Below are 967,246 nucleotides of genomic sequence, written 5' to 3' on the forward strand. Positions count from 1 at the left end.
CCCACCTCACCTTCTCTTCTTAAAAGCAGGATGCCCTGCCCACAGGCACACTCACCCAAGATCGAGTCCTTAGATGTGTGCTCAGTGACTCTTTATAAAATAGATTTTCTTTAGAATCGAGATTCAGGGCAATTTTGTGGTTGCTGCTTTTAATTCTTTCCTCGCTGCACCGTTCCCATTTAGGAAATCAGTGTGAAGTGTCTCCGCCCAATTGAGAAAAGGTTGTTGAGTCACAGTTACTACTTGAAATTAAGCGTAGGACAGAGTTACAGGGGGGAGGGTCTGAGTAAAGAAGATGCAAAGCCAAGGAAAATGCCACATTTATAAAAAGCTGTGACAGATGGTAACGATGTCTTCATTTAAACGCCTCCTACCAGCATCAATAGGCAAACACTCGACTTAGCACTGGATCAGATGTTGAATGTTTGTGTCCTTTGGACCCCAAACCTTATAACACCTGTACTTAATGACCACTTATTATATACAGTTCAGGGCCCTTTTCTCCAACCAAAGAGCAAAAGAGAATAAAAAATCCTTGAATAAACTCTTCAGCATTTTATTTTTAGATAATTACTTATTGTTCTCCTTTTTAGGGGTGGACAAACGCAGAAAATTGGTTGTAAGACAGGCATGATTGTAAAGTGTTTTAGAAAGTGTGCGTGGCTCCCTATTAAAGGTATCCAGCGACATCACGGCCCAGCGAGCCAGCTCGCGGCTGCAGCCTGCTTCCTACGGCCTCGCAGGCCGCATGTGGCCTTCACTGGCTCCCGGGTCCTGTCTGGGGCCCCCTTTAAGCTTGCAGTGCCCGTGGGGCCGGCAGAGGCTCTGGCTGCTGTACATTTGGCTGCTGTTTCGAAGGTGGCTGCGGTGGATTCTAATTAATTTCACTTTTCAACCGTGCAAGTCGTTCAGGGTTCCTGAAGTGAAGGGCACTGGTTTGGGAAAGGGAGAGTCAGCCACTCTCTGTTCAAGTCTGTGTGATTTTCATCTGTGGGTCCTACGCACACTGCGTTCAGGAGGTGTGAAGGGGAGGGACTGCCTGGGGACTTGGGAGCAGGTCATCCGAGGGAGGGCCCCTGTGCGTCTCCAACAGCTGGACCTGTCCCCTTGGCTGGCAGGTGTGCTCTGCTTTGCCTCCTGCCCCCTGCCCACCTGTCAGGCACTCCTCGTGGAGGTAGAGGCTCACACGGGTAGAGGGGCTGGACGCACTAGCTGCTTCACGGCGCTCAGGGCGTGCTGCAGATGTGCCCTGCCTGGGCCACCACGCCCTTCCCACGCTTGCCTGACACCTGCAGATGTCCCTGACTCGGTTTCCACGTTCCCCCTTCTAGGCAGTTTGCCTGGTTGGGGCCCTTGCCTCTTTTTCACTGCCTCCCTTATCTCACTGCCCGAGACTACGAACTCCTCTGGGGCAGGCGCCCCCGGGCCCGGCATGGTACTTGGCGTGGAAAACGTGCTCCGTGTTTGCTGAGGACGTGTGAAGGGTCCAGTTCAGGGTTTTCAAACTGCAGCCGTTTTGATGCCAACCTCACAACTTCTGCCATGTCCGAGGACCGGTTGTGATTTAATTTAGCAATTTTCAACAAGTCGATTTTCAATCAAACTGCTGTTTAAAAGCCTGGCGTTGTTGTAAGCACTAATACCTGTGAAATGACAGGCTTGCTACGCCGGCAGTAATTTTTCTAATGCACGTTAAAATGAGTGCATGAAAATTAAGGCACACACTCCATCTGCAGGCCCGTCCAGCACACCACTTACGTCGACGCCCATGCTCCCGGGTGCTTATACCAGTCCCAGGTGGTGACCGGGCTTCCTTGCTGCTGTCCTCACTGATGGCGTCATCGTCCGGTTGCTAATGCCACAAATGCCGCAGACCCCACCATCCCCGAACTGCCCCCTGCCTGCTTGGCTGCCCTCAGTCGCGGCTCAGCCTTTCTCTTCCACATGCGCCTACCAGCCCCCTGTTCCCTCGTGGCCTGGCTCTCTGCCGGCCCGAGCTTGTATGTGTGAGCGGTGGATTTTAATCTGGGACAAGACATCAGAGGTTAATAAGGTGAGACAAATGAATGTCGGCCACGCGCTCCAGGAAATGGAATTTCTAGGCCCGAATAGCAGATTCTTAGAGAAAGAAATTTGGGACGGAGGGACCTTTTGGCATCTCTCGTTATTTTTACGCAATTACCCGTAGGTGAGATGTGTCTTGAGTCTTTAATTAAAAAGTACTTATTATCTGACTAAAGGATCAAACAACCCCAGCTTCCTTTACTTTCTGGTCCATTAGTTACTTTGAATCCCTTTGTTTCTGAATCCCCCCTACTCCCCTTCTTGGGCTTTTCTTGGTAGAGGGGAGATAACAAACCGATGAGTGACTTCTGGGGAAACAAGAGGCTCAGTGCCTGGGTGGGAGCGCCCCTGCGCCTTTTTCCTGGGCACACGTCTCCGCCTGGAAGAAACACGCTCGCTGCCCTGTGAAGGCTGCCGCCCTGGAGGCCAGCGGGGCGAGCATTCCCTCCAGAGTCCCGCGAGCAGGTCCCCGCCCTGCCTGGGCCCTGGAGGGAACCAACGATCGTCCCTCCTTAGCTTCTTCTCCTGTCAGGAACATGGTGGTGTTTTCCGTAGCGCGTCTGCCCGGCGTTGCGGGGAGGGCAAGCCGGTGCCCCTTGGGAGGCCTGACGCGGAGCCTGGGAGCCGGGGGCTGGCTGTGCTGAGAGGTCGGCTGACCCGTCCACGAGCACCAGTCCTTCCTCAATCCCGCCGCGGCCGCCCCACAGCGACGGCGTCTCCGCGGGTGCCTCAGGCCCGGTGTGAGGTCCACAGGAGGACGGCGCAGGTTCGGAGCAATTGCGCGGTACATGGGGAGGCCGTGCGTCTGACGCCGCCTGCGATGTTCCCTTGTCCCTGGCGGGGTGGCCAGGCCCGCGGCGTGTAGCCACCGCATTCTGAGGGCTCCTTATTTTGGTCCCATTGCTTTAAAAAGCCCGTGGAGCAGGCCCGGAGCCAGATCACCGGCAGCGTCTGCCAGGCCTGTCTGGAAGCCAAGTATGAGTCTCCTCGGCCAAGAGTGGTTTTTGGCCCAGGGAGGCTACAACACCTCATACCCAGCAGGGAGGGGGCCCCCACTGCTGTAAAACTCAGTCGAGAAGAACAAAAAGCGACATTGAAGTCAGTATAACTCAGGCGGGGGGGGGGGGGGTCAATAGAGCCTGGCAGGTAGAGGCTCAGGTTCTGGAATCTTAGGTCAGGTCGTTGCCTCCAATCAGCGGTGACACTCCCAGGTACTTAGTGACCTCATTCTGCTCTGGAGAGACACGGGTGGGTATCACAAGACTCTCATCTGACCGGGTCTGAATGGCAGCCTCTGTGCAGAAGACAGATGTCTGACAGGGCCAGCCGGGATGACGGAGGGTGTCAGGAGAGCCCCGACGAGGACAGGGGCCCCCAAACACTGCCTCGCTCTGTGCCCGCTGGAACCGATCCGAGGTGTCCGGAGGCTCGCTCACAAGCTTCGTATTTCCCCTCTCTCCCCCCCTTCGGAGCAAAGTGATGTAATTGTGATAAATAACCGCGACGAGCATCCTGGCCTGCATAAATCTAGCCTTGTTATTTGTGCTTCGTTTGAAACCTTTGTCATCACAGATCACGCCTAATCCAAATACATGCCTAAACTTAGCTCTCGACCTGCAGTGTTATTAGTGAATTATGTCGGTTCGCGATGAGGGTGATATATTGTTAGCAGGCTAGTCAGCTGGAGGAGGGAGCCCTGGGTGTTCCCATAGGACCTGAATGAAAACACGATGCCTAATATTTCAGCAAGTCCCCCCTCCGCACCCCCGAACCGTTGCAAAACCTGGCCATTAGGGCTGCTACTGGAATCTTGGCACATTCTTTCTGCCTCATTGCTGGGATTCATTTGTAAAGTTATGTTGTAGCAATGTACTAGAATGATACTAATCATGTCCAACTCTGTTATTTCTTCCACACGGGGGACTCTGTGTTAGGAACCAACTCAGAGCCTATCGAGAAAATCAATTTATTTCTCTCTGTGACTTTAGGATGGAATTTCTTCTTTCAAAATCACATTTTGATTATAGTTGACCCTTCTCTAGTCTAGAGATAAACTGGGACCAGAAACCATTAGTCTGGAAGATATTTCCAGGATCATTTCTTGGCGTGAGCTCACCTTTGTAGGGAGGATAAATTGAGTAGGGGGTGGAGAGCCGGTGTGCTTTGGAGCGGCGTTGAATCTGACTTAATGCAAGTGGTTTAATTCTATGAAATGGCTATTGTCTTTTTTTAATTAAAAAATTGAGGGGGGGCTAGATAACTCTTGAACATGGTAAAAACTTCAAACAGAACTAAATATATACAGAGTCCAAGTGAAGCTCATACTCCTGACCCTCAACCCTGCAGTGCACCTGCCTTGGGCAGCAATTCTTATCTGTTTCTTTGTTACCATTGCGAAGATAGTGTATGCATATAAAATGTATTAGAATGTAAGTTCAGTGTCTTATATTTTTAAAAAATTTATTTTTATTGTTGAAAGCATTACAGATGTCTCCTCTCCCCCCCCATTGGCCCCCTCCACCCCACTCCCCAGGCCTTCACCAAACTATTGTCCATGTCCTTGGGCTATGCATATATGCATGTAAGTTCCTAGGTTAATCTCTTCCCACCCACCAACCCACACCAACCCTCCCTTTGAGATTCATCAATCTGTGGCATGCTTCAATGTTTCTGGATCTATTTTGTTCATCAGTTTATTTTGTTTGTTAGATTCTACATACAAATGAGATCATGTGATGTTTGTCTTTCTCTGCCTGGCTTATTTCACTTAGCATGATACTCTCCAGGTCCATCCATGCTGTCCCAAAGGGTACGAGACCCTCTTCTTTACAGCTGCATAGTATCCCATGGTGTAAACGTCCCACAGCTTTTTTATCCACTCATCTCCTGATGGGCACTTGGGCTGTTTCCAGATCTTAGCTATTGTGAACTGCGCTGCTATGAACATCGGGGTGCATATATTCTTTCTGATTCGTGTTTCAGGGTTCTTAGGATATATTCCTAGAAGTGAGATCACTGGGTCAAATGGCAGCTCCATTTTTCATTTTTTGCGGAAACTCCATACTGTTCTTCACAGTGGCTGCCCCAGTCTGCATTCCCACCAGCAGTGCACTAGGGCTCCCTTTTCTCCACACCCTCGCCAGCACTTGCAGTTTGTTGATTTATTGATGATAGACGTTCTCGCAGATGTGAGGTGATATCTCATTGTAATTTTAATTTGCATCTTCCTGATGATTAGTGACTTTGAGCATTTTTTCTTATGTCTCTTGGCCATCTGTGTGTTTTTATTTTGTTTGCTACTGTATTTCTAGTTTCTAGAATAGAGCCAGGCATATGGGAGGCGCTCAGTAAATATTTGTTGAATGACTAAGTGACTAGCAGGAAGGCAAGCGCACACACATACGATTGGCAGTGCACTATATCTACTGCTTTGCCCCCCCTTTTTTTGCATTTAATATACTCTCTAGCTGTACCTTTACTGTTGCCTCATTCTATAAACAGTTGCTTAGTATCCTGTTGTAGGAATGTACATAATTTATTTCTAACAGTCCACTAACAATGGGCACTTTGATTGCATCTATCTTTTCTCTATTAAAATAAGTTGCAATGATATCTGTGTATTTACATCCTCACGTACATTTTTAATTTATCCATAAGGTAAATTTCTGGTTAGGCTCTGAGCTATCTGTAAAATAAAATTCTTGGAATTACCTGATCTAACTATGTGCGTATGAAATGGCTGCACTCCAAATAACTAATCACTGCAAACTGTAAGGAGATTTGCTGTTTTCATTTGTGATGCAAAACTTCCCCCTGCTGTTCCCTTTGCCTGGAGCCCTCTTATGTTCTTTAATTGGAGGATTAGAGTTAGCTTTTCTGAATAGTGCACCTATCACTACTTCTGTGGAAATCTTCATATCACGTTAAACTGCTATTTATTTATATATATATCTGTTTTTCTAACTAGACTGGAAATTCCTTGATGACCAGAACTGTGTCTTATTTCATCTCCGTTTCCCAGTGGCTGGCACTAGGCCTGCCGTATTGCAGGTGCCGATGAAGGTTTGTTTAACGGCGAACGTGACAGTGAATTCTAGAAAGTCGGTGTGGAAGACTAAAGGGTCAGCTTGCCTCGAGGCTGGGACTCGGGCAATGGTGGAAAGAGGAGACATGTTTGAAGTTGGTACTCTGGCACTCAGAAACAAGACTGGAAGGTTAGGGGGGCCTTGGGTGCAGCCAGGGTAGGGAGCACCTAAACGGGCGCTTAGCTGGGCCTGGGCGTCAGGTGCGTGGGCTGAAGCTGGGCAGCTGGCCTGGAACCACGTGAATGCAGATACAAGGAGAAAACAAGATGAGTCCAAACCCACGTATTTATTTTTGCAGAACAGGGGGGATGAAAACAGGGTTGGGAAGTGAGGAGAGCTGTCTCTAAGGACTGAAGGCTGTGGTTTGGGTTCAGTCTGGTCCTTTCAGCCAGAAGACACAAAGCCACGCTCAGACTGTTTCAAGGAAGTGGTTGCTTTTTGAATGGAAGCTTCCAGGGCAGTAAATGGAACAGAGATATTACTAGTTTTCTAATGCTACAAATAAGTTACTCTAAAATGTAACAGCTAGACCCAGCAAACATATCTGGCAGTATCTGTGGGTCAGAAATCCAAGAGGATAGCTCCTGCCCAAGGTCGCTCACAAAGTTCCTGTCCAGTCGGCTTTGCTGCCGAGCTGGCTCTGTGGTGGTCAGCAGGCCTCACTGTCTCCCGGCTGTTGGCTGAAGACCTCTGTTCTCCCAGGCGAGCCTCTTCATAGGCTGAGCGAGTGTCCTCGTTGCATGGCCACTGATGTCCCCCAGAGGGATCAAAGAGAGAGCGAGCCCAAGGCAGAAGCCAACCTTCGATAACTTACTTTCAGGTTTAAAACTTAACAGCCTTTTATCATCTAATCCCAGAAGTGACGAGCCGTCACTCCTGCAGCATTCTGTTTGTCATGCATGCCAGCCCTGCGCCAGCAGACTCGACAAAGGTGTGAACGCCAGGAGGCGGGCTCATCGGGGGCCGCCAGCCAGAAGACTGGCCACCAGAGACTGAACTGGACACCCAGACCGTACTGGAACCAGACAGGAAGACTACAAGGTACCAAACCTTCCTACCTTTTTATTGATTCCTGGGGGGCTGTTAGGTGTTGTCTTCACAGCATCTCTGCTGCTTGAGGCACATCCGTTCCCTCCTCTTCTGGTTTTACTCACCGATCTTCTTGCTCCATCAGCTGGCTTACCTGTGGTCCAAAAGGGCTCTGTGGTCCAACCCTACTCACACTCAGGTAACTTTATTTCTTCCTAACTGCTCAGTGTCTTGGTTACCCAATTCTAAATTTCCACACGAGAACTCTGCTGGTTCCAGCTCATCTTTTTTTTTTTTTTTTTTTAATATATCTTTATTGATTTCAGAGAGAGGAAGGGAGAGGGAAAGGAAGAGATAGAAACATCAGTGATGAGAGAGTCATCAATTGGCTGCCTCCTACAAGCCCCACACTGGGGATCGAGCCCAAAATCGGGGCATGTGCCCTGACCAGGAATTGAACCTCGATCTCCTGGATCCTAGATTGATGCTCAACCACTGAGCCACACATGGCTGGGCCCAGCTCATCTTTTTATATCAAATCATAGGTCGGGGGTCAGCCTCTAGTGGGACAACACCGGGTTAAATGCCCACCTCCCAGCCATTAGCCGATGCTGGGGCTTGGGTTGGATAATTCCCAGCAGGAACTCTGTGGCATGAACATCTGAGGTTGAGGAAAGTCTCCTGGAATCCTTGACCACAGGGAAAACACGGACCAGCATCTTTAGTAGTTAAGACCACAGACTCACGTCTGCCAAAGTGGGGCCTGAAGCTTGGTCCCATAATTCAGTCCTGTTTCTTCAGGTGAGATTCATATTCCATCTCTATAAAATGAATGTTATAATAATAATATAGTACTTGATAGCACTGTCACAAAAATGGAATGAGATTGTGCACGAACATGCTTGCGTAGTGCTGGGAACATAATAAGCTTTAATGAATGCTAAGTGCCGTTTCCATTAATATAGTTTAATTCAGGTGATGTTTTCAGAGGTGAATGGATAGAGGAGTCTCCATTGGTTTCATTCCTTCATTCAACATGTGTTTATTGATAATTCTTCTATTCTGTCGGACTTTGCTTTTTGGTTAGAGCATATGCATTGAGATTGGACCTATTGTTGACTCCGTATCACATTATTTACACAAACTCTTCAAGATCTTTTCTTATTTTTTAAAAATCCTCTACAAGGGCCCAGTTCCCCTGGAACCTACTTTCACTTTTCATAGATAACATCCTGCCTTCTCTGCTGAGAAGAGGTGATAGTGGGTAATGGAAAGAATCCTAGACTTGGCACACGGAGATGTAAATTATAGTCTTGGCTCTGCCTCCAACTGGGTGGCAAGTTTCTTGTCTTCACCAAACTGGTTTTCTCTCTATTAAAATGGTTTTAATGAAACTGACCTCACTTCACATTCGAGGCCATAGGGTGTGGTGGTGAAGAGCAAAAACGCTGAAGCCAGATCATCAGGTTCAAGCTCCAGGTCTCCTTTCACAAGCTGACCTTGCCTGAGTCACCTAAGCTCTCGGTGACTCTGTTTTTCCATCTACAAATGGGGTAATAACACCAGCACCGCGCCCAGAGGGCTGGGCTGGGAGGGCTCAAGGAGCTCATGTGGGTACAGCACTTAGAACCACCTGGCCCAGAAGTTGCTACGTAAGTGCTATCTCTGTTTTGTACAGTTTTGCTCGTGGATCTAATAAGAGCATTTTACTCTCTCCACCAGGAACAGAAATAAAACACACAGAAAAGACGTATTCAGAGGTTGGAAGTCAGGAGTTCCCTGTTCTCTCTGTGTCTCTCCCAGAAATGTTTTGCATAACAGCTTCTTCTCTTATAATTTCAGGAAGAGAAATGTCCTTCTGTTCTGCCACTGCGTGTTTCTATCTCTTTACCCCAGCTTTATGGAGAGGGAGCCACAGTCCCTTTTCAACAACGTTTCCTTTTCAACGACCTCTGCCGGCCTGGCCGCCTTCATTCACTCCTTTGCCACAGCCCTTCCTCGTGGGGCGCGGAGGGCCCCCCCATCTGGCACAGCCGCCTGTCTGCGGGGCTTCATCTTCCTGAGTAGCCTCCTGGAATTCTGTCCTACATCCCACCTTTAAAAAAGATTTGGATCATCAGTGTCTTTTTAAAAATTTTTACCTACTTTTCCTTTGTTGTATTTCTCTTAGTTCCCAGGCCTGTCCCTAGTAACCTTCTCATCAAACGTTCCCCTCTCCTTACAAGTCTGTCCCCTCTGATGGATTAAGTTCTCGTGTCTGTGAAGGGGCTTCCAGTGTGAAGTTCTGGCTCCACCTCTCTGCGTTCGAGTCCTTTGAGCTTCAGACGCAATATGTCCAGAACCAAATGCATCATCCACCTTTCAGTCGGACTCCTCACATCTCCTTACTTCTATAAACGGCACCACCTTGCCCTGGTCGCCCAGAGTTCAGAGGCATCCACTCATTGTTTACCCAGCCAGTTCGGTGTCCGTTGTGTGACAAGCATTGTGCTGGGCATGCAGAAGGCAAGCCTGCGTGTGACACAGCCCATGGGTTTGGAAGCTGCGGAGAGGCAGACGTTGCGGTGGAAGAATTTGGCAAGCGTGGGCAGGGCGCGGAGCAGGGCGTGCCCCGGACGCTTGAGGAGTGGGGCAGTCAGAAAGGTTGGAGGAGCAGGCGAAGCTGGCCCAGAATGTTCCAGGTGAGAAGATTTTCAAGAAGAGGTAGGAAAGTCCAAACAAAGGGGAGTCGGAGCCAACACAAGAGAAAAGAAACAGCCCAGAGCTGTTGGGACCCGAGTGCCTCCCCCAACGGGCGCTCTGCCAGGAGCTAGGTTTCCCGCAGGCCTCCGCCGATATGTTTCTGGCATCTGTCTTTGCCTCTCTTTTCTCAGTTTCTCATTCAACCCTTCATTGCCTCCTTATTATTTTGATTTTACTATCGGCTTTTTATTATGAAACTAAAAACTCATTTGGAAAGTAGATACTCTAATAAACTCCCATGCACCCATCAGAGTTTCAGCAATAATCGACTCTATGCCCTCACCTAGATCCTTCCCGTCTGTTCTGTTTTGAAGCCAGTTTCACAAGTTATATCACTGTATCCACAAACATTCCTAAAAGAAAAGGAACTTTTAAGAAACATAACCACAATACACTATTTATAGCTCAAAAAAGTAATGTTTCTTAATATTTCTTAAAATGTTTCCTAAAACAAAAGTTTCTTAATGTTATCCTATGCTCGAACCTTACAAATGGTTTTCTTTCTTACAATGTGGACCCGTAGAAAACCCACATTTGTAGTCAATAATATTTTTAAGTGTTTTAATCTATAGGTTCTCCATCCATCCATCTCTCTTTGCTTCTTTCCCTTGCAATTTGTGCAAGAAACGAAGTCTTTTGGTCCTGGCCAGTGTAGCTCAGTGGATAGAGCGTCGGCCTGTGCGCCGAAGGCTCAAGGGTTTGATTCCGGATCAAGGGCGCGTACGAGGGTTGCAGGTTCGATCGATGTGTCTCTCACATTGATCTTTCTCTCCCTCCCTCCCTCCCTCCCTCCCTCCCTCCCTCCCTCCCTCCCTCCCTCCCTCCCTTCCATTCTCTCTAAAAATCAAAGGGAAAAATATTCTTGTGTGGGGATTAACAAACAGACCAACAAACAAAGTCTTTTGTCCTTCGATTTCCCCCCACAGTTTAGATCTTGCTAATTGAATCCATGCGATGTTATTAGATATGTTCCTCTGTCCCTTGCATTTTCTATGAGTCGATTGGTAGACATACAGATTTGACTTACAAATTAAACTATTTTTTGGCAAGCCTACCTCACAGCGGTAGGGGAGGCACATGACATCTTGTTTTTAGCAGTCACTGATGCTTAGAACCATTTGCTCGCAAGAAGTGGCCAGATAGTGATATCCTAAATTCTGCCATCCCTTCCTCATTTATCATCCCGAACACTTCTAGGAAGATAAGCTTCCCTTCATTCAATGGGCGGCACACTTCACGTAGAAAAGACAAAATAGGTGCATTCTCCTTTCCCTTACTTACCAGTTGGTTTTCCAGCATCTTCCAGTAGTGAGCAATTAATGTTTTTCTTTTAAATATCGTTATGAAATTGGGGATTTAATCTATGTGATGTGTTTCAATCCCCTTCAGTTGTATCCTGATCTGATGCTTGAATTGCTCTGTGTTTGGCCTGTGGTAGCTTTTCCAAGCTGGCTTCGAGTTCTTTGTACACAGCTCAGAGGTCTTCGATGGCTTCTGTGTTATAGGATATAAGAGATACTCTAGATCATCTGTGTACCTCCTGCCCCAGACTTGGAGCTAGCCGCGTCTGGAAGGACTTCTGGTTTCTTGTAGTGGGAAGTGTATTTCAAGACCACGGTGCGAGTACTAAGGTTCTCCATTACTTTTAATCTCAACTGTTGTAGGAAACTTGGCCCATCAGCTTCTGAATTCTATGCACTGCACAACTGTGCTGCGTTTTTGATACTAGATCCTCAAAGCCCAGAACTAGTCATGCCCTGCTTCCATGTGGCCATTACCCTGGCTTCCCTGGTCCATCCGGTGCATCAGCTGGGCATTCCAGATGCGCTTTCCAGCCTGGTCTAACCTCAGTTCCCTGCCACGTACCAGCCAAACTGACCCACCAGCTGGTTTATGACCCTGCCTCCTAGTTTCCTACCCCTGTGTTGTCATTCATGCCGTGGATTCACCCGGGCCAGCGTTCCTCTCTGCCTCTGTTTTCAGATGTCCTTGGAGACACGGCTGATTCCACGTCTTGGACAGGAAATGTACAAGTCCTCCCTTCAATGTTGCCTCTGCTTTGGGGGCTGGCCTCATCACCTCATAAGGAAAGCTCTTCCTCTGAACTCCTGTGGCTCCTTCTCAAGGCATTATACGTACACATATCCTCAACGGGACCATGCATTTCTAGAAGGCTGGGATCCTGGCTTATTTATATTTTAAATTCCCAGTGCTATGCATTTCCCCCCGAAACACAGCAGGTTCTCCAATATATGTCTATAGAATGAAAGAATGCTGAGATGTCTAAATGAATAACTTAGGTTCTGCTGGTGTGTTGGTTATTAGGCCGCTCTCCTGTTCCCATCTGCTTTCAGTCTCACCAGGCCGCAGTCTCCTCGAGGGCAGGGGTGCACTTCCCCACCTTTGCCTCTCTTTTAGCCCCTAAACAGAGTAGCCCCTAACACAATGCCCAGCCTAGCCTACAGTAGCCACTCTCTGCATAGAGGCCAAGTAGAATTTATGGGGGAAAAGAGAGGAATTTAAATCCAAAGTCTTCTTCTCTTATCTCAGACCACAAAGTTCTGAGCTTTTGACCGGTTCTTTCCTGCCTTAGTAGATTTCAGAGCCAAAGGGAGGCAGAGTTCTGTTTGCCCCACTTTGCCACCACGCACCAGGCCAGCTTAATATTGCAATTCTATTGTTTTTTCCTTCTTGCCTTTCATTTCTTTCTCTCTGAGGCATCCTGTGTGATTGAAGCTCTTCTAAGCACATTGCAGAGGCCCAGCATGGAAGTAAAAATGCTTCCCAGAAAGCAGTCCAAGAACAAACAACCAGTGACCCTGGGAATGATCGCACAGAAATGCTATTGACAAAAGATGGGTAGAGAGCGGTTGCCTTTATTTGGACAGAGTGAGGGAAAGAACTCAAAGTGAGTCTGTGAGCCAAGCACACCCTGGGTGTTCCGATGCTCTTTTGGGGAGAGTCGCATGCTTGCAATATCTGGAGTTAGGGAAGGGATCTAGAGCTCCCAGCAGCTGCCGGAGGGCCTCTGGTCATAGTCGTGGGGATGGGTGGGATTACCTGGACCAAGTCACCCAGGCTGCTGGCCAGAGTTGGGCCTTGGACTCCAGAGGCTGAATGTTTAGGCCCACATTCTTTCTTCCATACCAGTCTCCCTTTTCTTTGGTGAGGAAGCCCAGGGTATCCCCCCCACCCCTGCCCTGGGGAAATGCAGAAGCCAGCTGGATATCATGGGACTTGGGTGTCCTGAGAACTCCTTTTCAATTCCTGTTCTTCCAGTAACTGGCTGCAAGATGCTCGACTAGTCCTCTGGCCATTCTTTCCCTCAATCTCTTTATATACCAAATATCTGCTCTCAGTTATCCCTACAGTCCTCTTTTAAAAAAAATAAATTAATTAATTCTTGACTTTCCTGTGGTTAGAAATTCTGCTGATTAAAGTAATTTCTAAAGGAGCCTTTAGCATATGGTGGCTGATGATGTTAAACAAATCACAAGTCTGGGATTCTCCACTCTGATCTGCGGGACTGTTCTTACGGGGAGGGTTTCCCAAACAATAATGCATGGCCTGGGTCCTGGCTCTCCTGGCCGGGCTCTGAAAGGCAGCCCTTTTGGCTCCCTCTGGCTCCCCTCAGGCAGGGAGCACTCATCCGTGCTGAGGGTAGTCAAGCTCCTAAGTGAAGAGACAGACGTCTGGCCGGCGATCCTAACAGGAAGAATGATGTGCTTTCCTGACCTCTGTGAGCATTCAATCCGGCTGACTGAGGCTGTTACTGCAGAGAAGGCCCAGAATGTCCATTTCCTCGGTGCCTGCTCTGTGCCTGGCATGGACCTCAGTGCTTCATGTATAGTCTCTAATTTCATTCTCATAGCAATTCTGTGAAGTAGTTATTTTTGTCTTCAATTTCCTCATTAACCTAGTAGAGAGACAGTGCTCACTAAGATGTTATTATGAAGAAGAAAAGAGGAAGGAGCAGGGGTAGGAGGAACAGCAGGCTTGGAGAGAAGTGATTTGCTTAAATCCACATAGAACACCATGCTCTGACCCCAGGTTTGTCCAAGTCCAAACCTAGCGTTTTATGTCCTCCTGATTGTTATGTTAAAAAGGCCTGTGGATATCTCCCTTCCTCCGCTCAGCCTTTCCTGGGTTCGGTCACTGGGGGCTGTGTGCAAATGCAAGGATTACCTGGGAGAGGGCAGGATGGGAGCCTTCAGTCTCTTTCCTACCTCAGGAGCACCTACCTGATTGGGTTAGCGCCACCCTCCCACGGGGTTTCAGGCAAAGGCACCCAGAACCGGGGGCTTTGAGAGGGGACTGGAAGAGAGGTGGATAGCCCCGGCACCTGGAGAAGCGCCCCAGTCAGGGGAGTCATCTGACTGGAGAGAGAGGCCTGAAAAGGGGCAGGGCAGGTCCTGAGCCACTTCTGCTTGCCTGCACCCCACTTCAGGGTAATGTGTTGTATTTCAATCCCCTGCTGTTAACAAGCTGAAGGTGGCTCATCTCCATTATGTGATCACACCTAACTGTTGACTTACATGGCTGGGCCTTGGTCTAGGGATCCTCTCCACTCTGTTTGCTAATGACAGTAAGCAACCTGATTTTTGCCAAAGTGCCCCTCAGCCTATGTAGATAGTCATTCTATTTTAGAATGTGGAGGCCACGTTCAAAAAGCCACCTTTATACCTGAAACCAATACAAAATAACCTTGGAAATGAACTGTAATTGAAAAATTAATTAATTTAAAAAAGAGCTCCCTTTAGCCTTTGTGGCTCAATGGTGTGGGCAGGTGTTTGTGGGTTCAGTTTCAGTGTGAATGGGTCAACACTGTTTTCATGAATGACTCGAGGTCATCCTTTCAACCCCACCAGCCAGCCTGCACCACCACGAGGTGTATGTGGGACTAGAATGCTAATGACTCAGGACAATTCTTTGTCTCCAGGGGTAAAGTCACTTATTTCACACGCTCCCCTGACAGAGCCTCCACCCCACATTCCTCCCACACTGGGAAAGAGATGCTTTATTCCTTAAAGAGAAAACTGACATGGCCTAGGGTAGCCCTGGAGGCCCCCCCCCACTCCCCGGCTTCACTGGGGCAGGGCCAGGAGGTGGTGCTACTTCCCTTTGCATACTTTGGCCTAAGGAGGGACTAAATCCCTCTTGCTTAGACCTTTCCCTGGAGCTCAAACAAGAAGATTTGAGATTATGTGACTAGAAGGTTGGGAACAGCCGAGGGCCGTGCTGCCAGCTTCAGTTAATTTCCTGCTGCCCTGCAAACGGAAGGGCCTCTGCGTGGCTGTGGGTCAGGCCAGCGTAAGGAGCCCCATTTCTGCAGCTCTGCCATGGTCAGTTCAGCTGATAATCCCTTCTGACTGTACTGCCACCTTGGCTCATGGTTGGTTTTCCAGGGGTGATATCCAATCTCCTTGGGTTTTATCTGCCCTAGACCACCTCCCAGAAGCAGACTTCCAGCCCATGTTCACTGATGTCCTTTGAAATCACAGCCCGGATGTCACCGTGTAGAATTGGGTTCACTTATGGTTTCACATTTCGCTCATCCCTGCGCTCCTATATTTGAACTTTTGGTGACTGATTTTTCTATACCTCCAGTCTCTACAGAGGAGATGGGTGGGGCTGGGATGGCTGGCCCAGCTCTTTTGGGGTTGCATTGAAAAATAAGAGGACCCCTACACTGAAGGGTGAGAGGACTCCCTACCTACAACTGTGTCGTGCGGGGTCACAGGGTGAAGGTCAGATGGGGCTGTAAGAGTGAGGGGATCTAATGCAAATTTCAGGAGTCACTGGGCATTGTCAAGCTGGGTTATTATCTCAGAGGAAAGAAGATGAAAATGAGAAGCACCGAGCAGAAATGAACAGATGGCACAGCCCCAAGCAGTGCACGTTCCCTCGCCAGTGGGTTTGGCAGATTTCTAGCAGTGTTTGTGTGCATGAGGTAGATCTGTTCACAAAGACTGGGGCAGCTTGTGCCTCTAGCAGGTAAACCCATACTTCTGGGTCAATTCACTGCTGAACTTGGACTTGACAGTGTGGTTTAATAATGAGAAGAGTAAAATCATAAGGAAAGCACAGGCAACCACATGTAAGATCTGCTCTCTTATTCTGGGGACCTGGAAGAACTAGGTAGGAAGAATCTTTTCTTCCCTTTCTAGATGCCAAAAGTCTGGCTCTAGTTTTCTTTAGCAGTTGACTTTGTCAAGCTTACTCCAATAGAACAGCCCTTTGTGTATTTTCCCCCCACCAAATCCCCTTGGCCTCTGAACTAAAGCAAACTCCACTGAATGTTATTGCTGAACAGCCCGCGGCATGTTTACGATATGTATGACTTTCTCTGGCTGACCTCACCGGAGGGGGCTGTTGCTTAGCCAGGCGCCCATTTAGAGTGGCAGGGGATGAGCAATTACAGGCCGCCCAGCCCAGCCGCAGAGGTGGGCAGATCTGAGAGACATAAAGAAGGGATGAGATCACAAAACATCTGGAGAAACACAGCTGACAAAAACTAGCCATTGTGGTTTTGTAGAGGGTAAGTCTTGTTTGACAAATGCGGTGTGGAAAAAAGAGAGAAAATGAAGGAGATAATGTGGGAAGTAGAGGGTTATGAGACATTGGACATGATATCAGGGTTTCCAAAAGGCGTTAGACAAGGTATTGCTAAGTGGGCACGCACATTTGGTCGCATTTCTAGACTTCCTAAAGGGGTTTACTTCAATCACGGCAACACAGAGTTTAACCCAAGCTGTAATTACCCTCTTTTCTCCTGCAAGAGAACTATCTTAAATCTTCACTTTTATACACTTGGGTAGTGAGACTAGAGCCAAATAAGACTGAAGTTTGACCTCTAACTTTCTCTTGCAAGAGTTAGAGTGATAGGTTGGCTTGGTGTGTCTACAAAAGCTGTTTTGGAAGGATGACTGGGCTGCATAAGTAGGACCATCAATCCATCAATGAAAGATTTCTAGTTTAGGGATCGGCCAACTACAGCTCACAGGCCAAATCCACCTGTGTTTGTAAATAAAGTTTTATTGGAACACAGTCATGCCCATCATTTACATGTTGCCTACGGCTGCTTTTATGATGCAATGGCAGAGTTGAGTAGTTGGAACTATATGGCCCGTAAATCCTAAAATATTTATTATCTGGCAATTTATAGAAAAAAGGTGGTGATTTCTATTCTAGTTTATCTGCAACCCTCTCCAATCAGCCCTTTTAAATAGCCCCATGGTGACTTTCTATCATTTAATTCTGTTTTATTTTCTTCATAGCTAATATCACTTGTTGATAAACTCTCTTGTTGAGTTATTTACTTATATTTTGACAATTTCCTCCAACAAGAAAGAAAGTTCCTTGAAAACAGAGATCTTGCCTGTTCTGTTCATCACAGTGTGTCCCATCCCCAGGACCTGGCATATAGATGTTGTTCAATAACTAGTTATTGCACAAATGAATGGATGCAGGTGAGAAAAAATCATGAAGGAAGGGGGGTGAGAAAGAGCAGTGAAAATGCTTAGTGACTATTAGGAAACCGAATGACCATACATCTGTGCTTTTTACATAACTGGCCATACAACATTAGTCCCACATTATTTGGAATATCCAAATTGATCTACCCATTTTGTCATGTCAAATTATAACCCATAGTAAATCACTTAAGACAAATATATTTCTCTCCATGGTTCCCGAACATTTTCAGGAATGGATATTACCAGTGGAGGCCTGGGCCTCCCTGATCCACTCGTGACTGTCTCATTGCCCAGCCCCTGACATCTGGGCATGCCCCTGAGGTGGGAAGGCTGCCCACTGCTAGATGGAAGGAAGCAAAGACAGGCCAAGCTCAGATCATTTTGACTAATCCCGTTTGCTATTTGGAACTTGAGCATTATCTACATTATTTTTAGTTTTTACTTCTAGAAGAAATCATTATGAAACTGCTGCAATTACATACTCTTGCAAACTAGTTATCATGTCAAATGGAACTTCGTGGTCTTAAGGAAACAATAGTGTAAGTCACATAGGTGTTAATAAAAATCCTAGTATTTCTTGGGTGCTTGAAGAAGAATCTGCAAGATAAAAGGACACGGTCTCTCCTGGGTTCCAGTCTTTTCCCTGGAGCATTTCTCAGGGGAGCTCTGAATCAGCCACAGCTCAGTGGGTAGCATGACATTTTGTTAGACTGGGAAAGAACTGTGGTGCTTATATGCATGAAAATTCTCCTTATTCCGTGGATATTGTAATTTGTTTTAAAATGACTGTCATGGGCTACTAGGGCCAAGTCAAAACAACTCAGGAACCAATTTTAACCAGACTCCACTGGTCAAAGATTAAACAATTTTAGGATCAAATAAGGGCATTTAACTGCAATGGATTGATACTCATCAAATATAATTAAATTAATGAGTTCAAAACTACATTGGGGAAAAATATAATTGCTTACAACTGAAGGATGTTAATAAGGAACTGACTTATTATTATGAACACTAAAGGGAAAGAATCTAATATTCATTTTGTCTTTTTCTGTACAAACTACCACTGAATGAGTAACCAATTAGTAATAATGGGAAATGTATATTTATAGAAATATCCAGCTAATAAGTGACGAGACAGATGATAGCATTGCAATATCACCATGATGAAACCACTAACAAATTAGTGCATCTTAACATTAAGCACGAGGAGCTACTGACATCACAGAAAGAGAAAAGTGAGACAACGATACATTATGTGCCTCCTGACCAAAGAGCACACCACCACCTTTGAAGTGAGCAGTTTGCCAGTGGAGAAAACTTGACTCTGATCCAGCCACTAGATACAGCTACCGATTTACAGGGAATGAAGAGGACAGTGATCGTATTAAACGCGGTTGGCAAAATCCAGACTGGAAGAGTCTACAAGATAGATGACCTTGTTTCTTCAACTGTAAGAAAGAGAATGAGATGAAAGGGGAAATCTATGAATAGAAAGAAAGTTAAGAAATTTATCAATCAGTCATAATGTGTGGGCCTTACTTGCATCCCGATTCCATAAACAAGCTGTAACAAATTCTTAACATCTGTGTGTTTCAAGTAGAAATTTGAGCACAAACTAGGTATTTGATATTAAGGAAGTATTAATTTTTAGGTGTGATATTGATACTACATTTTAAAAGAATCCTTTTAGAGATACTGAAGTACTTACAGATGAAATGATATGATGCCTGGGGTTAGCTTTAAAGTAATACAGGGCAGAGAGGTAAATGAGGGTAGAGATGAAATAAAACTTGTTGTGAGATGAAAATTATTGGGTGATAAATTCATGGGTTTCATTTTACTGTCCTCTATATTTTGCATGACTGACACATCCATTGTAAAAAAGTTTTTAAATGACTAGCTTGCAAAAAAGAACAATGGTTGTTCAACTAGCTCTTTTAATAGCAGAGAAAGTGACATGGCTATAAAAATCATTCAGTGAGAAACTTATCTATGTGAACTTATACTATATAAACAAATAATGTTGTATATATAATGTAATGTTATTTATTTAGATTAGGCTATATATAGGTTTTTTCAAGTGATTTTTAAAATTTTTAAATAATCAGTTAAAATGATTAGCTTAACGTAATGCCTGTTACCATTTCACCACAGGGTGATACAAATAAGGGCATTTACAACTGTGGAAACACAAACCTCCTTAATATGTTATTTCTATGAAAAGCATTTCTCGAGAGTCCACTATGTGCCAGCACTAGGCTAGGCGTTAAGGGTAATACCATCCAAGGCATGGTCCTACCCTGGAGAAATTCATTTTCCAGTGGAGGAGACAGACAAGTGAAAAACAAGACCCAGCAGACTAGCAGCCAGGTGAGACATGGCTCATGGTGCCAGGGGAGGGCCGTCAGCCCGCCCTGTGGGCCAAGGGTTCCCGGCTGGCAGGCTGAGCTTTGGCGGTAAAAGGGCAGGAGGGGAGGAGGGGGGGGCAGCTATGATAGCGAGGGCACTTGCCTGGGAGGCACTTCCCTGCTTTACTCAGCAGAGCAGGGTTGCAGCAGGGAGGGCGAGTGGAGAGACATGAGGCTGGTTGGGGGACATTTGTGCTGGGTGTTTTGGAGGCTGTGGGGGAAGCGAAAGGCACATGGCTCTGTGCAAGGTCATGAACATCTCACCCCAGAGAAATTGGACTGCTCCGGCCAGTGCCTCTCTCGGGGGCCACCCCCCCCGAGCCCCTCCGCACACCCTCCTGGCCAAGCTTTCTTCTCTGCCGTCCTTCCTTCCAACTCCTGATCTGTGCTCACTCCCAGCCAGGCTTCTCCTTCCTTCCCAGCCAACCCAGAGGCAAAGGCTCTGCCTCTCCAGGCCCCGCCTTTGGCCCAGCTGGATGCCGCGGGCACTGCCGTCCACCGCGCCCTTCACGGCCTCCTCCCGCTGAGTTTGTCAACCAGAAAGGACGTTGGCAATTAAACAATCCAAACATTTGTTTTAACTTGCAGAATGATCTCAAAGTTGTAGCGTGTATTATATGATCGCTTTTCTCTATTACTTTGGTTTAATTTACCCCTTTAAAGAAAAAATATATAAATAGTCCAATGAGGGTAATTCCTTGTCATTTGTTGATAGCCTTTCCTTGGTCAAAGCAAAACATTAGCATTCTTAGCTGTTCAGTTATTTATACTACAGGAAACCAACAGTTATGCAAAGCCACTGCCAACATAATCACGAGCTGCTGTGTGGAGTCTTAAGTACCTCATGGAAAAATAACTCCGAATTGGGATTCCTCCCAACAGCCAGATTCGTTAATGCTTTGACAACTGAGGTAGGCAAAAAAATAAAAATCTAGAAAGCAGTTATAAATATGAATGGTTGTTAAACCTTTCAGCAGGGTGATTTAGTGTAAAAAATGTAAGGTATTAGCACACATGGTCTTGCAATAGTATCGTAGCTGTGTCATGTCTTTAATTTACCTAGAATTAATTGCAGGTTTAAAATGCTTTATAGTTTAATGAACTAACAGAACACAGCCTCCAGTATGTTTTATTAACCTGGCTGTGCCTTGTATTTCAAAACAGTCTTTGAAAATGTGAGAGACAAACTCTGTGTGTTTGTGTGTGTGTATTTGTGTCTGTGCAAATATTTATGAGTCTTCACACAGAAGCAATGGGAGAAGATGGACACTGGGGCAGAGGGTGTGGAATGTTGACACAGCCATTCTCAAAACTATACATTTCAATCATACGGTGATTAAATCCTAGACAGGGCACTTTCTGGGCTCCTGTCTTTAAAAGGAGTTTCTGACATTTTTTCTTTTGTCCTTTATTTTTACTTCCTAAATACATAATTTTTTCTAATAAGTAAAAGGCAGGAGCTATGAACCAAGCTCAAGGGCTTTGGAAATGAGAAGGGTTTATAAGTTTATTTGAGGATTTTCATCCTCATGGAGCAAACAGGAGAGCAATAGTAGGCACCGTTTTTCTGAACAACATTGCCCGCTTATGCTGAGACGTGACGCACACAGGTTGGATTTCTGAGACTTAATTGCCTGTAGCACTGCAGGGGGTGATCCTCACAGTTTTGCATCTGTAGTTATTTGGCCAGAGTGTCTCATTATACTTACACCCCCTATTTCGCATGCCGAGGCAGTTGTGAAAGGGTTCAGAACAAGTTACCCCAAGATGTACCCCTGTGCTATGTGGATTATTTTGAACTAAAGACAACCAAGACCCTGTGGACTCAAGAGAAACTTCTTTCCACCCACTTAACTACCTAGAAGAATTTAAATTAGGGGCCTTGCGTATAATCAGTTATTATCAGAGATAATATTTTTTGAACTATCTATATGGCAGGGCAAGCTTCTAATTACTGAACATCTGCTTTTTTTAATCATCCTACGAATGATGCTCTCCCCCACCCCCCAGCCCCCACCGGAGCCCCAAGGTGCCTTACCTCACCCTTAGCTCGGTAGAGCACATACACCTCAGTTTAACTTTTTGTTTCTGAACTTCTCAGATATGTGGGCTCTCTGACTTTCTCATGTACGTGGCGTTCCCATACACACATATGTAATTAAATTTGGTTATTTTCTCTCGCTAATCTAACCTATCTCATGTAGATTCAGTTATTAGACCATACAAAGGAACCTAGAAGTGTGGAGGAAAGTTTCTCTCTCCCCCCCCGACAGTTGCCCTGGTCACTTGGCTGCTTCACACGGCTTGGTCAATTACAATCTTGGTTCCAAATTGCCAAGAGAGGGAGTGATAAAAATTCAACCTGGCAACGGTGACCACAGTAGCTGTTGTTGCTTGAGGCTAACAATGCACCAGACAGTGCGGAAAGTGCTTCACTTTCACCTATTCACCGCTCACCACAAGCCTACGGGAAGGCCCCGCCATCGGGCCCTTTAGGCAGGCGAGGAACCGGAGCTCAGGGGCCAAGCCCAGGCCCAGGCCAGAGGCGCGTGCGTGCTGAGCTGGGCTTGCGGTGCAGCCGCTGACCGGAGCCGGGTTCCTGGCCAGCATGCTCTTGGATGCCGCAAGTCTCCTGAAACCAGAGCACTCCACTCAGCTTCAGTCTTTGCCAGGAAACAAGTAATTTCTCTCCAGATTCCTGGATGCATGTGAAGTTTCCAAGCTGTCCATAAATCACATTTACACGCTTTCTTGTTTTTAAAATAAAAAGCATTATTTCTAGACCCTTTGGAGAAAATAAGATAGAATATGTTTTTCCAGATTTGAAAATTTTGTTATAAAAGTGATAATGCTTGTTATAAAAATTTAAGCATTATAAAATGAAAATAAGTAAACATGTTCTCATTTTCTTGCATTTTTTTAAAACTCTTTTGTCACATTCGGCCTCATCCAACCACCTCTAAGCCCAATTCCACTCACTAGGTGTAACGAAAGTTAAGAATTTAGAATCTATCACTTTATCTCTATCTCTGCCCTCCCACTGTCCCCAAACACACACACTACTTGGCAGTGAGAAGTGAGCAGACTTTGGGGCTAGACTCTCTGGATTCACATCCTAATCCCACCATTTATTAGCTAAGTGATTTTATGCTAGTGGCCAATCTCCTTATTCATAAAATAGAGATAATAATATAACCTACATCATAGGTTTATGTGAAGATGACACGAGTTAATATATAAAGCAGTTAGAACAGAGATCAGCCAAGATAAACCCTCAATAAGTATTTAATATCTATCTCTATCTCTCTGAGTATACATATATATTTAATACACATGGAGGTGAAAATATATAAATTATTTTGCATCTTGTAGTTTTGACTTAACAATACATTATTTTAGTAATAGAAAACTGCTGTTATAAAAAACCAATTACACAATATTCCATTTCATACATGTAACCTGTCAGTAGACTCTCAGAGGTGACTATTTTCACCCTTATAAACAGTGCTGTCAGATACTCCCAGGAACATAAATCGCTATGCGTGTGTCTGAGTACTGCTGTAGGATACGTTTCCAGAAACGGAATTGCTGATAAAGATGTATTCACATTTAAAATTTTAGTTAAAACTGCCAAAGTGCCCTCCCCAAAGGCAGTATTCATTTAAAATTTACAACATCAAGATTGAATGCACCTATTTCCCACAACCTTGACTGTTCATTATGAGAGTATTTTTTAATTTTTTAAAATATGTTTTTGTTGATTTCTGAGAGAGGAAGGGAGAGGGAGAGAGAGAGAAACATCAATGATGAGAGTCATTGATCGGCTGCCTCCTGCATGTCCCCTGCTGGGGATCGAACCCGCAACCCCGGCATGTGCCCTGACGGGAAATCGAACTGCGATCTCCTGATCATAGGTCGATGCTGAACCGCTGAGCCACGCCAGCCAGGCAAGAGAGTATTTTTAAATCTCTACTAGACTGATAAGTGAAAATGAAAATCTTACTTGCTTTCATTGCATTTATTTGATTAGTAGTAAGGCTCAGCTTTCTTAATGAGTGAAATGACTATTTGTAGTCTTTTGTGAATTGGCTATTCTTATCTTTTGTTCATTTTCCCCCTGGGATGTTTTTTAAATTAATTTAATTTTTTTATATATTAAGGCTTTTAATTCCTTATCAAAGTCACATATATTAAAAAGTTCCCACATTTGTTGGACTTTTAATTCATTATTTTTACTTCAAAGAAATTTGAAATTTATACACAGACAAATCTGACTCTTTTCCTCTCTGGATTTGAAAGTTCTTCCCCACAGAAAGTTTATATAATTCTCTTATATTTCTTTTAGTAGTTTTTGGCTTTTTAAATATTGAAATGTATGCCAAATAAGATAGCTCTATGAGTGGTATGGTGCGAGGTGGGAAATTTAGCTTCATTTACCTCTAAATAAATGGGCAAATTTTAGAGAAGCTGAAGAAAAACAAGAGGAGAAAATGTATTCAGGAAAACTATAATACATATTCGTTCATTAATTTCACCATTTAAGCATGCATTGCTTGAACATGTATCATACAATGTGTACTGTGCAGGCCAACACTGGCCAGTAGAACTTTCTGTGATGATGGAAATAGACTATGTCCACACTGTGAAATGCAGCAGCAACTAGCCGCACGTGGCTATTGAAATATGGCTGGTTGAATCTTACATTTTTAAAATTTTTAATTAATTTAAATTCAAAGAGCTACTTTTGGCTATTGTAGAGAATAGGGGAATTATAGATGATGGTAATGATGCTAAAACAACAGAGGGTGTGTGTGTGTGTGTATATGTGTTAAGAGGGAGAAAAGCAATATATGAGAGAATGCAAAAGGCCTAGGCAAATGCTTTTTGTGTCAAAGTTTGGAAAAACTCCCGTTTTGTATCTCCTTGTGATTTTAGGACAGGAAAAAGAGGAACTTTGGACATTTGTGGCCTTTTTGGCCTTGAGATTCTTGGCTCCCCAGACGGGAAAGAACAAGTCTGCTAGTTAGCAGCCCTTCCTTCTCAAGCTTTTAAACGGCGTCTTTGCCTTCCTTCGGCAGCCCTCATCTTTTTCCTACGAGCCACACATCTCTGCCTCAAGAAGGCTGTGGCCGGCCTGCAAACCCAGTGACCTGTCTCTATATCAGCCCCTCCCTTTAAGAAATGAGCTGAGAAGATGCCAATATGGAACATCCTGGATGTGGATTCTGAAATCTCTTTCATTTTCTCTGTGGGGTCCCATTAGTGTTTCAAGAGTTTGAGGTCACGGGCTGTTCACTCACCTGACACTGAATTATTCGGAGAAGCCCACAGAACATCCTGCGATGATGCTAACGTACAGCTGCATCAGAAGGGCGGAAAGCCCTGTAGGAGCCAGGCCGGGAAACCTTTATTTCCATTTTCAAAAGAAAACAGGCCTGTCCCTCTGCCGGGGAACATGTGAACCCGAGCCGGTCATTATCACAGCCAAGTTGTTCTTGCAGCTCTGGGAGCAAATGGTTGCATGTGGGGGAGGTGGTCTGTGTGGGACAGGAGGGTGGGGGATGCCACCTGGGTTCGGCTGCATGAATATGCAGGTGACTGCAGCCAGGGGCAAGCTGTCAGGCGCACGGCCACCAGATTTATCACCAGGTAAGAGGCATCTATTACGCGCAGAGCCGGCTGGTCACCTGTCAGGTGGAGAGCTGAGCCTGAAAGCGAGCGGCTCAACACCGAGGCGATAACAGCTATAAGGGGACATGGGGGGGAGGGGGAGCGTCTAAAGGAAAAATCCGATCCTGCCAGGCGCACCTGCGTGCTTTTCTGTGATAAAACCGGGGGATGTGAAGACAAAAGCAAGTGCTGTGGAAGCGCGAGACCTTGAGATTTAGAGGATGTTTGATGCGGCACCTCATGAAACTTTAATCATGAAATTCATTCAAATTCACTGCGATGAGCGGGATGATAGGAACTGACAAGTGGCAGAAGCCGTCTCGCCGCAGCCTGGTGATTTATGGGGAGGCAGAGAGCAGAAGGCTTCTGGCTTCCCCTCCAGTCTCACTTAACAACTTCATTAATAACCCAGATAAACAAGCCACCTAGTTCACGAACAGCATCTGATATTAAGTTGAGAGGTGTTGGGAATAAAAGAGAAATCTCACATGGACGATGGGCCCACGTGGAGACTAGAGAGAACTGACCAGGAGGAAGCAGGATTCTGTTTGGGTAGGGAAGATTTAGAATTTCTTCTGATAATCTCCAAACACATTTGAGAAAAGAATAAAAATCCTCCTAGTAATAGCTGATAATTATCGGGTCCTAATCCCAAACACTCATTTAATCCTCGCAGCAGCCTTATGATGGGGACTTTATTATTTTTTTTTTCAAATGCTATGAACTAGGGATCAAGAAGCAAAGGTCATTCATCAAGAGCCACACAGATGTAAATATTAGAGTTGGGATTTGATATTGGTTCTGTTAGCCTTCAAAAGCCAGTGCCTCTTCTGTATTCTTGCAGCTCAGAGTGTGGTCCAGGAGTTAGCAGCAGCAGCACCTTCGACCTTGTTAGAAATGCAGCATTTCAGCCCTCTCCTCAGTGCCACTGATGGAGAATCTGCATTTTTGGCAGGCTCCTCAAATGATTCACATGCAAATGAAAATGTGAGCAGCTCTGGTCTACACTCAATAAAAGGAAAAACAAAAGCCTAACATAAACATCTCTCTGTAACTGTCCCTCTACTGCCCCAAGGTCATCCAAGTCCATCACTCCTCAGTCAAGGTAATCACTGGTCACACACAGCCGTGGGTGCTCACAATCTCACACTTGGTTCTGCCCACTCAGGCAGTAAAGAGAAGTTTCCCGAACAAATAACTTTACCCTTTGCTTTATTTACACCCGATGTTTACTGCTAACATAGCACTTACCACACAGACTTGGAGCTGCTGTTAATTTCCCACTAGGCTCTGAAGCCCTGCAGGGCCAGGGTCTGTCTGTTACCCATCTGCATTTGCCTGACAGCTGGCATAAAGCCTCACCTGGCCCAGAGAAGATGCTCAATAAATGCTTGTTGACGTGCTGCGTGAATGAATAAATACTGGCAAGGATTGTTATTCTGCCTGGGCTACATCTCATCGATGACTTTCCCTAGACACTTCAAAATCAGAGGTTTGTTGAAAACATCTGGAAAACTCTAGAGTTCCTGCCCTACCCTTAACCACAGGTATATTTTCCTTCTAGGCCTTAGCAGATGTTCTCTTCTGGCAAAAATCAAAGAAAGGAAATCTACAGTATCCTCTTTACAGTGACTTTAGAAATAAAATACAGTTGTAAATAAGAAAAATTCTTCCACAGATGGAATTTTTATGTTCTCATTTCTTCTGCACACTGTAATCTGTAGTGGGAGGCTAAGGTCAGGACACATTCATTCACTCATTCAACAAATATTTATTAAGTCCTGTTATGGACCAAATGTTAGAGATATTCATGAGATCAGATATACATCTTACCTACCCTGTGGAGCAGAGAGACGGACAAAGGAGATAAGACTAACACTGGAATAACTAATCCAAAGTAGTTCATGAAGTTCAACAAACATTCACTGAGTCCAGCTCTGCACCGTGGACTGTTCTAGCTGCGGGGGAGAGAAAGATGCTTTAGACAGAATCCCTGAGTCAGAGCTGCTTACAACCCAGTGAGACCTACATGTAAATAGATCATCTTTTTGCTGTGGGAAGGGCAGAGATAGAAGAGTGTCCAAGACGCTTAAGGAGACCATTGGGGACAATGAAGGGAGGGGTAAGGGGAGATGGGTATTAGAAGAATTCTTGGAAGAAGTGATGCCTGAGCTGAGTCTTAAAGCATGAGTAGGACTTTGCCCAGCAACGGGGAAAAAAAAACGTGGAAGTCAAAATTTCTTTGACTTGATTGAAGAATTAAAACAGCTAAGTGCCAAAATAAAGGGGTGTTGAAATGCTATGGGAATTTTGGGGTGGGGGAATCAATTGTGTCTCAGAGCCAGGTGGGGCCATGTGAAGGTTTTGTAGCTCTGAGACGGGGTAAGGACATTCTACGTTATGGAAAGTGTCTGAGTAGACATGCAAGTGACTTCCTCTGTTTCTCTCTCATTTTGGTCTTTACTGCTCTCTCAACTCTTACCTTTTGAATTTTCTAGGATGTTAAGACACTAATATTAAAAATAGTATTATTTTTAAAGTTTTAAAATTAAAAACAAATTTTGAAACAAAATATAATTATGGGATTCATTTTATGTATCAATTAATTGTTCACTAAAGTTGGTCCTTATGGTCCAAGCAATAGACAAAATATTAAAAGTGTACAATGCTCATCTTCACTTTCCAATCTTGTCCGTGTATCTCTGTAACTGACTATCCGTATAGACTCTTTCAAAGGTGGCTTCCAAAGTGTACATTTGCAAATCCTGGCAAATGCAAAGCCTGGCCCAGTGGTTCTTCTGGCACAGCTACAAGCTACAGTGATTTTTGTTTTGTTTTTTTAATTTGAGAAGGTATCTACTGAGAATGTTATGGGTCTGCTTGTGGTTTGAGTGGGGCCCTTATGTGCACACACTCAGCCTCTGCCTGTTCCCTCTATGTTCCGTCATATTAGGGTTTCACATTAAGACAGAATTTCATCCACAGTCTCCAACAGCCTCCAGGGCCTTCCCTTCACAGCAAAGAACTCTTCACTGCCCCAGTCCCAGGGGCCCAGGTCTGAAATTTGTCCGTATTCCAAGTCAATGACGAAATGCTAAGCAAAGCTTCTCGATGCTTTCTTAAGGTATTGATGGAAAGACTGTGATTGGAAATTCTAAAGCATTTCAGAGCAGGAAAGATGTCAGGTGGAATCGTGAGGGCGGGGAGAGCCAGCACCCTTGCTTGTATTCCTCTACTTTTCTATGCCCCGATCTCAAGCCTTCTCTTATTTTAACTTTCATTGTGTTTTCAAAACAGAGTTCTTCCCTGCTCCAGCGCTCTCCTCTTTGGTATCCAAGTTGTGAATTGTGGGAGATGTGGGGGATCTCTGAGGGTTTATATGACTAACAACTGCTCATAAATATGAGCAGGGTCAGAAGCTCCTTGACAACTCCCTGTGTCGCCCTAAATCACAGCCCAACGTTTCATGTGAGGATTTCCAGGGAAGCCAAAGGTTATGCTGTGAATATGTCACAGTACGTTGGACACAGAGACCAGGTCCCCTCACAGCTGGTGCTAGAGTTGTAGCTGCGGTCTTATTAAGATTTAAATCACTTAAAATCCCATTGCTCTTTCCCTAGCCTCAAAGGTAAGCAAGATGTACAATACAAAAACAGGATTTTCTATAAGAATCAACTATTTCTTTTAAAAGTAAAAGCACTGTTGACATAAGACTGTGTAATTCTTTAGGTTGCCAAACTTCTACCACATGATGTTTTTTTTAAGTGAGCTCAATGGTAAAAATTTTTGATTAACAATGACTCCCGATTACATTTTTCATAGTTGGTCACATAATATATAATATAGGATATGTGAGTTGATTTACTTCCACAAAATCAAGTGTAGTTGTCCTGGTAATAGTAATGGTAGTAGTCATGGAGTCATGCGTTTATAGTAGAGTGAGATATGATAATTTTCATGTCATTACTACATAAAAACCATAATTCTTAGCACAAAATCCATTTACACTCAGCTTTAATGGGAAAAACTTGAGCAGATTTCCAAAGTTGGGTCTCACATTACCTAGCTTTCAGGAATCAGACATATTTACTATGAAGTAATATCATAAATACTTAGAATTAAACTACAACTGTCAAGGTGAATAAAATATGCTTTATGATCCAGAATGTCTCCTTTTATGGCTAGATTTAGTAGCTACTCATCCTTCAATTTCATTAATCCATAAACCATTCCCTATTTAACACTACAAAATGAGGAAATGTGATATTTTTGCTTTTAGTGTAATTTTTAGAGCAAACGCGTACCCATGTGTTTGTGCTTGTTTTGGTGAGGTAGGGAGGATGGTCATCTTCATTCCTCACGGTTCTGCAGTAAGATGGAAACTAGCCAGTGCCCTTCTGCTTGCGAGAGTATCCTCCTTCATTTTAGAGATGCCCTGTGCTTGCTATGAATAAGGCATTTGATTGCTTGAAGCCTGAGGTGAAATGAGATTGATTTGGGCTGAAATTTAGGCTACTTACTATACAGTCTTAGGCAGATAAGTTAAACTGTCTTGAGCCTCAGTTTCTTCATCTGTACAGTGGGGATATCTAATGTTCAGGCTTTGGGAAATAGTAGAGATGTTGCACATATAATTAGTACAGTGCCTTGCTCCAAGTTGGTGCTAAATAAATGCAACAGCTATATGCCAAATATATGTATCTATTGTATGATAAACAAATGCACAAAATAAATGCTAAAAATATACCTCCTTTATACTAGAGACTGTGTTATCTGCTAGAAATAAAACAAAGAGGAAATTCTAGTCCCTACTCTCAAAGAGCTTATGATTTTGTGAAGGAGGGAAGGCAAGAGAAACACGCACACAGAAGACTATCAAACAAATCAGACCATGTGTAGACCGCTCAACAGGGAATTATGAACAGAGACTGGGAAACCAAAGGTTGGAGATGTTAATTCCAATTAGAGAAAAGGAAAGGGGGAAGTCAGTGCTTATTAGGGAAAACATCATTAAAAAATAACATTTGAGAACCTTGAATAATAAACAGGATTTTGATCAATGAAAGGGTCAAGAACATCCCAGCAAGCACAGCAGACAGCGTTAGGAAAGGTGCAGGGCAGGGGACGTGCCCACAGGAGTGAGCTGGGACTCGGCCCTTTCCTGGTCCCCACCCTGCCGGCCCACCCTGCAGATTTTATACATAGATTTCGTATTTAAGTGTTTATATCCAATCGAGAGAACTTATGAATCACGGTCATACACAATATCAACAAATATGCTACTAACTTTGGAGTCTCTTAACAAAGATTTAATTCCACTACTGAAGTCATTCTCTGTTTTTGTCACCTCAGTGCTTCTGGGGCTTTTCAGCCCCTCCTCCCGGCTCCCCCAGCAGCGCGGCCGGGTGGCTGGAGCGAGGCGGCTGACCGCGCCAGTGCGCCTGACGCTGCCTGAAATGATTGCATCCGTGGCCTCCCGCTTCGCCTCCCCGCTTCGGGAGCAGGGAGAATATGGCACGTGTTATCTCGTCATGTTCTGTACACGGCTGTCTGAATTCCTTAATACCGAGCTGCGCATTACCAGCTTCCAAGGTCTGCAGCCGCTCAAGCCGAATTGTTCTTAAATGAAAACTGCGAAAATCATAATATATTCCCTTGCCCAGGAAAAGCTGATGTGTGCTGCATGAAAACCAGGCCTGGCCCCCCCTTACGGATGCTGCTTTATTATAATAACCACATCTCCTGTTTGAGGGCTGCTGCACTTACCGCTTCACTTACTTTTATAAGTATTACCTCATTTGATCTTCACAAACATTAGATAGGGAAGGAGTTCGCACCCCAATTTGACATACATGTGTGTGGAAACGGAAGCCCTGGGAACTCAGATGCGTGGGAGCACCCAGCTGATGGCACTTGGGGGGCCAGAGACCCCCGTCCTCACCTTCCGACACTAAGTCCCATCCCCTTCGCCTTTCCTCTCCCTTCTTACCCTCCGTCCTTCAATGGTATGTACTTACTAAATCCTACGTCAGGTATCGTTCTGGGCCTTGGGGATACAGAGAGCAAGAACATGGACCTCTTCGGGCCATTTCCACAGTCTGTCTGCAGGGAGCTTATAGGCCAATAAGGCAGGTGGACGTGAAAAATACACATAATTCATTTTGGTTGTGAGAATTGCTACTGGGTAGACACATGAGGCTTTAAAAGTGTATAAATACTCACTTATACTCATTTACTCAGCCTCATTTCACAATGAAATGTTGCACATGAGCACATATTTTAGATAACCAAGCCTTGCCTCTTTAAGTGCAGCACTGCCATTCTGAACGGCAGACTTTTACAAACACATAGAAGCTTCCCTGCTCTCTTAGGAGCACATGGGATACAGAGCATCCTTTCCTCGCCCTCTGGGTTACCCTGATGCATCCAGCAGTGACCTGTGCCTTGATGCTGTAAGGACTTTTTACTCAGCAGGAGACAAGTGACACACTTCAGTGGGGCAGTTGCAGGGAATTAAGCAGAGGGAATTTCTACAAAAGGTGGAAGCAGGTAGGCAGGGGTAGGAGGTTCTAGAACCTAGATTAGGAAAGGGCTTCTTGACAGGACCTGTTCCCTTCATCCATCCTGTGGCAACACCCCAGGGAGGGAGTCAAGGGAACAAACAGCCGCCACATTCATCTCCTGCTCTCTGATCTGCTGGACCAACCTGCAGTCAGAGGGCAAGGGGGCAGGGGGCAGGGGACAGGGGGAGAAGGGGGAAAGGAGTCCTGAATGGCAAATGGAAGACAAGTAGCTTCTTCTGACCCTTGCTAGCAGGTCTTCCTCTAAACACTATTGTGTTTAACTCCAACAGCGTCATGCAGGGTCTCCCTGCTTGCATGTACTATTGCCCCTTATAACACAACCCTTTTTCCCCCAGCAGCCAAAGGGATTTTAGAAAAAGCCCATAAACTAGGTAATGAGCTCCCCTCCCCTGCTGCTTAAAACTGGCACATTGCTTCTCACTGCCCTTGGGTTAAGGTCCAGACACTTCCGTGACTGTAAGGCCCCCCGAGCGGCCCAGCCCCCTCGCCCAGCTCCACCAGGCACCCTCCCTTCCTTGCACATCGCGTGCTGGCCTACCATTGCCCTCTAGGCCGGCTCGCTCTTCCTCCAGGAACTTCACACCTTCTGTTCCTTCTGCCTGAGATTCTGCAGGTGGCTTCTTCTTCCTTATATTCCTCCTTCTCTTCTTGCTCTCCTCTCCCCCCTCCTCATTACTGTTATTATCGTTGAAAGCAATGAACTTTTTTTGAGGCACAACATCACACACTGAAGGGCCTAAATTTTATGGATACAGTGGGCACACTTTTACACATTTACAACCATAAAGCAACCGCTAAGATCAAGATATAAAGCATTTCCTGAAGGCCCCTTTCAGTCAATATCTGCCCCTTCCCCAGAGGTCAAAAAGTATTCTGACTCTATCACCATAGACCTGTCCCTGAACTTCATATAAATGCAGTGGAACGACATGGCCTCCTTCGAGTCCGCTTCTGCTCAACGTAACGTCTATGAGATCCATGCCTGCCGTTGCTAATCCCAGCAGTTGGCTGTTTTGCTGTGTAGTGTTCTGTTATGTGAACATACTGAATTTCGTGTGTCCATTTCACCACTGAAGGACATGAGATTCTAGTGGTTGGTTATTATGACTAGCACTACCATGGGCAATCTGTTGGCCCTATGTCCAGAAGTGGAATTATTGGGCCATCGGGTGCAAGATGCTTAGCCTCAGTAGATACTGCTAAATCGTTTTTTAAAAGTGGTTGTATCAATTTACCCTCCCACCGGCAGGGAGCTCTTATTACTGTCCATCCTTGTCAGCACTTGATATTGACTTTTTGCTATTCTGGTGGGTGTGCAGCGGTGACTCATCATGGTTTTAATATGCATTTTTCTGATGACTAATAATGTTGAGCAACTTTTCATATGTTCATTGGCCATTTAGATAGCCTCTTTGGTGTAGTACTGATCAAGTTTTCTGTCATTAAAATTCTTTTGATTGCCTGTCTTTTTTATTGATTTATAGAAGCTCTTTACATATTTTGGATATGAGTTCTTCGTTGGACACATATGTTGTAAATATCTCCTCCTAATCTGTAGCTTGCCTTTTTACTCTCTTAATGGTCTTTTGATAAACAGATTCTGAAGTCAAATTAGCAACCTTTTCTTTCACAGTCAATATTCTTTGTGACCTGTTTAAGAAATCTTTGAACTTATCACTTCTCATGACAACCTTCCCAGAGGTCGCATGGTGACACTGCCTCCTTATTGTATGTTTTTCTGTCCAGACTGGCACTGACCAACCTGGGCCTGGAGTGTGAGTCCAAATGGAGTCCTTAGATGTTCTTGCTGTTGGACTTATAGCAGTGGGCTCAGGCTCAGGCTGATATTCAAACTTAGAAGCTCCAATAGGCTTTATGGGCATCAGACAGTGACAGCGTGATGTGTGTGGTCACAAGACACAGGGCTGGGAGCTTAGGGACTACCTTGGCTACAGAAAACTCTAGGCTTTCAGTTTCATAAGTAGCTAGTCACATATTTCCTATGGTAGATTATAAGGGGCCCCTCCCGGACACTCCACCTGTTTCTCCCTCCCCTACTTGCCTGAGGGATATTGGCGGCTCACCATTTACAGGTTTACTGCTGAACCTCCTTCAGGACTCACCCCATCATGGGAAATTTCTGAAGGACCATCCCTTCCCCTTCCCCTTCCCCTTCCCTTTCCCCTTCCCCTTCCCCTTCCCCTTCCCCTTCCCCTTCCCCTTCCCCTTCCCAGGAGATCAACCGAGCCCTTGTTTGCAAATAAATGGCAATCACTTTCTCCCTCTGCCTAACCCCCCGCCTTCACTCCCTCATAGGTGTGGTCTCTGGAGCTCTCACAGGAACTTCTTGCAAGCGAATCTCCCTCAGAGCCTGCCTTCCTGGACCCTCGCAGGACCTTCGGGGGTTTGGGAGCTGCGCCGCTGCTCTGCTGCAGCTGTGGCTCATCAATGTTGGCTCCTCAGATCCCAGGAAAGTCTCCGTAATGAGGTGCAGGTGCTTGGAGAGGTGCACAGTCCTCAGCTGGGGTCCCGCTCATCTTGGATGCGGTATAGACATTCTCCTCACGATTCCCCGAGGTAACACTGACCACGTGTCAGATCCTCTGGTATTCCTGCGACCAGAGGGTGACCACAGAGTCAGCTGTGATCCTTTCTGTTCCAAGGTAAGAGCGTTTGCGTGTACACACACACACACACACACACGTCTCTGCATTTATGTGCATATATGTGGCTGCACACAAATATGTGCACATATATGTGTGTATTACATACATAAGTGTGTGTATCAAGCTAGCAAACTGATAAAGAAGATACATCCTAACTTTATACCCTGACAAATAGGAAGGCCAGGGTCATGGTTAGAAATTTCAGTCTTTGCAGTTTTGTGGCAGAACATGGCAGTGCAAGGAGACCCAGCCCTGCCCAGTGACCAGAGGCTGCCGCTGTTTTCCTCCCGTCTTCAGCTCTCACACCCGAGGGGCCTTCACCCCGTCCCCCTGCACCAGCACTCCCACCACTCCGCAGGCCTAGAGGTGCCCCCACCAGTGGAATGATTCACCCGTGGGCAGCCCCGACCGGCTGGTGTGCCCTATTTGAGCAGGGCAGCGAGGGTCCCAGATCCCCGGGGTGCAGTCTGGAAGGGAGAGTTCAGGGTCCAGGGTGGGTGTGTTCTTGCCCACAGGGGTCCCTAACCCTAACCCTCCCTCCCCAGCAGCCACGGGGAAGGCCAGGGCTCTGGGAGAGTGGGGGGCCTTCACCCCTGCTGGCCCTGTTCATTGCGTGTCTCCTACTCCAGTGTTTCCTCATCACTGTCACTCTCCGCAGTGATCTTGTTAATTTCTTGTTGTCACGTTTGTTTTTAATCTTCCATACTGAAATTGGTGTCGCGGGGGGGGGGGGGGGGGGGCAATGATCTTAGCTTACTGGTCATCGTATCCCCGGGCCTGGGCCAGTGCCTGGAACGCAAGTGATAAAGCAGACAGCCGGGCTTGGAAAAATGCCCATTAAACCCCTCCACAGGCATAGAGAACAAGCCGCAGAGGTGGACTGTAGTCAAGGGGCGAGGGCGAGGGCGATGGCGAAACTATCCCTGGGACTTCCCTGGGCACAGCAATGAATTTCTGTATATTGACAACCCCTTGGCCTGGGTAATGGAGACCCTTGGTTGGTCACCCGTCAGGTGTGGGCAGGAATCTGACCAAGGCAGAGTTGAATTTTTCTGATAGTTGAACGGCCCGTTCTGTTTTCTTCGCACCTACTTACAATAATTAAGAGAAAAGCTATTTCTCAGAGTTTAGTGGGCTGAAGGATTTATACTGCCCTGTATTCTATTAGAATTGGATTCAACTTCATGTGATAAAAAAGAGCCTTTTTCACGCAGAGGTTAGACACGTGTCTTGATAAACAGGCCGTGATTGGGATGGCGTCTCCTTCTCAGCGGCTTTCCCTCGCTGCGTTCTGAATGATGCATCGTTTACTGCTCTCCCTCCACTTATCTGAAGATTTTATGAAAACTCGTAAGTTGTTGGCATTTTGGGCACTACTAATGATGAGAACTTATTGTCCTTTTTGCCACGTTAAGGGAACAGAAATGAGTGTCTGAGGAAGGTCTGGCAACAGCAGCCGCAATTCCAATGAAAGGAGCAGAGCTCTTGATGCTGCATATAAAATACTGTGCTAGGAGGGTGCCCGAGTGCAAAGTGACTTCCTGCTTAGGTAGAACATTCACCTGCCGGGACACCCCTCCCAGCGGGTCCTGGTGAGGGCTGCTTTCTGCGGAGGGTTACAGGGACCCGCGCGAGCCTTGCTAGTGAAGGTGGCAGGCAGCCAGTCACTGTGCGCCAGGGACCAGTAGCTTATCTGTCTGTTTAACCATTCCTGCCACGTGGTTTTTGGTCCTCAAGCTTATTTCATGGTTTCAAGATGACTGCTTCACCACCTACATTTGTGTACACATTTATATATATTCTAATTGGGGAGGAGGGGGAGGGGGATAGGCAAAAATGTCAGCGCCAGCTGAGTGAGAAGAGCTTTTTCGGAGGAATCATCTAGCAATTCCTATTTGTATCCCATTGGCCAGGACTGTGTCACAGCCAGCCATCTCGTTAACTAGGATTATGTCACATGGCCACCTACATATCTCATTGGCTATAACTGTATTACGTGGTGCCCTGTGCCTGCAAGGGGGTTGAGAAAAAAATATATAAAATATATATTTTATAAGCTGGGAACATCACTGCCTCCCAGCCTCCCTGAGTGGGGAAATGGAAGAGACATGGGGTAGGCTGCTAGCAGTGTTTGGCACAAGGTTAGAGCCCCTGCATCTCCTACCAAAGGTAGGTTGGAAATCTATGTCTGATTAGAGCATGTGCTTAAATGGAGGCAAAGTCACAGTGTAAGCTCCAGACTGTGTAATACGCCAAGTCCCTTGGTGACATGAAATGCCAAATGAATGGGAATAAGCAGTAGGAAGACTTCATGCAACTTTGTGAAGATAAAAAATATATATATATTGAGTGCCATGTAAGGGAAAACAATCCAATGCTTATTTAGAAGAAATGAATTAGAAATACCTTATAATTAAGTTAATCCAGCACATAGTTCATGCAGCGGCTAAAATTGTGCCTAGCATCGTGCTGGCTGATTTGTGAGATAATGATAATCTATTATTTCTTCCCTTTAGATGGTCATATTTTGGTTAGTGGCATAGAACTAATAAATGAAAAGTTAAGTGATAACCAACTAAACAACCTCCCAATGAAAGAAGGGGAGGTTACTGGGCCTGAGTGGTCATGAAGGGCTTCATGGGGAGAGGGAGGCAGGCCTGAACCCTTGGATGGGGATTGGATTTGGGCAGCTAGAGAAGATGGCGCAGCATGCCCAGGGCCAATACAGTCCTGGCCTGGGATGACCTGTTTTGGGTGATGAATTGTGAGAAAACCACAAGGTAAGGTGTGCAGAGACTGCTAGTTACCTACACATTACTATGCTTTTCCTTTTTCTTCAAAGGAAAACCCTCACTTTATTGTATATAATAATACGTCTATTTATAAAATTACATTTCCCAACATCTTTTACAGCAAAAATGGCCAATGAGGTATAAGCATACGTTTTTGGGTGGGCCTGGTACTCCCAGGATAGGCCTTTGATGGGGCCAGGTGTAGTCATAAACTCTTACTTTTTTGGTCTTATCTTTTTTCCCCTTTTCTGCTGCTTAGACCATTGATATGATGGCTGGAGCTGCAGTGGTCATCTTATGACCATGAGGTCACCTTAAAATTGGAAACTATAAGATAAAGATTACAGAGCAAAAAGGTACACAGCACCTGGGTCCTTGATGGCCGTGGAACCACTATACCAATTCTGGATTTCTTTTAGGAGGTTGAGAAAATAAACTTTTATATTAAGTCACTGTTATATGGAGGGCGGTTAGGAAATTAGCTTGAAAGCACAGGGTCAGGCCGATTTAAGGATAAAATAGAAGACACTGCAAGTTTTTGAACATCAGCTCTTTGCAGAACACTGAGCTGTATAATTTACATGTTGACATTTTAAAGTCGCTCCTTCTCTTTTCTCTCCATTATGTCTTTAGCTAGTGCTGGGGGAGGCACAGCCAGAGCTTATAAAATTGGCATCGTGGTCTCTGCAGTAAGAGGATCCACATGACAACCTGCAGCTCTCAGTGGTGATATTCCTAGCCCTGCAGGCAACCTTGTGGTAGGCAGCCGGTCCCCTGCTGCTCCCTGATGCCAGCACAAACACCCCAGAAGAGTTCAGTGGTTTTCTATTCAAGGGTCCAAAAAATATGTTTAAAAGAGCATGGTAGGGAGTGAAGGGTATTTAAAGTTGAGCATTGGGACCTAATCCCCAAATCTGTCCACCTAACTCCCTTGCCCAGAACAAAGAAGCAGGACCTAACCTCTTTAGAGGGGTCCAGTGTAGATGCTCTTTAGGCCTCTCAGGGGCCTTTCAGGAGTATCCTCTGTCTTTTCCTAATGATCCTTCTTCCTTCTCAGGTCCATTGGGTCCTTCAGAAAGCAGATGCTGAGACTGAGTTAGGAACACAAGAGATTTGAGGGAGGGGTAAGGCGGGGGGCGGGGGTGTAGTATCTGTGAAAGATGAAAGGGGAAAGAAGAGCAGGATTATGAGCTTCAAGCTGTGATGCAGATCTGACCAATTTGGGCCAACCCAACAGAGAGCTTTGGCGCCCAGATGCCCACTGGAGGGGTCCTGGTTTGGATGGAAAGGCTCAGATTCCCTTGCTATTGTCAGCCACTGGCTGGCAGAAGCCTAGGAAGACTGTGGCCTCAGCAAGAGCTGAGACAGATTCTGAAGGTGCTAATAGCTGGAGGTCATCAGCTAAGTGTTCTCAGTTGGAGAGCAATTCTTCTTGAAAGGAGATCTTCGTGACACCTCCACAGCTGTCACAGCCCCCACATCCCTCTGTATTTCACCCTCCTTTCCTCCCCAGAGTCCCCCAGACTTCTGGGACCATCTGCTCTCCCTCAGAGACCATCAAATTCCAAATTCTCTCTTCTATCTGACACCTTTCTCGGCCTTGGATACACACTTACTGCTCAAGATCACACAGCAGGTAAATGGCAAAGTGGGGATTTAATCTCAGGCAGTCTGATGACAGGGCTCGTAGACTTAATCGCTTGGCTACATGACTGTTGCCCTAGGAAATGAAGATGCACAGAAGGCCTTTAAAGCTCAACATGGGCACCTGAAAGTGACCTGTGGAGGTGGTGGGGAACCATGTGCCACCGGGGCAGGACGCCTCCAAATACAACAGGTGGGACAGAGTGCTGGGTCCACGCCTGGCTGCTGATGCCATCTCTCAGACAGACATTGCTGAGTCCAAGATAGTCAAGAGAGATAAAGCTGGAATGACCAAGGGGTCCCCTTCCCCGAGACCAATCTTTCAAAATAATGTTCAGTTAAAAAGATTAAAGGAATATTATTCCAAGTCCATAAAATCCAACCACTGGTCATGGACAACATGAACACAGAATTATTCTTTCAAATCCAGAAGATGAGAAATAGGTGGTCCCTCTTGTTCTAGAGCAGAAAGAGGGGCGTATGGATCCCCCAGCTGGTGTGTGTGAGCGCTGGATGCTTTCTGTGTATCAGGAAGAGCCAGCTCTTTTCCCTCCCTCTAGCCACTTCTGAGGGAAGCCGTGGTTTTCGAAGTTTTTACAGGTAAACGTGTGGCTTTGGTTCAGGTGACATTTTATGTGAAAACTCCATGCATAAGACAAATCCAAGAGGCGCTGCTGTGGGGAGGGAGGGTCTCCTGGCTTATGCCTCTCTGAGGCAGCTCCAGGAGTGGGACTGAAAAGCACAGGGCGAATTCAGTTTCCATGTCTGATGCAAGCAAAGTTTCTTAATCTTCAGACAAAATAATGCATTTGGGGCAGCAAGCAGCGTGAGGACCTTTAGCAGTCATCAAGCAACGAGACTGTGGTGATAGGTAGGGAAATGTGCAAGTTAAGAAGGGGGCATTGTCCAGTAGTCTGTGCTTGCAAGTCTGGGAGAAAGTCTGGAAGATGCTGCCCTGGGCACGGCCAGCCTGGGGGTCGGAGCTGGGAGGAGAGACAGTGAGGTAGGAGGTTTAGAGACACGCATCTGGCTCCTCGGGGGGTTGGTGGGGAAGCAGAGGGAAAGTCCCTGCTATCAACTCAGCCTGAGATTGTGCAACGCTCGTGATTTGTGGGGCGGGATGTTACAACCCAAGCATATGGTCGGAGATGTGCCATAAAACCATATCCAGCCATAAATTAGTGTACGGCTGGGGGTAAGGTTTTCATCCAATTATAAGATTTGTGATGCTTATTTTTAATGTTTTGGGTTGGAACTCAGAGAAATACAAACCACATTTGGGCTTTCATTAGCTTTCAGTAGCTTTCAAATAATTTTTGCAGTTGTTTCCCAATATTTCTTAACAGCAGAATTCTGTTTTCAAATGAACTCTTTCTCGGGATTCCATGATATGGAATAGTCAATGCAGTGGTTCATAAATTTAATATCTAAGTCCAAATGTATAACATCTATTTCATATAAAGTTTATTGGGGAGAAAATGGACCTGTTTTGATGCTTCCCAATATTTGAAATTAAAACTTAATGTCAGTCTTTTATCAGTTTCAGAATCTAATTCATCACAGATGTTTTTTCATTACCACATATTTGAGGAAACAGTGGTTTACACAGATAAGTAGCTTGCTGTTTAAGATATTTTATCCTAACTTTTCCTTCAAAATATATTTTTTTGGCACACAAATCAGTACCCTAGTTGTTTCCCACGAGCTAATATTTTAAAATTAAAGTTCAAAAGCTCATTCTTTCATAAGTTATGGTTGAGGTACTCAGTGCTATTTCTTCTGAATGGTTTCCCTCTAATTCCACCTGCTCCTGGGAAGTTCCAGAATCTTCTGGGACAACCTGTATGTCACTAGTGGTCCATTTCACTGCTTTTCAATCCGTGTTTCATGTAACCATGGATTTCATTTTTAAATATGCTCCCCATTTTCAAAGTGTCATCTTAAAAAGTACATACATTTCTAAAAACTGTTTTCAGGACTTTACTTTTTCTCTTCAATGACTGATAGTGTGTTTGGTTCACTAACATACTGAGGGGTGTTTTTATATTTATTTCTAATGTGCATTTTACATAACAAAGTTTTAGTAACATTTATTCTTTTTCCTGTAAGTCCTTCCTTTTAAAAGTTTGTTCCTAGGTATTATATTTTTTGCTTTTGTTGCTGGGGTGCAAAAGGAAATTTTCTTTGATTATATTTTCTAACTGGTTATTACTGTCACACATAAAAGTGATAGAATTTTTAAAAAAAGAAAAAAAAGTACATACATTTGATCACACTGGAGACGTCTGATGCCCTGACTGTGCTGTCGAGCAGCCCAGCTTCTCTGGACCAACTGCATAGAGCATCTTGTGCCACTTTCGGCTAATGGAAGAGTATACTGAGATTAATCGAGGACAACCCTATGTAACAGGGATTTCTTTTGTCTTCGTAATGTCCATTGTACTCACCTTTCTTAAAATGGGACCCCACAACAATGTACCCAGGTAGAAGACATTTCTCAGACCTCTTTGCAATAAGATGTCACATGTGACCTAACCCTAGTCAAAGAGATATAAACAGAGTGTTATATGGCACTTCCAGGGCTACCTTATAAGAGAGTCAGGTCCAGGGTATTCTCCTTTTTGTGTTTCCACACTTTCCCCTTCCTTTGTCCTAGAATGTGAATGTGAAGGCTGGAGCTCCAGCAGCCACCTCAGACCATGAGGCGACCACCTTGGGAATGGCAGCTTAAGAATAATAGTGCAGAATGACAGAAGAAACCCGAGTCCTCGATCATTGTGGAACCATCATACTATCTCTGGAGTCCCTACCTCTGAACTTCTTTCACTTACGCTTGTTTAAACTGTGCTAATATATAACCAAACCTAATTTTAAACGATGCCATCAGAAAGCCCTAACCTAGAAAGAACTATGTTTCTTGAAATTGGTAGATGTATCAGTTTATATCCTTTTGATTACACATAATAGACACCCACGTAATGTCAGATTAAGCAATAAATATTTCATTATTTTATATAATAGGAAGTCAGAAGGTAGATGTTTACCAAGCTGATTTAACATCTTGGTAATCTCACCATGGGCTTTTCTGCTCTTCACCCTTTGCAATTAGGAAACGTCTCCCCTCACAGTCTCAAAATAGCCACACACAGTCACACTCAGGGAAGGGATCAAAGCAGCTGTTGTATTTTTGAGCATCCTAATCTTTTTTTAAATCAAGAAATACACATTTCCAATATACCTTCAAGCAGACTTCCCCTTATTGGCCAGACTGGACATTGTGCCCACCTCTAAAAGACTCACTAACAATAAATGGTTACCACGATTGACTGAAGAGCAAACACAAGTTCTCCCTTGAGGTTTGCAACCTGAACTAAATTGGAATTCTGCAAACTGGGGAAGGAGTCAAGGGCTCCAGGATGGGTAACATCATAGACTTTCCTCGGAGATTTAAAAAATAGCATTAGCACTGGCAGCTCAGCTAATGAGCAGTGACCCTACATGGGACCTACCAGCCTGCAGGGCCTCCTGGGACTTGCCTCTGCCTACAAGGGAGGTGGGTGGGCTCCCAGGCTGGCTCAGGGGAAGCCAGGAACACTAGCAGGCAGGACTTTCCTAAGAACTTTGCGGGGAGCAAGGACGCCCCACACTCAAGTTTTCTCTGGGAATAGAGTGAGGAGGAAGTTCTGGCCCCTGCTCTGCAAAATCGCCTCCACTGGCTTAATCCGATGCGGCTGGGAAATGAGGTTGGCTGCGTTATCAAAATGTGAAAAAAACTTAAAAGGCTAACATATTAAAAATTTCCCTTAAAATATGTATTATTGCACCTTCTTGGATAAAATATATGGAATATTAAACATTTTATTTTGGAAGATCAGGGTTATCTTTTAGAATATCAATTTTTAACTAATTTCTTGAGATAAAATTTACATACTAGAGAGTTCATCTGTGTAAGTGCACAATTGAGTGATTTTTAGTGGCATTGTGTCACCATCACCACTGTCTAATTTTTTTTTTTTTTAAATATATCTTTATTGATTTCAGAGAGAGGAAAGAAGAGGGAGAGAGAGAGAGAGAGAGAGAGATAGAAACATCAATGATGAGAGAGTCATTGATCGAGCCCGCAGCCCGGGCATGTGCCCTGACCTGGAATCGAACCCGGATCGCCTGGATCCTAGGTCGACGCTCAACCGCTGAGCCACTCCCAGCAGGCACCACTGTCTAATTTTAGAAAGTTTTCATCACTCTAAAAGGAAAGCCCGTACTCATTAACTGTCCCCTCAGTTGCTGCTCTCCTGCACTCACTCCTCCGCCCACCACCTCCCAGCGGAGGCAACCGCTAACCTGCTGTTTGTCTCTATGGATTTGCCTAATTCTGGATGTTTCATATAAAGGGGGCAATCACAGGATAAGTGGTCTCTGTGGGTGACCTCATTCACTTAGCATAATGTTTTAGGAGTTCACACACCTTGTAGCACATATCCATACTTCATTTTATTGCCTAATGATGTTCCAGTGCGTAAATAAACCACATTTTATTTACCCATTCATCTTTGGACGGACATTTGGATTGTTTTTTCTTTTTGGCTATATCATGCATAATATTGCCATGAACACTTGTGTATGGTTTTGTGCGGACATAAGCTTTCATTTCAAAGAGCATCAATTTCATACTGTTTTGTGAAAAGAACCATGCTAAATGATAGTAGGCATAAGTGCTTATGAGTGTCAGGTACAGTTCGACGTCTCCCCCACACTGCTTATTCGTGGGGCCATAGTGACACTGTTAAGAGCTTCAGAGGAGGTGGAATACCAGTGAGGGGGAGGGGTGTGTGTGTGTGTGTGTGTGTGTACATGCACATGCATACGTGTGTCTTGTTTTCAGCCATGGTATCATTTACCACTCAGTCTTTCTTTTCCCATTGACTTTGTCAGTTGACATAGTGTCGACTCAGTTTAGCCACTGAGCCCTGACAACCTACAAGGAGGCATTGCTGGGGTTACTACAGCTTTCTTTAATGTCTACCAGCTTCTCACTGTTCTCTGGCAGCTGAGCCCTGCTTAGTAAATGAGGTTCAGTGTGAGTGTATGCAGGAAAATTCCAGAATGAAGTGCTGAATTTCTCTGTAGGTTTGGATATGTGTGTGTGTATATAGGTAGAGAGTAGTAATAACTACTTTTTCATGAGTTTTTCAGCCTGGATGCATATTAAAATCATAAGGAAGAGCTTTTTAAAATGCCCTGGCCCCACTGTTAGAGATGCTGATGTAATCGGGCAGGGGTGAATGGAGGCATTAGTTTCATTAAAATATCTCCAGGTAATTCTAAGATACATCCTGATTTAAGAACCACTTATGCCAGACAGCCTGATGGAATGGGCACTTTTTATACATTATCCCCAATCTCCTCCATAGTCTGCACGGTGGCTGTCAATTTATCCTATATAGATTTTAAACACATTTCTTGAGCACTTACTATGTGCCAAGCACTTTTAAACATTTTACGTGCATCAACTTATTTAATAATTATGAGGGACCTTTTGAATAGCTGCTATCATCACCTGCATTATCAGCTGAAGCAGCTGAGTCTCGCAATGGTGAGGTACCTTGCTCGACATTGTGTGACTGATAAATGGCGGAGGAGGGGTTAAAATTGGAATCCACAGTCTTAACCCTAGTGCTCTGTTGCAGAGGAGAAAACAGCATTCAAATGTCTGTTCTAGGGAAATAAGTTATTCACAAGGTCAGTTTGGAAGCCAGATCTTCTGACTTCAAATAATAGCAATACTGCTGCTACTACTAGTTGTGATAATAATAATAATAATATCATTTCTAACACTTCCCTAGCATTTATTGAGAGTTTACATAATCCAGACACTGGGCAAAGGACCTCATTTCATTTAATTCTTGAACCAGTTCACGGAAGTGGCTCCTCTTATCTCCACTGTTTTGTTCGAATCAGATAATTGAAGCTCAGAAGGGTGAGTGGTGGTGTCTGAAGTTCTTGGTGGAGCTGGGATTTAAACTCAGGTCTGGCTGACTATGAACCCCCGCTATCTTCATGGCACTCTATGCACATAAATATGAATGTAAGTGCCCAAGAACAGTGCTGTGCCCTCCAGTGACCCCTCTGTAGGGGCTATCGAATTCCAAGTTTTGTTTTGTTTTTAAAATAGTGTCACCAAAAAAAACCTTCTTACTTGAATAAGTGGTTCTGGATGAGGAATGAGAAAAAGGGGGTAAAAGGATTTGCAGAAAAGTGGAAAAAGTTATAGAGGTTTAGTCTAGGCTTCTAGGGGGCAAGGATAAGTTTCCCTTCTGTGGGTAAGAAGCATGCCCAAAGTTTGGGTGCACGGTATGGGCAGGACCCCCTCTGGGCGGAGGAGGCCGTCTGGCCAGGAAGATGAAAAAGACTGAAAGATGTTACCTGCAAACACAGGTCTTACCCAGTTTGTTCAATGATCCCTAGTCCTGGTGCAGGGAAAATGGGCAGCTAACACAGAGGGAGGCATGCAGCATCACAGGACTCTGGTGCAAAATCAGTTTCTCGTCCTGGATATAGGCAGGCTGGATGTCTTAAAGAGACACAAAAATGAGAGAAACAAAGGGCTTCAGTTCATAGCTCATGATGTTGAAAATTTTAAATACATATAAAGACGAACTGGGAGTCATACCTTTGCTATTTCAGGAACAAGAAAATCTGGGGAGTCTCGATGAAACTAATGATTCCCGAGCATTTCTTGGCAGTGTACAAGAGACAGGCTCAAAAGGCTACAGAGTATAGCCTTAGGTTGAACTGACAAAGTGGAATAGACATTGGGAGGTTGTGTCATTAACTCCACAGCGGGCAATGACCGCAACCTTTTGCTGTGGAAACATGAGTCAGACCTTACGTGGCATTTACTTCTGATGGCCATTGTCAAAGGGCTCCTGACAACTCCCAGCCTCCAGTGGGCTGCTTGGGGCCACGTGGAATTCCTGACCACTTCTGCGTTTGAGTGTTGTTGGCAGCCGTGTTGAATTCCATGGATTTCCATCCAGAGGTGATGAATTTATTGAACAAATGTGTTCTATCTAGAGAACAGGTCAGTTCACAGTCTCTTGCACAGCGTCTGAAAGCCAGTGTTGTTATTTCTCCCTCCCTGGGTGTGTGAGTGTGCGTGTGGGCACACACGTGTGAAGTTTTAGGCGGGAGCCGGAGGCAGGGAGAAAGGGAAGGTCAATATTTATGAGTGGGTTTCCCAGATTTTATTTTATTTTTATTTCATTTCCATGATCAACATAGGCCTTCTGGTGTCTAAAGCCCCATGATTTCGCATTTATAAGTGACTAGAAGCAAAACCTTATTATAGGAAATTAGATTCTCTTGCTTTAGCTTATTTTTCATTTTTGACTTCATAAAAATGGAAAGAAATTCTATTACCAGAGAGAAGGCTTTCACTTAGAATGTTATTAAAACAAATACCCCAAATGCCTGTGATACAGACTGGGCTCTCTGTAAAACTGCAAATATATTCACCACACAGCCTGAGTTTTCTGCAAACCCTTCTCTAGCCCCAGCCCATATAGTACATGCATTTTCTCTTCTCTCCAGGCTGCAGGTTCTTTCTTGATTTCTCCCTGTCAGAATGGGAAGCTTCTCCTCTCCACACATGACTAAACTTGGCCTGGAACTGGCTCATGTTTCACCAGGGGCAATCTCATACCGGGCCATCGGTTCCAATTATCTAAACCACATGACTCATCTATGGAAAATCCCCAGGTTTTAGCCATTTCCAGACATTCTGGCATCTTTGCAACAAAGTTGTAATTTTTCCAAAAGGCTGAGTTTGTTGGGTTTTTTTTTTTTTTTTGGTTGTTGTTAATTTATACCATTCACAGATCCCGTCCTGGTGAAATCCTGTTGCCTTTGCCAAATACATGACCTATTTTCCAGTGTCTGGTGCGAGTCGGGATGCTGGTGTTGCCTGAGTGTTGAATGTGGCACAGCGGCGTTTATCGAACACCCACTGTGCACCTAATACCCACACTGGCAGCAGCGAGCAAGCTGGAAAGAAAGCAGTGACTGCATTTGCCCCAAGGAGCTCGCCCTGTAATGGGGAAGTGGGGTGAAAGACAAATACTGATGGAAACAATTAGAAAAAGAGAAAAGAATGGAAGACCAATGACTTAAAGTGCCCCCACTTTGGCTGGCCACCCCAGGCTGTAACCCCCAGGACCTGAGAACAGGGTGCAGAGGCACATCGTGGGGGCCTGCTCACAAAACAGCTATGCGGGGCCTTTGCAACTTCCGCCATATCTATGTCCTTAAAATTTTAAAACCTTTAAAAAAATCCTCACTCAAGAATATGTTATTATTGATTATTGGAGAGAGAGGAAGAGAGAGAGAGAGAGAGAGAAACATGGATCGGTTGCCTTCCATATGTGCCCGACCGGGGATCACACGCACCACCTTTTGATGTACTAGATGATGCTCCAACCAACTGAGCCACCCAGCCAGGGCTAATTTTTAAACATTTTACTCATTTTTTTCTATAAGTCACATTCATTTATTTTTAAAAAGATATTGAACAATTACAGGAGAAATTAATGTCAATATCAATATGATAGCTGGAAATAGATAGTGATAAGGGCATATATATCTTTGTATCCATTGAATAAATGCAAGGAAAACAAGACAACATTATTACCTCTTAGCTAGTTATTAATGCCGGTGGAAGCCCTGAGCTGAGACTGGTTGTCTTGTTACTACTGGAGGTTGACAACTCTGAGGGAGGCGTTGTGGACATATCAACGCTAAGCTGAGGCTGCTTCTGGGAGGTAAGAAGGGCTTGAAAGAGCGTGAAAGGGAAGCAATGCCCCCTCCTTCTCACCCTGCAGTTGTGTTATTTGCTCTTCAGATGTGTATTTACAACCTAAAGAGCCTGAGGTCTGGCCTGGGAGGGGCTGCTCTGGGCAGCCTAGGGAAGCGGCTGCAGTTAGGAGGCTGCTGGGTACAGTGTCCAAAGCGGTTCATTTGTAGTTTGGGCCAAGCCATTGCCAGGACGTCAGTTCCGTGGGTGGGTTGAGGCTTTCGGGGGCAGGGCAATTCCAGAGTCACCCGCTGCTGTGGTCCACGCTTCGGGTCTCTCCGGAGAAGTGCACCAGTGGGCAGCGTGGAAGGCTCAACCTGGGGAAGGTAAGGAAGCAGAGATTATGGGCTGCACGGGGATTGAAGTCTGCTCCCAGATGTCCCGTCCTGGGGATCGCACCGGCTCACCACCTTCAGCTTCCTCTTCCTGGTGGCTTCTGCCCATCTGGCCAGCCCCTTCACGCCTGTGTTTCCTGCAGTACCTATAATCTGGACTTCTTCTCTGGATGCCACTGTGGCAGGATTGTAAGAGGCTAGGCAAGTGGCACGGGGAAACTGAGACAAGAAAATTAAATGAGACCAAACAGTTTGGGCAGCTTGCAGCCAGCTTGTGAATCACAAAATCTTAATCTTCCCTAACCAAGGACGCTTGAGGGCAAATGGTGCCACCTTCCTGCCTATCCAGAGAATACATAGTTTAATTCACCTTAATCTGGGAAAATAGAGAAATTAATGCCATTTGTGCCAGCTAAACCCAAGGACAGATGAAGCTGAGGAACAAATAACAAAAACCCCACTAAAGCCAGACAGACCTAAAAGTAAAACAGTAAAACAGACCGAAGAATAATCCCAAACTCCCCTATACACTCATTTTGATGCATCAGCATATTAAAAATGCACCTGGAAAGCTGATGAATGTTCTATTGAAACCCCTAAGATTCTTGACTGCAGGGGAAAAAAAAGATTAAAAAGTCCTCAGGACAAAGACTCAATGCGGGCTCTCTCTAGAGCATGCCCGTGCCCCTTCTCGGCCATGAACTTTTTATTTCTTCCTTAACTCTAAGGGTCCCCCAGGACTAGCAACAGAGGAGCAGTGGGCAACTGCAGCTTGACCTGGGTCACCCCTGATCCTGTCTCCAAGGTCCCCCTTTTCTCTGACTTTCCAGTGAATCAAAGCAGCCCCGCCTTGGCTCACTTCTTTCCTATAATTTTCCCAGAGAGCCAAAGCAGAGCACCACCTAGGCTCTCCCCTGTTGTTTCTTCTACCCTAATTTCTTCCTTTGTTTCATTGTCTCCAGCTTTAATAAACATACTCTCAAACCCATCTGGACTAGTGTTGCAAAATCTTTCTTACATAAGTCAAGGACCCACACACTACAAGCCGGTCTGAGGCAGGCCTGCTCCGGACCAGGTCCCTGTCCAGTAACACCTCCTTTTGAATATCTCCTGGTTCCTTGCTGTGCTGCCCAGCTCACACACTTGACTATAAGGTCGTTAAGATTATTGTAGATAAAAATGTTAAAGGAAACAGAATGAAACGCAATTGCAACATTGATGGTATGACCTTGGGAGGAAGATGTTGAAAGGGTGCTGCCTTCAGGGGCTGGCCCTACCCCCAAACAACTAGCATTAACACCCGCCCCCACCAGCACCTAAGCTACCAGAGTTCCCTGTGGCTATGTCTGTCCCCGTGGCCACAGCTTGTCACCCACATGAGGAAGTCTGACACCGAGAACCAATCAGCAGCCAGATGGACGGAGGAGGAACATGAGAGCCTGGCAGCTGAGGCTGCATCTCTGCATCCCTGAGCAGGGCTTGTGAGTAATTTTGAGCCCTACTAAGCGATAGGATTGCAGTACCTGTCCTCCCAGGCATCCTGGATGGGACGGAGCCTTCCCTAAAGGCATGGCTTGAGGATCTGTGGGCAGCATGGTCAGGGTCCATTGCTCAGGCATACGGGGTGTGCACCCTCCCATGCCGCTCCCCTTCCCTCTGCCCTGCTGTGTCCCTGGTCTACTGTTCACCCACTTCACTCTGGTCGCAGTACCCTATTGGACTCGAGTCACTTCTTGTCTCTGGGCTGTGGAATCTTGGAAGCTGTGCTCATGTCTTTGTATCCCCACGCCTACTATGGCATTTAGCACAATAGAGACCTGGCAGTAAGTATCCTTAGCTGGTACCTTCAGGATCTCCTTCAGCTAGTTTAAGCAGAAAATGTACAAATGAAATACATTAGTTCAAGTGTTCACAGAATCTATGGAAGGACCAGCTTTAGGCTTGGAGACCCCCAATCAGGAGCAATGCTCAAGCCTCAACCCCATGAGGCTGGTCAGTAAAGACCCCAGTTCTTTCACCACTGGGTCCAAATACCTCAGTTCCCAGCCTGATTCTGGGTGCTGGACAAGAGCTTTGCCACTGTTGTCATTTGGAAGAGCATTCCCCCGGTTCTGCCTTTTAGCCTCTCTGCATGGACATCACTTGTGAGGTTATCTGCTTTTGAAGTTCAAGACTGGGAGAGATATGTGTCTTGTTTCCACAGTGGGGAGGGAGGGCTCATAAAGAAGCACATTCTCCAGGTACAGGAAGGCTGTTTAAAGATACTGGAGGCCATGAAGCCTGGTAAATACTAAACAATAAATATATATTCAACAAATGAAATAAGAGGCTTCATTTAATTCTTTTTCAAAATTCTTTCAAATGGACCAGAACCTTTGTTTTACATCCATGCCTGTTTGGCAGGAGAACCTATATATCGGGAGATTCCCAGAGCAGCGGGAGTGGCTGAAATTTCGAAAGCATCTGCTGTGTATTCGAGGGTAGAGTGCCCAGATGGACTATTTAGTTTTCACAGTGGTAATTAACAGATATTTATTAAGCACCCACTATGTGCCAGGGTTAGCTTTGGATGGATTCCCGCCAGCCTGTTTAAACTTTGCGCCCCACACTGACGATTTTCCACACCATAAACGAACAAATGCGAGAACCCGAGAGGAATTACAGCAGTTTTCATCTGCATTGCACTGTTAGGTGGGGAGCTGGTCCCCTGGTTATAGGACAAGTCGACTGGAAAATTACTTCAGGCTGACCTGTCTTAGGAAATGTTCTCATTTACATCAGGTATGGAAAAAGGTGCTCTCAAGCTGTCTCCTTCCTTGCAGCAGTATTATTGGGGAGTATGTATCACACACAGACAGAACGAAGCCCTTCTCAGGCACCAGTTCTGTTAGAGTCCGTTTTGCCTCTACGGGCTTACTCAGTTTTGCCCACGATAGACACCAGAATATCCAACAAAACAGTCATGTCTGATACCCCAGGCCTAGGAACTTGCATGCAGCAATGCATGTGGGTTCTGAAACTCTGAGGTCTGTGACAATGACAAAATAATTTGTTGAGGGTGATTGAAACCAAATTCTGAACCAGTTACGCATTGTATTGGGGGAGAGGAGAGGTGCAAATGACCCAGTATGTCCCTTTAGTTTATACATCCCTCGCCTGCCCCCCCATCCCTTATCCAAGTGTAACATCCCAACACTAGGAGAAAATACAAAATACCGTTGCCAGGAACCTCAGAAACCACGAAACAATAGTACATGAAATCAGCTTCACAAATTATGAAACTTGCTTTAGGGTTCTTTTTTTTTGGGGGGGGGGGAACACAGTAAATCTTTTCAAATTTTCATCATGGTAGAAACAAGAAGCAGGGGAAACGAGTTCCCCCTATTGCAGAAGGAACCCACCACTGCCCTTTTGGTTTATGCTCCTCCATGAACCAGCCCTCCACCTCCGTGGGGAAGGGGGGGGGGTTGTGTACCTGCACTGACGGCAGTAGCTTACACTTAAATAATTAAACAAAACAAAAAGCCTACGAACATCACGCTGCTAGGTTAAGAAACGTTTCAGGTACCCAGGCAGGCCGCCGTGAGCTGGGCCCCTGCCGGCCTCCCCGCCTCTCTGGCTTTGCCTTGTCATTCTGTTTAGGAATCCGGGGCTCTTACCTGGTCCTTGGGGCTTGAACTCCCGCCTCGAAAGGCAATTCCCGTCGTGTGTTCCTGTCTTGTTCCTTTCAGTCTGGCTGGTGTCCTGCCTGGTGTTCAAAGTTCCCGAGGCCTGGGAAGTACCTGCCTTTGAGCGGACACGAACGTGGGTGGTGCGCCTGGAGTGACCCTTTGCAGGAGCTCCCGGCTCTGCAGGCCCCGCGCCAGCCCCGCGCCGACCCCGCGCCAGCCCCGCGCCAGCCCCGCGCCAGCCCCGACGTCTGCAGGGGGCGCGGCCGGGCCGCAAACGCGCTGTCTGTCTGGCGTCTGGCCTTTGTCCTTGCAGCTCCTGCCCAAAGGAACTCGGGCTCGCGGGTCCGGGTGGGGATCCATGCACGAGCTGGGGAACCCTGGGGGGGGGGCTCAGGGTGTGGGCTGCTGTGGCGTCACCGACGGCGTCGAACGCTTACTCCAGAGAGTGGGGTTCATTGCCGGGATAACGGGGAGCGCCTGCTCTCTGAATGCTTATTCCAGACAGTAGGGTTCATTGCGGCGATAACGGGGAGCACCTGCTCTCTGAATGCTTATTCCAGACAGTAGGGTTCACTGCGGGGATAACGGGGAGCGCCTGCTCTCTGAATGCTTATTCCAGAGAGTAGGGTTCATTGCGGGGATAACGGGGAGCGCCTGCTCTCTGAATGCTTATTCCAGAGAGTAGGGTTCATTGCGGGGGTAACGGGGAGCGCCTGCTCTCTGAATGCTTATCCCAGACAGTAGGGTTCACTGGGGGATAACGGGGAGCGCCTGCTCCGACAGGGTCCCCGTCCCACTGCAGGGAGAGATGCTGACGCGATTTCTAGGACAAACGGCACAGGACGTTGAGGTGACTGTGCTGATGGCCTGCAGTTGGCTCCCGCACACCGCGGGGCTTAGGGGCGCCCACCCCGCGCAGTGGGCTGTGCTTGTTTGCAGGTGCAGGCGGCCCTTCACATCCACGCGAAAGCGGAGTCTGGGAATCCGCGGCTGCAGATGCGAAAATACAGTTTCCAACCCGCGGTCGGTGGCATCTGCGGCTGCGCCACCGGCGGCTGCGCCGGGCCCAGGCCATTGGTAGGAAAGCCTCCGCCCGCGGCCGGCCCCGCGAGCTCAAACCCCGCGGTTCAAAGGTCAGCTGTGCAGTGGCGCCCTGCACGCGGGGGGCGGTGCGGCGGTGCCCGCGGGGGGGACCCGAGCCGAGCCGGGCGTGGTGGCGCCGCCCCGAGTGACCGTGAGGTTGGTGACGGGATGCGCCGGCCGGCTGGGGGGTGCGGGGGGACCACGGCAGCCGCCTGTGGAGAGGGGCCCCGCGCGGAGGAATGCGGAGCCTCAGGGAGCGCGGCGGGGCTGGGACGGGCCAGTGGCCGGCGGGGCCCGCGGCCTCGTGGCGCCGTGGGGGAGCTCGCGGCGGACGGGGCTCCGCGCCCCGCGTGGACCTGCGCTCCAGCCCCGGGCCGCCGCACCCGCGCACGGTGGGAGGAGGCTGGGCTGCGGGGGGCGCCCAGTGCGGAGCCGGCTCCCCTGTTCCCCAGCTGCGTGGCCCGGAGGGGCCGCTTACCCCGGTGGGCCTGCCTCTGCCCGTGTGGAAAAGGAGATGAATAGTAATGCTCTCTCGCACGGTTACTTGGCCTGGTGATGCTTGATTTTAGTGCCCCCGTGTTGCCTGCCACGAAACAGGCGTGTAGTAAACTGTAGCGATTATTATTATTAATAGACTTTGGTGTTCACAAATGACTTCAGTATTTTGTGAAATGTTGTGCATTGTAAGGCATTGGATAAGTTGCCTTGTGTGTGTGTGTGGTTTTTTTAAAAAAATATATCTTTATTGATTCAGAGACAGGAAAGGGATGGGGGGAGAGAGAGAAACATCAATGACGAGAGAGCCATTGATCCGGTGCCCCCTGCACGCCCTGCTGGGGATCGAGCCTGAAACCTGGGCCTGTGCCCCGACCGGGAATCAAGCCGGGATCTCCTGGATCCTAGGTGGATGCTCAACCGCTGAGCCACCCCCGGCCGGGCCTGGAGCCTTGTGTTTTTAGTGTTGTTTTTCTTTAACCCTAATGACATTTGCTTTTTTAAAAAAATAATCTAATAGTTTTTAAAATTGTTAACAGTATTACAAACGTCCCCCATTTTCACCCCTTTTCCCTCCTCCACTCAGCCCCTGCCCCACCCCAGGCCTTCACCACATTATTGTCTGTGCCCATTGTCAAACCTTGGTTCTTAAAGGTCTCCCATCTCAAAACAATTTGGTTCTCATCCAAGTTGTTCACAGAAAATGCCTTGGTTTTGAAACACAACTTTGGTTCTTGACTGGACAACCCTTTTGTATTGCTACATGTGTGATCAGTCATGCGTCTCTCAGGCGTTAAAGGTGAGAATGCTCGAGTATGAGTCAGTTTACTCCTAAACCTCGAGTTGTTAACATCTCAGGAAATTGTGCTGTGAATATTTTTGTGTGTTTTTTCTTTTGTTGCTGCTTATTATTATTAAATACATACAGTAAGTCACCTTGGGTCCTAAGAAGGTTAGTGATAGCAGCAAAGTGAAAAGGAAAGTTGTGAGAAGGATAAGAGCTTAAAAAAGAAATACTTGCTAAGTACAATAGAGATGTTTACTTGTCTGATCTGGCTACCCAGTATGACCTAGTGAAGTCGACAATTAGCTCTCAACATTAAAGGTAAGTCCTAGTGTGTGTGTATGTAAATTTTCATTTTTTATTATACATTTCATTTCCTTTTTGTTAAATTTTTATTTACATTTCATGTCCTTTTTGTCTTTAAAGTGTTTATAGGTTAAACAGTACATTGGACATGTACTATATATAAGAAAGGTTAAAATAGAATCATTTGGGGGTCTGGAACAGATTAATTCAATTTACATTATTTCTAATGGGAAAAAATGATTCAGTTTTTGAACACATCGCTTTTCAAACAGCCTTCCGGAACTAATTAAGTTCGAGAACTGAGGTTCCACTGTATGTTCTTTGGTTAATCTCTTCCTGTCCCCCCCCAACCCCCTCCCCTCTGAGATCTGTGAGTCTGTTCCATGTATCCATGCCTCTGGACCCATTTTGTTCATCAGTTTATTTTGTTTATTAGATTCCACATATAAGTGAGATCATGTGATATGTCTTTCTCTGACTGGTTTATTTTGCTTAGTGTAATAATCTCCAGGTCCATCCATGCTGTCTCAAAGGGTAAGAGATCCTTTTTAACAGCCACATAGTTTCCGTTGGGTAAATGTACCACAGCTTTTTTACCCACTCATCTGATGGGCACTTGGGCTGTTTCCAGATCTTAGCTATTGTAAATAATGCTGCTATGAACATAGGGGTGCATATATTCTTTCTGATTAGTGTTTCTGGATTCTTAGGGTATATTATCAGAAGTGGAATCTGTGTGTCATATGGCAGTTCCATTTTTAATTTTTTGAGGAACCTCCATACTGTTTCCATAGTGGCTGCACCAGTCTGCATTCCCACCAGCAGTGTACCAGGGTTTCCCTTTCTCCACATTCTCTCCAGCTCTTGTTGTTTGTTGATTTGTTGATGGTGCAATTCTGACAGGTGTGAAGTGACACCTCATTGTGGTTTTAATTTGCATCTCTCTGATGATTAGTGATGTTGAACATTTTTTCATATGTCTCTTGGCCATCTGTATGTCCTGTTTGGAGAAGTGTGTATTTATGTCCTTTGCCCATTTTTTAATTGGATTGTTTGTCTTACTGCTGTTGAGTTGTATGAGTTCTTTATATATTTTGGAAATTAACTCCTTGTGAGATTCATCATTGTTGAATATGTTCTCCCATACAGTGGATTCTCTTTTCATTTTGTTGATGGTTTCTTTTGCTGTGCAGAAGCTTTTTAGTTTGATGTAGACCCATGTGCTAAAAATAATAATTAAAAAAATTAAAATTGTATATTTTTAATGTGTACAACACGATTTACATAGTGAAATGATTATTATAGTCAAGGTAATTAATGTATTTATCTGCTCACAGTTACCTTGTTTTTGTAGTGAGGACACCTAAAATCTACTCTCAGCAAATTTCCAGTATATGATATGGAATTATTAACTATAATCATTATGGTATACATTAGATCTCTAAAATTTATTCATCCTACATAGCTGCAACTTTGTAGCCTTTGACCAACATCTCCTCATTTCCCCCACCCCCACTCCTGGCCCCTGGTAACCACTATTATTTTATCTGCTTTTGTGAATTCAGCTTTTAAACATTCTACTTACAAGTGATATCATGCAGCAGTTTTGCTGCTTCGCTTTGATTTTAAGGTCAATAGTTCCACTGAGGCGCTCATGACTAGGAAGGGTAGGGAGTATTAACATGTTTTGTGGATGGGATCCTGGGGCCAGAGTGGGTGAGGTGTGCAGTGACACACTGGGCTCAGGCCTGCCCTTCACACCCACAAACCTGACTAAAAATCTGCAGTTTGGGGAGGAATATGCTGAATCTCACCAGTTATTTAGATCTACCCTCCTTCTCTTTTGCATTGCAAAGAATCCCTGGGAAAACAAATTAATTACACCTTAAGTAACCACCTGGGTGTAATTGCGTACTCTTCCTTCTGGGTTAAAACAAGAGCTGCCCCCAGCTTTTATCTTTTTGTGCAGTCGATTTGTGCTAATCCCAGATTGGGTTTGCCAATTGGCATCCTTGTTCTGTAGTCCAGGATTCCACTTCCAACCCTTCCACCATCCGACCAGACTGAATGGAAATGGGTGGCGGGTGGGGGTGGGGCAACAGGCCCTGGGCCCTTTGCATGAGTAATCCTGCTGGGCCTTAACTTGCAGAGGCCAGGCTGCCTCTGCCCTGTGCACGAGCACACAGGTCAGTGGGGCAGGTCAAAGGAGAGGGAGCAGGAACCCAGGAACAAAGACCTGTCCCTCACTGTCACCCATTGTCCCCAGTGGAAGCCATCCATCATGTGGCTTCCCTCTGCAGCTGGATGGGCCAGCTGCCTCCCCACGGGATCTTTTCTTTCTCTGGCTTGCCCCAGGAGCACTTGATGGCTGTCTTTTCAAAGCTATTTCCTCTTAAGACCTCTTATGCACAAGGTTTTGAATGCTGTGAGGCCAACTCCATTTTGGACTCTTTTGAATTCAAAGTTTTCTCATTGTGGTGGGTGGAGGAATGCAAACTAGGGATTGTCTTGGCTGATCCCTCAGAAGTTGTCCACAACAAAATGGGGGCTTTGAAGTCAGGTTTTTGAGTGCAAAGATGTGTCATGCTTTCGAATCCCCCTTGTCTTGATTGAGAAGGAAGAGTGAACAGCACGTATTCGGCAGCCTGTTGCTTGTGTGCATCGATCGATCCTGCCCTTGTTTCCATCTGATGTGATGACGTGAGCACTGGGCTCCCAATGAATTGGTAGGCAGATTTTCATTGCATATATGCATCACCCAGCCAGCCCTTGTTAAAGTGTTAGTGCTGAGCGAAATAAGCCAGTCAAAGGCAAATATCACATAATCTCACTTATATGTGGAATCTAATGGTCACAATACATTGATGAATAAAATAGAACCAGAGGCATGGAAACATGGAACAGAATGACGAACCTGGGGGGGCGGGGCAGAGATTAACCAAAGAATTTATATGCATGTGTGCATTGCCCAGGAACACAGACGGTGGGGTGGGGAGGGCAGGGAACCGGGTGGCGGGGGACAAGGGGAAAAAGGGGGCATCTGTAATACTCTCAATAATAAAGATTTTTAAAAAACTGTTAACTGCAGAACTTTTCCCAGAGCCCTGAGTGAAGTCTGGTTATTACTCAGTTGTGATGGACGCACACTGCATGTGTATTCCAAGGTAACAGATGAGATTTAGTGACTCCAGTGAGCAGTTAACTTAGATTTAATGGGATTGTAATTATACAGTGAATTTTAAATGCCCTTTTGATTATTGCATCAGGGTTTTATTGAAATACATACTTGTCATTATGTCTTGACGTTTTAAAAACAATTACACTAAATCTAATGAGAGGGAACCCAGTGAGAACATCCAATTACCTCTCAAGGGTACCAGGTTTTCCATTTCAGCTTTGTGGTTTTCACTGACCTTGACATTTGTCTCCTAATTGTGATATAAAGATAATAAATTTGGTTGGCCTAATTAATTATTATCCTTATCATACGGTTTTTCTAATACGGACTCCAAATAATCCAGTCTACATTTTTCTTCTGGCTGCTTGCTATTACTCACATTGGCTTTCCCCTCACTCCCCCAAAGCTGGTGAAGGTGTGAAACAATGTCCTTATGGTTCCCTGGGATAAATTTCTTCTTCCATCTAATTCAAGAATAGTTGGAGAGCCTTCAACATACTAGGCTTTGTCCTAGGTTCCGGGACATAGAAGTGAATTCAGACATTACCCTTGTGGTCGCCAAGCTTCTCTTCTTTAGTGTCTCCCCTTTCTCTTCCATCATCACAGTGTTACTGTCATCCTCATCTATTCAGTATGCACTCCATAGGGCCGCTGGACCCAAGCCTTTAACACGTCTCATCTTAGTTACTCCTTGTGACAGCCCGGTGATTAGGTGCCATCATTACCCCCGCTCTGCAGATGAAGGAATCAAGAGTTGGAGAAGTAAAATTGCTCAGCAGCTGAGCTAGGGCTCAAGCTGAGGTCTGTTTGGTGGTAGTTTCCACCCTTAGAACCTCGAGTGTGTGACTCCTCATGTCACTCTGTTACTCTCAACATTTGGAACAACTTTCCAGGACCTGCAGAATGGGATGAAGCTCCTAGGGGGCTTCAGCATGGAGCCTCAGTTAACTTTCAGAGTTTGGCCCCACTTCTGTGCCCTATGAGTGCACCTAGCAGGTGGGGCTACTCAGCTTCCCTTTCGCCTGCTCTCCAGGCCTTTGTGCACAGGGCTCTCTTTGCTGGGAATGCCAGCAATGTCTGTTTCTTCTTTTCTCCATCTGTCAAAACCCATCCCACCTTCCCAGGTGCCTTCAACGCCCCGTCTCTCTGAAGCTCTCTCTCACCCTCTGATTACAATCAGTCACACCTTTCTCCATGAATGCAATTCTTGCTACCTTTTTTGCAGTCAGTAGACCCTTCTGCCTTGTTTACTATTCACTTTCACCCTTAGTATCTTCCAGCACTCCACATGGTCTTGAATGGATCTTGCCCATCTTGGTAGCTCCATGACATCCAAACAATGTTTTTTAACTATGAGATCCTAAGAAGTACTTGCTGAATTAAATATTTATTTAGCTGCAAGATATGGATGGCACAATTTAAGATGCTATATGTTAGGAGAAAATGTGTTCTATAATTCAAAGATACAGTTTTTGAAATTCTCTGTTCAGGGGATTTTAATCAGAATAGGGTCATTCAGGGAGGACTCATGTTTTTTTTTGCTTTTTATGAACTAGGTAACTACTAAAATTCTTTTTTTAAATCCTCACTCACCCAAGGACATGTCCATTGATTTTAGAGAGAGGAAGGGAGGGAGGGAGAGAGAGAGACATCACCGTGAGAGAGAAACATTGCTTGGTTGACTCTCTCATGCACCCAATCTGGGACTGAACCTGCAACCCAGGTATGTGCCCTGACTGGGAATCGAACCCCTGACCCTTCGGTGTAAGGGACAACACTCCATCCAACTGAGCCACACTGGCCAGGGCACTACTAAAATTCTTTAAAAATCATAGGAAAGATAAAGTTTTTTTTCATTGTTTTTCCATCGCCAAGGCTACAGAAAGGAAAATTTTAAACAGACAAAACTAACATAAACATGAAATAAGCAACTAAGCATAGAGGTAAGGCCCTTAGATGGAATGTCCTTTGGGTCTAAAGTAATGGAAAGGTACCAGCATGGATTTGTAAGTTTAATTTTGTTGTTTGTAGGTCTAGGCTATATATTACAGGGGTGGGCAAAAGTAGATTTACAGTTATGTGTATGAAAAAAAATAAATGATACAAATAATAATACAAGAAGCAACTGTAAACCTACTTTTGTCTGCCTGTGTGTGTATGATGTATATCATGTATGATAAATATCACAGGTCTTGACTTCAAGGTTAGTTGGTTATCTTCTGTGTCTCTTGATGAATTTACCATCTATACATTCTTAGTCTTGATTAAATGGTGAGCTTGCTGAGTGGCTGCTCAGTGGATACATGTTCAAAAAATGAGTCATTTGAGTTGAAGTGAGATTTGAATTCATTTCAGTAAGTAAAATTCTGTGTGAGCTGGAACAGTACAGTATTGAACATAAGTGTAAATGGACATTCGGCTCCTAGGCTTGCCCTAGCCTGTCTTAATGTTTGGAAGGCGGTGATGGTGATAGCTAGCATTACTTGTATGCGTACAGGCATGTTTCTTCTCTAAGTGCTTATTTTCTGTTCTCAGTCCTCTTTTACATATGAGGAAATTGAGGCATAGAGTTTAAGCGACTTGGCCATGGTTACATATCTAGTAAGGGGGGTACTTCTGATGGAGTCCAGTCTTAATAATGCCTAGATAGTAATCTTACCCTGCATGTGCTTATGACTTAATTCTTTGCAAGTGTGTTAGCACGTTCTGTTATATTATTCTTATTTTGTGACAACTTTACTCTAACAACTGTACTTTTTCCTGGAAGAACAAAAATAAATAGGTGGGGATAACTTCAGACCACTAGTGGTCTGCCTTCTTGTTCTGACCTAGTTCATAAGATTTGTGGCATTAGACAAGCTATTTAATCTCCCTGGGATGAACTGGATGGTGAGGTTAGAATTAAATGACCATCAGAAGTTCTAAAGATGCTTTTAACCAGCAATGAGTAATGAATCTTCAGTGTGTTCCAGACCTCACACGGGGACAGACAGAGTCAGGCTGAGCCTGGAGTTGAATACCTTGTTAAGGGGCTGTCTCTTAAAGCTGACACTGGGCCCTTTTTGTTTTATAGTAAATACGAGGAGGAGTTTTATTTGTCTTTTGGTGGAAAACTTAATAACATTTACATCTAAAATGAATCTTACTACCTTGGTTGTGCACTGTACAACTCTAGGGGGCGCCATTCACATAAACTGTGATGGGAATGACACCCTTGGAATTGGGCAATGTAGTGGCTCAGTCCTTGGCAACTCAATTTCCCCTAAAAGTGGCCCCTTTGATACTGTTTTATTTCTATGTTAGAACAAAGCTCCACATTGTAGAATGAGAAATTAATGTCATGGCAGAGCATCAGCAGGTCTGTGTGGTGCAGTGGATAAAAATCTTAGATCCTCTAGATCTCTTTTATCTCTGATCCAGACTCATTTACTTTGTGTAGATTCTAAAACCCCTCGTGTGGTCACAGGAGACCAGTGCTGCCTCTTTTCTGTCAGTATAAGAAAGAAAGCAAAATTGAGCCAATGACATAATTGCATTAGAAATATAAAACTGGGAGCTGATGAAGAGGGAGTGAAATAAGTTTCCCAGGCTTAAGGTCAGGGTCAAGGGATGAAGGGAGAGCAGAGATGAGCGAGGCATGAAGGGGGAGTCCAGGGGTGAAGAACATTTGGCAGGTTCAGCCTGGGTGTGGGAAGAAACAGAGCCAAGGAGTCAGGACTTATATATGTTTTAGCAGATTAGTTTTTCAAGCCATGACCAAAGGTTCCAAGAGGCCCTTGCCTTTCTCTTAAAATGCATCCAGTCACCTTTTTGGTTGTGGTCAGTCTGAGGGGCCTGAAAAGTGGCTGTATCCCACTTATCCCAGAGGTATTTGCATTTTCTGTGTAGGCCTGGGGATGATAGTAGAGAGTGTTAAGTGAATTTTAAAGTGATGGTTAAGATAGACATTTTGGGAAAGGGACACTTCTTGGAATACATCAAGTCAGGGGACTACCTGTACATGCTAGTGACACCCATCATGGTCCAGGGTCCAGGAAAGGGAGAAAGCACAGGACACCTCCACTCACGTGGTCTCCAAAGGAAAATGTTTACCTAAAACCAAGAAACATTTTTCCCCCCGCCTAATAATAGATAATACATAGTCCATGTATTATTGAGTTCCTTTGTGTCGTCTTTTAAAAACTTTTTGTTTTTATTATTTTAAAAAATTTTATTAAATTTATTAGAGTGCATTGGCTAATAAAATTACACAGGTTTAAGTGTCCAATTCTATAATCCCGCATCTGTATATTGCATTGCGTGTTCACCACCCGTCGTTTAGAGATTGCACTTAGTGCTTAGAGTCTTGAGGACAGACAAAACATGCTTTCCTGACTCTCCTACAGCACCTTCCTGGCTGTATATCATGTCAAACGAAAGCTCCTAATTAGTTATCGATTCAACATAATTGTTTATATCACTCACCTAAGGAGCTATGGAGAGCTCTGGTCCCAGAGAAATGACATCAGTTAGAAATTACCAAAGTTCTATACAATTCTGTAGTCCCAGATGGCACACCCTCTCTTCTCTCTCCTCTCGTTGCCATGTACATGGCATACACCCTCCTCACACCTCTGGCTTTCATTATAGCCACTGCCCTCTGGTATAGTTTTTTAATAAATGCTTGTTATAGTCATTATTTATTCTTCAAAGTGATGATAGCAAAAAAAAAAAAAGAAAAAGAAAAAGAAAAAGATTCTTGCTTTTGACAGGTTAGAATAAAATTCCCTGAAGGTCCCTTGGTGCTTTATATGCATGACATTCTCAGTTCTGCTGTGTTCAGTTCTGATGTATTACAGAACGCATGGCTAATTATTGTTCAAGAAGGGATTAGAACCACGACTTTTCTATCATAGGCAGCCTCTGTAGGACGACCTTTTGCATTCATCCATCAGTCACCCCTTTGCCTTTCTGGTACTTGCTGGCAGGATTCCGTGGCCCCCCAGCACCCCAGCAGCCCACACTGTGGTACCCTTTCCCTGTCCTCTCTCCTTGTACTGTGGACCACACCCCATACTTGACTTTTCTCCCTTAGCATAACCCTGTATTATAATAAAAAAAATATTTGGTCTTTCCCTTTAGTTCCTTATCACAGAGCTCCTAAACACTTAGAATCTCCTGAGTGTCTTTTGTATTCTAATAAGATGATTCCTAGTGGGAGGTGAGGGAATTGGGAAACCAGGGGGTGAGAATAGGGGACTAGATAGTTTCAGGATGGGTGTCGTTTGCCTGAAAATACCAAGCTGTGATGAGACAGTTGGAACTTCCAGCCACCCTGCACCTCCAGGAAGAGGAGAGGGGCTGGAGAGGGGCTGAATCACCAATGGTCAGTGATTTAATTAGTCATACCTGTATAAGGAAACGTCTATAAAAACCCCTAAACAATAGAGTTCAGGGAGCCTCCAAGTATGTGGACACGTCCACGTGCTGGGAGGGGGTGTGTATCCTGACTCCAGGGGACAGAGGCTCCTATACTTGGAACCCTTCTGGACTTTTCATGTCTCTGTTCATTTGTGTTCTTTATAATAAACTGTAATAGTGCCCAGATGGGTGTGGTTCAGCGGTTGATCATCGACCTAGGATCCAGGCAATCAGGGTTCGATTCCCGGTCAGAGCACATGCCTGGGTTGCGGGCTTGATTCCCAGTTGGGGGCATGCAGGAGGCAGCCGATCAATGATTCTCATCATTGATGTTTCTTTCTCTCTCTCCCTCTCCTTTCCTCTCTCTGAAATCGATAAAGATATATTAAAAAAAAACAAAAACTGTAATAGTAAGTTTAGCACTTCACTGAGTTCTGTGAGCTATTTTAGCAAATTATCAAACCTTTCAGGGAGGTCATGGGAACTTTCAAATGTTTAGCTGGCCAGGCAGAAATGTGGGTGGCCTGGGTACCCCATTTCTGTCTGGTGTCTGGACTGGGGACAGTCTTGTGGGACTGAGTGCTTAGCCTGTGGGGACCTGTGCTAACTCTGGATGTCAGTATTGAACTTAATTGAACTGAACTGAATTTAATTGAATTGCTGGACACACCGCTGGAGAGTTGGACAGCTGGTTGGCTTCAGAGAAAACCACATGTTGGATGCCAGAAGTGTTGTCTGAAAACATCACACAGACCCTTGATCTCTGTTAGTATCACTTAAATTTGCATTAAAATTACTAAAATCTTAATGTGAAACTTCTTTTCCAAGGCAATATGTTGGCATTGTACCAGGGCCTACTATACATTACTTTCAAAGGGTTTTCGGTAGTGGGCATCTCCTGTGTTGGGCAGGCAGTGTAGCAGTGCGGAAATCACACCACATCGGCAATAGATATGAGGAGCCCTTGGGTATGCTGTTTTAAACAGTGGCATCAGTGAGGAAATACTACTTTATCACCTGATAAAAGTGATATGAGTGGTGAGAGTGTCCACAGTGCATGTAGATACAGGAGAATAGTGGTGGTGATTATGATGAACCTTTAGCATTTAATGATTCATATCCTGCGGCCTGCTCCTCTCATGGTCAAAGCACTGTGAACAGAAGTGCAATTATCCTCTTAGTTTGAAGGGTGGGAGGTGCAGTATTTTTCTCTGCTGCAGTGGTTATGGGGCTTTGTGTTGAGATGATGGATCCACAGGCTGGAAGGGTCCAGATAACTCATCACTACAAGGCAGAAAGCTGCATGGCAGAATCATTGAAATCTACAGTAGACTGTGTGTGAGCAAGAAATATACTACTATTGTGTTGAGGTGCTGAGATTGTGGTTATTTATTGCAGGATTGTTAGCTATGTCCCCCCTTTTAAGAGTCATCTTCCTCCCAGGAAGCACAAAGTAAAAGCTCCCCTTTTTTGTGTATACGGAAAGGCCCCGTATGTATTCCCCAGTAGGGGTAGAAACTGCCGTCTCCCCCATGAGCATCCCATTTGCAGGCCAGGCAGGTACCCAAGGGAAAGTAAAGAGCTGAGCTCCATGCACCCAGCTTCTGTGCTCTACTCTATCTACCCAGCAATTCACTCTGCCTCTCTAGGGTAGGTCAAGGGAAAAACCACTCACTTCCATTTAATTGATTTTCTTCTATGCTTATTTTATATACTTATGATTATCTCATATATACAAACTCATATTCTGTTTCTTTCACTTAATAAGATCATTTATCATGTTATTAAAGACTCTTGATAGAACAAATTGATGGTCACCAGATAGGAGGGAAGTGGGGATGGGTGGGTGAAAAGGGTGAAGTGGATTAAGAAATACAAATTTCTAGTCATAAAAATAGTCACAGGGAAGTAAAGTATAGCATAGGAAATATGGTCAGTAATACTGTAATAACTATGTATAGTGTCAGACGGGTGCTAGACTTGAGCCCTCCTTGGATCTTGTGGTGAGGAGCCAGGAGGACCCCCCTCCCAGGGCAAAGTAGAAACCCCAGCTCCTGCCTCCCCAGAAGAGAGGCCATCCCAGTAATCTCCGCAACCCTGCAGGTCTGGGTCAGGAGAGAGCAAGACTTCTTCAACAGATGCCAGTGCTACTGGAACAAAGGCATGCTCAGGCTACCAGAGAAGAGCAAGAAAGACAGAGAGGTGTTTCTGTAGGGCTTCACAGGGCCAAAACAGAGGTCAAATCAAAGTTGGAAGCTCCCTTTACATTTTCCAAGAAACCAAAGGTTGATTATACTCGTATTAGGGTAGAATTTCTCAGACCTTTAAAACATTACTATGCTATGAGAATCGTTAAGAGGACAGTAGTCAGCATTTCCCAGAGTGATTACGGAATCCATGTGCCTGCGCATGTGTGCACGTGTGTGTATGTGTAGCATCTCAGAGGACTGTTACTCCATAGAACACAGCTTTGAGGGAATGCTGAGATAGGCAATTATTTCTCTTCTTAAATTTCCTGTGCAAATGATATCAATAGCCCTTCAAGCAAATGCCCTTTTATCACAAGCCTTTCTCTCTTTGAAGCTCAGACACCTTTTAAAATTAGCTTTATTTAAAGCTGTTCATGTAAGTTTTAGGCAAGAAAGCCCTAAGGAAGTATTTAGCAGGGTAGTTTGTATTTAGTGCAGGTGCTTTCTATAACTTTTAAGGGGTAGATCATTTTCTATTATAATTTGAAAGGATTGGTCACTCACTCATGCATGGATGGAGCAGCCCCATGGAAAGCAGCCACTTTTGATAATAGCCATGACTAAATACCTTCCAGTCAGCCCCTGGGTAGGCAGAAAAATGGCCTCCCAAATGGCCTTCCTAATTCCCAGAGCCTGTGAATATGCTATTTTACATAGCCAAAAGTACTTTGCAGATGTGCTTAAATTGAAACTTTGAGATGGGGTAATTACCCCGAATTTTCTGAGTGCTTGGGTATCAGGTGTGGTTACCAGTGTAATCACAGGGGTCCATAAAAGTGAAAGCAGAGGAAAATGTACTCACAGGGACCTTAACAACCAGGAGGCAAAAGCAGAAAGACAGAAGATGTGAGTATGGAGAAGAGATACAGCATTGCTGGGTCCAAAGATGTAAGGGAGCCACAAACCATGGCCTCTAGAAGCTGGAAAATGCAAGGAAATGGGTTCCTCTCTGGGGCATTAAGAAAGGAACACAGCCCTGCTGACACCTGGACTTTAGTGAGAAGCCTGAGGGACATCCAGCCTACAGAACTGCTAGATGACACATCGGTGTTGTGTTGAGCCACTCAGCTTGTGGTTACTTGTTGATACAGCCCTATAGAAAGACCTCTCTGCCTTGCTAGCTTTCTCTTCTCTAGTGACCTGAGCATGCCTTTACTCTTATAGCGCTGGCATCTCTGAGGAAATTCTCGATCTCTCCTGACCCAGCACCGCAGGGCCCCAGAGACTGCCTGGATGGCTCCTCTTCTGGGGAGGCAGGAGCTGGGGTTTCTACTTTGCCCTGGGAGAAGGGTCCTCCTGGCTCCTTGCAACAAGGTCCAAGGAGGGCAAAAAGCAGCATTAATACTTGTTTAATTTTTCTACTTTTGCCTGGAAAATGTTTCCTATTTGGAAAGAGGAAAAGGAAAATCATCTCTAACCAGATTAAAATGGATTCAGGATAATTATCCTCAGGGTTTGGTCTTCTATATTATCAATCTGCATGAATCAACATTTTCCCTACTCTCAGCTTCCTGAGATGTAATCATCCCGAGTGTGTGTGTGAATTAGCCGGATAATCACCTCAAGTCACTCCTTATGTCCCCAAACTACACAAACACAGCCTTAAGGTGACATGTACACTCCACTTATATACTTTAAACACTTCACTGATAATGTATCTTCTTACTCTAGGTTAAGGAATTGCCCTATTCTTCATGGTAGCTTTTGTTAGAAGTAATAAATGCAGTTAGTGCAATGAGAACTGCAACAGCCTTTCAAAAATTATGCACCTGACTATTTGATTAAGATCAGTAGTTTAATAATCAATCACAATTTTTATAACTGCCTGAAATAGAAATGTGTGTTGCTGTTCATACTATTTTCTCAGCTGAACCATGAACTTTTTATATATTGGAGTTTGACTTGATCTTTCATAAAAACCTTAAGAATTGAAAATTTTCTCAGACACAGTGGATTGATGTTACTGGCTTTTTCTGTGTGATTGTGTTTATAATTTATTTTATAATTTAAAATATATAAAGTTATATATATAATATATAAATACATAAAGTTATAACTTATAATAAAAATTAAAACATTGTTTTTGTATTTTAAAGGTTAAATGTGTGGGAATTAAATTGGATCAGTCACAATATTTTTGGAGAAAAATATTTTGAAAATTTCTAGTATATGGCAAAATAATATTTTACCCCAAGTCTTTCTCCTTTGGGCCATTCATATCTTTCTGCTACCCATCTTTGCATCGGATTTGAACAGTGCAGAATAAGCGTCTGCCATGCCACAGAGTGCGTACAATTCTGCCCTGAGCTGACATCTGTTACAAACATATAACAACAAAAAGCTTTCTATGTGACACAGATTGCACCTGTATTACACAGGTGAATAGCATGCATTATTGCTTTTGAGTGAAAGCTTACCTCTGAGCTTCATGCTATCTACTAAATAATAATGACAATAACAATGTACCTACTGGCATTGCAGACCAAAATACAGATATCTAGTTACAGCATTTCCTATACAGCGTTTCCTGTACAATGCAGACATCTCTTGGGTACCTTTTCCTTCTCTGACCTGCATACAGATGGGAGAGACTGGTTTGTTCTGATAACTTGCTTGGCATATACAGTAGGCCAAACCAATTATCTTCTTGGCTGACCTATTTTAGAAAACCTGCAGATATTTGCATTACATGAGGGAATATTTTACCAGGACCAACACAATTCTGATCAATAGAATTTGATCAAGAGGACTTTTCTTTTTCTTTCAAAAAGTCATTGGTTCACAAAACCTCACATTCTGACACAACTCTTAGAAGTGCTAAAGCACCACAAAAAGGTTTCAAAACATTCTTATAACTTGTGCTGCCTGACTCCTGGCCAACGGGGAGCCAGAGGTATTCCAGTGGGTAGGGAGCTGTTCGTGGGAAGGCTCCATTCTCTGTTTCTTCCCCAGGACCAGCAGTAAGTGTGGCATTTCCTCCTTCTGCACTAACACTTTGCAAGCGTCCCAGCCTCCCTTCTCAGATGCAGTCGTTATCTCCTTTGCTTTCAACCTATGTTTTCCATGACTCCCCCTTCCACCTCCCAGTTTATTTAACCTCATCTCATCAAATTCTTCTCCCTCCACTACTCTTGGGGTTTTGAGAAATTATAATTGTAAACCAAATAAGAAGACACAAGCATCAGATAAGGTGTCAGATATCCCCATTTTTGTTAGTAAAGCAGGATTGGGGATTGTGACTTTAATCTAGTACTGAACAGCAAAAGTCTCTTCTTGCTCACGTCTTCAAGGTACAGGATTCTACTCTGGTGAGTTAGTTTGCTGATTGGAGAAAGAGCAAAAGGAACATGGCCTTTGGGCTCACAAGTCTCAAGGGAGAGAGTCATAGAGAGCCTAAGACAAACATAGATAATGACCCATCTCCCAAGATCAAGTGAAGGAGCTGAATAGAGAGAGTTTCTCTTGTAACTGATTTAACTGTTATATAAAATTATTTATTCCTCAAAAAATTAAAAATAGAACTGCCATCTTCAACAATCCCACTTCTGAGTATATAGTTGAAGGAAACAAAATCACTATGTTGAAGAGATATCTGTACCCCCATGTGCACTGCAGCATTATTTATAATAGTCAAGACATGGAAATACCCTTAAGGTCTATCACAGATGAATGGATAATGGAAATGCTATACACACACACACACACACACACACACACACATATGGGGGGGAGGGAGAGGGAGAAATGGAATGCTATTCAGCCATAAATGAAGGAAATCCTGCCATTTGTAACAATATGGATAGATCCTGAGGACATTATGGTAAGTGAAATGAGATAGACAAACACTGTATGATTTCACACTGTGAAATTTAAAAACAACAAACAAACAAAACAAAACAAAACTCTTTTAAGAGATCAGATTTCCTGGTCTAGAAACCTCTGTCTTAGAGGTACACACTATTTCTGTCCTTCCATCTTTATTCTGCTATAAAATAATCTTGGGGAACAAAAGTCTGAGACAATAGCTGCTAGAAAATGTATAGAAACATCAGGAAGCATTGCTTTTCAGCACAAGGAACAGGTAAGACAAACAACACCTAGCCAAGTGGTAGATTTTAATTCAACCATATCAATAATCACATTAAATGTGATCAGATTAAACAAACCAGTTAAAAAACAGATTGTCAGATTGGTTAGAAAATCAAGACCCAAATACTGTATGTTCTCTACCAGAAACCCACTTTAAGTATAAAGACTTCAATAGGCTAAAAATTAAAGAATAAAAAAAGATATGCCATGCAAATACCAAACATAAAAAAGTTGGAGTAGCTGTATTAACCAAACAAGGTAGGCTTTAGACAAGGGATATTATCAGGGATGGTAATGAGGGAGACTGCCGAATGATAAAAGGTTCGACCAAACAGGAAGACAGTAATAGTAAATGTTTATGCACTTAGCCAGAGAGCTTCAACATATATGAAGAAAATCTGATAGAACCGAAAGACAAAATCGACAAATTCACAAATAGAGTTGAAGATTTCAACTCTATAGAGGACTTGAATAATGCTATAAGCCATCTTTATTCCTCTATAAAATAATCTTCGCATTTGCCAAGATGACCTATTGACATTTATAGAGTAATTCCATCCAACAACACTGTACCACACATTTTTTTCAAGTGCACATAAAAAGTTCACCAATATAGACCAAATTTGAGGCCATGAAGCAAACCTTAGCAAATTTAAAAAGAATAGAAATCATGTGAGCTATGATCTTTGACTGTTACAGAATTAAACTAGAAATCAGTAACAGAAATATATTTGGAAAATTCTAAAATATTTGTAAATGTAACATATTTCTAAATGACAAATATGTTAAAGGGGAATCTCAGTATTTTTCAATATAATAAAAATACAACATAAAAATTTGTGGGATGCAGCTGAACCAGTGCTTAGAGGAAAATCTATAGCATTTATGTGCTTATACTCGAAAAGAAGTCTTAAATTGGTAATCTAAGCTTCTACACTAAGAAATTAGAAAAAGAGAGCCAATAACCCCAAAGCAAGCAGAAGGAAGGAAATAATAAACACAGGAACAGAAAGCAATACAATTGAAAACAGATAAACAATGAGAACAATTTATGAAACCCAGAGCTGGTTCTTTGGAGGAAAACGACAACATAGAATTAATAAGCCTCTAGGCAGACTGACCAAGAAAAACTAAAAGAGAAGATATAAATGACAGTTTTCCAGATTGTCTCTAAGTGCAAAATTATATCAAGTGATAAGTTTTAAAAAGATACAAGATTATCCTCTAACCATGAAAGATGACTGTGTTTATGTACTTAGTAATATTCCTGAACTAAATTGAACTGGATGCCCTGGTAGCATGAAGCAGAGATTAAGATCATGTTATAAGTGGTTTGGCATTTGCCTAGATTATTGCCTAAAAGATTAAGTACTATTTGTGAATTGAGGTTTTTGCCTACACTTTAGTTTGTAAAAGTCAGTGTTTAGATTATTTAAAATGATAAATTTTAAAAAGATATTTCATAAAAATATTAGAATTATGTATTTAAATTTTGCTCTTGTTACCAGAAAATCTGGTAATGAGTTAATGTAGGGACTCTTAAAAATTGTTTTTTTAAGGAAAAAACCCCTTTAAGAAATGAGTTGTGGCGCATTGTAGGGAGCTCAGCGCACTCAGTAGGCCTTGCCGGGGTGCCTTGGACCTGGGCTTGGATGGGGTCTGTCTCAGATGAATCTCTAGGGAAAGTTCAATTCCAATTCCATTTCATTACCTGAAGTTTACTTCGCTGTGATCTAGCAAATGCTACCCTTTCATATTTCCTCTGCACAGTGTCATCGCTTGCGTGGCCCTCCTAGTTACGGCTGTAGTCCCATCAGTTTACCCATCAGAGTAAAATGATTGCGTGTAAGGGGCTCGGGGCCCGGCGTGTCCAAGGCCCTCCTGCGCGGACCGGGGCGGCCGATGCAGATCGCTGGGCCTGCTCAGGGCTGTTTGGTTTTGTACTGAGTTTTACTAAGGGAGCGCGTGTTATTTTAACTTCTTCCTACTGGGCCCAGCCGTGAAGAAGTCTTTGAAGCTGGTCTGAACGTGTTTTGTTCTTCCCCTGTGGGGTCCCTTTCCCCAACTTCTGATCTCCCGTCCCTCTGGGGGTTGCTCTCCTATGCCATTTTCTCTTCCTCTCTTCGTTCCCAAGCTCCTTCATTTTACTTTTGACTTTGGCTTTTTGTTCCTTCAAACTTTTTTGCTTTCATTTGACAAGCCCTACAGGGGTAAGAGCAAAAAAACCCAGGAAAGTAGTTATTGAAAATAGATGTTGAATTCCCAGTATTGCTTGGCTAGATTAATTAGTGCTAAGATTTTGGGTGATGACCAAAATCCCCTGTGTTTTGAAAAGAAATTACCCGAGCTGCATATAATACTGTTTTGCCCTCAAAACATTTGTTTCTACAACGGTAAGTGGAATTTTCCTTACAGGGCGTCTGCTTCTCCATCAGCAAGCCTGTTGAGTTCGTTTCACTTGTCTTTAGTTATTGTTAAGATACCTCTAGCTAGACAAACAGAAGGTTTTTCGAGCCGACTCTAGTACTGGATTGATGGAAACCTAAAGGCTCATGTAAATTCAGCCTTAATGTGTTTCACTGTATTGTTTTTATGGACACAAGCTTTATTCGGAGAGGGTGAAGTGCTTGTTGGGAGGCCAAACGCAGAGGGGCAGGCAGGAGGTGGTCCAGCAGGAAGGTGAGATACCCATTCCAGCACTTTTTAGAATGTCTGACATCACCCGAGACCCTGGATAAATGATTTTCAGCATGTTTTATATCACAGCTCACACTCAGAAATGAAAACACACACACATTCACAGGCAGATATATGAAACACAATTTCACAAAACACTGTCTTTCCCTGTGCTGATATTTTCTCTTATGTCCTTTGAAATGCTGGTCGCAGATGACTAGATTGATTTGATAATCCACTAACATGTGGCGGCCTGCAGTTTGTGTGACTCTGCTGCAGAGATCGGGACTATTTATGCATTTCTATGGGTCAGGTCTCACATTTTATTATTTTCCAGTCAACTATTTTATTGTCTTCCTTTTCTCTTGTCCAGCAGTGACCAGTGCTACTTGTCAAATGCATCATGACTTCTCATGTCCCAGGTGACGGCTGGAGGTGTAACTAAAGGGGACGTTGAAACTCTGAAAGCCCAGGGCTTAAATGTAAGAAAAGTAAACTCAGAGACCAGCCCTGTTGGGAACAAATGGGAGCTTAGGCGACAGTGAGGAAGAAGGGATGAAAAAACTGTTCATCACCGTCAGAATCTGAGAGTTCAGTATAAGCAAAGAGCACATTCCGTCCACTAAAGGCCACAAGTTTGCAGGAAATAAATATTTAGATTTCATCTGCTATAGGTCCATTGTGCAGAAGGAGCTATTGGCAGCCCCTCCACCAGTGGGAGAGTAATGAGCTCTAAGAATTTGATTGAATCCCCCTGGAACAACAGGAGTAGGTGCTATTAAAGGTGAGTGTCACTCCTGAGGAATAGCCTCACCTCCACCCCAATCAGAAAGCCAGGGGCTGCTGACTCCATGGGGAGGCCTCAGCCCTGTGCCTTCTGGAGAAAGAACTTCCTTTACTCTTGGAAAAGGCACCTGTGCCCAGTGGTTCTCCACTGTGGGTGGCACATCGAATCGCATGTGAGGTTTTAATAATAGTGACTCCGATGCGCCCCAGGATGAGTATGCCAAAGGAAGAGAAACTGTGCTTGCAGAGCACTGGTGCAAACAAACGACAAAAGGGAAATCTGAGCTGAGGACCCACGGTACCGACTGTTGGACTTGACCTGTCTTCCCACCCCACTGCCTCCCAGCTGCTCCGAGAAACTTAGGAGGCAGAGGCCGTTAAGACTTTCTAGCTGCAGCCCTGGGAAGCCCACCCGTGGGCCACACACGGCAGTGTCAGCATCCCCCGGGGGCTGGTTAGAAGGGGTGGGACCAATGGCAGCAGCCCTGGATGCTGCTGAGGGAAGAGTGGAAGGACCACTTTCCCTAAGGGCACGTTTCAGAGTAGAAAGATTCCAGAAGGAGGGTGAGGCAGTGCCTCTTACTCATCCCTGTATAACTGAGGGGAAGTTATCTAACATTTGACTTTCTCAGATAAAACTCAGTATGCGCAAAACTGGTGATGACATTTCTAAATCACATGAAAAGAAAAGTCAGAGAGTTATTGGCTTCCTGTAATACTATGTAGGCTCCATAAGGTCAGGTATTTCTGTGTATTTCATTCACTGCTGTATCTGCAATACCCATGTCCTCTGCATTCCCCTCATGCACACACTCACATACATGCACACAGGCAAGCTGTATACCAGTCTGGATAGGATAGGCTATGTTTCAGTAACAAACAGCACCCACTGCCTTCCCCTCCACACACAAGTTCAATGCAGTTCAGCATAGGAGCTCTGCTCATGCCAGGGACCCAGGCCGATGGAAACTTCGTCCCAGCCTGGGCTTCCCAGGACCATGGCAGAAGTAAATCAGCTTTTAACAGTTCACCTGAAAATGACATAACACTTATACTCACATTTCTTTGGACAAAGCAAGTCATGTGGCCACACCATATCTCAGAAAGGGCAGGGAAATGAAACTATACCAGGTATCCAGAAGGAACAGAAGGAGAAATGTTTGGTGAACTACACTAATGACTACCAGTACCAAACAGAACATGTGAATCAAGTTCTACATAAACACAGGGAAATAATTTTTTTAAGATAAGTACAGCCTTCAAAACACTTTCAGATGAGGAGCTGTGTCCAAGTGGCCATCAGTAGGTGAGTGGATATAAAAGCTCTGGTACATTTACACAGTGGAATACTACTCAGCAGTAAAAAAAGGAAGAAAAATTTTCCCTTTGTGACAGCACAGATGGACCTGGAGAACATTATGCTGAGTGAAATAAGCCAGTCAGAGAAATACAAGTACCATATGATTTCACTCATGTGAAATTTAATGAACAAACTAAACTACTGAGTAAAATAGAGACAGACTCATAGATAGGGAGCAGGGAGATGGATCTGGTTTGGGGGTGGTTGCTGGGGGTGGGTGGGGTGGATGGAGGGATTGAGCATAAAAGAAAAAAATGAGACCTCATGGACATGGACAGCAATGTGGGATTGCGGGGTTGGGGGCGGGAGGTAGGTGGAGGTGGGAGAGGGGATAGAGGGGATAAATGGTGATGGAATAAATTAAATTAAAAAAAAAAAAAAAAGCCCGGCCAGGCATGGCTCAGTGGTTGAGTGTCGACCTAGGATCCAGGCTATCGGGGTTCGATTCCCAGTCAGGGCACATGCCCTGGTTGCGGGCTTGATCAATGACTCTCTCATCATTGATGTTTCTCTCTCTCTCTCTCTCTCCCTCTCCTTTCCTCTCTCTGAAATCAATAAAGATATATTAAAAAAATAATAATAAAATAAAATAAAAATAAAAAAATAAAAAGGAGTACTGGGACCTGTGCTAGGTGCCTGTGTAATTACCTAAGAAATAAAAACAATGTGGAGTTATTCAAACAAATTGGAAATTTTTTTTATGTAGATGCATTAATTTTTAATACAAGAAAATACTCTCATTATCAGAAATAGATCATATGTTTCTCTGTTCTTTTTCTCATTTTATTCCCCCCCTGCATGGAATGTTCCCCTTCTTCATTTCTTCAGGCATTTGATGGATTCTTGTGATATAATCGTAGGAATGTGGCTGGATCTTATGATGTTGGGTAGATTCATAGCTGATGAATGATTTGAAGTTGTTTGGATGATCTGTAGTAGTGTGCCAAATTTCTCTCTCCTTTGACAATTTTTATCATGGACTTGGATGAAGACAGAGATTATATGAATATATATACACACATATGTGTGTATATATATATATATAAAGTATTTTCAGATGACATGAAGTTGGGAGGGCTAAGTTGTATGTTGGCTGAAAAAAATCAGAATCCAGAAGGAAGTTAAATAAGAAAGATTGGAAAAGCCACAGGATAAATTTAACTATAGGCAAATGAAATCCTTACTTTCAGGTAGGAAAAAAAGATAATTACATTAAACACTTTCTATATTTACATAACGCTTTATTCCAATACAGATGTATGGTAATCTTCAAGATATATGGAATAAAATAAGGTGACTTAAATTAAAAGGAGGTGAGATAGAATAAAGAAAACAAAGTTGGGGCGAGCCCGGCCAGTGTGGCTCATTGGATGAGCATCCACCTGGGATCCAGGAGACTGTGGTTCGATTCCTGGTCAGGGCACATGCCCGGACTGCGGGCTCGATCCCCATTTGGTAGTGTGCAGGAGGCAGCCAGTCAATGACTCTCTCATTGATATTTCTGTCTCTCTGTCCTTCATCAATAAAAATATATTTTAAAAAAAAAAGTTGGGGCAAAGAAAGAGCCAAGAAAGGAAGTAAAAATAACCTATTATGATGATGTATGTAGGATGGGAAAGTGTGTAAAAATAAGATTGATAGAGTGTTCAGGATGATTGGGGACAAAACAGAGGTCAGCCTGGCTCAGGATGGAGATAGGACAGGGATGGCAAGGAGTAGTCAGCTAAGGTTTCAGTTCTGATAAGTGGGATTCTTGGAGCAGTGTGATAAGAGGACTTCTGGGCCTGGGCCTAGCAGGAACTGATATGCTTAAGTAGCAATCATTAGTGAGATTGAAAGGGGAGGCATTTGTGCTGGGTCTATGACAATCCTAGGCCAAATTCCTCCAGTTGGCACTAGAAATGTGCACAGTCAGGAAAACAGATGTCAAAGCAAAATGGTCAGGAGTGAGGATTTGCTATTAGGATTTAAGTGGCAGGTATAGCAACAGGCCCAGTCAACACCTATGGCAACACTCTTCTACTACATGGAACCTGCTCTGGGTCCCTTTTTATAGGACCTGCAGCCTACCTCCTAGGTCTAGAGGGAGTTTGGTGGCTACTGGAATGGATTCGAATGGTTTGGCTTGGAAAGGCAGGCCCTACTATGCAGATCTTCTACTTTGGAATTTCCAGCACTGTCAGAGAATCCCTGCTATGTTGTCTTCTGCTCCCGTTCTCCATCCTGGAGCCTCTAGCTGCCCCCCCCCCCCCCATGTCCCATCAGTGCTACCATGGTATTGCTCAAGACTGTGGAGGATGATCTCTTCTGAAAATTGCCAAATGGAAGCTGCTTCCTTTCCACTGCCAACTGTCATCCCAAGAGTACAAAAGAGGGAGATATGTCCTGCACTGTGTGTTGCGAGGTTACCTTAGCCAAATTCTGGGAAGGTGGCTTTCTTCCCAAATGTAGAACTTGGGGAGAGATTTATACGGAACAGATAGCATGGAGTGAAGGTGTACCAATTAGCTTTTGCTCCAAAAGATGTCACCAAAATGCAGTATCTTACAACAAAAAACATTTCTTATTTCTCATGAATCTGTGGGTTGGGTTCCCGTTTCTTCTGGTGTTGCAATGCTTAGCTGATCCTGGCTGTCACCCGGTAACTTGGCTGTGTCTAAGGTCTAGGATGGACTCCCTCACATGTCTAGTTGTTGGCTTGATCTCATTTGTGTGAGACTTGGCCATACAAGGTTCCCAAGAGCAGCAGGAGAGGGCAAGTTCCAATGCACAAGAACTTTCAAGTATCTACTTGTATCAGAAATACTATTGTCCCATTGGCCAAAGCAAGTCACAATGACTAAGTCCAGTTTAAAGAGTTAAAATGTAGTCTTCGCCACTTGATTCAAGGGGGCAGTATTGACTCTACCACTGCCACTTAGGAGGAGCTGCTAAGCCACATTGCAAAGAGACGTGTATAGAAATGGGAGGGGGTGTCCTTGTGGCCATTTTTGCAATCTGCCATGGAAAGGAACACCTGTTATACACACTGAGCAGCCAAATCAACCCGTGCAGATTGTCCAAGTATTTTAAAATTGGAACTTTCTCATTGAAATACTTTCAAAGATGTTTAGGTCCCTTATGAAAGCTGTATTCCTGGAAACCAGACCACCATTCTATTGTCATGTTGGAAATTGGGTTCTGAACATTCAACTTACAAAAGATCTTTAAAAATACAATCCACTTGTAATTGAGGGATCTGCCTGTCCTGCTAGATGAAATATGCTTGCAGAAATGAGCTAGTGCTTTTCCTTTTATAAAAAATTCATTCTGCACTCTGACAGTAAGAATTCCTTTCTGAGGTGGGTACAGATGATAACCTCCTGATCTGAGTTTGAAGTTTGCACTATTTCATTTTTGGCTGGTTATAGTCAGACCTGCTATTTTCATTGTAGAGCCAAATGATTATTTATACTCCTCTTGGATCATTCTTTATATACCATTAGCAATGACATGCAAAGCACGAGGGACTGAATATTTACATCCAAAACTCTGAAGTGAATATTCTCCCTTTGGCAGATACAGTTGCTCAGGGCTGTGAGGCCCAGTAATAAAGAACCATATGTCATTCCTGGATTGTAAGTTGCCACAGCAATGGCTTTTGAGCAGCTGAAGCTCTAAATCTCGCTGCTCCTCACTCTGTGTCTGAGTGTGGCTGGGGGTTGGTTAGGTGTTGCCTGTTAAAGAACCTGGGAGACAATGAAGAAACATCATTTTGTTTTTTCCTAATGACTAACTCCTCAGAGTTGTTCTTATAAATGGAGTACTGTTACAACCTACAGCATGGCAGGATTCTGGGCTCAATGCAAAAAGTATTTCTTAGGCATTTAGGGATATTCTTGGCTTGAGATTGGCCCTGGTGATCTGTGGAGCAGAAGGCATGTTCCTTGGCCTCAGTCAGCTTACATACTAATCAGGGTGTAAGAGAGGAGCGAGCGTGCATGACTGTAGCAATAGACACAATGTGCTGAGTCCCAGAAACAATGCAAAAAAGGGGATATTAAGTTCAAGGGGCAGAAAGGAAGGATATTGTTCAACTTATATTTGCAACACTTATCACATGGCATTAAGTCTTTGATTTTTCTTGTTCCATTGAAGACAGAGTTGAGGATCTCTGGGTTTTATTGTTTCCAGTGCCTCTCAAAGTGCCTGCTACCCAGTAGAACAGATGTCAATGAATGTTTGCAAAATGAATAAATGAATGAATGCATCTATTCACTTGCCAGGAGGAAGAGAAGTTTTGTGGATGTGATAAAATTTGCATGCACTTAGAAGGATTGACAGACACCAGTGGATTTTGGAGAGAAAACATTTGTGATGGAGGGCACAGACTGAGCAGAGATTTGGAAATGGAGAAGTACAAGACATTAGGAGAAAAAAATAATACAGTTTGGCTGGCTGCAGTGTCGGGGACACTTTTAGGTCCCGTAGCTTCTAAGGTAAAGCTGAGGTGTGCATCAAGCCATGGGAGGTGCCTCTGGCCTCCTCCCTCCCTTCTTTAAGGGATAAGCTTCAACCCATCCATTCTGTCTTGATTTCCGCTGCAGATTTGGGCAGAGTAAGGTAGAGCAGTGACAGGATGAAGATCCAGCAGTGACGTTCATGGTACCTGAATCCTCAGACAGTGGCCGCCATCATTATAATAATAATGACAATAATGGCTCCAAACGCATGAGCTCACCCTAGTTGCCAGGCACTGCGCTGACTACTTAACATGACCATCTCATTTCATGTTTCCCACAGTCCTAATTGTGGTACCGACAAAGAAGGCAACACATTCTCTATGGAGATATTTGGGTATATAAAGTAGTCGCATTAAAAGAAGCCTAATTGTATCTTCCCTTTATAGTCCCCAATAAGTTGCATATGTTACTTGTCCTTATCAGATTCTTATTGATACCATATGCTACTTTTTATGATAAAAGAGAGACGGTTCAGCATGGTGGCTAAGAACACGGACTCTGCAGTTATGCCACCCAGGTGAACATTCTGGCTCTGGCCCTTTGTTTTGGTGACTGTGGGCAAGAAATTTATGCTTTCTGTGCCTTAGTTTCCTAATCTATAAAAACATGAATGGTAATAGTAGGATCTGCTTCATAGTGTTACAAGGATTAAATGAATTGTTATTTGCAAAAGATGTAAGGAACGCGTTAGAACTGGCTATTATAACTGGCAATGTTCATTTGACAAATGGGAAACCAAGGCACAGAGAAGTTAAGACAGTTGCTCAGTGTCACACAGTTAGCAAGCTGTGGACCCAGCATACTGACTGCAGGCCACCAGCAGTAGGCCATGAAGGAACTGACCCTCTCATGGGTCTTTTTGCATCATAATTGCATCTTTCATGGTTGCATCCTTGGCATAGTCCCATTAGACTGACTCACGCCAACCGAAGCAAGCTTTCCATTTCTTTTTGTTGAAAGAGTATTAAAGCTTACTGCTAATGCCAGAAAGGTCACCAACCTCTGGTCAGCAGACTTCTCTTGATAACCTTCTCTGCACAAGGCACAGAAGTCAGCGATTCAAAGAGGTCCATGGCAAAGAGCTTACAATCAATTGTAAATGGACAGATGAAATGTATTCTTGAGAAAATCCCAGCGTAAGGCCTATTTTACTGTGGTTTGCCACTGACCATAGACAAAGAGGAAGCAATCCCTGTTTCACTGCAGGCTGAGGTGATGGGGAATGGAGGCTCTGTGAGGAGACAGGAGCTATCTTAAGCCCTGGAGGATTAGCCAAGAAGAGGGAATTATATCCCTATAGCACAGGTAGATGCGAGGGAGTAGTGTGTGTGTGTGTGTGTGTGTGTGTGTGTGTGTGTGTGTGTGTGTAGAAAAACATGCCCAAAATGTTACGTAAGAGTATGTAGACGAGATCTGGAGGACAGTGGAGGAGATGGACAGATTGGGACAAGGAAGGAAACCTGAGGACAAGGGCAGCCTGAGGACCAATTACGGAATCTTGACATAAGGGTGGACTTCAGATGTAGTGGTAGGTCTAAAGTGAACCTCACTGCTTCAGCTGGCACTTCAGGGCACAGGGACTTGGGCATTTCAGTCTTGTTTTGTTCTAAGTGGATATAAATTCACATAGGTTGACTGAATCAGGAACTCTGCAATGTTTGGGACAAAAGCCCCCCTTAACCTCCCTCCCCGCTGTCCATTTCCAAGGTGTTCTATCAGTTAAAGTTTCTTCCCCATGTGTCCTTGGGTCAGCGGTCTTCCAAAGAAGAAGAGGCAAGGTACTCAACCCTAGTAGAATATCCTCTAGTTATTATCTCACTATTTTCATCTTACACTTCAGAGTAGATGGTTTCCCTTTTGGTCATTTATTGATTTCTTCTTTGAAAGCTTTTTGTCCCCATATATCATCATTTTGCACACATCTTACCAGATCTCTCTACTTGATTGCTATTATAAATTTTACTCTCTTCTCAAATATGGTTCAAGCCATTTTTTGAGTTAAAACCCATAAGTAATAAATAATTACATTATTGATCTCTTCCAGACGTCTTTGCTGGATATGGAACTGCCATTTCCTAAACTTATATTTGTAGACTCAAAAATTAGCTCAAGCTTTACTGGGCTTGCATTAAAAAAACCTTTATTTTGCTGTGACGTTCCCCAGTCTGCTTTCCCAAAATGCCTTCCCTATAATTTAATCAAAAGGAACAAAAGTAGAATGGAAGGAAGACATTGAAAAAATGGCCAATGGGGGGGGGGGGGTAAGAAAAATGCCCTTTAAATATAGTGCAACCATACTTATAAAAGCATTATTGTTTTGCTGCTTTTAAAAAAATAGGATAAGATTTTTATTTGAAATGATTCTTGAAGTTATAAAATAATTATATGTTTCCTTGTCATTAAGTCAGCTTAAAGCTTTATCACACTGGGTCAGACTGGTTGGCAAATTGGCTTGTGAGCCCCTGTTTTCTGGTTTCTTCCAGATGTAGTTTCTTCCAGAATTCAATAACATTCTGTTTGGAAGCCCTGCAGAACAATTCAATGATTTTATTTACCATCACATAGGGCTTTTCTTAGCAACTGCTTTTGCTTATGCAGCTAAAGATAATGTCAGAGGAACCTCAGTGCCTCGTTATAATTATAGTCTTTAAATCCAGAGCACTTGTGAAGAGGTTTTTGAGTAAGAATGCCCTTGTTCTTTTCACATTAGTAGCTTGAATTTGGGGCTGACAGTGAAGAGAAAGAGGAGTGAACGTGAATTAAGGACCAGTTATAAACCAGGCATTTTTACATTTAATGATCTCTATACCCCTTACAGAGTCATAGTATCATCCCTCCTTTGAGCTGAAGCCTGAGGCTCAGAGAGGCTGAGTCACCTACCCAAGGTCACACAGCTAGTAAATGGCAGAGCAGATACTGACCTTAGTTACATCTGACTGTGAGGACTGTCATCTTTCCGTTGGAACCTGTTGCCTCTGCCTGAATAGAAGGGTTTCTTTTTTGTAAGAAAGAAATATATAATGCAGAGATGGGTTGAGCATCTGGTCACCCTGAAAACAGCCTTGAGAAAAGCTCAGGTCCAGAATCTCTCGTTTCTCTCCTCCTTCCCTGCATGGCTACCCCTAGACCTGTCATTTTCCCTCACCTAAGTCCTGGTCTCCAGGGAAGATTAACATGACAATGAATAGCCAAAGCAAGGTCTGTAGGCAAGAAAGGCCCATGAGAATATCTCCGATTCCAAGATAACAAACGCCAATCTGTTTTGAGGCCCCTGAGCCTGGACCAAAAAAGGTCAGTTTGCACAGCATGTGTTAGCAAAACATCTTCCTGGGCAAACAACAGCAACACCTGTGAGAGATCTCTATAAAACTGGTCATCTGTATGGACCTCTGTGCAGGATGGGACACCCCTGACTATTGAAGAAAGTGGCAGTACAGGCAGGGCAATGAAGTGCAGCCGGGTAAAGCTGGGGCTCTCTGACAACTGCTCCATTCCTAAGGCCCAGGGGAGTGTGTGGCCATGAGAGGCAGGACAGGCCGTGGTCAGCGTTAAACTCCCTGGTTTGAACTGTAGCTCTCCCACTTCTATCACTGTGAGTGAAGACAGGTAACTGCCTCAGTCCTTCCATCTGTAAAACAAGAGTAAGAATGTCATCTACCTTCATAGAACTGTGTACTCTCTGAGCACTGGGAATAAGGCTGCTCCGTAGGAAGCGCTCACCTGGATTGGTTCTCAAACATGCTATTGAATTGCCTTCTCAAGCAGTCAGTGAATGAAACCCTAGAAGATACAGATCTCATTAGGACTCCACTATGACAAAAATTAAGAAGGGCCGTTTACCAAAAGTGCATTTCTAAATCCCATACCAGTTATATTATTTATCATTCACTCTTATGATGAATTCTTCAGTGGTCAAGATGAAATGGAAATTGGAATTATATACAGGGTGGGGCAAAAGTCAGTTTACCGTTGTTCGAATGGAAAGTAATAAATAATAATACAAGAATAAACTGTTTTGCATACTCACGACTGTAAACCTACTCTTGCCCACCCTGCATTGGTTTGCAGCACCCACCCTCATGTATGGCCCACCATCTGTGGTTTACCAAGCGCTTGGTGGATTGTTGGTTCACCCCTAATCCTTTGACAGCTCTTTAAATATTAGTGTTTTGAAGTGCAGTCAGTGAATACAAATACATTTCAGGGTATTTTTCTGCCTTCTCGGTTTCTCTGTCTCTCTCTCCCAGCTATAAATTGTTATCTATTCATTGGATAAACATCTGAATTCCCTGGTGCTCAGCAGCCCACTGGTGTCACTAAAAGGTTGCCTCGTCCAGCCCTGAATCTGAAGTCTGGTTTCTGAATGGCTAGCAAGATTTATTTTCCCTGGTGGCTGGAGCTGATATATTTTATCAAGGGAGACCCCCACACAACAAAGGAATAAATGCATGGGGTGGAATCATTTGCATAAAGTAAGTGGGCCCTATCAATAAAGCCCATTTATTTTGTTATCAGAGGACTCGTCCTGTGCGGCACTATCCATCAGGAGACAGCCTCTCTGACCTTTCTCAGGTCACACTGGACTGCACAGTCTCACCAGCAGCCTGTCTGCTCTGAGGTCAGCCCTGTGGTTTCACACTCGGGCTTTGCCCTCTCCCAGGCTGGCGGGGACGGGGTGGCCCCGTTAGTGGTGCTGCGTCATCTGGCACCATCTAGTCGGCTGTTAGCAGGACCTTCCTGCTTACTTCTTGATGCTTAGCTTAGAATTGACAGGCAGGGTGGTTTAAGGAAGACATAAAATAAAGCTGGGTTTAAATCTTGGCTCTGCCAATTCACGTCTGAGCCTCAGTTTATGAATCTGTAAGATGAAGATAAATACCATTGACCTCATGGCATTTGTGAGGATTAATAGAGGCAATAAGTCATGTGCAGCATAATACCTGCCACAAAGCATGTGCAAGTCAAATGTTTTCCTCTTTGTTTTTCTCTGCTCCTTCCTCCTCTCCCCCTCCCTCCCTTCCTTCTTTCCTTTTCTCCCTCTCTTCTCTTCCTTCCTCACAGGTGCTCTTCAGTTTGCCTGGGGCTGCTTATGTGTGTCCAAGGTATAGCTTCTGGGGTAACTGCCACTTTCAGGGCCTGAGGTATGGCTCCTGAAGCCTGAACATTGACCTGGGTCTTCCCCATCAGCTTCAGCCTCCCTTTCCAGCTGCGGGACACTCCCCAGCAGAGATCACATCATCGGCCCCAGGTCCTTAGGTCCCATCTTTCTCCCAAACTTAAAGATCAGTTTACTTCACCCCTGACACTACTCTTGTCATCTCTCGGGCAAAATTGCCAGTGAGCAGAGAAGTCTGGCCTACACAGTAGGTGCCCAATAAATGCTTGCTAAATTGGATGTGTGATGCCCAAGCTCCGGGGGCTCATGAGTATGAGATACAGATTCTGGGCATCAGGCATTTTGGGAATCATGTTAATCAAATATATCAACAGTCCTGGCTTCTGGAAAGACAGCTAGGTGTTGGATTTGGAACTTGGACTCTGCCCTCTTGTCTTGTAACAAATTTTGTAACCTCGCTAAGCCTGAAGTTTTCCATCTGTTAATGGGTGAGAGTCAGGTGGTTTTGGAGTAAATGAGAAATGGCCTCTGAGGCACTTAATACAGAGTTGGTGGTACAGTAGAAAGAACAAAACCATGGCTAGTTCTGAGACGATCTGAAAAACTCCTATTATGGGCTGAATTGTGCCTACCGCCCCACAATTCATATACTGAACTCTTAACTCCTTGTACCTCAGAATGTGACTGTATTTAGGTATAGAGCCTCTAAAGAGGTAATTTAGTTAAAACAAGGTCATTAGGGTGAGCCCTAGTCCAATATGACTTGTGAAGAGGAGATTTGGACACAAATGCATACTGAGGAAAGACCATGTGAAGACACAGGGTGGAGACGGCTGTCTGCAAGCCAGAGAGAGAGGCCTCGGAAGAAATCAGCCCTGCCGACACCTCCATCTTGGACATCTAGCCTCTAGAACTGTAAGAAAATAAATGTCTGTTACCTAAGCCACTTGGTCTGAGCACTCTGTTGTGCGGTCCTAGCACCACCCTGTGCCAGGACTGTTTCTTACCCAGCCTGGGATTCTGAGGAGAACCCTGCACTCAGCCTGGGCCCCATCAGTGATGGTCTGATTGAATTTAACCAAAAGTTTGTTTTGGCTTCCCCTCCTGGGCTTTTACTTCCTAGTGGACAGCATCCCCCCACAGGCTGGCCACGTTTCAGACAAGCTTCCTGCTTGACACGTGGAAGCCCCTTACCAGCATCTTTGAGCGTCTCAGTGATTTGACCACGTGCCTGTGTGAGTTTTAGGTGTGCCAGAAATCGGGACCTCGTTGCTCCATCTGCCTTCTTGGACTCTGACCTGCTGCCTTGCTAATGTAGGTTTGTCATGTGAGCCCCGAGTACTTCCTAAGCTTTGGTGGCCTCAGTGCTTCTAAGACTGAAGAGTGTGATGAGTGTGCTCACTGTAAGGTTAATCTTGTGCGGGTACAGTTAATATAGCTGTGTCCATGCAACCTATGGGCTCACAAGGAAGTTGAGGCCCGGTCAGGGTCAGTTCCTGAACAGTGGCACGTTAGGCATTTGGTTTGTTGCTCTTGAACAGCAAGACCTTCCCATTTCTACTCAGAGCCTTCCTGGATCTGACCCTTGACTTTTCTATGACCTCTGGAACTAACCAGATCATTCTAACAGACGGTTCTGCATTCCCAGAACATAGTTTCTTGCTTGGTGATCATGACCCACCCTATGCCCCCACATGGCCCCATATAGATCATCTGTAGTCGAAGGAATCTGTCCTATTGAAACCTATACCTGAGTGTGTGAGAAAAGGACAGTATAAGCTGACAAACTCTGTCAGGGATTTAAAACAGGATCACGTTGCTATTCTTTGGACATTGTGAGCTTCTTAAACTTGCCCCTTCTACATATTAAAGTTACTGGGATACATGCTGAAGCTTTATAAGTGGCAGAGAAGAATTTATGCAATGAGATCCAATAATTCTTAGGTGGTTTTGATGACTGCCATGTCTCTCATGTAAAAGGATTTCCTTATAGATTAAGCATGCTCAGTGCTGTGCAAGAAAGTGGCTCATAAGAGTAAGGCAAGGAGTTAGGACTTGGGCACTTGAAATAAATCTGGAGGTATAAGAGCAGACTAGAGCCAGGATAACCTCTGGGAGTCAGTAGGCGAGTCAGAATAGGGAACCACTTGGGCATCCAACACAGGGACAAGTGTAGCAAAAAGTGGTGTGTGACCTGGACACGTTGTTTTATTGACTTGCTGGAAAGTCATTGATTGTTTCTTGCCTCAATTTTCCTTTTTTAAAAAAGGACCAGTTGATCTCTAAATAATTCTCTAAATTCTGTTCCATTTTTTCCAGAATGCTAACCCGTCTTATTTGTTAAATACCAGTGTCAGAGCAGGGTAGCAGTTCAGCCAGCAGATACAAGATATCTGCAACATGTGAAACCAACTTCTCTTCTAGAAGGAAAATTCTCTTTGGCATGATTCCTGGCAAGGCTGGAGCAGGCCAAACCCAGGTGTGAGGGCTGGTTTTGGAGACACCTTTGGGAGCCTAAGGTAGCACTGTAGAAACTCGTGAGCTATTGGAACTCAGAGCAGGGGTTGGCAGTGCCTTTGACGATTTGGCAGTGAATTTAACTTTGTCAAACCATGAATCAAGGCTCTAGGATAATTTTACAGTAGATTATGGTTATACATGGAGCTTTCTGCCCACAGAATGACACAGTGGGGACTGAATATATGAGAAACAAAAAATTCTTTCTGGACGGACTAGTGAGATGAAGTGTGGTCACACAGCAAACAATGACCCACTGGCTGAGGGCCGAGCAGCCAGAACCTCCTAGATAATCCTCACCCTCTGTGTTTGCTGGGGAGAGTCTTCTTCCTAAACCATCTTCCTCAATCTTCTCAGCGGCTCCAAAATCTAAGAACGTTGGGCAAGACAAAAGGAGGGTGTCCCCATACCCTCCCTATGGTCTTCCCAGCAGTTTTCAGTTTCAACTCTTATTGAATCAGACAGATTTATACTGTCTCTCTCAGGACCAGCTGCATAATTTGCCAGGTCCAAAGCAAAAGGAAAATGCAGGGCCCCTGTTTCAAATGTGACAGATTTTAAGATGGTGGCAGCCTGGCATTCATTGAAGCGCAGGTGCCATCTGAGCGGGGTTCCGTGCTGCGCACAGGCTGTGTGTCCACGGCCCAGGTCCCATCTTTTCCCCAGTCGTCTCCTCTGCCTTCCTGCAGACACGGCCTGCTCGCTTAGGGTGCTGGTTGTAGGCTCTGGGCTGTTCCACAAATCTACCCAAGTGACTTGCACACACCGTCCTTCTCTTGTACTATCTTGTTAGGGACTCTGGGCAGTTTTACTGAGGCGAACGGGCCCCAGAATAAATTTGACAGTGCGGTCTAGCACACATATTCATTGAGAGGCATCCTCAGGCTGTCAGGGACCTCCTGACTAAACCAGAGGTTCTTAACGAGGGGTGAAAAATCAGGATTACTCGAGATGCTCCTTTAAAATATACTTTTCAGGGAATCTAAATCTCTAAACCAGCGTACATATGGATCGGTCTTCTCAGCAAAATATTGGTAAAGAACCCCTTGAAAGCTGTCCCATTTAGTTGTTATTTTATATATCTTATATCTCATTTTATGTTTGAGACAGACTTGCATATATATGTGTGTATGCACTCTCTCCCCCCTTGAAGCTAGAATCTCTTGAAACTGACATTTGCTTCAGTGTTTTAAATTGCAATTCGGCTTGCACATTCTGTGTGGTGATGATTACCCGCTTTGACTCGGGGTGATTTTATTTGTGATTGGATCCAGTGGAGGCCACAGACTAATTATTGCAATCAAGCAAGAAAAATAAATGGAATGAGGAAATGCCACAAGTATTGACAATATTTATTGTAGCATATGGCTAATGTATAAAGAGGTAATAGGACGATGTATCTCAGGGGATTATTCAACAGGAAAATTACTTAAATTAACTTTTCAGGGAAACCAAATTATGCGCTGGAGCCCCTCCTGTAATGCTAGACAAAGTCAACGTTTGTGAAGCGTGGCACTGGGGGCCATAAATCAAGCCTCTCATAAGAACTGTTGGATCTGTGGGGATTTTTTTTCCTGTGTGTTTTTGGCTCTGAGATGAATGAAGAATTTTCTCAGCAAATTATTAATTACTGCTGCTCGCCTATAGAATTGAGTTCACTGTAGTTATGTAGGAGTCAATGGTATTCAAACTGCAGCTTTTGATGAAGTAATCGGCTGCTTCTGGGGCCTCTTTCAGCTGCCCTGGGCGTGCTTCACATGTAAACGACTGCCAAATGGATTCTTTCGACATTCCAGCCAATTAAAATACATTTAAAGTGCAGCTGGTGGGGAGGCAAGCCGGCGATTGTGCGGGGAACTTCAGGGCAGGGAGACAAAAAACAAACTGTGGAACCCAACTCGGGCAGCCCAGCCAGGCCTCGGGGGGCAGCGGAGAAAGTCACAGAAAGCTATCTTTAGCCGCTGTCAAAAATCAAAGATGACATTTTGAGCACCACCTTAAAAGACACAAAAGCGGGAAGCGTGTTTGTTAGGGTGTCAGTTTTCTCCCCTCGCCGCTGGAACTGCGTGCTGGCCCGTTGCCTAATGTGGTGCTGCATACAAATATTGACAGAACACAGCCGTGTTTGTGCAACCCGGCCTGGGGAAGCCGGTGATTCAGACTCTTGAAGGAAGATCCGAAAACCCAGGGATCCTCAATAGAGTAGAACACTGACCGAATGAAAGAGAAAGCACTGAGTGGGCTAAAGTGAAACGCTCACCGTCCCTGTCTGCTATGCCTTTTCGGTAAGGACAGAATTTTCTTTTCTCTCCCTTGTTTTCCTGAATGCTTATGTTGGTGTGGAGGAAAGCGTGACCGACGTGCGGGGCCCTGCCCCAGAGCTCTGAGGTGCAGAGCGCAGGTTTGCCTGCGATTTGCTGGAGGACGTGAGGGGACTGCAGTGTGATAGCCCCAGGCATCGCCCAGCACGTGGAGCCCGCCGGTGCTGCTGCAGAAACCCAGTGGTCCACGTTTAGACGTTGCCCCTGCTGATCTGTCCTGGTGTTTGCTGCCTGTGTCCAGGTGGCCCCAGGTTGGTGGCAAGTAGACCCATCTTTTGAACCAGTAGTTATGATGCACATGCTTCTTTAATTTTTATTGTCATTTGAAGCGCCGTCTGGTTCACTCTGCGGCCAGCCCCACACCTGTGCATGCAAAAAGTGTTTCTTCCTCCTGGGTTAATATTTGTTCAGACACAAGTATTCCGTTTTACTAAGGCACATCCGAAGTGTTTGAAAGTGCCTTGCTTTACCCTGACTTTCACTGGAGAAGCTGCTAACCGGGGAATCTGTTCTGAATCCCTCTTTTCTTACACGCTAAGGAGGCAGCTGCAGTGGCACTGTCTCTGTGGTCCTGCAAGCTCAGTAAATACCCTGCCCTGGGGGTCCTACTCAGATGCCTCTCTGAGACAGTTCCTGAGAAAGCTGAGTAAGAGTGTGGCTGAGCAGAGGCACTCACTCCTACCCATCAACTTATCAATGAAGACACACAACGTTCCTGATTGTTTCCTATCTTAGCTTGTCATGGTAGGCCCTTGTCGGCTTCAGTTTTGTTCATTGCAAACAAAGAATCTTGCACATTTCACGGTGAAGGATCACATTGCAGTGTCCTGAGCTCAGTTAAATGCACTTTATTAATCTTTAATGTGCCAGTAGCTCTGAGGCTATGCCAAGCCGAGACTTTCCAAAACTCGTCAAGCTACCTGCTGCCAAGATAAACAGCGGTAGGCCCAGAAGGGATATTTTAGGGAAACTTGCAACAGCGGAGTTTTACCCATTAAGTTTGTCATGAGTCAATGAAAGAGATCTTAAATAAAGAAGATTTCAGAAAGAACTGCTTCAGCTCTATACCCTCTGTGTGAGGCCGATTGGTGGGAGTCCATCTCCTCACACACACAGTGGTCTATGTGCCGGAGGGAAGAGAATAAGGCTTTCTACTGTATGGGCGCTGGGTTGTGTTTATGCAATGGGTGCTGTGTGAATGGAGACGTGTGAATGCAGAAAGCTTTCCTGCCTGTGGCAGCATCTGAGCCCAGAGAAAACAAGGCTGCACATGTGGTGGGCTGCTTGTCTAGTACACCCATTTCAGGCATACCAAGAGCGCCAGAGATGGGCGATGGCCACAGCAGTCCCCTTGGAGAGAAATGTAACTTTGTACAGCAGAAAAATGGGGTGGTGTACCTCAGAAAATTGGGCACTGGTGGTGACTGCATGACTCAGAGGACAATGTGAACCAGTGTTTGATTGACCAGGTCCTGGGGAAGGTAAGGCTGTGACCTCTTGGATCACTCACCAGGCTAACTGAGTGGAAACAGCCTCATCAACATTCCTTGGGGATGCAAATAGTAGACAAGAAGGATCCTGCTTTAAACACAGGTCTTGTAAACAGAGACTTCGTCTCTTGGGGTTGCTCTGTGGAGAGCACTGAATTGGAGCTGGGAGGAGCTCCAGGGTCCTTTCTAATTTAGAGTCAGCAATGCAAAGACTTTACAGATACATGCAGGCAATGGTGAGCAAGGATCAGGAGTGAGAGAGAGCATCAGGTAGGTCGTTTTGATACTTTTAGAGTCAAGTCCAGCCTCCTTCCTCTGGTATAGAACAAGGGTTAACAAACTATGCATCACAGGCAAAATCTGCCCACGGAGTGTTTTTATAAATAAAGTTTTATTGGAACACAGCCACATCCCTTTGTTTACATATTGTCTATATCCGCTTTTGTGCTACCACAGTAGGGTTGTGTAGTTGCAACAGAGGCCCTGTGGCCCCACAAAGCCTGAAGCATTTACTCTCTGGCCCTTTACAGAACAAGTTTGACAAGAAGAACAATGCTTCACAAACTGTGTGTGTGAAGGACTAATTTTGTTTTTGGTTCAGTAACAGATAACATGATCCATTTCAGATGGTTTAAGCAGAAAGGGATTTCACACTGGTTTTAGGGCATATACAGTCTTGAAGGAGCAGGAGGACAGGCAGATAATGATCGGAGCAACACAACAAATTACCACTGTGTCTCTGTCACTATGCAAAGGTGGGAATCAGGAAGCTGATGCCACCACTGCTAGCTCCAGCCACGCTGTCTCACCGTCATCTCCTTCACCAAAATGAATATCTCTGTTTCATGAAATGCATGAGGCTAGGGACAGGATACTGGGAAGACTACCTACAGGTGATAGTCTCATTTTGGAAACATACCTTGTTTTTCCAAATTGAAATATACTTATGTAGCTGCAGTTAGCTCAGAGATAAGAGATTTTTGGTTATCACCTAATATTATGATTTACTGAGGACTTATTATGAGCCATATTATGAGCTCATATTATGAGCACTACATTAAGTGCTATATATGCATTAGCTCATTTAATCTGCACAATATCCCAGTGAAGAATGCATTATTTCCATTTTTAGAGAGGAAGCAGAGGCTTTGAGTAGCCAAATGACTTTTCCACATCACAGAGCTGGAAAGTGTTGGATCCAGATTTAATCTCATAATTTTCTGAAATTTGTCTGTACCCTTAACCTCTCTGTTATAACGCTGTATATAAGTTATCTTACTGGTTGTTTCTTCACCTAAGACATTTGTCTTTTGTTTCCATCCTAGTGTCTGGTTAATCTGCATTATCTACTTTGTGCCTTGGCAAGGTGAAATCTAGTCATCATGTCTGAGATAACAGTACAGGTTCCTGGTCATCATTGCCGAACATTGCTGAATGTCATCAAGGAATTTGTGGGTCTATAGACGAGGGCTTAGAAGGGTGGGAGAGAACTATATCTACAGTGATTATTCAAAAAATTCCTTTAGGATAAAAATTCTATAGGATAGAATATTTCTCTTATAATGGGAAGATCTGCCAGTCTCATGCTATATGTTTGATTGAAAATGTCGTTTTTGTGTTCTCTTTGGTTGCAATTCTACTTCAGATTATCTTTACTAAACACAGCAATGTTTGGGTAATAATTGTGACTTGTCACTTGATAAGATAAAATAAGCTGAATGTTATTTTTACTTAGAAATTTTAAAGAACTCAAAGAAACCTCTGTAGAAAGAAGCTCTGGCAAGGGGTGGGGTTCCCAACAAATATTGCTTGACAGAAATGTTTTTGATTAGATAAACCACTTAAAGTCCTGATCTTAGTGCCTATAAAAATGCTGAGGGGGAAGAGAAGCACTTCTGGAATGGAAAAGTATAGACCTCTGGAAATCTACTCTTTCATAAAACCAAGGAGAATGCTGACAAAAAATCAAAATCAGCATTTTTTGAATTCAGGCAATTGAAGTCTTGGAATAATCTGAGGAACATTTTTTCAGGGGCAGAAAAACCCCTTGAATGTCATTAAGAACAGTGATTTTTTTCTCATTTAACTTGCTCTAATTCCATTCCTCTTTCCCCAGCTCTGAGGAAAGCTTAAAAACCAACAGTTTTGCCATCACTGTAGCTGTGAAAACCAGTAGCTTAGCAGCCACTAGAGGGGGCAAAACCTGTTTGGAGCTCTACAGAGAACCTCATTCCCAGAGAATTGTGATGATTTGACCTATCTGGTAGCTTCCTGGAACTCCCACATGCAGGTTTTTTCTTTATTGGACTTAATTCAGAACTTAGTGCAAAGAACTTTTCTCCTGGGACTTGTCAAAAACAATCACAGCAATTGTTTAATGTTGCAGCTGCTTGAGGCAGTGATGAGAGTTGGGGAAGACAGGATGCTAATCAAAAAATTTTAAATGAAAACTGGGGAATGAGTTGTCCATTGGGGCTTTGAAAAGTTCACATATTTGTGGAAATGTGCATGGAAAAAGGCATGCACATATGCAGAGGTGTGCACATTCTCAGTAATGACCTGAGAGGACTCTAATCTCTCTTCTGTGGCTGACCTTGAAGCTCTACACAAGCAAGGAATGAAGGCGAGGAAGAGTTATAAGCACCTGGAAAATTGGAAGTGTGCCTCACTATACAGAGAAATCTCCTCAGCAAAGGCTGGAATACTTACTGGTTAAAGGCATTTAAAAATATTAGCTGACCAGTTAGCAAACCACACGACAAGAAATATGGACTCTACGGAATAGGATCAGAAAAGTCACTAAACAAATAGCTACAACAATAACAACAACAGACAGAAATAAAAACAGACCATGGTTGGGGGAGATCTAAAATTCAGAGTTACCGCATTATATTATTTTAAATGTCCAGTTTGTTAAAAAAGAATTATAAAACATGTGAAGAAAAAGAAATGTATGTGCCATATACAGGGAAACAAAAAAATCAGCCAATAGAAATTATCTTTGAGGAAGCCCAGACATTGGACTTACTAGACAAAGACTTTAAATCAGTGACCATAAATACATTCAAAGAACTAAAGAAAATCATGCCTCTAAAGGAATAAAGGAAAGTATTAAAGTAATATCTCATCAAACCAAAAATATAAATTGATAGAAATTTATAAAAAGAAACAAAATAGAATATTTGGACCTGAGAAGTACAATAACTAAAGTGAAAAATTTACTAGTGGAGTTCAACAGGAGAATTGAGTAAACGGAAGAAAGAATCAGAAAAATTCGAGATAGACCAAATGAGATTATGTAATCTGAAAACAGAGAAAAAAACGAATGAAGAAAAATTAGCCAAACCTCAAAGACCTGTGGTACACCATTAAGTGTATGAATATATACATAGTGAGAGTCTGAGACAGAAGAGACAAAAAGGAGCAGAAAGAATATTTAAAAAAAAATAATGGAGGAAACTTAACATATTCAGTGAAAACTCTGAATCTATATAATCGAAGAAGTTCAATGAATTTCAAGTCAGATAAACTCTAAGAGATTCACTCTGACACATGTTATAATCAAAGAGAGAATCTTGAAAGTAGCAAGAGAGATGTGCCTTGCTATGTATAAGGAAGTCTCACTAATATAACAGCCAGTTTCTTATCAGAAACTGTGGAGGCCAGAAAGCAGTGAGATGACAAATTCAAAGTACTGAAAGAAGACTATAAACAAGAATTCTATATCCAGCAAAAATATTGTTTGAAAATGAAGGTGAAATTAGGACATTGCCAGATAAACAAAAACTGAGAGAATTCACCACTAAAAGACCTCTCTTTCCTTAACTTACTAAAGGGAGTCCTTGAGGATGAAATGAAAGGGAACTAGACAGTAACATGAATCCACACAAAGAAATAAAGAGCACTGGTTAAAATATAAAAGACAGTATACATGTAGTTTTTGTTTATAGCTCCCTTTTCCCCTTCCTTCCTGATAAAAAAAAAAACAAAAACCTGAAAGAGAAAGTCGTAAGTATAAAACTATGTTGATAAACTTGTAATGTATAAAAATGTAATGTGTATGACAGAGGATAATGTAAAGTAGCTATATAGGAGCAGTTTTTGCATACTTTTGAAATAAAGTGGCTATTAATTCAAGTAGGTTGTTCTATTAGATTACCTAGATGAAACAGATAAATTCTTAGATACAAAATATTGAAACTGACTCAAAAACAAATGAAAAATATTAATGGACTTTTAACAAGTAAAAAGATTGAATTAGTAATCAACAAACTTACAACAAAGAAAAGCCCAGGCCATATTAGCTCCTGGTGAATTCTATCAAACATTAAAAGACGAATTAACACTAATCCTTCATAAATACTTCCAAAAAATAAAAGAGAAGGGAACACTTCCCAATTCAGGTATTATTGTGATACCAAAACCAGACCAAGAAATACGAACTACAGAGCAATATGTCATATAAATGTAGATACTATAATCCTTAACAGAATACTAGCAAACCAAATTCAACAGCATAAAAAAAAAATTACACACCATGACTAAATGAGGTTTAACCCAGTAATGCAAGACTGGCTATGCATATGAAAAACAATTAAGGTAACACAATAACTTGTTAAGAGAATAAAGAACAAAAATCATGTGATCATCTGAATACAGGCATAAAAAGCATTTGACAATATCTAATATCTTTTCATGATAAAAAAAAAAGAAAAACTCTCAACAAATTAGGAACAGAAGAGAACTGCCTCAACCTGGTAAAGGGCGTCTATAAAAAGTTATAGCTAACATTCTAATTAACTATGAAAGAGCTTTCCTCCTAAGGTCAAGAAAAAGATAATATGTCTGCTCTCATCACTTCTATTCAATATTGTACTGTACTTCTAGCCAGAGTAACTCGACAAGAAAAAGAAATAAAACACACCCAGATTGGAATGAAGAAATAAAATTATCTTTATTTGCTGATGACATGATTTTGTTTATAGAAAATTCTAAGGAATACATTACAAAATATAATTAATAAACTCAGCAAAGTTACAGGATATAAGATCAATATACAAAACCGATTGTATGTGTATACAATGCCAATGAACCATTCAAAAACCCAATTAAGAAAAACAACTCAATTTCTGATAGCATCAAAAAGAATAAAATATTTAGGAAGAAATTTAACAGAAGTGCCAAACTTGTATATTGAAACTATTAAGTGTCAATGAATGAAATTAAAGAAGATGTAGCTAAATGGAAAGATATGTTATGTACAGGTACTGGAAGACATAATATTGATAAGATGGCAGTACTCCCCAGACTGATCTAGAGAGTCAACACAATTGTTATCAAAACCCAAGCTGCCCTTTTTCAGAAACTGACAAGCTGATACTAAGATTTATATGGAAATGAAAGTGACCCAGAAGAGCCAAAACAATCTTGAAAAAGAGGGAGCAAAGTTTTAGCTTAGAATTCTTGATTTCCAAACTTACTACAAAGTGAAAATACTAAAAACAGTGTGTTACTAGCATAAGACATATGGTTCAATGGAATTGAATTGAGTGTTCAGAAATTAAACCCTTACATTTTTGGTCAATTGATTTTTGATAAGAGTGCCAAGACAATTCAATGGGGAGAAAGAATAGTCTCTTCAACAAATGCTGCTGGGACAGGTGGATATCCACATGTAAAAGAATAAAGTTGGAACCCTAACTCACACCTAATGCAAAAATTAACTCAAAATGGATCATACACCTGAATGTGAGAGCCAAAACTATAAAACTCTTAGAAGAAACCATAGGAGTAAATCTTCATGATTTTGGATTAGGTAAAGTTTTCTCAGATATGACACCAAAAGAAAAGAGAAAAAAATAGGTAAATGGGACTTCATCAAAATGAAAAGCTTTTGTGCTTCCTAGGATACCATTCAAGGGAGTGAAAAGACAGTCCACACAATGGGAGAAAAATATTTGCAAATCATATATCTAATAAGGAACTTGCATTCCATACGATGGAATAGTATTCAACCAGAATATATGAAGAACCCTTACTACTCCACATAAGAAGACACATAACTGGTTTAAAAATTGGGCAAAGGAGTCAGTCATTTTTTCTAATGAGATATACAGAAATATCACTTTGTACCTAACAGAATGGCTATAATGAAAAAGAAGGCAATAACTAATGTTGACAAGAATGTGGAGAAATTAGAACCCTGACATATGCTGGTTGGAATGTACAATGATACAACCATTTTAGGAAAGATTTGGCAATTCCTCAAAATGCTAAGTGTAGAGTTCCCATATGGCCTAGCAGTTCTTCTCCTAGGTATATAACCAAGATAATTGTAAACATGTGTCCACACGAAAACTTGTATATGACTATTCTTAGCAGTGTTATACATAATTATCAAGAAGTAGAAATAACCCATTTATCATTTCAGCTGATAAATGAATAAACAAAATGCGAAGTACTGAGGCACACTACAGTATGGATGGTCCTTGAAGACATTATGCTAAGCGAAAGAAGACAGATTAAAAATAGGCCACATATTGTATCATTCCATTTATGTGAAATGTCCAGAATAGACAAATCTACAGAGACAGAAAGTAGACTAGTGGTTGCTAGGGGCTGGGATAAAAGGAGATTGGAAAGTGACTGGTGATGGATATGGTATTTCTTTTTGGAGTAATAAAATGTTCTGGAATTAGATAGTTGTGATGATTGCACAACTCTGAAGATATTAAAAACTAAATTGTGCTTTTTGAAAAAAGATAATTTTATTGTATGTCAATAAATCTGTTATTTAAAAAATGCTAAAGGGAGAAATCAAAGTAAGTGGGAACCTCAGAGTTAGGTTCACCTTACCAATTTTTGAGCATGAGGCAAGAGTACAAATAGAGGTCTATATACCACAAGTGAAATATTTTAAATTGTAAATCAAGTATTAAATATGCTCTGTTCTCCTGCTGTGACATACACACACATAGACACACACACACCTTTGTTCAGGAACAACTCTGTACTACTGGCTATAGGAAGTCAGCAAGGGCTTTAAGAACAGTGATCTGATCATATTATTGTGTCTGAAACAGCCTGTTGGCAGCCTGGTCAAGGTGTGAGAAGAAGAGAGTCAGTGGGTTGCAGTTAGTAAGCTTTGGTGATGGGTCCTACCAGGAACTGAGGAACACCCAGACCAGTGTCATCGATATGGAGAGTATGTGAAGATACAGCAGACTTCTAAAAGGTGGCTCAGCAGAAATGGATGTGGAAGGGGAAGGAAGGAGGAGACAAAAGAGAAAGTGGCCATTTGATCTTTAGAGCCTCAGTGAATCAGGCTGGTGACATCATTACCTATGAGACAAAAAGCAGAAGCAGGTTTTGATGGGAGTGGAGGAATCATGAGAGCTGGGGTTTGGGTCCGTGGGGCTGAGCTGTGTGTGGACATCTGGTGTGAGTGGCCTGTTAGCATTTAGAAACACATGCTCGGAGCACAGAAGAGAGGTTTGATTTAGTAAAATGATTTAGAAGTCATCAGGTATGTGGAGTCCTGGAGGGAGGAAGAATTCACATGGGGCAGATAAAGCGTAAGAACCAAAAGGAAAGAGACACAATGGAGCGGCACCATTAATAATTACACTCTGAAGTGTTCCTACTAAAAACAAGTGACAAATACAATACAGTTTGCAAGAAACGTTCATGTTGTCTATTAGAGTCTCCACATGACCAGCTTAGTACTGTTGGTTAGGAGATGGTGATGATAATAAGATCCATAACCAGTAATAGTTGGGAGGAACAACCAAAATCAGCTGTGTCATAACGGAAAAACATGCAATTGAGCTCTTAAGTTATATGTAAATTATAGCTTATATGTAAAAATGTATATAACTGAAAAATATACATGGCAGCGTAGCTTTGCTTGTTATGATTGCTTTTGTGTGACAGCCTGTGTTTGAAAGAACAGGCTGTTAATTTAAAAAAAAAATTCTTTATTGATTTCAGAGAGAGGAAGGGAGAGGGAGAGAGAGAGAAACATTGATGATGAGTCATTGATCGGCCGCCTCCTGCACACCCCCTGCTGGGGATCGAGCCCTCAGCCCGGGCATGTGCCCTGACCGGGAATCGAACCTTGATCTCCTGGATCCTAGGTCGATGCTCAACCCCACGCCTGGCTGGGCCAGGCTGTTAATTTTTAATTGCCTTACCTGGATGATGATGTTATTTAGTGTTGCTGTAGAATATCATTCCTTGAAAGTTCTTCAGATACTTCAGAACCATTAGTTAGACATTCTTCATCAGCTCTCTGCATTAGACATTCCCATCGTGTTTGTATCCTTGCTATTCTGATTTGAATTCACCCGGAAAAGCACTTACGAGAACCTGCCTTGTTTTGGTTCTTGAAGTAGTGTTGATTTGCCCTGGCCATTGTGGTTCAGTGGTTAGAGCACTGGCCTGCACACCAAAGGGTTGACGGTTCCATTCCTGATCAAGGGCATGTACCTTGGTTGCAGGTTTGATCCCCAGCCCTGGCAAGGGTGCTTGCAGGAGGCAACCAATCGATGTGTCTCTCTCACATCCATCTTTCTCTTTCTCTCTCCCTCCCTCCCTCCCCATTCATCCCTCCCTTCCACTCTCTCTAAAAAAAAATCAATGGAAAAAATACCTTCCAGTGAGGATTAACCAAAATAAAAAAGTAAATAACGTTGATTTGAGTTTGGTGTTGCAAGGTTTCTTGTTTGTTTATTTACTGAATGAGGACAATTTGCCTGTTTTCACTGGCTTAAGCTTCAGCCTTCAGACACCCTTCAGAAACACCCTTCTGTACTTTGGCGAACAGAGGGCTATTGCTATTTCCTGTCACCCAGGCCTAGTTCCAGGAGTCGCTCCTCTCACCGCATCACCAGGAAGCGGCCCAACATTTGGGCTGTCTCTCTGTTTCTTTGGTTTCACTGGGATTTAGCATTTCTAAGAGATGCAGGATAGGTATCTGCACAATTAATGATCAGATTTAGTTGGTGGAATATGGGAAGCTAAGAAGTTGAATGTGTTAAGCAGGTTTTTAATCTTCAGTTATCAACAGTCATATTTTTTCAGTGAACTATAAAGGCGCTAGATTTGGCCCAAATTCTCAAGGAGATAAAGATTGCTTGCCTCCCCATTTCAGTCCTACCAAATGTTCAGATCCTCCTCTTCTTGCCGGGCTTCTAGAGATCCTGCAGCAGATTGGCTGTCGCCTCCCTCTGTGATTTATATGCCTTGCCCTTTGGTGTCTTTATCTGCTTCCTGTTGCAATGCTCTGGTTGGCTGTGAACTGGGTTGCTTTGAGGTAGGCGATCTCGAAATTTGATGGTGGGAGTGTAAACTGGCATGGCTTTAATGGAAAGCATTTTAGCAATATGTTAGAGCATTTTAATCTATTCTAATTTAATCTATTGAATAGAAATAATATGTGATGTGTACAAATATCTACTTATAAGAATATTGATTACTATGTTATTTTGTAATGCTAAAATTTCGAAAACAGCTATATATCAACAGAAGATTTGTCAAATAAATTATGGACTTGAGAGAGTTCTTATAAATCAACAAGAAAAAGATTACTATCCCAATAGAAAATGGTTAAAGGAAATGAAATGCAATTTACCAAGGAGAAATATAAATAGTCATGAAGCATTTGAACATAATATGCTTAATCTCATTAGGAATTAAAAGGATACAAGTGAAAATAATGAGATATTATTATTTTAACTGTTTAGCAAAGATTAAGCTATTCCCACTGATGAAGGCATGGAAATCACACAGTCTCAGTTATTCTTGGTGGGAATGTAATTGGTACAAATTTTGGGGAAAGAAGCAATTTGGGTGAGAAACAGCCTAATTTTGACTCAGCAATGCACTTCTAAGAATATATCTTAAGAAATAACCAGGCCCTGACTGGTGTGGCTCAGTTGGTTGGAGCTTTGGCCCATACACCAAAAGGTTTTGGGTTCGATTCCTGGTCAGGGCACATATGGGAGTTAACCAATCGATGTTTCTCTCTTCCTCTCTCTTTCTCCCTTCTTTTCTCTTTAAAATCAATAAAAACATATCCTTGGATGAGGATTGAGGATTAAAAAGAAAATCACAAGTTTACAAAGAATGTGCATGGGATATTTATCACAGTAACACTTATGCTAGTGAAAACTGGAAGTAACCCAGAGTCCATTGATAGGTACTTGTTAAATAATTATAGTGCAACCACACAATGGAAAACTATGCAGTCATTAAAAATGATGTAGGTCTAGCTGCTAGAAATGATGCCTATGATACAGTAAGTGGACAATGTAGGTGAAAATGAATTGGAAATCCGTTAAATGTTAATAGTGTTTATCTCCAATAAATACCTACAACAAGAATGACACAACTAAATTATTTGTAATAAAATCTATTACTTTTATATTCAGAAATAAAATTTTAAAATAGTTTTAAATGTTTATTGTTACCAATTTCTCTGTACTCTCTCTTTTATAGGTGTCACCAATCAGAACTCTGTAGTTATACCACCTACTAATACAGATTTTTGAAAAAGTATATGTTGTGCATGCCAGATTTACGTCATAAGCCAATTAAGAAATTCTCGTATGTGGAAACTCCTATAACAGTGGTCACTGTAGACACTGTGGCAGGCAGATTTTTAGTTATTTGGGTCTTCTGGAGAGTTAGGTCATATACACACTTATTAAAACACTTCTGCATGTTTATAAAACAATCTACAGATGGGTAAATGGTAAAAACAAATTAGGAACCACATTACTGTATATACTATTTGCTTTTTTCTGAGAGAGAATTTTTAAAATTTGGTAAAGTGTATTTTTGCCAATCCATCCAAAGCAATGTAATAAATTAGTCCCCTCCCCCCAAGAAGAAATGACCTTAAGTTGATTTAGTCTTATAAACTGTTTACATCACCGTCTTAGAATATCATCTTTGGTTTTACAACAATTCTGTGAGGTGTACCGGGTAAATATTTACATTTTACAGATAAGAAAGAGCTTCCAAGAGGTTAAATACATTGCTCAAGATCTCAAACTAAAAAATCGAGGAGCTGGGATTTGAACTGACATTTTTCTGACAATCCAAGTTAGTTCTAGTTATTGCTGGGACTTAAGCCTGAGTGTACTGACTCCAAATCCAGTTGCTTCTATACTGTACTATTCTGTTCTTTTCCCAGAAGCTTACCATGCCTAGAATCAAAGCCCGGCCAGTTTTCTAATAAGGCACCAGTGAGCATAAAGGAAAGGAGAATTCTAAATAAAGAAATAACTCTGGGAAGGCATATGCCAGGGGAAGGGCTTGGGAGTGGGAAGAAGATGGGTAGGGTCCCAAACCCACATGTCTGCAAAGGCCATACAGGTTATATGCATAATGACAGCCTGCCAGCAGTGAGCAAGACAAAATCGGCTGCCGTGGGACCTCATCGCGGCCGAGGCGGCCGGGGCTCGCGGGCATGGGGTGAACCGGCGCGTGTTCGCTGAATGTCTGAAGGGTGCAGCTGTTATTCAGCACCAGCAATTGTTGCCAAAAAGGAGCTAGCTCTGTGGTTTTATTTTTTAACTACTTAAAAGAAGCTGTAAATCTGATTTTTAGGTAAAATCTTTCCATTTTAAATGCTAGCACCAATTTAAAAATAATATTTTGTAGACTGACCAAAATATATCTGAAGGCTGTCAAAACCCCTCAAGTTAGTGGTTTGTGATTTCTGGGACATATTCTCTCTATGGGTTTTTTAGGCTCCCGACAGATCAAATTCAGTTTCTGTTCTCTCAGTGTCTTAATTATGCCACTGTGATTGTTACACATTCAGGAAGACATCTCGTTTTCATTTTCACACCCACCGGAACCAGTCACCCCCACCCTGGTGCTTTCTCACGGTCTGTCTCGGCGATTGGAGGGGAAGGCTGTGCCTGCGAGGACATCCCCAAGGGTACCCTTAGAACAGTCCACGTAAACACTGCTGTCTGAGCGCCCAGGAAGGGCCCTCAAGGCTTGGGAAAGATGTGCTTTAATTAAATTTCACTCCTGACTTCAATTACTGTCTAGACTAGAATTTTTTGTAAGACTGTAAATGGATGGGTAGTGGCTCAGTGATACAAATCACTCAGGCTTCCCTTGTCTAGGAGGAATCCAACCAAAGGTGCCAAGGGAAGCTCAGAAGATGTACACGCAGTGGTGCAAATCAGCATGTTAAACCTGCACCCTGGATTAAACGTGGACTACTGCGCTGACCCTAGTGGCAAGTGATGACCCATGGGAGTCATCACAGCAAAGGCAGATGCAGCCCCTTTACACACACACACACACGCCCCCTTTACACACACACACACACATACACACACACACACACGCCCCCTTTACACACACACACACACACACACACACACACACACCCCATTTAGATTTAGTCCAGTGAACATTCTGATACGCCTTTGGGGGTATCTTGACTTTGGAGATAATTCTCTTTGTAAACCGTCTTGGGGCTAATTTATAACATTTAAGTAATGTTTTTCAACTCACAGCATGTTTTTAATATTCTGTAGTGATTCTTTATAGAACATTTGAAAAGTATATGGAAGAGAATAAAAAATTACATATAGAGACACGGCTATAATGCCAGCCTGCACTCTCTTAATCTTTTTGCTATGCCTCTGTGAAGAACAGACGAACAGGTGAACCTCCAAAAAAGCAAACAGAAAACTCCAAAGCAAACAAATCTTTTAAATATATATATATCTTTATTGACTTTAGAGAGAGGAAGGGAGAGGGAGAGAGAGAGACAGAAACATCAATAATGAATTGTTGATCAGCTGCCTCCTGCACGCCCTTCACAGGGGATCGAGCCTGCAACTTGGGCCTGTGCCCTGACCCAGAATTGAACTGCAATCTCCTGGGTCATAGGTCGATGCTCAACCACTAAGCCACACTGCCCAGGCAACAAATTCTTGATTGTATGTGAAGAATTTCAATATCAAGATTTAAATTATTTTTGGTAAATTCATTGTACAGAATTAAGCAATAAGAAAAAATGCTGAGAGGTGAGGCCACCAGCAAGTCAGAATTCAACTTTTAAGAAGGAGGGAGAGCGAGCATTTCCTCAGCAGCATTTTAAGTGCATTTAGACCGTAGGGATAAAGGCCAAGGACTACAGAACCATCTGGGGCATTGGATACACTGATGACGGGTGAGACACACCTGAACACAACTCACAGCTCCTTTGAGAAATACAGAGGATTCTTACAAAAGAATGCATCGGTCCAATCGTTTTGGGTTGGGAGGAATCCTTGTACTAATCCAGCCTGAAGCACCTTCCATTAATCATTCTGACTCCATCACTTTCTGCCTAATCAGTCTATCATGATAAGTAAAAGCAACAAAATCTAAAAGATTTTGAGCAATTACTACATGCATATTTGTATGCAATGGTTAGGTGTATACATTTTATATATGTACACTATTATATATACCATCTCATTTAATTTTTTAAATAACTTTATTGAGATACCATTTATATGCCATATGAGGTATATCCAGTGTTTTTAGTATATTCCCACACTGGCAATCATCCCCACTGTATAATTTTAGGACATTTCATCACTCTGAGAAGAAACCCTCTATTAGTAGGCACTCCCTTTCTCCCGACACAGCCCCATGTATTCTAGTATGGAACCCTTATCAGATACATGATTTGCAAATGTATTTTCTGATTCTATGGTTTGTATTTTAAATTTTTTGATGGTGTCCTTTGACCCACAAACGTTTTTAATGTTGATGAAGTCCAAGTGTTACTGACCCTTCTGGGTCAGGGACCCAAACCAAGGTCCTTCCTCCCAGTGTCTTTCACGCCAATAGGAGGAGACCTAGTTTGGTTAAGCAGAGCAGAAACTTGATTCTCTGATCCAAGAATGGAGAAGGGCCAGCTCATGCTCTAAGGGCACCTTCTTCCCCGCTGGGCATGTGTAGTTATTGTTCTGTTGAACTCAGCCCTTTTGTACACGGTCCTTTTTGCACACGTTACCCCATCAACAGCTTGGTTTTGCACTCAGCTCCGTGGTCTTTGGGCTCAGTCCTCCTCATTTGAGGTAATCTCTGTATATGGTATGAGGGTTAATTAATTCTTTTACAAGTAGATGTCCAGTTGTTCCAGCACCATCTGTTGAAAAAAACTATTTCCCAATTTAATGTCTAAATTAACTTTTACAATAGCCCAATGAGGTAGGAATTACTGTCCCTCTTTGCTCAGGGAGATTAAGTGACTTGCCCTAGGCTCTGGAGAATCCAAGTAAGAAGTAGAATTTAATTGAGTTCCAAAGGCAGGATTCTTTCAACAATACCAAAATGGGTGTCCACTACATGCCAGGTATTGGTAAAACAAACACATGCACAAAAGAGTCCTCATCATTTGATGCCGTAAATATTTTTCAATTAAATATTTAAATTTTCAGTTAAATACCCTTCCCAAGGAGCTACCGTGCTGAGAGTTTCAGGGCTAGGAAAGATGAATAAGTACAGTTCCTATTTTTATTTTAAATTTATTTTTAAATTATAGCTGACATACACTATTATATTAGTTTTAGGTATATAAACATAGGGATTAGACATATGCCTTATGAAGTGATCACCCTGATAAGTCTAGTGCCCCTATGATAGCATACATAGTTATTACAATATTATTGATTACATCCCCAGGACTGTTTTTCAACTGGCAATTTGTACTTCTTGATCCCCTCTCCCTTTCTGCCCATCTCCCCAAGCCCCCCCCCCATCTGGAAACCACCAATTTGTTCTCTGTATCTATGTTTGTTTCTGTTTTGTTTGTTCGTTTGTTTTGTTTTTTAGATCCCACTTATAAGTGAAATCTTGTGGTAGTTGTCTTTCTCTGATTTATTCCATTTAGTGCAATAACTTCTAGATTCATCTCTGTTGTCGCAAATGGTAAACTTTCACTCTTTTTTATGGCTGAGTAATATTCCACTGTATATATGTACCACCTCTACTTTATTCATTTGTCTCCTGATGGACATGTAGGTTGCTTCCATTTCTTGGCTACTGTAAATGATGCTGCAGTGAACTTGGGAGTGCATCTATCTTTTCAAATTAGTGTTTTGGATTTCTTTGGGTAAATGCCCAGAAGTATAATTGCTGGGTCATACAGTTCTTATTTTTTAAAAACTAATAATAATACATTAGAAGCGGTGGAATTTCCTAAAAGTAGGATGGCCATAGAAGTCAGTATTTTTGGTCAAAGAGACAGAAACCTGCTTAAGGACCCATAGTCAGGTGCTCAGTCAGCAGGAGTTTGGAGCAGCAGCCAGCAGGCTGGAACCAAGGCACGTTCAGTGGCTCGGAAACAGGAAGCTGGAGACTGACTGTCTTGGGCAGAGGCAGCAAGGCCTGGGTATCACAGCCACTGCAGAACCCCCTGTAGACACCGCCAGTGAGCTGAGTTGTCCCTGAGTCTTTGCATGAGTAGGTCTAGATGCAGAAGCAGCCGGCTGGTGACTGAGCCTGAGCTGTGGGCGGGCAGGGGGCTGATGGGCCGCCTGTCCCATCCGTATCCCCCTCAGTGAGGAATCCTCCGCGACAATGGAGTGGGCGCTGGAAAGGCCCACTCCCAGGACAGTACAGAAACCAGCCTTCCCTCTGCAGCTCCAGTTGTTTTCGCTGTGTCACTGAGTCACCGAGCCAAACTGTCTCCGTCGTATTTTTAGTTCTTACTATTTCACATGACCCGCTTTCCTGATGAGATTCTAATCTTCCTGCGGTTAGGAACTGCGCTTTACATACCACTTGCTGATGATCCCTCGGAAACCCCAGTTTTCCCCTAGGGAGCACAATCAGTTCTTCATAACCCATGTGTGGATTCTCGCCAGCCAGTTTATAGTTTTAAATCTGATTTTCCTTCCAGCCTAGAATGATTCTAAGGGCCCTGCCCCTACCGCCCTATGCCCAGGGAGTGTGTTGATTTCCTTTGACATCAGCCCGATTCATACGAGGGGCTGAGGGTGGTTGGAGATGGGCTCCCCACATTGGGGGAGGACTCTGGGCCAAGTCCTAGCTTTAGCCTAGCCCAAACATTTCTCTTAATATTGCCTTCATTTTGAACTTCCCAGCGCCTTAAGGCAGTTCTTTTTAGGGCCTGTCTCATCCGTCAAAATTCTGTGGAGTTTTGGGTTTTTTCTCTTGTTTATCATCAGGGGCCAGAACTGGTTGTCTCTTCTGCTTTACTAAGCCCCAGGGAGATGAGTGGAATCCCCCAAATAGTTGAGCTCTGACTCAGACCTTTGAGGACCTTTTCCCCTCGGCCTCTCCCAGCTCCCTTCATCACTTTCCATAGTTTACAAAGCCCTCAGGTCATGGGATCCGCTCACAATAAAAGTATCTGTGGCTGATCTGAAAAATAACATCAGGTTCTTATTTTAATCATATACAGTCAGGGCGAAGGCTGCTAGACGCCATGAAAAGCATCCACTTGTTGCTGGTTCATGTCCTGCGGTAGCTTTTCTTGTCCTTGGCTGCAGTGTCTCTTGAATTTTCGGAGAAAGTAGATGTCCACCATTTGTCTTTGGAAATAACACGCAGTTTTCCTAAGAGCCGGGAGGCAAGGAGGTCGAGGTGAGGAAAGATGACTAAGTGCAGTCTAATTAGTAAAAGGTTCACAAAGTTTGCATGCTTAAAGGTTGCTTTTCTCTCGGGCAGCGCTCGGTACCCCTGATTGAGGAAAAGTATAAATTAAGCGGATTTCAGTGGTTTGCACTGTCAACATTGTTCAGTAGTGGTTGGCTAGTGACTTCCCCAGCACGTGTACCCTTGACAGCAGCCCCACTGCCAACTTGGCCCTAGTGACCCAGGGACACGGAGAAGGTGCGGGGGGGGGGGGGGGGTCAGCTGCGCAGGGCGCACAGTGAGCTGCGTTGTGTTGATGTGGCAGGGAGACAAAGTTGTTTTGTGATGGTGCTGGTGGCGATGGGAGAATTGGGGTGGAGGGGTCTCTGTTTATTAGGATTTGAATCCAAGAATAAATAAAAGACATCTCCAATTGTGAACCTTTAAGTAAAACCTTTTTTGTATTTAGAGTCCAGGCTGATGGATACCACACTAGATGCCTTTTATTTTAATGTGGACTTTGATTGCGGATCATTCTTTACTCCATTAAGACAAGAGCCTTTCCAGTGGCGCCTCTGCCTGGAAAGAGACAGAACTCTGAAGCGGGGTAGAGTGTGCGGGGAGGGGGAAGGAGAGGGGAAAGCTTATTTTTATTATTCCCTTTGACTCTGTTAGGTTTACCTCCCCTCTCTGGGAGGCTACTTTCTAGACCCTGTGAAATGTCCCCTGTCCCGTTTTTTGGATCTCCTATGTGAATCCTGATGATAGGATTCCATTAATATTTACTGAGCCCCTGCTGTGTGCCACACACTATTCTAACACAAACCATAACAGTAGCTACTGTATTAGTGTTTACATGTGTCAGGTGCTTTGTCCTACCTCATTTCCTCCTCAACAGATGGCTGTTTTGCAGCGGGGGCAATTGAGGCTCAGTGAAGTTGAATTACTTGTCTAAGTTCAAATACATAACAGGTGGTAGAGTCAGCATTTGAACTCAGGTCTGTTTGACTCTAAAACCCATTCGCATTTCATTGACTGACTTTTAATATGCTCCCTTGTCCTATATTTAGGGAAAGGGAGATACATTGAAACTTTTGAAAATTTATGAGATTAAGTGTCTAACAGCAAATATGACAGAGTGGACACAGTTCAGCAGCTGAGGATGCTGTAATCTCAGAACCTAGATCAATACATTTGGTTACCGAGCTTTGTCCTTTACGGTCCCATCCCTCTGGCCTTGAATGCGTAGGCAGAACCTCTCCAAGCTTTCTGGCTACATGTATCTTTCAGATCTCCATCTGCTCAGCTGGGCGTCAGAATCATGTTGCCTCCCAAATGGAATCTCCAAATTCCTACTTGCCAGCATCTATCACTAGTAAGTTGCAGCAGCTGCTCCTAATTTTGGTAGCTGCAATTCTCCCTGTTTGTATTGCCCATTACTTTAAGGATGACACTTAAGGCCCTTTCCCGGACCTTTTGGGATCAGGTTCCTTGCTGGGTTTGGGGAACAGAGGAGAAGGCAGGGAAGGCCACACCCTGATAACCTGGATCAGTGAGATATAACTTAGACCAGCTCCCAAACCCATCTCAGACCTGTGCTGGATCTCAGGGTGTGGTTGATGGAGAGTGGTCAGCAGGTAGGTGGAAAGTTCAACCTCTCCTAACTTTATGGGGCTCTGTTCTCTTGACATCCACATTGTATCCTGGTCCCAACCTAGTGGTTTCATTCTAACTTGAGACCATGTTAGAAAAGAGGAACTGGCCCTGCCTGGCATCCTCAGTAGGTTGGGCATCCTCCTGTGCACGGAAAGGTTGCCTGCTCAGGTCCCTGTCAGGGCACGTGCTCAGGTTGCGGGCTCCGCCCCGGTAGGATTTTATGTAGGAGGCAGCAGATCAGTGTTTCACTCTCACCCTTCCTCTCTCTCTCTCTAAAAAAAAAAAAAAAGAGAGAGAAACTAAACCAGAAATGAATTCTCAATATGAGCATGGTGGGTTAGATTGATTTAATATAATTTTACTTCTGGAAAAAACTGTGTACCTTGTGCTTGCCTGGATTGACTATAGTAGGGCATTAAAACTAGTTATTTGTGTGGAAACCTGCAAACTAGAAGAACCGAGGGCTGCTCAGTTGAATAGCCAAGCCCTTTCACAGTGGAGCGAAGCCACGTGGGAGAAATTGAGGACAGCGTTCTGCTGGGGAGACTAGTTCTTCATAAGGTTGTCATGATCTCACAGCCGTGGGAGTAAGTGATTTCCTTATTTAGAAATGTGAGAGTTCAGCCCAAAGAAAGGGCTGAATGACGGGTGAGCGGTAATCGTCGCTGCCTGCAGTTCAAGTTGTCAGCCGAAGGAAGCTCCCATTGAACAGGAATGTTAACTCGGCGACGGGCCACACCTCATGCTTCTGCCCGGTGACTCCTGAGTCTGCTCCCGGACCCACGTGGAAGGTTATGGCACTTCCAGGGCATCAAAAGGAGCCTAATTAGGAAACCGTGATGGTCAAGAAGATGGAAAATATGGCAGTTGGTTCCTTCAACAACTTGACTAATGAAACTACTCCTTATGGCAACTCAGCACCACTGCGGCAGGCATCACTCATTCAAAAATTATTAAGTACCTAGTATGTGCCTGGTATCCTTCTAGTTGCTGGAATTGTGAATAGGAAACAGACTGTATTCAAAAAAAATTACAGTCAGTGGGACATTAGGAAAAGGCAAGACATGAGCCTCATGGGCCCAGAATCGACAGGGGGCTGCTCGGGGAGAGCCAAAGGGATAGATGAAGACGGAGCCTTTGGTGGCACAGGCAGGAAATCACTGCTCCTGGTCCAGGATTGGGAAGAGGTTCGGAGTAGGTGTTACTATTTATCTAAGTCCTCTCAGTCATCCTGAGTCTAGAAACTTGAGCAATTTATTAAACTTGCATATGATGGAGCAGAAAGAGTGCCAGACGCAAAGACCAGAGAGCTTCAGGTCTTGTCACCACCAGAACCATGCTTTCCCATCTTCCCCTAACATTCAGCTTGGAAAAATGATGAAACACTCAGTAAGATGCTAGTAATAATCACACTGTAATTCCCTAAAGGTGGAGGGCTCTGCCACCTGGTCTCCTTCATTTTCTTTCAGTTCTCAAGATTTTATGATTTCTGCTTTTCTCTGTAGCTGAAAGCAACACAAAGACTGATTTATGTAGAAGACTCTTACTTGCTAGACTAAGCACAACACCTGCCCCTGGACATTTGCACAACAGCTCACTGATCTATAGGATCTGGTCCTGGATGTTGCTGAGTTCATTTGAATCAAGTCTTTAAAATGTTATGTAGCTTTAACAGAAAGGTTATTTTCAGAAGTTTCTGTCCATTATTTAACCATCTGAATTTATTGAATTAAAGGTAATTTGTAAGAATGTTATCTTTAATGGACATTTAAAATGTATTTAATAAATGAGAGATTCATGTTTATTTTTTGAAAAATTCTCTGGTTTGTTTCATAAAAGTGAAGGTGGGTCAACAAGTATTTATTGAGCACCCACTATGTCTGGAGAAATAAACTGGGTTTCATGTAGGGGAGCAAAGAGGTAGAAAGCATTCTTTTTATTTGTAAGGATCTTAGCATTCATTTGGAATATGGCACACACCTGAGAACAGTTATAGGGCAGCTTGGCAATACATTCTTGAATATGCTTTGAATCGAAGGCACACAATCCACTTTTTGGCAGAGTAAAAAGAGGGAATAGAGAAGAAAAGGTTATGTTTTGTTTTGAGTCTTGAAGGGGCTGATGAAATGCTTTTCCAAGGCAGTCTCTAATATTAAAATTTATTTTAAAAACTTCAAATCAAGGACACGGATGATGGTGGGGAGAGGGACCTGGGGGGGGATGGGACGGGTGGAATGAGTCATTGGGGAGAAAAAGGGACATTTGTAATATTTTAAACAAAAATTAAAAAACAAAAACAAAAACAAAACAGAATTAGACAAGTTGCAGCCTGAGGACAGGCCATGAACTGATCCCTAAAATTGGGAACAGAGGATATAGAAGAGCAAGAGAAGAGAAGAAACTTTTCTCCCAAAGCCTGGTGTGAACCAGGGTCTTTACACTCATTACTGTGATAATTCTACATGACAAAGCTCTTTCCTTGTTACTTACCAGGGGACCGAGGTTCAGAAAGGCAAGGTAAAAATTTTTCCTAGCTACTAAGGGCCAGGGTCAGACTTGTCCTTAGGTCTTCCTGGATAAAGAAATCTGTGTGAGTGGTGACAAGTGATACAAAGAGAACTGAGTGCAAGTTACCAGTTAATCCTCATGCAGTCAGCTAAACTCTATGATAAAATAATAGTTAGCTGAGGCCACTATACTGTCCTGGAAGCAACAGCCATTCAGATGGAAACTGCTCAGGCAGTGGATTCCAAGCCTGGGAGACGACCTGTCTGTGCTTGCTTTTCCCCTAGCAGTCTTTAGAAAGTTCTTTGGCCAGAGGGGAGCGCAGAGCAGCCCGAAAGCTATATAAAGCTAGTGTGTAATGGTGTTGGCAGGGCTCAGAAAGGAGCTACCAAGAATGCATACTATGGGGAGGAATGAAGAACCCATTTCTGGGCGCAGTCCATTACGGATGGAAAGGTTTTAGTGGAGGAATCCTCCATCAATAAGTTGCTGCTTTCCATTAAATTGTCATTGACTGTTTTATTTATAAATCTTTCTGCATGTACATATGTGACTACACTGGGAGGCAGCGGGAAGTAATGTTTTTGAACTCTGTGTGCTTTCTTAAAGAGTAAGCATCTGATTAAACACTCCTCTTGCCTTGTGATTTTCATGTTACATTTAATACATAATGTGGCCCTTTCTCTATTAAAATTTGAGAACTTGGTTTTCCCTAGTCTGCCTTACTTAATGAGGAATGACATGGTGATTCCCAGCCCTGCTTTCACCTGTGAAAATAGGAACCAAGCTCTGTGTGCTTATCAGGTGTCTTTCAGGGCTTTTGTGAAATGGTGAGTCACTGAGCCTTCCCGAGTAATCTCGCAGGCTTGTCAGATCAGGAGACCGTCCCCTTCAGGCTGTGCTCTCCCACTCAGATTTCTGATTCTCCTGAATTCTGAAGGTGTCTCCAGCAGTTGTTCCTGCCCCTGGGCCATGAACTCTGGGAGTGGGAGGGGTTGCGGAGTTATGGGAAGGGTGTGTAAATTCATAAGAATCCCAAGCAGCCATACCTGTTGTGCTATTTTTCAAAAGTGTAGAGAACTATGTAACACATATGTATATGTATGTAAATGCATATATATCTAATGTAATGAATTAGTGTATTTTAATCTTTATTTTTTATTTTTTTTAAAAATTATATCTTTATTGATTCCAGAGAGAGGAAGGAAGAGGGAGAGAGAGAAACATCAATGATGAGAGTCATTGATCAGCTGCCTCCTGCACGCCCCCGACTGGGGATCGAGCCCTCAACCTGGGCATGTGCCCTGACCGGGAATCGAACCGCGATCTCCTGGATCCTAGGTCGACGCTCAACTGCTGAGCTACACCCAGCTGGGCATATTATAATGACCTTTTTAGGTGTCACTAAACTCATACTGGGTCTTTACCATTACCTGTTGTCTGAATCAGCAAATGGTTAAAAACCAAAAAGTGTCACGTGGAAGGTTGTAAAAGTTTTTGAGGTTAAAAACGGAACTCTCAGATCCAAACATGTATGGTTTTATACTCTACCTCAATTCAAATCTGTTTAAAGCTCTTACACCATTACCAAGTAAGTATGAACTTACCAAACTTGATTGACTTATACTCCTTTGCTTTCCAAAACAAAGGAATAAAAGTCTGACAAAGTTAATTTCTCCCAAATGTTTATATATCTCCTCTTTTTCTGTTCTCATTGTACCAACTGGAAGTGTTTTGTTGGTCTGTTCTTATCTTGTCTTCATGCAAAAGGGAACGATGCTCATGTTTTATTATTTACTACGTTCGGCTATTAGCTTTGGATAGAACTTCTTTGCCATACTATGGAGGTACTCTTCTATTTCTGACTTGCTTTAAATTAGCAAGAATCAGGAATAGAATTTGAATTTCACAAACGTCTTTTTAGCATCTATATGGATATATATGAATTTACTGCTTACTCTAGTGCTGTGCCGTATTAAATCATAGCAAATTATTATTCATGCTCTTTTCTTCCTTTGAAACTGCAGGTCTTATAAGACTTCATAAGTGAGTTTGCTTGGTAGCTTTCCTGTTTTATTATTTACTAGCTTCATTAACTTTTGCTATCAGGTTTATGCAAGTTTCACACAATTAATTTGGAAGTTGTTCATATTTTTCTGTGTTTTAGGAACTGTTTATATAGACAGGGCAGTAAAGCCCAGTCATTGAGCCCATGGGCTTTGGGGGCATACACAGACCTTGGTTCAAGTCCTGGGTAGTTCCCTCACCAGTCTTATTCCCTTAGGTGAGTTATTTAATTGTCTAAGCATCAGTTTTATCACCTATAAAATAGAAATACAAGTACTTTTCATACTGAGCATTTGTGAGATTAAGTGAGATTATAGAGGCAAGGCCCTATCACAGCTCCTGCTTCATTGAGAGCATTAAATAACTGTGGCTGTTGTTGAAATAATGATGGTCAGTGAAGATGTGAGGACATTGTTATCATTGTATGGAGGTTAGTTTTTTCCTTGCAATTAATTGTGCATAGTAATGGAATGGCTTTTTAAAAAGAATTTTTGGACATTTTTTTCTTAAGTTCTTTAATTTGTCCAGTTTTCCTATTTTTATCCAGTTAATTTTTTTTTTTTTAAATACTTGTCTGTAGATTATTGAGCTCTTAAATTATTAGCCCAGAAATAAGGCGTGCACGCATGCTTATGATACGTTCCCCCCTCTATATATTTGTATTTCTATATATGTTTGTATATGTATTCTAATGTCCACTTTATAATTTCTATTTGTGAATGTTTGTGATTTTTTTCATAGTCTTTTCATGGCTTTATTCTTTTTTTTTTTTTTTTGCTGCAAAAAGCTTTATTTTTTCCACTTGGTCCAATGCATGGGAGAGGGCTACAGGGATACCTAGTGGTTTCAGGGAGAGGCTCAGGCAAAGCCAGACCCCAGGGGATGCAGAGGGCCCCTCAAAGGCCTCTGGGCTCCAAAGGCTCCTAGTTGTGCTTGAGGATGAGCGTTTCCAAGAGATACTAACCCAGCCCAGCCTGGGAGCCGCCAGACCGCCGAGGTGAGTCAGGTGGCCGCCTATCTTCTTGATAAGGTGACTGCATCTCACAAGTTTTTCTATGTAGTGTTTCCATTAGCAACCATTATTTAAAATTATTTCAAAGTTTTAGTTTTGATATGTTATTTGATCTGAGAGCTTTAGGAGAAGAATTATAACTTCTCAAGGTTTTGTTTCGTTTGCTAGTGTTCATAATTTACTTTCCATTTTTTTGTAAATGTCAGAGAATAATGCCTATCTTTTGCTTTGGCAGTTGTGATCTTTATTTTGGTTTAGTAAATGATCAGCTTTGGTAAATGTCCCTTGAGTGATGGGAAAGGATGCATATTTTTTGTAGATCATGGAATTTGTAGACTATAGGAGAATTCACACACACACGCACTCGCAGCAGCAGCAACATATATAACCAGGCATTACTCTTTAGATCCCATTAGCATTTGTTTAGTTACTTGTTGCTTCAAGAACAAAAAGAAATGTGGCCGAACCGCCTCCTCCTCTTGCTACGATTCTGTAAATGTCTCCTTGGATTTCCAGTGTTTTCCCTTGTGTACTTTGATGCTGTGTTATCTGCAGCATGAGTATTAGTGACTATCATATATTACTAATACTGCTGTTACTAATACAAATACTGAAAAAAGAAACTCAAATGTTTTGAGCATGTACCACGTGGCAGGTATTGAGCTAAATGTTTTAGATTACTTCTCTTATTTAATACTTACAACAACTCTCCAAGATAGATAGTATGTTTATGACTGTCCATCAGGATTCTGATAGATCACATTCTTGATTAACAGACACAAGGTAAAACAATTTCTTGTTTTACAAAATGCTTCTCGCTTTTAGCACTGCTTCTTTAGTGTTAGCATTGTGACTCCTGCTTCCCTTTTGTTTGCGTTTGCCTTGTATATCTCCATCTTTAATATTTCACTCAGCATGGTGTTGATATACAGTATATCCTACTAAAGTGTTTGTGGGGTGAACAGGCCTTTTGGAGTCACTTTGTTTAACATCCATCTCTTCTAAGAGCCATATAATTGGATTTTGTTTATGACGAGTGCAAGATGGTTATTAGGAGAGTTTAACCTGCTTAGTTATTGTGTTACTGATAAGTTTGATTTACTTCTGACATTTAGTGTTTTATATTTTTAAGTTTCCTTTAATTTTATTTTCCTTTTACTGTTGCCATGTGGACTGTGAGCTCTTCGATTAAACAGACATACAGATTGGTTTGGAGAGTGTACATCTTGATTTTATTCCGCTTTTGATTGACATCTGGCGTGTCCTGCAGCTGGGCGCGTTCATGCTGTTGGCCCCGAAACTGGAGGTTCCGCTGCAGCTGCGCTTCCCAAGGCTTTCCGTTCACGTGCCAGACTACCGTAAATTATGTTCAAGGTCATCACTTTCTCATTTTATTTATGATCTCATTTGAAATAATGTATTCTTTTGAAAATGAAACATTTATTTCATTGTGTAGCCTTGTCTTCATCTGTTGGTTTTGTGCTAATCCTGTAACTGTTAAATGATGTTAATGTTATAATGTTAAGTGACACGGGTTGCTTATATGTTATGGACGCTGTGCTGAACTATGCAAATTCAGAGGAGAAAGAAGAGGAATTAAAGTAATACCTTGTCCTTGTTTGCAAGGAGAACTATATGTATAACCTTAAAAAATAACTAACTCAAAAGTTAAAATATAAATGATGTCATTAGCACTATGTATAAATATATGTCAAATGAGAAACATAGGCAAAATGTGCCAGTATTCAGAGGTCAAAAATATTGCCTGGGGTTGAAATGCTCAGAGAAACCTCCCCCAAGAAAGAAGGAAGCCATCCCAAGGTGAGCGAGCAGTGTGGGCAGAGGGGTGGAGGTGGGCATGAACACGGCATGCTCGTGAGATGGCAAGGAGATTAGCCTGGGCATATCAGAGGTTTTGTGGGATTGGAAATGTTTATTAGGGTAAAGGATTTATTCCACAAATATGTTAAGCACTTCGTATCCAGAGAGCAAACAGGAGGCACTTAAGCAAGGTGTAGGGGAAGGACATGTCAGAGAAGGTTTGCATGTGGAAGTAATGCCCCAGTTGAGTCCTAAGAGACACGTGGGAGTCAGCAGGTAAAGGCTTCAGGGAGGGTTGGAGACACTGAGAAGAAGTGTTTTCTAGGCAGAGGGAGCCAGAGATATGAAGGCCTGCAGGTGAGAGGGAGCACTGTGCTTTCCAGAACAGCTGTTCCCCTGTGACTGGCATATCGAGTGGGAGTGGGAGAATCTGGTGGAAAGGCTCAGGGAGAAAAGCTTACCCAGGTCACGAGGGCTTTAGGTACCACATGGAGACTTTTGGACTTTCTAAGGCTGGGGAGCTCAAAGTGATTTTGAAAAGGGTAGTGGAGTTCAAAGGAAAGTCGCTTGTAGACGGGAAGATTGAAGGCAGGGAGATGGGTTGGGAGATTATTGGATTAATTCAGGTGAAACAGGTCAAGGGACTGAACAGAGGCAGTGGCAGTGGGGACATATTTGAGAATGACTGAAGCATTAGGAGCTACAGCCCAGGTATCAAATGGATGAAGGGGCTGGGAAGAGGGGAACCAAGGATGGTTCTTGGGATCCTGGCTTGGGAAGTGGCTGGAATTCATTTATCACTATAGGAAACAGCAGAAAGAGAAATGGTGCTGGCCGGGGAGGAATTGTGGGTTTGGTTGAGATACTTTAGATAATATTATATATATATGTTTTTCCTCTCCTTCATGGAATTTCCTACTGAGTTTAGAATAGTGGGGCTTTAAATGTTAGCATTTCCTTAGGACTGTGGATGTATAACATTGATTAAGTTGCTAGGTTGTTAAAATGTCTAAACGTACAGACTTGTTGATGAAACCAACTTTTATTTAGCTACCAATCCCATAAATGGCCAAATAATTAACAATGATAAGTCTGTTTCAGTAACAATGCCTCCTAAAGAGAGAGAGAGGGGGAGATTTGGATGCCTTTCAACAGAATAAATTCCTTTATTCTCAGATGACATGTAAACTGATGTCATTTCTCATTCCATAAAGCAAAAAAAAGAAAGATGAAACTTGCAGTATTCCAATGATGACATTCTTCCTCGAAGTCATCTAAAAAAAGACGTTCTCAACAAACTTGTACTTCCTCCATCAGAAACGCAGGCCTGGCGATCGTGCGAGCCGTTCATAGTTAGCCATTTAGGTCATGCTTTTTGCATGAACTTTCATAACATTTATTTACTGTTATAAATGAATGGACCAACTGCTGTTGGAAGGCAGGAATCCAGTTCCTCAGCAGTTAGATTTCTCACTGCATTATCTTAAATGGATAAAGGTTGCTCTGAAAATAGTATTTCCTGTCAGTATTTCAGGGCGATGTGAAATGTCACTGGTATCTCAGTTTTGAATTTTTACAGTTCTGTTTGCTTGCAAAACTTATTAGCCCCACTCCACAAAGACTATGCTCTAAATATAAATATTTTAACTCCCAAGCACCCCTTTTAGGATGTATCAACAACGTATTCCTTCCCCTCCTGTCCTGACCAATTCACACTATTCTGTGAATGGTTGTAGCGGAAACAACAGGCAGACTGATGCCTCTGAAGACAAGGCTTTCTATATGCTTTTCTGGGTGAAATGGTGAACTATGACCTGAGCTGCTCTAATGAGCAGAAACCAGGATAGATGTGTTGATCGTCAGATGGAGAGTGACGTCTTGCTACAATTGGTTTTCCATTAGCATGGCAGAGCCTGTGGATGGTGAACCTACTCTGGAGGAGAATGAACTCTAGTCCCTACATGCTGAGGCACAGGGTTCCCTCAGGTTGAGCTGGTTAAACTGGACGAACCACAGCCTCCCAGAGCAGGCTCTCGGGCTATGGCCTGAGGGCTGGCTCCTGCCCCGGCAGGAAGCTGTGCTCACGTGCTCGCCTCACCATCTCCCACTCTGTTAGTGCCAGGCACGGCCAGGCAGGAGCAGGGGATGGCCATGAACAGGGCACTTGGTGCGTGACTCTGGCCTGCTCCGGAAACCCTATTTCCAGAGCCTTCCCACTCTTGACTGGCTTCCTGCAGCGGGCTAGGGTTATAGACCAGGAACCTCACTCTTGCTGGCCAGAACATGCAGAACCAGATGCAGCTGTGGAAGAAGCCACTAGATGACTGAGAAAGGTAAAAATTATATATCTCTTAAAGTAAAGTTAGAACTGTAAGTATTCTCTCATAAAGTAATCTTATTGCTTGAAGGGGGGAAAAAAAACTTCAGTTAGACAGTAGAAGGAAAGAGAAGAGTTGGAACCTTTTACTGTAGAAAGCAGAGAAATATCTTGTTGCTAATATTTGCTGCTCTTATAACTAAAAACACATCTGATTCCATATGAACAGAGATGCATATAGTCACAACAGATCTCCAAATGCCAGAGTACTTCCCCCAAAACAACTATTTGACTCTACAATTTAACTGTCACTTTTACCTACCTAGATCTATCTATGCCTGTTTCCTAATTAGGGATATACAGAGAAATTGAGGAAAGTCCATGTTTTCAAAAAGGGCATTGGAGAATGGGGGAGTCGTTTCCATAAGAGGTAGTAGTAACAGTTATGATGCAAGTTTGGCATGGAGCCTTATTAGGAAGCAATGTGGTGTCTTTACATCTCTAGTGCCCAGCATAGTGCTTGACCTGTAGCTGTTCTTATGTATTAGAAGTTGTGCTTTGGCTGCAATCAACATGAATTAAACACACACTGGTTTTTTAAGAGATTTTTATTTATTATATTTATTCATTGGTTCAGTGGGGAAATGCTTGTAGATAGAGCTACCATATCAGACCAGAAGTATCTGCAATGAATATCCACAATTCTAGCCTAAAATTGGTATTTGCATAGGGAATCTAGAAGGTGGTTCATTTACAAGTAAAGTGATATTGTGTGTAGGGGTTGTTTAGTATATTAAAAGAGAGCCAACAGGAATATTTGTTGTGCAGAAGTTTGTTGAATTAAATGAAAACTATTGTATAGTTCACCTCCCTAGACCAGTGAAGATATACTTTTATTTATAGTCACCTCGATGCTATAGAATGACTTCAGAACATTCTGGAGAAGGTCTTCCTTCCTATTGAATCCCATTTGGGTGGCCTTGGAAGGGCTCTCCATCTCCCTAACTCTACAGGAAGCTATCCTCAGCCCTTGTGAATTTCCTCCTTTACAAGAGTCATACGAACTAGCTCTGCTTCCTTACCTCATATCCATTCATTTAAAACATGTATTAAAAATATTTAAGATAAGAAAGTGTAAAGAAGAACACAGTAAAGCCCTGTGTATCACCACTTGGCTTAACAAATAAAACATTACCAATAAAATTGGTGCTCCTGTGTACCCATCCCTAATCGCATCTCACTTCCTCCAAATAGGCAGTTATGCAGCCACTATCTTGAATTTCGATTTGGTAATTATTGTTTCCATATCATTCTTTAAAGCAGTACTAAATATGCACATGCCTACTCCTATGTCATATTGTTTTTTACATTTTAAACATTATATAAGTGGTATTATATTGTATGTATTCCTCTGTAACTTGGTATCTCTGTATTTTCATTCATTATTGTTTTCGTGACGTTCATCCATGATGATGGTGTTCCAGTGTGTGGAATTTCACAGTTTAATGATATACTCTCCTGTTGATGGACACTTAATTTGCACCTTTTGTGTCAAGGTTCAGGGCAGAAACCAGCATTATCACTTGGTGCGAACAAGACTCCTGGGCAGGGAAGTGGTCAGAGGGGGTCTCTCAGTGTCTATTCCAGAGGCCTGCTTGAGCTTGAGTGCATTTGGCTGCACTGTTGGACAGGTCTCCTGCAGGAGGGTCCACCGCTGAGATGTTCCCTCCCTGTCGCTGGCAAGAGGTCTGAGGGTAAAATTTGAGCTGTTTGCAGGTCTTGGGCACAAAGCTACTTACCACCTGGAGGTTTGGAGGACAGTGGGAAGTGACGTCCCAGATCCAGTTAGCTTCTTACCAGGCAATTTAGAGAAAGCTCGTCACTGATTGTTATTTGCCGTTATATACTGATTTTTTTCTTGTTTTGAATAATTCTGCCATGATCATGTCTCCTTGTGTACACGTCCAAGAGTAGAGTTGCCGAATTGTAGGGATTTTGCCTTGTCAGATTTATTGGAGGTTGCCATTTGTTTTTCAAATAATTGAACCAACTTATACTCCAACCAGTAATAGATAAGAGTTCCCATTGCTCTGTATCCTCTCCATCAAGGGATATTGTCTATATTTATTAATTTTTGCTTATTTGATAGGTGGTATGAGATGGCATCTCAGAGAGGTGTTTTGATTAAGATTGAGCAGGTTACCGTGTACCTGTTGGTCATTTATGTTTCCTCTTTTCTGAGTTGCTTTTTCCTATCTTTTTGCCATGTTTTTTTCTGTGAATTTTTTGTCTTTTTCTTTTTGATAAGTAGATATCTCATGTTTGGGATATTTACCCTGTATGCACCTGTTTAGAATAGTTCTCCCACTTGTGGCTGTTTCATATGGTCTATTTTTTTAAAACCTTTTAATGGTCTTGTGATGAACAAGTTTAACATTTCGACGTAATGACATCTATAATTTAAACTAGTTTCAAAGAACTTTTTGATTCTTAATTACTCTGAGTTTTGTTTTAATTAATTTCTACTTTATTTTTTAAAAGACCATTTCTGGTCTTTTACTAGTACTAGTTACCCTTAAAATTCTAAATGGATGCTTAGCTTAATCCAATAACTATCTCTTTCCTTATGAAAAAAAATCTTGTAAACTCTTTATTGTTATATAATATTTTAGTTCCATCTCGTTTTTGTACTTCCCTAACTTGACATTATCATATTATTTCTTTTGCTGGTTGACTATACTTACCTATAAATTGAACTATTTCTTCGCTCACGATTCATTTCAGACTCCCCGTAGTTACTCTTTTAGTGAAAGTCTAGTCTATTCATGGAATCTCTAAAATTTTTGTCAGAAAACATATTTTCTTTAACTTCATTATAGAGTGGGGATTTAGGTAGGTATGAAATCGTAAGTTGAAGTGATTTTCTTATGGCTTCTGAGAGATTTGCTCTCATTCTAATTTTTATTTCTTTGTGTCATTCGAATATATATATTTTTGAAGTAACTTTTTCTTTGGCTGCTTTTAAGGTCATGTCTTTTTTGTTGTTGTTAATCTTCACTTGAGAGTATCTTTTCTGTTCATTTTTTTGAGAGAGTGGAAGGGAGGGAGGAGGGAGAGAAAGAAAGAGAGGGAGAGAGAGAAACATTGATGTGAGAGAGACATATCAATTGGTTGCCTCCCGCATCAACCCAGGTATGTGCCCTTGACTGGGAATTGAACCCCTGTCCCTTTGGTGCAAGGGCCAATGCTCTAACCACTGAGCACACCAGCCAGAGCATGTTTGTCTTTTTGACCTTTAGTATTGCAATGGTATGTTTAGGTGTGGATTAAAAGATTATTATTATTTTTTTAATGTTTCTATTGATTTTTAGAAAGAGAGAGGATGGGAGAGGGGAATTGGCTGCCCCCTGCACACTCCCCACTGGGGATTGAGCCCACAACCTGGGCAAGTGCACTGACCGTGAATCAAACCTGCAACCTCTTGGTTCATGGGACGTGCTCAACCACCTGAGCCACACCAGCCAGGGCAAGATTTTTTTAATTAAAAAAATTTTACTTTAAAATTTTTGATCTTCCTGAATCTGAGGATTCATGGTTTTCATAAAGGACATTTTTTTGGTGTATATATTTTCAAATATTGTCTCCTTCTGAAACTCCAATTAGATGTATGTTAACTTATTTTATTTTCAATTTTTTATAAAACTCTTCTTATTTATCATCTCATTAGCTCCATTTGTTACAGTCTATAAACTGAAAAAAATCTATCTTCTAGTTCATTGATTCGCTTTTCTATATTCTGTCCAATTTGCTTTTTAAACCACCCATTAAATTCTCAGTTTCAATAATTATATTTCAATTATGTTTCCATGATTATATTTTAATCTCAGAAGTCCAATTTGGTTCTCTTTCAAGATTGTTTATTTATGTTTTGTTATCTCTTGTAAATTATGATATGTGAGATCCCAGGAAGTCTGTTTTTATGGTTTTTATTTCTACAAACTTCTTTCCTTGTCCTGTTTCCTTAGATATAATTTTCAAATGAGAACTGTACTGACTGCTCTTTCTCTGTGGGAACCCTGAGAGCTCTTGGGCCGGGTGTCCCCAGTTGTTTCTGCTATACACTTTTGGAAGCTACCAAATGAGGACAACATTGAATTAGTATTTTGGCTTGTGGTTTTATAATCCCTGATGTTTGCATAATTTTGAGCTTCTAGCTCACATGGAATTGGCCTGTATTTAAAAATTTTTGGTTGTGGGGAGGGAGGGAAAAGTTTATTTGACAGATTTAGGAAATAAAAATATAGGACACCCATTAAACTTTTTTTCTTTTTTAATCCTCACCTGAGGATATGTTTTTATTGATTTTAGAGAGAGGAAGGGGGAGAGAGAGAGAGAGAGAAACATCGATCAGTTGCCCTAACTAGGAATCGAACCCCCAACCTTTTGATATAAGGGAAGATGCTCCAAGCAACTGAACCGCCCTGCCAGGGCACCCAGTTAAACTTAAAAAAAATAATAATAATAATAATAATTTTTAGTAAGTATGTCCATGAAATATCTGTCCTAGATTTTATCTGGCTACTAATAGCTAGGGGATGGGGAATGGGGAGGTTTTATTTTCCTAACACCAGCTTAAGCCAATACAATACATTTCATATTGTCTTCCTTTGTAAATGAGTAGTTTTGTTATTTTTCTAATCCACCATTTCATGGAGCATCTTGTCTTTCAAAGGTCTTGGGTTTTGTGGGCATCTAAGTTCCAGCTCCCCATCTTGTGGAGGCTTTGTGTCCTGTTTCCCGAATGGCTGTAGGTGCCTGGAATGGGGAAATTCCATCAGCATACTTATTGATTCAGTATTTGCTTTTCTCTCTAGTTTTCTGCTTCCCTTTTGGTTGGTGGTGGTTTTGTTTTTCTTTTGATCTCCTAGAATTTTTCCCTTCCTTTCAAGTGAGATAGACATTTAAAAGTTTTGCTGTGTTTTATCAGTCATGTTGCTGTGGCAGCAGAAACACTCCCATTCACTCTTTTTTTTTAATTTAATTTTTGTTTAAAATATTACAGCTGTCCCTTTTTCTCCCCAATGACCCGTTCCACCCCGTTCTACCCCGTCCCATCCCCCTCCCCACCATTGTCAGTGTCCTTGGGTTGTGCATATCTGCATATAAATTCTTTGGTTGCTCTCTCCCCCTCCATCCACCCTCCCTCCTCCATCCCTCTGACATTCATCAGTCTCATCCATGCTTCCATGTCATTGAATCTATTCTGTTCATCAGTTTATTAAGTTCTTTAGATTCCACGTATAAGTGAGATCATGTGATGTTTGTCTTTCGCTGCCTGGCTTATTTCACTTAGCATAATATTCTCCAGGTCCATCCATACTGTCCCAAAGGGTAAGAGATCCTTCTTCTTTACAGCTGCATAGTATTCCATGGTGTAAATGTCCCACAGCTTTTTCATCCACTCATCTACTGATGGGCACTTGGGCTGTTTCCAGATCTTGGCTATTATAAATTATGCTGCTATGAACATAGGGGTGCATATATTCTTTCTGATTAGTGTTTCAGGATTCTTAGGATATATTCCTAGAAGTGGGATCACTGGGTCAAAAGGCAGCTCCATTTTTAATTTTTTGAGGAAACTCCATACTGTTCTCCATAGTGGCTGCCCCAGTCTGCATTCCCACCAGCAGTGTACCAGGGTTCCCCTTTCTCCACACCCTCGCCAGCACATGTCCTTTGTTGACTTGTTGATGGCAGCCATTCTTAACAGGTGTGAAGTGACACCTCATTGTGGTTTTAATTTGCATCTCTCTGATGATTAGTGAAGTTGAGCATTTTCTCATGTGTCTCTTGGCTATCTGTATGTCCCATTCACTTTTTTTTTTTTTTTTTAATTTTATTTTTGTTTAAAATATTATAGATGTCCCTTTTTCTCCCCAGTGACCTATTCCACTCCGTCCCTTCCCCCTCCCCAGTCTCTCTCCCCCAAACCCTTGCCCTTACCAAGGGTCTAAAGTTGCCATCTAAAAATTCTGCCCAGGACGATTTTTTGCTAAATCCAACCACCTCTTCTAGGGAGTTGCCTGCTTGAAAGCTCTCATTTCTTGGCTGACCTCTTTCTGTCACTGCCTTCTGTGACTCCAGTTTCTTCTTACTGTTCTGTAACCAGCCATGTCAGTCCTCTTCAATGGTTTTCTTTCCTGTTGCTGCTGCTTTTGTATAAACATTTCTCTTGGTCAGACTGTGTACTCCTAAGCTAGTGTCCTGATCTCCGGGCTCTGTAGGCTAGCTTTCATATTGTTTTCCATAATGAGATTTCTCAAACCAGATCTTGTACCTCTTCTTGCCTTTGAAAATCTTTGATAACTTTTTATTGCCCAAATATAAAATCTTAGCATTAAAGTTCCTCTATAATATGACTTTAGCTACTCCTGTTTCCTCAGCTCTCAAGCTCTCCACTCCCTGCACTGCTCTGTGCTTCTTAGGCCGTGATGTTGCTTCACTGCTCTGTCTGTGTTTGAAACACAGGAATACTTGCTGTTCACTGCCTGCATATTGAAATCACACCCTTCCTTCATGGTTAAGCTCAGTTTTCCCCTTGGTAAGGGGTTGGCCCACTCCTGCCTACAGCTGGCTGCTCATTTAGTATTTGATTCATGCTTTTCAGGCAATACCTGTCGTTTTTGGGTGCAAACTATTCTTTTTATTTTATTTCCTTGATTCTGAGCATAGTACTGTACATTTAGTAGCCTTCAGGGAACTTACTGATTATTTAGTTAAGGTACTTGTCTTTAGTGATTATGACGACATACTAGATAGGACTTAGAGTACCATACCAGGTTTTATGCAGAAGATGAAGATCAGCTTAGAAAAACTGTTAGAGCTGCATAAGCAGCATGGATCTTCATTTTCAATTGGGAAAAGTATTTCCCATATTATGGGGCAATTTCATTTCTATGTTGGATCTCCTGGCAGACTGATGGTCATGTGACTGGGGGTTTCTTGAATCTCATGAAAGCGTCCTCTCGGAAAAAGCCCAGTAACCTCCATGGCCTTTGAAGTAAGTTCATTCATTTCCCCAAATCGTTTTATCCATCTGCTTTAAAATTATCCCAATGCATAAAGTAGAGGTAGGCAGCTTAGGCCTGTTAGAGCACTACTGTGTCAGCCTCCAAGTGTTTGTAATACCTGTGAATCTTGTTCTTTCTTTTTCTGTCTGCATAGGGCTGTCAGATTTTATAAATCAAAATATAGTCCATCGGTTGACTTTGAATTGCAGATACACATTGATTACTTTTTTAGTGTATGTCCCAATATTGCATGGGACATCTTTACACTTACAAGAGTCATCGTTTATCCGAAATTCAAATTTAACTGGATATCCTGTATTTTGTCTAGCAACCCTACGTCTGTACCACTTCCAGCTTCTTGCTCCATATTATCATAATCATCTAAAAAGTACATGGAAGGCCCTGGCCCGGTAACTCAGTTGGTTAGAGTGTCATCCCACCCAATACGCCAAGGTTGTGGGTTTGATCCCGGTCAGGGCACATACGAGAATCAAACAATGATGCATAAATAAGTGGAACAATAAAAATGATGTTTCTCTCTTTTTTACTCTCTCTGTCTCTCTCCCTTCTTCTCTCACTCTAAAATCAATCAATAAAAAATTTAAAAAAATATTTAAAAAGTACATAGAGGGTTTCTATATGCAGAAATGAAGATTCTAATTAAGTGATTTTTCCTGGAAAACTATCAAACAGAGATTTCCTAGCTTGCAAATTTTAAGTGAGGAGAGTAATGGAACATGGCAACAGGATAATTAATTGTAGAGTGGGGTGGTGAAAAAAATAGTATTGCAGTGAAAAGCTGGTCTCAGCTGTGGGAGTTTACTAGCGTAAATAGGTTTCTGGTAATTTTTCTAGTACAACTAATCTTTTGTGGCAGGCACATCTGGGTGACACATACTCTGTAACTCAGTAAAATTCCTAGGAGAAAGCATGTGTGTGTGTGTGTGTGTGTGTGTGTGTGTGCGCGCGTGTGCACCACACGTAGAGTTAACTAGCCCTTTGTTATGAAGAAATGGAAGGGGGCCATGAGCATTGTGTTGAAATGCAAACTAATTGATGGACAGTATAATCACCACCTTAGTTAGTGCCCCGGGACTCTTCATACCAGCAAGCTATAAATTTAAGTGGAAACCAAAGGCATAGTATACAGCCCATAGCTGTGTGTTCCATTACTTCACGCATGAAATATTCAGCAAGTAAGAGAGAAGCTTGACAGGTACTAGCTGGAGAGGAGCTGCGCAGTGATTAAGGTAAGAGCGAAATGGCTGGTAGAAATCTCTATCCAACCACCTTCAGGGATAAGAGTTTTTGTGTGAAGGATTAACTCTAGTCTTTGCTCAGAAGGAGGCAAGGTCCTTCTGAGTGCTGAGCAGCCAGTGATTCCTTCCCCCAGCCCCAGCCCCAGCCCCAGCCCCAGCCCCAGCCCCAGCCCCAGCCCCAGCCCCAGCCCCAGCCCCAGCAGTGCAGTCTTCTTGAGATTATGTGATTTGGGGTAAAATAATCTACTCCTGAGCTCAATCCATCATGGTATGTTTATCCTTTAGATGCCTGCTATCTAGTGTCATTGACAGTAGACGAGTTTTCTCATCAGACTGACTTGGGTTCGGATCCCACCCAGCTCTGCTTCTTGAATCATGACATACTCTTCCTGAACCTCAGCTTATTCAGCTATAAAATGAAGTTGATACTGCCCATCTCTCATGGTTGGCATGTGGATTAGCTGGGTTTATGAGATGCAAACCGCTTGGCTTTTATTAATCGCTTCATTGTATTAATGAAAGGTGGCCTTGTCCCTCTGTCTGTGTGCTTTCTTGCGTTCTGCCTTTGCCTGAGCCTGGCGTTGGGCACACTGCCCATCTGCCTGCAGTCATACGCTTCCTGCTGTGCTTCTGCCTCTCGAGACGTCTTCACTTGCCAGTAGCTGCAGGTGGGGGAGTGTTTGCCTTAGGCGGGCATGGCAGAGGGCTGTCCTTTCCCGCCTCCAGTCAGTGCACTGGCTGCCTTTAGTAATGTGTTGAGAGAAGCCTTGAGGCTGCCCTGAGTTTGGAGACAGACAGCACCCTGGTTGACTGATGAAGGCTGTCATTTGCACAGGAAGGGGACATGGTGGTACCCGGGCTCTGTCCTTGACAGCTTTCTCCCTGATCAAGTTATGAAGCAGGTGGTTTGTGTTCAGAACAAAACTTCCCCTGTCTGCACCCTTTCCTCCAGGTTTTGCGCCACCTTCCCCAAGTTCACTAGTATGTATGCCCTGGCTCTGTGACCGAAAATGAAGGGTGAACTCGTTAGTGTCTGTTAGGATTCAGGGACTCACCCCTCTCTTCCTTCTGCAGAGAGTTCTGAAGAAGGCAGGGTGCCCTGGGCCGGCCTTAGCCTCGGGCTCTCCAGATGCGTGCTGGTGGCTTCTCCAGATGCAGGCTGGTGGCCTCTCCAGATGCGTGCTGGTGGCTTCTCCAGATGCGGGCTGGTGGCCTCTCCAGATGCGGGCAGGTGGCTGGCAGTCTCTCTGTGCTGCTGCTGTAGGCAGCTGTAGGTAGGAGGAGCACCTGAAGAATGAATGTTCTCCTCCAAACCAGCCTGCAAGCCCTTTGAGGTTCTCCAGAAAAGGTTCAGAGAAGCTGGCTTTATATAGATGAAGTGCAGAAAGAAATTTCTATTCTGTCCGGGGGCGGTGCAGATGAAAAGGTTTCTTAGTTTTCAGGAAAGGCCAGACAGCCCAGTAACTTCCTCATTTTTTGGCTATTGACTGGGTTCTCGCTGATGGTAGTTGCATTGCTTTAACTCAGACCTCTACTAAAATGTAAGTTTTCTTGGAAGAACCTAAGGGTGGCACCATGGAAGAGAATATTTGCAAGAGACTACAGAGGTGAGAAGACGAATGATCTCTGAAACAAACAAGGTAAGACAGGAGAGTTCTGGGGAACTTCAGCCTTTCAGATATCTACACATTATGCTCAAAGAAGCCGATTGGCTAAGTTTCAAAAAGCAACCTTTTCTACTGATTATTAAGGTAGAAATTTTCAAAAATGAGGAAAACATACAAAAGAACAGAAAAATTCCTAATAGTCTCAGGGCAAGCCTTTAGCTCACATTTGGGTGCATGTCCTTCTAGCCTTTTTCTTTCCTTCACAGCCATCTACATATTTGCATATAAACTGTTAGGCCAGGCAGCCCTCACTTGCCCAAGGCTGCAAAATAAGGTCACCTTGTTAGTTTTCTTTACCCTTTGTTTTTAAGGTCCATTCATGCTGGCTTGAGTTCCAGCCCTGTAGTTGCCAGAAAGTGTTGCTGAGCAGCTCTGAGTTTTTCAGAGGCTTGGTCTCAGGAATGCGCAGAAACACTCTCCTCTGCTCTGGCCCCCACTGTGTTGGTCATGCTGCATCCGCTGCGGCCCACTGCCGTGGCCAGGCCCGTGATTCCTCCCCCAGTGACCCCCACTCCACCTTTCAGGACAGGACACTGCTTCTCCCTTGGCCTTCCCTCTAAGTCTGGGGACAGCCGTTCCCTAATTTCCCAGTGCGGAACACAGAACAGGCTATTTTTTCAGAAGAATTTACTGAAGGTTAGGGGATACAGAAGAGAATGTAACACTGAAGATAACTTAAAACTGCTTCTGGAAATGCCCACTTGTAAAGCTGAATTGGCCGTAACCTCAAAAGAAATGGAAAGCCCCTCTCTCCCGCTCCTGTAGGGTCCAAGAGTTGCCTTCCTCAGTTTTCACTGACTCCCAGTATTAGCCCCTTTTACAGAATCATAAAAGTAGGAACTTCCATTCCCAACCCCACCCACAGGGCATGGTCTGTCTGGCCATGGGGACTGATGATTTCCTTAGAGAACACTTCCCAAAGGCTGGGTTATTGATGCATTAAGCCCAACGTGGACCCTGATTTCCAGGTCTTTTCTGACGTCACGAGAAGAGATCAAACCTCTTCATCTGTGAGCTGCACCTTCTGCAGAAAACCTGCTCATAGAAACATCACTCCGTTGTAAGAACAAGCAGTGATTTTAATGCATATGGTTCAGAGAAGAAACATTCTCTAAAGGGACCAGTCTTCAGAGAAGTAATTTTACAATGCAGCTGTTTTACATTTATTAAACAGAACATCTCAGTCAGACCTTCTGTATGCAGATTGCTTCCACACATTTACATGTTCGCTCTTGCAATACATTACATACTTTCAAGGGACCACACAGGAGCCAGGAAGAGTCTCCCCAAAGATGAAGTGAGATTCTGCATGCAAATGTTAAAGCAGCAGCTTTTAAATTCCATCTTCAGGTCAAATCTCTATCTGTGATATAACACACACACACATTTGCATAATTGGAAGTAATACTTTACATATAATTCTTTAATCTGCTTTCTTAATTTAATTTTCCCTTGTCAACATTTTTTAATATCATTAAAATTTCACATCATTGATAAAATTATCAATGATAAAATATTATATTTTGAAAACATGGTTTCTAATGATTTTATCTTTAAGTCTGAGGTTGTTACTATGATTAACCATTTTTTCTTGGACATTTAGATTGCTTCCAATTTGTTAATATAAGTGATATTAAAATGAACATCTTTGAACATATAGAATTGTCCATTTTTCTGATTACTGCCAGTAATTCAGCTTTTATTAAGAAACCACTTCAAACTTAATGCCTTGAAATAACCAACATTTATTATTTTTCATGATTCTGTAGGTTGACAGAGAATGTTAGTCTAGTTGGTCCTAAATGCTCAGAAACAGACTCTCATCTGCTCTGGCCCCCACTGTGCACAAGCGTGCTATGCCTGCTCTGCCCATTCACAGGACCAATTCGCTGATCCCTCCCCTGCTGGGGCTGGGTGACCTGAGATGACATAACTCATATGTCTGGGACAACTGGGATGATGGGCCTCTCCCCATCTGGTCTCTCATTTTCCAAGAGTCTAGCCCAGGCTTATTCATGGGAGCAGAAGGGTCCCCAACAGCAGGAGAGGGAGGGCCCCCTTCACAAGTAATTTTTAAGTCTTTAGTCATGTCACATTTTCTCAAGTGCAGCTGGCCAAAGTGAGTACCATGACCAAAGCCAGATTCAAAGGATGGAGAAATAAACTCCGCCTCCCAATGGGAGGAGAGGCAAAGTCACCTGAGGAGGGGCCTGAATACTGGGAGGGACGATGGCAGCTGCAGCTATTTTTCATACAATCTACTGTTCTTTCCTTCATTTTCTAGACATAGAATGACTGCCCCAGAGAGTATGAACTTGTTTTTAACGTTTCTTATTGCATATTGCCAAGATTACCCTATAGAAAATTTGTATTGATTTCATTTTCAATAGCAGCCTATTGTGGTGCCTATATAAAAATATTTGAGCCAGTATTAAATATTATAAATTTTAAATATGTGAATTATAAATCTTGTTTTAATTTGTATATCTTTAATTACAGTGATTAGTTTGGTTAGCTATTTCTGTTTTCTGCTTTGTGAAAAATTTTTATACCCATTTTCCTTGAGATCCTTGTGTTTTTCTTATTGATTTTTATAAAGAAATAGCAATAACCATACATTTGTCACAGTGTGTACAAATATTTTTCAGCCTTTTGTTTTTAAAGATGAGAATTTCAAAAATTTCACTTTTATGTAGTCAGTGTTTTTCTTTGCAATTTATTTCATTGCTTTTAAGATGGAAAATTTATTACTATCAAGACAAAAATATTCATTCATCTATATAGTCTTCATGTTTTGTATGATACCCTTATAAACATTTAACTATTTAATTCACCCGAAATTTATTTTGGCATGTGATATTATAGAAACTGATTTTCCCCAAATAGCTACTTCAACTTCCTTTAAAATACTTATACTTTTTTAAAAAACTTACTTTTAAAATTTTCAAATGTAATCAAAACCAGAGAGAGTAGTATAGTGAATTTCCTCTGTGTCTGTGACCCAGATTAAAAATGATCAGCTAATACGCAGTCTATCTGCTTTATTCTTACTCTCTCCTTCACTGGTTCCGGATGATTTAGACGTGAATCCTAAATAAGCCCAGACATCCTATCATTTCAGCACCTATCTCTGAAAGATAAACACATTGTCAAAAACATAACAATAATATCATTTTTATACCCCAAATATTAATAACTTTTAATACAAAATTTTCACAATAGTGTCATAATTTCTTTACATTTTGAATGGAATCCAAGTAAAGAATTAAACTGCAATTGGTTCTCAGTTCTCCTCAGATTGCTGAGTTTCTTCCCTTTTATTTTCCTTGCAATGTATCCGTTGAAGAAACTGACTTGTCCTATAAAGTTTTTTATGTTCTAGATTTTGATGATTGAATCCTGTGGTAAGGTTTAACATGTTTTTCTACTCTCACATTGACTTTAGCCTGATACTGTGATGTATTTCCTTCAGTGTGCATATATAATGAGGCTATCTCCCTTAGGAGAAGAGTGATTATGGGTGATTATTGACTTGATCCATCAGTTAATTCATTATGGATCTAGGGGCAGTATTCTGATTTGATGCCTTTCATCCTCAGTTACTAGTAGAATCAGTCCATGAAAAGAAACTTGCCCTCATCTATAGGCTACCTGTGGTATAGTTTGTAAAGGAAAATCTCGATTCTTTGCTTTTATTAGTTTTCAAAATGATGAATTAGTTCTTTAGCATCTGCCAATGGTGCTCAATTAGGTTTTCCTTTTCCCCTTTTTAGTATTATTATGCACTCATGTATTTAAACATATTTAATGGGTTTCAATTCATTGCAATTGTTGATCTTAATGATGCTCAGCTTCTTTCATGTTGGCCAGTAAGAGCTTCTGCAGGTTGGCTATGGAATTCCTTTGTCGTGGACGTGGTCTTCGCAGCTTCCTTGCTCTCTCACTGGTAGTGGGCTGGTCATTGTTTCCAGGCATTTTTCATTGTTCAGAGCTAAGAAATACGTACATTATCTTTAAGATAAAATGCACCATGGATTTAAGTAGGTTCTTCTGATTTACATTCAGAACTACAGAACTTTAACCTATCCATATTGACCTTACACCTGTATTTCTTTTCTCAATGCTAAAAATCAATTGCAGTGACACCAACATAATTATGAATTTCTTTTTATTTCACAATAAGCACGCAGTAGTCTCAGGATAACCGCCAAACCTATTCAGACAATTGATTTCGACACAGTTTAAGGTTTGTGTTAGTAGTTTAGTTTAAGGCTGTGTGTGTGTGTGTCCACGTGCGTGTGTCCTCTTAAGATCTGTTCCACTAAGGATGTTCACTGAAAGTCACTAAGTAGTGCCTCTCAGTGTGTAGATTCTGCCACCAACCCAGACCGGGTACTTTGTTTCATTTTGCTTTCAGTTTTTAGAGTTTGCTAATTTTTGATCAGTCTGTGAAGTTCTTTTTTTCCCTAATCTGAAACTCTCCTCTTTCAGTTGCATCTCATAGTTGCAACATTAAATCAGAAACATCAGTAGGAGTGTGAGATCCAGAATCATCACGTGTGTGCTGAAACAGGCCAGAGTTCTGAATCTTGAGTCGACACAGGGACCTTTAGGGCAGGAAGTGGTTCTACTCATAACGCTGCCGTGGGACAGTGTGAATAGTACGATAACCGTGAGCGCTTTTATGTGCACTGAGAGACACTGTAGAGCAATCGTGTTAGTGTTATTGCCAATTTGTTCACTGTTGTTTTGAGCCTTTTAGTCCCTTCAACTGTGTTGCTAAAATTCTAGTGTCTGAAATTGTTTCCTGAACAAAAAGCAGAGGGAAAAAGGGCTGGGCATTGCGCACCGCTCTCCTTGGAGCCTGGCACAGCATGGCACACTCCACCGAGGGTGTATTTGTAGGAGGGACTGAGAAACTCATGGAAAAACTCTTCCCATGGGACACACTTTGGGGACAGAACTGGGATCATTAGCAATGGATCATGGGAGAGGGCTGCTGCAGAAGATTCTTTGGCTGCTTTTTCCCAGGATTCATGCAAGAGCTGTGAGAAAGAAGGAGACAAAAGTAAAAGTAGTGTTTTCTTCAGGTCTTTGTTAACACTTCTAAGAACACAACCAACTCCTGCTTTGTAGCTCACTTATCATCATGCGCTGTTCCAGATTGCTAGGGGCCCTTTCCCTTCAGTGAAGGGACTGATGGATTGGATCACTCCCAGGACAGGGAAGGGAATGGAGAGGAGGCCCAGAACAGAGCCAGCCCCGTGTGGAACAGTGGCAGCTACAGATGACATTTCTCAGTGCACACCAAGGAGTAGCATACGCACCTCTGGAGCAGGAGGACAAGCTGTGGCTGGTGCTACACCACAGCCAAAGATTGTGTTAGAAGAAGTCTCCAACTCTCCTTGACATCCTAGATTGTTCTGTGTTCAGGCTAATATGAAACACTTCATATGTTGTTTTGAATAATTAAATAGGAACTAAAATTCTTTGGTGAGAGGTGGAGCAAGGTAAATACTACTTATCTACTGTTATTGCAACCTTCATTTTAGTCCTGGCCTGGGCTGGATGGAGGCTAAACAGTCTTCATGAAGATCTTTCTCAATAGCATAGTTGTGGACACCGGCAAATCTTTTCCATGGCAAGTACTTTTGCATGCATTGAACATTAGAGGAGTGGAATAAGCCAGTCTCATAGTGTGAGCTTTCAACCAGGGAAATAATTCCATCAAAGGACAGCGATGTTGCTGGAGGAGTGTTTGCATCGATGGAGGCTTTGTCTCTACCATTTTATGATATTTTTCTATGATTCTGGGGAAGTAGGAAGAAAGCACCTTCAAGGAACTGTCTGAATATCTAAGTTTAACTTTACTTCAGCTCTGGGGATGCTCTTCCTTGCTCTCGCACATTGTTTATTCTCACTACTTGCTTTCCTTACGCTGTAAGCTTCCTTCATGGAATCTATTCTTCAGCATCCTTTCTGACTTACCATTTCTCAGGACCTGCTGCCTCCCAGTGCTGTGTGGTGGGTACTCAATTCAAGTTCTTGATGGATTCAGTGATTGAAAGCAACACTCACTTAAGGGCAGCATTACAGAAGGCTGTGCATCCATTCAGTCTTTCTTAAAGTTCAGGTAGACAAAGATAAAGTAGTTCTTGGCATTACTTTGATCCATTTCCCCTTGCCACACTACTATACTGTGGCAAGTGTGGGGACATAAAACTAACATATATTTTCCTTAGCATTTCTTACTACCAGCGTATTAACCAGGAGACAAGGAAACATGGAGTTCTCCAGAGAGAATGTTTATATTGATCATAAAAAGAGCTTAACTCCATAAAAAGTAAAATGCCAACTTAATGATTTTGGTGTCCCACATTTATCATTTTGCAGTGTAACAAGTAGTTCAGCATATATTATTTGGGAGACTAAAAGGATTGATTGATTCTGTAATGAAGTACCCCACTTTTAAATGTCCTAGTAAAAAAAATACATTGTGTATTTGAGACTGAAGGGCATGTAGGGATAAAGAAAGATGTGCCTTTTCAACCCAGATGCCCTTAGTAGGGTCAGGTTTTTCCTTTTCTCATGGGAATTAATCAGGTGTGTCATTTGTTGTGAGACTGAATACCGGTATTTTATCCAAGGCCTACCCCTCTTTGTCTTTACACAGTAAGATTTTATTTCCATAATTAAGGTTGGGGTAGCTCTCTAGAGGGCTTTTTGGTATTTTCTGGTTTCAAATTTTAATCTTATCTTCCATATGAATGCCAAGGTCAACATTGGTGTTGTCGGAGTCCCCGAATACCAGAATCCTATTGTATTCTACCAGTGGAAGGCAGACTAAGTGAGCTGTTCATGAAGAGAAATTTTACTCTTGTTTGTGAGCAAAATTAATAACATGCATATGTGACATAGAAGAATGTTTATGTGCTTCACTGGATTTCTAAGAATTTTGGCTGACATGCCAAAGCTATAATATATGGGTGGTAAGTAGACCCACATTCTGTAGGGTGCTCCTAGACAATTCAGCATAGGAGGTGCTATAAGTGAACAAATTAGATGCAACTCACCAATATAAAACTCAACACCAAAAAGCAAGCCAATTAAGAAATGAACAAAGGACCTAAATCGACACTTCTCCAAAGAGGACATACAGATGGCCAAGAGACATATGAATGGATATGAATGGGTGCTCAATGTCACTAATCATCAGAGAGATGCAAATTAAAACCACAATGAGATATTACCTCACATTTGTCAGAATGACTACCATCAACAAATCAACAAATGACGTGCTGGCGAGGGTGTGGAGAAAAGGGAACCCTTGTGCACTACTAGTGGGAATGCAGACTGGTGCAGCCACTATGGAAAACAATATGGAGCTTCCTCAGAAAATTAAAAGTGGAAATGCCATTTGAGCCAGCAATTCTACTTCCTGGAATACATCCAAAGAAATCGGGAGCACTAATTTGAAAGAATATGTGCATCCCTACGTTCATTGCAATGTTATTTACAATAGCCACAATCTGGAAACAGCCCAAGTGCCCATCAGTAGATGAGTGGATAGAAAAGCTGTGGGACATTTACACAAAGGAATACTACTCAGCCACAGAAAAAAGGAAATCTTACGTTTTGTGACAGCATGGAGGGACCTGGAGAGTATTATGTTAAGTGAAATAAGCCAGTCAGAGAAAGACAAGTACCATATGATTTCACCCATATGTGGAATCTAATGAACAAAATAAACTAACAAAGTAGAGATAGACTCACAGATAGAGAACAGACAGACAGCTGTCACAGGGGAGGGTTGGGGGCTGGGTGAGAAGGGCAAAGGGATTAAGCAAAGGAAAAAACGAAAGACTCATAGACACAGACAACAGCAGGGTGATTACCAGAGGGGAAGATAGAAGAGGGTATAGTGGGGATAAATGGTAATGGGAGACTTGACTTGGGGCAGTAGACATACAGTAAAATATACAGATGATACGTTGTAGAATTGTACACCTGAAACCTATATAATTTTACTAACCAATGTCACCCCAATAAATTCAATTTAAAAAACCCTGCCATCCTGCTCAATCTGTAAAAGAAAAGATTAGAAATGTGAAAGGGGGTTATTTGAAGGGGGTTAATTAAAGAGAAGACACTTTAGCTTCTCTCTTCTAGAGAGAAGTGAGGGTCTCTAGTTGCCTGCAGGATCCTATAGGGAGAGCCTTTTGGTTGCTTCAACCTCTCCCCCAGCCCCCAGCCATTTCATGTTTGGTAGAATATTTTAAGGCAAATTTGAGACATCATGTCATTCCATGGGGCATAAGAAGTCTTGCTATTTTATTGAAGATATAGGACAGACAAAAAAAAAAATAACACAAGAAACCTTTAGAAGGGAGAATTCCTTTTTGTCTCAGAGTGATAGCTAAGAAGTGAAAACAGAGACCCTCTGGGTAATTGAGGGGCCCCTGAACTGACCGTCCTAACAGATACTGCAAAAGAAAGCAATAAAATGAAAGGGTGAATTCCCAGAGCCTGCGCTCTGGGTGCCACCTTGTAGACATGGCTGCTGTAACCTGGAGGACAGAGGAAAGGGGCAAGAATGCTTTTTGCAGCTGGCAGAGGTAGCGGGATTCAACAACCCATCTCTGGCAAGCGATCTGATGGATGCGTCATGTGTCAACAAAGAACAGAGGGACACTTCACCTCCTGTTCCTGAATGCAGTGCCCCTTTCAGGCGTTCAGATTGTGCTAGTATTTCAAATTTAAATCCAAGGTCATTTCTCTGGGCAGGAGGTCACTCTCACATTTCTAAGAAGAGAAAAGAAAAAGTACAAAAGGCCCGAAAAGCCCTGAAAACAAAGACGCCGTATTCTTCCCTTCCCATTGAAGCACCTTGTTAACCCCGCCGTCCCCTCTGACCAATGCAGATGTATTTTCATGGAAATCGTTGTCAGTGGGAAAGAATTGCTAGAAAAAGGCAGAAGGTTTTTTAATATCATTTTTTTTCTTATTTGAAAAATAATACAAGCCTGCTGTAGAAAATACAGAAAAATAAACGGGAAGATCAAATAACCCAAAGCGCACTATCCCCGGAGAACACGCCTAGTACACATTTTGCTGTGTTTTCTTTTGGTTTATTTTGGAAAGCTTGGGCGCGCATGTGTGTGTGCGCGCACCATGCGCTTACTAACTTTTGACCAGTGGGCTAATGCTAGACTGGGGACTTCACTTTTCACTTGAAGAGAAGACTTCTGGACATGGGGTTGTCTGGAACTTTTTAGCACCCTCCCTGGGTTTAGCATGACATGCTGAGAGGGGAGTGGGGGGGCACCCTCTCCTTGGGCACTGATTGTTATATTTGGTGGCACTATGGAGATCAGAGAAGCCTGGACAATAATTGTGGCGGCTCTTAGAACACTGGTCCTTTACCTAGACTTGAGGAGTTATCTTCTGCAGCCTCTCTCTTCCTCACCTTTTCAGTATTCCTAAGACACACACTGCCACTATACAAATACACCCCCAATTCATCTTCATCTGAACCCAAGTTATTGCCTCCTTTGTCTCCTTCATCAGCCTCTGGACTACAGGCTCCTTACAGGATTGGCTGTCGTACAAGAAATATGCCTCTTGTGGCCACCACGGCACAATTTTGTGCAGAAATGACCCCATTGTGTTTCTCCCACATGGCATTAGGGAGGGAAAAGATCATCTGAGAGCAAGAACCCATATTCAGCATGAGTTCCAGACAGAAAATCAATGCTACTTATGACAATGAGGAAGGAGGCCCAAGGGAGCTGGGATGGACATTAACTCCTCTTAGGATCATTTACCTCCTGTTGGGAGTAAGTGGGTTTCTGAGGGTTAAAAAGGACCACATTTCTCCAGAACGAAGCTGACTTAGGAATTTAGATGAAACTTGCTGAGGGACTGCTCTGTCTGGGTGGCACCCTCTTTTCTACCAGTGGCCTTATTTATTATTGCTATTTGTTATGAGTCACTCTTGACACACCCTCTCCTAATGTTTGAGCTTCATTGTTCTGGAAAGTGTTTTAGGATTTGTGGTGGGTGTTTATCATGTCTCTACAACCTCCTTATTCACTATCTTGGCGGGGGTTGAGGATGAAGGGGGCCAAGCCTTCCCGAGGAGGTTATCCTGGACATGAAGTGAGAAGCCTGGTTGTCCTTTGGGGAGGGCAGGTCAGGAAGGTTGGCCAGAGTTTCAAATTTGCTTCCCTCATGGCCCCCAGACAATAATGGGGATGGGGAGGGCTAGGGAAGCATTGGATGAGAGTGTGGTTTCTCTAGTTGGTAGTTAATAAGATCCAGAGCCTTCACGGACATGACTTGCAACTACTCCTTTCCAGAAGAAAAAATGGCAGAATTGCCCTTCATCCACTCTGAGCTGATGAGGTGCCCTTGAGCTCATGTGATTGCCTTAATAACGGCGCCGTGAGACTTTCGAGATGAGTAAAGCACAGTTTATTCATTCAGTAAACATTTGTCAAGGGCCTTGGATGTACTAGCATGGAGATACCGAGATGAGTAGCAGATGGTTTCTCGCCTCAAAGAGCTTCCATCCAGTGGTAAATACATACCAATAGAGTGGTAATAACAAAATAATAGTATCTTGCCCGGCCGGTGCTGCTCAGTGGTTAGAATGCTGGCCCTTGTGCCAAAGGGTTGTGGGTTTGATTCCCAGTCAGGGGCTTATGCCTCGGTTGTGGGTTCTATCCTTGGCCCCTGCTGGGGTGAGTGGAGGAGGCAACCTATCAATGCGTCTCTTTCACATCAATGTTTCTCTCTCTCCCCCTCCTTCATTCCCTTCCACTCTCTCTAAAAATCAGTGGAGAGATAATATCCTCCAGTGAGGATTAACAAATAAAATGATAATAATACTAGTATCAGAATAATAAAAATTCTACAAAGCAGGCACTATGTAAGAAATACATATAAGATGCTATTATAGGGAAAATAAAATTGTGTAATTCTGGTGCCTGGCACATAAAAACCACTTTCTAATAATTGAGCGAATGAATGATATCAGGGAAAGTATCATTAAGGGAATGTTTCATTTGAACTGGTCGTTGAGGAGGAGCAGGATTTTGTCAGGAACTGACTAGACAGTTTGTGCAAAGACTCAGCTGTGAAAGGGCACGAAATATTCAACACGTGCCAGTACATTCAGTGTGGTTGGCCTGGGAACACGGAGAGGTAGCAGGAGAAGCACAGTACACGAAGGATCTTGAACACTGTGTAAAGATTTGAACTTTATTCTCTAGATAGTGGGCCACTGAGTCTTGGAACAGGGAAGTTACATGATTGAACTTGGGTTTTAGGAAGATAATTCTGAGGGCATTTCAGAAAAAATCGAAAAGGTGAGACTGGCAATATTCAACTATCACACTTTGCATGCACCTCTGTTACTAATTATTGACCCTCTCACGAAGCCTTTGAGGAAGTCAGGTTTGGATTTTACTTAGAAGACACTTGGAGAGGCAGCAGGGCTTGTCCACGGTGCGCGCTGAGTGCGCAGAGCTCTCGTCCTGACGCTGCCAGAGCTCTTCCTTTTCTTTGGTAAGAGAGGGACTGCAGCTCCCTCTCTTATGATTGTGTGTCTGCCCATAAGTGATTGGCTCTTGATTCGAAATGACTAATACTAAAAGAGTGTCAGGATTATAGGGCATTATGTTTTTGATTAAAGGAAGGAGCAATGTTACTACTACTATTATTGTTGTTTTATTTTTATGGATAAAATTTGTTACCATGAATGGTCAAACTCAGTGTGGACTCTTAGGCCCTCTAAGTTCACCAAATATGCATGAGGTTCTGTCCCTGGTCACCAGCCATTTGGACATCTCTGCAGCTAGAATTTAGTTGTTAGTAAAGAGCCTTATGATAAGAGTTATTAATGAATTTGGTGATCAGTCCAAAATAAATAGTAAACATTTAGTTAATTGATTGATTCTATGCACTCCTATAAATGCTTTTCCCCACACGGTAGATGAAGAATATTTGAAAGTCGCCAAAACACATTTTTAGAGAGCAAAGCTCTTTGATCATTAGAAGAGACCTGTTGGAGAAACAAGAGACTCTTAATGAAGTTTCAGTAAGAAGGATTATAGAGGTATAGCTTTATCTCAGCTGAGTTATTACACGTGAATAAAAGCCACTTTTTATGAGTCCCATCAAGTAGAATAAAAAACTTTATCTTAGAATAAAATTTCAAAGCACATTCACATTAGGTATTCCTTGGAGCCACAGATTAAATAAGCCTCCCAGATCACTGAAACTTGCTATAGGAGCAGGACTTTTCTAACAAGATGTGAGTTAATATTCATAAGTGGTTATTTGGTTTCATCAGCATTCACTATGATGTTAAAAACTGAAGCCCATGACTAGGATACAGTCATTAATACGAGTCTCAGACTCACCCTACGAGAAACTACACGCAGATTTCCTTGTAGCTACTTGTGTAACACGGGAATGTGAGCAGTGACGGCAAGGTTTGCATCATACTTGTCTGAGTTATGTGGTCTTTCCATGCAAGTGCTTAGAAATTTCATTATTTCTTTTAGTAAATCTAAGGTTGAACTTTTAGAATTATGGGTGCGTTTTTCCCTGTCATATTTAAACTTTGGCAGCATTAATATATCCTAAGGCATCTTCAAATGAAATACCTAATGTACAGCATGACATTCAGAGGTGGGCTTCTTCAAAGAGCCAGTCCTAACCCAGCGTTGTCTCAGCCTGTTTGATTTGGGCAAATAGATCTAACTGATTCTTGAGTTAGAGTCGGCCCCGTCCGGCACGGGCATGGGTGACCGCTTAGGCTTTGCGAGCCGGCTGAGTAACAGACTGAAGACCTGCAGCTTCGTCCCATCAGGTAGGCACGTTCCGCGCAGGCCGAGGGAGGGATCCCACGTCTGACAGAAGCTTGGGAACCAAGTATGAGCTTACCACCATGACTCAGAGGTGACTAATGACTTGATTAGATAATTTTCTGCTGGAAGGCTACCTGGGAACAGCTTTTTGGCATTTTTTCTCAGGTTGAAATTATTAAAATGACAAAGGAGTTAGAAATAATGAGGATTTTCTATATAGTATGGATACTGGCCTAATAAATTATAAAAACTATTAAAAAGATTGTATATTTCAGGCTCAGTGTTGTAGATAAAGGATTAATGATGAGCTCAGGTTTTTCCCCTCATTGGCTCATAGCTGCCCTTTTATTGTCCAATTTCACTGGTGGGTACCATTTAGGAAAGGGGGCTTTTGGAGACCAGCTGAGCGGTGCCTTATGGCCGCTTCCATTTTGTTCCCTTTACTCCCTGATGGGTAATATCCAGAGCAAAACAAAACAGTACTCCAGATAGTATCACTTTGCAGCCTAAAGCTGGGTCCCTGGTAGGCACTCACCAAACACTGTGGATTCGGGGTTCTGACAACCTTTTAGGCCAGGCCAGCACCGCGGCCTCTCCTGGCTCCTCCCCACGTGTGGAGCCAACGGCTCTCAAGCTTGGCCTGCATCAGAATCACGGGCCGCTTGGTGACAAGTCAGAGGCCCCGCCCTGCCCCGCCTCAGCAGGCCCAGGCTCTGTACTGTTGATTAGCTCCCCTGAGTGATTCCGATACCTAGGAGAGTGTGACACCATTGTTTTAGAGGCTTTCGTAGGGACAGTCCCCAGTTCTGCTCTCCACTGTGGGTCCAGGTCTTTCAGAAGGGGATGTGTATTCAGGAATCTTTCAGATGTTCTTATCACCACTGAGAAGACAGCATGAGCTTCCTCCTTGAATTTATGGATTAAATCCAAAGATGTTTCTAAAAAAATATTTTTATTGATTTCAGAGAGAGGAAGGGAGAGGGAGAGAGACAGAAACATCAATGGTGAGAGAGTCATTGATCGGCTGCCTCCTGCAGGCCCCCGACTGGGGATCGAGCCCACAACCCAGGCATGTGCCCTGACCCGGAATCGAACCGCAATCTCCTGGATCCTAGGTCAACAGTCAACCGCTGAGCCACGCTGGCTGGGCCCAAAGGTGTTTTGATGGAAAATGATTTCAGGGGGTTGTTTGTAAGTTCTGTGTGATAAACAGTCTTTCCCATTTGAGGAAAATAGGAAAAACACTTTCTACAGACTTCTTAGAATCTTTAATATGCTTATTCTCATTGTAAATTCCCAAGAGATGTCATAATATGCAATATTTATCAGGCTTTTTTGGGCATGGGATTGTTTTATCCATAGGGCATATTATTAGACTTATGATGTTACCTACTTTCTTCTTTAGGAAATTCTACTTTACAGATTTTTTTAGCTGTATTGGAATCTGATTCAGGTTATCTTTGTTCAATATTCGAATCGCCAATGTGAGGACTATGGCCTTTTCCCCTGGGTAACTCCGTGAAAATAAGCTGCTTTTTTTCCCCCCCCAGAAATCTGCTGATGCAGTTACGGCATATGCAAAGAGTCTGTTCTTTGGTATTGTGAACATTTTATGGTGGTTCTTTGGCTCATGAAGCCTCGAAGGAGGCCTGCTACTGTCTTTTTTCTACTTGATTTACCCAGATCATTGCAGTGCTATACGATGTGTGCTAAAGTGGCCAGGTATACAATTTTAAATATGCCCAAAGAGCCAAGATGCATTTGTAGCACTTTGTTCTTTTTGGTTTTCTCAGAAATAAGATGTCCGCATAGGAACAAATCGAATACACAAAAGAAAGCACCAAGCTAGGCAAAACCCCAGTGCAGATCATGTATATTGAAATGTTCCATACATAACAGGCTTTTACAACTACATGGGCAGGGTTATTTCTTATAACAATTTCTGGTCAGGACTCTATGACTAATTCAGGGACCACGGTTCCAGGGTATTCCATTCAGTTATCAAATCCATCTGCACCCTCCAGCCCTGCTCCTTCTGCCCCTCAGCACCCCCACCCCCACCCCATGTCATCAACCCCTCCACGAGTGGCTCAGAAACCCTCCAGGAGCTCAGAGGCTGCAGCATCAGTTGTCAGGCTGTCAGACTCGTTTCAGGGTTGAGCCCGAGCTCAGTGCTCAGACCACACAAATATCCCTACCTCCTCCCCTTGCCCAAGGCAAGGATCAAGGATTTTCACACTTAATTGCACCAGGCAGAGGATAACTCGGATTCACACGGACCAACTGGCCTATTTAAGGAGGGCACAGAGGCCATTCTGTGAGATGAAGGGGCAGTGGCTGTGAGAATAGGGCTGAAAGATCCCGAGGCCAGCTTATTTGGTGAGAACACAGTGCCTGTCTGCTAAGGAGCTTAAGGTACCTGGTAGAGATTAATCCTGCAAACAGTCCTGGGACGTAGATAAATCTGTATTAATTAAAACTGCAAAGTGTTCTCTACCTGCCGAGTTTCATTCTTGAAAAAGAAAATATCTTTCCCAGAAAGGCGTGGGAAGAGGGAAGGAAATGATGGCTGGAGGTTGGCTCACTTGTTCTCATCACCTGACATATGGTGAGAAGAAAGAAGGGGCCGGTCCTCAGTGTGACTGAGCAGAGCAGGGGGGCTCCTCAGACCTCCAGCCACATCCCCCACTCCCCATTACTTGACTCCAAGCAGGAGCAGGACAGGGAAATGCAGAGGCGAGCCCTGATGTAGCACATCCTAGACCAAGTCCTGTCTGAGCCCTGCATGTGCACTGACCTTTGAATGCCCTTGTCAGTCCCTTGCTGCAGTTCTGCTATTACCCACCCGCCTTGCAGAAGGAGAAAATGAGGCCTGGCGAGGTGAGAGCATGACATTCAAACCCAGATGCTGTCTCTGGAGCCCGTATTCTTCATCGCCACACTCTGTTGCCTCTCAGCGATACCTAATACAGCAAGACTAGGGAAATGAAAGAAAAAAATCAAAATTCTCCCATGTATTCCAGTGTTAATTACGTGACATTTGAAAGACTGGCTGTCTTTACTTATTGGAGAGGTGTTTTGGATGTTTGTCTCCCCACCTGGATGCTTCTCACCTGCCTTACCTACTTTCTAGGCCCCTCCTTCCCCCAGAAGGCATTCGGACATTGCAGTGAGCCCAGTGCGCATGGCCTTCAGTAGCTCTTGCCTCTCCCCTGACTTGCAGTGAAGGCTGTGCTGCATGGTCTTTATGGCCTCTCAGAGTCTCTAGTTCAAGGTTAAAATTTTGGCAGGTGCTCAGAAAAGAGGGGCTAAAAGAGGGGCTGCCTAATTGCTGGGGGTGAGGGGGATCAGAATAAAAGATGCAGGAGAAACCAGGCAGTGGATATAAGCTCTGAGGTCATTAGTGCCACCAGCCATTTCTTTGGGAGAAACAGTCCCAGGAGGCTGTCATTCTGAAGTTCATTCTTTCTCAGCTGACTCTGGTACCGGATACCAGGGGTCCGAGGCCGCTTGTCACTACTTGAGCCAAATTAAGCAGAGATGGGGTTGAATCATATATGAGCATTTATTCCAATAACTCCAGCAGCATGGGGAGAGCAGTCGGTCACCCTGGGAATTCTGCTCTGACGCCCCTCGCCCGTTGGTTGGTTATATACCAGTGAGGGAAGAGGTAACTACCTGCAGCTGCCGCTGAAGTGTAACAGAGGAAGGGGAGCGGAGGGGCTGCAGTCCTGTCTTCAGGAGCTCGAAGTCCGATAACCAGGAGGCTAGTCTTCTATGATGTGACAAGCAGCTCAGCCCGTTCCTAGGACCGGAGAATGGTGAGTGTTCCTGAGGCAAACTCCTGGGGGGCAGGGGGCGGGCACAGCAACCATATCAAAGTGTGTCCTGTCCTTGGTGGTTCTCAAAATGTATCTCTTCTCACAGCCCTGTTTTTCTTCTTGCAACACATCCTCCAGTTTCCCAGGGTCCGTAAGACAACCTCTTATCTATAGTTAGTAAGGTGAATAATTATTAAACAGCTGTGGCTCTATTCTTATTACGTGCCCTTGCCCACTCTCAACTCCATGGTTGGTGTTTTTTGGCTGCTCAATTAACATAGATGCTACTTCTTTATTTTCTTCTCTCCCTTTCTCTCTGGGAGGGAGGTGGTATCTCTACTTCTACAGCTTAAATCATCTCCCACCCTTTGCTTGCTTTGTATCCTAGCTAAGGAGTAAAGCCCTTCTGCCTGTTACTAGAAAGCTGGAGTCAAACTCAGCTCCCACCCCTCCCCCACCTCCCCTGACAGTCTGCACAAGGCCTCTCAAATCTGTGGCCTCCTCGCCATTCCGTCACAGGTCTAACCCACCCTTCTGTGTTCGTTCTCTCCCTTCCTCTAACCCAGGGGCTGACAGCCAGCAGCCCCGATCTGGCCTAAGGGCCATTTCTGTCAGAGACATTTGATTGGAACACAGCCACACCCATTCGTTTATGTATTGGTTTCCGGCAGTAGAGCTGAGTAGCTGCAAAAGAAAGTTTACACCCTGAAAAGTCTAAAATAGTCACTATCTGACTCTTTGCAGAAAACATTTGCAGACCCCTGCTCTAGCTACTTCTGGGAACTGGCCTCCACATGCTACAGAGACAGCTGTGCTTTTATTTCTCTCCTGAACAATCCCTGGCTCTCTCTTGCCCGCAAAAATAAAGGACAAGTGCCCCAGCTTAGCACTGAGGCCCTCACGGGTACCCCCTGGCCATCACAACCTCAGCTTTTTCAGCACCCCTGTCGACACCCCAGTGTCAAAGTCACCTCACTGTCCATCATTCCAACAGACTCTTATAATTCCTCTCCTTTTTGCTGTGCCCAAATCCCCAAGGCTTGGCTCCGATGCCACCTCCTTGGAATACACTTCCCAGCATTCTCATTTCTGCACCCCCATGAGCGTTTGTAAGGCACTTCCTGTGATGGTCTGTGGCATAGATAGTTCTAGGACAGCCTCTTCACTGCTTTCCCTCCCTTGCAATCTGTTCTCCACAGAGTAGATATATTGATATTTTAAAAAACATTATTCAGATGACTCATCCTCTTGCTCACTGTTCTTAGAATAAAATCAAACCTACTCTGGGCTCTGGGGTCTGTCATCTGAGCTCTGCCTAGCCTCTTCCCCTCCCACTGGCTACTATTTATCTCGATTCTGGCTACATTTACCTTCTTTCCGCTCCCAAACATGTCAAGCTTGTTTCCATCTTAGGACTTTTGCACTTGCAAAAAAGCATTTTAAAAACCCTTCAAGGTAGGGATTTAAAAAACAAACACTTGTTTCCTACTGTATTCCAAGTGCCCAGAACCATGCCTGGCACATTGCTGGTGCTTAATAAGTATTTGTTGAATGAATGAGTAATTGATGAGTCTGGCAACGGTTGTTGAATAAATACATTTCACAAATCATTCATTCAGAGGCTGGTAGGCAGAGCTGGCTGCCTCTTATTTCAAAGGCCTGAGTTTATTTCTATGAGACCATCTGCAAACCCCGGGCAGGCTGAGGCTGAGGCTGAGGCTGAGGCTGAGGCTGAGGCTGAGGCTGAGGCTGAGGGGTAGAAAGGAGGAGTGAAATGCATCATCGTCAGGAAGAACTGCAGCGATTGTTGGGAAGGTGGTGGCCAGGTGAGAGGTGACATGGAACCCCATGTGAGAAAACAAGGTTGAAGTCAGAGGTGGAAATCGAGTGCAGCAGGATGCACGTGCAGAACAGGTGTGAGAAATCAGCTCAAAACGTGCCTGTAGGCAGGGGCTGCAGGTCTGGGCCCTGGCTCCCTGGAAAGGAGCCCCGCAGGTGAGCAGGCATGCCTCAGTGACCCCTTCAAACAGAGCCTCCTGTCCCCACCCAGCCACAGCCTGGAGAGCTATGCAGAGCTCCGCACGTTGTTGCCCATTGGTCTGACTGCGGCTGTCAGGGGTCTGTCAGGAAGGATTCACTTGTAAAGAACTTTTTCCACTGCTCCCTAGGAATAGGACCTTTTTTCTCAAATCAGGAGTCAAAGTGCCACACATCAAGACGGGGGTGCCCACAACGCCTCCCTGAAGGGGTTTTATAATGGAACTTCATTTTCCACCAATTTACGGACAACTGGACTCCTTGCTTGTAGCTTGGTCGGCTCTGCTTCAGTGGGCACGTGAGCGGTTCTCAAAGGTGCCCCCACGCTCATTGTTCAGGGTCTGGCCTTGCAACAAAAGGGCTTTGTGTGCTTGCTGCAGTGTGTGCCAGGACTCAGTGCTCCTCTTTCCCTGGGGGCCAACTTCTCTCTGTCTCTCTTTCTCCCGTTTTTCCTCTATTCCCCTCTCTCTCATTTTGAGCTCGGGTCTTTAGAAACTAGAAGAAAAATCTATCAGGCAAATGCTCAAATCCATTTCATTGGAAGAGTCAGGCCACTTGGGTATATAAGGGAACAACTGATTTCCTGAACTAAGTTAAGTTTCTATAAGGTCTGTTATTAAATTAGGGAAAGAAAGCAGGCTTACTCTCTTTTTATGCCATATGTATTTTATTTTTTATTGGGTTTATTGGGGTGACATTGGTTAATGAAATTATACAGGCTTCAGGTGCACAGTCCTACGGTGCATCACTGTTTATTAAGTGGGACTTTTGTGTGCTTGCTCAGTGCTGCTTTCTGTGATGAGTTCATTCTCTTGATGACCATGTTTCTGGACTTTTCCTCAAGTGGGTCCCCTAAGAAATCCCCACCGCTGTGGAGGGTAAGCAGAGGCCATTGTTTAGATTGGATGGTAGGCAGACCTGGTGAAACTGAACTTCAGCCAGTGGATCCGACAGCGGCGGCCTTGACTCCAGCTCTTCAGAAATCTTCTGGCATCCCCTCACCTCACCATAGCGTGTGACTGATTGGCTTAAAAACTGTTGCTAGGCATGGCTAAGCAGATTGGATTCTTCCCAGCAGCACTGGGAAAGCCCTTTCCCCTCTGCAGTTCTGATTTCATGCCCTTCGGGGCAGTGGACAGGGTTTCCAGGCAGACACCTGTGGAGACAACGCTCTTGACTCCCAGCATCTCCCCAGGGTCCCAGACGTGGAGGGCAAGGGGGGCCTCTCTGTACTTCCCAGCACCCCCACATTCCCACAGCCACCACCGCCTGCCCTTCCCCTCTCTCCTCTCAGCCTCTTCTCATTTTCAGCCATGGCAGTTAGAGCTGGGCCTGCCTGGAGGTCAGTGACGTGTGTCATATGCTTTATCCAGAATTCATTATACCCGGCACTTAGCAAGGACTCCGAGCGTTCAGTGCTTCTCCTCTGCCGAAAGTCAGGCGGCACCCTCTGGCTGTCAACCAGATTCCCAGATGATTCCCCACCTACGCAGCCCATCTGGGCATTTCACTGCCCTGCGCTCCCCACGCTCGGCATCAGTGAGGCAAATGCCCACAGGAGAGCACGGGAGCCGTCCGGCTGCACCCTGCAGTGGCAGGTGCCAGTAACCGGTCCCCACGCTCCTTCCTGCTGGGCCTGTGAGGGCCCCCAGTTCTCCTCACACAGCCCCTCGCACAGGCCACTCTCAACAGCTTCGAGTTTGCACTTGAGACGAAACATCTGCCATCTCTTTGGCTCGAATCATGTCTCCCGAGAAACACGTGTTGAAGTCCTAACCCCAGGTACCTGGGAGTGTGATCTTAAGTGGAAATAGGGTCTTTGCCCATGTCGTCAAGTTAAGATGAGCTCATCGTGGATCAGTGTGACACCAAGTCAAATGACTGGTGACCTTAAAAAGAGAAGGAAATTTGGAGACACACTAACACAGAGAGAGAAATTGGCAGAAAGAGGCTGACGTTGGAACAGTGCAGCTCCGAGAGCCAAGGCATGTCAAGGATTGCCAGCAAGCAGCAGAAGCTAGGAAGGGGCAAAGGAGGGTTCCCCCTGAGAGCCTTCAGGGGGAGCACGGCCTGCTGACACCTTGATTTTGGTCTCCTAGCTTCTGAAACAGAGAATCAATTTCTGTTTTAAGCCACCCAGTTTGTGGTGATTTGTTACCGTAGCCCTAGGAAACGATGGTGTTTTCTGCAGTCTGCCCTAGTCAGAATCTTCTGCACGGCGCAGTGCGCAGGCCACCTTGCTTGGCAGCCCTTACCCCATCCACTGCGAGGGGCAGGGGACTCGGGGAGGGAGACCCACGTGCGCAGCTTAAAGCACCAGCTCTTACTGTCAGGGAGGAAGCTCTTTTAGTGGATCTGTTTCCTGTCTATTGTTGGGTTATTGGAGTTGTAAGAGCCACAGGCTTTGGGTCTGGCTTTGAGTCTTGGGGAAAGGGCCACTAGCCCTGCTTCAAATTTAACCCTTTGAATTATCTGAGAAGAAAAGGAACATTCTCAGAGATGTGTGGTCCTGCCCAGTTCATCAATTTAGGGCATCATACAGGACATTTGTCAGGAAGATTATGTTTCCTGGGTGATCTCACAAGCATGGTTGGCCCATGAACCTGCAGTGTGTTGTGTGTTACATGGCTGATGGAAGATGAGGAGTGTCCAGCATGGAAGTAATGAGCTGTGCTCATGTGGCACTGTGTGCCTGGCCCTGTTCAGTGTGCTGTGCAGGTAACTCATGTAATCCCACAACACCTGGGTGAGCTGGGCGCTCTTTTTATCCTTGTTGTAGAGGTGAGGAAATGAGGCACAGAGAGGTTTAGCAACTTGCCCGTGGTTACCCAGCATTATAAGTGATGGACACTTAAAACGCCAGACTCCTGAGTTTGTAGCCTTAGCCACAACACTAAAGGCCTTGCTTCTCCCAGTTTGTCCAGCTGGGTGTCCATACTCACGCTGGTTTGATGTCATTGGGCCCAGACCTTCCTTGCCCATTGGCGTTCTGTGGCGACCCCAGGGACGTGAGCATTACCGAATGGAAAATGCAGTGGGCATAGGCTGGGAAGAAGAATGGATTTTCATCCCCAAAAAGAGCCTCATGGCCTGTCCACTTAGAGTGAAAGGACTGACATCAACTTCATAATAAAGCAGAGCAGTGGGGAGAGTGGGAGGGGAAGCCAGAGACTGTGGCAAGGACAGCAGCAGTCCCTGCTTCTAGGCCAGTGGTTCTCAAACTTGAGTGTCCATCGGGATCACCTGGAGGGCTTGTTAACTACAAATCAGTGGGCCCATCGCAGAGTTTTTGATTCAGTAGGTCTGGGGGTTTGGGCCCAAGAATGTCCATTTTCTCCAGTTTCTGGGTGATGCTGGTGCAGTTAGTCCGAGTCCTGTACTTTCGGAAGCATTATTTTAGGCTAATTGCCACTGTCTGCTTTGGTGGAAGCTGTGGTCAGCTCCTTGGATAATCGCAGAGACCATATACTAAGATCTTTGATGTGGTTTTTCCCTAGTGTACTATTGGCAACTTGTTCAGGAGAGCATGTTTGCCAAGCAGCGATTTTCATGAAGATGAGTGAATGTAAACGTTCCACAGTGCGAGTCCACAGAGGTAGTTTGTCAACAAGCCTCCGCCTCTCCTGTAGCAGAATGAGAGGAAATCAGCTTCTGTGTTGCATGAAGGATGTAAGTTAAGCCTCCTGCAGGGAAGGAGGAATTCTCACTGGTCTGAGATGATTTAGGTCTAATTCTCTTTCAAGGCAGTAAGATCAACAAGATTCCTCCTTCATGCCCCTCCCTCCCTAAAATTGGTGACAATATAAGCCGTGTGTCTTTATTTTTCATAACAGTTCCAGTTGGTGATGTGGCCTTGCTCAGTTCTACCCACATGTCCCATAAGCTCCCCAAAGTGACCCCATGTCTAAAGGAGAACCTTCTGTTCCCACCCATGCCACTTCTGGTTGCTCTCAGTTAATTAGCAACACTGTGTTCACTCATTCATGCTGGAAACCTGGAGGGCATTCTTGACCATTCAGGGAAGGGTAAAAATAGGTTTACAGTTGTGAGTACGTGAAACACAGAGTTTATTCTTGTATTTTTATTTATTAATTATTGTATTCTCCATATAAACAACTGTAAACCTACTTTTCCCCTTCCCTGTATCCCCTGCATCCAGTTATAGTTTCTCCAACCTGACTTTCCTCCCCGTTTCCATCCCAAGGCTCAGTTTCACATCTCTGTCAAGTCTCGCCCAGGCTGTTGCAATTGCCCCTAAAGTGGTGCCTCTGCCTTCAGCGATGCAAGCAGTGCAGCCTCAGCTTCAGCCTCCTCACTGCTCCAGAATGATCCATCTAAAACAGCTGGCCAACTAAGGTCCCAGCCAAACCTGGCTGACCACATGGTTTAATATGGCCCACTAGCTAACAATGATTTTTACATTTTATGTATCTATCTATTTATTTTGAGCAGTGAAAGATTTCTTATTTTTAGTTTTTTATTTCTCAGATTTTCAGTTAAAGGTGACATACCATATTATATTAGTTTCAGATGTACAAAATACTGATTAGACATTTATATAGGACCCATCTGACATTATACAAAGTTATTACAATATTATTGACTATAGTCCCCATTCTGTACTTTAATCCCAGTGAGTATTGTTTGTTCATTTATTTCGTTTTTTAGGTTCCACATATAAGTGAAATCATATGGTATTTGTCTTTATCTGTCTGGCTTATTTCACTTAGCATGACACCCTCTAGGTCCATCCAAGCTGTCACAGATGGCAAGGTATCATTCTTTTTATAGCTGATTAATATTCCACTGTATATAGGTACCAAGTCTTCTTTATCCGTTGGTCTGTCAATGGACACTTAGATTGCTTAGGACACTTAGGCCATTATAAATAATGCTGCAGTGAACCTAGGGGTGCATATATCTTTTCAAATAGTATTTGGATTTCTTTAGATAAATACGCAGAAGGGGAATTGCTGGGGTTATTTTATTTTTTTAGGCATCTTTATACTGTTTTTGATCATGGCTACACCAATTTACAATCCCAACAACAGCGCACAAGGGTTCCCTTTTTTCCACATGCTCGCCGACATGTGTGTTGATTTATTAATGATAGCCATTCTAACAGCTGTGAGGTTATATCTCATTGTGGCTCTAATTTGCATTTTTCTGATTAGTGATGTTGAGCATTTTTCATATGTTTGTTGGGCATCTGTATGTTCTCTTTGTAGAAATGTCCGTTCAGATCCTCTGCCCACTTTTAATTGGATTGTGTGTGTGTGTGTGTGTGTGTGTGTGTGTGTGTTAAGTTATATGAGTTCCTTATATATTTTGGATTCTAACCCCTTATGGGATGTATCATTGGTAAGTATGTTTTCCCATTTAGTAAGATGTCTTTTCATTTGGTCTATGGTTTGCTTCACTGTGCAAAAACTTTTTAGTTTGATGTAGTCCCTTCTGTTTATCTTTCCTTTTGTTTCCCTTGCCTGGTGAGACATAAAAAGAAATGTCGCTAAGAGTGGTATCAAAGAGTTTACTGCTGTCTTTTCTTCTAACAGTTTTATGGTTTCAGGTCTCACGGTTAAGTCTTTAATCCATTTTGAGTTTACTTTTTGTATATGGCGTATGAAAGTGGTCTAGTTTTATTTTTTTGCCTGCATCCATCCAGTTTTCCCATCACCATTTATTGAAGAGACTACCTTCACCCCATTTATATGCTTGCCTCCTTTGTCGTAGATTAGTTGATCGTCCAGATGTGAGCTTATGTCTCGGCTTCCTGTTCTCTCTCATTGATCCACATGCCTGTTTTTATGCCAGTACTATTGTGTTTTGATTACTGCACCCCTGTAGTTGGATATCAAGCAGTGTGATACCTCCAGCTTTGTTTTTCTTTTTCAAGATTGCTTTGGCTATTTGGGGTCTTTTGTGGTTCCATATAAATTTTAGGATTATTTCTTCTTGTTCTGTGAAAAGGCAAATGGGAAGAATTATCTCCATCTTATAGATGAGAAAACAGGGGCAGCAGTGATATCAGGGGAATCTGATAGCTAGAAGTTCATCCCATTTACACAGGACCACATTGCTCTTTCAATTAATTTTCATCTCACTTGATATCAGGCACTGTACTAATCTCTGAAGATCCAAAAATGAACAAGTTACGGTCTTAGACTCTAGGAAGTCACAGTTTTACCCGGGACACAAGCTTGTCCATCTTCTGATGGCAGCAGGCCAGGGATTGCCGAGAGGAGGGATGAGAGGGACCTTGGCAAGCCTGCGTGCGTGAGGTAAAGCCCGAGAGAGGAAGACAGAACATGCCACTTAGGTGGGCCATCTCTCTCCAGCCTTCAGAAGCCTAGAATCAGACCATCCTGCGATGAAGATGGCATCCGGCACCTAACCGTCCTTTTGAGAGTACCGCTCTAGGAGTGACCACCTCTCCTGAGTTCAGCACCCTCGTCGACTCATCAAAGAAGGGGGGGCTGCCTATGAAGTGGTTGTACTGCAGCCCTGAGGGAAATTTTTGAGGAAGAACATTTTTACTAATTATGAATTTGAGAAGATTTGGGCAGGAAGGAAGTGCAGCCTCTGTGCTCCACGTGGCCTGGTCTTGGCTGGATTCTTGGGAGAGGATAGGCCTAGTGTTTGTGGACACACTGAGCACATGCACAGGGGAGGGAGCTCAGGAGTGCACCTAAGACGGCACTGAGTGGCCCGGGCCTGCACCTTGACGCACCCTCTGTGCGTGAGAGGCCATTTAATCCCCACAGCTTCTCCGCAGGGGAAGTCCTACCAGGATCTCTGCTTCACAGAAGAGGGAGCTGAGGCTGAGAGAGATGAAGTGACTTGGGCAAGATTGCAGGGCCGGTAGTTGGCAGACTGCCACACCAGAGCATCCAAAGGCATGTCTGGTTTTCCCAGCTACTGGCCAAAGGAGAATAATAAAGATAATTTAGGGAGTTTTTCCAAATAAGTGTTTAGTATTTGCTTTAAAGTGTTAAAATCCATTTTAAGATTTTTGAAATGTACTTTCTATAATAATATTTAAAATATTCTTGCATGTATGGGGGGGGGCAGGCAGTAATGAAAATAGAAGTCACCATTGGTCCCAAGGTGCATGCTGTTGTTCCTTTAAAAATGTTGGCATGGAATTGCAAAGTGCACGACCGTCTCCTCTATGTTACGCAGCTGGCGAGGGTACCTTCCTTTCTGCTTTGTGAAGATGGCCAGGAGAATTATTCTCACATTTGTGTGCATGCGTACGCTCAGATAATGCACGTGCACTCATCTGTGGAGTGATGTACAACATTAAGTACATTCTAAAGAAGCGGCTCTGGGCTCCCCGTGTGGATTCTGCTTGTGCTTTGGTGGGAGGAAATCTACTTGAAGTGGTGGTAATGACTGCTTATCTTATGACCCCTGTGAACTATTGAATCTTCCTCAGTGCCAACTGCCCATAGTTCATAGGTACCATTGGAACCATATTTTAATAGGACTAATTCATCTGCTTTCTTCTGCAAAGATACTGTAGATTTCATAACCCAAATGAGTCCCCATTTAGTCCCTGATGAAGGTGGGCAGGCTCATAAAACTACAGTTTAAAATCTATAAATGTTTGCATTTCAGACAAAATGGAAAAAAAATAGTTTTCGTCCAACCTGAACACAAACCTTATACTCATTTCAAACAAACAAATAAAGTTTCCCTTTTATAATGGGTCATGGGAGGCAAAGCGTGTCATAAAGAAAAGTCATAGTGCCTTTTATATAAGTAGACAGATGTTCATCTGTATATCCCTGTATTTGTGTCTACATGACATAAGATCAGTGACTGAAATTGAAAAATTCAGTGAGCAGTTTGGTCTTTGTGCTATCAAATTGTTGGTAGTCTAATGAATGAGATCAAAGACAGAGTCAAAGGTTTACATGAAAAAAATGATTTCCAGTTCCTTGCTAGCAACTAAATAAAAGGGTTCAGTTGGGGAATGAGTCCAGAGCATGGCAACGAGAAAGGGATTCAGAGAGGAGAGAGCTGAATGTGAAGGCCTGAAGCCTTACCTGACATTAGGTGTTGAATAAATAAACACCTGCACACATGGTAACTTTTATTTTGCCTGAGGCTGACCTGCAACTCTCATTTTCTGAGTAAAGCAATATTGTTTATCATCAGGAAAGCCTGCTATGTACACTCCAGAGACGTGGATTTGAAACCACCTAAACATTCATTAGCAGGTAACTTGTTAAATAAATCAGGGTGCATTGGTTCAAGAGAATTGCATGGAGACAGTATATAATGATATAAAATTGTACAAGTATATTGTCAAATGAAAAGTGTTTTATAATCATATGTGCGCCTGAAATAATCCTACTTATATTTAGAAGATGGGCTTCTCTGTATGCAAATGATTGACCCTTTTTGGAAGGACATAAAGACACAATTAGCCATAGATAATTACCGAGGACTGGTTCATCCTAGGAATTTTTTTTTTACTTTTTGTTTTATCCTGTTCTGTACAGTTTGAAAAAGTCCTATCGTAAGCATGTGTTACTTTTATGACAAATACTAGGGAGGAGATTAGGGACCTGGGCTTGAGTCTCATTTCCGAGTCTCCTTTGTGACACTAAACTTGTGAGCTTCAGTTTGCTTTTCAGGGTTGGTAAGAGGAATGAAGGGGTGAGCATGTAAACGTTCTCTGTAAGGTCTAAAGTGGGGTCCAGGTGTTCTCACCTCTCCTTTCATTTTTAGTGTAGCCCAGGAGCCTTCCATTTGAGTGTGAGGGAGCCAGGTGCCAACAGTGACAGTTGTCGCTAACATTTGCTCCAAGCTGTTAGAGAGGGCAAGGATTTTCAGGTGACACTTTCCCTCCTGCCTGTGACAACCGCCGGACCGCAGTGCCCTCCCCTCCTTCGTGGAAACACGTGGGCCTGTGCTCCCAGTGCAGGGGATGCCAGAATTACTTGGAAAGGGTGGGCGACCGCAGCAGCTCCTCTGGCAGCGGCACAGGGCAGCTGTTTCTGCGACACGTGACCATGCACCCGGCTGGCAGACGCTCCAGCTCAGCAGGAAGGGAAACCCAGCAATCCCGATGCTTTCCGAGGCCCGCTCAGCTCACGCTGTTACTTGGGCTCTTCGGTCAGTGCTGATCCCTGGACTCTCAGCAGTGACCCCCTGCCCACGAGCACGCGGCTGCCTTACCTTCCAGCGGGGACAGCGCCCACCCGGTGCGCCTGGGCGCTGTCACGGCTTCCCGCAGGCCCGGCCGGCCCGGGGGACGCGGATCGGGCAGGGGGACGCGCTCATGCACACACACACACTCACACACACTCACACACACATACACACACATTCACTCACACACACATTCACACATACACTTACACACACATTCACTCACACACACACACATACACTTACACACACATTCACTCACACACACATTCACACACATTCACACACTCACATTCACACACACACACATTCACTCACACACTCACACATACACACCACTCACACATTCACACATACACACACACATTCACACACTCACACATTCACTCACACACACACACACTCACACACACATTCACACACATACACATTCACACACACATTCACACACTCACATTCACACACACACATTCACTCACACACACATTCACACATACACTTACACACACATTCACTCACACACACACACATACACTTATACACACATTCACTCACACACACATTCACACACATTCACACACTCACATTCACACACACACACATTCACTCACACACTCACACATACACACCACTCACACATTCACACATACACACACACATTCACACACTCACACATTCACTCACACACACACACACTCACACACACATTCACACACACACACACATTCACACACACATTCACACACTCACATTCACACACACACATTCACTCACACATTCACACATATACACACACACATTCACACACTCACACATTCACTCACACACTCATTTACTTGCTCTGATACACATTCACTCACACTCATACATAATTCCAATGCTTTATGAGGCCTTAACTTATTACACATACACATTCACTCACACATACACACATACACACACTCGCACATACACACACACACTGCTTTCTCACATATACTACATATTTTCATGTACACCACTCACACAATCACACGCACACACATACATATACACTCACACACTCAAATGCATGCTCACATACACCTATACCGCTCACTTTACAACACTCATTCACACACAACACAGTTCTCACACACTCACACTCACACTCACATGCAAACTTTCCCACATCCCACGCATGCCACTCAAATGCAAACATTCACAACACTGACACATTCATGCACATGCCACTCACATATTCATACACCCTCAGATACAGCACATGCTACTCACGTTCACAATGTATACACACACACCACACCTTCACTGTGGCATATGCATTGTGAACAAATGCTCAGAAATGTGAGAAGACATCAAGAAAACTGCTTATTAAAACAGAGTCTTCTGTTTCAGTGAATCAGGGGCTTGGCAAAAAGACTGGATTTTCCTCTGGGTGTCTGTGAGGGGCAACTGTGAGCATTGGCAGTGCCTTAGGTGATGGTATTTAAAGACACGAGGCAATTCACTAAAATGAGAATTCACCACTCGCTCCCCCTTTGGGGTGTTACCATCCTTCCGTTGGGTGCTGTGAGTTCCTGTGACGGTTAGGGTCGTTTTCCGTCTTCCCTACCCACAGCCGGCTGCCCCACTTTTGGCGGGGGGAGTTGAAGTGAGCATGCTCAGCACAGGGAAGTGGGACAGCTGCCCGTTAGTTCACCGGCCCGGCCAAGCTAAGCCTGCCTGGGGGCCGTCCTGGAGTGAGGGAGCGGAGGCAGGGGTAGGCTGAGCGATGGCCAGCAAAGGGGGGAGGCGGGAGAGGGCCCGCGGTGGCACCTGCCCAGCCTGCTGGCCTTGCCCACAGCCACCTGGCTGAGTCACTTGGCAGCAGGGAGAGGCCCGACAAGATGCCTTTTACCTGCGGAAATCACATCAGTTTGAGTTTTACGTACATCGGGCTCTTTTCCTTCGAGGCCTAATGTTTCTGCATCATCTTTTCTCTCCGAGGCTGTCCGTCCTGGCGCCGTTGGGCCCAGTCACTATTCGCTGGCTGAAAGGACGGCAGCCTTCCGGAGGCAGTGGTCCAGACTTCCCTGTATGGTCGCCTGTACGTATGAAGGGGCTCTGGCCATCTGGTGGGCATGAAGAAGATTATAATGTGCCTGAACATTACCTCACTGTCTGAATATCTTTCCTCCTTTATTTATGTGCACTTCCTTGGTGATCTCATCCAGCTTCGTGCCTTTAAATAGTAGTTATAGGCTGACGACTCCCAAATCTATATCTCCGCCCTGCATCGCTCCCCTGCATCCCAGGCTCCTATATCCAGCGGCCCGCTGGATGCTTCGGAGGCATCCGACCGTAACACGCTCAGAATAACATACCCGACTTCCCCTCGACTCCCGCTTCTGCTGCAGGCTCCCCCTCCCAGGAAAGGCAACCCCATCTTTCCAGTCCCGCAGGTCCAATCCTTGGACTTATTCTCGCCTTTTTTATTTCTTTCCCACTCATATTCACTTCATCAGTGTGTCAGGTCTACCTGTAAAGTACACCCTAAATCTGAACACATCCCAACACTTTCACTGCTGCCCTTCGAGCCAGAGCCACCCACCCACCATGTCACTCTCTGGATTACAGAAAATCCTGTCTTGTGTCTGGTGTCCTCCCTTACCGTCTGCACCTCATCTGCCCCACAGCTCTAGTGTGTTTTCAGAAATGGAAGCAGGATCATGTCAGCCTCTGCTCCTAACCACTCGTAGGTGGGTGTCTTGTTTCAGGTCGAAGCCGGAGTCCTCACCTTGTCCACATGGCTGCGTGGTCTCTGCCGCCACCCCATTTCATTTCCTCCACTCTTCCCCTCATCCCCTCATCCAAGTCATGCTGGCTTCTTGCCATCCCAACACCAAGCAGGTTGTCAGCTCAGGGCCTTTGCTCCACTGGTACCTTTGACTGGAACATTTGTTCCTAAATATTCTTATAGTTTGCTTCCTCACTTCTTTTAAGTCTGCTTTAGTGCCCTGTATTAGAGAGACATTTTCTCACCAACCACGCCACCTCCATTCTGCTGTTCCAACTTATTCCATAACACATATCCCTACTCTGCATATTTTTGTTTATGTGTTTATTGCCTATTGTCACCTTCTAGACCATAAGCTCTCTGAGACTGGGGACTTTATGGGTTTTTTTCTCTTCTTTGCCTCTAGTTCCTAGAATAGTATCTGGTTTATAGTAGGCTCTCAATAAATTTCTGACGCATAGAGGAAGGGAGGAAGGAAGGGAAAGAAGGAGGGGGGGAGGGAGAAGGGAATCATGAGTTCCATTAGGCCAGATCCAAGCACATCAGACTATGGGGCTTTTCATTAGAGCAGTATTTCTTAAACCCTTTTGATTGTGGACATTCAGTAAGTAGTACATTTTACATTATGACATAGTTAATGCAGATACAGATATATTTACTACATGGCATGCACTCTGGTTCCTATTCCTTTTAATTATATTTTAACATTTTCTATTTTATTTCCATAATAAAATGCTGGCCTGTACTCACTCAATGGATTGAACCACCAATGGGTTATGAATCATGGCTTGAAAAATACTGTGCTAGAGAAACAGGAAAGGCTTGATGGAAAGAAAGGTTACAGTGCAAGGGAGGTGGTCAGTCTGTACACTGTCCTGCGTGTTTATAAAACCAAACTGCTTTCCTTACAGAAGTTTGGCTTTTTGGCTAGAGTCGGGGACGAAGAGGCAATTGTCTAGAATGGGTGCTTTGAGGAGAGAGAGGCATGAGTTGGATGCTGAAGACAAAGTGTTTGAAAATTAAGATGATATAAGGGAGGGTGTGGGAGAGGGAGACGCCAGGTAAGCATCCTCGTAGTATAGGAAGGTCAGTTGGGGCCACACTCTTTCCCTACGTTGCCCACATTTCATACTGGGACCAACCCAGTTTCACACTCTGGCCATCTCTCCCCTGATGCCCTTAGGCCTTCTGCCATCCTTCCCTTCAGGTAAAGACTGTGTGTGTAAAATTTCCCCACCTTTCCGCCACCCACATCAGTGTCTCTCCCAGGAAGATGTAGTTACTTCTAGAATTTTTCATCCTAATGTTCTCCGCCAAACTGAGAGATGACTAAGTATATCCTGTTCAGGCTGTCTCCTCAGGAGTAGGCTTGAGGCACTTCCCGTGGTCACACGGGGACACTGTGCCTTCATTACGTACCAGGCATTGTTCTAAGTAATCGGCAGCAGCTCTGTGAAAGAGCTGTGCTGTTTGGTCTCTACCTTTTACAGGTCTGAGCATTATTAAGTAGGTCTCCCAAGGTTACAGAGCTAGTAAACGGCAGACCCGAGATTTGAACCCAGGCAGTCTGACTGTTGGGTTCCTGTTCTAACCCACTCCTTGTTCTTGGAAACTATGAGAACTGATATTGTAGCGAGATTGGTGCCAGCCTGTTGTTTCATGAAGGGAAATGAGCGCCTTAGGGGCATTGATGGTAGCCTGATAGATCGGGGCCAGGGAACACCCTTCACCCTATTTTTACCTGAATTCCAGTTTTGATAGAAGTACAGTTAGTCAAAACGAAAAGATTGATTGTGCAATTCAGAGATCGTAAACTGGATACAGGCCTTTTTTTTGTTTGGCTCACTAAGTATTTGAAAACCGCAGATTTAATGCCTTTTGCTGGCCGTGCACGTTCCAGCTCCTCACAGCACGTTCCCTGCTGTGTTTCCTCCCTGCTCTTCCTATGTTACCTGCCTGCTTCCCGAAGGCAATGTGCGTGCACATGTGTGTGTGATAATCACTGTCTTAAAACGGACAAGTGCCAACTGACTTTACTCTAGATCTTCTAACACGGTGATGTAGCCCCATCTGCTCGTATCACCGCTCGGGGTCAGAGGGGGACACAGGCTGGCTGGTGCCCTTCTCACTGTGCTGCGCACCTGAGCGACGCGCCCGGCTCCCGCAGGCCGGAGGATAGCCCACTGGGGCGCCAGACCTTCGGGAATGATCTGCTACCTCCTTCCCTACACTGGCCTGATGATATGTGATCCGACAGTGAGTGAGAGTGACTGTTGAGGGAAGAGATCAAAGCGATGGTAAATCACCCACGCAAAGCATCAGGTCTTAAGGGCAAGTGAGGGCGAGGAGGTAAGGCCCCGGGTTAGGTATGAGAGGTTCAGGAACTGGCCAGGAATTGGAAGCAGAAGGAAAGGAAGAGACTGAGAACTCAGTGAGGGTGTTGCTGGCCTGCTAGTCACGTGGCACTTGTGGTCTGCTTGCCGGACTCTTCTGAGACACAGGCATTTAGACACCTAGAGAATGTTTGGTTTTAATTGGTCATTAATACGTAAGTATTTAATGTAGCCCTACTAAGGGTCTGAGTTAATTGTAACTGAATGAATTTTACTATTAAAAACCTCAGTTCTTACTGAATTCCGTGCTCAAGATGTTGAGGAGAAAATGCCAGATCTGCTCATTACGTCTAATATCTGCTCATACTTAATCCCAGGCTCTTACGCGGGCCAACAGTGCTTGTTCTCACTTTTTTTTCATGATCAGCACCATGCCAAATATTATTTATGCCAAAACACATAAACTTGATGCCAGAGTAAGACATGGAAGGAGCAGGAGGAATCTTTTTCTCTAGAAATAGTTCAGAATGAAGAAGCTAAGAGCACTGACTTTGCACTGTAACAGATGGTTTGAATTTTGCGTTCAATACTTTCTACACGTGTACAGGGCAGATACTGAAAGCCTCAGAGTCTCAGTTTCCTCATTTGTTAAGTAAATTGAATAGTGCTTATAATACATAGAGTTGTTGTCATAAAAATTATTAAATCAAATAACATGTAAAGTGATTAGCACAGGCCTAGTATGTATTAGGCATTTAGTAATTCTAATTTTTATTATCATTGCTGCGTGAAGGAAATCTAGTTGGAGGTTGTCTGTGACCTATGAGAAAATTATATTTTGTGTGTTTCTTGCAATAGAACAGTAAACAAAAGTAAGAAACCTGGCTTGCATTCCCAACTCAGCCACGGTGTTTCACACCACTTCAGCTATCAGAAGTAGTAGATGATAAAGTCTATAAAACATGGGCTTTGATTCAGACAAGTATGACCTCCATCTGTATTTATTAAGTGATTTTGGACAGCCTGGCTAGTGCTTATGAACCTCTGTTCCCTCATCTGTAAAATGGGGATAATATTTTTCCCCAGATTGGTATAATGACACACTGTGACGATTCCTAAGATATCAGTGGTTTCTAGTCAGTCATCTTCAATGCATAGCTTTGTGTATCCACGTGCACAAGTGTATTGTGGGTATATTGTGCGTTAACTCACAATTTTAAAAAAATGGGAATTTACTGTTTATAAAATTTTGTGTCCCCTATTTTTACTTAACTTTGTCATGTGACTATTTTTTAATAACTTGTGCTCAAGAATCTATTTATAAATGGCTGCATTATAGTCCACCTTGTGGAAGAACTACAGTTTATTTGACCATGTATTATTGAAATGGAGATTGTTCCTTCTTTAATTTTTAAAAATACTATTGCAGAGAAATTTCTTATATATTAATCATTTTTACCGCCTCTGGACAATTTACCTTTGATCAATTCCAAGAAGTGTAATGACTAAGTCAAGTGATATGCCAAATTGCTTCCCAGAAAGACTACCAGTTTACAACTCCTCTTAGCATTGTATGAAGATGCCTGTTTCACCGTGGCTTCATCAGTAGTGACTATCATCCCAGATTTGGTTCTTCAAGATGATTTTGTGTATGAAAAACATTTAGTCGCTAACTGCAGACATCTTGAACAAATAACAGTATATCTCTAGCTCAGCCTCTTACCTGGTGGAGGCTGAGTGAGGTTTAGGGAAGTGGCTTAGGATTTCAGATTTCATACCAGGTCCCCTGGATCAGGAGACTGGAAATATGCCATTCACTCTAATAGGGTGAATCCAGAGCTATTTTTATGTTGTCTTCATTGAAAGACCATTGGCAGCATAGATTTCCACCATCTGTAAAATGGGAACATGTATGTTTGTCCCTTGGAGGGATTTTGAGTGGAATTGAATGGTGAGTTGATAAAGCTGGATGTCTTCAGAGTTGCATATATTACACAAAATCACCAGTTAATTACTACTTATGTGTACGGGGGCATGTATTGTGTGGGAACAGAGAATTGGACAGCTGGTAATAACCCCTTTTAGGAGAGAGTAGTAGCAGCATGAATTAGATCTAAAGTATGAGTGGATCTTGATGGAGAGAATGCTTGCATGTCCCTCCAGGGTAACCCCACACTCAGTGCTTCAGTTAGGTCATATCAGGCCCCAGCTAGAATGAATGGTAGTTCTCAGACTTTTCATGTATCAGAATTGACTGGGGGGCTTATTGAACCATTGTTGGGTCCCACCCACAGAGTTTCTGACTCAGAAGGTGGAGTTGACCTGAGTCTGCATTTCTAATAGGCTCCCAGGTGACACTGATATTGTGGTCCAACAACTAAAAACCACAAGTCTAGAGGATCCCTTTGCAGCAGTTTAGTTATCATAAATAAAACGACCACCTGCTGTAGATTTGTGTTTTTATCCAAGAGGAGGCCACTGGTATTTGCATATCAGCAGCATTAAGCTTCACCAAAAAATAGCCTTTTAATTATTTGTCCAGGACCTGGTATTATATTATTGGAAAATATAAATACATTGAGCATATCTGTCCTTGATTGACAGTTTCATCTGATGTATACATGTAGTCAGATGTATGTTTCATGCCCGATATCGCAAGAAAGGAATATTTTCTAGCCAGTGTTAGAATCATTGCCTGCTTTTCAAAACAGCTATCAAATTTAACAATTACTTACAATGCAAAGTGGAATTTCAGCCCCATGTCAGGCAGATGGAGAATCTCATATTTCCAAGGGCATGTCTATGATAACTCCAGGTTTAAGTGGCCTGAGAAAGATAAGGGGACATTTCAGCATTTCAGAGGGGCCTCAGCCCATAGATATCAGCTTTGGTCAGCAAGCAGACAGCCACGTTTGGTTCAGTCTTGTTCCAGGAAAATGGCTCTAATCCAAACACATGAGCAGGCCAGAGAGCAGGATTATTTAATCACCTGGAAGCTCAGCGGCCACTGCAGCTGTTAGAAGGACCTGTCACAGTTGGTTTGCCAAGGACCCAGGGCCAGGTGCTGCCCTGGGAGAAGGCATTCCTAAACTGACACCTGGGCCTTAGGATAGCCAAGTGAGATCCACCAAGCAGGACAGAGGGGCCCAGTTAGCCAGTTGTTCCCAGTTAAAAGGGCTCACTCTCCACAGGAAGACTCCTGCACAATAGGAGGTGGACAGGGAAAGGAAAGAGGTGCTGGCGTCCAACTAGATAACCATCTCCAGCCCTGTCTTCTTGCAAGCGTGCACCGTCTGATGCTATTCACAGGAACCCAGATGCATCTGAGCCATTTCCTTCCCGAGTTTACATTTTAAATGTCTTAAACTCATATTGAAAGAGGGAAACAAATGTCCTCATTCAATGCAGATTTATTTTAGCAGCAATGGAGGATTAACTTGTGATGAGGTCATTCCATGTGAAACTGTTCTGAAAAAGAGGGTTAGAGACTAATGTAGATATCAAGGTCTTCCTGACTTAAACCGCTTAAGAAGGATGGGCAAGAGGAAGGGGAAGAGGAAGAAGGTTGGAAGAAAAGGGAAGAAATAGGCTGTCAGTTCAGCTTTGTAATAACTGATTGCAAAAGCTATTAAGTTTAGAGCTATTTATTTCCAAAACTGTGTGTGTGTGTGTGTGTGTGTGTGTGTGTGCATGCATGTGCCTGTGTGTGAGAGAGAGAGAGAGAGAGAGACTTTACACCAATTTACATTCTGGGTGGGTTATCTATTCATATATTTCAACCTATGCCTGGACATGGTCTGAAAAGTAATGACTAATATTTTGACGGCGTGATTGCATCTTCAGGATGGAAGCGTCACATGCAAGCCAAAGTCTACCTACAGTGCTCCCTTACCTCTGAGGACCTGCACACTGAATGTCCTCAGGTGCCGAGAGGTGATTAAAGCTTGTGGGGAAGAGCCTCATCTGTTTTGGGAATAAACCGTGCCGATTTGTTCCAAGTGAGCAAGGTGCTTCCTCGCGCCTTCAAGACACAGCTTGCATCCGACACCGTGATTTACGCTGCAGCGCACCTCCATTCCGCTGGCTAAGGTAGATGCGGCAGGCCCCCAAGTTATTAAAGCTGTTCATTTCTCCTTAGCACCTCCTGGTGCACAGGGTTTCCATGGTAAAGGAGAAAATAGCTGTTTTTTCTTCTATGCCTATAGCCTGGGGTTCAATTTCTCCATCCATCTGAATAATACACAGGGCTCAGAGAAACAGAGGTATAGGAATTTAGATCCTGCTTGACCAAAGACTTGGAATATAAATAATTTGCAATGTGGGGTTTTTAAATTTTTTATTTATCTTTATCTTTTTCTGTTTTCTCCTGCAGAGAGGCAGGAGGTAGAATGTGGTTTAAAAATTCATCTCCAAGAAGCAACAGTGATCTGGCTTATCCCACCATAGCAGTAACTCCTGGGTGAGCCGACAATTCACAAGGGGAAGCCAGGAAACTCTGGCCTCCTGAGAATCAGGGAAGGCATCCAGGGCTTGCCCTGCATCTTTTGATTGATGTGTTGGCAGTGGGCTCCCTGGTTTGTCTGGCTTCTTTACAGCGCCACAGTTGGATTCAAGGAAAAGAAAACAATTTCATCTGTGTTTTTTGTGTTGACATGTACAGAAGCCAAAAATACTTATGGTGCTCTTTAGCCTATTTGCTGGGAATTAAAAGAATTATGTTTTAACAGTGAAACCATATCGGGGGCGAGAGAAAGGTACAGATGCAACACAGCGACATTGACACAGAGGTTTGAAATTGGGCCTGGGTACATCTCAATCAGACACAAAGGATTTCCTTGCCTGGGGAAAAAGGAATGCTGTCAAAATGTTGATGTAGCTTACAGATGATGGAGGGTGATATTTATTGCTATGGGTGGGATGAAGGCATTAATCTTATCATTTGTTCCCTTTCACATTCACATCATATATAGTGGCAGTTTGGTGGAGACTTTGGAGCCGGTTGCTTTTAAAATCCCAGCTCTGCCTACACTAGCCTGCAACTTTGAGCAAATTACTCAACCTATTTGTGCCTCAGTCTCCTCACTATAAAACCAAGATCATGGAAGGACCTAACTCATACAATCACCATGAAGTTTAACTGAGCTAAGACATTTAAAGTGCTGTGAAAAGCGTTTGGCACATGCTAAGTGTTATATAAATGGGTTATATGGTCATTTCAGTTATTGCTATTATCGTTTAATTATTGAAGCTGCTGCTCTGCTCTGCTCCGCTCCAAGTGTGTGTTGCTTTCAGATTACCTGCCAGGTTGCCTCTGGACTGGAGCTTCATAGCCTGTGGTCTCCAGCTTGTAATTTCTCACCCTGATTCAGTGTCCTAGTTACCTGAGAAAACAGACTTTCCTGAGGACTCTGGAGAAGCCATACCTTCCCCTTTTGTACTTAAAGTTCTCAGGGTTTGAGGTTATGACACAGGTTGGTTCTCTAGATGCAGAAACTGTACAGAGTCGGTACATTGATTGGGTTAGGACATTATGAGGTGTTGATTTGGGAGGGACAGCTGCAGAGGGGAGGGGAGGGATGTGGACTGGACATGGGTGGAAGGTGCACAGAGCCTCAGTCAACCCTCCAGGCTGCAGTGGACTGCACGTGACCTGTTGCAGTGACCCGAGCCAACTCAGCATTTCCTGGCCTTTATATTAGTACATGGATAATCACTGGATGTGGGCCCCTTTGGAAAGGATGGGCCCTGGGTGGGGCAAAGTGGGAGGCACTGGCAGCTGGAGGCTCCGTGCTGCTTGGAGAGGGATCTGCGTGGTGCAAGTCCATGTCCTCCACAGGTTAAGATCCAGACTGAGAATGAGGTCTGGAAGGCACACCACAGCATCTCTGTCAAGTCTGCACAGTTTGGCCAAATGTTTTTTGCAAGGATGGGTGGGGAAGACAAGGAGATTGCTGAAAGAAGGAAGGGTAGCAAGGAAAATGGAAACACAAGAATAGAACAGCGGTTTATGTTACTGGGGCTCAGCAGAAAGTAGAGAAAACCAAGTAGAATCTTCACGTGGGAGGGGCCTATGGAAATAATTTAGGGGTGTTAGAGGACTTGCATAGAAGCACACTGATTTTTTTTATGAGGCTTTGGGAATTTGCTAATAGAAATTGTGGTGGATTTGGGGTGACCGACCCTTTTGGTTTTCCTGGACTGAGGTGTCTTCCAGGATGCTTGACTTTATTGCTAAACCTGAGTCCCAGGTGGGTTGATACAAATCCTCTTCTGAGCCAGCTCCCGGAGTCACACCGAAGCCATGGAATATGGATGGTAGAGGGTCAGGAAACCATGGGCAGACGTTTTTCCGTGTGGTTAAGAGTGACAGAGAGCAGAGACGTTATTGATAGCTCCTGCAGTGCTCCACATGCACTTGGCAGCTAATAAATATGGATCAAAAGGAAACTGAACATGAGGGCAGTGGATTGGAAAAGAAAATTATTTGAAACAAACTGCCGAGGACAGAGAAAGAATGGTAAAGCAGGCAATAAATCTAGGATGCAAACCAGAGCTAAATGCCCTGATGCACCTGGATACTTACAATGCCGTAGGGGTCAGGCCAGGTCCTGAGCCAGTGCCTTCAGACCAGATGGGGGTGCGCCTGCAACCCCTGTGCATTACAGAACAGCCTAGAGCCGCCTTCTGCACCTGCCTTCACCGTATCAATTCTGGAACATCCTCTCTGTTCCTGCCTTCCCCCTCACCAGACAGGTGGTGTGTGTTTCACAGTTAACAAGAAGCTCACTTTCACCCAAAACTGACCCCTGGCATATACCCTTCCCCCTTCTAGAGTGAATGACTCTCTGGGGACTGCGCATAATTTAGTGCTGTATGGAAGTTTGGTGTGGGAGCGGGGAGGTTACCTGCTGGGAGCGCATTACTAGGGGTTGCTTAATCCAAGTCAAAGGCCAAAGGGTTTAGTGAAAACCGGGCTTGTCTCTACATTGAAATGAGGGCAGTAACTGTTTACTTTGTTTCCAAAGTATGGAATGCGTTATAGGAAAGGCTCTGACCAGCTGATATGTTTCACTAAGACGGTGGTGACCTTTGGACTTCCTGACCTCATATAAACCACAGTTCACACTCAGTCAACAATTACATTTCCATTGATAAGCTGGGCTCCCTGCTAATAACTTAGTTCTATTTTTATTCAAGAGGCTGTGCGTCAAGCTCAATTAGCTGCACTTTATTGTCAGGTTGCCTTAACTTTCTGTTTCAAACACACAATCTCAGTTGCCACCTCGCACCCTTAGACAAATGGCCCCTCCATTGTGACTTTATTTTTATCAAAACGGGTGGGAAATACATTTTTCAATGTGTTTTTTCAATTGCATTTCCCAATCAGTAGATACCCACAGAATGTCCTATGAGTATTCATAGCTGCTCAGATTCTAAAACATGCATAGAGCCTGGAACTCTGAGGTGCTCAGTGAGGATTTGTTGTATGAGCTGCAAACTGCTCCATGAAATGTTTAGTGAGTGACTCAGTGATTGAATGAGCAAAATCGATAATGAAAAGATAATGATTTAAAAGACTAATGCATTGGTGTAACCTTCAAGTTCACGTAACATTTGTTAGGCAATAATATATTATTTTCTCCGGACTCCCAGTGTATTTTTCACCGTTGCTCAGGGATACTGATTGCACCTTGGAGGAGTAGGCAGGTGAGGTAATCTGCACCTGACTCGTGGCTTGGAAGAGGGGTGGCCGAAGAAGGAAAAGAAAGGAAAAGCAGAAAGGCAGCCAGGCTTCCTCATCGTAGGCCTTGATGTCTTGCCTCCGCCCTTCCTCACTGCCCACTCAAGTCTGCGACCGGCACCCCAAGTCGGAGAAGATCTGGCTGCCCTCCCTTACCTTTCAGGCCTCCAGTGACTTTAAGTCTCCTTGTCAATTGGAATAAAGCCCCGTTTAGTCCAAGAGCTGGTACATGCCTAACACCACATTGGTGCGGAGGGAACTACTGGACCATAGAGTATGGTCTCTGTGCCGATGACTACAGTCTACTTGAGGGGTAAGAGTTACCTACCCAAAGCAAGTATGAACACACAGGTCCCTGCTGCGCATAATTAAGTGCTAAAGTGGGTGGGATAGAACGTATGGGTCAAAGGGGCTCAGAGGACAGGGTCACTAAGGGATGAAGAAGACGGGGAAAGAACAATGTCACTTAGTTCCGTCCACCCAGCCCTGTCTGTGCATGTGTGTCCTTTCTCTGCTCCATTTGGCAGGTGCGAGTGCGGGAGGGCTGGCAGGATGGGGCCTCACCCACTGGCACCGCCCCTGAACTGTTTCATGTAGTCAGTTCTACCTAAGACTTCATTTCAAAAGCATCCCGTTGCTAAAATAACATTCCAAAGCCTCCTTAATATACTAACTACATTTTTCTTCTTATAAAACAAGGAACAGATCATTTTTATATTTATTCAAAAGGTATTAGGTACATCATTAAGCAATTTCTAACCAAATAATAGCATCTCATGAACTTGACCAATAGGACTTGCCATATAATCAGTCAAAATAAGAAATGACAACTAATAAATTGAATGGTTACCCTCCCTTGTTAATGGGAAGGCTATACTTTAAAATAATTTCACCACCGGCAGAATTTCAGGTTTAACAATAGATTTTTGTATCTGGAAAAGTCTTAACCTGTCTTAAAGTAATTCTCCTGGATTTATTTAAGTTATAAAGTTTAAAACGGTAGTGACAATAGAGCTGAGGGGCTCTATGATCTCCCAGGGTCTGGTAGCCCAGAGTTGGGTCCTTCAGGTTTTCTGACTCCCCAGGGGAATTGCAGAGGAATCCAATAGCAGGTTTTCTGGATTAAGGATGATTTCTCCAACTTTGCCTGGGAATGTGAAGAAAGCACGGGCACTTCCTTTTCTGGGAAAAAGGCTGAATGTGCATAGTCCATGCAGGCATGGTAACTACTCTCCCCCTCTGTCAGGCCAGCCAGGGCAAGAGAAGCCCCCAGGGCAAAGCTCAAGCTGCCACATCTCCTGGAGCCTCAGCCTTGTTTCCATTTCCACCACTTCTGTTGACCTCCCAGGGCTCTCTGGTTGGGGACAGACTAGAAAGGGCTGCCTCTGTCTCTCTGATCTGTAAGGAAGCCTTTTCTATAGGGCCCTTGAGGAATATCTGCCACAAATGTAAGGTGTTTCTGGAGCTTAACCTATGAGGCAATCAGAGGGGGGAAAATCTGTGTGTGTGTGTAGGGGTGCGAAGGGGGATGGTGGTATGTGTGTGCACTTACAAAGGGGGAAATTAAAAATGGTTTCAACAGACCCTGACCTGCCTTCCCTAAGAATCCCCACTCTTGTCTTTCTAACTGAAGAATCTTTGTCAGCATAAAAGGAGGACTGCCTGAGTGTGCCCCAGTCAGCCCAGGGCTCTGGTGGCGGTTTGGCCAAAAGCAGGCAGGCATTCCAGGACCTGGGAGTCTGTCCCTGGGAACACAGCCCTGCCACACCCCTGGGGCACCTTAGCAGTGTGTTATCAGTTTTTTCTCTTTGCATCCCAGTGATGCTGTCAGGGCTGGTATGAGGCAGTGGGGGCAGGGACTATTAAGTCTTAGAGCCCCAGTGTGGTTTAGGGACCCTGGGGAACTGACTGGCATGCCATTTAGGGCAGGCTTTATTAAAGGTGCTAATCACTGGAAAATCTGGGTCTCATGCACTGGGAAAGTCAGTGGCTGTCCCCATCTCCTTCCTGCCCTTAGTGCTATCACTGATTTAATGGCCTCTCAGTATCTGGTGGAAATTGAACTCAGGGTCTTTTTATTTAGACAATCATTACAGGCCACAAAATGAGTTGCTTTCTCAGTTTACAGACAGCTCTGTCCCTTGTGACCTCCCCCAGGCTCTGGTTGCAGAAGGACTCTGTTCTCAGGTTAAAAGAAATGCAACTTGCATCTTGTTTAATGAATTTACATAAATCTTTGAAGTAGCATTGTTGGACCCAGCTTGCAAACTACTTTAGTGCTGTGCGTTGGAGTTGTATATAATCAGAGTTAGGGGAGGAATATGGCTCCCCGCCCCTCCCATTTTCCCACCTCCTCTTGCCCAGCCCTTTTTATTTGGGGCAAGCAAAGTAGTTAAAAATGTCAAACTCACAGTATGCACTGTCAACAACACAATGAGGAGGCTGAAATAAAATCCTCCAGCTTCATGGTGATACTTTATACTTACACAGGGCCTTTCATCCGAAGCCTTCCACTGCCTTAGGAACATTAACCCTCAATGCACCTCCCCGGGCCGGGGCTGGAGCCTCAGCTGGCTGAGGCAGCCACTGCGTAGGGGCATCGTACTCCATTTCTGGGACAGGACGCAGGCAGATTTTCATAACCAGTCAGATTTACATCTCTTCTTTCACATCTTTCAACAGACATCTGCCATATCAGCCCCGTCTCCTAAGGTTCCTGGTGTCCCAAAGGTGTCAGCAATTCAGTAGATAGACTGCATGTGTATTGAAAGCACCAGCAAGCAGCCCTCCCTCCTCGGTTGAGTAGAAAAGCATGTGTAAGCTTGAAATCTGGTAAATGATGCCATGCACCAAGCAGTCATTATGGGAGTAATCTGAACTTTGTTGGACTTCCCACTTTATGCCTACTCTTGTTTTGTTTGACTTATGTATGGGGACTACTGTAACGTCTGCAGTGATGAATGCCTCTAGATGTCTATCCAACTATGTGTTTAGCACCATCAACGTGGCACCTGTTTTGTCTTCCAAATTGCACCTTGTGCACCAACTTTGTGTTAAATGTAACCTATTGTACGTGGTGGCTACCAGAAATTTTCTAGTTAATTGATCATGGTGTTCTTTCCTAAGGGATCTGGGCAAAGCTGTATGCTCTTTATTAATGTCTGATTGTAGACAAGAGGGTCATATATTTACTTCTCTTGTTATAACGAGGGCTTCTTCAAACATGTCTGCGGGCCATCTGCATCAGAATGATGTGGGCCACTTTCTAAGTGAGCAGAGTCTCAGCGCCCCTAGAGACCCCACTCTTAAAGCCATGGTCATTGGTTTGAGGAATGCTGAGGTGTTCCTATGTGACTCCGAAAATCTCTTCTGCTTCCTGTTTCTGATTATATTAACTCTTACAGGGCAGACTGGCTGGCAACAGGCTGTCTGTGAGGCCCTAGTAGAACGATTAGCTCTACCAGAAAAAAATAGGTATTTGAGCAAAGGAATACAAGTCACTGAAGGCTTTCAGTATGAAGGGAAACAGGTGGTAACACTTTTAAATGCCTGCTCTCCAGTATTTTCTCCTTCCCACAATTGAACCTTGCCCATCTCCAAGGGCAGGAGAATTGACTCCATGCTCATGCTCTGAGGCTAAGCCCTGTGGAGCTGATTCTCATGGTCTTTGCACCTGCAGTGTATCTCCCCTAAAAGCTAGGCAGAGCTTAGCAGAGCCACATTACGGAAAGGAGCAGAAAGCACACTAATGCGAGAATGAGGTCCGAATGTCTGTTGAATGGCCCCTGCCATATATCATATCTAGGAATCAGAACTTAGTACTTGAATGACGGCCATGTGCTTCGAATTCCAACTATTCATTATTCATATTTATAATCCTCAGAGGGATCTGAGTCTTCCAGGGACACTGGAAGGTCAGGCACAATTGAAATGGTAGATCTACCTCTTACCATGTGTATGATCATAGTCAAATTACTTGAGGAACGTAGCTCTCTGGGCCTCAGTTTCCTCAGAACTAAAAGGGGAGTGGTAATGTTGCCAGTGGAACTTGTGTTCTTCAACGGGATTATGAGAAAAGCATTTCACGGACCCATGCATGGGAAGATTGTGGTGTGCCAGGATTTATTTGGGTGAAAATACAAGGCTGCCCCTCATGGGTTCCCAGTGTCCCATCTCTGTCCATCCAACCCTGGAAAAAGTCCAGTGTTGTCTTCATCAAGGCCAAAACAAAGGCCAGTTCCCAGAGTTTCTGTTTCAGATTTAAGCTAGTCCCTGGAGCCCACTCGGTCTGCCCTGGGCCCATGGGGTTGCTAGACCCACGTGGTTGCGTGTGTTCCTGGGGAGAAAGTGAGAGCTCCTCTTTGCTCCCTGGGGATTGCATTATCTCTGGCTTGGGGTAGACCAGACGCTTTTTCAAAATAACCAGTCAACTTCCCAAGCTTTCACGAGCTTGTGCTGGGCCCGCCTCCTGACCAGTACTTCATTTCCCCAGGCTAGACCTGTAGGCCTCTGTGGTCAGGCATCTCCCCCTGTGCCATTTTGACTTCTGAGCTCATGTGCTTTTTTCCTGCTCCCCCCACAGCTTGGTACCAGAGCGGGTAAGGGAGGGGCATTAATCCTTGGTGTGGCAGTTCTGTGACCCCTGGAGTGTCTGAAGCTATAGCTTCCTGGTGAAGCAAACAGGCTCATGCTCCCCAGTTTTTTATACTTAATGTCTGACTCCCTTTGCTCCCTCCCTTTATTAATATCTAGCTACCTATGCGAACAATAATAGTATCTAACTCACTTGGTCATTTTAAAGGTACATGAGATGATACATTTAAAGCAAGTGGCACATATAAATGCTTAATAAATGGCAGTAGTTATACTTGTTTATCAGGGTAAGAGGGGGAGGTAGAGAGGAAATCAGACACTGGGGGTAGAAACTGTTCCTGTGATGATGGTCTTGATAGGCCCCTAGTTAGATACAATCACCCAGCAAGCACCTGTAAGGAAAGGGACCTTTGGCTGGGTTTCACTCCTTGCAGCTGTGGTCTCTGACTTTCGGGATTTTCCAGTTTAAAACAGAAAACACTGTAGCATGAAGAATACAGCATATTTTAAAACACGAACAGGTAAACAGCCATACATATGCACTTTATAATGCTGCCTGGTGATCTCCTATTGGTGAGAGCAGGCTGCTGGGGAGAGAGGGAATTGCCTGAAGGAAGGGGCAGAAGGCACTGAAAGAGAAGGCGGGCGGAGCATCCCAGCAGGTGGAGGCATTTTGGCTGCAGTATTAATAATCACCTGGTAAAAGGGGGGGAGGCCCCCCTCTCTCCCTCCTCCCTCCCCCTCCCCTTTCCCTTATTTGTTTTGATAAGATGTTGCAAGTCAAGTTAAATACTTATATTTAACTCTCACTTGGGAAAGTGTGACTTTATGACACCCAAGGGGCTTCATGTGCATTTGAACAGAATCTGACCTCACGTACCTGTAATATGTGGATCATAGCAATATAAAAACATGCAGGAATGATGGGCTGTGCTTTCCTTTTCTTGAAATTATTACAGACATAAGATACCTTCTTACTAGGAAGACAAGACTTGAGTATGTTTTCTCTAGAGGACTGAAGACAGTACTTTTGACAAACCTATTTTACCATGGTAGAAATTTTCATTCTTTCTCTTGGACTTTTTTTCTCCTAAAGAAAAATCTAGTATCTTATGCACGGCTCATGCCTGCAAGTGTCCACCTATCGGTTGTATGTAGGGGAGACTGACCTTTCTGTGCCATGATTGCAGGCCACCGACTTTCAAAAGCTCAGTCCCTCCTTAATGAAGCTCTGAGGACTCTTTGTGGATTAGAGTTCCCTAACCTCCCCCTGGAGAGTTCCTTAATGTTAGACCAGCCATGACAAGGAACTGGGCAGACCTGTGCCCTTACAAGTTTTCCGACTGCCTGTCCAATGCTTGCTAGCAACCAGAGAACTGAACCAAAGCGGTTCATACTTGTCTTTCCTTAAAACTCCACTTGTCAAACAGCAATTGTACAAGGTCAGCACTTGATGTGCTGAACACTTAACTTTAATCATTTCTTAAGGTGGATGGAGTCTAAGAGGTTTTCAAATCCACCCACAAATGCCATGGGAAGGGGGTTGATCGGTCATTCAATCAGAAATGAAAACCCAGTGCCTGGCTCTCCCTCTTCTTTATCCCGTTCCATTCCCATGCACTCTCTATCCTAGTAGAAATTCCGCAGATATTCATCCAATCAATAGATCTTTATTGAGCACCTACTATATGTCAGGCATTTGTTGAAGGAATAGCTAGGATTCTCATTGTGGGTTATCATGAAAATTGTACGATCATGTACTTTTATTCTTTATTTTAAGTTTATTTTTTATTGTTGACAGTATTACAGATGCCCCTTTACCCCCTACATGATCCCTCCACCCCGCCCCCTTTACTGTTGTTTTTAATAACAAAAGTAGAACATGCTCACTGGGCAAAAAAGGTCAAACTATACAGAATTGAATGTCCCCCTGTCTCACTCACCAAGGATAACTACTGTTAATAATTTGTGTAATTCCTCCCATTGTCTGCTACATTCTGGACTGCAATTTGCTGTGTTCATTCAACAAGCAACTGTGCACTTCTTTCTGTGTCAGTATATGCAGTTACCTCAACTTTTTCAACTCCTTCAAAGTTTTATATGCTATACATGAACCACAATTTGTATAATTTACCTTTTCTCATACTGATGAATATTTAAATTGGCTTTATTCTGTTGGTTTACAAATAATGCTGCAAACGACATTCTTGAGCTTATATCCTTGGGCTCTTTAGTGAGTATATTCGTGGGGTCACGAATTGCTGGGTCTGAGTTTGTACTTATAAAATATTTCAGTGCTTCTCATTTGCTTTTCATAAATACTGTGATGATTTAAGACCCATTAGTGACCCAAGATATACACTGTCTTTAACTTATTCCTCCCGGGTCTTGGTACGCTTCCAAATCCATAATCAATCACTGCTCTCAGAAAATAATTTTGGAATATGCAGTGAGCATCCAGTGTAGTAAGATGTGAAGTCATTGTTTTCCAAGGGCAGGGAGAGCGCTTAATCTAAATATACACCTCATTCCATGGAATCCGCTAACCTTGTTCCTGCCCCCACCCTGGATGCCTTCCCCCCCACCCTCAGTGCCCTCCTCCCCCCACTGCTGTTTAAGATTCACTATGGCAGGCGACTTGGGCATAAACAAACAACACAGCACAAGGTTTGCCCTCGAAGACCTTTCAAATAGAGTTGGGAAGACAGACAGATGGCTAAAAAACAAGCTAAAAATACAAGTCAGTGTATAAAAAGCAGCAAATATAAATAGTCAGCATCATTCTGGAAGTTGAGAGGAAGGAAGGAAAACAGTGGACTCCAGTGCTGGAGCTTCAGGCAGACTGGGATTTGTGGGTTTCTTAGGTGGGGGCTGGTGGTGCGGGGAGATAACTGTAAAATGCAAGTAGGAATCAGCTGACAGAGGACGAGAGATACCAGGAGAGCGGAGAATAGGGGCAAGGGCCCACGTTTAGCTTGCTGGTTGGAAGTGGGTGGGCTTTACAGCAGTCCTTGAGATTATTAGAGACACTTGGCAGAAAGGAGTTATTTTCCTTCCTGTTTTGGTTTTTTGGGGGATGTGATGGGGCTGGTACAGGTAGGTCGTTACAATGTTAAGGATCTGAGGGAAGCTTCCAGCACTTTCCTTAGGAAATTACCTGCCTGCTTGCACACACACACACACATACACACACACAGTCTTGTCTGTGGTTTCCCTTCCTTCTCCCCCAAGGTAAACTTCAGAGAATATCGAAAAAAAGTTGCAACCCAGAACAGCCCATCTAGAAAAAATGTTAGCCAGGTACACACCATAGCCAGGTTTGGCGACATAAGACATAATTAATACCCACACATTAATGAATCGCCAAACTCTGAAGCTGACTGGGAACAGGTGGGTAAACAAGCTGATAGGGCTGCTGGCCGTGCAGACTCTGCTCCGTGCCGCCGGTTTATCCGGAGCCAGTTGCGGGAGGGGGCCGTCTGCGCTGCGGGAGGAAGGGCCCGACCCGGGAGCACCCGCGCTGCTGAAATGCGAGTCAGTGGCGCGGGGAACGCGTGTGCAACTGGAATCCGCTCCAGGACTTTTGCTGTAGGAAAGATACTCTTGCTCCCCACCCCCTCCTTTTTTTTTTTTTTTTTTTGACAGTCAGTTAATAAAGACTCAACAATAAGCAGCTGCCAGTGATGTCATTTGGGACTTTGTCCACGGAGCTTGTATTTACAAGCTCGGAGCAACCGCGGAGCCGCCGCGGAGGGAGCACGGCCCGCGAACTCCTCTGAAGGCTCCGCAGGACGGACTCTGCTGCCGCCCGGACGCCCCGGAAAACAGGGTGGCCTCGTAGCGCGGCCTTTTAATGCCTGAAAAATAAACAGGATAAACGCGGGAGGAAAGTTTTAGCTGGAGAGAGTTGTTGCAGTTCCTGTGTCTGTCTCCAGGACTGTGATATGTGTTGACTGAAGCGCTAACTCCAAGTAAGACTGGTGGGATTTTTTTTTTTTTTTTAACTCTTGTAACAGTGTTTCTTATTTATACAGCTTGCTTTCCTTTTAAAGTGAGATAATGATGTTTACGTATGTCTGCAGGCTCTCTGGGCTGCCACCACAAGTATGCATTTGTTCCGAGTAATTACAGGGCGCTGAAGCTGCCTGTTGGGTGCACAGGGCTCCCCGTGTCTGAGAACAGGCACCGGGACAGTGACGATAGCAGATAGCGCTGAGTTCCTAATTATTTGCCTCCTCGGGGAGGTTGGGAAAGTTTTTTTTTTAAAATAAAAAGCAACCAACCATACAAAAAACAGTTAGGTTGACCTAAGAATTTTAATAGAAAACTATAAAGACTAATTTTTAATTAACTGGTGTGCTGGAGGGGAACCCACTTTTTGTCTCTGATCCTCGCTGTGGTTTACAGATTTCTAATGTGTGATTGTTGTTTACAGTATCTGGTTTCCTCCTGCCTACACCCTCTCCCCAAACACACACACACCCAAGCTCATTCATTCTCGGGGAATTTAGAGGATAGGAAAATGTTTCGAAATTGAAACCATTTCTACATGGGTTTTTTTTCTTTGAAGATCTGGAGAGATAGATGTTCACTGTTCTGACTTTAATTGTGAGTTAGGAACCTGAAATGACAAACTGCTGAAAAGTCAAACTGACAGGCAGCGAGGTCGGGGTTCAAGATCTACATCTTCTCTTCCACTTTCCTTCTGACTCTAAAACCCTTCAGATATTCCTTGGGGGGACAGGAAGAGCACACTCAGTGTGTGCCAGCCTGGACCGGGCTCCCTCTTATCACAGCTGCACTTGGCCACTTGGAAGTTCTGCTTAAGAGCCCCGGGAGTTTGTCTTTCTCTTGCGTGCTTCAAGATGCTGGGTTTGCTCCTCAGCTCAGCCCCTTGCAGCCAGTAGCAAATCGGGGCCGACTCCTGCCTTCTAGAACTGACAGCCCAGCCGTGCTGCACAGATTGGCAAGAAGTGGCTGTTTGCCTGCTGCCTCCTGCACACGAGCCCCATGATTCACTCCTGGAGACCTGGCCTGCCCCTCAGTTCAGCTCTGTCATCAGCTCAGGGGAGCAGTGACAGCCCTCACTGCCTTTCTCTTTTTCTCTGGTCTCAAAGAACTGTAAGAACCCAGTGCCAGAAAGGCCCAAAAATATCCAGCTGTTTTCCATGGGGCACTAAGGTGTGCAACTTCCTGCGAGTTTGTCAGCTCCAAATTTTTCCATCAGAGCTCACTCTGCTTGGATATGGTTTATGGATTAAGGCTCAGTGTGTTTTGTGAATTTTCATTTGAAAAAAGGGATTTTCTGCTAAAGCAGTTTTCAAAATATTACTCAAAGCTTAATCTTTTTACAGAAGAAAACCTCAGGCACGAGGAGGGGAAATAATTTGTCCAAAGTCACCCGGCAAGACGGTGGCCGAGCTACAGCTAGAAGCTTAATCCCTATGCTCACTCCGGCATGCATTCCACATTTCAGCTCTTATGGATTATAGGAGAAATAGGACCCATGTGTGGTTAATAGGCCTCGTGTAGGAGCAGGGTTTGTGTGAAGGTGTGTGGAGGAAGGTGGTCTGGCAAAGAGAGAACATTCCTGTTTTGCCTTTGGCTCTGAGTACGCTTTTGAATGTCTCTGGTCCTCTTTATTTTCACTAGAGAACCAGAGAGGACTCCGATTATTTTACAGTTGATGCTGAAAGGCAAGCCAGGTGGTTCTGGCAGGTGAAAAGCACGGAAGGCGTTTTGCATCAGGTACAGGTTGAGATACCTAAGGTGGTCCCCAGCTCTGAGCTTTTGTGCTTCTGCCTTACTTTCATGTCTCGGGCCTCTTTTTACTGACCTCGCCCTGTTTTTCTGACTCCTCTTTGGGGCCCGTCTTGTAGGTAGGGCCTTCTTTTCACTTGCTCATTGATTCCTCCACCTGCATTCTCTCGCTGCAGCCTGGACTCAGATTCTGACGTTCAGCTGGATCCCCTGACACGTGCGTTCCTTTTCTCTCTGCACCTGCCTTGCCCACGTGGATGGGCGGCCTCTGTGGATCTCCAGGTGAAAGTGGTGATGTCTTTCTTTGGACCCTCATGGCATCTTGCGCTGACTTTTGCTGTGGGATATGGAGCTCTTTGCCACATAGTTAAACATCTCTTTCCGTTGAAAACAAAGGCTATGCTTTAATCACTTCCTATATTCGTGGCACCTGGTACGGAGTAGTTGCTCAATGTATAATACTAAATAAATGAGTCAGTTGTTAATCTTAAATATCCCTTTGACTGCATCAAACACCCAGGCTTCTGAACTTGGCTGACAAAAATATCACATAAGTGTGCTGAGTGGCTTTCCATTCTTCTTGCCTGTGGTTGAAGGCCCCCAATGCCAGGCTATTCTGCACGCAAACAAGGCCACGCCTGATGTAATGCCTGCCAACCTGGCCTGGTTCGCCCCTCTCCACTCCCCCAAATGTACTGATATGTCTGTTCTGGAGGTTCCTGGCCTGACAGCTCGACTGGCTCTTCCGTGGGGGACTGAGGGGCAGCTCGGCAGTGATGGAGGACCTGGGCTGCAACCAGACTGCATTGGCTCAAGTCCTGCCTCCACTCCTTGCTGGCTTTTTGATCTTGGTTAACTCACTTAACATCTGTTTCAAGTTTTCATTTTTAAAGTATGGATAATAAGAGTGTCCATCTTCTGGGGACCTGCGGGGAGAACTAAATAAATGATTACAGCTAAAACACTTAGCACAATCCCGGGCATATCTTAGCACTAATGGGTATTAGCTATTGCCATTACTGTTTACCTTGCAGATGCCCATGTCCCAGCCCAGACTTAATGAGCCAGCATCTACAAGGTGAGATTCAGACCCAGGAATAGCTTAAAAATTCCCCTGATGATTTGGATGGGAGCTACTGACTTAGCTGCCAGAGGTGCTTTCTGAAACCTGAACATGCTTGGCTTGTATGCTCTTAAGCACCTCTGTATTTTTATTCTCTTGCCTGTGGCACCTCTCTGCCCACCTAGTTTACCCTCCAGGCCCTTGCCAGATTTGTAATCGCATGCACAGCTCAGCACCTGGCCCAGAGTGAGTTCCTAGTAAATGAAAAAAAAAAAAAAAAAGTATGAATGCATGCCTGATAGGCACTGTAAGAGAAAATTTAAACTGTTTCCTTCCCCCATAGTCACTATTGAATGATTACTCTGTATCAGGCACACTTCTAAGTTCTTTGCATGTGCTCTCTCACTGTACTCATCTTCCAGGTGAAGATACTGAGGTTCAGAAAGGTGAAGCCATGTGCAAAGGTCACATGGGTGCTAAGAGGGAGAGGCGGGATTTGAACTCTGAGCCTGTGCTCTTGACCTTCCACTATACTGCTCTTGATGTAGACCACGATATTTCTCCTGAGCTTTGCCATGGTGGAATTTTGATTTGTTTTGTCTTCCCTTGGATGGATTGTCCTGTCAGGCCAGCAAATCAGATGAACACTTCTAGGTGCCAACCAGTTGAACTGGTGATTCACACTTTCCAGTCTTTCAGAATTGTCTAAAGTCCATGCTCAGTCCTTGGGTATTTTTGTTTTTCTTTTAACCTCAGATGTGATTCCCCTTGGGCTAGCCCAAGTGTACCCCTGAACATCAGGATTATTTGCATTCTTGGTATGGGTGTTGGTAGGCTGAGTTCCCAGCTTGGTCAGGAGTGTAATCCAGGGGATTTAGGTAAAAACAAAACAACAAAAAAAGGAAATACTGGTTGGCCATTTCATTGGTCCCTAGAAAAATTTACCAAGAAAAGGGGTAATATTTTGTGATCATGGATTTAAATAGCCAGAATGGTTGAGGCTGAACATCGGCAAGTTCTAGAACCAGTTAAACATAAGGTACCCTACAACCTTATTTTTCTCTACTTCTCTAATTCTGCAAAGTTGAATGCCTTTGGAATTTTGGATCCCAATTGTGCTTTCTTTATAGATGAAGTAATAAATCTCTCAGATACATAGAACATTACCCACAACATAGAACATTACCTACAACGTTTACTATGCCGCAGTACATACTCACCTAATGAAATGTGTCGTGCCTGTTTGAAAGTCTCGAGTATACAAGGTACCTCCTGGTAGTAATATAAATTAATCTTGGTGTTTTCAGGGCAAGAGAAAAGATCAGTCCTCTTAGAAACACACTTTCTGCATTAGTGATGTCTTTGAGTAGGATTTGGATGCACTATGGAAACCCAATGGACTGCATTCAGAAGGAAAGTCCCAAACCCATTTTGGAATATAAGCTCAATAATATGGCGGATAAATATTATGGTATTGGAAGTAGGACCGTTAGTTCTGAAGTGTGGAAACAAGTGTTACTGTCAAGATGTGTGTCTGACAGGCTGCTCCATTACGGGTACTTGCTTCTTTTGGCAGATTGGATCTGGAAACAGCACTGATCTAGGTCAGACCAAAAGGCATGTTCCAAATGATTTCCATTGTCAGTGCTAACCTGTCTTTAGAAACTTTTAAAAAATCAAATAATGCATGCTTAGAATCTAGAAAACCAGATAGTGCTAAAATGTGTATATAAATCTATAACTATGTATATCACATATAAATACATATGTGCATATATCATTTAATATAGTACTGAATCATAGTACTAAATTTTTATATCTATTCATATGTAGACATTGCATATATATCTTGCAGTCCCCTGAGCTGATCTGCCCCTCCCAGTCCCCAGTCCTGCTGCTCAGATGCTTTTTCTACTCTTTCAGCTGCTTTTTCTGTGATATTTCTAAATAATGTTTTTGTATCTATTTATAATGTTAATTTATTTTTTATTTATTTCCTATTATGGTAGATTACAATATATATTTCTTAAACTGCCCACACCTTCCCTATTCTCCAATGAATTATATCACCATTGTTGATTAAGTATATATTTTGTGTTTATTTTTACCATGATTGCAAATGTTTACTGTTGAGTCAGAGCATTTATTGTTGATTATATTTTAATCCTGTTAAAATATTTTTTCCTAAAGTTATTAATTTCCTCACTTAAAAAATTTACTTAGTTTTCTAGGAATCCATAGTTAACTTTTCCCAGTCCTTTCAGCAGCCCTTGACAGATGTGCCAATGACAACTTATTTTTAAAACATTCTTCTCATACTAATAATTAAATTCTCAAGTCACCATATACTGTTGGTTGTTTTTTTTTTTGTCAGTTGTCAAGCAGGAGAAGTTAATTATTAGTTGTGCCATATCGGAAGCAGTTTAAAAGGCCTGCCTTCAATATTTCTTTTATTCTAACTCTAGTCAATTACTTATATGTGAATAAAGAGACAGAAATGATATGGTTTAGTCTTTGGTAAATAGCATTCATAATTTGGTTTTATGGTTCCATGAATACTCAATAGGTTTTAAGGTAAGAAAGATCCTTTGTTTCTGAGTACCTCTGACATCTAGAATAGCTTCGGCAAATGATACTTCGTGAGCTGTTAGTTTGTGAACGGGTAAGTGAATATCCCACTCAAATGACATATATGTTTCTTTCCTTTCTAATTTTCTTCTCATTCATCCTTTCAGCCCAGATTTGTATAATCAGGAACGTGAGATATTTTATTCCTAGGAGAAGTTACAATTATTTAACTTGAAAGAGGCTGTGTTTTTAGAGATTGCCAGTAGAGGGCCTTACTAAACTGAATAAACTCTTGTGCAGACCAGTTGCAACAGTTAAGTCATTGTTTGCAAGACACCTGATTAATGGCAGTAAAACTACCACAGTGATTTTTAAAGTGCATTGTATTTATTTCCGGCTGGAGAAGTAAAAAGTCTTACCTTTTCATTTTCACTGTTCTCTTAGGGGCGAAGTAGAGAATTCAGATAGATCATTAATAGCCCATCAGCCAAACCAGGACTTTGAACACCAAGTCATAAAATCTATACAGGACATTTCTTTGGGAGTTGGGGCACTGTCTCAGGTTTTTGGGAAACTAGTATTGGCTGTTGAATACATGGAGGAAAGAGATGATGTATTGCCTACCCTGGGGACAGTTTATACTTGCTTCCTAATTTTGAGTGACACCCCCTCCCCCCCAACAGAAATGGGTTTTCTCTTCTCTGTGCCTGGACCAGAATCTTCTCACTCTATCCGATGCTGTCGATTCAGACACATTACACTTATTGTCCGGTGAAGGAAACATCCCTGGGGAATGGAGCTGACTTTTCTGAGTTCACTCGGCGGCTTAGAGCTATTCTCCTACTCACTAGCCGGTTTTCAGCCCCTCCTACTGACTGGGATCTCTCCTTCTGGGTAAGGCTCCCCTCTGACCCTTCCTCAGGAAAGCTTTCCCTACTTGTTATATACTCTGGTAGCTTCAGGTACTTGTTTTATAGCACTTACCATTCGTGTAATTAAATTTATGGTCATCCATTTGACCAAGAACATCTTCCCGTCTAGGCTGTAAGTCCTGTGAAGGCAGAGCCTGTGTCTATCTTGTTTAATATTGCAGCCTTCGCACCTAGAACAGTGGCTGGCAAATGGTAGGCGCCCAACAAATACGTGGCGAATGGATGGATATAAGCAAGTTTTCTGATTTTAATTTTGTACTTTCTCCTCTCTGTTTTTACACTTATGAAAACACTCCTTTTTGTAACTCACCTGATGACATTCAAATCTTACGGCATTCAGAATGCCTGTGGACTCGGGGCCAAAGGCGTGCCGTTGCTTTTTACCTCACTCAAAGCTGAGCGAGCGCGTGCTTTATTTCCAGTCGTGCATGCATCAGTATTCACGGCATTTGTCAAATGAGGGCTCCGTAGGCCTGAGAGTAAATGAAGAAGAGAGTGAGAAAGATTTTTCAGGACAAGGGAGTGGGAAGCAGAAAATGTTCTGAGCTGATGTTTCCCAGGTCGGGCTGGAGGTTTTCTGGATACCCTTTCCCTGAGGCTGCATTTAGAAAGACCAGAATCTTTGGAGTCAGTTAATACAGGTAGAGGAACAGAAAACAAATAGCCACAGCTCGTGCCCACGTGCTCTTGGCCCATGGTTATACCTGGGTTTCAATCTCTGTTCTGATCTCCATTGATTTGGGGCGGGCTATTTAACTTCATTGAGCTTGGTTTCCTTGCCCATAAAATATAGTAATATCAACAATTTCAGCTACTGTTTATGAAGTGTCTACAATGTGTCTGGCCCTGTTGTGCTTTCTATATTGTTTCATTTATTCCCCAACATAGCCCTCTGAGGTAGACATTACTGTTACTCCCACTTTATAGATGAGAAAACCAAGGTGCCAGGAGGTTAATTTGTTCCAGATTGCACAGTAAGACTTTGAACCAGAGATTTAGATTATGTTACCTCTTCATAGGACCTTCGTGAGGGTTAAATGAGATAAGTACCTAGGGTGCCTGCACAGCAGTAACTGCCGTTACATGGTGACCATTATAATCATTATTGGCTCTTTAGCCTCGGAGGCATAATGGGCCCTTGTAAGTAGGTGATTGCTGAAGGGAAATGAGACGGCTGATGACAGCACTGTGTGTCCCCATCGTAGGGATTTGTTTAATCCCCGTGCCACATGTCAAGAGCCCCATTTACTCAGTGCTGGGGCACACGCCGGTATTTGCAGCCCAAAAGAACTACCAAGGGGCCCGCCCATCTCGAACCACCTCCTGGGCTGTGAATGCATTTATTATGTTCTCACCATATGTGCATATTTTCATTGCTCAGCACATTGCATCTGTTAGGCGATGCCCTGGCTTTATCATCTCTGAATTTTGTTTGGCAAAACTGCCAAATCCTTTGGTCTTCAGTGTTATAGAACTGCTTGTTCGAAGAGCAGTGGAACCAGGTGATGGAGCAGGATGGGCGTGAGAAGTGTCCGGATCCTTTTGGCGGGGCCTTCCCCCCGGCCCACCTCTCCCAGCTCCTCCTGCCCCCTCCCTCTTCCCTGCCTCTCTTACCCCACCTTATTTCTCTTTCCTTGTACTCCTCAGTCCCCTCTCTCCCCACCTCTCCCTCTATTTTCTCGCCTCTTGTGCTCTTCTCCCTGTTGACCTTGGTTTTCCTCTCCAACCCCCCCCCCCCCCCAAGAAAGGAGCTCAGAGGAGCATGACGGGGCCAGTGTTTCTCATGGGGGTTTAAAGGAGGAAGGAGTCCTGTCAGCTTTTCCACCTCTCCATAAACTTAACATGCTGATGCTGTTAAACAAATAACACGCCCAGATTACAAGACTAAGTAAGAGAGAAGCCAAGGAGCACGGGAGAGGTGAGTCTCATCGGGACAGAGACTTGAAAGACCCTGCGTGTAAAATCCTGCCACAAGCCAGGTGGCCCCATGTGCAAGTGAAGGAGGGAGTTGGATAGTCCCGAGGCCATTTCTTGCCCTGCAATCCTGTTACTACTTAACACTGAGTGCCTGCAGTCTGACTCACAACAAAAAGCACCGAGGAGCAGACCCCCTCCCCCGGACGGTGGGTGCAGGTCTGGGCTGCGTGCATGGGGACTTTTGAGTGTCTGTGATCTCCAGAAGTCCCGTTTTTCTAAAGTGCCAAAGCGATCCGTCACTGCACAATGCTGTGTGTCCTCACAACAGATGTTAAAGAATCACCCTTGAAAGGGTATTTCTGCAAAGCATTTAATTATAACCTCCACTGAAGATTAACAGATGTTATAATTGTCTTTACCCTTTGATTAAATAGTTTCTGCATGAGTAGCTTAGATTTTCCTTCTCTGTCTTGTATGATCTTTATAAAGAACTGACATGTGTCTTCTATTTTCTAGAGATAGTTCCTCACCGGATTTAGTGAGAATCTTCACAGACTTATAATTTCATTCTCTGTTTTCCCTTCATATCTCTATCTTTCCCTGTCTCTATCTCTGTCTATGTCTCTATTTCTCTATCTCATCTCTATCTATATATAAATATCTCTATATATGTGTATGTATGTATATATAAGTACACACACACACACACACACACACACACCCTCCCCCGGGGTGGAGTGGGCTGTGCTTGTATAGGCCGAACCATTGGTTATAAAGGTGGCTGGGTGACCTGAATAGAAGCTGGACTCTGTCTTTACTTTTTGTTCATTGAAATGATTGTTGCCCATGATATTCTCTGGGGGGGAAAAACTGTGCAAAGTGGGAAAGGAAAATTTAGCAGACTTTGTGCAGCAACCAAGCATGCCAGCTACCAAGTGTGCAAATGAGTGCACAAACAGAAAAATCACATTCATGATGTGAATGCCTGTGGATTTCTCTGGCAATATTTGCTCTGGAAAGATAAGTTATCAGCCAGAAGCCTTATCAACAGCAAACGCATTCTTTTTATCCCATTACTTCAGCCGAAGAATTCTCTTCTTTAGCTGTGGTTTGTGTTCTGGTTCCCATGCATCTCACCTTCTGTTTAGCCCATCAGCAAGCATGATGCCACCAACTCCACACCGACAAGGATTCTTTTTTCTCAATGTCCACGTTAGCATGTTTCTGCCTTGAGAAGAGAACATTTTAAGAAAGGAGTTTGGATATTTGGTCGGTTTGTGGGTGGTGAAGACAAGAGGAACAGCAGTAAGGAGTACTTTTGGAGGGTCTGCTTCATGCTAGTCTCCACCTCTCCATGTGGAAGCATCTGAAAGGATTCGCGAGCCAGGGCAGAGGTCAGTCTTTAGATCAACTTGAGGTTACAAGAGGAAAATAAAATTTGGCTTCACCAGATAAATTAGCATTAAACATTTAATAAAAAATAAAAAAGGAGGGAAATACTTGGGTTGATTTATCAAACAGGCCTCAGGTAAATTTGACCTTTACCTGCACTTGCTAAGAAAGAGGAGGGAACCTGCAATGGACGCGATATTTACGCTTCTAGAGAGTCAGGAGGAAAAACACTTGTCTTTATGGTGCTCACAACATGTTGGGGGAAAGAACCCACGTGGTCATTAAAAAATACTGTGAGCCAATCAATAGGATTAATTTCCAAATGAATGACCAGAGCTTTGCCAAATTAAAAGGTATAGAGGTAGATTTTGAACATTCTAGAACCCATATCTATAAGAAATGGCCAAATAAATTTTATTTATTCAGGTTATTTGGAGGAAGAAGAGGGTTTTAAAACTTTTTTGAAGTATAATATACATACACTAAGTGCACATAAGCATACAGTTTGATAAATTTTTACAAACTGATTATCTCCATGTTACCGGCTTTCAGACCAAGAAGTATCGTCAGCACTTGAGAACTCTCCTCAAGTCCCTTTCAGTCATACCCGAGAGGTAATCAGCCTGCCAGCCGCTGGTAGCTTGGAATAATGTTGCTTGGTTTTGTGCTTTATATGAATGGAATCACACAATATGTATTAGTCTTTGTCATTCAAACTGTGTTTATGTGATTCATCTGTTTTCCTGTGTTTAGTTGTAGAGTTTTCATGATCATTGTATAGTATTCTGTTGTGAGATGATATCATGATATATTCTTTCTACTGTTGATAGGCATTTGGATATTTCCAGTTTGGGACCGTTACAAATAGTGCTGCTACAAATATTCTGGAACATGTTGCTGATGAACACATATACACATCTGTTGTGTATTAGTATGTGTGTGTAGGTGATCACTGGACCACAGGGTACCTAGAAGGTACTGACAAACAGTTTTCCAAAGTGGTTATACCCATATATATTCCCATTAACAATATATGAAGGTAAGGTGGTGGTTTAATTTACTCGAGAGAACACTGCTAACTTCCGCTACTGCTTAAGGATGGAAGTTAAAGGGAAGCAGTGTGGCCTAATATTAGGCAGAACTGTTGGCCATTTGGAAATTCACAGAAAAAAGCTGGGACCCTATGAAATAGTTCCTTGTCCCCGAAAGTGGTCAGGCAGTGCTGGGATGGTCTTCACTGAGAAGAAAGGTGAGCTGGAGGATTTCAAGGCCTCTTCCATCTACAGGCTTTGTGAATCTAAAGGAACAGTCTCAGTAGAAACTGAAAATGAAAGCGGTTGAAAGAGGCCACTGCTGTGGATCAGGTGGTCAGGTGGCATGAGACAGGCCGTGAGTAAACAGGAGCGATGACACAGGCAGGGCGGACTGTGAGTGAGCGCGGAAGCTAGTTTAGGAAGGGAGATCGCTACACGAGCCTGAGCAGGAGGTGGGAGAACTGAGTGTAGTCGTAAGAAGAGAGAATATGTTCGCAGATGGAACAAAGAACGGTTAGCTTGCCGCAGCCACAGGTTTAATTTAGAGTGCAAGTGGAACGCAGGTTGACATGGTTCATTCCACTGAATGCTTAGCACCAGTTATGAGACCCATAAAACAGAGCAGAGGCACTTGATCAGCTCTGTCGGAGATCAAGTGAGGCCTGTGAGACGCCCTGGGGCAAAGCTGTTCCTCAGGGAGATGCCCAGATAACACTCGACCATAAGACAGCATGTCCGCAAGACTCGGTGGAGGCTCTGGAGTGCTTCTGCCCCTGTCTCTTCCACACATTTGATCCCCCTGGTTTCTAACTTAAGTTTATGTTTGCATTCAGTATTCTCTCTTCCCCTGGGATAACTCATGGTGCTTCTTCATGGTTAACATCTATTATGGTAGCCCAGTTACCAGCCCATGGTACCTGATACTGATCAAGCACTGCTTTGAACACTGTTCCTATCATTGCTGATTCCCCGTGGGGTGGGGGTGGCCGCAGACACATCCTCTACTGGACAGAGTTATTTGAGATCAAATTTCACCCAACTCTATCTTATTACTTCTACTTTATATTGATGTTGTATTTCATGATTCCTTGATAAAGACGCGAGAAATATCTTGCATAACTTAGTACTAAGAACTGGTCAGACAGTACTAAGAACTTTTTGCTTTAACTGCCAGGAAGCTCAGAGCCAAATTTACATGCTTAATTATAAGTGTTTTTTGGCTCATATATCATGCCTATGGACAATTTAAATTTTTTTTCAATTAAAGTTCACATTCAATACTATTTTATTTTAGTTTCAGGTATACAGCATAGTGGTTAGACATATAATTTATGAAGTGTTTCCCCTGATAAGCCTCGTACTCATGTAGCACCATACATAGTTATTACAGTATCGTTAACTATATTTCCTGTGCTGTACTTTATATTTCCATGACAATTTCGAGACTACCAATTTATACTTCTTAATCTCTTCACCTTTTTTACCCAGGCCCCTCCACTGCTCCCATCTCGCAAGCATCAGTTTGTTCTCTGTATCTATGAGTCTGTTTCTGTTTTGTTTGTTCATTTATTTTGTTCTTTAGATTATATATAAGTGAAATCCTATGGTATTTGTCTTTCTCAGCCTGACTTATTTCACTTAGCATATAATACCCTCTAGCTTCTTCCATATTGTTGCAAGTAGTAAAATTTAAATTTTTTATGGCCAAGTAATGTTTCATTGTATATATGTGCCGCTTCTTTATCCAGCTGTCTATTAATGGGTACTTAGGTCGCTTCCATATTTTGGTTATTGTAAATAATAATGCAGTGAACATAAGGGTGCATATATACTTTCGAATAAGTGTTTTGGATTTCTTCTGATGAAAAATACCCAAAAGTGGAATTCCTGGGTCATAAGGCAGCTCCATTTTTAATTTTTTGAGTAACCTCCATACTGTTTTCCACAGTGGTGACACCAGTTTGCTTTCCCACCAACAGTGCAAAAGAGTTCTCTTCTTTCCGCATCTTCACCCATGCTTGTTGTTTGTTGATTTATTGATGGGAGCCATTCTGACAGGTGTGATGTTATATCTCATTGTGGTTGAAATTTACATTTCTCTGATGATTAGTGACATTGAGCATCTTTTCATATGTTTATTGGTTATCTGTATGTCCTGTTTGGAGAAATCTCTATTCAGGTTCTCTGCCCATTTTTAAATTGGATTGTTTGTTATAAGTTCTTTATATATTTTGGTTTTTAACCCCTAATCAAGTGTATCATTGGCAAATATCTTCTTCGATTCAGCCATTCAGCAGTTGTCTTTATATATTGCTGATGGCTTCCTTTGCTCTGCAAAAATTTTTTAGTTCTAGTCCCATTTATTTATTTTTTCTTTTGTTTCTCTTGCCTGAGGATATACATAAGAAAAAAATATTGCTAAAAGCAATGCCAAGAATTTACTTCCTATATTTTCTGCTACAAGTTTTATGATTTTGAGCGTACATTTAAGTCTTTAATCCACTTTAAGTTTATTCTTGTATATGGTGTAAGAAGGTGGTCTAATTTCATTTTTTTTTTTGCATATATCTGTCCCATTTTCTTACCACCATTTATTGAATAGACTGTCTTTTCCCCATTCTATATTCTTACCTCCTATGTCATAGATAATTGACCATATAGGTATAGGTTTATTTCTGGGCTCTCTATTCTGTTTCATTGATCTCTGACTGTTTTTATGCCAGTACTATGCTGTTTTGATTACTGTAGTCTTGTAGTATAGTTTGTTATCAGGTGTTGTGGTACCTCCAACTTTGTTCTTCTTTCTCAAGATTGCTTTGAGTATTTGGGGTCTCTTGTGGTTCCTCATTAATTTAGGATTTTTTTTTTTCAGTTCTGGAAAAGATGCCATTGGTATTTTTATAGGGGTTACATTTTTATCTGTAGATTGCTTTGGGTAATATCTACATTTTAATGATGTTAATTATTTCTACACAAGAGCATACTATATGCTTCCATTTATTTTTATCTTCTTTGATTTTTTTTCTTCAATGTCTATTAATATTCCGAGTATAGGTCTTTTACCTCCTAGGTTAAATTTATTCCTAAGTATGTTATTGCATTTTTGCTGCAGTTGTAAATGGGATTGTTATTTTAATGTCTCTTTTTGATAATTCTGTAATGGTGATTTCTGAATATCAATTTTGTATCCTGCTACACCACTGAATTTATTTATTAGGTTTTTGTTTTTTAATTTAGAGAGAGAAAGAGAGAAAGAGAGCGAGAGAGAGAAACACTGATGTGAGAAACATCAATTGGTTGCCTCCTGCATATTTTCTGACCAGAGGTCAAACCTGCAACCAAGGTATGAGCCTTGACTGGGGAATTGAACCCACAACTTTTTGTGTATGGGACGACACTCCAACAAACTGAGTCACCAGGCCAGGCCTCTTTGGTGGAATCTTTAGTCTATAAATAGTATCATATAATCTGCAAATAATGACAGTTTTACTTCTTTCTTTCTAGTTTGGATGACTTTTATTTCTTCTTGTCTGATTGCTGTGGCTAGGACTTCCAATACTATGTTGAATAAAAGAGCTAAAAGTGGACATCCTTCTCTTATTCTTGACCTTAAAAAGCTTTGAGGTTTGCCCCGTTGAGTATGATGTTAGCAGTGGCTTTGTCATATATGGTATTTATTATGTTGAGGTATGTTCCCTTTATTTCTGCTTTGCTGAGAGTTTTTATCATAAATGGATGCTGGGTTTTGTGTCAAATGCTTTTTTTCTGCATCTATTGATATGATCATATAATTTTTATCTTTCATTTTGTTTATGTAGTGTATCACATTAATTGATTTGTGGATATTGTATCAACTTTCCATCCCAGGAATAAATCCAACTTGATTGTGGTATATGGCCTTTTTAATGTATTGCTGAATTTGGTTTGCTTATATTTTGTTTAGGATGTTTGTCTCCATGTTCATTAGGGTATTGGCCTATAATTTTTTTATTTATTTTTTGTAATGTCTTTGTCTGGTTTAGGAATCAGGGTAAGGCTGACCTTGTAAAATAAGTTTAGGAGCCTTCCTTCCTCGTGAATTTTTTGGAATAGTTTGAGAAGGATAGTTGTTAATTCTTCTTTGAATGTTTGGTAAAATTCACCTGTGAATTCATGTGGTAGAGGACTGTTGTTTGTTGGGAGTTATTTAATTACTGAATCAATTTTGTTGGCTATAATCTGTTCAGATTTTCTATTTTTTTGTTTGTTATTCAGTTTTGGAAGATTATATGTTTCTAGGAATTTATCCATTTCTTCCAGATTGTTTAATTTGTTGGCATATACTTTTTTGTAGTATTTTCTTAGAAGTTTTTGTATTCCTATGGTATCAGTTGTCACTTCTCCTCTTTCATTTTTTTTTTTTTTTTAATTTATGTCTTCTCTCATTTTTTCTTCATGAGTCCGGTTAAAGGTTTATCAATTTTTTCTTATCTTTTCAAAGAATCTTTTGGCGTCATCAATATTTTGTATTTTTTTAGGCCCTATTTGGTTTATTTCCACTCTGATCTTTATTATTTATTCTACTCACTTTGAGCTTTTTTTTCTAGTTCCTTTACATGTAAGCTTAGATTGTTTACTTGAGATATTTCTTTTTTCTTGATGTAGGCCTGCAATGCTATGAATTTCCCTTTTATGACTACTTTTGCTATCTCTCATATATTCTGGGTCATTGTGTTTACATTTTCATTGGCCTCAAGGTAGCTTTTGATTTCTTCCTTAATCTCATTGTTAACCCAGTCATTGTTAAATAACATGTTATTTAGACTGCATGTGTTTTTCAGGTTTTTTTTCTTGTAATTGATTTCTAGTTTCATATTATTGTAGATGAAGAATATGCTTGATCTGATTTCAACCTTCTTAAATTTATTGAGAATTGTTTCATGCACTAACATGTGGTCTATCTTGGGAAATGTTCCATGTGAACTTGAAAATAATATATATTCTATTGCTTTGTGGTGAAATGCTCTGAAAATATCAATTAAATTCATCTGATCTAGTGTGTTATTTAAGTCTTCTGTGTCCTTGTTAATTTTCTGTCTGGAAGATCTATCCATTGATATCAATGGGATGTTAAAGTGCCTACTGTTACTATATTACTGTCAATCTCTCCCTTTATGTCCATCTGTATTTGCTTTATATGTTTAGGTGCTTCTATGTTGGATGCATAAATCATTTATTTATTTATTATTTAGTTTTGTTAATTCTCGCCCGAGGATATTTTTTCCTTTGCTTTTCAGAGACAGTGGAAGAGAGGGATCGGGGGGGGGGGCGGGGAGGGAGAAACATCGATGTGAGAGAGACACATTGAGTGGTTGTCTCCTGCATGCGCCCCGACTGGGGCCAAGGATCGAGCCTGCAACCAAGGTACACTCCCTTGACTGGAATTGAACCTGAGAGCCTTCAATCCATGGGCCGGTGCTCTAACCACTGAGAAAAACCAGCTAGAGCGGATGCATAAACTTTGACAAAGGTTGTATCCTCTTGTTGGATTGATCCCTACATTATTACGAAATATCCTTATCTCTTATTATAGCCTTTGTTTTAAAAGTCTGTTTTGTCTGATATAAGTATTGCTACCCCAGCTTTAAAAAAAATTATTTCCATGAAATATCTTGTTCCATCCCTTTACTTTCAGTCCGTATGTGTCTTTTAATCTGAAGTCAGTCTCTTGTAGACAGTATCTATATGGGTCTTGTTCTCTTATTCATTCACCTATCTTACATCTTTTGATTAGTGCATTTAATCTATTTACATTTAAAGTGATTATTAATGAGTATAATGTTATTGCCATTTTATTATTCATACTTGTGTTCTTTTCCTTCTTTTAAAGACGTCCCTTTAACATTTCTTGTATTGCTGGTTTGGTAGTGATGAACTCTAGCTTTTTCTTGTCTGGGAAGCTCTTTATTTCTCCTACAATTTTAAATGATAGCCCTGCTGCGTAGAGTGATCTTGGTTGTAGGTCTTTGCTTTTCATCACTAAATATTTTATGCCAATACCTTCTGGCCTGCAGAGTTTCTGTTGAGAAATCAGCTGGAAGTCTTATGGGAGCTCTCTTATAGGTAACTAGATGCCTTTCTCTTGCTGCTTTTCAGATTCTTTGTCTTTAGCCTTTGCCAGTTTGGTTAGATGTGTCTTGGTGTGGGCCTCTTTGGGTTCATCTTGTTTGATGTGTTTTCTGGACTTGAATGTCTATTTCACTTGCCAGTTAGGGAAGTTTTCAATACCTTGGTTCTCAATACCTTGCTCTCATCTTCATCTGGTACCCTTATTATGCAAATGTTTGTGTACTTGATGGTTTGTCAGATGTCCCTTAAACTATCCTCATTGTTTTTCCTTTTTGCTGTTCCAATTTTTCCCCCTGCAACTTGTCTTCCAAATCACCGATTCAATTCTGTTATCGATACCTTCTAATGTAGTCTTCATTCCAGTTGTTTTATTCATTTTTGACTGTACTTTTTTTTTTTATGGTTTCTATGTTCCCTTTTATGCTTCTTGTCTTTCTGTTGGAGTTCTCACTAAGTTTCTTGAGCATCCACACCAGCGTTTTGAGCTCTGTATCTGGTAAATTAATTACCCCCATTTCCTTTAGTTCTTTTTCTGGAGTTTTGTTCTTTTCTTTTCTTTGGGACATATTTCTTTGTCTCATCATTTTGGCTGCATCTGTATGTTTCTATGTATTAGTGTATCTGCTTTGTCTCCCAGTCTTTGCTGGGTGAACTTATATACTAGGTGTTCTGTGGCACCCAGTGGTGCAGTCTCCCTGATCACCTGAACAGAGTGGCATAGGAATGTCTGTTGTGTGTGTTGTGTGCCCCTTTCTAATGTAGTTAAGTCTTGATTGCTGTTGGCACATTGGTGGGTGGGATTGAACCTCAGGTTGAGTGACTGTTAGGATTACTCACCCCCCCCTCCCAACACACAGTGTACAAGCTGCTGTGCAGGGGCTGACACCATAGATCGAGATTTGCCCAGTGGGCTCTGGTGCCTGATGAGACCACCCTTTGTGTCTGCTACTTGTAGAGCTAATCAGATGGTGCTCTGTGTGGTCTGAAGCTGACCACCAGGCTTCTTGGTTCCTGGGGCATCTTTGGAGGGACTCCAATTTAGGCAAAGTTCAGCCACTACCTGTGACTGGGAATACCTGGTAAGGGTTACAAAGCAAACCATGGCTGGTACCTACCTGTGCTGGAACTAGAGGTGCATGGGAGAGGCCTTGCTGCAAACCAAGGCCCCGGTGCCTATAGTATGGGGCCTAGGACACCTCTGTAAAATGTACATTGTACCTTGAGGCCTGCCTCTGCTTGTCAGTTGCTCATAATGCTCAGCTGCTGAAAGAGACTCAGTCAGTATGTGGTTGGATGAGGCATGGCCTCAGGGAGTCACTAGGGTGGGTGAATAGTCGATGCACATTCAGATTTGGCACCAGTGCCAAACCTGGGTACATTCAGTGAAAGACATAGGGCACATTGAGGTCAGCAGCTGCCTGCTTGTCGCCTGGGGACTTTTGAGTTTTTAAAGAGAGGCTACAGCAGGGGCTAATGCTGTCTGTCTCCAAAATAGCCTCTGGCGGTACAAGAGTTGGGTGGGGCTGGATCTCATAGAGTCGTTAAGGTGGAGCTAGTGGAGCTCACCAGGTCAATGCAGATTCAGATTTGACTGTGAGAGTTGAGGGCTCAACACAGGGACAATGGAAGCTGTGTCTTTAGCCTTTGCCTTGAAGCCAGACAATTCAATTTCTCCCTGTATATCTCTGGAGCCTCCAGAGTCACCTTTCTTCTGCTGAGTCCAAGGTGAGTGCCCTCCAGCAAGTGGGTCTATATGTAGGCCCTTTAAGAGAATGCCTGGGTTTCAGCCTGGATGGAATCTTTGCTGATATTCACAACCAGATGTTGTGGGGGCTCCTCTTCCCAGCACTGGTGTTTCAGGCTGGGGAGTCTAGTGTGGGGCTGGGACCCCTTGCTCCTGAGAGGGGGACTTCTGCAGCTGAGATATCCCTCCCAATTCTCTACTGCCATGTGGGTGTGGGGCCAGCCAGTTTCTTGTGTCCACCTCTCCTACCAGTCATGACTTGGCTTCATTATATCCTTAGTGATAGGAAACTTCTGTTCAGCTCATCTTCAGATGGTTCTCCAGGTGGATTGTTCTATAATTTAGTGTTAATTTTGAAGTGGTCATGGGAGGAGGCATACATACCATTTACCTACTCTGCTATCTTGACTGGAACTGCTTATTTACAATTTTAATTCTCTCATATTTGTGCTTTGTGGTAGACAGAATTCTGTGGTGGACTCCAAGATCCCAGCCCCCTGTTATATATGTACCTGGTGTATGATTCCCCCCCTCTTGAGTGTGGGCAGGCCTGAGGACAGGATGGATGTCACTCTTGTGATTAGGTTACATTATATAACAAAAGGGGTGTGTGTGTGTAAAAATGTAATTAAGGTTCCTAATCAGTTGATTTTAAGTTAGTTAAAAAAGGAGATTTTCTTGGGTGACCCTGATTTAATCAGGCAAGTCCTTTAAAGAGAACTTAGAGGTCAGAGAATTGAAGCCTTAGAGATTATCCTGCTGCCCTTGAAAAAGCAACTCTTTATGAGTTCCACTGATGTAAGGAAATTAATCCCACCAAAAACCACATGAACTCAGAAGACTCCAAGCCTCAGGTCAGACCTAGGGCTTACTGACACCTTGATTTTAGCATTCTGAGACTTGAGTAGAGGTACCAGCTAAGCCGTTATCAGATTCCTGACCTCAGGCAGCTATGGGATAATAAATGTGAGTTTTTTAAAGCCTCTCAACTTATAATTTGTTATACAGCAATAGATAACTAATACATACATTTCCACTCATCTATATTTCAGTTTTATCTTTTAGTTATTGCATATGTAGCTCTTTAATTTTTTGTAATTTAATTAAAAGGGAATGGATAAAGGAGTACATTAAATGGTGTCATAGGGCCCTTTACATTCACTCCAGAGTGACTGGAGGGGCAGTCCCTCGGTGACGTTGGCTGCCTCCTACCTCTGTGACTTGGCTTTGCCCTCACCTCTGTCTGGATTGTCCTCTGTCCTCACCTGCACCTGTCAAAACTTCGTCTAAACTTAGAGGCCCAGCTTGGGTTTCACATTCTCCATAATTCCTGCAGTCTGTGTTTTGGAGGTTTTTGTGTGTGTTTTCTTCCCATTTTGAAATCCCTACAGCTAGGCTTCCCAGGATGAAGGCTGACATCACAATCCCTTCAGGGAGGTTTTTAAAAATGCAGTTTCCCATCATTCCCTCCCTCTCTATCTGCCCCAGGAATTCTGGTTCATTACTGAATGTTTGAAAACCCTTTCAAGCCATATCACTGGGCAGCTCGGTTTGGCAAAGGTTACCCTCATTCTTACACAAGTCAGCTCTGTGTATAGTGTCCTGTGTAATTTACTACCTGTGCTTATGGCTCTCAAAACTGTTAGCCAAATTTTTAGATTAACTCTTGCCCGGGCAGCATATTGTATATTTCTTCATTTAATTTTAAACCTGGTTTTATTATTTTCCTGCTTGTATCTTCCCTTTGGCTTTACTCCCTCAATTATTTTATCTTTTGTTTTTGTGTATATTTTTGTAAGTAATCACAAATCCTTGGGGGGAATGAAGTTGGAAATAAATAAACAGAAAGCCCACATACTACTCCTCCCTGATTCTTTAATGCATGTGAATCTCGTTTCCGTGGCAACAGTAGAACTTTCTAAACCACGGCCTCTGGCTTATACTTTATTCATGCCCTTGTCATAGCTTATACAACCTGAGCATGTAGGAGCAGTGTTCAGAAGACTAAAGAAGGATGGTCGGACGGATCAGCAAAGGTTCTGGTTTTGCAGTGTTCCTTCCTCTCCGTTTTCCCATCCTTATCTCCTTCCTGTCCCCCCTTCCCTGCCTTTTGAAGCACTGAACAAAGAATTGCTCTTTTTTCTAGACTCAAGTATTAGAGGCTAGCACAATGCACAGATCAGGTTTTAGAATGAATAAGAGGACTCTTTGTGTCTTTCAGAGTGTTTCATCTGCCTGAAATGGCTTTTGACTGAGGTGTATTTTTTTAGCCTCCTGGTTCTGTGAACAGGCACATCCTAGATGCAGGGCTGGAGGGGACCCCTCCATCATCAGGCACTGCCCTTTCCCCTTCCGAAGCCCCACTGAACGTAGTACATGTGGGACGGCAGCCATGCCCTTACGCCAAAGCACACATCTGTGATACCACTGGAAATGTGGCAGTGCAAGCGTGCTTGGTAAATGGAACATAATTGAGCGGGGCAGCAGGTTTATCATACAGCGCTGAAGAGTCCTCTAGGGAAGTTCTACAGAGGCAGTCACTGTGAAAAATCTGATAAATCCTCTAGCTACTCCTTTGAAGCCTGTTCTACTGTTTTGAAAATATCTCTTGGGCAATGATGAGTCCCTTGACTCACCCTACTTGTTCTTTCTGCAGATTACTTTTTACTTAGATTCTTTTCAGTGGGGTACTCTTTTTTTGCCCATTGGCTTTGTTTTGAGTGTATTTGACTATATCTAAAGAACTAGGGGCCTGGTAAGATGTGCTGTGTGTGTGTGTGTGTGTGCGCGCGCAAATGCGCATTCGAGCGCACATATGCAGGGTGTGTACATATGCATATAAGTGCATGTTTTTGAGTTTCAGGGTTTCTGTTTCTGCCATTTCAGTTAGACAAAAACAGGTTATTATTTTATGCATCCTCAGATTCACAAGTCACTAATCAAGTTTAGAAAGCACTGTATCAAGCCAGAATAATTTCAGGGAATTTTACCTAGTGGTGTTAATCTTTTTAACTGAAATTGAAATTATTTTCTGCTTGATCGAGAGGTTTTTGTGCTATTTTCTCAAATATCATTGGGGTTATGCTTAAGCTATTATAAATATTTCAAAAACAAGTGTTTGAACCATTGAAATCTGCCTCTTTCCTCCCCATGAGCCCATCCTGTTTTTATAAGGCTATAAATATATGACTTCAGAATGTTTCAGTTTTGTTCCTTGGGTGTGGTAGATGGATACTTAGTGAGTGTTAATGGAAGCGTTTCACAGCGTAGATTCTGAGAGCTGGCATCTAGCATTCACCGGTGTCAGTGTGGTGGCCACTGAGGCCATTGGACTTGGGAGGCTGCCCTTGTGGGACAGCAGAGCCCACAGGCAGCTGTGTTGCCCGTCAAATGCTACACCATGATGCTGATCAAGTGCAGCAGGAATGTGTATTTTCAGAATTCATTTGTACCTCACAGTCTCCAGCACTGCCTGCACCTTTTCCGTTGGCCTCCAGCTTATCCAGCCTGTGCCGACGTGGGCGGAGGGAAGTGGAGCACTCAGCTTCCTTGATAAAGCAGTTCTGGGTGGCGAGCCCCCCGGGGAAACACCTTGCAAATCTGGTGACACAACTCGGCTATTTCTGCATCTCCTGCCACACCGACTGCAGAAGGTTTTACAAGAATAGCATAAAAGCAAAACGTTTAATATCATGGAACAGATAATGAAGAAAATTGGATGAAGAAAGAGTTGATTGTAGCCTCAAAGTCTCCACACCAGTTGCCTTTGACATTTGGTTCCATGCCCCTCTATTTCCTGTTGGGTGTGCTCTTTCCCAAGACCTGATCTGGATTTTGTATGAGCCCTTGTTACCCAGGGACCATAGGAGTTCTGCCTTACTGTGTATCCGTCATCAAATGTTCCAGACTCTTGAGATTTACCCTTAAGGTGAGATAGTGATTAGCAGAAAGAATGGGGGCAGGAAGTCCAGGGTTAAAGGCATAGAGTGACTTGGGAGTGAATTGCGTAGGCAGGGGACACTCTGAGATGTGAAGCTGATTATGAAGGCTCATCATTACCCTTCTGGGAACTTGTGGGCATCGTTTTCTGCCTTTCTGAACTGAAAATATAAGCAGTCATTGGGACGTGACAGGAAGGAGCCAGTGATTTAGATGAATAGGAAGCGGATGCATTCAAAAGTAGAGGGGACCAGTAGTTCTTTATCCTTGAGAACAGTTCGTCTGTGTGTGCACCAGAACACACGTTGTGGCATCATTTATGATAGTGATAAGTACCCGCATCTAAATGCCCGTCAGTGGGGGGTGAGTCAGACAGTGCTCTGTTCACACTGTGGTGCCCATGTCGCCATCAAGGGAACAAAGAAGAGCTACTGGCAAGACCTCTTTGATACATTATTAAGTGAAAAAAATCAAGTTGTCAAAAAATATGTAGAATAGGGTACCCTTTATGTTTCAAGAGCCTTATGTAGTTAAATATGTATATATGTATATAAATGGCCAGGAAAAGTTCTAGAAATACAACAAATTATTAATAGGTTTTTTCCCTAGTTAGGAGGGTATAATTGGAGGTGTGTGAAGAGGAATCTTTTTGCTGTTTCCATAGAGGTTTCTGTATAATTTTAACATTTTATTTTGAGAATATATTCATGTATTCCTTTTGAAAAAGATCTACATATGTGTATGTTTATATATATGTATAGTTATTTATGTATATTTTAATAAGAAGGAGATATTCTGAAGAAATGTTTCATGGGATGAGGAAGGAATTTATTTTTTTCCAAAAAAGTAATCTGAGATACCAAAGGTAATACAAAAGAGGAACAGAATCTCAACTTTTTCCTGTGTGAGCTATGGTAGTGCATTTCTAGTCATGGTAATGTTTAATTTAAGATACAAATCAAAGCTATTAAAATACAAATCACCAGTAATTTCTAAGTAGGTGTGAAGCAGCATAAGTTATTTGCAAAGAAATCCATTGCTCAGGAGTTTAATTTCATTTCAAATAAGCGTAGCTTGTTCCAAATACTCGGCACTGGGATTGGGGATAACTTGGTAAGTGAACTGTGGCTTCTCTCCTTGAGGGTGAAGAATCGAGTAGGAAAGACAGATGTGTAAACCCCTGTCGTCATTCATGAGCCCCCACTACATGAGAGGGCTGAATGAAGTACCAGGGAGGAGACAAGTAGGGGGCATGCAAATGAAAACAACAGAACCCACAAATACTGATTATTTTTAAGGCTATAATAAGTTTTCATGAAGGACCATATGAGGCAGAAGTGGAGGTCTAGGATAGACACAGGGAAAATGAAGAAGGGAAAAGGCTGATGGCCTGAGACCATAATGATGTTGAAAAGACTAACGGTTTTGGTGTCGATGAAAAGTTCATTTCGGGAAGTTAGCAGTGATAATATTGTATTGAAATAATATTAGATGTGAAACTTCCAGGGACCTAGAAAAAAGGCAATTGTATATGGCCGACTGTAATAGCTACTGCTTCTTGAACACTTGCTGTGTGCTGGGTACTCTGCTACGTAGCTCATGTGAGTTACTTAATCGTTGTAGCAACCCTGTCATGTAAATAACATTGTGTTCCTACCTGCAAGTAGTGTTGTGATTTACCTTTTCTAAGGAAAGTTGAGACTAGCAGAAGCTAACTTACTTATCCAGTGTTAGAAGTCAGACCTGAATAGCTCCCAAACCCCAGATTTTAGTCGTATTCCAATACTCCACCCGTAAGCAGATGACCTTGAGGTCTTGCTCTCAAAGCTGTACCTGGGGCTTACAGCGTTCAGAGGTCATCCCTGTCAGCAGAGGGCAAGAGCGTAACAAATGGACTGAAAATAGGGATGGGCCGAAAGCCACGGGGTAAAGATGCCCAGGACGTGCTGTGGAGGTAGCTCTGCCCTGGTCGTGCAGTGCGCAGGGGGAGGGGACTGGGATCCAGGAGTGTCCCACAGCTTGTCACCCGGAGGCAGCGGAGCACTGGGCGGCAGCACTGGGTGCCGTGGGATGGAAGGGAGGTGGTGGAGGCCTTCCGCAACATCTCCCAAGGTCATGACTTCCCCGAAGCGAACGATCGGGAATGTTCTCAAGGCTAGGCAACCATAGTGAAAATGTGGAAACCAGCTACGTGTCTAATGATGAAGTGTCTGGGACACACTGTGGCACGTCCCGTCAGTGAGCTGCGCAGTCCTCGAAAACGCCGCCGTGGAAGATGCGTAATGGCACTAACTGATCCTTCGCGGCCTGGCTGCAGGTGGGGGACTACGCAGTGGGCACTCCTGCTTTGGTCAGTACGTTGTTGTAGGCGTTTGTCAACGCCTGTGGCTACTTGTCATCCTATGAGCGGCTTTTCTATATTTGGGGACGTTCCTGCATTGTGACCACCTCCTCCCAGCGCCGAAGCCAGAACTGATTTCCAGCCTCCCTTGCAGCTGGGATGCAGGCGTGTGGCTTGAGCTCCGCCAGCCAGATGGACTGTGAGCGCCATTCCCGCGGCGAGCGAAGGGCGCGGGTGGGGTGCGGGTGCGAGCCATGTCTGTGCCAGCCCTCGGCCCGGCTGGGCCGTGCAGCCGGACAGCGTGGGCCGGCTCGGGAGGCTGGGCTTGGAGCCGCGCAGCCGCTTCCCTCGGCCCATCCTGCGCTGTGGTTTTGGGGTTGTTTCTGGCATCTTAGCCCTGAGTCTAGTTTCCAGTCCTCCCAGTCGTTTTGTGAGCCACTCAGTACTTTTTAACCTCCTTTACTGCTGGATCAGTCAGCATCGATTACGGCACAATGCTGACACTAGTCTTTTGTTATTGCTCTTTTTTCTTTCTCTTTTATAAACAAATATTCATTCAACAGAAAATTATAATCGATCTACTATTTGTTGAGTACTAAGTCAGGTACTGTAGAGAAAGATACTTATGATGCTTTTTTTTTTTTTTTTTTTTTAACCTCTAGTCCACATATTATATAGAGAGTCAGGAATGTTTCTTTAAATAATTTAGGCAAAGATTTTTCTCAAGAATGAATGCATGAGGATATTAACAGTATGAAGACCCATGATGTAATTCACATATATTGCATAGTTTATTTGACATTTTTTATTATAAGCATCGTTGGATTACTTTATATTTCTAAGTTAGCCATTTTATCTGTAATTTGCTTTCATGTTTGTTCTCATTTATGTAATTCCCTGTTTCAGTTACATTCTTACTGTTTCTCTTCCTTTCTTTAAAAAAAGTAACTTGGTTGTTAAATTTAGTATATTATTACATCTTTTTAATAAAAGTTATAGTAAAGCAGAAAAGACTATGAAAACCATGAGCTTTGCTTTCAGCGCATCTCTCCGTAGTCTCTCAGGGAGTGTCTGAGGAAGGTGAACACTTGTTGGTAAGTCTAAGAGGCTTGTTACCTGTTCTCTTTCTTCGGTTCTTTTCTGGCTCTGTTGGGAATTCTCGGTTCACAGCTACTTGCCCGTAGTACTTTGAAGACTAGTCTCTTGTGCTCAGGCCCTTATTTTTTCTGCTGGCAGCCTAGCTACCTAATAGGCTTTCATTTGCATGTCACTTTGAAGACATCTCTAGTAAGTTTTAGGATTTTCTCCTTAGCTTGATGTCTCTATAGTTTTAACATTATACATGTTGATATGAATTTATTTTTATTTATACTGTACTTTCCATCATAAAACATATGTTTAGTTTTGAAAATTAGTTAGCCATATCTCTCAGGAGATTTCCTCTACGTTCTCTCCTTTTGGAATTTCTTAGATGCATTTTGGAATCTTTTAGCTGATATTTCTTATCTCCTATTTTTTTCTGTGCTTCCTTCTAGGTAAATTCATTAGACAATTTTTTTTTTTTTAAATATATCTTTATTGATTTCAGAGAAAGGAAAGGAGAGGGAGAGAGGGAGATAGAAACATTGGCTGTAGCGCACAACCCGGGCATGTGCCCTGACCGGGAATCGAACCCCGATCGCCTGGATCCTAGGTCGACGCTCAACCGCTGAGCCACACCCGGCCGGGCTCATTAGACAATTTTTAATTCACTGATTCTTTATGATTGTTTTGTCCAGACTTTGTCTTAGTTATGACATTTTATTTTGGACAATGATTTTCTTTTCTAGCATTAAAATAGATCCTTCTTCACACCCACTTTGTGTTTCTTATTTCCTGTTCTTATATCGTAGTTTCTCATTTTTTATGAATGCTTTTCCATTTTTGTTTTGATTTTTGCTCATTCTTTCCCCCCAGTTTTATTGAAATATATTTTACAAATTAAAAAATGGTGTATGTTTAAAGTAGCTACAATGTGATGTTTTGATCTGCATATATATGTGAAATGAGTACTGCAATCAAGCTAATTAACAATTACATTACCTCCTATAGTTATGTTTTTTTTGTGTATGGTGGGAACACTTAAGATAAATTCTCTTAATAGATTTCAAGTACACAACACAGTATTATCTGTACTCGCCATGCTGTACATTAGATCTTCTAGCTGAACCTTTATACACGTTGACCAACAGGTTCCTATTTCCCTCACCTCCTAGTCCCTGTATACCACCATTCTACTCTCTGCCTCTGTGAGTTTGGCTTTTTTAGATTCTACATCTAAATGAAATTATGAAATATTTGTCTTTCTCTGTCTGGCTTATTTCACTTAGCATAAACTTTCCTCCAGGTTCATGCCTGTTGTTGCAATTGGCAGAATTTCTGTATTTGTTAAAAGCTGAAAAATATTCCTGTGTGCATGTGTGTGTGTGTGTGTGTGTGTGTATAGACTCACACATAACATTTAAAAATATATACATTTTTATTGATTTCAGAGAGAAGAGGAGAGAAGGAGAGAGAGAGAGACAGAAACATCAATGATGAGAGAGTCATTGATGGGCTGCCTCCTGCACGCCCCCGCTGGGGGTCAGGCCCACAACCTGGGCATGTGCCCTGACCGGGAATCAAACCTCAGTTTCCTGAATCCTAGGTCGATGCTCAACCGCTAAGCCATGCCGGCTGGGCCACACACAAAATTTTTTGTCATTCGTTCATTCATCAACATATACTTAGGTTGTTCTCATATCTTGGTCATTGTGAATAATGCTGCAGTGAACCTGGAAGTGCAGATATTTTGAGGCACTGATTTTATTTCCTTTGCATATATTCCCAGAAGTAGAAATGCTGGATCCTATAGTTTTATTTTTAATATTTTAATCATTACCCGAGGATATGCTTTTATTGATTTTAGAGAGAGGAAGGGGGTAGAGGGAAAGAGAAACATCGATGTGAGAGAGAAACATTGATCAGTTGCCTCCTGTATTTGCCCCTGTTGGAACCTCCACACTGTTTCCATAATGGCTGTACCAGTTTACATGCCCACCAGCAGGGCACAAGGATTCCCTTCTTTCCACATCACTGCCAACACTTCCTTTTTGTGGTTTTGATGATAGCTATTCCAACAGGTGTGAGGTGATAGCTCCTTGTGGTTTTGATTTGCATTTACTTGATGATTAGTGATGTTGACATTTTCCACGTACTGGTTGGCCATTTGTATGTATTCTTGTGACATCCATTTTTTTGGTTTGTTTCCTTGTTTTTATTTCTTTGAAAGTGAATTTGCTTCATTTTTAATTCTGGCTCTCTTCTTTGTATTATTTTTCATGTGCTTTAAATTTTCCATTTCATCTTGCTTGCGTGAGAATTATTTTCCCTTTCTGCACACTCCCCTCCATCTAGAGGATTCGTGGATGCCTCCAGCAAGCTTAGCAGACTCCAGTGACTTGATGCATCTATCCTGTAAAATAAAAGAGGGCACATCTCAGATGAAGCCGAGCTGGCCAGTGCCTGCTGCAGTTCTGTCTTTGTGACTGTCTTGCCTTCTATCGAGCTGGTCAGCATCCTGTGCAAGCTGTAGCCTTCGGCAGCCATTAATTTTCACCAGCCTTTTTCCAAGGTTGAGGGACCCTTTTTCCTGACTGTGTTTTCACGGAGAGAGCCTGCTGTCTTTTGTCCTCAAACACTCATGGAAAGCTTTTAAAACTTCATATATATTAGGTTTCAAACTCTTTCCCAATTTTGTGTGATTCTAAAGCCAGAACCAAGGAGGCCGAGAACCTCAGCACCCTCTTTCTTCTCTGAGCTCGGTTTCTGGCTGGTGGAGGTGTTTATCTTATTTATCCCGGGGTATTTACCTCTGACAGTTACATAGTTTTCTCAACTGTTATTTAACAGGAAGTTCTTACTTTGACATCCATTTATGCATGAATGGGCAGATTAATCATGGATCCGTAAAACTGCACAAAAATGTAGGTATGTTAAATGTTTGTATTTTTCCAGGGTGTTGGTATTTAGTGTCTTCTGATCTTCCAAGTTCCCAAGAGCCTTTGACCTAATGTGACTCTTTCCATTTGAATACATGTTGTATTTGCAGGAAAACGCTTAGTGGTGAAAATTTTATTTCTCTTCCAAAACATACAAATACATTTTATACCATCAACAACATTAGCATAATTTTACCAGGCAATGGTACAGTGGCAGTTTTGGAACAGTTCAAGTGGAGTCCCCCTGAAGTAGAGTTGAAATTCAGGTTCCCGGTACAATTATTTTTTCTTTTGGTGGTCAAAGGAAATGCTTCCTTTAATGGAAGAAACACAAATATTTAATCAAAGCAGCAGGCTTGAAATGATGATTTATTTATGTTTTAGTCTTTTCACTGTTTTTCTGAGGTCATGGGAGTTAAGTGCAGTTTGCTTGTTAGATAGGGATGGATGTGTTTTCAACGAATGTGAGCTCCTGAGACGATGTTAGTGTGCATTCAGTAAATGTTCAATGAGTGCTAGTAAAAGATGATGGAAGTCTATTAAAATTTATTCTGACTGATTTAATTCACAGGGTTAGGCATCCAGCTTAACTTCAAATTCAAATATACTGTATACAACTTGTATGGGTCTTTTCATGACTTAGTAAAAATAAAATTTAAAAATAGAACAAAAATATATTGCTTAGAGCTAAAATGTGCTTTAAATTTTCCATTTCATCTTGCTTGCGTGAGAATTGTTTTTCCCCTTCTGCACACTCCCCGCCATCTAGAGGATTTGTGGATGCCTCCAGCAAGCTTGGAAGATGTAAGTAAATGGAAAGGCACCCCATTTTTATGCATCAGACGACTTGCATTGTTAGGCTAGCAGTATGCCCCAAACTTACCTGCAGACTCAATGCAATCCCTATCAAAATCCCAGTGGGCTTTTTGTAGAAATTATAAACTGATCATAAAATCCACATGGAAATTGAAGGTATTTTAATATGGTAAATAGCCAAAACCATTTTGAAAATGAAGAGTAAATAAGACTCACACTCCCAATTTCAAAACCTACTGCAAAGCTGTTGTGATCAAGATAGTGTGGCACTGACATAAACTTCAAATTAATAAAACCGAGAGTGAGGAGCTAAACTCTCACACAACGATCAGTTGATTTTTGACAAGGGCACCAAGACAATTTTGAGGGGGAAGGAATAGTCTTTTCAATAAATAGTACTAGGACAAGTGGATATCTATGTGTAAAAGGAAGGATATGGACCCCTAGCTCACATCATAGACATTAGTTAACTCAAAATGAATCGCAGACTTAAGAGCTAAAATTATAAAACTATAATAGGAATAAATCTCCTTTACTTTGAAATAGGCAGTGGTTTCTTAGATATGGAGTGTTGAAAGTATTTTAAATTTACTTTAGATTGTAGTGATGGTTGCACAACCCTGTGAATTCACTGAAGACCCCTAAACTTTAAATGGGTCAATATTATATGTGAATTATATGTCAATAAAGCTGTAAATAAAAAAAATACAATGATTTTAAAACCAAAGATTTTAATTTAACTTGTTTTGTAGATCACAATATTTTGGAGCCAAAGGGAATTTAGAGAGCACTTAGTTCATTCTCTTTTGTATGTGCTGTGAGAAAACTGAAGACTAGAAAAATTAATTTGTCTGAAGATGTGTAGGTAGTTAGCAACAGAACCAGATATACAAACCTTCCATCTGAATTTTTAAAGTATATCGAGATTTGCTAAACTCCACAGAAACCATCTACACAGCTAAATATGAAGTGTAGATGTTGTCATAGGTCACATTAATAAATTACTGAATTATCAGAATATCCATATGTGTCCTTAATTACTTTTTGTGTGGATGAGACAAATACCAAAACTAACAAGGAATTAAGAACGTAAAGACAACCAAAATATTACAAAAGTATATACTCACTTTCCCTGGAGAATCTATTAAATTAAAGAAATACATAAAATTGCCTTTGAAGGAGAGACTTTATCTCTGGGCTATCATGGCAGACATGAATATCTAAAAATTATTTAGTAACCAGAATAATATTTTAACTTTAAGGAAAAAAAAAGTCTTTATGCTTTCAGAATTTATTCTCTAACTTACAGTAATTGCTTCTACATTTTGCCTTCACATAAAAAAAGAATAAATTATCTTTAAAAAGCAAGTTTGGATTTGGATTTTCTCTATTTGCCTAGGCTAGTGATGGGATATTAAATTACCCCCGCTATAGCTTTTCTTAATTTTTGTGTATCACTATTTAAGACTACAATCTTCTTGGAGTTATACATTAATTCAAAATTTAAAAAATAATTTTCAAATTTTAGATGCGGAGGGGGATTTGTAAGAACTCAGGTAACTAAAATTTGCAAATTTGTAGCTAAGAGACTATATACTTCTCAGATGTGAATTTTATTTGGCTTCTGAAATGTTTTTAAAATCTAAGAAATCCTTAACAATTGAGAGATTTTTACATAAATATCTGAATTTCTGTGTTCTTTTGAAAAAAATGGAAGGGCTTGGTAAGGCGGGTCTTCATTCCTGCATGGCGGTTTTGGCTGCACTGGGTGCCAGCTGCTCTTTTGGGACAGGCTGTGTGCTCCCCGGGGACACAGTTCCCCCGGGCCAGCTTCCCTCCCTTACATACCTTCTGATTTCTTAGCCCTTTGGTTTGCAGCTGTTGACTTTGCCCGGTCCCCCTCGTTCCCCATAAGGCACTTCACCGAGTGAGTGTGCACCTAGTGAGAAAATCCACACTCACTGTCACCCTGACCCCCTTCTGGTGGTTAAAGGCATTATAAACGTTGCTAATTATGCAAGAGAATCAAATTGAATTTCCTGAAAGAGAAAATTGAGATACCTGAAAGTATTTTAAATCTTTACATAGAAACATTCTTAATGGTGATGAAAATTGGTTCTTGGGACAAAAAGCTTAGAAATCACAATGGCTTGTGGTTCTATAAAAGGCTGCAGTACATAAATAGATATGTAATATCTGTGGTATTAAAATTTCATGGGTTAAGGGAAGGAATTAGGAAAAATAATTAAAGGGTGCTGAGGGGGTGATATGAAATTTAAAAAGCTGAGAAGCACTGAAATAGACCAAACACTGAGGACCAAGGACTCAGAAAGACTAGGGCCTGGCTCAGTATTTTCCTGTCACATGCGGCTCCTTCTGCTGGGAAAAACCCTGAATAAATATATAAAGAAAATAGTAATCAAGTCAAAGTAGAGACATTGCCTTCAATCCAGCTGCACAGAACACTATCTGATCCAACTGCAAAAATAACCAGGCATATATTTTCTTGTATTCCCAGCTTTATTGAGATATAATTGACATTCAGCATTGTGTAAGTTGTTGGTGTACAACATGATTGGCTGCACATACACATTATGAAATTATTACCACAATACGGTTAACGCCTCCATCACCTTGCATAATTACCATTTTTGTGTGTTTGTGATGAGAACATTTAATATCCACTTTCTAGCAACTTTCAAGTGTATAATGTTAACCATAGTCATCATACTGTACGCATTAGTTCCCCAGGACTCATGCGTCTTGTAACTGGATGTTTGTTCCCTGTGACCAACATCTTCCCATTCGCCCAGCCCCGGCCTTTTGAAGCCACCATTCTACTCTCTGTTTCTCTGAGTTCAGCTTTTCAGATTTCACATGTAAGTGGACTCAGAGTATTTGTCTTTCTCTGTTGGACTTATTTCACTTGGCATAATTCCCTCAGGTCCATCCATGTTGTTGCAAATGACACATTTCTTTCTTTTATGTGGCTGAGTAATATTCCAGTTATATGCCACACTTGCCTCATCCACTCAGACATTGGACACTGAGGGTGTTTCCATGCCCTGGCTGTTGGGAATCACGCTGCAATGAACATGGGAGTGCAGGTGTCTCTGCGGCATTGATTTCATTTTTTGGGGGTACATACCCAGAGGTGGGATTGCTAGATCACATGGTAGAAAAGCAGGGTAGAACAGGGATTTTAACGTCACCGACATAGCTATAAATTGCTGCAGCATACCCGTGTTGGGAGAGCAATGGGATACTGCCTGATAAATTGCACGCGTGCCTAACCTCTGACCCTGTGAGTTCTCTGTGTGAGAAACTTCTGCCTTTGTTCAGAAAGTTGCATGAGCGATAGTGTACATAGAAGCATTGTTTGTGATGTGAGTGACGAAACCTAGAGATCTGTTTCTGGGGAATTGGGTAAACTGTCCTAAACCTATTGACTAGGAATCTTGAAATATTTAAAATGAACGAGAACTCCTTTTATCAACATGTATAAATCTTAATGCCTAATATTAAGTGGGGAAAAAATGCCACAACTGAATATAGAAAGCATGATACCATGTGTGAGCTTAAAAATGCACATTAAACAATACTGTATATCGTTCTTAGTACAAACATGCATAGTAAAAGTCTCATCCATGCACAGCCAGGATGCTTCACCGCTACAGAACAGTGGCTAATTGGGTCATAACTATTTATAATGCTTTATTTCTTGAAAGGAAGGAAGTCAGGAAGGAGGGAGAGATTAAAACAAACATGACAAAATATTAATTTGCTAAATATAGGTAGTGGGTATGTGAATGTTTGTTACTTTATGTACATTTTGGTGTGTTAAATTTTTAGAAAAATTTAAAAACTCAAAATAACACATTTTAAAGTACTGTATGGGTCCAGGAATATGTAGAAATTTTCTCAGTCTGGTAAGTGGTAGCTAAAAAGAAAGAAAACAATCTTATATTCACTGATGAAAATATTACTACTAAACCAAAGTTCTTACTACCAACTTGCTCCCCTAGTCAAAGCAATATGATGAGAGAAAGAAATAAGAATTGTATATATTGGAAAAGAAAAGCCCCAAATGTTGCTATTTTCTATCTAGAAATTCCAAAGAATAGAATAAACATACTTCCAATGAGCAAGAGTACTCAGGAAAATGGCTAAAGGGAAGTTTGAAGTTTATTAATCAGTAGGGTTTTTTTCCTGCATTACCTATAACCAATTAGAAAATGTAATTAGGAAAAAAAGTAATCTCAAGAGCAACAAAAACATAAATACCTAGGATTTAAAGAAGACGTGCCCAAGGGCTGTTGAATGAAAGTTATTACACTTTACGGAAGGACATGAACAGTGGCCCACATTAATGGAGAGAGGCTCGATTTAAACTACCTGTTGTTGCAGAACAAACCACTCCAGTACCTGGGAACTTAAAACAACAGTGACTTATTTTTTCCTCGGGATTCCATGAGTTGGCAATGTGTGTGGGTCTTCTGTTGGACTCAGTTGAGATCATGTCTGTGGCTGTGGGCTTGCCTGGAGGGCTTGCCGGAGCTGAGGGTTCAGGGTGGCCTCATCCGGTCAGATGCAGGCTGCACAGCTGTCGGGGCGCCGTGGCCCTTCGTCGGGGGCTAGACTGGGTCCCTTCACAGCCTGCTGCACCCAGGGTGCCCAGAGAGGAGACAGAAGTTTCGAGGCTTGCTAAGGTCCGGCATCAGACCTCCGTATAAATTATGCCACTTTCTTTTGGTCAAAAGAGTCACAAGCCATCACAGATTCAGGGAATGGAGAAATGGACAGCGCCCCTGGACTGGAAGAGCATCGAAGAGAAATTTCAAAATTCCTGGGATGGGAGAAATTACTATTACTAACAGGAAATTATTAACAGGAAGACTCAAGGATATAATGATGTAAATTCTCTTCTAAATAACATAAAGTTGAATTCAACCCAATACAAATCGATATGATACTTTTTGTGGAACATAATGGACATAAAGTTGAACTAGAAGACAAAAAATAGTCAAGAGAAATTCCAAACAGAAAAACAAGGGGAGCTTGAACTGTAAGATATCAAAATTTACTAAAGCTTCATAATTAAAGCAGTGTGGTATTGGTGCAAAGATAGGCAAATAAATCAGTTTTGTTTTTAAGAATGAATCAAGGAAAAGAACCATAAACAAGTTGAATTTTTTAATTAGGTATTTCAAACCAGTGAGGGGAAATTTCAATCAGAATTAATGAATATCCTTTTCAAAATCAAGTTAAGTCTATGCTTTACACAATGCACAAAAGTATACTCAGATGGTACCATAAAAGTATTGAGAACATAATTGGAAAAATGTTCTTTCAGTTTATAGAGTATAAAGGAAAAGACTAATGGATTTACTGTAAATAGATTAAAACCTCTACAATGATGAACAAAGTGAAGACGCAAGAGATAGGCTGGTAGGAAATATTTGAAAACCTTTTAACAAGGAATTAATATTTAAAATGTATTAATAGTTTCTGTAAGGCAATAAAAAGAAGCAATAGGAGAATGGAGAAATAATTTAAGCAGACAACACAGAAAAACATCATTCAAGTGACCTACATACATACACAGATGCCCAGCTTCACTAATAATCATGTAATGCAATTTAAAGCAATGAGATCTTTTTAAAAATCTTTTACAACCAATTTGGAAAAGCTTTAAGAGTGATTCTATTCAGCAATTACTCTTGAAAGCAGATAGTCTTATACACTGCTAGTGTACATTCTTAAAATATGTTTGAAGGTTATTAGACAATTTCTTCAAAGTTAAAAAAAATTACATTGTAATTCCAGCTTCAAAATCTATACTTGATAGAGAAACTTACACAGGCACAAAAGATGCACATACAGTGCTCATGGCAGCACTGTCTAGAATCATAAAACATCACCCATCTAAATTTCTATTTGTAAGTTAATAAACAACTCATTGCTAATTTGTTCTGTAGAATAACATGAAGCTGTAAAAAAATGAATATTCATGTGTATTGAATATATCAAGTAAAAAAAATGTAGTCACAGAACAATAGATGTTGATCCCATTTATGTAGAATGAAAAAATTGAATATTTGTATATTTACATATTTCTTCAGGTGAACAAATAGAAAAAATATTGAAGTTATTACCTCTGGGGAGAAGAGGAAAGAAGAGAGTGAAAGCATGCATTTTTAACATTATAATCTGTATAAATTTTTTACTGCTTATATATTTTACAAAGAGAATAAGTACATATATTATGGTGTAATTTTTTAAAGAAGCAGAATAAAATGCATTATTATTTCATAGATTTTCATCAAGTTCTAGGAAGCTCCTTAGACAATGACAAGGGAAGTGAAGACTGGAAGTGTTTTCACAAAAGAAAATGTTAAAGAAACTGAAGGTATTTTGCTTAAGGAAAAGAAAACTTAATTTGCTCCAGGGAACAGAGCGATAGCCAGTGGGTGAGAATCCCAGAGGCAAATTCAAACTTTCTAACCATTGGAGATGCTCAGATGTGAACAGGGCTGCTCTGTAAGGCAGTGTGAGCTTCTGTCACTGGTAGACTTGAACAGAGACAGGGCAACCACTTGTTAGATTTATTTTGGAGGCCATGACTGTATTGGTGGGTAGGGGAAGAAGCCAGTTAAACCTCAGGATCTGGGTAGAGGAATTGCTGCACATGATCCAAATGAATTATTTTAGGTGATGTCAGTAATGAAGTCATCATAACATCTAGCTGGATGAGCATAGGTTTATGAGAAAATTCTTGGAATTTCACTCTCACATGTAGACAGAGAAATTCTCTATTTTAAGTTTTAGATCCTTTACTATCAAAGACTAGAAGCATCTACTTATACGAACTTCATATTTTATTGCAGACCTGTTCAATCAGAATCTGCATTTTCATGAGATCCACAAGTGATTCCTTTCATGACTTTGAGAAGCACTGGTTCATCCAACTATTCATGAAACTCTTATTCCTGAGCCTTTGAAACCCAAATAAAAAGAAACAACCCATCTCGTGAAGACAAAAGCCCAAATCGTTAGTTTTTATTATTATTGCCGATAACCAGGAAGAAATGATAATGAGAGAAAATGACCATATACATATATATATAGGTATATATGTATATCTATGTATGTGTGTATAGGTATATATGTGTATATAGTACATACGCATAAAAACACATAAGACCTAAACCTAACTCTTTCTAGCTATCAGTTTTAGTGGGTGGCCTTTGACTGTTTCACCTTTTTTTAATTTTTGCATTTTTATTTGTGTACATGAGTAACCCAGAATTTTTTTTTTATTTTTAGCTAAGTACAAGACTTAATTTTTAATTTTTTTCAGCCTTAAGTGTGTGTTTTATTTTTTGTTTCTAAATTACAGTTAAGCCCAGCCAGAGTGGCTCAGGTAGTTAAGCATTGTCCTTTGCACCTATGCACCGAAAGGTTGCTGGTTCGATTCCTGGTCAGGGCACATACTGGTGTGGCAGGTTCGATCCCCTGTTGGGGCATTTACAGAAGGCAGCCGATTGATGTTTCCCTTTCACATGGATGTTTCTCTTCCTTTCCCCTCCCCTCCCTTTCCCTCTCCCTCTCCCTCAAGCATGCCCTCAAGTGAGGACTAAAAATAAATAAATTACAGTTAACATACAATATTATATTAGTTTCAGGTGTACAACCCCGTGTTTTTATTTAAAGACATTTATATAACTTATAAAGTGATCACCCTAATAAATCTAGTACCTGTCTGAAACCATACACAGTTATAAAATTATTAACTATATTCATTTTGCTGTACTTCACATCCCCATGACTATTCTGTAGCTACCAACTTATACTTCTAAATCCCTTCAACTTTTTCACCCCTCCCCCTAACCCCTCTCCAATCTGGCAAATGACAAAATGTTCTCTGTGTCAATGAGTCTGTTTCTGTTCTGCTTGTTCATTTTTTTTTTCCCTCTTACATTCCGCATATAAGTGAAATCATCTGGTATTTGTCTTTCTCTGTCTGACTTAGTTCACTCAGCGTAATACCCTCTAGGTCCATCCATGTTGTCACAGATGCAAGATTTCATTCTTTTTTATGGCTGAGTCATATTCTGTTTTATATGTGCACCACTTCTTCTTTATCCACTCATCTATTGATGGGCCTTTAGATTGCTTTTATATCTTGGCTATTGCAAATAATGCTGAAGTAAACATATGGATGTATATGTCTTTTCAATTTGGTATTTTGGGTTTCTTTGGATAAATACGCAAAAGTGGAGTTACTGGGACCTTTTTTTGTCTCTTGTTATATAGCTTTTGTTTTAAAGTCTATTTTGTGTGGTATAAGTATTGCTATCCCATCTTTTTGTTTTGTTTTCATTTTTATGAAATGTCTTTTCCCATCCCTTTACTTTTAGTCTGTGTGTGTCTTTTGATCTGAAGTGATTCTTGTATACAGCATATGTATGGGTCTTGTTTTGTTATCCATTCAGTCACCGTATGTCTTTTGATTGGAGCATTTAATCCATTTGCATTTAAAATAATTGTTGGTAGATATGTATTTATTACCATTTCATTATTCATATTTAAAATTTTTCTTCTTAAAGATGATCCTATAACATTTCTTGTAATACTGGTTTGGTGGTAGATGAACTCCTTTAGCTTTTTCTTGTCTGGGAAACTATCCTTCAATTTAAAAAACAACAACTTTAATTTATTGGGGTGACATTGATTAATAAGATTATAATAAAGGTTTCAAATGTACATTTCTATGATACATGATTTATATATTGCATTGTGTGCCCACCACCTAAAGTCAAATCATCTTCAGTCACCATATACTTGGCCCCATTTAACCTTTACTACCTACCACCTACCCCTTCCCTCTGGTAACCATCATACTATAGTCTATGTTTATGAGTTTTAGTTTTATATCCTACATATGAGTGAAATCATATGGTTCTTAGCTTTCTCTGAGTGACTTATTTCGCTTAGCATGATATGCTCAAGGTCCACCCCTGTTGTTGCAAAGGCTGTATTCCATCCTTTCTTATGGCTGAGTAGTATTCCACTGTATACACGTACCACATCTTCTTTATCCAATCATCTATTGAAGGACACTTTGATTGTTTCCATGTCTTGGCCACTGTGAGTAATGCTGCAGTGAACATAGGCGTGCATATATCTTTGCGAATGAATGTTTTCAGGTGGATACCCAGAAGAAGGATTACTGGGTCAGATGGTAATCTTTGTTGTAGGTTCTTACTTTTCATCACTTTGAATATTTTGTGCCAGTCCCCTCTGGCTTGCAAATCAGCTAAAAGTCTTATGGGAGCTCCTTTGTAGGTAACTAACTGCCTTTCTCTTGCTGCTTTTAAGATTCTCTCTTTGTCTTTAGCCTTTGCCATTTTAATTATGATGTGTCTTGGGATGGGCTTCTTTGGATTCATCTTGTGTGGGACTCCGAGCTTCCTGGACTTGTCTATTTCCTTTGTCAGGAAAGCTTTCTATCATTAGTTTTTCAAATAGATTTTCAATATCTTGCTCTCTCTCTTCTCCTGACATCCTCATGATGCAAATATTGGTACATTTGAAGTTGTCCCAGAGACTTCTTATACTATTCTCACTTTATGGATTTTTTTTTTTCTTTTTGCTATTCTAATTGGGTGTTTTCTGCTTCCTCATATTCCAGATTGCTGATTTGATTCTCTCCTTCATCTGCTTTACCATTGATTCCCTGTAAATTGTTCTTCATTTTAGTTAGTGTATCCTTCATTTTTGACTGGTTCCTTTTTATGGTTTCTATGACCTTTTTTACGCTGTTGAAGTTCTCAGTAACTTCCTTGAGCATCCTTATAACCATTGTTTTGAACTCTGTATCTGGTAGTTTGCTTGCCTCTATTTCATTTAGTTCCTTTTCTGGAGATTTCTCCTGTTCTTTTATTTGTGGCCTGTTTCTTTGTCTCCTCATTTTGGCTCCCTCCCTGTGTTTATTTCTATGTATTAGTTAGCGCTACTATTTCTCCCGGACTTGGTAGAGTGGTCTTATGTAGTAGGTGTCCTGTAGGGCCTAGTGGCACAGCCTCCCCTTTCACCCAAGCTGTGCCCCTGTGTGGGCTTTGTGCACTTTCCTGTTGTAGTGATTCTTGATTGCTATTGGCACAGCACTGGGAGAGACGGACCCCCAGGCTGATCAGTTTCGAGGACCGGCTACTGCTACAACAGAGGAGCTGCTGTGCAGGGCCCAACCCCATAGAGCAGGACTCACTTCAGTTGGGCTTTGTTGCCCACCAAGTTCATCCCTTGAGTGTGTTGCTTATAGAGATGGTTGGGTTGTATTACAGTTGTGGTCCGAAGCTATCTACCAGGTGCAATGGCTCTGGGGTCTCCTGGGAGGTGCAAGATCAGCCACTGTCTGTGCTCTGTCAGAGCCACCAGGCGTGAGCTACAGAGCAGTCTGCAGATGGCTGCTACTTCTGCTGGTCCTCAAGGTGCCCAGGTGCTCAGCTGTGAACTGAGTCTGGCTGCCTCTAGTGCCAAGCCTGGGGCCACTTAGCCAGAGGTCTGGAGTATGCAGAGGCCAGATGCTGCTTGCTTGAGAGATTTTAGGAAAGTCTGAAGCATGAGCCAGGAGACACCGTTTGTATAGAAAAGCCACTGGAAACAGCATGGGTGGGCTTGTGGGCTGGGTGGGGCAGGGTCTCCGGGAATCACCGGAGCAGACGAACAGTGGGAGCCAGGTTGATGGAGGCTCAGTGATGGGGCCCACCTGCCAGGTCTGTGGGAGGAGGTGTTGGCAAAGGAACAATGGCCTCTGCTAGCAGTTCCAAAGCCAGGCAATCAGTTTCTCCCCGTAGGTCCCTGGCATCTTTTGAGCTGCTGCCCCAGCCCTAGAGCTCAGAGATAGTGAGTCCCAGTAAGTCCATGTGGGGGCCCTTTAAGAGGAGCTGCCTGGGACTCTAGAAGCCCTTCTTCTCTCTCAGCCTCAGTACCCACTGGCTTTTACAGCCAGATGTTGTGGGGGCTTCTCTTCCCAGCACTGGAACCCTGGTCTGGGGGCTCTGATGTGGGGCCAGAACCTTTGCTCCTCAGGGGGAACCTCCATGCCCGAGATATCCCTTCCAATTTTTCTCCGCCGCATGTGGGTGTAGAACCAGCTCATTCAGCGTGCCCCCGCCGCTTCCCACTCTCGGTGAGGCTTCTCTAATCCTCCCTTGTAGGACTCTGTTCAGCTAGATTTCAGGCGCTTCTGAATGATGGCTGTTCTGTAGTTTAGTTGTGATTTTGATGTGGTTGTGGGAGGTTGCGAGTACCGTATTTACCTACACTACCATCTTTCCAGGGCCTCCTGTTTTACTTTTTAGAGACTAGCTCACCTCTCTCTCCACAGGGGAGTAGCACTCTCGATTTAATTAAACACTGAATAGAAGAAGGTGAGCATCTTGGAGAATTTTCTTGTATCTTTCAGCTGCTGTTACATAGGACATCTTTAATGTTGTATGCTACATTTTATAGCTTATTAAGAATTATTTCTATTGTTTTTAGCATATTAATGGGGTTTTAAGGCTCAATTTCTTAATCTTTATTCATTAGGCTTTGGGAATTTTTCCCCCAAATCAGAATTATTTGGCGCAGGAGGGTTGTGGAAGGAGGTGACTCTGAAAGAAGAGTGAATAAAGCTTCCCAGTAGTTGGAAAGATTCTGATGATCAGCTAAAGCCTTAGCAAAGACGTATGGGCTTTCAATTTATTTTACTATATCCATTTCTTGAATCATTTTGTTTTTTCACTTATGTGCAAAGGCATTTAATGGAAAATAATGAATTCGGCAGTATATGGGGACATCACAGTTAAACCTTTTGCTGGACCTTCACAAAACATTGCTTTTCATAAACTGTTTTCTTAACAAGTCATGTTGCTGCTCAGTGGGATTTGCAGAGTTTAGAGCGATTTCCACCCAACTGGCCCCAGATGGAAAATACACTCTTGAAATTGGATGGTTTTTTAAGTGTAGCTCTCTACAGCCTTCTCAAAGGAAAAAAAAAAAGCTTGAACAGAATTCATTTAGTAGATGGCCTATAATTTCCCCCAGCATCCCACGTATTTAGATGTTTTTGCTTTTGGCAGTGGAATTTTTCTAATTTAATTAACTCATTAGCGTAAGCAGATGACACAGTGTGAAAATTCTTTTCCCTAGTCAGTTATCTAAATATTCTTCCAATCCACTGGGGTTATGTGCACAACTTATTTATTTTTAAAAGTTACTTATTTATCTATTTTATTTATACACTGAATTCCCCTTAAGAGTTCATGGGCAACATGTAGACATTTCATGTAATGAACTAGAAACGTTTCTAAATTGATAAATGGAGAAGAGGCAGAGGAGGGAACTAAACAGCAGGGAAAATCTTTCCGAAGAAAGACTGGGAGAGAAAGAACAGATGGTGGAGAAGAGCAGCCAGGGCTGAAATGCTTTTCCTGGTCCAACCCCTGCCGCTCTCCCTTGGTTTTTAGTTCAGACACTAAAAATGTAGCAATAGTTTGTGTCTGGAAATCAGCTGGAAATACTTTGAATCACAATAAAGGCAAATTTTCCAGGATTATCCAAGTGGAATGTGAATTTCCTTTATGCTAAAATCATTCGTTCACCTTTTCTGTTATCTTTTTACTATGAATATAGAAATCATTGCTCCCTCTTAGGTTTTAAACTTCCTTGACATTTGAGGATGTGTACTTCACACCTTCCTTTCATTCTCTCTTTCCTCTTTTCCTCCCTCTTCTCTCACCCCCGCCCTTCCCCTCTCCTTCCCTTCCCTCCCTTCCCTCCCCTCCTCCTTCCCATCCCCTTTCTTCTCCTTTCTTCTCTTTAGGGCCTGACACAGGGCATGGGACAAAATGGATATTGAATAAATATTACTGAATTCTGAATGAAAATAATTCTGCTGAGTTATATCTAACAGTCATCGAGCATCTTCAATAGGATTTTAAAGCAGGCATTTTAATCCTCAGAGCAATTTCCTTAAGGTGATCTGCTGTTATTATTATCTTAATTTTATCCAAGAGGAAACTTAGGCCAAGATATTACATTAGGCTCAAGGTCACTAAAATTGCTCAAGGTCACAGGATTTTTCTGTTGAATAATTTAACTTAGGATGTCCAGATGATGGTGACCTGGGATGATCAGGCTCGATGGAGCTCAAGCAGGGTTGGGGAATGTCTTTGTGTCTGTGCTAAGAGAGAAACACAACCCCCAGTTTCTATAGCAAATAACAAGTACAGTGGCACCTCGGTTTTCAAACGTCTCCGTTGATGAACATTTCGGGTTATGAACGCCGTAAACCCGGAGGTAAATGCTTCGGTTTTCGAACACGCCTCAGAAGTCGAACACGCCCTGTGGCTTCCGCTGAGGGCAAGATCCCGAGGCCTCCTGTCTGCTGGCCCCTCAGTTTTCCAACATTTCAGAACTTGAATGGGCTTCTGGAACGGATCACATTCGAAAACCGAGGGACCACTATATTGGGTAATAGAAAGTGATGACACTGATTTGGGCACTTTAAACAGGTGGATTTTAGGGCATGTGAATTATATCTTGGTTTTTAAAAGATTTAAAAGATAAGGGAAATTACTGGATTTTGGACATTTTAGAGGTCCCAAGAGTTTTCCCTGTCCTCCATTCCCAAGGAACTTAGTTGAAACGTATCATTTTTTTGACTGTTTCGGTTTTCAGAGCTGCGTGTTGAACCACGCCAAGGTCTCCAGACGCAGACTTTGCTGTGCCCCTGGCAGGTGCCGTTTACCTGGAAGGGACCAGGGGCTGTGATTCTAAGGGGTCTGTTCAGCTTTTAGCTCATCAGCTCTCAGCTACTGAACAGCATCCAGGGTGAGAGGTTTAATAAACATGAGCTAATGAAACCATTTTTTAAAACCAGTTTTCATCATCGTGCAAAACTTTTCTCTGTTTCAAAGGAGAAGGCTGTTGTCACAGCCCTGAGAGAGTTTCCAGCCATGACTTTTCCTGGCAAGTACGGACACCGCGTTTGGGGAGTGTGCTAGCAGTCAGTCTTCCCAGTCAGTTTCAGGGGCTGTTAGGGTTGAAATAAGCGCTCGATGGTTGAAAATCACGAGTTGGTAATTTTTTATACTTGTGTCCAGAATGGAGATGGCAGTTTTCTGTCAACTAAGAGTGCGTGTGCATACATGTACACGTGCCCTCACATGCACACTCAGACACACACATGCGCATACACGTGCACGCTCCCACACACACCTTTACCTCTATACTTCATGAATGGATACAGCACTTGCAGGTTATTGAGCCCATGTATCTTCCAGAAGGAAACTGGTGTGTGTGTGTGTTTAAAATGTAAGGTGAGCCCTCTGCATTTCTTTACGTGGGCTTAGTAGATGGGGGTGAAAAGATATTAATACAAGGCTGACGGGAGTTGCTAACATTCTGTTTGGTAGCTATAAGCTAATCTTACAAATTCATAATTGCTGCTGTTGGCACTTTGAAATGAGAGCAAGGTGCCCGCAGTGGAGAGCAGTGGGCAGGAAGGAGGGAGCGGGGTTGGGAGCATTTGGGTCGTGGTTTTCTGCCCCACTTGTCCTTAGGACTGGCTGCTTGTTCCCTCATTCTCAGTTACGGCCTCACTCCGAGTTTCTGCGCTATCTGCACATTAATTTGGAATCTAGATTTGATAGTTCTGTCTTCATTCACCATGAGTTTCTGCACAAGGCAAGACCAGCAGGACCGTCAGTGAGCCTGAGAGTGGGGTGCGGGGAAGGAAGGTGCTGATTTAGATTGTGTGTATCTAACATTTATCTTGTTTGGCCTCAGAGTGTGCAGATGAAGAACTGCTGTTAGCAGTGGCTAAAGGAAGGCACTTGCTGCAGCCAAGAGCGGCGTGTCCCTCCGCCCTTGAGAAAGGGAAGGAGATGAAGAGGGGGGGATTACCTTCCCCTCAAACTGGCGCTCAGTGGCTGCGTGTTGGAGTCTTTCTGGGATCTTAGAGTAATGACGACTGGGTCACACTCCCAATGATCCTGATCGACTTGGTCTGGAATGGGCCTCAGTGACTCTTCAGGTGCCCTGAATATGCAGCAGGGTTTGAGAACCACTCCTCTAAGCAACGGTTGCCAACCCTGGCTGTTGTTACCACACTCTGGTGCCTGGGGCCTGTGTCCCTAGAGATCCTGCTGGTCTGCAATGGGGGCCTGCTTGTTGGTGTGTTATACAGGCTTCCAGGTGATTCTGTGGAGCAGCCAGTGTGGGGGGCTGCTCAGCTGTTTTGCCAGGGACAGGAAATTGGCTGCCCTTTTGATTTGTCTGTGTCACATTCAATTTTGAAATTATTCTTTATGGGATTTCCAGGAGCCAATGTGGTGGGTGCTGAGGGGATACCGCCAGTGAGATTGACACGATCTGTTCTCTGGATGTTAAGGAAACTGCAGACAATCATCTTTTACCTTGTTTGTGATTTAATAAAGCCGACTGAAAAGTATCTTGAATCTAGATGTAGAAGGACTTTTTCACACGTGGTCTCATTGGAGCCACACAGTAACCTGGGGAGAGCAGATTAGGAAATGTTGATGCACAGAAGTTAGAGAACATGCTCAATTTACATGGCAAAGTGGGCTGGGAGCCAAACCTTCCAATGTTTTTTGGCTCTACCATGTTTCAACATTTCTTCTGCCACTACTATTAAAATTTCATAGCAGGAGTGGGGAGTGGGGAAAGCTATTCTCAGAATGTGTGTGTGTGTAAGTGTGCATGTGTGAGTGTGAGTGTGAGAGTGTGTGCGTGTGTGTGACTGTGCATGTGAGGAAATGTGCCTTTGAGATTTTATTGAAAGATGTTATTTAATTACTGAAAATTATATAGTTTGTTAATAAAGTCCAGAAAAAAATTCCTGACATCTCCAGGAATATTAAGGGCTCTGTCTACCACTGAAAGGCCATTAATTCTCTTTAATTTTCTTCAGTATCACTGACCATCATTCAAAAATAGATGCTTAATATCCTGTCTTCCTTTAGCTCTCTGACCATTTTCCTCCCATACAGGGAGGAAGAGGCTTCCGCCCATCACTCAGAGGCAGGTGTGTGTTCTTTGTAACCAAGATAGTGAGGAGCCGCCAGAAAGACATGAACACAATGGGTTATGGGACTTTGTAAGTGTAGGTAGGGCCTAAGCAGTACTTTTTAGGTTGACAATAGTTTTAAAATCATGATAAACTCTTTCATTTGAGGCTTGGGTATGTCTGTACGTTTGGCTAAAAGTAATTTCAGTGCTATGAATGTGTATAGCATCTCTTCGCTTTAGGAATATTATATGGCTGCCCTGCTCTTTGTGTCACGAAAGCAGTTGTAAACATTCCTTCATTTATTCATTCATACAAACAGCAAATGCTCATTCGGGGTGTGCCGTGTTGATATGCATAAGGCATTGTACTATCTAGGAGAACATGGACATCAAATACTGTCCCTTCTCTCCAGGAACTTAGGCTTGGAGAGCTTTATTTCACACGGCTCACAAGAAGGAAGCCAGGACTTGTGCAAGGGAAGCTGGCTGCATGTCCAAAGGTATCTCCATGGGGCATGCATCAATTGTTGTCAAGCTTGGAAATGAGAAACTACTCTAGGTATTTCAAACAGAGAGGGATTTGCTGCATGAAATTTGTTGTGAAGCTGTTGGAAGGGCTGGCGGAGCAAAAGGCATAATAAGGTGGTGGTGGTCAAAGCCAGGGAAGCTGCGGCTCCTTTTTTTATGCTGAGCCGTTGGGGGAACCAGGGAAGTCACTGGAGATTATAGTCAGCTGCTGTTGACGCTGGGCATCTGGAGCTGGAAGCAGAATGGCTTCTGCCTTCCTGTTGCCTTCTGATCTCTCACTGCCTTCTACTGGCAGAATGCAACTTGCCCAGCTGACTAAGAAATCTTGATAAGGTGTAGTTTGCACCTTTTGACCTGTAGTCCAGAAAAGAGTGTAGCGCAGCAAGGTGAGGTGCGTGGCGGGGATGGTGGTGGTGAGATCCAGCAGTGCAGTAACCAGTGGAGAGGGAGAGGGAGAGGGTCTGGGAGCAACCAGTGACACCCGGAGTTTTCTCTCAGTAGTTTCGACTCAGAAATTTGATTGTTAGTACACTGAGCTGTGATCAGACCAAAGCTAGCTTTTATGGACTGAAATGATCCCTGAAAATTCATATGTTGAAGCCCTAACCACCAATGTGACTATAGGTGGTGATAGGGCCTTTTAGGAGGTAATTAAGGTTGAATAAAGTCTTAAGAGTGGGGGAGGGGCTCATTCCAATAGGACTGGTTAAGAAAAGGGTACACTGGAAGCATGTGTGCAAAGGAAAAGGCCACGTGAGGAGAGAGAGAGAAGGCGGCCAGATGCCAGCTAAGGAGAGATGCCTCATCAGAAACCAACCCCGCAGGCACCTTGGTCTTGAACATCCAGCCTCCAAAACTGTGAGGAAATAAATTTCTATTATTTAAGCCACCTGGCCTGTGGTATTGTGTTATGGCAGTACAAGCTGACTAATATACTAAGCAAATACCTAACTGGTGAGTGTAAAGAGTCAGATACCAAACTGCAAATTTGTACTAAAAATGTAACTTTCCAAAAGATTGCCTGCTTACGTTACTAGTCAGCACATTCCTCTCTTAGAAAACCCAGGTAAGAATCAAATGCAATTGGAAGGTTGCCCAGTGACAGTGTTCTCTGAGCAAGAGTTTGTTGGGTGATAAAAATGCCAGTGTGATACCAAAGTGCCGTTGGGATGTGACATGCTCATTTGCCCCCTGCCTGCAGTGCTTGCTGGGTATATGTAAACGTGGGCACTCTTTTCCCCTGATGGTACTAAACGTCGGCCTTCCTGACTTTTCCTTTGTGGATCCCTCCCCTTTTCATGTTGACATGTTCTGGTTGCCACTTTTTTAGGAAGGAGGGTGTTGCTTTGATCCTTTTGTATAACTTTATTTTGATCCTTTCCATGATTGTCTTATGGTTTAATACACACATTTTCAAGCTCTTAGGAGGGGGGTGGCACATACACTTAGACTGAAGTTTGGCCAGGACATACTGCCACAGTTATATAGCCGGTTGCCATGGATCTTGTCCTTCTGATTGGTCAATACCTGCGCTGTATCAGTTGCTAAATGTTTTGAATGTCAATCTCTGCCTCTGTAATTGGCACCATAAAGTATGAAAATAAATTGACCAGGTTAAGCTGTTCAATCAACGGTCCACATGGCAGACTAGGCTATATGAGGACTGTCAAAAGGATCCCTCTCTGTTTCCCCAGATGACAGCCTCACTAGCCTGTTATGGAGGGTAAAATCCACTCACCAGGGTTGCTCCTTGTGAGTTTCATCATATTAACCAGAAGGGATAACCAACATATCTAATATTTAACTCTTACCTTCTATGTGCCAGGCACTGCTCTCTGAATGTACCATCTCATAATCATCAGACTCACCTCACGGTGAAGAAGGTCCTACTATTGATGTCATATTATAACTGAATCAACTGAAGTAGGTCCAATAATGTTTTAGTGTTACCAACTAGTTAGGAGTAAAGTAGAGAAACCCTAAGATTAAATATTGTGTTTAGAACAAACAAGTTCCCTTGACCTACAAGACCCTGTAGGATAGAATTTTGCTCACACTCTCTTTCTAGCTTACTTTGTTTTGAGGAACTGGTCTCTGTTCTGGGACACACAAAGCTTTCCCAGCTCCTTCCCAGCAGAAACACTGGTCTCTCTACCTGGCATGCTGATGTCTTTACCTGTATTTTTACATGGCTGGCTGTCATCTTTACCATACTATTTAAAACATTCCCCCCTCCATTTGCTTGACACTGTTATGCCACCTACTGAGGACATTTCCTTCAGATCAGGTACCTATCACGTTTGGAGTTGTTTGCTTTTTTCTTTTCTATATCCTCGCATTTGAGTTTTCATGAAGACAGGAACCTGGTCTCTCTCAGATGGCTGAGGGCGCGGAGTACTAAGTACTGGTCCTCCATAGTAGTCAATAAATAACGCGCTAAATGTCAGAGGATTATATATTGTGACTTACCACACCCCAAGGCTCTTTGGAATAAGACTTAGGAGGGCATGTTTTTGATGCAGGGGGAAATCTCAGTGCCTGAGTAGTCTCTCTAGCTGGACTCATTATTACAGAGAGTATTCTGAGCTCCCAGTACAGTCAGTCATTGAGATGAGGAGGGGGTTGCAAATGGGTGGGGACAGCGGAAAGTGGGAAAGATCCGCCCCTAAAAAATTTTAGTTGACTAGTAGTTTTACCCATAGTAATAGTATAGAGCTAACTTAGTTCTGAAAAATGCTTCTGAGAGTTGGTTTTTAAATACTAGGCTCTACTAAAAAGCAAATACTATGAACTTACTATATTTAAAGAATCATCCTAGGTGATGATAGTGATTAATAAGATAAGTCCCTAAGAAAACTTGGGAGGGAAAGAAATCATTGCCAAATGGAGTGACTAGAAGGTATTGTGGAGGAGATGGGAGCCTAGCCAGGCGCTGGAGCAAGGGGAGGAATAGACCAGATGGAGGTGAGAGGTGTGATCGAAAGCGTGGTCTCAGGAATGTGCCTAGTGTGTTTGGGATTGTAAAGACTTGTTGGCAGGAAGTAGACCATGAACATGATGTTGAAAAATTTGGATTTTATTCTGAATTCAGAATGGACTTCTAGGAATTTCTGAGTGGACCAGTAATGGATTAAAATTAGTGTTTCTGAAAAATAAGAGATGGAATGACTCAGATGGAGGAGGGAGCCAATGGCTGGAAAAGAGTTCCAAGTTTCCTACAATTGACTATGATTTGGGCAGACCCTGTCTGGGGCACAGCTGTGTCTACTCTCTTCCTGACAGGGGAGACCAAGAGAAAGAGTCCACATGTTGTGTGTGGGCTGTGACATAGGGTCCATTGCCTCCTCTTCAGAGTCGCAGCAGTTGAGAGAGTTGTAAAAAATATTTCTTTTCAATTTTATTGAAAACTGATTGGTATGGCATTTTATGAAGCTCAGTTCCTCTGTATCAGCAGGACAATGGCTCTGTGTTTTGTGCAGATTAGGAACATTTCTGTATCTCAGAGTATGTTCTGAACATCAAAGATGTTAAATTATGTCAACTAGTATTTAAGGTTAACCAGTTTTTAATGTAATCTGTGTATAATTACAACTTACATACTTGTAAGTTATGTCATTGCCTTTAAACCATTTTAACATACTCCATTTGATTGCTGTTGATTGCAGTTGAGAAACATGGATTTTAGAGGCCCAATGACTTGTTCAAGGTCACTTGGTTAATAGGTAGGAAAGCCTGGGCTCAAACACATTTCTTTTACTTCAAACCTTTTACATCTCAGTGAAAACTGGGAGCTAGTGCTTAATAAATATGATCATCCTTACTCACCCGAATACTTAATAGTTTTAGAACAAGCAATCTCAGGGAGTGCAGGGATTAACTATATCGCATATGGTAGAATGCAATAAGTGTTCAAACACTCATTGACAATAATGATGTCATCTACCATTCTTGCTGAATCAACCTGTCCCAAAGGAAGTGTATCTTATAATGTTCCTCAAATATGTTTAAATTAAATATTTTTAAATCAAATATTGACAGGAATGTTCATATTTCAGCTTTTCACCATTGGGTTTGGGCCTCAATAACTCTTAGTTATGGAGTGTGGTTTTGTCAGTTTGATCTTACGGAATTTGCAGACAGCATCTATGTGCACAGAAACAGAATGATTCTGGCTGATAGAGGACTGGTGTGGAGCAAGTGTGGCATGAAATGGACTGTTTGCTTTTTTCCACAGTCTGCTGATTCGACCTGCAAACCCATTCCCCAACACCATGAGCAAAACCTATAAAAACACAGGGGCCTCCATAAAGATGACTCTGACATTTGCAAGCCGGAGAGGTCTTTGGCTTTGAGAGAGCCCAGTTCTATACTTATTACTTGTTCTGGGTATTTTTGGCTTCCACACTTGTTTCTGGTTAGAAAGTTAAAAACAAGGGTCTAAACACTGTTCACTTGGATAGTGAAAAACCTGTTCACTTTTTGCAGTGACCCTGGAAACAGAAGGGGAGTTCTTATAAATCACAAAGGAAAATAAATAACTTCACCCATGGAGGGAAAGAGACAGCTTGAGAAAAGGGACTTTGGAAAAAGGCTGTCTCTAGACAGCAGTCTCGTGGTAAGTACTAAATATTCATTTACCACTCTATATGTTTTGGCTTAAAATGCATTATTCTTTGACTGTTATTTCCTGAACTCTGTGCTTTTGAAACCTCTATTCCAGTTACCCCATTAGCAGTATCCCCTGGGATTTTGTTTCATTTATTTTTTACAGAGTCAAAAGCCAGTAAATTATTGGAATGTTTGTATAGTGTCTTAATAGGCAAATGTCATAATCTGTCAACATTATATATAATTACATTAATTCCAGCCGAAGTAGACTTTAACCTATACAAAAACACTACTGTACAGCTGATGCCAAGTGCTGAGCCTATATATAGTTGTTCCATCACCCATTTATCTTAACTTTGGGGGTAAGTTGAACAAGAATTCAATAGAGCTTCAAATATTGAAGAGCGAAGAAACTCTGAGATCTTCTTAGGTATGTAAATTAGTTTAATTGTCCATTAAACTTTCTTCTAAATGTTTTCATGCCGATGGGCATCGTTCTTAACTACCTGGCTGGGTTTGCTTTGTGTATGAGAATCTGATTTGTCCAAGAAAATAGACCAAGTCACTGGTTTCCGAGAGCTGGGCACCCTTTCACAGTCCGAGCTAAGATGCGCGGGTCACGCCTTCTGTCCTATGATGTGTGTGAACAGAGCAAGGAATCAGAGCAAACGCGTCCCTCCCTCCCCTTTTGCTCATGTACTGAGGTAGAAATCAGCTTAGCTCCTTTGTTTGCATGTTGTGTAAGGATGTGCTTTATTTATTGTGTACTCCCAGCACCTGGCCCGGACTCTGGATCAGAGTAGGTGTCCCATAAAGTACTGGTTGCATTGATTTATCAGCTGCACTTTCCAGCCCTGCTGCTATAGATCTTACTCTGTCGATGTACAAATTAGCTCTTTACCCCACAACTGCTGAGGTTTCATATCATAGACTGTTCACAGATGTGAGTTTCTGGGGATTGAGGAAAGGGCTGCATTAAGCTTCTGGGTCTAGTTCTCGTTATTAGAGGCAGCTCCTGCGTCTCTGCGGGCTGTGCGCCGAGCAGCAGACCTTAGAGGCTAAGAACTTGGGTGGTGGTGTCAGTTTTCCTCGCAGTGGTTACGTGCTCTCCTCATCTCTAAGGTCTTTCTGTCTCCAGGTAGAATAGAATGTAGTGAAAATTGTGTGTGTGCGTGTGTTTATATCTCTTCCTTTTGCCTTCTGGGGAATTAAGGTAAAAAGATAATTTCTCAGCCTCTCCTTTGACAATGAAAATACTTCCTATGTACCAACCTGCCGTTGGGGTCTGTGTTATGCCCAGGCAGGGGACAGAGATGCCCATGTAGCACAATATGAGCAGCACAGGAAAGGTTCTCACCACCCCAAAATATCATCCTGTTGATTAGGCCCTAATTCTGCCCTAAGTCCCAGAGACTATGCAAAGCCCCTATCAAAGCAGGCCTGCTAAGCTGTTTTCTTTCAATAACTCACAGTAGCACTCATCAATAAAAGATCTTGGATCAGTCCCAGGTGTCATCGGGATGAGCAGGGTTTTGCTGTGGGAATGGGTAAACAGAAGGACGCAGAATACTGAGTGCTGGAATGCAGGGTGGCTTAGGGCAAGTGGGAAAGGGGAAGCAGATCAGCACAGAGGCACTGGGCACCTGAACATCAGAGGAAGGGGAAACGGTCTGAATGAGATCTTTGGCCACATTTCTATTTTGCCTAGTGATAGATTTGCTGGTGAGCGTAAATCAAAGCCTGTCGCATTACCAGTGCGAGCTGGAAGCCCCGAGCCGAGCGCGTTCCCGTTGGCATATGGCGCTACCCCAAGTCTTGTGGGGGCTGTGAATCTGTGTCTTGACTTACAGCATAAAAGAACACTGTGAAAACGAGAACTTGTTGCTTGGCGCCACCTACGAAACTTAATCCTGTTCAAGCTCCCTAAATGATGCCTGGGAGAGTTTTTACACCAGTGAAATATCTTTCTTGTTTCCTAGAGGCAGATGGAGTGTTACGTCTGCATGTGCGTATTGGGAAGCCACTGAGAAGGAACATGATCTGTGACTGTGTGGCCCAGTGCGTGCGGGGCTCCCATGCTAGTCAGGGTCACACTCTTAGGCTGGGACACTGTAATTTCCCTCCACGTTAGTATCATGTTCCTCCCTCGTATAAGATACTGCTGCTGGGACCATGACAGCTAGAGTGCTCTTTTGACTTGGTTCTTTGCGCATGAGACCCATTGAGAGTCCCTTGAATGAAGTTTACTGTGACTCTCGGGAAGAAAGGTAGAAGGCAGGAGGGGGTGAGATCAAAACTGACTGGTATGTGAAGGACTTGAACCTAAGACATGGCCTTCCTTTAGACTCCCTGCTGAAACCACGCAGATAGCTAGGCAAGGGGCACACAGGGATGATTCTGGAGAAGGGCTCAGGGAAATACAGAAAGAAAAAGCAGAAGCATCTGGCATCCTGGGACTCACTCTTCCTTCCCAAGGTGTGCTTATTTTATTTTACTTCATTTTATCTTATGTTATTTTTATTATTTTTTTTCAGAGAGGGAGGAAAGAGGGGGAGAGAGAGGAACGTCAGTAAGAAAGGCTAAATTGGGAAGGGTTTATCCAGTCCCCTCACTTTGCAAAGGGATTAGTTAATACTCAGCAAAGTTAAGTGCTTCTCCTGAGGTTGTACAACTAGGATACAACCAAGAGTGGAACCAAGGTTTCCTACCTGTCTCGTCAGTCCTTTGTCTCTCACTATGTGTATGGCACCCCAGCAAGAGAAGTGGTCCTTTCAGAAAACTGACAGAGGAAAGAAACATTAAATTCTTCAGTCTTGAAATCCCACTGCCATGATCATTAGGGCCCATATTTTTGAGAGTGAGAAGACCCAGAGGTAATTTCCACTTTCTGATTTTGCAGGAAAAAAATTCCTCATAATGGACTGCGAGAATAAGGTATTATTAACTTCATTACACTCTTTATTTTATGTAATCAAATCAGGAAGTGTCAACTGGAAATGATAGCTCCCTTGCAGCAACTTTTGAATTTTTAGGCTGGAGGAACCACAGAGTAGAGAGACTCAGGCTCAGATTCTAAAAAACCTCCAACGGGGGCTGTGAGTTTGTGGTTCTTAGTCACAATTTTCATGACACAGGACGGTGGGAGTGAGTGACTGTGAGAGAGAGAGAGAGAGAGAGAGAGAGAGAGAGAGAGTGTGTGTGTGTGTGTGTGTGTACGTACGTGTGCTCTGGTAAAGCTGAACTATTCTTTGATGTTGATGTTCTTTTACCTGATAAATCATCGCTTTTAAGAAGAAAGTGACAGGTAAGTGAAACTGAAATGAGAAATATGTTTCAATGTGGGGGGTAAAGACCCTGAGAGCAAGACAAGTGACTGCAAGCGCCTCCTGCAGTCGGAGTGTGCCAGCCAGCTGCACGTTCCCGGCAGCACGGTCTTCTCTCTGATAGCAACAAAAATCGCCCCAGAAACCGAGGCCTCTCCTTGACCCAAAGCTGTTCAGCTCACTCCAGGATGATTTTTGATCAGAAAAAGTCAGCATTTCACACTGTGCCTTTTTATTTGCGGGAATCATTCCCAGGCTTCGTACACAGCCATTTGACATGTGTTGCTATGACAGCGTTTAACTGATGAGAAGGCTGGGGAGCGAGTTATCTTTCTTACCAGCTCATATTTCAGTTGCAAACATTCTCTTTTAATTTGGGGAAAAATTACTCTTTGTTTTTAATCACAGGTGGGAGTAGCAGTTTCTCTTAGGAACGATGCATTCTTTCCTGGTATACCCATTCCCTTCTCCCCCAGCGAAAGGAAAACAAATCGCTGGCTGTGCTGGGTCCTGGCTGCGACAGCACTGCAGGTGTGGGGGACTCGCAGGAGCAGGAACGGCCGCTCAGGCCCTTCAGTTCATCCCTCATCCTGTTGACGGTTTACATCCGAGTCATTAGAGTCATTAGGCCTTCCACAGCATGCGTTCATTAAGCCAATCAACACGCATCTTGGGAAGTCTGCTTCCTATTTTGGTGTTTCAGTAGCTGTGGGATGTGCTGGATAGCTGCCATTCTCTCCCCCAGACCCACTCCATCCGGTACCTGGCTGTGCGCCCCTGGGGGGGTAGCACGTGGCTCTTGTCGAAAGAACCTCTGGTTTTCTGGCATCTGGTTGGGTTTGGCCAGTGGGGGGACCTACAGGATATCAGAGGTTGGGAGGTGGAAGAGGTCAAGGTCATTGTTTTCCTGTTCCCTTCCTGCCTGGTCGTGGACCACAGTGACTGGACTCCTCGGCCTCTGGTTACAGCTTTTGTTGGGTGACCCTTTCGCATAGCCCGAGCTACAGCCATCACCCCAGCTCTCCCTGTGCTCTGGTTGGCACTTCTGCTCCCCACGCCCCTCAGGCTCCTTGGTACTAATGATTCCTGGGTGCTGCCAGCCCGTCTCATGTTACTTTGTTTTATGTCTGCCCACACTTTACTGAATAATTCCTTTACCAAGCTCTTCTCTATTGGATGTCTTGAGTGGCCATCTCGTTCCTGCAGGGTACCCCTGGCTGATAGAAGGAAATACTCCTCCTCTGTTTATAGTTTCTTCATGGAAGCTGACGTAGCAAGCAGGAAATGTAACATAACACGGAGGAGGTAGTGTGACGCTGAGTGCCAGGAGCTGGGGTCATTGTGGGAGGCGGTAAGGGGGGCCATGGGGGGCCTGTAGCTAGAGCTGTGCTTTGAAGCAGTGGGAAACATTTGGTAGGTGAGGATTGGGATGGGGGACAAGAAAGATGCAACCCAAGGATATGGTCCTATATCCCTGGTGACAACTCTTTTTATCGCCAAGTTATTTTTTCCCAGGGAAACTCCTTCCTTATATCAAATTGTGATAGTTTTATAGGTCACAGTGACTGGGCTAAGGGATGCCTAGATAGCTGGCAGCATGTTCTATCCAGTGATAGAGGGTGTGTGTGAGGGTGTGTCCGGAAGAGAGTAGCATAGACCGAGTAAAAAAGGTGGCCCTCACCTGTGGTGGGCATCATCTCATCTGTTGAGGCCTGAATGGAGCACACAGGCAGAGGGTGGGCGAATTTGCTGTCTGCACGAGCTGGCGCACCCATCTTCGGCCCTCAGACCTTGGTTGTCCTGGTTCTTGCGCCCTTGGACTTGGACTGGGACTTATACCTGGTTCTTAGGCCTTGGTGTTTGGACTGGAACTATAACCCCCAGCTTTCCTGGTCCTTCAGCTCAAAGGCATATTATGGGACATCTCGGCCTCTATGATCACACAAGCCAGTCTCCAAGCAGGGCTCAGCAAAATCTGTAAAAGGCCAGAGAGTAAATATTTTAGCCTTTGCAGGTCAAATGAGCAGGTACAACTACCCAACTCTGCTGTTGTAGTAGGAGAGCAGCCACAGACAATACACGAATAAATGGGTGTGACTTATGTTCCAATAAAACTTTATTTACAAAGATGGGCAGCGTGCTGGATTCTAAAAGATCTGCCCTCAGGACAGAAACAGAAGACTTGACAGTCCAGGTTCACTTTTCTAGAGCTCTAACTCTCTGAGTAGTGGCTTGTGTCTACCCTCAGGGCATGCGATCTGCCCAGGCAGGTAAAGGAACAGGTTTAGGCTGTTGAGCAAAGATGCTTGGACCCAAGTGGCAAGAGGTTGATCAAAGGGAAATAGATTAGAAGCTCAAAACTCGGCTGAGACTTTTTCTAAACACAAAATAGGGGCATGGTGAGTGTTGCTCAGTGCAGCCAGTAGACTGTGAAAACTAAGGAAAATATCTGAATCTTGTAGTGCTTCAGGCATGCTTGTAGCCTTTACTCTCTCAGTGCTGTACCTAGACAGCCCCTCACCAGGGGATGCTCTACAGAGCACAGACTACCAGCTTGCTAGAGAAGGCATCTAGCTATCAAATCCCAGCTGCCTTTGACCTTTCTGCTACATAAAGTCTGGTTTCTCATTGCCCTTGACCATCGGGCACAGGCCAAGCTGCCCTGTGGAAAGCCTGACCTTCGTTCTCTTGGTATCAGGTTTAAGATTTCCCAAGTAAGCATCGGGGAGGAGAGTCAAGGAAGGAGAGGGAGCTTTTAATTCCACAGCTGCATCACTGCCACTAACAGGGCTGCTATCCCAGCCGTTTCCTAGGCACCCTAAGAGGAGCAGAGGCCGTGCGCTGGAGCCAGGCGTTGGGAGGTGTGGTGGTGGTTGAGGATCCAGCCAAGGCCCATTTTGGAAAAAAGCAACAAATGGAGGAAAGATCAGCTTTAGTCTAGGTTAGCAACCTTCCCAAAGTGGCATGGTGAATCTTTGACTGCTCTCCCTCAAAAGTGGGAAGTGGTAGAGTTAGAAAAGCGTCGGATTCTGAAGTGAATACTTACCCATGGAATCTGCTCACCAGCCTAGCTTAGCCCATCATGGCAGGTCAGGAAAATGCTGGAGAAATGTCTTGTGGAGTGCCCTCTAGTGTGGCACAGATCCCTGGGGACAATGGGTAGGGTTGGGGCAGATGGGCTGAGAGAAGGCAGGGGAGGCTTGACCAGGTGGGCACAGCCCACAATACCTGGTTGCTAAGGGTCGTAATAGGGCTCCAGCCAAGCAGGAAGAGATCAGAACACAACAAGAACAGTGCTGGGAGGGAGCTTGGAGACTTGAGCAACGCTGCTACTGAGGATGGAGTCTGAATGGAGGGCAGGCCAGAGGAGCAGAAGCAGAATAGGTCCAAGCTGTGAGCACAGAGCATGTCACCAGTGAGGGCCGACAGAGTCTAACATCGCACCCATTTTAGCAGACAGCTCAGCATGTTCAGGCAGAGACTCAGGTGCTGAGCTTAGCCCAGGAGGCTTCCTTGTCTTAGTAATAACAGCTGAGATTTATCGAGGTTTACCCTGTGCCAGGCACTCTGCTCGATGCTTTCGATGGAAACTGTCATTTAATACTTATGACAACCCTTTAAGGTACGAACTCTATTCCTATTTTACAAATGAGAAATCTGAAGCTTAACAAGTTAATTAACTTCCTCAAGGCTATGGAACTGGTGAGTGATAGAGCTGGGATTTCAGCTCGGGTCTGGCTCCAGACTGTGCTGACCCTGCGCAGCCAGCATCTCGGCGGCAGAAAGCATTTCTGTCCCAGGAATGGGGAGGGGAGCCCCTCGCGTGGTGTTTCCTAGTCTTGGGGAGCCCCAGCCTCCGCAGGGCTCGGTTTACATGCATATTAACACAGTGGCCATATTTCTGCCGACCGATGAGAGAGGCCAGGCTGATTTCACAAAATAATTTCAAGGGAGGTGGGAGGGGGAAGTTTTACAAAGAAGAAAGAAGGTACATGTTGGAACTTGGTCTAGGCCTGATTTCTGGCCCTGTGCTGCTTCTGATTAACCAGGTCTTGAAACCAACTTATGTAGAGACTGAAGTTTGTAATAGTTGTGTACATATATACATATGTAATGTATATGTATATATATATATAATGTAATGTCTGTAATTATAGTTTTATCCACATGAGGACTGATTGTGGTGCGCGTACAAGGTGGGATTATTGACTAGACTGGGAGTAGAGTTGGGAGGCATTGGCGAGCGATGGGGCATATCCAGAGTATGGCTACATGCCCCCCAGCATGCCGTGCGGTCCATGACTTGAGTGATGGTCCTACCAGATGGCTGCACATTCTCTTGGCTGAGCCACTGGCTGATGGAGGTGGGTGAGGAGCCAACATCATTTCCCATGCGGAGATTTTCTTCAAATTGCCATTTGTTTGCTTGCCACTTGCAACTGGTGCTTCCCCTCTGATGTCGCCCGAAGGAATGTCTGCCTTCATTATGGTGATGGCTTCCTGATGACTCTTCTTTCCCCTTTTTACTTCCTTCCTCTCATCATTGAATATAAGGCAGACTCATCATAACCATAGCTTCCAGAGTTCTGATTAAAATGCCGTTTCCTGAGCTGCCCTAATCCTTCTGCCTTTGTCACTGCACTTACCACGTTGTCACATAGAGCAGTTTCTCAGTCAAGGCACTGTTGGCATTTTGGACCCCACATGTGTGTGTATGTGTGTGTGTGTGTGTATATTTTTTTTTTAATTTTTTTTTTTTTTGGAAGAGGACTGTCCTGTGCATTGTAGGATGTTTAGCAGCATCCCTGGCCACTACCTGCTGGATGCTGATAGCACCCTCCCCTAGTTGTGACAACCAAAACTGTCTCCAGACATTACCCGATGTCCCTTAGGCAGCAACATCAGCCTTAATGGAGCTGAACCATAAGCTCCCAGAGGACATGAGCCATGTCATACTCACATTTGTGTCCCTAAAGTCTGACACGTAGAAAACACTCAGTGAAATGAGTGGACGAGTGAGTGAACTTAGCAGTGAGTTCATGAGCTGAGCACATACTAGCAGGTGGTACTGGATGTGGCGTCAGGGAGAACTACCTGGAGAGGCCCTGAAGGCTGGTCGGGAAGGTTGGACAGGGTAGATGATGCCCTGCTTTTCACTTTTGTCCAAGGATGATTCTAGTGTGTGTAAAGACTTGTTTTACATCAGAGATTGTTAACATGGGTTCCGGGCCCTCTTGAGTCTCAAGGTGTTTGATAAATTTATGAAAATATTTCGGGGGTTTTGAATTCTCTGAAATATATCGTATTAGATATTTTGTGCATATGTGCATTTTTCTGGGGAGTGAGTCCATAGGTGTAGTCAGATTCTCAATGGTACCTGTGACCCCAAAATGGTTAGGTAGCTTTATCTGCCATTAGTCTAGCAAGCCTGGCCCATAGCACCTGTACACAAATGGCGTCCCTTGCCCAGGTCACAGACCAGGGTCTCAGCAGCACCTGGCTCATCATCTGAACTCAGGTGCTGCAGGGACTGCTGACTCCCTGCCTCACATGTAGCTCTGTGCACACATGGGGTTTCAGAGATCACGGAATCAAAATAGGAACTGGAAATATTTTGAAAGCCCTTTGCAAAAGCTGTTACTGATTGATGATGAAACGATGCTGCTTCTATAGCAGAAATAAGTACAAATGAGCAGAGATATTTGCTTGACATGTTCTGTGTTTTCTTAGGGCTGAGAGATCTGATTGTCATTCTCCCGTTGTCTCACCGTCTCTCAACAATGGGACTCATCAGATCATACAAGTTTCCATGGCAACTGAGATCCTTGCATCTCCTCTGGCAATCTAAGATCGTCCCATGGCTGACTCTCTAGTGCTTTATCCATAACAAGAGGTAGAGCTTTCATTGATTCCTTGGAAGCGGCTCCTCAAACCCAGTAGGCACCTGGGTGTTCTCACTGACAGGTGCCTGCTCTTCTTTCTAGAGTTGCTAATTGATCAGCTCAGTAGTTGAACACCTACTAGGTTTAAAGCCCTGTGAAGTGCTAGGAGTGAAGACCTAAGTGGGTACTAAGAAATGCAAAGCATGATTTCTGCTTTACAAAGCTTTTAAAAATGTGGTTACATATTCACAAATCATAGCACTATAATACCAGCAGGTACACAGTGGTGCGGACAAGAATGATGGGATCTATAAAAAGGAGTTTGCTCTTCTGGCTGTATTGATCAGGGTGGGCTTCCCCAAGGAAGAGAGCTTTCATATCTCCCTCTAGGAAATTGGTCTAGATTTAATCTATAGTATCCCTGAGTTCCCTGAAGCAGAAATTTATTGAGAAAATCACCGTGCCTTAAAATAATAGTGTATGAAGCTAAGGTACCTGGCTTATACTTGAGGAACTGCTGAGACCCTAAGAAAGCTCCACTGTAATCCTGAATTATTGTCTTAACTTTCCTCCTGTCCCCTGTAGCCACCCTCCCTTCCCCCCCCCCCCCCCCCACACACACACTTTCTGTTACTATTCTCTCATCCGTACTTCTGGTGTGTGGAGAATGCATCTCAAGACTAAGTCACGTTGATTTCCTCTCTTCTCATTCCTTTATCAGTTGTGTTATATCGCCTATATTTCAGCAGCCTTTCTCACACTAATTTACTGTACTCTAGTTCATCATTATCAGTTAATATTTATTAAGCACCTACAGGGCTCATGGCTGTGAACTGGGCCGTATTTTCAGCTGCCGTCTCCCATTGCCTGGGCTCAGCTGAGCCAGTGTTTAGGATCTTTCTGCCAGCTTTCTCTTCATGTGACAGGCCTCATATTCATTCCAACTTCAATTAATATTTCACAAGCACACCCAGGGGCCACTGTATTAAAACGCTTCACTTAACCCCAGATGCACTGCCTCCCTTCCATCCCTCCCATGTACCAATTCCGCAGTTCTCTCCTGACACGGATCCCACTTCTCTGGTCTGCTTTCTATAGGACCAGACTGTGGTTCCTCCTGGTTCCTTCACATTCCAGGCAATTCAGATGTTTCTCCTCATAAATCTCGGTTCCTTCACTAGGCCTAATGGATCAGAATTGTCCATTTCTGAAGATGCCTCTGAGGCTTGCCTGCCTTCTGTCTTTCAGCACCTTTCTGGTTCTTAGTTATAAGCAATTGTCTTCAGCTTGGTAGGTTTCCTAATACGATTAATTGATTGACTGCTCTTATGCACATAGATGTGTGGAGGAAATGAAATCATTTGGTCTGGTAAATTCTGGGACCCATCTGTCAGAGCCAGCAGATAAGTAGGCTCAGGGCCTGTTGCCCTTTTTGTGAGGAGGAGCTTTTTTCAGAGGCCTGCCATCCCTCAAAATGGAGAGGCCGCGAAAGCTGGCCATAACCCAGTGTGGGTGGGCACAGGCTGAGCAGGAAGTCCTTGAAGGCATCAACTCTGTGTGACCCATCTGGCTCATGCTGTCCTTCCCTCCTCACTGAGCACAGTCCCAGCTGACTGGCAGTGGGAGGTATTTGGAGATCTCCTGGGCCAACTTTGGGGCTCTGCTGGTAGGTCCCTGAGGCAGACTGACCTAGTTGCTACCCAGTGAGGTGTAGCAAGGAGGAAGTGGAGGTAGGAGAGAGCCAGATCTATTGTAGTTAGCATGCCTTGTCCTCCTAGGAGGACCGGAATAACTTTCCATAGTTTTGCCTACAAAGATTACATCAATAGTATTGTTCCCTCATTTGCTGCATCAGTGGAGTTCCTAGGAGACAGAGGGCACACTCAAGCAAGGTGATGGAGAAGCACTTAATAAAGGGCCTTTACAGAGGGGTGGCAGGATGTAAGGAAGTCAACCAGGTAAGAGTGCAGCACCCTGAGGCTATGAACAGTGGCCACAAAACCATGTGGCCATAGGGGAGATCTACTGGTGGAAATGTCACCTTAGGTGAAGGGATGCAGTAAACCAGTGGGGAATATGACATGAAAACTCCCACTCTCCAGGGCCCTGCTGGCACCTGCCATTTGCTGAACCCAATAGGAAGCCAGAGGGAAAGGAGCCCACATAGCACCGTGGGGCCCAGAGCAGGGTAGAGAAGGGTGGAGAGTGCTTGTGTTGGGCCAACAGACTGCATCCAGCCCACTGATTCTGTATAATATACACCCCACCTAGCCCTGCTCTTCTCACATTTCTAGAATGAGAAGAAAACAGGATCCTAAGTCAGACTAGTTTAGTATTTATATATTATTAGATATGTGTTCTATGTGTTGCTTTGGTATGAACAGAACTATATGTTGCGACACCTTCACAACACACATCTCATTCAACCAGGGACATGGCCTTCTCCGAGAGGTCCTGATAGAAATGCCCAGTGCAGGGCTGTGTGGTGGGATGGCCGGAGTGTACTGTGGGGCGCGGATCCTGCATGAGACTCCAAATACACGCAGTTGAACTTGAAGTGAACCCTTTAGTAGATGGAGGGCCTTCAACAAGTTTCTCTCTCTCTGAGTCTCTGAGGCCTCAGTAGTGCGGTTGCCATGAGGGTGAAGTAAGTAAAGATCAAGCTGTTCTCATGGCAGTGATGCAGCTGTAGCTGCTAAACTCCAACTCATCACAAAGACAAGCAGCCGTGGCAGCTCCGGGGAGCAGGTCCTGAGAGCCTGCTGTGGACAGGACCCTCGCTTTAAAGGCTTCAGTGGAAGTGGATTCCACAGAACGCAGGGGAAAGAACACGGGCTGGCTGGAGAACCAGCCCGAACTGGGTTTGAATCGCAGCCTTCCAGTACTGCCTGGCCTGCGTGAGCGTGGCCGCTGTCCTTTACCTTCTCTGAGCCTCTCTGTCTCTCCGTGAAGAGGTGATAATGTCTTACTCAGAGGGCGGCTGGGACAGTTAAGGGAAAGACCTCAGAGCACACAGCGTCCGCCTGGCATGCAGTCTCCTCTTCCACACCGAAAATATGTGAAGCCACTAGCGTGCAGCCCAGATGGCAGCTTTCTTTGTCTGGGGATGGAAGGAGACATTCAGAAAATATATTCTTTTTAATGCTGGGTTTGCAGATATTCATATATGATGTTTAAAACTGAATGGTACAGCATGATGCTATCACCCAGAGTGTTCACCAGGTGCTAACTACAGGGTGTGTCTGACCAAACCTTTGGATTCCTTTCTTCTTAGTCCAGTGGCTCAGTAGTTGCTTGTTAAAGAGCTGTACTCCAGACCTGTCTATGCAGAGCATTATATTTTTTCTGGAACTTTTGGCCTTCTGCTCTCACCCTTGAAGCCCAGCCAGTGTCTATTTATAACAGGCAGTTTTCTTCCAAAGGCTTCCAGAAGGGCCCAGAGCCTTCCAAGCAAGTGCACAATGACTCCCTGTGCACAGGGCTTGCTGGGTCTCTGCCCCAGGCCCAGTGCCCCTGATAGAATCAGGCTGGAGACTGGGCTGCAGAGCCCTCCTTTGTTTGTCTGATGCCTTCAATTGCTTTGAGCTGTGCCAGCTTGGAGCAGTGGGAGATGAGATTTGGAGAAGGGGCTGGGGATCACTTCCCATGTGACTCTCTCTTTACTTCGATGGGGGAAGACAGACTCTGAGGGGTCGAAGCGGGAAAGATTTCCACGACATAAAGAGAATGAAAGAGGAAACAGGGTCCCAGTGGCCTCTTGCCAGGCCCCAGGAATGCGCCAACCCTGGGAATTGGCCCCTGGCCAGACTTCTCAGAGGCTGCTGACTTGGGAAAACTGGCTCTCTGGCTGCTGCCAAGAATACAGACAATGGTCTTTTGGATATTTCACTTTTGAAAGTTCGGCTTTTGTTTTATTATCACCAAAGGTAACGTTTATTGCGCACCTATGTATGCATGCCAAAAGATAAAATGCGTGATTGGGAGTCGGTGTAACTTAAACTGAGCAGAAATACTAGGCCCTTATATAATATTTACAGCCTGCTTCTAATTAGGACCTAAGCTTTTGCTTGGGCAAGTTGCTACCTTAGATGTGAGCACAAGTGGTGCTGAACTTCTAGAATAAAAATTAGTTTTTAAGAGCTTAAGTGAGCTGTATTATGTCACCTGAAAGGACTGACATGAATGGAACCGGCTTATTCATTGTCATTGAGTTCGGACAGGAGTCTGAGAGAATGAAGTACAGAACTGGCATCCTCTGGGGAAGTGAAGAGACTAAGATCGAGCTGTTGGTTCAGGATAGAGTAGCCCTGACATGTATAAACACTGAATTCTGGGATGGGAAAGGAGGCCAATTATACACTCTCCTCAGTGTGGCATCATTTAGTGTGAAATGATGATGACAATGTTATTGAAAAATCAGATGATCTTAAGATATTCCATTTAAAAAAATGTTTTTGTTGATTATAGAGAGAGAAGAGAGAGGGAGAGAGAGAAACATAAAATGAGAGAAACATCGATGGGCTGCCTCCTGCATGCCCCCTACTGGCATTCCCTCAACCCAGGCATGTGCCCTGACCAGGAAGCAAACCAGCAGCCTCTCAGTGCACGGGGCAGGGACGACCCTCAACCAACTGAGCCATACTGGCCAAGGCTCCATATGTTTTTTTGTTCCCTTTTGAATAAGTGCTATTGATAATAACAATAATAGCAACTAACATTTTAGAATATTTAATGTATAAATGGTGCTGGACTTAAATATTTTATTTATATTAGCTCATTTAATTGTCACAACTTTACAGGGAGATACTGTACTATAATATTCCCGTTATACAGATGAAGAAACTGAGGCTCAGAAATTAAATAATTCGTCCAAAATAACTTGACTAGTAAACACTGAGGTCTGTCTTACCACAAAGCTCAGGCTGCTAACACCTGCACCATCCCCATGAATCTTTAACTCATTGCAAGGTGAGAGGAGCATGCCTGTCTGTGCTTTAACCAGTGAGGTTCCTGGCTTCCCTTTCCCATGGTGATGGGGTTGGCTACTCCCAGGATGCCATCTTCTCTAGGGTGCAGCACCGTAGCTTCAGTGACCATTTTATAGTGGCTCTTCTCACAGCGGTTAGTTCCTCCTGGGCTTGGAGCCCTTTATTCAAATAACAGTGGCCTCCCTCATGCGTAGAAGCTTCCTTGGCTCTGCGATGAGGGGTCCTGCCAGGATTCTGAGCAGTGGGAGGTTGGGGAAGGCTTCTCTGAAGCAGTATGGAAGCAGTGCCGGCCTGCACCCCTGTAGTTGATGCTCCCCTTTCCCCATTTTAAGAAAGTCCTATTTAGGAATCCAGATTTATATAAAAGCTGCATCAGGGGTTGCTTTTTCTCTTTCCAGAGAGATTCTTCACATGACAGAGGACTTACCAGAGATCTCTTTAAATAGATTTTAATGCATTTTAAATTGAATTTAAGTTTCAAAATTCGATTCGCAGTAGTAGTTTCCCATGGAGCTAAATGTTCAACATCAGACCTTTTTTTTTTTTTTGTGATGGAAAACAGATCACAGATGATATTTTGGGTTGAGGCGCTTTCCCCAGGAGCACCGAGGGGTCTGGAGAGCCTGTCCTGGGGCCATGGAGGGAGTTTTCCCTCTGGAGACGAAGATGAGGGTCACAGCCAGGACTCCCAGGCCCCGGCTCCTCCCTGGAGGTGTCTTTCTTCCTTTCTGAGCTATTTTTTCAATTACCGTTGACTTTCAATATTGTTTTATGTTCGTTTCAGGTGTACAGGTCAGTGGTGAGATGATGATATAATTTACAAGGTGATCCCCCCGGTAATTCTGGTACTCACCTGGCACCATACAAAGTGATTACAATCTTTCTTCACTCTTGACAGCTCGGGGAGGGATGATCCACAGCGTGTCCTGTAATAAAGAGAGGAGTGTCCTGCAGGTAACCAGAGGGACTCACACATCATACCCTCCCCCGGCGCATCTCGGAAGGACTGTTCTGGCCTGTGAGCCCATAAACGTTCTCCCATTAAACATCTGACAGATGAAAGAGAAAACAGAGGGAGGGAAAGGAACTTAGACGTAGAGTATTGGCCACTGGTAACAGTCAGGTGCCACACAGACCCATTGTGCGTATGTTGCACTGTCCTGTATTCAACAGATGTCTGCTGTGCTCGGCTCTTCACAGAATTCTGTGGCGAACATGACAGCTGATGTCCTCCTCTCGTGATGCTACTGTTCAAATAATTCTCCCCGCAACCCGTGGTGCATCTATCACGGCTCTCCTTTTAGAGATGTGGAAACCGAGGCTCAGAGGGCTTAAATAACTTCCCCCAAGTCACATAGGGTGGTAGGAGTCGGCACTGAGTTTCTGAATCCTGAAACTCCTGCGCAACTTTGACCAAAAGCCAGTTTCTTGGTTTTTCTGTTCACATACTATTTGCAGCCCTGAATTAAGGGTCAGATCGGGAATTGAGCATATTGGGAAATAAGAAAAGAGAACTTGTCTTAAATGAGGAATTAACTAGAATGGGTCTTAGTCTGCCAGGAGCAGGCCGATAGTTCATCCTTTCTCCTATGCGGCTCCCAGATCCCAATGGGAGATGAGAAACATAAAAACTGCTTATCAGCGAGAGCATCGCCGTGCAAGCCGCATATTTGGTGTTCAGAGTCCTTTGCCCCAAGAGATCAGCTAAAGGTCACTGCCCCTGTTGATAAGCGTATTGCTCAGGTCTCCTGAGAGAGGGAAATGAACTGGCTGCTAGAAATGACGTACAGTTGTTAGTGTCATAAAATGTGCACTCTCAGCTCTGTTACTGACTGGCTGTGTGCTCTGCTCAAGTCCTTTGACTTTATCTGAGCTTCCGCTTTCTTGACTTTTTTAAGGATCAAGTGACACTTGAGCCAAAAAAAAAAAAAAAGATTGAGAAAGTTAAAAATGATGCCACAGTAACAATGAGGACTGTGGTAATGAGAGAACGAGAACAAGGAAGGGGGCTTTGACCTGTTCCAGTTCCACCCAGGGCCAGGTGGAGGGGAGCACTGGGCCATGATCCCTGAATGGCTGGGTGGGGGGAAAAATGAGTAACAGTCACTCTGTTGAAGTAAAAACAGAGTTATCGCTGGTGGCACGGGCTCTGTTGCTTTTATGCATGTCTCTGCCACTGAGTAAAATTTTATCCTAGCGAGGACTGTGAGTGATCCACACACACTCCTGGTTACCCAGAGGCGCGGGCTCCCCCTGCCTGCGGGCGGGACTTGGGGACCTTCCTGCCGCCTGCCCTTGCGCGGAGCCGGGACCAGCAGCCACCTTCAAGGCCCCGGCTCCACAGGGAAGCTTCATGACGTCTCAGACACAGTTGGAAGCTTAGCATTCATTTACTGATTGGTCAGATATCATTGAGCACCTCATGTTCACGGCACTGTGCTCCTATTAGAATCTTTAAAATTATAGCTATTTTAAAAATTCAGCATTTTTTTTTTCTTTGAATTTTTGCAATGCTTCCTTCTGAGCTCTGGCGACAGCTCCTGGGGGAAGCCCCCAGATGGAAGTCAGAGGGGCTTAGAGTGCGTGCTTGAAGAGCTGCGTTCAGGAGCCCGCCCGTCCTGGCCCTTGTGACTGTCAGGGGTATAATGTGGCTGTGACAGAGAGAGGAAAGAGGGTAGAGCACTGAGCCAGTCTTGAGACTGGAATCGCTGTCTAGAGACGGGCAGTAACTCTTTGGCCAAAGGAAAAGTGATCAAACAACAACAACAACAACACACACACACACACATAACTGCATTCCAATAAATGGATTCAATTTCTTCTCTGCGCCCTCGGCCCTCCAGTCGGCCAGCATTTATGGGATGTCCCAGAATGAAAACGGACCCATGGCCCGTGATGTCTGTGGCTGAGGGTTAGCAAAAGGCCGCTGAGACAGCAGATTGCAAACCAAGCCTTATGTTTTCTGGATAAATCCAGTGTGTTTGGGGAAAGGCACATAGGAACCCGGTGAGGATATGTGCACGTGGGCCAGACGGAGCCATCGTGGAGCTTTGAGATGTGGGGGAAACCCAAGGCCAGGCACCAAAGCAGGGGACATTGCGGTTCCCACAAGCGCCGGAGGCAAACGGGCCCCCAGAAATCTAAGGGCGCGCCCTTTAGGCCACCGCTGCGTGCCGAGCATTGGCTGTTGATGCCACTTTCGGATTTTGTAGTTAGTGCTCTTGTCACATTTTTCAGATTTTCCCAGGAGGACTGGAAAATGAGAAGGTGCCAGTTGATGATATTTCTTGAAACTAATTATCTGAGCGAATTCATGGAAAATTGAATGGACTAAGGTTCACACTTGAACAAGATTCACTGTCATCCATGACAGTGTCCAGATGGGTCTGTTAAAAAAGTGAATAATTTAGCTGTTTCTACTAGTAACCAGTGAGATGTGAACATCAGAACTCATCAAATCAAGGTTTCTCTGTCCATGTTCCTTTTAGACACACCTAATAAATTGACTAAATAAACAACTTTAATCCTTAGTATATAATTAAAATGCCTGAGCTCTCTATTACTCTATAAATGAAGAAAATTTCATTAGTAAAGTTAAAATTAAGTTTGCTGGACCTTCAGTTACAAACCTGCCTGTGGGTTTGAAGTTCTAGTACTTGTTTTCAGGTGAAATTGTCTGTGTAAATAATTTTTATATTTCAATGACTCAGTTCCTTAGAGTGAGTCAACAAAAGTTAACGAAGGACGCAACTTCTGTGATTACTCTTAAGTATGCAGAGTCAGTGTCATTACTAGTTTTTGAGTTTGGCCAACTCACTTTGATCACAAGCTTCTGTAGTAAAAAAAGTCCTCTGTCATGTGAAGAATCTCTCAGTGCTCCCGAGAGATTCCTGTGTTTAAGGGGCTTCATTTATCTGGTGCATTTTTAAGACATGGAAGTGACTGAGACAGAAAGACTTGAGTGTTCCCTTCTCTTGTGATAGTTGTTTAATTTGCAAATAAGCTTTACCAGTTAAACACTGTATATATTTCACATCCAGATAATAGAAAACTTTTCCTCCTGACTAAAGGTTTATTTATTTTACCAGTTTGGTACTGGGTCTTAAACCAAAAATAGCTCACAATCCTTTGGTCGAAGTCCTTATATGACTTTGGCCAATCTGCAAAAGTTACAAACAAAAGATAAAATCCTTGACACCTGGCCACCCCAGTCCAGTGATTGGAACATTTCTGATAACTTCCTTTCCACACAAAGAAAACAGTCTTGGGTTGGCAACCTGTATTAGAGCTCAAATAATATTGTCAGCCAGCAAGTTCCTTGAATCAAGAGGCCACTGACCTGGGCATGACTGTGAGCTTTTAGAAAGGACTGGGTTATTCTTGGAGCCATAAAGCAATTGTATCTGTGGAAGCTGAGATAATGAACTATTGAAACCTGTGAGATAATCACATCAAGCTTTGGGATATGAGTTGATCACCTCAGAGACAGTACAAACTCCTTCACCTTCTCAACACAACTGAAGGCAAAACGTGTAGTGAAAACCACTTCCTTCTCTGACAATGTTTTATGGCTTTCTCTTTTTCTTTTCTCTTCTTTACTTTTTAATTTTATCTTCACCTGAGGATATGTTTATTGATTTTAGAGAGAGAGAGACAGAGAGAGAGAGAGACACAGACACACAGACACACAGAGAGAAACATCGATGTGAGAGAGTAACATGAACTCGTAGCTTCCTGTACGCGCCCTGACTGGGTATCAAACCTGAAAGGTACGTATGTGCCCTGACCGGGAATCAAACCCACAACCTTTTGGTGCATGGAATGATGCTCCAACCCACTTAGCCACCCTGCCAGGGCCACTTTTTTTTCAACCACCTCTTACCTCTGTCTCCTCTGTTCCTCCTTTAACACATATTCTGCCCAATTGCATGTAAATATCCTCAAAGGAATCCATAAACTTGTGTGGATGGGCCCCCAGTCGACCCCCACCTGGACCCTTGTTTAGGGATTTGCTTACCACAACTCTGTCACTCTTACCTCACCTCCCAAAACATGAAACTCTGAAAACCATCACTTCACAACGTAAGGCACAGCTCTCAAATGTTGTTTACAAAAGCAACCTAAAATGTGTGGCATGTGTTGCTCATGCACTCTCTTTTTTCCTGACAAAAACCTCAATCACTAAAACCTGGCATGAAATTTCAAAGGCCTGTGAGAAGTGACAAGATCAGAGAAGTGGAGAACTGTAAAGCTCGAAGGGTCTTAGATCTCATAGATATTGTGCATAAGCACAGCACAGCGGCCTCATTTACTCATTTTGAATATTTTGGTTTGTGTTTCCTGGGGTTCTTTGTATCTCTTTGAGGACCTAGAGATAAAGTCCCCTCTGGTTACTTCTCTGTTATTTACCGGAGAAAGAAGCCTGCATTTGAGCCTAGTTAGCTCTGCTTTGAACCTCTTGTTTGCCTTCCTACCTGTTGGTCACAGTCATACATAAAATTTGGCCCAAGGAACAAATAAATGCTGTGGAGGTCTAAACAAACTCCCACATGGTTCCCCTGTGCTCACGCTTAGAAACGGAGCAGCCCTCTTCTACACAGGAACTGTGTCCTATGTGACGAGGTGATTAGTGATAAGCACAGAAGGGGCGGCCAGAGAATGGAGAGAGGCTGGGCCACAGTTAGTGCTGTCACCTCCTAGTGATCTTCCTGCTGGATGCTCTGTGGCAGGGGTTTGGGCTGGGAATCCCTATTTGTGAGCCCCCATTCAGCCCATTCATAGCCAGCTAAAGCCTGAATCTTGGCATCCTGAACTCTCAGGCAGGAAGCCCTAGCAACCCATTTAATTCCAATGTTCAAAACAGCCTCCCCGTAATTAAGGCGGTATTAAGAAAACAGAGCCTCTGCCTCGTTTTGGCCTGAGCTCAAAGATGATAGACTGTGTTGTGGTAGAGCTTTTTCTTTTCTCTTTAATCAAATTCTGACAGTGCTTTATCCTCGAATATAGATGAGGCACGCCTGATATTTGGAAAATAAATGTGTTGTGTCAAGTTTTCAATGCTAATCTTTTAAAATTGGCAATTGCCTTACCTCCGTTAGTGTTCTGTAACCCTGTCAACCTGTAGAGTGCTCAGTTTCCATGGGAATAGGCTTTGCACGCCCATTCAGCAGTCTGAATGAACGCGGGAGGTGCAGCTGGCCTGACACTGCGCTAAGCGGCTCTGCTGATAATTAGAAATATCATGTGTTGCTCTGATAGACAAACATTCCGCCATTTTTGTGTTTTGCGTTTTTTTATTTTTATTTTTCAGATGTTTAATATTACTATGGCTATTTTCTGTACAAAGTAGTTGTTTACAGAGAAAATTTCATTTACTTAACTTCTTTGAATCGATCATAAGAGCCTTGATCTTTCCCTCTGGTCATACTTTTCCAAATGGGTGCAGATTTGTAATCTTAATGCAGTAATTCTCCCACCTGATACTATATCAAAATCACGTGGACTGCTCACTCATTAAAATGCCAATTCCTGGTCCCACCCCCAGAGTCTGATTCAGCAGGTCTGGGAGGGGCCACGATTCGCCCCTCTAACAATCCCCAGGCGATGCTGATGTGGATGGGCTGGGGCGGGGCCCACACCTTCAAACACCAGCATTGTCTATGTTGAATTGCCACAAAAGGGCCACCGCAGATTAGTGCTTATGTGCTTAGTTAGCACTGTCCCTAAATTTCCTACTATCGTGGTTATGTGTAAGTTACAAGCAAAAGCAAGAGGAATAGTGAGTCCTATAAATAGTCAAGGAAAGAGAGATGAGCCTGAGCTGGAGGACTCAGAGCAGACTCTGGAGAAGATATTGGACTGGAGCTGACCTTGAAGCATGCAAAAATTTTTATTTTTATGAAGCAGGTTATTTCAGTCAGAAATTAACAAGTAACCTGACTTGGGCTCAGGGGATGCCCTCTGTGTCACCTACAAGGTTAACTGTTTCCCAGGTGAGCAGGATTTCCACTTCTACATGGCTTTCTCCTGCTGTAATCAATCAGGGATTCAGCTAAGATTTAATAAGGGCTGCTTTGCTAAGCGAGTAATGTCTGCTTCTCTATACAAAATGTCAAAAAGTTGATCTTGTTTGCTGATATCATCTCCAAATGCATTGTTAGATATAGTTGATGGAAACACTGGTTTAAAGAAGTATTTTGTGGACTTGAATTTTGTTGGAGTTTGTGTGTGCTCCTGTTTTAAATGAACTTCTGAATAAACATTTGATCTGTCAAAGCAAGTGTGTTATTTAATTTAATTGAGCTCTTGAGACATCTTGACATCATATGAGGTGAGGCAGGCATAAAATTTGCCTGAGAGTAACCAGCAAGGAAATATTTTACTGTTTGTTTATTTTGAATGTGACTTTAGCTGGTAATTCTACCCTGGTGTACTATGTAGAATGCCCAGGTAAGTAGGTGTGCTTATTTCTGGGTGTGACTAATTGAGCCCCCGCCTTCCCACTCATCCAGGCCATGCCTCTGGACCAAATCCTCAACACCATGCTGTTAATCAGTAGTTGGGAGGTCTGTATCTGCACAAGTAACTACAGCCCTTCAGAAACAGGCTGTTGAGAGGCAGCAGGTGCAATAACTAAAGCTGTTTTGTTGTTGGATTTTATAAATCTTGGATGATTCTAAGTCATAACTGTTCCTGGCAGGTAGCAGCTGGTTATCAGCTCATTTAGAATGTGTAAATCTGTGTACTTCTGGCTTGGTCAAGTCTCCATGTCAACTGCAGTAAGGGTTGGTGCACATAGCTGGTCCTTGATGGGAAGAAGATCAGACTTCCTATCACAGAACTCTGCCAAAGATTGTGTTTTCAGTTTCTCCTTTCAGATATAGTAATTAAATATTTGTTCTTTCCTTCCCACAGACCAGCAGCCTTGTCTGGGTACAGTGGGACATATTTTCTGTCCATTCAGTCTCCCAAGTGCCATTATCAGTACAGGTGATATTTTTAAAGTACTCAAGTGGCTGCTTTCTGGGATCTGGGAAATGAGCAACTAAATTATTAGCAGGAAGGATGGAAGGACAGATCTTAGAGACAGTGATGATTTATTTATTCTTTTACTCAGCAACCACAGAGAACATTAACCATATGTTGAGAACAGTGCTGTGTGTCTCTGTGTGTGTTTGTGTTCACATAAATGAAACACAGTCTTTAACCTCAGAGACAGGTAAGTAAACAAGTAATTTTTAATTTAGTGTTATGGTTGCTATGATAGAAAGAGAAGGTGATGGGGAAACACAGAGTTGGGTTGGTTGGAGGTCTGCCTAATGGAATTTGGGAAACCTAGTGGAGGTTTAGACTGGATTGAAACCTCCAGTGGGTTTAAAAAATAGAGAGAGATTGGGAGGCAGATAAAAGAGGGAGGGACATTTTGGACAGAGAATTGTGTAGGAAAGGCACAGTAGTCTGAGAGAACAGGAGTGTTTCAGGAATGGCAAGTGGGTGTAGAGCTAGGAGGTAGAGCGTCACCGGAAGAGAGGTTGGACATAAGGCTGGAGAGGATGGTCAGAGCCAGAGCATGACAGGTCTATATTCTGTGCTAAGGAATTGGTTTTCTAATATGTTGGCATACAACCAGGCTTGCCTTTCAGAATAACATCTGAGTTGGAAGTATGGAGAATAAACTGAAGGGGTGTATGACTTGAAGCAGAGATAGACTGGTTAGAAAATATTTGTTAGTTTAGGGAAAACCCAAGGTAAAGTAGAGCTATGGCCATATAAGGAATTAGGCTGTTATGAGAGGTAGAATTGAGAAGTGTTAGTGTGCAGGAAGTGAGAATAAGGGAAGAGCCCTAGGCTCCAGGTAGGCCCTATTAACAAATTAGTTGGCAAGCCTCTCTGGCTTCGGATCTGGTGAAGATGGACAGTTAATGTGCAGTGAAGAGTCAGTCTCAGGTTGCAGAGGCAAAATGTATGTCCCTCTAATGGTAAAAAGAAATGGAAATGGGCTCTCTATGGGCCTCTTATTCCCCATTCTGTTATGGTCTGTAGCATTGTCTCTGAACAGGCAGTGCAGCCAAAGACATGTAGAGTACACTAAAGGACTACCCACCTATTCTCATAAACCCATCCTTCCCTGATGTAGAATGAATTCTTGGGTAAGTAAGAAAAACGTGACCTCTATTTCTTTGCTATCTTGCTTCCCTGAAAGTGAGCTGTCTCCAGGTGATGCGGCTCAGGGGGGCTGACTGAGCTTAGACCTTCCAGGTCCTTTCTTTGATCACTGCCTTTCTCCCTGATCTTGATCATATCATCCATTCGGTCTACTCCCTTTTCTTTATTTCAGTGGCACTGCGCATTCTAATTTACTTGCCTTCTTCGTGTTGCAAGCAAATAGAAAAGTTACCTATATAAAATAGCTAGTGGAAAGTTTTTAACTGTGCAAGCGAATGATGCCTAACACAAACTGCTTTGTAACTACAATATAACTGCCCTGGGGAGCCAGCAGGAAACCCCAAACCAAGATTCTCATTCATTCATTCCTTCTTTTTTCTGGTTCAGTAGTTACTGAGCACCTACTATGTGCCAGGTACCATTTTCAGTGTTTGAGACCCATCTGTAAACAAAACAGATAAAATCCTTGCTCTCATGGCGCCCACAGATTTGGTGTACAAAATATTTTAGTAGTGTTCATACTGTCTCTGGAATTCATAAGCTTGCCAGAGTCATGGCGAGGATAATATGATAGTCTTGAACAAGAATAGTATGGAGATATTTGGGCATTAGCTAATGGTAATTTTTACTTTCAGCTATTTTTTCCTATGCCCAGTCTAGTTTTTTCCTGCCCCATGGACCTGTGTTGTCATTCATGGCTACCTCCTTTTTCAACTGCTATACATCCGGGTCTGTCTACAACACACAGAGGTCTATCAGCAAAATGTACATTTCATCAAGGTCAGAGTATCTTTCAGAATTGCAAAAAGTTGTTGTGCATGTCTGTTGGCGCACAGTGACCTTCCCTAGCTACACCCAGCTTTGCACTACCTCTTGGTGAGAGATTCATCATAACATCTCATGACTGCTTCAGGTGGAGGAACTGAAGCTGAAATAAATAGAAAGCAATTTGTCAGACTGACCAGAGCAGAGACCATTAATGACCTTCGCCTTGGAAGGAAGCACATTGGCTTCTGATAGCCGTGAGCTGAGTCACATGTACCTTACACATTCCCCTCTCCTTGTGACTTCTGTTCTGGGCAACAGCAGGATGGCTTCTGATCACTAACTGCTCTTTCAGTCCAGGAAGGAGTTGTCAGAGAGAGGGACTTAGTCTGTGAGTTTCCTTTTAAAGGAATTGTGGATTAATGCAACTGGATTTTATATTAAATCATCAGGAGGTAAGAGCCACAGAGTCAGAATTTTTAAAGCAGGAAATGCTTTCTTCTTTCCATATATTATCTCCTGGATTACATCTGACACCCCTGTGAGGTTGGCATGGGTACTCCTGTTTTCTAGATGAGGACATTGAGGCTTGGAGGAGTGAAATCATTTTTGTTCTTGGTCATATAACTAATGACAGACCTGGAAAGGAATCTGTCCCTGATATTCCAAATCCAGTGCATTTTGGAACATGTTATGCTACCTTCAGGGACCATTAATAGGGAACATATTGTGTTATAGGCACTGTGGTATCTAACTGAAAATCAAAGGCGTAAACTCCTTTCCCCAAGAACTACAGACCTGCTGGCAGCAACTCTGTGATGGAGGCATGAGCACTCCTTTATACGAGCCCCCTTTGCAACCACGCCCCAGGTGGGGTCCTGCGCCGTCGTCCCATTTCCCAGAGCAGGTTGAGACACTAGCTTACAAATAGTGAGTGGTGGGCCTGGAATTAGAATTCACATCGTTTCTGACTCCAAAGCCCCTATTTTTACCTAGGGCCTCTCCAGAGGTGGTGTGGACAGACCCAAGATCCCACATCCAGGGCTGGGGGAGCAGGTATCACGTGGAGCAGCAGAGTCAGAATGAGAGAGGCTCAGAGAAAGGAGCAGACCTCCTGGCTTGGAGTAGCTGGGGAGAGTTTACAGAAATCCTTCAGAAAATGGGAGGTACAGGGAAAGGGACATAGACAAGAAATGGAAAAAGAGCCCTCCTACAGTGTGAGCAATAAAAATGCACAAAAAGTTTAATCACATTAACAAAGAAACACATTAAACTTTCACAACCCCTTAGGAACAGACAGGAAGAAATTGCAGACCAGTACGTGGCAAACAATATGCTCAACTCCTGACCTAACAGGCCCTACCAGGGAAATGACTACATTGTCTCTTGTTTCTACCTTAGCCAGGCCCATTTGGCTTTAGTATTGGTCATCTTGAGACCTTAAACTGTGCTCATATCTCCGAGCAAAGGCTTGTTAATCCTTCCCATCTCATCGAAACTCCATCCCTCACTTTCTAGAGGATCTCTGTTCAGCTGCCACCTTGCAGAGAGCCTTCTCTGACTGCTCATGCCAGGCACTCAGGAACCCAGTTCCTGCTATGTTTTTATTCAGAGCAATTGTCATTTCCTGACATTAATTACATGCTTATTTATGTGTGTACTGTCCATCTCCCATGCCTGCTGGCAAACTTCACAAGAGCAGCTTTTTATTTCTGTGTCTCTGGTGCCAAAAACAGGGCCTGGCATGTCCTAAGTGTCTAGTATTTATTGAGTGAGTGCGTGCATGAATACTGACCAATAAGGAGACGAAGTCTTAGGTGAATGTGAGATGAGCTGGAGAATTTATGTTCTTTGTCTCTCAGTATCAAATTCTATTCTTTTCCCATTTCCCCAGTTTAATATTTCCCGGGTTTCTGCTGGTTGTTTTGGAAAGCAAGCAGGAGCACTTTAGACCTCTCTTCCAGGAGCACTCATGGTTCTTAAACTATAAAACAGATTGTGAACTCAGCAAGTACAAACAGCCAGAACTTGAGTCCACAAAGAAGACTCAGCTGAAAAGGAATATTTCCTTAGAATCAAGCACCAGAAACACTTGTAGTCAACTGTGTCAGCTCAGCTTTCTTGGGGCCAGCAGCCTGGGTCTACCTGGTTATGTCCAGTGGTATAAAAAATAGTGGCTTAATGCTGGATGGTGATATGTAATGTGTCTCCTCCCAGTGTCCTCACTTGACTTTCCTTCCGAGCAAACCCTAGTCTCTTGGCTCCAGACCTTGTCTTCATTATGCTGATGACGCAGAGCATGCGCTGCGCCATAGGGATGGTGTTTGAATTTTTCATGGGACCGTTTCCATTTACTGTTCTTCCTCTTTCGCATCTGGCTCCGTTTGCTCAACGATGCTCTTAGATTCAGTCATAACCTTGGTGACTCTCCTAGACTTCTCTGCACGCTCCATTGCTGCCAGGGGGCAGGTCTTAATTACTCACTCAGTAGGCCTGAGAAATCTGTAGACAGTGTTGATAAGGATTCACTTGTGTTGCTTTCAGGACCAGCTTTGGAATCTCCCTCAGGGCTCTAGAGAAACTGGCATCACCATAACTACTCTCCATGGCCCATTCTTGCCCTGGAAGGAGATCTGTGTCCTAGGCAGACTCCACTTGGGAAATGGGAGTAAGGGCTTCTGCAACATCTGGGCTGTGCCCAAATCCATTGACACCAGGCAGAGAGAGCTCTGTCATGTGTGCTCCTAACTTGGACATTAGGGAAATTGTTATGTCAAAAAGGACAAGATTGCCATGGGGAGATCCTTGGCTACGAGGACTGATTCCTTACCTCTGAGACTCTGTGACTCTATTCTGCCAGCATCCTGAACCTATTTCTCGCAGCCTCCTCCACAGTCACCTTTATCTAGAGCCCTGGAAATCTCCCCTTTGGAGCCTGGTTAGTTTTCGTGTGAAAACAAAACCGTAGGTTTAAAGAGTTGATAATTATTACAGTTTAACCACTTAGACTGAATCTCTGGGTTTCAGGGTGTTATGTTTTCCTTGGTAGGTCCATATGCATATCTTTGCTGCCATGTCCATTTCAAATAGATGGCTCCAGCGTCCAGGGCCTTGGACACTGGGACAGATTTACTCAGTGCCCAGCAGAAAGAAAAAAAAAAAAGATCCAAAATCACATGTTGTATGTGATTCCTTGAGGTTGAGATTTAGGTTATTTGGGATCTACTTTAAAATACAAGTAATTTCTTGGGAAAATAAAATGAAGTGGATCAATGAAAGGTTGTATAAGATCTCTTGCTTATTTTTAATTCTATGATTCTGTTTAGCTGTGAGAAAACATGTCGATGTGAGTTAAAAGTAAAAATTACTAGAAAATATAGTTCTATCAAAGGGTTTGCTTTCATACAGGAACTCTCATGCATCCTTGTTTTCTGGAAGATTGTCTATTTTCCCAGTTCTGCCAGGAAAGCTCCCTGTGTAACCCATTTGTAAGTTTTATCTCTGTGAGTATTAACTAGTTTCTAAGATTGTTCTTCTCTCACTTAAGATGATTTGTCTTTGGGGCCTCTTCAGAGGATCTAACCTCTTGTGTACAGGAAGGGCTAACCTGAGGGCCTGGATCCTCGCTTTGCATAAGCACACGCGCCTGTAGTTTCCTTATTGTTGGCTGATTTCTCAGCACAGCTCAGCTATAGCAGAACCAGAGGAAAGATCCTATCTTGCGAAATTGCCAAAATGAAGATGTGCTATGTCCCTTTTCTTGATGGGGGTGAGGTGTAAGGGAAACAACTCGGCATGTCTAGGCTGGATGTAAAATTTACACTTGTTGCCCTAGGGAACTCTAACTATAGGACTGGAGCCCCATTTTTAAATGTTCAGGTTGACTCACTAAGTGGTGTGTGCTCATTAGGGGCTTAAAGACTGCTTTTTGCCTGCTTGAGAGAGCTTTAATCAGTGTGTCATCAGTTGGCACTTGACCATACCAGGCTAGAGGCATTGCTTTTCTTTTTTTAAAATCAAAGATGATAGGGTGATTCAGGAGGTGGAAGGACCTCAAAGACAAACAAAAAATATTTCTCGCCCAGGCGGTGTGGCTCAGTGGTTGAGCATCGACCCATGAACCAAGAGGTCACAGGTTTGATTCCTGGTCAGGGCACATGCCCTGTTTGTGGGCTCCATCCCCAGTAGGGGGTGTGCAGAAGGCAGCCGATCAATGATTCTCTCTCATTGATGTTTCTATCTCTCTCTCCCTCTCCCTTCCTCTCTCTCTAAAAATCAATAAAAACATATTGGAAAAAAAACTCCACCCTGAGCAAGTAAAACACACCATGAAAATAACATTAACAAATAATAGTAAATACTACATCGAGTGCTTGTTCTGCGTCAAGCACTTTGATAACTACATTTAATACCAGAACTATATTTCTGTCTTTATTTTGGGAAATTAAGAAAAAAGCAATGACGACCGAAGATTAGAGAAATATTAAGAAATTTGCAAAGGTAATGAATCTGTTACTCAGTGAAGCTGACAGTGCCGGCTCGTCTGATGCCAGTGCCTGCGCTCTTTACCCAAACGCTATGCGGCCTCCAGCCAGGGGCTGTGCGTCTGCCACCTTGACCGTGAGTCTTGGGAAGGGACCTTCCTGGGGGCGCAGGGAAGCCAGGAGGGAATCTCGTGTTTGTGAATCCCTGAGAACTGGACCCTGCGGCTTTCCGGGGGCTGCTGCTACAGTGTGAGGGGCGAGGACAGCGTCCTCACGGCCCCTTAAGAAGCCCTCCTGGGTTGGGGAGAGGTGGCATGAAGCCGAGTATGCTCCCATGGGCCTCATCCTCAACCCCCCTTCATGCCCTTCTGTAGGGAACTGGAACTTAAGTATTTGGAGGGTAAATTCAGTGCTCCTCCCACCTCATCTGCTGTCCAGTAGCCCACATTCTCTATACCTCTAAGGATGTGACATTGTCAGAATTAGAAGGGACTTGGCGACAGACTAGCTGTGATTCCCCACCCTCTTCCCACTTGATGAAAGACGCCTGGAGAGGTGCAGGGCCATGCCCAAGAGAGCATGGCTAATTAGGGCGGAGTCACAGAAACCCTAGAGTGCCTTTTTCTCACCGCCCTATCACTTCTTAGAGCCAGTGTTTTCAAATCCTGCCCTTTCTTTCTTGCCTTCCGGCTTATTTTAAATTTCTCATTGTTTAAAGGTATCTCCTCCCTACTCTCTCTCCTCCTCCTGCATTTTCCTCACTTTTCCCTTCATTGTGTCTGTGACTCTTCCTGTGCTATTTTTGAGGGCACATTGATGTTGAATAATGTCCATTCCTATAGCCAGTGCAAGTTTGTATTTTCTTTGTGGTGGGGAGGGAAGTATGAAAGAAATGTGGGCTATGAACAGCTGTCACTGAGTTCTCCAAACAGGAAAGTACCCTGGGCTATTTTTAAGCCATGCTTTCATAGATGCAGAACTGGGCACTGCCTTTCACCCCTGCAGCATGCTGGGCTGCAGGGTGCAGTTCAGAAAAGCTGTGACTATTGTTTCTTCATGTGTTTGTCTTCTCCAAAGAGGGCCCCAGCCAATGACTGCCCTTGTGAAAAAGTGTGGGAAGACTGAATTGCAGGAAACACAATGACTATTGAATGAATTGGTGTCCATCAAAGGGTCTAGTGAATGGATTACTAATTGTTTTTATCAGAACAAAAATAATAAAGAGCTCTTCATCATGCTTGACCCTGTTTAGCAAGATCAAAATCTTGGATTTTTGTGTAATTTCTGAGAGGAAAATATATTTTTTAAAAATGTTCACTACTCAGCCAGTTATGGAATCTAAATTTCTGATGACCGAATGAGGTCAATTCAGCTAGCTGAACCTGACTTCTATCCACATGTGTTGAATGCTAATCTGCCTCTAGTCTCTGGTTCCCTGTATATTCAGGAACTTTTATAGTTTAAATTTCAGATAAGCGTACGAGGGATCGCCAATCATGTACCTGAGATGACCGAACAAGGGTTTGTCATCATTGTTATGTGGTCACCTTCACATTAATAGAGTTTGAGTTTCCATCCCCCCTAAAATAATAAAAATGATGATGGTGATGCTATTGCTGATAACCCTCACAATAGTGAAATATTTCAAATGAAATTAAACCAAGAAGTGAGGGCTCTTGTCCAAGATCTTTTTTTCTTTAAAAACCAACAAGAAGCCCGGCTGGGTGTGGCTCAGCAGTTGAGCATCGACCTAGGATCCAGAAGATGGTGGTTTGATTCCTGGTCAGGGCACATGCCCAGGTTGCGGGCTTGATCCCCGCAGTGTGGGGTGTGCGGGATGCAGCTGATCAGTGACTCTCTCATCATTGATGTTTCTATTTGTCTCTCTCCCTCTTCCTTCCTCTCTCTGAAATCAGTAAAGACATATTAAAAAACAAACAAGAAGCATGACATGACATCTACCTATTTTGGCATCTCATATAGTCACTAGCAACTCAGCTTTCTGAGAAAGAGTGCGATGGACTTTTGTAGGATGACCAGAGACTCACTATAGCCCATTCTCTTCTGTGTACCCTGGTCTGTATTCTCTTCCATGTGATCTGTTATTTTTGGATGTTGTCACTACCAGTGCCTACGTAGCAGCCCTTTGGTATAGACACCGACTTGTGGTCTGTGTGTGTGCACATATGTACATGTTTGCACATGCACACAAATGTATGCATCTTTGCCAGTTAGCTACATGATTTGGAAGTTTTTTTGTCTTTCATATGGCCAGGTGATATCATACATCATCACATCTGCTTCATAGAGTTGTTGGGTATGTCACATGTGGCGACTGACCTGAAGACATCCTGGAATGTTACAAATGCTGCTCCAGGATAAAGTAGAAGTTATTAATGGAGTTTATTAACACCTAATCAGCAAATAGTTATTTTCCATTTACTGGTGATAAATTTGAAAGCTACCCATATACTGTCTTCTCTCAACTCATGCTTGCAAGAAGAGCCAATTTAATGGTTTATTTTGTGACCATGACACACTTTTTCTAAGGGAAGCTGATGGGCCTAAAACTATGACTTCGACCTTTTCAATATTTGCTAGCCAACTGATAAATGGGGCCACATCTCTTGAGTCTCCAAAGTTTTGAGACCCTATTGGTTTTCTTGGAAGATGTTTATATAGTTCTGCAAGCAAATGTGGATACCCCCTCACAAATACAGTCATCTGTAAAGCTGCCAACATCTAAGAAGATTGATACGTTTCATGCTAATAGGTACATCAGTTCATTTGGAGAGTTCTTGGAACACACCCTCCATCTGCCTTTCTACACGTCAGTGATTTAGAGGGCCAGATGTGCACCAGGTGTGCTGTCTAGGGGAGGAAAGATTGCAGCCTAAAGGCTTCCTTTAGATCATAGAAATTTCAGGAAACACATGACCTATCTTTTTTACCCCTCCACAAAACAGTATCAATGTAATTACATATTTACTGTGTGTTCATTATCTGTCTCTTTTCCTTTTAAGTCATTTGTGGTCAGGGAGCACGTTTGTCTCATTCCCGAACTGTACCCAGCATGTAGCTCATTAAATGGCACAGTAAAGACCTCCATGAGTGAGTGAGTGAATGATGGAATGGTAGGCACATAGGACATCAAGCCAGAAAGGGATATCTTTAATTTGAAGATGAAGAAACTAAAACACAGAATATTAATGATTTTGTGCATTCTGTTAGTGGCAATGTTGGGAGTACCACCTAGATTTCTTGACTGAGTCTATAGTTCTTTTCATAGTATGTACCTTTTAGGATTATAATCTATCCTTTCATATTATTTTAAGTGTAACTTCTTGGTTCTAGGGAATAAATTAGGGAGGCGTGGAAAGAGGCATTTTCTCCCTGCATTGGGGATCAGAGCATGTCAGCTCAGCACAGTACAGGTGGTCCTAGGGAAGACTTTGCTCATGATCAGGAGATTGAAAGACCAGCAGTGAACTCTCCCTACCTTGAATTTCCTAGAAGCAAAGCACAACCCCATGAAGACAGGGACTAAGCCCGATGGTCTCCTGGTCCCCTCCAGCTTTCTACTCAAGCCCAATGATTCAGCCAGGGTAGAAATAACTTCCCTTCTTCCCCCCAGGCCTGTTCTTTTAGAGATGCAGTTATGCCAGAACTGCAATCAGAACTATAGCAGTAAAGGGTCAAGAGACTTGTAGGCAAATCTATCATTTGAAGGTCTCATTAAACTTTTTAAAGGGCTCTCCCAAAATGGGGGCTTTGAACAAAATCATGATCAAATGATTCTCCATCAGGGCTTTTATTCCAAAATATAAATCCAAAGGAAATTACTATAATTCTAATTGCAGGCCCTAAAATTTTAAGTGCTAACGTGACATTTAATGTTCAGACTCTAGACTCTAGCCATGGTTTTCAAACTTGGCTGAATATCAGAATCACCAGGGAAACTTGGTCCTACCTGCCAGAGATTCCGCTTCGATAGTTTGCGGGTGGGACTCAGGAATCTTCCTTTTTATTAACAGTGCCCTGGGCTATTCTAGTGTGAACTACATTTGGAAGCCACCGTTCTAGAAAACCTCAAGAAACGTTCCAAATGGCAAGTTCTATTTTTGAACTCATTGCTCAAAAGTAAGCCTGTTGTTCAAAAGCAAACGTGTTGTTCTGGATTCTATTTTAGGAGATAAAAGGCCCATTTCTTTGTAAAGTATTAGAAAAAATTCTCAAAACTTACTAATCTCTAGTAAAATGCTGGATTTTTCTCAGCATTATTTCTTTTATAAACCCAACAGAATGTAAAACACATATACCCAGTGAGGGTGGAGGATTTTTATGATCTTGGCATTTGGTCAGCTAGACTGCCTGCTCCTGTATGGAGAGAGTGCCGAGAGCCAGGGAGTTTCAACTTTGCTTCAACAGTTCTTTAGTTTGTGTAAAATACTAACTTATGAGACAGACTCACACATCTGGAGAAATCATGACAGTAAAAGATACAACAGACTAAGAATTAACAAGCACCAAATGCGCCATAATAATATAGATATTTTATTTGCAAGTTCAGATGCAGATTTTAGAAAAATGGCCACTTTTCAGGGCTATCCTTATGCATTTGGAGCCACTCAGAAATTATAATGATAGATGATAGATTGGGAGAGAGATGATAGATAGACAAATAGATGATAGATGGATAGATGGATGCTAGATGAAAGGGTGATAGATAGACTTGGACTTAATAGGATTCTAACCCATTTATTGAAGTGACAATGGAAAGCTGTATAATTTTGGGATAAGCAGTGTCCTGGGAAACCAAGAACTGTGAGTTTGAAACTTGCATTTTTTATTTTTTTCAATTCCTCACCTGGAGAAGCCGAAAACAATTTGTGTTTTCCTCCAAGGATTACTCAATCACAGGAGTGGTCCTTATGTGAGAAACAAAATGAGTAATGGTTTTAGAGAGGTACTGGTGAGCCAATAGAGAAGGTATAAAATCATATGGAGTCTTCATCTTAGATGCCCAGACAGTTATCAGGGAAATGTTGGATCTTAGCGCTTCATCATGCCAGGTGTGAGCATTGGCAGGAGCACCATGAATCACTGCCAGACTCCCGTGCAGCCATCCATAATGTTAGTGTTCTAGGAGCCATTTAATAATATTGTCAGTGTTTCAGAATCTCTTGGCACCTAGAGCAACAGCCACGCTGATCATCAGCAAGATATTTATATTTGCATATATGCAAAACTTTCCTTTATTATCCAAGGGCATAATATGGGTCCACTTGAAATTAAACTATGGATCAGTTAGGGTGGTAAGGAACGGAAATGGATTCCAGCTGACAGAAGCAAAGCAAGGACGTTTTTAGAATAGTAGAGGACAGGTCAGTGTCAGAGTAAAAGCTGAATAATCTTACTTCGGAAGGATCGGCAGAGGGCAGTTGGGTCGTCTCAGCATGAAGATCTGTCTTAGCTTGGGTTTGCCCCAGGGTGGGTCGTAAGTCATTAGAACAGACAGGTCATTTGGGAAGTAATTCCAGGGAACAAGAGTAGGGGAAGAGCAAGAATGAATCAGAGAAGGGGAAGACCGCCTAAAGGTGCATTATTGAAATCGCCACCACTGTGGGCACCTGGTGGTCAATCTATCTGGCACCTTCTGAGGAGCAGGATCATCTGCCCAAGAGATTGGAGGGACCCCGCTAGTCCTGTTACCCCTGTGGGGCTAACTCCCTCTCGCTTCCAGGCTCAGCGTGCCTGAGTGTCCCCTGTGCAGGTGCTCTGGCTACAGCATTCGGAAAGCTCCAGGACAGAGTAATGGCAGGACAGCTCCCCAAAGGAATGACAACAAAGGGTACTGCTGCCAGAAGACGGAGGAACACTGAATGAAGCAAGACCAGTGGGTATTTCTCAGGCGAAGCTGGAGGGTGTCTCGTGGAAAGAGAGAGGAAGAAGAAGTTCATTAGGGCCTGGCAGGTATCTGACGTTCGCCCAGGCCTTCGTTCCTGCTGTACCTTCTGCTTAACCAGCCCAAGGCCCACCTCCTCCACTGTCTTTCTTGGTAGCATATCGCTCGCCAGTGTGTTCCTTTCTCTAAAGTCTCATCACAGCGTCTCTACCACCCAGCTTAAACTTCAGTTGTTTTCTAGCTGTTTAATGTTGGATTCACTTCCGTTCCGTGGTGGAGAAACATGAGTTTTAACAGTATCCAGAACTGAGTTAAAATTATTATTCCACCATTTATTGGTTATGCTGTGTTTCTGTGGAAAATCACTCCTTATACTTTGATTATTTCATCAGTAAGATGGGTATAATAGTGATTACCTTATAAGGTCATAAGGATTACGTTAAAGTGAGCCGCAGTCCTGGCTAGTGTGGCTCAGTGGGTTGAGAGTCGACCCATGCACCAAAAGGGTGACGGTCTGATTCCCAGTTAGGGAAACCCATGCCTGAGTTCTGGCTCCAGCCTCAGTGCGGGGTGTGCAGGAGGCAGCCGATCAATGTTGCGTTCTTGCATCCATGTTTCTCTCCCTCTGCCTTCCTCTCTCTCTAAAAATCAATAAAAAAATCTTAAGAAAAAAGAAATAAAGTGAATTGCAAAGTAACTGAATAACTGTTAGGTGCTTAATAATTGTTAGTTCCTCTGCTTTGATAACAATTACCATTCCTTATATTTCTTGTGAATATTCTCCTAAAACTTGGTTCAGAATCGGTTCTCACTAGGGCACAGGAACACTTGTTAATTATTCATACAAACTCAGTGGTCGAAAACTTTGAGCCAGAGGTTGCAAACTCTTGTGATCCATGGAGCATATTTATTAATTATGTAATGGCATATTTATTTTAAGAACTGAACTAAAGGCCAACAACTTAACAATCTAGATATTTCACTTAAAAATGTAAACTGCTGCTTCTCTTTAAACACTTGGCTCACCTTTCTGCACAGTACAATTAATTGGACCTATTTCCAGGCCCCTGCTGTGATGAGACATGGGTTCTCGGGTTTGCCACAGTCCACAGCATGCCTTAACAAACCCCATGCCAGGTCTTTACATATTTCTTGTACTTCCCTGAACCTTATACATTTGTGTTTAAGACTCGAGCTTCTTCATAAGGGTAAGAAAGATATAAAAATTTAGAATGCGTGTTAGTTGACTGTTGTAAGAGTGGTGCAATCTTAAATATTTGCTGGTTTATGTGTCAGCAGTATTTGTTGGGGATGATTATGAGAGCATCTCGTGAGCCTTGGCAGTTTACAGAGTGCCCTGCAGACTATCATTTTTATACTCTCCACCCGCAGTTTTGCCTGCTGAGGTGGCAGAGCAGGTGAGAGTCATCATTTAATGGTGAGAAACCAAGCCTCTGAGAGAGGAACAGAAAGGCTCACGGCCCCAGTGCTAGTGTGCTTACTGACCCCAGATCTAGGCTGGTGCTTATGTCTTTTGAAGAAAAGTTTGAAGAAAGCAAAGTTCATCACCCTTAAAGAAGTCCTTATTAAATAAGGTTTTTAAAAGAAAAATGCAAGGAAACCTGTCAGGAATATGTACTGGGCAGATATGGGATATGCAGAAGTAGCTGCCGGAACGAACAGGACGCGGGGGCCTGCGGGGAAGAGCAAAGCCATGGGATTCGTGGTAGAGGCTTGAAAAAGAGAGCAAGTTTGAAGCCAGATTCCGAAGTTGTTTGTTTGTTTTTCACAGGGTTCATATTTTCTGTATTTTTTAAAGGTATAACGTGAAACTGAGTAGCAGGAAAGTGTTTATGGAAAACACTGTCTTGTGAAAGTCCTGTAAAAGTCAGTCATGAAGTGGAAGACATGTAAAGTCATGGGCAGGGCACCAGAGGCAGCTTAGTCTTCCCGGAGCAGGCAGAGGGGAAGGTTCCAGCTGAGTCACATCAGCCAAGAAGGTCTTATCACAGCGAGAAGGCACCGCTCTCCACTTGCATGCTAAGGGCAATGGCCACAGTTCGTTGACCTTGAACCTATAGCTGGAGCAGCCAGCTCGTCAGGCCATTAGGTGAGGACACCTGGGCTCCAGGTCAATGCTTCCCTTTCCTTTTTCCTTTATAAGAAAGTAAAGTTAGGGTCATATTGCTCAGTGGCTTTGGAAAATGCGTGTAATTGCCGTCTAGCATTGTTCAGACCAACCTTAAGTTTTCTCCATCAGGGAGAAGCATGGTTAGAAACGTGCTTCGTGAAAGGGTATTGAAGCAGCGTAACTACAGTGGAAGCGGAGGAAGGAAAGGTTGCACAGAGCAAGGCCGGACAGGTTCTGTGGTGGCAGCCTGGCCATCTCCAGGGGGGGACCGTGGCCTGAACTCTAGCCCGACCCCTAGCTCACGATGGGAAGGTGTTCAGAAAGAGAAGAGGCTCTTGTAACCGCATCATCAGCAACTACTTTATGGATTTAGGCACTATATATGGGAAGATCCGGGAAATCGGATGTATTTTCATCAAGAAAATATTAATTCATAATATAAAAATCCATGTGCTATATATAGGAGCATGCAGGGTATTCAGTGTGACTGGGGAAAGGCAAACTAAAGCTGGATGGCTGTATTTAAACACTTTAAAATGCAATCAGACCTGTTAATTTCCTTTTTATACTGATTCATATTGTTGGATCTGGGGGAGGAATGTATGAAGGCATGGAGGGCAGTAGGCGGGGCTGTCACATGCTGCTTGGTGACTCAGCCACCATTGTTGAGGGCTCCTGAAACTGAAGAATTCAGTCAGCAGGATCAGATCGGCAGCTTTAATTACACCGCCATGAGCCTCCAATGCAAGGGCGCCCCAGTTAGAATTGATGAACCTTGGTTAATAAAAAGCTTTACAGGTTATGAAGTTATATTTTATAAGTGAAGAAAATTGCCATTATCTTACAGTGGGTTTTTCCCCCATGCTTTAATGCTTAGCAAAAATGAAAGGAAATCCGCAGTGAGTTTTATTTATACTGAAAGAATGAATCGAAGGGCACTATTGACAGTACCTTGTTCTTCTCAGGAAAGACCTTCAAGGCCTAAGAAAGCCCCTGGTTAAATTCAATTTTAGTTTTATATTTGAGAGCTTTTAAATCACAAATAGGTCAAGTAGGCCGGACAACTCCAGAAGTAAAAGAAAGTCATGGATGGAAGATAAAGAAGAATTTTCTGGTTTGACTTCCTATCTGTCAGGCACAGTTCTGATTTTTTTTTTTTTTTGGATTACATAGGTGGGAGACAGCTGGCTTTTGGGCTGATGCATAAATCTTCCCGTTTCTAACTGCTGTGATTAATCACATGCGTGTGAAAGATTACCTGGAGTTATGATAAGGAAATACTGATGCCTTTAGTCATTGCCATCAATCACGCCCATCACTTCCCTCTTGAAAGACAGGCCGAGATAATGCTGCCTGATCCAGATGCTTCCAGTGTTTATGTTAGATTACTTGCACCAACATTTTTCTGTACATCTGTTGAAAGCGTGGCTGAAATCTGGATGTTTCATTGTGGGAAATCGTAACACGTCACTGAGGAAGTCCAGACGAAGGGCAGCTGTGATGTGTGCGACAAAACACTGTATGCCATGTCGTTAAGGAGAACCTGCCTTATTCATTCATTCATTCATTCATTCATTCATTCATTCATTCCTCTGCTCCTTCACCAAACATTTGTTGGGTGCACTACATTTGGAAATAAGAATAAAAAGACTTATAAGATCTAGTTTTTGCTCTCGAGCTTCTTACTTTGTGGTGGGAGTAACACTTAGGTAATTGAAATAAATGTTTTGATATAAATTTGAACGAAGTGCCATAGGAACAGAAGAGTATTGCTGCGCCTGTGTGTGTGCAGTGTACGTGTGTGTGCACACATTGTGTGCAGTTGGGGGCAGTGCCTCAGGAAAGCTGCGCCGAGGAACACGTTGGAAGACCTATTTGAAAATTAATGGGCCTTGGGCTACATTTAGCCAGCATATGCTTTCATAGTTTTAATTTTTTTGAATTCACTACTAATATCTAAGAATCAGGAGATTATGCTTAGAAATCTGGAATTCTGGCTTATTTTGAAATAAACAAACAAACACAAAAGTCTAACACTTGGCAGTAGCCTCAGGAGGATAATAGATAGGAGCTTGGTAGAGGCTGCTTCTTTAAACAGAACTCTCTTTATGTTGCTGTTTTCTTGCTTTATGCATTTTTACTACCTACTTGGTCTGGATCCATACTGAGTTTGTGATTTTGTAGCAGTTGTTTGCCAATAGAAAAAGAAAACTTGGATGCGAAGGCTATTCTGGCAGCCGTACACCGTGAGAGACAATTCCGAAAGCAGACAGGAGCTGGGCCTAGTTGGCAATTTCAGCAAGTTCTACAAAGTACATCTGGAAGAGTAAACTGAGTCAAGATTTTAAAATGTGCACAATTGGAAACTTAAGTATTATCTTATAGACTAGGGGTTTCAGTGTAGTCTGCAGACGCTTAGCATCAGCATCACCTGGGAACTTATTAGACATGCTAGTTCCCTGGCCCCACCCCCGGCCCACTGAGTCAGAGACTCTGGAGAGGGGACCCCAAAATCTGGTTTAATAAGCCCTCTAGGTGATTCTGATACATGCTTAAGTTGGACAGTGCTATAAGAAATAAGAAAAAAAAATGTTTAATTGGAGGAGATTTGTTTAAGATCAGACTGTTGCAGTGGTGAGAAATTGTTAGCATGAAACCAGTTAGCACACAATTACCATCTAAGTAAGGTGATAAATGCTTGGATCAAGGCAGTGGCCATGTGGGGGCCACTGAGTAAAGCCAAGGTGTGAGAGATTTCTGAGGCAGCACTGAGCAGACCCGAGACCTATTGGATATGGAGGGAAGAGAGAGAAGACTCCTAGTGTAGCTGCTAACCTCCAAGATTGAATGGATGGGGTGCCATTACCTGAGAATGTCCGCCTGAAAGGTAGGACCATTTTTAGGAGAAGTTAGTGTTTAGAATTGGGGAAAATATTTGAAGATTCAGTGGGGATTACATGGTATATTTTTGCTGGGTTAATAGATATAGGTCTGCGGCCCTGGAGAATATTTTGGGAAGTGAGGCCTTGACTGTAGATGAGCTCAACTAGGGGAGAAGAGAAATGTGGCAAGAAGATTATTCATGAAACTCAAGGGAACCCCAACTATTAAAGGGTGGATGGTGGAGGAGGAGCTTTTGAAAGGAATAGAGAAGGAACAATAATCAGTCCTGGAAAATAACCAAAGTACTGAACGTCCATGGGCACAAAGTGTTCCTCAGAATTTTTCAGATGAGAAAAAGAAAAAGCCACAGTGATGTTTGATAGCAAGATAACGCATAAGAAATCTAAAGGAAAATTATACAGGTGCTAGAAATAATAGCTTTAAACCCCATAATGCAACATGGGAAATGCTTACAATATCATAAAAAAGCGAAATTTAAAAGTATTATTTTAAATTTCATGTAGAAAATGACTGCAGCTCTATAAAATTACATACAAAAGGCTAGCGTGGTGCATTAAAATGGTGGTAGTAAAGAGAGTTAAGAGGGTGAATTTGTGGGTGACTTTATCTTTGCTTTCAGAGATTACAATTACTTCTAGAAGTTTACTCAGTTAAATTTCTGCACCATGAACTGTAGGTTGAAGTAAGTAGGAAATAAAAAAATAAAATTGTATCCCAGACTACTTTTCAAACTAAAGCATAACTTAATGATCTTAAAAGATTGAGAGCCAAGGAAGGTAATTTGAAGGGATGTGGGCGAGACTCACGTCATTTCCTGGGCGTTGTCGTGGGAGCCCGGGTGAGGTGAGCCGTAGCAAGAGAGCAGTGGGCCTGGGGTAGGGGGGAGAAGCTGTATCTAATCAACGGTACACTGGTAAAATGTTGACATATAAGGAGTTTAACCTAAAACTAAAAAAGAAAAAACATTAGAGGAAACCACGATATCTGTGTAACTGAAATATCAGTCGTCCAGCAACACACTGTCAGAAGGTCGTCAAAGGTGGCATCTTTCTGGATGCTTATCCTCTAACCATCGCAGCTTGAGTCTCCCCCTCCTAGAAGCTTCCCCTCCATCCCAGGTTTTCACTCCTCCTGATTTTGGAACCTTGTAATGGCTCTAGCACCAGGCTCCTTGCAATGGCAGACCAAATTTGAAGTCACTGGACCCCTAGAGAGAAAGGCCATTTCTTGTTTTACGGATGAGAATTGGCAAGATACAAGGCTGGCTAAGTAGACGGGTGTTTCAGGAAAGGCTTTCTGCTCTCTCTTCCTTTTCGAATGAGGACCACTTGCTAGGGAGAGTGCAGAGCTTTGGGGAACTTTCGTAACTGTGACTGTCCCATAGTACTTAGAGCCCTTTGACAGAAGGGGAGAGGGTGCACTGAAAGTCTGAGAATGGCACCGCAGTGAAATACCTTTCTATTGGAAACAAGGCCTATAACCAAAAATACTAATACAAATGATTGATTAGAGGGAATTATGTGATTCTGTAACTGGATTCTGAGCTAAAACTATGGCAAAATTGAATATACTAAAAAAGAGACTCCTCAAAACCACGTTGTGTTCTGTTGATCTTGAGAACTTTTGGAGGAAGAGATGGCAGAGGGACTGGTGTATGTGGCTGCCGTTGATAGAATTTTAAAACCAAGGCAATGATATAAGAATAAGTCACAATGCGCTGAAGAGTGATGAGAAGATGCCACAGAAGGCGGTACTGAAGGTGTGTTGAAGTCTCCATGGAAGACAGCCCCGTTTGAGCCAGGCGTGGCCTGGTGTTCATTGCCATCCAAGCAACGTAGTGAGGAAGGAAGAGCTGGACCTGGAGTCAGTAAACCCGAGTTTACATTCTAGGTCAGCCCCCACATCCCTGTGATTCTGTTTCTTCACCAGTAAAATCTTCATCATCATATGGCTACCTTTGTAGTAAAAATGAAATGGAATATTCAAACTGCAAAATATTGTGCAAAAGTTTACTCACATTTTCAGAGTTACCTGCCTTGAATTTAACATTAGAACTTTTTATATAGTCTCAGAATATTGTGTTTCTGTATTATTGCTCAGAATAACCTATTCCCAGAAGCTCAGGGCTCAGGAATATAGTGAGGGGTCTCGTATAAATTGCCAGGCGAGTGGACCAAAGCCTGGTGTGACCCAGAGCCCGTGGACGGGGCACTGGGAAACACGGGCTCAACAGCGGGTTTGCAGACGCTCCACATGATGATGCTGGGCCGAAATCCCCAAGTTTGGTCCAGTGGGATGCTTACTGAAATATATGGTTAACAGGAAGAAGAGATTGGATTATAAATCTTTGGAAGTAAGCCTGTAGAGATAACATCTGATGCAGGAACCTCAAGGGAAGCTAAATTCTTTAATCGATTGAAAACCTGCCTCACAAAAGCTTTTAAACCTTTAAACACCATCATATAAATCAAATTAGAAATATCCCACCAAGGAATAAAAGAGTTCTTGCCATGTAAAATATTAATATATCTTTTCAAGGCAGAACAAACACTTCATTTGGAAGGGCATGGGCACTGGGTGCTGGAGAGAACAGAAAATGTGGAATAAACACATTGCGCTGATCTTCAAGGCCAACTTAAATGTCTCAGGTCTTTGGGATTTTCCTCATGCTGAAAAGTGAGGGCCCTTTAATGCTGACACTTGGTTCCAGTATATTTTACTTGAAGTCGTTCTCATGTCTTTGATTCCATAGTCTATGGCGATTGTTTTCAATTCTTTATTGGAAAATTATCTACAATTGAACAATTGACTTTCGCCTGGAATTTAATAAGTATGTTCCTGGAATTGCAGAAGAATGTTTGGAGTAACACTGGATTTAAAAGTACAGTTTTTCTGCAAAAACAGCTATCAATGAATCACAAAAGGGCAAACATCTACCACATGGCCATTTCTTCATTTGCTACAATATAGATGCATCAGGAGTAACGCTGAAGCCAGCCTGGAAGGTTACCAGAAAGGAAACTATATGATTAGCAGAATTAAAACCTGATTTGCATCTAAAAAATGTTGTGTGTGCTCATTTATGTGCAAATGTAATGGAAAAAGGCTGTAGGTAAAGTGGCTGAAGCCTAAACAAAATAAACACTTAATTTTCTTTTATTGTACCCTGTGACTATTAATAATATTATGGTACCAAGTCAGAAACATTAAGCCAAGCAGGGGAGCAATAAATGTTCCTAGACCGTGCACCACTGTTGATATTAGCAACTAATCACTCCAGAGTTCACATAAAATGCAGATGGAAGTAGAAAGAAGATATTTGGTGCAGTCAGCAGTGCATCGGACTGTTCACAGGTGAAACCAGTAACTGGAGGGCCAGCGCAGCAGGGGTGAGCCTGGGGAAGATAGCAAGGAAAGGGCTTTGTAAATCATTGCTTTTTAGTCTGACTGTACCTGTGGCACATGTATGTTCTTAAGCTTGTAAGGTACTTGGTCTCGATTGGCAATATTGTTTGAGACTTTGCAAAGCTCCTTATCATTTGGTCATCATAACTCACCAAGATGGGTAAGGTGGCTCTTCTTCCCATTTTACAGATGCAGAAGTCAGAGCTCTGAGTATGGTCACACAACACATAAGACACAGAGTGAAACTCTAGGCTGTGATTCCAGCTCTCCTGTTCTTTTGATGATCTACCTTTAATCATTTTATATATATGTGTGTGTATATATAAATGTATATGTGTGTATCTGTCACATAAAATGGTACTTTCATCTCTGATACTGATACTATTTTAATAACCTGGTTATTAATTAATAACTGGAAAGAAGTAAAGGGGAGGCCAGATAATGTAGGCATGCCATTTGTACAGCTTTGCCAGAAAGCTGCAGGTTAACACTCTCCAGGCCTGTTCCCCGCAGATCACTGGGGGAAGGGACTGGACAATAGAGGCATGCCCAGTATGATCTGGGTGACGTAGGAAAGTGCTTGTTGCTCATTCACACCCTGGAGCAAGTCACTGGCCAGATAGGAGTGGCCACTGCAAGGGTGTGGAATCTGAGGTACTTAGCTCCTGAACAAAGGGAGCTCTCTCTCTAGCTGCTCATCCCTGACTCCGGGCTTGCAGAGCTCTCTCAATCTGCACTCTCCCGTGTGATCCACAGCCCTGTGGACTCTACTTACAGTGGACTAATGGACTTTAGCCTGATGCTGCATGGGACCCAGCTCCACCATGGAATGGAAACTCTGGATACTGGCCCAGCTTTTAGCTCTAATGAATCCCCAGCTGCATATTTTCCAGGACATATTTAAGGACAATGGGAGTTTGGAAACCGAGGAATATAATTCTATGGAAATAAAAATCATCTGTTCTCCCATGCGGGGTCTTAGAAAATTATTTTTCTCAAGATATCACAAAAACCCCACTCCCACTCATGTAATCCTCCGACAACAATATTATATCTTAAACCAGAAACCCTCAAGAATCTTTCTAATAATAAAATTAAAATGCTGGTTAAAATCTAAAACAAACAAAAGTTTCATAAGTTTGAATATATTACAAAGCTGGCACAAAAGCAAAGAATCTACAGGGATCGAAAATTAAGTAACAATGAGAATTTAGGAAGAAAGTGGGCACCAAGATACTTGAGTGTGTCTGCCAGCCCATCAGCTTTTACTCTGATGGTGTGATGTGACCTGCAGAGAAAGCCTAGGGCCCGCATGGTGAAACCAAAAAGAGCTGCAGTCTCAGAGTGGGGAGAGCTGGAAATAAGTGCACTGCCCAGAAGAGATCAACAACAAAACCTACCAATGAGGGCTAGCTACAACTTAAATAAGTCGGTTAAAAATTGTTTAGGAATGGCAGGCAAAAGCAAACACATTTCTTTGCTGGAAAAATGTAACTTCAACCTGGGCTTCAAAGCCTTCCCACAAATAATTCCCCACAGAACATGAACTTCGAGTCAAAATAACAAAATACAAAAGGAAATGTGTCAGGATAAGTGAAAAACAGAAGATACAGTAGACAGCAGGATCGGACCTGTAGAGACTTTGATGTTGGCCATATTGGGCACATTACATTAAGTCTTCGTTTCATGTTGTGGTTGAGAGTGCTAGCTATCCCTAAAACTGATTGTTACGTATTCCATAGTAAGAGAAGTATCGGGTGCCTGACTGCCTAGCTTGACCGTGTTTCCTAGTTCCTTTTGCGGCCATGTGTGGCCATGTCATTAGGTTCTCACAGATAGACTATGAGCAGGAGCGATGTGTATTACTGCCCTCTCTTGTCCCTTCGTACTTGGTGGGAGTCCACCTAGGTGACAACCTAGCTTTAACCACGCACATGTTGATGGTGTCCTAGGGACTGGAGGGTCAGTAGCTTGAATGGGACCTGCATGTCTCAATGGGCACATGAGGCCTGGACCATTCACACTGAGATCAGATGCAAGCTAGAAATCCCCTGGTCTTTAAGTCTTCTCTTGTACTGGCGAAGCTCTAGCTTTACTCCTAATACGTATCTGTTAAAAAAAAATAGTAGAGAAGCTTGAGAATATAAGTAAACAGCAAAAAACTATTTAAAAAAACTAAGCAGATTTGAAAGAAGAATGAAATAGGACTTCTAGAAAACAAAGATAATTTCCATTCATTTTAGACAACTCATAAAATATAAGAAAATGTAGGTAAATGGAAAAAGTTATCCATATTCCCATCTTCCAAAGATCAATAGCGTTTACGTTTGGAGGTTCTTCCTTCAGATGTGCACAGCATGGAGATTGCTAAGGAGCAGGGCTCATACTCCGGTCATTCTACACTCGCTGCCTACATCCCATCTCCATTTATCCTCGTAGCTGCAGTGAAATTTAGTGCTTCATGTTGCTTGGGCAGGAAGAACATCATTTAGATTTTCTATGGCTCATCAAAAGAATCATGCCTCCTCGTTTAAAAACTCAATTTGGAAAAATAGATAATAATTTTTTTTTTTTTTTTTACCATATCAAAAGAGGTAGCTTTGTTTTTCTCTAAGAACTATAAATAATGTACTGATTTAGCTTAAATATTATGAAGTCTATATTTTGGCTTAATTCTGAAATTGTATTCAAACTAAATATTAGCTTCTTTGTAAAATAGATATTTTAGGTAGAAAATATCTACAAGAGATGGGTTTTATTTCTTAATGAAAATGCTGTTTTTCTCAGGATTAATTTTTAGCTATTAATGTATTTGGGTGCTATTTTTGCTGGTTAAAGGAAAAAATTATGTTTTTATAGTTTATGGTTTTTATGTGACAGTTCTGTTTAAAAGTTAAGTGACTTATTTCATGCTTTTATAATCATTATATCCATCTGCTCATGTTCAGTGTTATTCTAGTAAATGAGCTACAGTTATTCTATCCTGAAAAGTTTAAGTTAAATTTTAATTCTATGGAACATTGTAATATGAAGTATATTGGTGGATATTTCTGAACTCCTTTGATACTTAGTAGCAAAACCAGTGTTAAAATATATTGCTAAAATAGGTAATATGCATAAAATTAAAATATATTGGCTTTCCTCTTAAGATTTATTCTGCCATTAATCCTCAAGTCAGGTAGCTCTCAGTAGACCTCCAGCAATACAATAATTTATTAATGGATCTATTTCAACCCTACGTGTGATTCAGCACTGTGAGTGAGCAATTGAGAACTTCTGCTGAATATCAAAGCAGAAGGGAACAGTACTGGGTGAGCTAATTTTCCGGTTAGTTTTGGAAAGGTAGGAACAGGGAAATGTAGTTAATGGGCTCTCCTGTATCCATCCAATGGGGACAGAGTACAGTCTCAAATCATAAAACAGCATTATCCAAAAATAGCACTTTTTCCTGTCTGCTGATTGACTAGTAAAGGAAAAGTGAACTGAAGTGAATTTTGAGTTTTATCTTTTCTCCATTTCTATGTGTCTTATTTTTTTCCATGTACTTATAAGTGTTTTAAATGATCAAACATATAATTCTGTACTTGATATTTGAAGCAAAAAACACACATTTACTCTATTTGGACCTGTACACATTTGAGTAATATTTCATGTAAAAGTACTCCTGAATGAAAGCGTAAGCTTCACATTTCGATGCCATGTTACTTATCATATGCCTGTATACCTCTGTAGGCCTGTGTGAGGTCAACAGCAGAGGTCAGCTGGGCCATTCCAGTTGTTGAGAGTGCCAGTATATTAAAGGGTGTAGAAATGCCAAACAGTTAGCAAAACTGTGATGCATTTAAACATGTCCATGGGCCAACAGCAGTTAAATTACTTAAGTGGTAGTTTCTGAATCCTTACAGTGGGCCTCGCCATCTACAGGTATCATTTTATTTAGAGCAAACGCCAGAAGTCTAGATGTGAAACTATCGAAGAGGAGGCCTGGACTAAATGGCCCCCAGCTCCTCCTGCGATGGCCCCGGAGGAACCCCATAGACACGTCCTCACACTAGGCAGAGAGGAATTGTGAGTCCATGAAGCCTCGGGCTCTGCTTAGGCTCACAGCTCAGTGTGGGAGAATGTAGTACGTATGTGGAGTCTGGCCGTGTGAGGGAAAATTCTAGGAGGATCCTAACTCGGTCAGATACCCAGTGCTACAGCTGCCGTTGACAGGCCTCTGGCGAGTTCTCAGGTGCTCAGCACCGGCCAGGAGAGAGCACAGGGCTGCAGAAAGTGCCAGCACAGCTGGGCCGCCCGTCACACACCAGAGACGAACGCGTGTGCATTTAGATTTCTCCAGGCAGGGGCTGACTCGGGGCTTCCGTCAGGAAGGTCTGGGGCAGTCGGAGGAAGCCGCTTTGAGGATTTCCTAATTTGACGTCTATGTTGCAGATGAAATTCTCTGTAGGCCGGCCAATAATTTCCCCATCTCAGTTTAACAACACCGATGAGCTGATTGCTTCAGTAGGCTGTACCTGTGTGCTCCGGCCCTGAGGCTGTTTTTATCAGCTCCTGTTCAGCCCCTCGCCCCCTCCCTTGCAGTCCTTGTACCCAGGATGGTTTCTCTGTACATCTGAAGGAGCACAAACAGCAGCGAAACAGTAACAACAAGGTTGTATTTCCCTTGCTGTGGGCTCGTTTCTCCTGTGGTAGGTTTATCAGAGGTGGCGCTCAGAGTCTAAAGGACTTGGTGTCACACTGTGGACTTAGAGTGTGTGCGTGGTGTGTGGATAGGGAGTGACCCACCTCCCGTTGCATACTTCATCTGCTTTGATCAGATGGCAACCAGTTGCAGTGGCCCTTCAACTCCTCTGCCCTGGCAACCAGTAGATTTTCACTAACCCAGTAAATGTGACTCTAGCTACTACTTGTCAGTTCCTAGTCCAGTGGCAATGGATGGGCTCATCCCATACTTAATGAAGTTCCTTTTTAACTCTATTTAGCTTAAACTAAACAAATCTGTGTTGATGCTCATGGACTCAGAATTGTTAATGTAGCCACCAGGCATGGGTGCACAAGCCAGTCAAGCTCATGATGGATTTATTGGCTGCAGGGTCGGGGAACAGAGAGGCCTGACATCAGGACTGGGCCCTGGCAGTGGTGAACAAAGGGCGTGCATGCTCACACACTCATTTAAGCAAAGCAAACGGGAGGAAATCCTGGTTAATTTTTGTCTTAGAAGACTTGTCAGAAACTTCAAGGAATATCATTGTCTTTATATAACTAATTATTTTCTAGAACATGAAAAATATTAGAAAAAAATTTAGATTTACTCACACCCAATAAAAAAACAGGAGGGCAAGAAACTGACCCTTTAAGAAGGGACTTCTGCATTTCCTTTTTTAAATTACACAAACAGATGCTATAAAGAGGGCTTATTGAGTTGCCTCACACCTCTTCCCACTTGGCAACTCATAAATGTTATATTTGATGTGTGTTATTGATTGTTCTGAATGAAATAGTTTCCATAACATTTTGTTTCTTCAGGGCATCTAAAAATAATTCCTTCAAAATTTATCTTCCTATCTTAAATATTTTACACTTGTCCTTGAGCCAGCTGTGGGGTCCTTAAACAGCACCCTGTTTTGACATCAGATGAAGGTAGCATTGCCGCCCCGCCTTGGGCCTGGCAGGGTGTTTCTGTGGGCCTCCCTCCCTCCCCCCCACCCCCCCATGGGGTGGGAAAGCTTTCTCAGCGGCAGCATTTGATATCGGACCAAGGGAAGCAGTGACGCGTCGAGGTTGTATTTTAGCTTTGGCTCTGAAGACTCTAGAAGCCATTATCTTAAAATGATATAAATCCAGTTACAGAATGGAAAGATGATTGCATGATTAATGGAGGTTAATAAATATCATTGAAATCTTAGCCTGGGTGAGGCCATCAGAAACTATTTAATCCAATTTCCCCTGGCTCCGGGCAGGCCACATAGGAACCACTTTGTCAGATGGCATCTCTCCTCCTGGTAGCTCTCAGAGGAAGCCGAGTCCCCTCTTTGTGTGAAATACGATGCATCTTTGTCCTGACTAAGCACACGCTCTTTCCCGGGGCTCCTCTGCTGCCGGCGTTGCTCATTGAGGTTCCGCCCATGGCCGTGGAGTAGTCGTGAAAGGAACTGGCTGGACTGAAATACAGTTAATTTAGTGAGCACCCACAGGAGACAAACGTGGCAGACTTAGTCCGGTTGACGCCTACACGGGCTGGTACATGTTTTTCTCCTTTAGTTCAAAATATCTAAGAAATAAAAAGGGCCGATTGAAGAAAAAAAAAGTGTTTATTTTATCCAACTTGTTCTCTGTAATAGAAAAACAACTTGACACTAATGCACTTTATTGATTTTGTGTCAGCATGTTCTTCAAACTCACTAATAATAAGGCTGTTACATTAATTAGGAATTGTGTACATCTGCAGGTAAGAAATCTTAAATATCATGACCTAATCAAGAAAGGATTTCTACTTTGCCACACGAGTTCTGGAAGAGGCAATCCAGAGTTGATGTTGGTGACTCGAGGGTGTTATCAGAGACCTATACTCCTATTATCTCCTGTCCCACTGTTCTTATCAAATAGCTTCTATTTTCAAGGTCCCGCAAGGCCACCTCAGGTCACAGTGTGGCGGGAAGAAGAGGGCAAGGGGCGGACAGAAGTACGCCTACCAACTCAGACACCTTTTAAGAGTTTTCCTGGGAGCCCCAGCCCAACGGCAGTGCCTCCAGCTCAGATCTCAGTTGTTACCCCTGCCCTCAAGTGAGCCTAGGAAATGTTCTTTTTCAGTTGGGTACATTGCTACCCTTACAATATTGGGCTTTTGTTAGTGAAGCATGAAACGTTAGAAAGAGGTTTATGTTGTTTTTCTGCAAGGAAAAAATCGATTTGGTTTCTCAAAGTGCAAGGACTTTGTCATTGAGGAGCCTTGTTTTTCAGAGGGGTGTGGTGGTGGAAGTGGTGGGGAGAGCATTTGGATATGAAGGCATCTTATCTTCTGATCAGAATTTGAGCAAGCAGTCAACTCCATGAAAGAAAAAAAGAAACCCATTGTACATCGGGCCAAATGGAGATTTATCACCATTTAGAACATTCTAGACATAATAGCTCCATTAGGTAGAACTTCCTGAGCAATGGATTGCTCTGTGGGGCCCACTGGTGAAAGTGTGGGATGATGAATTTGGAGTAATAATGAAGACGTTGGAAAATTTGTTCCATGAAAATGACTAAAACCACTTGTCTATGATAGAGCCTAGAATGGGGAAAAGCCGTAATTTTAATATTCATAAAGGCATATCAAACAATTGACCTTGAATTAATTTAGGGATGAGATGGACAGGAACTGTATTGACATGTGTCATGTTAGACTTTTCAAAAAAAAATCTTAATTATTAAGACTTTAAGAAACTATAGTTACTCTAAAAAAAATTGTGGAGCCTTTTCCTTTGGACTATCTCAGTAAAGAGTGCCCTGTCCTTTTGGTATCGCTTGAAACAAATCCAGCCTTGATTACAGTTTTGTGGCCAGTAGAAAATTCTGTTTCATCCAATATTTTAACAAAGTTTCTGACACAAATCATCTTGAGATATTTTTTGAAAACTGACACATAGAGTTGGGTTAATGTGATCTGCAAAATGTCTTGGTTGTCACGTAACTACTGTTAACCCTTTGAGAGTGCAGTTGGTCTGCAGATCTGGGCTTGTTCTCACGGGTTTAGCACCTTCTTCCATTGCTTTGAGTAGTCAGCCTGTGACCCAGTGAAGTTTAATGGATGCACATATCTTGCTAGTCGTATATCTCAGAGAAAATATGTTTATACCTTTCTCTTTGAACTCCCTAAGAAAGGCCCTTTTGAAAATTACTATTTGGCCTTTCTATCAATTCCAAGTGGAAACATTATTGCATTTACACTCTGAAGAAATCTGCCCTGTCCATGCATTTTGAGGGTCGGTTTGTTGAACCAACAAAGACATTTGGCTATATGCTTCCTAGATTAGAAATCTTTGTCTTTATTTTACTCTCAATTGTGTTTTCTTCAATAAATCTCTTACAGAAGTCTCTGTCTCATACACTGTTAGATACGGTTAACATACTGATACTGAAACTCTTAGGACTTCCAACACTTTAAGATAATTTAAATGCAAAATTCAGCTGTTAGCCAGCAATCTAATGTCATGTGGTGTGCGGTTTGGATATTGGATGAATAGCTAAGAATTACCCATTCTAGTGCCAAAGGCCACTTGATGCTAATTTTGTTCTGTATGTTGATGTAAAACTTTATGGTTGGGGATCCACTCTGTGCTCAGGGTCTTGTCTCTAGGAAAATATTTTTCAGTTCCAAATATTTTGTCAATTCCAAATACAGTATGGAAGATTAAAAGAAAATGTTTCCATCCAAGCTCACTGAAGGTGAGTATCATGCCACATATTTGCTTAATTCAGACCATTTGGCTAGCAATAGGTGACCATCTGTCCAGGCGTTTTGTCTGTGTGATAGGTGACATCCCAATCATTTCCATGTTTGGCTGATTAGAGGCGAAAGACTACGTTGGGTTGTGCAAATAGTCTTTATAATTCTAGGTAAAATATTTCAATCTATTTAAAAGAAGTTAGAGAAAAGAAGAAATCCCTGAAAGTATGTAGACCCACACAACCGTTATCCAGACAGCCCTGGCATTTTGAACCATCTAGAGACTATAGAAATGTTGATACTTAACTGGCTTCATGGCGTGGCAGGTGATTATTTTGAAAATCTCAGCCATGTCCAAAGTCCTGCAGTTTCTTCAGAAGCTGAGATCTGAAATGCTGAGCGGACTCTCTTCTTGGGCAGAGAAGGCCTTGAGTTTGCAAGCACATTGTTTGATCTACAGCGTTGATAGCCAGTGCTGCACAAATGAATGTTTGATAAATGTTACATGGTTGGATATGTATATTAATAATATGTGCACCTCAACAGAAATTAGAGCACTGTTACAGTGTCCAAAGTATTCCTCCGTTTTCTGAAGTCCGTTCCTGCTGATCTAATTCAGTAACCATCACAGTGTTTATCAATATCTTCAGAATGTTGAGGTGTAATTTTTAACCAAATTTGGATTTCAAAATAGGTCAGCAATGCTTTATATATGCTAATCACATACAGAGTGGCTAATGCTATTTAAATTATATTATCGAGTGTGCATACCCTGCCCCCAAAAGCCAAATTCTTTTTTTTTTAAATGCAGTTTTATAACAGAAATTTGAACAGTATTTGCTTAATTTCTTAGTTTCTAGTCACAGGTGTTTAGTTTCTTAATTTCTAGTCACATTATTAAAAATGAACATGTACTGTTCCTATTACTGATTTTCAACTGCAAACTGACATAAAAAGAAATTTAATTAAAGGAAACTATTGCCATTTTTTAGGTAATTATTAAAGTAAATTGAAATATATGATAAATTCTAACCTGTAAGTGACAGGTCTGAAAATGATTAGAGGTTGTTCTCAAATCCTGGCTCTTTCCCCTCTGTCATCTCCTTATTTTCCACTATAGTTTTTTGCGATTTATCATAAATATATTTCTGATTATGAAAATTATATTTGCTTGTTATGAATATATCCACAAAAGTTCAAAGAAAGAAAACTCAGCCAGCATTTTGGCTGCTCTGCCTGCTTTTCCTTCCTTCCTTTCTTCTGACCATCTGTGTGTCAATCTGTCCAGTCATTCTTTTAATTAGCGATCATACCAGGTATATAATCTTTCATTTTCCTGTTTTCATGAACACTATCTTACTCATGTTTTCCAATGGAATTATAAAATTGGGAGAAGATTTATTTTTACTGGCTACATTATATTCCACTGAATGAATAGATCTTATTTTATCAGTTTCCAACAGAATTTTTTTTCTTTCTTTTTTTGTTATTATAAAAAGCAGTGAACACCTTTTTCATAAGGATTTGATCACATCTACTACTAATGTCTTTGGAAATTTTATTAGAAGTATAGCTATTTGATTAATGCTGTACAAAATACTTTCTCCAGTTTCTTTAAATCAGGTGAGTTTTTCCCCAGTCAGGATTATTGCAATTCAGTTTAAAACTGTTAGTTGGTTTCAGGAAATAGAGGATTCGTGACTTCTTTATCCTGTGCTTCTGATCGAGGTGGTCTGATGACTGGGAGGGTTCCCATAATTGTGTAACAGACTACTTACTGTTCTACCCTCAGCATTAGGCAATGAACCTAATAAAACACTTCAAGTTCCATAGTTTGTCTATAAAATGAAAACTATTTTACTTAGTACTGGATGATTTATTAGGAGATTTTAGGCCCTTCCCCTTTTGTAAATAAATTATTCAAGAATGAATGTATTTACTTAGCAATGCTAGAAACAGAAGGAAAAACACGGAGAAAGGATTCCTCAAGAAAGTCAGTACCTGGTGATATAAAGAAATATATTCTACTAAATTGTGGGAAACTGAAAAGTAACAACTTCTAATATGAGGGAATGGCGACTCAGAGGGAAGGGGACACCTTTGGCTGCTAAAGGTGGGGCCGGGGGCTGGGACTCTGTGACAGCGGGCAGGAACGGGTCTCGCTGTGATACTTTCCCTGCTTGTCCCCCAGCCTTGCTCCGGGTGCACTGACAGATTGATTTCACACCGCTTCCTCTCCATAGCCTTTCTGTCCCATCAGCATCCTACGTATTCGAAACTGTTAAATGGGCCATTTGGGGGGGACTATATCCAGGCAGGAAATGCATCACCCGGCGCCCACCTCCTCCCCACCTCTGTGCTACTTAGATGCGTGATCGTGAGTGACATTTCCTGGTGAGGTTCGGTGACAGTTTTCTCATTCCCTGTTACCAGCCATAGGCCTAAATTTATAGCACGTGCGTTATGTGCCGTCAAAGGATTTCCTTCTTGGGCACTTATTCCTCTTAGTCAGAGCTTCCCCTTCTCCCACGTCCCCTCGCATGGGCTGCCCACGAACCCCTGCGTGTTTTCCCATCCCCCGGCCTCTCCCCGGAGGCTGCATTTCACACTTTGGTTCTTCAAATGGTCCCTTGCCTTGGGAACAGGGATGCCCTTCACTTGTCCTGAACTTGCATCAGTGGGAAGCAGTTTTCTCGAGGAGGGAAGGTGGCATCTGACACGGTGGTGGTTTTGCCCCAAACATTATTATTTTTGGCCAATGGCCCCTCTTCTTCTCTGCTTCAAGGATTTGAGATACTAATGCATTGAGTGAGCTGGGTCACTGTTTCAGGGGACTCATTTGCCAGATCACCTCTCCTAGAGAATGCTAACTACACTCTTTCTTTCCTATGAAGTTTCGTCTCCCCTACAGCTGCTTGTTCCTTGCCCACGTAGCCCTCACTTCTCAGTGGTGTGTGGGGGGAGACCACCCACAATTCTGTTTTGGAAGGGGAATGTTTGAAGTTCCCAGCATTCATTTGGGTTGAGGAAACTTGTCCTCAGTGGTACCTTTTAGTCAGGTACCAGTTGGCAAGTCATATAGGTGGTTTAGCAGAGGAGCAGAGCCGTAATTCATTTGCAGGCTCAGGTCTTTGAGACAGTGGGGTTACCTGGCATCAGTCATCACCAGGGAAGCAGGTCATCGGGTTGATCGATACTGGATACTGATGTGACCACTCTCTCTGCCCTGATGGAAAGCAAAGGCTTTGCTCAAAAATCAATGTGTTCTCAGTGAAGTGGATATGTTACCTTAGTGGGGGAAAAAAGTGCTGTGCCTTTGAGTGATTGTTACATGGCTGTGTGTGGCATTCCAGGAAAAAGATCCATTAAAAGACAGACAAGATATCACAACTCAGTTTTCAGCAGAAAATGACTTGGCTTTCACTGATGAAGTTGATTACTGGAAAGGATAGTCATGTGCAGCTGGGGTGTAAGCTTTCTGATATCTGCACATGAATAGGTCCTGGCCCAGTTCACTGAAATTTTGGCCTGTAGTTTCTCTGTAATGTGAGATGTGGAGAGAGTGAGGAAAGAGCTGATGAACTTGCTTTGCGTTGAATGAATGCTGCTGATGAAAAGACACAGTGAGACCCATGACTGTAACATCAGGGTAAAGGGTGACTTTGGGTCTTCCTTAAGCATTTCTGATTAGGCTCTGCAGGTTGCAAGATGTCCCGCTTGCTTAGAGAGCACCCCCATGACGTGTAGCAGTCTGTGCAGAGAAGGATTCTATGGCAGAGCATTCATATATCATAGTTAAGACTAGGCCAACACAAATGACCAGGAAAGAAGAAAAAGTATGCTATTTATATATTCCACGTTCCAGGTAGACATGAATTTTGGGGGGGCACTATTGAACTCAGTACACACAGATTGAATAATACAATAAGAAATTATTCTGTATCTTATTTTTTGGCAAAACGTTCTTCTGGTTTTAGCATGTGGAAGGAAACCTTTCTCACGGTTTCTCATTTTTCCCCTTGTGGAAGAGGCGGAGAGATGTGGTCTGGCTGTTAGCACTGTGTGGCGGATTAGAACTTCCTTGAATTGTTGTCCCCAAGGGCAGCTTGATGTCAACCAGGTTTTGGTGGCATACTACACACTTCTTTTCATGGCCCTGGGGCTCTTTGGGCTTTTAGTCGATGGCCTGAAAAAAGATAAGAGAAACTCCGAATATCCCATTTGAACAGAGCACATGGGTAAAACGTTTTAAAGTTTTAGCCAAAGAAAGATGTTTAAGGATAAATAAGGGTGAAAAGGGATCTTTAATAGAAATAAATGTAAAGCTTGACATGTTCTGAAGTCAAGTGTAGAACAGAGCATCAGAGGGCTGTTGGCTCAGTAATAATATATATTTAAATAGTCAACAGGAGTCTCAATAGGAATGGCTGCCCAAAAGGTAATGTGTAAATCAGAGGCCACGTTAATGGACTGAGGGCAGTCATTGGCTTCCTCTACTTTGGGCTAATCACATTATATTGAAAATCATTGCGTTCACTGGAAGTTACCAACTGTTAAAAGAAATTTGATGGACATTTTGAAATGTATTCATAGGAGAATGGCCAGGAGAGTGAATGACTCAAGATGACATTACTTGAGGGACGGGTGGAACTTGGAATCTTAGCCTGGAGAGCAGATGGGAAGGATCAGACCAAACAAAGAAGCTTTCTTTTTAAATCTTCAAAGGCTGTTTGTGTGTGTGTGTGTGTTTGGAAGAAGGATTCTGCCTTAGCCTGTATTGGCCCAAGAGGCCAAATTTGGACAAATGAGTGCATGTTTCTGGGAGGTGTATCTTTGATTCATTGTAACAGGACTTCTTTGGGGAGATTCATGGATTGTCTAAGAGATGAGTTCTGACAACCGTAGGTGGTCAGCACAGGTGCATAGCCACTTGACAGAGTTGTCTTGGTATTTCAAACGTCAGGGGCCTTTAAGTCCTTATGTCTCTGAGTTTTATAACTTCTTTTGAAAGAAGATGCTATGAAACTGTGAGATTTGGATAAGGCATAATGATGTTAATTATGTATTTTAACTTTCTATAGTTTACATCAATATGGCACGTGAAAGAGAGAAGATGATAAAGTCAAGATGTTACAATCTTTGATCTCAGCTTTGACATGAAATCCATTTCAGATTGGTCTATAGATCTTGGAGAGGGAAAGTTTTGGAAGTCGAGTCATATTATCAAAAGAAACTGCTGTATCTCCCTGTTCAGAGAATTCTCAAGGTTGGAAGGAACCTAAAGGTCCACCTATTTTAAATTTTAGAGGTGTCTGGGTTTCGTATTTCTCATCTTTGGGAGAATACATATTCCCTGTGATCTATAAAATGCCATTCGCATACTTTGATAATTTCCCATTTTTCCAATATATCATAAAATTTCTTTGAATATTCTGAATATAAAATAGATTACTTCCAGTCACTTTTGCCTAAGGCGCAAGAGCATTGAATCTTCAAGCTACAGTTGAAGAAAAAAGGAACAAAAGCCAGTGGCAGAAATTCAGTTTCTAATACACTTGAGAGTTAGCAGTTTAGGGAACATTCATTCATTTATTCATTCATTGATCCCCCAAAGACTTACAGAGCAGTTACTCTGTGCCAGGCAACAGGAGTGTAAAATGCACCTTGATCTGGCACTTTGAGTGTAGTAGGGAGTAACCCTTTTATATGGTATAGTAAGTGCTCTTCTGGCAGAATCTGCAGAGTGCATGGGAGAGTCAGAGAGCATCAGCTGCACAGTAGGGAGACACAGGCCACTGAGAACAGCTACATCTTTGTTAATGGGTCCGTCCAGCATATGTCTGTAAACACAGCATCTTGTCTGCCTCTGTTATTTTACAGAAAGGAGGAAGATGGCCAGAGATGAAGAAGCAGATAGACTAAAAGGCTAAAATAGCCTCAGAAATTTGGGTGTCTCTATTATCAAGAGGCCTTTTTAAAGGGGGAAAATTCTTCAAGAAAAAGCTGCCCAAACATGCACTCCAGGCAGAGCTGAGTTTGCAGCCTTTGGAGAAATCTTGAAGAAAACCAAATCAGGCACTTACATGTGCTACTTTTGTTTTAGATTTAACAAGTCTTTCCTCTTGACTGCTCAGGATAAACAACTGGATTACTTGACGTGACTCTGTACAGAATGGATTAGTTAAATTTGGGCTTGTTTTTTCTCAAGTCGATGACATGCACGAGCCTCCCTCTGCCAGGGCAGTTCAAAGGCTTGGTTTGTGGCAGTTTCCGGAAGCTTGCAAATCGTGCCCGCCTTTCTGTTCCAGAGTAAATAACAAACCTCTTCTTGGTAAGAATGCTGGCAACGGGGACAATGACTGCAATGGGAGAATGCTGTTGTTCTCATTTCAGAAGTTAGCATAATCAAAATACTATCAAGGAATAAATTAGAAATTTAAATTTTAAGTATTTGGACTTAAGACACTGCCCTGCCAAACCATCTCTGCTTTAGTCTTTTGCCTGTTGCTGTATCTTGGCCTATTTATAATACCTTCCGTAGGTGCGTTTGGTTTAGTTAGATGAATATTCTCAGCAGTGAGCTTCGCGCTGTGTAAGCCAAATGGGCCACACGGTGGACAGACCATTGGAACTTCCATATGTGGAACCCTGTCTCAGCAGGCTGGCACCGACTGGCTACTCTTCAGGGCTCCAAGATGAGGGCCACAGATGCAAGTGTAAAATGACACTGCCTTGAGACTGTTTTTATCCATTTAAAATAAAACAGACTTTGAAAATAAGTTATTTAACAGATTAACTTTGAGTTTATTATTTACATAAGAAGACTATTGTACTAAAAAATGAGTTCAGAGACCTTATCGTTTATCTCTGAATTCTACATGTATCTCAGCAAAAATGCAAATGGACATAGACATTGGTATGGGGAAGGCCTAGGGGTGGGGTGGATGTGGGGTGGAGGGGACCAATGGGGGAAGAAAGGGGACATCTGTAATACTTTCAACAATAAAAATAAAAAAAAATGAAAATGGAGTTTTCTCTTACATATTGAGCTTCTCTTGGGTGTCTGGCAGTATGTCTGCATGCCATTAATGGCACGTTTGAGGGGAGGGCAGTGAGTGGATGGTCGGTGGAGCTGGAGTTTGAAGTCACACCGTGAGCATGTCTACGCTGGTGCTTCTGACCATGAAGCCATGGACTTGACCCACACCCCATGCGGAGTCACCAGTTCAGCTTTACCCATGGCCTTTGCTTCATTCATTGTCTCCTTGCCAAACTGATCTTCCACATTTTGTCTTACTGGGAGTATGCTTGGAGCCCACCCAGAGGTCTTCCTTTGTTCACGGCACTCTCTTAGTCTCTTCCTCTTTCCTTTTCTCTCTCACCCATGAGGTATCTATGTTTATAGGTTGTGTTCTCTGCCTTCTCTCCTGTCTCTGCTTTTCCTTCCCCCTCACTCTGCATTGGGCGCCCTTCCCCTTCGCTTTTCACTGCCTCTCCCTGCCCCTCGCCTGTCTCCCTCGGTCATCTCACCCTCTCCAGAAGGGCAGCTGTCACCTCCAGGCAGATGCCTCATGGTTGTCAGGGGCACAAGCTCTGGACCAGGCTGCCTGGGTCCACCTCCTTCCTGCCTCTCTCACTGACTGACTGAGTGGTCCTGGTGCAGGTTGTTTTAACTGTCTCTACCTTAGTATCTTCATCATTAAAATAGGCATAAAAATACTGCCCAGCTGAAACCGTTGTGGTGAGAATGAAATGAGCTATCACACATACAGGGCTGAGAGGTGCCTGGTGCGTAGTGAGCATGTAAGTAGGTGGTAGCTGTTTTTATTTTCATTTATCCTTCAAAATCCCCAGGCTCTTGAAAGCTCCCTCCTTTAGGGCCATATATAACTGTGGGATCAATCTATCTGCTGGTTGCTCAGCTAGAGCCAGAACACTTACATTCTCCTCTCACCTTCAACCTTCTATAAATTGTTAGGCATTTTAGATTTTCTGATTACTATGTTTCTCATTTCTCTGCCTCCACCCTCCCCTTTTTTTAACAATCACTACATTAATTCTTTTTGGAGCACTTCCTACCTTGTGTTTTGTAGTTGCTCGGTCCTTACCTCCTCTCTTCGTAGATCTGTCTTGCACTGAGGCAAGGCTGGTCCCCCTGAAACAGAGGCCTAGCGTGCCATCTTCATTTGAAACCACCACCGCTCTGCCACAGATACTCACAGCTGGACGCTGAATGATGCCTCAGTCCCTCAGCCCAGTAATAGGTCCTGTGCAAGCTGTCTTCTTGACTTACTGCTCCTCTGTTGCTTTCTCCAGGGGCTCCATTTGTAGCCAGCTGCTCCAATTGTCTAGCTTCCTTTTACTTCTGTGCTTCTGTTCACCTACTGCCCTGTCCTCTCTCTGAACTATCCCTTACCCTCCCAGTGCTGTCAAAATCCTGTCTGTCCTCTGGGACCAACTCGCGTGACAACCCATCCTGTTATATACCTTCTTGGCCATTGCAGTAAAAAGTGATTGCTCCATGGAAACACCAAAGATCACCTTGTGTTTACTCCTCTGAGGCACACACTTCTTTCAGACCAAAGGCCTGAGCGTTGTGTAGTGAGAAGGGTTGGGAATGTGAAGTTAGAAGAGCTGGGGTTTTACTCCAAGGTCTGCCAAAGTGAACCTCTCTTTTCTCACTTATAAAATGGTGAGACCATTAATAAGTATATCACAGGTTTTATGAGAATTAAGTCATATATATATTTAAACTAGCATTTAAGAAAAAAATCTAGTTTCATATAAAAACTGGTTGTTTTGCGTTTTATTTTTAACATCTTTATATCTTCCACCACATCTTATATGATGTTGGGTTTCTTTAATTGGTGTTGAATAATTACTTGTGAATAAACTCATAGATTCAACTTGCAAAACATTCTTACCATGAATCCCTTTTTTTCAAAAACTCATTCCCTATATTGGTTGAGACCCACCTAGATTTGGGAGCTGGTTCCCAAACATGAGAGATGAAGTAAAATTATCTCACAATTTTGCAACCTTGCCTTCTTGTGTAAGGAGAATGGCCTTTAATGAATTATTTCCTTTCCCAGATTGATCACTTGGTCATACAAAATGCTTAGTGGTCTCAAGTGAAATTAACAAAATTAGCTAAGAAAACATTTTTTATTGGCATATAGCATCTATTCTGGCCTCTTGACACCTTAAAATGCAAAGAGTCAGTTAAACCTTCTTCACGTGGGGTGCACCATCCATGGGGGAATCCAAGAGGTCACTGAGGAGGGAACAGATGGATTGAGATGAGCACGGAGGCCACCACCTGGCTCAGGTGTCAGGACCTGGTTTCTGAGATGCTGGCAGTCAAGTGAGAGGAGAACTCTGACTCCTGTTCTGCTTGAGTCAGTAAAGTAGAAAAGCAAAGATCAGAGTGTAAGGAGGGCAAACAGAGCCCTGGCAGATCCCACAGATAACACCATGGTTGTAGAAACTTCTAATAACCTATGGATTTTAGATTAGTATCTCACATCTGTTATCTCACTTTATCCCTTTAACACTTGCCAGGATAAGGAGTTGCAGGGCTCATCGCCCTCTTGTTTGACAGGAAGAGAGGAATGGACAGTGGGTCTCACCTTCCCTCTCATACACTGATAAGGTATTTCTAAGCAAGGCCAGGTGATGGATAATTCTGAAGAAAAAAAACAATCCCTCTGTTTTGTCTTAAATAGTTATTTACAGATCATCTGTAATAGTATCAACAATAAATTAAAACAAACCAAAACAGTTATTTATGACTTGGCAAAGTTTATGGGGCCCGCATACCCTTATTTATCGGTTTCATTGTGCGTAAACAGCCCTAAGATGCTGTGACTACCTCTGTAGATCACATTACCAAACCTTGAGGACACCAGTCCTTCATTCTTTCTGGTCTTCTCTTTCCTCTTCTCAGGAATGGGACAAACTGTCAGAGTCCTGGATACTTACCAGTTGTATTTAAAGGCCTCATATAAGCCAATCATGAGATGGGAACATTTATGGGTTTTATTTTGTTTTAAAATTGAAATATAATTTACATACAACATTATATTAGTTTCAGGTAGACAGCATGATTCAATATTTGTATATATTGCAAAATGATCATCACACTAGGTCTATTTAACATCTGTCACCATACAGTTATATATTTTTTCTTGTGATGAAAACTTTTAAGATCTACTCTCTTAGTAACTTTCGAGTACACAATACAGTGTTAACTACAGTCACCATGCTGTGCATTACATCCCCAGGATTTATTTTATAACTGGAAGTTTGTACTTTTTGACTCCCTTCACCCTTTTCTCCCACCCTGTACCCTCTGCCTCTGACAACCACCAATCTGTACCTGTAAGCTTGGCTTTCTTGCACTTGTTTTTAGATTCCACATATAACTGAGACCATAGAATATTAGTCTTTCTCTGTCTGACTTATTTCACTTAGTGTAAGAACCATCCATGGTGTCACAAATGGCAAGACTTCCTTTTTCCCACATCTGCGTTCATTCTGCCATCGATGGACATTCGGGTGCTCTCCATGTCTGGGCTGCTGTGAATAACGCTTCAGTGCACACGGGTGCATAAGAATGTGAGGGAACATTTTAGAGAATGAAGTAGACTTAAAAAATCACACAGGCCATTTTTAAAAACAATATTAAGCATTAAAAAACAATTTTAAACATTTAGAAAACACGGCACGAATTGGAATGCCACAAAAAGCTATACTTGCTAAGTTTTTCTTGTGCATTAATTAATAATCTTACATGCCATTAGGAGCAGCCTGTTGCCCTGGGCAGGGGTTTGAAAATTGTCCAAAGCATATCAATGAATAAGCTTTCCAGAATCTTGACTTCTAGGTTCAAAAGTGAGCTGTCAAGGTCAAAGATAGAGTGGATCACCAGGAGAATGCACATAGACTCAACAGTTTCCTTACCTCATCCTTTCCTCCCCTCGCCTCTTCTAGCAGAGAAAACAGCTTTGAGGTCTGACAAAGAAAGAACAGGTTTTAAGTAGAAGCAGGAGACAGGGGTAAACTGATGGCAGCTGCTTGAAGCTTGGGGATCAGAGGAAAGTGTGACCATCTGGAGGTGCGTCCTGGCAGGGGTACAGCCACCATGGGGCACATACTCTGGGCTGGGTGGCACAGTGGAAATGGCAGCTGGGTAATTCATGCCAGAGAGGCTGCAGTCAGTTCAAAGGTCTCAGGAAGTTCCTGCAAGCTGAGTCCAGGAGTGAGAGGCCCAAGGAAGAAGGCCAGTCCCATAGAGGAGCATCAGAAGGCAGTCGAGGGTCCCCGCCAGGGATGAGCTGAACCTCAGTGCTTGGCCATGCCAGAAAGTCTGAGTGGGAGTGAGTGGCCATCACTGGAAGAGCACAGTTGTTTCCTTTTGCTAAAGCCTGGGTGAGAAGAGAGACCTCTAAAGCAAAGCCAGCACTGAACCAGGAGACAGCAGGACCAGGCTCTTCTCCCCTCTCCTCTAAGGGCTTGGGAAGCTCACACTGACCCAGCCAGGCAGGGCAGAGAGACACAAGAGAGCATCTTCAGGTTGAACATGACGGTCCTCTAAGCCTGAATCCCTGAGGAAATTGGCCTAAGAAAATACTGGAGTGAGTAGTTTAAGATTTTGTTTTGTGCCATCAGACAGGATAGGTAGAGAAAGAAAAGCTGCATCTTGGCAAGTGTGTGTTTGGTGTGTAATTCATATCAGTAAAAAACTGACAGCTAGAGGCAGCCTCAAATGTCTTACCTTTGTTAGAAACGAGTACTCAAAAATTGAAATGCAGCTGATGGTAGGGGCATTTTGGGAAGAGAACTTTGTGGTCGCCTCTTTTTCTCACGCAGAAATGCCTTCAAGCCGACAGACTTTGCCATCTGAGCAGAGATCTGAGACAGCCCGGCCTGAGGCTGCCAGTTTCTGGGCTGCACTGGCTGGGAATTGGCCCTTTGACCAGGCTTTGGCTGGTCTCCGAGGGGCACACGTCTTCCCTTTGAGTAGTTCAGAAACAGTTGGCAAGCGTGTGGTGTGTGCCGGGCACCTCCTTTGGTGCTGGTGGACTATGGGTGGGTAATGCATGGCACAGCCCCGGGGAGCAGCTGGCCCATGGCCCGGGGACAGTAGCTTTGGAACCGCCCTTTATGAAGCAAGATGACAGGAGGCCCCACTCCAGGGGCCAGGCAGTGGGAGGGGCCTTTGGAAACTTTAGGGTGGAGCAGACGCTGCAGCAGGACCTGGGCTAGTGATCTGTGCTTTTCCCGGGTGGAAACGATGGGCTGGGAGAGAGACCTGGAGAGAGGCTCTCCGCGCCACCTCTGCTTAGCGGGAGCCTCAGAAAGCCCAGCGCACGTGGCTTGACTTCCAGGTGGGCCAGCAGAGCCCCCGCAGCACGGTGAGGCAGAGAGGTGGGGTTATACCTGCTTCGTACAGCTTTTGCGCTTTTCTCTAGATGATGTTTAAAAACATCATTTAAAAGCCCATTTTTTCCAGTGTTCTCTCTCACTGACTCTGGGATGTAATGCTGCGGACTAGCCCCCACCTCTTCCTTCCCAGCCGACTTCTGGCCTGTTCCTGTCACCTGAGCAGCCAGATGGGGACGATGCTCCTGTCATGCCATTCTGTGCCCAGCGACGTTTGGCACTAATGCCGCCAAGAGATGACTTCCTCCAGCTTTGGGTCACAGGCAAACAAGCACCTCTCTTTTCTCGTCTCCCACACGCTTCTGCACACACGCTACCTACTGTGTGCGGATACTGCACCCAGAGTGCTGGGAGATGGCGTGAGGTAACGTGTCATCCGTGCCCTGAAGATACAAGCCAGACAGAGAGTCAGGACACACCCAGAAGATAGAACTAACATTCAGAGTCATAAGGATTTGGGGTGCAGATGAGATTTTCTGACCCCAACACTATGGGCAGCCTGTGCTGTGGGGCTGTCCTGTGCATTGTAGGATGTTTAGGGACACCCCAGCTCTCAGTAATGTTCTCCCAGTTTTAACAACCAAAAATGTTTAGATATTGCCAAATGTCCCCTGGGGAGCAAAATCCCCCCCAGTTGAGAAGCACTGGTGCAAACAGTAAGTACATCGGATGTCAGGGGGACTGCTAGGGGCCTTGCAGTAGTCACAGGCGTGCTGGATCTCAGTGGAGACTCCAAGATGGGGAAGATTTTGATGGGTACGAAGGAGTGCAGGGAATCTTTCCAGAGGAGGGTTCTTTCTGTTGTGACCTGCCCACCTCCTCCGTTTGCATAACTGTGCATAGTCATTAATTCAGCCCAATTTCTCTAATTCTTTTATTTCCTCTCTGCCTCCTCTCTTCCTGCCTGCCCGGACTGTTTACGGGACTCCTTTCCTCTCACTGCGCAGAGCTCAGGTGTGAGACAATACCTGCCCTTTCAGGAGGCCAGACTGGGCTCCTTTCTGTCTGATTCCTCTCACGAGGGCTCTGGTTTCATCTGACGTCCAGCCGATGCTCCTGCAGGGAGCTGCAGATGACTCCCCGGCGACCTGCCTTCCTCCACACTCGGCTTAGGTTCTCCTATGGAATTGCATTGTCTGTGCCGCTTCAGTAGGTCCTTTTTGTCGTTACATGCTGTTCATTCTGAAAGCAGTGAGAGCACAGTTCTCATTTCCCCCCAAGTTTGAAATGCACTGGAATCATATTTGGGAGTGAGAAAAAGAATGGTACCTGGCAGAGTTTTTAAGGCACAGATGGAAAGAACAAGATTGATACAGAGAAAACACTATCAACATATAAATAAGAATCTTGGACATGGCATTAATTTCCCCTGAGTTTGTTTGGGAAATAGCTAAAACAACCAGGATATCCTCTGAAGATTACAGTGAAAAGGACTGGGGACTGGAGAAGGGGCGGCGAGGAGGCCGCAGCGTGGAAGCCGTGTGGCATGGTGATTGGTGGAAGAGGTCTGTTTCAAAGAATTTAAACACTGAATGGATCACAAAGCTAGTTTATTACCTCAGTTCATTGATCATCTGGCTGCTGAGCTTGCTCTGCCCTGTTCCTCTGAAGCCCCAGATTATTTTGCAAACTGTAGATCCACTAACAGGCGACTGTGTGGGCGATTGGTACCTAGTGTTTCTCGGCAAGTGTTTGTTTCCAGTGCTGTGAAGACTTCCAGCTGGCTCACTACCACCTCGTGCTGACCTAGCCCAGCTGCTGGGAGAGCCTGACTTTTTAGAGATTGATGAACTTCACCGGAGGGTTCCTTGAGAGTCCAGTTCAAAGCCAGACTCCGAGTCCAGGCCTCTGTCCTCAGGTGTCTGTTTTAGACGAGTCACTTATGGCTCTCGGTGCAGACCATCTCTAGAGAAGACTGATATTCTAATAAACAACTTGCAAACTCAGTATCAGGTTCAGCTTCACTCACCCTTCCAGGTCCCTCTTTGTAGCTGGTTATGGCAGATCATAAGTTGGTGGGGCTCTCAGACTGCAGGTAGCAGATGTGCAGGTTGTGAAGAGAAAGGAAAAAAAAAATTAAGCTGAGACAACTCTGGGTGCATGCATGTGTGTGTATATGTGAGTGTGTGTGTGTAGGCAGGCAGTGGAGGCTGTCTCAGTATGAGTGTTATGGTCTCTTATGTGGGACTTAAAAGGCAAGAGCATTTTTTTCTTCACAGAAATATAGATCCAGGGTTTTAAAAGACCTTTAAAAGTAACCTAGTTTATGTGTGCGTCTTAAGTAGGCTCATTCTTAATAATACTAAAAGCCAAACACCTGTCGGAGTCAGGTACACATAGGGATCTATATGTGTATCTCATTTATTCCAAGATTTACAATCCTGGGAGGTAAATACCATTAGTTCCATATTTCACAGGTGAGGAAACTGAAGCACAGAGATAGTAAGCAGTTTGCCCAGATCTCACAGCCAGAAGGTTTAGATTTGGGTTTGAACTCAGGGAGTCTGGTCTGGAGTCCATGCTCATGAGCACGACACTCCATTCCCTTCACATTCTAAACCCTTTCTTATACCAGTATTTCTATTCAACAAGGAATGCGTACGGATTGAGCTTCTACTGTATTCACCACACAACTGTCATATGATATCATTACAGTGTATGTATGATTATGTATTATGCCTGATCTACAAAAGCAGAAACTTACTCAGGCTCACAGAGATGTCAAGAGTCAGAGCTAGGATGAAAACCCCAGATTCTGTCTCCCAAACTTGTACCACCTCCTTCACACACACACACCCACACCCACCCACACACACCCACACCCAGCTGCGTTTAGAGAAGTCCTCACACTCCTACTATGTGTTTTGTATTGTGAACACTAAAGAATAGAAGGGCTGGTCAGTTTGCTCTTCAACTTAAATCATCATTATGCAGGTAATGTACAGATAGAGATATGAAACAATTGGCAAAAAGTGTGAAGTTGTATTGTGTTAAAATGCCAGTCTCTAAAATATAGAGAAGGGGCCAGGAAAGCTGACAGAAGGAAGCATTTTATGGAGATAATAATGATAGGAATTGCCCTCCTGGACAGTCCCAGTTTTAAAACATTTGGACTAATAGTGCTAATTTTCTTGTCAGATTGCATCACAATTATTAGTGCATAAAACATGCTTCTGTGGTTACTAGTACTGCATACAGACGTGTGGAGGAAGATGGTTGTGAACCTGAGCTGAGGTGGCTAGAAGCTGTGCAGGACAGCTGTGCATCAGTGATGACAAGGGTCACAATGTACTTGACCAGAATGGCATGTCTGGGTTATTATTTGCATCATTTGTAAGTTTATTTTCCTCCATAGGTGATGCTCGGTATCACATAACTTGAGTTGGCCAAGAACAAGGGCCCAGCCTGCTCCAGGATCATAGAAATAAATGGCATGGAAACAGCTCTTTGTTTCTGTACCTGCCTAGCCCTTTAAGTGTTCAATTGGCACCATTGCCCCCTGCATCTTTTTCTAGCCTTGTAATCTTATGTGTAGCCCAGCAAAGAGCAGTCTATCCAAGTACAATCATTAATTGGATATGATTCAATCCCGTCCCACCTTTAATAAGAAACCAAAGAAGGAAATTCAATTACTCTCACCCTTTCCGTTTCAAAAGATCGGGTCCTCCCCTTGCACAGTTAAAATTATGAAAGATTATCTTCCTAGTAGCAGGTTACAGGAAAATCTGGATTCCTGTCAAATATTTGGTGTACTATCCCAGGATCGGGATTAATGTGGCCTTTCAGCAGCTCGCTCCGAATGTCTGTCGATGCAATCTCTCTCCCGAATAAAAGGCGTTCTGTACCCTCGCATGACTCCGAGTGTGCAGCAGAAATGGTAACAAGATGAAACGGCCTCAGGGCAAGTTATCTTGCCTGCTGGCCATGAAAGGCAGACACCTCAGTCTCATTTTCAGAGCTTCCTGTTGGCCCTCTGACTCCTAAGAGAAAATGGACATTATTGAGGCCAGGTTTTAAGTCTGCGTGGATATTTTGGGGCTGATCTAAAATTACGAACAGCAGTAGAAGTAAAAAACAAAGGAGCGTAGAATAAAATATAACCTAATCATCTTTGTTTGGGAGAATTGTTTCAAATACCCCTGAAGAATAACATTAAGAATTGCTATTGTTATTACTATGAGACTTAAGATTTGGTGCATCTACCTTAAGTTTCAGACACTCTAAGTGCTTTGCTTTCTCAAACCTGCATCTGTTTGACTCCAAAGACATTGGCTATAACCCCTGGAGTGAGATCCCCAATTTATACAGCTTTTTCCAGCCTCGTTGATGGGTCCATTTCGCCAAGAATGAAATGTCTCCTATTATGCATTATGCCAAGTTATCTACAAATCTGTATTGGGGATTGGAGCTGTGTGTAAATAACCGGGACTGTTTTGTCCGCTCAAGCTTTGCTTTGCAGCCTGATGGTATGAAGCGTTACAAGCATAATCATAAAAGAGTGCATTTATGCAAAGCTTCCCACACCGTTTCAATGAGTTCTGCCTCAAAGCCCTGTTCAAACAGAAACCCTAGTGTCCCCTGGTATTCCAGCTAAAAAGGTAAATATTTGTAATAGGCACACTGCAGTCATATTCCCAGCATTGGCAGGAGCGTTCCCTTCTTTTCATGCCATGCTGCCAGCAGCTGGCACCCACCAGCACCTGCGGCTCACACCGAAACCTGAGTCGGGGGTTGGTGTTTTCTTTTCCACTAACGGGTTCTGGTGAACAGGCAAGGTGTGGACTGCAGTCTCTGCATTGCAGGCTGGAAAATAACACTGGCTCCATTAGCGACTCAAGTTACCCAGATCCCGGGGGAGAAGTGGCTTGGAGTCTCTGCAGTCACGGCATTCTAGAATAGTACACTCACAGCATAGTTTAAATGCAGGCAGATCCCTTCTTCAAATGAAGTATTATTTGTAAGTCCAGCAAGCCAAACAGATAAAATAATGAGGACCCTGTTTATTCAGGGCTTTCTCTGTGACAGGCACCATGCTAAACGTCCTGCATAATTTTCCTCCTTTAATTCTCACAGAGCCTATGCGAGGGACGCAGACTAACGTTCTCCATTGTAAAGCTGGCTCAGAGAGTTTAACTCCCCAAAGTCATGTGTGCTCCTGGGGGAAGACACGGTCCACATGCAGGCAGGCAGGCTTGCACCAGAGCCTGAATTCTTGGCCACAAAAACCAGACCTGCCCTGGTGAGAGCAGACATGTGCTGAGATTGTCCCAGAAACTATGTACACTTTGGCCCTCACCCACCTGATAACCATGTGGAACTTCTCCAACATCCCTAGGGCCCCAGAGGACACACAGAAGTCCAAAAAGTGGTAGTAAGCTGAGAGAGAAGACTTAAGTTTACTCTAAAATCATATTTTAAAGGAGTGAATAGGTGCCTATTTGTTTCTTTGTTTAGTTTTTAAAATTTAATCAGATTTTTTTTTTAACCAGCTTGATTGAGATGTAATTGACAAATAAAAATTGTTTGTGTTTACATTATACAGCAAGGTGTTTTGATATATGCATGCACTGTAACGGATTACCACACTCAAGCTAATTAATTTATTCACCACCTCACTTAACTATTGTTTGTATGTATGCGGTGAGAACACGTAAGATCTGCTCTCAGCGAATTTCAGATACACAGTGCATATTATTGTCTGTAGTCTCCATCCTGTGCACGAGCCGCCCAGCACTTACTCATCATGAATAACTGAAATTTTTCACCCTTTGACCAACATTTCCCCATTTCCCCCACACTCAGATCCTGGCAACCACCAGTCTACTCTCGGTTTCTGTGAGTTTGATTTTTTTAGATTCCATGTATAAGTGAGATCATGCAGTATTTGTCTTTCTGTGTCTGGCTTATTTCACTTAGCACAGTGTCCTCCAGTATCACCATGTTGTCACAAATGACAGGATTTCCTTTGTTAAGGCTGAGTAACACTCCCTTGTGTGTATATATAGCACATTGTATTCACTCAGCCATCGAGGGAGGGACACTTAGATTAACTCCATATTTGGCTACTGTGACTAGTGCTTCAATGAGCTTGGGAATGCAGATAATCTCTTTGAGGTACAATTTTGTTTAATTTCTTAAGTAGAACTTCTGAAAGGTTGCTTTGCCAGTTACATACTTGATTCCTTTCTTCATTTTTGAGCCTATAAATGTGTACCAAGTTTTAGAAACTGTCTTAGTCATTGAGAGTACCTTAAAAAACATGAGAATGTTTTGGGTCTCAATGACCCCACAGGTAGGTTGACCACCAATTTATCCATGTTAGGACATCCTTGGAAATACAAGGGGCACATTTAATAACCAAACAGGAGCAACAGGCCTAAGTCATGAGTATCATGAGGAAACTGGCTAAAGGATCCCTACACTGAGGGTGTCTTATAAATATACTCTAGAGATAGATGCAGTGTGTGCCATGCACAGAGGAGTGGTGCCCAAGCAATTGAGGAAGACGCCTTAGAAAGGTGATGCTGAAGCTGAGTCTTTAGTGATGAGTCCGCATTCACTGGGTGAGGAGGGGATGGGCGCAGGTATGAAGTGGCAGGTTGTAGATGGGCACTAGCAGCGACTAGAGCAAAGGACGTGACGCAGAGAATGTTAAGACTTGAGGAGAAAGGCTAGGAAAAGGTAAGGAATTAGGGTTTCATTTCCTAGATGATGGGCAGTCACTGGAGGAGTTTAAGCAGAGGGGACAGGTGAAGATTTTAGAGCAGCCTGGTGCTGCTTCAGGGTGTGGCCTGAGGAGGCCAGAGAGCGGTTCTCAAGTCTGACTGCACAAAAGCAACTCGAGGAGCCTTAACAATACCAGTGCCTGGGCCCCCGCCCCAGGCCCATAAAACAGTTCCAGGCCTGGATCCTGAAACTGGTCATCTTCTCAGTTCTCCATGTGACTCAACTGTGCAGCCAGAGCTGAGAACCCCTGAGCTAGAAGAATGTTGGTTGAATACAGAAAAGAGAAGATGGTTTTGGAGTACACGGTGGAGTACACGGCAGGGGGTGGATTTGAAAAAAGTTGGAAGGTAAATATAACTATCGCAAGAACTGCTAATCAGTCTGATGAAGGTGGAGGAATGGAGGTGAGCTGTTGATGGTTCCCTGCCCAGGGTTGGGTGGATAATAGTGCCTGCACCTGAAGTGACACATTCCTAGAGTAGCTGTTTTACACAGGAAGAACAAAGAGGTAGATTTTGGTAAGATAGAATGTGAGGTGTCCCAAGGACAGCATGAGACTCACAGAAGCAGGAACCCCCATATTTAAGTAGCAGGTGAGAGAAGTGAACATGAAGGAGACAGAAAGAGAATAGAGATGACGGAGGGACTCCTCTAGCCTTCACTGTTCGATATGGTGGCCACTAGCTACATGCTGATATTTAAAGTAAAATTCATTTTTTGGCAGATTTGATTAATGGAAAAGGCCCTGCTTATTTCAACTAAAATCTTTGTAGGCCAGGAGCTTCTCTGACTTAACTGTACTTGTTCATTTACCCATTCACTCATAATCTCACTCAATCACTTACCCCTCTCTCACCCCATTTCTGCCCAAGGCGGACACTGGTGAGGCCATGCCCAGAAGAGGCGAGCACGCAGAGGTTGGCTGTGGTCCAACTTGGTAAAGCCAGTCTGTCTCCATTTGCAATGATGTGAGCTGCGTGTCTAGTCATCTTTTATCTTGTGGTATCTATAAAAAACAACATTGCTCTCTTACCCCAGAAATGAGAACTGCATTTCAGTGGTGAGTGACGTGACTACTAAATACATGGATTAAAAGAAATTGTTAAATGACCCTGGGATTTTCCAGGATAGAGATATTGTGTTGTTTCAGATGTCTTGGAGATTAAATAGGCCTGAGCATTTTTATTAGTAAACCTGTGTAGTTTGAAGATCTTTCTCTGAAACTTTCCCACCCGCTCTCCAGCCCCCACTTGAATACAGGAGTAATTAGGGGTGAGCCCAGTGTCTCCCCATCATCCTGACCCATCCCAGGTGGTGTCAGATTCATGGCTCTGTCAGCAAAGTGTAGAAGGCAGGCCAGGGCTATGCCAAGATAATAGTACTTGCGTTAATTCAGAGCCATTTGGATTTGCATCGAGACTCTCACTTGTCTTTTATCTAATACTGCCTATTGCTCCCTCAATATTCATTCTGCTGATGCATATGGGTGCACATACGCTGCACCCTGGAAATGTTTCTAAAACTGCTTCAGTTCTGTATTAATTAAATTGTCATGCTTTGACGATACAAGGAAATGTTGTCCTTTAAAGAAATCCTGGCAGAAAATCCTTTAGAATCAACCATTCATTCCACAATTGTTTAATGATTGCCTACTATGTGCCGGAATGATGTTGGGTGCTGGATAATAGTTATATAAATAATACTTTTGGGGATGCTCATAATTTCATATTGGAAAATAAATAATGCTATATGCCAGCACTATTCTAGAATGTTTGTACATATTTAACTCAGTTCGTCTTCACACCAACACTATGAGGTAGGTGTTGCCATTATCAACCCCATTTTGCAAAAGAGGAAACTGAGGAACATAGAATTTAAGGACACATCCAAAATCATACACTAAATAAAGGCAGAACTGGGATTCAACTGAGCCTATCTAATTCCAGTCTATATTATTAACCACTCTGCTTTACTTCCTCTCCCCCAGTCAACTGTGATCTCCAGTGGGAGACAAAAAGAAAACTCCCCTTGAAGTTAATTTATTCATAGAATGTTTTATTGGTTTATCTGTGGTTGACATTTAATTCTCTCTATATTAATGATTCTTGCAAAGGAGCATTTTAAAGATAAATATGCTTTCTCTTCCTGTCAAGCAGAGCCCAGCCAAACAGAAGTGGAAAAAAAGGTAAACATTTAATTCGCCTTGCATACCTTGAGTTATCTTTGAGAATTTTTTGACCTCTTAAATCTAAAATATTTTTATAGGTATTCTTGGAATCTTTCTTTCATCCCAAGTGTTTAAACAATAAGTACCTAGAACAGTGAGAAAATGCATTGTTTTAGAAGTCACATATAAATGTTTACACAATAATACTAACCTTTGCTAGGCTACACAAACCATATTCTACCTTGGGCACCGTTAGAACTTGTCCAAATTGCCTGCACATCCATAAATGTTCCTACTGCCCAAACCAAACATCCTCGAGCCCTAGGAACATAAAAGAAGTTAGAGTAGTGCCTTAAAGCACTTACAAAGCAATTTATTGAGACTTGGGTTTCTGGAATAGTTTTATTTTATCACTCAGCTATTATCTTGAATCTGCCATTCACTCAAAGGTTTTTGTGGTACTTAATTCAATTCAATACCTTCTGGGCTATCAGTGTTTTGTTGAGCACCTTTCCACCCAGACAGATAACAGGATTTGGTAACAGCTTTCCATTGTATTACCACTGAAACTTTTGTAGGTCTAGGATTTCTTTGTGTAGGCTGGGCCCCGACTCTAACTTATTTAGGCTGATACTTATTGCCCTTAAAACTGGGCTCACCCTGCAAAATCACTCACTAATTCTTCCAGAGTGCAAACCTCTAAAGGTGTTTATCAACACACATGTGAATAATCTAGGTGACCATCTGAGAGCTTCCAGTTGATCCTGTAAATCCATTTGGTGAAGAGGTCCTTGGGCAGCAGAAGTACAGGTGTGCCCCTCTGTTTGGAAGTAGAGCGTTTCTGCGAAGCCTTTCCTAAGCCAAAGGGCGTAAAGTGGAGAAGCAGTTGCCACTAATTTGTATGCTTTTATTTTGTTCACTGTGATTGAAATGCTTAATCATGTCCAGTTTTACACTAAGCCTAACACCCTTACGAGCTCTTAGGCTTTTCTGATACCTTAGGACACATCCTCATAATGTGCACAAAATAAATGGAGATTAAAGCCCAGATGCTCACACAGGTCACAGCTCTGGCGCTTGATGCTGAGACGCTGAGTGTGGGTTCGGGGGAAGGAGCTTGGTGGGGCCCCTCTTGCTGCTGGGTGTGAGCTGCCGCTCTAATAGCTCCTGCAAATCAAACAAACACTGAGTGCTCTTTTCTCTTTTTGCCTTTTTTCATAAAAGCAGAAATCCTCTTTGGACTTCTTTCGGATAGCAAAAAGAGCTACTGTAGGTTTTTCATAAGAGCAAAGTAGTGTAACGCAAAATTTTAGAAATGCGGGGGATGCCTGCATCTCCTGATCTCTAGCCTTCACAGCTCCTGCTACACTATTGAGAAGGCGTGTCCTGAGTGAGAGGAAGCAAACTGGCAGAGAAGTTATGGTGCCCAAGTTTCTCTAAGTATTTGGGAAAGGCTCCCATGCACAGAGGGGTGGCCATGGCTGCCTGCTCCTTGCTAGCTGCACAAAAGAGAAAATGCAGCTAGTTAAACAAAAAATTATTACATCTGCCAAATTAATGACATTTAAATTACAACAAAATATTAGGTAGCATTCCAATTTTTCCTTAAGTTAGTCACTTAAAAAAATTTAATAGCTGATCTGCATGGGCAAGCTGTGAAACATGTTCTTCCATATTTTATTTGTGGTATTTTTATCCATAGGCGATCTGGCCGTATATTTTAATGTTTTGATCCTTTAATCCATTCATTCTCCTTTCGGGAGTTCAAAATGTAGAGAAATCATGTGAATAGAGGTATTCATCACACCAGTGTTTACCATTTTATAATATAAGAAGGAACTTGAATGCCCAGCAATGTAGAAATGATTACAGAAATTATAATATCCCCATTTTACAAATGCATAAAGTGGAGAGACTTTTATAGTATGATTTATTCAACAACATGATGTGTTGTCTTCTATGTGCCAGGCACTGTTCCAGGCTCTGAGACTACACTGATGAGCAAAATAATTACATTTTGCTACCAAGGTCATGAAGCCTAGAGTCTGGCAGCGGGGTCCGATGTTAGTGACATTAACATGCCACCTTCCTGGCCAGGTAATTAGGGGCCAGTTTGATTGGTTAAAGATTTTCCTTAAACGTGGTACTTGAGAGACTTGTATATGGAGCTGACTCAGTCAGTGTGCAGGAAGATAACCTTGATGTTGTGTCTGTCTGTGGCTTACTAGCAACAATAAGCGTTGGGAGCATTTGAGCAGCAGCAGGTAGGAAGGGAGGTGTGGAGCTCCCAGAGCGCTGGAGCGTTCAGTGCTATTAGGAGATCTGAAAGCCAGTGTTGTTAAGCCCAGCTGAGTTGACCTAAGTAAATGTTTAGGGTAAGAGCATTTCTGCTTCTCTTGTGCATGTTTTTTTTTTTTTTAATCCTGTGTACTGGAAACAGAATATGAATAATGAATGAGCAATTTTTATTGTGTCTCATGGAACTATAATGATGCTGAGTTTGTTGCTTGATACAGATAATGTGGTCATATTAGCCCTGCAGTTCGACTGTAAACTGTGAAGTTCCCTCTTCAAAATTTAATGAGCTCTTGCTGTGAGAAAGGGCAACATTAGGCACTTAAAGAAAATTCACTTTTCAACCTAATTTGCAGATACTGAAGCAAAGGTTAAGGAAGGATATAATGACAGATTTCATGACTTGGAGATTTGTTTGGCAAATGTCTACATTTCAGAGGGAAACAAATTTTCATTTTTTCTAAACAGGAGCCCCTCTCCTATGGGTGATTTTACAAAGTTCTGAATCATTAACAACCCTTGGGTTCTTCGGTTGTGTTTTCTTGATTTTTATTTTCATATAAATGGATTTATTCTTCTCATTTGCATTGCTTGTTTCTTGTTTTAGTGATAAAAGGAAATTGGTATTTTCCCTTCACTTTCTTCTTTGTTAGCATCACCTTCACCCTTCGCCTCCCCTTTTGATAGCACTGTCATGGAGAAGCATTTGCTTCTGAGGTCTAGGTATCATTGCTTTTGATGTAAAATAAAATAATCCTCTTATATATACACAAATTACAAACCTTGGTCTACTATGAAAAAGCCCACTCACTAGCCATGTCACCTGGTTTTCCATGTCTGTGTGTGTCCTCATGCATGGTAAAGCAACGAGCTATTGTTAATCAATGCAGAGAGCTCAACCAGTGTTTCCAACAACTTCAGAATGTTTTCTTCCAGAATGAGTCAGTGAGACAAAAAGGCCACATCAAGCAGCAGCCTCCAGGGCTTCCACCCTGTGTACCTTGGAAATGGGTCTCTACCTCTTCTCTGGGCTCTAAAGGGTCAGGGATGGGAGTGGGCGGAGGTGGAAATGTCACATCAACAGAGGGTAGTTAATTCTATGCTGGAAGTAGGTGACACATTGAAGACAACTGGAAACCACCACTTTAAACATAGGAAACATGGAGAGTGAGGCCGACCAATGCGGCAAAAAAAAAAACAGGTTCTGTGGATTATCTTCTGGGAATTATTGCAATATTCTGAGCTTCTCTCAAATGCAGTAATAGGTGCATATGTGTCTTGTTGGTGGCACTTGGGCATCAGAGCAGAACAATTCCCAATTCCCTGAAAAAAAAAAAAAGTTTTGAGATTTTTGTCTTAATTTTCTTTCCAGTTACTGTATGGTATAAATAAGTACTATTGTTTTTTATGTTTATCTTATTTTCAGTTGCCTTAATATAGTGTCTTATTTTTCCATGTGTAATTGTTTTTATTTTTTTATATATTATTTTCTAATATTTTATTATGTATTTTTTCAAAGTTCTTTAATAATTTTTAATTTTTTAATTATGTATTTCATTTTCATATCTTATTCCATCTGCTAATTTCTCTAAAACAATGTTGAAATGTGTAACAGTGACAGAGGGCATTCTTATCTTATTTAGGATCTTAATATGAGTATGTTTTGTATTGGTTTCTGGTAAATACTTTTAATGCTTAGAAAGCTTCCTTTGATGTTTATTTCACCTAAAGTGAAGAATTCCTATAAAATTATAGTAAATCATTTTTAGCACCTAATATAGTCACATATTTTTCTTTAATTTGTTAATATAAACTCAACTGTAATGTTGATTCATCCTTACATAACTAAAATAAATATACTTGGTTGCAGTTAATTTTAGTATAAGGTTGAATAAAATTTGCTAACATTCTATTTAAAATGCATTCAATTTTATAAATGAATTAGTTTCTTTTTGTATGCTAGGTTTATCAGACTTTAGTATTTGGATATGCTGGCTTAGTAAAGTTAATTGTAAAACTTTCATTTTTCTCTTCTTTGGGACAAGTTAAATTATGTAAGAATTACCTCTCACTTAAAATTTAGAAAAAAATTCAGCTGTGATACAGTCCTCATTGTAAAGCCATAGATCTGTAGCAGTGGCATTTATTTTCTCCTGTTTTCTTCAGTCCTATACCTCTTGTTTTACTTCTAGTCGTCTATATATTGCTTGAAAAGTGTTCTATTCCTAATGAAATGTGGGTAAGATGCTCATAGTTTTTTCATTTCTCGACTCTTTTCCTACTCACCCGTGTTTCGTTTCTTGGTTTTTGTGTCGTCTGCTTTAACCCCTTTTCTCAGCCAGGATGCTGGAGGCTGCCTGTTTTACTTGTCTTCTTAAATGACCAGCCTTCTGTTTAGCTCCGCCCTTGTTTGCTGGCTGCCTTTTTGTTTTGCTGCTGTGCCTCTGTGGGGAACATCTTCCCTGGACTTGCACGGGGCTCCTGATGAAACTCTCCGCTCAGATGCCTCAGGGGGAACTTTGCTGCCACCTTTCCTGACCACCCTCCCATCCCAGGATATCCTATTGCGCTATTGCATTTTATGTTCTTCCTAACTTGTATTACTATCTGAAACCACCCAGTTCTTGTTTAAACTTCAGATAGACTTAATTTGCTAGAACAGTCCTAGATAGAAAGGAAAAATGAGAAGACAGTGGAGAGTTCCCGTACACTCCTCGCCTGGTTTCCCCCGGTCAACATCTTACATTAGTGTGAGGCATCGGTCATCGTGAATGAATCAGTGTCGTCCGCTAAAGGTCGTACTTTCTTTCAGTTTTCTTAGTTTTACCTAAGGTTCCTCTTCCGTTCCAAGATCCCATCCAGAATGCCACGTTTACATTTAGCTTTCTGTCTCTGTAGGCCCCTCCTGCTACCGCAGTTTCTTCATCTTTCCTTGTTTTGATGACCTTGACGGTTTTGAGGAGTATTGGTCAGGAAATTTGTAAGATTACCCCTCTGTTGACATTTGTCTGCTTTATTTTTCTCATGATTACACCGGGGCTATGGATGTTTGGGAGGAAGACCACAGAGGTAAAGAGGGCCATCTTCATCGTGTGGTATCACGGTGCCTGCTCTCGACAGGACATGTCACGGCTGATGTTGATCTTGGTCACCTGGCTGTGGTGCTGTTTGTTAGGTTTCTCCGCAGTAATGTTACTATTTACCTCTCTTTCCATATTGCATTTAATGAGCAGGGAGATGTTTCCTCCTCCTCGAGGGTGGAATATCTACATAAATGACTTACCCATTAATTTTGTTTATTATCAGTTGTCACTCACTGCTGTATCCACTGAATCTAGAAGAGTAGCAAAAAATAAAAAACAACAACTCCTGGTCACTGTTCAGTGAGTGTTTATTGAATCAATCAATGTACAATTTGATTACTGGCCAATTTATTATAGCTTTTTTATGTCCTCTTTAAGTTTATTTCTGATCTCTGGTCAGTTATAAGACTATTTTTAAAAAATATATTTTTATTGGTTTTAGAGAGAGGAAAGGAGAGGGAGAGAGGGACAGAAACATCAGTGATGAGAGTCACTGATCGGCTGCCTCCTGCACGCCCCCTGCTGGGAATTGAGCCCGCAACCCAGGCATGTGCCCTGACTGGGAATCGAACCCCAATATCCTTGATCATAGGTCGGTGCTCAACTGCTGAGTCATGCCGGCCAGGCAAGACTATTTTTTTAATATAAAGGCACTGCAATTTTTTTTTCTTTTTTTGTCATTTCTTCATTCACTTCAAGGAATTGTAGTGTTTTTGTCTGGTCACATACTTAATTGTTTTCTTTAAATTTACCTCCCTTGGTCATTAAAAGAAGACTAATGCATTTTCTGTTCAGAGCATACAAATTATCCACTTACACACACATAAATGAAAAGTTTGTTTTCAATCTCCTTCTGGCTTCCCACTGGAAACATTTCTTATTTGTCATTACAACATGCACCTTCTGTTTAAGAAAAGAAAGCCCTTTACCCTTCATACTATTGGAATTCACTATATATTATTGTCAGCCATTGGATTTCACTTTAACTTTTAGTTATTCTTTGCTTTTTTTTTTTTGCTTTTTTTATCCTTTTTGCCACAGGGCATTAGTTTCCACTACTCTCCAGGCCTGAAAAGCTCTCTTCTATAAAAATCCCTTATCCCCTTATAATCTGATACAGACTATGCTGATGGCTTTCCAAATTATTTTACAAAAAGGAATCAAATACATAATATTTTGTAACTTGTTTTACCCCAGAGTAGTGTGTCCAAATACCAGCTTTATCTCTACATAGGTCTTTATCAGAACTCTCAAAACTCTCATTCCAAAGAAACTTGCTCTCCTGCCCATTGATGTTTCAGCAGTAAACCTAAAACCTAGGAGTCATCCCAGGTTCGACCCCGTACTCAGGGACCTGCTAGGAACCGAGGATGGTAACCAACCATGTGCACAGAGGGAGCCCCACTGGATTCTGCCCTTTGAAGTGGATCCTGGCATCCACAAGGCCTCGAAAACATAAATTACAATAATGCCTTTCATTTTTCTTGGTCAAAATGCTTTGAATTGCAGAATTGTTTTTATTTGTGTGACTCTACCAAATGTTTTTATGGGGGTCTGTTTCCTCTTACCCCAGGCTTAAACAAATCCTACAACAGGCTGCCTCACACTGTCAAGCGCTTGGAACCAGCAGAGATGTTAATAGAGAGGCAGGTTCTGATTCAGGATTGTGGTGGCCAGGCTTGCACATTTCTGACACTCTCCAGGGCTGCCAGTGTGGCCAGCCCCATGGACCACACTTGGAGTAGCAAGATTACCAAGTCCTAGATGTTTTTTTAAGTTTTGTTTTTGGATTTAGTAAGAATCAGAATTTGTTAGCCTAGACAAGATGCAAAATGATTTATCATGCAATATGAAGTCATTTCCCAAGATGTTGTTTTAATGTGATCTGAGTAATAACAAGTTGCCTGACAAACCCGTAGTCTGTCCAGGACTATCCTGAAAGTCATTGTTCTTAGGATAGATACCCCCAGTCCTGGGCAAACTGAGTCAGTGAACAGCATTAGAAGGACTCTTCTGTGACCTTAGACACAGCCTTTGCTCCCAAAGTGACTGTTTTAAAAGGCACAGTGCTCCTTGACACACGTGAGTTTTGGAGTGGACCTTGAACTCCCGATCTCACTTCCTTAATTACTCTTTGTAATTGGCAGGTAGGACAGGCTTTGACCCTCTCACGGATGAAGGGCCCTGCCCGGGTCACATGCTTGGACTGAGACTTTGGCTTCTTTGTCTATGTCATGACGAGTCCATGGGGCCACTTGCTTTCTAAAATAGAATAGTGATTATTAAATTGGCTTTGGGGCAATTAGTTTTACTTTGGAGCTGCTCCTTAAGAGGACTTGTTTAAAAAAAGACAAAAATCTTTCCTCTATTCTAACAAGCTGGGTACACAATTGATAAACAGGATACATTTTAAATATTCTATCTTTTGAAAACCGAAGTTCTTTATGGTTTACATCTGGAAATATTAGTCATGTTTGCTTGTTATTTTCCACAGAATGTTAGTTCTCTTACCACTCATTATATTAATGATCCTATTTGAAAAGAATTTAGCTCACATTTGCTAAAATTTACTAACATTGCTTTTCAAAACAAATGAAGGTCGTACACCACCTCTTCCTTCTAGCGGGATTGCAAGATAAACGACACAGACCCATTCTAATTGAATCTAGAAATCCCTGGGCATATAACAATTAGCAGTAACAATTGTTCCATCAATAACGTATAATACTTGTAATGCCAAATGGGTTATGTGTTATTAAGCAAAAGGTTCTGAAAATGTCTGGATTTGTAAAAAGAGCAAGCTTGAGTGTGGTAAAACTTCAGTGGTTTTGTGATGATTGAAGATGCAATGCGGATTTATTAAGGACTGAACTCAAACCAGCTCCCAGGATGTGAGAGAGGGGTCTGGAGCCATGTTCAGCTTATAATCACTGACTGACTGAAAAATATCTTCAGTCACAACCAAGTAGTAGGCATTAGATATGGGTCATGAGTTTCAATTGGAATGGTGGCAATGTCCGTTAGTATTTGTCAAAAGCCTAAATACCTTGCAGTAAAATATTGCAACAGACTGTAAATGTTCACGTTGGACACACTGGGGGAGTGTCCATGTGGAACTGGAAAATTGCCTGAGAAGCTGACTAATAGAGCTGCTTCCCTGCAGAGGTGCTCCAGAGCTTGGAACACGTCCCAAATCAGATGTAGAGAGATTCCCCAGGCTGTGTTTTGCAATTCAAATAATCCGACACTTTCCATGGCAGCCTCCTAGGCTCCCCTATGGTGGGGGCCTTTGAATGTTCACACATAAATGGGGGGCTTTGTTCTCTGGAGCGTGAAGCTGGGGTAAGTTTTGCTAGAAAAGGGATTCCATGGGCATATTTGAGAGCCGTGCTTTGGTGGTAAACTTAGATTTTGAAAAAATCCCGGAGTAGCTTTTGAGGCTTCTGACCACAGATGGAGTTAGAGACTACAGTTTAGTGTTGCCCAGGGGCTCCGCCAGTCTGTTTATATTATTTAAAAGAGTCATCAGCTGTTCATTAAGTGTCAGGAAACTTCGTGTTGGAAGTCATGGAAAGATTAGAGGGGTATATAGCAGATCCCTGATTCCCTGTGGCCAAGCCATTTTGCCCCAGATTAATTCTTGTGATCAGGGAGGAATATTACTCTGGTACCTGAATCCTCCTTTCCCGGGTCTTGAAGGTGGGTCCCAGGTAACTGTCTTACTCACTAGGGTTATTTTCTGTCTCAAAGGTCTGAGGAGTCACCCATGTCTGTAACCCCAGAGATCTATAGGCCGCAGTCAGCTTCCCCTCTTGAGACATCTTTGTTCAAAATTCAGTCTTAAAAACAGCTAATGAATAATACAACTCCTCAAGAAAACAGATTTGGAATGGCTGCCCTCTTTGGTTTAACAGTCTGCACTTTACCTGTGATACTTATGTGAGTACTCCTGTTAGTCTGAAGAATAATAGACTCCCTGTGGTGACTCTAAGCTTGCTGGGGACGGAGTCCATGTATTCGCCCTTCTTGCGTCTTCCCAGATCTGGCTTGGCCCAGTAGCGATGTCACTCTGGTCCCATTCACGCCACCGCCCCTACAGGCTGTGCTGTAGAGCACAGCACATACCACAGTGTCTGTCCCCAGCTCGACTCAGGGGATGAGACTTTTCACTCTGTCTCCCCCGTGCCACGTGCAGTGGGCACTCAGGCAGGCTGGAAGAACTGAGCGGGTGGAAGGCACTCCTTAGAGGTTAGTCGCGTTGAGTCGCCTCGAGCAGGCACGCCCGCTAGCTATCGATGGGGTGGCATTTAGTGCAGGTGATGTAATGTAACTTGGCAGGGTAGTTAAATATTGACAGGTGGGAGGAAGCCTACTGGCACTGCTCGGAAAGAGGGAAGGCAGGTCTGACCCTGGCTGTCAGATCAGAGAGCTGAGGCTGAAGGGGCCAAAGCCAGTGGCTGCAGTGGTTCCGATGACCCCGCAAGGTCGCTCGTTGGTCCACTTGCCTTCTGCTTCAGTAGAGGTAAGGCTGGGGCCTGGCTGGGGAGATAACGAATTGTGATGTGGACAGATGCAGGCTCCGAGCTTGTGGCTTGGAGATGGCTGGCATCCCAGACGTGCTCTGTTGGCCGCCCACTCATATGAGCTCAGGCTGGTCCTCGTTTAAGGCAGAGAGCAAGAGTCCTGTTGGAATCTGTCCCCTCTCCCCCCCCTCTTACCACACTCCCAAATGATTTGTGCTTTAATAGAACCTCTTAAAGTGATTGGGGTTGGAGTCTGGTGCATGCGTTTTGCATGCTTATTGAGGAATTTGTCCCTATGATTCATTTGTAAGCACTCTTTGATGCTAACGATCGGAGACATGTAGAGCAATAGAATTAGGGTGTCATGCACATGATCAGTGCTACCTGGATGCTGCTTTCTATATGCAGGGCTGGGGTGGGGAGGGAGAAGTACTCTGGGCAGAGTTTTTAGCTCTAATATTGAATGAGGCAGCAGCTGAGGTGAGTTCAAGGAGAATATTGGGTAAGTGAGAAAATGCCAACAGACAACAGAAATGATTTGGGCAGGTCCACATTTACAAAATGACACATGTCACCTTGAGAAAAAGGCCCCATTTGACTTTAGAAAGACTACTTAATCACCTGGCATGCTTCAGGTTAGCTTTTAAGAAAAGAAAACTAGTGCCTTGCTCAAAATTAAGTAGTCACATGCAGCAATAAGAAATAGACAAAGCAAGTAGTCTCAAGTTCCTTTACTTGATTTTAGAGGAGAAAATGGGGGGTGACTCACATAGGTTCAGATCTCAGCTTAGCAAGTAACTAGCTAAGGCAGCCTGTGAGCCTCTACTTCTTCATCTGTGAAATGGGCAGAATGAAACCTGCTGTCACATTACCATGAGGCTTGAATAAAATGAAATACATATAACATTATAGGTATATATAATGATAAATATATATATATATATATATAAAAATATATAAATAACACTGGACCCTGCCTGGCAGAAGCAGATCTCTTCAAATAATTGTCGCCTTTTCCCCAATTTCAGAAGACTTATTCTGTAAATGACAGATGTGTTGAGATAGGTTCACAGGCCATAACAATAGTAGTTAGTGCACTACTATTGAAAACTACACTGAAGTGCACTTTTCAGTAGTAGTCAGAGTAATAATATAGTTGTGCAGTCAGTTTTGGAACATTTTCATCAACACAGAAAGAAAACCTCACACCCACTGGGGGTGACTCCCCATTTCCTCCCAGTGTCCCCAGTCCTGGGCAACACTGACCTGCTTTCTGTCTCTATAGATTTCGCCTATTCTGGATATTTCACATAAATAGAATTATGCCATACGTTACCTTTTGTGACATAATATTTTCAAGGTTTATGCACACTGTAGTATATATCAGTACTTCCTATTTTAAAATTATCAAATAATATTCTACTAGAAGGATAGAAAACATTTTATTTATCCATTTATTAGTTGATGGAAATTTAGGTTGTTTCTATTTTTAAACTACTATGAATAATGATACTGGAATTTCTTGTTGGGTCTGGGTTTGTTGTCTCACGAATAATGCTATAAAATTTACATACAAGTTTTTATGTGGACAAATGTGTCTGTCTTATCTTTTTAATATAATTATAATTAGATTCTTCCACCCCATCTTTCTGAGAAATTATAAGAAATAACATTAGGAAATGGGGGAGTCCACCTTCTACCCAGCAGAAATGGACGGAAATGACAAAATGGTCAGCCCTCTCCTTCAGAATATTGTGATACAAGTGGGTCTTTGGCAATGTGTAAAGTCCTATGCAAAGGTACATAAAATAAGCTCGCCTCCTGCACTAGCTTATGTGAACTTATGTGTGTCTTTTTTTTTGGGTTCTCAATCGAGAATATGTTTTTTGATTTTAGAGAGAGGAAGGGAGAGAGAGAGAAACATCGATCGGTTGCCTCCCACACGCGCCTTGACCGAGGATCAAACCCACGGCCTAGGTGTGCAGCCTGATTGGGCACGGAACCTGCCACCTCTGGGTGTACAGGGTGATGCTCCGGTGAACTGGACCACCTGGCCAGGGCAATTAATGTGTGTCTTGATTTCTGTACACATAATCACTAAGGATCAACTGTGTGTCATACATGCATGGAGACATTATGTTTTTAATTTGTTCTTTGCGGAAATAATCATGAATGGTTTTACCAATTAGGAAAATAGAAGCAGCATATGGAAGGGAAGGAAATGCAAAGTGCAATGTTTAAATGGCCCAGGAAAATGAGATAAGTGGATGAAATGGATGGTTAGGTTAAGCAACTATGTGAGCATGGTGATTCATTCTAAGTCACCTAAAGCCCATTGTCATGGAGATGTTAGGGCATGGTGATGACTATGGTGAACTAGAGAATACAGTCATGCTCTGTTAGGCAATTTTGCCTTTGTGTAACCATCATAGAGTGCACTTATGCAAATCTAGATGGTATAGATACTCCAATACACACCTCAGCTATATAGTATCCCACCATTGTGTATGCAGGCCATCACTAACCAAAATGTCATAGTGTATATGACAGTACACGTCCCTTCTAAGAGGGCCAGAAAATGTTGGAACTGTAGCTGATTATGGCCATGTGGATACATGAGCTCGCCTGACAATATCTTCTATTTTTTCAAGGCAATTAATTTTAATTAAAAAAAAAAAATCTACTTTGTCATACGAATGCAATATGCCTATGAACCACATTTATGCTGCTGAAGATCAGTAACCTTTCAAATGGAGTAAATCATATTACCTGGTAACCACATTTTGGGGTCAGTTCCAGTGTTGTCTCCCATAAGAATCACATTCTTCTTAGCTTGTCCATTTCATGGACCCTCTATTTTCCATTTGGAAAATAAGGGGGTTTGAAAGGCCCCCTGCTCAGCTGGCCTTTTTGCCTCTGATGTTCTGGAGTTGCATGGGGACTGCCCAGTTCGGGGTCTGTCTCTGAGAGCAGCGGAATGGAATGCGTAGGGACAGAAGCACAGCGTTCCAGCTGATGGCGACCTTAAAGGCAGGGGTGCTCTTCAGGCCCCCTTCACATCTCTTGTAATGCAGATCTGCTTGTGACAAATCTCTCTGCTTTTGGCTGAAAAGATCCTTTATTATACCTTCACTTTGAAGGACATTTTCTCTGTAGTTAGAACTCTAGGTGGACAAGTTTTTGTGTTTTCTTTCTTTGTGACCAACTATGTCCTTAGCAAAACCCACCCTAGGGGTAAAAATTCTATCACTTTATTTCTATGCTAAAACACCTACATTTATTTATTTGTTTACTTTTTACTTATTTAAAACTTACCTGTCATGGGTACCAAGGGCAGTGAAGTTGTCTAGTTCTGATATTTGAGGGCTTTGTTGAGAAATGCTTCCAGCCGAAACGTGCACACACTGCGGACACCACAGCCCAGCAGTGAAAGGCCGGCGTGTTTGCCTGGCGCTGCTCTGTGCCACCCAGCCGTGCCTGGGGCTGGCTGCACACCCGGGGAAGGCAAGAATGAATAGCAGCCCCGACACCAGCTTGGGCTGTGCTCTTGAGCTCTCCGTTTGTCCTTCTGACTCTCCTTTTCTCTCACACAGAGGCTGGTATGGGAGTAACTCATTAAAACAGCACTAGGAGCGCCCCGTATTTTTCTATTTGAGACTTGCCCTGAGGCCTGAACAGTCTAATTACTGCAGGCTTGGGTTCAGCGTGCTTTTCATTCCTTTTGTAATTTGTTCCTCCGAGCAGTGCTGGGAGGTAGAGCAGAGCTGTTGTCCCCATCGGACAGTGGAGGACATTGAGGCTCATGCTTGTTGGATGCCTCAGACTCCATTAGCAGCACGGAAATCAGGGTGCCCGTCACCCAAGATACTTGTCGGTCACTTGGCCACAGACAGTTCCGATCTCAGCTGACTGCATCTTTAAAGCAAGGTCTGAGGATACCCTGCACAGCAGCTTCTAATACTGCCCTCCGAGGAAACGTCGGCTGTGAGAGCCGTTGGTGACGGCCAGACTCGTGTCATCCACATTTATTTCAGTGAAGTGGGCCTTACGGTTTCTTCCTGTCTACCCCTTGCATTCGGGCAAATTTGTCTTTAAAACTCTTGACTGAAAATTCTTAGTTTTAAAGAAAGAAATATATTCCCCTATCACCAATTTTAGTGTTTAGCAGCCTTCATTGTTTGACTTTCTTTAAACAAATTAGAAAAAAGATCCTCACATTGCAGCTTACATTCATTTCCTCTCACTCCAAATGTCGAGCAGCTGGCCCCACCGAGGACATAATAGCTCCTCTGCCATTATGACCCACTGATCCTCTCCACCTCCAGCCTTCCCTTCTCCGGGCAAAATAACACCAGGGCCACTTAGCCTTTGCTCCCAGGTCCCGTTTTACCATCTTTTTGATCTACACTGCGGTTTTCCTCCGAATCCTCCTCAGAGGCTCAGGAGGACAATAGCTGCATCTTGTAAAAAGTGCACTGAGGCCTCTCAAATGAGAGGTCACAAGCCTGGGGCTCCCCTCCCGACCCCTGGAATTAGCATATTTCCCACACTCTGTGTCTCAGCCTTAGCTCTGTGCTGGGAGGGACACCTGCCAGCATTGAGCAGCCTGCAGGCTCACAGGGTCGACCTGGCAAAGGGAGGCAGAGGTTGGTTGCATGCTGTGACATCTTTGGGAGTGCTGGCGGTTCACCTTGTGAGAGAGAAGTCCATGCCTTCAGGGAAAGGCAATGGGGGTTAATGGGAAATTGCCATTTGGAGCTGTCACAAATCAGGAGATGCTGGGAGAGCTGACTCTTCTGGATCCTCTGGGGCTGATCTGAGCAAAGTGCCAGCCATCGGGGACCAATAATTGGAAAAACTGGATGAGCCAAGTGGGAGAGAACGTGCTCTTCAAAATAAACAAGAACCAAAACAAAACAGTACGCTCTTTCTACTTTAAAAATGTACTCTTTGGGGCAAGAAGAGATACTTTAATTATGCACATGTAAGCATAAGAAGAAAAAGTGTGTTTGCATTTTAAGCAACACTTTTAGAGCAGGGTATCTGCCGGCCTTTCACGGAAACTTGTGTTTCTCACTCGGATTCTCAGCATTGCCCCACCCTTACTGAGATACATGTGAAACCAAATGTTTGGCAGGGAAAGAACTCTTGTAAAATAAAAAGATGCTGCACTTGGAGGCCTCTTTTCTTAGACGAGAAACTGCATGTTGCTTTAGACCTAGAACTTTCTCCAGGATAAACTCATGGGACCCAGGGTGTGTTTCTCACACTAAGCTTATAATGCGGAGTCTGGGTTGACTCGAAGCTCTGCTGAGTGATTAAAACAGAAAACCAGCCTGTAAAACTCTGTAAGATATGGCTACTTCAGTGTAATACCAAACTAACTTTTTTGGAGAATGCCAAAGCAGGTTACTTTCAGTGACAAGTGGACATTAGCCCCTTTTGCTGTAACTCCCGTTCAGCAGTTGTGGGGAACCCACATCTTTCAGGCAGCCCAGACGTTCTCAGGAAGCCTGTGGTTTCCATTTGCTGGGATCCTTCTCAGGACAGCACAGAGGATGCCTTCTGTTCTCTCCTAAAGATGCTACATTCTCAGAAATCCTGAGGCACTTTGCAAGTGGGAAAATATTGTTGCAGAGAATATGGTTTTTTTTCTCTGATAGGTGATTTCTGGTAAGCAAATCAAAGGTCATCTCTGTTGAGCCTGTCCGGGAAATTTCCCATGTCTTGGAATTTAGAAAACAGACCACATATGCCTGCTGGGAAAGGGTGACTAGAATGTCATTTCTACTAGTTTTTCTATGAAAGAAGGGGCCTCATTGGTCTTGTTCCCCACCGGACTCGGCCCCCAGTGGACCCTGGCACGGAGGAGGGTGTCCTCCTGTAGCTACTTGTTTAATGCCTGATAACCTGCCACATTAGGAAGAGGTAGGGGAGACCCGAGGTTTATCAGGGCTGAACAGAAACCTGAAATCTCTCAGTAACAGAGAGAACTGGCACTGAATGACAAATAGAAATATTTTATTCAATGTGACTGTTGGTCTAACTCACTTATTTTCAAAATCAAACTAAGTTGCTTACAGTTTACGACTCACAATGATGTTTTACTTTTGCTTAGATAAAGTCATCTTTGTGTATCAAAATTATATTCAATCAATATCTAGATCTATTTGATCAATATATAGCTGTATCTATCTACCCATTCAGAATAAACACCTAATTTCAAAAATGGAAAGATAAAATAGATTCCCCCCCCCAAAAAAAAGGCTCAAAGAGAGAGCTTTTGTATACAGAGGAAGGATGCATGGTTCCAAAAAATATTTGAATAAGAAATAAAAATACCATTTTGAGGTGGAGCTCTATTTTTGGAATTAGAATTTATCTTAATTAAGGAAGCTGCAAATTATTTGCATGTTCTGCTGCCCAGTGGTGAATGGAACCCTGGTGACCAAACACACTTGTTCAAAGGAAGAGCCAAAGGCCCTTTGACCTTTAGTGTATTGTCTGGGGGAGTGATGGTCAGCTGGCTCCCAAAGTGAGCTGGGCCTGCAGCTGCTCTGCCAGCTGGCTGTCACACATATGCAGCAGAAAACTTGGAGGGACTCATGGCCTCACCAGATGCCTTATAGCAGGGTCCAGCTGATGCCCCACACAGCGCAGACCAATTCCACGATTCATAGAAAATGTCTTCATTTGCATGTCACAGCCTACACTTTCCATCCAGTGCAGTGAGTACCTCACATTTATAATTTAGTGTCTGAATGCCTGAGCTGTGCTCAGATCAGCGGCTACTGGCAATACCCAAATCACAGACTGCAGGTGGATCGCAAAGAATTTCAGGTATATAATCTCTTTGACTCTGTGTGACATAGAGCAAATGGCAACATTAACAGCCCACTTCTGCCAGCAGGAACTGAAGCAGCATCAGTGGGGACTCTGGGGTTGAGTTAACCTCTATAACCAAACGGAATAAATCCAAGGACATGAGGACAGAAGCAGCTTGGTCTGTGTATTTACCCATTTGGAAAATAGCTAAGTATAAAGGGAGTGTATGGGGGGTCAAAGTTCAACACCAGGAAGAAAAGAGAGAATCCTATCAGCGAATCCTTGACGCAGTAGGCCACTTGAGGGACCATTAGCCAGGACCTACATCTGCCCCTGAATTTTAAATGCAATTTAAATCTCTTGATAAGTTCACTGGTGTGTTAAAGAAAATGTAAAAATATCTTGCTTTCTGCCTGTTGTTCGTTTGTGTGCTGTAATAGTCCCCGCTAAGAGACTCCTGTGGGGGGAATCTTAATTTCGTAGCTAAAGCTGTGAGAGCACATTCCTATTAGAATGTTCTAACCAGGAAAAACTGCGACATCTGAGCATGGTGTGCGCGGTGAGGAGGCGGTGGCCCCAGGATGGACCATGTATTGAGCGGAATAAGGATTGTACAAAGTTTCTTCTATTAAACACAAAGATAGGCTTAAGTTTGTGAGTCAATTTCATGCTTTTTTTTTTGGTGTGTGAGTGCAGCAAGGAATGACTTCAATGCATCTTCCCTGTCTTTACCTCACCGGCTTTTTTGCCCTTTGCTGTTAGTGCTAATGGGAGCATTGCATTGCCTTTCGGGAGAATGATCCCACTTGAGCAGTTTACCGCGTGTAAACCAAAGGGGACATATTTTTAATGTGGAACATGTTTTAGTCTCAGAAAACCAAGAAGAGACTCAATTTGAAATGACACCTTGTCTTGACTCACAGAGTGTACGTATATGGAGAGTTCCAGTTAAACCACTTGTTTAGATAGTTTCAGTTTTGGTAAATTGGCCCTCACTTAATTCCTATTTCATAAATAATTTCAAAGCATTTGTGACTTTAAGAACTCACTCTATTTTATATGGCTCCTGAGTTATGGCAGAAATTGCTATCGCACGACATTTAGTATGTCATTGATTTTTCTTGGAACCCATCCTAAGTGGTTCTCTGGCTATAAAAGAATACTATAATGATTCCTATTATGTGCACAGCCCCACGGGGACCAGGACAGTGAGGCATCTTTGTGTCCCATTCATGATGCGGTGTTGAACTCCAGACAAATTGTGCAAACTCAGATGACCTCCTGGACGACCCAGCCTTTAACTCCATCACTCTGTGTGGAAGAGAGGGAAAAGCGAGTGTCCACTGGCCTCAGAGAAGTAACATAATCACACAAAGCAGACTTGGGCGAGAGTGGGGCGAAGTGAAGATTTTAATACCTGTCTTAAGGAAGCAAATGCGATTCTCATTCCTCTTAATAACGTTGTAATTAATGTTAGTAACAGGAAAGGACTACAGGAAAGGTTAGACGTTATAGGTGTGTTCCCTGCAAAACACTGGCGGAAGGGGACCGGGCAAAGGGAAGATAGATGCACGTCCAGTAAAGTTGCAGTGACAGGGAAGGTGCTGCCTGTCAGTCACACCTGGGAACAGGTCATGGGCCAGAATGGCTCTCTCGGCTCCCTTGGGACTCCTGGACTCTAGGCTTGAGGGGCTCTTTTGCTCCTGTCTCCTGCATTCAGTCACATAGCCCACGGCCACGTGGACCCCACACACAATGGACTGAGGGACTGTAGCCAGCCTGACGCTGAACTGGACCTGGCTCCAGCATGGAAAGGAATCTCTGGACTCTGGCTTTGCTTCTAGCTCTACTAAAACTGCAGCTATACTCCTTCTATGACTGGACTAAGGGAAATGGGGCTTTGGAAGCCCAGGGTGTAATCCCTGGAAACGAAGCTTTCTTCCATATCGCATCCTCCCGTGGAGGCCTCCGGAAATGCTTATTCCAGTGGTACCCCAAGAACCCCACTTCCACCGATAACACTCTGATTGCTGTGATGGGGTAATGTGTTACTGTGGGAACATGGCATGGGCCTGGCGTTGCCAGGTCTCACTCTTCAAGAACAGCTGGAAAAGAGGATTTTTATATGAAATCTTGTGCTTTATAAAGGTTAGGTCATTTTCTAAAACTGTTTTGAGATAATTATAGGTTTGCATGCAGTTGTGAGAAATAGAGAATGATTCCAAACACCCTTCTTGCTGTTGCCCCTGGTGGCAGCATCTTATATGACTGTGGTGTATCGCCGCCAGGAAATGGACAGTTCACTGACCTGATGGGCTCCTTATTTTCAGACTCTGCACATAACAATCAAAGCACATTTGAGGGACAGAGTTAACCTGTATTACTGTTCTGTTTACAGCCTCTGTGTATTACAGTCTTGCTAGTTTTAGGGGACCAGTTGATGCCTCTGGGTCCCCAGCACTGAAGCTAGAAAAGCTATCTAGACTTTGCTAAGAAGATGGACCTCTCCAACTCTTCCTAAGTGCTGCTCTTGTCTTCCAGCCTGAACTCCTCGCCCTCCCTGCCCATCTGCCTGCGCCCCGCCTGGGCTGTGCTCTCACACTTGCACTGTCTTAGCTGCCCCTGTACCTTTTCACAGGCTGGCCTTAGCTTCCACTTGGACTGGTCAGCTCTGCATGTGTCCTTCAGACAGGCCTGTCCCTGCAGGCTCTGGCCTCAGACATGCCCTCTGGGCTCACAGGCATCTCATATTTGTTTTCTTCAAATTCCTTTCCCCCTCCTCCTCCTCTCTCCCCACTGAAGGCAAACACTTCAAGGTGGTGGGTACCCAAAGTATTTATTTGTTTGTGCTGGAATTTTGAAATCTCAAATATTTATTTAAATAAAGTGAGTCATAATTTAGGGATTACAGTTATGGGGTTATTTTGTTTCTATAACATCTATCATGAAAAGCCAGTTTTCTTCTGTAAATGGCTCTAAGATCTCTATGATAGTGAAAAAATGTCAATAATGTCTTAGCGTCTTGGGGGTAGAACTGTGCTTCTAAATCTCCTTCTATTTTATAGTCTTCCCTTTCCTGCAGTTCGCTGAGTGTTTCCTGATTGCTCTCAGTGACCTATGTGCCGTCCCCACCTTAGTGCAGGAATGACTCCCCTGACGCTGTACAGTCATGCCCGGTCATCGTGACGGAGGTGGGAGGCGGTGCTGCTGGGGAAGAAAGCACATAACTGGAATCCGGAACTTTCTAAATACCAACGCCGAGGTCAGAATAAGGATTCCGATCAGGAGAACGTGTCAGGGAAGAAAGGGGGCAGAGCCTGATGCCCACACTCGCACATGGTGACCTGAGCCTCAGAGAGGTTAAACCTGTGCTGTTGAAGCTAAGTGACAGGGATTATGGAAACCACTCAATGAATCGCATGTAACTTCTCGGGCAGTGAATGTCACGGGAACTGGCTATACCACCTTGCTGAATGGGCTTGAACAGTTCCAGGGGGAAATTCCCCCTCACCTGTGCATTGAGGGTCTTTACTGGGTAATGGGGCCAACCAGCAGTGGTAAATAGGAAAGCAGGCCCTTGTTCTGCTTATGCTACTTTATACTTGACACGAAAGGCCCGTGAAGATGGGAACAGGGCATGGGAGTTGTTACTCTTACCCCGTGGACATTGTCACCTATCAAGCAGCCTGGAGTCCTTGCTTTCCTGGGCTTGTGATTGACTTTTATAATGGAAAAAATAGAGTTTCCTTCATTATTACATCTCTAGTATCATTTTTATTAGTCACTAGTCCTGTTATGAGGACATTTCTTAAATATGCTCTTACCTTATTCCAGTTATTATGTCTAAAGGTTTTTTGATCATTTTGATAAAAAGTCTATTTTTATATGTTTACACTTTGATCTTCGATAGCAAAGTCTGAGTAAATACATTTATTATAGGTTTTCTCACAGACATGCAATTTTTAAAAATTTTTTTTTTACCCTTTTGGGGTCATGAGCTCCTTTATGAATCTGATGAAAAATAAAGACTTTTTGGTAAAACAGGACACACACACACACACTCAGGCCTTGCTTTTTAGAGCTTTCACAAACCACTCCATGCATGGATCTAGCCATGGGCCCAGACTGAGAACCCCTGCCCAATTCTTTGAGCTTCTCCATGACAAGGCCCATGACTTGTCTAAACTGCATCTCTGGTGTCTAGTTCACCAGATAATAAACAATGTCAGAGAATGAATGATTTCTATACGACTGATGCAGTAGGAAGTGTGTTGGAGCACTTGTAGTTATTGTGACATAGTGTTGTGTTTGTGACAGCAGGTTAGGACATTATAGGTGTGACAGGATACCCAGGACCGTTGCTAGCTAACCAGCAGGAGGAAATACAGGGAATATTCTGTCTAAGTTTGACTTTAGCACATGTCAAGGTACTCTGGTCTCTGACACCAAGTCTATTCTGGCTCCTCACCTGGTGTTTCCTGGGCTTGACTTGGGGCCATGACCCCTTGCTGTTCTGGCTCAGGCCATCCAAGCTGCCTTCTAATATATCTTCTTTCTCTTTTATGCTTTTTGCTCTTGTCCTGGCTTGAGGTGTGAGTTCCTAAGCGGGTTTCCACAGTCAAAGTGCTGAAGCAGGGAAGGCTCTAACCCTGGGTGTGGAAGGCTGGATATTTTAGGGGATGGAACAGGGACAGTAATCTTCATGTTATGATATCTGTAATTTACTTCAAGATACCTTAGACCAGTGTGATTTGAAGTATGTACTAGCTGCCTTAAATTTTCACTTCAGGTGGGGTCAGTCACACTCCAGGGGCAGCTGCTACAAGATTTCAGCCAGCTGTGTACCTCTTAATACCTGAGGTTTTGTGAATGTCAGAAATTTTTTTTATTTGTGAAATTAGTGAATTGTGAATTAGCTTAATGAGTGGTAGAAATGGTCTCATCGGTGAAGTTCAAGGGATTAGGTGTTTGAGATGTATGGCTCAGTGGCATAGAGATGTGGAGGCTTCACCACTGAGGAGTGATCAGGTTGCGAGGCCTGTAGCTTCCTCCTTCAGGGATGGCTCTGCAGTCTTTGCCCAGGCCTGGTGACAAAGAGTGTCAGCTGCCTAGTGCCTGCTAAAAGGAACAGCATCTTCCCTGGGATGTTTGGCGCCTGCCTCTAGTAACCCTTTCGTGATGGAGCACTGAGAGGACAGAGGTGGGGACTTCCTTGCCCTTGCCCCGCAGGTTCTAGGGACCATTCTCTGCCTGCTTGCTAATGCATGTTTATGTAACGAATGCTCACATATGTGTAGAAGCTTCTAATTTGAGGTTTGCGTCTATAACTCAGTAGCAATGACAGACTTCTTTGGTCTACGTCATTATCTGCCAAAAGAAACCTCAGTTGTGTGAACAAGTTGGCTGAGGACAGTTCACAGTACTATGGAGAATTTGCTTTCAAGAGAGATTCCATAGATTAGCTTCTAGTGTGGTGACAACGCAGCACAAATGCAGTGGGTGTGGTAACCAGCATGTATTTCTGAGGGTCAGCTGAGGCTCTGCTGGGTGGGTCCCTGCCGGGTTTGATCCCAGGCTGTGGGATGGGGTTGGGTCTGTTCTCCACCCTCTCCCAGAGTCCAGACTCAAGTGGCAGCCATACTTGCGGTTCAAGGGCATGTTCTTCCCATTGTTGGGCAGAAACACAGGGGGGCGGGGGCAGTAAGAGAGGCTCTGCTTGGAACTGTCACTGTGGCTTGTCCCCAGGTTTCAGTGGTTAAAGCCAGTGCAACGTCAGTGGTGGTGGGAGGGGCTTTATACTTCTCCCACTAGCAAGAATGGGGAGACAATGAGAATTATGAACAGAAAATACAATCTGTCTTCCTCACGTATGCGTTAATTGCTATACACTTGCAGATATGGGGAAGGCATAGACCTTGTCCTTAAGGAGCTTTAAGTCTTGGAGAGGAGAAATTATGTCTGCTTCCGAGAGTGCGTAGGTTTTCCTTGGAACAACATTCAGATAGAGTTTAAAAAATACACACACTACACACAAAGAGAACACAAAACTTACCATAAAAAAAAAAATCCATTGTTCGAGTAGTCCCGGTAGGCCCTGGTTCCATTTTGGCATCAGCTGTGTGCCACACCTCTAGGACGGGGGAGAGGCCAAGAGTCTGTGCCTCCCCTCTTTGTAGTCACATCTCTAATTAGATGTTTGGCCCCTGCTGAGCAGTGGGAAGAAAATAGAAAATACACTGGAAGGTCAGACCCAGGCTCCAGCTCTTCAGTGGGCTGTGTAGCTTAAGGCCAACCACTTAAGCTTTTAGAGCCCTCAGATTTTTCACTTATAAAGTGGGGCCTGTAGACTAGGTTATGAAGTTTGTGACCCCAAAACGGTAGGTATGATGTGTCTTTGTGTTCCCTTTGGCCTGGGTCCCCTCCCATTAGGGAACCTAAGGATTGTGAAACTGTCCTCACTCTCCTAATGCTGGCTAATCTTGACCCCTAGTACTTCCCCTTCTCAGACATAAACTTATTATAAAATCAGTCCCACTTGTTTATGTGTACAGTAGGTTTGCTTTTAGTTACAGTCCAACCCCAGACTTTTTCTTTATTGCTATATGATTTGAAGTTTAGGAAATTTTAGTTGTAATGTTTTCTGTGTTCTGCACCTTCAGGGATGGACTTATTTCTAACTTTGCTTAGGAGAGTCACAGTGTCACTTAGATTTCAAAACAATGGGCTCGGGAGCTTGAGGGATGCTTGTTTGGGGCATCAGACTCTCCTAACTACGCCCTGGGCTCAGCTTGTGAAGTGGACGACCTAGTCACCTCACCACAAGAAGGGGTACAGGAAATGTGATTCACTGCCTCCCCCATCCCTGCTGCCTCCCCCTCCCAGCCCTACCCCATGCCCATGTTAGCTTCCTCCCCAGACAGACTTGCTAAATTGTTTAGAATGCTATGGTAAGTGGATTCTTCTTGAATGGAAGCCTGCGCAAATCTGATTTGGACTGGAAATCACTCAAGGATTTAAAAGAAGCCAACCCAGCGGGGAAAGACTTAGGATTAGTTTGTTTTCTCTGTTTTCATGGTGCACAGACAAGCCCGAAAGGGAAACAACACAGTTATCCTGAGAGCAAACACTTGTGTTTCTAAGAAAACTTGAAACTCTACGCTGATCAACACCTGAACAATAGAATGTCCTTCCATGCATGTCCGGGCGGAATTCCTGGAGCCCTTACTTGGTCTTTAGCACCTGGCAGATAAGCATCCCTATCGCAGCCCCGGCCTCTGTGCCTTTCAGATGCTCTGTAAGTTAACTCTTCGGTAAAACAGACATGGCTGGAGTCAAGTACGAACCTGTGGCCCAGCCATACTCTGTTTCCCATCTGAGGGAATGTTTTCTAAGTCCTTCTCATGTTGGATCTGAGACGTAGGGAAGCTCAAAAGAGTTGTGAGAAAAGTTGGATTCCTATCACAAACAGGCTGAGGCTGGAAGCCCTCCCTGCCCTCCACGGGAGACAGGAGTTGGGGCTTGAGAACAGTGTGGGTGCCCCAGGAGGCGGGGCAGGGGCAGGGACAGGGGCAGCGGGACCTGGACTTTGCTGCTTTGCTTTGAGGTTGAGCTAAACCGTGGTCGGGGTCAGTGTCTCTGAGAATGAGGCAGTGTAGTCGGTGACTGCCCGGGTCTGTGAGTGAATTGAAAGCCGTATCTGCATTCCTACCACAAATGGATTCCTGACTTTGATCTTTTGTTAACTTAATTAATCATTAAACATTTTTTTTTATTAAACTATTTTTTCTAACAGTTTTTCAGTTTCTGTCTCTCTTCTCCCTCCCTCCCTTTCTTCTTTCCATTTTTATTGTGTTTTATTTTTTTAAACAATTTGGTAACATACCAAGAAGGCATGAGGCAAGCCCAACTTTGAGCAACACTGGGAAATGGGGAAGTTGGGTTTAAAGTCCTCCCACTTTCCATCCTTTCCTCCTGTGTTTATTATGTGTCCCTCCTCACCTACAGGGGTCCAGTCCCTTCATTCAGAATTCTTCTTTTCCAAAGTGATCCCTAACCCCACTAACCCACTTCTGCATATCTTTTCATCTTTTCTCTAGAAGCACTCTCCAAGACTCATCAAAATGATTCTTTTTTTTTTTTCCTTTAAGTGCAGATCAGCTTAGTTCAATGAGGGGACATTACTTCATTCATTTGGGAACTAAGAGAATGACAGCCTATATCCATACTAGGGTAAAACTGCCTAAAATGCCCTCTTCCCTCAAAAGTCCAGTCCTGCTTCTGATCTCAGATGCTGCTATTAATTTATTGATGACATGTGATTAAATAAAATCCCAACATGATGGAGCTTTACAGAGAGTGCCTTTGAGAAGGAGTGGATCTTCAAATTAGGGATTTTATAAACCTGTATATTGTTTCCCTGGAGATTGGATACCATCAAAGCATGGCCTGTGTTATCTATTTTGATAAGAAAGGACATCTTATGAAAACAATTCCATTAATTACTTTATTAATGCAATAAATATGTCTGAGCACCTACCATGTTGGTTTCTGTTGTAGGTACCAGGGATAGTGTTAAAGAAGAGAGACAAGGATCTGCTCGAATGAGAGACAGCAGAAACATAGGAACTCCTGAAAGAGGTGGATGCTAGGGAGGAAATAGAAGGACAAGATGAGGCTGGGCCAGGAGGAAATTGGTGATTTGTATGGAGAAGCCAGTGAAGATGCACAGGATAATAAAAACTATAAATATACTACTATAATAAGGAGCCAGGCCTTCAAAAGTTTGGGGGAGGTACAAACCAGGCAGAGGGAGCAGCAGGTACAAAGGCTCTGAGGTAGGGATGAGCTTGGCGTGGCCAAGAAACACAGAGGTCAGTGCAACTGGAGTATAACAAACAAGGATATTTGTAGGAGATGAAGTAAGAAATGTAGGAAGGGGTCAGGTGGTCCCGTAGGTCATGCAAAGAGTTTGAATCTAGTTCTAGCTGAAGTAGGAAGCCTGATGATTGGGAGTGATCCCCCAAATAATATCATTTGCATAATCTGATTAATTAAATGCTGGTGTAGAGTTGACAGAAGAGGGGCAAGTTGAAAGTCAGGTCTGTAATCTAGGAGCAAAAATGATGGCAAGGGGTCATCTGCTATTAATATAGTTTAATAAAAGAAAGGATCTATTAGTATTCCAAAAATCAAAGGAAAAAGTCATTTGCAAAAAAGAACAATTGACAAACGTTCTCTGACATAACGCAAGCATAAGGGGTGTAGATTTTATGCTCTTAAAATGGAAACCATGACAAAGTTTTATTGCTTTGCAGGGAATTGTCCTTGTATATATGTTGCTCAATTTGGGCTCTATTTCAGTTGTTCAGTAGGACGGGGAGCTTGGATGTTCATTTTCCTCCCAGTCATGGTCAAAAAGTAGTTTCAGTTAAGTATGTTGACACCTGGAAGCCAAAGCTTAATTCATTCAATTCAGAATATTTGGGGGAAGGTGAGGGCAGCTGAGACCTAACAGCTGTGGTGTCTGACCCTGGAGAAAGCAGGCTGCAGGCCACACACGGCCCATCACAGGGCAGTCGCCAGGCTCAGGTGTGACTGGGGACACTCACCTCCTCACACACACTGCCTGGCCTGGCTGCAGTTACGTGTTTCCTTTTTCTGTGCCCTCTGAAAGGTGGCAGGATGGACGGGAATGATGCAGGCCTCCCTTGTTCTCTTTTACTTAAAGGGTACGTGGGGAGGGCTGGAGGTGAGGCGGAGAGTGCTTAGAGCATCACAGGGAAGAGCCCAGAGCGGGGGCCTTCCTTCCACAGGGCAGCATTTTGCAGAGGGGGTGCCAGGAAGGGCCACAGTGACGCAAGCGGCGTGCGTCATCCACTGTTGACTAATGTCAGCCTAGAGTTCTTACAATGACATCAGCGTATGGACTTTCCTGAATATCTAATACATTTCACCTGGAGGCGCGGTGCCATCATTTTGAACCAAGAGTCTTGTGTTAAATGCTAGATATTCAGATTTTTTAAAACTCCATAAAACATTGGCTAGACTAAATACTTTCAGAACACATACAACAATGACTTACAGCACCATGTGGTCAGACATATGCGCAACAGGCCATTTACTTTACTCTTATGAGGTGCTGGCTAAAGTAAATTTAATTAAATCAATTTCTATATTTTTTAATAATGTGGAAATACCAATTGTCACTAATAATCAGTGACGCATGGCATTTTAATTATCCATTAATCATTTCCTTCATAAAACAAATGCCTTGATCCTAATGAATTTAGTTTTACATTATTTGTTTTAGAAATGAATTTTTATGCACCGCTTTATTAATAATGGCCCAGGACTTTCTTAGATGTCTGAGGCAGAATCAACGAGCCACTTTACAACTTGATTTTTGTGTGGATTTCTGTTTTTTCAAAGCTATTCAAAGACAGCGGTGTGCCACTGTGGGCTTGGAATTCTTTCTCCACTGGGCCATGAAACTCACTCTTATCAGTTACTTCCACAACGAAAATAATTTTTCTGTTCCTTAAAATTCACTGGAAATTCTTAGAGAAATGTGATCAGGTGGGTGAATGCCACCAAAGAGCTTGGTCTTACATTTTTTATTGCTATTACATCATCGTTGGGGGTGACCTCCAGCTCTTTTCTCATCTTGCATCTGCTCTGTCTCTACAGCCTAAAGGGAAATGAGTTTTCTCCATCAGTTACCACACCCAGCATCCCACCCCAAGTCCCCACTTCCCATCTAAGCTCCTTTCTCATCTCTCTCCACCCCGGGGCTCGACCAGGCACTGGAGCCTGACTCCCAGGGACCTTTCCCAGCGGATCCGATTTCAGTGTCATCAGCCGGTTGAGTGGGCCAAGTGCCCGTCTTTGACAAAATTCCAAATGCAGCCATCCTTTTGCACTGGGGCCCTCTTAACACCCCAGGTTTATGTTTTGTGGGTGTGTTTTTTTTCACTATCCATCAAAAGTAACCTGGATTGAATCCTAACTCAGATGCTCACAGATTATTAATTGGAAAGATGAAACTTCGAAGTATCCCTGGTGCAACTGTAGGGACTACAGTGGAGGCTGGCAGGATGGTCCCTGGAGGGCATAAAGGGTTCTGTCTCCTTCCTTGAGCTGACTCTTGAGAGCTCAGGGAAGGCAGGTTTGAAAACCACACAGAGATTAGCCCAGTGCAGTTGGTCCAAGAGAAGGCTGTGGAGAGAGAGCAGCTCAGGGAGGTGGGTAAGAGCGAGGCCCTCCTTGTCAGGCTGAGGAGCTCCCTAACCTTTACTCGAGGGGCCCAGGATGCTAATGCAGGCAAAAGGGAAGGGGGGGCTTCTTATAAGAGCCTTGTGGAACCGTGACTTAAAAACCAGGGTGGAGGGAACACACCATAGTTCCGTATACACAAAGCAACTCGAACCCAGACCCTCAGAGCTGCCCCATCTCGTCTTTGAGAGCAGTGCCTAGTGTTACCTCACATCTTGGCCTGGAAGGTGCCTCAGCACTCAGTAGCCCTCCCCAGTTTCAGCTGTGACTTACCAATAACTTTGTCTATTCTTCTGTCTACCTGTCTTAGTTTCCACTTCTGAAGTCTCCTCATTCCGGCCTGGGTCCTCCAGTAAAAACTCTGGAACTTACTTCTGACCTAAACCTGCACTCGGCTCAAATCCCGAATTCCCTTGGCTTACCATAAATTGATGTTACCGAGTGCCCCGTTTACACACCCACACTAAATGCCTGCCCTCCCACTAGGAGCCGAGTCACCAGCCTTCAGGATTAATTCACAGTGTGCCAAAGGGTCAGATGGCCCGGACCAACCAGGCAGGAAGTCTTCTTCACGAGACCAGCCTGCCAAGCCTGTCACCTCCCAGATCTTGTGGATCCCAGTCCCTCTGGGGACGTTTGCATTTTATGGAGACAAAGGAATTCAGCTCCAGTAGTGGCAGATTGTAAATCAGTGAACATGATAGGATGGATAGTTCTGGGTTTTATTGTTTGTTTATTTTGCCCTATTTGTGGTATAGATTATTTGGGGAATATAGCCGTAAATTCTATTTCTTTAAGGTTCCTTGAGAACATGACCCTATAAGTTAAAATTAGAACTGTCATTTTCCTCATTTAAAAAAAAAAGGTAAAATCTTATTGTGGAAAGGATGAGAGGCAGTCAGCAACAACTGATTATGTTATGTTATGTAACAGCCCATCCAGCATTGCTCTAGAATCACCAGGATGATGCATGATGTAAATTCCTGGAGAGAATCATTATGCATATTTTTACATAGTTGAGATTATACTGCAGTTATAATTAGATATCCTGATTCTATCACTTCACCTTATTTCATAATTATTTCATGTGATTAAAATATACAGAGGTGGGCAAGAGTAGGTTTATAGTTGCTCGTATGGAAAATACAAGAAGAAATAATACAAGAATAAATAATAATACAAGAATAAACTCTGTTTTGCAGTGCTCACAACCGTAAATGTTCTTTTGACCACCCTGTATTTATACACATTATTTTCACAACTGCAGAATGTGTTGTACCATATGTAGCCAATTGTTCTCTGTGGGCGTTTAAATCTCTTCTAAATTTGAACGGAGCTGCTTTTTATCTACAGCTGCTAATTGTATTGCCAAAGGATACATTCATAACCCTAAAATAAGTAATAGGGTTGTTATTGGTCCAGCAACCCAGTACTAATTACAAATACATATTTTAAATATATATGCAGAATTCTACCAAGGTTTCTCAAATTTCATTAGCCAGATTTTTAATCTGTGAACATATTTTGTAGATTTTATCAATACATATTAAGTTTATACCAGTTATTTTGAATTTAATTTTTTAGTTACAACGTACATTGTGAGTCAGAATCACCAGGTAATGCACTAACATTAAGATATCTCTTAAAACCTCCAGGCATTATATTCTGAACTTACAGTTTAGAAATTAGGCCATTTCTTTATATACCTATCCCCATAGTCGAGTAAACGCACCTTTATAGAGGGTATGACCTCTCTGTGCCCAGCACAATGCCTGACATGTACTAGCAGCTCACCAGGTCTTTTGGCATTGAACTGTGTTACCAAAAGCATGGACATTATTATTTGTTATGCTTTTTACTGACTTCACTCAGCTTTTACTTTACAGAATATATCTTGTGGTATATTGAACTAGAGTTGTGATCTTTTATGGGTTATAGATTTCATTCAGTTGTTGTGGTAACTAGCAATATTAAACTATAAAGTAGAAAACTATTTGAACACTACAGCCATTTAAAATTGTTTTGTGATTTTTTTCATTTAGCATTAGCTTTACTTTGGCTTCTGATTTTATTAATGCTTTACTATAATATACTTGTTTTTAATCATGTTAGAGATTATATTGGCAAAAAAATCAGCATTTTATATGAGTCCCAACTTTAATGAAAAGCAAATAAAAAATAAGTGGATACCATTCAATCATTGTATTCATATCCTAGGACTGCTATAACAAATTACCATAAACCTGATGGCTTGAAACAGCAGATTTTTCTCTCACGATTCTGGAGGCTAGACACTTGAAATCAGGCAGGGCCGTGCTTCCCAAGAAGGCTCCAGCAGAGATCCTTGCTTCTTCCAGCTTCTGTTGGCTTCCAGGCGTTCTTGGCTTGTGGCTGCAGCACTCAGTCTCTGCCTCCATCGTCACCCTTCTCTTCTCTCTGTGTCTGTCCTCTTATAAGCATCTCTCATAAAGACACTTGCCATTGGATTTAGGACCCGCCAGGTAATACAGGATCTTCTTATCTGGAGAAGACCCCTTTTCCAAATAGATCAGTCACAGGTTCCAGGGCTTAGGATATGGGCATATCTTTTGGGGATCACAATTCAACCCACTATAATCATTGACTGAAAACATTGAACTTCAGATGTTGCTCCACTGACAACTGGAAGTCGATTTGGAGAGACTGAAAATTGCAGTCTTCATTAATGCCAAAGGACTTTATGTGTGGATCTGCAAAGGAAGAGTAAGTGCAACATGGGAAAAAGGTGGCCGGGTGGGGGGTGAAGGGGGGATGACATACTTGGAACCCAAAGTAATTTTAAAGTATTTAAGAATGCTGGGTAAGGAAGATTGAGATTAAAAATGGAAAGACTTTTGTTTGCCAAAAATATGTTTTTGCAGACATATAGTATTACAGACCTGCTTTATATATTTATATAGCAATTTAATAGAAGCCAAAAATGTGGTCAATATCAATGGAACTTTTCTGTTTTAAATTGGCATGACTTTATGTGTAAACTGACCAGTTTTCACAGTTACTTAAGTGTATTTAAATTGGGAGAACTGCTGAGACCCCTACATCCCCCCTTTTAAAATTAATTTTGATACACAAAAGTCTATCTGTACTGTGCCACGTGGCAGAAATGGAGCCCGTACCGGGACTTGAAAATGTGATGAATGAATCAAGTTAGTTCTCTTACATGTATTTCTAAATATTATTGAAGGTTTCACACTGTCCCTTTTAATAATCTGCAAAAAGTGTTCTTACTGAAGGGGTTTCTCTTCAGGGGAGACATTATGGTGGGGGAGCGGTGGAGGTGGGGAAGAACCTCATGTAGAACGCTGGAGAAAGAAACCCCGAAGTACTTGCCCAACGTGAATTCTTGCCCATCCGAATGTACCAAATCTTCGGAGAGCTCGTCTCTTTCGGCCACAGCTGCCCTCCACTCCAGCTCTGTGATGATGGCTGGTTTTCTGATCTTAGGGCCTGACATTCTTTCCCTGTGCAGTGGACACCTGGGGACTGCGCAGCCCTCCCTAGCCCGATTTCCTCCCCTTCCCACGGACACCTGCCCCCCACCGCCCCCACCGCCCCCACCGCCCCCTTAGCTTTTCTCCCCCTCTGCCTGGTATTCCCGTCACTTTTGTTACCAAGATCGTAAGAAGCTGAACCTCTCAGAGGCTAGTTCAAATAGAGCGAAGACGTTCTGTGGGGGGCCTCCAGGGCAGCTTACCTGGCAGGCATTGAACCTGGACCCGCGGAGCCCTCAGTGAGCTGGGAGGCGGCCTTTGTGCTGCTACTTCTCTGATTCTCTATGTTTCTTCATCTCTATGTAGCTGCTCCTTTCCCAAATTTTCTCCTTTCCAGTGCTCTGTGAGAGTCAGCCTCTGCAGCCGAATCCTAGTTTAGGTGACTTTCAGTGCCATTCATTATCTCTGATGCCAATTCCCAGCCCAACTGCTTGTTGTAGACTCCCAGCCACATCCTCACACTCTCTGCTTCCTGATGATGCTTTGGGTTGGCTTTGAGCCAGGGTTTCAAAATTTGTTTAATCGCATCCATCAAATGGCGCCCCCCCCCCCCCCCCCCCCCCCCCCCCCGCTGCAGGGCTTCCCCCTCTCCGCTCCCCTTTCACACCCCTGTATCCACTGGGCTTTGCTCCCGATGACATCCGCTCTTCTCCAAGGACATCACTGTTAGTGCATCAGACAGTTTTGCCACCCCTGAAAGTGTATTCTTGCTATTTTTCATACTCTCCAACTAAAACGTGCGTGTTTTTACAATGGACCCAGTTTCTACTTCCTGTGCTCATTAAATTTTTCAAAATATGGTTCAGAGTGATTCCACTGACTGGCCTTATTGATTCTATTGCTATTTTGTATTGAGAAAGTTTGGAAAATTCAATAAAACACTCTCCCGTTGTGTATCAAAATGCACCAGCTCAAGATGTTTATCATATATCAGTATGCCAGATTTCGACCAAAGATTACCTTATGTTAGGGTTTCTAGTCTTGAGAGTTTCTTCTTGATGAGTTTGAGTCTCTCTTCCAACTGTGATGTGAGTAAAGGAGACACAGCTGTGAATTCCCTGGGGACCAGGTCTCTGTTCCTAGGTATTAAAAGAGGGCTGAACATTTGCCAGAAAGATATTTGTACTTTAGCTGCTCTGTCTCTCTGGTGAGCAGCACCAAGTGCTGGCAGAATCTCCGCTGACCCAGGAGCTCCTCCTTATTACTAAATTTTTTCTTCTTGAGTTGACACAGAGAGAGGCCGATCCTGATCTAGGATATTTCAGAATATTCTCCCCAAATCACCCCTCAGTTAACCGATGTTAGAAACTGCACAGAGCTGCATTCCTTTGGCTTAGACCTCCTTGCCTGAGAATCTCCTGAGAGAGTCACATATAGGAATTACCAGCAGCGAGGACAATGTTGGCCTGTGCACTGCCTTCATGCAAATTAGAAAAAGCAGCGTTTCTTGTATAGATTAGAAAAATTTTACAATGCACAGATTTATATGAGAACAAGACTTACAGCCATCTGCTAGAAAATTGTAACAAGTACCAAAGTCGACAGCAGTGTATCGGGGCCCTCTTGTGCAGTCTATAACCTGCCTGATATTACTCAGCAGCCCCAGAGCACTTTATTACTTAACTCCTAAAAATACATCTGTGCTTTTTTTCTGAAAGCAGATTTTGAGAGTCAGGATAGAAGAGGCAACACAGTACCCCAGTAAATAGACAGACAGTGGACATCAAGGTTAGAGAGAGAGAAAACAGACTGGGAACAAAGGTCCCCTTCCCAGCTGCACTGAATTCAAGCTGCATTACATAGAGAAGGTAGTTACTCAGAAGTCTGTCTTTGGAAAATATTTTCAGGTATCACTGAATACATTGTTCTTTCTTTCCAAGGGCATGCAATCAAATGATCAGATGAACTTAACTGGGAAAAGACAATATAAGAATTGCTGTAGATTGCTTTCTGTAGAGTTGGGTAAACAGCTATAAACAAGAAATCTTTTAAAAATCAAGGGAAGAAAGGGTGTTTAGAGTCTTAGAGGTGAACAGAGATATTTGAGAGATTTATTGAATTATTTTTAAGAGGTTTCCTTTCTTTGGAACAAAGAAATAAGGAAACAAGTTTGATTTTGTTGCATTGTGTTTGTTTTATTAGAAGAGTAGCCTGAGCTGACATGGGTTATTCTGGTTGGTTGTAACAAGTTATTGGTGATCTGTCATGTGCAAGGTTCTGTCATTACTTCTTCACAGAAGTTGCTTTCCACATTTGGTCTTCACACCTCGCGTGACAGGGAGAGCATATGTGGCAGAGCTGAATTTCAATCTAAGTCCATCTAACTCTTTCCTTTTATAATTAGGCTCCACAGACTCAGCTGAATAATAATAATGGTAAAGTTATTACTATGTGTGATGGATTGATGTGTAGCCCCTAAAAATTCATATTATTTAAAAGAACGTCTATGTATTTCCATGATTAAATAGGAGTTCTAACTCCCAGTACTTCAGAATGTGACCTGTGTGGAGAAAGGGCCTTTACACAGGTAATCAATTTAAAATGAGGTCACTAGGATGAGCCCAGGCAAATATGGGTGCTGTCCTGATGAAAGGGGAAATTGGACAGACACACAAGGAGATTGCCAGGTGAAGGTAAAGGCGGAGATGGGGGGACGTGCCCACCAGCTAAGAATGCCAAGGTGCCAGCCTACTGCCAGAAGCTAGAGCAGAGGTCTGGAGCAGGTCCTCTCACAGCCCTCAGAGGGAACCAGTCCTGCTGAGACCTTCGCCTTTGGACTTCAAGCTGCAGGAACTGTGAGAAATGAAATGCCTGTTGTTGAAGCCATTTAGTTGGAGGTATTTGCTTATTACTGACCTAGCAAAACTAATAAACTGTATGTCTTAACTCAGATGGTAAGAAGCCAAGGGTAAGCCCCTGAATCCCATGTTGGGCATCTTAATATGATGTGAGACGCTTATGGGGAACACTGTGGGTTTTGAGCAAGGAAGGATCAGCATGGGATAAGCGACTCTATTCGGTGAAAACCAGTTGGAGTCAGCTTGGCTGGGAATGCTGAGCAGGGATAAATGGCAGCCCCTGAACATTTAAAAAGCCCTTGCAACTTTGTTGTTCATTAGGCAGGAGTTTTGCTTTATGCTTACTAATTTTGCTTCTACCTTTTATTGGAACAGGCAGAGTTCATTGAACTTTACATGCCTTGATTAAACTCCAAGCAGAATTTTATGACATTCTTTAGCTTGCCGACTGTGCTGGCTGTATCTGCTGTATTTTGCTGGCCGTATCTGTTGTATTTGCTGGCCCTATCTATTGTACTTTGCTGGCCATATCTGTTGTGTTGTTCATATCTTGGTGACTCAGTTATTCCTCCATGACATTCTTACAGACAACAGATGGGAAAGTGGAAGGAAAGAGAATGTGATGGAAGGGGAAAGGGAGAGACTTATGAAAATGGTGTGTTGGGTAGGGGGATGCATTTTCTTTGTTATATATACAGCAGACATGCATGGGTCTTGAGGAAAATAGGTTTGTGGATGAAAATAGGGGGGTACTTTTCTTACCCAAACAAGCCTCAAATATTTTGTTTACAAGCAAGTGTTGAGACCTCCATTATGCATGAGGAGAAGTCTTCCTCATAGTGTTGAGGAGTGTGCCTATCAATGGGAATTTATGGGCAACGCTGAGTTTTTTTACAAAATCCTTCCAGCTCACCCGCCTTCCTTAGATGGACAGTGCCATGAGGAGAGAAGCAGGCAGGCCCTGGTAGGCAGGCTCCTCACTGTGTTCTCAAATTAACCTCTTCAAGTGTTAATCCTGTGTAGTTCTTAGGTAAGAAATGCTTCTCCTATCTAGACTAATGTTACATTAGTTATTAACTGGTTTCTGATAGATAATAACAACAATAACCACAATAACAATAGCAGCAGCAGCTAACATAGTGAGTTTCCTGTTGGCAGGCATACTGCTTAGTATTTTATTTATCTCATTTAATATTTCAAAGAGAATAGTGGAAATGATCTCTTGTATTATTTCAGGGCGAAGTAAATAGATCTACCTTTTAATTATTTCTGTTCACTGAGGTTGGCCCGACCCTGGGTTAGGCATTTTCACATATGATTTATTTAAAGTTTTGATCCTGTCTTGAGGCCAAGGAACTGTACTTTCTTCGGCCTGCTCTCTCCTTTTGCATTTCTGGTGACTTCTTTGAGGAACTGCGTTACCTCTACCCTTATTTGACCTAATTCTGTTATGTTTTTTGAAGTTCACCGTCCAAAATGGCACCTGAGGTTTCTGTGAAGAATCCTCACTACTTATTTATTGAATTCATTTGGATAATGCTAATCATTCTTAAAGCCTGTACTGAAGGGTTCTAATGCCTCATGTTCCTTTTGCCACCTAAACTTTTTGGAGTCAACACTCTAATCCCAACATTAGTCTTTGAATCTTTACAGAGCATGTGTCCTTGTTGGTTTCCATGTGTCCTTGTTGGCCTGCAGCTCCCTCAGCCTGCAGCCTCCACCGCACGCCCACCTGCTTCATCTGACTAAAGCATGTCCATTCTTAGCTCTTGTCTTAGATGCTCCACCTCCTCAGAGAGTTTTCCTTGACCCCTACGTCTGAGTTGTAGGACCTTGCCGGATGATCCCATGGCCTTGCCTCCCATAGCCCAATCTCACTATTTTGCAATTGTGTATTTACTATCTGAACGCCTCCTACAAACAAGTCAAAGGCAAGGACTGGATTTAGTTCACTGGTGCCCAATATAGTGTCTGATTTCTAAAAGTCAGAATATTTGTTGCAAGAGTGAGTGAAGAATGAACGTCTCTATCCTCACATTTACCGAATTGTGTGATTGCTTATGAGAATCCCCCATTATACAGGGAACATCTGCGAAAAGAAGGCAGGGCTCTTTCTAACTTGCCTTTGTGTTCTGAGCGCCTAGTACATGCATGACTTGTTGACAAATAGGTGGGGAATGAAGGAATTAGCAAACAGGGATCAAGATGTCATCTTCTATCACGTTTCTTGGAAGCCAGTGCTCAAAGGAAGGAGAAGCTCAAATACTAGGTTTACTTCTGGATTCCTTCTGACCGCTAATGGCCTTTGGACAAAGCATCGCAATTTTCCTTCCCAGCGTTTACAGCACCAAGGTTCTTAGTAGTCTTTTGTTTTGCTTCATAGATAGGAAGATGACTTAGAGAAGAAAAGATCCCCATGGTGGGAAAGGGTGAGTCAGTCAAGTTACCGTTTATTAATTTCTATTTGTTTTAGAGGCTAGGCCACTCAGGGTTCCCGAAATAGGTGGTAGAACTAATATTTTTTATAAATATTGAAAACTGCTGGCTCTGTATCAATCTGTGATGCTGCACTAAACGTGAAAGATGAATGTAATTTATGTGGTTATAAACAGCACCAGTTCCCTGGATATTTATAGAGTTTAAACATGCTTGGTTGTTGTCTGTAATTAAAACTGCAAGAATTTTTTCTTAACTACTGCTCACACTTCAGTGGTTATCGGAATATTTCTGGGGCCTCTCGTGATGACTGCTGGACAAGTGCAGATGCACGTGAAATAATGCGCTTGTATAAGCACATTTTCGGTAACCGGAAGCTTTCATGGGCTCAACTAATTTCAAACCACTTAGATCAAAAGAGGCAGAACCAACAAGTTCTCAAAATGCTACTGGATATAGGATTTTTGACGAGGTCAAACTGAGTTTATTTCTCAATGGCTTAGTGGTTTCCACTTGAATCTCTAATAAAATAAGCATAATGGATAATTCCTCCCTTAGAAATCTCTGTCCACTCATTCATGTCTTTGGTTTACCATCCAAATGTCTAGTTTCCAAGAAGAGCTGGTTGATTTGAGGGTGGGACTGTCAGTCAGTCAACAGCTCTTAATTCAGCAGACCAGCCTCGTAATTTATCTGATTGCATTTCTGTTCTGAGATGACTCTAGACTCAGTTCTCTGCTGAGCACTTTTCTGAAAAGCAATCAAACTGTGAGAAGCTACAATGTTAGTTTTAGGCTCTGTTGCTTCTAAGGCTGTTATTTTTACATCAGTCATGACTTAATAATATACACAATTCCTATATTCTTAGTCAGTTAGATTCTTCTTTTGATGAATTAAATTGCCTTCTTTGTGTTTGAGTGTCATGGGCCAATGGGGTGCATGTTAAGAGTTTAGAAGAAAATAAACTATTTCTGGACTTTGACCAATGAGCAAAAAAGCTAAAATAAATTTGTTAGATTTTTAAGCTTCTTAAGTAGGGGCAGCATTTTATTCATTTATAAAGAGTACTTGAGATGTACCAGGCATTGTGCTGCGTTCTGAAAATATAAAGAAAAAAACGATGACATTACAGTCATAGTGTCTTCAGGGAGTTCACCATCTAATGTGGAAAACAGAAACAAAGACAGGTAGTTACACTTGTTTTTAGTGGTGTACTACTTGAGATATGCACTTAGGACATGGGTGAATTTTGCAGACAGGAAGACTGAGCAAAGTCACGGTGGTGGGGGTGAGAAAGATGCCAGCTGACAAATGGAAGTTGTAAGACATTTTCTGTTGCTGTGGCCTTAATTGTGGATCAGCAGTTCTTCCTAGCTAAGGCTGGAGAGTTACACAGGGCCAGATTGTGGAGAGCATTGCCTGTAGGTTAAGGATCTGAAATTTCACTTGTGAGCATAGGAAAACTAGTGAGCCAGGTTTCCATTTAGACAATTTACTCCGGTGATTCTGCTGAAGATGGACACAGTGTTTTAGAGACAGCGACAGCTAATTTTGATTATGAGGGACCAGAGTGCAGGAGAGGGGTGGGCAGCGAGACTCCCAGGTGGGAAACTCAAGGGGCCAGATGATGGGGCCAGGAGCATGTAGAAGGACGAATAGGTCAGTGGGAGGTAAGAACATTTGTTTGAAATGTCCAATTCGACTTGTCCATGGGTCACCCAAATCAACATTTCTGTTGAGAGGCTAGTCTGAATAGCAGGGTAGATGTCTGGACTAAATGTTTAGGCTCCGGAGCTCTCCGAAGCAGACTGTAGTTGGCACCGTGAGGCAGGCAGAGAGCTGGGGGGGGGGAGCACGGGTGAGAAGATCATGGAGGCTGAGGGTAGAAATGTCCCAGGCATCAACATAAAAGGATACATCTGTATATCCAGACAGTCTCAGGACTTGACACAATTCTCTGTGCATGTGAAATGCTCAAGAAATAAAATTTCATAAATTATTGTAAATAAATTTTGAATGTGTGAGTGAGAAGCTAAAAGGTACAATTAGGTAAACAAGTTTTAAGGTGGTTCTCACCCTAAGTGTACAAGAGCACTTACAAAATTGTCTGCGAGCAGGCCCCGCTCTCCAGAGAGCTGGCTCCTTGCTCTGGAGTGGGGCCCAGGCACAGGCACGTGCGCGCGTGGGCATGTCCTGGGCTGGAAAGCTCCCAGGGTGCAGCCAAGGTGAAGGACTGTTCTAGAGGAAAGAAGAGTCAGCTGGGAGAGATAATTGGGAGGAGGAAGTCCTGGCTGGGGAGATGGGAAGGAGCCAAGAGAAAACCAAGAAATGTGGTTTCAGGAAAAAGGGAAAATTAAAGTTAGAGAGAGCATATTGTATAAGAAACCAGTGAAAGACCTTGGCCTAAGGAAGAATTAGATCTAGGGAGCTGGATTAAACGGAGGAACTAGTATGGAAATGGGTTCGTGTTCCCCTAGGCACTGGGCCAGATGTATGTCGCTCCATGTCCTCTCTGATGTGCACATAATAGATACAAACTGGAAAGTCAAGGAGTGAGTCATCACTGACTGGTGCTCAGGACATTCCCTGGGGCTAACGTAGTCTCCAGTTGTAAAATAGATGCTACTGGAAGCAGTCTTCCCCCTCTTGGGGCCTGAAGGGTACCAAGCATGGGCTTGTCCTGTGATGGAGAGATACCTGTGTACACAGGTATTGACCGTAGTGGTCCTGGCTGCCAGGAATTGCCCATAGGACACAGCCTAACTTCTTTGCATATTTTTACTGATAGGCAGGTGTCACCCTATCTGTGTTACCTCCCATTCTTAGTTGTGGGTATATGTTGGGGGTAAGGTTGAAGGCTGCTTTGGCGCTCAGGATTTGATTGAAATGCTTCAAGTATTTTCCAAGAGGGGAACTGTTGGAATCAAGGTATTTGTTAGGTGACCTGAAAGCCACACTGTTGGATTGTAAGGCTAATTTCTATTTCAGGATTCTATTGTTGAAGAAACAAGCCGCTAGATGGTCACTCTGGAAAAGCAAGGTCGTTTTCTGTGAAAAGGGTTTAGTTTATTACTCAACATTGGAGTTCTCTGGCAGAGAGAGAGAGGGAGGGAATGTGCACATGGGGATGGTGGGGTGGGAAAGAGAGAGCCTGCACCCACATGAATATATGAGCAAGCACTGGGCCATGCATTCTAACTGCTTTCTCTCTTGAAAACACTTTGATCCAGTTGGCTGGGGCTTAAGTCAGAAATATGTGGATCATTTAGGATGGTTAATTATCAGCTTTGGGTGTTTGAAACTACTTCAAGACTATGATATAGAGCAGGAGAACCTTGTATTCTCTGTTGTCCCTCATGCTGAGTCTCTGATAAATACCAGAGCATTAGGAACTGCCCTCTGGTATGTTCTGTTGTTGCCGGTTCTCCAGTTAATCATTGCCCCATGTCTCGGACTAACTTAGGTGACTATGTACTTGGCAGCTCTGCCTCAAATTACAAGGCTGACACCTGGGTGGGAGTATCAATCTAAGATGACAAGACATAAGAAATCATGGTAGTCATGTCTGAATCCAGAGGAGTGGCTTGGCTTGGATCTTAGGATATACACAGCTCCCAAGAATAGGCGATTTTGCAGAAATATATTGGTGACCTTTATGAATGACTGTTTTAGCTAAGGAGCTGCTTTCCCTCAAAAATCCTGGAATGCATCACTCTCACATATGCCTGGAAGCTGTGAATGATTATTACATGGTTGCTTCATAAGCAGTGGCATAAGCTGAAACACCAAGCCTCCATTTTTTATTCATTCATTTATTCATGCAATATTTGCTGGGTGTAGCCACTGAGGATAAAATGGTGAGCTTAAAAGGACCCAGGCCTCTTCTCATGGAGTCTGTAGACTGGTGAGAACAGGGTGGTGGGTGCTGAGGAAGACACTGATCAGATGATGCCTAATGAATGTAGAATTAAAACTCATGCAAGTCCTCCTAAGGAAACAATATTTATCCATGAGAGTATATTGCAGAGCAGTGCCCTACACGGGAAATCTGAAAAGGCTTCTGAAGAGCGGGGTTGAAGAGACTTAGGGGAGAGTGAAGGGGGGCGGCAGGAGAGGTGGATGGGCTCAGATCAAGTAGGGACTTGAAGGTCATGTTAAACCTATGAGAAGCTATTGATTGCACGGTTTTAAGTGGAAGCGAGTGACATTGTCAGAATTCTGATTTGAAAAAAATCACTCTGGCCACTGTGTGGTGAACAGATTGGGAAGAGGGGCGTAATAAATGTGAAAACCAGCTAGTAAGTTATTGCAGAAGCCTAGGCAAGAGATGATAGTATGAAGGCCAGCACAGTAATGGAAAGGTACAGAGACGTAGGTAATCCCCGAGATATTTAGGGATAAAATTGATGGTGATGTTGATTGAATTTGAGATTGAAGGAGAGAGAGGGGTCAGGGACGACTCTTAGTCCTGCATAACTGTATGGATATGGTTTTATAGACTGAGGGCTACTGGAAGAGGGGGTTACATTTAAGGGCGTTGCTGCTTTGGAATGGGTGTACAGTGCAAAGCATGAGTTTCGTTTTTAATGTGTTAAGTTTGAGTATCTGTGGGAGACCCAAGAACAGATGTCCTGCGAGTACAGCCTCAAAGCTGACCTGTGAAATTCCTCCCTGCTACCTGCTCAAACAAGGCTTCTAGAAGCAGCTGTGCAGTGCCCCCCAGAGGAACTTTCCATTTCGTAGCTTATCTCTCTACCTGATGGCTGGCTATAGTCCTGTACCAGGTGACAGGGTCCACCATTACATGAGTTTGTTTTTTCCCCTTAAAACTAGGGGATGATTGGTTCTCTATTTCCAGATCTATTTGCATATCTGTACCCAGTTTATCCCACCAACGGCTGCTGTGGCCCTGGGAGCCATTTGGTACAGTGGGAGGAATCTGGTTAGAGTGATCCCCAGCTGGGTTCTGTAATAACTAGCTGTGTGCTTTGGCCATTCTGATTTCTCTGGATCAGTAATTTCTACTGTGTGAGAGAAGCAGTTGAGCTAGAGAGTCTATAAGAGGTTTTCTGTCTCTCATGTTCAATGATTCTAATTTCTAATCGTAATCTCCCCTAATCAAATAGTTCAGGTAATGAGATCAGTGTGTTTCTGGACATAGGTAGTAATCTTTGGCCATTTCAGAGTCTCTCACATTTGGTTTGCTCACTTAACAGGGCCTTGAATCACCTATTTTTTATTTATAATCTATTAATCAGGTTATTTACCGTTTTTAGCAATTTTTAGGTAGAGATGGAGAAATGTTTCTATTCAAATGCTGGCTTTGTTCCCTGGGCCATGGCTACCTGTGGTGCTCTGTTGAGATGGGTTCTGGTGCCGCGTCTTGGTTGGGAGGAGAAAAGCTCATACTCAGTTGGTGATGTTCCTCGTGGGTCCAGGATGGGAGTGGTAGCACCGTAAGTGTGTGCCTTGCATCCCAGCTCTGAGCCCTGGGATCTCTGCCCTGCCGATGTGTGACTTCTATCTGGTGGTTAAACGAGTTTCCTTCCCGGACTTGTTCTGGAGCTGACATTTCCCACTGTTTTGCAGTGTCATTTCCAGCAGTTTGGTGGGATAAGGGGAGAAAGATGGCTGTATGTCTGCTTCATTCTGTTTACTGCTTAGCGCTGTTGAGCGCTTCCTGCAGAAAATAGAAAGTGTCTACTCTGTTTTTAAAAAGGGCAATCTAATTGGAATAAATCTATCTGTGTAGGTTGAGAATCACGCAGGGACTCATGACTAGTCATCTAAACTAGCGCTTCTCAGCTTCTATGTGCCACCAGATCAGCTGGGGACCTTGTTAAGATCCAGAGGCTGAGATTCTAGTCCCAGACATTGTGATTCAGGGGTCTAGACGGGGCCTGAGGTTCTGACAAGCTGCTTGTCTGGGACCACACATAGAACAGCAAATGTCTCAACAGCACTAATAATTGTGCACAAATTATGGGTGTAATAACTGAGAAGAGCTAAATGATAGTTAGCCACACCCTAAAACTGCTTCCTTTTGACATACTGCTTCCTAAACTTTCTGCATACATTTATTTTTACATGATTTTCTTGTTTTTGGTAAGAGTAGAAATGCAGGGGAGTGGAGAGTACTAGTTGATTGAGGTCTTCAGTTAATTCCAGACAATTAAAGTTTTATTGAGCTTCTAGAACATGGTGTATACACAGAATGTAGTTACTTAATTGTAACTTTCTTTTTTACATTTTAATTGTTTTGTTTAACTACACAAATGGTACTTGCTCGCTGTTGGAAACTCAGACAATGCAGAGATGGATAAAGTAGAAAGTGAAGTCCTATCCTCTCCCAAACCCTACCTCACAGATTTAATGACATCATTAAACAGTTTGAACAGTTTGGTGTGACTGTTTGGACTTTTTCCTGTGCTTGTGTAAATACTGTCTGTCTGTATAATCACATACATAAGCAAATAAACAACTTAGAGGGGGAAAAAAATAAACATCTTTTTTCCTTTCTAAAAGGGGAAGTAGATTTAAGTTGCACAGGGTGAGATTCAAAGGGGCCAAAAGTAAAGATTTTTCTCTCTCCTTTTCTCTCGCTTTTCTCTCTCCTTTTCTCTCATACTGCTTTTTGACACTTAAAATATAATATTTCAAACATCTTTCCAAATAAATATATACATTTATTTGCTTGCCAGTGTTTTAATCATGTTGGGCTGGTTCTCTTCATCTGACTATAAATCAAAATTTTTATTCTTTTACATCTCATAAAATATCTTATAGAGAGATGGGTATAATCCTTGTAAATAAATAAATTTTATTGCACTTTGAAGTATCCTGACATCACAGTGGTTGATTTTCTCAGATCTGGATTATAATATTAATAATGCTTATTCATCTAGTCATTAAGTGTTTATTGAGCACTACTGTGTGCCAGGCATTGAGCATCTACATGTACCAGATACTAGGAATACAACAGTGAATAAATGAGAAGGCCGTGGTTGCTGCCCACATCCAGCTGACAGTCCAAGTAAAGATAAAGAACCTGGAGTGTTTTACTGCAGTTTTACCCTAGAAAGATTAGACTTGGTATTTTGTAGGTTTTTAAAGAGAACAAGAAACTACTAGTAATTTTCTCTCTTCATTTGACATGAAAGTATGAGACCATCACTAGCCCTGAGACTTCTCCCCCAGCTTTGGCCAGAACCCAGTTTGGTGAAATACATCTGGAGGTCAGATGCGAGGTGGAGCAGCTCAGAAAACAATCTTCTCCTTGTGAATGCTTCAAAGGACATGCAAGGGCAAGGCTAGTAAGCTGTTGTTATTTTGGACCAAGAGAGATACATATACACATAGGGATTCATAGGAGAAATGGTGAGCTTTCTTAACTGATTTGTTAAGGGCAGTGGAGTATGAAAGACTGTTGTTGTGGGTTTTTATTTTTCTGACCACTGCAAAAGTGGAATAATGAATTCCTGCTGCAAATTCAACTAATGTTATATTAAACGCTATTTTGCATTAGGCACCATTGGTGTATTATGTAAATAGAGTTTTATCATTACACAAAGACTACCATTATTGACGAGGCAGCTCTTAATAGCCTGGTTATATTATCTGGATATTGAGAGCACCAGGATTTATTCTTTTGTGGCATAAGTTACTTCATCATCAGGATTTCTTATAAAGCTCGTTTATTGAAATAATTAGAAACCAATTGCTCACATCCGCATTGGTAGGGTAAGCTCCTTAACAAATCACCGCTCCGCAATCATTCCCAATGGGGCTTCCAGAAAAATACCCTTACACACTTTCATCAGGAAGCGTGAAGACTATACAGGTTTTAAATTTAATACTTGATAATCTTCTGACAACAGTTGAGCAGCACTTAATGAGCTTAGCCTCTCTGCAGTTAGGATGTTCTGACCGGGGTGAGGAGGAATAGAGGGGGGTTTATTCTTTTCAGTGAATTTCCTAGGTGCTCTACGCTGCTTTCCCCCTGATAACCTCCTGCCCGTGGGCTGCGCCCTGTGCGGGGACCACGGGCCTGGGAAGGAAGGTCAGACAGGCTGATAACACCTGCCGCTCTTCAGGCCCATGCCAGCGCCTGCAGTTTGCATGCTTTGGTAGAAGGCATCCCTTCCAACCTGACTTCAGGCAATTGGGTGCAAAAATTGGCCATTAAGAGCTAAGAAGTTGGGTTCAGATTCTCCAAACTGGTTATTCTGTGAAAATTTGACTGTTTGCATAAGAATTCAGATTGTTTTGTATTTATAATTTACCTAAACTGCAGGAAAAAATCTGAAAATATTTTAATGTTAGCACTAGATTTTTTTCAATCTGCTGACATGCCTTCTCTTATCTCTCTGATTAAGTTCAGATTTTTCCAAACTTTAGCCATTTGGACATAACCTTCATGATTTTCCATGCCTTTGTAAGAACTATGCTATAATTTTCTTTACTTATATTTTTTTCTTCATATTAAATTTTAACTTAGCATAACCATAAGCAATAATATTAATAAAATCATGAGGTTAGTTTTATTATAAACAATCATAATAGGTTATTTTATTTTATTTAATATACAGTGTGTCCCAAAAATATGTATACAAATTTTGAATAATTATTAATTCCAGTGGGTTAAATTTGAAAAGAAAGAAACATCAATTGAGCCATTAAGTATGTATACATTTTGGGGGGACACCCTGTATACAAAAATAAATGCATAGCTATTAAGGTAAGAGTATGTATTTCTGTGAACTGCCTGCAGTCATTCCATAAAACCCCAGTGGTACACACACCACTCCGTGTGCCCAACTGCTTTTGTCCACTCTTGGTCTCCCTGGCACTGCTGGTTGTCCTGCTCTCTGCCCAGGTCAGAGCTTACACTGGATTCATGACAGCAAGGCCGGCTTGAGGCCCACGCCTTGACTGGCTCCTTCATGAACCTGCCCCAGCTCTCTCCTCCCCTTCTCAATACCCTGCCTCTGTCTCCCACTTCCCGTGCTCTTTAGAACCCCAAGACTGCTGCCTTCCCTGTAAACCTCGCCCTGCTTTGCACAGGGTGGGTGGTCTGTGAATTATTTCCAGGTAAATAAGGGGGCACTGGCTGCTGAGCCAGGCAGAAATCAAAGCTGCTGCTTAAACCCACGTTCTGACTTCTCTCTGCTCTACCTCAGAGCTCTTTATGTGAAATGCTTTCCGTTGAGTGCTTTCTCCTTGCTTTTCTCCCAGTTTTGATCCAGGTGAGGGATAGTAATGGGGATAATTTATTCCTTTTTATTTGCTTAGTGAATTTTAAATAGTGTAGTTGGTGGCAAAATTCTTGGCAGCAGCATTCACTAAGAATTTAAAAAGGCTATTGCAATATTTTTACTGTACTTATTTCAGCTCATATGCTTTTCACAACCCATTGATACACTTAATAATTTGAAACTTTGGCTAATCCAAATAATTTATATTTGGCTTTGGAATTAGTAGTAATGTTGGGTTTTGTGGCAGATTTTCTATTTTGATGATATGTTATTTATTATTTTGGCAGCTTTAAGCTAAAATAAGGGTTAATAGAGTTATGCTGGTTTCCAGTAGATGGCCGTAGTTGAATGAGAGAGCCTGGTGTATAGGAACACATTTTGATGGCTCAGAAAAACAGGACAAGGCATTCACTGTTTGGATTTTTTTTTTTTTAATTTGTTAGATTTCCCTGGTACCTTTTATTCAGGAAACTCCTAAACATTATGTCAAGTATCTCAGGCATTTCTTCTACCCATGCAAGGCATTTCTTCTACCCATGCAAGTAGATGAAAACAGCCCCCAGAATTGATTTCAGGTCTTTCTGCAGAGGTGTGTGTGCTTGTCCAAAAAGGAATGTGATATTTCTCCAGGAGCAGGCAGACCAGTGGCAACCCTGCCTTTACTTTATATAGGTATCCCCAGGAAATCTCACCTTGCTGCAGACCAGCTCTTAACACTTGTGCTACTCTGCCTTTCATATTTGTAGCCTTAACATGATCAAGATAGGAAATGACAAGAGACGAGATTGGAAAGATATGTGAGGCCTCAGTGCTCTGGACTTGATTCTATGGACAGTGGGAAGCCGCTGGGAGGTTTTAGGCAGGAGGGTGCAGTGATCAAATCTGCTTTAGAAAGGTCACTGCAGCTGCAGTTTGGAGGGTAGGTAAATGGAGGGTTGAGAGGCAAACTGGTTAAGTCTTTGCAAGTGAGGTGAGGCTTGATTGAGAGAGAAGTTTACAGACAGTGGCAGTGAGGATGGAAAGAAGGAGATGTATTTCAAGTGTATTTAGAATGCAGATGCAAGAGAGCCTGGTGGCACAATACTCGGGGAAATGGGGGGAATGGGGGAGCTGAGGATAACCCCTGATTCCTGGTTTGTGTGAATGGGTGAACAGCAATGCCGCACCTCACGTGGTTTTAATCAGGTGAACACACTGAGTTTCAGATGTCATTTGTCACTTATTGGAACTTGCTCCCAATGTCTAATACCATTGCCTTTATAAGTAATTTATTTTTGTTAGGTTGAAGTTTCTGTGCTTAATTTGAGATATCAGCTGTCATGTATTGAAGAGAATTCATCACTTCTCATACCCACCTCTTTGTAAATTAATTATTCATTCATCTATCAAATGTTTGTTGGGTATTTATTGATGGTATGTGCCAGAGTTGTACCGAGAGCAAGGCTCTGACCCCTCTGCTCACCCCCGTTTGCCTGCGCCTGACTACATTGCCCAGCCCATCTTGGTGGGATCGCCACACTTCCCCGAATACCTCGCCAGGCCTTGGGCCCTGGAGAGCCGACTTCCATGACTTGGTCTTAATAGGCTATACTTGGAAGCACTGTCTTTCCTGTTTGTGTTAGTCTTTTAGACATTTCGCCCATTTCCCCTTTTAAATTTCTGTATTTGTTTACATGCCTACTCTTTAAGACCCTGGCTTTCAGGTTGTTATCCGTTTCTCTCTCTGATATTTAAATATATGCTAGATTAATTTCATTTGACTCCTTTCACAGTTCTGGCCACTTTTGTCTTCTGACAGCATTACTAATACCCTGGAAATATACTACCAATATAATACCATGCTGCAACATGAAAATCATGGTGGGTAAGATCTAAAGTGCAAGGATAGCATCCGATCATGGGAGCAGTATGTGGATCCGTGTCTACTCCTTCAGTTGGTAGTGGAAATTGGAACAGGGTTCCTTTAGGGGTTTGTCCCATTGCCAGATGAGTAAGCTCTACTTCTCTCCACCACCCCTACCCCTAATTTTAAGAAGGACGTATGTAAGTGAAATAAACCAGTCAGAAAAAGACAAAACCATATTTCACTTGTATGTGGAATCTAATGAACAAAATAAACAAACAAAATAGAAACAGACTCATAGATACAGAGAACAGACTGACAGCGGTCAGAGGGGAGGGAGGTGGGAGCTGGGTGACAAAAGTGACAGGATTAAGATGTACAAATTGGTAGTTGTAAAACAGTCACACAGGTGCAGATTACAGCATAGGGAATGTAGTCAGTCATATCGAGATAAATAGGTATGGGGCCAGGTGGGTACTTGAAGCAGCAGGGGGACCACTGTCTAAAGTACATGATTTTCTAACCACTTTGCTGTACATCTGAAACCAGTACAGAATAATATTGAATGCAAATTGTAATTGAAAGATAAAAAAATATAAATTTATTCTTTAATCCTAAAGAAAAAGAAAAGAAACAAAGAAGGGCGTAGGGGCTGAATTTATGGACTTAGGCTTTCCCACTTAGGAGAGTTTGAACTCCAGTTGTTGGAGTGCCCACTGCCTTTGGGACCTATCCTTAATAGAATTGCAGGAGCCCTCTGAGTATTTCTGAGCAGGGCAAATGTAGTTAATTTGGCCTGAGGCAGGAAGCCTAGGAGTGTTTTCCTGAGCCTGATTACTTCTCCAGTTCTGTGGCTCTTATTGTAATGTACTTGGGATTTGCTTCTTTCCCTAAAGACCAACAGCACAGAGAAAAGTAGGTCCCATGCTTGTTCTGTGATTGGTTTGCCACCTGATGTTAGCTGGAGATTGGATGGAGATGGGTGGTAGTAGAGGAAGAAGGGATAGAAAAGAAGAAAAGAATAATTTCTCAACCATTGGGAGGCAAATAGAGTATGCTCGGTTGAGAAAGGTTTGGAAGCATAGAGAAGCTAATGAGGATTTATGCAGGTAGAAGGGACCTAAGAAAGATTGGTTGGTGCAAGAATTGTGGGATCGACTTTAGATGAATGCACAAATCTAAAAGAAGTGCACTGTTAAGAAGAAAATCCCCCCCTGAAATAGATGTGGCAACATAGCTGGATCCAAGCAGAAGAGATGTGTCCTCCCAGGATCTAAGGGGACGAGTGAGCTGCCATCCTGGAGGGTCTCAGAACCAAAGGCAAACCATGTTGGTCCTTCGAGCAACAGTGTGCCCATCTGGATAGAGTGCCCCGGGTAATCCATCAGCCTGGGTTAGGTTATGCCCTAAGGCAGTCCTCAGTCCTTGCTAAAGAGGAGGATTATATAAGAGAAGGGGAGTGGATATTAAGGTCGAAGTCTAGGAGGAGCTTCCCTTTTCTTGGGAAAGGAAGGGACCAGTGATGGACACCGGGGGAATCTTCTCCCTTACCTCTCACAAGATGCAGACAGAAGGGGCAAAACCTGCCCCAAAGACAGATTGTCTTTATTCCAGATCGTGGTTAGAATCCCATATATGCTGCTCAGGGCGTTTTTCAAGGGAGAGGTTTGGGGATGGAAATACTGCTGAGGAGTTGGTGCTGCACTTGCTGCTGACAAAGGCTCCGCATCATCTCACCTGGGGTGTGTGACTGGTGAGGTGGGTGGGGAGATGATTGTGAGAGCTCTTTTTAAGGCTCCTGCACAAGTCAGACCTTGTGAGATCTGAGAGGACAGCCTTCAGGTCCATGTGGATGATTCACCCCATGTGGCATCCAGAATTCTTGGCAGGGTTAATAAACCCAGAAAAATACTGAGCACCGGCCCTGCTCAGGGATCCCTGAACTTGCACTTCCTTTTTTCTTTTTTAACAGAATAATCTATGTTTTTAATTCTAATCAGAATAAAACTTGTTTGATACATCTTGTAAGGATACTTGACACATATTTACTAATAAAGGCAGCCAACATTCTGCTTTTACTTTTATTAGTATTTATTTTATGTTGAATTTACTCCCTGGCCATAACTTTTGTTTCTTCAGTTTCTTCTGGGATAACTTTTTCTCCTGGTCCAAAAACAATCTTCTCCTTTTCAGTAGGATCATCTCAGTGTGCACGGGTTAACCCACCCGTGAGCTCTGTGAGTTCTAGGTTATGCCCTAAGGCATTTGGGGAGCTTTGCTCACCTGGATGTGCTCAATGACCAGAGAATCTACATCTAAACCCTCAAGTCCAGCATTGCTCTCTGCATTGTTAAGCATGTGCAGCAAAAATTCAACACTCTTTTTGGGCTACCAACTCTGTGTCCAGCCCCATTGTTTGGCCTGGGCATTCCTACCAACTCTGCCACTGTAAGGAGGGAATGGCACACGTTGCTTCTGTAATGACATCCTTCAGATTCTTGGTAGCTTGTCTGATGTACATAACCTTGATGGCCTGGGCAGTTTCACAAGTGTTCTTAAAGTGAACACGATTTGAACCTCTTGATTTGTGTGATTTGGGGGGTTTTCTGGGTCAAGTGAATAGCGACCCATTTTCAGAGGTCACCTCAGGCTGCTTAGGGGAAGAGGTGGAGTTTCACTTTCACATAGGAAGCTAAGGCCTAGTGAGTCGTAGTACTTTGTTTAAACCAATAATTTGTCATGTCCAGCACTTGCCTCTCTAAACAGATCTTTCATTTTTCTTTTAACGGTGGCCGTGCATTTGCTGATCACTGAGATCTCTGTGTGAAGTGTGGAGGAATAAACTGTGTGAGTTGCTGGTATGTGGGGAGGAAGGAGAGACAGAGAGTGCAAATACAAGCAAAATTCTGTTAGTCAATTTGACTTTTGTTGTCTGGAAACAAAAAGTTTACACAATTACCTTTTACTATTACATTTCACTATTTACCTCTTATTTTTTAGAGACTCTTATGTTTGAAAAGGAGGAAGCTACTTAATGATTAATGTGCATCTTTTAGTTGTTTGCTTTTTTACAAAGTAAATACAGTAATTTTCTATATAGCTTTTCAACCTAAATATCATGTGCCTCTCCCCTCAAGCTGATGCTCTCACAGGTATCTTCATATTTGTGCATGCATGTGGCCATCTGTATTTAGCCCTCCATATGATTTAATCCCTGCAATAAGAGTGCTGGTGGTATTGCTGAATATACTAATGTATTTTGTGACTCCTAAAATAATTATTTTGGATATTAAAAAAATTGAAAATTAAAAACATACGTTTCTTCCAAGGAAATGAAGAAATTTCCTGTGAAGTTCAGGTGGAGTATGAAGGGGACCTCACTTTGTCATGTGTGTCCTCTCAGCCTCCCTGTACTCATCTTTATTAGATAAAATCTTGTTTTGCTTAGAAAGCTAATCTGGTTCACACAAGTGTCTGTCTGCCCAAGGCAGGGCCAGTCCTGCCCCAGATTGTGACAGAGGCTAGGCCTGGGGTCTAGTCACCCTCCCCTATCTTTTTTGTACATCTTTTGACCCTTGATGGTACCCCTTTATCCTGCCTCTGGTATCCTGCACCTGTAGTTTCTCTTTTTTTTTTTCCAACAATGTAAGGACTGGATACATGCATTTACATTAATATATAAGCATAAAAACACAATGGAATACTAATAATATCTAACATTAGTGAGTATTTATCATGCATCACGCCTTTTGACAAATATGTGCATTAAATCATCTCAACAATCCTATGTACTAGGTAGTCTTTTATGAATCCCATTTTATAGATGAGGAAATCAAGACTTGAAAAGTTACATAGTATAACCCAAATCACATGAATTAAGCAGAAGAATTTGGACTAGAACCCAAGAGAATCTGATTCCAGAAACTTTCCTTTCAACTTGCACTGTATTATAAATAACAGGTAAGTTATTTATAATAACTGGGAAATGCCACAATTTTAAGGCAGCAAATCTTAAGTCAGTTGAATGAATGTTGTATTGTGGAGCTTTGAGCTGAAACCAGTCATGGTAGAGACATTTTAGATGCCCATGGGGTGTAGTGCATCGGGCTGAGTGAATAGGATACTTTCAAAATCATAATGTGACTGCTCCTCACTTGAGAGCTTGTATCACCCTGGAAACTAGGCGCTGAAAGTGACTGCAGATGGGACTGTCTCAGGAGGTATCTTCATTGAGGAGCTGCTTGGACAGTGGCTTATATGGGGAGCCGAGGAGTGCCTCCAAGGTCTTGTAGATTGGCCTGGTTCCACATCGTGTGGCTGAGTCAATGGAACCTGATTTGAGCTCCCCAAAAGTTTTCTTCAACTGCCTTCCCACCCTGTTGAGGAAATGTCTGCATCATCAGAATCATCACCACCAAGACATCTGGGTAACACTGATCTGAACTAGAATCATGGTTGTCTCCCAGAGCCCAAGTAAGTGCTACATAGAAGATACTGGTATTGGAGGGAAAGATGCAACCCAGAAAGTGCCTGCGGTAGTAACTACCCAACGATGGGGAAGTCCTGAGCTATAGTGATTGCAGGGGGTCACAGGGAAATAGGGATATTGAAGAATATTTGGAAGGAGGAGATGTAACAAGGGCAGCGATTGTATTCGTCATATGAAAAGGTCGTGGTCTGGGTCGCCAAATCTGTCCTGATTCAGTTGGTCTAGAATAGGTCTAGGAATATGTACTATGTAAAGCATCCCCAGGGTGACTTTTGTCAGTGAATCTTCAACTGATGTTAAGTTGAGACAAACATCAAAGATACTTCCAGCCTTTGAATCCAAGGAGGAGGATGTTGCCACTCATAGATATTGCTGAGCTACTGAACGTGGGGAAGAGAAACATGGGTTTTGGAACAAGCGTGCAGGGATGAGATATTGAGAAGGTAGCCCATAAGTCAAGAGGAAATAGGGAGCAGACCATTTTATTAAGTCTCTACCATGCTTAAAAATCCCACAGAGATTTTTTTTTCCCTTTCGGATAACATCTGACATTTGAAGGTCTGCAGAGTAGCTCCGCCTGCTTGCCCATCGTATCCCCCATTACTCCTATGACGAAACCCTCGTGGCAGAGACAGTCTCCTCCCTGACTCCAGCCAGCCATGTGCTTTCCCATTCCCACCATTCTTGCTCATAATAGTTGACGCTCCTGGTCCTCGCTCCCTGAGTTGTCTGTACATGGGCCAACTCAGATCTCATCTCCAGCACCAGCACCAGCACCAGCACGACCCTCTGTCCTCTGATTATGGTCCTCTGGGGCTGCTCACTCATTTGGCTTTGAAATCATTATTTAGCCTGAGCACATGCATGCGTTTCTTACTAAACTCTATTGAAGACGCTGAGGAGAGAGGCCTTAGATTAATTCCACTCTTCATCCCTTACAACATTACGTATGATAATAGGTTTGTAAATATTTAAGGGCAGGGGTGCATGGAAACATTTGCTGAATCCCCGAAACTCAATGAATTAGTAAGAAAATGAACAGGATTGGGACAGCAACCAGCGATAGGAAGAGAAAGCCCACTGAAGGAATAGTCATATTTGGAGGCAGAACCAGAAGAGGGCAGCGCAATTGCTGGGGGGGGGGGGGGGGGGTTGAGGAGAGATTGGCTCTCAGTCTTTATTGATTCAGAGGTTGAAGCAGATGTGCATGAGAACATATATTATTTTTATAGTAACAGAGGATGTGCTAACTTTATGTAGCAGATTGTATATAAAAGAACTCAGTCTTCCATTCAAATTTGAGGAAATATTTATTGAGTGCTTACTGTGTGCCAGACACCGTGTGTATTATCTGCTAATATTATACAGAGGCTTGTGCCTGGCTCCTGAAGCAGACATCCTTGCAGGCACTCTCCATGCCCCTCGGTGCCCTTCGAGAGCCATGAGTTATGTTATTTCACGTTGCACTAAGGAGCACATGGCACTCGTTTTCATGGAAATCGAACTAAGCACAGATGTCTGATTGTGCCTTCTCGCCTAGGGATTTAACTACAAAACAAGGGCAACTTTTTTGTTTTTCATCTCCCACATGCTTTGATTATACGCTTGAGTATTGAAGTTCTTTTTAAAATGATGGTTTGAAAGAATCCTAATGGCAAGAAGTGAGAGTCTGATTTCTAATCCATGACTGATGGTATATTGCACACATATCTGTCGATGCAAAACCAGCAAATTTTCTCTTGTGCAGGCCAGAGGTCTTGGCTGATTAGCGACAACTTCTTCCATTTTGAACCACACATAGAGGTTTGCAGATCCTGCTGCTTGTTTGCTACCCGAGACTGTATCGAGAAGCAAAAGATTGATGCTTTACCAGTCTGGCGACTGAGAATTGTGTCTTCCTGTCATCTCTGTTGCATCAGGCGGCATATAATGAGACTTGGCAATGCACTCGAATGAGTCTCACTTGTTACTTTCAGGTCAGTGAGCACCTTAAGCATTCTAGGGCCTGCAACACTCTTTGTCATATCCCGTAACTTGTAAGCAGGGCTCTCCCTGGAGAAGAGTTAGCCAAAAGAAATGTAATCCTTTAAGTCTTACATAGGACATACTTGAGCTTTAAAAAAAAAAAAAAGTAAAGAACAAAACTAAAGAATGAATCTATTTTGATGATCAGGGTTTTGGTTTGTTTTTTTAATGCTAAAAATACATTAGCCTAACTTTTTAATTGACTTCATTAACTTTTTGAAATTGCATATACATTAATAGGATTTTTATTATTAATTCTTCCGATTTGTTTATACTAGGCTCTGAAAGGGGTCTTATTATTTTTTTGAGTCCAGCTATGCATTGATGAGACTCATTAAGCATAATGGAATCTGGCCATTTATCACCCAGATTAAAAGCCCTTTCCATGTAACCTCCATTTACCCTTTCTAGTTAGAGGCACCTCCTTGGCATCAATCAAGGGCTCGGTGTGATTTCCCAGTTTTCTCAGTAACAGAATCTCTCCGTTGTGAGACATGTCCTTCCTCTCCTGCACTGCCCTTCCTCCTACCCACGTTGGCGTGGATGCGAATTTTTTTCGTTCAAGTGAAGTTGTGAAAAGTATACAGAGTTAAGCTGTTTGAATAAATGTAATCTTGCCTTTTCTATCATTTCTTTCCCAAACCCTTTCTGGTCATATTTCTTCACTCGGAGCCTTGTTCTTTAGGGAACTATCAGAACTCAATGCCCTTTACAAATGCTAAACGTCTCTTTCTTGTTATGAATGGAACATTAGCCACCTAAGGTCTCTGTCTTCCCCCATCGTGACTAATAGGATTGTAATTTCATCAAGGTCTCTGATGACATCAAAAACCATACCAGTGAACCACTAAGTGGATTTGGATGTCACCTGATCTCCAAGATGAAATTCAAAGCACTGTCTATTTAAAGGTTCAGAGGCAGTGGGGTCCCAGCTAAAGAGGCCACTGTGACCCAGTGGAGGAGCCCCTGATGGAGCAGACTGGATGAAGGCAATAAATCATTTCTTTAAAACCACTTCAAACAAAATATAGAACACCTAAGCAAATGCAGGAAAGACACAACTACTTGAATTTTAGTGTGCCCTCGACCTTTATAGTCTCTCCTTTCTCTTTTACAAATAAATCAAAAGAAAACAGTTGAAAGCTAAATAAGCCATGTAAGATCCTATTCTAACATGCAAAAAAAGTGCTTTTGATCTAGTGTGCACATTTTGGGGATTTTTGCTTGTTTTTTTAATTGTTGTTTCCCTTTAATTGGTATTATCAGCTTAGCCCTGTATATGTGATGGCTTCGTGGAATGAGAGGAGTGTGGTTTGAGCTTCTGACCAGAATATAACTACATTGCAAACTGAAAATTTGAACCTGGCCTTGTGACCTCAGTGCTCAAATCTAAAATAGTTATAATATTCAAAGTATCTGAAAGTATAGTCTCTCAAAGCTAGTTGTAGTATAATTTTAATGAACAAGAGTACTTAAAGTTTTTCTTGTCCGGGGCCATCCCCTCTGAGGTAGCAAGCCTCTGTCAGGGGATCATTACCTTCAAAGACATTCATTCAAACCTTGGGATCTTTGTGACTCAGCCTTTTGCTTCCATCCCTAATTCTGATTGTCAATTTCTGTGGCCCATCATCACCTGCATAGCTCTGTACCTGGCCTCCTGGGCTCTAGTCTCCCCATCGATCCACCCTACATGCTGCCAGAAGGTGGGTACCAGCCCAATGGCTTCTGTCACCTGGCAGCTTGGTGAAAGTTGTCCATGGCTCCCATTTCCCCCACCAGATCTAAATCACTCTTTCCTTGACTTTTGAAGTCTTTCATGATCTAGCCCCACTCTACCAGTCTCATCCACCCTACTCCCCAGCACATACGGCATTGTCGTATCACTACTGTCAATCATGGGTCGTGCTGTCTGGAAATGTCCTCCCTGACCTTGGCCTTTTCAAAGCATATCCATCTTTTACCCATGAAGTCTTCCCTGGTTCTCCTAAATCTTACCTTCCACTCCCCTGAATTCATAGGGATTTGTGATATGTGTGGTGCAATGTTATACTTCATTCCCTTTTATTTGAGGTTTATATGTGCCCTCGCCACTTCCAAAAAGATTTGCAGCATTACCTACGTAGATAGCATCTCGTAACGTTGGGTCATTGCTTCCTGCCTATATTCCTTATCTCCTCTGCGTAGTTGTCAGTCCTTCAGAGACAGGGGCCTTACCTCATGCTTCGTTTTGAAACGTAGCATGGAAGACGGACGGGACACAGGGCTAGGAGCCAAGGGCTTGAGTCCAAATATAATTTTGCTGAAAATTAACAGTGTGACTTTAGGTGAATTCCTTGAACCCAGAGGGACTAAATTATATAAAAATTGCATTTTTCACCAAAGGAAAAGAGCTTTTTTTTCTGTTCATGAAACTAATATTTTCTCATTCTAAAAAAATGAAATAATAGAGAAACACTTAAAGAAGAAATTAAAAATCAGCTGAATTTATACTGCTCTTAGATAAACACTGTTGACATTTTGGTATCTATCATTTCACATAGATTTTTTATCCATGTGCACACATGGGTAAGAGATCTCTCTATCTACCTTCTATCCATCTACCTATCTAATGAGGGGAAAATACTTACTTCTTGGCAGCTTTTCCCTCTTGACAATACAAGGTCGACACATACCTCACCAAATCACTATGGTATGTATAGATATGTAGTCCCTTTGTAAAAACACATTTTATAGAATGATATAGGATAGACATATACAGACTGCTAAAGGAGGTTTATAATCTCCAGTTTGTCATCTTTAATGAGATATTTCTACCTTTGTATAGAACCTGTCCTTTTACTCTTTGCCTTCCTCATTGCACGTCTGTTTGCTGGGTTCAGTTCAGTGGGTGTCTGAGCTAAAGTCTCCACCTTCAGCTCCTCATGACCTCCTGCTCCGTCTCCATCACACAGGTACATTGTCCCTTGACACCACCTCAGCATCCAAAAAGCTGTAAAAGACAAATATTTGCTTTTGTTTGTTTTTTGAAGGTTTGGCCCAATTCAGTTGGCAGAAAAAATCTAATGTAATTTGGTGTGAGGCAACTTACAGTTTGTATTTAATTCGCTTGGTGTAAATATTTATATGTTTCACTTCACAAATATCAATGCATTTGACTATGCGTTGCTGCCTCAAGTTCTTTCTGGGAGTGATGCATAATATAGAATATATGTACTCTTATTAAATGTCCTATAAGTGCATTTATTCGGAATTTCAAAAGCATATGGTACAGAGGGTTTTGAGTAGGAGATTGTAGCCCTGTCTCAAATTTATTTACAATCCTTGTAATTAAAATTAACACTTCGTTTTTCTGGTTTCCCCTCATTAAAAAAAAAAAAAGTATAGAGCATGACTACAGTGGTTTTCAAACCCATATTTTCTTTTGGGGTTTCAGAAAATATCTTCCAATAAAATCTCACCAAAGCGGAGATGAAGGCCAGGACCCTGTCCCTGGAGGGGAAGCCCAGTGCTGGGATCTGCTGGGTCGCTCCCCACCCACTGGAAGTCCCCTCTGCTCTGATCTGGTGAAAAGAGCTGCAGGGAAAGGAAACAATTTCTCAGGCCCGAGATACCAAGGAGGGCAGGGCCGCGGCCATGGCCACAGTGACCAGAACGCTGGCCAGGCGGGGAGAGCCACCTTCCCATGCATGGGTGGGAAGGGTTTGTGGCGGATGTTTCTGCTGTTGTTTGCTTTGATTTTCTTTATTGCTCAGATGAACTAGCCCTCACATGCAGCACATAAGAATTGTAAGGAGGCTCCATGGAAGCCAGGGTACTTCAAGGTTGACCATAAGGGAGTGAGGGTCACTGGACTTCACATTTATTAACCAACCCCTGTTCGGAGCATTTATATCATTTTCATATAATAAACAAGGCCTTGGTGGACATTAGTTATTTGCATTATTGCCTATTTGTATTACCCTGTTCATATGATGAATTTTGAGAGTAGAAGTGCTGTGTATATACACTGTAAAACTTTTTACATGCTATTAGACTGTCCTCCAAAAAGATCATAACAATTTATATCCCAAGTCCTGATTTTAAGACATTAATCAATAATAACTGTTTAACTATGATTTTTTAATATATTTAGTTTCTAACACATTGTAATTTTTAAGTGCCATATGAATTTAATAAACACTGGAAATGGAAGTTTTATCAAAATCGATGTTTCTTTAGTTGAGGTATTTAAAATCTTTACTTAAAATGTAAATTACTGATATTTAAAAAAATTCTCTAATATATTTCTAACTTTATCTTCTTTACTTTTACTATTGATAAGAGATTTGTAAAGAAAGATTCTCAGAAAGGAAATTATTACTTAAAATGACTATCAAAAACTACAAAACTAAACTGACAAAAAAACCCCACTTGTCCATTAAACTGCTTTTCCACTTCTGCAGGGTCTTGTTTGTAAGATGAACCAATCTTTTTGCTCCATTGATTTATTATGTGTTTTAAAGGCTTGCTATCAGGAGAATGTCTATAGCTGAAATAATAAGAGCATATTGTTGACTAGGCACTTTCTGTAGAAATATTGATGACTAACATCTTACAAGAGCATTTTAGTGCCAGCAGGATACACCTCTGCTTTAATTATTAAAGGCTTTTTCCGCTCACGGTGACTGAATTGTATAGTGAACACATTTCAAATTGAATGAAGCTATAGTTTTCAGACAGTATGAGTCTAACAAGAAAAATGAGAGAAAAACGTCCAAATCCAGGAAACTTACAGAAATCAGATCAATAAATAAAAAGGGAGTCTCTTTATGGCCTCCATAAGGATGCCTGTGTGAGTGGTGATGGGCCTTCGGAGTATTCACAGAAAGTGCATTTTGTAGGCAGCTGCAGTTTGAAGTCTCGTGCCGAACACGATGCTGGAAAATAAGCTCCTGTTGCCTTCCTGGGACTTAAGTCTTTCAATCTAAATATACAGTCTATAGATAGAGATACAGATACAGATACAGATACAGCTATAGATGATATAGGTACTCTGTTACATCATATATATATGAACAAAGGCATATATATATATAAGTTATATATATATATGTTATATATATGTGTGTATATATATATAAGTTGGTTACATGCCTCCTGAAGCATTGGTTGCAGTGATCAGTTTCTAATAATGAGGATGATGGAAACAGAGATCATGACCCATCCTAGCTCAGGTGACTAGTGAGGGGTGGCAAACTGTTTCTGTAGAGGGCCCGGTGGGAAATGTTTTAGCTTTGTGCGCCCTATGGTCTTTGTCGCAGCCTCAGCTGCGCCACCGCAGCAGGCAAGCAGCCGGCAGTAGGGATCAGTGCGTGTGGCTGCTCCGGCAGGACCCGCACAGACCCAGGCGGCGGGCTGACGTGTGGCCTGAGCCCGTCCGCGCGGAGCAGCTCCCCCGCTCTCGGCGTCTGGCTCTCCGCGCAGGTTTCCTGAGTCTCTGTTGCGTCATTGCAGCACGTTGCTAGAGAACATCACAGTGCCCTCTGCAGCGTCGCTTAACAAAAGTGACCATCCAGCCCCTATTTCTGTATCCTGCTTCCTGGTCATCAAGAAACATTTTATTGCCTGGCATACATGGTTCAGCAGTTGAGCATCAACCTAGGATCCAGAAGATAAGGGTTCGACTCCCAGTCAGGGCACATGCCCGGGTTGTGGGCTCGATCCTCAGCAGGGGGTGTGCAGCAGGCAGGTGATCAATGACTCTCTCATCATTGATGTTTCTATCTCTCTCTCTCCCTCTCCCTTCCTCTCTCTGAAATCAATAAAGACATATATAAAAAAAAAAGAAACATTTTATTAAATACGCAGCAGAAATCCAGGTTTGCTTTGCCTCTCAGTCTTGCTACCTTTTTCCAAAAAGATATGAGTAGGAATTTGTTTGTTTGTTTGTTTGTTTTTTAATCTTTATCCAAGGATATTTTTTTCCATTGCTTTTCAGAGAAAATGGAGGAGAGATAGAGAAACATTGAGGTGAAGAGACACATCCATTGGCTGCCTCCCACACGCACCCCAACCAGGGCCAGGGATCTAGCCCGCAACTGAGGTCCATACTCTTGACCAGAATCAAACCCAGGATCCTTCAGTCCAACACTAACTACTAAGCCAAACTGGCTAGGGCAGAGTGGTTTATTTTTTAGGGAGCCCCTATAACCCCTAGTGACCATTGATTTCTTTTCCAATTGTCATAAGGTCTTTTAAAATACTGCATTCTAGAAATGTTATGGGGGCTTTGTGTGTGTGTATGTGTGTGTGTGTGGGGGGTGATACCAGCCTACAAACTGGTTTATAGCTTCTAAATGCAGCTTTTTTTCTTTGATTTTGAAATTTAAAAAATCAACCACATTGTGAAATGTTTTTTAAAAAAATACATTGTCCTGCTTATAATATGGGGCCCTCTCTGACTTGTGATTCCCTAAGATAGTCAACAGTGCTTAGGTCCCTTAGTATTGCTGAGTGTAATCTATGGCTGAGACTTGGATTTATGCAAAGCAGCTGGCTGATCTCCCTTGAATCTCTTTACTTACCTTGGACTTCATGTTTTCCTCTTCTTTTCAACTTGGAGATCATATGCCTTGATAGCAAAGGTGGAATCAACATAGGTATTGATGATTCTGCTTCTATTAGTATTACATCACCTGTGTCAAGCAATAATTCAGTCCCATTGTGCTCTCCTCTGACTCAACACAGTCTTACCCAACACTTTTTGTAGGTCTCATCAGGCTTTGTAAGCCATAGATAACCCTGGAATTTTGACATTGTTCTTGCAGATTTTTCTCTTTTTTCTTTGATTATATGTCCTTCCTTCCACACATCCCAATGCTTATTATTCTCTTATAATTACAGAGCCAAAATAAACTTACAAATTGAAAACTATAAAATCTATAAAATTCAAAAATATAACATGAATTAATGGTAGTGCTGCTTTGAAGAAACCTTTGCTAGACTTGCAACTGTGGTCTTTTCTAGTTGTAGTAGTATCTTTGATTTTTGTTGTTGTTTTAAATTCTCACCCGAGGTTATGTTTTTATTACTTTGAGAGAGAGAGGAATGGAGAGAGAAAGAGAAACACCAATTGGTTATCTCCCACACATTCCCCAACCTGGGGATGGAACCTGCAACTCAGGTAGGTGTCCTGACCGGAAATAGACCCTGCAACCCCCTGGTGCGTAGGACAGTGCTCCAACCGACTGAGCCACCTGGCCCGGGCAGTAGTAGTTCTTCTGAGTTTAGTTGCCCTGTAGCCTTGTAATGGGTGATGACTCAATTTCCACCCTTCAGGCTCCCCAGTGTTTGTTATCTTACTGTGCGAGCGTGTCAGCTTTGCCTTTACTGTGGCAGGGATATGCCTTTTATTCATTGAGTCTACCTTTATCCTCTCTTTATTAGCTTTTAACAAGAACATTGTGATCACAAGTACAAAGAACTCACTGGCTCACATGACAGCATTTGTTCAGAAGTTGTATGTTAATACATTCAGGGTATACTTAATATTCATCATTTTTATACCACTGAAATGAGATAAAAAGTTTAAAGGTTTTTGAGATTTTGTGGGTCCATAAAAATATGACTTTGTAGATTGAGGAAATCCCTGAATCTATATTTGCAGCTCTGCTTAAGGAATGTTGACTGAGACAACCAAATCCTTTTAACTTTTCCTAAATATTCAGCTATTTACTCCCCAAATTATCCTGACTCCTCTAGCCCTTCTTGAACTGGTCACGTCTAATTAAGCTTTCAAATTCTTTGGTTTTCTATGCAACGTTGCAAAGCCGCTAGGGATCTCGCTGCACGTTTCTCTGCTTTCGTTACTCTACCTGAGTTGAAAGCAGGTTATGTTTGTTGGTGGTGTGGTGGGTGAGGCTCTCCCTCTCATCTCAAATGCATGCTCCAAGGAAAGACCCAACCTTCTGCTTAGCCAAATGGTAGGAGTCCATGGTCACCTGCTACCTCAGCAAGAAGCCTCCAGTCACCAGAGGAGGTCCTTGCTTCTTGCTTGAGCTTGACCATTGCTGCCTCACACTGTCATGTGTGAGATGGTTATGAACCCTCTCTCTGAGCTGGTAGTTTTCCTTCCACAAGAAGACCCTCAAACCACTTATTGGTTCCAGTTTTTTCCAGCTCTATTTTGATTTGCCATGATCTTCCACTCACCAGCCTTTCAAAACTTGTTTTATTTTCCATCACATCCTTATATAAGTTTTCTCCTCCGTGAACAATCTTATGTTATTTCTGGAAACGTAACCAATTGGGGCATAGAAAACAATCCCCCAAGATTTGCCACCTGCTCTGGTACTTGTCAGACACTAACTGGCATGTCTGGTGTGGATGAGTTTCAAACTCTGAAAGGCACTTACTCCGCTGCATTACCGTCGGGACACTGAAAGGAATCCCTTGCCATCCAGACTGACCTGGAGTCCTCTGTCTGTCTCCCTCAGTTCCTGCGGGAGCCCTGGCAGGCGCGCTTCCTCTTTGCTAATCTTGTCTATTAAGGCTTCCTTTTTATGCCCCTTTATCCAGCCGGGGAGCAGGCATTTTCATTATGTCTGTTCTCCTCTCTTTTTTCCTCATACTCTTTTCTTTCTTCCCTTTCTTTCCCTCAATCTTATATGGGTTACTCACCACCCTATTTATACAATAATACCAACTCTACCTTCAGAGAAACACGCGAAGGGGCTCTGATCTCCCTGTCCCAGAGAATCTCACTTGGCCATTCGGCTAGACTCACCTTCCCTCTCTTCTTATTTGTTATCTCTGTTCCAATTGGATTTCTGTCTGGGTACCCATGGTGGCAGATCACCCTGGGTTCAAACCATACTCTCTTTCCAGAACCAGTTGTTTGGGAAACTGGTACCTTAGTTGTGTTTCGGGACCAAGTGTTGCTTAGGAATTGTTTCCATAATCGGTCTGCCTTAAGTTGGAAATCTGACTCCTCTAACTTCTGCGCTTAGCCCCTGATGTCCCTCTCCTGATGGCCAACAATAGACCCATCAACATTCTCTTCCACTTAGGAATGTTTCTCTCCAAAAACCAGCCATGATTCTTAAGTCAGCTTTGTCATCAGGAGACCAAACGAGAGATCCATGTGAGTTGTCTAATGATAATCAGTGTCATATACCAGGACTTGCCCCATCCTCAGCTGACAGTGGAGAGGTCAGGCAAGAAAGGTTAAAATTATGACTTTCTTGTGTGGTGTGAAGTTTGCCTTCAATTGTTTATCCCACAGTCTTCAGTCTAAATTGCCTTTGACTAATGTTAAATAATCATTTTCGCCTGTAGGTTCCACTTTCAAATGGTTCGTGCCTCAGTAGGACAAACAAATTATTATTATTTTTTTGAATCCTCACCGGGGGTATTTTTTTTCCATTGCTTTTCAGAGTGAGTGGGAGAGAGAGAGAGAGAAGCATTGATGTGATAGAGACACAGGCCCTGACCTACAACTAAAGTAGGTGCCCTTGGTTGGAATTGAACCTGGGACCCTTCAGTCCGCAGGCCGGCACTCTAACTGCTGAGCCAAACAAATGATTTTTAATTAGGTTGCTATATCTGCCCTTAATTCTGCAGAATAGTTTAACACGTTCTCCAAAATTTTATTTTCTAAGTTATGATATAGCCAAAATTTATATAGAACTTGGGGTCACTTCCTAAAGAATGCAGCAAGAGTTCAGCTGCTATTCACGAAAGTGCCGTGTCAGGAGTTCTTTCTAAATCGGGAGAAACTGACCAGGCTGCACTGAAATGCTTCATCTTCCTGGTGAATTCAGTACCTTTATGGGTTGTGTTATTTATAAAATGGCTTTTGCGTATAGATATTCAAATATATGCAGTTGGTTATAATCCCAGAGAAAACAAGGGGGGAAATAGATTCCTGAGTCAGTCATTAGTATGAAGAATTATCTAAAACACAATAGATTTTCCTCATGTCAAATCACAACAAAATCTCCATAGCAACTTCACATAATTATGCATGTGATTTCAGTGTAGTAGCAAAACTAAGCCCAGAAGAAATTGTAAAGAGTAGTGTTATAGGGTGAGACAGGTATATGGGTAGGTGGCACACTGAAAATTGAAATGGGACAGGCCTAAAATGTGAAAAATTCACAAAGCACTGAAAAGATTGCCTGCTTTGTGCTTTGGCGAGTACTGTTAAGTCGCCGTATTGTCTGGAAACTGGAGACTGGGGGCTGCAACATCTACTGATAATACCGAGGTGCCTGCTGGAACCACTATTGTTAAAGGAATGTCAGCATTTCTATTATATTTTTTCTGAGTTTATAACAATGATAAAAAAAAGTTTCTCTAGGCAATATGCTGGCATACTAGCTTGAAATAGAGAAATGATTTTATAATTATTTTGAATTCATAAAGCTTGCTTGAGCTATTAAATTTAAAAAGAAAAAACTATAGAGGCGCTCCAGATATGAAAATAACATCAAGTTTAGTTACCATGAAACATAACTGAGATGCTCTAACACAAACATTCCCTGCAGTTTAAAAGGTTATTTTTTGCAAATGTTAGCACTTTGCAAATGTTAGCTAACTCGAGCTTGTGTATTTTTCCCACCTGAGTTCCCAACATAAAGTTACTTACTTATAGATCAGTATCAGCATACAGCTTTTGTTAGCAATCATTGATAAAGAGTGTTGCTGCCCTGTAAATATGAACGATATTAACAGCTTAATTCAGAAATATATGTAAGAAAAGAAGATGATAATTTCTGGAAGCTCCCAGGCCATAAAGAACACTAAGAGATTAGATGGCGTTGATGGGTAAAACAAGATAATGTTACATGCTCAGTTTGGTTTAACATATACTAACTCCATTGGTACTACGACTGATTTCAGAATGAGTGCTGGGAGCGTAAAGATGACTGACATATTTTGTGCAATGGGAATATTTTGAGTCTAGAGTAGGAAACAGACATGTGACTTGTTAATTTCAATGTGATGTAGTAAATACTGCGATATGCTCAGGCTTATATTGAACTATAGCAGAGGGACAGGTAACCAAACGTCTCCTAGAGGAGACTTGATAGGTACTAAAGGGAAAAAGTGTCAGCAAGGTGCAGAAAGGTGAGACCAGCCTTCCAGACCAAAGGAAATGGCATAAGCAAAGGCACAGAGGTGTGAGCTCATGCAATGTGTTCCGGGAGATAATCATTTTCTCTTCAGTATTACTAGAGCCTAAGGCAAAGAGTGGAGGGAAATGGGGTTGAATCTGTGGGAGGGACACAGTTCAGGTCAGGTCTTTTTGGCCAAGTAAGTGACTAAAATAAGTTGCTCCTGGAGCAATGGAAGCTGCTGAAGTGCAGAAGTGTTCAAAGCAAGCTGGCAGCATGACCAGATTTGCATGTTAGATACATACCCTGGCTTCATTTTGGAGAGTGGAATTAGCAAGGAAAGGTTAAAACCAAGGAGCTCGTTTAAGAGGTCGTTTTTGAAGCACCAACCTTTCCAGTGACCCATGTCCCTTGTCACAAATACCAGGTACAAGCTCCATGCAAGCCCATTTGTGCCGTCTCTAACCATGAGGATCTTCATGTAACTTCATTATTTTGAGGGTGATCTTAGCTAGGTCTTCTTAACATTAAGATGTCAATTAAATTGGTTTAATTTTGTATTATGGAAAGTAGTCTCATTTTAAAGACAGATTTAGTCCATTTCTTTGCTTTCAAGCAAAACATCTAAGTGATTATAAGCACATGAAATTTTATTCTATTTTAAAGGCTATAAGAAAAAAATATATATTTTCACACTAATCTCTGTGTGTGTATGTGTATCACCCAACTAATAGGAATAAAGTTGGATGACTATAACTTTGGAAGAATAGGAAAGAAATAGGACAATATGTAGGGTTGGAAAAGCATGTGTTCATTAAATTTTATCCATCCAACCAACATTTTTGAAGGTATACTAGGTCACAGGGACCGTTCTGATCAAGAATGAGGCAGTGAGGTGCGAACCAGACATGGGACTTGACATTGTGGAAATTACAGTCTAGCCAGGATGACTGACATTAATCCAATAAATGTATTTGTCTTTAAACAGTTAATGCAGATATATCTCATAATGCCTTTTCCTCAAGTCTTGCTTTACAAGTTGATCAAGAATCTCAGTTCCTTGGCATTTTTCAGCCATCCACCAGTTGTCTTTGAATTGTATGAGAAGGAATGTTGACCATGAACATGGCTCACCGAGTTCCCTGGACAATAGCTTAACGGCATCCGCACCTTGTTACTGTAACGCAAACACTAACTTTAGTATATCTGCTGTTATCCCTGAATTCTAATGAAAAAGTACAGTAGACTCCAATGTCTATCATAAACATTTAGGAATTTCTCAGTCAGCATAGATATTTAGTTTTGACTCCTGGGTGAATAACTTTCTAATTTGTGGGGAGTGGGGCTTCCTCGAAATTTCAGCATAAGTAATTAAATTCCCAGCTCTGCAATAATGTCATGATTAGGTGATGTAGCCCTAAGATGTCCTAACTTACATCCTGTCCTTTAGTTGTCAGTCAACTGTGGGATGCCTTAACTCTAGGGAGTTGGATGCATTGGCCAGAAAATCAGAGTAGAGCCTTCAACATCCATGCCCTTGAACTCTCCCATGTGCCTCTGAGAGCTCTGGGCAAGCGCAGCGAAGCTGCAGGGCAGGTGGTGAACATGGTGATTAAAGGCTTTCCTTTTTCCCCCCTTGAACAGTCTGTATTTATCTTGTATTGTTAATTCTGCTCTAGTAGGGACAGAATATGCGTAATATATCTCTTAATAGTCGTTCCACAGCACCAGGAGAGCTGGTTAATAAAGATAGAAAGCAAAGGTCTGAAATGGAACTTGAGACACAAGGGCATCGCAAAGCAGAACCTTGGCTTTTCCTGTGGTACTTTCACTCAAAGATCTAATTCAAAGAAGGTAGTTAAAAAAAGAAAGAAAGAAAGAAAGAAAGAAAATGCACACCTGTGACCAGAGTGGCGATACCCCTGTCCAGTGTTCCTGGAAGCTCTTCCCTTTGCTGTGTCCGGTTCAGGAAGGCTTCTTGGGAAAGCTGGACTCTAAGGTGTCTTCTGCGGTACAGTATCTGGGATGAAGTTAATTCTCCAGGTGTGTGGTTATGGAGGAAAAGGTCAGAAGAAACAGGGAAAGGTTTGATAAGTAATCACAATACTATGAAATCATGGGGCTCAAAATAAACCTCAGAGTGGACGGCCCAGATCCGGGGCAGCTGTGGGGAGGGCGGGTATTTGCAGCCGTATGTGAACACTGAGAAAACCAAATTCAAGGGAAGATCGCCCTTTGTTGCGTGTGATGTTAGCATCTCACAGTTTGAGGTGTTCTGTCTGTTAACATGACTCATAATGAGCAGAACTTTTTATTCAAATCTCAGAACACTGTATTTGCATATGAAATGGCACATTTATACTCAACAGTAACTGGCCCCGAAGGAACAATATTTAATAGGAGAATACAGTTATCCCAGTCAGGCCATAAACATTTCTTTAGGGCGGCGGCTGCAGTTTAGGACAAACTCATGATCTCTCGTGGAGAGCACCGAGCTATTACCACACCGAGCTAGGAAAGAATCGATGCTACAGAAACTCGTGATTTCATGTGAATAAAATATCTGTTGCCACTTTCACCATTTCAGGAGTTAAGTTCAGCGAGCTATTCCATTTGTATTGTTAATTCCATAGGATGGTATTAAACAATTATTTTAAATACAAAGTGTTAGGAACTATAAATATTGCCCTGGCCAGTTTGGCTCGGTGGTTAGAGTGTCGGCCGGTGGACTGAAGGGTCCTGAGTTCGATTCCGGCCCAGGGCACGTACCTTGGTTGCAGGCTCAATCCCCAGCCCCGGTCAGGGCGCATGTGGGAGACAACCAGTCGATGTGTCTCTTTCACATTGATCTCTTCTCTCTCTCTCTCTCTCTCCCCCCCTCTCCCCCCTCCACCCCCTCCCACTCTTTCTGAAAAGCGATGGAGGATACTTGGGTGCGGATTAAAAAAAAAAAAGAAATTTATTTCATACCATGTTACCCACCCAAAATTATTTTATTTTTTCAGCTGAGATGATGGCATTGCATAGAAACCAGTTAGAGGAGATCTAGTTAATGATTTGGGGTATTTAGAGCGTCCGCCTCACAATGTCTTATTTTGCACCTTACATACATTACACTCTTTTGACCAAGCATTGTTTTCTACGATTTTGGGACATGTTTCCTAGATATTTATAATGTCTCAATATTTTAGAACTCACATTTGGTCTTGCACACAAACTAGAAAGAAAAAGAAATTAACTTATTTTATCTGTCCTAATTTTGGAAGAGGTAATCTATTAGAAATTTGAAGGTTTGGGCTGTCAGATTGCTTCTTTCATTAATAAGCTGGGTGACCATTCATTTATCTTCTATCAGACTTTCTTATCTATTAATTGACCTGTCAGACCAACTGCTAAGAATGGCTCAGGCCAACACTGCTGGGAATTGTGGTCCTTCACCCAGCCCGGTGTAATGATGAGATCCAGTGAGTGTGCAGCAAGAATCAGAAAGAGAACTGAGGTCGCTGAGGTGGAGACGGTGGCTGGACAAGGTAATGAAGGAGCCTGAAGTGAGGGTTACATACTGAGCGAGGAAAAATGGACACGTCAGAGAAATGTGAGAACAGTCATAGCAAATGCCCTAACTTACCCTGTCTGGCCAGCTTTTAGACAGAACTGTGCTCAGAAGTTCAGGGAAGGGATTGATATGGGAAACTTAGACCAGAGGGTCTGTAAAGTGGTTTTACCATTGAAAACTGTATAAATGTCTTTTCTCTTAGGATATTGGGTAGTAATCCCGTTTGTTCCTTCCCCAGTTGCGCCCTGTCTTTTGGTGACAGTGATGCATAATTCAGGTTTCAGATTTGCAGGCTGATTTTACAAGGTCTCAATACTAATGGTCTTGTTTTTTGCATGTGTGTGTGGTTGGGGTTTTTTTTGAAGTTCATTTCCCTTGAGCTTGTGAATAACTGCATTCTAATTGGGAATCCAGTGTCCTCTGCTGAGTCCATGTTTGTTTAAATCCCACCCAAATCTCTTTCCAGGCCTGTCCACCCAGAGCCTTGGCCCAGTCTTCAGCTTCTAACAGGACAAGCTTGTTTGTTTGGCAAAAAGCTGTAGAGACACAAGACAGGCCGCCGACTTTAAATATTCCTTTTTGGGCTTTTATTTTGCTAACATCTGGACAATAGATCCTGAGCCAGTTTCTCAGCATATGTTCTGGAAATTTTGTTCAAATTGACAATGGGAAACGAATCTGGCTAGTACAAAACCTGCCTTGTTTTGGCCCCCAAGCCTGTGAGATTTCTGGCCAGTCTTCTGCGGCAGACTTCTGGCTCCCTGAGCCAGGCAGTCCGTACAGGGCACTGGTGGGCCCACCGATCAGACCCTTCTCTGACTGGGAGCACAGGCTCTCATTATATGCGCAGAAGGCACCCACCCACATCCTTCTGCACTCAGCCCTCGCCCCAGTGGCGAGGCTGGCATTGCCACTGCCAACGTACCACCTTCGGCCTGTGCTTAGGTTTGCCTCACTAACCCTCCCCTCTTCCTGGGCTCTGCCCAACACATTCTTGACAAGGGTTTGGTGCTCTAGCCTGGGCCTCATAACTTATGCCACACTGTGTCTGGACAGTTCTTGCCTTCGGAGCAGTGGTGCCTCATTCATTCCTCCACGCATTCTTTCAAGATAGGTTTACTAAGCACCCAATAATTGTCAGACACAGTGTTAGATGCCCTGGAGACAGCAGGGACAGAACATACAAGAACTCCTGCCCTCATGGAGCTTCCACTCTCGTGGGGAAGACAGAGTGTAAAGAAAACAAGCCAAATGTATGGCGGGTGGTGTGAGCTGTGGGTAAAGGAGCAGAGGGGAGGTGAGTATTGAGGATGTGGTGTTAAGGCGGGGAAGACTCCCTTAGAGGGGGGATGCGAAGGAGGGAGGAGGTGAGCCAGAGCGAAATCACCGGCGGAGGCAGGTTGCAGGGCGCTGTGCCCACCAGGAGCTCCCTGTGCTGTGCTCCATGGAGTGTGGGCAGCCCTGCAGGGACTCGAGCAGGAGAGCCACCTGACGTGACTTACATCTTAACAGTGTTCTAGCTGCTGTGCGGAGGCTGAGGCAGTCATCCAGGTGGGTTAGGGTGGTGAGAATGGCTATGGCGGGGAACAGTTAGATTCTGAATATATTTTGAAGAGAAAGCAGACAAGCTTTCCCAATGGATGTGATGTATGGTTGAGAGAAAGGAAAGACACAGAGAAGTCACCCAGATGTGGCCTGGGCCAGGCAAGGATCGCATGACACGTTTGAAACGGCGGGGAGACAGAGGCAGAGCTAGTGATAGGGAGGCAGTGCTGTTGAAGAGCAGTTAGTCTTCACTGCATGTCTTTTATGGAACCAGGAAAGCATCTTAGGCCCAGGGAGCATGATACGTTAAAGTCACTCTAGCCAGATACTGAGAGGTCAGTCACCTAATGATGCCTGAGTGTTAAGCACTGTGTATTTCCCTTTCAGCCCTCACAAGAATTATATAGGGTAGACAACTTTATAATTAATAATTATTATTATAAAGAATACTTATTACATATTTAATTATTATAATTATTTATAACTTTATCATTATAATTATATTATTGTAGGGTAGATGTCTTATCATTATTTTTACTGTAATATATATTAATTATATGTTACTACTACTATTTACAGATGAGAAGAAATTAAGGGTCAAAGAAGTTAAATCACTGGCATAAAGCTCCTTAGTTTATGGGTACCAAGGTTTAAACCTGGGTCTGTCTCACTCCAAAGCTGGCTTTTTAAGTGACAAATTGAGCCACATGGGCAGCAACCTAGGAAGGTTATACAGTGATTTTTGCTTTTGCTTTTTCCTGAGGCCATTAACCACTTTGCTTTGTGGCTCATGAACCTGTCAGCTGAGCTGTTATCCACTCAGTCCACAGCTATGAAGTCATTGTCTCCTGGGTAGCAAGTTCCACTCTGGCTCTGGCGATATGATGCTGTACAAACAGAAATATGCCCCCAACCTTCTTACAGCTCACTCTTTATAGAAACAAATGTAAAATTACAACTGTGATAGCAATTCAAAGGCGAGATCCAGGGTCGGGTGAGGCCATTTAATACAGGAATGTGACCTAGTCCGGGAAGGAGTGATGATTTAGCTGAGTTAAGACAAGTAGATGCTAACTAGGCAAAAGGGGATGGGGAGGGGGGGTGTTCCAGGCAGCAAGAATATATGCAAGGGCCCTGTGGCAAGAAGGGACTGTGTATTCTGCCTCCCATCCCAGGAAGTCACAGATGGCATGTGCCACAGGGGCTCAGGAGCAGGAATTGGAGTGGTGCAAAACAGAAGCTAGAGGTCTCCATAGGCGGGACCAACATACACAGCTCAGAGTGGGTGACAACAATTTATCATCCAAGTTGCCCCATTCTTGAGTGTGCTAAGTGCTACATGGGATAGTCTGTTGACACTACATGTGAGAACCAGGTCTATCTTGGCCAAACAGAATGATGGTCATACTATTTATGGGCCAGTTTAAGGATTTCTGTCCTTATTGTAAGAGTTGATAGGAAGCAACTAGTAGGTTTGTAAAGGAGGGCGAGTTGGTGTGATCAGGTTGCAGTTTTCAAGGATCACTCTGAGTTAACGGTATTGCATCAGCATCCTTCTCCTACATGTCATGTAAAATGTGTCCTTGGGAAAGCTGGATGAAGTTTACAGGGGACTCTCTGTTCTGATTTTGCAACTTGTGAGTCTAAAATTATTTTAAACTGAAAAACTTAAGCATACTCTGGTTGCTGAGAACAGATTAAGAGTACCAATTTCTGGACATTTGGTCCTTTCCAAACGTCCATGGAGACATTTGATCCACACCAAATGGTCCTGTCCAAAATGTCCATGCTTAGAAAATATCTGTAATGTTTATTTCTACTTTTGCTTTACAGGATTAATACATAAAAATGCTATCATGTTTGCCCTGGCTGGTTTGGCTCAGTGGTTAGAGCGTAGGCCTGTGGAGTGAAGCGTCCCGGGGTTCAGTTCCAGTCAAGGGCACATGTCTCGGCTGTCGACTTGATCCCCAGCCTCTGTCGGGGTGCGTGTGGGAGGCAGCCAATTGATGTCTCTCTCACGTTGATGTTTCTCTCTCCCTCTCTCCCTTTCTCTCTCTCCCTGTTTTCCACTCTCTCTCTTCCTCTCTCTTCCTCTCTCTCTCTCTCCCCCACTCTCTCTGAGAAGCAATGGAAAAAGTGTCCTTGGGCGAGTATTAAAAAAAATACTATCATGTCTTATTGCTCCAATAATGGTGCTGTGGCTGTATTGCCAATACTAACCCTTCTTGCCTTGGTGACCCAGCTGGCACATGGGGTGAGGCAGGGGGATCAGGGTTTGAATGTTGCGGAAGAGGAGGATTTATATTAAACAGCATGCACCAGATTTCTCCGTGGGTGTTTGGACAGGACCTAATATCCTGCAAGGGATGGGCCAGGTGGAAACATGGACTTCAGAGAGGAAGCTAGTTCTGTACACCATGCAAGAGGTGAGGGCAGGAGAGTGTGGAGGAGTTGGAAAGAAGTGAACTGATTTGAAAGATAATTAAGACATGACTGTACTCAGGACGTCTCATGTCTCTGTGCTCCCTGAGCTGTCCTACCAAGAGGATGTCTAGAAGAGGAAGGGAAGGCGGTGGGCACTGGGCTGTCCTGCTCGGGGCTGTCCTGCTGACACCGTTTCCCTGTTCACTGCAAACTCTCCCCTTCCTCGGGTGGTCAGAGTGGGCCTGGGAGAAGCAAGCTCATTCTTCATGTTACCATCTCTTCCCTTCCTTCTAGGGAAACAAGATGACGTTTTCCCAAAGCAAAGGCCACAGAATGGGGATTGCAATGTCTGAATTTACCACTTACAAATAACTGACATTACCACCCCCCGTTTTCGGTGGATAGAAAGAAAGCAGTGAAAAGGACATTTTTAGATAAGGCTAGAGAAGGACCTGGGCTCCAAAGAAACTGTCTTTGAAAAAAATATGCTTGAGAGTTATTTTAGGGAGAGCCTGTTTTCGATGATAGCACGAGAGCAGACACCAGTCCAGGCAGGCTTCTCACCAGAAATGTTTCGGTATTTAGTTATTTTTCTTTATTTGCTTGCGTGTCTTTGGGGATTTTCTAAACTTGAGCTCCTCTTTGTTATGTGGCTTCTTATTTCTTGTAAGTCCTTCCAAACTGAGTAGAAGGTATGGTCCTGATAAATCACAGTTGCTGGATATTGAATTTCATTCATTAACCATTAGCAGGAAATTGTTTGCATTGTTTTTTCATTGTTTTTTACAGCTGAGGGGGTGGGGCGGGGGGTGGCAAGAATCGGCAGAGAAAGAGGTTCCTTTGCTTTGAGCTGTGTTTGGGCCTGTATTTCTCATGATCGAGAGCATGCAAATTGCAGGACTATGTGTGAGTTAGTGGTGGCCTCAGTGGCAGTGATGGGTGCTTGGGGACATAGGAATTAATTATATTGGCACAGTATTGCTGTAATATTGTCCTTCATAGTTTCCAAGAACTACTCCCATCCAAAAATGAAATGCAGATTTTGTGTTCTGTCACACTAGCTAGCTGGATAAAATAAATGCCTCTTGTCCAATTTGACTTCTTTAAATCTATATCACCGACCACAGCACAACAATTACAGTAGAATTTCTTGGGGTGGGACCCAGGTGTTGGTATCTTTCAAAGCTCCTTGGTGATCATGATGTGTAGCCAGGGCTTAGAACCATTGCTCCATCTTCTGAACATCAGCACACCCAGCTCCCTAGTTAAGTTGATAGGGAAGGAATCTGTTTTAGATTGTAATGAGTATGATTTGAGCAGGACCTTTCTGGAAATGGAGTATCCCTGAATAGCTGTAGCTTCAGGGATGTGGAGAGCTCAGCAGGAGACACAGCTCCTGTAAAAGCGTGCTTCCTTCCCAGGACATTCTTAATGACTGAGTCTCCGTCATTGTTTTCTGAGGCAGTGGCTCTTAAATGGCGTTCTGATGGCATAATTACCAAGATCATTAATTTCTATCTTCAGTCTTGACCTCTCCCCTGAACTACAGACTGTATATTCTTCCTCCTTGACACCTCCACTTGGATGTCAGTAAACTGTCACCTAAAATGGCCAGAACTGAACTCTCATTTTCCCTCTGCACTGGCTCTTGCCTCAGTGTTCTCCATCTCAGCAAACAGTGCTACGCAGTAGCTAAGCCTGTTATTCACGTCGTAGCTAAACCTAAGACAAGTTCTTGAGATTGCCTTTGACTCCTCCCTTGCTCCCCTCATCCAATCCATAAATGACTCCTGGTAAGTCTCTCTTTCAATTATATTCCAAACTGAGCCTTTCTCATCACCTCCACCTCCACCTCCACCGCTACCCTGCAAGCCACCCTACCCCTTACCTAGATTACTGCACCACTCTCGTCATTGGCCAGCCTGTTTTCACCTTCGCGAGCACTTTTGCTGCAGTGCAGTGTTTCCCTGCACAGCAGCCAGGCTGATACTTTATAAATCAGGTCATACCATTGACTCCCCCATGTCATGCATAAACAATTTAAATTCCTCCCCGTGCCAACAAAGCTGTGCGTGTCTTAGCCCTTGCCCGCTTCTCCTCTCACAGTGCCTTACTGGTCCTAAGACATACAAGATATTTCTTGTATCAGGGCCTATGTGCTCCCTGTTTCTCCCCCACTATCTCCAACTCTTCCTTCGTGATTCAGTGGCTTCTTTTCTCTCCATTTAAGCTTCTGCTCAGGTGTCATTAGCCAAAGATTTACTCTGACCATCTGCCTGAAAGATCCTCAGTTCCTGCAGGATCTGGCCTCTAACACACTTTGCTTCTCCATCTCACATCCAGGCATGCATTGGATCTAGCTTGGACTGCTCTACAGAGCCAGCTCTACACATCACATTGTCACATTGGCTGTGACATCATATTGGTAGTTTGAATTGTCCAGGGTGGGAGTATTTCCACTATGGCAAAAGCTACAAATCAAGTGCTCCCTCCCCTAAACCCGTTAAACATTTGCACCACTGCTCCTGACTTCATGAATTCAGATTGCACACTCCTGTGCTCTGGTCTGACTCCCTCAGTAGAGTTTAAGCTCCATGAGCACAGGGACTTTGTATGACTTTTGCATACGATCATATCCTATCTATGATAGTACCTAGACATAGTTCAGACAGTATTTCCTGGATGAATGGATGGATGCATGGATGACTCGGTGTGTGGACAGAAGTCAGATTTGGTGGTCTCATCCCAATTTTTTAGAAATAATGTTTTTCAAAGGGTGGACTTTTGTATATTTTCTCCCTTATACAATGGTCCCTCGGTTTCAAATGTGATCCACTCCGGAAGACCGTTCTAGTTCTGAAATGTTGGAAAACTGAGGGATCCACAGCCGACAGCGAGGCCTCAGGGTCTTGCCCTCAGCGGGAGCCCTGTGGCATGTTTGACTTCCGAGGCGTGTTTGAAAACCGAAACATTTCCTTCTAGGTTTATGGTGCTTGTAACCCAAAATGTTCGTCAACGGAGACGTTTGAAAACTGAGGCACCACTGTATTTTTTTTACACTGTTGGTCTCTGCAATATTCCTTTACTCTGAGCACAGGTTGCACAGGGTCTTTCTATTTTTCTTCTCCCATGTTGATTTTCTTTTGCAGGTTTATCATGTTTGTCATTTTCTGTTATTAAAACTTTTCATCCTTTTATGTATCTCCTTAAACATATTAACATTTTTAGTAATCTAGAGAGTAGCCGTAAAGGCTAGAGACCCAGGCAAGTGTACGTAATGAGTAGTCCATTGACGCTACAGCACACTGCCTGATACGCTTGCTGACATCGTGAGCAGCGCCCAGGTCAAAGTACCGAGCGCAGGCGTCAGCACAGCACGTCCACCCATCACCACACCTGCATCTGTGATGTGTTGCCTTGGAGGATCTGAGGCTCTGATTTTCAGTGAATAAACCTTCACCTTTATTCTACCTCAGGAGATGGAAACAAGGGAATTCAGATCCGATGAGCCAGTAGCCCATCTCCCAGGGCCACTTCCTTCCATGTAGCTTTGGAGGTCATCTCCTCACCTGTCTCACTGCTCTGCCGTGAGATGGTGCACCATCCTGTGGGAGCCACCCTGATGACCTTCCCCAGCCTGTCCAGTGAGGGCACTGATTAATCACAACATGGTGAAATCTGTCCAGAAGTCCCCGGGTTTTCAGACTTCGAGGCCACCTGAACAGAGAACACAGTGACCTCTGGGCGCTTCTGTCTCTGAGGACACTTGGGCACCCTTCCCTAGAGCAGCTCGCTTGGGGATGGAGGAGCTAATGATTCTACCCCATGCATGCTCAGTGCAGACTGGGGTGGAGTGGAGGTGGCATGCTGAGGGACAGTCGCAAAGCTGCTAGGGACTTTTCAAAGGACAAAATACCTTTGAAAACAGCATGTAGCATAAAGCAGATGAGGACAGCCGTATGCACTGTCCAAGGCTCGCTGAGCCTCACTCACGCAGCTGATTCGGCATGGAACGAGGAAGGTCCATGTGGAAAGGAGCTGGGAGGCAGGTTTGTCTCTTGTCTCCTCCTAATTTACCAGAAGCACACCCTACTTCATTCGTGTCCCAAAGGGCAGTGCTTGTCACAATGTCATCCATGCATTATCTGCACAGGATCATCTGTGATACTAGTTGTAATGTGGGTTCCGGGGTCCCAACCCAGACCTGTTATATCAAAAATCTCAGTAAATGTGAGTTTTCTTTCCTTCTGCATTCCCTTTCCCTGAAGCGCTGAAGAACATTAAGGTTCATCTTTAATTCTTCCATTCATCTGTCATTGCTTACAGTGATTAGGTTGTATCTTATGAAATTGCCAAGATCTGGCCATGTTTAAGTGGCAAAAATGGTCATTTAATGTAGTTTTAATGCTAAATTCCAGGCCTATCCCATGTTCTGGAAATGGAAAGACAAAAACAAAAACAAAAACACAAAACACAAAACACAGACGGTCCTTGATCTCGAGATGTTCAGAGCGTGAGTAGAGAGACGGCCAGGTAAGAGACAGGGAGATAGCTGTGTGGTTGTGTGCGGTCGGTGCTCTGCTGCCTAACAGTGGGTAGGTTTCAAAGGACATTTGAACGCCAGTATTGTGAAATACAGATACGTTTAACATTATAGAGATAAATTCTCAGATGACAGATTGCTTATAGGTTATTAGCATGGTGTTCGCTGAGTTTGATTTCAAGAAGAAACATGTACACAGCAGAGTGATGATCTTCAGTGGTGGATATCTAAGGGTGGGGGAAATAAGAACATAAAGGGTACCCTAGGGTCTCTGTTAAATTACTATCTGTCTTCCGCTGGCAGCATCTGCTCTATTACTCTAAGAAAGAGCCCATCGCCCACTCCCTTAGAAGCACTGCCTGAAGGAGTTATTGTTAGTGGGGGTGTAAGTCATAGGCGTTAGGGGTGTGGGTGCAGAAAAACACTGAGAAGCACTGTTCACGTCCAGAGTGATAAGTCAGAGATAGCTGCTAGGTCTGATCAAGTTGGTCATTTCTTACTTTGTTATTTTGACATTTTTACAGCTCAATATAGACTCTGATAAATGGTCCTTTATGGGATAAATGAGTTTGGTTGTAGGAAGTAACAAGGAATAGATTTGATTCAGTGGTCTTAGTAATTTCATCCAGAAGTTGAGAGTGGTTAAAGGAATTGACAGTAGTGACTTGGATGGTATCTAAATAAAACAGCTTGGCATGATCCTGAGGAGTCTAGAAACAGTGAAGCCCCTGAGGGTGTGAACTGGCTACTGAGGGAAGAAACTAGGAGTGCAGTAGGCGTGAGAAATAGAATGCATAGGTGCTAGAATGCCTTCTTGTTTTCCAAATGGCTCTTAAGATCCAGATTAATCCCTTTCTAATACAAAGAAATTCCTGTCTACCCGTCTGCACTCTTTATTGCCTCTACTGTTTTATGTCACTCACATTATGTTTATTAAGGCTTCTGATTATGGTCATTCATTACCTCTTTCTTGGCTTCATCAACTAGGTTGTAAAGATCTTTGAGGGCAGGTATTATAACTTGCGTGTCTTCTCTTTTCCCACACTTTGTCAAAAGATATCCGGAGCTATTTTTGTAAATCAAAACAATTAAATTATATGGGCTCCAACTTAATGCATAATAAAGTTATATCATAATGAATGTTTGTGGACTATAGAGAGAGGAGAGAGAAAAGAGGAAGGCCAGGACTCCCCATGTTCAAAATGCCATGAACTTCTTCTGGGGGGCAAACTTTATCCAGAGAAAAGGGCTTTTGAAGGGAAATGAGTTTTCTAGACATTTGTTAACGTGAAGGGAAGAGTAATTTTTCTTTCCTAAAGTGATAGCTGAGTCTGTTATCATCAACTTAAACAAAAAGGCACTTGCATCCAAGCTATCTGGAAAATGCTAGCCACCTCTAGATAGTAGTGCATAGCTTGCTATTACTGAGATCTGATGTAATGCTCAGCGCTTGCCCTTTGCTTCTTGAAAAGCCAGTCTTTGTGTGTGACAGTTGACATAATGAAAAATAGTAATTTGCTGGCCAGATAGTATGTATTTTGGGAAGTTCTGTAAAGACAGAATATGTAGGTCATGGGGCTGGGGATTGGCTTTCTAACCCCAGGAAGCTAAAATAACCAGATGATTGTCAGAAGTGGGCACTGTATTTGCTTCTGAAACCAAACATTTAAAAAGCAAAGACCATGCCAAGGTTTCCAGAATTCTAGCTGGTCTACACTGACACTCTTTTAATTAATTTGTTTTCTATAAAATGTGTGGCCTACTTACTGGATGGGACAGAAAGGGCAAATACCAGTGAAAGGCAGTTTAAAAAGGAGGTGAGATTAGTATTTTAAATAACCAGCTATCCTCCAGGTGCTAATTACACACTGAAGAATCACCTTGTCAAAAACAGCCTATCTTCTCCCTCTGCCTCCAGACTGTCTTAATTATTTCCCCATCCGTGTCAAGCCAAAGGCTCTCAGTAGAAATAAAGCAGTGGCTGCCACGGAGCGTATTAGGATGTTCGGTTGAAGTATGGCCACTCCACCTGCTCCTAGCAGCCCACCCCTTTTTGGTTATCTCCTCTCCACACACAGAGATTCTTGCCCTGGCCGGTGGCTCAGTTGGTCACAGTGTTGTCCCCATATGCCAAGGTTGCAGGTTCTGTTCCTGGTCAGGGCACATGCAAAGAGCAACCGATGACTGCATAAACAAGTGGAACAACAGGCTGATGTTTTCCTCTCTCTTTCCCCTTCCCCTCTCTCTAAAATCAATGAGTAAAAAATTTAAAGATTCTTACATGTCAAAAGTCATAGAATTCTTCCTTCCTCCTTGTTCTGAAGTCCAGGCCTTCAAAGACCAAAGAAAACCATTGTTTATATGCTTTATTAAAAATAGCTCAGGGGCATGAACACACAGCCCAGGGGACCTGCTTCATAGAACTTTTTTTTCTTAGTGACTTAACCTTCTGTTCTTTTTAAAGATCAAAAGAGAAAAAGTTCTATAAACTTCTCATTATTTCTAGGAGATTCTTTCTTCTGGCAGATTCACTTAAAAAACACACACAAAAAATATACTACTTAAGGTTTCCCTCTGTTAGAGGATTTTGGGGGAAGAGATAGAAACAAAGATGGATGGTTCAGTTCTCCAGAATTTACGTTATATTAGTGACTTCAGTTTTTCCCTGCGTGTAACCATAGCAGGGTCATATAGAAAGGGGGAAGCGACCTTACATTTTAAAGACGCATATGCATATTAACACCCTCTCTCAGGAACAAGGAATACTTGGCTGAAGTGAAACAGAATTCCTGGGTTCTCATCTTGATGCCACCACTGAACACTTAACGGATCTTGTGCCTCCAGCAAACGAGTTATGCCTCAGCTTTGTTATGTGTGAAATAGGACCTGATGCTCATTGCATTACCACTGCAGAAATGCTGTAGGGATGAAGAGAACTGGTCAGTGACAGTGCGTTAGGATTTACTCTCAGAACTGGAGCTGCCCTGTAAGACGGGCGCTTTGTCTGGGTTCCTGGTGTATGAGTCTCGGCTTTCCTGGGCTGTGGGTGCTTATGCAGTTTTCTCTGTTGTTAATGAGTTGGAGGGCAATGATAGTCCACGTGTGCACTTTCCCCAGGGGAATTTCACTCTCACTAGTAAGATCTGGTGCGTTTTTACAGGACCCCCACATCTTTGAACATTTAGTGGTATCCGTAGAGGAGAGCATGTTGCTGTCACTTTGTGCGGGACTTCACTCCACTACTTCGCACCACTAAAGAAACCTGTGCCCGTGATGATAAATCATGCCCTTTAGATATTCTGAGAATCTACTGTTACTAGCTGATATTAAAATCCAGACTTCCTGAAAGTCTGATTCAAGCCTATGTCCTTGGAAGAATCAAACATGTTTAAACCTCTGAGTGTGGCACATATCAGAGTGTTTGCTTATAGTCTAAAGAATAGGTTGCTAACGTTGAGGGTGAACTTGTTTAAGCAAATGCGTTCTCTGCTCCAGCATGAAATTCATCACAGGAATGGTTCATCCCCTCCGAGGAGGTTGACGCCAAGCCTGGCATAATGATGCTTGTTTGCTGGGGCTGCTATAACAAAGTAGCACAGACTGAGCGACTTACACAACACAAATGTATTTGCTCATGGTCCTGGGCGCTGGGAGTCTCAGATCCAGGTACTGGCAGGTTTGGTTTCTTCTGAGGTGTCCTCCCAGGCTTTAGGATGGCTGCCTCCGCCAGGGCGTTCACGTGGTTGTTTCTCTGTGTCTGCACATGTCTGATTTCTCTCTGTCCTAATCTCTTCTTAGAAGGACAATCACCAGTCCTATTGGATTAGGGACTATCCTGACAATCCCATTTTAACCTAATTTCCTATTCAGAGGCCCTATCTCCAAACACAGTCCCATTCTGAGTTACTGGGGGTTAGTGTTACTTTTGGTGGGACACAGTTCACCCCAAAACAATGAGGATAATTCTTTCTACATCAGTCTCTCTTGATCCCATTCCTGAAACAGAGACATTTAGCAGAGCATTAGTGCAGAACTCAGTTTATTAACTAGTCCTTCTGTAAACCTTCATCTTCAACCAAGGTTCCCTGAATTTGGACCATCAGGAACATGAGAAATGCCAAGCTGATGAGGACTCTAAGGCCAGAGAAGTTTAGATGAAGTTCCAGGAGTACAGCTAAACAGCGGCAGAGCGAGGTTTAAAAGCCAGGTGTGCTGAGGATGGGCTGAATGCCACGTGGAAAATAAACGTTGCTCATCAAATAGACATATTTGTAAGTCATATTCTTTATAGTAATAAAGTGAGGAAGACTGGGCGGGGTGGAGGGGAGCAGGGAGCCCAGTGGAAAGAGGCCTGACTTCTAGCCTAGCCACAGGAAGTTTTTTGATTTATGACCAGAGCCGCTAAGGAATCTAACAGTTTTAGTTGTTTGGGTATTTATTACAACAGTGTCGTTTATGTCTCTCTCCTAGGAGTATGGGGACAACCTGGGTGACATTATTTAATGAATGCCTGCTCTGCTCCTGGAGCAGTGGGATGAGGCAGGGATATACCTGTGCCCATCAGAGGCCTCCTGCCCGTCACTGTTAGAGGTGGAATCGATCTCATCAGCCATTTCTGTAGCACAGGAGAAGTTGTTACCTAAAAAGTATGACCTTTCATTCTACAAATGAGCCATTTCAAGGCCACAGTGATGGGGAATTTACTCACATCTCCCAGCTTATAATGACCTCATTTGGAATTAGGATTGCCATTTTGTCACTCTGAGTGGTTCTCCCTTTCCTTTCAACTCACTGACTCCATTCATATATATGAACATATCATTTGTGCCTTTGCTTCTAATGCATCTTCTGTGGTTTCATACATTTTCCCTACAATTCGCCATAGTTAGTGTAAAGCCAGGCGAGGTTATTTACTTTGATTAGAAACATTATCAAGACAGTCCTGCCAAAGGGCAAAATCATTAGGAGGCTCAGTCCTTGTGTTAAAACATATTCACTTAAACTTTGCTGGACAGGGTTAAAGGACAGAAGAAAACACGGCCTTTGAACCCATAGACCTGTGTTTGAGTCCCAGCTCAGCCACTTACCAGCTGTTTGATAGAGTACAAATTACATTCCTCGTCTGAGATTGTTTCCTTATCTGTAAGAATTATAAGAGCAATAACTAGCTAGCCAGGTAACTGTAAAGGCTAGAGAAAATATGTTTTATTAAGTTTAATGCCAGGTACACCTAAGACATTCAGGAAATGGTTCCTCTTTCTTTCCTGCTTTCCTCTGGAAGCTCTAAGAAATAATGGCTCTTTTAGTAGATAATAGGTGTGATTTCCCAGCCTTCTGTACCCGTCAAAGGCCATCGCCTCTGTGTTCTTGGATTATCAGATACCTAAGACTGTAAAACTGAGAAATTTCTACCTACTTCAGTGCTAACATGCAGGGTGGGGCAAAACTAGGTCGACAGTTGTTCCTATGGAAACTAATATAATAATTAATAAATATTAATACAAGAATAAACTTTGTTGCATACTCATGACTGTAAACCTACTTTGCCCAACCCTGTATATAATAATCAGCAACATCTTTTCAAGAGCAAAATGCCTTGAAACACATCAAATACTGTATAAAGTGTCAACCATGAAGCTTGACTAGCCATTCATTTTGCTTTAAGAAATTTATGTCCCGATTTTTATAATCTGATTAACATATAAAATCAGTTTTTGGAACTGAAATAGAAAATAAAATATCAGTTCTAATTACTTAGCAAAGTAATTCTTAAAGATGGTAATAATTTTCGTAATAGGCAAAAGGAATGTGAGATTTGAAGAGTTATTTAAACTCAGCTTTTAACAGGCCTTTTTATGACTGCACAGAAGATGCAAACATCAAGATATGTATGCACAATCAATGCATCATTAGGCTAGGGTTTCTATTTAACTTTTTTATGACTCCTTATGCTGTGTGTTTTTATAAAACAAATGACAGATTTAATAAAGGAGACTTACACTACAGGTAAAATATATACAGGATTAAGAGGCTCTGTGTAATTGCTTTCCTTTGGCAACATACCCAGCCCACAAACACCAAACTGATCTCTAGCTCTAGCTCTACATAAATTATAATATTAACAGCCTTTGCTTGCATATGTTTGTCCAACTAAAGGAAAGGGCAAAGGTATACTCGTCCCAGCTAAAGCATCAATTAGTGGTCAAACAGGAAGAATTATAGTTTACTCTCGAACTATGCCAGGGTCAGGGGTGCCAACCTCCTGCACAGTTGAAAATCCACATATAATTTTTGACTCCCCCAAAACTTAACTTCTAACAGCCTACTGATAATATAAACAGTGAATTAACACATTTTCTGTGTTATATGTATTATATACTCTATTATTACAATAAAGTAAGCTAGAGAAAATAAAATGTTATTAAGAAAATGATAGTGACGAGAAAATAAATCTACAGTATTTATTGAACAAAATCCATGTGTAAGTGGATCCGTGCAATTCAAATCTGTGTTCAAGGAACTGGGATTTGGGTTATATTTCTGTTATGAGGGATAGCAGTTTGCTTGTTTGAAGTAAACTATTTTGTTTTGATTAAGAGTGATAGAGAAAGATGCCCTGGCCAGGGCGCTCAGTTGGTTAAGCGTTGTCCTGATATAGCAAGGTTGTGAGTTCCGATCCCCATCCCCGGTCAGGGCACATAGAAGAATCAACCAATGAGTAAGTGGAACAACAAATCGATGTCTCTTTCTTTCTCCCCCTCCCTCCCTCAAATCAATCAATAAATAAAAAAATAATTTTTATAAGAGCGATAGAAGAAGGATCTATATATATCATAGCGAGTATAGCTCAGAAAGCAAATTGCCTACATTGTATCCCAGCTCCATTGAGGCAGTCCACAGATCCCGTGGGAATCTGGGCAAGTTCCTTTCCCCATGCGCCTAAGTTTGGGCATTGTAAAATGGGTTGATGAGAGTGCTTCCAGTACTGGGCCACAGGAAACTTAAGGAAGATACCTTATGTAAAACAGCACAGTGCCTGTCACGTAGTTACCACTCAGCAAATGTTTGCCGTTTTCAAAGGAGGTAGTCGGCCACCACAGTAAATGAGCATATGCCTGGATTTCTATTCATTTCCATTCACACCAGAGACCCAGTCCAGCCAGGGTTTAAAGGAGCTGATGTCTCTCACCAAGATGAAAGGCCTAACATCAATAAACTGTGTTCTGCAGTAGTGTGAGGGGCGCCCTAATTCCCGAATTTTGCTAATTACTTTCTGGCAAGGTATCCGGTGCCGCATACTTCAATTAGCATTCACTATGTCACCTTTAGGACATTCAGCAGCCCACTTGAAGGGAGCAGTTATAAATGGAAAACAGCTTGGTAACAAAGCCAAACCTCCATGCACTCAGTCGAAGGAAATTCTTTTATGTGCAAATATAGAAACATGCTACAAGGCAGTGTAGAGTGGTAGGAGGAACACGATGATGGCACCAGGCTGTGCCAATTCAGTCCTCAGGAGGAATGGCCAACGCTTACAGAGTCAGCTTTCGGGTATTCATTCCCCTGATCCTCTTAAATCCATGTGAGTTAGAAATCAACATTAATATTATACCCCTTTTACAGATGAGGAAATCGAGGCACAAAGTGGCCGAGGGCCTTGCCCAAGGTCAAACCAGAGAGCTGTAGAGCCAGGCTTTGAGCCCAAGCTGGGTGAGTCTAGCATCTACACTCATACTGAGAACTAAGCAGTCTCCAAAGGGACTGGAAACTGGCTTCCCTCCCCTGCCTCTCCTTCTCATGGGAAACTGGGTCCCTTCTTATAGCACTTACCACAGTCTTGTACCAGATTCACATGTGCACGTGCCTGCCTTGGGAGGCTGCAGGCTCCTTCCTTGTGTCTTCATCACTTTGACTTCCTCAGGGTACCCAGTGCAGTCCCCACGTTACGTAGGTGAGCAACAACTAGCATAAAAAATGAGGCTAAGAAGGTGTGAGAAGCTTTCCCTGGCAGGACAGTCTTGCTGCCAAGTTTAGCAATGCGCTCTGATGAACTCTCAGGGCTTTCTCAGATGTGATTATGGAAATTGCTGATGGAAGATGGGACAGTGCTAGGTTGCCACTGCTCCCGACTCTCCTTCGAATTCAGTGGTGTTGGAAAGGTGGCAGTGTGTGACTAATATGGATAGTAGTGGTGGCAATGAATGTCCATTGAGTATTTCTGTGACTTCACTTCCACACAGTATTTGTTGAGTTCCTCAAGGCCATGGCTAATATATCAAGTGCTGAGTGGGCCTCAAAGTCAGGCCAAATGACTCCATAGCCTGTGTCCTTCCAGTGTACCACATGATCACCAATGACCTCTTCAAGCTCCAGGACCTAGGTTTCGTGAAAGAAAGAAATAACATAATCATCCCCTGCATTTCTTTGTTTTGTTTTGTTTTAGAATAACTCTAAAATAAATCGTTTCAGAGTTTTCCTGGACCACCTATCACCTAAAACCTCCTACCCTGCCAGCCAGAGCAGTAGAAGTTGCACTTTTTGAACTAACTCTGGGGAGAGTGAATCTGTAGAGGCTTTGTGTTCCTTCTGCCAGTGAACATTATGGGAAAATTCAGAGAGCCCATGGCAAATTTTAGGCTCCTAATTATTTGGAAAAGAACTGGCAAGGAGTCAGTCCCATTGTTGGATAATAGCAAGTCTGTTTTTTAAAACCAGAATTTCCTCTCAAAAGGGAACGTTCTAGAGAAGTGGTGTCCAGTGGTACTCCTCCGTAGTGATGGATTTGCACAGGAGACGCTGGCCCACCGCTCGTGCTTCTGACATGCATCGGGATCAGCATGCTGTCTAACTGAGCAGGTCATTTCCCTCCCGCCTCGGCCCAGCCATCTGCGAAGTGAAGGAACGCTTACAGCTCCCCCCAAGAAGTAAAGCAAATAGCAGCTTAAAATTTTTATTTTGGAATACTAGCGACCAGGGGTGTATGCGTAGATATAAATTTCTGTTTATTAATAACCCCAAAATTCTTTAAAATTTTTTTTTCCACCCTGGCGTCTGTGACTCAGTTAGTTGAGTGTCATCCCAGGTGCCAGGGGGTTTCTGGTTAGATTCCTGGTCAGAACACATGCCCAGGGTGCTGGCTCGATCTCCAGTAGGGGGAGTGCGGGAGTCAACAGATGGACATTTCTCTCTTATTGATGTTTCTGTCTCTCTCTCTCTCCCTTCCTCTCTCTGAAATCAATAAAAATACATTTTAAAAAATTAAATAAATAAAAATATTTTTTTTCAATTACATGAAAAATGTTTCTAAAATGTTCAAGCCTTCCACTAATTATGTCTTTACATAAGGACTATGTGATTATTGCCCCAAGGTCGGTATTCTAAAACCCATTCTCTGTGTAAGAAGCTAGATAGAGACTTGATTGGAGAATTGACGCCAGGAAAAGCACTGAAATTTGTTTCTTTGACTGAAATGAGACTATGCTCTTGAGTATTGATTCTTTCTTCTAAAAATGGGGTATTAAACCTGATCCTGGTGAATTGGGTGCACCAGGTCAGTGGATGCCGGTTGACGGAGGCTTGCTGTGTTTATTTAGGCTGGAGTGTTTCCTCTGGTTCTTGACAGTGTGTTCGAGGCGATTCCTTTAGCACAGAGAGGCGAGGGTGCGTTAGGAGGTGCCTCCCGAGGACCGTTCCGTTGAGCATGTTTGTCAGCGCGCTGGCCTCTCCAGCTCAGAAACAGTGAGGACTCCCTGTGACACGCTCCCTCGGAACTTCCCTGAGGGCACCGTTTTCTCCATCACCCAGAATCAACTCTGTCGACTATTCAAAGAAGGTGGAATTAGATGGGAGTTGATGCATATGTGACGCATACATGAGCTAACAGCTGCCTGGGAAAGAAAGAGACGTAACTCCTGACTATTGTATAAATAGCACCCACTCCCAGGAGCTAGAAAAACATCCCGGAGACAGCCCGACCTCCACTCCAGGGTCACTGGGTCACTGGGTCACTGGGTCACTGTGCTCAAACCCAGGGAGCAGGAAAGGAAAGAAAAATACGTTCTCTTCCCAGCCATTGTTTGTCACTCTGTGTGTGGGAATGTGGCGGACACCTTCTCTTGAGGGACACATGGTAGTTACTGAAAGGGGACCCTTGCCTTGCAGCTTTCCATACCCTTAATGGGCACCGCAGGTGACATCAACCAGCAGCCCAGCTGCTGTCACCGAGGTTCAGCCACTTAAAACCAATCCTGGGTCGGTTGTTTATCCACCTAAAAGGAAAAGCAGTCCCCAGGTTGTCCCTGAGATTTAGTGAGGACACAATAATTGCTTTCCTTTCAGCGGCAGGTGATGCATTTGCCTCCGTGGAGTAGGACACGCTGCTGCTCTGTCATAACGGGAGCAACGGGAGAGAAACGCGGGAGGAAATAGAAAATGTCAAAGAGCTCGGGGTTGGAAATTGCATTTTGCAGATGCCATTAAGCTCTGTCGGGAAAGAAGGTGAAAATGCTAATTGACAGATTAAGTTGTGTTTTATTTTCTGGGAGTTGCTGAGCAAGTCATCAGATGATGCTGTTTAATCATTAATGTAACTGTAGAGAAATCCTTCAATTGTTTGCTGTTCATCTTTTACCCCCTCCACAAAGGTGTCTTACACCTCAATACCCTGTAGGCAGAAAGAAGAGAACGAGTATAAATATTTATATTCAGCCCAGGAACTGATAAGAGTTAATCTGCACAGCACATGAATATTAATTATAGTGTAAAAAATTCAAGGTATCAGTCAAGGACAATTAGGATTCATTTCTATTTTACCTAAAACTAATCACATGTACACATGTACATGCATGTGCTTATGTACACATATCCACACAGAGTTTCTTCATCTATAAAATAAGTATAATAGCAGATACCACATTGGGGGCAGGGTGTGAGTATGTGTGCATCTGTGTGTGAATTAAACAACTTTATATATGTGCACGGTACAGGGTATAAGCTCAATATTTTTATCTATCTCTAACACTATATGATGCAGAAAGTTATACATTAAAGTTATAATTAAGAGACTTGCAAACTATTTTTCCTTTGTGTTAATAGATATAATATGGCACAAATTTACTTTTAAAAGGCAACACACAACACATCCTTTAAAAAAATAATTATTAATATACTTAGTAAAGAAAAAAAACCTCTTGTTTTCTTGCACACATTCCCTTCCAAATCTGGAAAATAATGCTCAGTATGACATTCTCTGTACTTTTCACAGCATCTTAGCCACGGCCCTCTCAGGTCAAAGGTTACTGCTTAGGGATAACTGGAGAACCTTTAAACAACACAGATTCCTCAGACCTGTCCCAAACCCACCATCAGAAGACCAGGAATCCATATTTCAATACTCCCAGGTAATTTTATGAAGCTGGCCAGAGCAGTGGATTGGGTGGCCACTCCTTTCCGGCACATTTGGAGTCCAGAGTGTAGGGGTCTGTGTTAGTTTGCTACAGCTACGTAACAGAGTACCAGCTCCCATAGACTCGGTGGCTTAAAGAACAGAAATTTATTTTCTCATAGTTCTGGAGGCCAGAAGTTCAAGATCAAGGTGTTGTCTGGGTTGGCTTCATTCTTAGGCCTCTCTCCTCGGCTTGTAGATGACCATCTTTTCCTGATATCTTCCCATGGTCTTTCCTTTCTGCCTTTCTATGTCCTTATTTCCTCTTCTTAGAAGGACATTAGTCATATTGAATTAGATCCCACCCAAAGACATTATTTAATATTAATTACCTCTTTAAAAGCCATGTCTTCAAGTACATTTACATTCTGAGATCCTGGGGGTTAGGACTTAAACATACGAATGTGTGGTGGGAGGGACAGAATTCACCCCATAACAGGCTTCTTTGTCTTTTTTAGTGTATCCAAAATTCTGGAACATTCAGGAGTTACAAAATGCACACAGTCTATCTCAGCATTAGCTTTGATGAATAAATTAATGAACAGAGTCGTCATTTGATGTGTCATTGGTCATTGTCAAGTATTCTCCCTCGTATCTAACCTGAATGTTGACAATCTGGGTGGGTTTACGTCATGCCAGCTGTTCAGCCCATCCCCCTTCCACTCTTCTCCAGATGCCTTGCCCGCCTCCACCTCTGTCTTTGGTTGGAGTGATTTCCTTTTTCTCTTTAAGGCTTGGCTGTTCCTTATTAAAACGGATGGTGTCTTCAGGAGTTAGTTCCACCTAGAGCCTCTCTGCGTACATCTCTATTATTTTCTTTTCCTAAGTCAACTGGAAAACTGTGAGGTATCTGAGGCATATCTGGCACTCTCTCTCCTTTCTAAGTGCTGCCCGGGCCCCTCCGCCCCTGCCCACGGGTCACTGGGCTGCCCCGCACTTGCTGTTTGTCCATCCCCAGGCCTGTGGACAGAGAATTGGGAGGGAGTGATGAGGCAGGACAGGAAGGCAGAAGCAACCCTGACGGCTCGCTCAGCGTACCCCCGTCTCGGCAGCCCAGGTGTCACCCTTTCCGTGCTTCTTCAACAATGTGGTGAAACACTTGATTCCACTTTCTGAAAGTTTAATGGAAAAAATTCAATAGCTGATCTATGTGTGTAAAGGAAATAGTTAAAGGGAACTCTAAACGCTTCCTTAAAATCATTCCATTTTATTGCCTTACTTTCTCTTTATAATAAGAGGTTCACAGTAACTACAGGGCATTTCCACATAAAGGGTATATTCAATCATTTGTCCTGTGATTATGGACACCCTAGGGGAATAAAAGTCTAATATTATGATTGCTGTAAGTTTTTCTTTCCATGAAAGTTCCCAGCATTTAATGATGTTTCAGTACTGCTCATCTGAGATTGAAATGCAAGTTCATTTTAAATTAAACATAAGGCATACATCTAGTCTACCCTTCAAATAAAGTTATATATATATATATATATATATATATATATATATATATATATATATATATATGAGGTCTACAGATCCGGATCTGTAGACCTCACTGGATGGGTTGGCTGCTTTTACTCCTTGTTACCAACACATCATAATTGAGTTCATAGGGTCTGATTTTTCCCCCCATGTTTCTATTATGTGTTCATTATTTAATGCTCTTAAATATTTAACACTTTGGCTGTCAAAATAGGTCAAGTACTGCCCAGGCCATGGAGACTCCAGAAGCTGTATCTCAGGGCAAGAGAAGTCAGAAAATGTTAATCACTTTTAGCTTACTTCTAGTTTTGCCTCTGTCCTTGAGTCACAATATTTTTTCTTCTTAAAAATATTAAGTTTGAAATATATTGATCCTCATAAGAGCTCAGTTGCTCTGTTTAAACAAGATAGATAACCATCCCAGTCTATGCCAAGCTCCTGTGTATTGAGCTACCTCCGTTTCCCCAAGTCTCCATTCTCTATTTTCCACCTGAAACTGGCTTAATGAATTTTGGGACTGCGCGTAGGCTTCCCAGTTTGCAGGAGCCCTGAAAGCCAACGTGGAGAGGTTACTGTAGCCTCCCTGCAGTGAGGGGCAGCGTGTTGGAAGGGGAAGAGCACCGCCGTGGAGGTAGAGGGGTGTGGTTCAGATCTTGGCTCTAGCAACTAGACAACCTGGGGCTGGCTGGGGGTAGGGAAGAGTAGACCTGTGATCAGAGTGAGCCTGGGGTTGTGGACCAACCTGGTCTGCACCACAGTTCCTCAACCTCAACACCGTTGATATTTTGGACTCAGTATTCTTCGTTGTGTGGACAGTCTTGAACCTTCTAGATGTCTAGCAGCCTCCCTGGCTTCTACCCACTAGCTTCCAGGACCATTGCCCTCCTCCTCCAGGTACAGCCACCAAAAATGTCTCCAGTGGCACAAGGCCTCCCCCCAGCAAGCACACCGTCCACATGTTCTCTTGCAGACTTCACAGGAGGAGCCCATGAGGTATGAATGTCCTGATTGTCTTATGAAGAACCCAAGAATAAGAAAGGAAAAATATTAAGGACTTTTGAAAGGCCCTACAAATTTAGGCAACTATATTGAATATATTTACCACTTTTTAAGAGATATAGAAAATCTTAACACACACCCTAGAGATGAAAGGGTTATCATTTCTATCCATTTTTCCCATTAATGACACTTTTTGCATTTTTAGAGTCCTCAAAATAAATTGCTATTTACTTAGACCAATCAGTATATTAGGTCTGCAACCTGCAGAGCAATCAGGATCAAGAATTTACATTTTCTCAGCCTGGCCGGTGAGGCTGAGTTGGTTGGTGGGGCTCAGTTGGTTGGTGTGTTGGCCCTTAACAGCAAAAGGCTGGAACTGATTCAAGTTTCTCTCTCACATTTCCCTCCCCTCCCCTTTCCTCCCCTCCCCTCCCCTTTCCTCGCCTTCCTCTAAAATCAATAAAAAATAATTTTAAAAAAGATTTTACAATTTCTCTTGGAAACACTAAGACCTTTAAACAGCAATGCTGCTGGGCACTGGGCTGTGGCTCTTAACATGTCTTTGCCTAGAAATGAGATTTAAAAGCTTCTGAGGTCCTTTCTCACATAACAATATAGAAGAAAGGTAAAACAAACAACAACAAAAAAACACCCCCACAACAATTGCAGATGCTAACGATGCAGCACTTGGTGGCAAGCTATGGGGAGGGAAAACCAACTAGCCCAGGTGGGAGCAGTAGTGTTTCCATCTGCTAAAGACCAAAGGCAGGATAAGAGCTGGCAGCGGAGGGCACAGCCTGGCATTCTAAATTCCTTTCCCTGTGTTTATCCTGTGTGCCTGCCATTGAGAATCAACTGGTTGCCTGGCAAACCTCCATGTCTTTCCTGGAGGCTCTGATTCAGAAGGTTTGAGGTTGTGCCCAGAAATGGGTAATTTTAAGAAGCTCCCCAGGTGAATTTTATGATCAAGTATGTTTAGGAAACATTCTGAGTAGCCAGGGTTTAGATTTCAGTGTTAGCAGCTGGGAGGTCCTTAGGATCAGATTCACAGTCTGGAGATCTGAGCTGGGACCTAAGACACTGCGTTTCTAACCAGCACCCAGGAGATGCCGGGGCTTAGGGTTTGTGCACTCAACTTAAGAGCCAGATCTTGGAGACTCTGGGCGGGAGGAGTAATGAGCGATCATGAGCCATTAAATCCCACTGTGGGTGATGCCCTGGCTCCCACGGATAGGTCCTTAGAGGCAGGGTAGAGGTCCATGAAGATGAAGGTGTAGAATGATAGGATTCTTCATTATTAAGGTCATAATGTCCAGAATTCCAGATTTCTGTAAAGTATTTAAAATGAAGAGCTGGAGAGTGTCTCTGAGGGAAGTTAGAACCATCACCTGCTATTTCAGGGCTCTGGCCGTCAATGTCCCCATCTGACCAGCTGTATCGCAGGCTTTGCTGCTCTTCAATCGAGGGTATTCTACGTAGCTGCTGTTCCTCTGTCAGAAATGCTGAGCCATCCATTCCTAGAGCAGGCCTCCCTCCAGAAGGAGTCAAGAAAGAGAGCTGCTTATATTTTTTTATTATATGAAGATTGCATTTCTTTATTGACTCTCACTGCTGGGAGGCAGCCTCATTCCTGGGTCTGTGGTGACATCCGTTGGGTGGTTTCACCTTCCCTGACTGTAGTGTGCAGTCAGCAGCGTTTCATTGGTAAAATCGGATGAAAGTGGACCTTTCAGGCATGTTGAGGGGGAGGTGGTAGGCAAGGCCCGCGTGGCGGCTCCAGGCGGTGCTGATCGCTAAGCAAGCGCTGAAGCTGCGGCCTCAGTCCGGGCTCCAGGAAGAGAAGGTGCCCTTCACGCAGCAGCTCCGGCAAAGCCTCGGTGCCTGCGGCCGGGCTCCGAGCCCCCCTTGAACCAGCTGACGCCTCCAGAAGCCTGTGGTTGCCGCCGACTGCCCTGCATTCGGGTCACAGGCTCCACCCTGGGAGTGGGGTTGGAACCACAGGGCAGAGGAGGCGTGAGGCCCCGGAGAAGGGGGCTTCACACTCTTCGAAGTCACACATGCCCGCTGGTGACTGAGCAGCGCGGCACCCCCTGCGCTGGCCAGTATAGAGCGGTGCCTAGGCTGGGCTCGCGGGAGCCCAGGACGGCAGAGCCGAAGGAACAGAGGGAGCTGCGGTGGCTGAAAATCCTCAGCAACATCACCTCAAAGGTCCTATACTCGGGAGCAAAGCGAGTTTCTGCTGAAGAGTAGCTTGCTGTCAGGCCCAGGTGGACTCCCCGGAGGCTGTATACACGCATTCTTTGCAAGCTGCAGTGTCTGACTTTCACACGGCATTTGAATCCACCCTTCCCCACGGGTTAGGGCCCACGCTTTGGAGGCACGACATCCTGGTTCCAGTGCCTCTGCCTGGGCCGCGTTGGGAAAATGGCTTAACATGTTAAAGCTGCTGTTTCTCGTTTATAAAATTACGATAACGGTGCCTTCTCCCTCCCAGGTAGTTGTAAAGATTATGTGTGGCAGCGATGAAGGGGCCCTGTCTGTCCCCATCACCATTACATCCAGTAGCTGCTCGCACTACATATAACACGTGCTCAGCAGAGTTTGTTGAGTGAATAAGTGAAAGGATTCTGAAAGCGCCCGGCATACGGTGTGTGCTTAAAAGTACGGATTTCCTTTTGCTTCTGCCTAGGTTATGGCTGAGGCTCAGGTGTCCTGTAACCATTCTGCTTATTTGACTAAACTCGGGCCTTCGTTTTGAAGCCCCAGTGGAATTTTGAGGCACCCCTGGGATTTCTCCGTGTGCCTGGCTTCAGCGCTCACCTCCAGGCTGCAGGCGAGGAAGTGACAGCATGGAAATTTTCCAGGAGCCTTTCTGGTAGTTCTGTCTGACTCAGCGGCTGTGAAACAGACTTTCCTACTCTGACAGAATCCTTTAAAGTATTTTTTGTTGAATTCCAAGTAAATATTTTTAAACAATTTTCTCAGTGAGTCAGTGTTGCGGTCTCAAATAATCTCAGAGAAACTTAGAAGTCATTCAGGTCCCTACCCTCCCAGAGTGGGGTGCTTCCCTTCCCTTGCGCGGCCCTGGAGGGGGGCTGATGTTCACACAGAGGCTGGTGTGCTCCTCATCCTCTTCGGGTTTGTACAGGGATAGGTAAGTTAAATTTAATGCAGTTCAGACCTCTGCTTGAAGTTGCAATTTCAGACTTCGGTTGTAGCTTGGAAACCTAATGGGGTCAAAGGATGTATGTGGGGGCAGTTAGTTTTAGAAGTCAGATCTGGAAATCAAGATTTCTTTCTGGAGCTCAGGATCCATCTCACACAGCTGAGGTGACTTGTGCCACTCCGGGAGGAGTTTCTGGGTGTTTCTTTGGGTGTAATTTTAAATTGCTGATGCCAGGCTCTCGGTAGGACAAACTCTTCTTGCAGAGAGAAGCTAAGATCAGTGACGGGCTTGTGTCTTGTAGGAAATAATTAGGAATGTTGTTGTTGTCATTATTATTATTATATTTTAAAACCTGTGTTCACAGGGCCTCTACACATGATTAAGTTTAATTTAACTCTCAGATTCCCTAGACAATTATGCTGGCTCTGCCCATTTTAGCAGCTGTAACAAAAATGTGAGAAGTGAGATATGATACATGGATTGTCTGTTTCAGTGATCCATGTAGCTGATGTTTGCTGAGGTTTTTCTTTGTGCTAGACAATTATCTTGCTAATTTTACATACTTTTTTCCGATTTAACTTATTTTTACTGTTTTCACACGATCACCAAAATGGAGTTAAAGAGAATTGTGAAATACCCATAAATTAGATTTTTATCCAAACTAGGAACTATTTGAAGACATACTTGCAGCAAACATTCAACAAATGTTTGTTGAATGAATGGATGGAAAGATGGATGGATAGGTAAATAAATGAATACTTATTTGCAGCTGGTCTAGATGTAAGACTATTAATGAAATCTTTCCACACTCATCATAGAGGTCTTGGAGCCTAGATGGAAGATTTGGTCTGGTGGTCACAAAGTGTGGTCCCTGGACCAGTAGTATCTCACTCACCTGTGAGCTTGTTAGAAGTGCAGATTCTCTGTTCTTGCCCCAGGTCTGCCCGATCAGAAACTCTGGGGGCGGGGGCCCAGCAATGTGTTCTTTATCAAGCCCTCTAAGTGATTCTGATGCTTACTAACGTTTGCTAAGCACTGATCTGGAACCACAGCCTCATTCTATAAATGAGGAAATGGAGATGCAGAGGAGTCAGGGTCCATACAGCTTGTATACGTCCTAGGTCCCGATCCTGGCTCAGAGTATCGTTTGCCTAGTGAGTACTGAAATAACTGTTGACTTAACTGTGGGTGTTTTTGCAGATTGGAAGGACTATGCCTATTTAATCAAATCTATTGACTTTCTGCTAAGCAAACCTGGTATATATAAAACAGGCTCTTCAAAAATGATGAAGGGTGATATTCACTTTACAAAATTGATTCTATTTAATGTATAAAAATCAGATACATGTGAAATATTTACAGAAACAGCTTTTGGGTAAACTAACACAATTTAAGATTTAGTTAATTAGCTTTAATATTGGGCTAAGACAAGGCATAGTTATAGTCAATGGTGAGAAGGTAGTGAAATCGGAAAAGTGGGCATTCATGCTACCCGTCACTACCAGAACCAGTAAGTAGAGACAAGGATTGAATCTTCATGGGAGCTTTATTCAGATGGCTGGTGATCCAAGAAGACGGTGGGTTATGTGCCCTAAAGACTGTCTTACATCTCATTTCAAACAGACCTTTTTTATAAGAAGAAAATTGTAGGTAAAGGGTTTGGAATTCAGAGAAAAGCTTAATCAGATAAAAGCTACAGTCTGGTAATTTTCTGAGAATCCCTTCCTCTGCTGACCAGTGATTCTTTATCTGAATCCTGGGCGTGGGCCTTCTCGAGCTGGGGCACAGTGGCTCAGATACCATCTTGGTGGCTGGCAGTCCTGTTATTAGCGTAAGTCCGATCAGACACCTCAGTCCCTGAACAATAGCTTTTGATGTGCATTAATTACCAAGCCTATTAACTATATAATTAAAGCAAAAAGATTTTTACTTCTCGAGTTCCCCATCAGTAGGACTGTTAAGTTGGAGCGAATTAAATTGGTATTGGTCTGGAATTGGAACTTGATCTGGTTACTGTCCTAGTTTTGTTGTTTGTTTGTTTGTTTTTGGTTGAAGTAGGGTGGAGGGGGAACATGTTAAAGACACTGTATGTGGCTAGGGAGCATTATATCGTCAAGTTTGGGCTGCAGCAAGAAGGTAGGTGACTGAGCTATTGAAACCAAAGAAGTCAGGTGCCTTTAACAGCCAGCCCGACGGGAAGCTAGATGCGTCCCTGTATCAACACCAGGCAGACTTGGCCCTCGTATCATTCATCCCCCTTTTCTTTTTATAAAATATTCTGTCATGTCTGTCTTCTTATCAAATCTGCCTAAGAAATAAATGTAGCTTTCAAATACTAGTTTCCGCCTAGCTTTAGTACTGTTTTGGCTTCCTCTTTTTGCCAAAAATGCTACTAAAATCTGTTTCCGTCATTATATACTCAATACTAATATGGCAAAGTGCTTGGCTACTCTAGAGTCCGTAGCGACAGGATTATGCCCAGTGCTTTGTGATTGTCTGATAAAAGACGGCATGAAAGGTCAAAAGTACACCATTCACTTCTGATAAGAGATAGCAAAGTATATTTTAAGCAGTAAAGATGGGACCTCAATAATGAATCGGTACAGAGTAAATGGAAACCAAGTATTTAACTGAGTCTAAGCTGGTGGCAGGGCTGGCCCACTGAAGGGTACTGAGCAGGAATAGATCTCACAGTACAATGTTGCTAATTGATCTGTGGGGCTCTGATCCAGGGCTGCAGCCCTCTGAGAGTGAGCCCTCCAGGAGGGAGCCTTTGGTTCCAGCAGTCCACCTGGGATTAAGCAAGACCTGCCTGGGTCAGCGACTGGGTTTACTGGGAGAAGCATCAACTTTTTTAGTGGATAGTAGATGAACAGAAGCACCTCCTAGAGTTAGATTTGGTCATTAACACTAAATTGCCTTTCTAAATTTCTCCCAAGGAGCAATTTGGAGCATTTTTTTAGAGAAACTGAATGGTCTGGGAGTAGTAGAGGAAAGTGTGATCACTGTAGAGTGACCAACTTGTCTCAGTTTGTCCCCGGCTTCCCCAGGGTTAGCACTGAAAGTTTCATACCCTGAGAAACCTCTCAGGCCCTGGGCAAACAGGATGGGCTAAAGCTCAAGTGGCCAGGAGGCACTTAGAGCCGAATTCCCATATTTCCCAGAGAGGATAGCAGACACAGAACTTTGCCAGCAACAGGAGGTCCAGAGCCTACCTACTAGTGGTGGGAGTGCCTGTAGAGTGAGTCAGGGAGAGCCAGCATGCTAGAAGTCCAAATTCTTTCCCGGCTGGCAGGCAGGAAGTGAGCAGTAACTAGACTTCAGAGATATTCCAAAATAGAAGTTTGGCTTTGTTTTTCTGGTAAATAATAAATGATAACACTGAGTCCTTCCCAAATAATTAGAGGCTAAAAGACACTCCATCTGGTCCATGACAGCTGAGACGACCTAAAGCAAAAGCAGAGGCTCTGTGGCTGCTGCTTCTTGTGATTTTTGCATCCATGCACGTGTTGCCCAGGAGTCAGGGGATCCCCCCTCTCCCCTCATGGTTTTGTTTGACCTGAATGAAAGCCAATAATGGAGGCCGGAATTAGATTCACCTGCAATTTACCCTCAATTTGCAGCCTTTCAGTCATAAAAAGGAGTGTCCTTTTCATGTTAACTAGCCTGATTCCTGAGTGTGATTTGTTATTATAGGAAATTTAATTTTGCATGAAAAGCATGATAACTATGTGGCATTTGCATACTCAGAGCAAACTCCCAAAAATATTTGCATAAATTTCCTGATGTTCTTTTTGACTCAACAGCCTCATCATAGCAAATTGCCTTTCTAAAATTGATTTAACACATCTGCCTTGTTGAAGTGTGGCTAATTTTCACCACAAATAAGAATTAGTATAAACTGTTATCCACTGGTAAGGGAAATGTCTGAGTTGCTACCCCAAATGTGTGTTGGTAAAAATGGTGTTCCTGTCTTGGAGGATTGTCCCACTACAAAGCATTTTCATGACTCTTCAGGTCCCAAATGCTGCACAGTCCATTCATTGAACGGTTTTGGTCACTTAACACTTTTAAGAGGGATACTTAAAACAGATATTTTTTCAAGTAACAGCACAGGTGCACCTGCTCTGTATTTATCATGGGTACTGGTCTCATGCTGGTTTTTAAAATGGCACCTTCATCATTAGTACAAAAGTCAGCTTCAAAGCAGTACAGCTATTTCCGATTTTGCACTGAGGTATTTTTTTAAACTGAGATATGTAAAAATTAGATATTTAAAAAAAACACGTTGTTATTCAGTCCTGAAGGCAACTCAAGAAACTAATTATGGATGTAAGTGATTAGTTGATATTAAGTTTGAAGGGGGCACGTGTGGATAGTGAGTGGCTATAATAATGGTTGGCTGGTAATTTATTGATCGTTTATGGGACAGGTTCTCAGAGTTAAGTGGGATCAGAATCCATGGAGGACTTGCTGGAAACACCTAGCTGGCTCCCACTTGTAGAGTTTCTGCCTCAGTGGCTGTGGAAAGGCCAGGGTGTTTGCATTTCTAACAACTTTGCAGGCAATGCTAAAGCTGCTCATCAGGAGACCACACTGAGAGAAAGGTTGAATTAGATCATAATGATTAGGAGAATGTATTTTTGTGAAGTGGGTATTTAGCTGAAGCTAAAGGACAATTTTGGCCAGACTGCAGAACCAAGAGGAGAAGACCACCAGGTGCTCAGGTGATGGGCAGTGATGAGTTGCTGGGTTATGCTCTTCAGGGATGAGCTGGCACAGAGATGGGAGCTCTGGGCACAAGATCTCTTTCTAAATGAAAAGTTGCAATGAGTTATGATGTTTCTCTCTAGATTTTCCAATGGGAGCCTTAAAGCCTCCTGAAACCACATACTTAATTTGTCTTGCTCTTTAAGAGAGAAGAAAGTTCTTTGCTCCTGAATCAGATAGACTTCCCAGTGTGAAAAAGGTGAAGGAAATAAGCAAAAAACCCCAATCATACACACAACAGCATGGTGATTACCAGAGGGATAGGGGCAGAGAGGGAGAAGAAGGGAAAGGGGGGGGTAAATGGTGATGGAAGGAGACTTGGCTTGGGGTGGTGAGCACCCAACAAAATATACAGATGATGTATTACAGAATTGTTCACCTGAAACCTATATAATTTTATTAACCAATGTGACCCCAATAAATTCAATAATAAATAAATAAATAATAAATAATAAAGAGACTTTCTACTATCAGGGCAAAGGGTTTTCTAATTTCCTTTCAAACAAGAGTACAGTACTGTTTCCTTCATGCTGTATTGGCCTCTTGGTTACTCCTAATAAAAGTACTTTTTAATCAGGAGTATTAATCATTTTATACCACAAAATATTTGGGGCATTTTGGAGGAGAATCTCAAAATTCTTCACATATAACAAGCTTCAGAGTTGAGAGTGGAAGGCACCAGGAAACAAATCGTATTTAATCCAGGTCCTTTGTTGAGAAAAATGGAAAAGATTGCTACTGAGTTTTTATTAGGGCATCTTGTACTTCAGAAGTGAGTCCTTTCTCTCCGTCTTCTAAAACCATTATAAATTTTCTGTGTATGATCGGTAGTTGAACCTGTAGGCACATTTCTCCTGGAAGCTGATATTAGAAAATCAACTACAGTGTAGGCTCAAGGTCTTTGGAGGCAAAGTTGGGGGAGAAAATCACTGTGTAATTTCAGAGGAGTGTTTATTTCCCACTGCTCCCCTTTTCCAATTTCTCCGTTAGCAGAGCAAAGACTACAAACTAGAAAGAGGGGCTGTCCCATGAAAATAGTAGGAAGCCCCCAATGCAATTACTTTATTTTCAGAAGTCAAAGGCCTGTCGCCAAAAGAGGGTCCTCACTCTTGCCCTCCTATCTTCTAGTTCCTACTTAGTTTTTTCCTGGTCATATTTAAAGATATGAAAATGAAAAGTGGCAGCCAGATGTGGTCCTGCTTTGCCCCCCGCCCATTGTACCATAATGGTCTGAATGTAAGGAACTATATTGAAATACCAATTAACTGGTCCTCGGGGAGCTAAGTTTCATTCTGCAGAGTTGGCCTCGTCCTGGAAGATATCAGACAAGTTCAGATGTCTTCAGAACTAGGGTGGTCACAACTAAAGAAATGGCCTCGGGCTCTCCACATTACATTAGAAGGCCTCCAAGATGACAGCTCTGACTGAGATGGTTCTACTGAGTAGGCCCACAGTGTCTGCTGCAGAGGCTCCAGTGAATTCAAGCTCTGCTTTACTTCTTTCTTAGGTACCCAAACCTGCCCCAGGCTCAGAGCTCTGCCTCCTCAGGATGGAATTAATCTTCAGCAGAAAACAGTTCTTTAATGTTCTGAGTAATGAAGTAATAATTCTTTATTCCTTGCTTTTTGTCTTTAGTATGTATGGGGAGGGGCGTGGCCATAGAATACTATATTTAAATTGATCACACAGACCGTTGCCCAAGAGAACTCTTCCTGTGTTCCATCTGAGCTTGGAGTTTCTCTGGTTTGGCCTTTACCTTCATGGTAGTTTTCTCTTGGGGATATTTTGGGTTGTGCTTTTGTAGCTTTTGCCAATAACATTTAAACCTCTTTCTGACTCCCAGAAATCTTCATTATTTCTAGTCCACATTCCTGTTTTGCAGTGACAAATATAGATGTATTCTCTGTGTATGTGCGTATGTGCATGTGCACATGTACCCTGCAGAATATTACATCAGAGAAGACAACGTATCTCCTCAGAGCCTCCATTCTTCATCTTCTGAGATGTGTACCTGTGGCAGGGGTGGCGACGCCACCTGTGGTCTCCCAGAACACGTCACTTGATGTTAATATGGAGACTGGATTTAGGGGTAAGAGGAAGACTTGATGATCGGTGGTGTTAAATCATACGTTCTGCCCTTTTTTGTTTTAGAAAATACAGCAATACAGAGCTAGTGTTGCTCTTCATCAGAACAAGTCCAAATGTTTGAATACTTAATTAAAACAACAGTCAGCAGGCACATGAGAGTGAGAAACACTCATCAGTCCATTTCGTTTATTTTCTCACTTTCATAATGAAAATACAGACATAAGTGTGATCTGATCCTGAATACCACCCCTGCTCCCCCCCCCCAGACAGTAGAGAGGAAATGTTTGCAGCACCTCACTCCAGAAGGAGCTTTCTTTCCTTAGCGTGGTTTATGCCCAGTGCCCACAAGTGAGAGATGCAGTTCAACAGGCAACATACTCAAGTCCTTGAATCCATGAATGGTTTCAGGCTCAGAAAATAAAATCCTAGCAAGATTGATGTGTTAATGCATAAATGCATAATCCCTTCACCCAGTAGGAAATAGCCCATGTCTTAAGGGAAACCTGACTAAAGATGAATATGTAAAAAATATATTTAAAAATAATTTTATAGCTCTCCTATGTGGCCAAGGGCATCTTGCTGTGTTAAGCAGCCTGGGTTTTCCCAGGAGAGTTCCTGGCTCCAACATGGGTAGAACCTTCTGCTCTTACTCTAAAACATCCTTATATTCACAGTCTTGTTCCCTAATAGTATATGGGAATGTCAACAGATCCCAGGCCCCGACTCTGCTCAATAGAGTAGGGGTTGTGGGTGGTTCAGAGAAAGGTTTGGTTTGTTGATTGATTATTGGTGGTGGGTTAGTTTTATTTTGTTGACCTAATAAGTCCTCAAAAATGAAAGAAACTTTCTTGAGGGACCATTCTCCAAAGGTGCTCCAGGGAGAACTGGTGACATCTTCCTCCCTAGTCCTTGTTAAAATTAGATCTCCGGGCCAAACCTCACTCCCAGACTCAACTGAATCTCTGAGCTGGGGCCTGGGATCTGCCATTTTTCAAGTGGCTCTGAAGCTGGACACAGTGGGTCTGGGCTGCCTGTCGCTACTCCAGCCAATTAAGCAGAGACAAGGTTGAGTCATATTTGAGCATTTATTCCATTATTGCTGGCAAAATGGGGGAGGAGTGGGATTTGTCCACTTAAAATCTGCTCTGCCCTTCCCTTACTGGCCAGCTAATGATACAGGCGATAAGAAAGAAAGGCTACATGCAGGGGTGAGGGGAGGTTGGGAGGATGGCTGCAGGGCCTGCTGTCCCTCTGTCTCCTTCCAGGATCTTGAAGTCTGATAACAAGGTAGTTAATTTTCAATGGTGGGGCCCGGCCGGGCGTGGCTCAGCGATTGAGCGTCGACCTAGGACCCAGGCGATCGGGGTTCGATTCCCGGTCAGGGCACAGGCCCAGGTTGCGGGCTCGATCAATGACTCTCTCATCATTGATGTTTCTACCTCTCTCTCTCCCTCTTCTTTCCTCTCTCTGAAATCAATAAAGATATATTTTAAAAAAAAAAATTCAATGGTGGTAAAACCCAGTTCCACCAGTTCCTAGGACCTGAGAATGGTTGGCATTCCTGAGGAAAACTCCTGAAGAGGGATCGGGCATCAGGCACAGCAACCAAATGAAAGTGCAAAATGCATTTTCTTTTATGAGCAGTGGACCCATCCAGGCCCCACGGTGTCTTTTTACAGCTGTTTTTCTTCTTGCCGCACATCCTCCAGTGTCCCAGGGTCTGTAGGAAAACTTCCTATTTATAGTCAGTAAGATGAATAATCACTAAACAACTATGGTCCTGTTCCTATTAGGTGCTCTCTGCATTTACACAATCACAGTTCACAGAGTATAATCAACATCTCTGCCCCTATCAGCTCAGTAGCGTTTCAGGAACCCTGAGCTTTAAGAATCACTTGGCATTTTCTAGAAAGCTTTCTCTATATTTTCTTCCCACCCCTGGCATCAGATTTTCTCTTCAGTCTCCCCAGCGAGGACTTTGGAAAGCCCACCCCACCGAAGCAGCTTTTGTCAGGCCCCTGAGGGCCTCTGTGTTGGCAGGCGCTGCGGTCCAGTTTGGGGCCTGCCTTACTTGGTCGGTGCTGTCCTTGGCAGCCCTTTTCCTGAAACGCTTTATTCTGCTCATCTCTCTGCTCTCTCTCCGGCTTCTCCTTCATTTATTGGCATATTCTCCTCCCAACTTCCAGTGACTGGGCCCTTTTCTCTGTATCATTCCTTCCTCAGGTGATCTTTCATTACAGTCTCACGGTTCTAAATTCTACCCCTGCCCTCTATTGGGATCCCCAATTCCTGCCTTCCGGGCCTGTTGCCTGAAGACGAATGTCCCCATCCACATCTCTCCCATGTGCAGTAGGCATCTCAGACTTAACCGCCTTACGGAGGACAGTTTATTCAACACCCTTGCACACCCATGCTCCTCTACAGCCTTCCCTCTGTCAGTAAAAGTCACATCATCAACTGGTTAGGCCAAAAACCAAATATTATCTTTGATTCTTTCCTTTTCCTCATTCTCACATTCAGTCCATCAGTAAAGTCTGTCACCTTGACCTTCAGATCACATTGTGACTCCAACAACTTACTATTCTCCCTGTGAGGTGCCAAGTCCAGGTGACTAGCATCTCCTTCCAATAGCCTCCAGCTGGTCTCCCAGCTTCTGTTACTACTTCGTAAGCTCCCCAACCCCCATTCCTGAAGTTAACATTGGCCAGAGGGATCATTTTCAAACTTAAGTGAGATCAGCTCACTCCTCAAATCAAATCCCTCTGAGATTGCTCCCTACTTCATTGAGAACAAAGGACAGAGGACTAACAAGGACTGTGAGACCCTTACGCTCTGTCTGTCTCCTCTCCACACCCAGCGCCTGTGCTCTGGCCACACAGGCTCAGGCAGTCCCTGGAACTTCCCAGCACACACTTGCCTCAGTCTTTGTTCTTTCTGCCTAGGATGCGCCTCCCAACATAGATGCCTGGTTTAGTTCCCTTGATTCCTTTAGGTCTTTCCTCAGATGTCACTTTCTGCACCAGTCTATGTCAACCCACTTCTCTACTTCAGTTCCTCCTTTCCCCCTCTTTAATTTTCCCGCATGACACTTTCACTTATTTTATGTCTCCTCCACAAAAATGTAACTTTCATGAAGCTCGAGAGAGACTTCTGTCTGTATCATTCATGGCTGGATGACCACCTAGAAGAGTTCCTGAACACAATCAACACTCAAAATATCTGCTGAATAATTGAATTTGGCATTATTTATGCTGATCTTACTAATTTCTTTAAGAGGACAGTGAATGGTAATGAGGCTGAGCAACAAACTAATCCCTGTTACCACAGGCAGTGAGCTCAAAGAGTGGTCTCCAGACCAGTGGCATCAGAATCACCTGGAGGCTTATTAGAGCTGCTGACCCTCAGGCTCCATCCTACACTGAATCAGAAACTTTGAGGTTGGGGCCCAACAATCTGCTTTCACCAGCTCTCCAGGTGATTCAGAGAATGAATGGTAACCATTACTGTAAGTAAACAAGTGTTATCCTCCCTAGGTGACGCTTCAGCCTGTTCAAGTGCACCAGTCTCTTAAAACACCTGAAGACTCTCACTGTGGGTAACATTGATGTCACCTTAACCTTGGCACCTACTTGTAGGTCCTGTGTTAGATACTGGGCCCTTTCCAGAAAAGCAAGGAGGTTGACTTCCCCAGAGTCAGCATTGGGGGAGTGATAGGAAATGAAATTTGAACATAACTGGGCAGGTTTTGAAGGGCATTGATAATGTTTGGCTCAGGGGGCCATGACACATTGTAGTTGAGTGAAATTGGCATTCTGTGATCCAATATTTGAGTAGAAGGAATCATGGGAAAAGTACAGCATACTAATGTGATGGATCCATCTTTCAATTTCTGCCATGATCCTGGCATGTGGAGTAGTCCTTGACCTTTCTTGCTGTGGCCAAACTGTTCTTCTTAAAGTAGTTGGTGACCTAATTGAGGCTTTCCACTTATATAGGGCTCTGTCAGTGCCTCTCCATCAAAACAGGAATCAAGGTTGAAATGAGGACTCTGCTAACCATGTCATTTTTATTTTTATGGTAACTGATCTTTTTTTTGGTTAATATATATATTATATATAATCTACTGCCATGCTGACAAATGATATGCTACTGACTTTTAGAACTTTAGGATACATTGAATTATTTTTCATTTCCACCTCAGGGAAAAAAACACCACCACCTAAACTTAAAATAAGTCAAATTATTTTTTCCACCTAAATGAATTTCTCCATTTGACCCCTATATACTTATCTTACAAACTGCTATAAAAGCAATATGTAAGAAAATTGTCTAGGCCACTTAGAAATATAATAATCACTTCTCTTTTCCACTTAAACCAAGTATAACTCTTATGTCTTTTCCTCAAAGAATATCTAGGTATTAGTAATAGCATCTTTGTCATATTTGATAAAAATTACAAGATGCTGTGTTAGGATTCATTCCATTTATTAGAATAGAGTGCTGAATATGAGACTAAAATTTAGCTTCTGCCCTTGGTCTTGTTGAGCCAGGGGAGTCAAAAAAAGCAAGCCAAACATATATGGGTTATACAATTAGCATGATTTTGTAGGTTTATTCCTGACTTGTTTATGGCTTTGTGTATAGCCAGGTCCCCCTAAGGGAGGGTGACGGGTTCCTTCTGCTCTAGTCTCCATCTTAACCATCTAGAATCTACTGTAGGACAGTTCGCTGTGGGCAGGATGTTCTCTGCTTGACTCTGGCCTGGGGCAGTGGAAAATGTGCTAGATTGAGTGATCATCTTAAGTATGTCATTGTTGGGTCAGGAGCAAATCATTTAACCATAATATGAGCCTTAATTTTCTAAGTTGAAGTGTTGACCATGACTCAGAGATATTGAGAATCAAATGAGAGTAGATGCCAAAGTGCTTTGGAAAAGATCATAATTTCGATTAAACTCTTTATAAATTATAAATTATAATGATTATACTATGTTAATTGAGTAATACAGAGATGTTAAGTTGGCTGCTTAGTATTTCACGTTGTTTGCCATGTTAAGTTTCAAAAGAAATGACTAATGGTTATGGTGTTATTTACAGTATGGGCTAAGCTGCAGTAAGAAAGAGACCCCCAAAATACAGTGTTTTAAATAAGAAGTAGATTTCTTTTCATGTAAGAGGCCAAAGTGAAAGATCAGGGTGGGTAGTTAGCTCCTTTTTAAGATCAATCAGTTTCCCCATCCTCAACATGTACCTTCTGTCTCTGGGCCCAAGGTTGTTACTGTTCCCAGCTAGGGGAAGAGCGTATAACCGGCAAGAAGCTTGATTTTGGTTGGAGATTCCTTGGATGCTGCATGCATCATGTTTGCTCACTTCTTACTGGCTTGAACTCGCTCACAGGTTCACACCTAGCTTGCTGAGAAATAGAATCTCCAGTTCAGGAGCCATGAGTCCAGCAGAAACTGGGGAGAAGCAGGAGCTGTCTTTAAAAGTAATAAGGAAAAACACCTGATGGAGGACAGTTCAGTTATCTCTGTAACACAAATTGAGATGTATTTTGGGATAGAGTTCTGCTAAACTGTACCCACAGTTTGATTGGCATCGATTGTATTGCCTTAATACCAAATAGTAGGCAGTGAACCTTTCCATTGCCTTGGTCACTACATGTCTATATTCTGTTACTATTGATTGATATTAATGCGATCTTCAGATATGGCAGAAGTTGTAGAGATGTTTTCCCTCTGCAGGGCTCACTGTTCACCATGCTGTCCATTATCCTCTGTTTAATTGCAGACTCTGGTTTGCCTTTATGCATCGAGCCAATCTTCGACCACCCATGTGACTTCCATGGCGTAGATAAGCAAGGCACCTAAGTCTTCCTCAGGGTTATGGGATCAGAAGAACATAGTGATTTTGCAAAATTATCAATAGGTTATCTTTGAGGTGCCCTTTCTGGTTTGTACTCATAGAATAAAAGTGGGTATACAATAATTTTGGAAAACTGCCTGAAGTGTCTATGACCATTATAACCTTTTTAATGAAAAAGCAGTTCTGGAAGACCAGGCTGAGCCTTATAATTTCAGATTCTCTTGTTATGAGACATTGCATCCAGCTAATGCACTGAGACCTTTGTTGAGTACTTGTGATGTCCTGAGTGCTCTGCTAGGCAGGTGCTGGAGCATAAAAAAATGAAGTAAGATTCTTGGAAGAGTTGTGGCACATCCAAAGGGACCTGTTAGGTACATAAGTCCGATCCTGTGTATCTGACTCAAGAGGGTGATCTGGCATGGAGATAACATATTTGTTAGTCTCTCGATATTTGGTGATTGTTGAAGCCCCAGTAGTCTATTGGACTTTCTAGTAGAAAATGAAAGAGCACCTAGGAGTAGAACCCGTCTTTTGATGCAGAGTGACTGGCAGGAGGAGGAAGGGAATAGACAAAGGTCTCAGAGTGACAGAAGGAGGCAGGAGCCACTTGCAGAGAATGCCAGGGAGGGAATGAGTACAACGTAAAATGTCCAGTTCTGCAGGAACCAGTTGTAAGGTATGGAGCAAGCAGTATCCTGAGGCTTGCGGAGGTCATCGGTGGCTGTAATGGGTGAGTTTCAGTGAAAAGTTTGCGGGGGAAGTCAGCTTGGGTTGTTTCAGGAGTGAATGGGGGGTGGGTGGGGAGAGATTAACCAAAGAATTTTTAAGCATATACGCATCACCCATGGACACAGACAATAGTGTGGGGAAGGCCTGGGGCGGGCGTGGGGGTGGGGTGCAAGGGGTCAGTGGGGAAGGAAAGGGGACATCTGTAATATTTCAACAATAAAGATCAATTTTGAAGAAGAGTGAAGGGGGAGGAGGAATTAGAGATGGGAAACGGAGAGATGATGGGACTGAGATCAATTGCCAAGGCTGGTATTTTTGAATTGACTTGTCTGTTGTGTTGAGCAGGTCTCCTTGGAGGGATTTACGTTGGCACAGGTGCCAGTCAGGAATGAGGCACCCGTCTGTTGCCTTGCTGTGTAATTGCACAGTTCGGCCTGTTTTAGTCTTTTATGTTCACTGTGCAGCTGTAACTTCTTCTTAGGGTGAGGGAATAATTTTTGAGGGAAGCATCACTTATCATGGTAGTCATTCCGTAATCGTGAAAATGCCCGTAGGTATGAGAGTTCTGTTGATTTGAACAGCTGACCTCCTGCCCCCGGCCTTGCTGCTTTGCCCAAAGTTGAATTGGGAGCCTACATTAGTAGTGACAAGAGTGTTGACAGGATTTAACAGGCTCTGCCATAAAGTACACTGATTATAACATAAAGGTTGTTTGGAGGGATTTTGGATCTCAGCAAGCTTTGATTTAGTATTATATTTTAAATTACTTAAAACGAATGATACATGAAATACATCATTAGGGTTCATTTATAACGGGCTTTACTCAGAATTGACCCAGATCAGACAATAGGAAGTTCACGTTAAATGGGCTTATGTTGCATTGATATGCAGTGTTCAGTACACTTACAAACTTCTAAAGGCTTTCATTGTTTCATACTGATTGCCTTGAAACGTGCAGTAAAGAAATGAAAGGCAGATTTCCTGAAACAGAGTTTCAAGATGATTCTAATTTGCATAAGTTTTAACCAATGAACAGATGTCTTCTTAATGCTTTGTAAAATTTATTAAAACATATTACATGTCATAGTGTAACTTGGTGGTCCTCCTCAATCCTAACTTGGGTGAGATGCTTTTTGCAGAACTCTGACAAGGGCAAGTTTAAAAAAATAAAAATAGGGCTGTTTTGTCTCAAACACCAGCTTAGCTTTAGAATAATATAAAGGAAAGTGTTTCACTGTGGTATTTTAGATCTTGTTGTCTAAAATGTAATTATAATCAAATCTTTGCGGATGGTTTTTTTCTGCGACTGTATTTTTCTAAATAATCACATTTTAAATTTGTATGGTGAGCATATACTATTTTAAAATTATAGAAAGAAAGTATAAAGAAGAAATTAAATTACCCCATAATATTACATACTGTTTGCTTTATTGTCTTTTGATCTTTATATATATTTTAAAAATTGTGATAAAAGGGATTGTGTAGCTTTGCATTCTACTTTCATGGAACAGTGAACTGTTTTCCATTTTAATTACATATTCTTCACCAATTTAAGGATTGTGTATTTCTTCAGATGGGTAAAAAGTGCTTTATTTTAATAATTCCTCTATTTTTTGGAAGCTAAGAATACCTGGTTTTTTTCATGTTGTCATGAATTTTTAAATTTGAATATTTATTCAGGATGACTCCTAGAAATGGGATTTTTGGATCAAAGGTACATGGATATTTTAAACTTCATGACATAAGTCACCAAATTCCTTTCTCCAACTGTCACATATGTAGGCAAAACACACACTTGTACTTAAGCTTTTTGATTAGCAAGTCAAGTATGGAAAACAGCTTTTGTCTCTGTGTACAAATGGGTTTTTGCATTCCACCGCAAAAACACAGGATATATCTCTCTATCTTTCTTTGGGGATTTTTATGTTTGCTTAATTTTATAATCATATTTATATCTTTAGATATGAAATTTGCTTAAATTCTTAATCTTCCTTTTATATTGTGAATTTCATATTTTTAAAATTCATCACTCTGGTATAGTATGTGTGTGTACACACACACACACACGCACGCACACACACACACACACACACACACACACACAGGATGTCCCAACAAAATGTATACCCACTTTGAATAATTATAAAGTCATTGTTTATTAACATACAGTTCATTTTCAAAATGTAAAAGCACCTACAGGAATGAATAATTTTTTTTTTTGAACAATGCCTGTTTCAAACTGATGACCGTTCTGGTCCAGGCGCTGCTGAGCACACGAAGCGATGGAACCACAAACATCAAGAACCATTTCCTTTGGTATTTGTGTGCCCTCAATTCGTCAACCTTTGCTGGTTTTGTACTATAAACTTTATCTTTTATGTATCCCCTAGGGGCACTTTAGGATAAATTTTCTTTGTTCAAAGGTTAGTCTGGCTTCACCCATTATTTCAAATCAGTTAAACCTGAAAAGGAGTGAAAGTAGAGTGAGTTATCAGCTGTTAAAGTATGTATACATTTTTGGGGACGCCCTATATACCTATACAGGTCTGACCTGTATTTTATTCAGTCTTGGGTATTTGGTGTAGATGTGTATATACATATACCTTTAAGTTGAAAATATATACACACCTACGTATATATTTTAGTTTTCAATTAAAATAGATGCTTTATGTTCTGAATTTATAAGTGCCTGAGCATAGCTTTCTTTTGCATTATTACATGGCAGCTACTTGACTGGGGATACTTATGAATTAAGACGCAGAGGTCTGTCTGTGTATCTCACGTTAGCGGGCATCTGGGTGACCAGAAGCCAGGGAACCCGCCCTCTCCTAGCTCCTTAGGAGGACCCCCTTGTCTGTGTGGATACTCGCAGTGGTTCCCCCGTGACTGTTTTCAGCTCTTAGGCCAGTGGGTGTGTGGACAGTTTTCCATAAACTCTGCCTGGAATGTGCTTAGCCCCTTTAGTGAGCATAATCAAGTCTTTTTAATTTCTCTCTCGCTCCTGCTCAGAAACATTGCCTTAATTATCCCTTCGATGGTTGTGTATATTCCAAATCTTGTCAAATGCACAAAAGCTGTAAGTGTCCATCCAACCTGCATTTCCTGCCTAATACCCGCCATGGTTCTAGTTACTCTCAGCTCCGTCCTTTACTTAGTTTACGTGGATTGTGTGTCCACAGGACTGTGCATGTGTTTCCATTGCCAGCTGTCCTGTACGTGGAGCTGGCCACGAGGAAACGAGTCGCACGGCAGGGTCATCAAGGTAATGCCCGTGCTCCGGGAGGGTCTTCGTGCCTGCTGGGCACGGCCAGGTTGGGTAAACTGCCATGGTCCTGGGTAAGGTGTAGCAGAGAGTGGGCGCTGAGGCCGAGGGGCCTGGGGCTGTGGCTGTGCGTTTTCCTTGTGGGTCGCAGCAGCGCTGGCCCCCACCGACTGAAGCGCACCTGCAGCACCCGGACCACCATGGACACGGCAGAGGGGTTTGTGAGAATTTAGGCACCCGGCCTGGGTTGGGGCCTTTGATTTGTCTCTAGGTCATACTGAAGAGTAAACTTCATCAGTGACAAGTTTAGTGCCAACACACCACGTCCGTGGCTCGCTCTCTCCAGCACTCACTCTCTGCTACATGTTACCCACGACCATGGCAGTTTACCCGGCCTGGCCGTGCCCAGCAGGCACGAAGACCCTCCCGGAGCACGGGCATTACCTTGATGACCCTGCTGTGCGACTCGTTTCCTCGTGGCCAGCTCCACGTACAGGACAGCTGGCAATGGAAACACATGCACAGTCCTGTGGACAAACAATCCACGTAAACTAAGTACAGGATGGAGCTGAGAGTAACTAGAACCACGGGGGGTATCAGGCAGGAAATGCAGGCAGCGTTTCATGGTGGGGAGGGTCGCCCCGGTGTAAATCACAATATGGGGATCAACAGTGCGCAGCTCTGCTATTGCATTTTATATTTCTTTGAAATTCTTAGCTTGCTCACTTCCTTATTTCATTATCTTTACAGCTTACCCTGTTGTTTTAGAAAATGTAATTCTGCTGTCTTTTTTACCTCAGCATTTGTTCAACCGTTCTGCACATTTCAGAGGGACCAGGTCTTTCTGGCTACTACTGAACATGCCAGGGCTCTGTCTAAAATGCTTTCATGTTTTCTTGAAGCTCATTTTCAGAGTGATACCCTCTCCTGTGAGGAGGGTGATGTTTTCATTTTCTTGGGCTCCAGTACTTCCTCATGGGTACCATGTTCTGTGTCTTCAGTTGACTCATTCTGAAATGACCCATCCAGACCTTGGGAGCGCCAATAGACACTGTAGATTCCACTCTCTGTCCTTCTGCATTTGTAGAAGTCTTTCTCCAAGCTGACCCAATATCCAGTGTCTTTCAGGCAATTTGGCATCTCTGCCACACTGAGATGGAATCTGGCCCTGCCCTTTCCTCCTCCCTGGGCCTTCCATACTCTGCAATATTAGAGTCCCTGTGTAATAACATCAGTCTTGTGCTTTACACCCAAGGTCTTGCTACAGGTGCAGCAGCTACAACATCGTATTTGCTGTGACTGCAGTTCTGCAGTGCCACGCCATCACCCTCCATTGTTTTCTTGGAGTTAATCTCCAAATGGATGGATAAAAGTGGTTCCCAATAGAATAATCCTGTTTTGTTCATGCAGGATGGTAGGGGTTTCTGATTAGTTAACATAGTTCTCTAATTCAGGGGCCAGGTGGCAAATGTATGAGAGTACTGCTGAGCTCCTCTGGGTAGGGAAAAAGTGATTTCATTGAGCCCAAAGCACGTATAAGCATCATATCTCCCCACCCCCGATCCATTTCAGTTGGAGTAGGGGAGGGAGAAGGAGAGGGAGAGGGAGCTTGGCAAGGGGTTGGTGAGGCATAGACAATACCCAAAGAAATACCCGAATAAAATATGTTGGATGCTAGAAGTAAGAGTGCTGTGGAGGAAAATAAAGAGAAAGATGGAGAATTCATAATTCTTGCTTCCCATTGCTACGTGGTTTAAGACTTGTCATCACAGTTATTTTTATGGGAAATTGCTGAAGCTACTTTAAATGGAAACAGCCTGTATTGTTGTTTGAAATAGCTTTTAAACCAGAATCCAGCTATGCTTACATTTAATGGTTGAAAAACTATTATTACTATTAATCTCTGGTGTGTGATATACTATGAAAAAGCCTATGCTCACTGCTTGGCAGAAACTATAATATATGCTTACTTTCGCTACTTTATTTAATCCTTACAGCACCTCTGGAAAATGAGTATTATTTTATCCATCTGAAGAGGAAGAAAATAAGGCTTAGAGCGATTAAATAACTTGCCTGGGGGAACATAGCTAGCAGATATCCAAACCGGGATTTGAACCGACATGTCTTTATCCAAAGATCATGTTTGTAATCACTACACCTTCCCTGTCAAGCTCTGACTGAGCTAAGCAGGATGAGCGAATTAAGAGATTGATTGGTTTAATCCAAACTGTGTTCCAGGGCTTGCCCAGGATGCCCCTGCCTACCTCTCCACCTTCGCTTTAGTCTACATACCCCAAGCTCTGTGCGCCCAGCCCCACCGGCTTCCTTTCTGTTCCTCATATACCACATTTTGGAGACCTTTGCATATGCTGTTTCCTTAGTCTATAGTGGTCTTTCCCTTCCCCTTTTCTCTGTCTTGCGACTGCCTCCTATTCCAGGGCCTAGCTCACAGATTATGGGCTCAATCTTCTTCTGACCACTGTACGTAAGGAAGCTGCCCCCCCATTAATCTCTCCTACCACCGGTTATTTCCATCGTAGCATGCATCCAAGCTGAAGCCGACCTGCTCACTTACTTGTCATGTCTCTCTCTACAGATTGTAAGCTCTCTGAGGGGAGGAACCTTCTACCTCTTGACTATCACTGTGTTGACTGCTCTAACATGTGGAGAAAGCAGTTGAGTGAAAGTGGACTAGTGACTTTGGAATGTTTATATTTGTTTCTACTTGGGAACAGTGCCTTTAAAATATTTTCAATGAAATGTATTTGAAAATGTCTCTGATAATCTTGAGTGTTCTAAGATTTGTTTAAACTTTGCCTTAATAACACAATCACAAACTATTACAACTTCCTGCAGTAACATTTCTGCTTTGTTTTTGATATGCCCCATGGTCTTGTTTAAATAACTTGAAAATGAATATTATTTAATAAGAATAAACCTCTTCAGCTAATCACGTGCAGTAGAATGATAGCTAGGTAAGGACTCCATACACGCTCTAGTCTAACTGAACTAATGTAGAAAGATAAAGCTTCTCAAAAGCTGCCTGGGTAGGTCGAGATCCAGAAACATTGAGCAGGGAGGGCCCTTTCCCTTATGTTAGGCTAATTTCTTTTTAAATGTTTTTATTAGTTTTTAGAGAGAGGAAGGGAGAATGGTGGAGAGAGAGAAACATCAGTAAGAGAGAAATGTCAGCCGCTTGCCTCCTGCACGCCCCTTGCTGGGGATCGAGCCCGAACCCTGGGCATGTGCCCTGACACAGAATCCAACCGTGACCTCTTGGTTCCTAGGGCGATGCTCAGCCGCTGAGCCACACCGGCTGGGCGGGTCAGTTCTTACTGTGTTTCTTTCCCTTGCCTTCCCCCACACCATTAGAGTGAATATCCCTACAGGAGCAATAGATTATGTATAGCATTTAATCAAAATAAATAAATCTGTATTTCAGAAAAGAAAGTAAGTATATTAATCAAAGTTCCTGGTTTATCTCAAATCCATAAGAAATGAAACAGTAACTTTCATGGGTCACTTAGCACTGATTTCATTGTGCACCATTCCATCTAAGGCAGCCGTTACACAGACACATGGCCTGCAGGCTGGATCTTCAACTAGAAAGCAAGAAAAGTGTCAGGTTCAGGATGGAAAATGAAATCAAGCTTTATACAGTGTATTTTGTTCCACAGTTAACAATGGAAACTACTGCATTCCAACCTCATATTCAGAAATCACAAATTAAAAAAAATCAGATTTAATAGCCGTTGAATTTTTATGAATCAGTCTTAGATGACAAAGGAATTCCTCATTCTGCAGAAATACTTCTTGAATATATGGTTTGATTTACGAACATAAATTTACACGCATTTCTAAAAAACAAGGTATACCTTGCCTTCATGTCTTCTTAGAGGCCAATGATTTACTTTCTAAGAGTCAAGCAAGACAAAAGCAAACTACATGGTCTTGTTTCTTTCTATAAGGAGATGAGGGAAGATGGACATGTGTTTCATCGATGGAAATGGTATGTCCAGTGAATGTGGGCAGTTAATATATAAAGCATTCTAAGAAGTTCAAAAATAATGCTTTTGCTGGGAAGTGCCTCTTGTGAGACCAGTGTATTCAAGACCTGTATTGCCTGCCTTGCTATTTTAAGCTCAGCAGCAACATTGGCTCCGTTACATTTATATAGCAAAACACAGACCCCAGCATAGATGACTGTGAAGCTTAGCGTTCTTTCTGTGAATAAGAGGATTTTTAGGCTGACACTATAGGAATCCAGTTCTCTTTAGTGCTTTGTTTATAGAATGATCACAGGCTATGGAGAAAGTATTATTCATCCCCAAATAACTATGCATGTAAGTCATTGACTTCTAGAGTCCAAGGGATTATCTTGCCAAAAACCTTCCTTGTAGAGATAAAGCTTGTCTTAGAATTCTGGTGCCTATTGTAATGAGGATTTGTCTTTGTGTGTCTCTATGTGCAGGAATACATGGACTCCAATAAATACATTGAGCATCTGCTAACTCAACTCGAGGAAAAACACAGAAGTCTCTGGAGGTGAGTTAAATCCGTATCCTCAATTTATAGCGGCCTCTATAGCTTCGATCTTGATCTTGGAGGCTGGGAATTAGAAATGGTTTCTTATTCCATTTGGTGCCAAAAGCATCATTGGGGACAAGTTGTCTTTGAGTCAAGGACCTGCTCAGAGCTGGAAGGATGGTAGAAATTGGGACAGACACTGGTTAAGGTCAATGAAATAATTTGTCCAACACCATGTGGCAACCTTGTATTGTAGAAACTGGAACCAAATTCTCTGATCCTAGCCTGCTTAAAGATCATTTAAGTTTTTTTATAATTAAAAGGCAGATGACTTCTGGTTCACATTTCTGCTTCTCTTCATAGTAAAGGGACGTATTTTAAGAATGCTGTTGTATAGGTCGCAATGTTTTTATTCTACATGGTAGGTTCTGATTCTCGGTAAGGAAAAGTATGTGAGAATATTTGTGCAGGTAAATTGGAAAAAGGTTATATCATATAAGTCATATTTTCAAGTTATTCATTCCCTGGGGCCTCTTGGGAATTGAGACCAGGTAAGGATGGTTGTGATATGATTATCTAGATCTTTAGGATCCATGTAGTTATGCTCTTCACAGGTGCTGCTATGGAATTTGAATTCCTTTTTCTAAATTCCTATAGCTCTTGTTGTCTGGAATGAATGTACTAGTGCTCATTTATATGATGCCTCACATTGCACTGGAATTGTTTCACGTAATTAGCTTTGTGTCCCAATGGTCAGGATGCCCCTAACGTCCGCTGTTTCTTATCTCCTCGAGGCAGGGAGCAGAGCCTTCCCTCTATTCACAGAGATGGCAGGTAAATATTTGCTAACCCTGTGGCTCTTTTCCCCACCTCGTCCAAATCCATCGCCACTGGTCTCTGCACCAGGCTACGCTGCCCCTTCTCTATGCACCCTGTAACAAACCCCAGTCACCTTGACATTGTCTTCCTGAGGAATTCCAGTTCTTGGTAAAGTGCCTGATATTTTCATTTGTCCTGCTCTCATGTTAGTTTTCCTACTAGAGAACAGATCTGTGGTTATAGTAATAGACAGAATTCTATTTCTGCACACACAAAAAATTGCTGGTGTAGGGTACAGCAGAAGTGTATAATTTTTAAGTCTGCTTGCTACTAAGAGGCCCACCAGTGCAAAATTAATTCACACCAAGTTGATTTTGTATAAACTGATGCAATATTTGCCAGATTTGTTTTTGAGTGCTGTAACCTGGTGTTGATACAGTTTTCTTTTGTGAACCAGTGTACTGTATTAATAAAACCAACAACAGTAATGTATTTATGGTTGTGTGCCTTTTAAATGATATTTTCTATAGGTCTACTACAAAGTATATTTAAAAAGTTATTTGACTGAACTGTAGCACTTTCTTTCAACTACTTGAACATTTCATTATCTTCCAAGAGGAAAATACAAAGAAATGATGAATACCACCTGACAAAGGGAATTCAGAGTTTAACTTGGTCAGTAAGTGTGTCTTATACGCACCATTGGGAAGGACTAATGGATTCATGGGTCTTTGGACCCAATGCCTGAATGGAAGGAATATTTTCCTGCTTTTTCAAGGTAGCTAGTAAAAACCTTCTGGTCTTCTCCAATATGATTAAGTTAAAATCCCATTTCAGGCACAGAATTAAACTCGCATAAAGTAAGAGATGAGAATTTTGTGTGCAGTTGATTCCATTTTCCTTCAGAAATGGAATTATTGCAGGTGAAAAAGCATAGCCTTATATATAGTGTCAGAGGATCTAATAAAGCTACATTTGAATAACAATAAAGGGCGGTAATGACATTTGAATAGTCAGAATAACTGCCAGTGAGAAAATGGAGATGGGCAGTATTGAAAAGAAAATGAAAACCAGTAATAGCAGATTTATATACTATTTATTGAGTCATGAAATTATACTTGATTATATTTTGCAGAGAGATCTTGACTGACTTAAAGTAATAGGGTTTGTGATGGTTATTACAATGTCATAACTGCAACCGGAGCCAAATTGTTTTCAGTAAAGGATATGTGAGTGACAGTGAGCAGTGTGGGGAATTCTTTCTGGTTGTGATTAAATTTTTAAAACACTTTCTTGCATTAGGGTAGAAACTATGATGTGCAGAGGATCATGGGAATAGCATGTGAGGTACCCAAGCACAACTGGATTGTCGGAAGTTAAACGAATGTTTCCATAACTCAATATAAAACTTTTTCTCTGATTTTATTATGCCTTTGATTTGTAGCTGGTGCAGTTTTCATGGGGGAAGCTACTTTTTATTGCTCCTGACTAACTGATGGCCTTCCATTTATGCTTGAACTAACTTATAACTTAAAAGAAAGGACAAATTCTGAATATTTAGTTCTTTCAACAATAATGGTGGTCAGCATGGCCACAGTCTCTGAGGATTGATCAAAATCATGGTAGACACATATGCTGTTACTGGCACTTGCTGAATGATAAAAGAATTGGGCAAATGATAGAAGACTGGATATCAGGATTAAAAATCCTTCCTTATTTTTGTGGAAGGAGCTACTTGTCTTTCATAGTTTTTGGTCATTTCTTACAGCATAACCAGTTGCTGTGACACAAATAAATTGTTGGAATCATACTCTCAAGATAACTAGTTATTTTGGGGTCCTGTTTAGTATTCTACTGAAATAGACATATTAACTATCTCTGGGTTTTCAAATTGCTAAGGAATTTGTGAAGTCCAAAAATAGCTGTCTAGCCATGAGCAGTCATTTAGCTCAGCTGTATTTTTGACACCCACAGATAACGTGCATGAATTCATCTGGAGAAGAGGGTAGAGTCAGAATCTAGAACTTAGTCTAAGACTTGCACGCAAGTCTAATTGTGTGTGATGTGCTCTGCCTCTCCCTGCTTGATGATGAAAAGGAAGCACCCCCATGGCATCTTGCTTACTAGGTGATGTTGAGATGTGATAATAAATTTCTGCATGTTTATTTGTTTTAATGTGAAAAGTTAAGATTAGAAGAAAAAGGCTCATTTGCACTTAATGATTTTTATATCTTCTGTTACTGTTTCTGATTTGGCTAAATATATATCTGTGACTGACAAAGATTGTAATAAAACAATTGCTGAGAATGTCGTTCTCCTACACTTGATAGAAATCTTGACCCATTTGCAGCCTCAATTTAAAAGTTTAGAACAAACACAGTTGGAAAATACAAATTGAATTCATGAATATTTATGATGTCAATGACTCTTTCATGTCACGTATGTGAAATTATGTATAAAAATGGAAACAGCATGATGCTATAGAAATGCAAAGAGGACTGGATTAGAGGTTTTGGAGACTTGGACTCTTGTCCTGGCCTGCTTAAACTGGCTGTTAGGTGACATCTGGGACTGAGTATCCTTATCTGTAAAAAGAAGGTATCGATATAGCTAGTATTTAAGATTTTGGAACCCTGAGATTATATGAAACATAATGTCTAGTATTACATTTATATAACATGTCAGACATGTATAATCTCATTTTTGTATAATATTTAACTAATATATCATGATCAACCTCTGTAATACATATATCATAGAAATCTTCAAAAAAATGAGTAGAAATGACTAATATAACAGAAATGCCTAACAATTTGCCAGTAACACAACTAGATAATGTCAAAGTGTTCATTTCAGATTTTCCTGGCTCAAATTGGAGACAGTGTTATAGATAGCCTGTAAATAAATAAGGTAGGTCTGCATGGGCAAGATTAAATGACAAGATCTGGTAAATGCAGGGTGCCAGCTGCAAGCCAAGAGAGACCAGATCACCAAAGTCCCATTGAACGAACTCTGTGTAGGCTAGGGCTCTCAGTTGAGGTGCTGTTGACAGTGGTGGCCAGGTCATTCTTTATCATGGGGGTGAGAGCAGGGTTGGCCTGTCCATTGTAAGGTGTTTAGCATAATCCCCAGCTTCAACCCACTACATGCCAGTAACATCCCCGCATTGTGACAACCAGAAAAAAATGTCCCCAGACATTTTCCATATGTTCCCTAGGGATCAGAATCATCTTTTCTCCCCATTGAGAACCAGTGATCTAAGTCATTGACACAAGCATTTTTCTAAGCACGTATCAAAAAATACTAATACCCTGGGTCACTGTTGTAGGTGTTTTAGGAAAAACAAATGTATTCTGTGGTCAAATTTGCAATATACAAGGTAAGGCCAAGTTTTAAAATTGTTTTAATTGCCGAACTTTTCAGAGCCAGTTATATTGCTAATGTGCTACACACATTAAATACAGGATATAGGATATAATTTCAGCTTCTTAAAAAAATCCTCAATCATATCTTTTGTGAAGTATTTACTCTGACTAGGTTCTAGGAAACACATTTTGGGAAGTGGTGATCCATCTAATTTCATAGCCAAATATAAACATGGCTTGTACCCTTTCCTCCCCCATTTCTCTGGTCCTGGGATGGGGGACTTAGTGAAAGAACAGTTAGTACTGTGAGGAGTCTGGCTTGCTGGTAAAAGGAGGAAGCAGGTATGTGGAGAAGCCAACCCCAAGTTCTCCATTTTCTTAAAGGGGAGACCAAGCCTCAAGACCAAATTCCAGGAATCTGAAGAACCATTGCTGACTAGCTGTGGTTGCCCTCGTGAGGCACTTACCTCCTGCTTCCCCAGGAGGAGAAATGGTGGTTTCTACACGACCTGGGGGGGGGGGTTCATCGAAGAGCATCTATAGATCCCTGGTTGGAATCAGATTTCCTAAGGCCTAGCCCTTCCAACATAAAGCGATGATTTCAATGTATCCAGAATTCTTAAGAGCAGACTTTTGCTTTTGCTTCATGGCTTATATGTGATTCTTTTTTTTCTTTTTTTAAATATATCTTTATTGATTTCAGAGAGAGAAAAGGAGAGGGAGAGAGAGAGATAGAAACATCAATGATGAGAGAGTCATTGATCAAGCTCGCAACCCGGGCATGTGCCCTGACTGGGAATCGAACCCCGATCGCCTGGATCCCAGGTTGACGCTCAACCTCTGAGCCACACCCGGCCGGGCTCTATGTGATTCTTATTCTAAGGAAAGAGAAGGAACAAATGGGCAAAAACTTTGTTTTGATTTCAGTCAAGATTCAAAATGTTGCTTATCTAAGTGGAGTGAACATTGAAATAAAATGGTCTACATTCCAAATACTCATTCATGTACTCCCTGATTTTGATAGATTTATATATTTTGGGGTATAGATAATTGGCACCACTGCCTACAGTTCATTTCAGCTCTAATGTTAATTTCCATAAAATGTAAGTGATATTAAAACTGCTTAGTGAGAGGCTACATGCTGTTGTATCCTCGAGAAAAGAAAATTATTTGCTAATGTGTTATCTAGGAATTGTCTTGCCATTGTAAAATAGAGATAAGAAGAAAAAGCACATACACCCCAAGAAAAGTCAAGCCCAGAGCCTCTTGGAGATTTACTTTCTATGCATCTTGTATCTCAGACTCATATTATCCAGGCATCTTAAGAATTACCATGTCTCCATCCTCATGGGGTTAATTTATGTAGACGAAGGAGACTCCAAGTATTAAACAGGTTGCTTTGCTGTAATCATAGACTTCCACTGGGAGATCTTAATTGGCAACAAGTAAAATTGCTCTGCATGAATTCTTAATGGTGGACACCACATAAAATAAGAATTGTGATTTGTTTTTTAAATCCCTTCCAGAGAAAAAGAGGCTATCTCTGGGGGACGGAATGTATGGCAAACAAAGAGTGAGCTCAGTGCTCCGCAACAGCAGTGAAAGCTCTGAAAGCAAAGCCTCATGCCAGGCCAGCTCAATACAGCACATGGCTTCCCAGCTCTGCATCCCTGGCTCCCTCCGCTGAGGTCAAAGGAGGCCAGACTAGCAAGCTTTATATTATCTTCCCCTCCTCTCAGCCCCTGGGCTGGATTTCTAAATCATAGCTATATTCATGGGCAAGTGTGAGCACAAGGGCCACCCTGGAAACCCATCAATGTCACTCCTCAATTACCCACCAGGGGTTGTCTCGGAGATGTAGCCAGTCCCAGACCCCTGCCAAGATAAGAGCCTTGCCTCTAAGTCGTGCCCTCTACCAAGCACTAGGCAGAATAAATCAGGGCTCTGGAAATTGGGTATCGCGTCCTGCTTCAACAGTTATGTCATCCCTGGCCAGTGGCGGGGATACTATTATAGACGGACATGCCGCTTTCTAGGAGCGGAGCAGCATTGAGGCTCCTCTCATTTCTCCGAAGACCTGATGAAGAGACATCACTGTCTGTAAGGTGACCTAGTCAGCAACAGAAGGGGCTTGTAGAACTAAGTCCTTAAAGACATCTGGACTAACTGAAGCAGAAGATGACCCGGGTCCATATTTCACCTTACTCGTTAGGACTGATCATCATTAGAGTTTATTTACAAGGCCTGTCTGATATGCTTGTTGAAATACGTAGGGGTTGCCTAGTATTTGAAACCAGGACTTCTGGGACAAGGAGCCACTAAAAATACCAGACTGAAACTCTACAGGAACTTTATATACATCATTTCCCGTTTCTTACCAGATCTATCCACCCCTATTTTTTTTAAAGGGACATGCTAATCCAGCAGAGGACACATAGTTAGACTCTACCCTAATAAATGTATAAAATAGACTCTTTAAAATCATATGGGTTGTATTTTGCCTTCTTTACTCCAAATCTTGTTTGCAAAAAAAATGAACATACAGTTATCTATAAAACACATTATTTGGAGACTGTCCTTCAAAAGTCCAAAGGTTTCCCCAAGAAGCTGGTGTTTTAATCTGAGTAGGAGCAGCTCTGGTAGACTGGGGGCAGGTGAAGAATTGGATACTGAATAGATTTAACTTAAGCTGCCTTTAAAATTTGTAGTATAAATATATATAAGATGATGAGAAATTCAGATATGGGGCTCTTTATAGTTTATGTATAAACCACAGTATAGATAGAGGCATTAGGTCAACCTACAAAGCTATAAAATTGCTCCCTAAGGTAACTGGGGAAAGAGCCCCACTTTGAAGATGGATTCACTGCAGCTGAGGGAAGCTTGAGTTGAATGATGCTGTACAAGTAGGTCCATAGATGATTTGAAAGTCATTCTAATTGTAGTTTAAACGGGTTTATGTTCTGCAAGAAACTCTCTCAAAGATCAACATCAATAGGATTTGGGGGTAACTCAGAGAAATTTACCACTATTTAATCTGAAAACATTTGTCCTGAAATACATTTGTTAGTTTTAGATCCATGCTTATCTTAATATGATGGCCAGGAACCTAAAGTGATTTACTTATCTGAAATTAAAATAAGGAGCCTCAAGTAAAAGGCACTTTGCAGGTTTTTTGGGATGACAGAGACCACAACTCTTCCCTACTAAGTTGAAAGGGGGGAACTCCAGCAGGCAGCTGTGTAAATGACCTGCTCACCAGATGTGCATGTCAGGCTGAAGTGCACCCCCAATAGGAATGACAGAGTGCTTTTGGGGGGGTGGGATAAATGATTAAATGGGTAATGTACCAGGCCTTCTATTTAATTTTAATGTTAATGGAAACCACCCCTCTAACTTGTTAGTGCATGAAAATCCTTGTGATTTTCTTTAAGGGATTGGTTGTTTGGATTTAACTCGACATATAGCTCTACATAGCTAACTCTGGAGTTAAAAGGAGTAATTTTTTTTTTTTTTTTGCTTACTCTCTCCAGTTATTTTAGCTTTCTATATTCAGAGGCCTGGGAGGGAGTTCTAGTATCCCACCTTCACCTTAACTCTGGGGATAGGTGTTTGGGGCCCTGAAAGGAGGAAATTAAAAATGGAATTCTCCCCATCCCCCTAAGGCTTTAGTTAAGGCAGACTGTATACTTCCGTATTACAAATTAGGCCTCATAAATAATCCCACAAAGAACTAAGGATGGGAAGGTGCCTGAAGCAAAGAATCAGAAATAGGTTGGCCAAATTCTAAAGTAGTTGGTAGAAACCCCATGTTAGATATCTCAGGGCAGAGAAAATGAAGACTGTGATCCTCTGTCGCAGGGTTGGTTGAGTTGTCAACCTGTGTCTAGTGTCATGGCCCAGGAACCGTCATGGATTTGCTTTACTGGAACCTGGCTTACTTACTGTTCAGGGCTCTCCCCCTACCCAATACTCACTGATTGGGAATTGTATATGTACTCTCTATCAAGATAATCCTGGGTTTTTCACCAGACGTAAAAGTCTGCATGCGAGAGAAAGTAAAAGTCACTGTAGCTCTCAACTCTGCGCCACTACAGTGACCAGGGGATGCTCTGGTTCTTGCCTCCTCTCCCCTCTCCAGTTATGAGGATGACACTTCAGCAAAATACTCCCAACATGTACCTGACAGTGTCTTTAGTCTTACCCTCACTGACCTCTCAGTTCTAAACACATAACTCTCGATCCCACCCTGTCTTATTTTCTAATTATCTCATGAGGATAGGTCTTGTATCCCTAAGATCTTTGACCGATAGGACCAACTCTTCTCATTCTTTGCATCTCTCATAGTGCTTAGCATAAGACATAAAACTTCAGGATAAAACTCGGCTGACCTTGAAAGCATGGAGACAATTGGAAGTGTGCTCTAGTCATCTTTGAACCTAAAAGACTTGTCTCAGTGCCATGCAAATGCTTAATGGGATTCACAGTTTCAAGACAGTTACTCTTAGAAAGTTAAAGATGGGACATTTAGCGGAAATGTGGATGTGTTAGTGATGTGTAAAGCCAGGAGGAATGCTTGCTTTGCTGGACTTGTTTATGCTGCTTTCAAAAGTCAACCATAAAGAAGGTCTACGCAGGCCAGGTCTGCGTGCTGGGTCAGTGCACTTCATGGGACAGGCTCTGGCCAGGAGCAGTCATGATCAGGCCTGGGTTTCTGCCTCCAGGTTTACTGTCCTTATCTACCAGTTGTATCTTGAGCTGCAAACAGACTTAGCGATAGAAACAATGAAAGAATATCTTGCCCGGCCGGGCGTGGCTCAGCGGTTGAGTGTTGACCTAGGATCCAGGCGATCGGGGTTCGATTCCCAGTCAGGGCACATGCCTGAGTGGTGGGCTCGGTCCCCGGTCGGAGGCATGCAAGAGGCAGCCGGTCAATGACTCTCATCATTGATGTTTCTATCTTTCTCTCTCCCTCTCCTTTCCTCTCTCTGAAATCAATAAAGATATATTTTTTTAAAAAAAGAATATTTCATAATTTTGAAAGAAATTAAGAAGAGACTGTGATAAGTGAAAATATATAAATAAATAATAAACCCATGATAAAAATGAAAGCCTAAAATAGTACCTGTTTTATTTTATTTTTTTATTTTTTTACCTTGGGTGAAGTGAGTTAAAGCAAAATTATAGACACATACGTCATGTTCCTTTTAAAAACAGACTCAGAGCTTGACCTGAAAGGTTAGAAAGGAGGTACTTACAGGAAAGGTCTTGAGGATTTTGACATACACTGGAAGTCAGAGGAGAGTTCGAAGTAAATGATACAGGCAGCCAAGTGGAGCGAGAGTTTTCAAAGGATTAGCGACATGGGAGGTAGTGGAGAAATAAAGTAAAAAGGTGTAAGAAGAGAACAATCAACAGCTAAAAGTAAACTAGCATTTTATTAGTTAAGTGCTTTAGATAACCTAATTACCAAAAGGGCATTTTCCACCTCCTAGAATCTTACTGATATTTGTTCTAGTCCAGGTGGGTCCATTTGTTGGCATGCGGTCTGATGAGAGTCTGTTTCCTGATTGATTGCTGACTGTGTTGTACTGTTGTTAAACTTTGAAAATATTCCTGGTTAATTCTCTGCAATGGGGAGGTCAGGTCCTGACTCTGACACTCACTGTGTAGTCCTGGGAAAGTCATTTAGGCATGTGGACCTTCACGTTCATTGGCGGAGACAGGGTTGAAGTGAGTTAAGCGGTCCTCTCTTTATAGGTAACAATCTGTGATTCTTACCAATCATCTTGAAGGGGTAGTTGAAAGGCTGGGTGATGAAGCCAGAAGAGAAGGGATAAATACATGGAATTACTGAGAGTTGGAAGTGATGGTTTTTCTTCTTGAAAGAAGGCAGAAAATTATTTTTATGAACCTAGTTTTCTTTAAGCTGTAACTCTTGGGCTGTGTCTTGGCACTGAACCTTCTGGAGGTAATAAAACAGCACACTGGCAGACCCAGGGCACCGGAGCAGGGCCAGCGTCTGTGACCACTTTCAAAAGGTTTTCCAGGAAATGGTTCTATTGAATAATGTCGAAGTTTCCACAGAAGCAATGAGCACAGCATGGTGCAAAAAAAAAAAAAAAAAAAGTCAATTGCACAGCATTAAAAATAAAAAGAATCAGCTCTGGGGTTATGGTCCCTATTAAAGGAAATCACATTGTCTTATGATGTTTCTTTAGTATTCCCTGGAGATTCATGGACTCACTGGCTAATTAAAAGTCAGAATGTATATTTATCTAAATTTATTAATTTTCTTGTCTAAGTGATTTTTCTGTATCTTTGCTCTGGAAATATATGAATGGGTTCGGTTACAGAGGCCACTCTGAAAGAGTCCAGATCACACAGACAATCTAAGATTTTGGTCTTTGGGACCATTTGTTACCAAGTTGATGTAAGTTAAAAGGCACTAAAATTTGCCTTTATCCAGTAATACCTCTCCCTCTGCCTATAATTCTCATGCTTGAAATAAAGGAAACTGGGTGCCCAGAAAATCACCCGTGAGATCTGTGCTTGCCACCTGAGGAGAGTCCTTGCATTACTCTTCTCTCCTTGTAGTATCATGTCACATATTAGTTTGCCGAATTAGATGCCTATGGAAATCTGAGTTCTGGAAATTTTATAGCAAAGTCAAGCATGTTTAGAATAGAAGAAAGGAAGTCCTATTAGAAATGTTACAGTACAAATCTAAATATTTCTATTTCTGGCCAGACATGTCCCTACCAACGCTAATCTTTTTTATTATTCATTATTCCTATATACACACTCCCTTGTTGTCTGGATCTCCATTCCAGACAGGCCTACCCATTTTTCAAGGCAAAGCCTAGGTGCCCCTGATGTACAACCCCTTGGCCTGATTCCTCAGCTCACCTGGGCTCCATTCTGCCCACTCCCCTCCCCTCCCAACTTGAAACTATATTATACATGTACACATGGTGATTACATCTTGTGAAAACTCCAGAATTATTCCATGTAACTTAATTTTGACTCTACAAATATTGTCAGCACCTGGCCTTCCATTTATGTTCTATATAAAAAGTTGATAGCATAGGGTTGAACATAATAGGTGTTCAGCTAACATACTGACTGATTTTCCTGAACAGTTCTATGTGGAACTCTTGCTGATAACACTGTATTAAGAGTATTTATTTCATCTCTCAGTTAAGGACATTACAAACTAGGAAGTGTCCAGAGGGCCAGTGACTAAAATGGGATGAGGTGCAGAATAATAGTAACGGTGGGAGGAATTGGAGATGTTTAGTTTGAAAAATAGAAAGATAAAGGATAGACCTGATAACTTTTCTGAAATGCAATGAGTTGTCCTGTGGAGAGGCACTAGCAGCATCCTGGGATATTCAGAAGAGAAGAGCTGGTAAACCAGTTGTCTATGTTAGAACCTGAACAACAGCAACTCAGCACCAGAAAGGAACACATACTACCCTCTCATGTGGAGAATGATGTTCTTGAGATAGTGAGCTCTGTACTACCGCAAGTTTCAAAACCTGTACTGCCATCTTCCAGATGTCCTGCAGGATGGATCGTTACAGTGGATAGGAAGTGTCCAGACACCCGTTACGTCCGATGACTCCACATCTGGCTTTCAGTCTCTGGCCCTATTGCTGCTCTACTTTTAAGGCCTGTTTCCTTGCCTGTGTACCACCCCTTTTAAATAATTGAAGACAGTTTTAGTTTGTTCTTAGTCTTACTTTCTAAAGGAAGCAGTGTAGGTCCTTCCATTGTTCCTCATGCAACTGCTTTCCAGACCCCACTATATGATGCCACCTACTGGACCTATTCTAGTTTGTCAGTTTTCCCTTTAACATGTGGAGCTCTAACAGGCACATAATATTCTTTATTATGACCAGATGACAAGTCCAGTTTCAGTCATCCGTTGAGAGAGGGCTGTTATTCTAACTTTATAGTTTTTCCCCTAGTGGTACTAATTGTTAATAACCTTTAGGCAAATAGCTAGAATTCCAGCATTGCCTCATGCATATCCAGTTACTCTCTTGTGGACTCAAGAATATAAATCATTATTTCAAGAAAGGGCGAAGAGTGTTTTAAATTTAGAATGCCTTTTTTCTGCACTGCTCCTTTATTCTCTGATTTTTTTTAAATTGCCTTGTCCTGTTTCACATCTTCTTTTTTCCAACCCCAAGGCTTTATTTATGGTTAAGAGGTCAGAGCAGAATTAATAAATATAAGTAAATTAGGTCATTCCTGACCTTGGTAGAACTTCTATTGGACAATTACCCAGGCCTTCAGAAGAAAGAAGGGAGTGAGCTTCAGATCGTCAGTGAAATGAGCAATTATTAACTTAACATTTACAATTCCAAGGTTAAGGAATATTGGGAAGGATTAATGTTAGAAGAAACAAAGCTTGTGAGAAAATATTTACCTGGAGCATGGCCAAAGGGCATGGCACTATTGGAGGTTTTGCTGAAGAGAGAGGTTAAAGTTGGGTTTTCTAGATGCTCGTCATGGTTCACAGGTAGATTTTTCCAATTCCAGCTGTATTGTGACAGTGAAATGTACATTTTACAAAGGAAGATACCGCTTTTTAAACATATATTATGCTAAGAGTTTGAGATCTTCTATTTTGGAAATCCAGTCCACTGCCCCTTCTTTGTGCTTCTTCCCTCCCCCTTCCCAACTCACGTCTCTGAGAGGTTTATTTCTGGCCCATTGACTACATTAGCAGGCAAGTTTATTTTTCTGGCTTGCTGCTAAACCATTGTGATAGAAGTTTCACTTCCAGGCTGTTTTAAAGTAGAATGATTATCTTCTTCCTCATAATTTTAAAGTTAACATTTGAAAATCACTTTCAACTTTCACTTTCAACTTTTGATAACAGCTGAAAAATGATTGTGGGGAGCTCGCATTCATCTCTGTCACATTGGTGAAGGTCTTGCAATAAATACATTGTCGATTATTTTTCCTGTCAAGTGCTGCTAGACATCATAGTAAATTAATTGTCTGGGACTGTTGTCAGATGGACGTCCTGATATTGTCCCAGAGAAGGCATGAGCTGAGATCAGGCGAAAGCAAAGACTAACTCGCTTGTCAGCAGGAAACAGTCTGCGGGGGTCAGGGAGGGTGGCTTGAGAAGATCACTTTGGAAAGAGATAGGTATACATGATAGTGGGCTCCTGACATTGCTGAGCCTCTGAGATCTTTTTTCTCAAGCAATATCCAGTGCAACCCGTATTCTACAGTGGGCAGGAGATTTGAGTGCTCTGGATACAAGGGTGTAGGCCATGCTATCACACAGTGAGAGATTTTTGAATTGCTGCATGGCCCTTTGCATATGTTTATGGGAAACCCACAAAAAGGTCAGAGGTTCAGGATGTCTGGGAGGTTTCCTGCTTCTCACTTGAGCAAACCAAAGAAGAAAGTGTGGATTAATCCTTACAAAAACTTTCTCATGGGATTTCCAAGAGTTGACTCCTCATGTAAAGTTAGAATGTGGAAGCCTCCCTTATGCTTCTGTTTGGGAACACGAAAGCTTAGGTATCACTGTCTGGATTAATATGTAGTCAAAGATGGGCTCCTTGAAGGTCCACCTTCTGTTCACAAAGCCCGCAGCCTAACAGTTTTTCGTGGCATCCAAAATGCAGCGTGTGGAGACTTTCACACATGGCAGCAAGAATTGTCATGGAGCATCCTGGCCCTGGGCCATCCCTGTCTTGGCAGAGTTGGCAAAGCAGGGCCTCTTTGATGTTAACTTCAAACATTCATGACATGATCCAAACGTAGCATTTTTTCTTATTAACTGGGATGGGCCTGTCGTTCATTTATATAAGCCACTTAAAATCTATTTGTATTTCTGACTTTTCCTACTTCTTTTTGGGTAATAAGATCCATAAGCATAATCCCTACTTGGTGGAATAGGGTTTCCTTTTATTTGGCCTAAACACACACAGGCTTCAAGTTGTGACCCCTTTAATTAGCATTTTAGGCTTCAGTGATTAAATCCGTGTTTACTCTATTAATATTTCTTATAGGCTTATAGACACAAGTCACTTTGCATCTGACATACAACACTCTTGGCTCAGTTTTGTTTTCTTGATTCTTTTATCTGTATTTAAAATTAAAAAAAAATTTTTTTTTCTCCATTCTTTTATTTCTTCCCCTTTGGCAACCATCCCCTTTGGCTTGTTCTCTGTGTCTGTGGGTTTATTTCTGTTTAGTTTGTTTATTTTGTTTTTTGTTTTTGTTTTTTAGATTCCACATATAAGTGAAATCATGAAGTATTTGACTTCCTCTCTCTGACTTATTAGCACAGTGCCCTCTAGGTGCATCTGTGTTGTTTCAAATGGCAAGATTTCATTTGGTTTTGTTGCTGAGTAATATTCTATTGTATGTATAGTCCACATTTTCTTTATGGGTTCATCTTTTGATAGACAGTTTGGTTCCATAGCGTGGCTATTGTAAATGAATATAGGAGTGCATGTATCTTTCTGAATTAGCAATTTTGTTTTCCTTGGATAAATACCCAGACATGGAATTGCTGGGTCATAGGTAGTTCTCTTTTTAGTTATTGGAGGGACCTCTGTACTGCTTTCTGCAGTTGCTGCACCAGTTTATAATCCCGCCAGCAGGACGTGAGGGATCCCTCTTCTCTACATCATCGCCAACACTTGTTTGATTTATTGATAATAGTCATTCTGACAGCGGTGAGGTGATACCTCATTGTAGTTTTAATTTGTGTCTCTCTGGTGATTAGTGATGTTGAACATTTTTTATATGTCTGTTGGCCATCTGTATGTCCTCCTAGGAGAAATGTTTATTCAGATCCTCTGCCCATTTTTTAATTGGATTGTTTTTAAGGGGATTAAGTTGTATGTGTGTTTTTTAATCCCCATCTGAGGATATTTTTTCCATTTCTTTTTTAGAGAGGGAGGGAGGGAGGGAGACATGTCCATTGGTTGCCTCCTGCATGAGCCCCAACCGGCATGTGCCCTTGACCGGGAATTGAAACCGTGACCCTTTGGCGCCCACTCCAACACTCTAACCACTTAGACACAGCGGCCAGGGCTAGAGTTTCTTATGTATTTTGGATATTAACCTCTTATTGGATATTTCATTTGCAAATATCTTCTCCCATTCAGTAGGTTGTCTTTTTGTTTTATTGATGGTTTCCTTCACTATGCAAAAACTTTTTAGTTTGACGTAGTCCCATCCATTTATTTTTTCTTCTATTGCCCTTGCCTGAGGAGACATACCCAAAAAGAAATTGCTAAGACCAATTTCAGAGTTTACTGCCTATGGTTTTGTCTAGAAATTTTATGCTGTCAAGTCTTGCATTTAAGTCTTTTATCCATTTTGAGTTTATTTTTGTGTATGATGTAAGGAAATGGTCCTGTTTCATTTTTCTGCATGTATCTGTCCAGTTTTCCCAGCATCACTTATTGAAGGCACTGTCTCTATCGCATTGTGTGTTCTTACTTTCTTTGTCATAGATTAATTGACAATATAAGCAAGGATTTATTTCTGGGTTCTCCTATCCCATTGATCTATATATCTGTTTTTATACCATGGCAACCAGCAGTGCTCAAGATAATGGTTTATCTAAAGCAAGTGTTATGGAATGACTACTATGAGCAGAGGCCCTGCCAACATGTAGTGTGAGGAAGAAATAAGCTTTCATGGCAAACCACAGATACCTAAGGGTGGTTTATTACCATAGGAGATAACCCGTCCTATCCTGACACCATATTCAGGCCAAAATAGTATAAAGGCAGAACAGATTCTCTGTGGTGCCTAGAATATATTTACTAAAAATTAGCAATTTATTATGGTACCACCTTATTTCAGTCCCTTAAGTATCAACCTCAGCTTTAGTTTTTTTCTTTATCGTCAGTATATCTCCAGAACATGTCTCAAAATTCTATTCCTTTCATAAGAAACTCTGGGGCCTGTTCTTCTTAATATTGCTTTAGATTTACTGTAATTGCCCAAAGAGTAGCTTTGCAACTTTTAGGTATTACAGGATAGTCTAGAAATATGATAAATGTTGTATTCCTAATTCATAAAAATAGATTGAAAAAAAAAATCCATGTTTACAATTTGGGAAAATACAATCAACTTGAATGCCCAGAGGACAAGATGAAACCATATAAGCCACTATAATTGTCTTTGTAAGGAAAGTTATAGTAGCTATCCATTCATTAAGAGCACTGCATTTTAATTATCTGGAAATAATCTTAGCTGTAGTTATTGCTGGCTATAAAAAGTTAATTTAGGTTTAATTGTTAAAAGTTAATTAGCTAAAATGACTCATTCTTATTATTAAAATGGAATGCCTCTGACATTTCACAGGAGCGTATATGCTGTAGAACAACTAGTATCAGAAACTTAGGGGCTCATTAAAATTTATAACATTATTTAATTACCATAGTTGTTTTAAACTGTAACTCAAAATTATAATCATTAGTAGTTTTTTAAAGTGTAGTTATTCACGTTTATAATAGCTTCTAAAGAGGGCAATATATTCTTGAGTGGGGGTTAGCAAACTTTTTCTGTGAAGGGCCAGATAGTAAATGTTTTTTACTTTACTGGCTGTATCCTTAGGGTCACTGTCATTACTCAAGTATGTAGCTGGAACTCAAAAGCAGCCACAGACCATATGCAAGTGAGTGCATGTGACTGTGTTCTGATAAAACTTTATTTGGTAAAATGTGCAAGATTTTTGTGGTGCTAGTTCCGGATCTAGAATGAATTTAAACAACAACAACAACTTTCTTGTATTGTTTTGCAACACTTTACATACCAACTCCTGAATGAATAAAGAAGGATTGTGGGTCATCGTTAATTTGATTTTGAGTCTCCACTCCCTTGAAGGCACCTGTTCGAACTGCTCTGCTAAGCCCTGAGTCACTAAGGCTCCCCCAGCCCGGTGGCTGGAGTGCTGTGAAGTGCAGGAGGAAACCTTGCCAACAACCGAGCTGGCTCTAGGAATCCCTTGTGTGGGCCTAAATATTACATAAACTGAGTTTCTCCATATGTAAAGTAAGCAGGGATAGAGGTACTAGGTCCCTGTGAGTGATCACCTGCTTTCTATGATTCTATTAGTATAAACATTAAAAAGTTCAAACCCATAAGCCGTCAAGTACAAATTATGAGGATTAATGGTCCTTGTAAAAGGCTTTCAGCACCTAGTGAGAAAGATACCACGTTACTCCTTGTTAGAGTTCCTAAAAAATGTGTATATTCATTATTTTTATATGACCGCATTTTATAGGTTGTTGGAAAATTATAGAAGCTATCCCCATGCTAGGGTAGAGGATACATAATGAATTTCCTAAATTCGAGTTGAGTTTAACCATATTCCATCTTCACCATTAAGTAGCCCTTTCAGTTATGTGTGGTGGGTACTGATCTGAGACCTCCTTTCGATAGGCTTGGGCAAACTTAAAATAAGCATGTGCATACTCGAGGGGACTTTCTCTCTTTTTTGCATTTAGGTTATTACTTTGCTTATATATTCCAAAATATAAAGGGGGTATTCTGACAAAAATAACATATCAACTTATAGAAATATATACACATACACTGTATATAGGGTGGGGGCAAAAGTAGGTTTACAGTTGTGAGTATGTGAAACACAGAGTTTATTCTTATATTATTATTTATTAACTATTTTATTATTTTCCATACAATCAACTGTAAACTTTTTGTCCACCTTGTACATGTACTGTTGACCCTTGAACAATGCTGGGGTTAGGGGTACCAATGCCCTGCACATTTGAAAAGCTGCATAGAACTTTTAACTCCCCTAAAACTTAGTTGTCCCTCAGTATCCTTGGGTGATTGGTTCTAAGACAACCCCACCCCCACCACCGATGCCAAAATCTGAGGATGCTCAAATCCCCTATATAAAATTGTGTAGGTTGGCCTTTTGTGGACTAGCAACTGCAGGTCAAAAACAGTACAAGATAAAGATACACACACACACACACACACACACACACGCACGCACGCACGCACGCACAATGGAATATTTCTCATCCATAAAAAAGAATGAAATGTTACCATTGTCAACAACATGGATCGACTGAGGGCATTATGCTAAGTGAAATAAGTTAGAGAAAGACAAATACTGTGTGATTTCACTTATATGTGGAATCTAAAGAACAAAATAAACACAGAAACAGACTCAGAGAGATCAGACTGCTAGTTGCTAGATGGGAAGGCGGGTGGGGGACTGGGTGAAAGAGGGGAAGAGATTAAAAAGTACTAATTGGTAGTTACAGAATAGCCTTGGGGATATAAAGTACAGCATAGGGAGTATAGTCAATAATATTGGAATAACTATGTGTGGTGCCAGGGGGAACTAGACTTATCGGGGGGATCATTTCGTAAATTATGTAGATGTCTAACCACTATGCTGTATACCTGAAACTGTAATAATATTGAATGTTAACTGTAATCAAAATATAAAAATTAAAAAAAAACTGCACAATCCAGGACTTATTGAAAAAACTACATATAAGTGGACCTGTGTAGTTCAAACCTGTGTTGTTCAAGGGTCAACTGTTTGCACACAAACTAATATATTTATGTGTATATACATATATGCATCATACCAACATCTGTACTATACACACAAACTGATTTCAGAAGACAGTCTAAGGACAGGATTTGAATGCCAACAAAATATTCAGAAGATATGCTGTTAAAAATTCAGGTCATGAACCTTTTTCGGCCTGCGGACTACACAGACTTCTGATTTTAAAAACCTGGCCCAATATCTGATGTAATAGTTGCTGTAATGAAAGACTGTTGGATGAGTAAGTACATTAATGAAAGGACATTAATCTTTAAGTTTCAAAACTGGAATGGTCGATAGAGCACGGGCATGTATTTCTTACTCTGTTACCAAACCCAGAAGAATCAGGCCCCACAGTGCACCCCATGAATCTGCCGCCTTCGTGGCGATCACGCTGCCATGGAGCAGGGGCCCGCCAGGCGGCGACTGCAAAGGCGCAAAGGCCCGTGGAGTGTCGCTCGGCCTTGCTGCGCTGAACCCAGCGTGCGCCCTGGCCACAGAGGCTTAATGATGAAATAAACCAAATTTCCTTAGTGAGGACTGGCTGTGATAGAACAGAGACTTAGTAAGAACCGGGGAAAATGTATAGCAGACAACGATCTGGGATAAATCCAAAATTAATAAGCCGTATTCTATTAGTTATATAAGAGAGCGCTATTCCAAGAGGAAATTTCTCATAACAGAATGATTGCTTAGCCCTCATGATTTTCAAATTAGCAACCATTTAGTCAGTGCTCCTAGGCAGAAAATAGTGTAGAAATTGCCTAAGGAAGGATTACGAAGTTGAACAGGAGTTTGTAATCCAACCCTGGAAGGTAAGGCCGGCCATAAAGCTTGGATAAAACGGAATGCATGGGAACAAAGATGAGTGAGGGACATTTTAAGGACCAATTTACAATCATAAACGATGCAGCAGGGAACCCCCATGTGCCTAGTGTTTTTGTGTTGTTGGAAGTGTAAATTTCAAAGTGAGAGTGTTCAGTCAAATGCAAAGTACACACGGAGCTTTGCTGGATGTTGCCACGTTTTCCTCCAGGCAGGCTGCACCAATTTCTACTTCCACCAGAACGTACGAGACTGTGTGACACAGTCTCATCAGTGTAATGAGTTATTCAATGTGCAAATGTTCTCCCGTCTGATAGATGAGAACTGGTATCAGTGTAATTTTAATTTGTATTTCTCTAGTCATAAGTAAGCTTGACCATCTCTTCAGATGTTCACAGGGCACTTTTATATTGTATTGTGCATTGTCTGTCCATGACTTCTGCCCATTTTTCTAGTAAGTTTTTGGCATTTCCCCTTGATTTTAAGAGTTCTTTGTATATTAGGGATATTAGCCTTATTTATAATATATTACCATTTTTTTCTCCCAGCTTGTCAGTAGTCTTTTAATTTTTTATGTTTGTTTGTTTTGCTATATCTGTGGTCAGCATAGTAATTAATGCCCTCAAAGATGTCCATTTCCTAGTTCCCAGAGCCTGTAAATATTGGCAAAATGTACTTTATAGATGCTATTATGAACCCTCAGATGGAGAGAGTATTCTGGATTATTCAGATGGGCTCGATATTATCATAAGGATCCTAAAAGCTAATAATTATTCTTAGCTGTGGTGAGAGGGAAATACAACTCTGGGGAAAAAAGGTCAGAGAGCCGCCGTGTTGCTGGCTTTGAAGAGGGCAGAAAGACCACGCGCCAAGGGATATAAGAACATTTAAGACGCTGGAAAGGCAAGGAAAAGTTATCCTCTGGAGCCTCTGCAAAGTGAGGCAGCCCTGCTGACATCTTGATCTTAGACCAGTGTTAGACCAGCCAGAATTCTGATCTATGAACTATAATGTAAGATGGTAACTTGGTGTTGTTTTAAGCTACTAGATTTGGGACAATTTGTTAGAGCAGCCATAGAAAACTAATATACCAGGCTACTTAAAAATTTTTAGATAGTGAAATTTATTCATCTTTTATTGCATTTGAAGTTTGAATCATTGTTAGATAACCCAGGTTATAAAGGAACTCACCTGTGTTTTTTTTCCTGGGATTTGTACGGTCTCATTTTTTACATTTCAATTCCTAGAGTAGTTGGAGTTTATTATGCTTGTGTATGGTTTGAGGAATGAATATAATGTTCTCTTTGGTCAAATAACCAGCTAGTTGTTTCAGCATTGATTATTAAAGTACCCCATCGTTGACCCGGTGATCTGAGATCCCATCTTTACTGCATAATGCATTTCCATGTGGGCTTGGATCTGTTTCTGGACTCTGTGATCTGCCCCTTCCCTGTTTATCCATGTATCAGGCACCACACTGTTTTGATTACAGGAGCCTTATATTGAATTATTTTCCCCTTTGCAGCTTTTCTTTCTCGTTTTCTTGACTATTGCAAGATTTTTATATGAACTTTAATATTAACTCTCTTAGCTCCAAAAAAAGAACCTGTGGGTATTTTTATTTAAATTGTGTTAATTTCATGTAGTAACTTAGAGAAAACTGATATATTTATAATGTTGAGTCATTCTGTTGAGAATAGTGAATAACATATTCTTTTCAAATCTATTTTTGTGACTTTCAGGAGTTTTAAAGCTTTCTTCTGGTTTTATACATTTCTTCCTATGATTTTTCCTGAGTACTTTATCTTCTTTGGTAAATGAGGTCTTCTCTACCAGTATAGTTTCTAGCAGGTTATTATTAGTGTGTATGAAGATGACTGATTTATACATACTAATTTATACTGAATCTGAATTTTTATTGTTTGAGTTAATTTTATCCTTGATTCACATAATTTGTCAGGCATACTATCATGTTATCAGTAAATATGGTTTTTACTTTTTCTTTCCCAATTCTTATACCTCCTCTTGACTTTCTGTAATTGCACTGAACACAATCTACTGTTGAATAAGTAGTGGAGACAGTGGGTATCTTTGCCTTATTCCTGATTTTACTAGAAATGACTCAAATATTTCTCCATTAAGTGAGATACTAGTGTTAGGACCATGTGTGTGTGTTTTATCATGTTAAGAAAATATGCATCGATTTCTATCTTCTTGAGTTTTCATAAGGGAGGGTGTTAAATTTTGTCAAGTCTTTTCAAATGATGAAATTTTTCTCATTAGATTTATTAATGTGATGTACTATATTAATGTTGAGCAAATACAAGTGGCCTTCGGTCATGAAATGCTTTTTAATGTGGTATTGCATTGTTTTGCTCATATTTATTTAGTATATTTGCATTGCTATTGATACACACACACACACACACACACACACACACACACACACACACATATAGCGGCATTGGTCTCTATTTTTTTAATTATTAGGTGGAATTTTTTTTATTTTTTATTTTTTTTAATCCTTACCAGAGGATATTTTTTCCATTGCTTTTCAGAGAAAGTGGAAGGGTGAGAGAGAGAGAGATTGGTTGCCTCCCATCTCACCCCCGCTGGGTGGAGCCTGCAACCGAGGTACATGCTCTTGGCCAGAATCAAACCCGGGACCCTTTAGTCCGCGGGCCCAGTGCTCTAACCATTGAGCTAAACTGGCTAGGGTAATTTTTTTCTTAATTCCAGCTGCTATAACAACATACCATAAAGTCGGTGCCTTAGCAACAACAGAAGTTTATTTCTCACAGTTTTGGGCGCTGAAAGTAGGAGGTCAGGGTGCCAGCATGGGTGGGTTCTGGCGAAGGCCCTCTCCTCTTTCTGCTCAGTGTATGGTCATACGGTGTAGAGTAGAGGCAGGCAGCAACTCTCTCATGGCTCTTAAGTGGGGGCTCACCCCCTACCTCATCTAATCCTATTTACCTTCCAAAAGCCCCCACCTCTTAGTACAGTCACTTTTGGGGGTAGGGTTTCAACATACAGAGTTGTTGCAAATGAAAACCTTCAGTCCATCACAACTGTCATTGTTCTTCTTGCTCCATACAAAAAATTAGAATGTTTTTATTCATATTTTCATGTTCTGGAAAAGATATGGAATGTGGGGCAATCTCATCGTGGGGATTTTTTTGTTAGGATTTCCTGGTGAAACCATATGGACCTATAGTTGATTTTTGGGGGTAGTATATTAATTACTTTCTCTATTTCTTCTTGAAAAGTTCATCTGATTAAGCTTTCTATCCGTGATAGAGCCAATTTTGGTAAATGTCTTTTCCAAAGAATTATTCCATTTTATCTATGTTTTCAAATTTATTTGCATAGAGATCAGATCTATAAAGTAGCTGCTAATTTTTTCTGTTTCAGTGGTTATTTCTTATTTGCCATTTCTTACCGTGTATTTTCTTAACATATATCTTCTCCCCTTCCACTTTTTAAAAATCAATTTATGTTGTTATCTACTTAAAAGAAACAAGCTGGATTTTGATTTCTTAACTAGGTACACTGCTTTTCTGTTTTATACTTACATTTTGCTCTAGTCTAGTCTTTTGCCTTGTGCTTTCCTCAGTTACTTTTCCTTTTTGGCCTTTTAGCTAAGAATTGAGTTTCTTTATACTCTTTAATTTTCATTGTTAAATGTCCTTAGGGCTCTTTATTTGTTTTTGTGACCACTGCTTTAAATGCAGCTGGTTGTTTTCATTATTTTTAAGAAATCTTTAAATTTTAGTTTGAATTCTTTTTCTAATTTACAGGAAGGAGGGATTTTTCATTTTAAAATTTTGATGATAATTCATTGCTTGCAGTGATATTGGCAAGTGCTTATGTTATTTCTACTTTATAGAACTTACTGATGTTTACTTCAAGGCTTAATAATAATAATGAATTTTTGTATATCTCACATGTGTTTGCATAGATACCAGGCTGCTGCATCTTAGAGCAGGAGCACCTTCAACTTTACTACACAGGCCTAAATTGTTTCCACCTGAAAGGTGTACGTGTTCCTGTTTCCACGCATCCTCCCCAACATATACTGCCATCAGAATTATTATTTTTTCTGTTATGATGGGTATGAAGTAGTATGTCATCATTGTTTTAGTTTGCATTTCCCCATCAACGAGATAGCATGCTTCAATATAGTTATCGCCAGTTAACCATCTTCTGTGAACTCTCCTTTTTTATACTTTCCCTTTTTATAAAAATAACCTACTCATTTGCAGCTCTTTACAAATTTGGAATAGCATTTTTTTATATAGAATATGTTTCAAAAAGATTCTTCTAGTCTGTGCCTTGAATTTTTATTTTCTTTATGGTAATTTTTTATCACAGAGGTTCAAAAATGAATGTAGTGAAATACTTCAATATACTTCCCAGCCTGATGAGATAAAAGTGTTCTCCAAAGAATTCTTCAAAAAGTTGTATAGATTTGCTTTTCACATTTAGTGGGGTTCTTCTTAGACTTTATTTTTTAAGAGCAGTTTTTGGTTTGCAAGAAAATTTACAGGAAGGTACATAGGTTTCCCATAAACCCATTGCGTCCACAAATGCATAGCTGCCCAAATCAGCAACACCACTCATGAGAGTGGCTCATTTTCACCATGGAAAAACTCACCCTGACAGAGTACACTCACCCAAAGCCCACAGTTTACCGTCGGGGTCACCCTCGGTGGTGAATATTCTGTGGGTTTGGACAAGTTTATAATGACATATATCCATCTCCCTAACACATGCGGAGTCTTCTCACTGCCCTAAAATTCTTTGTGCTGCATTTATCTCCTCCCCTTCCCTGACCCCTGGAAACCACAGGTCTTTTCACTGTCTCCATAGCTTTGCCTTTTCCAGAGTGTCATACAGTTGGAATCATGCGGTAGGTCACCTTCTCGAATTGGCTTCTCCCACTTAGTAATATGCGATTATGGTTCCTCCATGTCTTCTCATATCTTGATAGTTCATTTCTTTATAATGCTAAGTGATATTTCATTGTCTGAATGTACCATAGTTTATTTATACATTCACCTACTGAAGGACATTTTTGTTACTTCCAAGTTTTGGCAATTAAGAATAAAGCTGCTGTAAACATCGGGTACAGGTTTTTATGCAGACATAAGTTCTTAACTTCTTTGTGTAAACACCAAAGAAAACAATTGCTAGATATCATGGTTAGAGAGCATGTAGTTTCGTAAGAAACTGCCAAACTGTCTTCCACACTGGCTCTACCATTTAGCATTCCCAGCAATGCATGTCACTCCACATCCTCACCACTATTTGGGGGTGTCACTAGATTTTGACCATCCCAACAGGTTTGTAATGGCATCTCAATATTGTTTTACTTTCCATTTCCTTGATGACATGATGTGTAGTGTCTTTTCATATGCTTATTTGCCATTTGTATATCTTCTTTGGTGAGATGTCTATTAAGGTCTTTGGCCCATTTTTTAATAGGGTTGTTTTCTTATTGTTGAGTTTCAAGAGTTGTTTGTATACTTGGCTAAAAATTTTTTTTTATATTTTTTAGCTTTTGCAAATATTTTCGTACAATCTGTGACTTGTCTTCTCATCTCTTAATCCATATTTCACAGAGCAGAAGTTTTTAATTTTAATGGAGTCCAGCTTATCAATTATTTCTTTCATAGATTATGTTGGCATTGTATCTAAAAAGGCATCATTGTGCCAGGCCGGGTGTGGCTTAGCGGTGGAGTGTCGACCTAGGATCCAGGAGATCGAGGTTTGATTCCCGCTCAGGGCACGTGCCTGGGTTGCGGGCTTGATCCCCAGTTGGAGGCGTGCAGGATGCAGCTGATCAATGACTCTCTCATCATTGATGTTTCTGTCTCTCTCTCCCTCTCTCTGAAACCAATAAAGATATATTTAAAATAAATAAATAAATAAAATAAAAAGGCCTCACTGTACCCAAGGTCATATAGGTTTTCTTGTAGATTATCATCTGTGAGTGTTATAGTTCTGCATTTTACATTTAGGTCTATGATCCATTTTGAGTTAAATTTTGTGAAGGGTGTAAAGTCTGTGACTATATTCTTATTTTTTTCTTTTTTGCATGTGGGTGTCCAGTTGTTCAAGAGCCATTTGTTGAAGAGACTATCTTTGCTTCATTATACTGTCTTTGCTCACTTGTCAAAGATCAGTTGACTGTATTTATGTGGGTCTATTTCTGTTCTTTCTATTCTGTTCCATCCATTGATCTGTTTGTCTGTTCTTTTGCCAACCCCACACTGTCTTGATTACTGTAGATTTATAACAAGTCTTGTAATTGGGTAGTGTCATACATTTAGTTTTTAATCTGAGTTTATTTTTTGAGAATGATCTTAGGTGAGGTTCTAATTTTGTTTTCTTTATTCAGATAGAAAGTTGACCTGATACTATTGTTTCCATAGTCAGTCTTTCACCCACTAACTAATGATGTCATTTCTGTGATTACCTCAATTCCTTATATCTGGGTCTGTTTCTAGGCTCTCTTTCTAGTCCATTGATGAATTTATCTATCTCACTTACCTGTTTAATTGCCTGCCTTTATAGTATAGTATCTGACCCTTTTTTGAATGTTAATGAAATCACCCTTCTTAAAGATTAGTTGGTTATTTTAGCCTTTTTCTGTTTTATAAGAATTAATCGATCATTTTACAAAATAAGCCACATTGAGACTGATAGGGAGTGTGGAGACATGAAACAGCTGGCCCCACTCACAGGGGCAGCAGTTGAGGTTCTGGGGGGATATCTGAGCTTGGGGGGATTCCCTGTGAGAAGTGTAGGATCTCAATGCCAAGCCAGGCTCCCCAGCCCAGAGCACCAGAGCTGGGAAGAGGTGCCCACCTAACATCTGGCTGTGTAAAGCAGCAGGGTTTATGTCTATTATGGGGAAGTGGGAGTCTGCTATAAACACAGATGCCCTCTTAAGGAGCCAACTCAAAATTTTGTTCTCAGCTACTCACTCTGGACCAGGGCAGAGGGAGAGCAGAGTAGACTAGAGTTGTGTGAAGAGAGCCTGGGATTTATGGCTCTGGGGAGAGAGCTGAAGGGACAGCTGCCAGGGTCCCTGTGCTAAGTCATTCTACCACACCACAGATGCCGTCTTTCATGGGCGGGCACTCCCCTTCTTATGACATCAGCCTGGGAAAGTCCCATGCTCTGGACTCCTTCTTACCCCATCCTGCGGAACTTAAACCCTCCTGAGGAGTCAGCTGCCATGGCTGGGTGTAGAGGTCTAGGCAGATTCAGGGGGTGTCAGTGAATGAGTTGTATGGCCTAGGGCAGGGGCCATACCCTTACTTTCCCATGAACCTTACCAGCGCTACCCCCTCAAGGGAAATTCCCTAGAATCCTCCAGGCTTCCCACAGATCCACCCTCTGGATTCTGGTGGTCCCACCTGCCTGATTCCTAGTGGCTCTGCCCTGCTGAGGTCTGGGCAAAATCTGGGACAGACTGAGTGGTATGGCTCTGGGGTGAGGCTTCCCTGAAGCCTGACTGGCACCTCCCCCTCAGGAGATCAACTAGCCCCACCCACCTGACTCCCCACTGTCCCACCCTGTTGAGCTCTGTCTCCTAAGGGCAGAATCTGGGACAGACTGATATGTATGGCTCAAGGACAGAGGCTATTTTTCCCTTGTACATCCCACCAGAGCCCAGCCCTTTCTTCACACAGCCAAATCTTGATCCTTTTGGGCCTGATAAACTCTGCTGTCGTCACCCTTATGACTCTGCGATGCTGCAAATCAAAGGTTTGTGAACGTCCAACAAGTGACAGCTAGACTTGGTATACCAGGAGACATTTGCTGAGTGGCCTGAGACCCAGCACTGGCACCAAGTTTGAACCTGTATCAGTCTGGTGAACACCATTCATCCCTACCTGGTGACTCACCGAGAACCCACCTCATGCAACTCAGGTACTATTAGAGTCTCTTTCACTGACTGAGTCTAATGGGCAGGCAGAGGCAGATCTTGGGGTGCTTTGGGACTTTTCTGACCTATCTCTGGAACCGGTGCTGGTAAAAGCCAGCCATGGTGTACATAGTTTGGTCCTTCCCCTGTGCACCCAGGCCCAGCAGAGGGAGTCACAAACTGTGGATTGCTTTTAGCTCCAAACAGGTTGCCCAGGGCCAGTCACAGGCAGCATCTGACATTGGCCTATATCAGAGTGCCTCCCAAGGCACCCAGAACCAACACACTCAGTGGCAAGCTTCAGACATCAGAGCAGGATTCAGTAAGCTTAACAAGTGGCATATCCAAAGGGAGATCTCTGCAAGTCAACAGACCCTGCTGAGGTGAATTCAGCTTCAGGTGGTCATCACCTGCACAGCAGTTCACATGCCATGGTCAGGGTAGAACCTCATAGTCAGCCAGCCTGAGGGTTCATCCCAAGCATGAATGGGCCAATAGCAATCAAGACTCAGTTACAATAGGAGGGCTCACATAACCCACAGAAAAGACATTCCTGGAGCACCCAGCTTAGGTGATCAAAGAGACCGCACCACTGGACCCCACAGGACACCTACTACATAAGGCCACCCCACCAAGACTGGGAGTCACAGCAGATGTATCTAATAACACAGAGTCAGCCAAATGGGGAGACAAAGAAACATGCGCCAAATGAAAGAATAAGAGAAATCTATAGAAAAAGAGCTAAATGAAATGGAGAAGAACAATTTATCAGATATAGAGTTCAAAGCAATGGCTATAAGGATTCTCAACAGCACGAAAAGGGACATAGAAACCATAAAAATGTCCTGGACCAGATAGTTTCACAGGTGAATAGGTAAATTTTACCAAACATTCAAAGAAGATCTAACTATTATCCTTCTCAAAGTATTCCAAAAAATTCAACAGGAGGGAAGACTCTCAAGCTCTTTTTATGAGGCCAGCATTAACTTAATCCCCAAACCAGATAAAGACACTAGAAAGAAAGAAAATTATATGCCAGTATCCCTGATGAACATAGACTCTAAAATCCTCAACAAAATATTAGCAAACTGGATCCAGCAATACATTAAAAAGATCATACACCATGATAAAGGGAACCACAAGCACATGAAAAGATACAGAACACCATTAGCCATTAGGAAAATAAAATCAGAATCACCATGAGATACCGCTTTATACCCGTGATGGTGTCCATAACCAATAATAATAAATGTTAATAAATGTTGGTGAGAATATGAAGAAAGTAAAAGCCTCATACGTTGCTGGTGGGAATGTAATATGGTGTAGCTGCTTTATTTATACACACACACAAGAAATGAAAACATATATCCACTCAAAATCTTGTTCATGAATTTCTTTTTTACAATAGCCAAAGAATGGAAATAACCCAAGTGGCTATTAACTGATGAATAGATAAATAAAATGTGGTGTATGCAACAATGGAATAGTATTTGGCAATAAGAAGGAATTAAGTACTGATAAATGCTGTAATATGGACAACTCTTGAAAACATCATGCTAAGTGAAAGAAGCCAAACACAAAAGGTCACATATTGTATGATTGTGTTTCTGTGCAATGTCCAGAATAGACAAATTTCTAGAGATAGACGGGATGGCTGAAGGATGAGGTGTGACTGCTAATAGGTGCTGTGGGTTGTGCAACATGCATTTACTGAAAAAAAATGAATGGTACACTTTAGGTGAATCTTACAGAATGTGAATTATATCTCAATAAAGATGTTAACACAATCTGGGCCTATTGGGTGAATATGTAATACAATTTTTTGTCAACTACTGAGTTGACCTATTGAATTGTTTAAGGTCCTGTTGATTCTTGAGTGAGTTTTATTAAAAGGATTTTTTTGTTGTTGCAATTTTAGGACATTGATCATTTTACCTATGTTTTAAAATTTATTGCCAAAAAGTCACTATAGTGAACTAGTCATATCACTTAAAATCTCTGTTGTATCCTTATATTGCTTTTTTATTCTTAAGCTTATTGATCTGCCTCCTCTGTTTATCACTGATCTAAGCAGATATTGTTTTAGTGATCCTTTATTAATGTTTTGTGTTGTGTTTTATTAAACTTTGATTTTATCTTTATTGTTTCTTTTATTCTGTTGTTATTTTTATCTATCTTCTTTGGTTGGATGCTTTGCATATTAATTTTCCATTTTTCTTCCTTTGTAGAATATGCACTAGAATTATTAATTTATTTCTATGTACTGCCTTAGTTCCTTCTATTTTGAGTTTTGATACATAGGGTTTTAATTTTAAGACATCAGTTTCTAATTTTTTCTAATAATTCTTTTATAATTAATCATTGATCCATGGGTATTAAAAGTGTCTATTTTTTCATATTTTAAGAAAAATTCAAATATATATAAAAAATTAAAAGACCAAAGCAATAAAACACTCATCTCTCCACAATGTAGCATCAACAAACATTAATGTTTTTTCATATACATTTTTTCCATTGAAAGTGGCAAACACCGTGATACTTTATTCCAAGGATTTTAGCATGTGACTTAAAAATAAGAACCACTTCCTTTATAACCACAGTTATATTTACCCTTAGCAAAATTAATAAGAATTCTCCTATCTAATATTAGCCTTACCTAATTTTCTCTGTTTCCAAAATGTCTTTTATAACTATTTTAGACCAAGATCCAATCCCAATAGTTTTATTTTGTTATGTCTTATCTCTTTGAGTCTGACTTAGTCCCTCTACTTTCTTCCATCTGGAGACGTTGACTTTTTGTGTATGTTTTTTTAAATATGTCTTTATTGATTTCAGAGAGAGGAAGGGAGAGGAAGAGAGAGAGACAGAAACATCAGTGATGAGAGAGAGTCATTGATGGGCTGCCTCCTGCACGCCCCCAACTGGGGATGGAGCCCGCAACCCGGGCCTGTGCCCTGACCAGGAATCGAACCCTGATCTCCTGGATCCTAGGTCGACGCTCAACCGCTGAGCCACGCCCGGCTGGGCGACATTGACTTTTTGAAGAGCTCCAGAGCATCCTGTTCTGCATGTGGCTCATTGTTTTCTTTTGGTGTCATTTATCTGATCTTCTATCTCCCATACTTTGTGTAAGCTTGCATTTATGTCAAACGTCTTGCTTAGATTCAGATTAGACATTGCTTTTTTTACAAGAATACTTCAGTAGTGATGTTATGCACTTCTCACGCAGTATAAGGAGTCAGATGATGTCTCCATTGTGTAAGATTTCTCCTTCGCAATTAGAAAAAAAAATCAGGAGGTGATATTTGGTACTGTATGAATATTCTATTTCCTGTCAATGTTTTACCTAATGGCTTTAGCATGTATTGGTAATCCTTATTTGGATCTGGTATTTCACTGGGGGTTACAAGCAGGTGTTATTTCTGAGGTAAGCTTCCTCTTCTCAAATGGGTAAGCACTATAATTCTCCTAGCTAAGTAAATAAATAAATTCTTTAGTCTTTAAAAAATATTTTTATTAAGGTTTAATTTACATGCAATAAATTCACCAGTTTTTTATGTGTACAATTTGATGAATTTGACAAAATACACAGTTTTGTGACCACCACCACAATCTTGCCATAGGATATTCCCCACATACCAAATTCTCTTGTGCCTCTCGTCCCCCTTTCCATCCCCAGCCCCAGATAACTGATCTGCCTTTTGTCTCTAGAGTGTTTCAGAATCAAAAGGAATGAAACACAAGCCAGTCACAAAGTGTGATGTTCTTTCACTTAGTATAGTGCCTTTGAGATTCAAGCACATGGTTACATTTATCAATAGTTGGTTCCTTTTTATTGCTGAGAAGTTTTTTATGGTATGGATGGGTCTACCACAGGTTGTTCTCCTATTTACAAATTGATGGAAACATGGGATATTTACAGTTTTGGGATATTATGAATAACATTGTTATAAACATTTCTGTGCAAGTCTTAAGTGTCATCACATTTTTACTCTTTTTGGGTAAATATCCAGGAGTGGGATTACTGGATGGTCTTTTAAGTGTATGTTTAATTTTATAAGGAACTGCCTACTGGTTTTCCAAATTTGTTGTCATTGGGCATTCCCACCATCTGCATAAGAGAATTTAAGTTGCCCTGTATCATTGCCGATGCTTGATATTGTTAATCTTTGCTGCCTGCTTTGCAGCATAAGGCATTTAATCCCTTCATGATTCATTACTTGGTTGAACACACATTGAATACCTGTCATGTGTCTGATCCTTACCTAGGTGCTGGGACACCCTGGATGTTATATTGCAAACAGACATTAGACCATTTATCCAGTAACTTTGATAAACTCTATCATAGCTGCCCTGTATGTTCTTTTGGGTTTTCTATGGAGATAATCATATCAGGAAACTATGACTAGCAAATGATTCCCTTGAAATACCTTCTACACTAGGTCCCTGGGAGAGGCCCCTCTTCTCCTCTCTTCCTCGCTGCCACTTTTGGGGTTCATCTTCACTTGGCTTTTACAGTTGGAGTGCCTTTCAGGATTCAGTCCTCAAACATCTTCTCTTTTCTAACCCATCTGATGATTTAACTTAACCATCTGTACTTTATATTTACACAACTCCCAAATTTACGTCTCCCCCCTGGACTGGTGTTGAACGTGATACTTGAATATTTATTTGACCACCTACTTAACATCTGGTTTTGGTTGGTAAACATTAATAACAACAATAATCACCACCAACACAAACCCCACTAACAGGAGCTCATCACCACAGGCATTTATATGGTGCTTAACAAAAGTAAAGGACTATTCTAAGAGCTTTACATCAATTAACTATTTTTAAAATTTAACTTAATAGGCACCCTAATCTTAACACACCCAAAACTGGACCCTTGTTTCTTCCACCAAAATTTACTCTACTCCTTTTAGTCTCACCCATTTCAGTTCATAGTCTCTCCATCCTTTTGGCTGCTAAGGCCCAACACTTGGAGTTCTTTTATTCTTCCCTTACCTCCAACCTCCCCTTTCTGAGCAAATACTATTGGCTCTAAATTCCAAACAGTCCCCGATCGCCTGCAGGTCTCATTTCCTTTCTTGCTATGGCCCTGTCCACGCCACGCCCTCTCACGCAGAGCCCTGCACGAGCCTAGTAACATCTCCCCGTTCCTCCTTTTTCCCTGTAATTAACTCAGAACATGGTAGCCAGGGCGATTCATTAAACAGAAGTGAGATCATGAAAGTCCTCTGTTCACAATCCCGTGTCCGTGTCCTCCTACATTACTCAGAGTAAAAACCCAAGTCCTTAAGCTGGTCTGTTGGGTCTCATCCAACGATCTGTCCCCTGAGCCTACCCCCATTCACCTCTCCCCTCATGTTCCACCCCTCCTGCCTCCTGGCTGTTCCTAGACCTTGCCAGGAACAATCATATCTAAGTAGTTGTCTTTGACTTATATGTACTTACTGGAGAAAGTAACACTTGAACCTCAATGTACCTTATCTATCAAGTCACAGTGATGTGTCTGATTTTAATCCTGACTTCACACACCAGCATTCATGGAGTGCCCATAGTGCTGTTGGAAGCACCGCCGGGCTATAAAATAACAAGAAGACAGTCTCTGCCTAGATAAGTGGGTGCTTAATGTGGCTTGGCCACAGTTCTCAGTTATAGCATAAAGCAAAATAATGATTTGAATAGAGTTTAAATGAAATCTACAGTAAAGTATACTTATTTCTGCCTACCTCTTACACCTATCTGAATAAATGGCTTACAGATTTTCCCCTTCAACTTTTCAACTGGTGATTTGTTTTCCCAACAAATTATTCCCCGACAAATACTGTCAGTCAGGGTAATTGAACATTTCCCAGCACTTGAGAAGACTATACAAAACCAGGCATAATCCAACTGGTTGTATTCTTTATGCTTTAAGACTTGTTTATGTACATCTAGGACTACTGTTATTTTTATTATTTTTATTTTTTGTTTTGCCATAATCCTTGTAAGCCCCTCACCAGTAGAAACATGTGGTTATATTGAAGGGGTGCATTAAAATAGTCCAAAGTATATTATTGAAAGCAGCACATTATTTCACCTGCAGAATAAACTATTTTAGTTTAAAAAGTATCAGTTTAAAGTTATTTTCTAATAAAATAGCATTGCTTTAAAAAGAATATTTCCATGTGAAAGTGGAGAAAAAATTGCAAGAATTCTTTTAATTCAAAATGAAGCTAAACTGAGTTCTGCATTTTCTTACCCAAAGCAGACTTTCGTTTTCTCTCCCAAAGCCAACAGGAGGCAAAGGGCCCAGCTTCTTTGCCAATTACATGCTGGTCCTCCCTCCATAGGCTTTATTCCCAAATGTACTTGGGAACCAACTTCTGAGTCCAGACAAACGACTGTTAGTTCCAGCTCTTACCTGCCAATTACAATAATTTGGATATCTGTGCCAGTCTCTGGGTCAGCTGATGATAAGATAACAGGACCTGTTTGTTCAGTTCATTAGCAGAAATTCATTCCACAGACACAGAAAGGGCGGTTTGGGGCGGTGGTGGGGTGGGTATGCCAGGGGCCCGCCAGGATGGGTTGGTTTTTCTTATTAGGAAGTGGGAAAGGAAAGCACTATTTCCTCTTTGGGATCCCCATTTCCCCTTTCAGTTCCTCTGCTGGGGCAGACAATAGAAGCCTCTAGGCCCTCCTCTCCCCTCCCGCACCCGGTCCTTGTCGCCCCTCTCCCCCTCCCCCCCTGCCCTCCCCTCCCCGCACCCACTGGCTTCCCCAACTCGGGCTGCAGGCGGAGATTTGTCAGAACCGTTGGGTTGAGACTGATTATGATTGCAGCAGATGGGCTGGGTTTGACAGCCCGATCCTAAGCAGCTTCTGATGGGGGTGCGGCGGAGGGGCGGGGAGGGGGAGAAGGTGGGGGGCGGGAATCTCCGGGCCGCGCCGCCTGGTAGGAGCGCACCAGCGCAGCCGGGCCGGGCGCTCCTGGGCAGCTGTTTAACGCGCCTCCGGGAGGAAAGTGGCACCCAGACCCGAGGGGCGCCCGGAGCGCCAGCCAAACGTCCCGCTGCCTAGCGGCGCGGAGACCCCCGGAGGCGGGCGCAGGGGGGCAGCGAACACAAAGCGGAAGGGAGCGGGGAGCCCGGCGTCTTGGCTCCCCGCGCCCCGGCTGGCTGCGGAGCGCGCGACCCCGGCACCTCCGCGCTCCGGGCATGGCAAGTTTGCCAACTCCGGCTCGGCGGCCGGCGCCTGGCTGCTCCTGAAGTGACAGCGCTGCCGGCTCTGCCCCCGGGGCGGCGCCCACCCAGCCCCGACCCACCGCAAAATGCTCCAGCACAGGCCAGGTAAGGAGACTCCAGCCGCTCCCCGCCCGAGCGCGCCCAGCCGAGGCTGCCGGGCCTCTCCCGCTCCCGTGCCCCCCAGTCCCTGCTGCTCCCCGCTCCTGCTCCTCCCTCCCTCGTCTCCCGGTCCGTCTCTGCCCTCTACCGCCTTCCTCACTGTGGCCCTTCGTTCCCACCTTACCAGATCCCAGCAGCAGGGGGAGAAGTTCGCGAGGTGGCGCGAGGTTATGGGCTCTCTTTCCTGATCGCCTGCGCGACGGGGCACCGAGGCTGGCCGGCGGGTGGGAGCCGCGTGGGTATGTGGGGTCTCATCCACAATCCCGCTTCCACGCAGTCCCTGCCCAGCACAACAGGCACCCCCTCCTTCCCACCTGTGGGGCCTCCCTTTTGTGCTGGAAGTACAAATGAAAACACGCACACGTGGAGTCACAATTCCACCTGGGCATCCTCCGGAGACTGGAAGGGTGCGAGTGCGGAGGGGTGGCAGGCAGTGGGCGGATCTTGAATACTAGGACTCTTCCAAGAACAGGACTAGTGCCTTTCCTGCTTCTTGGCCTTAGCTCCTGTGTCCAGGTGCCAGCAGAGTGATGTACCTCCAAGAGGGCCGGGAGGCTGCTGTACTTGGCATGGACATTACTGTGCCACCGGGAAACCCCACCCCTACCCCCAGGGGCAAGGGGCCTGGACTACTGCCTGGCCTGGCCTGGCCCCAGCAGGGTATGCCCACTACCACCTGCCAGGGTAGCCACCCTCCCCCTCTCCCAACCCCATCACCAGTGGGTCCCTGACCTTGTCTGCCCAGCAGCTCAGGTCCTCTAGCCCTGGCTACCCCCCCCTTGCTGCTGCTGCACCCAGCTCTCCAGGAGCTATGAGTGTGTGCCTTGTTGCTACTGGCAACTGCTTATGCGGAAACCTCAGCCCCCAAAGTAGCTTAATGCTTATTGATGAGCAGAAATACGATATTTTTCTAGAGCTTAGTGGGTGCTGGTGTAGGGGCCCTCCCTGCTGCCGGAGCTCTTTAGCCGTTTAGACCTCCGCCGGGGTAGCTGGCAGACTTCCTTCCCTCCTAGCCCCCCACCGCACCCCACCCTTAGTAAAAGGGCCTTTAGGATATCCCTATCACCTAGGGTTAAACTCCATGCCAGCATCCGCTTTCCAGAGGAACAAGCAGCACCCCAGAGTTCCCCTTATTCTCAGGCTTCTGTTGAGTGGGATAGATGAGACCGCTGCTCCAGGACATTACGATCTCTTTTCTGTTTTCGTTCCCCACCTCCTCACATACCCCTTCCTACACATAGGTACTTAAAATGGGTCACCTCTTTAATGATCAGAACTATTCTGGCAAATGCTCAGAAAAGCATTTTCAAAAATAATTCATATCAATACCTCTTCCTCAGCTTCTCTCCTCCTGTAGAGTCTGCCATTTCCACCCCTAAAAACACAGGGTCTGGGGGATAAGCCTGCACTTGACTGCCCAGTACCGACACCACCTTTGCTGCTTCTGTGACTTCATTTTAACACCTCAAACCCTTCCTTTTTCAGGGGTGGCAGCCTCCTCCTCTAGGCATCTGAAATAATACAAATTTTCTGGGCTAATAGAAATTTCTGCTCCAATATGTATTCCTTCCCGCTTCCCAGTAGTGACTACAAAGGGCCAGATTTCATTATCAAAGAAGTTGTCTTCAGGAGAACTTTTTGTTCTATAGCATTTTTCTCAGCACCCCTATATTTTCGGCAGAGTATTTTCAGCATTCTCATTATCTAAATTATCATGCCTCACTCTGTTTTGCCTGTTGACATTAATTTGAAAAACCATGTGATGCTTTAAAGTTATTCATCCAGACAGAACTTAGAGAGGTTCTGCTGTGTTGGGCACCAGTGTAGGTTGGGAATGAAGCAAAGACAAGACCCAGAAGGCCATCAGCACTTTAAAGCCTACATGACCGCTGGGCTGTGGTTATTGCCATGATAGTTTATAACAGTGCGCTACGTTCGATCAGGACTTTACAGTTTACAAAAGGCTTTCATGGGCATTATGTTCCTTAATCCCAGCAGCAGGAATTTTAAATAGCAGGGATTCCACGAAAGGCCCAGTAATGCTCACCAATCCTGCTTAACCAAAAAGAAAAAGAATCACAGACCATCTCAACAGCTGATGGAGCTTTAAAATACAGAATAAGCAATTCAGAAGGAGCTCCCGGAGCTGAGTTACAGGGATGTGGCTTGGAGAAGAAAAGAGAAATGCACGTAATGTGCACATTACCAGGAAGACGTCACGGGAAGAAACTCCACCCCAGCACTGAGACCCCTCAGGGAAGCGCTGGCCGCTGGAGGTGGAGGCCTCTTGGGGTTCTCGATTGTTGCCTTACGCCAGGATCTCAAATGGAATGAAAGGGTTCGCACAAAGTTGCTGGGAGACTAGAAAATTAAGCAAAATGAGTAGGCCATGAAGTTACTTTCTTTAGCTACAAGACCCTGAAATATTTGCAAGCTCCTAGTATACATTTACTTTAGAAATGGAGCAATTTTCTGTACTTAGAACATAGAAAAATGAGTTTGTGCACCTTGTCTGAGCCAAATGAAGGCAACCAAGGTTTTGACTACTCTCACCCATTACTTGGAAAACCGGAGATATCTCAGGTGGATAAATGGCAGTTTCTCCTTTTTATCATTTACAGTCATTCACCACTAGTGACAGGGATGTGTTCTGTGAAATGCATCCTTAGGTGATTGTGTCATTGTGTGGACATCACAGAGTCTCCTTCCCCAAAGCCAGTGGTCTAGCCTCCTACTGTTACTGCATGTGCTGTGCTTTATACAACTGGCAGTGCGGTGGGTCTGTTTGCACCAGCATCACCACAAGCACATGAGCAATGCGTTGAGCTACAATGTTACGACAGCTACCATGTCACCAGGTGATAGGAATTTTTCGGCTCCTTTATATTCTTGCGAGACCGCCATCCTATGTGCAGTCTGCCAGTGACAGACACCTTGTGGTGCGGCACATGACTGTACAGGAAGAACGTACAGAGGCCTTCGTGGAAATCTCTTCATTTCCCCATCTCCGTCAACCTGGAGAACAGCTGATTTTACTTCTCAGCTGTGAATGGCATTCATGACTTACCTCCAAAAATGATTTCTAGAATGCCCACTGATACTTATAAAACTTGGTCAGCATTTCAGACATCATGCTAATCCTCTTGTCTATCATTTAGAAAAGCTTTATTCACAGGGGTTTTGCAAGAAGAGTGGTATATCATTTGGAGCTTATGGTGGCGAGAGGCTGACTGTGGGTATGGCTGAGTTACAGACAAACCAAGAAGGTCATCATAGGGTAAGGTCTGTCATTAGAAAAGTGTAGAGGTACCCAAGGAAGCTTTTTATTGTTTAGTACCATTAGAATTTGTAGGAACTTTTTAGATGTGCATTTGTGGGTTTCTTTTGGTGGAGAATTTGTTGCTGAAGCCTATTACAGTTGTCTCTCAGTATCCACAGGGCATTGGTTCCAGGACCCCAGTGGATAGCAAAGTCCATGGATGCTCAGCTTCCTTATGTAAAATGGAATCATATTTGCATATAACCTATGCACATCTTCCTGTATACTTTGTCAACTGATGGTGGTTGGTACCAATTCAACCCCAACAGGAATCCTCAACTTGGGGTGCAGTGAAGGAAACTTTATTCACTGTGAACAGCTTAACCGTGATACAGCACAACTGTGAGAACAGCACAGCTGTGGGAACAGCTTAATAGTGTCACAGGTCAATTATGAAGCAGCACAGCATGGCGGCGAGGTGGCCCTGGGGAGAGGTGGCCCTGGGACAAGGCCCCTCTCTAGCTAGACAGCTTTGGTCTGCTCTAGTAGGTGCCACCTGCTCTGGTCCAGTTCACTCCACTCTTCCCTGTGCAGTTCTGCTCCATCCAGGTGGAATCAAAAGCATGGTCCCTGAGCTATCGGGGAGCTGGCTTATATAGGCAGAAGTCCCCACCCCTGGTCCCTGATTGGTCCATCCTTATGCAAATGAGAACTCCAAATCCTCTCAGTTTGATTGGTACAAAAGGCACTGTCCTGATTGGTCAAAATGGAGCTTTTTCAGTTGGTTGGTGAAGATGTTAATGACAATATAGCTGCACAGCTCCAGTAGGATGGGGAAAGCCTCAGTCCTATTGGCTGAAATAGGATTCCAGGAGCTCCTTTCTAAGGGCTGCTCAGGCGGCAGGAACACCGTGCGGGCAGGCGGTTCAGAGCAGGTTTCTCCCTGCAGTACAGCTTGTGCAAGAGGCCACTGTGTAAAAATGACCGCTAGGCTCTGTGTTTTCAAATTTGAGGCCAGTTAGCCACCAGCAGTCCTTCCTAGTAGGTATCTTCTTTCTCATGATTTACCACTTTAAGTCATCTCTAGATTACTTACATACTTCATATAATGTAAATGCTATGTAAATAGTTATACCATATTGTTTAGAGAATAATGACAAGAAAAAAGTGTACATGTTCAATATAAATGCAGGCATTGTAGGCCTAACCTCATAGTGCTTAGCTGCTACAGAACATAGTACATGTCCACAACAATGTCACTTTTTTTCAAGTACTTTCCATCAGCCATTGGTTGAATCTGCAGGTGCAGAAACTGCAGGTATGAAAGGTGGAGTGTACCCTGTATTTGGCCTTCCTGTGTATGATTGTCATTCTTAGACATTATAACATCTTACCTTAGAGCTAAACTTGTCTTTAGGTTTGTTGGATGCCCATGGAAATCATATACAAATATATATTTGGGAAGTTAGAGTGGACCTATTGGGCCCTCCTCTGACAAGGGCCTTCATTGTCTTCTGCTGGATCAGAGGCTTTTCAAATGAAGTTTAGAGAGAGGTGAAGTCTGATTTTTCTATTTCACAAAAGAGACTTGAGTAGAGAAACGTTGTGAGTGCTTTGATAGTGGCTGATGTCACCTGATTCAGGGCTGTGAGTCTTCCCTATGACCCTCTAAGCTAGGGTTCCATTATTTATGCATCCATTCAATGAATATTTGTTGAGGAATATTTTTAGAGTGCATGCTCTTTACTCTAAGCCTCCTTGCTTTCTCTGCAGAGCTGTGCCATTTCATGCTTAGCCTACAGTCCTGTTCCTTTTAAGTATCTGATAGTTTTGTCCTTTGAGGTTCTGTAGGTGTAGTTTAAAGAAGCAGAAGGGAATGGTTCAGAGGCTTTCTTGCTGCAGTGAAGTAGTATGGATTTGCTGCTGAGGGCTGCGGCCTTCGGCTGGCATTGCTCCTTGAATTTATACTTAACTACATAGTGCTTAGCTGCTACAGTACATAGTACATGTCCACAACAATGTCACTTTTTTTCAAGTACTTTCCATCAGCCATTGGTTGAATCTGCAGGTACAGAAACTGCAGGTATGAAACTCCATTTTCCCCCAGGAAACTCCATTTTCACGTGTCCCCTTCAGCTTAGACTTCTCAGAGAGTAGGTGGCAATGGATTCAGTAAACAGTCCCTGTGAATTTGTTGCTCGTCTCAGAGAGCATAGCTGTTTCATATTACTTGATGTGAACATAGCCTACAAAGTGTTTTAGGGGGGGATCCCAGGACTGAGATTCTCAGGTGTGAAGGGTTCAGCGGGAGGGAGAGAAGCTAATCATTTTGTGCTGCGCTGGAAGATGCTGAAAGTAGGTAATAACACCTGCTGCTGGCGGTCAGGCTGTGGCCTCTAACTGGACTGTGAACTCAGAGTGCTACTAAAGCTGCATGTTTCATAGCAAGTGGTTAAGGGTTCAGACTTGGGAGTCTTATGGACCTGGGCTCAAATCCTGATTTGGTGCAAGGTTACTAATCTCTCTAACTGACATGTTTCCTTAGCTATAAAATAGAAAAAAAATATTGTATACTTTCATAAGTTGTTCAGAGTAAAATCTAACGTATATCAAAGGCTTACAGTAGTACGTAACACACAAGATTAGCATTTGCTATCTTCTGTGGTCTCTTAGAGTTAATTTCAGGTTGGTTGGGACCTAAAAGACTGTCTTTTTCACATTCACCTCATGTTTGAATTGCCTCCCAGCACCCCACAGAAAACATTATGGGAAAGTTAGAGCTTAGCAATTACAGATACTTTCAGAAGGAGCACATGGAAGGTGATACCTAGTGTCTCTTTGAGGTTGAGGTGCAGGTAATTTAGTCTACAAGATCAACTTAGAAAGTTTTATTTAACACTAAATTCATCAAATGCCATTGAGAAGCACTGTGCTGGGCTGCCAAGGATGCAGGGATGGAAAACAGTTCTTGCTCTTAGCCTTCAAGATGGAAGAGAAGAGTTGACATGAAAGGAAATAATAACAGAAAAATATTAATGAGATAATCATAATAAAGACACTTGTCACTTACCAAGCCCTGCTGTGTGTCAGACACACTCCTTAAAGACAGCAGTTTTGCTATCTATGAGACATGTCATTTTCTCCATTATAGAGATGTTATATAATAAAGTGAAGTTAAGTTTCATAGTGGTGTCGTTTAACGAAATACTGTGGGTTGCAAAGGAGTGAGTTTTCTTCACCAGGTAAGCCTACTCAGGTGGCTTTTGCTCGGGCTTTGAATGAGCTGTTTGGAAATGTCGAATGTGATGTGTTTAATAACTGCATTATCCCTGGTTGTATTTGGGCTCAGCAATCTCTTGATCCCCTACACTCTGCTCACAGCATTATAGAAACGAGAGGAAGCAAAGGCTGGGCTTTGTTCACCAGCCAGCAAGAAGTTTGTCTCTACCTTTCCTTAGTTCTTTGTCCATTTTCATTGCAGATGCGTCCAGGGAAAATATCTTACTTGCCTCCCTTGGAAGGCTCTTCCTTAGTCTAAAGGCCACATTCTCATCAATAACTTTTCTGATTTACTTGTTTGTTTCTATGCATTCAATTTAGGCTACAAAATTTTCATATCAAGTTTTATGCGCACATGTATGCATGTGTCAAACAGTAGGGGTGACATTGGGAAACAACATAGATCAGTTCAGCCGACGGGAGTCTTAGTCAAATATAGTTCCCATTACATATTTCACCTGGGGAAAATTCTGATCAGCTAGACTTCTCCCAAGCTGTTCCTCTTTTGTTTTTTGTTTTTAATAATTTCATGTTTGTTTTCTACCTAAACACGTTAATATTCTCATATTGTTTAATATTGTGGCGTGGTTTTCTCAACTTCCTCCCAGTGGAAGGAAGCAGTTTTGCTGTCTATGAGACAGATGTCATTTTCTCCGCCAGCAGCAGGTGTTATTACCTACTTTCAGCATCTTCCAGCGCAGCATAAAATGATTAGCTTCTCTCCCTCCCGCTGAACCCTTCACACCTGAGAATCTCAGTCCTGGGGTCCCTCCTTAAAACACTTTGTAGGCTATGTTCACATCAAGTAATATGAAACAGCTATGCTCTCTGAGACGAGCAACAAATTCACAGGGACCGTTTACTGAATCCATTGCCACCTACTCTCTGGCAAGTATCCAAACTCAACTGTCACCCTCCTTTTTTTTTTTTCTATTGAAATTGTATAAAATGGGCTATATTCTTAATTTTCTGGAGCAGTGCTTTTATCTTTGGACCCCTAAATTTACCTGAGTTACTATAGCATGAAAGGGGAATCAAACAGGCTACCTAAATATTTTGTTGTGCATAGGAATTTTAATCTTTCAGAACGATATTTTTAAAGGAAACATGTTTAACTCAAGAAGGATTAGATCTTTACAACTCACCATCCACTGTGTTCCAGTTTAAAGCAATTATAGCACCCAAATGTCCAGCCCAACATGGACTTTCTATGCATGGCCAGAAGTCCTCCCTCCTGGCCTATTGCTTTCACTGGTTTATTCATTAATTGACTCAACACACATTGTTACTAAGTGCCTTCCATGTGTCGGGCAATGCAGTGGACTTCGTGTGACTGTGACCAGTGTCCATTATTCTAATACTAAACATTGAGCGACAGGAAGTCATTAGTTCTTAAAAAGAAATAAGTAAACAGAAGAAACATACAAACTTGACACTGCGCACTTCTGCCCACTTCCTGCTTTTGACGGCTTTTAGGTATTGCTTAATTTAGGTTATCTCAGCCTCATTACATTAATCTACTATTTTAAGTTCTCTCACTTTACTAAGACTTTCAGAAGGTAGAAACCTTGGTTTCGCTGTACCTCAGAGTTTATCCCGATATTCCAAGACATTTCTAGCTGTTTTCATTGCTCGGTGCTCAATGCCTAGTAGGTATTAGGAACGTGTTCGCTTTTTCGCTAGATAATCCATTTTATGCTTTGGTGTACGTGGCCTTTTGTCCGTGGTTTCTCCTTAAACATCTCAGCACTGGTGATTATTTTATAGAAGTCTGGGAACCCTGTGCTTCTTTGTGGGCATCCCTTACCCGCTTTGCTGACCCATATTTATGATTACTCTGAGAATTTTATTCTGCCTTAAACTGTTCTCCCTCCTACTCTTCCTCCACTGACATATTTGGAGACATCCACCTTATTTTCATTAAAAGATATCATTTATTTAACACTTGCACTACACGAGACCTTATCCTAGATTTCATGAATCCATAGTAAGTCATTATAAAATGTAATTAGTGATAAGTTAGTTATAAAAGTAGTGATAGCTCTGGCTGGTTTGGCTCAGTCGTTAGAGTGTTGGCCAAGGGACTGAAGGGTCTCGGGTTTGATTCCTGGTCAAGGGCATGTAACTGGGTTGCAGGTTCTTCCCATTCTGGTCAGGGCGTGTGCGGGAGGCAACCAATCGATGTGCCTCTCTCACGTCGATGTTTCTCTCTCTCCTCCCTCCCTCCCTCCCTGCCTCTCTCTCTCCTTCCACCGTCTCTGAAAAGCAATGGAAAAAATATCCTCTGGTGATGATTAACAAAAAAACAAAAAAAAATTAGTTATAAAATACAAATGCCATTTAGGAGTTTACAATCCATATGGAGAAATAAGACATAGACCTATAAGGTACCAAAAACACTTAGTGTGGAGCTAGTGAGATGGAAAAAGGAAGTCAGTGTAATGAGGTTGGAAGACGAAGTGATGACTGGGACCAGTGTGGTTGGGACAGGCCTCCTGGGGAAGGAGACCTGAGCTGACCCAGGTAGACGTAGACATGAGGAGGGGGAGGGAGAGATCTAGGCAGGACAGGGTACTCAGGCTCTGAAGCAGGCACTGAGCAGCCCTGGGAGAGGTGTGGGGACTAAGATGGGGAGGTCATGTGCACTAAAATGGGTCAGGTCATTCACTAAGCAACCTAGACTTTATCTGTTGGGCCAGCATCTCCCAACACTTCTATCCTCAGAAGAGTAGTTCTGCTGAGTGTTAGTCAGAACAAATTCCCGTGGTTGAAATGTTGGGAGAAAAGCTGGGAGAATGTTTTTTAAAAGTTCTCTCCTAAAAAAAATTCTCAGAGACTTTTATATGCTAATCTGGATTATTAATCTCTAAAACTTTTCCCAAATATTTTTGATCACTGAATCCGTTTTTGATTGGAGCATCTTGGGAGAGTAGTTGCCTGTGGCGCCTATTTTGGGAAATGCTGTTGGAGGCCAGTGAGGATTTTGATTCAGAGGCTGTGTGGGTGAAAGGTATTAGGAACATAAACCTGAAAATGGTGCATGGTGGGATCTGAGGGGGTGCACAGGGTGGTTAGGAGACTGGTTCGGTCCAGGAGGGCATGAGAAGGGCCTGAGTTTGGGGGTGGCATGAGAATGGAAAGGAAAGGATAGATTTCATGAGTTTTTAGGGTACATGAACCTGACTTTTTTGAATGACCAGATTAAAAAGAGTTGCCACGATGGGATAATAAAAAATGGTGCTAAACTTTTAGCTTCTTTTGCATTAGGAGCCTCATGTAGCAAACTCGCTGCAGAACGTCCGTGTCTTCTACATGCCAGTCACAGGCAATGAAATACTCCAAATGTACTCCAAACTTGAGGCAGGGCGTCTTTGAAGGCACGCTCTATTTTGGGGGTTTCTCTCTAGCTGACGTACTTCCTCTCTAAAGATGCACCAAAAGCATTGCCCCACAGCCTCAAGCCAGGTCAGGTGCAATGCTGCCTTGAATGGCCCTGTGTGGTTGTTGGTGCTCCCTGCACTGGGACATGGCCTGTGTATGCCAAGGGAGTGTCTGCAGCACAGACGAAAGAGGCTCTGCACCTGCTGTTGGGAATTGGGGTTCTTTGTCTGGCTAAGGGCACCTTTGTTGGTTTCCCTCATCATGGGGAGCTTTATTGAAAATTGCAGTGAGCACAGTGTAGAAGTCACACAGATTTTGCTGCCAGCTCCCTTGAGGCTGTCCACCCCCAGAGATGCAAGGATTTCAGCATATGATGTTGGGTCCCATCATCTGTCTCTCTAGTTTCTGAGGACTGGACTGTAGGTCTGTTCACAGTCCTTACATTCTGTTTAATCTGTGTGCAGGAAATTATGCATCTGGCTTTTGGTTTTCTCCTGAGATCACACAGAATAACAATATTTCTTTTCCCGTGATTATTTTCTATTTTTGAGAAATGTACTTAACACCCCTTTCTAAATTAGGCAGTAATCTAACACAGTGGTATAAAATGAAAAGCTTTGCTGCTTTTAATCTAGAATCATTCATCAGAGTAATTAGTTAATTACAATAAGCTTCCCAGTTTTCTTCCATAGTTATGAACATTCATGCATTTAGCTGCTTAATTTATTCTTTAAATTTACTTGTTTCCATTCCTATACCTGCTGTATCTCTGTTCATGTATTTGGGAGCTTGCAAATGATTCAAAGTAGTGGTGGTCATTAGTGTAATATTTCTGAATATTTTTCTCTTTTGGTGGGAATTCCATTGTCTGAATTCTTTTGATTCTCCAGATATGTGGCTGGTTTGCACTTCCCATGGCCTTGAAAACCCCGAGTTGTGTGTGGATGCACTTCTTGCGTGACAGATCTCTGCCCATTGGTGTTTTATTGTTAAATTAACTGTGTTATGTAGACATACCAGTGTCCTTGAGCATATTGACTGCTTCAGGCTATAGAAGTTTCTGTCAATGCCTGAATTCCTCATTTGGCTGGCTACATTGGCTAGATTTCCTTTATAATTGCAAAATTCCTCCTTTCCTTTTGTGAGTAGTGATTGCGTATGCTCCATGAGTGTGTTATAGACTGATGGCTATTCAGGGGAAAGATGGGACAGTCATGATGTGTCCAGCCTAGTTGTCCAGCTGTTGTTATTGTTTGGTTAGTTGGGATTAAATTGCCTTCTGTTGCCACGTAAATTTAGGAGAGGACATGGAGGATAGGGAAACACAGAGAGGGCACTGCTTCGGAGGAGATAACTACCTGGGCACAGGTGATAGTGAATGGCTCCTAGTGTGCTGCATTTAAACGGGAACTTTTGCTTTGTTTTAAACTATAGAACATCTTTTTCATTTCATTAACTGTAGGAGGATCACCAATGAATGTTAAATAATGATATGTCCTCTACATATATGGTCACATCCATTTTCTAATTAGCTGCTTACAATATGGTCAAGATTTTCATATTTATCTGTCTTTTTTAAAACCATAATTGACTATGCTTTTGAGAACATTGATCTGACTTTTTACATATGAATTTAAGAGTATTTTTCAGAGGCTCATATATGTTACTTGATAAAAATAAAAGCAAGGACGAACAATGTATTATTAATATTCATAATAATAAAACAACTGCAACAGCATTTTAGGAATTTAGGTTGAAGCAAAGACAGGCCAAATCAACCATAATCACTCTACAATAGTTATTTTGTGGGCACAACTTTTCCTACTGAGGTTCCTCATTTTAACGCAGGGTTTACCTAGCTTCCAGCTCATAGTTTCTGTTTCTATATAATTAGGTTTAAGAAGAGTGGGCAAGGTTCCCTTTTGCTCAGTGAACAAAAGAGAATGTCACATAAGTATAGCCGTACACATGTATTATACATATTATATGTTAGCATAAATGAGTATCTTTACCAGAAACAAACTCACATATTAAAAAACCAGATAGAAGCCTGGCCAGCATGGCTCAGCAGTTGAGCATCGACGTATGATCCAGGAGATCGCAGTTTGATCCCTGGTGGGGACACATGCCTGGGTTGCAGGCTCGATCCCCTTCAGGGGGCGTGCAGGAGGCAGCCGACCAATGACTCTCTCGCTATTGATGTTTCTGTCTCTCTCTCTCTTCCTTTCCCTGCCTCTCTCTGAAGTCAATAAAGATATATTTAAAAAAAAAATCAGATCAAATTATATTTTTAACTTTATCCTTTGTTTAATTAGAGTATTTTATTAGGGCATTAAACAGATTGCTTTATTAATCTTCATTTATCTTTCTTCCGTCCACTTTGAAATAGAAATCATAATATTTGGTTTACTCATATACTAGAAGACAAATATGCTTTTGGGCCTTTGGAAAGTATCATTTTAAATCTTTAAGAGAAAGAAAGCATGCCCCTTACCATATGCCATTTCATACTCAGGACTTAGCACATAATTTGTTCACTCACTAATAAAAGTTTTATTTTTAGTTCTATAATTTAAACTTTATGCATTTATCTTATTCTGGTATTAGATTTAATTTATAATAAGAAAAACAGCTTCATAAATTGGTGAGAGTACCAGTGACACCATTTGTTTTCCAAAACCAAAGCTGCTAAAAGAATCCTAAGTAATGCCTCCCAAGGACTGTTTTGATGCTCTTAGCTGCCCTGCCCAGCCGAGGGGCAGAGTTTCTCTTTATGAGAATTGTTATTTTTCATTTCATGTATAGAGCAGGTAACTTCACATATTTACCTCTTGCCAGACAGTCTATGCAATCACGATCTATTTTGTACTCCATCCTGCTATCTAGTACCACTAGGAGACCTCTCTTTGCCTAGGTCAGGACTGCTAGTGTTCTCCACACAATTCCCTAATTCCATCGCTCACACCATCCTGCCTGTCCCCCAACAAAACTCACAGGAGCCAGTGGATTATAGGGATGGGGAATATAGCCATTCACTAGAAACCAAAAGTTTTCTGCTTTTCACAGCTTTGCCTCCAAAAATATTAATAAGGAAGTGATGTGTTAAATAGCTGTCTATGAGTTTGTTTTATTTTCCACTGGAAAAAAAATGGTGTGTCCCAAGTTTCCAGAAACAAAATAGTATTTATATGAACATTTATCCTGGAAGGAAGCAGGAAAATACAAATAGTTTGGAACTTATGTGATAACAGTGAAGTAGTGAAAACTTAAGTTAGTTCAACCACAGTTCTTCAGATTTGTATAGGATATTTGTTTTGGTTTGCAAAAGTCCCTCATAGTCAATATATCATTTTGATTCCACAACAACCGCAAAAATCTAAGAAGGCATTTTATTATTTTCATTTTTTTATAAGAGGGAACTGTTTTTGGTAATTAAATTGTCTGTTCATTTTTCCACAACTAGTTATTAGGTCAGAAGTCAAGTTCAAGGTTCTCAGCTCCTAGTTGAAACTGTTTCCACTGTAATGCATGGTTTCCGTTTATATTATTTAAAATAAGTGCCTACGAAGTAGCAACCCATTTTTGTTAAACCTAATTTTCCAGCTCTTTGTCAAAGCCAGTAATTATGTGCTATACACTACAAAAGTTATATCACAGTTATTAAGAACATGGGTTTTGCAGTCACAGCTGAGCTTCAAATCCATCTCCACCTGACCTTGGATAAGTCACTTAACCTCACCCGACCTCCTGTGTAAATTGGTGTCCTAATGCCCATCTCGAACTATTGTGGTGAAGACCAGTTTAGAGGATGCATGTGAAGGGTGAGGCATATAGTGAGGGTTCACAGGATGATAGCTCTCCTTTCCTCTTCCTCCTCTTCACGGTTACACCATAAATAATCCCCAAACTTTGGGTTTCAAACAACTACAGCAGGTCCTCGAATAATATCCTTTCATTGTAATGTGATGAGATAGCATAGGAACTTAAGTCTTGTTTATCTTAATTAGCCCATGGTAAAATTAAAAAAAAAAAAAAAGTTTTTTATTAATTTGAGAGAGAGAGGAAGGAAGAGGGAGAGAGAAACATGGAAGTGAGAGAGAAACGTTGATTGGTTGCCTCCAGTAAGCACCCTGACCAGGGATCGAACCCGCAGCCTTTGTATGTGCCCTGATGGGGAATCAGACCAGTGACCTTGTGTTGCATGGGATGTTGCTGAGCCAACTGAGCCACACCAGCCAGGGTGGAATTGGTTTTGCTATACGTCATTTCACTTCAAGTTATAGAACCTATTCCCAATGTTAAATGAGAACTTACTGTACCATGTACTCTATCTCTCAATTCTGTGAGTTGGCTGGGCTGGGTGGTTCTGCTTCCCATGACATTGGCTGGGCCTGCAGTCATCTGGGGGCTCCATCGGGTGTAGTGTCTAAGATGATTCTTCCACATGTCTGGTGCTTTGGCAGGGGTTCCTGGAAGGCTGGGCTCAGTGGGGTGCTGCGAAGGCTGGGTCTGTCTCACTCCACATGATTTTTCCATATGGTCTCCCCCACAGGACGTCATACATGGTGACTTGGCAAAAATAGAAGCTTCTAGACCTTCTTGAGGCTAAGTCCTAGAACTGGCAGGATGTGACTTCTGCCGTGGTCTGTAGGCTATAGGGATTCACAGGACCAACCTATTTTCAGTGAGAGAGGGGACTGCAGCAGGGCATGAATACCTAGAGATATGGGCCGTCATGGAACCATCTTTGGAGATCAACTACCATAGTCGTCATCATCATTAAAAGGTTTTAGGGATGTTTCTCCAGGCTTTTGCAGTGGGGCCAGGAATAAGACAGCAGCCATATTTCTGTGAGCAGAGGCCGATGCCTCTCGCCGGGAGTGAGTGGGAGGCAGATGTCCTGGTTGCTCTCCTGAAGAGCCAGCTGGAGTCCAGCGTTCTTCATCACCGAGGTCCACACGCAGAGGCGCCGGTGGGCCGTGTCTGGGCGGGGTTTGGTGATCATTCCACTTCACATTTGAATTTATAACTTAAATCACTTTCACATATATTTCCCTCTTTTTTTTCCTCACTATAATACACAGATTTATCCTATATCCCCATGTTACAGATAAGAAACTGCGACTAGGAATTTAAATGACCATTCCAAAGGCTCATAGCTTGAAGAGGCAGAAATAGTGTTCCAGCCCAGGGCTTCTGAAGCTGAGACAATGGCTCCCCATCCTGGTTCCACCTGGGGATAAATGTGACGAAGTGGGGTGGGGCAGGGGGCAGAGGTGGGAGTTTCAAGGGAGTGTGAGGTGTGGAGGTGTTGAGAGGAAAAGTGGGGGAGTAGATGAGGCGTGGACTCGCAGGATGTTTCCTGACTCTGCCACTCTTCCTTGTGAATCCTAGTCTTCAACCTCGCTGGCCTACAGCTTGCTTTGTGTGTGTGTGTGCTGGGGGAGGGGTATATTGTCTGTTCCATGGACTAGGGAAGCATACGAGTTGCCTTAACACTTTGCAGGCTTGCCCTCGTTGTTAGATGAAATACATTGTGTAAAGGGCCAGCAGAGGAGTTGATTGTCAGGACATGGTCATTCTTTTTTCCACTTTCCCTGTATTTTTTAAGAAGTCTGCTTTCTCGGGCACAGAACTGACTCTAGGCTATGTTTTGAATACATTGGTCCTCCTGGGTGTGCTCTGTGTCCTCACGAGTGGAGAAGGCGCAGGGTTGCTCACCAGCTTTCCCGTCAGGGATTCTGTGATGGTTGCTCACTTCAGAGAGAGGCACCTTTGGAAACTCGGGCATGTTTACCCTGAACCACAGCTGGTTATTCTGCAAGAGGGCCGGTGGTGCGAATGAAGCCCCCTGCACAGCTGGCCAAGTGTTCACCTCCCATGCCAACAGAGTCACAGTCTGCACGCCCATCCGGGCTCAGCACCTTCTGGAGGAGATGATGGCTTGCTTTTGTGAAAGCCTGCTTTGGAAGACTGTTCTGAACATTGGGATGAGTTCCTCTAGCAGCACATTGGCCCCAAATTTGAATTGGTAGGCATCGTGTGGGTAGGACTTTAGACATTGTCCAGACCCTCTTCTTGGCTGGTGTTGAAAGAGAAGCTTTCTTTTCTCAGGGTTGGTGATGCTTCCAGGCATCCTGACTCTGGCACACACCCCTGGTCTATAAGAGGATGGCTGAGCTCATTCCCACAAGGGTGTAGGAAAAAGTTAAGCTTCTTCCTTTGCCTAAAGCAATGTCACGGCAGAAGAAAGGTGTCCTCAGAGTTTAAAAGTAACTGGTCCATGGCAGCAAGCTCAGCTTCCCGACCTGGTGGTCTGCTCAAATGGTGTCTGGCAGCAGGGCTGAGAGGGGCCCAGCTTGTGCAATGACGGGATGTCTGTGAGTTATGGCATTGTTGAGAGGTAGTGTTCTTGTGTGTATGCTTGGCTATGACTAGAACAGGCCCTGTGTTGAGAATGGAAGTGACTAGAACAGAGCCCAGTGTTGAGAGGGGAAGCTCAAAGAATCTCTCTTCTTTAGCCACTTCTAGGCATGGTTACATCAAAACCCAAGTGAGCAGATGCATTGATTTCTTCTTAAAGACCTCTGGAAAAAGTGATTTTAGAGCTTTGCTGCCAGGGCCTCCCCGCTCATGGCTAATAAACATCTCTCATGTCTGAAAACCCAGCCTGTGTCCGTTGTTTGTTTAGTCAGACGTGGGGACAGACTGTCATGCTCTGAGTAATGGCGCCTCAGGTATGGGAAGGACATGACTGACTCGCTCTGCTCCTTCCGTCTGCATTCTGCAGTTCCAATTCCCACTCAAGGTCTGTGATATAATTTCTTCCTGAAGAAATTAAAATAATATTTTAGTGGGTTATGGCCAAGGCCAAACATGAGGTGATTTCCTTGTAGTCTCAGGGTCTAAGACCTGCGTTTCGGAGAACCACTCGAATCAGCAAAACGGAGCTGATCATTCATGGGGCAGAAATGTGCATTTGTATCCTATCTGTTCTTCATTGCTATTAAAAGGAATTAGCTTTTAAAAATAAATATTGAGAGTTCGTGTTTCTCTATATACAATGATTTCATTTGCATTTTCTAAACTTTACGCCTGCATTCTTACTGGGTAGCACACTTCTGCTTTAGGCTGAGGTTAGGTATAGTGCCTTGCATGGTTGGTAATGAATGATTTTGTATGCTTTGTGTTTGTTTGTTTTTTTCATCTGCTATGTGCTGTTTACTGTGTTTAGTGTTATTGTCTCCATTCAAATCCCTGTGCCTGGCAAGGTCACCATGTAAGGACCAGCATGTTTGTGCGAGGCCTGCCCTGTCCCTGGAAGGCCTGACCTGTCACCAGTCCCTGGGGGAGCTCAATGGCAGTTATAGGGTCTCAGTCAAAATAGAAACGTGTCTGTTTTCTGTTCCACTGACTGTGACTTGCAGCAGATATTTGCTTTCAGGGCTAATGAAAATAAATGTGAGAAAGTTTGTTTTCAATGTGGCTTCTTTTCCACTGAGGAATTAGCAGGCAGCGAGATGCCCAGGAGGGCACAGGCCGCCGACAGAGCAGATGGCCCCGTCCTCTGCTTCCCCTCGAGGCCTCAGGAGGCTCGCCTGGCACAGTCTCTGAGCGCCCCTCAAGTGTGCTGTGTGCCCAGATTCAGCTCTGCTCTGAGACTCTGCTCGGCCAAGGAAAACACCACGACATCCCCGTGGTGGCTGCCGAGCGAGGGAGAGGGCCCAGCGGCAGGCCTCCCCTGGGAGTGACAGGAGGAGGGTCGACAGGCTCTGCGGGCCGCGCTTGCTCGGGCCCGTCGGGGCTCCACGGGGCTGCACGGCCCTCCATGCCCCAGGGGTGCCCTCGCGGGGGTCCCTCTCGGTGGGGCACCGCGCAGGGTCGGCTCGCTGAGAGGAGCGGTTCTGATGAAGGCTTATCACATAGCTGTGGATGAGCCGATACCCGCTTGGGAAACATTTGCTCGTTTCGTCAGAACGTCAAGCCTGGAAGCCGGCGTTTTTCCTTGTGCGCTGGAGCCCATTTCTGATGTCGTCTCAGGAACCTGATGTTTTCAGATGTCCTGTCATTTTTCTGTTTAAAACCCCTCCCCTTAGACTGAAGTGAAACAAAACAAAACAAAACAGATTCCTTATTGTGGCCTAGGAGTGGGGATTGATTGGGCCTCCCTTCCCCCCAATTCCTTTTTCACACACCCACTTTCTCTGCTTGCAAAAGCACATTGTGGCTGCCTGTGTCTTTTCTCTAAGCTAGACCATCTCCTCGTCTTTCAGGTCTGAGCTTCGGCCTCCTGCTTCTCCCCAACCCCCATGTGCTTCCATGGGCACTGTCTTAGTCACCTCTGACTTCCATGACAAATGCCACAGACTCAGTGGTTTAAAAACAGACACTTACTTCTCACAGTCGTGGACACTGGAAGTCCGAAGTCAAGGTGCCAGCCAGTTCGGTGTCTGGTGACCTCTGCCTCCATTGTCACATCTCCTCTGACACTGACCTTCCTTGCTTCCCTCTTACAAGGACCCTTGTGATAAAATTGGATCCGCCCAGATAACCCACATCATCTCCCCATCTCAAGATCTTTAACTTGATCAAACCTTTCTGCCATGTAAGGTAATATTTTCACAGGCTTCAGGGACTAGGCTGTGGACAGTTACTGGTGATAGGGGACATTATCTGACCTATCACAGAGAGTTTTTGAGACATGGAGAGATGGTGTCAGCCAGAGCACCTCTAAATTAGAGCCAGGAGAGTCAGGAATGTGCTCTAAGCTGGGGCATAGTGATTGCCATAAAAGTCATGAAAAATAAAAGGAGGGACACATTTATGATAGATTGAGCTGTTCTGGGGCTGAAGTAAGAGGTATGAGCCAGCAAGTCCTTTGAATGTGGGCTCCATCTAGCAGAGTTCTATGCCAGGCTAAAGGCTCACTGGTGGTGGCATTGCCTCCAGAGAGCAAGGAGCAGAATGCTGGATGCAGAACCAGTGCTCAGCAAGGGTCTGCTGATGGCCACATGGAGTCCAGCCCCACAGCAAGGCCAGAAGGCTGATGTGAGTGACCCCTAGAGTGTGCACATGTCCTCTGCTTCCATGTGACTCAGCTCCAGTCATCCCTAGAGCCTCACTGACTGAGGAGGATACTCTCAAGTTATAACCCAGCCTAGACCAGGTCCTCAGGACTTGACTCCCTCTGGGAATCCCTGGAGGGTCCTTGGCCAGCCTGGGATTGCCCAGAATGTATCTGTCCACTTTGGGGAGGTTCACAACCACTGTGCCTTCTCAGGAATGAAGTGGAGAAGGGACCACCAGGGCAAGGACCTGGGTTTGAAAGAGAGGTTCCTGGGCACTGCTCTTCAGGAAGCATCACTGGGGCCAGCTCACTAAGACCTTCATCTGTCCATTTGGGACCCTTGTCTGACTGTTGCATTTACAGGTGGGTGATACAGTTCCTTCCTCATTTCTGTGCAGCCCTAATGAATACCTGCATTAATATTCTCTACACTAGAGTTGGGACTAGAAGGGCTTTAGATAAATTAATTTTTGTAGCAGAACCACAGTGGTTCCTGTTGGAAGTACAAGATGGGGTGGGAGGCTGTGCTTGATCTTTATTTGGGGGATTCAAAAATAAATCATTTAATGATGGCTACTGTATTTGTTGCCTATTGCCACTGGAGCAGCTTACCACAAACGTTTAGTGGCTTAGCACAATACAAATGTATTGTCCTACAATTCTGGAGGTCAGAAGTCCTAAAATAAGTTGTTGGCAGGGTTGTGTATTTTCTGCAGGCTCCAGGACTGAGGCCCTTCCAGCAATGGGGTCCCTCTGATTGCTGCTTCCATCCTCACACCTCATTCTGTGGCTCCAGCTCTTCTGCATCCCTTTTATAAGGACCATTACAATGAGCCCCCCCTAGATATTCCAGGGTGATATCCCCATCTCAATATCCTTAACTTAATCAGACCTGCAAAGACCCCTTTGCCATGTAAATTATAAATTCACACATTTGATGACTAGAATATAGGCATCTTTTTGGGGGGAGGAGGAGGCCTAAATGGGGCCATGAAGCCATCAGGAGTGATAAATATTGTGGGCAGGGGAAGGGGAATGACCACAGGGGCATCCATAGCCCAGGATGGATGAATTTAGAAGTATCATCCTTGACAGAATTTGAGGAAGGAAAAAACTGAGGAAGTAAGATCCTGGGAAACACACAAGGGTAGTGCTGATCTAAACTCAGTCATGAGGAGAAGATTATTTCTCTCTGAACTGAGATTTATCAATTGGAATTTTGAAAGGAAGGAAGTGGGTTTTACCAAGGACCAGCGTGGGGTCTGTTGACCTGGTAGTGGAATGAACAGGAGCAGTCGGGGCTCAGCGTGTGCTCTGTGCTGGGTGAGTCTGAGCCAATCCGTCAGCTATTCACATGTATATAGAAGAGGATTTTAAAGCTGAAGTGCAACTCCGCATCACCTTGTCTTGCCCCCACTTTTTATAAATTAGAAATCTAAAGCCTAGAATGTTCAGATGGGTTGACCAAAGACATGTGGCAAGTGGGTGTCAGAATTCGGACTAGAAGCCAGGGCTCTCAGTCCCAAGCCTGCCCTTCTCCAAGTAACCAGAGTTCCTGTCTGAAATTACCCCACATGGTGCTGTCCCATACGGTGCCCAATGTCTGACATAGAGGAAGGGCACGGGGAAGAGCCTGGCACGAGGACACATGCCTGCCATCTTCATGCGAAAACCACAGGTTGCCTTTGGTTTGATGCATCCTTGGGTGATTTTAAGGAAGAGATGGACAACCCTTTCTGAGGAGCATGTGGCAGGAGGTGGAGCATGCATAGCCCCTTAGTGATTGGGCGTAGATTTAGGAATAGATGGTCCCAAACAAAAGCGATCCATATCAACTCACCCACTTAGTCACTGTAGCATTATAATGTCACCATTTTCTGGAATGACTGTGATGATATGAAAGCAATGGCACCATGACAAGTTCATTACTGTTTCCCCTTTTAGCATGGGGCCCATTTTCTTCCCGGGCGGTAAGAGAATAGTTTATCCAGAGGACTCACGGAGTTCTTTGGGATGAATTCCTAAACTGCTTTGAACTCTTTGGCAGTAATGTGATGGGTCAATTAGTAAGGAATCAACACGTGGCCTTATTGGCAGAGAAACCCATGATACGCTGGCAGGACTTTCAAAGGTTCAGTTCCCTTTTCCTAATATAGTAGCATATTTGAAAGTATTTTAGAGTAATTCTGGAACAAGTAATATGAGTCAAACATGACTTTAAGTAGCCTCAGAAAAGAGGATGTGAGGAGGGGAAAAATTATAAATCCCTGGGTAGGAGGAAAGGTAGACCTGTGCAGAAGAGGAAGTGAATGTGCACTTGAGATACTTCATGCCTGCCTACTTCCAGGTCACCGGGTTTCAGAATGAATGAAGGCCTTCTCTGCTTCCAGCACAAGCTTCCATAAGGAAAACATATACTCATATATTTAAGCGGGCCTTTAACTATTCATGGATATTTTCCCACAATAAATGCTTTGTGTAGCTCATTGGAATGCTTTTCTGCATAAGGACCTGGGTTCCTAGTGAGTTTTCTTTTTAATTTGAAGTGATGGGGGTGGGTACATGGGTAAAGGCTGCTTGTGGAATTTTAATCTAATGCTGTAAAATTCGAAGGGGTTGGGAAATTTTTACGTTATTTTAATTAAATGCTGCAAAACTTTAAGGGGTAGGAAATTTACATAGCATAAAATTACTCTGTAAAAAATTATTTTTAACATTTGTCACGGTTTTTTATATCAACATCATTAATGGCAGCACATAAAGCAGCCATTAGCCTTGCTGAAACTAGATTTGTAGAGTGAAAATGATATAGAAACATGCCTATCAAGGTAATTTAAAGAGAAGACAACTCACAGTCATGCCCCAAATTGCCAGGTATTTGACCTTTCTCAGGCAGGGCTATGCATGTTGGGTGTTTCCAAATGGAACACACTTTAAAAGTACAAAGTAACATTACTTGCAATAGTACACGTGATTTAAATGGTTCTATTTGCAATGTCTCAACTTTTGCTAGGTAGATGAGGTGGGAAGAATTGGATGTGGGAAATGGTTAAATTCCAGCCTCACATGTTATGGAAACGGGTGCTGGATTGAGGAGCCCCTGCAACACAGGACTTCCAGGGAGGAGTAAACAACCCTAAGGCTTAAGCAGGACCAGGAACCGGGAAGGTCTCACGGTCTTTACTCTAGGCTTTCGCTCTAGACTCACTCCAGACCCAACAGCACCTGGCCGCTCATTCATTCACTGCGTGTCTCTCCTTCATGTATCGTTCTCTGACACACACTCAAGCCGTTCCTTGTCCAAATGCATTCTACACAACTCCACCTCTAGGAGTGTTTTTACAACTTTATGACTGCAAACTACAGTAAAAAATACATTTTATATTTCAACTCAGTGCCCATATTCAGTTGACTCTTGGACAGTATGGGAGTTAGGAGCTCCAACCCCTGGCAGAGTCAAAAATCTGCATATAGCCCTAGCGTTTTGGCTCAGTGGTTAGAGCTTCGGCCCACGAACTTAAGTGTCTTGGGTCTGATTTTGGTCAAGGGCACATTGCAAGCTTGATCCCTGGCCCTGGTGGGGGAGCGTGTGGGAGACAACCAACCAATGTGTCTCACATTGATGTCTCTCTCTCTCTTTCTTTCTCTCCCTTCCACTCTCTCTGAAAAGCAATGGAAAAATATCCTCGAGGGAGGATTAAAAAAAAGTCTGCGTATAACTTTTGACGTCCTCCAAACTACTGTAGCCTACTGTTGACCAGAAGCCTTGCCATAACTTGTAGAGTCTATTGGCGCATATTTTGTGTGTTACATATATTATATACTGCATTCTTATAGTAAAGTCAGCTAGAAAAAAGAAAATGTTATTAAGAAAATCATAAGGAAGGGAAATACATTTACAGAACTCTGTATATTTATTGAAAATAATCTGTGTGTGTATAAGTGGACCTGCACAGTTCAAACTCATAAACTCATGTTATTCAAGGGTCAGCTGTACATGTAAACACACACACACACACACACACACACACACACACACACAGTGAAAACAAACGTTTTATAAAACAATGCTATAGCCCAAAATGAAATGAAGGAAAGCTTGCAGAGTCAGCCATTGCATATGTTCCTCATGTTACCTGCCTCTACCATGTCTCACCTCCTGGTCCTGGCAGTTGGCTGCAGGATCAGCTGCAATGTTTACATTCTCGTTAAGGATCTGTGTAGGGCACTGAGGTGTCTTCTACTCTGTCCTATTCTTTTTTTTTTTTTTTAATTTATCTTTATTAATTTCAGAGAGAGGAAAAGAGAGAGAGTGAGACAGACAGAAACATCAATGATGAAAGAGTCATTGGGGATTGAGCCCGCAACCCGGGCATGTGCCCTGACCAGGAATCGAACCCTGGTCGCCTGGATCCCAACCGCTGAGCCACGCCCGGCCGGGCTAGTCTGTCCTATTCTTAAGGAATATTGCTTGCAGCAAAGTGGTTGCAGAAAATTTGTTGCAGTGAAACGATTTTACTCCTCACTAATATATCACAACTCACAATTTCAATAAGTATTTAGAAAATTACAATTGGTGTAGTTGAATGAATAAATAGATCCTTTTTACAAGCCGTTATTCTGATTTTCTACTAGAATACAGCTTAGTATTTGGTTTTCTTGGCCAGTGGCTCCTCTTTTCCCTAGAAAATTTCGTCCCTACCGCTCATTTTCCCCACATCCTCCCTCCCCGGGGTCATTCTCAGTGCCCTCTCCTTGGGCTGTGAGCTCGATGCTGTGCCAGTTTGTCTCCCCTCCAGGCGCACATCCGTCCTTCCTGGGCCTTTCCTGATGAGTTCACTTCGCAACCGCCCTTCCTCCGCACCCCTCCCGCACAGCTGCTGGCAAGCAGAGTCGTTGCACCAGCATTATAATCCTTTAGTGTCTGCTATATCCCCTCTTTTTTTTTTTTTTTGATAAAATTAAATCTTAGTTTTCCTTTTTCTCTGAGTTCTAAACTCCTGAGAGCAGGGGAAATTTTTGTTTATAATTGTTTCCATCATTCCTAAAATGTTGGCCACATGTATGGGAACTTGCTGAATATGTGTGTGCCGATCAACACTAGTTGTCAGGTGCTGTTCATCCAGTCTCATGTTTTTCCTCTTTATGCTCTGACTTTAAAAGTGATATGTTTGTTAAAAATGGTGCTTTTTAAAATATTTTGAAAACCTTTTATTGAAGTGCAACATACATACAGAAAACATACAAATCAAAGGTGTTAGTGAATTGATTTTTTACAAAGTGAAAACGTCCATATAACTGGTCAAGGAAAAGAACCCAAGAATCTACCTTATACCCAGTTTCAGTTATGGGCGAATATTACCCTGGGTTCTATAGCCATATATTGGTTTTCCCATATTTGAACTTTAGACAAATGGAGTCATTCAATATCTACTTTTCGTTTTTTCCGACTTCTTTCACTCGGCGTTGTACTTACAGTTTCCTTTGTAGGAGGGAGTAGTTTTAAATTGATCCTCCCGGTCACTGCGCAGGGGTCTGTGAACTGCATGCATCGCAGTTTATTTCTACAGCTGATGGTGATGGCCCTTCGGGTATTTCCTGGTTTGGGGCTTTCCTGGAAGGTTGCTATGAACACTCACATATTTTTAATGAGCATTGTTACATATTTCTAATGATTATATTCCTAAAACTGGAATCCTTGGCTCTTGAGTAGATGTATGTTCAGCTGTAGTAGATGCTGTCAAACAGTTTTCAAAATGGTTTCACCGATTTACACGCCCCCGGTAGCCTGTGAGAGCTCCATGCTCTTCACCCCCACTTGGCATTGCCCTTTTTCTTCTGTCTTAGCCACTTGGTGCGTAGCAGTAGGGTTGGGTTTTGGTTTTAGTTACATTTCTCTCATGACCAATGAAGTTGAGCCCCTTTTCATGTGTCTATTTACCATTTAGATATTTTCTTTTGTGATATGGTCTATTCAGGTCATGTGCCCATTTTTGCTGTGGGTTAATTTGTTTATTTTTATTGATTTGTAGTAGTTCTTTATATATTGTAGACTCATCCTGGATTGGATAAAGGTATTGCAAATGTATTTTCCCACTCTGAGGCTTACCTCTTTCTTTTCTTCAGTGTGTCTTTTGATGAAGAGAAATTTTTAATGGAGTAAAGCTGGTTGGTCAGCTCTTCCTCTTCATGCTTGGTAATTTCTGTGTCATCTTTAAGAAACCTTTGCCTATTTCAAAATCTTACAGACATATGTTCTTATGTGTTTTTTATAGAAGCTTTGTTGTTTCGTCTTTTATACTTATATTTCTAGCCCTTCAGGAAGTGATTTTGGTTTATGTTTTTAGTATAGGATCAAGAGCCATTCCTGCCCCCACCCCTGTGGGGGTTGTCAGCTGAACCCAGATCACATAGCTAAAAGACCATTTTCTCCCAAACACTTTTCCTTGTTATCTTTGTCATATATTGAGGAACACTCTCTGTGTGAGTGTTTTCCTAACTCTGTTTTGTGCCAGGGGTCTGTTTGCTTATTTTTTAGATCAAGCTCACGGTCTCTCTCTCTATGTTGTGATGGTCCCTATTGCAGTGTAAGTCCCCTAGATTTCACCTTATTTAAGATCACCTTGGGCATCAGGGCCTTTAATGGTTACATGTCATGCTAACTTTGCGCAAAATTGGGTTCTACACATAGGCTGTAAATAGATTTTATGAGAGTGATTGGAGGTTAGAGAGAGGTTGCTGAAAACAATCAGTGGGAGAAATTCATACATGTTGTAACGTTAAAATTACTCTATTTTGATTTTTCAAATTTCAAAATTGGGGTTGATGGTGAGAGGTCACATACAGAGAAATAGACTCAGAGGGGATTTGACTGAGGAAAATAAGAAACAATAAAAATGAGTTAAAGTGATATTCAGCGTAGAAAAATGAGCTCAAAGAATATCCATCTTTATTAAGTTGTGCACAAAAAGAAAAATTGAAATATAATTGAGGATATAAAATGGTAAACCTGAAAAAATTAGAGTGAATATATCTAGAAATAGATTTGTGAGAGTTCCACTTTGGATAGATTATGATTAAAATTCTCGTAGATAAAATGGTCAGACCATAGACTTATATTATTTTTTAGATTGTTTACTCTTCCTATTAACGGAGCCACAAAAGAAAAATCTTAAATGGAAGGAAACTCTTGACGCTGAATTGCCACTTATGGCCTTTGGTATATGTGCAGCCACAGAAAAGAAAGCACGTGGCCGATGGCATTACAAGTGATGGGAATTTATATGCTTTCTCACTTCAGAGAAGACGAGAAATAGAGTAATGGAAGGAGCAAATGTATTCCTTGGAGCATATCAAGCAGATGTAACAAATGTTTACTCCTGTTGTTAGAGCATTATGCCTCCTTGGTGCCTTATTTAGAAACGCCTTCGTGGGTTTTCTAATTTAAGTCCATGGTATCAATCAAATATGATAGCTTCAGCTTGTAAATACCTGAGCTAAAGCCAAAGCGGGCGTAGATACATTGAAAGTGTTGAAAAATGAAGCCTCCAACCATGGATCGTGCGGGTAAGAAATAGTTTATTTTATATGGTTTGGGGAGACAAAGACCAAAGGGCTTTAAAAGACAGTTTCCATAGCTACTGAGTCAAAGGAAAGTGCTGCCCCGGCGTCTTTTCCGTTGCGACTGTTCCTGCTCTGCGGTAGCTACCAGGGCAAGTAATTGTTGGGAGCTAGTCATTGCGAAGGTGGAAAGCCCTGCCATGCTTCAGTCTGGAATCCGTTAGAAGCAGAGTTGCTTTGTTCTGAGACTCCTGTCACAAGGCCCAGATTGACTAGAGCTAGCTGCCTTTCTGTTCAAAAGAGGCTTGAAGGAAGGGTTCTCCGCAGGTATGACTCTGTGGAGCAGCTCCCCACCAATTGCAGTTTTACTCTGTGATTTGAAAAATGGGGACTGCACTTCAATTTTAGAAGAATCCAGGCTGCACTGCCCCTGACTTGTTAAAGATGACTATGAAGAACCATTTATCTGAGGACCCTAAAAGTGATGGCTTTTGACTAAGGTCCTCCCAAAACAATATACGCTTAAAATGTTAAAAAAATTATGACATAGTTTTTTTGTTTTTGTTTTTTTGGGGGGACACAAACTATACGTTGAATTATAGCACAGGACTCTAATGTTTTAGTCATGTAACATTTGTGCCAACGCTGCTGTGATCTCTTGTACAAAGTACTTCACCCTATGGGCCTTCTATTAAAAATCCGTCCCAGTAATAACCTGCAAAGTACAAGAGGAGGAGGACTCGACATCCCCTTTTGCTTTAATGTTTATGTGTCTCTCAATTTAAATTGGTGTGATCTTTTTGTGTCTGTTGTTTTTCAAAAATGTTTTCCAATCGTTTATGTTTCTTTTAAAGCTGATGGATCAACGCTAATGTCTAAGAAGGGTCTGGCTGATGCCTCATGAACTAGTTGTACTATTCCCAGGAACATACCAGCGTTTGCATTGAAATGGTTAACAGTGGCATCTCCATCAGCCACCCAGGCCAGCCACCCCCTCCGGCCACTCTTGGAAACCCACAGTCTAATTTAGACGTGTGAGCTGGCTCAGCAAATACAGCTTCAGGACAAATTCCCTGCCACCTCGTTCCAACCATGTCGCTCCTCTGAAGCCCCTTCTAGAAATTCTGGAGTCACCATTGTTTGTCTCAGGGTGTCACCTCCATACTAGAGCCAGATTCTTATTTTTAAAGTGCATTTACTCTTTTTAGACACAAAGCCATCTCCCTTTCTTTCTAGTAGACTCTGATTCTAGGAACAAGTCAGAGTTGATTTTTCTGAATGCATCCTCAGTTGTTTTTATTATTATAGAAAAGAAAACTGGGTATTGCCAAATTGATTCTGACAGCATTGGTTATTTTCAGAAATTGGATAATTCAGAATAGAGACCGAGCTCTGTTTATTTTTTATGTCCAAAACATCACTATAATAATCCATATTACTCATCTCATCCTGAAGGTCAGTTATCTAGGAACAAGCCTGGGGAAGGTCCATTGGACAAAAGCACATTCCTAGGATTTCTGAAAGAGGGAGAGTGGTTAGCCCCCTGCAGATAGGGGAGGAGCAGAGAGCTCTGCAGCAGAGGAGATAAAGGTAGGAGCTGGGAGAAAGCCATCGTTCCTCAGAATGAGAGGAGAAAGGGTCCCCATAGGCAGGCATATCTCGTGTGTCTGGGAACTTCTGGAAATGAATGGGTCCCAGGATGTGACTTGTTGCATCCACTGCTGAGTACTAGATAAAGGCCTGTATTTATAAACACACATTATATCGTAAACATGATGTAAATAAATCTGCTGGGGGATATCCAGAAGTCAGACTTCAGACCTGGAAATCACCAGTGGCTTTGATCATGCTTGCAAAATGCTTTGCGCTCCGTGGCTGCGGTAGGAAATGTTAATGTCTATCTACTTGCAATTTTTTATTTATCACTTCTAGTAGCGCTGCTATTTCTGAAATAAAAAATCAAAAGATGAAGGGGAAGAGAGTTCTTTGACATTCTAAAGCAAACAGTTTCTGGAATGAAAGTCCAGAAAGTATCAATAGTTGTTTATAAGCACAGCGTGGGAATGTTACAAAGAAGCAAAGCACAGGAGCTGCACTAAACCCTTTAACTTGCTCTCCAAACGCCAGTTTTCTTTGCCTCCTAGTCCCAGACCCGAAAGAGAAAGTGACGCCTGTGTTGAGGATTATACTCTACAATAAGAAAACGGTAAAGTAAGAAAGCTTAGAAACACAGGATTATGTCTAGATATATATACAATTTTAGCAGCCAATACTGCGGGGAGGGTGGATGCGAGGGAACAAAATGTAATCAAGTGCTATTATTTGAAATAAGATTAATCTTCTATCCTGAACGAAAATCGAGGCCGGCAGCCGCCATCCAGCGTGCGCTTTGTGGGTCACATTGTCAGGGCCGGCGACAGCCTCCACCTAGCGCTTTTTAAGGAGGTGTGCGCCGGGGCTGCCATATGCTGGCTTGGGCCCGAGCCAGGCAGCGCAGCAAGGCTTTTGCATCCCGGCCGCTCGCTCCTGCCTGGCAGAAAAGCACTGTTTGTACGTGGTGTCAGTGGCCAAGTTATTTGTACACAATGGGAAGCTGAAATTTCATTTCCACATGAAATTAGTGAGTCATGGCTTTTAAGACTCACTGAATAAGAATGCCCAAGACGCTGTCAGCATTTTAAGTCTGTCTACAGGACGCCAGCCATCTGGATAAAAAATAAATCAGTTATGGAGCTACTTTGGGGCCTCAGATGTGAGGCACGGGGAGGGCAGAGTGTATGGAGGTTGCAGCGAAGCTCTTGCTTGTCACGGGTTTGGTGTGGTCAAGGTTTGTCGCACCCATGATCCCCATGTCTCTGGTGTGGATTTTCGAAGCCACAGATGCATATGCCTTGGTACCTGATGGTAATGTTGTCTACTGTGTACCTGTTTAATGCTTTTATCTTACTATTGGATTACTCTTTACCTTTTCAAAATATGCCCACACGTTAATTTTGGATGTTAGGTTCCAGGAGAGTAGATTTTCCATCTGCTTGACTAAGTTCCTAACTACAGGCTGCACAACTCTAGAATTGATACTTTCAATGATGGTGAAATGTATATTTTCCCCAAGTGATCCTAAGACTTCCTTTTCTGCTATGTTAAAGATTAGCTGTTAGAATATGATTTGAGAAAATCTGATTTTATTTTTGGGGGAGTGCTATTTGAAAAAATAAGGCCAGGTTATCTATTTTTAGATATTAAGATGTTAGTAATTTGCCTGTGTGTAACAAATTAAAGCTAAAGCATGGACCAAAATGAGGGAAGCAGATGGAAACATCCCCTAGGTGAGTGTGAACATTTGTTCTCAAAAATAGAACAAGTGCCAGTAACATGTATAATCATTTTCTTTCAGTTACACCTGATCTTGATTTTTTTTAAATGTTGGCAAATGGCTTCAGCTTTATTTACCTTGCTTTGTTCCCTTCAAAAATCCTTTGGAATTTAGCATATGAACAGGTTATTAATGAAAATAGTGTAGTTTGAAGGAAATCAGTTAATGGGCTATAAAATAATTTGTTGTTTTTTTGAGTATGGGGGTGGATAGGAAAACTTAGAATCTAGCTGGTATAATAATGTACTTTGATTTTCATATAGTCTGGCTCTGTAATGTAAAAGGTTAGGAATGTACAGGAAGAAATGAAGTACAGCTGGGCTTCCTTAATTTGCTAGAATTTCATGGGATAGTATTTCACAGAATATATTATTCAAACTGTGCAACAAGAACAGAACTATTTGTTTCATGCTTCTGTAAATTTGTTGATTCACATACTACAATAAATAAATGGGCCATCAGCCGAAGTTTTATTATCCTTTGCAGTTGGAACTATGCACCGAAAATGTATTAGTTATAATGGGATTTAGCTTGTAACTTTATAGTGTGAGCTATACCCGTTAATTAATTTTGAGGCAGCTGCTCATTAAAAATTCTTTCTGGTAAACATAATAAGTGAACATATTTTGGAAGATGCCAACACATGATGTATTAAATGGATTTTGATAAGTGCATTTGGCTGATTTTATTGGCAGGTATGAAAATATCCTATTTATGGGAATCCAGCATGATTGACTATAAAATGGTATTTTCATACTAGTTTTTACGTTATTGACTTTATGTATAACATAAGGACCTAATAAAGGACTTGGGGTTGGTTATTAACCTGAAATAGAAAATATATTCTGTAGACTTACAGATCGGGAAGGGGATTCCTCTTTTAACCGGTCCTCTTGCTTTGCAATGCGAAAACTGAAACCAGAGAGGTTGCGATTTATCTGCAACCACAGCTGCAGGGGAGAGGAGCTGGAAGGGAGAAGCCGAGTCAGCCGCTTTCAGGGCTCTGCGGCCCTCCCTGTCATCAAGCAGGACTTCATGAAGCCTTGTCCAGGGCACAAAGAGAGGAGGTGAACTTACCCCAGAGCTGATGCATTTGGAAATGAGCATGTTTTGCTCTGGAGGATACTCAGTGAGGGCTGCTAGCCTTGTTTTACATCTGTCCTGGGAGTGAATTAGTATCTTTTGGAAATTGTGTCAATGCAGCTTATATTCAGATTCTGGATGCTCTTTGCTTTCTTTTTCTGCTCATCCTTGATGTCATGATTGAATCCTTCTGTCATGTGACATATACCCCGAATCCGTACAGATGTCCGAGCCTTCGCCCCCTTTCTGGTTGCCATCAGCCACTCCCTAGTGACAAGAGTGGGGGCACCAGGAGGGCAGAGGGCACTGAGGAGGGAAAGCTGGTCAGAGATGGACTGTTCTGGTCACTTGAGGTGCAGCCCGTTGGGCACAGCAGGCAGAGCAGAGCCTTGTGCTCAGCGGCGCGGCCTCCTGGGCTCGCCGGGCTCCGCAGACACTGTGAGGGCCTCCTGCGGTGGACACTGCGGGCGTGTGCTCTCCCAGCTAAGCCTGCTTCCCTCACCGATGAGTGTTCGGGTCCCGAGCCTGGGAAGGGACATACAGTCAGACACGTATTCTGTTAAAAGCAGAGGGAAATGATAAAGGGATAAAACAGGTGCTGATAATATTAAAGTGTCGCTGCTTAGAGTTGTCCCTGGCAGAGCAGGGGCACTCTCCTTCCAGGGCCTCTACCAGCCAGAAGCAGCACAGGCAGGACCGTACCTGCCCCCCCCGCCCCCCCCCGCCAGCTGCCTTACTTACTTTTGCTTAGCTGTGGTTTGGATGGCAACAGTGACTGACAGTGAAGGTGAGAGGTGCTGGTTCAAACCCTCCTACCCTGTGGGATTGTAGCTGCGCTATTTTTCAAGTATTCCTGTGCACTAGAGCTGAGCTGATAAAGTGGTCCCTGGAGAAGCCTTACTGTAATGTGGCAACAGGCACCTTTTTAAGGGTTATTTTGAGGCAGCAGGCTCATTTCGGTAACAGTTTTCTTCGTTTGCAGTTACATCTTCAATTGTATTTGTCACATTGCAGCGCATTTGTTGACAGCCTGTCTCATGGGCTAGACTGAGCTTCAGAACGACTGTTCTGTAGTTGTGTTCTCCTGGGAATTTCTGATGGCTGGCCCAGCGCGCAGCTCTGTGTGGGATTAATGCATATCGGATGAATACAAAAATAAGTTGTATGTAAATAGATGCTTTTGAAATCTTGCAAAGCTTTTTTTAAAAAATAGTCTTAATTCAGTGTTCTAAAACTTTAGCCTCCTTACCATTTTATCCATGGAATATTTTTATTCAAATACCTGCCTCGGCTCTTGATTTTGAGTAAGTGAAATCTGAATTGAAGTGGTCTCATCTCTACCAAGAAAGGGTAACAAAGTAACCCTTTTACACACACCATATAGCTCTGCTTAAGAATATCAAAGTTTGTCATAATTAATCAAGGTACAGTTTTGTTTTGTTTTGTTTTTTTCGTAAGCAATACACTGATGTTTCCTAAAGTAAATTCTCTAGATTCATGGAATAGGAGCACTTCCTGTTGGTGAGTTTCTGCTCTTACATGTGCTTTATGTTGCAACCCTGTGTTTGTTACTCACAGGACAACTTTGTAATTAAAACTTATAGGGCTGATAGACTTGTCACTAACATGCTCAAGTTTGAATTGCCATTTTAATTGTGGGGCTATGCATAAAATACTGATTTTTTAATTAGCAGAGTTGATAGCATATATATTTTTAAAATTTATCTTAATTGTTGAAAGTTTTACAGATATAACCCCTTTTTTCCCCATTGATCCCCTCCACCCTGCATCCGCCACCCCCCCAGTCCTTCACCACACTATTGTCTGTGTCCATGGGTTATGCATATATGCATATAAGTTCTTCGATTAATTTCTCCCCACCCACTCCTCCACCCCCACCTTCCCACTAAGATTCATCAGTCTTTTCCATGCTTCTGTGTCTCTGGATCTATTTTGTTCCTCAGTCTATTTTGTTTATTAGATTCCACATATGAGTGAGACCATGTAAAACTGAACCAGGAAGAATCAGAAAACCTGAATAGACTAATAACAGCTGATGAAATTGAAGCACTAATAAAATAAAAAAAAACTCCCAGCAAACAAAAGCCCTGGTTTGGATGGCTTCACAGGGGAGCTTTCTAATTCTTTAAGTTGTAGGGTTAGATAGTTTCCTAAAAATTGTTCTTGCTTTTTGAGATAGGCATATAGTGCTATGAACTTCCCTCTTAGGACTGCTTTTGCTGTGCCCCATGTATTTTGGGTTGTTGTGTGTTCATTTTCACTTGTTTCCAGGAAGTTTTTGATTTCTTTCTTGATCTTATTGATAATCCATCCATTGTTTTTACTGTAGTTGATTTCTAATTTCATGCCATTGTGATTGATAGGATTTCAACCTTCTTGAACTTGTAGAGGCTTGTTTTACATTTAAGAATATTATTGATAGATACTTACCTATTGCCATTTTAATTCTTTATGCCTATGTTTCTCTCTCTATATTTCTACTTCTAATTATAGCAGTTCCTTTAACATTTCCTGGAATGCTGGATTGGTGGTGATAAATGCCTTTAGCCTTTTTTTTCTTTTTTCTTTTTTTTTGTCTGGAAAGCTCTTTATTTCACCATTTATTTTGAATGATAGTCTTGCTGGATAGAGTAGTCTTGGTTTCAGATCCTTGTTTTGCATTACCTTGAATACTTCATGCCATTCCCTTCTGGCCTTTAGAGTTTCTGATGAAAAGTCAGCTGACAGCCTTATGGGAGCTCCTTTGTAGGCAACAGTTTGCTTTTCTCTTGCTGCCTTTAATATTCTCTCTTTGTCTTGAATTTTTGGCATTTTAATTATGATGTGTCTGGGTGTGGGCCTCTTTGGATTCTTCTTGCTTGAGACTCTCTGTGCCTCCTCAACCTGTGAGACTTTTTCCTTGACCAGGTTAGGGGAGTTTTCTGCCATTATTTCTTCAAACAAATTCTCTATCCCTTGCTTATTGTCTTCCCCTCCTGGCGTTCCTATAATGCGAATACTGTTATGTTTCATGTTGCCCCACAGCTCCCTTAAACTGTCCTCCCTTTTTTTTGAAATTTTTTTTTTTTTTTTTTGGATCTCTGATTGAGTGATTTTTTTTCTACCCTGTCTTCTAATTCACTGATCCAGTCCTCAGTTTTCTCTAATCTGCTCTTTATCCCTTCCAATGTATTCTTTATTTCTGCTATGTCATTAATTTCCTTCATGGTTTCCATATCTTTTTTCATGCTGCTGAGCATTCTTACAATCAGTGTTCTGAACTCTATATCTGATAGATTGCTTATCTCCATTTCATTTAGCTCTTTTTCTGGAAACTTCCTTGTTCTTTCATTTGGGACTTGTTTTTTTTGTCTGCCCATTTTGGCTGCCTGTTTGGGTTTGTTTCTATGTATTAGGTAGATCGTCTATGACTCTCAGTCTTTTTGGAAGGTCTCTGGTGCAGGCCAATATCAGACGGAGCTTGTGACTGCCTTGAGCACCCTATTTGGAGCTATCAGCAATCCCCAGCTTGAGGACTCCTCTGCTGGGGCTGGGTGTAGTTGGATAGGACCAAGATGTACACCAGAGTCTACTTTTCCAAGGCCTGGGTCCAGAAACAGATCAGGCAAAGACTCAAAGCACTCTGAGGTCTGCCTCTGCCTGCAGGCTGATTAATCTGATTTTCATAATGACCCTAAAGCTGTAGAAACTCCTTAGGGTAGGGCAAGAGGTTTTCCAGCAGGGTGGGTCAATTGCTTCCCCCCTAGACAAAACCAGCAAAATGTCTGCCTGAGAAAGATGTTCTCTGCAGCATGGGGGAATGACTCAAGACCAGGAATCCAGAGGGGTGCCCTCTGAGCTCTAGCTCGAGAGCCTACCACCCTAGATTCTCCTCTCATAGCGCCTGTCCACTCTGCCCTCCCTCTGCTGGAGCCCAAGATGAGTGGCTGCACATGAAACTTTGTGCACTGGCCCTTTAAGAGAGTGCCTGCATTTCCAACTGTCTCTCTCTGGCAGTCAGAAACCCTACTGCTTTTCACAGCCAGATGTTTTGTGGGCACCTTTCTCAGTTCTGGTGCTCTTGCCTGGGAAGCCCAGCCTGGGGTTTAGACCCCAGAGTCCTCAGTGGGAACCCCCACAGCTGAGATATCCCACCAAACCTTCAGCTGCTGCCTGTGGGAGCCCAGCCAGCCCTCTCACACCTCCACACTTCCTACCAGTCTCTGTGTGGTCTCCACTTTTTCTCCTTGGTTATGAGGGTGCTTTCCAGCTCATCTTCAGTTGCAGTTGATTATTCAGGATGGTTTTTCTATATTTTAGTTGTAATTCCAGTTTGGCCCTGGGAGAGTATCAGTGTAGCTTCCACTCAGTCTGCTGCCATCTTTAATCTTAAGGAAGATCTCTCTTTCCAACTCTTAATCTTCATATTAACTTACCTCAAGAATGTAAATGCATAGTACATATGGCTTTTATTGATGGCATTTGCTCTCCCAGTTTTCTTCTCCATCCAAATTCCTGCTTTTAGCATTCATTTCATGGACTAACCCTTTTGAAACATCTCCTGTGGGTGATATTTATTTGTATCTATTGTGCTGATCTCTTTGACACCTTTCAATAGCATGTTTTCTGACAATATTAGCCTGGCCTGGAACTTGGATGCTTTTTGATTAATTATAAATATGTTAATATTTCTTGCATCCAATATATTGACTATAGTGATACATTTAAATGCAATTTAATTTTCATATCATCTTCTGTGAAATATGGTGCATCTGAGTTTGATATCTTCAATTGTGTTGTTTGCAGACACCTAAAAGAACACTGGTTTTAGGTAGGTGAAATTCTTTGAGTGCCTAACTTGTGATGGTGACTTGGCCAGATTGTTAACCTACATTTTCTCAGACCTAAACAACTGGTGGGGTAGGTACTTTGATTCTCATAATTCATGGTAGTTATGTTCTATTAAGTTGCTACAAATACTGAATTAGTGAATACTGAGCCATTCCTCCTAGGAGAACTATACAGTTAGATCCTTGTGAGTCTCTGATCATAACCTTTCCCTCAAGTGATCAATACATAACCTTCATGCCTCTTCTCTGTGTGTTTCTGTTTGAGGACACCTTATCTAATACATACTGTTGATGTATTAGCCTTGAACTCATGGCAAACAGTGCTGCAAGTCATACCTGAATGAAACTTATCTAACACATGCATTTTATCTGTAAGATACATCACAGCCTTTTTGTGCTTAAGACAGACTTCGCCGGAGATGAGCAACGTGTTAAAGAACACATGATGGTTGCTATCAGAATTGATGTTCCTAAAGCTGCTTATTCCTCCTGGAGAATCCATGCTATAGAGATCTAGACCTCCCATTTTTCAAAACAGACCTATCAGAATCCAGAAAACTGATATTCCTATAGTTTGAACAGAACTGTGAAGTAATACATTTTAATTAATGACTAAGTTTTATTGAGAAGTAAAATTAGAAACACCTAGATGTGTGTTCAAATTGTTCTTGATGCTGGTTTGCTCCATTCTGTGTGAATGCCTTGGAATTATTACATGTACTCCAGTTATCTAAGTGTCTTATCTTATTGCGATCATACCCTGCAGAAATTGGAGTTTTATCCTTGAATGTTAAACCTCAGCTGGCCACTAGCCTTGAGACCCCATTCGGAGGACCCTGCCTTTTGTGATATTCTGGACTTTTCCAAATCTGGACCTTTCCCCACACACTTTCAGGATGTGCTTTTCTGAGCTATGTGCCTGAGTATCCTACTCTGAACTATGAGGTGTGCTCATGAGCATCTGCCATCCTAGGGGTGTGGTCTGTTGGCAGGTCCTAGCCTTGCTGTGTGGCCCTTCTTGCTGCGTATCCTGCTGGAGGATGCTGGAGTCATTCTTAGTTTGAGCATATTTCAAAATAGAGTAAAATTCCACTAAAAGTCAAAAAGTAACTAGGTTCCTCAGAAATCTCTGTTCTAAGTGGTAGGACAGAGTATAGTGCAGTGGTTTAAAGCATAGGCTGTTCATTTGGAAGGTCTGAGCTGTAAAAAGGAGAGATCGTTAGGAAGATAGTACATGCAGGAGCATATAGGACAGTAAGTGCCACATATGAATGTCTCAGTAAGTACTAGCTAATTGTATCATGAATTTCTGTACACTTTCCAAACTCTAGCAAATTACCAACATAGTCTTTGAAATACCTGATCAGACCGCACTTTTGTGTACAATTATTGGCATTTAAGTATAGTTGTGTGTACATGTTATATATATAAAGTTATGAATAGGAAACATCCATCTTCAGTAGATTGTTCATAGATTTGGACTTGTGAAAATATTCACTGTATTTTTATTTATTTCAATATAATTTAATGTGCTATCTTAGCAAAATAATATTAATATGGGAATGCAAGCCAGAATATGAAAATAACTTCACTTATAGATCTGAACACTCTACTTATACTCGCAAGAAATGGACATTGGTAAGATCATGAACCGAAGTAGTATTTCACAAGTTATGGCTTTTGGAGGGCAGGTTCCTTTGTGTATGTGTGTACTTTGCAAAACCCTTTGTCTTCTATATTAATTTATATGTAACAGGTCAATGAAAATGTTGAACGAAGGACTATAAGGAGTTGTGTTGCCAGCCTTTCCTCTGTTTCTCTCTCAACTTTCTTCTTTCCTGTAGCATTTCCCTCCCCCAGCCCCATCCTGGCTTTGGCTGAGTTTTGCAGTGCTGCAGGCTTGCCCAGGGAGCCGCAGTGATCCATTCTTGGACGCACACAACAGAAACGCTGGTCGGCTGAATAGGTTCAGTGTGGCTCCTTCCGCAAGTGCTTATCTTGTTCACGGGTTGCTTTGTAATTGTTACTACTTTGAAAGAGCATTTCTTTTTCATCTCCACAATCAGATTATCTAGAAGAAGGCTTTTTCCTATTGAGGTATATTCTTATCAGGATGTTTTTCTTCTATTTTATAAATACTAGTATTATTAAACATCGGATGAAGCTCTCCTGCAGCCAGTGCCAAAGGAAACAATACAATGGGCGCTGCAGTGGGGGTTAGCTAGACAGAGCAGCTATCTTGTTTTGCTTGCTTGCCTTTAATCAATGTGCGTATTCTTTTAAAACTTTCTTATCCATGTTTTGTGAGCACTGTTTGTGAATTTCCTTCCTTTCTTCCTTTTCTTTTTGTGACAGTGTTTCTGTTTCTTTAATTTATCAAGGTGTCACATACAACAGTCCTATTGTATTCTACTAGAGACATTCTCCATGTGCAAGAGAGCCCGTTGGTTTCTAGGTTTGCTTTTCTTTGGGGCTGGCTAGGACACTGCTAGCTGCTTTGCCCTTGATCTTCCAAATGTGTGTCAGCTCTGGACTTTGTCTATCAGTACATTTTTTTTTTAATGGATTGAGCCTTTCTCCAAAGCAGATATATTGTCCTGCTGTAATGGAATCCCCGCCTATGACAATCTATTTTTATTGTGACTTTCAACAGTCGCACCTTTTCTTGAGTGTGGGTGCCTACAGGATTCATTTTTCCTTTGTTTTGTTTTCTCTTTTGTCTTTTAGACATGAGAACTTAGCCAAGGAGCACAGAAAAACACAAAGCTTTTGTGATCAGGAGTGTTTTCAGCTACAAATCACAGTTTTATCATTATTTACCTAAACAGCACATCCTTTCTTTACCTATTTAGTTGGAGGGGAGATGATTTTGCTAAAAGCCACGCGAAGCTTTAAGGAATGCCTTTCTTCTGGGCTTGGGAAAATAGCTAGGATAAAAGGAGAGGGAACAAACCCCTTAGCAATGGACACATTCTGTTTGTTTTTGTGTGAAATTTATTAATCTCCAGTACATTGCTTTTAGAGAAGCCATTTTAGAAATCATTAAAGTAATAAGTGCTACAAATAACTTTTGGTTTTATTTGCCATTAAGAACAGTAAAAAGCAGCTATAACAACCTTAGCATTTTTTATTTTCTAAAGATTGATCCTGTATGTTACTTATTTCAGTTTCTTGTTCGATGTGATAGCCATCATCATCATTATTATTTAAGAGAAAATAGCTAGTGAGTTATTTATATCATATGTAACTGCCAAATAAAGATTTTTGAGATGATAAATAACTTTGTTTCCGTTTCATGTCTTAGCTTAGCTAAGGCCTGATACTCATTCCTAGCAGCCTGCTTCACATCTGAACTTAGAAAAATGGGGCTCAAATATTGTGTCTTTCTCAGTAACCTCTTTGGCTTTTGTGAAGAGGTCAGATTAAAGCCCAGAAGCTGTTCAGTAACATGGAGTGAATGAATTTATTGATTGGGTATTTAAGACGTTTTTCAGCCTATCCAAATGTACTCATGTGTCCAAGTGGCTTTCTTGTAAGGGCACTCAGCCCTGGAAATAGCGCTAGTTTCACTCCCCTGGATAATGGCTGTTTTGTTGGGGTTTTGCTCCTCGACTGACTTATTTCAGCCTCTTTGACCCTCCATTTCCTCATCTCTAAAATGGGGATGGTGTTGTCAAATATCACTTTTGGCCCTCACTAGTATCATGATTCCTAAGATGGATTAGAGGGAGCTCATAGTGTCCTCTTCTTGGACATAAGAAGTCTCCATATCTGCTTATTACAACATCTGGGGTGGTCATCATTGGTGTCCCCTGAAAGCAAGTTGTGTAGAACAGTAATTGGCAAGCGCTTTCCCATCCAATTTTGCACATTAGCAAATGAAAGCTGGTCAAAACTCATGAAACAAAGAAACTTGCCAAAGCTATCTAATTCTTCACCCTTAGAAGCAAAGAGATAGCAGCTGCTATTACCTCACCTAAACTGTGGTCCACAGATGGGAAAGCTGGTGTCTGACTCTGTTTCCCAAAAGAGAGCTGAGAGACATGGGGAGGAATATCGTCATGGCTAATAACTGACTAAATGTTGTAGAAGGACAACCGTCTGAAGCCTCTGGGTCAGCAATATTAAATCCAGGAATTGTCAACAAATAGTTGAAATTACTGGGTTCATAGGGAGCACTAAAGAGAAGTTCACAGAAAGCCTAGAGGGCAACCAATTTAACATTAGAACTGAGTCGAAAGGATTTAAGATCCAGAAAAGCATTTGATTTGATTAGTACTGGGAATGTGTTCTCACAGCCTTTTCTCTACTTGGAGTATTTTCAGGTGAGTACCTGGCTCAGTAATACTTCTCTTCTGCCATTTATAGATAAAAATAAGAATTATACACTACTGTAGAGCTTATCAAGTGCCAGCCACTGTCCTGCATGCTTTTAAAAAAATAACTCATTTAATTCCTTCAACAACCTTTGAAGCAGTAGGATATTGAGTCACAAAGAGTGTATGAGGCAAGAGAGGCCCTTACGTCTTTAACAAGCAGCCCCTGAGTCCTAGTGCATTATAACAACAGTGGTGCATTTCTTACCCCTCTAGATGTCTGAGGTGGGCCTGCTGCTCTGCTCCAAGATGAGAACATGGCAAACCTTATCCCGGACTCAGATTTTTCCCCAGATGATACACATGTTTCTTCCACTCCATTTCACTGCAAAGCAAGTCCTATGCCAAGCCTGGTATCAGTGAGGTGGGGAAGTAAAATCCACCCACAAAAAAAGCAGTGTGTATTTATAAAGGATATGTTCTAACGGAGAGAAGAAGTGACTTTCCCTAGGTCAGTGAGGTGGGAGGTAACTGGGAGAGCTGGGATTTGACCCCATGCAGTCTGGCTGCAAACTCTTATTTTGTTCAGCATTACTCTTTTCTGCCTTTCTGCCATGTGACTTCCAAGGGGAATGTAAATGGGTTTTGAGAGCTTCTTAAGAAATTCATATAGAATGTTTAGTGTCCGTATTTCTGAACAACTGTATGCAGTGTGAAAATTACAGCTCCAGCTAGAATCACATGGACAACGTAGCATTAAGGTTAAGAATGGGGACTTCGGAGCCAAGCGTGCCTGTGCCGAAATTCTGACATCATCGCTTACTAGCTTGGTCTTTGGGGAAGAAACGCAATCCCTCTGTGCCTTGTTTTTACTATCTGTAAAGTGGGGAGAGTAACAGCGCCTGCCTCACAGGCAGGGTGAGGATTCAGTGAGGTCATAACTCACTGTAAAGCACTTGGGATATCATCACTGTATGAGTACTGAGTTTTGTTATTATTACTCCTGGGTGTCTGTGGTCTTTCAGAAAGTGGCTTTTTAATGTCTCAGAACCATTCACTGCTTGTCTTTCCCTTCTCTTGTTTAAGATACAAAAGATACCTTTGTGTTTTTTGTTTCCTCTCTCTCATTGTGTCAATAAAATAGATGATGATTATAAATGCTTAGGTGTATTTACATATAAACAGAAAGTTTACATGTTTGACATGTAAACTGTCAAAGTTAACCTCTTTGACAGAATTAATTCTTCTGCCCCTTCTTGGTGCTGTTATTAGTCTTCAGAAACATCCGCTATTGCATTGGATTTGCTTTCCTGTTTTCTCAAACACTTTAACTCTGTTGAGAGTATTCTAGATGGTCATGTGCCTGAGAATATTTCTCCTTCCCATTAGGGTATTACCTGGTCTAACAAATTATTTCATGGGTTGGTTTTCATTCATTTCTCGGCTCTTAGACATTAGGCTCTGTTTTCTTATCAGGGCCTTTTCCTACTAAACTTTTTTCCTACTAAACTTCTCTATCATTGATTTTTTAATTTATTTTTATTTTTTGCTTTTTCATTACTAGTCAGCTCAGATACTAATTGAATATTATATATATTTGGCAACAATTAGATTGTTTATGAAGAATATAGGGAAGTATGAGTTTCTCTTTTATTCTCTAGATTTTCTGAATTGGCATTCCTTTAAAAATGCCCTTGTCTCTTGAAACCATATTGTTGGAATTTTGATGGCCTTGCTGGTTGGTTAATGGTTTGACTGACAGGAAATAGAGGAGGAAGGTGGTTCCTGATTTGTTTGTATCTCCTGAGAGTGGACTCTCTGGTTCTAATACTATACATGTTGTGTGAGCATGTACACAAAGTTTCATAGTTGGTAAGATTTCTAGGAGTATGTTCAGTATAAATTAGGCCACGCTGACAGTGGAAACAGTAAGACAATATACAGAAAGCGATAGATTGATTATAGGCTAGTTTTGTATTCTAGAAGGAAAAAATGAATGTGCTCAATATAAATTTTTAAGTCACAGTGATCGTGGAGGGGGTCAAGGAAATACGAAGAAAGCAGGATATCGGCTCAATTCCAGCCAAGTATTTTAACAGGAAACCTCAAATGGAGTTAGTCCAATAGAAACGCATGCAAAGATTATTGAGTTAAAAAAAAAAAAAAATCTGGTTGCATTTCAGGTCCAAGTAAAGATTAATCAGGAAATATATGGAAATCTTTTTCCAAAGAAAGGGCAGCATATATGAAATGCAAATGGTCACCCCCCATGGTAATTGTTTACTTCTCTGAGAACAGTCCCCAGCCTCTGCAGGGGGCAGAATATGTAAGACTGTGCTACATGACCCTGACCCCCAGGCCAAAGCTGGACAGCCCAGGGTGTGTGCCTCACCTCAGCTCTGCCAATCAGAATCTGATTCCGTGGAATTTAAACTGTGAAATGATGGGAGATGAGCACCAGGAGTCCCCAGACCTGAGGCAGGTCATCAGGAGGACATCTGGTGAAAAGGTTCGTAAATTCTTGCTGCAGAGGCCCTGGAGGTACCCTGGTTCCTGTCCTTCCTAGTGTTTGGTGGTTCATTTGCTCCTGAAATATTGTAAACTGTTTAATAATATTCCTCATCTTTCTCATTTTAGCTGGACTTTGTTTCTGTTACTTGCACCCAGGAGAAACCAAACTCCCACAATTCAAATGGAAAGATTAGAAAAGACTAATCAGGTCACAGAGTTCAATAGTGAAAATAATTGGACTCATCAGAGTGAATTGGCAAATGGTCAAGGCATCAAAAATTACTCTTACCAAATGCTATAGGGAAGGTTATTAAGTGGACTGGTTTGTAAAAATCAGAAAGTGTATGGTGCTTCTAAGGCCTGATAATAGTTTAGCTGGGTAGAGACCTGAGTTAATGAGGGCCTGGTTATGGGTTCTGACTCTAGACAGACCAGTTCCAGGACCACAGCCACCTAACTCCTTATTGCAGGTGACCAGTGCACATCCCTGTAACGAGGGTGGTGGCCACAGCAAGTGTACTTACAAACCGCCCCCCACTCCGAAAGGTCAACTGAGTCAATATTCTTGTAATAGAGCATCAAGGCAGCACCTTATCTCATACTTAACATCACAGTTGACTTCATAAGAAGAATATGGAGATGATCGTGGAAGTAGTGAAACTGTCTTTTTCTCTCAAGATAATGGTACCTGTGGAGTTTAGATAGGAGTGTGCCATTGAATTGCTCCTATAGTTTTCTTGAGCTCTCTTGAGAAATGGCATGTAAAATGTGAGTTCCTGAGATTAAAAAAAAAATGCTTTGCAATAAATAGTTTATAGTTCTTACAGTCATAAATTCCTGTGTTTGGCTTCTGACTTTTTATGGCTCTTACCTCGTGTGAAATGTGACTGCAATTTCCTCTATAAAGACTTCCTTGAGAAGGAAACACTCCTTCTGCTGAAAATATATTCCACTCTGCTTAGGGCACCCATTATGTTTTACCTGGGTGTGTGTATGTTTTTATATAGAGATGGATTCTGTTCAAACATATATAGCTGATAGATTTTATGTTAAAATATAAGTATATCTGAATGTATTTGCTAGTGCTGCTATAACAGAGTACCACACCCTGGGTGGCTTATACAGAAATTTATTGCCTTGCAGTTCTGGAGGCTAGAAGTCTAAGATCAGGAGTTGGCAGCGTTGCTTCCCACTGAGGGCTGTGAGGGTGCATCCGTCCCATGCCTCTCTCCTAGCTCCTGGTGCTTCGCTGCCAGTCTTCAGTGCCCTTGGTTTATAGAAGTGTCACCTTAACCTCTGCCTTCATCTTCACATGGTGTTCCCCCTGTGTGTGTCTGTCCTCAGGTTTACCCCCTCTTTTTTAAATGATTCTAGTCCTAATGTGTTAGGGCCCACTCTGATAACCTCATTTTAACTTCATAACCTCGGTAAACACCCTATATCCAAATAAGGTCACATTCTGCGGCGCCAGGGGTTAGGACTTCGACATAAATATCAGCGGTGCACAGTTCAACCCGTTACACTGGATATAGTCACACTATCTCTTTTCTCAGACAGAATGCTCTGTGACCACAGGGATTAAGCCTTACTCTCATTGTACTTTCCACAGAATCTAGCAAAGTGCCTCCAACACTGTAGGCATTATACTTGTGGAATGAACTGATGGCATTGCCCATCCATCCTAAAAGCCACGATTTTGCTGAGCAGAATGTACTTTGTGTGTGTGGCTAATTCCACAAATGAAGGAAGGCGCTTTCACAGTGTGGACTGCACGGTATTACAGTCCACCAGGGCTTCCTTCGTTGCCTCCTTCAACGTCTCCCTTTAGGCACTCACAAGCCTGATTTTCCTGAGCCTGGACAGATGGCTTAAATCAACTCACAGAGACTGTCTGGGGACCTTCATGAAAATAGAGACAGAATGAGATTTCAGGGCCATTGATAACTGAAAGCCATGGAAAACAAATTAATTGTCACATAAGGGCTATTGTCAAACATGCCCACAGGTAGGTGATGCTCCTCAGAAGATGGTTGCCATGTGTTTTCTTAAGAATTCCTTTTCCATATGAAACTACATGTAGCCCATCACTTTTGAATGTTATCAGAACTGATGGAAGAAAATACAGTATTATTAATACAATTCTTTTGTTTTCCAAATTTTTCTTAATTGTCTTTTTAGAGGAATTTTAATATTAAGGGAATAAGTATGAGGGCAGTGAATGAAAAAAATGTTTCTTAGAAAACATGGAAACATAAGGAATCCTCATTCAGAAATCTAGGTTTTTTCAGAAGTGAAAATTAAGTCTAAGAAATTAAGTGGCTCTTCAGTGACTCATGAAAAGTATATCTCAAGGACATCTTTGTTGAAGTCAAGTCCTTGAACTGACATTACACTCAAGGAAGAAGTTATTGCAAGAGTTGAGAGTTTTTGGATTTCACTGTGGCCCAGACAAAGAGGGGAGGGAAAGCAAGTGGTGTTAGGTAAGTTAGTAGAGCATGCGCAACATCAAACACTGTGATGAAGCAGGTATGATTTCGGTGAAAGCGAACAGTTCCCAGCAGAAATAAAGAGGAGAAAACCTAGAAAGACAAGTTCGTTTCTTCATCTGTTCATTTATTTACTAGCATGTGCATCTGAGATGTTCAGAATGCCACATGTGAGACCGTTGGACCGCAGGTAGCTTCTGTGGTTTTATTGCCACATTTTGTTAAGCTCTTGGGCCTGGGACTAACCTCTGGTGCTGAATAGAGGTGAAGGCAGCCTGTGATCTTGGGTCAAGTCGATGAGGTTGTCTTTGCCCTGAAGCATGATCTTTCATTCATTGAGGATGTGTTTGTGCCCTGGACACACAAAGACCATCAAGCTCTAGCCCCCTAGGTCTTCCAGCTCAGCGGTGGAGAGAGAAAGGTGTGCAGGTAGTTGGGCTCTACCGTGGATGGCACAGTGGCTGCAAGGATGAACCGATGAACCACTAAATGGAAAAGGGTGTAAGCTGGACTCCCGTTTTAAGAGTGGAAGAACATTCAGAATAGAACAATTTTGGGAATACTTACATGGCATGACATTTAGAGGACTTTTAGAAAATACTCTAGAAATGTAGAAAATAAGAAAAAAACTAGAAAGCTTCAGAAATCTCGGTAAGGACAAGCATGTGGTGAAATGACCTTCAGAAAAGCAGGCAACCAAAAAGCAGGGTATGTGTTGGTTTTTACTAATGATCTTTATATTCCAGCATATCAAATTCTTTAAACAAAAAAGATCTCCATTGTGTGTGTGTGTGTGTGGGGGGGGGTTGTTCATCAGCACAGCACAGCGTTATGCAACTCCTACTCCCTCCCAAAGTCAGCAGGGCGTGCGTGTTGGCCTTTGTGAGCCCTGTTGCCTTAGTTATTGCTGCACAAAGTCATGTAAAGTCACTAATTTCAACTTACTGACTTGTATGTATTGCAGATGTAAGGAAATTCCCAGAAGTATGTAATAAAATGCCAGTTGTGGATGTCTGAAAGTTTTGGGGCCAACACTGACATCATGTATTGGAAAAAGTATACGAAGAAATTTCTTGCATCTGGGTTGTGGCTCGAAAAGTTCCACTGAAATACTCCCTCACCCTGAACATCTGAGTGGATGAGTAATTAAATAATCTGAGAGGCTAATTAATTTAACCATTACTCAAAGACTGCTGCCACCGGTCTCCCCATCTGCCCACTTGACAGCCACACCTGGCACTCGGCATTGTCCTGCCTCTGTGGTGGGCGACTCCCCAGGACGCCTCTGTGTGCAGAGAATGGTCGTCGGCCTCCTGGGGGAGAGACCTGCTCTCCTCACACACACACCAGGCCACCACCAAGCTCTTATTCTTGGGCCCACTCGGAAATGGAAGGCTGATGATTTATTGAAACTTTTCCCCAAGATTTCAGCATGTGACTGTCTGCCCCAAGGAATAATTGAGAGTAATCATCCATCTAATTTCCTCTTAGGCGTTTGGTGAGGTCTTTGTAGGGAAGAGATATGTGGGGATATTAATTGAAACAAAGCCCATAGGTTTATCGTGAAAGTTTCATCCGTGCTTTTTGTCTACTCTGCTAGAAATGCAGGTTTGTAGTACTTGGAATTCAATGTGAAAAGTTATATCAGCACTTTTCCTATTGATTGGCTTTAAAAGGGTCAAGGACATGTTTCATCCTTGGAGACTCCAGTCATTTCTTGCATTACTTGTGATTTCTTCTCTAACAGTAAAGGCGATGGTAACAATTTTGTGATTTCTTCTCTAACAGTAAAGGCGATGGTAAACAGGTGATGGTAAATACGGAGGCACAAGCTCTAAAAATGAGATTTTAATGAAATATATATTTCTTGCTATTTTTCAAATTTGAAAAAACATGCATGGTTGTATCTAACGTAAGAGCCATGGCATGATAGGCAGGTTTTCTGGCCTACTTGAGCCTCAGTTTCCCCACGGAAGGAAGTATCACTGTACATCAGTAGTGCTCACACTGTGGACCAGGGGTTCTGTGAATTTTTCAGAGATATATAGGTTCAAAGCTATTTTTATAAGAATACTAAGACATTATTTGCCTTTTCCACTCTCACTCTCTCCTGGGTATAGGGAGGTTTGCCAGAGGCTACTGAACATGTGACATTGCAACATGCTAAATATAGAAGCAGATGTGAGAATCCAGATGTTGTTTTTGTTAGCCAGACATTGCAGACATTTGCAAAAGTATAAAACTGTTCCACTCTTTTTACTAATTTTTCTTTTGAAATCTATGTTATACATATTTCATAATTATATATAGTTTATATTAACCTGTAATGGAATTATTATTATTCCTTCAAATATATTAAGGTATATTTTAAAGTCTCAGTATTAATGTTGAATGTAGATATCAATGGATATAACCCACACAAACAAAAGCATGTGGGAATCCTCAATGATTTTTTTCATAGTGTAAGGAGAGTCTGAATCCAGAAAGGAGGAGAATCATTGTCTGTATGTTAGGGAGTTGATTATAATATGTATCTTCCTCATGGGGTAGTCTGAGGTTTAAATAGTTCATGTAAAGTATGTAGAATAGTGCTCAACATTGTAACTGTTCAATAAACAGTAACCATTGCTATATTTTTAAGTTCCAACATGATGTATTGGGATAGAAAAGGCTGAAAAAGTCAGTAGAGCATCTCTGAAAGAAGTGACCTGGATAAGATCATGACCCAAAGGAGCAGAAACTGCAGGTGGACTGAAGTACAATACCATCACATTCAAAAGACAGAGAGGGTCAGGGATGGACACAATCAAAATGTGTAATAGAGGTTCTTTGCAAGGGCAATATTTGGCGGACAGACCTGTTTTCCTGCATGACCTTTTGCTAAAAAGCATGGAGTTAAAAAAATAACTTTCTTAGAAACAGCAGCATGCACCTTCCCATTTAAAGGAAGTTAAATTTTTATTTTTTGATTAAATTTTTATGTAATACTTATTTTAAAACCCAGCTTTTAATACAGCTTTGTGTAGCCAGCACCTGTGTGTTGTGCTGGTTGCATCTTATGCCACTGGCTTGTCTGGTGTTCTCTCCGTCTGCTGGGCCCTAAGCTCTTTGAATTGGGGAATGTTCTGTTTATCTTTATATCCCAGTGCCTAGAACTGGGCCGGACCTAGAGTAAATTCATATTAAGTATTTGCTGAATGAATTAAAGTTTTCATTGTCATTGGATGATATAGTCACAGTTACCAGAATATTATGGATGCCTTAAAATAACTGTTTTAAATACGTTAGAACATAGGAGCTTAACCTAACAACCAGAACTAACATGAACTCACCGTGCTGGGGGTTATTATGGATTCTTTAATACCACAATATCTTTATTACAGGGAAGGAAGTTGACTTTGGGTTTATAAGAGGTCCAGGATATTTTAAAAATACGTATATGAGCATGTTATACTTAATTTTGTTAGAAAAGTGAAGTAGAAATTGCACACGTTAGCTGGCAGTGTCATCAAGACCCACGGGTATTTGTTATATTGACAGCCTGCTTGATGTGCCTTCAGAGCCGCACCTTTCAAGCTGCCCTGTCTGTAGAGAGTAGTTTGGGGCGATGGGACTTAGAAGGCGAAGGCGTAGAAATAATTCTTCATACTTACCGAGTGCTTGCGCCCCTCTTCCCTCGGGGCACCCCGGGGGTACCGTCTGCCTGGTGGAGAGCGGGTGCACAGGGGTTCCATTCTCACCCGTCCAGGGTGGGTGCTGGCTTCCTTTAGTGGCGATAGAGCGTTGATTTGTCCCCAGACGGGCCTGCCTTCCACACTCATGCAACAGATGGCTCTGCAGTGCCCCCGTTTGAGGTCTCCACACATCACAAACTGAATATATTCCCCCTTCGCGAGCTGCTTTCTCCTGGGGAACGTTTTTCTAAACATGCAAACGTTTCAGGTCTTCTCTGGATTTTACAAATGCCAACCTCCTGTTGTCTTCGTTAAGGACAGTTTCTCCGTGGGCTTAACTTGCAGATGTGTCAGTGGAATTCTGAAGATCCAGGGTTCACATCGATAATTTTGTTGTTATTTATTTTCATATTTAGTTGAGATTGTCCGGGTGTATATTGTAAGACTTTAGAAACCTGGGACTAATTCGCCGCTTGGGTATAAAATTAAATGAGAAAAGTAGCTCTGTTTCATTTTTCTTGGAAAGCTTCTCTTTGATCTTAACTGGGCGAGAAGTATTGCGCCCTTTCGTTTCACTGCGTGCATATTCTTTGCATCTTTCTTTCATTCCTGTTCTGGGATGAGGGTCCACAGCTCTCACTGAAATCTCCGTGGGCGTTTGTTTTGCAGTCATGAAGCCAGTGTCCCCTTCATAATGAGCTACAGGCTCTGCTACAAACACAGAACAAAACAGTGATGCATTGCAAAGGCACAGTTGTCAGTCTCTAGCCGATGAGCTAAGGCCTTCAAAGAGGAGCGAGCGTGTGTGTATGTGAGTGTGTTTAATTTTCCTTGGGTAGCATGCAAGTCAAGGATTCTTTATTTTTTACACAAAGCTGTTTTTAAGAACCCTGAATTTGCATGAAAAAGATGCTGGTCCCAGTTGGTTTCACACATATATTGGAACCATGGGGGTTTGAAGATACAGTTTGCTAAGGGACTACTAAACCACAGGCAAATGAGATTACTGTTCAAAAACAAAAAACAAAAAGACAGGCCCATTTATTTTTAATACTTTAAGTTGATATTTGAGCCCAGAATGTTAACATCTAGAAATTCTGAGAATTTTATCAACAACTCCATCACTTCCTTAATTTTAATAAAGAATAAGAACTGACCTTTCATAGCAAAAAAACCCATATATATATATATATATATACATACACACACACACACACAATTCCACTAACTAAAATAAAACTCCTACTGAAAAATTTGGGAGGCAGAAAGTACTGAACCTCAAGAAAGAATTCTGTTTTATTTTTAGCCTTGAAACCTTCTTTTCAAAGGAAATATTTTAGAAGCCTAGTACATAAACTAGCTCAAAACTGAGGTGCCCTTGCTGTAGTGGGACTTAGCTGGCACTGCTTCTGCCCCACCCCGCAGAAGACCCTGGGCTGCACTTGGAACCCTTAGGGGATCCTTGCTCATTGACATTATATGCACGGCATTTCCTGCATAAATGATTTAAAATAGTTACAGAGCATGATCCCGCAGAGACACTTGCATTTGCCATTTTTGCAAATTTTGTCCCTCCACCACCTACCTACTTTGGAATCAAATAACTAGACCAGCGATCTCCCATCTTGTAAATGAGGAGGAGTGGGCTGCAGGGCTAGGATTGGGGGTAATCTTCCCTGTGACTCAGCCTACTCGGAGATTCTGTTTGCAGCGCACTTCCCACGTGGCTGTTGGCGGTGGGGCACATCTCTGCTCACATGGTGAGAGGTCAGGTCAGAGCTACAGTTGATATTTCTAGTTTCCTCATACTCTACTCTCTGTTCTTCCAAATCTAATGGCTAACATGCTGCCACTTTAGAGATGACCCTTTTATGGTGGTTCATTCACACTTTTTCTTGAATGCCAAAAAATATAATGTGCGGACAGATAACAAAATTTCTTGATTTATTGATATTTTTCCTCTTAAAAACTATGTAATGGCTGAAAACTATTGCAGTTTTCTTGACTTGAATGAGATGTGACAAGCACCTGTACCGTGTGATAGTCCCTAATAGTGTTACACAGGCAACCTCTTTTAGGGATAAAATAGTGGTGCTTCTAACCTTTAAACTGTATTAGGACCCATCGTGTAGAAGGATGATCATGCTAAGGTTAGATTCTCGCTGTTTCTAGAAAGGTCTTCTTTAGGCTAAATGTTCTTGTAAAAAATTATCATGCTATTAGCATATATATTAAATCTTTCTCTGGAGATTTGTCCATCAGGAATGATGATTCCAGCAAGAGTTCCAGGACATTCTTCCATTTCTAGTTCTCTGTCTTCTGGGCAGAGTTCTCAAAGTGTGGTCCTGGGATACTGGATGCACCCCAAGACCCTTTCAAGGAATCTGTGACTTCAAAATTATTTTTGTAATAACATTAAGGTGTTCTTTGCCTCTTTTCCTCACATTCTTATATGGGAGTGCAGTGGAGTTTCCTGCAGACTGCATGGCATGCTATCACAGCAGGTTGAATGCAGAAGCAGATAGAAGCAGGTTGAATGAGAATCCAACTGTCTTCTTTTAAGCCAGAAGTGAAAAATATTTGCAAAATTTTAAAGCAGCATTGCTCTTCTCATGAAATTTATTTTTGTTTTGGAATATAGGATTACTTTTTCATAAAAATGCTTTATTTGTGTGAATGTGGGTTTATTGTCATCTTTTTAAACTGTTTTCATTTATATGTGATAAAGGTCAACAGACATAACCCACATAAACTTAAGCTCTTCTGGGACCTCAGTAATTTTTCAGGGTGCAAAGGGGTCCTGACTCAAATATTTGACAACTGCTGTTCTATTATCCCCTCATTCAGTGTTCTTATCTAGAAATTCACTTCGTTGAGGCCCACTCACTGTTTACCTGGTAGCCTGTGGAAGCTGTGCTTTTCATAATTTTACATGTATGTAAACAAGCTTTTGTGGCCACCAGATCCGGAAGGTGCCCTGTGGGAATCACTGTGTCTGTAAGCATATGTGTTGTATAGCATGTAAATGCAAAATGGTAGTATTGTTAAATTTTTAGTATATGAGGCAGTTGGTACTTGATTGTGTGACTGATTGCTCATTCAGAAGTTCTTACCGAATGGCGCTTAGTAGGTGTTATAGAGATGAACTAAATGTGATCTCAACATTCAGGGAATCAGCGCTACAGTGAGGTACTAACTACACCATACTGACCTTGTACAGGAGTGCATCCGTGAGCTATTTTTTTGGCAGCCACTGTTGTGGCTGAGGAGGAATTTACTGGCTTATTTAGAGGAAAACATATACTGAATAAACAATTGAGGAAAGCATAAGGCTGCATAATACAGTTTAGACTAGAAGCTAAATGTGTTTGTATTCACTATACAGAGAAAGCCAGGGGCACATGAGCTCAGGTATTGTTATGTTAACTTAAGTATCATCACTGGCATCATAGTAGCTTCTGGGGCTCTGGTAATGTTCTAGCTGTTTGCTTAGGTGGTAGCTACAAAGACCTGTTAACGTCATGATTATTCATCAAGCTGTGTGTTTGTGATTTCTTAATTTTCATATGTTTGTTATATTTTAATGATAAAAACCCACAAAAATTAAAAATCTTAAATTTAAAATATCACTGTGCAATGCTGAACTGCCTACAGTATATATTTAAAAATATTTATCTGAAGGCTCCTTGATACTTATCATTAGTCCTTACTTTTCTTTCATCTGCCAGTGCTTTCTGGTAGGTTCTTCTTTTCAGGACCATGGCAGTGAATCACTTGGTGCTGAGTTTTCAGGTTGTAAATAATCTTTTGAAGTCTCTCTTTCTCTTATCTCTCATCACTATGTATGTATGTATGTATCTATCTATCTCTCTCTTTATCTCTATGTCTATCTCTATCTTTCATGTATTATCCTAATGTTTTTAGTAAAAGAAAAAGAAAGTGATCCAACTAGCTTAAAAATACACATTTTTGAAAAGTTTTTAATCGAAGTAATACATGTACATACTTTGGAAATCAAGTATAGTGATAAGATTTAAAGCTGCATACCCCTCACTCCCTACCTCCAAATATTTGCCCTGCAAACCACTTTCCTTTTTTTTTTTTTGTAGCTGTAACTTCTGGATTTTTTATGCTTGTATCTACAAAACATAGTTGTCTGTTTCTAGATTTATCACTTTTAAACATTATAAATTGTGTTCCTACTATAGAAGATAAAGATTTAGTGCTCCTATTCCACCTATCTCTCCACACTTCCCCTACTCCCTAATTTTTTCATTGTTATAAATTAATTAGTTAAATTAATTAATCGTAATGATAAATTAAGTAAATAGTGTTCACAGCTGAGTCTAGTATAATTCTAGAATTGCATTTCTGGAATTACTTCACTCTTTCCAAGGGTTAATAATTGCCATTTTTTGCCATTCTCTTAGGTTTTCACATTTCTTGCCAATCCCTTCTGGTCTGCAAAGTTTCTGTTGAGAAATCAGCTAATAGTCTTATGGGAGCTCCCTCATAAATAACTAATTTTCTCTTGCTGCTTTTAAGATTCATTCTTTGGCCTGGCAGGGCGTGGCTCAGTGGTTGAGCATCGATCTAGGATCCAGGAGATCGAGGTTCAATTCCTGGTCAGGGCACATGCCTAGATTGCAGGCTCAATTCCCAGTCAGGGGCGTGCAGGAGGCAGCCAATCAGTGATGACTCTCTCATCACTGATGTTTCTATCTCTCTCTCTCTCCCTCTCCCTTCCTCTTTCTGAAATCAGTAAAGATATATTTAAAAAAAAAAAAAAAAAAGATTCACTCTTTGTCTTTAACCTTTGGCATTTTAATTATGTGTCTTGTTGTGGGTTCATCTTGATGTCTCTTTGGATTTTAATGTAATTATGATGTCTCTTTGGGTTCATCTTGTTTGGGACTCTCTTTGCTTGCTGGACTTGTATGTCTATATCTTTCACCAGGTTAGGGAAATTTTTTGTCATTATATTTTCACATAGGTTTTCAATTCCTTGCTCTCTCTCTCTCCTCCTTCTGTGACCCTCATGATGCAAATGTTGGAACATTTGAAATTGTCCCAGAGGCTCCTTATACTATCATTATTTTGGATTCTTTTTTCTTTTTACTGTTATGATTAGGTATTTTCTGCTTCCTTATCTTCCACATCTCTGATTTTATCCTCAGCTTCATCTCCTCCACTGGTGATTCCCTGTAATGTAGTCTTCATTTCAATTACTGTATTCTTCATTTCTGACTGGTTCTTTTTTATGTTTTCTAGTTCCATTTTTATGTTCCCTGTCTTTTTGTTGAAGTTCTTATGCATTTCATCTACTCTCCCCCTAAGTTCATTGAGCATCCATATAACCAGTGCTTTGAACTCTGTATGTGGTAGATTGCTTGTCTCCATCTTATTTAGTTCCTTTTCTGGAGTTTTGTTCTGTTCTTTCAATTGGGACATGTTTGTCTCCTCATCTTGGCGGCTTCTCTGTTTGTTTCTATGAATTATGTAGAGCTGCTATGTCTCCTAGGCTTGGCACTTGAGGTGTGCCCCCAATGTGGGCTGTGTATACCCTCCTATTGTAGTTGAGACTTTATTGCCATTGCCATGTCAATGGGAGTGACTTACCCCCAGGCTTATTGGCTGCAAGGACTGACTGCAGCCACCATGGAGGATCAACTATGCAGGGGCCAACACCAGGGAACACAACTTACTTCAGCAGGACTCTGGTTCTCTCTGAGTCCATCCCTTGAGTGTGTTGCTTGTGGAGGTGGCTCTGGGACCTCCAGAGAAGCTGCAGGCCAAGGTCAGCCATCACCTGTGTCCTGTCCGGGGCCACCCAGCATGAGCTACAGAGCAGTCTGCAGATGGCAGCTATTCGTGCTGGTTTTGGAGGTGCCCAGGAGAGGCCAAGTTGCGAACCAAAGCTGACTGCTGCTGGTGCCAGGCCTGGGGCCACTTAGCGAGAGATACAGGGCACTCAGAGGCCAGATGCTGCTTGTTTGAGAGATTTCAGGAAAGTCTGAAGCATGATCCAAGTCAGGCTGTTGGTATGGAAAAGCTACTGGAAACAATTTGGGTGGGCCTGTAAGCTGGATGGAGCGGGATCTCAGGGAATCACCAGGGCTAGGGTTAGGGTGAGCAGTGTTCGCCAAGTTGACTGAGACTCAGGTATGCCTACCTGCCCTCTCTGTTGGGGGAGGGCTCATCAAAGGAACATGGCCTCTGCCAGCACTTCTGTCTGGGAGAAAGCTGCTACTCCGTCTCTCTCCCTGAAGGCAGACAACTCAACCCCGCCCTGTATGTCCCTGGTGCCTTTTGAGGTGCTGCCCCAGCACTGAAGCTTAAAGTGGGGGAGTACAACTGAGTTCATGTGCAAGCCCTATAAGGGGAACTGGCTGGGACTCCAACAGCCCTCTGTCTTTTTCAGCTTCAACCCCCGCTAGTTTTTATGGTCAGAAGTTAGGGGAGCTTCTCTTTCTGGCACTGGAACATTGGGCCTGGGGTTCTGATGTGGGGCTAGGTCCCCTCAATCCTCAGGGAGTCCTAGCTGAGCTATCCCTCTCAATTTTTATGCACCACACATTGGTATGAGACCAGCCTGTTCTGTGTCTCTGCCTCTCCTTCCATTCTCTGTGTGGCTTCTTCTTTATATCCTTAGTGGTAGGGCTTCTGTTCAACTAGATTTCAGGCAGTTCTGAATTATGGTTTTCTATAGTTTAGTTGTAATTTTGATGTGGATTTGAGTACCATGTTTCCCTACACTGCCATCGTGACCAGACCCCAGCACATGCCTTCTTGGCAGTCATAGATATTCCAAAGGCCCAAGCAGTTAGGAGGGGAGGAATCTCAAGGGAGGGCTCATGGATGTAATATCATTCAAATAGTTTCACATCTTCATAGCAATATAAACATTTCAAGGGAAAATCTTTGCTAAAACCAAGATTTGAGGATTACTGGAAGAGTTCACCACTTACCCTTACTTCATTTATCAACTTTTTACTTATTTACTATTTTATTTTATTTTATTTTATTTATTTATTTATTCATTTATTTATTTATTTATTTATTTATTTATTTATATTGATTTCAGAGAGAGTAAGGGAGAGGGAAAGATAGAAACATCAATGATGAGAGAGTCATTGGCTACCTTCTGCACACCCTCTGCTGAGGATCACACCAGAAGCTTGGGCATATGCCCTGATCAGGAATCAAACTGTGATTTCCTGGTTCATAGGTTAACACTCAACCACTGGTCCATGTTGGCTGGGCAGTCTGTCAACTTTTTAAAGAATAATTGAAGAGCTGTCCAAAATGCAGATATCTGTCACTTTAAAAATATTCTTAAAATTCCGGGAAATAATAGCATTTTTGGAAGTGAAATTAGAATTGCAATTATAACAGATACCAAATGAACCCCACTGTAAAATAAAGAATACTAAAATAAATAATCTGAGTTTTAATTCTACATATTTTCTAGATCCTGAAAGAGGATATGCACAATTTTTCCTGAACCCTGAAAAATGACATGCAAAAATTTTATTCAGGCTTTGAAGTGAGGAAAGCCTAATTTTGATCCTAATATACATACCAGCTGAGGGCTTGGCTTGCTCCTTAACCTCTCTGAGCCCTTGTTTCCATATCTATAAAATGGGGATAAAACCTATGATTGTCAGGCTCATGTAAGATCAGGTGAAAGTTCCCACATGGTGCCTGTTACATAGCAAGCCTGCAAGTGATTTTCTCTTATCATTTCAAGAATGATACAATATGTTTTGTTTGCCTTTTAAAATTAGTATCAGTATTGATCAACAAAGAAATAAAAACAATTAAAAATATACATGAGCAAAGCTGATAAAGAAAGGACACAGAAAATTTATTTACAAATGATATATGTCAATGAACTTAAAGTAAAGCTTATATTCAACAGTCAACATTTATTTGGCTATTTTAAAACCCAAGGCAAAAAAATCTCTTTCATGACACTCAATGAAAACAATGCACTAATGACCATTCACTTTAAATATTTATAGAAAGTTTAGTGGAGGAAGTGAGCTAAACCAAGGAAGGAGTTCCTCTGGAGACCTCAAAAGAATGTTTCCGAGTCATGCCAGTGCACCTCTCCCCCGAGAAGAGTGGTCAAGTAATCCTGCTCTTCTGTTTCTCCAGGGAGAAGCTGGCTGTGGCCCGACTGCAGCGAGAAGTTGCCCAAAGGAGAAGTGAGGGGGCCATGGTAAGTCCTGGCTGGTCTGTCCTGATCCCGCACCCCTTCCAAAGGTCTCTGTCCTGATCCCACACCCCCTTCCAAAGGTCTCTGTCCTGATCCCGCTCCCCCTTCCAAAGGTCTCTGTCCTGATCCTGTACCCCCTTCCAAAGGTCTCTGTCCTGATCCTGCACCCCCTTCCAAAGGTCTCTGTCCTGATCCTGCTCCCCCTTCCAAAGGTCTCTGTCCTGATCTGCTCCCCCTTCCAAAGGTCTCTGTCCTGATCCTGCACCCCCTTCCAAAGGTCTCTGTCCTGATCCTGCACCCCCTTCCAAAGGTCTCTGTCCTGATCCTGCTCCCCCTTCCAAAGGTCTCTGTCCTGATCCTGCACCCCCTTCCAAAGGTCTCTGTCCTGATCCTGCACCCCCTTCCAAAGGTCTCTGTCCTGATCCTGCACCCCCTTCCAAAGGTCTCTGTTCTGTTCCTGCTCCCCCTTCCAAAGGTCTCTGGCTTGAAGACATTTTGTCTAATTAAGGATCGCTAAGGAAAATATTTGCTTGCAGCAAACTGAATGCTGTATTTGTACATAAAGTGTTTACAATATAGTGTAGACAGCTCTGCCATTTACAGATAGAGGGAGATTGTGAATAAGAAAAATAACTTGGGGCTTTGAAGAGGGTGTTCAAGTGTTCAGAGGGTAACGGGGCTCTGTTCTCTTGAGGTCTACTGGATGCCCAGGCTTCCTGGCTGTGAGCACAGTATCCGTCAATGAGCAGCCAAGCTTCTCAGTTCTTCAGACTTAAAAAATCAACCACCCCAGGGAACACTGAGATGTTTGCTAATGTCATTGTCCTTTATTCTTTTTTTTCTCCCATTTTGCAGGGCATCTGTCCCTGTCCTCTTTGGTGTGTGCCATTTAGAAAACTGTGTTTTGAATTGTAGTAAAAATCAGTAGGTTGTTTTGGTCCATTCTGACTTCATTTTATAGAGGATTTTGCCAAAGTATCTGCCTGTGTACTGCTTGAACATTGGAGATGACTGTCTGGGGCCTCGGGGAATGTGTGGATTAACTGCTGCTGCTACCTCTGAAGAAAATAAATTCCATGCCAGATTTTCCCCCCACTTAGGAGAAAACAATAGAACATGTGCAGTTTTTTAGCAGAAGAATTAGCTTTTTTGTAAAAGAGAAGTGATGCATTTTTAGATCCTTCAAGCTGCTTCCATTTGATTTCATGAAGTTAATTGATAATCTAGCCACTGAAAAGAGTATGAAATTGTAAAAATATTCTGTCCTCACACTGCTCTGGACAGGGAAAGCAAAGGGCCTGGGCAAGAGGCTGAAAGTTGAGTGGGTCCTGGAAGGTACAGTGGCTGTCGGGCATGTGAAAATACTTAGGTGATCACATTGTTTGCTCTGCTGGTGATCTTAATGCAAAGAGAATCTTGAATATTCAAATAATACAAAGCAACTGCTCACAGGCATTATTGAGCAATGGATTGGAAATAAGTTGGAGAAAATGAAGGTTTAGTCAAACGGTGAACTGAAAATTTTCAGTCTGGAGTTTTACTGCATTGCAACATGCTAGGGCTAGGCCACTTCTCAGGATTTCAGTCTTGTGTTGAGGGCTAGTTCCTGTTCATAAGCTCAGTTCCAGCTGACAGTGAGGGAGGGACAACTTTTCTAGGCCTCGGGTTCTTCATTTTTAAAACGAGGAGGTTGGAATCGCATGATTCTATCAGCTTAGTGGATCATGCTGCTCAACAGTTTTTTCGTAAGAAGTTTTTGTTAAGGGAAGCTCTTTCTGGTAATAAGTGCTACTTAAGCTATAAGAACAGGCCTCTAAAGAATATATCCTTCTGACTCTCACAGTGAGTGGACCTGACATGAAATCATCACAGATAACTCTCTTGTCTTATAAAACAAAACCCTCTTTTAAAACATTATAGAAGTAATTGTTCAGTGCAGAAAATACCCAGAAAACATAGACAAACAAAAAGATGACTCTGGTTGCTCAAAAATAACATTGGAGAAGTTTCCAGTGTTTTATTACTCTTAATTTAATGATGGTAGTGAAATAAATCACATTTGTGCATTGATTGATTTAGCAAATACTTACTGAGAACCCACTATGTGTCCAGTAACATTCTAGGCACTGGGGAAACATCAGTGAAAACACAGGCAAAAATCTGAGCGTGTCCATTCTAGCAGTTGTGGAAACAGACATTCCATGTCATTGGAGGGTTAGATGGTGGAAGCAGCCGTGAAAATGAAAGATCAAGGTAGGGGACGCTGGGAGTTCTGGGGGATCACTATTTTAAATGGAGTCTTACTAGTAGTAAATCACTGAAAAGTTAGCATTTGAGCAAAAATTGAAGGGGGCGAAGGAGTGAACCGTGGTGATATGTGGAGGAGGAGCATTCTAGGCGGAGAGATGAGCAGTGCAAAGACCCGAGTGCCTGGGACGCGGCACGGGGACAGGGGCTCTGGAGGCAGGCGAGGGAGAGGGGCAGCGACAGAAGATGCAGTCAGAGCAGTGATGGGGCGCAGGGCTAGGTCCCCAAGGTCCCCAGGGATCTCTGGCTCATGCTCTGGGTGACTGGAGCCATTGGAAGGCTTTGAGTGAGGCAGCGATATGATCTGAGTTAACGCTATTCTTATTACTATTGTTCCCCCATTTCATAATTTATCACATTTCCATTCCTTAGAGACACCATAAGCCTGGATTTTCATTAATGTCCTTTATTTGGGTTTTTGACCCTCCCTCTTTTTCAATATTTTTCCCCCTTTCGTTACCTAGTCAAACCCCCTTGAGTTTTCTACTTAATTATATGCTCGAGCTTTTTCGCTCCTAGGATTCATTTATTTCTGAAGTCCCGATTCTTTCATCTGACAGCTCCTTAAATCAGGCAGTTCTATTAATCCTCCAAATTTAATTCTGGCTGTTACAAGCCCAGAACTTTTTTCAAGCCTGTAGCAGAAATGGAAAGGAGTTCATCACAACCAGATCACCTCTTGTTTTAAAAGACTGCTATTTATAGTGTTAGGTATTTTTATCCACAGGAAAAGAAAAATGGTATACAAAAAGCTATTCAAGAAATATTTTTTCAAAAGCTATATAATTGAGGCAGATATTTATTTTTAAAATCATTGAGCCTATTATAATCAAAGCCTTTAATGCAAAGCATGCCCTTATTAAGATTTGACTTTATGCAATAAATCTCTTGTAAGTTTTAGGAATAATACCCAAGGCACTATTTTTGAGATATTTGTTTTATTTTTTTAACATACTTTTTATTTTAGAATAATTTTAGGCTTATAGTAAAGTTGCACACCTGCATACCCTTTAACCAGTTTTGTAGTGTTAACATCTTAACATAACTATGATATAATTATCAAAACTAAGAAATTAACATTGGCATGTTACTATTAACTAAACTCTGGATTTTATTAGAATTTCACCATGTTTTCCAATAATGTTCCTTTTCTGATTTGGATTCAGTCCAGAGCCCCACACTGCATGCAGAGAGAGTCCTTTTTGACGGCTAGTGGACACGTGTGGGAGAAAGAAGAACGTGAGCTTGAGAGTGAGGCAGGTCTGGATGTAGAATGCAGCTGTACCAGTCAGTTGTGTGACCTTGGACAAGTTATTTCACTGGTTTTTAGTAATTCTGCATGCTCTGTTGTTCTGTTAACTCAAGTCTTTGGGAACACTTTCTTTCAGTACATTAGATGGTTCATATTTGTTTCCTTTGTTCTTACGTCTTTCTTCCATGAAATAACTGCCATCGTTTTTTTCATAATTACCTTTCATTATTTTTCACAAACTGCTATAAAACTAGATTTCTCTTTAATTCTGGGAAACTGTGTTTCAGTGTGTACTTCCTGTCACTGGCTCAGTTTACTGCAAGATCTATTCTGTCCTTGAGGCTTCAATGTCATCTTAAATTCTGTTATATGTAGAAAGGTCCATTCCACCTGAAGGCTATAAAGATACGCATTCTCATTATTTTCTAGAATATTTATCGTTTTATTTTTCTGTATGTAAATTTTTGCAAAGTCTAGGTGGAAATTAAATTGGTGTGAGGTAAGGATCAAAAAGAATGTTTTTTTTTTCAAATTGATAGTTTGCTACATCATTTACTGAACCATTTAGCCTCTGTCTTAGTCCAAATACGCCTTTCCGTCTGGGTCAGTTGTTGGGCTGCCTCTGCTCTTCCATTACCTTTGTCTGTTCTTACTCTATTCTAAATTGTTTTTATTACTTGGAGTTTATAGTTTATTAAAATTTTGTAGGCCACGTTTCTTCTGATCATATTTTTTCTCCAAACTAGTAAAGACAATTTTACTTATTGAACAGAAGTAAGAGTTAATGAGTTAAAAATATGTATTTGTATTTTTTTAAGTAGCAAAAAATGTTTTTATATGTACTTATGACACAATAAAATATTTCAAAGCGAGTATTTCAAATTATGTAAACAATGGCTTAAATATATTTACCATTTTCTTCTGTTTATTTTTTAAAAATTCAGAAGAATATTACTTCTACTGTTAACTTGTCTTTGTTTTTGATTGAAGAGATATTTATATCTACAGAGCACTGATATCCTACCAAACACAATTTTATTAAAATGCTTGGGCTCTAATTATGCAAAACCTCAGCACTCTATGGATCCTTTTCATCCCAGTGATTAATTTCTGTTTGGGAAAAAGAAAAATACCAATGCTCCATTACTCATCCAAAGGCACTGTGGAAACGTAGGCTCCCTGTTCACCGGGTAGAATATCCCCTCCTTCCTGAACCCAGAAATTCAGGCACTGGCTTGATGTTACCCTACTGTACTGTTAGCTAAATTCATAACCACATCTCTGTTTGGTTTTTTTGCACAGTAAACATCTAAGAAGTAATAATCGAAGATTGAGACATTGACACTTGTATAAGGAATTTGAGAGGGAGAAGAGGAGACCTTGAGGATGTAGGGAGAGATTTTTGGACCCTCGGTGTTGGGGAAGGAGGCAGACCAGTGGTATCAGCCCCTCCGGGGCCTTGCTCTCCCAGGCCTCTGTGTGGACTCCGGCCCGGCGCTAGCGCTGGAGTTGGCTGGGTTCGCTGGCACCAACTTGGACAGAACTGCTTTGAGGAATCTTCACTCCTCACTCCCGGGGCTTGTATCTGGTCATGGTTTCCAGTGGGTCTCTGTTTCCAGTGGGGATCTCTTCTAATATCTGCATAGTGCTTGAGAGGTTTCCACCTGCTCTTATTTTTCACCTGCTGTTCCCTGCCTCCAGCAGCATGTAAGTGTACTTTTCCTTTCAGTAACCTGTAAAAAGCAAAAGTGACAGTGTTGAATACCTGTTATTTAAACAAGAAGAAATAATTTCTTTTAACTTAAGAGACACTTGAAAACAGGAACATTGCACAAAGCCCAGGGGCCACTGCCTTGGTGAACTGTCAGGATTTTGCCTAGAACGCCCTCTTCTTGCTGTTGCTGCACAGCTGGATAGACAGCTGTGGAGTCTGGCCTCTGGCGGACAGAAAGGCAGTGGAGAGGGGAAATTCAGAGTTTGAAAACCCAGGAGTAAGAGGGCATGAAGCTATCGTTCCTAAACCTGCCAATTCTATTCACTTTCTCAGGGTCAGGTGTTTGGTTGTGATAGAATTAGAAGATGGTTGTTCATACTAGCCCAGTGTGTGCTACAAATTGCTTTCTCACTGCAGACAGGCAAGGGAGGGAGGTTAGGATAGGGACATTTTTCATTTTTTTGGGTATATAACATAATGATTCGAGGTAGTCACCACAGCAAGTCCAGTTGCCATCAACACCTCACATAGTTATACACTATTTTTCTTGTGATGAGAACTTTTAAGATCTCATCACAACAAACTTATCAGCTTTCAAATATGCAAAACAGCATTACTAACTACAGTCACCATGCTATACATTACATCCTCAGGAGGTGTTTATTTTATAACTGAAAATTTGTACCTGTTAACCCCCTCCCACCTCTGACAACCATCAGTCTGTTCTCTTTATCTTTGAGTTTATTTTTTTAAAGATACCACATATAAGCGAGATCATGCAGTATATGTCTTTTTCTGTTTGACTAATTTCTCTTAGTGTAATACTTTCAAGGCCCATCCATGTTATTGCAAAGGAAGCATGTCCTACTTTTTATGGCTGAATAATATTCTGTTGTGTATGTATACACAGACATATTTTATATATATATATATATATATATATATATATACACACACACACACACACACACATATATATAATGTATAGACAATATATATGACTTTTTAAATTCATCTGTTAATAGCCACTTAGACTATTTCCATGCCTTGGCAATTGTAAATAATGCTGCAGTGAACATGGGGGTACAGACATCTTTTGAGCACAGTGATTTTATTTATTTTGTATAAATACCCAGAAGTGGAATTGCTGGATCATATGGTGGTTCTGTTTTCAATTCTGAGGGGAAACTCCCCTTCTTCCCATAGCGGCCGCGCATTTACATTCCTGTCGGCAGTGCACAGGAGTTGCCTTTTCTCCGCTTCCTTGCCAGCACTTCTTTCCTGGCTTTTGATGACAGCCGTTCTGACAGGTGTGAGGTGATATCTTATTTTGGTTTTGATTTGCATTTCCCTCAGGATTAGTGATGTGAACGCCTTTCCATTGACCTGTTGGCCATCTGTGTCTTTTTTTGGAAAAAAATATCTATTCAGATCCTCTGCCCTTTTTTAAAATTGGAGTGTTTATTTTTTTGCTGTTGAAATAGTACGAATTCTTATGTATTTTGGATATTAACCCCTTATTAGATATGCGATTGGCCATTATTTTCTCATATTTGGTAGGTTGCCCTTTCGTTTGGTTGACGATTCCCTTTGCTGTGCATGAGTTTTTTAGTTTAATGTTGTCCCTCTTATTTATTTTTGCTTTTGTTGTCTTTGCTTTTGGGGTCAGATCCAAAAAAATCATTGCCAAGATGAGGTGAAGGAGCTTCCTGCCTATGTTTTCTTCTAGGAGTTTTATGGTTTCAGGTCTTACGTTCAAGTCTTTACTCATTTTGCTTTAAACGTTGTGTTTGGTGTAAATAATGATCCAGCTTCGTTCATTTTGCGTATGGCTGTCCAGTTTTAGCAACGCCGTTTATTAAAGGCTGTCCTCTCCCCATTGTGTATTACTGGCTCCTTTGTTATAAATTCACCTGCCATCTATGCGCGGGTTTAATTCTGGGCTCATTATTCCATTCCGTTGATCTGTGTGTCTGTTTATATGCCAATGCAATGGTTTTGATTACTGTAGCTTTGTAATATAGTTTGAAATCAGGAAGTGTGATGCCTCCGTTTTGGTTCTTTTTTTCTCAAAATTACTTTGGCTGTTCCTGGTTGTTTTGGTGGCTCCATACAAAGTTTAGAATTGTTTGTTCTATTTCTGTGAAAAATGCCGTTGGGATGTTGATAGGGCTTACACTGATTCTGTAGGTTGCTTTGTGTAGTATGGGAATTTTAACAATGTGAAGTCTTTCAACCCATGAGCATGGGAGAGCTTTTCATTTATTTGTGTTTTCTTCTGTTTCTTTCACCAGTGTCTTATGCTTTTCAGTGTACAGGTCTTTCACCTCCTTGGTTAAATTTATTTCTAGGTGTGGTTTTTTTTGATGCAATTGTAAATAGGTTTGTGTTCTTAATTTTTATTTTTGATAGTTTGTTATTAGCAATGTGTAGAAATGCAACTGATTTTGGAAAAAACTGGGATTTTAGGAGCATAGGAAGCTTGCACTTGTCTCTTTGTGTTAATATACTGGTGTTAGAAGCAGTCAAGGCAGCTGAGTTTCAAGTCTCATCCAAAGAAGAGAAGCATCATTCTCAGTGTTTATCATTGGCTGAAAAATACCCACAATATATATTTGGAAAAAAAGAGCCGGGACTCTTTTTCCTTGCTTACAAAAGCCAACTTAATAATTTAGAAAGCCAAGTGGACATGACTTTCTAAGAGTTTAGAATGGTGGGTGCCAAACTTTAGGACAGGTTTCTATATATTTACTAAATTTTGGACATAGGCTCTATCTATTGTTTTGTTCATTTATCTGTTTAATATATCTGGCAGAAAATAATAAATGAAGCCTTTGCTCCCATGAAATGCATAATATAGAATATTTATTATACAAATAAATCAATGTCATACTTTTCATGATCCCTGTCTATAGTCAGTAATATCAGAAATCAGTAACAGCCAAAAAATGGATAACTTTGAAAATTAAGTAGAATATTTTAAGTAATTCATTTTTAAACAAGCACAGGGAGAATTAAAAATATTTAAGCTGAATGAAAATTAAAAGACTGTATACAAAGTTATGAGATATAATCAAATTAATACTTATGGTGTAATGTACAGCTTTCGATGCATGGAGCAGATAGAAAAAGAAAAGATTTAAATTGATTAATCTCCAACTCAAGCACTAATAAAGATAATAAAATAAACCTAAAGAAATAAGAAAAAGAATGAAATAAAAACAGAAGCCATGAAGCTCAAAATGAAGAAACCAGAAAAAATGTTAGCAACACTGTTTTATTCACATGCACATAAAAAGCATAAGACAGTTAGACATGTGAACACTGGGTATTTGATGATATTAAGATTTATCATTAATATTAATATATATTCTTGGTATTATGGCTGTGGCTTTCTTAGTCCTTCGTGTTTAGAGGTACATACAGAAATATTTTCCAGTGAAATGCTATAATGCCTGGGTTTGCTTCAAAATAATACTAGAAGAGGGAAATAGATGAGTTTAGATGAAAAAAAATATTTGATAACTGTAGAAGTTGAGGGTATATTATACTTTTCTTTCTACTTTTATAAATGTTTAAATTTTTTATGATAATTTTTAAAAATATGCCCCCTAGAAAGCTGCCAGGCTCTGATGATTATACAGAGGAGTTCAACCCTACCGTTAGTGAGGAGATACTATTTATATAAACTGCTCCTGAAAAAAGAGACTGAGAAAACTGTCCCCAACTCACTGTTTTAAAAAAAACTTAACATTTTAGAATATATATGTATATGTATGTGTATATATGTGTATATGTGTGTGTGCATGAAAATTGCAAAGATAGTACAGAGATTTCCCATATGCCACATACCAAGTTCCCCCAATTATTAACATTTTGCATTTGTATTGTGCACTTGTCACAACTAATGAACCAATATTGATACATTATAGTTTTGCCTAATTTCCCTTTTCCATTTCAGGATCCTGTCTAGAGCACAGCACATTTACCTCCATGTCTCCTTAAGATCTTTTTGGTTGTGATAGATGCTCAGATTTCCCTTGTTTTTGACAAACCTGAAAGTTTTGAGAACCGGTTAGGTATTGTGGGGCATTTGTTTCATTGCGATCTGTCTGATGTTTTTCTCACGATTAGATTGGGATATATTTTGGAAAGTAAAGTTAAAATGCCATTTTCATCACATGGTATCAAGGTTGCACATTTTCAATTGAACTTAGCACTGTTTAGGTGAGCCTTGGTCACCTGGCCGAAGCCACATTTGTCGGGTTTCCACTGCGACGTTCCTCCCCCCCTTCTCTTCCTCACTGTCTCCCTGGAAGATGTCACTATGCACAGGCCCCACTTAAGATGTAGAGTGTTCTGCTCCATGGCCTTGAGGGTGAAGTAGCTGCACAAGTTACTCAGAATTCTTCTGCATGGGACATTTATATCTCCTTCCCCAGTTATTTATTCAGTTATTTATACCCTATGCATGCACAGCTATTTACTTCATATTTTGGGATAAAAACCAATATCAACTCCTTTATTTTGTTGCTTAAATTGTTCCAGTTGGGACCATTAGGAGCTCTTTTAATTGGGAACTTTGTCCCTCTGACATACTCCTATCATTGTCCTTTTCCTCCCGTAACTCCCTCCTCTCCTTCCTCCCTTCCCTCCCCGTTCATTTCTTCCTTCCCCCACTTCCTTCCTTCCTCCCCCCTTGCTCTCTTCCCTTCCCTTCCCTTCCCTTCCCTTCCCTTCCCTTCCCTTCCCTTCCCTTCCCTTCCCTTCCCTTCCCTTCCCTTCCCTTCCCTTCCCTTCCCTTCCCTTCCCTTCCCTTCCCTTCCCTTCCCTCCCCTCCCCTCCCCTCCCCTCCCCTCCCCTCCCCTCCCCTCCCCTCCCCTCCCCTCCCCTCCCCTCCCCTCCCCTCCCCTCCCCTCCCCTCCCCTCCCCTCCCCTCCCCTCCCTCCTTCCCCCACTTCCTTTTCCTTTCTAGCTCAGTATTTCTTTTCCTTTCTGGCATACAAGATGCTTCAGGCTCACTTGTATATTTCCTGCCACAGCCTTAGAATCAGCCGTGTTTCCAGGGAGCATTGATTCCTTTTAAGGCACAAAGTATTTAAAACCGAGATCTGAGTGCTAGGTGCCAGCTCACTTTTATGAGGCTTCCTTCAAGTGCCATTTGTTCCAGGAATGCAATGATTGCTTCAGATTAGAAAATGCATGAATATAATTGACACTAGTAATAGATAAAATAGAGAAAACAAAACCTTAATAGAGATAGAATAACACATTTGATGAAAATCAATACCAGTTTATAATGGTTTAAAAAAATGTAGTCAAGACTAAATGGGAATTTCCTTATTGATAAAGGATGTCTACCGAAAACCTTCAGTAAACATTGTGCTTAGTGGTGAAATGTTAGAAGCATTCCTTCGAAAATCTTTAACCAGAACAGGATTCCTCCTGTCACTGTTCTATTCATTGTTGTGTGTCTGGTCCTAACAAGTGCGATCAAATAAGTAAATGATATAAGGGTTGGGAAAAAGAGCACGGTTTAAAGTATTTTAAAGTAATGATTGTCTAAATAAAATAGCTAAGGGAATCTTTAGACAAGTTTTTAGAGGATTGCTGGATATAAAATGAATTTACAAAAGTCAACAAAATTCTTATATATATCAATCATTAAATCTTACAAAGTGCAGTTTAAAAATATAGTGCTTAAAATAGTTTTTTAAAAGGCATACATTCCTAAAAATGAATGTATGTGATATTGATAGAGAAATTATTAAATATTATGAAGATAGACCAAAATTAGTGGAGAGATATATCTATATTCTTGGAAGGGAAGACTCAATACCATAAAGATATCAACTTACCCCAAAGTGATTTATGCATTCCATGTAATTTCAGAGAGAATACCAAAAGGTAATCTTAATATTACTATAGAAACTGTAGGTTGAAGTACAGATGATATGATTTTAAAGAAAGGTGATGGGGGTGTTGTGTCCTACCACTCACGAAGAGTTGTTATAAAGCTAAAGCAATTAGGTCAGTGTGGTGTCGGACAGAGATGTGCAGATGAACCAGAGCAGAGTGGAGGGCCTTGCAGTCTGTGGGAGAGTAAAACAGAAGCAGAGTTACATTTCAATGAGAGAAGAGTGGGCAATTCAAAAGGCCACTGTGGCAATTTATATACCAAATTATACAATTTCATTGCTACTAAACCCCGTGCACAAAAATTAATTTGGGATGCATCAAAAACTTAAAAAATTAAAACAAAAGTTTAAGACTTTTAGAAGTAAATGTTAGGAAATATCTTTATAATATTGAAATAAGGGAGGATTTTGTTTTAATAATGGAAGACAAAATATATAAGGTATAAAGAGAAAGATTGATAAATAGGAATGCGTAAGAAGTAAGAATCTTTTTTTTTAAGATACCATTAACACAGTGGCGGAGGAAGCTTCTGGCTGATGAAGGATATTTGCAAGGCAGGCTGGGAGGAAAGTGTCATGACCATAAACACAAATTTTGTTGTTCAGAAAAATGCAGATTATAGGTTAAAGCATCACTGGGATGGTATCTCATGCCCATCTACTTGGAAACAATGTTAGAATTCTGAAAATCCCAGAAGGCAAGGATAGGTGGACACTGGAACCTTCTGTGTTGTTGGTAAGAGTGTAACGGATGTAAACATTTAGGAAATCCATTGTGTTACCTCGTGAAGTTCAATGTGAAACATAACCTGCGATCGAGCAATTCTGCTTCTGTGTTTGGATCCTAGATAAACTCTAACCTTTCCACAAAGGGGCTCATATAAAGTTACACACTTTAGTTCTGTTCCTAACAATAAAAGAATCAGAACAATCTCCAGGTCCCTCAGGGGAGAATAGATGAGTCTGATTTCTTCAAACAGTGAAATAATATGCAGCAATTAAAATTAGCTAGATCAGCATGAGTCAACATGGACAAATTTCAGAAACATAGTATTATTGATATATAAGTAGAAAAAATATAATCTGTATAGGAACAGCTCACAGCAAATTTAGGACAATGGATACTTCTTATACTTAATTTTTTAGTGAAGCAAATATCATTAAACATTTTAAAAATCTGTTAAATCTGGGTGGAGTTAAGTGAAATATTATCTAAATTTTAAAGATATTTCATCTTAATCTTATGTGAATTAAAATTAAAATATTTATATTAAAAAATAAAACTATAATGCCATCAAAAGAGAAGATAGGAGAAATTAGAAGGAAATATTAGATCACCCAGAGGAATATATTAGAAAATATGTTACTTTTATGACCTGGGCATAGTGAAGACATCTCTCAGCATGACACCAGGCTCATAAATTGTGAGGGTAAAAGATGGAGATTAGACATGGTACAAAGCATTTACTTCTGTTGAGTGAAAGGTTACCTAAACTGAGTTAATAAATTACCCTGTTTTAATATTTTTATTTATTTTATTTTATTTTTATTGGATTTGTTGGATGACCTTGGTTAATAAAATTATAAAGGTTTCAAGCATACAATTCTACAATATATCAATGTGTATTGTTTTGTGTATTTCCCACTCTACACACTGTTTTTAAGTTGTAACACATACAATAGATATAACAACATACAATTGTAGGGGTTTTCAGGGAAATCCTCAGAATAATACTGTGAGTTATGCAGCTGAGTTTGATCTTACACTTTGTTTGAAAAGCCTCCGTTCTCTAGTTTTCCCTGGGACCCTTCCAAGTGGCGATGGTTTCTCTGAAGAGCCCGCTCACTCACCATGTAGCACTCCCCACCCCAGTTAACGTCTAACCCCAGGACTGGCTGACCCAAGCTTTAGGTTAAATGTCCACCTTCCTTTAATTCCAAGTCAGATATGGAACAGGATTCTGCCAGGAATCTTGGAAACTATGCAGAATTTATTCCATTTCTGATGAGGCAGGTGGTTTAGAGACCACTTAAAGCACAGAGGAGTCTGATAGCTCCTCAGGCGGCTCCTCAGGATGGCTCCCTGTGCCTCTGTTTTGTGTTTGAGCAGGGGCTTGGAGGAGTGGGACAGTGTAAGCATGTCGCTTGCCCTTCTGCTGCTTTAGAAAGTGGAAGTGAAATCAACATACAGTTAAATGTTGGTCTTAACTCTCCAATTGGTAAGTTTAGACAGATGTATTTATTTGTGAACCCAACACCTCAACTGAAGTAGGGAAATTTTATTACCACAAGTTCCTTCTTAACCCCTCTTAGTCACATAGTCCCATCCCTGCATGAGCAACCGTTGATATACTTTATATAATTCATGTATCAGATTTGCCTTTTCCTGAATTTTATATAAATATATGTATATAATATATAATACATTATGAATTCCTTTTGTTTGGCTTCTTTCCTTTAACATAATGTTTTTGAGATTCATCATGTATTGTGCGTTTTTTTATAGCCAAATAATAATTCATTTTATGAATATATTACAATTTGTTTTCCAGTTCTCTTTTGACAGATACTTGGGATTTTTCCAGTTTGGTCTATTATAAATAAGGCAGCTATGAAATTCTTCTAAAAATTCTTTTTGTGGATATATCAGTTCATTATCAGATAAATGGTTTGTAAATTCTTTATCCCATTGTATAGATTTTCTTTTCACTGTCTCGATGGTATCCTTTAAAACACAAAAGTTTTCAATTTTGAAGAACTCGAATTGATCTATTTTTTATTTTCTCATATATTTTAGAGTTGTATCTAAGAAAGCTTTGCCTCACCCACGGTCACAAAGATTTTCCTCTAAGAGTTTTATAGTTCCAGCTCTAACATTTAGGTCAGTGTTACATTTCGAGTTATTTTTTGTGTTATTTGAGGAAGGTGTCCAACTTCATTCTTTGCATGTGGCTATCCAGTTTTCCTAGCATCATTTGTTGAAAAGGCCGTTCTTTCCCCATTGAGTTGTCTTGGCACCTTGGTTAAAATCAGTTGACATGAATGTGAAGGTTTGTTATTGGACTTTCAGCTCTATTTCTTTGACCTCTGTTTCTCCCTCGGTGCCAGTAGAATACTGTCTTAATTACTGCAGTAACAGTGACACGAGTACTACTGTGTGGCGGGTTTTGAAACCGGGAAGTGTACATCTTCCAACTTCAAAAGTTATCTTCTAGGAGTTGACATCTGTTGATTGCCTTTTCCATTCCATTTTAGATCTTGAGTTTTGTATGAAGGGTAATTTTTTCCAATGACATCTGGGTATGTGTTATGAAACTCTGGACCTTTGGGTACTACGTATGAAGCTCTGGACCGTCTTTGACCTTCTGCATTGCCAGGCTCCCATTGACACTGCACAGCAGGGGAAGCGGGAGGCTCTGCCTTGTCACTACTGCCGGGTTAGGGACGAAGTCCATGCTCCCCATCGGCCTCCAGTGACGCCCAAGGTGGCAGTTCCCTTTGCTGCTGGGCGGGGATGGGAGTTCCAGCTCTCCATTGACCCGCGCTGGTGTCACCCGGCCCGGGTGCGAGAGGGGTAGCGGTGCCTTGTTACTGCTCCCCACATTGCCGTCACTGACACGAAGGGTACTGGGTCTCATGACCACTGAGCAATGGTGAAAATGCTGGGTGGTGGGAGGGCGGATTTCTGCTGGGTAGAGGAAGGATCTAGACTTCCCAGGTGGTCCCCGCCTCCTGTGAGGGGATCAAGTTGCTCATTACCACCTGACAAGGATGGGAGTCCTGGCTCCCTGTCTGGCTTCTCTGGCACCACCCTTGGGTGTTTTGGGGTGCCCAGAGCCTCATGGGGTGGAAAGCTAGGCTAGGAAATACCAGGAATGGAGGTGGGGACTTCAAGTACGTAAGCACTTTTTCACCAACTTGTAGGATGAAAGCAGCCAGATAGTGAAGTGACAGCTGGGTGGAGGTAGGGGATGGAAGGAGGGTGTTTAGTGTGGTTTAGTTTAGTTTTGATTTGGATCGGCTGGCACGGTGCGTGTTTACATTCTGAGGACAGCTGTGTGGTTGAGGAGGCTAAGGCGAGGCTGAGGGGCTGCGCAGGCTGATCAGGAAGAGCACCCCGGACCCCCCAGATGAAACCCCTGTTCTGTGGCCGCAGTGGCCCTGGTGGTTCGCTGCTGCTGTTTTCTCCGCCTGCCGGGGCCGTGCCCTGTGCAGGGCCTGAGTCAGTCAGCCCAAGGCTGTGACTGTGCCTAGATGGAAAACGCGCACTGCGCTTACGGCGTGTATGGGGGAAACTCCTGTGGCCCTGAAATTCTTACAGTGTCGACCCCATTATTTCCAACTGAAATCACCTGCAGCCCGGATTATTTAGCTTAAACCCACAATAACTTTTGGGATGTTTTATTTATATTGGGACTTTTTAGTATCATATTTTAAAAATACTGATCTCTTAACACCTTGGGTTGGGAAGTTGGATGTAGTAACAAAGTTTTCAGCTCAAAACAGAATTAATAAGAGAATTACTTACACAGACTTCAATGCATGTGCTTCTAGCATGTAGGTCAGAACCCTGTGGTTGGGGAACGGACTAGGGTCTGAACAGGCTGGACAAAGAAAATACTGCAGGGAGCTCTTGCAGAGAGATTCTAAATCCACATTTAAACAAGAGTTTTTAAAAATAGACTTTTTAAAATAGTCTGTTTTTTTCATGTGCACACTCTCATGATTTTCATATTGATGTAAATATTATTGTGGCAAATGAAATACAAATCATTTAAAAGGGAATCCATGGTGATTTTCCTTCATCAGGTGTTTTCTAATCAAAAAATATAAAATAAATAAAATTGCTATCCCATGGAAATGTTCAAGGCTAGAAATAATTGTTAAGCAATTTAAAAATTGTGTCAGAAAAACAAATGCTGTGTTTGAATGAATATAGTAGCATTCGATCCAAAAACAGTGCAAGTGTAAACCTTAAAGCAAGTGTATTTAATGAAAGGCACTAGTGATTTCAAAGGTTCTTAAAGTGATGTTTTGTGCATTTTAAAAAAGAAAGTGGTTCCATCTGTTACTTTTTATTTATAACAAAAGGGGGAAAAAGGAGATCATTTTGATCAATGTCTTTTTAATTCTTGGACTTGGTATAAAATAAATCACAGTGTTATGGCAATTCATTTATAGAGGTTAAAGTGGTATGATGCAGCCTTTCATGGTAGCATGGGTTTCACTTGCTGAGCGCCTGGGACTTTGATTTGCCATATTACCTGCTGTGGTTTAAGTGATGCAAAATAATTATTGGGGCTTCCTTGTCACAGTGGCCTAGTCCACACCTGCACCCTTTTGTTGGGCGCCCGACAGGGATGCTGGGTTTGAGGTCTCCACTGAATAGACGTCGTCCCTGCCTAGTCCTCCTACACCGGATTGATTTATGGATGTATCAGGGTCTTTGTTAGCATGTAAACCCCTAATTAATTTAAAGCCTTCTGTAGAGAAATTAAACTCCTAGTTAAGATTTTTAACAGACTCAGATGGTGCCAATAATGGGAAGGCAGTCCTATTAATGGATTTACCATGGTCACTGGCATCCGTACCTCACAATGAGGGCTGGTGTGTGGAGCTCAGATCGTGCCCTCAAATAAAGAATGGGCTGTCAGGAAATCATTCCGTTGTTGCCTCTAACCCAATTAGACTCATCATTTGAGTTCTAGCTTCCCATCTGTAGGGTGAGAGAGGGAGAGACAGACAGAGGCAGACCCAGGCAGAGGAGACAAATTAAGGGGAAGAGGAAAGCGTGGTTGGATTACATAAAGCTTCAATCAGACGTTTCTCTTCAACTAGGGACGCCAAGTATCTACTAGTGGAACTAGCCTTGGTCTAGGTCACAGTAGGAAAATCAAGACAACTCTTAGAATCTTCTGAGAATAAATGGATAAGAGGTCTTAAATCACCACCATAAAAATTCTGTGTCTTTAAATTGTGAAAACAATGAATTCTAAAAGGATCAGGGCTGTGAATGTAGCAGATGACATGACATACATCCAGGAAGAAAGCAGGTGAATTCTCCTTTAACTTTGGTGATGGTAAAGGCTTTCTAACTAGGACTCAAACTCCAGATGCAATGAAAGTCTTTTCCATTTCACATGAAATTAAGCAGTTTTGCATGACCAAAACCACTGTAAACAACGTCAAGACTGACTGACTTACTGGGGCACAATAGTAGAATGTACATCACTACAGAGGGCTAATATACCTTGCATATAACAGCCCCTTAAAATGGAGGGTCAAAGGGCCGAAAATCCAGTAGAAAAGAATGGGAAAAGGGTGTGCACATGTAACTGACATAAACATGACCCACGTGCATTTGAAAAACAGTACTGAGATATCATTCTCACTTATCAGAAGGTAGAAACTAGATAACACTACCACACATTCTGCTGGTGAGGTTGTGGGGAAACGCTCAGCACCGCTGATGGGAGTGGAGTATAAACTATTGCAATCCTTCTGAAGGGAAATTTGGTAACAGCTGACAAAATTACACTTGCTCTTACCTTTAGACCTAGCAAGCCTACTTCTAGGAGTCTAATCTTATGACTGTACATGCAACAATATAAAAGTCCACATGCACAGAGCTTATTCATTTCAGCATATTTTGTGTGATTGCAAAATACTGGAAACAACCAAATTGCCCATACATAGGAGTTTTGTCGAATAAACTATAGTGTAGACACAGTGGAGATCTATGCAACTGTTGGAGGAGGGGATATCTCAATGAATAGATCTGGAGTAACTTCCAGGGCATTTTTGTGTAGCTCTGACTCCTAGAGTCATAGTGACGTTTCACATATCTTCTATATGCCCCAAAATAAACATAATTAAAACCAATCAGGATGTGAGGGCAACCCCAAATGTAATACAAACAGTAACACATTAACCTAACTGTGTTATAGGTTGTTTATAAAGTGAAATGGGTGGAGAAAATAACCAACCGAAGTAACTTTTGAAAAACAATATCTTGATTGGATACTGTAAGGTGAAATTCAGAAAATGGTACATAAATGCTGCAATCAAGTAGCTAAGATGTTTTTCACAAGGGCATGTGCTAGAAATTCTGAAACTGCCTTGTTTGCTTACTAGAATTAAACAATTATATTGTAAAAATAATTATAGATAATGAGAACTAGGTTTTTATTCTTGGCTAAGGAAGTTATAAATAAGGAAAGGGAGAATGCTAAAATGTACCATGTGGTGTTTAGGAGCAGAGGTTATCAGTAAAATGGCTATGCCTTTGTGTACGTATCTTTTTTACATGTACATACATATTTTGTACACTCAGCTCACACAACAGATATGTACACACATATATATATACACACACACATATATATACACACACATATAGATAAACACAGATTATATATACAGAAATGCAGATATATGTATATGCATTGGTTACTATATATACATACGTTTCCCAGCTCTGTCCACTGAAGGGCTTAAAGCAATGTCATTCCAAAAACAGTGATGCAGCTAGAGGCAGGTCTTGGTTTCTAAGCACTTTTTCTAATAAAATGAACTGAGACTCCTTGGAGAAGTGATTGATTCCAGAGCTGGAAGAGGAAAGTATGAGATGAACTTGAAATAGTTTGCTATGTCAGAAAGTGAGGAAATGCCCCCAGATAGATGGGATTTTCTCTAAAGGACACAGGATCCATCCTGAAGGAGCTCTTAATGACCAAAGATGGAATAGTCTGAGCAAAAAATAATGTAAATGATCTCAGTATTGAACTTTTCTGTGCAAATACTTTTTAGTTGGATGCAGTTTCATTTATTTTTTTCCCTTGCCCAAGGTGATATATTAGGAAACATATTGCTACAAGAAATGTCTGAGATTTTACTGCCTATGTTTTCTTCTAGAATTTTGATGGTTTCAAGTCAAACATTTAAGTCATTAATCCATTTTGAGTTTATTCTTGTGTACAGTGTAAGAAGTTGGTCTAGTTTCATTTTTTTGCATGTATCTGTCCAATTTTCCCAACACCACTTATTGAATAGACTGTCTTTGTCCCATTGTATGTTTTTGCCTCTATTGTCAAATATAATAGACTATTAAGGCATGGGTTTATTTCTGGGTTCTGTGTTCTCTTCTGTTGATCTGTCTGATTTTACACAAGTGTCATTCTGTTTTGATTACTGTGGCCTTGTAGCATAGTTTGATATCAGGGAGCATGATTCTTCCCACTTTGTTGTTCTTAAGATTGCTGTGGCTATTTGGGATCTTTTGTGGTTCCATATAAATGTAAAATTTTTGGAATATTTGTTCTAGTTCTGTGAAATACCCCATTGGTATCTTGATAGGAATTGCTTTGAATCTATACATAGCTTTGGGTAGTATGCACATTTACTGGTGTTAATTTTTTTCTATCCATGAACATAGTATATGCTTCCACTTATTTGTATCTTCTTCAGTTTCTTCCTTTAGTGTCTTATAATTTTCCGAGTACAGGTATTTTACATCCTTGGTTAAATTTATTCCTAGGTATTTTAATTTTTTTTGAAGCAATTGTAAATGGGATTGTTTTCTTAGAGGGAATATACCTCAATGTAATAAAGGCCATATATGACAACCCCACAGCCAACATCATACTCAATGGGCAAAAACTAAAAGTGTTTCCCTGAAAATTTGGAACAAGACAGGGATGTCTACTTTTACCACTCTTATTCAACATAGTACTGGAAGTCCCAGCCACAGTAATCAGATAAGAAGAAGAAATAAAAGGCATTCAGATTAGAAAGGAAGAAGTAAAACTGTCATTATTTGCAGATGACATGATACTGTATATAGAGAACCCTAAAGATTCCACAAAAACTACTAGAACTGGTAAAGGAATTCAGCAGAGTAGCAGGTTACATAATAAATACCCAGAAATCAGTTGCTTTTTTTTTTTTTAATCCTCACCTGAGGATATTTTTTCTATTGCTTTTCAGAAAGAGTGGAAGGGGTAGAGAGAGAGAAACATCTATGTGAGAGACACATTGATTGGTTGCCTCCTGCATATGCTGACCAGGACTGGGGAATGAGCCAGCAACCGAGATACGTGCCCTTACCCGGAATTGAACCTGGGACCTTTCAGTCCATGGGCCAATGCTCTAACCACTAAGCCAAACCAGCTAGGTCTCAGTTGCATTTTTATACACCAATAATGAACTATCAGAAAGAGAAACTCAGTATTGAATTTTAAGCTATAAAATAAAATAAATTTTCAGGAGTCCATAATGATGGATGCTAAAAATTAGTGAGCAGAAATTTGAGGAAAAATAGAATTTGCATCCAAAATATAAATATCTCATCCAAAATATATATTAAATACAAAGGGAAGATATCAACTTTACAGTAAAGAAACCTGGTACATATTACATCAATCGAGTGATCAAGATAAGTATCTGCTGGTATTAGGATATAGTGGCATCACAGACCTATTGATATGATACACTGAGAACAACACATTGTGTGTATGTGTGCGCGTATGTGTGCATGTGCATGTGTATGTGTTATAACTGCCTAAAAATAAATAAACTCACTCCAGTAATGAAAAATTATCCAAGAAACCCAAATTGAGGGGCATCTACAAAATGATCGATCAGTACTCCTTATGATTTTTAAGGTTGCAAAAGTCAATGATAGACTGAGGAACTGTTATAAATTGGAAGGGTTCCTCATCAGGATCCTGCAAAAAGGAGAGGATATCAGTAGAAATATTAAAGAAATTCAAATAAGCTCTCTTAACTTAGGTAGTGGTATTCTAGCAATGTTAATCATATACATTTATTTTCTATCACTGAAAATACCTAGCTCATGTTTTTCTATCTTCACCCTAATCTTTTTATTCCTTTTTCTGGTTTCCAAATTGCTAGTAAATCTATCATATGTAGATACGAATGATGTTCGATATTTCCATATCCATTTCTTTTCTTCCAGCTCCCCCCAGAGTTGCAATATGTGTCTTTATAAGAAAGAACAGAAAATATGACACCTACCCAAGTTGTCTTTGGAAATATCCCACCCCACCTTCCCGTCATCCGCAAAGCTAGAGTTGACCTAATCTTCATTGAGGGTGGAGGGAGCCGTCCTCAGAGACAAAACAGGACATCACCTGGGTCTTCCCTGTTTGCCTCTGGCATGAGAATGCAGCCCTCTGCCTTCCTGAGCTTGTCCTTTCTGCCGGAACTACAATGCATTGCTTCTAGCCCTGGAAGTCTTTCATATGGGGTGATAAACCTGGGTTGTAGCCTCCAGCAAGTGGCAGGGTTTGTGATCCGGAGACATTGGGATCATTAGGGAGAGAACATGACTTGGCAATCAATGAAGTTTTAAGAGACAAAACGTGGTGGTTTAAGTGGGCTCCTCTGTTTGGAGTGTTAGGATTATTTTGTGTTTTGTTTTGTGTTTAACCATTTCTTAGGCTTCTGTAGTGCTCAGCCAATTAGGATTTCTTTAGGAAGTGGCACATTTGTGCATCATCAACGTATCATTTCGTGTTGCTGTTGAAGTTCATGTAAGTATAGATATCTGGTGCCACTCTTATGGTTGTCTGCATTTTTGGATTGATGATAAATATACGTATAGTTGATGCTCAAGTCTTTATCATTGCTTTTCAGAAAGGGTGGAAGGGAGAGAGAAAAGAAAGATCAATATGAGAGAGACACATCGATCTATTGCCTCCCGCACATGCCCTGACCGGGGCTGGGGATTGAGCCTGCAACCAATGTGCATGTCCTTGACCAGAAATCGAACCTGGGACCCTTCAGTCTGCGGGCCAGTGCTCTAACCACTGAGCCAAACCGGCCAGGGCTCAAGTCTTTATTTCTAATTAACAAAACGCTCCTTCTCAAAGTGTCCCTTTATAGGACTTGCTTGTAGATATGTGATGAGAGAGACTTTTAATGTTGTCTGCTTTATCATTAAAAGTTAAGGTGTCAAATCGGTATTTTGGCATGTTAACGTACCTCCTCGGTCTCAGAAGAATGCTGCTAGTGGTAGGGTTTCAAGGCAGTGTTCAGTTCTTCTCTCAGTCCCTGCAGCCATGCACACCTTTGCAGGAATGGCTTCTTTTTAAGAGACCCAAGGATAAAAAGATTGTTTCTTATTATTCAAAGCAAAACTTAGTTATTTTAACCCCAAATGTCTTTAAGAATTCCTTTGTTGGTGTCTCATTTTTCCCTCTTCCAAAGTAGGACGTTCCCCCCTCTCTTGTTCGTATCAGCACTAGTATCAGAACATAGGAGCTATGGAGGGCATGCGTTGCTTCCTTTGTTCGGGGTGTTGTGTTGACAGATATTTCTGGAGCTGGGAGAGAGATAGGCTAAGCCCCTGCTCTCCTTCTCAGAGAATTTTATTATTGATTCAGGCTTTCCACCAGGAGAGGGAGCCACATTCATTTAAAATCCTAGTCGAGGCCTCTTCTCAGCAAGTCCAGATGGAATGCTTGTGGCATGGTGCTCTGAGGGAGATGGAACCAGACCTCACCTTGTGGTGAGAGGGAGGCTGCCTCATAGAGGGCACCAGAGCTGGACGGCAGGAGGGTGCTTCCAGCCCTGTAATGGGTAGATATGTTCTAATGCCTCTCTCTATTAAAGCAGTAACAAAAGCAAGCAAACCAACAAACAAACAAAATTGTTAAGTGCGCTTATCTCCAATGCCCACATTTCTACTCATTCAGGGGGATCACATCTCTGTTGGATTAAAAGGATTGGACCTTTAATCAAACATTTTATAAACTACTTTTCCTTATCATTCCACAGAAACAACTGTCTCTTCTTTTGTGTATTTGATATCACACTATGAAAAATAGGTTGTAGCCTTTATATTACAATTTGAGAGATGCCTTCAAAAGCATCCTGCCTCGAAATTCTCCCATCTCTCTACCTACCTGCTCAAGTGTTTAAAATTAAAGTGTGAAAAAAATTAATTCATATGGATTATTATATTTTGCTTCAGAGAGTCTTAAAATTATAAATATCCCATCTGGTAATATATTAATCTATCAAGAACCATGTAACTGTAAATACTAGATTAGTTTATTAAACTTAGAAAGCTTGTCATCTTAGCGATTAAACTAGCTTATGTGATTTTTAATTATTTTTAAATTTTGCTGAGAACATATGAGATCTACCTTCTTTACAGATTTTTAAGTGGCAGTACAGTACTGTTGACTATAGATGCAGTGTGGTACAGCAGGTCTTTAGAGCTTATTGGTTTTGCCAAACTTTTGCCCAATGATTAGTCATTCACCGTTCCACCCTCACCCTCAGGCCCTGGAAACTACCATTTTACTCTTTGATTCTATGAATATGAGTATTTATATTTATCTCTGGGCATGAGCCTTCTGAATTTATTGGGGTGACATTGGTTAATAAAATTGAATAGGTTTCAAGGGTATAGTTCTGTAATACATCATCTGTATATTGCATTGTGAGTTCACCACCCAAAGTCAAGTCTCCTTCCATCACTTTTTGTTTCCCTTTTACTCTCTTCTACCTCCCCCCACCCCCCTTTCACTGTGTTAATCAGCATACTGTTGTTTGTGTCTATGAGGTTTTTTTGTTGGTGGTTTTTTATTTATTTTTGCTTAACCCCATCACCCTCCCACCTGTCAGTCTGTTCTCTGTATCTATGAGCCTGTTTCTATTTTGTTCATCAGTTTATTTTGTTCATTAGATTCTACATATAAGTGAAATCATATGGTGTTTATCTTTCTCTGATTGGCTTATTTCATTTGGCATAAGATTCTCCAAGTCCATTCATGTTGTTGAAAAAGGTAAGATTTCATCCTTTTTTATGGCTGGGTAATATTCCATGGTGTAAATGCACCACGGCGTTTTTATTCACTCTTCTGCTGATGGCCACTTTGACTGCTTCCAAATCTTGGCTATTGTAAATAACACTGCAATGAACATAGGGCTGCATATAGTCTTTCGAATTCGTGTTTCAGGTTTCAAAGGCTGTATTCCCAGAAGTGGCATTGCTGGGTCAAACGGTAGTTCCATTATTAATTTTTTGAGAAAACTCGATACTGTTTTCCATAGGGGCTGCATTAATCTGCATTCCCACCAACAGTGCACTAGGGGTTCCCTTTTTTCCACACCCTCACCAGCACTTGTTGTTTGTTGATTTGTCGATGATAGTCATTCTAACAGGTGTGGGGTGATATTGCATTGTGGTTTTAATTTGCATCTCTCTGATTAGTGATGTTGAGCATCTTTTCATATGTCTCTTGGTCATCTGTGTGTCCTCTTTGGAGAAGTGTCTATTCAGGCCTTCTGCCCATTTTTCAATTGGATTGCTTGTTTTTTTTGGTGTTGGGTTGTATAAGTTCTTTATAACTTTTGGATATTAACCCCTTATCAGATGTTTCATTGGCAAATATGTTTTCCCATACAGTGGGTTTGTCTTATCGTTTCGTTGATGATTTCCTTTGCTGTGCAAAAACATTTTAGTTTAATGTAGTCTCCTTTATTTTTTTCTCTGTTTCCCTTAGCTGAGGAGATATATCAGAAAAAATATTGCTAAGAGAAATGTCTGAGATTTTTCTGTCTATATTTTCTTCTGGGATTTTTATGATTTCTAGTCTAACATTTAAATCTTTATTCCATTTTGAATTTATTCTTATGTATGGTGTAAGAAGGTGGTCTAGTTTCATTTTTTAGTAAATATCTGTCCAGTATTTCCAGCACCATTTATTGAATAGACTCTTTTTTATTTTTTATTTTATTTTAAATATATCTTTATTGACTTCACAGAGAGGAAAGGAGAGGGAGAGAGAGAGATAGAAACATCAATGATGAGAAAGTCACTGATCGAGCCCACAACCGGGGCATGTGCCCTGACCAGGAATCAGACCCTGATCGCCTGGATCCTAGGTCGACGCTCAACTGCTGAGCCACGCCCGGCCGGGCTGAATAGACTCTTTACCCCATTGCATGTTCTTGCCTCCTTCATCAAATATTAATTCACCATGAAGGTGTGGGTGTATTTGGGGCTCTTTATTCTGATCCATTAATGTATATGTCTGCTTTTATGCCAGTTCCATGCTATTTGGATTACTGTGGCCTTTTAGTATAGTTTGATATCAGGTAGTGTGAATCCTCCAACGTTGTTCTTTGTCAAGATTGCCATGGCTATTCGGGGGGATTTTATGAATTTGACTGTTTTAGATACCTCATATAAGTGGATTCATGCAGTATTTCTTTTTCTGTACCTGGCTTATTTCACTTAGCATAACATCCTCAAGTCTTATCCGTACTGTAGTTCCTTCTTTTTTTTAAGGCTGAAAAATGTTCCATTTTATGTATATACCATGTTTTCTTTATCGATAGATGGACATTTAGGATCTTTCTACATCTTGGATATTGTGAACAGTGCTGGCAGAACCAATGAGATGGTTATGGATAGAGGTTATTCCTATGTTGGGAAGTGTCTCAGGGCCAAAATGAAAGTATACCTTAGCAAAGACAATATGGAAAGGAGGTTTAGAAAAGACCAGAGGAAAAGGGTTGTCTTCAGATTACTCATTTACTGCACAATTTCCCTTCGCACAGTAGGCTGTGCACATTCCTGTTGTTACCAGGACATGGATAGCATTTCTCATTAGGGTGGAGTGTTGGGTATTTCTTCTCCATTTTTGCACTTACTGTAATAATACGAACATAGCGTTGAATAAGAAAGGCCTAAACGTAGGGAGGTTACAGAAGCCACTGGACAGATGTCCTTGTTACCATCATTGCAGAGTTCTTAGGGAGCCCACAGTGACAGCAGCCCTTATATACTACGGAGAGTGACAAGGGGGCTGACATTTGTGGGACAGTTTTTCTTCATAGGCTCTACACAAGCTCTTTACAACCCATGGAGGTAGCTATTATTATCAATACACTACTTCAGAGAAGTCAAATCACTTGCCCAAATCCCACAGCTAAGTTCACATCTGGTTTTTGAACTCCTTCTGACCCCAAAGCCCAAGTTTCCAAATATATGCCTTCCATTTTCACAAGAAGCCCCCAAAGGCAATGAAATGATACATTTCCTCCAATATTTCCCCCTTGAAATGCCTGTGTCTTTCTAGCCATTTTAAAGAAAATCGCTTTTGCATGAGTCACTAAGACTTAGAATACAGTATTAGGTCCATACTAAAATTATTTTAAAAGAAGTCATCCAAGGGAAAACATTTTCTAAAGCCAGTGCGGGTTATTGCAGGTTCCTTACACTGTAAGCTGGGACTGTAGTGACTCCTTTGCTATCTGTTGGTTTCTTGATCACTTTACAAACAACCCTAAGTTGCTCAGTGATACCTTATGCGTGATGACCCCTTTAAGGCCCACTGTGGCAGCCACGTTCGGTATATGCTGTTCCCTCTAAAGTCTACCAGGTCCGTTTCATATCAGATTAGTTTTCCAGCGGCACAAAAGTGATCCTGTTTTCTAAGCGGAAACAGATGGATTTCCTCTGCTCCAGGTAGCACTCTTGTGTGGAGCTGGCCTGATGTGCGAGTAGGCGTGGGGCCTCTCACACGTAGACACTAATAACCCTGAGTGGGAGCCACTTCTGTGTAAAAGTGTTGGGCTCAGCAGTCCTGATAAACTCATCCAAAGTCCCTGCAGGCGGTGAGAGGAGTCTGGATGCTTACAGCAGCCTTACCAGGTTAACACTGTCACAAAAAGGAAGCTGCGTATAACCGCTGATAAAAGATGGCAGAAGCGCTCAAGAGGAAGAGGTAGAGGACATACCCTGCAGCTGCATGTCAGTGCGCCGCCCGTCGCTGGGCATGAGCCTTCCGAAAGGCCAACGGGTGTGCTCTTTCATTTGCGCAGTTGCACCAAATTGGGAAAGAAAAGACTATCGGCTTGACTAGTGGGAGTGAGATTAACTGTAGAACATCTCATTGGAGGTTTCAAAATCAGGGAGGTGGTGGAATTCTAGAAAGGTAACAGCAGTCAGAGCATGTGATGTGGCCCATTGAGTGCAGTGAATTTGGCATCTCAAGGTCAGAGCAGTTAGATAGGATTGCCGAGAGTTGTTTGGAAGTCTCTGTCCTGACTTCATGACGCTTACTGTGTGCACCTGCTGCTCCTGACACATGCTGATGTTTTTCTTGAATAGTCACCCTGAGGCTGGGAGCTGGGTTCAGGGCAGGGTTTTCCAACTTTACAAGGATATTGATGAAGAATGACTTGCTTTACCCCTTAGTGCCAGGGCTGCCGTGGGAGGGGCATAGCCTTCCCAGTTGCTGGGCTGTGTTTAGAAGACAGGGATACTGTCTGTAGTGCAAAGAGGAGGCATTGAGGCTGCCAGAACACACACTGAGGAATCAATGCATTCTTTGAGTGGTAGTTTCAGTTTCTTTGCTATGAAAACAGCACCATTAACATAAACAACAAATGTGACCTTAAAAAATGCAAGAAAATTACTCTTAGAGAATATTAAACATGGATAGCAAAAATGTGCACATATCTTATTTTTTCCTCCTGAAGTCAAAGAAGAGAAAACTGTTTTTATTCATAGCTTCTAGTCTCAGAGTTCCTCCTAAGAGTGGATGAGTCTACAGCGAACTGAATTCAGTGACTCTCTACTGGTTGAAGAGGGAAAGTGAGCTTTCCAGAAAGTCCAGCAGGAGAGGCAGGGGAAGGGGGCCAGGCACTGGGGAGGACCCATGCTGATGACTCCACACTGCAGTAGATCTGTTCAGTTGAGCCACTGCCCAAGTAATGTAACGCCTTTGGTGGGGGGAGTCCCTGTCATGGAAGGGACCCCACAAATGGTGCAGGTATCTCTGTCAATATGTACAGGAATTAATCTTTTAGGAATAAACTTGTTGGGGCTTCTCACATGGCATTAAGATACTATTCTGGACAAGGTAGATTGAGGTAAACTCCATGGTCAAAAAAAATTATCAGTTGAAATTTACTCTTGAAGACTGCTTTGACAAAATTTTAAGTAAAGGAATGTGGCTTCATAGAATGCTGGTTAAGTACCACCATTGGCTCTAGGACCATGTCATCTTACTTTGAATCTTGACTCTAGTTTTGTCACCTTGAACACGTTATCTATCCCGGTCTGAGTTTCCTAATTGTAGAGTGGGGATAATAATTTTATATAGTTCGAGGGTCATTGTGAGGATTAAGTGAGTTTTCATATAAAGCACTTAAAATAGAGTTTTGCAAATAGTAAGCACACTATTAAAAATGTACATTAACATTCTATTATAACTATTATTATTATTATATTTTTGCATCGAAGCTGACTTACTAAATCAGACCATATCTATATACGTGTCATGGACATGAATAACTGATAGAGTTGGGGAGCAGGAATGGGTAGCCGAGAGACACTTTCTTCGCATGTAAATAAGAAGAAAGTTCTTTCATAGAAAAGGGAATTTTCAGAAGATGGTAACATAGGAAGATTCTGAACTCACATCCTCCCATGGACACAGTGAGTCTAAAACTACATGTGGAACTATTTCCTAAAGGCTGGCTGAGTGGTGTCTAAACATTGGGCAGACAAGAGAAAAACCACAGGGAAGGGTAGGAGAGGGTAGGACACAATGGCACCATAAATCCCACTCCTGGGGCGGTGACCCACACCCAGGAGGGAACCCAAAACCCGGAGCTTCTCCCTGAGCAGCAAAGGGCTCAGCCCCACATCAGGCACCAGTATTTAAGGTACACACCTGACAGACAAGCCCCCGAGACATGTAACTTTGAAAAAACAACAGCTCTCCTGTTCCAAGGCACACAAGACTGTAGTGATTGGAAAATGGTTCTTTTTTATAAAATGCATTTTTTATATTAGTTGACATACAATATTATATTAATTTCAGGAACACAGCCTAGTGATTAGGCAGTTATATACTGTGTGATGAGATCACCACAGTAACTGTTGTACCCACCTCGCACCATACACAGTTATTATATTATTGACTATGCTCCCTACGCTGTACTTCACATCCCCAGGGCTGCTTTTATAATTGGCAATTTGTACGTAAATATTCTCACCTTTTGTACTCATTCTCCCAACCCCCTCCCATCTGCAACCATCAGTTTGTTCTCTGTATCTATTAATTTGTTTCTGTTTTATTTTGTGTTTGTAGAGTCCACATAAAAGTAATATCTTATGGTTTTTATCCTTTTTTGTCTGAGTTAGTTGCCTTAGCAAAGTACTCTTAAAGCCATCCTCGTTGTCACAAATGTCAAGATTTCATTCTTTTTTGTGGCTGAGTAATATTCCATCATAAATGTGTAAAAATTTTTGTTATCCAGTTGTGTATAGATGGACACATAGGTTGCTTTCATAAAGTGGCTATTGTAAATAAGGCTGCATGAACATAGGGGTTCATATATATTTTTGAATTAGTGTTTTATATTTATTCAAATAAACACCCAGAAGTAGAAGTGCTGGGTAATGTGGTAGTTCTATTTTTAATGTTTTGAGAAACTTGCATACTGTTTTTAGAGGGGCCAAAGCAATTTACAATCCCACCAACAGTGCATGAGGGTTCCCTTTTTTCCACATCATTGCCAACACTTAATGTTTGCTGATTTATTGAGGGTAGCCACTTTGACAGGTGTGAGGTGATATCTCATTGTGTTTTTAATTTGCATTTCTCTGATGATTAGTGACATTGAGCATCTTTTCGTATGTCTGTTGTCCATCTGAATGTCCTCTTTGGAGAAGTATCTATTCAAGTCTACTCATTTTTCAATCAGATTTTGTGTGTGTGTGTGTTGAGTTGTATGAGTTCCTTATATAATTTCATATTAACTCCTTATTAGATATATCATTTGCAAGTACCTTCCCCTATTTAGTAGGCTCGTTAATCGTTTCTTTCTTGTGCAGAAACTTTTTATTCATTTTTTGTTTTGTTTTGTTTTTCTTATCTGGGGAGACATATCCAAAAATATATTGCTAAGAGTGATGTAAAAGAGTTTACTGCATATGTTTTCTTCTAGAAGTTTTATAGTTTGAGGTCTTAAATTTTAGTCTTTAATCCATTTTGAGTTTATTTTTGTATTTGGTGTAAGAAAGTGGTCTAGTTTCATTTTAAGAGAAATGCCTCTGAATGAATTTAGGCACTCTGATTCCCCTGCCCCAGGGCCCAGCTCAGAGGCAGCAGATGGCCCAGACTTTAAGGGAAGGAGGCTCACCTGCTTATATTAAAGCATTGCCCTGAGGGACAGGCATCTAATTTAACAAACACACCTAGAAGCCTGCTGGAATACTCTCTTAGGATGGAGACTGGTGGGCGCTATTCTTTGCACTTTCCTTTGGCTGAGCTTCGGAGCACCGTTATCTCCTAGAAGGGAGCTTCTCTGTACATCTGGATTCTTGACTTTTGCAGCTGCTTCCCGGGAGATACCTCTTGATCACCTGGTTCTGCAGGCCATGGTAGTTTCTATTCTAATGGAACTGTAACAAGTGGTGTCACCCAAAAAGGAGTTTGTGCTCCTACCTGGTGTCCAGATTTTTGCAGTTGCTGCCAGGGGACATCTCTACATCCCCTGGCTTTGCTGGCTGTTGAGGCTTACATTCTTGGGTCCCACAGCACTGTATCCAACTGAGAGATTTTCAACAGCCACCAAGTCCAGGGCACAGCAACAAGCAACAGACCCAGGAGTTAGGTCATTCTGTGAAAGAGGCTTATTAACTAATTATCATAGCTATTACCTGTAGGTAAGTCTTCTTATTAAACACTAAACACACATTCTGGGGCTGACTCTAATCCTTTCCAGAGACCCGGGAGGGCTCTGCTGTGCTCTAGAGCTCCAGTGTCCCTGGAGGGGAAATTTATACTGTCTGCTGCCCTGGTTGTTATGTCTGGTATCCTGATTTTTATGGCTGCCACGCAGGGGATGCCCCTTGGTAGCCTGGCTCTAGCGACCAAGGGGGATTGCATTCCTGGATCTCGCAGGACGCTGGCAATTAGACAGATGGTTGTTGGCAAGCTGCCACCCCCAGGGCAGTTCACAGACATCAAACTAAGGCACACACCTCAGTCTTTTTGTAAAGGAGACTTCTTTGTCCTGGAACTTCGGCCTGAGGGGTAGGCTTCAGGTTTGGTATAGATCTATTAGCCTTAGGAGCTGCTCTCAAGGAACTTATACTATGGACTCCATCTTGGTGCTCACCATCTGCCTTGCTCCAGCTCACCAGTATCTCCCCATAAAGAGCTTATATGCTTGTCTGAAGCCTAATTTTTGTGACTGCTTCCTAGGGGATACCTCCAGATCGCCTGGCTCTGGTAGCTAGTGGGGCTTGACTTTGTAGTAGTCTCACAAGACTATATATATTTACATACTGTTAAAAGTTGCTGCTTGAAGGTCTAGTTTCCAGTTAGCCTGTATCTAGGTGCTGAGATTCTCCCCTTTGAGACACTGGTAGGTCCTCAATCCCTGGGAGCTATTAAGAATATGATAGGCTGCTTGGAAAACCATGAAAGTTTGAGAGACAACAAGAACTGTGTGGAGTTAAACAATAATGTTCATCTCTTAAACATGGACACTCCTTTAAGATTGTGAGAGGTGGTTATTTTATGTACTGCATAGAAAACAGCAGAGAGTCAAGCAAAATTAAGAAACAAAGGAAGCCCAGCCGGGCGTGGCTCAGCAGTTGAGCATAGACCTAGGATCCAGGTGATCAGGGTTCGATTCCTGGCCAGGGCACATGCCCGGGTTGTGGGCTCAATCCCCAGTCAGGGGTGTGCAGGAGGCAGCTGATCAATGACTCTCTCATCATTGATGTTTCTATCTCTCTTTTTCTCTCCTTTCCTCTCTCTGAAATCAATAAAAGATGTATTTTTTTAAAATAAAGAAAAGAAAAAAGGAAGATGTTTAAAATGAAATAACAGTGTAAAAACTCAAGGAAAAAAAATTTAATGAAACAGAGATAAGTAATTCACCTGATAAAGAGTTCAAAGTAATGATCATAAAAGTGCTCACTGAACTGAGGAGAAGAATTGATAACACTATGAGAACTTCAACAAAGAGATGGAAAATATAAGAAGTCACCGTGCTGAAGAATACAGTGACTGAACTGAAAATTACATTAGTGAATGTTCAGCAGGAAACTACATAAAGCAGAAGAAAAGATCAATCAACTTGAAGATCGGACAGTGGAAATCAACCTATCAGAGCAATAAAAGGGGGGAAAAAAAAGAATGAAAAAAGGTCGAGAGGGGATAAGGGACTTTTTGGGACAATATCAAATGGTCTAACATGCACGTTACGGAACTCCAAGAAGGAGAGGGCAGAAAAAAGAGAGCAGAAAGCATATTTGCAGAAATACTGCCTGAAAATTTTTCTAACCTGGGGAAGGAAACAGGTATCTAGATCCAGGAAGCCCAGAGATTACAAAGATGAACCCAAAGAGACCCATGCCAAGACACATTATAATTAAAATGTCAGCAGTTAATGACAAGAAAAGAATCTTAAAAGCAGCAAGAGTAAAACAACTTGTTATACACAAGGGAACCAAGACTATCAGCAGAATTTTTAGCAAACTTTTTACAGGCCAGAAGGGAGTGGCAGGATATATTCAAAAGGTTGAGAGAAAAAAAACACACAACTTTCAACCAAGAATATTCTACCTGGCAAAGTTATTTAGAATTGAAGGTGTGATAAAGAGTTTCTAGATAAGCAAAAGCTAAAGGAGTTCATCAACACTAACCTAGCCTTACAATAAATGTTAAAGGAACTTCTTTAAGCTGAAAAGAAAGGATGATAATTATTAAAAAGAAGACATAAAAAGAAGAAATTTCACTTCAAATATAAACATATACTAATGGTAGTGGATTAATCATATATAAAACTAGTATGAAGGTTAAAAGATGAAAGTAGTAAAAATAACTATAATTACAATAATTAGTTAAGGGATGCACAAGAGAAAAAGATGTAAAATGTTTTAAAACATTAAAAACATGCAATGTGCAGGGTAAATAAAAACGTTGAAATATGGAATGGGATCAAACTTAAGTTGCTATCACCTTAAACTGTTATAGATATAAGTTGTAATATGTAAACCTCATGGTAACCACAAAGCAGTAATCTATAATAAATACTCAAAAGAGAAAGAGAAAGGAAATAAGCATATACTAAAGAAAGCCATCAAACCACAAAGAAAGCGAGGAAGAAAAGAAGAAAGTAACAGAAAAACTGCAAAAAGAGCTAGAAGAAAATTAACAAAACGGGAGTAAGCACGTACCTACCAAAAATTAAATGTAAATGGACTAAATTCTCCAATCAAAAGGCATGGAGTGACTGAATGGGTACAAGATAGGACCCACTTATATGCTGTAGTAAGCTCATTGACACAGGTATTGGTGGAAAAAATGGGTGATTATTTCTAGTTTGAATAAATTGAATAATTTATAATTTAAAAAAAAACACATAAAAATGGAATTTTCAACCAGTAGAGGCCATGTGAGTCAATGTCATTTTACAAATAAAGAAAATGAGGCCCAAAATTACTGGTCTTGCACATGGTAACATGGCTAGTTTATACCAAAAATGGAACTAGAAGCTAATCCCTTTTCAGTATGTTTTGATCCTGGGTATCAATGGGGCAGAACAGTTGATTTGGAATTAGGAGACCAGAGTTCATTACTTTCCTTCAGTATGTATTAATTCAAGCAGATCTCTTAACCTCTAAAGAAGTTATTTTCTCATCTATAAAATAGCAAGGCTTTCTGTCTTATCTGCTTCTAGCTGGGAAGGTCAAATATATGAATATGATTTTTGAACTTTAAAGAACTCTGCATATGCAAGCATTCATTATAGCTGTAGCATTCACCACAAAGTAGTTTGGAAATGATCCACACTGGGATTGTCCTTTATAATGACAAAGATGATTTAATCTAATGATTTACCTTAGATCACTGAATGACAGGTAAATCATTGCACTGCTTTGAAACCCCTCAGTGATATTCAGATCAATGGGTCAAGCAAGTTATGTGACAGTGTTTTCAGGTCAGGTTATCACCTGTAATCCCAATACTGAGTATTGTCACTTAAAATTTTTATCACCACAAAAGAACTTGAATTTTTTCACACAACTCTGTTGTGTTTATGTCAGTGGATTTCTGAGAGAGGCTAGAGTTTGGGGAAATTTCTTTGCTGAACCACAACCTGTTTACTTTAAGATCTAAAAGCTGCTAGGACCACAGGAAAGCATTTGAGCTGAAATTTTTAATTTGCTCATGATTCAGGATAGTGGTGCTTACTTCAGAGACAGTCCCAGGTAATCTTGTCATATAAATATGGCCTAGTGATCATAAACCATCTCAGAAGGGAAATATGTAAGGTTGACTGCCAGAGACTACAAAAAGGAAGCACATATTTTAAATTACAAGCTGGAGAAATATCAACATCCACAAACCAGATTTCAAGTTTTGAAGCCTTTTTGGTAGCTGTTGTTCAGCAATCCGGTTTATGTATGTGATGAATTTTGAAGAGACTCTAGACTATGCTGAAGTGAAAGACATTTTAATGGCTTGGATAATGTGAACTATTCTCTAAACATACAGGTTTTAAATATAAAAGTGATTAATATGAATCAGGAGTGAAACATTCTTCATTATCCTGTTGTGTATATGTGTGTTTAAATTTAAGATCTGGATAAATGATCAGGGCAAACTAGCCTAGGGCAGTAATACAGAAGATGTAGGAAACAATAAGGCAAAACAACATCTTCATTTCAGCACCATCCAAAAGCCCAAAAAATTATGAGTGGTGTAAATGACTGAAAACCGTGACAGTGATCCAGTAAAATATGGTGCAGGTACTCCCCTCTGGTCCACAATTTTGCTTCCTGTAATTTCACTTATCTGTAGTCAGTTGTGGTCCAGAAATATTAAATAGAAAATTCCAGAAATAAACAATTCATAAATTTTAATCTGTGGGCTATTCTGAGTAGCATCATGAAGTCTTGTGCCATCCCACTCCGTGTCGCCTGGGACGTGAATCATCCCTTCATCCGGCACATCTGCACTATGTGCTCTCCCTGCCCGTTTGTCACCAGGTAGATGTCTAGGTATCAGATCAACTGTTGAGGTGTCGCAGTGCTTGTGTCCACGTCTCCCTCATCTTGCTTAATAATGTCTCATTTACCTCGCTTCATCTCATCACAGGCATTTTATCGCCTCACATCACCACGAGAAGAAAAATGGAGTAGAGTGCAGCAAGGTGTTTTGAGAGAAAGCAAGAGAGAGACCACATTCACAATACTTTTATTACAGCATATTGTTATAATTGTTTTATTTTATTATTCATTATTGCTGTTAATCTCTTAGTTTGCCTAGTTTATAAATTAAACTTTATCAGCAGGTCCATGCATATAGGAAAAAAAAGAGTGTGTAGGGTGTGGCACTGTCTGTGGCTTCAGGCACCCATTGGGGATCTTGGAGGCCCTGTGGATAAGAGGGGGCTGCTGTGTAGCCGATCCTGGGAATACCACGCAGCCATTTAAATGTTTGTAAAGACTGTATGGCAGTCAAATTGTATGTGTATTATGACTACATATCTGTAAAACACGAACCAGGTAAAATGACTACCCTACGTTAAAGTACGCTTCATTAGAATAATGGTTTCATTGTTTTCTTCCCAAATTTCAGAGCTCCTTTTGCCCGGGATGTTCCTCTCCCAGCTCTTTGCCTGACTCTTCTTCATCCTCCTGCTCTCGGTAGAGGTGCTGCCTCCCTAGAGCGACCCTCCCTGCCCCCCCCCCCCACTGCTTCCACCCTCGTGCCCCCGGGACAGCCAGGGTGCGCCCCTCAGCTTGTCCGCACCCCTGGAGCGCAGACACCGCGGCTGCTCCGTCCTCACTGTCTGTACAGCACGAAACACAGCGCCCACCGTAGAGCAGGCACTTGAACATCTGCTAACGTGATTAAGCAAGAAATAGCACAATTTTTTGACCTAAACTGTACTGAAACAACAATGACTAAATGAGAGCCCAGTTTAGTAATTTTTATAATGAAAAATCATTCTTCCATGAGAACAAAAGGCTTAGGATTCCTGCCAGGCCTCCTTACAACTTATTTCATTGCCACTTTTAAGGGCCGCCCTGCTAAAGCAGTCCCCATGCTTTAAGTTTTCATTAGGGCAGGTCCACGCAAAGAAGGGATTCCAGGGAGACTCGTGGGCAGAGGTTCCGGAACCTGGGCAGCCAGACCCGAGAGCGGTCATTGAAATAGGCTGGGGGCCTGCAAGGACATTAGCGAGGGGCCAGGAAGGGGTCCTCGATGAGCAGTCGGAGTGGAAGGAGACAGGGTGAGGCGCAGAGGTGCCCACTCCCCAGCACCTCCGCCCGTGGCTGACGTGTTTGTTAGAAGGTGCAACAGCAGCCATACATAATCATGAATTAGATTTGGTTAGTGCCCTGTCATTATTTTATTGAATTCAGCAAAGACAGGAAAAGGAGGTAAATAAACAGCATCATCAAGCCCCACAGCTGGGAAAAAGCAGACCCTGGGTTCAAACTCAGCTTTTGCTCCAGAGCCCAAGATTTTATGTTGTACGTCCTCCTGTGATGAGCTATATTTGAACATGGAAGCAACGCAGCAGTTCGGAGGAAGAACTTTTTGCACCGCGGTTGTTTTTGTGGGTGGGCCACTGCAGGTTGTTGAAAGGGATTAATTTATCCATCATGAAGAAATATTTGCCTGCCTGCAGGAGAGCCTCTCTGTGCTTGGCGCTCCCACAGCACGGATCTGTGCGCAGAGACGCGTTTGACGTGGAGTGCTTGCCTTTGGGCTGGGAATTGTTTTCCGTGCCTAACTTCCTTTACGTTGTCTGTTTTCTTAGGCAGTGTTGGGTTTAAAGTAGGTGTTCAGTTGACGCTTGTTTTGTTCATTTGAGTCACGCCTTTATTTAATGCATCTAGGTTTTGAGAAGCCAAACTTACAAAACAGAAATGACTCAGTCTAGATACACAAGAAAAGGTTCTTACCCAGTTTCCCAGGCTGCCTCCGAAAGCAGGGTTCTTTGCACTGGAATTTGTCTAGTTCAATTACTGTTTGACCGAGAAGCTAAAAGTTAAGGCATTAAGGTAACTGGGAAATGACAATAAAAATTCCTTTGAAGTGAGAATAGAAGCCAAAAGGAAAGTGAGGAATGCTTAGACAAACAACAATGACAAAATTAACCTCTATTCCTTACTAAACCTTTTCAACAACACATAGCTAAAAGTCATCTCAGCTTCTCTGAATTATAAAATTTCTCAGCGGAAGCTCTGCATTTTTGACTTCCAGTGCCAAATGATTTTTATTCTGAAGTATTACCCCTGCAAAAACATAAGGCTAGCCTGAGTTAGTGTTGACCAACAACTACCACTGGGAAGGAGATTTAATAATCAGGTTTTCCATAATATCTGAGAACTTTTTGCAAGTTAAATATGTGTCACCACTTTCCTATGGGCTTCTGTCATTGCCTGTTGCAGCTCTGGAGCCCAAGAAGGCTTAGATGACATCGGGCAGGGGAAACAGAGCCTCTGATAAATGAGGGCTTGGGTGCAGAGCCCCTCCACCTCTACCCTACCAATGGAGGCAGCCAAGTTAAAGTGCACAAAAGGGCTGTGATCTGAGAACACGGTGGCATATGGGGCCTTCAGGACCAATCACAGGCAGAAGCAGAAATACTGAAATGCTGGGATGTCGTCATCTGGACTGATAGCCCTTTAATCCCCGCTGAGGTTTTCAAAGTGCTCTTTGGGGTGTTTTCTTTTTACTTTTAAGTTCCATGAAACTTCATCTTCCGTATTTTTTAAACATATAAAGGTAGAGCATTTGAGAACAATTTTAGCCTCTGTTGAGATGTAGCCTAACACCCATGTTTCCTTGGGCAGTTTTCTTTTATACTCCATCTCTTATGGAAGTGCAAACATCACCCTCGTTCCCTGGTGCCATCTTTATGTCACTGAACCTTCACAGTAATGCATTTTCTTACGTGCAAACAATAACATATGGCTGTTTGGGGGATCCTGCTCCTGAAAAGCACTTGGTCTACAAACAGTTATTTTAACAGCAGGAAGTAATTGAAGAGGAGTCACAGGTGGCTTTGAAAGCTCTCAGTTTGCTGGCATGTCCTTTAAAAGACTGTTTGTTGTGAAGACGTAAAGACTTGAATGGAATAGTTCTCATATTAAAATATATATATATATATTGCATGCCCAGCCGGGCGTGGCTCAGCGGTTGAGCATCGACCTGGGATCCAGGAGATCAGGGTTCGATTCCCGGTCAGGGCACATGCCCCGATTGTGGGCTCAATCAATGTCTCTCTCATCATTGATGTTCTATCTCTCTTTCTCTCTCTCCTTTCCTCTCTCTGAAATCAATAAAGATATATTAAAAAAAAAAAAAAGAGTAATAGCGAGACTTCAGTGTGTGGAGGGTGATCAGCATGATAGGCCACAGTCCCAAAGGAGTTCAGAAAAGAATTTAAAGCCCCATAAATCACTTTGATGTTTTATTCCTTCTCACAGTAACTCCCTGTATTTACAGCAATAAGTAAGTGTCCCCCTTTTTCCAAAATATTATCCAGCAGCTTCATATATTGTATTTATACTTTTACTTTCCATAGAGCAATCTCTTTTCAACTTAAGATGCGGGTGTAGTACTTTTTTTCTAATTCAAAATGTTTTTCTGTGAAAATTAATCTTTACTACAGTGCTTTACAGTGCTTTATATGAATTTTAAATGTAGTGATTAAATGGCATCTTAAAAAAAATTAAAACATTCAGCTAGCCCTACTCCTAGGCTGTGACAGAAATTATCTAAAACTTCAAAAATGTTTCTTCTTGGCCTTTTGCCTATTTACGTAGAAACTCCTTTCTGAGGAGGTTGGTGATATGACTGCGAGAAACATATGCTTTAGAAAGTGGTGAATGCCCAATTACTTGTTCTGCAGATAAACTCTGCAGGAGGGCACAAAGCGAGAGCAACTAGGTTAAAGTCTTATCCACAGCATTCCTCCAGAGGGAAATAATTATGTGAAATCTCTTGAGTCTGAACCTATATTTCAAAAGTTTTCCAAGAAATTAAGACAAGTCTGTACTTTTCACACTGGCTACAGACCTTGGTGCTTATGGAGGTATCTGTGGGCATAGTTCTGGGGTTCTGCATATCTCATGTCCTGCTGGCAGAGAAAATTAAGTGAAGCTTCCTCAGACAAGCCTGAGGTTTGGGGCTGAAATTGCCTTCCAAAACTTGACTCTCACTTGAAAGTTTCTAAGACTAAATTTTTAAAATGGTTTATATCGTACTTTCAACAATAAAGATAAATTAAAAATTTAAAATGATAAAATATAAATAATAATAATAAAATAAAATAATAAAATAAAATAAAATAAAGTGGCTTATGTCTTTAAATTTTCAGCTGAGGAATATGCTGGCTGCCCAGGAGACCCCTGCTTGCTCGGTAGTGTGCTGACGCGTAATGCTGACTTTGGGACGCTAGGTGGTGCTTTTTCAGCTTTGGTTGGAAGGCTGAGTCTCAGAGCATCAACAGTAGAGGTGCAGGTGGTGTTTGCCAGTCAGAGTGGTTGATGCAGGAGGGACCCATATGCTTGAATTTAAAATGGGACAAGTGTATTTCTATGGGACAAAGTCTTAATTTAGCTTTACATTCACTGTTATCAGCTGTGTAGTGTTCGAACACGTTTTTAGATGGGCTGATTTTCATGAGCACGTGAAGAGTTCATGGTGAGGATAGTTTTCGGTGCAGGACAACTAGAAGAGTCATGGGTCTTGGCTGCAGTCACATAGAGGATGTCCGTGCAGTGGCTATGAAGCAGTTTATAGACAAGTGTAAGATATTTGATTAATAATAAATATGTAAAGCAGAATAGCCTCCCTGGAAATTGGTTATCATACGGATTTTTCCTAATGGAGAAAACTCTGGGGCTGAGCCTTGAAACTGGGTGCAGGGACTTCTTAGAGAGGGAAGAGGCCGTCAGGAGGAAGGAGATGAGTTAATTGCATGTTAAAAGGTCCAGTTTGGACACAGCAGAAGGCCTGATTGGTGAAGGTGTTTTACTGGGCTTTTAGCTGGTCAGAGTTGTTATTTGATACAGATAGTTTTCAAGCCTTGTTTTAGTCATTGTAATGGGTTGAATTGTGCCCTTCCCCCAACTTCATACCTTGAAGTCCTCACCCCTAGTAACTTCGAATGGGACTTTATTTGAAAATAGAGTCACTGGAGTATAATTAAGGTGAACTCCTAGTGTGGTGGAGTCCCTGTGAAGAAGGGAGCCTGCCATGTGAAGGTGGAGTTATGCTCCCACAAGCTAAAGGACCCCCAGAAGGCAGGAGAGGGGCTGGGACAGGTCCTGCCTTCATGCTTTCAGGGGAGCATAGTCCTGCTGACACCCTGATTTCAGACTCGGCCTCCAGAACTGGCAGTGAATCAATCTATGTTGCCCTGTCATGTGTCTTGTGGGCCTTCGTGCAGCCGTGGGATCTTTGTTCAAGTGCAGTCCTTTCTGGAAACGTACCATCTGAAACCTGTCAGCGTGGAGGTGCTGAGTGCGGGAGGCGTGTGCAGCGGGGCTCCGGTCCCCGTCCCTTGCGGGAGCAGCCTCCCCCCATCCGCACCTTGGCCTCGGCGACCCGCTGTGTAATTCACACGCCTTACCCCCTTGCTAACAACATATTTGCCCCTCCGATTGCACTGGTTTTTCAGAGTCATCCCAACCTGCTTGTTGCTGCCCTTGCCGTGTTGTTTCACTGTTTAAAAATTCTTACTTCGTCTTTATCTAGTGTTTTCTTTATTAAGCCCATTTAAATTGTACTTCCTGCATAAAGTCTTCCATGACTCCTGCAAGCCTCATTGGCTTCTCTCTCCGAATCCTTTCAAAACTAATAGGACCATGTCGGTGGCTGTCCGCAGAGGCTGCACTGTCTGCTTAATTATGGAATGTGCTGCTTTAGAGGGTGGCACCGCCCGCCTGGAGATCACTCACAGGGTCTTGGGAACAGTTCCCTGTTGCTGCCAGAACAGATCACATCAAGCAGCTTACAGCAAGATGTATATCATTTTTGAGGGTTCTGAAAGTCAGAAATCTGGCTTGGCCGGACTGGTTTCTCTGTTCCTGGTCTCACAAGGCCCAGATCGAGGTGTTGGTCGGTGGGGTTCTTATTGGGAGGCTGTGGGAAGAGTCCACTTCCAAGTTCATTCAGGTTGTTGGCAGAACCTGCTTCTTTGCAGCTACAGGGCCTCGTTTTCCCTCAACCAGGGCTACCCTTAGCTCGGAGAGGCCTCTTTCCAGTCCTGCTGTGAGGGCCTCATAGCTGCAGGGGCACTACTAGTGCGCTGAATCCTTCCCTCACTGGGAAGCTCTCTGCCTTCACCTTCTGCACCTTTCTCTGCCTCTAGCCAGAGAAATTCTCTAAGGGTTTATGGGATTATATTAGCCCCACCCTTATAACCCAGGCTAATCTCCCTGTTTTGAAGTCTGTAACCTTAATTACATCTGCAAAATCCCTTTTGCCAAATTCACGGTTTCCCGGGATTAGGATTTAGAAGTTTTAGGGAAGCCATCTCATGTAGCCTTCCGCAGTCTTTAAGGGCCCAAGTCCTGAGTTGCATTTGTTCTTTATTTCCTCACACAGCAGTGGGTTCTCAGTACCTTTAGTTGTTGATTGATGCATTGAATGATTGATAATCAGTGAGGCATTGTTTTGTATTATTAAACCAATGGCTAATGATCTAAATTATATTTGGGAAGATTGTTTTGTTGATTGAATATAAAATGGATCGAGACCATAAAATATTGAAAATACATAGATTAGCAATTGGTGGAGCTCGTTTAGAATGAGTAGTAAATTATGTAACTCTGGGTTGCTGTGGAAATGGAGACAGAAGAAGTGCCACTCTCCTGAGATGCGAGTAGGACACCTGGATGTGACTTTTACATTTTTTGTTTTTTTAATCCTCACCTGAGGATATTTTTTCCTTGCTTTTCAGAGAGAGTGGAAGGGAGAGAGAGAGAGAAACATTGATGTGAGAGAGACACGTTAATCGGTTGCCTCCTGCACGCGCCGGACTGGGGCCAGGAATCAAGCCTGCAAATGAGGCAGGTGCGCTTGGCCAGAATCAAACCTGGGGTCCTGCAGTCTGTGGGCTGATGCTCTAACCGCTTGGATAAACTGCCCAGGGCCTGGGTGTGACTTTTAGAGTAAGTGACTCCTTATTTATGTGTCTGGTACAAATCTCAATACTTTTGAATGAGCTCAAACGAATGAATATAGCACAATGAATTTTCTTAACTAATAATCCAGTGAGTTCAAAGGTGAGACCTTCATTCTGAAGACTGAAGTATGTGTATTCATATTCTTGAAATTAAATGGAGGAAAAATTTTAATCATCTTGAATTTTCCTTAACAGACCAGCAAAAAAAATCTGCAGGCAGCAGTTGGTTTTCTTTGGGTTTGCCTGCATTACCTGTTTCTGTAGCTGCGATATGCTGAGATCAAAGAGCACAGTGCCAGCAGATACACTTAGCACTTGCCTCACATAGGTTCCAGTGAAATCTCCCCAGCTGGGAGCAAGCTGAGAGATGGGATGTCCTAAATTTCCTAAAGGGTAGTTGTATGTTTCCTGCTTAGCTTTATATATATTGAGCAAGGCTATTCTTTCTGGCTAGCCTCCTTCATTTAAAAGCCACACACCCTTTAGTTGAATTGCATAAAATGTGTTATGTTATATAGCAACCATATTACTACCCCTCAGTGAGGTAAAGAATTACCTAGTATACCTTCAGTTACTTGGGGGATTTGTAAGGCAAATGGAGAATCATTTTCTCAGTTGAAAGTACTTGAATTCATTGGATTACATGGACCTTTTTTTTAAAAGCATCTAAATTAATTGAATAAGCATTTTCATTAATAGGACAGTTATTTACAACTGCTCCATCAATAACATGAAGTCCTTGTTTGTCTTCTATGAATTTTCCTCTTTTATACACTATCCCAGTATTGCTCAAAGTGAGAGCCAAGTATAAAACCATCAGCATTTTAAACACCTAAAGTATTCATTCCTGTGCGATTCCTGGGCCACATCCATATCTTTTGAGTTATAGTCTCTGGGAGTACATCTTGAAAAAACTCCTTAAAACAACAACAGCAGCAAAATATTCCCAAATAAAAGTGTGACAACCATAAATCAAAGCACACAGTGCAGTTGCTCTTTTCACAACAGACACTCAATAAAAATAGCTCTCCTTTCAAAATCTGTAAACCTCATGCAGATGGGAGCCCTTTCCTTTACCTGTCACTATTTTCCCATGTAGGAGCACAGTAAGCTCTGGCTTGTTAGAGGCCCACCTCTTCAAAGAAGGGTGTGTTGGGTGCCTTTATTGCACTATGACAGTAACTAGCTTGAGGTTTGGTGGGTACAAGAAAGTAGAACACCATTTGGTATACCCTTTGGTTACCTACAGTGTAATTTGAGAGATGAGACTTACATACATTTAATAGCAATAAAATTGGTCAATTCCAGACATGAGGTGTAGGTGATAACTATTAAAAGTATTTGAGGCAGTGAGGAATCATTGTAGGCTGGCATAGAGGCAGGAACAAGACAGGAGCTAGGTTCTGATAGATGCGTATGAAAAGGCGTAGCAAACGGTTTCAAGCAAAGGGAAGGTATGACACAGAGTTGAGGATGTTCAGAATGTGTTCGAGGTACAGGTGAAAAGCACCTGGAATAGAAAATTAGAAGAAATGGTAAGAATTGATTTGAGAAGTTAGCTTGGGACCAGGTTATGGAGAATCTCACTTATAAAAACTAAGAGTTGTGGATTATGTTTGTTGGATCATAGGATGCCATCACATATGGAAAAAGGCATAATCAGAGTTTTTTAAGATGTAAAATCGATTAAAAGAATGGGAGATTAGAAATGAGAAACCGGTGATGAGCTTACACGCCTGGGTGCCTGAGAGGAAGGGCGTGGTGCTATTAGTCTTACGAGGGAGCACAGGAGGGGCAGCAGGCTTAGGAGCAATGGAGGAAAGTTGTCTTTTCCACGCATTGAATGTAAGACGCATTGTACCATTTGGGATTCCAACGGGAAGTAGATGGTGCATTTGAAATAGAATTCAAGAAAGATTTATTACATAGGGACTGTTTCCAAATGTGTGGAAGTAGGGACACTGCAAGAGACAGTGCAGGCACCGGAGACCTCAGAGCAGTCACAGTGCGACCAGCCTGTCTAAAGGGACGTGTTAGAAACTGTGTCCCTGGAGGGGACTAAGTCCTCGTATCATTCAGTGTTCTCCAGAGAACCAGAGCTAACAGGAAGTGTGTGTGTCTTTCTGCCTCTCTATCATCTGTCTATATCTATCTGTCTATCATCTATCGATTTATTTTAAGGAATTGATTCACATGATTGTAGCAGATAAGCAAATCCCAAACCTGCAGGATAGAGTGACAGGCATGCCGGAGACCCAGGGGACAGTTACAGTTCAGGTCCACAGGTGGTCTGCTGGCAGAATTACTTTTTATTCTGGGGAGGTCAGTCTTTTCCTATTAAGACCTTCAGCTGATTGGATGAGGCCCATCCATATTACAAAGGGTAATTAATCTGCTCTACTGAAAGTCTACTGATTTAGATGTTAATCTCATCTAAAAAATACCTTCACAGCAACATCTGGAATAATGTTTGACCAAATACGATTACTATGTCCTAGCCAAATTGACACATAAAACTAATTATCACAGTCCTATGGGAGTGGGTTACTGAGAACAGTGACTTTTGGTGGAAGAACACTAATGGCTTAGAAGTAACCTTTCCAGGAGGGAGCGGTGCAAGTGGTTCTCCAAGTGGTGCTCTGACCAGCAGCAGCATCGGGACTGTTAGAAATGCAAATTCTCAGACCCCCACCCCAAGCCCTACTGATTCAGAAATGCTGAGAGTGTGGCACAGCAATCTGCATGTTGATAACTTCTCTGGGAGATTCTGCTGCACTCCAAACACGAGCTATTGAGTTAGGTAAATAAATACACCTTCCTCCCAGCTTTCTCCCTCTGATCTCTTGCTAGGACTCCTTGTGGGCCAGACCTGACAGGAAGTCAGAGAGCACAAAACCCATTAATGAAGGCCAGATAGGTTAGCCTCCCAGGGCAGGATCGGTGTGGAAAAAGTGTCAGAAATAAATCAGGAAAGGCAAATGGAAACTATCATGCCCCTGCATTAAGGGACTTGCAGACTGAGAAGTCCCTCACAGATAAATAATGGTTCCAATTTTATAGTAATTGGAATCACCAAAGCAGAAACTTCAAGAAGAAAAGTAGGTCAGATGTAGATTCTAAGCCTAACACAGATGTTTATGTGTTGGGAAGGTCCTGTGATTTTTCTTTTAGAGTCACATTTCGCCTTGGACTCTCGCTGGTGAACTGAACTTGCTTTTTGCCTATAAGTCGGAATCCTTAATTTCCCCAAAAGAACACTCTCCCCGACTTCTACGTGGCTGGCATAGAAAGCATGCACACCTCTCTCGAATCCACAGCACATAGGTTGTCTATCCTTGTGATGCTCATCAGAGAAGTCAACCGTGAATTGATTGTGGTCCAGAATTTATCAGTCTTGCTTGAGTCATCTGGTCTTTTTGAGAGTGTGTCTAATGGGCAAGTGATTCGATTGTGACCTTTAACTGCCGTTGCAGTTGTAAGTTATACACATAATCAGAATGTCAGATACCTAGCCCATATTATTTCACTTCCTCAGAGAAATTACTTTACTATGTTCACATTTAATGTGATACATTTAGCTCACATGGGCTGTAATAATAATAATAATAATAATAATAATTGAAGAGCTTTATGCCATTTATTGATTGATCATTCAGTAAAATGTTATTGAACACCTACTCTTCACCAGTGCTTGGCACCAGAGGTAGAATGGTAATTATTACATGGTCCTTGCCCTCAAGTTATTGATATTCTAGCAAATGAAACAGAAACAGTTACAATAGAAAAGAAGAAGGAGACATTCATTTTACTCAAGAGATGTAAAGAAAACTTCATGGAGGAAAAACTATTTAAAGTAGCCTCAGAAAATGAGTAGGAGTTTGCCAAATAGATAAAGGGATGTGGATTTGCTGGGAGAGAAGCTGTCCCAGGGCCACGAGAAAGAACCGCAATGGGAGGGCATGGAGGTGAGCCGGGAGCAGAGCAGGGCGGGAGGGAGTGGCTGGAAATGGGGCGAATGGACAAGACCAGATGACCAAGGCTTTCTGTTGTATGCCTAGGAGTCTGAACTCTGTCCTGAAGGCAGAGGGAGACATTGGGCTTTAGGAGCCCTGGATTAATCTGATTAGATTTGAGTGGAGCAGGTTTGATATTTTGAAGCTATCAAACCAGTTTATTTTTCTGCTTTTTAAAAAATTGATAGTCTTTACTGTTTTGAGCAGTTGTAGTTTATAGAAAAATTGAGCCAAAAGTACAGTTGCCTTATTACCTTTCCCCTCACACCTCACAGCTCCCCCTGCTATTAACCGCGTGCATTAGTGTGGTACGTATGTTACCACTGGTGAACCAATGTTACTGCATTATTATTGACCAAAGTCCATTGTTTACATGCCAGCTCGCTCATTGTGTGGTACAGTTCTCTGGGTTTTGACGAATATATCCATCATTACAGAACCATAGAGCGCATAGTTTTTCCGGCCTAAAAATCCACTCCATGGCACCTGTCCACCCATCCTTGAGCCACTGAGCCCCTGGCAGCCACTGATAGTTTCACTGCCTCTACAGGTTTTTCTTTCCCAGCGTGTTATATAGTTGGTGTCACATGTATCATTCGTAGCCTTTTCATAGTGGTCTTTGCACTTAGTCACACGCGTTTATAGTTCCTTTCTGTCTTTTCATGTCCTGATAGTTCATATCTTTTAATCATCAAATAACACTTCATTGCCTGAATGTGCTGCGGTGTGTTTATGCACTCACTCACGGCAGGGCGTCCCGGTTGCGTCCAGGTTTCTGCAGCTGTGAGTAAGGATGCAGCAAACATTCATCGCAGGTTCCGTGTGACCATATGTTTTCTACTCATTTGGGTAACTGGCCATGGTCGCAAGTGCTGGACTAGATAGGGAGCCTGTGCCTAGCTTGTGGGACACTGCCAAGCTGTCTTCCAAACTGGCTGTACCATTTGGTATTCTCACCAGCAATGAAAGACAATTCCAGTTGTCTCACATCCTTACCAGCATTTGGTGGTGCTTGTGTTTTGAAGTTTAGCCATTCTCAAAGGTTTATATTACTGCTCTTTTAATTTCCCCGGTTCCCTGAAGATACATGGTGCTGAGCATCTTTCATATGCTTATTTGCCATCTGTGTGTCTTCTTTGGTGAGGTGTCTGCTCAGATCTTTTTAATTGGATTGTTCTTTTTTTTTTTTTTTTATTGTTGAGTTTTAAGAGTTCTTTGAATATTTTGGATACCAGTCCCTTATCAGATACATACTTTGCATAGATTTCCTCCCAATCTGTGACTTGTCTTTTCATTCTCTTAACAGTGTCTTTTACAGAACATAAACTTGCATTTAGCAAGTTTTTAATTTTAATGAAGTTTAGGTTGTAATTTTTTTTTCTTTCATAGCTCATGCTTTTGATATTCTATTTTTTAACTTTCTATTGAAGTATAATCTATATAGAGAAAAGCGCATGTTGGTAATGCTCACTAAGTTTTTGCAAAGGAGACCTGTGAGTGAGCACTGAATTCAACAAATAGATTATTACCAAATGCTCAGCCATCAGTTTGAAAGGAGTGTTAACATAGCACAGTTACCTGAAACTTTGAACAACAGAAACACAAAATAAAATGATTTAAAATTACAGTCCTGCTTAAAAAGGGGTATTGCTGACTAGATTTTAATTATCTTCCAGACAGGAGCCTTGTCTTAATTCTGAATTGAATTGGCAACACCTATTGAGTGCCTGGCACGAAGTAAGCAATTACTAAATAGTCAATGAACGAATTAATTAATGCAAGTGGTGTGATGTATTCGAGTTAAGAAAACAAATCATTTCCATGGACAAGATAAATCAAGGAACCAGTGATGGAGAAAAAATTGGGGGCCATTATAGACCAAAAGTTAGATTAAAAAAATCACGAATCAGTCATTATTTACTGATTGCATGTTCCATGTACTTCAACAAGCAAATGAGGGTCTCTCATTCGAGAGGGGCTGTTGATGCGAGGGGGATGGAGTGGCCCTTGGGGTAGGAGAGTGGGAGACAGCGTAGAGCACTGGGGCTAAATAAGATCAATCAGTGGCTCTTCTCCTGAGCTTGACACTGACCTAACACTTGTTATAGTTTTAAATCTGATTTTAATAATCATTTTTAAAGGGAATGTGAAAATACCTGAGGAAAGTGGGGAAATGATCAAAAACTAGTGACAGGCCACGCAAATGTATCATACTTCATACCATACGTAAGTGTGAAGATAAAAGAGGTGAGATGTCTATTAATAGAGGACTATTTTTTTCCTGTAATAAAGCATTTTTATGAAGAGTTGGAAAACTAATTGTTTCTTAGATTCTAGAAGTCCAAATAAGACAAAGCATTAAATTGAGACACAAAATATTTTGATCAAATGTAAGGACAGATGTTTTTATTTCCAGGATGACAAACTGCTGACGTAAGAAGGGAACCGTGGGTCTCTTTTCCTCGGAGGCTCTTGGGAACTAGGGAGACAGTGGGCAGTTGTGAGCAACTGGAGCCCATCCCTGCCTGTTAACAGAAACAGTCTCCATGGCCCCCAAATGCCATTTTTACATTAAGAAAAGGCAGAGTAATGTGAAAATAAAGTATTAAAGTGTGAAAGGCACAAGTTGAACCGGGGACATGCTGACGTTTAAATAGCAAACTTAATTAAATAGCAAACTGTTAAAGAGCGTCGTGGAGGAGCTGAGAGGGAGCCTGTGCATTTGCATCAGCTGCAAGGAGGAGACGCAGCATTCCGCCTTCCCTCCGGTCCTCAGGCAATAAAAGTTGATGTGACAGGGTGGAAACGACTTCCACGTTACCCCAACCCTCAAAGCCACTGGCATTTGCTGGCAACTGAGGCTCCTCTGCAGACTCCAAAACGCCACTTTCACAGGCACATTCTATCTCCCTGATGGCATTCGCTAGTTTTATTTGATCTTGAAAAACATTTCATTATGTTTAATTTAGGGAAATGAGATTTCTTTAATTACCGTCAGTAGTAGCTATTAGAAGCTCAATTACATTTGCAAACTCATTTTTAAAAGCTTTTTGGTTTTTCAGATAAAAAAATATCAAGTTCTAACTGCACCCATTAAAAGTTACTGTTCCTCCCCTCGGTGCGCATACTTCCAGGCGAGGAGATACGTTTTATGGTGCAAAATAAATAACGCTAGACGCTGAGGATTAGCCTAAGTTAGACTTCGAATTACTCATTTGAATAAATTAGGTATTTCATTAAGTGAATTGGCTCATCAAATATGTTTACAGATTGTCTTCCTTTGGGTTGTTACATCCACTAAGCTCTGCCTGTCTAAGGTCAGGGTGTGCCCGTGGGAGGAGAGGGAGCCACTCACTGGGAACACAGACATTTCTCGTCGGCGCACATGCCCAGCCCGCGGTACAGTCCTACCGTGAGTTGTATATGGCCACTGTCATGTCCGGAGCGGTATCTCCATAAAGGACTGCAAGAGGGGTCCACGTAACCGCCGATGTATTGGTCTCTTGAGTACTAGCAGTGGTTTTAGAAGTGACTCCGATTTCATGTGTTTGGGAGCCTCTTGTTCATATAATTAAAAAATTGTTGCCAGTAAGAAAGCTTCCCCCAAGCTGGTGTCACCCTTGTTCTCAGTCCAGTCACATTAATAGGTTACTTTTTTTCTATTTCAAGTGCACAGAGGTAAATAAAATAATTTGTGCCCGGCCTGGCGTGGCTCAGCGGCTGAGCATAGACCTAGGATCCAGGTGATCAGGGTTCGATTCCCGGTCAGGGCACATGCCCGGGTTGCGGGCTCAATCAGTGACTCTCTCATCATTGATGTTTCTATCTCTCTCTCTCCCTCTCCTTTCCTCTCTCTGAAATCAATAAAGGTGTATTTAAAAAAATAAAATAAATAAATAAAATAAAATAATTTGTATATTGAGGTCTAGAGAAGGTTGGCACTTGTAGTGAAGGGCCCATGCTAGGGTGTTGGCCTTCTCATACTCAATATATTTCATCTGCTGCATCTGGAAGGGCACCTGTGTGTAGCAGGTGTTTAGTAAGTGCTGGTGGATATGATTTGTTGGACTCTCCTTAAGTCAGAAGCAGGCATTTGCTGTACAGCTACAACTAGGCCAGTGTTTGTTTGTCCATTTGGTGGCAATTTTGAGCTAAGGCACAGAGGTGCTATCTTGAAACAAGAAATGGAAAGCATCCTTTGAAAAACCTTGGGGTTTCTTCATTGAATCGCTTCACTGCAATGCAAAGTCATCTCTGTTGGCAGGAAATATCATCTGTGCTAATAAAAACTGTAAATGCCTTTGTTGCTGTTTGTCACGGATAAACACATGCAAGTTTCCAATGATTTAAAATTACCATTCCTTCAGTTCTTTTCTGCCAGTAAACACAAAGTGCAGAAAATGCCATAACTTATTTAAGGTGTGTGCATTCGAAGGGCTTGGTTTTCGTGTATTGTACGTGGAAGTGTTACAGTTTTATTCTTCTCAACTTGCTTTAGCTTTTACCCAAACCACTAAATACTTATAGATGGAAATTGGGGTTATAAGCTTTAGGCATTTGGTCTTTGAGTGGATCAGTGCTGGAGGGACAGAGTTACATATGGCTCATGCCAATGGCAGTCTTATATGTGTTGCTGGCTGCTCGTGTGGCACACCCACTGTGGAGTCCCCCTGGATGTTGTATTAGGGTGTGAATCGCATGATGTCACCAATAATTGAAGGCGAGTGCTTATGAAGGCAGGGCACTCACAGCTTAGAGTGCGTAAAATCAAAGTCCCGTGTGAAAACATGCCTTGAATCGGGTCTAAAAGTGCAACAATTCTATTAAAAAAGAAAAAGCAATAATGTCATTTAAAACTGTCCTCGAAGAGTAGTCACACGAAACACAAAGTCATCGTGGTTTACATTGTATCTCCTTTCACCCAGCCATTGCTCCTTAATAACTGTCACAGAGAAGATGTAAAAACGAAAATGAACACATGGTCGCAATGGCTGGAAACAATAATAAAGCACAGTGGCATATTAATTGTTATTCTCAGAAAGCTCACGATTCGATAGCTGTCTAATTTAATCAAGGCTTGTTACAGTGGATGATTCGGCTGAAAGGGACTTGTAAGACTGTGATAGCGCTGGAGTCAATGCGATCTTCTTTCATTCTCGGGGGCAGTGGCTTTCATGCTGCCTGCCTCCCAGAAAGCTGCAGTGTGCTGTGGAGCTGTTTGTCAATGCCTGCATCTTATTTTCATAAGAAAGTATTGATTGCAGAGTGAAAAACATTTAGTTTAACAGCAATCAATGAAAAACAGACAAAAGGACATTTGAAGTTTTGAAGTCTTTAAAATATGAACTAAATGCACAATCTGGGTAGTTACGTTATTGGTAAGAGAGGCCTGAGCCAAGGCTGCTACAGGTTCCAGAGCGCCAATTTCCCCTTCCCCTTCTAAGTCAATGAAGAGGCTGTGAGCAGGATCTTAATTATTCCCTGTGGAAGAAAGTGAAAACGTATTTAGCACATAGCAAATATAAAGCTTTCAGTAGAAGGAGACAGTATTTTTCTGTTACAGCCTCTAATCCACATGCAGAAGGGTCTTACTCTCCGCGTAGAGTTGCTCAATGTTAATGAATGGTTAGACTTAACCTTTTATTTCAGCATCTGAGAATATCTGATAGAAAAGCATTGAAAGGCATCATCTCCTGTCTCCACTAAATCTCAGAGGCTCCTGGAGTATTAAAAACAAAAAGTTTGTGTGACTTAATAGTCATTTATCTGTACATATTATGACCAATATTCAAAATTATTGAATGTTGAGATTAGTTTGACATGGAGGCCCTTTGTAAATTATTGTTGAATTAAAGTAACTTGAATAGTCTCCAACACTAAACTACACTGGCAGCAAGTGACTAGACTCTGTCTATACCCAGTTAAGGATAAAAAGAGACATTGGCTGATGGCTCAGCACCAAAAGGTGAAATATATTTCTATGTATAACACAAAACTGGTGCTTTTGTGCAGAGATGTAACCGCACAGGGATAGCTTTAAAGATTTGTTCCTAGCACACTGAGGAGCACAGATATCACATGGTTTCCAGAATGGCTGCCTGACTCACCCTTTCTGGACAGTGCAGACTTAATTTTTTGATTTTGACAGTAGCTTCACTTTTGTTATATTTGGGGAAAGGTGTATCAAATCGTATTTGTTTCTCAATAATAATAAGACAGTTCCATGACCCTATAGCTTCTGGGGCTCTTATGAATTTGGGATAAAAGAAGTACTGCCTCCTGAAAAATAAATGACTAAAATTGATTTTCTTTCATGAGTTGTCAACTGGTAATCCAGATGAAGAGCTCAGAAGCTATGGCCGAGCTTCCCCCTTCCCCACCTGTTTTTGCAAGTAGTTGTATTGGAATACATCCACACTGTTTTTAATGCACTGTCTGTTCAGACTTTCAAAGGAGAAGGCCGGAGCTCAGTAGGTGCAGCAGAGACTGTATGGCCCATAAAGCCGAAGATATTTGCCATGCAGTCTCGTACAGAGAAGTCGCCGCCCCCTGCTCCAGACAGTCATGCTTTGCCAACTCATTGTTTGATATATGACATTATAATATTCTTAATGGCAAGGACCATCCCTTTTCTGAAGACCATCTATTAAATCTCTTTGATACCCCACAATTTCTAACAGGTAAGGCAAAGGCTTAGTGACAGCTGGTTCACAGGTCGAGGTAAAAGGCTACTAGACCAGGAGAGAAACTCCTTTGTACTGTAGGGGGAGGCAGTCAAGCTCTTTGACCCTGGGTCGGGCAGCCTGAGCTCAGACTCTGGCTCTGCTATTTGTTTCTAATAGCTGTAGCTTCATAATCTAAACAGATTGCTTTGGAGATAGCGCCAACTGTCTAGTGTTGGGAGGATTCAGAGGATACTACATAAAAAGTGCTTAAAACACTCAGTCATCAGCAACATCATTCTTGTTTTTGATAGAGGAATATTTCTTTTTTTCTTTCTGTGTCATTTTCATTCACTCGATTTGCTCTGAAATGGCCTTTGGAACTTCATGACGAGGCAGGTGCTCTTTGAACATATATACACGTTTCTTAGTCCTATACGTCAGAGGGGCTGCTGCCACTCCCACGGTTCAGATTTAATACCAGTGGCCACAATCTTGTTGAGTAGATGGATCCTTTTTATATAAAAAGTAAAATAAAACAAAGCCACAGACTCCCTGTGTTATCCCAGTCGTGCTTTTACTATTCAGTAACTGCTTATAAGTAGTGCTCAGGGTACTGAACCCTTTGTAAGTTTGAACCCCGTGTAGTTCCTCCTGGTCTCAGAGGCCAAGGCTGCAGTCCTGGTGTTCAGGCGTGATGACTCAGCATGCCTGGGGGAGGGCACACGGGTGAGAGCTGCAGTCCTGGTGTTCAGGCGTGATGACTCAGCATGCCTGGGGAGGGCACACGGTGAGAGCTGCAGTCCTGGTGTTCAGGCGTGATGACTCAGCATGCCTGGGGGAGGGCACACGGGTGAGAGCTGCAGTCCTGGTGTTCAGGCGTGATGACTCAGCATGCCTGGGGGAGGGCACACGGGTGAGAGCTGCAGTCCTGGTGTTCAGGCGTGATGACTCAGCATGCCTGGGGAGGGCACACGGTGAGAGCTGCAGTCCTGGTGTTCAGGCGTGATGACTCAGCATGCCTGGGGGAGGGCACACGGTGAGAGCTGCAGTCCTGGTGTTCGGATGGGATGACTCAGCATGCCTGTAGGAGGGCACTCGGGTGAGAGCTGCAGTCCTGGTGTTCAGGTGTGATGACTCAGCATGCCTGGGGGAGGGCACACGGGTGAGAGCTGCAGTTCTGGTGTTCGGATGTGATGACTCAGCATGCCTGGGGGAGGGCACATGTTTTACTTGACCAAGGTAACCCGTGGCAGTTAAATCTCATTAGTTGGAGCCATTTTCTTTGTTCATGTTGATCCCATTCATTGGTGAGAAATCCTGGGAGCCCTAAGCTATATGAAAATACATGCTTGCGGAGCAATGCATCAATATTCTGTATCTGCAAAAGTGAAGGAACAGCACTCATAACATCAAGGAGGGGTAAAAACTTAGCTTCTACCACTGTTGCTTTCTGAAGAAGGCAAACATTTCTAGAGGGCTTTTAAAGATACTAAAGTAATAATGATTACAATGTTTTATGATCTTTCCAATTGCTTTTCCATCTTCATTAGGGGTTTAATTTTGTGCTTTTATATGAGTTTATATTGCAAAGGAAAGTAATTTATAAATGGACATAAAAGTTTTGCATATAAATACTACTGGTCCAAAAGCAAAATTCTACCAAGCTCTTGAAAATCAGCTCTTCTCTCAACTACCTGGGAAAGGAAACTTCAAAGAGGAGGTTTCATCTCTGCACAGCCACAAAGATTGAGGGCAGACTGGATCACTCTGGACAGTTAGCACCTTTTAGGACCTCACTTGTACCCAGTGATCTAAAGTACCTTTCCAAGTGTAAAGACTTCCATTTCCCCTTGATTATAAGACCTATAGAAAGAAAAAGATATTAATGTGTCCCTATGGAAACCTAGCAGAACAGCTTGGCTGTGTTCATTCAGGTCTGACTAAGCCATCCAGGAGAGACCACTTTCAAACAGAGAAAGCCAAACATTCAGCTAGTAGTGGAAGCTGGGGGAAAGCCAGGAGATTACAAAAAGATCACCTGAGAACACAATTTCTGATGCTCACATTTTTATTATTATTTATTTATTATTTAGAGAGAGAGACATAGATATAAGAGAGAAATATCAATCAGCTGCCTCTTGTATGCACCCCCAACCAGAGATCGAACCCACCACCTAGGCATGTGCCCTGATTGGGAATGGAACCAAAGACCTTTCAGTGTACTGGAGGACGCTCCGACCAACCAAGCCACACTGGCCAGGGCTGGTGCTCACATTTTTTAATTGCACACATGAGAGCTATACTCATGACCTAGGAGTTTCTACTGTGCTCTTTTCTGTACCCAGCCATGTGTCAGACAGACATTCGATTAAAGATAACTACAGTCTACCGTGGCCAATTTTTCATGACTATTATTTGTATCATGTGGGGCCATGCTTTCCCTGCTTCCTCTTATAACTATCACCACTCAGAAACTGAGATTATTCATCATAATTTTCCATATTTATGTGATTAAGCAAGGTTAAGTGCACTTAAGGGGCAGGAGCGGGGCGGGGGGGCGTCAATGGGGGGAAAAGGGAACATCTGTAATACTTTCAACAATAAAGATGTATTAAAAAAATTATATAAAAATAAAAAAGAAGCACAGATGGTCTTTTAAGAATATTCTTTTTCCCCTACTGCAGATTAACTGTGCTCACTCAGCTCATGTGTAGGTCTTTAATGACTTCCCCATAAATATGATATTTCTGTGTAACCTTATGTCCCTAAAATATTATAAACTCTAATTATGTAATATGTATTTCAGTTTCATCTAACTTTGTTAATTGTATGAAATGAAATACTAAAGCATTGAACCAAAACTTGTGATTGATTCCGCATTGATCTTTTAATTGTTATAGCTGACCTTTTAGTAGAATGATAGAACGCGAAAGTTTGCATTTGCTAACAAGGGTAAGGCAAACTGCTAAATACCACATTGTTTTAAAACTTCAGGTTTCTAATATGTTCTCAAATTGTAATGGAGGCTAGCTAGTAAAAACCACTCCAGAAGTTCTCAGGGCCTTGTTTAAAAAACGATTTGGAGAGACTTTTCAATAATTAAATTGTACACGACATTCTAGTGCATTTTGCAAACGAATAAGAAGTATTTGTGAGAAATTAATATTAATTACTCGAGTCCCGGAAGCCATTCTCTGGCAGATTTAAAAAGAAAGCTCCAGGAGTACCTTGTACAGCCCATCGTTGATGTTATAATTACTCTCCTATCTGAGAGCAGTGAATAATTATCAGAGCAAATATTCTAATTTTCCATGCACATAATTACACCCATTCACTGAAGAGAGGCAGGAATATAAGGATTCAATCACAGAAAAAAAGGATTCTTCATCTGAATAGACTTTTCCTCCTAGAGTTCTGTAAAATGTAGTAGGGCGGACAAAAAGAATAGTAAAATGCACTGTCCTAAAAAGGGGAATTATAAATGCTTTTTAAGGAAGCTGCTGCAGATCCTCTAAGAGGATCTTGGTCTTAATAGTTCAAGAAGAAGAGGGACTAGTCGGATAAGAGGTTTGAATATGAAGTTTAGGATTGTCATTTCTGGGCTGTTGGGAGAGGGCATAAATGCTACCAAAGGCAATAGGAGAAAAAGACAATAGCAACCAGGATGAAATGTATCTGTGGGGTTTTTAAACCAAAGAAAAATCTCGTCGCCTTATCCTCAGTGATCGAAGACTGAAGGTTGTAACTGATAAAACTTTGCAAACCTAGAGTTGACTGCCAGCTATGAAAAAAAACATATCGGGAGGTCAAGAAGATTCAGTTTAACTCACCAAGAATGTATGGCAATTTCTGGAATGCTTAGCAATATGCTAGCATTCTGTGGGATCTCATTACCAAGCACTAGGCCCAATTCCTGCTTAAAGAAAAGCATGCTCCTCTAAGAGAAGGGATGACATATATGAAATGCTTAGCAAAAGATATAATTTTTCAAAAATTAAGTTGAATATTAGGAGCACAGTGTATGTGGAGAAGGCAGAGCAGGTGTTAATCTTTATCATAAATACAGATGAAGTTCAAGGTTAGAGCTTGGACTAGAATAAGATTTTAGAATCCTCTGCGGTAAGGATCAGGGAGAGGAAAAATAGGGACTCAGAGTTTGAAATGGAAACCAAATCTTCTGGAGAAGTCCACTCATCCTCCACTGGGCCTCGTAGGGTAAAGAGAAATGGAACAGAGTGTGGGGTAAAATGGGGACTAAGTGAATCTAGGTCACTCTAAAGTACATAGGTTGGTTCAGGGCAGAGAACTGGGAGAAAAATCCTTGAGAAGGCTGAAACCCTTTCTCTTCCGTGTGTGAAATGTACTGTATCCATAGAGCAGAAAACAGCATTCAAGCCTTCAGTGAAGTAGGAAGGCACTTAATAAAATTGACTTCTGAGAGCCCCCAAAGGGATAGATTAATAGCTACTGTTCATTGTGATCAATTAACATGACAACAGAGAAAGATCTGTGACCAGGGGAGAAGGAGCCATTGACTTCTGATAAAAGGACCCAGTGGGGGGATATTGAAGCTGTTTTCTAAGTAAAGTTGAGAATTGAGCATTTTGACCAAATAAACTCAAGGAAATGATTAGGGTAAGGAAAAAGCATGCCTTAATTTAGGCAGTCGACTGTGGATACCAGGTTTACTACTCACTTGGCTCCTTATGCAGCGTCAGCCCCCTACACCCCAAATCATTAGATAGTCAAAGATTTGGGAGGAAATGTTTTTCTGAGAAACTAGCCCAAGTCAGAAAGTCAGTGAGTCAGAACACCCAGTAAAAAGGGCCTTTTCCAACTCAGGGAACCATTGCTAATGAATGACAGTAATAAAAAAGAAGCAGTCACTGCTGTCCCTGTTCCCGTAGTCTTTCACTTCTGGAGTCCACCAGGAGGAAGAATTATCTTGCTCCAACATCATTTAGAATCTGTCATTTCCCCCCAAGATCTGCCTAGACCTGCAATTGTTTGGGAACCAAATTAAAAACGATGCCTCGAGGGCCTATGTTTCACCACCTCTCTCCCCAGTTGTATAATGCTCAGTGTTATCATTTTAACATCGCAGTGCCTGTTTTACACCAGCCGAGAAAAAGATGCCCTTAGCCTCTTAAATCTACAGCTTCACCCACCTAGTTATCCATGCAGGAATGCCAGTCACCTTTGTTGTTATCAAATGAAATCCGTACTATGACTAACCCTCAATACACCCCCATCTTACAGACATTCTGTTGCACCTGATTATATTCTTCATATCATTAGCAATTATCTCTTTCTTGCTGTCGCAGGGCGGAACGATTCTCTACCGTCTTTGGGTCTCTGACTGGGCCTAAGAATTAAACTGACTAACTGGAGAAAAGCATACAAATTTTATTGAGTTTTTGTATGTACACCGGAGCCTTCACAAAGGAATGAAGACCTGAAGAGGTGACTGGAGCAGAAAGCCTTTATACCTTTAGACGCAGAAATGCTTTGTGAAGAATTGACGAGACCTAGGGATTTGGGTTAGGGGTAGCAGGTGGTAAGACGTAACTGGGAAGATAAAGGTTAGTTTAACACGCTTTGGTTGTATAGGTTTCTCAGCCACAGATTCTCTGTCTCTGGTGATGAGAATGTCCCTTCCTCCTGGGTGTAGGGAGGGCTTCTCTCACCTGAGGGTTTTATGACCTGCTTCAGGGAACAGGATGAAGGGGGGGCAGGTCCCAGTGACCATCCTCCCTCTGCTGGGTGTTTTTCAAACTCCTTCCGTTTAAGGTGTTCAGTATGCTAAGGCGCCCTATTTTGGGATAATGTGTTACCCCATCACTTTACCCCATCACTGTGCTTGTGGCTAATTTCATGGGTGCATAAAATGTGAGAGTTGAAATGGACCTTAGCATTTCAGAAGGAGGTCCAAAGAAGGTAACTGTGGTCCCCAAATTTGCATAGCAGGTTAATGGGAGAACCAAAATGTTAATGTAGCAGCAAAATGGCACCAGAATATTACCGGCGATTGGACTTTCGGTTCAGCAACCTCGGTACTTGAGTTCTGGCTAAGAAAGAATTCAAACCCAGGACTCAAATACAAACAGTAGTGTATTTAGAAAGTTACAGAGGTAGAAGAAGTGAGTGAGTTGGGCTGTGCGGGCTCAGGAAACAAGTTACAGAGGCAGGAGGTCCTCAGTCATCACAGCTGGTCCTGGTGTCAGCCATGGCATCGTTTTGTCTGCTTTTGGTGCTTTTCTGAGCTTGGAGCTGAAGCACAGCTGAGGCCTAGATGTTAACTCTAGTTTCACCAACACTCTGTCTCCGTGGTCGTCAAACTTGAGGCTTTGTTCCTAAGACTATTTGTTTCGAGTCAGAACCTCATTGCCCTGAGGGCTTAATGCTTAAGGGAGAGGTCATGCAAGGGCTTGCACGGGAGTGTTACGAGGCTGTTCTCTGGCCCCCTTGTCTCTCCTCTAAGGGGATCTGCCACATGACTAGTGACATTCTAGGGGAGGAAAGGTCAGGGGAGAGTCAGACCTCATGACCAGCCACATAAAAGGTCATAGGGTCTAAACCACATGGCCAGCAATATGCTAGCAGAGGAAAGGCCACCTTGAGGGTGAGATCCCACCCTACAGTTGTCCATTGCTTTCTGCCCGGGTGACCTTCTGTACCTGGCCCCCAGCCCGGGCTCTGCTCACGCCCGTGTAACTGCCCACCCAGTAATCACCCAGACTCCTCCTCGTGCTTTCTGCACTGTGGGGATCGCGATGATGCAGGTCAAGACCCTTACAGTGATGAAAAATGTGGGAGTGGATCAGTAGATAACTTTCTGTCTTTTTTTTCAGCTGTATAAAATGGAAGAAAAAAAAAAATCAACACCGCCTTACTTTATATTGTGAATGCAACATTCCTATTTTCTTCTTCACTTTTAGCCTTAGTTGAAAATAACAAAGATCACTGGCTATACGCAAAAGACAACTTAATTTTCTCTCTTTGTAGGATACTATATTTGTTATAATTTATCCAACATTCCTTTATAATCCATTTCAATCTCGACATGCCCAACCTTCACTTTATCACACTTTTCTGTACAATTCACCCTGAAAATACTCCTCCCATAAAGTTCACGTCTGTATCCCTTTGCTGATAATAAACAGAACTGTAACTTTGCCTAGGCCGTGACTCCTGTGCAGTGGGTCAGCGGTGGCGCTCCTCTTAGCGTTGCAGTGTCGCAGTCTAGTATTGAGGACGTTTTTAAGGTCCTCCTGAGTGCCCATCTGTCTTCTTTACCCTTGAAATTTCTTTCTCCCTCCCCCTCCCTGACCTTTATTTCTCTCACCTTTTCCTCCCTCCTCTCACTTTATATTTTTAAACCAAGCTCTGTATCTTTTCCTGTTTTTTTTGTTAGAATAAAAGCTTTGTGTGTGTTGGGTGATGTTATCAGCACTGCAGATGGATAGTGGGCAGCTGGTATCCTAGCATCTCAGAATCTGATTCTGATGCTTCTGTTACAGCCAATAGTACGGGCTTTAAAAAAATCAATTCTTAAGTTCCTTATCTGTTTCTCTGCTTCTAGGATAACGGGGTCTTTCATAAGTAATGGGAATATTGAATTCAGGGCACCTTACAGGGAAAATATATTGCAATTTGTGTAAAAAGCAAAAATGAGACTGCAATTAGGTATAATAACTAATGCTTAATTTAGACCCATTTTACATTGGCTTGGTAGAAATTGGTTAATATTGAGTTTTTCCATTAAAAATAGTTTTCATGAAAATATAGCAGTTTAATTCTGTTGCTGGTGTGTGTTTGGTTTATGGACTTCTGAAGAAAAGAAATCACTTGTCAATTTTAGATTCTCAGTAGGTAGCAAGAGAATTAGAATGGTTATTCTGGGCCTCTGTGTAACCTTAAAATGTTTCAGTGTATGTTGAATATTGTAGGGAGAACACATGGTGATATGTGTGACTACCTAGATGGAAATTAATAAGCAAACCTAAGCCGATCTTGAAATTCTGAATTGATTATTGAGTCTTAACGCCATGCTTTATATTTGTATCATTGAATCTAATGTACTTATCCTTCCTAATAATCTGTTCAACTTGAAATCCCCTTGCATAGTATGTAGCTTGTTTGCCAGATTCCACATTTCTTTAATGAGTTCATGTATTTTTTTCATCGATACCCAGGAATATCATTTAATCTCCATGACCTTCTCTAATGACCTCTGTTCTTTTCTCACTATCTTTTTAGATTCTTTTATTATCCAGGGGTGTTAACATTTTCCCCATGATTCTTTGATCAGAAAATATCATTTAATAAGAATATTATAACTTCAACATGTTTCAGGAAGTATTCTGAAACAGAAACATACACCTCTCTATGTATTATCATGTGTCTCTTAGGCATCGAGTTAGCACAGACACCTTGAGATGAGTCGACACTTCACGTCACTCACTGAGCTGGACTCGTGTGAGGTGTTTGGAGTGTGTGCTCTCACTTCTCTTGTTATGGTGGATGTTTCCCCTGACATGACCATATGTGGTGGCATTAAAATTTCCACAGCAGGAAAATTCCTCCATTTTTCCAAATTTTTTGAATCTTTCCTAACTTTGCCAGTATTATCACCCACTGGTGTGACTAAAATTGCAAAATATAATGAGACCTCGGGTAAAGGTATTTGTTAACTTCGTATATTTGAAATCGTAGTGATACTGTAATGTTAACCCCTGAAGTTTTGGCACACCACAGACCAAGCCATCTGTTTAATCCCACCACCTAGCATGATTTTAAACAGTAGTGTTTCTTGTGGAAGTCTAAGCACAGGATTTTATACATTTTAGAGCATATGTGATTAAGTTAATCTCTCAGTTCTTACATTAAATATAGTTTAAAATGTATTTCTCCTCAGTATTAAAGTTTAATCTACTAAGAAAACATATATTGAACTTTTTAAAAGAAATATATATCTAGAGTATTTATTTAACATGGACTAATGAAGACTAAAATTTGTATTGAAGTGATCAAAAGTAGCAAAACCATGTTAGACAATATATGCTATGTAATTCCAGATAGCCACATCTTATTTTTATATGGGACTTTAAAGTTTTTACAGTGCTTCCTTTGCATTATTTCAGTCATTCTTCACAGTGATACTATGAGATTGTTTTGGGTAATTTTATTCTCCTTGATAATACAAAGGAAACTAGCTTAGACATTAAGTTTTAGGTTAAGTGGCTTGTCCAAAACCACTTGACTAGCAAATAGTAGAGTAAACTAGAAGCTGGTAGCATTCACCATTCTCTAACTATTTTCCCTTTCTCCTATTTGGCTTCTTAATTCAGTTCTTTCTCCACACAGTAATCAGATGATCTTTGCAAAATCTTCATCAGATCCTGTCTCTCACTTGATTAAACCTTGGTAGGAGTTACTATTTTACTCAGGATACAACCCCACATACTTAATATGGCCTTCATGGTGCCTGTGCCATGGTTCTTGCTCTCACCTTTGTCATATCCCACTCCTGTCCCCTTGCTCACCAGCTCCCAGCACACTGGTCTTCTCTTTGTTTTTCCCCTATGTGACTAAAGACGTCCAGCTTGCTGCTCACCCTGCCTGGGGTGCTGGGCCCTTCTCTTTACCTGGCATCGCCAGTCATCACAGAGTCTCAGTTTCAACGTTAATTCCTCTGAGAAGCCTTCTAACCCACCAAACAAATCAGTTCCTCTTGGTGTCATCTTTCAGCAAACCCTTAATTATCTATCAGTTTATACTGCTACGTTTATCTCTGTGAGCTTGTTTAGCACCTGCCGTCTCCCCTTGTATGTAGGCCTACTGCAGTCAGAAACCACGTCTGTTGGGCTCATTGCTGGCCTCTTGCGCTGGTCCAGTTTTGGGCACATAGTAGCTGCTCAGTAAACAATTGTTGTCTGAGCAAATGGATTAAATCCCTGTGGGTGTGTACATAGCTCCGTTGCTAGGCAGAGCTTTCTGTTAAATTAGAATAATGTCAATTTGCTTCAGATTTCTTTCTCTCCAGCATGATGTAGTCAGCTCTGCTATAAGGTGACAGATGCGTTCCTAAAGATCACTGCAGAGGCCTTGTTGGGGAAATGAAAATTTGTCAGCGACACATTAAAAAAGATAGGAATCCAATAAAAAGGGCAGCTAAATTTTGTATGTTAAATGAGTAAGAAATACATAAATAATACACTGAATATGGCACTGCCCCCCGAAAAAGACATTTAGTGTATTGTGGACTCGCTCACTGGCAGCCTGAGTTTCTGTGAAGCGGCAGAAGGAAGACTGTGACCGGAGGGCAGGTGGCACCTCCATCTGCGGATGGCCATGCTCACCGTGTGCTGGCAGGACTGAGGACGCCAGTCAGTCTCTGAGATGTGTGTGATGTGTGTGATGTGTGTGATTTGTGTATTTCCCTGCTAGGTTCAGCGGGATGCAGTTTTCTGCATTGACTCATGTTTCTCATGAATAAAACTGGGCATAAGCATATGTGAGATTTGTGTCAAGCTCAAATGTTCCCAATATATCAACTGCATTGGAATAAATTTGCACCTTTAAAATAAGTATTGACTGTAGTAGGGGGAAAAATAGGGACTTACGGTCTGAAAAACTTGGTTCTGGTCCGAGAGCTGTCATTTCTAACCTCCGCAAGCTCCTTGTCTCTCTTGATCCCATTTTTTAAAATCTTTCAATGCAGCTGATGACAACTGACTTTGCTGAGTTATTCTGCGGACTGGATACAGCAAGGAAGGTGAGGGCATTTTGCAAAATGTAACGTGCCCTCCAAATGCAAGATTTTTCTTATAGAACTTACGTCCGAGTTAGAGAGAGAAGCCATAGAAGAAAACTGGGGTGAACGCTCACCCACTTGGAGTCAGCTTTTGAGAAAAATAGGCAAACCTTCCTTTCGAGTGGGAGTGAGCCGAGCCCACGTCACGAAGGGGAAGGGGGGGGAAGGGGACACGTGTGTAATGTCCCTTCTTAGGCTCAGCCTGAGGGCCAGTGTTTGTGTCCCTGGGGTAGCAGCTTAGGTGTGATGGTGAGGAAAGCCGAGGAGGAGAAATAGAAGACATGACCTTGCTCAATGAAATGGGGAGAAATACAAACGTGAGGCCCAGTCAGTTTTGAAAACCACTCTTAGAGCTCTCTTAAGATAGCTCCTTAAAGCCAGCCCAGCCCAGGGATCAATGGAAAGGGTGACGTTGCCACAGAAATTTGGTAACCCAGATTTCAGTGACAATGTCTTTACTTACTGCTCTTCAGTACCTAGTGGCACCATATAAATAACATCCAACCGTTTTCCATCTCTCACTACCCTCAATTTTCCTGCTGTAAAAGATGCAGAGCAGGCCTGTGGGGAAAACCAACATTGCTTTGAGGATAAGTTAGTTTACACCCAGGATACTGCTAATACAAAAAAAGTAAATAAATAAATAAATTCTGGCCAAACCATTGATATACTCTCTTGCTACTGTTTGCCATGTTTTATAATTTAGGTAAGAATTTTTTCCAGATTTGGAAAGTCGGTGTGGCTTATTGTAAAGCTTTGATGGTTTAACTGAAACATATACCATTTGAAGAAAATAGATTTTATTTAGTAAACAACTTTTGCCTTCATTAGTCTTATAATTTCCTAGAACATTTTCTGTGTTGTAAGGGTATCATTTGAAAAGACATTAACAAATTGAATAGAATGATTATCCATATGGAAAACCTCCTCTAATATATCTTGGGGGTTCTTGAATATAGCAGTGATTGAGTTTTTGTAAGATTCCTTACTTTTGAAGGAAGGAAGATGCCTTTTTTCTGCAGACCTTCACGTCATTCATAGGATGTGTTTTTGAACAATTTAACACACACCATTTTCATTGCCTGTTTCTGGAATCAAAGCACAATTTTCCAAATTCTATAATGCAGGTGACTTATTCATTTTTGTACTAGTCCAGTGAGTCTATACAGAGATTAATGTTGATTGTGTGCAATAATTGAGTAAAGCATTTATATTGTAATTTATTTTTATTGTGGTTAAATACATTAATTAATACATTTCTCTTCCATTCCCATGTTTTCCTTCCTTCCCAAAGGTGCTGGAGAGGGATGGAATATAGATTTGATTTTGACTTTACTTTTTCCAATAGAAGTAACTGATTGTGGGAGTTAGAAATGGACCATTGAAGAGTTAAGGTATAGAAGTTACAGCCCTGACTTAGCAGAAGGCCAGCTCCATAATCAATAAGCGTATATTTTCTCTGCTACTATGCATTGGGTAGCATGCTAAATAAAAATACATATGCACAGTAGACATAGTCCTAACCCCAAGCAAGTGCTCATCTAGCTGGAGAATTATAATAACAATATAAAAAATAAGTAAGGACCTAAAGGATAGTACGTGCTGTTGAAACTCCGATGGGAAAGAACAGTGAAGTGATAAGGGAAACGTTTTAGAGGAGGTGATGGCTTGAAGATGAGCCTGGAAGGAACCCTGGGCTTTGAATAGAGAGGCCGACCTCAGAGGGCCTCAGGAGGAAAAGCATGGTCAGAGGTGCTGAGGCAGTGGGTGGGGGTGTAAGTATAGCTGGAGTACCTTCATTTCTAGATTATGACCTAACGTGTTCTTCATGCTCCTCAGGAGAACTTTTTTCACATGAGTGAGAGCTGGAGAAAGTCAGTCTTTGCTATTACTTCCTGTGAATACGTCCCATCCAATGAATCCTATTTCATCCTGGGTGATTTGTGGTACAAAGTCATAGTGTCTAATGTATTTGGAGACTGAGGTCTCAGCTTCCCTTCTTTTAAGAATTTAGGTCCCCATAATCAGGCATTGAGTTTTTAGTTTTCATCAAAGAATATATATTCTATATGCAAAGTGCATAATTTAGTGCCAACAATAACAGCATGACCTGCAAAAAAAAATCAGTAATAGCAACAAAAGAAAAACAAAAACAACGTTAGCATGGTTTAGTCAGAACTGTGAGGAGCATCTGATCTTGTGTGCTTTTTACCAGTTCCAGGAATGAATTTTTGCTGACCATCTATTCGGGGTCATCCACCCCTCTTTTAATTTTTGATGCCCATTTATGAGATGAGCTGGTTTTCTGGGATTGTAAATACAGTGGGTGGTTTAGCCTAGTTTTACCTGTGAAAACCTAGTTGGACAAAGTAAAAATATTCTTTAACCTATTTTCTTTCATAAGCTTCATGGTCTAATCAACTTGAAATTCTTGTCCCTTCTATAAAACACAGTAATGTTTCCTTTAAAGCATATACCAAAGATTGAAGAGATGAAATAGTTCTGAACGGCACTAACATCTCAGTCATTATTACCTGAATTATTATGCATTTGATAGTATTATTGGGTCATAGATCTTCATATCTGCACAGGAAGCCACCTGGTTCAGTGGAAATTATTTAAGCATTAGAGTCAAATCAGCCAGGATTGAAAACCTGTTATCTTCTGGCTTTTATGACAAATTACTTAGATGTTTCTGATCCTTGGTTTCCTTGTCCGTGATAAGAGATTAATGATACAACCTACTTCATGGGTTATAACGAAATTAATTAATGTATATATAAAATCCAAGTTAGTACTTAGTACCGACAGCTATTACTAATTATTTTTGTCATAATATTTAAGAAACACCTCCTTAAAAGTCTTTTGCTTTGTGCCTCTTGTAGCATGAGAAGCTGATCCATGAGTTGGAAGAGGAGAGACACTTACGCCTTCAGAGCGAGAGGCGGTTGCAGGAGGTGACGCTGGAGTCTGAACGCAGCCGGATTCAGATGCGCGGCCTGCAGCAGCAGTTCTCCAGGTATGGTTACAGGCTGAGCTGCTGCTTCGGGAGGTGCGGTCTCCCTGCACCGGTAACCCCTGCGCTGGAATTTCCTGGGCAGGCTCTGGTTGCATCAGGCTGGCCAATTCCCCAACGGTTCCCACCTTGTCTTCCGGCCAAGTCCCCCTGTTGCGTTTGGCCCTTCACTGCAACCGAAACTTCATTCACGCCTTACGTGGCCTTGGCTCTGCTGAGCATGGTTGTGTTCCCCCACCCCTAGAGGCTTTGCAAGGCGTCTTACAGCACCGTGTGGTGGTGGTGTGGCCTCTTGGCATGTCCCGTGAAAGGCCAGCCAGGAGGATGGATCTTCTCTGGTCATCATGAGCCTATTTTAAGGTAGAGAGAGAGTGTGAATCTAATCATCCAGTGAGATCTTACTTATGATTTAGAGGAAACATTTAGGAGTAGTAAAAAAATAAAAATCAATGAGCTCCTTTCCTTTAAGGAGATATAACTTGAATTTGAAAGGAGGATTCTGGAAAAGTAGCTCTTCTTAGATTTAATTCCAGCACAGTCAGGATCTGTTAGTCTTCAATTACAGTTAATACAGGCCCAGGTGAAGGTTCAACTTGTTATTTAAAATCTATTCAATTCCATGGATAAAACACGAACTTGTGCAATTACAGTCCTGGGACCGGATATGGGCAACCTGTGAGGGACAATTTACTTTCATTTCTGTATTTTGCGTCACCATTTGCAAACCCAAGAAAATAATTTTAGTTTTTCCATCCTCTGAGGTTCTCCCAGGCATAATCAAGTTTGAGAAGTTGCCCTTAAATTTTCATGAGCAAACTCTGTGGATCTTATCCTTAATTTACCATTGGGATTTGGATATGACTGGTCAGCGATTTTCAACCCATGTGCCACAAGAATTTTTAAAACATTCAATCGCTGCCTATTTAGTCAGGGGCACTGGCCTCTTTTCCCTTAGATTGTCAAGTATAAAAATGACAGCAGCCAACACAATAGCCGTTTGGTGTGAATGAATCAAAATCATACCTATTTTTTGTCAGATCGGCAAAAAAATACATTTTTTGGTGTGCCGCAGAATTTTAGTGATTCGTTTATGGGTGCTAGGATGTGAAGAAGGTTGAAAGTCGCTGTGATCGGTGATGGATAATATAGCTTCCTCATTATGAGGTTTTATAATAATTCTTCATTTTCAGATGTGTTGCAAAGAGACTTCAGATCATTCCTCATTGGGCTAATACCACTAGTGTGCAGCACTGGCTTAGAGGCTTCTCCGAGGAACAGGGTAGGAAGGATGGATGACTCCTCTGTGTTCAGTTCTAAATTAACACCCTGTTCAACTCTTCAAGCCTATGATAATACACAGGTGCTGTAGAAATGCACCAATCAATATTTTAACAGGTTCATGTCCTACTCCTCGCAGGCTATGACTCATACAACCTTGTGCTCCATGTTTCATTCCGTTGATGGCAACTCTTGCTTTATAACTCCCAACGTGCACTAATAGATCCCCACTCCAAAGCGACTTTAAAGCAAGCACTGCTGTGTAATGCTTGCCATTTTAATGATAAAGGAAAGGAGGAGGCAGATCTCGCTACCCTTGTACTGTCTAATTAAGATGCCTCTATATTCCAGCTATTGATTTACAGGGCATGAGGCACATGGCACAGTAAATTATGTTCAATAGGATGCCAGGTCATCTGCTATAAATCAAATGGCAGTCCATACAGATCTGAGTCGCACAAGAGCCAAGTCTTCATCACAGTGTGAGAGAGAAGATAATTACATGGGAAGCAAACAGTGCTTGGTTTTGCATCCTGCTCTGGTGAAGAGTCTTTGCCCCCAGGATAATGCTTTCTTATGTAAAGCTTCATTGAAACTGAGAAGTTCAAGTCCAGTTGCAGCCAGACAACTAATGTAAATGAGCAGAAGATGGGGAGAAACACTTATAATAGATAAGATTATTATACAATAATTTAACTGGACCCACTAAACCATTTTCTGCTTACCTTCTACATTTTAAACTTTGATTTGTGAGATATTTCTAATTATGGTTATTTAACCAATTCTGTTACTAGAATTTAAGTCTTGTAAGTCTCTCTATTACAGAGCATGCATATAGCGCCTTACACTTGGACATGGCCAACATCTAAATGCCCACATAAATAATTTCTATAATCTAAATTATTGCATTGAATTTAAAACTTGTGCATTCACTATTTTCTCTCTTTTTTCTGAGTTGATGAGTTTATTTCATACATGATACTATCCGAGATGTGGACTTTGAGATTTGGACTTTTTTGGGTGTTACTCATTGGATAGGGCTACTTTTAAAAATAATGTTAATAACTTAGCTTTTCAAAGCACGTGAAGTGGCTTATGATGTAAAAGATTGTTTTACAACAAGGCTGACAAAATACAAACAGAAAATGGAGACCACAGAAGGGGAGTGTGGCAAGGGATCCCGCTTACGCAGCCCAGCATGTTTTCTGAGACTGAGAATTTAATGGAGCTCTAAGATTTCTGGCAGAAAAGATAAAAAGGGAAACAAGAGGATTGTGAATTCTTATTCCATAGAAAAGGGCTACTGTTCCTCAAAAAGTAAGAGAATGCACCACACTGGCCCCTTTATGGCAGTGCTCAAACATATAATGGTCCAAGGTGGTGCAAATTAGGGTTAATTCTTAGAAGTGGTACTATTCTGCCCTGTCACTTATATCTACAAAGTTAAGCAGCTTCTGAATTTCACAGTACACGGATTAGGAGTGCTGGGTCCGGGCCTAAGTGATAACACAGAAAATGCGACGAGCTCCAGTGCTGGAGGCTGTCAGGTCAAGCGCTAGGCCGCACGTTCACGGGCACATCTGCATAAGCAGGTGTCGAGCGCCTTTTACGAACAGGAACACGGAGACGGGAGACGCTGGAGCCTGGGCTGAGTCGGGCGAAGCAGTATTTTCCTGTATGTTTGATGGCATCGTGGCCATGGGAGTGGCTGAACAGTAATTAAGGAGATTCTCAGTCTCCGACTCAGGGATGAGGTGACATATTGGAGGGGACATGAATAATTGGGAAGCAGGACAATTAGGGGTATGTGGGAATTAGAGTTCAGCTGTCAGATTTAGGAGAATTAGTTCGAGGCTTGATTTTAGCTGGGCGATGGGCCTGTCGGCTTAAAGACAAACTTGAACGTTTTTGACCATCTGTGGTAATGAGGAATGGAATCACTTAGGTGATGAAAATCTGTAAAAATGTTTGAATGCTTAGTTTTCTTTTATGTCACCATCAAATCTTTATCCATAATCCCTTATTCTCTCTTGATCTCTGGTTAGGGTATAGTGATCAGCAGTGGTCCAACATTTGTTGGGGGTGGGGGGTGGACCAGAGGTTACATAATCAGCTCTAAGTTCATAAGTCAGAAATTTCCTTCACCGAGGGCGATGCAGGCAGCCACATCGCAAACTCGACTCAAGCCACTTGCATTCCTTAAAGTAAATACAGAGAAGAAAAAATATACTTTCCGAGTAAGTGTTCCCTGTGAGCAAAGGAGTATTCCAATAAGGTGGTACTTAGAGGTAGGCGGTGCTATCATTAGGGCTGCCCCTTCTTTGTGTTATTATTTGTTGATATAAATCAGGGATGCTTTTCAGATGTCATAATGCTTATTTAACCCATTGTCTGCATGGTCCACATGGCCGGGCGTGTTTCATATGGGACTAGCTTTGTGACCCCCTGTAATTCCAGTTGTCTCCATCCCCCCTGTAACTATTTGTTTGAGCCGTGATTGTCCAGCTAGCTCGGGTCAGTGGTGTGGACTGAGGCTGTGGCACTGCCTTCCCTTCTCTGTAAAGGTAATGAGTTTGAATCCCCAGCGTCATTTCTGCACCTTGAGTGAAGGAAGTGTTTGTGCATCAGTTAGATTCACCTGAAGAAGCACTTCCAGGAAGGCTGTGTGGTATACTGAGGTGTAATAACAGTGACCTTAAACAAAAAGACTTGTAAAGAGATGAGCAGCTGTACGGAGTACTGATTTCATGCAAACCATGCATGATTTGTGCATGTATTAGTGCTGGTTCCTTTGCAAACTACTAATCAATGTGTACATTATTATTGGAGGCTGCTATTCTTATCAGACAATATGCCACTTTTGTTGAGTGTGCAGTAAGACAGAACACAGTATGTGTCTTCAAAAAAGTGTACAACCCAGATCGATCGAGAAGCCTTGTGTACATGTGTGAACAAAATAGCATTTACAGACTATCTGTAAATGAAGGGAAATTTTGTCCAAGTTCAGGACAGCCAGACTTTGTATTTGTAGTGGGCATGGTATCATGCAAAGGCGTGATTCAAGCCAGATGAGATTAATAATTGTGCAGTGTCACTAGAAGTAATAATACATGTATCCTGTGACATCTCTGTTTTGCAATATGTTTGAAGCTTTAAATTCGAATCAATCAACCTGGTAGACCCACCACCAGGCAGACATATTTTGTAAACTATTGACAGTGAGCAAAGCACATTACGCCCAAAGCCTCATCAGGAATCAATTAGCGTTTCCTGTAGCATGGAAATGCCCCGTGCGTGTATTTAAATCCTGCAGTGTAAATTTAAGTAAAGGGAACGGTTAAGCTGTGTCACCCATAATTGACTAGGATGGGTAACAGTCACCCAAATGGAGCCCAAGCCTTCACCCCTGACCCTCCGGGATTTCTCTGCACCTGTTTTGACCTCTCCGTGCGCTGTTATCTGCCGCCCTGAAGCTATTTCTTCACTCCTTGTAATGGGGTTTTCTCCCATCACGGTTGATTGCTGTGCTTAACTGCAGTGGGCTGCCCGCTGAACTTCAAGGAGACGGAAATGGAGAGAGTTTTTCTGCGTAACCTGTTCACCAGTTGCTGTTTACAGTGTCGGCTCTGACTTGATGGAATCCTAGGGGTCATTTTCCGCTGCCCATTGGGAAGCTGCAGGCACCTGCATAGAAGTGTGTGTTGAAGGGGATAATATGCCTTTAAGTGTTCTACCCACGCATTCCCTCCTGCCTCTGTATCTGTCTGGTACATTAAAAGGACATTTTCTCTATATCGTTAGAAGTTCTGAGTAAAACATAACAAGATAAGAAACGCTGCCTATTGACCTTGGGACAGTCACCAGCCCAGAGCTCCCTGCGCCTCGCCTGCATTCATTCCCTTCTCATGGTTCAGCGCGAACCTCTGGCTTCCCGAGGGCCGCTCCTCCCAACGAGCACAGGGCACAATTTCCCTCTGACGTGCAGTTGCCATCCATGCTGGCAGCAGAGGTTCTGGCTGAGGCTTCATGAACATGGGGCCTCTCCTCTGTTCCTCGGAGTACGCCTAGCAGAAGTTTAAAGTGGCAAAGCGACATCGGTTAGATGATAAATTTTCCTCAAATCACAAGGGATGGAAGAAAAGATTTTAAATGGCATCTTTTAAAATGCCTGGTTAACATGATATGGCTCGTGTTGGGATGTCGGAAGTTTATATCTTAGTGATCTCTTGGGGGAGCTGTCTCTCGAGCAACGCAGGGGAGGTGAGACCACTGCGTAGAGAAGGGAAAGGGAGAAGCCCACTCTCAGCTCCCTGAGCAGCTGTTCACTTAATGCTGAGCAGTCCTGGATTTCTTTGTATTTCAGGTTCTGAGACCTGATGACACTGCCAAGAGTTTCTTCTTAAATTCTTACCGGAGCTGCATGTTGTTGAGCAGTCAATAAAAGTTTTATTCCCCATTATTCATTGCTGGTTGAGAAAAACGGTATTAGCACAGAGTATGTAGTTCCAATTTCATTTCAAAGAGCACTTTTCTCTGAAATGGGTTTTCTAGGACCTGATTCTAGCCCTATCCCCACCTAGCTTAATAATTAATAAGGTAAAGAAATTTGACCTTCCTGGGTGGCAGTCTGCTCATTTGTAAAATGAGGAAGTTGACTTAGGTTATAGTTTTGCAGTGCTTTTTATGGTTTTTGAAAGACAGCGCATTAGAGCTGACATGCATGTGCTGGGTGAAATCATAATTCCACTGTTCTAACCAGGCCTCTTGAAGTTCTAACAAGCAGGCTTTTGTGTTGAGGGCTCACTGCCCACGGTGTCATCGCCACGAAGCTCAGTGGGACTAGGCCTTCATCAGGTCTGTCTTGATTATCTGACTCGGGAGAAGTGGAGATTAGAAAACTGCCAAGCCTGGATGAAATATTTCTGTTGAGGACAGCCAAAATTGAACACTGAGCAGCCTGACTGGCAAAAGGAAGCTAAGACTCTGCGGTAGATGTAACCATTATTGCTCTTGGCTCTGGTGTTGTCTGCTTTAGGATTTATTTGAACCGGTTTGGGGAAAAGCCTGAAGAAACAGAACTTTATAACAACCAGAATTGTTTTCACTTCTAAACAGTTTATCTGAAGAAATAGCCATCAGTAAAAACACCAGTGATTTAGTCTCTCCTCTATACATTTTTTAAATCACCTATTATAATTCTCAATGTGCTACTATCCCCACCCCAACCCACTTTTTCTTTTAAGAAATAAATACAAAATATAGAAGAATATAGTTGTTTTTCTTAATTGGAAACTAATTAATTGATAGTCTCTATAACAAATGCTTTTTTGGTCAGATTTATAGAAAATCCATTTTTTAGGTATATAGTTTGATTTGTTTTGACGAGCAGATACCATCACGTAATCAAGATATAGACTATTTCATGCCCCTGAAGAGCCCTCTCATTCCTCTTGGTTGTCAGTCCCCTCATCACACCCCAAACCCCTGACAGGGACTGCTCTGATTTCTCCCCCTACAGTTTTTAGTTTTGCTTTTTCCAGAAAGTCTTATAATGGAAGTTGTAAAGCATTTAACTTTTTTGCGTCTTGCTTTTTTCGCTTAGCATGTTTTTTGAGGCCCATCCTGCTGTTGCAGGTAGTAATATTCCGTTGCGTAGAACCACCACCATGTAGACGCCCATTCAGCTGCTGACGAGTTCCTTCCAGCTCTTCGCTAGTATAAAGTTCCTACAAACATGCAACTTCCATGCATGGGTCTTAGTGTTGTTTTCATTTCTTTGGGACAAATAACTAGGAATGGGATCACCGAGTCATATGGTAAGCATATGTTTAACTTTAAGAAACTGCCAAACTGCTTTTCAAGGTAGCTGTGCCGTCTTGCTTTCCCACTAGCAATGAATAAGGGTCCTAGTTTTGCCACGTTGATAAATGCTTCTTGGAAACACAGATACAGAAAACTTACACACAAAACAAACATTTGGTTTAATGAATTGTTCGCAGGTGCACACTTTTGTGACCAACATCAAGTCAAGAAGAAAACTGTCAGCACCTAGAATCCCCTCCTGGTGCCTCCTCTCAACCTCACCTCCATCTTTTCCCGATAAGGAACTATTTTTCTGACTTTAGAGAAGTAACCTCCCTATTGTTTAATAGTTTTGTCATTTAACGCGCATCCCCTGACCCTCTAAGTCTGGGCTGTTTGTAATAATAGTGACTGTACCTTTTAGGTCTCCTTTAATCAGCAGGTGCCCTCCCTCCCTTGGTGCTTCTTCAGATTTACCTGTTGTAAGAACCTAGAGCATTTGGCCAGTAGCGTTTCTCACAGTCTAAATTTGTCGATGACTATCGTTAGGGCAATTCAACATGTTCCCCTGTCCTTCATAGTTCCTACAAATTGGCAGCTATTTCCATACATTGCTCTTAATACTGATTTAAATAGAGAGTTAAAGGTTGCTGTTGTGTATCCAAGGAGCAGAGAACTTTTCTCATATCCACCATCACTCATCTAATTCTACTACCAGTAGGCAAGTCAATATGTACTTGTTGGGTGAAGAAGGAAGGAAAGAAGGAAAGAAGGGAGGGAGGGAGGGAGGGAGAGAGAGACAGGGAGAGAGAGACAGGGAGAGAGAGACAGGGAGAGAAAGGAAGGGAGGAAGGAAGGTGCAGGTAGCCTTGTACTATGAAAGACTTAGGTTACACATATAGAAGAATTTTAAAGATAGTGTGTTTATGATAGAAATTTACTTCCAAGAGAGGTTGCAGAATGGCCGTTTCTGGGATCTTTGAAACGCTGATAACAGCCATCATTCCCAGAGTCATGCACCGCGATGGCCTGAGAGAATGAGGGCCCAGTTTCCAATTCCTGGTCTCCTGTGATGGAGTGCTCAGCTATAAAATATGAGTTGCCTGTCTCAGAATATTCTCTGCAGAATTCCTGTCTGCAGGGCACTAAATGGAATTTGGTGCTTTGAAAGTTTAATTCCCTTAGGGCAAAGTTTACTTTCAGAGAGTGTTTTATGACCCTCAGATAACATTTATATCAGTTTTCTATGGTGGAGTGTCAGTAGTGAGGACTGTTGTCCTGATTACCTCTTTGGTCTATAAGCAATGTATTTAATGGATGATATTCCTGCAGTGTATATCTTTTGAGTGCTGATTGTAAACACTTGGAACTGTTCTTTGGGATCCTTTGTTTAATTTGTGAAAAATAATTCCGTTTAGATGGTGCTTGTTATAAATGTCTACATCTGTTACTAACAAACAGCCTCAAGCTTTTAAGAATGTGTTCTCAGAATAAAGTAGGGAATTAGCAATACTGAAGCTATGAGATTTTGACAAAAGAAATGTGTTGCAGTTTTCATTAAATTGTGTTTCAGAATTCTTTTCACATTTCTCCGACCAAAGGTTTTCACCTGTTGTTTGTAGTAGCAGCAAGTGACAGGATGACTTCTCTCAAAATACAAATATGAGTTTCTCTTTACATTAAGTTTCCATGACAATTCAAGCTCTTAGGTTTTATAATAAGCATTTTTATTAATATTAATGTTAGCATGGCCATACAAACAATGATGTTTTACACTTCTTTTATTTTTCAGTTTCCAAAAGTATTCCCAACATTATTTCATTCCATTCTCACTATAACCTTATGCATGGTAGGCAGGGCATATTGTAATATCATAATTTAAAAAATATATATTATATATATATTTTAAATATCTTTATTAATTTCAGAGAGAGGAAAGGAGGGGGAGAGAGAGAGAGATAGAAACATCAATGATGAGAGAGTCATTGATCGGTTGCCTAGCCCGCAAACCGGGCATGTGCCCTGACCAGGAATCGAACCCTGATCTCCTGGATCCTAGGTTGATGCTCAACCGCTGAGCCATGCCCGGCTGGGCGATATAAATATAATATTGAAACTTAAAAAATGAAGTAATTTCTTCACTGTCACATAGGTAGATCTCAATCGTACAGACCCCAGGAGTTTTCACTTCTGGTCAACTATTCCTTCTATTCCCTCATTTACTCATTTGTAGTTTATGATCCATGATAGAAAATGAAGTTTTAAATCATATTGGAAGCAACCATATTTCAGCCTTGATTACAATTCATATGTCCTGCCACTGATGGTGTTTTTTAAACTCGATCATCATGACCTGACTGAGATTGTACCCAAGAGAAATTTGGGCCAGAGGAATATATGAAATTAAGTGGAAAATGTGAAACTTCCATTTCCTCATTTCAGAATTCACAAGGACGGTCCAGTTGTATCTTTAGCGCCTCATCTCTGGTCTCTACTTTCTTGGTATACTTTTGTAATGCATTGTCAAACCAGCGGGGCTAAAGATTAAATTGGTGTTTGAAGACATTTAGACTGCCATCAAATTATAATTACATTTATTCCTGGACTGTAGAGTCATTGGATTTAGCTAAGAAGACCTAAATTTCCCCTTTGCAGTTGGCTTGACAATACGTATTTAGCTAACAAAACCCAATTCCACAGTCTCCTTCCTCCCTTTTATAACAGCCACTTTCTTCACTAGACTACTATCCACACTTTAATCACACAATTATGGATTTTCTCCCTATTGTTATTGGGTCTTAATATGATGCATCTCCCTCGCAGTAGACGGTAAACTTATGGTTCTAGAATCATATATAGTAGGTGCTCAGTAAATGTTGTGATAGATGAATAAGGTAATATTTCCTATGGGCATGTTGCTGTTTTAAGCTACCATTTATCAAGCCATCACTGTAGATGGCATTTAGCCCATCCTGGTGCATCAAAGTTACCTAAATAATTGTCAGATTTCTAATGAATTTTGATTATATTCAATTTAATGTTTTATTTAGGTAGTATTGTTGGAATAAGAGTAAGATTTTGTAGGAATATTGATAAGAAAGTATGAGGGGTTTTTTTAATCATATAATTGGTTTGACTCTTATTGCAAGGTAAGGGAGGAAGGCACAAAATAAGTCATGTTCCCTGTCCCTGTGGCTCTTATGGTAAAGATAGGGTCACAATAAAAAAACAACAACAACAAACTAACTTAGAGGAAATCAAATAATTGCTGCAAGAAAGGGAGGAAAAAAAAAAAAGGCCTAAGAACAACTCTGAAAGCAAGAAAGGGAATCGTTTGAGATGAGTATTGAAGTGATATGTAGGTGAGGGTTCAATGGAGATCTGAAGGAAGAACATTTTGGGTAAAGAGAGCAAAGACAGGCCTGCAGGTGAGCTTCTGGAGCTCGGTTCCTCCATGGCCCTGACCTAAGCAGCGGCCCTTTGAATGAGGCCTCCCTTATTCCCCCGCAGCGTGGAGAGTGAAAGAAGTCTGGCCCATTATCTTATGAATATCAGTCAGACTAACTTTGAACCCTTTGCTGAAGCCCAGCAGTCACCTTTGATGTCAGAAACACTTTAAGGATTGATTTCTGTTCCCTCAGCAATTCACATTATTGTCAAGAGAGTCCCCAGTGAAGCAGGAATATATTTACTATACTTCCAATATGCATGACACACATAAACACTTACAAGTCTATTGCCTTTTCAGACACAATCACCAGAGCACGCGATATGTTATCAGGAAATACCCTAGAGGTCTTTGTGATAGATTTGAGTGGCTTCAAGATTCTGTAGACCCAGACTTTCTAAGCAGTCTGTCTTAAGTAAAGAATTGAGTAGGAAAGTAGTAAGCCTGTCGTTACTGCCTCAATGCACCTAAAGCCCAGTTTAGGAAAGGTGGTGACCTTGGAGGTTACAATGACATAACCATCCATTATGTAATAAAACTTGAGGAAGCAAAGGACTACGTCTAAATGCTCAAGGAAAGAGCTCTCAGATGTGAATAGAAGCAAAACTGCACACTTGAAACTTCTACATAAGGTATGTGAGATACGTGTGTCCAATTCATTTTTTTCCCCTTAACATCTAAGGAGAACTTACCATGTGCCAGGTACTATTCTAGGTACAGATAGATAGCAAAACACAAAAATACCCCTTCCTCATGGAGGTGCCATAATACCACATGTAATTTAATTCATGTAACAATAGTCCATGGAAGGTGTTCATATTATCTATCTTTTCAGATGAGGAAACTGAGGCTCCTACGAATTAAATGACATACCCATTGTCATATAGTTTGAATGTATTATAGCTGGATTTCAACTCAGACAGCTGGGCTCTTAACCATTTCCTGTTTCTCTTACCTACAAAGGAGCAAGTGGGCTAATACTGATTGAATATTGACCTTGTCCCAGTTGCTTTTGGGGGATGCTTTATCTATGTAATTTCATTGCTTACAATCCTGCGAGGAAGTACTAGTATCCATATTTTACAGATAAGAAAATTAAGACCCAGAGAGGTTAAATAATTTGCAAAAGATCACACAGCCTCTAAACAGCTGAGCCAGGACTCAACCTAGTTCTATCTTTCCCTTACAATATACACTCTTTCTATAGTATTCTATGATCGGTAGATGTTAAGCTCGTCAAAAATTCTGTATTTGCTTCAGTGCGATCTTTATTTTTGGCACCGTAAATATAGTCAATGTTTTGGACATATTCTGAAATTTTTCTTGCAATGTCTGTGAGAATCTGTGTGTGCCTTTTCATTGCTTGGGATATGTTCTACATGAAAAGTTTCTCTATCATTTTGCATATGAAACAAAACATTGTTTTAGGCATATATTTTCAAGCCAACTTATTATAAAACTTATAAAACCTTATAATAATTAAGCTCAAATGTTATTGCTCCCTTTTCCAGAATTACTTGATTAATGAACTTTTAACAATTTGAGAAATTCATCTTTAGTTAAATTCGAAATGAATGCTAGATGTTTAATATGGTGATTTATGGAGTCCAACGTTCTTTCCATGATACTGCTTCTCAAAATACACTCATCTAGGTTTCCTCCTTATTTCTAATATCTCAATTAACTTTTTCTTGTTTTCTTCATATAAATATAATCATCAAATCACCAGAAGAAAGAGAAAAAAGTACCAGATAGAGAAAGGTGGATATATTTTATGCATCGTTTTATCTAAGAAAGAAGTGGGATTTGTGTACGTTGTATATGTGTGTGTGTAAACAAATAAACAAAAAAGGTGTATTTGGAAGGATAAAGGAAAACTTTAAAAGTTAACTATAGATAGAATAGAAGCTAGATTTCTCTGAATAATTGTTTTGAGTATTTGACTTTCGGACTATGTGAATATATGATATAATTATAATATAAAGTCTAATTTTAAAAGTACTAAAAATTGGAAGCACGACAAAGCAAATACATCTAGCCCGGCCGGGCGTGGCTCAGCGGTTGAGCGTTGACCTAGGATCCAGGCGATTGGGGTTCGATTCCCGGTCAGGGCACATGCCCGGGTTTGCTGGCTTGATCAATGACTCTCTCATCATTGATGTTTCTGTCCCTCTCTCCCTCTCCTTTCCTCTCTCTGAAATCAATAAAGATATATTTTTAAAAAAACAACAACCCACAAATACATCTATCTGCAAACTTAGTTGACAAAACTGCACAGAGAAGAGCTATCTGAAGTGCCTCAGGACATACAAGCTTCTGCATTTACAGTAGGATATATTAAGGACAAAAAGCCACACACATTATGTTGTACACCTAAAACTAATACAATATTATATGATACATAAATAAAAACGAGGAAAAAAATAATTCGTTTATCTGAAAAAAAAGAAACACACAAAAGTAATTGTTTTCAGGAATCATAATGTTGGAGCTAGCGTCGCTATTGTTATTCTGAGACTTGTTAAAAGGCCTCATGATCCAGTTTAAAACAGCTTCTACCCCTGAAAGATGCCTCAGTTTGTGCATCCGTGAGAACAGTAGCAGCAGAGTGTTGAAATGCATCCGTTATGTTTAAATCCTTTTGTTCATACTGACCCCAAACAACCCCAACACAACGGTTTAGAGGATGCTAGGAACCAGCTCATTTTCGAAACTGATGCAGGGCGAGAATGAAGCATTTCTCCTCTCTTTCCTTCAAGAACTGTAACTAAATTGCTAATTGCTGTAGTGGGCGGTAAGGAGTTGAGTTTCTCTTCATAGGACCTTTCAGCTAATTGATGAAGAAAGAATAATATAATTAGGACATATTTTGCAGCTCCTAGGGAAATCATGGATGTAGGCGGGGTCATCACTGGCGCTAACATCACAGACGCAGTGTCTGTTCTGTCTACTGATGGACTGGCCGGCACCTGGCCAGCTCTCATGACCAGGTCACAGGAAACATGGCAACAGGCCGAGCACAGTCCCAGCCATGGGTCATTCTATAGCACAAACAGCAAGGGAGGAAAAGGGATGGGAAGATATCTGTAGATTAAGATCAAGAGCCCAGCCGGGCGTGGCTCAGCGGTTGAGCGTCGACCTAGGACCCAGGAGATTGAGGTTCAATTCCCGGTCAGGGCACATGCCCGGGTTGCAGGCTCGATCCCCAATGACTCTCTCATCATTAGTGTTTCTCTCTCTCTCTCCCTCTCCTTCCCTCTCTCTGAAATCAATAAAAAGATATATATTAAAAAAAGAACATTAAAAAAAAAGATCAAGAGACATTGTACATGCCTTTTTTGGATCCTGATTGGAACAAACATTAAAGAGAAAACAAATGATATATTGGGAGATGTGAGATGGTTGGAAGACTTGTCTACTTCCTGGACATGCAATATAGTTCATGGTTATATATGGTCACATTTTTAAAAAGGGTCCTTATATTCTAAATACAAACACTGGCATAAAAATGTGGTTTGCTTTAAATAACCAGGAGAAAGGATTAGGAGTCATTATGAAACATTATTGGCTGTGAGTTGGTTATAATTAAGCTCCGTGATGGGCACATGGGAGTGTCTTATATTATAATCTGCAATTTTGTACTTTGTAATTTTTCACAAAAATTTGAAAGAACTTACCTCGGAAACATGCTATTTCTTGCTGTAGTTTATTATCTATAATCTTAGTATTGCTAATGAAATTAACAGAATGTAATACAATTACTCCCTCATTTGAAAGCCTGTAATTTCCTAAAATTAATTCTGGTGTAGCCCCACCCCTAACATTTGCGGGGCCTTGAGTGAGTGTACAAGTGGTGCACCACGTCCCGCAGGTCTAAGTCTGTAAAAGTCATAAATCAAGCTAGCAAAGTGCCAAATGAAATATGTTCTACTCCCTTACCCCTGATTACTGTTCCTTCATCACATCCTGAAAGACCACATTTGAGGTTAAAATTCTCAGAATCCTTGGTGTTTTGTGCTGGCTCATGGTGGTACCAGGACAACCAGTTTCTAACTCCCAGCCTGCAGTGCAATCCTCTGGTCAGCTTCTTCTCTTCCTGTGCTGAACCCCATCCCTCCATCCCACACAGGGCCCCAGGGACCTGTATAGACACTCCAGCTTTCATGTCTGTACCCTGCTCATGTTCTCTGTCTGCACCACTCCTTGGGCCTCAGGTGCACACAGAAGCCTACGCAGATTTAGGAAGCAGGCTCAGGGCCCTGTGGAAGGAAATTCCTAGTCCACAAGTGCCTGGAGCATCATGAGGCAGAGGGAGGCACAGATTTTTCATGGGCACATCCTCTGGACCCTGAGGAATCCTCATGGTGGAGAAGGGTGTTTATAAGGAGTTCAGGGCAGAGACCCTTAAAGCACAGGGCCCAGAGCTTGCCATTCATCCTGTGTGTAAGGGAGATAAGGCTCTGTTAGGTTAAATTCTACAATTCTGGCAAGAAACCCGTGATTTTGCTTGCATTTCTAATTGCTTTTGATATTTGGCCTTTGCAACTATTAACAATTTAACTGAAATACAAACTGAACATTAGTTTTATAAAAATTGTTTTTTCTCTCACATTGTATTTTGCAATTGCAAAGAATATAGCTGCCCCTCCACTTTGTGGAATTAATATGAGCACAAAACATATTCAAGAAAAAAGAAACAAACTTTCCAAACCATTCTTCAAGGAAGGGATGCTTCTTGCTTGAGCAGCATCCAAGGCAAGTGTGTGGGCGTGTTGCCTGAACTCTGCAACACAGGTGCTGCTCTGAGCAGCCAGAGCGACACTATTCTAATAAGGTGTCAGAAAACTTTCCCGAACAGGGAAGCATGACCCTATGGGACAGCTGGAAACAATTCAGCAAGGATAACTGCCCTGGTTGTCCTCTGGCCTGTCATCTGGGGACAAGTTTCATTCTAAAAATTGTTGAAAGAACAAGGTCAGCAGTCGACTCCATGCAAACACCTTGCCCTGGGTCAGCTCTAATAGAAATAAACCAGTGAGCTGCAGGACAGTGTGCTCCGCCATGGGGACCTTGCACCCAGTTGGGTGGCATCTGGCCAGATGTAGGAGGAAATTATGGGGTAGTTCCAACAATAATTTTATATTAAACCAGTGGCTGCTACTCATCTGTCTACACAAAGGCTTGGAAGGGACTCCAATACTTTCTGTATCTTACTGCAGATGGCATTGCTGTCACTGTGGATGGTGGTGTCAGCTGAAAGTTAGCATCAGTAGAGCTACTAATTACTGTTAATCTATTCCTTCAACAGATGTTTATGGGCGTTTTACAGTGTATCGGGCACTGTTACATTATGTGTGTGTACTTATTAATCCTTGCAGTTGACCAATAAAATAAATAGCACTATGCCTATTAAAAGATGAGTAAACTGAGGCTCGTGAGCTAAGGACATCAAACCAGTAAGGACTTCTGTATCATGTTTGACACACACTTCCGAAGTTTTATTCTCTTTCTACGTGTTGTGGTGTCCTTCATTTCCCATTTTCTTTTATGGCGCATTTTGCACTTCTGTATCCCAGCCAGAACCCGGCTCTGGTACCGTCTCATATACTCCCTTAATTCAGCTAGAATCTTAGTACCTAATTTTGAGGGGTTCTACCACTCATACTCTGCTGTGTCCCTCTTTCCCTGGAACGAAACCGTCTGTGCTTTTCTGCTACTTTCTCTTTTACTCTATGGTAACTATTTTGTAGTTTTCATTTAAGCATCCTGTTGACCAAATGTCCATCACAGTCCAATATCAATGAGGCTCTTGGGTGAAATTGGAACCTATTACAATGAAGAAGAAACAGTTCCACTTATATTGCCCCTTCCTTGACCGGCGTTGCTGGGGCCCACTCTGTTTGGGGTCATGCCGCTGTGATGAGAACGGTTTTGTTTCCATGGAAATCGTGGCAGAGCGGCATGGGGGAGTGGTGGCCACAGTGGTATTTACGGAGTGATGCTTCGACCTGTGCAACTTCCCTGGGCTGTCGTGAAGGCTGGTCCATAGTGATTAAATGGAAATGAGCTGATCTTCCTCACTGGGTGATTCATACACACACTTACCTCCCCCCAACGAGGGGGATCTTATGCTTCCTGATAGCCCCTTTGTCTGGCAATATAGTTGGCATACAATAAATATTTGCTGGTTGATAAGTTGCACTCACAATGGCAGTGATTAGGTGTGATTATAGCCAAGGTGGTCCAGGCCTCAGTGACATCTGGCTCTGTGTGACCACATGGACAGGTGACTGACTCTATAGCAGTGATCTGCTTTTAAAATGTTCTTTGCAGCAATCATTCTGAGCTCACTGTTACTTAAATTGGTCAGAGTAGAGCATGTGTGGGAGCAGGCCTCTCTCTCTCAGTGCGGGCTGTGGACTGGATTGTGTCCCCCACCCCCAATGTGACTGTATTTAGCCATGGGGTCTTTAGGGAGATAATTAAGGTTAAATGAGGTTGTAAGGGTGGGGCCCTAATCCAATAGAACTGGTCCCCTTATAAGAAGAGGAAGAGCCACCAGAGGTCATTCTCTCTCTGAGTGCACATGGAGGAAAGGCTGTGTGACCACACTGGGAGGAGGTGGCTGTTTGCAAACCAGGAAGAGAGACCTCACCACAAACTGACCCTGATTACCCCCTGGTCTGGCCTTGGGCTTTAGCCTCCAGAACCATGATAAAATAGAATTCTGTTGTTTAAGCCACAAAGTCTGTGTTGTTATGTTATGGTGGCTCCAGCAGATGGATACAGTGTGTGAGTGTAGGAGGGCAGAGTTGTCACCTGCCTTCATATGTGTGGCATAATTCCTTGGGTTCACAGGTGACAAATGCCACGGGTTATGTGTAAGTTTCAACATGTCACTTCACCTCCTTTTCTGTTCAAAACACAGCAGGAAACACATGAGTGAAGATTATAAAAAAAAGATATTTACTTTTTTCTCACCCTAACAGAGAGACATACTGGGTTGTTAAAGTGCCAAAATACTTCCCTCTTAGTTGATAAAAACTTAGGCTTCCTAAGCCGCCCTCCTCTCAGTGTCCTCTCCACTAACACATCTCCTCTCTAGTCCACGGACGGCCCCCCCCATCCAGCGCCTGGGACAGCAGAAACCCCTCGGGCCAGTGTCCTTTCTGGTTGGTCAGTGCCCAGCTAACTACTCCCACTTACTTTAAAAATAAACCTGTTTTATCTCTCAGCATGCTATCCTCAGGATCAAGCCACGGTATTGCAAATGGCAGTCTTCCATCTTTTCTTATGGCTGGGTAGTATTCCACTGCGTATATGTAACAAATTTGATTTTTAAACAAATAGCAAGAATTTGTTTTTTAAAGTAAGCCACTTACAGACTTCAGTAGTTTATTAGTAACAAATAACTAGAGGAGCTTTGCAGTTGGTTGCGAGTCACAATGCCACCCTTGAGAACTGTTTCGGGAGCCCCAAAAGGAAGTGAAGTCTATGAATGAAGTCATTTAGGCGTGTAAGAGACTGGCGCGAGCACTTCTGCAGGGCTGCGGGGCTGAGGGATGAGAGTGCGTGTCAGTCACTTCAAGGCTGGCCCACGATGAGTAATGTGCTTTTTTTTTTTTTTTTCCCCCCTCATTGATTGCATTACTTCTGCTCTGGAGCCTTCTTGTATCAAGTCCAAGGAATTCAGTAATTTGTGCCAGCTAGGAGCAAAATCAGAATAATATGTTTACTTGAATGCCCATGTTTCTGTGGCTACTTAATACAATAATTGAATTTATGTTGCTGGTTTGTTTTTGTTTTTTCTGAGCTTCCTTTTATAGGACTTTCCCTGACATATTTGCATGAAAATGTTTGAATCTTTGATATTACTGTTGTTGGTTTTTTTCCCCTCAGAAATACTTGGTTCCATTGAGAATGCCTAATAGAACCAAATCCTGATAAATACTTTTAATCCCCGTAAGTACTTGAATTCAAAAGAATGCTTCACTTGAAAAAGGCCTTCAAATATATCTAACTCAAAATTATTATAGCTGTTTTTTGGTAGCACACAGGTATGCTTAAATGAAACCAAGGTTTTTTAAGCGCCTACAAAAATTATAAATAAATTTTTCAAGCCCGGCCAGCATGGCTCATTGCTTGAGTGTCAACCTATGAGCCAGGAGATCACAGTTTGATTCCCGGTTAGGGCACATGCCCAGGTTTTGGGCTCAATCCGCACTAGGGGGTGTGCAGGAGGCCGCTAATCAATGACTCCCTCTCATCATTAATGTTTCTGTCTCTCTCCCCTCCCTTCCTCTTTCTGAAATCAATAAAAATATATTAAAATAAATAAATATTTTTTTTCAAAAGTAGAGCAACCTCATAAATTTAATACCTCTAGTGTTCTGCTTTCTATATCCTTAGGTGAAAAATATTTAATAGTTATGTTTACATTTACTAGCACATGGGAGATATAATTCTCCTAATTCTCTCCAGGAAGCATTACTGATTTAGTGGTCAAGGGTTGCTGATTCCTGGATTTATTGCTGAAGACAATTTACAATATTTTGTTCTTTTGTAGCATGTGTTATTATTTCCAAATTGCTTTGTAGAATTTTATTTCTATAAATTTTGCAGCACACATCACCTCATCTGAGTTTGAAGGTCTGACTGTATAGCTCTTAGAAACATTACAGCCAAGAAAATATCACCTGAATTCTATAAAGCATGTTAATCTGAGATGCTCGGGAACTGACATTGTTTTAAGTTAATGTCCGTGTAATTGGAGGCCTTATGATGCATGATCAGGGGCTTTTCATCCAGTCTCAAGAAGGGTTTGGTGGACTTGCTTCTTTTACAAATCAGTGCAAGAGGGAATGGTTGGACTTGAACAAGATGTGGAAGAAGGCAAGAGAGAATGAGGAGAGACTCGGTAAAAATGATAGGCCATGATATTAATTTCCTTCAAATAGTAAAGATACTGTTTTATAAGGAGGGATTAATGGGGGTCACTATAATGAGAGTGGAGATCCCCAGTTTTTGTTCGCTCACTCATTCGAGATGATTGAAGACCTCCAGTGTGCAAGGGACCTTGCTTGATCCGAGGTCAGGAAGAAGAGCCAGGGGGATGTAGGAGCGTGGTTCTCAGTCTCAAGGGGCTCCCTGGAAGACGGTTATTAAAAGAGCAGTGCCCACCTGGAGTGCTGGCAGGTAAACACAGAAACTCCCCTAGCTTTCCTCTCTCTTGTCCAGTGCCACCCAGCCCCTAACCAGAATACTCATTGTCTGGGCATTATTTCTGAGTGTCTGCTGAGCACAATTTTCAGGCCTCTCTGATTAGGACAGACACAGAGGAGAATTATGTGTACTACCTAGTGAATTATAAATCAAATTTATGGATCCCAGAAAACAGGAAACCAAGATGGTCTTCAAGTTAAATTAGTGGAATTATTAAATGCTTACCATCTTCTTTAAAGAGTCAATAAAAGAAGGGAAGGGAACTTGAATTACAGCATGAGGGATTTAGGCTAGAAGTAATATAACTATGTCCTAATAGCAAAGATGGTTCAATAGTAGAGAGACTATTGGAAAGAGGCTCATTTTAGAAAATAGCGGAATGATTAAATCTTATTTTTGCCTACAGCCAGGGAGATGGACTAGATAATGTTTGAAGGTTATTTTCTACCTTAGAAGAATATGCCTTCTAGGTGGGTAGAAATCAGATGGTGAAATGACTTCCAACAAAACCATTTAGATGAGGCCTTAATTTATTTTTAAAGGTCTATTTCCCTTACTAGACTTGGGCTTACCAAGGGCAAGGGCTCTGCTGGCTCTATTTGTTTGCACCTATATCCAGGGAACACAGTGGATGCTGGGGCCGTGTCTGACTTGAGGTGCTCATTAAGGACGGGCCCCTGTGACTGATGGGGGTGGGGTGGGGATGAAATTGTCTAGGGAATTTTCTCTATTCAATGCAGACAAGCCACTATTTTACAAAGCTCTAAATATGGAAATTCAGCAAACGAACATGTAGATTGACTTACGTTAGACTAACCCATGTTATTTACATTGTGTGTAGTTTTATCACTAAGCTCTAAATTGTGGACCCCTCTGCTGCTTTGGACCTAGAATTCTGTACGTAATACAGAGCAAATACGTGGTGCAGAGTCCCCAACTTGACCTGCAGCTACAGTCGTGACCCCGAGGACTGGTTGGAGCCCTCTTACAATGTAAAGTCAACTGATGACATGGAAGTTGTGGGAACTGGCTGTGGTCCCTTCTAACTTGTGGGACTGTGCAGAGTGGGGTGTAGAGGGTTTACCGTATGTTTACCTGGAGGCAGCCTGAGCCTTTGCATGACTCCTCTGACCCAGTGTTTTAGACGCTCTGGTGATTTAAGTGACCTCTTCACACTACACTGTTTGGGATTCAGGCAGCAGTGGAGTAGGCAAAAAATTGCTCCCATATAAAGCCCCATTAAGAAAACAGATTGACATTTGTAAAGAAAGACATGAGACAGTGTCATACACCAGATTGGTTTCCACTTTGCTTTCAGCCCCATGAAGAGGATGCTGAGTGACCTCAAACAGTTCCCTTAATTTCCTGGGACCTCAGTTTTCTCATTTCTAACATAAATTCTTGGATTCTTTCTCACTGTAACATTTTATGAGTCAATAAAATTTTTCAAACTTCCAAAGCAGCTGTTTTCACAATTCTGTTCCCTCTTTCAATAGTCTGGTCTAACCATATTTTTAAAAGCTGCTATTTTCTGTCTCACTACTTCCCAACAGCACTGAAGGAAAGGAAGAAAGTCATTACTTAGAAATGGCCAAACTCAAATATCACTCCTCCACATGCTCAGAAACAGGGTGACCTCTATTCAGCATCGGTATGAATGGGGAGAAGGCACTTATCTCCTTTCTGGAGAGTGGGCAAAACCAGCACCTGGGCAGGTGCCTAATAACTGTGCCTCAGATAATTGCCCACTTAGCAGGTATTGCCGGTCCCACCGGCTTGTGAAAGATGCGTTTCGGCGGCCCCTCTTTCTTGACAGCTCCTAAGAGAAGTTATCCCCGGGTGCAGCCCACACTGCTTTCCTTTTCCAATACAGGCAGCTTCTGCTGCCTTTTTCCTTTCTCAATAGAGGAGACAACTGCCAAGGGAGAGAAGGAATCGAGTCTCAGGAAGGTGGGAAGGTGAGAAGAGCACATATGGCCATATTTTGCCTTGTGTGAACAGCATTTATGTTTTATTTCCATGGCTGCGAAAGCTTAATGTAAACATCTTGGGAGAATAAATGCACACACACACACAGACGCACTTTTAAACCAAGAACATAAGCAGGAAGTTTAAATAGAGCAACAACAGAAACATTTTTTTAAAAACTGGTGTTCTGGGTAGCTTCCCTTCAGACCCTCTGCCCGTTTGCTCCTGTGCCTCTCAGGCCTGTGTTGGGTAGCACTTGGGATTTGCTGATTTGAGCATGGAAACCAGCATGTCCTCTTAGAGCTTGTGGTGCCGTGGGTCCTCGTGGGCGACTTCTCAGCGGGCTGATACTGTGTCTGGGTTATCTGAATGAAGAGCCTACTAATGCAAGTTGAGTGGATAAAGCAGACAGCATAGTTTTGAGAGGCAGGCGGATGGCGAGACATAGAGCTCAGAGGAGTAGATGTATGAGATGCCCCCAGAGTGATAAAGTCAGATGGATAAAAAAAAAAGAAAAAAAATAAAGTCAGATGGATAGATTTAAATGAAATGTTTATTTTATCCCCTTACAGATCAGAACAATTAGAATTTCACAAATTAAAATCAGGGGAAACATAGTAACTATGCCCTTATTTATTGTCCTTATAAACCAGCAAGTAAGTTAAAAAGTGATGTCCCTTAGCAAATCTAGGATGAAACGAGTCCAAGCATCTGTGTTCAGTGCTTGAGGGTTGAGTATAAAGAATAAGTTCTATGAGGATATATATGTTTATGTTCAGTTTTTAATGAGGAAATAAATATTTTCATTGTGATTGGTAGGAACAGTCTAAAGATATCTGTAAAAATATGGAGGAATAAAGGTACAGAGCAGAAAATACAAGATGACACAAGGTGATTTTTCTTGAAAACGAGGTGAGGCAGAGTAGTTGCATGTGTCCACAGACAGAAGAGAATTCTCCCGGGGGGAGGCCTGCTGCTTACTAGACAGAGAACGAGGCAAGTTCATGGCAGGGAGGCTGTGAAACCGTTAACAGCTTTCCTCTCCAGCCCTCCCACAGAGGTTAATAGTCGCAGGATGCTAATACAGCTAATGAGCAAGGGGGTGAGTTCCCATCGGGAGCAAGCCGGGTAAGGCTCACTTCAGTAATTGAATGTGTTGAAATCATTGAGGTTTGATGAAACGCACCGTGGGGTCCTAAAGGAAACAGCTGAAGGAGAACCAGAGTGCGTGAAGTGGCCTTTGAGTATCTAGGAAGGACGTGTGGATGGAAATGCGTAAGCTGGTCATTGCGTTAAAAGATAAACTTATAAAAGGCCCCAGGGAAGGGTAGATTAGAACAGTCATATAAAGAATCACGGGCTCGTGTTCTGAAGGGAATCAGTAAGGAAAAAGCAGAAATGAGATGTAAATGGAAAGCATGGCCAGTCCTCCCGCCACCCTCTGCCAGCCCCTGACATTGACGTCAGCTTCCTGGGCAGTTTTGTGCGCTCCAGATGCTGAGACCTACACCCCAGGCTGGCTTCATTCATCCGCTTGCTTCGAAGGAAGTGAGCAGCTTCTAATTTAGAAGGTATGAGCTCCTTTCTCAAGCAGTGGGCTGCTGGTCTCACCAGTAACATCTCCAGTTTCCTGATCAGTGATGGGGGCAGAGTTAATGATGTGCGTTTAAGATCTGGCAGCACTTAAGTTTCAGCAGGTGGGAGTTTTGGTGGACTCGGAGCTGTTTCTCTTTGGTGTGGTGTTCAGTGCCCCAGCAGAGGTGGCGCTGGGCTGGATGATTTCTCTGTGTCAGTTAGAAGATATCACTTTGGCTTTTTTCTTAGATTGGTAGGTTTCTTTGTTTTTTAAATGATTTTGTTGCAGGTCAAGAAGGCAGAAGCTCTTTACACACTTGGGAGGGTCAGCTCTTAACCAGAAATATGGAAAGATCGTTTCTAACGTCCCAGCCCTGGGCAGTTGAAACAAAGGCATAGGGTGTGACCAAAAATAGAAGTCACATCAGTTGATTATCCAAAGGAAAGTACCAAACTCTCTACTTGGATGAAATTGTTTCTCTTTCCCTAGCCTTGTTTAGTGTACATTTGGATAAATTCTGTTGAGAGCTCTGGTTTTCTGGGACGTTGTGGAGATGAGGAGGTGTCAGAAATAACAATAGCAACACCCCAAATAATAATGTAAATGGTGTCCCTTATGTGCCTGGCATCCGGTGTGAGCTGAAGGTGCCTACTCTCTTCAAGCCTCACATTGATGGAAGAGCTTGGCACTATTACGACTCTCATTTCTGAATAAGAAAACTTCTACTTCACCATGTTAAGTGACCTGTCCAATATTTCACCTTGAGCAAGTGGCTTGAAACTCAGGCCATCTAAAATAAGTCCAGAGCCTTCACTCGTAACCCCTACCCTACACGGGATTTAGGAAATTGCTTTCAGAAAGTAGGCGTAAAAGAGAATAGTAAAGAAGGAAGGTATAACTTTTGAAGATGACAATAAATTATATTGTTCATTCATGTGGAAAAGTGATGGAAGGAAAACATAATTGTCAACAACTATGTAAAAATACATAATGAGATTGCTAAAGGGAAAGCTGTCAATCATTCCCACTGGGAAAAATGAAAAGAAACGAGCTTTTTTGAAACTTTTTTTTTAAAATATATATTTTTTTATTGATTTCAGAGAGAGGAAGGGAGAGGGAGAGAGAGAGATAGAAACATCAATGATGAGAGAGTCATTGATTGGCTGCAGCCCGCGACCCGGGCATGTGCCCTGACCAGGAATCGAACCCTGATCTCCTGGATCCTAGGTCGACGCTCAACCGCTGAGCCATGCCCGGCCGGGCAAGAAACGAGCTTTTAATGCAACAGAAGTAGGGTTCAGTAGCAGACTTGACTCAGAAGTGATAATGCATCACAGCTGAAAGGAACATCCTCGGAGCCAGATCTATCATTTCTCAAATGGTAAAACTGAGGCTCAGGGAGGAAAGGTGACATTTCCAAAGTGACCGGTTGAGTTCGCTGCAATGCTGGGACCTGAATCCAGTGCTCCAGGAGCTCAATCCCGAGTCCCTACCATTTCAGTCTTATGATTATTAAAAGACTCGAGAGGCCGGTGTATTTGTGCACATCAGTGTGTTTTTGGGGGGGTGGTGTTTATATGATTGTCTGACCTGTCGATGAAAAGAGATCCAGTCAGCAATACCAGAGCCAAAGGCATGTCCCTGGAGGAGCAGAAGTTGGAATAAAGCAGTGGCAAGAGATTTATTAAAGCAAAACACGGTTTGAACTTAGACTTTGAAAGTAAGATCCTAAGGAAAGAGCTGAATGAAGTTTCTTCAACAAATGTTTGTAGGGAAATAAATAACAAAACAAAACAGCTTCATCTTTCCTTTTTTTCTTTCCCCTACCCTTGGTTCTATGTTATTTCCCAGAGCTAAGAAGTCTACTGAAGAAAACAAAAAACAAAACACAGAAAAAAATCAGCTTAGCGTGACTCATTCTTAGTAACCTCATGCTTTCTCCTACAATTGCTGCATTCTTTGCCAAGATTTTACAAAATCTTTAAAGTCACTTTATTAAAAAAATGTAATTTTCCCCCAAAACTCCTTTTTCTCCCCAATATTTAAAATAGGGGTATGCTCTGAGGTGTCTGGACTCTGTGCCATTGAGGATGTTAGTGACCCATTGGACTTTGTATTTTACATCACATTCTGCGGTCCAGTGTCCCCGGGATATCTTTGCATCTCTGAGTCTTCCCTGCTTAGCCCAACACCCGCCTCCCTGTGCGACTTGAAGCCTCAATGGAGCAGTCTTCCAATTACAGCCAGAAATACCCTTTGATATCAGGGGTCTGCCTTTCCATACGCCTCAGACTCTGCGTTAGTATTTTTTCTTGAATTTAAAACAAAAAATAATGATATTTTTGTAAATCTCCATTTCTTTGCAATATCCCTCTGACCAGAAACACTGTTAAGAATACAAACATCAACAAATTATAAAAAACAGTCATTTTGATCTCACATGCCTCTACCGGGAAAACTTTTGTAACAGCATTTCAGATAAGACTTTATTTTTCTAAGAAACTGAATAGCATTCATTTGAACTGCTTATAGAGAAAGTATTACCCCTGATTTGATCAAAAGAGAAATGACATTTGAGAATATAATTTACATGATGTTTAAAATAAACAAGAGGGCTTTTTGCAAGTTTTTGCAAGTTGGCTACAAGCATGAGAATTTCCTCTCCTATTGCTACAATACAACCTTTGCTGTTTAAATTCCGGTGGCCCCAGTTCAGGAATATTTGGGGAGCTGAAATGTGAATTACTTCAGTGGCAGCTCATTGTCTCTGCAATATCCCCCTGACCAGAAACATTCTTGGATTTTGGACCCACTGCCTGGGCTCAATCCCAGTTTTATTTTTTACTAGTTATACATCCTTAGACAAGTTCTTTAACTCTGTGAGTTTCAGTTTTGCTATTTGTAAAATGGACCAAGTAAATATGGTTGTTGGAGGGACTAAATAACAATGTATATAAAGTGTCTGGTGCAGAGTCACAAAAGAGCTCAGCAAAATTAAATAGTTAATAAATAATTATCAGACGATTAATGATCAGTAGTTAACGTTAAAATGGAGATCCGTACCACCTCATTGATCAAGTGGTCAACCCTGGGTCACTCTTGCCAGTTACTCCCCTTTGGGAGTTTATGATTGGGAGCAGGTATGGTTACTGTACTTGAAATGCTCATTTCAGGTGGATTGTTGGAAAAAGATTATTGACATATGCCCATGGTTCATCAGGAGTAATTACCCATCCACCCACTGGCCCCCATCTTAGACATTTCCTACTGCACTCAGATGGGGAGCAGAGGAGTTCCTCACTGCAAACCCCCTGAGGATTCATGTTCTATGCAGGTGTGGGGCCCTGTGGGCACTGTCACAGCTACTCTGCCTTTGTAGCACGAAAGTCCCTATAGACAGGTAAAAGAAGGGCTATATATTCCTGAACGTCCTTACTTATAAGAGCAGGCAGTAATACAGGTTTGGCTTGCAGGCCTCAGTGGGCCAAGTCCTACTCCCAGGAATTATGTAAGAAAACAGAGGGGGCTAATAGAAAAGATGAGCTCATTCATTAGAGGAGCGTGAGCTGAAGACCAGCAGAATTGTTTAAGCCTTTAAGTGAAAGGTTTTATGAGAATATTCTCTGGACCTCATCCTGTGATAGGCATTGTCAGAAATATAAAAATAAAGATATTTGTGCCATAGTCTGTGTTCTTAGAGATTACAGTTGACTTGTGGCAAATTTAGCAGAGACCAGTAGCTAGTTAGTGGCAGTGACCCCATAGTGTGTGCTCAGATTTCTCTCTATTATATATGTGAGTTGCTGAGAAAATTGAGGCAGGGTTTCCAACCACAGTGATAAACACTGGAGGAAATAAACTAGCTTTATTCTGAAGGGTTCAAAATGCTTTCTTGGTCTTATCTTATTTATCTTCTTTATATTACTTTTAACTGGGAAACCAAGTCAAAAAAATATTGAGTTGATGTGCAGAAAACAAATTCCAGAGAGATCACTGGGTAAATGAGAGACAAATTCAGAACTTGAATCCCTGGCTGCTTTCATAGCAGTTCTAAGTTATTCCCCCCTACATGCTTGCCCTCCTCAATGAAATTTCCAATTTTCAGTCATTTTCAAAATTACTCTTGGGGCTGAGAATAGCTCATTCTAAGAATCACAATACTTTGTATAATATTGTACTTGTCTTAGGAACTAATATTCAATAACTTTAAAACAGTAGGAAAAAAATCATTTTCCATAAATGTTTGTTTAATGCCCATTTTCAGGTACATGGTTACTTTACTATGAGACTGCCAAGTCTGGGTCTGATGAATTGCTACCCCTTTTTCTCTGAGAAATGTTTGCAAGTACTTTATAACCTAAGCATCTTCCATAAACAATTAAATACCAATTTATGCATTTATTCATCATCATTTCTTTAAAAGTTACAAAAACCCTGACAATTGAATAGCAACTGCTCCTCTGAAACATAATGCATTTCTTTTTTTTAGCTTACCTCAGCTATATAGTCTGAATTGCATGAATTATTTCGAAAGAATTAATATGAGGATTTTAATTGCACTCAAGTATCCTTGATTATTCAGATAAAACTGGGGTGTGAAACTCATCTTCTGCTATCAGTGATTTAAGGCGAATAGCTCACCTATATGTTTTTTCAAATTTTAATATTTATTCATTAATCAGGTTGACCTTTTAAGAAAATTTGTTTCTGGATTTAACTCAGTAGCCATTAGCAATACATTTAATTGCAAACTTATCTTGAAACGTAACTCTCAAATTGTGGGAAATGTCAGCGCTTCGGAGTAAGTGGCTAATCACTTTAATTCTCTTGATAGTCACTGCAGTATCATTAATCATGATAGAGTCATTTGATCCTAACACGGATGTGATATCTAACTCTGCAGAGATTCAGCTGTAATTTAGTAACAATTACTGTCCACTTCTTATAAAGCGATGCCAAAAACCCTAATGCAATTATTTTAATGTATTTTGGTCACATTATACAATAGCATTCAAGTGTGTGGATGTTGCAGAAACTTTAGATTGATGTGGCTGATTAAAAACACATTACACTGGAGATACTTTACTTGAGGTGTTTATGCCGGGATTTCATGAGGTGCTCCTCGTTCCATGTTTGGAATAGTTCTGATTTGCTTCAGTGCTTTTCTTGGATCCTGAGTATTTGCTTTGGAGAAAGCACATTGTTTTGTTTTCTAAGTGGATGCAGCTTTTGAAAAGGGTATAATAGAAAGATTGCCAAAAGGCCAGTGACTTTTCAGGCTACCTACCCACATGGAGGTTTTGCTGGGACGAGAGTCAGCTGCCTCCCTGGATTACAGGGTTCATCCAGATACAGAAAATGCATGTGTTAACAACCAGGAATCTCCAACAACTTTAGCTCTGCAAGTCCCCTGATAGATTTTGCCTTGAGCTTCCCAATATGTGTTAGGTTAGCTTTTATATCCCAGAGCACTGCCAGTCAGCTAGGCAATGGTGGTTCAGGATTCCACCCTGCCTGTGTGGGGTCAGGCACGTGCGACCACACTGTGAAGTAGGCATCCGTTGCTGTCATGTCATTTGTGTCTTTGGCCTTCTCTATCTTAATTTTTTAACACTTTATTGAATTTATTGGAGTGACAATGGTTATATGAACATACAGGTTTCAGGTGTGGGTTTCTATGTTACAAGATCTGTATATTGCTCTGTGTGCCCACCACCCAAACTCATATCTTCTCCTGTCACCATATATTAGGCCCCCTTCACCCTCCACCCCCCACCCCCTTCCATCTGGCCACCACCCTGCTGTTTGTGTCCACGAGTTTCAGTTTTATGTCCCACATATGAGTGAGATCATATGGTTCTTAGCTCTTTCTGACGGACTTATTTCACTTAGCATGATAATCTCAAGGCCCACCCATGTTGTTGCAAATGGCAGCATTTCCTCCTTTCTCAGGGCTGAGTAGTGCTCCATCATGTGCATGTCCCACGCCTTCTTTACCCAGACCCCTATCGCGGGACACTTTGGTTGTCTCCATGTCTTGGCCACCGTGAATAATGCTGCAATGAACATAGCAGCCAATAGATATATGAAAAGATGTTTAATTTCACTAGCAATTAGGGAAATGCAAATCAAAACTACATTGAGGCCAGGCTGGACGTGGCTCAGCGGTGAGCATCGACCTAGGATCCAGATCTCGGTTCGATTCCCAGTCAGGGCACATAAAGATATATTAAAAACAACAACAAACTACAATGATACACCACCTCACACCTGTTAGAGTGGCCATTCTCTGTCTTCAGAGGCAGTTCCCATCCTGTTGTAACAGCTCACCAGATGTTCAGGGGACTCCCATTTTTCTGTCTTCTTCTTGACTCCTGTTCACAGTAAAGGATCTGACCATCAGGTGAGAAAGGTGGGAAATACGGCCAGGTGTCCAGTTGAACTTGTATTTCTACACAAGGTGCATAGAACTCGTATTGGGGGACACATGCAACCTGCTATACGTAAGTACAATAAAGACTCTATGCCTCTGCCTTAGACAAATGTTTAAGATACTTCTGGTCCTGGCTGGGTAGCTTATCAGTTCGTTAGTGTCGTCCCAATATGCCAGGTTTGAAGGTTTGATCCCTGGTCAGGGCACATACAAGAATCAAGCAGTTAATTCATAATAAGTGGAACAACAATTGATCTTCCTCTCCCTCCCTCTCGCTCTCTTTCTCTCTCTCTTCCTCCCCTCCATTCTCCCCTTTCTCCCCCATTCTCCCCCATTTCCTTTGCCTCCCCACATGGTCTGTCATCATTTAGTAGTTTACTCTGAGCTTTTTATACATGCTACTTGCATCCCAAAAGGGCACAAGCAGAAACTTCAGGGCCCCTCAAGACCTGAACTCAGAGGTTCTATAGTATCATTTTCACCAGATTTTATTGATCAGAACCCATCACAAGGCCAGCCCAGGTTTGTATAGTGATGGCATAAATAACAAGATGGTTGCCATTTTTGGAAATTATTTACCACATATACTATGGAGTATGGTGGGACATGTGAATTAATTTGCATAGATTATGAGACATATTCTTGAATAAAAACAAAATGCAGAATAATATGTGGTGTTAGTTTTCCGTTGCTGTGAAACCAGTTAACCGCTGACTTTGTGACTTTAAACAATCCCTATTTATTATCTCACACTTCTCTATATCAAAAGTCTGAGTGGGCTTACCTGGGTTCTCCACTTAGAGTCTCACAAGGCTGAACTCAAGGTGTCAGCCAGGCTGGGTTCTTGCCTACAGGCTCTGGGGAGTAACCTGCTTCCAAGCTCATTCAAGTTGTTGGCAGAATTCAGTTCCTTTTGGTTGTAGGACTGAAGCGCCATTTCCTTGCTGGCTGTCAGTGGGGGGCACTCTCAGCTTTTAAAAGCCACAAGCATTTCTTGGTCCCTTTTATTTTCAAAGCCAGCAAAGATGCATCAAACTCTTCATGCTTCGAATCTCTCTGACTTCCCTTCTGTTATTACACAGAGAAAACTCTGCTTTTAAAGGGCATGTGTAATTAGATTAGGCCCACTTGAATAATCTCTTTTGATTAACTTAAAATGAATTCATTAGCAACTTTAATTATATTTGAAAAATTCCTTTTGCCACATAACATGATGTAATCAGGATGTGATATCTCATCATATTCATAGTTCTGGGGAATAGTCAAGAAATTTTAGGGGAGCATTTTAGCATTCTACTTACTACATATGTAAACACATAGATAGCACCAAGACAGTACCAAATGCTTATGAATATGTATAAAAAAGTACCTAAAAAACTAAATTTATAGAAAGTTTACTAAATTAACTATAGAAGTTACCTCTGGGGAGTATACCTGAAAGGCAGGAAGTATTTAACTTTAATAGGAACATTTTAATTACTTAACACAGAAATTTTGCTTCTGCATTAATATAATTAGAAAGTAAAATAATGTGTTAAAATAGAAATTAAGGGGTCAAACACTCCATTTCCCTCACCCTATATAGAACTAACTGTGCCTATACCAATGTACAGTGGCACCCCTTATATCTCTAGGCACTGTCTTCTATATGACTGCCTGAGGATTCATGTGTCATCATTGTGTGAGTATAACTCATCACAGCCTTGTCCAAGGCCAGTATTTACCAGTTGGTGACTTTATAGCCACATAGTTCTCATAATATTAAAATTGTCCACATTAGTTGGCAGATAGCCACTGCCTCAAGCTCTGTAAGTGTCCTGACACCAACTAGAGTGTCCTCATATCCCTAAAACTTGAAACACCAAGACACTCAGACCTCCTGCAATCTAGCAAGTACATGCCTAACCCTGATATGGCAGAGCCCCCAGGACTGCTCGAGCCTTCAGGCCAGTGTCCTTTCTTTCTTCCTGGACAGTGTTCTCCTGCTCTCAGTGGTCGTTCCATACTGCGAACAGTACCTTCGCGTAGTCTAAGTTTTAGAAGTATGAATTTATAAGGTAGCACCTTTCACAGCTATCTGTCCCTTCCCACTACCAAATGGTAAATGAACAGGAACCAAAACTATTTTCTTCGCAAACCCTAACAGTAATTGGTACCTGTCCTGCCTACTCTGAGTACCTGTACCTGAAACCACAGCAGAGATATTATACGTTCTCTCCTTTACCATTGAGGAGGAAGAAAGCCGACTCTGTTTCCATTAGAAAGTAAGTCTGCATTAGTGAGGAGAGGTTGAGCCTATCGTTAGATGCAGTGATGTTTGCTTATCAAAACCTCACCGAGAGAAGCATCTGTTTCCCTGCTTCCTCAATAAGTAGCACGATGTTTTATTGACTTTGAGCTTCGCTCAGAAATCTTTGCTGGATATCAAGCTTCCTAAATAGGAAACTCAGGTAAGTTCAGGCTACTCCAAAATGTAATGATTTTGGCATTTAAAAGTAAGCCATGGAATCAAACTCCTGAGTGATCTGCAGGGGAAAATAACGTCCCCAATACGTAGAATAAGTGTTTAGTTTATCAGGACTGGATAGGCACAACATACTTAGGTGTTGTTGTTTTTTAATTGAATTAAATGATTATTTATTTTTAGCCCTCACTAAAGCCAGTGTTAACAGTAGTAATAGCTAATATTTAACAACAATTGTCATGCCCCAGCATTTAATCTGCAGTAGGAACTCAATGAGGAAGGAATTATTGTTACATCCATTTGACAGATGAGGAAATTAAGGCACAGAGCTCTTAATTATCAAAGTCATGTAACCAGAAAGAGGCAAGAACTGCAATGAAAACCCAAAAGCCCACCTGTCACCTGAGCCCCTCCACGAAGTACTGTCTTACTCAGATCTCACTACTTTGCGATCTTCTCCTGGAGTTGAGCCCCTAAATTCCTGTAATTCTTTGTTTGCCATCTCATTCGCCAAAGGCTGGAACCAGTTTTTCCAAATAATATATTCGCAGGTTCTAGGGATGTGACTTAAGTGTATTTTCTGGGTCATTTTTTACCCTGTCACACATGGGATGACTGATAGCAAGGTATGTGGAATATTCAAAACTATAGGGGAAAACTAGAAGACAAAATACTATGAGATTTTGGCTCTTCCAAAAAGCATCCCACAAAGCAATGGTCTTAATTAGGAAAGTACTGTCCATTAAGTGATAGTCTTAAAACAGTTGGGGCTTTGGTTTTATCCCTATTATCATAGGTGTGCCATTGGGCTTTAATGTGTAGGAGCCAGGAAAGCTGGATGTCCAACATGCAATAAAGCAGCCCAAGGAAAGAATTGTCTCTGCTTCTGCTGGACGTTCATGTATCTACAAGTAAATGTCTAGCACCTAACTCTATTTTACATATACACACAAAATATGTTTTGCATGGTGCTAATATACACTGGTTTTTCCCCCCAGAATGCACTTATTTTGTAAAGTGAGGTTACTTTATTCAGCGCTTGACAAGAGTGTCGCCATTTGGGTAAACTATGTCATCAGCAGGGCCATCATTTGTACCATCCCGACTGACAGTCCTATTTTCAACCATCAACCATCAATCTACATCTGTAGTTGCCACATACAAATATGTAATAGAGGAGATGGGAGACTGATGAAGACAAAAAATCAAACATTATTAAGTTAGTGGAGACAAAGGAAGCTCAACAGACCTCATTGCATTTTATTATTAAAGCATGTTTTAAAAATATTTCATATTTTGCCATGAATTACATATGTCTATACAATTTGGGTATGTAGCTATTGGGAATGTATATAATTTTGGTAGCCCCATGTGGGCAGCCTGTAATTCATCTCAGCAAGCTGTCTCTAATTAAGGCTGTTTTTCTCTATTCTCATATACAAATAAGTCTTACCTATTATTATTTATCCAAAATTTTGTTTTTATTTTAGTGTCAGTTTCTACCTCTGTTCTTGTACATTTTTGTACTTCTCATATAGAAAGTTAAAAAATTATTTTACTTCTTTTAGATCTAAAATTATTTATTACAATTATAGGTAGTTGCAAATTCCTGAATTCTAGTATAGCCTTTCCAAATACATGTTATTTTATTACAAATAACTTCCCATTTATTTCTCCTTTGTATTACAGTTAGGGCATCGTATTGATTTCTTTCTTGAAATAATGTTGTGGGTGAGTTATATTATCTGATAATTTCATTACAGGATAGTAAAGGGAGTATTACATAACATTTGTTATGAAATGAAACATTGCCTCTGATAGTGTTGAAAACCATTACCATAAATAATATGACACAGTTGAAAATGTGAGAACACACATTTGTTAAGCGAAGGCAGAAGCAGCAATCCCCGCCTGGGTGGTGCGAGGAGGGGGCTTGGTCAGGAAGGGAAGAGAGGATTAGGGGGGGCCTGGAGGGCCCATCCAGATAGGGTTGGGGGGCGGTGGCCTCGAGCCTCATTGGAAAAGAAGAGGTCTGAGAGATCTTGGGCAGAAAAAGCAATTTTCCTCCATGTCGGGGACCACTGAGGCTGGAGAGGAGAACAGGGCCTCAGTGCTGGAGTCCACAGGAATACCTAGGGCTTCTGCAAAACCGTGAATGAGCTCTGCCTTCCCGGGGGGTATACTCAGTTAGGGTCCCCTCGAGTCAGAGAGTAATGTCGCTTCCATGAAGCTACGGAGAAGGTGGTGTGGGATCCAACAACAGGCTCCGTTCAGGCCCTGTGCCAACTCTAAAGTGTGAGCTATAATCATCTTCATTTCAGCCTGTGCATTTGGCATTCCAGGAACCAAGGGCTTGATGCCTCCTTAGCAGATTGAAGCAAAGATAATCTGCAGTTAACCTTTAAAGTGAGGACGGAAAATGAAGAAGCAACAGGATTTTCATGCAAACAGAGGAATAGAACTGGACTTTTGATAGCAAGAGGGAACTGAAGATGTGTGTTTAAGGGAGGTTATGATAAAGAGAAATAGAGCCTCAAAGTCTTTATCCCAATTTATGGGCATGTGCTTACTTGTTTTTTAAACTTAGTGGTCTCTCTCCCACTAAAATGGCAACTCCATGAGGAAAAAGACCATGTCCCGTTTTATTAAAAATACGTGCAAATACCACCATACCTGGAACAGAGTAGTTGCTCAGTGAATCCTTGTTCACAGAAGGGATGAAGGAATGTCTTGGCCAGGGGCTCTTGAACATCTACATTAAACATCTGCGCATCACCATCCCAGATGTTAATGATCTTATGCTGCTGTAAGAATTATTAATATGGAAAACAAATGAGATTAGTTCCAGTTGCATGGTATTTTCATTGTGAAATGTTTTTGTAGCTATTAACAGCAGAGATGTGCATCAAACCCCACTGTCAAAATAAATGGCTTGCGCACTCTGAGGCGTACATGTTTGGGGAAAATAGCCAAGCAAAATGTTTGTGTAGCAGAGCCTCTATCCTGATAGAATACAGATGAGGTCGTTACGAAGCAACACATTTCATCCACTTATCAGTGTTTGCATACAGTGAAGTCTATTAATTGAAAGAGTATGGAGAACACTGATACACCATCTCACTCCGTCAGAGGGCTATTTCTCTGTCTTTATCAATACATTCTGTCTTGAATCCTGAGGACTGATCAGAAAGAGAAATAGTAATTTTTTTAGACTGCTCTTTCTGGTCTTTGCTTTGCTTTATCCCTGGATTTGTATATTTTTACCAGTAACTTTGTTTAGTTATAGAGTGCTCGGGGGGAGGGGGGGGAGGCTACACGTTAGGTCTGGACTCATTTAGAAGAGAAAATGAAAGTAAATAGGTAAGAAAGTTCAATACCCTTTCTTGGTATCAGAAGGAAAACCAAATGGAACTGGGTATCAGATAAGATAGCAGCTTGTTCATTCAGCCTTTTAATTAAACTCAGAGATTAATAGATCTCAAGATGAGGTATTTTAACAAATTATGTGGCTGAAGATTCTCCTTGGTTCCACCTCTTCAACTCCTTAGTCTTGAAAAGTCACTTTCCAGATTTTTAAAAACATATTCAAGTGATGTCAACATGTTAATAATATTATTTGGTGAATAAATTCCCATATCTTTGATGATTCATGGAAACACAAAACGTTCACCTCTAGTATCATCTCAGAGCTCCTTATTTCTCCCAGGGCTCCTTTGACCCTCCCGTGAACCCAGGTTCCCCTTTAGCGCTCGTTGCCTGGGCTGACGCATACATGGAAAGTCCTTTATCATATTCTCAGGTCACTGTGAAAACCTGTGCGATCTCTCCATGTGTTGTTTTTGAGAAGAATTAAGCAAAACAATGTAAGTAATGCATCTCAAATTGTCATGTGGTGCTTCACTTGACTTCAAAAGGAAAGTGGAATAAATCTGGACATCAAATAAAAATAGGAGCCAGGCTGGTGTGCTCAGTGGTTGAGCGTGGACCCATGAACCAGGAGGTCACTGGTTCGATTGCTGGTCAGGGCACATGCCCAGGTTGTGGGCTCGACCCCCAGTAGGGGGCGTGCAGGAGGCAGCCGATCAATTATGTTTCTCTCTCTTTGGTGTTTCTCTCTCTCTATTCCTCTCCCTTCCTCTCTCTAAAAATCAATAAAAACATATTTAAAAAAAATAGGAGTTTGTTCAAATACTTACATTAGAATGAAATCATCTTACACTCTGAGAGTTTCTTGTCTGCAACTATGTCGAGCAAGTAGCAGCCCCAGGCATGGAGTAAGGCTCAGTGAACGACAGAGCGGCCAAAGAGGACTTCAGTAGCCCTTCTAGTCGGTGTTGCTTTTTGCCCCATTCCTTGTCCCCTTTTCTGCTTCTGCTTCTCATCGGGATCCATTTACTTGAGTCTTCCCTCTGCTGCGCAGTAGGGGTCCTGCCGGGGAGGGGGACCTGCAGCTGTCCAGGGCCCTGGCGGTGTATGTAGACCCGCGATGAAGGATTAGGCACCTGCCTACCCAAAGTCGGACACATGCCCCTTACGGCTTCATCGGTACCCAAGGTCTGATTTGATTCTGCGGTTGCCTGGCATGTCACTTTCACTTGATTCCAGGACTAGACAGAAGCAATAGGCTTTTTCTTTTATGCCACCCCAAACTCTAGCAGTCTGAAAAGAATTTCACCTCCCCCAAGTCAATCCTTTCACCAGGAGGTGAGCACTGTTAGAAATCTCATGTATTTTCTTTCATTGTTATTTGTGTGTATGTGTGTGTGGTTATATATCTGATTCAAAGTTAAAAAAATTTGTATTCATGCTGATTATGAAGTTTCTCCTTCTGCTTTTTTCATATAGAATATGTACCAAAAAATGTGAAGGCATCCTAGATGGTTACTGCAGTCCTCTGTTCAGTGCTGCGTCATCTCTGAGTGCTGCTCAAAGTAGTCGAGCCTGAGGCTCTTTAAGAGCTTCACGTACTTCTGGGACTTCTCAGCTTTGCTGTTTTCCTCTGAAGCAAGTAGCATTGGGAGCCCTAGCAGATACTGTTACTTTATTATGCTAAGGGGGGGGGATTGGCAAACCACAGGCCAAATCCCGCCCCCTCCTCCCCCTCCTCCCCCTCCTCTGCTTCTGTATGGTCAACTCACTCGATATGGTCTTTACATTTTTTAAGAGGTGTTTAATAAAAGAATATACAGCAGGGACCTAAGTGGCCTAAACAGCCTAAAATACTTTAATACCTGGCCTTTACAGAAAAACTTTGTCAGTTGCTGGTAAGATTACATTTACATTTATTATGAATATTCAAAATTATTTCCCCACTTTGGAGGAGGTGAGCTATACCCATGTGAAAATACTTTGAAATTCGTGAGAGGAGCATGTCAGGGAATGCCTGAGAGCATCATCTAAGCAGGCGGGGCCTAGTGGTTGCTGGGGTCATGGATGGTGGCCGTGGGCCTCTTGAGGGAGGTGGCTTTCAGGGGGCGGAGACTTTATTAGTTTATATATTTATTTCAGTTGAAGGGCGGGGTGAGATCAAATTTTTGGAACCAAAGCACAGAGGCAGGCACCATTTAGATGTGTTTAAGGCTGGTAAGGCAAGAAAAGAGATTCAGAATCTAGTGAGGATGCTCTGCTAAGCCTTTTCTCATGGTATTTCATTTATTCTTGAAATTACCCCACAAAGTATTTCTTTGTGTTTTACAAATGAAGAAATTGAGATTCTGTCGTTTCAAAGCACTTTTCTAGGTTATATAGTAAATAGAATACAGATTTGAAAACAGATCTATTGGACTTTAAATATCCATGATACTTTGTCTCCACCAGGTTCCTATTTTCTATGTATATCATACATATTTCTGTGATTTTCTTACACAGAATGGTGATGGCAGGTTCCAAGGTAAAACTGTATATTACCCTTCCATTCTGGATACATGGAATTCTCTTTAATATGACATTCAAGGCCGTTCCCAGGTGTGTGTCTGCTTCTCTTGCCACTTTTCTCTTCCGTCACTTTTTTTCTTACCAGACACCCGGGGTGACATGCCAGTTCCCAATGCACTGTTTTCTTCAAGCTTCTGGCATCAGTGAACGCAGCTCCCCCGCCAGCTTCTGTGATCAGAAACTCCAATTCATCCTTCCAGCACCACCTCAAATGTTACATCCTTTTGGGGGCCATCTCAGACTCCTCCTGGCAGTTACACAAGATCCCCTGAACTTCTTAGAATTGTCCTTTATAGATCTTGGGTAGGCAGAAAAAAGTGCAGTTGCCTTTCTTCTTCAGTTGACTGTGGGTCCTTATGAACCAAGATTACAGGTGAGTGTTATATCCCAGCACTTAGCACAAATTCTGACATAGTGAGATCTCCTTAGCTTTTGGTGACTCAGTGAATACAAGAATGAACAAATAAAAGGACGACCAAAGAATGAATGAATGAATGAATGAATGAATGAGTGGATGGTGAGAGCTGCTTTCCCACTCCTGTGCATTGTGCGTGTGCTGTACTCGTGGCAGAACTCAGTCTGCCCCGTGGGCATCAGCGCCCATCACACTGATAACTTCCCGTCTGGTAAGGTGCCGTGACCCATGCCCATCCATTGGCCTTGACTCAGGCTTAGAAACACTTTGGGATGGGTCCCAGTTCCTCTAGGGCCTGAGTACAAGGACCCTCACTGAGTGTGATTTTCCCTCAGCATCAACTGTTTACCAAATGCTATGTTTTAGTCACATAACCACCTAATGTTGCTTTGGTACCTCCCTCCTCAGCCCCCAGCATATCCATGATAACCCTAGTTCCGTTGCTACCTGTGGGCTGCGTGGGCCTGTGCTGGGCAAGTCCCTCACTGGGCCTCATCTTACAGCAGACAAGCTGCCTGTAAATGGTTGCTGACCCAGCTCTCTTCCTCTCGAAATACCTAAGGCACCATTAGCTTGGTGTGTGTGGTGGTGAATTTTATGCGTCAACTTGAAGGGGCTAAGGGATGCCCAGATAGCTGGTAGAACATTTCTGTGTGTCTGTAAGGAGGTTGCAGGGAGACATTAGCATTTGAAACAGTAGACTTAATAAAGAAAACCCATCCTCCCTCACCAGTGTGTGGGCGTCATCCAGCTCATTGAGGGCCCGATACTGCACCAGTGGAGGAAGGGTGAGTTTTCTCCCTCTGTTGACTTAGGAGACTCTGTTCTCCTCCCCTTGGACAGAGGAACCCCTGGATCTCACACCTGCATACTACAGGACTTACACAAGCCACCTTTCCTCTCCTCCCACCAGGCCAAGGGACCCAGATTAAATTACACCACTGGCTTTCCTAGTTCTGTAGTTTATAGACAACAAGCAGATGGTGGGACTGCTTGGCCTCTGTAACTGTGTGAGCCACTCCCTCTAACAAATATGCTCTTACATGTACTCTGGTTTTATTATCTCTCTGGAGAACCCTGACTGATACAGCATGGATTTTTTTGTCCTAATATTACAAATGACCACAAAAAGAAAGTCCTTAGAATCCCCTTGTAGGAGCTCAGTAACTATTAAATAGTTATTAAAACATTGTTGGCTGGGTCTTACTTAACACCATATACAGATGGGACCACTGAGGCACAGAAACTTAAGGGGGTGTTCTAAAGCAGAGCACCCAAGATGCTCTGTTTCCCCAGCTACGGAGTCACTGTGACTTCAGTCCTGCTCTTGCTGCATCTCTTGGTTTCTGGGGAGGAGCAGTGGCCCCAGAGCAGGGTGCAGCATTTGCATGATAATTCAGTGCAGCCAAGCCCATATAAATATTGCATCATTTTAAATTTTCATAAACTGTAATCCATAATGGCTCCCAAAGCACCAGCTATTTTCTCTCCACTACATATCATGCATTTTTAACTGTCTATAATTATGCAATTAAGCAGTAGGCCATTGGGGCTCGCAGGAGTCATTAGCTCACAATGTTTCAACTTCCATAACCTGGCACCAGGGACAGTTCTTGCCTGAGGGGATGGTGGGTCTGTTCACCCAGGTGCCTGAAGGAGCGCCTCCACTCTCAGCCCAGGGCCTGCCAAGGGGGTGGGACTCCTCACTGGACTTGAACATGGCAGAGGGAGTAAGAGAAACAGACACCCAGCACCTGCCCAGGAAATGGGGAGGAGTTCCAGCCAGGAGATGGAGAAAATGACTGGCATCTCTTTTCCACCCCCATCATTCCTACCAATGAAGGCTAGTTTAGTGAAAAATCACCACTTTGCAGGGGGTAGTAAAGGGGGTCAAATTCAAGGTGACAGAAGGAGACTAGACTTCAGGTGCTGAGCACACACTAGAGTATGCAGATGTCGTTTTATAAAGTTGTACACTTGGCATTTATATAATGTTATTAGCCAATGTTACCTCAATAAACTGAATTTTTTAAAGTACCAGAATGTGCCTCTTTGGCATACCCCATACGCTTTGACTTTTTAACTCTTCCTATGAGAAACCTTTAGTCTTGTCCACATTGCTTCTGCGATTGAAATCTCCCGAGCATATGTTATTTTAACATATTACATAGGTCAGATGTGTGTCAACACCAAGGTAAGGGACTGAAAGTCACATAATCCTGAACGGAGTGTGCTGAGAGTAACACCGGCAGCATTGCATATAGAGAGCAAAAATTCTGTGGTGGCATTTTTATACATGCGTTCATCTCCTTCATTTAGGACTGCTGTGAAGCCTTCCCTCTGAAAGGTTTCTCCCGCCGTCACATTTTCCTAAAAGGTCGTCCCCTCTCCCCTGGGCCTTCACCTGCAGGCGCTGAGAAAGGATTTATCTGAAGTTATATTTATCTCCGCTGGCCCACAGCACATGAGTGTGCTTTGCGGTAAGGTTTGTTGAATAATAATCGTCATACTATAAATATATCTCCTTTGCTGGCTTTTACTAAGCATTTTGAATCTTAAAATTTATAAACAGCAACAATAAACACATTAATTTTACAATGGCATGCGTGCTAGCATGGATGAAAGCGACTAGAAAACAAGCAGATATTGTATTTTTTGGCAGATTCAGAAAAATGCGTCATTAAATAGGGAGCTTGGCAAATGTTAAGTGATGGAGATCACGTTGCCGGTCCTTTTGTGTTTTTGTGTATTGTATTCGGGTTCTATTTTTTCTAGTCTTTTAAAAAATGTTTCACTGTAGTTTTTGTTTCTGTATACAGGTTTTTTGAGAAATAAGCTATTAATTAGAATTGGAAGTGGGATGAAAGTTAGATATTGTGAGCTATAGGGAGGTATTGTGCAATAAAAATTTGCTTTATAAGAGGGTTCTTTGCTTAAGTAAAATATGTTTTCTGGAGTTCCTTTAAATAAAAAATGCCTTTGAAATTCCTTGCTGTGCTGTACTTTTCCAGCCTGCCACAGGACACCTTTGAGGGGCTGGTCTGCCTGTGCTCTGGATGGAGCCCCGCGTGGTGGCTCCATTCTGTGCAGCTCTGCCTCCTGCTTCTGCTGATGCCCCTGATTCTAGAACAATCTGCCTTTTCTTCTTTCACAGCCCAAGCTCTTTTTTTCCATTCATGGCCCAGCTCAGTTTCTGTCAATCCCACCTTTCTCTCCCTCCTCTGGAATCCTTCGGTACTTACACTCCTTCCAGCACTTTCTCCCGGCCTTGGAATGTCTTTTCTCTCTCTGATTCTCTCAGGTCTGTTTGCTTTGTCTCCACAGTTACGGTTTAAGTTCCTGGAGAGTAGGCCGCATGCCTCACAGTGTTCATTAAAAGCTTGCTAGCGGATCTTTTATTGGTGTACCATTAGATTATTTTAAAAAAACAAAAACAAACTTCAAATGCTCTTTAGAGATTTAAGAAGGGGTTAATTAACACTTTCTGTCAAGGTTCAGATAGCAAGTACTTTGGGCTACAGGCGGTCCTGTCTGCAGTGACTCAGCTTTGACAGTGCAGCACAGAAGCAGCTGTGACAGCCGGTGAGCCCGTGGGTGAGGCTGTGTTCTGTGTAGAAAGCAGGCAGCGGGCGAGATTCCTCCAGCCCTGGCCTAAAGCACAGCAGGGCCTCTCCGCAGAGCACCTTAGAGAACCTCAGAGCAGCTGAGTGGGGGGGCAGTGGGAGGCAGACGGGGCATGCATCTCACTCGCCAGCCCAAGGAAAGAACAGCACTGCGGCTCCCTCGCGTGTTCCCTTGCACGCCTAGGGAGGTTTTATAGTTGCTCAGAATATGGTAAATGAGGACATTTTTGTTTAAAAGTCGTATTTATTCTGGAACCCTCACACTGCTGTCAGGAGTGTACGCATTTCCAGAGCACTTTAATATTATATATCCTAATTGTATCCATAATCTTCTATCCATCAGTTCTCTTCGAGAAAATATGCTGAAGAAACCATTCTTTTATTCACAATGAAGGCTGAGGGTCCACAGTGTGCGGGACACTGGGCTTAGTGCTGGCTCCCGATGGCCAGGAGCAGGGACTGAGCCGCAGGCTGTCCGCTGCAGCATCGCTCACCTCAAGGAAAATCAGTAGCAGATCTTGCAGTCAGCAGTGGGCACAGTGAAACGCTGCCATACCTATATGATGCAGTGTTTCACAACCATTAAAAATGATATTGCAGAAGAATTTTAATTCTGGAAAGATAGTCACATACAATATGAAGTGAAAAAGTAGGTTAAAATGTATAGGAATCTTTTTTCAAAACTTAAAATGTACAGATGTGCCTAGATAAAATAACATAATGATAGTCGCCAAATATTAACAGTAACTTTCTTTTGATGATAAATTCCCAAAGATCTTTCATTTTTTTTTAAAAACTATGTTTTAACTGATTTTTAGAGAGAGAGAAGGGAGAGGGAGAGAAACATCAGTGAGAGAGAAACATAGATCAACTGCCTCCTGCATGCCCCCTACAGGGGATCGAGCCTGCAACCCAGGCATGTGCCCTGACTGGGAATTGAACCTGTGATGATGCTCAGTCCACTGAGCCACACCAGCTGGGCCCAAAGATCTTCCTTTTGCACCTGTATTTCATATTTTTTTCTAAAATAAATATGTATCATTTATGTGAAAGCAGAAAGAAACCTAAGAGATTTTTTTAATTATCCAAAATTCTTAACAATAAAGGGCATGGCCCCCATAAAAAGAAGTCGAGGATGACTTTTGCTGGGCAAAAATAGAGAATTTTATTCCAGTAAAATTGTTGCAGAGCTGCCTATAAGGTTATTAATGTCCATCTTTATGCACATTCAAATATTGAAGTCTTTCTCTATCAACCAGGATATTGTATAGAGTTGAATCTTTTCCATTTCATTTTAACTTACTAAGGGCTCACCAGAAAATCCTTTGTTTCAACCCTTCTCAGTCCCCAAGCCCCTGTGCTGCTGTGGCTTATGAATCTAATTGAATCTCCCTTTGATGACTCAGTGTGTCGCAGGACCTCAGGGCTGCAGTGCTGACCATCAGTTATCATTGTAGAGGACAAGAGATATAGACGTGGAAGATACAGAATATTGAGCTGAATCTGAAATGATCCCGGGATAGCCTCTGGAAATTGCTTTGCAGGATAAATTCCTGATGTCAGTGAGTTTTTGTTGTGTGTCTTTTCTCTTCTAAAAGCTTGCTTAGTTCAGGGAAAGAGAAAAGAAATATCCAGTGGTTTGAACTTTCTGGTTACCTAGAGGCTGGTTACTCCAGACCTCTGTCCGTGTCTTCCAAATCCTTGTTTAATCTCATATGAAAAATGAAAAACATACTGTTGCATTTCTGCCATCTCTGTGTCTCTCCATGGGCACTGGGCATTTATCTAAGACGGGCTCACACCACGACTGTCTCTTGGGGCCAAGAGACCCAGAGCGTCCCGCAGAGCTTCGCCGGGCAAAGGCCTGACCTGGCCGAAATCAGGCTGAAGGGCACCAAGAGCAGATGCCGTCGGGGCGGAAGAGAGGGAGAGGGCGGGCGGTCAGGATCCAAGTGGGATCTAGAGTCTGCATCTCTGTTCAGGAGGGCTATTGTTCTGCAGTCCTCTTAGGTTTTTGTCTGGTTTGGGTTTTAGAGTAATGACTGAGGAGTTGGGGAGTGAGCGGATGAGAGGCCTGTCTCACTCCTTTGTCTTCCTGACTATAGCCAGCTTTTCTGTCTGTCACACTGATTTGAGTCTCTTCAACTCCTAGTGACACCATTGTAATAACCTGGCTATGATTTAACAGGAAAGGAGTAAAGGGAAGACTAGATAACACAGGCATGCCATTCATACAGCTTTGCTAACGTAACACTCTCCTAGCCTGTTCCCTGCTGATCCCTGGGGGAAGGGAATGGACAAAGGCAGTTTGAACGCAGCCCAGGAAGGTCTGAGTGACACGGGCAGGCGCCTTCCTGCCTGTTAGTCACACCTGGGAGCGAGTCAGTGGCCAGAATAGGCGTGGCCACTGCGAGGGCGAGAAACCTGAATATTTAAACTTCTGATTACAAAGGAGTTCATGCTCTTGGTTTTTTATTCTCTTGGCTCTTGTGAACTGGGCTCCTGGCTCTCCTGTTGCAGGGGCTGTGCCCCCCTGCACCCACATGGCTCATGGCCCTGTGGGGCCCACACAGTAGACTGATGGATTTTAATTGACCTGATGCTGGACTGGACCCAGCTGCAACATGGAACAGAAGCTCTGGACACTGGCCTTGCTTTTGGCTTTGCTGAACCCATAGCTGCCCCTTTTACAGGACTGGGTTAAGGGGCAGGAGACTTACACCCAGAGGACTGTAACTCCACACAAATAAAGCCTTTACCACGTCTCACTCTCCCATGGGGGCTTCTGAAAATGCTTATTTCAGCTGTACCCCAAGAACCTCACGCCCACTCATGTCTGGGAAATCTGACTCATTACTTTCTCCCCAACATCAGGACTTCCACCTGCCCCTCAAGGCCCCTTCCCCGATTCACTGTCCAGTAGCAGAGGTGCTCAGGGAATTGCCCCACCCAGACCTGGCTCCGACAAGAACCATGAACTGCAGGTTCCAGAGTGAAGAATAATGAATTAAAAATATGAGCTCGCATTTGAGCCCCAGCTTCCCCGCCGGTGTGCGGCAGCTGGAATTACAGATGTGCCGAGGCACCGATTCCCCTTGGCCCTCGGGGTGCCCAGGTGGATTCACCTCCTGCCCAAGTCTCCTCTTCCATCTATGCGGGTGTAAAATGCTAACACCTTCATTTCCTGTATGCCTTGTGACTTGAAAGGTTGGGAAGCACCGATCACATTTCCCCAGGAAGATCCAAGAACAGTTCCCGCTGCAAGATGGAATATCTGGCAAAGTTTAGGCTCTAACACATTTGGAGATCAGTGCTCAGGGCAGTGCTCTCATTTGCAGCTGAGGATCCTGAGTGGAAGGTTCCATAGCTGGTGACAGAGCTGGGGCCAGCATGCCAGTCTCTTGCCCGCCTTTTGTCCCCTTTTCTGCACAGCAGCTGTAGAGACTTGGGTGAACAGTGTGGGCTTTTGGACATAAAAGCCTCACCCAGGTGGTGAGATGGAAAACACACTGTCCTAGGAGCCAGGAGACATGGGCTCATGTTCTGTTTGTGACTCTTCAACAAGTCACTATATTCTAGCTCTCACTTTACAGATGAAGAAATGGAGAATTCTAGAATGTGACAAAGCTTGTCTAAAGTAGCAGGAGCTAAAGGAAACAACTTGCACAAGTTTTAATAGCTGGTTAGTGGCAAAACTCAGCCTTCAGCAGAGCTTTCTCCCCTCCAGTGTTGCCTTCCCTCTGTTTTATACACCACTGAATTTCAAAGGACACCGTTACATTAAGAGAAAACATTTTGTCCCATGGCCAGGAATGGCTTTTGTGTTGTCAGGAAACAAAGTGCTAACAGCAGTTAAATTGTGAAAAGGTTGTTTTTTCCTAGCTTTTACCGGGAAGAGCTTCTTTCCACAGAGTGGCTCTGAAATGTGTGAGGTTGTGGAATGACCAGAATGACCTTCCATCTCTGCCTGTGTCCAGGCTTCTCCAAGGGCTCAGCCCACAGAAGCCTCCCGTGGAGAGGTGAGGGTCAGCCTGAAAACACATGTCCTTTGTTTCTCTTTTTCTGGTCCAACAAGGGGAAGAAACATGCATGGTTAATTCAAATTGGATTTTGCTCAAACATGTTCATCTTGAAACCCTAAAGATAGGATGGCTCTATAATTTTGAGGAATGGAGTGTCTGTTAGTATATATTTAAGCAGCTGTGTTTGTAAAATCTGTTGTATCATTCTGCCTTTAGATGCAATGCAAATACAGCTCCAGTTTTATAAATACATGGATGGGACCCACTGCTCTCTCTGTATTTGTCTCACTGAATTTCACTGACTGGAATTGCTTTTCTGAAATAGTTTCCTAACAGCTAATACCAGCTTTGTGACCAGTTGTCTAGATACCTAGACTGCTGTTTGTCTACCCAAGTCATTCTTCCCTCCCTCCTCATCAGCAGAATCTCTACATTGTTGAGGATGAGAAGTGCAGCTTTTAAAAACTACATTTTCTAGCTTCCTTTGCAGGAGGATGTCAGGTGGATTTGTTCATGAAACTTATGAGAAGGCTCCTTAATGGGAGTTAGTTTACACAGCTTTTGCTTTCTCTACTTGCCTTGCTTCTGCTTCCTTTTATGTGACCTGATGACTCCCACCGGAAGCCATCCTGTGACCATGACTGACCTCGAGGGGGAAAGTAACTATAAGATTACAGAGCAGACCAACAGGTAGTGTAAGCCCGAAACACTGATGATATCGTGTGTCCCCTGCGGTCCAGGCAGTTTAGGGAGCATTGGAATGCCCACCTCTAGTCTTCTTTTAGGTGGGTGCAAAATAATCTTATAGTTTGTGCAAACCACTGTTAATTTGACTCTGTTACAGATACCTGAAGTTTCTTCTTATCAGAAACAATAAATCACGTAGGTAGAGTTGCAGTATTGAGCTTTGAATTGACAGTCACCTTTTTCCATTTCCATTATATAGTGTTGATAAACATACAGAGTTATGTAAACACCAACACAGTTGGGATGCAGAAAATTGATCTCACCCCAAAACAGTTTTCTTATGCTATCCTTTTGTGATAATTTGTTGGTGTGGGTCTATATTTTGAACTCTGCTGCCCTTCATTAATCTATGTCTATCCCGTTGCTAATACCACACTGTCTTGTTTACTGTAGCATTATACCAACTCTTAAAATCTGGCAGCTTGGATTTTCCAATGTTCATTTACACACACACACACAAATGTTGGTTTTTATCAATCCTTTACTTCTCTATATAAATTTTCGAATCACTTTGTTGATACCTATTTCATTTTTTGGAGTTACTGTGACACTGCTCTTTAAATGTCAGGTTCCAATCAACCATCACTAATATATAAAATCAAAACTGATTTTTATATATTGATCTTGTATCTGCAACTTTGCACTTACAGTTTCTAGGGATTTTTTTTTTTATAGATCTTTTGGGATTTTCTACATGGACAATCAGGTTGAGCAGAGACAGTTATGTTTCTTCCTTTTGCAATCTGAATGCTTTAAAAAATTTACCTTCACCCCATGTGTAGTTGTTACATTTATTACATGTACCTTCATTGAAAATCCAAACAGAAAATATTATATATATTTTTGCTTTCAATAGTCATATATATTTTTATAAACTTAAAAATAGAAAAATATTATATTCACCCAGGTAGTTACCATTCTGTTGCTCTTCCTTCATTCCTGAAGCTCTGAATTTCATTCTGGCATCATCTCCCTTTTTCCTGAAGAAATTCTTTTGGCATTTCCTTTAGAACAGGTATGCTCCTCATAAATTCCCTTAGCTTTTCTTTATTTGAGAATGTATTTAATTTACCATCATTCCTGAAGGATATTTTAGTTAGCAGTTATTTTCTTTTAGCACTTCAAAGATATTATTTCTAAGATACTATCTTCTGACCTCTGTGGTTTCTGATTAGAAATCTGCAATTATTCAGATTGTTGAAATAAGTAATGTGTGTTTTTCCCAGGCTACTTTCAAGTTTCTTTAGCTTTAGTTTTTAGTAATGTGATTATGGTGTCTCTATATGTGTTTTATTTATATATATATATATATATATATATATATATATATATATATATATATTTATTTATTTACTTACTTTTTGTTGTTCATTGAACCTAAACATTTCAATGTAAGATTTTTTTTTCAAATTTGGGGAGTATTCAGCCATTATTTCTTCAAATATATATATATATATTTCTTCAAATATATATATATATATATATATAATCTCCATTCTCTTTTATATACTTTTCTATAACTTTAATGACATTTGGGTATTGTCTCGTAGGTCTCTGAGACTGTAATCTTTTTGTTTCCTATTGTTTAAATTAGAGACTTTCTATTGATCTATCTTCAAGTTCACTGATTTCTTCTTCCACCATCTCTGTTCTTCTGTTGAGCCTATACAGTGGATCTTAAATTTCATTGATTATATTTTTTAATTTTAAATTTTTGTTTGGTTCTTTATATAATTTCTTTCTTCATTGAGAAGTTTGTCTTTTCATTTATTTCAAGATTGTTTGTCCTTAATGCATAGAACATAATTATGAGAGCTGCTTTAAATCCTTCTTTGGCTGATAAACTAGCACCTGTATCATCTTAGGAATGGTTTTTACATTGTATTTTCCATTAAGAGTTTTATTTCCCTTGTGTTTTTATGCTGAGGAATTTTGGATTGCATCCTGTGAATTTTGATTATCTTATGAGACTTTGTGTTCTGTTAAAATCCTTTGATGAATGTTGGTTCTTTTTGTTTAAGCAAGCAGGTTGGTATGCATCTGGGACTTGGGAGGTGGTCTACATTCTAGTTTAGCTCTCAAAGCCCTTGCGCTGCTGCTTCAAGCCAGTTGTAAATAGGTACATCTTACAGGTGAGCAAAAGGACTTGGTCCCAGGAGTGGGGCTTCCACTTTTCAGTTTCTCCATCTCTGTAATTTCCCTTGTACTTTCCAGCTCTCAGGTTGTCCCTTTTCCTGGTTCTGGGTATAAAGTTGAATTTTAACCTACCTATACTATTGCATGCTTTCCACAAATGGGTTGGCCTTCACCACAAAGTGGGAAGGAAAAAAACAATGGCATTCTCTTCCCACTCTTCTGGCCATGGAGACCCTCTTTCCCAGTTTCTCAAGTGAGAGAGAAGGGTTTTCTCTCAGGTTTAGGTATCTCAGTGCTTGCTGTTCTGAATCCCTATCACCAACGATGCACTTGGGAGACAAAAACAAAACAGGTAACGAGCACTCACTCTGGCCCACAAGAGCCACCTTCCTTTGTCCTCTGGCCAGAATTTGATGGTTTCACTTGGATATTTTCCTGTTCATTTCTGCTCTCTGTTCAAGATGTGGGTTCTCCTTAAGTCTCAGCCAGGAAGTATAGGAGGAACAAAGAAACAAGAAATGCATCGCCTTAGGAGTCATTCTTTGAGTCCCGACTTCCTAATCCACCAAATTTTTAACTTCTCTAAGCTCTCAGAGAGAGCTGTATATATTCTGTTCAGGTTATTTCAGTGTAATTAGTGAGATAGATCGAGTGTATTTGCTGTGTCTTAGTTGAGTTGGAAGCCCTAACTGGGTTTTTAAGTAAATATTTTGAGGCTTCCTTTCATATTATTTTGGTCTGTGTTTATGATTATTAAAGTATCATACACATAGGGTTCTTGAACATGACTTAATATTTATTTTTTCAAAGCATATTTAATTTTTTTTCACAAGCAAAATGTGCTATACATTTCTATATTGGCTTGTTATTGGGATATTTTTAACCCTAAGCTGCTTGTGAGCAGGGGAAATTTTTATTGAGTGTCACATTTTATGTCCTGGAACAGTTCTGGCACAAGGATGCTCAATAAGTATTTACCAGTGAATTAAAAATGGCATTTAATAAAGTATAATTAAGAACCAAATACCTTGAAATGACTATAATGTTGGGATTCTTGAAAAGCAAAACTATATTTTAAAAGTGCCTATTTATAAGAATTAATGACATCATTTTTTAAAAAAATTACATGATCCCCCAATATATTTTATTGAACTTAAAACTTCAACTAAAATCTTGACTAGGTTGTTGGCCTTTGACCAACTGGAGAAATCACCCACCTGTATCACTGGGAGGGACTGGAGCAAACACCCACTCTCCCCCACTGGATGTGCCTGTTGGCCTGGCAAGGGAGCGCCTATCACTGAATGAGCACACCAAGAAGAAGGTGGTTGTCAAACCTGAGCATGCATCGCAGTGACCTGTGGGACTTGTTTACAGATTGCGAGGCCCTACCTGGAGATTCTGACTCAGTTGTTCTGGGTAGGGGGTGCAATAATTTGCATTTCTAACAAATTCCTAAATTCTGCTGCTGCGTCTGCTCCAGAGACCACACTTTGAGAACGACTCTTCTAAAGATGATGCTTAGTTGGCGCATCTCCCTTTGTGAAACCAGGCTGGTAATTCTCGCTAATCCTTTTTGCGTGAATTGTTCTAGGCACTGGTATATTTTTATAAATGAGTGTCTCACTAAGTTTATAATATGTCATATTCACGTGAAAAGTAGACTTAGGAAAAAGCAAGAACTATGGATTCAGATAGATTTGAGGCAAATCCTGAATCCTGATTTTACCCATTAGAGCTTCTTTGAGTCTTTTCTTTTAATTCTCACCCAAGGATATGTTTTTATTGATTCTAGAGAAAGAGGAAGGGAGAGAGAGAAACATTGATGTGTGAGAGAAGCATCAATCGGTTACCTCCCATATGCACCCAAATGGGATCCAACCTGCAACCTAGGTATGTGCCCTGAACCGGGAATCTAGCCTGCAGCCTTTTGGTGCACAGGACAGCACTCCAACCCACTGAGCCTCCCGGCCAGGGCAGGGATTCCTTGAGTCTTCATTCATGTCTCTATGTTTTTAATTCCTCATATGTCTCAACTGTAAAATAGGAATAACAGTGTACCCATTTTGTAGGGTCATCATAAGGCTTCAGTGAAGGAACATATTAGCTTAGTAAGTGTGGAATTCTTGTAAGCGCCTGGCACTGGGCTACACCCTGGGCCTGGAACGGGTGCTTTCAAGTTGCCTACAGCGAGGCACATGGTAAGAGGACATAGTGAAATGGGAGTTCGGGGGCACCTCTTCCAGTCTGGAGAGACCAGGCAGTGCTTCCTGGAAATGGTGAGATGTTGAGCAGGAAGAAACTAAGGAAGGCAGAAGGGAGAAGCTTCAGGGAATTTAGAGGAGTCTAGGTAAGCAGAAGCACACAGCAGATGCCAGAAACAAGAGAGACCGCAAATCATGTAAGAAAGGGCCAGCACAGAGTAACAAAAACAATAGCTCACCCACAATGAGCATTTACTATGCTCTTCAGTGGCATCCGTTCACTTAGTACATATGACACCCTATGGCACAGCTGCGAATGCAGAGGTGGGATGTGAAACAGGAAGGCTGGCTCTGAGCCCCTCATTTTCTCTGTGTGCTGTTCTGTCTTTATATAGGAGGCTCTCAGGAAATGTTCATTCTGTCTTCCTCTTCCTTTCAAAGCATATGGTATCCCAAAATGTACTGGCATGTTTTGCTGAATTTCAAAACTCAGCTAGTATATCTTTAAGATCATTGGCAAGAGGATTGGACTCTATTTTCTAAGAATACTGAGAGTAAGAGGCCTCCCATGGTTCTGTACTCCGAGCATGTCAGAGAACCAGAGCACTACCCAGCCTCATAAATCATCTCTGGCTTCTGTTATGTGGAATTTGACTGGCAAGGGTAATATGCAGACGGGCAGTTTCTTCTATGGACAGTCCACCAGTCCTGGCACATGGGGCCACTGTAATTCATTGCAGGTCTTTTGCTCTTGCTTTTCCTGTTTCTGTTTTACACTCATAGTACTTTCTGTTTCTGAAATTCGAACATTTTAACTTGTCTGTTGCTCCCTGCCAATATGATTGGTCTACAGTTAAAACTATCTAGAAATGAATGGTTATGTTCCTGTGCTTCCTTAGTGTCATATTTTTTCTTCTTTCTTATGCTTAAAAGCTATTTTATTAGTTCACCCTCAAGTAATTGATGGATGCGTGATCAACTCTTCTAGAATTGTAATCAGCTAGGGTAACCTTTCATGTATACTTAAACCACTGAATTGTTAAGATTAATAAGTATTCCTGAGATTGGATATTCACATAATTTCTATAAAGGCAAGCGTTTTGAAAATAAAATATATAACATCTTCTATGAAATAAGTTGCCCTTTACATACACAGTAAGTCTTTACTTAATGTCATTAGTAGGTTCCATGACTTAAAGCAAAATAATGTATGATGAAACCAATTTTACCATGAGCTAAGTGATACAAACAAGAGTTAAGTTCCTATATCATCTCATCAACATGACAAAATGAAGTGGAACAACGTTATGCGAGGACTTGCTATACAAGACACACACACACACACACACACACTCACCCCTCCAGTATACCTGCTCTCTGTATGTACAGCTGACCCTTGGACAAGGTAGGGATTAGGGGCACTGACCCCCACACAGTCAAAAATCTGTATATAATTTGACTCTCCCAAAACTTGACTACGAATTGCCTATCATTGATTAGAAGCCATACCAATGCATAGTTTGTATATTATGTGTATTTTATACAATATTCCTGCAATAAAGTAAGCTAGAGAGGAGAAAACATGATTAAGAAAATCATAAAGAAGAGAAAATACATTTACAGTACTGTACATACTTATTGAAAAAAAATTCATGTATAAGTGGACCCATGTAGTTCAATCCTTTGTTGTTCAAGAGTCAACTGTATATGAATTTGAAGGTTATTATGTCACTTTGAATTTGGTTTGTTATTACTGAGGTCTCCAGTAGCTGTGACTAGAACAAGGCCCACTCATTCTCTAAGGAAGGAACGCAGGTTTTCTCTGGATTCAGGGTGGGGGCAGGCGGTGAACATTTCTGACTCCATGGATTTGGTTAAGAGGCTGATCCCTCTAGGAAACGGGACTAAGAAGTTAGTCCTCAGGTGGCCTGGAGAGATGATGCAGGACAAATGTCCTTGCCATTTTCTCTTGGGTACAAACAGATTGATGTCTAGGTGCCTTTCCTAGGGCGTGGGTACTAAGGTTATCTCCCTGTAACCACTACTCTCTAAAAATGGATTCAGAGTTGGGATGAGAAGGATCTGCTGGCCTGGTGGACAAGACATATCTCATTAGCCCTGTCATCACTTTTTAATTTACTCTCTGTCTTTAGTTTCCATGCATTATCCTTACACTGTAATTCTCATCGCATCCTTGAGTGTCCTAGCGTATTTTCATTAAGTAAGGCAACAGTGTTCTCATACCACCTTTTACAAAAGGAAAATCGTAAACTCACACTACAATGACACTTACTTTACTCATCAGCAGACGCTATATGTGAATATAGATCTCTGAATTTGCCACACATGCAAGGTGATATGCAATGCAAGGTTCCCTCTGTCCAGATATGCTTCCCACACACCTGCCTTGGATGTTGCAGTTTTCATAGGTTATCACTTTGGAACACACAATTAGTGGTACCCATGGAACAGCAAATGCTAGATTCTCAATGTAATATATCTGTTGAATGAATCAATGAAATTTATAAATATTTATTAAGTGATTTCTTTAATTTGAAGCGCTAGGGTGTTGCTCATCCCGTTACTCTGCTAATCGGTTACACTCTGTAAGTTACCCGCGCCTTTCCCCTGCCCTCATTCAGGCAGCCCCTCGTTTCGCCCGACCACAGCAGCCCCGCTCTCTAGCAGGGCAGGGGGGAGGCTGTAGCTTTGCTGGGTACTGTCATTTTGTTGTTCATTCTTTGCTAGGCTTTAATAGGAATTAAAAGGATGGTGAATAAAACTTCAGCATCTGTCTATATGTGGGATGGATGATCCACTAAATAACAATAGCCATCAGTGCCTTAATTTTTATTATTTCATTAATTGCCTAATAGGGAGGCAGTCCTTGGGGAAATGAGATAAACGATTTTGATTGGAAGTGGAAGGGAAAAATCTGGAGCATGGGATGTTGCCCATATCAGCATGCTGTTTTGTTTAGTAGTGATTTCTGGGCATCTGGGGAACAAAGTAGATTTGAGATCTGAAAGGGATTCAAGATGCCCCAAAGAAGGAAAAGATTTAGGAAAGGGCCTTAGAAAGGTATTAAAACAACAACGACAATTTTATTTCCCAGTGCTTTCTATTTGTAAATTATGTTCTGCTTAGGCTGGAAGGGCTCGTTAGAAAGATCTCAAGGCATTTAATTTTCAGCCTCTTCGAGGTATCCTGAATACCTCAGCAAGCAGTGTCAGTCCTCAAATCTGTATTGCTTACTCCTTGAGCTGCAATTTTATGACATAATATTACAGTTTACATTTATTATCCAACTGAGCAAGCAAAGGAGAGTTGAAATCCAGAATCACAGAATTCCCTATTTCAAACTTGAATATAAATGGTGGAAGATTGCCTTGTTTCACATTTAGATTCATCCCTAACTGGCTTGTTTGGTTAATTCCTGGTGCACCATTTTGCTAGTTACAAATCTCTTAGTTGAATCCCAAGGAAGGAATCTTTCCTGGTTATCTGTATTCTGAAATCTTTATACATGAAGTTAGTTTCGGATGTCTTGGGGGTAACAGATAAATTCCCCATGAGCAAGCAGACCTAATGCTAGGGTGCAGACTCCCCTGGGTGGCCCATTGTTTCAGCCCTTGCCCAGAGAGCGGTGACTTGAATGGGATGAGATATTTTTTAAGAAATGGTTTTACCTTTCCCTAATTTTGTTCTTGCGCCTTCCAACCCAGAATTTGAGTTTTTGCTCTAACACCCCAAACACTGACCAGGGAACCTATTGAGCATGTGGGCATGGCTCATCGCCTACTGGCCACATGCCTTTCTTCATGCCTCCAACAGGTCTCGACCACCTTATTACTGTTTCTGTGACAAGGACAATGCAGATGATGTAAAACAGTTCAAAGACCATAAAGCTTTGTAGGTTAACAAGAGTTTCTGAGTGGCCCAGTGGGGAAGCAGGAGGACCTGTGCCGCTCTGTCCAAAGCCTTGGACCTTGGATATTGAGTGAGCCCTGGGCCCTGGGGTGCCCACAGAGATCCAGGTGGCCCTCACTCCACCCGTACCATTAGGCTTGTAGCTGAGCTGTGTGCTGAGCACCTGTTGTGGCCGCTGTGATGCACTATGCAGACCCTCCCCTTCAGGACTTCTCTTTCCTCCAGCTACTGGGAGTGTGGAAGGATGATAGCTCTTCGCTGCATCCCTCTCTGGGAATCTCCATCACGTAAAGAAGACATGAGTTTTCTTAGGGCAAAAAGCCTGGTTGCATTCCTCCAACTAGGGGCAGTTCTACGGATCCATCTAGCTCCGGAGCACTTTTCACCGATCCTACAGTTGAGCAATCCCCTTCAGTAGATTTCCTCAATGAACAGAAACCAAAATGCTGTCCTGTAAAGCAGTCTAGTCCGCTCAGGCCCTCACCAGCCACCTGACGCTACTCAGCCCATCTTGGCTGAAACTTGTCCTTACACCCCCAGCTTCTGGGAGGCATTCTGCTTTGAACGGGTACTTTAAATGGTATGTCACCTCCCACTTGACCCTGAGTGTCCCTGGTGAGTGGGTCTGTCACCCTCCATGCTGATCCCCCGACGCAGCATCTCCTGGAGCCAGGCCAGCGCTGTGAGCTTCTTGCAACTCTGCCGACACCCCACAACTGGCCGCCCTGCTCGGGCCAGCTCCCGAGCCAGCCACTGGCGCCCACTCCCAGTGCTGCGTGGCCCGGATTCCTTCTGTTCTTCTCTTAGCCGCTGTATTTCGGCAAAACTATTGAATAGTGGCTGCAAAAATGGCATTGGATCCTCCATTCTGCTCAAATTGGGGTTATCTGTTCCTTCGGGGTCTTAGGAAAATACTTGAGTGGAATTTAAAATAAAACTTGCTGCTGTTACCACTAAATTGAGGCAATCTTTCTGGAAAAATCCAGATCCCATTAAAGTTCTCAGGAGCCGGGAGAGGATTTTGAGGATAAAGGTTAGCTTGGATTTTAATATTTCCTTTTCCCTCCCCATCTCCCTCTGTCCTACCCAAGCCATTGCGGACGATTTTGCAGACCGGTTATGCCAACGTTTCTAGACCAGAGTAAGTGTGAGACGGGTTTGCACGAGCAAGGAATTCTCGGTCGGCACCGTGGAACTCGTAGCTCTCAGCACGCGTGTTGCAGTGTGGTTCACCTGTGGGTGTGGGGGGGTGAGTGTGTGAGCGTGTGAGTGTGGAAGGGAGGGAGGGGGTAGAGGGGACAGGGAATGTGTGTGGGCCTGAGTGACTTAGAAACAAATGTAATTTCTCTGCTTTGGTGGATTCTCGTTGATGAGTTGCGTTGGAATTATGTCACTTATCCAGAGAACTTAGTTTATAGTTTCCGCGATGGATTTGAATTTAATTGAGAAATTGTAAGAAGCACATAAAGGGTAAAAAGGAAGATATTTTTCTATATGATAAGAAATAGGAACACTTATTGAAAACAAAAAGAAATATGAAGATGAGGCTGTTCTCATTGTGAGTTCTCCTAACACGAATCATAATTTCCAGTCGCTTCCACAGTCTGGTGAGTGGCATCCCACCTGTCTTGCACTGTATTGGCCTCACGGAAGCTCCAGATTGCGCTCTCTCTTCAATCCTATGAAATTCTCCTGTCATCAGTTACGCTTCCCCCAGTCCCAGTTATCTTAATGAAGCACGTGTGGGAAATACACACACACAAGTATGTGTACAGAGGCATGTGCACATGTGTTCGTGCACACACACACTTTTCTTTAGATTTTTATTCGAACATTTCACATTAAGGGTGAGTAGAGCTAGCAGTATGCATTAAGATGCATGGAAAAATTAAATAATATCTACATGAATTATAGATAACATTGGTATAAACAATTTTCTACCAAACGTTCATTATCCCATACATTATCTCACGTTGTCATCAGAAAACAGTGCCCTAGTGCAGCCTCAGGGAGGCTGACCTCTCAGTGACCTCGCTAAGGTCACCAGGCCACCTGGTGGACTTAGACATGTGTCCCGATGCCCTGCTAGGAGCCTGTCAACCATACTGTCATCCCTCTGAATTACATTTTTATATCCCTCCATATGGCAAACTCACTTAAAAGCGAGAACATTTTCTATTAAAGAATCAAAGTCAGAAATGACTTTGTCACAGCTGTTTTTACCATTTGAGCTTTTTTTAAAAAATCGCAAATATGGCAGTCAGAGTGTAGATTGATAAGATGGTTCCTTTTCTCCTCCCCTGGTGACTGGAGATGAGAAAACACTCTTCTAACAACTTTTAGGCAATCGACACTACACAAAAGCACGAGCCTAAATGACTTTGTTCATGGTCCTCATTTTAATTCACTTTGGCTGTTGCTGCTCAGTAAAAATATTGCTTCTAAAGCCTCTTGCAGCCCCTGACTTCAGTCACAGACTAAGGAGGCTGTTCTTGCCAGCCTATCTGCAGATACACTGGCCCATTGTGTTTAATGAACTTTTAAGTTCTGGCAGAATTTGAAATAAAAAATAAATGTTATGGATGTGGTTCCTAAACGGTTCTGCTCAGAGAGAGTTTAGAAGGCAAACTGTCTCTTCTAAAGGAAATGGTGTTCATATTATAATCATCATTGTTGGCATTTTTCCTCCTAGCATCTCAGCGCTCCAGCCGGAGCAGTGGTGGACACTTACTTTTATGTGTGCAGTAATTTAAAACTTCCTTATTTATCAAGCTTTCTTTGGCTTTTTACAACTTTTTAATCGTTCTCTGAGTTTATCTTTTCTTTGAAATGGTTTTGCTGCAGTAAAAGAAAAATCCTTGATCAGTTCTTCTTAATCTATTTTTTCAGTTGTATAATTATGGAAAAGTGGCACTATCATCTTAGAAGCAAACGTGGTGTTCAGTGCAGCATTCTTCCTGGCACATGCACGACTTTATATTGGTAGAAGATCCCGTTAGAAAGATTTCTTCTCATAGGCCAGCCTGTAATGAAACTAAGCAGTGCACTTAAAACATCAGCGTGCTTGAGGCTTTATCTCCCAGTTGTAATCACTTTTGTTTGTGGGGGGAAGAGCTTTGCAGGCAGCATGGTAAAGCGCTGCAAATTCGTTCACATCCAGTCTGTTTCCCTGGTGACGTTTTATTTTGAGTTTTATAGCGAGCAATGAAAGTCCGAGTGAAGACCAAGACTGCAGGGGGTCGGCGGCGTCCCCTCCTTCTGCCTTTCCTCAGCATCTCTGTGGGGAGAGAAATGGAACGGGAACCTCGAGTCACTGCAGCTGCCCCGATGCGGTGGCACCTGGTGCCTAGGAAGGGATTTGCAACAACCATCCACAATTCCTGAGAAAGCCAGGGTTTGGTTGGGTTTTTCTAATTCCAACACTTTTGTCTGTCATGTAGCAGATCTTAAGGCTTTTTTCCTGATTCTCAACTGTCAGCAGTTTCCCCCTCACAAAATACTTAAGTTAGGTAGTTTAAATTTCCCTATTTTAAACAAACGAGTCCAAAGTTGGTAGCAACTCCCTTTGTCAGCTCATATTGGATGTGAAGAGAGCAGAGAGTAGAGGGGAAGTTTAGTGGCTGAGGCCTCTCTGGGTCTAAAGACAAATGTGAATTAAAGTGCTGAAAAGAGCCCGAGATTATGGCCCTGCATTCCAGACAGAGGCCAGCTCTTGATGGGGGAAAGTTGTGATGGGTTTTCCTCTGGGCCGGCACGGAGCTCCTCCGATCTTCATCACAGGAAAGCTTTGGAGGAAACGCATATTCAGTTATCAGAAATTGCTTCCCCTTGATTTATGATCTGGTCAGGCTCCTTGGTAAACTATGTGAACCCTTCCTCTCAGAGAAAGAGAAACTGCGGATGGATCGGGCACATACAAATGCATGTTGGCAGGGTGTATATAACTTCAGACAGCCCCGAGATAATAAATTGAGTTTCCTGTCGGTGCCAGCTGAATAAACACAATTGTTGTAAATGATCTGACAATAGAATTATTGATTATAAATCCAAAATTTGGCATTTGGAATCCCATCTCCATTTCATTCCAAAGGAAGGGAAGTGACTCTTAGTCCTTTCTGTAGGGGCCACTTAGCAACATCCCTGGCAACCGGCCTCTGCCTGCTGTGATTAATTAATCGGGAGTCGCTCTGATGTTTCTCTTGGGGGGATTGTGTTAACCTTGCTTTGCTTGTCTGGAATAATAGGTACAGCTAGTGCCTTTCACAGGGGCTGGGTGTTGCCTGCCTCTTCTTATATTTTCTGCTTTGAAATAAAAAGAGGAGAGTGCCCAGGAGAGTGAACCAATGACAACGCGTCTAACGCATTCGAATTCTTAGTCTGCTCTTAGTCTTCTTGTTTTTACTTTGATGTGAGTCAAATTATGGGTGCTTTTTTACTGAACATTCTTTGGTTTTATAAAGATTTCTGTGTAAACCTTGTAAGCAGTTGCACTATCAAGATTGACTCATGAAGAAAATTATTTCACAGAGCATTTTAGTTAATCCAACTTTGCAGAACATTAAACTCAGCAGAAATAAAATTAAATGTGAACTATCTTTTAGATATATTTTTAAATCTGCAGCGTCACTATTAAAGTGACCTCAGGCCATCCAGCAGATCACATACCTAAGAACCTCTGCAAAGAGCAGGAGAAAGATTCATGAGTTCCATCTGCCTGAAGAATGTCCTTTGTTTTTCGTAAGTGTGGAGTAGCTCCTTCGAAGGACGTACACCTGTTTATTTCCTCAAGATGATGCTGAGTCTTCATATTTCACGTTGTGCTTTTGTACTTTTAGCTCTGATACGTCAATTGTGGTCATTGTACTCCTCTTTTGAAAATCCTGTTCAGTATCTTTACTGCAAATCTGCATAATTCACTTAACTGACCCTCTGGATGTTGCCTGAGAGCATTGACTCATTTCTCACTTAACAGGAGATGTAGGGCCAGGACGCTTATGGTGATACATTAACTATCTCTTCCATCTCTTTCCTTTTTAACTAGAGCTCAAAATAACACCAAGTGTAAATAATTGGCCTTTTTTTCTTTTTCACGGGGGTGGAAGTTGAACATTCAGTTTATTTTTAAAGGTGTTGCCCTGGGCATTATAACTCTTTCCAAAAGCATAGCACCTAGGCTTCATTCATAACACTTGGCTTGTTCCAACTCTAGGATTATTCACGTTCTATCTTTAGTGCTCATCAAAGGCGTCCCGAAAACTGAAGCACAGCAAGATGTGAGTGATATGTTGCGGGGCAGGTATGAGTTAAGGTTCATTATTCATATGAACTTACCAAGGAATCAGCGGGTGTGATCCACTGGTCTGTCAGTTTTCAGTGACACCTCATGTTTGGAGAACAGGGAATGGCATTTAGGTTTGTCTCTGTTGGTGTAAGACGGAGCAGCCCTAAGGGGCCCGGCAGCCACCAGGCACAGCCCAGTAAGAGAAGAAGGACTTTGACTATGAGCCTGACTGATTTCTTCCCTCTTCACCTGATTTTTGTCCTTCATTTGCATATGCCCAACAAATTCCCGAAGAGACTTGGCGGTGACAGCAGACAATCGCTTTTATAAATGTGTCCTCTGTTCCTGCTGAACCCCCGGCTCACCTTTCTCTGCTCTTCTTCCTGGTCCTGTGACGTGGGCAGGATGAGTCTCTTCTCTGAGACTCAGTGTTCTTCACTCTGAAGTGGGGAGAAAACCTCTCTTAGGAAGGGTTGCAGGGCGAAATGAGCTAAGGCGTGAGCGCTTCAGGCACAGTGCCTGGCACAGGGCCCACATGCAGTGGTTGCATTCGAATTGAAACTAATCTAAAATCTAATTTCTTAACAGTCTATCAGTGAAGCAAAATTTAAAAAAATAAACCGTTTTCTTGAATATTTTAGCATTGATGGACGTGGAAACCAGGTTTGATTTTCCCCTTTCCGGCGGTTGTTACAGGTGCAGTTCCCCTATTTAGCTGGAATTTCGCAGGCAGAGCGCAGGCAGCCCCCGTAGCTTTCTCAGGACGAGTTGGGCATCAGGCTTGTGAGCAGCGTCTGAGCCCAGCAGGACGAGGGCACAGGAGTCTGCGTGATGTGAAACCGGGGGAACGAGAGGATGTCCCGAGAGAAATGATCGGCTCTCCAGAAGGCTGCCCGGTGTGCTGCCTCCTAATGAACCCTCAGTTCTCCCCGATGAGAAGAGCGGCGTCTCTGTTCCCGTGAACATCTGGGCACATCCTATCCTCCAGAGCGCCGGGTGCGTGTTTCTCTTCGTAGGCGAGAAGAAGGAAAATCGGCCAACATTTGAAACCTCCATTCAGGTTTACTGCTTTAGACTCTGATGGCTTTTAAATAAAAATGGGGCCGGAATTTTAGTTGGCAGCAGAGTGGATTTCGGGGACAGCTGGAAAATGGGAGGGAAGACGGCCTCTTGCATATGGATCAATCTAGTCCACAAAAATGTGTACATGAAACATGCAGCTAGAAAATATCTTGACACTGGACAACTTTTCTTCAGTGGTGTTTGTACTTGGTGGTATCTAGAATTTGAATAAGCTGATTTTTTGCTCTATAGTAACCTGTAGTCAGCTGATTTTTATTTTTTTATAATTATTATTTTGCTATACAGTGGCAAACATGGCACACGTACACTAACTACTAAAATTCTGCAGCACAACCAAAAAATATATTTTTTGCCAATCTGACAAAAAATAGGTATAATTTTGATCAATTCAAATAATAATAATAATAATTACCTACCCTTTTTGGTCCAAAGTGACTTTTTAAAATATCAGGTGCCAATACTTGTATGTAAGGACTTCTGGTACCAAGAATTATCCAGTCAGACAAAACCTTATTATGTGATGAGACCAATAAGATGCATCTCTGTTACATGACCTGTATATTTATGGTTCAAGACAGGCCATTCGTAACAGATGGCTATTGTTGTGTTGGCTGTTGTCATTTTTTTATTTGAAAATCTAAGGGAAAAGAGGTCAGTGCCCCTGACTAAATAGTCAAATATTACATATTTTAAAAATTCTTGCAGCACACTGGTTGAAAATTGCTGCTTTACAGCAGCCCATCGTGATAGGTGTGTTCTATAGCACTTTTCCTTTTGAAATCAACTGTTTCTCAAAGGACCTTTGGTGAAACTTTAATATTTTTCTTTCCCAGAGCACACTTACCACCTGTCACTTTGTGTGTGATATTTGTCATTACGAAAGAAAAGAGCTTGCTATTATATATGCAAGCCTTTGCAATCATATCACAATTTTGATTTTTTAAAATGTATGCTGTTAAGTTTAATTCCTTATCTTAACTAACTTGAAGTTCAGCTGTTGGGATGATTTACTTAGTCCCACTGAAGCCCTAGGCCATCCGAATTTGCTTTGTTATGTATTTATTTGGAGTTATTTTTGGCATCTCGTTGTGTCCTGGAGGGAAGGAGTCTCTGGCTTCAGTACTGTCCATGGTCCTGAGAATCACCGGATTAAGTCGGCTGATTTGTTGAGAGGACTTTTCTCTTTTTTCTTTCACTGTTTTATATTTGAGAAGCTGCACATTTATTTGATGAAAGAAAAACAACCATTCCTGAAATTCTTCAGCTTTGAAGCCACAGATTCCTAAGCACAATTGGCAAACATTTTTAAACAAAATTGCCTGAAGAACCTTCTTTAAAACTGTTTTACTGTTGTCAAATGTACACTCTTCTTGTGTCTGTAAGAAAATCTGAGGGAAAGATTTCATGCTTGTTATCTATAGTTTACATTTAATGTATGCTTGTTGACTTAAAGAATAAAAGAAGTCCATTTAGTTTTTAACTACCTTGGTCATATTTAGCACAGTTCCCCCACCAAGAGTTATTTAGCATTTCTTATGTAATTGGCACAAATCTTCGCTGAAAATGAAAAGCCATATAGATAGATACCTTCAGGTTTAACATTTAAGAGAAAATCAGATTTCCCCCCTAGCCCATAATTTAAAAAGAAAAGAAGTTTTAGTTTATCAATATGTATTATTAGATGACTACTAAATACCATTCTGGGTGCCATGGTGAGTTATAGGAAAATATGAAATTACATAATGGGACGATGTGAAAGTAATATATGATGAGTTATAATGAAGGACCAAGTTGTGACAGTGGGGACAATGAGTGTTGGAATTCAGGGAGGAAATAGTGCCTTTGAGGAAGTTTCCACAAAGAAGCCAGGTTTGAGCTGGTCATTGAGGGGTAGAGAGGTTCTGGGTAGGCACAGAAAAGCAAACGTATAGTCCAGATGGAGATCATAGAAAAGTGATACAGATAAGAGCATCCGCATCAGATAGAAGATTCAGTCATGTAATTCTCATTCCTAGATATAGGTTAATTCTGGAGATTGGAGAGTGATCTGACCAAGGAGGAAAATAAGGAGAGAAGGGACAGATTGAGGGATGGGCAGAGGGAATAATATGTATGTGTGTATTATGTGCGTATGTATGTTTGTATGTATTATGTCTGTATTATGTGTGTATGTATTATGTATGTATCTATTGCATAATAGTCTCTTAATAACTGTTGCGGGCAATCTTAAAAAGAAAGCATTTATTGTTCCCATAATTAAAGCTCATGATGAAATAAACACCCCCTAAGGGAAGCAGACGAACCTCAACAGCAGGCTGGCCAGATGGAAAATTCAGAGGTCTCACCAAAAAGACCAGCCGCGCTTTTAAATTCCTCACCAAAAGGACAGGTGCCATCTCTGGGAGTTATGTTTCCCCGCAGCTCTGCATCTGGCTAGTTTAATGAGAACCGAAGATAGTGACTGGCACGTAGACTAAATAATGCAGTAAGCGTCGCCCATCATTATCATTCGGTCCATCGTGTGCATTTCAGAGCTAAATTGACTACAGCCATTATGTCTGTTTTGTTTTATTTTGACATTCATACTTTTTGTTTGAACTGATATGCACTGGCATCTTTATTCTATAATGTTGAAATAATCTGATATCTTGTAGTGCACCATTCATTGCCTGGCCTTTTCAATATGGCTGAGCTACTCCATTCTGAGCCTTGATAAAATGAACTGCTTCAGGCTATTTGCTGATATTTAAAACTAGACCCAATCTTCTGTTTTTCACTCTTGTGTATCACATTTGATATCTGTTTTCCACTTTTTTGGTTGGATGACTCATTCATGTTTCTCTTTCTGGCTGATTGGACTACAATTCCCCCTTCACCTTTGGATCAGTCTACACCCCGATGTTAATATCGACCTTGGAGTCTTAAATAGGAATCACCTTCCTTTAATTTGGTCCTCTGTGATAACACCACTCCTTGATCCCATCTCTCCACGTAGCTCTCGGATTTATCGTGGTTGACTCTAATCAAAGCAGGGTTTTTAAAATAGACTTTCAGGGGTAGGTCTGTAGAGATGATTAAAAGGCCTCATATAAAAATGTGTAAATTTAATATTTTAGTTGGGATGTTTTTGTAGGCATTTTCCATCAACTTTTTAATTTTGTGTGATGAAATGAAAATGCCTGCCTACTTACAGACAAAAGCCTTCATAAATGTCAGTACACTGACTCATGATTTTGCTGAAAGGTGAATAATGTCATGGCGGCCTAGTGGACACCTTGTTGCTGAGATCCCAAGTTGGATTTTGATAGGAGTGGGAGTATGTCATTCTCCCTTGTAAAGAATAGTCTACTTTTTAGTTTTTTGTTTTTTAAAAATGTATCTTTATTGATTTCAGAGAAAAAGGAAGAGAGAGAGAGAGAGAGAAAAAAAATTCTATGAGAGTCATCTATCGACTGCCTCCTGCACACCCCCTGCTGGGGATCAAGCCCGAAACCTGGGCATGTGCCCTGACTGGGAATCGAACCGAGATCTCCTGGACCATAGGTCGATGCTCAACTGCTGAGCCACACTGGCCAGGCTTACTTTCTAGTTTTGAATTTCCTCTCTGAACTATTTTATATCCCCAGCTCAACTAAAAACACTTTCAACTCTCCCCATCACCAATGTATTGAAGTTCAAAACTCAAATTCCTTGGCCCATTTGTGGCTTCACTCTGTCTACCTCCCCCAGGACACTGGCCAGCTTGATGTATGTAAGCACCGGGGAGCTAGCCGGTGTCTGAACTATTTCTTCAAGTGCCTGTTCTCACAGCCACCGCCTTGGATGTCCCACTGTCCCACTGGTAAGAGGCCATGCACAAGTGTCTCTCTCTACATTAGGGCTTCTCCCAGCACCCCAGCCAGGAGTAAACTCCTTCTACCCATCTCTCATAGCACGTTATGTCTTTCTCAGCCCTTGGCATAGCTTCCTTTTGTCCTGGGGTGGCTTCTGTATATTAGCTCTCTCCTCTCCTGGCAGGAGATGTAATGTATTGTATTCCAAATAGTTTATTGAACAAGGTATGATCTCAGTCAGTGCTTGGGGAAGGAATAATTGCATTCTGAGTAAACATTTGGGAACAAAGTGTTTTAGAATTAGTGTAAAATTAAATTCCACCTGCATTTTCTTGCAAGCTCTGAGTTTTAGCCTTAAACTCTGCACCAGCCTCTGACTTGCCTTTGCCATCTCCTTGTACTCTGATAAGCGCTGCGGGACCATGGTGCATGCACTAGCTCTACCTGCCTGTCATATTCTGCCTCTCTCCATCCATTCCCTGTGCATGGAGCGCTTGAATTAGAATCCCTAACGGCAATTAATATAATTTTGAGGTTAAATTATATATTTGTTTTCTTCATATATCAGGTTGCAAGCTATATGTTTTCTGGAATGCTCTTGTATTTGCTTTTGCAGTTTAAATGGATTATTTAAGAATTAGGGGAAAAGGAATTAAAGGATTTACAGTGTAGCATGGCAGAGAAGTGTTTCCTTAGTAACTAAAACCAAAATTACACAAAGACACTGGAATGGAGCTTGCTTTGAAATCTCAGCCTGTAAGCAACTTAGATTTGAAAAAATAAGATGGAAATCTGCCAAAGCAAGTGGAACTCACAGGGGAAGCAGGTTAGACTAGTGCTGATTTGTATAGCCATGCGCAGTACAGTAGGATTTAGAGAGTAAAGAAAGTTAACCTTTGATGTTTTTTAAAGGTCTCTTTGCAAATTTGTGTAATTAAGTTTTTATTTCCATAGCCAAGTTGTATTTCAGGGGGGAAAATTGGTTGTCAAATCAAGTCTGAAGGTAGAGTTGTGATCAGGATAGTTGGCAGGTTAGGTAGCAAGCACCGTCCTAGAATCCAAGTCATTATTTGCCACATGACCAAAGCATTTGATTTTCTTGAGGATCTTGGGTAACTAGACTAGAGACGGCAAACTTCCAGCCAGGAGTCAAATTCCTGCCTATGCAGATGGCATCTTCCTTTCTGGACAGTGTTATTTTTGTCATGAAAACTACAGCCCAGGAAGGAATGGGTTGTTGGACTTTGCCACCCCACCATCGAACCTCTCAGGATGGGAGCAGAGAGGGAGCTGAGGGGTGGCCGGCCAGCTGAGCAAATGAAGGCAGGGACAGCGGGCAGTGGGTTTTGTCATTATGAAAGTTACAGCTCAGATGGAATGAAAATGTACCTCCAGAATAACTGCTTTTCCTCTTTCCTCTCCCCTTTCTCTTCAGCAGTGTTGTTCTTCCGTGTGTCTCCCTCTCCATCCCAGGGAGCAAAGCAAAGCACCAGTAGTCGCCTTGTGATTTTGACTATACTTTCTCCCTGACGTCCTGTTTAATCACTGCCTTCTTGCAACTTTTCTTCCACGTTTTCAAACAGGCTTGACATAATATACTTGTCTTGAATGTTTTAAATTATTTGTTCATCCATTTAAGGAATAAGCAGATTTTGTTTTTTCTTGAGGTAGAAATGTAAATGCTTTTTACAGCAAAGCCTCCACTTTTCACTTCCCTTGCCCACCCCCAGCCTTTCTAGAGAGGTGGAAAACCAACCCTTTGCCCCCGTACCAATTGCCATGCATCATCCCTGGAGTCAGAAAGCTCTGGTAGTTGTAGCCTAGCTGCAGACAGGGGTTTCTGGTCCCTCGTTAGTATGTGGAATCCTAACTTGGGTACTGCAGAAGGGACTGACTTGATTTAATGATCTGTTTATTCTGTTACTGATGAAAAGTAAAAACAAGGTTTTCCAAGCCTCTTACTTGGGAACTTTGAAACTTAACTTGTAGCTGATAAAAGTCAGTGATAAATGTTTTGTCAGAAATATTCCAGGAGAATGTGCCCATTTGCACAGGGAGAAGGCAGGTTTTTTTTGGTTTTGGGGTTTTTTTAAATTTTATTTTTGTTTAAAATATTACATATGTCCCTTTTTCTCCCCAATAATCCGTTCCACCCCGTCCCCTCCCCCTCCCCAGTCCCTCTCCCCCATTGTCCATGTCCTTGGGTTGTGCATATCTGCATATAAATTCTTTAGTTACTCTGTCCCCCTCCCCCCACGCGCCCTCCTCCATCCCTCTGATGAGAAGGCAGTTTTATCACTGTAGTTTTCTTGGCACCTGGTAGGTCTTTAGTAAAAACCCACTGAAAAAAATACATGTGCAAACTTGGGTATTTTATTTAATCTCTCTAGACCTCACCTTTCTCATCTACAAAATAAGGATATTGAATCAGGTTCGATATCATTTTTCCACGTGATTTATTCTTTAATTTATTCTCTCACTAGTCCATCTATAGAGCATCCTGCAGATACATACTGAAAACCTACCATTTTTAGTCCCCATGCTCAAGATGTTTTGATGGTCCTATAGGAGAGATATATTTGAATATTTTAAAGCACAATTAAATCACCTCATGGGCTACAGATGGGTTTGTTTTATATATTCACAGCGCATAAAATAACAATGACAATTTTGTCATGGGCTTTAATCAACACATCCAGTCTCTCTCAAGGCTTGAGGGGTGCAGGGTAAGGACTGTTGCAGAGCTGGTTTGGGCGTAGCCTCCACGATCCCCAGGACTTGCCGAGCCCAGCACTGATCCATCCACTTAATCACCCAGAAGCTGGGTTCTGACCAGTTCAGCCTTGGGACGGCCCCCGCCGCTTTCCTTTCACCTTCCTCACTAACTGCCCCTTAACTAAAGTTTCATGCGCTAGATGTAATTTCTTAAGACCTTTCTGGTCATCACTCACCAACTCTGTGATAATTATAAGAAATTTATTTTGATTATAGTGAAGCCAGTCTATAAAAAGTAAGGTCATTAGGGCTGCTTAATTAAAGAGAAAGAGTTTAATTAGTTAAAGAATAAGTTTAACCCGGATAAGCTTTACTCTCAGAGGGCCACGCAGAGGGAATAATTAGGAAGGTGGTTTTTATTTCTCTACTCAAAGCCTCAAGTCAGTTTTTATTTCAATAGCAAAGTGGAAAACAACTGATCTTGAACAGCCCAGACTCTTGACAAGATTAACTAAGGGGAAAAAATCCATTAATCTGATTACTTTACCTTCAGTGTATTAAAGGATTCAAATTCCCAAGGTTCACCGCATTTTAATGATTCCAATAGCATTTCCACCTGAAAGTATCAAAGCATCTCACCAGTGTGTGCAGCCTCATCTACTTCAAAGCAAGCACTTTTATTCCTCTTTTTTGGTGATAAAATTGAGACAAAGAAAGGTTAACAGATATTTTCAATCATCAAGGGCTGTTTGGTAATCAATGAAGAATATAGGTGACCTTTGTTTCGTTCACCGCTCACGTATTTAGTCAGCATTCTGCAGACCTGGTGCAGACCAGTCCCCCTGAGAATGAATGTGCGACTCTTCGGGGACATATTTCAATGTGAAAATGTAGAGAAACATTCCTGGACTAATGTTTCAGCAAATAAATAGCAGCATAGATAATGTGCTCTGAATTACAATTCTGTGTATTGTATTGCAGGCTGAGTTGAGCAAATGGAGAAAATTTTGTTGTTCCTTCTACAAATAGATTTAGTACAAAGTGTGTTATTATCTTTGTGTGGTTTTCATTTTACAAATAGGACAGATTACTTTATATTAGCCAGTGGAATGCAGATTTGAAATGGTGCAAAGGTGGTTCATTTATTTATTTTTTCCTACCGAAATAAACTCCCTCGCATAAAACCATCTGTCTTTTTCTCTCACCAGGATACCATTTTTATTCCTTCCTTTTTCAAAAACGTTGCTTTCTCCCAGTGCTCTCTTTAGCCTTTCCCCCTTCCTGCCCACTGAATCTTCTGTACACAATCATTTAACCCCTTTCTGTGGAGCCCCAGTTTTGTAACCAAGACTGTGCCAAGTGCTGCTAGAATCCCCAAGAAGAGTGACAGCCGGTCGCCCCTTCAAGTGGCTCTCACTCCAACTAAGGAGCCTTAAAGAACATTGGAGATGCTTTAAAAAACCCATCAGGGGCTGAGTAAGAGCAATGGGTGGTCAGAGACTGGAAAGGTCAGCACTACAGGTGACAGCCAGCTCCCCCTCAACTCAATGAGATATATGATGATCTGTCTTTTCTTGTTGGGTCTTAGCACATTGGACTGAGTTGACAGTGTCTACTTATGAATATTACTTTTGTTTCCATTCTATTGTCACTTCTTGGAGCCAGTTGCATATCTGTACACCTTGTGTCTTTAGCACTAGTTCAGGCATTGGGCATGATGACTATTCTATCCGTGTTCATGGGTAAGGTTTCCTTGAGTCAGACATGGAAAGATGACCCAGGATAAAGGTTGACTGACCAAGGTATCCTGGAGCCCTGGAACTACCAGCACAAGGCTTGGTGATGGAGCTGCGTGGGATGAAGATCTCCAACAGGGGAGAGAAGCTCCAGGCCATGGTTTACTGTGTCTGTTTATTCTAAACAGAAGGAAGTGAAATAATCCCTTTAGTCTTTCCACCACTTACACCCATGACCACTCATCGCTTAGGTGCACTGCCTAAAATCTATCTGCCTGTGCTCAAAATCTATTGGTTGTTGTAGGGACAAGCTGAAACAGTGCATCTTAACATTGCCTGAGAAATGTAAAACCCCTTTGTAAAGCTAATGATAATAATTATTATTGTTATTCTGTTTCTAACCAAGACTCTGCTGGAAGTGCTAAAATTTCAATAGTAGATGAAAACAGGTCTGGTAATACGTGACAAGATGAGTGTTATATCACCAAGTGGGATTTTAATTTGCCTAATAAATACGTTCACTCAGGAGTCCTCACAATATTCAGAGAATTTGTCATCATAGAAGACAACATTTTATTAATCCTGCAAATTAGCCACATGTGGCCTTTGTGTAACATACACAGCCATTGTTCACTTGCTATTATAATTCTCATAATTAAATAAACCGATGATGATGGATTCTGCAACGTTAGGTTTTTGCCTCTAATGTATTCAGACATCAATCAGCAGGACGGTAGGAGCTGTGGCCCAGGTAACTGGGGGTCATTCCTTTGCTTCAGCCTTTTTGGCGTGAGGAACTACATGTATTGCATGCCTTCTATATGTCCGGTGCATTCGCTCCTCCCCAGACCCTGTGAGGTGGCTGTAATGTTTGGATTATTTTAAGGAGATAGACTCGGAGAGGATAGAACATATGTCCCAGGTTACATCTGAGCCAGGAGTCCCCGGGTGCAGCCCAGCATTCTTCCCCCTGCTGTGCCACAGGGCACTTGCATTCTGAAGACAAACCTCGCGCCAGGTCTCAGGCTCACCTGCCCTTCACTTACCGTGAGCCTCACGTCACCATCACCATGGGTGCTGTGACTGAGGAAGGCGTGCAGCCCACAGTCTTTTTTATATCATTAAAATTATTGAGGTAGCATTGGTTAATAACATTATATACATTTCATGTGTTCAACTTATAATTTAATATCTATATACTCTGTCGTATGCTCACACCAGAAGCCTAGTTTCCTCCCATCACCATATACGTGGCCCCCTTTATCCAGTATGCCCTCCCCCTCCCCTTCTTCCTCTCTGGGAACCACCGTTCTGCTGTCTGGATCTATGAATTTGTTTTTATTTTGTTAGTTTGCTTTTACTTTTTTGTTTTCTATTCCACCAATGAGAGAAATCATACAGTTTTTGTCGTTTTCCATCTGACTTATTTCACTTAGCATAATACCCTTAAGATTCATGTTGTCACAAATGGCACTATTTCATTTTTTTTAATGTCTGAATAAAAATCACATAATCCTATAGTAAAAGAGACTTAAATCTGAATCATCAGTTTTAAAATTAATATTTTTAAATGCATTCATTTTGCGAGGATCTTTCTGTTTACTCTTAAACGTGCATGCAGGCCAGAGTTCCGGCGGTGTTGAATATGTGATCATTTGTATACGCAGCTTTCAGATCATTTTTCAAAAGCTGTAACAAGCTTTGCCAGAGCTGCTCACTTCAAAGAGTGTGATTACTGGTTAATCAGAACGGTTAGTGTGAGTGAATGGATGTTGTAATGTGAATAATTGTAAGTGCTTACTCCTTGGTCCCTTTGCAAACAAGCTGGCTCAGCCAGCATAATGAGGTTTTCCTGGAGTGTTTACAAATTTTAATAATTAAAATTAAATTGAGTTGAAGTCCTTTGTAATTATAACTGCAATTACATCATTATTATGTAGACAATTGAAAGGGGGGTGGGGTAGACGAGCTGTTTCATGTTTAAAGTCAAAATAATTCTTTTGAAAAATGATACCGGATTTTTCCTTAAGGGTCTCATTTCAGTTAGCCTTGGAAAAAGTTCTTTGAGAGTTCATAATCCAGGACAGTTCTTTTCATTGTCTTTTCAGACATATCAGAATTGGATTCACTTCATAGGAAACTGTAAGGAGCACCATCAATCTTGGCAGCCTCAATGAATATTAAAGACTTATGAGAAAGCATTGGTTTGGGCATGAGTAGGGACTAAATTTCACGGGAGTGGGGTGCACAGGGCTGCTGAGCCTGCTTATAGAGAGGTTTTAGAAAATGCCTAACACTGCACTGTTTATAATTTGGCCCTTAATAAAGAACTTTGGATTGTTAAAAACAAGGCATACCCATCAAGCTTACATTGCAGGCATGAAAATCAGCCTGGAAGATGAGGGCAGGGCACCATTTGCAGTCATCATGGCCTGCTGAAGCAGCCAGAAATGAAGGTAATTGAATTTACTGCGGGCAAGTGCAGACTCTTGCACTTTAAATGCATCTCTGTGCCAGACAGGGAACAAGAGCAAAGCACTCTCAAAGTTTCTTTTGGCACAAATCATTGTCATAAGCCAACCTACTAATTTCTATGAATTGTGGAGATGGAGCCACAGCAGGATAGGCAGGGACAAGGGTGCTAGGTGACACCAACTTCAGCAAAATGAACAATAGACTCTCCCAACCCTCAGTGTTCCCTCCCCTCTGGAGAAAACTCACCCTGATATTTCCATTTCCAGACATCCTTTCTTCTTTTTTTCTGAAATCAAATAATATGCACATCCTTGCCAGTTTTCCTATATAGTTTTAAAATCATTTTTAAGAGTGTGGGAGTTTTTCTCTTTCCAGTAAAATGTAAACTCTGTTGGAGGGTCTTTACTTTAGAAGCATTCATTTGTTGTAAGAATTTAAAATTTTCTAAACAAATTTAAATCTTTAGAAAAATTCTTTAAGAAAATATATTTGATGATGTTTTCATTTAGGTATTTCAAAATATTCAATAGTATTTTGGTTCAAAATTGCATAAGTAATAATATAATGGACACATGCTCTCAATGCCCAGATTAAGAAATAGAATATTATAGTCATCTCTGTATTTCTCCTTGATCAAGTCCCCTTCCCATCTCAAAGTTAACCTAATCTTAAATTCAGTCTATTAATCCCATTAACATTTTTTACTTTTACTACATATTTATGGTTCCCAAGTCCATATATAGTATTTTTCCATATGAGGATAATTGATACACACCCCTTAAAATGTATAAAAAGTAAATAAAGTTAAACAAATGAAAAGAAATTAACCTGTTATTGGAATTGATGACAATATTTACAGCTCTCCCTAAATTAGTTTATAAATTTAACACTTCCCCAATAAAAAACATCCACAAGCTTCTTATGAACAGATACAGAAATAAATATGAGTGTGTGTATGTGCTCGTGTTATTATTCATACAGATGTTGCCTAGTTCTGTGTGCTGGAAGGGCTTGGAAACAGTGATACCCAGAAAACAATGAGCAGACATATAGCTTGGATCTTGGCTTCTAAATATCAATTTTCCAATAAACGGGATCAGGAATCCTTGGGAAAATGGTTGATTCCAGATGTGAGGCAGAGAAAATGCAAAATGAGACTAAAATATCTTGTGGTTCCAGAAAGTATGGAAGTATTTAGAAACTGGTGGGCCACGTTGATGGGAAACAGGAGCCACCTTGCAGGAGCCCCTAGTGTCAACATCTGCATCGATTGGAGCAATAAATAAGTAATAATATTAGATTATAGCCCATAGAATAAAATAAATATTCATGAATCCACACTGATATAAATAATTGAACAGATAAATAGATGGTCTTTTGGCTAAGTACAGTATCTGCTCTTATCAATTTTTTTAAATAAAACATTGTAAAAGTTGTAACACACTGTATATACTAAGCAATACCCACCTTTGGTTCAGTATTTTGTTTGTGCGGTTTATCTGTGTTGATAGGACACATTTTTCTGCTGTGTAGTATTCTGTTATATGGATGAACCACAATTATTTATATTACCTTTGTGGCTCTTTCAAAAAGTGCTGCTATGGATTTTCTTGAGCACATGTGCAGGAGCTCCTGCGTGGCACATAAACAGGTAGGAGTGAAGTTGCTGGGTTGCTCACTATGTTCAGTCTCTACCTTACTAAACCTGGGCAGACTTCTGTGCAGACTTCTGTGGTTACATCAATTTACATGCCCACTGGGAGTGCTTTAAATTCCCAGAGCTCCACATCCTGCCAAGTTGTAGCTTTGCCAGACTTAATTTTTTTGGTCAATCTTATGTTTGTGAAATAAGATACATTGTGGTTTTAATTTGAATTTACCCATTACTAGTGGAACTGAGCATCTTTTTGTACATTTATGGTTCACTTATATAAAGTTCCTCTTCTGTGAAGTCCCTGTTCATGTTCTTTGCTTAAATTTCCATTGTGTTTTGTGTCTTCTCATTGATGTGTGGGATACCAACCCTTTTCTGAGTATCTGCATTGCAAATACCTTCTTTTACTTTGTGGCCTATCTTTTCAAATTTTTATTTATGTCTTTTGATGAACAGAATATTTTAATGTAGCTGTATTTATTAGACTTTTGTTTATTATTTGTACTTCTGGGTTCCTGTTTAAGGAATGTTTTCTACCCCAAAATGTTTTCTATCTTTACTAAAGATATTATACTCTAAATATTGATCCTAATGTATGGTATGAGGTAATATCTAATTGTGGATGAGTAGCCTGTCTTCCCCTCATTGGTCTGCCATGACAGCTCTGTCAAATACCAGGTTTTCCTACGTACGTGGGGCTACTTCTGGGCTCACTCCTCTATAGCTTTGGAATCCTTAATGAAATTTAATAATCCATTTGCACAGGACCACATCTTTATGTATCATTTCAAGCATACTAATATAGGAACCATTGAGTCAGCCTCTCTTCCAGCCAGTCAAAAAACTCTCACAGAATTCTAAGCTGTGTGCTCAGCACTGACCAGGGAAGGATTCAAGGATGTTCACAGGCAAATAAAATATGAGATAAATATGAGAGAATGTCTTTGGCCTCAAAGATTGATAAGAGAAGTAGGGACAGCCTTTTTTTATGCATTCACTCTAAGCCAGGCATCATACGAGAAGCTATGGTTAGTTCACAGTCTTTCTGAGTATATGATGTTATTTATTGTGCAGTAATTAGACAATGCTTTCTGACAAATTTTATCTGTGCTAAATTGCACTTTTTAAGTCTGTGAATGCTAGAAAAGTTCAAGGAAGGGTTTGACACAATATATAATTTATTCCTAAAGAAGCCAGAGTTGATTATGGAATATATAAACAGGAGTGTGGATACCCAGCACTGGTAAACGTGGGCCTTTTAGACTCTTCTAGTCTCCTTCTCTGCCAAAAGTTGAATTAGTTCCATGGCAAACTGTTCTAACTCTTCTTCATAAACTAATATATGACATAAAACATTAAACCCAAAACAGAAACATTATCTGGGTTCTCTTGGATTCTCCACCCAATCCCAGTGAACCTCAAGTGGGAAAGTCCACCCAGGAGAAGGCCACAGTTTCCACATAGTTACCGTAGAGGCTGATCCCAGGCTCTGTCACCATTCCTCCTGGTGCCCACTGCATGAATCAGGACCCCGTCCTGAATTCCCGAAGGTCTTTCTTTGATGTAGGAGCATTGTGCCTCTCACTTCTAACATTTAAGTTCCTCAAATGATGTTATATTTGATAACATAATTAAATGGAGTTGTAGAATATACCTGGGATTTGTTTTAATGAAGTGTGGCCAGACATGCAGACACAGAAATGAATGTCAGGAAAGAAAGCTTTTCTATGCTCACAGATCCTAGACACAGGAGGTGTGGCCTGCTAAGCTCTGCAGGGGCCATGAGGCAGCACCTAGCTTAGTGGGAGGCACAGGAGAGAGGAAAGTGTGGGCGAGAGGTTTTACTGGGATTTCCTCAGGAAAAGCAAGGCAGGGTGGGGAGCTGTGTGTTTGTCTGGTCCTGGTCCTGGGTGATCAGGGCAAAGGAACATTGATTCCTGGAGTGTTAGAAACAGATAGGGGAGGCAATGAGGAGTATGGGGTGTGCTTTGGTTGGTCTGCATATGAAAGTCATGCTTACTCAAAAGGGTAGTAGTTTGCTTTCTACGGGCATTAGACACCCTGAGAGAGGCAGTCTCTCCTGGGTCAGCAAGGACTCAGGTGCCAGGGCATCAACAATACAGAAAACAAGAAAAAATAGTTCACGCAAAAGACTATATTCTTATTTTACCTTAATGTAAGGGATTTATCTTTGTGTGTGTGTGTGTTGTTGTTGTTGTTTTTCCAGAAAAATTAAGCTTGAACCTATCAGATGCAATTCTTTAGAATTTGTGACATATTTGATGATTCTATAAAATTGATTTCATCTATCAGAATCTAGGATCTCTCCAATACAAAAAAATAATGATATTGAGATGAATTAGGCAGGCTAAGCCACCCTAAAATAAATGCTGGTTTTTACTTATCTATGTAATTGCAGTTAAATTAAATAATAATTCTAAAATGTCATCCCAACATGGTTGAATCTGTAAGATCCTTTCATTACTATGAATCCTTAACTATGGAAAATAATTAAGCACATGTATGCATGTGCAGGCACGTGCACACACACACACACACACACACACACACAGAGCATCTAGACCAGTTCATAGGGCAACGAAACTCTTCTTACTATAAACCCAAGTTTTAGTATGCTAATATAAAAGCAATTTCAAAAGAAGTGTAAGTACAATTGTATATACTTATTTTTCACTAAAAAATTATTCATCTTCATGAAGAAATTAGTTTAGTATTGGTTCGTTCTTCTTTAGCAGAAACATCTCAGATCAATTATTGTGTCTGTTCAGAAGGAAATCGACTGTCTGCCTGTATTACCCCTTCCCACCCCCACACTCACGTCCCATTACACAGCGGTGGCCATTAGTGACGCACCAAGCGAATACTAAATGCTCACTCTGCTTGCCAGGCATGGGGCTCGCTGCTTTCTGTTCCTTACTGTTTTATTGTCTTAGGATTATTGAGTACATGTGGAAACTTAAAAATAAGTGGAAATACACCTTGATATAGATTCAGATTTGTAATAAAAACTAAGTCAAGTTCTTACATAATAAAAATTGACTGGATTTAATTACCAGATGATGTTTTGATCAAATTGTCAAGCATGTCATAAAAACAGAGGCAGATCAATGACGTATATGATATTCTTTGTTGTGCTAGTCATTCATAGAGTTTAAACTGCTATGAAAATAGTGCTAAATGAGGATTTTTATTAGAAAAAATCACACACTTGTGAAAACCTAAGTTTGCTCCTTTATTTTACGAAGAATGTACATTAGGGTGTTATTTATTTCCTTCTTATGAGGCTTGAATGTTCTGTTTAGAAGAGTCAATGTTTGCAGTTTGAATCAATACAGAGCAAAGGACGTGTGTATGCTTGCTGTTGAGTACGCTGGTCAAATGTTTGATCAAGCTGGTCCTTTCCTGAGGTGTCTATTTTGTCTCATGTAATTTTATAGGACTTCATTTAGCAGATGAAACAAGGCAACCTTTTCTAAAATGGAACTATTAACGTAGATAAGAAAGACAATTTCAGTTCATATACCTCAGAATAGTGACCCCTTCAGTGCTATATACATATATTTATATAAAATATATGTATATAGCACTTATATAAATATATCATATAACTGGAGGGCAGGAGGGAAGAGATTAACCAAAAACTTATATGCACATATGCACAGCCCATGGACACAGACAATAGGGTGGTGAAGGCCTGGGAGGTACTATCCCAGGTAGAATCTGCGTCTGCCAAATTTCAATACAGTGGACTCAAGTTAGGTAAATGGTTTGGAAAAGCAGTAGAATTGTATTTCTTTCCATATATGCTTAAGACAAAGGCTCATGGACAGACAGACCTCTCTGTTGTTTCCACTAAGAATTTTACTGTTGCCTTCTGTGTGTTTTCTTTTCTCCCCATTTTGGCTGCCTATTTGGATTTGTTTCTATGTATTAGGTGGATCTACTAGGATTCTTAGTCTTTTGGATGGTCTGTGGTGCAGGCCAATGTGAGATGCTGTTTGTGACTGACCTTGAGTACTGTGTTTGAAGTTTTCCACACTCCACAGCTTCTGGTTTCCTCTCCTAGGGCTGGGTGTATTTGCGTAGGACCATGATATGCACCAATGTCTACTTTTCTAAGCCCTGGGTCCAGAAGCAAATCAGGCAAAGACTCAAAGCACCCAGAGGCTGTTATGCAGTCTCTTAATGAGCCTCAGGCTGTAGAAACTCCACAGGGTGGGGTGGCTGATTGTTACCAGTTTCTTAAGGAGCCTCAGGCTATAGAAACTCCACATGGTGGGACCACAGGTTTTCCAGCAGGGTGGGGCAATTGTTTCCCCACCCAGGTAAAAGCTGCTTGGAAGGTAAATGTCTGCCTGAGAATGATATCCTCTGCAGTATGGGGGAATGACTCAGCACTGGGGTCCAGATGGGTGCCCTCTGAGATCTGTCCCCCCAGCCAGCCCCCCTGGATTCTCCTCACACTGCTCTAGCCCACTCTGCCCTCCTTCTGCTGGAGTCCAAGGTGAGTGGCTGCACATGAAACTTGGTGCGTTGGCCCTTTCGGAGGGTGCCTGCATTTCCAGCCATCTCTCCCTGGCAGACAGAAACCCTGCTGCTTTTCACAGCCAGATGTTATGTGGGCACCTTTCTCAGTTCTGGGGCTGGGGACCCCAGCTTGGGGTTTAGGCTCAGAGTCCTCAGTGGGAACCTCCCCCCCACAGCTGAGATGTCCCTCCAGACCTTCAGCTGCTGCCTGTGGGAGCCCAGCCAGCCCTCTCACACTCTACTTCCTACCAGTCTCTCTGTGGTCTCCACTTTTCATCCTTGGTTATGAGGATGCTCCCCAGCTAGTCTTCATTTGCAGGAGATTATTCAGGGTGGTTTTACTATATTTTAGTTGTAATTCCAGTTTGGTCCTGGGAGAGTGTCTGTAGCTCCTACTCAGTCCACCGCCATCTTGGGTCTCCATTAAATAGTTTTTTTAAAAAAATTGTAAAAAATCAAAACATAGCTGGCCATGGCACAGTTTTTCATCATGACCACTCTCCTTGAGGAGTGTGAACTCTGAGGTCTCTCCTGGCCTTGCACACTTCATGACTTACAGAGCCCGTGTTTTGAGTTCACTGATTGCCACCTGGTACCAGGGGACATGCCAGTATCAGCCTCTCTGGTACCTGTACCTGGCTCTGGGCTCAGCACTTCATGGTCCAGACTGGGCCCTGGAGGATCTCATATTCTCTCCCACAGTTATATAATCTCAAATGAAAGCTTAGTGCATTTGAATACAGATGGCGGGATGATGTCTTCTTAACCTCATTGTGTCTGAACTCCTGGGTCAGGGCTACCCCTTGCTGTGCAATTGCCTGTGTAGAATTGTAGTCGAATTTAGTTGTGAATGGTCCTAAGGCAGTTGGACTATTGCCTCCAGTACAAGAGCAGGGGTTCCCGTCCTACAGGAGTGCAGGAGGTTCTGGTCTGCTAAAGTTGAAGTGTGGCACCTCTTGGTGTTGAAGGGTCATCATCCTAGCAGCTCTCCAAATCCCAAGAGCTTGGGATTTTTATGGACTTGCTTACAAAGACATGATTAATTATTAGTTCAACTTTTAGCCCCTCTCTGGAGGATCGGGGAAGAGCTTAAAATGTTAAGCTTCTAATTGTGACTTGCTTTTTCTGGTGACCAGCCCCATCCAGGAGCCACCCAGAGTCACCTCATTAGGACAAGGGACTCTCCTAGTGCTCTTACCACTCAGGAATCTACAGGGATTGGAGAGTTGTGTGCCAGGAACTGGGGGCAGAGACCAATACCTATTTTCTGTTATCTCACATTTCATATTTAAGTTAAGCATCTTGGGAGAAAGAGCTTATCCTGAATTATCTGGGTGGGCCTTGAATGCAATCTCAGATGTTCTTATGAGAGAGACACAGGCATAAGAGAAGGCAAATAAAGAAGGCAATGTGAAGATAGAGCAGAGAGACGTGGCCACAGCCATGGCCTGCCAGCAGTAGCTGGAAGCCGGAGGAGGTGAGGAACAGTTTCTTCCTTGGAATTAAGAGAGTGTGACCCTACTGACAACTTGATTTTGGACTTCCAGCCTCCAGATCTATGCACAGTTAAATTTCTGTTGTTTTAAGCTACTTAGCTTGTGGTTAGAAACGACCATAAGAAACTAATACACCACCTGATTAGTTCACTTTCCCACTGGCCGAGACATTGACCAAATACCTATTACTGTTCTCTGAACACAGCCACCCACTGAGCTGAGCTGGGCCCTGTTGCTGACTTGCAGGCAGGCCTCTCACAGCCATGGGCATTGGGTGTGGTAGTTTCATCGAGGGGGCCCTTTGGAAGCTGCTGTTGAGATCCTGTGCCATCCAAATGGCCAAATCAAAATGTAAAAGCAGAGTTTGGGGTTTCTTGGGGAATAAGCAAAAAGTGGGTGTAGCTGATATCCTTGACTCCCTCTCTATCCCCAAGACTCACTGTGCCCGAGTGCTGCTCTTATAATTTTATAATAAAAAATAACTATTGTTTTCATTAGCTTAGTTTTTACATCTTACCAGGATTTCTACATGTTAACCTGGCTTCATCCAAATGGCCAGTGCGAATATTCTTACCTTGAGTTACCTGCCTGTCATCTGGGTCAGAGATGAAGCTTGGCAGCCTGGGGGCTCAAGTAGCCCACAGATTCCTCCCCCATGTTAAATATGAAGATAGCTGTAAGATCTGGCTTTCTGCCTTTCCTTGAGCATTGGAAGATCTGACACAGGGTGGAGTTTGCACAACAGGCCTCATCAGGGGACCTGGGGAGTGCACTAGCCCCCAGGCCAGCCCCTCAATTGGTTTTGCAGGTTGGTCAGTGTGGGCATTGAATGTATAGACCAGGGAACACATTCCTGTGAGTGTAGACCCAGGACCACGTTCCTGCAGGTATAGACCAAGGAACACATTCCTGCACGTGTAAACCAGGGAACACAGTTCTGAAACACTGTTTCTGGGCAGGAGGGGGACTTGGCTCACTACTTCTGTGAGTACCTGTTTGCATCAGCAGCTACATAACTAAGAGGATTTTCTTGATTTGGGCAGTCTCTCCAGGGCCTAAAGGATATTTTCTTTTCTAGAGGGGTTAGCTGTATAACTAAAAAATCCTTATTAGCATTTCTTTTTGTCAAATGGATTTTCAAAGTCGATTATGGCTTATTTGAAACAGGAAAACACATGGGAATGCCCAGTGAGCATTTTCTCCAGTGCATACTCCCCAGACTATCTGTTCTCTCCATGCACCTCTGAGCAGCCCCATCTGTTGTGGAGGCACTTAGATGGACAAGCACCACACATTTCAGGGCCCTGAGAAGCTATTTGTTTCTGAAATCCACATAGTAGATACTCAGTAAATATTGACTAATTTGACTTACTAGTGTCAGATGATACCACACTAGGTAGTGTTTCTGATTTTAGCTATGGAGCTTTTTTGAAAGGCCTATCCTACAGACTGACTGTGTCATCCCCAAATTCAGTGTGAAAACCTAATCTCCAATATGGTAGTGCTTGGAGGTGGAGCCTTTAATGGGTGATTAGGTTGTGAGTGGGCCATGAATGGGAATATTTATCTTATACAAAGGCCCTAGAGGTTCGAGTCCCCCCCCCCCCCCCCGCCACCACCACCGCCACATGGTACACAGCCAGAAGCTGGCCATCCATGAACCAGGAGGCCGGGTCTCACTAGACTCCAGACCTGCTGATGCCTTGATCTTGGACTCCTCAGTCTCCATAGCTATGGGAAATAAATGTTTGTTATTTATATGCCCCTGGTCTATAGTATTTTCTTATAGCAGCCTGAGTGACTAAGACAGCCTAGAAAAGCTGGAATGGATCCACAATTATGTTATTATCTAGGGATAACTTTTTCTTTCCTGAATAAAGCTCTCCCTTCTCCCCACACAACTAAGTGTTCCTCTGGGTCACACAGACCTGGGCATGAATTCTTGTTCCACTCTGTTCTAACTTGTCTGGGGCAGGTTACTTTGCCTCTGTAACCTTTCTGTAATTGTCTTCAAATAGGGACAGTAATTCCCGCTTCAGAAAAGTTGTGGCGAATGAAAACGTCCTAATGCATGAGACATATATAGCACAGTATTTAACATAAAACACCCATCATGTCATTACTGTGGTTAATGCTGCAACTGCTGATCTGGCTATAACATGTATACAAAACCCCCTTATGTGGTGAGCTCAACTTGCTACAGCAGAGCTGAGAGTAGCAAAATGAATCAAAAGATTTTTGTGGTGGTGAAAACAAATGCATGGGGATTCCTGTACTAAGTTACACATTTGTTCAAGCAGAAAAAAGTCCCTCAGAACCACAAAATTTCAAACTGGAAGGAACTGAGTTTTAGTTCAGCTTCCCTTCCAGACAGGAGTCCCTGTACAGGATCCCAGGACAGTGCAGGAACGTGGAGCAGATTGGAGACTGGGTCCTCGAGCTAAACTACCTCACTGCATATTGCATTCATAGAGATTATTATGTTGAAAATTATATGAGTTAACACATGTGAAGCATTGGAATGGAGTCTGGAGTATAAGTGCCAGGAAGTTGTTGAGTTTAGTGACTGATAATCTATAATTAGGAATTGCACTGAGTGAAAAAGAAACTAGAGGGTGTTTGTCATGTGTTTGGTGGGTGCTACCTGCTGGGTGATGTGTGTGGACTGATCTCTCTGGGTAGAACCATCAGATCCCAGCGCTTGTCATAGCTTTGCTGTCATATGTCATTTTCGTGGAGACCAGCTCAGGGGAGAAGTAGGTGCGGGGAATCCTCGTCATTACGTGAAAGGAGAGCTGTGCTCGCCTGTCGCCAAATGTTGCCCTCCCAAATGCATTGAGTTCATGGAAATGAGTCTCTTACCCCCACACAGCAGCATGATTCAGTGCTCTGTGTTGGGGTGCATTGGAGAGAACTGCCCTAGGGGAGATAAGAGGGACTGCAAGGCAGAAGAGACCGGGTTGAGTCAGATGTGAAGCTTGGAGGTCTGGCTGGATCCCTGGTTGGGACATAGCTAACACTACTTATCAGAGGGGGGTCTATCTCAAATGTGCACAATGGGTGGGAGTCATGAGGACTTTGTCTGTGGAAGATATGGATCAAAATAACAGGCAAGAGAGGTGTTTGCAGAAGGAATGTGAATCAGCACCAAGGATAACTCCCTGGGAGCCTGGCAGTGCTGGCCTTCTCAAAGTCTGTTCAGTCTTAGAGGAGCCTGAGCCTGAAAAATGCAATCTAAGAAAGCAAGTTTAAATACCTTTAAAGACAGTGGCACCTTGCCCTTGCTGGTGTGGCTCAGTAGTTAGAGCATCAGCCTGTACATGGAAGGGTCACTGGTTCAATTCCCCATCAAGTACATGTACCTGGGTTGCAGTTTAAATCCCAGTCAACCAATCAGTATCTCTCTCTCACATTGATACATCGATGCCTCTCTCTCTCCCTCTCTCTCTCTCCTCCCTCTCTCTCTCTCTCTTTCTTGCGCCCCCCAAATAAATAAATAAATAAATAAATAAATAAATAAATAAATAAATATTAGAGGTATTTGGTTATGACTTTTGAAGGCCACAAAATGTGCTATTATCACTAGGAAGACTCACAATGTCCACCATCTCTGGAGCTCAAGAATGACCTTGGGTCTTTGGACTGTGCTAGAAAATTCTGTTCTACTGATCTGGGACTACCGCCACTCAGGAAGTTCTGCATTCACTCCTCTTGGTCTTCTCTTTCTCTAGGCCTGCTCCTTACCTGCATGTAGTAGAATGCCAATGCCATAATTAACAGTGTCAGTGCCTCCTTTAAAACTCACTTCTACCTCCAGCACCCAGCAGTGTCTGTTGACTGTATATCACTCCTTTTACAGACATGGACTGCTCAAAAATTAGAGTAATCCATGTTCCCCAGCCCATACATGTTCTTTCACCATAGAGTCATGGTTCACTGAATGACATGATTCTAGTTTTCAGGTCCTGGAAGCATACAAAGGAGAAGCCTTTGCTTTTTCAAAAAGTCATAAACAGCCTCAAAAGGGAAAAAGAGGCAAGTAAACGTAGACCAAATGGGTCATATGCTGGTAGATGGATAGCTTTATACTGCAGATACCAGCCAGCATTTATTCAGCGGTGGATCTGGGCACCAACACCCACTTTACCCAATGTATGGGAAGTTTTAGGTATTTGCCTGTTTTTAAGCCTTCTTGCTACATTACACTCCAACCACAAGACAGTGGAAGGAAAAAGTTGGAGAAAATTGCATGGTAATAAGGATGGTAAAATGAAGAGAGAAAACTGATTTGCTTTGTTCCTTTCTCTAGAGTGGTAATTAGACTAACTCACCTGGTATTACCATTCTTTGCAAAACACCTAAAAGCGTAGTCAGGAATACCAGTCAGGTATAAGACTCAGTTATCTTTTCAGACCCATTGTTATGTTTTCCCCGGCTTGTAGTCAGATGTATTATCGCTCCAGGGAGACATGCGCTCACGGGATCTCTTCCTAACGTGGTACTTGGGGCTACACACACTCTAAACAGCTGTACGGGTAACGGGGTGAGTGCTAAACTAGAAGGGGAAACGTCATAAAATGTTCGCTCATAAATTAACACACCTGTTACTCTTGAACGATGATACATAGGAGAAGGTTGAGAAGACAGCTTTCTCTATGAACGCAAGCAAGGAAGCCGCTCCATTTTTCCCCCTGTATTTTCAAATAACATATAATGATAGAATGATTATTTAGTAAATCACTTCAATTATTTCCTCCCACAGCTGTTGTGTTCAATATGGGGAAATTGTAATTGTTTAAAATAACTGTGTAACTTTCTTCTGTATTTAGTGCACTAAATACAAGTAATTGAGGTTTTCAACATCTTTAAAAATGTTTTGTTTACCCTTAGGGAAAGACAAGTTAACTATAATTCTCAGAATTAAATAAAATGCTCTAGTTTACATTTTCTCATTAAGGCCTATTATTTTATTGCATAATGAGCACTGTGTTTTTAGATCGCTCCGTGAGCTTCCCTGTGAGTTATTTTATTTTGATATGTTTTGACGGCCTAGTGGTTATCATCTTTAGCTTATATTTTACTAAAACATCTATAGAGAGGGTTTGCTTTTTTTTTTTTCTTTTTCTCCTTTTTTATTTTATTTTTCCTATCACTAGTTATCCCATCTATGCCCCCCTCCACCTCCACCTCCCCCCGCCCCCTGCAATCGCCACACCTTTGTCCATGGCTTCTCTCTCTCTCTCTCTCTTTTCTTTTTTGCTCAACCTCTCCAACTTCCACCACCACCCCACCCCATCCCAGCAACCCAGAGCTGTCTGCCTGCTCTCTGTGACTCTGTCTTTATTTTGCTTGGTAGTTCAGTTTGAGAGCTTGTTTTTTAATGACTTATTTATTTAAAATGTGTGCAGTAAGTGAAGACATTCTTATTTTTGTGTGTGAGTTATTTTTAAGAGCCCTTTGAACTGTCCATGAAAGAGCTTGCACTAAATATGCAAAATTAATCCCAAATACACATTGAAAAGCTATGAAGTATTTGTACTATATCTGCAAAATTAATCCCCCTCTCAAGAAAACATGGACCAAAGAGTTATGCAGTATAAGCAATTCTCCTGAGGTCATAGGCCTTCACATTCTGAGGGTAGGTCCCCTTCATGCTCTCAAAGAACTTACCGTCATGTCAGTGAGAGGCAATGAGATGTTTGTGTCTCAGATGTCAAGGGTGCACATTGGGTAAATCAAAGACAGCTGGTCCTAGGTACCAGCTCTGCAGTGGAAAGAAGTTCCTCATTGATTATAAAGAAGATGGTAGGTTTGCAACCAGGCCTTACTTAAAGGAAACACAAAGAGAGAATGAAACAGGGTGAAGACAAGTAAATAAAATACAATAGAATATCAAGAAAAACATGAGAAAAAATACAAGTTTAGGAGACAGTAGGAAAAAAGTACCGGAAAGAGTCAACATAAAGGAAACTTCACAGTGTTCCTTGTTTCAGTGGAAAGAATATGTGTTACCACTTGTTCCTTATATTAGTTATCTATAGCCTGGTAACAGATTACCTCAAAACTGTGCCCTAAAACAGCACACACATTTAGTACCGTTTCCATGCGTCAGGATTCTGGGTATGGCTCAGCTGCACCCTCTGCTGCAGGGTCTTGGTCTCTCACGGGCAGCATTGAATGTCTGCTGGGACTGCAGTCCCCTGCAGGCTCCCTGGGGAAGGACCCACTTCCAAGCTCACTGGCCACTGATGGGATTCACAGTGGAGGTTGGCCATTGGCAGCTCTCAGTTCCTTGCCACAGGGGCCCCTCGAGCATGGGCCTGCTTCCTCAAAGCGTGCAGCCCGAGAAGGCAAAGCAGGGAGTTAGCTAGTCAGAGGGAAGCCACAAGCTTTTAAAGGCAATTACAGAAGCAACATCCCATCACATTGGCCGTGTTTTGTTGGTTAGAAGCAAGTCACTAAGCCCAGCCTGTCCTCAAGGGAAATATCATCCTCACATAATTATCGGGAGTCGGGGATCATTGGGGGTCATCTCAGAAACATGCATAGCACTGCCTTTATCTTGGGCAAGAACTCAAAGTTGCACAACTGCAAATATAACTCATGGATTAAGTGTCATGTGTGTATGTACATATATATATACATACAAGTGTGTGGATGTATATACTCATGCGCAGTTGACCCTTGAACAACATGAGTTGAACTGCATGGATCCACTTTATATGTATATTTTTTTCAATAAATACTGTAAATGTATTTCTGTACCTTATGATTTTCTTAATAATATCTTTTCTCTATCTTACTTATTGTAAGAATGCAGTGGATAATACATATAGCATACAAAATACATGTTGATCAACGATTTGTTTTATCACTAAGGCTTCCAGTCAACAGTAGACCATTCGCAGTTAAATTCTGTGGGAGTCAAAAGTTATATGCAGATTTTTTTACTGGGCAAGGAGTCGGTGTCATAACCCCAGTTAGTTTTAGTTGTCCTCTGCTGTTACTGTCCTGTTCTCCACACCACTGGCCAGTGCCCTCCTCCTTTTTTCTCTGTCACCTCTGTTGTAGAGGAGGGAAAATAATTTTCCCTTTTCCCTTCTGAATTCTTAGCCGAGACTCTTGTAATAAAAGACAGATGAACAAGAGAAAAATGAACAGAAGTTTATTCATATGCATATCCATGTCTGCATGAGGCATACCCTTGGAAAAATGAGAAACTCAAATATGTGGCGTTAGCATTCAAGACTAAATTTCATCTTAATAGGAAAAGGGGAGGAGGGAAGTAGGCCTCTTAGGGGAGGGTAAGTGATTTTAGGAAAGATGAATGGACCCTTAAGAGAATAGATAGGAAGTATGATGGTTTCTAACAAAGTTTGCCTGGGTGTGGTGGTAACTTCTAGTCCCTTCCTTGATAAAAGTCAACCTTCCCTGGTTGATGGAGCTCCTAGGGAGGAGGGGATTTCTGACAGTTGAGTCCCTTTTGGAAGATCTGTCTTGAGGCAGGAAGGGGAGTTCAGAGAAAGCTTCTTCCTGTATGTGCTGTTTTTTAAATGCCTTCAACTCAAAATAATCAGTATGTGCCAAAGCAGCGTATTTTAGGGTGGCATGTCCTGAACTTAGCAGTCATATTCTGGGCTGGCATATCCTGTTACCCTTCACTATCAATTAACTTTTTCCTTGAAACTATCAGAGAAACTCCTCACAGTGAGTTGAAATGTTAAGCAATAAATAGGAGCACATATTGAATGCTTCCTGTACACCAGGCACTCCACCATGTGGTTTCCTTAGACTATCTCCACTCCAAATAGCAACTCAGTAAGGTAGCTCTATTTCATAGTTGCTAAAAGGGAAGTTAACTAAATTTCATAATATATTTCATCATACTATAATTTCATAATTTCATCATACTATATAGTAGAAAAATAGAAGAAATAGGACTCCACTTCAGTTTATCTTTATTCCTATGGCCAGGCTCCTTTCATTTATTACTATGTTTTCCTTCCAACAGTCTTTGAAATTTTTGTAGGCAATAATTTATGTGAAAGAAATGAACCTCTAATGGTCAACTTTCAAGTATCAACAAGGCTAGAGGGTTGGAAGCCCTTAGGCACTCTTCTCCCAGCTTGTCTTGGAGACTGCTCTGTGGCTTTGCACAATGCTGAACACAAACTGGCTTCTTTTTAAGATAACTTGAATTGCTGTGGCTGGAGATTTGTTCTCTTCCTGTCTCTGAGTGCCCACAAAGAGCAAACTGGAAAAGAGCCTTAGGAGACTGTCTTACAAGGGCTTTTGCTAATTTTTCTGGCCCCCTGAGCAAAAGATAACTGTTTATTGAGCACACACAAGCAACAAGAGCACTTGTGTATGGTTCTAAGTGCTTTTAATCCTTTAAACTCCAGTCGTCCTCATACCTATAAGGTGTGGTAAATATACTTACCCCTGTTTTAGGGGTGAGGACACTGAGGCACACAGATATTAATCTAGTAGAAGTGGAACCTAGGTTTCTGGAACCAGAACCGTTCACACTTCTGCCTCTTTGTTGTGATCCTTATGCACATAAGGCATTATCTCCTGAGGAAGATAACTCTTCAACAGCCAATATCAAATATTCAAATGAGCTGTGACTTCATATATATATAAAGTGTCATATATGTGTGTGTGTGTCTGTGTGTATACACACACAGACACACACATATTAGTTTTTTATCGAATTTATTGCAGTGACATTGGTTAATAAAACAAAAACAGGGTAGTGTGCCCACAAGACCTCCACTCTCTTCCCTGTGGCTTCCTAAGACAGCCTGATTGGGGGCACTGTGAGCTGGGCCCTGAGTTCTCCTAGATGGGTGGGATGAACAGTTAGATGACCACATTCTGTTTGCGCTGGGATATAGGCAGGATACACACCCAGGATAATTGCAGAAAAAAAAGGAAGATAAAATGTGAGTGGTAGAAAGTGTTAAAACAATGAACACAGATATTGATTGCCAGGATGACAAAATCAGAAAGACCTACGAGGTCAAGGAGAATTTCCTGGGGATGTATGGACTCAAGTTAGAGGGCCTAGAAAGGCCTGAGAAGACTCTCCGGAGACCTTTCCCTTTCTTGCCCTCCATTAAGAGCTTTGATTCTCTGTTCTTTTATTATTATTTTTTGTAACCAGGCTATATGACCCTGAGAAATTAAGTGGCAGGTGAGAAGTGGTAGCCATTGTCAAGAATAATTTTGATTATGAAGCTACGTTCTGGGGCTTCCATTGATTTCTTCAGTGTCACTGCTCCCATGTGTGGAGGAGGTGGGGTGGGGGTGGGGAGGGCTTACTTTATAAAAACGTCCTGGGCAAGAGGATTTGTCAGTGAAATGAATCTACTGTCTAGTTAAATGACAAAGATTTAAAGTGTTAGGAAATATTCTTCTTCAGATTTGCAGGCGAGAACGTTGTACCTTTCTCTGTTCATTACTAACAGGGCACCTTGACCTATGTTTCCATTCAAAATTAAGGGAGAATTACCAGAGTCAGAACAACGGTAATCGTGGCACATTTCACATTTTGGTGTTTGAATAATTCACCTGAATTTAATTACAAAATGAAAAATACTGTATTTGTGCTTAGCTCACTGGGTCTACATTTAAAAAGAAAAAGTATAGCCCTGGATGGGAGGTTCAGTTAGTTAGTTACTTGGAGCTATGTCCATACACCCAAAGAAATGGTTGTGGGCTCGATTACCTGTCAAGCCATATACCTGGGTTGCAGGTTCAATCCCCAGTTGGGGCGTGGACGGGAGGCACCTGAGCAATGTTTTTCTCTCTCTGTCTCTCCCTTCCTCTCTCTCTAAAATCAATCAGTATATCCTCAGATGAGGAGAAAGGAGAAAGAAAAGGCACATTACATTTCCAAACCCTGATCCTGCTTTGGTTTCGGGAATCTCCATAATGAGCCTGGACACCTAGGGGTTTCCCAAGGAGTGTGAAATGCGAGGCAAATGCATAAATGCCTGAAGACTGTCCAGAATTAATTTAATGGGAAATAGTTGCCTTCAGAAAACATGGGAAGGGAAAAAATAATACAAATAGGTTTTTGACATGAGACATTAGCAGATGGTTTTATATCGGCATGGCAGTATTGTCTTAGCACTTTGTTAATAAAAAATTTACATTGTTTATATTGTGTTTGTCAGGAAATGATCATATAAATAAAAATAGAGCATTAGGTGGAAGGAATATATATGTTGAACACATTCCACGCTGCATATCTATCAGTTTAGAATGGAGTCATTCCCTTGGCCTTTGCCGTTTTCAATGAAAGTTTATGAAACGTAGAAGGCATTATAGATGTGTTATGTCATTCAATTACATATTAAAAGGTGTTTGCATTTGAGTTGCAACCATAAATATCTTCTAGTTTTCCCTCAAAGTACATTTCTTAGTTAGGCAAGCAGATGTCTTCTCTGTGAACCTGATCACATTGGATATGGCCATTAGCTCTGTTCTCTTGGCCAGACTCGGCTATTCTTTTCTGAACCTCCCAGACACAAACTTTTAAGACATACAATAAAATCCTTCCTTACACTGAATGTCATTAGCAACGTGTCCGGACTTGGAAAACCTACTGTTGTCTTATTGTGATTCATTTTGGTTAGCAGTTAGACCACTCTTTCTTCTATAGCATTAATACTATTTAATTAAGGGTCCCAAACTGCATTTTCTTTGTATTATTTTGTATTTAGACTAAGAACATGACAAATCTGGGAAAGGCTCCTAAATTATTTCTCAGTACAGAAGTCCTGTAGAGATTTGTTTTCATCAAATCTGGGTGAAACGCACCATCTGTTTAGCTAAAGAGCTTCTATTTCCAAAGCAGGTAAAAATAGAACCTTCTTTGTTTTCATCAGCTTTCTGTACCCATGTGACTGTTGTCAAAAGAGTCAGGAGGCTTTGGCTAGAAATAAATGACAATGATTTTTTCAAGGGTCTTAGGCTTTGCAAATTGAAAACACTACCAGATAACACCCAGAGTGTTTTGAAGGAGACAAAGTTTGAGAGGTTTTATAGTGAAAAGCGTACATTTGAGCAAAGTCAGTCCTGCATTCTCAGCCCACAGATTGGGTCAGGATGGTCAGCTTCCAGATGTCTGGTGGCCTGGATAATGGACGTCAGGTGGTCTGGAAATGAAACACTCTCTCTTAAGCATGACAAGTAGTTATATATAAGAAATACATACATCTTCAGCACATGACCATTTTTAAGTTCTTTAGAGGTTTACTTATGGAATTTAGGTGGATGTAGGCACTGACCCACAACTGAAAAGTTCGAAAGTTTAAGTTCCCAGGCTAGTTAAAGCAAGAATAGAACTGTTTGCTCGTGCCTTAGCCTATTTGATTTTAATAAGTTAGCAGCTTGACCATAGTAACTCCATTTTATTTCTTCACTGTTTTAGGTACTATATTTTCAACTTTCCAAAATATATTATAAATCAACATAGTTTGTGTGATAATGACTCTTTAGCTTCTTACATACCACGCTCTCCTTTGTGCGTGGGCCTGGGCCTTCAAATAATTGACATCAATCCAGCCACTGGACAATAGCTCTGAGTTTGTCTGGTTCTACTGGTTGACATGAGCCCACTGCTCTTACTTTCATCTGAATTTTCCTAAAATCAAGAGCAAACTTTACTCTCTTCCCTTTTCCTTTCTTTTTCCTTCCTATTTCCTTTCTTCTGCATCTGTCCCGCTTGCTTTGTTTGTTCCTGTTGCTCAGCCAAACCAAACACTCCTAAGGACCCCCATATCCCAGGCTCTTTTGTGCCTTTTCACATGCCGTTGCCATTTCTGAGCATGCTTTCTCAAGGTTTTCCAATGGCTAGTCCTCACTTACCTGCTTGGCTTCACCTCAACAGTATCAGTTCTCTAAAACTTTCTCTGTAAAGTTCCTCCCTTGACCACTGCCAGGTCGCCCACCTCTCTCAGCAGCCAGGCTCTGGTGTATAACCTGTGTCATTGTGTGTGTTGATGCACTTGTTCATGCCCCATTAACCGTTAGTAAGTTCCTTTTGAAGAGAGACTGGGTCTTTTACCTTAGTGTTATTTGCACTCAGCAATAATTATTGGGTGAATTAATGGATGGATGGATGGATGGATGGATGGATGGATGGATGGATGGATGGTGTTTAGATGGAAATGAAATGTCTGTTCCTTGGTCTTAGAAATGAAGTACATACAGATATGCTCGCTGTACTATTGGAGCTTCACCATTTAATTAGGAAATGTAAATAGTATATGGAGCTCTGAAAGCAGGCAACATACACTAAAAGTCCAAGGAAAGAGGAGGGGAGGTAATGGACTGAAGAGCAGCACAGTGAACACATCAGGCCCTAGTGGGCAGGGAGGGTTTCGAAGATGAGGGGATGTCAAGCTCTTCCTTGAGTTCTGTTTCCCTTTATTATTCTTCCTGATAGTACCAGGGGGGACCAAGGGATGGGGGATCAGAAAGACCCCAGGAAAAAGGTTCTATTTTTATGTGTCAAAAGTAGCAACTCTAGAATAAGTCTTTTTATTTTAAAATTTTCCACCGCTTATTAGCTATATGACCTTGGGCAAGTTACTTAGGCCCTTTAAGCAGTGGTTTCCATGTGTATCAAATGGTGACTAAAACTGAGTTGTTATAAGGGGGGAAAAGAAAGAGATCATCTATGTAACGTTCTTACCACGACGACTGGTAGTATATAGTAATTGCTCGATAAATATTTGCTGTTTTGTTGTCCTTATTAAAGCCCTTTACCATGAGGCATGTCTACATTTTTAAGTTTATTTGTTCATTGTGCCATGGGCCCTGCTGTGAACAACTGCAACAAAAACCTTTCTTAATTACTTATTAGTTTGAACCCTATAAAACTTATGTTTATAGGTCAGAATGATCAAATATCAGCAATTTCATATAGTTCAACTTAATCTAAATCTATACTCCCCATTTAGAATCAATCATATATCTTGTCTATAAATCAGAAAGTTTTGAAATGGAAAACTTATACATGAGAGAGTTTGTGATCTCATGATCCACTAATTCAAGCCATAGTCTCTACAGAACTGGTTTGGCAAAGAGATCTGGGCAGTTCCCTGGAGAACATCATGAAATACTGAATAGGTAAGGCCTAAAATGTGATAAGTCCTTAGTTCCAAGAGATCAGTAAGGTTAGGTTCTAGTTGGGCTCACAAACATGTAAATGAGCTCAGTCCCATGTTGTCCTGGTTTCCACAATTTACCAAACCAGAGATTTAAGCCCAGCGTAGAGAATACACCTCAACAGAATGTGTCTGCGCCCATGTCGTGCCACGGTGACCGCGCACTGTTAGGATGTAAAAGCCGAAAGTAGATGAGCCATGTACATTAGGTTCACAGTACTGCAGGGATCCGTTCGGAGAGGGGAGCTCGGTGGCGCTTGCTTTCATTCTTAAAGAACATGAAGAGCTTCCCTGGGGTGGAGGGGAGTCACAGTCGAGATGGGAAAGTAACGAGAGGTAGGTTTGGAGGCAAGAAAGGAAGGGGCGCGTTGCGAGAATGAATTCCGAGTAGCCGTGACCGACTGCACGTACGCACGTCAAGAGGAACATAGGCAGATAGGCCGCAGGGAGAAGGAGATGTTTCAGACACCCGCCTTGTGGCTCCCCTTTGTCCTGTGGCCGTGAGGACGGGTCCGTGGAAGGCTTTTAACTAAATTACTGAAATGGTAAGAATTAATAGCTGGCAAAAGGGCAAGAGGAGGGCAAAGGTCAAGAAGAGACGGGGGGGGGGGGGGGGGGTTGGGGTAAATCCAGGAGCTCAGTGATGCCCGTGATATGCAGGGCCTGGGGCCTCCGTGTGCGTCAGTTTTCTAATTGGCATTGGCGTCGCCACGGTCACGGACGTGCCAGGCTCCCTGCGGGAGTGTGCCATCAGAGCAGGAGCCACGGCCGGGTATTTCACAGCGATAAGCAGCCAGTGCGTCCAAATATAAAGCTAGAAGCAGGCACCACCAAGAGCCCGAGTCAGTGGATGCGTATCGGTCCCTCCGTATTGCTGTTTCCTGGGCAAGCAGCTGCCCTCGTCAACTGCCCGGTGACAGGGACGCTTCCCGGTGTGGGCTGTGGCTGCCACCCACTCTCGTCCATAAGAACACTGACATTTGATTTACCTGGCTTCGCTAATCAATTTGTCGGCTTTAGGAAAACAGAAGTATTGTTTTGGAGCTCCTATTACAGCCTAACGAGAGAGAGATAATGAAGTCCTAGGGGACCCATGCTCCACCGGTTGCTGCAGAAAGGGCCCTTCCCTCCGCCCACCTAGGAGAAGTCCCTGCACCCTACAGTTAAATGTGTTCTTCGTACGGGGGAGGCAGGGATGCAGGCGAAAGTCGGGTGCGCTGCGTAGGGCTTGTTTTTTGACAGCTGCGTGGTGTAGGTCTGTAGCCTACCTATGTGACAATAGGCCCACGTGGATGGGAGGGAGGCGGATGTCTGCGGAGTTTCTCATGTTTCATATGGAAGGGGGTAAGGGTTTATGACAAATGAACCTGGAAGCCCCAAGGCAGTACAGTTTTAAGATAAATATATATGTGTGTGACTGCGTGGTGTCATGATATTTCCTAGCAGTTTAATCAATATAGTGTATTATCATTTATTTACGGAAAATCCCATCACTTGGCAGACTTTGAGTGCTTATCAATGCCTAGTTTCTGTTATTTTTCCCCCCTTTACAATAAATCTGAAAACTGTGCTTCTTTTTCTGGTGTTCTTACATATCAGAGAAAATTTGTTTTTCAAAGTTAGTTTCACTGTGTAGGTTCTTTGCCCTTTTCCCTTGAGTACCCTTGTTTCTTTATTTTTGTAGCATTGACAATTCAAGGATAAACATGCAATATTTGGCCTAAACTTGCTGTGTTTCCAACATGTGTTTCATTGGGCAGGAATGTGCAATAAAAGTGCTGTATGAAAGCTTATGTTCCACCATAAGTAACACTTGAAGACAATTGACTCTTACTTAATGTCAACCTTGTGGCGGGGAATTTTGCAGTTATTGGTATTAGTTTTATCAGAGTAGTTTTTTCTTAGTAACAGATATTCTAATGTGGTTATATTTATTTTCTCATAGATATCCAAGGTCAAGTAGGATGTGTTCTAAATACCAGAGGGAACCTGGGTATCCCTTATCATTGGGACTAAATGCACGTGAACAGGGAGCATAATGAAACAAGTGCTCCAAATATGAATATTATCTAGGGGCGCATCACCTAGAGGTCCTAGGGGATATTGTTTGAAATGTAGTTAATAAACAATGAACATAACTTTAGGTAATTTAGTTGTAAGAGCCTTTAACTAGTTGGGCTAACAATGATTTAAAGTGCTTTTCATTTGATTAAAATGCCAACACCTGTAGAAAACTAAATGGCATGCGCTTGCAATTCAATAACATACAGTGCAGTATGCACTTGAAGCATTTTTCTCATTAAGACAAATCATGATAAGAAATTTTAAATTGGACAACACAATCATTAGTTATGTTTGATACTCCCTTTTCCATCAAGCTCAGTCTCATTTCCAAAACTTCAGCTCATGTCAACACTTCAAAGAGTGTCTATTAGGGTCTTAGATATTTTCTTCTGGCCTGATTACACTGCAGGGTAATTGTTGGTCTGCCTGTTTCCTACACTTGGTGGTTTTTCTTTATTCAAGTTGTTGGTTATAGCACAAAGCACATAGTAGGTGTTGAACAGATGATTATCAACCATAGCAACCAATCAATAAGTGAGGGGATAAATGAATGAGCAGATAACTGAAGGGGTAGTCATCTTACAGAAAGCTTTACTTTTAACTTTTCACCATTGGAGTTAAAATTAGATCCATCCAAATATGCTCTTCCATCTATTTTTTCAACATTGACTGTGCCCCAAATAAAGCAAATCAATATTTAACTTCACGCCTTCAGAAAGTTCCATCCACCTAGGATAAATTGGTACCCACCGCGTGACGTAGGTAATATAAAAAAACCTGAGATATACATTGGGACCCCTAATGAGTTTACAAAGTAGTTGTCTAAGTAAGATACTTCTACTAGAAATTATTTTTATAGTATTTAACAGAGCCAAATAGTATGTGTTTTGGGGGAACGTGAGAATAGAAGCGAGATTCTCATAGGTTAATATGCAAGAACGTGCTTATTAAAAGCACAGATCCCTGGCCTCCCTCCCAGAGATTCTGATTCACTAGGTCTCAGCTAGATGTGGGAATCTGGACTTTTACTGAGACCCTCAGTGATTTCCTGCACGTGCTCCAGGGAAAACACTTGTCAAGTGGTCTAAGGAGAAACTGGGCCAGAGTTATCATTAACAAGATGGGATTTTGCCTGGAGACTGAAGGGTGCATAATATTTGGATAGGCAAGGAGGGAAGAAAAGGATCCTCCTTTCCTTAGGGCAGAGAGAAACATCTCTTGAGTCATGACGGTATTTATAAACAATGACCACCGGTACCGAGAAGTGAAACATTGAATGTGCCCCTCCACTGCTGAGAAGCCACACCTTCCACTCCCTTTGCCAAGTTACAAAAGTTTTGTGGATGTTCACGCTTTTCCATGGTTATAGATATTTACTGCATAATCGGCTGCATCAAAAACATGTCTATTAACTGTCATGCTGAAGGCTCGATAACGTGTTCTTCAAAGCCAAGCAGACTTTGAAGGTGTTTATTTGAAGATTCCTTGATCACAGGAACACATTCCTGAACAATTCAGAGAGCTCAGAGAGACTAATTGCACAGACTGGCAATCAATTTGGCATGAGGGAAAGAAAGGTGACAATCAGTATCTAGCTGGGAGGTAAGACAGGAGTCTTCATAATGACAGCTAAGTCACCCAGCAGAGATGTATAAGGGACACCCCATGGAAAAGACCGAGAAGACCAACACTTGCCTGCCTTTCTTGAGTTTCAGGGCTCAGTCTCTCAGAGATCACTGTGTAGTCACCAGGCACTACAGGGGGTCACTGAAGTAGTCCCCTACATGGCCTCATTCTGACAATGCAGACATTGTTTTAGCACCAATATCTGTTTCTTCCAGGTGCTCAGAAGGCTAAATTTACCAGCTACCCCAGCAGTTAGTGGGCCATAATACTGGTTCTGGCCAATGGCCTTTAAACCAAAGTGACCATTCTGGAATGAGGCAGTGAAAATCCCTACAAAATTTTCCACTCTCTCTTTTCCCAGCCAACAATGAAGGCCTCATATTGGGGGGCAGGAGTGGGTGCAGCCTGAATGCAAGTTATTCCATTGACAGGAAGATCATACAACCAGGACAATGTTTGGAGTGAACAGGGTGCTATTAATAATTACGGCAGGACAATACACAAAAACTGGACTGTCCTGGGAACCCAGATGGATCCATGCTACCCATGGAGGACAGTTGGCTGCTGAAGTGCCTGGTTATTTTTTAAGTCACTGTGATGTCGGTGTTGTCTTCACCTCAGCATAGCGTATTCTATCATGACTAATACAGTTGGTTATATTCCAAACTAGTTGTTGTCTGAAATTTGGAGAAAGGCATCCATCTTTAACTTTTATGCACTTTCTGAGAAAAGCCAAAAAAGGTGGTGCCTCCATAAAGTGTTAACTTGATTGGCTGATGTTCCCAAGGAGCCCATTTCGTGCCTTGCTCATATCACTGCCAAAAGATCTACAATTCCAAAGGCTTGACTTCAGAAAGAACTATCTTAAAGTTGTAGTAAAAATAAGTACCAACTTACATAACATTTTACATTCTGTATCCACACATTCTCATAACATCTTGCTGAGATAAGAAGACCTGGCATGATGTATCCATTTTACAGATAAGTAAACAGAGTTAAAAAGTGTAAGTGATTTGTCCTAAGTTATATAGCTGCTAAGAATGTCACCACCCTGACCCACCTAAGCCGTTTTAGAGAGCTCAGGGGACTGAGATACACTGACTGTATTGTGGCCACAGAGTGGAGGCTGGGAGAGGGCTTAGTTAACACCACTTTTCTGGATGCGCTATGGTTTGCAGTATCTGCTTGCTTAAGGGAAGCTGTTCTGAAATATTGTGGATCAAATGTGCAAGAAGCATGCGAATGAAAGAGCAGGTCCAGTGAAGAATGCCCTGTTGGCATCCATGAGTCTAGTTTTGTGGATTCTTAATGAATTTCTTTGCCACTATTGTACTTCCTTGTTAAAAAAAATTTAACGTACAGTGTCATTCCAAATATGGCCAGTTAGATTTTTTGCCCTTTTCCTACACCCCCACCCCCCAAAATTGTGACAGAGTAACACCAGTTGCTTACTTGGCTACCTTGGACATTATTGAGGTCCAGTATGACTATTGGTTTGACTTCTCAAAGCTTTAATGATTAAACACTTGTCAAGTCAAAAAAAAAAAATCTTTAAGATTTGGCAAATGAGAATCTAATTCAAAATTAGTTTGCCAATGAGAATCAAATATATTTTATTAATTATTAATAACCATCTGATGAGGAGCCAGTTACACCTGTGGAGAAAATAGGTAACTTATCTGAAACATACAGTGGACCTCATTCTGAGTACCTGACGTCATTACCTTGCTAGATTTAAACTTTCAAAAGCTTACCCCATAGTAAGAAAGAAATCTTGATTATCCAGTTCACATTTTATCTTTTCTTGACCAGGGTAAAATTATAAAATTCTCACTTTAAAAACACGGGAAAATGGGGCTCCAAGTCATAACATTAGTTTTCCAGAACAGAACAGCCTCTAATCAAAATCTAATGTGTATTTTCATGATATATCAAAATATTTTTTGACTATATCTATTAACAGCGGCCAATAGGAATAAATATTGAGGGCCAATGATAAATTGAGTTGTCTGTTACCTTCAAAGTTTCCCAACCTTTGATATGCGTTATAAAGATCCATTCCCCAGGAAACACAGTTATATTAAAAGCAGTTGTCTTGGCAACTTAAAGTTCTTTTTGAGCAGTATTAGACTCAAAGAACATCTGTGCAAGAAAATAAAATTAAAAAACAGAACTGTAGCTGGTTTTATTGGTGGCTTTTTTTTTTTTTAAGAATTCTATCAGGCCTCGCTGGGCGTGGCTCAGCGGTTGAGGGTCAACCTAGGATCCAGGTGATCGGGGTTCGATTCCTGGTCAGGGCACACGTCCGGGTTGCGGGCTGCAGCCGATCAATGACTCTCTCATCATTGATGTTTCTATCTCTCTCTCTCTCTCTCTCCCTCCTTTCATCTCTCTGAAATCAATAAAGATATATTTAAAAAAAAAAAAGAATTCTATCAGGACACAAGACTAGATTTAGAAGTTAAGTAGATGAGCTCAGGAGACTGGACATGGGTGGTTATATTAACTGTTAACTATTTTGTATTAATAAAATTAATAATCATATTAATAACTATGGCATTCCTTAAGAGCCTGACTCCATTGAGGAAAGTAACCCATTTTGTAGACATTGTGTAGATTCTTAGGATCTAGTGCCAAACCCTGCCTTCAACCTTAATCAGAAAGTTAGTGAGGTAGACCTCTCCTTTCTGGCAGTCACTGGCACACTCTCTCTACAAACACATGAATCCATAAATGAAATTTTGTCTTATGCCATTGTTGAGTAAAAAGCACTTGAGATTTTCTGGGTTAGCATTCAGAGGATTCCCTTCAACTTCATGTGGAAAATGGGACTTGTCTGAATGCATCTTCCCGGCCACTCCAAATCTGCTTCTCTCCTCCCAGTGAGCTCCCCGTGCAGGATCAGCACAAGTCAGCCTCTGAGAAAATTTATGTTGCTCTCTCCTCACAGACAGATGGCCCTGGAGTGAATATAATGCAGTAATTCAAATTGGACTAGCACCTTTCGATCTGTTTATGAATGGTGCGGTATCCCCATGAGTGAATTAGAGCCCCATAGTTTCTGGGCAACGGTATTATTCTTGCAAAATTTGTGCTGAATTAAAAATATATGTCATCTAGGAAAGAAATAAGAAATTCCAGCCCTTCGCCATTCATCCAGAGTGACTTTCCGTTTCAGTGCAGTTTCCAGTTATCTTCCCGTAGATTTACGGTTCCTAACTGTTGCCGCTGGGATCAGCAGAGATTGGGCAAAGAACAGCAAAGTCACAGCTGGCCTGGGGATTGTCCCTGCTTTCATGCTTAGGTGTGCTAGCTTCTGAGTGAGCAGACTGGCCTTTTCTGAGGAAACAGCTGGCACAGTTGGGCGGAACTCAGTTCTAAACCAGCAAAGTTTCCCCATGAACAGTTTCCACTTGGAAGTGAACATTAGTCCGTGTTTCTTTTCCCTCCCAAACTTGAGGAAACCTTTGTATTGCAATGAAAATGGGGAGGCGGGAGGGGCTGTTGAGGAAAGCAATGGAAGTAGGATGGGAAAAATAAATTTAAAAGCAAATGATATGGGAGGCCATGCAAAATATGTTCTTCATTAAGATAATTCTCACAGCTTTCCCCCAGCAGTAGAGCAGTGGGCTGTCTTGGCAGAGATGAGTCTGCAGGAGTCTGTGGTGGTAAAGGGTGTCCAAGCTAGTGATTGAATCTAGAACCCTGGCCTCATCCGGGTACTGTTCTAACCATCCAAGCTAATTAGCTGCAGATGAAGCCTGTGTACTGTATATTCGATGTGACAAAAAGAGCAGGGAGTTATTTCTGGGAGATGTTTGGTTTGTTTTATTAATGACTGGGAGCCCTGTATCTTAGCCCATGTGTCACAGCTCACAATTTAGCCCGGATTGGCACCTCTCCCTTGTCACTCCTCTCTGACCATGTAGGTCTGTGGAGGAATGAAAATGTAAGGAGCCAGGGAATGAATGAGAGAAAAAGCTATTAGATTCATTCATCCACTCAAAAATAACCTATTGATTCCCTTCCCAGTCACAGAGGCCATGGTTAGTTGCTAGAGATAAAACAATCAAGGCAGAGTCACTGACCTGAAGGAAATTAGAGATCATTGGTAAGGTGCTGTGATATAATGAGAGAGAAGAGCTAAGAGTGTGAAGAAAGCACAGAGGGAGGGCTTCTCCCCTAGGGAGAGAAGTGGTCAAGCCTCAGCTGGTTTTTCTGTAGCATTTGGGCGGAATGGGGAGTGCCCTAATGACAGGGCATATTTTTCCATGAAGAGGTTGTATTAAGTGCTTCAACAGGTGTTTATTCGGGCTCTAGGTTATAATAAAAGCTATACTAAAGAAGACAAATGTCAAAGTACATCCCCATGTGTGAACCTACTTTGGGGTTTAGAAGAAGCTTAATCTAATTGAGAAAAAAGATAAATTCAAGTACAGAGCATTTTCAAGTAACCACTCATTGATCAAGATGTTGACACAAGATAACAATATGGCAGAAAATGTTGATATACAGCTAAGTAAAAACTAGCGTGGTTTAAATGTTTGCTTCTATGCTGTTGTCCACAATATAAAAATAATTGTGATTTTTGGAGTCAAATATTGGTTCCAGTATAACTCTTACCATTACAAGGAATATGACCTTGAATGAGTTCCTTATTCTCACAGATCCTCAATTTCTTCATTTTTAATTAATAAATGAATTAATTACTACATACGTAAATAAGTAAAAATAAAAATGTTGTTAGTAGTACTCACTCTGTGGACTTGTAAGGATTAAATCAGACAGTGCTTACCATAGTGTGGTTGTAACAAAGTGATATATAAATATATATATTTAAAATCTATGTGATTTTCTCTTTTGTCATTGTGAACACTAGAGCTTTTCTCTAGTTTTCCCTAGGAATTCAAAGAGAATGAAGAAAGAAATATCCAGCTTCTGCTAAAAACGCTTAAATAAGACAAGGCCTCGTGAATGTGCTATTATTTTAAATTAAGATTACCCAGATTCCTTCATTCTCCCTCCTTTAACATATGAAAGGCTAGGCAAGTCTGGATGGCCCAAATCACAGTGCTTTCCCAGTGTGTAGGAAAAATTCTTCGATTCCCATCATAAATTACATAAGTGGACTTAGCCAAGAGATTGGAGTTGGAAAGGAGCCAGACATGATATTTTCAGGTGCTGGAGGTGGTCAGAAGGACAGATGAAGAGAAACGGAAGGGTGAAACTGGCACTTTAGATGGTGGACCGCATGGAAGACAGATGGGTATTTATATGTGTACTTCTCATTTAAGATTCTAGCAAAGGAATAAGCCTGTGTATGTGTGCCCACACAGTAAATGGGGATGGCCTTGTCAGCCTGGTGGTCCACTATGCTCATGCATAAAGGAGGCCCTGGATGTTATCTTTCCAGGCTGCCAGCAGGTTTTGTGTGGTTTAGAAGCTGCAGAGCCAGTGGGCCTACTCTGGGGTCTGCTGTGTCACAGCAGGGGCACCCTTACAGGAGTGTCTGGAGACAGACTGCCAGATCAGCATGTTGGTGGAAGGGGCGCCTGAGATGCAGGGTACTGCAGCCAGCAGAGGCTAAGGTGAAGGTCAGTCAGAGAGCTGGACATGCCACCAAGCTTCGACCAAGCAGAACAAACAGACTGGCAACAGCCTCAGGCCCCTCAGATGTAGAGGCAAAAGGGCCAGGAACAAACCTGGGGCCAAGGGGTAAAATGATATCACGCTCAAGTCTCCCTCCTTTGCAAATACCCACCCAACCAGATCTGCATATGCCCAGGAACCATCTAGGGAAGAGAAGCAGTCTACTACTCTTCTACTGAGAGGCTGAACATTTTTATCCAGGAGATAAATATTTTAAATACTTGGTCTACATAAAAAACAAACAAGCAACAACAACAAAAAACTTTGTCAGCAATTTGTTATTAAAAAAATTTTTAAATACAGAGAAGTTGACACATTTTACGGTAAACACTATAAACCCAACAACCAGATTCTACCACTCATATTTACTATACTTGCTTTACTGCATATCTAGCCATCTGGTCTTCTCTCTCTTTATCTATAAATCTAATTTTGGATGCATTTCAAAGTTGCAGGCATCAATACAGTTTACCCCAAATTATGTATATACTTGAGCATGTATATCATTAACTAAAGTCCCAAATTTGCTCATAGTTTTTTTTCAAGATAAAATTTACAAACAATAATATACATAAATCTTAAATGTATCATTGGATGAATTTCAGGAAATGCACACACCTGTGCAATCTAAACCCCTGTGGAAATATGGGACATCACCATCTCCCGGAAGTTCCTGTGCCCTTTCCCAGCCAATCTCTGCCCCACCTCTGCCCACCCAGGCAATCACTTTTCTTAAATTTTCCATCACTGATTAATTGTTCTGTACTAAAATTATATATAAATGTAATCATAATAGTTAGTCCTTTGTGTGTGACTTCTTTGACTCAGCGTAATGTTTTTGAGACTTTTCCAGGTTGTTCCATGCATCAGCCTAGTCCTTCTGATTGCTGAGTAGTATTCCAACCGAGGAAGCATGGAACAGCTGTTCATTCTCTTGTTTCTCAATGGACTTGAAAATCCCTTATGCCAGACTAAGTCTAACACATGAACTAGGAATTGGGACAAAAGTTAATGCTAGTTAGCATGCAGGGGCTCAAAGATGACTTTGGTTATGTATAAAATAAATTATTTTTCTGAATATCCCAGTTGTAGCGTACTTAATTTTTTTAACCTTACTAATAGGCATCCAATGAAATAGAGATAGTATTTTTAAAAATTTATTATTATTATTGTACTTTTAAAAAAATATGTTTTATTATAATTATTTTCATTCTCACCCAAGAACAGGCCTAGAAAGAGAGAGAGAGAGACAGACATTGGCCAGCTGCCTTCAGCAGGCGCCCCGACCGGGGATCAGACCCGAAGCCCGTTCTGCGCGCTGACCGGGAACGGGGCCGGCAGCCCGCTCGTGCCCAGGACAGCTCTCCGCCGGCTGCGCCGCTCTGCCTGGGCGCCACATAGTATTTTATTGTAACTATTTTCCTCTCTCTCAGCACACACGGGAGGATGCTTGTCCTCATTATGGCCGTGGACCTTGCGGGATGAGTCGTGCTCTCCATGTGGGGTCATGTCCTGCTGTGATTTCTTCATAGGGAGGCTCAAGGTGAAGGAGAGGCGCTGCAGTACTCAGGCCCCCGCCTTCCTTCTATTTTAAACCCATTCCCTTTCTTTCTGTCCTTAAAATGAAGTTCAGTCGTGGTGGCGCCCTTGCTTAAGTTGACACACTTTCTCCAAGGGAGCAGATTGGGAGTCGAATGCAGGGAAACACACGGAAAAGCAGCTTGCAGATCCAGCAGCAGCTCCTCACAGACTTCTCAGTGAAGGTGACAGGGGACTGTACCTTACACTTTCAGAGCAGGTGGCCTTGTGGCCTCTCAAGAAGACATCCGAGGGAATATTGAGTAATTTCATTGTTAATCTTATTATAGGTTTATGTGAGTAATCAGCACATAACATGTTAAAATATTTCTTTAAAAGATGACTCCGTTTAGCTTTTAGCTGCAAGAGCCCATCTGTTACCAGTTTGAGTTGGGGAGAGTAGCTTCTTGTTTTGTGTTTGTTTTGTTCTATTTCTGTCAAAAGTAAAGTTGTGCTAAACTGAGTATCTGATCATGGGAGTCAAAGAATATTTCTGTCTAATATTCCGGTGATTTCCTAGAGTGGCATTAGGCGAAAGAGAGGGCTGGACCTATGGAGGAAGGAGAAGAAGGGGAAAGTCCGCATCCCTTCCCATGCTCTTAGGACAGGCGGCTCCTCATGTGGCCTGGGATCTGTTTCCTGATAGTACTTCCATTACTGAAGAAGACAAGATCTGGAGGCCCAAGTCATAGTCTCCTATGTTAGAGAAACCTGTTATTATCAGGCCCTGAATGGTAACGTAGTTTCCTGCCTGGAAACGATTTGGGAAACTACTATACCTTAACATTTACTTCCAGAAAGATCTTCCTTTGGTGTCTGGGAAGACCCTCTCTGGGAGACACTGGGTACAGATTCAATGACAAGCACCCCAGTGATCTATTCTTTACAAGGGGGTGCTGACAGAGGGGGCCCAGGGAAGAGAATTTTGGTTCAAAGCCTCACTGATCCTGCTCTTGGGTAGTTTTGAATTGTTTGCTTGTTTGTTGTTTTAATGCATTCTTATTTAATGTCCAATTTTCCTAACTAAGTTAGTGCCCTTTTTAAGCAAAGACTGTGTTTAAGGTTCTTTTTGCTTGTCCCAAATGAACTATCATAATAATTTTCTTAAATGATATGTTCCTTAAAACATGAATCTATTTTTAATAAAATAAAATAGCTGCATTTATATCTATGTTACCTGAAATATGAATTTGGTTTATTTTTTTTGCATATAAATTTGCATATGAATTTGGTTTATTTTTCTGACTCATGTAGGTCTTAACTTTTTAAAAATAGTTTACTAATATGCATTAGAAAATATATTTTACTAAGTATAATTTAGGCCTATATATTTTTAGTTATAACAGCTACTTACCCAGTAGTTAGGGGAAGAAAGGATTTAGACTCAAATTTGACAATAGGAAAAGAAGAACTGGAAGACATTATTTCAGGTCAGTGTTTAAGGATAAATTGCACCAATCAGCAACTTAAACCAAAAACAACTCCTCTGCCCACGCCTGACCCGGAGAAAGGAATTGACTGATTTTTAGTCACATTTGGGGAACAGATGGTAGAATTATTCTGTGTGCAGACTGGTGATGCAAACCATACACCTCAGCTATCAAAATAACAAAACGAAGTAAAATGTCACTGGGCACTCAGATGACAGTGGTTGATGCTACACAGTCTTTGATTTTCTGGAAAATAAATAGAGAAGTTTGCTGAATGAGAATTTTAAAAAAAGATGTTATCAGGGAATAAATAATGGTATAGTCTCATCAGGTTCAAATATTTTCCCTGTGACCGTATTCATAGAGGTTATGAAGAGACGGGACAACTTAAATTTCTACCAAGTGTTGGGATCAGTCCCTGTAACCCTGTGCCAAGTGGTAGCTTGGAAATGTAACTGGTTTTAATTTTAATTAATTAATCACAGTGAGACCCTGAGATTCTGTTTTAACAACTGTCTGTCCACCCCACATTTTCCTTTTTTAAAAGGCAAAAGCCAAGAAAATTTGGGGAAAGGTGAAGAGATGTTGTTTTTCTCTTTGATTCAGCCATTTGTGCACAGAACTTCTGATTATAGGTATAATTCAGCACAATATGCATGCTCACAGAATTGCATTTTAACTTGTTTCTTAAAAAAGGCAAGATTTTCATTTTAACTGAGTTCTAACCTTTGAGCCACCTTTATGCCGAATGTCTGTAACTGAATGAAACAAGAACTGAAATAAGAAAGAACTGCAGCGTCTGTGCTGAGGCAGGAAGGCGGTGGGCCAATACTGCGAGCGCAGCGGCTCGCCCCGGATCTGCGCGGCAGGGCCCAGTGAGATGGGGCCAGTCATCTCCCTTATCATGGCTCCTCTGGCTTATGATAGGGTTAGCACATCAAGGGAAATCCACTAGCGCTCAAGAGATTGTTTCTGTTTATATATAATGACAGAGAGTATTAGAAATGGGCTCTGATCAGTTTTTATTTCAGAATTTGTGACTTTTTCACACTTATTTCTTCCACATAAACTTGGTTTGTCTCTTCCACCAGATATTAAGTTCTCCTCAGGTCAGAAACAATACTGTTGCCTTCGGCATCCAGTAAGTGTTCACCAAAATAAATCCTAATCAGGACTTAAGACTCTGCTTTATTTAAAATCGTTTTCCTGCAGGCCCTGGCCAGGTAGGCAGCTCAGTTGGCTATAGGGTCGTTCCCATACATCAAGGTTGAGGGTTTGATCCCCGGTCAGGGCCCATACAAGAATCAACCAATGATGCATAAATAAGTGGAACAGCAAATCAGTGTTACCCTCTCTCTCCCCCCCTTCCTTTCTCTCTATAATTAATAAATAAATAAATAAAAATAAATAAAATAATTTCCCTGCGTGTACATAAGTTCCTGTGGAAAGAGGCTCCTATTTTTAAAGTCAGTAAACATGGTTTAATCCTAACTCCCACTCAACTAACCATGATCCTTTAAGTAAGCCATTTAATTTTCCTGTTGCCTCATCTTTCTCATCTACTACACAGATACAGTGATAATTTTAAAGCACATTGTAATGAAGGATAGATGGAAGAGTTCTTTGACAAGGTAAACGTACTATTTCATTTTGAGTTATGATTATTACTAACATAAGCTTTGTGAAAATATAGGAAACAGATTTTGTTTTCCTGGCTGGATGTGTGAAGAGGTGGCTTATATAAATGTATAAATGTGCGGTCACACATCATTCCCTAACCAGTCATGATCGGTGTCCATGTCTTGTTGAAATCCTGAGTGGGTCCTGGTGCTATCCCCTGTGAATTCCCCAGTCATAGTCCAGGCTTGGACTGGACTAGCTCATCTGCAGGTTCCTCACCCTGCTGCTCAGTAGTTATATAACGTATTAGAAAGGTTGGCATTTTGCACTACACTGCCTTGGTTGCTGTAATTCGTGGGCCTCCTAGAGCCCTTAGTGTGCCATCCTAGAAGCCCTGAGCAGGAGAGAGAAGCTGCGTCAGCCTGCTGTCTGTCTTAAACTAGTATCATACTGAGCCACCAAACCATGTGCTTCAAGATGGGCCTGGAAGAGACAGCCAACTCAGGCTCTGGGCAGGAGAGCCCAGGTTCATGCCACAGTTCAGGCGTCTTGCTCTCGGAGTTCTGTCCCTGGATCCTTATGGATGGGCCCCGAGGACAAGGTCATTCAAACACAGTTTGAGTGCACATAGTGAATGCCTGACAAAGCGTAAATACTTCAGACTTTTTAAAATAAATTAAGAAAGGATTCATGTAATAATGTGTACCGAATACTACTTTATGCATAATTGGGGAGACACATAAGAAATTATGAAATGGTTCTATACCAAATATTTTAATTTACTTCAGAAGATAAGACAAGCATACATGAAATATTTGAGCATTTACATTGGGGAGTTTTTAAGTAATAGCATGATTGATTTAACATATAGGGCTATAAGAATTCAAAGACATGAAGAACCAGTGAAACAGTCCTCTTAGGAAGTAAAACTTGAGGTGGATTTTGAAGGATGGATGGGATTTGAGAAGATAAAAGGGTGTGGGCATTTTAAGCAGTAGTAACAGCATGAGACAATGTCTGGAACTAGAAACAGGTGTGTTTGTTTCACTCTTTACTTTGGGGCCATGCAGGGGTAGGAGTGGGCATTGGAAGTGGGTATTTAATACAAAATAGGATTATAACATACAATATATGTCATCATATAACTATTGAAATACTCATAAATGTGCACTAAGATGTATGTGTAAAGATTGTTTGAAATAGTAAACATTTTGAAGTGAGTTAAATTCTGTCAGTAGGGGAAAGATTAAACAATTGATGGTGCAGTCACATCACGAAATACTCAGAATAACTGAGACGGATATAGTAGGTCTCTGTGTGCCCACATAGAGTGACCACCATGGAAAGAAGACATCGTAGTATATTAATGGTGAAAATGGATTTATGTAATATATGTCAACTTTGAAAACTGATTTTAAAAAATGAAAGTGGTATTTCAGGAAGATGAATGTGGTGACGTCGTGTCAAATTCAAGGGGAGCAGCGGAAAGTGAAGAGGGCGTTGGGAGATATTTGCATGAGCACAGATGCAGGAGGCCAGAGACAGGATCCTGAATGGTAAAGAGACGGAGAAACCCAGAGACCTTCCGAAGACAGACTTTGAAGGACTTCATGACACATTCACGATATAGGGGATGAAGGCAAGGAAGAGAGAGGAGGTTTTTCAGGCTTAAGCTTAGGAAATATACACTGAAGACTGATTTCTGCTAAGGGGAATAGACTCATGTTAATAGGAAACCTTTAAAGAATTTCTTCTTTTGTTTTTTTTGTTTTTCAGGATGGAAGAAACAGTACGAAATCTACTGCAGAGTCAAGGGCCTCCCGAGCAGAGAAAGGAAGACACTGTTAATATAACGGCCTATCAGGTACACCACGCTGCTTGCTATTGACTGGGTACTGGGCAGCCTGTTGTTCCTGTGTCTGTAGTTCTGCCGTCCCTAATTCAGAGACAAACAAACAAGTCTGGGCGTGACCCCAGTGCTGGGAGCCGTACTGTTACCTCTTTTTGAGAAATCCTGTGCGCATTTATTTAACTCACTTATTTTTTGAACTCCTACTTTGAAAAGGATTGTAGATTTGGTTGAAGGAAGATGTAAGAAGTAAGTTTGCAGTGAAACCGAGACCCCTAATAATATCTCAGTACTCTGTGGTCAGGGCTCTAAGAGAGGTAGCTATAGCATTCCCCGGGACACAGGGCAGGGAGCCACTCACCCGGTCTGGGAGTTAAGGAAACTCTCCAAGAGAGGTTTGACATTAAGGGGGCCTGAGGAAGAGGGAACAAGAGGGAGGACATCGGAGGCAGAGGGGGGCCTGGCTGGGTGCAGGGGTGCATTTGCACGGCAGGCTCATGGAAACTAAGAAGCTCAGGGTAACCAGATAATGGCCTGGTGAGAGGACGAGGCTGACTGTGAGACTGAGGGTGCTCGGGAGAGCTGGATGAGGTCATGCTCCTGTGCTGTGGTTGGGGGTGGCCTTGCACCTGGGCAATGTGGACTCTGAAGAGGTCCAAAGAGAGTAAGTGGTCAATGCAGTAACAGGTTGTCATCTTTCAGGAGCCCTAATCCTGTGGCTCTTTAACGCTAGTAAAGGTACGAGGCTGGAGAGCACGACTGAGTATGACCCAGTTGGCCACATAGGTGGGAAGGCTCTGGCAGGTGGGAAGAGAGATACAGCAGAGAGAGCACAGGTACTCCTTCTATATAAATAGAGGACTTCTGTTGAAAATGACTTAAAATCACAAATAGAGACCCAATATCTATTGCGCAACTATGCACAGAGAGCTAAAAAAGCTAAGATAGGCAAGGAAATGGGCCGAAATTTGAGGTAATCCCTGGGCAGCACTTGGTGTCTGCCGGCTAAAGGAAGTGGTCTGGGAGGCAAACGTAGGAGCCCAGCGGGTACAGGTGACCTCACACCAGCTTCCCTGGTTCATGGGGCAGCTCAGTTGGTTGGAGGGTCGTCCCATGCACCACAGGGGCGCGGGTTTGATCCCTGGCCTAGGTGCGTGCGGGAGGCAGCTGATTGATGTTTCCCCCTCTCTCTTTCTCTCTTCCTTTTCTTTCCTCTCTCTCTCAACTCAATAATAAACAAAAACAAAAAACATATCCTCAGGTGAGGATTAAAAATAAAGCATGAGCCCGGCCGGGTGTGGCTCAGTGGTTGAGTGTCGACCTAGTATACAGGCGATCAGGGTTCGATTCCCGGTCAGGGCACATGCCCGGGTTGCGGGCTCGATCCCCAGCAGGAGGCGTGCAGGAGGCCGCCGGTCAATGACTCTCATCATTGATGTTTCTCTCTCTCTCCCTCTCCCTTCCTCTCTCTGAAATCAATAAAGATATATTTAAAAAAATAAAAAAAATAAAGCATAAAAATCCATTTCTTGAGAAAATCTTCATGAGGGATGGTTTTTATCTGGGGAACGCAGGGTCCACTTTTCCTGACGTGAGGTCACCTGTAGTTAGGATGTGGCTGTAAGTCCTCCTGTCCCTGAGCTTTTCCTAGGTATTGCATCTGCTTTGGTGGAAAATTGAGGTATAAATAAAAAGGGGGGTGGGGTGGGGAGGAGGCTTGATTCTGCAGAAAGTGGTTCTGTGTCGCCTTCATAGAGTCATATGAATCTGAAACATGAGTCGTGTGCTCCCTGCACTGGTCACGTGAGGTCTGAGTTAGACCTGAGAACTCGGCACCAGGCTTGTGCTTTTCCCAAACACCTTCTCGCTGCTCATCAGGCTTCTGCTTTCTTTTGATAATATTCCAGTCTCTCCACCGCTTACTGGCCAAGTCTGTGGTGTAGACATTTAACATCACCAGACTTTATTTTATGAAACTGGAAGCTACTTAGAAAAAACAGATGCACTTTAACAAGTGTGTTTCAAACCAATTTCCTCTGTATAACCCAGCCCATTAGGGTTGGGAGCGCAGTGCCTCCCTCTAGGGGGAAGGCAGTAAATCACTTGAACTAATACAACATGGAGGGGATTTTCCATTCATCGTTCTAACTGGCCTCAGGCTCCTTATGTGGAAAATAGGAGACGGACATGGGTCCCGCTGCCTGTAAGGTCATTTATACCTTCAACAGATGTTTACTGAGCTTGAGGTATGTACTAGGTACAGCCTGTTCTCCGGGGATTCAAGAAATGGGAAGGGAGAGAAGGGAAGGAGAAATCTTGCTGGGCATCACTGAGGCCCAGGGAGGTCCCCGTCAGCTCACAAACTCTGGTACCCTAAGCATGGCTTATAGCAGCAAAATAGATGCGTACAAGATGGGCGTGCTGATCCTAGTGGAGCACGTAGTTGACACCTTCCTCAAGTCAAATTTTGTGGTTCGGATAGGAGCTGGGAGATTTATTGCTTCATAATGCGGGGTGTTATTAACACACCTGATTCAGATTTTCCAGCAGCACGATTTGTCTGACAGGAGCCAGAGGCCCATGCAAAGCTGAGGCCCATGGGAAAGAGGGAGCTGGTTTCATTTTCCACTGCAGACGTTTGCTCTGAGGCTTTTGTCATTGAGCTAACGTGATGCCCGCAGAGTCATAGCTTTCTGTGCTCCAGGCCTGCGCTCACTGAATTGCACGCATTAAACGGTGGCTGTACTTTGTTCAGGGGTGTGTTCCTGAAGACCTCTCCCAACTTGTGACTGGCATAACTTATAACTTGCATAATTCAACGCAGGTTCTCTCAAAGGACAGTGGGTATTTGTGTTCAGCAGGTGAAGCGGACCCACTGGTTGGTGGTTTACAGTTTATCAGCTCTGCCCTTGCACAGCTGTGCAGTTCTCGACTTTTTTAATTTGGAGAATTTATATGATTTCAAGGTTTCTGCATGAAGTGACATTAATAATATTTTTATGTGACCATGAGTTCAGATTTACCTAGTTCAGAGCCCCAGTGAATGTGACTAGATTGTAGCTCATTCAGTCCCTATATAACTTCACACAGGAGGTACTGTCACTATTCCCATCTTAGTGACGTGGACCTGGGCTCAGAGGGCTACGTGCCTGCCCAAGGATGCACAGCCTGGGAGTAGCCTAGGAGGGATTCAAACCCCAGTCTGGCTGGCTGGCTCCACGGCCTCAGCTCTTCATGCTGAGGGATTGTAGAGAGATTAAACGATGGGGCCCAAGTTATCCTCTGGTTATTATCTAAGTTGGGATCTAAACAGAAGCCTTTCCACTTTCTATCTAAAACTGTCCATATTCAGTCATTCCTTGATTTGCTCGTTTATCCATTCAAATGACATTTATTCATTTCCTTGTTTACATAAGTGTAGTAGTTTCCTATGGCTGCTGTAGCAATTCAAGGAGTTAAAACCACATGAATTTATTCCCTTGTAATCCTGGAGGTCAGACGTCTGAAACCACGATGCCGGCATTCTTTCTGCAGCTTCAGGGCAGACCATTTCCTTGGTTTTCCAGGTCCCAGCATTCCCTAGCTTGTGCTCCTTTCTTCCATCTTCAAAGTGCAGGACTCCGAACTCTGCTTCCATTGCCATATCTCTTTTTTCTGAGTTTCACCCTCTCCCCTCCTTCTATAAGGACCCTGTGATTACATTAGACCCATCCTGATAATGCAGGATCATCCCCCCATATCAAGATCCTTATTTTAATCACATCTGCAAAGTCTCTTTTGCCATATAAGGTATCATTCACAGGTTCCAGGGATTGGTATGTGGACATCTGGGGGGCGGGGGACATTATTCTGTTCATTGCACTAAGTGACACATTAATCTAGCAGGCTGGCAGGACCTAGCAGACAGCAAGCTAAGTGCTGGCATACAGAGATGCCTGCCTGACAGGGGCCTTTTCCTGGAAAGCTCAGTTGATAGGATGCTGGACAGTGGGGAGGAAAGGCAAGTAATCAAATATATGCAGCAGTGTGACAGGAGTCAAAATAGCCGCCTGCCTGGGGTTCTGGAAACACAAAGGACAGTGCCACCAAACCTACTACACTGTGCTCCCTGGAGACTCTGCCGTCTGCCTCACACTTGTTTTTAATAATGCATTCATACCTGGCACCAAGAACAATCTCATTGCATCAGGGGGAAATAAAACACTTCAAAAGAGTGTCTGTAGAGGAACCTGGGTCAGTAGAAACATCCTCAGTTTCCCTTCTGCTTTTTCTTTCTCCAATTTATTCTCTCTAGGTGGTGTGTTATACATTCTTGTTGCCCATGTCACCATTTTATTTAATCAAGCAAGTTAGGAAACATGTTAGGAAAAAAATAATTAGCTGTGAAAGGGGGCAATTAAACACAAATAAAATGGAGCAATTGATTGGAGAGGGCATTGTTCCTGAAGCTTCACCTGTGGCAATATGGAGATGCAGGCAGCCTAAGTTACCAGGAATCCTAGCACTAACGATGGGTTGCCCCTTACAGTCCTCTCATGTCCACAGCGACCCTCTGTGCTGCTGTTTTGCAGCTGATTCACTTCTCCTTGTCTCTGCTTTTCTCTCTGGAACATGAAGTGAACCCATATTAGCTAATTCATTTAGAAAGAAAGAGGCAGATGGACAAATGGAAACACAAATAAGGGGAAACAGACCTGCATGTGGATACAGCCTCTGCCACTAACAAGATTTATGACCTCGGATGGTCGCTTAAACTCCCTGGGTCCTTGGCTTTCATATTTGTAAAAGATAAGGTTTTGGACTAGATTAGGGATCACAAACACAAATACCTGCAGTTGCTAGATAAAAGTGGGCCAGATATGAGAAAAATCGAGAGCTCTCTAGGGGCTTGCATTCTGTTTTTCTACTTTTGATGAAAAAAACGGGTACTGAGAGAGGTTTTTTGTTTGTTTTGTTGTTGTTTGTTTTGTTTTTAATAAAATACAAAACTCATACTTATACAATAGCAACCCATACCTGTTTTAATGGCAAAGGACAGTAGAGAGTGGTGGAAGCTGTGGCAAACTGGAGAGCCACTGTCAGGCCTCAAGACAGCGGCCACAGCCCAGCTGCAGCAGAGCCAGGTGGCCCAAAAATGTGGACAGATGGCCACATGGTTCAAAAGCAGTTGAAGCTCAGGTTTTATGGACAGTTTCTCAGTCTGTAAATAGGGCTTATTTTTTTATACCTGGACTGAACAAAACATGTTAGACTGAGGACCACCCTCAGAAGAGAAAGGTGATTTCTCAGGTTTCTTCTTAGAACTTGGGGATTTTGAGGCTTCTTTGCCATCCTGTGGGCCTTGTTACAGGAAGGATGAGATGCAGTGTGGCTGCCTGGAGCACTGTGCCCACCGCGAGCCATTACCTGCTGAGGCCCCCCCATGTGCCAGTCACATTGGAATCCCTTCCCAAGTGTGAGCTCGTGTCTTCACGGGAACCCTTGGAACTAGGTCCTGGTATTTTCCTCATTTTTCAGAAGAGGAAACTGAGGCACAGAGAGGTTAAATTGCTTGCCCAAAGTTGCACATTTCCAATTTTAGGTCACTTGAGTTCCTTTGCATCCTTTCAGCTGGCTCAATAGTTTCCATAAAAACAGAGCAGAAACTTTGTCACGAACTGCAGTGAGTCACTGTCCCTGGAGAGGACAGAGAGGCAGCTCAGTGCTCAGCAGAGTCGCAGTGGTGCCCCACTTTGCCTCTCTTCCCCTCTTTACTTTGCCCCCAGCTTCATGGAGAGCCCTGAACTGTGTGTTTTCTAAGTCTAGCTTCATTATTTTTAAAGATGGTCTATGCTCAGTCATTAACGCCTTAGCCTGCGCTTAAAGCAATGTGGTATGTTCCCGAGTTATTTCCATTTGAAGTGATGTAATGGAAAATCAAAATGACTTTTTCCTGAAATAATTTCTTAAAAGTGTTCTCAGATGTGATTAAGCAGCTGATGCTTGTGGAAAGGGAACCTTTCTAGTTATCGTAAAATTTGTCAGCCATCAAGTATACATCCAGTTCCTTCTGTGTACACAGAAGTGCGTGACCTTGCCTGGGAAATTCTTTCCTGGAGCCAGGGCCTGCCTGGTGGAGGTGATACTTACCTCACCAATGGTAATTCTTACCAGGGATAGGACATGTTTGGTTTTAAACTCCACCCCCTTCTTCCCTGTAATGACTTAAGCAAACTTAAAAATGTAAGTGCACTAGAAAGAAAAGTTAGGGTTGAGAAATTATATTAAACAATCAGTTACAAAAGATACCTAAGAAAGCTCTTTTAAATAGCAATATTCCTAGTACATTTAAAGTGTGGCTTCCCCCAGCTTCTAGCACAGTAGCATTTTTTCATGAATACATGTTTTCAGGAACCTCAAGTCTCCCAAGTCTCTTTCCTGGTTGAGTTTCAGGACCACCTAGGGGAACCCTCACACATTCAGCTGTCTGGGGGCCTCCTTAAAGCTCCTGACTTGGAAGGATCTGTTTGGTTTTGTCATTTCCAAGTTTGATGAGTCATCTTCATTCCTCAGGTCCCTGTATTGGCAACTAGCAAGGTACCTCAGTACCCATTTTTTCCCCATCAGTGTTCCCCATTTGCAAAGGAGAAATGGAGTTGTGGCTCCCAGACCAGTTCTCAGTCCAGTGCAGAGTTGAATATGCATCTCTACGGCACCTGCACTGATGCTTTCACACACAATACTGGTCCAGTAAGTGCTCTGGAAGTTAATTAGTCAAGAGCACTGAACTCATTAGAATTCTTTAGAGAACTGGACTGTAATTTATACAAGTTATTCAGAAAAGTGCTTAATTTTTCTCTTTTTACCTAAATAAAATAAGGTAAGCAAATGCAAATACGTGGATCAGCAGTCAGTACATTCGCTGAATGCACACAGCTGGGTAAGTGATTTCAGATTCTACTGTGTTGGAAGAGCAGCTAAGTCTTTGCACAGGTATTTATAAAATTATAGTACACAAGAGGATATGAAAGAGTTTACTGAGTGCTTTTATTTATGGTCTGTAAACTCAGGAAGTCTCAAGTGCCTTCGGTTCTGCTTCAGGAAAGTTGGCCTTCTACCCGGCTGGCCCAGCCTAGTGGAGTGGGGTTGCCATCCTCCCCCCAAACTCCCAAAAGGGAAAGAGATTTGGCCTTTTCTTTGAATCGCTGTGAACTTTGAATAGCTGCTGATGAGGAGAATGGTAATAAAGGGAGTATTTTCATTGTGTGTTAAGTTTTAAAGGGCTGGAAGTGTTCCTCAAGGAAGCAGTTTCCTTGCTTCCTCTTTCTGTTCTTTTTTTTTAGTTTTGTTTAAAGCAACATCCTCTGTTTGTATAAGTTTAGACGCAGAAAAATCAGGGTTTCTCAAAGCCAAAGCGTATGATGAGATTCAGTACAACCAGAAGCACTGTCCTACATAAAACAGTTCTCTTCTCTTTGAAATCCTTCTGTAAGATGAATTTATGACCTTACACCCTACAGAAGTAGCTTTTTAGGGGTCCAGAAGTTTCCAGAACAGCCTCATTTGGGAGCACCTGCCTGTTAGCACACCTGAATAAGAACACTCACCTCTGTAATTCCAACGTCACATGAAATACTTGCAAGGGATCGGAGACGTTTCAATGCTGTCACTTAGAGTTCAGATAGTCACTTACATACTTTGCGGGAATTTAAATCCTTGGTTTAATGGGTTCTGTCTCTGCTTTCTCATTCTCAATTTCTGCCTGAACTCTCTGCTCAGATATGAATACTTTTCTTGTTAGATGCTTTGACCCTGAACTGAACTCTTACCAAGTAAAAGCAGAAAATAGTCTCCCTGTTAAGACAAATGTAACCTCTGAATAAATTGGTGCCCTGGAAAAGCACCTCTCCATAGAGGTGAGCTGGGTTTTGCCCATGAACACGAGCCACTTTCCTCAGCTCATCTCTGCAGAGGGAATGAGTCTGGAACATTCACAGAGCGTCTCAGGTCAGGAGGTGCTGCGGATAGAAACCAGGAGCCGCTGCTTTTTAGTAAGTGTGTGGCTTGGGCAAATACTTAGGGCGCTTCGGATCATTAACCAGGCATATCAGCTATTTCTCCCTCGTAGGGACAAATACATTTGAACAGAGCAAAATCACGATGATATCAATCCTTGAACTTTGGTCCTATTTTCTTAACCCACCTAAGGCTACAAAACTATAATTTTCTTTATTTTAGGACTTGGCTTACCAGTGCTTTATGAAATGGAGATAAAATAGCCCTTGGGGGAAAATGTACAATTTTCCTGAGATCTCTCCTATACAGTAACCTTTCAGCTATACATCCTTATTGATTTGTCTGCACGGCGAGCCCAGCATGGCAATGAAGAGGAAGCACCAGGCGTGGGCCGAGAGAAAAAGGGCCCGGCCAGGATCTGCTGCCTGCAGTTAGCCAGTGCAGGCCTCAGGTGTTAACTGGCCTCACAGGCATACCTGAGGCAGCAGACCAGGCCTTCTCAGGCTTAGAAGCTTGTCCCTGAGCCCTGCACAGCAGACTCCAGACGTGGGAAAAGTGGCCATCTGCAAAAAGGGATCTTCTCCAGGACTCAAATGTGAGACAAGGGCTCAGACTATGATCCGGTTCTCAGCCTACCTGCGCCACAACCCAGAACATTTTACCCCATCTCCAGAGCTGAGACTGTGTCTTGGCATGTTTAAAATGTCCCTGGGGGATTCTAATATGTCATTAAGACTGTGAGTCAGTCAACACCATGATTGTGACCATTTTTTCTAGCCAGCTCAAATCTGTGGGGAAAGTGCAGGAGAAGATTCTTAGAGAAGTTTTACTTATAGGGTGTAGGCGAATGTACTTCAGTGGAAACTCAGTGACTTTTCTATCCCACCAGTATTTCTGCTATTGCCTGAAGGGTAGATTATCTAACCTTAGGTCAGCTAAGGTTGTGCCAGCTGTGCTGGTGTCCAAGGTGGAGGATTCGCCTCCCCCCTGACACTGGGCTTTGTAAACTCCTCTGGCTCTGGAGGGTGAAGATGGTGAAGTTCACTAAACACATCTTGTTCCCTCTGCCCCATGTCGGTCTGTGAGCCAGGCATTCAAATATAAGTGCAGACAGTGCTCTGGGCTGCTTCTTGCTGTGTGAGAATTACCTTAGATTAATAATGGAAAGAGGCAACTTGAGCAAAGGAAAGGTGTGCACCGTTACACTGATGCCATGAGCTCCCAGAAGCCCTCGCTGTGTAGAGACTGCATATATCGGGGGGTGGGGGTGGAGAATGTGAGATGGAGAAAGTAAGTAAGAAAAAAGAAAAAGTTCTGGGTCAGATTGACCTGGAAGCCGAGCCCAGTGTCCTCTCTCAATTAGTTTTGTGATGACACATTGATCAGTTTGAGTCTCCCTTTCCTCTTCTCCACAGTAAGGCTAAATGGAAGGGCTGCTGTCTTCGAAGAGCTTCCCAGACGTGATTTCACCTAACAGTTGGAGCTGGCATGTGACATGCATAGCACATTAGTCAACGAACAGTAGCAATTGTGTATTATTACACATCTAGCCCCATCTATCTACTCATCTCTTTTCACACAAATTCTTCCTCTTACCCTGTCCCACTCTAGCCCACCCTAGCAGCCAGCACTGCTGAAACTGCTAAAATTATAAAAGTTTCAGAATTGGAGAAAATGACAAAATGCATTAGGAGCCTTAACCCAGGGTCAGGTTCACAGACAGGACTGGCCTTTTGGGTGGTACCTTGTCTACTGCACAATCAAGTCATCCCCAGACCCTCTCTGCTAATATGTTCTTATTTTTATATGTTTCTCTAAAATTCCATCTATTAAAAGCATCATTCCATGCAAGAAATTAAGAATCAAGAGAGTACAGCAGAGCCTTGAAGAACATTTCCCTCAGTGATGTTTTGTTAAAATGTTGATGAGGGGGGGAAAATCGATTCCCGGCAGGGCCACTGTCTGTGTGGAGTTCTCATGTTCTCCCCATGTCCATGGGGGTTTTCTCTGGGGTCTCCGGTTTCCTCTCGCATCCTAAAACTGTGCACATGAGGTGAACTTGCATGCCAGTGTTGTCCCTGTCTGGGTGTGGGTATGGGTGGGAGTTACCCTGTGATGGAAGGGCTTCCTGTCCAGAGTGGAGCCCCTGCCTTATGCCCTGAGCTGCCTGGAGAGACTCTGCCACCTGTGACCCTGAACTAGAATAAGCGGTTTGGAAATTAATGTATCTTACTGTTTTTATTGTTTCTTAAATGTATATAGAGCTCACTTTTATCTTAATATTTAACATTAGAAGTGGTTAAGGCTTTCATTTAGAAGTTTATTGATGTTTTTGTGACCAGAAATATGCCATAGGAGCATAACTCTTGTGTAGATCAATTAGCTTATGGTAAAATTGGTTTCATTATACATCATTTCACTTAAAGTCACAGATTCCAGGAACTTATACTTAAGGGAAAGTCATTCACGTGTCAGTGTGAGCCATAAACTCATCCTTAAACTGGAATTTAGGATGGAGGATTTGAGGGGAAGGAGACAAGGAAATAATTTTCCTGAGGCTATTTAGGAGCTTCTATGCGTCTGTGCTTCTTAAGTCTGGCTGGATGAGGCCTTGCCTGGGACACACGTGCCAGGGAAGAGGTGTTGAGAAGTAGCACTGGGTAGAGAAGTGGAGAGAAAGCCAGCACACGCAGCTCACAGATTGCAGCCATCAATGGTTTGCCAGGTGCCCTATGCATCCCCTTTGCCCTCCTGACCTCACACCCTCAGGACCCAGACCTCAGGCTGTTACGAGCATTGTAACTGTTGAAGACTTGATGTGCTGTCTCAGTGCCATTTACTGCCCGCTGTCTGTGGATGCACCATGTCAAAGTGACAAGTTCAAGGGACCTTTTGCAAGCCCTATTGAATTAGGGCCTTTTAATGGCTTATTTTCTGCCCTCATCTGTTTAAATGAATAAGCAAAGATTGATTGTCATTCATGATGATTCCATTGTTTCGTAAACATATCAAAATATATGTTTTTCCAAATGTGGTCTGTTTGCCATTCCACCCCCCAATAAATTTGGTTTCTACACAAAGTTAATAAGTTAGCACAGTAAATTCATTTCTCCCCATTAAGGCCAAGCCCGAATTAGAAAGCCTTTACCGTAATTATAAGTGATGATCTGAAAATAGTTCCATTGCAAGCATTCTTTTTTTACTTCATTTACAAAATGCCTTGTAAATATATCCTTAAGATATGAATTAGGCTGCATTACTCTTGAGTCACTATTTTTAATTTTTTCAAATCCTTCTATTATTGTATTTTTCTTCTCTTTGGCTTTTTATTTCCCTTTTTCTCCTGAGCATTGCATAATCACCATTGGAGAACTGGTGGTGAAAACTGCCACAATAACAGTTAATGTGTGTTTTACAATTTACACTTCCACATCCTCTCATTTGACCCTTGCATTAACCTTTCCAAATAGAAGGGCAGAAAGTCCAGCTTCACTTTGCAGGTGAAGAAACTGAGCTTCACAGAAGCAGCTGATTTTACGAGCATCGTACAGGGTAAGGTTACTGTGGACGTGGCCTTTTGATTCCGAGTCCCATAGTCTGCAGGAGCAGCATTAATTACATTCTGTACCAGTGGTTCTCCAACCTAGCCATGCCCTGGAATCATCTGGAGAGTTTTAAAAATTAGTGATGTCCTGGTTCCACCCAGGGATTCTGATTTAATTGGTCTGGGGTGTGGCCTGGTCATGAGGATTTTAAAAATCTAATGTGCAGTCTTGTTTGAGAACCACTACACTATGAGGCATTAAGTTGGGCTGCATATTTTTTTCTTGCTCATCTGCTAAAGCTCCCTACAACCAGGGTCTTGTTTTCATTAACCTACCACCAACATTTCCCCGAGAGTAGCCAACCTGCTACCTTTGTTTAGAAGGCACAGTGAGCTCTGGTGGGTGTGGCTGAGTTGGTTGGGCTTCATCCAGTGAACCATAATGTTGCCAGTTCAATTCCTGGTCTGCGCACATGGCCAGGTTGTGGGCTCCACCCCCAGTGGGTGGGGGTGCAGGAGGCAGCCCATCAGTGTTTCACTCTCACATGGATGTTTCTCTCTCTCTCACCCTCTCCCTTCTTTCTCTAAAAATCAATAAAAACTCGAAAAAAAAAAAAGGCACATTGAACTTCTGGGGAAGGTGGGAGCTGAGTTAGTCCTTGAAAGACAGTAAAATCCACATAAGTGGAAAGGCCCTTTGGTTCTGTGGGTTCTCTAATGAGAGACCACAGAGGAGTATGAGTATTCTGCCAAGGTACCCCAAAGGATTATGCGTACTCAGGTAAGAGAAATCAGAGGATAATGGGTAACCTTAAAGCTTTTAGAGGTTAGTATCCTGAGTGAGTCTCTCATTAGCTGTGAAATGTTTGTGGACTTACTTAACCTCTCAGGGCCTGGGGACCTCACTCCCAGCCATGTTCAGTCCATCAGTTAGTAGTGAGCGCATTGCTGAGGAGGCTCTCATGGGTCAGCAGGCAGGCCCAGGCTGTTGGGAGAACATGAGGACATGGGACACGTAGGTGAGTGAGTCACTCAGGAAAATGACTGGAGCACAGGCGGCCCCGTTCAGAGACCCCAGACAGGATGGACAGAGAACTAGTGATGTCTGAGGAAACATCAGTACTGAGGGAAGCCCTGCTGGAGAAGAAAATGACAGTAAAGCCTCAATATAACAGACTAATTTGGGCCATGGGGTGTCTGTGAAAGCCCAACTATATATTAAGTAGGTTTTCAGAATGTGTATTTTAAAAATTGACTAATTAATTAGTTGACCTATTTTTACTTATCTAGACATGTTTGTGTAATTATAAGTAAGTGTGGATTTTAATTTCACAGAAACATTTTCTATATATAGTACTATAATTTTAAATTTATACTGAATAGGTCTAGTAAATGTGTACATTCACCAGTCACGGTGAGTAAACAAAGCACAGGGCTGGGGCGTGGGAACATCAGCCACCCACGTTAAAACTGCTGCAGAAAGTCAGCCACTGGACACCACCACCAATTACCACATGTGATGTACCAGCTAATCATTGCCAAACATAGCTCATAGCGGTGACTCTTGGATTTAAATACGTAGACTATAGTTGTACATACGTAATATTTATTTATATCAGCAAAATTACTACAGTCTTTCTTCCAACATATGACCTATTCACTAAAATTTGTTAAAAATAACAGTGAATTAATAACAAAAAAAAATAACCAATTTAATTATAAGCAAATCTTGGTTAAAAGCATTTAAAAATTAACAAGGTGTTAATTTTTACATGTGACATATGGACTGGAACTTTTGTTGTTAAATCCAAAGTCCACTAAATCAAGGTCCGCACAGTGGAGGGTTTACTGTATTTCAATTGCATAAATAGGAGGGAATCATGGACACAAAGAAAACAAGACAAGATTCTCAATTAGCCCTAATTAGTTTGCCTGTTAACTGTGCTTGAGGCCTTTCTTCCATTTTTAAAATCTGAATAATTAGCAAGTTTTAGAAAGTTACCAAACTAAATGTTGGTCCTGATGTAATGAAAACCAGGCCCTGGAAAGACAGCATGAACTTGGCAGAGAAGATGTGGGCAGCCAGGCTCCACAGATGATCCTCATGATGAACCGCAAGCCTTTCACTGGGAGCTGAGTATCTGACTCTTTTACCGGTGTCGGGGTTAGTTCTGGGCGCACAGAGCCAGCTGAGCTCAGAGATGGTGAAAATGGAGCAGGATCCTTACTGTGTAACAAGAGTTACGGCCGGAGTGCTGCGGGGTGAGTGTTTTTAGTGAGGGGAAGTCTATAGAGTGATCATCTTGTATCTTGCACTTCAGGACTACTTGGAAAGGTCAGGTAATCTCATAATTTATTAAGGCAGCTAAGAGTGTAGACCATGTTTGCCAGCCTTTTATTGACATGTTGCTGTGAACAAGGAGGCCAGTCGCTGTTATCCATGATTTTCTGAGGAAAGATTTATGGTGATACGTGGAGGTCAGTCACTGTGTTGAGATGACTGGATAGTTAGCAAGTCCTAGGGGCTCAGAAGGAAGAAAGTTACCTCCAGTACCAGCCACCTCATTTTGCACGTGAGGAAACAATGTCACAGAAAACCAAGGTGCTTGCCAAGGCTGCACTGACCATGGATGGCAGACCTGGAGCGAGAAACCAGCTCAGTAGCTGGTTTTATGTTTCCTTCTTCCTGTGGCCACGGAGAGTCCCTTAGCACTAACATGACTATCGGTGGGATCCAGAGGACTATTTGTTGGGGTATGTTGGAAGACCTCTGGAGAGACTTTTGTCTCAGGAATCACAGCTTGCCCGGCTCATTGGTCTCATTGGTCTTTAAATGCACAGAGATCTTGCATGAAGAAATGGTTACTCAAGTTTTTGATGCACATTTATAGTGCTTTTCCAATATATATATGTATTTTGACTTTACTGATTATCTTTAAGACCACGCTTATTTCTGGTTTATCTGCGTCTCCTTGGAACCGTCTCTTACCACACTGATCCATCTGGCGGTGCTGCAGGTGTCTTCACCGGGCGCCCTGCCTCTCTGCCCCCCCTGTGGCTCTGAGTGGCTTGTCAGAATGTGCATCCCACTCGATGACAAAGTATCACCTCAAGTGATAGCTTCCAGCCGCTTTCAGGGCATAAGGGTAAAAATAATAGTGTTACTGTCAAAAAGCACACCAGGACAGCATTGCTGGCACATGTCTTCAGTAAAACTCCCCACAGTCGAGCCCTGCTCTGCGCGCTGAACTTTGTCTGACTAGAGAGAGCAGGTATTATTTAAATTGTACCTGGAAAAAGGTCATATTCTTGTTTTATCTTTAAGTTCCATTTAAGTGCACACAGGTGAGGCTTTTCTCTGTTCTGACATGAGCCCCCAAGAGAATTAACTAGATGATCCATCTCTGACTTTCTAAAGTGCAACTAATGTACCTCATTAGAGCTCTTCTTCTAGGTAATCCCAGAAGGTGGCAGGTGGGAGGAATGGCACACCTTGATTAGGAGCAGGTCCGAGAGTCTCCAGAAGATTGGAGGACATTTTAGGAGAGACAACACTGTGGCTAAAAACGTCATGCGTTCCTGTGAGGGATGTGTGTGGTGGCATGTCAGGTAAAGGAGAAGCATGCAAATCTCATGTCTAGGAGTGGAAGTCAGCTCAATGGCACTTTCATCTTTTAGGAAAACAGTCCATCTGTCCATTGCTTTGTGTTTCTGATAGTGAAATACTTGCTAAAAAATAGCTTTCTGTTGCAAGTACTTAAGAACAGGTAGTTCAGCGTTGAACTTACTTGGTGTCATTAGACGTAAAGGGAGATCATGTCATCTGGCACCCGGCAGCAGCGTATTGAAGGGCGCTGGGCCTTTGCTGAGCGCCCTGTGCTGTGGGGCGTGGTCATGAGGAGTGGCACATAGGACACTGTGCTCGCCCCCGAGGGCCTTACGCTAGAACTGGGGCGTGGGGAACCGCGTACAGGTCTGTTGACTGAATTCAGCACTACAAGTTGGCTTCTCCATATGAACTAATTATTATCATCATCATCGTCATCACCATTATTACATTTGAACACTTAAGGAACTACTTCTTAGCAGAGGCAATTTTCTGCCAATTCAATTTAGTTTAACAAACTCAGAAGATATGTAAATAGAAATATTTCTCTGCCAGCAATTGTGTACACACACACACACACACAATCGACAGTAGTCTATAGTATATAGTATAGTATCTGATTGTATAATAGTAGTGACCATATTTTCTGAATAAATTTTGCATATGTTGGTCATCTGACAATGTATATTTATGAGGAAAGTGAGATAGAACATTTTAAATTGTTTAAATTTACTTTAAAATTCTATTCAGGAATTGCAGACATATGACTGTTGTGGGTATATAAAAAGACACCAATAAGTATAGCCACCCACCTACCACTAACTAGTCAATGACTGAATTATTGGTTCCTTTGGGACAGCCAACCACCCTCAGTCTATGAACTCAGCTTTTCTCTGGAGGCTCTCTGGCTTCCCTGACCTGTGAATTTTTTCAGAAAATGGAACAGAGCAGAAGAGGGAAGGAAAGCGAGAGATTGAATTTGAATGCAAATTTTGACATTAAATTATGAGTTCTTTTTAATGACCTGTGCATGTTTAAGTGTGACCATTAACCACTGAAGTGCTTCATCTACATGACTTTCTTACTGTTTTTGGTTTCTTTCTGTTCAGGTTATACTCAGACAGCCATCCGTGGGCTACAACGAGACATTTCTATTGCTAATCTTAAATGCCCAGTCACCTAGAGCATCCCTTTATTGGAAATTACAGCTCACTTTTTCACGCTATTCTATTCCACAGTGGAGTTTTCCTTTGTATAAAGTGCCTTTAGAATTGAACTTTTTCTAGGGAAATAAATGTTGCTGATAGATGGAACAGGCCATAAAAGCATCAGGTGGAAATTTATTAATGTAACTCTACAGAGATGTTCAATGTGGAAGCTGGGCGGCAATACCGAGGAGGGTTTGGAGTGAGGGATCACGGAGTAGATGTGAATTGATACGCAGACGGTCGCGAGTTCATATTAGAGACGTAAAGAAACACTTGGTCCTCTTCTCCATCACGTGCATTTAATCTCGGGGATTCTGCTTGCGCTAGTTCACTTTGTAAGTCAAATCCAGAGATGAGAAAGAAGAGTTTTATATGTTTTGCCTGACAGTAGTAATCTTAAACTGTGAACAAATTGGGATGTTCTTTTCAAATCCTGTGATTTATCTGATGCTATTTTCCCCTCTTTAAAATATAGTATGCTAGTGCCGAACAAAAGCTGCTAGCAATCCCTGGCAATGTTTTTATGGTATTTCTTGAAATGCTATCTAAAGTGACAATATATTCTGTGCACCCTCCCCACCACTAGCAAACAAATGAGTAAATAAATCACAGAAGCTGACGCCACCAGAGCTCACCGGGCGGCTGTCGGCCAGACACCGGGCTCTGCGTTTCCGTTCACCTTGTGATACCGTGGGCTTCTAATGTGAACTAACTGAATCATCTTTAGCTGTGGAAGCGGAGTGGTCGGTTAAACCTATTCTGCTGATAGTCACCTGAGGCCAGACCTGACATCTCTGATAAAATCACCAGCTCCCTGGAGGATGGTCTGGGAGCCCTGGGAGAGATGCTGTCCGCAGCAGGGTTCAAAACTGAATAAAGATCACAGATTCCCAGAGAGAATTCCCATTAAGGACAGAGCTATAGGTGCATGAGAATGTCTGAAAGAGGCAACTGAGCTTGTGGAAAGAGCGTGACATTTGAAATGGGAACTGAATTCAAATTTTGGCTCTGCCGCTTACTGTCAAACAGGTCACTTAATAACCCATCAGAGCCTATTTTCTTTTTTTCATTATTGAAGTATGGTAGACATACAATATTATATTAGTTTCAGGTGTACAACATAGTGATTCAGCGTTTCTACACCTTATGATGTCACCACAATAAATCTAGCAACCATATGTCACTGTACAAAGTTATTACGATGTTATTGATTATACTCCCAGTGCTGTACATTACGTCCATGACTCATTTGTTCTGTAACTGAACAAAGCCTATTATCTTGTCTGTAAAGGGAGTCTAGAATTGTCCCTGTGGCTGCGAGTATGAATGGTGTGTATGAGGTGGTTTCGTTTAACTCTGAGGTGTTATACAAATATTAGATGCTATTTGTTATTTTTTGTGTTCTGAAAAGAGCTTAATGTTTCATGCTACCACCATCCCCAGCTCTGCCTTATGTGATCATTCCTAAATTAGAGCTTTTTATATGTTTCCTATACATTAGTATGTGGATTTAACACATGGGTGAATATTCAAAATGAAAAAATTCTGTTCTACGTTCTGTGACTGACTGGCTTTCCAAAGCTGGATGTCTCTTTGTATCTCTATGATTACGTTTTGCCACCTTCGACTTAGACAACTACATGCACTTGAGGTTTTTTTGTTATTTGGTTTTTGTCTTTTTTTAGCAACGGTAAGAAATAAGGGCAATCTCCATTAGAAGTGAATGGATGAGCTTGAACGGAGCCTAACTAGCAGCAGCAGCCGCATACGTGCCGTGTTTCCACGTGCAGGCCTGTGTGTGCACCAGGGTTTAAATGATAAAATGGAGACATGAGTGCATTCGCCTTATTTTTCTAAGGCCTGGCAACCAGGAGATACTTGGGATTATTCCTCCCATAGCAAATGCCTTCTGAGAGGCCTCATGTTGGGCACGATGTCCTGTGAGTATTAGGAGCACTTTTTACTGGTCTTGTGCCTTCACTGTGGCTCCAGACCGCAATCACAGCACTCAAGAGAAGCGCACAGCAAAAAGAGGACAGGTTTTTGGTTGTTGTTTTTTTTGTTTATGGTGTGTTTTCTTTCTTTCTTTTTTTTTACTCCTCACCTGAGGATATTTTTCCCATTGTTTTTCAGAAACAGTGGGGGGGGGGGAGGAGAGACAGACAGACAGACATCAGTGGAAGAGAGAGACATCAATTTGTTGCCTCCTGCATGTGCCCCAACCAGAGCTGGGGATCGAGTCCGCAACCGACGTAGGTGCCCTTGGCCGGAATCAAACCAGGGACCCTTCAGTCCTCAGGCCAAGGCTCTAACCACTGAGCCAAACCCACTAGGGCTGGTGTGTGTTTTTTCAAGTGAGAGAGAGCTTGTTTTAGGCAACGTATCTTCCAGGCAGACATAACTTTCCTGTCAGTCTGCATTAAATCCTGGAGCTTCATCAGTGTTTTAAATACTTACCTTTCAAAGTTGAGTTTTTACAGATGATCAAAATTGGATACATTTGGGTTGGTCTCTGTCTGTGCATTTTATTTACAAATGAAGAAATGAAGGAGCAAAGAAGTCACTGGGCTTGACTAAAGTCACACAGCTGGTTAGTGACAATTGGAATGCAGATTTTTTATTTCTATTTGTTCTAAAACTTGATAAGAATGGGTCGGTGTTCCCACCCTGGATACGAATAGTTCACAGGGAGATGGGACTTCATGGACCTCAAGAAACAGCTGACGTTGACGCTCCCTTGATCCTATCCAGTGAAATGCCAAGGCACGTCCAAATGTGACACACGGTCTTTCCCTCTGAGCTAATTTGGGATTCTCCAACTTGCCTTACAATCTTGTGCTCAAACCTAGTGTCGCTTCCCTGGGCCACAGGGCTGAGATCCGGCCTTAGCACCACCCCCCCCACCCCCGTAGGTAACCACACACACCCAGCAGGGCTGAGCGTGGGGGTGGGGCAAGGGGAGAGGGGCAAGAATGTTTAAACGTCTTTTATTGCTTCTCTTACTCAAATTGTAAGCCCATCATCACAACCAATTGCCACTTTGTACCTCACTTAGGACATTGATGGACAGATTTCTCCTTACTCTTATAAAAACACAAGGGACAAGCAAGCCTTATTTTTAAATTAGGAAGGCTTTCCAAGCAGGAAAATAGTTTTCCTCCCATACTGCACACACAGAACCTGTCCCTTGGGACATTCGTGCCCTTTGCTGTAGAAGCCATTCGAAGTAGTTACAGGCTGTTAATGCCATCTGCTTCCCTGAAAAGGCACAGCCATAGCAGGGTGGCATTGGACACTCAGAACTCAGAAATTGTCCAAGGGTCTCTCATCTCCCTAAGGTAGACTGGTTTCTATTGTGTCTGTCAACAGCTGGCATCTATTACTGAGTTAGTGCTTAGCACGCTCTCGGTGGGCATGCGCCAGCTTGCTTGGCTTACAGCTGTGGTCCCAGTATACTATTAATAGCTACCCTCTTTACTCTCTAGTGGTTTGAATGATTAGTAATTATCTGTTCATTCACTTATTATAAAAATTAGATCAAATGTACAACCACAAAAACTTACTGAAGCGACGGTGATTCATGTTCTGTGCTGGGGCATCTTTGTCCAGAGACTCTTCACCTTCGACATTGCTTAATTACCTGGGGTGTTCTCCAAAATTGGAGTCCTGGCTCCACACTTAGATGCTGTGATTCACTAGGGCCACTGTTGGCCGGGGTATTTGAATTTTAAACAAGCGATGCATCTCCCTTCCCCTCCCCCCATTGACTCTCATGCCAGTTGCTGTTGGCCCACTGTCTGAACAGCGGTGCCCTAAGGAAATGTTAGTTGTTTGTCATTGTTGGAGGAAGTTCATACTAAAGTACCAAAATTACAGGATGATTTACAAACCACAAGGTCTCATTTTGTGAGCTTGTCATAGTTCAGTCAACTCCTGCTTAGACTATTGCAGTAGCATCTTTTTCCCACATCTTTGTTAACCTCCCTCCAATCTATCTTGCGCACTGTACCAGACAGCTGTTTCTGAACCCAAGCCCTACAGAGTTACCCCCCCCCCCCCCACACACACACACACCATCGATGGCTTCCCATTGCCCGTAGGATAAAGGCAAAATTCCCTGACTTGTGGCCCGGCCCCATCAGCCCAGCCAGCCTCATTTCCCTCCCCAGCTACACAAAGCTCCTTTCAGACCTTTTAAATTGCTCTCCCCTCCTTCCCCCTCATGGTCATTTCCTGGTTAACTTTCATGGTGTTCACTGTGGACATTTGCTTCCTGACCTCTCTTCTGCATCCCTCTATCATTGACTCTTGAATCCCCAGGAAACTCTGCTTCCCACACACATCACAGTGCTATTTACATTAGACTATCATCTGTCTCCTTCCACAAGACTCTGAGCCCCATGAGAGCAGGGGCCACCTGTGTTTTTATTCACATTTGCATGCCCAGCATCTTCCATCCAGCACATACGAGTTGCTCAGTAAATATTTATTGGATGGATGGATTAATTAATTAATTATAAAGTAAGGTGAGCTCAGGAAACTTCCATGAATCCAACTGTGTGCTGGGCTGGGGAAGCTGGTGACCGGAAGATGGATAAGACCCTTTTGGGGAAGATGGATAAGACACTTTGATTCTCTCCCTCCACGATGCTTTTGACTGGCCGGTGGGCGGCCAGCAGTGAAGAGCTCCACTGCCTGCTCTTAGACTAACTGGCTCCCTGACCGGCCATCTGTCTGAGTTGAGCAGATGCGCCCCAGAGCTCTGTGTCGATTGGCAGTATTTTACATAGGCCTAATGGTGCTGACTGTTTGAGAACAAAAAATGAGGGTTCCCCAGAAATTGAATCATTGCCCTGGTTCGCTTAGAGAAACTCACAGCTCTGAGGATTGCTTTATGTTCTGCCATGGCCAAGTTTGATTTAAACCCTTGGATGCTAACTGAGCTCCTCAATCTTGAACTTCCTGCGCACCAGCTGGTATTTGTCCAGGTAAACAAGCTTATGGTCTCAACCATATATGAAATATGTGGGGAGTGAAAGTTGTTTGCGTGGTGGCCTCCCTTTTATAGAATTCACTGCTGATGGAAGTCCATAAAAACCTGAAACATGAAAACTGGTATCAGCTCACTCCCTTCGTAGTGTGGCAGTCTCAGGAGTAGACTTGGCTTATTTTTTGTGTGTCTCTCTAGGAGGCGCATAGGAGAATATATGTCATTTAAAAACATGTTTCTGACTTCTGTCTTGCTTTCTCTCTTTTACCATGTATATCATAGTCATTAACCGGCATACAAACTAAAATTTCTGATTTAAAAAAAATCTAGACTATTTATATGTGAAGAGAATACATATACTTGATTTTTTTAAAATTGTCATGCTTTTATGAGTGTAATGTAAGTTGAACAGCTACCCTTTCTGAAATCGACAATAGTGACCTGCAGTAGGGTGTTTTCAGCTCTCTCTTCTACTTTCTCTCTTATTTTTCTCTTTTGTTCATCTACTTACTTACAACACATTTTTCCACCCATCTTCCCTCTTTCTCTTTATTACATTACACTCTAACACTCTCATTGGTAAGTGACGAAGGAGACAAGAGCAGAGAAAAGGACAGGACAGATTACCCTACCTTCTGGGTTTGTTTCAGGGCATTTTAGAATATGAAACACCAAGAAGTGGGCTTTTTGGTCTGTGAGTAGTCTGAGCTACATACAGTCATGGCTTTCTTTCCTGGGTGGTGTCACATCAGAGCAGCCACAGGCCTCCTCTGCAGAGGACATCAGCAGTGGCCGCCCATCCCCCAGAGCTGCCCAGAGTGCCCCTGTGGCTCCCAGCTCTCTGTGTCTGTGTCAGAGGACATGTTTATGTGAGGGGTGTGCAAAGCCTTGCTGCCTGTGGCAGCCAGAGCCCCAGGAGGTTGACCCCCAAGCTACCATTGATTCTCAGGGATTGGTGCATAAACATGCAACTCCCTCAGCCCTGGGGTGGGATGATCCTGAGGCCTGGGTTCTGCCCCTTTTCCCTGAGTTTCCCACAGATTTGGCTTCGGTCCCTTACTAGTATGCCCTTCAGTGGCTCCCTCCCTCCCTGATGCTCTCTCCTACTGGTATTTCCTGCATTTCTCAAATCAATTGTATACACTCCAATCCTTGTTCTGCAAGAACGCAAGCCAGACACTAACTAATGGTTTAGAAATACAAGCTGGGACGTTAAGCTGCAAAGCGATATTTTGCAGGGAACTGCACTTGAAAGAAACTTGACTTTTCCATCAAAGCCCATCACCCTCTGCCTTCTCTGCTCTGCAGATCTCTTCTGCGTACACCCCCACTTTCGCTGCCATCTCCAGTGCCCCCTCTCCTCTTAGTTCTTCAAACAGCTCAGTTTCTGTAACTTGAAAAAGGTTCCCACTTGTCTCTGCAATGCCCTTCAGCCACAGCTCTTTGTATTCCGTTTCCTGCCCTGCCAAACTTTCAAGTGAGTGTCTAAAAAATTGCCTCTATTTTCTCTCTTCACTTTTTGCTTAACCACTGCCGATTTGGGTGCCATCATTCCACTTTAGCCAAACCTCTCTCGAGTTCCCACTAACAGCCTTCTTATTACAGAGCGGAGAGGCCCCCATTCTCTTCTCACGTCACCCCGTTACTGTTGAGTGGATCGACAGTATTTCCTTCCTGCAAATTGCCTTGAGGATTTGAAATCTTAGAACTTTAGCACCGAAAGGGACAGTGAGTCCAGCCCTTGCGTTTTATGTCGTGGTGAAACTGAAGGCTAAAACGCAAAAAGGTCCAGTGATTCGCCCAGCAAAGTGCAAACGTGTAAAAGCAGGGCTTTGAATCCAGGGCTTCTGACCTGCCAATCCAGTATGGAAACTACTTTTGGCAAGTCCTTATCTAAAACTTTCCAAGTATTTCTAATTTTTATCCCTTCCTATAAAAAGGCCTCCCAGCTGATCTCCCAGCTCCTTTCCAGCACAGCTCACACTCCACTGCAGCAGCCAGGACGATGTTTCTGAAATTTAAATCAGTCTATCACTCCCCCATTCCCTCCGAGCCTTCTTTTACTGCACTTAGAATAAAATCCATACTGCTTTCTACTCCTTGCAAGACCCTCCATGGTCCAGCTCTCTTGCTGATCGCATCTTCTATTCATGCGCTTTAGTCACTGTAAGTCCATCCTAGGGACTCCTTTCAGCTGGCCAGCGAGGTTAGTTTATAGCCCGGCCACTGGGAGCTTGCTGGCTGCGCCTCCTCTCTGGAATGCTTTCCCCCCAGACCACATGGCTGCTTCCTTCTTACCAGTTTTTCCCAGCCCAGATTGTCACCTCCTCAGACAGCCTCACCCTGAAGTCCCATCTCTAATATTGTCCTAAACATACCACTGCCGGTCACATCCTGATGATTGATGTTCCTCATAGCATTTACCACTAGCTATAGCTATGTAACTTACTTATTTCTTTTGAGGATTGTCACGTTTCCCACCATTCAAATATACGTTCATGGAACTTGACCACATCTCCAGCATCTAGAACAGTGAATGGCCAGTAATTGGAGCTCAATAAACATTTGCAGGATGAACAAATGAATGAATGAATCATGTCTGACTTCTTCTTTCTCAGGTCCAAGAACCCTTTGTCTCTTTTACCCTTCAGTCCTGTTCCTCAACTACTGTCTCAAATGTTATTCTGTATTATAGCCTAGCTGGTCTCCTCATAAACCAACAAGGACAGAACTTACTCCTGACTGGGAGCCTTTGTTTCAATTTTCTCTGTAACCCAAAGTCCCACCCTCTGCCTCTCTAACTAGTCAAGTTGTACCCCTCTGTCACAGCCTAGTCAGGCTCCGTGTCCATGAAATCACAGCTAGCAGCCTGCATTGATCGCCTTTTCTCCAAATAATGTAAGGTGGCTCTTGTGTTTTATATAATCTAAACACTCATACTTAACCTATTTTATCTTGAATTATTTCCAGTTGTTTCATATAGTAATATTCAGGCACTGTGTCTAAACAGACCTTAGGGGTGTGTGTATGTGTGTGTGTTCAATCTGTTCATGTTATTTGTAGGTTCTGTATTTGTGAATTTGCCTTCCCCCTAAATTTATTTTCAGTCTCCAAATCAACACTTGCAGTGTTTTCATGGTCATTCATGGACATTCACAGAGTAGTGATAATTTTGTCACCTCTTGTGCTCATTTATAGCTGAGGTCAAACCAGGCAACACCCTGCCTCTGGTTTCTGCTGTCACACCATAAACTAGTGTCCTTTCTGTGCCCTATCCCCCATTCTCCCTCCACTTTTTCCCCTTCCACCCAGCCCCCACCCCAACCCACCCCAGGCCTTCCCCACACTATTGTCTGTGTCCGTGGGTTATGCATATATGTTCTTGGTTAATCTTGAAGTGTCTTTAAATAGAAGCACTCATAAAACAAGACTATGTATTGATTTGTGATAATAGTGTTGTGGCCAGAGGCCTACAGAACCAAACTCTGTATTCCCCCTAGGAGCACTGATTCAGTACTCAATAATTCTGGGTCCATGACTACTTTATAGGACATAACTACTGTGGATAAGGAGAATTGACTGTATGTGTGTGTATGTTGTATATTCATTTGCCTCATATAGGCATGCTGGAGACAAAGAAACCAAGAGTTAGTGAAATTAAATGGTTTGCCCAAGATTATTTGCCAGGCTGCTAAAAGGGTAGATCTGGAATCTCAACTACCATAGTCCAAACTCTCTGAGCTGCTCACTCACCATACCAGCGACTTTTCTTTTGTTTGTTTAATTAGCTGTAGAACCTAAGTATTATAGGGTGTGTGTGTATATGTATATATGTAGTATGTGCATATATATGTACATACACATACACACACACATATGCCATTGGCTGAAAGAACAGTGAAAAGCCATAATTCATACAGAGAAATAGATGTAGGTAATATTTTTAAAACAGTTTGCTTTACAATCCCAGTTTAGGGTTTTGTTGTAGTGATCCTGAATCTTAAAAAAGAAGTAGAAGGACCTCTTCATTGCAAAGTTGAGTTCCTAGATCTACAGACTTCATATTCCACATCATGGGAATGAAAGCCCAACAGGCGAACAAACCTTAAAGAATCAAAGCTATAAAAATATGCCCATGACCTGGATTTTTGTCCTGGCCTGAGGATCTGCACCTTCAACTTGCCCGACATTTATCTGAGCTGAACTCACATACCCTATGGATGTGAACACACCTGCACACTACACTGTGTGCGGTTGGACAGGCCTGATTTCATAAAGAGCTGCCACCTTCCTATTCATTGTGCATTTCTATAGAGAGGTGACAAGGAAATTATATCTTGAAATCTATACAAAGTAGATTCACATGGGTCAAGATACTATGTGGTCTTCAGCTATATATGTACATATATCTTCACATACACATATGTGTACATATATGTGAAAATATTTTTCTATACTTCATCATTTATTTTCAAAAGATAAGTTGAATATTTTTGACACCTCCAAAGCACCTGTGTGTGCAGTTTGGAAACCTGTTATTTTTCCCTCTTTTGCTATTTTTCTTCTCTGAGTAGATTGTGTAAGTGGCTAGAGGTTAAGAATCATATCTTTTGTGCTTCTGTATTTGCAAATGGTCTTGATTTAGTGCTGAAGATAAAGAAGTGGCTGATCATTGATAATCCGATGCAGCCCATGGTGACAACCAGCTGTATTAAGACAAGGATTTCTGCAGCACTGTGGGGAGAATTAGTGTAATGGAGTGATGTCACCCATTTCTGTAGCATCAGGGTCTGGATGTATATACAAAATGGGTGGCATTTTTTTCCTATGATATTCTCTTGACATTTATTTTTTCCCTTGAAAACAAGAGCCGGTTGTGAGGCTCAAATTAACACATCTCAGCTTCCAAAAAGCTGCCAGAGACAAGGTTGAGTGAGGTACTTCCAGCAGGGAGGTAAGACCAGATAACCACATTTCTGTCTGCCTCAAGGCTGTACTGCAAATCCTGGAGTGCTAGAAAAGGGACTACGGGGTCCTTAAAAGCTGTGTCATTACTGAGCCAAAGGAACACATTGGTTTCAGCTTAGAATTCTGATTTCTAAGAATTCAAAACTTAAAATTCCTTATCATGTCAATATTTATTGAATATTTTCCTTCAATTAATTAAATGGCTTTATGCCCAATGACTTTAATGATTCTTTTTTGAGGAGCTAAGCTGTTCACAAATCAAGGTATGAAAGTTGATTTATTTGTGCCCAGTTTAAAGCACAACTGAATTCCATGGTGCAGATAAAAATGGATTAACCGCAGGACTCCAGCCAAGGCTTTGTGGGCTAGGCCACTTCTCCAGCTGGGCAGAGGACATGTGGATTCAGAGGCAGTGACCCAATGGCTTTGTCCTGCCAGGATTCATTAAAAAATATCTACTGTGTTTATTACTATAAGCACCACTCAGAATTTGTTCAGCGAAATCTCTACCTCAGCCCCAGAAAGAATGCAAAAGCAGTAGGGAGATTCCAAAATGTTCATCCGTAGACTCTTGTTTATTTTTCAGTGGAGGTTATTGCCAACCAGAGTTCTCTCGCTTCAGGAAACGCTGTCGGAGGATGAGAGGAAGCACAGAGAAGCTCTGGAAGATCTTCACATGGCGGTCGATGAGGACTCGAGGAGCGAAAGCAGCAGCGCGGATGAAGGCAAAGAAAAGACCAAGTTGCTGTTAGAAAGACTGAAAGCTCTAGAGGTACGAAATGAAACGATTTTTACACATTTAAAGAAAAATAAGTGTTCTGCTTCTTTTGTTGGCGCTGGTTTTGAGTCACTATAAATGTTTCCTTCTCGAGTCTCAGTTCCCCAGACTAATAGGATCCCCTCTCTCCCATTGTGATTACTCTGTTGGTGAAGGGCTTTCATCTGCAGCGCTCAGAGACTCCTGGCCTAGTGACTGTGATTGTATTGCCTTCAAAAAGAGTGCAGCAGACAATGATTCACTTTAAATTCAGTTCAGTCCTCACGCTGGACCAGTTCTCCTAAAGTTGAAAGAGGAGCTGTTCGCTATTTCACTTTGTTTACCCAGTACCTGATATAATGGATGAGTGAGTGGATTAATAAATATCCAATAGTATGTAAGCATGATTGTAAAAAGATAAAATTTTAAGCAGAATCATCACTTTTTTAAAAATCTGTGTGGAAGTTCAGTGTAGAACATTAATGTAGAGGTGAAGCTTAGCTAAAGGTGCCTGAGGGAGGTTCTTGAACTTTCATAGTCCTTTAAAGCGTGTTTGAAACTGCTGGTCTATTACTTAAGGGCATTTGACGTCACTTCAAGTGTTAATTCCTGAATGTGTCTAGCAGCCCTCAAAGAACATTCCAGTTATTAGTTCTTGATAGATTTTTTACATGCTGAAAGATTTAGCAGATGCCTTTTTCTAGGAGTGGGTTTATCTCATTTTAATAAGTTTTCTGTTAGCATGTACAACTGAGACATAATTATTTTAAGCAAGGAATATGGGTGGCCTGTCTCTTCTTTTTATTTTTTTAAAATATGTTTTTATTGATTTTAGATAGGGAGAGGAAGGGAGGGCGAGAGAGAGAAACATCAATGAGGGAACCATCGATCGGCTGCTTCTTGCACACCCACTACCGGGGATTGAGCCCACAACCCAGGCATGTGTCCCTACCAGGAATCAACCTAGCGACCTTTCCGTGCATGGGACAGTGCCCAACTAATTGAGCTACACCGACCAGGGCCGCCCATCCCTTCTTAGACTAGGTGCAAGGGGCCTTCAGAACCTCTGCAAGTGTAGCTCTCCCATCGGGCCTACAGAATTATGACACTTCAGCAGGGTGAAGACGTAAGATTGGAGACATCTTGTTTTCTATGGCTGGCTCCTGAAATCTTGCCTTGAAGCCACCAGGTGGTCTATCGTGGGCATACTACCCTTTTTACTCTAATTTCCTCAGCAGTAGTAGAGCAACATTGTTGAGATTATGGATTTTGGAAGCAGATTCCTGGGTTTGGCTTGAATCCTAGCTGTACTACTTTCTAGTTTTGAAACCTTGGGCAAATTAATTAGGCTCTCTGTGCCTCTGTTTCTTCAACTGCAAAAATGGGGCTAATAAGAGTGACTCACCTAACAGGGAAGTAATGCGGGTTCAGTGAACTAGTATGTGTTTGTACAGAGTGCCTGGCACATGGGCTCTTCTATCCACCCTCTCCAAGCCAGCGCGCCTGCCGGTCCTTCATTCATCTTCCCTGTATCTGGACACAGCGATCAACAAAACCCCTGTGAATGAAAAGCTCCAGCCCCTGCACACAGGAGGGACTGAAGGGAGATAGGAAAGCAGGTGGTGTCGCACATGGGCAGAGAGAGGGCAGTTTAGGGAACCTCCGGCAGCTCCCCTTGGCCAAACGGCCAGAAGTCACTCCTTCCTTCCAAAGTTCTCCTCCCTTTTTCATTTTGAAGACAGTCACTGTGAAAAGTGGGAGCGCCTTCTCAATGGACACCAGAGTTTCCCTCCGAGAGCTTGGGAAACAGCTCTGTCTTGAGGATGAATGAACTGGATTTAACAATAGGGATGAGTGGATATTACAAGTTCCTGCTTCCCTAGAACCACGTACTTAAGTTGTTAGTTTTACTTATGGTTACAGTGAAAAATGCTTAGTTTACCTAATTATCACTGCCAAAACATTGTGAACAACATTTTATTTAATCAAGTCAAGAGGTATTTAGAACATATCTTTGGCAGTGTTTCTTAAGCCCTTACTGAATAAAAAGAAGCAGAACCTCTCCTTTTAATTTTACTTTTTTACTTTCACAGAGACCTTTCTACTTCAGGCAACAACTCTCGCATCCAGCATTAGTTGAATGCAATAGGTGCTATTTCTAAGTGCCGTTAAGCTTCACAATTTTAATTCCCTAAAATACTTTATTTTCTAAGTTAATTTTCTCTAGGCAAAGTGTTACTGCTTGTTTTCTAAAATTCTTTGCTCAATATTAAGTTGACTCTCTCCTTGCCCCCATATATCTTACTATTTATTGTCTACAGGTAATAAAAAGCGATCTCCATTAAATATATATAATATATGTATATACCTACATATATAACCACACACACATATATATATCATCCAATTCTTATATGAATTTCATGTTTCTTTATTTTTTAAAAAAATTATTATATCTGCTTTCTGTATAATCATTTACATTAAGTTAGCAATTATTGTGTGCAAATAGAAGGCTCATTCTAGAAGGCTGCATTCAGAGCCAGTCAAGGACCCCCCCACAGGTTTATACACCTCAACCAAATGCTATTCCGGAAGATTGCAGGGGCATTAAATATAATTCTTCAAAATTACTTGCCCAAATTATGATGCTATACAGCAAAATTTTAGAAAACCAAAAACTATTTGTCATTGGTGTGTTTTTGAAACAACCAGTACATGTACCCTGACCTCTTGGCCCCTGGTTGTAGGGAGCACCAAAGAATGATCCTCAGGGTGGTGGGAAGCAGCCTCCTTAATTCGTGTTCCCCAAACACATCCCAAGAAGCTGTGGAAAAGCAGAGGAGATGCAGAGGTGACTTCTGATAATGCTATAGTTTTGATTACTATCATGAGAATATTTTAAAACAACCAAGGTTGAGGAGCCCGTGACTTTGAGAGTTGAGTAAATATGGTCCAAGCACAGTATCCGTCAGCCTGAGGAAAGTCAAGTGCCACCCCTACCCCAGAGTGTCCCTTCCTGGGGTCCTTCCTGGGCCTGAATTCCTACCTGCACTTGATTTTAAGTCCTTCTTTCTCCTTCCCAACCTCACGTAAAGCAGAGCCCTCTTTACTCAATTTTTTCCCCAAGTCCAACCCCACGAAGGCTATGTGCTCACGGCAGAATATTCCAAAGGCCAAGCGCTTTGACCTTGGTCTCAGCCGGCTGTTTTCTCTAAGCCCTTCAGCGCCAGGACACTTCACACGTGCCCCTCTCCTTGACCCCAGCCTCCTACCCCGAGCACGGCCGGCTCTTTCCTGCTCTCTCTCAGCCAAGTTCCCATCACTGACCATGCTGAGATTTGGGGGTCTGTGTACCCCACTCACGGTGTCACTCCATGCGCCTCCCAGGGCTCACCGAGGGCTTTGCTAAATAAGACATTTACCTTCCAAGGACAACTCTAGGGCCAGCAGGCACAGTGATATCAGCACACACACCGCACGTGTTCCCCTTCTCTTCTTAGCAGTTGCTTTCTCTACTTGGTGTCTTGGTTTCAGCCATTTTCAGTTGTTCATGAAGAAGAGGCGGCCACTCACCCTCACCTCCCCGCAGCGACTTCCCCTGGGACTAAATTATAATATTTGCTTAGGGTCCCGCTGTCTGGTGGAGAAACCATTTGGTGTATTTATGTTTCTGCCCTAAGGGACCCCCTGGGCGATATGGATGCCACTTGAACATTTTCTGGAACTTTTAAGTGTTAGATGTGGTGTTTTCTATTTTTTTCATATTTAGACTTCCAAGGCTGCTATTTCAGAGACTGCTTACTCAGAATAAAGCTCACCATTTTTAACATGTTGCAGGCCCCTTCTGTCAAAGACCACTCCTCACCCCACCTCATCCCACACCACTGACTCAAGGATTCTTCCCAGATTTGACCTCCATAATGTATTGACTGGACCTTGTGTCATCTCTGTTCTCTAATCCTGGACTTCAGCCTCAGGCCCAGGCTTGCTTATGGCATGTCCCTTGAATACAGGATTTGCCTGTCTCCAGGCCCCCTTCCCGCATCCCCTCAGCCCTTCCTCCCTACTCACTGACCAACTTCATACCTTACTAGAAATCGGGATGAGACCCCCTTAGCTCACTCTCAACTCCCAGAGCATCTCTGACTCCTAGACTCTAGCCAGGGGGAGAAGAGGCCTGAGACCACCTGGGAGTCCTGAACCTCAAGGACCTAGAGTCTAGGTAAATGCCGATGCTTTAGTTATAGCCTCAAGGTCAGAAGAACGTGGCTTCTTACAGGGAAAAACCTATTTCGTGCAGAAAAATATGGTAATTCCATGTGCTAAAGTGAGTAACAGCTTTCTCTCCTCAGTTATACCTTTCTGTGAAAGTATGACAGTTAAAATGCTAGGCATAAGCATTTTTTGTTAATCAGTAATTCCTGTTTAAAATGAGGTAGTTTAATTCTCAAACCTGGCTGCACATCACAATTACATGTTGAGTCCGTAGTTGATAGATATTTATTTAATACCTTCTGTGGGCCGAACACTGTTTAGACACGGGGATTAGATCTCCAAGCCATTGAACTGAGACAAAAATACATATTTAATAAAATAATGAATAAGAAAGGAAACAAATGAACAGACAAACAAGTACCTCTGAACAAGAAAAATGAGCTGATATGGTAATAGGAGAGTGGGGATGGAAACGAGAGAGGTATTTACCTCCAGCGACCTCTGATGCTGGGCCTGCTGCGTACAATATAAATGATAAAAGGGAACCAGCTGAGTGGAAAGCTGGACAAAGGACCAAAAGAAACTGCAAGTGTGAGATCCCAAAGATGGTAGAAAGCCTGCAAGGTAGAGAAACAGAAATAGGAACTTTGTCCAGGGACATAAAGTAGAAGGTTAAAAAATGGAAAGAAGATGAGTTGAGAGAGGTAGACGGGGCCCAGACCCTGTGAAGCCTCACAGGCCAGAGTCACAGTAAAGCCTTGGAGCGTAATTACAAGGTAAAGGAGGCCGTTAGGGATTTCTAACTAGGGAAATCACACGATCTGACTTGGGCCTCAGTGAGACGATTCTTGCTGCCCTATGGGCTAATAGCAAGACAGAGGTAGAGGCAGGAACACCAGGCAGGAGGTATTTTCAGATTCCAGATGAAAGCTATTAGTAGCCTGGTCTAGGATGGGCACCTAGGACTAACGGAATAATACTAATACTATATAATAAAGCACTGGACTTGCGGGGAGTAAAGATGTCAGTATTGTCAAAACCTTATATGGGGCTTACGATGTTCCAAGCAAGAAGCATATATACTATTTTAATCTTTAAAACAACCCTGTGGGTAAGGTAGATCTGATAATTATCATACCCATTTTAAAGATTAGGAAATTGAGCCCCAGAGATGTTGGGTAACTTGCCCAATGTCACAGAATAAGTAAGAGAATCAGAATTTGAACTCCAGTTGAATGGTTCCGCTATGCTGTGCTGGTAGGAAATGGCCAAGTGAGAATACATTCTAGAAGTAAAACCTGGAATTCCTGATGACGTGGATGTGGCATATAAGAGAAAGTGAGAGATCAAGGGTGGCTTCTGGTCTTTTGGTTGCACCACATTTCTGAGGAAGGCCAGGCTTGCAGGAGAGGCGATGTGCAGAAAGGAACGTTCAATCATCGGGGTTTTTTGGTGCATATGAAGTTGAGATGCCTGTTAAACATTCAAGTGATGATGTTCCCTAGGATATTGGATAGCCAAGGCTCAGGTCAGGGCTAGAGATACGGATTGGAGAATCATCAGCATATAGATGACAGTGCATTGTGGGACTTAACAAGGCCACATCAGAAATGAGTGTAAATGTGGACCTTAAGGGGGTGCAGCCCGGCCCCTGGCTTCTCCTCTCATGGAGGCCTGGCCGAGGGGGAAGAGCCTGCTGGTGAGGCTGGGAAGAGGGGCTCATGTGGCAGCAGGGAAGTCAGGCGGAGGTGTCCGAGAAGCCTCAAGAAGGGGTGCTTCGGAGGCAGCCTTGTGCAGGGCTGCTGAGAGAGTAGGAAAGATAAAGCACAGAATTCCTCATTGGCTCATCAGGGATGGGCCAGCTAAAAGCTTGATAATAACAGTCTTTGCTTGGAGTGGCTAGGAGGTGTGGAGACAGCCGGTAATAAATACAGCTCTTTTGAGAAGTTTTCCTGTGATTGAGCTGACATGGGAGAGTCATACCTGAAGAAAGACATAGTATGAGAGAACCTCTTTTAAAGACAGGTGACATTAGGACATGCTAGTGTACTGATGTGAGTGATGCGGTGGAAAGGGAGAACTCCACAGTGCGGGAGAAAGAAATATAAAAGTACGAGTGAAATCTGAAAGCAGACCTGAGGGATGGACCCCATGCAGAAACAGAGTGTCTAGAAATTGAGATGCTTAGAAGATAACCTGGGAAGTCCCAGGCCTCTAAGTCCAAGACGGAGCACCAGACGGGTGTTTTATAAAAACCTGCAGGGGATGCAGATGCACAGCCAGGGCTGAGAACAGCGACACAGCCTGCAGATGATAGCGCTTCTCCAGCACCTTAGGTCTAGTTCAGTCCAGTTTAATCTCAGCTTTCTTTGCCCCCAGTCTTAAGCAGAACTTCTCCCGAATCTTCACACCTAGATGCATACTCCCTTCCCACACATGCCCAGCGCCAGAGAGCTGAGCCTGAGAAAAGTGTGTAGTCAGAAGTGCTCTGGGCCCCTTCTTACCTGCCTCTGGCGGCTCCCCCGACACGGCTGTGGGATGATACATGCCCAGGGCTGGCTTCGGCTCCTCGCAGGTGAGAGAAACAGTCTAATTTCCTTCCGTTCCTGGTTAGCTCACCTTGCTCTTCCTTCCACTGTTATCTTCCCCAATTCTAAGAAAATGTGGTGGGGGAGAAAATTTAAAATTATAACTCAGCTGGCCGGAGCCTGAACAGAACTGTTAATGGTTTCCTTCTACTCTTTAGCTTCTGTGACAGCTTGCTGACAGGTCATTCCAGACGTCCCTGTCTCAAAGTAGCAGGTGTGTGTCTTCCTCCTGATTAATTTGTATCCGACCGTGGGTCACCTGGCAACAGTCACTGCGCTAGGATTAGAGACAAAAACTCCTCTTTGGTAAAGGGGCTCGAAGTTAAAAAAAAAAAAAAATCCCTCCTTGTGTCAGTACGTAATTTTGTACTAACAATTTTCTGATTATAAAAATAGTAAATAATCGCCCTATAGAAAACTAGGAAAATGTAAGGAAATAGGTAAATTGTAATTACACCAAGCAGAACTGTCTGCTGTTGACATTTTAGTATTTATAGTTCCAGTCTTTTTTATTCTCTGTTGTACTTAATTGAACTAGGAAAGTATAAAATATCACGTTATACACATTAGTAGCTTTCTCTTTAATGTAATATGGAAACTATTCCCCCATGTTCTTCACTGTTCCTTAAAATTGGATTTAGTGGCTGTGAAGAAATTTATCAAATGGATACCGAGTACCATTTATTTAATATCTTTCTGTTGGCTACTCTGGTCGTGACACTTTTCATTATTACGATGTGATAAGCATCTGGGTCCACAAGCCTTTATACACAAATATTTTAATAGAATATTTAAAATATCTTTTTTTTTTAAAAAAAAGTTATGCAGGTAAGCAGTTAGATTTTTTTCATATCCAATTAAGAATCAGTGGCTCTCCAAAATTAAGAATCCCAGGAATTACTCTGATGGCAGCAGCAGTTAGGGAAAAAGCACCCAGACCACCCCTAAGGAGCCACCATTGCTGCTCACGTAGAAGATGATAGGAGAGTCCATGGGCTGCGGACACGATGTCAGAGATCTAAATCCTTGAGAAAACTTTACAATTCAAAACTTTACAGGCAGTCTTGCTCTTTTGTCAGGGTGCTGCGATCCCTCTTTGAGTCACAAGTCAGCGATGTTCTATTCAGACCAACTTAAACAAAACAAAGGGTCATGTAACTAGAAAGGGAGGTATAAGGACAGATGAAGTCATGGGTTAGAGCAAGAGTTCTGACGCCCCCGGGAGCCTTTCCTGTCCTGCAGCTTTGCTCTCCTCTGAGTTGGTCTCATTCTTAGGCAGGATCTCTCTGCGCTTTCAGAGCTGCCTCCCAGGAGCTTCCAAGCTTGTCCCACTGATCAGCGGTGAAAAGGTTGTATCGCTTTCTTCATAGTTCCATCCAAACTCCTAGGTGGCAGAGGGGGGTGTCATGGGCACAAGCTCACATCTTGGCCACTGTAGGCTGGAGCATCACCACTGACGGGCCCATCAGTTCCATGGTTTGGCAAAGTTCTCGGGTTTTAGTTATTTAAATGTCAGAATTGCTTGAATACCACTCAGAAAGATAGGTTGCTACTTAGATATTATCTGTTCTTTTTCTTCTGTGTTGTCTTCTTTTTCCCTCCCCTCCCCTCCCCTCCCCTCCCCTCCCCTCCCCTCCCCTCCCCTCCCCTCCCCTCCCCTCCCCTCCCCTCCCCTCCCCTCTCCTCTCCTCTCCTCTCCTCCCTCCTTACTCCCACTCCCTTTTCTTTCTTTTTAAAAAAATATGTTTTATTGATTTTTAGAGACAGAGGAAGAGAGAGACAGAGAGAGAAACATTGATGAGTGAGAAACATCAATTGGAACGCCCCCTACTGGGGATCGAGCCTGAAACCTGGGCATTTGTCCTGATTAGGAATCGAACTGGCAACCTCTGGGTGCATGGGGTGATGCTCAACCAATTATCCCACATCGGCCAGAGCCCCCACCCCCTTTTCTCCACTCCTACCCTTCTCCCTTCTTGGCCATCTCTAAGCCTAGGCTCCTACTCGATACTGGAGTTACAAAGATGCATAGAGCATTTCTTTGCCCTTGAGACACATTGTTGGAAGAAAGACAAACATTTACTAACTTACATAATATAATACACATTAACATTTTTAAAAATTAAAATATATATATATATACAAGGGTCAATAGAGTATCTAACTGGGTTCTTTTTGGCTGACGCAAGGAGATAAGAAGGTGCCATTTGAACTGAATCTTCGAGGTTTCATGCAAATTTTCTAGTCAAGCAGTGAGAAGAAAGGTGGAGGGAGCTGCCTGGATAAAAGCAGCACAGCTTGCAACAGCCTCCAGGAGCCATCAGGACAAGGTCAGCCCGGAGTCTGGGGTACCCATGCCAAGAGTTAAACTGAAAGGCTTGGCCTGACCTGTAAGTGCAAGTGCATGAGCTACCTACCCATCTATCCAAAACATAGATTGTAAGAGCTAACAGCGTTTGTTGTTGAAACTCGGATTGTCCAGTCACGCCTCTGATCTGTTTAGACATGTCCTTAACTCACAGCCCCTTGGATTTCCACAGCACCTGGAGCTGCGTCTCTGCTTGTGGTGCTTCCACCCATTTTCACAGCATAAAATAATGTGGCCAAACAAACACGCCAAGTGGCGGTGCAGCAGACCTGAGCCACGGAGAGAGTATCTGTGGCTTGAAGGCTCAGGCCCCCATCGGCTTTGAAAGAAGGTCCTTTAGAGTGTAGGAAAAAATGTGTGTTCCATGAATTGAAGTCGGACCAGTCACAGAGGACCTTGGATCAGTGCTGGTTGGCTTTCCGCCCGTCTCTGCACTATTGACGTGGGGGCCTGTCCGCAGCCTAGGTTTCCCGACAGTAATAGGCAGCCGAGGATTCCTCGTTCCTTGGGTTTTGTTAGCTTCTACAATGCTGTTTTACAGCAGCTCTTCCAGCCTTCGGCACTCGGAAGCTTGCTCAATGGAGACGGGACGTTTTATCAGTTATGACCAGCTGCTGCTTAGCGGAAAGGACAAGCCTCTGTGCCGTGTGAGGGGTAGTCTGAAGGGTAGGGGATCTGTGACGGCTCTGCATTGTGGGGCCAGATGTGCACGGAAACTTCTTAGCAACACCTCACATTAGAAGAAGCCACTATGTTGAGCATTAATCTGCATAAATATGGTACCGTGCCTGGCTCTGACTTGTGTGGGAACTTGTGAGAAAACCCCAGATCTCAGCGAAGGCCGATGAATCAAGGTCTAATCTCCATAAATACTCTAGGAGCAGTCACAGAAGAAAAATGAGCCACGGGGCCATCATTAATTGTGCCCAGAGATAATTAGAACAAAGTGCTGTTAATTGTGCGTTGGTTTAATGTTACGTAGCCACGGCCTTGCTTTTTTTTACAGGGAGTATAAATTTTGATGTCAGAAACCGAAAGCTAGCTGGCTTGATTAATCAAAAGGCCTCAGTTTGCTTAGTTACAGCCAATTAGGCATTTTAATCCTTACTCTACAAAGTAGGATGAAGCCTAGTATGTCCTGGGTATAATTGGAAAACAAAACCTTGAATCTTGGTGTCTTTTGCATAGTGAGAATCTGAGTTGTTCCAGATGTGATGCTTCTACGGAACTTACACAAGTGTCATGAATGGAAATGACAAGCTGTGATTCAAACAGCCCTGTGATTGATGAGCTGTCCCAGTTACAGAACGGCAGCATTCTATAAACGCGAATAGCTTGCCAGCAGAAAATGTTACACAGCCTTGGAAAAGAACAAAAAAACACAGTGGCTCCGGGATGGGGTCCAGAAAAATGCCTGTTAATAGACAACTGCCTTCGCCTGCTGAGTCACCCTCATCTTGTGGGTATAGGGCTATGGAGTGTTGTAGGAAATTCATTCTCTGATTTCTGATGGTGGCCTTTTGAGGGTGATTTAATCTATTACCATTCAAATCACCCCCAACCCTGGGGCCTCACTACTTCGGGAGTAGGAAATATGCAGTTTTACTTCATAACCAAAGAAGTGTGACCGAGGTACTAGAATGGATCAGGGACTTTAAGATTTGGGAGGAGAGATTATAAATAGGAGCCATCATGCGCATAAGAACCAGTGTTAGTTTTGGTAATTATTCCTATTTTCAGACTATCTGTGTCTGTTTTTCTTTGTGAATTGAACTTTCTAAACACGTATGTCCTTGGTTTGCTGAACCACATACCGAACCTGGTTTTCTAACCAGTTACAGTCCTCCCAGGGCAGGCCCAGCCTCTCATCCAGAGTCAGCGGCTCCAGGGTTCAGCGATGCTGTGGAGTGGGCTCTCCCACAATGAAAGTTTCCACCGCGCTTTCAAAAAGACACAGCTTGGAAGAGGCGCCTATTGTTTGTTTTGAAAGGACAACATTTCAACATAGCAAAGAAAAAAGTAGTTCTTTTAAAATTATAACAAGGAACATTACCCGTGTGGAAATTTTGGATCTTTTTCTCAAAGCATAAGCGTTTCCTTCATTTTTGTCTTATTTATAGTCACAGCCACTGGAGGGTTCTTAGAAACATGAAAAACGCCTTTTCCTGTGACATCATTATTATTTTTTGCTTTGTATGTGCCCGGGGCCAAAGTCAAATTGGTTTTGGTAATCTCATAAAATACCAAGATGATCACGAATTCGTTTATAGGAATCTGCCTCACACAGGTGGTAATTTGGGGAAGTAGCTCCAGGTGATTCCAGTTTAGGAAGAGAAGCGGCTACAGGCAGACAGCCTATGATGGGCAGATAGAGCCTAAGTCCATATACAATATGCTCCTCAGAAATCCGGATAACCAGAAATCTCCCTGCAGGCTAGTTCTAGGAGAGAGACTAATAAGAAAACAAACAGGTTTTCTGCCCTGAAAGCAGTGTGTGGGTATTTGCTGAGATGAATGTCAGTTCTTGAGCACAGACCCCATTTTATGGCCTTGCCCGGTCCTCAGCGTTCAGCCCTCATCCTGAGGGCCTCACTGCAAAGATGTAGAGCTTCACCAATGGTCAGAAAAAATGTGGAAAAAAAAGGGAGCCACGCTCATGATCAAGAAATTATTACATTAGATTAATAAGTACTGATTGAATATAATACTGATATTATAACACATATAATATTGCAACCTCTTGATGCCAGCCAGAAGGAAATTTGCTAAATTCACTGCTAATGCATTTTAGGAAGAACTATAAAAAGATGCTTATCTAATAATCTTATGTGGTTCTTGAGCTAGCTGAGCTTGCAATTCCAAAAAAGGACTTTTTCAGAAATAATTTTAGTAAGGTACATTCTAGGAGTAAATGTATAGTGAATGACCCTGGCAGGTTTGGCTCAATGGTGAGAGCGTCAGCCCGTGGACTGAAGGGCCCCAGATTCGATTCCAGCCAAGGGCACGTGCCTCGGTTGCAGGCTCCATCCCTGGCCCCAGGTCAGGGCGCGTGCGGGAGGCAAATGATTGGTTTCCCAATCTCTCTCTCTCTCTCTCTCTCTCTCTCTCTCTGTCTTTCCCTCCCACTCCCTCTGAAAAGCAATGGAGAAAATATCCTCATGTGAGGATAAAAAAAGAAGAAAGTACAGTGAATGGGTTAAAGTTTGGTATGCTTAAAAAATTATTTTTTTTATCCCATATTCACCCGTTACAAAATGACTATCGTCAAAGAGCTAGAAGGGAGCTCTTAGTTGTCCTTCCTCTCCTGTCCCCCCACACTCTCCTGCACTTATTCACAGGCCGGCAGACAGACAGACACACACACACACACACACACACATATGCATGCACGCAGGCTGCAGGGGATCCGGGACAGGACAGTATTTCAGTGAGCCCCACGGACGACTTGCCTTGAGGGCTGTGTGACTCCCGGGCTGTTTCCTTCATTGCTGACCCTCATCACTCGCTGCTTGCCAGCTTCTCGGCCTCTCTGTCACTAGGGGGTGGGGAGGGAGGGCCTCTTGTCCCTCTTCCCCCCACGCTTCTTTCTTTTGTTGCCCCAGATTCTTGTTACCTTGGGGTTGGGATACCAGCCTTTTCATTCCACCTGCCTTTTCCTTTCCTTCCACATAACGAATTGCTTATAATGAGTCAGCCGGTTACTTTGTATTAACCTCTGAGTGTTTGAGGCTCTGGCCTTGAGTATTTGTGCCTGGGCATCACTATCCACTTGCCAAAGTGGGGGTGTGGGAGGGAGGGGAAGGGGTAAAATATTGTACCAGGGTCTGCAGTCATTTAAAAAGCCAGGGCTTCCAGGGGCCGGGTTCCAGGTGGCCACCGTTGTCTCTGTGATTGTTGACTTTTATTTTTGCCTTCTCATGAAGGGCTGGAGGATGGTCTCCTGTCACACAGCCTCTTTTTTGAGGCTGCCCAGAGAGCTTGTCATCATTCTTTACTCCACTCCCTAGATTCAAATTAGGTCCCCAAACTATTACCTTGAATGGTCAATGTATGTTTTCTCCAAGTGCTGGTCAGTGAGCCTGTCAGCTGCCACCTTGTCTCTGCCTGTCTGCCAGCACCCCTTTGCTGCTGGATGCTGTGCTCCAGGGGGGCCATAAGGCAAGTCTCCTACCCTCTCAGCAAGCAGCAGCCCCTTTTAGCTTCTCTCGACAGCTCTTTGGGAACCTGAGATGAATCCTGTGACAATGAGCTGCAAACCTGCATAGAGAAAATTAGTCCCCCAAACCAGACATTCATAAAGGGGCACACTCTTGTCTGGAAGTGTCACTTGCATGGTTGAATCAGGAAGAGTACAGAGAAAGTGCCCATAGAAAATAGTAAATAGTCTGGCCAGCCTGGCTCGGTGGTTGAGCATAGACCCCATGATCCAGGAGATGACAGTCTGATTCCCAGTCAGGGCACACGCCCGTAGGGGGCATGCAGGAGGCAGCACATCAGTGACTCTCTCATCACTGATGCTCTTCTCTCTCTCTCTCTCTCTCTCTCTCTCTCTCTCTCTCTCTCCCTCCCTCCCCCTTTCCCTTCCTCTCTCAGAAATCAATAAAAAACATATTAAAAAAAAGAAATAGTAAATGAAGTCGGATCTGTTTAGGTGACATAAAAAGAACTAAGTTCTTATTACAGTCTACCATTATCTCCATCAGCCAGCAGACACATGCCACTGCTCCCTCCCTTTCGCATTCATTCAGGAGGCACCTACAGGGCCAGGGAATTGGAGAAAGACTCTGGAAGCCCCACGTATCTCTCAGGTCAGGGCGATTTCAGTTTTGCCAGCGAGTTTGTGTATCTCTGCCCTGGGGCTAATTTCAGAGCAGAAAGTATACACTAATCCTTTTCCCGGAGGAATGAGAAGTGATTCTCACAGGACACTATGCAGGCCACCTGGGGCGGGTGACAATTGAGACCAGTGAAGGGGCGCACCCTATATATCCCCCAAATGCGATTTTGTCAATTCCTCATTTTCTTTATCTGGGATTCAAGTTCCAAAGAAGCCAAGTGTCCTGTCCTCCCTCTCTTTAGAGGGTGGGCTCCCGGAAAGCCAGGACCCTGAGGTACACTTTCACCTTGAATTCCTATTGGACAGAGCTCACTGGGTGGAACTGTAGCCTTTTAAGTCCCCCGGGCAGCAGGCTCTGCACAGGAACAGACGTTTAAAACAGGAACAGGGCCCTGCTGCAGTGGCGAAGCAGGATGCTACAGCCAGAGAGCCCGTCCCGCTGCTGTTCTCCAGCGGCAGGGGCTGTGCAATATCTGCTGAGGGAATCATTTCATTTTAAAATTACACTCTATTATTAATGCTGATAAACCAGGAAATGACAAAGCCCAGGACAGACTCAGCTGTTTTGCATCATTTCCAGTTTTCATTTATTCTATCACTTATTCTATCAGTACATAAATTAGCATATCTCATTTTTAAATCAGCACTGCTGTGCAAATGGCATTTAATGACTTTTAAGCAAAATAACAAATGCATAGTTTGTCTTTTTTTACTTTTTTAAAAAATTGATTCTAGAAAGAGAGGAGGGGGGGAGAGAGAGAGAGAGAGAGAGAGAGACCGATTTGTTATTCCACTTACTGATGCATTCATTGGTTGATTGTTGTATGTGCCCTGATGGGGAATCGAACCCACGACTTTGGCATATCACGGCAAAGGTCTAACCAACTGAGCTACCTGGCCAGGGCCTTTTTAACTTTCTTTTAACACCCAAAATAAAAGCTTTTCAAACACATCCCAATATTAACAACTTGAAAGTTTATAATTCTTCTAGTTCCCCCATTTGATTATATGTAATAGCATATTTACTTTGCTTTAATTTAAGAATTGCCATGTGTATTTGAATTAACATTAAGCATATGACAAATAGGAAACCATTTCAACCAACTCTGATCCTCTGGATAGAAGCAGCCCCAGGAGACCGAATGTTTATTGTATGTGTAGGAAACACCTGTTAATTTACTTCATCTGTTCTGATCAAATGCTTTATAACTTTCACTTTTCAAGACTAAATCTTATAATAATTTGTCCTCATATATGAAATTCTGCAGGCGATGCAGCTTTCATGAAGTGAGGCTACTAGCTCACTGTACAGTTTTCATTTACTTGCTGACTTTTCAACCCAGAGAAATGAGAGAAGAGACCTTTTGGGGAGGTGGGAAGCAGTGCTTGTTCAGTCGGCACCCGCAGAAAGATAGATGTTTTTTTCAGGGCAGTTGTCCCCTGCAGGGTCATTATAAATTCCAAAGACCAGCAAAACATCGCGGTTACTCACAGTCACTGAATTAAAGCCGGGTGTTCTCCCTGAAAATGGCTTTGGAAACTATTAGTTGCCTCTTTTCCTCAAGACCCCTTAGAAGGTCACCTACCCTGGCTCTGCCAAAGGACAGCCTGTTTCTTAAGGAATATCTTGCTGAGAATGTCACCCCAGCTCCTTTTGCAGAGGCTGGCCTGGAAATTGATCCTCAAACAACCTGAGGGGCAATCACATGGCCAGCCTCCCTTTCCTTCCCCTCTAGCTAATACATCATCAGTAACTCCCCCATTTCACTCATTTCTTCTTTTTTTAGCTCCCACCCCCTACTCCAATAGTCATATTAAAATGCATATCTCTTGAGGCAACTAGTACATAAATATGAATTTCCCACCAAAGCCAAGTGGGACTTGCATTTACCTATTAGCCAGAGAAGTAAAGAAGTCTTATCCTGCTTGGTTCTGGACTTTCCTGGACTTTGAAATGTTTCTCATGCTGAGGCATCATGGTAGAAATGAGCAGAGTTTGAACACTTCAGTCCTGGGTTCAAATTCTGCTCCCGTCACTAACTTCGGGGAAGTTCATCAACACTCTCTGAGCCTCAGTTTCCCATCTGTAAAATGGGAGTAACAGTACATATGCAAATAGATTAGATGCAAAAGCAATATTGTTTAATGCTAGCATGGGGTATGGCACCCTAAGAGGTACTTCTTTCTTCCATGTTCATCTGAATAGCAGAAACTTCAGAGTTATTCCCCGTAGGTAAGACTGAGGCAATTCTTTTCACTCAGGTTGTAGGAAAAGTGACCTATTATGAATGTTAAAATCCTGCATGCTTTGCTCTCTTAATGTCTCGATCGGGCATGCAGATGATGGGCTGTTACCTCCACCAACCCCCAGGTGCTTGGAGAACCTCCTTTCTGCTCGATAGGTGATTTTATTGCGGCCACTGGTGCCCAGTTTCCTTGTCCTACTTGGTCAAGTGTCCTGTCTTCCAAGTTAAGGAGTTGGCAAAATCCTTGATGGTGCTTCTGATCATCTCCTCCTCGCCCGGCCCCCACTGGGACAAATCACCCCCAGTGGTCCAGGCTTTGAGAGGGACTGTGGGAAGGCTCGTCAGTTAGCCCCTTTCCCAGGGCTCTGATTTCCTCAGGGGTGTGGCTGTGGGTGTGGGGAGCCCAACATCCAAGGGCTTCCTTCTCTCCATGTGCATATTGATATCCAGTCAGGAGATATTTTACATGTAGCTTATAATGAAGTTCTGTCATAATATAATATTAGTTGTTAAAATATGAAAGATTCTCATTTCATCCGTGGTTACACCTTAAGGGCAGTTGAGGGGAATGGGGTGGTTTATACATGAACAACCACTCATTTGGGCAAGTCCAGAAAAAGCCAGTAGGATGCTTTGAAACTACACACCTCAACTCAGAGCCTTTCCTATTTTATCTTCTTTTTCGAGTTTTATTGAGAGAAAATTGCTGTACCGCATTGTGTAAGTCCACAGTGTATAGCATAATGATTTTGACTTACATATGTTTTGAAATAAGCACCACAATAAGTTTAGTTAACTTCCGTCATCTCATATAGACACACACACACACATACAAAAGAAAAAAAATGTTTTTCTTGTGATGAGAACTCTTAGGATCTACTGTCTTAACTTTCACATGTAAGTACAGCAGTGTTTGCTATAGTTGTCATGCTTTTCAATACATCCCCAATATTTATTTATCTTATAACTAGACGTTTGTATCTCTTGACCACCTTGGTCCCATCCCCTTACCAATGGTAACCACAGATCCGATCTCTTTTTCTCTGAGCTTAGTTTGGTCTGGTTTTGGGTTGTACTTACAAATGAGAGCATACCGTGTTTACCTTTCTCTATGTGCCTTATTTCACTTAGCGTGAGGCCCTCAGGGCCCATCCATGTTGTTGCAAATGACAGAATTTCCTCTTTTTTTCTGGCTGAGTAATATTACCTTTTCCTGTTGTAAAGTTTGAGAACCTCTTACTTGAATTAAGTGGATTGTTGTTATCAAATTATTACCTGGAGATTAGCAGATCCTTCGAATTACACTCTCTTCTTAGTGACGCTGCAGGTTAGCCAGGCTGTGCGGGACTGTCCACCTGTTCTTCCGCAGGGGCACCCATCCTCTAGGCAGACAGAAACCGCTTTCTTCTTTAGCCAGAGGTGGAGAGGCACCTCAGATTTGGCGTACGTTGATTGCTTTGGCCTGGGGAACTTTACTATAAATGCAGCTAGGCGGCATTGAAGCCTGACTCTTGCTTGATGTAGCAGAATGCCTGACTGGTCATGTCATCTACTGGAAATTAAGGTCAATTGGTTTCCATAATGAATTATTTCATCAAGCTTTTGTCCACATTACTTCAAGCTCTGTTATTTTCCAACCACCTTCAAAGCACTCTCTTTATGTCCAGAATTTTCAGATCTAAATTAGGCCTGAATTTTAAAAAACATGGGCTTGTGTTTTTAGTCAGAGATGCCAAATAAATACCAACAGTGACACGAAAGTGCGAAACATTTTTAAAATTCAAGTAAGTGATTTTTAAACGGTCGTCCCTGGACCAGCAGCATCAGAATCACCCGGGAACCTGTTAGGCATGGAAAGTCTCAGACCCCACCTCAGATCCACTGAGTCAGAAACTCTGGGGAGTGTGGCCAGCAGTTGTTTTAACAAGATCTCCAGGTGATTCTGATGCAAGTTGAAGGCTGAGAGCCACTGGTCTAAGTTATTATATTGAAGCGCCTCTAATAAAAATGTTTTCAGGTTTAATATTTATTTAAAAGTCTAAACTCAGATTGAATAAGGGTGGCAAATTAAGCATTTTTCTTTTCTGCTTTATCAGCTACTATTTGTTTATTGAAACCTATTTTTAAACACTGCAGGTATTCATATTGCCAAATATGGGTGAGCATGTCTAAGGTAATTTGTTGGCTTCCAGAATCAGTAAGGGACTATAGCACATCCATCTGAAATAAATCAAGTAGTTTTATCTGTTTGATTTTTTTTTTTTTGCCCCTCTAGTTAGTATCTTATAAGATGCTCAAATATGTTTGCCCAAAGGAGGGAGATTATAATGGATTACAACAGTGGTGAACAATCACAGTTTTGATAACTGATTACAGAACTACAGTGTTTTCTTTAATCAATGATCATTTGTTTAATCAGAAAGTATGTTTTCATACTCTTTGCTGGGTAACTGCAGAGACATGAGTCGGGTCTTTTGGTTGCAAGTAACAACAAAAAGCTCAAATCATCTTAAAGAGATAACAGAATTCACTGACTCAAGTTAATGAAACGTCCAGTGATGGGTAGTAAGTCTCTGGCATTGCTGGGTCCAGGTTTCAGATAGTATCACCAGGAATCAGCTCACTGTATTCTCAGCTGTGCTGCTTTTGGGGTCATTTCATTCACAGGCAGACTCTATCAAATGGTAGTAAAAGTATCATCCGCAGCAGCAAGTTTCTGTGCTATCGATCTTGCAACCCCAGTGGATGCAGTGTCATTCCAGCTAAAGTCTCAGGGCTTATTCACAGTGAATAAGTTTGAGGGCCATTGGACTACGGCTGATCGGCCAGCACAGGCTATTGCATAACCATGGACCTCATAGGGGGACCAGCTCCGCCTCAAACTGTATGGACCATGAGTGAGAAAAGAGTGGTCTACCAATGGAAAACCGGGGTGAGATGCCAGAGGATGCTGGAATGGTTGCTAGGAAGGTAAACACAGCAGAAATTCTGTGCTCAACACAAATTCAGAAAGGTTTTATCTCCAAGTATGTTCTTGAGTAGATGTACATGTTTTTATGCTAGAAACAGCCCTCTCATCAGGAGGGGAAGGAGGGCTAGGTTGGATACGCGCAGACTAGTTTTTGAGGATGTGCTCTGCCCCTGACTTCGTGGGCTGTACAGACTCCCACTCACTTCCAGGTCTGACAGCTGGCTTTTAGTTATTTCGCTTTTACCCTCATGTAGCAATTAAAGAATAAAGTTAAAATAGGAGAAAATATTTAAAAATTTTAATTTACATATGAATTTAAGTGATATTAAAGCTGTGTTTATCTTCATTATTAATCTACTTATCAGTATAAAAGTAATTTCATTACAAGTATATTGTAATTTATAATGTATAATTATAAAATAAATGAAAAAAGAAGAGTTAAAAATGACTCAGTTTTAACTGCTCTTCCCCATGGCATGTTAGCATTTTATTTTGTTTGCTGATAGTATTTTTCCCTGTATGTTCTTCTTAATTGTAATCATGTGGTATGATTACAGACCCAGATCTTTGGTAAAGAATATATAAGATTTTACTACTTACTTTCTAAAATTTAACATTTATTCTTTTAAATTAAAAAAATTAACATTTAATCATGAGAATCTACCATAATCATACATTCTTTTTATAGCTGTCATTGTAACGGCTGAATACTGTCCTGCCAATGATATGTCATCATATTACTCTGTTGTTAAGCATTCAGATTGTTGCTAATATTCTACAGTTACTCTGTTTCTACATCACCTTCTATTCCTGGAAGATTAGACTGAGCCAGCATTTACGATCATACATCCAGGTATTTTTATTTGTTATGTTTTACATATAAACAGCTCACGAAAGTCCAGTAGTACAGCTAGGGTCCAATATTTGCAGAGTCCTAAAGGTGGGTGACCAGACTATGGGCTCTGTCTCTGAGACTGTCTCTAGTCTCAATCCCCATTCTGCCTCTTCCCATAAGTAATCCTGTGAGATTAGACCCAGCGTGCTAGGTGCAGGGCCAGTAGAAATGGGCCTGTAAAGCCCTTGTGAAAATAGAATTCTTTCAGGGTGATGACCAGTGGGTGATGAGTGCAAGGTCAGCAGTCCGGAAAACAGGAAAAACTGAAAAGCTTTCCCCTGCCCCTCCTACTCTCCCTGTTGTATTACCCCTCCCTCCAGTAATGAAGGAAGCTCATCTGAATGAAAGACGGCTGCTTTCAGTCTACAGAGACTGCTGAAGTTGTGTGGAATTTGACTTTTTATTCAAGTTTAATTCATGAGTGGCAGTTCTATTACTTATGCATGAATGAGACTCAGTAAAATTTTCAATAAACTACATTATAATAGTTGTAGTTATCTAATTTGTAGAATGCCTATCCCAGGCTTCTAATTATGGTGGGCTGCCCTCTCAGCTTTCCTAATTTATAATGTCAAGATGTGTTTAGTTTTAATAAATTTAGCTGTGGGGAGAAAACGTAGGATCAAAAGTTAAATGCTTAAGTGTTTTTTAAAGGTCTTTTCTCCGCCTGATCACTATTAAACAAATGAGGAAGCTTGTAAAAATGCTTCCCTCTTATTGTATTTTACCCCTCATTGGAGGACAGGATACTTTGATATTTTAAGATGTAAAAATAAAAGAATATACACATGTATGTAACCCCCCTGCCTCATGCCCAAGTTTTATTGAAAACCTCTTGAAAACGAACTTTCAAAAATGTGAATGCTGCAGCTGTACTTGGAGCAAGTGAGAGGGAGTCAGGGCAAGGGCCAGATCCTACAACCATCGCGTATCTATTCTCTTCAACTTGGCCCCACAGACATAGTTCATCAGTGAAAGTCATTTGTCCCTCGCCCCACCCCTCCCTTTCCTTCTCACTTCTCTCCCTCATTCTTTCCCTTCCTTCCCACCATCTCTTTTCCTCTCCCCCATCCACTTTTCCCCAGTAATGTTGTCCTAATTTATTACTATTCCCTTAGCTATAGGAGAGATTCATAAGAAGCAGGTACAAAGAAGCATCTGGATATTCCCCTCCGCAGTCTTTGGAGGGGAGACATGCTGCAGCCTTGAACCTTTAACCAGCAGGGCCCTCAGAAGTTTCCCATCTGAGGCTGAGGGAGGGAGAGTCTCAATGCTAGATCACCGGCTAGTTAGGAGCCGGTCAGGCAGGGAGAATGCAGCTCTCCTGACTCGCTCCTGAGCTCCTTAACTTTTAACTTTTCACGGGTCATGGATTACTATGAAAACCTAAATGAAAGCCCTGGATTCTTTTAGCTGAAAATGCACTCATGTGTATACTTTGCAGTATTTCTCAAATAATTTTATGGGGTCCCAGAACTCCTGAAGTCGATTTGTAAGTGCTGTCCACCTTGGTAAGGATCCCTGACTACCTCCATGCATCTCTGTTTTCCACTGTTGCCTCTGATTTCTGAAATGTCCAATCTTAATTCTCCATGGCTGAGATGTCAGTGGAGGAAAGCTATTTGAGGATAAACAGGACCTTCCCAGCATACCTTAAATTATGCCACCTTGACAACCACCTACATAGACTTGTGATTGTGCTTCCTGGGGTTGGAGAAGGAGATGCCTTCTGAAATGTTTAATATATATTCCACCTATTGAAAAGAGAAGAGAGCTTCGAAGCTCAGGGGATAAAGTAGCTTATTCCAGTCCATGTTGAAACATAGCAAGGAACCCAGGGTCTTACCAACATATGTGCCAGTGGGTCTGCTCTTTGTATTAGCAAATGTGGAAAAGCAATGGATTTTGTGCTGGGGCCAACTTGGTTGGCTAATTCTCTCAAACCTGACATTCTCTCTCCCTCTCTTCCTCTTTTGGGAGTATTTAATTTGAAGATTCATAATAGATGCCAGCCCCGGATCTATTGGTGGAAGCCAAATAGTTTACATTTGACTCTAGCTGTTCTACACAAATTGAATAATTCAGACCACCATTGATTTTTGCAAAGGTTCTTAACAGTCTGGCATGTTGCTGTCAGGAAGGGAGATTTCTCTCCCCAAACTTCAGTCCTCTTGGCTCTCTGACAACAAATAGCAATCAGCACTTGGTGTCCCCAGTGTCACTGAGTTTTTATATCCAGTGGTCCTAATTCTAACTATTCATTTTAGAATACAAGACTTTTCAGGTCTCCCTTTACAGTAGGAAATGCTAAACCAATAATATATTATTATTTAGTTGTCTTTTCTTACCAAAAGTGAACATTTTTAATATAAATCAACATAGTATAAAACGAAGGTTTCATATTTTTGAAATAAAACAGTAGACTCATATTATGAATATCTCTAGCAGATTCGGTCAGCCCTCCATGTGTATTCCCTCAGATCCCTTTGCCATTTTCCTGTATGCTCTGAACAGCCAGCAGCTGTGTCTCTTGGTGGGCAAACTGCCCAAATTTTTCTACCTGCCAGGAGAACCATTTGCACCTCCACAGGGGAAACCCCTTAATCAATGAAGGGCAGGAAGCGGGGTAATGAAGTCTCCAGTTCCTCTGACTTTGAGGGTTGACCTCAAGTTATCCCCAAAGGGACCAAGTCTAATGGAACGCCCTTCTTGGCCTCCTTCCTTGATTATAACCACTTCCCTACTCACCTGCTGGTTTCTGCTAAGAATGCTTCCTGATAAATTACTATCACACAAATCTGCATCCTATTATCTGCTTTGGGGAAACCCAACATAGGCAGTGTCCTTTCAGTATTATAGAATTGATACATCTTCATCTTAGGAAAAGAAAATAGAAACTATAAAGAAGTCAAAGGAAAAATACTCCAGAACTATCAGAAAGAGAAACTAAGAAAACAATCTTATTTACAATTGCATCAAAAAAAAAAAAGAAGAAATACCTAGAAGTAAATTTAAGCAAGGAGGTAAAAGACCTGTACTCATAAAATTATAAGACACTGAAGTAAGAAACTGAAGAAGATACAGAAAGTGGGAGCATATACCATGTTCATGAAAGGAAGGATTAATGTCCTTAAAATGTCTGGACAACCCAAAGCAATCTACAGACGTGATGCAAGCCTTATCAGAATACCAGTGACATTTTTCACAGAACTAGAACAAGTCATCCAAAAAGTTATATGGAACCACAATAGACTCCCAATAGCCACAGTAATCTTGAGAAAGAAGAACAAAGTTGAGGGTATCATGCTGCCTGATATCACACTATACTACAAGGCCATAGTAATCAAAACAGCATGGGACTGGCATAAAAACAGATACATAGCTCAGTGGAACAGAATAGAGAATCCAGAAGTAAACCCAGGCCTATATGGTCAATTAATATATGACAAAGGAGGCAAAAACATACAATGGGGTAAAGACAGTCTCTTCAATAAATGGTGTTGGGGAAATTGGACAGGTACATACAAAAAATGAAACTAGATCACCTTGTTAGATCATATATAAGATTAAACTCAAAATGGATTAAAGACTTCAATGTAAGACCTGAAACAAAAATTTTAGAAGAAAACATAGATAGTAAACTCTCTGACATTTATCTTAGCAATGTTTTTTTCTAATAAATCTCCTCAAGCAAGGGAAAGAAAAGCAAAGTAATAAACAAATGGGACGACAGCAAATTAAAATGATTTTCCATCACAAAGGAAACCATCAACAAAATGAAAAGACAGTCCAGTGAATGGAATAAGATATTTGCCAATGGTAAGGTTGATAAGGGGTTAATATCCAAAATTTATAAAGAACTCAACTCAAAAAAAACCAAAAAAGTCCAATTAAAAAGTGGGCAGAGGGCCTGAATAGACACTTCTCCAAAGAGGACATAAAGATGGCCAATAGATACATGAAAAGATGCTCAATATCATTAATCATCAGAGAAATGCAAATAAAAAACACAATGAGATATCACCTCACACCTGTCAGAATTCCTATTATCAATAAATCAACAAGCAACAAGTATTGGAGAGGATGTGGAGACAAGGGAACCCTCATGATCTGTTGGTGGGAATGCAGTTTGGAAAACGGTATGGAGGGTCCTCAAAAAAATTAAAAGGAGAGCTACCTTATAACTCAGCAATTTCATTCTGGGTATATATCCAAAGAAACCCCAAGCAGTATTTCACAAAGATATATACAACCCTGTATTCATTGCATCATTATTCACAATAGCCAAGATATTTGGAGTAACCCAAGTGCCCATCTATAGATGACTGGATAAAGACAAAGTGGTACATATGTACAATGGAACATTACTCGGCCATGAAAAATAATAAAAGAATGAAATCTCACCATTCGTGACATGTATGGAACTAGAGGGTATTATGCTAAGTGAAGTAAGTCAGATAAAGAATGACAAATGTCATATGATACTTGTAATCTAAAAACCAAAAGAAGTGAACAAACAAAACAGAAACAGACTCGTAGATACAGAGAACAAACTGATGGTAGCCAGATAGGAGGGAGGTCGTGGGGCTGGGTGAAAGAGATGAAGGGATTAAGAAGTACAAGTTGGTTGTTACAAAATAGTCATGGGGATTTAAAGTACAGCATAGAGAGTATAGTCAATAATATTGTAGTAACTATGTATGGTGATGGGTTGGTATTTGAATTATGAGGCCGAACACTTCATAAATTATGTAGTTGTCTAACCACTATGCTGTACACCTTAAACTAATATGAAATAGTATTGCATGCCCCCTGTAATTGAAAAATAAAATTTAGGAAAAAAAATACTCCATATCCTACCACCTAGAGCTAATGAGTATAAACATATCGCTGTATATCTTTTTCTGTATGTATATATTTTTCTTAATTTTTAAAACTAAGATAACACAACAGTGCTTCTTTTATTTATTTTCCCCCTAAATCTGAAGTATTTTTTTTTTACATTCTCTTTATATAATGGTTATCAACTGTAGGGTGCCAAGGGATTTGTTAGCGATGGAGAAAGAGGTGACGTTGAAATAAACATGTAACTCACAGCATTGCCGCAGCCACACGGAGTGGGCGGAGACCTTTATTGTGGGGATGCGCCTGGCACGGAAATATCATTCATCAAGTGAGCCACCCACAGAAAGATATTAATAACCCACTGCGTGGCATTTTACTCATTCAGTAAATGGACCATAATTTATCTAACTTCCTGTTATTTTGGATTTAAGTTGTTTTTATAACTGTCTTTCTAAAATATTATATAAAACATATTCTGCAAATGATCAAAGGTGGTTTAACTTCCTCTTCTGCCTGAATTCTTATTCCTGATTCATAGTGAAACAACCTTTGCCAAGTATCTCAAGAGTGAGATTCACAGAGCATTTTTTGCTCTGTTTTCCACCAACTGATGTGCGTTCCGTCAGGGCATAGACCTAACCCCTCCCTCTCTCCCCTAGCGTCCCTGCCGGTGTGTAAACGAGGCCTTGACTGTCTGTCAGATTCGTGTAACAGCCATCTGGATTTAACTTTTTGTCTCCTGATCCACATGCCATCTGCCACCAGAGTTGGCGGTCCAGAAGGATCACTGCACCGACCTGCCTTTCAGCTTCACTTTTCACCTGTCCTCTCACCAGATCCCGAGCACACATGTGCTCTCACACCTGTTTGCTTTTGCTCCTGCAATTTTCCGACCCTGGGAAGGGATGTCCAGACTTTCATCTCTACTGTTCCCTTGTCAAAACCATACTCCTTTTTCAGAAATCAGCTCTGACGCCACAGTTCCTGTCATAGTTATAAAAATCAGAATGCACTCAGCTGCAAGGAACAGAAAACTCAGTTCAAGCTGCCCTAAGTTTTAGAAGAATCCAGAAATAGGTTGGGTTCCTGCCCCAACTTGTTGAAGGCTCAGGCTCCATATTTCTATATAACGTTACTGTGTTTGCTCCTTTCATGTGTTACATCATTCTAAGGTGGCTTCCCTCAGTGTGGATAAATGATTGTAACAGATCTAAGCTTTATATCCACTCAATATATCACTCAAAATATTTCTCACTGGAGTCCCTAAAAAACACAAAGCCATTTTTTTATAGAAGTTCCCAGGGAGCCTCCACTTCCAGGACCTCAAATCAATTATCTTGTCTTTCCTGATCCAGTCCCTGTAGCCAGACAGAAGCCATATACTTACTGGTTTATTTCTGGGGTTGACTGACCAATCATTACGACAAGGGGGATGATGTAAGTAATTAGATAACTCAAATTAGGGTACCTAGCCCTGAGAAGTGGGTCGATACTGACCAATCCTATGACTTCCATATATTTACAAGCGAGAGATGTAAAGGATGTTGTGTAGACAGCCACAGAGTTCTCCAGAGTAGAATAGATCACAGAGGACTTTAGAGCTAGCATATTAATTACATTATGTATCTTTCATGATTCCTTGTTTGTGGGTCTTAGAAATGGCCACTCTTGTCTGACACCAAATAGGTCTTTAATAAATGTCCAATTAAAGTACGGGCTTTAAGGAGTGAGGTAAAATAAATTGATTTAAAAGTTATTTTTCCTTTAACTTTGATTTCTAAAGTTCAGTTTTAGTTTGAGGTCATTGTTGAACGTTTTAAAGAAAAACTTTTCCATATAGTGATTGCTGCCATATTTAATTATCCATGAGTTTGCATAGTTTGTGCATGCCGTCATCAGGGGAAACTAACAACTGGCTGTACCTGTGTCTGTTTTCTGTTAGAGTATAGATGTTGGTCCCAAGAGCTAACTTCGTGATTTGGCCAACAAGTTATCTTAAGGTTGCAATGACTTGTCTAATTCCATAGTTAAGATTAGAGCAAATCTCAGTATACTATATTTGAAATAGCAATTTCAAAGATCTCAAAAGCAAGGTATTGCAGAGAAAAGACCAGGCTCCACTGGGCAAAAGGCCCCTTTCTTTCTAATATGTCAAATGAATAGACAATTTGCTGATGTTCTCAACAATTTATCCTGCTTTGGGGATTGTGCAATGTATGTCTCCAGTTAAATTACAGCTATTGTTGTAGCTCATTGTTTCTCCTCTGAAAATAATTTTTTTTCTGAAAATATATTTAAGATTCAGAACTCCCTGGCTTCTAGATACAATCATCATAATGAGTTTGGACTCCACATGTGTATTAAATACTAAATACCATCTGTCTTTAAATTATGGTGCCAAAAAAAGAAACTCCTATATTTTGATCATATCAAAGTTATTTCCTTTGAGTTGAAGAATTTTAGGGATCATGGCCATATTGAAGGCTTTTTTGCCATTGCTTTTTGTGATGTTTCAAATGAATAAATAATATTACCTGTTTTTAGATGCAACTAAAGGCAGTTATCATCAGTCCCAGAAAAACACAATGTTTGATAATTGTTATGCAAACTCAGAAAAATTTCCATTTGGATCCCTACCTCACGTTTGGATTTTGAGAGTAAACTAACAGGATTTATTTAACCCTGTCCCCCCAAACTGATCACTTCGCATATGTCAGGCTCCATGCTAGATACTACTAAAAACAAATCAATGAATGAGACGCAGTCCCTGCCTTCACAGTCTAATGGGAAAGAGAGATGCCCACTATAATCATAGAGCAGTATGGGGACATGTGTGATAGCAGAAGTGTGGCAAAGTAAGGAAGTGAGGGGTAGAATTAGGGGCTAGTGAGGAAGAGTCTCCTGACGCTGTGGTATTGAATGACGCCTGGCAACCTTTAATCCTCTCTTCATCCCTCAGTACCCCATCAAGGTTGCCCCTGGAAGGAAGCTAAGAGTGAGTTACGGTGACCTCCCAGGCATGGGTTGCATGGCCTTTTCTTTTACTGTGTGTCCTTTAAGCAGTGGGTTCTAAGACGTGTACCCGGGCGTGTCATAAGACACTCATGGTAGCATGCCTCTCCCCTTCCTAGAAGAGTAAACCCCTTGCTGACACTGGCTCAGACACAGAAAAGTAACGAGCACCGCTGTTGTTCCCATCATGTCCATTTTCTGTTGAGCTATTGTTGCATTTCCAAGTGCAGTGTCACCCTGATCCTTCTGGTGAGTGCCGGTAATGCCGTCTTTATATCCATTAGCTCAGTCCAGGTTTGACCAAGTTCTGAGGGTCATTGGTTTGCACTCTGCCCTGGAAAAGCGGTCAGCTCCTTCTCTTCTGGGACCGATTATCCAATTTTTTGAATTACTTTTATACCCTGTATTATTTTCCTGTCTCTAACTTGATGGCTGCCTCTTGGTTTTTTAACTCTTGGGAAAACTTTTGTGCAAAGATGGTGAAGACAAAAAAACAAAAAGGAGAAAGTGACACTTCTGATCAGAAACTTTTATAGTACTTACCAAAGTTCTTCAGACAAAAAACAGAAACAACAAAAAACAGGCAGTAAGTCTAAGGAGAATAAAGCTGTGACATGCAAAACTGTTCTTTTGATTTTAACATATATTCATGGGGATAGTTACCTTTGTAAAAAATGTTGAATAAAATTAAAGTAGATGAATGACAGAGAGGAGCCCACCAAAACCTGCCTGTCTAGTGTGTGCACAGAGGGCCCTGGGAGCGGTGAAAAGGACTTTGCAAGAATCCCATAGATCACAGTTCGTAGCGCCACAGTCTCTCCTGTGACCTGAATATGCACCGTTGTTCTTCAAATGCCTTCAGATGCTCTCATGATTAATAAAATCAACTTCACTGGAAACCATTACCAAAGGAGACATGGCTTTCTGTCACAGTGTTTCTCAATCAACTTACAGTGCAAGGATAACGTTTATGTGGATATTCACAGCTCTGTGCGTGTGTGGGACTAATAGGGGCCTTGTATGTGAAAAGCATAAAAATCCCTAATATAATGACGTGGGGAGCTGCGGAGGAATTTTTGACATCGGTGATGCTGGAAAGAAAATGCAGGAAAGTCAAATACACAGATTTTATCGGCGAGGGCAGCTTTCCTTCCAAGACCTCGCAGCATCATTCTCAGAGCCTGAACGCTAGAGAACTGTGAACTTTTAAAGCTGGAAGGGAACATGGAGATCGTTTTGCAAATAAGAAAGGCTTCTGGCCCGGACCCCCAAGGCCCCCCAGCGGGCAGCGGGGCGTCAGGGCCAGAACCGAGGCTTCCTGGCGCATCTCCATCCCAAATGCTGCCAAAGGCACGCTAACCAGCGGCTGACAACCGCTAGGTATAGGTTTCTTTGAAGCCATGGGATAGTACGTAAGACTGCACAGTACCTAGACTGTGGAGCCAGAATGGCTGCGTTTCATTCTCGACGGTTCCACTTACTAGCAAGTCATTTAATCTCTGTGCCTCAGGCAGAGGGGGATGAAACAGTGGTGCCTGCCTCAGAGGGTTGTTGGCAGAGTCAGATGAGTCATGTTGGTAACCTACACGTCGCATGGGCCGTCCGTGCGTTATCTTCCATCATCATCATCATCTTCTTCATTGTGTCATGTCTAAGTGCATAAGCCATTTCCATAGCCTCTTAGGGGCTCTTCGAATTTTCTCCATAGATGAGAACAGTCAACCAGTCGGGTGACTGGAGATAACTTGGTCAGTGTCACCGTGGTCAAAGCAGTGGCCACAGAGAAGCAGGCCCGGTGCGTTTGTTACGGGGACCTGGCTCACACAGTTGCCGGGGCTGGTCAGCAGCCTCTGTCAGGCCGTTACAAGTAGGCCGATGTCCACAGCTGTGAGCTGAGGCCCCGTAACAGTGAACTGAGGCCTGTACCCTTGTTTCTGACCTCGGAATCAGGGGCATCCTGCAGGGCCCTTTGTCACCGAGCTCAGCACACAGACCGGACTCAGGAGCAGCCAGAGGAAGGTAGAGCCATTGCAGGCCCAGGTGCTGCTTTATGCCAACAGGGGGAATCAGCAGGTTAGCAACAACACGTGTGAGCTGCAAAACGGCGCTGTTTCATGTCCACCCGCCAAGTCTCACACAGTCTTTCCCGTGCACCAAAAAGGGTGCGGGTTTGATTCTGGTCAGGGCATATTCCTGGGTTGTGGGTTCAATTCCAGGTTGGGGTGCATGTGGGAAGCAATTGATTGATGTTTCTCTCTCTCCCCCTACCTCTCTCTAAGTCAAGTATATCTATATATAAATCAAATATATATATATATATAAATCAAATATACGTATAAATCAAATATATCTATAAATATAAATATATAAATAATCTCCTCAGGTGGGGATTTAAAAAAAAAAAAAGGAAATGAGATACGTATTGATCTTGTTTCACCCCTACATTGAAGGGAGTGTGTGTTGAGGATTATAGGCAAATTTCCACAGAGCTCTACGTATTCCTGCCCCCAGTCCCTGAAGACTGGGCCTAGCTAAATAAAGGAGGGACCTTTGGGTTTATTCATTAGTAGATACTTTCCCCTCAATACAACACTTAAAACTATTCTTGGAAACATAATAAATCTGATGTATTTTATTTTCTTAAAACGTGTCCCCAAAATATTTTTTAGATATTGAAATATAAACCACTTATTGTATTTTGTCTTGTACCTTTTTATTGGCTCAGGTAACACAAGTCAAGCAAAATCAACCACATCTTCATGGAGAGCCAAGAATTCTCCAATTTCATTGTAAATTTTGAAAATATTCTACATCAAATAGCCATTGGTTAGAAACAACATGAGTGTTCTGTGTCTTTTTCCACCTTTGCTTCAGTTTGAGTCTCTCTAGTTCCTTAATTTTGATTTCATTTTAAGATCTTTGAAAACCTTCTCTGTATCGGTTATCTATTGCAGTGTAATAGACTACCTCCAAACTTTTAATGATTTAAAACAACCACCATTTTATTTGCTCATGATTCTGCGGATCAACAATTGGCCTAGATGGTTTTCATGCTGTTCTTTCTGAGGGTTATCCATGCAGCTACAGTCACCTGGCAGCTGCCTAGGATGGCCCCCATCACACATCTGGTGGTTGGTGTTAGCCTGTCTCTGGCCCACAGGGCCTCAGCTGCGAGGAATCATATCTGCTCCAAGTGTCCTTTCATTCTTCAGTGGGCTAGACTGGGCTTGTTTCCAGGATGATACCAGAGAGGGAGAAGAAAAGCTGCAAGACCCGTGGAGTCCAAGACTTGGAACTCCCATGACTTGTCTTCTTCTATACTAGTCACAGAAGGTCACAGCACTGTCCTAGATTCAAGAGGTTGGACTAGATCTCACACCTTGGTGGGAGGAATGGCAAAGTCATTTCCAAGGATATATAAACAGAGATGGGAAAATAAATTGTGGCCATTTTTTTTGTCATTTACTGCTCCTTCCAGCCAGGTAATCACTGTTTTGTCTGTTTGTTTGTTGGTTGGTTTTAAAGGGGATAATTTTCCCCAACTAGACTTCTCATCTGCCCATTTTCCTTTTTAAAAAATTAACAATCACTTTATTTTACAATGTTCATGTCAAAAATAGCATATCATATACTTTTTCAAATAAAATGCTCTAGTAAAATAAAGATCCAACTGCTAGAGTGTATCAGCTTTATCTCAGACGTAGACATTCATACACAACCCTGCTTCCTCCACTCCCACCGTGCCGGTTGGCCATTTAGGAAATCCCATTTTATTTACTTCAGCAGTTACATTCAAATATCTGTATAAGCCTTACAGAGGAAAGGAAATTCCTCTGATAACTCATTTGTCTTCCTGGACTTTAAAAGAAGATGAAACTTGAATGAGGTTTAGATGTTAACATGACTACTTTGTTCCTTCCTGTGCCCACTTGAGTTTCTCAGCAAGTAATAAATAATTACGAAGTGCCTTACAAGATAGGTATATGTGGCAGAGCTATTATTTATCGTTTGGCTTATCTTAATAAGAGGTGGAGTTGTTCAGAGTTTAGTAAATCCTCAAACCATGTCTTGGTTATGGAAACCTCATTGCTGAATAATATTCATTAGTGTAGGTGCAAAGAGACATTGGGTCACTCAGCAAGCATTGTATTGTAATTTAGCACTTACATAATGCTTTACCACATGCCAGGCATCATTGTAGGAGCCTCATGAATAATTCACCTAATCTTCACAGTAACCCTAAGAGACAGCAGTATTGCAACCATTTTACAGATGGAGATACCGAGGCACAGAGAGGTTAAGTAATTTACTCCAGGTCAGTTGGCTAATAAATGATGAAGCTGGAATTGGATCCCCAGGCAGTCGAACCTCCCCACCAGCACCCCATGCGGCTTCCCACCGCCTTCAAAACCACACTCACAACACCACAGAAGGCCTATGGAGAAGTATAAGGGAGGGTAAGAAATTCTGTTTCTTCTTGGAGAAACATGTTTCATACATGTGACACTGGGAAACAATTATAAATCAACATGCCTGGACTTGGCCTCTCCTCCATGAGAAAGAGAAAAGGCAACACAGTAGTTGAACTTGTCTTAGCCCCAGTGGCTTACTTCTGGTGATGAAACACAGTTCTTTGTTTAAAGCAGATTAGTTACTATCATGAAACCTGCATAACACCTGGTAGTCAGGAAATTTCAACTTTATAAATTTTTATTCCGTATCTGTCTGTGTCACTTTTGGCAGTCACTTTCTCGACTGTAACAGATGACCTTTAGACTAGAATTAACTGCAACCCCCCCCCCCCAAAAAAAAAAAAGTAGCACACAGCTACTATGTCTAAGACAGCCAGTATTGGTGGGGATATGAGATACAAAAAATATAATTCTGCATCAAAAGGTTCCATGTTACCCCTATCTTTTTAAAATTAAATCTCCATTTTTCTCCACAGCTCTAAAAATAAATCTGTCCTGGTGGATCTCACATTTTTAATTTTGTTATTTAAATAGTTCAGAGCTTTGTTTTGTTTTCATGTTCAATTCTAGTTAGACCCCTTCCATGTAATTTAATATGATTTGGCACGGATTTTCCTGCTTCTTAAGTTACCCTGATTAACACTCAGGTAATCACTAAGCTTAGCCAGATAAATTCCCTAACGTATATGTAAGGCTTTGAGATTAGTTGTCATTTAAACCTTTGTAATTGAATCCATACCAAGGGATTAGCCTGGACTAGCTGTTAAAGGTTATCGTTCACCAATTATGCCTGTTTGTATTTTATTGGTTCTTGTTGATAAGAGGAAATTTCATGTAATTTTAAGAGAATTAAAAATAATATTTACGATTCAACATGCTGCACTTAAAGTATGAATCATTGAATAAACATGATTAACACATACAACACAAAAGGAGAGAACTTTCAGTCACATTTTATATTTTCTTAATCTTTTGATTTGGGCTTTTTGAAGATTGAATATTTTTAAGTCACCCTCACTTACAGCTGTCCTGTTGCAACAAAACTTCTATCTATAATACAGTCTTTTTTCAATCATGAAACTATTTTATAAGCCTAGGGTATAGCGCAAGAAAAATGAGTCCATTTTTGATGGCCACTGCAGTTATGGGGGAAAAATGTTTTTTCCCTTGGTGGAATGATGGCTTTTTTCTGCTCACAGAATGTCTCCTGCCTAGCATGACATTTTCAGGGCAGAAAAACCCCTGGCCACAAATAGCAGCTGAGGTATGTGGGGGTCACCAGTCCAAAGAAGCACCTCTCAGCACTTGGTCCTCTGCAGACCCTGTGGCACAGCAGGTGTTACTCACCCACAGTTATGGCCACTGCTGGGTTGCCCTCCTTTGCCTCCTCAATCACGTCTCACTCAGGCTGACATCCAACTTCCAATCTCTCAGGCCCCATCTGGCTCTTGTTGGGGGTGGAAGGACTGATACATTTTTAAATTCACAAAAGGTGCTTTCTTGATACTGGAAATTTCCCTTTTAATTTTCTACTTCTTGGCAACCCTTTCTTAATTTTTATTACAATTTTTGTTACCATAACTCCATTATCTTTTTCTACCAAATAAGATTTATAAAATTATTGTTACATTTTCTAGCAGTACCTTTAAAGATTTGACCTTAAAACAAAACAAAAACATTCTTTTATTTCCATTGGATTCTTGGTACCCGATTTGTGGTGTGTGTGCTTTCTTTTTTAGTTCTTAAGTATTTCATTCTCTACAAAGAGCCTATTGAGTGATGATCAGTCTTGTCCTAATTAGAAGAAAAGAAAACATCCCTAGTTTGTGATCCTGCAAAATTGGTACCATTAAAAATGTTGTTCAATTTAGTGAGAAACAGAGTATAAATAAGGCGATGAAAATTTTGTGTGTCGTTAAATCAGTGATCTGCCCTGTTCATGACCCCGGCCAAGCAGGCTGTTTTGAAGTCTGGAGCCTCTCAGAGTGAGCTGTAACACAATTGATCCCAGCTATATAAGACACAGCACACTACTGCCTTCATTGATTTGTCCCCAGTCTATTTTCTACCATATCCCATTTAGCAGATCAATTAATTTCTGATATAACTCACGGGCTTGGTTGAAAATAATGCAGCAGATGATATTTCCTCAGCTGCAGCAGTGATGGAGTGCAATGTGCGTGTGAAAGCCAAGAGGCATCCATTCTCACCTGTAGCCAGGGAGTCTTCTCAGTGAGAATCAGGTTTAAGGAGTAGGTTACCATAAGCACCTTGAAGGCAAGGGCTGTGGCTGCCTTTCTTCACCTCTGTAGCGCCATCACTTGGTGCATGACCTGGCATGAAAGAGGTGCTCAGAGTGTTTGTGAGCTAAACGAAGAAAATGCAAGTGTGTTGGTTTTAATGGTTTGAATTGGTTGGTAAGCATCTTCAGCTCCCATGCCTGAAATTCTGAAATTTTATTTATTCCATTGAAAGACCAGGCTGTGAAACACACAGATCCATGAACCAGAAGCCAAAAGAACTGGGCTGACTGATGGCAGAGAAGAAAAGAGTGAGAACTGGTGTCACATATGTTTAAATCCCAGCTCTCCTTCTACTGACTACATCGCTTTTGATATTCTACAGATTCTCTATATCCCTTTTTCCCCAACTGAGAAATTGGGACATTAATACTTATTTAATGGGGCTCTTTTGAGGATTAAATGACATAATGCATGTCATATGAAGGCACACATGAAGCAGCATGCGTGTTTGGAAAACTGGAAGCAGTTCTATTTATCTGGAGCGCAGGGTGCCCGTGGGGGAAATGTGGGAGATGAAACTGAAGAGAGCAGGAGCAGGCAGGTCATCAAGAGCCTTGGGTGCCAAGTTAATGGGTTTGAACTTCATCCTAAAACCTTTGGGATGTCATTAAAGTATTTTAAGCAAGGGAGAGGAATTCTGAGATCAAATTTTGCATTTTGTTATAGCAGATCTGGCAGAGCAGCACCGGATTAGAAAATGCTGGCTCTTATCCCTCCAGCTTCTCCAGATTTCTCCTTGCACCTGCTCTCTGGTCTCACAGAACTGTGTACACGGAGCTGGCCTCGGTCTTGGCTTCCGGGCTTTTGCATGTACAATTCTCTCTTCCTAGAACATGCTTTTTCTCCTTAGGGTATTATCAGGAAAAACTCTCTTAGTTGCAAATGGAAGAAAATGCAACTCAAACTGGCTTGAGCCGTGAGGGCAATGCATTCGCTCAGAAGTAACTCCCTCCATAGCTGTATGCATGAGCCCAACATGAATCAGGGTTCTTTCTCTCCACATTCTTGCCAACACTTATTTTCTGTTTTTTGATAGTAGTCATTCTAATGGGTCTGAAGTGATATCTCATTGTGTATTGATTTGCATTTCCCTCGTGGTTACTGATGTGGAGCAGCTTTTCATGTGCTTGTTAGTCCTTAGAGAAATGTCCATTCAAATCCTTTGTCCATTTTTTAATATAGCTATTTTTACTGTTGTTGGGTTATATGAATTCTTCATATATTCTGGATGTTAACTCTTTATCAGTATGATTAGCAAATATTTTCACATTGATTTTTTAAGGACTTTCTTAATTCCTGGCCCTGACCTTTCCCCTTTCCCCTTTCCTCACTCCACCCCACCTCCATTTTTAAGAGGCTCTATAAAGAAATGGAGGTCTCTTTTATGTGCCTAACTTTTTATACAATCAGCCCATTGACAGTACTCAATATGTAATTAAGGAAGGAAAATAACTGAGAATGTTTATAGTATGTGACAGCAAAAGGGACACAGGCACCTCTTCTGAAGTGCATATTGTTACTTTTACCTAGGAAAAAGCAAGGCTCAGAGAGGGTAGGTAACCTGCCCTAGGTAACAGAGCTAAGACATGGTAAAACTGAACTGAACTGTCTGATGTTAGAACTGGCATCAATGCATCGCATGAAGCTTCCTCCCTGACTTCGCATCAGGAATATAATTAAAAAGAAAAAAATCAGTAAAAAGCCCCTTATGGTAACAGGGAGAAGGTGGCCATGGTGGGACCTGGTGGATTACTCAGTTGGGCACAGCTCAGTGTGTAGTCACTAGCCAAGGAACAACACACGTGCCGCTTGGATTTTAAAATGGTTCCAGCAGCTTGCTCTTCAACCAGAAGGGGCACCCAGGCCACAAGGGCACCTTTCCTGCCCATCAGTACCTAAGGTAGAGAGACACAAGCCAGGCCTGGCCTCTTCATAACTTTGCTGGTGCTTCCTGCCCAGGAGGGAGCTGCAGGGGAGATAAACTAGACTCAGCATCTTCCAGCGACGTTGACACAGATGCCTGCATCTCGCAGAAACCCTAAGCTTCCCTAGGGCTGCTGCGTGCTGCTACGGGGGCTACACAGCACATCTGCTAGAGCATAGTTTTTTCTTGCCTCCCTGGATTCTTTCTCTTCTCTATATTGTCTTTTTCCTTCCTCCTCTCTCCCTTCCACTCTTGGTCTCTCCCTTTCTTCCTGTCGTTCACTTGGATCTGAGATCTATAAGGTCGTGTACACCTGTTTTCCGAAGCTCCACCATCACCTTCCTGTTGATTTTGCATCAAATGTTGTGTACTTAATTCTGTGATTGGTGTTTGCATTAATTTCTTGGCTTAATAGCCTTTAGCCACTTTGTGTGATGTGTGTTTAGTGAGCGATTCCCCATCAGTGGTAGTTCCCGCCCACTCTTCTCTCCAGGTGCCCCGACCCCCCCCCCCCCCCGGGGGGACCCTGAGTGCCAGTGTGTAGAACTCATTCAAAACAGGGTAGACAGAAACATTCTCTTCCTGGGCCCTGAGCCCCCACATCCTCCAACTGTATGCTGTGTTGCAATCTTGGGGTGCTCAGTGTCATGGTAATCGATGGATTTGTAGCTGCAGTAAACACTGTCCTGGAGGCTCTACCTTTAAGTGCAAGTTTTTCTTTCTTTTCTGGCCCTGCCCCCTCCAACCAAGAAGGCTACACCATCAACAGTCCAGCCATGCACGTAAATCTGTTTCCCCTCTTGTCACAGCAAATCCCCTTTGGCGTGTAAATGGTCATACTGGGTAAGTTGAAATAAAGGAAGCTTGACAATGCCTGTTTCCCCTTTGTCTTTAGGTCCTAGGCCCATGAAATGAAACAATAGATCCTTTAGTTGTTAAAAAGCTTAACCCAGATCTTTGATGACTTAACGTGGTGCCAGCTCTCTGGATGAATGGGGATTATCTTTGTTGTGTTTGAAACCAGATGTTTGAAGACATAAATTTTTGCAAACGTCTTTGAGTTTGCATCCTGATATTTGGCATTGCGTGGACCTTCTGCTCTAGGAGCCCTTCAGGCAGCCGACTGCGGTGCGCTGCTGCGCAGCACCCAGGGGCAGTTTCTTCTCCTGGCTGATCTGAACTTGGGATCTTCAGGAAGCATTGCTGTTTACTGGACACTGACCTCTGAGTCAACTTGTACTTGGTCTTTCTTTCTTGTTTTAGAAATCTAGATAAACGCAAAGCTTTGGGAAAGGACCAAAAATAAGTCGGTGTTGTTAGTTTATAATAGTATTGCCTGGTCATTATTGACGTTATAATGCCATCACCATTATCATTATTAGTGTTACGTTTTAATTGGAGGGTAAATGAACCAATAAATGTGGTCTACTATTAATATTTAACTACGGGCTATAAAAAACAATATTATATTATAAAATGTGCACTGAATATACCATGGCAGACTTAAACCCTATGTAGAAAAATCATCTCTGGCGAGAGAGAAACCAATGAAATCTCCAAGAAATGGGTCATTCTGAAATATCCGAGGGTAGGTCTTTTATGGGAGTGCTTAAATATCTGATATCTTCAGTGAAGGGACATAAAGTGAAATTGCTCTGAGTACCGCCTTTCAGAAATAAATTCTCCTTTCCCTGTTGAAAACATCAGGAGGAAAGTGGTACAAGTTCCTTCTAAGCTCCTTGCAATATCGGTATGTAAGATATTAAAGGAATCTGATTTATAGTGATGAGTTATTAAGGAGAAATTGAAAGATTCCCTTCCCGGGGGTTTTTACATGCAAAATTTAAGGAACCCTTTAAAGTCCATTAGTTTAAAAGGTAAACTTATTAAATCCTTCATGATAAAAGAGATATATCTGATTTTATAGTAAAATTAAAAAGACATGGACAGCATTATAAGACTTGGTATAATACACTTCTTGGCTCCCCTTGCAGCCAATAGTAGCTAGTGTTTAATGTAATGATTTAAGGATGATTTAAAGTGGTCATTCTGCAGAGGTGGAGGAAGATCCACAGAGAAGCTAATTTATGAAACGATGTGAGTGGGATTTAGAGTAAAGTGATGGAGTGATTGGAGAGAAGTCATGCTCTGTACCCCAAAGACACATTAAAAAGAACCAGAGTTGCTGGCCCTTGTTTCAGATGGACTCAATGAAGAGCCCACAGGGGTGCATATTTAAGGCCCATGGCTGCACGTGGACACAGGTACTCCTGCAAATCTGTTTTCTCTTATCTGGAGCCAACCAAGTCAAAGGATGCTAATTAATATTCTACTCTGTATTTACCTAGTATATGTCTGTTCTTCAGGTCGGTCAGCAAATAAAAATAATTATAGAATTATGAATTTTACAGCAGAAAAGATATCTTTACTAAAACATCAACTTTTTATAGCAAGTGAGCAAACCATCTCAATAGATTAAAGGGAAGCCACAGGTCCCCTCCTGACAGTTGAATGGCTCCGTGTCCTGAGTCGGTGAACTCAGGACACGGAATTCCTGAGTTTAGTGCCCTTTTCTATAAAATAGCAAATGTAATTGCAACATTATTTATTTATTTTAATCCTCACCTGAGGATAGAGGATATTTTTCCCCACTGCTTTTCAGAGAGAGTGGAAGGGGAGGGGGAAGAGAGAGAGAGAGAGAGAGAGAGAGAGAGAGAGAGAGAGAGAAACATAGATGTGAAAGAGACACGTTGATTGGTTTCCTGCCACACGCATCCCGACCGGGGCTGGGGACTGAGCCTGCAACTGATGTACGTGCCCTTGGCTGGAATTGAACCCAGGACCCTTCCGTCAGGGTTCTGATGCTCTAACCACTGAGAAAAACTGGCCTAGGGCTGCCTAATAAATGTATTATGAGCAACAAAAAGTATGTTTATTTTAAGTGAGTTATCAAAAGGTATATATTAAAATAAACAAAAAACAGCTGTTTGCTAAAAATCTTAACAAAATTGGAGGCCATTAAAAGTCTTTAATTCTGTTGAGGGGGAAAATGACATGACTAAAAAAGAACAAGTTACTAATCTCATAAAGGGCACTGTAGATGAAGGATAGATTATGCATGTTAGTGACTTTGGACAAGTCACCACCTGTCTTTCTACATCAGCTTTCTGGTCTATAAAATGGAGACAATAAGAGTTCCTTTCTCACGGGATTATTGTTAGAATTAAATAAAGCATGTAAATTACTTAGAAGAGTAGCTGACACAGAAATACATGGAAATCATTCCATACACATTAGTTATTGTCACTGAGTCTGCTCCAGTCTCACCATTGCATAGATCTCGCATTAGAGAATCAAGACCTAGGATGGAATGTTTCAACTTGACTACCCCGGAAAGGAGGCCGCGTACTAACCTATCCCCAGAGTACAAGCTGGGGTTTTCCCAACTCCTCTAATGAAGTAAAAGATGAATTAACACGCAGATCATACCCTTGAGAAATTATAAATTAAGTCCATTGAAAATTAGTAGTGCTGATTCCAAAGGTCATCTAGAAGATGAATTTCAGAATTAAGTAGCTGTTGCCACATAGATACTATACTTTTGGTCCTAAGTCAGTTTACTTTCACATTTTTAAAAAAAACATGTTTTTATTGATTTTAGAAAGAGGAAGGGAGAGGGAAAGAGAGATAGAAACATCAGTGATGAGAGAGTCATTGATCGGCTGCCCCCTGCACGCCCCCTACTGGGGATCGAGCCCACAACCCAGGCCTGTGCCCTGACCGGGAATTGAACCTCGACCTCCTGATTCATAGGTTGATGCTAAATGGCTGAGCCATGCTGGCTGGGTACTTCCTTTCACATTTTTACATAAACTTTAATTTTACAAATAATGAATGCCTATTAATAGAAAAATTGAAAACTATAGAATTTAAATATCCTTTTATACAGTTTCCAGAAGCAGTCGTGGTCAGCACCTGGACTTCCAGTCATTCTTTTCTATGCATGTTCCTGTTTTGGTAGGATCATATGTGTATACTGTTTTGAAACATGAATTTTATAATTGCACAGTGGAATGTTTCCACGCTAGGAGGTGTGTGTCACAGTGTCACTGTAAGGGTTCTGAAGTAATCCATCCTTAACGGCGGCTGTGGGCCCACAGCCCGATGCATGCATGGGGTACTGTAAGCCATTTAGTGCCCCCTTTCACTCTCACAAGTGACCAGGTTTGATCATAAAGTCTATGGTTCCCCTACATGTAGGGATGTAGGGACATTCTTAGCCTCAGGTAACATATACCAGATCCTCCTCGTGGCCCCACTTTTCCTTCAGCTATAAAATTTCTCATCTTTGGTTGATGATTAAAAAAAAGAAAGGGGGTCAGGCTCTGCAGACATGAATATTTCTCTTATCACTGGGAGAACCAATTTCTCTGAGCTTTCGCCTCTGCTCAATGAGAGCGAGCAATGTTCTTGGGGTAACAGTGTAAATGAATGTAGTGGGCTGTGAAGTACATAGAGAACACACACTTTTAGTCTTTGAGTAATAACCCCGCCTTGGATGTGTGGTAATTCACTTAACTAATCCCCTATTGTTGGGCATTTTATTTGTTTCCAAATTTACTGTATTACAGATGTAACCCCCAAATCTCCCTAATCATCTGCCTGTGGGTTCAGATTGGGTCACATTAAGCACCCAAGTGTCGCTCGCTCTTTCCTGTCTCCTCTCGCCCTGGCTGATACAAAGCTCAGCTCACTCTTGCCCACGAGAAACTGCCCCCCAGCTATTTCAGAACCTTCCAGGGATTCATGAAAGCGCGTTCTTCCATCTCTCATTGACCCTCCCCTACACAGCTTAGGGAAGGAGCCTGCTCTGCTCCTGCTGCTCCAGGGACCGCACGGGGACGCTGGTGTCCCACTCGTAGGCCGTCTTCTGTGTTCCAGTGTTTCACAACTCCTTATCTTTACACTTCTACTGTGCCTTGTTCTAAATATTCTGTTCCTATTATTTTGTATATGGCACCCCCTTTCCCACATGAGCCCCAAAGTGGCATTCTGGTGACCAGAGCAGTCCTCACATCCTCTTTGGGGACCGCCCCATCCCCTGCAGCCTCCTGCGCCTTTCTCTGTGGGAACCACACCGGTCAGGCTGGGAGGCCCACAGCATGCCTCCTGTCCTTTCCTCTTCTGATAAAACGCTGTGCAGCACCCCACTTCTCGCCTTCAGACTGCCGTTCCCAGGGCTCTAAGCAGGCGGAGACACCGGAGCAGCCCCGGCCGTGAGTGCAGCAGACGAGGCTCCTCACGTGGGCGGCACAGCCGCAGGCACCTTCCCCCTGAACCTTCCGTGCGTGTCTCTGATTCTCATCTAACTCCTGTCCTTACGTAAGTCCTCAGGAACATCATTGCAGAAATGGAAGGCAGGCGATAGGGGCTTTGGGCCAGAGCGTGACCTGATGCCTGAATGAGTGCTGGCAGCTTCGTATATTGTCACCGGGGTCTCTCAGGAGAGGACTTTTCCTGGTGATTTTTCTGGGTGTCACAACACAGCGGTATTGCTCCGATGGTAAAGCCACGGAACACATCACCCAGGGAAGTACTTCCTCCTGGGATAGACATTTTTATCCAACAGCCTCTGACAACATTCGCTGTCAGTGACCATCAGAATCACAAACCTATCACCTTTTATTAAAGTAAAATGTACGGGTGGGGAAATGCACAGATCTCAAAGCTCTGAATAACTTCGGGGGCCGTAGCATCCAGGCTGCTCAGCGAGATCACATCTTGTTCTCTGTAAAAAATGCAGCCTTCCTGCCCCATCTCAAGCATTTAGGTCTCAAAAAGTCTTCAAAGAAGTTGGGATGTATGTGTATGTATGGTGGGGGAGAGATTGCTTTTAAACTCGTAGTTCATTCTGATTGTCTTCCCTTCACCTTATGGAGACTCGGGAATAAAGGAAAGGCACAAGGGAAGTTACATCTGCTTATTGGTGAAATGGGCCCTAGCAGGCAGTGCTCCCGACCACAGGTGCAGGGCGCAGTAGCTCACCGAGAAACCAAAGGGAAGAAACGGTTGAATTTTCAATGAGCATTTCTGGCATAAAATGGGTATTTCTGACCCTATATAAAAAGTTGCTGACATGCATAGTAACACTATTATGACTTCATTTTTGTTTTTTAAAACAAAAAATAATACTTAGAGAACTAGACCTAATTTAGGTAGAATGGGATGGGTGGTAATGTGGGGTTATGTTGGAAAGGTGGTGTGATTTCATGAGAATATTTGTGCAAGTGGCCAAAGGGAAAACAGGTCTGTCAGGACAGGTAAACCTCCACCTGAAAAAGGAGACTGATTCAGGTTCAAGTTCCCCAGGTTTCCTCTCCCACCTTCCTTCTATTTTACAGTTCATTTTTTTCCTAAAATTTTATGTAATAAAAGACTACATAATGAGTTACATTAACATAAAATTGTTACTGTTTTGAAGCATGTGGAAAGGTTTTATATTAATTAAAATAAAAAAAAGACATTTCTATGCCTTTTATCCCTGCATGAAAATTAGGCCTTTTAAGTTTTATTAAATTTTTTTTCCCCCCTGCAAATGTGATTCCACCTCCTGGATTTCAGGAGACATAATGGGCAGCTAGCATTCACACAGATGTGCTATTTGAAAGGAAGTTGGCTTACTGCTGTTACTCGGGCTGCGTTTTTATGTGTGGGAATTGACGTATGCCAAGAAAAAGGCAAAAGGCAATTAAGGCTCTTATGCTTATTTTTCAAGGTGAACTAAACTGGTTTGAGTTTTAACTCTATGTTGACTTTAAGGATCTTAGAAGGACCCCTTGGGAAATATTACCAACTCGGCCCATTGGGCTAAAGGAAGAAGCAGATTCATTTTCATAAATAAATCCGAATTCCATTATTTTTCAAATTTACTTGTAGATTGAAGAGAGGATAGGTATGATAATAGAGGAGAGAGATAATAGAAAATTATGACGAGAATTTTCTCTTTGTAGTCAAGACCAGCCGTGTTCTTTATGGGTGTTTTCTAACATAGAAATATTAAAAATCGAAGGCTTATTTATTCAAACATTTGTTCAACAAATGTGTATTATAAGCTCCTGATGTACAAGGCACTGTCTGAGACATCCTGGAGGGATGCAAAGCCACAGGACTCAGTTGAGAACCTTCATAAGCTTACACCCAAAATGGCCATTCCCATCTGTAATGCTTAGAACTGGTCTTGTGGGAAAAGCAGATTTATAAAGAAAAATGAAAATTTAACTGATGGCTGACTATTTATTGAGAGTTAACTGTGTAGCAGACATGTGCTAAGCACTTTCACCTCTTATTTCCTCTTCACAAAACCCTGTTAGTAGGTGCTCTTACTGCCTCCAGTTTACACATGAGAACACTGAGACACAGGACATAGTCAGATCTGTGGCCTGAACATAGTCGGATCTGTGTTAATATTACTTCATTAGTTAATATTTCATTTGTAAGCTAGGTCTGCATGACGAACACATAACACTTCTGTGTAGACTGTGTGATGTAGCACCTGGCACCTAGTGGGGCGTCAGTAAGTCAGAGCTGCGCCCATCATGATTAAGCTATCATCCCCGGGACATAGCCCAGCTCCAGAGGGGAAGTCTAGGGAAAACACACACAGTCATTTACCTAAACTGAGTATTTCCTAATATTCTTCAGGGATAAAAGTCAGGTCTGAAAGTGAACTGGAAATAGGTGACATTCAGAAGTCAGTTGCGCCCAGTCGCTCACACGTGTGAGGAGGGATGAGAGGTGACTGAAGCCAGAGCGAGCAGGGGGAGGCCCGTCAACCGTGTCTGATCGAAAGGAACCGTCACTAGAAGCAGTGACGTGGGTTTCAGCTGCCTGGGCGCCCGCTGGGAGTTTTGGGCTGCTGAAAGTGGCGCATATGACAAAGTCCTGACTTGTCCTGGAGGTAGTTTCCCCTCTGTGAAAGCAGAGAGAGCCATTCGGCAATTCAGAGAGTTACTCTGAACACCCGCGAGCATCTGATTCAGGGTTTGGGAGTGAAGGGAACTTACGGAAGCAAATCAGCATCACAGGAATGCTAGGAAGCGGGGCAGGGTCAGATTTTTACCCTCTACCTGGTCTTTAAGAAATAAGATATCAGAATGGTCCTGAAAGGTAACTCTGGAGTCATGGACACTCTCCGAAAGAGAGCGCAGTCCACGAAGGGTTGGAGGCTCTGTAATGGAATGCTGAGCCTGGATGTTCTGGAAAACTGACTGCAGCTCTGGTCTAAAGACGTAGGAAAGTTCTTCATTCGAATGCATGGCCTTCCTCTCTCACTTGTGCTTGACTGAAATGCAGTTACCTTCCAGGCCTGGGATCAGAGGCACAGATTCGCTCTAATCCCCCTATTGCTTAACAGTCATAGATTTGATATCTCTGAACACATCTGGGTGACATGGTTTAAAGGTGGTTTGTGTTAAAAATTTTGAAGTACGTGAATTTGGGGCTGTCATGATTGGAAAGCACTTGTTACATCTTGAGCTCGAATACGGAGATCTTTCCTAAAAAGCAGGGTGCCACAGGGGGCGAGCTTGGTGGACTGCAGCAGAGAAGTCTCTGTGTGGTCCTGCTGGAGGTCCCCAGACCTGCCTATTTCTGTCACTACCACACAGTCCCCTCAGGCCAGCCTCTGACCTGGGGCAGGAGGATTTGAGTTAGGCCTCTGCTGAAAGATCCTGACCTGGCTGTTTATCAGGTACCCTACGTGGCTCAGTTTGGTACATGTTTCCAAAAACAGCCCTGACTCACCACCTCATCCAGGTCATGCCTCTGACCACCGGCAAGAAGCAGTTGACTGGCCAGCTCTCAGGCAGCTAGGAGGGGCTGGGAGGGACACTAGTCGGCAGCCCAGGAGTTCTCAGGAGCCAGTGAGAAGTCGAACAGGCATGTGTGATAGGTTCCCAGGGAATAATTAATCTTTCTACTTTTTGTGCTGCGGAGACACTTCTATATTATCACTTAGAGATGGGAATCAGGGCCTTTCTCTTCTTCTGGAGTCCACTTAGCAGGACAAAGGCAGCCCGCCCAGGCATATGGGAGGTGCTGAGAAGCATCTGCATTTGTGACGCCTGGGCACACACGCTCATTACAGGCCTCTCAAGCCACAGCAGGGCTAAGGGGAAGTCACAGTGAGATGTTGAAATACAATATTACCACACACCAGATTTTTAAGGATATGGACATTCGCTAGAAGGAAGGACTGTTAAAAAATACGGGAGACAGCACTTTAAAAGAACACATCATTGAATATAAAATTAATAATGGACGAAGTTTACCAAAAAGTTAGTGTCAACCAAATTTGACCAAAGAAATTATAAGCATATATGCACAGCCCATTGACACAGACAATAGACAGGGGAAGAACTGGGGACAGGTGGGAGATGGGGGCAGAGGGTAAAGGGGAGAAAATGGGGGACATCTGTAATACTTTCAACAATAAAATTTAAATAAGTAAAATGAATTGCAATGCAGCATAGTGGTTAATATTATTGTTGCTGGTATCAGGATCACCTGAATTTGAATTGTGACCACATCTTACTAACTCCGTGCCCAGGGCAAGTTTTTAACTGCTCTGACTGTAAGCTTTCCCATCTGTAAAATGGGAATAGTAATAGTATTTCCATCATGGGTTTATTATGAATATTAAGTGGGATGCTTTGTATAAAGCAGTTCACAAGGCCTAGCACATTGGGTGACAGCTTTCTAAAACCCTGCAACAATTATTGCTCTTCTAAGAGGAAAAATCGTATATGACTCCAACCTCTTGGACATTTTGGTAACTTCATGAAAACAGCAGCATTTGTAGCAGCAGGAGCTGCAAATAGCAAAGCTAGCCACTCCCTCTTTTCTGCCCATGGTCTCTGTAAAGAGTTCCTCACATTGGGAAGGCTGGGTGATTATCCCAAGGGTGAATCGATGCCTGAGATTGGTGAGGCAATAGAATATGAGCAGCCAGCTACTCCAGAAGAGTCATCATCCCCAGCGCAGATAAATTACAGTCCAAGTACGGATATTATTCTGAAACCACTGTTGATAATCTCCAAGGAAATAGCATATAGGAGATAAGCTAAAGGAACGGCAGTGGGAAAATATAGTCTTCATTTTTTTTAAAGGGATAAAAGTTCTGAAAACCTTAGCACAGGAAGCTTGAGATTGGTGCCTGGGAAATTTCTAGAAAGAAACAAACAATCAAGACATGATCACTAAGATACAGCATGAGCTCACTAAAAATAGGTATTTGCTTTTAAAATAGATAAAAAACTCCAACAATTAATTATGAGGCTGCTGTAACTCGGTGGCATCGGGATTTCAACAAGGCTTCTATTTTCTTCACTCACAATAATGTTCAGAGAAGATGGAAATGTGTGTTGGCCGATCATCCAGTTGGATGGGCGCATAATCAACCACCCCATTGTACTCAGAGAAGGCCAAATAATGACTAATTAACTCAGAGGAATTTTCCAGAATTATGCCACAGAGGTCCATCTTTAGAACTACATTACCCATCATATTGTATCAGTGACATGAAAATGAGAAGTCGGGCTTGTAAAGCTATACAAATTGGGAAGGGAAAATAACTGATTTTGTCAGTCGGAATTCTAAATATCCCTACGATGCCTTAATATTCTGGAACAGTGAGCTGTAATAAACAGGATAAAATTTAACAGGAATAAATGTTAGTTGCTGCATTTTGGGCTTGAAAATCAATGCCTTAAATGATGAGGCTTAAAAGCAATTAGCAAAAACGTGGGAGAGTAGTTGAAGATAAGCTCAGTATGAGTCAAGAATGTACTAAAAGCTAAGTCAGAGGATGCTCAATAAAAAGATTATGTCCTTTCCAAAGACTGTGATTAGTCTTGCTGCACTGTGCCGCACTCAGACCACAGTTTACAGGGTTTGGTTCTCAATAGTCTCATTTCTAGAGAGAAACTGACAGACCAGAGTGCCTACTAAAAAAAATAAACAAAAAAGACAAGACAGTGAGGAATCAAAAACCTGTGTGGCAGCCATGCTGTAGCTTAGTTGGTTGAGCATCACCTCATGCACCAGGAGGTCCAAGGGTCAATTCCTGGTCAGGACACATGCCCAGGCTGCAGGCTCCATCCCCAGTAGGGGGCAGGCAGGAGGCAGCCGATCAATATTTCTCTCTCATCAACGTTTCCGTCTTCCTCCCCCGTCCCTTCCTTTCTCTGAAATCAATAAAGATATATTTAAAAAACAAAACAAAACATATTTTAAAAAAGAAAAACTATTTTTAAAAAAACCATGTGGTAGAAAAAGATGGAGCGAACACCTACTTAATTTGGGAAAATGAAAATCAAGAAATTATCATTTAGGTCTGTAAATGTTTAAAGAATTTCTTATAGAAGTACATATAGATATATTTAATATAGCTTTTAAATCAAAAAGGAGTGAATGAATAAAGGAGATAGAGATGAAAATCTAATCTAAAGAAAGAATTTATAACCATTAGAAGTGTCCTAGGTATAGGATGAGCTGCTTGTTGGAGCTAACAAGCTTTTATGTATAAAAGCTTTGACCAACTAAACAGCTGAGTGCGAGGCTTTATAAAGAATGATTACGTTAAATGGGATTCTCATCTGAATGGCTCTAAACTGCAGTTTCCAGCGGGCAGAGGCTTTTTGTGCGGCAGACACACTATTTCTTACTTAATGCCAATGATAGCTGCAGGCGTGTGGGGTGGGAGTGTCTTCTCCCTCTTACGGAGAAGAGAATGTGAACATGAGTCTCTAACAGCGAGGCGTCTTTATATCAAAACGACAAGAAATAGCAAATGTTGGAGAGGATGTGGCGGAAGGAGAACCCTCACCACGCTATTGGTGGGAATATAAATTGTTGCAGCTACTAAACACAATGGGGATTTCTCAAAAAATTAAGCATAGAACTGCCATCTGATCCAGCTATTCCACTTCTGGGTATTTAGTCAATGAATATGAAAATACTAATTTGAAAAGATATATGCCCCCCTATGTTTATTGCAGCATTGTTTATAGTAGCCAAGATGTGGAAACAACTTCCTAAATGTCCATCAGGGGGTGAATGGATAAAGAAGATGTGATGTATATTATACATATATGTGTGATATATATGTGATATATATTACAATATCACAGCCACAGAGAAATAAAAATACTGTCTGAAATCAGTTATATGTGGAATCTAAAAAATATTAACAAACAAAGGGGAAGGGGTTGGGGAAAGACAAAATGGGCGAAGGGGGTCAAGTGTGTGGTGATGGGTGACAGCTAGACTTTTGGTGGTGATCACTTTGTAGTATATACAGATGTCATATTCTAATGTTGTACACTTGAAACTTATATAACATTATATACCAATTTTACCTTAATAAAAACAAGAGTAAATTGGGCATCTTTGGGTGGGAGTTTATATACCTCTGGGCTAAACTGAAGAGGCTTCTGTCAAGAAGCAGATCTGAGGCATTCCTGCCCTGGTGATCTGAACTTTGGAAATGCCCAAGTTAGAGCCAGGCATGTGCTCAAGATGGTTTACCTTAGAAGCAAAGAATCAGGTTAAGTTGGAGGGAAGGTAGTGTATATTCAACCTCAGAAACACCTAATTTTGATCAGGTGATAAATGATTAGAGTCGATGAAAAAAAGTTTTCAGTTCTTAGGTCTTTGTATTTCTTTACATATATTTTAAATATTCTGTAGCTGTTTTTAGGTAAAAATTAACGTTTATACTGATGGCCTTATTAATAAAGAGTTAACCTAAATTAAGCACACAATGTATAGTAGGCAATAGACTGAGTTCTTTAAAAACCTTATATCATTTAATCCTCTTGAGAATTCTAGGAAGTAGGTACTGTTATTATCTTAATTTTATAGATGAGGAAACTGTAACTTGCAGAATTTTTAAAACTTGCTCAAATTGCTAGTAAATGGCAGCTGAGATTCAAATGACATCAGACCACCCCACACTATGAACCACAGCACCGATGGTGGGGGTTCATAGATAAAGTATTTGGAGCAGCCCACTGGTTAAAAGCAAATAGACAAACTATTCAGTGCAGCCCACTGGTTAAAAGCAAACAGGCCCAGCCGGGCGTCTCTCAGTGGTTGAGCGTCGACCTGGGATCCAGGCGATCAGGGTTCGATTCCCGGTCAGGGCATATGCCCGGGTTGTGGCCTCGATCAATGACTCTCTCATCATTGACGTTTCTATCTCTCTCTCTCCCTCTCCTTCCCTTTGTCTGAAATTAATAATAAAGATATATTTAAAAAAAAAAAATGCAAACAGACTAAGTATTCAGTGCAGCCCACTGGTTAAAAGCAAGTGGTGCTTTCGAATCTAAAGAACCTGAGCTCAACACCTAGAGCCTCATTTACTGCTTCTTTAATCCCAAATAAAGTACTCAGCCTCACTGAGCGTCACTTTCCTCCTCTGTAAAGTGTGTGTGTGTGTGAATAGTACCAGCACATAAGATCACTTTGAAGATTAAATGAGATGATGCGTGCAAAGTGTTTAGTAAATTGGTAAATAAGGCTATTTAACAAGCCACATAGTAAATTCTCAATGAGCGTAGCCCTGATGCTATTCATAAGCATGTATTATGCACTATTGGTTCAGTTACCTGTGACTGTAGAAAGCTGTCCATTTGGATTTTGCGGCTCTACTCCAGGTAATTCTGTTTAGCAAAGCGCGAGACGTCATGCTAGGAAGAGGCTACATTCTTTATGTTTCTACTCTTGCATGTTTAGAACATTCTTTTGGAATTTCAATAACAAATATTTTAATTATGGCACAAAATTCACAACTCGAGTACATAGAATAAATTCAGTAAATTTTCTCCAAAATAGGAAATTATTCAAGTAACACCTGCCAAGAAAAAACTAATTCTTCTGTACCTTGAATCTCGTATCCATCATACAATTCTGAGTATTTGGAAGAGGGTGGCTGTTTTCTGCTAAGGTCACCTGCCATCAGGTTTCATGCCTTCCCTCTCCACTATCGAATCAGAGTCCCTCTGCGCCTTCCTCAGCCTGCGCTCTGATGAAGAGTTGGGCTCCGTTGTGGATGTTTGCTGACAGCTTTCAGTCCCACCGCTCTCCTTCCCCTATTGTCCCACCTCTGGGCAAGTTGGTGAGGAAGCCCAAGGGTGCCCCTTTGGTGCAGTCAGAAAGTTCACGCCATGCAAGCCCTGGCTTTCCCAAGCCTTAAGACCAACTTGGATGCCTTTTCTGATCTCCCCCCAAAGCCTCCTATGTGAGTAACAAACCTTTTCACGCCTTCGTGGTACATATGTGTATCGGTCTGAACATCCAAACCGCCTTGGTGGGTGTGACGGATCCATGTCGTCTCTGCAGGGTAAGGACAGGAACCCTTCCAGCTTATAGCATATCCCTCACCTGGAAATGCCCAGCTCCTTCTACAGGGGCATTGGCAGCTCATATGCCTCTTGTCTAGTTAAATCAGTACCTAGTCCCTTTAATCAGATGGCCTATGGACAAATTCTAGCAAAATTTCAAGTATCAGATAATTCCCTTTTCTGTTATCTATTCCAGTAATTACACTAGGAAGGAAAGATACCCAAATCTGACAAAGACAAACATACTCCTACCAAGAGAAAATTATAGATGAAAACTCCTTCAGTCAATCCCAGGCCAATTTCTGTTTAAACTCAGAAAATTAGAACTGAAAGTATAATCCCTTGCTGGGGTGAAGAACATCTTAGCCTGGCAGCCGGCATCACTGTCTGCAGGAAAGCGTGCCATAGGCATGGGCCGCAGTCGGTTCGCAGAGCGCCGGGGATCCGCACGCTCGTCACGCGGGCGCTCCGCCACCGTCCTTAACATGGGACTCACGGGGCAGACCGGGGCTCTCGGAAAAGAGGAAAGAAACGTTGTTTGCAAGTGACATCGGCTACACTACAAATCTGAGAAAAGGAACTGGAAGAAACCTGAGAATTCATAAGAGTGCAACGGAGTAGGCAGATACGAGTAATTAAAAATCAGCATTTGGGGCAGTGAGGGATAATGGTTACAAAAAATAATTGGGGAAATGCAGTGTATTGTAATGAGGGTCGTAAAATATTTTTTAAAAGTGCAAAACCCGTTTTAAAAAATATATAAAACTTATTGAGAGAAATAAAGAATTTAATAAAGAGATATACCATGTTCCTAAATGGGAAGGCCAAATATTACAAAGCTAATTTTTATTCCAAAAATAATTTAAAGGTTGCACAAATTTTAAAAGAAATGAAAACCAATTGTATTAAAGAAGAGGAATGGGGAGTGCATAACAAAATGGTTCCTTAAATTACACAGACAAAAATAAACAAGAAATATTTGAAACCAAGAGGAATAACAAGTGATGGTTCGTTCTATGGGATACTAAAATGGCAAGAACTTACGGTAATTAAAGCAGAGTCATTAAGGTTCTAGCTCAGTAGAGCAGTAACACAGCGTCGGTCAGCCGGCAATAGGCCTCACCTACCATGTTTATGATTTTACAACTTATAAAAGGGATGCCACATATCAACAGGAAAACAAAGGTTCATTCTCTATAAGTTCTGCCACAATTTTATCACTATTTGGGAAGAAAATAAGATGTTACCTGACAGTATAACATAATATAAATATCATATGGATTAGAGAGGTAAATGTACCAAAAAAAGAGAATTTAAGCATTATTAAACATGAGGAAAATGAAAGTGCCCATGTAATTGCTCTCTGGTGGAAAAAAGACTTTCTAATTATAAAATCAATGAAGGAAATCACAAAGGAAAAAGAAGATTTATTTTTATTTCATAAACATTTAGAAGTTATGAACATGAAAATATCAAAAACAAAATTGAAGAGAGGAAAAGAGACAACATCAGAAATAAAGCAATGTTTGCTGTTCTCGATGTGCGAAGATTTAATATCAATCCATAATGGAAACACTGTGACAGGAATCTGGACAAAGGCTATGCAGAGACAGTTCACAGAGTAGAAAATACCATTAGCTAATAAGCACAGGAAAATAATTTAGTCTGGCGTAATCAAAGAAATAAAACGTGAAATGACAAAAAAGGATGTTTTCCTACAAAATTGGCGGAATGTTTCTGGGGTACGAGTCAGTGTTGGAGAAGGAGTGGAGACACACGTGGCTCCAGGAGAAGTGAAAGCTGGTCCAGGCGCACCGGGGACCGCAGAGGACTCCGGAGCTCCTTTACCCGGTGACTCCACTCCCGGGCTCCGTCCCAAAGAAATAATCCATGATTTAAAATGAGACTTTTGTTCAGGCACAGCCTTTGCAGCATTATTTTTAATAGCCACAGTGGGAAATGGTTAACATATCTGTAGTATATCCCCATAATAAACTCTTGTGCATTTATTAAATGTTACCAAATAATTTTTAATGGTGTGGAAAGAAATCCACTCAATTTTAAGTGAAAATGGAAACTATCATCCAACAAATGAACTGTAATATACAACGTATATTTGTTCTACCTCTGGAAAATGACCCTATAATGTTAATGGTGGCTATCTATGGGCTGTGTAATTTTGAGCAATTCTTTATTTTCTTCATACTTTTGTGTATTTTTCCCATTTTCCAAAAACTTATTAATTTTGAATTGGAAAAAATAAGACCCGCATTCCTCCTGAGTCGCATTCCTTACCTCATCTGTTTCTTACTCCCCAAACTCTGCAAAGAGCCGGCATTGTTTGCTTGTGGAACATAGATACTCCACCCCCATCTGTTTCTCTCTCCATGAGATGAAAGTGATAGATGCCTAATATATTTAACTTACAAGGATATTGTGAGGACAAATTGAGATAAAGATGAAAACATGATTTGGAAGAAAAAATATAATAAAAATACAATGAGTTGAAGCCTGTCAACATCTATTTCTCAAATCACCAGGCATGGGCCTGTGTCTCCGATTAAATAATCATTCCTAGAAGGTATGAGTTAATAAAATTTAAAAATGTATATATATCAACTGCTAGAATCGTGCTATCCAAGAGAACTTTCTGTAGGGTTTGAAAGGTTCTTTAGCTGATAAGGTGGTCCTTTAGCCAGACATGGCTGTTGAGCATTTGAAATGTGTCTGGTGTGACTCAGGAACTAAATTACTCATTTAAATTAATTTAAACATAAATAGCCACAGGTGACAAGTGACTACAGCTCTACAATGTAGCACCACAGTGAATCAGGCATTCTCTTCAGCACTCTCTGTGTATTATCTCACGTGAGCGTCACAACCACCTGCGACCCAGGTGTTATGTATGTGTCCATTTTATAGATGAGGGTTCTCAGGGGGAAAGAGGCTGAGTGAGTTGCACAGGGTGAGCGCTAACAAGTTGTGGGACCAGAATTCACATTTACACAGGGAGATGCCAGAGCCACCCTCCCACCCTTACTCCTCAGTGCCTCCCTCATGTAATGCAGGGCTGGGCACCCTGCAGTCACATGCAGGGAGAAGTGACAAACTACAGTGGAAGTGAGAGCATTCTATGGGATGAGCAAGACAAGGACTTTGTCCCTCCTTGGTGACTCCTCTCTGCATCTTAAGTGTTGTGATCCGCTCTCCTGATGAATTCCCCATCAGCATCCACCAACCGTGAAAGCGGTGACGTCAGTGGGGCATCAGGAAGGGTTCTCAAGGCCGCAGGTTGGTTTAAGTGGCTGACTTGCTCAGGAACCGAGCCCTTCACACTGAAAATATCTTATAGCGGATGTCGCGGCCTGCACCCACGTGAGAAGCAGATTTGCTGAGTACATTTGAAATACTTGGGCAGCTTTTAATGTACCCTGCAGCACGTGACAAACGAGTGTCTGTGTAAATCAATAGGCCTTTCTGTGAAGGGACTAATGGTTTTATGTGAACAGCGAGGCAACACACACGCAGAGACCAGTACTCTTGTTTCCTGTCAGTGTTTTTAAAGTTCACTGTCATAATTCCGTTCCCCTTGACCTTTATCAGGGATAATTTGCGTGGCTGGTTGAGTTCTGTCTGGACATCTCACCTATCAACCCTCATTCACTTTTCCCTCAGTGCCTGACAAATGCCTCCTTTCCATCTCTCCCTCTCTTAGGTTGCTCATTTCTCACCTAGGTCCTGATTGCTCTTTGAATAATAATTGACTTTATCAGATCTGAGAATACTCCACTCCAGATAAATACAGGGTGTGTGTTTTTTTACTTTGATGCTGTAAAATCGGGTTTATTATTGTTGGGATGCACAATAATTGCTTTTGTGTATGAGTGTTAAGTAAAAATCATTATGCATAGAAATTCAGGAGTCCTCAAATGCTGTGAAACTAATAGCTCAAATGCTAATAGAAAATGAGAACTTTTGGTTTTGAAAAGCAAAATGCTTGTCATCCACAAGTATGAAAAAGACTTTTCTTTGCTCTCAAACATGAGAAGATGATGTAACATCATTATGGCTGAAAACCCTCTACTAACATTTGCAAAATGCAGCCAACCCCTTTCAAACTCCTAACATATCCTTACATGCAATTAATGCACAGAGCAGCTCTGCTCTTTGCTCTTTAAAGTAGTTCTTTTTATAGTCCTGTCTTGATAGTCTCTAAAAGCTACATTTTTAAAATACAGTAATTCCAGGACAGCTTTAAAAAAATACAAAGAGGCTGGTTTTTATGAGGAATTTAAAATAATTTTTCTATAGCAAATACATTATACTGACACAATCCTATTTTATTTAACATCTTCACTTAATGCATTTCCACCCAGAGGTGAAACATTTGGATGGAATTGCATTGTGGTTCTATTTTGCTAATTAACCTCCAAATGTGGGACACGGCCTGTGTCAATAGGAGTAGCACTCTCTGGGGCTAAAAAGACAGTTCCGAGACGGGGGAGTGTTAACTGCCATCACGCTAGAGCAGTTGTCCCCTTCATTCCGATGGTGTGAACTTGGTCATGTTTCTGCGATGCAGTTCCCTCCAGAGCATTTGACTAGATTATTATGCCCTGGCTGCCATGGGACACATGGAGCCAGCAGGTGTGAGACCTGAGCCTGGAGCCGTCTTAACCTGTCGCCGCTTACTCAGTCAAAAGGAACATGCTCTGCGAAGGTGTCTCTTCAAGTAAATTGGGCACAAGCTCTACCACCTGGGAGGATAACATTAGCGTTTTTTAATATCCGACTTATGAGAACAAGTGATCCAAATGATCAGTGTAATGGATGGAGGGCAGAAACAAAAAGTGGCCCCCTCATTTTCTTTGTCTGTGAAGCAGACTAGATCTGGTGCAGGAGGGATCTCATTTGGCTCTGGTGTCCCGTGTCTGAGGCAAAGATGATCACAGTGGCTGCGTAGGTGGCCGTTAGTGTACAGCTCTGGGCTGCAGTTTCTTTCCTTAATCTATCAAATTACATGGTTACACCTGATATTCCACTCTTCTCACTCTTAAAGTACATAAAATTTATACATGAAGTTGAAAGTGCCGTGCAAGCAAGCATCGGTGTGATGTCATTCATACATATGTATGAATATGTGCGCGCGCACACGCAAATGTGTGCATATGTGTGCATCCCTTCCACAGGACATTTGGCAAAGTCTAAACTTCGGCGTCCAAACTGGGTGAGGGGGATGCTACTGGTATATATGGTGGGTGGAGGCCAGGGATGCTGCTAAACATTCTGTAATGCTCAGGACAGCCCCCCAAACAAAGGATTACCTGACCCCAAATGTCAGTAGTGCTGAGGCTGAGAAGCCCTAGTTTGTGTGTATGTATAGGGATATGTGTGTGTGTGTGTTTTGGTTTGGTCTTTTTCAGTTACCATCTTTTTGTTTCATCCAGTTTGTTTCAAGGATGAGACCAGTGGCACTCAGGATCCCAAACATTATTTGATTGGCTCACAAGCCTTATCAGTAAAATCTGAACAAAATGTTATACAAGTTGCAAAGAAAGTGCTCCTGGAGTTCACCGACATGATAGCAAATGGAAATGATACAGATGCAACAGGCGTTAACATTAGAACAGCGCTCGTACCCTGTTCGTCTCCAGGCAGCCCGGTCCCTGTTCCTAGCGTCATGTGTCACCGCCGATTACCCTTGACCCGAGCTAGGCCTCTGTTGACGGGACTCTCGCCCGTGCTCCGGCTGCGCTTGAGTGGCTCCCTTGCCTGCGGGGTTGGCATATGCTCTGTACACACACAGAGATAACTGCATACATGCTCTCTCATTATGGAGAAGAGTTCCTTGTGTATAATTTGTTCTAACCAGATCAACAAGACATTGTTTTCCGAGCCATCTGTTGAGACATGGAAATGAGCTTTGCTGTGCACAGCCCGGCATTTCCTCCCTGTTTGTCTTAATGGGCCTTCATTCTGGTTTGGTTACGCTTCTCTCTGCTCAACAGATTGCATCAAAGTCTGGGGTAGAGAAATGAGGCCAGCTAGGCTTTGTGAGTTCTGGTGGAAGTTGGGTGACCCTCCCTCTCATGGACTCAGAGGAAACAAGGGAGCACCATATATGTAGCTTTTGTAAAAATTATGGTTGTAACAGAAGTTAAAGTATGATCCTCTCTATCTCTTAAAAATCGTGAGTTCATGATTATTTTCTTGGATAATTACTATACACATTTTTTAATCTAAGATTTATAGCTGGTAACGACTTCGAGATAACCTGGTCTAGTAAGATTAGGAGAAACAATAAAGCCAACAGATGTTCAGCGGCATGATCAGTGTCACACAGCAGCTAATGCCAGAGCTTGAGGTCACCTGTTCCTAGCTGTTTTCTCTGCCACTTCCTGCTGCTGAAAATGTTTTTAAAACCATCAAACTACAACTAAAAAGTCAACTCTCTTGATATCACACTATGCTGAAAATATCTCTGTGAGACACCATCTAGGTACCAGATACCCCCTTTCTACATCACCGGGTAAGTACACAGTGTGCACAGTGACTTGATTTTATCTTGGGAAAATGGTATATAAGTCAAATAGAAAAACTTGAAATAAAATTGGTGGCTGCCAACTTCGCATCCTGCATGTCTATTATGGCACCTGAGCTGAGCTGTAAGCCAAGGTGTTTACTCTTCTTTGATCCAGACCTCAATAAAGAATTATGTTTCAGCTCCCCTCATCACTTAGCACCTCAGGGCCCTAACTGCTTAAAAATATCGGCTGACTCCTACCCACTCCCCCACACAAAGCCACCCAGGACATTCCCTGTTTGCAAGTCTAAGAGCTAAGAGGGGTGGGTGAGTTTTCCTTTTCTCCCAGAGTTTTCAAAGTGCATCCTGCTCCCTGCCCATTCTCTAGAGAGAAATGGAAACTCACCCACCCCTCTTAGCTCTTAGACTTGCAAACAGGGAATGTGGTTTCCAGAAGGGAATTTAGTTTCACATAATTTCATTATAGCAAAACAGTGGAAAGTCCTGAATGATAAGAAGTTTACTCAGCGGTTTAGAGTACTTTTGATTCAGTTGGGTCTGTATGACCTGAAGAAAGCCACTCGGCCTCCCGGAGCCTCAGCTTGCTCCCCTGTGAAATGGGGATAATGACCATCTCTCCTCAGTGCAGCTGTAGGAATTACATGAGGTATATTCAGTGCTGAGCCCAGAGCCTGGCGCACAGTAGTCATCAGTACGCGATAACTCACTGTCACCATCCTCATTTCCCTCAGCGCACTTGCTTTCTCTGTCTCAGCTACAGCAGTAACTCTAGCACTGGCTCTGTCTTAAGTTAGATCCACTTTTCCAACTCCTGGATCACTCTCGTCCACTTGTTACCCTCACATCTCAAATATACAAAACTGAACTAATTAATTCTTCAAAACTGAATATTTTGAAAACTAGAAGTTCAAGGGTAACTCCTCTCTCATGGCCATATCTTATTTAGATTTTTTAACCCTGGTGGAAGTTTTAGACACCAAATGAGGGAAGTAAGTCAAGGGGTTTGCTCATGTCCTTGTAATTTCAGCTAAAGGCAAGAGGGAAACTAAATTGTACTGAGACACTACAGTACTCCATGACACTTTCACACTGCCCTTGCAGAAAGGCAGGGATCGAGTGCCCGGGGTGCTCCTGAGCTGCTGTCACCTGCTCATGTTGGAGACAGATGGAAATGGAGAGCAGGGTGAAGGCTGCCTTCCATTGACTCTCATTGTCCGTCGACTCCACCCACTGGAAAGACAGTTGTCCTGAGTGGAAAGGCCAAAGGTTATGCCTTATAATGAAGTTTAATCACAATCTCCCAAACTTAATACCATTTTCCCTGTAAATTCATAAGCAAAGGGGCAGTATTCTCCCTTGAAGAGAATAGGGAGAGGTAGAGTGAGCTATGGCATCGCTGAACTAAAAGGTTTCATGAAAACATGCAAACAATTGAAAGAAGGGGAGAGGGGTCAATGCATGGCTGGCATACTTTGCTTAAGAATAAGTTATAGTCAGGCCAGGCGTGGCTCAGCAGTTGAGCGTCGACCTCGGATCCAGGCGATCAGGGTTCAATTCCCGGTCAGGGCTCATCCCCGGGTTGCGGGCTGCAGCTGATCAATGACTGTCTCATCATTGATGTTTCTCTCTCTCTCTCTCTCTCTCTCCTTTCTTCTCTCTGAAATCAATAAAGATATATAAAAAAAAAAAAAAAAAAAAAAGAATAAGTTATACATTGGTAATGATTTTGTCTTTTCTGTTGGAAGGAAAAATATTACATGGCAAAGCAACAGACTTCCTTCTAAAAATCTCCCATAACACTATTATCTCACTTTGCTCTCCCTTCTAATAAAGACCTATCACCCTCTCAGGGAATAATGAAATGTTTGGAATAATGAAATGTTTATACCTGTCATTAAAAACACTCACTTGTCAGACACACAAATCTTCACCTCCCTGAGTCCACACAAGCCTGATTCCCAAGCACAGGTGAATAGATGCATATTCCTTTTTCAGTTAGGGGTGGGGGTTAGGGGGCAGGGGGGAGAGGGAGTGAGGAGTCGCAGGGGAGGGGTGGCCAGGTTAATCCACTTTAGCAAGGGTAGCAACAAAGGCAGCAACCTCATTGATGAGGGAGAAGGTATGTGTACTAACAGCTTTGTGGTGCTTTATCTTGAGTTTCCCAAACCAACTTGTACAAACAGATGTTAGGAAGAGAGTGGAGCTGGGACAGACATCCAAGCTGAGGCCTGATGGTCTCCATAGGTCAAGTCAACCTCTGGATGAAATTCCTAGCAGAGCACAGTCACTAAACCCTTGGTATGAGCAGATATAAATGGGCGTTTACACCATCTGAGAGCTTCTCTCAAACTCTTTGGTAGAGAGGAGCATTGGTGTGCAGAAGCCAGCACACACCAGCTTCTGAGAGCTAGTTGTTCCTTTTGCAAGAATTTTGTGAGCCTATTTAAACATAGCAATTATTATTAATTAAATTATATCAATTTACATTTAATTAAAGACAAGGTAATACACACTCAAAGCTCTTCACTTCTAATTACTTTATAACATTGTACTATTATCTGAGCTCTATATCCTATACGGTGGGGATACTATGGTGGGAGGCTGCTGTGTCTTTCTAGCTGTGTGGTAGCTTGAAATCAGTCCTGCTGGAAGCATTTACACCATGGGAACTGGAGTAGAACCAAACAGGCTCTTCTCTCCCAAAGAGCCGTTGTTAAACATCTGGCAGCATGCTTCTGGAGAGGAGTTTGTTGTTTTGAGGAGGTGAGGACGTGATCCAGCCACTGGGAGGCTGGTGTGGGCATCTCCTCTTTTAGGCCCACAGGCCACTGTGTCCACCTGTGTCTACCTCGGGCTGATTTGTTATTCAGCCTCATGTCAGTCTGAAGGATGTACTTGGACTTTTTCATTTTTGTTTATAATGTTGGGACAGTGGGAATGGGACCAGTAACTGATGATTTGCCAAAATGTCAGACTGATGGCCTTTGCAAGGGGCAAGGGTTTGCAAAGTAAGTCTGAGTAAATCAAGAAACAGAATCTTAGACGTGTAAAACAGAAGCATCCATCTCCCTAAACCAATACTATTTCTTTTTATAATTCTAGCTACAGTCCACATCCCTGGGAGGCAAGAAATGTATATGGAAAGGGTCAGAATTATGAATGGCCCGGGTGCCTCCTGTGTTCAGGCGCAGTGCAGGATGTGGGAAAATAACAGTGCAGACCTTCAAAGAGCAAACGGGGCAGTGGGTGCTGTAACCAAGGGGTGGGCAAGGTGCTATGAAGCCTGAGGGAAGGCACTTGGGTTAGTGGCATCCACAAATCAGACAGGCGACTGCTTTATGTATCAGTTTGGGAAGGACTGTGAGTAGCACCCCGTTCCCTTTAGCTACCCTGTGACATGGTGGAGGTTATCATGATCGAGTACTTCTAAGTCTTACCAGGCGGTCATTTTTAATGATTCTGAGGTGAAAAGCAGTGCCCTGTCCCAGCTCATCCTGCACCCTACAAACCTTCCCGCTTTCTCACTCCTACAATGTTGCAATTAGACTCCTTAATCCACCCATGAAATGCAAGGCCTCCCCTTGCTTTATCTATCAGCCTTGAATCGTAATGTGAATTAGGGTGTGCTTCCTTCCTGCGGGCCAGGCCAGGGTTCCTGTAGGCAGGTAGTTGGCCAGTGGGCACCTGGAGGAGGGAGTAAGAGTTGAGAGAGAAGTGAGGGGCAAGGATAGAAAAGGGGGCATGCAGGTGGAAGGGGCCAGTGCCTGAAGCTAACCCACCTGTGCGGTTGTTCAGGACACGCGGCTCTGAGGTTGCACTTCCCTTGGCTGAAATCTCCGCAGTCAGCAGGACAGCTTCCATCCTGGGGGAGCTGCCGGCTTTCAGGCGGGAGTTGTTTTTCAGAGAGCAGAAGGAAAGCGACATTGATCGAATCCTGTCGTGGGCCAGCTCCCTTTGATACGGTTTACATGCCTCTCATTCAGCCCCTGGAGAGTGATGGGCATTTGTTAGCACTCCTGTTTACCGAGGAGGAGACGGGCTCAAAGAGTCCAAGTGACTTGCCTGAGGTAAGGGCAGGCAAGAGGCAGCACCAAGATCAAAACACTTACCTGACTTCAAAGACCAGACCTCTTTCCATTATGAAAAATAACAGCAAAAAGGAAATTAAAAAGGTGCTCTGTGACCTCCATTGGAGCTCGTGCTCCCCTCCTGGGATGACTGATCCTTCTACTCTGCAACCCCCTAACTCCACATGTAGATTTCTTCCCAGTGTCTCCCCAGAGGCGAGAAAATTACCAAGCTGTCTTTTCTGTATTATGAAAGCATTACCTTTTGTTATTTTCCTGATATAATTCAATATCAAATAATATTTTTCCAAATCACACGCATTTTTTTTCTGTTCTATACAAACATGCACACGCGCGCACACTGTCTGTCGTAGGAGAAAGAGGCAGACTTGTAAACAATAAGAGAAATCAAAGCAAAAAATTGTATGTTTTTAATCTGTCTAAGTGAATGTCTTCATGACAGGCGCTCTACTGAAACACACAGGTAATGCATTGTGGGAGCAGAGAGCAGGCACCTCCTGCACCTCAAGAGATCTGTGAAGGCTTCTGGTGGAAATGACAAATATGGGGCTACTTCCAGGTCCAGAGAATCAGTAAAAAACTCCTGAACTGTTCAAAGAAGATGATAGCCTGGGTGCTGCAGGGGTGGCAGTGGCCTTCATTCTGAAGCTGATCCATCTGAAGCACAGGTTCTCAAAGTGTAGCCCTGGACCATCTACATCAGCATCACCTGGGAGCTTGTGGGAGATGCACGTTCCCAGATCCTGCCCTGGATACGCTGAATCCAAACACTGCTGGTGCCCAACAACCTGTGACCTCGCCAGCACACTCAGATACACACTCAGATTTGCAAACCCCTGGACCAAAGCTCCATCCAAGGGTTTAAATTCTGGAAGTCCACAGAGGTTTCATTGTGAAGTGTTTTCTAGTCCACTCTTCAAAACCAAACCTGTGGACAGGTCCCTCATGAGATGTTCTCGTTGCATGGGATACTGAACTCCGTAAGACAGGGTTGCCATTTAACTTGGATTTGGGTCCCTATGCCCTGTGCTGGGCCTGGACTTGGTGGGCATTCCTAAGGCCTGTTGAGTGCAAGAACAAGGACATTTTAAGATCATGTCTGTGCATGTAGGTGGCACACGTGTGCCTACGTTTATTCCTGTGGTGGATGACCAAAGCTTGTAACTATTTCCTGAAATTTTCCAGGATGACAAAATTTGCCCCCAAGATGCGCAGCAGCCCCAGACACTGCCTGGGTGTGGAGACTGTAGCTTTTCAATACAGCCTGTGGGAAACGCCCGCTATTCCCCACACAGCCATTACAGTGACCACACATGATAAGATGAATGATCCAGAGACCCCATCCATTTTATTTGGCAATGATAAAGAGAAAGAGACTCAATACATAGGTCCTGCTCTTGGTGTCCTTTGTACTCAGGCTTTCTGTCACTCTATTAGATTAAAACGCACGTGCTCAGGTGGCCTGGCCTGCTTGATGGCACCCTTAGCCCCTCCCATGAGTCTTTCTCCTCATATTGAGCTGAGACAGCTTTCAAAACAGAACAGATGACCATGGAGTTAGGGGTGCTTGGGGGATCTCTGTGTTTTCCTGGAAAGGCTGAATCTAAAGTCCCATGGCCCACAGTCTAAAGTTGTTAAGGGGGCACTGTAGGTGGCAAGTGAGTTATTTAAACAAAGCACCGCAGGACTCTGGGTCAGGGAGGCAATCATAAAGAAGCACACCTTGGCCCTGGCTGGTTTGGCTCAGTGATTAGAGCATCAGCCCACAGACTGAAGGGTCCTGGGTTCGATTCCGACCAAGGGCATGTACCTTGGTTGCAGGCTCCATCCCCGGCCCCAAATGGGGCATGTGGGGCAGGCAACCAATCGATACGTCCCTCTCACATCGATGTTTCTCTCTTCTCCACTCTCTCTTTCTCACTCTTTCTCACTCTTTCTGAAAAGCAATGGGAAAAAAAAAAATCCTTGGGTGAAGGTTAAAAAACCAGCAAACAAGAAGCACACCGTTGGGATAAACCGTGATTTTAGAGGAACACCTTTCCCCCAACCTTCTTGCCTCTCTTTGCTGTGCTGAAGGGTTTCCATCAAGCTGAGAAGATGCCGTTCTGAGAATCACCAGCATTAGTTGTAGCGATGCAACCTTTTTGTTATTATGAATTGGACTTTTTCTTCTCTTTTTCTCTTTTTTCCTTCAGAGGACATCCCTCTGCCTTCCCCCTCACCCCTGCTCACTTTCTAACGCTTTTGTTTGCACCTTTGTTTGCCCTTTTTCATCATTCTTGAACCCAAGACTTTCCCTGCAGTGGGTATGGGCTTCCGTCTGACATGATCCACTTTCTAGCGTGGTTGGGTAATTTGTATTTTGATAGTACGAGCCAGATGTCGTCGCATTGGTACTTCGTCCAGACGTATATGATTTTCATTCATTTTAATGAGGATTTTGTTGTTGTTTTGAATGCCTGTTGAGTAGGCTTAACCAAAGGTCAAGCTCACCTCTTCACGGAACATCTTTCCTACTTCCAAAATTAGTTAATTTTTCCCTCTGATCCTGTTGCATTACAGCTCTCAATGTGAGAAATTAATTTATTTCTTCTACTAGACTCTTTCTTTCTTTGTGGTAGCCTCTGTGTTTTTATATCCTGCCTGTCTCCTAAATATGTCTGTCCTAGTTATCTATTGCTGTGTAACCAACAACCCCAAAACGTTGAGGTTTAAAACGACTTTGATTTTTCTCACAATTCTGTGGGTCAGAAATTTAGAAAGGACACAGCTGGATGGGTCAGCTCCAGCTCCTGTGGTGTCGGCTGGAGCTGGAAGATCCATTTCCAAGGCAGCTTCTTCATTCACATGTCCGGATCTTGGTGCTCTGTGCCTGTCACTCTCCACAAGGCATCTGACCCTGCAGGGCCTCTCCATGTGGCATGGGCTTGGCACCACTTCAAGATACCAGACTTCTTACAGGGCAGTTCAAGACTCCAAGAGCTAGTGTGCAAGGTGGAATCTGAAAAACTCATGGTCTAGCCTTGGAAGTCTCAAAAGTGACATTTTAGTCACATTCTACTGGTCAAGCAAGTCAGTGAGGCCAGCCCAGGTCCAAGGAGATGCATCATAAAGCATCTGCAGCCATCTTTAATCTACCACGCTGACGAGTGCACTTAACATTTACAACTCAGTCTCCCATGCTGCTCAGTATAGAGAAGTAGAAACTTTAAATATTCCGCCAGTTGTCAAAATGTGGCAGATGACAAATGCAGTTTTTTGCTTGGAAACTATAGACACCATGTAAATAAATCAAATTAGTTTTGAGACATTCCAGGAGTAAAAATTGTTTATCATCTGTTTAATTTCTCATTTATCTATTATATTAAAAAAAGATACATCAGAACTTATCCACGTGTGTGTATGTCCACCACTAAGAGGACACGAGTAAAAGTGCCTAATGTATTCCTTGCACAAACTCATCGATATTAAGTAAATATAAATATCAAAATGAGTGTTAGTACTCACCTAAAACTATAATAAAAATGAACTCAATTTAATCTTAGTTTTTGAAAAGAGGCATAAAAGTTATGATCCCTGTCTCAAAGGGCTTACAGTGCAGCTGGAGAAGACTATTAATATTCATAAAACTCTTAACTTCAATTGAAAGCATTATAATTAATTGTTAAAATATAAGACACTTTCGCCCAGTCAGCATGGCTCAGTGAGTGTTGACCTGTAAACCAGAAGGTCACAGTTCGATTCCCTGTCAGGGCACATGCCCAGGTTGCAGGCTCGATCCCCAGTAGGGGGCGTGCAGGAGGCAGCTGATCAATGACTCCCCCATCATTGATGTTTCTCTCTCTCTCTCTCCCTCTTTTTTCCTCTCTCTGAAATCAATTAAGACATATTAAAATAATAATAATAAAAAATAATAATCACTATTTGGTAATCACCACTGAAATAATAGTTTTAAGCTAAAAATTATAGACACTAAAATTAATGAATAAAAATGTGGATATTCAGATATGTGCACAGACTGAAAAACTTTGCATATTTACATCATTTTAAAGTAACTTTCTGGAAGATATTTACTGATTACAAAGGGAAATTGATAACTTTTTAGTAGAGAAATCTTACAGATCCTAACCTAACCAAGTGATAGAAGTTAACATACTAGTAATGGGATGAATCGGTAGCATGTGCCTCATGATATTATGTACTGAGAAGGACACAACATTACTGCTATAGTATTCTTGCCAAAAATACTTAATCTAACCATAAAGAAACATCAAACTCAAATTAAAGGAAATTCTACAAAATAACCAGCCTGTACCCTTGCACAAATGTCAAGGTCATGATAGACCAAGGAACGCTTCATCTCACAGGATACTACAGAGAAATGATGACTACATGCGGCCCTGGGGATCTGGATCAGCACCTGGGCTCGATAAGAACATTAGAGGGATAACGGGGAAACCTGAGCAAGGTCTGTAGAGAGCAGGTGTGGAATCATAGTTAATGTCTTGTATTTGATAACTACATATTTTGGTTATGTAAGAAAATGTATTTTTTAGAAAACACACTTCGCAATATTAAGGGGTAAAGGGACATCATGTCTGTACCTCACAATGTTCTTGACTTTTGTAAAATGTCTCGGGTTCTAGACAGGTATAAAACCAATGATAAAGCAGGAGCGGTGAAACAGGTAACCCTTGGGGTGTCGGAGTGAAGGGAGTCGGGAAATTCTTTGTAATGGTTTCAAACTCCTTTTGCACATCTGAAATGACTTTTTAAAATTTAAATATATCCCCCCATTTGAGTATTAGGTTCAGATCTGAGCCAGACCACAACAAAATTGGTAGAATACCAGAGGCCAAGGGGGAAGTGAAGCATGTCCCACGCTAGGGGGGCAGATGGAGGGTGCAGCCTGGGGACGAGAACTGGACCTTCAGAGAGAGGTGGGCGGGGCCTGACGTGACAGATGGCATGTGCCCCACGCAGCAAAAAGATGTACAAAAAGAGCTTGAAACCATTATAAAGATGAAATCAGAAGCGTATTTAGATCCCTAAATCGGGAGTCACAGGGAAACCGCGCAGAGCGGGAGATCCTCTGTTGTGGACTCGGTCTGGCACAGGTCTTGGTTGCTGCAGAATAAAAACAGGACACAGACCCACTGCTGTGCTCACGTGAGCGCTCTAATTGCATCCCCTGGGCGTGCTGGTTTAATAACATCCTTAATCACGCTGGAGAAGACCTGTGTTGTCATTTCCATAACTCTCAGTAGTGACACCTGCATTTTCTCTGTCCCTCCCTGCCTTATCCTGTCCCATTCCTACCATACAAATGTTCACTGTCTCTTTAAATCACATTTAATTAAGGGGTTTCATTTCTTGCTTTCCCCCCCTGTTGTCTCATGCCAGTAGCAGGTTAATCCTGAATTTCTAATAAATGCAAATGGATTAAAGAAAATCACGAATTCAAGATTATTTTAACTTCACTGGCATAATTGTTAATATCTCCCTTGTCCCCTAGGATGTGTAGGATTATATCAATTAGATTAGTCTCTGTAACTGAGCACATTAGCCGTAAATGTGACTATTGTGTCTTCACCAGCACCCTTTAGGTATTTAATTTACTTGCCTGTAATAGATTGTCAGAGCTGTAAATGTGAGGCAAGCAACGTAAACGGTGTAATGACGGTAATTATCCGAGCCGATCGAAGGTAGTGTTATTGCGATGTGATATTGTGGGTAGGAGCAAGATACAGACATCTCATGTCAATTCTCATTTTCAGCTTTATTTCCTTGCCTATTTTCCCCAAGACATTTAAAGTGAAAACAATGTAAACCTGCACTGCCATTCTCTCCTTTTTCCCCTCCCATTACCCTTTATGGCGTCGCCTTCCTAAAACAAGCAGACTTCCAAAAGCTACATTTCTCTTCAGAAAGCAGAAGGTTTATAGAATCGGAATTCCAGCGCTTTCCCTGGTATCACGGTGTCAGAATATTTGAACTGGAAGTGACCTTGTAGATTGGCGAGGTTGTTTCCTTTGTCCATCAGCTGAGGAACTGTAAACCCAGCAAGGCCAAATGAGGTCCTGAAGGTTGCACGAGCTGGTACTGCGAGGTAAACGGCAGTGGAAGGAAACTGGAACCTGGGCCCAGCCCGCCGCCTGGAGAGTAAGGAAAGCAGAGGCTATAGCAGCCGCGGGTGCAGGGCAGCTTCAGTGTGACAGCCGGAGCAGTCCTGAAGGAAACAGCAACGGGCCAGAAAAGCTTTTGGTCTAGCTTTTTTAAATAAAGCCAGAGGTGGGGGTGAAGAGAAACAGCGGTCTGTGCATAACCAACCCTTTAAAGGTTCAGAGGATCGGTGTGAGGGTGGGGGCATCGGGCTGTGTGGCCGGTGGCCGTCCTTGAGGGGAATGGAAAAACATGGCAAAGTCTCACCTCAGGGACAGAAATGTCAGGGGTGCTGCTGAAACAGGGATGTGAGCCCAGAGGGACGAGATCAAAGCCCAGGATTAGAACTGAAACCTGAAGAAGAAACAAGTTTAAATCCTGGTCCTCAAACTATGAGTAAGGCCCAGAGGATCTAGGGCAAGAACACAACCGAACTGATCCCTCAGCACGTTGCCTCAGCTCTCGTGTCCCGTCTTAGTTCAGTCACCTCACCTGAGTTTCACTGCTGAGCTGCAAACTGGCCTAAATCCGAAACTTACGATACATCTGCAAAAAAAAAACAAAAACACAAAACATACACACATACACAAAAAGCCACACATTCAAATCATCAGGAACACAAAACCACTCATAACCACACCTCCTGTGTTACCAGAAAGCAGTACAACTTCAAAGCCCTGTAGGTAGAAAAATAAATACCAGATACTCACAGAACTGTGGCTATGAGCTCGCACGTCCTGGAGGGTGGCAGCAGAGGGTGTGGGGAACGCACTCCCGGAGGAGAGGGTCCCACAGCACGTGCTCAGTCCTCACCACAGGTGGAGACGGCCGGTTCCCAGGGTGGCTCTGGGCATGGCTCGCAAGTGTTCGGGGCTGAGGTGGCTGGGTCAGGGAGGGGGTGTTTGGGGAGCAAAGAGAAAAAGGGAGGTGCTGTTTGGAAATGTGGTTGTGAAGGCAAAAAGGGAGAGGGAAGGGAGGGAAGGGTGAGTTGATAGCATGAAAGACAAAGGAACTGTTCCAGATTAAAGGATCCTGGATGAATGACACGTAGATGCAATGCATGACCCTGGGTGGGACTCTGAACAGGAAGAAATGGGCTATAATGACATTTCTGGGACAATGGATGAAATTGAAATGAGGATTATAGATTTGATTGTGACACCGTGTTAATGTTGTATTTCCTGAATTTGGAAACTAAGCTGTGGCGGTATAGGAGAGTGTCTTTGTCGTTAGGAAGCACATGGGCATTTAAGGTAAAGAGCAGCATGTCTGTAATGTACCCTCCAGTTGCAGGGAAACCTGACGGAACGAGAGTGAGCTAGCACATGGAGCACAAGGCTGACAGCTGGTGACCCTGGGGGGGGGGGGTGGCACTTCATAGTATTCTTGCAGATCATTTGTACCTTTTAAATTATCTCCAAATACAATTTTTTTAAATAATTGGTAGGAAGAAACTATAAAGGAAAATTGTTGATCTATGTACCACCTAAAAATTAAACCATAATTTTGAAAGAATTGTTTCAGAGCGCTACATTTCCCTGCCCCCCGAAATGTCCAGGAGGTTGCAGGGAAGGGGTTGGCAGAGCCACACTTGCTTTGGGGAGGGGCGAGTGGTCACTGTCCCAACCATGGGAAGGGTTAATTGGCACAATTCGGAATTCAGGCTGGGGCCAGCAGTGACGGGAGTGGACCCAGGTCACCGGATGCAGAGGACAGCTCCTATGCCACCCCGTCATGCTCCTCTGGAAACTAACGTGCTTATAATGATTACTTTTTCCCTTATTATTCCCCATAGCAACCTAGGAACCATATTTAACCTGGTACCTTACAGTAATCAATATAGCATTCAGATAGCCACGTGGCTCCGAGGAGCAGAAAAGCCGTTATTCTGAAGTGGGAGAGACAGGGAGAAGGACTCTTAAGTATAATCTAATTCTTAAATTTCTCATTATATTCTTATGTTCAAATATCGATTAACCAGAAAAACAGCATGCATAGTTTGCATTCGGAATTGTGTTTCTGTGCTTCTGCCTGAGGTTCTTCTCCGTGGCCTACACAAATCCTGCGCGGTGAAGCTGTGACAGGTCTTAAGGAAGTGGCTTAAGACATTCCTACAATTACATTTTCATGGAACGAAATAAACGTCGTAATCTTTTTATAGAACACTCTCACTTCAGGCCGTGATCTGATTCCTACCTGTCCAGAATATCAAGTCCCTCGTTCCTTTCGGTAGTAATGTATTTCTGTGAAACAGGATAAGACAGAAGCCATCCCTGAGATATTTATAATAGTACTTAAAGCAAACTTGTCAGAGGCTCTTCTCAAAGGTTGCCTTGGATCCTGAGGAGGTGCGCTCAGTAACTGTACTGACTGTGTTGTCACATCATACAGCGCTGCGTTGATTGATTTGTATTGTTTTTGTACCTTGCTGCAGGCAGAGAACTCGGCACTGGCTTTGGAAAATGAGAACCAAAGGGAACAGTACGAGAGATGCCTGGACGAGGTGAGTGGAGTGGGGAGCTCCTCCCTGTGGGCCGCGCTGTCTCGAATTTCCTCGGTTGGATCTTAATGCGTGTTTTTCCTCCAAGGAAGGTTGTGACCGTGCACACCGAGCAGGAGGGTCCCGGTCCCTCCCCGTCGCCCCCCTCCTCTCTCTGTCCCTGTCCCATTCCACAGGCAGCTGTGAATTCCCTCCCGTATTGTTTGCTGTTCTCGGGCACGGCTGGGGTGCGCTTTGCCGGGTGACGAATTCCCCTGTCCAGCAAATGCGACGCCAGCCCGCGTCTCCTCTGCGACGGGACGTCATTCCTGAAAACGCTAAAAACGGTGACAGACGGGGCGGGGCGATGCGCCCGTTGTCAGCCAGAGCAAAAAATCAGCAGGTGGAGAGCAAGCCAGGAAGAGAGGGAAGCGAGGAAGGAAACCCGAGCAGCATCGAGGAGGACAGGACCCGCGATGAGGAAACCTGCGAAGCATTACTTGATGATAATGAAGAGATGGAGGCAGCGGCGGTGGGCGGCTCAGAATTCCCGGAGCCGGGGGAACTGAACTGCGCGGGGCCTCGTCTCCATCTCCCCAAAGCCGCTCCCCACCGGCTGGCAGGGAGCCTGTCGTCTGTCCTGCCGTCCATCCGGCCCAGACTGGCCATTCGCAGGGCCCACTAGCTCTCGTCTGGACTCTGCTGGTGACTGGAGTTATTAATTTAATGGGAAGACTTTCTTAGTTGTCTGCCCAGTACCATAAAACTTGCACGTATCCTTCTAGTGGATTCAGTTTGAGAGTTGTTACGCTATAGCTGACACAGATGTTAAAATAAGAAAACAGCCTTTAACTGGGTTCCATTACCTCGCCCTTGGGAACTAGCAATAGAGCTTCAGTCTTTTTCTCCCCACTCAGGACTGGGAAAACCTTTCCCAACAAAAATCCTCTTGACCCTTCTTTCTGCTTTCCTCCCCTGATGGTCCCCCACCCCATAAGGCTATGGGTTACACTATAGAGAACCCAGGCATCTGTGGGTTACACTATAGAGAACACAGGCACCTATGGGTTACACTATAGAGAACACAGACACATATGGGTTACACTATAGAGAACACAGGCTCAAACCCCTGTCTGACATGGCCACCGCCATACACCTCTCATCCCTTCAAACTGGGAGCGCCCCCCCCCCGGAGTTCCCTTGTGCTCGGTGTTTTCCTGCACCAGTGATTCTTGAAGGGTCAGCCCTGGACCAGCAGCATCAGCCTCACTGGGGAACTTGTTGGAAATGCAAATTCTCAGGCCCCAGACCTACAGAATCAGAGAGGCTGGGAGTGAGCCTGGCAGGTGATGTGTGTCAGCAAGCCCAGGTGACAGGGAAGCACCCCGACGGTGTGAGAACTGCTGTCCTCACAGCACAGGCCACTTAGCATCACATTTACTATATGCGGTGAAGACCCCTCAGAATGTCCCCAGAAAATGTTTGATCATTTAATATTTAATATTTTTATTGTTTAATATGTCCAGCCATATACATATATATATATATATATATCACTTACTCAAAGTGGTGTCTACATTTCTCTGCCCTGTCAGGACTTTAAAAGTCTCAACAATCTTTACAATGTCCAAAGATGAAGTTGACATAAAAGAGAAAATGATCACTCAGAGTCTAGTAAGACCAGTTTAGCGCTTCTCACCCCTGTTCCCCAGGTTCTGGTCCAACCAAAGTATAGGGCAAGAAAGACCAAACAGATCGAAGGATATTTAAAGGAACAAATATTGCCCTTGGGTCTTATGTATTGATCAGCAAAGTTTTACTTTAACCTCCTGCACAGAAATTTCCAATGAGACTTAATCTGTAGTCAGAAGTCAAATTTATGTGAATCACACCACAGTAATGTCTTCTTTGTCCCAAGTCTTGCAGAAGTCCCCCCTCCCCATCAATCAAGTGCACAGCGTTTCTTTAAGGAAACTTGTGTTCTGTTTTCCTTGTGTTTACGATGCATGCACTCTGAAGGTTTCATCAGAATGTGTTGGGCAAAATATAAGTTTTCACCCACAGAATCATTTCATGTGAAGTTTCCACCGAAGACAGAATTTTTTAGAGGGAGTGCTCCTCTGTTCTTAATTGCAAACATTAACTATAGCCAAAGAGGTGATTTGCAACCAAGAAACACCTTTGAGCAATACAAATATTTTGTATTCCTGAATGCTGGCCCCTGATTACACATGCCAGTTGTTTTGTAACTAATTGCATGCGGGCAGACGATCCGTTTCCATGCATTGTAAGAGAACACTCTCAAAGGGATACTTGAGTGTAGTAATAATGCCAACTGGAAATTCTTTTCAAGGCTGTTTATACTAATTAGACAAACTAACAAGGTAAGGTCTCCTGTAAGTTATTTCCTTGCTGCTGAGTTTCAGAAAACATGCGCAGGTGGATAAAACATAAATTCTAAATGTTCTTCAATCCATTTTGTGCTGCTTGTTATTTTCTGGGAAATGAAAGAATACATTGAGGATTTGGGGAAAACCCAGGAGTCTGAACTTCCTTCCCTCTGTGTGTTCTAATGAAAGAGGGTGTTTATTCAGAAGGAAACAGACCCACATCCATGGACACACACACACAACACAGACACACACACACACACACATGGACTTACTCAGGCACATGCACACAGATACATGCATACATACACACACATGGGCTTGCTCAGGCACATGCACACAGATGCATACATACATACACACACACACATGCACACACACATGGGCTTGCTCAGGTACATGCACACATGCATACACACACACGGGCTTGCTCATGCACATGGAAACAGAGGCACACACACCATGTTTCGCCACCTCACCATCACCCCTGCTGCAGCCTGGCTCCTCATCTCACCTTGCAACCAAAGGCAAAACCAAGGATTGATCTTGACTTCCCTCGGGGGATCAGGTTGTAATCTCTGAGTCTAATGTCTTTGTCCAGCTCTTTGACAGACAAGTTTACCGGCAAGCAGTGAACTGCTGTTTATTCTCAGTATCGCCTTGAACAGTTCCTTTAAGGCCAGTTCATTCCCATATAGAGAAGTGTAATGACACATATAAAATAAGTAAAATAGCATCTCCTGAAACCGCTGCCTTGCATTTAGATGGGTTCAGATGTGTCCTGCAGATCTTTATTGGGAGCCAACCTCACCCAGGCCCTAGGAGCTCAAGGTGCCTCCGGCCTAGCAGAAGTGACAGGCGGGGGGCGGGTAGTGACAAAGGAATGATGTGAGGGGGACTCACGGGGAAATGAGATGCACTGGGGACTTGAAGAACACACAGCGCAGTCACTGGGGGCAGGAGGAGCGGTGGGTGTTGGGTGGGCTGTGTGGGGCAGAACTGAAAGGAATCTTTAGCAGAGGAAGCTGGAGCAGGCGACGTTTAGGATCTAGAAGGCATGTGGTTCTCACCCTTACCTGCCCATTGGACTGCCTGGGGAGCTTTAAGGTATTGCTGTCTGAACCCCACCTCAGAGACTGATCTGACTGTGGCCTGGAGTGCAGCCTGGCATTAGAACTTTGTATAGTACCCTGGGGGGTTAAAATGTTCAGCCGCAATTAGGAACCACCCCCCTTATGCTCTCTGAATGCTGTCCCTTAGCGCTTTTAGAAAGTTTCCATGGTGAAAGCTTCACTGCACTTGGATGTGATGGAAGAACAGCAGACCGTGTGGAAGCTGTGGGTTTCCAGTTCCTCACCAGTGTCTGAGTGAGCGAACATAAACCCACCTCAGCGCTGCTCCCCCCGTGTGTTCTGGGCCCCTTCTCTGGAGGGTGTGCAGGGACTGCTACAAATACGGGTCCTCAGACCTCACTCTGCCCATCTCAAGCAGAAGGAGGGGTGAGGGAACTGGCAACGTCAGCAAACTTCCCAGGAGAGGCTTTCGCACACAGAAGTCGAAGAGCCGGCCCTCCCTTCGGACCGTTCGTGTTGGCCAGAGTTCCGCGCAGTCGATGAGGGGGCCGCAGGGGGCTTCTCCCTGGCTCTCTGTGTTCTACACGGCAGAGCACAGGGGCATGAAAACTAGACCTTTGGATGCAGTTCAGAAAAGGAAGAAAGCGCCAGAATGCCTTTTAAACCAAGGCTAAATAAGGCAGAAGTAGGTTGTTAAGAACAGTTCCAAACTTCCTCTCTGATTCCTGTCCTATGTGCCAAGATTGGGTTGTGGCATCATTATCTAGACAGTCTCATGGCACATCCCACATCTGGACCCTGTGTAATATTTAAAGTCAGTGTCTTGATGGAGTTAGATGGAAGATGATCCTGCTATGGCTCTCACATGCATCAGATGCTCATTTCACGAAAGGATCATGACACCAGATGATCTACTCTTGTGCCCGCCCCAGATTCTAAGCACCGTGAGGCAGCACCTATGTTCTAGTCACCATCTTTTCTCCAAAACCCAGCACGACTCTTGGCTCATACTTGGCACTGAAGGCATGTTTGTTGAATGACTAAATGAATGAATGGAGATTACCAGCTGTAAATTAATTTCCACATCAATTTTCCCTGGAATACCACATATATGTTTAAATGAATTTCTCTCACTCCCAGTATTTTACAGGATTTTTTTACAGGATAAATAAATAATATAAGAGCTTACTGATTTATATTTACACATTTATGTTACATACACACTTCATCCCTTTACAGATAAAACCCCTTATTCTCAAACCGTTCTTTCCTAAGTGCTTGCCTGAAAATGCACTTTATTCCCTGAAGTTGGAGTGATGTCATGCACATTCACCATTTACGGGGTGACTCCTTTACGTCAGGACTGTCAGGACAGATTCTCTGGCTATGTCCATCGCCCCCAGCAGCCGCCCTCCCACTGTGCATGTCAGTCGATCATCAACATCAACATAGGCAGTGTTTGAACCCAAAGCTTCCTTATGATTCGGCGCAATGCTCCTCAGGACAGTAAACAAGCTAAAAAGCATGGAAGCCTCCTGCAAAGCACATTTTCCAGAACATGTGCTTTTCCAACCAATTATTACATTACCTCGCTGGCTTGACCATGGCTCTGTGTGATAGACCGGCAGGTGCAAAGAGGAAGGCAAGACCACCAGGCGGAGGAGAGGACTGTCGAAGCACGGGCCTTCCCAGTTCCTCACGCCTCCCCGACCCCCAGCGCCGGGCTGTCTTCGGAAGGGGTGAGAATCAGTCCCTTCTCTGTCAGCCTCAGGGACTGTTCTGCAATAAAGTAGCTGACAACCGCACAGCCCTGCCTCTTCCTCCCTCTGCCCACCCCGTTCAGGCCGATGCTAGGAGGAATCCTGACCCCCGGGAGCCTGACGGGGCAAAGACCTGTGTGCGTCCAGCCAGGTGTCAGAGGAGCTGGCTTGTCTGAGAATTAACTTTGGTACATTGTTCCTGATTCAAGCTGCATGAATAGTTCGGTTCTCCTGTGTGTTTTTTATTTGCCAAGAATAGAACAGATGATGTATAGTTTGATTTTAAATTCTCAGTTACTCACAAATTGGAATGAATGTTAAAAACAAAGATTTCCAAGATTATGCTATTGGTCAATTTGTGTGGGCTAAATAACATTTATCACCGTTGTGATCATGTATAAATTAAATGATAAAATGAAAAGATACCAGAGAGGACAGGAGAGATGGACCTGGGGCCTCTCCTCAGCATCTCCTTCTCACCTAGAGCCCTGCTTGTCTCCTGGAACAGAGCGCGGTGGTCTCCACAGAGAATCTGAGGGAGGTTTAAGAGGCCAGGGGCTTTGGGACTGTCGGCTCTGCTCAGTGTGTCTCATCCCCCCGCCCCTGGCCCAGCCTAGCTGCTGTTTGTTTCTCCTTTCTTCACAGGAGAAAGCTGTCAGGTGACACTGAAAGTTATTTGTTCGCAGTAGTTGAGCCTGTGGGTATGTGATTATTTGCAGCCCACGCACTGAAAGTATAATTCTAGGATGAGAACGGGCCTGTTGCAGGGATCACCTTGTGACCACCTATTAGAGGTCTCAGGCTCCAGGCACCTTCTACTGATGCGTCAGGGAAGCTTAGGTGTTGAAAGTAGTGACAAAACCGAGGCCCTGTCTTTATAAACAGTACCCAGGAAAGCCATCCTACAACCTGCCTGCTCTCTGCAAAGGACCTGTGAGTCCTGGGTGATAAAACCCCATGTCAGTAGGTAAAGAAATAATGCATCTGTGTGTCTTTGTTCAGTTTTTAGGTAGAGCAAACAATTGTCCTAAGTACATGGCAGGAGGAACTGAGTTGGGGATAGAGTCTGTTGAGCCTGTAGGCAGGATACTTGATTGCAAAGGCACGGATTCGCTCCTGCGGCTGGTACAGTTAGGACACTCGTTCACGTCTCCTGGTAAATCATGTGGAGAGCTGTTTTATGTGGCCACTGTTCCACAGACTGGTTTAAATTAGGGACCAATTTGGTGCAGAAAAGAAAATATTGATATTGGGTAGTTTTATGAGAATATAAATCAAATCCAAAGTTTGAGATCCAAAAGAATTCAATTATTGATGGTCTGAATTAACTTTGGTACATTGTTCCTGATTCAAGCTACATGAATAGTTCAGTTCTCCTGTGTGTTTTTTATTTGCCAAGAATAAAATAGATGATGTATAGTTTGATTTTAAATTCTCAGTTACTTACAAATTGGAATGAATGTTTAAAACCCAAAAGATTTCCAAGATTATGCTATTGGTCAATTTGTGTGGGCTAAATAACATTTATCGCCATTGTGATCATGTATAAATTAAATGATAAAAGAAAAAGAAAAGGTACCAGTTAAGGAAAATATCATTTATTTTGGTCTATCACAGCTCCTTTAATTTGGTCTGCACTTAAAAAAACAAAAAAACCTAAGAATACATTTTCCTCAAAATTATAGTTTCAATAAAAGACTTTTCCTCTTTACTTAATGTCAAAAATATAAATTTGGAAAGGATTCTGATAGAAAAAAATCCCTCTGGTGCATACAATTCAATTAATCAATTCTAGGTCATCTGATTCTAGTCATTTACTGCTGGGGTGTGAATGCCTCCTAACCATGAGCTGATGGCAGCCTATATTTCAATATCCTGTGAGACTTACTGGTAGCAAGCTGTTGGTAAGGGTGTGCAGTTCTATCAGTATTGCGCCAGGAAACAAGCTCCCTGAAAGATTCTTACCACAATCTGTCCCACTCTCCTAGACAGGAATGCAAGCACACATAGTTTAGCATCACCAAAATTAATTTGTTATCAAGAGAAAAAGATGAAAGTGCCTCCCTCCACCTTTGGTTGAATGTGAGAATTATGATTACATGCTTATCACGCTGTGTTTTAATTGTGTTCTTGCCGGCTTCCTACCAGCTGTGCGCCCTCTGAAACCAGGGAACACATCCCAGCCATCTAGCTTTGCAAACACTCTACGAACTTATATTGAACAAATGAAGGATGAAATGAATGAACAGAAGTACCTTATAGCGAGGATAGTGAAATATTCTGACTTGATCTTTGATGTTGTCAGTTTCAGTTATCACACTAAATGTTTATGTATTGGCCGAAAAATATCACATAATTTACCTGTCCACCTTAGTTTTATCAATAGTAGCCATACTGGGTACAAAGCTTCAAGGTTATGGTGAAATTTAGTAAGTGATTTTTTTGTGAAGTGCTTTTGAAATCTGCAGGTGAAAAAGAACTTTTAGTATAGGTAGATGTAGAAATTGTGAGTGGTTATCTGGAGAAAATACCAGACCCTTGACATACCAGGGACATGCTATTGGTTTTACATGTAGCCCTGAGCTGGAACTGTGTCACATGGACACCTCTAAGCCAGTCATTATAAGGGAATGGGTTTACTAAGATTGACTTAGATTAATCAAGTCACTTTCTTGGACTAAGAAAGGCCCAATTTCTCCCACTGTCCCAAACTGCCTGATACCCGAAGAAAATTAGAGTTCTGTTGATATATTATCAAGAATTATATTTGATTTTATATTGGAAGTAACTCAGAATAACAGTGGCTGTTTTCTTTCCCTCTCACATAGAAGTTCAGAGATAGACAGTGCCCCTCCATGCGTCAAGATCAGACTTGTTTTATTTTTCTGCCCAACTATATTTAATATGTGATTTCCATGGTCTAGGTGGCTGATGAAGCTCCAGCCATCACTTTCCTATCCCAGACAGGAAAAAGAAGAAGAAGGGTGACCCCCCCACTTCTTCTTAGAGACTTCCTATAAGCCCAAGAAAATAGTCTTTTGATAACTCATTGGCCAGAAGTTTGTCTGAGAGTGACAGTTACAAAGGGGGCTGGGAAATGTAGTTTGATGTGTCCAGTCAAAAAATCAGGGTTTATTAGTTAGGAAGAAGGGGAAATGGATACTGGAGTAAACAACTACCAAATTATTACAGGGACAGCAACAATAAGATAGCATAAATGAGACACGGGGGAGGAAAGCAGAACATGCAGGAAACAGTGAGGCGACCGTCTTCCCCACCATCAGCCTCTCTCTGCTGCAAGTCATCTCACGCAGTGAAATAGCCTAACAGCAAAACAATAGAAAGGAGAGGCAAAGGACGTGGTAAATCAGCAAAGTGTGGAAGCTGTGTACAGATAATTAGGATCGTGTGTTGCACTATATCATTTTTCAGCCTTGTTGTAGTACTTTACATAGGGAAGGATATTATTTTTCCAAATACGGGAATGTGGAAGTCAAGGTATGAATGATCTGTCCAGAATAACTGTCTTAATTAGCAACAAGGTCACCTTTGGAAAATACGAAATATTACCTGGAAGGAGAGGCTTATTCTGAGCAGATGAAATGTCCCCTAGAAGTGGAGGGCAGAGGCAAATGAGGAGCTAATTAGCTACAGTAAGCTGTGGGGAACGTATTGGTAAATTAGAGTCCATGCGTGTAAAGCCTCATGATTATCCTGACAGCTCTTTTCTTTATTTTTTAAAGGTAGCCAACCAAGTTGTTCAAGCTCTACTCACTCAAAAGGTAGGTCACTTTCTGGCTCTATTATTTTCAAAGTACCTATGTGAATAGATGGGAACTGGTATTGTCAAATCAGGAGATTGTGACTGATAGATGCAATACTTTTCTCTTTACTCACTTAGGTTAAAATTGTGTGTGTATTAGATGGTGTATGAAGTAACATCAGTGACCGACGGAGTCATAAAATTCAAACTCTTGTTAAAGTAATAGAAAGCCTTTTGAAGATGAAAGATTTCCATGAACCCAGATGAGTAGCAAACCTATCAGTTTTACTTAGCAAATGCAAACATTGAATAGGTTGGTGGATTCCTCCAATTCCTGTAAAATGAGTAGCCTCTAACAGACACCATTAACGGAAGCCAGACATTTAGCAGGAGATCTTTGAGGTTATGGAAGTTGTCTAGTTTCTCTGGGCCTTAGTGCCTCTTCTGTAGAATGGGGATAGCAATGCCCACCTCCCAGAATCGCTGTGGTCCCTCTACGAAAGGAGCCATGCAGAGCAGTTCCTGTTGTGGTGGAAATATAGAATAAATGGCAGTGTTATTGTAGACTTGAAAGTTGCTAACAAGAGATCTCATTCTCACCACACACACACATACACATACAACATACACACACACACAGAGTTAACTATGTGAGGTGATGGATGTGTTTATTATCTTGATATTGGTAATCATTCCACATTGTAATGTATGTCAAATCACCACATTGTACATTTTGAATTATACAATTATATTTGTCAATTATCCCTTGATCAAGTTAGGGGAAAAGCAAATGGTAATTTCTGAGCATGAAATTTCTATATCTCCGTCTTTGCTATCTCCCTACCCTACCTTCAGATAATGATATGTTATTGGGTCAATATAAATAATTACCCAAATTTGGCTGGTGAATTGTATTGATCCTTTCCCATCTCTTTCCATAATGTTTCTCAGAGGCTAGATTCTAGGTCCTTCACATTTTGTTTATTCTGTCACTTCTCCGTGAGATGGAGATTTCCTCTATAAAAGGAAATTTAGATCATGTGGCTTATTCAGGAGGGTGTGGCTAATGAGAGCAAAATAATTTATGACCTTTTGTGTTTTAGTTGGAAATAATTATATTAGGAGTTGACCACTTCTCATGGATAATTTAAATAAATATTATTTAAATTTACACTACAGAGGCATGATGATAATGTTTTTGTTAGACTTTCTCCCCCAACTACCTCTGTCAAAATATCATGTTTTCTGCTACAAGCAAAAACTGCTTCAGGTTTTATTAACATCACATAATGTAATGAGATGTGAGTATACTTATGGAAAGTTAGAATTAGGTTCCATTTTGAGTTACAGAGATCTGAAATAACAGTGGCTTAAATAAGCTAAAATGTTATTTCTTTCTCACATCTAAATCCACAGGTAGGCAGTATAGGGCCGGTATGGTGACACTGCCCCATGAAGTCCATGGGGTCCCTGGCTTCTATCTTGTTGTTCAATGAGATTTGGCCTCCATTTCCAAGGTCACTTCATGGTCCAAAGTAGCTGCTCTAGCTCCAGTCATCACATCCACATTCCATCCATCAAGAAGGAAGAAAAGCTGAAGAAAATGCAAAGGGTAAAGGGCATACACCAGCTGTCTTTTAAGAGAGACTTTCAAAAGTTTTCCTATCTCCCTACCGTGCACCTCCTTGAACGGACCGTAGTCACAGAGCCACATATAAGGAAGCTGGTGATGAACTCTTTATTCTGGGAATGTGCCCAGCTAAAAACTTAATGACATCTTATTGTCGAAGAAGGGGACAAACAGATGTTGAAGAACAGTGTACACTTTCTGTCACAACATATATGAATGCCTTTCCTTTTTCAAAGGCTTAATTTCTCATTGGCTTCCCTCCTAGTGGAAACTCTATGCTCATTTAACTACAGACCCAAGACCTGAAGGGAGCACCTTTTGCAGCTCCGTGTACCTTTGGAGACTTCTCACACCTGTCCTTTCCAATGGTGCCTCAGGAAAGGAACAAGGAAACTGGTACAGTGGGACTCTTCAGGTCAGCCACAAAAAATAGCTGCAGAAATGCAGGTAGTAACTAGTACACAGATTAATCTGCCTGGTACGGTTAGCAGTGAGGCCCAGAAGGACGCGTTGCTGTGTGCCTCAGGGATTCAATCCCGCAGCAGGAGAGCTGGGCTCCCTGGGGTTCCAAAAGAATCATGTTCCGTAGGAACGTGTGCCTCCCGGTTTTATAGGGTGTTAAAATTGCTGTAAAAATGACTAGAATTTCCTTAATTGAGAGCACAAGGTAGGAAATAAAATGTCTCCAAAATACAGATGAGAAAACTAATTCTAAACAGGATGTACCTCTTAAAGAAGCCCAGTCAAAACAGAAATCTTGAGAGATTTATCCAAGTCACAAAAGTAATCCTCGAGGTGAAATTAGAGTCATAACTCTTCAGGTTTAGAATATATCATTTGTTACGGCACAAAGGCAAGTGTGCCGTGGTGTCAGTTCCTCTCTGAGCAACCAGAACAGCATTTTTCATGGCATCCCTGCATCAGCCCAGGCGAACATCCCAGAGTGTGCTTCTTGTCACAATAGTAATAGAAAAAAATATTTCCATAAACTTATCAGTTTCTGTTAAATGTACATATGTTGCCCTAGTCAGCTCATTCAGTGTATCTCAAAACGATGTGGATCCCCTTAATAGAGCAGACTGTACAAACTGTACCTCCTTTAGGTCCATAATGCTAACGTGACAATAATATCCCAGCTCACTTCCATTTAGGGCTCCAAATCACAGGTTCAAGTATACACAAGTGCTGTGAAATCAATAATCGGGCTTAATTATTTTGTCTGAAATCTGTTTTATCTTCATTAAGGCAATTACACTCACTGAAAATGGAACTCTCCTAGGCTCTTCAATCTTTGTTTGTTTGTTTGTTTTGTGGTTTGTTTGTTTTTGTTTGTTTGTTTTACCACTAACGCCAAACTTGGAAGCAGAGCATTTTTCCCAGCAGCTATTTTTCAGCATATCAACAACTTCAGCCTTATCTGCATGCTCTTTAGGGTAGCCAAGTAGTGATATGGTGTTTTATCTTCACCAACGTAGAATAATGCTCCTGGATCTTGACTTTAGCAATACGGCCATTCGGGTAGAAGCTGGACATGATTTTGTAGCTTGAAACTGGGAGAATTTCAAGTGCCTATGTGTTTCCCATCTGCTTGTCTAGCAATGGCATGTGTAGGATTTGGTTCCTTGAAGGGGGTCTATATAGGGTTTGGAAAAAGTAGGTTTACAGTTATGAGTACACGAAACACAGTTTTATTTCTGTACTATTATTAATTAATTATTGTATTATTTTCCATATGGACAACTGTTAACCTACTTTTGCCACCCCTATGTTTACTGAGCACTTACAAGGAGTCACACTCCATGTCCACACTTTAAATGAACTAAGTCATCTGTTCTTACCGCAACCCTGTGTGATGGGACTAAAAACAATCTGCCCATAGTTCTAATGGCCAGAAGTAGCATAGCCCGCACTTTAACCTAAGGTGATTGCACCCAGATTCCATGCTCTTGTCCTCTGCACCATTCAGCCTGCTAGATCCCATTCGGTCACTTACTGTTTCCCCCACTAGAGTTGAGCAGGCAGAGGAGATGCTATGAAAATCAGCAGATGGATTGAAATCCAATCATTACTTACGATTGCAAGAAATAAAAGAGTGAAGTAGCCAATAGATTTCTTAAAACTTCTGGAAATGTTGCCAGGCCTCACTGGCAAGAACATCCAGGACTCGCCCTGTGTGGAGTCAAAGCTGTCTATAAATTTGGAGTCACGCTTTCTCAATATACATCTTAATCTGGACCATAGAATTTACAATTGCCAAGGACTTTAGAGAGCATTCAATACCCATGTTGCCAACCAGCTTTGGTAATGGGCTCAGTTCACTCTAATTGCATGAACTGTTTAGCCATCCCCCAGACTTACAATGTTTTAATCCAGATGTCTTTAGGATGAAAGCTCATAGCGTTCAGTTTGCCACAGAGCTCACCACTTCCTGTCGATCAGAGTTGACCTGACTTGGTCACTCAGCTAGCCACCTGCCTTGCCTTTTAATGGTATTTGATGTTGAGGCCCTTGGTTAGTCTGACATTGACCAGCCTTTTCCAGAAATGGCTTTTCTTTTCACAGAAGTTTTAGGATCCTTGAAAGAGAAAGGAATGACAGCCACTCACAAGAAGAGAGGCTGGTGGGTCCATTAGGCTTCAGGGAAGGACTGAAGTGGTGCTTTGCAAGCCGTCTCATGAAGCAGCGGGGATATTCCTTCTTTCTAAAGCCTGGTTTTGGGCAGTAGCTCAGTCTACAGGGGAGAAAACTGGGGCCCAACCAGCATAAGTTACTTCCTCACGGTCATATGGGCCCGGTGTGCAGGCCTTTTACCTCCCAATCCAATATGTTCCCATGATAAATTGCATCTGGAATAGTTCTACTGTAATATCATTGTTACATGAAAAATCAGATTTAAATAGTTAGCAACAATCGTCTGGTGATAATGTCAGGGTAAGTACCCAGCTTCTAAGCAATCAGCATTTTCATAGATTTATGTCAGCAGGGAGCCAGGTAATGGTTTGCTCTAAATGCATGGAGTGACTGTACCGCACAGGTGCTGTATAGCAGGGAACCCAGCATCTTCTCCATCCCAGTGCAGGTGAAACTGGCAATGTGCGCATGGTCCAGGGAAGTCGTCATTTGGGATTATTAAGACACACAGAGCCCTTTTTGATCAGTGTACCTCATTGCTCAGTATATTTGCCCTCACATTCAGCTGTAATGTTTACTCCCTGATTCCAGTTGATAGTGACATACAGGTTGTGAAGAAAACAGGATTGGCTATTCTCTTGAACCCAGAGACCATTATACTTTCTCACATGAGATTCAATTAAGCCAAATCTTTGGCATTATTCCTCACTGATAAGATGATAGATTATGTCTCCTTGTTTATTTCAGAAGACACAACCCTATCATTTCAGTGGGGTCCTCCCTCCTCTTGAGACCTGAGACATACTAGGGAGTCATAGAGAAAGGAGAGCTGTGAGACAGGACAGATGGCCCAGCGCCTGCTGTGAGCCACAGTCCCAAACAACGGCATCTAAACAGAGGAGTTATTTTATTTCTAATGCTTTACTTGGAAGGATAGTCTCGTTCTGGCCTCTGTAAGTGTTGAGGTCCGAGCAATGGGTCTTGTACCCGCCCTAACACATGCCAGACTCTCCTTTATCACAGTTCCCGCTGTGGGCACAGAGGAAGCAGCCAGCCAGCTGCCGCTCTGCCCTGCTCTCACTGTAGTAGTCAGGGAAATTGTTTTTCTTTCTCTCCTTCTATCTCTCTGGTCTAGTTCTGTTTATCTGTGTGCACGTGGACACCCGCATGTGGTTTTTGTTACAATTTCCTGTGATGATAGCTGTCTGGCATCAGTTCCTGTCTACAGCTTGACTGAAGGGAGCAAGAATATTTAAAAGAACAGCACTGACAATTCTTTTATGTCTGTGAGTTTTCAGTGCAGCTCAGTTCTGTTTATCAGGGACCGTAAGACCAGTGTCACATGCCTAAAGCTCCCACGTTCCCCTGGCCCTGTGCTGGTCTGGATGAGCCAAGTGATGAACAAACAGTTCTCAAGGTCGATAAATTGTGTTCCTGCTAATGACCTCGTACCACCTTAAGTAATAGTAATGGCCGTTGAATTTGGACACTTGTACAAAAACTCTCTATAGTGTATATTGATTTTTTCTTTCTTTATTTTTATTTTTCCTTTTTTTTGCCCACCTGAAGAACTCTTTCATGTTATTACCAGTTTCGCTGCTAGAAATTGCGGACGGTACTCCTTACAGGTCTAACTCTCTCCTTGCAAACCCACACTTGCGTGCTCCTGTTCCCATCGCTTCACTGGCTCGTGAGAATGAGTGTGTGTCCCACCTAACTGGTGCTATTAATATGTATTTACCTCACGGTCAAGTTTTATTAATTACTTAATTAGCAGTAGTAACAACAATTAGTGTTTGGGAGCAGGACGTGTTATATACATGCTAAGAACAAACATTAGCACTAATGAGACACAGACAGGGGTTGAATTCTAAGTGAAAGAAACACATTTAGCCTTTTAATTCAAACAGTGCCCAGGCCCCCAGGCCCCTGCCGAGGGGCGGGTGCGCTCACACACCTGTGCACCACACACACTCCTGCCCCTGCCTTGGATGCCATGCCCTCCTAGACCTTGTACCAAGTGCCTCATTCTGAACTTGACCTTCCCTTTCTCCACTCCACATTTGTAGGCAGCAATCAGTTGAAAGCATCCTGTGCATAAGCTTCACCCATTTTACTAAAAAGGGGAGGGGAGTGAGAGCCGTGCGGTGAGCGACACCCGGGCCTGTTCCTTTGTCCGCTGTAAATACAGTGAATCGTGTGGATATGGTGATGGCACCTCTGGCAAAGCCCCAGAAGCGGGGTCTCTCTGGCTTCACACTTAGGTTGTCACAGACTGTGGAACAGGCCCGCTCATGTCTGTGACTCCTGCTTAGACCGCGGGGTCAGAGCTGTTGACCGGGGCCTCTGCTGCCTACAGAGCCTCCTGTAAAGCCTGTGGCGGCCCGCGTCAGAAAGCGTCAGTGGACAAACCAGAGGCGCTGAGAGGCTGCCTCCCTTTGTGCACCATCACCAGGGAACAGAAGTCACCGTTTCCGTCCCCCTAATGTTCCCGCCGAAGTCCTGAAGCTGCCTCTCCAGGTGCCGTGCAGGGTGCAGAAGCGTCTCAGACAGTGTGCTGCTGCTTATTGGCGCCTCTTGCGCGCCTTCGGAGGACTGTGCCAGCTGATGGACGGTGACAGCTGATGGACGATGCCAGCTGATGGACGGTGACAGCTGATGGATGGTGACAGCCAATGGACGGTGCCAGCTGATGGACAGTGACAGCTGATGGACGAGATAATCTAGGGAGTGAAATAGAAGATCAAGTGAGCGCAGCGCTCACTGCATCATGTCAGAGGGTCAGGAGCTCCCGGCCCGGGAGCAGAGCGGCCTTTGCAGGACAGCAGGTGGGGCCAGCGGGGAGCCAGGGAGAGTTGAGCTGGATGCCAGGGAGCGGCACGGAGGAAGAGGGCATGCGGGGGAAATGGCCTTGGCGGGGGAAGAGCTTTGAGAACAACAAGCAGACCTGTTCTTTGCGTGGTTAAGAGCAAAAGCCTTTTTTTAAAAAATCATGAAATACTGAAAGGTAAAGTTCAAAATGTAGAACGGAGTCAGCTTTTTGAAGAACCTTGAACTGGGGAGTTATTCTAGTCTCTCTTGAGCCCCATCAAAGAGGGTGTAGACATTTAAGAGCAGTTAGTGTCTTGATCGCAAGCCAGTCTGGGGGCAGGTCCTTGGTGGGACTCGGAGAGTCCCCAGTGCTGTGGGTCGGCTCCCTCACCAAAGCTGGGAGTGGCCGCTGTGGTGTCAGCTGTTCAAGAGAGCTGCCCCCAGCCATGGCGAGGTGGTCACTCTCCTCCCCAGCAGCAGGACCGAAATGCGTCAAAGCTTTCGAAGCCGCTCACTCCCCACCTGCCTCGCCCGCACTAAACGCATCGCCGGCTCTCTGGGCCACGGCGCCCAGAATTTCAGCTCGTTCCCACGAACGACGGGGCAAGGCGCCATCAGAAGCCAGTTTCTCTAGTTCATCACATCTCTACTCACTGCGAAAACATTACTGTCCTTGCGGTTTGTGCTTTATGATTGCTTTTACGGAGACAATGAAAAGGCCGACTACGCAGGTGGAAACTTAAATTGACTTTATATCGCGAAGGTTTACCATCTTCAAAAATAGCATGCTGGGTGAATGCATTTCTGGTTTCAAGGTGCTTTTATATATAAAAAAAAATATTGGTCTTCCCTGCACACAGTCTTTCTATCAGACAATGGGCCGTGGAAGAAAACACTGTGTGTGATTTATTTCTGTGGGCTTCGAAGAACAAAAATAGTATTTTTTACTAACGTGCCTGAAATATCAGATAAAATATGGTTATAAGATGCACAGGTATCTTTCAGTTTTAGACTTTTTGTCCTTCGATGTGTTTGTTGTAGGATCTAAGGGAGGAATGTGTAAAGCTGAAGACCAGAGTGTGCGACTTGGAACAACAGAACCGAACGTTAAGTGTCCTGTTCCAGCAGCGGCTCCGACCGACTTCTGATCTGCTCCTCCAGGTATGTGTTTTTGTGGAAAATGATCTTTGCTACTGAAATACTATTGACAAGAATTTACTTATGTTCAAATGCTATCACTGTCTCCACGGGCAAGGCATATTACATTGGAACCTTCATTCTTTCCCCTCTTAAGGGATGTCATTAAAATTTAACGTTTCTCAAATTTCTGACTTTTTAAAGCTACGTTTTGATAAAGAAATGCATCAACAAATAGTAAGTGGTAAAAGGGACAATCAGAAGGTGCCCCCTAGTAAACTAAGCAAAATTATAGAACGGCGTCAGGAAATAATTACTTGGGAGACCAGTATTAGTAATCTCGTATTCCACAGTAAGCAAGGAAGAGTTTTATATAATGCCTGGGGTTTCCCTCTCTCTCTCTCTCTCTCATTCCTCCTCATAACACAATACTTCCTATATTCTGCCTCAGTGTTTTACAGGTTCTCTTTGTCTAAGTGCTTCCATGAAGCTCTTTCTTTACTTGCTTTTATAGCATGAGAAGTCATAGAAAGTAAAACTGTTATCGGTGGGGTGCTCTCCCACCTGTTGCTGTTGGCAATGGGCTTCTTGCAATGCCATAAGAAAAATAATTTTCTGAGACTCACACACAAGGATGAGATATTATAGAAAGATTTATTTCTGTGGAATTAAACCCCTAAGTTTCCAAGGTCCCATTTCCCTTCATCCTGCCAAGGAGAAAGTCCAGCTGTGGCTTCAGCAGAGCTAGGATTACCCAGAGTTTCCATTCCATGTCTGGGCACAGTGCAATCCAACATCAGGCTAGCTTAGTTTGTGTTCCCAGCTGTAGTCCATCAGTCCATTGCATGTGAGGTCTACATGGTCCTGGGCCTTGCGTCTTCCAGGAACATAGGCAAATGGAGGAGAGGCACAAGAACCAAGAGCCAGGAGAGGAAGCTTCTTGGGATTATGCATCTGTGGGATTATGTATTCCCAAATTTTTGTGGGCTTTCTTTGGCTCCACTCCTTCTAGCGAGTTATTTCTATTCCCAGGTTTGACTGACAGGTACCTTCCCTACATCATCCCAACATCACTGAGCATGCATCTATCTCCCCTTTGTTGGACCCCTTCCCCCAGTGATCTACAGGGAATGAGTTGGTGCTTCCAGCTTCCTGGTGAAGCTGCCTAGATGGCCATGTTATGATGTCTGGCCTTCCCTTTTGCTCCTTTCCTATTATTAATAACTAGGTAATTAAAACTGTATCAAACCTATTAGCTGATTTTGACAAAGTTCTCAATAATATATTTGACTGCAGGAAAACACATGAATTAGCAAAGAGAGGTAGAGGACTGATCTTTCCTGTGTTCTATTTTTTAAAATCATATCAATATGCATATTTGCTCAAACAAGCTCTGTGAGTCTTGCTCAGAGCATGCTGAGGCTTGGCTTGCAAAGGGTATGTGAAGTTTCACAGGGGCAATATACAATTAATTTACAAAGAATAATCCCCAGCTGCCTGGCCTAATTGCCTAAAAGAAGGAGAAAAGATAGAGGTATCCTCTAAACTACACTAACACTGTAGCCACTAGCCACATGGCACTATTGAAATTGAAAGTTAAATTAAACTAAAATGAAGTTCCCTATGTCAAACTAGCCACATTTCAAGTGTTGAAAAGCCATATATGGTTGACAGCTACCATTTTAGACAGTGTATATATAGAGCATTTCCATTATCTTAGAAAGTTCACTTTTCCAGATGGTTGAGACGGTGTTGCTAATTTCCCCTCTGAACTTTCACACAAACATCTTTGCTGGACTTCTCAGGGAAATAATGAAAAATTGCAGTTCATCTCAAAGAAAGAAAGATGTTTAGTAAAGCTGAACATCAAATGTAATCCCCCCAAATTAAAATAAAACAGCTTTCTGAATTGTAAAAAGATCTCATCTCTTAAATTAATTTCCTTCTTGCTTTATCTGTTAAAGCATAATTCATAATTTACGGATCAAAAATTGTGTGAAAAAAAATCTTCTGTTTCCTAGTCCAGCACACAATAAATGTTGGTCATAGAGAATCTTGCATCCGTAGAAAGTTGTATTTCTTTCCCTCTCTCATAATCAATATTATAATTATTTTAACATCTGTTGCATGTTCATGACTTTTTCTGTTTTCCCTAATTTCACTTGAGGCTTTTCTGGACCATATTTTTCTCCCTGTTTCTGAATCACGATGGTTTGTTTCCACAGTCAAGACCTGTACCGTAGCTATTTAAGCTTTTTCGTTGGCCGTCACGAATTTGTTAAATCTCCATCCAAATGGCAGGGAATGGTGTGTATGCTCACAGTAGGACTCAGTGTTTATTCGATGAGCGTTTTTAGGCCACAGGCTTCCTGTTCCTCCCCGAGCAGTCCTCACTTTCGGGAGCCGTTCCCCTGTGAATGGCCTGGAAAATGATGGGCCGTTAAGTTCTGTGAAGGATAAAAAGCGGGATGCCTGCCCTCTAACACCTTATAGCTCACGGTCGTGGACAGTCTCGCTGGCTTGTCAGGTGGCCTGTTTGTTATTCGACTCATGATTTGTCATTCTCTGGGGACACAAATACACAGGGAGCACTGGCTACGGGAGAAGCAGCCCGAGCTTGCTTTGCACCTGTGGGAGCTCTGTCATTACTAGTTGAGTGGAATAATGAATAAATGATGCAGATTCATTCTGCAGGTTGGGGAGTTATTTTGCATACCTCTAAGAGTTTTATGCCTCTGTACTTCTGAACCTTTCCTGTCTAATGGGGATGCTTTGCAACTGTGTGGCACGCCCGACCAGACCAGCTATCTGAGGGTGTGGCTGGTGGATGGGGCAAGTCCACCACTGTGCCTGGTCCTAAATACTGTAGACATTACAGCTCTGCCCATGGACTGGAGATTCAGTACAGTAGGTTTCTCAGTAGTTTTCTGCAAATCTTAGAAAACTTCATCAGTGTTATCTGCTGAACACAGGCTAATGGTCTCCACAATCTGAAGTAGCCATCTACAGAGAATTGTAGAAAGAAGATTGTTGAACCAGCCCATTGTAACTTTAGTAGATAGGTTGTACAGAGTGGAAAAGAAAATAACTTATAAGAAACCGTCAATTTTTTGTCCCTCAAAAATAGAGAATAAAAGATTGCATGGATATTATTAGTCAACTCCAATAAGAGGAACAAAAGGGGGTCCTTTTATGGATCCATTGATGGATTCTGGGACACTTACAAAGGAAACCAACCAGGTCCATGATGGGAAAGGAAAAAAGCCTGACCTTAAAATTAAAATCTTAAGAATAGCAATAAACTTCTCTGTTGATTCCAATTTCCAGAGTGATTATCTCTGGGATGGTGTGTAGTGACAAATCAGATTAAGAAGGCCCTTTATATGACAATTTACAATTTGAGCTAAATTCTAAAGAATTGAGAAGCCAGAATCGCAAATGAAATCTGAAAGTAATTATCTTGATGGAACTGGAGTGTCTAACTAAACTTATTTGAACCTACTGGGCAGATTAACCAGTGCTTACCATTTCCTCTTGTAAATCATATATTAAGCAAGACTCTTAACTTACTGAACATTTGCAACTAGTAGAGAGCTCTATACTAAGTGTACTTCTCTTACCAGTTGAGTTGAATGCTTAGTATGAATGAATCATGTTTGTAACTCAGTATGTTTATGCCAGTAGTGCATGTCATGGTAAGTATGTATTTTTTAACTACTATATAAATCAATGAAATATGGTGCAAAAAGAACTGTTTCTATAAAACAAAGTTGAGTGCTTCAAAAGTATCTAGCAACGCAAGTCACTAAAAAGAAGTATTTATGATCAAGTGAATAATAGGTGTCTAACTGTAAAGAAATTGTGGGAGACAGGGAATTGTGTTAAGTGGAGAGGTATTCTGCATGCATATTGCTACTCAGGTGCCTTTAAAGTCTTGTCCCACTGTTGAGGAAAACAAAAACTAGAAATCAGATACAATGTATAAAGCATGTGTTTGATGCAAAAAATAAACCAACAAAAATAAATATCGGAGGACTCTAATATGAGGATCCCTAGGCAAAGAAGCATACTATTTGGCCCTAGCAAACATGTTATTTAATGAATACATTGTGCTTATCACATGTCAGATACTACTCCATAATCTTTGCAGCATTCACCGATTTAATCTCCATTACTATCCTATGAGGGAGAAACTGTCTCTGTACCCATTTTATAAATGGGGACATGGGCACAGAGAGGCTCCGTCACAGCTGGTAATTGACAGAGAGGGAATTTGCATCCACAGTCAGGCGAGTTCCTCCCTTCACCTCCTCTCCTGCCCTCTGCAGGAAACACTAATGGATGGGAGGAACCCTTTCCTGATTCCACACTCTGACATTTAGGGCTATTGCAGTGCAGTCCTGATAAGGAGCTGCCATTTTTACGCATTTCTAAAAGGTTCTTGATTTGTGGTATCCGTGGGTGCACCCCCCCTCCACACACACACACACCCTGTGTGTTCTGCCTGTCTTGTTTTGGATACCTGTGTTATCATTACCTTGATAGGACATCATTCTCGTATTTCCTGCCTCACACAGCTTTTTCTTTTCCTTTTTATCTGATATTTCAAAGAGTCCCAGTACCCATATCCTTAGGCCAAGATAAAAAGAAAACAATGTTATAATGTAGATTATTCACACCAACAGTTGAAAATCTGACAGCTGAGCACCAAAGTGTAAAAACTTGCTGTCACTTCTTGGAGTGATGACTTTCTGTTTGCTAGTGTTTTGTTTTGTTATTTTAGATGAGATGAGAGGATTTTAAAATTCTACTGGAGCTTCTGATTATTTTTTCCTACACTCAGTCTATATTTTCAGGTATAAATCTATCCAAGAGTCTTATTTGGCAATATTACCAGACAGGGGACCCGGCCCTGAGCAGGTCTGCCTAGGGCCCACCGGTAGTGTGTGGGTTCTTCACTTTGTGCAGGAAAAATTTCACAGCACGAGTCCAGGTGACTATGAGGGAACGTTTATTAAAGCTGGGGACAGTAAAGCAAGAGACGGCTTAGTATAGAAGCAACAGGAGAGCCTAGGCTGTGCTGCGTAGCTCTCTGGAAACTCAGAGAAAAGGAGGCCTTGGGATCAGGTTCAGGGATTGGCCTGGGATGAGCTGCCCCTGCCCATGGCTCCCCTGGTTGCATGTCTCCTGGGGTCCCTTAGAGTTTAGGAGATGCACACCTGTGGGGGATGAAGAGAGGAAAGGGAATGGTGGGGGCTGCTCCCCAGAGAGAGAGCACTTGCTGGATCCTTTGCCTTGAAGCTTTATCTCTCACAGGCAGGCGGGAATCAGGAGAGGCCTCAGGGGAGGGCTTCAGGGGAATATTCAGCAGTTTTCTAGACGTGCTCCTTCAGGGTCCTGGTCTCCACTTGATTGCTCAGTGTCAGCGCAGGGGGTCATTAGTCATTGCAGCTGATCCTGGTTTTGCTGCTTTTCTGGGCCTGGGGCTGAAACACAACTGAGGCCTAGATGGTATCTCTAGGGAGGTGCCCTGCCGTATCTGCTGTAAATTGCTCCACTGGTTTGTTCAGTTATCTGTCTCAGTTTCCCTGTTCCCTTGTCCTGGCTAACTCTAGTCTCAGCAGATGGCCATATTACACCCCCCCCCCACCTGCCCTCAAGCATGAGTCCTGCTGCCACCCCTCAGGGCCCTTCCTAGGTCTCTGCCTCTCTCCTTCTCTTCCGCTGCTGGAGCCCCTGTGGCGCTGATGACCTGCGCCACACTATTAGGCAGCTGGTGGTCCGTGTGGAATCATGTCATCTTCATCGCTCATGGTGGAGGTCGTGCGGTGTCACCCCAGTCAGCAGGGATTTCATGTCACCTTTTCATTTCACCTCAGCAGTCGTCCCCTTGAGGGCAAGCACTGTGTGAATGTGGCATTCCCCCCTTCCGCAGGGCCAGCGCGGTTCGTAACGCATATTCAGTGTGCACCTGCTGATGGCTCTGTACTGCATATTCCATACGTTTTTTATTTAATTTCAGTTTAATGGTGTGTGTTGTGGGGATATTTTCTTTTCCTTATTTGTGTGTTTGACTTTTGTATGCAACAGGCTCATTGCTTTATGCCTTTTCTCCGGTTTTATTGAGATATAATGGGCATATAACATGGTGTATGTTGAGAGCCCTGTCCCCCTTCTCTGTCCCAGTGTGATCCCCAGTATCAAGCCCCACAGTCTCCCTGCAGTCCCCATGGGGCAAGTCCCACATGGACCTCCCAGGGAGTGACCTACAGGCTGGAGAGGCTGGGTGTCTCCCTTGGGCTCTTTTTCCCGCTAGAGAAACCATAGGCCCTGTGGGCCCTCTCAGTGTGGCACTGTGCCGTCCTGGGAAGGGGGCAGCAGGGTCAGAGGTCAGAGTGTGCTTTCCCTGTTACCCTTTAACATAGTCCCTCTCGGTCCCTGTGATCTCATCCCTTGTTCTGGGATTTTCACAGCTGTGTCTTGTTTATGGCTAGTTGCCAGTTGTGAGGGGGACTGAAATCAGAAACGACCTGTGTCACCATCTTAATGGCAACACCATTAAAGGGAATATTTCTTATTGCAGTAAGATTGTAATCTCTGTTTGAATGCCTTTTTTTGTCCGCTTATGTGTATTTTTTTTATCAATCCCCTATATCTAGGTAACCAATTCATATTTTGATTCCTTTTCTTTATTTCTGAAAAGCAGATCTTAGGCATTTGCACTCTTTGCTACCTTAGAACTTGCCATTTCGTAATGAACACAGCCACACGGAACTACCTGGAACTGAACAACCAATTAAACAGCCGACGCAAAGGCATCTTCTCTAGGCTATGTGGCTATTCAGATAAATTGGAAAACATCAACCACATTCAACATCTTTAAATGTATATATTTTGCTTTTAAAAAGACATATACCTCTGCCTTTGGGGTATTTTCAAAATATATAGTTGGGAGTGAGATGAAAAGAAAAAACTCGTTAAGAGGGCACTGGAATACCTGGCAAGCAACAAGGGAAGGAAGAGCGGGTGAGCGAATGAGGGTCGCCTTAGGGAACGGCTCTGGGTTTGAGTTCTAGCTCTGGAAGCTCTTCCTTCTGATGGAGCAGCATCTCCTTGAGCCACAGCTAAGAAGTCAAGAGAAGAGGCACCATAATCCACCCAAGTTCAGAGCAGCTCCCTGAATTCCCACCTTGCTAGGACATAAGTTTTCCTTAGGAGTGTCTGAAATGGATGAGCTTGACCCTGGAGCTGCTGTGTGCCAGCCATGGAGGTGGCCCAGCCATGCCCTGCAGACCTGGGACCTAATTCAGAAGGACCCACAGGGCAGCAGGAGGAACAGGCCTATGATGCCTCAGTGTGCTGAGTGACACCCGGGCCTGGAGGGCAGGGTCCCCACGGGCAGTGCTCTGTCATCTTGCATGATCACAGCATCTGTCAGACATGGGAACACATGGAGAGCGTGCAGCAGGGATTCTCTCCCTGCAATAGGCTCCGGGAAGGACATTAATCTGTGTGAGGTTCAGGAAGTGGCCTCTGGGAGGGGTGGCACATTTTGAAAGATCATAGGACCCCTGCAGGGCAGCAGTGTCAGTGATGAGATGCGCTACTTGAGGTTGGTTTGGGATCAAGTGAAAGAAAATCTGGGGTTATGACACGTCACGATTTCCCCCTCTCCAAAATGCACCCACGGCCCTCCATAGACTTACTTCACCCTCAACAGCTTCAGTTTTCTTTTTTTCCTGACACAAATTCTTTACTCTAGCCAAGCAGAAGCCCCTTCACCCGGCAGAGCCCGGCCTAGGTTTCCCCCTCGCTGTTCCACGCTGTTCGCTGTTCCATGCTGTTCGCTGTTCCATGCTGTTCGCTGTTCCATGCTGTTCCCTGCTCCTCTGTTCAGAATGGGCCTGGCTCCCAGCACCCCGCCCGGCCGCGCCTCACTCAGCACAGCTGGGGCGTGGAAAGTGTGCGGGCTGGCATTGGGTGGGAACATGCGGTCCCTCAGAGGTGTGGTCTGCAGGCACCCCTGAGAACGGGGATGTGCTCAGGAGATGCTGCACCGCAGGGCGGGGAGGGGACAGCCGGGTTGGGTGGGAGGTTGGGGAAGGGATGACAGAGGAGCTGACACCTCGGTGTGAGTCTGGGCACAGTGATAGGAGTTTGGTAGGTGGGCGAGGCGGGTATCCAAGCAGGGCCGAAGGAACAGCCTGTGCAGATGTGGAGCGTGAGCGAGTCTCTCTCCTCCTTCCAGTCCTGTTTCTAAACCCAGATGCCTTCAAAGCTCTTCTGGAATGACCCCCCTTCCCCCCAGTCTCCTACACACACCTTGCTCACTGGGTCTCAGCCTGTATTGATGTGTCACTTTGTTAGTACGTAGCAGCTCAGCTCCTCTCCTTTCATACATGTTTCTTCTTCCTTCCCAAAGCAATTGAGGGGTGTTTTCTTCCTTTTTTTTTCTTTTGGCAAGACCCAGGCTCGCCAGCCCTGCATAGGGCATCGGGATTAAATGCCCTGTCATGTTGTGCTTGCCCTCGGCATTATTACCGAGGGCACGGGCGCTCTGTTTAAGGAAGTCAGGGGCCGAGGCCTACTCTTTCCTTGCTCGCTTTGGCTTTTACACTCATAGGGACAAGGGCCTTGCTTACTGACCTTTGAATCTTCCAGCATATAAATTGAACACAAGTGAGCCTCAATAAATGTCGAGTGACTTAATGACGGAGCGGACCTGTGGGGTGAAGGGGGGAGCCTGCCAGCAGAGGCTGCGAAAGGAAATGGCCCCACGGGGGGCGAGGAGAGAGGGGATGGAGAGCGGCCCTTAGGGCTCTGTGTAGGTAAGAAGAGGAAGGGAGACTTTGAAATGTTGCTCAGACAAGTCCAGACGACCGGAGGAACTCTCTCTCCTTTTAGGTGAACTCTGGTGTTGCTGTTTTATTTTTGCGTCAGTTTTTGTTTTATCTTTTCCTGTTGCCAGTGAGACCTCAGAGGCGGTTCCACCTTGGAGTTACCCGTTCCCTGTGCTGTAGGGAATTGTGTTACGTAGACACCCTTTAGCTGAGGGACTGATATTTCCACACTGTTTCATGGCCCTGAGTTTTTCTCTCTCCCGTGCCAACCCCCTGCTCAAGTTTCTAAACGGAAGACACCTGGCTGCCTGTTCTTTGTGTTCTCCTAACACTGGACAGATCCCAAATCCGTATCAGTTGCTTTGGGAAGGAAGGAGCAGCCTGTATGCAACAAGAACTGCAGCAGACTTACAAAGTGACACAGCAATACGGGCTGAGACCTGGAGAGCAAGGTGTGTGTAGGAGACTGAGGAAGGGGCTTTTTATTCCAGGAGAACTTTCAAGAGCACACGGCTGGCTCTCCATAAACCACCCTGTCACCTGAAACAGGGAAAACGCTCATCCCAAGGCCAGCATCGCCGACTGAGTGCCTTAAGGCGCTGAGCCGGGAGCAGCAATAAGCAAAGGAGTCTCCACTCTGCTTCCAGTCCAGCCAGTTGTGGCCACTGCAGGAATGCTGTGAAGTGTTGCCGTAGCCTTAGATATTTTAAGAAGCTGGAAATTCAGACTTTTGTGTGCAACCTCTCAATTGTTAAAGGTAGGCACCTGACTCAACACTGAGGAAGCCCAGTAAAATAGCTGTGGGTCAAATCTGGCCGGCAACCTGCTTTTCTATCTTTGCTCTAGTAATGGGGGATTTGAATTTAAAATACGGTGCACACTCTCAGACCTCCCGGGCACCAGGCTCCACAATCATATTCATGGTACAGCCAGAATATATTGCTGCATCCGTTATTTTAACAAAAATTCATTGAGCACCTACTGAGGACACAGGTTACCTGTAATAGGGAGACAGGTAACATGAATAAACAATTGTGCAGTAGGGGAGTAACAGAAACAGAAATATTTACCAGCAGAGCTTCTCGGAGGAAAGAGTGATTAACACTATCTGGGGTGTCGGAGAAGCTGTTTAGAGGTGGTAACAGCTTATCTGGACTTTGAAGGATGTATTGGAGTTTTTTAGGGTAACAAGTTTCTAAAGAGCCACTTGTGGATTCATTTCAGGCCTAAGCTTAATACTGGGGTTTATATTTAGGTCAGCGCGGCTCCTGGCTTTAATCACAACTATAAAGTTATAAAAGTGTCTTAACCTGATTTGATCTTGTTTGGCCTTCCCAGTTCCTTCCAACATTATCAGATTAACTCTCTGAGCTCTGCAGGAAAGCGAAAACCTCGGAGGGGTGCCGTGCCGGTTGAATTCTCTGCCGCTGTGACCTTCAACAATTCCTTCTGGGTTGTTATCTGAGGAGGAATCTAGTTAAGCTGAATCAAGAAAACTGATGAAAAATGAGCAGCCTAAATCTGTCTGAGATTTTTTTTTTAAGGATTTTAACATTAAACGGAGGTTCAAAACCTGAACATGAATCAATATTATGTTGAAATAGATGAGCGATTGAAATGTAAATTCAGGGAATGCACCTTATAGCATGCAGCATTCAGGCTGAATATTTTTTCATATTTCAAACACATAGGAAAACCTGATAACCCTGGATTTAGTGAATTTCATGCAATAACTGTTTATCATCGTAACCTTAAAAGCTCCCCCAGTAAAAATTGTTACTAAGTATTACATTTTCATGCATTTTGGATAAATGTGAGGATTTGGAGGTGCAAGGGACAGAAAGTACCGAGGAAGGAATGGTGATGTTTACCTGGGGGTTTGATTATGCAGATTGGAGTATTAATTTCTTGGCACTGGAAGTCGAGTGACATATCCATTGCTATCAGTGGACTGGGTGTCACATGGGAAATCTTACTCCTAGCAGGAAAAGATGAGTAACCCACACTCTGACATGAAAGACCAGTGTTTCCAGGAGCAGAAGGCAATCTGGCTTTGTTCTATGACCTCTCTACCCTGAGGGGGCACTAGTCTGAGACCCGCCCTGACACACCTGGGAGCCGCTCCCTGGAGCCAGCTGTGATTCCTGACCTTCTGCCCCTATCTAGGAGGCTTCGGAACAGTCTTCCACCTCTCAGGCTTCACAGGAGAATATTGTTGAAGGCTTGGCTTCGTGGGGGAGGGAATCCGAGGAAGGATGGGGTGTACACTAAGGAAGCACATGGAAGCATCCGGAATCTCATCAGAACCCACCCAGGCCAGGCTGAGGAGAGAACCTGAGGCAGGTCTGAAGCTCAGTGCAGCTTGGGATGGTCAGAGCCTGGGCACCGGTGGGACTGGCTTCAGTTGTGCCGGCCCTGCTGCTGCTGTTTAGGATGATATGAGCCCCGGGCTCCCAGTGGCTCCCAGCCGGTCAGAGGGATGGCAGTGAGTCTTCCCCAGGGCAGCTCGCCTATCCTGATGGATGTGTAGCTTGGGTACCTGGCTGCCCCAAAACAGTTGGGGCTGGCTTCAAAGGCAAAAAGATATCCCCCCACCCACCTACCACCACTGTCATATACACACACACATACATACATACACGCACATGTACACATGCACACACATACACGGGCCCAAGTCAAAATTTTCTTCAGACAAGTAAGGTGATGGGGCATCTTTGTGAGATTGGGAAACCAGGGAAATGTCACTAAGTCTCCTCCTGCTCATAGGCCATCTTCATACAATCAAGTGTAGCAGCCTTTAAAGAACTCTGTATCCTTACCGGGGTCAGTTTCTATCCATCCCTGTCTGCCTTGTGTCTCAGAACCAAGAATTAAAATAATGCCTTTTTTTCTGTAAAATCTGGGAAGTCAGACCCTTCACCTGCACGGAGGCCCCCTGGCATGAGGGACATTGCCCTGTATGTCACAGACCCTGTTCTGAAGATGGGGTCATTGCCGATTCACTGGTGACCTGAGACAGGCCACGCAGACGCATCGCCACTGCCTTCTGCCGTATTCTGTGGTTGGTAAGCCTCTACCTTGTCCTGCTGAACAGGCAGGAGAGTGAAGGACGGGAGAGAGCTCGCCTGTGAAGGAATGCGACGTAGAAGGCGCGGCGGGGTGGGCCGGGGGTTCACTGGGGAAGTCAGCGTGCAGTTGTCACCTTAGGGTGTGCTGTGAGAAGCTGCAAAGTGTATTTCTAAGACTGTGTAGGGGAAGGCCAGTCATGACCAACACTAGAGCTTTCCAAATAGCTTTCTGTAGTTACATTAAAAATAAGGCTTTGAGGTCCTACCTCATTCTCAGAGAGACCTCAGCTCACTGGGTCCTTACTGTAGGCCCAGAGTATTACTGTGGTTTTTTTTACAAATAAAGAAATGAAGCTTCTAAAGACCACTGCTGCTTCTTAGCCAGGGTTCTTCCCCTGGTCCCAAGCCCAGTGGGTCCAGAGTACCCACTGCCTGCATAGGGCGTCATCTTCAATTGTCATTTTTATTACTTTCTCCAGGGCTGGGTGAGGAAAGGATACTGCAGTAGCTTTCAGCACATCAGCCAATTCAAAGGCATTTAACGGTCTGTTTGGACTTGGCAATGTGCTACAGTTTGAACAAATCAAGTTAAATACACTTGGGTGGTGTCCTAATAACCTGAATCAGAGACAACACCATTGTGGAGATAACTGATATTTCCCCGAATGAGAACAGTGAATCTAATAACCTGGTAACATGATCAATCACTTTCTCTAGGACATGTTAATGCCAAGAAATATTAGAGTCCCCTATTTCCAGATCAGGTGGTCTTCCTGCCTTGTTACCTGATGCTCAGACCGATTTGCGCCTGGTGTGACTTCGCAGGTCAGCTCAGAGCCAACTAGAACCCGGGAGTGCTGACTCCCACACTGGGCCCTTCCCACCATGCTACGGGGTCAGAGATTTGAAATTTGCCTGAATTAAGGAGGGATGAGAAATGGTTTTTCAGCCTCAAGGGCAGCTTTGGGAAATGGTTTAGGTGGAGTGGGCTGGCTGGACACATCCAACTTCAAGGAGGCATGTTGGAGAGAACCAGAGAGGTAGCAGGGAGAAGTCAGGCGTTGGGGAGCAGAGGCGACTAAGACCCGAGCTGCTGTGGATTCAAGTCCCTGCTCCACCGCAGTTTGGTTGGGTGACCTTGGGCAGGTTCTGGAAATTCCTAGGCCCTTAACGACCCATCTGGACAGATAAAGCAATGGAAACATGTCTCGAATACTGTGCACGTCGGCTCTGAGGGGAAACTGGACAAATGCTGCAACTGTTCCTGTCTCCTCCTATGGCGCGGGGCCTGTGTCTGGCCGGGAGGGAACAGGGAAGCAGCAAAAGTGATCTGTTTGCTCAGCAAGAATATTCTTGACAAACCCGTCTGAGGAAATGAGGTATTAGGCCCCAAATAGATTGTATTAAATCAATTCTCTTCGCTATTGACTTTTTTGTTGTTTTTGGACTTTCCCGAGGTTTGTATTTCTGGGGATTCTCCGGGGATATTTAGCTCTAAGTAGATCTTTATGGGCTTTTAGTTCAGTGACTCCGTGAATGACTACGCAGGAATATGTGTGTGAGGTGCGCTGGCACTGGGCGCGGTGGAAGCGGCCCGGATTGAGCTCGCCCTCTAATCTGGTGGCGGAGGGGACTTGGCTGGGTCACAGAATCCTGCGAGACACTGAGCAAGGAAGGCAGTGGGGTCTCTCCCCACATACAGAAAACAGGCTTCTTATAACCCCGACATGTTCAGTGACCCTGTGAAGCCCACCTGTTAACTTTCTTAATTAAGAAATGAGCCCGGCCAGGCGTGGCTCAGCAGTTGAGCGTCGACCTAGGATCTAGGCGATCAGGGTTCGATTCCCGGTCAGGGCACATGCCTGAGTTGTGGGCTCAATCAATGACTCTCTCATCATTGATGTTTCTCTCTCTTTCTCTCTCTCTCTTTTCCTCTCTCTGAAATCAATAAAGATATATTTAAAAAAAAAAAGAAATGAATCCTAAATTAAGATTTAATCCATGATGGTTTTCTGCACCATCGCTTCCTTTTACCTTTAATTCGTTCGCCTCTATGGGACACTTTCCATTTTACTTTTCTTTCCTTCAGACCCATTTTGAAACCCTTACCAAGTATATAAGATCCCTGAATGTCCACCTTAATAAATTAAAAGTACAGGTTTCCCTATAAGAGAAAGTTGTTTTCAGCTTTTCCTTTTCATGATGGCTCTTTCCTCCCAAGTACTAAATATTGAATCGGAGAGAAAAATGAAGGATCATGTCATCGGAATCATATTGCATCATAGGTATCTTTCAAGGCAATTTTAATGTGAGGAAAATCAGAATTTCAAAGTGGAACCTGCTCTGCCTTTCTTAATATGAGATGCACACAGATATTTTCCAGGACGCCTCGCTCATTTTTCATTGTTACCTTTGACGTTGTTCAAGGCAGGCATCGAGATCCTTGAATTTGCGTAAAGATCTCAGAATAATACAACTGCAAAATACCATTAGCATTGATGCTGCTGCAGAACTCGCCATAAAAACAAGGGACACTGAAAGGAAAGAGAGAACCTGCAAGCCAGTGCCTCCGATGCACAATGATCTTCTCCTTGCAACGCGATGTCTATTGCAAAAGGAAAAAATAGCTGCATTAATTCCATATCAAAGCAGGACACGTGAGATGCTCGTGCACGTCCTTTGAGCAGCTGGATAGATTAGCAGGATTGATGGCTCACTGAGCTTCCAGACTGTCTATTTTAGTAGCTAAATGGTGCTGCGATTCTCTGCCCGGACAGCCGAGACACAGGATCTGCCTAACATATTATTTATCTGGGACTCCTCAGGAGCAATTTCCTGATACATCTTAGTCCTTACCTTGATTAAGAGGGACCATTCAGCCTCTTCTGCCAATGGTTTTGACGGGTTTCTGGAGAATGTTTGCATTATCGATCAGGCACCTCCAGAAGATTCCCTCGTTCCCCTTCCCAGTCAATTCAGCGTAATCCCCAGCTCCCAGCCCCAGGCAACCTCTGATCTGCTTTCTGTCACTATGGATTAGTTGTGCCTTTTCAAGAGTTTAATATAAATGGAATCATATAATGCAGACTCTTTTGTGTCTGGCTTATTTCGCTTAGCATGTATTTGATATTCCTCCGTGTAGCTGCTTGTACGCGAAGTTTTTCCACAAGGACTTTTGGGCTGTTGATTAGTGATGAGGTGTCATGAGTACTCCCTCAAAGGCATCGCGGAAAATGTTCAGTTTACCGGCGTTTTTAGTAGATGCCTCTGTGTCTCAGTTCATAGTTTAAAATGTTCCCAAGACTTGTAGTTATACAGTGTTGCCAAGTGGGAGGATAGGTGTGTTTCTTTAACTGGACTGTAAGGAATTTAGTTAAATAAATAGAAAGTTAGAACAGAGCTTTGGAGTTCGATATACCTTGGTTTCTATTCAGTCTTTGCTGCACACTATTGTCATGACTTTGGCCAAGCAATTTCATCTCTAAAGTTCTGATATCTAATCTGTGAAAAGAAAACAAAAACCAGTATTTACCTCTTGGTTGCTTGTATGTTTTAGAGTTAAGCAAGTTAGCATGTGTGAAGGGCATAGCACCATGTATTCAGTTACCAATAATAGCTACTTAATATCACTCCTCTATAGTTGTTCTGCCCCATTTTTTTACACTTCTTTGCTTCTCTCATGATACTTAGAGCACTTTTTTGGTTTAATAACCTTTCATTGGCTTTCACTCTCAAGCATTTTGATAATTCCTTCAGTCACTTCAGTATACAAGATGCACTTGTATACTGTTACAATATAAATATGGCCAACTTTCTCCTTTTTAAAAAGTATGTAATTGAAAACCAACAGTATTTGCCATGGCATGGAAAATTTTACATTTCACATACACTCGTAAAATACTATACAAATTCCGTGGAATATTAAAATGGATAAAAGCTGTGTGGAGAAGCCTATACAATTTGTAAAAGAGGTACAGTTAAGCCACTGCTTGCATGTTATGTTAGAAATCCTAATAACCATCATAGAAGCCAGGGCTACACTGTGCGACCTTAGACAAGTCAGGTAAAGTCTTTAGGTCTCAGTGGGTAAAATGAGGGATTTGGCAAGGAACCAGGAGTCCTTTCTGTTACAGCTTGGTTTCTGTTGGGAGGAAGGGTAGGGAGGAGATGGAAATCACTGGATGCTCAGTCAGCAAGAAATAATGTAAAGGCGAGTTTGACCCTTACACCAAGGTGTGAATCCCACTTCTGAAACTTTAAATTTATCATATCAATTTAAATGTTTATTACTGGAAAATAAGGTTTTGGGCTGCAGAAATAAAATTATGAAGAGTTTTGAAAATTCAAAATCTTTTAAGTTCACTAAGGTAGACCAACATTGGAATGACACAAGAAAGCCATTAAATTTCTTACATCTCAGTAACAACCAACCAGAAAAAGTGTCTGAGGAAAGATTCCATTCATAACATACATAAAAAATAGGAACTATGTAGCAATAAGCCTAATATGATATATGTGAGCTCTAAATGAATGAAACAGAAAACTTTAATAAGAGAAAAGGGGAAATATGTTGTATATCCCTGAAAGGAAAAAAAGCCAATGTTATAAAAATGTTAATTCTCCTAGAGCCAATTTAAAATTTAATGCATTTTCAATCAAAATCCAACAGAATTTTTATGGAACTTGTCAAGCTGATTATAAAATATACCTGAGCAGGTAAAGATGAGCCCAGATAGCCAAGATAGCTTTGAAATTAGAAGTCTGGGGTGGAAAAGTTATCCTATGATACTTCAGAATATACTGAAAAACTATAATAATTAAGTGGGTTTGAACCAAGAAGAGATAAATTGATTGATGAAAAAGAAGCCCAAAAACAGGCCAGTTATTAAATGAGAATTTATATGATAAAAGCAGTAATGAGGAGTAATGAACTATGCATAAAGGATTGGAGGGTATTTGGCAATTCATTTGAAAATAATAATAATAATTAGAGCCCTACCTCACCATAAAGAAGTAAATTTTACATGGGTTAGTATTGTAAGTATACAAAAACTATATAAATACTGAAGAAAATACAAAAGACTATTTTTTAACCTAAGCATATTTGATGCCATATCAAACAAGGCATACAACCAAGAAATCATAAAGGAAAGGATTGTTAAATTCAGTTACCTCAAAATTTAAAAACTCTTGTTGACCATATCCCATAAATATAGGCAAAGGCAAGTAACAGGCTGAGAGAAACACTTTAATGTATGTAACAATTAAAGATTAAAATCTAAAGTATGTAAATAATTCCTACGAATTAGTTATGGATTTGTTATGAGTTAGAAAAAAACGGAGAGGAAGACAATGGAAATAGGCCATTGACAGGCGAGAAGCACAAATAGCTAAGAAACGTGTGAAGCAATGCTGACCTCACTAATCAGAAATTAAAACACAGGACACCTGTTTTCACCCAATATCCTGGCATAAGTGAAACTGTGATAATATTAAGTGCTGCCAAAGAGAGAGCTTGCTACATGCGAAATAGTGTTCTTTCAGGCAACGATGTGATCGATGTTCTGTAATGCACGCAGGCAAGGATTAAAAATGACAGAGAAGAGCAAATAATCTCATGTCCTGTTGTTCAGAATGTAAACCCCATGCATTGCCGGTAAGGTTATAGATAAGCACAGCAATGCTTGGGGAGCAATTTAATAGTAAAAACATCTGCCTTTTGACTTAGCAAGTCCATGTGTCCACATTTACTCTACAGTAACATTTACTCATGGGCAGAACTTGGCATGTAAAAGGTTGCACACTGTTTTAAATAGCAATTCTACTAATTTGTAGAAACAATCAAAATGCTCATCAAAAAACTGTAACATCCATGCTATACAATATTACGCAACAGTTTAAAAGAATCAAGTTAAACCATGCTTACCCAGAAAGATCTCTAAATATATTAAGTGAAAGCATGAGGTTGCAAAGATATAATGTGATTATTTATAATAAACACACACAGAGATGTACATATGCACATATATGGAAAATACATGCCACCGTGGTGACAGTAGCTGCCTTTAGGGAAGGGAACAGGGTGAGGGATGGCCAAGTGACACTATCTTGTAGCATTTGGATTCTTTACAGTGAGAATTAATTCATATATTACTTAGTTGAAAATGTATTATTTAAAATACAAGTAAATTAATAATACCAATCAGTGGTAGGAAAATGTTAGGAACATGTGCACATATCATATGCACACAGGCAAACACACACACACACACACACACACTCATAATGGTAGACTTTTGAGAATGTGTGACACGTGTGTTCCATACAGACCCTTGAAGCAACAGGCACATATTGCAGTGGCCGCTCCATTAGTCTAGGTCTTCGGATGCTAAGCCATCTGTCCTCAGTGGGACCTTGCAGGGGGAGGTGGTGAGGGAGGGAGAGTAAAATGCCTCAGAGATCTCACTGAAGGGGGGGAGGAAGAGAGAAGGGGAAAGTAGAGGTAATTTTAAGGCCTTAATTTATGAGGTTAGGTCAGGGAAATGCAAAGATAGAGGAGACATTGTGTCTCCGAGGGGCAAATAGTTGGCACCAGGTTTCCTCACGATGCGAGGGAGATATGTGTATGCTCTAAGGCAAACTGATGACACTAAAACGTTGAAGTTAACAGGGGAAAATGACAGTAATAGTAATTTAAACCAATAAAATATTGACTTGGAAAGAGACGAAAGAAGAATATATCATGAGATGGAACGGAAGAGGAAGGAAAGAAATTAAGTGTATGAACAGGACGCTGCAATGCGTGCAGGTGGGAAGGGAGATAGGATCAGGTGGAGTCGGTTAGATAACAGCACCCACTGGCAAGCTGTTTATTTAAAAAATATCTGTAATGGTAAAGGAAGGGGCAAATAAAGGAATGGGTAAAGACACCTGAGAAATGCACGCATAAAGAAAGCAAGCGTGGGGGAATTATAATAGATAAGGCAGAATTTTAAGGTTAAAAGCCTTAAACAGATAATGAGGGACGTTAGGTAATAAAAAAATTACAAGTCACGAGTAAAAATTTAATCGTCATTAAATTGTATGCACCATATACCACAGCAGTTATACATGAAAAGCAAACATTTCAATGCAAGAACAAAATTCTTTAAAATACTGTTACGGAAAGTGACTTCAGACCACAGTCACGGATTCTTTCAGAGCTGGGCAGCTTCGACAGGCAAATAATAGGTACGACATAAAGAAACAAAAATATAACCAGTGACCTTGATTTAATAGCTGTATATGGAACCCTACATTGTTTCAATAAGGCATGTCCATTAGCTTTGTGTGTCTAGGGACCATTTGGAAAAATTAGTTATGCCTTAGCCTCACAGAAAAGCTCAATGAAATAAAGCGTGTAAATTATACAGGCCAATCCCCTGAAAGTAAGTTAATAAAATTATATATAAATAAAAAAGTGATCAATATTGCTACTTGGAAAGTATGCAGTAACCTCCTAGACAATCCTTGGATCAAAGTGGAGGGCATAGGCGGCCTTGTAAACAATCTGTGAATTGTGTAAAGAAATATACTTCATACCAAAGCCTATGAGACAGGACAAAAGCAGAAATTTTATATGGGACATAGAAAAAATAGAAATTTAATATATTGAAATGTCTTTAGTAATTAGAAAATAAAGAAACATAATAAAGCGACTTAATCCTCATTTTAAGAAATTAGGAAAAAGACAAAAAATAAACCAAAGGAGATTACAGAGCAGAAATAACTAACAATAAAAGCTTAAATTAATAACGAGAATGTGTGTATAATTTAGTATGTGTATTTCAAAGAACATTTTTAATTACCAATAATATTGTTAAACTTCTCATTTGACCAAATAAGGAAAGAAAAGAGTTGAACTATATTAGAAAGAGAAAAGAACAGTCACAGATATAAGAGAAAATAATCGTTTACAAGAACATGATCAAGTTTGCTGCAACAAATTTGAAATACAGTATTGCCTAGCAAAATGTAAACTGAAAAGTAAAGTGTCTGGCAGAAGAGATTGGAAAGATGATTAAAGATCTACCATTGAAAAAGGTCCCAGAGCAGATGGGCTTACGGCTGAGCTTTACCTAAACTCTTAAAAGGCCTGTATTCTGGCTGGTGTGGCTCAGTGGTTGAGCATCGCCCTAGGATCCGGATCACAGTTCGGTTCCCGGTCAGGGCACATGCCCGGGTTGCGGGCTCGATCCCCAGCAGGGGGCGTGCAGGAGGCAGCCGATCAGTGACTCTCATCATTGATGTTTCTCTCTCTCTCCCTCTCCCTTCCTCTCTCTGAAATCAATAAAGACACATTTTAAAAAGATAAAAGTAAAAAGCCTGTAATCCCAATGTTATTTAAATCATTTCGGACCATATGAAAGATAAAATCATCATAACTTTAATACCCAAATCAGGTGAAGATAGTACACACATGAAAGCTATAGACAAATAAAATTTATGAATTTAGGTGCACACGTTGTTGAGGAAACATTAGCAAACAGAATGAAGAATTGTCTTTAAAATGACATTATAACCAAATGAGTCAATTCCAGAAATGCCAGGGTGGTTCAGTACCCGGAAATATCTCAACATAATGCATATGACAACCTCAACAAAGTAGAGGAGGAAAACCATATGGCCGAGGCAAAGATACTGGAAATGTACTTCATAAGCTTAATACCTATTCCCAATAAAAATTCTAAGTAAAATGGAATAGATGGAAACATTAAATATAATAGAGAATACATAACAATGAAGACACATCACATATTATGCTGGCAAACAAAAAACACAGAAATCATTTCAATTTCAATCAAAATCTGGAAATAAACAATAACGCCTGATGTCAGCATTACTGTTGTATTGGAGGTTCCAGTAAATGTTATAAGACATTTGAAATGAATGGCAGGTATAAATTTTAGAAAAGTAAAACTGCAAATATCTCTTTTATTAATTTTTAAATACATACTTAGAAACCATCTCTAATTTACAAAAACTAGTATAAAACAAATGGTAAACTTGTTTGATTGAAGGTAAATATAATAAAAATTAATAGCTCTTGCCCACTCTTGTAACAATCACCTAGAAGTGAAGCCCTTGTATAGTCAGGACTAAGACTATAATATATTTAGGAATAAATTTTAAAAAGAAATGCACTGAACCACATGATAAAATTCACACCCAAAAAGATGGATTTGGATGAAATTATTTTAACATGATTTTGGAAGAATAAATCCCTGATAAGAAAAAATTTAATAAAAGTGTGAAAAAGAAGAAAAGTCAGGGGAGCCTGTTTTACTAGATATCAAAACATACTGTGAAAGTACTGTATTTAAAATCAATATAGGAATGGACAGACCAAGGGAACAAAATACAGAATTCAGAATTAGATCTTAGTGTATATGAAAATCTAATGTATGATAAAATCACCATTGCAATTCTACAGATAAAGGTAGATTATTTGAAAGATGCTACTTATATGACTAGCTATATATCTGGAAAAAATAGACATGTAAAAAATATGTATAATTGGTTATCTTATGCCATAAAAAATAAACAAATTCTGATAGATTAAAAGATTTAAATGTAAAGGAAATGATAGGTATTATAAAATAATAGGGAGTACCACATCTATAATCAAGTAAAGAAAACCTGGTAGCTATTGGTGTAGGATGGACAGACCAGGGAAACAAAATACAAGATTCAGAAATAGATCGTAGTAAATATGAAAATATAAAAAATATATGAAACTTTAAAAAGAAAGGTGAACATATTTGATTCTATAAAAATAAAAAAGTTTGGTTAAAAATAATATTAAGGAAGAATGTAGACGAACAGTGGATTCAGAAAAAATATCTGTGATGCAAAGCATAAATATTTATAATATACAAGGAGTTCTTACAAACTGACAAGGAGGGGACAAATAAAACACTAAATAATTGAGCAGATATTTGGGAAGACAGCTAACTGAAGTATAAACCAAATGGTCAACAAACATTTTAAAAGATGCTCAAAGTCATTAGTATTCAGGCAAATGAAAATTGAGGTAACAATTAGATATCTTTTAAATCCAATTTATTCAAAATAATTAAGGAGGGAGATGATATTTATTACTGTTATAAATGTCATATAGAGGGCACTTACCTATCTGTGAAGTGTTATACTTTTTGGAAAGCTAGTGGCATTATCAATTAAAATTAAAAATACTTCTTTTTCAGCCAGAATTCCTAATCCCAGGACTCCATGCCATTGAAATAAGCTATCAGTCTGTTCTCTGTCTCTCTGAGGGTTTTATTTTAGATTCCACATATGCGTGAGATCATATAGTCTTGTCTTTGTCTGATGTATTTCATTTTAGCATAATGTCCTCTAGGTCCATTCAAATTGTCTTAAATGTCGGGATTTTCTTTGTTTTATGGTTGAATAATATTCCATTGTATATATACATCAACTTTTTTTACCCATTCACCCATTGATGGACACTTAACACTGATTCCATGCCTTTGCTATTATAAATAATGCTGCGAAGGACATGAGAGTACACATATCTCTTCGAGACAGCAATTTCATTTCCTTCAAATGTATACCCAGAGTGGAATTGCTAGATAATATGGCACTTCTAATTTTTAACTTTTTGAGAAAACTCCATACTGTTTTCTATAGTGTCTGCACCAGTTTACATTTCCACCAACAGTGCATAGGTTCGCTTTTCTACACATCTCCCCCAGAACTTGTTAATTCTTGTGTCGTTGATAATAGCCATTCTAATAAGTGTGAGGTGATATTTAATTGTGGTTTTGATTTGCATTTCGCTCTTGACTAGTGATGTTGAGTAACTTTTCATGTACCTGGTGGCCATCTGTATGTCTCCTGTGGGAAAATGTCTACTTAGTTCCTTTAATCAGATTTTATTCCTGCTATTGAGTTGTATGAGTTCTTTGTATATTTTGGATATTAACCCCTTATCAGATACATGGTTTGCATATATTTTCTCCCGTTTAGTAAATTGCCTTTTTATTTTGTGGATGGTATCCTTTATTTTGCATATATTTTTAAAATAGTGTCTGATATGCAGTAAGCACTTTATAAGCCATAACTGTGATGATTATTCCAAAATCTGGATCCAAGTTTCAGGGAGAAAGCTGGTGGTAGAAATAGGCTCAATAGGTGGAGAAGGAAGGGATAAGAGACTTCTGTTTTTGTTGCAATCGTGAACGACTAAGTAGTATTTGACTTTGAAACTTTTATGCACTTTGCTTGGATAAGATAAAATTAATTCACACGAATTTAACTGGTAGCCAAAGAGTCAAAGGAAAACTATGAGAATAGGGCTATGATGAGTGTAATAACTATCTGAGTGAAAATTGGAACAAAGAAAAATTAATCAGCCATTATAATTAATCAGGGAGGGAAGTGGAAAAGTCAACAGACCTCCCCAACAGAGAAATTTAAACAAGCCTATGTAGGAGAAAAGAGGAAAGGTGCAAATTAACGACACTGGGAATTAGAAAGTGGTGTGAACCACAGACAGGGCGAGGTTTGTACCAGGGAAGCTGATGCTGAATGTTCTAGGGCAGCTGGAGGCGGGCGGTCACTTCAGAGCAGGAGACGTCAGCCGTCCAGCGAGCGCGGGGCCGAGCCCACGGGGCAGAGCTGCCTCGGCCTCTAGCGCAGCAGCCGACGCTCAGCTCCGAGAGGGCGCTGCCCTCCCCTGTCGGCACAGATCACTATTATCATCCCTATTACCATCACTATTACCGTCATTTCAACCACTTCAGAAGGAAAGTCTCCCAGCTCCTTTTAACAGGTTCGGAGACTTGACAAGGAGCGCCCACCCACCTGCACACCAAGGACACGTCTCTAATTTAGGAAGCACTTCTGGGGGAAACCTAGAGCCAGACATTGACAAGCAACACCATGGAGCCTTGTCTGTCATTCCAAGTCAGCCCTTCCCTGTGAAACTGTTCCTGCGAACAACAAACTGCCACCCAAGCAAGGTGACGTGACTCCACTGCTAACCGCAGGGGAACCTCAGTGACACGGGGTGTGCTTTGCTGTGTGATCTGGAAGGGAAAGGGCAGTGGCCTTCTCGGACCTGCGCCTGCGGGAGTGGACGCCACAGCGACGTTTCACTTGTGCTGGGAAGCAGGACTTGCGACAGCCTTCGCCTGGCTTTCAGCTCTCCTTGGCCGCTGCCAGCAACGTGCTCTCCCCGCGTCCCCAGGCAGCCCCGACAGCGACGGCCCACAGCCACGGCCTTGCGAAGGCGAGCCCAGGGCCTGCGGGCACTCAGGCCCGATACGGGCGCTTCTGTACCAGGCAGGGAGGGCCCAAGAGTGCCCGACCCCTGAATCAATGGAACGTGATGTCACATGCTCCAGAAGCTTCAAAAGGAGCTAAAGGCAAAACAGAACAGAATGGCTTGATGTCTGCTCCCTTGAAACATCACCACGAAACCTTAGAGACTTTCATGTCCATTTCTTCTACAAATTCTGCAGGTCCTCTGATTTCAAATATATGTTTGACTTCTTTTCAAATATGCTTTTTTTAAAATTTCAAATTTAAAAACTTGTGAGTAAAAGACTGATCCTCTTCTGTATATCACAAAGCAATTCTAGGAACAGGTGAGACTTGGTGGGAAAGGGTGTCTTGAGACTCAGTGTTAAAGAAAGCCTTGTGATTACGATGCAGAAGGAATTGTGCTGTGAATTTCCCAGCCCCTAGCTCCTGTGCACTCTCCTCCTTTCTTTCTGCAATGCATTCCTTATAAAGGTCAATGTATTGTTTTAAAAAAATCCAATGATGTATTAAAATTATAACAAATTATTACCAAGCAAAATTATCCCAGTGGTACAAAGAAGTAGTACAAAAAATTGGATTCCATTAATGTAATCTTCTACATTAAAAAAAAAGGGAAAAAATCGTGCGATCATCTTAGTGGCTGCCAAAAAGTACACTTCATTACCTAGTTAAATAGAAAAGATATTCTTAGTGAGCTAGAAGATACTTGATAATAGTTGTCTATTAGAATCCTACATCAACTATCATTTTCAATTTGAAATGTCCAAGCAATTAAATAAAAATAAAAATCTACTATTTAATATATATTAAATATATTAAAATATGTGTATTTTAATTTACTGGTCAATCTAAAAAGAAAAGTAAGTGGCATATGTATTGTAAAGAAAGACACATAGCTGTCATTATTTCTGAATAATGTGATCAGTGAAGTCCAAGAACATTACTAGAAAATCTAGCTAAGCAATGAAGAAAATTCTACATACCAGAAATTACTAATTATAAAATTAATAGAAGAAATCCATTAGTAGTAACAACAACAAACACCATAAAATACCTATAAATAAGTCTCTTTGAGAGCTCTATAAATAATATGTAAGGCCAGCTATAAGATTGTAATGGACAGTAAGAGATATATAATATGGAAGGATATACATTTGTGGGTGGGAAGACTCTACAATGTAAAGATAACAATATAAACTCCCCAAATTGACGGAAAAGAAATCAAATCCTATTAGGCTATTTTATGGATGTTGACAAGAACTGAAATATTTTGAAAAAGATAACATGAAAGGGGACTTGCCTACCAAATTCCAGAACAAATTAAAACTCCACACGTAAGGCAGTGTTGTGTGAGCTCACAAGTAGAACAGTGAATGCAACAAAATATTTCCAGAAATAATGTTTAAATGGGAATTTTGTTTATGATAGAGATACAGTGGTCCCTCAGTTTTTGAATGTGATCCATTCTGGAAGACCATTCGAGTTCTGAAAACTGAGGGATTAGCAGCCGACAGCAAGGCCTTGGGATCTTGCCCTCAGTGGGAGCCACGGGGCATGTTCCACTTCTGAGGCGTGTTCGAAAACCGAAGCATTTACTTCAGGGTTTACAGCGTTCATAAACCAAAATGTTCATCAACGGAGACGTTTGAAAACCGAGATACCACTATATTTTAAATCAGTAGAGGAAATGATAGATATCCATCAATATGTTTTTAAAAAATAAAAAATAGTTTACAGCTCTAGCTCATAGCACAAGCAAAAACAAATTCCAAATGGATTAAAGTGTTAAATATAAAAATGTATAGAATGGTTTTATAATCTTTTGATAGGTAAGGTATTACTAAGCAAGTTACAAAACCCAAAAGCCAGAGGAAACAACTGATATATTTAAATCCAAAACCAAACAAACAGACATAAACCTTATAACAGAAGACATAAAGTGAAGAGACAAACAACCGCCAAGAAAAATTTCCCAGTATCAATATTTATACTATATAAAGAGCCCCTATAATTCAATAACTCCACAGAGAAACAATCAAAACCTTTGGAGAAGGAAAGGTTCTGTGCAAAGGCTCAAAGCAGATGTTTCTCTGAAAAATTTGTTCTACAGGAAAAAAAACTCCAAATATCCAATAAACAAGCAAGTGCATTAGTGATCGGGGAAATGCTACAGAAAGACTAACAAAATATTCTATTCTGTTTGTTACAGTTCCCAAGAGCAAAATGCATACCATGCCCTGCATAGACTGCAGGGGCAAGCATGGGGTTGGTCAGGAGGCAGGAGGAGAGAGAGGGAAACACAGACAATAGTCTTTATTGTGGTTTATTCCAGAAGGAAGTGGGGAGGCATGGTAAGTAGGCTTAGGATGGCTAGTTTGAATAATTTCAGTAGGCTCTGGTTTCGCTTTTCACAGTTTCAACTACTCATGGTCAACCACGGTGCAAAAACACTAAATGGAAAATTCCATAACTAAACAATTCATGATTTTTAAGTAGCTTGCCTTTCTGAGGAGTGAGCTGAAATCTTGTGTTGTGGAGCCCAGGCTGTGACTCATCCCCTCTTTCAGAGTGTCCACGCTGTATCCACTCCCTGCCCCTCAGGCACTTTGTTGCCATCTTGGTTATCAAATGGACTGTCGTGGTGCTTGCGTTCAGGTCACCCTAACACTCCATCACAATGTCGTCATCATTCACCTCACATGTAGGCTTTGGATCATCTCACATCATCACAAGAAGGGTGAGTGCCGTATAACAAGCTATTTTGAGAGAGAGAAGCCACATTCACATAACTTTTATTACAGTATTTATTATTATCGTTCTAGTTTATTATTAGTTATTGCTGTTTATCTCTTAGTGTACCTAGTTGATAAATTAGACTTTATCAAAGGTATTTATATATAGGAGAAAACATAGCATATATATAGGGTTTGGTACTGAAACCAGACACAATGGGTCCGGGCTTCCTGCCGCTACTCCAGCCAATTAAGCAGGACAAGGTTGAATCACATTTGAGCGTTTATTCCATTATTGCCGGCAAAACGGGAGAGCAGAGAGATTCACCCATACAAAATGTGCTCTGCCCTTCCCTTATTAGCTGGCTGGTTATAGAGGGGTGAAGAAGGAAGGCTGCATGCAAGGTAGAAGGGGGAAGAGGGGAGGATGGCTGCAGGGTCTGTGGTCCCTGTGTCTCTTTCCAGGATCTTGAAATCTGATAACAAGGTAGTTAATTTTCAATGGTGTTAAAACCCAGTTCCACCAGTTCCTGGGACCTGACAATAATCCCAGGCAAAGTCCCAGAGGGAGGTCAGGTTCCAGGCACAGCAACCAAATCAAACGCATCCTGTCCTTTGTCTGTTCTCAAAATGCACTTTCTTTTCTGAGCAGTGGACCCATCCAGGCCCCAAGGTGCCTCATCTCTGTACAGCTGTTTTTCTTCCTGCAGCACATCCTCCAGTTTCCCAGGGTCTGGAGGAAACCTCTCATTTATAATCAGTAAGGTGAATAATCGTTAAACAACAATGGTCCTGTTCCTCTTAGGTACTCTCCCCCTTTCAGAATCACAGTCCACAGAGCATGATCAACATCTCTGCTCCCGACAGTACTATCTACAGTTTCAGGCATCCACTGGGGGTCTTGGAAAGGATACCCCACCACTAGGGGAGGAGGGTACTATGTCTAGGAAATGGCTAACCCTGGGAGACATAGACTCTCCAGGGCCAGCAAGGCCCCAAGATAGCAAAACATCAGAGTTACATAACACAAAAAAAGCATAATTAACACATTTCTGGAAATTACATACATCAGAAATGTTCTGGAAGGATGCATGCCAAATATAAACAATGGTTACTTCTGGGAAAAAGAACTGATGGGGGTGGGGAGAAAGGATATTGTAAAGAAGGCTTTCACTTTCGCCCCATACACTTCTATAGTATTTAAAGTTTCATTGTAAGAATATGTTCATGTATTTTTTTAAAAATTAAAAGACCATTGAATGCTACTACTCCTCTTTATATTCTATTGATAATTACTGTGTTTTATTCTTCTAGCAGTAAACAAATATGTACGCTGGTCAGTCCCAATGAGAGAGAGGTAGCTTTGTGTGATTTTCACTTCTGCTGGAAGCAACATTAAAGATATTCAAGTACTCAGTCGACTGGTAGAATAAGCTACTGTGCGCTATTATCTCTGCAGTGTGATTTGGGGAGTGACTCATTCCCCCAAAATATTTCCTTTGTTGTTGGCCACAGAGGAGCCCACTCTCCACCTTGGTCTTTTGTTCTTTGCATTGAGACACTGTTTGCTTCCCGGGTTCCTGGTAGCACTGAAAGGGGGGAATCACAAGCCATTGTCTGTGCTTAGCACCTGAGCCTATTTACCAGCAGCTCCAATGAGCCAATTTAGTCTCCCAGCCTCCTCCCACCATCCCTTCAAAAAGCAAACAAACAAAATAAACCCAAACTGCATCCCCCACTTACAAGAACTTTATTTGTTTTCACTTCTGTGTATCTTGTCGAAGATAATTTTTAAAACTTGGAAAAGAGTTGGAAGGGTGGTGTAGGAATGGATTTTTCTATAAACCTATGTGGAGGCATGGAGGGAGCTGAAGGAAAGTAAAACTCAGACATTAGAAAGGCTCTTCTGCTTCTAATGGGAGAGGGGAGTGGAGCCTGGTGTGTGCGGGGGAAGAACAGATAGCTTGGGTTTTATCTGTAGGGTCTTGGGGCTGTAGTAGGAACCAGGATGGGAGAGTTAACATCACTAGTCATGAAATCTGAAAATCTGGCCTGAGCACCAGAGAGAGTTAATAAATGCCTCTTATGTGAGTATCAGCAGCCACGGGGCAAACCTGATAGTAAGTATGTATGCTACTGAAATTGTACTGCGGAGATGTGCTCCATGTGAGGTCCCTGGACCAGCAGCCTCAGCGTTACTGGACTATGGGTTAGCAATGCAGATTCTCAGGTCCTCACAGACCTCCTGAGTCAGAGCTGGGGGTGCACCCTGCAATCTGGGTGAGTCTGGTGCACGCTGCAGTGTGAGAACTAGACTAGATTGGGGGTCGGAAAACTACTTCTCTCTAAAGAGACAGACAGTAAATATTTTAGTCTTCGAAGGCTGTAAGGTATCTGTCTGAACTCACTCTGCCATCATAGAGCAGCTATAGATATATAGAAATGAATGAGTGCGGCTATTCCTTTAAAATTGTATTTATAAAAACAGGGATTTGGCCCACAGGTTGTGGTTTACAAACCCCTGTTCTTGATAATAGCAACTACTCCTTATTTTCTCTTGTCAGACCAATATGAAGCTTTTTATCTATTATCTCATTCCTTTCCCCCAGTACGCCATTAGGTAGGCACTCTTGCCCTCACCTTGTATAAACAATGAAATGAGCTTCATAGTTTCCCGAAGGCATCCCAGAATTCCAGCTAGCAAGCCAGCTCCAAGACCTATTTTACTGCACAAACCATGTTTACTTTGATGCTAAATAAATGGAAACTAATTGCATCACACCCATTATTACTACTATTACACAATATTAGTAACAATATTAGTAGTAGTAGTAAAACATAGCTAAAATTTTCTTCATTTGGTGAGCTGATTTTGCTATTGTTTTAATAAAAATATAAAGGAACGTTCATAAGACTGGGTACTTGCTACCTCAGTCTCCCACCCCCACTTTCTGTAAGACGTGAAGCCTCTCAGCTGAGTGATCCTCTGGGATCCACAGGGAGAGGACAGGCTTGTCTTCCCAAGCCCTGCCCAGGCCATTCCTGCACTGGCTACAGAGGGGGCGCTGCGAAGCATCTGAGGGAGGGCTCTCAGGGAAGGTCAGACAGGAAAATGCCCACAGGCAACACCCTCTTCTGTCTTGCTGTGTGGGGAACCGGCTCAGTCACCTGTAGGAAGAAGGCTGTGGGAGGTTCCCCTGCGAGAGATGGTCCCCTCCTGGGACTGGGCCATGCACGCACACTGAGCGCTGTGAGGCAAGTCCGGATGATACTATTGATTGTGCTCTCTCTATGCTCTACACTCCCTCTAAGGGCCTTTCCTTCAGTATCTTCTCTTATTGTGAGGAAATATTTCTATTGTACAAATGATAAATAAGAACATAGCTAGTGAATCCCATGGCTTGGATTTGAACTTGAGTTTAACTTCAAAGCCAGTGTTTCAACTAGTATATCACAGTGTTTTCCCTGTGAACTAAAAACAGGTATAGGGTCGACCTTGGGCCATGTAAGAGCTTTGTAAAACCAAGCGACAGCTCCATCAAATCTGACACAAAGCTGTAGTACATTGAAACCCGTCTCTCTGAGAGGCCCCTGTTCAAAGACAAGAACCAGAAAATAGACTTCAAGGTCATAGTCCGCAGAGACTCAGGAAACCCTGCGGACTGTTCAGTGTGATCGTGACTGCCTCGCACTGAATCACTCTTCAGGGCACAGAGGCCCTGAGCACACGCCCGAGCCAGGCGGCCTGGGTTCTCGCCTTGAACGAGTTGTCTTGCCTTCCTCTGCCTGTTTCTTCATCTGTAAAACAGGATTGAGAACCATGCCCACCTCATAGGGAAACTGAGGACTGAAATAGCACATCAGGGCCTGGACCGGGCCTGACAGCACCTGCACAGTTTACTGTTGCACTTGTAATTGTGTTTATGTGACTGTCCCACTACCCTCTGTCCCAGCTGAATGGCCGACATCTTGGTATTTATTTGACACCCTCTTTATGTGGTCTTCTGCTCATGCATGGAGAGCAATCTCTAGTGTGTCAGCACCTCCAGGAACACCTGCAGTGTCCCCTAAATACAAGCTGTGTCTCTTTCCCGCCTCTGCTCTTGCCTTGGCCGTCCCCACCATCCCCAACCTGCACAGCACCCGCTGCAAAATAGGTGCTTACAAAGCGTTTCTTGAACTGAGCTAAACTGAACTCAGCTCTCAGCTCCTAAGATAGCTCCCACATTCTTTATTTTATTTCTTCATGCTCTTACCTCTTGCTGTCTCCACCTGCCTGAGCTCAGGTTGGCCACAAGTCCTGCTTATGGGCCCCAAAATTTCACTAACTTGTTCTCAAAAAGCCGGGGTTCTGCACAGGGTGGTACTACACCTTGGAAAGGGGGGACTTGGGGCATATCGTTGGCTGGCACAATATTTGGGGAGCACTACTGACACTTCATGGACTGGAGGCGAGGCTGCCAGACCCGGCCCCTTGACCCTCACTGCCCCAGAGGCCCACCCGACCTTCATGTGGGCTCATGATTATCTGAGCAGAGAGTCCAGCCCCTTTACATAGAAACTCAGAGCTCTTTGGCATGGTTGGAACCGAAGCTGAACTTTCTCAGAGTGATTCAAGAGAAGACTTGAACTTTGTTTTATTTATAATTTTATCAGGAAGTGTTTACTGCTTCAGGGAGGCACATTGATTGCAGTGGCATTCACTGTTTGAGGCCCCAGCACAAGAAGCCTGTAAGAGTCTATACTTCTGGCTGTTGTATCTGTGGTGATTCCACTGTGCAGGCACCTGACCTATGTCCTGCGGGGAGGAAAGCCTGAGCATTTGCACATTGAAAAGTATATGGCTCAATTATAAGTTATATATGTTTTTCCTTTCATGTGAGCTTGTGTGCTCTATTCTTGAAAGTAATATATTTGTGACAGTGTCAAGATACAAAGCAAGCTCAGCAAAGGGAGCAGGTGTGCAGAGTGAGTCTGGAGACCTGCCCCAAGCTTCCCAGATGCTCCTGTTAGAGCCACGCAGGACACGCTCGATTCCCCCAGCACTGGGCTGTGATAGCACATGTCAAACGTTTGCCAGAGAAGTTCATAGAGCCTTGGTGCCCGGGATTTATTAAGGGCTGGCCATGTAGGTTCCTTTTGCCCAGCACATAGCCAAATCCCAGACCCCCGGGAGGAAAGTAGGCATTCAGCATAAACCAAATTATTTATACACACCATGTAGGCACAGTGAGCCATTCTGATCAGTTAGAGTTGGAGGAACCCTCTGAAATCCAGGGTACAGCCCAGGGCCAACCCTTTTATTTATTTATTTATTTTGAGAGAGAGAGACACACACAGACAGACATCGATCTGTCATTCCATTTATTCATGCATTCACTGGTTGACTCCTGTATGTGCCCTGACCTGGGATCAAACCCACTACCTTGGCATATCGGGATATTGCTCCAGCCAACTGAGCAGGGCCAGCCAGCCAGCCAGCCTTTAAAGCAGGCCTTTCAAGAGGTAGCAGTGAGGCCTCCTGTTAATTCTTTTTTTTTTTTTTTTAATAGGCTATACTACCTATGAATATCATTAGTAGACAGTAAATGGAGAATTAAAAAAATATATATTTGTTTACAAGGGACATTGGGTCTGGTAGGTTGAGAACCATGGTCTTAAACAAAATAGCCCTCCATCCACCCCCAGATACCCACCTTTACCATGACAGAGAACTGCCCCCAGCTGTGAAATCAGTTTTTCTGTTATTGGCCTCAAGTGCCCCAAATCAAATTTTGAAGCAGAGATTAAGATTTTAAAACGATATGTATTACCTCTTTCTACCACCAGCATCCTGTTAATGGAAGAGTAGCAGAGTATTTCTTTTCCTGTATTATGAACAAACCCAGAATGACCTATTTTTCTCACTTTTTTATCTGTAAACTCTGTTTTACCTGGACATAGTAGATACCCAGTCAATGGCAATTGCCCCTGCTACTCTTAAATTCTGTTACCACTCACTCCTGGAGCAAATCTGAACTTTATTTTACATTTTAAACCTAAAAATATCACTGACTTTTATTATGATTTTGACTTGAGAAGCAAGTATCATTCCAATGTCATGTCAAAGCACAAGGCATGTAATACAAATGAAAGTATAATTTGGCATCACCAGGTCACCTCTCAGGGTCCCCTGGTGGATGCCATGCTGTGAAATAAAATAATGGCCACAGCAGGCCCTCAGAATACAATTTGCATAAACAACAGGTGTGCTGGCTAATTGTTTTCTCATCATGGTGCATATTTCACGCCCATGACTCCCAAATGAAATACCTAAAGAATACATACAATTAAGTGACTCAAAGATGGAAAGGGTTTATGCTTTTCATGGTAGAGTGGGAATCCATTGAAATCTTTAAAAGGAACTGTAACTGTAATTGTTATTATTAATGTCCCCTAAATATGTAATATTTATTTTTGCTTAAAAAACTTACACTTGCAATGAAAGTGACAAACACACACACGCGCGCACACACACACACACACACACACACACACACACACACAAGGAGCTACATACACATTCAGCAAGAGTAAAGCAATCCGTACTTGTATTTTACAAAAAGAAGAGAAGAGATGAATTATCTCACCCCTCCCTTTAAATGAGCATTTGAAAGCTCCACAGAAGTGTACATTCTGCAACAGTGGTCTTCTGTTCTTCCATTGCTATTTTCAAACCAGCCTGTGACCTTTGCAAGTGAGAACTAGAGCATGACTGCCTAGAAGGCACTGAATCAGCAATTACACTGGTAGTCACGCTCTTTGCTGCACACTTCATTCCACGCAGTTCAAGCCAGATGAACCTACCTTAAGTTATGTTAAGTGGTTGTAGCACATAAGTGTGTTGTGTAAGATTCTGTGTTACCATCTGTTGTGGAACCAACCCTTTTGCTGGCCTAAATCCACATGGCTTACCTCTTCCATCCCTTTAGAAGACCAGGGATAGTAGTTAAAGGTGAGCAACAGTGAAACTTGCAAAAGCTAGTCAAGCAATCCACCTCCAATTATTGAATTCCACTCATGTTCCCTTTCCTCTCCCACGTGATTTGCCCTGTTACAGTGGTTTGATGCTGGTAGCTCTGTGGTCCTTATGGAAAAGCCCTGTCGCTATTGAATGAGTTTCTATTGACTTTGCTGAGGATGTGAAATACTATATTTAGAGATAAAATCAGATATGTCATGTAACTGAAGAGACCATTAATGTGTTAACTCTTAGTCTCCTCCCCACCCCATCCCACCCTGCTCCACTGTTTTTGTCTTTTTAAGGGCAGGCTCAGCAATGCAGTCATGTGAACTGTATCATTCACTAGGCTTGTCTTAAACTATGCCTTCCCTTATTATCAAGCATTCAATTTGGGTGGACGGTCATCCTGGAAGTTCATATCAAATTCGGTTGCTTACCTTGAACACGTTATGTTTCATTAGTCGCTCACCTATGTAGAGACACAGGAGAGGGATAATTTGTCTGTGTCCATGGATAGTGCAAGGGCAACTATAACATTATGAATTAAAGTCCACTTAGCTGCACTTGAAGTAGAGAAAGTTGGCATCAGGATATCATCCCACTGAAATCAATATTGGTTCAGATATCTCTAATGCATTGGCCTGTCTGAGACCACTTTTGCCTTTCAAACTTGTTCCTTCTGGCTGGCATTGCAAGTTGACTCATTGAGTCCGCTGAAATAGGCTGGGTTATCCCATGGTAACAAACAACTGCAAAGTCTCTGTGACTACAAACAAGGATTTATTTCCTAGTCATGTTATATGGGTTGCGTGGATCAACAGGAGAGCTTGGCATGTCTTCGACACTCAGGAGACATGAGTGATGGAGCAGCCACCATCTGAAACATTGCTAGATGCCAGGCCAGGAAGAAGAGAGTTCTGGGAGCTCGCATATCACTATCAAAAACTCTCTGGTCTGGAGCATTCCACTCATAAATCATTGGCCATAACTAGTCTTGTGGCCCCACCCAACCACAAAGGTATCAGGAATCACAGCAGACATGTTCCCAGAAGGAGACAGAATTAGACATATTTGACAGGCAGCTCTCATGACCGCCAACTCAATACACGCCCTTCTTTTCTCTATTTTAGAAGCTAGAAAGCCAGCTTCCTTTTCTTGTAGGAGAGTCCACATCCTGGGTCTGGCCTGTGAGACCTCAGTGGAGATCTGCTTTGGGATTTATGGGGAAGCTTTTCTTTCCTGATAAAGGGGGCAGACACGGCCATGGTGTTCTTCATCCACACTTGCCGCTTTTTTCTATCTGAAGGTGGAGGCAATGCCAGGATATGTAGCAGCCTTCTGGCATGAGCTTCCCCCTACCAAAAAAAAGAAGAAAGAAAAAAAATATATATATATATAAAAAAAAAAAAAAATATATATATATATATATATATATATATATATATATGTACATGGCAGAGCAGAGTGAAAGGTGGGAAGAGTTTGGTGCCTTGGTGAATCAATGAGGCACTATCCCAGCTCTGGACTGCCTGCCTACCTCTGCACATCTTGATATATGAGAAATATAAACCCCTACAAGCTTTAGACACTGTAAGGCAGAAATTCTCGAGTTTGTTTGTTTATTTGGGGGGGAGGGGGGCTGCAGCTGAATACAATCCTGAGACAGTCACTTATTTTGAACTTTATAAGGAAACCATCCCATTTAGAAGGATGTGTTACCCACAATCATCCCAATAAAATGAAAATATTGGTAGGCGATTTCTAATACATGATCTTGTTTTAGTCTACTTTTCACTTGGTCCTCTTGGCTAGCATTTCATATTAGCTCTCTTTATCAGTTGGGATAGGATAGGTTATGACGCAGTAACAAAGAACCCCCCAAATCTTAGTAACCACCGACCTCTGTGCTTCTTGTAGTATGAGAAAACAAGCCCGTGTATGTTTAAGCCCCTGAATGTTGATTTTTGCATTTCTTATACCTAGTGCAATCCAGACTAACATAGTCTCCCTTATTCTTAAATTGAGAAGGATATTACCTACAATCTGTGAATATTTTCAGGTTTTCTTATAAAGAGCTATCTGAAGAGACCACTGCATGTAATACTTTGTTTAAAGTTTCCAGTGTATTCCCTACAGTCAGCTCCATCCATCTGAAAGAAAAAAAATCTGCTAACAATGTCTTCTATAACATTTTTCTTTCTTTGCCCTCTTTCCAAATTGAAGAACTTTCTAAAAGATTTTTTATTTTTTTAATTATAAAACTTATGGGATTTTAAAAAGTTCTGTTTTTATGTCTTTTTGGTGTACCGGAGACACTTACAGAAGAAAATCTGTTAGAAATAAAATGAAGGAAGGCAAGAGAATAAACTGTGTTTCTGGAAACTTTATAAAAGCCTTGAAACTAGCTAAGAGAATCCATGCCTATCCTGAGAATTTCACAGAATGTGGCCTAAGTCTCACAAAATGCAAAACACTTTATAGAACAGAAACTGTAGCTTGTTCAGCATCAACTTTGACAAATTTATGTTCTGTCATGTGAATGAATGAAGGCTTCCATGCTTGAGAATTCGGGACTTTGAACATCCAAATTTAAGTAGGGTAGCAAAAATAGTATCTTTATTTCTTTCTCTCTCTGTTCACCTTCCTTCCCATCCCCATTCTCTCTCTAAATTTTTAACAGATTAAGTAAATGACTTTGACAAAAGAATCTAATGAGAGCCTCTTCAAACACACTGTCGGATTCCTTGCTTGTCGTCACCCTCACTCCCTAGAAGGACAGTGCTTTGCTTTATGACCATTTATTGATCTTTAATGTCTTTCTTGACCATTGCCTCTTCTTTGCCTCCTATAGGCGAAGGGTGCAAGTTAGATAATAGTATTAATTTTCCAGACATCTGCACATGTGTTAATGGCCTTTTGAAGTTTGAAAATAGTTTCTCTGTGAGCCCACCACAGGACTAAAATGCCATTAAGGTCCAGATCGCAACAGTACGTAATAATCATAGCTGCAGAGCTCGGCCTCACAATGAGAAGAAAGCTCATTTATTTTAGTGGAGATTCAAATCACTATAAGTTCCTTGCCCGACCAGGGCCAGTGCCTCCAGGTTCTGGAGCTAAGTGCAGGACTCAGGATGGCTGAAGTCTACCTGTCGATGTTCACACGTGGAAAGTCAGAACCGTGAGAGAAGTTCTCACGGCATGTGCAACCTGAGACAGCAGAGGACCGGGGAGCAGTGAGGTGATTGGGGCTTATAAGCGTTTTTAGCCATGGTTCATATTTTAAGATCAGAGAAGACTGGTCCCCTTCTCAGAAAAATGCTTCTAAATGCATAAAATAAAAGGCATAGAATTATAAAGGAAACCAATTATATGGAGGTACAGTTACTAAAATATTTAAAATATATATGATAAGAATGTATGTGCTTCATTTCTAAAGCATGAAACAACAAGCTCAAGTGGCAGTTCTCAGCTTTTAGTAATGATTCCAGTACTCAGAACTTAAGAGATATTTTCAACAACTGCAATGTGACATGAAGGTCCCTGTGATTTCTGTTGCTGACAAAGTTACCAGTTTATACCACTGTAGTCTGATGCCGACATTAATAGCTGAAGAAAATGCTGAATTTTAGTTCAAGTTGAGTTTTGAAACTAAAGATTCATTTTCTTCTTCCAAGTTCATAACTGCTCTGATTTTATCCATGGGCCCCTGGAGTCTCATGGTAAGAAGCCCCGAGCATCTGTGTTTTCCATTTCCTAGAAACTGCAAGTCTCTGTAGCAAGGACAGTTGTTTGTATAATGCCTCCCACGCAAAATCTAATTAGACGTTAGACAGTCTTTGGGTGACTATGCTGCACACTCGATGCCAGCCCTACCATTTCTTAGAGGAGCTCTTTCCCCGAGGTGGGTTCTCTGGAGACACCCCCGCTGCTTTTTCCTTGGTCCTCAGACAACTAATAACCGGCTGTGGGCTAGAAGCGCGTTGGAAAATTTATTTCTCCCTCTTTATGCAAAGCTACCTGCCCAGGTGTTGGGACCCCTCCAGAGACAATGACATTATCACCTGCCCTACCCAGCTGGTCAAGGTCACCATGTGGATGGCACCTGCTTTATAACCTCACAACTGAAACTCTGAGAGAGGAAAGGAAAACTGATTTCAGGGAGCGTGTGTACACTTCTCTCAGGATTCAACATTGGTTCTCCATTGAACGTAGTTTTAAGGGACAGTAAATTCAAATTAACCTCTGTATGAATGTAATTATCAGGGAATTTCTTAAACTGTGTGAAAAGTAAGATTTAAAGCCAGGAGAATTTTTAAATTTCTTGTAGCAGAGCTGGTTCAGCTGTCCCATGACACAGTGATGAAACAGCCTCTGATAGCACCAGCCTGTGAGATAAACTGACGATGGCAGCGGTGAGAAAGAATCTACTACAGGAATTGATCTGCAGATGCCAATTCTGTAAAAGCCAACATCGATCTACATAAATGCCAATAACGAGATCGTATTGAGAACTGCTTAATTCCTTGAGATGATTCTGGGGTCTAGTGACAGATTCCAGAAGTAAATGTGAAAAGGAATTTAGGTCTCTGGCAATAACTCCATTGACCAGCAGCAGGCTGCGTGGTGCTGGTGTGGCACGTGGCAAACTCTAGCTCGGCCCACGCTAAAATTAGTTAGAAAGAGAGATTGTTAAAGGGTTTGCATACTGTAAGATACGGGATACTAATGCCACATGGTGCAATAAATATAAAAACAGTCGTTAGTGTAGTTATAATTGTAGTTAGACTTTGCAGTTTCGGGAGCGGGGCAGGAGAAACCTAGTGCTCTTATTTATTCGTGTCTTTGGCGGGCTCTGTATACACAGGGCAGTGGCAGGAGAAGCTGTGAGTTCTGAGAGAACTGGCCCAGAAGGTTCGAGGGGTTAGAATTCTGAAGTCATCATTTGCATTTTCACACCTTTATTAATTGTCTGTCTGCCCTGGGTTTTTACTCAGAACTGGTTCTCAACTTTCTTTCCCATTAGGGACCGTGAATAGCAACAGGACAGGTGTCAGCAAGCGAATGTTAGGGTCAGGAGACCAGGGAGCATTAAGACCTGTGGAGCTGCTAAGAGCAGGGCAGGAATGTCAGGTGGCTGGGCCTAGAAAGGATATGAACACAACCCAGGCTCTGCGCTTCCACCTGGGCCCCCTGCCGCCTGCCTCGGGGTCCCTCCCAGGGTCCCTGTCTAGGCGGAGCACCCTCCAGGGTGCGGTGACCCTGCTGTGGGGACAGGAAAGGAAATACCTAGAAACAGGCAAGAGCTTAGGGCAAGCCGCTCCTCACATGCTGATTATAAAGCCTGTGACTCAGAATTGACAAAACTGACTTTCCAGGAAACAGTCTCCTCCTTTCCCCTCCTCGCTGCTTGTATTTTTTCTACTTCAGCTGGGTACCCTGCGGTTGGCTCTCTGTGGAGTTTGGGGTCCTGTGCTGCAAATTCTCAGCATCACTTACAAGCTACCTTCCATGGAGGTGGTTCTCTTACTGTTTTAGGTGAGCAGTAGCAGGCATACAATTCACTCTCTCCCTATTTGAGAATAAACAGGGGAAGAAGGCATCGTGCCCGGCCAGCATTGCTCAGTGGTTGAGCATCAACCTAGGATCCAGGAGATCGCGGGGCAGGGCACATGCCCGGGTTGGGGCCCGATCTCCCGTGTGGAGCATGCAGGAGGCAGCCGATCAATGACTCTCTCATCACTGATGTTTCTATCTCTCTCTCTCCCTCTCCTTCTCACTGAAATCAGTAAAGATATATTTCTAAAAAAAAAAAGAAAAAAGAAAGTATCATGCTCCTCTGTTTTTGAAAAGTTATGTTAAAATTCAAAATTCCACTCTTGCCCCAGTAAGCTTAGTAAAGGTGACCTAACTGATCCTTGCTTGGTTATGGTGTGTCTTTCAGAATCTAATGTTCTTCGGATAAGGTGGGGTGCAGTCACACAAGTGCTTAGAGGGCCCCAGTGCTTCATTTAATGCTGTTTTGTCACCACCTTGAAAGTCTTAATATCCCTTTCTACAAACAACCCCCTGTACAGGACCCCACAGGTGTGTCACTGGTCCTGAAATAGCAACATTTATTGAGCATGTAGTATGGCCCAAGCAGCTTAACGAATTGAAACTCTCTCACAACCTTATAAATTCAGGAGTTTCTTCTCTTGGAGGAAACTAATTTCCTTCCATAAAGGAAATTAACATGTAAAAGCTGAAGTAACTTGCCCCAAGTCACACAAAGTGAGATCTGAACCCAAGCAGTACAGCGCCTGGCCACAGGCCTTTCCTGCCTCCCTGGTTACAGATGGTGAGGGTGGTTAATTGTGAGCTGAACCTAGGACTTATCCTGAGTGTTTAAAAGCTAGTTTTGTAATTACTGTCTTCTTTGTTTTCAGTACTATAACAGCTAATCAAGGGCGTAGGGCCATTGGAGTCTAGTTGATCGAGGTATTTCAGCAATGGAATGAACATGGCCACAGCCTGTGGACCTGAATTGTATTGATGATGAACTGGACTAGATGACGTCTTCTGTGGCTCAACCATTGAATTCCTGGATAAGGGATTCACATTTTACATAATGACTATATTTTTATGTACTGAAGTTCAAGAGCACCATATTTCTTTAGTTTTTGATCAATCAGAAAGTATTTCTGAAAAGAAATTTACCACCCCACATAGCACGGCTGAACAAAAAGTAGAGGCTTATAGGTAATAAATATTTTGAAGTCCCTGGAATTATTAACATGGGACATTTAAGGAGAAATATTTGTTGTAGTTTTCAACTCACAGTCTAAGAAAAAAACACGTCTTTCAAACCAACTGATTGCTCACAAGTGTTCAAAGCAGACCCTTAATTTTACAATATGAGTTACTTCTTGGGAATTTGGATTTCCCCATAGTTTCTAAAATGAGTCTTTTCTCTATAATGCTCATTTCTTTGTAATAGTTATCTATGGATCCGAAACCAATTCCTTTGAAAAATAAGAACTCATTTTTGATATTCTGCGAAGTTGAAAATGCTGCACACAATATACAATGAAAGGAAAGCTCAAAAGAAGATTACTTTGCATCTTTTAAGAAAGTTTTCATGAAAGCAGTTTATAAAAATTAATAAATCTGCAGGGATTTGAGAAGACAATAATTTTAGGATTATGGTAACTGGCGACTGTCTCGGAAGAAAATAGGGAGATTATGTTATTTGTGTTTTCGCATCAAATATCCCTTTACTACTTCACAATTTCCACCGAGGAGATTAGGAATTTCTTTTTCCACCTTTTTCGGTGCCTGGTTCACAAATTCCTACCATTTGCTGAACATGCTTGACTAGAACAAAGTGTCGTGCGCCTGTGGAGTTGAAGCAAAAGCAGTGGAGACGCTCTCGTGTCTTGCAGAGGACATGCCTCCTTCCTGCATTTCCTAATGCACTTGAAACTCCCTGACCTGTCATACAGATGTCGGTGATATCCTACCCATGTGCTTGCCTCTGGGATGGGACAACTGAGTCTTCTGTTAACCCGCTGGAGGATTTGCTGGGGAAACCAGGGAGCAGCACTGGCGTGAAAGTCTGGCTTCATTTCTATCTCAGAGTCTGTCTTCAACGACCTCTCCTACTATGTCTGAAAAGGCCCCCACAAAATTGAAATTTAAATATAGAATGTATTAAGCAAACTAATAGAGAAATAAAAATAAATCCATTTGACTTGATAAATCCCATGTAATAGCTGGAAACTGCCACTTGCCAAGGAATGATTTAGCTTTGTGCAGTGCATTTTATAGCTAATCCTTTAATGTCTGTTTTACATATTACCCTTCCCACTGTTAATATTGAACAATATTGTAAGCTAGTAATGTTTATGCCCTATATTTCAAATTGCTATTAGGAAGCCACATAAATAATTTTCAATGCTTGTTTATAATACCATGAGGCATTTCTTACCGTGGGGTAAAGTAATGGGGGATTTAAAAAACTACTGTGGGGAGAAAGCTACAGGGGAAGTGTGATGGGGATTTGGAGCAGCAAAGCCTGTAAAGCAGGCTGAAGTAAGAAGTTGAAACCCTGAGGATGCACAACTTAGTGCTGACTGTGAAGAGAGGTGAGACTCAGGCCTTCGTTAAAAATTTAGCCAGAAATTGCATTTACAGAATATGTCTTCAAAATGGTGTAAAATGAATGGGAACGTGTCCTGTTAGAGCCAGGACCTCGGGCTGTCAGATGCAGATGAGCGCACATGGCAGAAGCTGTGTTCAGCTCTGTGGTCTAGTTGGTGGCCCAGCCCCACGCAGGGAAGTTTTCTGAGTGTGCACCTTGCAGCCTATTAAGGTCCCAGGGGTTATGTAATCGCCCGAACTCTGAATTTCATTTGTTCTCATCTTTCTTTTAATAATGAAAGGAGTCACTGGTCTTTTAAATAACTCTGCATGCATTTTTTGGGTTCTCAAAAACACTGACAAGGCATTTCCCCTTCCTGGGAGATTATCTTCTAGTGTTAAGCAATGATCTTTGATTTTTTCTAAAATTATTTTTATTGTTGAAAGTATTACAAAGGTCCTCTTCTTTCCCCATTGATCCATCCCTCCAACTGGCATCCGCCCCTCACCCCCCTCCAGACCTTCCCCACACTACCGTCTGTGTCCCTGGGTTATGCATATATGCATATAAGTTCTTTGATTAATCTCTCCCCCCCACTTTCCCCCACTCCCGCCTTCCTTCTGAGTCTCCTCATTGGAGTTCCAAGAGCAGAGCAGGCCCAGGTCTGGTTTCCTGCACAGCCTGGACACTGCATGGGACCATGTGGCATCTCAGGAGTCGCTCTGTGTCTTCAGGATGAGCGGTGAGAGGTCTCTGCGGTGTCGCTGGTGGTAACTTGCACTTTCTAGCTCGCAGCATAGTGAGGATCTCAGACTGAACCCCTGCCACCCCTGTAAGGAAGAATCATGCCTAGAAGGCTCGCAAGCTGGGTGTGTCCAAGCTTCAACATTTCCTCTCAGGGATGCTTCTAGCCTCTTCTTCCAGACCTTTTCTTTGTTGACATAGGGAAGGGTAATGGAGACCCATAGCCAAGTCTAACATTAGAAAAAAATATGAGTTGGGCAAAGGAATAAGGGAAAATGCATGTATTTTGGAGAGAGTGCTGGATTTAAATCCCAGCTCCGCTATTTACATACTTACGGACGCACCATTTCTCCCCTTGAATTCGCCTCTGTGGTCTTGCTGAACTGTTTGCAGAGAAATGTCACAATCTCTCTCACCTCCAGACCTTTGCATAGTTTCTGCCCAAAAGGCACCCTCTAGCTTTTTTCTTTCTTGCCTCCTTCACCTAAGTAGTCATTTTTTTGTTCTTAAAATCGCATCGCAGCTATTGCTTTGCAGGAAAAGCCCTCCCGGAGCCCCCAGCTGAGGTTTCCATGGCACAGCACATTGAGGGTCCCGGTGACTCATCCTTCCACCAGCACCTGGTGGCAGGGATTGTGCTTTTCATGATACCCTAGATAAGACGACATAGTGGCAGAAAATGTCACAAGGTGTTGCCCTGAGTCTATGTCCAGGTTCAAATCCCTGACAATGAATGGTTCCTTAACTCCTCAAGTTTTTCAGTTTTCTCATTCTGAAAATTGAGATCATAAGAGTTTCTGTCTCCGTAAGTGATTGTAAGGATTGACTAAGAATAAAATAATGTGAGCACTTCGCACATGACCAGCACGTAGGGAGCACTCAGTGTTTGTTGGCTCTTTTCTCCTGAGTTTTATTTTTAAGTTAGATTCAAATTTATATGCAAAATTGTGTTTCCCTGGAAAAAATGTAGAGATCTAAAGAGAAATAACATCACCAATACCAGTAATATTACAAATGCAAATAATAATAATGATAATGCCGAACGTATGCTTTTGAATAAGTGAATGAATTATGTCTGAGTATAGTAAGAAAAGATATTACATTGTACTTGGAGGTATTTCTCCTATTTAAAAATCCTACATAGTTCATCTCATCTAATTAATTTATATTGTTATTTTACTAAATTTGTTTATAACAAGCTATCATTACCCAAATTTAATTGTAGAATTGCGAGTCTGAAGTCTGTGATCTGACTACCTGGGATTTAAGTACTATTTATGTGACCTCAGGCAATATTTTGAGCTCTGTCACTCAGATTTTTCACCTGTGAAATGTAGATAATCATAATCCTTTCTGGGGATCGTGATAGGACTTTACAGGATAATTAATATATGTGAAACGCATCCTTGATGCTAAAAAGAGCTCAATAAACGTTCACAGCTATTGTTGTTATTACTTCTTTGCAGTTATCAATGATCTGCCTCTAAAAAGGATCTGAGCAGGAAAATCCCCAAACAACATAGTTCACTTGATGGAAGGAGCCCAATTGTGAGCATCAGCATTTAGGCAGAATAAGTGCTAAAAAAGAGACCTTTGATCAAAGGGTATCAGTTCCCTTCCTTCAGGGGAAAGGCCAGCAGATTCAACTTATAGGGAAGGCAGATGGAGAACCCTGGCTCTGCCTTTCATTGGAATGTAACCTTGTGACATTGAATACCTTCCTTAGCTTTGGCTGTCTTGAGTTCTACATCCCTAAAAATTACGATAATAGCTTCTTCCACAGGGTTTAAGGATTCCTGAGATAAGATCAGAGAAGGGACTGAACACAGTTCCTCCTTTTACCTGGGGTAGAAGGTACTTCATCTCTTCTTAGTAAATGGTACCTTGGGCTCCAGTGACCTTTGATGCAGTTTCCAATAGTCTGGGAAAAATAGAAGGTCCAGTTGTTTTCCCCCCTAACCCCTTTAGTTTCATGAAATCAGAGGGAAAATGGGTCCCCCATTTGTAAAAAGCAGAAAGATTCAGAATTCCAGGAGACTTCTTAAAACATCAAGCTTGATTAATAATGTAAAATGCAGTGTACATAATTTTACAAAACAGCAGGGCAATTAGAAAGCAGTTATTAAAGTACCTGTTAAAGTAATTAGTCATAAAAATGGAAATTTCAAGGCTCTTCTCTATCTCTTAGATCCCAGAATAGGCTCAGGCTGCCTGAATCACTTCCTCTCTCAGATCAGAGTCAGAGGAAGACAAAGGGAGGCTTCAGAGAGTCTTAGGATTCACAGGCAGGCAGGTGTGAGTCACCCCCAGACACAGACTCTCCAACCACCCGGGGGGCTGAGCGACCTGCCCTGGGGGACCTCACCCTGCGCCCTGTTTCCCAGCTCTGCAGCTTTGTTGTTGTGTATTGAACATTTCTGATTATTTCTGATGTGCATGTACGTGTGTGTGTGCGTGTGTGTGCAAAGAGACCAAGATATTTAGGAGCTTGAGAGTGAGAGCTAACCCCTGTTAACCTGCCCAGAATATTACCTTACTCATATTTAATTGTGTTACCACAGTGACTCCCAACCCCACCCCCACGTCTGCCCCATGTCACCTTAACTCTGTACCAAGATCTCTTTTGCATATTCTGCCTTGAGAATTCCTATGTGTGTTTTTCTCCTCTCTGTGTTAAGGCTCCTCATTGATATCCTAGGCTCCACTAATTAGCTTCCTTGAGTCTGTTCATAGTTCATAGTCAGGACTCGGCACATAGTAGATGCTTCATAAATGCTTCTTGTTGCACTAATTAGACTGGAGGCTCCCGAGGGCGAGGCCTGCCGTCTGCATCTCTATTCATCTTCCCGCCCGTCCTTACCCTGAGGGTCCGCAGGGCAGAGTTAATGGAGTTTCGGAGACGGCAGATCTGAGACACTCTGGTCATCAGTCTAAGCTGCAGAGGCCCCAAATAAACTTCCCAGTCACCAAACCAAATGCCGCTCCCTGAGGCAGCCACCGGATAATCAGGTTGTCATGGCAGCAGAGACCCTTGAAGAAGGTTTTGAACATAGCTGTGGAATAATTGTTTCAAAAGCATTTTGTAACCTTGGATCCGGAGAAGTAGAAAAGGGGATGTAGAGCCATGTCATTGGCAGAGGTGCCATCCAGAGCGAGACGGAGCGCACTCGGGGCACCTAAGGACTGATGTGCGAGGCAAGTCGGCAAGTGGTCAGGGTGAATGATCGTTGCAGTAGGACTTCTGTAGATGGCAAAAAAAAGAGTAAAATTAGCTATAAAAATTTCACACTCTGAAGTGAGATGGAATCCTGATGGACATTTGTTAAAGGGCCTCTAGAATATTCGAAAGGCACGCTCGGTGTTGCATCAGCAAGATGACTGAGCGCAGGTATTCTGTTTTATCTTTTATCCCAAAATGGAAATAATGGCATAATTAATTAAACATCAGCTTTTATCCAAAAATATTTTTTTCCTAGGCTCAAATTTTTGTAAATTTAAGAAATGACCATGTAATACTCAGTGATGTAATACTCAGTTATATAATATTCAGTTTTATAAATTCTTAATGGAACAGAATGAAACCCATGAAATGTGAACCAAGGGTCTGCCACAGTATCCCTTGATGGGTTTTGAAAAGGCTGATGGAAAAAAATCACATTTCTGAGTATGGCAAAAATATAAGTAAAAATATAAGGCTGGTGTGTAAGGTAAAACTTGGAGTTTGGGGATGACATTTGGTGAGCAAGTCTTCCAAAGAAAAATGATCTTAATCAGACTCCAGGTTGTTTTGGGAGATTTCCGTGAACTCTTTCAGAGCTGTGTGCATGCCTATGAAAATTGTCTTGTTACCCAACAGAAGGGATGAGGCTCATTCACCTGGTGGTGTCTCATTCAGAGCTGTAAGTAGAACGAGCCTCTTAAGCATGTATTAAATCTGCCACAAATGTTTTCCACCCTTGTAACAGAGGGTGTGAGGCAGTGGCAGTCACAGGAAATCATGTGCAGTGAGCAATATCAGAAGATGCTCAGAGGATTTCATAATAGCTCACTCCTGACCTGCTTCCCTAGTGATGGGATTAAAGGGGCTGAAACACATGGCCCATGGCCCTGAATCGAGGGAGCAGAAGTGGGGCTCCCGGAAGCTTTCTGGAAGCTGTGAGTTGAGGTCAGCTCTCCAAAGTACACAGGGGGGGCTTGAGAACAAAGCTAAAGCTGAGGAAGCAATAAATTCTTCATCCAAAAAATCCTCCTAGTATCCTGACCACCAGATTTATGAGGGAGGATGATTCCTAAGCAAGGCCAAGTCCAAATGAGCATCCAGCCTCAGTAGTGGGAGCTGCAGCACCCCAAGGGGGGCAGGCAGGGGCGGTGGGGAATGTGCAAGAGCAGGGAGTGTGACCCACGGCTGCCAGGACTCCGTCTCTTGGGGAGGGTGCTGAATAGTTAAAGAAACCAGTGGTGAGTGGGCAGACTCCAGAAAATTCCTCGGCCCCTCCTCTAAATATCTCACCACAAACTTTTGAGAGCAGAAAAGTACCTTCTAATGGGGGGAATGTGTTGTGTATAGAATCCAGAGAAATGTGGTCGGTGGAGAAGATTCCGTACCAGATCGTGTGACAGTAACACACTTTCTCACTTTCTAAATGAGCAGGAATTCAAGAATTGTGGGCACAGAAGCATCTGCTTTGATTGAGAGACTTTTTCCGCAAAGGGGAAAAGCAACTCTGGGGAATATAGAACAGGACAGAGTAGGATTCAGGACATCAATCCTGTGGTGCCCACAAAGGATGCAATCAAGGGGCCTGGAGCAGATCAGATTAAAAACACTAATTCACGTCCACTTTCTGCTGCTGAGTCTAAATGGCTCGTGTTGGTAGAGTGCATTAATCAGATATATGCCATGGTCACTCTCACGACTTTCTCTTTTGTACAGATATTTGGCTTTAAGTAGTTAGAGGGGAAAATAATTGTATGCTTGAATATGGTATTAGATTAATCTTCTTGCTAGAAGGAAGCAATGGTAAACTAATCCTTTTGTGTTTCCTTTTTTTACATCTTAAACTGAGTTAATAACTGCTGAAATCCTGATATGAAAAAATTCACACATTTCTTCTCTCCCTTTAGGAAGTAAATTTAAAAAGTTGCTCACCACCTATTTCAGTTGATTTTTGCAGCCTAGTTTTCCACGCTGCCCAAATTTCTCAGATAAAGATCTGCTTTGTACCCTCACCTTGTGCTACTAAATAAGGGTCCTAAAGTTAAGACATCGTTTCTGTAGGGAGCAGAAACCCAGAGGCAGAATTCTGTGCAGTGCAACCAGCCTCCCCTGAGCATCCAGAGGCCTGCAGCTCAGTGAGTGGGGGAGAGTTGGGAGGCGAAAGCTGGCCCTCCAGCCCCCCCTGAGGGGCCCGAACACCCTTCGTCTCCAGCTCTGCTGCCATCAGTAACCTGAGAGCTGCCACCTCCTTGCCCACCACTTCTAAGGGGCCACTCTGCCCTCCTGCTGCCAGATAAAGGACAGCCAGTCCTGGGCGCAGCCTGAGCCTTGAATTACAGACTCAGAGCTGTGCAGAGAACGTAAACTGGCCGACTGCGGGCAGGGGCAACACCGGCTATTTCCAGCCCAGCTTGTGGTTCTGGCTCTGGCTGCCCTGGCATTGCCAGGTCTGCAGAGAGCGAGTTTGGCATTTTACTCCATCACAAGGTGTGTGTTCTCACCGTGGATCGCAGCGCACCTCAGCTCATCATAGGAATCCCCCACTCCTGCAAATCCACAGAACACAGGCCTTTCCCCCGTGAACCTGAAAGTCCTCGGTGTGAGACATACTTCATCTGCTGATACAAACATAATATATACATGTGTGAATGTGTGTGTGAATGTATATATAATGTGTATGTGAATTCAGGTAAACCCTGCTTTCCAGAAGTTTGCTTTACACCACTTCACTTTCACCAAAGACCTGTGTTAGCTTCTGTTTTCACTAACCAAAAGAAATCCAAAGAGGATTTCACATTTACAGGAAAAGATGAAAAGTGAAAATAGCATTCAATGTTTGTTTTGCATGGGCCATTATAGCTGCAGCACGCACCCAGCAGTGAGAGTGGCCCCGCCAAGCTCCTTCCCCGGGACCACACTCAGCATCTCAGCATCAAGCTGCCATAAGCTTTGAACTTTGTGAACACCTGGGCTTTGTCTCGATTTATTCTGTGCATCTGTCAGCAAGCTGTGTCCTAAGGTATCAGAAAAGCCTAAGAGGGCTCAGCCATAAGGGTGTTGCCCTTAGAGTAAAACTGGACATAATTAAGCATTTTGATAGTGATGAACAAAATAAAGACAGTGTGTGCCTTGAATTTGGGTCTGGGGACACTCTGAAATATTTCCATGTAAATTAATAGTAATTGCTTCTCACTTTGCATCATTCTGGCTTAAGAAAGGCTTCATGAGAACGTTGTACTTTCCGATAGCAGGGGAAGCCTGTGTGTGTACTGACTGAGTCACTAACCCGGACCCTGCGGAGTGCTAAGCTCACAGGGGGCTGTATCAGCCAGGTTAACATTAGCCATGATGACAAACAAACTTCCAAGTGAATAAAGGTCCAAACCCAGTGTAAGTTTATTTCTTCCTCCTGGAAAGTCCAAAAGAGGTATCTCTGGTCCCAGGTGACTCTCTTCTAGTCGCAGTTCAGGAATCTGAACTCCTCCTACCCGGTGGCTCCATCTCTAAGGCCTGGCTCGAGATTGCTATGCTGAGTTGTCTGCATCAAACTGGTGGAAGGGGAAAGAGCCTGGAGCACAAGCTGGAGATATTCAGGGGCAGGACAAACATCGCTTCGCTCACACTCCCTTGGCCAGAACTCAGCACGTTACATGGCCACGCCTAACTGAAAAGGAGGCCGGGAGATGCAGTCAAGCCGAGTGCCCAGAAGAACAGAGAATAGGTTCCATGACAACTAGCCAGTCCCTTCCACAAAGCAAAAAGATAGGTCTTGGCCTGCCTTTTCATAGAGCTGAGCACTCTGTTAGGAAAATAGACCCTACATAGGGGAGCAATTCGGCAATTGTGCATTTTGGATAAAGGGCCAAAGTGGGAGAGTGAGGAACCCACTGTGGCTGGAGGTGATGGACAGCCTTACAAGTGGGGTGTCAGTGCAGCCCTGACTGTGGGCAGAGGCAGGGAGAGTGGGGCATGGAAAGAAAGGAAAGCATCGGCTCAGAAGTGAGAGGGGCCCATTCCAGGAACAATGAAAGCCGTCTGGCAGGAAAGGAGGCATAGACTTTCATCATCAAAGGAAGCATTCGAGCTAAAAGATCTCACTGACCTCTAGTTGGAAATGTGTGGTCAGGAGTCTGTATTTCTAAGACGAAGTGGAATCTCAGTTACTGAGATAACACAGGAGATGCTGTGAGGTCAATTTCAAACCTATACCCACTCATCTTGCTACCTCCCATGTCTAAAACATTAAAAAATCATATCTAAATCCAGGATTTATCCTGACTTGCAGGTTCAAGATTTCAAGTTTGAAGTATTTCAAGTGAGCGGCTTTATCTAGATAGACACTAACAGTAAACATGAACTGTAGATTCGTATGTGATGCAAAACCTCTAAGCAGGTGGGCTTCTATTTGTCAGAGGTCATGGTATTCTCCTGTCAGTTACACTTTCTGATAATAATGTTTTTAAAAATGTTATTCAAGTGTAGTTGGCATACAATATTACAGAGTTTCAGGTGCACAACATAGTCAACATTTATACTCCTTATGATGTGGTCAGCGTAATAAGTCTAGTACCCATCTGTCACCATACAAAGTTATTACAATATTATTGACTATATTTCCCTGTGCTGTACACTACATACCTGTGCTTACTTATTTTATAACTAGAAATTTGTATCTCATATTCCTCTTCACCTTTGTCACTCACCCTCCCCACCCCCTCCCTCTAGCAACCATTAGTTTGTTCTCTGTATCTGAGTCTGTTTCTATTTTGGTTTCTTTATGTTGTTTGTTTTGTTTTTTGATTCCACATATAAGTGAAATCATATAGTATTTTTCTTTCTCTGTCTGAGTTATTTCACTTAGCATGATACCCTCTAGATCCATCCATGTTGTCACATATGGCAAGATTTCACTCCTTTTTATGACTAATATTTCATTGCATATATACTACATCTTCTTTATCACTTTATTTATCAATAGACACCTAGATTGCTTTCATATCTTGCTATTTTAAATAATGCCACAGTAAACATAGGGGTGCATATACCTTTTTGAATAAATACTCAGAACTGGAATTGCTGTGTCATGAGGCAGTTCCGTTTTTAACTTTTTGAGGAAACTTCACACTATTTTCCACAGTGGCTGCACCAATTTGCAATCCCACTAAGAGTGTGTAAGGGTTCATTTTCTCCAAATCCTCTCCAATACTTGTTGTTTGTTGACTTTTTGATAGTAGTCATTCTGACAGGTGTAAGGCGACATCTCATGGTGGTTTTGATTTGCATTTCCCTGATGATTAGTGATGCTGAGCATCTTTTCATGTCTGTTGATCATCTGAATGTCCTCTTTGGAGAAATGTCTGTTCAGGTCCTTTGCCTAGTTTTTAATCAGATTGTTTGCTGTCGTCGTTGTTGTTGTTGATGAGCTCCTGATGTATTTTGGATATCCCTTACTGTATGTATCAGCTGGAAATATCTTCTCCCAGTCAGTGAATTGTCTTTTTGTTTTGTTGATTTTTTCCTTTGCTGTGTGGGAGATTTTCAATTTTGATGTAGTTCCATTTGTTTATTTTTGCTTTTGTTTCCCTTGCCCAAGGAGACATATCCAAATTGTATTTCCCATATATACATTCTACCTACTTTTCCCTGAGATCCAAATTAAGCCCAGATGATATCACAGGGCCAGTTTGAAAGCGATGCACTTGCTCTCTTGCTCTTGGACTCTCTCTGGTTCTCTCTCTCTGTCCATGAGAATATGTTTATTGTAATATTATATATACATATATAGGTGTGAACATATAAGCCTTTCATTGAAATTCTCATTATAAGAAGTATAACATCTATGGGCTTGTGAGTTTTGCGGTCATTTATGGGAAGTTGTGTGAAAGAATGATATTTACCTACCATTTTCTTGCCTTATAGCCTTAGTACAAGTAGATATATTGTCAAGTCAGTTTTTATTTGCCTTACATATAGGGAAATTGTAACAACAGATGACTCATTTGTACCATAGCCTTTAAGAGGTTACCTTCCACCAGCTCTCAGTTGTGACAATTAACTGGCACAAGCTGTGTGAATTTCAGCATACTATCTTAAATATTATACTTCGTATCTTAAATATTATTCTTCATTTACGGCAGTACCTCTGCCTACCTGTGTGGTAGGTGAAGTAGCCACTTTCATCCCTCCATTGCAGGTAGGAATCTGAGACGGAGATGTGCAGTTACATTCCCAAAACCTGATAAAAGCTATGCCTTCGACAGGGCTGGAACTCCCAGCCCCTTGCCCTAGGGTCTGTCCCCTTTCCAACTTGACCTTAACCTATATCAGTGGAGGCAACTGACCATTTGGACAAAAACAGCTGAAGTGTAGCATCGTTTAGGAGGATGGGTTTACACACACACATATTCATGCAGAAAGCAAAGGATGACATCATATATCTGATAAGAAAGAGTGAAGTGTGACCGTGAACGGAATGGGAAGTCAGATAACCAATCTATAAGGACACTTCCCCAAAATCATGTGATGTACCGCTCAGATTCATTACTTTTGGTTGAATGTCATTTCCCATAACTTCTTGGACTGTTTGCATATTGATAAATGTATTCTTAGGTTTCAGAACATTATAATCCTTTGGATGCTTTCCCAATCTTTAAAACTTACATGTTGGTGGGAAAATATAAAGACATCTTTTTCTTTATAGAGTACAGTAGGCACCAGTTGGGTACTTACTGAATATTACACATTGTGACAGGTCCCGGGTAGTAAACAGCCTTTGCCCCAGAGAACTCAGATTGTACAGGGAGCTTGAGGCAGGGATTATAAAAATTGGGCAAAAACAACATCCTGGTTCTAGTTACCTACTGATGTCTTAGCTTTGTTGGAGAAATTAGATTTTTCAAAAGAACAGGCAGCCAGTTTAGGACTTATGCCCTTTGGGTGAAATAAACTCCACGAACACGGACTGAAAGAAGCAATAGTGTAGGTCTCTGGCAGTGGGGACATGAAGCTGCACTGAGAAGGAGCCTGATCCCGAGCAGGGAACCCGCCCTCACTGCTGCCGAGGGGGGCAGGCCGTCCCCCCGGGCGCCCAGGTCCCCGGCTCTCCCCCGAGCTCAGCCTGAGGGGAGTTGGCTGCGGAGCAGAGCGGATGCTCATTGTGGTGGAGTTTGCTGTCCCTGCTGACAACAGGGTAGATCTGCCGGGATTTAGTGACCCGCGTGGCCACCCCTGCTCTCTGAGATGATCCCAACATTAATTAGTGGCAGGGAACCTTAGACATTTCCCAGGTCAGCAGCCATGTGCAGCAAGGCGTTTCCAGGGAGGGAAAGAAGGAAAACTGCTCAGAGGCCTGGGAGGCCTGCTTGGGCACGTTGCTTACTCACTCGATTCCATTTTTTTACTGTCTGAAGTCACGAAAGTTGTAACCAAGAGAAGCCAAGCTACAAGTACCATTTTTTAAATGTCAGCAGCCTAGCAGAAACATTAGACTTAAGTCACAAGTTTATTGTATTTGCAATTAAACAGATCACATTTCATGTCTACAGAAAAGCCTAATTAGTATAAAGATTAATATAGTGAAATGTCCCTGCTTTAGCAGGCCTCCCAAGCAAAGCTGAAATAAAGAATTGAGCATATTATCAAATAGCATGTGAATATTAATGCTCAAAACTCCACGTCCCCAGATCCCTGATGCAATTATTTTCTATTCACATTAATTGTTCCTAAAAGATGACACTAATGACTTTGAGTTAAAATGTGTCCAAGGGAAGATTTCACAAAGATCAATGCTGTTTAGAAATAAGGTCACTTTTATAATCAGCTGCTTGGATTTTAACCACTGCTCAACATAATGAGGTTAACATGGTGATTGTTTTTTCATGTGAATATCAAAAGTTAATTTTCACACTAGCCAGTAAGTGTATCGGGCTATTCACAGTTTTCTTGCTACCTATTTTCCAGCCACTACTTATTTTTTCCCTGCAGCTTCCTTTCCATCACGGATCGACAGACTGTGAAGGCGTGATTATTGTTTATCGGCTGTAATTTGTGCATGCATGTATATAAAACACCAATAAGCGAGAATAAACTTTTTCGAGTTAGGATATGTATCATCCAATCGAGAAATGTCAGCTCCTTTGAGATTTGCCTGTCCAAGCAGGATTTTGGAATGAGCAACTGAATCATCATGATTCAGTGTTTCTGCTTGTTTTTACCTAGAAACTTCACTCACGCATCTTGGGTCTTTCATCCGGAGATTTGCTATCAGAGGTGGAGAGAAGCCGAAGCCTGACACAGACACGAAGTGATGTTGAGACGCACGTGAGTTTCCCGTTGCCTTCGGAACACTTGTTTAGGTTGTTTTTCCTCCATCAAATCCCGTGTCACAAGTGACCCGTGGTGTGCATCCTTGAAGCATCGTCAGGCAGATACAAATGCCTTCCTTTCTTGTGTTCTCTGAAATTCAGTATCATGTCCCCCCGCTGATGGAGTGAGCGGAAAGTGTCACTCTCAGCAAAAAGATCATAAATCTTGGCTTTGTCCCCAGGACGCCTTTTTGGGTATTGATTACATCTCAGAGTCTCTGAGAAATGGTCAAGGAGCTTTTTATTAAAGCCCGTGTTCCATATTAGTCATCCCCCTTTCATGATATATTATGTATGAACTTTTAAAAATTCATGGGCTGTACAATTTTTTTCTTTAGCTGGGGTTAGCTTTGTGCTTATTTGGCAAAACTTTAACCAGCATGGCTTTTAACTTTCATTGACCTAAAAAAAGTAACTTGAAAAACACCAGAGCCAAATAAATATATAATGAAAAATGTTTCGCTTAAAACAGTGAGAGATGAACATTGTGAGTAATTGGCTTTTTATTTTACTGTATAATTATGTAAGTGTAGATAGGATATTCTGTATCAAAGGTAAATAGTCTCAAGTTAGGTTGGAATGAAATTTTAGTGGAATTCCATCACTTTAAATATTTATGAATACTTTAATGGAATCCAACCTATAATATGGCCTTAAGGTCAGGAATATTTTAAGTGTGCAGTTTTTATCCAAGAAACTCTTGCCTTCATTCTCTCTCTCCTTTTTTTAAACTAAAATCATGGATTTTGTGTTGCATTTTACACAGTAAGGATGTTAAAGCAGAGGAGGGATTCGAGATGGTAATCTAAAATACACCTTGAATGGTGCAAATGGTGTATTTTGCCAAGTAAATCAAAATAAGATAATGTTGCAGTGAAAGCCAATATAAAGTTTTTGAGGAAAGAAGAATTTTAATAATAATCACTATCTATTCCTTATTACAGCTCTTCTCAGTAGGATGCTTGGTGGTCTGTTATGTCCAGGAGCTCTGCTGTTGCTAGGGCCTTACTATAGCATAGGACCTGGGTCTCACACCAGAATCATATTGGCTGGGTGACCTTAGATATTAACACCTCAGTGCCTCAATTTCCCCATCTGAAAATGAGCATAATGATGTTTCTTTTTTATTTCTGAGAGTTGTGGTGAGGATTGAATGAGATAATATATGAAATGTACTTAACATAGTACCTGCCAATGATATTGGCATCAATAAGCTCTCTGCTGCGTTAGCCCTCACATGGCACTGCGGCACAGCCATACAAAAACATGACATGTATGGAGAATGCTAACTGAGGACGGTATTACTAGCATGTCTCTCCACAGCTCACATCGGAGATCCTTAGAAACAAAATGCACCCACTGCTGGCTACTGCTCATCACTGCTGCCCCATGCAAGCGTCAGACAGTGATGGCCTATCAGGAAGTATCATGCCGGGTCCCTTAGGGAGGCTGTAAACTTATGATTTAGTTAAAGAGCCAAAACATATGTATATAAAAACATTTTTAATAATAGTATTAACACCTAAAATTTACTAATCATTGCCATATGCCTGGGGCCATTAAAAATTAATAATTATCTTACGTGGCAGGTGTTTCCGTTATCTCCATTGACAAAGAAAGAGACTGAGGCATGGATGGGTTAGGTAATTTTCCCAAGGTCAGAGTTAGCAAGTGGAACAGCCAGGATTTAAACAAAATAAATGGCCTTGGATTTCAAGCACTCAGTCACAGAACAGTGACTCAGTGAAGTAGATAATCCTATATGATAATCATGTGCTGATGGAGAGAGAAGCTGCAAGAAAAGGAGCTCACTTAGCAGCCCTGATGTCAGAGAGTCTGCGACCCTTATTAAATTCAAACATCGATTGTCTAAGGTGGAAGAATGGTGGGAGAATTTCCCGGTAGGGAGGACTAGCCCCTTCCTCTTCTTTACAAGGAATTACTCTGACCACACACACACGCGGCCACATGCACAGATGCACACACACTCCCCATCCCACTGGTCCATGGGTGGGCTCAGGCCATTCCTTTGGTCCTGCTCAGCTCAGCCCAGGTCAGACTGTGAGATGACACACCGTGCTACTACAAAATCCACAGAAGAGGTAGATCCTTCTCCTGGCTTCTCCTGGGGGCTTTCTACACAAGGCACAGGTCCTGGACCAACAGCGTCAAAGCACCTGGGAACGTGTTAAAAATACTACATCTCAGGTCCCATCTCAGGTCTCACCTCAGAATTACTTAATGAGAATCTGCACTAACCAAGATCCTGGATGATTCATGTCCACATTAAAGTATGAAAAGCCTGGCTTAGAGGACATCTCCCTGCTTAACCACCCCAACCCCACCTAACTCCATGCCATTGATGGGCCTTTCCCAGCTCCCTGAAGTATCTTCTATCACACCTGGGCATCTCAAGTTCAAGGTCAGGGAGAGATAGCAGTTTCTTCCTCCTTCAGCTTACCCTCTGAGTTCTAACTTTCCGCCATCTGAATCCAGCATCTATACCCTAGGTACACACATGGGCAACAACTGGGCAAGGAATAGAGTTAAGTTGTGATAATAGGTATAATTTTGATCAGTGCACTGGGAAGGGATAGGTGGGAAAGGCAGGGAAATCACATAGAAGCCTCAGTATCTTGAGAAAAGCCATGCAGAGTGTGAAAAGGGCCATTGGGGAAGTTTAGATCTGAGTGGCCTTGCAGGACACAGACACAACCTCTCTCTGCATAGTAGACATATCTGTCAGAGCAGTTAGGCCTAAGTAAAATCACCCCTGTGCTTACTCAGACAACCAAATATGAGAAAAGAGAGTGGAGAAAATAGGAAGCACGCAGCAGAAGTGGAGCCTGATGTGGTATTTCTGAGAGGTCATTTGGGGTGGTCCACACATCTGCAGTGCCCAAAGCCGAATGCCAGGTGGTGTGTCTTTGCCGTGGGACCACTGGTTGGAGGCCTCTGTCGTGATACAAGTGTGAACTCCCTTCAGGTTACATCCAGCAATAAACAAGGCCATAAATCAATAGATATCATTAAAAGCTGGCTTTTAAGACAAGTTTTTCCTTTAATTGATACTTAGAGTCAAATTCCAGGGGGAAAGATAGAGTAGTAAAATTTTTTTTGGCATTTTAAGATCACTTAAAGAGATTGTTATGCAGCATAAATGAAGTACCGATAGCAAGGCAGATGCCTAACATTGAAAACCTAACATGATTAAGCATTGTGGGTATTGATTAGGCAACAAATTAAACACCCCTCTGTACTTAGGTGGGGGTTTCCCATTCACCACAAGTACTCTCGGAGAAGCGTTATCTTGACTCCCCGGGCTGGTGTTTAGTCACCGTCAGCTGGAATTGCATTTGGAGAACACTGATAAGTACTCGGGTACTAAAGGCACCCATAAAGTGTCAAGAAATTGCATACTTAAGAGGCTTTGCCATTCTGCAAGTGACACAAAGACAGATGGCTCCCCATCAAAGAGTTTCTTAGACAAAGCTTTACATAGATAGTAGCCTGGAATTAGACGGTAATGGAGAGAGTCCATCCCCGTGGTCTGGATACTAATTTAATTTAGCCTGTCCAGTCTGTGTTGCTCCATCTGTTACGTTAGGAGCCTATAAAGTGGCGGTCGAGAAGTGCTGGGAGGTTTGCAACTTTGTCACCCATGCCTTGTGCAGACCGTTAGAGCTTGAGCCACCTGCATCTTCTGCGTGGGAACCAGGTCTGTTTGCTAAGATGGTCTTTGCCATTCGGACAGCCAGCTGATATGAAACGTCCCATTATCGTTGACAGCAGACCCTCTCTAGTCCTGAGGTTGGTGTTGCACTGGGCATGGCTTCCTGGAAGCTGGCACAGAAATGCCCCCCGGCACTGAATTTCTGACTTTGAATGAGGTGCCAGAGCCAGAAGGGGCTCTGGGGTAGCCTGGTAGAACTGCCCCACTCTCCAAGGTCCGTGGAGGTCCCTGGAAGTCAGATGTTTCATTTGCTTGGGATCTCATATCTAGTTGCAGGGTACATCCAGGCTCTGGGCTCCCAGCCTAGGGCTCATGCTCTTGAACTCCAGCCACAGAAGCGACTGTGTTTTCTTCCTTTTGTAGCATTAGAGTCATGTTTTGATATTGATTCTGTGACCGGTATGACTGGATAAAATGAGAAACTTCCACTGTGGTATTCTACCTGATGACGGTAGCTCTCAAAAATCAGGCACGTACTTAGTCCAGACAGTGAGCCGTATGCTTCCCATCTAGAACCTCCTCTGGTCCCTGTAGCAGCCCTCAAGGTCGGCAGGATTATCATTCTTCACTTTTTGAAAGAAAAACGCAGCTCTGAGAGATTCATTTGCTCTCTGCATTTCTGTCTCACTGTGAGGCTGAGTTGGTAGTCACTAAGCAAAGCCCTAGCTCAGAGCTCTCCTTTTGCAGGAATGCAAGCTGAGTGCAAAACCAGGAGCCCCTGCTCTGAAATGCCCTGGCGTGGGGGTTGTCGTCCCCGGTCATCTCTGTCCTCGCAACAGCTGCAGCAGCAGTGAGCTGTCTCTCTCGAGCACCTGCAGCGAGTACTCCAGCGGCTCCTCCTGCACGTGGCACGATGGGAAGGACCTCAGGAAAAGGGTAAGGCCTCCTTCCACAGCATTTCGGCATCAGAGTGAACCAGATGAGAATCTTCTAGTAGATGGTGGGAGGTGGCAGGGAGGCCTAGGAAGGAAACAGCCATTCTTCTGAGTACTTGTTCATTGACTCCTGGCAAAAACTATATAGGGCGATAGTGTTCTCCCCATTAACTCAAAAAAGATGAAGGTACTTCCCAGAGTCACACAGCATGTGAGGAGTAGAATGATGATTTGACCCCAAATGACTTGGACGTCATGGGAGGGAGCTGGGAAGAGGAAGACAGTTCCTTCTGTTCGTTGGTGGAGCCACCAAGCTCACAGATTTCTATCCATCGGAACCTGGAGCCCTGGCCTCATGGAACTGACCACACTGCAGACCAACGCAGACACTTCCCATTAGCTTTGTGGACATCCTCTGTCATTGCAGTGCTCAGAGAGACCTGTACTGTCCACTGCTAATGAGAGTCAGCAAGATGACTTGCCGAGCATCCCATGAGAACGTGACGGGACGCCTACAGGGGAGAATGGTGGATTATCTCAATAAATGGCCCAAAGTGTTGAAAGTATCATTCACTTCGTAGGAATTTACTGCTCAAAAATAGCATGTATTATATTAACCTCCTCTACTCAATGCTATTGTCTCATAAAACACTAATTGACTATAAAATGGAGGGGGCATAACAGAGGGAGAAAACGCCATGGTAGGTGACAGGCACCATGGCTCAGTGAAGGTTGGCGTGTCCCTGTTTAGATGCCAGGAGCTCCTTTACCAGGTCAGTAAGTAACCCTACTGCTGTAATGACTCACATCTGCAAAGTGGGCTCACACAACCGAAGGTTCCTTCGTGCTTCTTGCAGACATGTTCGCACAGTGGTGTAGGCCAAGCCTGTGAAGCAGCTGTTATTGTAGTTCCCTGATGTTGAAGAACAGCAAAGAGGAAATGAGAATAGAAACCCCAAATGAGACTATTTGGGGATCATTTTTTATCATTCTGACAGATTAAGTTTACAATTTCGAGAGAATTCCGTAACTGCCAGAAAATATTGGTGAGGGTAGCTTTGTCATACTGTGAGCAAGAACTCAAAGATTTTAAACTAGAATTGAGAGCTCATTCCCCTGGACTCAGACTTCTAATACAAGTGAGGAGCCTGGTGTGTTATCAAAACTGTTCCTTGGAAGGAGATGTTCGGAGTTGTGAATGCTGACTGCTAGGGGCCTGGCTCTAGCAGACTGGGAGATGGCCAGGGATGTCCCCTCCTTCTGTCTGTGAGCATCACTGGCTCCCAGGGCCTTTGCTCTGCTCTCTGCTCCTCTCACACCTCTCCTCTGTCTCCCTCTCAGAGCCTTTTTTCTTCTTTTCTTCCTTCCCCCCCTTCTTTCTTTTGGCTGAAATTTTTCCAATTACAACAATCCTTGACCTTCTAGGGATCCTCTTTCCTGAAAAAGGAGCAGTAAGGTTCTTAAGACACTTCGTACACACTCAGGCGGCCGTGATCTGGAGATTTCATAGGGCCCCTGCTCCGAGCGGTGGTGGAATACCAACACACCTGTCACGCCTCACAGAGAGACGTGTCAATTCTCAGGGACCCCGCAACAACATTTTAAATTTATATTTCTTAAGGAACTTCTACAATTCTTACCTTTTTCTACAAAAAAGGTGCTCATTTAGTATTAACTTCTCTAATAAGTATATATAATATGAATTTGAATGTGAATATAATATTAACTGACATATTAATAGATATATGGGCAATGGCTCTTTTGTAGTCCACAAGTGTTTTTTTAGTACTACTTTGTTTAGAAACAGAAAGGAAGCCCGAGTGGCATGCATTACCCTGTCGTCCATGGAGCACCTGGCCTAATTAATGAGTAACTGCCATGTACCGAACAGCTTTGTTAGTACTTCCTAAGTATTAGCTCATTTAATGTTCAGGATAGCTTATTAAATAGGTTCTCCCATCCCCACCATTTTATAGATGAAGAAACAGATGCCGAGCAATGAAGGAACTAGCCCAAGATCTCATAGCCAGTAAGCGGCAGAGCTGGGCAGCTGGTGCCAGCGCCTTCACATTCGGCCGTCCTGGCCCTGTGGACTCGCCTAAGACTTGGAGCAGTTGTTCCAGTTGTTAGGATGGATTTGTTCCCACTAAGACCAAGAATGTCCTTTTAAAAAAAAAAAATGTGTAGAATGGTTGTCGAGTCAAGAAATAGAAAAGGACTGTGAATGAAACCCAGGCCCCTGCCTTAGCAGCATCTTTCAGACAACTGCTCCCAGAGCCACTCTCTTCCCACTTTTCCAGCAGAGAATGAAGCCACCTGTGCGAAATGCCAGCTCCACCCCACAGTCTCTCCCCCAGGGATTCTTGCTTTTTTTTTTCTCAAGTTTCAAAATTGTTCCATACTTTTCTCAAGTCAATGAAGACAGTAACCTCCAATGGACAGCTGACTGAGGAATGTGGCTAATCTCACGGGGCAGAGATCCTGGGCCCTGGGTGGCGTGCAGCCTCCAGCCCTGGGATGAAGCAAACCACAGCACAGGAAGGCTCTGGAGAGGCAGAAGGGAGGTGGGTGGGCAGGGGCTGAGCACGTCTGCTGTGGGTTGAGCAAAGCAGCCTTTTCAAGCTCTTGCAGCGACTTTCACCTGTCTTCTCTTCTCTAGTGTGAACGTGACTATCAGGACCATGGAAATTCTTAGAAACTCAAGCTGTGGTAGTCCGCTCACTGGTCGGTCTATAATACCCAAACTCACTCATAGGATTTCTTCTCATTTCCGAAGGAGTTTTCAATGGTCCAGGGTAGAGGAGGGTGGAGGGGAAGCATCACCAAATAGCATCTATCCACAGCAACTTAGGACCCTGGAGAATTTTCTTAAGAAAATATATAATTTGCAAAAAAGGAGTATCATTTATTTGTCGCTTCTCCAAAACTAACCACAGTATTTTGGGACGTATGAAGGACAAGAATTTGGCTTTTGTCAGCTAGTAGGTGAATCGTGACTGTGGGTTCCAGCAGCAAATGCCCCTGCTATATTAGGGGTGTATTTCACAGGTGTTCACTGCCCCTCAGAGTCCTGAAGTCACATAAGGGCACAGGCTAACTTACTTACCATTTATCCTCTCTGCCTCTGCTGTCCCCTGAGGCCACGAGGTCACACTGTCTTTGGTTATTCCCTGAGTGTACCTTAAACTTACCTTCCCAATTTGGGTCTTTGCCATCACATTTCTTCTAACTGGAAATCATCCCCTCCTCCACTTTTAAAGTAAGACAAACCTAGCCATCTTCAAGGGCTAGGTAGGTTTAAAAAAACCACCACCTTTCCTTATATGTTTTTTGTGGTTTTTCCAAACTGACGTATGGTCTGTCTCCTCTGAATGTCTGGAATACCTGTGACATCTGCATTTCTTGCTCGGGCCCTTGACTTTCAGTCACTTGTGCTCAAGTCCTCTCCTCTTCTGGGGCGCATGCTTCTAGAGGGCAGGTCCTTATATCTGCATCTTTAAATCATAAACTACTTAGCTCAGGACCTGGCAAAGTAGAGATTTACTTCATGGTTAATGAATTCATTTGCCTTAATTAATTACTGTATGCATTTATTGTGAATATTTATCAACAGCTAGACAAAGTAAGTTCAATGGTGGACTTTTCCTGCTATGAGTTTGTGAGACACGTGACTATCATTTCTGATATCTACTTTTCTTTCCCAGGGATCATCACAAAACTGGGACAAAAGGCTAAGTATTGACTCCTCGCTCCCAAGCGACTTTGCTAGTCCTACCGATGAACTACCTCCAGCTCGCATCAAGGAAAGCCACGTTCTGGAAGGACTGCGAAAGCTACAGAATCGAAAAGTGCTACTCGAAACCCCATCAGTGGTAACCAAGTGGGGCTACAAAGATTGCATGAACTCAAATGAAGGGATATATTCTCCAGGAATTAAGAGTAGCAGCCTCAAGGAGCATCCCCCCTGCAAACCAGCAGCCACGGGAAGCCCCCGCAAGGAGCCCCACCAGGCATTTGTTTACGACACTGATTCCCACGATGATGCCGACGAGGACTCTTCCTCCTCAGCATTGGTCCAGGCCTATCCCAGCCAGGCCTGCAGGCTGCATGGTTGTAAACTAACCCACAGTGTTTCTGACAGTCTGTTTGGCTGGGAGCTGAGCGGAAAACACTTGTCAGAAGGCCCCTCAGCGTACTTCAGGGAAAGGCCTGAAAAACTGAGCAGTTGTGCCAGCAACTGTCCCTTGGAGAGGAAGCTGTGCCCGGGTGTGCAGGTGCCTCAGGTACAGAGAGAGAGGGGTCCCCACAGCCAGGGCCGCGTGGCTGTCAGTCTCCAGCTTTCAGACACCGATGACAGTGAGACCCTCGATGAGCTGCACATAGAGAGCAGTGATGAGAAAAGCCCTTCGGACCTGTCATTGACTGCTGACACCGACAAGTCCACGGAGAATCTGGACATCGCCCTGGGACTTGGAAAATCTCTAGTCACATCTCCGGGTAAGGAGGAGAAACCAGCGCCCGTCCACTTGGAGAGCAGGCCAGGGACGTTTAGCTTCATAAAGCGCCACAGGGTTGTCCAAAGGACGTCTTCGGAGGAATGCGTGACTGTGATATTCGATGCGGAGGACGGCGAACCTATCGAATTCAGCTCTCACCAGACGGGCGTTGTCACTGTCACCAGGAATGAAATCTCCACCAGTCAGGCCCCGACGGGCCCCAAGGCAGAACACACTGAACACTTACCTCAGGGAATCGCTCACCTGCAGCCGGGAGCTGCCGCAAGAGACTGCACCTTCCTAAAGAGGCCTGAAGGGGAGACTGAGGAAAACATTCCAGGAGACGGCGTGGATAATGCTGCCGAGACACCCACTGAATCTCTCAGCCCCAGGACAGTCACGCAACATACGCAGAGACAAAAACCGGCCAGACCCACACGGAGCATGTCATGCCACAGTAACTCCAGGTCCCCGGTGTCCATGGGCATCTATCAGAAGCAAAGCCTAACAAAAATCCCTGCCCGGGGCAAGTCTTCACCTCAGAAACCAAAAATCATGGAGCCCGAAGCTTCCTCTCGAGCCCCCTCATTGGGCCCCGTGACGCCTGAGAAGTCACCAGCCTTCACTCCTGAGAAACTGTCCCGGTTCAAGAGGACCGAGGGCCCAGCGCCCCTCTGTGACGTGCAACAGGATTCACACTTTCCAAAACAAGGCTCCCAGACGCCCTGCAGGAGGGAGGGCGTCCAGGGCCCCAAGAGTCAGCTTTCAGGGTCACAGCTGCTGCCCGGGCCCCTCGGTGAGCGGGATGACCATGGAGAACCCCTCTCGAGGGACAAACACTATGACCCCGGGCCAGAGGCAGGGGCAAAATCACCGTCTCCCCCACCCCCTCCAGGCAGGTCAGTCTCCCTCCTCATCAGGCCCAGGTATGACTATCTGCCACCACCTTCATCTGCCAGGGTCCCCCATGAAGCAGCAAGGGCTGCATTCAGATCCGCCCCCCTGAAAGCGTGCTCTGCTCCTGTTACTTCTAATCAGGCGGAAGTGCAGGGGAAGAAACCTTCTGTGGCCTTCCAGAAGCCCCTCTGCACCCACCCTCTGCCCTCCATGGAGACCGTGATTCAAACCAGGTGCTCCACTCATACCCCCTCTAGCTCATTGGTCATGATGGCCCCGGGGCCCCCAAAGGTCTCTCCAAAGAGAGGGGTCCCCAAAACCCCACCTCATCAAACACTTGGGACCACATACACAGACACAGGGTTACGGACTCCCAAGAATTGTCCTTCAGCCCAGGAGCCACTGGAAATACCATCCTCCAAAAGTCTGTCTCCAGGAAGAAAACTGAATGACAGTGTCTCCCCCTCACCCAAGCCTTCCTTCTTAGGGGTCAGTGAGTCACCATCATCTCAGGTCAACAGTCCCTCACCTTCCTTCAGAAGCCATAATGCCCCACACAGTTGTCAAAACACTCATGAGAAAGGTTTGAAAACTCGCCTCCCTGTTGGGCTGAAAGTTCTCATGAGGTCTCCCCAGTTGCTCAGGAAAAGTTCCACGGTGCCAGGGAAGCATGAAAAAGACAGTCTCAATGAGGCCTCAAAAAGCTCGGTGGCCGCAAGCAAGTCGAAGCCAGAGCACTCCGGGGATCCGAGCAGCCTTGAGACCACGGTGGGCGACGGACACGGGACTCCGCTGGGTTTACAGGCGCAAGACGGCGCGGCCAAAGGGCTGCCCCTGGAGGCATTAACACCCGAGCCCGTGGAAAACCGCAGCCTTGGGGCCGATGGGAAAGATGGGGGAGAAACCAGGTCTGTGAAAAGATGCCTGTCCTCCAACAAGCCTCCACATCTAAAGCCAGCTCTAGGCATGAACGGGGCAAAAGCCCGCAGTCAGAGTTTCAGTGCTCACTCAGGTGACAAGCCCCCCACACCCCCCATGGAGGGGCCGGGCAGAGTCCGAACTCAGATTATTACCAACACCGCAGAAAGAGGCAATTCTCTCACCCGGCAGAGCTCCTCTACCTCCACGGACACCTCTCCCAGCAAGACCCCCTCTGCCCCCACGTCGGACAGTCTCCCCAATGCTGGGAGGCCCCTGGGGCATGCCCCCTCCAGGCAGGGCTCCCTGGGGAGCATGGGGAGCTCCAGCAGCCAGCACGGAAGCCCTAGCAAGTTGCCTTTGAGGATCCCTCCAAAATCCGAAGGGCCCCTCACCCCCCCCGGACCAGAAGACCAGCAGGCCTACGCCCAGGGCAGCTGCCCCAGTGCGGCTGCTCCCGAGGAAGCAGGCAGTGACCCCTGCAGGTGCCCACCCACCCCGGCCGACTGCCCACGAGCCCTGCACAGCCCAGGGAAGACACAGTGCCCGAGCAGTTTTGAAACCAGCAGGACCGCGAAGCTAGAAGCTTCTGGAAGGTATCCAGACACTTCTATAACCAGGACTAATGCTGTGAGCCCAGAAGCCCCCCTCTCGCCCACCATCGAAGAAAAGGTCATGTTGTGCATTCAGGAAAATGTGGAAAAAGGCCAAGTGCAAACAAAGGCCACGTCTGTGGACGGGAAGCCCAGGCCGGGGCCTTCTTTTGCCAGCTGGTTTGGTTTTCGGAGGAGCAGGCTCCCCGCCCTCAGTAGCAGGAAAACGGACATCTCCAAAAGCAAAGTGGAAAAGAAAGATGCGAAAGGCTTGGGCTTTGGGGGTAAGCAGCTAAAGTCAGAGAGGAAAAAAGACAAGAAGAAGCCTGAGCCACAGTGTGAGACAGAAAGCGAGCCTCGCAGGGACGCAGAGCCGGCCGGCCGGCCAGACGGCGGCGGCCACGGCAAAAACAACCAGAAAACATCACCGGATGTTTACGACCAAATGAAGTTCGAACCGAGAAACAGACCCAGTCCTGTTACGTGTCCAACAAAAGATACCTTTATGACGGAACTTTTGAACAGGTAACGCCCGGGCGGAGAGGGTGGGGATGGGCAGGGGTCCCCCACCCACAGGGAGAGTTGTTTGCTTAATGAACATGAAGTGCCAGCCAAGCGTGCTTTTCATACAAGCAGAAACGCTTAATAGCCGTCTTTTATACATTAGCCAGAATTTAAACAATGAAATAAAAGCTAGCAATAAAATGATAATTTAGTCCATGTTACTTTGTTAACCAAGCCAGTGGTCTTTGAAATTAAAGAATGGTAAGTTTTATCAAGGTTGAAAGAGATTCAGCCCACACTAGAAACCATGAATGTACCCACATGGCATGAAATGGAAGCAAATTAAATGGACGTTTCAGGGCATGCCAATCTCGTTGATTGTATCGAGCAAACGTATACTTAGAACCTTCCAGAGGAAATTACATTTCCCACTGATCTTAAGCCAGAAGTGTAGTTAGCAATCACTTGTCAGTGCTTTTTATCCCCCCAATCTCACAAGCAGTCACAAAAATAAAGTATTATATTATCAAATCTAAAGTGACACACTCCTGGAATATCAGATGAAGATCTGATCCAGGCCATTGAGAAACACCGTCACTCATAGGGTTAAAGACGAGGAGACCTGTGGATGTTGCTTTAGACATTAAGGGGCTGGGAAGAGCAGGGTGATGGAAGAAGAGCGATGTAATTTATCAGAGGAATCGCTTTCTACCTGCAGAATTGATAAGAGAGCAGCTCAACAGACAGACAGTGGACCAAGTAACGTTTCCTGCAGGAGCATGTTAAAGGGCAGCTCCCAGGGCTCCTGTCTCACCGGCAGCTCTATCAGCGCTCAAGGAAACCACAGGAAAGTCATCAAAACCAAGGCCGAGGCGGAAACTCCAAAGGGCTCCCTGGTAAGTGCTCCACCATCCAGGTTAGGAACTGTTAGGTTCTCTGACGGGTGGGTTTGGGTCCTTCCTCCCCTCTGCTGTTGAAAATATGTGGGCAGGAGGTTATGGGGTAAAGAGACAGTTAAAGCAAAAGAGAAAAAGTTAGAGAAAGCTCGGTGACAACTATAAACGAGAGATGGCAGCTGGGTTGAGAACAGGCCTGGCTCCTTCCAGTAGCACCGCTCTTTTCGCTTTTTCAGAGTGATGGTAATCACAGTGCAGGCAAGCGAGGCCGCTGGTGTCATCTTCAAATTACACTCCTGCGCCAGGAATCTGTGTGGATGGTTATTTCCATCATTTCCAGCAACACAGAAAGGAATGAACATCACTGTAAAAAATACGTGCTAAACTATTTAAGAGAATATTGACTATTTTGATGACTTGATTTAAGCATTTTTTTTTTATTTTTCGGGAAGTTGTATGTACCAGTTCACCCTACCCAAACAGAAGGCATTAAAATGAAGAAATCCTTTCTGGAACTTAACTCCTTAGAATTTAGTTTTTTAATTGAGAGGTCCAGAACAGAGGGGGGAAATTTCCTTTTAAAAATCAATAAAAGAAGCCCTGGCCAGCGTGGCTCAGTTGGTTGGGCGTTGTCCCTTGAACCGAGAGGTCGTGGGTTCAATTCTGGGTCAGGCCACATGCCTGGGTTGCAGGTTCCATCCCTGGTGGGGGCGAGTATGGTGCAGAAGGCAACCAATCCATGTTTCTCTCACATTCATGTTTCTCTCTCTTCTCTCTCTCCCCCTTTCTCTCTCTCTAAAATCAATGAAAGCACGTCCTTGGCTGAAGATTAACAGAAAAAAATTAATGAAAGAGCATTTTTAAAATTTTCTCAGGGTATGCTAGGTTCAAATAATATTTTTGTTTTAAAATTACCATCAGCTGCATTTTTATTCTTGCATGATTGATGTGGTGATGGTCATTGTTTCTTCCCATAAGTTTTAAAGCACATAAACCAAAAAAAATTCTCTTCACACAAAAGAGATTGTAAAATATAAGATATGCTCTCATTTTCTTAGGGTAAACTTGAAATATGAAGTAATTATACTTTCTTTTCCTAGAATAGTTAATAGGTAAGGTTTTAGAAGTAACCATGATTGGCATTATTAGTTATTAATTACCAGTTTTATGACTTACTGATGTTTAGGATTTCTTAGCATTTCACAGACATACTGTTATTTGAGACAAATGCACATTTAATTTTTTTTTTTCCAAATGCTCTGACTCTAAAGAGATATAAGGCCTTTTACTTTTAAACTCTGGAATCATATGCAGGCCGTGTTTTTTGCAAAGTTTTTTTTTCTTTTCTGTTTTTCTCCATTTTCACTCTTGGTTTCCTTTGGTATCATCTCTTCTTTGAAAATGCAGATGTCCCCTGCATTATATCCACAGCGTGTGAGCATATCTGAGGCTGCCCTTGCGGTGTCACTGGAAGGAAGGACAGAATGAACAAGTGGAAATGCGCAGTATGCCAGAAATTCAACCCAGCTGATCGAAACCCTGATAGCCTGGCAGAGCCCTTATCAGACGCACTCAATTTAACAACACCCCATTTAATATGGTTCTGACAGCAGAAGGAATATCTTCCCTGTACAGAAGTCCCTAGAAAAACAAAAGGACCCTCTGTTTTGCTTCCCGGATTCAGTTTTGCCTTCTCATTGCTTCCTAGCGCTAAAGTAATTTGCCATGCTTGTCCTCTCTCATCTGCAGTCTTTCAAAGGGTAGAAATAAGTATCCTTTGGGCATTCCAAAACGCCTGCAAGAAACAGTCTTATCATTTTCTGTGAAGTGCAAAGATTCCCTGCTATCCTAAATAGACATAATCAATAGGGGTGTGCTGATTTTTCTAGTTAGCTGCAAGACGGAATTAGTCATGCTGGGAAGCTTTCCAATAGAGAGGAATATCATTAACCTGGGTAGTTGACCAGCGAGTCATTTTTTTTTTTTTTTTTTAATGTAAAATGCAATGTTTTTCATTTTATCTCCATAACCATCAGTGCGGTTTAGGCTAAAATTACTAATTTCAGAAAGGACATTGCATAGTCCCCTTTGGGACTAGTACAAGAATAGCAGTGGAAACCTATTTATTATACGTTATCGGCCTCTATAGGAAGGAGATTAGATGCGAAATAAGATGTATTCTAATGCCGTCGCACATGGGTGTGTGTACTCAGGAACCTTTTAAAATTCAGAGTTTAAGGGAATTTTCCCCCACTAGGGCTCAAGGTAAATTTGCTATCTGCTTATTTTAAAGTGTGTCGCGAAGAGTTCTCATAGTAGTTATTTTGGATGGAAAAAATAGCTATACATAATGCATTATATATCACGCTTTTTTCTGACTAAAACCAATGTTTAAAAACCTTTTAACATAATACTACCACCCCTTGCCTTGTACAGCCTAAGACTATATTTAGTTATGAGGGTCCTGAAGCTTTATAATTATTTTAATCTACGGGGATAATAGTAGAAGGATTAGTTCCATACATGGACAAATTCATGTACGTACCAGATCTTCATTTAGTGACTGAACGTTCATTTTCAGGATTGCTAGATACATTCTAACATGTATAAAACTCCCATTAATGCTCTGCTGAATTAATTTTTTTCCCTTTTGAAACCTTAATTACAGGCTTGTGTCCCCATTGATGCCATCATTTACAGACCACTTAGCTCTAATTTTTGTGTAATTTAGACAAGGGCCATGTTACTCTGTACTTTTATTTAAATTATATAAAATCATGATAAGATGAGAAAAGGCATCCCCAGGAAAGATGGCATCGGTATTATGTAAATAAGTCAGAAAGAAACCCACTCTGCTTGCTACATATTGTAGGTCCTTCCTTCCTGTGTATTTAGATAATTTCTGAAGTGAGAAGTCTCAGAGTAAGGGAGCTCCAGCCTCCTCTCTGTCAGTGGACAAAATAAAAAATCTTAACAAAATTAATGAAATCATGTGCCTTCATCATGCAGTGGAAAGAGGTGGCCATTTTAACATGGGTATTTCAATTTAAATTATGAGTATTCTCCTTACCTACTGTCACGGAGTCTGAAAAAAATCACATGCTAATAAAAAAGCATCAAATTTTATCTCCTTAGAATGGTCTGGTGGTGATAAAATAATAGCACAGTAATTATACAAATTATAATCTTACTAAGTTCTGCAAAATGTCCTAATTTCAACATTCTTAATTGAACAGCTCTGCTCTCAGTGCTAGCCTGGTGCTCATAGGAAGCGTGTGTTTGCCTCCCCGGAGGGGTTTTCTAATTGACTCACCTTTCTAAGGCAGTGCCTTCCAGGAGTTCCACCTCCCAAGACCACTTCCCACCTCGCTTAGGTTCATTGGTTGTTTTCCTCTTCAGTGAGCTTCAGCATCCAAATGTCGTTTTCTTGGGAAACAATTAGGGCTAGGGTGATTCAGAGAAGAAATATATGCAGAATTCCAAAGGAAGGGCATCCCCAAGTGCTGGGTTTAATTCTGAATTTATGTATGTATATTGGCCGGTGGTGACTTATCTTCTCCCCTTGTTTTCCTCTGTCCCTTGTCCCCCTCTGCCCTTTGTCCCTTCCTCTTTGCCTTTTCTAGTGATACGGGTTAATAGGATACAACTGGGGACCGTGATGTTTAATGGTCACCTGCTATAGACTGGTGTTTGGTATAGTTCTTAACTACAACTGAGTCCAGAGGTGGACAGGAGTTGGAAATGCATTATTAGAAGGCGCCCAAAGTACTGAAAACAAACTGAAACCAAAGGCAGCCCAGAGTTACTGCCTGTGAGTCACCTGCTGCTTCTTACCAAATGGGACATTACTGATCTATATCTGTTCCTGGTAGAGAAATAGCTGAGAAAATTCTAAATCTCTCCCCCCCATTCTTTTCTGAGCCAAACCTCTTGGCCTTGTGCGCACTCCCATCTTCGCAATGCCGCAGCACCAGGAGCTGTTCCACTTGCTTCTATCTGTGGCAAATTTTGAATCTTGAGTGGGCAGCCCCGACCTTCAGGAAGCTTCCCACGACCTCGCATCAGCACTCAAGCACTGTGTGATCATGAATGAAAATTAATGTTAATTCCTGCCTTTGAAAAATATAATTAGCAAGGGGAGTCTGCTGCCAGCATAAATGATGCCCCTCATTGCCATAGGCAAATGGATTTTTTAAATTACCACTTTGCATTGAAATCTGTTTGTATGGAAAGAGTGGACAAGTATGCCATTCTAAGGCATTTTACATTCCTTTGCCTGGTCTTCATCCATCTCCTTCCAATTAAAAATTCCCTCTCAAGGTCATCTGCTCCTCTGGGATCATTAGCTCAGGAGAGCTGAAAGAACAAGCGGCCTGGTGTATAAGCCCAGTTTCTCTGCAACGTCCCCAAAGACCATGTTTAGCATTTGCTATTAGGCCCATAAAGCCCTAGAAAGGTTCTGAAAAGGAGCTGACAGGTAGGACTACACAGTGGCTTTTGTTTTCTTTCTTAAATATGATACTTGGAGAGAGGTGGTGGGTAAGTCCCACAGAAAGGTCAGTAGGGAAGGAAAGCAGAGCAGTTACACACACACACACACACAGAGGTGAAAACTTGTGCTACTCTTAAATAAAAGCGTGGCCTATGTACACTTGAATATGCCTACATATCTAACTGCCGGACACTAAGAAAAATAGAGTAATTCTTGGGAAGGACTGGAGAGGATGGCTATAACCATGTGGTGCACTGTGAAAAACTGAATTACAGCAATGAATAGGAATAAGGAGTGCCCACTCTGAAACTGAAATTCTGTGTTCCCTTGGGCAGATCACTAACCCTCTCTGAGCCTCTTTTTTAATCTGTAAAATGAGGATCTTGTTCTAATTATTAGATTGTTTAGTTTAGAATTTTATAGACTGATTGGAGATGATTCACCCACATTCCAGCAGCTAGGTTAGCAGGGCAACCCTTTAAGTTTAAAATGGGTCAAATAAAATAAAAAAAACTAGCCCTGGCCAGTTTGGGTCAGTGGTTAGAGCGTCAGCCTGTGGACTGAAGGGTCCTAGGTTTGATTCCAGCCAAGGGAACATAACTCGCTTGCAGGCTTGATCCTGGCCCCAGTCCGGGTACATTTGGAAGGCAACCAATCAATGTGTCTCTCTCACATCAATGTTCCTCTCCCTCTCTCCTCTCCCCCTCCCCCTGCCCCCCCTCCCTCCCTCCCTTCCACTTTCTCTGAAAAACAATGGCAAAAATACCGGGTGAAGATTATAAATAAATAAATGCATACAATAAATAAATAAATAAATAAAATTTAAAAACCTAAAGAAAAAGCCATTTAACATAACAGGTGGAGGAAAATGTGGAATGTATTGTCATAGAGCTGGTATGAGCTGAAAATACAAATAAGTTGCCTTGACATTTCTATAAATGAAGATAGAAGGTTCTGTCTTTGTTGGATTGTTAATTAAGCTGTTTGGGGAGTCCTTTCCTCAGTGGGTCTCTTGGTCGCCTTGTCACAAAAGGATCACTGAACTCAGTGAACCTCAGAAGGCAAATAAGTAACATGTTAGCCTCAGTAATGCTCATAGCACTTTTCCTCTCTGCCATCCATAGATGGGCACCTCTAGACACAGCTTATTGAGGAAACCTTTACCCCAGGGAAGTCCCTGCAGAGTGGACAGCTGGTGGGAAAGAAAGTGATGAAACATGGTCTCTGGATCTACCACCCCTAAGTCTCTGCTTGTGTGGTCCAGGTCGCCATTCCCATCCTGTCTCGAGTTTGTCATCTTCCGGCTACCAGCATGTACAAATTAAGCACCAATTACATTCTGATTTTAAAACCGAACTCATAAAATGTAAATAATTGTTCTAATTCCATTAAATATGAAAAATAGGAGGTAGAAAGTAGAAAGCTAATCTCAGCTCAAGGTCAGTATGCAACCATATGACTTCCTACATCATGAATGTAAAATAAGGGTTTGTTGGCATTCAGCTCCAGCCCCTGAGCAAATCTACCGACACCCTCTAATGTGCCTGAGCAGAACCCCCATCGCCCTCACTGCACAGTTCACCTTATTTTTATTGGCTCCCCAGGTGACTGGCTGGGATGCATGCTTAAAAAGCGATTTCTGGTAATTCTGCCAAGCACCACAAGTTGTCTTGATTTTGAGGCCAGGTCTACACTGTCATACTCAAAACAGGAACTTGAGAATAACAAAGTATCCCCAAATAAACACAAATCTCAAGCCAGGTGTGCTGTTTGCATCTCAGTCCCATCATTTGTGTAATTGCTCATCTTGTCCGTTTCTCCAGGGTCTTATCTCTAGAAGGGAACTAACAATAGCACCTGCCTCCTAGTGTCGTTGTGGGGACAGTGAGCCCGTGGGTGTGAAGAGCGCAGACAGTGCCTGCTACGTAGTGTTCAGCGGTTTGCTGTTTTTGTCATTGTTGGTATTGCCGATGATGTCATTGTTACTGGTGCTGCTAGATTGGGAAGTAGCAGGCCTGAGTTTTAGTTCCAGTGTTGCCACTAAAAATATGTTTCACTTGCAGAATCTGAGAATTCTCATTTGTAAAATGCCGTAATGTTATTCGATGCTCTCTAAAGTGCCATTTCATTCTAGGCCATTCAGCATCTGGATGCTCCAGCTGTAATGTAAGGGAAATGTTTTTGACCTGGAAACTCTAGGTGAACGTCTCGCTGCTCTAGTTCACTGAGCACACGGCATAGTCACTTCATGTTTCGTTGTAGAAAAAACAAAAAACAATATATAATTTTTTGGAGAGTTATAGTCTAAGAAAGGGTCAAGTTATCTAAGTATATATTTTTACTCTTATTAGAATTTGTAGTGGAAGTCACTGACTCTGGAGGAATTATATTTCCTTCAACTTTAATCTTTCCTCACAGCTCTGTGTTACAGACTCTATTAAGTATCAAAAAACAAAGCTGTTATGTTTAAAATCTTATGTGGAATTAGGTGCCTGATAAATCTTCATTTTCAGAACTGCAGTTATATGTTGGAAAATATATAATTATAATTAAAACCTGAGATGAAGCCAAGTGATAGAATGGGGAAAAGTGGAAGGAAGAAAATACGTATGTATATATAGACAAATGCACACATACCCACGTGTTACAGACTCTGCCTTTATTCTGAGGATGGCAAAAGATCTATTTAACATAATAAATACGAACTTACAGCCATTTCTTATTGCTGCAGATAAAAGAGACAACTGAAAACCTGCAAGAGAATGAAGGGGATACAGCTGCAGACTCTGCATTTCAGAGCCGCATCATAGGTAAGAACTCACGTCTTGGTACATCTGTAGCTGAGATATTTCCTACATGAGATCGTCTTTCACACACAGTATGTTCCTACACACCATGCCTTATGCCTCCCGAGTCAAAACTGGGTGTTGACATTGGCAGCTACCATAAAATAAGTGGGTCAAAGCAGAACCTATGAAGAAAACCTAGGCGTTTGCAAAGGAATTGCAAAGCCAACTGATAAGTGAGTACTTGCCAATATGACGTGAGAATAATACTGAGTGTAAATAATAGTTCTCTGAGGAGAAAACCAGCTTTAGATCGATCCAGTTTCTCCAGTAATTGTCTCCAGAAGCACCTTGCACAACTGCTCTTTGTTAGAAATGTGGGTTGGGATGGTGGCTTTCTTAAATTGAATGTTTTTGAAATTGGTTAATTTTTACACCAAACAACCAAAGAGATTAAGTACAGGTGGCTACGGCTTGCCAAAAATCTTCAACTCATTTTCTGAATTATTTCTGCCAGAACTCTGTTTATAGATAGTCCTGTCTCTGAAGTAGGTTTGCCTGTCAGCTGTTTCTTAAAATTATGCATAACCCTAGCTTGAAGGAGCTCAGGTTCCCAGCCAAGGGGACTTTGCTGACGTGTTTCAGCAGCCGGAAGGAACTGGTGATGGAGAAGCTGTCTGGGCCTGAGATCCTGGCCAGGAGATAGAAGCGGCGATAACTTTAACAGCTCTGGGCCACCTTGCACACTGCAGAATTAGTTGTTCCTCGGGCTCTAGAAAAGGCTGTGAATGTAAGCATGCTGATGATTTAGCTGTGTGTGAGACACCAAGGCATGATGACATCGTTTCTGCAGATCCCATTTGGGTGTAGTAGGCAGTCTGGGATCCCATGATCTAGGGCCTGACAGCCCCACGGATTTGTGGTTTCTGGTCCGATCAGTATCCGCTGCTCTTGCCTTTTCACGGGAGGGCCTTCAGCTGCCAACTCTCCGCGTCTCCCTGCTCTTAGCGCCATGTTGCTTCACTTTATGGCTGATTTTCCAGCCTACCCCGCAGTCTTCTGCAAACTGTAATTTACGGTTTATCTCAGAGAGTTTTTATGCTCCCACAGCTTAATGAGACTGGCACACCATTATTATTCGTTTCATTTATAATTGGGAATACAAAAGACTTGACAAACAGCTGAAGGAGCATAGTCTCAATAAGATTATCATTCCAGAAAGACAGCCTTTTACAATTATAGTTGTCAATGTAAAATGCGTGAACTGGTATCAGTTCTGCATAGTTAGCTAATAAGCAAGTTAAATATTGTTTAACAGCCTTCAGACACAACACTGCATAAAGCCCCCGGTGAGTCATCATTTCTCCATAATGAGGTGTCCTTGGTCTGAAGGACAACATATGTAAACCTAAAGGTTGAATTTTCTCCAAGAAAACTACAGGAATCTAAGATTTTTTTACTGGACTAGCCCTTCTTTTGATTTGTGCTCTTCAACCCAATAGCCGGTAGCTACGTGTAACTATTTCAGTGTCAATTTAAATTAATTAAAACTACATAAAATTAAAGCTGTGTTTCTTTAATCGCACCAGCCACATTTCAAGTATCCAGTGGCCACATGCTCTGTATCATCTGTACGAACACTTCCATCATCGTATAAAGTGCCTCTGGAACCTGCTGCTCACGACTCTCGTGAAAGTAAATTTCAGCACGTTTCTGATGGAGAGCTGGCTCGGGCTTCACATAGTGTAGACTCATAAACTGCTAATGGCTGCAAGTAACAACAACATTATTAAAGCCATAAAGTCCTTTAATCATCTTGTTTAATGAAGAGTGTGGAGGAAGGCAACGGAAGAGGTACAGCCGCTTAGTGTTATCAAAGGCCCTGGGTTTTCTGTCCTCATGCTTGTTGCCCCTGATTGCAAATTGATTCCTACCGCGCCAGGCATCCCCTCCACACTCAAGGCACAAAGTACAAGAAAGAGGGAAACTCCTCCAGCATCCCCCCAAAGACCTCACCTTACGTGTCACTGGTGAGAACCGGCTCAGAAGGCCCATCCTAGCTGCAAAGGAGGGTGGGAAAGTATGTTGCTTGCTACCCTCTGTGGCAGGAGGGGGTCGGAAGAATGGTATTGAGAATGTCACCTGGGTTAACCAATCCATAAGATCACCACAGGCCTTTTTGAAAAGTCCGCCCGTTTCCAGGCTGAGACAGCATGCCCGGTGGTTATTTATCATTATTCCGTAAGCAGGCCTGAGGAGACACTTTTCAGCACTGATGATCCCAGTGTTCTTTGTGTTCTCTAGACTAAGTGTTGCCACCTGTCCTCACAATAGTTTATAACCATAGGATATTTTTAGTCCTAGCAACTAAGCAAATCTAGATATGTTCTTCTGACCAAGTATCAGCTAATGTCTTTGACAGAGAACAATCAGGAAATTTGTGAACCTGAATGTTTGCATTTCTGTCATTTAAGAATAATCATGTTAGTTTAATCAAAATTTTATTAGTTGATTAGAAGAGAAGATACTGTTCATTAAACCTGTTCTATATTGAAATTCAAAATTCATGAATTGAGTAAAATAATACAATGGGATTTTTTTCCTTTAAAGGTGCCCTGATGTCAAGAATTCCATGTTAATAAGCAGCGAGCAAATGACAAGGGTAATCTAATCAAAGTTTTAACACAAATGATCACAGCCGCCATATTTCTAATAGTTCTTTCTTATTAGTTAACTATTATAACAAATTCATCCTATAGGTTGTAATTAATTATAAATAGGATTAAATGATCAGTAGGAATTCAAATAACATTATCTCCTATTAACAACATTGGCCAGTGATAGCACCAAAAATAATCCCCTAAGTGAAATAATCCCTAACGGGATTTGGAAATTCCCGTAAAGATGAGAAAATGCCTTTTGAGGAGCTTGAGGAAGAACCCAAGCTGAACTGAGGGATGCCCAAGAAAACCAGGGTGCGTGAGAGACTCCTGAAGTGAAGGATACAGGTTATTTTTCCTAAACCTAAAAGCACTCTGTCCAGTAGCCCAGTAGGCAGACGTCGCAGTGTCCCATGGCTGAATGAAATCTGTGAACTCTCCGTTGGCTGGGTGTACTCCCGCTTTCTCCTGATGGAGCCCTGTGGCTCCTACCACCAGAGGAGAGCGTGACAGAGGACTCGGTCTAGCCCTGGGGTCCCCGCTTCTTTGGCTATGTGAAGTTGTCTGGGCGCTCCCCTCCCCACCCAGGAATTGCCTCCGAGGGATCTCTCTGGGGTCTCCTTCCCTCCCCAGGTGACCTTAGGCATTCTGCAGGATAAGGGGTGCTCACTAAGTACCCCGCCTTCGCTCACCTAACAGACCATACGCCAGCTGATTTTCCTTTCCCAGGGTCTTATTTTCTTCCCCTGTCTTCCCCTAGACATTAGCCAGCTGACACGGTAAACTCAGTCCTGTCAGTGGAGTAAGGGCTTAACCAGGTACCTTCTCATGGCACATATTTCATTGTAGCAAGGGCTCAGGGGAGTTTTACCTGTAGCTCAGAGGAACTTGGGGAGCTGAAGTTTCAGGCATTCAGATCACCGTTTGAGCAGGTTAGAGGGGGAAGAAGAAAGACAACGAACAGCCCAAGGAGCAGGGTCAGGAGGAAAAGTCATGTGTCGTATAAGCCTCTCGCCTGCTCTTGAGAAATGGCCTGGCCGAAGGCTAAGAAGTGAGGTGAAGCCTTGCTGAGCGAAATCGAGGGGATGTGGGTCGCCAGGTCCAGTGGCCTTTTTCCCTCTGTAACACGCAGACCGTGTTCTTGTAACCGGTTATCACCCAGCCGTAAAGCATCTCACCCGTGGGAACAGTGCGCCCCGCCTGGAGTCCGAAGGAGACAGACGAGTCCGAGTCATGTGACACACAGCTGTCACTGTCCAGGCCTACACACTGACTCCGGTGACCTGGGGGGGCAGCCGGAGGAGGGCCTGGACGCCCTCGAGCTCTCAGCTGTCTGTGGCTGTGCTTGTCAGGGGCAGGGGCAGGGGCAGGTCTCACTGTTGAGTCACGTACTTCAGTTACATGGAAGGCGGGAAGCAGGACCCAGATGCTGGTCTCATCTGAGCAGAAGGAATGCGGACCTATTTTCATATTAAAGCCCTAATACAACACGGCCCACAGTCGTTGCCCATATGTGGATTATACAGTTTGAAGTCTGCAGCCCACTGCTGTTCTTCAGTTCAAGACTGGACTCCCCGAACTCTTAACACCAGCAGCATTAGGTTCAGATGGGAGCCGAGAAGCCCCCAAGCACAGTGGTTTAAGTAAGAACAGGGATTCTTGCTGTCACACACGACCGTCCGGAGGCAGGTGGCCCAGGCCCACAGGTCAGTGCCAGGCTTCTCATATCTTGTCCCTCTGCCTCCCATGCTCTTCATTCCCAAGGTCACATCAAGGTCCAGGACAGTTGCTGAGAAGCAAACCTTCCCTTATGTTCACTTCCCAACTGGCAGGAGAGAAGAGATGAGGAAGGGGACGGTTCATCCCTTTAAGAACACTTCCCAGCAGTTGGGAGGTCCCTTCTGCTAAGAGATCATTAGCCAGCACTTAGTCACATAGGGTGGGAAATGTCCCTCCAGGCAGGAGGCCACAAGTCCAGTAAAAGAAAGTGGAAGTCGTCTGGAGGGAAGGGAGAGTGGATGTTAACAGACATATAGCAACCTCAGCCTGCCGCCCGCCCCCCCAAGATTATCTCCTTGGTAGAAACACAAACAAAATTTTACTGTCATTTAAGAACGCCCCAGGAAAATAAATTTGGAGAGTTGTTGGAAAAGATATAATTAATTCCCATGATGCACGCTTAGTTTCTGTTTTGCATGATCTGAACTTCCGCTCACTGATCTCTATTTGTAGTTAATCTTGAGTAACTTTTTGAGAAAATGTATTGAACTTGGATTCGTTGGCCACCAGCGTATTTATGAATAAATATATAATTGATTACCCACCAGGTTCATAGAGGTTCAAGTAAATCTGTGGGATACAATGCATCTAGCATTTGTATTTCTCTAAAATTAAAACAAATAGGACAGCAGGGCTTTCGGTGCTGAAGCTGCCAATCATTTAAAGTCCTTGATAATTAGCTGTCTTATTTCAAGAATATTACTAATTTTCCCTACTGTGAAAATTTGAAGAAAAAGTTTAGAAATTTAGCCTACCAGGAGTGACATTCGTGTTAAAAATGAAGTTTGAGCCTGTCTCAGGATGGTGATCAGATGTTCACAGCGTGTCTAGTGGAAGGCTGTTTGAGTCAAATGTCACATTTCGAATTGTCTGCTGACATCTGTAGGCTTAATTTTAGAAAGGGTGAGCTATGAATGACCAAAACACAATGTGAGTGGAAAGTACAAATGTTCTCAGTAACAACTTGGATAGATGATGTTCTGTTGACTACTACGAGATGGGCACCAAACCTAAAACTGCTTGGGCAATAATGGCTATGGGTGAGGACTGGGTGGAGTGCTTTTACATCATTTGGGTCTCATATTAATACTCCCCAGGACGATGATTTCTGCTTTTTCTAACACACAACATGACAGCTCAGGGGTACAATAGAGTACTGAGTTCACCCATTTAAAACTGCAAGTGACGGGCGCCGAAGGGGGAGCTTGTGTCCAGGCGGCCTGAACTACAAACTCCACCTGTCAGGACAGACCCATGGAAACAGGATCATATGGCGCCTTCTGACCAAGCCTGGAAATAGTTACGTATCTACTTGCTGCATATCCACCTGAGCATCTATGTACCAAGCCCTGTGCTTGGAACGTTACAGGTCACCCTCCCTGTTCCTCATTCCTTTGTGGCCGGTGCTTTGTTTCTGCCATCGGTCACCTTGCTCCTTATGAGTGTGGGCTTTCCTCTAACGACCAGAGATAGTCACGAGGTCAGGCTTTAGTGCAGTTTCTGTATTTTGTGGGCAAAATGAATTCTAGTCTATGACTTTTTCCTCTAATTTTTCATGAGGGAAAGAAAACTGTAGACTTACAGAGTTAAAATATTTGCTCTTACAGATTGCACCAGGGAGCTGAGTTCTCTTTAGTTCAACAAAACTACATTGCAGCCCCGGCCGGTGTGGCTCAGTTGGTTGGACACAGTTCTGTGCATGGAGAGGTTGCTGGTTTGATTCCCGGTCGGGATATATGCCTCGGCTGTGGGCTCGATCCCCTGTAGGGAGCATGCAGGAAGCAGCTGATCAGTATTTGCCTCTCACATGAACGTTTCTCTCTTTCTCTCCCTCTCCCTTCTTCTCTCTCTAAAAATCAATAAAAAACTTTAATCTTAAAAAAACAAACAAAAACAAAACCACTATATGGGGCATCTTCTACAAGCCAGGCCCATGTTAGATGCTCGGGACACAGTCCCTGCGCTCTGTGAACCCCATCTCTGCGCATTCCTTCTAGAGGAGCGAACAGACGGTCTGATCAGTGTGATCTCAGGTGAGGAAGAGCTATGCTCTGCATGCACATTGCACAGAGCAGGGGCGGGGCCCAGCTTCATGAAGCTGGAAACTGGTTTTCATCTGTAAGGAAAAGACAAGAGTGAGAGAGTAAGATATTGAAGTTTAAGAGCATTTATTATTTATACCAATGGTTCCCAAACTTTGCTGCACATCAGAATCACCTGGGAATCCTCCAAAAATGCTACTGCCCAGGTCACCCCCATAACAGTTAAATCACCAGGTCTAGGGATGGGAGCCAGGCACTTGTATCTTTCTAAAGATCCCCAGGTGACTCTAATGTGGCCAAAGTTTGGGCCCCGCACCGCTGTCCTAAGGGGTAGGATTCATCGGCAAAGGGGACAGCGGTGTCTTTCAGCTCCAGGGAAACAGCAGGAGCGGAGGCCTGGAGATAGGAGCATGTGGAGGAGGCGAGTCCATGAGAGGCCGGCTCGGCCGGAGCAGAGTGAAGATGTGAGGATGAGGTGCGCATGGGGCTGGCTTTGTAGAATGGAACCGGGCAATGGGGACCTTGAAAGCCAAGCTTAGGTGTTTGATCTTGTTTCTGCAGAGTATAGACTGTGGAGATTTTTCAAAGGAGACCAACGTGATAAGAAGTGGCCATCCAGCCACTCTGTTGATCACATCTAAACTTCTAAAATGAAAACTTACTGTCATTTTCTGTTTCTCAGCCTTGGACCAAACAGATATGCTGGTACCATGTGTGCTCAGCAGTGGTTGCTGTGTTAGAGTCATGTGTTCACGTAAGACGATGGACACCCAGGTTATGTGAGGCCCCCAGGGGCTGCCTGCCCCAGAAGGTCCCTCCTGGCGGCCTGCAAGGATGTGCCTGAATTTTCTACCCATCGGTAGCTCCTTTGGGTGAGGCTCCTCGAGCACAGATGGCCTCTGGGAAGAGCACACACATGTGCGTGTCACTGACTGACACAGGACATTAGCTCATTCTCAGTTAGTACCAGCAAGGCCCTAACTGGCCAGGAGCCTGGTGCACCTCCTGCCAGGGAACTGAGAAGCGCGGTGGGCATGTGTGGATGCCTAGGAAAGGGAAGCGTGGCATCCTGCAGATGGGAGCCCAGCTGCCAGGAGTGGAGGCGGGTGCGAAACCTGGTGGTGGTGTGAGCTACAGGTGCAGCGGGGAGAGGGCCTCGGACAGGTAATAGGTGGACTCATTAGACACATACATTTCGCCTGTTCTCTCCAAGGCCTAGGGCTCAAAATGCAAGCTTGGGGAGTCTGAAATAGCGGGACAGAGACATCTTTCTGTACCATTCCCTCAATTTTACAAAAGACAGTTAATCCACGTTAAGCGTAAGGATGGATGAGTGACAATGGCATAGTCGGGAATAGGTGGGGTCGAAACAAAGCTGACCAGCTGAGTGCCTCAGTCCTGAAGCAGAAAGCTGCCCAATGTGGCAGAAAAGTTCAGAAGAGATAAGACAGTGACGTACATTATACTAATATCTCTTCGTTAGTAAGAGCTTCTCTATGCTGGGCACTGGCCAAAGTCTTCTATGTGTGCTGCCCTGTTTTATCCTCATGTCCAACCTGCACTTCAGGAGCCATGGTCACCCTTTACCCACGAGGAAGTGGGTGCCCTGAGGGGGGCGATAGGGGGTGGAGCCAGCATTCAAACCCAGCCTGGTCCACAGCTGTGAAGTCAAGTAAAACAAACACCAAGGATGCTCAGTGATGACTAGGTACTTGTCTGGTCACTTTTTTGATCACCAGGGATCCCATTAATTGATTGCTTGGCCAGGGATTGCAAACTCAAGCCCTGAGTCAATGGGCTAGAGGAGCTGGACTTGACATGCACGTGCATATATGGTAGGAGTGATGGGAGTTTAGAGGAGTGGATAGAGCACAACCCATCCTAGGGGAGCAACTACTTGTCACTTCCAGATGTCACCATAGAAGAAGGCTAGCCCTGTGTATAGCCAAAGCTTTTCATTTTTCACCAGAGACCAAAAATCTAGATTTTTATGTGACATAAGATACATTTTTAAAGGTGAGCTCACTTTTAAAAAGTAAATCTTCAGAGACTTCCTTTTATCTGGCAATATTTCAAATTAGAATTTCAAAGTCCTTTCACAGAATACTACTTCTAAAAGTGTAGAATATAATATAAAAACATATATTTTCTTAAATGCAGTTCATCAGAGGCCAGGGCTAGCATGGACTCTCGAATCCAGAGGGGAGAGTGCTATAGTCAGCATTACCCAAGGGGTGTGTGGTGTTCTCTGAAGATCTGGAGCCAAGCTACTAGCTGCCCCAGTTTGCCTGGGACTTCCTTGGTTTTAGCACTAAAAGCCCCACATCCTGGGAAACCCCTCAGACTGGGATGAACAAGGACAGTTGGTCACCTTACTTGGATCCTAGTGTTAAGGAATTAAACTGTTGACATAATGAAAGCCTAGGGCCTGAGCAGGTGGGCTGCTAGATCAAAACACACCCTCCTTCCTTGGCATAAAGCTGGACTCCTGAGAGTGATGGTGACAGACCCGCCCTATGGGGGGGGGGGAGAGATAAGCTCTTTACTCAGCCTTGACTCTAGCTGGGAAAAAAGAAAGAAAAATTCTTCTCGGAAGATTCTGAATCATTAGCTCACACTCATGTGGATCAGAGACCTAATCCACTCTCTGTGTGTGTCCCCTAAATCCCCTAGCTTGAAATTTCTAAATGATCTGAGTTATGCTTTTAAATACTTCAGGGAAGAAACTAGGAGAAGGAATACATAAAATAAGAATGGCAAAATATTAATATTTTTAAAACTAGGCAGTGGGTATAGGACACATTACACTGCTTGAGCATATTTGAAATTTATCATAATGAAAAGTTTTTTTAAATGCAGACTCAAGAATTTACTCCCAGGAATCTGGCAAAACTCAACTCAAATCCTCTCTCAAGGTACCCAGTCTGCGTTTACATATAGATAAAATTCCAAAGAAAATTAACTCACAACAGAAAATCCCTAAAAACACAAGGGGAAAACAACTCTGTGTGAGAGTCAGAAAAAAATAAGCTATAGAAGGAGTCCTGCAAAGACTGTGGAATTGGTAATTAGCTAATAAAGTATATAAAATAAAAGCATTTAGTGTATTTAAATAAACAAAAATGGAAATGAAAGTTAACAAAGGGACAAAAAAACCTGAGCAGTCAGAATTCAAAAAAAGATGCACCAGAACTTCAAAAAATTAGAAGTTGTTAGATAGTATTTATCACCACTGAAGCGAGAATTAGTGAAATAGGACATAGAATTGAAACACTGCATAAAATGTGTCACAGAGAACCAAGGATGTGGGTAACAGGAAAGAAAGGTTAAGATTCATTAGGTAAAAGGTGATAAAATCCATGTGCATTTAAGTGTAGCTCCCCAAGGAGAGAATAGAATGAATGGGGTAAACATAATATTAAAAGAGTTAATGACTGAGAATTTTGAAGAATTGAAGTAATGAACCCTTGGATTCAGGAAGCCAACTTAGTTCTAAGCAAGATAAATAAAAAGAAATCTACACTTCAGGATAGTGATTTTATTATACCCAGAAGTGGGATTGCTAGAGCGTATGATAGTTCTATTTTGAAATAAAATAACTATGCTGAAGAGATATCTGCACCCCCATGTTCATTGTGGCATTGTTTATGGTAGCCAAGATGTGGAAACATCCTAAGTGTCTGTCAACAGATAAACGAATAAAGAAATTGTGCTGTGTGTGTGTACACACACACATACACACAGAGGAATATTATTTAGCCTTTGAAAAGAAGGAAACCCTGCCATTTGCGACAACATGAATGAACCCGGAGGACATCATAAGTGAAATAATCCAGATGCAGAGGGACAATCTATTATCTTTCTTATATGTGGAATCTAAAAATGTCAAACTTACAGAAACAGATTGCAGAAGAGTGATTACTAGGATCTGAGGCTCAGGGGTAAAAGGGAGATGGTCACAGTATAAACTTTCATTTGGAAGATGAGTGAGTTCTGGAGACCTGACATACATCCTGGTTAATAATGTATCTATATTTGAAATTTGCTAAGAGAGTAGATCTTAGTGTTCTCATCACACACACACACAGTAACTGTGAGGTAATGGATGTGTTAATTAGCTTGATTATGGTACTTACTTCACAATGTATAGTATACATCTATCAAAACATCACATTGTGTAGATTCCAAGAAGGTGGTGGACTGAGTGGAAGCTACACTGACATTCTCCCAGGACCAAACTAGAATTACAACTAAAATAGAGAAAAAACATCCTGAATAATCAACTGAAGACCAGTTGGAGAGCACCCTCATAACCAAGGACATAAAGTAGAGACCACAAAGAGACTGGTAGGAAGTGTGGAGGCTCCAGAGGGCTGGCTGGGCTCCCACAGGCAGCAGCTGAAGGTCTGGAGGGATATCTCAGCTGTGGGGGGTTCCCCACTGAGAACTCTGGGGCCTAAACCCCAGGCTGCGCTCCCCATCCCAGAGCACCAGAACTGAGGAAGGTGCCCACATAACATCTAGCTGTGAAAAGCAGCAGAGTTTCTGTCTGCCAGGGAGAGATGGCTGGAAATGCAGGCACCCTCTTAAAAGGCCAATGCACAGTTTTGTGTACAACCACTCACCTTGGGCTCCAGGGGAGGAAGGGCAGAGTGGACTAGAGCTGTGTGCGGAGAATCTAGGGATACTGGCTTGGAGGATAGAGCTCAGAGGGTAGCTATCTGGATTCCTATGCTGATTCATTCCCCCATACAGCAGAGGACATATTTCACAGGCAGACATTTACTGTCCGGGCAGCTTTTGCCTGGGGGTGGAAGCAATTGGCCCACCCATTGAAAACTTCTTGCCCTACCCTGTGAAGTTTCTACAGTCTGAGGCTCATGAAGAGACTGAATAACAATCAGCCTCTGGGTTCTTTGAGTCTTTGCTTGATTTGCTTCTAGACCCAGGGCTTGGGAAAGCAGAACTTGGTGTGCATCTTGGTCCTTTCCAAACACACCCAGCCCCAGCAGAGGGAATCACAAGCTGTGAAGTGTGGAAAGCTTCAAACAGGGTACTCAAGGCCAGTCACAAATAGCATCTGACATTGGCCTGTGGCAGAGGCCATCCAAAAGACTGGGAGTCCTAGCAGATCTACCTGATACATAGAAACTAATCCAAACAGGCAGCCAAAATAGGGAGACAAAAAACAAGTCCCAAGTGAAAGAACAAAAGAACTCTCCAGAAGAAAAGCTAAATGATATGGAGATAAGCAATTTATCAGATATAGAGTCAGAATACTGATCATAAGGAAGCTCAACAGAGTGAGAAAAGATATGGAAACTATGAAGGAAATTAAGAATGACATAATAGAAAGAAAAACACAACAACATTGGAAGGAATGAACAGCAGATTAGGGGAAGCTGAGGTTCAGATCAGCAAATTAGAAGACAGGCTAGAGAGAATCACTCAATCAGATAACCGAAAAGAAAAAAAAAAGAAAAAACAGGAGGACAGTTTAAAGGAGCTGTGGGATAACATGAAACATAACAATACTTGTGTCATAGGAGTAGCAGAAGATGTAGAAAGTAAGCAAGGGTTGGATAGGTGGTACATGGGGCTGTGTGGAAGGCAGAGGGCGGTGGGCAGCTGGGAGCAGGAGATGGACTCAGCAGGGACGAGTTTACTTGTGTCAGTTCCTTGGTGGCAGTGACCATGGTGACCAAGAAATGGAAGGGATGACTGGCAGTGGTGGTCACTGCAGCAGCATGTGCACCCCTCAGCAGTGATTACCCTGGGTATAACTGAAGAAATTCACAAGAATTCATAAAGGCCCAGACTATTATCCACTGCTCTGCAGATCTCTGCTTGGTAGAGATATCTGAAGAACAGTTGGTTGAGGGAATTAACGATACTGAAGGTTGTGCCTGAAATGAAGAACTGTGGAGTAAATGAGCAGGAAACCTGGAAGGGGTGATTAAATTGGAAGAAAATGAAGGGTACAAAAGGTTAGAGATGAAGAAACTGAACATTGTTCTAGGTGCAAAGGTTACAGTAGTGAATCAAACAGACAAAAATCTCTGGCCTCATGGATCTTACATTCTAAAGAGGGTGAGACACACATTAAACACAATAAGAAAGTGTGAATCTTGAGAAAGCAGACACCTTCTGAGGAGAGCTCTTGGTGGTTATTTGGGCTCATTAAAAACACCTCCCCCCCAAAAAAAAATACCCACAAAAAACAACACACACACACACAAACAAAATAGAGCCTAGCAACCATTTCTACACAAGTTCCTCTCATGCAAACTGTACTACAGGAAGAAGCCTGCACTAAACTACCTGCCTCTACACTGAACTGCCTGCCTGCACTGTTTCTACCATCTGACCAGCCCTCAGAAAGGAGTTCCTGGAGTCCTATTTCATTCAATAAGACTGAGGCTTTTCCTACCCAATTGGAGCTATACAACTCTGACCAACCAGAGCGGCTTTATTTTGACCAATCATGACAATGTCTCTGGGTCAAACTGTGAGGATTTGAAGTCCTCCTCTGCATAAGGATGGACCAGTTAGGGCCAGAGTAGGAACTTCTGTTTATATAAGGCAGCTCCACTCTCTGGCTAAGAGTGCACTTTCCTTTTCCACTGAAGGCTGCATTCCCCGGCTGAGCTGAAACACCAAACCATAGTGGATGAGACTGGCACAGAATGGAGCAGACCAAAGCACAGCAGAGCAGACCAGCAAGAAACAAAGTAGAGCTGTCTAGCTGGAGAGGGGCCTAGCCCCAGCTGCCTGGCTCCACAGTTACCTCAAAGCCTTGCTGTTTACACCACTGTGCTGTATCACAATTGAGTTGTTTTGCACTGAATAAAGTTTTCTTTTTAAAAAAAAAAAAAAGAAAGCAAGGGTGAGAGAACATGTTTGAAGAAATTATGGCAGAAAACTTCCCTAACCTGGTCAAGGAAAAAGTCATACAAGTTCAGGAGGCACAGAGTCCCAAGCAAGAAGAACCCAAAGAGGCCCACGCCCAGACACATTATAATTAAAATGCCAAGAATTCAAGACAAAGAGAGAATCTTAAAGGCAGCAAGAGAAAAGCAAGCTGTTACCTACAAAGGAACTCCCATAAGGCTGTCAGTTGATTTCTCATCAGAAACTCTACAGGCCGGAAGGGAATGGCATGAAGTATTCAAGGTAATGCAAAACACGGATCTGAAACCAAGACTACTCTATCCAGCAAGGCTATCATTCAAGATAGATGGTGAAATAAAGAGCTTTCCAGACAAAACATCACATTCTATGCCTTGTATATATAATTTTTTATTTGTTAATCAAACTTCAATAAAGATGTGGGGGAAAGAAATCTACACTTAGGCACAGCGTAGTGAAAATGTAGCACATCAAAAATAAAGGAAAGATACTAAAGTAAATCAAAGAGAAAACACAGATTATCACGAAACCACCGAACAAGCACTTCTCAGAACATATCCCCATTGTTAAGTCACATATATTTTCCTCTGCATCAGACAGGGGAAAAAATTATCCCAGAAAGGTCAGAAATACAAGTGCTAAACATCCTTTATATAAAAATAATGTACTTTATAAAAATACATCAAAATAGAAATAAGACATTAATAGAGACATTAATAGAGCTGAAAATGAGTTAGAATTGGTGGTAAGAATTAAAGCATTATAATGTCCTTATATTATTGAGAATGAATATATTAATTTGGTAAATTATATATGCATGCATGTTAAAATTTCTAGGGTAACCACTAAAAGTAAGTAGAAATTTAATATAACATTTCCAAGCTAATAGAAAACTAGGGGGGGAATGCAACTCAATCCCAAATATGAGAAACACATTTAAAAAGGACAAGTGGAAAGCATAAGATAAAATGATAGAAGTAAATTGAATAAGTGAGACTTTACAATCAATATAGTTTAAAATCTCTAGTTAAAAGGCAAAGGTTATCAAGCAGCTATAGCTGCTTAGATTTGACAAACCTAAACCTAAGTACGCAGGGAATTTTGAAGGTAAAAGGACAGTAAAATACATACCACAGAAATGTTAACGAAGCGAGGTCTAGCTATATTAATAACAGAGCAGGCATATTGTAAAGGAGGTTTTTAAAGCTGCACCAATTAAAGAGGCATGAAATCAATAATGTGCATTAAGGTCAGCATTGGTTAGTTTGTTTTGTTTTTATTTCTTTATCTTAAAGAAATAGGGGAGTACATCACAGGTAGTAAGAAAAAAAATAGTAAAAGTAAGTAGTAAAATGTGACATTTTGATTACATTTATATACCGTTACATATAAAGAGGTAAACTGGTTTATAATGTGAAAATATAGTACAGTGTATAGTAGACAAAAAAGTTTGAAAGGCACGGCCCTAGAAAAACCCATGGCAAGTATGTCAGGGAACGTATACCACAGTAATCATAGCTACATTGTCATAATAGCAAAAAAACGGAAAAGCACTCCAGTTTGTCATCAATTAAAACAATAAAAATGTTGAGGAATTTATACTATGGAATACTATACAGCAGTGAAAATTAACGAACTCCAGCTATACGCACCATCGTAGATTCATCGCAAAAACAATGTTGATTGATAAGAGGCGATTACAATAGAATACTTCCAGTATAATTCTGTGTGCATAATCAAACTAAACAAAACTCGAGTTAATGAGTAACATGAAATTCAGCACTGAAGGGTGTGATCAGAGAGGGGTGCAAGAGTGGCTTAAAACCAGAGTTGTTAAGGTGAATCGTGGATATTCTTTTAAATGATGATGATTTAAATATAACTATTTGTTATATACACTCCTGTATTTGTAGCATATTTCGCAGTTATTTTAAAAACATAAAAATTACTGTCCAAATCAGAACAGCTCTGTGGGCTGAATCGGCCTTCACTTTGCCTTTCTGATCTGGGCCGTTCGTCCCACCCCATCCTCTTGCCTGCCTGGTGACCAGCTCAGCCAAGGGAAGAGGGGGGAGACAGGGACACAGCCCTGAGCGCCGATGCGGCTGCTCTACATCAGTCCTGAAGCTCAGCAGGCGTCAGGAACAGAGGCTGTAGGCAACCCTTGAGTTTTAATCCCCTGCCGTCCATGTTGCCGTGGATAATCCCAAGGTTCCCACACGTATTACATAGACAGACTTCTGTGCCTTAGGTGCTGTTAAAGCCAGCCATCCTTCATGTGCCTGACGGTAATAAAAAATTAGTGACTGAGAAGCAGCAGTGATTAAAAAAAAAAAAGCCCCATAATCAAGCTTGGAAGGTACTCTCCCTACAGTAATAACTCAATCATATATACTTAGTGGGGGAAAAAGCCTCCGTGAAAGTGATCCGCACACTCAGTCCCTGGGGATTCCCAGTGATGTGTCCATTAAATGGCACACTTGAGGAAATACCTCAGTTTGAGGCAGGTGCAAAGTGCTGGAATGATAAATCAGGTGGGAGCTGTGACAGAGTGTGGAGATGAGAATTGAGTTATGTAATGAAATATGCAACTGAGAGAAAAAGGAGGAGATGTGATCCTGGGAGCAGGGTGCTCTTGACTTGAATGAGCCCTTATTCAAGAGGCGTGCCAGACCCAAAGCAAATAGATGCCAAGAAAGGAAAACATCTGGGTAAGTCTGTAACAACCCCGAGCTGATCTGGGCACAGACGGGCAACCAGGGCTTACCCGCTTCTAACGGGAAACCCTCATTGCTAGGAATGGGAGTGCCAGAGAAAATAACTTATCAATGTCAGTCTTAATTTCGTTCATCAGCCCATTGATAGAATTTGAGAAGAATCATTTAGCAATCTTCTTATCGGCGGTACAGTGCCCGCTCCACTCGTTTTGCCCAGGATCAGATAACAGGGTGATGTTTGGTTGACCTTTCTTTGCTTTGCCACCTTGGTGCAGCTAAAAGCTTTTCAGGAGCGAAAAGAACAGGCTGAGAGGTTCCCAGGTTTTGAAACATTGTCACCGCCAAGTCAGGAGCATTGAATCAATTTCCAATATGTTTCTTATGTAGCTAAACCTATGCTCTGGAGATGTTACTGTTTGATTATAAAAGCAGGAGGAATTTGAAGAAGGCTTTCATGCCACGGTGATAAACACTCTTAGCCTGTAACTCAATTGTGGCAACTCTCAAACAGAGGGAAACGTGCTTTAAGGTGACTTTCTGCCCATTTGAAACTCACCCGTGTGTTCCACCCTCAGAGCCCATTTGGAAGGAGTCCTGCGTGTATAAAAAACACATTTGGAGTGGGCACCAGCGGCCCTGCTTCTGAACGAGTGGACTGCATTTCCAAAGATGTTATTTTCCATGCGATACTGACCCAGGCATCAAAACGCTTCCCTGATGCTGAAAGTATTTATGTCTAACTCGGCTTTAAAACAGGTCTCTTTGCTATGCAACTCATCATTTAAAACATAAAAGTGCTCCTCAGATGTTGGGTTGCAACTGAATCCAATTTTAAGAAGAGCAAAGTGGTGGGGAGGCGGTGTCCTGAGGACACGAGTGGGGGGGGCAGCGTCCAGTCTGGATTTTCGGCTCAGTGCAAAATGCTTCATGCCTGTGTCCTCAGTCACCAGACGGAGGACTTAGTCTAGATACTCTGATGGATTTTCTGGCCCAAACTTCTAATAGTCTCTAAGGGAGGGGGGTACACCTGAGCTTCAAAATACCCGTCCATGTCCAGTTCCCACTTCCCGTGAATCTGTGGGAAAAGGGGGGTTTCAATCACAGGATCTGAGTAAACTGGAAAAGTTGCACAGCTTATCCAGTGATTTCTGGGCAAGACCACAGTAGCGTCACAGTAGTGCACGCCTGGAGTTTTACATTTTTGAGAGTTTCTCGCAGCCTCCTGGCCCGAGGCCGCAGTTGCATAGGCCTGCACTCCAGCGTCGCCTTAGCCACCTAACCGACGCTGCGCTCTCGAGGAATTTCTTGAACTTCTCTGAGCCTCCACGCCCTCGCCTGCCAGGTGGAGATAACAGCAATACCTGCCTTGAAGTCTTGTTGGGATCATTTTTGCACACAAGTGCTTGACCCTGTGCCTGGCACTATAGAGACTCCGTTGCTGGCCTTCATTCTTTGTAGTTACCGTTATTAGGAAGGGTATGGATAAAGTATCCGTAGCTATGGACATGGTCTTTCTTTTTTTTTTTAAGTTCTCACAGCTGTGAGTTATTACAATGAAAGAATATAAAGCAAAATCAGCACAGGGAAATGGCACAAGGGCACCGTCAGGAGGTCACCAGGCCTGGCTTCCACAGCTCCTTTCCCAGGGAGCCACACAGGAGGCACTAAGCACCCCAGCAGCACATGTGAGATGTTAACTGCCCGGGCTCACTGGAGACTCGGAGGCCAGGGTTTTTACTGGGAGCTGGTCACACAGTCACTGTCTGCCTAGTGCATGTGAAAATCCCAGTTCCCAGAAGGAAGGCAGATAGATGTTCAGCATAAACCATATCGTTTGCACAGACAGTTTTAGGCACAGGGAGCCACTCACAGGGAGGGTGGTGGGAACCCCCTGAAATCTAAGCTCCTGGATGCTGGGCAGGGCCGGCCTCGTAAGCAGGATCGTTTAGGGGAGACATTCTCAGCCTCCTGTGATAGGTCTTTCCAGCACAGCCCAGCGCCTTGGCCCTGTTTGCAGCATCTTCTCAATGAGGTTGTCCTCAGTGGGACTCCACACAGCAGGGTGAATCCACACTGCGGTGTCAACCTCAGTTGCTGTCTTTAGGGGTTTCAACTAAGTGAAGCCGCCCGATGCTCCATCCAGGGTGGAGGCGGGGTCCTGACAGCCACTGATGGGCCCACGAACAGAAGGACATCTCATAGTACTTCTAAAAAACAGAGTTTACTATCATTAGTCAGGCAACAGGTTAACATGGCTTCTCACGAGGGCGCTTACAGCCTGGGGACCCCCAGTCTAGCCTGAAATGATTCAGTGCAGCCCTTGGTTTCAGAGGCACTGCCTTCAGTTCCAAACAGCTGTTTGTCCGTGACATCAGTTCGTCAGTGCCATGAGTGACAATGACATCTGTCAGTGTTTTGTGTGGGACATGCAGGAGCTGGGCCACCTTTGCTATCTCATGGTTGGTGATGTCTGTCGTATGTGACCAGAGGCTCAGAAGTTGGTTTGAATTCAGGGCCCTCACGGCAGCTTGGACAGGTGGCAAGGGGAGTGCTCATTCAGGGAGGGGGAGCTTCCAGGAACAGCTCTGAGAAACAAAGGCTATTAATTCTCTCCCACCTCACCCCTAGGCCTCTCCAGGCACAGGGCTTTGTTTTCTGCCACTGGTGCAAAATCAATGTGCTCCCTTCAGTAATCAAGACAGTACATGCTTCCTTCTATAGATTCCCACCTAGATACTTTGTCTGGAAGGGTTGTGTGCAGGGTGGGTGGGGGGGACAAGAGTTTTCACAGAAAAAAATATTTTCATACAACTTAATCAGAAAGACATCTTGTTCAAATTTTGGACAGGATAAAATCTTGAATTTTAAAACATTTTCAAAATGGATTTATATAACCTTATACCTCATTTGTCCTGATTATTTATCCAGTGAACAGCTAAGAAGCCCAGCTATTCTGGGGCCAGCTGCTTTTAACAGTTAAACCACCTAAAGTGCGTTCCAGGAAAAAGAGAAACACCCTTCCACACACTACACAACCCCTCCACAACCCCAACCCACACACTACACAAGCCTAGAAGTGTGTTTAGACTTTACAGATCTCAAAAGAAAACTAAAATTAACACGGAAAATCTTACCTCCAAGGCCAGATCCTCCCAAACCCCAGCCCGATTAACACTCCTGCAGATATACAGCTAACAGGAAGCCTTTCCTTGCAAGTGCTTACAGAGGTGGGTAGATTTACCTAGAAGTGATATCAACTTAACATGGCCAACATTCAGTTAAAGAGAAGCAGTCAGACATCATCCCTTGCTGTGACCTGCAGCTCATCCAGATGCCATCTTCTGAATGACGGGGAGGGAGGCCCAGCGAGGTCTCGTGTCCACGACTCACAGTGATGAGGTGGCGGCATTCACACCGAGGACTAAGGTGCCTCAAGGACGGCTGGACTTGATCTTAGGAGCTCTCGGCCATAAGTCTCCCACGTGGAGAGAAAGGCCTAAGATGGCCTTCTGTTTCTCCGGCCAGTACTGCATGCCCCACACACCGCAAATGGGCCTGAACCACAACTGCCAGCCATGGGCGATATGTCACCTGAACCTGCTACGGGCCCACTGCCTTCCAGCCTCTCCCCACCAGACCGTCCTCACGTGCTGGTGTTACACCCATTTGATAAATTCCAGTTTGTAAGAAAGGGCTAGTGAGAAAACCCGGTAGCTTCTACATGGTAGGGTGGGTCCTTTCCTTTCCTAGAACTCAAACCTCAAGGCACAGCCATAAACCAACTTCAGTCAGTTACTGAATATTTACTAGACATTGACTCCATTCCAGGCATTGAGCCCGACCCTAGGGATATAAAAATTGAGAATACATGGGCTCTGGATTTGATGAGGTGAGTCGATTCTGAACAGAATCCTTCCTTACCTCTTTTCCTTAAACATATTTGAAGATTCAATCACTCTAATATTCTGTCTCATTACTGGACTCTACAAAAAGGTCAGTTTCCCTGGCCTGTTCTTTTAAAAGTTGGTTGGACCTCATTTTAAAAACTGGATGGCTGTGGATTACCCTGTCTTTGTAAATAATCAAGAATTTGCATGTCTTAGTGGCTCCTAAACTTTGTGAACTTACTCTTCTTGACATGCCGGCAAAGACAAATAATTTTTTTAAAACAGATGGCGTGCGAACCATTGTTCAAATGTCAACTCCAGCGCTGTTTATTGCACGGCTTCTACAGGGAGATGTTGGCATGCTGGCCTACCCTGGGCACTTGGTCTGTGAGCAGAGGGGTTGGGAAGCTTAGCTGGATATTAATTGCTAATAAAGCCCCTTAGATATCACAATATGTTATGATAATGACAGCTAGCACAACCAGGACTTTATTCTTGATGACTGTTAAACCCATGTGCATTGCTGTTTTATTTTGGTAAAATAGTCGAATGGCTTTTGTAAATTCTTTACTCTGTTACTCTTTACTCTGTTTCTCTTTTGTAAATTCTTTACTCTGTCTTTATAAAGACCTTGGAAATAGTCTAGTTTGGGGTCTCCCAGAAGTGGACCCTGTGAAAAGGGGTCAAGGGCAAGTAACTTACCAGGACGTACAGGAAAGACCAGTAGGAGGATCAGACAGGGAAGGGACCAGCCAATGCCAGGCTTGTTACCATGCCAGCCGCCACCGGGACTGGCTACGTAATTTGCACAGCCCAGAGCAAAATAAAGTGAAGGGCGTTTGTTTAAAAGTTACGAAGGATTTTAAGATGGTGACAGCAGAGCACAAGGCCCCGTGTGACTGCGCGGGTCACGCACATGCTGCTGGCCCCCGCTCCACTGTAGGTGACAGCTGAATCTCAGAAAAACTCCAGGACATAGAACTCAAGCTGCAGAGTTTTCCCACTGGAGGGAGTAAGGCGCTGGGTATTAATCACCACCTCCCATTATTGATCAGTAATTATTGAGGCTGCTGCTGGGGCTGTGACCTGCAGGCAAGGAGGTGCAGTTACTGGCAATTGGAAGTTCAGCAGGGACACACTCAAGTCCTCAATGCCAACAGTAAGTCCTTGGAAACCGTGACTTTAAGTGAAATAACATGTGTCGAAACCAGCTTTACCACAGGCTAATTGATACAAATGAGTTAATTTCCTGTGGCATTTTTCTGGGCACAAAAACATCACCAAACATATTCTAAATAAAAACCAAAAACACTTCTAATATTAAAGATTGAAATAAATGTGCGCTATACGTACGTTTAAGAAAGAGTCATAAAAACAAGCAAGATCATTTTTATCCAACCCGCGTATTCCAGTTCCCGGTCTCAGGTGGCCAGAGCCTTTCCCGGCAGCTCAGGGCACAAGGCGGGAACCCACCCTGGACAGGAAGCCTTTCCATCATAGGGACATCCACACACCAACTCACTCAGACTGGGACAAATTAGATACCCCAGTTGACCTGGCTTTGGGATGTGGGAGGAAACGGATCCCAAGAGAAAACCCACGCAGACAACGGGAGAACATGCAGACTCCACACAGGCAGGGGCCCCGGCAGGAATCGATTTTTTTTCTTACCAGCATAATGAAACAATGTTGAATGAAACGATGTTTTTCAAGTACCTGCTGTAGTAAGTCCCCAGGAAGGTGGGCGCCAGCAGCCGTGTCCAGCATGCTATGCACATACCACAGGATCTCCTGCCATCCCAGGCCAGCGCCAAGTGTCTTGAAAAGTGAGCTACCATGTGGAAGGGGCACCTACTCACGTTCCCCCCTTTAAAAAATGATACCACCTTAACCCCTTGCTTTCTACCTGCTTCTTAGCTCTTTACTTACCAAGATAGCCGTCATTTTCTACATGGGAAAGTTCCACTGTACTCTTTAAAAAGGGGAAAAACCCTGTGCTCCTGTAAGTCGACGGAGTAAAGCAGACCGCCCTCCTAAGCGTAGTGGCTTCTTTCAATCAGCTGAAGGCCCAAATAGAACAAAAGGCTGGACTCCCCCAAATAAGAGAGAACTCTTCCTCCCGACTTCCTTTGAGCTGGGTGGGGTGTCAGTGTTTTCCAGTATTTTTCACTAGAACTGAAGTATTGACTCTTCCTGGGTCTCGAGCCTCCCGACCTTCAGACTGGAGCTACCCCATCAATTCTCCTGGTTCTCAGGCCTTCAGACTCAGACTAGATCTGAACTGTGGGCCCTCTGGGTCTCCAGCTTGCCAGCTCCCTGCAGATCATGGGACTTGCCAGCCTCCATCACTGCAGGAGCCAATTCCTTGTAAACACACACACATATACACATAAACACATATACACACACACTCACAAAACATACACATATACAGTCACACACGTGTATACACACGTATACACTCACACACACACACACACACACACACACACACACAAAGTATGTAACTAGAGTTTAATGGGATAACTAGAATATCAGCTAGTTAGAGGAAGTTGAATTGCTGTCATCTGTCCAGGTGACTAAAGATTTCAGTTCGCATCGTCTAGGCAAAGGAAAACTGAATGGAAAAAACTTACCCTATAAAGTAAGCAGCGGGCAGGGAGAATATCAGACGCGAGGATTCGAATATCAGACGCCTGCATCATCACCGTTCATGTAAAACAGTGGAGCTGGCAGCCCTGGTGAACCTGGTTATTAAAAGCCTTTCCACTTAGTCCAGTGTCATGTGCATAAGCAAAGCTAGACGTTGTACTTCAGCTGAACCTGAAATCAAACTCATTTGGGTGTGTAGGAGGTGAACTTCCCAGAGGAGTGTGCCTCTCTCTGCTCTTCCCTTTCCCAGTGGAGGCCTGTGCACCAGAAAAGCGCCCAGGGTCCCTGGAAACCTGTATGCCCACACCCGGCATATTTATTCATTCCACAGTCATGGGCCCCCATTGGAGAGAATTTGTGTTATAGAGCAAAGCTCCCCCCAGGGAGAAATGAGAACCTCAGGTGTTTGTGAGAGGCCCCTGTGAAGTCAGTGGGAGCTGCTTCCCATGAAGATGACTGGATGACGGTCGGCACACTGCAATCTGCATGTCTGTGCTCCGCAAGGGCAGCCTGGGAATCCATTGGGGTAAATGGCCTCCTTCCCCTCAAACCAGGGTGTCTGGAATTCCATAGTGGGGGGAGCTGTGCTGGATGTGCCAGGCCTTTTTTTAAGTCAGAACTTGTAGAGAATGTTGCAGTGAAACTGCCAGATAGAGGGACAATCCACTGGGCATGGAGTAAGAAATTCCCATTTTTCACGACCCGCTATATGAGAAAGCGACACCTTAGAGCCACGTACACATACCTGCCTCTGCTTCCTTAATGGCACAGGGATCATTGAATCTAGGCAGACTTTGCATCAAGTTGAGTGAGGTGTCCCAGGATGATGGAGGCGTTGGAGTAGGAGCGGACAGAGGCTGTGGAACACGCATCTTGCTTCACAATAAACCACACCCATCAGTGAGTTGGCATTTACAGGGAAAACAACCTCCACTTCTAGGGTGACATTCTGCAGGCATATGGAATGAATTTTCCAGAAACATATGGGTTGAGCTGCATTGTTCAGACTGGAGTTTTCCCTGCCCCACACTTAAGCAGATTTATCTGCCAGATGCCTTTAAAGCTCCAGCGTGTTCTCCTCTGGACCCGCAGAGACCCCCTCAGCTTTGCCTCACCCCCTCACTGCGCACCCTGACTGCCCAGCCAGCTGGGAGAGGGAGGACCGGGGATGGCTGAGCGACTTGTTTGAGCTTGTCAGAAACACTTCAGCCTTTGTATCTGGAAGTTCTCTCAGCTGCTTTGGGCTTCCCCCCATCCCACCTTCAGCATTGCTGTCCGCTGTAGCTTCCCTTTCTACTTTTGCAAGCGAAACCTCTGAACCTAGCTCTGGATGTTTCCAGCATCGTGATTTGTTCAGCAGCCTCTCCCCTTCCCCCCCGCCTTTTCCCTCCCCTCCTTCCCTGTCCCTCCTCTGCACCATGGTTGCTTTCCCGTCAGGATCTTTACCCCATGCTCTCACTTAGCTCCTTATTTTAGGAGCCCCCCATTACTGTACCCCCAGTTCTTCACATTTTAAAATGAGAGTTTTTTCTGATACTTCTTCCACCTCTTCTTGTCTTCAGGACAGACACATTTTCTAAAGAATCAATAGCACATGCAATACTATTCAACATGCAGTGATGATACCTTGCTGTCGACAGGCCAAGCTATGACAGTTCCCCTAGAGGGTACCAACATGTATTCTGGATAACATCTTTTGAGTTTTTATATATTGGCCTTGGGTCGAAATGGTTATAGCTTCTCATCAGATTTTCTGTCAAGTCTTATTTACTTTTCCTGAACCGAAGAAAGGCCAAAAACCAGTAAGATTCAAACTTAAAGTCAGGGTCAGAGGTGCTAAACTAATTCCTGAGCCTCCACACCTTTCATATGACTCCCCTCACTTTTTATGAATTGAAATAAGGCAGCTCAACAGCACTCGGCCTGGAACCGGCGCACCTGCTCCAGTTACAATGTTGTCCCTTCTTAATTGTGCAGATCTTTGCCTTAGTTTCTGTGTCTGCAAACTGGATATACTGGTTTCTGCCTTCCCCAACCCAATGTATGATTGTTGGGAAAATCAAAGGAGGTGAAGTTTATGGCAGCATATTTTAAACGTAAGATGCAAAGGACCAGAGTGCAAAGGACCCCTTAATACCAGCATCTGGGGCTCTGTCAGTTACTAGAGCCACAGTCATCTGCCAGCCAGTTCTCTATTTCTGTTTCTGTTGAAACTCTAGTTGAAACGCTGCTCTGTGTGGCTAAGCAGGTATCTGAGGGGTTGTTTTTCATGTCTTTTCCATGTACTTGCTACCTATGACACTTGTGCTTTAAAAGCCCACAGGCCGGGGACCTTTTCAGAGTAGGCATACAGGTGGTGAGAGCCTTCGGTCTGGGGTCTTGTTTGATAGCATGTTGATGGTAAAAGTGGAAAAAGAATTTGAAAAGGACAGTCTTTTTGAAGAGAATATCATTTTAGAAAGTGATTGAAGAGGAAAAGGAGAGAGTCTGTATCACACTAAATAGGTTTTAAGGTACTTCAGGCTATGCGTTTATTTTAAATGATAGCTATAAAACCCCATTAGAAAGGAAATGCTCAAAAAAGCCCCCTGCCTCGGTTATAAATGGCTTACTAGAGTCCATGTAGAGTGGTTATTAAATTAGGGGGAAAATGGTAATAAATACTAGTGGAGAGAGCCTAGAAGATGACCATGTCCTCAGCAGCATCTTGGAATTTGGCCGAAAGAGGGAGAGAGGCGTAAGGTCACAGTAGTTGCCAGTAGTAGAAAGAGCTGTGGACTCGGAGCTGGAAGACCTGACTTTGAACCCTGGCTGCTGTGTATGTATTTCTGTCCCTGAGAGCTGTGTTCCCTGTGCTTTCGTTTTCCCATCTGTAAGGCAGAGGTTATCACTGAGACATAGTGTTGCAGTAAAATTCAACTGAAATAATGACTGAGGAGAAATGTAACATATTATGACTGACTTCCCAATATTCATTTCCACTGCAGAGGTACAAAATTATTAGGACATCGTGATAATCTTCCCTGATGGTGGTTGGCTCAGGAACCCGGGCCTGGGCCAGTTGGTGAATGGCGTTCTCCCGCTGGCATGGGTTGGTCCAGAAATGAGCTTGTGACCTCCTTTGGCTAATTTTCAGGGCACAGGGTAGTTGGAAGTGTACAGAGAATCACATGAAGAGTTGGCCTCTCTTTCTCTCTGGACTTGGGAGTGTGCAGCTGAGTGTGTATGAAGTTGCTACGGCCACCTCTTACCAACATGAACATAAAGCTGAGACACAGGTTAGGCACAGCCAAGAGAACTGCCGGGAAACAAAGGCAGACGCTCTAGATTAAGGTATCCCTAAGCTCCTAATTCTGCAGTGAGTTGGTACAGTCCCTTACCATTTCACGTGTTCCTTTCCACCAAAAGCGTCCAGACTGATTCAGAATGTTCAGTAAACAGATCACAGAAGACAATCCCGGAACCAGAAGGCAGTCAAGCCTGTGAGCCTTGTGGTTCACGTAGGCATTCATCCAAATTCTGGTTCTCTGACTTGTAGCTTTGTGACCATGGGCAACTTTATTAACCACCTTAAACCTTAGTTTCCTCATATGTAAAATGTGTCCATTGCATAATATATAATGAGCTGATGCAAGTAAAGCATTCACCCAGTAGTAAGCAATCAGCAAATGCTATGCTGCAGAAATATGAGGTGTGATGAAGGTGAAATGCATTTGCACAAAGCATGTCTAGGCTGCTTGTACAGTCACCGTTTAGTGGCTCTGCTCCTTACAGACCCTCTCTGCAGAGGAGAGTCTGGGACATTCAGCTAGGGAATCAGGGGTTTGTGCACCTCCTCCCCCTAGCTAGAGAAGTACTGGGCCACAGAGTTCCTGGAAGGCTCTCTGATTGTGGGGACCCCTAATCCTACTGGGAGGCAGGTTGATGACTAGTGAGCCTGAGCTTTGGAGTTGGACTTGCACTCTCTCAAGTGGCAATCATTGCTTCTTAGAACTTGGTTTTCCTCCTCTGTGAGGTGGGGATAATAGCAGCTACTTTCCAAGATTGTTGAAAGGATGAAGGAATACAAAATCCCCTTTGTGTGCTGCCTGAATCTGGGATTAAGGAATAGCCCTGGTTTTTCTCCCTGGTGACTTCTGAAGACCCTCCCTTGCAGAGATCACTTTCAAATGCCTCTAAGATTATTCAGGGTTCACCTGGAGAAAGTCCCATTCCTCTGTTCAGCCAGGGTTGCATTTTGGATTTCAGTAAAGTGTTATAGGCGTACTGGGCATATAATATTTAAAATGGGTATATTGAGACATGATCTACATACAATGAAATTTATCCCTTCTAAGTGTGCAGTTCTGTGAGTTTTGATGAATGTACACGGTTGTGTAACCATGGCCACAATCAAGTTATAAAACATTTTCATCACCCCAAAGATTCCATCATGCCCCTTTACACTGAATTCTGTTGGTTCCAGGTAACCACTGATCTGCTTTCTATCGCTATAGTTTTGCCTTTTCTAGAATTTCATGTAAATGGAATCAATTATACAGTATATAGTAGTTGGGGTTTGGCCTCTTTTAATGAACGTAATGCTTTTGAGAACCATCCATGTTGTGCGCATCTGCAGTTGTGTTTTCGTTTTTTTATTGCTGATCAGTATTTTGTTTTATGGATGTACCGTGATTTGTTTATCTATTCACTGACATTTTGGTTATTTCCAGTTTGGGCTATTATGCATAAAGCTGCTATAAACATCTGTGTATGAATCTTTGGGTGGGTAGATATATTCTTTTCTCTTGGGAAGAGAGTTATTACTGGGTCAAATGATGAGCATATGTTTAACTTTGTAAGAAACTGCCCAACTGTTTTCCAAAGTAGTGCTATCATTCTATGCTCCTGTAAACCTGTATGGGAGCTCCACTGGTCTCACAGCTTCACCAGCATTCAGCATTGTTCTTTTTAACTTCAGCCGCTTTAATGGAGTATAGCAATATCTTACTGTGGTTTCAGTTTAGATCCCCTAGTGGTTGATGATGTTGAGCATCTTTTCCTGTGTTTATTTCCCATCAAAATATCTTTTTTGGTAACATATGCATTCAAATTTTTTGCTCAATTTTTGTATTGATTTACTTGTCCTCTTATTATTGCCTTCTTTTTGTCCTGAAACCAGATCCCTTGTTATACATACATTTTGCTATATTTTTCCAGCTTGTTACTTGCCTTTTAATTTTCTTAATGGTGTCTTTGAAGAGAAGGTGTTTTTTTTTATTATAATTAAGTGTAATTTAGCATATTTTTCTTTTATGGTTCAAGTTTTTGAGCTCTATTTAAGAAGTTGTTGCCTAATCCAAGGTCACAGAGATATTTTTCTCTGTTTTTTCCTAAAACGTCAATGGTTTTAGCTCTTAAATTTTGGTCTTTGCAGTAATTTTTGTATAGTGGAATAATTTTTATGAGGAAAGTGGTGAGGTACATTATTCTTTATATGAAGAACATATTTAAAGTGGATTTCTTATAGACAGCATATAATTGGGTCTTGCTTTCTTTTATCAAATTAGACAAACTCAGCCTACTAATGGGCATGTTTAGGCCATTTACATTTAATGTAATTATCTAAATGGTTAGGTGTAAATTTATCATTTTGCCATTTATTTTTTACTTGTCTCATCTTTTTAAAAATATCTTTGCTTCTTTTTCTGCCTTCTTTTGAATGGATTATTTTTTTTATGATTCCACTCTACCTTCACTTGCAAATTATTAGCTGTACCCCGTAGTGATTAACCTAATTTTTAAATGTAACTTGATTACATCTTTAATACAGTCATTCTTAAATAATATATTACATAATACTTCCAACTATCCCCTCTCATCCTTTATATTCTATTCTTATATATTTTATTTCTATATCTTATCTTAGAAATCTTGCAATGTTACTATGTTTGCTTCAGTAAATTATCTTTTAAAGAGACTAAAAAATAGTAAAAATATTCTTATGTATGCCCCATATTTACCATTTCTATTTTTCTTCATTTTTTTGTATATATCCAGATCCTGATATTCATTTTTCATCTGCCTGTGAAACTTCCCTTAATATTTCTTACATTAAAAACCCTCTGGCAATAAGTTATCTCAGCTTTTGTTTGTTTGAAAAATATTTATTTTTCTTTGATTTTTAAAATAATTGAAAAGTTAATTACTTGAAATTAATTTTTGTAAGATTGACAGGTTGTTGTTTTTCCCTCTCAGCACTTTAAAGATATTATCCCACTGTCTTCTGGTTTATGTAGCATCTGACATGAAGTCTAACATCATTTTTATCTTTGTTCTTCTGCAAAGTATTTTTTATCATTGATTTTGAGATTTTTGTCTTTATCATTGATGTTGAACAATTTGATTGTGGTGTGCCTCAGTGTGGTTTTCTCCATGCTGGTTCTGGCTCTTTCATTCTCTTAGATTTAAGGTTTATAGTTTTTATGGACTGGGGTACATTTTTGATGTCTTCACATGGTTTTTTTCTTTCTCTTTCTTTTCTTTCCTTCTAGGGCTCCAATTATACACATTTAGACTACTTCATATTGACTTCCAGGTCACTGATGCTCTATTTATTTCTTTAAATCTTGTTTTGGATAGTTTATATTGTTTGTCTTCAAATTTACTGATTTTTTTCCTGCTATATCTAATATCTCTGCTAATCTGTTATTAACCCTTTGCGGTCGTTTGTCTACTCTCAGCCACCAAAGCTTTTTTACCGTTCCGGTCACATGTCTGCTCTCAGCCACCACAGCAAGGAACCGTACAAATCTTAATTCTATTCATTCATGTATCAGTTCATAATTTCTCTTGTTTATCCTTCATAATCTTGCATGTTATATATCACTGCTCTTTCAATGGAAATTAATTCCGACCAGTACGACACCCATGTCCAAATTTAATACGACCGCAAAGGGTTAATCCTACATAGTGTATTTTTTTCATTTAAGTGTACTTTTTTCCTGTATATAATTTTCTTTTGGGTATTTTTATTATTTTAATGTCTCCTAATTATGTCCAAGTTTTATTTTATATCTTTGTACATACTTATAACTTCTACAATATTTTTAAGTCCATGTTTGTTAATTTTGTTATCATTTCTATATCTGTTTCTATTGATTAACTTTTCTCTTAGATATGGATTCTATTTTCCTGCTTTTTTGCATGCCTGGTGATTTTCTTAAGATTTATTTTTCAATTACAGTTGATATACAATATTATGTTAGTTTTGACATACAGATTAAACATTTATGTATTTTGCAAAGTGATCCCTGATAAGTCTCATACCCATCTCTATTTCTGGTTATTTTTTATTGGATGCCAGAGATTATAAATTTACGTTGTCGAATCTTGGCTTCAGGATTTCTGTAAAGACTATTGGATTTCGTTCTGGGGTACATTTAAAGCATTGGCAGATTAGTTTTATTTTTCAAGTCTTGCTCTTGAGTTTGTTGTGACAGTCCAAGAAAGCTTTTATTCTAGGTATAATATAGCCTCACTGCTAAGGCTTTACCCTTCTAAGGACTCTACACTATGGTCCATATATTGGAAGGTTTATCTTCTCTGGATGGTAGAAATGTAAACTATTTTCAGCCTTACATAAGCTCAAAAAATTACAAAAATTACTTCACAGTGGTTGCTTCTCTGACCTCATGAATTTCACTTCATGTATGTGCAGGTCAGTGCATAGCTGAAGACTAGGGAAACCCCTGCTATGACCCTTTGTTTGGAATACACTGTTCTGGAAATTCTAGCTGCCCTAACACTCCCCCCCTTCCCCACCACACATGCATATATGTACACACATGCCTGTATTTATCTCTTCATTTCAGCAAGACTTTCAGACTGTTCATGTTCCTTCCCTCCGTGTTTCAGTCTGGAAACGACTGCTGCAGAGTTGGCTGGAGAGATTGTAGAGCTCACCTCATTTGTTTTCCCTGATTCAGAGATCAAGTTCTGTGCTGCCTACTGTCCAATATCTGAAAACAGTGTTTAATGGTGTATGTGTATTCCTGTTACAGTTAATCCTTAATGGACAGCAGCAAAAATCTCTCTATATTTTTACCCATATCCATATCCTCTGGTCTACTGGATTTCATTACTTCTTTATTATCTTCCTGTAGAGACAATCATGGAATATTGGTGAGTGGAGAGTGGCAGGTGAATTTGAAAGATAGGATCATATTAACTTCAGCCTTTGTTTCACCCACATTTCAACTACCATCGCATAAAAAGAAAAACAAATGATCCTTGAATATTCACTTAAACTCGATTACCTTATAATAATTAAAATCCTGAACCAAGCAACTAAGGCATGGTTAAGTGAATATTGAAAAAAAATAAAAGTTTATCAATATGAAGACTTGAGCTTCCTTCCTTTCTGCATATAATTTGAAAAATCATTAATACTGATTAAATACAGAGACAGATGGAGAAAAACATCTATGACCTTTACATTATTATCTTTCTGGAGACTTTTATTAAATATCTATAATTGTAGTTTTTATATTACATGTATATTACAATATAAGCAAACTAAATTCATGTGTAATTTTAACCCCCAAGGAAATGGTTGCCAAAAGGTAAATTTTTCTTTTAAAAAAGTTAGATATTAATACAGAGTATGCTTTAGCTCTTGTAAACATCTTTAATAAATTTATATCTGTTGCTAAATTGATAGTTCTGAACCTCCCCATGCTTCTCTGTTTTTATACACTTCTTACCAAATAAAGCTGTTTAGAATATTTTCCTGCAGCACTTTACCCCCAGTTTATTTTCTCCCTCGCATCCCTCGCTGGCCTTATGAAAGCAGTTGTTATCCAGGCCTGTGAAACGGAGAGTAGAGACGGTTGTTCGTATAATTCAGCAAACCTGCTAGGGAGTAAAAGAGATTGACAGACACAATTTCCCATCATAGCCATCTGTGCCTATCAGATTCACCAGATAATTGTTCAACGTTTCACTTCATTTTGGTAGGACAGATAGAGATGGAGTGAATTCATGAGAAAGGGTAGATAATTGAACAGATATAAGAATACCTGTTGTGGGATAGATATACTATATCTTCTATAAAGGGAAATTGGTCAAGAAGTAATCATAAGCTTTGTGGAAAGTTTGGGAGGGATCTGTGTTGTACTCTCATTATCGAGGAATTTGACCCGGAAGCGATGACCCCCAAAGCAGGATGTTGGAATCTGGGGTCCCAGTCTGCTCCTACATCAGCTGACCAATTCAAACGAATGCTGGCCATTAAACTGCAGTGGCCACATTAGCCTGCTCTTGTGTATCACAGTAAACATTGCATAAAGCCTGGCCATTGTTTAACAGGCATAAGCAGCATGTAAGACATGAAGGAGTTATATCACAATCTCAAGATTTTTTCATTCTGGAGGGATAAGAGATCAGATATAATTATTAAAATTTGTCAAATCAAGAAAAGCTTGGAAAGTTGCATAACAAATTTCAGAATGCTAGATCACGAGCCATCTCTAGAATCTTAGAGGAGGTTGTTTTAGCATCCGTGGTGGGGATGAGCACATCTTAGAGCAAACTTAAGGAATTTTTTCTCGGGGGTTATGCCAGCTGAATATGTAAATAAAGTTGAGGAAGATTTCTATGAATTCATGGTTTTCATGGGCATTTGGAACACATTCCTCTTCTTTTTCCATTTATATCCTGGAGTAATAACCCACCACAATATTTTATGTGATGTTGCTATCAGACAAAAAATATTGATTCACAGGATACCAACCCAGCCTGATGTGGCCCATGTTTTATATTCACTTAAATAACCTCTCCTCCATCTGTATGGTCTGATTCTTCAATTTTCTGTCATGTTAACTCTCCACATTTTTCTCACATGCATCCCCTCTGGAGCAGTGTACCAGACCCCCAATGTCCCGGCCTTCCTTCATGTTAAAGAGAACACAAAAGACTGGAAAACAAATTTACATTCTGCTATACACTTTTCAAATCGCAGAAAGCTTAAATGCAGTTTGAACGGAGAGGCTGTGCATTCTCATGTATTCCAAAGTCATCAAATCGAATTTACCCTTCCAGAGGACATCAATGCCAGAGCCAAAAGTTACACAATGGTTGTGGATAATTAGCCAGTATAGTTATTTTTTACTACTTCAACAAAACCACAGGGTAAACTTAGAATGAAAAACCTACATTTAATTGACGTGGCTTTGGCAGCAGGCTTGGGTTGTTTTAAGCATGTTTCAGCCTTAGAGATGACAAGAAGGATATGCAAGTAAAGAGATCTGTTCTCCCATCTGTAGTTTAAGTTTCTGTCACCAATACAACATGTAGCTTAAAGATGTTTAGAAAACTGGAGAGACCTCATATAAAGACTTATTTCCATGACCACTTGCATTATAGGAAAGCAAGCCAGTATGGTCTGAACATGGAACACCGATAAGTTGCTCTTTCTGGCTGGTGAATTGTGTTGCGACCTCACTGCATGTTTGGTTGAAATTTTTGTAGCTAGGATCAAAGATCTCAAAGTAAAAAGAGTTTTGGTTTTAAAGGTGTTTTTTTTTATTATTATTTACCTAGGATTTATGGGTATTGAAGAGGGGAAAAAACAGTGATTACTAATTTTTTTTTTTTTAATTTATAAGAGAGGGTAGATCATTGCGCAGAAGCAAGTATAATCTTTTAGGATAGGTATGCTTAATTTCACTAACTGAAAATCATGGCTTACTAATTTGGGAATGTTCCAGGAAAACACAGTAAGTCGAACAAAGGAGCATCAGCAAGTGTCATTTATTTAGGTGTTTTAAAGAGCGAAATTAGCCAACTCCAGAATGGATTTCTTGAGAAAGTGGACTCCATCCTTGCTACACATGAGACACTGTGAAACCAACTCCAAGTACTTTACTTCATCTCCATAATTGGTCATTAATAATCGTGATCACCAACCCTCAAGGAAATGGTTGCCAAATGGTAATTGCTTAGGAAGTAGCCAGGGTAGTTATTCAGTAAAACGTCCCAGGCACTGCGGGGAAACACCAGCCACACAGAAGAAGGTATGGTTGGCCTTCGGTTCCACGACAGTGTGTGCATCATGAGCTCACCAGGCCCTCCCCTTGCCCTGACAGCCATTTATGGAAACCTACTGACCACCTATTTGTAATGAGAACGGTGCCAGGCTTGCTACAAATGAGCTATGATTATATGAGGTTAGAATAGTTTTTTAAACCTTTCATTGTCACAGGGTAGCAGGTAGCAAAGAACGTCTTCAAGCCTAGTCTTTCCAACTCTGAAGCCTGCTATCTTTTAACTTCATTTTTCTGAATAATCAAAGGAATTTAGAACTCAGGTCAGGTTTTCTTAAGCTTATCCTATATAATAACCTCTTTGGACAGATACATTAATAATTCCAGGAAGGTGAAAGAGGACCTAGAGGGGATAAATGGTAATGGGAAAAAATTAATTAAATTAAATTTAATTAATTAAAAAAAATAATACCAAGAATTTTGGTTTACAAATCCAAGTGATTAAAGTCTTGTGAGCTAGGATCTATAAGAAAAAGTTGAGATACTTGAATCCGTAGAAGAGAAGGCTGAGGGAAAAATTAGTTGGTGGCATTTTCCAAACACTGAAAATCATTGCTAATTCAGAGCCCACTAACTTGGAAATTTATATTAACTGAAACAGTATTAGAAATAGACATTTTCCTTTGCAGCTATTTTTAAAGATAATGCTCCTATGTAATGAAATAGTATAAAACAAGTTTGGAGAAAACATAGTCACCACAGTTAAGAGAATGAATTCTTTCAAAAGAAAGAAACTCGCTGTTTTATGTAAATAAACCCAGCAAGTTACTGAGTGAGTCATCTCATCGGCTGGCTACAGAGGGCTCCTAGGAGCTTGACTATGAGAGAACTTAGCTCTTACACGACTGTGGGTGCTGATGTTAAAAGCGATGCCCACACTCGGCGTGGCTGCTAGAATCCCTGAGGACAAGGGCCAGGGTGATGATTCCTCGCTGGTTTTTGCTGGACCGGGGACCTCCTGACCCAGTGATGCTTTGAGGTGGGGGCAGGGACGGAGCAGGAGGCTAAAGCAGCTTACCATGGGCTGTCTCTCTTGTTGGTCGCTGACCCTTGCTTTAAGGGCTTAAAAGTATTAAGCAATCAGTCTTCAAAATATGCAATAATTCTGAATGATCTTATCCCTCTGGCCATCTGAATTAATAAAGTCTGGCTGTATGTGGAAAAGAGCTACACAGAAGAAGGAAGTCAGCTGTTTTCTCTGGTTGCTGGAGTCAGAATAAAAAGCAGCAGATTGGGATTGCAAAAGGAAAGGTTCATATTCAATTTAATTTCAGGAGGAACTTTCTAAAGATTAGAGTTGCACCTATTCTTTCATTATATTCAGTGAGCAGGGACTATGCCTCAGACGCTGTGCTGAGCACGGGTGATAGAGGAGATAGCAGATAGTCTGTCAGCCTATAATTATCATCAGCTCTGCCAGCATATAATTACCACTGGGGAAGGGCTCAGGAATGGGCTGATGTGGGAATATTGAGATAAATAAAATTCAGCCTGCACCTAGGATGCTCACGCTCTAACACCACAAATCCTGAGGATTAGTGGTATTTTCTGAATAACAGTTATGTACCTGCTGGACGCATCATGCTCTGTTTATTGTGTGCTTTGCATCTAGTCCTCAAAGCACCCCTAATTTTCAGATGAACGAAACTAAAGCCACCTGCTGAGGCACCTGGTGCAAGGAGCAGAAGGGGAATGCTCACTGGCCAGCTGAGTGGGGATTTTGTATCATGTACCCTAAGTTAACACTTGAAACATCCCAGGTGGAAATGTTTCTCCAAAGTTCCCCACCACCTCCCACAGAGAACCTCCCCTTTTTTTGCTGCTCACACCCAGGCTGCACACCTCCCTCTTGGGCACAATAACTTCCCTCAAAACTCTGATGCCAGACAATTCCTAACCCAAGCACTCTCAATAGTCTTCCCAAAAAACGAGGGCCTAGAAATTCCTGTATCCGCTGCCAAGAGACTAAACAGTTATCCATCTCCTTGGTAATGTATGCCATGTGTGAGTAAAAAAGATCCTGAGTGCATAAGTAGAGAGTCCCCACCATTCTGCTGCTCACATGTCCTGAATGGGCCCCAGGTGTGCTGAGACGTTGAGTCTCCAGCTCTCAGGGGGCCCATGGTCCTGGGGCAGCTGGTGCTTTTCTCAGCAAGCTGTATATTTTCTGTATGTGCCATGACTTCAAAAAGACTAGGAAGCTCTGCTCTGAGTCACCTCATGAAATGTCTGGGGCTTGTTGTTGATAAGTGAGAGAACCTACCTTGAGAGATAGAAGGCAAATAGGACAGTGAGAGGTGGGGGGGAGGGCTGACAGGTCAGAATCGTAATTGGCGACCTTGGAAGAATAAACCTGCTGGTCCATCCAGCGACCCGACCCTTGAACTCATTAGCAAGGTCCCGTTGGCAGCCGTTCTCACAGCCACAGAAGTGAAAAACTTGTCAAGATCAAGACCGAGTCAACTCATTGGAGATGCAAGGCTGGCTTGCCCCTTGGAACTTTGTTCCTATCGCAGCCATTTAATTATTTTGTGAGTTCTTATAATTCCGAGGGAAATCTGACTTCAGAAGTACAATCTCTAACCCTTTTTAGGTTCCAGTATTTTTATGAACTGTGAGAAACTTTCAGCGCCTTAAAGAAACTGCATAAAGAAGGCGTCAGCATTTCCAATATGAGCTCCATTTCCAAAGGTTTATGTGCTCCGGAGAAATTCGCTTGAGGGTGGAACTTGGCATATAGCACATGAGTCCCTGACTGTCCACCCCTCATTTCATAGGTACTAACGAAGGAGTCCTTCAAATTCACTGCATTTGGCATCTGTAATTTTTAGAAATAAAAGTGGCTTTAATAGTAGGTGGTTTCTGAACGTAATGTCGGTGCACACAATTCTCAGCGAATCAGCAATGTCAGGAATACCAAAAGTCCTGTTTTATAGATGCTGGTGTAACAAGAGTATGAAGAGAAAGAAAAATAATTTAAAGGGACAGATGCCAGAAAATGTTGGTGCCCTCAGAAGGGCACCAGACTTAAACTGACGTCGTCATTTTTCCTACCCCAGGCCCCTTGTCCTATTTCCCACCTTGTGTGATTGGCCAGGCCATGGGCTTTGGTCAGAAATCACTGAAAAGGCCACCAAGAATCTCACTTTGTTTTTTGAGCCTCCATTTGAGGAGACTGGATTAAGTGTTCTCTGAGCCATAAAATCCCTGGTGTGGAGAGAGTTCTCAGACAAAGTCAGGAAAGCGTTAGCCCTGCAGGGAAAATGATTCCAGGAAACCCCGGCGTGGAACTCGACAGATGCAGCCTGAGAGGGCCGGGGAAAGTTGTTAGGCAGCCGTGGTTCTCCGAAACCATGTAGGTCAGGATGTGTAGGCATCCTGCGTCCTGCAGCAGCTACCCAGAGGCCAGGACTGTCAACAGTGGATTCCAGCCTCGGGGTGGGGAGCGTGGGAACCAGCAAGAATCCAGAGACCTGCACCAGTTTCAGGGGGAATCTGGCCTCCTTGCCCAGGCCCACGGGGACCATTCTGTGAGCCCCTGCTCACGAGGCTGTCTCAGTGGCTAGTAACTTAGTGGACCCCACTTCAGGATTTGCTTGTGCTTTGGGGAGGAATCAGTATAGCTTCATAGTTAAGCATATGGCCAAATCCAAGAGCTTTATTTATAGCATATGGCCTTGGGCAAGTTACTTAGCCTCTCTGAGCAGTGATTCCTCCTGTGTGAATGGAGGTAAAAGCTCTTACATTTAGGGTTGTGAAGAAAAGGGGATGATACAAAGATGAGCTCCTGGCAGCTGTAACAAGAAGCCAGACATCATGATCTATCCTCACAAAAGGAAAAGAGTCTCCAGCATCCCTCCATGCTAAGCACTCTGTGGTTCAAGAGTAGGCAACCCCAAAGATGCTGGGAGTAAGTCGTTAGGCCGGCAGCCTGGGCAGGCAGGGACTAACACACCTCAGCTGTTACATCCCATGAATCTGATTCCCATGCTCGGACCCTGGGTCGGTCCTGATGAAGATCCATTTCTGTGTGAAATTAGAATAGTCCAGACGTTTAGAATTGCCCAAGTACAACTCATGGACGTGCTAACTCTGAGCATTGTATATAAAGGCTAACACAAGGAAAAAGGACACTGAATTCTGAATAGCAGGGTCTTTCGTTTCAAACTCCCCTGGCAACACTTCCCCATGCAAACAGCTGGTCGTTTCTCCAAAAGGCCGTTTTGTGACAATGAAGTCTCCTTAACAGAGTAGAAAAGATTGGAGAAGCTATTGAATCACCTCTAAAGCTGCTCTAGAGTAAAGCTAGCCAGGTGGAGGCCCTGAAATGAATGGGTCTAAAACTTAGCCCTTGTGACCCTGGGAAAGATCTCAGACCATGGCCATGTGATTCAGGGCTCCGCAGCCCATGACCAGCCTCAGGTGTGACAGAGACTGAGACAGCTAAGTGGCACCACACTGGAGAAAAGTTATCTGCCTCTCCCTCAAATACCCTCGTGGAGGCTGAAAACTGTCTTCTGACATGGACCAAGCACCAAACCTACTGGAACCTATAAATGCCAGGCCTGTACCCACCCCGTCCACTTTGACCTTAGTATTAAGACATTTAGAGAATTCTACTCAGAGCAAAGAGGTTTTGGGGTAGGGATGAGCAGATTCTGGAGTTCCCACACTGGTTGCTGAGCATCAAATGAGCTTGTACTGCCCGGCCGGGTGTCGCTCAGCAGTTGAGCATCAACCTAGGATCCAGGCTTTCGAGGTTCGATTCCCGGTCAGGGCACATGCCTGGGTTATGGGCTCGATCCCTAGTTGGGGGCGTGCAGGAGGCAGTCGGTCAATGACTCTCTCATCATTGATGCTTCTATCTGTCTCTCTCTCCCTCTCCTTTCCTCTCTGAAATCAATAAAGATATATTTAAAAAAATAAAATAAACGGTACTGAAGGATAAACTATTTACCTATCAGCTATCTACTAACACCTAATAAATATACTAAGTATATATGACACCATTCGTTATTTTATTCTTTTAGCTATGCTAGGTATCATTCTAAATTCTAGTGATTCGATGGTGAACATATTTGCATCCTCACAGCAACCCTGTAAGGAACCTGAGACCTTGAGAGGTTACGGATCTTCTGCAGGAGGTCACACAATGAGACCACACTCCAAGCCACTGTTCCCTAAATCGCCTCGGAGATGTTAGCTGTTCAGCCTCTTGACACAAAGATTACATTGTATTCTATTATATTCCCACCATGCCTGGCACAGTGCTGAGTTATGCCTCTTACCCAGTCCTAACCTTAGGATGCTGCCATAAACTTTACTAAGGATATTTCATTCTAAGGCTATCACGTAAACAGGAGACTTGTGGGGTGACAACCAGACCTTGGAAGCTCCCTCATTGTCTAGGATAAACCACACCACCATTTCAGAAATTAAATATGCAATAATTTTTCGGATAATGTATTTGTGAAGATGAGATGTAATTAGCAGAATAGATCACACACCTGTGGTGAAATCAACTTAATTTGTTTTAGGGAATAGGGGGATCCCTGGGAATGACAAGAAATCCAGAAGGTACTGACGAGTTTTGTCATTGCATAGAGTGTGAGTGAAAGACAAAAAGTCGCTCTCCGGTTTCCTCAAAAGGCAACTGCGTCGAATGAAGTCCGCACGATAAGTGATATTACCATGGGCAAAGTAACTTGAGGGATGACCTTACAGCATGGGAATTACTTGTCCTCACAGGCAGATTGAGAGGCCACAGACTTGGCCGGCAGCGGAATGGATGCCAGGTCACGGGGGGTGCACAGTTACCTTTGCTAGGACATCCCTTCAATTCCTGATGTATGCTCATTACCCTTATTCAAGGTAACAAATTTCACTTCGTTGGTTGGTTGGATTTGTATGGTTCCCAATTGAAATAAGAGTGATCAAAAGCAGTTTTTGGTCCCTAATGACTGTTCTCTTCCTATCATAACTCTAGAGAACCATCAGGGTGTACGTACAATGACTCTTGCTGCCAGTAACAGCTGGACTTCTTATGTGAAGGGAATATTTTCATGTTCAATTAAAGGTCTGTTTCATGCCACTCACTGGGAACTTACACCATTAATGGTGCTTCTTCCTCCTAGGTGTCCCCTTTCCTCCCATTCAGGTCCAGATGCCCAAGATCCTTTTATGTGAGCCATCCCTAATCCTTACTGTGTTACTCTGTCCAGAGTCGAACTGCCAGATGAGGACCCTGGACAGTGGGATCGGAACCTTCCCACTCCCAGACTCGGGAACTCGCTCAGCCGGACGGTACCTATGCCAGCCAGACTCCCCAGAGGACACCGAGCCCATCCTGTGCCTCCAGCCAGCCCTTTGTGCGGCGCCTTCCACCCGAGCCCAGACCCTTGAACGAGAAGTGCCTTTCTCCACCGACAGCCAGGGCTCGGCAGACAGCACCCTTGCTCACTCCACGTCGGACCCCGTCATGACTGCCAGGGGCACGCGGCCTCTGCAAAGCCGCCTCCCCAAACCAGCCTCCTCAGGTAAAATGCCTCTTACCTTCCAAATTAGACTCTTTTCCCACCAAAGTAATGCACTTGCTGACAAAGTGGAAAACGGAACAGACGGAGAACAGGTCTCCACCAGGAAGTCAGTGAGTGGCCGCCGCCCGGTGGACATGTGGACACATGAAAAATCCCTGCGTGTCCTCAACCAAGAAGTGAAAAGACAAGCAATAAACATTATCTGCTCTTCGCATTATGTTAAGGAGTGTACGTACAGATCAAGGAAACAAGCATGTAAGCACAGGTGTATGGATATGTAAGTTGACTGAGAGAAAAAACACACAACATACAACATAAAACTTAGCTTGGAATACAGACCAATTTAGACCCAACGTAAGTTTAACTGAAATGGCGTTTGCCCTCTAACCAGAAACGTATGTCTTCTGACATAATCCTGTCCTGTTCGAATACGTTTATATGTTGAACTATAAAATCTTAGTTTGATGTATCAGCAGTAGATTGTGTGTTAACTGCAGCGGAAAGGAGTGAGCCTTCCCACCGAGAAGTACCATCTTGGGTTGCCGTCTGCTGAGACAAGCTCTCATGATTAAAGGCAGGACCAGGCTAAGGGTCAAAGTTTTTTATTGGCCCCTCAAGATTAAAAATATTTATTGAAGCTCAAGATGACACTACATAATTTTTAACTTGTGGGGCTTAGGCTGCATTTATGACACACATAAGCACATGGATAGAAGTCTAAAGACTTTCATTCATTATTTGATGAAGAGAAAGGAGCCACAAGTAGAGTTTATGTTATAGGCTCCTGAAAAATTAGAAAAGAAGACTTTTGATTAAACATCTTTGGGTAAATGTGGCTGGGCTATCTCCATGGCTGAGCCCTTCACACTGTACCACTAGCTGCCGTGAACATTTCATCGCAAACTTCTGCTCATTTCAAGCCGAGGCTGCGTTTTGAAAGAGCCGGAATGCATATTACTTTTGAAATACACGCATTGTTAATTAATGACACAGCCTCCAGAAATTCAGGGACGAAATCTTAGTTATAGATTGTGCCCCATGCCTGAACAGTCACATGTGTGACCTCAATTCAGCGGCGGGCTGCCGAGCAGACGCCGTGATTAAACACTGTCATTATAACAAATTGAATAGAAACCGCAAGCCTTGAATTGCTTCATAAGAAGGGGGATAGGAAGGAGATTGCTCTGATCTTGCTGCAAATATTCGCTGCACCAGCTTCCTAAGGTTTGTGTCTTAATTAAATTGTCATGAAGAGTTGTAAAAAAGTAGTATATGGCAAAGAGTGAGGTCAGCGTGCTGCGGGGTACTTTTGTGTAGCCCATCCTGAAGCTTCCTGTCCACCGAAGTGTCACCGTGGTTCAGAGGCAGGGCCAGCTTCCCAAGGCCTCTCTTTTTTCCGCTGCCACCGTTGACTTATTTTAAAAATTAAGGAATGGAGGACTAGCTGCAACAGAAGGAATGTGGTTTAGAGCAGTCACTTGCTACTTAATGTATGCATTTAAATTGGTTTTTCTCTTATCCCCATATCAAAAACGGAAGTAACCGTACAAGTCTCACAATGTTGATGGAAATACAATTACTTGGCTTCTGCTCACAAGCAGAACGCTGTTGAGAGGCTCTCTCCGCCAGTCCTGTTGATAACCGCTGAGGCTGGAGTATACGGCATCCCCCTTCTGGCTTGAGAAGGGGCACGCTCTGCAGGTTAATCTGTTCTTATGCCTAATGGAGGAGCTTCCTTTAATTGTCCTCTGCTAATTATATCCTCGCTCTGCAAAATGTGGTCCATGGGCCAACATCAGCAGCAGCATCTGGGAACCTGTCAGAAATGCAGAATCTCAGACGCCACCCCAAACCTACTGAATCAGAATCCACAATTTAATTAACAAAAGCTCAGCCAATATACATGCAAATCAAAGCTTGAAAAATAGGGCCCTGCAGGATTTTTAAGGGCATCTGAGCAAGGTTTCCCAAACCACATCATTTAAAGTGACCTTCAGAGGTATTCTATGAAAATCAGGGCTCTCTGTTCAAATATGTTTGGGGAAGTCTGCGTATTTGAATCTCCCTTTGGAAACTAGGACTCCCTCCCCATTAGCACAATGAAGGCTCTGAAAAGTCTCCCGAAAGGAAACCTGTTAGTTATTGAATGAAAAACACTATTTGAGAAATAATCGGTGTTTCCCAGTTTGCCCATTGAGCCCTTTCTTAACATGAAAGGCTTATCAACATTTCATGGAAAAGTAGCCCAAGGATAGTTTGCCTTTGGTCTCCTAGGTGGGCATCCTTTATATGTGCAGAATTATGGGGACCTGTCTGTTAGCACAGACTGCAGGGGGCAGAATGCTGGGCAATGCAGCTTTCACCACAATTGGCCCTTTCTTACTGTTTCCCAATCTCTCCCCCATTCCCTCCCTAAATTTATGTAGAAACTGACTGTAGTCTCACCTATATTTCCTCCCTTAGGAAAAATCCCTTCCCCAAAGCAGAATGAAGGAGAGCCAAGGCCTCAGACTTGCGCGTCACTATATGCTGAGAATGCAATGGCCAGGGAGCTGCTTCCAGACTGGAGGGGTGAAGACCCCCCTGCAGACACCCAGGTGAGGGGAGGCCAACAGGAGGACAGCTTCCACCTGCTGGCCCTGGTTGTGCAACATGAACTCCTTAAACACTTTTGTGATAGATTTCATGTGAAGTCACATTTGCTGTTGGTTCGGTAGCTAAGAACCTAGGCCCAAGGCTCACTTCTTTTCCTGAGTTATTAAGCAACACCACAGGTTCCTGGGCAGAGTCCAAAAGTGCTTTCACACGCCTGCTTCCAGATTCTTGCGGTGTGGAGGCTCGGCCCCGAGTAGACGTTGCAGAGCCAGCACTTGCTCTCTCAAGTCATAAGAGCACCATTTAGAATGATTGGATGATATTTTTTTCATTACCTACTCAGTTCCTTTAACCTTTACCTTGTTCCTATGAGGCAGGTAAAGCAGGTATTATTAGACTCCTTTTAGGGATGAATAAACTGAGGCCTGGAGTGGTCGAACGGCTTGCCAGGGACAGCGAGGCCTGCATCTCTTTCACCTCTCCATTTGTACCGTGGGGCTCCTCAGCCACCTGAGATGGCACACACGGGCCTAAGGAGGAGCTCCCAGCTCAGGGACTCCTCCGTCATCCCTCTGGAGACTTGGCATTCCCATCGCTACCCCTCCCATTTACTGGTGTCAGCTAATTAATTACTTGGCCCACATCAGCCTGTGCACTACTTCTCAACTTGTTCAGGAGCTGGCCCACCTCAGGGTTTTTGGCGGTACCCAGCAGTGAGAGGGTGGGAGGAAGGACATAAGGAGCAACTACCAGAGCTCCCTGCCCTTTTGAGACCCTTCCTGCTCTGTCACCTTGGCTCTCCCAGTCCCTGCATTAGGGAGAAAGCCCTAAAAGAGACCCAGAGTTGAATGGGGAAGTAGTTTAGCAACAAAGGGTGGAATCAGTGGCAAAGAGGTTCGGGCAGTTCCAAGAAAGAGAAAGAATTAGTACTGTTCCCTCTACATGTGCCGGCAGGCACACCCCACCCAACATTTGTATCCCCCAAACCCACATCTCTCTGGGGTCCCCTGCCTCATCATTTCCCACCAGCTCTGCCGTTGGGAATCCTGCCCGTCCTGTAAGAGTCCCTACCGCAACTTGGAACTCAGAGCTCTGCTTCATTGACTGCCGGGGGCGGGGGAGTCTGAAGCAAGAGTTAGCTTCTTATTTCCAGCTCCCAGCACAGTACCTGTTTCCATTAGCTTCTGATGACTAGAGGGATGAAAAGCTGCATCTCTTCATACGCAAAGATTGTCTGGGGTCCTACAGGAACGCTAGGCATGAGGCTGCCCTGGAACCGTAGCCCGTAGACTTGTCACCCTTAATGGACATCATCCTTGCTAGGCTACCAGTATCTCCTTGTAGAGCTCTGGACTCCCAGAGCCTACCACACAGCTTGGCACAGAGTGGACACTCAATAAGCATCTGTTAAAGGGGTGGATGAGTGAGTAGATGAAGAAAAATAAAGAAAATGAATTTATAACCAGAGCTGAAAGAGCTCACATCCTCAAATGTATTTTTATCATTTCTAACCACACGATCCTCTCCCAAACAGACTTGTCCCATACATCTGTGCCGGAGCTGTCAGGGATGTACAGGAATATAGGCTCTGACAGGGAAGTCTACAAATATAAAAGAGGCCCAAACCCCCAGATTCCACCCACGATAGTTGTAGTCCCAGATCCATCCAGTTTTCTGCCTTGTGTTCACGGAGGGAAAACTCATACAGTATCAACCACCTCCACAGTCCCCGAGTGTGGCATGATCACAGCACCAGTCACACCTGGTGGGTCCGATGTGCATGCGCATGTGAGCAAAAGGGAAGACTGAGTCCTGGGCCTGACCTCTGTCGGTAGACTTGAGGATTGTATAGGGTCAGCAACTGTGTCCTTTCAGAGGCTGGAAGAAAAATTATAATTTGCGCAAACATTTATTCTTTTGTCCCCAAGGTTGATCTTCTCATGCCCTCTGATACTTGAAGGCCAGAGATGAGATCAGTTAAATAAGCCATTAAGCTTGGAACAGCAACTCTAATGAGCACTTGAGAAAAATAAGACTCTATAAAGTAGTATACAAAATGCAGCGCAAGTAACACGGGGACTTTCCTATGCCTGGGACAGCGGCCGGCCGTGTGGTCAGCAGCTTTAGCGCAGGCCTGTTCTGCAGCTCTGGTGACTGAGGAGACTGCTAGCTCTGCAGACACAGAGGAGCAGGGCTGCTCCTGGGGTGGCGGGGGAGGGGCAGTGGGAGCGGCATTCTGTGCCCCTGCAACAGCCACCTGTGAACTGTTTCACCTCCTCACAGCATTCTGCCCCAGTCTGATTAGTGCGAATACTCTTAACAGTCTCATATTACTCGTTTAGGACAAGGGACCCAGAATGTGCTCGTACTCTGCCAGCGGTGGCAGTGATAGTGACAGTGACCCGGACTTTGGAGATAATGGTTTTGGAGCTGGAAGGGGCAAGTTAGTGAAAGCGGTGAAGAGCACCACCCCAGGTAACATGCGCCAGCACACGGGACATTGGCTCTGTCTGGGAGGCCGCCGAGCATGCCTTTCGCAGTGCTCGCCTCCACCCCTCCCCGATATCACATCTTAGCTCCACGTCTCCCCTGAGATCTAATTTTCTGGCACGTACAGAAGATTGTCTGTGCACATCAATTTGTTTTCTGGTATAATCTTCATGACATTGCAGTACAGTCTGTAAGGATTTTATTTCCAAATCTGGCATCTCCCAAAAAGTCTCCAACTGAGTTATCTCGGTAATGAAGGAATGACTATAAAGCTGAGTCTGTTCTTGATTACATGCTTTGGCCAGTTAAATCATCCAGTGAGCCACGGATAGAATTCCCAGGCTCTGCCCTCACGTCATGCTGTGCAGCTCTGGACCTGTTTGCCGCGCCATTATGAAGAGGTCTGTTTATAAGCTTAAAACTCCCTCACACTACTTCTATTGGAATCCGAATTGGCAGCAGAAAACACATCATCCCAAGGCATTTAAAAATATGTATATTCAGATGGCATTTCCTTACACACACAAGAGCACAGATGTGCCCCTAACACAAAATGTGATCTGGGGTCTACCTTCCTTCTCATCTATTCTGGATTATCGAATATTCTAATGATGCAATGAAGAAGCATTCTTTTCATACTAATCAACTTTTTTCTCCAATACTAATTTAGCAATTATGTGATGAAACCATGACTTTTTTTAAAGTCATGGTTTCATCAGCCGTGATATGTTATTTTAGAGGAAAACGTAATCTAGCAGCCACGAGCTTTTCCAGTTTCCCAAGAGTCTTGGTGTTTGCGACCTGGGGGTAGGAGCAGCATGTGTGCATAGCTGTTAACCGGGGCCTCTGTTCTGCTCCTTGCTTCCCACCAGCCCTCAAGAGGCAGGACCAGTGGCCGAAGCCTGCCAGGCTCACCAAGAAGGAAGTGCAGACAGCTCTGGCATTTTAGTTAGGTTGTCCCCGTTAGCTCTCTGCGGTTTGTCGGTGTCCCTCTGGTTGTGACAGATAACGGGGAAGGGGAATTCATCATCATGAGGCCTGCTCTGGGAAGACGCCCAGGGCCAGGTCAGCTCCCGGCCCAGGCTCTACCCTCAAAGCCGTCACAGTCCACAGCAAGTAGCCCCACCTCACTGCTCCCTCCAAGAATGACATCCAGGGCCCCTCCAGCTCTGAAACTCCATTCATTTGTTGAACAAATATTCATTGAAAGCCTCCTCCAGGCCAGCTTTCCAGCAATGAGTAAATGGACAAAGGTCCCTCCCTGCCAGACAGTAAAAAATACATACAATCGACTAGAAAACGTACCTAGTTTGTTGAAAAGACATAAGTTCTATGGACAAGGAAAGGAAAGCAGGGTGGCGTGGTGAAAAGACATAAGTCCTATGGACAAGGAAAGGAAAGCAGGGTGGCGTGGAGGGGAGCGGGACTGCTGGGAGAGGAGCTGGGAGGGGCCACGTTAAAGCTCAGCAGCCCCACAAGCCTGGCTGGGAAGGTGACAGCCACGTGGACAGCTGAAGCAGCAGAGGGAGGAGGGCAGGAGGCTGCCTGGGGACGCGTTCTCTGCAGAGGGCAGAGCCAGGGCAAAGCCTTGGGGAGCGGCAGGAGCCAGCGCAGCCCTGGCAGAGGGCAGCTGGAAGCCTGGGACAGGAGCTCAGATGGGGAAGGGCCAGGGCGGGTGACTCGCTCTCATTCCGGGGACTCTGCTTCCTCTCTGAGAGACAAGTGGGAGCCTTTGGACAACCCAGGGAGCCATGTTTTAAAAGGATCACTCTGGCTGCCCTGTTTTAAGGCTTGAAGAAGCAGGGTCACCTAAGAGGCTATTATATCATCCAGGCCAGAGATGTCAGCGGCTGGACCAGACGGTCACAGAGAAAGGAGTGCGCAGCCCTGGCTAAGAGAGCCCTCCTCCTCCTCGGTGACAGCGATGTTCTGTATGTGCACTGTCCACTACCACGGCCACTAGCCACGTGGCCCATAAGCACCTGAAATGCGGTCAGTGCGAATAAGGCACTAAAATTTTCAATTTAACTTTTGCTGTAATTTTTCTAAGAGTTCTCACCTGAGCCATGTCTTGTTGCTCTATTTCACTTTTTTAAATATTTTATTAACTTGAATTTAAATATGAATAGCCACACCTGGCTTGTACCACACAAGGCGTGAGTATGGTCTGATTCCAGATCTAACTGAAAATACAACACAGCGCGCTGCTAGGTTGTAGGCGGGTGGAAGGAAGAGCAGAGTCAGCAGTGGCTCCAGGGTTTGGGTCCTTGGAGGGGTAGTGTTCTGCTGGCTGAAAGTGAGATGCTGAGCTGGGGCTGGGGAGCAGGTTGGTAGTTAACTTTGGACAGGCTAAGTCTGAGGTGCTCATTAAGCAGGTGGAGGTGTGGAGTAGACGGTGGGCTGTGTGTCTGGAGTTGGGCAGATCAGGTCGGGTGTGGAAATGTAAGTCTGAGCGTCAGCCGCGTAGATGGCATTCAAGGTCCTGGATCCAGATGGGATCAGGAGGGGAGGGAGGGGAGATGAAGATGACACAGCATCCTCCCGAAGTCAGAGGCCAGGGAGGAGGGGAAGAGACAGCAGGAGACTGAGCGGGAACAGCAGGGAGGGCTGGGAGCATGTATCTCAGAAGCCAAGGCGTCAGAGAGGAATTCAGGGCTCCAGAGGTGGCTGTTACTAGAAGAGTCACAACCCTCGTATCCGGAGGTCCTGTTTCTCCCTCGGGCAGCAGGCTCCAGTGGGGAGTGGGTAGAAGGAAGTGACAGGGGGAGGAGGGATGCTCTTAAGGCAATTTAAAGACATTTTGTAAAAGGAAACAAGATTAAGACAAAGTGTCTAACTCTGAACGAGGGAGGACTCCGGACATGAGAGCACCTACTTCAGGGTTCGTGGTTTACCGTTGCTTTGTTCAGAAGAGGTGTGCAGAGCACTAGGAGTGATTATTCGATGATGGTGACAGATCCCAGTGAACAGTGAACTCGCTCAACTTCTCCTTTACCTTTGTTCCCCCATCTTCTGAAAATGAAGTGAGCCTCGGCCTCAGTTGCTTCTCTCTCTCTCCTCACTTCGCTCATCCTATGTGAGCAAATCCCTGTTTGAAAGGAACAGCCTTCTTTCATTCTGTTGCTTTCATGGGCAAATGGTGCTTCTTGGGATAAGATGTTGTGTAGACAGAGTAACCCTGGAAGCTGCACAGCCAGTAGGAAGGTCCCTCCCTCTGCTTTTAAAAGTGGACTTGTTGCTGGAGCTCTGTCATCTGCGCACAGTGCACCCTAACCCAACCGGACACTGCTCAGCCCTGGTAGATGCCGCTGCCAGGAAGGAAAAGCCAGTGCAGACAGCTGGCATGGCTGTGGGTGCCTGCTGGCTTCTGAGAAATCCCAGGAAGAGGCATTTAAGGTGGGTGCAGCACCTTTAACTTTTTAGATACTGGCAAAGTTGATCTGAAAAGAACACAGAAACAATTAGTAGAAAAGCACTGAAAGGAGTGCGTGCCTGGGTGTGCAGGGAGGTTTTCTTCCCTGCAGGCCGCGGCTTTGCCCTGCTTTGTCGTGTATGCCTGAGAATGTGATTGCCCATCTCCCCAACCCCTCTTTAAGTAACAAGGTTTTGTAATAGAGGTCCCAACCTGCAGAATGGAATTTGCCAGTAGATCTTGAAGCCTTACTGGATGCTCTCCAAGATAGTTGCTCTTTCTCCAGCGTGTACTCTCTCCCTGGTTCCCTGAAATGTCCCTCAGATAGAGGAGGGCACTTGACAGTAGCCATCTATCCTCCAGGGCTTCTAGGAAATGCACACTCAGGGCCCTGCTTCATCACCCTGCTCCCTCCCCGTCACCCTCTCCCCTTGGCAGCTCCTCATCAGCCACTCACCCTGCCTCAAAGCCTGCCTGGGGGCCCTCCCTTTAAAACAGGGTGCCCTGTGACCCCTCATTCCCTGGTGTCGTGGCCCTCTGGCTTCCCCGAATCATACCAAATGTGGCAAAAGAAACCTGCTATCCAAAACCCTACCTCCGGGCTCATAAAACACTAAAGTAAATATACATCTTTTATTTCAAGGTTGGGTTCCTTAGCTTGACTTTGAAATATGTATTAGAAGTCCAGGTTTTTAGCTCAGAGTCAACAGTGGGAGCAGGATTTAGGAGCTGGGTAGGTGGCCCAGCGGGCAAGGTTGCAGACAGGAGTAATTTTGTGGCTTTGTTTCCACAGACCAACCCACAATAACTTGCCAAGCTGACCATAACAAATATTCCTGCCCCTTCCCTGCGGACAGGGCCTCAGAGAAGGCATGAGCAAGGGACAGAGGTGGAGAGAGAGTGAGCCAGGGGCAGGAACCAGGATGAGGGCAGACTAGGGAATGGCAGAAGTGGGCTCTAAGGAGTCTCACCCCAGCTGACCCTGCTGGACCTGGTTGATAAAAAGTAACATAATCTTTAGCCCAGACGTCTCCCCAAGCTTCCAGTTCATCTGCCAGGCTGCCCATCACTGACCCGGCCAGGTACCTCTAGGCAAAAATCCAAACAGAAGCCTCTCTCTATCTCTCTAGAAACCTCTGCCTCTGGGGTTCTCTGTCTTAACTGGTGGTCTCACCGCTCTCTCAGGAATACAGCCAGCCTTCCAGCCCTCTTTATCCATTGGTTTTGCACCTGCAGATTAAACCAACTGCCCATCGAAAAAAGCCTTTTTTATTGGGAGTCCGTGGATGCGGAGCGCCAACTGCATGCATTGTACTCTGCCATTTTCCATGAGGGACTTGGAACCAATCACTGCGGATACTGAGGGACAACTGTACAAAAGCTTCTCATGAAGCTGGAGTGTTCCTCGACTCTTCCTTCACGTCTATGTGTCCCAAAGTCCTGCCAGCTTCCCTTCCAGATACTTCTCAAATCTGCCCCCTTTCTAGGTCTTCTACCGTGGTGCCCTCATCGGGCCTACACAGCCCCACGTCCTTTCCTCCTTGCTCCAGTCAACCGGCTGCTAGTCCCATCCATGCTGCTACCAAGTGCCGAATCCCATCAGTTCCTCTGCTTAAAAGTCTTTAGGGACTCGCCATGGCCCGCAGACAAGGTCCCATCTCCTCCTCTTGCAAGGTTCACAAAGCCTTCCTGCCTTCATCTTTTTACACCTCCTGTCTTAACTTTAGGCATTATCAAAATGCTCTCTCTGTTCTGAGCACATGATGCTGTCAGGGGTCTCCTTGCTTTCGCTTTTGTGGTCTCGCTTCCCGGAATGGCTTTCAGACCGACACCCTTCTTCTCCAACCTTCCTGTAACTTCTACTTAGTCTTTAAGATTCAGTTCAGACTTCACCTCCTCCAGGAAGTCTTCCCAGATGCTCCTACCTCAGCCATACCCAATTACTTTTCCTTGTCTCCTCTTATAACACACTATATTTAATTCTGCCACTCAGTGCTTGAGATAATACTTGTTTCTTTGCATGTCTGGCTCTCTCATTAGTGCCAAGGTTGTTTCACATTCGTATTCTGCACAGAGAGGGTGGTCTAGCACACCAGAGGTGTAGCAGCTGCTACACAACATCGTAAGTTTTGAATAAAAATGCATCTAACTCACAGGACTGGTTCAGGCCTTGGTTCGCTCCTGTGCGTGATCCATTTGGGCCTTTCCATGTCCAGAGAGAGGAAGATCCAGAGCAGCTACCTACAGAGAGAAATTGAATGAGAACCTTTCTCCTCCGAGGACTGTGCTAGAGAAAGCAGGGGATCTATATTTTCCATTTTTCTCAAGAAAGTGGAATTTGAGCTTACTCTTCAATGATCACTTTTCACAGGGGCTGTTGAATGCACATCGGAACCTTGTTTTGTTTCTTGTAAGTGGCCCCATGCTCCCTGGCTTGATTTTCACCATCTCTGCCCCAACTCGGGGATTCCTGTCACAGTCACTCTCATTGATGAAAGCGCATTATACCCTTGAGACCTGAGAGAAACAAAGGTTCAGAAGCTGTGCTTCTCTGATATTTGATCTTTGAAAATCTCCAAGTTGAACCGGTTAGTTGATAAAAAAGATTGGCCAAAAGAATAAAAGCAAAGCAGAGACTTGATCACTCAGTTAGTTTATGTTGGTTTATCCGTCTCTTGCTCCATGTCCAGGCCAGTGGAGGGCACTGGGCTTGGGGGCCCGGCAGCAACATAGCCCGCTCTCCCGATGCATCTAATCAGACACAGACCATGCGAGAGAGGAGATGGTCTAGCTCCTGAGCTAGACAGTCTAGCTCAGAGTGAGGAGCCAGAATTCCTAATTCCTTTTAGTCTCATAAATTTACTTCAAATTAAACCCCACGAGGGCCCACAGGTCACTGCACTACACAGCTCACTCTTAACAGCAGCCCCTCCCTCCTTAAGCCCTGCCCTCAAAATGCACCAAGCAGGCCAAACAAGCAAAGCTTTGAAACTTGCCTCTGATGATGATCACCTAATCAAGCCCCAATTTCTCTTCATTTGAGGTGATTACATTCAACAAATTACAAAGAGCTGGGGCAGGTGAGTTAAAAACAATTGGTTTTGCAGTAATTAGAAAAACCCAAGGAAAGGATGACTGTGGAACAATATTAAAAGGGACTCTGAAGGATAAGAGCTCCAGTTCCTGGCTGATTCCTCAGCCTGAACATTTAGAGATTCACAACTAATTATGCAGAGATGATGAATTTTGAATTTTAAAACCACTGCCACCCTGCCTTCCCAAGGCCAAGGACTTTGGCTATTAATAGAGAAATCCGATTTTGCTATGTTATGGAGAATTCACATAAAGTTGCATGTATTTTAAAGCGTTCATCTGGCACATGACTTAAAGATGACAAATCTCCGTAATGTGCGAGATCATCATTGGGTTCAACTAAATCCAAACTCATTAGGATCACTCCCAGTTCCCCGGAGAAACCTCCTGTTTAAAATGGACACTACAGGTAAGAGTTATCTTTAGTCCTTCCTGGAACTGCTCTCTTATTAGGTCATTTTAAAGATTTGCTTTATTTTTGACAAGCTCATCCGAGCTCGAGGACAATGGACACCTGCAATAAAACACAAGGGATTCATCTCCTAGCATTACACTTTGCTAGGTGACAAATAGAAAGTACTGACCATGACAAACAAGCAGGCTGCTCGGCGACCCTTACGGGAACCAGGGCCTCAAATTTCTCTGCCACGATTTATCCACCGTCTGAAAACCCACAGTCCTTTCAGCTGTTCGGCTGGGTTTTCACTAGGCCATGGGGGTTTTTAGTTGGGGAGAAGTGTCACACACAATTACAAAACAAAGACCAGAAAAAACCAACACAAAACCTTACTAGCTTCTAAAGATCACATGGTCAAAAGCTAACCATCGCAAAGGACCCGCTGTGCCCTCTGACGGGCTTGGAAAGGAGGCTGCAATGCGACCTGCATTTAATTATTTAAGCTGCATATTGTGAGGCCCTTAAGAAAGCAAATGTCAGGACGGACAGAATGAGATTACCCTCCTGTCAAAAGAGCAGTGTGCGTGGCGAGGCCGTCACTCAATTAAATTGGACTGCGGGATACAGAGCGGGAGGCCAAGTCTGGGACCCTAATAAGACATTTTGGAGGAAAGAGAGCCCCCCCCCCGGAGTTTGTCTCTCTTGGTGGATGTTCCCCCCTCCCTACCCCCACCATTATCTCAGCACCCCCAGGGTTACCCACCTCCAGTTCAAATGTGTTGGAGCCCGAAACATTTAAACAGGAGCTTGTAAAATAGAATTTCAAAGTAAAAAAAAAAGCCTCTGGTTGTTTAGCACGTGGGGGATTAAATGATACCTAGTGCTGTGTAAATTGGAAGTCTGTGGCTGCCAGGGCTAAAGGAGAGCTAGGCAAGGGATCTAAAGCTAAATAATAAACAATGAATTAGATGACTTTTCATTTGTGAAAATGTGTGTGTCCCTCGGCCTCATCAGAGACAGCGGAAAGAAGTGTAAGTTGTTAGGCCTCCAAGGCAGCCCACAGGCCTCTTGGAGGATGACTTTTTTGTAGAGGTCATCCATATTCCAAGGAATACTTCCAGTGTTCACACTGGATCATCTTGCCTCGTGGCTCTCAAACAGGATGACTGTGCCCCCCAGGGGACTTTGGGCAGTGGCTGAAGACATTTTGGGTGGGGGAAACTGCTAAACATCCTATAATGCACAGGGCAGCCCCCGATAACAAAGCACTATCCTACACAAAATGTCAGTAGTGCCCCAAAGAAGCCAAGAGAAGATTAACCTTTAGGCCATCAGACATGTCCGTTGGGAGGGACAAGCTGTCAATATTTGTGACAAATTGTGATAGCAGCCAAATGCTCCCGCCTGCCAGGCAGGCACCCCAGGCCTGGCCCAGCCACCTCCTTGGATGGTTAGGATGCCCTTCCCCCCAGGGGCTTTGAAAGGGAAGCTCGTGCACCTGTCTGGCCTTTCACACTTGGCTGTGACCCTGTCCTGGTGCCTTTGTCCCCATGCTAGGGAGACCGACCCTCTGAAGTGCTGACAGAGCGCAGATTATCTGAGGCTGCTACAGATTCAGTCCCTTATTTGTAGTTCACTTCTGTCTGTGCCCTGAGGAGGTGTGAGTCCTTCACAGGTTTGAGGGTAACCCTAGGACAGTTAATCCTCACACTGCTCCAGTGAAGTAGGTCAAGTGCAGTTAAATAGGACTTAGTTAGCAGGTGTTTGGGTTTCCTTGGGGACTTTAGAGTTTCCTAGCTGGCTAAAAAGCACATTGTGACATTTGGAAAGGGTCCCTTTCCAGAACTACTCCACTTGATAGTTACGACCAGGAAGATTAACATCAGTCTCAGGAACAAAAGTCAATAGAAGGGGTCAATAGAAGGAGGCGTGTTAGAGAAGTGGGGTGAGTGGGGAAGAGAGGGGGCTCGGGATTCAGGCTAAGTCTTCCTAGGAGCAATTACAGTGAGCAACACAAGAATGCCCTGTGCAAATCTGAGGTGCTGGGGGAGAGGAGCCCGTATATCCTAATTATTTAGAGAGCTTTGTCCTCAGATTTCAAGGGTAAAGATAGAGACCATTTCTAACATTTTCCCATTCCAACCACCCCACTCCAACCAGCCCAGAACCTAGAAACAGGCACATCTACTGTGCAAACCAAGCAAATGAGCTCAGGAAAAAAACGGTTTCTTCTAACCCACAACCGGGAATTTTTCCAAGAAAAATGTCAAGCATCCTGCAGTGAATCACACAACTGGCTGCTCTCCGTGTACCTCTTGGAACCCAGGTTCTAGCCCTGGCTCTGGGAATAGACTTTGTGATCCCCGGTGAATACTGTGAGCCTTCCTGAGCCTTAGCTCCCTCTGTCACACAGCGCTCACCTTGCCTTCTCTTGCGGGGTCGCTCAGGTAGGACAGATGTGGTAAGGCTTCCAGCCTGCATAGTGCCAAATAAATATGAGCAGTGTTATGGTAAATGGGCTGAGAGGATCGATTCCTGGAACCTGAGGTTGAGGATATCAGAAGAGGGGAGAGGAACACAGGGACTTTGCCAGCCGGGGTCCAAAACAAGGTGAAGCTAAAGCCTCGAAAGGGAAACCTTCCTCGTGAATCAGCCAGGGTCATACCGTCTCATGGGGGCACGTATCACAGTATCTTACCTGTTGTTGAAATTTAGTCAAAGTGAGAAAGAACTGATTTAAATTTCCCTGAAACCAGCCCAGCAGTGTTCTCCTTCCTTCCTCTTTATTTTCACAATAAGTAGCAGTATCCCAAGCTATCATTCAGCATCGTTTTCAGATTCAATTACACAGGAACCAGAAATACGGTGAGGCTAGGTGACATGGGGGAAAGTTCCATTTTTAATTAGACCTGAAGTTTTATTATAAATGAATGAATCAGTCCACTCTGTAAGGAATTTAATTAGAAAAGGAGACCACATCCTTCCCCTGGTGTTGGCCAGGCTGGCTGTCAGCCTGGTGCAGGCAGAGAGGTTAGTGGTTGGCTCCCAGCGCCTCCCCCCTGCGCCCAGTCAGCTTGCTTCTCTATGGCCCCCCGAGAAGCATCAAGAAGAACGTTTTCTTCCACCCTCATCTTTTTCACCTTTTTTACCCCCCTCCCTCCCCTGTTATCTTGGTTGGTTTGGCCCATCATTGTCACTTTGACCTTTTTTCATCCTGGGATGTCCCCCCAGAAACCTCCGGGTGTCTTCCTGAGTTTGCTAAGGATCCCATGAAAGGAAAGGCCGCAGGGCCAGATGCTTTAGGGAAGAATCAGAGCTATGCTAACATTGTTCTCTGCACCTCAGCGCCCATGACATCTTTGAGACGTGCAGAGGCCCCAGATACCCAACTTGAAGTAAGCATGTGTCTGCTTGGCCACCACATTAGTGATCGTCAGCCAGTGTCTTCCCTCTCCTCTTCTAGCCTGTGCCAAGCTGGGTATCGTCCAGATCCCCCCAGGCCTGATGTTCTGTCACCCCGAACAATTGCTAGAGTGACTTGGATGTCAAGCTTTATGCTTCAGGATTCAGCAGTCTCTGCTATTTGAAGAGATTCTCAGTCTTTCTCAAGTATCATCTAAAATTTTGATTTTATTGTTTGGATCACAGAAGTCTCTCTCCTGTCTCTGTACCCCTAGGCCCATCTAGGTTAACCATTTTTATTTGTTTCTGGTTCATCCTTGCAGTCTTTCTTTGTGCAAACCCAACGAATGCCAATAAATATTTCATGTACAGGACGAAGCATAGTATATACACTGTTCTGCAGCTTGTTTTGTTTCCTTCTGCCCACCAGGATATCCTGGAGCCCATTCCATGTGAGTAGGTAAAAGTCTCCCATGTTCTTTTTCCTGGCTACATTGTGTAGCTGCTCCATTATTGATATAACTAGTCGTCTGTGGAATAGAGCCCCAGAATCTGGAGTGTTGAGTCAGAGTGAACGTATTTTCAGAGGGGTTGTACTGTTTTCACATCCAGCTGCAGTGGCTGACCTGTCCGGTTGCCCAAAGCTTCGGCAACAAGTTTAAGGTCACGCGTTCGTGTTCTGCCAATCTTCCATAGGAGGAATGATTTTCCAGTGCGGTTTGAATTTGATCACCTTTATTAAGAGCGAGGTTGTTTCAATCCATTTAAATGTCATTTGTATTCCTATCTGTGCAAATCATCTGTCAGTGACCTTCACCCAATTTTTTATTGGGTTGTTAGTCTTTTTCATCTCAATTTCTAAGAGCTTTTTAAAACTTAGGAAGATCAGTCCTTTGTTTTTGATATAAACTGTTAATGTTCCCAGTTTTTCATTTGCTTTGGATGTCACTTATGATGTTTTTATAGGGCAGAAGGTTTTATGTTTATATGGTCAAAATCATCAATCTTTTATTTTATGACAAGCCCTTGCCCAGGGATTTAACAAAAAGTTATAAAAATAAAAGCAAAACAAACAAACAAAAACCTACCGCATGCTGCTTCTAGTACCATACAGTTTGAATTTTTGTCCTCATATATGGATCCAACTTTTTATCTAATTTGACTATCCAGTTGTCCCAAGTCACTTTTATTTTAAAGAGATAACGTAGGGAATGGAAGATCAATCAGTTTTTGTTGGTTTGTTTATCAGTTGGTTTGTTTTTATGACCAGCTGTGAAGGAGACAATTTGGTGACTGGGCGAAATGAAAAGACCCCAGTTTCGTCCATTACAATGATTTAACTGCCTAGCCTGGGCCCTTTATCTCCACGTTCTGGCGTTGGTGTCACTCATTTCACCATCGGGCCTAATAGATGAAAAATAATCACAGGAGCCACGCCAGGTACAGGAAACATGCCTTTGTTGCCAAGGGCCTCTGGGCGATTCGTGGAGCTTGCTACCCTCTTGCTGACTGATGTTTGGAGGACTCGTATTGCAGGCCCGAAGGTGTGCAAGGAAAGAAAGTTGGGTGTGGGAGAGAGGGATCTCAGCCCATTTAGGCTAGTGAAACCTCCCCTTTGGCCATGACTGTGAGTAGGCTCAGTCAGTATTTGTTGCAGACTCATCATGAACCATCACTAAGTGCTGTGGGAAATAGAGAGGAAACATGAGACATGGTCCTGCCCACAGAGGGCTTACAGGCTACTTGTAGTGAGAAGAAAAAAACTTTAAAAGCCCCTAACACTACCAGCAACATATAAATAAGTTCCCAAAAGTATGGTACAGAGACCCCCACCCTGCTTCGTGAGTGCCTGCTTACCTCTCTCATAACTCCTTATCTGTGGCTTTACATCATGGCCAAACATAGACTTATTTTCCCATTTCAAGTAGATGAGGTGATTGCAAAGTCAGAACTCTAGATGTAGGCATATGTCCCTCCCCTGTGATGCCATAGTACCCTGGTCTTACCATGGCCACCAAATTGTCGGTATCCTTGTCGGTCTTCCCTGCTTGTTTTTTAATGGCAAGAATCGTGACCTCTTACGCTGGATCTCTGGCACATAGCAAGGGCTTCGTGAATGTGAAAGAGCTGCGGGAATGGACGATCTGTGACTCTGAGACTGAGTGCAGTGGGGTGCCTGGCAAAAGGACTGAAGCAGTCTGGAAGTCAGGGCCTTCTGGGGTGAGCCTTGAAGAATCATGCTTGAGTAGGCATAAAGGAGAAGAGAATTGCTCCTAGGGACACATGAGTGAATGGGAATGAAGAGAGGTGCAGAAGAGGGCAGTGACTTACAGTGGCTGCCCGTCTTCCCCCACCGGCAGTTAGCAGAACAGAAGGTCATGAGATTCAATGAGAGTAATTTATAATATAAAGGTGGTGCCAGCTGGCAGTGGTTGTGATCTATCTGTGCCTGTGAGTTTGAGAGGTGAGCAGAGGACCAGCACAGAACCCAGATGATACCAGGCTTAGACCTGCAGTTACTGCTCCCAGAAGCTTTCCTTAAACTTGAATCTGTCCTAAGACCTCTGTTGAAAAACAACTTGCCTCTCTCTGCTGTTTTTCCCCTTTTTTAGTAACCTAAAGCCTTTGTGTTGAAAGAGAACCTAGAAGTTATCTCGTCTACCTTCCCTTTTCCTGGCAAGTAAGCTGCATGAGGACAGGGATTTGTGTTTACTTGGTTGGCGCCATAGTCTCAGAATCCCTGGCGCTCAGTGTTCATTCGATGAATGAATGAATGAATGAATGAATGAATGAATGAATGAATGAAGAGTCCCCCTTATTCTATTTTTGTTCAGCCTCTGCTTGGACTCCCCTAATGTAGGGATTCACCACATTACTAATTGGGTTATTTCATGGAAAAGAATTGTTTAAAAATTTTTTTCAATTGAGGGAAGAGGAAAGAAGGATCTGGCTGCACCTAGGCTGCACTGTGGCATACCTGGGGAAACATGGTGTTGAGGGATTATGGATAAAGACTACACTCAGGGAGAGTCCAAGAGGGTGGTGGATTAAGTGGAAGCAACACCGATACTCTCCCAGGACAATACTGGAAGTGGGGGGTGGGTGAGGAGGGATTAACCTAAGAACTTATATGCATATATGTATAACCCACGGACACAGACAATAGTGTGGGGAAGGCCTGGAGGGGGGGTTGCAGGGTGGAGGGGATGATCAATGGGGGAAAAGAGGGGACATCTGTAGAATTTTTAACAATAAAGATAAATTAAAACTTTTTTAAAAAGGCTACACTCAGGAGAACAACCTGAAATCCAAAATTCTCTTTGATATCTAACTCGGCATTTGCTGAGAGAGGGAATGAAAGAATGGACTGAATGCATGAATGCATGAATGCATGGGTCAACCAGATGTACTGGGAAATGTTCACGGAGGCTTGAGAGTCAGAGAACCTTGAATTACTATCCAGGATGTGTGGAATCTCTGAACTCCTCTGAGTTCAACTTCCCATCCATCAAATGACAATAATAACACCTAATTGCAGGATTTTAATGAGACAGTGTGTGCAGCATGCTTTTTTAAAAGGTGCCCTTTCAACACTGGCTATTATTATTAATTAATTTACCCAGAAAGGCTCAGTGAGGTGTAGCTCTGGTGTCGAACAGTGACAGAGCCGGGAAGGTTTCTTTGCTTGGACCTAAAGTGTAGTAATGGAAAGTTTTCAGAGGGAAAAGGAAAGCACATAGGGACAGGGGATGCTCATTCTAGGAGCTCCCGGGCCCACCCTTGTCCTCTGTTTATTACTGAGCGACACTCACATGTTTCTGGACGTTTAAGCAACACGGGGACTGGAAGCTTGTTTTACTCACTGCTACATCACCAGTGCCTAGAACGGTGCTAAGCACCCCGGAGGCACCTAATGAACATTCAACAGCCGAGTGAAAGGTACTAGTCCTGAAATAAGCCATTGTCTTCACTGAAAACTCAGCTGCGTTTTCAGAGCAAAGCATAAGTGAAGTCAAATTTCTGGAACCTTTATCAAAAGTGGGGAAAAAAGTTTTTAAGAAATTATCATTTCAGCGCTGTAAAATGTCTCTTTAGTTCTCCTTGGGGTGCGAAGTTCACACACATAATACAGTTAAATTACAAACGTTATTCAGTATAATACCAGTTGGATCAGACGATGAACGAAATTATGGGCTGAGACGGCTCTTTAAGTTCTGCGTTTGTTGAAGAAGAAAAAGCAAAATGAGTTTAATTCCTTGGTCCCAGAGTGAGAGGATGTGTAGCCTGGATAATGCTCCCGGATTTACAACTCGCTGCGTCAGACCCTGCTTTTCTTTTTTCTTCCCTCTGGAGTTGATTGCCAGGATGCGCGGTGCTGCTGAGCATCCTTCTTAGAAAGAAACTTGACAATGACTTTGGATCTGAGAACACCTGTTCTTAGAGTTACATTTGAGGGCAGGGTTAGTGCCGAGCACTATGAAAAGGCGGTATTATTCTAAAACAAAAATCTCCAACCAGTGTTGACTTCAAGTGATAGACATCCTATCGCTAATGATAGACACCTTGTCTTGATGCTAGTTTCCAAAAGAGATACCTCCAGAGTTTCTCCATTTAGGAGGAAGATGCTCGTTGTAACATTTTTTGTTGGTTTTCATTTTTAGTTTTTTGGTAGATTAACTTTAGCAGGTTAGAGACATTCTCTATTAATCCCAGTTAACTAAAAATTTTATTTATGTATTCATGTTGAATTTTATCTATCTATATGTGTGTGTGTATATATAAATATATTCACACTCATCTCTTGGGATGGTCATACGATTTTACCTTTAATCTCTTAATGAAGTAAAAGATAATTTAAAAAATCAAACCGGACTTACATCCTTGGTATACACCTAAGTTAGCTATGCAAAATATATATATTGTATATATTGGTAAATTTATTTAGCTAATATTTTGCTTAAGAGTCCTGCACCTATACCTATTTATTCAACCATTTAATTATATATTATCATTAACTCATTTTATTAAATGGGTTGAAATGGCTCAGTGTTATTTTCTTGTGCTTTCTTTATTTTGTACTTTTTTGTACTTTGCCATCAAAGTAATATTGGTCTCATAAAATGAGGGGGGACTGTTTCCTTTTTATGTTCTTTTTAAGAAGTTGTATAAATTAGAATGATCTAGTCTTTGAATGTTAGAGACAACTTATCTGTAAATATATCCAGGCCTGGTGTTTTCTTTGTGAAATTGACTGCTTCAATTTCGCTAATAATTATACAACTTTTCAGGCTTTTTATTTTATCTTCTGTCAGTTCTGATAAGTTATATAAATTTTTATGGGGACATGTCAATTATTTAAACATTTTCCACACCTTTGTGGGGAATCTAGTAATTATGTACTTTGTATCCTCAAGTAGTAACAGACTCAGACTGTAAAGCCTAGAAATCCCTCTGTAACTCAGAGATTTCTACCCGGAGACTCTTAGACGCACGGTGACCCTGAAAGGATATATGGGCGAGGCTTGGGGAATCACAGGTAAAGGTGATAAAACTTAAGGGCGTGGGGGATACAGTTCAGTTGGTGGTGATGGTGTTAGAAAGATATGATGACGAAAAACAGAAAATACCAAGACTTAGAAATCAATAAGTGTTCTGTAAATGGTGTGAACAGATCGCACTTTCCCACATTGTGTGAGCCTAGGGGACTGTTTGGACTCAGTCCAGAGTCTTTGGGGAAGATAATTGTATCTTGAGCTCTGTGGAGATTGACCTGTTTTGGGCTTGCTAGTCTCACTCCTCCACCTCTTTCCCTGAGGCCAGCATCACCTAAAATGCTTTTCTATTGCCTGGGGAGAGAAGAAGCTGGAGTTTCTTTGTAATTTCTGGGTTCTCGGCATCTAAGAGTGGGGAGCAGCTGTCCTTCCTCACTTCCCGTCATAAAGGCGGCCAGACTGGCCGGCAGGGCAGGCCTTGGAGAATGGGTCACCTCCACTCCATCCAATGCCTCTTTGAATTTTATTTTCTGTGTGGCAGAAACACTGTTCATGCTTACCCACCCTCATCTGGATGGGAGTAAATTTCTTTCCTAAAATGGAAGGACACATTCTTTTATTCCCTGCAACTGTTAAATCTATGCAGTTCACTTAATTGGAGAATATTCGAGGTCATTTGTCAAAAGATCCAACAGATGTAGCCACTGTGACTCACACCACAGCACAAAGTACAGCCATCCCCATGTCATTTGTCATCATATATTCTTCATCCCTTTAACTTCCAAAATGGAAATTTAGGTTAGATTCCAAGTTGCCTCCAGTCACCTCTGAGAAGACCAGCGCTGTCCTCTAACCTCACCATTTTTATCTTTGGGATAAGAAAGGTGCTTCGAATATAGTCAAATTACAGAGGGAACAAGCCATAGAAAAGGGGGCATTTTTTCTAGAGTCAGCAATGTGTGTTTCTCTCCCCGTACCAGCCCTTTGAGAACAGAAACCCAGCACCCAGCACAGCATCTGCCATAACTTTAGGGACTTGATCTGTGTTTGTCCAGCACTCTTAAAATAAGATCACAGCACCTCTCATTTCTGATCTATGCTCAGAAAAAGGAAAGGGGTCCATGCAGCTGCTGATGGAACAGTTTGGTTTTGAAATTGAGTAGCTATGAGAGCTTCACTAAGGCCATCTTCTCTGGGTCTTAAAACTTTTCATCTGGAAAAAAGCCATTACATCAGAGGTTTACAAACTTTTTGTAGTCATAAGAAAAACTTCTTTTGCAAGGAAAATATTACAGCATCCCGAAACATAAAACAGACAAAACCACAAAATTTTGTAATATAAATGTAAAACTTTACAAGATGTTTGTAATGTAAAAAAAATAAAGCAGGTTTGATGGGCACAGATGGTGCCCTGATCGCCTAGGTCGCTATGGTGTAGTATAGTATTTTAGTGGTAATCTCTAAGAGGTTCTCAGCCCTAGGCAGACCTTAGAATGCTATGATAGTTTGCCATATTTAACAAATAAAAATACAGAACATCTAGTTAAATTAGAATTTCAGATAAGCAATGAAATTGTTATCTATTATTTACCTAGGTGTCCAGGTTCACCAGGTGTCCTGTGTTTTATCTCACAATGCTATCTAAGGAGCTTTTAACCAACTGAATTCTAGACCAATTAAATCAGAACTCTGGGCTGGATGTTCCCATTAGAATGTCTAAAAGCCTCCAAGAATCCTAACAGGCAGCCAGGAGGGAGATCCACTGGTCTCTGAGGAGCGCTGTTTGAAAACCAAAATAGATCATCTGTAAAACTACTTCCACTTCTAAGACTGAGTAATTCTAAGCAGATCACAATTTGTGACTTTGGAATTTCTAAAATAGTTCTGATCAGAAGAAAGACTGTGTCTTATCGCCTGGCTCCAGCAGGGGTACGGGTTAGTATTATTATGTCCTGAAGAGCCGAGATCTCCTACCCTCTCCGCTCTTATAACCCAGGTTTGTAGAGCTGTCTCCTGCGTCCTACAGAGAGAGCACAGAGTGGAGCAGTGGGCTACCCCTGCCACTCCGCTGAGTGGGGGGCCTGGGTACTCTGTCCAGCTGCGTCACCACTTGGCTCTGTGCTTAAGTTTCTTCCTCTGTGTAATGGGCATAATAACAGAAAGAGAATAGTTGTTATTTCCTGTGCTTCTAAATGGTGCAAGCAAGCCCTCTGTATGTATTACAGCTAATCTTTACAGCAGTGGTTCTCAAACTTGAGTGGGTATCCGAATCACATGGAGGCTTGTTGATACACAGATTTCTGGGGCCCACCCCAAAGTTTCTGGAGTGGGGCCTGAGAACTTGCATTTCTAACTAGTTCCCAGGTGTGGCAGCTGCTGCTGGTCTGGGGATTACACATTGAGAAATACTGCTTTCCAGTGACTCCACAGTCCTAAATATCATAAAATTGAACCTTAGAAAAGTCCATAGTCATACCCAGGTCTGCCAGTATGTCTGCCTTCTGTGCTCCGAGAGTTATTTTGAAGACTAAAGCAGGTTGTATAATTTTTATAATGGGCTGTTTTGATTTTTTAAAGATAAATATAAAATTTAAAAGATGAATTTAGAAGACACAACAAATTTGGTCTTTTTTAGAAGGAAAAGACGAGCAGGTGTCTGTGTGATGAGGTCCTAAAACGTGTGAACTCCAAAAATCCATCGGATTGGATGACAAAACTTACCATCCGAATGAATCACAGTTGGGAGCTGCTCTGTCCTGTGGACCTGTACTGCTGGCTCATGGAGACGAGGTCTGCAAAGCCATTAGCATATTCTTACCAGCGACAGGCTCAGATGTAGGAACGAGCTCCTGCAATGCAGGTCCGGAATTCAGGCTAATAAAAAGCACAAAACGACAGTTTACTCATAGAAGTTTAAAGCCACTCCTGATGTCTGTCACATTTTAACAAGCAGGCAGAAAAGTAAGCCTGAACAGCTAAGATTAGGCTATTTTAAAGGAGGAAAAGTGAACGTTTGATAGGGAAGAAACCATTTTCCCTAACAACGAATTTATTTGAAAACCAAAAAGAATCTTCCTTTCTCCTTTCTCTGTATTTCTTGAATCCTTTTACCTTCCCAAAGGATTTCAACTAATATTTAAATGAAAAGCCATTTCCCAGTTTTCTACAGTCTGGAAAATAGATGAACTACATCAGAATGAAAAATGTAGTTGTATACCCACTTAGCTTCCTTCAGGCCCTGCAAAAAAAGATGGTGCCTTAGGCTGACCCGCAGAAGCCTCTAGAAAGGTCACAAAGACTCAACAGAAAGCATGACATGTGTTTTTTCTACTTTTGTCCGTGTTCCCAGCTTTACTTTCATTTCTTGAGAAACCTACAAATTTTCCAAAACAGGAAATGTGATCCGATGTGGCACCCTCCCTGGGGGTTCAGCACTCCTGATAACAAAGACTGACCCAGAGGATGGGGCAGTTTGTAAGTCACAACTCTGCAGTTTAAATACACAAAATACCCAGGGTGTGTTGTCAATTCAGGTGGCACTCGGCACCGTGCTGAGTCTGAACTGACCTGCGTGTATCCTCAGAGCACATCCTGACAGGCAGCCCCTAGGACCAGCTCCTCCAGGAGACTGCTTTTTAAGGGACCATTGTTAGAAGCTTGGGGACATGAGACCATCGGCCCCCCTGGGTTCTGTCTTCCCTTTTTTAACTACTCTAGTGTGTCCTCACTGATGATGGTTAATGTGATCATTTTAAAGAATTGCAAATTGTGAGTCCGGAGAATTTCTCCTTTGTTTTCATTTTCTCTCCTTCAATTCTAAGGGCTTTTAAAATCGGTCCACATTTATGGCCAGTGAATATAGATGATTAAACCTTTCTGCTAATGACCCCAATAAAAAGACTCTGAGCTCTGGAATCAGAAAGCCCCTTTTCTTCCTAAAGAAACTCCTTAACTATACCGAACCTCAGTTTTCTCGCCTTTATAATGGGCATAAGAGAATGCACTTCCATAAAGTCGTGGGAACTTGGAGGAGAGGATGTATGTGCAGCCTCTACCACAATGCCTTGAACACAGGAACTATTCAATAAGTGGTGATATGATCATCATATCCATATGGGACAATTAGCTTTTAATAAAAGTAATAGCATTAACTGATCACAAAAATTGGAACACTCCAGTACTAGCAAGCCTTTTGTAGGTGTGAGCTCCTAGGTGTAAGTGGGACTAGACTCTGTAGAATGGATTGGTGAATAGAGAAATCTATACTCACTACTGAAAAACAGAAGCCATGAAATTGGCCCTTTTGTGAGGTTGTGATGGCCTTATATATCTATACAAAGCCAGTGCATTTGATTTGCTTGGACGGTGTCCATGTAAACAGATATTTGCTACTTTAAAATAGATGCATGCACCATCACAGTTGCTGCCGACTAATTACACCGAGTGCTGGATTTTTAAAACAAACCAGGATTTATAAGCTTTGGGTTAGGTGAAGCCAAAATATTCACAGAAAAGTTAACTGCTAGTGTAGGTGGTATTTTGAAGCACATGAAATCTTCAATAGAAAAAGAAATTTTAAGCCAGGAAGATGGATATACATCTCTGAAATGAGATGCTTTTAAAGGTTTTCAGAGTTGGAAGAAATGAAAAACAACTGATCCACAGAGAACATGTGAAACTATATGGTGGGTAAAAGGTTGAAAGAATCAAATGGGGAAATGCAGGATTTCCCCAAGGTGGCCAACTAGGGGTAACAGGAATGGCAAAAGTATCCTAGTATCCTGTTTCAAACACGGGCACAATTTTTATTATAAGGCCCCAAACCTCTATGGCTTCCTTTTTTAAAAATTTATTCCCACCTCATACATCAAAGGTCACAGTGAAAAACCAACAGACTTCAGACTGGCCCATTTCCTCTTGAACAAGGACCTTCTACTGAGAATTTGTCATAAGCTGTCATTTATTTAGGGCTTATGTAAGGGCACAAGGTGGGAGCCGTGACCAGGAATCAGGCAAAAAATAAAAGTAATATCAGGATCAAAAGGCCACTCCTCTCATAAGGATGCCTTTGGCTCCGACATTTCCATCCCCCCAGGTGGTTTTCCCATCACCAACCAGGTGCTGCAGTTCATGCTGAAGCATCTGCTCGCGACCAATAAAATAGCAAAAGGCCTTCCGTTCCAAGAAGAGAATTCTTTCATCACCAGCCAAGTTGGGGTCACAGCTTCATTGAGGACCATGCTGGAGATGGGAGGTGACGCCTGAGCTCATCCTTGACTCAAGTTGTTTATGAGTTGTCCCTCAAGTTGTTTATGAGTCTCTAGAGTTGTCCCTAGAGTTGAGGGACTCTATCAGCCAGCTTGTATTTCACTTGATTCTAGGAAAAGCTTTCAAATGAATGGGTCATACTCTGTTTATTATGCCAGATGGCCCCCCAAGTTGGCATGAGTTTAACCTGGTCTGTAACTCCCTTGCTTGGTTATCGTGCCTGAGCAAGTGACGGAAGTTAGGCCCCTGATATTCACAGTGAACTAGGAGCATTCCCCTAGGATACTGTGGAGAGAAATTCTGGCTGGGAGTAGAATCCTGGGCCTAAATCCAGCATTTTCAAATTTTAACAGAGAATTTAATTTATTTTTTTAAAAACCAAAACTTTAAAAGAGCTTTGGGCCCAGTAAGTGCACATTTTCAGTGAATGTCCATCCCAGTTTTCCACCACGCGTGGAGGGAGCCAACAGGAGGACAGTGTAGCTCACACATCGGCAGAGCCAGTCCACTGAAGTGTACCTGGAAAGAAACGTCCTGCGAAATGTGGCATCACATCGTTTCCAATGATCTAAACAGAGCTCCTTTCTTATTATTTTTCCTTTTCTAATGAAGCATTTTTAAATATGGTACAGAATTAATGTAATCATAGTTTCATAATTTCACATATTTTGAGCACAGTGTTTCCTTTTTTATCTGCAGCATCCCATATTTTAAGTCCAATAAAGAAAAAAGGCCAGAAAATAAGGTTTTCCTTCCTTCTACCCATCGGTTGAAAGACCTCATAAGTATAAATTTATAAAACCTGGAATTTCAGTGTCTTAAAATGGCTCCTGTTGATGAATATTCTAGGAGTACCTGTGCTAGCCTCCCGGGGTCGCCATAATGTAGTGAAAGACCTTAAAGCGGGGCCTTAAACAGATGCGTTCTTTTAGCTCTGGAGGCTGGAAGTCCGGATGGGCCCCAGCAGAGCCAGGCCTGCTCCGCCGTCCTTGGCGCCCCTGGGCTTGCAGCTGCACAGCTCCCATCTCAGCGTCATCACGTGGCTGCCCCCGTGTGCCTGTGTCTGCACAGGGCCCACTCCTCTGCTCTTGTATCCCCCTTCACATCTCCATCCTCTGTGCATATCTGTCTCTGCACCTCTTCTCTTCTCGTAAGGACATCAGTCATACTGGATTAAGGACCCACCCTGTCCCAGTATGACCCATCTTAACTTGCATCTTAATTATATCTGCAAACACCTTCTTCCAAAAAAGTCACATTCACAGGTATCAAGGGCTAGGACTTCAACCTATCTCTTCAGGGGACACAATTCAGCCCATAAGAGTACCCAAAGCTAAAGAACTGCAGGTGATAGGGTTAAGGAATTAATAGGACTTTGACTGCAGTAGAAAGGAATCATCCTTGACCTACTGAGTTCTTAGCATTTTTTATATCATATCTCTTAGACAAGTGGTCATTCTTAGCTATAATTCCTGGGCAGAAGGAGTGGTTGGTGGGCCAATAACCCTAGCCATCTCCGATGTATTTTTCTACCTTACATAATTAAAACAAGCAAACCAAAGGACTTTGTTCACAGACTCTGGTTCCCTTTAACATATGCAGATTTGAAAGTCTGTCCACAGCACTTCCATAGGTGTGAGGAGGGGGGCCTGAGAAGCAGGGACAGCAATGGGGAGACTGAAACCATGGGCCTTTCTCCCTGACCACAGCCCACTCATTAGCTCAGCCGTGTCATAGCTACTGAGACACAGCCTGGTTCGCAGTGGGTGTCCGCATTGCACATGTGTATTGACTTAATTTGAAAAGTGTTTATACGTTTGTTTTTGTTCTAATAATACAACTAATTCTTTTGGTTGCTTGTTTTTACAGTGTGATAGAGGTTCCTACTTTGTCATTCAATGATTCAAGAATATTTATAGAGTTCATGCCATTTAATAGGCAACACTGTAGACATTGAGGTTAAAGCAAGTTTTAAAAAAAGATAAAGTTCTACCTTTATGGATTTTATGTTTTAGTAGAAAAGACAGAAAATAAACAAATAGGATGTAATTAATTTTGTCTCATGATATGGGTTATTAAAAAATCGAGAGGAGAACTGGATAGCAATAACGAGGGTACTGCTTCAGAGAGAGTGATTGGATGAGGTATCTCTGAAGAGGGGACTTGAGGAGGTTTGAATGAAGTGAAACACTGCACTGTGGCTGTTTGAAGGAGGAGCATATCAGCAGAGAGCACAGCAGGTGCAAAGGCCCTGAAATAGGAGCACGGTTGCTGTGTCCTCAGACTACTCTGGCTGGAGCAGACACAGAAAGAGGAAGGAGATTAGGATGGAGAAGAGTCCAGGAGCCGATCACATAGGACCCTAGAAACTGTGGCAGTAACCTTAGGTTTCATTCTCAGCAAAGGGAAGTCACTGAAGGATTTTGAACAGAGGAGTGATGTGACATGATTTACTGTTTCTGGCTGCCGTGTGGAAAACAGGCTGTTAAGGGCAAGGGTGCACGTGCCAAGACCACTAGAAAACCACTGCAGCCATCCAGGCAAGAGATGATGGTATCTTGGCTTAACGTAGCAGCAGGAAATAGGTGGTGGTGAATGACTGGATTTAGGATATGTTTTAAAAGTAGAGCAGACGGAATTTGACTATTGTACTAGTCGGGGTCTAACATGGGATGGAAACCACTCTACGTGTGTCCGTAGAAGAAAGTCAATACAGGGAATCACTTACCCAGATGTTGGAATAGCTGAGAAACTAAACGGGACAGGTAGGCAATCCAGGGATTGGCAGGAAGTGACAGTCATTCCCTAGGGATTGAGGGACAATAGCAGCAGGTGACATTGAAACCCAGAGGCTGGGCCATCTAATGGGAGCTAGAACCATGGGAGGGAGGGGCTCTCTGGCAGGAGTCAGACCTGTGGAGGGGAAGCAGCTGCTGTCAGGATCCCACAGCTCACAGAGAAGGGAAGAAATGCCTTATTTCACCCCTTCGTCCTGCCATCCAGGCTTCTGCCACTGCCTTCCACTGGCTGCACCTCCCCAGAAGCCAGACAAAGAGGAAGCCTGGGAACTGTAGTCCCCTGTGATACAGAGCAAAGCAGGGAAGAGGGAGGGATGTATCTGAGGACAAACAGAAGACAGGTGGGCGTGGGGTGTGAGAGAATCGGAGAAGTCAAAGATAACTTCACGTTTGCACACATAAGACACCAATATACATATCTCATATCAGCCACATATACTAAGAGATCTGCCTACCCCTACCCCATTAACATACAGATACTCTGATATATAAATAAATGTATATATCATATGCACTTAATATGCACTTAATACATACACACACACACATAAAGCAGGGATGCCAAATAGCCTTTGTCTCAAATGCTGAGAACATTCGCTGAGCAGGGGTGGCCTGAATTACTGCACTGAAAGGCCCCTGAGGCTGTGTGCGTGCTCAGGGCAGGTGCAGCTCAGAGATCGGTAAGCAGGGCCCGCTACACGCATGGGGGAGGCGGCTGCCACGTGAGTGCCAGGTGTTAGCCAGGTGGGCACTGAAGCTGTGCCCTCCACATGTCAGAGGCAGGGTGACAAGCCCTACCTGTAGCACTTCCTAAAGGATCTCTGCTGCTGTCCTAAAGACGGCGGCAGCCTCCCATGAATCCCTGTAGAAGGCAGCAGCTGTGGTTAAGCTGAAGTTTGTGGGAAACAGGTATTCTCCTTCCCGCTCTTCCCCCAGGAATTTGAAGAGGACATGACCTTGTGTCCCTTGGGCTCAGTGGATCACCCGTTACACTAGAGTACCCGTGGCAACTCACACCAGCGCCGTTCCCTTTCATCTTCCTGTCGATGGGTCTAGGAAGTTCATCCTTGGGGCCAGCTCTCTGAGTTGACCGCCTGTTATGAGGTCAGTCTAGAGGGAATGTTGAGGTCACTCATCGCCCCTTAATTACAACCCTGTGCCCTTCCAGCCTGCTGGCGACTGCCCCCTCAGCAGCCAAGGCAGATGCAGACGGCTGGGATGCTCTGCACCTTGGCAAGCTCCCCACCTTGGATGGGAAGTTCAAATAGGCTTTGAGAAGCAACACCAAGGGTCTCTTTGGAAAGAGGTTTTGAGATGAAGTCAAGCACTCCTCCCCCCAAGAGCCAGGCCAGGGTTCCCCGCCTGCACCTCCCCTGGCTGGGGCTGGCCCTCCTTCCACATGCAGGTGGCAGGCTGGGAGCCTTGGTCCTAACCCCCTCCCCCCGTTTGTTTTCCTGTGGCTCTGACATGCTGTGAAACCTGTTCCATCTCCCCAGAACAAGGGTTTGGGGGATTATCTCTAATACTCTGCTGATGCCTCCGGTGAATATAAATTCTTGGTTTAACTAATTCAGATAGCAAATTTATGTGATTATTACCTCCAAATGAAAATATTTTAATTTTTTTTGTTTTTATCTCCAGTGGAATAACAAGTTATTTTATTATTCAAATGGGGCTTACTTCTTGCTGCTTTCAATACGATTTTTAATAAATATGTAAATTTTTAAATTAATTTACAGCATACATTGGGAGGCATGATTTTGGGAATGACAAAAATGTGACGGATTGTAAAATTATCCCCCTTAAAATCATCAGTCATAGTGAACAGAACGTACCAACCTCTTAGAGTTTTACAGTTTTTTTCTTCATCTTATCTTCTGTTAGGGACTCACTTAAAATTGATTATTAAACAGTATATTTCTTAGGCCATAATTCATTCTCAGATTAATTAGGTTTTCAGTTAATATCCCATCATCGCCTGGATGGGAGCCAGTGGTGTTTTGTCGTCCTTCAGAGTTGCAGGAGAGAAACGCTGACGGTGGAAGCCACCAGCTCTAGTCAGGAGGCACATTCCTACCCCACAGGAGTAACAGCCCTGCCACACTCACGGCAGGAGGTCCTCACTGGCTCTGACCAGAGACCAAACTGCAGTGAAACATTTTTGTGGGGGGTGATTCTCCCCCCCCCCCCCCCGCTTGCTTAATATGACATTTCTATACTCGCCCCTGAAAGCATCAGGAGAGGGTGGGTGTGTGTGTGTGTGTGTGTGTGTGTGTGTGGTTGTGTATTTGTGATTGTGTGTGAGTATATGATTGTATGTGTGAGTGTGTATGTGTGGTTGTGTGTGTGGCTGTATGCATGTGTGTGTGGTTGTGAGTGTGTACGTGTGATTGTATGTGTGTGGTTGTGTGTGAGTGTGTGTGTGTGATTGTGTGAGTGTGTGTGTGTCTGTGTGTTTGTTTAGATGTCCATGCTTAGCAGGCTCCCTTTATGAAGTTTGCTAGTCACTTTCAGGAGCAGCCTTCGGAATCATATTATGATTTTAAATAATCCTTTGATGCCACACAGCAGGCATACTAAAGAGACAGTTTGTCAGTAGGTTCTTTAACACCAACTTAAGGAAACACATTTTTTCCCAGTCACTTAAGAGAACTGTAGATACACGTGACAGGGAGACATAGGCCCTGGATCCAGCAGACGGAAGCACCAGCCCACTCGCGTTGAACTGAATCCCTGGTTGTCCGAGCTGGAGGGAAGATCAGTACCCCCCCCACGCTCCCCGCCGGAGCTGCTGCCAGTTCTGCTGTGGGAAAAGCCGCACTTGGTACATGGGTCTGCTGTCGCCACACTGCGTTTCTTCCCTGTGCACTAAGGACACAGCCGGGGTCAACACCCACAGAGGCCACCCTAAGGTTTCAGTGTACCGGTTTTGAGGGGCTTGGGGTACAGTCACTCCAAGCCCCTCAAAAAGTTACTGTATTCATTAGGGACATCCAGTATTCTTTAAATTCACCCTAGTATTCCCAAAACTTCACTCTAAGGCAATTCCCCTTTTATTTGGGGCAGAATAAGGATTTTTTTCCTTCACATAAGACTACTTGGATGTTTAAAAAGCCTCACTAACATATTCAGCCTTCTCATTGCTAGATGACATAATCCCCACTTATTTTGGGGGGTTGAAACTCTAACCTTGGTTTATGGCAATAGAAATGCTCCTGGAAAGTCGTATGTTCATCAGTTTTTTAAAAAAATCTAAACCCATTTTCTTGTTTACTAACTGGGCAAGTTATTATCTCTACTTTCTAAATAAAGGAAACGTAAATGTCTTCTGGGTGATTAGACCATCAGCCACCCCTCAGGAAATAAAGGAATATTCCCTACAGACAGCACAGCATCTTGTCCTTGGAACTCCATCACTTTGAAACACAGGAGAGGGTGTTGGAGAGGTGAAATATAAGCAAGAGTTAAAAAATAAATAAATAAAAGATGACCAGTAAATAAGAAATATAATTAGCATCTTTCCTTCATTCCACTAACCTTTAGGGGCCTTCTTTGTGTCAGGAGTGTTCTGGGCACAAGGACTACAAAGATAAATAAGGCCATAGAGCCCACGTGGAGGCTGTGCCGTGGCAACCTATATACAGAGCAAAGGCGCTGGGGCCGGAGCAGCCTGCACAGGAGAAAGGGGCCATGGTCAAGGCTCCTGGTCCAAAAAGGGTTCATACGACATTTCCCTTCACCTGAGCCTCCAGAGATGAATGGGCATTGGCCAGCCTGGATGCAGGGAGAGGTCATTCTAGAGAGAGGAAGATATGTGAGCCACAGCTGGGAGACACGAACTACCTGCCCGGGCTAAACATTCAGCCTGTTGCCGTCCTTAGTGGGCTAGCTAAATAATGTGCTTGATAACTATCTGCATGTTACTGACTTGTTTTTAAGGTGTTGCTGAGCAGTTTCAATTTTATCTCTAAGGCCTGGGTCATTTGTATCCTGATGACTTTTGAGATTGCTTTTATACCCTTGCCCCGTCACTGGAGAATCAGATTTCTCCGTCACTCGTGGGGGGGAGGTTCTTGGGGTACGGCTGAAACAAGCATTTTCAGAAGCTTCCACGGGAGAGTGAGATGTGGTAAAGGCTCTATTTGTGTGGAGTTACATTCCTCGGGTTATAAAGCCCCACATCCCTTAAACCAGTCCTGAAAGAGGTGCAGCTGGGGTTCCAGTAGAGCAAGGCCAGTGTCCAGAGCTTCCAGAAGTTCCATAGTGCGGCCAGGTCCAGTCTAGCATCAGGCTAAAGTCCATTAGTCCATTGTGTGGGTCCCACATGGCCACAGACCACGTGGGCACAGGGGAGGAAGCCCCCTGAAACAGGAGTCCCAAGAGGGCCAGAGGGCCAAAGGCTGAGAGAGTAAAAACCAAGAGCCAAGAGAGAGTGGTCCTTTGTTCAGAAGTTTAAATATTCAGGTTTCTCGCCCTCACAGTGGCCACGCCTATTCTGGCCACTGACTCGCTCCCAGGTGTGACTAACAGGCAGGAAGGCGCCTGCCCGTGTCACTCAGACCTTCCTGGGCTGCGTTCAAACTGCCTTTGTCCATTCCCTTCCCCCAGGGATCAGCAGGGAACAGGCTAGGAGAGTGTTACGTTAGCAAAGCTGTATGAATGGCATGCCTGTGTTATCTAGTCTTCCCTTTACTCCTTTCCTGTTAAATCATAGCCAGGTTATTACAATAGTATCACCCCTACACTGCCCGGGTACTGCCTAGCTGAGCCCACTGAGTCCAGAGCCTGCCTGGCAAAAGAGAACTTTCTTTCCCTTCTCCCCATTCTCCTTCCCCTTTCCATAGAGGGCCCCACAGCTTTGAAATGTCTTTCCATGTCATCACTGGCTTTTCATTCTGACAAGGAAAAAAATGCCAATTACTGGATCTGCCATGTCCCTAGACACTGAAGTAGATACCATGTGTTAAAAAAAAAAAAAAAAAAAAAAGCCTGTAGCCCTGGCCTGTGTGGCTCAGCTGGTCCAGCATCATCCTGTGCAACGGAAGGTCATCAGTTCAATTCCTGGTCAGGGCACATGCCCAGGTTACAGATTTCAACCAGGGGGTTCCAATGTTTCTCACTTCCATGCTGTTCTCTCTCCCTCTCCCTTCTTCTGTCCCTGAAAACTCAATAAAAACATATTTAAAAAATAAATTTTAAAAACCCTGTAGAAGACAACGTACGGTATGCTAGGCAGACACCAGTGCGCTGCAAGCCTGTGGAAATTCACAGTATCTTCAGTGTGATACTGACCTTGATTATTTCTTACTTTACATGTGAATAAGTTCAAAAGCTCTTATTGAAGAAAGATCCCATTTAAAACCAACTCTGGTAGCATGCACCACCCCCCTTCTAGAAAAATATCCTGAAATGTGTGTTTTGCTAATGATGCGTCAAAGGGAAATAGACATGGCTTCCCCCACCCATTCTGGCCAAGGAAAGGGTAGGAAATCTGTATGCAGTGAAGAGAAAGCATCTTCCATTTCCCTGCTCTGCTTAGGTTGTAGCAGAGCAGGCAGTGGCCCAAGGGCTTGGCGTGAGTTTAGGACATCAGAAAAGCTCTGTCACCTGTATCCTAATGCTTAAAGAGTGGCTTCTGCAGTTTTGCTTGTCTGTTTTGAGTTGTTTTTTGTTTGTTTGTGTTTGTTCTGAGAGGGGAGAAGGAATTTAGAGCCATTGTGGGGTCTTTAATGTCTGTTGGCAGTGCACTTGCCCCAGGTGGTACCCTGTGGAATTATGACCCTTTGCCAGAACTTCAGGCAGCGCTGTTGGACTTCACTAGGTTTTGATGGGTTGTAACAAGGAAGAATCACAAATTAATACAGTTTGGTTTTGTTTGACCCACACATCTGTTTTAAAATACACATTGGGAGATTTTCTGTAAGATTTCCACGTTTTCTCTTGAAAGATCAGAGGCCTGGCAATGCTGAGCCCACATGCTCACAGGCTAGAGCTGTGGGGCCCTGGGCAAGATGCTTAGCTCCTGTGCCTCCCTTTCCTCCTATATCCAGTGGCGTAACTAACAGTACCTGCCTTACAGAGTTCTGTCCAGACTTTAGGGCAATAACAAGTGCTGTGTAGGGATTTGTTAAATAAGCGATAACGGCCCTTTAAATGGGACAAGTGCACTTGAGCTCAACATAGACCCCTCTACCCACTCCTGCCATTCACGTATTTGTGCTTATGTCAGACCTTTTCCGGGGCCCCAAGACAAGGAATGTTCTTCCCCTGTTTCTAAGGAGGCCATCCATCAGCCATCTGTGGGGAAAGGGAGGAGTTTCAGCAAAAATAAGAAGGAGACTGAAGGGTAGTATAGGGGAAGGATCTTGTTCCTTCCCCTGACGTTAAAGTCTGTGTCTTCCGCTGTCCACAGACACTTAAGTACAAGAGCCATAAAAGGCTGGACAGACAGCTGACTTTTGCCCTGAAAAGCTGGCCCTGTACTCCCGGCATCCCCAAAGTGCTTCAGTCGTGATCATGGGGAGGCTGCTGTTTCAGCTGCAGCTCTCTACCTAGTTTATAAGACCTTGCTTCCGTGGGGAGAACACGAGACAGGTTCTCTCCACTCCTGAGCATCTGCTCAGTGGAAAGATGGGGATGGGGGAGGAAGAAGGGACTTCATTAGGATTCGTCTTAGCTCCCAGACCTCATAAATCAGAACTGGGCTTTTCCAGATTGTTGGAAGGTGGCATCAACCAGAGCTTCCTTTCCTCTAGTTGCTCACATGTCAAGAAGTTTAAAACATGTTCTTCCTGTCACCAGCAAAACATTCATTTCCAACATTACTGGATCAAGGGAGTAGGTGTCTCCCTCAAGGTCCCTCTGAGGACACTGCCCCCAGAGTCCTGTTGAATGGGTGGCTGGTCACACATAAACATGTGTGGCTCCTTCTCACTTGGAGCATGCTCGGCCCATCCTAGATGAACATATGGACGCTTTCACAAACATTTTACCCTGTGCCATATTTTCCTTGAGGCAGGAGAAAGAGTCCCTCTCATTATTTATCTTGAGCCTTTGCCAGGCCTCCTTTGAGGAGGTCATTGTCTGCAAGGGCAAAATAATCATGGGCTTTCTGGACAAGCTGGCAAAAGAAAAAAATGATTCATTATTTCAAGAATTATTTTGCCTTCAGTTCCCAAAATGGATGAAGGCTTCTAACAATATGTAAGAGGGACCAACGCTTAACTTTAAAGGGAAAAGAAGGTCAAACATTACATTTTTAGCTCCACTGCAATATAACAAGGGTCATGGGCTACCCATGGCCTTCTGGTTGTTATTGCGCTAGTCCCTTTGCAAAGAAGGCCTGCCTGCCCTCCTCCCCTTCTCGGCCATGTAGGCTAATGAGCTTGGGAGAATTTTTTTGGTTCTGTTCAGTCAGTATCCCCTCCCTCTGGTCCTTTTTGGAATGTCAGAAGAGATTGTGTATTCATCCATATAGATTCATCCTGGCCCCACATGTTCTGGTCATGTCACACAAAGTCGTGCATCTTCACAGCAGGATATATTTTACTGATGGAGGCTGTGGGGGTGGAGGTAACTGCTTAACGGCTATGGACAATGTCATGCACTAGACCGAAAGGTGGTTTATAATACAACAAATGCATGCATATCTGGTACCGAGACTCCTATTATGTTGGGTTATTTTTGCAATCAAGTTTGCTTGGCATTGGTGTAAGCCAGATACCCAGAATGAGGCCGCTTGACTGATAAAGACACTGAATTTTAATATGAAAACTGGAGAGGCTGAGCGATCAATATGACCTTGGCCACTCACAAGCCAAATAACTTATGGAAATAATGTAAAGACCCTGGGAACTATTTTGCCTAACAGGAAGGTTTTTAATAATATTTTAAGAAAATCAAAAGCAAACATCCCCTGGACCTTCTTTGCAGATTAGATCTGAAATGAAAGACCCCGAGTTGCACAATTAACTATTGATTTTGTTGATCCATGTTTAATGCACATAGCGATTGAGCTGTGTTTACACAGCCGTGCGGGGCAGACATCCTTCACTTGGAGCGGGGCACCTTTCGCTTTTACATTAATTTAAAAATTAAATTGTTCTGTGCATGTGAGACAAAAATAAAGTTTATTTTTATTGTAGTGGATGGCTAACTTAAGCCTCATAAAGTGGCATGCAGTGAGCTTAGCTGGTTCATGAAGATAATACCTTTTATAATGCAAAAGCCAGTTTCACAACTGAATATATTATAGGTAGAGTCGAAAATGAAGAGCATCTGTGTGCTGCCTGGTGCTAGAATTTTGTATTAACACACCTATCATGTAGTCTCCCTACAGCTTAACATCTTGACTGGATATACCCAGTTCTATTTGGGGGTTTGTCATCTGAATAGTCAGTCCTGTTGCTGCCCCTAAGAATGCCATTATTGTCATGTTCACACTCATCCCTGTCCCCAAGTTTCCCCTGCCTGAAGGAGATAGGAATCTGAATTTGAGCGAATTGCCTGGGACTGGCTCAGGCCAGGTGAGGCATCACTTACTGGCTGCAGGAAACATTTAAGAAAGGAGTAGAGCCAGCGTGCGTACCATCTGTCATGGTAACACCCTGCCCCAGGAGCAGCTTACTGTCTTGGCTCTTGCTCTCGGACCCCCAGGAAGCAGTGGCGGCTGCTGCCTCACCTGACCACTGGCCAAGCCCGCCTGGAGGTGCAGCAGAAAGGCCCGGCTGACTCGGAGCAGAGCTGCCCGACCAGCATGGCCGTGAGCTATGAGTCCCCATGTCTCTGCTCTTGAGAGAGAGAGAGAGAGAAATTGCTTCTGCCGTAGTAAACACTAGTCAGACTTGCATTAATCCAAAGGTCACCCTGGTTCTTGATGCTAACCTGGAATCCCAGAGGCTACACCATTGTTGGTATATCTAGGGGCTGGAAAGCAACTGTGTCATTGCAAGTCAGGTGGAAGCCTGAAGCAATGTTATTTTATATGTCTCTTCATCATGGGAAAGCAGACGTTATAGAAAAGTCGGTCAAGTCTATGAGCTCCGGAGGAAATGATGCAGTGGAAATAGAGCTAATAGTGACTCCATTTATTGATATGCAGTGGATATCAACTCTAAGGGACATAAGACATAGTGTCAGAATCCGAGAAGGAAAGCAGAATAAAATCTGGAATGGATATACATTCAGGGTCAAATGGATAATTTGGCTGTTGCGGCTAGGAATCGGAGAGAGAAATGTCCCTGTGGAGAAGCCATCATAGAAACAGAACCAGCAGCTCTGAATGACTCCAAAAAGGATCAAGTTACAAAACTTGGTTTCTCTTGACAACAATATGGATTATCGAAAAGAGCAAGTCCAACGTCAGCATGCTGAATTTAACAAGGCCCAGAGAGGTTAAGAAAGGGGTATGTAAAGAGTCATTAACCTATGAAAACATTTGCCCTAAGGATGTTACAGACTAAAAATGGAAAGAGATCAAAAGAAGCTAAGCAAGTTTAGGGAGTGATTTCAAAAATAGGGTGGGGGTAGAGGGGCACCTCCACAGCTCTGAGTTTCACAGGATATTTATGTTCCAGTGCCATTATCAGGCCAGCAGACTGGATAACTGTTCTAACTCAGTGCTCAGGGATTCAGCTCCTAATAGATCTAAAGCTTTGTTCTATGTTGATAGCATATTAAAGAATCCTGAACGTGTACATGCCATGTGAGCAGCAGCTTTGTCTCATATACCATTGTATCTCCAGTGTCCAGAATACTATCTAGTACATAGTAGGTCTCGATAAGTATCTGTTGAAAGAATAAATGAATGATGTGGCAGAAGTAGCATAATCCCTATAAACACACATTATAACCTGGGTCCAGAACTGAAGTAATGATTGTCACTGTCATATTGTGAACCGAGCAAGGGATGGAATCCAGAATGAAAGTAGATTCCCGTTGGCACTCTCCCAGCTAGCACAGCATTCTCCCATTTTAGGACCCCCAGGGCTTACTGGGTAACAAGGAATTAAGAGCATCTTACAATCACCACTATAAACAAAAATGCAAGACAAAATAGGAACCTTAATGTTTCTAAATATTTAGAACAATTCCCACCAAGAAATGTTCTCTTTTAGTACAGAGATCAATAAATTGGTACCGATTCTGAGCTGCCCTGGCCCTCGGGATTCAATATGTCAAATATCCCTGGGAAATAACTTTATCCAGAGCAGAGACCGACTGGCCCTACAACTGAAACATGAATTGCCTCGGGATGAACACCTTGAACCTGAGTGCAGCGAGCAGTGCCACATGCGCAAATAGCAGTGTGCTCCTGGGAGGGCCTCAGCCTGCAGGTCCCCTGGATCCCACGTGTGCTGTAAAGATTGGACGTTGCGGGGCTCCGTGCTGCCTAAAAGGTCTCCCAAATGCTGTTGGAAGTAACTGCGGGCTGCCTAACTACTTATAGGTTAACGAATAACAATGTTTCTCCCTGGCTGTGGCAGTGGCAGTGTCCTTTATAATAAAAACTTTCCACTTTTGGGGACACTTTTCTGATGTCACCATTATGATGGTATTGGAGATGTTCCGTTGGAAGGACAACTTCCATGAAAAAAAAAAATAGAAAAAGGGACATCTATAATATTTTAAACAAAAAATAAAAAAATAGTATAACCTTTTTTATGCTCATCTGATCCCCCCAAAAAGTTAATTTTATTTTTTATTGTAGGAGCAGCCAAAACTGTAGCGCTGCAAAGTGAAAACCTAGCTTCTGCTGCTAGAATACACAGACGGCCCCTTCATGTGGGGTTTTCCCTGGCAAAGTCCGTGGGCTCTTTAAGCTGCAAACGCACTGACTCTGAGCCAGTCGTGACCCAGCCTGCTGCTTAGATAGGGATCACATTTCAGACATGAAATGATGGAAAGATTAGTCCCCCAAAATGGCTAATCGATCTTTTAAGCCAAGGGAGTAGTGTATATATTGTTTGTATTCATGATGGTGCCTATAAATTAAAGGCAGAAAAGCTTGATGCCCTTGCTCTCACCAGACAGAATCATTAACTTGACACTATATTGAACAGATTTAGTAGTTCCGGCCCAGAACCTGTTCAGTTCTCATCCTGAATAAAATTTTAGTTAATGTTATGGAGGAATTTAAGAATGCTAGAGGAAGAAAAGAAATCTAACAACACAGATAAGCTTGGTCCATTTAGTTAGCTAATTATACACACGGATATCAATGCACTGGCTTATTTTCCCAATTCCAGGTCAGTCTAAAACTGTGCAGACTTTACTTTTGGAGAAACTGACCAATACTGATCAAATCTGATGCATTACTTAACATGATCAACCTACATATTAAATTAGATTTGTGGATCTGTCCACCACTCTGGAAAACAACAATAAAAAAGTACAAGTTTTCAAATGGACATTTCAAGTGATGGCACTAGTGTTAGAGTTTACAGAAATCACACATGTCCTTCACCAAAACTTATAATCACATGCCCTTCCTCTTCCCACATGCCTTTCTCTGCAAAAGCCAAGTGTGCGATTTTCTTTGCATTTCTTTTTTGTCTTCCCACTCCCCCAATTTTCTATATCTGGGAACATTTCCCATCTCTTTGATAAATGGTTTCTCTTTCCCTCTGTCATTTTGATCTAGCCTTTAAATGTCCTCTGTGACCATAGTTTACCTCCGAGCTAAATTATTTTCCCTTCCACAAGGTGTATTATTTTTCTAGCAACCCTAAACTTCCTACTGACCTTCTCTTGGCTTGCTTTTTTTTTTTTTCCCCAGAAAGTCAGCTCATTTTTTCCCTCTGGGTTCTGGGGTTCCAGCAGAGGTCACTGAAAGTCCTCCTGGTAAAGGACAGCAGTGTAGTTAATAATATAGTCATAAAAGCAAAGCTCAACGGAAAATGACTCCTTCACCTAATAAAACCAGCTTGCCCTGGAGACACTGAAGAACCTCCAGGACCCCAGTGGAGAAGCAGAGAGCCCGTGATGCCAAACTGCATCCCCCGGCTGGCGTGCGGTGGATGCAGAGGGTGGCTCTCTATTACCGATACGTCACATTAATTTTTTAGAAGGGCAAGTGAAGAGTAATGTGTCCAGTTGAGGTAACAGAGGGAACTGAGCGCTGGGGGAAGTAATTATCCAAGTTGGAATCTGACCAGGTTAACAGGGCTAACACCACAACTCACTAGCAAAGTCTGGAGGGTCTCTGGTGTTCACCAAAGGTCACTCTGTCTATTTTTATGTCACATCTAGAAAGTGGCTCCACCAGGAATCCAGTAAGAGGTGGCATTAAAGAAGAGATTAGCTAGTGCCTCTGAGAAAAGAAAAATGACTGCAGCTGCCTCTTTCCCTCCCGGCTGGCCTGCCACCAGCAAATACCGCGAACACAGGCCTTGCGGCGTGCACCAGCCTTATTCCACAGCGCGAACGCATAACTCGCCCTGCACCATCTCCCTGTGCCCCAGATCTGCTCATCAGAAGGGCGGGAATCACACCTTCAACCGTGACCCAAAGCCCGGACTTGCCAGGCTGTCCCATGTTTGATTTATCTGCTTCCAGATGGAAGCGCTCCCATCTTCTCATCTGCTAAGTCACGTCCCTCCTATTTTTTCACCCACGGAGAGGTCTCTCTGCCCAGCCCAACTCACTGCAGTCTCTGAATCTTTCTGCATCTTTTTTCTTAATTTAAAGAATAATTTTAGTTACTACCAAGTGACAGAACATTTATAAATTTGGGGTTTTTCCGTTGTTGCTTCCTGCAGCTTCTTGGCCCTAATGCCTAACATGGCAGCACGTCTTCCTAATTTCAGTGCTTCCAGGAGGAGGGCTCCTCGGATAACACTCCTGGCCCCTCTGGGCCCTCTCGCCCCCTCCCCGGAGGAAGAGGGCAGAGGGCGGCTTGTTTAACTGGCGCGTAGGAGGGGAACCGGGAAGACGCCCTTTCTCTGGGGTCGGGCTGGCTGTGAGAAGTGCACAGTCTCTTCTGGTTCCTCATATTGTAGATCCGTGATTTTTAACTTTTTTTTTTTATCTCACAGCACACATAAATACTAAAATTCTACAACACACCAAAAAATATATTGTTTGCCAATCTAGCAAAAAAAAAAATAGGTATAATTATGATTCATTCGCACCGGACGGCTATTGTTGTGTTAGCTGTTGTTGTTTTTATTTGACAATCTAAGGGAGAAGAGGTCGGTGCCCCTGACTTAAATGGTCAGGTATTGCATGTTTGAAACATTTTTGCGGCTCACCAGTTGAAATCACCGCTGTAGATTTTGGGAAAGACACTTGCTCCCCAGCCTGGGACTGCTGGTTACTAAGCCTGCCTATTTCTGGAGGCCAGTGTTAGGAAACCCACTTCTGTGCGGATAGAAAGCTCATTTTCCAATATATGTTTTCTCAATAATGAAGCTGATATTTTAGCTTCCAATCAGCCCTTTTCTTCTATCCAATTCATTTAGAACTGGGCAAGAGAGTTATTTATTCTGCCACCTCAAATCCCAATAACAGATGCACAGAAGACACCCAATTAAGAATATTTTAGAGTCACGGAGCTTTAGAGAGCCGGGAGAGCCTGAAACCTTCTATGTAAAGAAACAGGTTCGGAGGGGCCACACAGCCAATTAGCACAATGGCTGATTGGTTTCCAAATACCTGGTCTAGTGATTAAGACCCCAACTTCTGTAGTCAGACTACTCTCCTTAAACCCTGATCCCCTAACTTGTTAGCCACGTGCACGTGGCCTAATATTTAAACCTCTCTTCTCTGCATTTTCCCATTTGTATAATGGGGGTGATAAAAGTACTGTCTCAGGGTTACTGTGAGGATTAAGTGAGATAATTTGTGAAGTGAGTTCAACCCCGTCCGGGGCATGTAGTGAAAACACTTGCAAATGTAGTTATTATTTCCTACCACATATTCCTGAACTGATTGGCAGTGACTATAGCAACAGAGAAATACGAAATTATGTTGATGAAGATACTGTTTACATTCATTTGTGCTAAGAGCTCAGGCCTCTTTGTGAGTGTGAGTGCCCGGCTGAGGAATGATGCTGCCTGAATTTCACGGGCAGATTTGAATCTCTTCCTGACATTGTACAGTAGACATACTAACCAATATTTGCAAGGTAAAATCAACTGATGGAAACTGCTTTAAAATAATGAAAAAGTAGCCTTCATCAGGGAATTCTTTGCACTATGTCGTGAATTTGCTACTTGTTTCTCCCCTACTATGGGCAGGAGTTTCTGGCTATATACATATAAAATGTGTCTCTTTGAAGCTGATATTATTATGCATATATTTTTTTCTGGTTTATCATTTGAGTTTATCTGTATGACCTTATATAGTCTCTGCATTTTCTCCTTATGACAAGGGTGCGATATCGCCTTTTATTCTATCCTTCCAGGATATTGGTCCTGGCAGAATCTCTACTCCATGATTATTGTTGACTATGGAAAAAACTGGTATGTGTTGAAAATTAAGAAACCAAATTTCCAGGTCTAATTTCACCTGAATTTGAATTTGTGTGAACCACAAATTCCATAAATACCCCATGTGAAGTACAGCTGACACCAGCCACCCCCACCTTCCAGGCTGATGTAAGAGCAGTGAGATCATGATGGAAAAACTCTCTGGAAATAAGAGCAATTTATTATTTATAACCCAGGTTACAAATTATTTATAACCCAGGTTATAAGCTGGGCTGATACTTTCCTGAGTCTGGTTGGGGTTCTTTGAACCCCATGGGATGGAATGCATCTCTATCTATGTTTCTTTCTATAGTGATTCTGTCCATTACAGAATCTAAAAGGGCAAGAGATAGACTATCTGGGCAACTAATGGACCCAAGTAGGCTGCAGCATGGTCTAGAGATGCAATAGGAAATTCTTGAAACGCCTTCCCTCTTACTTACTGTATATCTTAATCCTTCAAAATCCTTCAAAATCAGAATCCTTCCAAGAACCCCCTCTCCTATGAAACTTCCTCTGAGAATCCAGACCACACAATTATTCACACAAAGTCAGTCAAATAGTAGATGGGTTTGATTGATTGACCGTCTGACTATAAGGAATTAAGGTATAATTCTCAAGGGACTTCTGGAGACTATGTCCCTATCTACTTCTTGCTTGAATTATCACTAATAACGCCATGGTTACACTAAAGACAGGAAAATATCTTAAGAGTATGCAAAGCTATTTATTTGAAACTAGAAAATATATTCTCAACTGCCTTGTTTAGCCCTACTTTTGTTCCCAAGTGCAACAAAAAGTCCACCAAAAAGTGAACTGTACAACTGTTGCCACCTATGGGTGACAACTGTAGTATATTAATTTTATCATAATTCCAATGAAGCTTAATATACAAAGGAAATGATGTTTTATGGAACCTATATAATCGTCATCAAACATGAATCTTATCTTTACTGGGTTTGTTACTGATATTGTTGTTGTTCTGTAATTCTTATTTTAGATGCTCCCCTTAAAGATATTATTGGCTGATGTTTCTGAAGTTCTTTTACAGAATAGAGGTTAAGAGCTTGGGCTCTGTAGGCCAGTTGCCTCCGTCCAAATCCAGACTCGACCATGTACTGCTACAGAGCCTTAAAGAACTTAACTTCCGAAAACTTTGATTGCCTATAAATGGAGATACTAAACATACCTACCCGTAGAATTTATGTGAGGTTGGAAACCGATAATCCATGCAACGTGCTTAGCAGAGCGTCTGCACAGAACAGGCACTCAATTAAATGCTAACTGTTATTACCATGATTAGTTTGCAAAGCACCTTTGCACACAGTTGCTGCAAACTAATGAGCACTACTTTGTTTTCATTCAATAGACTACATCATTAGCATGACTGTTTGACCTCAATCACTCCTTATATTTTAAATTTAAATATTATGTGACTTCAAATTTTTAAAAATACCTGATATCTGACAAGACAGTGAGACAGTGTTGAGGCAAGTTTGGTATGTTTCTAATTGCAGGCAGGGAAGCAAACTGCTTTAGTGCTTTTATACCTAGCTGGCAGGACCACTGGAGAAACCCACACCAACCCGTTGAGGCTCTGCTGACACTAGAGAAGGGTGAACACCTCATCAAGTGTCTGTTGAGAATCTGCTGACGATTTAGTGTTGGGTGAGGCCAGGGGTTTTCCCCTTTTCATCTCATGGCACACGTAAACTAATTACTAAAATTCTACAGCACACCAAAAAATATATTTTTGCTGATCTGACAAAAAAATAGGTATACTTTTGATTCAGTCACACCAGATGGCTATTGTTGTATTGGCTGTTGTCATTTTTATATTTGACAATCTAAAGGAAAAGAGGCCAGTGCCCCTGACTAAATAGTCAGGTATGGCATGTTTTAAAAATTCTTGTGGCACACCAGTTGGAAATCACTGGGTTAGTCATTTACGGAAAAATCTGGTGGGGGAAGGGAGATAAGAGACAGAAAAAAGAAGAGTATAAAATGATCTCTAGCTCAGAAGCTGAAACAATGTAAAAATTGCAATTTGGCTTAAATAGTGAGGGGAGGTTATTATTGTTTTTCTTTTTTTTTTACTATATCTTTATTGATTTCAGAGAGAGGAAAGGAGAGGGAGAGAGAGAGAGAGAAACATCAATGATGAGAGAGTCATTGATCGGCTGCCTCCCGCACGCCCCCGACTGGGGACGGAGCCCGCTACCTGGGCATGTGCCCTGACCGGGAATCAAACCTCGATCGCCTGGATCCTAGGTCGATGCTCAACCGCTGAGCCACTCCCGGCTGGGCTCTTTTTTTCTTAATATAAACAAATAACTAAAAAGCAAAGGATTTTAAATATAAGCAAATATTGTTCTAGATTTATGGCCTTACCTTTAAAATCAAAATATCTGGACCAGTGTTTCTGCACAGCAGCAATAAACTAAATTTAAGTACAGGAATACCTCATTTTATTGCTCTTCACATAGATGTTCCTTTTTTTTTTTTTTTTTCTTCAAATTGAAGGCAAGAGCCTCCACTAACAAAGAGATTGTGACTCTCTTTGTTGCAATGATCTGGAACTGAACCCACCACATCCCACAAGTTTTACCTGTAGCTGCTCTCGCCTTTCAATTAGGCACCTGCTCGTGAGCTGACCACAGTCCGCACCACTGCCTATCGCTCCCCAACACTGAGGCTGACTGCCAGTTGGCCCTCATTGTCATTCTTGCACTGATGTTGTCCTTATAGTCAAAAAATATTTCTATACTCACCTCTTATCAAAACTGAAAATTAAAGACTAGGAAGACCGTGTGATTTTTCTTAAAATGGGCCATGTCTTCATTCCCGTCACCTTCCTGGCCAATGTAAGTGTTGTTATATTCAATTGAATAATGTTGTTATAATTAATTGAAGAAACAAACCTATAAGCAATGAAGCATGTAGAAAACATGATGCATGATTTGTGTCCAATAGGCAGTGGGTGTTTTAATGGTAAATACATCTCTTCCCTCATCTCTACCATAATATACTTTTCACATCCTTTCCAAGACTACAGCTTCTTCTAGACTAGTGATTCTCCAATACTAGCATCTATGAGAATCACCTGGTGAACTGGTTAAAAATTGGCTGTGCATTAGCATTTGTGATGTAGTAAATCTGTGTGGGGCTCAAGAATTTGCATTTCTAACCATCTCTGAAGTTATGCTGATGTTATTGGCCTGGAGAACACAGTTTGAGAATCACTATTCGCGAGTAAGAATTCTGTCTTACTATTATTTATTTATTGTACCATTGACTGAGTACCTATTACTATGTGTCAGGATCTTAAGGTATTGTATTTCTAATACTTAGGTCAATCCTGAAGTAAAGGTGTGTCTTATCACCATTTACACCTGAGGAAGGATGCTCTGGGCACTGACCCAACCAGTAAAAGAGAAAACCTGAGAGAGATTCAGGCTCAGATCTGTCTGCCTCCAGGGCCCCAACTTGCCTCCACAGGATGCGATTTTATTCAGCCTTATATCCTCAGCACCAAAACCCTCCACCTGACCCATGGTAGCATCGCTAATAAATGTTTATTGAATAATTTGAGATCCACATTAACCAGAAACAGTCAAGGAAAATGCCTGTGGTTCTTGAATGAGGTAAAAGAGAGAACATAGTCATGTGAGGAGAAAATCATATTGAATGCCCTTTATTTACCCACACTTGGTATAATCAAAGCATTTCCTACTCTCTCCATGTATTTTTAGTATTGTGCTGTATAATTCTTTGCTTAAAATGCCTAAAAAACGGTATGACGTGAATAGGGACTTTTGTATGCAGTTACTCCTAACTGTGGGGCCACTTTTCTGTAATCAGCTAGGAGTCTGTCCCTCAGCCCACCTGTGGTTTCAAGGTAGCCGTCTGAGATTGAAACTAGCTCTGTAAGTCATGCTCCTGCACATTAATAGTATAATGAAATAAGCACCACTTCAAGGATGATTTTCAAGTATCCCCATAGAATTACGCCATTTCTCGAGCAGAGAGAGAAACTCTGCCTGAGCCTGCTCTTGGAACGGGGAAGTCATCCACTTCTGTATCTTTTCTGTACCTTTTCTCTTTCTATTAAATTTTTAACACATGGTAGGTAAAAAGAATAAAGTGGCAATAAGTGAGTGCCTGTCAATAATAACCGTAAATGTAAATGGATTAAATGCTCCAATCAAAAAACATAGGGCAGCTAAATAGATAAGAAAACATAACCCATGTGTATGCTTTCTACAAGGCCCCAGATACCCAGCAATCTTGAGGAAGAACTAAGTTGGAGGGATTACAATACCTGATATCAAACTATACTACAAGCCCATAGTACTCAAAACAGCATGGTACTGGCATAAAAACAGACATATACATCAATAGAACAGAACTGAGAGCCCAGAAATAAATCCACGCCTTTATGGTCGATTAATATTCAACAAAGGAGGGGGGAACATACAATGGAGTAAAGACAGTCTCTTCAATAAATGGTGCTGGGAAAATTGGACAGGTATACACACAAAAATGAAACTAACTCACCAAATCACACCATACACAAGAATAAACTCAAAATGGATAAAAGACTTAAATGTAAGTCACAAAACCATAAAAATTCTAGAAGAAAACATAGTCAATAAAATCTCAGACATCTCTTGTAGCAGTATTTTTGCTGATATACCTCCTCAGGCAAGGGAAACAAAATAAAAAAATAAACAAATGGGAATGCACCAAACTAAAAAGCTTTTTGCACAGCAAAAAAAATAAAATAAAAACATCAAAAAATGAAAAAGGAACTCACTGTATGTGAGAACATATCTGCCAATGACACATCTGGTAAGTAGTTAATTATTAAAATATAAAAGAACTTACAACATCAAGACAATCCAATTTTAAAAATGGCCAAAGGACCTGAATAAATACTTCTCCAAAGAGGACATATAGGTGGCTAAGAGACATATGAAAAAATGCTCAACATCACTCATCATCAGAGGTACCAACTCACACCAGTCAGAATGCCTATCATCCATAAATCAACAAACAAACAGTACTGGCGAGGGTGTGGAGAAAAGAGAACCCTCGTAAACTGCTGGTGGGAATGCAGAATGGTGCAGCCACTGGGGAAAATAGTATGAGATTTCCTCAAAAAATTAAACATGGAACTGCCTTTTGACCCAGCAATCCTACTTCTGAGAATTTATCCTAAGAAACCCAAAACACGAAATCAAAAGAATATATGCTCCCCTATATTGCAGTATTATTTACAGTAGCCAAGATCCGGAAACAGCCTAAGTGCCCATCACCAGATTATTGCATAAAAAAGCCAACGTGCATTTATACATGGCCATAAAAAAGGAAGGAAATTTTACCTTTTGAGACAGCATGGACAGACTGGGAGACTATTATGCTAAGTGCTTTAAGCCAGTCAGAGAAAGACAAATACCATATGATCTCACTTATATGTGAGATCTAAGGAACAAAATAAACTGACAAACAAAACAGAGAGGCATAGATTCATGGAACAGACTGACAGCTGTCAGAGGGGAGGGGGTCTGGGGGACTGGATGAAAGAAGGTGAAGGGATTAGCCAAAGAACATGTATACATAACACATAGACTCACGCAGCAGTGTGGTGACAGCCAGAGGGAAAGGTGTAGAGGTAGGTGGAGGTGGGCAGAGGGGGGTAGATGCGAATGGAGACTTTGCTTGGGGCGATGCGCACACGATGCGGTGTGCAGGTGATGTTTTATTTAGTTGTACACTTGAAACCTGTATGGTTTTGTGAATCAGCGTCACCCCAATAAATTCACTTTAAAAAATAATTAAATATTTAACATGCGAGATTCATAGTCGTTGGTTGTGCTGGTTTTCCCGAGTGAGAATGCAGTTTCCTCACTTCACCTCTGTGTCCCCAGGAACCACGTGGGGGTGGGCTGAGGAAACACAGTGCCTATGTCAGAGCCTGAGACAGCCGAGAGCGATGGTTTGGCAGGTGGAACATGTGGAATATTTGGGGAGCAAAATAGGAAAACAATGCAGGACATCGTGGCCTTTATTACAAAGAGCGTGGTCAACCAGGAGCATGGAGGACAGCCAGACAGGGATTCGAGTCCTGTTCTCCATCACTGGCTCAGTGACCTTGGGCAAGTGACCCCGTCACCCTGAGCCTTGTTTTCCTCTTTGAAATGGGGGGGTGCCAGCTGCAGGCTTGTGAAAGGCTTACCGATAAAATACGTTCAGCGTCTTTTACATAGTGGGTGCTTCATAAGTGGGAGCTCTCGGCCCTGCCTGTGCCTCTTCCTCTGTTCGGATGGAACTTTTGCATAAAGATGAAAAGATGAGATGTGCCCTGGCCTCCTCTCCCCCCTTAGGAGCCATTGGAGCAGCTGAATATAGTAATGTCCACAGGGTTTACCTACAGTAATTATTGAACGTGACTACAATGTTTTATAAAGTCCTAGAGACTACTGTAACATCCTAAAAAATCCGTTTAAATTGGTGTTATTAGGACCTCCTGGAGGGGTGTGGTTACAATGGTGTAGACCTGTTACTTGATTTTTAAGCCCTTGGGCCTTCTAGAACCTATACCCACTGCCCTGGAGATCTCTTTCAAATATCTTAAGACTTGTAAAGGGACAAAAGACAAACATGACAATGGTTCTGATAAGTTTAACATGTACTTAAGTTTCATGGCAATTGAGGGATTGTGTATTTTTGTTTGTTCTGTTTTTTACATGTAACCGTAACTTCTGGCTGAAATTCAACCCCTATCCATACTTAGCAGCAGGATAACTAATAATATTTAGTAAGGAAAGAAAGTAGTCTGAAACTTTGATTAAGAAAAATAAGGCACTTTACCTGGACAAATTTCAAATGGATCCATTTAAAATGAAACTAAGTGGCACTTAACTGCTTTGCAAATTGGGACCTATTTATCTCAGCAAAATGATTCAAGTCTTAATTTATCCCTAAAATTGGCTTTATTATTACATTTAATTGTACTAGAAGCTTGTTGAAGACTTGTAGGTTCTCTCTGTCCCTTCAAACTGCTCTTTATACAGACAGTAATTGAATATTGGATGGAAGGACTCAATTTCCAAAGAAATATATTTCTAATATTTTTCTCTTTTTATTGCAGAAATTGAAACAAGTTGAAGAAACAAAAGAGGATCCTGAGAATAGATTATCTAAACTTTCCCTGGAGTCATTCAATAACTATAACAGCAATACTGTGGTTTCATTAGAAAAAGAGAACTCTCTGAACAAGGCTGAAGGACAAAAGGAAGAAAGAACCAAAAATGAGGCAGTGTCTCTGAGTGGCTCCGATGGCCCCGGGAAGGACAACTTGGAATCTTTGAGTGACTCTTTGTACGACAGCTTCTCTTCCTGTGCGAGTCAGGGTTCCAATGATGCATAAAGGACCTTTTTTCCCCACCCTTAGTGAGCTGGAAATGAAGCACTTAAGAAACAGGGGTTGGGAGGGGGCAGGTAGAGATGACAATAAACGGTTCCAACACCAGAGCTGTTGTCAGAGTCACGGCAAGCGACCCACTGGAGCTTGCTTCTCGGACAGGGCAATACAGATAGACTCCATTTGTTGTGTTTCACAAGAATTAAAAGTAAACACACCCACGAAACAGAAGTCTTTTGCACTTTTTCTTGAATACTTGTACAGAAGTTGTAAATTTTTTGGAAAAGAAATTATATTTGTAGCAAAAAAAAAAAAAAGCAATAAATTGAATCAGTGCCATGCTCTTGAAATGCTGTACTAAGTCTTTTAGAAGTCGATGATAATATATTTTTAAAAATTACAACTAAAGTTTGTGTTCAGTCCATCATCCTAGTGCTCAAGTTGTTTGTGGGTACACTCCGTAAACCTAAAACAAGGCCTGCCAAAAAACAAAGGCTCATTGTAATCTCCATCTCACGATCTTGTTTTGATATAAACTTTAATTCTAGTGCAATTTCAAAATTGTCACCAGAGAGAGTCAGGCTCTAGTAATAAGTATAATTCTGCTTCTACTAAGAAAAGTAAAGGGTACCGAAGTGTGACACTGATCCATAGGGATGTGTAGCAGAAGTGACCTAATTCTATTTTCAACAGCAGATTTTCCCTGCAAACATTTCCTACAGCCTCTCCTACTTAGTCCTTTGCTATGATTCGGAACATTTTTTGTTGATTTTCATGTTCCTGCGCTTATTAAAATCTGGACAATGTAGAATGAAAGCAATTTTCTATTTGCCATGTTCACTTTTTTTAAAAAAAAATTTTTTAAATGGTGCTATGAAAAATTCCTACTTTTTAATATCCTTTTTTTTTTCTACAAAGTCTGTTTATATGTAAGGATAAATTCTATTTTAAAGGTTATGTGTATTTTTTCTAGATGTGAACTATTTATAATTGCTTTTGTACAGGAGCTTGTAAACTAGGCATAATAGAAATATTTTTAGGATCTGTATGGTTACTTTAGTACACATTTGTTCCTTTAAAGACTATCGTATGATCAGTGTTATTTGGTAAATCTGTGCAATTTGTTATATTTGAATTCTGTTGTCTTAAATGAAAATTATGTAAAGCGTCATTGTCTTTCAGACTTTTAAAAGTTCTTTTGTTTCATTTCTGAATAAAAGTCCTATCACAATCGAACCTTCTGAAAGTTTAAAAGAACTTGTTTGAGGAGCCTTTGGCCCCGTTAGGTGTCTGACTCTCACAGGTGCCCCAAGGACGAGCACCCCAAGGAATACGCAAGCGGGCCTCCTGCTCCAGAGTCGCTCGGCCTGTCAGGTGGGCGTCTGCAGACTAACCAGCAGCGGTCTCCGCGCTCAGCCTCCCCGGGCGGTTAACCCGCCAGAAGCGCAAGGAAGGGGGGACGCAAAGGGCGGGCGAGAAGGCGGCGGAGGGAGACCCGGAGCGGTCGCTGCCGCGCAATTACAAGAAAGTAATTCAAGCCCGTTTCCAGACCTGCTCTGCCCGCGGGGTGGGGAAGTGACCAGCGTCCCCGCCTGCGAGAGCTGCTTCCAAGAGGTGGCCCGAGGAGGTGAAGGGTGGCAACGTTCGCGAAGCTATTTGCACAGAAATGGATGCTGCCTAGGGATTGGGGGGCGGGCGGGAGCGCGCGGGCGGGGGGGCGGGGGCGCCAGGCGCTCCGGCGGGCGGGCCCGCGGCTCCGGTACCACCTGCTGCAAGGCTCGGCGGCCAGGAAGGCGGACGCGGCCGGCCTGGCACCGTGGCGGCCCCCGCAGGACTCGAGGCGGGTCGCTGCAGCGAGAGG

The 967,246-nt window shown here is 42.6% G+C and overlaps 1 protein-coding gene across 1 annotated transcript; it reads left to right on the forward strand.

Annotated features, from left to right (window-relative positions):
- The first annotated feature begins 177,429 nt into the window (after nt 1-177,429).
- NCKAP5 (NCK associated protein 5) lies at nt 177,430-966,626 on the forward strand. Its single transcript, XM_081142261.1, has 19 exons — nt 177,430-177,656; nt 228,412-228,541; nt 417,068-417,141; nt 509,049-509,112; nt 575,907-576,040; nt 684,985-685,072; nt 711,992-712,141; nt 782,433-782,501; nt 791,444-791,482; nt 799,577-799,696; nt 853,943-854,044; nt 858,509-858,697; nt 862,401-866,125; nt 866,823-867,000; nt 874,224-874,302; nt 914,230-914,544; nt 917,008-917,141; nt 919,482-919,614; nt 965,113-966,626. The coding sequence occupies exons 2-19, from the start codon at nt 228,473-228,475 to the stop codon at nt 965,127-965,129; spliced, it is 5,679 nt and encodes a 1,892-aa protein (XP_080998387.1). The 5' UTR covers nt 177,430-177,656; nt 228,412-228,472; the 3' UTR covers nt 965,130-966,626.
- The last annotated feature ends 620 nt before the right edge of the window (nt 966,627-967,246 follow it).

The sequence above is a fragment of the Miniopterus schreibersii genome (genome assembly GCF_964146895.1).
Source record: "Miniopterus schreibersii genome assembly, chromosome: 7".
NCBI classification, from domain to species: Eukaryota; Metazoa; Chordata; class Mammalia; order Chiroptera; family Miniopteridae; genus Miniopterus; species Miniopterus schreibersii.

Bases quoted from the DNA above. Each gene is read 5' to 3' on its own strand.
- NCKAP5 (XM_081142261.1), top strand. From the start codon at position 228,473: ATGGAGGGAAAGAGACAGCTTGAGAAAAGGGACTTTGGAAAAAGGCTG. The intron at 867,001-874,223 runs GTAAGTGCTCCA...TTATTGCTGCAG, and splicing joins AAACTCCAAAGGGCTCCCTG to ATAAAAGAGACAACTGAAAA. The intron at 917,142-919,481 runs GTGAGGGGAGGC...TTACTCGTTTAG, and splicing joins ACCCCCCTGCAGACACCCAG to GACAAGGGACCCAGAATGTG.